Source organism: Schistocerca piceifrons, chromosome X (genome assembly GCF_021461385.2).
Source record: "Schistocerca piceifrons isolate TAMUIC-IGC-003096 chromosome X, iqSchPice1.1, whole genome shotgun sequence".
Taxonomy (NCBI): domain Eukaryota; kingdom Metazoa; phylum Arthropoda; class Insecta; order Orthoptera; family Acrididae; genus Schistocerca; species Schistocerca piceifrons.
In genome coordinates this window covers 724138918-725266321 of record NC_060149.1, presented here as the reverse complement: position 1 = coordinate 725266321, position 1127404 = coordinate 724138918, and the positions used below count along the sequence as shown (strand labels likewise).

General features: G+C 43.2%; 2 protein-coding genes, 1 non-coding gene and 1 pseudogene across 4 annotated transcripts in view; 2 read left to right on the top strand and 2 right to left on the bottom strand.

Moving 5' to 3' along the window:
* Positions 1-53885, top strand: part of LOC124721483 (probable histone-arginine methyltransferase CARMER) — a 133113-nt gene extending 79228 nt beyond the window's left edge. Inside the window, 2 exon segments of the mRNA XM_047246489.1 lie at positions 47268-47401; positions 51623-53885. Coding sequence (XP_047102445.1) covers positions 47268-47401; positions 51623-51739 — 251 coding nt within the window. The 3' untranslated portion in view covers positions 51740-53885.
* Positions 53886-183352: 129467 nt separating this feature from the next.
* LOC124721895 (organic cation transporter protein) lies at positions 183353-858808 on the top strand. Of its 2 annotated transcripts, XM_047247047.1 has the most exons (10): positions 183353-183467; positions 656456-656567; positions 733827-734019; positions 741203-741306; positions 817267-817424; positions 843902-844070; positions 849404-849637; positions 852628-852842; positions 855024-855214; positions 858165-858808. In XM_047247047.1, exons 1-10 carry the CDS (start codon positions 183425-183427, stop codon positions 858375-858377), a joined length of 1632 nt encoding a protein of 543 aa, XP_047103003.1. In that variant the 5' UTR covers positions 183353-183424; the 3' UTR covers positions 858378-858808. The 2 variants fall into 2 exon arrangements, with proteins under 2 accessions (XP_047103003.1, XP_047103004.1); XM_047247048.1 differs by lacking the exon at positions 849404-849637.
* LOC124723970 lies at positions 609679-609796 on the bottom strand (annotated as a pseudogene).
* A 117526-nt stretch (positions 858809-976334) lies between the features above and the next one.
* Trnas-cga lies at positions 976335-976409 on the bottom strand. Its single transcript has one exon. It is a non-coding gene; the product is annotated as a tRNA-Ser (tRNA).
* Between the last annotated feature and the right edge of the window lie 150995 nt (positions 976410-1127404).

The window sequence follows — 1127404 nt, the reverse complement described above, 5'->3', positions numbered from 1 at the left end:
AAGGTGCAGAGTCACCGTAATGTTTATCAAGCTCTCTTTAGTCTCTTGAGGCATTTTGCCTTTCGTAAAGTAATGTTTAATCACCACACGAAATTCTTCTTCATCCATTTTTTGACAATCAGTCGACTTCCTTGATTCACACGAATGCCAAACACAAAGAATAGACCAATATGGCTGAAACTTGGTGTGTGTTCCTTCTAAAGATGCTACTAACTAAACATGACCTAGATATGCGCCGGTGGTGCCATCTCTCGGACTTTGCATGGACTTTTCAAACACCCCTTGTACAAGACCCTAGACTGCGAGAATAAGGTACGAGAGAGGCATATAGGCAGTCATTTTTTCCTTACTCCGTATGTGAGTTGTAATACAACAGATATTGATTAAAATTGACACTGCTTGCTCCTCCCCCACAAACACCTCCCCCCAACAAACACCTCCCCCCCCCCAACAAACACCTCCCCCCCCCCCAACAAACACCTCCCCCCCCCAACAAACACCTCCCCCCCCCAACAAACACCTCCCCCCCCCCAACAAACACCTCCCCCCCCCCAACAAACACCTCCCCCCCCCCAACAAACACCTCCCCCCCCCCAACAAACACCTCCCCCCCCAACAAACACCTCCCCCCCCAACAAACACCTCCCCCCCCCAACAAACACCTCCCCCCCCAACAAACACCTCCCCCCCAACAAACACCTCCCCCCCAACAAACACCTCCCCCCCAACAAACACCTCCCCCCCAACAAACACCTCCCCCCCCCAACAAACACCTCCCCCCCCCAACAAACACCTCCCCCCCCCCCAACAAACACCTCCCCCCCCCAACAAACACCTCCCCCCCCCAACAAACACCTCCCCCCCCCCAACAAACACCTCCCCCCCCAACAAACACCTCCCCCCCCCAACAAACACCTCCCCCCCCAACAAACACCTCCCCCCCCAACAAACACCTCCCCCCCCAACAAACACCTCCCCCCCCCAACAAACACCTCCCCCCCCCCAACAAACACCTCCCCCCCCCAACAAACACCTCCCCCCCCCAACAAACACCTCCCCCCCCCAACAAACACCTCCCCCCCCCAACAAACACCTCCCCCCCCCCAACAAACACCTCCCCCCCCCCCAACAAACACCTCCCCCCCCCCCAACAAACACCTCCCCCCCCAACAAACACCTCCCCCCCCAACAAACACCTCCCCCCCCCAACAAACACCTCCCCCCCCCAACAAACACCTCCCCCCCCAACAAACACCTCCCCCCCCCCAACAAACACCTCCCCCCCCAACAAACACCTCCCCCCCCCAACAAACACCTCCCCCCCAACAAACACCTCCCCCCCCCCCCAACAAACACCTCCCCCCCCCCCCCCAACAAACACCTCCCCCCCCCCAACAAACACCTCCCCCCCCCCAACAAACACCTCCCCCCCCCCAACAAACACCTCCCCCCCCCCCCCCAACAAACACCTCCCCCCCCCAACAAACACCTCCCCCCCCCAACAAACACCTCCCCCCCAACAAACACCTCCCCCCCCAACAAACACCTCCCCCCCCCCAACAAACACCTCCCCCCCCCAACAAACACCTACCCCCCAACAAACACCTCCCTTTCTCAGTACTGGAAAATTATAGTTTTCACATGTTTGTATAGTGGCCAGTCTTGGAACACAATCCTAGTGAGACAATATTCAAAAATTGCTGGTTGTGTTTAATCTAACATATTTGCATTTGTTTTTTGTGTTACAATTTTGAAATGATTGTATACTTTTTACTTTAAAGTACTCGTGAACCACATGACACTTTTTCATAATTCCTTCCTTTCTAGCAGTGAATATGGTGAATGGAATAGCAGTGAATGGTTTGGGAGAAGTTGCCACGATAGATGCAAGTCAGACAGCACCCAACCTAATGGGACTGGGTAAGCAACTCAGCCATTATCTGATTATAGGTAGGAATGCTCTTCTTTAATTTTATGCATGTTGTTGGCTTGATTAATTTTCACCTTCTTTCTTATTCATGGACTACATATGTAAACTGGAAAGGGGAGAAATGCTTTTTTAGTGTTCCATTTGGTGTTGTCTACAGGAAAAATCTGTACAGCTTTCTTAAGGAAACCTCAAAGTTTAATTCTGTTAAGCCAAAAGTCTGTTAGTTTTGTTATATTTGTCAGAATGAATTTTCTAATAGTTTCATACTCTACCTTTAGCAATTACCCTTCCTACTACTTACCAGATTAGTATTCTTCCTGCACATCTGTTGTTTCATTCTGAAAAATAAAACACTTATCATTTTATTCCTTCATGCTTAACAGAAAATCTCCATTTTCTTCTTAGAGAAATTTTATGACTGTCAAAAGTGAATTGAAACTGACTTGATATTGTGATGTCCAAAAACCTTATACATGAGGATTTTGCAATTAGTGAAAATTTCTTTCATCGAAGTTGGAACTAATGTCATTGTCCCTCAGTTAAATAATTAATTTGAAATATTTATGCTGCTGATGTGCACTGTCAACACTTTCATTGTAACTACTGCTGTGTATCCATTTTTTGTCATTAATTTTAGAATACTTTTATTCTTTTTGCATTTTGGTTAATGTATAACTTCTTCCATATCTTGTTTGTATATTCCACCAGCTGGGAGTTTCGTAGCTGCACATCTTTATTTTAAAGAATTTTTTATGAGGCACAAAAATAACAGAAGTAAAAATTTCATCTGTTGCTGTCAGCCACAGGAGATGCACTTTTTTTGTTGGTTCTTACAAGCCTCAGTCTGCAACTGCCATTTGTTTTTTCTTTCTGTTACAAAATGGGAGATCTTGCGTCCGCTGAAATGAGCAAAGGAAGCAACCAAAAAGACATGGTCATGCTTGTGTCAAAATACAGTTCTGCAGAATTCTGTTTTATAAACTAATTTTCATAAAATTTAAGCCATGCTATCAGGTTCCCTGCCTAAGCACCACCTGGAAATTGGGACCTTCTGAAAATACTTGAAAGTTTTTGAAATAATAATTTTGAATGATATTGTTTCACTTCCTTTAGCCATTCGGGTGGAAACTAGGTCTCCTGTGACATAACATCTCTGGTTGATGTATGTGAAAGTTTTTCTTCCCTGAACTTCTCGGAGGGATGTGTGCTAATTATGCATGTGACTTAGTAAAAACTCTTGTTAAAGCAATGTAATCATTTTCATATGTCCAGATACTTTGAGCTATGTTGGCAATCTTTGTGAGCCCACAGGTTGCACACTCTTTAGAGTAAAACTTCAGTTGGCCTAATGGAGTGTGTGCAAAATACATAAATTCAGCATGTAGGATACGAGTTGTAGTTTTCTGAAATTCAGACATCAATACATCACTTGTTCTCTGGGTATGAGGCATTAAATAATTCGCGTAAGACACTTTCCTGTCATAAGCTTTCTCTGTAGGGTATTGTCTTTACTGAATACATTTGCTTACAGTGTTTATACTGTGTATAATTATTAGGTGTAAGTGAACTGTTCAGCATAATGACAAACAGCTCAATGTCAAAATCTCACAATAAAATCTCTGGTAAAAACAGTTTAAAAGAATAATTCATCTCCATCACATTTATAATGTTATCCTCTTAAAAGAATTTTAAGAGGATTGACGTTTTCCAGTGTGGTTGAGCAGAATTATTCTCATAAATTGTGAAATTGCGGACTTACAACTGGATGTCACTTTCATTGAGTGATGGATAAAACTGAACTATAGTGGAAGGTTGATATCTAAGACATCATTATTTCATTCTATGAGTGTGATAACTGTAGCATAGTAGAAAGAGTTTTGGATAATTTTTATGTATGAAAAGTATACTAATAAGTGTAGAGTAGTAGTGGACACCTTGTGTATTTGAATATATTTTCATTGAAAATCTTGTAGTGATTTTGTGTCCTGCTTTCTTTTTTTGTTCAAAAATGTGTTAATGTGAACTTGAATGTTGCCATTAATTTATATTATTTCTACGATCATATATAAGGTGCCATGCAATTTAGTATTAAAATGAAAGGTGATGAAATAGGAACTCTTGCTTCATATTTCCAATATTGAGAAGGCAGTTTTTTCTCTAACAAAAAGGGCCATATATTAGCTTTAGTTATCATTAAGAAATTATTTGTGTGGTAACTTTAACATTAAACTAATGTTTAAAGCAATATTTATTAAATTTTGTAGGCATTGAAGAATGTTTGGTGAAGGATGCTGGAACAAAGAAGGTTAAATTGAAACACATACTGCATAAATAATGAAACAGCACAGCTGTGCTGCCCCATCCCCACCCACAAATATACACATTTCCTTCTTATACCAATCAGATCTTTCTTCTCCATCCTAATCTTTATCTCCCCTTCCTTGAACTCTGTCTGGGCTCCTGCCCCAACACTTCTACACACACACACACACTCACACACACACTCACACTCACACTCAATTACTGTATATCCTATTCTTGACTGTCTCTGATAACATTTACTGATTCTTTTTTTAGCCACGTCACCCTTATCTTTCCCTTACTTGTGCTTATTACAGTGTTATGCATTCCTGTTGTTAATTGTTAACTCATCAATCATACCTTTTCTGTTTTTTGTTATGCTTCTTGTATTTTACCTGCAGCTCCTTGCACAGCAGCTTAAGAAAGTCCTTAGATGTATATTATGTTTCACCATCGGGACCAGTCCTTATCATGGACTCTGATGTGAGTGCAAGCCCAGTGTTTTTTCATCTCTTATGGAGTTGTTAAACCCTTGTCCCAACCTATTGCTGTAGGTTGTGATGGGTGGTTATGTTTTCATTTAACTTCCACTATTGAAGTAGCTCTTGGCTTTTTGAAAAATTTTTTGAAATGAATATTGGTTTGGCAAATAAGTCTTTTCAGTTTTTAATGTGTAATGAAATGATAACTTTCATGTAAAAATGTAATTACATAATCTGGTCACAATATTGTGACTATCAGTGAACTACTATGTGCAGTGTGGATTGCAGCAGAATAGGAGTTTCAAAATTAGTCTGAAACCTTTTAGGGGTTATGGAGGGTCCATAGTAAATGTATTAAATATATGCTCTGATAGATGATCAATTGATAATTTAGGCAAGTTTGGTTGCTATGAAATTCTTGGAAAAACTCTCCCAATCAGTCTCACATATTTTAGACTTTCCATTACCTTTCTAGAAGTCCCCATACATCTTTTGAAGGGAGAAATGTGGTTGTGTAAAACATAATTGAAATTTTAGTAGTTGCCAAACTGATTGAAAAGCATCTTACAAATGGATACATTACTCATAAGAATCAGATTGAAACATTGTCCAGAGAACACTAATTATTCCACTCTCAATCAGAACAACAAATTTTATTTAATACTACTGTTAAAATTGAAATCTTTTTATCAATGTAAACGAAAACTGTGGATGAGAATGGAGTTTGAGACACCTTCATATAAGATACTGCCAGTTGCCTTGACATATCTGACTAGGACAAAGACCAGAGCTTCTGACGGTAACATACATTGTATTTGTTAAGAAGGTGATTGAGATAGTCTTTAGACAGTAGTGGTTTTATTGTAATTTGGTGTAGCAAGGAGACAGAATATTTTACACAAATTGTATATGTTCTGCAGTACTTTTTTTTTTTCTTTCTTTTGAAACTAGTTTTTGCTTAAGAGACAACTGGGGAATAACTCAGTACAGTTGTTGAACATGTTAGCAAGCTGGTAGAAAACTTTGAGGGAAATGTTTCAAATGAAATGAGTTTGAAATGAAGATCACTTGGACAGTGTAACTGTTGTTGCAGTAAAGTGTACTAAGTGTAAAGAAATGCAAAGGGGGGTTTCAAAATGAGAGCCAAATTGCATTATAGGTTCAAATTTTGTCAAAACTTAATTGGAATTTGTTATATAGCATTTATTCTACTGTCATAACTAACACAAAACTTAAAACAGTGATAGTAGTTAAAGTAAGCCAAAAACTTATTCTCAAAATAGATAAATCTTGTAGAACATACACAGTTGGCATGAGTCATTAGTGTGTGTGTGTGTGTGTGTGTGTGTGTGTGTGTGTGTGTGTGTGTGTGTTTAGGGGAGGGGGCAAAGGGGGGGGGGGGAGAATTGGAGATTCAGGAGGTATAAATTTCAGTAATGCTGACACAGATTAAAGCAGAAAACAGTTGTCCCTGGTTTTTGAAACTGTTACTTTCTTAATCGGGGAGGAAAGAGGGATGTTTTTCATGGTTGGGAAGGAGGGCCAGCTAACTCCTTCTCAGCTTTCAGAAACCTCTTTCCCTGTCCTCCTAGTTCCAAAACTTGGGAACAGATTTGTTCGTACTTTTATGTGTATTGGCAGTGCTGGAATTTAATCTTCTGAAGGTAAGTAGTGGCCAGTATTCTGTCTCCTTGTAATTTCCTAATACATTAGTGTTCATTTGCAGTCCTCTCATCCAGTTCAGATCCTGGCAGCACACGCTAGTTAATAAAGATACTGTTATGAGCATGATTGCCTGCTTACAGTAAATAATCAACTTCTTGTTAGGTGCTGCTTTGTAAAATTACTCATAAGCATACTATTGCAAATCAAACAGCTACCTGCAATCATCAGATTGTTTCAAAAGACTTCATACAATGTGCATTAAACTGGAAACATCTAAGGAACTATATAGGTTCTACCTACCTTTCTTTAAATAGAATATATTGTGTGTTACAAGAGTTAATCTTTAACCTTCATATCCCTCCCCTCTATTGTTTTTTGGCAAGTTCTGTGATAACACTCAAAACCATCTGACTGAAGAGCTGAATGAACTTTCTACTACTGTCAAGATTTGCAGGATAAAAATTGGCTGACCAGTTTTGAAGTGTTCTGTTAAAACATTTCTCATACATTGGGTGTTGTCAAATATCTTTGTAGCTCGTATCTCTCTCTTCCCCGCCTCGCCCCACTCATCAGTAAAGCAAAATATAGTTCTTATTATTTCCTTTCTTTTCCACAGAACTGGTATCAGCCAATTTTAGTATTTTGTTTTTGAAAGTAGAGTAGAATAAAAACCTGACTATACTGGAAATAACTTGCAGAAAATAATAAACTGAATGGACTTCTTTGCCAACCTTTTGTATTCTTCCTTAAATTTATTTAAAAATTATTCAAATTGGACATGATGAATGAGGGTGGATATGTTTTAGTTGCCTGTTTGTCAGAGCAGATGTGTTCTTTACATAAAAAGGAAGCATAGCTACATGGTTAGGAAACAAAGAAGAAAATTTCATACTAAAATTAATGTAGAGGGTGATATGCTGTTTAATGCATAGGTGTCATGTGGAGTGCCATTTTGTTCAGACTGTAGTATGCTAACAGGGATACATTATTGTTTAAAATGGTGGGTAGTCAGTACTTTGATCTTTTGCAGATCACTTCACCGACTGGGCCAAGTTTGTTTACAGTATATATCAGATTTACCTTTACATTTATTATGCAGACAAAATCAGTTGACAGATTCTTACACCAGTCAGTAGCATTGATTAACATTACAGTTTCAAATTAGACAGTGATAGCAGCAAATTGCTTTGTACCGATGCTCCCTTCTCCACAGTGTGTGGTTGTATGAAAAGCACAGTGTACTTTAAATTGTCCCACAGTTGCTCCTTACCTGCCGTGCACTCCTTTATTGGTTTGTGTTGGTGCGTTCTTTCTGCCTATTAATTTCATGAATTTACTTGTGTTCTGGTACAAATAATTAATAATTGTATTCTGCATGTAAACTCAATAGCAGTCCTATCCTTCTGAAAACTAACATTTTAAACAAACGTTGACGGGAAGTAATACACAGTCCACATTTCATAATCATTCAATCAAATTTCATCCTTGTGCTTTTCCTGTTCCCTTCCCTGCTGCTCTTTGTTGTGTATCACTTAAAATATCTCTCTCTCTCTCTCTCTCTCTCTCTCTCTCTCTCTCTCTCTCTCTCTCTCTCTCTCTCTCTCTCTTTTTCTCTTTCTCGGATACCCCCTTCCTTCCCTTGGAACAGTGTGGGTTGGACTGCAGCAAGCAGTATCATTAATTTACTTGCACCATTATGACCAAGGATTCCGGAGATCCAAAGATAAGCGGCATGTGCCATCTGTTTACTGCATCAGCAGCTCCTCCCCAAGTGAGTGATTGCATTAAATCACTATTTTTTTTTCCTTACAATTGACAACTTTTGTATTGTGGTAAATGTAAAGCACGAAACATGATGAATTCTTGCTGTTATGTAACTTCATTTAAACTTTGTGAACTTGAAGTGATATATTCGCATCATTCATAGGTAGTGCTCTCATCGTGTTGTTGGTGCACAGTTTCTAAGATTCGGTATTGGTAATAATAATTGAAAAGACATTCATTTTATCATCATGTGTTCAAAGCTATAAAGAAACATTGTTGGTGTAGTATTCACAATATTTTGTTACATTGTTTAGGGATTTGTTTAAATATGTGCTTTGATTGTTGCACTATGTTCATTGTTTAATAGGATGATAAACTTTGCATATGGAGCACGTACTGTGCTAAGAATGTGATATTTGTGATTTCTCTCTTCAGAAAAAAAATACTACATATCAATTTCTGCTTATTATTTGCAGATAGTACATCATCCACTTCTGTGTTGAGATGTAAAGAGTCTGAAGTTATGTTGCATGACTGTTTTGGCTACATGTGATGCAGTATGCCATCAGTAATCATTGTCAGTGAGAAAGTTAACATTCATTTTAAAGGAATGAGACACGTGAAAATTCAGTCTATACAGTTTATCGAGTACCTGAGAGAATAAAAACTGATCAGCAACATAGTGCTTCTGTAAGGAGAAAAAGTAACAACAGTATTTCTATTCATCATCCTAGTCCCTTCCCAGTCTAATTTTTTTTTTTTGATAGTTGATTCCTGTTTACATTCTTTTCTTAACTCCTTTTTCAATCCTGGTTTTACAGTCTTAATATTGCTCTGTTTTTCTGCCAGCATTTCACATTGCAGCCACTTGCCTAAGTAGGCCTTCCAGTTCATTTATTATATCTGTAGCTACTGAAATTCCATTTGCTTATTTACTCCCTTGAATGAATTTTATTCTTTCATCTATTCCTGAAATCTTACTTCCCCACTTTACATATCACACTTGGTATATCTGCCTGCTTTCTTTATTTTGCTTTCAGCTCTTGTAATGTGGGGTTTCTGTTGTCACACAAACTATTTAATTTAATAATTATTACGCTTTGTCATTTGCATGTGTAATCAATTATTGGACTTACCATTGTTGCAGTTTTTGTCATCCAGTTATACACTTTATATTTATTCTCTTCTTTAGTGTTAGAATATGTTTCTAGCATTGCCTCCAAAAATTTAACATTTTTTCATTGATTATCATCTCAAGTATAGGATATTTGTCTTTCCTGCTTTTTGAATCTATGTTAACACATTTTTGTGTAGTCTCAAACTTCTCTCATTCCTATTTTGGCCTGCAAGATCAGCAGGAGGTATTTGTGTGCTCAGTGTTTCCCAGCTGGGTGTTGCACCCTTTGCCTTTGCGACAACACACATTATTGTACAGCTGTTTAACCATGTAAAACAAATTTCAACTTCTGAATTGATATTGAATGCAGTGGACTGCAGGGGTTGTTGTCAACCTCAGGATTCATAGAATTGGTGATGTCTCCTGGAGAGGATGCTCTCAGTGAAGTAAGCAAATACAGTATAAATACTAAGTTGTTAAATTTTTGACCAAATTTGAATATTTGAGTGTGTAATTTTTTAGGGAATTGTGCAGATAAAAAGTTGGGTAGTGCCATGCAGTAAATTAAAAATAATAAAGCTAGTTGCTAATGCAAGTAATTTAGGTTCCTTTGGCCTATTACATATTGTCAAATTTTTGCCAGCAACCAACGTGACAGCAGCCAGTAGATGTCAAAGGAAGTATGGTTAGTTACACACTTGGTTGCCACAACAAATGAGTTGCAGATCATCAGGCTTGCAGGAGTAACCACTCCCAGTGACCATGAAGTGAGGCAACCAACGGTGTGGCTTAACAGAAGGGACACAGTGTTGTTTTAGGTTATGTGCAGCACCACGCAAGGGGAAAAAAGGCTACAAATGTTGTAATATATATTTATTTTAAGGGATTGTGATTCCAGTGTGAGATCAGTTCAAAAGTACTCAGTGTCATTATAATTAAAAACGTAATGTTTGGAACATGTAGAGACCACCATAAGTGTTTAAGTAAATATACTACTTTTCTTCGTGAAATATAACAGGCAGCAGTGCTCAAAACTTGGACAATGAAAGTTTGGGCAAACTAGTAATATTAAGTCCGTACTTGAATATACAGGCTGTCCAAAATTTGTACACAGTCTTCGATCTAATAACAGGATAATCCGTTTTCGTCCTTGACAAAAACTTCCAAAACAGAAATAAAAACACTTGCTCAGATATAGATTACAGTATATTGAAAACTTTCAACAAACACTCTTCAATTGGAGATAATACTGTCATTTACAGATGACATTTACCCCCTGCACTCAAAAGGGTTGGTTCTGCAAGACTTGCGCAGATGGTGACCACAGCTTCCACACTTTAACTTGGTTTTGTGGTATCTCTGGTTAGTTATATTCTTCAAACATATGTAGCATCTTGATTTTCTAGTTGGTTCTTCATTTGGAGTAATTTTGATTATCTATAGTTTCTTTTGAAGGATGTATTTTAAATAATAGGCAGTTGGAGTCCTTCCAAGTCCTTGGATTGCTCTTCTGCATATGGCTTCAAAAGTTCAAGGGTTAATTCATGCAATACAATTTTCTGGCACTTGTTTTCCCTTTATTCCACGTAGGCACTCTCTTCTGGAACACTGTGTAAGAGTTTATTGTGGCTATATATAAAGTAGGCTCTAGAACATTGATAGTGGCTATCACCTCGTACCTCTTTTTGTAGGGTATGTCCGGCATCCACTCCTTCTCTAATGGAATTGTAATATAGGTTTATGTGAGTATCTTTTTTGGAGCATCAACTTGTACTCCTGCATCACAATGTTGTGTAGGCAACAACAGATTTCTCTCCATTTTTTCCTTTGTAATGTAAGAGACAACTGTTACTAGAGGCTTCTTAGTCGATGGATTTGTGAGTGAAAACTTAGAATAATACAGTTCTGTGCCTGCTACATCTTAGGTTCTTGCAGTATGAGTTTTCTGTTGAATTTGAGTGACCCAATTTGTAATTTGCATTCAGTGTGTCTCCCAATTCCACAGAAGTGTAGAAGCAGTCAGTTGTTACGTAGTAACCTGTATTCTGTATTGGCTCCACCAGCCCCTTCACAATCTCAAAGGGACCTCATTGAAAGGCAGGTCTAGTGTCTTTTGCAGCATATACTTCCATTTTTATTGTGTATTGTTCAGTTGCACTACTGAGAATTGTAACAAATGTACCATATGACCCTGGCATGTGTCAAAAAAACTTTAAATGGAGGACAACATGTGACAAGACATAGCATTTCATCAGTTTTATTGTGATGTTCACTTCTGAAGTACTTCAGGAATATTCTATTCAGTTCTTAAAGTACTTACGCAGTGCAAATTTGTCACGTACACATCTTTATGCCTGGTGCCCTTATCGACAAAACAAATAATTGTCATTAGTTGATAATCTCTTGTCTTATTCATATTTGCTATATACCTGGCTCTTCCCAATAAATTTGACTACAGCTGAGATAATGAAATATTGGTGCTTTGGTAAACTCACATTAAAATTAAAATTATCATCAACTCATGTATTTCAAAATTAGCAGAAGATAGTTTTTCTTTCAACTTCTTCAATTCTATGGTCAACAGTTTTCCAAACAATTTCTGGAGTGTAAAATTTCTTCAATGACTCACATACATCGGTTATTTTCCCAATAGTAGTTATTCCCTGAGGTTCACGGACTACATTGGCAAGATCCCTTTTATGTTGCCCTGGAGCTTCTGCAAGACACTCTACCAGAACTTGTAACACATTTATTTGGAGCATTATCTGTGTGGTTTGTTTCTTCTTTGTCCTCAGTTTCATCATCATTTGAATCCTTTTCAGCTTCTGCGTGATCAGATTCAAAATCATTGAAATCTAATAATTCATCACCCACCAAAAGTTAAGCTAGAATTTCTGCCTCATTCGAGCCTTCACAATCATTAAGAAAATCTTCCTCACTTCACTTCACATGCTACACTGTGACAAACTGCTATAAATCAACAATCAAAGTGAAACTCAAAATTGGACTATCAACAGTGCAAAGTAAAACTTGCATTAAAGATTGCCAAATGAAATTTTTACACAGGTAGTACCAACCCAGGTCAAAATATGCCCTTGAGCATACAACTTGTATTTATTTGTAATTTTTAATTTTTTGCCTGATTAATATACAGTGTAGTACTTTATAACACCCATAACATGGAATATTTGATATTATTTTTAATAAAAGAAAAAAAGGACAGGCAATTTTTGCACGTGATTGATGGTCCTATGATTAAAGCCTTGGGTAAAAGTGAGGTAGCAGTAAGCAAGAAAATAAACATTTGCTGCCTATCACTGATGCAAGAATGTATTGTCAGAAAACACTTCTTCTATGCATACTAGCTTAACTACTTCGTGTTGGCATCAGTCATTAGCTTTCCACAATCATGTCACTTGTTTTAGTTACTTCAATCGTAATTCATTGTTTAAGTATTAATAGATATTGTAAATGGAAAATTTAAATTATTTTCCTACCGTCGAGAGATTTTTATGAGAAAGGGGGAGATATTTATGTAAGAAAGAGACTGTGATCCAAAATATGAGCACTTTATTGGTAAAAAGCAATTTTTTTCGTTAAACTGAGAGCAGAGTCATTGTTAGAGATGATGCAAATACTACTTGGACAGAAATATTTGTTTAACATGTAGGAATTGGGCATGAACAGTAGAGAATAAGTCAAAATTCAATTTTTATACAATTACAGCAACAACTGTGCCACATTTATTATGGGCTTAAGAACATGGATTGAATTGTTAGCTGCCCACAACAGTGAAGCAAATGTGAATATTTTTGCACTTCAGAGCGTTATTAAATTATGAATTAATCAGTTCTTTCAAAAAGGTTGAATACATGACACATCATGGTCTGGAATGAATAAAAAAAGGAAAAGGTACACAAAAGAAGAGATGTGAAGAAAGAGAGGAGGGTGAGCAAATTAGTGTCACTGCAGTAAGAAACCCGTTACGTCTCACTAACATTATCTTTGTGTGTGAATGTTCATGACATATTGGTTGCAATCTGAATCATTTATAAGACATTTGCTGATTTGGACTGCGCAGTTAATATTCAGAGTGAAGCATACACTGATTGCAGTCCAGTTGGACATAAGAAATGACAGAATTAACCATGATAAGCACAAAATATCATTATAGATATATTAATTTTCCTTCAGTTTTAGTTATTTGCTCACAACTATTGACATGTATATTGATATCGACCTGTAAATTCTGTTTAATACACCAGTGAATGTGCAAATAATTTTGTGTTTCGTCAGAAGGAGGCAATTGTGGAACATGTTGTTTGAGTTTAAAGTAGTGTCGGCTTGGGGGTTTTAGTGTGTGCTTTGGCATGTTACATTTGAGCTTCTTAAATGATTACTGATGGCAGCCCCATAACATTTAATTAGCAGCACAGCACAAGACATCAAGTACATTTAACACAGGTTTGAATTTCAAAATTCGATTACTTAAGCAGGAGTATTACAGATTGTTGTAGACTTCAATCACTTTTATGTATATCTTTCCTCATTTCGTTTAGTGATTCAGTAACTTTAACGTATTTGAACCTGTGCATGACATAGTTTTTGCATTGCATTGCTTCTTGTTTGTATTACATTTAAAGTGCTAGTTTGTTTAATTAGTATTTTGCCTGTTGTATAATGAATATTCAAAAATCAGTAATTCTAGTGTCTTCTTAGTTAGTAATGCTTTTGCTGAAATGCATGTGAAAAGTTTATGTAATTGTTCAGTGAATTACAGTCTCATCTGTTCGGCACTCCTACAATTCAGGCTTTATATTTCTTTTCTGAGGGCGTTATGCAGTCGTTGAGAGTGGAGTTGTTTAAAATGCAAGAGTTAAGTGACCCTTAAAATACATGCTAATGTGATACAGCTAGCAGTGGAATAGTTTATTAGTTACACTGAAATTAAGGTTACAGTGATTCTGCAGCATCAGCAGCAGCTTAGGCAGTTTTGCCAAAAATAAATTTCTGCTTCTTTGAAAATGCTTCTTTACTTTTTCTTGAAGTACTCTTGATTATTTTCTTCCCATGTAGCATTTTAGGCCTCTTCGTGAAGACTTTGATATGCCTCCCTCAGAAGCTTGCTCAAGAATGAGGTGATTACCTGGAATGACTTAATCTATTTTTCCCCCATCCTGGGTAATACTAGCTTGTGCCCAGTCTCTTAATGCTCTGATTGACAATCCCGTCAGTTGACGGACACAAAAATTTCAGTAGACTGCTTAGCCTGTCATTTGGCAGGGTTCGATTTCTCACACTTTCAAATATGAAATCATTTATATTGATGTGCTTGGTTTGTCATCATTGTGTTGTGAGGGTCTAAAGCAACTGGTAGATTGCATTTGTTGTGTGCAATCAAGCTTCTGGAGGACAGCAGCTGTTTATTCGGTACAGAAAGAAATAAGATGTGGCTTAAATTTTTCTTGCAGACTATGAAGTTGTGCATTAATTGGAGAAAGATTTCATTGACAAGAACACTGAGAATGGTGATATTGATAATTAATATGATCCTGATTTTATGCTGGAAGAAATACGTCAGACTTAAAGTATTTCTCATTTTGATTTTTTTAAAGTTGAGTGACACAATTGCTTTTTTTAAATTCTCTGTACCATGACTCATATTTTTATGTTGTACGTTCAGTGAGTGAGTGAAGAATGTGGTGAATGTAGAACCACAAAATATGAGTCATGACAACACTGAAAGTAGGCCAAGACAACAACAAATCATACTGATTCTGAAGAAGGATGGATGGATGGATGCAGACTCCTTTCAAAGTACATAAATTTTTGGTGGGGCTGATGCTGTCTCAGATTTGTGTGAAATTCCCCTCTCCATTTTGTGGACAGTGACCGTCTCACTCATTTCGAAGTATATACCAATTTTTACATGATACATAGAAACTGACAGGTAGTGGTCAATTCACTCCTACATAATGTAGAATGTGTGGTTGGAAGAGGTCACTCATGTAGAAGTAAAAAGTTCTGGTCTATAATTTTCCACACCAGCATCAACAAAAAGTCCCTTGTACAGGAGCATTGGAGTCAGGATTCTTGTCTCTTTGTCATCACTATTCAAATTTATTGAACAGAAATATTTTCCTCTAGATCTGGTGAAACTTCCACGTGAATGCCAATTCATTGGGAAAGTGAGAAAAGTGAGATGAAGCAGGGTATCATCTGTTATGCAAGGGCTGTTCTCTAGTTGAAAATGTTCATTAATGGTTTTAACAGGCATATCTGCTTCTCAAAGACTGATTGATGAAGGCATGTGTAACTATAAGTGCAGAAATTTTCAAGCTGTATATGCCACAAAACCAAGCAAATACGACACGAAACATTATGTGATACCAGTCAAATTCTGGTTTTCTGGAATTTTGACATTGGCATTGTGCGAAAGACTACCTGGTGCCTTAGCAAAGCTAACGGTGTATATTATTGTTCAGTAGGTTCTACACAAGCACTACTCTTGCAAGAGAGATATGAAAGGAGAAGACAGGTCTTGTTGATGAAACCATATTGAAGATTAAGGGAATGCCTCTGACTTTGAAGTCATGCAGCATACAAAAAATGGAACAGGTGTTAATGAGCAATGGGAACCTTCTGGCTGTATGCTGGGGAAATAAATATGCATGCCAAGTATCAGACACCAAGCAGAAATAATTTATGAAGACACAAGAGGTAAACAAAAAATGAAACCTGCTTGTGTTATGGAATACACCAACAAAAAAAATAATATTGATCGGTCTGATCAGAGTTTGGGTGCATAACAGTGAAATGCTGGAGGAAGCTAATAAAATTGAAAGTAAGGTAGTGTGCTTATGAAGGAATTGTATGCAGGAATGCCAATGTGCAGGGAACCAACTGATCAGGCCATATACCAAAAAATATTTTCTGGGAAAAATTCCACCTTCGCCAGGTTAAACAAGAATCCAATGGATGTGCAAAGTACACTTAGCGGGGGACCATTGCCTACTCATCATCAGATTTCCACCAAAACTGGTATGAGAGTCTTGCCCAAAAATAAAAGTGATAGAGTGAGTACAAAACGGCACTCCGATTTCTTTGTGGAACTTCATTATTTTTAATTTTTGTTTCACTTGCACTCAAAAAAACTGAAATAATGCTCAGTATACTGTTTTATTAATATTTTCATGAAAAACATAAAAAGGCAAGGGAAAATTAGAGTTGGCTTGAAAATAAAGCCTTTTGTGCAGGAGAACAATTGTCTTCTGTTAGTTGACTCATGGGAGACAAACAAATCCACAAATGTATGACAAGATTTTTCAAGCTGAAAGATTGGCATTGTGCAGTATTAAAGTGATTACCCCAAATGCAGCTCACTTGTGTGAGGTTGTCGCCAGGTAAAGAATTTGATCAAATAGCTTCAAAACTGCTCTTACCACATCAAGAGAAAAATGTCGCATGCTGAGAAGACCGCATCAAAATACATTCCATTGTACATCACAAGCTGTCTTTACCAATATTTGGCAAAATGATGCTTTATGGTTGGTTCACAGCCAACTATGTGATTAGAGAGAACTTTTTATGAATGTAAATCAACCTCATTTTTCTGTAGAAACTTCACAGTAACCATGCAATTGCAAAAATACAGTATTCATAATGTGTACAAGATGCTGAGATAATTACTGCGTCCCTTGTTTCGAAAATGAATGTCACTCCAACATGTATAAATCAATAATTTAAAATAATAAAATTATCTAATTTAAATGTTAAGGTCTCATGTATGCCTTACAATCCCTTCCTGAAAATTTATTTGCAATTCCAAATTTTCCACTGCCTATATTTTTCATGCTTTTTATGAAAATATTAATAAATGCAATGTATTGAGCATTATTTCAGTTTACTTGCATTGTAAGTAATATAAAAAAAACTGAAGATTCTTCCAGATATGGATTTGAGTCCGTGACCCTTGGATTATCACTCTGCATTATTTCCACTGGCCAGCCAGTGCTTGGAAAGTATGATAACATAAAAATATTATACGTCACCCAACCTGTGTCAAAAATGTTTTTTTCTGAATGCTTGGCTGTCTGCAGCTTCCATTTCTGTCATTTTCATTTCTGGCCAAGCCCTGCATGTATCATAAATTTGGACAAAATCAGTGATGACTAATAGGTGCTATCTCCTTGTCAGACGAGAGAAAAGCAAACTGGAAAGACTGTAAGAGAGACACAACACACAAGTGCAATGAGTGCAAAATTGTCATATGCAATGTGCCTCATTTAAAGGTGTATCAGTCAAAAAAATTGTGTGAAGGTCAGCCAAATAAAAGTGAGAATTGGAAGAAAAAATAAGTAAACTATAATTTCAAAAGGAATTGCAATAACTGTTAAACCATTTATGCGACTGTGAGACAAGACAGTCAGTGCCTTCATGAAAAAATAATAGCAGCTGCCTGTAGAGCCATGATTGTACACAGGCCTGAGCGTGTTTGTCTGAAGCAAATCAATGTCCATTAATGTGTTTCTTAAGAACTCCAAAACCTGGAAATCCCATGGAGAGAGATCAGGACTCTATGGATGATGTGGAAGTGCTTCTTTGTGAAACATGGGCAGCATATTTGAAACAACCTTGGCAACATATTGGTGGGAATTATCCTGCAACAGAATGATGCTGTCTGTCAACCTTCCTGGGCATTAGGTCTTGATGGTGCAATTCATTTTTTGTGAAGTTTCCTCATACTGTTGTTTGTTAATTGTGGCGCCATTTCCAGAAAGTCAGTGAGTGGGGGGTCCTTTTAGTTAAGGAAAATATTATTGCAACTTTCCTACAGTGAGCCCACACGGTGCCAAGTTTAGACAGCACTATAGAAGTTTCACTGAGATGCCCTTAAGCATCCTCCCTACAGTCCCGAACACTCCCAACAAGATTTCCATATTTTTGGAGCCCTGAAAAATAAATTAGTGGCTGTCGATTTGGACGAAGAGGTGCATGACAAGGTACAGTCGTGGTTCTGTAGGCAAGTACGAAAATTTTTCAACAACTTGTCTGACAGTAGGATCAAAGTATTAACAGCACTGGTGATTACTTCCCAATAGTCGACAGTTTACTTATTTTTCTCCATCTATCTTGTTTTCATTTGATTGATGCTTATACTACATGAAAAAGATTGTAACAGTTTATAATTGTGATTTTAAATTCCAAGGAGAAATTTCATGGCATTTCGAGGTCAAAACCAGCGTCAGACAAGGAGATGCGCTGTCCCCGGTACTCTTCAACTGTGTTCTGGATAAAGTCATAGCAGAATGGAGAAAACTCACGCAAAAACATGGAGTTGAGAAAGTCCAAATTGGAGGGAAGTGCTACAAAGCCATTGAAACCAACTGTTTTGCCTTCGCTGACGATCTCGCCTGTTTAGCTTACACACAGAAAGACACAATAAAACAAATAGAATTACTTAAAGAAACTGCTGAAAAAGCAGGCTTGCAAATTTCATTTGAAAAGACAGAAATCGTTACAAATATAAAAAATCCACCAAAGAAAATAACTACGAAATACGGGAAAATACAGGTATCTAAACATTTTAAATATCTTGGTGAACTAATTCAGCCTGTGGCAAAAGGTCATCCAGCCTGCAGGGCTAGAATACAAAAACTAGAGACAGCAACTCACTACTGCAGACAAATGTATTCAAAAAAATGTATATCCAAAAACATTAAACTCACACTACCAGACTGTCATTAGACCGCAGATACTATATGCATCAGAAACACTGGCAAATTTTACATATGCAGAACAGATAGAAAATCATGAAAGAAGAATTGTGAGGACAATTCTTGGACACAGGAAAATAACAGATGATCAAGGCAAGCCTGTATACAGACTAAAAAGCAACAAAGAAGTGTATATGAAGTGCAGCAAAATTACAGACGAAATTAGAAAAAGAAGATGCTCCTTTTATGCTTACATCATGAGGATGAACCCGAATAGGCTTACAAAACAAATATTTTCGTACATCGCAAATCTAAAAAATAAAAATTTATGGTTTATCAACACAGAAAGGTATCTAAAAGAAATGGACATAGATCAGGAAACAATATTTAACAGAAACCATTTTAGAAAAAAACTGAATTCATTCACGGGTCTCGGTGTGAAAATTAAGACGACTTGTGGAACTAAATGGTCTGAAGAGAGAAAAGCCGCCTTCAGCGCAAGAATGAAAGAAGTGTGGACTGAGAGAAAGAAGACTTCCCAGAAGTGCAAGAAATAACTGTTTTCACGGTCTTTAACGGCCAAATTTGTATAATAATAATAATAATATCGTGATTTTAATATAAAAGTTTTCAATTGTTTTGCCTTTGGTGAATGTGTTTTGCAAAATCTAATATTCATTATAAAAGTATATAAAACAGTTAAACAAATGGAGATGCTTGAAACAGGTAAACTAGCAGAAATAGATTCAGGATTTTATATAAGATTAGCATTACAGCTAAATATTGGCTGGTTTTCATAATAAAGAAAAAGGTTGAAAAACCATAAAAGTGGTCAGAATTGTAAGAGACGGCGATGTTTACATGGCCAGCAATCAAAATGTTAAAGATCATTAATAATGAGATTTTAAGCATTAACCTGTGTTCTTGTTAAGGAATGCTTTACATCCAGGCAAAGCTGCTTCAGGAAACCCAAAGGCAGTACCCACAAGTTGTTTATTTTGTCTTTTCAAAACCTGAAGCAAACTTCTATTGACCATATCTGGTGTGTAGAATGGATGTTAAGGGATATGGATTTGGGACCTCTCAAGATACGTGTTGTCTGGCTGCTCTGTAATGATGCTTGTTGCGGTGAAACCTGATAGTTTTGGCCCTAATTTGTTCGTGTGTGTGTGTGTGTGTGTGTGTGTGTGTGTGTGTGTGTGTGTGTGTGTGTGTGTGTGTGTTTTGATATGCTCACTTACCTATTACTGGTTGTATTCTCGTTTTGTACAAGTGTATCTCCAGATCCATGCATGACAATCCCAAGGTCTAATTCATACAGCCACATTTTGTCACCATTACTGACAGTGGTTTTGTCTGTTTTTATGAAATTTATTGTAAATATGTTAACAGAATGCACTAATGAGCTTTCCATTTCCCAAACCTTTCTGGAATGAGGAACCTTAAAAGTTTAGCAATAGCCAGTGATACAATCCAGAAAGCATGCTTTGTGTACTGTGCAGATGCTGCAAAGCACCTCTCCAGTCACCTTCCAAACATGAAGATTGGTTCCCTCGGTTGCAGCTTTAATTTATCACTGATTTTCTACATCTGCATGCACATCTATGCTTTACAAGCCACCTTACAGTGTGTGGCAGAAGATGCTTAGTGTACCACTGTCACTCCCCCCACCCTGTTCATCACGAATGGTTCGTGGGAAGAAAGAATTTTTCATAAGTCTTCATGTGAAATTGAATCTCTCCAATTGTATGATCATGGTCATCTCGTGAGGTATATTTAGGATAAAGGAATATAATACTTGATTCTTCTAAAAATGGAATATTAATAGTAAACTACCCCATGATGCCTTTCTTCTAGCATCTGCCATTGGATTTATATGAGCAACTTGGTGATGCTCCTGCACTTGTCAAATGAACGTGTAACAAAATGCACTGCTCTTCTTTGGATTTTGCTTTTTCCTCTTATCAGTTCTATCTGGTATAGATCAAAGATTGATGAACTGTATTATAGGTACAGCAGAGGTTTGGTGAGCTACCTCATTTTTGGATGGACCACACTCCCTGTGGGTTCCTCCATGGCTGTATGGCATCTGCCTTACCTGCAATTAATTTTATGTGATTGTTAGATTTTTGCTCTGTGCACATATTCCTAGATATTGTATGGATGTGACTGCCAGCAGTGATTGTGCTGTAATCGTGTAATCCCACAGTGTCTTTTCCAGCCTATTTGTGTAAATTATGTTCAGTTGGTTAATGTTGCGGATCAAGTGACAACCCCTACACTGAGTGTCAATCTTTTGCAGGTCTTTCTGCATTTTTCTACAATTTTCTAGAGTTAAGACTTTTCTGTTTACATCACCCATCATCACCAGCAGCAGCTATAGCCATGAAAAGCCTCACAGAGCTCCAGACATTATCCACTAGATTATCCTATAACATTCCCTTGGAGTATGCCCAGCACTGGTATCTACTGCCCTCTAGGTCTCACGGATGAACAGAGGGAGTTGGGTTTCATACAAGCATTATTTGTAGAACATGTGTTGGATTCGTACAGAGGAGATCCTATAGCTCCAGAAATTTCATGGTAGGTGAGCATAAAACATGTTTCAAAATTCTACAACAGACTGACACCCAGATCTAGACCTATAGTTCTGTGCATCTGTTCTATGACCCTTCTTGAAAACAGGAATGATTTGCACATTTTTCCAATCACTAGGAACATTTTGCCCCTTCTGTGACCTACGGTACAGTACTGCTAGATGAGGAAACAAGTTTTCATGTAATCATGCAGAATGGTATTGATATCTATCAGGTCCAGTTTGTGTGACAGTTCAGAGGAAGGAAGGAACCACAGTATGATCTTCGTCCATAAAACAGTTTTGGAATAGGGTGTTCAGTATTTCAACCCCCTCTCTGTCAACCTCTGTTTTGATGCTATTATGTTCGGAGTGTCTTGACTGATGGCATCAATCTGTTTACCAATTTAATGTAAGACCAAAACTTTTTAGGATTTTTTGTGTCAAGGCAGTAGGTTCAATTTTAGTTTCGAATTAGCTGATTGCTTCACACGTGGGGTTCCCGATGCTAATTTGGCTTTATTCAGTTTGTTTGTCTGCGATTCCTTAGATATGTTTAAATTGGCAGTGAAGCTCTCCTTGTATTTATAGCAACTTTCTAATATGGCTGTTGGGCCACAGTGGACCTTTCCCATCCCTCACAAGGTTGCTCGGCACATACCTGTCTAAAGCATATTGTTCAGTGCTTTTGAACTTTGTCCATTGATTCTCAGTGTTGTTACTAGTGGAGATGAAATTTTCGTGCTGACTGCTCAGGTAATTTGAAATGTTTCTTGTCATTCTTGGTAACCAGAAAGATCTTCTTACATATTTTTTTATTCCTATTTACAGTCTTATTCAGGGATGCTGTAATGGCCTTATGATCACTGTTGTTCTATGCTGTGTCAAAAAATTCGGGTCTGTTTGTCATCAGCAGGCCAAAGATGTGCTCTTCACGATTCAGTTACCTCATTAGTAGCCCAAGGTAATTTTTGGGAAAGGCATTTAGAACAACTTCACTTGATTCCCTGCCATAATGGTACTTTAATAACTTGAGTTCCCAGTCCATAGCATATAAGTTGAAATATACATCTACATCCGTGCTCTGCAAGCCACTATACATTGCATGGTGGAGGGTACCCTTTAACACTACTAGTCATTTCCTTTCCTGTTCCACTCACAAAGTGCCTTTATATATGACTATGTATGAGCCCTAATTTCTTTACTCTTATCTTTGTGATCCTTATGCAAAATGTACATTGGTGGCAATAGAATTGTTCTGCAGTCAGCTCCAAATGCCGGTCCTCTAAATTTTCCCAAAAATGTTCCTCAAAAAGAATGTTGCCTTTCCTCCAGGGATTTCTATTTGAATTCCTGAAGCATCTCCATAATGCTAACATAATGATAACAAATCATTGCTTCAATGTCTTTCTTTAATCCAATCTGGTGTAGACCTCAAACACTCTAGCAGTACTCAAGAATATGCAGTCCCCTTTACAAATGACCCATACTTTCCCAGAATTCTCCCAATAAATGGAAGTTAACTATTTGCCTTCCCTGCCACAATCCTCACATGCTAGTTTCATTTTATTTCACTTTGCAACGTTATGCCCAGATATTTAAATGATATGACTGTGTCAAGCAGGACACTACTAATGGTGTATCTGAACATTACGTTTTATTTTCCCTACTCATCTGCATTAACTTGGATTTTTCTACATTTATAGCTAGCTGCTATTCATCACACCAAGAAATTTTGTCGAAGTCATCCTTGTATCCTCATACATTCACTCAATGATAACACCTAGTGTAACATGACCAGGTAATTTATGAGGTCATCTCCATTGTTTCTCTCAAATGCTCTGCTACAACTGCTTGGGAGGCAGGGGGCTATAAAAACATCTGATGACCACAGTTGATTCGCCTTGACCACTTAATTTGACCCAAATTATTTCTCATTCAGAATGTGTGCAAACTTCACTAGATATTATTGTATTTTGTATGACTACAAACACACCTACGTCAGCAGTGTTGAACTCAGAGTTTAGATTTTCACTGCTATTAACTTCCGGTTTCAGCCTGTCTTCTGTCCCCCAGTATCTGCCGTGTTGAACACTGCCCTCTTTAATTAATGGGGATAGTATTCTTCCTTGCCTAATATCAGAATGTATTTTATTTGGCCTATGGAACACTTTCTCTGTCCTAAAAAATCCATATGTGCACATCACACATTCTTGATGTCCCTAGTTGCTGCTTCCTGACCTATTAAAGGGTGTCCTACAGTTCTTCAGTCAGTAGCAGTGGACAAGAAATGCACATGGAGGAGACTCATAGAATTGCCTGAACCTCTGTTTTAAGCCTTCCACTAATGGCTCCAAACCAGAGGACTGTGATCAGCTCTGGGAACGGTGCTGCAAAATACTGGCTCTTCCATCTATCCTGCACATGAAAGAAGCCGACTTCACCAATTTAGTGAGACACCTCCAGGGACACTAAACCAATGCAAGTAGTGTCATTTAGGCTGACATGAGTCTGATATGCAGCAAGGTGCACCCATCGCTGAACACTGGTCATTTTTTCCCGATCTGCCCACTATTTGCTTAAGGGGCTCCACTGACCGTCTAATGTAGGAGTCCCCAGTGATAAGCAGTCACACTCTCTGTGCCTGTCCAGATCTTTCAGGTTGCCTCCAGACCCTACATCCTATGCTGGTTCAGATGTACTTTCAGCAGTGGACAATAAGTGTAAGAGGACAGCCATATAACCAGTATCCTCATTTGTCTTCTGCCCACATTCCCAGTACCACCTCTCCTCACCGTTCAGTCAGTTTATCAACCGGCTAGGACTAGTGAATATGAAGACAATAGAACATCAGGGATCCCAGGTGACTATAGGCACCAGAGATGCCAAAGCATTCGTATATCAAAGATTGTCAAAGATGTAACCTGACTGCTGTCCCGTAAGTTACTTGTAAATAGATAACATTCACTTCTTTGAGCAGCTCCTGAGAACATAATCTAAACTGCATCCTATGTATAAACAAAAACTGCTGATACTCCTGGCACATCTGCTCAACTCTACGGTTACACTTAAATCTTGTGAATAATTTCTGACAGGTGCAATATTATTCAATAATGTGTCTGAAAGAAATGACTCCAAATCCCAATTGGAGCCCTCAAGGCAACCTTTCAGACAATACCAACTTCAAAATTGTTAAAAAGTTGGTGATAGATGCACAATCAGAAATTGCTTGGCACCTACCAAGTGAAGTATGGCAGTGCACTCGCCACATCTAATATTAAATGTTGAAGGTAGCAATCATGATTGATAACTGGCTGGTAGACGTGCCACTGTGCCAAAGCCTTCATATGACATTGATGGTTACAGTGTCTGTGTTTATACATTGTCTCTCTCATCACAAGACAATGTCATTCAGATATGTGTGCATGTCTGCAGACACTGTCACTGACAGTTAAAGCTGTGTTAAATGTAAGGAAATAGTTTCGCATTCTGTGAATATCCATTGACATCAGCTATTTGCGACACCTGAACATTTGTGTGTGTCAAACCCGGATTTTCCACTTACCGCAAGCAGTCGTCTTAACCACTGTGTTTATCTGAGCGCCTTGGAGGCATTCTTGGATAACCAAAGTGGTTAAGGCAGCTGCTTTCAATATGCAGGAAATTCAGGTTCAACTCCTGGTCTTTCTCAAATTTTCATGTGGTACAAACAGCCTTTCATCAATGCATACTCACAGAATGTGAAACAATTTTATAATGCCTTCATGCAAGACATAACCCAGTACAATGCATGCAGCAGCTGGAGTATGTGAGGATGCAACTCTGAACACTGAAGGGATGACCGCTTGACAGCCTTGCTCCTCCGTGGCAAACGTGAGTGTCCTAACCCCCACCCCACCCATATTTAGGCAGTCATGTAGTAGGAAAAATTTATACCATGCCAACTCTGCTCCCAAAGCAGTGTGCTTGGGCCATCCCATCTGGCCAGCTGAAACACTTTTCTAAAAAAAATGGTCACTGCCTACCACAATCAAAAGAAAATCAAGTATTGTCTGATGTGAGGTATCATACAATGTGAAATAGAGAGCCTCCTGTCGATCAAACTCAAGATCTGATTGTGCTAGCAAATGCGACATTACATCTACATTAGCATGCTGGGCTGTGGTCCAGTGACAAGTGTCATAGCAATAAGTACTATCCAGGCGTGTCCACCTGTGCAGTTGATGGGTGGACATATCTGGTTGCTTGGAATAAGGGCCAAATAAGGAAACTAGCATCTTGGGGTCTAACATGTAATTTTTAATCCTGAGTATTATAGCCAGTGCCTCTTTTTCGACTTATGAATAATCGTTCTGAAAGTGTCTTTGATGCATAAGCAGTTGGTTTGTGTGTCCTAGCTGGGTTTCATTGCAACAGGACTGCACCTATGCCATACTGGGGCACATCTGTGGCCAGGATTAATGTTCTATGCAGTGTAAAAGAAACCAAACGAGGATTGGAGCACACACACTGCCTGAGGGACTGCAAAACCCATTAACAGTCTGCGGACCAGTGAAGTCATTTAAGATGATGGCAGATGGGTGCAGACTGGAGGATGAACTTTGCCTTGTCCATAAAGAACTGGAGCTCCGTCAGCTTCCTGGGCATCTGCCAGTTCATAATGACTTTGGCGTGCTTGTTTTTAAAGATGAGGTCACCTTTGGTATGGACATGACCAAAAAAAATGCAAATTTGAGGAACACTACATTTTTTTCCAATTTCTAATGGAGGCAATTCTCCAGAATACGTTGGAAAAATGCGTGCATATTTCGCAAATGCTCCTCTCGCATGTTGCCTGTGACCCAGATGTCATCGACGTAGTTCATGCAACAAGGAATGTCCTGGATCAACTGCTTCAAATATCACCGATAATTATGTGGTGCAGACTAAATTTCAAATGGCAAACAGTTAGACTTGGTAAAACCCAAAAGTGGTGTTGAGCACCAAGAAACTCTGAGATGCAACATCCAACAGCAGCACTTGCAGGTAAGTGTCACACAAGGCAATCCATATAAAACACTGGCCCCCTGACAAACAGGCCAACAACTGCTCCTGCCATGGAAATGGATAAGAGTCAATGACACATACCCATTGACTATATATGTTCAAAACTGCCACGAAGGTGCATGGTGTCATCTGGCTTCTGAATCACCACCAAGGGGGTAGCTCACTGTTAAGATGAAATAGGAGAAGCAACACCAAGGTCCTGCCAGCACTGCAGCTCATCCTGGACCTTGTCACACTTGCTAGAGGAGGTGGGATGGGAGCAAAAAGGTCTAGGTATTACTGATGGCTTAAGGGAGATACGTGTCTTGAAATTTTCTGCGTGACCCAAGGAGTTAGCAAACAGCTGGTCTCATGAAGTTAGTAGAGATCAGATCATGAAAGGGGACCAGCTGACACGTTAAATGTACTTTGTCCAACATCTGGTAGCCAAAATAGAAGGCATTCAACCCAAAAATATTTAGGGTCACATGTGATTTAATGACCAACAATATAAAATGTAAATGTCTTGTGACTAGGTCCTCCCATCTGGTAGACCGTTTGCTGGCGGCAAGTCTTTCGAATTGACGTCACTTCAGCGACTTGTACGTCGATGGGGATGAAGTGATGATGATTAGGACAACACAACACCCAGTCCGTGAGTGGAGAAAATCTTCGATCCAGCCGGGAATTGAACCCGGTCCCTTAGGATTGACATTCTGTTGCACTGACCACTCAGCTACCTGGGGCGGACTACCAACAACATAATTTCCCATTTCACATTCTTATAATGCACAGATGGAAAATGGCCCCCTCAGAAGAGTACACTGTTAATTATAAGACCCATCTTGATTTATCGGGCAATGCTGGATTCCAAGGAAAACATTGGGGCATCTGAGGGCCCTCCTTTGGCTTGTTGATATAACAAACAGATGCCAAACTGTATACTTTTTGGCATACCCCACACAAGGCATGTACATAGCGCAATCCTGTTGAATATGTACAACGTGACAGTTGAGCCAGGACCACTGACTTGCCCATGAGTGGAACAAGATGCAGAAGGACAGCGATGTTGAAGGGCCAGAAAAGTCAAGAGTGTGGACCACACCTGATTGACTTGTACCCGCTGGGTTCACCACGGGTGAAGACAAGGGGTGCCATAGCTTCACAGCACTCTTAGTGTCAAAGGCATCATCACACAGCAGCTCAGCAGAAGGCACAGTCACCTGGCCAATGCCACAGGGTGCAAGGGGCTCTTTACGGCAAATACCTAACTTTGCTACCTGCCAATTATCGGAAAGCAGTCCTGTACCACAGTCGTAAGTTTATGTGAGTAAACGATCTGGGCAAGTTTGGCTAAGGAGGTGGTCAGACAAGGAGTCAGGTGCTGAAAATCACATTGCTAATTAGAACATATGCATGCGAAGTACCACATCAGAGTACACTCACACCAGCATTTAAGTGAGAGGTCTTGCAGGTTGATGATCCGGACCGCATGAGACTGCAATTGCACTGCCACCACATGGGTTTGATGACCAGAGTACTGCTTGAGCAACTTTGCTCCTCAAAGCTAAGTTTCTAGAGCATGGGGAGGACTTAAAACTTTGGCTTCCTTACTCCTTGCCCTTCTTGTGGCTTGTTGCCCTTACCCATTGTTCATGTGAGTGATACACTGCCAAGAAACTGTAATAAAACCTAAGAACATACTCTAGCTTCTTAATGTGGCGTAGAGGCAAAATAACTACACTACTGGCCATTAAAATTTTGCTACACCACAAAGATAACGTTCCACAGACGCGAAATTTAACTTACAGGAAGAAGATGGTGTGATATGCAAATGATTGTCTTTTCAGAGCATTCACACAAGGTTGGCACCGGTGGCGACACCTACAACGTGCTGGCATGAGGAAAGTTTCCAACTGATTTCTCATGGACAAACAGCAGTTGACCAGTGTTGCCTGGTGAAACGTTGTTGTGATGCTCGTGTAAGGAGGAGAAATGCGTACCATCACGTTTCCGACTTTGATAAAGGTCGGATTGTAGCCTATCGCCATTGCAGTTTATTGTATCGCGACATTGCTGCTCGCGTTGGTCGAGATCCAATGACTGTTAGCAGAATATGGAATCGGTGGATTCAGGAGGGTAATACGGAATGCCGTGCTGGATCGCAATGGCCTTGTATCACTAGCAGTTGAGATGACAGGCATCTTATCTGCATGACTGTAATGGATCGTGTAGCCATGTCTCGATCCCTGAGTCAACAGATGGCAACGTTCGCAAGGCAACAACCACCTGCACGAACAGTTCGATGACGTTTGCGGCAGCATGAACTATCAGCTCGGACACCATGGCTGCGGTTACCCTTGACGCTACATGAGACAGTAGCGCCTGCGATGGTGTACTCAACGATGAACCTGGGTGCACGAATGGCAAAACATCATTTTTTCGGATGAATCCAGGTTTTGTTTATAGCTTCATGATGGTTGCATCCGTGTTTGGTGACATCGCAGTGAACGCACATTGGAAGCGTGTATTCGTCATCGCCATACTTTCGTATCACCTGGCGTGATGGTATGGGGTGCCATTGGTTACATGTCTGTCACCTCTTCTTTGCATTGACGGCACTTTGAACAGTGGACACTAAATTTCAGATGTGTTATGACCCGTGGCTCTACCCTTCATTCGATCCCTGCGAAACCCTACATTTCAGCAGGATAATGCACGACCGCATGTTGCAGGTCCTGTACGGGCCTTTCTGGATACAGAATATGTTCGTCTGCTGCCCTGGACAGCACATTCTCCAGATCCCTCACCAACTGAAAATGTGTGGTTGATGGTGGCCGAGCAACTGGCTCGTCACAATACGCCAGTCACTACTGTTGATGAACTGTGGTATCGTGTTGAAGCTGCATGGGCAGCTGTGCCTGTACACGCCATCCAAGCTCTGTTTGACTCAATACCCAGGCGTATCCAGGCCGGAGGTGGTTGTTCTGGGTACTGATTTCTCAGGATCTATGCACCAAAATTGCGTGAAAATGTAATTGCATGTCAGTTCTAGTATAATATATTTGTCCAATCAATACCCGTTTATCATCTGCATTTCTTCTTTGTGTAGCAGTTTTAATGGCCAGTAGTGTACCTTTCTCTGTGAAACTTGCATAGATTAGAGCACCAGGATGGTTTTTTCTTATATGTTGAAACATAATACTCTTAATTCCAGAGACCTGTAATAGTTTGTAGAACTCTAAAAATGTTTGTATAGATGAGTCATGTAATTCCTCATAGAATATTTTAAGTTTGATTATATCCCATCATGTTCAAAATACATTAATAACTTAAAGCAGCCATCAATCCAAAGATTGTTTAAACACCACAGTGCATTACTAGGTATGGTCCTGGTGGAGGCAGTACACTGTTACATTCCTTTGACCTTTGAAATGAGTCACCCGACTAGTTATGGTGGGGGGGGGGGGGTGCTTGTATTGGAATGTGGATTCCAAACTACAGTGCAATGAGGCATTCTTCACATCATCATTCACTGGCAGAGGTGAAAGAAATGATACGTAAAAATCATTGGACTGACCAGGGTTCGAACCCTGAGACCTTCGGATTTGTAGTATGGCACTTTCCCACTGAGCCACCGCAAAATAAGGTACTCGTTCAAAATCCAAACATACATCCTCTAGAAATTACATCATCCTTGTCATTTTATTGTGTATGGTAATTGTTCACACATTAACAGCCATGTCTTCCTGTGAAATGGTGTGTTCAGATTGAGAACTTAGAGTTGAACTACATAGATGCAGAACAAGTGGGAAGATGATACCGAAGTTTTACCAGGACTGCTAAGGGAGCATATGAGGAAAATAGTTAAGCTATCTCTAATAGCTGATGACACTTGAGCATGTGTTGTCTATTTGAAATAGGGTTTTCTTATGTTCATTGTGTCCTGTATTGATTTCAATAAGTTAAGTACCAAGAAATAAAATGTACCTCACCTTAATGCACCCATTTGTTTTTTGTAATTTTATCATTTCAGTATCACAGCTTTTGAACTTCCTCAGAAGAATTTTCGATTATTGTCAGTTTAAAATCATTGTTGTGAATTCTTTTTGTAACCCATTGTGATGAGTTTTTGTTATTTTTATGGTAAAAATTTTCAAATTATTCATTCCAGGTGTATTGGTGTGCTTAAATAGTTTTATGTGTGTGATTATAAGTAGTATATTTAGGATAATTTAATTCATCACTTTGTGTGTGTGTGTGTGTGTGTGTGTGTGTGTGGGGGGGGGGGGGGGGAGTGAGACTATTCCATGTACACTTCCCAGCAGCACTGCAGTTTGAATAGGATAGCGATAACTCCTGTGTGTCTCAAGAGGTGACTAAATGGAGCTGCAACATAGGCAAGCCTCCGAAGTTTACAAAAGAAAAATGATTAGTTCTTTCTTTCAGTTTAATACAACCACCATCACCAGCCTTCTGGATTATTTAAATTTTATGTCTCATTAAGGGTTTCACCTCCTATTTTTTTCTAAATTTTGCAGCAGCACAGTTTATCTGGGGAAGGACTCCTTAAGTGGCACTCATTGTCTGCAGTGAATCATCATCTTCCACGCACAAAATATCCAAAATGGTAGCCAGTCCAGTGTTGAGTCAACATGTACCCTCTGTCATAGCTGCCTGACAACACAATGCTGAACTGTAAATGCCCCGTACAGGCTGTACAGTAGGCCTCCATCTTTCCTGGGACACAAGGATCCTGGAAAATGGCCCCACTGTGCCAGGTGACCATTGCCATGATAGGGTGTGACCCATGGAGCGAACATCTGATTAAGAGTATCATCAGGGTAGATCTTTAAAAAATAACCGATCAACTGTGTACAAGTAAATGGCTGTACTAACCCGGCTTTCTCAGGGGACAGAACTAGCAGTTGTTTTACAAACACTTATTACCCTCTAATAGTCCCATCTCTGGCCATCCTAAGAGATAAGGGTCAAGTATGAAGGAATAGAACTAGACAGTTTACACAATATCTGGTATGCTATAGAACTGACGGAAGATTGTTTACAGCACCCGAACCTCAATTCTTCGTGGAATGTGTGGAGGAAAAGTTTGGAGAAGTAGCGGCATCAGAAAAGACTAGTAAACTCCCAGTTTGTTAAAGAATTCAATTCTCATGTATAAAACAGCCTCAAACATCTGATTACATTACAAATGAGTTAATGTGTTAAGTATTTGAAATTCAGCAAGTGAGAAAAGTTTAAAGGAGGTTTGAAATTATTCTTAAAGTTTGTTGGCAGCCACCAAGTACTCTAATTCTAAAACACTGGATGAATCAAGTCCAATTATTTGCTTACCATCAGTTAACGTATTATATCTCTTAATGCATAGATTGATTGATTTTTAAATTCAGTCAATGACTATACAAAATATTGAAAATCAGATTTTTGTTGCTTGCTGAAGCCATTAAATGGGCAATCTCCAACTGGTACTGGCTTCTACAATAGCAGTTCAGTAATGTAGGTTTCAAATGGATCTGCTAATTAAAACAAGTGCTACACAGTCAGAAACACTCCAAAAATGTAATGAACTGGGGACATACCAGGTACTCTGCCTCCACATAATAGCCTCAATTTGATTCAAGGCACGATGTTCCGCAAGATATCTTGACTGTCAGACTGACGATGAATTGCGAACCAACCTAGAATGACAAGGAGACCATTTTGTACAACACATCCAGAGAGATCCTAAGGGCAACTGGATAGAGACGGGTTCTTTTGTTCTCGCATTGGAAGGGAACATCCTACCTGAAAACATTAAATTCTTATGTTCTTTCACCTGCGAGATCCTACTAGTTCTTGTATTTCAGACACATGTCCTCCCATTTTACTGCTGAACCTATTTGTGGAAATTATGAAAAAGCACTGCATGAAGAAAGACGATGCAAAAAACTTTCAGTGTATTCTTCATGCTCAGATTTGCCCTGTATTCTAAAAGGAAAATACAAATGTGTAACATTTGGTTGACATCCTACTTAAGTCAAAAGGAAGTATACTAGCTCCATCCTGTCAATGTGGAAACTAATTCTGCAAACACTACCTAATCTGTAGTGACACAGATTGCTTACTTCATTATAATACCCCTGGCCATGAAGTAAGTCAGACTACCTGTTCTATAGAGAAGCAACAACTACCTCAGCTCCCAGAAGTATAGCACCAGCAGAGACCTCCATGCTCATAAGGTCAGAGAAACCTTGAGTACCTCTGGCATCACCTGAGAGAATGCCAATGAAGGTTCCCACCCAAAACCAAGCAGATCTATGACCTGATACTAGCTACTGGTGGGGTGTGACAGGACAGTCCTATCATTATTTTTTTCTAGAATTTTAAACTGAAAATTCCTATAAGAACCAAAACTCCTGAGATAAAAAGAAAAGAGAGAAAATTCTAAACCTGAATCTGTAATGGCAGTTGTAACTGACCTGGACCACCCTTTGAATGCAGATGAGCCCATTTATATGAGTATTACATCACTATCACAGGAAGTGCAGGAACACCTAGTAAAATAATGCATACACACTAACACCTTCACTGCTTTCAGTATCCATTTTTTGACATTACTTCGATGGATCTGTGATGGTTAGCACCACCTAGCAGGGCCTGTCAGCTGGTGACCATTTAACTTGCTGTGTGCATTGACTTCAAGAGCAGAAATTCTTAGGAAATCACTTGCTTAATACTATCTTGTATTTTGCAAAAACTGAATAAACACTGAAAGGGCGCATGGAGGTGTCTGTATGCAGCTACACTGGGACGCTTTTGGTGAGCAAGTGCTGCTTAACACTACACCAGAATCTGTGCCAAGTTGTTTGCCACAATAACAATATGTAATATTTAACCCCTCACTTGACGAAGTAAGGAGTAATTTCTTTCCACAACAGTTACTGCCAGCTTTTTTATTATTAAGGAATGCTTTGGTCATTTGCGAGGCAGCAACATGATGAATTGTGGTGGACAGCTACCAGGAATATTACTTTCTGAATTTGAACTCTGCTTGCTTAATGCAGAAGAGTCAATGCATTTTAGTGATGCACACAGTACTTCCTGCAACAAAATGGAATGCTCAGGGAGATCTCTATGATAGTGACATCTACTCAGTTGTTGTAGCCTTATCAGACAATAGAAATAACGAGTTTATGCCACCTTGGTCTCATAGCTGAGCCAACTGACCAGCCGTGCCATTGTAGGTACACAGGAGAAAGCAATCGATGAGGTGGTATGAGATGCTTCTATTACCATCATATGCAATATGGATTCTACAATCCTCTATTCTTTGGGCCTCCTTTGACAGAAATCGGAAAACTTATTCCAACAGCATCTGTCAATAGCCAACTTAATTTTATTGTAATCACACTGTGTGAAAGCAAGATTTTTAATGGAGGGGGGGGGTGAGGGGAGGGGGGAGTGAACAATGACTCTCTTCTGTTAGGTTACACAGCCTCATCTTCTCTAGTATGGACCAAATTCATCTGCATTCTGGTCATTTACTTCAGTAATCTCTGACATTGCCGCTAATGTAGACATCACCACCGTCCAAATTATTTTAGAACGTCTTAACAGCACACTATGCAAAAATGTGTGTCCAACAGTTACCATCCCGCTTTTGCAAATCACCAGCGCCTTGCAGAACACGGAAATTCAACCGGAATGCAAGCGCCTTGACTTTGACAGGACCCTTCCCTTAGGCCTGACAAGATGCTTAATCCAATGTTAAAACATCTCAGCAGTATCAGTAAAAGCAGTGCCCTAGAGTTTTTTTAACCCTGTAGTGCCAAGACCAGTCATATGACTGGCCAACGAAAGCACGTTCTCACTGAGAAATGAAAAAAAAAAAATTAAGGTATTCAGTAGTATCAACATATTTATAAAATGTAACTCATCCAGTCAGTTTCAATTACGCCCGGCTTTTATTTTGTCACGTTATGATGATTTGTTTTGAGTGAAACAATATATGCATTTATTAAATGGTCAATTCTGGACATACTTGTTTTTCTTTTGTTTCTGCCACAATATTGTAAAGTATTCTGTGTTATTAAGTATAACTGGATGTTACTTTTCAGAATGGAGATGCAGTAACATGTGCTTGTCGTTCTTACATAAAATTAATTCTAAATTCCATGTGAAATGTAATTGTATGAAATAATTTGAGTTGTAACACAAGATTGACAGGAATATCTTTTTCTAACTTAGTGACGGTGTGAAGTCTGTATCCACGGGAAGGATGGGAAATAAGATATTTAATTTTGTCATGTATGGTCTTGTGTCCATTAATTAACAACTATTCCCCTGTATAGTGGAGATCCTTCATGGCGACAATTTCATACCATAAAGCACAATGTTAGTGCCTACTACCTTGAAATTGGGAAAATGTGCACAAAATGCAAGCAGTTACTGACCATTTTGTCTGATAGTCAGTTTATGTAAATTTCTGGAAAGAAGGTTAAAAAGTGGCTTTGTTGGTGCTTGTAATCTAGATATTCCTTCCTCAATTCCAATGTAGTTTCCAAGAACTCCAGTCCATCAGTGACCATCTTCTGTATCTAGAAGCTGCAGTCCATGATACCTTTGCACACTGACACGTGATTACCATGTTTGACATACGAAAGACTTACTGAAGAATGTCTTTGCAAACTATTCTTCATATTTCATAAAAGGTGTTTTTGGGATGCCTGTCAATTTTTGTGGATAACTTTCTGTTACTTTTATTGTTTCGGGTCCAAGGGGACACAGCTCTTTGTAGCCAACACGATTAGGAGAATCAGGACTCCCCGGTATCTGTGACGTATACTTCCCTCTTTGCATAACAGTAAACAGTAATGTAACTGCTGTGGGACCTACAGCATAATTAACAATATATGATGTTGATTTCCACTTCTATTACAGCTCTACATCACTGTGCACTGTGGAATATCAACTTGAGAGAGCTATACATAATGGACATTGTTGGTCTAAAATCGGGAGTATTGTTTCTCAGCAGTGAAATTGTGTGTCGTACATTTCTACAGACTCAGGTCTTTACATCCTCAGCCTGAGTTTTACTTAGGTCAACTGCTACTGGTAGTTGAACGCTTCCAGTTTGTAGGTATTCTATTTAACAACATACTAATTTTGTTACCATACATGTGCCAACTAAAGGCAAATTGTATGGCATAACTTCATGCTCTTCATTTTCTTAGAAGTACCTCATGGGGAACAGATGGGATGGTTTTACAAAATGTTAGTTTTATCTCCCTTATGTTATGGATGTACTGTCTATTGTTCAGCAGCACTATCCATACTTCAATTGTTACATCCTCTACCCTTTAGTGCAGTCAGATTAGCAACTAGATCCTATTTTTTAAACACCTTGGTGTTTTCAATGCCAGCAACACATAGTGAAGTATGCAGTCACAACTGAACAGAGGCCCAAACACCTTAGTTAGCACACTGTCCTAAAACCAATGGATCCAACTTGTATTGAATAGTCTCAGAAAAGGCAGACAGGCAGAGGTGTAATTTGAGGACCTATGCTGTGAACTCAGATTTCGTCTGCATCTCCCATGTAATACATCTCCTACCTGATAGTGTGGATGGACACGCTCCACGATTCGCAGGAAATCAGATCCCACCACTTACCGAATACATATTGTACTCAATCCTTCATGATTAGCAGCATATTTAAATTTTATACACTGATGGCTCAAAGGTCAGCAATCTTGTTGGTTATTCCTAAATGTACACAGGCAGCTACAAGAAACATTCTACCAAAAGCACTGCACAACTGACAACTGTAGCCAGAGCTCTTGTGACACATCAGAGCTCTTCCAGTCCATAACTTCTGTGTGCAGTGATTCTTTGAATGGAATGCTGGCAAAAGAAAAATATTACTTGCAAAAACATGCTGGCCTCCAGTATTCAAAATCTGTATGACCTACACAGACCTGGAATTCTTGTAACTTCCCTTCGGACACTAAATCATGAAGGCAACCACAATGGCTACATTAGCTCTGAGATCCCAAAGTACTGGCGTTAGGTCACATCTGTAACACAGTATGAAGGCCTGGGAAAAGGAATAGCAAACCACTGCATTCCTCAAACTAACTTAGAGAGATGGGAGAGACCACTAAGGAGTGTTGAACTTCAAAGCCTCCCCAAAAGAAGGCATTTTCTTATGAAGCTTGTGCATTTGCACACCAGACTCGCATGAATTTGTCCTGTGACAAGTATTCTTGCGCCATTGTGTGTGTTGAGTACCCCCCCTGATTCTCTCATATCCTCACAGAGTATGTCGATCTGGTGGTTGATCTGCAATGTGGTCTGAAGCTGGATATGTTGTTACCACAGATACTACATGATAATACTGCAGGTGCCAAGTACATTGTAAATTTTTTGTGAGAATGTGGGCATAATAACAAAATGTCATCCTCTTTTGAGTTGGTGTGGGTGATAAGTATGAAAGGATTGCCTTGTGACATGCTACAGATATTGATTGAAAGTAACAGAGCTACCAATTTTTGGAAACTGAAAGGACTGATAAAGTGCTAATAAGAGTCCCTGTAAATAATAATAATAACTGCTTTTGTTGTGTTCAGAAACTTCTGTGATATACACTATCTGGGATTTATAGGAACACACTGAAATATAAATATGATTGAAGAACTTTCAAAGACTTTAGTGTGTGTTACTTTAAAATTTTAGAATTGCAAGGAAACACATTTACCTGAGACTGTTGGAGAGTATCGAATTCCAGACTGTTCACACTTTTAACGCCATCTTAACTCTGATGAAAGGTGTGGTCTGTATGTAGCAAGCATCATGATTTGTTTGCTAACACTGTTTGATTGCAGTTTATACTAAAATAATAATTGTTTATATTTTCTGTGTTTATGTTCATTCCAGTGTTTTTATTCGTATTGGAACCGTTACTGTAATTCTAAAAATGAGCTTTGTGCTGATGCTGTGCATTTCTAAAATTATATGATACGTTTCTTTTGTAGGGTTGAATGTTTCCGTAACAGTGAAACCGAACTCGGACATTGTTAAAGTACCCAGATTTGTTTTAATAATACTATGATAAGCAGATGTGGGAGTCAAACAACACTTGCTAACACCTATCATTTATGTTGAATGCCTCAGGTACCATATTGTTTACAGCTTTGTAAGTTCAGGTCAGAAGGTAGTGCAAATATGGAAAGTCTCCAACAACATGCTATTGAGCTCTGGCAGAAAATATTTAGAAATTTGATTCATGATTAGAACGGCTTATTTGGTTTACTCATTTGAGTAATAAATATCAGAAGTATGGGAAGGCATCCATGTTTTGAAGTGCTTAATTTTCTTTTATGTTGTCTTGTGAGACTATGAGAAAGTGCATTTTTGTGTGTTAACCATGTAAATCGTTTCCTTGTTGTAAAGCTTTATCTTTTCAGTAATGATGTTTGCTTTAAATTGTATGTTTTTTTTAAATTTTGGCTGTATGTCTGTGTGCATGGGTGTTGCTGCACTTCTCTACAGAGCTGGTGCAAGGTGTTTTGATGCTCTAGACACGCAATGTAATTTCCCTTCCCAGCCTTGGCACTGTGTTACACCCCCCCCCCCCCCCTCACCACCCACCCACAAAAAGTGAAACAAATAAAAATGTTTGTATCCTCCTCAAGTAGACAATGTACTAGATGATGTAGTAACGTTAAAGAAAAGAATTTGAGTTGTCAATTGTTTGGATCTTGCCTGCGTTTTTTAAAGATATGGCCAAATTATGGTTATTTTACATTTTCATGTGGGTTTCTTGAAAAACATGCATTTTTTTATCCAACAGATGCTTAAGTTTTTCAGTGGTGTTGGTTGAAATTACTGAAGCCTATGAGGGGTAACTTTAAATATATACAGCTGATGGCAAAAAATTATGTTCTATAAACATTTTCAGCTGTTGTTAGTTACCTACTCAAATTATTATTTGATGTATAACAAATTTGTGAGGGCCAATTTTGAAAAAAGATATGTCTGAACAAAGCAGAATTGTCAGTGTTAATATTATTTATTCCCAGGCAGTTCCACCACAAAAGCTAGTAACTTTCCGAGAGAGATAAAAGGTTTTTCCCATAAGTCACATTTACTTCTATGTACAGGGGTTGGACAGAAATGCACACTTTGAACATACATGCAGGTGCCAGTCATCCTGCAGTTATTTGACCATGAACAGCACCTGTGCAGTGTCCTCAATATGTTGCAAGTGTCAGTCATCGTCAGAACAATCTTCTTGTAATCTTGAGTGTCTATGTCCGTACTAAGTGAATTTGAATGTTTGCAAGTTGTTGGAACTCGTATAGTGGGTGCTTTCATAACTATGGTAGCAGTAGTATTTGGTGTTTTAAGAGGTACTGTATCAAATATTTGTATCATGCAGGGAAAGTGGAAAAATATTATATGTCAAGTCACAATGCGGATGGTAGTGCATGTTGAGTGATCATGACAGATGGTCATCGAAGAGGATTCTTACAAAAAATAAGAGGACAACTGCTGCAAAAGTCACTGCAGAACTGAATGCTGCACTTGCGAACCATGCCAGCACAGAAACAATGTGAAGGGAGTCCCGTTAGCTGGGAATCAAAAGGCTAGCTGGAATTGCAAAAACAGCTCAGTGATGCAAATGCCTGTAGCAGAAAAATGTATCGTTGAAACCATAAAACGTGGACTATGTAGCAAAGGAAAGAAAATCAATTGGTCAGATTTGGGGATTCGGAGATGATTTGAGCAGCCATATTGTGCTATTACTACCAAGGAGAGTGTGACCATTTTGGCCGAGCAGGTTCATCACATAGTACGATATTTGTTCCCCAATAGTGGTGCTGTGTTCAAAGACGACATGACCCCTATTCACAAAGCTCACATCATCCAGGACTGGTGTTGTGAGCATGAGGGTGAATAGCTGTATCTCCCATGGACACCAGAGTCACCAGATTTCAATATTATTGAATCTTTGTGGTCTACTTTAGAGGGAAGGTGATAACTCTACAACTCCATCATTGTTACCCAAACTTAGCAATATTTTGTGGAAAGAGTGGTATAAAACTCCATTGAAAAGAACAGAGGGCCTGTATTTATATCTTTGGAGATGACTAGAGGCTCTTTTGAATGCCATGGGCTTGCTGCACCATATTTTTGTCCAACCTATGTACAAGCATTTCTGATAAAGTACAGCTCAATGTCTCCCCTTGCTTGATAATTTTGTTTGTTCATTTCAAAAATGCCTTCTTTTACAGTTTACTCACATTATGAAAATTGAAGAGAGGCTGCATTATATTAGAATTTTTTTAATTTATGATGTGAGGTATGACCTAGCCTTGACACCAAAGACTTAATTTTAGATCTGTGTTACACTTAAGGTGTATTTGCCATATCTGGTGCACTTTTAAGGTGCTTCATGTTTAATTAATTAGAATATTTTTTCAAATACAGAAATATGTGCCTAGCATTCCATAAGTCTTGCAGTAAAATCTGAGTATGTAGTTGTACTGTCACGACTTAGATTGTGGAAAATGAGCAGTATTAAGTGCAGAGATTTATTGTTGAGGAAGATAATTTTGTTACATATCTTCACAACAAAAATCCAGTCACACCACTTCTAAGTTGCAAATCCCTCTTTGGATTGCGTGTCCTGTGTTAGTTACCTGAAGACGAGTGTATAGGGAACAGAATAGAAGCTGTATGAAGGGAGAGGTAAGGAGGTGTCAGAATACTACCTCGTCCCACACACATAATCCAATCTCCCCCCAACCCCCACCCCATTTTCCGGATGCTATTAAAATCTTCCTCACTGCTGTGTGTCATTGCAATGATTTTATGTTATGATCTGGAGCAAAACTGTTGCAAATGTTAATAGAAAGAAGACTACTGTAATGATGGTCTTTTTATTTGTGGTAGAAATATGATGTTACTAAAACTTGTCCTTACTATCCAGCTTCCTACTATTTGTCCATGATAAGTTGACGAATTGTGCAGTAGCTGTTGGGAATGGCCTTGCCCCCACATTAGAGCTGCTGATGGGTGAGGAGCGGTAACAGAAAGGCAGAATTGGTTGCTTGTAGCAGCGCTGTCGCCATTACCCATGTTTTGTGCTTAATGTGTAATTGGAGGTTGCACTTTCGGAAATAGTGTCCAATGAAATGACTTGTGTCGGGTCAGAAATCACCTGATTTGTTGACATATTCAAGCATGAGACTTTTACCTACAACTTATATATTATTTATTTATGAAAAATGAAAGTAAATTAATGTAAAACTTAAGACACTAAGAATCAAAAGTCAAAAACTGATTTTTGGAATCTGTTTACACATTGCATTTATTCGGTACAGTGCAGCAGTAATGTTTATAAAGTATGCTTAATATGCATAAAAGAATTATCAAAATGATATTCACTAAAGATCACATTCATTTTGTGTTTGAATCATCATCATCATCGTCGTCATTATCATCGCCATTGGTTGAGGGCATGGTATTGATCACTACTTCATTGAGACCATTTCTATTATTCCATATTGTGTCCAATACTCTTGCTCCAGCTGCTGCCCTTTCCTGCAGTAACTGAGAGGGAAGAGCATTAACAAGATTCTGCACCTTTCCTTTAGCATTTCACCAGTGACATTATTCTCCCTGAAATTGTTTTGTTTTGACCCATTCCAAGTCTGTCGGATTTAGATCACAGTTGTAGGGTGGTAAACAGTCTACTTTGTGGCCTCTGTGGACAGTTATTTTATTCACAACATAAATGTTAGTTTTCCTTTACTTTAGATAACAGTTGAGCCTTCCTCATTGAGTCATTGCAGTCTATTTTTCTGTCTCAGAACCACTCTAACATTATAATCCTGAGATCATATTTATTGGGTGTTCTCTTAACCTGCCTTCTGTGGTATGGTGCATTATCCATCGCAATTACAGAATTGGATGGAATATTAGGAGCCACCATATCTGCAAACCATTTTTCAAAAGTAGTGGCATTTGTTTGTCCTAGGTAGTTACCCACAGTTGACTTTGCCAACAACTAAAGATGTGATTTCGTGATAAATCTGTTCTTGAATCCCACACTAGCAAGAGTCAACTTCTTTGAGGTACTACCCTACGAAGTAGAACCAATAACACCTTCTGCATGCCAATATTTGCCAAAAGTCATGTTGTTGTCAATCCATGACTCGTCCAAGAACATCATCTGATGGTTTTCATTGGTACCAGGAAACACGAATGCCAAGACATGATGTCAGGAAGCTTCAGTAATACAGCTCATATGTTACGCATGCAACACCAAACAAAACCCATTTATTTCAATACTTTTGTGAGTGAAGTAGTCCCCATCTCCAACCAATCTTCTTTCACAAAACTGGCAAAAGCTTCCGCAAGCTGGGCACAATGTGTTTCATATTGTAGAATTTCTCCAGAGTGTTTTGCATGACCTGCCTATTGAAATAACCTGTTTCGTGCATGACATCTCCACATGTTGCCCTAAGCAAAAGGTGGTATACTTACCAGATTGTTGGACCACAATGAAAGGATGTCAAAAGTAAAGATTTAACACAGCTGTATGTGCACTGCACTTAATCACTTAGTGTGAGTAATGTTGGGAGTAGTGGAATAAGAGATTTCTGTACACTCACTCCCACACCACGTGCCAAAACTATGGTGTGTTTACAGTAATTCTCTATATATGCAATTGAAATAGGTTTAGAAATAACACACATTTATTATACATGACTAAAGCAATTTTACAGATTTGCTGTAGCTATATTAGTTGATACATTATAACAGGGCTCTAGGCGTGCCTACACATGCATGCACCCTGCTGGTTCTGTAGAAATCAAGTCTTCAATCAGTTTCTTCCCACATTTGATGCAGCATTTCCCTATAAATCTGTTCAAAAGCACTGTTGATGCAAGTTCACAAATATGGAGTTAGGTGGAGAGAGTGCAGAAGCTATGGCATGAATTGCTGATCATTTACACCATGACATTCTCAGATTCCCATTTAAGAATTCATGAACATCATAATGGAAGTGGAGTGGAACACCATCCTGTTGGTAGATGGCACTGTCGGTTTCCATTTGTGGCATGAGTCAGTTTTCTGACATGCCTAGATACATGATTCTTGTAACAGTCTTTTTGCAGAAGAAAACAGGACCATAAACTGTAAACTGAGAGACTCCACAGAACACATTAACTTTTGTTAAATCTTGAATGTGCTGCATGTTAGTGTGGGAGTTCACTGTCCCCAGAGTTGCATGTCATGCCTGTTCCCAATGCAATTCATAAAAAATGTTACTTGATCAATGAAGATGAGTTTCTCACAAAACTTGTCCTCTGCCATAAGCTGTTGCAACTCTGTCAAAAATTAAAATCTCTGACTTTGGCGTTACCTTAAGATCTTCAAAACATTTGCTTGTCGTATGTTCTGATCTCTGCTTGCTCTGTTTATCGACTTCTGTTGGCTGCGTGTGAAACACACATGCACACAGTCAACTGTTTGTGCACTTGTTACTGGTTGACTCATTGATTTCCCCTTGCAGAGCCATCCTGAAGCTTTCAACTGCGCATACCATTGGCAAATGGCAGGGGCAGGGGCAGGGGCAGGGGCAGGGGCAGGGAGCTGCCCCCCCCCCCCCCCCCCCCCCCGAAATAATTAACAGCAGATAGCTCTAAGGGGTCATTGTGACTCTGGATGAGGAAACCTTGAAGAAGTGGACAAAAATGATGTAAATTTGCGATCACTGTTAAGATACAGAGCCAGCAGTGGAGATCATATTCTTAAAGACCAATTAATGACCAGTGATGGGAAGACAATGTATACAAGTTCTTTCATTCAAAATGAACTTATTAACACAGTTGGTCACTTAATACAATTAAAAGTTGTAGAAATGCCAGAAAGTCTGTCTTTTCTTTTTATTCTGTTTTAGCAGATGACACCACTGACATCTGTCAAATTGAACAATTTTCTCTGTGTACATTATGTAGAGGAGCAAGCTTTCAAAATCTGAGTAGATCTCCTGGCATTCATCCCCATTTATGATGTCTCTGGAGCAGGTTTGGCTGACACAATATTGAAGACCTTGTCAGCATTAGGTCTTGACGTAAACAAAATGAGGCCAAAGGTATGATGTTGCTGCCACAATGAGTGGGCAAGTCAGAGGTGTACAAGCTTCCATCACAGAAAAGCTATCGTTGGCCCTATATACACATTGTTCTTGAGACACTCTAAATTTGTATGTGTCGGATGCAAGCAAAATACCTTCTATAAGAAACTGTATGGGTGTCATAAAATAAAGAAAAGTACTGAGCTGTGCCTTCCTACCCATTGGGATTCGCACAGTAAAATAAGTTTCCCTTTCTTTTGTTCTGGACAACATTCATAAATCATTGATTTCAATATTTCTGTTCTTTTGGCTGACAAATGAAAGAATCCCCAGATTTATATTTGGAGCCTATCTTTCTCTCCCTTTGCTAAATAATAGAATTAAGTGACACGGCATCTAAGGCTCTCACGTTGTGTTGTCCTAATCATCATCATTTCATCCCCATCGACGCGCAAGTCGCCGAAGTGGCGTCAAATCGAAAGACTTGCACCAGGCGAACGGTCTACCCGACGGGAGGCCCTCGTCACACGACATTTCATTTCATTTCATTTCATTTCATTTCACTCTAAGTAGAGCTATTAGTCAATTTACATTTCTTGTTAAGTTTTTTGTTTTGATCCAGGTGTTGTCAATCACCCCTAACTTATCTGAGCAGCTTCAAAACAAAAATATTGATCTTCCCCAGGCCTTGACTAATGTTATGAGTATCTTACACCTTCTGTCAAAGGAAAGGGCAAATGCAGATGACTCATTTAAAGCCTTGTATAATGAAGTGAAGACATTCACTGGCCAAACTTGACATTAAGGAAGAGATTCCAAGAATTTGTTGCCTTCAGTCAGCATATAACAATGTCCCTTACACCACAGAAGAAGAATACTACCGACGAGCTGTTTATGTGCCATACCTGCACGATTTTTGTAACTCACATAAAGAATGCTTTGAATCTCTCAAGGAAGAGTTGCACCCGTACAAAACATTCTTCCATAGTTGTGTATCACAACAGATTTCTGTTCATTGGATGCTGCTTTTAATTTCTACGAAGAAGATTTGTCACATACAGATATTGCACAAAGTGAGTTTATGTTGTGGAGAGAATAGTAGAGTCAGGAAAATCCTTCTAATCTTCGAAAAACAGCTATGAGTTATCTTGAAAGATGTGACAAGACAGTCTTCCCCAACATTTATATCCTTCTGAAATCACTCGCAGGTCTTCCCATTTCTGTCGCAACTGTAGAGTGAACTTTATCCAGTCTGAGAAGATTGAAGACTTACCTAAGGAGCAGTACATCTGAAAGTAGCCTTAACGAGCTTGCTTTACTTCCTGTCCACAGAGACATTATAGTTAGTGATGATGAGGTTCTTGATAAGTTTCCAAATGTACCAAGAAACCTGGATGTTGTTTTGTAAACATTGTTCTATGTAAAAAGTGAAGTTCCTTGTCAGTTCGATAAACAATTAATAAAAAGATTGTTACTGCATTGTCATTTGTCCAGCAGTCAGTTTAATAACCAATCTTGTAAGGGCTGTCAAAAACAATTTCTTGGTGAGATAGCTCCTGACTTTTTGTATTCAGTTATCAAATACTTGATTGTAAAGTAGACAAGAGACATTAGAAATTTGCATATGACATCCTCAGAGAGTTTTTAATCCAAGTCCAGCCCTCTGATTTTAATTCATTCAATATTATTTCTTGTTGACATTGATGTGTTCTCCTGTGAATCCATTTTTGAACCTAACATTTCCTCTTATCCCCCCTCCCTTCATTTTTGTGTTACGTCTCAACTGTTATTAATGAATAATAAAAGCAATGACAGTAGCGACTGCTCTGGTTTTTAAGCACCACTGCACTTCTGTAAGAAGCACTAGCTGAAAGTTCATGAAATTAGCTTGTTCCAGTGACTTGAAGAAGCAAACTTGAATAAGTTCTTGTCAATGTAAACGCCTCAGAAATTTTGAAAAATTTCCGCTACCAGTCACAATAAAAGATTATTTATTCATCAATCGAATTAAGTCGGGTGATCCTGAGGGAATTAGATTAGGAAATGAGACACTTAAAGTAGTAAAGGAGTTTTGCTATTTGGGGAGCAAAATAAGTGATGATGGTCGAAGTAGAGAGGATATAAAATGTAGACTGGCAATGGCAAGGAAAGCGTTTCTGAAGAAGAGAAATTTGTTAACATCGAGTATTGATTTAAGTGTCAGGAAGTCATTTCTGAAAGTATTTGTATGGAGTGTAGCCATGTATGGAAGTGAAACATGGACGATAAATAGTTTAGACAAGAAGAGAATAGAAGCTTTCGAAATGTGGTGCTACAGAAGAATGCTGAAGATTCGATGGGTAGATCACATAACTAATGAGGAGGTTTTGAATAGAATTGGGGAGATGAGGAGCTTGTGGCGCAACTTGACTAGAAGGAGGGATCGGTTGGTAGGACATGTTCTGAGGCATCAAGGGATCACCAATTTAGTACTGGAGGGCAGCATGATGGGTAAAAATTGTAGAGGGAGATCAAGAGATGAATACACTAAGCAGATTCAGAAGGATGTAGGCTGCAGTAGGTACTGGGAGATGCAGAAGCTTGCACAGGATATAGTAGCATGGAGAGCTGCATCAAACCAGTCTCAGGGCTGAAGACCACAACAACAACATTCATCACATGACTGGTTTCGGGCTTGTGCCTATCCTCAGGTGTTTATACATTCATGTCCATGTTTATATTGCTGGAGATCACTGTATAAATACAAAGAAAATTATTTGCTGGTGAGTAAACAGATACAAGTGGAACAATTGTAAGTGGCATTACAGATATGTTTTTGACAAATGCTGGCTTGCCACTTACAATTGTTCCACTTGTATCAGTTTAGTCACCAGCAAATAATTTTCTTTGTATTTATACAGTGATCTCCAGCAATATAAACATGTACATGAATGTATAAACACCTGAGGATGGGCACAAGCCCTAAACCGGTCATGTGACAAATAATCTTTTATTGTGACTGGTAGTGGAAATTTTTCTACACCTTATAGAGGAACAGTCACAGAGTTCAACAGTATCCACTATGGATAAAATTCACCTCGGAAATTGCTTGCAGAAGCTAATCATTAGTTAGTGGATGCAAGCCTTTCAATGCATACAATAATGCTTGACATCTATGGGCATCTCAATGTGGGCAGCACTCTAAAACAAGTGAATGTCTTTCAACTAGTGCTGATTTTCTCTGCTTCTGACAGCACCAGCAAAATCGTCAAATTATCATGGACAAACAATACTTGGCCTGTATGGTAGTGTCTGACTGTTATGTTATCCAGAATGCAGAAAATTCTTCCTGTCATTCATTATTGTAGCAATGATACAACTAATCTGCATGATCTAGTGTTTCCTTCCAGGTTATTTAATTTGGAACCAGCTGCTGTTTTATGTGCTGTAACATAGCTTTATATAACCAGTGTTTTTCCTTTTAATTTTGCATGAAATATGCTAAAGATAGCTGTACAGTACAAATTAAATTCGAAGTGTTTCATTGCATTTCAATTCATGCAGATGGTCAACCGAATATTCACCCAGGATCCATTTCAAGTACTGGACGTCAACGAGTATGTGCAGGAACTGCTACATCTACCCAGGCTGCCCAGTTGATAGGTGGTGGAATATCACCAACGTTATTTACATCACCGGTTAGTAATTCTGTATTTAGAAGTGTGTGTGTGTGTGTGTGTGTGTGTGTGTGTGTGTGTGTGTGTGTGTGTGTGTGTGTGTGTTTCAGAAAGGCAGTGATAGGTTAGGAGCGTAGTAGCGTATTTATTCTGTGACCATACAATTTTAGTTTTATGTATCACAGTAGTAACGATTGTTGCTGAAAGTATGTGTCTGCAATAAATTAGGTTCCTGCTACTGGTCTTACAGGCAACTAGTGATTGTTGTTGACTTTGTACTCAAGTCAAAGATAATGTTAAATGTTGTGTGGCATTGTCAGTTTGATTAATTGCCCTTCTCCCGCGGTAGGAGACAGTATTACTTTAAGCGACTTCATATTGCAGATATTCATAGCTCTTACTTCTTTCTCATGCAGAGACTGTGATTAAAGTTTGCACTTAAGTCGCAAACAGAGATTTTTTGCAAGTTGTCTGAACAGGTTGGTTTTATTTAACAATTTACATACTTCGCAAATGAAATGAAGATGTAATTGTTATTAAAATTGGGGAATGAATTCTTCAATATCCTTTCAGGAGTTTACTGTTTTTGTTTTGTAACAAAAGTTCAAAATAAACTAACAGTTATCAGTGGGAACAGGAACATGTTATTACCTGTCCCAGGAAATTTGAAGGCCTGGCCAGGGAGAGGAGGTAGTAACAGCATACTTTCTAATAAAACTGGAGTGCTTCTACGCACTACACATCTGTGTGCTAATGCCCTGTATAACATAAAAACTGTGTGTTGTTTTTAGACTTATTTATTATGATGTCTTATAAAACAGAATCCCATAGGCAGGACTTTTTTTTTAGTTTCCTTGCTAGCCTGTGTGACAAAAGCTGTTAACTTTCTCATAGTTGATGTTTTGTGGTATTGTTCACCATATCACAACATTGCTTTCTAACAAGACATTTATCCATCGGATATTTTATTGCGTGCTCTTTCTTTGCCTTTTTGGGGTAGTATTTGAATCCCATTCCCCTCACCATCGTCTTTACCTGCTGAAATTTGTGCATCGACTTTCTCAGCGTTAACAAATTGCTTGCACCTTTTGTCGTCTTTTCCCTCATCAGAAATTTAATGATAGCAGCTAGCTGTAGTGGCAGCCTACAAAGGAGAGCATTTTCTATCATTTTACTTACTTGCACATGGGAATTGAAGCAAGCTTTTCATCTTTGATATTTCCTGAACTATTTAAGACATTGTAATTCTGTTTTCACCCAGATGAATTGTAAAATTTAATTAACTTAAAACAGATACTAATCCGACATGCATACATGTGGTTGGACTGACACACCAACTGGAAGCTAAATACATGGCATCTTAGGATGATTCACCATTTGACTGTAGTAACAGTTCTGCTCTTGTTTCTGCAGAGCTTTGAAAGAAACGTGAACATCATAATTGAATGATTTCGTAAAACATACTATAACATTGCATCATAAGTTTAATGTTGAGATTAACACTCCCATTACAAAGTTACATCAGTAACAGCAACAAAAATGAAATTGTGAAAGAATGTGGTCATGAACACTTCCTTAAAATTTCATTTATGTCAGATGTTTCAAATGCCCATCATCTATTGCAATACTTGTTAGCAGTTGTTACTGCAAGGGTGTCTGAATGGACCAAAGAGATTCCATAAACATCATAGCATGTGCTGCACAGTATGAAGTTTTAAATCCTCTTGAATCGCCAGGACTTATGCGTAGACGTTATCTTTCAGTTTTGCCCAGAGAAAAAGTTCAGTGGAGAAAAGTTCTGTGGCATCAAATCAAATAAACAAGCAAACAAACAGGCCAACTGACAATATCTTTACATCCTATCCAGCGAGCAGGAAACAGCTGGGCTAGAGCATTCTGAAAAATGAGCAAGTAGTGAGCTGGGCAGCTATTGTGTTGGTACCACATACATCTACATATTTCGAGTGGTACTTCCTCTGGGAGAGCTGGCAGCACTTTGCTAAGAAATGGTGTGTGTCATATTTTACCTGTTAGGTTTCTTCAATGAAGTACAGACCAGTCACATAGTCTTCAATAACCCGTCACCATACTTTCACTCTCAACTGCCTCCAATTTTCAACCTGCCTCAGCTAGTGTGGGTTCTTGGTGATGCAATAATGCATTCAACTCTGCATGATTGTAAATGTAATTTGACTGGCACAAATAATTCCAAGAAGAAACACGTTGTCCTGATCTTGCTTCAGAACCAAGTGACAGAACTCCATGTGTCTTCTCCCGCCTTGCTTCTTCCCCCGCCTTGCTTCTTATGAGCAAAAACTGCCTGAACATCTATTTTGCTTGATATGCTCATTACAGGCTTGTTACATACCCTTTGCAAGGTATTCCAGTGCACTTTCAATACAAACTGTCATTCTTGTTGTACACCTTGTGTCAGGATACCTTTGTGCATACAGTTCAACTGTTGTCTTCATGTTCCTTCTGCATTCTGTGCATAGTAGTATCATATCCAGTTTTTCTTGATTTGTGAATGAAGCATATTTTTTTAAACCAAACAGCACTCAAACACATGAATAACACAGACAGAATGAAAGCTACAATTCCTTGGTGCTCCTTTTATACTGGTGTTGCAATGGTACAAAACAGTTTCCTCCTTGTGCAATGTGACATGTTTCCCTATGTGCTTATTAAGAACTTCTTTGTAAGATAACCAGTGGTTTCATGTTCAAAAATGGTAAATTATTTCTAACTATTATAATTACCCTGAAACTAGTAATTGGATTATGAAGTGTAAAATGCCATTGAATTGGTCTGTTTTAGAACTATTACACTAGTGAGGGAAATTACTATAATTTTATTTGAAAAAGCAAAGTTGATGCCACTATCTCTGTACTTAACGTAGCAATGGAAAGGGACTGTGTGTAATTTAGGTGAGGACCTTCGTAAAATTCTTTTGGGTGAAAACAGAATTAATATACCTTAAATGGTTCCAGAAATAGGTGGGTCAGCAGCTTAGCATAGTCACTTTGTATAAGGTAGTGTCTCACTAATCTCAGATAGATTTCAGATTGGTCCAAATTGCTGTGATTGAGTTTGTTGTTCTCATCTCAAAACACAATAAGACAATTAATGATACTGTTGCATGCAAAAGTGGGTTTCAGGTTGTTTGATCTAAAAGTTCGACATCCCTTGATGTGACTCGTGATAGAGGACTTTACAGAGAGACAGTTGTATCTGTCCATCGGTGTAGCTTATCTGAGAACACAGAATATTCTCTCTCATTATAATCAAAACCATTTGCATAAGTGGAAACAGATTATTTTATTCCAGGAACATTGTGAGCAGTTTCTATGTTTCACATAAGTGTACATTTTTGTTGTTGCTAGATGGCAACTACAATAATAAATTGGTACATAATTACCCTAGATTGTGTAGGATCTGATGACTCTTACTGAATTTAATACAAAAATAATTAATGGCATCTCCAATGATATAGTGTCCTTGTATAGAAGACTGGACAAAAATTATGAGATTTGCTGCTGTGATTTGCAAGTTCTTATGGCAAAGGAGGACTAGTGCTTGACATACCTACATGTAAACTTGGTAGTTTCACCCTTGCTGACACAGAGGTTATTTTTGAAACTCACGAGGAGGATTGCATCCGTACACATTGTTGGACTGCAAAAGCATTCTGTCCAGTCTGTTGTTCTAAGTTTCAGAGTGGGGTGATCAGCATTGGTGACTGAGTGGGTTTTCATTGTCGTACTCTGCTCGATTTTCTGTGTCAGCCAAACAGTTTGAGGGACAATTTCATTGTGATTATTTGTTACAATTTCCATTCAGTTTTGTGTCCAAAGTAGGCTCTACCAATACTTCCTCCTAGTTTATTTTGCCAACATTCGCTAAGAAACTCTGACTGAACATACGGTGACCGATAATCGCTGTCTGTTCTCCTTACAGTTACTGGACTGCTGCATTCAGGTACCAAGGATCTTTTTGTAGAATTTTTTCACAAATAGTATAAAAACATCACTGTGTTAGTGTGTAGTATTATTAAAATTAAGAATATATGTCTTTCAACTTTGTACAAGTGGGACATGAAATGGAAGAAACCTGGATGAATCTGTTTTTTCAATGTTTGGTACTGCTACATGACAATAACAAATTAAATTATTGTGTTTCTCTTTGTAATATTTATATTATTATTATTATTATTATTATTATTATTATTATTATTATTTTCAGACTCATCAACTAGTCCTCCAGAATACTTCTCATTACCCAGTGAACAACAGTTTAATGATAGGAGACTATGTAACTCCTGGCAGCACAGTGTTGACAGCACAGAGTTACAGACAGTGAGTCCGTGGATATAACAAACAAAACTGAGGTTTTTACTTGCAACTTGTGTGTAGACTTTAAGTGGAAGTACCACTTTTTAAGGGCTGCTAATATTTTATGTAAAGTGGCTTGCTCTCATGTTGTAAATCCGAAGAAAAGTGTTGTCACCTCAACTACCTCTGAGATGAGCTCTGTGTGTGTGTGTGTGTGTGTGTGTGTGTGTGTGTGTGTGTGTGTGTGTGTGTGTGTGTGTGTGCACACATGCGTGCATGTGCACACATGTGCTGTGCATACTTACGGATTATTTCTCAAAGGATTGAGAAATGTAGGTATCACTACATAACAGACGAAGATTTTACCAAATTTACATAAGAGAAGACTGACTTAGCATGCATAAGTGTAGAAGTATGAAGGATTGTAGAACTGGAGCATGTATTATACAGTTCCATCTTGTATTCAAAAGTAAGTCTTTTACAGCTTCTGTGAAGTATACATTCAGCTGATGCCTGATAAGCATAGATCAGGAGCTACAGTATCTGTGCCTCTGTGTTGTGGTGTCAGTTTTCCTGAGTTGAATGGTGGTGTGTTAGTGACATATAGAATTTAAATGTGTGTGACCAGAAGAAGGAAAATGAACTTCTCAGTTTGGTTGCAATTCCCTCCCCATCCATGCCCCCCCCCCCCCCTCCCCCAAATCCAGTATTCCTATGTGAGTGCTTATTGTTTTAAATGACAATGAATTTAAAATTGGTTTTAATTTATTTTATTTGTATTTTTATAATTGACATTTTTAATGTTTAAAAATGCCTTATTGCTGATAATATGAAGACTTGTACTATGTACGTTTTTTTAAATACATTTTATAGGTTTTAATTCTAAATATTGTAACAATGCCAAGTAATGAAAACCTTGGAACAAATGTGAATGTGTTCGTTTTAGAACATTATGCGAGTGTAGATTTACTATTTTACTTTCAAATCAGGTTTAGAAAAATTTTGATTTTTTTCCCTCCCCTCTCCTTATCACTAGTTTTTTGTGTTGCTTAAAATTTGTGTGTGATAGACATTACTAGAAACTTACTGTTTGATATTGTGATGTATTTGATGTATTCAATTATATTAGCCCTTCAAGTTGGTAGAGTCTGTGCGCATGCCTAGTGCACTGGTGGTAGTTTATATGTCTGGCTGCTAATGAACTTGCTGTAGTTAGGAAATTATTAGTAGGAAAGAAATAAAGGTTTCAGAAATTAACAATATATGTTTGGTATGATTAAAACATGCATTATTATTTAAAATTGGTTTTCTTTATACAATAGCTTGAAAAATATCTTTGAAACAAAGTCCTACACTGCAGTCTCTGCAGCAGAATGCTGTTTCTTGCAGCATACTGTTCATCTCATTTTAAGCTTGCTCTTATACGGTTTGAAATGCCTTGTTGTGGGTGGGTCAGGCGTAACACCTTCTGAAGGGCAATCTCACAGAGGTTAAGCTACATTATTCCTGTGAATTTCCAGCAGTTCTGGTGTGAGTAGTAGCCTGAAATTTACATGTACTTCTTCCTTTGTCTTTCCACCGGCTTTATAAAAAATAAAGACATCATGCACTATAGTATTGATTAACCTTCTAAACATTTTTATGTACTACTTTACATCTTCTTCCTTCCTTGACAGAAGGTTGTATTTCCAATCTTTCAGATCTACACCACCGATAAAAATATTGTGTTATTTAATGCACTGAGGCTTTTGTACTCTTATGCCTCTTGGGGTTACTGTAGCAACTAAATCTGCAGCATAATGGTTAGTTTCACACGTGATTATTTCACATAAATATGTCTTTTTTTTTTTTTTTAATGCTTCTGCTGCAAAATTCACCTATATCACACGTTCACATTTACCAACAAACAGTGTTTTTAAAGGCAACAGAAGAATAGTTAACTTCTTCCCACATCCAGTCTTCTTCATGCTGACATTTTGCAGTGGTGCAACTCGTGTGACGTCCTCATGATCCTCAGTTTCTACTTCACGTTTTTTATTGTTTCTTCCAAACTGTCAGTATCATTGTAATCATCAACTGTTGTAACAGTTAGACTGCAAATGGCGAGTACACACTCAGAATACTGCCAGTCCAGATCCCAACTTGAAGGGTTAATAAATAAGTTGCATTGTATTCTTTCTTTATTGTTCAGAATATTTCTTTGTTGTGGTGATTAATATGTAACTACACTTGCTATCTTTAATAGATCCAAAATATGTGTAAAACTTAGTGCAATGTTGCTGTCATTGTGATTTACACATATTCTGCATGGGAATTTTGTGGATGCTTGCCATACCTTCTGTTGAAGTAGAGAAACATGTTGCAAAAACAGTTTTATAACTGTGAGAGTGGATTGTCACTACACAGTGAAGTTAATAGGTTGTCTGATCTGTATATGAGAATCAAATGCCTATTGGCATGTAGAAAAAGTCAGTTTTTTGCACAGCAGGTGAATAGGCACTTACCCATGAAATATTCAACAGAATAAGTGACTTCATGGGAACAAGACCTTGCTAAGCTTTATTCTGAGAAACTATATTATTGTAGTGTTCATGACTTCACTGTGTCAGTGATTAAACATTTACAATAAGAAGTTGTTTTCACATATTTAAATGATGTGATAATATGGGCACTTCTTTTTTATTTTATTTTTTGATTGTTCGTGACTTCACTCTTTTAGTGATGAGGATTTTACTGTTGCTTATTGTCTTCATACCTGTAACTGTGTGGAGACTTGTTTGTTTTAGTGATCATGACTTCACTGTTTTTCAGTGATTGTAATTTACAATTCAATGTTGTTTTCAACTCTGTAATAATGTGATATGGGACCAGAAGTTCTCAACTATGTGAAAGTATTGTACCGTTTTCTTTATTTCTGTTTTGAAAAGTCCATTCTGTTGCAGATGAGTGTGATTTAAAAATGGATTTGGTAATAAAATTGTGATTGTCAGGAAAAAATACACCAATTACACTACTTTTAAAAGACTATCATTTGTAGGCATTAAATACACTTGTTTACTTCCTGTTCTGTGTCTCATTTACTTCTGCCATTTAAAAGCAAAATATTCTGGAATCAAATCTTTGAAACTAAGTAACTGCAGAGAAGAAGAGGGTGGGGAAGGAGAGAGGGAGGGGGAGGGGGGGGGAGAGAGAGAGGGGGGGAGAGAGAGAGAGAGAGAGAGAGAGAGAGAGAGAGAGAGAGGTGTTGTTTAAATTAACAGTTTGGTGGCATAAGTCTGTATTTGTTAAGAAATAAGTTTTCTCCTTTGTAATAGTTACTGCCAAACATCAGAGTGTAAAATTTACCGAATTATTGTATAAGCTACTATAAACATGTTGCAGTTCTTAATATATAAGGAAAGCTGTTGTAACTGCTTCAGGTGGCCACTTATAGATTTCCTTAGTTTACTGAAATAGGTCAGACAGGCATCTGTTAGCACTTCAGATTATCAGATATGAGCATATGTTCCTTCATTGTATGCTTAGTTTCCTGCTTATAGAAGTTAACTTGTATGTGCTATACTGTGCTCTACTGATGGTGCTTCCTACATTTGTTTTGCTATTGAGACACACAGAAATTGGCATTTTCACAGTTGACTGTTTTCAGTAGGAAAGGCTCAAGTGTTTTAGGACAGTGTTCTATTTCCTCAGCTGTTGTTTGCTCAAAACAAGTCTGCACAACTCTCACACAGCTCCAATTGAAAGAGTTTGTTGTTTCTCCAGTCCAATTCAGCTTCAAAGCTAAGTATTTGTTGCAGTGTGTGTGTGTGTGTGTGTGTGTGTGTGTGTGTGTGTGTGTGTGTGTGTGCGCGCGCGCGCGCACATAGGATTATTCCAGAGTGTTAGCAGTGAAAGCATAAAACAAACCTGTGGATACATTGATTATTTACATTTATGTGCTAACATCGGATGAAAATGAAGAGGGATTGGAAAATATATATGGGCAGACTGAGGAAATGAGAAGAAAATGGGAAGGGACAAGTAAGAACTGGAATGATGTGAGACTGTAATAGTATAGTGGGAAAGGGAAGAAGGGACAACACAGTTGGAGACTTTGGACTGGGAAAGACAATTAAAGGGGATAAAAACTGATGTATTCAGTGAAGGTTATACACGTGGAAAGCTCCAGGTGATATTGATAGATATCAAATGGCTTTTATAAAAATAGCATTAAGACAGCAAAAATCTTTCTAGATGGATATGCTGATACAGACAAAATTTACTTGTATGAGATACTAGGACAAGATTGAAGCACATTAAGAAAAGACAACAGATAAAGAAATGAGATGTTGAGAAATGGAAGAATGTGGGACTATAGGAAAGAGTGCAGTCACTAGGTTGAAAATGGGAAAATGACAGTTCAGAATAATACAAAAGAATTGTATAGTGAACTAAGAAAGTTTACTGAGTATGCTAGAGAGGATTGAATAAGGAAACAATTTGAGGAAATAGAAGAACTGGAAAAGAAAGAAAAATTGGAAGAAATGTACAGAATAGTGACATCTTCAACAAGAATATATGCCAAGAAAGTGAACAAACAAGGAATGTTAAATAAACGTGGGGAAAAGACCATATGTATGGAAAAGGAGAAGAATGTTTGGATAGATTATATGGAAGAGTTATATAGTGCACTGGCAGATAACACCAGAGTAATCTTGGAAGATGAAGGGGAACGGAATGACAATAACAGGTCATAAGATCTTGGAATGGGCATTGGAGAAAGAAGTTTAGGAACTCCAGGAGAAGAAAACATTGGACATTGATAGAGTACCATCTGAGGCACTGAATGTCTTAGGTCCAAATTCAATAGCCAGGTTGATGGAGGTAAACAGAATGTCTGACAGGAATTTGGTGTGAAGATTTACTTAACACCAATCTAGTATGTTTACTTAGAAAGTGCAATGCAAAATAATGCAAAGACTATAGAACAATTAGTTTCATCAGTCCCATTACAAAGGCTGTAATGTGTCATGCTAAAGAGAACTGCGAAGAAAATGGGTCAAGTACCTGCACATGACCATGACACTGTTAGTGCCTGAGCTGAAAACTCTCCATGTGTGCCAAGGAGTATGTGCCCATAGTGACTGGGGCAAGAGACTCTAAGTAATTGATTCTTAGCCAAGTAGCCATTGCTCAGGCTGGGAGGAGAATACTTCCCCCAATACGTGGTTTGTACAAGGACTGATGGCAGTTTCTTGTTGGCCACAAAGCCCTTATTCTTTGTGGAGAACATAGAAGGAATGCTAGTTTTGATAACAGCATCCCTTGTGATTGTCACTCCCCATAATTATCCAATGGTTCAGGGCACCATTTACACTGAGACCTGCTCTTGCAATCTGATGACAAGCTTTGCACCAAATTGGAGTGACGGGGCCAAAGGAGAATAGGGTTGCTACTGGGGCCTTCATCTTGGCCTTTGAAGGCAATTCATTGCCTGAAAAGGTCAAGGTGATGGTATACCGATGCGATGTGAAACCATATCCCCCGCCATGCGGTGCCTCGTGCCTCAAGTGTTTGAAATACAGGCATATGTCTTTAGAGTTGCAGTGCTAGCCACATCTGTAGAGACTGTGGATGACCACTGCATGCGAACTCTCATTGTACCTTTTCCCCATATGTGTCAACTGTGGAAAGCACCATTCATCCTGCTCGCCAGATTGCAACATTTTCCAGAGAGGGAAGAAAATGCAAGAACATAAGACTCTGGACAAACCAAGAGAGGTAGTACAATCAGCTGCACCCAGCAGTATAACAGTCATCTTCTACAGTTATGACGATGTCGCCCCCTTTGGTGATAGTACTCCTGCCCGTTCCGGTGGTTCCTGAGGCCCCAGGTTGCCCCCACGCAATGGAACCCAGAACCTATGTTTGTTCATGCCATAACCCCTCAACCAGTGGCAGCAGTGACCCTAGGGCATCACCTACCTCTTTGGCCCCTCCATGACCTCACAGTACATCAACAACATTATTCTCCAGCAGAATTGTAGCAGTTTATTCCACCACAAGGCTGAAATAGGACGTTTCTTAAGCACTCCCCCTGCGTTCTGCATTGCCCTTTGTGAATACCAGGGATCTTATATGAATCACGCAATGACAAGGTTTCGGGTGGAGTTTGTACATATGTTCTGGACGCTATATTGTGAACTTACACCTCTTAACACACCTTTGGAAACTAGCTGTTTGGGTAAGGGCATTTCAGGATATTACCATTTGCAGTGTTTACCTCCGTACTGATGTTGAAGTGTCTCAAAATATACTGTTTGCATTGGTTTCTCAGCTCCCCCCACCTTTAGTAATCTTGGAGGACTTCAGTGCCCAAAACCCTTCACGGGTTGGAACAATGATCACTGGCCACAGTAAATACTTCGGAAACTTAGTGGCGCAATGTAACCTTTGCCTCTTGAATATAGGTGGTCCCACACACCTCAGTGAGGTGCACAGAACTTTCTTGGCCATTGACCATTCCGTCTGCAGCCCCTGTCTTCTCCCATACATCCACTATGACCTGTGTGGTTGTGATCACTTCCTGATCATCCTGTCCCTACCTCAGCATCACTGCCCTGGATGCCTGCCCACATGGTCTCTCAACAGTGTTGACTGGGGTGCTTTCCCCTCTGTTGCCCATGGCTGCCCACCACATGGAGATGTCAATGAGGCAGTCCAGAATGCAATTATAGCCATTCTTCTGGTAGCTGATTTAGCGATCCTCTGTTCCTCAAGACTGCCTCGATGGAAGACATTACCTTGGTGGTGGTCAGAAATTACAAAGGCCATTAGAGGTTGTAGGCAGGCTCTCCAGTGCCATAAGAGGCATCCATCAGTGGAGCGCCTTATTGCCTTTAAGTGGCTCCATGTCTGGGTCTGCCAACTAATAAAAGGATAGAAGCAAGAATGCCGGGAACAGTTTGTTTCAACCATCAGACCATGTACCTCTCCTTGGGAATTCTGGGCAAAGATCAGACACCTCTACGGTGTACATGGTACTACCTTGAAGGGTGCTGTCTACACTGGCCTGAATGCCGTCACCGAATATTTTGCTCTGCGTTATACTTGAGCCTTTGTGTCACAGAATTATCAAGCTGCCTTTTGTTTCCTAAAACAATGGGTGAAGTGAAAGCAATTATCTTTTACTGCACACCACCTGGAGCCATACAACGCTCTATTCAGTGAGTGGGAATTCTTCAGTGTCCTAGCCCACTGACCTGATACAGTTCCAGGGCCAAACATCATCCACTATCAAATGCTCAAGCACATATCAGTAGATTGTCAGCTTCATGTCCTTGCCATCTTTGACTGCATCAGGAGCTAGCGCATTTTCCGATCGCATTGGCGATAAAGCATCATAACCCCAATACTGAAACAGGGTAAGCATCCGCTAGAGATGGACAGTTATTGCCAAATTAGTCTCATCAGTGTTCTGTGTCAGTTGCTTGAAAGCCAGCAGCTGTATTGGCTCCTTGACTCTCAGGGTCTTCTGGCTCCATCCCAGGGTGACTTTTGCCAAGACCTTGGCCAGTGGCGGGAAGTGGAGAGTGGTCCAGCAGAGATATCAGCCCGCGACCAACGATATCCCGACACTTCGCCTGAAGATGATGGAGACGCATGCCATCAAAATGTTGCTACGAGATGACGACGCTACTCGGCTGACAACCCATGAAGATTTCATATATGAAATTTGCCGAGAAAGCTTGCACTCGCATATTTTGCCAAGACTGTTCCACTCCTGGTAATCTGGGTTACTTGGAGTCTGCCATCTGAACAGCTTTTTCCTAATGTCAGTACCTTATAGCTGTCTTCTTTGACCTACAAAGGGCGTATGATACCACATGGCAATACAACATCCTCACTACCTTACACTAATGGGGTCTCCGGGATGCACTCCTGATTTTTACCCAGAACTTCTTGTTTCATGATATTTTTACATTCAAATTGGTGCCTCCCACAGTTCTCCTCATATCCAAGAGCATGGAGCACTGCAGGGCCCTGTACTGGGTGTCCCTCTCTTTCTAACAGCCATCAATGGTCTAGCAGCAGCTATGGGGTCCTCAGTATCACCCTCCTAGTATGTTGATGACGTTTGCCTCTACTATTGCTGTTCTAGTGTGGGGTGTCACGAAATGTTGACTGCAAGGCACAGTACGAAAGACGCAGGCATGGACGTCGCCCATGGCTTTCGATTTTCAGCCATCAAGATTCATGTTGTGCACTTCTGTCGATGTTGTACCATTCACTCACAACCCAAAATTTACCTCAACGACCAACTAATCAATGTGGTGGAGACTTGCCGCTCTGTAGAATTGGTCTTCAATGCTTCGTTGACATGGATTCCCCATATTTTTTCAGCTTAAGCGAAAGTGCTGGCTGCACTTTCATACACTTTGCCATGTGAGTAACACCAGCTGGGCTGCAGATCACACTAACCTACTGTAGCTTTACAAAGCCCAGATAAAATCCTGTCTTGATTATGGGAGTCTGATATATGGTTTGGTATTGCCCTCAGCATAGCAGGTACTGGAGCCTTTTGAGCTAGCCCTGTGAATATCATGCTCCTGGAGGCAGGGCTTCCTCCATTGTGGATTAGGCACCATCAACAGCTTGCCAATTATGCTACACATGTTTGCAGCTCCCCTAGGCATCTGAACTACTGTCTCATCTTTCCAAACAGGGAAATTCATTTCCCACAACAGCAGTCCAAATCAGGGATTCGGATTGCAATCTGTATCCAGTCCCTCCTCTCTGAACCCCAACTGTTCCTTCTAACCCCCTCTTCCAGGCCCACTCATGTACACTTCCATGGTGCATCCCTCGGCCACAGCTTCGTCTTGATCTATCACAAGATCAGAAAGACTTGGTTCATCCTGAAGTCCACCACTACCATTTTTTCTCCACCTTGGCGCATCACAGGGCACAGTAGTAGTCTATATTAATGGCTTGATGGTTGCTGGTCATGTAGAATTTGCTTATTTTCATGTGCGACATAATGAACTGTGCTCCTTGCTGGATAGCTGTAGTGCTTTCACTGCAGAGTTGGTAGCCATCTCTGGTACTCTTGAGCATATCCTTTCCTGCACTGGTGAGTCCTTTCTCATCTGCAGTGACTTCTTGAGCAGTTTACAAGCTCTCAACCAGTGTTACACTCACCATCCCTTGGTCATGACATCCAGGATTCCCCGTATGTCCTTGAACAATGTGGACACTCAGTGACTTTTGTCTGGACCCCAGGCCATGCTGGGATCATGGGGAATGAACTCACTTATAGACTGGGCAACCTGGCTATCAGTAAGCCAACTCTTGAGATTGGTGTGCCAGAAGCAGATGGCCAATCAGTATTACGCCATCAAGTTTTAGGGATCTGAGAAATGGAATGGCTCACTCTTAATTCAGCAAACTACAGGTGATAAAGGAGACTATGAATCTGGAGGTCCTCCATGCAGGCTTCTCACAAGGACTCTGTCATTCTTTGCCAGATCCATATCAGCCATACTTGGCTGATTCATGGTCATCTCCTCCATTCCGAGAACACACCCCATTGTCATATTGTTTCCTGTTTGATGGTGGTCCATATATTGCTGAACTCTGCCAACCTAGCCTTCCTGTGGCAGACTCTTCAATCTCCCTGACTCGCTACACCTAGTGCTAGGAGCAGCATCTGATTTAGTTTCACATTTTATTCATGAAGGGGGTTCTTACCACTGTCTTTAAGGGAGGGTCACTTAACCTTATCGGCCCATTGAGGAGTCGGCAGAACACACTGTTGCCTACTGTTCCCTGACCAGGCTGCCGGTGCCTGGGAGTGGTGGTCCACCCTGGCCCTCATCCTACCTGCTCTTTTCTTCTTCCTCCTCTCTCTCTCTCCTGTGGTCTGTTTGACTTGTTTGTCTTTTGTCTGTCTGTGCTTCTCTTTAGCTGTCCATGTTGCTAGTCTTTCCTAGGCAGTTACTGGGTAGGGTACTTGTGGTAAGTGGGGGGGGGGGGGGTTGGGGGATGTACGTCCCCTCATTGCACTCTGTCTTTGGGAACTTGCAGCTGCTCCCTAGATGGGACACTTCTGCTGCATTTCTTCCTATGTCACTCTTTCTTTTTTGTCCCTCATGTAGCCTTCGTTGACATTCTGTAGATCTTGGGGTTTTCTTCCCTTGGGTTTTGTGTGGGGTAGGCTACCTCTCATGTACAATCATGTAGAACTGTCTGTTCAAGGAAAAAGGAACTGATGATCAAGTAGTTTGGTCCTTTAATCATCCAGCTAACCAACCATTAATAGGTTCACCTTCACCACTGACTTCAGCTAAACAGTTCCAGAACATGATTGAAATTTACTGAGCCAATCCATAGGTGCAGTATAATTGTCTATTTCTTGCTCTTGATTTTATCACCCTTAGCTCTAATTATTGATCCATTACCATAGACAAATTGATGTACCTGTATATCAACTGCATCAAAGCATTTTCCATTTCTGGGCATGGTGGCATCCAAAACGACACCACAATATCTTTCTGAAACAACATATAGTTTTCAATGTACTTCAATAACACTGGCATTTTTGTCTATACTAGAAATGCCTTTGTTGTTGTTCTTAATTATTATTATTATTATTATTATTATTATTATTATTATTATTCTGGGCTGAGAACTAGTTTCACCCATCTCTCCATACTACTGCAGGGAGCCAAGTGAAGACACTCTCAACACTATTAAAACAGTGTTAAGAGTTCAGTCATTTTATTCGTTCTACGTCTGTGCTCTGAAAATCACTGTGAAGTGCATGGCAGAGGATATGTCCCATTGTACCAGTCATTAGGGTTTCTTCCTTTTCTATTTACATATTGAGTGTGGGAAGGAGGGGGGGGGGTGCCTAGACATGCAGGGTAGTCGCATTGAAATGTACTGAAATTATGTCCTATTGTAACATAAGTTGCAGTGGCATTAAATATTGGTTAATAAAATTTAAGTACAATATGTATAGTGACTTTAGAATCACCCCGTATTCTTCCCACATCGACATGGAATCTAGTATATACTGGCCTTCTGTAAACCAACATCGTCTTTGGTGCTTCCCAATAATGCTCATATTTTATTCGGCAGGCGAAAGACAGGTTTTACTCGACGACTCTTCAATATGTGTCCGATTTTTCCCGATAGTGCATCAGTGTAGGAAGTATAGAGACAGTGGCTGCCTCTCCCTCCGTGATGCCTTTGGTCTCTACAGGTTGTACTGTTGTTGTGGGGTAGAAAACGTGCATAATCTGCCATTCTGGGTACCCGTTTTTTCGGGATACAGTTCAGAGGTGTTCTAGCGCCTTGGGCAGGCTCTCTGCGTATGAAATGGTGTGCCCAGTGTATTATTTTCTTAGCACTCCATTCCTGTGCGAAGAGTGGTGCTAGCTGTCTGCATGCAAAACCAGGACAGTGTGTGTTTTCTTCTGATACACACTGTGGCTGAGGGTGCCATCTTCTCTTGACTATGGCGTCCAGGAATGGTAATCTTCCTCCTTCAGTGTCCATAGTGAATTTGATGTTGGGGTGTATGGAGTTGAAATGTGTAATGAAATTAAAGAGTTTGTCACTTCCATGGGGCCATATGACGAATGTTTCATCACACAACTGTGGACGGAGCGACTCGTGGGACAGGGGATATTAGTCGGCCACGATACACTATGTGATCCAAAGTATCTGGACACGTGACTGAAAATGACTTACAAGTTCGTGGCGCCCTCCATCGGTAATGATGGAATTCAGTATGGGTTGGCCCACCATTAGCCTTGATGACAGCTTCCACTCGTTCCATACGTTCAATCAGGTGCTTGAAGCTTTCTTGGAGAATGGTAGCCCATTCTTCACGGAGTGCTGCACTGTGTAGAGCTATCGATGTTGGTTGGTGAGGCCTGGTACGAAGTCGGCGTTCCAAAATATCCCAAAGGTGTTCTATATGATTCAGTTCAGGACTCTGTGCAGGCCAGTCCATTACAGGGATGTTATTGTCGTGTGACCACTCCGCCACAGGGTGTGCATTATGAACAGGTGCTCGATCAAAGATGCTATCGCCATCCCTGAATTGCTCTTAAACAGTGGGAAACCAGAAGGTGCTTCAAACATCAATGTAGGCATGTGCTGTGATAGTGCCATGCAAAACAGCAATGAAGAACACGACTAAGCCATAACACCACCGTCTCCGAATTTTACTGTTGGCATTCCATACGCTGGCAGATGACGTTCACTAGGCATTCGTCATACCTATATCGTGCCATCTGATCGCCACATTGTGTACCGTGATTCGTTACTCCACACAACGTTTTTCCACTGTTCAATCGTCCAATGTTTACGCTCCTTACACCAAGCGAGGCGTCGTTTGGCATTTACCGGCGTGATGTGTGGCTTATGAGCAGCCGCTCAACAATGAAATCCAAGTTTTCTCACTTCCCGCCTAAGTGTCATAGTACTTGCAGTGGATCCTGATGCAGTTTGTAATTCCTGTGTGATGGTCTGGATAGATGTGAACCTATTACACATTACGACCCTCTTCAACTGTCGGCGGTTTCTGTCAGTAAACAGACGAGGTCTGCATGTAAGCTTTTGTGCTGTACGTGTCCCTTCACGTTTCCACTTCACTATCACATCGTAAACAGTGGACCTAGGGATGTATAAGAGTATGGAAATCTCGCGTACAGACGTATGACACAAATGACACCCAGTTCGAAGTCCGTGAGTTTCGCAGAGCGCCCCATTCTGCTCTCTCACGATGTCTAATGACTACTGAGGTCGCTGATATGGAGTACCTGGCAGTAGGTGGCAGCACAGTGCACTAATATGAAAAACGTATGTTTTTTAATACTTTTGCCCACATAGTGTATGACACAAACACGGGCAGCTAATACTAACGGTGTGATCGCTCGTATGGAGCAGGTTTTTAAATTGTTGGAGAATGAACAGCAGGAAATATTTTACGAACAGCTAACACTGCAAGTACAATGTTAATTGGCAGAACAACAGTCTCAGTCTGATTTCTGTGAGACTGAAACAGTAGTAAGTGCTTAGTCATTCACTGGCCCTTCAGCCGCATACCTAATAACTCTCTTCTCCGAGATAACGACGGATACTGTGTTCATAGACGATGCATTAGCCATGACTGCATTAAGTAGCTGTTAGATGAAACATGATCGAAGATGGCTATATTACATATCAGGGTTCGACAAAAACTAATATTTCGTACCATAAATTGCTTAATAAAGTATCAGTATTAAGTGAGTTAGCGGAAAGTTTTGCTTCATTGGTATAGAGAAACTCAATATTTTAACACAGAAAGGAAATGAATCATTCGAAATACATTCTAACAGGCTATGCAAAATTAATGCACAGACTCATGACCTGGTGCACATGTCAGATGCTGACAGTCTTACTTAAAAAAGCGGAAAATTGGGAGCGGCCGACGTGTTTTTTCAGAGGTACCCACCTAGATTTTCACGACGGGTGTGAATGGATGCACTAGGTACGACGCAACAACGTCTAGCAGGAGTTGGACTAAGAAGTAAAGACCCTGTAACAAATTCTTTAAGAAAATGCAGCGGAACTGCAGACCGCTGACGACTAAGGAAATAGAAGCAATTTGGTCAATGTGAATGGCGTCGTGGAGCAGAGTCTCTCCTCAGTGACACAAACATTTCACCTTTGGTAATCGATCATACTGATCGATGGCGTTATGACTCACACTCGATCCTCTGGTTTATTGTATGGTGACATGTTGTGTGTGAGATTGCTCCAATGCTGCTCTTGCACTTGCTGCCCTACGAGATGAATATCAATCCGAAACCACTGCTGATGGAGTCCAGCATTCAGTAGTGACGTTAGCACAGCAGTCAGCGCTGATGGGTAGTCTGGGGGTCTACCAACACGACTCCGGGCCAGGGCAGAATCTGCCCTGAACTGCATCGCCGCATGTTTCTCAAGGCATGCCGTACCGGGTCAGTTTCAGCATTCAGCACGATTACACGGCATCAGACATCGCGGTCCATCTGAGGGGACAACACGGGCGGAGATCTGGGACTGCCCGAAACTGCGTGTGTGTCGAAACACACACGTCACCGAGCTACCGACAGGATATGCTTACTTTGCCAGCCGGCGGCAAAATCGCCACATCAGGGTGTCATCGACTTCCACTTCGACCTGACGCAGTGTCCTCGGCAGCCGTGAGTCTGCTATTGAATTCAGCAGATTCTTCTCTGGATTACGGAGCTGCCAGTCGACGCAGAAGAAGCAGCTTTTATTTTCAGTAATGTAATAATTTTAAATACTGTTTTATTACGTCTGGCAACGCCGCACAGGTTCTTCGTCTGCATCCTGACGAATTAGCAGGGATTTCCAGCCCGGCAGAGGGCGGCTCCTACTGTAGCATTGGTAGGGAAAGAAACATATACGAATGTGTATGGGAGGAATTGGCTGCGGATGAAATCTCTTTGAGTTTTCGTTTGCGTGCTTGTTTGTTGGTGTCGCACATAATCTGAACTGCACATCAATCGGTGCAGGCCATTTTGTTTTTTATATCCTTAAAGAATATATCGTATTTTATTAGTAATAAAAATTGGTTGATCGCGTAATGTCGGCACGCTCATCTAGCAAAAGTAATTTCTTTTGAGGCAAGTACAATTTACATGCAGAAACATAGAAAACCTTCACTGATGACCCCAAACATTACGACCACCTGTTTAATAGCGTGTTGCTCCACTTTTCCAACGCAGTGCAACAGAGATTCTGCTTGGTATGGACTATACAAGTCCTTGACAGGTTTCCAGAAATATGTGGCACCAGTTATTTATGCGCTGGTCCCCGAAAATTACGGGATGATGGTTTACGTGCATGCAGCTGGCGCCCGATATGTATTCCAGTGGGTACAGATCAGGCACGTTTGGTGGCATCAATGTGAGTTCACTGTAATGCCCTTCAAACCTTGCACCGCTGACATTTATCCTGTTGGAAGGTGTTATCACCGTAGTGGGAGACTTCAGGCATGAAGCGAGGCAGGTGGTCCGCAATAATGGTGACGTAGTTCACTGCTGTCATGATGAGTTCGATTACCACCACAGATCCCATGAAAGCCCAACTCAGTATACCCCATATCCTAATTCTGGCCTCACCTGCCTCCATCCGTGACGCGGTACGCGTTTCGTGCACCCATTCGCCTGAATGACAGCGTGTAAGGACACAACCATTGGCCTGGTGTAACAAGAAATGCGATTCATTCGGCAGGCGACACGTTTCTATTGATCCTCTGTGAAAACTCAGTGATGGTGTGTCCACTGCAATTATAACTGACGATGTCGTTGGGTCAACACAGGAACACACAGCGGTATTGTGATGTGGAGCTCCATGTTCAACAATGGGCTTTAAACGAAATGGTTCAAATGGCTCTGAGCACTATGGGACTTAACATCTGAGATCAAAAGTCCCATAGAACTTAGAACTACTTAAACCTAACTAACCTACGGACAGCACACACATCCATGCCCGAGGCAGGATTCGAACCTGCGACCGTAGCAGCAGCGCGGTTCCGGACTGAAGATCCTAGAACCGCTCGGCCACAGCAGCCGTCGCCTTTAAATGGTGTGCTACGAAGCATTGTACTCTGTCGTCAAATCTGCCACAGATCGCTGCCTATCCTGGATTACACAGTGTGGGATACCCCGATCTTTGCATTTTGCAATGAGTCATTGTCGCCCAATATCATACGGCCTACTCGTGGTTTCACTATCCTTCAACCACTTTCCATAGGTGCTCGCGACAGTAGTACGCCAACAGGCGATCAGCTTCGCCGTTTCAGAAATTCTCTTTTCTAGCTGCAGCGCCATAGCAATGTGCCGTTTCTCAAAACCGCTTATATCACTGGATTTTTGTATTTGTGGAACGTATCTTCGCTATAATGACATCACCTTCGTTTCTCTTCCGCTTACATTCTTTCCTTACTGCGCCGTGTGCCCGCAACACCACCAGGAGGCCTTCAACCTCGCGGTGGGCAGTGCTTATAATGTCTTGGCTCATCTGTGTATATGAGTATTGTTGTTACCTTTTACTCAGTACAGCGTAATTATGATCTTCATCTACATCCATACTCCGCAAGCCACCTGACGGTATGTGGCGGAGGGTACCTTGAGTACCGCTATCGGTTCTCCCTTCTATTCCAGTCTCGTATTGTTCGTCGAAAGAAGGGTTGTCGGTATGCCTCTGTGTGGGCTCTAATCTCTCTGATTTTATCCTCATGGTCTCTTCGCGAGATATACGTAGGAGGGAGCAATATACTGCTTGACTCCTCGGTGAAGGTATGTTCTCTAAACTTCAACAAAAGCCCGTACCGAGCTACTGAGCGTCTCTCCTACAGACTTTTCCACTGGAGTTTATCTATCATCTCAGTAACGCTTTCGCGATAACTAAATGATCATGTAAGGAAGCGCCCTCCTCTCCGTTGGATCTTCTCTATCTCTTCTATCAAACCTATCTGGTACGGATCCCACACTGCTGAGCAGTATTCAAGCAGTGGGCGAAAACAAGCGTACTGTAACCTACTTCCTTTGTTTTAGCATTGCATTTCCTTAGGATTATTCCAATGAATCTCAGTCTGGCATCTGCTTTACCGACGATCAACTTTGTTTGATCATTCCATTTTAAATCACTCCTAATGCGTACTCCCAAATAATGTATGGAATGAACTGCTTCCAGTTGCTGACCTGCTATATTGTAGCTAAATGATATGGGATCTTTCTTTCTATGTAATTGCAGCACATTACACTTGTCTACATTGAGATTCAATTGCCATTCCCTGCACCATGCTCAATTCGCTGCAGATCTTCCTGCATTTCAGTACAATTTTCCATTGTTACAACCTCTCGATGTACCACAGCATCATCCGCAAAAAGCCTCAGTGAACTTCCGATGTCATCCACATGGTCATTTATGTATATTGTGAGTAGCAACGGTCCTACGACACTCCCCTGTGGCACACCTGAAATCACTCATACTTCGGAAGATCAAAGACTGGAGTGTCCTGTCATTATCGATAAATGCGAAAGCTGTTTATCAATAACAGAAACACGTTTTACATGAGCTTGATCATGTATTGAAGCGATGTTTGATATATTTTTGTTTCGCTTTTTTTTTTTTTTAAAAAAATTCACCTTTTTGTGGCGAAATTGCGTTTTATAGCGCTATATTGTAAACCTGGATTGCTTTTTATTTTTACTATAACATTCTTTGTTTCACGTTACAAATCAAGAATTTTCGAATAAAACGTGAATTAAACATTGAAAATTTCAATTTTGCTATAAATACCATTAATTTTTAAGTAACTGACAGGGGGATAATTATGTAAAACAAAAACGCTACGTATGTTACTGATAGAGATTTGTAACGTACTTGGGGGTACTTCTGCCACATGAAGAGCCAAAACTCAAGCAGGGAAGAGGAAACTTACTTCGATTTCATTTTGGAGTCTGAAGAAATGTCAGTGAATTGTTCATTTTCTTCAGTGGTAAGTGTTGATGGAAGTACTGTACTTAAAGGATCTTTGATCCACTTGTGCCGATCAACTTCTTCTACAAAGTGCATCAGAAAATAGTTACTGAATTGAGTTACATGATCCACAAACGCAGACTTCAGTTCTTTGCTCAACTGGAAGTCAATGCCTTCTTAAACTGCGTGAAGAACAGGGAAAACGTAATGTAGGAAGGCGTTTCCTTTTCCCCCATGCCGGCCAGTGTGGCCGAGCGGTTCTAGGCGCTACAGTCTGGAACGACGCGAACGCTACGGTTGCAGGTTCGAATCCTGCCTCGGGCATGGTTGTGTGTGATGTCCGTAGGTTAGTTAGGTTTAAGTAGTTCTAAGTTGTAGGGGACTGGTGACCTTAGAGTTAAGTTTAAGAGTTGGGTTGTTTGGGGAAGGAGACCAGACAGCGAGGTCATCGGTCTCATCGGATTAGGGAAGGACGGGGAAGGAAGTCGGCCGTGCCCTTTCAGGGGAACCATCCCGTCATTTACCTGGAGCGATTTAGGGAAATCACGGAAAACCTAAATCAGAACGGCCGGACGCGGGATTGAACCGTCGTCCTCCCGAATGCGAGTCCAGTGTGCTAGTCACTGCGCCACCCCGCTCGGTGTGATCTCAGAAGTGAAGTCCCATAGTGCTCAGAGCCATTTTCCCCCACGGACCAATCAGTCGCGAAATCAAAACCACCGTGAAAATCCGATAAAGCTTTGCACCCAGGACGTACAGACGTCCATCATGCAGATGGTCAGGGAAGGAAGCGAATCTAAAGTGATGTTCTTGTTCAGCGACTAGCTCAGGCGATTTGAGAAAATGCTGTACGAAAGGCAATACAGAACATGCAAAGAATAATCTTCAAATCAGTCATTGTCCTTTATGACAACGCACGCTGCAGCTGCAACAAAGGCACGCCTGATGCGTTTTCGATGGAAAATGTTTGATCATCCAGCGTACAGCCCGGAGTTGGTTCCCTCTGATTTGCGTGTCTTTGCTCAAATCATCCCCTGGCTATGACAACATTTTGGTACACAACGAGCTGCGGACAAGCACTGAGAATTGGCGGAAAGCACGGGCAGCTGCCTACTACGATGAGGGTACTGTAAAGTTGGTGCAACACTACGACACATGTCTACGCTGGAGCAGCGACAATGTAGAGAAATAGCTGGAAGGTGTAAATAAATGTTGCAAATAAAACATTTTTGATTTTCAGTGTGGATTTCATTCCTCAGCCGATCGGACCTTTAGAAAAAATTTAAGAGAAGTCCTCTTACACACATTTACAGAACAAATTTTTCACACTGCAGGAGAAATTAAAACTGTCCGGACTAGGACTTCAAACCGGGCCCCTGGCTTTTCGTGGGCAACTATTCTACCAACTGAGCTATCAAATCACGACTCGCGACCCATTCACAGAGCTTTACTTCCGCCAGTACCTCATCTCCTACCTTCCAAACTTCACAGAAGTTATCCTGCAATACTTTTAAGACTAGCACTCCTGAAAGAAAGGATTGCGGGGAATTGGCTTAGCCACAACCTGGGAGATTGTTCCCAGAATGAATTTTTCACTCTGCACCGGAGAGTGCACTGATGTGAAACCTCCTGGAAGAATAAAACTGTGTGCTGAACCAAGACGCGAAACCAGGACCTAAGCCTTTCTCGGGCAAGTGATCTACCAACTGAGCTACACAAACACGACTCACGATCCACGTTCAAGCAACGGTTCGACACACAGTTTTAATCTGTTAGAAAGTGTCAATTCACATTTATCGAAAACATCTCGAATTAATTGTCCAGCTATTGATGTAGTTTCACTTTAGTCACTGACTAAAGAAGCTAATGAAAGACAAGGCTCATGTTTTCTAAGACCAGTGCTGCTCGGAGGATAAAACAGCGTTTCCAGATAACCTGAGGAGCTTCTTTACGGATCAGAGCTTACAATTCTGCATAACAGTCAGTCATACGACGACCTTTATCTTCACACACGCCTGCACAATTTGGGTCAAGAGGAACAGACAATATGAGTCATCGGCTTCGACCACTGACACAATGTTAATTGCTGTCGTGACGTCGCCTGTTAGAGTACATATTCACAGTTTTGTTGTTAGCAACTGTAAGTCAGTTCGGAAGTCGTAAGATCACAATATACACTGAAGAGCCAAAGAAACTGGTACACCTGCCTAATGTCGTATAGGGGCCCCGTGAGCACACAGAAGTGCCGCAACACGACATGTCATGGACTCGACTAATGTCTGAAGTAGTGCTGGAGGGAACTGATACCATGAATCCTGAAGGGCTGTCCATAAATCCGTAAGAGTACGAGGGGGTGGAGATCTCTTCTGAACAGCAAGTTGCAAGCCATCCCGGATACGCTCAATAAAATCATGTATGGGGAGTTTGGTGGTCAGCGGAAGTGTTTAAACTCAGAAGAGTGTTCCTGGAGCCACTCTGTAGTAATTATGGACGTGTGGGGTGTCGCATTGTCCTGCTGGAATTGCCCAAGTCTGTCGGAATGTACAATGGACACGAATGGATGTAGATGATGAGAAAGGACGCTTACGTATGTGTCACCTGTCAGAGTCGTATATAGACGTATCAGGGCGGATACATCACTCCAGCTGTACACCCCCCACACCATTACAGAGCCTCCACTGGCTTGAACAGTCCCCTGCTGACATGCAGGGCCCATGGTTTCATGAGGTTGTCTCCATACCCGTACACTTCCATCCGCTAGATGCAATTTGAAATGCGACTCGTCCGACCAAGCAACATGTTTCCTGTCATCAATAGTCCAAAGCTGGTGTTGATGGGCCCCAGGTGAGGCGCAAAGCTTTATGTCGTGCAATCAGCAGTGGTACACGAGTGGACCTTCGGCTCCGAATGCCCATATCGATGATGTTTCGTTAAATGATTGGCACGCTGACACTTGTTGATGGTCCAGCATTGAATTCTGTAGCAATTGCGGAAAGGTTCCACTTCTGTCACACTGAACGATTTTCTTCAGTCGTCGTTGGTCCGTTCTTGCAGGATCTTTTTCCGGCCGCAGCGATGTCGGAGATTTGATGTTGTACCGGATTCCTGATATACTTCATCGCTGCTTCGGAGAAGTTGTGTCCCATCGATCGTGCGCCTACTATAACACCTCGTTCAGACTCACTCAAATCTTGCTAAGCTGCCCTTGTAGCAGTAGTAACTGATCTAACAACTGTGCCAGACGCTTGTTGTCCTATATAGGCGTTGCCGACCGCAGCGATGTATTCTGTTAACACATCTCTGTATTTGAATACGCATACCTATAAAAGTTTCTTTGGCGCTTCAGTGCACCACCTCCAACAGGGCAACGTCTATGGCGTTCTAAACAATATTTGGATGTACTTTTTTACATTTCTTTTATCTCATGGGAAGGCATCATCGTGGTTTGTGTGCCAGACTACCGTAGTTTGACTCCAAACGTCATTTCATTTTATTAGGAAGGATGCTTTCAGTTAGAGTTTTGAACAAGTGACTCGCTGTGGTCATTCATTTCCAACAGTAGTGCACGTAAAATCGAAATTCGAGTGGTTGTTATACTTCCTGCATTTCCGCCTATTAATTTCTTTAGAAATGAATGATACATTTGAAAGATCATGCTTTGTACTTACATTTTTAAAAAAAATGTCCATTCTGACAGATAAACGCAAATCACAGGAGAAAAACAACGATTAAAAACGACCAGCAGTCGACAAGGTTAATCTTCTAAGTGGCTGTTACTGAATAAAAGCAACTTAGTCACGTAGTATGAGTCGACTGCCAACCACAACACTGCCATAGTAACAACACGTACTTGCAGACCTGATAGGTATCACTCCTTGCTAGATTTGTGCTCTACCAAGACTACGATTTGGTAGAGAACATAAATGACTTAGTAAATGATCGGATTACCGGTAGAATTGGAAGGTAGAGAAAACTGAATGTGTAAAGGAGAAACTGGGAGCCATGACTTGGCTTTGTTTTTCTTTTTTGGCTGTTTCGCACGTAATTACAACAGCACATCATTCAGTGTTCTTCCCTTGGGTATTCTTACAGAATATAAATCGTGTTTCACAAGTAATAAAAATTAGTTGATCACATAACTTAGGCAACCAAAGCAATTACGTTTGATGCTAGCACAGTAAAAAAAAAAAAAAATTAAAAAAAAAAAAAAAAAAATGTTCAAATGAGTGTGAATTCCTAAGGGACCAAATTGCTGAAGTCTACACTACTTAAACTAACTTATGCTAAAAACAACACACACACCCATGCCCGAGGGGGGACTCCATCCTCCGACGAGGAGGGGGGAGGGGGAGGGGGAGCCGCACGGACCGCTCGGCGTAGAGTTACACGCGCAAACTCGAGACAGGGCGTAAACGCTATAAGCTGCCGAAATTATACAGACGATACGTCTCAGTGTGCTTGACAACAAAGTCTAATGAAATATCATTGTATCGTGTTCTTCATTTTTCTTTTCCTAAAACATATTTGTAGGGTTGGCAGCAGATGCATTTCTGTTTACGTTGTCAACTGACAACACTATTGTAACGGAAATGAAACGCACTTTACTTTGTTTCCTCTTATAACAATACTGCAATAAGTGTTCACAATGTCCACCATTTAATTCGACACATGTTTCGTTACGGCGAATGCAGTTTCGTCGCACTCGTTCATAAATATGCACATTTGTCTTTATGATATTGGCAGCATCGAAAATCGTCCACTTTATTTACTTGCTTAGCATAAAGAAGTTCCTTCATATGGCCCAAAAAGTAAAAATCCGGTGGATTTCAATCAGGACTGCGTCCTGGCCGTCGATGTAGACCGATACGCTCAATCGATCGTCCTGGAAATCGTCTATTCAAAAATCTTCGTACTCTGTGACCAAAGTGGGGTGGAGCACCATCATGGAGGAACCACTAGTCATCACGAACAGCACGGAAAGTCTTCTAACAAATTTGGTAGCAGTGTTCGGTAATTGTCACCAGTCAATCTTGCAGGTAAAACATAAGGCCAATAATGTAATCAATCATTGACTATAACTGCCCTTACATTTATGGAGAAGCTGCGCTGTAAATGTGTTGCTACTACTTCGCGCTGGTTGCGTACTCACCACGTATCCATGTTATGGAAATTACACTACTGGCCATTAAAATTGCTACACCAGGAAGATGACGTGCCACAGACGCGAAATTTAACCGATAGGAAGAAGATGATGTGATATGCAAATGATTAGCTTTTCAGAGCATTCACACAACGTTGGCGCCGGTGGCGACACCTACAACGTGCTGACATGAGGAATGTTTCCAACCGATTTCCCATACACAAACAGCAGTTGACCGGCATTGCCTGGTGAACGTTGTTGTGATGCCTCATGTAAGGAGGAGAAATGCGTACCATCACGTTTCCGACTTTGATAAAGGTCGGATTGTAGCCTATCGCGATTGCGGTTTATGGTATCGCGACATTGCTGCTCGCGTTGGTCGAGATCCAATGACTGTTAGCAGAATATGGAATCGGTGGTTTCAAGAGGGTAATGCGGAACGCCGTGCAGGATCCCAACGGCCTCGTATCACTAGCAGTCGAGATGATAGGCATCTTATCCGCATGACTGTAACGGATCGTGCAGCCACGTCTCGATGCCTGAGTCAACAGATGGGGACGTTTGCAAGACAACAACCATCTTCACGAACAGTTTGACGACGTTTGCAGCAGCACGGACTATCAGCTCGGAGAACATGGCTGCGGTTACCCTTGACGCTGCATCACAGACAGGAGCGCCTGCGATGGTGTACTCAACGACGAACATGGGTGCACGAATGACAAACGTCATTTTTTCGAATGAATCCAGGTTCTGTTTACAGCATCATGATGGTCGCATCCGTGTTTGGCGACATCGCGGTGAACACACATTGGAAGCGTGTATTCGTCATCGCCATATTGGCGTATCACCCGGCGTGATGGTATAGGGTGCCATTGGTTACACGTCTCTGTCACCTCTTGTTCGCATTGACGGCACATTAAACAGTGGACGTTATAGTTCAGATGTGTTACCAACCGTGGCTCTACCCTTCATTTGATCCATTCAAAACCCTACATTTCAGCAGGATAATGCACGACCGCATGTTGCAGGTCCTGTACGGGCCTTTCTAGATACAGAAAATGTTCGACTGCTGCCCTAGCCAGCACATTCTCCAGATCTCTGACCAATTGAAAACGTCTGGTCAGTGGTGGCCGAGCAACTGGCTCGTCAAAATACGCCAGTCACTACTCCTTATGAAATGCATGGGCAGTTGTACCTATAGACGTCATCCAAGCTCTGTTTGACTCAATGCCCAGGCGTATCAAGGCCGTTATTACGGCCAGGGGTGGTGGTTCTGGGTACTGATTTCTCAGGATCTATGCACCGAAATTGCGTGAAAATGCAATCACATGTCAGTTCTAGTATAATATATTTGTCCATTGAATACCCGTTTATCATCTGCATTTCTTCTTGGTGTAGCAATTTTAATGGCCAGTAGTGTATTTGTAAGGTTGGCAGCAGATGCATTTCTGTTTACGTTGTCAACTGACAACACTATTGTAACGGAAATGAAACGCACTTTACTTTGTTTCCTCTTATAACAATACTGCAATAAGTGTTCACAATGCCCGCCATTCTATTCGACACATGTTTCGTTACGGCGAATGCAGTTTCGTCGTACTCGTTCATAAATATGCACATTTGCCTTTATGATATTAGCAGTATCGAAAATCGTCTACTTTATTTACTTGCTTAGCATAAAGAAGTTCCTTCATATGGCCCAAAAAGTAAAAATCCGGTGGATTTAAAACAGGACTGCGTCTTGGCCGTCGTTGTGAACCGATACGCTCAATCGATCGTCCTGGAAATCGTCTATTCAAAAATCTTCGTACTCTGTGACCAAAGTGGGGTGGAGCACCATCATGGAGGAACCACATGTTATCACGAACAGCTAACGGAACAAATGTGGTAGCAGTGTTCGGTAATTGTCACCAGTCAATCTTGCAGGTAAAACATAAGGCCAATAATGTAATCAATCATTGGTTATAACCGCCCATACATTTATGGAAAAGCTGCGCTGTAAATGTGTTGCTACTACTTCGCGCTGGTTGCGTACTCTCCACGTATGCAAGTTATGGAAATTAGTTATCCCTTCGCGAATGAAACACGCTTCATATGTGACGAATATTTTGTTTGCAAAATCATTCTGTACACTTTGTAACAAAAATCACACTGAGAATTCTTGTCGTGGAGGGGAATCTTGCTCTTCCGCCACTTTTACCTGTTGAATGTGCTAAGGCCACGGCCCTCTTTTTTCTAAGTGCGATGAACGACAGCGTGCGATACACCCCTTGCCGAGTGATGCTTCGAGTACTGTGAGTGGGATCTTCGCGGATGCGGTCCAGAATTTGTTCTGCAGTCTCCAATGTACGTTCTTCGCGTTGTGGTCCTCTGCCTTCTGCGTGGGGTGGTAAAGAACCAGTATGTCTCAGTCTATGCAAATCAAATACGTAGCCGTAAGCTGTATTCAGTCATGATTTATTTAATAATAAAATAAAGCGTATCAGAACAGACTATACATTTCGCCTACAGAATCAAATGCAAAAAGGCAAAGATAACTATTGTACTTCGTTACGAATTAATTACAAAATAATCGAGTAAAAGTAGAGTATTATGGTGATAAAAAAAACTTTGATGAACAGTAACGCCGGCCGCGGTGGCCGAGTGGTTCTAGGCGCTACAGGCTGGAACCGCGCGACCGCTACGGTCGCAGGTTCGAATCCTGCCTCGGGCATGGATGTGTGTGATGTCCTTAGGTTAGTTAGGTTTAAGTAGATCTAAGGTCTAGGGGACTGATGACCTGAGAAGTTAAGTCCCATAGTGCTCAGAGCCATTTGAACAACTTTTTTGAACAGCAACAAATGTCGATCGCGCAGGAAGTCTTTGTTGTGGGATAAATTCGTACAGCTGCCCTCCCAACACCTTTTGGCTCCCCATAAATTAAGTGAATATCTCATAGTTCAGCGATAGTAAATCTCGCTTCCATTCCAACGTTTAAGCGACTTTCAATAACATCTGCACAGGTAACTTGACGACTATCGATGATCGACGTATTACAATGACTCAACCACTCAGATCGTAGTTGCTTATGAGTTTGCGACTCACGCTCGTGATGTCAATACACGTAGCGGTAAATAACACGAACCGATTGCTTACATATGTGCACCTGCATTGTGGAGAGGGGGCGGAGTAGGCACCTAGTAGTGTTTTGATCTCGTCTAACGAACACTCCCTGTCTACTGTGCATAACGTTAACACAAATCACGTTTAATCCGCGTGCACTGTCCAGTGTGTACTTGCCCAAAAACATTGTTTCGAGAAGAACTACTTTTTTCTGGGACAACCGTAGAAAATGGACAAACATGTTACTAGACCTTTTATATCAATTACTTGTGTTCTACTAACAGGATTTTTTGGCAGCTTATACCGTTTACACCCTGTATATATATTTTTACACAACTAGCCATTAAAATTGCTACACCACGAAGATGACGTGCCACAGATGCGAAATTTAACCTACAGGAAGAAGATGCTGTGATATGCAAATGATTAGCTATTCAGAGCATTCACACAAGGTTGGCGCCAGTGGCGACACCTACAACGTGCTGACATGAATAAAATTTCCAACCAATTTCTCATACGCAAACAGCAGTTGACTGGCGTTGCCTGCCGAAACGTTGTTGCGATGCCCCGTGCAAGGAGGAGAAATGCGTACCATCACATTTCCGACTTTGATAAAGGACGGATTGTAGCCTATCGCGATTGCGGTTTATCGTATCGCGACATTGCTGCTCGCGTTGGTCGAGATCCAATGACTGCTAGCAGAATATGGAATCAGTGGGTTCAGGAGGCTAATACGGAACGCCGCAGTGGATCCCAACGGCCTCGTATCACTAACAGTCGAGATGACAGGCATCCTATCCGCATGGCTGTAACGGATCGTGCAGTCACGTCTCGATGCCTGAGTCAACAGATGGGGACGTTTGCAAGGCAACAACCATCTGCACGATCAGTTCGACGGCGTTTGCAGCAGCATGGACTATCAGCTCGGAGACCATGGCTGCGGTTACCCTTGACGCTGCATCACAGACAATAGCGCCTGCGATACTATACTCAACGGCGAACCTGGGTGCACGAATGGCAAAACGTCATTTTTTCGGATGAATCTAGGTTCTGTTTACAGCACCATGATGGTCGCATCCGTGTTTGGCGACATCGCGGTGAACGCACATTGGAAGCGTGTATTCGTCATCGCCATACTGGCGTATCACCCGGCGCGATGGTATAGGATGCCATTGGTTACACGTCTCGGTCACCTCTTGTTCGCATTGACGACACTTTGAACAGTGGACCTTACATTTCAGATGTGTTACGCCCCGTGGCTCTACCCTTCATTTGATCCCAGCGAAACCCTACATTTCAGCAGGATAATGCACGACCGCATGTTGCAGGTCCTGTACGGGCCTTTCTGGGTACAGAAAACGTTCGATTGCTGTCCTGGCCAGCACGTTCTCCAGATCTCTGACCAATTGAAAACGTCTGGTCAATGGTGGCCGAGCAACTGGCTCGTCACAATACGCCAGTCACTACTGTTGATGAACTGTGGTATCGTGTTGAAGCTGCATGGGCAGCTGTACCTGTACACGCCATCTAAGCTCTGTTTGACTCAATGCCCAGGCGAATGCACCGAAATTGCGTGAAAATGTAATCACATGTCAGTTCTAGTATAATATATTTGTCCAATGAATACCCGTTTATCATCTGGATTTCTTCTTGATGTAGCAATTTTAATGGCCAGTAGTGTAGAAAGCAGAAATGTCGTGGGCACGCCCGGAGTTTAGAGGAGCGCTGAATAGAAGGATGGGTGTGGCGGATTGCTGTTCGGCCGTGCCTGCTCGGTCGACGGCCCCATCTGCCCCCCCCCCTCCCCTCTTACCCCCATTTACGACGACTGTAGATGCTGGCGTGGCAGACCCCGTTCGGAGGAGCTCGATCCCCTGGCGGCCCCGTCTGACCCGCCGCCTAGAACGAACCGGCCACCGTCCGTGGACCTCGACGTGGGCGACGATTCCAGAGGAGACGATGTCATAGTGCACGATGCACTCCCGGCTGACGAGAGGACGCAAAGGATGACGACCAGCGCGCTGCAGCGCCCAGATTGCGAGCGGCGCATACGGCCAATCTCCGCAGCACCCACCGGCGCCAAAAGGGCGCCCAAGAAGATGAGGCAGCTTGCTGTCTCCACCACCGACGGCAGAAGACGTGCCATACCAGACGACAGCGTGGCAGGCGTAGCCTGGACAACCGTCACGGCTCGGCGGGTGGCCAGACCCAGGGCGACGCCTTGCCTGCCGCCCACGGCTACTGCTAGCCTCTACGGCGCGCTAGCAGACGAGGAGAAGTCGGAGCAGCCAGCAGCACTCGAGCAGACGGAGACCACGGCCGCTGCCCACGCTGGTCTTTCGGCAGAAGAAGAAGCGACGCCTCCCGATCGGACACCACCGCCGGAGGGTCGCAGCCACGGCGCCGCCCCTCGTCTTTGAGGTGGCCAAAGTCTATAAAGGTTTCCTGCAGCTCGTGAAGCAGTGGACGACCGCAGACTTCACGGTGCGAGCTGCAGCAGGAAACCTCGTGCGACTGCAAGTCGCAAACACAGAGGATTCCATCAAGGTGACGAGCGAGTCGTCGAACCAGGGCATGCAGTGGTACACGCCGCCGTCCCCGAGAGACTCCTGAAGATCGTCGTGAAGGGCTTCCCCAAGGCGGCGGAACCTGAACTGAGGGACGAACTGGCGCAGCTTGACTTCAGTGTGGGCAATGTGTGCAACGTCACGCACAAGGAGCCGCCTCCTCTGCTGGTGATCGCCACCGACACCCCAGAGAACAGGCGGCTCTACCAGCTGCAAAGAGTGGCCAACACCAAGGTCACGGTAGAGAACCTGAAGCAGAAGAGGGGCTTGGTCAACACCGACTCAGAGGAAGGGTTGGTTGGGTTGTTTGGGGAAGGCGACCAGACAGCGAAGTCATCGGTCTCATTGGATTAGGCAAAGAAGGTGAAGGAAGTCGGCCGTGCCCTTTCAAAGGAACCATCCCGGCATTTGCCTGGTGTGATTTAGGGAAATCACGGAAAACCAAAATCAGGATGACCGGACGCGGGATTGAACCGTCGTCCTCCCGAATGCGAGTCCAGTGTTTAACCACTGCGCCACCTCGCCCGGTTGAAAGGAAGGCCTCGGCGCTTGTTGGTGACGTCACGTCAGCTAGGCACGGCGAACGCCAGGTCTGTTGCAGGCAGAAACGCCTGGGCGTGCTTATCACTATAAATCTCTTATTTTTGGACAAAATGTTTGGTATTGTTTTGGATTCTGCAGTTTTATTTAGATGAAAGCTTTTTCTTACTATCGTAAAGCTACAAATGAAGATCATAGTTCTGTATTACTGAATCCTGTGCAAACAAACGTAGATCAATATGAGAAGATGCTTTGCCCCATTGCAAGCTTCGGAAATTTTACATACAAGTAACTGTATTTACTTGATCCATTTTGTTATCGAAACCTACGCCAACCCCCTTACAATGAACTCGTTCCTTTTATTTATTTATTTTCGTTTGACATCGTCACTGGAAATGTGAACTAATTTACATGTGTAAATGTCCAACTGTTACCAGTCATTAGATTACAGTCGTTTTCAACGAAAGGAATTCTAAAGAGGAAACAAAATAGCTTCATACATCGAAAATACTGCTGAGCTTTAACTTTTTTAAACATGCACATTAGAAAAGATAAATATTCCCCTCTTGCAACTGAAAGGAGAAACTTTATAAGATAAAAAAATTTTATTTGATAAAACAAGTATCTCTCTTTTGCCTCTTCTTCTGTCCCCCCCCCCCCCCCCAACGTGTACAATCGCAATATATTTCATTAACATTCAGTGCTCCCCACCCCATAGTCAACCAACATACCTAAAGAAGAGCACCAATATGTTCACAGTTTCTTGTAAAAGCAATGCAGTACAAACGTAACTTCCTGAAAATTACAAATAAGGTAAAGATGCACGAATTCTGTTGATGCTGGACCATGAAGTTGTTTTTGTATGTCAATCCTTAAAACAGGTAGAAATTTAAGTTTAGGTTGGTTGGTTGTTTTTGGGGAAGGAGACCAGACAGCGTGGTCATCGGTCTCATCGGATTAGGGAAGGATTGGGAAAGAAGTCGGCCGTGCCCTTTCAGAGGAACCATCCCGGCATTTGCCTGGAGTGATTGAGGGAAATCACGGAAAACCTAAATCAGGATGGCCGGACGCGGGATTGAACCGTCGTCCTCCCGAATGCGAGTCCAGTGTCTAACCACTGCGCCACCTCGCTCGGTTAAGTTTAGGAGTACACTATTTGTTAAGAAGTGTAATGAATTGCACAATTAATTGATTGCAGAAATCTCTCAGAACAATGTGTGTTGGTCAACTACCGCCAATAGTTTCACATATTTTTGTGTCAAGAGAGGGAGACACCACCATTATGAGTATGCCTGCAACAGACGTGGCGTTCGCCGTGCCTAGCTGACGTGACGTCACGAAAAAGCGTCGAGGCCTTCCTTTGAGTCGGTGTTGGCTCGGTGCAGTGGTTCCCCTGCCACGGGATGGGCCACGTGACTCGCCATTGCTCCTTCCTTGAGGAGTGCGGGCATTTACTGTCCGCTTCCGACGACGCACACTCTCAAGTGCGCAAACTGTGGCGGCGCACACGTGGCGAGTTACCGCGGCTGTGAAGTAATCAAAGTTGCAGTTGCACGCCAACGCGGGCAAACAACAAAGAAGACTGCCGACCGCTCCCTCGGCCGTCCGTGCCCAGGCACACAGGTGGCCTGGAGGAGTCGGAAGATGGCGCGTTCGTGCCGGAAAATGTGCTCGAGAGGGCACACCTGAAGACCTACGAGCCGCAAGCATAAAATCAAGCCTATCTTCAGATGTCCTACCAAAATCCGAGCCGGCCGGAGTGGCCGAGCGGTTCTAGGCGCTACAGTCTGGAACCGCGCGACCGCTACGGTCGCAGGTTCGAATCCTGCCTCGGGCGTGGGTGTGTGTGATGTCCTTAGGTTAGTTAGGTTTAAGTAGTTCTAAGTTCTAGGGGACTTATGACCTCAGAAGTTGAGTCCCATAGTGCTCAGAGCCATTAGAACCATTTTTGACCCGCCGCCCCCAGAGTGAAATCGCGTAAAGAAGACGTCACCTTGTCGGGAGGCTGCAGGAGTGGAAACACCCCAGCCGCCGCCCGCAACCCAGCTGCACCCAGCCGAAGCACAGCATCCGCTGCGCAGGAAGATCGGCTACCTGCAGCCGTCTCCGCACTCTCTGGAGTAATAGAAAAGGTATCGCACCTGGCCGAAACACTGCAAAGAGTTGCAGAGGCAGTGCTGACCGCCACGCCGGTCGTCGTAATGTGGGTAATGTAGTATTTACCCTTAGGCATTTACTACCAAAGCTGTGTATTGGGTCAGGAACTTTGGGGGTAGGAGTGTGTCTTCTTTATTTGCGGTGTAGCTGTCCAGTCATGATTTGGATTGGAGATACTTGGGGCTTCGTGGTACGCAAAGAGGCACACTACCTGTCGATAAGAGCAGCAGGTCTTTTGTAAGAGGCGCCATCGTCGTCAGGGGCACCGAGTTTCTGCACCAGAGGATTAGCGGAGGCATTCGTCTTCTGATACATCTTTCGTGCGGAGGCCTGCAATCGTTGTAATACTGGAGGTTCCCTGGCTACCTCGTGTAAGTATCGTGAGGGAAACTGTGGATGTGCATGGGATACTCGTCGGAGTGCCTTGTTCTGCAATTGTTAGAGGCAATGAACACGCCGGCGGCCGCGCAGCAGCCGTCGCAGTAAAGCGCTCCCTACGCCGTTCGCACCGGAAACAGCGAGGCCGGCCTGCCATGAGCCGCCACAGCTGACAGAAACACAACCAGCAAAGAAGAAAATAAATACTGAGAAGGGCAACGTGCAGACAAGAAGACAACGATAGGAAAACCCACTCACCATTCCACAGAAGACCTGGAAGCAAAGTAGGGACAGCCTATTAGCACTCCACCTACACTGGGGTCGGGGTGCCCCTCATGAAGCCCAGAGGTCACGTCACGTCACGTCACGACCGCTCGTTTAAAGCTGGAAATCCGGCTCTGAATCCCAGTCCGGGACATATTTTCACTTGTTACTTTTCAGCGTCTAGATGTGGCTAACGTCAGTGAAACCTTTGAACGAAGAGGAGATTGGCAGAGAGGGAGAGGAGGAGATGTAAAGAAAGAGGGTGAGAAGGATATGGACAGAGAGAGGAGGGGAATGAGATGGACAGAGAGGGGGGAGGGGGAGGGGAAGAAAGAGAGGAACTAATAGAACTGAAATAAACATATACCCAGGCAACGCCAGGTACTCAGCTAGTAAATTTATGCAATGAGACAGATTTGTGTCTGCACCATGAGGACAGTCGGATTTTGATCTTAGAATAGGGGCATGTCTCCACTTGCAAGCCGGCCGCGGTGGCCGTGCGGTTCTAGCACTGCAGTCCGGAACCGCGGTGTTGCTACAGTCGCAGGTTCGAATCCTGCCTCGGGCATGGACGTGTGTGATGTCCTTAGGTTACTTAGGTTAGTTAGGTTTAAGTAGTTCTAAGTTCTAGGGGACTGATGACCTAAGATGTTAAGTCCCATAGTGCTCAGAGCCATTTTTTTCCACTTGCAAAAAAACTTCCGGAAATTGCTTGCACAAGTTACGTCTGAAAGTTATTTGGCGTAAAATCACCTCCAGAATGTCGACTTCCGCAAGTTTTGTCAACCTACAGATGTAGTATTCGCAAGTTGGTGGATACAGTTTAGTGCTACCTGTTGCAACTACTTGCTGAACTTTCAGTTTTCTCGAAGTACCCCTCGAACTTGTAGATATTCTGCATGTTTACACATGTATGAAAATGACAGTGTCAGCGACCAAATGTGATAAATATGTGTGGCATTATGATCAAACACAATTCATAATTCAAAAAGTTTAGTGCTTCCCTGTATTGTGGGATTCTAAACATGTGGACATTAAAAGTAGAATTAAGACGCATTATACTGTTGTAAATACTGCAACAAATTTCGAAACGACTGACACCAAAATACGGAAAAGAACTGTGGATTGAAAGTGAGCGCCGGCCGGGGTGGCCGAGCGGTTCTAGGCGCTACAGTTTGGAACCGCGCGACTGCTACGGTCGCAGGTTCGAATCCTGCCTCGGGCATGGATGTGTTTGATGTCCTTAGGTTAGTTAGGTTTAGGTAGTTCTAAGTTCTAGCGACTGATGACCTCAGAAGTTAAGTCCCATAGTGCTCAGAGCCATTTGAACCATCAACGTGAGCAGGAAACTAATAAAATGAAAAACCTAAAAGTGAAAAGGATACAGAAAGTGTGTATGATGCTATGAAATTTATGTTTGCGCCCACAAACAAATTTAACCTTCTGCAAATAGTATATATTAATTTCTTCACAGATGTGAGCATTTATGTCTACGATAACATTAAAAACTCAGTTACAATTGAAAGACTTCTGTATTGCCATTCTACTTCCTCTTCTGGTGAAAAAAGTAATCGGTAAATTCGTTTTGCACTTCCTTGGCTGACTGTGGCCCAGTGGTACATTTGTTCCACCCATCTGTCTTTGCGTCATTCTCCTTGATTTTGTGATTCTCGAGAGTCAAAGTGCCAAGTGGCGCCTGCTATTCTCCTCTTACTACATATCGGAGACTCGATACTTACAGACGCATCGAGTATCCGTTATATTCAGAAAACCAGACTGTCCGATACACAAAAATATTTTAGAGGTCATATAAATTTATAACTTCTTTGTTATGATTGAATAAATTATAGAAAATTATGTCATGTGGGTAAAAACACAGTAAAATATATTGTAAGAAAACATTTCAAAATGCGAAAGGTTGTGTTCTCTTTAGTTTGACAAAACAATAACTGTCACCTGGTCCTGTAACATAAACAAACATGGCCTGGCTGTGCTGGTACTGCGAACGGCTCAAAGCAAGGGGAAATTACATCCGTCACTTTTCTCGAGGGCATGCAGCTTTACTGCGTGGTCAAATGACGACAGCAGTTTCTTGGATAAAATACTCCAGAGGTAAAACAGCCCCCCATTCCGATCTCGGGGCAGGGACTACTCAAGAGGATGTTGTCATCAGGAAAGAGAAAACTGGCATTCTACATGTCGGAGCGTGAAATGTTAGATTTCTTAATCAGCTCGGTGCGTTAGAAAATTTAAAAATGGAAATAGGTTTGCTGAAGTTAGATACAAGGGGGATAAGTGAAGTTCGGTGACAGAATAAACAGGACTTCTGTCCAGGTGAGTACAGGACTATAAATACAAAATGAAATAGGGATAATGCAGGAGTAGGTCTAATAATGAATGAGAAAATAGGAAAGCGGGTAAGGCACTTTGAGCAGCATAGTGAATTCATTATCACATCCAAGATAAAGATAAAGCCAACACTCATCACAGCAATACAAATTTATATCCTAGATAGCTTCGCAGATGATAAACAGATTGGAAAAATGTGTGACGGGGCAAGAGAAATTATTCCGATAGGGAGGGGAGAGGAAAATTTAATTGTGATGAAGGATTGGAATTCGAAAGAAGAAAAGGAAGAGGAGGAAAAATAGTTGATGAATATGCCTCGAGGATAGGAATGAAAGAGGAATTTTGTGGCCTCTGACCACAATTTATTAGTTATGAACTGTAGATTAACACTAAATAAATTGCAAAAAAAGGTAGAAAATTAAGAAGATTGGACCTGAATAAGGCAATGATTGACTGAAACAATGGAAAGGAATACAGCAGAAGAGGAATGGATAACTTTGAGAGATGAAATGTGAAGGCGGCAAAGGATCAAATAGGAAAAAGACAAGGCCTAGTACAAATCATTGCATATCACAGGAAATATTGAACTTAACTGGTGAAACTAGAAAATATAAAAAGCAGCAACTGAAGGAGGCGAAAGGGAATGCAAACGTCTAAAGAATGAAATTGACAGGAAGTGCAAAATAGCTAATCAAGAATGACTAATGAAATGATATAGGAGCTTTACATAACTATGGGAAAGATAGATACCCCCCCCCCCCTGAGGAAAATTAAAGTGACGCTTTGAGAAAAGAAAAGCAGACTTATGAATATCAACAGCTTAGTCGGGGAACCAGTACTAAGTAAAGAAGGGAAAGCTGAAAGGTAGAAGGAGTATGTAGAGGGGCTAAATACAAGGGATATCAGTTTCAAGGTAATATTATAGGCGAACAGGACTTACATGAAGATGAGACGGGAGATATGATACCGCGAGAAGAATTTGGCAGAGCCCTGAGAGACTTAAGTCGAAACAAGGCAGCCGGCCGGAGTGGCCGAGTGGTTCTAGGCGCTTCAATATGGAACCGCGCGACCGCTATGGTCGCAGGTTCGAATCCTGCCTCGGGCATGGATGTGTGTGATGTCCTTAGGTTAGTTAGGTTTAAGTAGTTCTAAGTTGTAGGGACTGATGACCTCAGATGTTAAGTCCCATAGTGCTCAGAGCCATTTCAACCATTTCGAAACAAGGCACCTGGAGTAGACGGCATACCTTTGGAGAGGCAGCCATAACAATGTTATTATTACAGGTGTGCGAGATGTATAAGACAGGCTAAATACCCTCCGACTCCATGAAGAATGCTCCTCTGAGCACTATGGGACTCAACATCTTAGGTCATAAGTCCCCTAGAACTTAGAACTACTTAAACCTAACCAACCTAAGGACATCACACACACCCATGCCCGAGGCAGGATTCGAACCTGCGACCGTAGCAGTCCCGCGGTTCCGGACTGCAGCGCCAGAACCGCTAGACCACCGCGGCCGGCTTGCATGAAGACATTGAGTGTCTTGTCTCATAGTGCGATAAATGTATTAACAGTTATGGTGATTATATTTGAAATGATAAACAGTTTACGGGAAAGCGGTCTGCGTGGCGCCACCTGGGGAAGGTGTGTTGCCTTCCGAAACTGGGTTAAAACCGCCAGGAGACCCTCTGATTCCCGGAAATCTTCAGACTGTCTGAAGTGCTCTGTGGCTCAGAGGAACCTGAGTGGGGCGGGGACCGTAATGTCCTATCCCGTGGCCTTGACGTGGCCCCGGCGCTCAGTAACCCCCTTAGATGGGGTGAAGCTAACACGGGAAGGGCCGTCCATGCATGACGTCAAACGGCTAGCCCTTAACTGGGTGCAATCCTCACTGAACCGCACTGGCCCACCGTGAATTATCAAAAGCGGTGGGTGAGACATGGTCGGCCATGATCCCCCAGTACGTGTGGAGACCCTCCGGGGAACATAACTCGTGTTTGAGTGCCGCACCGTCTCGATGATGTAAAACTCCACAACATAAGACCCGGGCCATACCATCATTTTATCACATCATCACTCTCATAACACCTCCGGGCTGTGGAACGGTGAGGGTTGTCGTTGTGTCAAGGACGGACGTTAAACTCCCGTCACGGTAGGACGTTAAACGCCCCCAACCCAAGGCGAAAGCGAAGGGTGCGTGGCACAGGGGGAGCTGTGTCTGAGGGACTAACCATCTGTCCCTCAATTCGCAGAGCACAAGACCAGCTGGTGCTCTGCATGCCAGCGACCTCGTTTGTCGGAGTGGGACCTCGGCGCGAGTCGGCAAGTGCACTTCGCCGCGCCCGTGGTTAACCGGGGCGTGTTCTGCCAAACCCAGGGGGTGGTGACATCGCCTGGGCCAGGTTAGCTGGGTCCAGACCGTCGAACGACTGGGTGACCGGCCCGCCACCTGAGTAGGAGCGGGTCCTTGGCCTGTAGGTGGGAGCTCGGGCTAGTAGGCGGCGAAGGGCGAGAAGTGCATCCGCTTCTCCGGAGTGCGGGGTGCTCTTGCCGAGGAACACTGGGAGAAATCGTCGGTGACGGGGCCACTGAAAGGGACCAGTACACTGGCAACGGTGTGCTGAACTCGGCGTCTCAGAGGTGCCCTTGACCTAGGGACAAGGTTGGTGGGCGAGCTGCATGTTAGCCCCCCCCCCATGCCAGAGGAGCCGGTTCGGGGTTAGAGACGGGCTCCCAACCCCCCTTTTTTTCACTTGTCAATCATGGCTGAACCTGAGACAAGTGAATCGTGTGCTTCCGCGAGAGCTTCGATGCTTTCTGCTCCAGACCCATCGGGGCAAATGGAGGATATTGACGAGAGTGTTACAGAGAGACACAACAGAATTACACAGCTGTTGGAGTCCAACGTTAAGAACGGCAAGATTAGTCAAACCGCTATCTTGGCCATAAAGAATGAACTTGCCTCCTGGGCGATTGCTCATGCAAGGCTTGAGGGGCGAGTGGTGGAGTTGCAACGGGAAAATTTCACCCTTAGAAGACAACCGGCTAGGACATGGGGAGTTGTAGTGGCTCAGGCTGCCCCCAAGTCCAAAACGACGAGAGAGACGATAGCGAAAGTGGCACAAAAGCCGGACACGGCTGTCTTTTTAAGACCCCTGCCTGGCCAAGACACAAAAAAGGTTCAAGAAATTTTCACGACTGTAGTTAACCCAGTTAAGGATAAGATAAAAGTTAACAAAGTAAGGGCAACAAAAAATGTAGTGATTGTGGACGTAGCGACCGAAGAAGATAGGAACAAGATCCTAAATAATCAAAATTTGTGCAAGGCAGTCAGGTGTGAACCCCCAACGAAAAGGAATCCACTCGTAATCATGTACAATGTACCGGTTACGATGGACAACAATGAATTGTGCAACACGATTAAGAATCAAAATTTCGATGACATGACTGATGAACAATTTAAAAATGACTTCAAATTAAAATTTAAGACAGGACCACGAGACAGGCAGACAGTACATCACGTAGCAGAAGTTACAGGATCTATGTGGAAAAAGCTTACACCTGTGGGAAGGATATACGTTGGGTTTCACGCTATCAACGTTAGGGACTACTTGGTGGTGCCTCGCTGCCACAATTGTGGAGATCTAGATCACATCCACAAGTACTGTGACAGGAAGCCGGCTTGCTCCAGATGTGGAGCGGAAGATCATATAAGAAAAAATTGTACAAAATCTGGAATCTGTATCCCATGTACAAAGAGCGGCAAGAAGACCTGCAATGCCTCAGGTAGGAATTGCCCAACTTATAGGATGTTGGAGCAAAGGTTAATTTCAAGAATTGATTATGGCTGAAACCGCAGTTGTGAGCAGGATGCCAAAAAGGAAGTCTCCGGGGAAGAGGCGTAGGGACGCGGCCAGGGCTGCCAAATTCAGGCAATTTTTAACCTTCGTTGAAGGAAGAAAAACAGAAAGAACAAGTATGGTAGATGTGTCCGTCCAGACGGATCCGTGTGAACGGGAAGCTACCGCTCTCCCCTCCCCCCGGAACTCGAGACCGCCAGAAGATCGGGCACCCATAGTCAGGCGTCCTGCAATAGCGGGCCAAATTAAAAGTAACTCCACATCCGAAGGACCAGTTCAAGTCAACACGATTAGTAGCACAATAGTTACCCCTACCTGTGACCAACCGCTAGTTAAACGTCTAGAGGTGGATCCCATCAGGATCTACCCCAATCTAGAACACGCCTTGCAACTTTCGCGTCTGGAGGAGCCGGCTGTCCTGACCACAGCTTTAAGGCATATAGTGCGGGTGGGACACCAGTACGGACGTAAAGTCACCTTCTCGGCCATGGAGGCTGTTGATAGGATACAGTTAAAGACCATGAATCTCCCCACTGACTTCGGCGCCCTGCGTGACCTTGTTCAGAAGGTTTTCCAAAGAAGGAACGAAAAATTCGATCTAGATGAAATTTACAAGCAGGCTGTCCTAGCCAATGGAAGGATAGCTTTTGACTGGAGGAAGACCTTTCCAGAACAATACGTACACACGTATTTCCCATGACAATTAAGATACAAATAGGACAACTTAACGCACATAATAGTCGATTAGTCATGCAGGAGCTAAGAAGGGTGGTGGAGGAGATGAGTCTTGACGTACTCTGTCTGCAGGAGCCATACTCTCTTGCGGGGAACATAGCTTTCGCCAGTGTCAACTGGCAAATAGTATCCTTTGGAGATGACCCTAAAGCCACCACTATAGTCTTAAATAAAGCCATACGAGTCACAGTGCTGGCACATTTCTCAAATGAACACTGTATCGTGACCGAACTCCAGACTCCAGTCGGGGTCATTCACTTAGTCAATATGTACTACCAATATGGCGAGGTCATCGAGGCCTATCTAGACCAACTATCAAGAGTCACAGCAGCATTAAGAGGTAGAAAGATAGTGGTGGTGGCAGATGTCAATGCGAAATCCCCCCTGTGGTACAGTGGCACCCGGGACGGCAGAGGGGAGAAGATGGAGGAAACACTAATGTCATTACAGTACTTGGTCGCAAACAGAGCCGGGAATCCCCCCACCTACACAGGCGGTGGAGGAGAAGGAACTAACATAGACATAACATTAGTATCACCAAATTTTGCTGGTCATTTGAATAATTGGAGAGTAAGAGACCAAGTAACAACAAGTGACCATAATCTAATAACATTTGAGCTTACAGATAGGGAATGCCACTGGGACATAGGGTGGGAATTTCAGTTAAACTATAATAAAACCGATTGGGAACGCCTTGCAAGAGAGTTTGTTCTTCCGATATGGCCGGAGGGTGATGTAGACGTCGACAGGCATGCTGTAGAGCTGGTTAGTGCCATCACAAGAGCGGTAAAGGCTGCAGTACCGACTAGGAGGAGGGCTGTCGCGGCCTCCCCGGCATCATGGTCAACCGAACTAGGGCAGATGCGTCAGTTGGTCAGGAGGGCGAGGAGGTACTACCAGCGAAGTGTCGTCTGGGAAGAAAAACAGAGATGGCTGGAAATCTATAGGAATGCCAAGGAGGAGTTCCAGAGGGAGCTCAAAAGAGTCAGGCTAGTAAGCTGGGAGAAGTACGTCCAAAGCCAATTGGCTATAGATCCCTGGGGTATTCCATATAAAATAGTCAGGGAGAAAATTAGGTCACCTATGGTACTATCAACCATCCGGAATGGGAATCGGATGACAGGGACATGGCAGGAAACTGCTGAAGTCCTTCTCCGGTCCCTACTTCCGGATGACATGGAAAATGAGGACACAGAAGAGCAAGGCCTAATTAGGCAAGCTCAGCTAGAAGAGTACCAAAACAACACCTTGGTGTACCCTTTTTCGGAGAACGAGGTGGCGGAGCACATTAAAGCACTTAAGAGAGGAAAGGCCCCAGGACCAGACGGCATTATAGTGGAGGTGGTACAATACCTCGCTCCTCAACTAGTAGCACCTCTAGCTAGAATCTACAATGAGGCCCTAAGCCTCAAAAAGTTTCGTACAATCTGGAAACAAGCAAATGTCGTAATAATAAAAAAGGGACTGGATAAGGACCCTAAAGAGGTTAAGTCCTATAGACCCATTTGTCTGTTGGATCTGTTGGGAAAATTGCTAGAGAGGCTGCTGGTTGACAGGCTGATGGCACACCGAGTGCTTTGTGGAATGAGCAGCAGGCAGTTCGGCTTTAGGCCGGGGCGTTCTGCATCTGACGCAATCACCATGGCGGCTGAGGTCTGCGGGTCGTCCACACATAAGTACATAGTTGGCATCATGGTGGACATCAGTGGCGCCTTTGACAACCTGTGGTGGCCTTCGCTTTTCTCTCGCTTGGGAGAGAAGGAGTGCCCAGGGCCGCTATATGGCTGTCTTAGGAGCTATTGTGAGGACAGGGAGGTTTGGCTATCATCCCCTAGCGGAAGAGTGGGCAAAAAGATAACAAAGGGGTGCCCACAGGGCTCTGTCCTGGGGCCACTCTTTTGGGATGTCAATATGGAGCCTCTTCTTGAGACCTTGGAGAGCTGTGCAGATGTGCTAGAGGTGATAGCTTACGCAGATGACCTCCTCCTGTTGGTTGGCGGTCGGAGCCGAGAGGAACTAGAACCAAAGATAGAGAGAACCATGACATTACTCTCACAATGGTGCCATAAAACTAAGCAAAAAATAGCACCAAATAAATCCACTTATCTACTCTTAAAGGGCTAATTGGTCAGAAACCCTACAGTTAGGATGGATGGCACGCCAGTTATACGTCGTCGAGAAGCTAGATACTTAGGGCTAATATTAGACGAAAAATGGAGTTTTGGCAGGCATATCGAGGCAACTACACATAGGGCATTAGAGGTGCTAAATAATCTCATCAACAATGGCCATAGACGATTTCATCTTCCACCAAATCTCATCAAATTGTATCATAATACCATTCTAGTTTCCATCGTGGGCTACGGGTCCGGGGTCTGGGCCCACAGGCTCACGAGGGTCGTTCCTGCCATGGCCGTGCGGAGGGTGCAGCAAAACATGATACTTCGATCAGTGGGGGCATATAGAACGTCTCCAGGGGGAGCATTACTAATACTCATGGGTCTATGCCCCCTTGATGTAAAAATCAGGAAGCAGGCTGCATGGTATTGGGTAAAAAAGGGGAAAATTGAAAAAACCAGGGATATAATGGGAGTCAGAGTGGGGGACAAAATTACAATTAGAAGAAGGGGAATGGAACTTTGGCAGGAAATTTGGGATGGGGAAGAGACCGGAAGAAGAACGCACCAACTATTACCAAATGTACAGGAAAGACTACAGATGAAACACTTCCAGCCAAGTAAGGGACTGCTGCACTTCCTCACCGGGCATGGCCCGTACCCGGCATATCTTTGCCGGTTCGGGAAAAGAGCGACACCGTCGTGTGACTGTGGTGCCGAACTGGGCACACCGGATCATGTGGTCTACGAGTGTCCGCTTTTCGACGACGTAGCAATGGATTTACGAAACTCACTGCCTAATACAGACACCTTCCATCTTATTAGGGACGCTACCACCTTCACCATCATTGATAAATTGGCTAGCGAGGTATCCGCCAAGATCCTAAGGGAATACAGAAGGGAGATTGAGTAGATAGGATCCAAAATTTTTTCTAGACATAACGCATCATCCCATTCCACCAGGGTGCGTACTGGCCGACCGTCAACGACGTTTGGGACCCGACGCATCCAGGAATAGGGGGAGGGTGCGACCATACCGGCTAGACTATAGCACACCAATTATGACTCATAATAATTATTACTATGGTTGTAGGAGTAGAGTGTAGAAAATTTTGTTTTAGACCTGCAGCGATTGTTGGAAGGCCAGCCCAGTGCCAGGGGCACGCCCACTGGGGTTAGCTCGGTGGGCATGGCCACAAAATAGTAGGTTTATATTACATACTGGCACACCTGTAACGCTGCAGGATGTAGATATTAGTAGTAAAGTAGATTAGAGTTGATAGTATGATTGCCTAACAGTAATCCACATAGATACCTGTAGATAATGTAGTTACCAGTAGACTGAACTAACTTCCTGTAGCTAATAATAACAATAGAATATAATAGATAAAAGTAAATGCTGCTGTATTGTAATTTATAGCTAAATTCGACCCACTAATGATTTCAGGTGGTGGGTTAATTATGTATGATATTGGGTTTTAATAAAGAAAGATTTAAAAAAAAAAACAGTTTACTTATTTTTTCCATCTGTCTCGATTTTATTTGACTGCCCTTATACTTATCTGTGGAAGCAGATAGCGTCTTCAGAAAACATCTAGTTAAATTGAGGACATAGGAGAGAGGTCTAAATGAGTTTCATCCTGTGTCATTTGTGGTTGATAGGTCGATAATAGAAGATGGATAAGAGTACCTTTATTAATAACACTCTGTCGGTACCAACTCCTGTACTTAACTCGAAACCACATTCGCTGCGCGACCAAAAACTTTTAGTTAGTGAACACTAGTAACCTGACTCAGTTGTGTCATTATGTTTGCTTGTAAGTACAGTAAGGTGCAACATGATGGTTGCTCTAAAGCGCTGCCGTGCATGCACTAACGTCAAATTAAAAATCAAATTCTCTAGAGGCATGACGTAGAAACGTTTTATCACTGAGAACTTACAGAGAGCAGTAAATGCACTTGTTCAAAGCATAGCGCAGTGAACAAAATAGCAACCACTTTACTATGCATGTAAACTTTGGAGCACTAATAAAAGTATTTCAGTTGCTAAAAAGAGGCGTATCGAGCGATGTAGCGCAGCGGTGGTGAAATACGAACCGGGGTTCGGGATGATGGCACTTCAAACCCGCTCCTGGCAGACGGATTTAGAAACTTCCTGGCAGATTAAAACTGTGTGCCCGACCGAGACTCGAACTCGGGACCTTTGCCTTTCGCGGGCAAGTGCTCTACCATCTGAGCTACCGAAGCACGACTCACGCCCGGTACTCACAGCTTTACTTCTGCCAGTATCTCGTCTCCTACCTTCCAAACTTTACATGGAAGGTAGGAGACGAGATACTGGCAGAAGTAAAGCTGTGAGTACCGGGCGTGAGTCGTGCTTCGGTAGCTCAGATGGTAGAGCACTTGCCCGCGAAAGGCAAAAGTCCCGAGTTCGAGTCTCGGTCGGGCACACAGTTTTAATCTGCCAGGAAGTTTCATATCAGCGCACACTCCGCTGCAGAGTGAAAATCTCATTCTGGAGACGGATTTAGGTTATCTGTGCTTTCGCTAAATAAAGGATGTTTTCTGTAAAAAGGAGATGACCAGTTTTTCTTCTACAAGCGCAACTTATCCACCTTCAGTTTGTTTCTGCTCACGATTTTTTGAGATATGTTGTTGTTGTTGTTGTGGTCTTCAGTCCTGAGACTGGTTTGATGCAGCTCTCCATGCTACTCTATCCTGTGCAATCTTCTGCATCTCCCAGTACCTACTGCAGCCTACATCCTTCTGAATCTGCTTAGTGTATCCACCTCTTGGCCTCCCTCTACGATTTTTACCCTCCACGCTGCCCTCCAGTACTAAATTGGTGATCCCTTGATGCCTCAGAACATGTCCTACCAACCGATCCCTTCTTCTAGTCAAGTTGTGGCACAAACTCCTCTTATCCCCAATTCTATTCAATACCCCCTCATTAGTTATGTGATCTACCCATCTAACCTTCAGCATTCTTCTGTAGCACCACATTTCGAAAGCTCCTATTCTCTTCTTGCCTAAACTATTTATCGTCCATGTTTCACTTCCATACATGTCTACGCTCCATACAAATACTTTCAGAAACGACTTCCTGACAATTAAATCAATACTCGATGTTAACAAATTTCTCTTCTTCAGAAACACTTTCCTTGCCATTGCCAGTCTACATTTCATATCCTCTCTACTTCGATCATCATCAGTTATTGTGCTCCCCAAATAGCAAAACTCCTTTACTTCTTTAAGTGTCTCATTTCCTAACCTAATTCCCTCAGCATCACCCGACTTAATTCGACTACATTCCATTATCCTCGTTTTGCTTTTGTTGATGTTCATCTTATACCCTCCTTTCAAGACACTGTCCATTCCGTTCAACTGCTCTTCCAAGTCCTTTGCTGTCTCTGACAGAATTACAATGTCATCGGCGAACCTCAAAGTTTTTATTTCTTCTCCATGGATTTTAATACCTACTCCGAACTTTTCTTTTGTTTCTTTTATTGCTTGCTCAATATACAGATTGAACAACATCGGGGAGAGGCTACAACCCTGTCTCACTCCCTTCCCAACCACTCCTTCCCTTTCATGCCCATCGACTCATAACTGTCATCTGGCGTCCGCCCCAGTAGCTGAGTGGTCAGCGTGACGGATTGCCGTCCTCTGGGCCCGGGTTCGATTCCCGGCTGGGTCGGAGATTTTCTCCGCTCAGGGACTGGGTGTTGTGTTGTGTTCATCATCATTTCATCCCCATCCGGCGTGCAGGTCGCCCAATGTGGCGCCGACTGTAATAAGACCTGCGATATGGCGGCCGGACCTGCCCCGCGGGGGCCTCCCGGCCAATGACGCCAAACGCTCATTTCCATTTCACTGTCATCTGGTTTCTGTACAAATTGTAAATAGCCTTTCGCTCCCTGTATTTTACCCCTGATACGTTTAGAATTTGAAAGAGAGTATTCCAGTCAACATTGTCAAAAGCTTTCTCTAAGTCTACAAATGCTAGAAACATGGGTTTACCTTTCGTTATTCTTTCTTCTAAGATAAGTCGTAGGGTCAGTATTGCCTCACGTGTTCCAAAATTTCTACGGAATCCAAACTGATCTTTCCCGATGTCGGCTTCTACCAGTTTTTCCATTCGTCTGTAAAGAATTCGCGTTAGTATTTGGCAACTGTGACTTATTAAACTGATAGTTCGGTAATTTTCACATCTGTCAGCACCTGCTTTCTTTGGGATTGGAATTATTATATTCTTCTTGAAGTCTGAGGGAATTTCGCCTGTCTCATACATCTTGCTCACCAGATGGTAGAGTTTTGTCAGGACTGGCTCTCCCAAGGCTGTCAGTAGTTCTAATGGAATGTTGTCTACTCCCGGGGCCTTGTTTCGACTCAGGTCTTTCAGCGCTCTGTCAAACTCTTCACACAGTATCATATCTCCCATTGCATCTTGATCTACATCCTCTTCCATTTCCATAATATTGTCCTCAAGTACATCGCCCCTGTGTAGACCCTCTATATACTCCTTCCACCTTTCTGCTTTCCCTTTTTTGCTTAGAACTGGGTTTCCATCTGAGCTCTTGATATTCATGCAAGTGGTTCTCTTTTCTCCAAAGGTCTCTTTAATTTTCCTGTAGGCAGTATCTATCTTATCCATCGTGAGATAAGCCTCTACATCCTTACATTTGTCCTCTAGCCATTCCTGCTTAGCCATTTTGCACTTCCTGTCGATCTCATTTTTGAGACGTTTGCATTCCTTTTTGCCTGCTTCACTTACTTCATTTTTTTATTTTCTCCTTTCATCAATTAAATTCAGTATCTCTTGTGTTACCCAAGGATTTCTACTAGCCCTCGTCTTTTTACCTACTTGATCCTCTGCTGCCTCCACTATTTCATTCCTCAAATCTGCCCATTCTTCTTCTACTGTATTTATTTCCCTCATTCCTGTCACTTGTTCCCTTATGCTCTCCCTGAAACTCTGTACAACCTCTGGTTCTTTCAGTTTATCCAGGTTCCATCTCCTTAAATTCCCACCTTTTTGCAGTTTCTTCAGTTTTAATCTACAGTACAGATTGTGGTCAGAGTTCACATCTGCCCCTGGAAATGCCTTACAATTTAAAATCTGGTTCCTAAATCTCTGTCTTACCATTATATAATCTACCTGAAACCTTTTAGTATCTCCAGGGTTCTTCCATGTATATAACCTTCATTCATGATTCTTGAACCAAGTGTTAGCTGTGGTTAAGTTATGCTCTGTGCAAAATTCTACCAGGCGGCTTCCTCTTTAATTTCTTAGGCCCAATCCATATTCACCTACTATGTTTCCTTCTCTTCCTTTTCCTACTTTCGAATTCCAGTCACCCATGACTATTAAATTTTCGTCTCCCTTCACTACCTGAATAATTTCTTTTATCTCATCGTACATTTCATCAATTTCTTCATCATCTGCAGAGCTAGTTGGCATATAAACTTGTACTACTGTAGTAGGTTTGAGCTTCGTGTCTATCTTGGCCACAATAATGCGTTCACTATGCTGTTGGTAGTAGCCTACCCGCACTCCTGTTTTTTTATTCATTATTAAACCTACTCCTGCGTTACCCCTATTTGATTTTGTATTTATAACCCTGTATTCTCCTGACCAAAAGTCTTGTTCCTCCTGCCACCGAACTTCACTAATTCCCACTATATCTAACTTTAACCTATCCATTTACCTTTTTAAATTTTCTAACCTACCTGCCCGATTAAGGAATCTGACGTTCCACGCTCCGACCCGTAGAACGCCAGTTTTCTTTCTCCTGATAACAACATCCTCTTGAGGAGTCCCCGCCCGGAGATCCGAATGGGGGAGTATTTTACCTCCAGAATATTTTACCCAAGAGGACGCCATCATCATTTAATCATACAGTAAAGCTGCATGCCCTCGGGAAAAATTACGGCTGTAGTTTCCCCTTGCTTTCAGCCGTTCGCAGTACCACAACAGCAAGGCCTTTTTGGTTAGTGTTACAGGGCCAGATCACTCAATCATCCAGACTGTTGCCCCTGCAACAACTGGAAAGGCTGCTGCCCCTCTTCAGGAACCACACGTTTTTCTGGCCTCTCAACAGATACCTCTCCGTTGTGGTTGCACCTACGATACGGCCATCTGTATCGTTGAGGCACGCAAGCCTCCCCACCAATGGCAAGGTCCATGGTTCATGCGGGGATAGTAAAATCTTGAAAATCGTAAGAGTAATCAAACAATAATTTAACCTTACGAAACTTGCACTCCAGAAAGTTGTTTCTTATCTAACAATAAGACTGGTTAGTTCGTTGGTTGATTTGGGGGGAGGGGACCAAAAGCGAAGTCATCGGTCCCATCGGAATAGGTAAGGATGGGGAAGGAAGTCGGCCATGCCTACCAAATAAAAGGAACCCTCCCTGCATTTGCCTGAAGTGATTTAAGGAAATCACGGAAAACCTAAATCAGGATGGCGGAACGCGGGTTTGAACCGTTGTCCTCCCGAATGCGAGTCCAGTGTGTTAACCACTGCGCCACTTCGCTCGGTAACAATAAGAGAAAAAGTAAACAACGCGGGCCGGTGTGGCCGAGCGGTTCTAGGCGCTTCAGTCTGGAACCGCGCGACCGCTACGGTCGCAGGTTCGAATCCTGCCTCGGGCATGGATGTGTGTGTTGTCCTTAGGTTAGTTAGGTTTAAGTAGTTCTAAGTTCTAGGGGACTGATGACCTCAGATGTTAAGTCCCACAGTGCTCAGAGCCATTTGAATTTGAAGAAAACAACTGCAGTATAGCAACATATCTGGAAACATTATACAACGCATTTATAGTATACATGCAACAAATCTGTATTAGAGAATGCTTCGTGAAAAAAAAGGATGCTCGTGTGGTATAAAACAAACATAGTTACTATTGGTTGCGCAGACGGACAACGTCTCCAAAAAGAAGAGAGTAATAATAATGATAATAATAATAATGAGAATAAATTGAATGGTTTGCAACGTTAAAAGAAATTGTTACTACATTCCTCTAGGTAGAGAGAGTTTCAAACTTTATTAAGAATACATAACAATTCTGAAAAATGGAGATCTAATATTGATACATCTACAGATATACAGTGGTTGGACAAAAATATGGTAACACAGCAACAAATTCGTTCTTAAACACAGATGCTAGCCAAAGCAGCAGGTTGCTCTGTTGTTTTTGACCACAAAGGGCACTTGTGCAATGTCCTTCATACGATTCAACTATCTATCAAGGTCAGAGCAGTATTATGTTTAGTTGTGAGTGCATTATATCAAGCGTAAATGAATTCGAATGAGGACAAATTGTTGATGCTCCTATAGTGAGTGCTTCCGTAGTGAAGGTAACTGAAGTGCTCGATGTTTCTAGGCGTACTATATTGAAGATTTGTACTGCATAGAGTGAAATCTGGGAAACATCATCCGCTGTCACAACAAAGACGAAAGTGTGTGTTGAGTCATCGTGACAAACCGTCACTGAAGGGAACTCTGACGAAAAATAAGAGGATGACATCTGCAAAAGTCACAACGGAGCTCAATGTAGACGTCTCGAGTAGGGTATCAATATCACTTCTGGCGCAGATATCAGGGCCACTGATAAGGTAAGATAAGAGTTCCAGGGTACCCGGTTACACCTGAGGCAATTGGTCTTGGTATCTCTACGGCTTCCCTCCCCCCCCCCCCTCCCCGACCCCAGTTCCACTCTCCTGTGTGAACACCCACCTTGCCCACGCACAGGGGGATATTGCAAAAGGTACATTCATGGTCCCTTTCCCCAATTATATCGCAAGATCAGTAAGAATCAAGCTCCCCTCTTTGATTAATGGAGCAATTGTGTGAGCCTCTCACTACGGGTGCCAGCAACTGAGCCCAGGATCCAACCAGCATCCTGCCATAGCTAGGGACCAATACTGGGAGTCACGCAGAGCAGCTTGAGTGAGCTGACTGAGCTGATGGATGCATTGTGGGATGCAGTGGCCATGGAGTACCTCAGCCTCAGACTGCCCTGTATTAGAGAGGTTCAGTGTTAAGAGCGAGACGCTGCCAGCGCATCCTATTTGTTGTGGTGTTATTGCTTTCTTATGTTGTTATTTGAAGGGATGCACGTAGTGTTCTGCTTCGCTGTTTGATGGCAAATGGAAGGCATTACAATGTCAAAGGGATAGCATTCAGCAGAGACAAATTGTGGGTCACTGTACAGTACAAGGGTCCAAAGTACCCCTTCTATAACAACTTCACTTTGAGAGCCTAGATGCTTGCATGAGCAGCAGTAGAGTTCATACCTGCCATTACGAGAAAGTATGATGAAGATCTGCCAGGAACCATACATGATTCGAAGGTTTCCTTTCCCTGTAGAAATAATGGGGAAGGTTAGGGACATGGAAGTCGCCGAAATGGCTTGCACCAGTTCGTTGAGCCACAGGATATTATTAATTATTGTTAACGAAGAGCAGCCACATGTCACAAAGGAAACCTGCTAAGTGGATACGGTCCCATGGAGCCTGTGGTATGGGCCAGGATGTGTAGCGCTGTGACGGAGCAGCCTGGTGGATGATGCAGGCTGTGCAGGCGATAGCCGTGTGGTAGAAGTCTCTGTCCTTTCCTGGCCAGTATATGTGACGGCATTCCATCGCCTTCATGAAAGTGATGCCCACACTGAATATCTCCAGGATATGGAGGTGTAGTTGCTGAGTCACACTCACCTTGTAGTCCTAGTTTTCCAGGAGGTGGGCAATTATTCCCTTGATGACCTGTAACTCATTCTGGAGGGACAGTCATATGGGCATTTTTCTGGAATTGGTTTCGGTGGTTGGTCTGTTTTATCGGGCAACTTAGATTTAGGTCCGAAAATACAACGACTGGTTTGTGATCAGTTACTGACTGAAATTTGGTTCCATGCAGGAACTTACACTCAGGTGACAAAAGCAATGAGATAGCGATATGCACATACCCATATGGCGGTAGTATCTCGTGAACAAGGCACAAAAGGGCAGTGCAGCGGCGAAGCCGTCGCTTGTAATCAGGTGATTCGTGTGAAAGGGTTTCCAACGTAATTATGGCCGAACGATGGGAATTAAGAGACTTTGAACACCTAATGCACGGGACATTACATTTCGGACATCATGAGGAAACTCAGTATTCCGAATCCCCAATGTCAAGAGTGAACCGAGAATACCGCATTTCAGTCATTACCTCTCACCACGGGAAACGCAGTGGCCGACACCCTTCACCTAACGACCGAGAGCAGCGACGTTCACGTAGAGTTGTTAACGCTAACACTCAACCAACACTGGGTGAAATAACCACAGAAATCAATGTGGGACGCACGATGAACCTATCAGGTAGGGTAGTGTGGCGAAATGTGGCGTTAATGAGCTATGGCAGCAGTCGATCAACACGAGTACCTTTGCTAACAGCACAACATCGCAAGCAGCACCTTTCCTAGGTTTGTGACAATATCGGTTGGACCCTAGACAACTGGAGAATTGTGGCTTGGTCAGATCAGTCCCGATTTCAGTTGGTAAGAGCTGATGGTAGGTTTCAAGTGTGGCGCAGATTCCACGAAGCCATGAGGTAAGTTTTCAATAAGGCACTGTGCAAGCTTGTGGTAGCTCCATAATGGAGTGGGCAGTGTTGACATGGAATGGACTGAGTACTCAAGTCCAACTGAACCGATAATTGACTGTAAATGGTTATGTACAGCTACTTGGAGGTCTTTTGCAACCATTCATAGACTTTATGTTTCCAAACAACGCTGCACCATGTCACCGGGCACAACTGTTCGTTATTTGTTTGAAGAGCATTCTAGAGAGTTCGAGCGAATGATTTGGCCACCCAGATCGCCCGACATGGATCCCATCGAACATCAAAGGGACATAATCCAGAGGTCATTTCGTGCACAACATCCTGAACCGGTAACACTTTCGCAGTTATCAACGGCTGTAGAGGCAGTACGGCTCTATAGTTCCGCAGGGGACTTCCAACGACTTGTTGAGTCCACGCCACGTGGAGCTGCTTCACTAACTCGGGCAGAAGGAGGTCCGAGACGATATTAGGAGGTATCCAGTTACTTTTGTCACCTCAGTGTTTGTAATATTTCCACAGCAAAAATATTGACGAGAGCTTAATTCTCGGTTTGGCTGTAGTTAACCTGAGCTGTGGGTCAGAGTTTAATGCATCAGCAACTGTTTATGCAAACTTCTTTCGATTGTTATGGGACAGAACCACTCTGTTGCCATTTTTGGTTTGTAATGTGAGAGCTTAGTCGGGATTAAAAGTAGCAAAGCAGCAGATTTTTAAGATCTCTTTTTAAAGCTTCAAATGCTGCCTGATAGACGGATGTGTAAAAGAAGTGTATGTGTTTTTAGGAAATTGTAAAAGGTTTGTAATCTCAAATGCCTGCGATACGAATTTAGAGTAATAATTTACTTTTCATAAATAAACTTGGAGATCTTGAGGTCTGTTGTTGCATGTATATGAGTTATGGCTTCCACTAAATCTCTAATGCTACAAATGTCCCAGACATTCAGCTTGAGGTTTGAATATTACACATTTATCTAAATTGCCCTTTAGACCAGTCTGCTGGATTCTGGTGAAAAGCAGGTGCCAATTTTGAAGGTGTTCAGTTTACATTACGGCCCGTGAGAATTATATCTTCCATGCAAATGCCAAAACTGTTGCAGATAAGTTGTTAGAGGAAGCGCTGGAAAATCGCTAAAGTGGCAAAGCCGAGAGGCAAGCAACTGTTGCAATACAAAACAAAGGGTGCGTTGACGACAATGTGTGAAAAGGACGGTTTGTCAGCTGGTAGCTGGAGGTACGCAGGTCGAGTTTGGAAAAGAAATGACAGCCTACAAGTTTGGTCAGGAGGTAATCTGGGTGAGGATTGAGTATGAATCCACCATAGGTTGAGTATTGATAGACGAACTGAAATCGATGCAGAGGCGAAGTTTGTCATTAAATTTCTTTAGTACTATTAGAGGCGTAGACCACTGAATAGAAGAGACAGGCACCAGAATTTATTTTCGTTCGAAATGATGTTCTTGTTTGAAGGAATCACCGATGGCGACAGGAATAGGTACGGCGCGGTGGAACTTTGGCGTGACTGTGGGTTTGAGCATGACGTGTGCAATATAGCCTTCTGCACATCCCAGGCTGTCGTCAAAGAGATTCGTAACGCAACGCCTCTGAAGTATAGTAGGGAACACATTGTGACACATTATAGTCTTTGTCATCGATCAGAGGACCGAAGGCTTGAAACGCATATGACTGAAAAATGCTCTACACCCGGATAGGAGCGCCAACCAAGAAGGAGAGACGGCCTGACATTTTGTACATTGCGTGCAATTCGCAAACGCCGCAAAGTGGAATAATCTGTCACATCAACAACGTGGCTGAAGTAAGCTTGATGGATGGCACACGCGGTTGTTCGTATGTGGGCTCATTTGCTAACGAGACAGTATCGTGCTGAAATTGATGATAAGTCCTATTCATAGCAAACTGGAGTAGTATCTGCTTAGGTCTTATCGTGCACAGGTCGAGTTGCGTGAAAAACTTGTTGACATTTTTGCTCTGCGGTGTCAGGGGCTGTTCGTGCCCAACATGAGCTGTTCGTGGTGATGGTGACTGCGGCTGTGCCGGCAGCTGATGCGTTGCCGCAGTCATCTCATTCCTCGTCCCGTGTAGGATACCGTACACGAAGATGCTTAATCAAACAACGATGGCAACCCGGAGAAACTTGAGTAGTTTTCTGTGTTTCTTTTAACAGAACGATATGCTATATCACACCCTGTCCACGAACTCTCCTGTCTGGCCCCGCAAGGACCTGCATGGACACGAATAAGCTGAAGACAGATCTGTTGGCCAGTGCTTCCTATCATTTTTTTCAGAACGGAAAGGATTATACAAAGCATATTCATCGAAAGAACGGTGTGGTGAAGTAGAATTCTTATAAGCGTTAGCTATTGCAAGAACTTCGTCTAGGGTGAGTTGGTCTAATTTCAAGCCCTGTTAAGCCACTTTCCGATCATAAGCGTAAAGAATGACATCGTGCACTGAAGATTCTGCATTCGACTGTCCACTGACAATGTTTTCACTAGTAAACCAACTATTTAGGGAAAGATACGAGGGTTGCCCAGAAAGTAAGTTCCGATTGGTCGCGAAATGGACACCAAAGTGAAAACCCAATGAAGTTTTGTACAGATGTGTTGGTTAGAGTCTCTGGTATGACCGTCGATGGCATCAAGACGCTCTTTTCAGTTGTGAGCGCACTGTGAGCGAGTAAAGATGCATAGAACAACGATGTCTCCCGCCAAGTAGGAGGGCCCGCTGAGAGGCTTCGCCTTAATGAATGCAGCCCACCTAACACAACTGCCACGCACTTCCTTCTTCACGGCAATTCTCAGCCGCACCCTGCAGGGGCAGTGAAGACGCTCCTGCTGCCTTTTCAATGGGAAGTGTTCGATCACCCACAACACAGCCCTACTTGGCTCGTCCTGAGTATCATCTCTGTTCACATGAAACGCTGGATACGAAGAGAACACTTGGACGCAGGCTACGCGCTATAGACCAGCGTAGAGAATTATCGGAAAGCACAGGTGGCTGCCTTCTATGACGATGGAGTTGGAAATTTGGTATAACGCTCCGAAAAATGTCTAAGTCGGAGCGGTGACTATGTAGAGAAGTATCTGGAAAGTGTAGCTAACTCTTGCAAATAAAATGTTTCTGATTTTCACTGTGGTTTCCATTTAGCGACCAATCGGAACTTACTTGATGCACAACCCTCATATTTTAAATCTTCCGTCCAAGCTGCGTAAGTTTGTTTAAGGTCTGCATTCGACACTGAAAAGTTCGAGCCTGTATCATGTTTGTAAACTGTAGACCGAGCAACGCTTATGGTGGGGCAGTAGCAGATCCTGGAAGAACGGGACAACTGCCGTAGAGAGTGATTAAGAATCAATTATCCGACTACCAGTTCAGTGCAGCGTGTGGTGATTTATGAAAATTCCGTTCCTGTGCGTTTCTTGTGTTAGTTATATTCGTTACCAGCTTCTGTATTCCGTACAGTTTTAAGGCGTTTAGCCTAAAATTAACATTGGCTAGGCGTGTCTGCAGCCCGTGTTGCTACAGATTCAAAAGGCGCGCTGCGGAAACGTCAGTATAACCGTATGAAAAAAAAAAAACCACTAGGTGATTCTTGTAAGGTAGTGGTGTAGAAAGCGTGGGTACTCGTGTGCTAGGATTTCAGTTTGCAGCCATACTTTAGTAGCGACCACGTAACACTATTGCACGAAAAAGGGTGAGAATACATCCGCAGCTCGTGGTCTAATGGCTAGCGTTACTGCCTCGGAATCACGGGGTCCCAGGTTCTATTCCCGGCCGGGTTGAGTATTTTCTCTGCCCGGAGACTAGGTGTTTGTGTTGTCCTCATCATAATCATCATTCGTGGCAGTGGCTAGATTGAACTGTGTAGAAAATTGGACTGTATAAAAATTGGGACTTCGTACGAGCGCTGATGACCGCGCAATTGAGCGCCCCACAAACCAAACATCATCATCAACATGTTACAAATGCCTGCAAAGCTAGTGTTTGAGTTTCTACAAGAGAACGCAGTTTGTGAAGGATAGAGATTAACTTAGGACTGGTTACTAAAAGACAACGACGTTGAAGAACACCTGTGATTTACATGCCTGAAAGTGCAGCAGAACTCTGCGACGCAAGCTATCCATGTCGTCTTCCTCAGGTTTGAGGACAGTTATGGTACGAGTGTGTTGCAATAGAGAAACAGGTCACTGTGTTAGTTGCCCCAAGGTTCTTGCGTGGTTTGTTTCTTTGTTCCTCAGCCTACTGCGGTAGTTGCCACAATTTCAAGAATTATGGGCCCTTGGCAGCACTGAGTGTTGCAGACAGGGGGCGGGGTTTGAGTCCAGTCGTCGTCTCCACTGAAGTAATAGACACTGATTTGACGAGTGATCTGATTTATTTGCGCAACGAAATTACAGTCACAGTACAACACATGAATTAGTTCATAACCTCTCTGTACCAGGCCAAGGTCTTCTACAGTCGAAGACAGAACATGATAATTTAAAGAGAAGGTAAAGCGATCCAATCCAAATCGTTGTAAGCAGTAGCAGAACTCCCAAGGTATTAACCGAGTACATGTCCAAGTTCACGGGCAACGGCAGGTTTTTGCTATCGGTTCGGTTCAAGCAAAGTGATCTCACACGGACGTTTCTGGTTACTATGTACTGGTCATGTGCGTAGTCGACGTTATCAATCGACGTTTTGCAACCTGCACCACTCAGGTAACGAGCAGCCCTTAGTGGCACGCCATCACAGTTTTCTTTCTCTTAAATATCTTTGTGACTAATGCCCTTTTGGCATATTTATTATTTTATAAATGACATATAAGTACTGCCAGTCTTTCACGATGATTCCGTACTTATACTCTATCATACGTTTTCAGCCATAATTCTGTGACCATGTTATAGAATATAGATCATTCTTTGATTTAAATTCTGAGGAAGACACTCCTAGCAGTGCTGAAACCCGGTTAATTCGTTAAAAATAGTGACCGAGGGCTGTTTTTCTTTCAATTGTTTTCTAATGAATGTACTTCTGACGAAAAAGTGCTTCTGGCAGCTGGAGTCCATTGGTTTTGTTAGTCGTGCGTTTTGCTTTCGTACGGTGATATTTCACTAGAAACTTTTATTCCCTTACATATATTTCTTTATATCTACCTGAGATTTGAAATAACAATTTTCATAATTTGGCTTTAAAATTTTAATATAACAAAATATGTGCTTACTATTTTTCAACCCCTATTTCACTCCCCTAGGGGCTGAATTTCCAAAAGCCAGTGAAACACACATTTTATATTTGTTTTATTTGTAACAGAGAAACCAAATACAAATTTTCATAGACTTGGCATTGAGCCGGCCGTTGTGGCCGAGCGGTTCTACGCGCTTCAGTCCGGAACCGCGCTGCTGCTATGGTCGCAGGTTAGAATCCTGCCTCGGGCATGGATGTGTGTGATGTCTTTAGGTTAGTTAGGTTTAAGTAGTTCTAAGTCTAGGGGACTGATGACCTCAGATGTTAAGTCCCATAGTGCTTAGATCCATCTAGAGCCAGCCACTTCGCATTGAAAATACTTCCATAATGAAATAATTTAAAAAATTTTCATCCCCTATTTCACCCTCTTAGGCTGTTTAATTTCCAAAAATGGTGAAACGTGAATTTCTTTCTTCTAAACCGAGAAGTCAAGTACCAATTTTCATAGATATAACTAAAAAAATGCTTTAGTAGTTCTTTAATAATGATTTACGTAAAAATACTTTTACCACTACTTTTCCCCCTTAGTGCTTGAATTTCCAAAATCCTGAAACACGTATTTTTTTCATAATATTACACATCGCTGCGATTCAGCAACTGTATAAATTTGAAGAGATCGAGAAAACCAGCTAACCAGCTGAAAACCAAAGGCTTATTTAGCCCTTGACCTAGGTTTCGATATTTATAAAAACATCTTCCTCAGTCATATTACAGTCGTAGTCTTCATTACACTCATATGTATTAACAGTCCATAATTCAGTTCCATACATGGATACACTTGAGACAAATACCTTCAGAAAAGACTTCTTAACATTTCAGTCTCTATTCGATTCTACCAAATTTCTCTTATTCACAAACGCTGCTCTTGACATTGTCAGTCTCTGTAATTTTGCTGCCCAAATAACAAAAATCATCTACTACTTTTAGTGTCCCGTTTCCTAATCTAATTCCCTTAACATTACCTGATTTAATTCGATTGCTTTTCCATTGTCCTTGTTTTGTTTCTGTTGATGTTCATCTTATATTCTCCTTCCAAGACGCCATCCAAATTTTATACATTACCACATTTATAGTGACTCATTAAAACTATTACAGAATTACAGATTTAAATAAAAAATTAACAAAAAGAAAATTGTTAATGCTGTTCTCAAGTTGTAAGTATTACAGGATTAGGGTTAGACTACATTTCACTTGATATCTAAAAAATTATTTGTAGTAACAATATTTACTCCTGTTACTTTCTTGAACTAATCATTGATCTTAACTTTTAGATTTGTAAGTCCTCTTTTGCTGTAAATCTGGCTATGTTGTCAAACAAAATTTAAAACTTTGGAATTGCTTTTCTCGTACATTTTAAATTGAAAGAGGATGTAATTTATACCTTCACTTGTCAGGTCATGACACTGGCAGCGTAAGGGGGACTTCATAAAACTCCGTTTGAAGATGGTTTTTCAGTATTCGCAATATTACAGTGTTCTGGTATTTAAACATCTTTCTCGCCATCCTAAGCCCACTTGACTACTTGCACACTTCTACCCTGTTCTGTTTGCATATTGAGTGTATTCTGTGAAAACAGCGTAGGAGTTGCGAGGAGAGCTCAAACAATGAATTTGAAAAGAATTACTTACAATAATTAATTATAATTAGTATTACTCTATCCACTTTCTGATGAATGCAACCGTCCATGCTCCTCTAATGCAATTGCAGTCACATTCAGAAACCAAATCCATCTTGCAAGGAAATAATAGTGTGTTGATTTCTACTTATTCGGCGGTAACTGCAATCCGTTCTAGAACTTCCGTCCCCATCCATGCTGGTGTGTACCCCGCATGCACGGTGCTTCCTAATAATTAGATAAGTAGATGCGTATAAAATATTCTCTTTAATCATCAATAGCAGACTCCCAAAGCTTACTAATGTAGCAGAGTCTTAATGCTTCCCGTTCAAAAAGTACATTTGAATATGATGTACAAAAGCCTGTATTTTTGAAAATCACGTCGGTAATTTGCGTTGCAAACGAAGCTGGGAAGCACAGAGCCTGCATACACATTCGTGTATAAATGATTAGGCACTTTTTTTTAATATGTGGAAATATCCCATGTCTGTCTTCAGTCATGATTAACAGCTGCCCGAGATATTAACTACGAAGCATTAGGCAGTATACGAAGTCGGTGTTGACGTCTCTTGCGAATGGTAGGTAGTTCCGATACTGTTGCGTCAACGATCCAGGGGTAGAAACAAACAAACATTTTTTCCACGTTTGCATTTCATTAAATGCTCTCAGTTAATTAATTGTGTTGATCAGAAATCGTAATTGGTTTCGTTTAACGATCTGCACCGATCAATATGCGTCTGCCAGCAGTTCCAAGCTCAGCTTTCATAAATAGCATGGTACGTAGAAAGATAGTGGCTAGACGTCCAGTCAGTGTCCCGAACAACAAAGATGAAGCGAAAGCTCGAATTGGACTGAGATGAGGAAGGAAACACGGCATTCCTTTTTCTTATGGCATTCACCTGGAGCTACTGACTGGAAACACAAACATCTAAATCAAGATGGCTTGCCGGGCATTTGAAAACCTTTCATTCTGAATTCTAGTCCAGTGTTATCTCACTACATCGAAAATGGTGTCTGTTTTGCTATTTCCCAAGTGTCGTTTGGGATTCTCGACAGAACCTTTTGCGATGCATTCCCATTGTTCGACAGTTACTGTGCAAACTAATGTTCGTCGAACCCCTCCCCCCCCCCTTCCCCCAACACACACACACACACACACACACACACACACACACACACACACACACACACACACACACACATATATATATATATATATATATATATATGTGTGTGTGTGTGTGTGTGTGTGTGTGTCTGTGTGTGTGTGTGTGTGTGTGTGTGCGCGTGTGTGCGTGTGTGTGTGTACCTAGATATATATAGGGCTAAATCGCATAAATGTAAACATTTCTGAATTGTATTATTTTTACTTTCAGCTGGTGCATGTGCCGCTTACAAAATAACTGCAAAAGGGCGACGAGAATTGTTGAACACTCGAGGTGCAGTGCAGTATTAAATACGTTGACGGAAAAAAATCGAAACACCAAAAAATAATTAATGTAGAGTAATGAAATTTCTGGAATACATTTGTCTAGGTACTTTCTTTTGGAAATTTGTGGTAAGGACTAAGGGGACAAATTGCTGGGGTCATCGGTCCCTAGGCTTACGCACTACTTGATTTAACTTAAACTAACTTACGCTAAGGACAACACACACACCCATACCCAAGGGAGGACTCGAACCGCCAACGGGGGGATCCGAGCGAGCCGTGACAAGACGCCCCAGACCGCACGGCTACCCCGCGCGGCAGGTACAATATTTAAGTGATTAACATTGCAATATCACAAGTTAATTTAAACGAGAGATAAGACATTGCAAATGTGAAATACTGGTATATTAGTAACAGATGTAGCCGCCAGAATGTTGAATACAAGCGTGGAAACTTTCATTCATTGTGCTGTACAGGTGCAGGATGTCGGTTCGTGGGATTGAGTTCTATGCATGTTGCTCTTGGCCGGTCAGTACAGGGACATTTAATGTTGTTAGTGGATGACGGTAGAGTTGTCGTCCCATGAGTGCTCGACTGGAGACAGATTTGGTGATCGAAGAGGCCATGGCAACACTGTCGACACTCTGTACAGCACGTTGGGTTACAATAGCGGTATGTGGACGAGCGTTATCGTGTCTGAAAACACTCCCTAGAATGCTGCCATGAATTGCAGCACAACGGGTTCAGTCACAGGATTGACGTACAGATTTGTAGTCAAGGTGTGTGGGATAACCACGAGAGTGCTCCTGCTAGCATACAATCGCACCCAGACTATAACTCCATGTTTAGGTCCAGTGTGTCTATCACCCAGACTTGTTGGCTGCAGGCCCTCAGCTGGCCTGCTCCTAACCAACACATGGCTATCACTAGCACCAAGGTACCACTGAAGTAGCATATGTAGGTGGTATGGGGCCAGTGGAATGCACGCAAGAGGGCATCTGGCTCGGAGCTATCATTTGTAACAGTTCGTTGTGTCACTGTAGTGCCAACTGCTGTTCAAATTGCTGTTCCAAATGCAGTACGATGCGCCAGACCCCACGCCGAACACGATGGTCATCCGTCTCGGGAGTGCTACGTAGCTGTCCGGAGCCCACTCTTTTTTTCGACCGTGCATTCTCGTGACCAGTGCTGCCAGCAGTCACGTGCAGTGGCTACATTCTGCGAAGTCTTTCTGCAGTATCGCAGAAGCAAAAACCAGCTTCTCGTAACCATATTACTCGACCTCGTGAGGTGATGATAATGATGTCTTTGTCGCCTTAAAGGTATTGTTGCTTAACATTGCCACGTCCAGTCCCAAAGGCAACTAACGCTAACGACCGTTACAGCGTGTATTTAAAGCAAACCTGATTTGCATCCTTATAGTGACGTTTCCAGAGCCATTCTTATGGGACTGGCGCGAAATCTGAAAAAACTTCATCTTTGAGATATAGAAAGACGCCTACCAACTTTCGGTTATGTCGTACAACTCCTTCTTGGTGTTGCGGTTTTTTTTTTTTTATTTCGTCATTTTCAGTGCAATAGGTTCCGCAGCTGCGATGAATTTTTTGAAAGATTTGTTGATGCCTTCAGCTACCATTCCCTTTATTTCATGTACGATTGTATAACTTTGGCCTTAGGCCATTTTCAAGTATCTAAAATGGAAGTATTATACATTGGATACATTAGTGACACTTGTGATTTTGATGTAGGAACAAGTCGTAACTGTAGATATACTAGGGACATTATAACTTACTTTATGAATGATTGTTTAGTAGTAAATTACGTCATGTGTGTCGTTGCTCCTATGACTCCATGTTATGCTCATAAAATAAATCCGAGATGTTTACGCTATTTTAGGAGCACGTTACTTTCGAGCAGTTGTTGCAAAGCTCTTATGTACAAGGCCATGTTTTAACGTACTTAACACTAGGAAGGTTATAATTACTTTACAGAAATTTGGTACTTAACCTGCATATGCTTCTGTTCTCAATTACATTTAATTATCGTTCATAATTGGTGTAAATATGACTGTATTCCTTATACGTAAGAGCTTTGCAACAACTGCCAAAAGTAACGTGCTCCTGACGTAGCGTAAATATCTGAGATTTATTTTATGAGCATAACATGGGGTCATAGGAGCAACGACATACATGCCATAATTAACTACTAAACAGTCATCCATGAAGTAAGTTGTAATGCACCTAGTGTGTCTACAGATATGACTTGTTCCTACATCAAAATCACAAGTGTCATTAAAGTATCTAATGTATAATACTTCCGCTTTAGATACTTGAAAATGACCTAGGACCGAAATTTTACAATCGTACATGAAATAAAGAGAATGGCAGCTGGAGACATGAAGAAATCTTTTAAAAAATATTTCGTCATTGTTGTTGCCGTCAGAGTGGTCTGCAGATGCCTTCCTCAAGCTGAAGCATGAATGTAGATAGAAAATAGAGTAACCTGTAGTCCAAGACACAGTGGTTGTTAGCTGACATTGCAACATGAAATTATTTTACTGTGACGCTTAATTTGACGGCGCTTGTTGTAATTGTAGAGGCTATGTCTTTGTTTTAATAATTAGATTACATCACTATATCGGATGTTGGTTAAAATATATCTTTGGGATGGGGTTGTTAGAAGTGGACACGAAGAGCTAGAGCCATGTAACGCTCTGATTGGAATTTCTGAATGTCTCTCACGTATTAATCTTCTCCACTGTAATTTGTTGCAGACTACTGACGAATACGAAGTCATATACTTTGTACCAACATTCGCACGCTGTATAACGGCCGTCATTCCTCCATAAACTTACAGTAAAGGTACTTTTTAACCGGAAAGTATTTACGTTCGCCAGGTAGCTTCGCCAGAAGATTAAACAGAAATATTTTATTAAGATTATAGTTACACACAATCTGTTCAGTTGATTCTTTGGGTTGATCATTTGCTTCCAACAGGCGTGGGAGAGGCAGACATAAATCAGCAAATGTGCCGAGTTAACTATTAATACTAATTAGCTAGTTGTGTATATTCTAGGTGTTTTTCATCCACTTCTGCCCGGTCGTAAGCTAACATCTTTTTTGATACAACGGCCATGTATATACTGTGTGGTCAGAAACTGCCTGAAAAGCTTGTAAGAGTGTTACAGGGTAGGATCTGCAGTGAAACAGTTGTTTAGAAAAAAGTTCGATACGTTGCGCCATTTCCAAGTTAATTAGCACTGAAGGTAGCCAATCAGGTCGGTTGCGTGCGCAAATTCATGTGGCCCGCCAGAGGCTGTGTCGCCAAATGTGTCCTTCGTTTGGTTTCCTAAAACCAAACAAGAGAGCGATACATAAATTGGACTGGTTGTGGGGGGTGGGGGGGGGAGGGGGAGGGACGTGGTAAGGTTGATCAGTTTCGTGCGTTGTCATCTACGCTATGAGAACAGCTGACACTAACTGTATATGGCAGGTCGCTTGAATTCGCGCGCGCAACGACCTGATTGGCTACCTCTAATTAACTCGGAAATGGCTCAACATATCGAATTTTTTTCATGAAAGTTATTTCTCAGCGCAACGTACCCTGAAACACTCTTACAAACTTTCAGACTTTTCTGACCATCCTGTATATACGTGATTTACGAGAACTACGGATCTCAGGCGCAGTTGAAAATTGAATTAAATGCAATTGTGACCAGTGAAAGTTTGTGCCGTATCGGGAATCGAACAATGATTTTCGGTTTTACGCCGTAACCGCTCCGGCTTCAGCTATTCAAACACGCTTCCCTTCCACCCCAAATTCTCAACTTGTCGCGCACTACATACGTAACGTCCACTGTCTATTGTCAGCGTTCGCAGCCTTACCTGATACCCTCAAGTGTTCGGACATAGTGTACAAAAAATGGTTCAAATGGCTCTGAGCACTATGGGTCTTAACATCTGAAGTCATCAGCCCCCTAGACTTAGAACTGCTTAAACCTAACTAACCTAAGAACATCACACACATCCATGCCCGAGGCAGGATTTGAACCTGCGACCGTAGCAGCAGCGCGGTTCCGGACTGAAGCGCCTAGAACCGCTCGGTCACAATGGCCGGCCATAGTGTACAACCGCACTGAACTTGTCATTACCATCAAGTTGCAATTATATTATTATTTGTGTGGTGTCTGTTGCCTCGGAAATTCCGACAACAAACATGTAATGATAAACAATATGACATAAAATCATTTGTAATTAGGCTTACAAAATGACCGAATGTGTACAAGGGCTCTGAAAAAATGTTAAATCACAGCCGTTTGCTCCTGGAGGCTACAGTAGGTTTCACATTGGACGCCGCTATTTGGGGAGCAAAATAACTGATGATGGTCGAAGTAGAGAAGATATAAAATGTGGCACAACTTGACAAAAAGAAGGGACCGGTTAGTAGGACATGTTCTGAGGCATCAAGGGATCACCAATTTAGCATTGGAGGGCAGCGTGGAGGGTAAAAATCGCAGAGGGAGACCAAGAGATGAATACACTAAGCAGATTCAGAAGGATGTAGGTTGCAGTAAGTACTGGGAGATGAAGAAGCTTGCACAGGACAGGGTAGCATGCAGAGCTGCATCAAACCAGTCTCAGGACTGAAGACCACAACAACAACAACAACATGACTGAAAGAATAGGGAATACTCCGTGAGCTGGTAATTTAGCGTAACTAATAAAGTATGATGACTGAAGGAAACAAATTTTCAACTGTAGCGTGTGTAGCTTGCAGCTGACGTTATAGCTGAATAACAGTCTCACACCGGGGATGTGCAAAAGTATGCCAACACCGCGAGAAATGCATGCCTGAACATGCGTGCAGATAATAGTCAAGCCTGCAGGATGTACTGTTGTATTTGACCAGAAACAGCATCTGACCTCAGTACGTTTAAATGTCAGTCGTAGTCAGACAGTGTTCCGTGTAAATGTGAGTGCAGTACGGAGCTCCGTGCGTTCGATCGTGGGAAAACTTTTGTTGCTCGGATAGTGCATGCTTCCGTAACCAAGGTAGCCGAAGTGCTTGGTGTTTCAGGAGGTACCATGTCGGACATTTATACTGCATGTTGGGAAGGCGGTAAAACATTATCCGTTAAGTTAAGCTATAATCTGGCCGGACCTTATCGATGGCGTCAATGTAGTGACGGGGATTAGTGAGCATGAGGCCATCATAGCGATATGATAGTGAAAGTGAATAAATCAGTCAAGAGGCCTAGGAGAGTGTCTCTGTTGGAAAGAACAGATAAGCAGTTGTTAGCATCTCACTGAACTGCAATGAACTGCAATCATTTAGTTCCAGAACGATGCCCATAGAAGAATTATGGGCAAAGTTTAAACAGATTGTAAATAGTACTCTGGACAATTACGGGGTGTTCAAAAAGTCTCTTCGCAGTGCCGTATGATTGTTAGTCGCGCTTGCCGTATGATTGTTCGCCTGCCTGGAGGGACTTTGGCGTCCACGATCGCCTCACCTAACACCACCTGACTTTTTCTTCTGGGGTGTAGCGAAAGCAGTTGTCTATAAAAACCGTCCAAAATCCATCGATGAATTGAAAACTGCAATATCCACTTTCACTGCTTCTATTACAGAAGAAATGTTACTGAGCCGTGCGTGGCTCATGTTCCCACCGTCATGTATTCTACACCCTGTTTTTAACGTACTTCCGCCTCACTACGTTAATTTAAATTACTGGTGTCACTGAGTTGCAGCTTTGCCTGACCGTGAGCGGCGCTAGCACCGCTGTATCAATATATCCCCTCTCGTAGTATCTTTGCTCGACTGCTATTACTTCCCGGTCCTTGTCTGTCGTAAGCCAGTTGGGTGCCGAGTTCGGGATGCCACTCAGTTGGAACGCGTCTCGAGCGCAGTCCGGACCTGCCAGTCGGCGAGTTGCATTGCGGCACTAGCGCAGTCGGCTTGGAGCTGTAAGGTCTACGTCGTCATGGCTCGCCCGACCATTTGCCGCCACGCATCTCTTGAGCCGGGCCACGGTCTTGGTGGATTGTCGGTCGGTCGTCCTACCGCACGATGCACTTTGGCTCGCCGATCGTTCATGAGTCGGTTGTGTATGTGTTCATCGACTCCCGATTGGTCTTCGTGCGTCCATAGTTACTGTTGGGTATCGTTCAGTTCTTGGTGCAAGTGTTTGTCAGGTTGTGTGTGTAGTTGGCGTCATTTCCACTGACGACTATTTTAGATGTCGGCATTCTGAGAGGAGTCGGTCGGTTGGTGCGGATCAGGAAGGATATCTCCGTGCGGCGCGGTCGGCTGGGTCCGTTGGAGGCCTCTGCGCAGTGTCGGAGCGTGTGTGGAGCTGTACGATCGCTACGAGCTTCGTGGCTCACCGACCTAGAACGTCAAAGTTGAGTGGTGTTTTAAGTACCCAGGCCACGTCCATTCATGTTGTGTGGTTGGTTTCACACCGAGTGTTTGTATTGCTGAAATTTAGCCGCCATGCGGTGGAATTAACTATATTGATTGACTACAATTCAAGTGCACCAGCGGAATTTTCTGCCTTATGGCGGTCAAGCTTAAACATTGCGGCCTTCTGCCCTTAAAAGTTTATGGTATTTTTGAATTTTGAAAAATCAGTTGTGGGCCTTCAGCCGCTTGGAACCTTATTCTTAAAATTACCTTTCAAGCCTAAACATTGCGGCCTTCTACCTTTGCAAGTTTATGGTAATTTATTTTAAAATATTGAAAATTTTAGTGTGGGCCTTCAGCCGTTTGTATTGCATCTTGTTTGTGTTTGTCTATCCACTTTTGCCTTGAGACTTTCAGCCTAGCTGTTTTATATATATATATATATATACAGGGTGAGTCACCTAACGTTACCGCTTGATATATTTCGTAAACCACATCAAATATTGACGAATCGATTCCACAGATCGAACGTGAGGAGAGGGGCTAGTGTAACTGGTTAATACAAACCATAAAAAAATGCACGGAAGTATGATTTTTAACACAAACCTACCTTTTTTTAAATGGAACCCCGTTATTTTTGTTAGCACATCTGAACATGTAAACAAATACGTAAGCAGTGCCGTTTGTTGCATTGTAAAATGTTAATTACATCCGGAGGTATTGTAACCTAAAGTTGACGCTTGAGTACCACTCCTCCGCTGTTCGATCGTGTGTATCGGAGAGCACCGAATTACGTAGGAATCCAAAGCGAACGGTGATGGACCTTAGGTACAGAATAGACTGGAACAGCACATTACGTCCACATGCTAACACCTTTTTATTGGTCTTTTCCACTGACGCACATGTACATTACCATGAGGGGTGAGGTACACGTTCGACGGGCGTTTCATAGGACGTGGAGGACTCAAGCGTCAAATTTAGGTTACAATATCTCCGGATGTGATTAACATTTTACAATGCAACAAACGGCATTGCTTACGTATTTGTTTATATGTTCAGATGTGCTAACAAAACTAACGGGGTTCCATTTAAAAAAACGTATGTTTGTGTTAAAAAACATACTTCCGTGCATTTTTTTATGGTTTGTATTAACCAATTACACTAGCCCCTCTCCTCACGTTCGGTCTGTGGAATCGATTCGTCAATATTTGATGTGGTTTACGAAATATATCCAGCGGTAACGTTAGGTGACTCACCCTATATATATATATATATATATATATATATATATATATATATATATATATATATACGAGGGCTATCCACAAAATACATTACGTTTTGGAATTAAAAATAAATAAAGTATTGGAAAACTTTTTTTATACATACAGATGAAAGCCACACTTAAATACTACTTTTCTACATAGTTGCCATTTAAATTAAGGCACTTATCGTAGCGATGGACGAGCTTGGAAATTCCTTCGTCGTAAAATTCGGCCGCCTGCGCCTTCAACCACATGGCGACTGTCTTTTGGGACAGAAAAGGTGTGATTTTTGTGGATTTCCTGGAAAGAGGCACTACAATAAACTCTCAAAGGTATTTCCAAACTCTGCACAACCTCAGAAGAGCAATACAAAACAAGCGCAGGGGAAAGTTGGGCTCAAAGATCTTGGTGATTCACGACAACGCCCGGGCCCACACGGCAAATGCCACTCGTGAAGTTCTCGAATCTTTTAAGTGGGAGTTGTTTCCTCATCCGCCGTACAGTCCCGACCTGGCACCGAGCGACTTCCACTTATTCCCAGCAATGAAGAAGTGGTTGGCTATGCAGCGTTTTGAAGACGACGCACAGCTTCAAGAAGAGGTAACCACGTGGTTGAAGGCGCAGGCGGCCGAATTTTACGACGAAGGAATTTCCAAGCTCGTCCATCGCTACGATAAGTGCCTTAATTTAAATGACAACTATGTAGAAAAGTAGTATTTAAGTGTGGCTTTCATCTGTTAAACTCGTAGCTGTAAAGGTTCGGCTATGTGCGGTTTTGGTTTAAATGTGTTGTTAAATTACAATAAATTACAATTTTGAGTGAAACTGACCAACATCTTATTTGGCCCTTTCCACAATCCTAATCATCTGTTCTTCCCAGCGGGTTTAGCGGGCGTATCAGTTACAGCTTGTGTTTGGAAACATGATTAGACGAATTGAATTCTGTATTCAACAACAGGGGGGACACTTTCAATATTTAATGTGAAAATTTGTAAGTAAAGATGAATATTCAATAAACTAATGACTTGTATTTCACTGAGTTTCATTTCGGTATATTCACTGCGGCATACGGCACGCGCGGCTAACAATCATACGGCACTGCGGAGAGACTTTTTGAGCACCCCGTATGTGCCTAGTAAGTGGATTAAGGACGGAAAAGACCCACCGTCGTTTAGTAACGAAATTCGAAAGACATCGAGGAAGCAAAGTTTGTTGCACTCTCGGTTCAAAACAGGACACGCAAATGACGACAGGCAAAGATTAGTAGAGATTCGTGCGTCTGTGAAAAGATCTAAGAGCGGAACATACTGTACAACAGCTACCAACGTCATACCTTGGTCAAAGATCTGGCGAAGATCCCGAAAACATTCTAGTCCTATATGAAATCATTAAGCGGGTCTAAGGCTTCCATTCAGTCTCTCGTTGACCAGTCTGATTTGGCAGTAGAAGCTAGCAGAAGGAAGGTCGAAGTTTTAAATTCCACCTTTAAGAATTTGTTCACGCAGGAGAACCGTACAAACGTACCGTCGTTTGACCTTCGCACAGAGTCCCGTGTGGATGACATAGTAATAAGCATTTCTGGCTTACAGAAACAACTGAAAGAGTTAAAAACAAACAAATTGCCAGGTTCGGATGGAATCACAATTCGGTTTTACAAAGCGTACTGTACTTCAGTGCCCCCTTACTTAGTTTGCGTTTATCGCGAATCTCTCGACCTGTGCAAAGTGCGACGCGACTGGAAAAAAGCGCAGGTGGCTCCTATGTATAAGAAGGGTAAAGAAGGGACCCCAAAATTACAGACCAATATCCTTAACATCGGTTTGCTGCCGAATTATAGAACATATTCTGGGATCGAATATAATAAATTTCATAAAGACCGAGAAGCTCATGTCCACGAATCAGCACGGCTTTAGAAAGCATCGCTCGTGCGAAACCCAGCTTCCTCTTTTCTCACATGATATACTACGAACTGTGGATGAAGGACAACAGGATGATTCCATATTTATAGATTTCCGAAAAGTAGTCGACATGGTACCTCACTGCAGACTATTAACAAAGGTACGTGCATACAGAATAGGCTCCCAGATATGTGACTGCCTCGAAGACTTCTTAAGTACTAGAACTTAGTATTTTTTACTCAACGGAAACTGTTCATCGGAGACAGGGGTAACATCAGGAGTGCCCCAGAGAAATGTAATAGGACCGTTGCTATTTTCTATAAACGAGGGTTGGAACTTTAATAGTGACAACTATTTATTTAAAGTTCGTACAAAATAGATACGTGTTTCAAAGTTTTACTGGCCTTCAAAGCAGTCACCAGCATTTTGTATAACCCGTTGCCAGCGATGTGGAAGTCATAGGATACTCTTAGCAGTGCCAGTTGTGTCGACAGTTCGAGCGGCGCGGTCTATTGCCCGACGAAATTGTAGCAGTTCTGAAGCGAATGCCGTAAAGTGATACCTCCAGTTTAGAAATCGAGTTAAACTACCGACTGCTTAAGTCAGGAGAGTGCAGAAGACGGTATAGCACTTAGCAGCCCCATCAGTAAAACAAATCAGTAACAGCTTGCACTGTACATGCTTGAGCATTGCCTTGCATAATGATGCTCAGGTCCTGCAGAAACTGTCATCACTTCTGTCTCTGTGCTGTTCTTTTGTGGAACACAACCTACGGCCAGCTTAGAGACAGAAGTGATGACACTTTCTGCAAGACCTGACTATCATTTTGCAGGACAATGCTCAAGCACGTACAGTGCAAGCTGTTACTGATTTTTTTGACTGATGGGGATGCTAAGTGCTATACCACCTACTGCACTCCCCAGACTTAAGCCCTCGTAAGTTCAACTCGGTTTATAAACTGAGGGTAACACTTCACGGCGTCCGCTTCAGAACTGCTACTAATTCGTCGGGCAATAGACCGCGCCTCTCGAACTGTCAACACAACTGGCACTGTTAAGAGTATCCTACGACTTCCACAGCGCTGGCAACGGGTTGTACAAAATGCTGGTGACTACTTTGAAGGTCAGTAAAACTTTGAAACACGTATCCATTTTGTACGAGCTGTAAATAAATAGTTGTCACTATTAAAGTTCCAAACCTCGTACATAAATAATGTGGCAGAGTGGGCAGCAATTTGCGGTTGTTCGATCATGATGCTGTGGTGTACAGGAAGGTGTCTAAGATAAGTGACTGTAGACTGATTCAATATGACATAGACAAAATTACTATTTGCTGTGGTGAATAGCAGTTGGCTCTTAATATAGAAAAATGTTAGTTAATGCGGATGAGTAGAAAAAACAACCCCGTAATGTTCGGATAGAGCATTAGCAGCGTCCTCCTTGACACAGTCACGTCGTTTAAATATCTGGGCGTAACGCTGCGAAGCGATATGAAATGGAACGATCATGTGCTTATTGTGGTAGGGAAGCAGAATGGTCGACTTTGGTTTATTGGGAGAAGTTAAGGGAAGTGTGGTTCATCTGTAAAGGAGACGACAAATAGGATGTTAGTGCGACCTATTTTTGAGTGTTGCTCGAGTGTTTGGGATACGCACCAGGTCAGTTTGAAAGAAGACATCGAAGCAATTCAGAGACGAGCTGGTAGATTTGTTACCGGTAGGTTCGATCAACATGCAAGTGTTACAGATATGCTTCGGCAACTCATGTGGAAATCCTTGGAGGGAAGAAGACATTCATTTAGAAGAGAACTATTGACAATGTTTAGATAACGGGCATTTGAAGCTGACTGCAGAACGATCCTACTGCCGCCAACATACATTTCGCGTAGGGACCACGAAGATAAGATACGATAAATTAGTGTTCATACGGAGGCATATAGGCAGTCGTTTTTCCCTCGCTCTGTTTGCGAGTGGAAGACGAAAGGAAACGACACCACACACAGTACGGTGAATTGCGGAGTATGTATGCAGATGTAAATGTAGAAGTCACAACACGGAAGAAAGTGTGTGTTGAGTGATCGTGTCGGAAGGTCACTGAAGAGGATTGTGAAGAAAAGCAAGAGGAAGACAGCTGTAGAAGTGGCTGCGGAACTGAATGACGCACTCGTGAAACCTGTCAGTACGAAAAGAAAGCTAAGGGAGCTCCATAAGCAAGGAATTTTAGAGCGAACTAGAGTTCCAGAGCCATTTAGCAGTGATGCAAATCAGGAAAACGTGGTGCCGAAGCCACAAAACTTGGACTCTGAAGCAATGGATGGTTCAAATGGATCTGAGCACTATGGGACTAAACATCTGTGGTCATCCGTCCCCTAGAACTTAGAACTACTTAAACCTAACTAACCTAAGGACATCACAAACATCCATGCCCGAGGCAGGATTTGAACCTGCGACCGTAGCGCGGTTCCCGACTGAAGCGCCTAGAACAGCACGGCCACATGGGCCGGCTAAGCAATGGAAGAATGTCATTTGGACGGATAAGGCTTGTTACACGCTGTTTCCAGCTTCTGGCAAAGATTAAGTTCCAAAATTGGAACATGGCGGGGGTCTACTGAAAAGGTTTATGTGCCCATTTTGACTGACCAGGTCCATCCGATGAAGTAATATTTGTTACACAGTGGTGATGCTGTGTTCAAAGACAGCAGGCCCCAGTTCACACATTATCCAGGACTGGTTTTTTTGAGAACGATGATGAATTATCGCATCTCCCCTGGACACCAGTCGCCAGATCTCAATATTACGAGGACTTTGTGGACTACTTTGGAGGGAAGGCTGCTTGATCACTATCCACTTCCATCATATTTACCTTAATTTGCCATTGTTTTTCAGGAAGAATGGTATAAGATTCCGTTAAAAACCATACAGGACCTGTATTTATCCGTTCCGAGAAGAATGGGCGCTATTTTGAATGCCAAATGGTTTACTACACCGTATTATTCATGGTAATGGGTTGTGTTTTTGGGGTTTCCATATTTTTGTCGATCCACTTTACGTTTGCCATAGTAAACTGTGTGTCCCTCTTAGTTATTATCTTAGACACTGGAATTAGAGCCTGCTTTACGTCCACGGCGACATAAACGGATTGAAAGACACGAATGTTATGGTCAATCAGTTTACAGCAGGAGGCCAACAAGAATTACATTTTGGCACTACGCCACAGTGCCTACATAATGTGAATCATGCAAATACTGAGATAAAAGATGATTTTACGTGGAATATATAATCTTAAATATTCATCAGAAATTACAGACAATAGTGCAGAAGATAATTCAAAGAAGTTTTTGTAGAAAGACGTGAAGCTAATGGATCAGTTGTACGGGGTATCTTGGGTTTAAGAAACAGAAGTAACCAATGGCCTTGCCACAGTGGTAACACAGGTTCCCGTCAAATTACCGAAGTTAAGCGCTGTTGGGATGGGCTAGCACTTGGATGGGTGACCATCCGGTCTGCCGAGCGCTGTTGGCAAGCGTGGTGCACTCAGACCTTGTGAGGCAAACTGAGGAGCTACTTGATTGAGAAGTAGCGGCTCCGGTCTTGTAAACTGACATACGGCCAGGAGAGCGGTGTGCTGACCACATGTCCCTCCATATCCGCATCCAGTGACGCCTGTGTGCTGAGAATGGCATGGCGCTGGTCGGTGCCGTTGGGCCTTCCAAAGTCTGTTCGGACGGAGTTTAGTTTAGTTTTAAGAAACAGAAGTAGCTTGTAGATCTTCGATGGCTCTGGATACCAATTAGTGTAGACAAATATGTTGGAAAGTGTGCCTGGGGCTTCTAGCGAGGTGAAATGTGGTTAGCCCAGGTCGTATTGTATCATGATAATCGTGGGCTACAGCTTCTGTATTCCGGCCAAGTGCTGTGGATCCGTGGCTTACATTTCTTCGAGTATGGGAAGAAGACACCACGTCGAACGCCCCTTCGTCCTTTCAGTTACAATAAATACGTTTCGATTCAAATGTACCCTGTTACTACTCTCAGTTTTCTGGCATTGGACGACTGCTCTCGTGAACTACCCTATCGAGCCCTCTAAATTGGAGGGTTTCTTGTCATGAGAAATGTTATAAATTATCATCACATGAGAGGCTATGGAATCAAAATTCGACTCAGGTAAGTCAGTAACTGCATAAAGATACATAGTGATCTTGCACAACCGATGCTGCTCCCTGTATAGTGTCCACGTGTTGTGGTTTAGGGCACCACTAGACGTGGTGTGAGTTCTTCCTAGCTTCAGGTGCTATGGGTCAGTCATTGTGCTGTGTCAATATCAATGTCTGAGTTGGAGCCTGAGTTGTCGGCAGGCTGGAATACAAAAGTCCTCCCCCTTATACTTGACCAATAGCGCCAAAAACGTCTGGGCCATTGACGGTGACGCCAAAACCGGAGGAAGGAGGTGATGTAAGTAACCTGGCCAAAAACTCCAACTGCAAGTGTGGACCCATCTCGACATCAGGAGAAGCGTCGTCTGAGACATCGGCGTCCATGTTGTCCACCAGGTCCTGTTCACATGTGGTGGGAGCTGAATGTTCTGGGAAGGTGTCCTGTGTTACAGAAACAGAGGTGGCAGTGGCAGTATCAGCGGCAACGTTTCCGCTTTAGTGGGTTCTCTGATGCCCGCTGAAGAAGAATGGAAGCAGGGCAGGCTTATTCATAAAGGTGTTCCAGGGTGATGCTGTTATGTAAGGTTATATTGTCGAGGTGGAGAGGGAGGCCGATACCAACCTGGAAGAATCTGGAGGATAAGGGTGCACTGCATGAGCAAAATTGGTTGAAGTGGCGTCAGAGTTTTTATCCCATTGAGGACTACCATGAAAAGTAACTTACCGCGGGTCAGTAGCTGTGCCTGGAATCCAACCCAACACCCTGCATGCCATAGTTGTGGGCCAGCGTTAGGGATCACACAAAGTGGTCTGAGTGAGCTGATTGAGCTGATTAAAGGCGTAACGGGACCTCCTCTTTCTTGAGGTCTGTAGATAATGTTTTCTTATTTTTGTATCCCCCTAGGATCCACCGGCACGCAACACAGACGTGTATTACGGGCTGCCGCGTCAGCAGGCCACTGCCTACAAATGGTTCAAATGGCTCTGAGCACTATGGGACTTAACATTTGAGGTCATCAGTCCCCTAGAACTTAGAACTACTTAAACCTAACTAACCTAAGGATATCACACACATCCGTTCCCGAGGCAGGATTCGAACCTGCGACCGTAGCGGTCACGCGGTTCCAGACTGAAGCGCCTAGAACCGCTCGGTCACACCGGCAGGCCCACTGCGTACACCACCGCGGAGAAGTGGGTACACAGTATGACCACAAACAGTAGCGAACTGTGTTTCCTGCCAACCGCATCTGCCACCTTCAGGTATTTTTATGAGTCGACGAATTCCAGCTGTGATTCATTATTATTGTAGTCATCGGATACTGCGTTTTTACGTTTTGTGAAGTGCAAAATTTTGCATTTCTGAACATTGTAAGACAAATTGCCAATCTTTGCACCACTTTGAAATTTATCAAGATCCGATAAAATTTGTGCAGCTTTTTTTCAGCTGCAAACCCTATTCAAATCTGTTCACCCGCCTGTGAGTAAATTGTTGACATATATGCATATAGATGGACATAGGCTACGTTCTACCGAGTGATCAAAAAGTCAGTGTAAATTTGAAAACTTAATAAACCACGGAATAATGTAGATAGAAAGGTAACAATTTACACACATGCTTGGAATGACATGGGGTTTTATTAGAACTAAGAAAAAGGTCACAAATGTCCTACAGATGGCGCTGGAAAGCAAAACGTCAGTGACTGAGCATGAGAATCGTGTATAAAAGGAGCTGTAATGAGAGAGAGAATCAGATGCGCCAGCAGTCGCAGCATGTTGACGTTACCTGAAAAGGCGCTTTAGTGAAGCTGCATTATCAGAATGTGGAATGTGCTAGTTCAGCGTTACGATCATACCGTCATAGGAAGGGGATTCGAACGGGTAAAGGTCCGTTGACAAATGCTGCTATGGCGAGAATGATTTCGAAGTTCGAAGCCACGGGTTGTTTAGACGATAGACCCCGTAGTGGCCGACCGAGCGCAAGGCGTAATGCTGCTGAGACAGTTCAGGAAGAAATGGAGACTGTAGCGGGTTCGTCTATGCACGGGGAAGTCAGCGCTCGAGCAGTCGCACGTCGCACCGGCATTCCATACACTACTGTTTGGTTGTCAGTTATGCGTACCCTCCGATGCTATCCGTATAAAATCCATCGGTATCATGAAAACTGTTACCTGGCGATTTAGTGAAGCGGAGGGCATGTGCGTTTCAAAAGATGGCGGAAGATGACGATTGGTTGAGTAACGACGAAGCTCATTTCACGCTCCGAGGGTCTGTCAACGCCCACAGCTGCAGAATTTGGGCTACCGAAAATCCTACAACTGTCGTGGAAGCTCCATTGCACGGCGAGAAAGTCACGGTATGGGTTGGATTTGCCACATCTACCGTTATCAGGCCTTTTTTCTTCGTGGAAATGCGTGATTCTGGTTTTGTAACTGCTACCGTGACGGGTGAGATGTACGCCGAATCGCATTATCCCCAACCTGGCTGATAAACGCCTGCTGGAACGTACGATGTTTATGCAGGATGGCGCTCCACCCCATATTGCTAGACGCGTGAAAGATCTCTTGCGGGCGTCGTTTGGTGATGATCGTGTGCTCAGCCACCACTTTCGTCATGCTTGGCCTCCCAGGTCCCCAGGCCTCAGTCCGCACGATTATTGGCTTTGGGGTTACCTGAAGTCGCAAGTGTATCGCGATCGACCGACATCTCTAGGGATGCTGAAAGACAACATCTGACGCCAATGCCTCACCATAACTCCGGACATGCTTTACAGTACTGTTCACATTATTCCTCGACTACAGCTGTTGTTGAGGAATGATGGTGGACATATTGAGCATTTCCTGTAAAGAACATCATCTTTGCTTTGTCTTACTTTGTTATGCTAATTACTGCTATTCTGATCAGATGAAGCGCCATCTGTCGGACATTTTTTGAACTTCTGTATTTTTTTGGTTCTAATGAAACCCCATGTCATTCCAAGCATGTGTGTTAATTTGTACCTCTCTATCTACATTATTCCGTGATTTAATCAGTTTTCAAATTTATACTGACTTTGTGATCACCCGTTATACACTCCTGGAAATGGAAAAAAGAACACATTGACACCGGTGTGTCAGACCCACCATACTTGCTCCGGACACTGCGAGAGGGCTGTACAAGCAATGATCACACGCACGGCACAGCGGACACACCAGGAACCGCGGTGTTGGCCGTCGAATGGCGCTAGCTGCGCAGCATTTGTGCACCGCCGCCGTCAGTGTCAGCCAGTTTGCCGTGGCATACGGAGCTCCATCGCAGTCTTCAACACTGGTAGCATGCCGCGACAGCGTGGACGTGAACCGTATGTGCAGTTGACGGACTTTGAGCGAGGGCGTATAGTGGGCATGCGGGAGGCCGGGTGGACGTACCGCCGAATTGCTCAACACGTGGGGCGTGAGGTCTCCACAGTACATCGATGTTGTCGCCAGTGGTCGGCGGAAGGTGCACGTGCCCGTCGACCTGGGACCGGACCGCAGCGACGCACGGATGCACGCCAAGACCGTAGGATCCTACGCAGTGCCGTAGAGGACCGCACCGCCACTTCCCAGCAAATTAGGGACACTGTTGCTCCTGGGGTATCGGTGAGGACCATTCGCAACCGTCTCCATGAAGCTGGGCTACGGTCCCGCACACCGTTAGGCCGTCTTTCGCTCGCGCCCCAACATCGTGCAGCCCGCCTCCAGTGGTGTCGCGACAGGCGTGAATGGAGGGACGAATGGAGACGTGTCGTCTTCAGCGATGAGAGTCGCTTCTGCCTTGGTGCCAATGATGGTCGTATGCGTGTTTGGCGCCGTGCAGGTGAGCGCCACAATCAGGACTGCATACGACCGAGGCACACAGGGCCAACACCCGGCATCATGGTGTGGGGAGCGATCTCCTACACTGGCCGTACATCACTGGTGATCGTCGAGGGAACACTGAATAGTGCACGGTACATCCAAACCGTCATCGAACCCATCGTTCTACCATTCCTAGACCGGCAAGGGAACTTGCTGTTCCAACAGGACAATGCACGTCCGCATGTATCCCGTGCCACCCAACGTGCTCTAGAAGGTGTAAGTCAACTACCCTGGCCAGCAAGATCTCCGAATCTGTCCCCCATTGAGCATGTTTGGGACTGGATGAAGCGTCGTCTCACGCGGTCTGCACGTCCAGCACGAACGCTGGTCCAACTGAGGCGGCAGGTGGAAATGGCATGGCAAGCCGTTCCACAGGACTACATCCAGCATCTCTACGATCGTCTCCATGGGAGAATAGCAGCCTGCATTGCTGCGAAACGTGGATATACACTGTACTAGTGCCGACATTGTGCATGCTCTGTTGCCTGTGTCTATGTGCCTGTGGTTCTGTCAGTGTGATCATGTGATGTATCTGACCCCAGGAATGTGTCAATAAAGTTTCCCCTTCCTGGGACAATGAATTCACGGTGTTCTTATTTCAATTTCCAGGAGTGTATCTGTAGCAGTTCATACGAAGCCTACTCGGAAAGTAAGATCCGATAGGTCACGAAGTGGAAACGACAGTGAAAATCCGATTACGCGGCTTTGCACAGATGGATCGAGCTGTGTCTGTAATATGCCTGTCGATTGCGTCACGTCGCTCTTTTCAGTTCTGAGCACACAATGAGCACGTAAAGACGCCTAGAACAATAGCGTCTCCTGCTAACTATGGATGGCCACTGCGTGGTTCCGCCTGATATCATGCGCCCCCACATAACGTATCTGTCCTGCATGTCTTTCTTCATGACTATTCTCTGCCGCACGCTTCAGAGGCAATGAGGACGCTCTTGCAGGGCTTTCGATAGGACGCGTTTGATCACCCACCATACAACCTGCACTTGGCTCCCTCCGATGTTCATCTCTGCTCACACAACCGCTGACTGTGAAGAGAATATTTTAGAACAGAAAACGAACTGCTGACCAGTGTAGAGAAGTGAAGAAAAAAAATGGTTATCACACACATCAATGCCCGAGGCAGGATTCGAATCTGCGACCGTAGCGGTCGCGCGGTTCCAGACTGTAGGCCTAGAACCGCTCGGCCACTCTGGCCAGTAGTGGCGGAAAGCACAGGCGCCTTATTTCTGCGACAAGGCATTGGAAAGTTAGTAAAAAATCTACGAAAAATGTCTACGTCGGAGCGGCGACTGTGTAGAGAAGTATCTGGAGGGTGTAGCGAACTGTTGCAAATAAAATATTTTTGATTTTGACAGTTGTTTCCATTTCGCGACCGATCGGACTTTACTTTCCGAATAGCCCTCGTTAAAGTTACTGCAGTTTCTGCAGGTTTTCCGGATATGGTCCCAGTTCTCAGCATATAGCATGGTGATTCGAAACACGAATCATGTACTGTGTTTTGTATGATATTAAGGTACTTAATGAAAAAATAAACACTTACTGTATGTGTTTCTGACTGTGCACACTGAATCACCCCAGATTTAACAGGCGCATTGTCGAATGTCCGGTACCATCTGGTGAAACAACCAGTTGGTGTTCCTCGTGCCGTTGCTGAGTAAGAAGAGCAGTAAATCGCATTCCCTATATTTAGTTTTCTGACGGATTTTGATAGCTGACTGTCAACGCTCACCAGCCTCTAGCTCGGGGAACCCTTATCTGGAAAAGTCTGTATGAATTTCCTGAGGTGCTTGTCATTTGACATCAATTACGTACATCTTATAGACTGCTACAGAAACTGCAAGAATTGCTCTTTCCAACACAGCACTTCGGGGCCAGAAGCGTTACCATGACATCACTAAACAGTTGTATAAAATAGTACGTAAGCTATGGTCACTTCCGAAGCGGAATCTATATTCACGAAGTTACCTGTAGAAGACACGTTTCTGGCCATGGTATTATCTCTCTCACTTGCCGCGACCAATTTCTACCGTGATAATTTTTGAAGAACGTCGCCTAAACCCCTCACTCCTTTTTTTTTTTATTTGGCGTCATGGTAGGGAGACAATGTACCAATTGATTCATCAGATGAATAGCTTAGATACCAACGTAAAGTTTACGTTAGAAATGGAAATGGATGAAAAGCGGCCTTTCTTAGACGTTCTAGCTGAGTGGAAGTAAAACGGTTGACTTGGATACTCTGTGTATCCTAAGCATGATCATGATGATGACGTTCGGTTTGTGGGGCGCTCAACTGTGCGGTCATCAGCGCCCGTACAAAGTCCCAATTTTTATACAGCCCAGTTTCTTTTCACAATCCAATCTAGTCACTCTCACAAATAATGATGACGATGATGATGATATGATGAGGACAATACAAACACCCACTCCCCAGGCAGAGAAAATCTCCAACCCGGCCAGGACTCGAACCCGGGATCCCGTGATCCCAAGGCAGCAACTCTAGCCCCTAGACCACGAGCTGTGGACGTATCAAAAGCAGACCCACATGGACCGATACCTCTAAACGCATAGTTTCTGGCAACATTCGAACGGGAGAGATACACTAAATACTTTGATACATGGAGCAAAAGGCGTAACGGAAGAGAGCCATCCAATGTTGGTATCCAGACAAAAAGACTGTCAGATATATGCTGTTAAGTCGATTCCCTCTTGAAAACTCTGACTCACATTCGGTCAATCAACATAACAGGATAAGCTCTCGACGTTCCTTCTTTCCTGTAGGGCAAAGTCCAGTAACACTGGGCGAATCTTAAACTGTCGAAGGATTAGATCTGTTTTAAGCCACATAAGAAAAGTAAAGTAGTGATGCATCCAACAACGGAGAGCCATAGCCTCAGAGTTCATCGCATTTATAATATTCATTGTACACTATGTGATCAAAAATATCCGGACATCCCGAAAAACATACGTTTCTCATACTGTATTAGATGCATTGTGCTGCACCTACTGCCATGTACTCCATATCGGCGACCTCAGTAGTCATTAGACACCCATGAGAAGGCAGAATGGGGCGCTCCGCTGAACTCACGAACTTCGAACATGGTCAGGTGATTGGGTGTCACTTGTGTCATACATCTGCACGCGAGATTTCCACACTGCTAAACATCCCTGGGTCCACTGTTTCCGAAGTGATAATGAAGTAGAAACGTGAAGGGACACGTACAGCACAAAAGTGTACGGGCCGACCACGTCTGTTGACTGACAGAGGCCGCCGACAGTTGAAGAGGGTCGTAATGTGTAATAGGCAGACATCTATCCAGACCATCACACAGGAATTCCAAACTGCATCAGGTCCCATTGCAAGTACTATGACAGTTAGGCGGGAGGTGAGAAAACTTGCATTTCATTGTCGAACGGCTGCTCATATTTTTAATTTTTCCAGTATCCGCTATGTAGATAAGCCACACATCAAGACGGTAAATACCAAACGACGCCTCGCTTGGTGTAAGGAGCGTAAACATCGGACGATTGAACAGTGGTAAAACGTTGTGTGGAGTGACGAACCACGGTACTCAATGTGGCAATCCGATGGCAGGGTGTACGAATGGCGAATTCCCGGTGAACGTCATCTGCCAGCGTATGGAATGACAACAGTAAAATTCGGAGGAGGTGGTGTTATGGTGTGGTCGTGTTTTTCATGGAGAGGGCTTGCATTCCTTGGTGTTCTGTGTGGCACTATCACAGCACAGGCCTACATTGATGTTTTAAGCACCTTCCTGCTTCCCACTGTTGAAGAGCAATTTTGGGATGGCGACTGCATATTTCAACACGATCGAGTACCTGTTCATAATGCACGCCCTGTGGCGGAGTGGTTACACGACGATAACATCCCTGTAATGGACTGGCCTGCACAGGGTACTGACCTGAATCCTACAGAACATCTTTGGGATGTTTTGGGACGCCAACTTGGTGCCAGGCCTCATCGACCCACATCGATAGCTCTCCTCAGTACAGCACTCCGTGAAGAATGGGCTGCCATTCCCCAAGAAACGTAACTGAACGTATGCCTGATGACGTGGAAACTGTGATCAAGGCTAAGAGTGGGACAACACCATACTGAATTCCAGCATTACCGATGGAGGGCGCCACGAACTTATAAGTCATTTTCAGTCAGGTGTCCGGATACTTTTGATCACATAGTGTTTATGTGGCAGTGGCTTCGTGTTACAGACCTCATAAGAAAACATTTTTATGAAGTTCCAGCATAGTGGAGGGTAGGATTAGCAGCTTGAGTGTGAAATATTTTTAATTTTTCCAGTATCCGCTATAGTTGCGATAACAGTTATCTCTTTGTTGCGACTAGTTTCGAAACATCACGCCCATTTTCAAATCACAGCCTTAAATGTAAGTGTAAGCATAAAGTCTATCAATGTACGTATGAATAACAAAAGTTCATATTTGACCATAGAAACATTTCATGAATATAAAATGTTAGCCTTCATACGGGTATATAAGATGGTTTCCTTCCAATCGAACGCTGCAGTACCATTTCTACCGGTTTCTTAGCTATAGTGCTTCTTCACACTGTTCGTTCCGCCATCTGTGCTATTTGTGTGTTTTGGGTGGCGCTATTTCAAGAGCCATTTTGATTAATTTTATTTTAATCTCCTCTCAGTCTTCTGAATCTGTATTTAGGCGTTCCTGAAATTCTTGTTTCTTCATTTTCAAAGCTTCAGTATCAGTTTTATGTATCCTATGCCCTTGTCTTGGAATTTTTGTTTATCGAATAAATTTCATTATTATTATTATCATGTGATTTTCATTTATTGTTTTTATTATTTCTTCCAGAGCGCAGTGAAGCCCTGATGATGATGCAGTCAACTTACCAGATTTATTGGAGCCAACTGAGTTACCACCACCACAGAACATACCTGATTAATGAAACTTCGAGTTTTCATCACCTGATTCTTTGTCTGACGTCAGGTGCGCCACAGCAGTGCACCAGCGATATATCACATCAGCAACAGCAGCAGCAGCAGGGCATAAAAAAACTCTTCTACCGGGACTGAAAGTCCCTGCAATCAAGACGTTAGCACTACTCATCAGGCTGTTATGATGACATACCTCGCGTGTTAAAGTGATGCTATTCTCAGTAAAGTACAATCTAAATATGAATGGCTATAAGGATATCGTTGTGGGCGCGTCTTGTAGAGATGAGTTCAACTCAGTGGTAGTGTTTAAAAATCCCCTTTCTAGCAGCGTGCATCCTATGAATGGTGTCAGTTTCTAAGATGCTACTCCAGGCGGGTGTAAAATGAATGTGCTCAACGGAGAATAATACACGCTAAAATGAAGATTTGGCGCTGTCTGACTACCCCCTTAAGCAGATCTTAGGATCTCTTAATTCCATAAATTACAATTTAAACATAAATGAATGATCAAGGCAACTAATCCTACTAAATGATAAACGTTGTTCCTGCTTATATATTTATTGTAGATGAAAACAAAAACCTTTATACTACAAAGTTAACATTTCCCAACTGAAATGAAATGTCGTGTGACGAGGGCCTCCCGTCGGGTAGACCGCTCGCCTGGTGCAAGTCTTTCGATTTGACGCCACTTCGGCGACTTGCGTGTCGTTGGGGATGAAATGATAATGATTAGGACAACACAACACCCAGTCTCTGAGTGGAGAAAATCTCCGACCCAGCCGGGAATCGAACCCGGGCCCTTTGGATTAACAGTCCGTCGCGCTGACCACTCAGCTACCGGGGGCGGACACATTTCCCCAGTAAAATTACTAATCAATTGCCCAAGTGTGCCCCTTATTATGACTACGCGGTCTATTATCCTTAACGCGAAATGACTGACATCATCTACGTACCAAACACTAGAAGACACTACTTTCAAAGATGATCTACGGTGGTGTGGAACCCCAGTGGAAATAAACTAACGTGATCACAGCTCTTTAGCTTTTATAGCCCTTATAAGCCGAAGCAATTTGCGATATCACCGTGTGACTGCATCTGGTGTGTCGGAGTAATGGTTCTCGTACTCGTTTGCGGCGATGGAAGAACTCCAGCCACAAATAAACTCTTTCAAACCACTAGGACGGCAGAAGGAGGTCCTCTGGCTAATATACTCTAATACTGTCTTCTCCTCTCTGTGTTCTACAGACGAGAAACGCGAACTCCCAGCCACAAGGACGGAGTTCAGATAACGTCTCAACGTAAGTACAGGCCGAGGAAGTGCTCTCAATTACTGAACGCTGCGTACTCAAAGACGACTTCTAACCGGAGGTGAAGTCCAGACTCGTATAGGTTCGCATCAGTACAGTGCCTAACTGTTCTAACTATAACCTCTCCTGAGAGCTAAGGCAGCAAGTTTGTCTGTATCAACAAAGCTGATATCAGGCGACCGTCACACACGGGCGCTCACAACGGAAGACCCTGTCTCTCCAGCGCTGGCTTCCGAGCAAGGCTTGGCTCCTCACCCTCGTAATTCCGAAAACGAATCATATTCCCTCTCTACGGATTCTTCCGAACGCCGACCAACCACATTGCAGTCTTTTGTCGTCCAGCGTGGAAAGTTTGCGAGGAAAAACCTATACTCGTACAATGGTACGCTTCTGAGTAAAAATCCTTGGAAATAACCCAGCCTGCGTGGTTTCCGAGGTGCAGCTTCTTCGTTCCTCTCATCTGCGTCCAAGATTTTCAGTGTTTCCGAAGTATAATCGTTCCGTTTCGGCTACAAAAGCATTCGGTCGCGACTCTATTGTGCTCCAGCGATTAGGTGCTACGACGTCCGTCTTGCTATTTCCTATGTTTAAGCAGGACCAACACACTTGGGTGGGCCTTCCAACCAGGGCTTCGGTTCCGCCAGCCGTCATTTCTACTGGCGTTCCAGCCTCTACTAGTATAGGCAATCATTCATTACGCCGTTTTTTAATTACGACACTCCGTCACCTTTCAAGCAATAAGCGTTAAAAATTATTTACAAGACGGACGTGACAATGTCAGTCTCCTTTATATATTCATACATACGATGTACAACCTATCACATGATACCTAATTTTGTTTGTAGATCACGGCAAAGTATATGGATGAGTGCTTGTAAGGTGCGAAATTATAGCCACCTTACAAGTTATGTCAAAATTTTTCATACCTGACCTCACTGTGCAGTGCTCAAATGGTCTCTGTGTTACTGGACTGCCATACAGCACGTGTTTGGCACTACCAAAGAAGAATCAAAATTCACAACAACGGGAATAGTGACAGTGCACTCATTTTCAGGAATCAATGTTCACAAACTTGATGTCTACTAGCTCGGACATGCAATGTGCTGTGAATGACCATCTCGGGTGGTGAGGGTATGAGTATTGCTTTTTCGGGTATATATGGTATGCCAGGAGCATGAAAGGGAGGCAGTGGTGAGAAGGAACTGGGACAGGGTTGTAGCCTATCCCCGATGTTATTCAGTCTGTATCTTGAACAAGCAGCAAAGGAAACCGAAGAAAAGCTTGGAGTAGGAATTAAAGTTCGAGGAGAAGAAATAATGACTTTAAGGTTTGCCGATGACATTGTAATTCTGTCAGAGACAGCAAAGTACTTGGAGGAGCAGTTGAACGGAATGGGCAGCGTCTTGAAAGAAGGCTATAAGAGGGATATCAAAAAGAGCAAAATGAGTATAATGGAATGTAGCCGAATTAAGTCAGGTGGTGCTGAGAGAATTAGGTTAGGAAATGAGACATTTGAAGTAGCTGGGTAGCAAAATAACTGACGATGGTCGAAGTAGAAAGGATATAAAATAGACTGGAAATGGTAAAAGAAACCATTTCTAAAGAAGAGAAATTTGTTAACATCGAGTATAGATTTAAATGTCAGGAAGTTTTTTCTGAAAGTATTTCTATGGAAGTGAAACATAGACGATAAACAGTTTAGACAAGAAGAGAATAGAAGATTTTGGCACGTTGAGTTACAAGAGAATTCTGAAAATTAGATGGATAGAACACGTAACTGAATAGACTTGGGGAGAAAAGAAATCTGTGGCACAACCTGACTAGAAGAAGGGACTGGTTAGTAGGATACATTCTGAGACATCAAGGGATCACCAGTTTAGTATCAGAGGGAAGTGTGGGTGGTAAAAATCGAGGAAGGAGACCAAGAGATGAACAGAGTAAGAAGATTCAGAAGGATGTAGGCTGTAGAAGTTACTCGGAGATGAGGGTTTGCACAGGAGAGATTAGCATGGAGAGCTGCAGCAAACCAGTGTTCGGGCTGAAGACCACAGCAACATGGTATGCTCTCAAGAAACTCACTCATGAAAACATTTAGGAGGAAGTTCTGCGTACTAGATTCGATATTCCTTGTGATTCTGTATGCAGAAAATATAAAGCATCATGCCTTCCCAATGTTGCGAAATAAATGCATGCATACATGTACATGCTCTTTACAAAGTTATCTGAGATTAAGAAAAGAAAATAAATGATTGTTTAAAACTTTCATTTCAAGTGGGTGAAGATGCACAGCTGTTGTAGCTTAGTGAGTGAGTAGTGTACTATATTTTTATTATGCAGTGGAACTGCCAATGTGACTGGATTTTTTTTGTAAATAACAAAAGAATTTCTGGTTTATTCACTAGGAAAATACATACAATTTTTTCTTTTGTACAGAGATACTTTAATAATATTGACTGGAAATACAGAGATTCATTTCTCTTTGCTCGAAACTTTCCACTGATACCGTTTAATAATAATGACTAGAAACATTTTTACTTTAAAACTAAAACATAGTCTGTATAGTACACCTCCCAGGGCAGTCCTTTTTTGTTTATAAATGTTAAAGTTATTATTCTTTGATAAAACTGTTTTATTAGATACTTTTTAGATTCTTTAATGCAGTTAATGCAATATTAGAGATACCAAATTGTTAAAACTTTCTTGGCCTCTTGTCGACAAATTGCCTGTTGGCTTCTGTCTCGCGTTCTTCAGTCGACATTAGTTCGATAATCTTTCTGACGCTTCGCCAGCGCGAGTGGCTGGCATTGTTAAAGCTTCACCCTCCGGTCTGCCACCAGCAATGGAGCGTGAAGATTTGACAATGCCAGCCACTAGTGCTGGGGAAACCTCAGAAAAATCATCAAACTAATGTCAGCTGAAGAACCCGAAACAGAAACCGTACAGAAGTACGGTTACCATTGTGTTCTTTCACAATAGAGGTGTTTTTTACATACGATGTAGAAAATATGTAACACTATTAACTCTGAGACCACTAGCATAAAGTGAAGAAAACTATATACAATACACACACTCGCACACCCACAGACACACACGCAAAGGCACACACATACACACGCGCACACACACACACACACACACACACACACACACACACACACACACACATATGGCGAGTCACTAACTATTGCCACCAAGAATAGCTCCGAAAGTATGATAGTAGCAGAAAAGTTTGAGGGACAACAGTTGCATGGGACAACGGGGACCATAATATGATGTTGGTTTTTTGTTGCTAGGTAAGGTCGCTTCAGAGATATGAAGGTCAACTTTGTTTTTTTTTTAATGGGATGCTATAGTTTGATACTTATTTTCTGATAGCGACTATCGAGACGAATTCAATGATGTGTAACAGTAAGGTCTTTGAAGGTCAACGAAGGTCACAAAGGTGTCATGAACGTCCAAGGTGTTCGAAATGATGACCATCGGTATCAATGCAGTGCTGCAATCTTCTTATCATGGATTGACTGGTATTCCTTAATCACATCGGCACTTATCGAAGCACATCCTCTGACAATTCTCTCTCGTATATCGTGCAAATAGTAAATATTCGCTGAATACAGTGTATCCATCTAATGTGCCACTGACATGTAAACACCATTCGACGATTTCGCAATACAACACTAATAGGAACGGTAAGAGTACTATTGTCGAATCACTCTCTATCACCCAAGCGATTGCTTTTCACAATATATATAAATGACCTAGTAGATAGTGTCGGAAGTTCCATGCGGCTTATCGCGGAAAATGCTGTAGTATACAGAGAAGTCGCAGCATTAGAAAATTGTAGCGAAATGCAGGAAGATCTGCAGCGGATAGGCATCTGGTGCAGGAAGTGGCAACTGACCCTTAACATAGACAAATGTAATGTATTGCGAATACATAGAAAGAAGGATCCTTTATTATATGATAGCGGAACAAGCACTGGAAGCAGTTACTTCTGTAAAATATCTGGGAGTATGCGTGCGGAACGATTTGAAGTGGAATGATCATATAAAATTAATTGTTGGTAAGGCGGGTACCAGGTTGAGATTCATTGGGAGAGTCCTTTGAAAACGTAGTCCATCGACATAGGAGGTGGCTTACAAAACACTCGTTCGACCTATACTTGAGTATTGCTCATCAGTATGGGATCCGTACCAGATTGGGTTGACGGAGGGGATAGAGAAGATCCAAAGAAGAGTGGCGAGTTTCGTTACAGGGTTATTTGGTAAGCGTGATAGCGTTACGGAGATGTTTAGCAAACTCAAGTGGCAGACTCTGCAAGAGAGGCGCTCTGCATCGCGGTGTAGCTTGCTGTCCAGGTTTCGAGAGTGTGCGTTTCTGGATGAGGTATCGAATATATTGCTTCCCCCTACTTATACCTCCCGAGGAGATCACGAATGTAAAATTAGAGAGATTCGAGCGCGCACAGAGGCTTTCCGGCAGTCGTTCTTCCCGCAAACCATACGCGACTGGAACAGGAAAGGGAGGTAATGACAGTGGCACGTAAAGTGCCCTCCGCCACACACCGTTAGGTAACTTGCGGAGTATAAATGTAGATGTAGAAGTGAATAGTGTGACTATGGGAAGGTCTCAGTCCCGTCCACATAAATGAACCGTTTGTCGTCATAAGGTGACAGACTGATTTTCAGTTGCAGTACAGTGTGTACCACTTGAAATCGAATGCATCCTTGGCGAACAGTATGCTGTGAGGGAGGTGGCGTAGCACAAAAATCACCAGGCAGGCACTCCTCGTAGTCATCAATCATTAGAGAAATTGAGGTCGCACGTTTCACATCCTGGAATTTGTGTGACAGCTGTTTTTGTATGGTACGTAAACATTTCCGATATAAGACCCATAAACTCCACACTCTCGACCTACACATGTCTTCTTTCATTAGACAGACAATCTCCTTCGTAGCTGACTACATACCATAAGGATTATCGGCCATATATCCAGATCTGCAAATTGCTTCATAAAGATTGCAACCCTTCACTCAAGAGATGAAGCTATCCGTATCCATATAAAGTAACTTTGGATCTGGGAAATGAGTTTTCGCAAAAGTGTAATGAAAGTGGTACGCATGGAGTTTGAAAAGATTTAGTATACACATAACGACATAAACGAACTTCCTAAACACACGCCACCTAGCGGTAAACTACGCGAGTTTCATGTTGGTTTCTCAAATTCTTCACGTTTTTCCGAAAATAGCATTGCCAGGAGTAGAAACATCTTCATTGATGAGTCCCGCTTCGAGCTGAGCCCCCATGACCAGTGAAGACCTGTCTGAAGACGTCCCGGACGGTGGTAGCCTACCAGCCCGACTGTCGCCCTCCAAAAGGCCGGACAACTACGAGCGATGATCTGAGGTGCCATTTCTTCTCTTAGCATCACCCCTTTGGTTGTCATTCGCGGCACACTTGTAGCACAGTGGTACGTCGACCATATTCTAGGGCCCGGTTTGTTCCCCTTCGTGGCAACCCATCCTGGGCCTACATTTCAGCGAGATAATGCCCACCCAGAGACGGCGAGAATTTCTTCTGCTTGTCTTCTTGCTTGCCAAATCCTACCTTAGCCAACTAGGTCACCGAATCTCTCCCCAACTGAGAACGTTTGGAGCATATGGGCAAGGCCGTCCAACCATCTCTGGAGTTTGAAGCTATAATGCGCCAAATGGACAGTATTTGGCACGATATCCCTGAGGAGGACATCTACCAACTCTGTCAATCAATGCCAAGCTGAATAACTGCCTGCATAAGGACCAGAGGTGCATCAATGAGTTATTGACTTGCTCTATTTGTGAAGCTCTTTCACTTGAATAAATCATCCAATTTTCCTGAAATTGTAATCCTGTGTTTGTATGTACATGTACATCACATCTACCGATTTCCGACCCATTCGGATAATTCCTTCGTGGTGTGTAACAGTACAGCCGCTGCGGGCCGAGTCGTACACATATGGTGTAGGCCAGGCTGAGCTGGGCGCTCTCTGCACTGCGTGTGCTATCAGAACAACAAGACGACGAGATAAAACGAAAAGGACGAAGAAAGTGCAGTTCTCAGATAATGATATTGAACGTAACCCACTTCATTGTACGATCACGTCAAGGTTTACACATCACGCTGTAAACATGTTGTGACTTAGGAATGAGACCGTGTGATCGATGTTCATGTTGAAATTTTGTTTTAAAAAAAGCAAGAGTTAACTCGTTCCAGAAATTAACCTCAATTGTGCTTCTTTTGAAGTAATATTCTGATATATACACTGCCCTCCAAAAGTTTGGAAACACCATGCTGCATATTACAACGGAGCAAGATGGAAGTGATCTGTGTGAGTTATTGGTTAGAATACGGAATAGCAAGCTCAAATAACGGTTAATAATGACACGTACAGTATTGTACCTTTAATTATTGTATATATACATACATATTGGAACATACCATCATGCCGGTGTGGGCGTGGAGGGGCTCCACCTCTTTAAAAAAAACGTACTAGCATTGCTCCGTTTTATGTAAACCGACGTTACCTCTCCAAGTAGTTCTACTAAACACGCCAGGTGGCGCGAGTAGACCGCATGGCTATGTAGAGGTACGTTGTCTACATTTCTGTTCACTTGTAGTTGCGTTTGCATAAAGGTATAACACGCCGCGAAAGTAATTGAAAATTGCCCCAAAGTGCCAGATTCCTTATGAATCACGGGTAATGATGATAACTTTGCACCAAGAAGGCAACAGTGTCCGACAAATAGCAAAGAAACTGATGATTTCCATAAGCGGAGTTGTCAAAACCATACACCGGCATCGAGCAACAGGCTCCTATGGAGATCTTCCTCGCTCAGGATCACCCACGAAAATATCGGAACGCCAGGAAAAGTATTTGGTAGTGATCAGTAAACGTAACAGATTAAAAACTGTCCGTGAATTGACTGCTGAGCTAAACGCAACGAGGGATACACCGGTGAGGGAGTCAACAGTGAGACGACAGCTGGCAGACAACAACCTCCGAGGTTATGTAGCAACAAGGAAACAACTGTTGCACCCTGTTAACAAAAAGTAAAAGCTTCAGTGGGCTAAGACACACCAACATTGGGAAAGAGTCTTATTCACTGATGAATCCAAGTTCGAAATATTTGGAAGTAAACGCCGTCAATTTATACGCCGTTTACCCCATGAACGCTTGAATCCTCAGTGCGTAATTCCAACTGTAAAGCATGGAGGGCGTTCTGTCATGGTATGGGGATCCTTTGGAGGGAATAAAGTCGGAGATTTGGTGAAAATAGATGGAAAACTGAACCAAAAGGATTATCATGCCATTCTCCAGCGACATGATAAGACATCTGGGTTGCCTCTGATTGGGAAAGGGTTTGTCTTCCAGCAAGACAACGACCCGAAACATACGCCTCGCTTGTGTCAGAACTATGTGAAGTCTCTAGAGGTTCGTAAAATGTTGAAAAACATGGAATGGCCGCCCCAATCACCTGATCGTAACCCAATGGAACTGCTATGGGATGAATTGGACAGGAGGATCCGAAAACGGGAAATCATGAATGGGTCACAATTGTGGGAGGTCCTGCAGCAAGAATGGAAATTAATTCCAACTGAAACCTTGGCAAAACTGACGCAGCGCATGCCTGGAGTGTGCAAGGCAGTGATGAAAGCAAAGGGTGGCTATTTTGAAGAATCGAAAAATTAATTGTTGCATCTTCCTGTGTATTATTTGACCTTAATAAACACTTGGGAAACAACAAAATGCATTTTAATACTGTATTTCCTTTCCACTGTCTATAATTACTAGGTGTTTCCAAACTTATGGAGGGTAGTGTTTAAACACATAAAATATGTATTCTTTGTTGAAAACCACATTCAGAATACATAGAACAGTAAATCATCAGGGGAAGTAAATATACAGAATGTGCTCTCGTCGCCGGCCGAAGTGGCCGTGCGGTTAAAGGCGCTGCAGTCTCGAACCGCAAGACCGCTAAGGTCGCAGGTTCGAATCCTGCCTCGGGCGTGGATGTTTGTGATGTCCTTAGGTTAGTTAGGTTTAACTAGTTCTAAGTTCTAGGGGACTAATGAACTCAGCAGTTGAGTCCCATAGTGCTCAGAGCCATTTTTTTGTGCTCTCGTCCCCTTTGGACTGTAGCGCCAGCACTACTTTTCCCCTGGTATATGAAGTGGAACAACTAGGGCTCGTTCAAAAACATTCAACAAAATTCGATCGTAATCCGAGGCACAAAAAGGTGATTACGCTTTCATGGCGAAAGTAACTTCTCGTGCAGTTACCTTGTCGTACACTTAATACACTGAGGTGAAAAAAGCCTTGGGATACCTTGTCATGTCGTGTCGGACCTCGTTTTGGCCATCGCAGTGCAACAACTAGACGTTGCATGGTCTTAAAAAGTCGTTGGAAGTCTTCTGCAGAAATACTACTTATGCTGCCTCCATAGCCATCCATAACCGCGAAAGTGTTGCCAGTGCAGGCTATTGTGCACGAACAGACGTTTCGATTATGTCCCATAAATGTTCGATGGGATTCATGTCGAGCGATCTGGCAGACCAAACCATTCCCTCGAATTGGACAAAATGTTCTTCAGACCAATTGCGACCAGTTGGGGCCATAGCTTCATGAGACGTGCGCTACACTTGGACCCTACCATCAGCTCTTACCAACCGAAATCAGGACTCATCTGACCAGGCCACGGTTTTCCAGTCGTCTAGGGTCCAGCCGATATCGTCACGAGACCATGGGAGGTGCTGCAGGTGATGTCGTGCGGTTAGCAAAGGCACCCGACTCAGTTGCCTGCTGCCGTGGCCCCTTAACGCCTCACTGACCTAACGGACAGGTTCGTCGTACACCCTACATTGATTTCATCTGTTGTTTCACGCAGTGTTGCTTGTCTGTTAGCACTGATGAGACTACGCAAACGACGCCGCTGTCGGTCGTTAAGTGAAGGGCATCGACCTCTGCGTTGTCCGTGGTGAGAGGCAATGCCCGAAATTTGGCATTCTCGGCACGCTGTCGACACAGCGGATGTCGGAATATTGAATTCCCTAACGATTTCTGAAATGGCATGTTCCAAGCGTCTAGCTCCAATTACCAAACCACGTTAAAAATCTGTTGATTCCGGTCGTGCGGCTATAATCAAGTCGAAAACCTTTTCACGTAAATTGCCTTAGTGCAAATAACAGCTCCGCATATGCATTGTCCATTTATATTTTGTGTACGCGATACTACCGCCACCTGGATATGTTTATATCGCTATCCCGTAACTTTAGACACGTCAGTGTATTACGCTACGTTATGCTATGAAATGTATTTACGATTTTTAAGAATTAATGAATTTAGGAAACGTCATTGCTTCATCATAAAGCGCAGCATAGAACAGTGTCAAATGACTGTAGTTAAAGGAAATTTTTTGGTAAACATATTTCCATGAATAAGATAACGAAAAAAATGGTTCAAATGGCTCTGAGCACTATGGGACTTAACATCTGAGGTCATCAGTCCCCTAGAACTTAGAACTACTTAAACCTAAATAACCTAAGGACATCACACACATCCATGCCCGAGGCAGGATTCGAACCTGCGACCGTAGCAGTCGCGCGGTTCCAGACTGAAGCGCCTAGAACCGCTCGGCCACTCCGGCCGGCTAAGATAGCGAACTGGAAAGGTTATCCGTAAAGATGTCAAAATAAAAGAACATTACTTCACTGATGGAAATGAAAGGCGTTACACCATGAACACATAATCGAACGCCACCAAACCGGTACTCCAGCATTTCCAAGTCTATGGGATATGTTAATAAAAATTTCATAATATATGTCAGTTTATTTACAGTATTTTCTGTACAGAACAAAACCAATCCACCAATGAATGGTGTGACAGCATAGTTTTTGGTGTAACTAACAGTAATGTTATTTTCAGACAGAGTTCGCAACACGCATGCCGAGAGGATGTACACGTGCAGCTCTGAAAAAGATCGAATCATTGGCACGAGGGATATGGGAGCAATGTACGTTGCATCCCGGAATGGTATCGCAGGCTAACACAAAAAATGTGTTAAAGTCCATCACTGGCGACACCATAAGTAAGACGAAAACTCTCAGGTAGGAGGAAATTTTGAACGGGCCGAGGGGTGAACACGGAAGCGATTGCGAAAAGTGGGACCGGCCGACAGACCCATTTCGTAGACGAGGCACACTGCCATCACGGTAATAGACAGATATTGTCATACTGGTAACAGAACAGTGTGTCACAAGAAAGCCCAGTTATACATCGCAACAATAATTATTCAGCCACTGACGCAGCAGAAAAGAGCGTATGAAAGCCAAAGGTAAGGAAGTCTGAAGCCACTAGGAGAGCAGACCATAGCAGTGGTGTAGCAGTGACACGTGATGTCCCCCCCCCCCTCTCCCCCGCAGCAGAGCGAACAGAAAGCGCCAGAATAAAGACTGTGCATTTCTAAATCTCGCTCTCAGCCGCAGCTGTCCCGTGGCACGGGGGAGGCTGTATGCGTCGACGCTCTTTGAGCTTGATCGTCTACAATCATCTATGGTGCCGCAAGCCACTGTAAGCTGCAGAGCCAACCTTGCCATTAACACTGATGGGATGCAGAGACCGCCATCATTCTGTTGGCCTATTGGTGGCTTGACCACCAGGGCCAAGAAGCTGTTAGCCATCCTCCGTCGTGAGTGGGAGCCAGTGTTGCTGTTCACCCAATTCCTCCACTGATGCTGCTGACGTCTATCTGTTAACTGGAGGCCGCGGGTCGAGTTCTACACGATAACAAGTACTACAAGTTGGGATGGAGGGGAGTAGTCTCCTGGGCGCTCATCGCAACGAGAGGGTCGGAAATCGGCTTGCAGAAGATGCTGTTCGCCGCCGTCCATCGAAGGCCAGGCCAGATGCGACGCCTGGGGCCATCGACCGTCCGTGACGTAACGGCTACCATGCGAGGCTTCCGTCGACTCAGCAGTACTGCCGGGCGATGTGCTGGCGCTACTGCTGTCGCACCCGACTGAGCTGCCAGCGGCCGGGGCAAACAATGTTGCATCAATCCGAGCAGAGGTTATATGTAGAATGTTACCACAAACAGCCGGGAACAGATTACTGGAAGCCGGGCTGAGATGTTGAGCTGCCTTGTATCATTTACCGCTGACACCAGAGTCGACTGGGACGTGGAATGGTGTTCAGCGAAGTCTCACTTCTGTTTGTGGTGGTAAGACTGACGCCAACGTGTCCATAGACGACATGGTGAAAGCAGTGATTCTCGACTCATACCTCCATAACTCCTGGAATGATGGTGCAGGGGGCTACTAGACTTGCAACAGGACTGATTTTCTGACTATTGAAGGGACGCTGAATACTCGCCAGTTTGTGGCAAGAATTGGAAACCCTGTTATCATACGCTTAATGACCAGGGTAACAAATGACATATTCCAGCAGGATGGTGTAATATCCAAAGCTGCAGTTCATCCTACAAACCGCTTGAGGATCGTGTCGATTCTTGACTTACCTATAGCTCCCTTGATGTGTCACCAACAGAGAATGTCTAGGATGCGATGCATACTTTTTCACCAGCCTTCAATCAGCGATCTTCATGAACTGACACAGCATGCGTTTCAGGCATGCGAAAGAATTCCTCAAGATGACATTCAGAGGTTGTTTGTTTCCATATCATAAGGAATGAGGCACTTAAAGTAGTAAAGGAGTTTTGCTATTTGGGGAGCAAAATAACTGATGATGGTCGAAGTAGAGAGGATATAAAATGTAGGCTGGCAATGGCAAGGAAAGCGTTTCTGAAGAAGAGAAATTTGTTAACATCCAGTATTGATTTAAGTGTCAGGAAGTCATTTCTGAAAGTATTCGTATGGAGTGTAGCCATGTATGGAAGTGAAACATGGACGATAAATAGTTTGGACAAGAAGAGAATAGAAGCTTTCGAAATGTGGTGCTACAGAAGAATGCTGAAGATTAGATGGGTAGATCACATAACTAATGAGGAAGTATTGAACAGGATTGGGGAGAAGAGAAGTTTGTGGCACAACTTGACCAGAAGACGGGATCGGTTGGTAGGACATGTTCTGAGGCATCAAGGGATCACAAAATTAGCATTGGAGGGCGGCATGGAGGGTAAAAATCGTAGAGGGAGACCAAGAGATGAATACACTAAGCAGATTGAGAAGGATGTAGGCTGCAGTAGGTACTGGGAGATGAAAAAGCTTGCACAGGATAGAGTAGCATGGAGAGCTGCATCAAACCTGTCTCAGGACTGAAGACCACAACAACAACAACAACAACAAGGACTATATGAGTGTATTTGTGCCCGTGTAGGTGGCAAAAAATGGTTCAAGTGGCTCTAAGCACTATGGGACTTAACATCTGAGGTCATCAGTCCCCTATACTTAGAACTTCTTAAATCTAACTAACCTAAGGACATCACACACGTTCATGCCCGAGGCAGGATTTGAACCTGCGACCGTAGCGTGTGCGCGGTTCCGGACTGAAGTGCCTAGAACCGCTCGGCCACAATGGCCGGCATGTACGTGACACGACTTACTTATATCGATGAGGGTATCGATTCCGAATGGAATGAATATTTAATCATGACGTTATGTTTAATACGTTTTTCACTTTATAGCCATGAACAATGAAATTAGAGATACCGGTACCTTACTTCCAAGGTGTAGCACCCATCTGCGTCCTGTAGACAGTGGCGACGCGTCGTGGCGTCGACATGAAATGCATCGGGCAGCTGTCCGCACCTATGTCCGCTTAAGTGCAACACACAACTCACGGAGATTGTTCACAGTTGGATCCAACGTACTCCTATCCCCTCTCGATTGTGTCTTAGTTGTGGTCGGAAGGACTGGAGTGAGCCAAAGTAAGTCGCGACACAGGCACATTTATGTCCGTGCAGTGCTCAGTCTGACACAATTAGGGCGTGATGTGGTGGTGCACTGTTTCACTGAATGTCGGATGTGGGGTGTAGTAAGCCAATAAACGGATGCCCACTATGGGACAGTGGATTCTCGTATTATTCGGTGAAAAGGAATGACGGCAGACGTATGAGGGACATCATATTTCATTACATATAATAATCATCCACAAGAGAGTACCTGCACCATATGCCTGAAATTTGTTCTGTCAGCAAGCTTGATGCATAGACTCGGTGGTTTCCTACGTTGTTCGCCGTACTAAAAAGATCCAATGCCTCGGTTGGCAAAGTAATATTGGTGAGGGATTCCTACAGCTCCATTCAGTATTACACCGTCGAAAAAAATCAGCATTAAGAATAAGCTGTGCTACATAAATCAAGGTCGGTAGGGGTGTTTCTACTGCACATCTGAAAGATGATGTCTCTTCCGATTTCGCACCAGTCGCGCTAGTAGCGCCACTATGAGGATGCAAATGAGGTTTGCTTTAAATACACGCTGTATTGGTCGTGAGGTCAGTAAACTTTGAGATTGGACGTGGTGAAACGATGTTATCCAGGAATGCCTTTAAGGCGACAAAGACCCGGTTATCAGCACCTCACTGAATTTGAACGAGCACGTGTAATAGGCTACGAGAAACTGAATGTTTAAGAATTTTTAACATCGTGCAGCCCCGTCAGTAACTGTGATAATTAAACATATAACACGTCAGCCTCAGTTGCAAATAAGAAACCAATCTTTACCAAAGTTTCAGCCAAAATAATTTGGCCTTCTTCAGAAGCTATTGACACTAAACTATTGCATGCCAAAGCTTGGCCATGTCAAGCATAAAACTGTAGCACCATAGTACCCAGTCATAAACCTACATTACTTAGCAGAAGAGAAACAACAGGCCCCACTGCGCGGACGAGGTCGGAAGGCCGCGAGAGCTGCGCCGGAACTAATCGCAGCGTGCAGCTATGTACTGAGCACCGCTGATGGTCATGCGCATGCGAGCGTGGAAATGGTTATATTAATCCAATTCCTAACGTAAAGGTAGCTGCTGTTGATGCATCTATATTTACACGCGCGCACGCGCATGACCATCAGCGGTGCTCACAAGGGAACCTCCCCATCGCACCCCTCTCAGATTTAGCTATAAGTTGGCACAGTGGATAGGCCTTGAAAAATTGAACACACATCAATCGAGAAAACAGGAAGACGTTGTGTGGAACTATGAAAAAAATAACCAAAATATACAAACTGAGAAGTCCATGCGCAACATACGTAACATCACAGCAAATTTAGAGCTCAGAAGCGCTGTGGTCACATGGATGCCGGCACGGTAGCTCAGCGTGTTCGGTCAGAGGGTAATGTGCCCTCTGTAATAAAAAAAACTGAGTTAACAGATCAGCAACGAACTTAAATGGACGTCTTATGACGTCCGCCCCGAGCAGATGCAACGAAATAAAGCGAACAAAATGAAAAATTAAAAAAAAGAATGGATAGCGTGAGCAACTGCGGTGCGAGAGGTCCTTGGTTCAAGTCTTCCCTCGAGGGAAAAGTATTTCATTCTTTATTTTCGCAAAGTTATGATCTGTCCGTTCGTTCATTGACGTCTCTGTTCACTGTAGTAAGTTTAGTGTCCGTGTTTTGCGACCGCATCGCAAAACCGTGCGATTAGTACGCGAAAGGACGTGCCTCTTCAATGGGAACCGAAAACATTTGATCGCAAGGTCATAGGTCAACCGATTCCTACACCGGAAAACACGTCTTGTATATTCTATACGACACTGGTGACGGCATGTGCGTCACATGACAGGAATATGTTGTCGACCCACCTAACTTGTAAACTTGGCGAATGGGTAAAAAGAATCTTCTACCTTGCCCGATTTAGGTTTTCTTTTGGATGTTGTAATCACTCCCAAAAAAGTGATGAAAACATAAAAGTTTGTCACATAAACTGCAACAAATGAATGCAACAGTTTCACAGTCGTACAGTTTTTCCTGTGTTCTGTCAAAACATATGTTTTTAACGTTTTCAAATTTTTCCGTGCGTAGACCGTCAAATCCTGCATATGTTCAAGCAAATCTGAACATGTCCTGGAATTTTGGAGAGCGAAGTTGATTATGTGTAAGTGCCTGAACTTTGATAATTGTCTGAAAAAGAAACTAAACTTTTCACTCGAGGGAAGACTTGAACCAAGAACCTCTCGTACCGCAGTTGCTCACGCTAACCACGGGACCACGGCGCTCCAGAGGTCACAATACCCTGTTATGTTGCATATCTTGCCCATGGACTATTCAGTTTGTATATTTTGCTTATTTTTTCATAGTTCCACTCAACTTCTTCCTGTTTTCTCGATTGATGTGTGTTCAGTTTTTAAAGGCCTATCCACTGTGCCAACTTATAACTAAATCTGAGGAGGTTGCGATGGCGACGTTTCCTTATCAGTACAAAGCTGCTCGCTGCGATTAGTTCCGGCGCAGCTCTCGCGGCCTACCGACCTCGTCCGTGCAGTGGGGCCTGCTGTTTCTCTTCAGCTAAGTAATGTAGGTTTATGACTGGGTACTACGCTGCTACAGTTTTATGCTTGACATGGCCAAGCTTTGGCATGCAATAGTTTACTGTCAATAGCTTCTGAAGAGGGCCAAATTATTTTGGTTGAAACCTAGGTAAAGATTGGTTTCTAATTGCAACTGAGGCTGACGTGTTATACTTTTAAACTGAATGTTCCTTCTGCGATACTGCAGACTTGGCAGGAATGCAGGCACTGTACATGACTGTTAGCAACGGTATTCATCTGAATGTGTGGTCGCAAGAAGACCGGGCTCCAGACGGCTACTTGGCACTAGCGAGAGGGAAGACCATCGTGTTCGGCGTAGGCCTCTGGCACATTGTACTGCATCTGCTGCAGTAATCTGAGCAGCAGCTGGCACCACAGTGACAGGATGAACTGCTACAAATGGATTACTTCAAGGTTAGCTCCGAGACAGACGCCCTGCAGCATGCATTCCTCTGTCCTCAAACCATCACCATTTGCAACTTCAGTGGCGTCAAGCGAGAGCTCATTGGAGGACAGGGTGGATGTCTGTTGTCTTTTATGATGAAAGCTGCTTCTGCCTCAGACCAGTGATGACCGTATTTGGTTAGGTGGAGACCAGTTGAGGACACGCAACCAATCTGTCTGCGTGGTAGACGTGCTGGACCTGCACGGTCTGGGGTGCACTCTCGTGGTTAATCCATGCAACCTGACTGCAATTTTGTATGTCATTCATCAACAGCATTCCAGGGGTGTTTTCAAACATTTTAACGCTCGCCCACATACCGCTGTTGTAATCCAACTTGCTTTACAAAGCGTCGACTTACTGCCTTGGCCTACTCGATCAACAGATCTGTTTCCAACCGAGCAAAAAATGGTTCAAATGGCTCTGAGCACTATGGGACTTAACATCTGTGGTCATCAGTCCCCTAGAACTTAGAACCACTTAAACCTAACTAATCTAAGGACATCACACACATCCATGCCCGAGGCAGGATTCGAACCTGCGACAGTAGCGGTCACGCGGTTCCAGACTGAAGCGCCTAAACCGCACGGCCACACCGGCCGGCCCAACCGAGCACATCTGAGATATCATTTGACGATATCTCCATCGTCTTCCACAACCAGCTTTAACCTTCCCTGTATTGATCATCACATGCAACTAGCAAGGAACTTCATCTCACAAACTGACATCCGCTACCTGTACAACACAATGCATGTACTTTTCCAGTCTCGCTTTCCACACTCTAAAAGTTAAATTGGTTATTAATGTAGCAGCATTTCACATTTGAAATGGCTTATCTTGCGTAATCTTGCAATGTTAATCATTTAAATATGTTGCTTAGACAAATGTATTCCCGAAATTTCATTACACTACGTTTTAGGGTTGCAATTTTTTTTCCATCTTAGCCACCGAGGGCACAGATGATAGGGCGACTGCAGTGATTTATTCCTTGCACGCTCCCCGTGAGACACACGTTCCCAACTTACTGTCCACACACTACATTCGTAGTGCCCCTGCCCATTACACTCACTACTCGCGGCAGACAATCTTACCGAGTCCAGTAAGAGTTCGGGCAATGCGTGTGCATCCAGCACAGAAGAAGAAGATCAGTGGCCGGTTAGCCTTAACTAAATGTCCGAAAGAACAGATACCATCTTCATATATCTTTTCAGGTAAGTGCTCAAGATAGTGTCTCGGTTATTAATTTCATTAGCCAATGATCAACCAAAAGCCTCTTTACATAAGCGACTGTTCTGGTGATTAAACTGTAACGTACCCCAGCTACGTGTCAAAGTCTTCCAGGTTGACTCTCACACAGCACAGTTTTTTTCTTACACATTTCAAGTTGAAAAATATGGTAAGCAAATGATATATACGATTTAAATAGTACAAAATAGTTTGTACATCGTTTCTCTTTGGACTACTTCTCATTTCCGAAATTAATGACCTACATGTGTCTCCTATACAAAATTGTATCTTTTGTGTTCGGTATTTCTGTTACTTGCTGATGACATTGTAACTCTGCCAGAAAAGGAAAAGGACTTGGAAGGGCAGGTGAACGGAGTGCATGGTGTCTCGGAAAGAGGTTATCAGATGAGCATCAACAAAAGTAAAACAAGGGTAATGAAATGTAGTCGAATTAAATCAGGTGATGCTGAGGGAACTGATACGGAAATAAGAGGTTAATAGTAACACATGTGTTTTTCTGTACGGGGTGATTCTTACTGACGTTTAAAAAAACTCCAAAGCGACGTAGGTGATGCTGAGACAAGTAATTTAACATAAGACAGACGGGGCCACAAATGTCTGGAAATCCCGAAAGCTGGATGACAAATGCTGAACACGTGACGTCACCAGAGAAGTACCTCGCAGCATGTGCAGCGGTAGAGCCTATCCCTCTCTCGCACCTGATCATCCCACCCCAAGGCAAGCATTCACCTCGATGTGGTCTTGGCCCTCGTCCGCGACTTTAGCGCGTGGGGCTCAGGTTTGAGTCCTACGCCTGGCAGGTGGTATTCTTTTTGTGTTCCGTTAGACAGTTATATGTTTCCATTGAGTTAATATTCATTAGTTATTTACCGGTCTCGCGGTCTTCGATGGTTAACTGTGAATTATAGTACTACAGAAACCTACTATATTGTGTAACAAGTAAATGAGCATAAACTTCCCAATTGTACAAATGGTTCAAATGGCTCTGAGCACTATGCGACTTAACTTCTGAGGTCATCAGTGGCCTAGAACTTAGAGCTAATTAAACCTAACTAACCTAAGGACATCAAACACATCCATGCCCGAGGCAGGATTCGAACCTGCGACCGTAGCGGTCACGCGGTTCCAGACTGAAGCGCCTTTAACCGCACGGCCACACCGGCCGGCCCCAATTGTACAGCGACCAGTAAATGTTCTACATGTTCTTTACTGAATAAAGTCTGTAAACAAAGAAATAAGGGACAAACGAAAGAAACACAAAATAATAGCAGCGTTTGCTTGCTTACAGCGAGAACAACTCGTTTACAACATATATTTACAAAAGATGTTCGGAAACTGAGTATCCTAGCGGAGCGATGTGTAGCACTGTCCCCTAACGGCGAGGGTAGGATCGACAATCCCAACCGCTGTACGTGCGTCATCTGGTGACGTCACAAGTTCTACATTTGTCGCCCAATTTTGGGGTATTCCCGACATTAGGGTCCCATGTGTTATATATCAAATTACTCGTCTCGGCGTCATCTATGTCGCTTCGGGTGTTTTTAAAAGTTAATAAGAATCAGCAAAATAGGTAACAATGTCAGAAGCATAGATAACATAAAATGGAGACTGGCAATAGTACAAAAAGCATTTCGGAGAAAAGAGTAATTTATTAACATCTAATATAAATTTAAATGCCAGGAAGACTTCTCTAAAGGTATTTGGCTAGAGTGTAGCCTTGTACGGAAGTGAACAGTTTAGACAAGAAGGCAATAGAAGATTTTAATATATACAGCTATAGAAGAATTCTGACAGATGGGTAGATCGAGTAACTAAGCAGGATGTAGTGGACCAGATTGGGAAAAAAGAGAATTATGTCACAATGTGAGTAAAATAAGGCATCGGCTGATAGGAAGCTCCCTGAGACATGATGGGATCGTCGATTTCGTATTGGAGAGAAGTGTATGGGTTAACCACAGTGGAGGGACAGCAAGGCTCGAATACCGTGAGCAGATTCAAATGGATGTAGGCTACAGTAGTTACGCAAAAAATAATGAATATAGAGTAACGAAATTTTGGGAATACATTTGTCTAGGTAATACATTTAACTGATCATGTGCAAGATCACAGATTAATGTAAGCGCGACATAAGCCATGGCAGATGTGAAATGCTGGTACATTAATAACCGATGTAGCCGCCAGAATCTTAAATCCAAGAATGCAAACGTGGATGCATTGTGTTGTACAGGTACCGGATGTTTGTTTGTGGGATGGAGTTCCATGCCTGTTGCACTTGGTCGGTCAACACAGGGACAGGTAATGCTGTTTGTGGATGACGCAGGAGTTGTCGTCCGACGATGTCCCATATGTGCTCAACTGGAGACAGATCTGGTGATCAAGCAGTCCAAGGCTACATGTGGACACCCTGTAGAGCATGTTGGGTTACAACAAAGGTGAGTGGGCGAGCGTTATCCTGTTGAAAAGAAACAAGCCGGAATGCTGTTCACGAGTGGCAGCACAACAGGTTGAACCACCAGAGAGACGTACAAATTCGGAGTCACGGTGTGTAGGATATTCACGAGAGTGCTACTGCTGTCATAAAAAATTGCACCCCAGACCATAGCCCAGGTGTAGGTTCAGTGTGTCTACCATGTAGACAGATTGGCTGCAGGCCCTCAATTCGTCTCCTGCCAACCAATTCACGGCCATCATTGGTACCGAAGCAAAACCAATTTTCACTAGGAAACACAACAGACCTCCACCCCGCCCTACAATGAGCTCTCGCTTGACACCACTGTAGTCGCAAATGGCAGTGGTTTGGGATCAGTGGAACGCACGCTACAGAGCGTCTGGCTCGGAGCTGTCCTTGAAGTAACGGATTTGTACCAGTTCGTTGTGTCAGTGTGGTCCCAACTGCTGCCTAAATTGTTGCTGCAGACGCAGTACGATGCGCCAGAGCCGTACGCCTAATGCGATAGTTTTCCTCGTGCTAGTGCCACGTGGCCATCCGGAGCACGGTCTTGTTACGACAGTACATTCCCGTGACCACCGCTGCCAGCAATCATGTACAGTGGTTACATTCTTACCTAGTCTTTCTGCAGTATCGCAGAGGGAACATCCAGCTTCTGGTAGCCCTATTACACGAACTCGTTCAAACTCGGTGAGGTGCTGATAATGGGGTCTTTGCCGCCTTAAAGGCATTCCTGAATAACATCATTTCAGCACGCCCAATCTCAAAGGTAACTGACGCTCACGACCGTTATAGCGTGTTCTAACAATACCACCGCTTGCAGAGAAGGTTAGAAATCAGATTAATAATGTTGCTCACGCAGCATATGTTCGCTTTATCGGGCAACAACAAAGTTATTGACTGTGGATGGTATCGTCAGAATGGAAATAATGAAGTCACTGTAAAAAATTCATTAATTTTGACACTTATTTTGAATGGATTCCCACGCAGATTTCGTCGAAGTTGTTATGGCTCATCTTGTTGATTCTAGGGTGATTCCACTTTGACTGCTGGAAGGTCCAGACTGTATTTTAGCAATATTTGAAGACCTAACAAATACGTTTTTCAGGAAATTCTTAATGATGAAACAATCCCAGATCGGAACAATGGTATGGTAGAAATAATTTTTGACTTGGTGATCACGATTCACATTTTTATTAAACTTCTTGTAAATTCACATACACTTTTTCTTAATTGTCACATCATCAAGAAAACAGTTTTGTGTCAATCTTCGTATATTTAATTTCCACTTTAACCAAACACAAGACTTGACTGTTCTTTTACAAAGCGAAATAACAACTTCTGCAAATTGTAACAAAGACTGCCCTGTGCGCATTCGCGCCAAAACGGTTACAAGTAAGTCAAAGATTATTACAGTCTCACAGAAATGAATACACACAAGAACCATATCACTGTAATATATCAATACACCGTAGTACCTATACATTAATGAAACCAAATGTGAATATTGTGACATAAATATGTCTGTTACTTCGCAGAAAAGTAGTACGATATTACTGGTATCGAGAACTGGGGTTGGAGTGCCGTAATGGTCACGTAAATAAAGAAACATTACAGTGTATTTAAAGCAAACCTGATTTGCGTCTTCATAGTGACGTTACTAAGGTCATTTTTAAGGGACTGGCACCAAGTCTGAATATATGTCTTCGTTCAGATGTAGATATACGTCTACCATCTTTCGTTTATGTGGCACCCCTTCTTCTTGGTGTTGCAATTTTGTTTTTCCGTCATTGTACGTAGGAATGGATGCGACAAATCACAGGAGGCCTGATCGTAAACAGAATATTCCAGGCAGTGCCATTTCCTCGTGAATTTTATAGAAACGATCATCTGGGACAATAGTTAAATATATAGATTACGGTAACTGTTGTTGTTCGCCCACTGTAAACAAGGATAGTCTCTGACTACATCATCAAAAAATGAAGTCGGATGTTACATTGTGATTATTTTACGCGTAACTTACTTCTTTATTTCACCACACCTTATAATTTGTACACAATAAAACAAAACGAATGGTTGTTCTACCTGTGATGTGGTGGTGTAGCCCCTCCACTGAGGGATTTGTTACCATGTGGCCCGTCTATTAACTGGCTCTGAGAACTATGGGACTTAACATCTATGGTCATCAGTCCCCTAGAACTTAGAACTACTTAAACCTAACTAACATAAGGACATCACACAACACCCAGTCATCACGAGGTAGAGAAAATCCCTGACCCCGCCGGGAATCGAACCCGGGAACCCGGGCGTGGGAAGCGAGAACGCTACCGCACGACCACGAGCTGCGGACGTCTATTAACTATCAACGAAGAGCCTTGTCATCAACACGTTGGTTTCCACGGCAGTTAACTTTGACAGCGACGTCTCTCCCGGAATGGAGGTACTCACGGTACATCCTTGACACAGCGACACGTGAAAAGCGCAGTTCCTGTACGACGTCGGAAAATGAATGTCTGGTGTGGTGTGTCGGGCAGCGTTCAGTCGCTCATCTTGCTCATCCACTGCTCCATTGTCACACGGATGGCCATTTGCAGCGCTGACGATATCTAAGTATCGCGATATGTCCAACTATTCCGTCTCACGACACGAGCGCTTCTTCTCCAGCATAGCAGCTGTCAGCAACGGAATTACTCCTGAGTTTGCAGAGTTTACGGAGCCTTTCTCACGCTGATGTTTGTCGGGCGGCATAACATGCAGGCGTTATTAGTTCAGGGGCAACTGCGCGCAGTCGCTTTAAACGGCAGGTAATCAACAACTACTTCATGTGGAACAACTACACTGATGCGATCTCATGAAGATCCTTACGAGAGCGTTTAGAAATAACTCATAACGATTACTGACATTCAAAATATAACATTCGCTTAAGATGTTATTTAACACATAGTAGATACTGATACGTGCTCATTCATTAATTCCTGAATCTGTTATGAGCACTGCATAGAAAGCAGGAAGATTATGTATAATGTTGTGATTTGAACGCTTAACTAGGTGGACAAGTGGTAAGTGGGACGATTTGTGGACGCACAGTTCGCATAGCTATATGTAATATGAACATACGAAATGGCAAAATCTGCACAAAATTTACATGCCTACCTATATAGGTGACTTACGATACTATGAACGGAAGTAATGGAAAGACATGCAACTCATAGTAACGCTAATAGAAAGGTTCGTTGACTGTGGCCATTTCACTTTACCAGTTAGCAGTAGTAAAACTATATTCGTTTCTATTACACTGTAGAGCTTAAAACATTTTTCGCTTTCATTTGCGTAATATACAAATAGTTGTAATGAAATGGAAGCCATTACGTACGGTAAATTTTATACTTGAAACTTCCTGACAGATTAAAACTGTGTGCTCGACCGAAATTCGAACTCGGGACCTTTGCCTTTCGAGGGCAAGTGGTCTACCAACTGGGCTACCCAAGCACGACTGAGGAGCCGTCCTCACAGCCAGGTGACTCTGAGGACGGGTCGTGAGTCGTGCTTGGGTAGCTCAGTTGGTAGAGCACTTGCCCGCGAAAGGCAAAGACCCGAGTTAGAGTTTCGGTAGGGTACACAGTTCTAATCTGCCAGGAAGTTTCATATCAGCGCACACTCCGCAGCAGAGTGAAAATTTAATTCTGAAATTTTATAGTTGTTTGCAAAGCAATTCCACTTGAACTATAAAAGGAATGAGAGTGCACAGGATATGTTTTTGTATCGTCCTAGATGTGAGGCTGTCACTAAAGTACCAAACAACATATTGACTACCAGTATTTTGAAGAAGTTCATTTGTAAGAGAGGAACAAAATCTTCCGAGAGAGATAGTGGCATTCAGCTAGAAAAATAATCATAAAAAGCCGAAAAAAGAGCGTCTTTTCGGAATATTAATTTTGAAATAGGCGCAGCTCGAGCATGAGCACGGAACTTAATAGCTCCTAACGATAGAGCGAATTTCTGAGATTGTTTACTCTTCATTATTAACGGAAATGTGGTGGTCCTAAAACGTGTTACAACAGTGAATAACAAAACCTGTATTGGATTTGAATTTTTTTGTAAGGTACTTATGATTTTTGCTTGTATACTTATGTGCACTGAAATGACTTGAGATTTTATTCTCATGTCTCGGATCGCTATCAGATATTTGGCATTACAGATACATATTCGTTTTACACGTATGATTATGGAAAGAACAGAAATATAATTTATTAACATCGTAAAACTTTCATTTTGGCCGAGGTCATGCTATAATTTAGTATTGTGTCAAATACTAGTGAGACATGAGGTTACTTCTAGTTTTAACGTGCTGTCAGTACTGTTCTTTTTCGTTTATTTAACAATTTAACCGCTGGCTGACCGTATTTCGTATCCCACATAAATATCATCCCTGTCTATCAAGGAATGCCAATACTTTTAATTATATATACTCTCCCTGCTTTTAACCAAACTCGCTTCTCAATTAATTAAAAAGTGTCGTTGCAGGTTATTCTGTCAACACGAGAGAGAAGAGCTGGTACGGGAAAACCAGGCTTGACGACAGTTATTAAACTCTTCAACTTGCTCTGCCGTCAATTAAATCAAATATCTGCCTCTGATCGTCACAGACTGTATATATGTATGAAAGCACAGTATATAAATTGTTGCGTCTCGTGCAGTATATTCACTCTCTTCGAAAAAACCATTCATTATGTTCTACTGAAAATATTCTGTGCATACTTTCTCTTCGCAGCTTGTACAAATAAAATAAATCAGTCGTTGAAATTTTTCTCCGAAATATTAGTAAGTCTGAAATATTTTGCTGAGTTATCCTCTATCTTTACAGAAATAAGAATCGCCAATTTGCGATCGACATAGTTGACCATAATCCAGCATGGTGACAGTTATCACTTACAATACATCAGAAAACAATAAAATATATAACTTGGTGGTAAGCCAGCCCCTGTGGCCGAGCGGTTCTAGGAGCTTCAGTCTGGAACCGCGCGACCGCTACGGTCGCTGGTTCGAATCCTGCCTCGGGCATGGATATGTGTGATGTCCTTAGGTTAGTTAGGTTTAAGTAGTTCTAAGTTCTAGGGGACTGATGACCTCAGAAGTTAAGTCCCATAGTGCTCAGAGCCATTTGAACCATTTGAACTTGTTGGTAAATAGAAATAACAGATCTCCAGGCTTTTACAATGAGGAAAATACACGAGCGCTTCTCAGAGCAGCGATGGCCTTCGATGCATTTGCCACTGGTGACCAGCAACTATGCACAGCTTCGTCTTCGGAAGAGTCATGTATTCTCCCAGAGATCACCAGTTGTATGAAAAAAGCAAAAAAGGAACAGAACACATACTTTATAGTTACAAAGGAACGTACGTCTACTTTAAGACTTAGTAAATCTTGTTAAATGCATACCACATACACCGAAGGAAAAAAATCACAACACCAAGAAGGAGTTGTGCGACATAAACGACAGTCGGTCGGCGTATTTCTACATCTGAAAGATGACGTATATTCAGATTTCGTGCCAGTCGCATAAGAGTTGCGCTAGTAGCGCCACTATGAAGATGCAAATCAGGTTACCTTTGAGATTGGACATGGTGAAGTGATGTTATTCAGAAATGCCTTTAAGGCGACTAAAATGCCATTATGAGCACCTCACTGAGTCGTGTAATAGGGCTATGAGAAGCTGGATGTTCCTTCTGAGGTACTGCAGAAAGACTCAGCAGGAATGTAGCCACTGTACGAGTACATGACTGCTGGCAGCGGTGATTACGGGAATGTACGGTCGCAAGAAGACAGGGCTTCGGACGGCCATGTGGCACTACCGCGAGGAAAGCCATCGAAATGGTTCAAATGGCTCTGAGCACTATGGGACTTAACATCTGAGGTCATCAGTCCCCTAGAACTTAGAACTACTTAAACCTAACTAACCTAAGGACATCACAAACATCCATGCCCGAGGCAGGATTCGAACCTGCGACCGTAGCGGTCGCGCGGTTCCAGACTGAAGCGCTTAGAACCGCTCGGCCACACCGGACGGCTAAAAGCCATCGTGTTCGGCGTATGGCTCTGACGAATCGTACTGCGTCTGCAGCAACAGTTTAAGCAGCAGTTGGCACCGCAGTGGCACAACGAACTGGTACAAATCGGTTACTTCAAGGACAGCTCTGAGCCAGACGCTTTTTAGCGTGCGTTGCACTGACCCCAAACCACCACCATTTGCAACTACAGTGGTGCCAATCGAGAGCTCATCGGATGGCAGGGTGCAGGTTTGTTGAGTTTTCTGATGAAAGCTGGTTTTCCCTCGGTGCCAGTGATGGTCGTGTATGGGTTAGAAGGAGACCAGTCGAGGGCTGCAGCCAACCTGTCTGCTTGCTAGATACACCCCAAGCCGGCCGGTGTGGCCGAGCGGTTCTACGCGCTTCAGTCTGGAATCGCGCTGCTGCTACGGTCGCATGTTCGAATCCTGCCTCGGGGATGGATGTGTGTGGTGTCCTTAGGTTAGTTAGGTTTCAGTAGTTCTAAGTGTAGGGGACTGATGATCTCAGATGTTAAGTTCCATAGTGCTTAGAGCCATTTGAACCATTGACACACTCGACTAACACCTGTAATCATGGTCTGGCGTGCGATTTCGTATGGCAGCAGTAGCAATGTAGTGGCTGTCCCCCGCACCCTCACTGGAGATTTGTACGTCAAGCTGGCGATTCGACCTGTTATATTGCCATTCATGAACAGCATCCCAGGGGAGTGTTTTCCAACGGGATTACGCTCTCCCACATACCGCTGTTGTGACCCAACTTGCTCTACAGAGTGTCGACATGTTGCCGTGGTCTGCTCGATCACCAGATCTGTCTCCAGTTGAACACATATGGGACAACATTGGACGACAATTCGAGCGTCATCCATAGAGAGCATTAACCACCCTGTGCTCACCGACCAAGTGCAACATGCATGGAAATCCATCTCAGAAACTGACGTCCAACACCTGTATAACACAATGCATGCACATTTGCATGCCTGTATTAAACATTCTGGCGGTTACACGGGTATTAATGTACCAGAATTTCACATATGTGATGGCTTATCTCGCACTTTCATTTACCTGTGATCTTGCAATGTTAATCACTTAAATACGCTACCTGGACCAATGTATTCCCATAATTTCATTACATCAATTATTTTTTGGTGTTGCGATTTTTTCTATCAGTGTACATTTGGTCAGCTGCTGCAGAAAATTCTTATATTCAGAATGTAGATGGCCTTACTGCCATCTGCTTTGCGTAACTGCGCTGAAACGCTAATCATTTCAGTTATCCACCCATGCAGTACGCTTCAAGCCAGTTTGACATTTGTTGCGTGCACTATTTATAGTACTGCAATTTTACTGGCCACCAGTACACATAGCAACTAGTGTATTCCTCCCTATAATGCCGACCATTCGATTTTGTGACATTCCTTGTCACGTAGATGCTGTCTCATCTCACGGTACTGTGTTACCTTGCTTTACTGTTTTTTCGCGGCGCTATCAGATAGTCAGCATTGCGGCGCTCTTTACGTCAGCACCTCACTGCCGTTTTGTGGAAGATGACTCTTGAAAACTCTAATTCATATTGTCTCAGACGTCTCAGCGGTTTCGGTACAACGTACTAGAAAAGAAGGGGCTTAGACCCGTCGCCAATCTACGTTCCTCTTAGTTTGTTTCATACCAGAATATTCGATACCTCGAGGCGTGGGAGACTTTGTTTTGGACATTTGTGGCAAGATGGGGTAGGAAAGTTATCAAGTGTACAGTGGTGACTGGAAGCTGCCTTCACCGATCCTTTTACTAAAGCACTAAAGCAACTATAGCACTATTCCAACTTCAACTATAGACATTCCAAACAACTTGAGACCTTGACTTGTACTTTTCAAAGCAGCAGACGGTATTGAGCGGAGCTGACACGGGTAAAATATCGTTGTAGTGCCTCTTGTTACAGCCACAGGCAGAGACTCCGAAAAGCTAGTTTCTCTATGTCAAAGTAAGTGTACTTGCTGTAATCTTTGTATGATATCTCACAGGGGGAAACCACGACGTTGGGAACACAGATTTACTTCAAACTTTGCACACCTTCAGTAGGCCATTAAAACAACATAATGTGCAAGTAGTAAGGTGAAATACTCTGGAAATTCCGAGAAAATCCCTAGAGAAGGCTTACACGCCTATTATGTGACTGATGTATCTGTTCGTAACACCATACGTTTGAGTTCATGGTGATTAAGTAATTAACGTTTGAGCTTCGTCAGACGAACGTGTCTGAGGCGACAGTCCGACTCCCGCTCAAAATTAACGTTCGTCTATATGTTTTTCATCACTGGTCATATAAGAGTAACACCTCGCCACCCCTACGACACACAAGCACACGCATACGCATATACACGTAAAAAAAACGCTGGAAAAACACACGTAAAGATAGTTGTAGGTAAATGTCTCATAAAACTTGAGAAATCAACAAAAAGATTTTTATGGATAAAAACACAACATTATATGTAGATATTAATAAAAACTTACCATTTACGCGTTACAAGTCAATCAATTTGATAATAACTAGTTCTTAATATGTAGAATTAAGTGACACGAGAAAGTGGTGGCAGTCATGACGACACAGACACTAACATTCAGTTGCCGTGAAATAGAGTGAATAGAAACAATGAGGTCAATAGAAACAAACTTCCATAAATTTCTATACTATCGTGTCAGAAGATAAACTGCAATATCACACAAAGATTTGTTTGTCTTGTTTCGTAGTGAACCAATCTAACAGGGAAATTATGATCTTCAAAGTTGGCGACACTGCTGTTTTGTTCACTCTATGACAACCACAGATGTGGTGCTGAACCTTTTTATCTTTATTTGTAAGTACCAACCTAAATCGTATTGTTTTAATTTACGTACCTGGTAAACACGTTTGTATTTTCGTTTATTTAACGACAAGTTCAGTTTCAGAGTACATTTTAATCAGACTTGTGTTCCGACTAATTGTAAATGTAGGGTTGTGTTTTCCCAATTTGTAGAATGAATAGAAACAGTAATCGTCAATGTTTCTTCAGAAGAAAAGCAGGCATTTGACGGAAATGAAGAACCACCTGAAGCTGTTCTTAACCAAGGAAATCATGCTGTGATTAAATGTAGGGAAGAAGTAAGCAGTAATTTAGGTTGTGTGCTTGTTATTAAGAAGGCAAAAATAATGTTTTTGTAACATAAGGCCGATTAAACACATTGTTTTCAAAGATGAGGAGTCAGTTTTAGTCACGGACATTTTGTTCGAAAGATCTTCACTTCTGGGGGTATGACTTGTAGATTCGAAAACACCATGATGTTAGTGACTTAATATTTTAACAGACAAACAAATTTCATAAATTTAATGTTAAAAAGTAATTAAAAATCAAACAATTTTCATTTCGAAAACAGAGTAAAAGACTACAATTCATCCAATATTTTCTGTTGATGAACTGAATAAAACTTTTATGCACCAGATAAATTTTGTTTGTTACTCTATTGGATCCGGATCAGACTGACATATCCCTATTCACCCAATAACCAATAAGACACCGCTGTTTCTATCCACGCCTCTATGTGAGGTGAGTAGAAACATTAAATTACTATTTTTTCTACAAAAGCATGAGTTACGTCTAAAATTTTACTTTTCATATTTCTTTTTAAAAATAAAAATCAATTTTCCTTTTAAAGCTCAAACTGTTTCTATTCACCCCATTTTGCATTACTGGAAATGAACATCTATTAAGGGAACTGTTTGAGAGTAAATTACTAAGGAAGGTTTCATAACCATCTAAATTAGGGATGTAGAGACTTCTTAGTACTATGCAGAAAAAAACAAAAGAAAAACACTGTGTGGTGAAAAGTAATGCCTCCGAATGTTTTATTCTGTTCTCAAAATCAGTTGAGGTATTAGATGTCATGCATAATATTTGGGCGACTTTCCCCGTCCGTTGACGCAAGTTGCAACCCTCTGCCGCAAGAGGGCTCCAACTTGTAGCGTGTTAAATGTCGGTACCTGAAAACAGCGTGATGTAATCGAGCTTCTAACCGCAGGAAACGTGCTTCCGATTTAAATCCATAGAAGAATGAAGCTCTGTATGGTGATAATTGTATCGACATCAGTAATGTGTGACGTTCGGTTTTTCGTGCTCTTAATAAAGGAAACAGTGGTGCTAACCTCAACGTATGTGACAGCCCTGGGAGTGGACTACTGCATACAGCAACCATCGAGACTTGCCAGAATCACGTTGATGAATTCATCAGAGAAAATCGTCGGATAACACAGACACAGCTCGCAGGTAAGAGTGGCATGTCACGAGAGCGTCTACAGGCCATTATTGCAGAACTGTGATACAGAAAACTTTGTGCACGGTAGGTGTCTCGAATTCTCACTCCTGCGTAGGTGACTGGACATGTCAACCATTTCTTTTGCGTATTGAGCATGAGGGTGATGAGCTCCTTAACAACGTTGCGATAGGCAGTGAAAACTGGATTGACTATTTTGATACCGAATACAAGAGATCATCAAAGGAGTTGCGCCACAAAGAATAACCGACGACAAAAAAGTTCAAGACAATGCCATCGGCATGCAGCTTCATGCTCCTATTGTTTTAGGATGTTCCGGGTGTGCTACATTTGGAATTCATCCCTAAGGGCAACATCACAAATTATGTAACGCACTGCGAGACCCTCAGAAACTGAAAGCACGAATTCGAAGAGTTACTCCACACATGGAGCACCTTTCCCTTCAGCAGAACATTGGCAGGTCACATACAAGGGCTGCGACATCTGCAACAGTATGACGCCTTGGTTCACTGTCATCGATCATCCTCCATACAGTCCCGACTTGGCCCCATCCGATTTTCATCTGTTTCGTAAACTTAAAGAACACCTTCGAGGGCTTCATTTTGATAATGATGAAGAGGGGCAAGCAGATGTGAGGTTGTGGTTCCATCAACAAAGTCAAACATTCTACAGAGATGGTATCAACAAATTGGTCTCTCGTTGGGTTTGTTCGTCATCAAGATGACTATGTTGAGAAATAAATATGTCGAGATGAAAAATGAAGTTCTAGAATGTCAATAACGTTTGTTTTATTTAAAAAGCTTTAAAACCCGTCACGTGAAAAATTCGGAGACAGTACTTTTCAGCACGCCCTCGTATACAATAGAGATCAACATAAACATCATTTCGCCCTTTTTATTGCTCATGAAAACCATACATTGCATGTTGTACCACCATACAGCGTGACCTTCAGAGGTGGTGGTCCAGATTGCTGTACACATAGGTACCTCCATTACCCAGTAGCACGTCCTCTTGCGTTGATGCATGCTTGCATTTGACGTCACATACTATCCACAAGTTCATCAAGGCACTGTTGGTCCAGATTGTCAAACTATTCAACGGCGATTCGTCGTAGATCCATCAGAGTGGCTGGTCGGTCACGTCGTCCATAAACAGCCCTTTTCAATCTATCACAGGCATGTTCGATAGGGTTCATGTCTGGAGTACACGCTGGCCACTCTAGTCGAGCGATGTCGTTATCTTGAAGGAAGTCATTCACAAGATGTGCACGATGGGGGCGCAAATTGTCGTCCATGAAGACGAATGCCTCGCCAATATGCTGCCAATATGGTTGCACCATCGGTCGGAGGATGGCATTCACGTATCGTACAACCGTTACGGCGCCTTCCATGACCACCAACGGCGTACATCGATCCCACATAATGCCACCCAAAAACAGCAGTAAACCTCCACCTCGCTGGACAGTGTTCTAAGGCGTTCAGCCTGACCGGGTTGACTAGTTGTCTTTTTGAAGGCATCTGCGACACTCATCGGTGAAGAGAACGCGATGCCAATTCTAAGCGGTCCATTCGGCATGTTGTTGGGCACATTTGTAGCGCCCTGCGTGGTATCGAGGTCGCAAAGATGGACCTCGTCATGGACGTCGGGAGTGAAGTTGCGAATCATGCAACCTATTGCGCACAGTTTGAGTCGCAACACGACGTCCTGTGGCTGCACGAAAAGCTTTATTTAAAATGGTGGCGTTGCTGTCAGGGTTCCTCTGGGCCATAATCCGTGGGTAACGGTCATCAACTGCCGTAGTAGCCCTTGCACGGCCTGAGCGAGGCATGTCATCGACTGTTCCTGTCTCTCTGTATCTCCTCCATGTCCGAACAACATCGCTTTGGTTCACTCCGAGACGCCTGGACACTTCCCTTATTGAGAGCCCTTCCTGACACAAAGTAACAATGCGGACGCGATCGAACCGCGGTATTGGCCGTCTAGGCATGGTTGAACTACAGACAACACGAGCCGTGTACCTCCTTCTTGGTGGAATGACTGGAAATGATCAGCTGTCGGACCCACTCCGCCTAACAGGCACTGTTCATGCATGGTTTTTAAATGTTTGGGCGTGTTTAGTGACACCTCCGAACAGTCAAAGGGACTGTGTCTGTGATACAACATCTACAGTCAACGTCTGTCTTCAAGAGTTCAGGGAACCGGAGTGATTCAAAACTTTTTTTTGATGTGTGTATGTACCAGGTGGCCCACACAAGCCGAGCTGTGACTCCACCTGCCTGCATTGTCCTCCTGGTTCCCTTCTGATAACGTCGGGTCGACGTCTGTTTGTAGTTCGATTGCGTCTTACAGTCAAACAGGTAACAACTGCAGCGTACTCCAGCGATGATCACACCGATATGATAATGATGTATGGGGAGACGCACCGCAAAGCAGCTCAGGTCCAAAGGCTGTGTTCACGTTTTCCAACGCGACGTCTACCTTCTGTGCACGTTTTTACACGTACAGAGATGCGTTTAAGAACCGAGGGAGCTTTCCACATACAACGTGCCGTGGAAAGACCAACCCGCGACGCACCCGATGTTGCCTGGAACGTTATTGAGTATTTTGGAGCACATCTCAAGCACGGTAAGCATAGCTTAAATGAAAATAAGGCGTACGGAAAATGTAGTGCAACGAAAGTGCTGTCGCGTTATTGCGTTTACACTGATGAGCCAGAACTTTATGACCACTGCCACCTCGAGGTTGGATGCCACTTGATAGCGTTGCGAGCATGTGACACGGTTAACAGAAGTATCGGAGTGGAGCAGAGACGGACGGGGGATCACCCGAGCGAAGGTATGGGTTGCAAAAGGGGAAATCCATTGAGATAAGTGACTCTGACAAAGAGCAGATTACTATTACGCAGAGCCTGTGAAGGAGTATCTCGGAAACGGTGAAGCTGGTCCATTGTTCAGGTGCTACTGTCGTGAGCATCTACGGGTGGAGGTAGAAGGACAGTGAAACCACCACTAAGCGCTAATTGGTTGGACGTACACGACTCTTCACAGAACATGGGGTTCAGAGACTTGTCTGCTCTCTAAAATAGGATAGATGGTGATCTGTGGCATCTCTGCCGAGAGAGCACAGTGCTGGTGCAGGCCCACGTGTTTCGGAGCACACCGTTTATTGTACATTGTTGTTCATCTTACATTGTTGAACATAGAGCTTCGCAACAGACCACCCCTACGTGTTCGCATGTTGACCCAACGACGTCGTCAATCATGATTGCAGTGGGTACGGGACCATAGGGATTCGACCATCGAACAATGCAAACGTGTCAGCTCTTCAGGTGAACCACATTTTTGTTACACTAGGTCGTTGGTCGTCTCCACAAACGCCGTCATCGAGGTGAACGGCGGCTCGACACCTACATTACACCAGCCTTGGTCGGAGCAGTATTATGCAATGGGAGAGATCCTGCGCTTGCATGGGACCTGTGGTAGTAATCGAAGGCACGTTGTCAGATGCGAACCATCTGCATCCCTTGATGCTTGATGGCCTCCCCGACGGCGATTTCATCTTTCAGCACTATAATTGTCCGTGTCTCGAGCCAAACCCGTGCTAGAGTGGTTTGAGGAGCGTTGTAGTGAACTCACGTTGATGTCTCGGCGATCAAATTCGCCTGATGTAAATACTGTGGATCCCATAGGACATGGCACCCCTTTAAGCTGCGCCTACATCAACAACTATTTGGAAATGATTTCCAAAATCGAGTATCGTTCCGCAGACGTCTCGTAAATAAAGCAGCCGTAAATCCGGATTTCATCAGGCAGATTTTATGCGCTGATGAATGCTATGTCGCCAATGACGCCACTGACAATAGACGCAATCTATATTACTGGGCTCCTGCAAATCCTCACTGGTACGACCACATGGCATGCAAGCGCACTGGGAAATTAATGTACGGTGCCGAATTATAGGAGACCACATTACTGAACCAGTTTCTTTGGCTCCCAGACTAACTGGTCGGTTGTACTTGCAATTCCTACAGAATGAGCGGAATCTTGGGCGTCTCCTAGAGGACATTCCGCTTCTGTTAGCTGTGAGGCACTGGTTTCAGCATGATGGTGCACCACCCCGTTATTATAGAGGGGTTAGCTATATATCAACAATATGTACTCCGAAGTTGGAAGGTCGTGGTGGCTGCATTTGATGGCCAGTGAGATCGTCTGATTTAACGCCCTTGGATTTTTTACTTATGGGGTTATATCAAAGCTAAGATTTACGAAACGGAACCGGAAAATCCAGATGTATTAAAAGAACGAATACGTCACGCTTACGCTTCAGTATCTGCGGAAATGTTAAGAGGTGTCCATGATAATACCGAGAGGCGCTAACATCAATTCATCCAACAAGACAGACATGCATTTGAAAGTTTGTACCATGAGTAATGCAGTTATAAAGATCTATCAGTCTATGATGTAGGTCTAAAGAAACATAATTTATGGTATTAATTATATTCAATGTTCTTCATTGCAGTCAAAGATACGATAGCATTTATGTAATACTGACAATTGTGAAGCACGAATTGGTGCATTGTGTGTTGTTAATAAATTAGCTGTCATTAGTTGATATGCCTCAAAACAGGTAATTAATGTGCTTTGGCCCTTGTGCGTATTGTTTTGGTCAGGAAGAATAATTTTTCTTCACAAGCACCTTTCTCGAGATCAGAAATCGAACCCAGTACCCCTTCCACAGCAAGCAAGTTTTCTAGCGACCAGCTGTAGGACCAGATACAGCTGTGAAGTGTTTGTTTTCAAGCGCTGATCTTACGTTTGGCATGGCCTCCTCTCTGTTGGTGTGGAGTACCCTTTACTGTTCTGCTTAGGTAAACCTTTCGGCGTCTGTAATATCCGGGATTCACTAATGTCAACGGAGGACGGTGTGCATGGACCACGTGGTATATCGGTAAATGTAGGATGTCTCCGAAGAGTCATTAGACGTATTTTCTCTAGTGTTTTGACAAATATGTGCTATTTAGTATTTGCAATGTGTAACTAGAGCCAGCCCAAAAAACTCCACTCATTACATTTTTCATGCGACACCGAGTGTCGACGTAAAGCGTCGGTTTGTTTCCTGTTACAAATAAAATGATTTTTTAAAGCAGAATTTTACGTGCCCATTCGATAGAGCCGTCCCACATTAGTCTAGTGCGATAGTCGTTTCATCAGTATATGTTAACAGGAACAAATAAAACACGAGGAATGACTGGCACTCCAGCGGCAAGTAGGAAGCGCTCCTGCAGTGCAATCCAGAGCGGTGCTGTTACTGCTGGAGTACTGATTATCCATCGTGTTTTACTGTCCCTGTTAATACACAGTGCCGGCCGCCGTGGCCGAGCGGTTCTAGGCGCTTCAGTCCGGAACCGCGCTACTGCTACGGTCGCAGGTTCGAACCCTGCCTCGGGCATGGATGTGTGTGATGTCCTTAGGTTGGTTAGGTTTAAGTAGTTCTAAGTCTAGGGGACTGATGACCTCAAATGTTAAGGCCCATAATGCTTACAGCTATTTGAACCATAATACACAGTGACAATCAAAAATATCACAACTGAATAGTTTGGCTCAGCCGTAACGAACGGGCACGTGAAATTCCGCTTCAAAAATAATTTTGTTTGTAATGGGAAACAAACCCACGCTTTCCGGCAACACTAGGCGTCGCATGAAAGACGTGATGAGTAATATTTGTTTGGTTTGAGTCCAGTTACACACTGCAAAAGGGAAATTGCAGGTATCTCACGAAACACCAGAGTAGCAATCTGCGGTTGTTTGCTGACGACCCTTAAGCCGTTAAATTTTGTACTGGGCTACGTTTTCGCTAGAGGCCACGGTTTTCAAGTTAGTCTAGAAAAACGTACAAACGTGACCTTCAAATGCACCCCAACTCTCATACTCAGCCCCCACCGGTTCGGATTACTAGTATGTTGTTCATGGCACTCCCTCCTATCATTGCACAAAAATTTGCGACTGCGCGAATTATTTCCCACATTCTACCTCTTTTGGTCTTCATTGATTGACTTTATTACGCCGCCAGCTTAGTCTAGCACTTACAAATTGTAAAACTGACGTTTGTGTAAATTTTGCCTAACAGTTTTGTGAATTTTAGCATCATAAAATAAACAATTACATCGCTGCATTCGTCAGGCGTTCTGACTATGAAACCACTGTGCTTGTAAGGTTTAAGTTTGAATCGAATTTTCAACGTAATTAGTTTCAGAGTAACGTCTACAAAAGTCGTTTTTCTTTCATAACCCTCACGGGCACGTTTAAATTAATAATGTTAACGAAATAGCCGACTGTTCTGGTGACGTAATAAGCCAACCATGGAGATCATAAAAAGGCTAATATCGGGAATAGTTCGTGTTGTTGGAAATTTTTGTAGGGTAATAGGAGGGAGTGTCACGAATTACATACGAGAAATCCTGACTGGTGAGGGTTGAGTGGCCGACAGGGTGCGTAGCAATCTGCGGTTGTTTGCTGATGATGCCGTGGTGTACGGTAAGGTGTCAAAGTTGAGTGACTGTAGGAAGATACAAGACCAGTCAAGTCGTTTAAATACATGGGCGTAACGTTGGAAAGCGATATGAGGTGGAACGAGCATGTGAGAACTTTGATAGGAAAGGCGAATGGTGGACTTCGGTTTATTGGGAGAATTTTAGGGAAGAGTGGTTCACCTTTAAAGGAGATCGCATATAGGACACTGGCGCGACCTACTCTTGAGTACTGCTCGAGAGTTTGGGATCTGTACCAGGTCGGATTGAAGGAAGACGTCGAAGCAGGTCAGAGGCGTGTTACTAGATTTCTTACCGGTAGGTTCGAATAACACGTAAGTGTTACGGAGATGCCTCGGGAACTCAAATGTGAATCTCTGGATCAAAGGCGACGTTCTTTTCGAGGAACACTACTGAGAAAATTTTGGAAACCGGTGTTTGAAGTTGACTACCGAACGATTCTACTGCCGCCAACATACATTTCGAGTAAGGATCACGAAGATAAGGGCTCATACGGAGGCATATAGATAGTCATTTTTCCCAAGCTCTAGAACAGGAAAGGAAATGACAAGTAGCAGTACAGGGTACTCTCCGCCACGTACCGTACGCTGGCTTGCGGAGTCTCTATGTAGATTTAGATGCAGTGTGGAGGTGCGTTTGAAGGTCAATTTTGTACATTTTTCTTGAATAACTCGAAAACCGTGGCGTCCAGCGAAAACGTATCCCAGTGCAAAATTTAACTACATTAAATTTCCTTCAAAAGGTCCTGTTCATTTTTTCTGTAAGGCTATTAGTTTGTGCGCAGCGAGCGAGAGAATATGAAACTCACGAAGGCCATATATACCATTGTGGGTGGAATAGAACGACATCAGTAGGAGCAGCTGAATCGCGCTGTATATCACTTGTTTCACAAAGATTCATTTTATTTAATAAATACAAACGCAATAACGCATTTTTATGGAGACATGATTTACACAATTTAGATAGGTAACGTGACAATCGATTGATTTCACAATTGCTTTGATACTTGGCTACATTTTTGTCGTAGAAAAGAGCAAAATTGAACCACTGACGCGACTAAGTTCAAACCTAACGTGGCGGGAGACAGGTTATTATTCCGCACTGGGCTCGTGCTGCCTTAATTGCAGCTAAAGTTGCATAGCTCAGAGGAACTAAGTTCTACATTGGTCCTCGTTTACGAGAGGGAATGAAGGATGATTTTAAAAAAAAGCACAGATGGGGACGGGGGGGAACTATCGGATAAATGGCGGGCTGCATGCAGCATTATAAATCTAAATATTTGGAGTTATTTAACTGTACCGAATGAGGCGGAGTCTTTACGTGGTGGTGGCTCTTATATAATGAGAATAATTATACAACGTGCTCGGTATTCTGAATAGCAATCACGATTATCCTCTGGAAGTGATGACATTTACGTTAACCACAGCAATGAATCAACTTATTTGCAGGATCCTTGATGAGAGTCAAGGACAAATTGTGACATTTGGCTTTTAATGAGGACATGACACTCAGCCTTTACTGAACCTGAAACACCCCACAACAGAACAGAACCGAATGGACGGCACCCAGGAGGGTACTGGGCAATAATTCCAGAATGTGTCCATAAAACACAACACAGGAGACAGCTAGTAAACGGCATGCGCGCGGTCAGACAGCGAGTACCTGGCAACACTCACTTTTGCTGTCCCCTGTTTTAGAAGCTAATTGTCTCGTGTTGGTCTGTCACTTATCGACATATATATTTTCCTCGTAACGTCAGGTACATCTTTTCAGATCGTTACTCTTACCCACATTTACTGCGGGACATTTAAATAAAGGAAAGCATATTCGATAATGGTATAAATATATGGAGAAGACGAAAGATGATTAGCTGCTGGAGATACCTACATAACTGGGAAAGAGATGACGTAATTATTAAAGAACATTTTTATTTTATTTTGTTGCTAGATGTTGCATAATAACGTGAGTCAGGCATCGACTTCATATGCGGCTCTTGAAATAGTTGAGCTGTAACTGTTTCGTACTAATGGGCAGGGTGAAATACATATCACAAAAATATTTATTTGGTACAGCTGATTGTGAATTAAAATCCATCAAAAGTTTGCTAAGGTCTATAAGGAGCCTGCTTTTCATCTTTTATACTTACTAAATAGTAAACTAAATCTAGTCGTTGATACATTTCAGTTGAAGGTGGTTCACATGAATGACATCCCAAAATTTTAACCATGCATAAAAATGTAGAAAAATTGCACAATATTCTATTGGACGCTAGGAAATTAGAGGTGTATTAGACACCTGACATCATAGACCTGTGTCAATAAAGAAGACGGTACAATTTGCATGAAAAAATTACCTATGAGAAAACTTTGTTCAAGACGGGTGACGAAATTTGTTGAATTCTGACCTAAAGCAAATGGGGTAACCATAGCAAAGCAATGGTTAGATATCGGTGATGTTGTACTAGAAAAGTCGAAGTCGATTTCATCTGCTGGAAAGTTTATGGCTGAAATTATAATTAACGAAGTCTTCAGGCCCAACTGGGTGAAAGAATGCGCGAGCAGTTATCTCGATTCAGACAGAATAAATCATCTTTGATCAGGTCAGTGTAATTGCTTACAAAAGTGGTCAGGACATGAGAAAACTGGTGGTTTGAAGTACAAGAGGCAGAGTCATTCACCCTGCACTTCACACTTCGCACCTTATAAATTCTCCCCGTTCCTGTATTCAAGTAAATGAGTGGCTGCAAAAGGTTTTAATTCAGTGTAGAAGTTATGAACGCTGTAGACTGAAATGTTACAGAACTTCTCCAATTGCACTCCATGGTACATCAGGACACTGACTGGGTGCAGACTAGACAAAGTGCATGGACCCAAAAATGCATGTTATATTTTAAAGATGGTTTTTACTGTCAGGCCGAGAACCTTACACGTTGCCCTAACGTTTGTGAACCAACGGGATCCCTGTGAGCTTCTGCAGAGATTGTTAGAAATACATCGATCGCCTTCTATCTGTAGTGCACCGTAAGTCTCTGGAGGAGCGAAGAGTTCCTAGCGATTGGAAAAAAATACGTGTCAGTCCCGTTCTCAAGAACAGTCGTCGAACAGATACACATATTAGTGACCCTATATCGCTAACGTCAGTCCGTTGTAGAAATACGGAACATGTTTTACGATCACGCTTTATGATGTTTTTGCTGAAAGAAATTATTCTCTATAAAAGTCAACATGCATTCAAGAAACAGAAAACTTGCGAAACTCAGCTCGTTCTATTCGTCCAAGAGATTCAGAGTGCTGTAGACAAAGGTTACTGCCGTTTGCTTTGACTTCCGTAAGGCATTCGATAGAGTTCCCCACTAAATACGACTAAAAATAAAAAATAATTTCTCCAAGCCCCGATTCCTGACACCATACAAACAGACCTGAAAATTTATAAGTGTGAATTTTTAATAGCTATAAAGAAACCTGTAAGATTTAAAACGAAAAACTTGGGTTGCGTGCAACAGATAACAGTGAGCAGGTGAACTATTCATGCATTAATTAGTAAGTGCTGTAATAGTTTGAAGGTAAACTATTCATGCATCAATTATATATAGAATGTGATTTACAATCAAAATTTTCAGGTCTATTTGTATGGGGTGAGAACTCTGTACGGGACCAGGAGAAATTATTTTGCACTTTTCAGAACTGATTTAAAAACATGGTAATTAAAATTTAATTTTATTTATATAGTTATTTTCCGCTTTTTAGTCTCGTGTGTGCGAAATTTTTCAACCGATCTGAAACATACTGATAAAATTATAAGAGAGACCTGTTAAATTTCAGGCTTATATCAGTGTTTTTCACCTGAAAATTTATACCTGCTTACTAATAATATATAAATCTGTTTAATTGCTATTTTCCTAGAAAATAAAATAAAGAAGCAAGCAAAATTAATTTATAAGATTTTAATCACAATACTAACTGGTTTGTTTTACTACGTCTTCCTGTCAAAGCTTTACTTCCTTCTCACAAATTCAAATTTGCCTTTGCGCTAGCACTTTGGCTGAGTGGTCTAGCGAGAAATATTTAGAATTTGAAAAATATTGTCGTGTGCATTTCCTTGTTTGTGTTGGGTTTAATATACAGCCTGTGAAGACAAAGTAGAACGAAATGATTTCTACACTTCCTCACAACTAAGAACAATTTGGCAATAGCAAAGCTGAGCAATATAAAAGGCCTTCGTTCGTACTTCCGACGAATACATTTTGAATGAGAGGTCTGATTCTGGAACCTCTGATGTGCCGAAACCGTGTTGGTTCCTTTACGAGCTGCTTTGGTTTATAAATAGTTCGCATCGACGAGAGAAAATAAAAGAACATTGAAATCGTGTTTGGCATATAGCGTGGCCAAACTACAACTGGCCTGTAAAATATTTCATGCACCTTAAATAGGCAACCCAACTTACATCATCTGCAACCAGGGCAGATAATGTAAGTTGGGTTGCCTATCTTACGATGTATGAAATATTTTCCGTGTCGGTTATACTTTGCACACCAAGTACAAATAGCTTCTTCCCCTGTAGTATGGATACTGCAAAAATCATGCGTTTTCCCTCCAAAGCCTGCCCGAACACACACACACACACACACACACACACACACACACACACAAGCACCCGCGCACGCACGCATATGAGAACCATTCGGAAAGTAAGGAACAAGCGGTCGCGAAATGGAAACCACAGTGAAAATAAAAGGTGTTTTAATTTCAATAGTTAGCTATACTTTCCAGCTACTTCTGTACGTAGTTGCCGCTCCGAATTAGGCATATGTCGTAGCGTTTACCAACTTTCCAATACCTTCGTCATAGGAGACAGCCTCCTGAGCTTTCCGGCTATTTTATAGCCTTTACTGCAGCTCGCTGTCCCTGCCAAAATGTCATCATAGCCAGCTGTTCACTTGTGATAAGATGAAAATCAGAGGGAGCCAAGTCCGGGCTGTTCGGAGCGTGATCAAACACTTTCCACAGAAAACGCTGCAGGAGCGTTCTCATTGCGCCTAATGTTTTCCGCCGAGAACTGCCACGAAGAAGAAAATGCATGACAGTTACGTTATGTGGGGTCGCATGAAATAAGGCGAAATCTCTCGGCAGACATCCGTACTTGGCGGGAGAAACTACCTTCTAGGCATCTTTACGCCCTCATTGTGCACTCAGAACTGAAGAGAGCGATGTCACGCTATCTACGAGCATACTATACACAGTGTTCAACACATCTGTGCAAAGTTTCATCGGATTTTCACTGTGTTTTCCATTTTGCGCCCGATCATTCCTTACTTTCCGAATAGATACGGTATGTGCTAAGCATGAAATGAATGTTTCGATTGCAGTGAAGGAACCGTTATGTGGTCGTCAATCTAACTTAATATACTTTTAGAGAGATTTCGCCAGGGCTAGGAAAACTTCTGGGATGATGTTACACTTTGGTGAAGTAGGTAGTTTGAACTGGAACTTCCAGTTAAGGTAATTGTTCCTTTATCCAGAATTCGAAGTGTCCGAGCTAACCTTCTTGCCACTTGTATAGCGTCGCTGTATACTTTCATTCACTATTACTGTCCCAACAGGATGAAATATTACTTCTTAATCACAGCTACAGTCACTAAATATAATAATTTTTCATATTAACCACATATTGCTTAATGAGGTTTACTATGAGCAACTCCAACATGGGCGTACGTTGGAATCAACAATCTAGGCTTACGGATCTGGATTTTGCTGATGGTATCTTTCTTCTAGCAGGAACACCAGAATGTTTACAACTGGTGACTACCAAGGTGGATGGGATGGTGAGCTCTGTAGACGTAACAATAAATAGTTAAAAGCCAAACACAATGTGCATAAAAAGTGAAAACGTATGTAGTCAAAATCGGCTGTACTCTTCTATCATGGCCCCGATAACCATACACTCACGTGAGACCCGTAAAATGTCAAACATTTAGCTTTTGTGCAGATCTTACTTTCACAAACGATGCTCGAAGCGAATTTTGATCAGTTATAGCGACCACCTTTGAAATTACCAAGTGCTGAGAAGAATTGGTCTACGCAGCCTGCACGAAAACGTTGCTGAGAGAAGACTGAAGCCGGCAGCGGTGGTCTCGCGGTTCTAGGCGCGCAGTCTGGAACCGTGCGACTGCTACGGTCGCAGGTTCGAATCCTGCCTCGGGCATGGATGTGTGTGATGTCCTTAGGTTAGTTAGGTTTAAGTAGTTCTAAGTTATAGGGGACTAATGACCACAGCAGTTGAGTCCCACAGTGCTCAGAGCCATTTGAACCATTTAGAAGACTGAAACTTGCGGGTCATGTTTTGCACACGAAAGATGGAAGAGTCGGTAAATCAGGCCTACTGTGGGAAGATGGATACAGAAGTAGTGGAAGACCTCGTAACACCTGGAAACAAACTTTTGCAAAGAATCTTCAAAGTATGGACATAAACTGAGAGGAAGCTATAAACCTGGTAGCTGATCGAGTACGCTGGAAACTTGTTGCCCAATATGCTACATAGCAATTGAAGGACTAAGTTTATGTGAGTCATCTTGCTCACACATGGATTACGGAAAAGGTATTAACCCTGGCAATGCCAACGAATTTACCAAAAAGAGCATTGCCAGGGGAGGGTGGTAATTTGTGCTCACCATAAAAAATTTAAAAAAATCTTTAGTGTTGTTGCAGTATACTAACAACATACTTTTGAAAGAGGTACTGATGTGTAATCACGGTACAGAACCTGAAAATATCTTTTAGCACACTCTTAGCAACAACGTGTAGTACCAACTATGGGACCAACACAAAAAATATAAAAAATGGAAATTTCGTTCATTGTTGTTGGCTTTTTCTCTCAACATACTTTCTGAAGAGATACTGAAGTGTAGCTAAGGCCCTGAACCTGGAAATATTGAATAGGACCTTCAGTGGGGAAGTGACATCTACTACTGAGACTTAAATTTTTGGGTTATGTTTAACTGGAAAATTTAAAACATATATGGAACTTGGTTGCAGAATTCTTTAAAAACAATAAATATTTTCTTTTAGTATTTAAAATATAAAGAAATAATCTAGATTACAATATTTTCAGAAGGTGGGCATAAAGTACCTTTCCACTCCCTCCCCCCTTTTCGTACTGCGAGGGTTAAATATCCCTGTACGTGGGCTCCTTTTTACAGTTTCGTCTTGGTCTCAAAACAGACCGGCTATAGCGATATCTGCTGTTAGCAAAGCGGACATCTTGATGGCTGCAACACAATGAAATCACGCATGCGCACACGTCGAAAAAGCGGCATGCACCGACACGCAGCCTTCTGTTGTGTATGAAGGAAACACAGGCGCGTGGCGACTATGCAAAGGTGCACAGGTGTAAATGCGCCTTTGAAACAACTGAATTCAACCCTTTCCAATGGCGTCTTACGTGGAGAACGCGGCAAGTGCAAATGGCTCTGAGCACTATGCGACTTAACTTCTGAGGTCATCTGTAGCCTAGAACTTAGAACTCAAAAATGGTTCAAATGGCTCTGAGCACTATGGGACTCAACTGCTGAGGTCATTAGTCCCCTAGAACTTAGAACTAGTTAAACCTAACTAACCTAAGAACATCACACACATCCATGCCCGAGGCAGGATTCGAACCTGCGATCGTAGCGGTCTCGCGGTTCCAGACAGCAGCGCCAGAACCGCGCGGGAACTTAGAACTAATTAAACCTAACTAACCTAAGGACATCACACACATCCATGCCCGGGGCAGGATTCGAACCTGCGACCGTAGCGGTCGCTCGGTTCCAGACTGTAGCGCCTAGAACCGCACGGCCACTCCGGCCGGCGAACGCGGCAAGTGCCATAGCCCAGTTTCCCAGAAACTTCGCTCAGTGGAAGAGGATTCAGATTATCCATAGATACTCAAGCGTTTCTGAGAAAGCGACGGGCAAAGTTTTCTACTTAATTTACAGGTCTTTTGGCGAGTGCTGCTCTCCGTCGAAACAGTGGCGCAGTCGTTAGCGTAGCGGGCTCTCAATTTTGAGCCCCGTCTTCGAAACCCGATTATTCTTTTTAATTATTTTATTTCTTATTTCTTTCCATTTGTCTGCCAACGTCCGTTGAAGGTTACTACACAAACGTTTCCTTATCAAGTTAGGGGATATAAGGGTGTTATTTTAATTGTAAAATTACAACTTGGTTTCACAATATGTGTCATACATTTATTATACAGGGTGGTCCAAAGGTCGTGACCGGGCCAGATATCTCACGAAATAAGCGACAAACTAAAAAACTACAAAGAACGAAACTCGTCTAGCTCGAAGGGGGAAACTAGATGGCGCTATGGTTGACCCGCTAGATGGCGCTGCCGTAGGTCAAACGGATATCAACTGCATTTTTTAAAATAGGAAGCCCCATTTTTATTACATATTCGTGTAGTACGTAAAGAAATATGAATGTTTTAGTTTGACCACTTTTTTCGCTTTGTGATAGATGGCGCTGTAATAGTCACAAACATATGGCTCACAATTTTAGACGACAGTGGGTAACAGGTAGGTTTTTTAAATTGAAATACAGAACGTAGGTACGTTTGAACATTTTATTACGGTTGTTCCAGTGTGATACATGTACCTTTGTGAACTTATCATTTCTGAGAACACATGCATTTGGCAATACGTGTAACGACATTCCTCTCAACAGCGAGTAGTTCGCCTTCCGTAATGTTCGCACATGCATTGACAATGCGCTCACGCATGTTGTCAGGCGTTGTCGGTGGATCACGACAGCAAATATCCTTCAACTTTCCCCACAGAAGGAAATCCGGGGACATCAGATCCGGTGAACGTGCCGGCTATGGTATGGTGCTCCGACGACCAATCCGCCTGTCATGAAATATGCTATTCAATACCGCTTCAACCGCACGCGTGCTATGTGCCGGACATCCATCATGTTGGAAGTACATCGCCATTCTGTCATGCAGTGAAACATCTTGTAGTCACATCGGTAGAACATTACGTAGGAAATCAGCACACATTGCACCATTTAGATTGCCATCGATAAAAGTGGGGCCAATTAACCTTCCTCCCATAATGCCGCACCATGGATTAATCTGCCAAGGTCGCTTGTGTTCCACTTGTCGCAGCCATCGTGGATTTTCCGTTGCTCAATAGTACATATTATGCCGGTTTACGTTACCGCTGTTAGTGTATGACGCTTCGTCGCTAAATAGAACGCGTGCAAAAAATCTGTCATCGTCCTGTAATTTCTCTTGTGCCCAGTGGCAGAACTGTACACGACGTTCAAATTCGTCGCCATGTAATTCCTGGTGCATAGAAATACGGTACGGGTGCAATCGAAGTTGATGTAGCATTCTCAACACCGACGTTTTTGAGATTCCCGATTCTCGCGCAATTTGTCTACTACTGATGTGTGGATTAGCCGCGACAGCAGCTAAAACTACTACTTGGGCATCATCATTTGTTGCAGGTCGTGGTTGACGATTCACATGTGGCTGAACACTTCCTGTTTCCTTAAATAACGTAACTATCCGGGGAACGGTCCGGACACTTGGAAGATGTCGTCCAGGATACCGAGCAGCATACATAGCACACGCCCGTTGGGCATTTGGATCACAATAGCCATACATCAACACGATATCGACCTTTTCCGCAATTGGCAAACGGTCCATTTTAACACGGGCAATGTATCACGAAGCAAATGCCGTCCGCACTGGCGGATCGTTACGTGATACCATGTACTTATACGTTTGTGACTTTTACAGCGCCATCTATCACAAAGCCAAAAAAGTGGTCCAACTAAAACACTCATATTTCTTTACGTACTACACGAATACGTAATAAAAGTGGGGGTTCCTATTTTTAAAAAACGCAGTTGATATCCGTTTGACGTATGGCAGCGCCATCTACGGGTCAACCATAGCGCCATCTGGTTTCCCCCTTTAAGCTAGACGAGTTTCGTTCTTTGTAGTTTTTTCGTTTGATGCTTATTTCGTGAGATATTTGGCCCAGTCACTATCAATGGACCAGCCTCTATAATATATGTGTCTATGATATTTGGAAGCTTTACAGTCTTTTTAAATTCTGATATTCTTATATTTCATTATTCTATCAATTATTCTGTTAATTGTTATAGTTTTTTTCTTATGTTTGTTCTTCCGGAAGTTTGGTGCATTTCTTGGATGATACCAATCGTATAAACATACTAAACGTCGAAATTCCGAACGCCATGGTCACTGCACGAAGCCAGGTTTGGCACACTGACATTTCTTCGTACGAATCTCACTCGAGAAGACACGTCGTTAACATAGCTGAAGATTTCACGCGTTGGCAGTAATTGTGCCGCAAACTACGTATATACACTACTGGCCATTAAAATTGCTACACCACGAAGATGACGTACTACAGACGCGAAATTTAACCGACAGGAAGAAGATGCTGTGATATGCAAATGATTGGATTTTCAGAGCATTCACACAAGGTTGGCGCCGGTGGCGACACCTACAACGTGCTGACATGAGGAACGTTTCCAACCAATTTCTCATACACAAGCAGCAGTTGACCGGCATGCCTGGTGAAATGTTGTCGTGATGCCTCGTGTATGGAGGAGAAATGCGTACCATCACGTTTTCGACTTTGATAAAGGTCGGATTGTAGCCTATCGCGATTGCGGTTTATCGTATCGCGACATTGCTGCTCGCGTTGGTCGAGATCCAATGACTGTTAGCAGAATATGGAATCGGTGTGTTCAGGAGGGTGCTGGATCCCAAAGACCTCGTATCATTAGCTGTCGAGATGACAGGCATCTTATCGGCATGGCTGTAACGGATCGTGCAGCCACGTCTTGATCCCTGAGTCGACAGACAACAATCATCTGCACGAACAGTTCGACGACGTTCGCAGCAGCATGGACTATAAACTCGGAGACCATGGCTGCGGATACTCTTTACGCTACATCACAGATAGGAGGGCCTGCGATGGTGTACTCAACGACGAACCTGAGTGCACGAATGGCAAAACGTCATTTTTTCGGATGAATCCAGGTTCTGGTTACAGCATCATGATGGTTGCATTCGTGTTTGGCGACATCGCAGTGAACACAGATTGGAAGCGTGTATTCGTCATCGCCATACTGGCGTATCACCCGGCATGATGGTATGGGGTTCCATTGACTACACGTCTCGGTCACCTCTTGTTCGGATTGACGGCACTTTGAACAGTGGACGTTACATTTCACATGTGTTACGACCCGTGGCTCTACCCTTCATTCGATCCCTGCGAAACCCTACATTTCAGCAGGATAATGCACGACCGCACGTTGCAGGTTTTGTACGGGTCTTTCTGGATACAGAAAATGTTGGACTGCTGCCCTGGCCAGCACATTCTCCAGATTTCTCACCAATTGAAAACATCTGCTCAACGGTGGCCGAGCAACTGGCTCGTCACAATACGCCAGTCACTACTCTTGATGAACTGCGGTATCGTGTCGAAGCTGCATGGGCAGCTGTACCTGTACACGCCATCCAAGCTCTGTTTGACTCAATGCCCAGGCGTCTCAAGGCCGTTATTACGGCCAGAGTTGGTTGTTCTAGGTACCGATTTCTCAGGATCTGTGCACCCAAATTGCGTGAAAATGTAATCACATGTCAGTTCTAGTATAATATATTTGCCCAATGACTACCCGTTTATCATCTGCATTTCTTCTTGGTGTAGCAATTTTAATGCCCAGTAGTGTAGGATTACTTTATCGGAAACTGGCGCTTTCAACTGATTATGAATCTAGATACCCTACAGGAATTTCTCCGGAACTAATTTCACATAACTTTTTCATTTATTTATTTATTCTTTTAAATTCATTCACCATAGGTACAATCAGTAGAGGAATAAGGACAACGCTATTTCAATATACACTGGGAAACATTCGTGCAGGAATCTTTTATGGGCATCGGTAGATTAATGAAAAAAATAAAACTAACAACCGGGGTTCGAACATGTAGCACGCAAGTGCGAAGCTGCGACGCCATTTCAGTTCAACAATTTGTTCGCTGAAAGGCACTAAAGTACCACGAAAACTTTGACTGTCGTGTTCTCAGAAAGAGTGGAGTATGTACGGTTAATCCGAAACACGTGTGGCGTTATTTTGACCCCTCTTCTACTGGGCGAAGTGTCCGGTAGATCGGGTTATGGCAGTCGCTGTGTGCTCCTCTTTAGTCATGTCGCGCAGCGCTTTTGTGTCTTCGCCGTTGCGCGACTAAAGACGCTGGAAAGGGTTGCATTCAGTTACGTAAAGGAGTGCCATTGAACAGGCAGATGGATACCACCGCTAGGCTCGTGCTGCCATTAACGCCGCACCTTCAGATGTCAGTATCGCCCTACGCACTAGTACGTGTCTCTTAACACTACTTCGTCCAGCCTCCGTACGCAGGGTGCGAGATGGTGTACTGTGCATGCAGAGTGAGTAATAAAGACAACGCCGGGTGTGTACCGTCGGTAGCAAAGAGCGGCGGTTACTGACGGCAGAGTAGTGGCAAAGACGCCGCCGCGTGGAGGGGGCGGCGGCGCGCGTGCGCAGTGCGGAGTCGGCGGCTGGTCGTGGCTGGCTGCTCCGCGCCGTCGGCCGTCAGTTCGCCAGCAGCTCGCGGCGCAGAGCCTAGACATGGACGTCGACAATGACCTGGAGCAGCTCATGGCGCACCTGGGTGAGTCGCCACTTGTTGCTCGGGCCACCACAACCCTCCCTCACTCCTACTCTCACCTAGGCTGTCGCAGCTCACACACCAGTCCTCAGCACTCGCTTCCTCAGATATAATTTTTTTTCGTAAATCACCAAAAAGAAATTGGCCACGTTTTAGACAGTTTCTTAGGTCTGTGATGCCTTGCATGAAACAATTGCCTTAGTCATGCAACGCTCCACGGATTGTCCCGCGGAACGAGGCCACTTCATTATTGATTTTCTTTATGTAGGAAATCGAGCAGCGAGAGGAATGCGTTCCTTTGGTACTGCTTTTTAATGGCACGTGACGAGCACCTACACTATTCCCTACGAGTGCATCTGTAATGAAACACCACTTCGATGAACAGTGGCTCGTCTGTCTGCGTATCATTCAATCTCACCGTGATCTATTCCCAAAAGCGTCACAAGTACGAGTAAATACATTGTTGACAGTCAGTGCCTGCAGGAAAAAATGGAAGTTCTTAGTTTTCGCTCAAGAGTTATCATTAGTTGCTTCGCCCGTGGTAATCAGTGACGAACATCCACCCACAGTGTACTACACGCATTTATTTTGCTGTTGTTTTTTTCGCCAAATAATAGTGTTTGAAAGTACCTATATGTTGAACCCAGTATTATTTTGCGGTTAATCGAGTAAAATTTCCTCTGAGATTTATTTTTAATTCGGATAGTTCAGTATAGGAGGAGCGTTATATAAAACTGCGTCCGGTGAAAGAGCGAGTGCGGTATGAAACGAGAGCGAAGAAATGCTAGACAGACTAATAACACGCGCTGGCAGAAGCGGGCGGCGTCGCCGAGCCTGTGTCACGCTGTACAGCCTCCGCCTAGGCGCAAGCGAACGCGTCTAGCTGCAACGAAAATTGAACCTGCGTCCCAGTGTTAGGCAGCACACGCCGTTTCGTGCTACTGCTGTTATTCTGAAGAAAGATACCATTCCACCGAGCTCTGTTTTCAAATTGTACTTTTTTCGGTGCTTCTAGTTTCAAGTGCATTTAAAAACATAACAAAACACAATAATGAAACGAAAGTTAGAAGATAAAAGCCATACAACTACAGTGGATGAAGTGTTTTCACAAAGTAATTACCTGTAACAGATGTGAATATACAGGTATGAAGAAGATGTGTCCTCATCTGTTATAGGTATGACTACTACGTTCCTAAAAACTAAAACAACCGTTTTTTTCATTTATGTACCGATGCCCATAAAAGATTCCTGCACGAATGTTTCCCAGTGTATAATGAATTGCATTGACCTTATTCCTCCAATAATTATACATATGATGAATGAATTTAAAAGAATAAATAAATAAACGGGAAAGTTATGTGAAATTAGTGCCGGAGAAATTCCTGTAGTGTATTTTGATTCATAATCAGTTGAAAGCGCCAGTTTCCGGTAAAGTTGTAACTTTCTTTCCATTATGATGTGTTGTTCTGTTTTTAGATGCACTTTAAGATGAGTTGGCCGGCCGTTGTGGCCGAGCGGTTCTAGGCGCTTCAGTCTGGAACCGCGCGACGCTACGGTCGCAGGTTCGAATCCTGCCTCGGACATGGATGTGTATGATGTCCTTAGGTTAGTTAGGTTTAAGTAGTTCTACGTTCTAGGGGACTGATGACCTCAGATGTTCAGTCCCATAGTGCTCAGAGCCATTTGAACCATTTTTTTAAAATGGGTTGTGCCCGAAACTAATAGTGCTGAATAAAGTACAATAAAAAAAACCAGCCTGGTGGAATTATGTCTTTCTTCAGATTTATAGAGCCTGTGGGGCCAGCCCTCAAGAAAATGATAACTGCTCTTACAAGGGAACCTCCCCATCGCACCCCCCTCAGATTTAGTTATAAGTTGGCACAGTGGATAGGCCTTGAAAAACTGAACACAGATCAATTGAGAAAACAGGAAGAAGTTGTGTGGAACTGTGAAAAAATAAGCAAAATATACAAACTGAGTAGTTCAAGGGAAGATAGGCAACATTAAGGACGATGGGAACGCAGGAGCGCCGTGGTCTCGTGGTAACGTGAGCAGCTGCGGAACGAAAGGTTCTTGGTTCAAATCTTCCATCGTGTGAAAAGTTTGATTTTTTATTTTCAGTTTATGTGACAAACTCTTATGTTTTCATCACTTTTTTGGGAGTGATTATCACATCCACAAGAAAACCTAAATCGGGCAAGGTAGAAGAATCTTTTTACCCATTTGCCAAGTGTACAAGTTAGGTGGGTCGACAACATATTACTGTCATGTGACGCACATGCCGTCACCAGTGTCGTATAGAATATATCAGATGTGTTTTCCTGTGGAGGAATCAAAATGGCTCTGAGCACTATGCGACTTAACATCTGAGGTCACCAGTCACCTAGAACTTAGAACTAATTAAACCTAACTAACCTAAGGACATCACACACATCCATGCCCGAGGCAGGATTCGAACCTGCGACCGTAGCAGTCGCTCGGTTCCAGACTGCAGCGCCCAGAACCGCACGGCCACTCCGGCCGGCTGTGGAGGAATCGGTTGGCCTATGACCTTGCGATCAAATGTTTTCTGTTCCCATTGGAGAGGCACGTCCTTTCGTCTACTAATCGCACGGTTTTGCGATGCGGTCGCAAAACACGGACACTAAACTTATTACAGTGAACAGAGATGTCAATGAACGAACGAACAGATAATAACTATGCAAAAATAAAGAAAGTAAAATTTTCAGTCGAGGGAAGACTTGAACCTAGGACCTCTCGTTCTGTAGCTGCTAACGCTACCATGGGACCACAGCGCTTCTAAGCTGGCATTGTCCATTATGTTGCTTATGTCGCCCATGGACTATTCAGTTTGTATATTTTGCTTATTTTTTCACAGTTCCACACAACTTCTTCCTGTTTTCTCAACTGATCTGTGTTCAGTTTATCAAGGCCTATCCACTGTGCCAACTTATAACTTAATCTGAGGCGGGTGCGATGGGGAGGTTCCCTTGTTAGTACTCAGAACGACGTAAGTCACGACTTCATACAGTTTTGAGTCGAACGTTGTTTTTGAATCCGCCGTCAAAAGTAAAACACATTGATCCTTTTCCCGCCAAAACTTAATGAGGTTCCTCTATTTGCTAAATGTATGGCTGCAGTTTGAGAGATTTTTCAATCAAGTAGGTCAAGTAAAGAACCGTGGCAGCTACAACCTAGACACGTTTCGACCGCCTTAAATTTATAGATTCACATGGCACAGTGGTATGATATTTCTTCAAATCTCCGTCCACTTCTCCTGATTTAACGTTTACATAGTTTCCCTAAATAGATGAAGTCAAATGCTGGGATGGTCCCTTTGAAAAGGACATAGCGGATTTTCTTTCCCGTCCCTCAGTAATCCTGCCGTGTGCTCCGTCTCTAATCATCTCGTTGCCGGCTGGGTATTAAATTGTAGTCTCTCTTCTTTTCAAATTTATAGACGCGGAATGCAGTGTCGTGTGCATACTGCAAATTGGCTCAAAATCAACCGATAGATTTCACATAATTTATTAGATACTGCGGGATAAACGAAATATACATTTATTTGGATGTAGTAAGTGAAACACAACAAAACAAGAACTTGCGTCATTTGAAAAAAAAAGACTGTTCTATATTTTTGTCCAGTTGAAACGTTTCATATCTTAACGTTATCCATAAATATGTTCCAAGGAACATATTCCTAACTATACAGTACTCCACTCATATCGTCTGGACTGCGGGATAACCTTTCCAGTCATGTTTGGAATAGCGTTTCTGGCTGCTGTAAACACTCCAGCTCTCCAGAAGAGAGCATAAAAGTGTTTTTGGGGAAGTTGTCTGGTCCCGGACGTTACAGTTACCTACCGGACACGAAACAGGCAGCCGCTGTCCATGGTACAGCGGCTGATGAAATCCTTACGCCAGACACTTTCACTTCTCTTCCACGGAAGCCGAGAAGTCGTAGCGCACTGATACTGCAGTTTATCACCTCTAGTTATTGAAACTAGCTTTCGCTTAACTGGAAAATGTTTCGCATACACGCGAAACGTCCGTTCTGGTACCTCGAAATTGGAATTTACCAACCGCCTATTACATCATACGATACGACGGGAAGAAGTTAAGATGAAAACGAGTCTTTACCTGCGTTATGGAATTCAGTCAAAATATTCACTTTTCTGCCTTTTCATCTTATCGAAAACATATGTTAAAGTAATTACTTGTAGACCTTCAGTTCTCTCCTCAACATTTGTTAAGTAGTAGCGCTTACTTTGTTAGAAAAGTATTCAAACGGCAACGACTAGGCAATCATCTTTCAAGCGTTGGTGAGCGAGTGCGTTTCTTACGTTGCCATCCCGGAAAGCATCCTGGTGCTTACGGTTTCCCTTTTCTTTCCGTCCACATTGCTGACGCTGCCACACAAGTTGAGCTTTCAAAGTTCATATTATATCTCTCCGACTCTGGCCTCGGGATTCAGTGGCAAAAGTGTTTTTGGACAGGCTGATTTAATCTGTTCAATATTTGTTCGAATCTCCTAGCGAATGTACAATATAATGCCCTCGGGGAAGCATATTATCTCTAACAGACTCCAGCGTACGTTATCTAGAACTCTGATGATTCCAATTTTAGTAACATATTTCTAGAAAAAATTGGGACAATTCTAAGGAAAGTCGTGAAATAGGACGGTATGATAGCTGTTCTACTTATCAATATGCCAAAAGATGTACATTATATGCATAATAATGAGATTTTTCTTCTGAGTTCATTTTCGTAAATGAGCATTCTCTCTAGGTTTCAGTATAATTGTTATAGATCCATCAGATCCTACCAGAGGCTACCAGTCTGGAATATGTTTTCCAACTAACATCTTTCCTCCAGATTCTATCATATGTAGAAACTTTTAAGATAGTAATTGTTTCATCTAAACTTCGTTATGAGATGAAAATCTGAAGCTGTGAAGGCACCCATATCACCACCTCTTTCTAAAGCATAGATGAGAAACAGTCGGGAGATACGTAGCACGACTCAGTAGCATGGTAGTAGCAGGGTGAAAATCTGGCCTGCCAAGTTTGATTTGGAGTATGTACTGTAGATTGTGTGAAAGCCTCAACCTCAACTGTGTAATAACGATATTACATACGGAAGGCACAACCTTGCGTAAATAAAATACAGTGCCACACACACATCGCATACCTCTGAAACCAAACAAATCAATATTAGAACGTGAAGGTTAGAAGGAGAGGGAGAGAGAGAGAGAGAGAGAGAGAGAGAGAGAGAGAGCGTTTCATTGAACATCTAGGCCACAAGAGAATGTCGGCAGTAATCCGTGTTTGAACTCAGTCCTCCTTTACGAGATATATGGAGAACCTAATTAGCACACAACGACACACTGAGAGTCGGTTTCAATTCCACGGCGTTATAGCACAGGCCTTCTGCGTGTAGGTGGTAGCAGCCATACTAATTTAGACTGTGGGAACTGAAGGTACACGTAGCAGTTTGACTGACGGAAAGAGCAGACTAAAAATTTCCTTTCGCCTCTAGATTTGAGTATGGAATTGTTATGAAGACACAAATATTACCACACTTACAGACAGTACATCGAAAACACGATTGTGGCATCTAGAGAGAATATCTTCTCATAAGACCATTTGATATTGTGCTACGTGATGCTGCAGACTGCATAAAATATTTTACCATGCACATTGAACGGCCCTTACATAATTTTCACAACCCGTTTTATGGTAAAATTTTTTTTCGATGCTTAACATCGCAAAAAACTAACTTATAGGTAGGCCGTAATTGTTACTACAATTGCAGGTAATTTCTGTTTCATTTCATCGCTAGTGCTAACTTCCCATTCAGGCATTTTCTCTGGAAATATTAAACTCATTCAGTCAATGTTCTTGAAAATACGTGATATTTCCTAAGCTTGCGAGTGTGAAGCGACTCTTACTTCAGTCGTTAGTATTTACACAAGAAATGTGCACCGACGTCTGATGCTGGGTTTAAATGCCACGCTGATGATAAGAAAAGAAATGGTTCATTTGAAGAAATTTTGGATTCTCGCCATATCATAAACTCACATACGAATCGCCAAAACATGCTGGGGGCAAAAATCCTGTACCGAAATGTTCTGACATCCTTAGATTCAGCAATGAAATCAGATCATTAGTAGTTTCTAAGCAAATTTTCGCAAGATATATGGCGTCTCTTTTCTGTGACCATAGTCGGAAATCATTTGACGTGCCGTCTCTGTTGGCCTTACAGGCAACGGAAGGTCGGACAAAAAGAAAAGGAATAAAAGGAAGGGAAAAGATGTTGGTGTTACCAAAGAAGCAGCTATGTTGTTAGTATCACAGAGTTCGTGACAGTTGTACGAGAGGATATGAGTATCGGTAAGTAGCCAGCCAAATGAACAGGATCAAAACCGCAACTACACAAGCTTCTTCAGACCTCTCTAGTTAGCCTTATTTCTACTATAACTACTTCACGATGAGTTTACCATGCTCGGAAGCCGATGCGGCGCTTTACAGTGACTGTCAGCCACCGCTGTGAGTTTGCATCAAGATACAGAACATCGTGTGTCAGGAAGATGTTCTTACATGAATCCCGATTCAGTGCAACGACCGATTCTGGACACCAGTTGTTATGGAGATAACGAGTAACAAGTACGATTCACAAATTATATTAGAATGTAATGACTACTGCGGACATGTGCTAATGGTCCGAGCAGGTATCATAGCCAACGTATAGGATGGAACGTTTTCAGGTTTCCATGCGAGCTGATTATCCGCAGACCTGGGCAACCGAACCAGTCGTACTACTTAGCAGCTGAAAGCAGCGGTCCCATACATTATCGCTGTGCTGTCTCCAAGCACACTGTGAGCTATTGCTGTGTCGTACATCTACTCATAGCGAGCCCAACTCTTTGTACTCGCTAATAACATTCGCGGGACATAGAAGATAAAAAAGAAAATGGTTTTCTTAAACACTGAATTTCACAAATTATGTTTCTGTTAGCGGATACTGGGGTAATGAACCGATAACTAAGAAAAAACATTATCAACACACATTTCTAAATCATTAACACTGCATAATATCGCACCAGCAAAACTCAGAACATACTTGTAAATAGAAGCCGACACCAGGCACTGCAGACGTGAGAGCTGTTTTTCTTTCGTCAGATTTACGGGAGCGAAACAGCAGTGTTTGGATAATGTCTACGTTGAGACAAAGGTGGATGACCACCTGTGACCAGAAGAAATGCGCAGGTCCATTACGATTTCAGTCTCTGGAAACTAAACGAACAGGACCACAAGAATAGTAAACTGCTATAACACTGCCTTTATGTAGAAGTGGCTGATAGAATGGTCCAGAAAACAGTTTAGTTACGAAATTTCGATTTGATCTCTTCCATAGAATAAACGAAACGTTGTGCACAGTTTCATATCGACTGCAACACATCATCTTGCTAAGGAGGAGGAGGAGGATATTAGTGTTTAACGTCCCGTCGACAACGAGGTCATTAGAGACGGAGCGCAAGCTCGGGTGAAGGAAGGATGGGGAAGGAAATCGGCCGTGCCCTTTCAAAGGAACCATCCCGGCATTTGCCTGAAGCGATTTTAGGGAAATCACGGAAAACCTAAATCAGGGTGGCCGGAGACGGGATTGAACCGTCGTCCTCCCGAATGCGAGTCCAGTGTGTCTTGCTAAGCAAAGCCGGCCGCTGTGGCTGAGCGGTTCTAGGTGCTTCAGTCCGGAACCACGCTGCTGCTACTGTCGCAGGTTCGAATCCTGCCTCGGGCATGGATGTATGTGATGTCCTTAGGTTAGTTAGGTTTAAGTAATTCTAAGTCTAGTGGACTGATGACCTCAGATGTTAAGTGCTTAGAGCCATTTGAGCCATTTTGTTAAACAAAAAGTGGAAGAGGTAAATGAATATTTTACCTACAAAGTACATAACTGCCAACTCGGTAAAGCAGTGGACAGTTATCTTCATAGTTATTTCTACAAATCGAGACAGCAGACGTTTAGGAAATGACCAGATTGATGTATAGAACTTCCAGCTGTATTTTTGAGAATTACAACTGGAGTGCATCAAGTTACGAAACATAACACCGTCTGGGTGTGATTCTGTGCCACCATCTGTCACTAGCGACTAACACGCCAATGACCCACATTCGTGAGACCATGAGCAAATGCACAAAATAAACACAGCTATTGTTAACATAATTTTTTTCTCCAATTTTATCGACATTCTCTCTGATCTGAGGATAACGCGGATCATTTGTGTTCTGCGGTAACGATCTGTGAATGGGGGAGCACGGCCAGTGAGAAGTTCCATGCGCCGCAAACAGCGAAATCGCTACGAATGGTGATATAGATTTTATGAGATAAAAGATGGGATCGACTGTGGCCTTGCACCTCGATATGCATCTGGAGTAATTTATGATAAAAACAACAAACTTCAGAGCAGTCTGAATAATATCCAAACACTAAACCTTCGGTCTGAGTGCAGCGTACGGTGACGACGGGCGAAGGTAAGCGGATATGAGGCCCAGTGCCTATGTAATCTGGTAGTTCCTCAAGAGAATACGGCTACAATTTATGTGGTCTTACGTGAAACTGAAAGGTAAAAGAAAAATGGTTTAGTTTCTCTAGAAGGCTTTGGCAAGGCTGATCATCGACTAAAAATAGAAGCAAAAGTGGTTGGCTCATTTTGTAACACTAGGTGATCTCATTCACAATGTACCAACGATTACAATCACACTGATCTATTTAAAACACCTTTCAAACGTAGAACGTCATCTAACAAAATAAGAAACACGATAAGACTATGCTGTCCCGTGAGATAAGCAGCTGAGCTATGCAGTATAGATAGAGAAGAAATTATCTTTCATTTCAGATCTGGCGTCACACACGGAAGAGTGGTACATCGTTTCTTCGCTCGATGTACCGTTAGATTCATTAATAAGTAACCCTGACTTGCTCGTACATGTAATATCATTTCTATAACGATCTTCAAAGGTTTTGTCCTACTGCAGTGGCAATATTTGTCGTGGTAAACTAGGTCTGGGAGAAGTAAATGCTACTGTGTCCCTGTCTTCTAGCTATACATACAGTACAGACTTCACGTTATCGCGCTGTTGATTAATTGTCTAAGTAATTGGTTGTAGAAAAGAAGTGTTCACACATTACATTTCGTCTCGTGCTCCTCTGTCTGTCCAGCAGGCGGGATCCCTTTGCGCATGTGTATGGCTTGTATACTCTGTCTTCTGGATAGCGTCGTAGGCACAGTGGCGACTTTGTTAATGTATAAGTGTGAGTGGTACTTATTTTATCGTACATTTCCAATAGAACAGACATCGCTCAAATATATACATTTCTGTAAGAGCGCGACGGCTTCTTGACGCTTGTTTCTGTACGGATGCACACATGTGGTCCAATCTCCTGCGGGAATCAATAATTTGCGAGTATAGGACTAATGGACGAGGGACGCTGCGTTACAGGGTGCATTAAGGTGGAAATTTGAGTGGTAAGGGACCGTGTCCAGATGGCCGAAACAGTGTCGGAGGGCTTGCTGCCCTCTGTAATAAAAGAAAACGAGTGAAGTATTCAGCGATTAATATGAAGGAATGTCACGTGACGTCCACCCAGATCAAGCGCCGAGAACAATGACGAAGAAAATGAAGTTAACACAGCGGTTAAGATAACCGCTCACGAGAAGCGGGAAATTCGAGTTAGAGTCCCTGTCCAGCAAAAACTTTCAACTTTCACCATTGCTTTACCGCAGTTCCCTGTACGGCTGAGAGTCACGTCCCACTCATTCCTTCCCATTCTTTCCCTGTTCTCCATGTCATACAGACTTCGCTTATGTTAGATTCAAGTTTATCGATTGGAAAGATGAGTTCGTAGCAACGGAGTTTCAAACAAATGTGGACTGTTAGATGCTGATCAGGGTCGTCTGCATTCACTGCTCAGATCAGTTTATCATCACCACTCTTTACCATTACTGTTTTTAACAAACATCATTTTATAGAAAAGAGCATGGGCCAATACGCCATGTAGCATGGATGGCATAACTCCACCAACAAATTCTCGGATGCTGTTCAGGGATATTTGCAGAATATTTTGATGTAAGGGATCTGTGGTATTTGGTGGATAATTACAGAGTGGTAATGTTATTATGATTTATTCCATTTGTTACCCCGGATTACCTATGTTTCCGTGAAAATACTTTTGCAATAGTGAAAAAGCCTGTAATATGCAATCACAAAAAAATCACAAAACACGGAGTAACGAAACAACCCTCAGACGAAAAACATTCTGGTTAATCACAGCTTGTTGAAAACATTTTGTCAGTGTACAATCCAGTAAGTAACAGAAGTATTTTGTTCAAAATGTCAACCACCATGATGACGGTAGGGTGTACAGCGGTGCATCATCGGCCGTCTTGCACGCTCAAGAATCCCAGGAGTTTACAGCACTATTTCCGCTGCTGCGACAATCCAAGCAGCCAGGCACAGTGAGTTTCGGCAGGAGTCTCGTCAGCTGTTCTCCTCACGTGTCGGATAAAGTAGAAGTCCATTTGCGTCACGTCTGGCGACCGAGCTGACCGTGTAACAGGACCACCGGGAAAAATGCATTGTTAAAACTTCCTGGCAGATTAAAACTCTGTGCCGGACTGGGACATTGGCCTTTCGCGGGAAAGTGTTCCACCGCCTCAGCTACCCGATCACCACTCATCCGCCCTCTACAGAGCGAAAATTCATTCGGGAAATCCATTGTTGTTCAAACGAAATACAATTTCTCCGTAACAATTCACAGTAGACCACGGGTCCCTGATGCCATAGTGCCTAGAAATTATCCCCGAACATTTCTAAAATTTTGTCAGTGAAGGTCGGGTTCACTTTGCGTAGTCAAACCAGTGACGGGCGAAATGATAGACACCGTTTCGGTTGATGACAACTACTGTTTCATACAGTTTCTAGTCGATGCTTTTTGTTAGAATAAATTTTACTGAAAGCATCCGACGTGCAAAGATTTCGCCTATCTGGTAGTGTGTAACTCTTTCCTTCTTCATAATACCAGCGAAAAAGTGTCGTGCCATGGACTCCGCGAGACGCTGAAAGCTGTGGGGAGATATTCGATACAAGACATCTCAGTTGCTGGCAACAACAGGTGATGGGTTTAGGACGACTCATCCCACTCGTTGGAGTCTCAGATGCGCTCAGTAAGACTGAGGTCAGGTGACCTGCAAGAAGGGTGCGTGTCCCTATACTTCCTTGACGTCCATTTGTTGTAGAATCTTGTAACATATTCTGACATCAAGTGTAATGAGATTTCTCGAACAGAATCACCTGCCAACTAGAACGAATACCGGAAACATCGACAAGGCTGAAAACTAACTCACGCTTTTCTCACATGACTGCAGATTCCTCGACTTGCGCCATAGGGTGGTTGGGTTTCGGGTTTCGGGTTCCACTGGAAGGGTCAGGAGTCCACTACACGCAGGAGGCGGCTACACGGGTAGCAGGGGTTGTGTGGCGTGGACTGGGCGGTGTTTTAGGTTAGAGGGTCCCGGGAAAACTCAAAAAGGGCTTCAGTCATAAAGGGTGCATGCCGAACACAGGAAGTACATAGGTATACAGGAACCATCGGTATAACAGTTGTAATTTGTCGTACCTGTGTTGGGAAAGTACTAGGGCTCCAAGCTCTAATAGAAAGCACTGATGCTCAAATCATTAAAGGCACTGAAAGCTGGCTCAAGCTGAAGATATGTCCAGTCGAAATTTTTGCGAAAAATCTAACACTGTTCCGAAAGGATACGCTAAACAAGGTTGGTGGCGTGTTTGTTGCTGTTAGAAGTAGTTTATCTTGTCGCGAAATTGAAGTAGATGGCTCCTGTGAGTAGTATGGGCAGAGGTCATTCTTGGCAACTGGAATAAAATAATAATTTGATCCTTTTACCGACTTCCCAATTCAGATGATACAATTGCTGAAAGGTTCAAAGAAAACTTGTCTTTAATTTCAAACACGTACCCGATTCATACAATTGTAGTTGGTAGTGACTTCAATTTACCCTCGATATGTTGGCGAAAATACATGTTTAATTCCGGAGGTATGCATAAAACGTCATCCGAAATTGTCCTAAACGTATTCTCTGAAAATTATTTCGAGCAGTTAGTTCATGAGCCCACGAGAATAGTAAACAATTGTGAAAACGCACTTGACTTCTTGGCAACAAATAATCAGGAGCTAGTAACCAGCATCAAAACGGATACATGGTTTAGTGAACACAGGGCTGTCGTAGTGAGACTGAGTAAAGTAACACACAAATCCTCCAAAAATAAACGAAAAATATACCTATTCAAAAAAGCAGAAAAAATTCGCTTGACGCCTTCCTGAGAGATAATCTACACTCCTTCCAAATTAACAATGTAAGTGTAGACCAGACGTGGCTTTAATTCAAAGAAACAGTATTGACAACAATTGAGAGATTTATACCGAATAAATTAACAAACGACGGAGCTGATCCTCGTTGGCAAACAAAACGGATCAGAACACTGTTGCGGAAACAAATTCCTTCACCAAAGAAGACGAAGTAAATATTCCAGAATTCGAATCAAGAACAGCTGCCAACATGAGTAACGTAGAAATAGATCTCCTCGTAGTGAAGTAACTTAAATCACTTAATGAAAGCAAGTCTGCCGGCCGGAGTGGCCGAGCGGTTCTAGGCGCTACAGTCTGGAACCGCGAGACCGCTACGGTCGCAGGTTCGAATCCTGCCTCGGGCATGGATGTGTGTGATGTCATTAGGTTAGTTAGGTTTAAGTAGTTCTAAGTTCTAGGGGACTGATGACCTCCTATGTTAAGTCCCATAGTGCTCAGAGCCATTTGAACCATTTGAACTAAAACTTCTCTTCATTTCTTACTAGAGGACAAAATTCCCCTGGCGACCAGATGTGTGGCAAATGCTGAGAAATACAGGGTGTTACAAAAAGGTACGGCCAAACTTTCAGGAAACATTCCTCACACACAAAGAAAGAAAATATGTTATATGGACATGTGTCCGGAAACGCTTACTTTTCATGTTAGAGCTCATTTATTACTTCTCTTCAAATCACATTGTTGAGTCCCATAGAGCTCAGAGCCATTTGAACCAATGTTATGTTGAGTGTGTCGTGACTTTGTTATTCCTCATACCTCTGAACTTATAAGTGTCCAAAAGTTTGAACGAATTTCCTTGGCCGGCTGGAGTGGCCAAGCGGTTCTAGGCGCTACAGTCTGGAACCGCGCGACCGCTACGGTCGCAGGTTCGAATCCTGCCTCGGGAATGGTTGTGTGTGATGTCCTTAGGTTAGTTAGGTTTAAGTAGTTCTAAGTTCTAGGGGACTGATGACCTCAGAAGTTAAGTCGCATAGTTCTCAGAGCCGTTTGAATTTTTTTTTTTTTTTAAAGCATGTCTTCCGGTCCATATTGTATACTAATTAGGTCCCTTTCAGACTACGATGATGCAGTAGCTCCATACTTAACAGTCATATACCACCGTTCGCTCGACGAAAGATCCGTACCCAAAGACTGGAAAGTTGCACAGGTCACACCAATATTCAAGAAAAGTAATAGCAGTAATCCATTAAACTGCAGGCCCATATCATTAACGTCGATATGCAGCAGGATTTTAGACCATATATTGTGTTCAAACATTATGAATTACCTCGAAGAAAACGGTCTGTTGACACACAGTCAGCACGGACTTAGGAAACATTCTTGTTGTGAAACGCAACCACCTCTTTACTCGCACGAAGTATTGAGTGCTATTGACGAGAGATTTCAAACTGATTCCGTATTTCTGGATTTCCGGAAGGTTTTTGACACTGTACCACACAAGCGGCTCGTAGTGAAATTGCGTGCTTATGGAATTTCATCTCAGTTATGTGACTGGATTTGTGATTTCCTGTCACAGAGGTCACAGTTCGTAGTAATTGACGGAAAGTCATCGAGTGAAACAGAATTGATATCTGGCGCTCCCCAAGGTAGTGTTATAGGCCCTTTGCTGTTCCTTATCTATATAAACGATTTGGGAGACAATGTGAGCGGCCGTCTTAGGTTGTTTGCAAATGACGCTGTCGTTTATCGACTAGGCATCGGAAGATCAAAACAGATGCTAAACGATTTAGAAAAGACATCTGTATGATGAAAAAATTGGCAATTGACCCTAAATAACGAAAGTTGTGAGGTCATCCACGTGAGTGCTAAAAGGAGTCCGTTAATCTTCGGTTACACGATAAATCGGTCAAATCTACAGGCCATAAATTCAACTAAATACCTAGGAATTACTATTACGAACAACTGAAATTGGAAGGAATACACAGAATATGTAGTGGGGAAGTCGAACCAAAGACTACGTTTTATTGACAGGACAGATCTACTAAGGAGACTGCCTACACTACGCTTGTCCGTCCTCTTTTAGAATACTGCTGCGCCGTGTAGGATCTTTACCAGATAGGGTTGAAGGAGTGTATCGAAAAAGTTCGAAGAAGGGAAGCACGCTTTGTATTACCGCGAAATAGGGGAGAGAGTGACATTGAAACGATACAGGATTTGGGATGGACGTCATTAAAACAAAGGCGTTTTTTGTTGCGGGGGAACCTTCTCACGAAATTCCAATCACCAACTTTCTCCTCTGAATGCGAAAATACTTTGTTGACGCCGACCTACATAGAGCGAAACGATCACCATTATCAAATAACAGAAATCAGAGCTCGCGCGGAAAGACATAGCTGATTGTTGTTTCCGAGCGCTATACGAGATTGGAACAACAGAGAATTGTGAAGGTGATTCGATGAACCCTCTGCGAGGCACTTAAATGTGATTTGCAGAGTATCCATATAGATGTAGATGTAGACATCGTGAAAACCATAGACCAAGGTAGTCAGGTAGCTGCAGTATTTCTTGATTTCCGAAAAGTTATTTGCTCAGCACGACATCTTATCAAAGTTAAGATCTTACGCGGTATCTAGTGAAATTTGTGACTGAACTGAGGCTCTTTTGGTAGAGAGGACGCAGCAAGTTAATTTGGTTCAAATGGCTCTGAGCACTATGGGACTTAACATCTATGGTCATCAGTCCCCTAGAACTTAGAACTAATTAAACCTAACTAACCTAAGGACATCACACACATCTATGCCCGAGGCAGGATTCGAACCTGCGACCGTAGCAGTTGCGCGGTTCCGGACTGCGCGCCTAGAACCGCTAGACCACCGCGGCCGGCCATTCTGTCAGATCTGATAAGATTTCAAAATGGTGCAATGACTAGCAACTTACTTAAATGTTCAGAAATGCAAAACTGAGCACTTCACAAAATGAAAAAAACGTAGTATCCGATGACTGTAGCATCACAGGACCACAACTGGTAGTGGTGACGTCATACAAACAGCTGGGTGTAACACTTTGTAGGGATAGGCCCAGTCGTAAGTAAAGTAGGTGAGAAACTTCGGTTCATTGGTAAAATACTAGGGAAATGTTTTTGGCTAAGTAAGGGACTGCTTACAGATCACTCGTGCGACCCGTCCGAGAATATTGCTCAAGTGTACCAAATAGGACTAACAGGGAATACTGAGCGTGTATAGAGAAGGCCGGCAAGAATGATCACAGGGATGTTTGATCCATGGGAGACTGCCACGCAGATGTTGAAGAAACTGAACTGGCAGACACTTGAAGATTGACGTAAACTATCCCGACAAAGCCTACTTACAAAGTTACAGGAACGGGCTTTAAACGATAACTCTAGGAATGTACTACAATCCTTTACGTATTGCTCCCATAGGGATCGTGAGGACAAGATTAGATTAATTACAGCGCCAAAAGAGGAACTCATTCCAGCCGCGCTCCATACGTGAATGGAACGAAAAGAAGCCCTAATAACTGGAAAAATGGAAAGTACCTTCTGTCATGCACTGCACAGTAATTTGCAGAGTACGGATGTAAATGTAGATGTAGACTGTATCTCAAACCATTCTGATATAATTCGCCAGCCATGCGGCGGTACATTATTAGCAGGTTACCGTTAGTGAACAAACAGACCAGATAATCACAAACTAGGTTCCCATATCGTTCGTCAATGAGACGCGTTGACAGAAGCACAAGTGATGCCGGTATCATCGGACATGCACATTCTTCACACGATAATACCTACACCGCCTATTTGAACGGGATAGAGGTATGTGCCGTTTTGTATGGTTTCTGACGTGCTCACAGAACGTAATGGCAAAAGTGTACCGAGGTAGCAAAAGTCCTGCGATACTTCCTAAAATCGTGTCGGACCTCCGTTTGCCCGGCGAAGAGCAGCATCACGATGTGGCATGGGCTCAAAAAGTCGTTGGAATTCACCTGTACAAATACTGCCTCCATAGCCGTCCGTAATTACGGAAGCGTTGCCGGTGCAGGTTCAAATGGTTCAAATGGCTCTGAGCACTATGGGACTCAACTGGTGAGGTCATTAGTCCCCTATAACTCAGAACTAGTTAAACCTAACTAACCTAAGGACATCACAAACATCCATGCCCGAGGCGGGATTCGAACCTGCGACCGTAGCGGTCACGCGGTTCCAGACTGCAACGCCTTTAACCGCACGGCCACTTCGGCCGGCTGCCGGTGCAGGATATTGTGCACGAACTGACCTCTCGATTATGTCCCATAAACGTTTAATGGGATTCATGTCGGGCGATCTGGGTGGCCAAATCATTCACTCGTTCAGAATATTCTTCACACCAAGCAGGAACAATAGTGGTCCGGTGACATGGTGCATTGTAATCCATAAAAATTCCATCATTGTTTGGGGACATGAAGTCCATTAATGGCTGCAGATCGTCTCTAAGCAGCGAACACAACTATTTCCAGTTAATTTCGTTATTTTATATTCCATGTAAAAACAGCCCACACCATTATGGAGCCACCACCAGCTTGCACCATGTCTTATTGACAACTTGGGACTATGGCTTCGTGGGGTCTGCACCACATTCGAACCCTACCATCAGCTCTTACCAACTGAAATCGGGACTCATCTGACCAGATCACGGTTTTACACCCTACGGTCCGACCGATATGGTCACGAGCCCAGGAAAGCCGCAACAAAGGCACTCGCGTCGATCGTCTGCTGCCGTAAACTATTAACGCCAAATTTCGCCGCCCTCTCCTAATGGAAAAGTTCGTCCTATTCGTCGCACGTCCCACATTGGTTTCTGCGGTTATTTCACTTATAAGGAGACGGCACGACCGTGGGGTCGGGGACTTGTCCAAAATTTTGTGTGGTGAAAGAGGACCCCTAAGACCTCACGTGATGAAAATATTAGGACGCACTACTCGGAAAATCCCGAGAAAAAACGATCCAAAGTTTCTCAGGTGCTTTATGAGTATAAAATGTTAGTCTATTGCCGAGCTGCTGTCTGGGTTAGATGGTTAATATGCTTACAAGAAGCAACCGGTCATTTCGGACGTCGTATTCACAAATTAATAGATGGCTATGCCAATACTTATACGAACGTCATCGTAACGTCATCGAAGTCCGGAAAATTAACAACAGTTTTATACACGGATTTTCTCCGGAAATGTTCAAAATCTTACGTCGGGGATAATATATATTTACTTCTCATTGACTCTTGAGGTCAAACGAATCCGGAGATATATGATGCAATTTTTCAAGATGACGAAAATATGCCTAGCTGGTCTGTAACAGTCATACCTCCAAAATGCACTTCTTTGGTGCAACCTTGTGACGTTTACTTTTACAGGCAAGTTAAAAATTTCATAAAGCGCTTGCAAAATTGCAGCGCATTGTTACAGGAGAATCGTGAAATTAATTCCCGGGAAGATTGTATAAAAATTCAGTCTATAATTCACCATCAATTATCGTCACCAATATTCCGAGACATGATTCAATATGCCTGTTTTGCCTCAAAATTATCAGAAACTCGAAACATTTTCGTAAATGTTAATGGGGCATATTTTTGTACAGATTTATTGCAAACGCCCTGTGATTGTAAAAGTTCCGCATTTATATGTTGCGCAAGATGTCGCAAAAATTATTGCTTTGTTTGTTTTTACGATAATTACCACCGCGGTTCTTGTTTATAATTATTGTATGTATAAAAACTGAATGTTTCCCAGTCGACTTTGTTATTCTGATTAAGAACCCAATGTTTCTCCTCATATACTTTACAATGAAAAATGGAAAGCCCCCGCTATGAATTGTGTTGTTGGACAAAAAGAAAATAATTTTCATGCAATAATGTAATTAATTTGTTAAAGATAATGTAAGTCTGGGAAACTTTCTGAATAATTGGTGGAATAACAAAAGAAAATGAAACAGAAGAAGAAAAAAAAAGTGCCAGAGGAGGAACCGAACCCGAAACCTCTGGCGTAAAAGTCCGAGCCCTAACCATCTGTGCGAGACGGCGGCTCGGCAATCGACTAACATCTTATAAGGCACCTAAGAAACTTTGGATCAATTTTTCCCGGTCTTTGCGGGTAGTGGGTCCTAATATTTTAACCACGTGAGGTGTTAGGGGTCCTCTTTCACCACACAAAATTTCTGACAAATCCCCGACCCCACGGTCGTGCCGTCTCCTTGTTAGTGTTGTTTGTTAGTTATGACACCTCTACGTAACTGCCACTGCCATGGGTCGTTAAGTCAAGGCCGTTGGCCACTGCTTTGTACGTCGTGAGAGCTGATGTCTGAAAATTGGTATTGTCGGCACACTCTGGCTCGCAGAGTACCGATTCCCCTAACGATTTCCGAAACAGAATGTCCCATTCGCCTAGCTCCGACTACCATTCCGCGTTCAAAGTCAGCTAATTCCCGTCTTGCAGCCATAACGACGTCGGAAACCTTTTCACATGAATCACCTGACTACAAATGACAGCTACGCCAGTGCACTGCCCTTTTATACTTTGTGTGCGTGGTACTACATTCATCTGTATATGTGCATATCGCTATCCCATGACTTTCGTCAATTCAGTGTAAAGCTATGAGGGCGACTCGCGAGTTATCCTTGGACGTCTCAGTTGAGCGCGAAAGGCGTGGTTCCTGGTTCGATTACCGACATACAGTTGTTGAGAAGTAACGCGCGTTGACGCACGCTATCCCGCGATCGAATTTCAAAAAAGTTCAGATGACGAGCGCTAGAGCGCGTTAGTCGCTGCAGTTACTGTCTCGCGGTCCGTTTCGGTTTCAGATACCTGCCAAATGTGTGTTCAGTGACGGAGCTACACTATTCATACAAAAGTGCAAAATCGACTACATTTGGGATTATTCGTCAAGTGTGCAAAGTTATCTTGATGAAGTAAACAGACATTGTGAAGTATATTCCAGACGAAGATATATCTCAAGGATTTGAACAGTATGCAATGTTTCTTCATAGCATAGGAACTCTCGACGCTGATCGTATCAGAACATTGAAGTTCCTTAAACTTTACGTATAATACATTATTTTTCTGTAGCGCTGTTGGCGCTATGTAACAATATCGATTTATCTGTTTCTAATGGCTCTGAGCACTATGGGACTTACAGGGTGTTTCAAAAATGACCGGTATATTTGAAACGGCAATAAAAACTAAACGAGCAGCGATAGAAATACACCGTTTGTTGCAATATGCTTGGGACAACAGTACATTTTCAGGCAGACAAACTTTCGAAATTACAGTAGTTACAGTTTTCAACAACAGATGGCGCTGCGGTCTGGGAAATTCTATAGTACGATATTTTCCACATATCCACCATGCGTAGCAATAATATGGCGTAGTCTCTGAATGAAATTACCCGAAACCTTTGACAACGTGTCTGGCGGAATGGCTTCACATGCAGATGAGATGTACTGCTTCAGCTGTTCAATTGTTTCTGGATTCTGGCGGTACACCTGGTCTTTCAAGTGTCCCCACAGAAAGAAGTCACAGGGGTTCATGTATGTTTCGGATAGCCCAAAGCAATCACACGATCATCGAAATATTCATTCAGGAAATTAAAGACGTCGGCCGTGCGATGTGGCCGGGCACCATCTTGCATAAACCACGAGGTGTTCGCAGTGTCGTCTAAGGCAGTTTGTACCGCCACAAATTCACGAAGAATGTCCAGATAGCGTGATGCAGTAATCGTTTCGAATCTGAAAAATGGGCCAATGATTCCTTTGGAAGAAATGGCGGCCCAGACCAGTACTTTTTGAGGATGCAGGGACGATGGGACTGCAACATGGGGCTTTTCGGTTCCCCATATGCGCCAGTTCTGTTTATTGACGAAGCCGTCCAGGTAAAAATAAGCTTCGTCAGTAAACCAAATGCTGCGCACATGCATATCGCCGTCATCAATCCTGTGCACTATATCGTTAGCGAATGTCTCTCGTGCAGCAATGGTAGCGGCGCTGAGGGGTTGCCGCGTTTGAATTTTGTATGGATAGAGGTGTAAACTCTGGCGCATGAGACGATACGTGGACGTCGGCGTCATTTGGACCGTAGCTGCAACACGGTGAACGGAAACCCGAGGCCGCTGTTGGATCACCTGCTGCACTAGCTGGGGGTCCCCCTCTGTGGTTGCCGTACGCGGTCGCCCTACCTTTCCAGCACGTTCATCCATCACGTTCCCAGTCCGTTGAAATTTTTCAAACAGATCCTTTATTGTATCGCTTTTCGGTCCTTTGGTTACATTAAACCTCCGTTGAAAACTTCGTCTTGTTGCAACAACACTGTGTTCTAGGCGGTGGAATTCCAACACCAGAAAAATCCTCTGTTCTAGGGAATAAACCATGTTGTCTACAGCACACTTGCACGTTGTGAACAGCACACGCTTACAGCAGAAAGTCGACGTACAGAATGGCGCACCCACAGACTGCGTTGTCTTCTATATCTTTCACATCACTTGCAGCGCCATCTGCTGTTGAAAATTGTAACTACTGTAATTTCGAAAGTTTGTCCGCCTGAAAATGTACTGTTGTCCCAAGCATATTGCAACAAACGGTGTATTTCTATCGCTGCTCGTTTAGTTTTTATTGCCGTTTCAAATATACCGGTCATTTTTGAAACACCCTGTAACATCTATGGTCATCAGTCTCCTAGAACTTAGAACTACTTAAACCTAACTAACCTAAGGACATCACACAACACCCAGTCATCACGAGGCAGAGAAAATCCCTGACCCCGCCGGGAATCGAACGCGGGAACCCGGGCGTGGGAAGCGAGAACGCTACCGCACGACCACGAGCTGCGAACACGATTTATGTGGTTAGACATTCACGTTACTGGTAAAGATAGCGACACAGGAATTTTCAGAGATTTTCTGGCTGCACCGAAACAACGACCTTTAACAGTAAACCACTAGATGGCACTGTCTTACATAATTGTAGGTGAACTGGCATTTGGACTGACGGAAAATGTAATGAGACTTTGGAGCTTAATTTACCAACTATTTTCTTAATGACTTGAACATGCAGATAGTAAGTTATGAAAGAAATGTACTTGTTAGAAATAAGTTTTTATTACCTATATTTTCCTTTTTTGCTCGAGTTATTTCCCACATACAAGATCAAAACAAATTCTACCGAAGCTTGCCGTCTCACAATTTTATTTTTATACAATTCCGATGTTATATACCGCAATGAGGCCTCTTTGTACTTCGTCAATTAGCAGTTCGATGTCAATATTCTCAATTTCGATTTAACTGGATTTTATTGACATCCAATAAAGAGAAAAAACAGGAACAAATTGGAAATACGTTTATTCACGGCAAAAACCGCGCTGTCAACAGCGCAAGGGCGCCACGTATTTTTCTAACCGCGCGTCACAGCGCATTCGGCTGCATATATATGGTTCAAATGGCTCTGAGCACTATGGGACTTAACATCTGTGGTCATCAGTCCCCTAGAACTTAGAACTACTTAAACCTAACTAACCTAAGGACATCACACACATCCATGCCCGAGGCAGGATTCGAACCTGCGACCGTAGCAGTCGCGCGGTTCCGGACTGCGCGCCTAGAACCGCTAGACCACCGCGGCCGGCGGCTGCATATATAGATTTCCTCCGTGAACTCTGCGTTAACATGCGCCACAGTGTGTTAACGCTCGCTCATATGATCGGTTCTGAGTTCACTGTTGGTTGTCTAAACGAGCGATTTTAAAACGCGCGCTGAATTCCCGTCTTCCAAACTTAGCCTTATCCTGCTACTAAGTTTCAAAATCAGGTTTGTCAGGGCATATTGTCGGCCACTAGTTTGTAGATATCCATCACACTTGATTTGATTGCTGTTGATTTATAGTTTATATCAGCCACTTCTTGTTTTAATGTGTGAAGTTGCATTTGGGTCGTTATGTGTGAAGTGGTTCAAATGGTTCAAATGGCTCTGAGCACTATGGAACTCAACTGCTGTGGTCATCAGTTCCCTAGAACTTAGAACTACTTAAACTTAACTAACCTAAGGACATCACACACATCCATGCCCGAGGCAGGATTCGAACCTGCGACCGTAGCAGTGGCACGGTTCCGGACTGCGCGCCTAGAACCGCGAGACCACCGCGGCCGGCTATGTGTGAAGTGTTTTCAGATGTCATCACTTAACACTTCCGGGCTGAGATGCCGCGGTCCATACATAAAACTCTCCCTTGACGTTTCGCCTTCCGCAGTCGAAGGTGAAACGTCAGGGGAGAGTTTTATGTATGGACCACGGCATCTCAGCCCGGAAGTGTTAAGTGATGAAAACACCTGCCGTGAAAGTCTTCATTTTGTTTTCAGATGTTTCAAATTATTGCACATATCGTCCGCTGTACCGTTTTTTTGAAAGTACATCCACATCACTTTTAGAAGACATGTTTCATTTTGTCAGTTTAGTACCTAACAACACACTCTTTAAAAATTGCGGAAGATTCAATATGTAACTCCGTTAACTACTTTCCAAACATAACACAGCACGTGGATTCGATTGAACCACCCGAACTGAACAGATGGGGAGGCACAATACGCTTCGGACAAGCAATGAACTTACCGAGTTTATTGGTTCACACAGACGGAGGGTTCACCGAATAGACATTTTGAAGTATTATGGGAATCAATCGACTTGTTCGATGTTTATTTGTAGTGACGGACGCGAATAACTGTGACATGTGTGAAACATCTAGAAGTCGCAATGAATTCTTTTAAAAACAACTAAGCACATGCCACATACATGAGCTTGTAAGCATCTATCTACGTGATGCTGGAAATACTTAATAAATCTTTGTTAAACTTGTTTGGTGGGATATGTGTTAAAACCAAATGCCTACTTACTTTCAACGTCCAGTAAAAATTTATTGTGGGACCCAGTTTTGTTGGGAATATGTATCGATAGTGTCGATAAAGAGCGTGCTCCCATGACGATGTTAAAAATTTGAGCGATTATGGAGAAGGGTAAATGTATCAATTTGAGATAAGGAATCATGGTACGGAAATGACCGAGTCGATATTTAAAAGAAAAAATTGGCTCTGACCCTTCTGACAGTGGATGACTTCTGCCGTAAGCTCTTTGCCTTCCATATTTTGGAAAGAGGTAGCACAGACGAAAACAAGAATACACTACTGGGCATTAAAATTGCTACACCAAGAAGAAATGCAGATGATAAACGGGTATTCATTGGACAAATATATTATACTAGAACTGACATGTGATTATATTTTCACGCAATTTGTGTGCATAGATCCTGAGAAATCAGTACCCACAACAACCACCTCTGGCCTTAATACGCCTGGGCATTGAGTCAAACAGAGCTTGGATGGCGTGTACAGGTACAGCTGTCCATGAAGCTTCAACACGATACCACAGTTCATCAAGAGTGGTGACTGGCGTATTGTGATGAGCCAGTTGCTCGGCCACCATTGACTAGATGTTTTCCATTGGTGCGAGATCTGGAGAATGTGCTGGCCAGGGCAGCACTCGAACATTTTCTGTTTCCAGAAAGGCCCGTAGAGGACGTGCAACATGCGGTCGTGTATTATCCTGCTGAAATGTAGGGTTTCGCGGGGATCGAATGAAGGGTATAGCCACGGGTCGTAACACATCTGAAATGTAACGTCCACTGTTCAAAGTGCCGTCAATGCGAACAAGAGGTGACCGAGACGTGTAACAAATGGCACCCCATACCATCACGCCGGGTGATACGCCAGTATGGTGATGACGAATACACGCTTCCAATGTGCGTTCACCGCGATGTCGCCAAACACGGATGCAACCGTCATGATGCTGTAAACAGAACCTGGATTCATCCGAAAAAATGACGTTTTGCCATTCGTGCACCCAGGTTCGTCGTTAAGTACACAATCGCAGGCGCTCCTGTCTGTGATGCAGCGTCAAGGGTAACCGCAGCCATGGTCTCCGAGATGATAGTCCATGCTGCTGCAAACGTCGTCGAGCTGTTCGTGCAGATGGTTGTTGTCTTGCAAACGCCCCCATCTGTTGACACAGGGATCGAGACGTGGCTGCACGATCCGCTACAGCCATGCGCATAAGATGCCTGTCATATCGACTGCTAGTGGGATCCAGCACAGCGTTCCGCATTACCCTCCTGAACCCACCGATTCCATTTTCTGCTAACAGTCATTGGATCTCGACCAACGCGAGCAGCAATGTCGCGATACGATAAACAGCAATCGCGATAGGCTACAATACGACCTTTATCAAAGTCGGAAACGTGATGGTACGCATTTCTCCTCCTTACACGAGGCATCACAACAACGTTTCACCAGGCAATGCCGGTCAACTGCTGTTTGTGTATGAGAAATCGGTTGGAAACTTCCCTCGTGTCAGCACGTTGTAGGTGTCGCCACCGGCGCCAACCTTGTGTGAATGCTCTGAAAAGCTAATCATTTGTATATCATAGCATTTTCTTCCTGTCGGTTAAATTTCGCGTCTGTAGCACGTCATCTTCGTGATGTAGCAGTTTTAATGGCCAGTAGTGTAAGATGTCTAGCAAACATGGGCTCTAACGTGCATACCTAAGGAGCTATGAGCACGTGTTCATATTTGCTACTGTGTAACACGTCTCTTCAAGTGAACAAGTGCTCGAAGCGTTTAACGTATGCCTTTTAGAGCCCATGTTTACGAGACAATTTTTTCTTGTTTTGGTCCATAGGCACTCCTTCCAAAATATAGAAGGCAAAGGACTTGCAGTAGAAGAGGTCCGCTCTCAAAGGTATCAAAATGATTTTAGCTTATAACTATCGACTGGGTCGTTTCCGGACCCGGGTCCCTTACCTGAAATTGGTGCATTTACCCTTCTCTATCACCTCTGAAGGTTTGTATCATCATCACGGCATCACCTCGTATAGTGAATGTAATAATACAGCACGAATATCGGTACCTCTACATTGTCACATCTGACAATCGATGCGTGGGATTAGCCGAGCGGTCTGACGCGCTGCAGTCATGGACTGTGCGGCTGGTCCCGGCGGAGGTTCGAGTCCTCCCTCGGGCATGGATGTGTGTGTTTGTCCTTAGGATAATTTAGGTTAAGTAGTGTGTAAGCTTAGGGACTGATGACCTTAGCAGTTAAGTCCCATAAGATTTCACACACATTTTTTTGACAATCGATGTATCGTTAAAAGCCACAAGCGAGCTACGGGAAGGCTGAGGGCTGGCAGTTGGTGCACACAGCGTACCTTCCTCAGTGGTGGAAGTCGCTGACGCACGCTATTGTTGTGGCGCTCAATCACGGAATTGTCACTTTGAATCATCGCGGTGGAAGTTTTTTCAATCTGTCTGTTTCCACGTCGGGCGCCACAGTGTCATTTCCGGTACGGACTTAGATCCTCTGCACACCTATCCCAAGGTAAGTAAGGCAGGAAGATGAGCCAGTGCAGCATGGAACAGATGCACGCAAAATTCGCAAAATTACAGCTAAATAATTACGTTCTATAAAACAGTCCTAATTTTACTCAATCGAATCGATAGTCAGAAATACGCGAACCTCTTCCTACTGTCTGCAGACACAGCGACGAACACGTGAAAATGGTGTTTCGAGAAGAATAAAAAAAATTCCTTCATTATCGGTACAAGAACTTGTGCTGTCATAAAATCAATCGGGAGCAATGGAGACCAAGTTAAGCGGTAGTCGCGTGCGTCCACACAGCCTGAAATAGTGGCTAAGAAGAGCCGAGCCGGCACAAAGCTGTACCGTCTCCGGCTGGCGTCGGTCGATGTGCCACTGCGCCCAGTTTTAAGGCCCTAACAAGATAATGCGAAGTGCTGATAAGCAAACCAAGCCACGCGCTGCGTGGGGAAAAGGCTACAGAAAGCGGTACGAGAAGAACCGAAGAGCTCTTGAAGAAAGACTTTTGCTTTAGAGCAGGATGCCTGGTCTAGCAGGATGTCGGTACAAGTTGCACGCTTTGGACTAGCAGATATAATTCAACACTTTGTTCTTAATGGGAAGAAATCTTCAGATGTAAATGTAGCATATGGAGTACCACTAAATAGGGGTCCGGGAGTGTTACTGTTTGTAATATACGAGTATATAGGCCCCTACAAATGAGCTCCTGGATAATGCCTGAAGCTCTGAGGTTATTCGCACACGGTGCCGCTGTCTGTAGGAAAGATGCAACGCAAACTGACTGTAGCGGTAAGCGGGATGATCTGAAGTGGATTGATGAATGGCGCCTAGAATAGCCGATGACTCTCAGAGTAGATGAATGTACGGTATTGCTTATAGACCGGGAGTTTTCGTGGTGATGTTACAAACTTCCAGGGATGATGGAGATGGGCCAGTGCGTCAAGGTCAAGGACACTGGTCCGGATGCGACCGTGTCAAAAGTCATATGCGAAAATGCTTATGATATCTCTGACAGTGGAATACACCTGTAATGTTGTTGTTAAGACTGTAGGGAACGCAACTTTCAGAGGTTGACCAAAACAGAAAAAAAGTAAACATGAGTTCAAAATGCATACCTGAAGAGCTATGAGCACTTGTTCAACAGAAGACATGTGTTTCACAGTAAGGAAGACGAGCAATTGCTCATCGCTCTTAAGGTATGCATTACTCTGAAAGTTACCTACCCTACAGTCTCAGCAACAACAGAACCTGTACATGTATTCCACTGTCAGAGGTACCACAACGATTTTCGCTTATAACTTTCGTCTCTACCATTTCCAGACAAGGGTTTCTTACCTCTAATTGATACATTCACGCTTCTCCATGACCCTTGAAAGTTTATGAAATTATTACTGGATCATCCTCTATAAGCGGAGAGATACATTAATGCTCGATTACAGTACTGGTAGTAAGTCAGTGGAAACATCAAGCGTAAAATACCTAGAAGCGTCCGGGGCTACTTAACGTGAACAACCACATTAAACTAGCTGTGAGGAAACAGATGCCAGGTTATGATTCATTGGAAGTGTCCTAAGGAAGTATAATTCATGCACGAAAGAAGTGGGTTACATAACACTCGTTGAACCGATTCTTGAAGGTTTTCGTCGGTTCGGGACCCATATTAGGTAGAATTAATACACTGACCAGTCACATTAATGGCAGATGACTCTCAAAGTATATAATTGTACGGTATTGCTTATAGACCGGGAGATTTCGTGATGATGTTACAAACTTTCGGGGATGATGGAGATGGTCCAACGCATCGATTTAAGGTCCCGCCTCTCCATCACGCTTGAAAGTTTATGAAATTATTACGGAATCATCCTCTATAAGCGGAGAGATACATTAATGCTCGATTACAGTACTGGTAGTAAGTCAGTGGAAATATCAAGCGTAAAATGCCCAGAAGTAAGTGTCCGGAGCTACTTAACGTGCAAAAACCACATTAAAGTAGCTGCAAGGAAACAGATGCCAGGTCGTGATTCATTGGAAGTGTCCTAAGGAAGTACAGTTCATGCACGAAAGAAGTGGCTTACAAACTTGTTGAACCGATTCTTGAGGGTTTTCGTCAGTTTGTGACCCTTATTAGGTAGAATTAATACACTGATCAGTCACATTAATGGCAGATGACTCTCAAAGTAGATAATTGTACGGTGTTGCTTACAGACCGGGAGATTTCGTGATGATGTTACAAACTTTCTGGGATGATGGAGATGGTCCAATGCATCGATTTAATGTCAAGGACACTGGTCCCGAAAGACCGAGTCGAAGCCTGAATGAACCGCCTTTTGCAACCCGGACCACTGCGAGACGCACAGGAAGACTGTCAGTGACGTTCTGGAAGCTACCGACAGGGACTTGGGGCCAATTCCAGTGCCGTGGCCGACTCCGATAGGTTTCTCGGGTGAGGATCCATGGTGTGAACAGCTCGATCGAAGTGGTCGCACAGATTGTAGATTGGTTTTACATCCGGGAGTTTGATAGCTAGGGGAGTACATAACTCATCCTGGTCCCCTTCGAACCACGCAGGTACACTACGAGCTGCGTGACACGTTCCATTGTTCTGCTGATAGATGGCATCACACCGAGGGAAAAGACCCTGCAACTATGGGTGGACATGCCCGCAAGTATAGATGCATACTTGTGTTGATCCACTCTGCCTTCCAGAATGACGAGATCACCCAGGGAATGCCATGAAAACTTTCCTCAGATCATAATATTCTCTTCTTCGGCTTTTGTGCTTTCTTATAGACGAATTTAGCAAGGTCTTGGTTTTCACACGTTTCACGTCGTACACGCCAACGGCCATCTGTCCGATGGAGCATAAAACATGATTCTTCTGAAAAGGGCTCCTGACGTCATTCAGTGGACGTACACTTGCGGTGCTGACGTGCAATTTCCAGCCTTCGTCCCCGATGAACAGCAATCAGCATGGGTGCGTGAACTAGGCACCTACTGAGGAGACCCATAAGCACCAATGGACGCTCAGTTGCTCAACAGTTTGCACATCTGTTCACCCGTGTACATACAGGCATCCGTCGTTCACCCCTATCATCTATGGCCCGTGGTGCACCACAGTTGTCAAATGTTCACAGGGCTCTGAGCACTATGGGACTTAACATTGGATGTCATCAATCCCATAACTAACCTAAGGACATCACACACATCCATGCTCGAGGCAGGATTCGAACCTGCGATCGTAACAGTCGCGCGGTTCCAGACTGAAGCGCCTAGAACCGCTCGACCACATAGGCCGGCACCACACTTGTCTTGGCGCCGGATTTGGATAGCGCCATTTTTCCACGCACGTTATAATTTACCACGGTGCGCGAACATTTTAGAAATTTAGCCGTTTCGGAAACACTTCCGCCCTTTGCCAGAAAGCCATTGATCATGCCCTTTTGGACGTCAGATAAGCCGTCCGTTTCCGCGTTAGGACAACGACTGCGTTATTTTTCCGCGTCTTCCCGACACCCTTTATATACCCTCCACTACTATGGCTGCCAAATGCCGTCTATGATTGGTTATTGCACTTTGACATCGAACATAGGCGGTGGTCACATTAATGTGACTAGACCGTGCAGAAGAGATAGACAAGTACCAAAGGAGAGTGGCGCGTTTTTTTACGGGATCGTTTAGTAAGTTCGAGAACGTTTCGGAGATGTTCATCAAACCAGAGTGGCAGATGATAGAAGAGAAGCGTTGTGCTTTATGACATAGTTTATTGAGAAAATTCCTATGGCATACGCTCCAACAAGAGTCAAACAACTTATTACTTCCTCTCATACACATCTCGCGAAATTACCACGACTGGACAATCAGATAAATTAGGCTTGAAATTCAGGCTTATCGATAGCCATTACTCCCATGAACCACTCACGAATGGAACTAGGAAGAGCCGCCCGCCATCTTACATCGTAAGGAGGCTTGCACAGTTGCGGGTCTCGAACGAAAAACATTAAAATGACAAAATTTGGAAGTATAGATTCCTTTGTGAGTTTAGTCCTCCAAGGACACAATTATGATTCTTTTTTTGTTTTTCTTCAAACAACGCAGACATAAAATGTACAAGTACTGCAGTTTCCGGATGAGGTTAGTACCATATTTAATCACTTGTATGATAGAGTAGATTTTCTCCTAAAATTCATGTTTAGCATACATGCGAGAGGAGGAGGTATTTTCAAGAAAAATCAACACGTAGGGAGAATTCATAAAAACTGAACAGTGAGCTGAAGCGTGTATCAAAGGTTGCATAGCTATTAGGCGTCAGTTACTTGCCCATAATGCTAGACGGAATGCATGCGCTCTCGACCTAGTGATGACCGTTTACCATAAAATATCTCTACTTCATAACCGAACAGCGCATCAATATACGTCAAAGGACATTCAGTTTTCATTCGTTACCACAATTGTATAGATAATGACGCGATTTTAGCTACCGATTGATCATAGCCAATATTTAAGGCACTGAGCTTGCAGCTTGTGGAACGGTTTTTAAATGCCGGTCACGCCGTCTTTATTTAGATTTTTCATGGTTTCATTGCATCACTTCATGCGAATGGATAGGTAGTTCTCTGGATAAGTCTATGGACAATTCCTTTACTCATTCTTTTCCAACGACACGGCGATTCGATGCTGTGATTAAGGGAATGGACTCAGCCATCTAGACGTAGGTATTCTATGATTCCCTAAGCCATTGAAGGTGAATGTTACTATCGATTTCCTCCCCAATCCTTGTTCAGTCTTAGCCTGTGCTCCGTCTCTAACGAGCCCGCCATCAGTGAGACATTAAACGCTAATATGAAGATGGTATCTGTCCGAAAGAACAGATACCATCTTCATGTAGTTAAGGCTGACCGGCCATTGACCTTCTTCTTCTGTGCGGATGCACACGTATTGCCCGAACTATTACGGGACTCGGTAAGATTGTGTGCCGCGAGTAATGAGTGTAATGGGCAGGGGCACTATGAATGTAGTGGGTGGAAATTAAGTTGGGAATGTGGGTCTCACGGGGAGCGTGCAAGGGATAAGCCCTGCAGTAGCTAGATCCTCTGTGCCCTCGGTGGTTTGAGATGGATAGAGCGTCTGCCATGTAAGCAAGAGATCCTGGGTTCGAGTCCCGGTCGGGACACACATTTTTAACAGTCCCCGTTCATGTATATCACCGCCTGTCGACAGCGTAGAGTCTTGATTTACTTATCATGTTCCTCCCTTCTTCCTATCTTAAACGATGTTCCGTCTCTAAAGACCTTCTCAGGATTCATCATGAAATTGCGATCTGTTTAATTTTGTGTTTCGTCATAACGTGAAGAACATTTCACTTCAAATGTATAATATTTTCAACCCAGGAAATAGAAAACATGAATTAGGATTGCAACTCACTCACATGTGACGGAATTTTGCTTTGCATGAAGACAGCATCTTCAACAATGTTTCTTATCCCGTGTCGTAAGTGAACCAAATAGAACTCGTATGTGTCATCCTCGGATGCTCTTATAACATAAAAATGACTTGAAACTACGAGAGGTAAATTTAGTTAAGTGAGTAATTGCTCAGTGGTTGTACGGCACTTTAAGTTAATACCGAAGTACCTGACGGTAATCGTGACAAGTTAGCAACAAAGACTGGAATATATTTTAAGTTTTCCGCAGAGCATTGTCATATTTCTTTACGTAACGTAATTAAGTTCTGAAATAAAGTTTTCAAGGCCATCTGAGAGCTTCTAGCCCGTCTAGCTCTTGTTCGCAGGTAAAAATAGATGTCTGAAGGTCTTAACAAATCTACCGGTCAGCCTGAGTGTGCTTTTTAAGTGATTTCCCATGTCGTTTTGACAAATGCTGGGCTGCTCCACGAAGTGACCCTAGACAATACGATACACAAGCAGCTAAAAACTCATAACGGAGTTTACACAGTTCACAGATAGATGCTGCACACGATTTCCTTCCCTTAGTATAACTGACGTTGGGGACGTCTGGCCACAAGGTGTAGGAGGAATAAATTAGCTAAATCATTAAAACAGTGTACATGGTATAAACTCTGGTAGACAGGGTGGTCAGAGACAATCTGAAAAGCTTGCAAGAGTGTTGCAGCGTAGGTAGTGCTGAGAAATAATTGTTAAGAAAAAAATTCTATACGTTGCGCCGTTTCCGCGTTAATTAACCTTGAAGTTAGACAATCAGGCCGTTGCACGTGCAAATTCAGGCGGTTCGACGGATAAAACTAGTCGGTTCTTTTCATAGCGTAGGTGATAGCGCAATAGAGTGCTCAGCCTTTGGCTCGGGTTCGATTCTTACTACCGACCGATGTCCAAGTTTTGTATAACAGTCTTGTTCGGTTTTAGAAAACCAAACGAAGAAAAGGTTTGGTAACACCCTCTCTAGCAGCAGACTGTTTGTAATTCCGCGCCTATCGGCCTCATTGGCTAACTTCAATGCTAATTAACTCTATAATGGCGCGACGGATCGAATTACTGTTTTTGACTGTGTGTGTGTGTGTGTACTGTAAAACTGGGCAACTTAGCACTTCTTCTAACAAAACCACTTACCAACCTGTACTGAGACATTTAATTTACACCGCGCGGGATTAGCCGAGCGGTCGATGGCGCTGCAGTCATGGACTGTGCGACTGGTCCCGGCGGAGGTTAGAGTCCTCCCTCGGGCATGGGTGTGTGTTTGACTTTAGGATAATTTAGGTTAAGTAGTGTGTAAGCTTAGGGACTGATGACCTTAGCAGTTAAGTCCCATAAGATTTCACACACATTTGAACATTTAATGTACACGTATGGAATTTCATAACCGTTAGCCTTTACATTTAATAAAAATAAAGTTTTGATGTACAGTGAGGTACTCGGAATATTGAATATTAATTGTCACAAAGTTAATCTTCACATTAGGGCAACATTGCGACGTGAAGTCTAAGGCAGGGAATGTTGAGTTAAATTCATCTGTCGCAAAGATGGGGTGACCTAGTATTTCCTTATAACGCAGTTTCAACTTTGTTACAAATTTGCCCAATTTTTGTGAGTTTTGTTTCACTCATATGCAGAAAATTATTTGTTTCAAAGTTGACCAATTTGGTGAGATGTGGTTTTCTAATTTTCTTAGAAACTAAATAATTATAGGCCTATCCCCATTCATACAAAGTGAGAATGAAAAAATCAACTTCACTAAGCAAGGTAATTAAACAATACTTCTACATACATATTTATGCATCTGTTCAGTCGAACCGTATGAGAAAAAGCAACATGTCACACTATTTGCAATTAACACAGTAACCTCTAAGCAAGGAAATTCAAAAATGGTTCAAATGGCTCTGAGCACTATGGGACTTAACTTCTGAGGTCATCAGTCCCCTAGAACTTAGAACTACTTAAACCTGACGAACCTAAGGACATCACACACAACCATGCCCGAGGCAGGATTCGAACCTGCGACCGTAGCGGTCTCGCGGTTCCAGACTGCAGCGCCTAGAACCGCACGTTCACTTCGGCCGGCCAACACAACATTCTGAGCAACTGCAGGTGTATTTAAAAACAAAGTTATAATGCGAAATAGAACTTCGTTATTTTTTACTAACTTCTTTCGCTTTTCCAGTGGTTCAACAAAATTTTTGTAAAAAGTAGCTCTTATACAGAACGATCTGCACATTACCTCGTTTATATCAATTTACCCTCAGTTACTCAGCTCTTCAAAGTTATCAGCAGTAACAGAAAGTTTCCAAGACATGTACGAACACATTTATCCACCTGCCAACAAAACAGTTTTTTGACCAGCTCAAGTGTGATATCACATACTTATAGGTTTAATCGTTAATGACCGTACTATACAAGAACACACAGCAGCAAAGGTGTATGTTGAATGTTGACCAGAATTACAGCTTTTATGAATAAAAAGTCTGAACGCACTATTGTCAAAAAATTACCCAGTTTTACGTTATATACATGGTTATTACAAATGATTGAAGCGATTTCACAGCTCTACAATAACTTTATTATTTGAGATATTTTCACAATGCTTTGCACACACATACAAAAACTCAAAAAGTTTTTTTAAGCATTCACAAATGTTCGATATGTGCCCCATTAGTGATTCGGCAGACATCAAGCCGATAATCAAGTTCCTCCCACACTCGGAGCAGCATGTCCCCATCAATGAGTTCGAAAGCATCGTTGATGCGAGGTCGCAGTTCTGGCACGTTTCTTGGTAGAGGAGGTTTAAACACTGAATCTTTCACATAACCCCACAGAAAGAAATCGCATGGGGTTAAGTCGGGAGAGCGTGGAGGCCATGACATGAATTGCTGATCATGATCTCCACCACGACCGATCCATCGGTTTTCCAATCTCCTGTTTAAGAAATGCCGAACATCATGATGGAAGTGCGGTGGAGTACCATCTTGTTGAAAGATGAAGTCGGCGCTGTCGGTCTCCAGTTGTGGCATGAGCCAATTTTCCAGCATGTCCAGATACACGTGTCCTGTAACGTTTTTTTCGCAGAAGAAAAAGGGGCCATAAACTTTAAACCGTCAGATTGCACAAAACACGTTAACTTTTGGTGAATTGCGAATTTGCTGCACGAATGCGTGAGGATTCTCTACCGCCCAGATTCGCACATTGTGTCTGTTCATTTCACCATTCAGAAAAAATGTTGCTTCGTCACTGAAAACAAGTTTCGCACTGAACGCATCCTCTTCCATGAGCTGTTGCAACCGCGCCGAAAATTCAAAGCGTTTGACTTTGTCATCGGGTGTCAGGGCTTGTAGCAATTGTAAACGGTAAGGCTTCTGCTTTAGCCTTTTCCGTAAGATTTTCCAAACCGTCGGCTGTGGTACGTTTAGCTCCCTGCTTGCTTTATTCGTCGACTTCCGCGGGCTACGCGTGAAACTTGCCCGCACGCGTTCAACCGTTTCTTCGCTCACTGCAGGCCGACCCGTTGATTTCCCCTTACAGAGGCATCCAAAAGCTTTAAACTGCGCATACCATCGCCGAATGGAGTTAGCAGTTGGTGGATCTTTGTTGAACTTCGTCCTGAACTGTCGTTGCACTGTTATGATTGACTGATGTGAGTGCATTTGAAGCACGACATACGCTTTCTCGGCTCCTGTCGCCATTTTGTCTCACTGCGCTCTCGAGCGCTCTGGCGGCAGAAACCTGAAGTGCGGCTTCAGCTGAATAAAACTTTATGAGTTTTTCTACGTATCTGTAGTGTGTCGTGACCATATCTCAATGAATGGAGCTACAGTGAATTTATGAAATCGCTTCAATCATTTGTAATAGCCCTGTATATATTCGACGGTACGTTAAACTTAATGTTTCTTTCTTTCTTACGTCGCACTTATTAGTTTCCCAAAATTGTGGCTTCGTGATAAGCGTACAGTTTAATATCATCGGGATGCGCAGGCTCAGTTAAATGTAAATTTATTGGTCCAGCCTACGGAAGTATTGATTGAGGAGACATGCACGTAGTCGTCTGGTGTAGTGCTCGGAAAAGCCGTTACGCTGCCCGTGACGCAACGACAGCTGCTGTCAATAAGTCACAGGAGCGAATGTTGCGTAGGACCACGTCTGAATAATTACTGCGCGCAGCCCACAAGCCTGGGTTCAGCCAGACGGTGTTAATCGTATCAGCCAGACCTGCACACGCTTCCGTGCACTGATCCATCCTGTTCACAGTACCTTCACTTACGTCTCATTATGTTTATCGGAACAAATCTGGACCAGAGTTGCAGCTCTTTAAAAGAGATGCATCTAACAGGACTTTCCATTTAACATTAACGAACTATTAATTGCAATTATTTCTCTAGAAAGGTATAAAATTCACTTCAAACAAAGTATTACGTCAGGCTGCACTTCACATGCGTATACAGAAACGTGGAGACGATGTATTATTATGTATTTTATACAGACAAGGTCGTAAACGCAAGTTACCCTGTCGAAGAAACTACTTCAGCTATTGGGCGGATCGACTTTGTAAATTGCGGTTAACCAAAGTTCATATGACTAGTTTCGAGATTCAGCAAGCATATGACACGTTGTAGAGTGTCGTATCAACTAAATCACACCATTTCATTCAGCAAGGTGTCGTGCAGTTTGTCAACATTTCGTTAGAGATCATATAATGGGGAGCATCTAAAGAATATATACTATTTGTCGACGCAATCAGCTTCTCTGCAGAGGAATTTAAGCAAAGGAAACCCTTATTAGCCAGCTCATGAGAAACAAGCTTATTAATGAGCGGAAATTTCCTAAAAATGTGGTAGATGTCGCGAAAAGAACATATTTTTTTTAAAATACGCAACAACTTCGCTGTATTATGTTGTTCCAGTTTATAGTGCTACTCGACGGAATAGAATGCTGCTATGGCAGAAATGCAGGGCCAATACATGAATGCTCTAAGAGACGAAACACAATTTGCGTACACGTTTAGGTTTTCATCGTCCATCCATAAACAGTCACCCTAGAGACCAAAAAAGAATTATGGCAATAACGAGCTATCGACAAAACACAGGCGCCTATTATTTGCTTCTTGGATTTCAGCAAAGCTTTTCATGCTGTCGATTTGCTGTGCAGTGGTTCCACTCATACCTTCCATCTCGCCAACACTGAGTAATGATCGGAACAAAAAGGTCACAATGGAGGGCTGTACACTGCCCAGTTACACTAATGCGCAACTGTTGCACATTGTGCCTCCCAGAATGACGGAATCATCCAGGGAATGCCACGAAAACATTCCCCAGATCATAACGCTTCCTCCTCCAGCCTGGACCCTTCCAAAGACTGCAGCAGGGTTTTTGCTTTCAGATGTTTCACGCCGTACACACCAACAACCATCCATCCGATGGAGCATAAAACGTAATTCATCACTCAAAGGACGTCCAGTTGCCGTGCAAATTCCAGCTTTCGTCACCGATTAACAGCAGTCAGCACTGGTGCTCGAACCAGACGTCTACTGCGAAGACCCGTACACAGAAACGTTCACTGAACGGTCGTTGCGAAACACTCTTCGTATCCTCTTCGTTCATCTGGGCGGTCAGTTGCTCAACAGTTGCACGTCTGTTCGCCCTTACACATTTCCGCAGCCATTTGTTCACCCTTGTCGTCTACGGCACGTGGTGCACCACAGTTGCTTCGGCGCCGGTTTGGGATAGGGCCATTTTGCCATGCACAGTATACTTAACCACGGCGGCACGCGAACGCTTTACAGACTTATCCGTTTCGGAAATGCTTCCAGTCGTGGCCCGGAAGCCTATTGTCATGCCCTTCTGAACGCCAGATAAATCGATCCGTTTCCGCTTTACGCCAACGACTGTTCTTTTTTTCGTGTGCCCCCGACACCCTTTATATACTCTCCACTGCAAATGCGGCAACCTGCCGTCTGCGAGTGGTAACTGCACGTTGACGTCGAATATGGGCGGTGGTCACATAAATGTGGATGGCCTCTGTTGTGTCAGGGATCCCACGAGGATCAGTATTGGGCCCATTATTCTTATCAGTATATGTTAATTTTGTGTCAACTATTCTCTCCCACTGAAAATAGCCCCTATACGCTAACTAACCTCATTTATATCGAAGTACAAGTCCAACATACTTGTGCACAGCCACCCCGCATGTAAATGCCGACTTACTTGCCCTGTCAGAGTGGGCGCAGAACATGGATTTGAAACTTAACCTGTCCGAAACGCAAGCAGTTTAGTTCCTCACAAAAGACTTATTACACTTCAGTGCAGAGAATCTCTTCCACCATTAATTTTAAACGGCACAGAAATAAGATTTTTTCTGCACATAACTTGGGACTAATTCTCAACTTTCACTTAGACTGAACTGAAGTCTGTAAGAAGGTGTCAGCGTCACTTCACTCTCTACAGACAGAGAAAAAAAGTTTCCTTTCGAGCTTAAAAAGAAGCTCGTAGAGAGTCTAATACTCCCCATTCTTGACCTGTTGATGCTGTTGTCGAAAGACTTTCGTATTAAAGCTGACGTAGGCTGGAACTGGTGATGAAAGCTTGTGTACGCTACATTTGTGTCGACGCTTTTTCGACGATATCACTCCTGCCTATGAACGATTATCATTGCTAGGTGCTCATAAGAGCAGAAACTATCATATCATATGAAACTTCCTGGCAAATTAAAACTGTGTGCCGGACCGAGACTCGAACTCGGGACCTTTGCCTTTCGCGGGCAAGTGCCTGCTGCCAGGAAGTTTTATATCAGCGCACACTCCGCTGCAGAGTGAAAATCTCATTCTGGAAACATCCCCAGGCTGTGGCTAAGCCATGTCTCCGCAATATCCTTTCTTTCAGGAGTGCTAGTTCTGCAAGTTTCGCAGGAGAGCTTCTGCAAAGTTTGGAAGGTAGGAGACGAGGTACTGGCAGAAGTAAATCTGTGAGAACGGGGCGTGAGTCGTGCTTGGGTAACTCAGTTGGTAGAGCACTTGCCCGCGAAAGGCAAAGGTCCCGAGTTCGAGTCTCGGTCCGGCACACAGTTTTAATCTGCCAGGAAGTTTCATATCAGCGCACACTCAGCTGCAGAGTGAAAATCTCATTCTGGTATCATATTATACGTTTGCTCTATCGTCTTCTCAATCACTGCACTCCTTATTTGTCTTTAACTCTTACGCTACTGTCTGAGCAGCACAGCAGAAATACTCATTCACAACAAAGTAAAATTCTCTCCGTACCATCACAGAGCCCTGCCATGTTTTCTTAAAAAATGGTTCAAATGGCTCTGAGCACTATGGGACTCAACTGCTGTGGTCATAAGTCCCCTAGAACTTAGAACTACTTAAACCTAACTAACCTAGGGACAGCACACAACACCCAGCCATCACGAGGCAGAGAAAATCCCTGACCCCGCCGGGAATCGAACCCGGGAACCCGGGCGTGGGAAGCGAGAACGCTACCGCACGACCACGAGATGCGGGCATGTTTTCTTAATCATTTTCTCTATCGGGAACAAGACTTTGGATTAATCTTCCTCAAAATATCAGAGAAATTAAATTCTTTCCAAACTTCAAATACAGCTAATGGCCGATCTTCTGTTACAACAGTCATTTCCAATATGTGTGAATTCCTAAGGGATCAAATTGCTGAAGTCATCGGTCCCTAGACTTAAACACCACTTAAACTAACTCATGCTAAGAACAACACACACACACACATGCCTGAGGAAGGAATCGAACATCCGGCGTGAGGGGCCGCGCAATCCGTGCATGGCGCCTCAAACCGCGTGGCCACTCCGCGCGTCTCAGTCATCTCTCACATGTCGCGTGCAGCTCTTTCTCGTCACCTCCCCCCTCCCTGCCACACAATTTTTCCCTGCCCCTTGTCCGATATTCTGTTCTGTTCTTTCCTAACGACCACTGTCTCTGTCATTTCAATCTTCTCCTCTTTCTTGATCGATTTCGCTTCTGATAATACTAAACATGGCTTCAAATTTGCTATTTGCCATTAATTATTATTGTCAATTATTATTATTATTGGAAATGTTTTGTAACGTCGTTGGTATGTGTTGTTCCTGGTCAGATGTAAGAGAGGGCCGTAATTCCCTAATCTAGTCAGGCTAAATAAGCAATAAAAAATAAAAGTAAAGGACAGACTGTGGACATTAAATTTCACAGAAGACTTGTATCTCGTTGCTCTAATAGAGCACCACCATGAATGAAAATGTTTTTGGAAGCCGGCAAGAACAGATCCATCACTCATCAAAATGACTAGACATTATTGGAAACATCACGAACCGAACATGAACATATAATTACGACTGTATGCCTATAGATTCCAAATGATTCAAGAACTCAAGCCAATCGGTAACCTAACCCGAGGCTAGAATTTATCAGTTTTTAAGTGCTTTAAGAATAAAAGCATCCATACTAAACTGAGCCCGAAAATCGTTTTTAGTGATTTAGGATAAGTTATTTGTCGTGTCTCCTTCAATATGCCTTCAACAATTCCTCGTTTACTCACACGGAAGTCTCGAGTAATTTTTGAGTAGTCGTTTCACATGAAAGTCATCACACTTAGGTATACACACACATCAAAAAAAGTTTTACATCACCTCGGTCCCGAAAAATGTACAGAAAATTGGAATAGAGATCAACATAAGCATCATTTCCGCCCTTTTTATTGCTCATGAAAACCACAGATTGCATGTTGTACCTCCATACGACGAGACCTTCAAAGGTGGTGGTCCAGATTGATGATCATACCAGTACCTCTAATACACAGTAGCACGTCCTCTTGCATTGATGCAATCCTGTATTCGTCGTGACACTGTTGGTCCAGATTGACAGGGCACTGTTGGTCCAGATTGTCCCACTCCTCATCGGCGATTCGGCGTAGATCCCTTCGAGAGTTGTTGGTGGGTGACGTCGTCCATAAACAGCCCTTTTCAATCTATCCTAGGCATGTTCGATAGGGTTCATGTCTGGAGAACATGCTGGCCACTCCAGTCGAGTGATGTCGTTATCCTGAAGGAAGTCATTCACAAGATATGCACGATGGGGGCGCGAATTATCGTCCGTGAAGACGAATGTCTCGACAATATGCTGCCGATATGGTTGCACTATCGATCGGAGGATGGCATTGAAATATCGTACAGCAGTTACGGCGCCTTGCATGACCACCAGCGGCGTGCGTCTGCACATCATAATGCCTCCCCAAAACAGCAGGGAACCTACACCTTGCTGCACTCGCTGGACAGCGTGTCTAAGGCGTTCAGCCTGACCGAATTGCCTCCAGACACGTCTCCGACGATTGTCTAGTTGAAGGTATATGCGACAATCATCGGTGAAGAGAACGTCATGCCAATCCTGAGCTGTCCTTTCGACATGTTGTTGGGCCCATCTGTACAGCGCTGCATGGTGTCGTGGTTGCAAAGATGGACCTCACAATGGACGTCGGGAGTGAAGTTGCGCATCATGCAGCCTTTTTTCGTACAGTTTGAGTCGTAACACGACGTCCTGTGGCTGCACGAAAAGCATTATTCAACATGGTGGCACTGCTGTCAGGCTTCCTCCAAGGCATAATCCTTAAGTAGTGGTTATCCACTGCAGTAGTAGCCTTGGGCGGCCTGAGCGAGTCATGTCATCGACAGTTCCTGTCTCTTTGCATCTCTTCCATGTCCGAACAACATCGCTTTGGTTCACTTCGAAACGCCTGGACACTTCCTTTATTGAGTGACCTTCCTGGCACAAAGGAACAATGCGGACGCGATCGAACCGCGGTATTGACAGTCTAGGCATGGTTAAACTACAGACAACACGAGCCGTGTACCTCCTTCCTGGAACTGATCGGCTGTCTGACCCCCTCCGTCTAATAGGCGCTGCTAATGCTGTTGTTTACATATTTTGGCGTGTTTAGTGACATCTCTGAACAGTCAAAGAGACTGTGTCTGTGATACAATATCCACAGTTAACGTCTACCTTCAGGAGTTCTGGGAGAACCTGGATGATGCAAGACTTTTTGATGTCTGTCTTTGGACTGACGGAACGACAGCACTGCATTTCTTTGAAGCTGACAGTTACCCAGCAGCTACGAAGTGAATACGTGTTGTGACCAAAGTGAATAATGCGAATGCTCAAGAAATTTGATTTTGTCAACATTAGCAACCTTTCATGCATTGTGTTGCTGTGTGTAAGTGTGAAACGATAGAGAGAGAGATGGCAAAGTCTACTTCTGGGACATAGTCGTCTTCTCACTAAATGTTAACTACTTCCAGCAGCGCCACACATCATATGATAGCATTGGCAATTCTTGTAAAGGACACAATCGGCTCATTTCACGTCTTTACTAATGAGTACCAAGAAACTGTGCTAGAAGATTTAGTGAAACACACAGCAGTCAAAAAAAATGTATAGAGTTCTTGCGTCAGAATCTTCGACTGAAGACTGAATTAAAGAATCAGGAAAGTGTTAGAAATGAAATTCAAAGTTAAATTTTTTGCACCAGAAGCTACTGTGTAGTAAGTAAGAAAAGATTGGTTGCATCACTCGTCTTTTGACCAGTAATTAAACATATGCTTTTTCTCACTTTCTTGCATGATAGTCACACCTTAAGTGAACAATTAGCACAAGATCAGTGTTGTCAACACCAAGGAACGGACCAATATATCTGTCATGAATTGCTCTTTGGTCGTTACTTTTTCCCATACGTATCAACTATTTTTTTAATATCATTCTCCCCACATTAAACGAGTTTATATAAATTTATGTCGTTAAGAGGGTCCCCCTCACAACGGAATGCAATAAACGAAGAATCGTGTGTTGTCGGGCTTCTTCGAATCAAAAATACCATTTTTTCATTTGGGAGCAAACACATATTGCAGTTCGAAGATCACTTTCAGTTTAAGACGATTTTTCACTTTTCTGAGAAGTTGTCGAAAGAAGACAGAAGTTATAATAAGACTTACTCTTCGTTACCATTTCCTGAACCTCCTGGTTACCGTACCCTGAACCTCCGATATCATACTGTATTCCATAGTACAGTAACCTAACGTTAAGCTGCTGCAGAAATGAAGAATTAATGAGGCTGAAATGAACTTTATTAGACCAGTCAACGAAGGAAAATGAGGGGAAAAAATTCGTATATTCGCAAAATTTTTGTACATTGTTAGGGGGAACGTCATGAATAACACTCTAAAAATCTTGACCGTTGGGGTGTGAATTTGGGAGTAAGAGGAGAGTTTAAAGGTCACTTTTGTTAGGTTCTTCCTCAATTTTTTGGGATCACCGATTCCACGAAAATGTCCCCAAGTACAAAACTAAACTAATTTACATTTTCTACACAAAATATCGTATACAATTTTTTGTCTTGGACAAATAGTTCCCTCGTTGCAGGAGATAGAAAAATCGCAAGTTATTTAAAAATGTCTTTTAATGCAATAAAATTGATGCTCATTTTAAAATGAACTGGGTTACAACAAATACTAAATGTTTGTACCACACCTAAGCGCAGCAGAACCGTATTATGGAATAAATTGTGTTCTGTGATGTTACAGTGCGGAAAGGTGGTGGCAGAGGTTAGAAGTGTCGGGGAATTAGGTCACCGGATTGTGGTCATGCATTTCCCTCCGTCATACATCTCCAAAATCAAGAGCGAGCAGGCATTTACCCATTTTTTCTACCGCACTATGTCATAAAAAGCAGCTACAAGGTATTTCAGAAAGTTATACCGACCCTCCCGTAGCTCGCCTTATGAAACAGTGGCTACCAACGCACAGACAGTCTCGGCGGGAGGGGAAGTTTATTTTTCACAAAATGTGTTAACACGACATGGGATACACATATGAATTACTGGCTATACTAAGGCAAGAATCGGATATGGACTGAATATACGTTAATCTGTGCACATTGTTCTACAATGCTAGAGGGAAATTGGTTCTTAGTCATCCTGTACGGTAATTGTAGCGTTCTTCCAGGAAAGGGAACTACCCCCATGACGAGTGCTGCTCGCTTTTGAATTTAAAAACAGGCTATATGTCTCCAGCATTTCCTGTCCAGTTCTGTCATGTGAGTAGAAAAAATAACTTCAGTGATCTCGTATTTGTATTGTGGAGTTATTTACAGTTTATTAATTATTTATTTGAAGTTGTTAAATGAGCTGTTACGTAAAAAAGCTCAACAGCTGGAGCCGGCATCTGCCTATCAAACCGAAGAGCCTGCTACAAATGTAACATTCTGTCAAGATGTATTGGACAATATCGATTTCATTGTCTCCGCTATCAGTGAGGGGAATACTATTCGAAGTTTGGGGAAATCAAATGCATCACCTCAACCTCAGTTCTTTCAGCGTCTGAAGAGGCCCAGAGTCTTAAATTTGCTTCCTCTGCGGTGGAAGTAGGTCACTTACGTGTTATGGAACTTCAGATATTTCAACACAAGTCAAGCAATACATTACAGATTTACACATGGTCAGCCCTATTTCATCAGACACATTGGCGTCCACCTGGCAAGATATACTTGGATGAGCGGCAAGAGGCTTCACACAGTGCAGCCCACTCTATAAGTGTCAGAGATTTACTCAGTCTAACAGTAACCCAATTAATAATTGGAGAAGAGCGGTAAATTTTCTCGTCATTTGTTAATTCACCACCAAGTGACTGAAACAAGGTTACACGGTTTTGGAATGACAATCAGCCAACGACATAAAGCCGTAAAATGGCACATATGCCAATCCAATCCCTTTTTCACCAACACAACAAAGGTCACTGACAACATCGCATTTACAAATTAAGCACTTCTCAGCCATTATTTATAGGAAACCGAAAGTAAACAGGAGATGACTGAAGTTATTTTGTCTGTTAACATAAGAGAACCTGACAAGAAATGCTGGGAGACATAGCCCATGTGTAAACTGAAAAGCGAGCAGCGCTCACGGTAGAGGAAGTCGCTTTTCTGGAAGGATGCTACAACTGCCGTACAGGATGACTAAGAATGTTTCCTGTAGTGTTCAGAACAGTGAGCAGAGCTTTACGTAAATTCTGTCCATATGCGATTCTTGCGTTAATATTATTAGTAATTCATACCTACAGCCGATGTAGTGTTAACACATTTTGTGGAAAATAAACAGCTCCCTCTCCCCGGGACTGTCAGCGCGTAAGTAGCCAGTGATTCATAAGGCAAGCTGCGAAGGGGTTGTTATAACTTTCTGAAATACCCTGTAGTTTCTTTTTGTGACGTAATGCCGTAGAAAATTGCCTGCTGCTCTTCATTTTAGAGACGTTTGAAGGAGGGAAATGCATGACCACAATCCAGTGACCTACCTGGCCTCACACTTCTTACCACCCCCGCCACCATTCCACACCGTAACACTTTAGAACACAACTTATCACTTAATACGGTTCTGATGTATTTAAATGTGGTACATAAATTTCATATTTGTTTCTAACACACTTCATTTAACAACAAACATCAATTTTATATCATTAAAACATGATTTTTTAAATAATCTGCGATTTTTCCATCCTCTCCAACGTGGAAATTATTAGTCCTAAAGAAAAAAATAAATTGACATTTTTTGTAGGAAAAGTAACGTAGTTTAATTTTTTACTGTGAAGCATTTTCGTTAGAAGCCGTGGTTTTCGAGATATTCAGGAAAAACGTAAAAAAAGTGACCTTTAAACGCTCTCTTACCCCCCACACTCACACCCCACCGGTCAGGATTTTTAGTATGTTGTCCATGACACTGCCTCCTACCATTGTCCAAAACCTTGCGATTACACAAATTTTCTTCCTCCGGGTGACATTTTAAGGTCTTTGTTGACTCGACTGCTGGACAGTATATGTACAAGGCAATAAGAAAATGCTACATGTCACAGAACTATGTACGACCTTTGACTCCTGGAGAACCGCAATGAACAAGCTGCTGACCAACCACGTTCTAGACGTGTTTAGTGGACTATGTGTCAGGCCAACGCACCCAACATACAAGCTGTTATACCCGTCGTACTTCGATAAACACTTCAAAATTTTCGCCACATAGTTGTGCCACTAAAATATCCCATGTGCAGTTGCCTGAAGGAGGGGCAACACCTTGGGCTCCAAAGTCTATCTAGGTGCAGCAGTTCTGCTGCTCAGAGCTCAGAGTGAACTCCCACCTCTCTCCCCCCCCCCCCCCCCCCCCCGACATCAGGCTGTCCATACGTAGAAGCGAGATCGCATGTGCTACAAAAGGCGTTGGCATTTGTTTTCGATGTTTTCGATGTCGCTCAATAATGCAGGCTGCCAGATTACGGTTATCACCGCATTGTCCAGCACGTAAGTGTCGAACTTTTAGAGTAGTATATCAAATAATACAGTGTCCCCTTCAGCACCGCTGCGACGACCTTCAATGTGCATAAAGCAGTTTGCCTTTGGGGTTTCTGAGTAGTGGAAGCCAAAAGAATAGTAGTCTGAATATTTAAATTCTGAATATTTAAATTAAGGGACGAGTGAAATAAAGCAGACTTTATATCACGGACTATTCGAAGTGGGTCTCACAGTTACCGTTTTCCTCATTTATAGCGAAAATCAAAAATTGGTTTTAACGGTAGTGTGACTTGATCTTCCACAGGACTGGTGCACTCAAACATAAATTTAGCACGAATCATTTAATTTTCAGGTAATTTCTCAAAAAATAAGTGTAAGATTGTTTTCCCGCTTTCAAAAAAGGGTACCCGATTTTTTGTACCATGTCTGGTTTTTACACCCAGTAAGGTTTGAGTTTTGCCAAGTTTACTAAATCTAGTACAAATACTGAAATGATGTCAAAATATAAAGATGAATATATTAGAAAACGTTTATTATTAAGATATGTATTGCAATGAGTCAGGTAAGCTTAGCAATGAGCGATGTAATTTTCGTCATAGAATGAAACCACAGAAGACATATAGTAAAGTGTCACTGGGAAGTGCGTTTCTAGTGCTTGAAAAATTTGATTTGTAGGATCGCAGCCAAGATGGTCAGTATAGCCCTCAGGTTAGTGTCAATGAGCGCAAAAGAAAACTGATTGTTATGGTAAAGGTACAAGTTTGTGACACAGGGAAAGGAAGTTATATTGTGCTGATCAAATTTTCTACACTGATTTTGAACACAAGTTAACATTTCACTACTTACAAAGTATACGTACCACATTCTGCTACAGAAGTTTTGCAGCCAGACTGTTTAATGCTCTGATCATAGCAGTTCCTACTCAGCAACACTAGTCACAGTGTCCCTCATAGATTTTTATAGAATCAAAACCAAACTTCAGATAAACATAGTTTCAGATTGAATGAAACTGTAGATTTAAGCGATTGAAACTTGTGCACAATTTTCTTTGCATTAACATCGATAAAAGTACAAATAAAATATATATTTAATTACATTTTCCGATGCAGCTACCGCTTATCGCATAATACTCTAAATTGGTGGTTTTCTAAATGCGGTGGAAAATTCAAAACTGGTAGCACATTTAGCTTCAATTTCCTTTCGATTCCATAGGCCTCATTGTCAAAACATCCAAGCACAAACTGTTTGCAGCATAGCTTCGTGTGGTGATTTTCCCTGGAATTCTTTCTTTCTTCGAAGCTGGGCTGTAAACATTTCCTCGTACTTCTTCAGTGGGAAACCTTTTACCCGTATTGATATTACATAAAAAATTATGAATTTCGTAACACGAACAGAAAAAATAAACATTTAATAAATTTTTGTACGTATTTTTACGAGCGACAGGTGTAATGACCATTATCAATTAGTTCCTAATATTTATATACAAGTAACAACTCTCAAGTAAAGATCATCCACATCTGCCCCTGGAATGGTGTCACTTCTTAGTTTCGGCCTACGATTCATTAAACTCATATTGGAAAACGTTTTCGCAAGACTTGTGTATATTTAAAACGACCTAAACTGTGTAACGAAATATTACTCCTTTCACATATTTGTCGATGTAATGAAACGCTGCACAAGACTTCGCCATTATACGTCGGGACTTCAGAAAGTACGTTACTCGTGTCATCCCACGCTAAGACCATTGCGCAAAAAGAGAAAACATATTCCAGGTTTCCTAGAGACATAGTTCTGCTGCGGTACGGATAACAGGTGCACACGAGTGGGCTAGTGATACGGCGCGGGAACTGGAAACGTACTTCAAGGTTCAGTTCGCGCTACAGTACGATTATTGTTAGCAAAGCGTCTACATAGCGTAGAGTTTCACCGTGAAACTCTGGCGGTGTATGGACCAGCCGCAGTATCGTGTCCAGCCGTAGTGGAATGATGCCAACAGTTTGACAAAGTTCCCAAGGATATGAATGATCCTGATCGGGGAGGAAGGTCAGCAGCATTGACCTCATACAACAATGACCAGGCAGTCGAAGAACTGATTCACAACAATCGCAGACATTGCTCAGCAGATCCGCAGCTCAGTAGGTAGTGCTCATTCCATCGTCCGAGATCGTCTGCAGTGTCGAAATCTGTGCTCTCGCTAGGTTCTGTGACCATTGTGACCTGCTCCCAAAGACGTAGGGTTTATGATGTCTCTGGACTTCCTTGAGCGTTACTCCGTAGAAGGCAATCATTGGCTAACCAACATCATTACAGGCGGTGAGACGTAGATCCATCATTTCACACCTGCAATAAAAAGAACGTCTATGGAATAGATACACCCCCCCCCTCCCCCTGCCTCCAGGGGAGAAATTCAAAGTAGTAACATCAGGAGGAAAGGTCATGGCCACAGTTTTCTGCGACCTTGACGGAATTGTGTGCACAGAGTTTATGGCGAAGGACACAACCATTAATGCCGATCCTGCTTTGCAACAATGACACCGCTGCACATCACCATAAAGTGCAAGAGGCGTGGAAGATTAGGCAAAGCCATTGTTCCCCTTCTAACAACCCAACCACAACAAAGGTCATCATTTTAATAACGATTGTGGTGTTGCTCACGCTGCTAAATACTACATTTTCGGGCAACAACAGTCATATTATGTGGCAGGTGTCATTGGAGCACAGTTAATAAAGTCATTTCATGTAATAATAAAAAAATCTAGGCACTCATCTTTTTGTGTTTCCCACGCTGGTCTCGTCGTAAAATCATGGCTCAGTTGTTGAAAATCTAGGTGGTTATGATTCCAAGCTCGGAGGCAAAAAGGCCTAGATTTTATTCTGCTATATTCAAAAGTTATGTAGATGCGCTTCACAAACCATCCTTGAAGATTACACTTTTGCTGGACAATGGTGATGTAAAAAAATAATCAGCACTCCGAAATTAAGTTACACTTCCTTTTAATTGCTTTTATTGCAATATCACGTGACACACAAAACATCACTTCACAATACAAAACATACTTGAAAACATCTCTCTCACAGTCACTGTTAAAGTTCACATTTTATAAGCGGACTACGTTATGCGTCTTTCCAACATGACGTCCAACACTTGACTTTCTCAACGTCCAGCTCTCTAACAACTTAACAACTAACTAACTATCGCTTACGCACCCAAAAATCAGAGTTACAAGTACGTCAAAGATCACAGTGACAAAAGAAGGAATACACATAGGAATAATATCATTGCAATATAAACATATCGATGTATCAAAAGTGAAATCAAATCTGAATGTTGTCTCATAAATATGTTAACTACTTCTACAGAAACACAGTAGAATACTACTGGTATCGAGAGGTTCAGGTGAGCTGCCGTAATGGTTACGTAATTCAAGTGCCATTACACCCTGCACGATAATGCAACCCCACACAGAGAGCACAACACAATCTTTTTCACCGTTTTAGATGGTAGATTTGGATGCATCCACTATTCAGTCCAGATCTAGCACAATACGATTTTCATCTCTTCGGCAAGCTGGAAGAACATCTGGAAGAAAGAGATTTTCGAACGACAAGGACGTTGAGAAAGAGGTTCTCCAATGGATCCTTGACCAAGGAGCGGATTTCTATCGTCGAGGAATTGAGCGATGGTAGAACGTTATGACCGTCGGTTACACAGTCTGGATGGCTATGTTCAAAACTACTGTCATGCGGCTGTGTCACTTTGCAGTGTTGTGCGCATTCAGTAAGAGTTACTTGGTCTGCCATAATAATGTGTAACTTACGTTTTGAAGTTCCTCGTAATACAAAACCTTTGCAGAAAACACAGTAAAGAAGGAAAATTAACGCTTATTTCATAAACCGCCTGCGGGAAGAAATACCTGTCAACTGGCAGAGATATTGGTTTCAGTACAGTGTGTAACAAAAATGTACGACACAAATTGCAAGACGCATTCCTCACACATACACGTAGAAATGAATTGAGATAAGCGTATGGCATCGTTGGCCGGGAGGCCCCTATTCGGCGAAGTTCGGCTGCCAAGTGCAAGTCTTACTTCATTCGACGCCACATTGGGCGACTTGCACGCCGGTGATGAGGATGAAATGATGATGAGGACAACACAACACCCAGTCCACGAACGGAGGAAATCAACCCGGCCGGGAATCGAACCCGGACCCGCTTGCATGGGAAACGAGCACGTTACCACCTAGCCAAGCAGGACATGGACGTCTGGAAATGCATCTGGAAATGCGCCTGGAAATGCTTTGTTTCCATGTTACAACTCATTTTCTTCAACTCATTAATCATGGGAAACGCACAAGACACCGGCAGGGGTGGCCGAGCAGTTCTAGGCGCTACAGTCTGGAACCGCGTGACCGCTACGGTCGCAGGTTCGAATCCTGCCTCGGGCATGGATGTGTGTGACGTCTTTAGGTTAGTTAGGTTTAAGTAGTTCTAAGTTCTAGGGGACTGATGACCTCAGCAGTTAAGTCCCATAGTGCTCAGAGCCATTTGAACCATTTTTGAAACGCACAAGAACAGAAAGTTAGAATCAGGGGGGCATTCACGCTTGGTGACATCTGGTTACTTTGTGCACCGCCAGTGTTCTGTATTACATTCCATGCGACGTACGTCATTGCTTATTTACAGGCAACATCAATTGTGCCAGCGATCAGTACGACCGTTGCAAGGACACGGGTTACTACGTAGAGATAATCACAGACTTGGCTCGAGCAATGGTAGTGTAAACAAATGCAGAGGTGGCAGATGCCCATTTGATGTATGGATTAGCTGAAGGCAACGGCGCTTGCGCTCAACGTTTGTACCAGGAGAGATTTTCAGGACGAAAGTGCCCCGACAGGAAAAGTTTGAAGCCATTAATCGTCGTATTAGGGAACGTAGGGCATTTAGGCCTGGTACTCGCGACCGGGGAAGTCTAGAAGGACGATGACACCGCAGCGGAAGGCGCCAGTTCTTCATGCAGTTGACGACGACCTTAGTGTCAGTACAAGACAGGTAGCTAGCTGCAACACTGGATGTTGACCACATGACTTGCTGAAGAGTGTTACACGAGGACCAGCTGCATCCATACCATTTACAGCGTGTGCAGGGAATATCAGGAGCTGATTTCCTGTAAGGGTACTCTTCTGCAAATGGTTTATTCAACAAAGTGTCAACCATAATTTTAGTGAAATGGTTCTGTTTACAGATGAGGCGTCTTTTCCGCGAGCTCTGATTGTAAAATTTCACAATTGACATGTAAGAGCAGACGTCAATCCTCACGCAGCTGTTGAAGCAGGTAATCAACAAAGATTTTCAGTCAGTGTTTGGGCTGGTATTGTTGGTCACTGTTTGGTAGGGCCTCACTTTCTTCCACCCAGGCTCAACGGACAAATTTATCTTATTTTGTAGGGAATGTTCTACCTAATCTGTTTGCAGATATTATGCCTTTAGTTGTGCAATAAAATGTGTACTTCATGCACTATGGAACACCTCTTCATTTTAGCGCTAATGACCGTCAACTTTAATAACAGATTCGGTGACAGATGGATAGACAGAGATGGACTAATTTCCTGCCCTCCACGCTCTCCGGACCTAAACCCACTTGACTTTTATTTGAAGGGGCGTTTTAAAGCTCTTGTGCATGTAACCCCAGTACAAGATGTTGAGAGTCTCCGTGCCTGTATTATAGAAGGCTGTGAAACCATACGTAATACTGCAGGGATACATCAGTGCATCCGAGATTCGCTACGACGGCGGGTTGACGCATGTATCAAAGCCCATGGAGGGCATGTTGAACGTCTTCTGGGAGAAAGAGTTGCATGTTGTATGCTGGTGCGTTCTGTCCGTTTATGTTTCCCATGATTAATGAGTCAGAGAAAATCAATTGTAACATGGAAACAAAGCGTTTCCAGACCCAAGTACATATAACGAAATTTCTAGGACTACGTATCAGCAATGTGCCCTGCAATTTGTGCCGTACATTTTTGTTACACCCTATATAATGACCTCGTGTGGTATGGACTAAGTTGCACCTACACCAGACAAGAGCAAATGGACTACAGCCATCGATATCGACAGCTCCACATCCGTCACCTTCTACTCTGCCACATCGGCCAGCCATTGCAGTGGACGGATAAGTACTGTACTGTCCGTTACGACCATTCAGAAAATATGGTGCTAATCATCTCGTTCTATAATGATATTATGTGGTCCAATATCCGCACGTGCGACCCTCTTCTATCCAACTGCTGTAGTGGCTGCATGCTTTGAACCGGCTAAAATATCACTTATGGGGAACTCCATTACCTAGAGATCAAACGACTGCTTTCGATCTCATTCACATGTTGTTATGCTGGCCTTTTACGTCAACGAGGCACAGTGGCACCTGGTGGATACGTAGAACAGTGAACCGTCAACGAGTGACTTGGACTTTGTACAGATGACGTAAATGCAGGACCAGCAAAGCCCTTTGTTATGTGACTGAAAAGATCAGTATTATACCAAGCTCAGAATGAAGTACTATCAAACAAAGTACAAACGTGACACCTAGTCTTGATACATTTAGACGATTGATTTTGGTTGTAACAATTTTCACAAAACTCAGTGTATTTTGAGATTTCTGGTTTCTGATCGTGATGTTACAGAAATGTGATAAAAACTGTCCATGTTTTGAGAGGTGGTAGTATGGACCAAAACGAGATAAAATTGTCCAGTGAAAATGTGCTTCAAAATGAACATCTTAAGTGCTACGAGCTAGTGTTCATTTTCGGTGACGTGAAAAACATCAGTTCTATTGCAAGTTCTTTGCTCTTACGAATGACCTACAGAACCCAGTAAACAAATCAGGACACCTTCCTCAGTTATCGTCCATGGATACCGCAGATTTACCAGGGGATGTGTTTTGTGTCACGTAAACATTCCCTTATGAGACAACACAAGCATCCTAAAATGCACCCTGCTGGTTGAAGAGCCATCACTTCGTGGGCTTTCTTTTCACGCACTCATACGCTCGATTTGAGGCAACATGCACACGTACGGCAATTTCTCAGTTTAGGCTATTTCTCCCACGCGTCGACCATCCCTTGAGTGTGAACTTGCAGCCATACTAATTGCTGGACGTTAAGGAGGGGGGCTTATGGAATGTACTTTCTTGTCTTCTCTATTCATAAGCGACTGTATAGTCGCTCACATGTTGTTGTCTGTTGTCCTTTAGTGTCTTCTCTATTCATAAGCGACCGTATAACTGCTCACGTGTTGTTGTCCGGCTTTGAATTGAGATGTGACTCATTGCGCAAGGTCTTTTCTTTCTGCTATACAATCCCAACTTGCAGACGACGAACCGTGTCATATGCGCATTGCGTGCCACGGCAACTGATCCTTTCGTATTAGCCAAGTCAATGTACTCACGGTCGACTCTTGACATAGTGGCCCCAGAATAACACAATGCCTGTACGGCTTGAGGTATGGAGTATCGACGATGTGACCGCGCTGAGATCGCAATATATACAGCTGTACCCCGCGAGCCAGCTTATGGTGTGTGGTGGAGGGTACTTTGTGTAACTCTGTACTCATGTCATGTTGGTACTGTGTTGTGCAGCTGTCAACGATTCGCCGAGCAGATATATCAGTCACATATTGTTTCAAAAGGATCGTATTCGAGAAAGAAATATATAAGAGAATACTCGGACGAGAAAGTGAAGCTCTTTACTTTATCGTCAATGTTGATTGCAATTGGCTACCGACAGCAGCTAGGAATCTAGAGATTTGTTCACAGCAAGCTGAAAGGACATGGCGTTATAAAAAAAACTGAAGGAAATGAACTTCAAAGAGTAATAAATGAGATTTAAGGACTACAGAGATACGTAGTTGACTTTCTCCGCTATTATTTTGGCTGCAAACATAGTCGTATTTTGCTGTGTGAAGGTACCTGCAACGTTCCCAGCACAAATACTGCCTGACAAAAATGTGAAACACTATCAAGACGTGGTCGGATATCAATGTAGCTTTGTACACATATACACAGTCGGTGGATATATATATGATTAGAGTTTCAATTCTCTGAGGCAGGTAGAACGGCAACTAGAGTGCGTTATTGTTGTTCGTGTTTAAAAAAAAAGGATGATTAGAGTTTAACGTCCCGTCTGAAGCACGGTCATTAGAGACAGAGCACAAGCTCGGATTACAAAAAGGAAGGAAGGAAGATTTGAGATTAATGTCCCGTCGACAGTGCTGTCGTTAGTGATGGATCGCCGTGCCCTTTTCAAAGGAACCATCCTCGCATTTTCCTGGAGTGATTTACGGAAATCATGTAAGACAGATCTGGAAGGGCGGATGGGAGTCTAGTGTGCTAACCACTGCGTCACCTCGCTCAGTCGTTCACGCTTAGCGTTGTTACCAATCCTCGTAGGGTATATAAGGTCCGCGAGCAGCGTCAGATGTTGAGTGATCACTGTGAAGGTCCCAGAGATACTACGTGCTCGTGTAAGACAGCGTTATCAGCGCCTAACACAGTTTGAAAGGGGCCTCATTGTCTGTCTCCATTTGCCCGACTGGTCGAATCGTGCAGCGTCCATATTTATGGAGCATTCATATGTGCCAGTGCACGATGTTGGACTGAATGCGAACACGTCGTCAAGCTTCCAGTCGACCACATCTGACCCACACCACTGAGAATCGCCGTATTGTGGACACAGCACATCATAACCCCTTCACATCTATGATTTACATCCGAGAGCAAGTAATGGTCTCCCTGGAACATCCTGTGTCATCCCGCATCATAGGTCGGGAACTAGCAACATCGGTACTATGGAATTACCGTCCCACGCGTAGTCTGTCATTAACACCACAACACAAACGGCTACGATTTGATTGGTACGTTAACTATGAAGTCTGGTCTGGTAATGAATGACGTTGCAATGTTTTCAACGATGAACCGTGGTTCTGCACTACCTGGGTTAACCACCGTTGGCGAGTATGGCGGTGAGTTGAGGAAAGGTCCTATTCTTCCAATGTTTTGAAGAGGCACAGCGATGTTACTTCAAATGGTTCAAATGGCTCTGAGCACTATGGGACAACATCTGAGGTCATCAATCCCCTAGACTTAGAACTACTTAAACCTAATTAACCTAAGGACATCACACACATCCATGCCCGAGGCAGGATTCGAACCTGTGACCGTAGCAGCAGCGGGGTTCCGGACTGAAGCGATGTTACTCCTGACGTCGCCGTGTGGGGATCCATCGGGTACGACTTCTGGTCACGCCTGTTAGCGACTGAGGGAAGTCTGACGGCACAACCGTATGGTACAGATATCCAATGTCCCCATACGTTATATCTCATGCGACGGTATCGTGATGCCATTTTTCGACGGGACTGTGTTCGTCCACACATAATAAGTGTCTCTATGAAGTGTCTGCGAGATATTGAGGTACTCCCGTAGCCAGCAAGATCCCCAGATCTCTTCCCGATATAACATATGTGGACCATCTTGGACGTTAAATCCTTCCTAGTGTCAGTATCGACGTTACAGAGGACCAGTTACAACAGCTATGGGTAGTTTGCCCCAGGAGAGGAGACAGCTTTATGACATACTTCCCAGGAGAATCAGAGCACACATTCAGGCCAAGGGGTAAAACGTTATACTGAAAAGTGGGCTCATACTGCCAAGAGCGCTGTTGTTTTTTACTCGATTTTATAATTATCGAAACGACATCACATACCTTCCCAACCTGCAAAGTTTCATTCCGTTTCCTCTTCCACTTTTGAGTGCTTCATTTTTTTGTGAGGCAGTATATCAGTGGAAAGCGGTCAATCATATCCTGTTTTATAGAATAATACCATAGAATATTCAGCATCTCGATATAACTCGAAACTTCACATCCAACTTCAACGAATATTTATGTGTTAATGATGTAGGTCTATACATGTAGTACTGGATTCAGATCTGCATCAGGCTACCCTTTTGAGGTTTCCCACGGTTTCCCTGTGCCCTTGAGGTGGATGAGGAGTGGTTCTTTATACACCTACGTCTAATTGTTGTTGTTGTGGTCTTCAGTCCAGAGACTGGTTTGATGCAGCTCTCCATGCTACTCTATCCTGTGCAAGCTTCTTCATCTCCCAGTACCTACTGCAACCTACATTCTTCTGAATCTGTTTAATGTCTCCTCTCTTGGTCTCCCTCTACGATTTTTACCCTCCACGCTGCCCTCCAATACCAAATTGGCGATCCCTTGATGCCTCAGAACATGTCCTACCAACCGATCCCTTGTTCTAGTCAAGTTGTGCCACAAACTTCTCTTCTCCCCAATTCTGTTCAATACCTCGTCATTAGTTATGTGATCTACCCATCTGATCTTCAGCATGCTTCTGTAGCACCACATTTCGAAAGCTTCTATTCTCTTCTTGTCTAAACTATTTATCGTCCATGTTTCACTTCCACACATGGCTACACTCCATACAAATACTTTCAGAAAAGACTTCCTGACACTTAAATCTATACTCGATGTTAACAAATTTCTCTTCTTGAGAAACGCTTTCCTTGCCATTGCCAGTCTACATTTTATATCCTCTCTATTTCGACCATCATCAGTTATTTTGCTCCCCAAATAGCAAAACTTATTTACTACTTTAAGCGTCTCATTTCCTAATCTAATTCCCGCAGCATCACCCTATTTAATTCGACTACATTCCATTATTCTCGTTTTGCATTCGTTGATGTTCATCTTATATCTTCCTTTCAAGACACGGTCCATTCCGTTCACCTGCTCTTCCAGGTCCTTTGCTGTCTCTGACAGAATTAAAATGTCATCGGCGAACCTCAAAGTTTTTATTTCTTCTCCATGGATTTTAATTCCAACTACGTCTAATAGAGCGAGGGAAAAGTGACTCTCTATATGCCTCCGTATTAGCCCTAATTTCTCGTATCTTATCATCGTGGTCCTTACGCGAAATGTATGTTGACGGTAGTATGATCGTCTGCAGCCGGCTTGAAATGTCAGTTCTCTAAATTTTCTCAGTAGCGTTCCACGAAAAGCACGTCGCCATTCCTCCTGGGATTCCCATTTGAGTTCCCGAAGCATCTCCGTCACACTTGTGTGTAGTTCGAACCCACCAGTGACAAATCTAGCTTCCCGCCTCTGAACTGCTTCCTTTAATCCGATCTGGTGTGGATTCCAAACTCTCGAGCAGTACTTAAGAAAAGGCAGCATTAGCGACTTCTATGCGGTCTCCTTTATAGAGGAACCACATTTTCCCAGTCGACCATTCGCCTTCTCTGCCACAATCCCCACATGCTCGTCTCATTTCATATAGCAATATTACGTCTAGGTTTTTAAACGATGTGACTGTGTCAAGCGGAGCACTACTAATGCTGTATCCGAACATTGCGGGTGTTTTTCCCACTCATCTGCATTAACTTACTTTTTTGTTTTTACATTTAGAGCTACCTGCCATTCATCACACCAACTAGAAATTTTGTCTAAGTCATCTTGTATCATCGTACAGTCATTCATCTGCGGTCCTATGACGCTTCCCTGGGGCTCTCCTGACGACACCCTCGTCTCCGACAAACACTCGATGTCGAGGACAACATACTGGGTTCTATTATTTAAGAAGTCTTCAAGCCACTCGCATATCTGGGAACCGAATCAGTATGCTCGTACGTTTGTTAACAGTCTGCAGTTGGGTACCGTGTCGAATGCTTTTCGGGGGCCTGGGAAAATGGAATCTGCCTGTTGCCCTTCATCCTCAGGTCGCAGTATATCCCGTGAGAAAAGGGTAAGCTGAGTTTCGCAGGAAAGATGCTTTCTAAAACTTTGCTGATTCGTGGACATAAGCTTTTCGATCTCTAAGAAATTTATTATATCCGAACTCAGAAGGTATTCTACAATTCCGCAGCAAACCGTTGTTAAGCATATTGGTCTGTAATTTTGGGGGTCCGTTCTATTACCCTTCTTTTACAGTCCGATTCTTTCGGCCACCTTGTCTTCCTGTACCATTTGTTTTTCCATCACCCTACTGAGGAAATGACCCAAATCAGGATGCGATCTGTGGACGAGTTCTCCAGTCCCCTCTTCACCCTCCGCCGCCAAATAATGACAGAATGGCACTCAGTTAGCGAGCTGACAGTGATGAAATGCCGGCGTATAGGAAGTGGTCCACCAGATCGGAACTGTGCCTTGGCTGCAGCCAATCGGCCCCGCGCTGCAGTGCTATTTTTGTCGCGCATCGTGACTCCAGACTTATTTTAGAGCTCTTTCGCTTCCTGTTTTTCACCCACATATGTGTTCTCCGTCCTGACTGTTTAATATGCGCTAAATATTTATACCGACTGCTTACTAGCTCGCTAAATTTTTAAACAAGACTGTGATGTACATTTTCTTGCCAAACTGTATGGGAGTAATATACAAATACTGCCACCACAGTGTTGCGTATTACAAAAAAAGAGGAAATGATTCAAACGTAGCTCTGCGTGTCAGCTGATGATAAGTTGGATGTTGTGCACGTAGGTCCGATTTCCATGTTGGTCTTCTGTGTGCCTGCATGATTTACATTCAAGAGAATGTAGACTAGTTTATAATAAACTTGCGAATTTATGATAACCTTGTTAAAGTTCATCCTTACTGACATGGACACCGGCTAACAATATAGGCAATAGAAATGGAACACCAGAGCCGCATTATCAAAGTATTTATTACCCAGACGACTAGTGACAAACCAGAATAACTCTAAAAATAAGCTTCACACGAAAAAATGTGTAGAATCCAAGGTTGATTATTTTCGAGGGGGACATCTACTGGTGCTAAAATTAGCCCGCCACCCCAGCCCCCTGGGGATGGGGCGGAAGGCAACTTTACAATTTCAAATGGGAACCCCCATTTTTTATTGCAGAATCAGATTCTACATAAAAAAACTACGTACATTTTGTCTTAAACATTTGTTTTGATTCTTGGTAGTTGGCACTGTAATTCAAGAAAATCCATGTTCTCATTTTTGCGTGGAAAATGGTTACGGATAAATGAAAGATACTTATTTACTTCGTAAATTTTGATTCGCTAAAACAAACATCTCTCCCTCTCTCCCCATAGGGTGGGGTTTGAGAGAGAGGAATTAGAGTTTTACAAATGTTGACCTAAATATTTGTTTCCGCAGATTCGGATAAGTTTTGTTCCTCTCGTGGTCATGAGGCCACACAACTTTTAACTATCAAACAAATCATCTGACTAGCTAACTAACTAACCAAACATCCTACCTGGTAACGAGTGAACTCATTAACTACACAGTAAACAAAGTAAAGGACTAACTGAGGAAAAGACTAACCCAAGAGGGAGAGTTTTAGTTTTAGCGAATCAAAATTTACGAAATAAATAAGTATTTTTTATTTATCCGTAACCATTTTCCACGCAAAAATGAGAACATGGATTTTCTTGAATTACAGCGCCAACTACCAAGAATCAAAACAAATGTTTAAGACAAAATGTACGTAGTTTTTTATGTAGAATCTGATTCTGCAATAAAAAAAATGGGGGTTCCCGTTTGAAATTTTAAAGTTGCCTCCCACCCCATCCCCAGGGGGCTGGGATGGCGGGCTAATTTTACCACCAGTAGATGTCCCCCTCGAAAATAATCAACCTTGGATTCTACATATTTTTTTGTGTGAAGCTTATTTTTAGAGTTATTCTGGTTTGTCAACTTAAAATTTACACCCTGTACACTTTTGATGAATACCAGTGCTCGGCAAATAGTTATTTTATGTGTCCTACGATACATGAGCGAGTGACTGGAAGTACTTATAAGGTTAATAGTAGGATCTGAAGATGACGCAAATGTAGGGTTGAAACTACTCGTCTGAGTAATAAATACTTTGAAAATAAGTCGTGGTGCTCCATTTCTATTACTTAATTTATGAAAACGTTTCAGAGGAATACTTGCATCCACAGGCAGTCCATCTTCTCTCAGCAAATGAATGATGTTACCAGCAGCATGTGTCACAAAACATACTTTCCAGAATGAGATTTTTCACTCTGCAGCGGAGTGTGCGCTGGTATGAAATTTCCTGGCAGATTAAAACTGTGTGACGGACCGAGTTCGAGTCTCGGTCTAGCACACAGTTTTAATCTGCCAGGAAGTTTCAAAACATACTTTGGGCGTGATAATAGTATGTGCGCACTAATCACGTGGCCCCTGTTGATGAATTCCTGCCCATCAAACGCATGTCATTTTGTGATACACTGAGGAGATGAAAGCCATGGGATAGCGATATGCATATATGCAGGTGGCGGTAGTATCGCGTACACAAGGTACAAAAGGACAGTCCACTGGAAGAGCTGTCATTTGTACTGAGCTGATGCATGTGAAAAAGTTTCCTAAGTGACTATGGCAGCACAACGGTAGATAACAGACTTTGAACGCGGAATGGTAGTTGGAGCTAGACGCATAGGACATTCCATTTCGGAAATCGTTAGGGAATTCAGTATTCGTACATCCACAGTGTCTAGAGGGTGCCAAGGATACCAAGTTTCAGGCATTACCTCTCACCACGGATAACGCAATGACTGACGGCCTTCACTTAACGACTGAGAGCAGCGACGTTTGCGCAGAGTTGGCAGCGGTAACGGACAAAGAACACTGCGTGAAATAACCGCGAGATAAATGTGGGGCGTACGACGAACCTGTCCGTTAGGACTGTGCGCTCCATAACAACGATGAAATTTTTATGGATTACAGTGCGCCATGTCATGGGCCACAGTTGTTTGCAATTTGTTTGAAGAACGTTGTGGACAATTCGACCGAATGATTTGGCCACCCAGATCGCCCGACATGAATCCCATCGACCATTTATGGGACATAATCGAGAGGTGGGCTCCTGCACAAAATACTGCACTGGAAACACTTTCGCAGTTATGGACAGCTATACAGGCAGATGGCTCAATATTTCTGCATGGGCATTTCCAACGACTTGTTGAATCCGTGAAATGTGGAGCTGCTGCACTACGGCGGGCAATAGAAGTTCCGACACGATATTAGGGGGTATCGCATGACGTTTGTCATCTCAGTGGACTCAGCCCTTAAACTGGAGGTCAGGTTGATCTGCGGTGAGATTTGGAGAACGTCGTTTACACTGTTATTGAGAGTTTCTCAGAATGATAACTCCGGCGTCCCTGCACATACACTACTGGCCATTAAAATTGCTACACCAAGAAGAAATGCAGATGATAAACGGGTATTCATTGGACAAATATATTATACTAGACTGACATGTGATTACATTTTCACGCAATTTGGATGCATAGATCCTGAGATATCAGTACTCAGAACAATCACCTCTGGCTGTAATAACGGCCTTGATACGCCTGGGCATTGAGTCAAACAGAGCTTGGATGGCGTGTACAGGTACAGCTGTCCATGCAGCTTCAACACTATACCACAGTTCATCAAGAGTAATGACTGGCTATTGTAACGAGCCGGTTGCTCGGTCACCATTGACCAGACGTTTTCAATTGGTGAGAGATCTGGAGAATGTGCTGGCCAGGGCAGCACTCGAACATTTTCTGTATCCAGAAAGGCCCGTACAGAACCTGCAATATGCGGTCGTGCATTATCCTGCTGAAATGTAGGGTTTCGCGGGGATCGAATGAAGGGTAGAGCCACGGGTCGTAACACATCTGAAATGTAACGTCCACTGTTCAAAGTGCCGTCAATGCGAACAAGAGGTGACCGGACGTGTAACAAATGGCACCCCATACCATCACGCCGGGTGATTCGCCAGTATGGCGATGAAGAATACACGCTTCCAATGTGCGTTCCCGCGATGTCGCCAAACACGGATACGACCATCATGATGCTGTAAACAGAACCTGGATTCATCCGAAAAAATGACGTTTTGCCATTCGTGCACCCAGGTTCGTCGTTCAGAACACAATCGCAGGCGCTCCTGTCTGTGATGCAGCGTCAAGAGTAGCCGCAGCCATTGTCTCCGAACTGATAGTCCATGCTGCTGCAAACGTCGTCGAACTGTTCGTGCAGATGGTTGTTGTCTTGCAAACGTCCCCATCTGTTGACTCAGGGATCGAGACGTGGCAGCTCGATCCGTTACAGCCCTGCCAATAAGATGCCTGTCATCCCGACTGCTAGTGATACGAGGCCGTTGGGATCCGGCACGGCATTCCGTATTACCCTCCTGAACCCACCGATTCCATATTCTGATAACAGTCATTGGATCTCGACCAACGCGAGCAGCAATGTCGCCATACGATAAACCGCAATCGCGATAGGCTACAATCCGACCTTTATCAAAGTCGGAAACGTGATGGTACGAATTTCTCCCCCTTACATGAGGCATCACAACAACGTTTCACGAGGCAACACCGGTCAACTGCTGTTTGTGTATGAGAAATCGTTTGGAAATTTTCCTCATGTCAGCACTTTGTAGGTGTCGCCACCGGCACCAACCTTGTGTGAATGCTCTGAAAAGCTAATCATTTGCATATCACAGCATCTTCTTCCTGTCGGTTAAATTTCGCGTCTGTAGCACGTCATCTTCGTGGTGTAGCAATTTTAGTGGCCAGTAGTGTATATTCCATCATGTAATTTGTTGTTGTCAGTATTGGCTGATTCAGAAGGAACTGCAACTTCCCTACAGTGAACACTAGAGGGTAAGCAACGTACTCTTGGATAACACGTACTTAAGCATTGTACAGAAACGTGTGTGGTAATGAACATATTTCGTTGAGTTTTCAAATTTAGAAAGCCCTGAAAGGCGATCTATTTTAATTGTAAAAAACCATTCAGCAGTCAAGGTCGCGTAAAATATTTCTTTACTTATGATACCCTGTTTCAACAGACATTTTCTGTCGTCTTCCGGTTTTAAAACTCTTTTTGTTGCAAAACACCTTCATTTCATGCTTATATCGCGCACAAGATGTCAAGTGGATAAAACTAAGCACATTATAAAATGTTTGTCATCGCTAAAATATTTAAAAATATGAAGTACCTCGTGCTAAAGGCCACGTCCATATACATATTGCTCAGAGATACTTGTTACATCAGAAAAACACAGTACGGTATGATGTAACAAGCATCTGTGAGCAATACGTATATGGACGTGGCCTTTTGCACAAAGTGCTTTATATTTTTAAGTATTTTAACGATGACGGACCTTTCACAATGTGCTGAGTTTTATCCATTTGACATCTTGTGCGTGAGGTTAAGCATAAAATGAAAATGTTTTACAGCAAAAAGAGTTTTAAGACCTGAAGACGGCAGCAAATGTCTGTTGAAACAGGTTATCTTAAATAAAGAAATACGTTATGGGTTCTTTGCTGTTGAACGGTTTTTCACAATGAAATTATTTCATTTTCAATAGGCTTCCAGCAGGACTGAAAAAAAAACTGAGTGATACAAATAAAACCCCAAGTATTCAGATTCATCTTCAAAAGTTTCCTTGCGGCACACTCCTATTCTATACTGGAAATCCTCGCAGTAGTTGAGAAGTTTTCTCTGTACAGTATCATCTATTCGTATACTCAGTTTTTCCGTGTTTTATTAATTACTAAATTCTTTATTTGTAGATTTTATTGTCTGCACTCTATAAACTACGCACTGATTCGCTCTAGCTAAGTGTCTTTGGCTTGCATGCTATCACGGAACCTGACAAGTAAATAAATAAATGGGCCTAAGCGCTACATTGGGCTGGCCATACTGACTCTTTGTGGCCTCTTTCCTGTGATACACGAATTCCTGATACTTACTCCTAATGACGCTGCAGAGTTCCACGCTCTGAAAAAACTGGCGAGCACGTCCGTCATTCATAAAATTGATATTTCTCGCTTTATCGTTTCTCTGCTTGCAGCAGGTCTACTGTCTGTTTGATAAAATCCACTGAATTGCCTGACTTCCGTACCACCAATGCATTGATGTTGTCACGCACTGGCGTGTACACTTTCCCGTTGATTTGTCGTCAAACCGTAAGGGAGAAGAAGCTTGTCTCGGGACCTCCTGTAAGTTTCGCAACTGCGCACACTCAGCTACAGCGTCCACGATGCATTTGGTCTTGAATTGTTTTGTGTAGAACATCAGATGTCGCTCTAAAATCTGCCAGTTTTAGTATCAGAGTCTTGAAAAATAAACGTGCACCAACTCTACAACCTTCCCTAAATACGAGGGTTGCGAAATGGAAACCACAGTGAAAATCAAACTATTTTATTTGAAACAGTTAGCTACACCTTCTAGCTAACTCTTCTCTACATAGTCACCATTCCGACTAAGACATTTGTCGTAGCATTGTACCAACTTCCCAATATCCTCGTCATAGAAGGCAGCCGCCTGTGCTTTCTTCCTGATCACCAGCTTTTTGCATGTGCGAGAATGATGTCTTCATAGTCAGCGGTTCATGCGAGCAGAGATGAAAATCAGAGGGACACAAACCCGGGATGTACGATGGATGATCAAACACTTCCCATTGAAAGCGCTGCAGTAGCGTCATCATTGTCCCTGCAGGGTGCAGCCGAGAATTGTCATGAAGAAGGAAATGCATCACAGGTACGTTGTGTAGCCTGCGTGACATTCGGGGAAATCTCTCACAGGAACTCATACTTGGCGGGAGCCACTATTTTCTAGGCATGTACTGGGTTGGGTTACGTTAGGTTAGCTGAGGTTAGGTTATGTGCTCACTGGGCTCTCAGAGCTGAAAAGAGTGACTTGAATGATCGAGGGGCATACTAAAGACACCGTCCAACATATCTATGCAAAGTTTCAGTGGATTTTCATTGTCATTTCCATTTCGATCGGACCTTACTTTCCGAATAGCCTTCGTATAGTTAGAAAACATTTAATGAAACAACAACGTCTTGATCACTAATATTTTCATGTATTTTGCGGACCGATTTAGACCTAGTGAATAGATTATTGTTTTCAAACGATCTGTGCACCAAATAAGAAGAAACTAAAAAAATTAAGTTGTATCATATATCCAGATGATGTTTTTCACTGTACTAACCCTAATGACGGTTTCTTTAAGACACCTTTCATACATTATATAATAAAATACGATCATACGTTACTACGTGGCACGTTGAAATGATGAAATGCTGACAACTTAGGACCTCCATAACGCAGAAATCGTGATATAATTAGATTTTTGGATCGAATGACTGTTCTGTAGCATTAGCGCGAATAAGTACGGTCTTCCGATTGTGGTCGCTCCATCTTATTCTCACAAACCCCTGTCAATGTGATGAACATAGACAAGAGTTAAGAAAACAGAGCGCTTTGCCGCACTCCTCAGTGTCTGCTAGCAGTGGAATACGGAGCCATCGGCCGAGTAGCATAAGCACAGTTCTTCGCTCCGCTACGAAAGAATATCGTCTCGTTAAAAGTCGCGATTCAATATCTGACTCATCCTGGGAGCAGTAAAAAGAAGCGCTTCCCCAATTACGGCATTCCTGAACATCAAAGGCGGGAGGTGACAGAGTTAACGAGCAAACTGTTTTTCTCTCTGTTTCCTGTATGAAAACTAGACGCGCATCTGAGATATGGGGAATGCACAGGATTTCTAAGAAATGAAACGAATTCGAGAAGATAAAGGCCTTAAACAAGCCTCTGTTGTTCAGAATGTAAGTTATTTTTACAAAACGAAAATTCTCTGCCTGATTGCATGGCCTAAATTCTATGGAATCTACTTCTTCGGCGTTCACTTTGTGCGTCACAAGGCAGTGAACTAGCTTGTGGGTAGAGCTGGTAAGTTATTAAAGCCAGTAAAATACAATAACTGAAAATCGGTAGCATATTGACGTCCTCTCATCGTGAGACTGCAATCTCTACGTACGCACCTCGTACGATCTCTCATATACGTATTTTGAGCGTTAACCTGTCCCCTCCAGAGGTTTAATTTCAGTAACAAGGGCTACAGCTGCCTTCGATACTCCTAAATATAGCACAAATCACTGCATAGTGTTTGCCTCACTCGTAAATGATGTTCCACAAGAGTGACTGACTGTACATCCCTGATCCCTAATTTATCTTATATTGTTCTTATGATCCTTATGTGAGATATTCGAAGGAAGTAGGAGAATAGTTTAATTTTTTCAGTTATTGGTTATTTAAAGTTTCGCGAAAATAATAGCAGCTTCTCTGCAAAGATTCCCATGTAACATAACAACAAATCTTTGAAAAATGGTTCAAATGGCTCTAAGCACTATGGGACTTAACATCTGAGGTCATCAGTCCCCTGGACTTAGAAACTACTTAAACCTAACTAACCTATGGATATCACACACATTTATGCCCGAGGCAGGATTCGAACCTGCGACCGTAGCAGCAGCGCCGTTCCGGACTGAAGTGCCTAGAACCGCTCTTCCACAACGGCCGGCACAGCAAATTTGACAACGCTTCCATGGATTCATTAGATTAATTTGTTTGATATGATATGGTGAAGATTCTAAAAACTGGACCAAACTTTAGAAGAAATAGCACCGGTGTCTTTTCCGTACGCTGTAAGCGGCAGTTAAGTGAATACTGAACACCCGCCACAACGCGACCGTGAAATAATTACATTTAAAAGTAGTCATCACATTCGTTAAGACATTTACCCCACTGGAAGACGAGTGATCAGTTCCTGTTTCGTCAAAAGTGGCCGGCCGCTGATGGATCCAAAACCACACCCACTCTTGCACTTCCTCGTCCGGTTGAAACCAACGTCAACACATGTCTTTCGTCAATTTGCCAAAGATGTGAAAATCACATGGTGAGAGATCCGTGCTGTACGGAGGCTGTTGCAGTGTTTACCAACAAAATCGCTGAAGCATAGCCTGCGTCCGAGGGCTGTGTGGGGGCGTCCGGTTGAAACCAACGTCAACACATATCTTTCTTCAATTTGCCAAAGATGTGAGAATCACACGGTGAGAGACCCGTGCTGTACGGAGGCTGTTGCAGTGTTTACCAACAAAATCGCTGAAGCATAGCCTGCGTCCGAGGGCTGTGTGAGGTGGACATTATCATGAAACAGGATGATTTCGTCCGACAGCGTTTCTTGGCGTTTTAACTTTATGGTGTGTCTCAGTTTCTGCAAATTGTCTTCATAGCACTGCGCATTATTGTGGTTCCACGCTTGAGGAACTCTACGAGGAGAGGGCCTCTGCAATCGAAGAAGAAGGTCATCGTGATCTTGTTGGAACTTGTGTGAACAGCTTTGGATTTATTCGGCATAGGAGATGTCGAATGTTTTCCACTGTTGGCTTTGCCATTTGATCTCAGGCTGTCGGAATGCTGTTGGACCCGAAGTACCCTATTTTACGATAACGCACGTCCCCACATTGCCAATCAGACGAAGGTTACGCTTCAGCGATTTGGTTGGGAAACACTGCAACCCCGATCTTTCACCACGTGTTTTTCACATCTACAGCGAGCTGAAGAAAGATGTCTGTGGACGCCGGTTTGAGTCTGACAAGGAAGTGTAAGAGTGGGTGCGCTTGCGGATCCGTCAGCGGCCGTCCGCGCTCTGCAGGATACGATCATCTCGTCTCCTGGTGGGATAAATGTCTTAACGCGTGTGGTGATTGCTTTTGAATGAAACCATTCCATGATCACACTGTGGCGGGAGTTTAATTTTCGTCTGACGGCCCTTCATACTTTGGATTTACACTATATTTTTCGGGGGTACTACAAAGAAATCTCTCTGCAACGAAATATGTGTGTTCGTTCTGTTTCACATCAGTTAGTAAAATTTCGCCTGTTTCGAAATTTAGGTGAAAAGATTTCTGCTTAGCACTCACATAGCATTGATATCAAAGAAATTTTGTTTTTGTTACTTAGTACTTGTTGCGCTACAAATTCAGTCATGTATCAGGTTTGTCTGCGAAGTAGTTCAAAATCTTTCTGGACACTTTTGTTAAATATCCTGGGACATTCTGCGAGCGTGGAAGAGTTTCTGTCAATGTAATAACATGATCGTCATCTTTTCTTTGATCCTCTGACGTAATATTTAAACTTGAATGACATGGGGCTTTAACTGAATATTTTCTTTCCGTTTTAAAGATAAAAAGAGTTTCTGAAATACTTACTGTTGAAGCTCGTTATTTTTCGAAACAACGGCTACAAATTTTAATTACTCCAGCCTTACGTCCAGCTGAACATTATCCCAATACCCTACGAGTTTAACGTTGCTAAATAATTGTCAAAATGCTTCATTTTTAAACTTTACAATTTAATTGTGGATGCCTCAAATAAACATTTACGGCTTAATATAACGATACTTCGTTCAGTGTGTATGACACCTTCTTTCATGACGTTCATTTAAGCGGAATGAGTTGCATACTTCCACTAAAATCATTAGACTCTGGATCTATTTGAATCAACGACACTATTTTATGTCCATCTGCCAAGGGAGGTACCTAATCTGTAGCGGATAAAACACAATGAAAACTTACGAACTAGCAGCATACTGCAGCTCTCTTATGTCCGTTCTGCGTGGTATATTTACTGTTGTTGAGTCGGCCATAGTGCCGCTTTGATCTTCTCTGCAGGGGTAGCTTTTGTACATAGGATATTGCCTATACATGTCTCACTTACTACACGGAACGTCTGAAAATGGACATAGGTGTCCCAATCTAGTCACCATCAAGAAATAAAAAAAGATACTTCTCAATGCGACTTATGACGGAGCTACAATCATTCACTTCGACAATAAAAATTAGTTTAAAGTTCAGAAAGGTGTTTTTTCCACCACCCAGCAATGTCATTTACTGCAATTTCTGCGCTTGTGTACAATCGAGTTTTGAAGATATGTAAAGATTACAGAAGCACGAGTCAATGAAGAAACGGTAGAGGAGAGGGTAGCGTATCTAGGAACACACCGTGTTTTTGGTCGTTACTTCAGTCTAGTGACTGATTTTCGGATCACATGAAAGAATGCGTACTGGAGGCCGCAATATGCAGTTTCTACATTTTTCTACAGTTTTTGTTGTTAGACATGATATTGCGTTTTGCGCGGAATTTGTGAATATTTCGCGTTCTACACATTTAAGTGCTGTGTAGAGTGTTCGGAAATTCCCTTCACAAACTTCTAGCACTTATAGAGGATACTGAGTACATAATATTTTCAATAGGAACCCATGCCCGGAAACGTACCGTTTCTGTTCTACGACCGTTTCAATTGAGATGTGTAACGCGTCCACGTCTGCTAAGGGAAAGAAAAAAGTCTTAGAGTTGCTTGTCCTGGTGTGCAGTAGGGTGGACAGGATGACGTGTACTTGTGGGGTCGTATGCAAAGTTTAATTTACGAGACTCCTGTAGAGATCTGCTGGGCCGAGTTCGGGCCGCTGAAGTAGAAATTGAAGGCATACCAGGTGGGATGGAGAGTGTGTGCCAGAACATACTTCGGAGACACAATGTGTGTAACAACGCGGATGGTCGCCACAACGAGCCTCTGTCGTAATGCATCACCACTGCTCTATATATACGGTATGCTGGGTCCGTTTTTGTTTTGGAATAAAGTAAACACGTAATATTTAAGTGTCAATACAAAAAATGTGCGTAAGTGATAAATGGACGTTTCTTTACGTTTCCTTTCGAATTGCCATCTAACAATTGTACTGTATGACGCTTAATTTAATTCCCCAAGCAGAAATGAGTGAGTGTAACTTCTAAATTGAAACCGTGACTATCAGCAGCCGTCAAGTAACGTATAAAATGCCTGTTCGATCATCAGCCGCTTTTATTTTAAACCCAAATAACCGTTTTCAGTCACGGGTCCTCTTCACTGATAAGGGTTAAATGGTTTAAGCCACAGCATTACATTTGTCATTACTTAAATTATCTGTAGAGCATGTCATGAATATCAATATACGACACAGGACATTGAGAAGCGAACATAATAATAACAAGTGTACACCACTATAAGCGGCTGATGGTGAAACATGCATTTTATGCATAAATTGAAACTGTCGTAGAACGGAAACGGTATCTTATTCAAATCATTATTCAAATTATTATTTACTTACTCTCCTCCACAAATCCTAGAAACCTGTAACGAAATTTCCAAACACCCCGTAATATATTAAAGCTACTTTGAATATGTTGTTTATTATTAAGGTTCATAATTTTATGGTGATTAAATGCTACATATTTTTAGAACTATTTATGTAACTTGTGTACGGTCGAGCCATACTTGGTCGATTGAGCACCATCTTGTACCTTGGAACAGAAGAAGGTCTTTTATCATGGAACATACAATACTTGCAAATGAGTGAGTTTGCTTATTGTCTTAACAATTTTACTTGTCTTCAGACTGAAAATTTGAGTTAGTTTCTTTGTCAAAATGAATTTAACTTGTAAATGGTTATGATAATACTTCTGCTTAACTTGATTTCGCTTATTGGTTATTGGTTTGCGTTAGTGTAATAATACATGGATTATTAAACACAGCTTTTAGAAGATTTCCTCAATTGCAAATCTTTTAGATTTCAATCGAATATTTGTTTCTAGGTGTATAACCATATTGTACCTTGGAAGATGCGTTCACATTCAGAGAAACCTTTATTTTCCGGAGTAATCTTTGTAATTTCTGAAAAAGACTGCATCACATAAAAAGTGAATACCATCATTTAAAAGTGAGCTAAGAAAATATATTAAACTTCTGTTATCTAGAGATGAATGTCAAGAGTTTATCAGCATACAACATTCTCTCCTACTTTCTATCACACAATTATGATCAGCAGAGTCATAAATTAGATATTATTTATTAAAAAGCTATATATTTGCTTGACACAATATATGATACATATACAATACTTAAAGAGTCATATTTCCTAAAATAGAAGTTCCAGCGTTTTCGCACACTATTTCCTCATCCTTCAACCAACTGGATATGTGGAGTTTCAATGAATTGATTAACACACAGTGGAATGGATAAGTATCCACTCTTGCTGAGGGCAACTTGTGGACATGCTACATCACTTTCGGTTCAGTCACACTGCCGCAGTCCAATATGAAAATTCAAGTGATAATGTTATCCAGATCTTTGAAACTTCTCCATTCCGGTATATTTTAATTACCTCATTTAAGCTCCACATTGGCACTTAGATGTCGAATGCGGTAAGTACGTATGACAACACATCAACTTTTGTATTGGAAATCTTTACTCTGTAAGTACTGCATGCGTTAACACCTATTGTGTCAAGAGAATGTTTAGATGCTCGTCGGATGATACCTCATGCATGACTGTTGTGAATCTGTCGGTCATAGTATTGTCGGTTAGCCGGTATTGTCTCTTCAGCGGCTTGTGCTTCTGTACTATTTACAGTGTTAACTTTCAAACATGAGTTGTACACATTCGTACAAATAAATGACCTTCATGGGTGCTAGAAGAGACGCACCTGCGTATCTGAAAATATTTTTTATTCAGTTTCAGCCGTTAGAGCAGAAGTGTTTCCCTCGTGGGTACATTTCAGAAATACTCCTAAATATGCGTCTTACCAGCCGTTAGTTCTTAATGTTACTGTCTGTTCTCAAATGCGACCCTGTTTTTTAAACTAACAGCATAGGCAGCAAATATTAATATTTGCTAACTCATAAAAATAGATTTTTATTGATAATTTTTAATATGGCATAAAGTTATAAATTACGATTGTTTTGAAGGTACTTGGTTGTTGAAGATGTTCTGTAGAATTACTTATTAAAGAGTGGACTACGTGAAGATGACATGATGAGATAAATTTTTAAACTTTCTAAATTTGAGTATGGAAGATGTCTTAGACGACTCTAAGAAAACTTTTTCTCGAAAATGGTACGTCTAAGATTTTGGGGGCGAAATGTGTTTTTGGAAAATCATTAAGGATGAATAGAATGTCACAGCTCACATTTCTTGGGATGTAATCAAAACCGTAGAAACTTCAGAATTCCCAAAAGTCAGGAAATCCAAATATTAGAATCGTTGAATCGAGCTGACAAACTGATTTTTTCAGAAACTTTTTTTTTCATATTTTACGCCGATTCTATGTAATTATCAAACTAATCGTCTTTAAAAATCTGGCAAGGCAGTTAATATTTTTAAAAAATATTTTCAATATTTCCTGTTTTAAATCAACGTTCGTTTTGGTTATTAAAACAAAAAGTATGAACTTCAATTCAGAAATATTTTTTTTTGAAATTATTGTGAGTGAAGAGCTTTGCCTGTTTTCCATTTAGTGTTATATATTTTCAAAATATTTATAATCTTGTTCTATTCACATCCTTCCCCCATCTTTTCGCGCTTTGGGTGCTGCGATGCATGTGGCAGTGGCGAGTATGTTTCCCGAATGCAGTCTTTCATTTCATCTCTTGAAGGAATATCATGCATTCTCGCAAAAATAATAAAGGTGAATTAAATACCCCCACCCTTTCCCATCGCTATCCCGATTCATCGAGCAGGAAGGAATACGACTCCCCTGCAAGGCGCATCGATCCCGAATCAGTGCTTAACTCGAATTTCCATTTTAAGAAAACATGAACTGTTATTATTAAAATAAAAATACAGTTATTTCATATAGGATATGTTATATGAATATTTTTCTCACTTAAACTGTAAAAAGTATCCCATTAGTTTACTGGGTATGCGTCAGACGAAGAATTCTTAGGTACAGTGATGAATTCTGAGTGGGCCTTCGATTTTTTTCCGTCAATTACTGTTTCACCTCTTGCGGAAAATGCCAAGTTGAGTTTTATTTCGGAGATCACTATAATATGTGCGATACTATGTAAAGGATGGAGTAAGTCAGTTCAAAGGTCGGAGGAAGACAAGGACGTACCACTTCCAATGGACCATACCTAGTGAAACACTTCGGTATTCAAACCAACCTTCAGGTCATGGGCAGCCACACCTTAAGCGTATTTATTATCCTGTGAAGCTTGCTCCATGGGTCAGGGAGTTTGATCCGATGACATCACTAAATCGACGGAAGATACCAAACAGTAAAAATGGAGATGCCGTGTGGCTAGGGCCTCCCGTCGGGTAGACCGTTCGCCTGGTGCAAGTCTTTCGAGTTGACGCCACTTCGACGACTTGCGTGTCGATGGGGATGAAATGAAGATAATAAGGACAACACAACACCCACTCCCTGAGCGGAGAAAAATCTCGGACCCAACCGGGAGTGAAACCCGGGCCATTATGTAGCACATTCCGTCGCGCTGACCACTCAGCTACCAGGGCGGTCATGCCAAACAGTTACCAAACTGTTGGGTTTTGAGAGCTCTGTTCAGCTGCGATGATTCTGAGCCATCTTCCCATCTGAGGTCCTGAAGATGGCTACGTGTCCTCAAATTCTAACTGATTCCAGGCAAGACGAAGCTTATCAACCACTTTATCCGTAATTGCTCAGCTAACAAAATCTTTGGCGAGCGCTATTTTAAAAGATAAGGGCTGACACGATAGGTATGCTACACTTTGTATCCTAAATTTTAATTAGTTTTATTATTTCTTTAAACCATCGTTTTTGGTGAAACCAGTTTACACTGATAAATTCAGAAAAATTGAGGCAACCATATACAGGATGGGGCAAATAAAAGTGGCCCAGATTCGGTGCGTTAGATTGCCAAAATTTTGAAACCATTGGTAGCAGCATTAATGGAGGAGGAAAAGATCTACAGTTACTTCCAAGAGAATTGAGCAACTGCCCACACAGCCGTCCGAACATTGGAGCTCATTTACACAATCTTCACGCCTGACAGAGTTGTTAGCAGAGGTCAGTCTGGTAGTGGCCCTAGCTGGTCACCCAGGTAACCTGATCTGTCAGTGCGCAATTACTTTGTGTGAGGAGCCCTCAAGTCTAAGGCGTATCTCAACAATCCTCATAGCCTTCAAGAACGCAGCAGAACATTTCGGATGAGACTGCAGCAATTCCAGCAGTCCAGCTTCGATTCATCTTCAGCAACTTGCAGACCAGGCTCAAAAGTGCCAAGAGATGAATGGTGGTCACTTTCAAAATATGCTATAGTCAGGTTAGTACAGGACTGCCTTGCCTCAGCTGTGTTTCTATGCACCATGAAATTCTGCTCTCCAGCCCACTTTTATTTGCCCCACACTGTACAGGATGATTCTTATTAACGTTTCAGAACCTCTTAAACGATTTAGAATACTCTGAGACAAGTAATTCAACATGAGGCGCGCGGAGCCACAAATGTCGGAAAATATCTCGAAAGTGGATCACAAATGTTGAACATGTGACGTCACCAGATGTACGTCGCCGCACGTGCAGCGGTTGACCCTATCAGTCAGTCGCAAATGATCATCCTAACCCAAGTCAAGAATTCACGTTGGTGTGGCTCCTGGCCTGCGTGCGTGACTGTAGAGCGTGAGGCTCAGGGTTCAAGTCTTGCGTCTGGCAGGCAGTATTTTTTGCATCGCGCTAGACAGTTACATGTTCACATTCAAATAAGATTCATTATTTTATTTATTGGTCTCGCGGTCTCCGCTGGTTTATTGCAAAATACAGTACAACAGAAACCTATCATATTGCGTCAGAAGTAAATGAGTATAAGCTTCCGAACTGCGGCGCTACCAGTGGATGACCTACGTTTTCTTTACTAAATAATGTCTGTAAACAAAACAGAGGAGAGAAAAGGAAAGAAACACAAAATAGAAACTGCTTTTGCTTGGTTACAGCAAGGACAATAATTTTGTAAGTTCTACGTTTACAACAGACCACATTTACAATTGTTAGTCGATATTTGCACGGTTTGGATGTAAGTATTGCATCGCTGAATCAGCCCTTTACTCACGTGCTCGATCTACGCAGCGGCAACGGCTATGCTGGCTATGAGGTCCATTTTCGACTCACGGGGTGCTGTAAACCAGCTCCTTCATACGATCCCAAAGGAAAAAAAAAAAAAAAATAGCTGAGCGATGTGTAGCACTGTCCCTACCGGCGAGGGTAGGATCGACAAACCCAACCACTGAACGTGCGGCGAGGTACGTCATCTGGTGACGTCACGCGTTCAATGTTTGTCAGGCACTTTTGGGGTATTTCCCGACATTTGCGGCCACATGTGTCTCATATTAAATTAGTTATCTCAGAGTCATCTATGTCGCTTCGAGGGTTTTTAAATGTTAATAACAATCACTCTGTATAATAAAATATATAATAATAACAGGCTGGCCGGAGTGGCCGTGCGGTTCTCGGCGCTGCAGTCTGGAACCGAGCGACAGCTACGGTCGCAGGTTCGAATCCTGCCTCGGGCATGGATGTGTGTGATGTCCTTAGGTTAGTTAAGTTTAATTAGTTCTAAGTTCTAGGCGACTGATGACCTCAAAAGTTCAGTCGCATAGTGCTCAGAGCCAATAATATAACAAGGTGGTTACAAGGAGGCTGATCGCTCAAACTTGCGATTTTTCAGCCTTGTTAGAACTTGGCAGAATAGTAGAACTGATGCGGAGTGGCGGACGAAAGCAAGCTCTTTTGTTGAGAGAAGTGGTGGCCATTAGTGCAGGTGGTCCTTTCTTTAGAGCCGCCTGGAGCATTCGCCGCGCGCCCAGTGGAAGGACAAAGCTTTCTCGCAGCAGAAACGCGTATTCAACAATCGCCAAGCCGGCTCGCTTAGCGCTCCATGCCAACAAACTTGCTCCCGAATTAAACTCTAACTGGATCTGGCTTATTCCACTAGACCTTCAATTTGCTTGTTGGAGTTGTTGCCAAGGAAACGCCCGATATGGATCCAACCCGGCGCTTCAGTTACAGTTGCTATATTGGATTCTCGAAAACGTCAGTAATGCACATAAACATCGATAGCTACAGTTCAGCACCCATGTCGAATATGACGTCAATAACATGTGGTGTTCGTCTCCAATCATCTTCTAGCCGCTTCTTAAGGTAGTTAGAAATTACGTCTCCATCGTCACTTTCCCTAATGAAATTCGTTATAACAAATTCAACACAATTTGAGAAGGACTCTAATATTCACAGCTACAGTAGTAGAAGAAAATAAAGACCTTCTCTATTAACTGCTAAAGCTTTCAGTAGCTCAAACAGGCGTCACATTTTCAGCCACAAAAGACACAGTTCATTTGCCCGAACCAAAGAAAATTTTAAATATAACCGGATACTGAATCTACTAGACAACTCTTTCTATTCAACAGACGAATCTGAAACTAAAAACGAGTAGAATGTGTAACTCTGAAGAGAAAGCTGAGTAGTGTCACTCTCATATTAAAGCCACTGCGCTATCTAGTAATCTATAAATGGCTGCATATAGCTATACATGCAAACAAAATTATAATTTACGTAGCACGTAAATCGACATATTACCCATCGTTTCGACAGAAACTGTGCAAATGATCTATGTATGAGAGGTATCCCTAAGATTTTAATTACCACTTCGAAAAAATAAAGTTATGCAATCAATTGATTATTTGCAGATATACATCTGCAATACCGGTACAAACTGAAATCTTGGCGGCACAGTACTGTAGAGGAACCAAACAGAATAAAACGGTCTATCTCAGCATTATCAGCGGAATGCGCCATTTTTTACGGTTCTTATAGCAGCAAGTGTACTTCATAGTTATTTTATATAATTTAAAATGAAAGGAGGTATTAAACAGACATGTGTCCTCTATGTGTTTTAGTTACTCATTGAAATACTGCTCTAACGTAGCGAACGGTTGCTGAGTGGATGGACGCATTCCGGCGTGGTAGAGCTGTAACAGTCGACATACAGCGATCCGGGCTACCTGTCAGTATGCGTATGGACTACGCTCGTATTCAGATCGCCCAATGCTTGTAGAACAACAGAAAATGGACGCTGCAGGAATTTACAGCGCCATACTGGTATTGAGACGACAACACTCTATAGAATTTTACGTGACGAGTTACAGGTCCTCTAAGATGCTGCAAAGTGTGTGCCTCATGTGCTAAGTGAAGTGGAAAAGTGGACACGATACGAAACGTGTCGTGTGCATCAAGTGCGTTACGAGGAGGAGGCAGACAGTATGCTTACGAGAATCGTCGCCATAGATGAATTTTGGGCCAGGACCTATGAGCCAGAACTGAAACGCCAGTCCGCAGAATGGCGTCATACAGGTTCACCATGCAGGCAGAAATTTCGTCGCACTCTCTCTCCTGTCAAGTTAATGGTCATCATAGCTTATGGCATTAGAGGATTGACTTTGTGCCATTTCTTCCCACGTGGACAAACTTTTAATGCACTGTTCTACTGTCACACTTTCCTGCAACAGCACCTACGACCGGCAATTCGGAAGAAACATCCTGAAAGTCTACTCGATCCGTTTATTCTTCAGAACAACCTGAGAGCCCATACGGCAGTGTGTGTGCAGAATCTGCTCGTGCGATGGGCATGGGAGGTATTTGAGGATCCACTATATTCGCCAGAGTTATCACACTGTGATTATGACCTCGTACCAAAACTGGAAGAGCCACTGCGTAGAACACGCTTTTGAACTGGCTTTCGAACACGTGAAGACATTGTCAGAGAAGTGACGCGTGAGATCCCACGATTCGCTCATGGTGAGGCCACGGGTATTCGACGTCTTACACAGCATTGGCACTGTGTGATGGATTCGTATATGGCAATACACGGAGTCGTACTGTCACTAAACTTTATGATAATGACAGTGTAAAAACAAAAACTAAAGTAAAAATTGAAGAATCGAAAGGAAAAGAAAGGAAAGGAGAAAAAGAATAAAAGGAGGAGAGAAGTAAAGAAATTATTAAATTAACTGCTAATGATACACTTTATTTTTTTAAGTACTGAAATGTGAGATTTCATCAGTATTACGATTCAAATGATACCGCAGTCGAGTGCATGTAATGCGAAATGACAAGTGCTTGAGGCGTCTGAGGTACATAAGGTAATTTTCAATCCGAGGAAGTCTCTCGTTGACAGTTGTTGGTATGAAAGACTATATTTGACAGTATACACAGACTGAATCATCTGCCCCTACCATGACGTTTTATGTAACCCGCAATGATCTATCTGGCCTTCAAAAATCACGCGCGATATTTTCATATTCCTTCGTTCGCCACGCGCCAAATATTGGTCATATAGAAAAAAAATTAATAAAAGCTTTGTATAGGAACTTTAACGTAGTTAAATTTTGTTCTGGGACAGGTCTTCGCTAGAGGCCATAGTTTTCGAGTTATTAAAGAAAAACATACAAAAGTGACCTTCAAATGCACCCCACTCACACACTCAGCCCCTAACAGTCGCTATTCATGGCACTTCCTCCTACCACAGTACAAAAATTTGCGACTGGACGAATTATTTCCCACATTCAACCGTTTTTTATCTTCACTGATTGGTCTTAAGCCGCTTCCGGCTAAGTCGACCATTTACAAATTTTAATATTGATGTATGTGTAAATTTTACCTAACAAGTTTGTGAATTTTGGTAGCATAAAATAAACGATTAGATCGTTGTATTCGTCGGGCTTTCTGACTACGAAACTACTGTGCTTGTAAGGGTTAAGTCTGGATCGAATTGTGAACGTAACTTGTTTTCGCGTGACTTTTTTTAAAAAGTAGTTTTTCTTTTATTATCACTGAACGAGGTGGCGCAGTGGTTAGCACACTGGACTCGCATTTGGGAGGAAGACGGTTCAAACCCGCGTCCGGCCATTCTGATTTAGGTTTTCCGTGATTTCTCTAAATCGCTTCAGGCAAATGCCTTGAAAAAGCACGGCCGACTTCCTTCCCCATCCTTTCCTAATCCGATGGGACCGATGACCTCGCTGTCCGGTGCCTTCCCCCAAATCAACGAACCAACTGTCTTTCATTATCCTTACGGGCACGTTCAAATTAATAATGTTAACGGAATATTGGACTATGCTGGCGGCGTAATAGTCTAATCCATAAAAAAGGTCGAATATCTGGAATAGCTTACGCAGTCGTAAATTTATGTACAGGGGTGAGTGTCACGGACAGCGTACTACAAATCTCGACTGGGGAGGGATGAGTATGGAGTTGGAGATTCGTTTGAAGGTCACTTTTATACGTTTTTCTTGAATAATTCATAAACCGTGACCCTCAGCGAAAACGTATTCCCGCACAAACATTTAAGTACATTACATTTCCTACACAAAGGTCCTATTAATTTTTGGGGGAGCACTAATAGTTTGCGCGTAGCGAGTGAGAGAAGGCCAAATATAACATTGCAGGTTGCATAAAACGACATCGGTAGGGGCAGCTGAATCATCCCGTATGTGTAAGATTGCAATACAGAACAGACGACGGAGAAAACGTAGGTGTCTGTAGAAAAGCGTTATGTATAATTGTAAGTGAAGAGGGCAAAATTGTGAATCTTCTACTGCATGAAGCTGTTCTACCAAGCAGCGACGGAAAAATCAATTATGATTTTAATGTACAATCATCAATAGCATTTTCATTGTGTATACCACACAGGGGCCGGCCGCGGTGGTCTAGCGGTTCTAGGCGCTCAGTCCGGAACCGCGCGACTACTACGGTCGCAGGTTCGAATCCTGCCTCGGGCATGGATGTGTGTGATGTCCTTAGGTTAGTTAGGTTTAAGTAGTTCTAAGTTCTAGAGGACTGATGACCACAGATGTTAAGACCCATAGTGCTCAGAACACAGGAATTTATGGCGAGGTCAATGGAGCAAGTTTTCACTATCTAGACATCGCTGTAGGTCGTCGAGTTGCACGAAGAGAAATAAAATTAAGTCCTCAACAATATTTTTTCAAGTTTTTTCTTCTTTTCTTTTTAATATGAAGCGATAAATATTACTACTGTCGGTAGCAAACTGTATTTCCAGTGTAGGTTAAATGTTAATTCGGCATTAAAACTAAATCTGTCAGAGAGGCATTGAGAAGGATATGTATATTCGTTCGAATGATATGCGCACACGTCACCTTCGCTGATTTCTTGGTCCACTCGTAAATAACTTCGAGGGCCTGCTTGATTGAGTTATGGCGGCTCTTAGGCTCTCTTGCCTGGCAGTCAGATATATAAGTAGTTGAAGGTCACCTGCATACACTTCCAGTGGTCCTAATACTGATATATGACGTTATGTCTCCTGGACTGCGTCTTCAGCAATCTGCGTATTATTGTCTGATTTAAGAAAAACATTGTCTTATTTAACTCTCCGAGATATACTGTGGGGAAAGTAAAAATTCTATGCTACAATTTTTTCTTCGATTGTAGCATTGAGGTACAGCTAACATCTGGGCGAATAAATAAAATTTTTTCTTGATTGCTGTTAGGAAGGTATTAAGAAATTAGTGAGACAAGTAAGAAATGCAATATTTTATTCCTTTCTCTTCTTAAAGCGGAGCTGAGGCTGTTAGTTTCTTTATAATCTTTTCCATCGGACAGTGGTTGCGCTGCCTGTACTCGAAGGGCCAGAATTTCCACAACTGTTGACTGCATGACTGAAATGAAGCATTCCAGTTGCCAGTTATATTGCAATTATATTCACACAATCAGTTCGCACTCAGTTATGAATCTTCCAATAGTGTGTGAAGTATTTATGCCAATGACAGCACAGTCACATAACGTAATATATAGAAATGGACAACATAGGTTGCAGTCTATTTGATTCTGAGTAATATGCTACTTTACGAAGCGATTAGTGATTTTTGTAAATTATTCTCCTAAATAATATGACAACAAAAATTGATAGATGTAATTACTATTTAATGTATTTGCTACATGATGTCGACTTCCTATTACTGCTGTTCTTATGGCTCCTGGTGGAAAAATCCTTAGATTGCATAAATGCAAACAAGACAGTATTCAGTTAACATCAGTATTACTTTCACTAAAGTCTGCCAGACGGTTTAGTGGGAGGTCCCTGTGGGAATTCTGTTTGGCCTCTTCAGTCTGGGTGTGCAGTCCATGTTTCCACCAAATTTAATCGATACCCTTGATTTGCATTAGCTACATGCGGTAGGACCTATTGTTTACGACATTCTTCGTGATAATTAGACTGCCCAAAACTCAGTAATAAATTCTCATGAGCGATCATTAGTAACAATGTGTAAGCTGCGTATAAACTTAACCAGGTGATGACGGAAACGAACGTGGTGACATTTTGCGCAGCCTTGTAAACGGAAATATAACACTGGAGTCTGTACGTAGACGAAAGGATAGTGAACGAGCAGTGCAGTACATTTAAAGCAATAAGGGCAGCAGAGGTGTTGCAATATTATTTCTTCTGTTTGTCACTGAGAATGTTTAAAAAAATATGAAACATGACAGTGGTAGCGTTACAATCTGTACCATGAGCGCATTCTCTGGCAGTATACCGTGAAAAACGACAGCCGCTGCAAAAAATAATGTTCTTCGTCTTGCTATAGCTTGCTCATGAAGCGAAGCTCATGTTAAAAAATATTCTACACTAGTCACAATTTCGCTTAGAAATACTGAGGAACATGCCGTAACTAAGAAGAGATTTATTTTAGCCCATTTTTTTTATTATGAATTTGTCAGCTATGGACCGCATACAACTTAAGACTTATGGTGTTTCTTTTTCTTCCGTTCTTCCCAGTACTTCTTCATTTTCTCGCCAACTGCTCGTCTCTGCTCATCTGTCCACACTCTCTTGGGTCGAGGTTTTGGCGCATCTTCTTCATAGTTTGCGTTTTCAATAAGTAGCCTAAAGTTATTCCTGTCACGTATTATTTCTTCTGTAACACCTATTTTGTTGGCGTCTTTCTTTACTGCTTCTATCCATCCTACAGTGTTTTTCAGCTTACTAACGTAATTAAAAATTTTCTTTGTAATCCGTGTTTCTTCCATTCTTTTTAAATGTCCATAAAATTTTAGCCTTCTCTTCCTCATTGTATCTGTGATCTTTTCTGTATTTTTGTATAGGTCTTCATTTCTCCTTTTAATCCATCTATTTTCCTTGTTTTTCTCAGGACCTAGAATTTTTCTTAATATTTTTCTCTCTCTTTCTCCTAGGTCTCTTAATTCGCCTTTCTTATTCAATGTTAGGCACTCTGATCCATATGTTGCTTGTGTCCTAATAACTGAATTATAATGTTTAATCTTTGCTTGTATGGATATTGATTTCTTATTGTAGTAGTTTTGTGTTAATTTATATGCAAATTCCAACTTTTCTATTCTTTCTTTATTTGTTGTGTTATCCAGTCCATTGGCTTGGATCCACTCCCCCAGGTATTTGAATCTATCAACTCTTTTAATTTTTCCATACTTTGTTTTCATAAACTTTTCTGTGTTATGTTTGTGTTCTATATACTCGGTTTTTTCGGAGGATATTTTTAGCCCAGTCTTTTCAGCAATCTCGTGCAACATATCAAGCATAACTGTTGCGTCTGTTCGGTTTTCAGTTATCAATGCCATATCATCCGCAAAGGCTAAACATTTTACTTCAAATTTGTTCTTTCCTTGGCCCATGCTTATACCTTTTGTGCCTCTGTTTTTTAATGTGTTTTCCCATGTTTTTACTACTTTATCTAAAACCAAGTTAAAGAGAATTGGGGACAGTCCGTCACCTTGTCGAACTCCTGTTTTGATTTTGAATGGTTCAGAAATTTCGCCTTGAAACATAATTCTTGATGTTGTATCTGTGAGCGTTTGTTCAACAAGTCTTCTGGTGTTTTCATCTATCTCTGATTCATAAAGTATGTGGAATAGTGTTTGTCTGTCAACAGAGTCGTAGGCCTTCTTTTCTTGTAGCCCATATATATGCAGTAGAGATGAATTCGTGAAACCGGTCTCTTCAGAGTTTCCATGAGGAATTATTTGACGTAGTTCATGTGCAGACAATATAGTAGAACATGTAGTCAGCAATTTTCGCACAGATCTCCTTAAAAATGGTGCATTGCACGTTGAGTACACACGACGTAGTCCATCATACTCTAGTGGCAGACATACATTATTGTAAGTTGATTGTAAGCGTCCCCACGCACAATACTATCCCAAATTCTATCATGCGAACCAGAATCAACACATTATTGTATTTTGTTTGCACTCAGTTTGCGACGACTAATATTGAGAAACATCGCTGTAGTTTGGGAACTACGGGCAAGCATAAGAGAATTATCTAAACACCAGTGAGGGTGTGCTACGCTTCTAACGGTCCTATATTAAAACCGGCATTATTGTATTGTGTTCTTACTCCTTCCTCATAATACTGAAAGTTATATCATCTCCATTAAATAACCTTTAGTAACGTTTTCTATATCCAAAATGTTACTCAGAGAAAGAGTATAAGTGGACGAGGTTTTGGGTTCGATTCCACGTCCGGCACACGAGCTTAATCTGCCAGGAAGTTTCAAAATAGCGCAACATTACGCTGCAGAATTAAAGATTCATCCTGGAAATAGTCCCTAGGCTGTCGTATAACCATTTATCTAAAATATCCTTCAATGCTAGTCTGATAAGGTGTGCAGGAGATTTTCAGTGCATTATGGCAAGCAAGAGATGGCTGCTGGTTCACTAGTATTGGTAGAATTGAAGCTGGGAGGACGAGTCATGAGTTGCGTCTTGATTCTACCCGCAGTTAGGAAAGGTTCTGGGTTCGAATCCCAGTCCTGATATTACAGTTTTAACATCTTAGGAAATTTCAGGACATCATCTCCAGCCCAGAATAAGAGTCATTTGGAAAGACTAAAAAAGGTGCGTAAGATCCTTACTGGTTCACCGAAATTTGATTCCAGACGTAGTTCACAGAAACACTGTATGTATTGGCAACGACGATAATTTTACTGAAAATAAAATGTGCATTATAAATATATTTAAGTAGTTTCTCATTATACGTATTCTGCACACATTTTCTGTACTTCCTTTATTCTCGAAACACTCTCCGTGTTGCAACTTTCCTGTAGAAAACGTCGATCCAATAGATATCATGAAAACTAATTGCAATTTTCATTTTTAAGTTAGTTTCCCATTAATTATATGATTCACGTACTGCAGACGAATTTATAATTTGAAAAGTATTTGTCTGCCCTAGGAAGGCTAATTTAGTTGAATTTCTATACCTACTGCGCTACCGAACAGCAGTTATAGGAAATGTTTGATTGGAAGGCGGTATAGCAGAGTTATTGTCATAAAACTGAGTTTCAGACGAGAATTTTTTAAAATTTTCGACATTTGGCCCAATGAGATCCTATGGCCCTCCTAAGTGAATATTTACGTTAACGCTTTACGATGATCGCTACACATTTTAAACGAGTTACACAAAGTTTCTTACATCTAACAGTGACATCATACATCTTTCAGTGATCTAGCTAAAATGCACAACTAACGTTAATAACTAATATATTTAGAATTTTCAAGATGATGTATAACAAAGAATTAAAACCATAAAATTACACAAGACACTAATTAATATAGTGAAAAGAGCTTCTAATATAAATCCAAAAAGTAATTTAAGAATTTCTGGCTTGTCCTAGTTTAAAAATCATATAATATTCTTAGTTGTTGCATAAATTTTTCCATCCGCTTATACACATCCTGCTTGAGAAAAAGAGGGACAAACATATCCAACCGCCACAGTATCACAGCCACATAATGCTATTTCTTAGATATTAAGTCTACACACGTCTGACAGACAAAACAATAGCAAATCCTAAGCTGCACATCGTGGTGATGGTTTGGTATGACAAAGAACAACGTTTAAGGTCTTAGATGGGATGGTAGGGTGTAACTCCGCGTAATACCTTGTCTTAACGAGTATTGACTGTTATTTTGTTCTTACTATTCACGCCTGATTATCGATATCAGGTAGATTTAACATGTGTCGTATAGAACCCTCAAATTGTGACATAACACATTTATAATTGTATTGGACCTCTTTTACACTCTAAATTCTCCAAACAAAATTATCCTAATATATGTTAAGTGAAAACCAAATGTGCATTAAATTTGTTTCTCTTACACTTCCTAAATTACCAATAAACAAAGTAGAAGTACTAGCCATCATCTAAGTTGCTAGCCTCTAAAACTTCCGGAGCCGACGATATTATCGAAGCAATAGTGTCGACGAGCTCCAGTACCCAAAAGGGCCAAACGGGCGAATATCTTCAGGTAGCGTCAGGGCTTTTAACTTCACTGAGATACCTAATCAACTGTTTTTTAGTAGGATTATGTACACTCCTGGAAATTGAAATAAGAACACAGTGAATTCATTGTCCCAGGAAGGGGAAACTTTATTGACACATTCCTGGGGTCAGATACATCACATGATCACACTGACAGAACCACAGGCACATAGACACAGGCAACAGAGCATGCACAATGTCGGCACTAGTACAGTGTATATCCACCTTTCGCAGCAATGCAGGCTGCTATTCTCCCATGGAGACGATCGTAGAGATGCTGGATGTAGTCCTGTGAAACGGCTTGCCATGCCATTTCCACCTGGCGCCTCAGTTGGACCAGCGTTCGTGCTGGACGTGCAGACCGCGTGAGACGACGCTTCATCCAGTCCCAAACATGCTCAATGGGGGACAGATCCGGAGATGTTGCTGGCCAGGGTAGTTGACTTACACCTTCTAGAGCACGTTGGGTGGCACGGGATACATGCGGACGTGCATTGTCCTGTTGGAACAGCAAGTTCCCTTGCCGGTCTAGGAATGGTAGAACGATGGGTTCGATGACGGTTTGGATGTACCGTGCACTATTCAGTGTTCCCTCGACGATCACCAGTGGTGTACGGCCAGTGTAGGAGATCGCTCCCCACACCATGATGCCGGGTGTTGGCCCTGTGTGCCTCGGTCGTATGCAGTCCTGATTGTGGCGCTCACCTGCACGGCGCCAAACACGCATACGACCATCATTGGCACCAAGGCAGAAGCGACTCTCATCGCTGAAGACGACACGTCTCCATTCGTCCCTCCATTCACGCCTGTCGCGACACCACTGGAGGCGGGCTGCACGATGTTGGGGCGTGAGCGGAAGACGGCCTAACGGTGTGCGGGACCGTAGCCCAGCTTCATGGAGACGGTTGCGAATGGTCCTCGCCGATACCCCAGGAGCAACAGTGTCCCTAATTTGCTGGGAAGTGGCGGTGCGGTCCCCTACGGCACTGCGTAGGATCCTACGGTCTTGGCGTGCATCCGTGCGTCGCTGCGGTCCGGTCCCAGGTCGACGGGCACGTGCACCTTCCGCCGACCACTGGCGACAACATCGATGTACTGTGGAGACCTCACGCCCCACGTGTTGAGCAATTCGGCGGTACGTCCACCCGGCCTCCCGCATGCCCACTATACGCCCTCGCTCAAAGTCCGTCAACTGCACATACGGTTCACGTCCACGCTGTCGCGGCATGTTACCAGTGTTAAAGACTGCGATGGCGCTCCGTATGCCACGGCAAACTGGCTGACACTGACGGCGGCGGTGCACAAATGCTGCGCAGCTAGCGCCATTCGACGGCCAACACCGCGGTTCCTGGTGTGTCCGCTGTGCCGTGCGTGTGATCATTGCTTGTACAGCCCTCTCGCAGTGTCCGGAGCAAGTATGGTGGGTCTGACACACCGGTGTCAATGTGTTCTTTTTTCAATTTCCAGGAGTGTATTAATATAACGTTATTCAAGTCTCTTGAAAATACACTCCTGGAAATGGAAAAAAGAACACATTGACACCGGTGTGTCAGACCCACCATACTTGCTCCGGACACTGCGAGAGGGCTGTACAAGCAATGATCACACGCACGGCACAGCGGACACACCAGGATCCGCGGTGTTGGCCGTCGAATGGCGCTAGCTGCGCAGCATTTGTGCACCGCCGCCGTCAGTGTCAGCCAGTTTGCCGTGGCATACGGAGCTCCATTCCAGTCTTTAACACTGGTAGCATGCCGCGACAGCGTGGACGTGAACCGTATGTGCAGTTGACGGACTTTGAGCGAGAGCGTATAGTGGGCATGCGGGAGGCCGGGTGGACGTACCGCCGAATTGCTCAACACGTGGGGCGTAAGGTCTCCACAGTACATCGATGTTGTCGCCAGTGATCGGCGGAAGGTGCACGTGCCCGTCGACCTGGGACCGGACCGCAGCGACGCACGGATGCACACCAAGACCGTAGGATCCTACGCAGTGCCATAGGGGACCGCACCGCCACTTCCCAGCAAATTAGGGACACTGTTGCTCCTGGGGTATCGGCGAGGACCATTCGCAACCGTCTCCATGAAGCTGGGCTACAGTCCCGCACACCGTTAGGCCGTCTTCCGCTCACGCCCCAACATCGTGCAGCCCGCCTCCAGTGGTGTCGCGACAGGCGTGAATGGAGGGACGAATGGAGACGTGTCGTCTTCAGCGATGAGAGTCGCTTCTGCCTTGGTGCCAATGATGGTCGTATGCGTGTTTGGCGCCGTGCAGGTGAGCGCCACAATCAGGACTGCATACGACCGAGGCACACAGGGCCAACACCCGGCATCATGGTGTGGGGAGCGATCTCCTACACTGGCCGTACACCACTGGTGATCGTCGAGGGGACACTGAATAGTGCACGGTACATCCAAACCCTCATCGAACCCATCGTTCTACCATTCCTAGACCGGCAAGGGAACATGCTCTTCCAACAGGACAATGCACGTCCGCATGTATCCCGTGCCACCCAACGTGCTCTAGAAGGTGTAAGTCAACTACCCTGGCCAGCAAGATCTCCGGATCTGTCCCCCATTGAGCATGTTTGGGACTGGATGAAGCGTCGTCTCACGCGGTCTGCACGTCCAGCACGAACGCTGGTCCAACTGAGGCGCCAGGTGGAAATGGCATGGCAAGCCGTTCCACAGGACTACATCCAGCATCTCTACGATCGTCTCCATGGGAGAATAGCAGCCTGCATTGCTGCGAAAGGTGGATATACACTGTACTAGTGCCGACATTGTGCATGCTCTGTTGCCTGTGTCTATGTGCCTGTGGTTCTGTCAGTGTGATCATGTGATGTATCTGACCCCAGGAATGTGTCAATAAAGTTTCCCCTTCCTGGGACAATGAATTCACGGTGTTCTTATTTCAATTTCCAGGAGTGTATAATGACGTCCAGAGGAGTGGTGTGCCGACAATGTGTGCTCTAAATGGTTCCTTGGCAACTTTGTGAGACTTGCGACAGTGATACGGCTAGACAGTAAACCGAGATGTCTCTCCACCGGCGGCATAGAGAATGTCAATACGGGCTGCGATGCCGTTGCACGGCAATACAGGCCATCCTGCATGACCTTAGGTAACACTTCCCATTGATCGACAACAGCCCTCTGGAGATCATGAAAAGCCCGTGGTGGCGGTGTTGTGAACGTAAGCCTGCAGATTCAAAAATGGCTCTGAGCACTATGGGACTTAACTGCTGAGGTTATCAGTCCCCTAGAACGTAGAACTACTTAAACCTAACTAACCTAAGGACATCACACACATCCATGCCCGAGGCAGGATTCGAACCTGCGACCGTAGCGGTCACGCGGTTCCAGACTGTAGCGCCTAGAACCATCGGCCACTCCGGCCGGCCCTGCAGATTCAACCGGGTTTAAGTCTGAGTATCGTTTATTAGGCCAGCATTGTGTGGTCGAGCATTCTCAAACAACAGTTGGATATGAGTGTAGGAACATAGCAAAATGATCGCAGTGAGATAGCGTTGTGCTACAGTTACAGCCTAAAAATCACAACAGCACAGTTTCCACTCAGATGTCCTCTGTTCTGATAATATGAGGCTTTGAAGCCCGCGAGCTTTACTAAAAACCATTATATGAGCTGAAATAGTTTTTCAAGTATCTCGAATGTCGTCAAGGAAGTATAGTTCAGTATAAAAACCTATAAGTGCTTCAGTGACTTAATAGACAAAAAATGGTTACGAGGATTAGACGCACAGCAAAATGCTCGACCTTTTGCGTACTATCACTTATCGAATTTATTTATTTATTTAACGTCTGAGATGAACACTGGAACGTATGTAACCAGGCCACAATTTTTCGTGATTAGTTTGAAGAACATTCTAGATCAGGGGTCTCCAAACTTTTTAGTCCGCGGGTCACATTGACTCCTCCACGAAGTCATAAGGGCCAAGATCTACCTAGTGGGATTAAAGCATCCTAGCACTCCATGATCACCGTAATGTAAGGCTAAAGGAAAGATAAAATCGCAAAAATCTAAGGTTGTGGGTTGAAACGAACTACGATTTTTATTTAATTACATAGTTTTGATTGGTGGACGTACCTGACCGAAATTATGGCGTATATTATTCTAGCGAATTTCACCGACAAAAAAGTATGTCACTGCACATTCTTCACGAAAGCGTCCTGCAAAGTTAACGAAATCTCAAAATCTCAAAATCATTGTTAGCAACACTATTACTGCAAGACGTAACAGAGGTAGAGTATGTCAATGCATTGTTATTTCAAGCGGCACAACAATAAGTTTAGTTATGTAGTCTTGTACTGAGTAGGAGAGCCAATGGCGCGGTGTATTGGTTGCGATAGGCCTCGAAACTCTATTGTTGTCAGTATAGGTACCACCTCAAATATTAGGCGGGCCGGATACCGGGGATGTCCGGCCAGCTAACGCGGGCCGGTTTGCCGCCCTCGCGGGCCGGTTTCGGCCCGCGGGCCGTAGTTTGGAGACCCCTGTTCTAGATAATTCGAGCGAATGGTTTGGCTATCCATATCGTCAGACGTAAATCCCATTGAACATTTATGGGAAATAATGGAGACGTCAGTTCTTGCTCAAAATCCTGCAGCGTCAACACTTTCGCAATTATGGACAGTTATAGAGGCAGCATGGCTTAATATTTATACAGGGCACTACTAACGACTTGTTGAGCCCATACCACATAGAGTTATTTACAATACGCCGGGCAAAAAAGTGTCCGACGCGATATTAGGGGGTATCCCATAGCTTTTGTCACGTCATTGTAGTCATTCACATTGCGGAGCAGTATTCGGCGACAGAGTACACATTGTTGCATCTGTTGAATTTAACTGCCGTTGGCTCTAGGTGTTTCCAAAAGGACAGGAAGGAAGGAAAATTACGGTTTAACGTCCCGTCGACGTCGAGGTCATAAGCGATGGAGCACAAACCCGAATTTTTTCAAGGATGGAGAAGGAAATCGCCTGTGTCCTTTGAAAGAAACCATTCAGACACTTGCTTAGACCGATTTAGGGAAATCACGAAAACCTAAATCTGGATGGCCGAAATCGGATCTGAACTGTCCTCCTCCCGAATGCCAGTACAATGTGCTAACCACTGCGCCACATCGCTCGGTCCTGAAGGACAAGATGCGATCCGGTATGGCGTCAAGGTACTCAGGAAACTGATTTTGGGAAATCACTTTATTGTCGAAGTATACTTTGGGAGATTTTGTGGGTTCCTCATTATTCATGTGAAAACACTATTCCCGTTTTGCTTGTGTTGACACTCAGACTCCAGTCAGCGTAGAATTTTCCAACACCTTCAAGTTCTTTGGAAAGGAGACTGTCAGCATCTTCCATTTGATTTGGACAGCTATGATCAGGCAGTCGGCATAAGCAAATTTACATCCTTTTTTTTCTGGCATGTCGAATATGTACAGGCTCGAAAGCGCACGCTCTAGCACTGCTCCTTGAACGTGGCCCTTCTTTATTTCTCGGACGCTACTTACACTGAATAGCCAAAGAATCCGGTACACCTACCTAATATAGTGTAGGACACCTGCGAGCACGCAGAAGTGCAGCAACACAACGTGGGATGGACTCGACTAATGTCTGAAGCAGTGCTGGAGGATATTGACACCATGAATTCTGCAGGACTGTCCATACATCCGTACGAGGCGGTGGAGATCTCACCTGAACAGCACGTTGCAAGGCGTCCCAAATATACTCAATGATGTTCCTGCCTGGGGAGTTTGGTGGCCAGCGGAAGTGTTTAAACTCAGAAGAATGTTCCTGGAGCCACTCTGTAGCAGTTATGGACATGTGGGGTGTCGCACTGTCGTGCTGGAATTGCCCAAGACGGTCGGAATGCACAATGGACATGAATGGATGCATGTGATCAGACAGGATGCTTACGTACATGTCACCTCTCAGAGTCGTATCAAGACGTATCCGTGGTCTGATATCACTCCAACTGCACACGCCCGACACCATTGCAGAGCCTCCACCAGCTTGAATAGTTCTCTGCTGACAGGTAGGGTCCATGGATTCATGAGGTTGTCTCCATATCTGTACACGTCCATCCGCTCGATAGAACGTGAAACGAGACTCGTCCGACGAGGCAACATGTTTCCTGTCATCAACAGTCCAATGTCGGTGTTGACGGGCCCAGGCGAGGCGTAAAGCTTTGTGTCGTGCAGTCGTCAAGGGTACACGAGTGGGCCTTCGGCTCCGAAAGCCCTTATAAATGATTTTTCGTTGAATGGTTGGCACACTGACATTTGTTGATGGCCCAGCATTGAAATCTGCAGCAATTTGCGGAAGGGTTGCACTTCCGTCAAATGGCTCTGAGCACTATGGGACTTAACATCTTAGGTCATAAGTCCCCTATAACTTAGAACTACTTAAACCTAACTAACCTAAGGACATCACACACACCCATGCCCGAGGCAGGATTCGAACCTGCGACCGTAGCAGTCCCACGGTTCCGGACTGCAGCGCCAGAACCGCTAGACCACCGCGGCCGGCTGCACTTCCGTCACGGAGATGCTGTGTCCCATCGCTCGTGTGCCGACTATAATGCCACGTTCAAACTCATTTAAATCTTGATAACCGATCTAAAAACTGCGCCAGATATTTGGTCTCTTATATAGGCGTTGCCGAGCGCAGCGCCTTATTCTGCCTGTTTACATATCTCTGTATTTGAATACGCATGCCTATACCAGTTTCTTTGGCGCTTCAGTGTATTTTGTAACCCATTATTATTTGGAAGGTTATGTCACGTGGTATGTTTTTGACAAAGCCTAAGATTTTCTGGCATGGGATGATGCTGTGCAGTATACACGGTGATACCGTGATGATGTTACAAATTTTTAGGGATGATGGAGAAGGGTAAGTCTATCGATTCGAGGTAAAGAACCCTGGTCCAGAAACGACCGAGTTGAAAGATATGCGGGAAAATCTTTCTTATACCGCTGACAGTGGAATACAAGTACCAGTATTGTTGTTGCTAAGATTATAGGGTAGGCAGCTCTCAGAGGTGGTAGTATGGACCAAAACAACAATAAAATACTTAGCAAGCGTAGTCTCTAAAACGCATACCGTAAGAGCTATGAGCAGTCGTTCACTTCGATACTGTGAAACACATCTTTACTACTGAAATCTCTTTGGTTTCCATGTTACTGGAGGAGGTAGTAAGGACAAAAACAAGAAAAAATGTACTGTAACTATGGGTTCTAAAATGTATGTCTTAAGATCCATGGGCATTTGTTCAGTAGAAAAGATTTGTTTCACAGTAGCGAAGTTGAACTTTTTCGATGTACTCCGTCAGTTCTATCTGGTAAGGATCCCACACCGATCAGCAGTATTCTAAAAGTGGACGGACAAGCGTAGTGTAGGCAGTCTCCTTAGTAGGTCTGTTACGTTTTCTAAGTGTCCTGCCAATAAAACGCAGTCTTTGGTTAGCCTTCCCCACAACATTTTCTGTGTGTTCCTTCCAATTTAAGTTGTTCGTAATTGTAATACCTAGGTATTTTGTTGAATTTACAGCTTTTAGAGTAGACTGATTTATCGTGTAATCGAAGTTTAACGAATTCCTTTTGGTTCAAATGGCTCTGAGCACTATGGGACTTAACTTCTCAGGTCGCTAGTCCCCTAGAACTTAGAACTAATTAAACCTAACTAACCTAAAGACATCACACACATCCATGCCCAAGGCAGGATTCGAACCTGCGACCGTAGCGGTCGCGCAGTTCCAGACTGAAGCGCCTAGAACTGCTCGGCCACACTGGCCGGCCGAATTCCTTTTAGCACTCATGTGGATGACCTCACACATTTCGTTATTTAGAGTCAACTACCAATTTTCGCACCATTCAGATATATTTTCTAAATCGTTTTGCAATTTGTTTTGATCTTCTGATGACTTTATTAGTCGATAAACGACAGCGTCATCTGCAAACAACCAAAGACGGCTGCTCAGGTTGTCTCCCAAATCGTTTATATAGATAAGGAACAGCAAAGGACCTATAACACTACCTTGGGGAACGCCAGAAATCATTTCTGTTTTACTCGATGACCTTCCGTCAATTACTACGAACTGTGACCTCTCTGACAGGAAATCACAAATCCAGTAATATAACTAAGACAATATTCCATAAGCACGCAATTTCACTACGAGCCGCTTGTGTGGTAGTGTCAAAAGCCTTCTGGAAATCCAGAAATACGGAATCGATCTGAAATCCCTTGTCAATAGCACTCAACACTTCATGTGAATAAAGAGCTAGTTGTGTTTCACAGAAACGATGTTTTCTAAACCCATGTTGACTGGGTGTCATTAGACGGTTATCTTCAAGGTAATTCATGATGTTCGAACACAATATATGTCCCAAAATCCTGCTGCATGTCGACGTTAACGATATGGGCCTGTAATTTAGTGAATTACTCCTACTGCCTTTCTTGAATATTGGTGTGACCTGTGCAGCTTTCCAGTCTTTGGATACGTATCTTTCGTCGAGCGAACGGTTGTATATGATTGTTAAGTATGGAGTAAATGCATCAGCATACTCCGAAAGGAACCTAATTGGTATACAGTCTGGACCAGAAGACTTGCTTTTATTAAGTGATTTAAGTTCCTTCATTACTCCGAGGATATTTACTTCTACATTACTCATGTTGGCAGCTGCCGCGCGGGATTAGCCGAGCGGCCTGAGGCGATGGAGTCATGGACTGTGTGGCTGATACCGGCGGAGGTTCGATTCGTCCCTCGGGCAAGGGTGTGTGTGTGTTTGTCCTTAGGATAATTTAGGTTAAGTAGTGTGTAAGCTTAGGGACTGATGACCTTAGCAGTTAAGTCTCATAAGATTTCACACACATTTGAAAAAAAAATTTTTTTTTGTTGGCAGCTACTCTCGATTCTAATTCTGGAATATTTACTTCATCTTCTTTTGTGAAGGCATTATCATAATGCACCATCTGTGAGGCAATGGCTTGTGGACAATAACGTTCCTGAAATGGACTGACATGCCCAGAGTTCCGACCTGAACCCAATGGAACAGTTTTGGGATGAGTTAGAACGTCGATTTCGATCTAGCACCAGCGTCCAACATCACTACCTTCTCTGGGTTCGGCTCTTGAAGAAGAGCAGACATTCACGAACATTGAAAATTTTCGCAGCAGAGTTCATGCTGTCATAATGTCAAAAGGTGGGCACACCCCATATTCATGTCCACTAACAGGTGTACAGAAACATTTGATCAGGTAGTGTACGTACCGATTTCGCAGTGGAGGTGTTTATCGTAGTTTACACTGTTTTCAAAGCTCTTACCTTGCTCTCTCGTTAACACTGGGTACTCCAACTACTTCTGCAACTTGAGATAACCTGTAATTACTCCTCGTGGCTGCAGTGGTAAATATCGTCATTTACATTGTTTTCAAAGCACATACCCTGCTGGAATACACAATATCAAATTATTGTGCGTTTTAGCTACATTGATAATAGAGTCACAAGAGACAATCCACGTACTCTAGACTTTATTTGGATAAGTGAAATCGACCAGATATCTTTCTTCCCAAAAGAACGAATGAGTGAAATAAATGCCGTCTTTACTGAATGGGAAACTCCGTCTCAGACGTCACACAGGCACTAGTATTTTCACGTGCGAATATGTCGAAAGTTTACCATCAGTGCTTCGATTTGGAAACTGAACATCCAGAGATTCCATACACGTGGCTCCTATCGAACAATTTGTCATATGTAAACCTATCGATGCTGCTGTGTATTACTATTGACTTATAACTAAAACTGCCGGAAAAACCAATCTGACATAGAACCGAGTAATTCCAAATGAATATTTGAGTGTGAATAGTTATGTGGATATTATTGGTGTCAACACCAAGTACCGTAACTGAATAGAACAGATTTTTCAAGACAAGACACACAGAGCATACTGTCGACATTTACACTGGTATGAAGGTACGTTCAGAGTAATACAGATATGAAAATACATGAGGTAAGAAATCACACAAAATGCAATTATTCTGTGTTGGTCCTCCGGATACCACGGGTCTCTTATTTCACAACACTCACAAAATATCCACGAACATCACCGAAATTTTGTCTGTGGATTTCGGGTTAAAAAAAATGTTCAAATGTGTGTGAAATCTTATGGGACTTAACTGTTAAGGTCATCAGTCCCTAAGCTTACACACTACTTAACCTAAATTATCCTAAGGCCAAACACACACACCCATGCCCGAGGGAGGATTCGAACCTCCGCTAGGGCCAGCCGCACAGTCCTTGACTGCAGCGCCTGAGACCGCTCGGCTAATCCTGCGCGGCATTTCGGGTTCACCCCGCGCATAAAGTATCAGCCTAACGTTGCTGTGTCTCGTGTAGGGTATTATTCACAATTTTATTATATTAAATGACACCTATATCTTGGGGCAGTTACTTTCCTGACACGAACAATGCTTCATGTGGCCTTTATCTGGTTCCATGTAAAAAGTCTCCTCCGGCTTTCATGCCCAGTAACTTACGTTATGGTTGTTGTTGACCAATTTGTTCACCTGGAGCTAGATGAGAAAGATCACACGTTCCAGCTGAAATCAGTTAAAATTTGAATGAAAACTTTCCAAAGATTTCTTTTAGAGCTTTTCTTTTAATGTGAGACACTTCGCTTAGTAAAATGCACGTTCCGTGAACTAGGAGTGCATCAACTCCAATCATAAACGTGGCATGACAAGAAAAAAATTTAGTACTGCAAGCTACACTAGAAGAAAGAAAATTTAGAGTTTAACGTCCCGTTCGGCTACAAGGGACTGAACACTAGATGAGCTGGAGACGGCTGGGAAAGGAAATCATCTGTGTCTCCTTTGAAGCAACCATCCCAATGCCCGCAGTAAGTGATTTACGGAAAGCTGAATCAGAACAGCCAGACAGTGAGTTGAACTGCGCCACTCCACTATGTGTGTCTGGCACTGCACCATCTCGCTTTACGTTAAAGGTTCAACACAGTAAGACAGGTTTTACAGTCAGAAACTGTGCAGGCTTATATGTCTTGCGGCAGTGCAATTCTTGGCGCTCAAATTGCCCAGAATATATTCATGCAGAATTTGGGAAGATAACACTCAGCAACTCTTGGCGCGCAAATTGCCCAGAATATATTCATGCAGAATTTGGGAAGATAACACTCAGCAACTCTTGGCGTGCAAATTGCCCAGAATATATTCATGCAGAATATGAGAAGATAACACTCAGTGACTTCCAACAGACTTTACACATAATTTCAAACCTTTTTGAAACTTTTTCTCGTTGACACGTCCCATAAAATAATGAGAGGAAAAAAAGTTTATCGTTTACTATATTTTCTCTGTTCGTGCAGCAAAATTTCAGCATCAGGCATGGTGTTTTAATTTATTACTCGTTAGCTAAGAAATCTCTTCTCAATACACTTTGCAGATAGACAAAATTATTTCATTATGCGATATATAATTCAGGAGATATAACGCCATAAAGAATTGAGTAGCGTGAAACAGTGTTTTATACATGGGAGATCGATTCTTTAAAGGATTGAATTGGATTGTTTGGGGGAAGAGACCAAACAGCGATGTCATCGGTCTCATCGGATTAAGGAAGGATGGGGAAGGAAGTCGGCCGTGCCCTTTCAAAGGAACCATCCCAGCATTTGCCTGGAGCGATTTAGGGAAATCACGGAAAACCTAAATCAGGATGGTCGGACGCGGGATTGAACTGTCGTCCTCCCTAATGCGAGTCCAGTGTGCTACCACTGCGCCACCTCACTCGGTGATTCTTTAAAGAACTGCGCTTTCTGATGTTTCTGTTATTGTAAATAAGATGACATCTGATGTCAACAAGCTGTATTGTAGAGGTGTAAGTGCTGCTGCGGCTGACATCGGAGGTCTTATTTAACTAATTTTTCCTGTTTAGTGTAGCTTTTTAGCATCCTGCTAAGATGCTGTAAGTTCGATCCATGGTGACCTACAGGGCAGAGATGCTCTCCATAATATAGTGGAAATTTAAGAGAAATAACGTCGCGCAACGGATTACGTCTTATTGGATGAAAATTATTATGGGTGGACCAATTAAGCGTGGAAGTGTGGGTACCACACCCCACACTGATATATTAATGAAGCGGCTCATCTAACTACAAAATGAAATTAGTTGTCACTATAACAGTTTGCTTTATTAGTATAAGACATCAACCAAATGATTTACCCACTAGATCAAGCAAGTAAATATTTAATAAGTGGACAAAACATTGTAATAGCGATGGCGCAAGTGGGTGGACATATAAAAGCATACTGTGAAACAATATCTCGGGTACTGGCAATGACTGTGAAAATTGTTAGTGATTTGAAAAAGAATCCCAGAAAAGCAAGTACGAACACCAATAGATTCATCAAAGTGTATGATTGGTGCAAACAGCTGGCTGCAAATGTTAAACCAGAGCAATTAAACCCTGAGGTAACTTAAGGGGGGTAGGACGTCAAACGGGCCGACTTCGAGAAGGAGAGGCACCACAGGACATTTTAATTTGCACTGTCTATACTTTTACAAATAAATTCATAAAACTTTGTGTGAAATTACATGATTTTTTTTCACTTACTGTTGGCTGCATTTGTTGCTATAGGTACACTTTTCTTCATAAGTAAGAGAGATTCTTCGATGAATTTCGCACAGCTTGCAAGACATACTTACAGGTGTATGAAACTCTAGAATTTATTTAATCTATGGAAAAATGAATGGGCCGTTACGTTTTAAACTTCGTGTTTAGAGAAAACTCGAATTTTATAGTTAATTATCTCAATTTTTACCACAGTTTTTAACAGATTTGGGAAATTCTAGAGTTTCATACACCTGTAAGTATGGTTTGTATGCTGTGCAAAATTCATCGAAGACTCTCTCTTACTTGTGAAGAAAAGTGTACCTACAGCAACAATGCAGCCAATACCAAATGAAAAAATGATGAAATTTCACACGTAAAAAATATTGTTTTGTTATGTTTTTGAACTTTCTCTGCTATGAGTGTGAGTCCTGAATCCTTCCTGGTCATGCTGACAAAGTTTTATGAATTTATTTTTAAAAGTATAGACAGTGCAAATTAAAATGTCCTGTGGTGCCTCTCCTGCCCCAAGTCGGCCCGTTTCAGTCCTATCCCCCTTGACTGGCTTCACGGCGCTCTGAGTTCGGTGACTGCGTTGCCAGCTCATGATTACCACCCTTAGTTGGAATGGGCGTGGAAGACAGCTGCTGCAGTCGCTGGAAATTCTGAGTCCAACACAACCTCTGTACTCTGGTCTAAATTTCAGACGTCTCTCTCCAGAACATTCTGCAACGTCCTAGAGCAAGTCTACTCTTCGATGTCGCTGCGACAAGTGTTTTCTGACTTTACTCCCAGAAAAATAGCTGGTTTTGCCAGAGTAGGAATCTCGCCGGGCAGTTGCAGCAGACCTTGCGAATTCTGACCAACATTTATTTTATAAACATGTTTAAATAATTCCTATTCTCATGGATTCTGTCACAGTTGACCAATAATGATGTGGCACAGGAAAGTGGGCAGAAAATCTCTCCGACTACATGACAGGTTTCCAACCCCAGTCAACCAAAAGATTTGCACGTAGACACATTTAGGAAAACCACCTTATACCGAAATAATTATTGTGAACCAATTAGAGTCATTCTTACTCCAGTTTAAATGAACGCTCCTTCATGGTGTAGCTACAGACAACGAACGGTGCCACGGGCTCGAGTTCTGAATGCTTCGTCTGGCTTTCAGATCTTTATCTCAATAAAAAAATTCTTTCTAGAATCTTGCGCAATGGACTTTTATGGAACGCAGGCCATCGTCCTCCATGCCTCCTATGCGAGGCTGGAACACTCTGACTTCCCTGTTCTTTGCCTGCTCGGGGGCTGCTTTCACTGCCAAAGAAGTTTATGACACTCTGGTCCTTCTAAGTTAATTTCCCTTTCTTGAGCCAGCTAAAGAAAACTCCCAAGACTGCAGAAAATAACAGGTCCTCCTCGCCATAGTAAAAGGAAGGGAGAAGAAGAAGCAATTCACTGCTTAATCATTGGCTGTAGTGTATATTGCCTGCAGGTTTCATGCAGCGTTAAAGAATCGCCTATACTGACTGTTGGGATGTGCAAAATACATTATAGCATAGCCCGCATCTCATGGTCGTGCGGTAGCGTTCTCGCTTCCAACGCCTGGGTTCCCGGGTTCGCTTCCCGGCGGGGTCAGGGATTTTCTCTGCCTCGTGATGGCTGGGTGTTGTGTGATGTCCTTAGGTTAGTTAGGTTTAAGTAGTTCTAAGTTCTAGGGAACTGATGACCATAGATGTTAAGTCCCATAGTGCTCAGAGAGAGCCATTACAGCATAGGTTGCGTGACATTTTGGGCATAAACTGCCACATAACACCAAAACACCAAATCGATCAATCTGGTCTGCTATAAAAGCTACAAAGAAGCTGCTGTTATCGAAAGAAAGGACTTGTTTAAACAGACTACGCCATACGAACGCATTTTTGAAGCATCGGATTTCAGTTTTTCAACCTGATCTAACAGTCGAAGGCATTAAAGCTTTCGCTTCCGGACCACGAGGAGGTGTGCTGGGCCTCGATAGAATCCGCCCAACGGATTAACGACGTGAGCTAAATGAGTTGGGCAGCCTGGATGTGGTTCTTAGCCGGTTTCCCACATCCAGTTGGGTAAAAACGGAGCTGGTATCCACGTCCTGCCTCCGATACATGCCACGCAAACATTTATAAAACGTTCATATACTTGGATATAAAATAACACTAGATACATGGAGACGTAGGACAAGTCTAGGAAGAAGCAGACTTGAATTTTTCATCATCATGGCGCCCCAGAGTTTTACATGTCAGGTTAGTCAGAGGGAAGCGTCCTGGGACCTCTGCTGTTCCTGATCTATATAAATGACCTGGGTGACAATCTGAGCAGTTCTCTTAGGTTGTTCGCAGATGATGCTGTAATTTACCGTCTAGTAAGGTCATCCGAAGACCAGTATCAGTTGCAAAGCGATTTAGAACAGATTGCTGTATGGTGTGGCAGGTGGCAGTTGACGCTAAATAACGAAAAGTGTGAGGTGATCTACATGAGTTCCAAAAGAAATCCGTTGGAATTCGATTACTCGATTCTCAAGGCCGTCAATTCAACTAAGTACCTGAGTGTTAAAATTACGAACAGCTTCAGTTGGAAAGACCCCATAGATAGTATTATGGGGAAGGCGAGCCAAAGGTTGCGTTTCATTGGCAGGACACTTAGAAGATGCAACAAGTCCACTAAAGAGACAGCTTACACTACACTCGTTCATCCTCTGTTAGAATATTGCTGCGCGGTGTGGGATCCTTACCAGGTAGGATTGACGGAGGACATCGGAAGGGTGCAAAAAGGGCAGCTCGTTTTGTATTATCACGTAATAGGGGAGAGAGTGTGGCAGATATGATACGCGAGTTGGGATGGAAGTCATTAAAGCAAAGACGTTTTTCGTCGCGGCGAGATCTATTTACGAAATTTCAGTCACCAACTTTCTCTTCCGAATGCGAAAATATTTTGTTGAGCCCAACCTACATAGGTAGGAATGATCACCAAAATAAAATAAGAGAAATCAGAGCTCGAACAGAAAGGTTTAGGTGTTCGTTTTTCCCGCGCGCTGTTCGGGGGTGGAATGGTAGGGAGATAGTATGATTGTAGTTCGATGAACCCTCTGCCAAGCACTTAAATGTGAATTGCAGAGTAATCATGTAGATGTAGATGTAGATGTACTTAAGTCAAAGAAAGGTAAATTAAGGGCATGCCACGGTGTGCTACATTTATGGTATATACAGAGTCAGAACCTATGTATTTTATGCATTTAAAGTTTTTCTAACATCCTATGCTTCAGTGATAAGTAACGCTTGGTGCTGTGGAATTATAAGGGGTGATCAAAAACTTCCATTTGATAGCGTTGCTGCAGCTAAATGCAACACAACGGGACTCCAATGCAGGTATAGAAGCACCGACACGTAAGCAAGGGATTACTAAGATACTCGCGTATTTCCAATGTTCGTGCGGTAAATACGGAGACATGAACTATGGAGACCAAATGCTTCAACGCAGGACCAACGTCCTGTAATTCTTTTCTTTGCTGCCGAAGGCCAAACAACGGTAGGCATCAACCGGAGAATGAAGAATGTGTATGGGCAGTATGTTCATCGAAGATCATTGTTGAGTAATGGTGAGCCAAGTTCCGCGGGGAGGCCAGCCTCATCCACTACAGACGCCAATCCAAGTGGCAGACACTCGAGCATCCGCTCTATACTCCTGATCTCTCCCCATGCGATCATCACGCCTTGAGTCCATTAACAAGCAACTTGAAGGGTCGACGATTCCTGTCGGACGAGGATGTGGAGCATGCTGTTATGGACATCTTCACTCAGCAGGATACGATGTTTTGCCAAATGGTTATCTTCAACCTGGTGCGTCTGTGAGATGATTGCCTCAATGCTCAGGGCTATTTTGCCAGACTGGCATACCGATTCTGGACTGTACGGCCTTCGAACGGAATAGTTTTGATCACTACTAATACAAAATAAGTGCTCAGGTGAACAAAGCGGAACCGCTTTATAAGTCTTATCAATAGCTATATTATATTGCTACTTAAAACAAATCAACAGAGATAAGGAGGGTTAACTTAAAGAGAAAGCTTGGTGAACTGGACTAACAAGATAAGCCTTCGCTACACACCTGTTCGGTTTGGTGACAAGGATTCTGGTGGAAGACACGTTGGTAGTCGTTATTACTGTTTTAAATCATAAAAACAGAGAAGACCTCTACAGTAAATAACAAACAGAAGTTAATGACACAGCAGGAAATTATATACATAAGAAATACCCACTCGATAAGAGTACACACATCGGAAATCCTGTAGTTAAACGACCTAGCCGGCAACTGACATTAAAAGCCGGTCAACGTGTTGACCTCTTACGTCCCGCCACTAACAGAATAATCAGGATTATGAGATCCCACAACTAAACGATTTTATAACACAGGCATTAAAGGTGTTCGCCATTGCCGCTTCTTCAATACAAAAAAGAGAAAATATGTTTGAAGGTCACTGATAAGAACATACAACACTTACCTTTAACAAGAGAACCAAATAAACAAAGATACACTATAAGTTCTTAACTCTACGGTTCCCATAAGTCTGCAAAAACTGGTTAAAATCGCTTAGAATAGTTCATAACTCCCCCTGTATACGCAGCTTATATTCCAGTGTTCGATCTCAGTACATACATCCCTCAATTCCGAGTACATAAAGCATTATTTGGTCACAATTTTCAAATAAAATTTTAATTATAAAAAAATCGTTACAGCAACTTGAAATGAAGGTGATGCACTTGTATTATCTAAACAAAATATTTATAGGTAAATAACTACGCCAGCAGTGACTGAAGAGAGACTTTCCTAGAACCTATTCACAGTCATATGAAACATGGCATTAAAAAAGAGGATTCAGATGTACTACATCTCTATACTTAGTACTTAATTTCGTTGATCCATGTTGATACTCGTCTAGTGGCGTGCTTCATTTTGAAGATTGTCTTCATTTATATATATTGGCATCCTTTTATGATTCGTCTGTGGCTCTTGCATCCAGCTTCTGTATATGATATTACCTTTATTGATGTTGATTATTGTAAATTGTCGAGCTTACGAATATCAAGATACATAAAATCATCACGGAAGTGTAGATCTCACGAAACCAGCAACACTGAATAATTATATATCACAATAAAGCACAATATACATAAATTTGAAACTCTGGGTCGATAGTTTATTGTGCTGGTGCGGATGGTTTGAATGTTTTCGGACAAAACCGTGTGCTACACTCATGTTAAACGTAAGAGAATTATTGATTTCAGAGGGTATGCAGAAGAGAAAATCATACAGAAGAATGTTACTGTAAGTTCTATTGGTAATTTCCTCGACACTACAACCAAGTAAATTGACAGTTTATATATATAGTGCTTACCACGACGAGGTTAAGGTTGACAGTCCTGTGCGTTATGTGCGGACATATTGTCTGGCATCCTAACAACATGCTGGTGCCATTTATGCTGATGTGTTCGTGCATACTGCACATTTTATTCTACATGCCATTGTTTTCTTACATTTTCACTTCTCACTTTATATGTCGAAGTGCCTGACAGGCCACTAAGATTTATCATGAAATGTATTCGCAAACTGCGAATGCGGGACCACAACAGCTGTACAGTTTACTGGAAACAAATGAAAATTTGTGCCGCACCGGAACTCGAATCCGGATTTCCCACTTTACACCAGCGATCGCCTTAAGCACGTCAGCTATACTAGCACGATTTACGGACGGATCCATACTTCCATTCCGTAAGTCCCATTGCCTGCTTCCCATAGTGCTCGAACAATGATGTGATTTCCGCACAGGTAGAGACTTACTTTAGTTTCCTCGTCAGGTTGGCTTGGTTTTCGATTGAAAAACATTAGACGGATGTGACAAAAGTCATGGGATATACAGGTGGCGGTAGTATCGCGTACACAAGGTATCAAAGGACAGTGCATTGGCGGAGCTGTCATTTGTACTCAGGTGATTCATGTGAAAAGGTTTCCGACATGATTATGGTCGCAATAGACTTTCAACAAGAAATGGTGGGTGGAGCCGGCCGGAGTGGCCGAGCGGTTAAAGGCGCTACAGTCTGGAACCGCACGACCGCTACGGTCGCAGGTTCGAATCCTGCCTTGGGCATGGATGTGGGTGATGTCCATAGGTTAGTTAGGTTTAAGTAGTTCTAAGCTCTAGGGGACTTATGACCACAGCAGTTGAGTCCCATAGTGCTCAGAGCCATTTGAACCATTTTTTTGGTGGTTGGAGCTACACGCATCGGACATTACACTTCGGAAATCGTTAGGGAATTCAATATTACGAAATCCACAGTGTGCCGAGTGTGCCGAGAATTCCAGATTTCAGGCCTTACCTCTCCACACGGACCATGCAGTGGTCGACGGCCTTCACTTAACAACAGAGAAAAGCAAAGTTTTCTTACAGTTGTCAGTACGGACAAGCAACTCTACGTGAAATAACCGCAGACATCAATGTGGGACGAAATGTGGAGTTAATGGACAATGGCAGCGGACGATCGACTCTAGGACCTTTGCTAACACTACGACATCGTCTGCAGCGCCTCTCCCGTCCTGGGCTTGTGACCATATCGGTACGACAGTAGACGACTGGAAACCCGTGGGCTGGTCGGATGAGTCCCGATTCCGTTTGGTAAGAGCTCATGGTATGGTTCGAATGTGGCGCAGACCCCTCGAAGCTATGGCCTCTAGCTGTCAACGAGGCACTGTACAAGCTGATGGCGGCTCCATAATGATGTGGGCTGTGTTTACAAGGACCCTATGTTCCCTAAGAACAATGAAATTTTTGTAGATGACATGCTCCATGTCACCAGGCCACAATTTTTAGCGATTGGTTTGAAGAACAGTCTGGATAATTCGAGCGAATGACTTGGCTACCCAGATCACCCGACATGAATCCAATCCAACATTTATGGCACATACTCGTGAGGTCAGTTCGTACACAAAATTCTGCAACGGCGACACTTTCGCAATTACGGTCAGCTATAGCGGCAGCATGCCTCAATATTTCTACAGAGGGCTTCTAACTTAAAAAAAGAAAAAGTGGCTCAGAGCACTATGGGACTTAGCTGCTGAGGTCATCAGTCACCCAGCACTTAGAACTACTTAAACCTAACTAACCTAAGGACATCGCACACATCCATCCCCGAGGCAGGATTCGAACCTGCAACCGTAGCGGTCGCGAGGTTCCAGACTGAAGCGCCTATAACCGCTCGGCCACACCGGCCGGCCCCTAACGCTCAACTTTACAGACACGGTCAAATACGAAACTGCACTAATGCATGAAAATTTAGATATTTCTGGAGTCTATTCACTCGCGTTTAATGATTACCACGATATTTCCTGTGAATGGACCAGACATCACATTCCTTTCGTCGATGTCCAATATTGCTTAATAATTGTATAGTGGAACTCTCTCTCTCTAACACACACCCACACACACACACACACACACACACACACACACACACACGCACACACGCACGCACACATTGCCAGACAACTTAGATATATCCAGAATGAAATTTTCACGCTGCAACGGAATGCGCGCTGATATGAAACTTCCTGGAAGATTAAAGCTGTATGCTAAACAAAGACTCGAACTCGGGACCGTTGCCTTTCGTGAACAAATGCTCAACCAACTTTTTTTTCTTATTGCTTCATTTTGCTCGGACGTTATATGACACCGGTTTAAGTTCATCGTTGATCTCTCTCTCTCTCTCTTTTTATTTTTTTTATTTTTTTATTTTTTTTTTTTTTTTACGGAGGGTAGCAAGTCCTCTGATCGAACACGCTGAGCTACCGTGTCGGTGCCAATTGACCTACTTTACACGGCTGCGGTTCCGTCACCACAACTTAACTTGCGCCGGTACCCCATCTCCTGCCTTCCCGACTTCCCGAGTTCGAGTCTCAGTCCTGCACAGTTCCCAGCTGCCAGAAAGTTTCAGCTTAGATATAGAAAACATACATGAACTTTATAAGGAATATAACTTGCAGCTGAACTAATTCTGTACTGCCACTTGTATTCGTCTTTTCAAAGCAACTAGAAGAGTAAGCACGTCGGCTTGACCAATTTTAGCAGAAACATCACGTTGTTGCCGAGATACTGCACCAAATTCAACTGGGATACATTTCGGCACAGTGCCTGAGGCACGTTAGCAGATAGATAGCTTCTTTGTATCAGTAACATGATATTTGAGAAGTAAGTAGGTACAATGTAACTGTTTGAATGCACGCAAGGCGTCGCGTGCGACAATCTGGACGAGAATATAGACCACACGCGCTCGTGTTCCCTATGACTAACTCGTGTCTCGCTGTATAGAATTTTAAGGTGATAAAGTTTTCTACCTTGCCAACTCACGACATACTCTACACAGAGAATTAGTTTCTCTTTGATGCTACTGGTTTGCAGTAATGTAACTTCCTACAGCTTGTAGCTATTCACATATTTGCCCGTGCAAAAATATGTCGTTATTTGACCATTAGTTCAATAAGTGAAACTTCGTGGCAGATTAAAGGTGTATGCCAGGCCGGTATTCGAACCCGGAGCCTTGTATTTTTATGGCAACGCTCTTACCGACTGAGCACCCACGTACGACTCACTGCCCTCCCTCACAAGCGGAATATTCCTTTCCATTTAGTGCATTAAAACGCATAGGAACAACGTTCACAAATGACCGAGAGGCTAATTATATCGAAATTGCTCTCTCGTACACATGGTTGTGCTTAATACTTCGAGCGTCAACGCTGTCTAAACTCACCACACATTTCACAACATCAGATACATATCTCCCTGATGATTAACACGTGGCCACTACAGACTCCTCACTTCCGAGAGGAAGTCGTCATTAGTCGATCGAGCAATAAATTCTCCTGCACACATCCCGCCATTAGAATAGCAGCATCGAGCGCTTCCATATGAATTAGTGCCACCCACTTACCACGAATCTAAACTCAGTTTTTAGGATGCCATTCTGTTTCTCTAGCTGCGTAACGGGCAACTTGATAAAGAACATTTCCGTTGCTATTGTGGTACTGTGAATGCGTTATAACAGAATTAAAGGTTACTGGTGATAATTTACACCGTCGTACATGCAGCAAAACATGTTCTTCATATATCTATAAAAATCCCTTTATTACTCGAAGACAGTACTAAACTGGCTAAATTGAAAAATTTGGTAGGTGCTTCAAATTAGACCTCATAAGTCAGAGGTGAATAAAAATATGGTGGATAGGGAAAGATGTTATCATTCCCAGTATGGAAGCATGCACACATTTTACCAAAAAATGGAAAGCTAAAGATAAAAAAGGTCACGACCTTTAAAAGAAGCGGAAACCGAAGGCCTTCCTGACTAAACATCCAGATACTCTCATGAAGACATTTGGTGAAACCGTTGCAAATCAAAATGTGGATGAGCATGCCGGTATTTTATCACCATGTCATCCAAAAATGTGACCAGGACAATAAAAACTGCATCTCATGGCTCGGAATCTGTGGAAAAGTCAACAGGACAGCATTTTCACGTCTCAAAAACTTTTGATTCAATATGTATATTAATTTATATTGATTAATATATTAATTTATTACTATATTCCTCACGCTGTTAGTTAGGTCACCCAGCCGACAGAAAGAAAACGAAACTAGGAAGATTTAAGTAGTACGACCATACGGCTCGCTATAGGTTTAATAAAGAGAATCTTTATTCCTTACAAGAAATATACATAAGTAAATATACTTTCCGAGAACGTGCCACATGGAAATCAAAAGACAGTTAACGGTTCTTTAAGGCTATTATTATTTGTATCTGTGTCTACTAACGTCTGGCGCTGCAGTCTGGAACCGCGAGACCGCTACGGTCGCAGGTTCGAATCCTGCCTCGGGCATGGATGTGTGTGCTGTCTTTAGGTTAGTTAGGTTTAACTCGTTCTAAGTTCTAGGGGACTAATGACCTCAGCAGTTGAGTCCCATAGTGCTCAGAGCCATTTGAACCATTTTTTTACTAACGTCTGTCAAAAGTGTTTAGACGTTTCAACGAGATATTTCGTAAAATTAGAAATTACAAATAAATTAGTCTCTGGCTGCTTGCTGACATCATCGATCAACAATACGTGCAACAAACCTTTGTCTCCAAAGCAACACAAAATTTGAGACATCAGCGGTCGGCAGACAAAATTTTGTGTGGTACTGTAGAAACAGTATTGGCAGCAAGCTATGATCCCGATCGGCCACAGACTAATTTATTTACAATTTCAACTCATCATACGTCTGCATTCCTGCCTTCCATCACGACGAAAGTTTAAATATTTCACAAAATTTTCTTCTGAGAGGTTCACAATATGCCGTTGATACAAATGTCAGCAAAAGCGATCAATTATTTCTGCTTATTTGAATTCGTCTGTATAATTATATATGATAGTTGAAATTTTAATATTACATTTCTGTCAATGGTTAAGCGTTATTAGAGACAGAGCAGTTCATCAGAATAAGCATAAGAATGGAAATCGACCGTAACTTTTCTAATAGAATTTTTTTTTCCATTCACTTTAAAGGGGGCAGGACGACAAACGGGCCGACTTGGAGTAGGAGAGGCATCTCAGGACATTTTAATTTCCAGTGTCTATACTTTTACAAATAAATTCATAAAACTTTGTCAGCATCGCCAGGAAGGATTCAGGATTCACACCCATTGTAGTGGAAGTTCGAAAACATAACAAAATAATTTTTTTTTCCTGTGAAATTTCATCATTTTTTCACTTACTAATGGCTGCATTTGTTGCTATAGGTACACTTTTCTTCATAAGTTAGAGAGATTCTTCGATGAATTTTGCACAGCATACAAACCATACTTACAGGTGTATGAAACTCTAGAATTTATTTAATTTATGAAAAAACGAAAGAGCTGTTATATTTTAAACTTCATGTTTAGAAAAAAAACAAATTTTCTGGTGAATTGCCTCAATTTTTTCCACAGTTTTTATAGATTTGTAAAATTCTGGAGTTTCTTACACCTTTGAGTATGGTTTGTAAGCCGTGCAAAATTCATCGAAAAATCTCTCTTACTAATGAAGAAAAGTGTACCTGTAGCAACAAATGCTGCCATTAGTATGTGAAAAAAAAATGATGAAATTTCACATGTAAAAAAAATTTATTTTGTTATGTTTTCGAAATTCATTGCTGTGAGTGTAAATTCTGAATCCTTCCTGGTCATGCTGACAAAGTTTTATTAATTTATTTGTAAAAGTATAGACAGTGGAAATTAAAATGTCCTGTGATGCCTCTCCTGCTCCAAGTCGGCCCGTTTGACGTCCTACCCCCCTTAAACGATTTAGAAAAACCTAAATACGAATAGTCGGACGGGTATTTGAATCTCGTTTCTGCAGTGCCATAATCAGTGCCCTCCCTCGGTCTGAGTCTGCGAGAAATATATAGCACAGAATTCTGTCTCCAGTTACGCTAGAGAAATTTATCGGCTAATTCTTCGAATAATTCTGAAAGTGCGAGGACGCAATAAGTGTCTTTCGAGTGTTGTGCGCATTGCGAAGACCCCGAGCTACCGCTGCAACCGAGATCGTACCAGCACATAATGGAGTTGATATTCCATTGCTTGCTTGTGGCTATTTGTCATTGTCGAACGCAAATACGTCCTATCCCAGATACACTTGCTCACTTGACGGGGTACGTGGAGACGAAGGGGGTGACTCTTGTTACAGGCACTGATGATGTTCCGCTCGAATGATGGGTGTAAACCTAGTATCAGGTAACCACTTCCACACTATCACACAGCGGAACAAAACCGCAAACTTAGCTGCGAGGGAAGCGAGGAATACAATTCAGAGAGTAAAGCGTTCACTAGATCTGATAGCTAAAAATGAAGTTGACATGTGGCTTACTGTGGATTTTTCTGTGCCACAAACAATGTAAAGCAGTCGAAGAGTCAGGAATAGAGTCTTTCACAACCTTAAAAGATATTAGAAGTGTGCTGACTTTTAACTATGTTTCACAAATATTTCTCTCCGGTTGCATCACTTCTGGTCGCCAGGGGAATTTTGTCCTCTACTGACAAGGGAACCTCCCCATCGCACCCCCCTCACGTTTAGTGATAAGTTAGCACAGTGGATAGGCCTTGAAAAACTGAACACAGATCAATGAAGAAAACAGGAAGAAGTTGTGTGGAACTACGAAAAAAATAAACAAAATGTACAAACTGAGTAGTCCATGCGTAAGATAGGTAACATCAATGACTGTGTGAGCTCAGGAACGCCGTGGGTCCGTGGTTAGCGTGCGCAGCGGCGGAACGCCAGGTCGTAGGTTCAAGTCTTCCCTCAAGTGAAAATTTTACTTTCTTTATTTTCGAAAAGTTATGATCTGTCCGTTCGTTTATTGATGTCTCTGTCCACTGTAATAAGTTTAGTGTCTGTGTTTTGCAACCGCACCGCAAAACCGTGCGATTAGTAGACGGAAGGACGTGCCTCTCCAATGCGAACCGAAAACATTGTATCGCAAGGTCATAGATCAACCGATTCCTCCACAGGAAAACACGTCTGATATATTCTATACGACACTGGTGACGGCATGTGCGTGACATGAAAGGAATATGTTGTCGACCTTCCTAACTTGTACACTTGGCGAATGGGTAAAAAGATTCTTCTACATAGCCTGATTTAGGTTTTCTTGTTAATGTGATAATCACTCCCAAAAAAGTTATGAAAACATAACAGTTTGTCACATAAACCGCAAAAAATTAATGCAACAGTTTCACAGTCGCACAGTTTTCCCTGTGCTCTGTCAAAACATATGTATTTAACGTTTTCATACAACGTCCCCATACTACGGCGCAGCTACCTCGCATCGGACGGACGGACGGACAAATAATAATTGTCTGAAAATAAAAAAAAATAAACTTTTCACGCGAGGGGAAGACTTGAAGCGAGGCTCTTTCGTTCGGAAGGTGCTCACGCTAACCACGGGACCACGGCGCTCTTGGGCTAACAAACGCCTCGATGTTGACTATCTTCCGCATGGACTACTCAGTTTGTATATTTTGATCATTTTTTTCATAGTTCCACGCAACTTCTTCCTGTTTTCTCGATTGATCTGTGTTCAGTTTTTCAAGGCCTATCCATTGTGCTAACTTATAACTAAATCTGAGGGGGGTGCGATGGGGAAGTTCCCTTGTGAGAAATGAAGAGAAATTTTAGCGCAGTGCTTCTTAGAGAAGGAGCAAATGTTTAGTTAGGCAGGGATAACATGAAGCCACGTGAAACATAAATCAGAGGCCGAATCCCAACGGGCTCAAGCCTAGAAAAACAGTAGATACAGCAATGGACACCCAGCCATGTTTCACTCGTCGGTCGAAAGTAGGAAGGAACGTTAAACAAGACTCATCCGACCAAACGACATTGCTCCATAGTCCAGGTTCAAATGGCTCTGAGCACTATGGGACTCAACTTCTGAGGTCATCAGTCGCCTAGAACTTAGAACTACTTAAACCTAACTAACCTAATGACATCACACACATCCATGCCCGAGGCAGGATTCGAACCTGCGACCGTAGCAGTCGCGCGGTTCCGGACTGTAGCGCCTAGAACTGCTCCGCCACACCGCCCGGCCCATTGTCCAGGTTTTATGGCTTTCGCACCACTTTTTCCTGTTATGGGCATTTGCACCGTTGATGAGTGGTAATGGAATTCCAGCTTGCCCTGCAAGTCCATGCTTACAAGGGAACCTCCCCATCGCACCCCCCTCAGATTTAGTTATAAGTTGGCACAGTGGATAGCCCTTGAAAAACTGAACACAGATCAACCAAGAAAACAGGAAGAAGTTGTGTGCAACTATGAAAAACATAAGCAAAATATACAAACTGAGAAGTCCATGGCAAAGATAGGTAACATCAAGGAAAATGTGATCTAACCTGTGGTTAGCATGAGCAGCTGCGGGGCGAGAGGTCCTTGATTCAAGCCTTCCCTCGACTGAAAATTTTAATTTTTTTATTTTCAGACAATTATCAAAATTAAGGCACTCACACATAATCAACTTCGCTCTCCAAAATTCCATGACATGTTCAGATTTGCTTGGATATATGCAGGATTTGACGGTCTACACACGGAAAAATTTAAAAACGTTAAAAACATATGTTTTGACTGAGCACAGGGAAAACTGTGCGACTGTGGAAACTGTTGCATGCCGGCCGGTGTGGCCGTGCGGTTCTAGGCGCTTCAGTCTGGAACCGCGTGACCGCTACGGTCGCAGGGTCGAATCCTGCCTCGGGCATGGATGTGTGTGATGTCTTTAGGTTAGTTAGGTTGAAGCAGTTCTAAGTTCTAGGGGACTGATGACCACAGATGTTAAGTCCCATAGTGCTCAGAGCCATTTGAACCATTTGAACCAAACTGTTGCATTCATTTGTTGCAGCTTATGTGACAAACTCTTATGTTTTCATCACTTTTTGGGAGTGATTATCACACCCACAAGAAAACCTAAACTGGGCAAGGTAGAAGGATCTTTTTACTCATTCACCAAGTTGTAAGTCGGCTGTTTAGGTTTTCTTATTGGTAACGCCACGTAGCGCTCTGTATGAAAATCACTGGCTGTGCTGTGTGCAGTCTGTGGCTGGTTGGCATTGTTGCAATATTCGCCATTGTAGTGTTGGTCAGCGGCAGCTGGATGTGAACAGCGCGTAGCGTTGCGCAGTTGGAGGTGAGCCGCCAGCAGTGGTGGATGTGGGGAGAGAAATGGCGGAGTTTTGAAATTTGTAAGACTGGATGTCATGAACTGCTATGTATACTATGATTTTTCAACACTATTAAGATAAATACATTGTTTGTTCTCTATTAAAATCTTTCATTTGCTAACTATGCCTATCAGTAGTTAGTGCCTTCAGTAGTTTCAATCTATTATTTAGCTGGCAGTAGTGGCGCTCGCTGTGTTGCAGTAGCTTGAGTAACGAAGATTTTTGTGAGGTAGGTGATTTGTGAAAGGTATAGGTTAATGTTAGTCAGGGCCATTCTTTTGTAGCGATTTTTGAAAGTCAGATTGCGTTGCGCTAAAAATATTGTGTGTCAGTTTAAGCACAGCCATGCATAATTTTTCAAAAGGGGACGTTTCAAAGTGTACAGGTTAGGTGGTTCGGCAACATATTCCTGTCATGTGACGCACGTACCGTCACCAGTGTCGTATAGAATATATCAGACGTGTTTTCCTGTGGAGGAATCGGTTGATCTATGACCTTGCGATCAAATTCTTCGGTTCCCATTGGAGAGGCACGTCCTTTCGTCTACTAATCGCACGGTTTTGCGGTGCGGTCGCAAAACACAGACACTAAACTTATTACAGTGAACAGAGACGTCAATGAATGAACGGACAGATCATAACTTTGCGAAAATAAAGAAAGTAAACCTTTCACTCGAGGGAAGACTTGAACGAAGGACCTCTAGTTCCACAGCTGCTCACGCTAGCCGCGGGACCACGGCGCTTCTGAAGTCACAGTCTCCTTGATGTTGCCTATATTGCACATGGACTACTCAGTTTGTATATTTTGCTTATTTTTTCATAGTTCCACACAACTTCTTCCTGTTTTCTCGATTGATCTGTGTTCAGTTTTTCAAGGCCTATCCACTGTGCCAACTTATAACTAAATCTGAGGGGGGTGCGATGGGGAGGTTCCCTTGTTAGTGTGATTTTGGTGCTGACGGGATTTGCGAATGCGACATTCAATTCCGTAGCGACTTTCGCTGCTGTCGTCCTCTTATTTTTCGTTGCAGTCCTCTTCAATGACCGTCTGTCACGATCACCCTACACACACTTTGTGAGTTAACGGATGATTTTTTACGATTACCCTGTATGCGGTATAAATCTTCGATACCGTGTCTCTTGAAGTTCCAAACACTTCGGCTCTCCTGTTTATAGAAGCACCCACCATAAGAACACCAACAATTTCCCCCTTTGGAATTCCTTTAGCGCCGACATAATGCACTCGCAGCTATACAGAACACTGTTATGACCGCGACTGACACTCCCAATGTATTCGGGGCATAGTCCAGGTGCCGTGCGTTGTCAGATACAACACCGCAAACTGCAGGCTTGGCTAGTGTGTGCATTTATGTTCAACCATGTATTTCTTGCGCTGCTTCCATATTTTTGTCCGAGCTCTGTAGGTATACCAAGAAATGTGGCTCTCCTTGTAGCTTGAAATGAAAATGAGGCGTGGAAAATAAGGTACACTGGTAATTTTCTAATTCACTTAGCATTTTCCAATTTTTTGTAAGAAAATTGACATTATTTGACAGAACTGTCCCCACTATGTTGATTCATCGTAAGGTTTTTGTTACATCTCAGCTCTTCCCATCGCTCTTCAATGATTTGCTAAAATTCCATGCTACTTTTGAGAGACGACATGATGTAACGAATATGAAGTTATATCATTGTCTAACAGGAAAGCTTCTGTCCACAAATCAGCACAGATTTGGAAAGCATCGCTTGTGCGAAACTTCCTCTATAAATATATGATATCCTGCAAACCGTGGATGGAGGACAACAGGCAAACTCCATATTGCTATATTTTCGGAAAGCGATTGACACGATGCCCCCCTACAGACTTTTAAGGAAGGTCTGAGCTTGGAATAGATTCCCAGATATGTGAGTGGCTCAAAGTCTTCGGAAGCAGTAGAACCCGGTACGTTGTTTTCGACGGCAAATGTTCATCAGGGACAACGGTATCATCAAGAATGCCCCATGGAAATCTTAGGAAAGTCTGATAGGAACGCTCTAGTTCTCTATATACACTGCGCAAAAGCATTACAGAATGATATCGGTTTATTGGGAGAATAGGAAACTGTAGCTCATCAGTAAAGGAGACCGTGTGCAGAACACTTCTCGGTTGTTTGGGCTCCCCAGCAGGTAGGATTAAAGGAAGACATCGAAGCAACTGAGAGGCTTGCCACTAGATGTGTTTCGGTAGATTAAATCAACACGCGATCATCATGGGGACGCATCGTGAACTGGAATGGGAATCCCTGGTTATAGGACGATATTCTTTTCGCAAAACTCTATTGAGAAAATTTAAAGAACCAGCATTTTCAGCTGATTGCAAAAGATTCTATTGCTGCCAACGTGCAATTAAGGACCGCAAAGACAAGATAAGAGAGATTAGGACTCGTACAGAGCCATTCGCAGGTGAATGCAGTAAGGCGGAGAGAGTAGCAGTCCAGTAGAGTTGGTTCCCGTACCGTAGCCAAGTTTTTCACAACGACAGAACCGAAAGTTTATCTACTTCTGTTACTACTTCAAGCATCTACATCTATATATGAAGCCATTTCACTATATCCATATGTCTTTCAGGCAATATGTTACTATTTAGCTCGTTGTATACAACAAGATCATCAGATGGAAAGATAGCAAAGTAAAGTTCTATATTCTCTTCACAATGAGGCCATTGAAGACTCAGACATGGAGCACACTCTCGTATTTGGCTGTTGAATGGGCTTTGACTTGCATTAAAGAGTAATTCTGGGAAAGCAGCCCATCTTTGAACACCGCTGCTCCCGAATGTTTGCCCAGTGTTTTTTCTTAACCTACACGCTCAGAAGTGATGATTATCTTATGGGCTCAGAGAATGTGTCGTCATTGCTGTAAAGTACTCAAAAGAACGTTAATTAATATTACAGAACATTACTTTTGTAAAATTATCTGTCCTTCACACTATCTGCGTAATTCCAGACGTGTCAACCTCGAACATATCGCTCACGGAATTGTTTATCGTAGGTGGGTGCACTTTGGGCTGCTGATAATCTTGACCGTGCAACCCGGACCTCCAGCTTATCAGCGGTCCTCCTCAACACAAATACATACCTGTGGTATACAATGAGAGATGTTCCTTCAATGCAGCGTCTACTAAAAACCTAGGCGTTAGATCGTTATTACTCTTTAGAAACCGCTGGCATTGGTTTTAGTAGCTGGATGGCACTAAGGATACACACAGTAGTGCCAAGAAAGGAATTAATCACGGCCAGATCCAACAGTCATCTCATTTGAAGAAAACGGTAGAAAACTAAGAGAGGAAAATCATATTAGGTTGCTCTCGAGTACATAAAAAACTTACGCGGCCACACCTTCCTTCCTTCTGTTGAGCCAGTGTAGAAAAGCAGCTACATACCAGACAGGTACCCGGATCAAAGTTTTATTTTCCTGAACACAATCTAAAACGTGCACAACAGCGCCTACGAATGTTCGAGAATAAAGTCAGATACAGAACTTTTGTCGAGAAGGTAAGCTTCGCACTAACCTGTGTACATCACATTTAGCCATATACATTAAAAGCGTGTATTGGCTCTACTTGTAGAGGATCTGCTGATTCTTATCGGTTGCGAGATTGACGTATGACTAGGAATCAGTTTCTTAACAAGCCTGAATATGGTTTTTACGTATATTTCCACATCTTGGGAAGAAAATGACTCACTACCACATTTCTGCTTGCCGGTTACGAGGGATATTTGTATATTCAAAGCCGATACTTTAAGTAATTTTTCTTTTTTAGTAGTTATCTTCACTCGTTCATTCGGGCGGCAGCGATGGGCTGCCTGATCACTGCGAAGATTCACTGTTGTACATCTACATCTATATCATACTCCGCAAGCCACGTAATGGTGTGTGGCGGAGGGTACTCTCGGTACCACTATCTGATCCCTCCAACCAAGTTCCAATCGCGAACAGTGCGTGGGAAGAATGGTTATCGGTAACCCTCTGTACTGGCTCTAATTTCTCGAATTTTCTCCTCGTGGTCAATGCGCAAGAGGTATGTGGGGGAATGTAATACGTTGTCCGACTCCTCCTGAAAAGTGCTGTCCCGAAATTTCAGTAGTAAATCTCTCCGTGATGCATAACGCCTCGCTTGTAAAGTCTGCCAGTGGAGTTTGTTTCGCATCTCCGCAACGCTCTCTCGCCAGCTAAACGATCCCGTCACGAAACGTATCACTCTTCTTTGGATCTTCTCTATCTCCTCTATCGGTCTTGCCTGATAAGGGTCCCAGATAGATAAACAATACTCAAGAATCGGGAGAACAAGCGCCTTATAAGCCACTTCTTTCGTAGATGAGTTACATTTCCTTAAGATTCTTCCCATGAATCTGAGTCTGGTATCTGATTCTTACCACTATCTGTTTTATGTGGTCATTCCACTTAAGGTCAATCTGGATATTTACGCCTAGATATCTTACGGCAGACGCTGTCTCCAGCTGTTTGTCATCAATAGTGTAGCTGTACAGCAGTGGATTTCTTTTTCTATGTATGCGCTATATGTTACATTTATTTACGTTCAGTATCAATTTCCAGAGCATGCATCATTCATCAATTCTCTGCAGGTCGTTCTGCAAATTCTTATTATCTTCTGGCGTTGCTACTTTGGTATAGACAACAGCAACATCTGCGAATAGCCGAATAGCCTTAAAGCGCATCCGACACTTTTACTGGATCATTTAATACATTATGTCATCAAAAGTATGCGGACACCTGGCTGAAAATGATTTACAAGGTTGTTGCACCCTCCATCGGTAATGTTGAAATTCAGTATGGTGTTGGCCCACCCTTAACCTTGATGACAGCTTCCATTCTTGCAGGCATACGTTCAATCAGGTGCTGGAAGGTTTCTTGGGGAATGGCAGCTTACTCTTCACGGACTGCTGCACTGAGGAGAGCTATCGATGACGGTCGGTGAGGTCTGGCACGAAGGCGGCGTTCCAAAACATCCCAAAGGTGTTCTATAGGATTTAGGTCAGGACTCTGTGAAGGCCAGTCCATTACAGGGATGTTACTGTCGTGTAACTACTCCGCCACAGGGCGTGCATTATGAACAGGTTCCCGATCGCGTTGGAAGATACAATCGCCATCCCCGAATTGGTCTTCAACAGTGGGAAGCGAGAAGGTGCTTAAAACATCAATGTAGGCCTGTGCTGGGATAGTGCCACGCAAAACAACAAGGGGTGCAAGCCCTTCCATGAAAAACAAGACCACACCATAACACCACCGCCTCCGAATTTTACTGTTGGCACTACACACGATGGCAGATGACGTTCACCGGACATTCGCCATAACCACACCCTGCCATTGGATCGCCACATTGTGTACCGTGATTCGTCACTCGACATAACGTTTTTCCGCCCGCATCTCGTGGTCGTGCGGTAGCGTTCTCGCTTCCCACGCCCGGGTTCCCGGATTCGATTCCCGGGGGGTCAGGGATTTTCTCTGCCTCGTGATGGCTGGGTGTTGTGTGCTGTCCTTAGGTTAGTTAGATTTAAGTAGTTCTAAGTTCTAGGGGACTGATGACCATAGATGTTAAGTCCCATAGTGCTCAGAACCATTTGAACCATTTTTTTAACGTTTTTCCACTGTTCAATCATTCAGTGTTTACGCTCCTTACACTAAACGAGGCGTCGTTTGGTTCAACCATGAAATCCAAATTTTCTCCCCTCCCGCCTAACTGTCGTAGTACTTGCAGTAGATCATGATGCAGTTTGGAATTCCTGTGTGATGGTCTTGATAGATGTCGAACTATCACACATTACGACCCTCTTCAACTGTCAGCAGTCTCTGTCAGTCAACAGACGAGATCAGCCTGTACGCTTTTGTGCTGTACGTGACTTTTCACGTTTCCACTTCACTATCACATCGGAAACAGTGGACGTAGGGATGTTTAGCAGTGTGGAAATCTCGCGTACAGACGTATGACACAAGTGACACGCAATCAGCTGACCACGTTTGAAGTCCGTGAGTTCCGCGGAACTCCTCATTCCGATCTCTCACGCTGTCTGATGACTACTGAGGTCGCTGATATGGAGTACCTGGCAGTAGATGGCAGCACAATGCACCTAATATGAAAAACGTATCACATAGTGTATATTGCAAACACAATGGTCCTATCACACTTCGCTGTGGTAGTCCGGATATTACCTTTACATCTGTCGATTTTGTTCATAATCAGTGCGGCATTGTCCACTCTAATTTATATATTCAATTAATCCCTTAAGTCGTGTAAATCAGTTTTTAAAAATGATGTAATATCGTAACTACAAAAGACGGACAAACAAAACCTCCCATCTGATTACAAATCAAAACATATCCATCGTGCATAGTGGTTAACGTAATACTCAAGGATGAATGAGCTAATTTAAATCATTAATCACGTTTTCAGTAACATCACAGCGGCGCAACAAATCTGATCAAACATTTTGCTTAGGCGGAAGTTTACGGTATCTACAACCGTCAAGAAGGTTTCGATTTCCGGCTGGGGTCGGTGCTTTTTCTCCACTTGGGGACTGGGTGTTGTGTTCTCACGTTTGTACCGTTATAACTGACAGTCCACTACTGAGATGACAAAATAATGGTTCAAATGACTCTGACCACAATGGACTTAACTGCTGAGGTTATCAGTCCCCTAGAACTTAGAACTACTTGAACCTAACTAACCTAAGGACATCACACACATCCATGCCCGAGGCAGGATTCGAACCTGCGACCGTAGCGGTCGCGCGGTTCCAGACTGTAGCGCCTAGAACCGCTCGGCCACAACGGCCGGCTGGCAGAATAAGCATGGCTCATAAGCTAGTTATACAAGGTGATTTTTTCCATCGTGTACAAACTCTGGGGATTGATCGATAAGAGGAAACGGAACAAAAAAGGTATAATGAAGTTATGTCCGGAAATGCATAGTTTCAATGCTAGACCATTTATTCAATCATACATTGTTACAGTGACTGCGGTCTAATACGCGCTGTACCATGCAGCCACAGTTACAATATGCATAGTTTCCTCCTAGAGGCTGGTGCTGTTCCTTATACGTCATGGCCGGCAGCGATGGCCGAGCGGTTCTAGGCGCTTCAGTCCGGAACCGTGCGACTGCTACGGTCGCAGGTTCGAAATCTGCCTCGGGCATGGATGTGTGTGATGTCCTTAGGTTAGTTGGGTTTAAGTAGTTCTAAGTTCTAGACAACTGATGACCTCAGATGATAGCGCTCAGAGCCATTTTTATACGTCATGCCCAAGCGCCCTCTCCTGCCATAGATAGTGGTAATGAAGTGTCCGATTCACTTCTCTTGCTGACTCACCTTGTAGTGGATGTGATACTGCGTTGTACACAATGGTTCTGTACTCGAAACGAGAGTTTGGCGACATAGTGTTTACTTATGGAAAGGAAAATGGCAACGGGTGACGGGCAAGGCTGTAGCAAGAGACCTATCCCCACCGACAACAAACACAGCATTCAACGTTTGCAACTGTGTTTCGCCGTTTGTCTCAGACAGGATCGTTTCAGGAAGCAGGAAATTATGAAGGTCGTACCCCAAATGCTCGGACACCAGACGTGGAGGGAAATGTGATTAACGCTATGGAAGGCGACAGCCGTGTTAGTACCAGGTAATTGGCGCACCATTGTAGAGTAAACCAGACAACCGTGTGGAACATTCTCTGTGGTGTCACCGCCAGACACCACACTTGCTAGGTGGTAGCTTTAAATCGGCCGCGGTCCATTAGTACATGTCGGACCCGCGTGTCGCCACTTTCAGTGATAGCAAACCGAGCGCCACCACACGGCAGGTCTAGAGAGACGTACTAGCACTCGCCCCAGTTGTACGGACGACTTTGCTAGCGACTACACTGACGAAGCCTCGCTCCTTTGCAGAGCAGATAGTTAGAATAGCCTTCAGCTAAGTCAATGGCTACGACCTAGCAAGGCGCCATAGCAATTGATACTTATCGTATGAAGCATGTCTCATCAAGAACGATGTATACAAATGATGGATTAAAGCTAAGTATTCCAGAAGCTACGTACTTTTCTTTATAGCATTCATTACGTATCCTGTTTCAGACCTCACGCCCATCTGCGTGAGCTTAGCGAGTGCCTTTCGGTTACTTCCGTGGCGTGGCTGTCTTGCTACGCCACAACATTCTCCATAACGATTGTTACTATCCTTATCACTTACAGCGCGTGCAGGGCCTACTATCTACACACTTTCCACATCGGGAGCAGTGTTGTCACTGGTTTCTTCACCAGGCTACCACAATCCAGGGGTTCATGTCATACATCCTACTCACAGATGATGCTACCTTTACGCGGAGTGGTGTCTTCAGTTTCCGTAACAGTCACCTTTGGGATAGTATGCAGAACCCCATGGTATGGTGATAGCGAATCATCAGTATCAGTGAAGCCGGAATGTGTTTGCCGGGATAATTGCCGACCGTATTTTGGGATGAGTCTTCCTTCGACGTCACCTAAGAGGCCGGAACCATCGGCGTTTCTTGCGGGTGGCTTTGCCTCTCCTGTTGGAAGAAGTGCCACTGATGATTCGAAGGGTTATGTGGATGCTACATGATGGTGCTCCAGCCTACTTCGCCGTTAACGTCTGGACGCAACTCGATCGTGTCTTCCGTGGTCGATGGATCGGACGACGTGCTCCAGTTGCATGGCCTGCTCGTTCACCGGATCTCAGCCCGTGCCATTTCTGGTTATGGAGCCGTCTCAAACGCATAGTCTGCAGAGCCCATTCCAGATGCGGAGACACTGGAGCAGCGCATTCATGCTGCCTTTGACACTGTTCGGATGCAGCCTGGCCGATGTGAACTTGTGAGACAGAGCATGGTACGGCACGTACAAGCATGCATCGAGTGCGTACGGAAACCATTTTCAACACATACTGTAACTGTGGCTGCACGGTACAGCGCCTATTAGACCGCAGTCTCTGTAACAATGTATGATTGAATAAATGGTCTCTAGCATGGAAACCATGCATTTCCGGACATACGTTCATTAGACCTGTTTTATTCCGTATCCTCTCATCGATCAATCTATACAGTTTGTAACGGTGGAAAAAATCGCCCTATGTTAAAGAAATACATGACACTATGCTATCAAAGTGTCAAACTGTATGATACTGGCCTTGGATCATAACTGGCAACTATATTAATTCTGCTCGATTTGAAAGAACAAATTGCAAAAGCTTACACATCACGGAACACAAAAGATATGAATCGTATCTTACAGGGTACACAACAATACTGAATGCAGGGACAACTGTAATGGAATAGGGAAGTTGTAGAGCTGGACCGAGCTGTGATTGGTCATTAATCATATGCATTTTATTGTACATAATGTATCAAACATCAAAAAGGATCAGTAATGATTCCAGGGTTGAGTGCTCAAGGTTCGCCGGCCGGAGTAGCCGAGCGGTTCTAGGCGCTACAGTCTGGAGCCGCGCGACCGCTACGGTCGCAGGTTCGGGCATGGATGTGTGTGATGTCCTTAGGTTAGTTAGGTTTAAATAGTTCTAAGTTCTAGGGGACTGATGACCTCGGAAGTTAAGTCCCATAGTGCTCAGAGCCATTTGAACAATTTTTTTTTGCTCAAGGTTCACATCAAATCCGCCGAACATTAGTCAAATTAACACTGAGTAAGACACATTTAATCTTATCGGTCATCAGTTAACCAATAATAAACAAAATGCAGGGTGTTACAAAACGGTACGGCCAAACTTTCAGGGAACATTCCTCACACACAAATAAAGAAAAGATGTTATGTGGACATGTGTCCGGAAACGCTTAATTTCCATGTTAGTGCTCATTTTAGTTTCGTCAGTATGTACTGTACTTCCTCGATTCACCGCCAGTTGGCCCAATTGAAGGAAGGTAGTGTTGACTTCGGTGCTTGTGTTGACATGCGACTCATTGCTCTACAGTACTAGCATCAAGCACATCAGTACGTAGCATCAACAGGTTAGTGTTCATCACGAACGTGGTTTTGCGGTCAGTGCAATGTTTACAAATGCGGAGCTGGCAGATGCCCGTTTGATGTATGGGTTAGCACGGGGCAATAGCCGTGGCGCGGTACGTTTGTATCGAGACTGATTTCCAGAACGAAGATGTCCCGACAGGAAGACGTTCGAAGCAATTGATCGGCGTCTTAGGGAGCACGGAACATTCCAGCCTATGACTCGCGACTGGGGAAGACCTAGAACGACGAGGACACCTGCAATTGGACGAGGCAATTCTTCGTTCAGTTGACGATAACCCTAATGTCAGCGTCAGAGAAGTTGCTGCTGTACAAGGTAACGTTGACCACGTCACTGTATGGAGAGTGCTATCGGAGAACCAGTTTTTTCCGTACCATGTACAGCGTGTGCAAGCACTATCAGCAGCTGATTGGCCTCCACGGGTACCCTTCTGTGAATAGTTCATCCAACAATGTGTCAATCCTCATTTCAGTGCAAATGTTCTCTTTACGAATGAGGCTTCATTCCAACGTGGTCAAATTGCAAATTTTCACAATCAACATGTGTGGGCTGACGAGAATCCGCACGCAATTGTGCAATCACGTCATCAACACAGATTTTCTGTGAACGTTTGGGCAGGCATTGTTGGTGATGTCTTGATTGGGCCCCATGTTCTTCCACCTACGCTCAATGGGGCACGTTATCATGATTTCATACGGGATACTCTACCTGTGCTGCTAGAACATGTGCCTTTACAAGAACGACACTACATGTGGTTCATGCACGATGGAGCTTCTGCACATTTCAGTCGAAGTGTTCGTACGCTTCTCAACAACAGATTCGGTGACCGATGGATTGGTAGAGGCGGACCAATTCCATGGGCTCCACGCTCTCCTGACCTCAACCCGCTTGACTGTCATTTATGGGGGCATTTGAAAGCTCTTGTCTACGCAACCCCGGTACCAAATGTAGAGACTCTTCGTGCTCGTATTGCGGACGGCTGTGATACAATATGCCATTCTCAAGGGCTGCATCAGCGCATCAGGGATTCCATGCGACGGAGGGTGGATGCATGTATCCTCGCTAACGGAGGACATTTTGAACATTTCCTGTAACAAAGTGTTTGAAATTACGCTGGTACGTTCTGTTGCTGTGTGTTTCCATTCCATGATTAATGTGACTTGAAGAGAAGTAATAAAATGAGCTCTAATATGGAAAGTGAGCGTTTCCGGACACATGTCCACATAACATATTTTCTTTCTTTGTGTGTGAGGAATGTTTCCTGAAAGTTTGGCCGTACCTTTTTGTAACACCCTGTATAACAACTCTACATTAATTAGACAAATCACTGAGAACAAAATTAGGACTCAACACCGATTTAAAGGTAGTTAAAATTGTACAACAATGTAAACACTGAAGTTGTTAGTTATTCAAACAAGGCTCCACTAATCACATTTGTAGCGCATGAGTTAAAACAAACTGAATTGTTGGAAACTTCTCCCTTTCCACCTTCTCCCTTGCATCTTTGAATGGCTCTGTGTGTTTTGTGTGATTTGGTGAAGTGAAAAGTGTTTTACTACGTTATTTATGGAAAATACTTTTTATAGTAACGTGTGCATCACAACACCTCAGCATGATGCGGAGAATGAAAGCTACCTGTAGTAATTAACACACAAGTGGTCCAGAAAACTCATACACACCAAATATAAAGAATAAATAGAAACGAAAACCCACTAATGATGGCACAGTGGTGCCGAAACATGTTTAGTTACTGGGAAGAAACGGTGTTCTGCATAACTGGCGGACCTCACATCCAACAATTTTAACTGCAAACACGGCAACACAAGGAGCCGCAAATCAAAATGATGAGTATGGACACCTATGGTTGCGCCTGGAAACATCCGACAAGCAGAAAACAGGAAGAATGATTACGGCTTAACATAATTACGACAGTGAATTCGATAGAGAATGAGCAGTGGTTCTCTTGGAGGGCAATGGGGGATACAGTCGTCGTTGGGGCTTGGTGGAGGAACCATCCCCGCCTGACGTGACTGTGCTAGTTACGGAAAGGCTGAACATCTGCTTCCGAACGGAGTTTGAGTCCTGTTTCTTCAGACTACGAGTTTAGCGTAACACATGTGCTACCTTGTTCGGCTTCACCGAACTATCAGGCCTGTCTCTTACAAATGCTGATAACGCGATTCAGCCACAGAAATTATAACGAACAGGGAAAACGATGAGCAGTATCTAGTGTCGCTAGCGCTCGGTTACGGAAGAGGCGTCTACTAAAAACGCGTCCACATACAAATCGATGGAAAAGTAGTCGCCTCTGGACTTCTTCGTGCGTAATGTCAAAATAATTCCATATACTGCTTGCTGACGCAAATGGAACTTCCACGACGAGTTATTTTACCGACTGACCTTCGGGAATTGCAGCGATGCGGCGGGCGTCCCCAGTAGCAAAAAAGGCCTAGCAGTCCCGTTTAGTATTTTTCACTTCCGAAGAGTAGATTCTGTTGCGGTCTGAAGCGATAAAAACATCACATCCAACTACGGCTACTTTACAAATTGTTAAATACCACAGGCAATGAAAGAAGTTTTGAGTTTAACGTTTTATCGGTACCGATATCATCAGAGGTGAGCAAAAGCTGGTATTGAGCAAGGATAGTGAAGGAAATATGCAGTAGCCTCTTTAAGGAATCTCCATAACGTTCTGTTCAAGGTTTATTGACGCCATAATGAAGCTTAATAGACTCCGAGTTATTTTTCGATTAAAGGTTTTTGAGAGAGACTGCAACAATCAAAAAACGTGTTACAAAGCTTTTAATCTAGTACGGTACTGCAATGCTTGTGTTGTTCAGAATTACGATGCAGTGTTCCTTCGGACATACGTGCCTGTCCGAAGGAACAGGCACTGTGGTGACTACACCTCGCGATAAGCAACATATGGGGGCTCGTGTCCCAGTGTGGCACAAATATTCACTGCCGTCATCTCATTATGTAGCTGATAATTGTTCTCATTCGCAACTGCGAATCAATTTCATGTATTTAATTTATTAATATGACTGGATTCAAGTATCTATGCCCAATTTGCTATGTTTATTACATGCGGCAACGTCGAATGTGTTGTCAGCGCTACACCAAATGTGCACTCGTCAGAGTCCTCCACAAATATCACACAACACTAAGGAAACACCTGAGTGTTAAAGCGCCTGTAGTAGCTTAATATATCGCTGGTTGGAGAGTCGAGCGGTGTTATCGGTAAACCTGAGACCCGCCTAAGAATTTCCCTCACACAATTATACTGCGTGGCTCAGCGACTATGGTTCTTCTCTGTGTGAGTGGACCCAGGAACAGCAGGGGCAGTGACCCACCTTTTCAGGGTAAATCGTGGTGTATCCTCGAGAACGATTGATTCTCAGTGTCTGCTAGTCTAGCGCTCTACCAGGACATCTCACTATCCAACCAGTATACTGTAAAAGAATCTACATTGTGACACCAACGTGCACGTTTGGGACAATGCCATGTTAGGAGTACTTACGCTACTGAAATGGTTTTATATGGATATTTTGAGGCCAGAAATCTATATGGATGCCATTATGCTATGTTATGTTAAAAAAATAAGAAAATAAAAGAATACTAAGATCGTAACTGAGATAGTTGTTGGGTAGGAAGAGAAGGATGGTTCAAATGACTCTAAGCACTATGGGACCTAACATCAGAGGTCATCAGTCCCCTAGACTTGGAACTACTTAAACCTAACTAACCTAAGGACATCGCACACATCCATGTCCGAGGCAGGATTCGAACCTGCGACCGTAGCAGCACCGCGGTTCCGGACTGAAGCGCCTAGAACCGCTCGACCACAGCAGCCGGCTAGGAAGAGAAGGACGTTATGTCATTACTGAGATAAAAATTGCTGTTACGATAAACAAATGCTCCGTATGCTTCCTATACATGGTGTTCAGAAACTTCCGTTACAAACTTCTGGGACTTGTAGAGGAGAGTGAGTACGTAATATTTCGAGTAGCAATCCATGCTCGGGAACGTCATCCAACGATGCTACAGAGCGTCGAAGTTTTAGGCACCTGTGCTTGTAAACGTATGTACGTACAGGATGATTCCGTAATGGTGTTACAGACTTTTTAGGATGATGGAGATGGATAAATGTATCAATTTGAGGTAAGGATCCCTCCTTCCGAAACGAACGAGTCGAAAGTTGGATGCGAAAATCGTTCAGATACCCGTGTCAGTAGAATCCATGTACCGCTACCGTTGTTCAAATGGTTCAAATGGCTCTGAGCACTATGGGACTTAACTTCTTTGGTCATCAGTCCCCTAGAACTTAGAATTACTTAAACCTAACTAACCTAAGGACATCACACACATCCATACCCGAGGCAGGATTCGAACCTGCGACCGTAGCGGTCGCGCGGTTCCAAACTGAAGCGCCTAGAGCCGCTCGGCCACTCCGGCCGGCGCTACCGTTGTTAATAAGAATGTTGGGTATTTCACAGTAGTGAAGATGAAAAAGTGCTCGCAGTTTCTCAGGTATGTATCTTAGAGCCAATGTTTACTGGCCTTTTTTCCTTGTTTTGTTCCACCTCTGAAAGTTGCATGCTCTACATTCTTAGCAACAACAGTAGCGGTACATGTATTTCACTTGCAAGAGGTATCAGAATGATTTTTGCTTGTAACTTTCGACTCGTTCATTTTTGAACCAGGGACCTCTACCTCAAACTGATTCATTTATCCATCTCCATCGTCCTAGAAAGTTTGTAACATGATTACGGAATCACCCTGTATGTACATACATATTACATGGGCGGCCACCAGTAACTTCGACACTCTGTAGCATCGTTGGATGACGTTTCCGGATAGGGGTTCCTATTCAAAATATTATGCACTCACTCCTTTCTGTAAGTCCTACACGTTTGTATCGGCAATTTCCGAACGCTCTGTATACATCATAGTGTCGTATGGTACGAAAAGTCCGGATTAATTCGCTACAGTTATGGTTGGCAGAAACAGAGAAGTAGATGAGTCCAGATTAAAGATTCAACTAATGGTTTGTGTCTAGATAATTTTTCATTACAATAAATATAAAACAAAATTAAGTTACAGCAAACAAAAATATGACAAACGTTTTTGGATACCATGCCTTGAATCCACAAACATTTGCTGAACTATATAATCTTCATCACAATCATGAAGTTGCACCAATATTTTATTTATCAATGCTTGACTGTTTTTCAGGGTAAACCCACTATCCAGTCAGGCGTCAAAACGTTTAGTATTAACAATGTTTCCTTTGTTACATACATCGTGACGTCTGAATGTAAGCAACGTTAACTTCTCACATTTTTCACTTCTAACTCTTAATTGTGGGTTTATCCAGAAATACTTCGAGGTGTTGACAATTGCTGTATTGGTGGAGCTAAATGGTGTTTGTGAAAATAATGTCATTCGAAAATATTACGTCTTAATTTTTAATGTAATAGCTATTTTGAGTAAATATGTTAGTAGTGTGTATAAAATTCCTTATTGAATGGAATCTTGCAGTCGGCAGCAGCTTGTTACGAACCTTTGTAGCAGTTTAAGATTTGCCAGAAAGGGATACGAACACGGATCTCTGGGTTTGGCTGCCCGTGCTCTGACCTCTGACCTATACAAGCTTACCTCAAGGGCGGCCGCAAACCTTCAGTTTGACACCGGCTTTCCTGGTTACTGATATTCTGTTTCTGGAGATCGCCTCAGCCTTGTGAACGACAGTTTTGTCTCCTGTCAGCCAAGCATGTTTCATAGCCGCTGTTGACACCATCATTATTCTATTGAATTATAGCATGACGTGGAAGTCGCGTTAGAGTCTTGTAAATTATGAGATATAAGTGCTGTCGCAAACGACAGGTTGACTGTACATGATGTCGAAGTACAACGTCCATGAGATTCATTTTACGTGGGACAATCACTGACGAGGTCATAGGACATGTTCTATAATTACCAACGCATACCCTCGGCGCCTACGCTGTCCGTTAAATCACAGTTTAGCGTGTTATTAAGAAGCGTGGACACATTTCATGGCCTTTTATCAGTTAAAATAATGGGAAAATTGAGGTCGTGATAAAGAAACACAATCGTTAAAATAAAAAGGTAATTTTAAAACTGATGTTAAGGATGTTACACTTCCAAGTACGTCTCATCTTCTTCTGAAAATTTTGACGGGAAATCTTTAAAACGTAGCCTTTAAAAATATCCACTTTCTTTGCAAAACTTTCCTCCATATTATATTAGAACAAATAAGCCCTCGGTCACAAATATTAAGTCAAAATTGACCAGGTTTCGACGCTACTATGAGCGTCGTCTTCAGAATTACACTAACTGTTCTAAAACATATTAGGTATGTAATACATTAAGAAAATTAAAGTTTGTACTGACTGGAAAAAGATGCAGTACTTACAAGTCACATATTAAAAAAGATCTAAGCCGGTAAGGTGACGTCATGAATAGTTGTAAGTGAGATGGCGAGCCGCTAAGGGCTGCTCGTACTGTGAACAAGGGTTGCGCAAAGTGTTACGCAAAGCCCAGTCGTTGCGGAGGTGTCATACGAAGTGGAAACGTGTGCCACTATGCCTCGCCGACATCACAGAGTGGAATATCAGCATGTGAGTGCGTTCGAAGGCGACAGAACGGTTACTCTCCGGGAGGCAGGTCTGTCGTTGAGTGAAACTGCGGCTCGTCGGGGCAAGCTGCTTTAACAGTGAGGCGCATGTGGAACCAATGGAAAGAACACGGCCGTACACAACGCCGACAGGGTACTGGACGACACGATGTCACCAAAGCGGAATATGACTGCCATCTTGTCCTCTTGACCGTAACGGACAGAACAGCTTCGTCCACAGTGTTCGCTCGACATTGGAGTACTGCAACGGGTGTGGATATGTCTGCGTCGACGGTTCTACACTGTGTTCTGCGGGCTGGACTGATGGCACGCATGCGGTTGCGTTGGCTTCCATAGACCAGAACCTACCAACGCCGCAGACTGTCTGGGCACGTGAACGCCGATGCTGGCCTACTGAGTGGCAAAATTTAGTGTTTTCGGACGAGTAACTCTTCAATCTGTCCAACACAGATGGCTTCATACGCGTTTTATGCCGCCGTGGTGAACACTGTCGGGCAGAATGTATTATTGAGCGGCATAGCGGACAAACGCGAAGTGTGACGGTTCGGGACGCCATTGCCTATAACATGCGGTCTCGCCTCCTACGTCTTGAGGCAATCTCAATAGCTACCCCGCTACATCAGGGAGGTCTTACAGCACGAGGAATTGCCCCTCCTGCAGGCTGTTCCACATGCCATATTTCACCAGGACAACGTCCGATCGCATGTGGCAAGGAATGTGCAAGCCCCTCTGCTTCCCTGGCCTGCCCTTTCTCCACACATGTCGCTCATTGAACATGCGTAGGTTATAGTCGGTCGGTAACTTGTTCGTTCAGATCCTCTTGCAGCCACAACTGATGCTTTGTGGACGCGTGTACAAAACACGTCGCAGTGTATACCCCAGTAGCATATCCAGGCGCCCTTTGACACCATGCCACGACGTCTGGAGGCTCTGATTGTAGCTCGTGGTGGCACTACTCCGCACAGTGACTGCATCTACAGGTCTGTAATGCTAATCATTTGTGTAGTGTCATGTCCCTCACCGGTGGAATAAGTTTCATTGTGATCACATCTCTCAGTCTTGGTGTTTCACTTTTTACAAACACTAGCGTACATACACGATTTATGATATTCGTCCAGCAGCACTCTCATATTTACTGATAATACTGTTCTCTGCAGGAATTGTTTCTGGGTAACTGTAAGGATATGTAAAACGGTTTAAGATAGTACCGCCAATCTGTATACTGAACGAGCGACTTGCCCCACCTTCAAACGGATACCACCAAGTATGTACGGCCGCCGGCTGGTAAATTACATACACAAACATTCCTAGTGCATCAGCCTATTTATTAATCGAAACCATAGCAAAATCCTTACAGTAGTTCCTGAAATCAGCCTTCACGCACAGACGTAATTACGCTGCAAGACACTAATTTATCACCATCTGCGACATAGTCGCGTATATGAACAGTGATCCAATATTGTCAAATGTTTTTTAGCCGGCCAGAGTGGCCGTGCGGTTCTAGGCGCTACAGTCTGGAGCCGCGTGATCGCTACGGTCTCAGGTTCGAATCCTGCCTCGGGTATGGATGTGTGCGATGTCCTTAGGTTAGTTAGGTTTAAGTAGTTCTAAGTTCTAGGGGACTGATGACCACACCAGTTAAGTCCCATAGTGCTCAGAACCATTTGAACCGAATCTTTTTTATTCCAGTCTTTGATCACAATATCAATTCTTTTGACGATTACCGGTTTCAGTCAGTAATGACCATCCTCAGATCTTTTCTACACCATGTGCTAAAGTGATAAAGCCGTAATGGCATCGTCAAAATATATAAATATACTCAGCCCAGCATCGTCACATAAATCTAAAATAAGGTGTAGAATAGGCCACATCGTCCACACAGTCATTTTAGCAACTCGTGGCCTATTCTACACCATATTTTAGATCTGTATGACGATGTTGTGCTGAGTATATTCATATGTTTTGAGGATACCATTACGGCCTTATCACTTTAGGACATGGCGTAGAAAAGATCTTAGGATGGTCATTACTGACTGAAACCGGTCATCGTCAAAAGAATTGATATTGTGATCAAAGACTGGAATAAAAAATATTTGACTTTAATTTATAATATATTTGGATGCCGGTTCCGTTTAAGTGTGACTAAATGGAAGATAATATCCATAAATAAGAGAAGGAATGGGATAGCATCTAATTACAATATTAGTGCTAAACTACACATGCCACATCGTAGTGGCATGTGGAACGAAAACGCAGTTTCAATTGTGGGGAACTTCACTGGATTTATTGGGAGGAATCTGTTCAGTTGCAATGGATCTGTTAAGAAAATTGCTTAAAAGGCGATAGGGCTACCTATTCCAGAGTGTGAAATCGAATAGGCATAACAGCGACACAACGAATTTGAACACGCTCACCAGGTGCAAAATATGTCGGCGAGGTTCATACGAAAACATGACAGAGATGCTCAGAGAAATCGTGTGGGGCTCTTTGGAAGATACATGATGATGTGGTAGGTACAGTTAGAAAACTGGCATTCGAGGAAGATTTTGCAACAATTCTACATACGTCACGCGTGTGAGCGCGAGAAGTAATAAAATAACTTAAGGCGAGTACAAAAGCATACAGACAGTCGGTTTTCGTAGTTCCATACACGAATGGGTTATAGCAGGAGGTGGCTATCGGTGGAACTATGTATCTTCCGCCACGTTCTATACATTGGATACTATGGTGTCATACAGTATCGACACCACGCCAGGCATTCTACGTCCAGAGGTTGGCAGTAACACATGTGACTGCCCTGCCAATCCGTAGCCAGCTAGTACATGCACCCTCTGCTGCACGTGCGAGCAGCGCCATCACCGAGTGACCTTAAAAAGACGCCGCAGAGGCGCCATCCAGACTGCTCGAGGAGTTCACTTGGAGCCTTCGCAGCGTTACCAGTTTACTTCCCTGCTACTGCGATTGTTTATGATGAACGTGCCTGTATAACAGACTATTGTGGATTACTGTTTGGACTTGCAGAAGGAAGTTAAGTAAAAGACATTGACTCTACTCATTTTGTGGCCGAGCGGTTCTAGGCACTACAGTCTGGAACCGCGCGACCGCTACGGTCGCAGGTTCGAATCCTGCCTCGGGCGTGGATGTGTGTGATGTCCTTAGGTTAGTTAGGTTTAAGTAGTTCTAAGTTCTAGGGGACTGATGACCTCAGAAGTTAAGTCCCATAGTGCTCAGAGCCATTTTCTACTCATTTTGCTTTGTCTCAACACTTACCTGTTCCTCGGTATCCACCCTGGACCGGCCCAACACATAGGACATGGAACATTTGTTTATCGTAACAGTAAAGTTCTGACACTGCTGAGTCAAAAGGTGATGACCACTGACTACCGAAAAATTGAATGTCACCCGGTGACGCTACGGGAACGTGACGCGGGGAACAAACTACGCTGACCGAAAAAAACGCAACAGTTTTTTTGAACTGAGATCCTTTCACAAACTGATGGTCTTCTTGATTTCACCATTGCTCATACGAGGTGCATTCAAGTTCTAAGGCCTCCGATTTTTTTTCTAATTAACTACTCACCCGAAATCGATGAAACTGGCGTTACTTCTCGACGTAATCGCCCTGCAGACGTACACATTTTTCACAACGCTGACGCCATGATTCCATGGCAGCGGCGAAGGCTTCCTTAGGAGTCTGTTTTGACCACTGGAAAATCGCTGAGGTAATAGCAGCACGGCTGGTGAATGTGCGGCCACGGAGAGTGTCTTTCATTGTTGGAAAAAGCCAAAAGTCACTAAGAGCCAGGTCAGGTGAGTAGGGAGCAAGAGGAATCACTTCAAAGTTGTTATCACGAAGAAACTGTTGCGTAACGTTAGCTCGATGTGCGGGTGCGTTGTCTTGGTGAAACAGCACATGCGCAGCCCTTCCCGGACGTTTTTGTTGCAGTGCAGGAAGGAATTTGTTCTTCAAAACATTTTCGTAGGATGCACCTGTTACCGTAGTGCCCTTTGGAACGCAATGGGTAAGGATTATGCCCTCGCTGTTCCAGAACATGGACACCATCATTTTTTCAGCACTGGCGGTTACCCGAAATTTTTTTGGTGGCGGTGAATCTGTGTGCTTCCATTGAGCTGACTGGCGCTTTGTTTCTGGATTTAAAAATGGCATCCACGTCTCATCCATTGTCACAACCGACGAAAAGAAAGTCCCATTCATGCTGTTGTTGCGCATCAACATTGCTTGGCAACATGCCACACGGGCAGCCGTGTGGTCGTCCGTCAGCATTCGTGGCACCCACCTGGATGACACTTTTCGCATTTTCAGGTTGCCATGCAGGATTGTGTACACAGAACCCACAGAAATGCCAACTCTGGAGGCGATCTGTTCAAGAGTCATTCGGCGACCCCCCAAAACAATTCTCTCCACTTTCTCGATCATGTCGTCAGACCGGCTTGTGCGAGCCCGAGGTTGTTTCGGTTTGTTGTCACACAATGTTCTGCCTTCATTAAACTGTCGCACCCACGAACACACTTTCGACACATCCATAACTCTATTACCACATGTCTCCTTCAACTGTCGATGAATTTCAATTGGTTTCACACCACGCAAATTCAGAAAACGAATGATTGCACGCTGTTCAAGTAAGGAAAACGTCGCCATTTTAAGTATTTAAAACAGTTCTCATTCTCGCCGCTGGCGGTAAAATTCCATATGCCGTACGGTGCTGCCATCTCTGGGACGTATTGACAATGAACGCGGCCTCATTTTAAAACAGTGCGCATGTTTCTATCTCTTTCCAGTCCGGAGAAAAAAAATCGGAGGCCTTAGAACTTGAATGCACCTCGTATTAACACGGTTTGCAGTTTTGTGTTGAAGAAGTGCATAGAGATGATCAACGTATTATACAAATATTTCTTTGTAAATACGAAGAAGGAAAAGGAATTCAGTTGTATTAATAATTATAAGAAAGCCATAAGCATTGTTAAACGGCTCTACATCTCTGTTTTCATCATCTGTGGTGATATTTTGGCAAATGTCTACCATCTCACGCTGTTTAAGATGTACCCTGACGGAAAAAAATCGCAACACCAAGAAGTGGTTGTGTGACATAAACGAAAGTTGGTAGGCGTGTTTTTACATCTGAAAGATGACGTCTATTCAAGTTACCCGCCAGTTGCATAGGAGTGGCGTTAATAGCGCCACTATGAGAATGCAAATAAGGTTTGCTTTAAATACACGCTGAAACGGTGGTGAACGTTAGTTACCTCTCAGATTGGACGTGCTGCGTTTATGTTAGTGAAGAATGTCTTTCAGGCGACAAAGACTCCATTATCAACACCTCACTGACTTTGAACGAGGGCCACGCGGGGTAGCCGGATGGTCAGGGCGTCTTGTCACGGTCCGCGCGGCTCCCTCCGTCGGAGGTTCGAGTCCTCCCTCGGGCATGGGTGTGTGTGCTGTCTTTAGCGTAAGTTAGTTTAAGTTAGATTAAGCAGTGCGTAAGTTTTGGGACCGATGACCTCAACAGTTTGGTTCCATAAGACCTTACCACAAATTTCCAATTTTGAACGAGGTCGTGTATTTAAGAGAAGCTGGATGTTCATTCTGCGATATTGCGGAAAGGCTTATCAGCATTGTAATCACTATACATGATAGCTGTAAGCGGTGGTCACGAGAAAATACGGACACAAAGAGAGCGGGCTCCGTACGGCCAAGCCGCACTACGGAGTTGGAAGACCATCGTTTTCGGAGGATAGCTCTGGCGCATCGTACTACATCTGCAGCAGCAATATGAGTAGCAGTAGGCTCCACAGTGACGCAGCTAACTGTTACAAATCTGTTACTTCAAGGACAGCTACTTAGCGTCGTGTACCGTGCAGATCAGTGACCCCAAACCACCGTCATCTGCGAAGTCAGTGGTGTCAGCTGAGAGCTCATTGGAGGGCAGGCTGCAGGTCTACTGTGTCTTCTGATGATGCTGGTTCTGCACCTGAAGTTATGATCTGCGTTGTCATTTCGTATGACACAGGAGCGCTCTGGTGGTTATCCCACTCACCCTGAGCGCAAAATTGTACGTCAGTCTGGTCATTCGACCTGTTGTGCTGTCATTCTTGAACAGCATTCCAGGGGTACACAAACAGGACCGGCATGGAACTCCATCCCACAAACTGACATCCGGCACCTCTACAACACAATGCATTCACGTCTGGATGCTCGCATTCAACATTCTGGCGGTTACACCGGTTATTAATGCACCAGCATTTCACATTTGCCATGGCCTTTTTGGCTCTTACATTAACCTGTGATCTTGCAATGTTAATTACTTAAATATGTAACCTAGACAAATGCATTCCCGAAATTTCATTACTCTACATATTTTTTTTTGTGTTGCGATTTTTTCTGTCAGTTTATATAGCCTAAGCAAGCAGAGACAGATCGCGCATTGTTCTAGCGACGACACAGCTGCGAATGGTGAGAGCCATTAATTGCAGATTGCTATGCTCCGACGCATGGGAAAGAACATCTCAGAAAAGGCGAATCCAGTCGGCTGTTAGCGTGCTAGTATCGGGAGCGTCTACGGAAAGTAGTTGGACGGTGAAATCACAAGTAGGCGACGAGAAGTTAAGCGTACAGACCTCATCAGAGAACGTATAGGTAGGAGGAGGCTTGCCCCCTCTGTTAAGCAGGATAGGCCAAGATGTGTGGTAGATCTGTTGACAAAGTACAATGCTGGTGCAAGCACTCGCATTGCGGAGCACACCATTCAGGTCACACTGCTGAACCTGTGGCTCTGCAGCAGACGGCCTCTACGTGTTTCCATGTTGACCCAACGAATGGTCAGTTATGACTGCAGTGGGCGCGGGATCTTAACGACTGGAAAGTGGGTCGATGGAAACACGCCGCCTGCAGTACTATGTTATGGGAGACATCCGCCTGGGCTTCCTTGGAACCTGTGTTAATAATCGAAGTACCATGATACTTGTGGACTGTATGAACGTTGTGATCTCTGCGGTTTTCTCTGCGTGATTGATTAAGAGCGAGCTTCCAAGTGTTCAGCAGAGTTGTTGTTCCATTTTATGCACAATATTTCGACGACCGACCCATCTGTCTCCTGCAGGCACTGCGAGTTTTGCTATTGTGTGTACTCGCTGCCTAGACTCCAACCAGACTGCGATCTACGGGGTGTTTATAAATGAATATCGGAGTTTTAACGCTTTATGATATTTATTACATTAAACTTACAGTTATAAATGATATGTCAAATGAAAGAGCAACTCAAACAGTTGTGTTTGGCACCAGTGCACAATGTTTCTGTCACGATCTGCTAGACAGCGGTAGTAGCAAAGATGGCGACTAATGAACAGAAAGCGTTTTGTGTTTTGCAGTTTGCAAAGACCGAATCTGTAGTTACTGAGCAACATGCGTTCTGGATGAAGTTCGGTTGTGATCCTCCAAGTGATAATAACATTCGTAGATGGGATAATCAATTTGATGATACCAGCTGCCTTTGAAAAGGGAAGGGCACAAGGCGACCAAGAGTTAGTGAAGAGACTGTTGAGCGAGTGAGAGAGTCGTTCACTCATAGCCCAAAGAAATCAGTCTGGACGGCTAGTCGTGAATTACAAGTTCCCGTGTCGACTGTTTGGAAAGTTTTAAGAAACTAGCAGACCTCCCTGAATTAAGAAACCGGATTGAAGCAGCTGTTGCTACAATCACTGAAGACACACTTATCACTCGGCTATAGACTTGATGTGTGCCGTGTGACAGATGATGCTCACGTTGAACATTTATAAAGTTGTTGGTAAGACTGTTTGAGTTGCTCTTTCATTTGACATATCATTTATAACTGTAAGTTTAATATAATAAATATTACAAAGCGTTAAAACCCAGATATTCGTTTATAAATACACTGTATTATTGGTCTTATGGGGCTATTTATAGCTGAGTTCGATTCCCGGCATCCAAATGCGCCCCCTTGAAGATCTTTCGTTTTACAGAGCACACACTGATACTCCGTGAAACGCAAATTCACGCACCGTTTTCCGACGCTGATGGATTTGACAGTGGGCAAGATTTTCATTAACTGAGTGCCGAACCCAAGCGTTATTAAAATTGCAACCTCCATCCCTGTCTAATAGGTTCTCTGACATCTTTATTTCGATAGACGCCCAGAAAGGGCGATCGCACCACAATACTGGTCTGATCGTATTTTATTACGGTCGCAGGTTCGAATCCTGCCTCGGGCATGGATGTTTGTGATGTCCTTAGGTTAGTTAGGTTTAAGTAGTTCTAAGTTCTAGGGGACTGATGACCTCAGATGTTAAGTCCCATAGTGCTCAGAGCCATTTGAACCATTTTGAGTCAGTTCGTGCTCTGTTAAACAAAAGAGCGTCAAAGGGCGCAGTGGACGTCGGAAATGGTAACCGCATAAATAGCGGCGTGAGGCATACAATACTGACGTTGAAATCTTGGCCACCAAATCTTCCCGATCTGAACCCGATGGAACTTACCTGAGACGCTGTCAGGCACTAACTCGGTGCCACAAACCACCGGTCCTTACATTACGGGAATTGTGTGACCCTCTGCACACATCTGGTGTAATATGTGCCCTGAAACCTACCAAGGTCTTTTAGAATCCATGAAATGAATAATCGCAGCTGTGTTGTGTTCCAGAGGTGGAACAACGCGCTATTGGTTGTAATGTTTCGGCTCATCAGTGTATGCAGATACCACATAAACTTCCCGCAAGCACAATTCATCATTCTACATATTCCTGAGAGACTTACAACATCGGATCACTTAGCCGTTTGGTTGACTGATGGCCCGTAACGAGGTGGGCCTCCTTTTACAGAAAAACAAACCTATTTAAGAGAGTGCGTTCCGCCACATTAGTGGCATTGTGAATGAAGGTTATACAGACCACAAGCTGAAGATAATGTTGCAGTTTATAATATCGTAAACAAATAATGTTCTGATGCGGCAAGGCAAATGTGAAAATGTTATTTGAGGATTAAAAAAATAGCAATAGTATGCCTACCATGACTTCTGCGGAAATCGCTTAATGGGAAAAGGGAAAATTACGTCCAAAGTCCGTAATTACCTTAGAATGAGCAGTACGTTTCCTCAGCGACTGTGAAATTCAGCGACTGTCTTCATTTACATCGGAATTATGGAAAAGCCTCAGCTCAAGTGCAGATTAAGCAACTCCGATGTCAACTGTAGCGTTTAAGAATGGCAGCGCCTGAGTAAACTAAACACTAGCCCGAGAAATTCTCGTGTACAGAACGTAAATATACACACTGTGTGGGTGAAATAGTATGACAATAGTTCATCTTTAAATTGTTCCCTATTTATCTTACCGTCTACAGTAGTTACGTTGATACAACCACCATGAGCAACATATAATTTTCCCATATTTGCATATAAATACAGTATTTTGTAGACACGGTTCTTGGTACACTAAAATTTTTTTGTTTCTTTGCACACAGATATGATTTGCCATTACTGCTAAAGAGTCAGTGGGTACACTAGTTATTTTATTGAATTATAGCAAAGTGTGAGAGGTAATTGCAAGATAAAGGTCTAAAACACTAGTATGCGACTTCCATGCATTATCACATTCAGTTTGGTTATAAATAGTGACAACCATTCTTTTCTGCATGTGGGGCGGCGGTTGAGTTTGTAGAAAATATAATTATCTGGTTTGCTGTATATCCTTGTTTGAATGTTGTAACATTTCCAGGCCAATGCACCATATGTGGGGCGGCGGATGTAAGTTATGTAAAAATAAATTTGCTGTAACAATACTTGCATGTAGATCAGTTTCTGGCTTTTAAAATGTTGTTAATGCTGTCTTTCGCCGTTCTCAACACTGGCTCTCTATTTACTTCTTAGCACCCAGAAAGTGATTTAATAAAACATGGAGCCAGTAATTAGAGATCCTAGTGCCCACTTCAATTGAGATATCATTATAGCTGCAGCTTATAGCTCTGAGGAATTAGGAGATTGTCCGGGATTTCTAATCAAAAACGGTTTTCCAAAATAGTTGAGTATATTCTGAAATTCACTGATAAAAAACACAAGTATCCCTACAACCTAACTAACAGAGCAGTTCAGAGTCTAATGCGCTGATGCAACTATAAATGTCCGAATTAAATGTTAAAAAGAATGCTCGCCATAATTTGATGAGAGTATTTCATCAAACGCCACGCTAAATAATTGGTAGAATGTCTGTCCCGCGACGGCACGTGAAAATACGACAATACGCAAACTGAAGCTAGAAAATGAAAATCATTCCAGAATTAACACTTCACATAAAATGTTTTCATGGTTCTGCGTATCTCTAGTAACTTAATACGGCACCCGAGGCTGTTTGTAGCAGATACACTGATGCGACGCGACTACCGACACAGATGGCGTGTCATTCAGCGTCTGGAGAGAACTGGGGCCTTGCTTCCTCGCGTAGCGTCCTTATATATAAAGCCGCGGTGCGGACGGCGAAGGGAACGCCTGATCTTTTCGGCTCTCTCGACTAGCCGCTGGGCTAGTAACGCACCACTTCAAGTTACATAATAATTTATAGCTTCTTTTGCTTATGGCCGATGAAGCTCTTAATTTAAACGTGCATTCAGCACGCAGGTAAGTATTGATAATAAAATTTTGACGTGGCTAAGTTAAATATTCTGGGCGAGAGAATTAATCTAATTACACTGCCCGCAGTAGATGAGCTCTGAACTGCCCCTTTTGAGATCCGCTATCGCTATAATTTTATAGGTATTAAAAAGAAACTTTACACATCTTCATAATCATAGCGGACCTCCAACCTATTTAAATCTAAACATCCTAGCCTTATTTATTAACCTACTTAATCTATCTTGCTTCCTTCAGTTTTGATACGAAAACCACAAAATCATGAATTTCCACTAAAATCTTAATATGTGAAATCCAAAGTACTGTTTTTATTAAATCATTAGGAAAGATGAATCTAAATATAAATTTTGAAGTCTCTAGCTCTTTTCTGTTGCGCCAATGATTTTTTTAGAAAACCGCCCAAATTTCGAAAATGGCTGAAGTTATCGAACTGATATTTAACACACATTAATTTAGTAATATTCCTGACATGCTAGAAAAGTTTTAGTTCATTTGCTTGATTTTTAAGGTATTGCGCAGCATTTATGACGTCAGAGCTAGTTACAGCAGACTGGCTGGCACACAATGGAAACTGATGTGAATTTACTACAGCGTGAGTAGGCTGCTTCCCTACATGCAGTAATTACTTTCATTGCTTGATCACTGTTATCTAGTAGATGCAAGTTTAGAATGAAGATGCGTAACACTACCTATGTACCGGAATTCACATTTCGGTCGATATACATAAATGTAGTCGTCAAAATACCTAACTATGTAATTTACAGTTTTCATCACTTGAATGTAGAAAACTAACTTACATGTTCACAGTATCCATCAGAATCTTAACACTTTTGGAATCACTAGCGGTCCACAGTACTAAATCTACTTCCCAACCGTTTCCCGCACAGCTTTATAGTAACTGTAGGATCATCTCATGTATACAAATATTATTCGGGTAATTGTGAATCAGTGCAATAACAGGCCTGAGCTTCATGGAGTATATCTACATCTACATACATACTCCGCAACCCATCTCTACTAGTAATTTCCTTTCTTGTTCCATTCCCAAATAGATCGAGGAAAAAACGAGTGCCTATGTGCCTCTGCGCGAGCTTTAATTTCTCTTATCTTCGTGGTCCTTACGCGAAATGTACGTTGGCAGTAGTAGAGACGTTTTGCAGCCAGTTTCATACGACGGTTCTCTAAATTTTCTCAGTAGTTGACTCGAAAAGAACGTCATCTTCCGTCCAGGGATTCCCATTTGAGTTCAGGAAACATCTCCCTAATACTTGCGTGTTGATCGAACCTACCGATACAAAACTAGCAGCCCGCGTCTGACTTGCTTCGATGTCCTCCTTCAGTCCGATCTGGTGGGAATCCCAAACACTCGAGCAGTACTCAAGAATGGGTTACACTAGTGTTCTTTATGCGGTCTCCGTTAGAGATGAACACACTTTTCTAAACTTCTCCCAGTAAGGCGAAGTCGGTTATCCGCCTGCCCTGCTACCGTCCTTACGTGCTCATTCCATTTCATTTCGCTTTGCAGCGTTACACCTAGGTGACTGTGTCAAACAATACACTACTGGGATTGTTTTTCCTATTCATCTGCATTAAATTACATTTAGAGCAAGCCGCCATTCATCTCACCAACTGAAAATTTTGTGTAAGTCATCTCGTATACTGCTACAGATACTCAATGAGGAAACCTTCCTGTACACCACAGCATCATCAGCAAACAGCCACAGATTACTGCTCACCCTGTCCGTCAGATCATTTGTGCATACGTAGCGATCACAAAGTATCCGTTTCAGGCTGTTGCTGCAGCATATATGCAACGTAGCGTGAACCCGATGTGGGTATATAAGCACGTACAGGCAAGGGATTAGGGTATTATTCAAGTCTACCCCACCTGCGTGCGAAAAATACGGAAACGTAAAATATGGTGATGTTATTACCAAATACGTCCAAACACGACCAACGTGCTGCTATTCTTTCCTTGCATGCCGCAGGATATAAACCAGCGGACACCCATCGGAAAATGGAGACCGTGTATGGGGCAGCATGTCTGACGAAAACCACAGTTGTTGAATGGTGCGCCAAGGGGTGCTGCTGGTTCACGATAAAGCACGTCCCCATATAGCAAATGTCGTAACACAGAAGCTACTCTAACTCAGGTGGGAGATAATCGACCACACGCGCTATAGTCCTGCATTCTCCCCCATGCAATTATTACGCATTCGGTCCCTTAAAAAACACAATGAAGGGTCGACGATTACTGTCGGACGAGGATGTGCAGCAGCCAGTTGCGGACTTCTGTACGCAGCAGGACACGGTGATTTACTAAACATGTATCTTCAACCTGGTAAGTCGGTGGGATGATAGCCTCAATGTTATGGGCGGTTTTGCCTGATACGCATACCTCTTCTGGACTGCACCGCCTTCGAACGAAAACTTTTTGACCGTCCCCTATCACACTTTCCTGGGGCACTCCTGACAACACTGTTGTCTCTGATCAACACTCGTAGTCGAGGACAAAGTTCTGGTTTCTACTACTTAAGAAGTCCTCGGGCCGGTCACACATCTGGAACCTATTACGACTGCTCGTACCTTCGTTAACAGTCCGTAGTGGGGCACGGTGTCAATGGCTTTCCGAGAATCTAGGAATATTGAATCTGTATGTTGCCCTTCATCCACGATTTGTACGATATCATGTGAAGAAAGGGCAAGGCAAGTTTCGCACGAGCAATGCTTTCTAATTCCGTGTTGAATTGTGGAGCTCTTCAGTCTCAAGGAAATTTATATGTTCAAACTCAGAAGATATTCAAGAATTCTGCACCAAACCAATGTGAGGAATATTGTTGGTCTGTAATTTTGCGGATCCGTTCATTTACCCTTCTTATACGCAAGTTTCACCTGCGCTTTTTTTCAATTGATTGAGACCTTGCGCTCTGCGAGAGATTCGCAATAAATGGAAGCTAAGTAATGTGCGAATGCTGTAGCGAACTCTCTGTAAAACTGAACTGGAATTCCATCCTGACCTGGTGACTTGTTTATTTTCAACTATTTCAGTTGCTTCTCTACGCCATGGGTGCATATTACTATGTGGTCCACACTGGAGTCTGTGCGAAGGTCAAACGATGGTATGTTTGTACGATCCTCCGAGTGTGAGTGATTTCTTAAACGTGAGATGTAAAACTTTGACTTTCCTTTTGCTGGCTTCTGTTGCCGCACCAAACTGTCCTACGAGTGACTGGATAGAAAGAATCCTCGGACCCACTTAGTGATGTTACTTAGAACCAGTATGACGGTGGTAGTTGCTGTATGCATCGCGCGTCCCTCTTTTTACAGATTCACGAATTTCTACTAACTTTTTCCTGTCGTTACCTGCTCGTTCTTTTCTAAACTGAGAGTGCGACAGCCTCAGCTTTCTCAGCATTTTCAGAATTTCGTTATTAAACCACGGTGGATCTTTCCCGACCTTAATCTAGCCGGCCGGAGTGGCCGTGCGGTTCTGGGCGCTACAGTCTGGAGCCGAGCGACCGCTACGGCCGCAGGTTCGAATCCTGCCTCGGGCATGGATGTGTGTGATGTCCTTAGGTTAGTTAGGTTTAATTAGTTCTAAGTTCTAGGCGACTGATGACCTCAGACGTTAAGTCGCATAGTGCTCAGAGACATTTGAACCATTTGAACCTTAATCTATTTAGTCGGCACATACGTCTACAGAGCACGATTTACAATCCTTTTAACTTCGCCAATAATTCATCTGCATCCCTCATACTGGAACTAAATGTCTCTTCTTTTTCTAATCGGATGCTAACAATTGCTTATCTGCTCTTTCTACCAAAAAAGCTCTCCTAACTTTGTTGATGGATTTATTAACTTTAGATTAAATCTCACAAACAGGAACCAGCAGTAATTATGGGTCCACGAATTTTTGTCATCTCAGTAATGTGAAGAGTCGCCAGAAATGACACGTGTTTCGGATTCAGCTCTAAACTTCCCCTTGGGGTCACACTAATGTGATTACTTGTCAAAAGCCTGAATAGCCACCTTTTGTAGTGCGGACCGCTGCGAGACGTGCATGAAGAGAGTTAATGAGGTTCTATAAATTGTGGAGCCATGCTGATTACAGTGCCGTAGCCAGCTGCGCTAAGTTTCTCGGATGAGGAACCATGGCGGGAACAGCCCGATCGAGGTGGCCCCACAAATTCTCGACTGGGTTTAAATCAGGAGAGTTTGGTGGCCAGGAGAGTACGGAAAACTCATCGTGGTGGTCTTCCAACCATGCACGTACACAGGTACACTGCGAGATGTGTGATATGTTGCATTGTCCTGCTGGTAGAAGCCATCGTGCCCCCAAAGATAGATGCATACTTGTGTTGATCCATTGTGACCGTTATGCTCCATCCTCCGTTCTGGCTTTCCAAGGATTGTTGCAGGGTGTTTTCCATTTGTCCGATGGAACAAAAAACGTGATTCATCTAAAAACTAAAAAGGCCACCTGTCGCCACTCAGTGGACAACCAGCTGCGGCACTGGCGTACAAAGTCCAGCCTTCGTCGCCGATGAACAACAGTCAACATGGGTGCACGAACAGTACGCTTGCTGCGAAAGCCCAAATGCAGCAACGTTCACTGAACGGTAATTGAGAAGACACTGCTGGTAGCCCCTTGATTCACACGGCGGTCAGTTACTCAATAGTTGCACGTCTCTTCGCCTGTACACATCGCCGCAGCCGAAATTCACCCCTGTCATCTGTGGCCCGTGTTTCACCACAGTTGCTTCGGCGTTGGTTTTCGATAACGGCATTTTGCTGGTATAACTTTAACCACGGCCCCAAGCGAAGAGTTTACAAACTTCGCCGTTTCGTAAACGCTTCCGCCGTTTGATCGAAAGCCAATGATCATGCCCATTTGGACGTCAGATAAGCCTCTCTGTTTCAGCATTACGACAACTACTCCGCTGTTATCCGCGTCCCTCCCCCCTCCCCCCCTCCCATACAGCTGTCTCTAATTAGTGGTTATTGCTCGTTGACATAGGCGGTGGTCACGTCAACGTGATTGGACCGAGTACATTTTATGCCTCCTTTCAAAAAGTTGCTGATAAGAATTTAATCTAAGACACTGGAGCTCATTGTTGTTCAGTAGCAACGCGATGCCAACCTTTCTCTTTGTGCGGCGCAAAAGAGAATAAGGATGTACCATCAGATTATACTTCACTCTGATATTTTTCCACGTTTACGGAGTCTGATACATCTGGATCGAAATGTCGTTCTAGTAACATTAGTTTATTTACACGATCATATTGGAAACTTGCAGAACACCCCACTCTCTTTTTGTTCTTGTTTTTGGAGACAGAAGTCCCTAGCCAGATGACAGTTGATGTCCCTGAGATTTTAGCATTATTATATACTTGTGTTTAGATACTTACGATCATATAGCATATGCTAGTCATAGCTGAATGTAACAGGTCTCATCGTTTTGGTCTTAAATCTGAAAACTTTTTTTATGCAGCATTCCAGTCTACTCTATCCTATGCAAGCCTCTTCATCTTCGAATTAGTATTGCAATCGAAATACACTGAAGCGACAAAGAAACTGGTATAGGCATGCGTATTCAAATACAGAGATATGTAAACGGGCAGAATACGACACTGCGGTCGGAAACAACTATATAAGACAAGTCTCTGACACAGTTGTTAGATCGGTTACTACTGCTACAGTGGCGGATTATGAAGATTTAAGTGAGTTTGAACGTGGTGTTATAGTCGGCGCACAAGCGATGGGACACAGCATCTCCGAGGTAGCGACGAAGTGGGGATTTTCCCGTACGACCATTTCACGAGTGTACCGTGAAAATTAGGCACCCGGTAAAAAATCAAATCTCCGACATCGCTGCGGCCGGAAAAAGATCTTGCAAGAACGTGACCAACGAAGACTGAAAAGAAATGTTCAACGCGACAGAGGTGCAAAATTTCCGCAAATTGCTGCAGATTTTAATGCTGGGCAGTCAGAAAGTGTCAGCGTGTGAACCATTCAACGAAACATCATCGATATGGGCTTTCGGAGCTGAAGGCCTACTCGTGTACCTTTGATAATTGCACGACACAAAGCTTTACGCCTCGCCTGGGCCCGTCGACACCGACACTGGACTGTTGAAGGCTGGGAACATGTTGCCAGGTCGGACGAGTCTCGTTTCAAATTGTATCGAGCGGATGGACGTGTACGGGTATGGGGACAACCACATGAATCCATGGACCCTGCATGTCGGCAGGGGACTGTTCAAGCTGATAGAGGCTCTGTGGGGGGTGTGCAGTTGGAGTGATGTGGGACCCCTGATACGCTTAGATACGACTCTGACAAGTGACAAGTACGAAAGCATATTGTCTGATCACCTGCATTCATTCATGTCCATTGCGCATTCCGACGGACTTGGGCAATTCTAGCAGGATAACGCGACACCCCACACGTCCAGAATTGGTACAGAGTGGCTTCAGGAACATTATTCTGAGTTTGAACACTTCCGCTGGCCACCAAACTCCTCAGATATGAACATTTTGAGCATATCTGGAGTGCCTTGCAACATGTTGTTCAGAAGAGATCTCCACCCTCTCGTACTCTTACGAATTTATGGTCAGCCCTGCAGGATTCATGGTGTCAATTCCCTCCAGCACTACTTCAGACATTAGTCGAGTCCATGCCACGTCGTGTAGCGGCACTTCTGCGTGCTCGCGGGGGTCCTACACGATACTAGGCAGGTGTACCAGTTTCTTTGTTTATTTGAAACTGCGTACTGTATTCATCTCTTGAGTTCCTTCTACATTTCTTAGCACCTACACTTCCATTAATTATTAAACTGGCGATTCCTTGATGTCTCAGGATGCGTCATATCGACCAATACCTTCTTTCACTCGAGATGTGTCGCAAATTTCTTTCTTTTCTCGCAATTCGATTCGATGAGTTCCCATTAGTTACTCGCTACTTCTATTCTCTTCTTGTCTGAACTGCTTATTGTTCACTTTAACTTTCGCACAAGGCTACACTCTAGACATCTCCCTTCAGATAAGACTTACTAACACTTAAATTTATATTAAATGATGTCAGATTCCTCTTTTTTAAGAACGTTTTACATGCTACAGCCTCTCTACTTCGTCATCATCAGTTATTTTCTTGGACGAACAGTAAAACTCATCTACAACTTTTAATGTCTTATTTCCTAATCCAATTCCTTCAGCATAACCTAATTTGCTTCAACTGCATTCCATTATATGAATGCAGGTGATCAGACAATATGCTTCCGTATATCTCGGAAAGAACAGACACCTCACGAAACCTGTAGGTGTGACAGATACTATGTAAATAGATGGTGGACGAAGGAAAAAAGGAAAGGAAGAGGAAGGAATTCATAATGTCAGTTGCTCCAGGGCTTCATATGCATCGAGACAAATCAATTACATGAATGTGTGGTGCCTGTTCTTTCGCACATGCTCGAAATAACAGCTACCACGCATTCTACATCTACATCTACATGGTTACTCTACAATTCACACTAAAGTGCCTGGCAGAGGGTTCATCGAACCATTTTCATACTACTTCTCTACCATTCCACTCTCGAATGACGCGTGGGAAAAAGGAACACTTAAATCTTTCCGTTCGAGCTCTGATTTCTCTTATTTTATTATGATGATCCATTCCTCCCTACGTAGGTGGGTGTCAACAAAATATTTTCGCATTCGGAAGAGAAAGTTGGTGATTGAAATTTCGTAAATAGATCTCGCCGCAAAGAAAACCGTCTTTGTTTCAGTGACTGCCACCCCAACTCGCGTATCATATCAGTGACACTCTCACCCCTTTTGGGCGATAACACGAAACGAACTGCTCTTCTTTGCACTTTTTCGATGTCCCCCGTCAATCCTACCTAGTAACGGTCCCACACCGCGCAGCACTATTCCAGCAGATTATGGACAAGTGTAAGTAGGCTGCCTCTTTAGTGAGTTTGTCGCATCTTCTAAGTGTTCTGACAACAAAGCGCAGTCTTTGCTTCGCCTTCCCCACAATATTATCTACGTGGTCTTTCCAATTTAAGTTGCTCGTAATTGTAATTCCTAGGTATTTAGTCGAATTGACAGCCCTTAGATTTGTGCGACTTATCGTATACCCAAAATTTATCGCATTTCTTTTAGTACCCTTGTGGATGACCTCGCACTTTTCTTTGTTTAGTGCTAATTACCATTTTTCGCACCATACAGAAATTCTCTCTAGATAATTTTGTAATTGGAATTGATCGTCTAATGATTTTACTAGACGGTAAATTACAGCGTCATCTGCAAACAGTATAAGGGGGCTGCTCAGGTTATCACCTAGATCATTTATATAAATCAGGAATAGCAGAGGGCCTATGACACTACCTTGCGGAACGCCAGATATCACTTCTGTTCTTCTCGATGATTTACCGTCTGTCACTACGAACTGTGACTTCTCTGAGAGGAAATCACGAATCCAGTCACACAACTGAAACGATACTCCATACGCACGCGATTTGGTTAATAGTCGCTTGTGAGGAACGGTATCAAAAGCCTTCTGGAAATCTAGGAATATGGAATCGATCTGAGATCCCTTGCTGACAGCACTCATTACTTCATGGGAATAAAGAGCTAGCTGTGTTGCACAAGAACGATATTTTCTGAATCCGTGTTGGTTATGTATCAATAAGTCATTTTCTTCAAGGTGATTCATAATGTTCAAGTATAGTATATGCTCCAAAATCCTACTGCAAATTGAGGTCAGTGATATGGGTCTGTTATTCAATGGGTTACTTTTATTTCCTTTCTTGAGTATTGGTGTGACCTGTGCTACTGTCCAGTCTTTAGGAACAGACCTTTCGTCAAGTGAGCGGTTGTATACGACTGCTAAGAAAGACGCTATTGTATCTACATACTCTGAAAGGAACCTGATTGGTATACGATCTGGACCGGAAGACTTGCCTTTCTTAAGTGATCTGAGTTATTTCGCAACACTTAAGATATCTACTTTTATGTCACTCATGCTAACAGCTGTTCTGGTTTCGAATTCTGGAATATTTACTTCGTCTTCTTTCGTGAAGGAATTACGGAAAACTGTGCTTAGTAACTCATATAAATGATTCGCAGCGATTGGCTATGAATCCATCTCCAGTGCGAATGCACAGTAACGTTCGACTTCCTGCGGGAATCTCAAAGTAGCGAGCATGGGGGATATGGATGGGTGCTACAGATAGTGGCGCTGAGTGGGAATGTGGGTTAGCCGAGTGGCGTACCGACATAGTCCGCTTAGTTGCGATAAACACAGTGAACGAGTGGCGTAGTGGTTAACGCAGCTGCCTAGTTAGCAGGAGATCCTGGGTTAGAATCCCCGTCCGGCACACATTTACACTCGTCGCTGCTGACTTCGCATAAACTCCTGATGCAGTTGACATCATGAATTTCTGCTCTTCCTTTTCCTTTCCTTCACCCCCACCCCCCACCCCCCACCCCCTTTCCCACCACGTTAAAGTTACATAATATGTTGCATTACCGTTAGTGTCTTTTGTCGATGTTCCTCTTACGACCTCTTTTCTAGACACTATCCATACCATTCAATTGCTCTTCCAAATCTTTAGCTTCATTTCACAGAATTATGTCATCAGCAAACCTCAAATTTTTATTTCTTCTCCCTGAACTTTAATTCCCGTACCACACTTTTCTTTGATTTTCTTTATTTCTTGCTCTTCTCAGCTGTTGTTTCCCTTTCACTTCCCTTGAGTATTAGCATTGCAGTCTGGTTTCTTTAAAAGCTATAAATAAATTTAGCTTCTGTATTTTATACTCAATATCTCCATAATTTCAAAAATTATGCTCCAGTCAACACTGTCAAAAGCTTTCTCTGAATCTACAAATGTCTTGCCATTGTTTAACGTACCTTCTAAGACACGTCCTAGGGTCAATTTTACCTCGCACTTTCCTACATTTCTCGGGTACCCTCTTCCCCGTGGTTGGCTTCTACCAGTTTTTCCATTAGTCTGTAAATAATCTGTGACAGCATTTGCAGCCATGACTTATTAAACTGATAGTTCGGTAATATTGACTGTTGTCAGCACTCGTCTTCGATGAAATTGGAATTATTGCATTCCTCTTGAACTCTGGGGTTATTTCGCCTGTCTAAAGTATATAACTCACCAGTTGGAATAATCTTGCCATATCTGGCTTTACCAAGGATCTTAATAATTCTGAGGGCCTTGTTTCGACTTAGGTTTTCTTCCGCTCTATTAAATGCTTCTTGCAGTATCATACCTCCCATCTGATCTTCATCTACCTCTTCCTTCCATTTTATATCAATGTCTTCAGTTTCATTTTCCTTTTATAGCCCTTCTATATATTACAGCTTTCAGCTTCCCCTTCTTTGCTTAGTACTGGATTGCCATATAAGCTTATGACATTTATACAGTTGCTTCTCTTTTCTACAAAAGTCTCTTTAACTTTCTTATAGCCGGCAGCTATCTTTTCCCTAGTTATGAATGCTTATGTATCCTTGCATTTCTCGCCAAGTTATTCCAGCTTTGCCATTTTGCACTTTATGTCGGTCTCATTTTTTATACTTCTGTATCACTCTTACCTGTTCCATTTGCTGTATTTTTATATTTTCTTCTTTCGTCAGTGAGATTCGATATATCGTGTGTTATCTAAGGATTTCTACTGGACTTTGTCTTTCTGTCTATTTGATCCTCTGCTACCTTCACTATTACATCTCTCAAAGCTACCCATTCGTCTTCTGTTGTGTTTCTTACCCATATATCAGTGAATTGTTGCCTAATTCTCTCTTGAAACTCTCAACTATCTCTGGTTCTTTCTACTGATCCAGGTCCAATCTCCTTAATTTCCTACATTTCTGCAATTTCTTCAGTTTTAATCTGAAGTTCATGACCGATAAACTATGGACAGAGTCCACATCTGCCCCTGGAAATTTTTGCAGTTTAAAGTCTGGTTTCGATATCTCTCTCTTATTATTATGTAATCTATTTGAAACCTTCCTGTGTCTACAGATTTCTTCCACCTATACAACCCTCTTTCACAATTTTTAAACGGAGTATCAGCGATGATTAAATTATGCTTTGTGCTAAATTCTACCAGGAGGTTTCCACTTTCATTCCTTTACCCCAGTCCAAGCACTCCTACCATTCTTCCTTCTCTTCCCCTTCCTACTATTGAATTCCACTCACCCATCACGATTAAATTTTCGTCGCCCTTTACCATTTGAGTAATTCTTTATATTTCATCCCACATTTTTTCAATTGCTGTATCATTTGCGGAACTAGCTGGGATATAAATTTGTATTATTGTGGTGGATATTGGCTTGTGACTGTCTTGGCTACGATAATGTGTTCGCTGTGTTGTTCATAAAAGCTTACCCGCATTCATATTTTGTTCCCCAGAATTATCTAGTCATGAATTACCCCTATTTGAATTTATATTTGTAACTTTGTAGTTATCTGATCAGACATATTAACCTTCCTGCCACCGGACTTGGCTGATTCCCATTATATCTATCTACAGCTGATTACGGGATCTAACAATCCACGCTCCGACTCGTAGACTGTCAGTTTTGTGTTCCGTGATGACGACAGCCTCCTGAATAGTCACGGCCCGGAGATCCGAATGAGTGATTTTTTTTTTTTACCTCTGGAATATTTTACCCGAGAGGATCGACATAATCATTTAAGCATACAGTAAGGCTGCATGCCCTCGGGAAAAATAACGGCTGCAGTTTGTCCTTGCTTTCGGCCGTCAGCAGTACCAGCATAGCAAGGCCATGTTGGCTGATGTAACATGGCCAGATCAGTCAATAAACCAGACTGTGGCCCCTGCAACTACTGTAAACGCTGCTAACCCTATTCAGGAACCACAGGTTTGCCTGGCCTCTGTACAGCTACTATTCCCCCCCCCCCCCCTCCCACAACCTCCCCATTGCAGTTGCACATACGTCACGGTTATCTGTATCGTTAAGGCATACAAGCTGTCTTACCACTGCAAGATCCATGGCTCACAGCAGCAGGGGGTTATAATTATCAGAATTTTAGTCAATCAGATTCTGGAGATTCTCATGTTTCTAGGAAATTTGGTACCTATCCTTAAACAGACATTGTGAGACCGAGATTATGAAGGTATTATTTTCTATTAAAATTCAGATTGCAATAGACAAGGTTGAAAAATATCCAGTACCGTTTGCGGAGTATTGAAACAGGAAACGTAAAGACTTTAATGGAAGGTTTGAAAATACTCATACACGAGCTACTGAATTTGATAGAGCTGCTGTGTTGGAAAGAGAACGATCCTGTCGCTACAGTCGAATGAAATACTCTGGAATAACACGTGACAAGGATATCATCAGTACTTTTACTGCTTGTCGGTGCGGCATTCGTTCTTACGATGAGCGACACCTGCCGTATCAACGCACACGAGAGCGGCAAGGCAGTGGATGGCCAACATTCCATATCTCAGGCCGCGCAGCCATCTTTACGAGGCCACATATTCGAAGATAGTAATTTCCGTATCTACCTTGCCCCGTCTGTGACTGCTGGGCATTAGCAATATTTGGAAGTAATCACCCATGTTCTCTGGGCTTCAGAGCCTCCATATTTTGAACCTAATTGGAGACAATGGGTCTGGAAGAAGCACCTTACGCAATGTGGCAGATCCATTATTACGGCAGTAATGTCTAAGCGTTAATATTTTCTACAGTCAGAGCATCTTTCAGTCCGCTCCATAGCGAATTCGTCGTGTGTTAACAAAGCCATGTCAGTGACGTGGTATCTTGTTCTCTGAACTGTATGTCGTCGTGTTTTACAAAATTTTAAAATACTTTAGTAAATAGAGGCCCAATAACAAATGATTCCTGAAGTATTCTGTACTCAGTGTAATAATGACCAGTCATTCTATTGTTAAAGGTAACAATTTCGGAAGAAGTGGGCTCCAAATCTCTGTGACGCCATCCAAATTTAGGTTTTATGTACTATCCTTAAAAGCTTAGGGCAAATGCTGGACTGATTCATATGAAATAGTGACAGTCTATTTCCTTCTCCATTGTTGTTCAGTCCGAGTATGTGATCTGTCTCTAATTACCTCGTCGCCAAAGAGATGCTATATCCTAATCTTCCTTCCTTCCTTCTTTTCATAAGTTTAAATACCGCGCCCGCCTCACTCATTGCAGACGGAGATGATGCGCAAGAAGATAGAAGTGTCTGATACCACAGCCTTTAATATTTCACAAACTTATCAAGGTATCAAAACAAGTTAAAATAATGTCAATGTGTCAGCATAAATAACAGTGTACATGACTGTATTAATAAGTGCAGTGCACAAATTATAATAGCCTCAATGCAGTATGTGTGCAGACATTCGCTTCCAGTCGGACCTATCGCTATTCCATATCGGGGATATTTGGCATGTTGCTACAATTTGCGGTAATTTGCTTGTAGCAGTTACATTGTAATGAATGGAAATGACGTTTGGTGGGATTATGCTGTTGTTCGCAAGTGCTCATATTCATTTCGCATGTACAAGCGGTGCTTTAATGGAAACAGTTGGAACATAATGAATGGAAATTACGATGTGTGGGACTATACTGTCATTCACAAGTGTTCATATTCATTTCACATGTACATTTCATTTTACAGGCATTTCATATCCTACACATATTTATGAAGAGTGTACAAGAACCGAAACTTCTTTTTATGTAGCTGTACATCGAAGGCTCTAACCGATATTCAGCCTGTAATTAATTTCCGCTGAATCAATTGTTTCCGAACTAGGTAAAACGACCAGAATGCAATTGAGTTTATACCCTTCACAGTCCTTCATTTAACGAAGCACTTGTCACGATAGCACCGTTACGTAGCAGGCCTGTTGCATGGGCCATTAATGCCACACGATAACATAAAAGCATATTTTTACTTGTTGCCCTCGGCTTTTATGGGACAATTGATGCGGTCGAAAATATTTTAGTGCACCCGCAGTTGCGACATGAGTTGCGAGTTACGAAATGCTAGATAGTCCCAAAATTGGAATTTAAACTGCCAGGACAGGAAACTACATGGATGACCACGTATGACCGACTTTCGGAACTGATAATTTATATACGTTCGTCTTTGGAGCATTGTGCAGTGGACTGTTCAATAGTCACATCTCGCTTAAGCCGGAACCGTATTGCAGCCAATTGACGATTGGCCACTACTAACATGTCATGTCGGTAAACAAAAGCACATTCTGCCTTCTCTTACATGAACTGGGTCCATTGAACCATCACAATGAGGACACTAATAGTGATTTTTCCAGCACACTTTTCTTATTGGGACGATATGAGCGAAGCACTTGAACAACACGTAGCCTAGTTCTGGCGTCCGGTGGGTCGTGGAATCATTGGACCCGTCGTCTCAGTCTCTTGGAGCGATCTACGTAGTGTGGATTCGGTACATCGTCTTTTCGAATGTCGATCCAGCATAAACCTGCTCAGCTTCCCATGCTCCGATCTCTCTTCCACAATTTGGTAGATTGGCTTCGTCGAATAGAGTGTTGCCTATTGGTGGTATTGCTTCAGATATTAAGATCAAGTCACCATGTAATCGGGGATAATTGGGTAGGGGGCAGTGTTTTCTCTGTGTTAGGAGAACCACATTTTAAGTATTATAATGGATCGGTCCAACCGATTTGGTCACAATCCCAGGAGACGCGCTACAGGCGATGTCGTACTGTTAGCAAAGGCATTCGCTTCGGTCGTCTGCTGCCTTTGCCCATTAACGCAAAATTTCGTCGCACTGTCCTGGCGGATACGTTAGTCGTACGACCCACATTGATTTCTGCGGTTATTTCACACAGAGTTGCTTGTCTGTTAGTAATGACAACTCTACGCAAACGACGCCACTCTCGGTCGTTACGTGATGGCCGTCGGCCAATGTGTAGTCCATGGTGAGAGGTAGTGGCAGAAAATCGGTATTATCGGCACACTTTTAACACTGTGGATCTCAGAATATTGGATTCCATAACGATTTCCGAAATGGAATGTCTCATGCGTCTAGGTCCAACTACCACTCCGCGTTCAAAATCTGTTAGTTCCCGTGGTGCGGCCATAATCCGTCGGCTACCTTTCCACGTGAATCATCTGAGTACAAATGACAGCACCGCTAATTCACTGCCCTTTTATAGCTTGTGTACACGATACTACCGCCATTTGTATATGAGAATATCGCTAGCCCATGACTTTTGTCGCCCCAGTGTAATACTGTGGACGACTAATACATCAAACCACCTCATCAGCAACAGAAACAACAGTCAGGTTCTAGCCAGTGTGCTCCTCTGGCAGGCAGTGGTTCGAAAATGGAGCTCATAATATCCCTTCAGGATCTAGGAACCAAATTCTTAAGTATTTCGATTAAAAATTTGTTGCTTCACTAAATGTTTCCACTCTTTTTCAGAAAACGTATGTTTACATATACTTATGTATACCCTTTCCTTTTACAGGTAAGCAGTGCAGCAAGAAATATAAGACCTGTATCCTCGAAAAGAGGGTTAACTGATCTTATCATGAGGAGCCTCCAAGAAACTGGTCTGGTGAGCCTGTACCTGTAACAGTATCACTCAGTTTTGCATAGTATAGTCACCCTTGTCCTCGCTGACGACTAGCAACTAATCATCTCATATTGGCATCGAATATATGATTGCTATTTTTTTCAAACTTATAAAAAACTGTAATCGAACTAAGAACTACATTGAAATAAATGACTTATTGTTATTATAAAACGCACCACCGACGGTGTACCGTAATTTTTTAAGCTGAAGATGTTAATGAATTGGAGGTAAAAGAAAATCTAGAAGAAACTGTAAGTCAGTAGTGGTAATCATCGCTGAGTACATGTAATGTAAATTGCAACCTTCTCTTTTACATCTGTTGTCCATATTCAACACCGAGAAATAATGTCTCAGAATGTTGCCTCAGGTAGTCTGCTGAGTACCACATTAATTTAGAGAATCTCATTCTGGAAACATCCCCCAGGCTGTGGCTAAGCCATGTCTCCGCAATATCCTTTCTTTCAGGAGTGCTAATTCTGCAGGGTTCGCAGGAGAGCTTCTGTAAAGTTTGGAAGGTAGGAGACGAGGTAATGGCAGAAGTGAAGCTGTGAGGACGAGCCGTGAGTCGTGCTTGGCTATCTCAGTTGGTAGAGCACTTGCCTACGAAAGGCGGCAAAGGTCCCGAGTTCGAGTCTCGGCCCGACACACAGTTTTAATCTGCTAGGAAGCTTCACATTAATTTAGTTTTTAGTAATTGATTCGCTATTTACTTCGACGCTTTTTGTCGATGTCTAACAGTTTGAGTATGTAAAATAAAGTTAGCTGAAGTAGTCAGACAAATATACTTTTTCCCCATTCAGGAAAGAGCTATGAGGTGAACATTCGAGAATTGTAATGTACTTCCAGCAGCAGCTTCATGGGGCATTATTTACACAGATAATTCAGTGCAAAAGAATAATCAGTAGCGCCAACAGGCGGGATATTTGAGTTATCTAGAAATTTTTTTTGCTACAGCTGTGGACCAGATTCTAAGACAAAGGAAACATTTTGTGCACTTTTGTTGCCAGAACTAAGTTTAAAGTTAATTACTCGCTTCATATAGATGAAAAGTGCACGGTTACAACAATATAATCGCTCCGTAAGCAGTCACTAACATTTACACTCATGTTCAGAAAAAACAGAACACCTTAAATGACTAGACGTAGGACTTTCGTATTCACAGGACATGTACATTAGTATGTTGTGAAGAAATGATTAGCATTTGAACCATGTCGGGTTCAAGGTCAACATCGACATCACGGCGCAACACCACCTACCGGTAAAATGTGAATGCGGCTCTTGTCGCTATAAACCGAAGGTAATGCATCAGTGCGACGTGCAGGATGCCTCGGAGACGTATGTGCGAACCGTATCGTGAAGTTAGTGAGTTTAAAAAAGCGCTCATTATTGGTATGAGAGAATATAATGCATTCATCTGGGAAACTAATGAGATTGATGTTTGGTTTGTGGGGCACTGAACTGCGCGTTCATCAGCGCCCGTACAAAGTCTCAATTTTTACACAGTCCAATTTTTGTACACAGTCCAATCTAGCCACTGCCACGAATGATGATGAAATGAGGAGGACAACACAAACATCCAGTCCACGGCCAGAGAAAATCCCCAACCCGGCCGGGAATCTAACGCGGGACCCCGTGATCCAGATGTAGCAACGCTAGCCACTAGACCACGAGCTGCGGACATCTGGGAAACTTCTGCTCGTGTGGGACGAAGCGCTTCGGCAGTGCAACGGGTGTGTACACAATGCTTCACGGAAGGCCGTAGAATATGAAGAGATGGTTCTGGTCGCACTACCCATACAAGATCAACACCTCTTCCGAATGGCATTTCAGGACAGATCTGCGTCCTCCTCAGCTCTAGCGGTACAGTGTAATTAATGCATCGTGCCCTATCAGGGGTCACAATCTGTCGCCGTTTATTACGGCATAGGTTACGTTCGCGCCGTCCACTTCTCCGCCTACCTTCGACGAATGTACAGAACCATGCTTGACGGCAATGGTGCGTGGAACGACGTCATTGTTGACAGGAATGGCATCAGATAGTGTATTTGGACGAATTCAGGTTCTGTTTATTTGAAATGATGGCTGCATTTTGGTTTGCGGCAGACAGGGCGAGCGGCATCACAATGACTGCATTAGCACAAGACATACAGCGCCAACTCAAGGGCTTATGGTGTGGGGTGCTATTGGGTACCACCACAAATCACTGTTGATACGTGTCTAGGGCACTGTGACAAGTGTGACCTACATGAATGACATCCTGCGACCTGTGGCCATGCCCTTTCTGCACGACACCTCAAACGTCATTTTTTAGAAGGCCAATATATGACCACATATTGCTGTACGAATATATGCCTTCTTGGTGTCAGAGGATGACAACATTTTGCCCTGGCCCGCCAGATCACCAGACTCGTTGCCAATCGAAAATGTGTGGAATTGGTGAAACGACAGGTGCAGCGCTGTGACCTAGTGCCAACCACGACAGATGAACTTTGGAACGAGGTGAACGCAGCATGGATGGCTAAACCACAGGACGCCATTCACGCCTTTTACGCGTCGATGCCATCATGCATGGAGCAAGTTATCAGGGTACATGGTGGACCCTGTGCCTACTAGGCAACAGGACACATGTTGAACTGGGGTGACTGAAATGCTGATCATTTCTGCAGAACATACTAATGTACATGTCCTGTGTATATGAACGTCCTATCTCTAGACGTTCAAGATGTTCTTTTTTTTCTTATATTTGAAAGTCATGGTGCGTCTCGGATACTTAGATCCACATTAAGATAAAAATCTCGGATTTGAGATCGTCAGCATATCTCCCACGAAAGCAGCCCGTCATATAACATAAAGTACCGTTGATGTGGAGATTGTAAGAGGCGTAACACAACATCAGATTGGACAAGGATGGGGAGGGGAACTGAATGTGTCATTTCCGAACAAACTTCCCCTAATTCGTGTTAAGCTCGTTGTGGATACCACGAAAAAACTAAATCTGAATTGCTGGGCGAGGATTTAAACCTGGTTCCCGCTTCCCCCTCCCCCCCTCCCCCTCCCACCACCCTACAAACGCACGAATGTCGATTGTCACCCCGTCGCTCGGTGCTTCGCAGTATGTGTTAAGTGTAATCGTTTCGTGTAGGTGACTGCGATGAGCGCTTCTACAGTCTTCACCAAGTGCAGGGTGTGCCTGGCGATAGAGCCCTGTGTGGCACATTCGGTACATGAGAGAGGGAGCTATTCGTATATCCACCACAAAAGGAAAAATGAGCAATCGGTTTTTTTTTCTTTTCGCATAGGAGGAATACCTACTTATACTGGCCACACAAATCGCAGCCAGTCCTTGACCTCACTCAGTCCAGTCTTCCACACTTTCCTGTCATCTGCATCTTCATCTCCCACACCCAGTATCTGCATGTCTCCCATGGTAGTATCCTTCATCTCGTTCTTGGCCGTCCTAGTCGTATCGTTCCTTCGGCTCCTCCATGCATCACTGCCTTTATTATCGTGTACTATCCTCTCTTCCTCACATGTCCGTAGAACCTGAGTCTTTTAGCTTTCACACACGCTACGATGTCAGGTAGTTTATATAATTGTTTGTGTTCTCTGTTTTTCCTCATTCTCCACTTTTTATTTTCTTTCTCCGGTCTACATATTTTTCTCAGTACTTTATTTTCATAAGTAATGAGTTTTTCCTCCTTTTTTGTTAGGGTCCATGTCTCCATTGTGTAGCACAGTATTGGTTTGAAGATGGTCCGATATATTCTTATTTTTGCCTGCCTGGATACTAACTTAGATCTTATGATGTTACGTGTAGCTCCTAGACATCTTCCCCCGTCTTGAATTGTCATTACGATGTTTTGTTCTATGAACTCTTCTTCCAATTATCATGAACTTCTTTCATTTATAGTTAGAGCTACTTAGCTTCTTGCATCAGTATAGGTCCCCTTTTCTCCAGGTTTCCATGCTCTTCCCTATCGCCATAATATTAACCACGGAATACAGAATATTTATCATTTTCCCTATGGTGACTTGTGCACATTCTTCTGTTACAATAGTAAAAGAAACGAAGGCGCCTTAGGAATACTGTCGATATTAGTCTACTGATAAAAATCTACCGAACCGTCCTCCTGTAGTTCTCTGGTGCCTTCTTTTGCGTGAATACATTTCTAATCATTCGGCATAACTTCCAGCGCGGTAACAGTTCCAAAATAGAGCGTTGTTCCTCTGAGCACACATATTTCTTGACCGAACTATAAACTATCGTACTGTGACAGCCCTGTATATGACGATGAGAAAGGCATTAAAGAAGTACCGGCGCATGGCCTGATCATATGGAATAGCATGAAGGGAGCCGCCGGGCTCAACGTCGGGCGGTTGAATCTAACACTACTTGGGGACAAGTTATGGTTATGATTTCCGTAAAAATTTTGTGTTACGAAAGGTTTTCAAGAAGTAAGTCACACAGTATTATGGAAGACCAAGTAAGTTTTATTGACATCTGCATTACACTTCAAAATGACACAGATACATGACACTGGTTTGAATATAATCACTAAGTATCTGTAAACAACGATTGGAGCGCTCTACAAATCGTTCAGTTCCTCAACGACAGAAATCCGGTCCTTGTCATGAAGCCCTTCGAGAACTGCTGTGTTAACGTCCTCCTCGTCGAAAAATCCCTCGATTGTTTGGGCATAGTCGTCTGTGGTCGATGTTGAAGGTTTTCTTCCAGACTAGCATCAACTACGTCTATGCGCCGTTGGGCGTTTGGAAGCGACACTGCGTTTGGTCCATATTACCGCCAGAATTTCACGTTCAATCTGCGTGCAAATAGGCGTTTTGCCACACAAGAATCGTAATGTCCCGTCTACTTCAACTCAGGAGTGCTGTTCCAGTTGACGCGTCTTTTCACTCCCACACTGTGAGCCACCTGTTATGGGGGCCTCAGCAGGACTGTGAGTGCAGGAAACCCCAAACATGGACTCTCTTCTGAAAATGCACTAGTCTTGTTGAGCAATGGTCTTAGCGTGGGACGACAAGTGTAACTCAGTTTCTAGAGTTCCAACGTACTTGGTGAATACTGGGATGGTGAGGCATTGGCTGTGTGAGAATGTAGGTTAATTTTCACAATAAAGTAAAAACAGAAACCAGCCACTGTAAACAGTGCTATTTGTTAAGAAAGAAGCAGGGCAATGGTAATCCTGTGAGTCCGAAACAGCAATCTTTGTTCTTAGCATTACTGACAGCGGCTGGTTGCTGTTTTTATTTTATTGTAAGAATTCGCCTGCGCTCACTAACAGTAATACGTGCCCCCTCTCGGTGAGAAACTGTAAACCGAAAAGTTGACATATAATACAGTGGTCAGGTACATTACGTTACCACCCCTCCTCGCCTTTTCGATCAAATTTTGATGAAGCAAACAAGTACTGGACAGCTGTTCAAATCTCTCATCAATATTTTATAAAGTTTTTGGTTTCAAATACTTATTTTAACAATTATTGGTGATAATATTTGCTGTAAAAGTAGTGTATTAGTGGATTTTCATTCATCTCAGCCTTTCTTGTTGTGTTATTGATTCGAGTGGTCTGTTATTCGTGAGTGTGCTTACGTCGTTCGCCGAAGTCTCAGTACTGTGTTTATAATTCGCGGCGTGGGGTGCAGGTGAAGCGGTTTTAAAGCTAAGTACTGACAGAGTTGTTTGTGAACTGTATTCGGTTATTAAATTTAGTAGTTTTGGACGGTGAAATAACGGTTCAATAAAATCTCAGAAACTTTCGCGCACTGTGTTTGATAAAGTTATTTGTGCACTGTAGTCATTTATTAAATTTAGTGCGGTAATTTTCAGCCGGTATTTCTTGCTGTTTCTAAAGAAATATTTCACTGAAAACTTAAGCTCATTGTGTTTAGTTTCGTTGAGTGTTCCGGTGGACACTTGGATTTTTGTTTTTAGACAAGAAATCGTGTGAAGTTTCTGTCGCATTGGTTTCAGTTGTGGTTTAATAGCATTAATAGAAGTAGTTGCTTTCTTAGTAGAGAGCGAAATTCGAGATCACTATTGTTAGTTTTTTAATAGTTCTACTGTAGTAACTGAACTTCTGTAACGTGGACGTTTAGTTTTTCAGTACTTATTAACATTTTACCATAAGTGAGAACTGTGGGCTTTGACGTAGGTTTGTAAATAGTGGGTTACGGTGTGAAATTTGTTCAAAGTATTTTCCTGAGGGGAATGCAGTGGGGAAGCTAGTGGGCATTCTAGTGAGATCCTTTCCTGGAAATGCATAATCTGTGGCAGAGATAAGTTAATAGAGGAGCAGGAACGTAATATCTGTCCCCTTCAGGTACATTTACAAAACGCAATGGAGGAACTAAGCAGTACGAGGAGAGAGAGGGGGTCTGAGGAATGGGAACTGACAGTTGGTAAGAAGGCTGTTACGAGGAGGACATATTCAGACAGTTGTACTTTGCGTATCACCAATAGATTTAACCAAATGTCAAAGTAGTAGGAAAGGACCCTAAGACAGTTGCAATTTCAATAGAAAGAAAAAGGTTCTGCTATTAGGTAGTCCACCTGGCAAAGGTGTAGTCCAACAGTTGCAAGAATGTTAAGGAGTGATTGCTAGGTCACCAGTATTGTGAAGCCTAGTGCAGGGTTGGCTCAAGTGACTGTTAACTTAAGGGAGTTAACGTAGGGATTTTACGAAAGAGGATCAGGTAGTGATTGTGGATGGGGCTGGAAATGGTCTTGATGGGGACGAGGAGTGTGATGTAGGTGGTGACCTGGAAAAGATAACTACTCAAACGGTTGGCACAAATGTGCACTTCGTGCAACTGTTTCAGCGTCATGATCGGCCTCATTGTAATGATGCTACTAGGCATGTTAACATGAGGCTTGTGAAGGCACTGCTGGCGAAGGGCATGGCTCAGATTGCAATGGTGGCAGTTGAGTCTATCAGTAGGTCGGGCTTTACTAGGCATGGCCTGCACCTCGGTAGGTACGGCAAGGGGAGTTTGGCAAAGCTTATAGGGGACAGTGTAATGGGCGGTGATGGGATCACTCATGGGAAAATTCCTGTAGTAGTTGGTGTTAGAGCTGTTCCTTTTTTAAAATTGAAGTCAGCTGATAGGTATCCCTCCATAAAGGAAGTTTCTCTAATAAAGGAACCACCTTCGAAGAAGGTCAAGTACTCAGGTAGTGAAAGAATAAGCATATTTCAGCAAAATATAATAGATATTAGAGATAAAGGTAGTGAACTGTTTATAGATGTTTACTCTGACGTTATTGGCATATCAGAGTGCCGCTTAAATGATGTGATAGTTCAGAGTCTTGACCAGTATACAGATTAGCTGACTGTTTATCAGCCGCGCGGGATTAGCCGAGCGGTCTCAGGCGCTGTAGTCATTGACTGTGCGGCTGGTTCCGGCGGAGTTTCGAGTCCTCCCTCGGGCATGGGTGTGTGTGTTTCTCCTTAGGATAACTTAGGTTAAGTAGTGTGTAAGCTTAGGGACTGATGACCTTAGCAGTTAAGTCCCATAAGATTTCACACACATTTGAACATTTGACTGTTTATCAAGGGGTTCTTTGCGGAGTGGGGGTTTGGCGATGTACTTAAAAAACAGTATTCGAGTCCATAGATGTATCAAAGGACTGCACTGAACAGATATTTTAATGTTACTCAGGGGCAGTTGAATTTAGTGAGACTAACTCTTCTAGCTGTTATTTATAGTTACCCTAACTCTGACTTCAGAACATTTCTGCTCAAGCTAGAGAGGATTCTTGGTTCACTTTATATGAAGTGCCGAAAATTAGTTTTATGTTGTGACTTCAATATTAATTTTGTACGTGATTGTGCAAGAAAAAGGATGTTGGAAGATCTAAATTATATGATCTAATGCAGACTGTATTTTTTACAACCAGGGTGCAAAGGAACAGAAGCACAATCACGGACAATATTTTTGTTCATCCTTCATTACTAGATGGGCATTCTGTTAGTAAAAGGGTGAATGGCCTCTCAGACTATGATGATCAAATTTTAACACTAAAAGGTTTTTGTATTCAAACAAATGTTATATTTACTTACAAACTATGTAGAAAAGTTAATCCTACGGCAATATAGTTTTTTAAACCTCGTTAAGCAACAAGAGTGACAGGATGTTTACAGTGCTGATAACATAGATTACAAATATAACATTTTCCTTAACACATGTCTCATGGTCTTTGAAAGTTTCTTTCCATTAGAACATTAGAACATTAAACAGGGCTAGCAGTAAAAACAGCCTGGGTGTCTCACTAGTAGGATAAGGATATAATGTGGAACAAAGTGGAAATTAGAGATTTTCACTCTGCAGCGGAGTGTGCGCTGATATGAAACTTCCTGACAGATTAAAACTGTGTGCCGGACCGAGACTCGAACTCGAACTCTCGTTCTGGAAACATCCCCCAGGCTGTGGCTAAGCCATGTCTCCGCAATATCCTTTCTTTCAGGAGTGCTAGTTCTGCAAGGTTCGCAGGAGAGCTTCTGTAAAGTTTGGAAGGTAGGAGACGAGGTACTGGCATAAGTAAAGGTGTGAGGACGGGGCGTGAGTCGTGCTTGGGTAGCTGAGTTGGTAGAGCACTTGCCCACGAAAGGCAAAGGTCCCGAGTTCGAGTCTCGGTCCGGCACATGGTTTTAATCTGCCAGGAAGTTTCAAAGTGGGAATTATATCAAAATGTTAGAAGCAGACACAATCGAGACACAGTAGCCCATTACAAACAGTACTGTAAGGTAGTTAAAAATGTTGTTAGGAAGGCAAATAGAACAGCTAATTCACAGAGTAAAATTAAAACTATATGGTCAGTCGTGAAGGAAGTGTCTAATCAGCAGCACAAGGTCGGGGAAGTAAAGTCACTACGTAGTAAAAATGGCTTCTGTTTCTGATAAGTCAGATATCTTTACAGTATTCAACAATCACTTTCTGAACATAGCAGGTGAATTAAATAAAATCTTACTTTCTATAGGGAATCATATAACTCTCTTGGGAAATAGCTCTCCGAGACTGATATCTGAAATACTCCTACGTGACACTAGCAAGAGGAAGATTGGGTCGACAATTAAATCACTGAGGACTAAGGGCTCTCCTGGAGATGATCGAGTATGTAACAGAATACTTAAGTACTGTGCTGCACATGTTAGCTCTGTACTTAGCCATATTTGTAATTTTTCCTTTAGGAGGAAGGAATAATGTGCACAATTTTAGATATATTTCTATGTCATCAGTGTTTGCTAAAGTTATTGAAAAGGCTGTGTATGTAAGGATAATTGATCATTTCATTTCATAGTATTTGCTGTTAAACATACAGTATTTTTTGAAGTGGTTTAACAACTGAAAATGCTATATTCTCTTTTCTCTGTGAGGTACTGGATGGATTAAACAAAAGATTTTGAATCTTTTTTGATGTAACTAATGCATTTGTTTGTGTTGATCACAAAACATTGCTCCAGAAGTTAGACCATTGTGGAATACGGGGAGTAGCTCTCAATTAATTCTCTTCTTACTTGGAGAACGGACAGAAAAGGTCATTCTCTACAGTATTATGGCTGTGGTGTGGTGTCTGAGTCTGGCATGGTTAAATTCGGGGGAGGAAGGGGTGTACCCCAGGGATCAGCTCTGGGGCCGCTCCTGTTCCTTATTTATATAAATGATATCACTTCTGTTACTACAGATGATTCTAAAATATTTCTGTTTGATGATGGCACTAGCTTGTTAGTAAAGGATGCTTTGTACAACGTTGGCCCTGTTTGAAACAGTACCGTGCAAGACATCCTCATAACTTGTAAAAATGGACTAACGCTACATCACGGCAAGACTCAATTTTTAAAGTTTATAACGCACAATTCAACAAAACCTGATGTTTTAATTACATAGAATGGGCATATGATTAGAGAGATTGACCAGTTCAAATTTCTAGGTGTTCAGATAGATGGTAAACTATCGTGGAAACACCATTTTCAGGATCTTCTTCAAAGACTTACTGCTGCCATTTTTACTGTTGGAACAGTGTCTGAAGTAAATGATAGATAGTTCGATACGAAAAGTAATTTACTTTGCTTATTTTCATTCGCTTATGACATGTGGTATTATATTTTGGGGAACACTTTCCATTGTCAAAGGGTATTTTTGGCTCAGAAAAGGGAGTTTCGGATAATAAGTGGTGTAAGTTCACGAACCTCTTGTCAACTACTTTTCATTAGTCTGATCGTTCTGACACTAGACTATCAATATACTCTTTAATGTCGTTTGTTGTTAACAATATCAGCTTATTCCCAAGAATCAGCAGCTTACACTCAGTTAATGCTAGGCAGAAATCAAATGCACATTTGTATCGCACTTCCTGGTCTCCTGTGCATCCACCTTCCTACCGCAAGAATTGAAAAGTCATAGCAGTAATTCACGCGATTTCAGATCTAAACTGAAGAGTTTACTTACTTGAGAAATTAAGCTGATTCCTGTGTTATATTGTTTATTGTGTTCATCTAAACTTGTGTTTTTAGGATTCATAAACATTTTACTTGATCTATTATTCCTTTTCTTTCGTAATTTCGTGTACTGTCACATTCCATGACCGTGAAGGTTTGCTCCTCAATTTGGAACTACGGAACTAGACGCGTGAAAGAAATGAAAAGTCTTTGAGGCTGTCTCTGGGTCCGAAGCACACTAGTGTGTGCGGGACCGGGTGACTTATTGAGTCACTCTGATGCGTTCCCCACGTCTGTATCTGTTATGAATGCCGTGTAGTGCGTATGGTGCCAGGTCGCACCACAGAATTACGACGCTCACCTCATTACAACACTGTCAGATCGCTGCTGTTCGAAAGGGGAACATACACTGTCTAAGATAAGCGACCATTTGTAAGTGGTCACTCAAGCGTTATTCATGTGTACTTTGTATATCCGCCCAAAGTGATAATTAAGTAAGTCCTTGGAAGTTTATCGTACGCAGACCACAAATGTTTGTCGGTATTATCGACAGTCTGTGCCCGTAAGCAAGTAATGACCTGGTTATCTCGCCCAGCCAGTGGCCATAGCCAGAAGAACCTGATATATCGAGTTCTGATGACTGGACTTTTACCTTGGCCTGTGGTAAACAGGTTCGGGCAACTGTCTCATTCATTTAAAACGGTGCAACTGAAAGCTATACGTAATGCTGCTTACTGAAAACGAGTCGCGTGAAATGTTCTTACTGTCTTATCATAACAAGAGGAGCGCTATTGTAACGCATCCTCTGAAATTTTTATTGATGAAGCGTTGTAACTTGTACAAAGTCGTTATTCGAATAATATTCCGTTAGTGGTCGTGCTTGTGGTGATCGTAACTGCCGAAAGTAAACGATGTAGAGACGAAGAAAACACGAGAAATATGGCGTTCCGTCGACATCTACACGGTAGAGACGTCATAATAGCTCAGTCGGACAAGGTTAGAGGCAGAAACTACTTGTCATATTGCTATGCGGACCATCACGTAATTCGCCTGCAAAGAGGTAAGAAAAAGCACATAGAGACCTAAGTCAGGATAAATGGAGTGGGGTTTGAACCATACGCCCCACAAACGGGTTCAAATTTGTCAATCACTCCGCCACGTCGCTCAAAATGTTCCACAAGAAGTTCAGCTCTGATCGTAGTCGACAAGTATATCATTACACATTTAAGCGCAGAACATTATGAACATGTCAGATAACTACGAAAATCTGTTTTTCAACTCAATCTTATTCCAAATGATGGCTTCATTCCACTACGGGGCATGAGCCTGTATACCTTCGCGGCTTTGTTCCACTGGTATTTTTTGATATTCCGTTTATTCTTTCACAGACCACTTCATCAGAAAATCGAAAAGGAATACGTTTGAAGATGAAACATTCGCAGCTAAAAATGCAGAGGAACAGTGGCTTTCACCAATATACTTATTTCGTCTTTGGTATCAAAGAATGTGTGACGCACAATGATAAATTCTTTTCTTAGTTGTATGACTTCCAATCCCTGAGAAAATTTGTTTCTAAGTTACTTTACCGTTTCAGCACAAGGTTTTTACAATGTGTACAGTATACAGCGGCCGGCCAGTGTGGCCGAGCGGTTCTAGGCGTTTCAGTCTAGAACCGCGCGACCGCTGCGGTCCTAGGTCCTTAGGTTAGTTAGGTTTAAGTAGTTCTAAGTTCTAGGGGACTGATGACCTCAGAAGTTAAGTCCCATAGTGCTCAGAGCCATTTGAACCAGTATACAGCGCGCTATCCGTAAATGGCAAGAAACTTCAGATTCTGATGACCGAAATTCAATCAGCTACAGTGATAGAATGAGGGGAGTACATCATATGTCCTAAACTGATGAATAAAGTAATCCACACTAACACATTAATACCACAAAATGATCATTATTTAATTAGTGTAAATTTTATTGTATTGGCATAGTTACGTGACGGTGAGGTTTGCACTTCGAGATAGGTCGCAATAATAAAAATTTAAACAGAGTAACAACAAATACTCACTCGTTATTACTGTAAAACGCATTTATTGAAAGGCTTTCTAATTTAGTAAACATTCTAATTCATTTCGCCCAGTAAATTATGCAGTTCACGGGCATAAACCTACTAAATTTATCCTTCCCAGTGACATAACTGAAGAACTCTTTTTTTCCGACGGGGAAGCTCTTTGCTCGCGGCTCAAAGTGACATGTCCACGATACGTTCTCTGTTACATTCTGGACAAGAAATTATCACCTTCGGATTCCTAATGTGTAAGCAGATATGAACATACGACCATGTCTTTATTATTTATGGTCATCTATTATGATGAGATAGAACAGTTTGGCTCAAAGCTTGCGATGCACAAACTAATAGCTAACTGTGTTGAGCATACGGATAGGGATGTAAGTTCAACGTGTAGCATACCTGCTCTCATCGGCCTCTTTCCTTATGTCTATGTGTCAGACTATTAGATAATGCTTTCAATACTTTCACAAATTTTGCGGCGTTTTTTTCCATAACCATGTCCAACGCCAGCTTTAGACTCGTAATCGTTTAGCAACATTTTCAGTTAGTCGAATTCGCTACTGTGTTTTCAACAACAATTTTCATGTTACTTTTCCGACTCTCACAAAATCATATGCATTCTACACTGTCTCTTTAAAATCAGTCAGCGTTATACTGCATACAATTTTGATGAAAAACTAATATTGTTTGGATACTGACATTAACACTGAACAAAATTATCAACTCCATTATGAATTAATGTGAATTTTTTTCCACCTGGTCACACAAAAAATGAGAGTTACGCAGACCGTTTGTTGATAACTCACTAAAGGTACAAACGATTACGCTGGCCATAGTGAGTTCGAAAACGTTACGTTACGTTAGTAGGCGTTGACTAGCTCGAACCCTAGTTGCTGATAAGGTCCATCCTGAGAAGTTGTGGCCAACTGATTATAGAATCAGTGACATTCGATAAATATACTGTCATAATTTTTGCGATGATGTCCTAATCTTCTCATTTAGATTTTCTGACATCCTTTTTGTGATCGCATTAATGTGTTACTAGCCTACATGTTACAAAGTATCACTACCGAATTGTTCGATTGTCTTTCCTTTCGTCCTGATACATATTGTGACACTAAAGCTACTTTGTGAGCTACTTACACACAATTTCAATTCGGTCAGACGTTCCCTAGCGTCTGTGCTGTCTCCCGATACTTGCACATCTCTGAACAATAACTGTATCGCGTATATTAAGTTACATGGTGTTGGGGGGCTCTGAGACGATTTATAATTCCAAACCCATTACTGTATCATCATTTTAGAGACGATGAGCGTGCCTATTTTACTTCTGGAGTGAGAATGACAGTGAAATGCCACAGCGATCGTCAGATATGTGAGTGCAGAGGAGCGGAGGAGATGATTTCAGCATTCACTCAGTCTTAATCACACAGCTTTAGACGTGTGATCTTATAAGCTCAACGAACAAAGTGTGTGTTACTCAGCCCCTTGAGAAGAACAAACTGGTCGTACTGGAGCGCACTGGATTGTGTAGAATTGGTGCCACGCGCCACCACTGCCAAAGCGGATATGACGCAGAACGATAGACTCCAGCTATCGTCTACAGTCGCTCCCAGGACTACATTGTGAATGAGTGTCTACAAGTCCGCCCCTGATAGCTGAGTGGTCGCCGGCACAATAGCTCAGCGTGTTCGGTCAGAGGCTTAGCTGCCCTCTGTAATAAAAAAACTGAGTTAATGGATCAGCGACGAACTGAAGCGGGTGTCTTGCGACGTCCACCCCGAGCAGATACAACGATCAAAAACGAACAAAATGAGATAAAAAAGTGGTCAGGACGACGGAATGTTAATCCTAAGGGCCCGGGTTCGATTCCAGGGTGGGTTGTAGATTTTCTCCGCTCAGGGACTGGGTGTTGTGTTGTCCTAATCATCAACATTTCATCCCCATCGACGCGCAAGTCGCCGAAGTGGCGTCAAATCGAAAGACTTGCACCCGGCGAACGGTCTACCCGACGGGAGGCCCTAGTCACACGACATTTGTTTTATTTATTAGTGTCTACAAGAAAGATTGCACCATTCGCACTGGTGAAACACGGTGTAACAACAGCGGACGTAAAAAGATCGTAACGGATAGAAAGGGGAGGCAAGTGTCACGCATTGCCAATGACAGTCGGTTTCAAACCAGGCGAAATTGGTGTTGTCAGCGAAAGCAGGTACAACCCAACCGGTTTGCGGGTGACCATTGCAAAGGGAACTTAATGCAATGGTCTTTTAGAGCCAAGTACCTGGGATAAGAACATTGGCTAGAGAGCCACTTGAAATTGCACGTCTTCAGTAGGTCAAACAACATAGAAACTGGACAGTAGCTGAGTGTGGGCGTGTATTGTGGTCCAACGAGTCACAACTTTACTTTTCAAACAATGTAAGTGCACCGACAGCAACTGAAGTGTTTAACCCACAGTTCGTAGATGTACACTGAGGCGACAGATAGGATACCTCCTAATATCGTGTCGGACCTCCTTTTTCCCGACATAGTATAGAAACTCGACGTGGCATAGACTCAGGAAGTCGTTGGAAGTATCTTGCAGATATATTGAGACATACCGTCTCTGTATCCGTCATTAACTGCGAAAGTCTTGCCGGTGCAGTATTTTGTGCAGGAACTGGCCTCTCCATTATGTCCCATTAATGTTCGATGGGATTAACGTCGCGTGACGTGAGGGGCCAAATCATGTGCTCGAATAGTCCACAATGTTCTTCAAACTAAACGCCAACAATTGTGCCCCGGTGACATGTTGCCATCCACAAAAATTCCATGGTTCTTTGCTGCAAATGGTCTTGAAGTAGCTGAACATGAACATTTCCAGTCAGTGATCGGTTCAGTTGGACCTAGGGGACCGAGTCTATTCCTATACTATTATGTAGCCACCTGAGCCACACTCTAACATCAGCTCTTACCAACTGAAATCGAAACTCGTCCGACCAGGTCACGATTTTCCTATCGTCTAGGGTCCAACCGATATGATCACGAGCCCAGGACAAGTGCTGTAGGCAATGTCGTGGTGTTAGCAAAGGCATTCGCGTCGATCGTCTACCACCATAGCCCATTAACTCCAAATTTCGCCGCACTGCCCTAAAGGATACGCCCGTCGTATGTCCCACATTGATTTTTGTGGTTATTTCACCCAGTGTTGCTTGTCTGTTAGCACTGACGAATCTACGCAAACGCAATTGCTGTCGGTCGTTAAGTGAAGGGTATCGACCACTACGTTGTCCGTGGTGAGAGGTAATGCCTGAAATTTGGTATTCTCGGTACACTCTTAATTCAGCAGATTTCGGAATATTGAATCCTCTAACGATTTCCGATTTGGAATGTCCTATGCGTCTACCTCCAACAACCATTCCGCGGTTAAAGACAGTTAATTCCTGTCGTGGGGCCCTAATCACGTCGGAAACCTCTTCACATGGGTCACGTGAGTACAGATGACAGCTCCGCCAACTCACTGCCCTTTTATATCTTGGGCGCGCGATACTATCGCGTCGCTATCCCAAGATTTTTATGACCTCAGTGTTGTTCAGGTGCTTCTGTGGCGATTCTTGTAGCACAACTTAAGCCCACTCATTCAGATAGTCGTGAATATGAAGTTCAATGTTTATTTCAACATTTTCGGCGACCTGATGTTGTCGTTTCTTCTACATCTTCGTGATGAATGCTGAGGACAAGCCCGTCTTCCAAGACGACCCCACCCTTGTCCACGGGGCTGCACGTCTATATTCTCGGTTTGACAAATACTCGAGCACTCTATCGCACCTTGACTGACCTGCTGAACCGCCCGATTCTTGTCTCTCAGAAAATGCCTGGTATTACTTTGAACAGAGGGTTTAATGTAGTGATCAACATCACCACAATTTGTTAGCTCTGTGGGATGTAATTGGCTAGGAATGGCTTCATATGGATATGGCACACCTGAAGAAACGTATAGACGCTCTTCTTCGCCAAACAGTCCTTTATCAAGGCTTCAGACGGTGTTACAGTATGTCTGCTGAGAATCACTAATTTTTTGTCCAGTGCGCTTATTTTTACTGATGATACCTTTAGAGCCGTGTGTATCTGTTTCATACATACTTACTTCGAATAAGGAGGCATTTAAATACAGATTGTACAGGTGGGTGCGCCAATGTATTCATTCTTCTGATTGATTTAAACAATTCTTGCGCCCTCGAACGGAAAAACGCACGTGCTATAACTGGACACGACATTATCCTCCAGAAAAGTGGTAGCTGTATATATGGGAGGCGTTTTCTGTTCGGATAATACACGGTCCAGTCACATTAATATGACTACTGTTGTATTCGACGTCAACGTGCAATAATTACTCACAGACGCTAGCTAGCAGTACTAGCAGTGGACGGCATATAAAGCATGTCGGGAAGACGCGGGAAAACGGACAGCATATGTCGTAATGCCTAACGGAGCGATTTATCTGACGTCGAAAAGAGCATGATCATTGGATTTCGGGCTTAATGTGTCTTGTAGCTCAACTTTACGCTATCACAGGAGAGGTTCAGTCGGTGAAAGGACTAGGCCACAATTCTCAAACATGATTGACCTTATTACAATATAACTCTCTGAGCAAGTTTCATTCCTTGGTACTTATACAAAAAAATATACATACAGAATCATTGCGCTTCCAGACTTCATCTTAAGCAAGGGTAGGCAAACATCAGATCATTTAGCATTAAACTTTTAGTCAAGCTATTAAAATAATAAAAAACTAAAATATACTTTACCAAACAATAATATTTAACAACCACTACCAAAGCAATCACAATCCAATAAGCCTGGAACTTCAACTAGAAAAATAACTAGACCAGAATATAACCTTTGGTCTTACCCTAAGCCGGCAACTACCAATGAGCTCATGATTTTTTTTAAAAAAGAAGAAGAGAGCATAGAATTTTAAGACAAAGTTTCTCATAAAAGCCGGCCGCGGTGGCCGTGCGGTTCTGGCGCTGCAGTCCGGAACCGCGGGACTGCTATGGTCGTAGGTTCGAATCCTGCCTCGGGCATAGGTGTGTGTGATGTCCTTAGGTTAGTTAGGTTTAAGTAGTTCTAAGTTCTAGGGGACTTATGACCTAAGATGTTGAGTCCCATAGTGCTCAGAGCCATTTGAACCATTTTTCTCATGAAAACATTTCTCTAGTTAAATATAGAAATCTCTAAAATAAATTCAAGCTGACACGTAAATGACTTTAGTTTTAACTTCTGCAATAGTTCAACACAGGATCATTAAACAACATTGAACAAACTCGTAGTTTTAAAATGAAGCCACCACTCACGCAACTACAAATGCATCAAGAGATAATGGTTATAATTCGAGGCGTATACTTAAAGCAGGATTAAACAGCTTTCCTTTCATTACACATGAACTGCCACTCTTGGTACGAGCCCTTTTACTCTCCAACAATCAACAGGCCCAGCTCGCCCGTATCCTGGGGCAGGTCGTTGTACACACGGAAGAGAACACCAAGTTACAAGACAAGCTTCTAAAACACATAAACAGATGGTGTTAATTCAACAGGCCTCAAAAACATGTTCATACGTGCTTCAGGGAATACCGGCCAGACCATAATGACACTTTAAACTATGGCCTGGAAAACTTCAAGCAGCCAGTTGGTCCAGTAAATAAAATTAAAAAAAATTAACCACACTTGATAAACCATCAAAACACGGGCATTTCACTACTAAGGAAATTGTTCAGGACTTCTATCTATCTATCGCTTGAGCCTTGTCCCACAGTTACTCAGGGTCAGCCATTATTAATCGGATTGGGCATGTTAATGTTTAAGTGGTGGCCGGATGCCCTTCCTGCCGCCACCCCGTACCCCCCGGGACGGAATTAGTGTACCCCAACTGTCTGCGTCGAGTGTAATCCATGGAATAGTGCGAAAGTGTTCTGATGTCTGCAAGCCGTGTAACTGAGGCGGAACATGGGGACCAGCCCGGTATTCACCTAGAGGGATGTGGACAACCGCCTAAAAACCACATCCAGGCTGGCCGGCACATCGGCCCTCGTCGTTAATCCGCTGGGCGGATTCGATCTGGGGCCGGCGCACCTACCCGAGTACAGGAAGCAGGGCGTTAGCGCTCTCGTCTACCCTGGCGGGTCGAAATCGCTAGGACTGGCAGTTGGCAATACCCATAGCACAGACTGAAGAAGCTGACGAGAGTTTCGAATGAGGCAACAAGAGGCAGCAATACATTAAATCACGTTGTTACCACATTTCATGGGCTGAAATTTTGCTCACCACAAAAAAAATAACCACAAAAATCATGGTTCCAGTGCCGTCGTGAGCAAAAACAAGTCTGTCCACTCAGAGTATCGTCAACAAATGAACGTCAGAATCACCAACGCCAGTCTCTGTTCTACGTGTTGCCAGTTTATGCTGCTCCAGCGTGCTTCCTAACACATTCCATGCGCGACTCACGCCTCCTAGCGGCTCCGTGTTCACTCTCTCCTCTCGTGCCTCGTCTTAAGCGCGCGCTATACAGGCAAACTTTACGCCAGACGGGATCGATAATCCCTAGGTAGATGTGCACACATGACTGTGGAGGCAACTCCAAACGGCTAAGTTTGTACACTGTTCGCGTGTCGAAGTATAGCGTGCATAGAAAAATGGCGCAGTCCAAAACCGGCGAATACTCGTGCAACTGTTCGGCGAGTGACCCAGATGAACCGAGTGGCTGCCAACAGTGTCTCCTCAACGACGGTTCAGCGAACGTCGAGCGGCATATGGACATGGGTCTCCGCAGCAGGCGCCTGGTCCATGCACCCATGTTGATTGCTGTTCATCGGCGACGAAGGCTGGGCTTTGCACGTCGGTACCGCAAATATATGTCCACTGAGTGGCGATAGGTGGTCTTTTTAGATGAATCACGTTTTATGCTCCATCGGAAAGGTGGAAAACATCCTGCAACAATCGTTAGAAGGCCAGGCTGGAGGAGAGAGCGTTATGGTCTGTGGAATGTTCTCGTGGCATTCGCTAGGTAATCCTGTCATTGTGGATGGCTCAATGAGTCAACACAAGTATGTATCTATCCTTGGGGAGCATGAGCAATCCTAGATACTGTGTGTTTTTCCTCGGCACGATGGCCTCTACCAACAGGACAATGCAACGTGTCACACAGCTCGCAGTGTACGCGAGTGGTCCGAAGATTATCAGGTTGAGTTTACCGTACTCTCCTGACCATTAAACTCCCCGGATTTAAAACCAGTCGCGTATCAGTGGGACTACCTCAATCGGACTGTTCGTGCCATGGATCGTGAACCGAGAAAACTATCGCACCTGGCTACTGCACTGGGGTCGGCATGGCTCCACATCCCAGGATCTCATTCACTCTGCGAATGCTCGAAAAAGTTGTTATTAAGGCTTTTGACCAGTGGTCACATTGTTGTGACTGGACAATGTACTTACGAAGATATGGACTGCATCTCCCTATCCTGGCCTATACCTGAAATCTCGGCGTACGCTCGTTGACAGTCCGCTACACAAAGTGCTGCCGTAGCTACTAGCACGTCTGTTTCAGAACATCTACACTGAAGAGATACGTATTAAGATTAATCTCACCCCTAAGGCGGCACTATCTATTTGAAAAAATGGAAAAATGAAGCATTTTTCCACCGAAATATGTGCAACAGAGATCAAGAAAACTTTAGAAATAGTACGGCACGAATGAAACACAATAAGAGTACGTAGAAAAGGGCGACACCGAATCAAAGTCACAAAAGGTTTTTCAGCTTACATAACCTTTGAAGCCGCAAATGGAAAAATTGTGCATTTAATTACTCAGCCTTGTCAGCACACACATCTCACATTCATGTACATATACAAGGTGTTGGGGGTATAACTGCAGATACTGTGATCATTGGTACCTTAATATGTACTCACTTCTGTGTGTGTGGTGTTTTCTGTCTGCGTCTAACGCTCTTTCCGCAAACATGTCACATAATTTACTACCTGATGTTTTCTGCATGGTCTACACTACTAAGTCGACTACGCAGGCCATTACAGACTAATCGTTTTGCGTCCACGTGTCCATACCTCAACACCTCACCTGCTGCGCAGGGGTAAATAAGCTTTAACGGTTTGCTCTTGCCACATATACACTACTGGCCATTAAAATTGCTACACCAAGAAGAAATGCAGCTGATAAATGGATATTCATTGGACAAATATATTACACTAGAACTGACATGTGATTACCTGTTCACGCAATTTGGGTGCATAGATCCTGACAAAACAGTACCCAGAATAACCACCTCTGGCCGTAATAACGGCCTTGATACGCCTGGGCATTGCGTCAAACAGAGCTTCGATGGCGTGTACAGGTACAGCTGCCCATGCAGCTTCAACACGATACCACAGTTCATCAAGAGTAGTGACTGGCGTATTGTGACGAGCCAGTTGCTCGGCCACCGTTGACCAGATGTTTTCAATTGGTGAGAGATCTGGAGAATGTGCTGGCCAGGGCAGCAGTCCAACATTTTCTGTATCCAGAAAGACCCGTACAGGACCTGCAACGTGCGGTCGTGCATTATCCTGCTGAAATGTAGGGTTTCGCAGGGATCGAATGAAGGGTAGAGCCACGGGTCGTAACACATGTGAAATGCAACGTCCACTGTTCAAAGTGCCGTCAATGCGAACAAGAGGTGACCGAGACGTGTAAACAGTGGCACCCCATACCATCACGACGAGTGATACGCCAATATGCCGATGACGAATAGACGCTTCCAATGTGCGTTCACCGCGATGTCGCAGAACACGGACGCGACCATCATGATGCTGTAAACAGAAATTCGTGTACCCAGATTCGTCGTTGAGTACACCATCGCAGGCGCTCCTGTCTGTGATGCAGCGTCAAGGGTAACCGCAGCCATAGTCACCGAGCTGATAGTCCATGCTGCTGCAAACGTCGTCGAACTGTTCGTGCAGATGGTTGTTGTCTTGCAAACGTCCCCACCTGTTGACTCAGGGATCGAGACGTGGCAGCACGATCCGTTACAGCCATGCGGATAAGATGCCTGTCATCTCGACTGCTAGTAATAAGAGGCCGTTGGGATCCAGCACGGCGTTCCGTATTACCCTCCTGAACCCACCGATTCCATATTCTGCTAATAGTCATTGGATCTCGACCAACGCGAGCAGCAATGTCGCGATGCGATAAACCGCAATCGCGATAGGCTACAATCCGATCTTTATGAAAGTCGGAAACGTGATGGTAGGCATTTCTCCTGTTTACACGAGGCATCACAGCAAAGTTACACCAGGCAACTCCGGTCAACTGCTGTTTGTGTATGAGAAATCGGTTGGAAACTTTCCTCATGTCAGCACGTTGTAGGTGTCGCCACCGGCGCCAACATTGTGTGATTGCTCTGAAAAGCTAATCATTTGCATATCACAGCATCTTCTTCCTGTCGGTTAAATTTCGCGTCTGTATCACGTCATCTTCGTGGTGTAGCAATTTTAATGGCCAGTAGTGTAAATCGATTACGGCTGCCATTATAAGACTATCCGTTTTGCGTCCTCGTGTCCACAAATGAACACCTCACCTGCTGCGCAGGGGTAAATAAGCTTTAACGGCTTGCTCTTGCCACATATACTTGGAGGCACTAACCAATCTAAAAAGATACTGCTACTAGTAGCCACAATTACGAAGTAAATACTGATGTAATGTTGTTCAGAACACTGTTCGAAGTCACCAATAAAATTATCTGCACTTATACACCTAACAACCTGTATATAACACTGTAGAAATAATATTAGAGAATGAGGCTAACGTGTTTCACAACTATGACTGATATTTCACTCAACGAAGAGGAACAAGATTTTCAATATGGGCGTAATAACGGACCATCACACATATTTTGAAACGAATGTTAATTATAATACGGACTAAGTCTTGTGACACTGACTGGTATAACAACTTCATATTTATAAACGAAAAGCGCAATAATGTGGTGGATGTTATAAAGTAATGCTACTCAACCTCTTTTACCCACCGCTCAGTTCTGTATCTCCGTCAGCAATAAGCTTTTCTAATCGCCCACCTGTTCCAGAAAACAATGAGTTGCAAAGTAGGAAAGTAACTTTACTTTATAAAATTTATAAGGTCAAAGTATACAACAATAATAATAATTGCGTACCAAAAATTTTATGAAGACATAATGAAAATATTTTTACAACCCGCACCGCCTACCGTCCACCGTGAAAGTGGGAATGCCCACTAGTGGGCGGTAGGAACCAGGTTGACCGCCACTGTTTTAGAGTATCAATTTATTTAACTAACGAGTTCTCACCTTACAATGTCTTCTTTGCAGTCTCGGGGTTTTCATGAATATAAAAAGTATAACTTCTTCTAAATGGTTCAAATGGCTCTTAGCACTATGGGACTTAACATCTGAGGTCATCAGTCCCCTAGAACTTAGAACTACTTAAACCTAACTAACCTAAGGACATCACACACATCCATGCCCGAGGCAGGATTCGAACCTGCGACCGTAACAGTCTCGCGGTTCCGGACTGAAGCGCCTAGAACCGCACGGCCACCGCGGCCGGCTTAACTTCTTCTACATCATTTCATTTAAAGTGAAGTTTAAGTGAGTCGTTTACATTTAAATATCCTAAAGTGGCCATTACTGTCGGGTAAAAATACTGAAGGGTTACCATCCGCTCTCATTTAGGTATTGTATACATTTTCGTACTGACACAGACTTCAGCTGCAGACCAGTAAGGATTCTTGGCACGCTCTTCCCAGCATTCAGTCTAGTCCACTAAAGCATGTCTGAGCTGTCCTGACGATGGAATGGGACACTCAAGAGCGCTGCGTGGGCTCAAATGCTGACGACAGCTAATAATGCTTGCTTGACCTTTCATTTCAAATATACAGCTTCATACAATTTGTATACCAAACGTGCAGTTTTATTTATACTTTATAAATAAGTTATTAATACTTAAGCATATCCTCTTCATAAATAAATAAAGAGTTATTGGAATTTTCACACGAGATGTTACATATACGATATTGATTTACAGTCAATAGTACGTATCACTACCACATCAATCAGTTTTATGCAGTGGATAAGTTAAAACTTCGTGTGGGCATGTTACAGAATTCGAAAAAGAATTTTTGAGATTGCGCTGTATTTTGACAACTGCTGACTTTGTTACGATTTCAATTGAAGGTGTAGACCTAGTAAAAAAGTTACTCAATAAATAGACAATCTTTAATTGGCGTTTTTTAATGTCAACGTGCAGTTTGTTGGAACGCAGGGAGAAAGTTTTGTCGAAATCACAAAACCGTAATTCATGTACGACAAACGGATGATCCATCTTATTATATTCACTCTCAAAACCAGCTTGCTCACTAGTTTGGTTAATATCGAATGGTTTTTCTAGACTGCAAGTGAAAATTCTTGATAAACTCTTGTACACCAATGCCAAAAGCTTTTGGAACTACTCGTATTATTTGATCGCTTCAAGCACTGAGCTTTCTTATCTGTATACATTTTGCATCCACGTTCTGTTTCCTGAATTCAGTGAGACTGAGGTTACTTCAGTGTGACAAACAACTTCCTCCTCTATACCGCTGAAAATTAACAGCAACCCTACAACCCTTAAAGGCGATAGAGGTCCGTCTACAGTTGCCTCGGTCTGACACGTGTCTCCATTAATGTCAGTAAGAGGCGCACTGAAATTCAATACACTTTCTCGCGTTTCTCGGTCTTTAGTGATACACTTAACCTCGCCTCCTACACTGCGCGCTGCATTCCTCTCGTTACTACTGTTCCAGCGTCAGTATGAGCTTCTTAGGTTGCGTATCCAGACCTTCTACCGAGCGAGGTGGCGCAGTGGTTAGACACTGGACTCGCATTCGGGAGGACGACGGTTCAATCCCGCGTCCGGCCATCCTGATTTAGGTTTTCCATGATTTCCCTAAATCGCTCCAGGCAAATGCAGGGATGGTTTCTTTCAAAGGGCACGGCCGACTTCCTTCCCCGTCCTCCCCTAATCCGATGAGACCGATGACCTCGCTGTCTGGTCTCCTTCACCGAAAACAACCAACAATCCAGACCTTCTGTTTATTCCCCTAGCGCCCTCTTCCATCAATTTTCCTTCACCTACGAATAACGTGTGTTTTCAGTATGTAACTTTTACATCACACAGAAAGAGGTTTTTATGTTCAAATAACTTGGCTTCAACCTTGGATAAAGTTTTTTGTTATTCTTGTATGCGAATCTGCCTCTTTTCCGTAGATTATACAGTGTGATTCAAAAAGAATACCACAACTTTAAAAATGTGTATTTAATGAAAGAAACATAATATAACCTTCTGTTATACATCATTACAAAGAGTATTTAAAAAGGTTTTTTTTCACTCAAAAACAAATTCAGAGATGTTCAATATGGCCCCCTCCAGACACTCGAGCAATATCAACCCGATACTCCAACTCGTTCCACACTCTCTGTAGCATATCAGGCGTAACAGTTTGGATAGCTGCTGTTATTTCTCGTTTCAAATCATCAATGGTGGCTGGGAGAGGTGGCCGAAACACCATATCCTTAACATACCCCTATAAGAAAAAATCGCAGGGGGTAAGATCAGGGCTTCTTGGAGGCCAGTGATGAAGTGCTCTGTCACGGGCTGCCTGGCGGCCGATCCATCGCCTCGGGTAGTTGACGTTCAGGTAGTTACGGACAGATAAGTGCCAATGTGGTGGCGCTCCATCCTGCTGAAATATGAATTATTATGCTTCTTGTTCGAGCTGAGGGAACAGCCAATTCTCTAACATCTCCAGAACTGTAGTCCAGTTACAGTAGCACCTTCGAAGAAAAAGGGACCAAAAACTTTATTGGCTGAAATGGCACAGAAAACGTTCACCTTAGGCGAGTCACGTTCATACTGAGTTGTTTCCCGCGGATTCTCAGTGCCCCATATACAGACATTGTGACGGTTGACTTTCCCGTTAGTGTGGAAAGTTGCTTCATCACTAAACACAATCTTTGAAGCGAAAGATTCATCTGTTTCCATTTGAGCGAGGATAAAATCACAGAAATCGAATCTTTTAATCTTATCAGCTGCAGACAGTGCTTGAACCAATTTCAGACGATAAGGTTTCATAACTAACCTTTTTCGTAGGACTCTCCATACAGTTGATTGTGGAATTTGCAGCTCTCTGCTAGCTCTGCGAGTCGATTTTCCTGGGCTGCGAACAAATGCTTGCTGGATGCGTGCTACATTTTCATCACTCGTTCTCGGCGGTCCAGAACTTTTCCCTTTGCACAAACACCCATTCTCTGTAAACTGTTTATACCAACGTTTAATACACCACCTATCAGGAGGTTTAACACCGTACTTCGTTCGAAATGCACTCTGAACAACTGTCGTCGATTCACTTCTGCCGTACTCAATAACACAAAAAGCTTTCTGTTGAGCGGTCGCCATCTTAGCATCAACTGACGCTGACGCCTAGTCAACAGCGCCTCAAGCGAACAAATGTACAACTAAATGAACCTTTATAGCTCCCTTAATTCGCCGACAGATAGTGCTTAGCTCTGCCTTTTGTCGTTGCAGAGTTTTAAATTCCTAAAGTTGTGGTATTCTTTTTGAATCACCCTGTACAATTCAAAAATCGATTGTTCACACAGTCTTCCTCCTTCTGGCTCTCCAACACAACTGTTTACGTAACAACTGACTGTTTCAGACTCGCTGTTATAAAATTTTCACGAACCTCACCAACATTAAATTGAATAAAACAATTGAGCATTAAGAATAATTCAAAGCCAGGAAATCAGTAACAAACACTGAGGGACGATAGTTCACACAGAGAGCAGGATTCTTGATAATAAGGAACACATCTGCTGTAGCCTATCGGTCACGAGCTGCGCAGACAGTTTGTCCGTAATGTTCTGATAGTGAATAACAACTGTATAAGAATTACACTTTACGGAAGGTATAATCGAATAAATTTACGAAAGTTATCAATCAACCAGTCTTGAGCCCCCGTATATGCTTAAGACCTACTGTAAATTTATTCCAACACAGCTTTAACAAATCGCAAATCATTTATAAAATGTTGTTAATCATCCCCGAATCTTACTGAAAACTCACCCGTATAACTTATTAACGACGTATTACGAAGAGTATGTTCCTTAACAGAAATGGAAGTTTATCGGTGAAGTTAAGTGTCGTCAAAGTGTCCTTTGTTATACAGGGTGGTCCACTGATCGTGACCGGACCAAATATCTTACGAAATAAGCGTCAAACTAAAAAACTACAAAGAACGAAACTTGTCTAGCTTGAAGGGGGAAACTAGATGGCGCTTTGGTTGGCCCGCTAGATGGCGCTGCCATAGGTCAAACGGATATCAACTGCGTTTTTTTAAATAGGAACCCCCATTTTTTATTACATATTCGTGTACGTAGTACGTAAGGAAATATGAATGTTTTAGTTGGACCACTTTTTTGGCTTTGTGATAGATCGCGCTGTAATAGTCACAAACATATGGCTCACAATTTTAGACCAACAGTTGGTAACAGGTAAGTTTTTTAAATTAAAATACAGAACGTAGGTACGTTTGAACATTTTATTTCGGTTGTTCCAATGTGATACATGTACCTTTGTGAACCAATAATTTCTGAGAACGCATGCTGTTACAGTGTGATTACCTGTAAATACCACATTTAATGCAATAAATGCTCAAAATGACGTCCGTCAACCTCAATGCATTTGGCAATACGTGTAACGACATTCCTCTCAACAGCGAGTAGTTCGCCTTCCGTAATGTTCGCACATGCATTGAAAATGCGCTGACGCATGTTGTCAGGCGTTGTCGGTGGATCACGATAGCAAATATCCTTCAGATTTCGCCACACAAAGAAATCCGGGGACGTCAGATCCGGTGAACGTGCGGGTCATGCTTCGACGACCAATCCACCTGTCATGAGATATGCTATTTAATACCACTTCAACCGCACGCAAGTTATGTGCCGGACATCCATCATGTTGGAAGTACATCGCCATTCTGTCATGCAGTGAAACATCTTGTAGTAACATCGGTAGAACATTACGTAGTAAATCAGCATACATTGCAACATTTAGATTGCCATCGATAAAATGGGGGCCAAGTATCCTTCCTCCCATAACGCCGCACCATACATTAACCCACCAAGGTCGCTGATGTTCCACTTGTCGCAGCCATCGTGGATTTTTCGTAGCTCAATAGTGTATATTATGCCGGTTTACGTTACCGTTGTTGGCGAATGACGCTTCGTCGCTAAATAGAAAGCGTGCAAAAAATCTGTCATCGTCCCGTAATTTCTCTTGTGCCCTGTGGCATTACTGTACACGCCGTTCAAAGTCGTCGCCATGCAACTCCTGGTGCATAGAAATATGGTACGGGTGCAATCGATGTTGATATAGCATTCTCAACACCGATGTTTTTGAGATTCCCGATTCTCGAGCAATCTGTCTACTACTGATGTGCGGATTAGCCTCGACAGCAGCTAAAACACTCACTTGGGTATCATCATTTTTTGCAGGTCGTGGTTGACGTTTCACATGTGGCTGAACACTTCGTGTTTCCTTAAATAACGTAACTATCCGGCGAACGGTCCGGACACTTGGATGATGTCGTCCAGGACACCGAGCAGCATACATAGCACACGCCCGTTGGGCATTTTGATCACAACAGCCATACAGCAACACGATTTCGACCTTTTCCGCAATTGGTAAACGGTCCATTTTAACACGGGTAATGTATCACGAAGCAAATACCGTCCGCCCTGGAGGAATGTTAAGTGATACCACACACGTTTGTGACTATTGTAGCGCCATCCATCACAAAGCGAAAAAAGTGGTCCAACTAAAACATTCATATTTCTTTACGTACTACACGTATATGTAATATTTAAAAAAAACGCAGTTGATATCCGTTTGACTTATGGCAGCGCCATCTAGCGGGCCAACCATAGCGCCATCTGGTTTCCCCTTCAAGCTAGACGAGTTTCGTTCTTTGTAGTTTTTTTTTCGTTTGATGCTTATTTCGTGAGATATTTGTCCCGGTCACTATCAATGGACCACCCTGTGTACGTCTTATACATTTTTATTTAGTCCCCCTTAAACATCCCAACAACCACCACCACCACCATTTTTATTACATCCACAAAACAAGATTGTCGTATAGTTCTTACAAGAATATATATTTGCTGAATTGTTCATCTGAAACCCCCGACCTGAATCCCGCAACCATTATTCACAATGCTTCAGGGAGAACAAGAACGAATTCCATTTTCACTGTATCAATATGTAACAGAAATGTCTCCCAGAATATGTCACGACAGCAATAAAATGAGTTCATATACGCTCATAGTTAAATGGACAGCGCCTAGCCGGCCGAAGTGGCCGTGCGGTTAAAGGCGCTGCAGTCTGGAACCGCAAGACCGCTACGGTCGCACGTTCGAATCCTGCCTCGGGCATGGATGTTTGTGATGTCCTTAGGTTAGTTAGGTTTAACTAGTTCTAAGTTATAGGGGACTAATGACCTCAGCAGTTGAGTCCCATAGTGCTCAGAGCCATTTGAACCATTTTTGACAGCGCCTTTGGAACGCAATGAAATACATGACCCTAGACTTTAGATGACTGCCCATAAGTAATTGGATAGATTGGCAACATCCTCATTACGGTCAGCGACGTGAGCCAGAATCTTTCACCTTATTTACAGGAAAAAAGTGTCAATATTAAGTTATTCAAAATAAATGCAGAGAGGAATCCTAAATGAAGACTTCTCACTAAATTTCAAAATACTGAGTACTGACAATGACCAAAGTGTTATCACTGGCAATTGAAACTGTTCTTTCTGTATTCTTAGGATTACATTTTCTAGAAGCTATTCAAAATTAACTCTCAGCTGTATAACAGGATCATAAACAGTTTGGCTGTAGCCATATAAATACTTGTACGCCTACATTTTCGTCACAGTCAAGAACAGTCAGTAACCAATAGTGCTCACAGTGATTCTACTCATCTTATTACATTTTTAATTTCTTTTATTTACGGTCGACTCCCAGTCTTTGGAAGCAGTAACATCCGTCAAGTATCTGGGTGTGACTATTCGAAATGATCTCAAATGGAATGATCAGATTACACAAGTAACGGGTAAGGGAAACTCTAGATTGCGGTTTATTGGTAGAATCCTGAAGCGATGCAGTCCTTCAACAAAGGAAATAGCTTACAATACGTTAGTTCGTCCAATCTTATGGTATTGTTCGTATGTATGGGACCCTTACCAGTTGGATCCGATCAAGAGATTGAGAAGGTCCAAAGAAGAGCGGCAAGATTTGTGACTGGTACATTTAGCCATCGCGAGAGCGTTACAGATCTCATAGAAAGTTTGAAGTCGGACACACTTGCAGATAGACGGCGCGCTAAACGGAAGGGGCTACTCACTAAATTTCGAAATCCGATCTTCGCCGAGAATGTAGGTCATATATTATTATCACCAACTTTCAAATCACGCAGTGATCACCATTCAAAATTCAAAGATAATGGAAATTAGAGCTCGTACCGAGGCGTTCAGACAGTCGTTTTTCCCTCGCGCGATCCGCGAGTGGAACAGAGGGGGGGATATGACTTGGGCGCTAATTGTGCTCTCCGCCACGCACCGCTTGGTGGCTAGCGGAGTATATACGTAGATGTAGATGTACGAACACGAGATCGAGTTATGAATAGAAAGAGAATAGGTGAATGTCACACGTCTGTTATAGCTCAAGTTTATATAGTTCTCATGCATTCTCAGTCATTTACCATATTAAGAAAAACTTTCTCTGGAGGTAGTTTGCGATTAACGTTAAAGCTTGTCTCTGGATCCACTTGATAGCTAAACCCGTATCCAGCGAAGGCGAGCTAAGAGGTGCTCGTCATTTAGCACGAAATACGTATCATATGTAACTGGTCCGGTGATATACCTAGCCACACGCCTCTATATTGCTTCGATGGCGCCTATGGTGGTGGTGGTGGTGGTGGTGCTTTCATTTTTATAACGGCACTGTTGCTCCTGTTGCTGCTGCTTTCTTTTTTATAATCTCCTTGGCGCATTGTTACAGGGCCATATCTGAAACGTGGCTCTTCACCCTGGAAGCAGGCGGTGCCTGGTCGCTCATAAGTAAAAGACCAAAATACCAAATATAACTGTTATACAATTAAACTCGTAAACCAGATAACAATACATGACAATAACTGACCGAGCACGCGTAGTCGGATAACACAGGTTGAACCGTGGCAGTCCCTACCCTTGAAGACAGGCAACCGACAGAACACGCCCTGCTACTGAAGGGCCTCTGTATACTCCACCGCAGTAGACCTGCAACACCTTGTTTCAACAGTAAATTGAGTTTATTGCTAGTTCCCGGTCTTCCCAGACCCCTCATGCATTCCCAGGTTACCTTCAGTTCTCTCTCATCTCTAATGATTTTGTTGTCGACAAGACATTAAACCCTAATACACGTTCCTTCTTTCAATTCTCTCAGCGTGGATGGATGATGATGAACTGACTATTGATTGACAGACGTCGTTTTGAACTGCTAATCAGAGTACTATTGTGAGATGACAGGCAGCACGAAAATATAGATTGTCATGAGATGTTGGTGGAACAAAAAGTGTGACCAAACGAGCTATTGTTCCAGTTGACGGTAGTGAAGTGATAAAGACCCTCGATACGTTGAAAAACATAAAAACATCATGTCTTGACAACATTCTCGTGTTTTGAAGTAATAACACTATACCACAGTCATCCCAATGGTTGAATTTGTTTCTATAGGATCTCTGAGGATTAGTCAACAGCACTAAAAAATCGTTTCTTTTCAAATAACTGGGCTACGTCTGGGGATGGGATACAAATTTGTTGACAGATTTCGCTGTCGTAATTCCTGTTTGCGGATGCTAAGTGACCTTCTCTTGCTCTGTCGAATGCGTTGACTCTTAAAGTTACCACCTCTCTCGGTAAACGCCAGTGGGATGATCTTCTTTGCGCAAACACCCAGTGCAAACGCCCTCATATCACGCTGTGTAGTGTGCCACTTTGATTCGTCCCCAGTCTCCGATCATTTACTGACACACACACAAAAATATCAAACTTTTCATTAATAAAGTTATAAGTAGTCATGATTAAAACTACTCAGAGCGCGTACGGTTTTCAAATGAGGATCTGCTACATTTTCGACATCGAGGTTATCATAGATGAAATAATTTAGGAAGCACTTACATATTAGTTCTCAGAAAGTTAGAGCAGCACTCTCAGATTGTTCGCTGATGCTGTTGTTGCCTAGAGGAAAACAATATCATCAGATGATCGTGTGAAAGTGCCAAAGGCTCAGACAATATTTCCAAGTAGACTACTAAACGATAGGTATCTTGAAACACAGATAAATTAAATATAAGGCCCACAACAAAGAGAAAGGTCTCGATATATCCTACTACAAGGCGAGTGTAAAGGTTATGGAGCCCATCACATCACTGATGAGATGCAATGACGACGTGAAACCAAAAGTAGGAACAATGAACGTAAGCTTTAGATACAAGACCAATAGACAGCTTGGAGTCTTTATCAAGCGTTGTTCTCACGAAACCCTGTTCCATTACTTTAGAGAAATACTGTTCCAGAAAATACGTGTAACAATTTTACCACCTTCCTCATATATCTCACGTAGTGATCATAAGAGTGAGATAAACCCGATTACGGCGCATAACGTGTAATATAGATAGTCATTTTACTCTCACTCCACATTTTTGCTGTTGTTGTTGTGGTCCTCAGTCCGAAGACTGGTTTGATGCAGACCTTCATGCTGTTCAAGCCTCGTTATCTCCGCCTAAGTATTGCAACCTGTACCCGTTTGAACCTGCTCCTGTATTCATCTCTTACTTTTCCTCTTTAGTTTTTATCCCCAACAATTCCTATCGACACTGAATTCATTATTCCTTTATGTCTCAGAAGTGTCCTATCAACCGTTCCCTTCTTTTAGTCAAGTTATGCCACAAATTTCTTTACCCCACAACTCTATTCAGTACCTCCTCCTTAGTTACGAGGTCGATCCATCTAATCTTCAGCGTTCTTCTGCAGCAGCACATTTCAAAAGCTTCTCTTCTCTTCTTGTCTGAAATACTTCTTGTCCACGTTTCACGTCCGTACAGGGCTACACTCCAGACAAAGACCTTCAGGGAAAACTTCCTAAGACTTTAATTTATATTCCTGTTTTTGAGAACTCCTTTCCTTCTATTACTTTTGGTGTCTCATTTCCTATCTAATCCCTTAAACATCGCCTGATTTGTATTGGGTTTTTTATGTTCAATTAAATTTTCCTTTCAAGAAATGGTACATTCTGGTCAACTGTTCGTCCAAGTCCTTTGTCGTCTCCGATAGAATTACGATGCCATCGGCAAACCTCAAAGTTTTTATTTCTTCTCCCTGAAATTTGATTTCTTTTCCATTTTTTTTTTGTTTCCTTTACTGCTTGCTGACTATATAGACTGAATAACAGCAGGGCTAGGCTAAAAGCCTGTCTCACTCCCTTCTCAACTGCTACTTCCCCTTTATGTCCTTCGATTCTTACAACTGCCGTCTGCTTTCTGTACAAGCTGTAAATAACCTTCCGCTCCCGGTTACCTCTAAAATTTCTAAGTGTTTATTGCAGTCCACATTGTCAAAATCTACTTCTGAGCCTACAAATTTTATAAACGTAGGTTTTCCTTGCCTTAAACTATATTCAAAGGCAAGTAGTAGGGCCTGTAGTGCCTCGCGTGTTCCTACATTTCTCCGGAACCCAAACTGATCTTCTCCGACGTTGTCTTCTATCAGTTTTTCCATTCTTCTGTAAATAATTCATGTCACTACGTTGCGACCTTTACCTATTAAACTGACAGTTCGGTAACATTCACAGTTCTCAGCACCAGTCTTCGATGGAATTGGAATTATTACATCCTTCTTGAGGTCTGAGGTTATTTCGTCTGTCTGATATATCTTGCTCACCCGGTGGAACAGTTTTGTCACATCTATCTCCATCAAGTATTTTAATAATTCTGAAGGAATGTCGTTTACTCCAGGGGCCTTGTTTCGACTTGGGTCTCCCAGTGCTCTGTCAAACACTTCTCTGAGAACCACATCCCTCACCTCATCTTCATCTACTTTCTCTCCCCTTTGTATAATATTGCTTAGAAATTCATTTCTCTTTTAAAGCCTCTCCACATATTTCTTCCACCTGTCAGCAGTCGCCGGCCGCTGTGGCCGAGCTGTTCTAGGCGCTTCAGTCCGGAACCGCGCGACTGCTACGGTCGCAGATTCGAATTCTGCCTCGGACATGGATGTGTGTGGTGTCCTTAGGTTAGTTAGGTTTAAGTAGTTCCAAGTTCTAGGGGACTGATTACCTGAAATGTTAAGTCCCATAGTGCTCAGAGCCATTTGAACCACTTTTCAGCAGTCCCTTCCTTGCTTAGTACCCTCACTCCACATGCGGAAAGAATTTGACAGAGTTGTTGATATAAATAAGTAGCGCCTTCAGCTATGCACTGTAAAATGGCTTGAGGACGTACCTACTACTTTGCGAGTGTAATAGTAATAGAGAGTGTACGAGTATCTGTTCTTACCTAGCGTTTCAGTTTGTGTGCTCTGAGTAGCTGAAGAACACCGTACGATGCAGCCAGTATCGCCAAGCAAAAACTACGCTTCGCCAAGATGTAGACTGATGGTTACAGTGCATCATACGATTGTCGCTTGTTTAATGGATGGTGTGCTCGAAAACTCGTTAAGATATGGGTAGTGACATGCGTGAAAAAGATAATATATCTATTTTTTTTTTCAAATGACTGTTCGACTACACTCTAGACATATACAGAGAGGTACTTCTGGTTATTTGCTCTGTGATTATGGTAAACTGACTTTTATTCCATGTTTGTTTTAGTAGAAATGAACAAATATATACTGAACCATCTATTAAGAAATGCCGTTCTGGACTACTTCCTACGCTATTGACTACCTTCGATAGTTATCAGTTGTGTCTAATATGTAACTGTAGACGATGGGCGCCGACGTCGAAAGAAGGCTGGTTAAGGTTTAAAGACTCGATGAACACGTGGGCATTAGAAACACAGCACGACTAAGGATCAGATCTGAGTGTTGTAAGAAACCGGCATTTCTAATAAACCATCCCAGCATGTGCCTTAACTGATTTATCCTAAATATGAATGATCGCGTGGGGATTTGAACCTCACTCCTCTGAAGGCGGGACCAGTGTGGTAATCTCAACTCTACCTTGTTCGGATCCGACTACGCCAAGTGCTTGGCAATTGCACTAAAGTGTTCTACGAATATGGTACCAAATTATCGCATGAGTCCGTCACGAAATCAATTTTGCATGAAAAGTGCAAAGAGTGTGTACCGTCCGATGAACGAATCACCATTAACAGATACTTACACCCTCATTCCACAAGAGGCTACAGAGAACACTAGCGCAAAATCTAGTTATAGGAAACGAATTTTACCCTGCCAGCATTCCTAGATTTGAAATTTTCTAGTTCCACGGGAATTGGATGTCTATACGCGTAAATTAAGATGGAGATAAAAAGCGTCGACACGATTAAACGGTCAGAGTCACAACTTTCATCTTTTCCTGATAAGCAAAGAGCACTACCAGTCGTTAGCGTTACGCCATCTCGGGCCCGTGGGTCTCTGACGTAGTAGAAAAGGGTCACTTGGAGATCTAGCATCCTGGTGACAGGAGATATAGTTATTCAACATAGCAGGTAACTTACAAACCTCTCGTTCGATCAGTGCTTGAATATTGCTCGTCAGTATGGGATCCGTACAAGACGGATCTGATAGAGGGAATAGAGAAGATACAGAGAATGCCAGCACGTTTCGTAACAGGTTCATTTAGTCGGCGCGAAAGCGTCACGGAGATGCTCAGCCAATTCTAGTGGCAGACGCTGCAACAGAGGCTTTTTGCATCAAGTTATAGTCTATTGTTAAAGTTCCGAGAGCGTACAACCAATATATTGCTTCCTTCCATGTCTATGTCGCGCAGAGACCATGAAGATAAAATTAGAGAGATTCGAGTCCACACGGAGGCTTACCAGCAATCGTTCGTCCCGCGAACCATATGAAACCGAAACAGGAGGAGTAAGTTACACTGGTGTACAAGGTTATCACCGCCACGCACTGTGAGATGACTTGCGGTGTATAGGAGTAGATTTGCAGGGTGATTAGAAACAGCCTGGAAAGCTTGTAAAGGTATTGCAATGTGGATTTTGCTGAGATATAATTGTTAAGGAAAAAAAATTGATACGTTTCACCGTTTGAGTTAATTAGCACTGAGGCGGCACACCAGATACAATTAGTGTCAGTTGTTCTCATAGCGTAAATAATGGCTCTGGTTCGATCCTAACTACCGCCCCATGTCCAATTTTTGTATCGCTCTCTTGTTCGGGTTTGGAAAACCAAACGAAGGACGCGTTGGCAAACGCCTGACTGGCTGACGTGACTGTGAAACGGCGCAACGTATCGAATTTTTTCTTAACAATTATTTCCCAGTACAACCTATCCTTCAACACCCTTACGAGCCTTTCAGACTGTTTCTTACCACCTTGCAGATGTTGGTGCACGTGAGGCGTGCGGACAACCAGTACACAACAATGTGAAGGAGGCATCTAAGATGTTTTCATAGGTTAAATGCAGTAACATGGAAGCCTTGTCTGAGTATTAGGCAACAGACTGCTGCCTCTGAACAGCCAATGACGGAGTAACCAAGAAGGCGGAATAATCAACACCGTCGGACAGTTCAGTCTGTAGTGACGATATGGGCTGCAGACCGGGTAAACAAGCTTAAACGAGTCATAAGCCGTTAACTACCTGCTTCGTCCTCCTCCCGTCCCCTGTAAGCTACTTGTGGATGCAAACCATTATCAGTCACGTGATTTCTGTGTCCGTTTCAGGGACTCTCGCTCTTGAATACGCCTCTTCTGCTGAACGCCAGAGCATGCTTCCTTCACTTATAGCTTCTTAATGTTCACTAGTACTCTATATCCTCCAGGACTCAATACAAAATAGTTACGGAAGATTTGAGACGCCTTACAGCTGATTAACAAAATAACAATGTCGTAGGTGGCCCGCTAGAGAAACTTGCTACGGCACCATACTCAACGCTTTCTCTGGAAAATTTACACATAACAGACGGACCTGGATTCTCTAAGGATATTGATTATAGGGACTGGGATTTGTGATCATGGTGCAGTTGTTGCAAAAATGATCAAGAACTTACAAAGATAAGCGGAAAATTCTGCTTGGTCGGTAAAGTGGATACGTGGGTGGTCCCATGATTTATTAGGCAGAAGGCAGAATCGTTTAATTCGGCCTATGATAAAAGGAAGAACTGTGGCTCAAGTTAATACCATTAGTATATTAAACAGTAAACAAACATACAGGACACAACAGATAAAAGTCCCAGAGATCCACTACGCTACATGAAACGCATTAAAACTCTTCTTGAGAAAGTACACCCGCTGCTCAACAGATAGAAACCAGTGCATCGAATGGAAGATGCTAACGGAAAACATTTTACTACCGAAACAGCTACACACGAAACTTCATTAATTAGAGTAGCGAAAACCTTATAGCAGGAGTTTTCCACAAAATTCCAAAAAATAGCTAATTTATATAGGTTCTCGGTTAAAGATAGTTAATGCTCATATATTGCTTGATCGTTCAGAGAACAATAGCACGAAACCAGAAATGAGAAGTTCTGTTTTTCCTTATGCAGGCAACTGTTTTTTGCTACTGGGGCAGAGCACACGCCACATTTGTCCATATCAAAGTCAGCAGAAATACAGCATTATTGATGGGTCTTTGTCTTTCACACGAAACCTTTCATCAAGTGAATTATCCGAGAATGCTTCATGACATGTTTCGTTGCTCCATTACAACAGCAGCTCTCTCCTACTCTTGCAAACTTTGCAGAGGCTACCTCGCTGAAATGCTACACGGGCAAAGTGTTGAGGAGTACTTCTGTGGAAGTAGGTGAAACGTACTACCAAATTAAAGTTTTTCAGTCACGTGTAGAAGTGTGTTTTTGATTAATTAGTGAGTAGGAGAGTTCAAGAGTTCCAAGATCAAGAAACCTGAGGCCTGGGAGAGCGGTGTGCTGATCACATCTCCCTCCACACCGCACTCGATGAAGCCATTGGCACAGGATGACACAGTGGTCGGTCGAGCTCGGTTGGCCCGTCTAGGGCCAGAGTGAAGAACGATACCTTACCTACGTAATTTATATGGTGAACAATGCAAGAATTCTTCATTGCTGTTTTTTGCAAAATCGATGCGAATATTGCTGTTACCTTCCTCCAAATTTCCACGAAGTATCAAGTGTGAATCCGCATCGCACGGATAGCTGTAATGAGAGCTTGAGCAATGTAGCGTCGATGTTGCAATGGATGGGCACGGAATGAAAGACGGAAAGACGGACAGTTATGACACATGCTATCGGCAGAAACGATACTCGTTTCGTTTAGCACTAAAGGTGTCACTAAGTTAAACACCATCCCCCCCCCCCCTCCAAATATAACAGTGCCATATGTCCTCAGTCCGTGAGACACTGAGGAGAAGTTTTATAAAAGGTCTGGTGATGTGGACTAATACCCACGACGCAAAGAAAAGGTTCAAATGGCTCTAAGTACTATGGGACTTAACATCTGAGGTCATCAGTCCCTAGACTTAGAACTCCTTAAATCTAACTAACCTAAGGACATTACACACATCCATGTCCGAGGCAGGATTCGAACCTACAGCGCGGCTCCGGACTGAAGCGCCTAGAACCGCTCGGCCACAGCGGCCGGCATACCCACGACTACTCCTCTTCTTTCCGGTGGGATACTGCCAATAAAACTCCTCCAGTACCGGAAATGGCAGATGGGGGTGAATGCCACTGCAACGCAACTGCGAACTAGGCTAAGAATTCAGGTATTAATTCAGCACTATTAGTGGTTTCATTATGTAACCTCATGCCCTATTTTCTGCACGCTGTATAAAACTGTAATCCCCCTTCGAATTTGCAGGATGCATTGAGAGTTAGCTCACAACCTCTGCACTGAAGTGACAAAGGTCATGGGATAGGGATATGCACATATACAGGTGGCGGTAGTATCGCATATGCAAGGTATAAAAGGACAGTGCGTTGGCGGAGCTGTCAGTTGTACTCGGGTGATTCATGTGAAAAGCTTTCAGACGTCATTGTGTCCGCACCACGGGAATTAACAGACGTTAAACGCGGAATGGTAGTTGGAGCTAGACGCATGGGACATTCCATTTCAGAAACTGACAAGGAATTCACTGTTCCGAGATCCACAGTGTCAAGAGTGTACCGAGAATACCAAATGTCAGCTATTACCTTTTAACAAGGACAGTGCATTGACCGACGGCTTTCACTTAACGACCGAGGAGAGCAGCGTTTGCGTGGAGTTGTCAGTGCTAAAAGACAAGCAACTCTGCGTGAAATAACCGCAGAAATCAATGTGGGACGTACGACGAACGTATCGGTTAGGACAGTGGTGAAGTTTGACGTTAATGGGCTATGGCAGCAGACGACCGACTCGAGTGCCTTTGCTAACAGCACATTGCCCGCAGCGCGTCTTCTGGACTCGTGACCGTATCGGTTGGATACCAGATGAGGGGAAAACCGTGGCCTGGTCGGATGAGTCCCGATTTTAGCTGGTAAGAGCTAGTGGTAGGATTCGAGTGTGGTGCAGATCCCACGAAGCCATGGACCAAAGTTGTGAACAAGGCACTGCGCAAGCTGGTGGTCTCTCCATAATAGTCTGGGCTGTGCTTGAATCGAAAGATCTGGGTCCTCTCGTCCAACTGAACCGATCACTGACTTCATGTTCCCAAACAATGATGGAACTTTTATGGATGACTGTGAGTTATTTCACCGGTCTGAAGTATATTCTGGACAGTTCGAGGTCATGATTTGGCCACGCAGACCACCTGACATGATTCTCATCGAACATTTAAGGGACATAGTCGAGGGTTTATTTCGTGCACAAAATCCTGCAGCAAGGCTCAGTATTTCTGCAGGGGACTTCCAACAACTTCTTGAGTCCATGCCACATCGAGTTGCTGCACTACGCCGGTCAAAAGGAGGTTCAACTCGATATTAGGAGGTAGCCTGTGATTATTGTCGCCTCAGCGTACACTGGTCTTCTACACCAGTCATCGTACTACGTGATACGAGTACATATCAAATATAAATAACAAGGCTGACATTGAACTCGTGTATTGTAATACGACGACTCGTTTGTAAAAGCAGATATACACAGCCTGAAAGAAAAACAAAATTAGTACACCTGGAAAGATGACGTCGATTTTGATCCGATGACGGCATTTGCCATCTGGGGGATAGTAGATATACTCATAATGATTTCAACGTCGTCCGCCAAGAGAAAACGTAGCGGCATAGCTACCTGAGTGCCATCTGTGTCTACCCTTTAATAAGGAATGCTCACTGCTAGAAGCCTCAGTGTGGCGCAGATGTGCGAAACAAGCAGGTAACCGTGTCACGGAAACGCACTACAGCCGACTGAGCAGGAATGGAAGGGGTCAAAATGTGGTCTTACGATTGGTGGGATGGCCTTTTTGGAGAACTGCCACACAAGTTGTACGTACTGTGTCAGTTGTGCAACGATGCTGGTATCAGTCGCCACTGGAACTTTCTCACAGCCGTGGACGAGTTTCTGGACGGCCCCCTTACACGGCTTAGAATAGGGCATTGTCCTTTGACACATGGTTTTCTCTTACGTCGTGAGGAGCCACCAACGTGTCAGACATGTGGGACACAGTTGTCGATACGGCATATTTTAACTGAGTGTGTTTTATATGCAGGTTTGAGGGAAGATTTCAGTTTCCCACCAGACCTACCCTCTCTTTTAACTAATAATGAGGCGAGTGTCACTAGAGTTTTACGTTTTTGTGTGATGTCTGGCCTTCTTTCCAAAATATTGGGATTGAAGTCTTAATGTGCTGTCCAGTGGTTTGGTCACCCATTATTTGTAAGTGGTCACTCAGCCACCGTTACTTATTTTTCCCTGTTTGTACTACTATTTTATTTTTAGTTTTATCTCCCTGTTTTGATGTGCTGTGTCCCATCTTGCAATTTGAACAATACCACTTCTCTCACGATTCGGCTCTGAATTGAACTTTTGGGAACGGGCGCTGATAACCTCGCTGTTGTGCGCCCTAAAACACTAATCATCATCATCATCATCATCATCTGGACGGCCACGCAGCATAGACGCCCGCCTGGATCATCGTAATCTAAGGGCAGCAATGGCGTGTCGTACAGCTACCACAGCACAGATAAGAGGGCTTATGAGCCCAGACATGTCAACACGAACTGCTGCGAACCGTTTATTAGCTGTGGCATTACGGGCACGCACGCCTTTGCCCTTCTTCCATTCACGCCACAGCACTGAAGTGCATAGCTCGGGAGACGCCGTCAATCGTCTGGAAAATGGAATGGAGCACCGTGGTCTTCAGCGATGAAACCAGATTCTGCCCGTACGCGTATGACGTAGATCTGGTGAGCGCTATCTCGTAGAGTACATTCATTCAAGACCTTACGATTTGGGGTGCGATAAGCTACAACTCTCGTTTACCTTTGGCGTTTCTGAAGGGGATGCTAACCAGCGCTCGGTATGTGTAGAATGTTGTCAGATCAGTTCTTTTGCCGTTCTTGGAACGGGAAAGTGGTATTTTGTTCCAGCAGGGTAATGCTCGCCCACACACTGCCCGTGAAACCCAACGTGCTCTACAAGACTTGTAGCAACGTCCCTAGCCAGCACGACCCCCGGACTTGTCTCCAATCGAGCACATGTTGGACACTATGGGATGAGAAGTGACTCGTGCGACTCGTCAACCAACAACTCTTGCAGAACGACGTGAACAGGCCGAGCAGGCGTGGCATAACGTATCCCAGGACCGTATCGCAATCTGTACAATCGACTGGCTGTCAGAGTCAGCGCCTACATTGCCGCCCGTGAAGGCTACACAAAGTACTAATATAGGTGACGCAGCACTGGCCGATCACTGGTCCCTCGGAATCGCTTGTGCTAATGACCTGTAACGTAATCATTTCCTGTACTGCAAATGCACTGTTGCAACAATAAATACTGAGTGAATTAGAAACCTCTCAAGGGATGTACTAATTTTTTCCAGCAGTATACGTTATTTCGACGACGACATGTCCTTTAGACATGTCGGACATTTCAGCTTGCACTTGAGAATGGCTATAAGCCGAAATCATGATTGTGTGAAATAAACGGATAGTAATTACAGTTATATGCCGGAATTTTTTAGAGTGTTTATTTGAAGTGGTGTCGTGGCCAGGAAGCGTGCCGGCCGCTGTGGCCGAGCGGTTTTAGGCACTTCAGTCCGGAACCGTGGTGCTACTACGATCGCAGGCTCGAATCCTGCCTCGGGCATGGATGTGTGTGATGTCCTTAGGTTGGTTAGGTTTAAGTAGTTCTAAGTCTAGGGGACTGATGACCTCAGATGTTAAGTCCCATAGTGCTCAGAGCCATTTGAACCATTTATGAACCAGGAAGCGTGTACTGCTGATGAATGGCGTCGCTGCGTGTTGAGCAATGAATCGCAGTTCTGGCCTATACCGGATGACCAGCGTAGGCGATTATGGCGGCGACTTGGGGATAACTCTCTCATTGTCCAATGGTTTGGAGAAGCACAGCACTACTACTCCTTGCGTCATAATATGCGGAGCCATCGGGTATGATTCCAGGCCACGGCTAGTAGTGATTTAGGGTTCTCTGATTGCACAGTGGTGCGTCATGGGCATCCTGAATCCTCAAATATTACCTCTCACGGAAGAGCAGCGAGAGAGTTTTCAACAAGATAATGCTCGTCCACTCGTGGTACGTGTCTCTATGATCTGTCTGCTTCATGTTGAGGTACCTCTGTGACCAGTAAGATTCCCAGATCTGCCCCGACAGAAGATGTGTGGGACCAGCTTGGACGTCAACTCCGTTCCAGTGCTAGTATCAACGACATCAAAGTATGGTTGTGGGACAGTTTGCCTAAGGAGTGAAACCAATGGCTTAATGACGGCCTTACGAACCGAATAAGAGCATCCATCCAGGCCAGACGAGGAGCAACGTAATACTGATAAGAGAACTCATTCTTCTAAGTTCCTCGTAAATTTCACTGGGTTTTGTAATCACTGAAGTGACATTACATGCCTTCTCAATGGATGAAATTTCATTTCGTTTCGATCTCCTTGTCTGGCTGCTTCACTTTTTGTCAGGCAGCGTGTATATCATAGTTAGAAGCGTGTTACTGCACCTGTCTGAAGTTACGTTGTGGAAAATTAAATGTCTGGCTCTTAACAGTGCTCTCAGATTTGCGGCTCATTTCCGAGAGGCTGCCGTTCCGTTCATTAGCGGACTTCAGTGAGGCTGGGGCGCAATAACCCAGTTGCTGTAGGGCCGCTATATGCGGAGACACTTGGCGACGTCACGGCGCGGCACGGCGCCAGTACACACAGATATAACGTCGCGGCACCGTAACCCCACAATACGTCACCGCGGCCAGACGGAGAATGCTATTTAGCCAACCCGCCTCAATATCTCGAACAAAGGAATAACTCCGGGTTGCTAAGCTCCGTAAATAAAATGCTCGTCGAGAAGCAAGAGAAATATTTTTTTTTCTCTTTCTTCTTTTGTAGTGGTTACGACGGGCTACAGCTTACCAAGCAGGCTAACACTTTGGCAAGAAACGGGAAGCGTATTCCGGGGCAAGTGATTTCAAATCGCATAACACGTATACTCAACCCTCACGACAGCTGAAGGAAGTACAAAGGACGAGGGGATGCAGTGACAAAGTGATGCGATTTTTTTTCCTTAGAAGTTGCATTCGGCCGTCCTCATTTATTTAAGGGGGGGGCTTATTATCTTTGGCCCGAAAGAAGCATGTTTTTTGCGAATTTTTTTTTCTCGGGGTGTGCTATAGATATCGATGTCAAATTTGGTCAAAATGTTTATTGATATTTCCTCTACCGCGCGGGATTAGCCGAGCGGTCTAGGGCGCTGCAGTCATGGACTGTGCGGCTGGTCCCGGCGGAGGTTCGAGTCCTCTCTCGGGCATGGGTGTGTGTGTTTGTCCTTAGGATAATTTAGGTTAAGTAGTGTGTAAGCTTAGGGACTGATGACCTTAGCAGTTAAGTCCCATAAGATTTCACACACAATTGAACATTTTTGATATTTCCTCTACAACCTGGAATTTCTTCGACTGGAAATGTCGAAGAGCAAAGGCGGAAGTACCGTCGGAACGAAACAAAATTTCAATGTAGACCTCCACGTGCGGTATGTCACAGGTCAGCCGTTAGCGAAATATGTAAGATTCTTTAGGAGTTGCACCTCGCTTAAGTTATTTGGACCATAGGAAACAAAATGGCGGCCATTTGAAAAAAACTGGTTTTTTTCATAGATTTTTCCACTTCGTCGGCCAAATAAAAACATTTATAGTTGATGGAACGGAATAAAAGTGGTACAACTCCTAGACAATTTAGTTAGCTTCGTCGGAAACAAAGAATGATCCCAATCAGTTCAGTAGATTTGAAGTTACCATACCGCGCGATAAAAAAAAGTCATTTCGAGAAAAACGCTTTTGAAGTTTTGACTACATATAAATGCAATATTATGCAACTTACGTTCAATCTGCTATTCCGGGTCCATAAACTAGTCCTTCCTCTTCCTCATAGAGGGCGTTCTGCTCGATCTGGTCCATCCTGCGCTGTTCCAGAGCCGCTCGTACAGCCGGTGACAAGCGGTTTTCGACCGCTTGAATCCGGTGGTCGTCCGAATACTTGGCGAAATGCGTCGAATAGAGTCCCATGGTGACGTCCATCGTTGTTATGGTCTTCAGAATTGCTGAATACCCTTCGTTGAAGCTGCTCATTGCCAGGAAAGGCGCAATCTCCGCAGTCATCGCACCACAATGCAAATGCTTTGGGGCTAACTTCCAAACACACGCGTTCAAACTTTCATTTGAATTTTGTGTGTTTCCTCCCAGGCACCGGTACAATAACTCGTCTTCCGAAAGAAAAAAACTGGTGCGTGAAAACGGCCAATTTCAGGCAGGTGCATTTTTTTATTCAACTGCGAATAACAAATATTTGTGTTCCGTATTCGGAAAAACCGTTTGAGGGGTGGATTCTAAACACTTTAATGGATCCAAAAATGCAATTAAAAAAATCAATTTTTTGAACCAAAAGATAGTAGACCTCCCCTTAATTTCCTCTGTATGCTGGTGATGTCGTGGTGTATGTAAGATGACGAAGTTGAGTGACTGTAGGAAGATACAATACGACTTAGACAAAATTTCCAGTTGGTGTGATGAATGACAGCTAGTCCTAAATGCGGAAAATCTACCTTAATGCGGATGAGTAGGAAGATCAAACCGTAATGTTCGGATACAGTATTACTAGTTTCCTGCTTGACACAGTCAAGTCGTTTAAATATCTGGGTGAAAAGTTGCAAAGGGACATGAGATGGAACGAGCATGTGAGAACTGTGGTAGGGAAGGTGAATGTTCGACCTCGGTTTATTGGGGAATTTTAGGAAAGAGTGGTTCGCCTGTAAAGGAGACCGCATATAGGCTACTGGCGCGCGACCTATTCTTGAGTGCTGCTCGAGTGCTTGGGATCCGTACCAGGTCGGATTAAAGGAAGACATCGAAGCAGTTCAACGATGGACAGCTAGATTTGTTACCGGTGGGTTCGAGCAACACGTAAGTGTTACGGAGATGCTTCAGGAACTCAAATGGGAATTCGTGGAGATAAGGCGACGTTCTTTTCGTGAAACTGTTGAGAAAATTTAGAGAACCGGCATATGAAGTCGACTGTCGAACGACTCTGCTGCCACCAACATACACTGGGCTTAAGGCTCACGAAGATAAGATACGAGAAATTAGAGCTCATACAGAGGCATATAGACAGTCGTTTTCCTTCGTTCCCTCGTGATGACTGGGTGTTGTGTGATGTCCTTAGGTTAGTTAGGTTTAAGTAGTTCTAAGCTCTAGGGGACTGATGACCATAGATGTTAAGTCCCATAGTGCTCAGAGCCATTTGAACCATTTTTTTCCCCTCGCTCTATCTGCGATTGGAATAGGAAACGAAATGACTATTAGTGGTGCCACGCACCGTACGATGGTTTGCAGAGTATCTGTGTATATGAAGATGAACTGAACTAACGCTCTGTATCCAGCAGCCTTTTTAAAGAGGCGTTCAACTATTACCCAAACAATGAAATTACAGCGATTATCAACTGAACTGCAGATGAAAAAAATGTGTCTTTTCAGCAGGCGGATTATCTTGCCCGACAAGGAGCTGCAGAATGGCAAAACAGGAAATTTCTTTCCAGAAAGCAAAGCATAAAATCAAGCCTATCTTCAGATGTCCTACCAAAATCCGAGAGTTACTGAGACCAGTTAAAGGTGCGACAGGTCTCAGAACACCGGTCTGCATGGTACCTTGCGAGTGTGCCCAGTCTTACGCCGGACAAACAGTGCACGCTGCGGAACAGCGCTCGAAGGATCATGAGAGGTTTCATCAACAGCACTATCCCGAAAAATCCGCTTTAACTGGGCATGTTCTAGAAAACGATCACCGGAGGAAATCTGACGAAACCTCTGTCATGGTGTCCACTAACGGCGGCTGGGGCTGTGTAGTTAAGGAATCCATCGAAATAAAAATAACCGATAACACCATTAATTGAGACGGCGATCTGTAGCTCAAAGTAGCGTGCGATCCAGCAGTCATGAAGGTGAAGCGGGTGCCGCGAATGCGGAGTCGACGTATGCCCATATATAGCGATGCAGTGAGCAGCACTGACCATCTAGACTATATAGGGATGTACGAGAAGCAGTAGTTCTAAGTTCTAGGGGACTGATGACCATAGATGTTAAGTCCCATAGTTCTCAGAGCCAGTTAATAGACGGGCCACATGGTAACAAATCCCTCAGTGGAGGGGCTACACCACCACATCACAGGTAGAACAACCATTCGTCAGTCTGCTTTCGGCCGGTGAGCGGCGAGGACGTCTTGTTTACGTCCCGTCCGCAGAGTCGCGGTCCCGTCCGCAGAGTCGCGAGTGCGCGTAGTTTGTTTACTTCCTCGCCGCAGCTAATACTCGGGTCCGTGAACTCTGAGTCGCCATGGCTTATTCGTACAGAAAAGCTACCATCAAGATCAGCTTCCAGTCCGACTACGCACGACCACGAGCCTTTGAAGTCGAACGATTTATCCGTGACGAAGTTCAAATACCAACACAGCACATCATCGGTATCCACCTATCCATCACAAGCAGCGTCGTTTACGTCAAGATGGTCGATGACGAGTTATGTCACGCAGTTGTGAACAGATGCGCGAACACTCTCAAGTTCAAACACTCCGATGGTCACATCGGAGAGGTTACTGTTGAGCATGCTGGACTAGGATTACGCACACTAAGAGTCTTCGAACTCCCTTTCGAAGTACCACCGGACGTCGTTACCTCAGCTTTCCGCCCTTATGGGACGGTAATTAGCCACGTGGCCGAAAAATGGAACACCTTCGAGACGTACCAAGTCCTCAACGGCGTCTGACAAGCGAAAATTGAATTAAAGAAACATGTGCCGTCCTACTTAGTCATAGGTGGCTGTCGAGCAATAATAATGTACGACGGCCAGCCTCGTACTTGTTCTGGTTGCGGCCAGGAGGGTCATGTGCGCTCGGCGTGTATTCGACGTCGGGTTACACAACTTCCATTGCATGACACGGCACCACCTCCTACGCTCACGGCCCTCCCCCTCCATTACGCAGAGGTGACACGATCGACCGTCATGACAGACGACAACCCCCCCGGAAGACAGGAAGCGTTAGAATGCGCACCTGTCGCCGGTCCTGGATTGACCAACACCATTACGGTGTCTGCAGGGGTTGAAGAACGCCGCCCATCGACTCCACAAGAAGATTCGGACGAGAGAATGGAACTCGACGCTAGGGTTGTACCGACCTCTGCCTTTCTCCCTGAGGGGGATGCTATACGGGAACCACAAACTCTTTCGGACTCAGAAACCCACGTCCGCAAACAAAGGTCACCGAGGAAACATAAAAAGCGACGTCGCACACCCCCAGACGATTGCCTCCAGCGGACGTCTTCTCCAGTTGACGACCGGGCGGCCGACGAAACGACGAGGAGAATGGATGACACGAGATCGCCCTCACCTGTCACTTTGTCTGATTTTGACAAATCCGATTCCGCTCCCTCGGACAAACGGATGGCCAGCACAGCGCCCGCCGTTGGTACACAACCGGAAACAACTGCGGATTCACCCTTAGTCACTCAGCCCACAAGTGTTCTACCGCAGCCACCGTTAACTTGCGGACCTTGGGCGGATGACATTGAAGACGATTCTACGGCCGCTGTGGTGGATGAGGAGAGGGGTCTCTCCTCCCACACCTCGGCCCCTCCCGAGTAGCAACAGATGACGGCGCGGACGCGGCCAGCAGATCACAGGCCCCACCTTTTACGGCGACACTGACGGCAGCCCCCACCGCAGGAGACGATCTACAAATCTATCGCTTAACGACCATCAACATTAACACCATTCGGACACGTACGAAGTTGTCGCTGCTCCAAGACATGCTCAATGCAGCAGACGTTGACATTGTCTTTCTCCAAGAAGTCTTCGTCGAAGATTTCCCGGGTATGTATGGTTATACGGCTCATGTGTCCCACGCCTCGACAACTAACAGTGGAGTCGTCATTCTCCTCAGAGAGGGCCTCGAGGCGGACGAAGTCCGATATCTCCCCGACGCTACAGGAATGGCCGTAACGGTGCAAGGCGTCCGGTTTATCAACGTGTACGCCCCTTCCGGAACGAATCGCCGTCGTGACCGATCGCTCTTCTTCGCAGAAGGAATAGCACCGCTTTTTCAGGGCAGGCACGATGACTTGATATTAGGGGGCGATTTCAATTGCACCCAAGCACCTAAAGATCAGCTGCCACGCCATTCACCGTGCCCCGAACTTGGGACACTCATCGGCGATCTCCAGCTAGTAGATACATGGGAACATGTCCGAGGAAATAGACCGGGATACTCCCATTTCACGAGTCACTCGTCTAGTCGCATCGATAGGATTTACGTCTCCCGTTCTCTCGCGGCAACGGTGAGTGACCCGGAGGTGTGGCCAGTAGCCTTTTCTGATCACGAGGCCTATATATGTGCCGTCACCCTTCGTCGCCAACGGGTGTGGTGCAGCCGACATCCCTGGAAATTAAACCTTGCTCATCTCGCTTCTCCGGATTGTCGACGCGCCATCGAAGACACGTGGAGCTTGTGCGTCCGCCGCCTCCCAACGTATCCTACGTCGATTAGTTGGTGGTTAACCTGCGCCAAGCCGGCCCTACGGCGAACCTTTGTTACGTATGGTCGTGAGACTGCTGCTTGGAGGCGGCAGACTCTTGATTTTTATTTCACCGTCCTTCGCGAATGCGCCTCCTTGCCACCCACACCGGAACGACAGCTGACAGTTCAGCGTGCGAAAGCACAGATCGTAGCCCATATGCGCCGACACCTCGAAGGGACGATCGTCCGAGCGCGGACACAAGACAGACTCGCAACGGAACGACCCACCATGTACCACGTCATCCGAGAACGTACACTGCGAAGACGGGCGCTGATACATGCCATCACCACTGAGGACGGCCTTCATCACACCACACAACGCGGTATTGCTGCAGCCTTCTTCGACCATTACGCACGACTTTATTCTGCTCAATGTTCCGACCCGATGACGGTGACAGCAGTCTCACAACTGGTTTACGGCATTGTCCCACAGGATTTACAAACTGAATTATTGAACGACATTACGGAAGACGAAGTTATCGACGTCATCGGTAAAGGAGCGGCAAATAAGTCTCCTGGCCCCGACGGGCTCCCTGTGGAGTTTTATAGAACTTTCCAGTATTTACTGGCTCCCAAGTTAACAGACATCTGTCGGGAGCCTATGTCCCCCGCGGTGCCGCTCCCTGCGACCTTCGTAGAAGGAATAATTATACCGGTTCACAAGCCTAAAGGTGGGGCTCGAATACAAGATTACCGCCCGCTAACACTCGTCAACTGCGACATGAAGATATTCACCAGACTGATAGCAAACCGTCTACGACCGACCCTACCTTACGTCATCTCGCCAGATCAGACTTCCCTAGCCGGCCGCGGTGGTCTAGCGGTTCTAGGCGCGCAGTCTGGAACCGCACGACTGCTACGGTCGCAGGTTCGAATCCTGCCTCTGGCATGGATGTGTGTGATGTCCTTAGGTTAGTTAGGTTTAAGTAGTTCTAAGTTCTAGGGGACTGATGACCACAGATGTTAAGTCCCATAGTGCTCAGAGCCATTTTTTTTAGACTTCCCTAGGGGGTATCAACAACATCCACACAGCACTGTGTCGATACCGTGACTTAATAGCCCTAGCCAAGGCACGCCGCGTCCCGGGAGCGCTGGCATCACTAGATTTTAGCCAAGCGTTTGATCGAGTGGATCACGCGTACCTAACGTCCGTTCTCCAGCACATGCAGTACCCACAGCAATTCACAGCCGTCGTGATGCGCCTACTCCGAGGAGCGACTTCCAAAGTGCTCGTTAACGGGCGTCTCTCGCAGTCCCTCCCGATTTTCCGCTCCGTCCGTCAAGGCTGCCCCTTGTCGACGTTACTATATGCTCTGGCACTGGAACCGCTCCTCTGTGGCCTCCGCCGCCGCTTATTACAACAAATTCGGGTCCAGATCTTCAACTTTCGTCTGCGGACCCTCGACATTCTCCAAAGGACACACTTCGTTAATGTTTACCTCGCATCGCGCCTTCCACACATAGCGCGTGTTCTCCCAATACCGTCACTGATGGCTCGACGTCTATTAGCGGCATTCGGAGCCTACGTCAGTACAGGCATGCTCTTCAAAGTCAGTTATGAGTCACTGACCCTTCCCCCAGAAAGGGGAGGTCTTGGCCTAGTTCATGTCCACGACAGAGCTGTGGCCCTGTATGTCAGCTCACACATCAAGCTGTGGCGCCACCACCCGGAAAGTTTGACAGGTTTGCTGTTGGAGTCCTTAGCTCCGCCGTCCATTATGCCCCCACTGACGACGCATGACATACCCCCACCTTTCTACTACTTCGGGAACTTTTACATTGAATACAGCTATTTCCGTATCGCAGTACCACCGACGAAACAGGCGTCCTACAGCAGAGGCGCCCACCAAACATCGTGGAGACGAAAAGCCCTCAGGTTAATTGGAAGGTGGTGTGGAAGACGATTCACGCGATTCCACTGGACACAGCAGTCTGATCCACATGGTACATCACAGTCAATGGTAAACAGATCACCCGATCACGCCTCCACGAGATAAACACGGCGGAATCGCCTCTCTGCGTAGACTGCGGGATACCAGACACGGACGAACACCGTCTCACATGTGGCGCGGCAGAAGACGTATGGCGCTTGGTGCGACTAATTTTGTCGTATTTTCTACGAGTGACTCCGGAACACATTACACCTCGGTTTCTACTATTTCCGGATCAACAGTATTTCCCGCTCGCCAAGACCAACGCTGTCACGTGGATCCGTGGGCATGCGGTACACTACTTATTTCACGATGGACCTAAAGATGTATTAGACTTTTGGAACTACCTACAAGAACGTCATTGCAAGATCGTACGGAACCCAAAATACAGACAGTATTTTACTAATTACTTAGGGAGTGCCCTACGCGACCCTCCGTGCAGCTGGATCATCAACAGGTAGGAGAAGATACCCATTGAGTGAGCTGACATGACTAAGTTCGATTCTCGGTGGAACAACATGATATACGTGAAGACGTACCTGGATGATGAAGCGTAAGGAGAGTAGCGACACACCCTTCTGCATCCTGTACGAAGCACTTTTTTTTCGTTTTCCCCATATACATTACCTCGGTGTAGGAACGTGCCGAGATATTGTTTTCTTTTTCTCAGAGCACGATGCGGTGCTAGGTACATTTATTTTTGTTGTGGTATAAAGTAAAACCACATTAAGAATGTATTAAAACAGTAAATAAAAATAAATAAATAAATAATAATTCCCACAAAAGATTTCCCCTTCCAATCCCTGATTCCTTGACGGACGAGGGGGACACTGCGACCAGGCCTCGGGTTACGACCCCTGATCGCTCTGCCTTCCGCGTCCTCCCCTACCTTCTTTTTTTTTTTTAAAAAAAAAAAAAAAGCCCGTCAGCAGTCATTCTACTCAGAAATGACCAGGGAGTGTTTGGTCGATGGCTCATGGCATTTTAAGTATTTGATGCTTCTGGAAAACAAAGAACATTTTATTCAGTGTTATCGCTGACTCTTCTGTATTTTTGAATTACAGATAATTAACGTGTCTGTGTTTATCACGATAAATTTGTATCCTCCCTCTCTCTCTCTCTCTCTTTCTTTCTTTCTTTCTTTCTGACACACACACACACACACACACACACACACACACACACATAAATGGATGGAACTATTCTATTGTCATGCCTAAGTTAGTATGTCTACAATGTAGGTTAACTATAGGTTAGTCCCGAACTGTTCAAAATTTTTTAACGTGTCAGTTTAGCAACAACAGCCAGACGCGATCTAATCTGTTGCTTATTTCTGATTACACATTTAACGTGTCCATACGAATGTAACAGCCGGACACGATGTACCCTGCGTAGGTCTAGTTAGGTATGTGTGCTATTGTGTATGTGTATGTTGATGTATTGGTTTTGTCATGTTAACTAATTCTTCCATCGCTGCTTGGTAGATCAACTTAACATTTACAAATGAAAAACGCAACACGTCGATCAGTCATCAGATAATGATGCCAATGTGATTCACTAAATAAATTATTATTGTGCAATATGCACACTTTGTGTTTTTCATTTATAACGATCGGTTTTGTGTCTGTAGCAGAGTCTGTATTCTTTGCAAATATTCTGTTCTGATGAAATATGGCTCTGTGTTGACGTGTGTTGGTCTGTGGTTTGGACAAGAGAGTTGCGATAAATATTGGTACACGCGCGTAGAAAAGTATGTCAGGTGACAGACCCCATTCGCCAAAACGGGAGTTTTGGTCAGTGGTGTAATACTAATGTGGGGTTTATATTGTTACAACAAAATGAAATAACTAGTACCCGTTTCACAACGAGTGCAACCCTCTAGACGCCTGTACTTCCAGTTCCGCAGTGTGCTACCCAGCTGTGTCACACCACTGTGATGCACACTCCTGAGGTAGGAGACTGCTTCAGAGATCAATAGACCAACATCCTATCAAGCACAGCTTGTACGACGTCAGCTGAAAAATGCCTTCTTTGGGCTCTGCTACAATCAAACTCCGTGAGCTTAGGCCAGCTGTTAAGCTTATCCCGTGTTCAGTAACGTAGTTAGAGATGAAGAATCTCAAATCACCCCCGCTGTCTTACACAGGGAAACAGCCACCGAGATGAAAGTTTTGTTTGTGTGTTCATTTACATCCTGCCCCATTACACATCATTTGTAATACAGTATTTTGTATTTGTGTGTGTGTGTGTGTGTGTGTGTGTGTGTGTCACTCGGTGCCTGCACATAGCTTACTCTCGAATAGCGCAAAGGGGGTTGCCAACGGACGGATCATCATCAACAGTGTGACATGTCCACATCACTATCTATCTATTAACATTTATACTCCGCAAGCCACCCAACGGTGTGTGGCGGAGGGCACTTTACGTGCCACTGTCACTACCTCCCTTTCCTGTTCCAGTCGCGTATGGCTCGCGGGAAGAACGACTGCCGGAAAGACTCCGTGCGCTCTAGACTCTCTCTAATTTTACATTCGTGATCTCCTCGGGAGGTGTAAGTAGGGGGAAGCAATATATTCGATACCTCATCCAGAAACGCACCTTGTCGAAACCTGGACAGCAAGCTACACCGCGATGCAGAGCGCCTCTCTTGCAGAGTCTGCCACTTGAGTTTGCTAGACATCTCCGTAACGCTATCACGCTTACCAAATAACCCTGGGACAAAACGCGCCGCTCTTCTTTGGATCTTCTCTATCTCCTCCGTCAACACGACCTGGTACGGATCCCACACTGATGAGCAATACTCAAGTATAGGTCGAACGAGTGTTTTGTAAGCCACCTCCTTTGTTGATGGACTACTTTTTCTAAGGACTCTCCCAATGAATCTCAACCTGGTACCCGCCTTACCAACAATTAATTTTATATGATCATTCCACTTCAAATCGTTCCGCACGCACACTCCCTGATATTTTACAGAAGTAACGGCTACCAGTGTTTGTTCCGCTATCATATAATCATACAATAAAGGATCCTTATTTCTATGTATTCGCAATACATTACATTTTATCTATGTTAAGGATCAGTTGCCACTCCCTGCACCAAGTGCCTATCCGCTGCAGATCTTCCTGCATTTCGCTGCAATTTTCTAATGCTGCAACTTCTCTGGATACTACAGCATCATCCGCGAAAAGCCGCATGGAACTTCCGACACTATCTACTAGGTCATTTATATACATTGTGAAAAGCAATGGTCCCATAACACTCCCCTGTGGCACGCCAGAGGTTACTTTAACGTCTGTAGACGTCTCTTCATTGAGAACGACATGCTGTGTTCTGTTTGCTAAAAACTCTTCAATCCAGCCACAAAGCTGGTCTGATATTCCGTAGGCTCTTACTTTGTTTATCAGGCGACAGTGCGGAACTGTATCGAACGCCTTCCGGAAGTCAAGGAAAATAGCATCTACCTGGGAGCCTGTATCTAATATTTTCAGGGTCTCATGAAGAAATAAAGCGAGTTGGGTCTCACACGATCGCTGTTTCCGGAATCCATGTTGATTCCTACAGAGTAGATTCTGGGTTTTCAGAAACGACATGATACGTGAGCAAAAAACATGTTCTAAAATTCTACAACAGATCGACGTCGGAGATATAGGTCTATGAGACATTGCGGAGACGTATAGTATTTAAACCAGGACGATGGCGCGAACTCCGGTGATCAGGAACTTTACGCCACCACCTCGCCTCCAAGTGCCTGAAAAGTACTGGCAGTAAAATTTTTTCCCACCATTAGGATTCGAACCGGCTTACATCAGGGTCATTTTGTTCATTATTGTTGGTTGAATATGTTCAGGGTGGACGTCCTATGACGCCGATTCAAGTCCATCGTTGATCCATTCACTCAGTTTTTTTTATAGCAGAGGGCAGCTGACTTCGGCCACGAGGCGGGTACAGATCAAAGTAAAGCCAGGGGCACAAGCTGGGCTTGGCGCTGCTTCTGTGCACTAGGTTGAGCGCCTCACTACGGCTGTGACTGCCGCGTGGCTCCACGTGGCGGACAAGCACGTGCGGACAAGATCCGTGCCACGTGTCGGACTATTCATCTCCCTCTCTTGCAACGCAAGCGTAAAAACTAGAGGTTGCTACTGAGTTTGTTGTTGCGGGCGTTCCCGCTGTAGGTGGCACAGGACTGTATCACATGTGACACGAATACCAATCCACTCAGCTCTCGCTTTACCCATTCCATTCGTCACGTTTCCCAAACTAAGGGAACGCTATGAGGAGAGATGTGTGACAGCAAACGGGAGACTTCGGACAAGCAGAACGCAGAATGTTCTGTCGGGAGATTTGCAAAACTTCCAAATCGTAACTCCAAAAGGAACTTTTCAAAATAGTATTGGAACCTGTCTTTTCTACACTTTTGCGTTAGACGAAACATGTTGCTAGAAACTGCATTATGCACTGAGGAGCCAATATATTATGGCCATCTGCTTCATAACTTGTTTGTCCGTCTTTGGAACGAAATAAATCTCTGATTCTACGTATCAGGGTTCTACAGTTGGTGGTAGGTCTGTGGAAGTATATGGCATTAGATGTCTACGAGGAGGTCATGTAATTCACGTAAATAACGGACCGCTGATTTGCGTACGCGACGATGGCGCCCTATAGCGACCCAGATTGGTTACATAGGATTTACATCAGGTGAATTTGGATGCCGAGGTATCAACGTGAGTTCACTGTAATGATCCTTAAACCATGGTTCTGGCTCCGAGACACGGACAATTATATTGCTGAAAGATGACATCGCCATCGGGGAAGACATTACGTATGAAGGAATGCAGGTGGTTCGCAGCTGTCAGAATGTCTTCGATTACCACCACAAGTCCCATACGAGAACAGGAGAACGTCTCCCATAGTATAACACTTCTCCCACCAGCCTGTGTCCGTGGCGCGCTGCACGTTTCGAGCCGTCGTTCACCTCGATGACGGCGTTTTTGGAGACGACCATCGACCTAGTGTAGCAAAAATATGATTTACGTGAAGAGCCGACACATTTCCATTGATCGACGGTCGAATCCCAATGGTCCCGTGCCCACTGCAGTCGTTATTGACGATTTGTCATGGATTGTCTTCCGCCGGGCGTCTCCGGCTCCCTTTTTGTCGATGATTTTGTCATCTATTGCAGTTCTCTACGGACCTGTCTCACTGAGCGGCGTCTTTAGCGCTGTCTTGACCGTCTTTACTCCCGGAGCATCGCCACTGTCTTTCGATTTTCCACTAACAAAACCGTCTGTATGAATTTCTCGCGGTGGAAATGGTTTCTCCCTTCATCTCTACATCTTGGGCCTGATGCCCTTCCGTTCGTTGACACTACGAAATTCTTGGGTCTCATGCTCGATAGGAAACTCTCTTGGTCCTATCATGTCTCTTACCTGGCAGCCTGCTGTACTTGGTCCCTTAATGTTCTCCGTGTCCTCAATGGTACTAATTGGCGTGCCGATCGAACCACTCTCCTCCGTTTGTGCCGGTCTCTTGTCCGTTCGAAACTCGACTATGGGTCCTTTGTTTATGCATCTGCACGCCCATCCCTGTTACACCGTCTCAACACTATCCACCATCGTGGCATCCGTTTGACCACGGGTGCCTTTTACACCAGCCCAGTTGAGAGTCTGTATGCTGAAACTGCTGAACTACCACTGTCCTACCGCCGTGACTTTCTCCTCGGCAGGTATGCATGCCGTTTGTCTGCCATGCGTGCCCACCCCTCCTACGCCTCCTCCTTTGATAATTCCTTAGATCGTCAGTATGGGGCTCGTCCCTCTTCCCTGTTACCTCCTGGCGTCCGCTTTCGCCACTTGAACGGCGGCTTAACTTAACGCTACCTGCAACTTTCCCCGTGGGTGTCAACCCTTCATCACCTTGGCTTCGTGAAGCGGCCCATGTTAACCTTGGCCTTCATTCGCTTCCTAATGACACTAGTCCAGCCTCGGTCTATCGCCTCCAGTTTCACGACCTTCGCATGGAACTTAGCGATAGTACCTTTGTATACACTGATGGCTCTCGGACTGATCGTGGGATCGGGTGTGCATTCGTCATTGGCACCCGTGTCTTTCGATTCCGGTTTCCAGCCCACTCCTCAGTGTTTACAGCCAAGCTTTTCGCCTTGTATCTGGCCACGGAGTATATCCGGCGACACAGCCTTCCCAATTGTGTCCTCTGCTCAGACTCACTCAGCGACCTCCAAAGTCTCTGTGTGCTGTACACTGCTCATACCTGAGTGCAGCGGTTCCAGGAAAACTGTCATTTGCTCACTGTTGGTGGAGCCAATGTCATGTTTCAGTGGATCCCTGGTCATGTCGGTCTGCCACGAAACGAGGCTGCTGACGCTGCTGCCGAGGCTGCAGTCCTCTTACCTCAGCCCGTGAGTACCTCTATTCACTCCGATGATCTCTGCGTTGCCGTCTGTCAGGCGGTGGTGTCCCTTTGGCTTCGCCAATGGTCCTCCCTTCACGGGAATAAGCTTCGGCTTCTTAAGCCTCTCCCGGCACCTTAGACGACCTCCTCTCGGCCCTCCCGCCGTGACGAGATTATTTTAACTCGGCACTGTCTTTTTGGCCATCGTCATTTGCTTAATGGCGCTGCCCCACCACTTTGTACGCATTGCGCCTAAATTTTAACTCTCCGCCATTACGTGCTGGAATGCCCTTTTTTTACTAATTTACGTTCTATCTTTGGTTTGCCATCTGATTTATCAGCTGTTTTAGCAAATGACGCGCGGGCTGTCGCCCGCGTTTTACTTTTTATTCTCCGAAGCAATATGGTGAAGGCCGTTTAATTTTTAGTTTTGGATCTCCATTTTTATGGTGTTTTTAGCCCCTTTTCCACGTGTCTTGTTTAGATGTCTCCTATTCTTTCCATTGGATCTGACATATAGTCGTTTTCCTTGTCTCTGTGTTTACGTTCTATAGTTTTGACTTGGGCGTGTATGACCTCAGTTGTTTTTTCATAATGGTTCAAATGGCTCTGAGCACTATGGGACTTAACTGCTGTGGTCATCAGTCCCCTAGATATTAGAACTACTTAAACCTACCTAACCTAAGGACATCACACAAATCCATGTCCGAGGCGGGATTCGAACCTGCGACCGTAGCGGTCGCGCGGTTCCAAACTGTAGCGCCTAGAACCGCTCGGCCACCCCTGCCGGCGCAGTTGCTTTTTGGCGTTCTAAAACAAAATATACGTTATTGACGATGTCGTTGGGTCAACGTGTGAACACGTAGGGGTGGTCTGCTGCGGAGCTCCATGTTTGACAATGTACGATGAACGGTGTGCTCCGAAACACTTGTGCGTGCACCAGCGTTGTGCTCTTTCGGCAGAGATGCCACAGATCACCGTGTATCCTACTTTACAACGCAGGCAAGCTTCTCGACCCCACGTTCTGTGAAAAGTCGTGAATATCCAACCATTTAGCGCCTAGGGGTTTGTTCCACTGTCCTTCTACCTCTTCCGTAGATGCTTACGACAGTAGCACGTGAACGTTCGACCAGCTTCGCCGTTTTCATACTCGTTCACAGGCTCTGCGTAATAATAATTTACCCTTTGTCAAAGTAGGTTATCTCAATGCATTTCCACATTTGCAGCCCATATCTTAGCTAGGGTGACCCTTCTGCCGTATCTGCTACGCTTACATACTTTTGCTATCGCGTCACGTGCCTGCAACGTCACCAGGCAGCATGCAATGTCGCGGTGGGCAGTGGTCGTAATGTTTTGGCTTATCAGTGTATCTGGACACCTTTTCGTGGGCAGTAGTATGGGAAGTGTGCATCCATTGTTTTTATGACGGTTTGAACTCTGCTGGAGACATTTTCACCTCCGCCACACACCGTCAGGTGGCTTGCGGAGTATGGATGTAGATGTAGATGTAGATACCTGAATGTCTGTGGAGGAATGACAGCCCATTCTTCCCCAAAAACCGAAACCGAAGAAGGTAGTGATTTTGGGTGCTGGCATCTGGAGCGCATTCGACATTCTAACTCATCATAAAGATTTTCCATCGAGTTCAGGTCGATTATCTGAACAAGTCAGTATGCTTCATGGGTGTTATTGTTCACAAACCACTGCTTCATAGAGATTTCTTTATGACAGGGTGCATTGTCATGCTGATACAATCATCCTCTCTGAAATATTCCTCTACCGTATGCAGTGCACTATGCTGTAAACTGTGTTCAAATCCAGAGGCATTTAGCGCTTTCTTAAGTGCAATAAGGTGACCACACTTTAAGCACAAATAAAAGCCCGTACCTTAATACCACTTCTTCACTACTTCAGCGTTGGCACCACATATGATGGCATTTGTCAAACCCAGTTTTTTTTCCATTCCCTTGCCACAGGATACACCGTGATTCATCACACCGAATCACTCGTTTCCAGGCATCCACTATACAGGGGCATCGCTTTTCACATCATTTCAAGCGTCGGTTAGCAGTGACTACTGTAATGTGTGGTTTTTGTGGACCTGTCCCATTATTTTTGTTTTCCTACGTACAATCACTGATCTAGCGGAATTGCTGGCAGTGCTTTGTAATTCACGAGTGAGTCCGTACGACGATTTCATGCGTTTTTGTTGAACCACTCTTCGCAATGATCGACAGTCTTTGTCCATCAGCACACAGGTCTACCTGGTCTTGGTTTAGCTGTGATTGTTCCTGCATGTTTCCACTTCAGTCACCTCACCAACAGTCGACTTGGACAGCTTTCGAAGGGCTGAAATGTCCCCGATGAATTTGATACTCAGGTGACAACCGATGACTAGTCCAAGTTTGAAGTCACTGATCCCTCCTGAGCGACCCATTCTGCTGCTATTTTATTCGCTACAGAGCCAGTTTCGCGCCATTTGCCACAAAGTTTTGCACTGCAGACTTTGATCGAAGTTTCTCCAAAACACTTCCAGTCTTAAAATCCTGAGTATTCAGTTCCGCACACTATTCCACGAAATGTGTTTCACGTAACACAATCAGTATGCGACATTTTATCGTGAGCACCATTTTGTGTTGCACTGAACTGGCCACTAAACATGTCTGCTCCTCTCACTCACTCTAGTGTAATGACACAGCGAAATACTCGGGACAGAGCGAGTGGGAGATTCGCACGCCCGCACATATGACAGCAGCTGATTGGTGCATCAAAATCACGGTTTCCAGCGGTTTCTGGGAAAGGCAGTTCTCCTGTACATTAAAAAGTGGGAATTCCGCGCAGTCTTACAAATATTTTGATGGCCATTTTTTATGTACAGAATGTTTCAAAGTCTTTGCATCAAATGTCAAGGGATGATATATCAAGCCATGGGCAACAATTTTTCTTCGAGACAAAATATTCACAGAAGCTTCTCGGCGACGCTAGGCGCCTTTTAGGTTTCGCCGCCACTTGGACGACGAAATTTCACGTAACTAGCATAGGTTAATAATCAGGTGTGCTGCAGACAACCTACCCCAGTGAGTTGATAGAGTAACCTTGAACAAGAAAATCTTAAGAATCGGCGTCTCTAAGCGGAGAAAGATATTTTACAAGCGAATCAGGAACACTAATTTTGCTGGGCCTCCCCGGAGAAGATAACTTGGTTATCGGCAATACACAAAACATATGCACACCGCAGAGCGCCTATACCCCGTAGTCTCTCAGGAGCATAGTCAGTACCAAAGGAGAAAGTTTGTTCCCCGCGATGCTATTTATCACATTTAGATGTTTCAAAAGCAAGCACACACACACACACACACACACACACACACACACACACGCGCGCACAACTGCCCCTACCAATAGGAGTTGTGCAACCCGCAACGCATTCACATTCTAAAATGGTTCAAATGGCTCTGAGCACTATGGGACTCAACTGCAGTGGTCATAAGTCCCCTAGAACTTAGAACTACTTAAACCTAACTAACCTAAGGACATCACACACATCCATGCCCGAGGCAGGATTCGAACCTGCGACCGTAGCGGTCGTGCGGTTACAGACTGTAGCGCCTTTAACCGCTCGGCCACTCCGACCGGCATTCACATTCTCTCATTTACTATTGGGAACTATTAGTCCTAAAATAGAAAAAAACAAACAGGATCGTTTTGTAGGAAACTCGATGTAGTTAAATTTTGTACTGTGATACGTTTTCGCTGGAAGCCATGGTTTTCGAGTTATTCAAGACAGACGTGTTTGAAGGTCACTTTTGCACGTTTTTCTTGAATAATTCAAAAACTACGGCCTTTTACGAAAAAGTATCTCAGCATAAAACGTAACTACAGTAAATTTCTTACAAAAGTAACCTGTTCAGTTTTTCTATAATCCCAATACTTTGCGTGCAGCGAGGGAGAATGCATGAAAATGTTGCTTGTGGTATCTGAATATATATGGTTGAGAAAAACGACGTAATATAATGATACAACAGGGTAGGGGCCTTCGAAGTGAACAAAATTACCCAGGTAACTGCAGGACTATACTGCAGCATTGTGGAGCTTTCGCCATAAATGGCAAAAAATCAGCGAAGATCCTGCGGAAGTGTGTTCATTTATAACACACAGGTTGGAATCCTTAGTTAGTTAGGTTTAAGTAGTTCTAAGTTCTAGGGGACTGCTGACCACTGCAGTTGAGTCCCATAGTGCTCGGAGCCATTTGAACCATTTTTCGTTCCATAGGAGGTACATCCACAAGGCTGGAGATAACAGTACTTCGATTGTAGTCCAGTATCAGCACCAGGGAGGTGGCCTGCCAGCTTGGGATAAGCTAGACGTCCGTGAGAAACACTATCCACGACAGCTGCCGCTAATGACTGGTCTTATTACGTACGGACTAGCCTCAGTGGCGACTGTTTTGTCGCTGGTTCGTCGCACAGGTGATAGGATTTCTATCATCCATCCTATTCACAGATGAGACTACGTTTACGAGGGGATGGTACAACTAACATTCACACCAACTACTTGTGAGCAAGGGAGATTTCCCACGGATGGTAACATCGAACCATCGACACCGGTACAGCATCAGTGTGTGGATGAGGATTATTGGCGACTGCTTCTTGGGACCAGGTACTTCTCCCACGCCTCATAGGCTACGTGTATCTGCAATTCCTGCGTTTGATCCTCCCTCCCCTTCTGGAAGACGTACAATGGGTAATGCTGTGGCTCCTGCCGGATGGTGCTCCAACTCACTGTCTTGTTGAGTCTGCTGCTAAAATAATGGCACGGAGAGAGCATTACCATATGCCTGTTGTGTTCTCGTGTGTGTTTCCAATCATTGATGCTACACTGTCAAAGTAACTTTATCTCCAGCTTCAAGTGGGGGAACCTTCCTTGGAACACATTTCCGGCCATATGTCCAAATGACCTTTCTTGCCTCCCGTTCTTTCGTGGATCGTTCCCTGCTTAGCAAAATCACCCTGTATGAATGACAAAGACTCCTGTTTTATTATGCACCTGGAATAGTAAACATGGTAGCCACGTGAAGAGCGTCCTCGTAAAAGGAACGATTATGCATTGAGGCACATCATTGTGAGTTTTCATTTGACTGTGGAGTAAGAGACCGAAATCGCGATCACGAATAAAAACATTTAATAACAGTACAGGTGGAAAATGTTGTCGATTCTAAAATTAAACTAAGAGTTGCAGGGTTAATCACATGATATTGTATAACGTCAGAGCTTTTATGGACATTAGGGTAACAAACGATAGTACAAGAGATGCTGTCATGTGACGCTCCCAGAAAGGAAAGTGCATATACTTGTAGACAGAGAAGAAACAATGAGACTGACCATTACTGATGCTAAAGCCAATTAATCTCTACCATAGTCTAAACACTTCAACTATTTTTAGAAGCTTTTATAAACGTTGTGCGCAGTTTTGCAGGACGTTCAATACGTTCTATGGGGGCGCAAAATGCAGTGATCAATTTCTAATTTCTTTAAAATGGAAGTTAAGATAGGGTTGAATAAAGCAAATTTAAAACCTGCAGCACTATCGTGAACCACATTTTCATAAAATTTGGTATATGTACACTTGTATCGGCTCTTTCAGTTTCCGAAGGCGACTGAGTTCTTATGATAGATTGTAGAACTAGTCGCAGAATGGAGGAGATGTTGGTCAAATGAACGGATTAAGAGAGGTTTGTTGAAACTGAAACGAAGCGTATTGTTTCCGTGGAAACTGAAGTGTTCGATTTTGAGTGACTGAATTTCGTACGTTTTAGTTCTTATCCAGAAATTTTACTCCTAAGAGAATCAGGAGACATTGCAAGGAAATGATTTACATATTAAATAGTCAGTGTTCACGGTTTATCGATTTCTGGTTGGCTCTCGTTCTATTCGAGTGCAGTCAGATTGCTACAGGGCATTCAGATCAATGGTGTAGGCGTGGTGACTATTTAGCCGATTCTAGAGAGTCCAAACGAGGCTGATGACCATTATTAACATTGAAACTTCCTGACAGATTAAAACTGTGTGCCAAACCGAGACTCGAACTCGGGACCTTTGCTTTCGCGGGCAACTGCTGTACCAACTGAGCCACCCAAGCACGACACACGCCCCGGACTCACAGCTTTACTTCTGCCAGTACCTCGTCTCCTACCTTCCAAACTTTACAGAAGCTCTCCTGCGAACCTTGCAGAACTAGCACTCCTGAAAGAAAGGATATTGCGGAGACATGGCTTAGCCACAGCCTGGGGGATGTTTCCAGAATGAGATTTTCACTCTGCAGCGGAGTGTGCGCTGATATGAAACTTCCTAGCAGATTAAAACTGTGTGCCGGACCGAGACAAGAACTCGGGACCTTTGCCTTTCGCGGGCAATTGCTCTACCAACTGAGCTACCCAAGCACGACTCATGCCCCGTCCTCACAGCTTTACTTCTGCCAGTACCTCGTCTCCTACCTTCCAAACTTAACAGAAGCTCTCCTGCCAACCTTACAGAACTAGCACACCTGAAAGAAAGGATATTGCGGAGACATGGCTTAGCCACTGCCTGGGGGAGTTCGAGTCTCGGTCCAGCACACAGTTTTAATCTGTCAGGAAGTTTCATATCAGCGCACACTCCGCTGCAGAGTGAAAATCTCATTCTGGATTATTAACGTTATTTAACACATTATTTAACAATTTTCGGATTGCATGAGGTTGAGCCAGGTGCGTCACTTAATGTTTCCTTCCATGACCGCGATATTTACTTCGCGTAGCAAAACTGTGTTCACCGCAAAGTGGCTAGAGCAAATGGACGACGGTTGCGCGAAACTTTATGTCACCACTCGTGGTGAACAGAGCAGCGGTAAAAATAGAGTAAATTTCCAACAGTCAGAAAGGAAGGAAAGGAGATTAGGGTTTACGTCCCATCGACAGCGAGGTCATTAGAAACGGAGCACAAGCTCTAAGTGGAGAAAGATGAGAAAGAAAATCGACCGTGCCCTTTCACACGAGCTATCCCGGCATTCGCCTTAATTGAATTAGGGAAATCACGGAAAACCTAAATCAGGATGGCAAGATGCTGATCCGAACCGACGTGCTCCCTCATGTGAATCTTATCACTACTCCACCCCTTGTCGGTTGCTGTTAAAGGACGGCTCGAGGTACCAGAAGGAAGGCTTGGGTTTAACTTCCTGATGACGGCGTAGTTATTAGAGATGAAGGGCTTGCTCAGATGGAAAGGAAGTCGATCGTGCCCCTATACAAAGGTAACATGTAGCAATTTTCACAGATAGATTTAGGAAACTGTGGAACGTATAAGTGTGGTCGAGCGCCGGAGTATTGGAACACCGCGCCTCCCGACTCTGACAGAAGTTGAGCCAGCTTACTCTGCAGAAATTAATGACGAGGCACGGCCTGGAAAGACGGTCCATGACCTACTAACGTCGTGTACCGGAGCAGCGTCGAGCAGGTGGCACACTTCATAACTGGTCAAGGCCCCCATCCGTACTGCCTACGCAAAAAGACAAGTGGTCCTATCGCATGTTTGCAGACCGGACTTCATGTCATCATTGTCGGTAACGCTCGTTAGAACGGGGGTTGCCATTACAAAAGGTAGCCTATTCGAATCCTGGAGGTGAAAAATATGAAAAGCAGAGTTTTCTGGCCAGAGGCAAGAGCGGTGGATTAGAGCCTTCGTCACGAGACTGCCATACCTCACTGAACTGCCTCTTGGATTAAAGACGTGTGACACTGTTTATGGTGATCCGTTCTCAGGTGTCAAAATTTTCAGTGGTCCATAGTGATAATGGAGATGAGATGACTACATATTGGCACCGTTTTTCATCTTCTTCCTTCATTTAGTTTCGTCAGTAGCACTCTATTACTTGACAAAGCATCCGGTATCCTAGACAGAGAGAGAACTGATTTGGTCACTTGACTAGCTACAGCTTCTAGTCCAGAGAAATGTACGTTGTTAAAAACGGAAGATCAGGGTTTAAGGCCCTGTCGATCGATAGGTCATTATATATGGATCAAAAGCTTTGATTATGGAAAGATATCGCTCAGAATTTGTCTTAGACGGTGTGAGAAAACTGCAGAAACACCAAACTGGTATGGCTTGGAACTCAGTGTCTTAGCATCGCGCCGCCTCGCTCTGAGTGTACGTTGTTTTCTAGTGGTACAGGCATGTGCACTGACCCCACAAAATGTCTCACGGACATGCGTGACTGGTCTTACATTCAATGTTGGTGAAAAAGGAGTGACAACACCGGCAGAAAAGGCGATGTAACGTGCGTCTAGGATTTGTAAGTCGAGTAATTCGCTGATCTACATTTACACCTACATGATTACTCTGGAAGTCATAATTAAGTGGCTGGCATGGGAATCATCGAACCACCTTCAAGCTATTTCTCCACCGTTTCACTCTCGAACAGCGGGCTGAAAAAACGAACGCTTAAATCTTTCTGTGCGAGCTCTGACTTCTCTTATTTTATTATGGTGATTGTTTGTCCTTATGTAGGTGGGCAGCAACAAAATATTTTCGCAGTTGGAGGAGGAAGTTGAAATCCCATGAAAAGATCCTCCTTTGTTTTAATGATCGCCATCCCTATTCGCTTGTTATATCCGTGGTCCTCTCTTCCCTACTTAGCGATAACACAAAACGAGGTACCCTTTTTTCTACTTTTTCGATGTCGTCCGTCAACTCTCTGGGAAGAATACCATACCGCACAGCAGTACTCTAGCAGAGGACGGAAAAGCGCAGTGTAGGCATTTGTTTCATTGACTAAATGTTCTGGCAATAAAACGCAGTTATCTGTAAGCCTTCCGTGTAACATTATCTATATGATCGTTCCAATTACAGTTGTTTGTAATTGTTATCCCTGGGTATTAAGTTTAATTTGCAGTCTTCATATTTGTGTAATTTCATTTATCGTGTAACCGAAATTTAACCCATTCCTTTTAATCCTATTGTGGATGTTCTCACACTTTTCATTATTTAAAGTCAGTTGTCACTTTTCGCACCATACAGATACTTACTGCGTTGGCCACAGAAACCGCAGTCCGTCTTTGCCCTCACCAATCAGCCTCCTACAGCGCTCTCGGTTCATGTATTCTTCTTCAGACTTCCCCAGCGTACTCATATCCTCTCTGACCTGATCAATCCATCGGAGTCGTGGTCATCCCAGTGGTCTTTTGCCTCTAATATCTTCCTCCACTACCTGCCTGATGATTTGGCATTCTCGACGCATAACGTGTCCACACCACTTCAGTCTTCTTTCTTTGATCACTGCCACGATGTCCATCGACTTATACAGATCCTGCAATTCACAGTTCTTTCTTTTCCTCCATTCATCTCCGTCCTTCACTGGCCCAAAAATCTGTCTGAAGATGTCATTCCCAAATGTCAGGAGTTTTCTTTCCATCTTTTGGGTGATGGTCCAGGTCTCTGCTCCATATAAGACTACAGGTTATATTATTGTCTTGTAGATATTGGTATTTGAGGATCTCGATGGAAGCCGGGACTTTAACAGCTTTCCCAGAGCAAACCTTGCCCTGTTTCCTGCTTGTATTTGTGCTGTAATTTCCTGGTCTATCTCGTTCCTTTCACTGAGTATAGCCCCAAGATATTTCAACTCTTTTACCCTTTCAAAGACTTTGTCCTCCACCTTCAGGGGTCTGTCATCATTTTCTCTGGTAACTACGAGGTATTTTGTCTTATCTTTATTCAACTTCAGTCCTGCTCTCATTGCCTCTTCCATTAATGTTCTTGTCATCTGAACCAGGTCTTTCCCTGGTATTGAAACTATATCATACGCATAGACCAGGATGTTGATCCTTGTTCCCAGCTGTATTCCTGTCTCTAGGCTTGCTACCTTTCTCAGGGCTCTCTCCAATACCAGGTTAAAATTTTTGCGAAATTCCCAGCTCTTTGTCTAAATCATTTTGCAATTGGTTTTGATCTGTCGACGAATTTATTAGATGGGAAATGACAGCATCATCTGCAAACAATCTAAGAGGGCTGCTCAGATTGTCTCCTAAATCGTTTATGGAGATCAGGAACAGCAGAGCACCTATAACACGACCTTGGGGAAGGCAAAATATTACTTCAGTTTTACTCGATGTCTTTCCAGCTATTGCTACGAACTGCGGACTTTGACAGGAAATCACGAATCCAGTTGCACAACTGAGACTATATTTCGTAGACACCCAATCTGGTTAGAAGTCGCTTGTCAGGAACGGTATCAAAAGCCTTCCGAATATCTAAATATCTGGGATCGATGTGACATCCGTTATCGATTGCACTCATTACTTCCAGAGAGTGAAATGCTAGTTGTGTTTTACAATAACGACATTTTCTGAATGAAGGTTATCTGTCTATGAATCGTTTGCGAAATTACGGGAGAACGAATGCGTTGACGAGTTATTTCGAGTGTCTGCTCGAGAGGAAAGAAGAAACAAAGTACTCACAATAAGTACTCCTTGGACAATATTATAAACTTCTTATTAGCGAGAAATTTCTGCAATATTACGGGCAGGACAAAGAATTGAAACTTCCTGACAGAGTGAAACTGTGTGTCAGAAAGTGGCTCGGATGCAGACTACCTTCTTTTGGAGTGCTCTTGCTGGCTGAGCTCTTTAGATTCACCTCATGGCTCACCTGGCAGCTACTATTTGACATTACACCTCTCTTTCATTCTGTCATATCAAGGCTTTTCAACTCTGTGAAACACTCAGCTTTCGGTAAGCATACTCACAAAAAAGTTCTGTCAACGAGATTTCGTTTTGAAAGAATAAACGAGTGATGACATTGAAGCAAAGAAGATAATTGCGAAGAGTGCATACTGAGCAAATGCTCCATCCGCAATGACATCGACAGAGCGATTTTGCGCGGGGTTAAGGTTCAAATGGCTCTGAGCACTATGGGACTTAACATCTGAGGTCATCAGTCCCCTAGAACTTAGAACTACTTAAACCTAACTAACCTAAGCACATCACACACATCCATGACCGAGGCAGGATTCCAACCTGCGACCGTAGCGGTGGCGCGGTTCCAGACTGTAGCGCCTAGAACCGTTCGGCCACCTCGGCCGGCTCCTATGGAACGAATTTCCGGCCATTGTCTATCTGACCTTTTTTGTTAAACATCTCAGGGATCGCTTCTTGCAGTTTGTCCCCATTCTGTAACATCACCTTATATAAAATAACGTAGCACTTCATGTAATATTTATTATGAAATTCATGAGTTATTATGTACATAGAATATGTAGACATGTATGACACGAGGACAGTGCCTTCTTAAAATAAACTATTTTTTATACATTGACGCACCTCATAGTGAGCTGTCACTTGAGAATAGCATATTTAATAATATAATAGTCCAGGTGGATTTTTTTCCCTTTATTGTATGATGAAAAGAGAAATAGCCAAGATCGCATAAATTATTATTTATTTTCGACAACAGGTTTCGATAGACTTAACTGTCATCTTCTGGACAGCAAAAAAGACCAGAAGATGACAGAAAAGTCTGTCCAAAAAGGTTGTCAAAAATGAAGAAGATTTTATGCGCTCTTGGCTATATAAAGCCTTTTACCAAGCAAAACAGATCGCTCCTTCTAATCTCTCATCATGAGAAAATTCAGTCATTTCTAAACATATACACACAACCTCAAGATCGTATTGGGTTTATAGCTCTACGTTAAGGTTTCACAGCCAGTCAGAAGCTCCTACAGACAAATTGTGAAGGGCTTTTATTGTACCTTTTAATGATTTGAGTTACCATTCACATGTTATGTGATGTATTGTTTGCTGCTCTTCACCGCAGTCACATTCAGGCGAGGACTTCCACCCCCATTGGTGCAGCTATGTTCCACATCCGCCACGACCAATTCCGATCCGATTCAGTATGCACGAGTGCCATCAGGGTGGAAAGAATCCTGCTGATCATTTCCTCGATAGGGTAGATGAAAACCGGCTGATTGCTCCCAGGGAGTTTTGATTAGTTGCAGCCGGCCGCGGTGGCCGAGCGGTTCTAGGCACGTCAGTCCGGAACCACGCGGTTGCTACGGTCGCAGGCTCGAATCCTGCCTCGGACATGGATGTGTGTGATGTCCTTAGGTTAGTTAGGTTTATGTAGTTCTAAGTTTAGGGGACTGATAACCTCAGCTGTTAAGTCCCATAGTGGTTAGAGCCATTTGATTAATTGGTGTTGCTTCATGGAAGATTGCTCATGCCATTGATTGTTACAGGCTTCTTACATTATTGTCCTGAAAGCTGAGTGCTGTGTGCCACGATGGTTTTCTAACCCTCAGTTGCTGATATTCTGATAACTAAATTTCTGAATGAATTGGTAATTCTCGACTTTGTCATTCTTGTCCACATATTACGGATGGTGGTGGAATATTACTGAGGACTGGTAGCCAGTGCGTGTTTGTGGGACGACTACACTCTATGATTAGGCGTGATACTTGATTGAGTTGTGTGTCAGTTGTTTCAATGTGGGAACTGTTTAGCCAGGCGGAACAGCAGTATTCTGTAACGAAAGAACTTGAGGACTCAGGACTGTTGCAGTGGCTACTTGAGAAGTTTATGGTTCTGAGTTCTGATTTTAGTTGCCACTATCCGGAGCTGAATTTTTATGTGAAAGACCCGTCTAGGGCCACACCTAGGTATTTTGGAGTGCTGCAGTGTTGGAGACTCTGATCTTTAAATGTGATATTAGGTTTGTATTTTGATTGTTTATTCAGTAGGTGGCAAGTTGATGGTCTTTTATAATGCGGTTGGAGTGAGTTATGCTTGAAGTATTCATCCAACGTCTTCAGGTCTGATATTAGTGTTGCCTCAGAGTCTCTAAAGACTTGATCCTGAGCGATCAGAGTAATATCATCGACGCCAAAAAATTCCATAGGCATTGTTTTTCCAAGGTCGCATGTACACAAATTAAATGGGAGTGGGGCCAAAATAGCTCCTTGTGGGATACCATCATTTATTTTGTGAACTCTGCTTTTAGAGTTCTCTGAGACAACATGGAAGCATGTGCAGGGTGATTGATTCATCTGCTCCTACTGACGTCGTTTTATGCAACCCACACCAAATCTCAATCAGAAATTTTATTCAGACAGACGACAGCCACATAATCGATATAAGTTCTCAGAGGTTTGGGAGACTGTTAGCAAACGGAATCACACTGTAGGATAATACAAGTGAGGATTGGCCATGAGTTACACGGTATTTTTAGACCAAGATACATCTTACTTCTGCCATACTTACCAAGTGTCTCCAATCTTTCTTTGTGTAATTAGCAGTGTAGTCATACAGATTGTGGTTGCCTGTAAGTTTATCCATTTATAGCAATATTGCATTATAAAGTGGTTTTTCCACCAGAACAACGGAATTAATAGGATATATCAAAATGGGAAGTGTGGAAGTGAAAATTTTCCGGTATATAACCCAATGAAAAGATTAATATATGACTCGCTGCGTTCATGTGCTAAAACAGTTAAATAAACAAGATTTGTTTTTAACATATCTTCGTATACTTGACCAGTTATTCTGGAACATTTTGACAATGTGCTTCACATCTCCAGAGCGAAAATACCAACAACACTATTTTGTCATGTGGGATTGTATAAAGAGCAGCTGACTCAACCTGTGTTGTTAAGCATGTTGCCAGTTAGAGTGGTTAGTTTCCAACACGGAAATCGTCGTCACTTCTAAAATATGAAGTATTTAGGACGCAAGTAATCAGGAAACACCGAGGAATGCTGTCAAGATCCAAACATTATCGGCATGGCGAAATCTAATCGCGAATGTTCGTGTCTGTACAGTGGAGATGCTTATCACTCAATGAGGTTTCCAGAAACATCTCGTGCAGACGTGCATAATCGGAAATTGTCGTCGCTGCTTCGATATCTAGAATTCCATTCCAACCCCGACTGTCTTTTGGATCGGATAGTTTATTGATGTTCCTCCGTGCCCGTAAACGATACATTACACCATTACTTTCAGTCGCCTGTGACTCATATACGTAGAAACTTCCTACTATGCAAGTCAACAAGGATCATTTAGAGGGTGACTAGGAATGATTCAGCAAAGCGGTTCGCCAAGCCTTCGTCGACGCGCTCGACCATCTGGTGGCTGCATAGGTAGAGCAAGAGCCGTGAGCAGCGGCCGTGGTCGCGAGCACGTCCCACGGCGCGCCTACACGCCACTTGTATGCGGCCGGCGTCGCCTGCAGCCATTATCTTGTTGACCAATACTTAGAAATCACCTAAGTGGCTCGCGTTTATTAGGCGAAGCGCCGCCGCATCAACGGTGACGTTCATCCGGACAGTCACCTCCGGCCCGTCGTCTCCACCACCGCGAAATGGAGCACCGGCCATTATTGCTACTTGTGCGGTGAGGCTGTTATGGAACTCATTTCTCGTCAATCCTCGGTCGGTACTGTCAGACGGCTGGGCCAATCCGCGGAGAGACCAGCTCTGTGGGCCCCTTCAACAACGGAATCGTGGTATTGTTATTCTACATCTACATCTACATTCATACTCCGCAAGCCACCTGACGGTGTGTGGCAGAGCGTACCTAGAGTACGTCTATCGGTTCTCCCCTCTATTCCAGTCTCGTATCGTTCGTGGAAAGAAAGATTGTCGGTATGCCTCTGTGTGGGCTCTAATCTCTCTGATTTTATCCTCATGGTCTCTTCGCGAGGTATACGTAGGAGGGAGCAATATACTGCTTGACTCCTCGGTGAAGGTATGTTCTCGAAACTTCAAAAAAAGCCCGTACCGAGCTACTGAGCGTCTCTCCTGCAAAGTCTTCCACTGGATTTTATCTATCATCTTCGTAACGCTTTCGCGATTATTAAATGATCCTGTAACGAAGGGCGCTGCTCTCCGTTGGATCTTCTCTACCTCTTCTATCAACCCTAGCTGGTACGGATCCCACACTGGTGAGCAATATTCAAACAGTGGGCGAACAAGTGTGCTGTAACCTACTTCCTTTGTTTTCGGATTGCATTTCCTTAGGATTCTTGCAATGAATCTCAGTCTGGCATCTGCTTTACCGACGATTAATTTTATATGGTCATTCCATTTTAAATCACTCCTAAATCCTACTCCCATATAATTTATGGAATTAACTGCTTGCAGTTGATGACCTGCTATATTGTAGCTAAATGATAAAGGATCTTTCTTTCTATGTATTCGCAGCTCATTACACTTGCCTACATTGAGATTCAATGGCCATTCCCTGCACCATGCGTCAATTCGTTGCAGATCCTCCTGCATTTCAGTACAATTTTCCATTGTTACAACCTCTCTATATACCACAGCATCATCCACAAAAAGCCTCACTGAACTTCCGATGTTATCCACAAGGTCATTTATGTATATTGTGAATAACAACGGTCCTGTGACACTCCCCTGCGGCACACCTGAAATCACTCTTACTTCGGAAGACTTCTCTCCATTGAGAATGACATGCTGCGTTCGGTTATCTAGGAACTCTTCAATCCAATCACACAGTTGGTCTGATAGTCCATATGCTCTTACTTTGTTCATTAAATGACTGTGGGGAACTGTATCGAACGCCTTGCGGAAGTCAAGAAACACGGCATCTACCTGGGAACCCGTGTATATGGCCGTCCGAGTCTCGTGGACGAATAGCGCGAGCTGGGTTTCACACGATCGTCTTTTTCGAAACCCATGCTGATTCCTACAGAGTAGATTTATAGTCTCCAGAAAAGTCATTATACTCGAACGTAATACGTGTTCCAAAATTCTACAACTGATTGACGTTAGAGATATAGGTCTATAGTTCTGCACATCTGTTCGACGTCCCTTCTTGAAAACGGACAAATGATATATGAACAAATGATATATGGTTCAAAGTTAAGAGAAACAAATGTAGAAGCATGACATTGTTTTTCTCTGTCGCTATTTCTTTCCAGTGCAGCTGGTTGGGCTTAGGTGTAATGCTGTGGTCGCAAATACAAATTTTTATCTCCTGCGGTGGAGGTAAGGTGTGAAGCCTTATCGAGTTTTAATTGCGAATCAACGAACGTTGTATAATTATTTCGGGACAGCAAGAGATGATTAATAGTCTGAAACTGCAATGATTTACCTCCTGATTCTCTCACTGTGTCTACAGCAGGAGGAACCGAAGTGGAAGAGCCTGTCTAGCATTTGCATATTATAAAGCCATAGTAATTCAAGATTGTCAAACATCGACAGACCATATTAATGTGTTGAAAGGAGTAGCAAAACAAACTTGCTTGAAAATATATTTGAGAACACGATAGTATTGTCAGATAACAGGGAAAATTCATCCCAGTATAACACAGGTACAGAACAATAAACCGTGTGAATAGTTCCGAATACTTGGGCGAATAAATTTAAGCCAGTTGACTTAATAAAGAAGCCTTGAAAGCAAGAGTCAGAAAAATAGAAACAATTTTCCCATCCACATGAAACATTTCAAAGAAAAAGTTTTTTTCCCATAAATAGCATAATTCATCATTATAACTCTGTCATAAAGCCAGTGATTCTGTATGTATTCGAGTGTGTCATCCTCATTGAGAGATATATACTAGCGGAATTATAGCGAAAAGAGAGAAATATTTTACAGATTATTCGGTTTTATGACTATGTACGAAGAATGAATGACTCCGAATGGACGAAACGTATCGTAAAAATGTGTGACTGGAACATAAAAACAAGAATAGTCTGGTATATGAAAGTCAAAAACAGATCTAGAGAAAATGTGCATACAAAACCGAAACTTCCACAGAGTAGCTATAGTTACATGCGGCCAACCGAGACGAGAAGTGAACAACCGGTGCCAAATGTTCGGATGAACGCTCTACTAGGCAATGTGAATGGATGAAAACATCTGGTTTAAGCAACGTTACAATGAACTAAAGCAACTGTCGTAATGATTGTAAGCTTATTGTGGTCTTTAGATGGGCACCAAATTAGTACAGCGTACATCTCCCGAGCGCGGGCGCATCGCCTTAGCAGTTTGCCACCTCTCTCTGTTTGGTATGACGTAAATGCTTCGGCTTCCTTATGCCTTTCAATCTCTGATAACAGAGAGGACAGCTTATGTGTCAGCTAGTCACGAATACGTCTAGAGAGGTACTGCGAGAAATATTGCTACGTCTGCGTTGCATATTGCTAAAAGGGTTTAAATTGCGTTGCATACTTTAAGTGTGTTCTTTCACTTTTCAGGGGTCGTCTTGGGTTCTGCAATTCGGAACTTGAGTGATTTCAGGGTATGTTCAATGTCCACTGAGTGACAGTCACCACACATTTTTTGGTCCATACCTGACTAACTTCTTTTTTTTTTTTACGTTTCGCAACTATTCTTGCATAACTCTGCATTGTGCATGCTGTGTTACTACCTTACGCTCAGCGAACATTTCGTATTCTGTGTGAAGTATGAGTACCAGAACGCACTTTTTCGTTACAGTGTGTGCCGTGGTGCTGAACGGATCCAACTGCTTCTTCAGATTTGTGTGTTTTGTGTTCCCAGATGGACCACTGATGGTTTTCGTAACGTGCATTGCGTGTAAAGCTTCACTTAATCACAGCTTGGCTCGTTTTGCATTGTGTGACCTAATTTTGATTCCCAAATAATTCTCTCGCTGATCTGTTTCAGTACCTTGTTACCTCGCTGAACAATCTGGATTCTTTACAGAAGAGACCCAGATGCAGTGGAAGCGAGTGTCCACTCCTGGACAGAATGAGATATGAGTCTGGAACATATATCTTTGCCGTTGTAGAGCTAGTACACCTGGCCGCGTCGGGCTCCATCTGTTTCGCGTGAATCTTACCTTATGAAGTTCCCGCACAAAATTTTATCAAACATGAAGACTTTTAGTTAAGTGAAGAACTTCGTATTTAATTTGTGGTTAAAACTGCATATTGTGTTGCCATTTATAACAAAATATGAAGTAGTCAAAAATACAGATAGTCTCCAATAAACTCGTGGAATAATTATTTACTTCTCACAGTATCAGATTTCTGTAATACCTTACAGCAAATTAACTTATGCAAATAGAAACAAATGAACTTAAATAACAATGAACAGATTTAAATATGGAATCATATCGCGTGCGCCGATGAGCGTTTCAGCATGGCCGCTAAATAGGCCGCAATGATACTATATGGGAGATAATGGGTTTTCTGTGCGTCCTGAAAGTGAACTGTAAAGGAGAAAACTGTTTGGAATACCTCGTTAATAAAAGGGTCCTAACTAATTTTGTTTATAATTCGTATTTTAGTTACGGGGGATGAAAAAAACACTACTTCCAGCTACTTCTATTCCGAATCATACCTTTGGAATTCAAATCTAGCAAAACTTGTATAATCTTATAAATCAAAAAACGCTTTTCCATATTATTATAAATTATAATTACCCTTTCTTTTTGCTATATTGGGTCCATGGTGTTTGTGGTTTGGTAACGTTTTCTCTAGAAAGTTCACGGATGATAAATGAACAGAATTTCGCATCCTTCAGTTACCACGTCCACGAACTTAGAGAATACGGATAGAGAAAAGAAATTAGTCCTGGAATTCAACCAGACACAGCTGGGTCTGTGGTTAACGCACTGAACACGATTTAGGAAGAGAATGCTTCATTTCTCACTTTGGAAATGCTGTGGTTTCCCTACATCACCTCTGGGGAATTGAAAAATATTCCCCCTGAAGACTATGACCTGTTCCATGTACCATCCTCTATCTAGTTACATTTCAATATGTAATGACTCCAGTGTTGAAGAGAAGTTAAACTATTTCCTTCCTCTTTCAGTAGGCATCCAGCTGTGTTCAGCATATTTACCTCATTTCTATCTGCAAATCTCGAGCTTGCAAGCGTTCTTTCAAACAGGGAAACGACAGATGAGACAAACACTTGGATTATAGGGTGAAAGCTCCAGCATGTAAGAGCCGGCCGTGGTGGCCGAGCGGTTCTAGGCGCTACAGTCTGGAACCGCGCGACCGCTACGGTCGCAGGTTCGAATCCTGCCTCGGGCATAGATGTGTGTGATGTCCTTAGGTTAGTTAGGCTTAAGTAGTTCTAAGTTATAGGGGACTGATGACCTCAGAAGTTAAGTCCCATTGTGCTGAAAGCCGTTTGAACTGCTGTGAACCAGCATGTAAGATTTAGAGCGCTAAGGTGCACTAGCATATGAGAGTCTGTTAAGAAGTGATACGTGGAACGATGTCTACCTTAACTCCCAGAAGTGTTTAAAGCCTAGACCGACACCCGAGAGCTGATTCTTCCATATCGGCAACGCTTTAGTACATAGATCAAAAATAAGTACTCTTCATTTACCTGTAGTAAGCTTCTAAGTACTTATACACCTTTCTTGCAATCCTTATCTTCACACATGTTACTTTTCCTTATTTTCACAAGTGAAGACTCGATTTCTGATGAAATATTTCTGCAGATGTGCGTCTGTTGGGGGAAGAGGGGGAGGAATGCGAGTGACTGTTAAAAACAGATTTCGGAAACCATTTGATATCTGTTTTTGAATAATGACATACAATAAGTGTATAGCAAATTCCTTCAAACTACTGTTGCATTTCCACTTAGAGCAACGAGAATCACCAGCCATGCCCACGAGTGAGTGAAATGTATACTCCTGCAGTTATTAAATTCGTCCCTTAAACGTAGCTAATTCCCAGTCACCGGCAATTCTGAAATGTCACACGTTTCCACAGGACCACATGGTCTACCATAATTAGCCAACGCAATAAGTATAAATAATTATTTTTAACAATGTCTGGAGAAATATACAACGGTGATGATCTTGCAGCTGCACTAAATTTATGAAATTTTTTCGCAACTGCGGAATTCAGTTGACATTAGCTGCATTAAATACGAAGCTATTACCTACTGGTGACACATGAAACTTTGTGCCGGACCGGAACTCAACCTGCATTTCCCGCTCGAGATAATAAATAGTATCTTCATACCTAACGCAGCTACTGTCAAAAAGGTTCAGAAATTGCGAATAAATTTCGTAAGTATACTTAGATTGGTCCACACACGACACGACCCAGCGCCTAGCATTTATTTGTATGAGGTGTGACTAACGAAGTGCTCCCCATTTCGCCAATAACACTGGGTGGACGGCTTCCAAAGCGACTTCAGTGTCTCCTGCACGCAGTGCCTTTGGGGTCCTGTGGTCATCTATCAGAAGTTGTTGTTGTTGTAGCTTACAACAGTGGTGTCCGTGAGTCTGATGTAGGTAGAATGCTTTAGTTGTACATTACTAGCCATTAAAATTGCTACACCAAGAAGAAATGCAGATGATAAACGGATATTCATTGGAAAAATATATTATACTAGAACTGACATGTGATTTTTCACGCAATTGGGGTGCATAGATCCTGAGAAATCAGTACCCAGAACAACCACCTCTGGCCGTCATATAGGCCTTGATGCGCCTGGGCATTGAGTCAAACAGAGCTTGGATGGTTTGTACAGGTACAGCTGCCCATACAGCTTCAACACGATACCACAGTTCATCAAAAGTAGTGACTGGCGTATTGTGAGACCAGCCAGTTGCTCGGCCACCATTGACCAGACGTATTCAGTTGGTGAGAGATCTGGAGAATGTGCTGGCCAGGGCAGCAGTCGAACATTTTGTGTATCCAGAAAGGCCTGTACAGGACCTGCAACGTGCGGTCGTGCATGATCCTGCTGAGATGTTGGGTTTCGCAGGGATCGAATGAAGGGTAGAGCCACGGGTCATAACAAATCTGAAATGTAGCGTCCACTGTTCAAAGTGCCGTCAGTGTGAACAAGAAATGACAGACGTGTAACCAATGGCACCCCATACCATCACGCCGGGTGATACTACAGTATGGCGATGACGAATACACGCTTCCAATGTGCGTTCACCGCGATGTCGTCAAACACGGATGCGACCATCATGATGCTGTAAACAGAACCTGGATTCATCCGAAAAAGTGACGTTTTGCCATTCGTGCACCCAGGTCCATCGTTGAGTACACCATCGCAATCGCTCCTGTCTGTGATGCAGCGTCAATGGTAACCACAGCCATAGTCTCCGAGCTGATAGTCCATGCTGCTGCAAACGTCGTCGAACTGTTCGTGCAGATGGTTGTTCTCTTGCAAACGTCCCCATCTGTTTGTTGACTCAGGGATCGAGACATGGCTGCACGATCCGTTACAGCCATGCGGATAAGATGCCCGTCATCTCGACTGCTAGTGATACGAGGCCGTTGGGATCCAGCACGGCGTTCCGTATTACCCTCCTGAACCCTCCGATTCCATATTCTGCTGACAGTCATTGGATCTCGACCAACGCAGCAGCTATGTGGTAATACGATGAACCGCAATCGCGACAGGCTACAATCCTACCTTTATCAAAGTCGGGAACGTGATGGTTAGGATTTCTCCTCCTTACACGAGGCATCACAACAACGTTTCAGCCGGCCGGAGTGGCTGAGCGGTTCTAGGGGCTACAGTCTGGAACTGCGCGACCGCTACGGTCGCAGGTTCGAATACTGCCTCGGGCATGGATGTGTGTGATGTCCTTAGGTTAGTTAGGTTTAAGTAGTTCTAAGTTCTAGGGGACTGATGACCTCAGAAGTTAAGTCCCATAGTGCTCAGAGCCATTTGAACCATTTATTTTGAACAACGTTTCACCAGGTAACGCCGGTCAACTGCTGTTTGTGTATGAGAAATCGGTTGGAAACTTTCCTCATGTCAGCACGTTGTAGGTGTCGCCACCGGCGCCAACCTTGTGTGAATGCTCTGAAAAGCTAATCATTTGCATATCACAGCATCTTCTTCATGTCGGTTAAATTTCGCGTCTGTAGCAAGTCATCTTCGTGGTGTAGCAATTTTAATGGCCATTAGTGTAGATTTGACTTAACTATTACTAAACTGCCCAAGTTCTGGCACAACCTCCTCACCCTCCCCCGCCAAAGACTTGCATTATTTATGTTTCTTTTCTTTATTACTTGCATAATGAAAGTAAATAGCCCTGCATTTTCAGTACAGTTCAGTAGGGCGCACTGTGATTCCACTCATGAATGTCACCAGATTGTGTACACTGTTCAATTTGTCAAAATGTGTCGAAATTTCATTTCAGACATAGACAGTTTAAGCGTTGTCATCACAGCGAGTTGCCCACCGGATTGGTGTACATCACGACTTGATTCGAATATTCAGTCGCTGTCGTGAAACATGAACTATTGAAGCAATACACTACCTGATCAAAAGCATCCGATCACTTATTAGTGGACACTATTCCCGGTTTCGATTCCCGGCGGGGTCAGGGATTTTCTCTGCCTCGTGATGTCTGGGTGTTGTGTGATGTCCTTAGGTTAGTTAGGTTTAAGTAGTTCTAAGTTCTAGGGGACTGATGACCATAGATGTTAAGTCCCATAGTGCTCAGAGCCATTTGAATTTGAGTGGACACTAATGTGGGGTGCGTCCACTCTTCGCCTTTATGACGGCTCGGACTCTGCTGGCGACACTTTCAGTGATATATCCGGATGTCTGTGAAAGAATGGCAGCACATTCATCATCAGGAACTGAAATCAGAGAATGTAATTACGTTGGACGCTGGGGTCTGGAGTGAAGTCGACTTTCAGACACATCCCTAAGGTGTTCCACTGGATTCAGGTCGGGCCTCTGGGCAGGCCAGTCCATTTCAGTAACCAATAGTCCACGTACCGCTGCTTCACGCATGCTATTTTATGACGCATTGTATTGTACTGCTGATACAATTATCGTACCCGAACTTCAAAAATGGCTCTGAGCACTATGCGACTTAACTTCTGAGGTCATCAGTCGCCTAGAACTTAGAACTAATTAAACCTAACTAACGTAAGGACATCACACACGTACATGCCCGAGGCAGGACTCGAACCTGCGACCGTAGTGGTCGCCCGGTTCCAGACTGTAGCGCCTAGAACCGCACGGCCACTCCGGCGGGCCGTCCCCGAACTATTCTTCAACTGTACGCAGTACACAATGTCGTAAAATGTATCCATATACTTCGGCATTTAGCGTTTGCTTAAGTGCAATAAAAGGACCACACCCTACCCACCACAAAAAACAACTTCATACCTTAACACCGCCTCCACTATTTCACTGTTGGCACTGCACATGATGGCATGTAACGTTTTCCGGCCATTCGACAGACCCAAACCCTTTCATTGGATTGTCACAGGCTATAGCGTGATTCATCACTCCATATCACTCGCTTCCAGTCTTCCACTGTCCAGTGGCTTCGCTCTTTACACTATCTCAAGCATCGCTTGGTATTAATTACAGTGCTTAGTATTAATTATAGTCATGTTTCTAGCTTATGAGGAGCTAGCCGCGCAGAGTGGCCGCTCGGTTAGAGGCGCCATGTCACTGACTGCGCGGCCCCTCCCGCCGGAGGTTCGAGTCCTCCCTCGGGCATGGGCGTGCGTCTGTTGTTCTTAGCATAAGTTAGTTTAAGTAGTGTGTGAGTCTAGGGACCGATGACCTCAGTAGTTTTGTCCCTTAGGAATTCACACACATTTTGAACATTTTTTGAGGAGCTGCTCGACCATTATACCCCCTACTTTTTAACTTCCTACATACTGTGCTCGCGGGCAGCACTATGTAACTCACGAATGATTCCCTACGAAGATTTCATTCATTTCTGCTCAACCGTCCTCTGGAATGCTCGACGGCCCCTCTCCGTCAGTACATGAGTTCTGCCTGGTCTTGGTATAGATATAATTGTTCCTTCACATTTCCACTAGACAGTCACATCCCCAAAAACCCACTTGGGCAGCTCGAATGTTCCCGATGGATTTGTTACTCTGGAGACATCCAATAACTAGTCTACGATCGAAGTCAATAAGCTCTCCTGACTGACCCATTCCTCTGTTACTGCTTCTCTACTGAAAACACAATATTCCTCACTTCTTATTATACTTACGGGTCCGTCTCTCGTGATATCTAGTGATCAGTTCCGCATTAGATAGAGATTTCCAGATAATTTTGATCAGATAGTGTGCCTTGTGATGATCGTCACGGTCGACATAACCAGCTGATGACCGCTGCTTATAAATTATGTCACTTACGTACACAGAGATCACTGCAACAGAGCTCTGTTTTTGGAGGCTACTGGATGGAGTGTGTCGACCCACACAGCATACAACCATCTCCGCACGATCAACTTCGTCTTCAGAAGTCCATTACACACAACAGTGCAAACCTCGCAGCATCATGGTCCACGCAGATGGTTGAGCAAGGGAACACCTCAGGAAAGGCGTCAAATGGTGTCCATATAACAACCTACGTTTTGTCCAAACATTAATCATACCTGACTTTGTGGACTGACATATTCTCATCAGCACGGAAAATAAATGCTGATTATGGAGTTCTACAACAACACCATACAAAATCATGTATTCGAAAACTTTGTGAGCCACACAAAGGGGAAAGCCGAGGATGAAGAAATATTGAGATTGAAGTGAGAGAAAGGTTCTTTTATTTGGATGTCACTCATAATGAACGCTCTTCGCAATGAGTCAACCTTACGGTCTGAGAAACTCCAGATACTAGCGCCAGCACTTCAAAACACACTTTCTGACAAAAAAAAGGGGAAGATACAGGAGAGGAGTAAACGAAATAAAGGTTCACAGTTTCAGAGGGTTCAAAATGGTTCAAATGGCTCTAAGCACTGTGGGACTTAACATCTGAGGTCATCAGTCCCCTAGACTTAGAACTACTTAAACCTAACTAACCTAAGGACATCACACACATGCGCCGGCCGGTGTGGCCGAGCGGTTCTAGGCGCTTCAGTCTGGAACCGCGTGACCGCTGCGGTCGCAGGTTCGAATCCTGTCTCGGGCATGGATGTGTGTGATGTCCTTAGGTTAGTTAGGTTTAAGTAGTTCTAAGTTCTAGGGGACTGATGACCACAGATGTTAAGTCCCATAGTGCTCAGAGCCATTTGAACCATTTGATACTGGAACAGGGATGGAGTTGCCATCCGAAGAGGACCCACACATGTTCTATTGAGAGCTTATGGGGGATCTTGCTAGTCACGAGAGTACCTCAGTATTACATTGACAGCTCATAGGCACATGTGCCATCTGTGGACAAGCAGTGGACTGTTGTAAAACGGCGCCATGATACTGTATTATGAGACGCAGCATATGAGGCTGCAGGAAGTCCATGACATACCATTGTGCCGCCAGAGTTCCCTCAATTGCTACCAGCCGTGACGAAAAGTCATAACCGATGGCTCTTCTTAGCATGACGGTAGGAGTAACACTGCTGTGCCTCTCAGAAACTTTGGATGAATGGGACATTTCCCAAGGTCGCCGCTATTGTCGCAGCGACGGTCATCCGATTAGTGCAGAAGCGTAATTCCTCACTGACACAATGCGACGCCATTTATCAGAGCACCACTCGAAACTCAGCCGTTTGTACCGTGCTGTTAACGGCAGCCTATATATGGGACGATAAATCCCTGAGCCAACTGCTGCTAGTCTCCCGCCAATACTGCAGAGATTCCTTTATTTCTTCTCGGATAGCAAACGCAGATGTGAAGGTTACGATGTGTTTGGTGTACAATACGGTGATTCTTCCTTGTTGTGGTCAGACACAGTCTGCTGGAACCTAGACGAAAAGTATGCCTGTCCTCACGTTTTCATGCAGTCCAACATCGGGCCACAAATCTCTAGACTGCCGAATCGGCCGGCTGGCCAAATGGAGACCAACAATGAGGCCCCTTTCAAATTGTGTTAGGTTACCCTGACACTATCTCACACCAAAAAGCGGCATCACCTTGTCCTTGACAGTCATAATTCGTTATATGACCCTGTTTACGCCTCTTATAATCCCTGCCAGGCCTGTTAACATCACTAAACATGAACAATACTAATGTAATCTGCTGGCAGTTCTACCTGTCACAGACAATAATTTACATATCCGCCGAATGGTTCTGAGCACTATGGGACTCAACTGCTGAGATCATTAGTCCCCTAGAACTTAGAACTAGTTAAACCTAACTAACCTAAGGACATCACGCGCATCCATGCCCGAGGCAGGATTCGAACCTGCGACCGTAGCGGTCTCGCGGTTCCAGACTGCAGCGCCTAGAACCGCACGGCCACTTCGGCCGGCCATATCCGCCGATGGTGTGTTGGTGTGTACGTACGAAATTACGTTGAATCCAGCCGTGGCTGGGTGCTTCACTTTTTTGTCAGGCTGTGTATACATTATAGGCTCTTTAGTAAGCATTAAAAATAAAGTAAATACAAATTTGTTGGTAGAAATTGCAAACGAAAAGTAATATTCAGCAAGGTAAGAGGCTGTACAACCATCAGTTTTAACGAGCTGCGTTTTCTAAAGTCCGTCACAGATTTTTCAACCCTTTGGTCCATCTGCCATCTCAAAAGAAACCTCAGTGCGAGACTGTTTACTGATTCCCAGCTCAACAGCCATTGTAAGCAGTTCGTTCGTAAGACTTCACAGGCTCCCAAACAAGCTGCCACAAAAATAGCGAAACACTACGTACTCTCAAGTTGTCAACACGCTGAAAGAAAACAAGCACGACCTCTTTGCATGTTGACACTTGGCAGACACTTCACAGTGTTGTCCTACCGTGGCCTTTCGCAACAAGTATCTACCCAAGTTACAGTTCGGGAGCTTTTACTTTCAGCCAGAGCCAGTGTTTATAGTCCACGTATACTGTTCAGCGAGATGCAATTAGAATGTATCGCAGTTTCACGTCATTCTGATCGTTTCCAAGCATTTAGTATTCCACACTACTAATTATTTAGGTTGGTAAGTAATAAAAGGACAGCCGAAAGACGAATGCAAGGAGAAAAAAATAGCGTAGCTGCGGTATTAATAATATTCTCTGTATCAGTTCACCGGATGAAATTATTTCTCTGGACTTTAGTCTATTCGTTAGGCAAGTAAATATGTATGGTGAGACAGTGGCGTTCCATATTTCAGCAACTATGATTTAAGACTTTTTGTGCCACATGGGTTTTTCTGCTTCAAGTAGAGCAAAGAAGATCTCACAGATGTCAAATTATTCGTCCATTTATCAATTCCACTCCGGGACGAGTTACATTAATTGTTCAATTATTCCAACAAGTCCCTTATTTCTGCACGTAAGGTTCAAAAATGGCTCTGAGCACTATGGGACTCAACTGCTGAGGTCATTAGTCCCCTAGAACTTAGAACTAGTTAAACCTAAGGACATCACAAACATCCATGCCCGAGGCAGGATTCGAACCTGCGACCGTAGCGGTCTTGCGGTTCCAGACTGCAGCGCCTTTAACCGCACGGCCACTTCGGCCGGCTGCACGTAAGGTTTGTTCTACGTCATTACTGCGGTTGGGCCAGAGATCAGTAGTAAATGTTTTACCATAATGATGTAGCCTGTACAGTGATAAGAGCTGGCCATATGCCGATAAGTAATCTTTGTTAAGCTATAGTTAGAGTAAAGTACATTTTAATCGAGGTAAGGCCGTGCGGTTCTAGGCGCTACAGTATGGAACCGAGCGACCGCTACGGTCGCAGGTTCGAATCCTGCCTCGGACATGGATGTGTGTGATGTCCTTAGGTTGGTTAGGTTTAATTAGTTCTAAGTTCTAGGCGACTGATGACCTTAGAAGTTAAGTCGCATAGTGCTCAGAGCCATTTAATCGAGGTAAGTCAGAAAATAGTTCATTAAGTCTCTGAAAAAAGTTGCGAATGGAATATATTATGCTACATAAATAGAGTTCTCCCACTGTAAGTAGCATCAGTATCAGGGTTGGTTTGTTTTGGGGAAGGAGACCAGACAGCGGGGTCATCAGTCTCATCGGATTAGGGAAGGACGGGGAAGGAAGTCGGCCCTGCCCTTTGAAAGGAACCATCCCAGCATTTGCCTGGTGCGATTTAGGGAAATCACGGAAAACCTAAATCAGGATGGCCGGACGCGGGATTGAACCGTCGTCCTCCCGAATGCGAGTCCAGTCCTGACAGGTCACTTCAGCTTGGTACAGTTAAGAGAGTCTACTTATAAACGCAAAATAATAAAGAAAATTTTAATTTAAAACTGATACTAATCACTTCTGCGTGCACGTGGTTGGACCGACACACCAACCAGAAGGCTAAATACATGGCACCTTAACAGTCAACTACGGTGCAGTTCTCCTCCTGCTTCTGCCAGAGCCTTTAAAAAATATGCAAATTAAAAATTGAATGGATTTTTAGAACAGGGAATGATTTTATTGTCAAGATACACTCATATTGCAAAGTCACATCAGCAACAGTAGCAAAAACGAAATCACAAAAGAATGTGGTGATAAGAGCCGCCTTGAAACTCCATTTATGTCGTCAAGTTTTTGAAATGTCCACCATCTACTGCAATACACATTTGCAATCGCTGTTGCAAAGACTTCTAGGCAGAATGAACAGATCCCACCGCTATCATTGGACATACGTGTTAAATCCTCTCGGGCCGTCGCATTGACTTCATCTCTAGTTTACCCCAGACAAAAAAAGTCCAATGGCGCCAAACCAGGCGAACGTGTAGGTCAACCCATAACGTCTTCACCTTCTACCAAGCGAGGAAGAAAGAGCTGGATGATCTCTTCCCTAGCAACAAGCGAGTTGTGAGCCATGAACCCATCGTGCTGGTGCAACATATATCAATATACACTCCTGGAAATTGAAATAAGAACACCGTGAATTCATTGTCCCAGGAAGGGGAAACTTTATTGACACATTCCTGGGGTCAGATACATCACATGATCACACTGACAGAACCACAGGCACATAGACACAGGCAACAGAGCATGCACAATGTCGGCACTAGTACAGTGTATATCCACCTTTCGCAGCAATGCAGGCTGCTATTCTCCCATGGAGACGATCGTAGAGATGCTGGATGTAGTCCTGTGGAACGGCTTGCCATGCCATTTCCACCTGGTGCCTCAGTTGGACCAGCGTTCGTGCTGGACGTGCAGACCGCGTGAGACGACGCTTCATCCAGTCCCAAACATGCTCAATGGGGGACAGATCCGGAGATCTTGCTGGCCAGGGTAGTTGACTTACACCTTCTAGAGCACGTTGGGTGGCACAGGATACATGCGGACGTGCATTGTCCTGTTGGAACAGCAAGTTCCCTTGCCGGTCTAGGAATGGTAGAATGATGGGTTCGATGACGGTTTGGATGTACCGTGCACTATTCAGTGTCCCCTCGACGATCACCAGTGGTGTACGGCCAGTGTAGGAGATCGCTCCCCACACCATGATGCTGGGTGTTGGCCCTGTGTGCCTCGGTCGTATGCAGTCCTGATTGTGGTGCTCACCTGCACGGCGCCAAACACGCATACGACCATCATTGGCACCAAGGCGGAAGCGACTCTCATCGCTGAAGACGACACGTCTCCATTCGTCCCTCCATTCACGCCTGTCGCGACACCACTGGAGGCGGGCTGCACGATGTTGGGGCGTGAGCGGAAGACGGCCTAACGGTGTGCGGGACCGTAGCCCAGCTTCATGGAGACGGTTGCGAATGGTCCTCGCCTATACCCCAGGAGCAACAGTGTCCCTAATTTGCTGGGAAGTGGCGGTGCGGTCCCCTACGGCACTGCGTAGGATCCTACGGTCTTGGCGTGCATCCGTGCGTCGCTGCGGTCCGGTCCCAGGTCGACGGGCACGTGCACCTTCCGCCGACCACTGGCGACAACATCGATGTACTGTGGAGACCTCACGCCCCACGTGTTGAGCAATTCGGTGGTACGTCCACCCGGCCTCCCGCATGTCCACTATACGCCCTCGCTCAAAGTCCGTCAACTGCACATACGGTTCACGTCCACGCTGTCGCGGCATGCTACCAGTGTTAAAGACTGCGATGGAGCTCCGTATGCCACGGCAAACTGGCTGACACTGACGGCGGCGGTGCACAAATGCTGCGCAGCTAGCGCCATTCGACGGCCAACACCGCGGTTCCTGGTGTGTCCGCTGTGCCGTGCGTGTGATCATTGCTTGTACAGCCCTCTCGCAGTGTCCGGAGCAAGTATGGTGGGTCTGACACACCGGTGTCAATGTGTTCTTTTTTCCATTTCCAGGAGTGTATTTCGAATGGTACTTCCTACTGGACAGCCCGTAGTACTTCGGATACTTATCTTTTACCCGTTATGGTTTTTACAGTGAAGTAAGGACCTCTCGAATGTATCTCACGAAATCACTATGCTGGTAAAATCGGAGAAATTCTAGCTTATACTGAGCTTACCGACAGATGCATTTCCTGTGCACCCTTCTCGTATTGAACTGGAAAAGGGTCTGAAGATAAATTCGCTACACCACACACCGTGACGTGGCTTCTGGAGTGTACACTGTACGACCAAAATTATCCGGACAGCTGCTAGTGGCTACTGATATAGTGCATGTCCAACCTTCGCCTTTAACACGGGATCAGGTCTGCTGGGACACTTTTAGTGAGGTGTCTGAATGTCTATGGCTTCTTCCTCAAGAGCCGGAGGAGGTAATGTTGTCCGACGCTGGGGTCTGGAGTCAAATCGACGTTCAAACTCATCCCAGGTGTTCTATTTCAGGAATCTTACTGTCCACAAACGGCTTGTTCGTAGATGCCGCTTTATTACAGGGAGCGTGCTGGTACAAACAATCATCATCTCCGAACCGTTCCTCTACTGTACGCAGTACCTAATGCTGTCAAATGTATTCATATCCGTTCACATTTGGCGTTTTCTTAAGCGCAATACGGGAACCATACCCAAACCATGAAAAGAATCGCCATACCATAACACCACCTCCTCCGTACTTGAATGATGGCACTATACGTAGTGGCAGGTAACGTTCTCCAAGCATTCGCCTTACCCAAACTCAAGCGTCGCCTAGCATTGACTATGGAATTGTGTCTTATGAGGAGCTGCTCGATCATTGTACCTCAAGTCCCCAGCACAATCACTGTGCTAGCTGGACTTCTGTTAGCACTTCGGAAGTAACGAGTGATTCATTCTGCTGATTTGATGCAGTTTTGTACAACCATACTCCGCAGTACTGAAAGGTCCCTGTTTGTCAGTACATGAGTCTGGTCGGTCTTGGTTTATCTGTGGTAGACATTTCGCGTTTCCATTTTACAATAACATCACCAAGAGTCGAATTTTGAAGCTTTAGAAGGGTTGAAATGTCCCTGGTGAATTTGTTACTCAGATGACATCCACTGACTGGTCCATGTTTAAAGACAAAATCTCCCCTAACCGACCCAATCTGCTGTTACTTTTTCTCTACTGAATTTTCTCTCTCTCCTTTTATACTGGCTGGTATAGCGCCTGTGACAATTAGCGGTCAGTTCCCCATTAGAGAGGGTGCGGATACTCTTCCTCCGATAACGTATACAGGGTGATTTTTTCCACCGAGTAGAAACTCTAGGGACTGATCAATGAGAGGATACCGAACAAAAAAGATCTAATGGACTTATGTCCAGAAATGCATAGTTTCCATGCTACAGACCATTTATTCCATCATACATTGTTACAGAGACTGCCACAGTTACAGTATGTGTTGAAAAGGGTTTCCATGTGCCTCAACGCACGCGTGTTCGCGCCGTAGCATGTTCTGTCTCGCACTCTCACATCGGTCAGGCTGCATCCGACCAGTGTCAAAGGCAGCACGAATATGCTGCTCCAGTGTCTCCTCATCTGGAATGGGTTCTGCATACACGATACTTTTCAGATAGCCCCATATCCAGAAATCGCGAGGGCTGAGATCCGGTGAACGAGCAGGCCATGCGACTGGATCCTCTCGTCCGATCCATTTACCAGGGATGACACGACTGAGATGCGTCCGGACGTTAACGGCGAAGTGGGCTGGAGCACCATCATGTAGCAGCCACATAACCCTTAGGATCGTCAATGGCACATCTTCCAGCAGGGGAGGCAAAGTCACCCACAAGAAATGCCGATAGTTCCGGCCTGTTAGGCGTCGTGGAAGGGAAACTGGTCCCAAAATACGGTCGCCAATCATCCCGGCCCACACATTCCGGCTGCACCGATTCTGATGATTCGGTGTTACAATAGCATGGGGTTCTGTATACTGTTCCAAGGATGTTTGTTACGAAAGTTCGACGTGCCACTCCACGCATCTGTGAATGACACAAATCCTGGAATCGTGGTTACCTGATGAAGAAACCAGTGACAAAACTGCTCCTAGTGTGAAAAGTCTGTCGCTAGTAAGCCCTGCACTCGCTGTAAGTGATAAGGGTAGTAACTATTGTCATGGAGAAACTTCCACACAAGGCTTACCCTGAACTGGAGGGCCTACTGCCTGGTACTGACACGGCTGTCACCTTCCACAGTGTTAATCACGTTTTCCTCCACGTCTAGTGTCCGAACATGTTGGGTACGTCCTTCATGATTTCCTGCTTCCTGAAACTACCCTGTCTCAGAAAACGGCGAAACACTGTTGCAAAAATTGAATGCTGTGGTTGTTGTCAACGGGGATATGTCTCCCGAAACAACCTTGATCCCCGCCGCCCGTTGCCATTTGCCTTTCCGTAAGTAAGCACCATGTCGGCAAGCTCTTTATTCGAACACCGAACCATTGTGTACAACGCTGAATCATATCCACTACAAGATGAGTCAGCAAGAGGAGTGAATCGGACACAACATTACCAATTACTAGGGCAGGAGAGTGCGCTAGGTCATGACGTATGAGGAACGGTACCACCCTCTAGGAGGAAACCATGCATACTGTAACTGTGAGTGCATGGTACAGCGCGTATTAGACTGCAGTCTCTGTAACAAACATGGTTGAAAATATGGTCTCTAGCATGGAAACCATGCATTTCTAGACATAAATTCAATAGACCTTTTTTGTTCCGTACCCTCTCATCAATCAGTCCCTGGAGTTTGTACAAGGTGGAAAAAATACGTAAGTAGCTTTACATTTCTACAAACATGCAGCAATCACGTGGTGTGCGTCGCCTCGGACTAGCCAGTCTTTACTTGAACGACGTGTCAACAACTGACGATCGCGACTGCATATCCGTCGGTTATTGACCGAGCGAGGTGGCGCAGTGGCTAGCACACTGGACTCGCATTCGGGAGGACGACGGTTCAAGCCCGCGTCCGGCCATCCTGATTTAGTTTTTCCGTAATTTCCCAAAATCGCTCCAGGCAAATGCCGGAATGGTTCCTTTGTAAGGGCACGGCCAACTTCCTTCCCCGTCCTTCCCTAATCCGATTGGACCGATGACCTCGCTGTCTGGTCTCCTCCACCAAACAACCCAAAATCCGTCGGTTATTAAATAATTTTCGGTGTTGTGTGTGTGGTAGTGTGTGATGTCCGCAGAACAAGGTATCACACAAAATTTGGTACCTCAAGACAGCACCACAAGTACGGACAGTCGCTACAAAACACAGCGACGAATCTGAGAAGTCTGTGCAGACGCGCCCCCAATGTTTCCTTACGTCACAGCAGCTGGAAAGTTATTTACGTCCGAGCACAGTGCCGCTCAGCCTACTCTCTATGTGATCAGCGATCAATAGTAATCATCGCTTACTTCGACGGTATCGTCATAGTACAGATCCGTCTGCGTGCGACTAGAGCAGCTATACTGAACACCGTGTCATGTAAAAGACAATTAGCTCGGATGTGAAACTACTATTCTGCAATGAAGTGCTGAATTTTATAAGTGTCAGAGACAGCATCAGTTTCGTGTCATCTGTATGGACACTACTTGTTTCCAAAGTTAAGTATTCACCATGTTCAAGCTTTAACATATTACTAATAATTAGTGTGTTGTTGTATCTGTTCGACCTCAACCCGAACTAGACTTGCTACAATACTCCACAATAGGTATCGAGCAAATGTACTGCGTAGCAGCGGGAACCGTGATTAAAAAAACCATCAAAGTGACATAAGTATTATGGGTTCATCGATAAGCCAATAAAGGGCAGAAACATTACGAGCGTCTCAGATGAGTTATGTGTCGGTTACAACGTCGTGCCATGAGCTTGTCTGTGATGGCAGGCAAGAGTTCAGGAATATATTAACTTCGTGGACAGTCGCATATCGTAAGTGAGCCGCTAGTGGACTATGTAAAGAAGAAATCGCAACACTGCGGAACGTGTTTGCTGACATACCATGATTTTCAGACATGAATTGGCACATACGCAATTTAATTGAGTGTGCGGGTTAGAAATAAAGATACGAACACGCTCGTTTAGAATAGTCTCAAAAAATTTTTTGGAACACGTTATTTCACCTATGAAATGAGAGTCGACTCGACACCTGACGTCGGACATTATCTGGTCTGCTATCGGAACAATACTTTCGTTAGAGCAGTGTGATAGAGTGCAAAAGTGTGGGAGAGGACTCGTGGCTGGTCCAGTATCGATATCAGTGTACACTCTGGTTTAAAACTGCTTGAATAAAGATCAGAGAATTGTGAAATGTACTGTCATGTTCTCCTGTTCCTCCGAAATTCTACTTCATGGGTAGTGCTCGCCAACGTACTTGTTGAATGTAAGTTACTTGTATTAATATAAGCATATAAGAGCGTAGGCTTTTAAGGCCGGAGTTAATTTTAATGAAATTGTTCTACGTGTGTCATCTACTGCTACTGCAGGTAGCCTTCATAAGGGTGGTGATGAAGACTGCCTCTGCAATAGAGCCGAAACGTTTGATGTTTTGTCATATATGATGCGGTCACATATACAAAATAAATTTATTAATAAATTATAAAACGTCTTAATAAAAAAAAGGAGACAAGGTCCACATTAGGTTGGGACACCTGTAATAGAGTAAACCGCCACCGAAAGTATAATTAAACAGTCTCATACGAGAACAAGGCGAGAATACCTCGGCCTGGCGTTGAAACACATGATTTGTAGATCAAATATAAATTTTTTTATAAGATTCCTTGCTCTGAAGAAGATTCTGGAAGGTCTACTTACGGGTGGTAGTCAGATCGTTTTCCAGACGCAATTTCTTTTTTTATAAATACAATACGTGGTAGTTATACGATGCCAAATCTAATGAATACGATAAGTATTCTAGCAGTCTGCTCTCCAAATACCTACGTTTTTCTACTGTGGAGGCACTTCATGGACAGGCACGTTGTCCTAAAGAAATATCAGTACTTTCTTTTGCAATCGAGATGTCTTCCCACGCCGGCCTTTGTGGCCGAGCGGTTCTAGGCGCTTCAGTCGGGCATGGATGTGTGTGATGTCCTTAGGTTAGTTAGGTTTGAGTAGTTCTAAGTTCTAGGGAACTGATGACCTCAGATGTTAAGTCCCATAGTGCTCAGAGCCGTTTGAACCATTTCTTGTCTTCCCACATATGGTTTATGCAAATCGAATGGGTCTGAGCACTATGGGACTTAACATCTGAGGTCATCAGTCTCCTAGAACGTAGAACCACTTAAACCTAACTAACATAAGGACATCACACACATCCATGCTAGAGGCAGGATTCGAACCTGCGACCGTAGCAGTCGTGCGGTTCCAGACTGAAGCGCCTAGAACCGCTCGGCCACACCGGCCGGCTGGTTTATGCACCTGGACCAGAAGATACATATAATATTCACTAGTTATTGTTATACGTTCTGCGAAATAAACAATAAGAAGATACCCTTTTACATTTGAAAAAAAAATGTTTGCCATAATTTTCCCGGCAGGTGATATCGGCCTTGTCTTTTAGGTGCAACATCCACTAATTTCGTTTCTGCTTCTGTCTGGTGTAAACTACTGGATTATATCCAGTCTCCAGGGAAAAATCGACAAACCAAAATAAGGGGATTTTTTTAAAATGGCACTGATATTGCAGATACATTCATTTTGGTATTTGCTGTTGGTGAATATTTAACTTACGCGGCACACGTCTCGCACAAAAATCTCTTGTAGTTAATTCTTTGTGTAAAATGTGGCGTATGTAATTTCAGTCACCTTCGATTGTACAATATCATATCGCGTAGTTTCTCAAAGTGGTTATAGTTTTGAGATGTCCTTCATGTAGATTGTTTTCAACAGAATTACGGCTCATTCGAATTCAGCCATTCCTTTTGTAGTTGTTCAGATTGAAACAGATTCCTGGGCAGTAAGCTGTCTAGAACAGGAAATGTTTTCGACGCCACGATATTCAAGTTCATCCCTTTGGATGAAACACAAAAAACACGACTGCTATAGAAAGCCGTGTAAAAACCTATTCCTGAGAGCCAACTGATGTTTGACTAGTGTTATTGCACAACGTGCATCAAAGTAACGGAAACAAGATTTCAGTGATACTGACACCATCTTTGTACGAGGCTACGAAGTTTTCACCGTGGGCTAGCACGGCATGCCAGACTGGCTGTTCTGTTCATAGCGAATTCCCCATGTGTGTTAATAGTCTTCTCAAGACGTCGGATGTGTGAAATATCTTGCATCATTCAAAAATATGATGTGTGACACCACCATTCTGAGTAACTGCAAAAAGTAAGCTGTATACCTGTGAGAAAAATTTTAAGTGCCTGGTTGGTGCTAAAGTATCGAGCAATATAAGTCAAATGTGTAAGTTGTACTGAAATGTAAATCTTGCCATACTTTCTTATCACTTGATAAGAATGGTATCTGAACCCACAAACGAGTCAAACTCCATTAAACGAAATGTCTCTACTTGACTGTGTACGTCTCCAAATATAAGAATCCGTATTTTCGTTTATCTTCATATCGCCTCTAAAACTGCATTTACATTACACGAAACAGCCTACCGTATCAGTTTCTCGAGGCAAGTCTCACGTGGAGCAGACGTGGTCCCCATCGCGAAACGTGTTACACGAGGCTGTTTCGCGGTGAACCAGACCCTGGAGGTTTGTGGGCGCGAAGCAAAGTGTCTCGTTTCTCTTGTCGCGCCTAATGTAGATATCATTCCTTGATGCACACTAAACACTGAACCACGAGGAAAGCATCTACCGCCGGCCGAAGTGGCCGTGCGGTTAAAGGCGCTGCAGTCTGGAACTGCAAGACCGCTACGGTCGCAGGTTCGAATCCTGCCTCGGGCATGGATGTTTGTGATGTCCTTAGGTTAGTTAGGTTTAACTAGTTCTAAGTTCTAGGGGACTAATGACCTCAGCACTTGAGTCCCATAGTGCTCAGAGCCATTTGAACCATTTTTTTTGAAAGCATCTACCTCACAGAATTTTACAAAAGCTCTTCACTTTTGGGAGCTCTTAAAGAAAACGTCCATCACATTCATGCAAAAAGGGAGGATATATGGAATGAAATAAGCGTGATCCTTCAGCAACCAGCCTCAACTTTGAAAGTTCCTGTTGATATCTTTGATAGGGTATGGGTTACACTGGAATTTCCCTCACAAACTGGATCCAAATTGGCATCGGTGGCGGAATAATTCCTTTCTTCACCACCGGCGTCCACGTTTAGATTTTTTTTTCACATAGAACTTCATAATGAGAGCGAATGCGACTGCAGAAACCGGAGGTGCGACAGTGCGCAACATTGTTCTCTTGCCAAAACTGATGGGACACTATTTCCGTGCTTGTTTTGCTCAAAAGTTTCTCTCCGTGCAAGTGAAAGGATAAGACAGCTGTCTCACGAAACAGCCTCACGCAACTGTCTTACGAGGCAAGTCTCACATAGTGTAAACGCACCTTAAGGAGAACAGATGCTTCATACTGTTTTCCAAGTAGCACCACAAGCAGCGAGGTAGTAGACTGTTGTTTTTTATGAAAAAAATCAATTTCCAAACGTGTACCACACACGCTCTGTTCATTCCAAACCACCTTCTGCAGCCGGCCGTTGTGGCCGAGCGATTCTAGGCTTTTCAGTCCGGAACTGCGCTGCTGCTACGGTCGCAGGTTCGAATCCTGCTTCGAGCATGGATGTGTGTGATGTTCTTAGGTTAGTTAGGTTTAAGTAGTTCTAAGTTCTAGGAGACTGACGACCTCAGATGTTAAGTCCCATAGTGCTCAGAGTCATTTGATTTGAACCTCGTTCTGCATGGAATAACCATTGCCGACCACGAATTCCTTATTTCACGGTACTTAGTAAAATCTTCTAGAAACTGTTTAACTATGTAGTATAAGCGACAGCTCAAATGGAGGTGTGTGTTTTCTAGTAGTATTTCATCTTTGTTTCTACACAATTCAGTCACATTAATGTGACCGCCACCTACGTTCGGCGTCAACGTGCAATAACCACGCACAGACGGCAGGTGACGGCTGTAGCTGTAGAGAATATACACGACTGGCCATTAAAATTGCTACACTAAGAAGAAATGCAGATGATAAACGGGTATTCATTGGACAAATATATTATGTTAGAACTCACATGTGATTACATTTTCACGCAATTTGGGTGCATAGATTCTGAGAAATCAGTACCCAGAACAACCACCTGTCGCCGTAATAACTGCCTTGATACGCCTGAGCATTGAGTCAAACAGAGATTGGATGGCGTGTACAGGTACAGCTGCCCACGCAGCTTCAACACGATACCACAGTTCATCAAGAGTAGTGACTGGCGTATTGTGACCAGCCAGTAGCTCTGCCAACATTGACCAGACGTTTTCAGTTGGTGAGAGATCTGGAGAATGTGCTGGCCAGGGCAGCAGTCGAACATTTTCTGTATCCAGAAAGGCCCGTACAGGACCTACAACGTGCGGTCGTGCATTATCCTGCTGAAATGTAGGGTTTCGCAGGAATCGAATGAAGGGTAGAGCCACGGCGCGTAACACATCTGAAATGTAACGTTCACTGTTCAAAGTGCCGTCAATGCGAACAAGAGATGACCGAGACGTGTAACCAATGGCACCCCATACCATCACGCCGGGTGATACATCAGTATGGCGATGACGAATACACGCTTCCAATGTGCGTTCACCGCAATGTCGCCAAACACTGATGCGACCATTATGAAGCTGTAAAGTGAACCAGAAAAAATGGCGTTTTGCCATTCGTGCGCCCAGGTCCGTCGTACACCATCGCAGGCGCTCCTGTCTGTGATGTAGCGTCAAGGGTAACCGCAGCCATGGTCTCCGAGCTGATAGTCCATGCTGCTGCAAACGTCGTCGAACTGTTCGTGCAGATGGTTGTTGTCTTGCATACGTCCCCATCTGTTGACTCAGGGATCGAGACGTGGCTGCACGATCCGTTACAGCCATGCGGATAAGATGCCTGTCATCTCGACTGCTAGTAATAAGAGGCCGTTGGGATCCAGCACGGCGTTCCGTATTACTCTCCAGAACCCACCGATTCCATATTCTGCTGACAATCATTGGATCTCGACCAACGCGAGCAGCAGTGTTGCGATACGGTAAACCGCAATCGCGATAGGCTACAATCCGACCTTTATCAACGTCGGAAACGTGATGGTATGCATTTCTCCTCCTTACACGAGGCATCACAACAACTTTTCACCAGGCAACACCGGTCAACTGCTGTTTGTGTATGAGAAATTGGTTGGAAACTTTCCTCATGGCAGCACGTTGTAGGTGTCGCCATCGGCGCGAACCTTGTGTGAATGCTCTGAAAAGCTAATCATTTGCGTATCACAGCATCTTCTTCCTGTCGGTTAAATTTCGCGTCTGTAGCACGTCATCTTCGTGGTGTAGCAATTTTAATGGCTAGTAGTGTATAAAGAGTGTCGGAGGACCGCGAAAAACAGAGCGATTTATCTGACGTCCAAACGGACATGATCGTTATCATTGGCTTTCTGTGGAAGCATAACCGAAATGGCTAAGTTTGTAAACAGGCCAGTGCAACCGTGTTTAAAGTATACCGCACATGGCAAAATGGCAATATCCAAAACTGGCGCTGAGGCAACTGTGGTGCACCGCGGGTAATAGATGACATGGTTGAACGACGGCTCGCCGGCCGTGGTGGCCGAGTTGTTCTAGGCGCTTCAGTCCAGAACCGCGCGACTGCTACGGTCGCACGTTCGAATCCTGCCTCGGGCATGGATGTGTGTGATGTCCTTAGGTTAGTTAGGTTTAAGTAGTTCTAAGTTGTAGGGACTGATGACCTCAGAAGTTAAGTCCCATAGTGCTCAGAACCATTTGAACCATTTTTGAACGACGGCTGCAGAGATGTATGGGGGAATAGGCGTGCAACGATGCGTCAAATGGCCGCCCAGATGAACCAACGGGCTACCAACAGTGTCTCCTCAACGATTGTTCAGCGAACGTTACTGCATACGGTACGCTGCACAGACGCGTGGTTCCTGCATCCATGCCGGCTGCTGTTCATAGGCCACGAAGGCTGCAATTTGCACGCCAGTGCAGCAGTTGGACGTCTACTGAGTAGCTACAAGTGGCCTTTTCAGATGAATCCAGTTTTATGCTCCATCGAACAGATGGCCTTTGGCGTTTATGGCTCTGCAACAACCCTCGGAAGGGTCCAGGACGGAGGAGGGAGCGTAATGGTTTGGGTAATGTTTTTGTGGAATTCCCTGGGAAGGCACAATGGATCAACAAAAGTATGCATCTATCTATGCTTGGGGACTATGTCCACCCCAACATGTAGCTTGTTTTTTCCTCGGCACGATGGCATCTACCTGTAGGGCAATGCAACGTCTCACACAGCTCATAGTGCACAAATGTGTTTTGAAGAGCACCAGTATTAGTTTACACCAACGGCGTTGCCGCAGTGGTAACACCGGTTCCCGTCATATCACCGAAGTTAAGCTCTGTCGGGCTGGGCTAGCACTTGGATGGGTGACCATCCGGTCTGCCGAGCGCTATTGGCAAGCGGGGTGAACTCAGCCCTTGTGAGGCAAACTATGGAGCTACTTGATTGCGAAGTAGCGGCTCTGGTCTCTGAAACTGTCATACGGCCGGGAGAGCGGTGTGCTGACCAAATGCCCCTCCATATCCGCATCCAGTGACGCCTGTGGGCTGCGGATGACACGGCGGCCGGTCGGTACCTTTGGGCCTTCATGGCCTGTTCGGGAGAAAGAGGAGGAGGAGGAGGAGTTTACCATACTCTGTCTACTGAACTACGCGGATTTAAACCTAATCGAGAATCTGTGGGACCACCTAGATCGAGCTGTTCGCGCCATGGATCCTCAACTCTAGCGCAGCTGGTCACCGCAATGGAGTTGGCACGGTTCCACATCCCTATCGGCATCTTACAGAATCTCACTGGCTCTCTTCCTGCACACCATGTAAATTCATGTATTCGATAATTTTGTGAGCCACACAAAGGGGAAAGCCGAGGATGAAGAAATATTGAGTTTGAAGTGGGAGAAAGGTTCCTTCATTTGGATATCACTCATAATAAACGCTCTTCGCAATGAGTCCACATTACGTTCTGAGAAATTCGAGATACTAGCGCCAGCACTTCAAAACACACTGTCTGACAAAAAAAGGGTAAGACACAGGAGAGGAGTAAACGAAATAAAAGTTCACAGTTTGAGAGGGTTCAAAATGGTTCAAATGGCTCTAAGCACTGTGGGACTTAACATCGAGGTCATCAGTCCCCTAGACTTAGAACTACTTAAACCTAACTAACCTAAGGACATCACACACATCCATGCCCGAGGCAGGATTCGAACCTGCGACCATAGCAGCAGCGCGGTTCCGGACTGAAGCGCCTAGAACCGCTCGTCCACAGCGGCCGGCTGAAAACACATAAAAATCATAAAAAACAAATCTCCAGATCTCCGATCGACCAGTAACTTTATTGAAAATGAGTTCAATTTTCGCACAGCATGGATGTTTCACACATAGTGAGGGTTGCACTCTCATGAATGTTAACAAAATCAGTTTGTTTTAGAGCGCCAGCAGCCAGTTGCATGTGATGATATTAAGTGTAATTTGAATATCACTGAGGAACGCGGAGACAGACCTGATATGCGGCTGGTATCACGGCGTACGCATTCAAAACATGCAGCTTATCTTCGTGTGTACTACAGTTATTCAGTTAGTAGAGTGTTTCTTCGTGCTTCCTTGTTACTGCCAGAAAACACGAAGTAAATGACTTGTTCGTCTGCAGAATGAAATGTAATTCTCTTGCCGGCCGAAGTGGCCGTGCGGTTAAAGGCGCTGCAGTCTGGAACCGCAAGACCGCTACGGTCGCAGGTTCGAATCCTGCCTCGGGCATGGATGTTTGTGATGTCCTTATGTTAGTTAGGTTTAACTAGTTCTAAGTTCTCGGGGACTAATGACCTCAGCAGTTGAGTCCCGTAGTGCTCGGAGCCATTTTTTTTTTTTTGTAATTCTCTTATCTCTCTTTACAGTGATTATTTGAATCCTAACATTGACAGTACACACGGAATATGTAAATTGTTTTCCACAAGATACTACGACGTGTCTCAAACAACAACCCGCCATAACAAGGATTAATGGCTCAAAAATGGCTCTGAGCACTATGGGACTTTACATCTGTGGTCATCAGTCCCCTAGAACTTAGAACTACTTAAACCTAACTAACCTAAGGACAGCACACACATCCATGCCCGAGGCAGGATTCGAACCTGCGACCGTAGCAGTCGCGCGGTTCCGGACTGAGCGCCTAGAACCGCTAGACCACCGCGGCCGGCAAGGATTAATGAACGATGACGTTACAGTGGTGACTCTTCAAGCCTTCTTTATATTAATCTTGCAGTTTCCAGGAGCCGCTTGTCTTGGATATGGCTGAGCTGTTCTGCTTATATACTTAAAGTGGTGGAGTTTATAGAACATATCGTACCACATAAATCGACTATTATCACAAAATTTTAGCTACTACATTGACTAGCAGCCAATCTTTGCTGATTATAAACAGTCTTCATATTTCCAGAATGAGATTTTCATTCTGCAGCGGAGTGTGCGCTGATATGAAACTTCCTGGCAGATTAAAACTGTGTGCCCGACCGAGACTCGGAACTCGGGACCTTTGCCTTTCGCGGGCAAGTGCTCTACCATCTGAGCTACCGAAGCACGACCCACGCCCGGTCCTCACAGCTTTACTTCTGCCAGTATCTCGTCTCCTGCCTTCCAAACTTTACAGAAGCTCTCCTGCGAACCTTGCAGAACCGCAGTATCCTTTCTTTCAGGAGTGCTAGTTCTGCAAGGTTCGCAGGAGAGCTTCTGTAAAGTTTGGAAGGTAGGAGACGAGATACTGGCAGAAGTAAAGCTGTGAGGACCGGCCGTGAGTCGTGCTTCGGTAGCTCAGATGGTAGAGCACTTGCCCGCGAAATGCAAAGGTCCCGAGTTCGAGTCTCGGTCGGGCACACAGTTTTAATCTGCCAGGAAATTTCAGTCTTCATATTGTTAATTAATCACTGCTTATTGTACAACACTCAGTTACGTACAGAATCTGATTCACTACACGTCAGTACGAAGTTGTGTTACACTATCCTAAGGTGGCATTGGTTCTGATATCGCAACCTTCTTGCTTCGTTTCCAAAGGATTATCCTCGATGAAATTTTACTCTTCGTCGTTTAGTCCACAAAAACATAATGCTAACAGAGCGTATAAATAAAACTGTCGTCCTATAGAGAAACGTTTAAGGTAGCTAGATTTATAAACAATTTAGCATCTATTTGTGGTTAGAGTTGGAGGCGCTATGCATGGATTGCAATCCTGTATTCGCTCAGTGAAACGCGCAAAGGATCACAAAAACTTAATCAGTCACCACCATCTGTCGAACATTCAATTCCTGAAAAATGGGTATACCATGAAACAATGAGAACAGGAGGTATGCCACATATAACTTACTATTATCACGAGGAAGTTAGATACGGAGAATGAACGATATTCCAATAAGGCCAAGCGAAAGTTTCCCACAGTCACATTAAAAGAGTACTGATAGGAAGAGAATTTTGAGAAGTAGTGAACAGTGTAAATTATGACAGTCTGAAAAGAAATTAAAAAAAACAAACTAGATATCTCCCGTTCAGTCCAACACTTCGACATGCCACGTCGCTTGGGTTCCTTTCTTTGTTTTTCAATCGGATCTGAACGAATTTTGAATTATCTCCTCGGGAAAAGTATTATGACTTTGTCACCCCTTAGTCGTTATTTCACACGCCACTGCTCGTCAATGTGACTAGACGAGATATTCTCTGTCGCCTATTAAAGTTCGGATTATTCGGCGCGTGCGTTATGTATGTTAAGAGCAGAACCCCAATATATGTCTCGTATAATATACTTTGTGTCGGCAGGGAAAGCGTACATGAATGCATTCCACGTCCGCTCAGATAAGTTTGACTAATAAACATGGTGCAGTCTTCTGTCTCGAATACGACTTTCCCTTGAGTTCACAATCCCAGGACTTACTGCGTAAGTAAATTACATAAGGGCTGTTTGGCTCTCTCCATACCTCGTAGAGTGTATATTAGGGTCACCAGACTCGAATTATTCTTAGGGCATCCAACTGCTTCAGTCTACAAGACCTGCGGTTCGCTTGACCACTTTTTTATTCGTGTGAGAAGGATCAGTACAAAGAAATGAAAAAAAAGAGTGTATGAAGCAAGTTACATGTAGTAAACACGATTAAGTATAGGTGCATGGAAGATTATACCATGGATGACCAATAAGGTTGGCTGGTTGGCTGATTTGGAGGAGGGAACCAAGCTGCGAGGTCATCGGTCCCATCGGGTTAGGGAAAGATGGGGAAGGTAGTCGGTCGCGCCCTTTCAAAGGAATCATCCCAGCATTTGCCTGAAGAGATTTAGGATATCACGGAAAACCTAACCGCCTGACGCGGCTTTGAACCGTCGTCCTCCGGAATGCGAGTCCAGTGCACTAACGACTGCACCACCTCGCTCGGTGACCAAGAAGGGGCACCCTCAAGAGTGTTTGGAACCGCTTGCCGCATATCTTCCTCGGTGAAAGACCCGAGACAGTGAACAGCAGCTGATCAGGCGCTCCATGTCTGCGCTTCTCTGCATTCACAGTCTGTAGGGACGACTGGAGATCCCCATTTCGGGGTATTATATCTATGTCTTCTGACTCGACATCGTAGGCAACTGATAGCCTGTCACGTAGACCACTTGTCTTGGTGGACAGGAGGGTTATTTTCAGACGCTTGAGGCCAATGAGAATCATATACTGCTTGTAGTTTTTGCGTTAACATTCTTGCTTTTGATGGAATGCGTTGAAAGATGTTGCTCATTTTCATAAGGCTTTTCCTGAGCCTCAATCTCTGGAGGATTGGTACTTAATCATTTACTGGATGACTAGGCTTGATTGTCAGATTTGTTCTTTCCACATTGGCGTCGACCTCGGCCAGTATATCGGGGTAAGAAATCCCTGCCAGCGCATATGTCTTGGCAAACTTTCAATAATAAGCCTGTGTGTGTCTCATTCGGTATTTTGGTGACCACTTTCGCGTGGGCAGACCTGTACCAGGCAGTGTATGCGTATTATGCCATCGAGTAGCAGACATAGGCTGTTCTTAATGCACTACTGATAGTGACTTGCTTCTGTTTCTATGACAAATTATGTAGTAAGCGTTAGGTACTGTATGCATTTATAAATATTCCGAACCAGTATTCTCACTGCCAAAATATCGAAACATCTTCCTTCTTTAATTGGATAATCTGTGCTGCGTCTTCTTACGTATCTTGTAAAATAACTTTCGGAATTATCATTTGTATAGTCATGTTGTTTCATATCTAAGGGAGAGTGTTGTACGTAGAGGGTAGTGTACGTAGGAACACACGACGTTTTGTGGTCGGTACTTTAGGCCAGTGACTAATCACATGCAGAAGTACGTACAAGACACCGCCACAAGCATTTTTCGCCATTTTCTACAGTTTTGTTGTTGTTAGGCATGAGCTTTTGTTTTGCGCAGCATTTGTAAATATTTCGCGTTCTACGCATTTAAGTGCTGGATAACATATCAAAGCTACTTGTAATACATCATTAATTCTTCCGATACAGAATTTTATAATGAGTAAAACACTGTATTTTTAGAAATCTTTATACAGGGTTTCCAAGGAGGAATGGTCAATATTCAGGAACGATCATTCCAAGCAAAAAACGTCTAATAAACACGGGTGCATATCTTAACAGTTATGAGTACTTCTTCATCTTCGATTCTGTTAGACAAATCTGTTCTACCACAAGCTCTTTGCTTTCCATATTTTGGGATGAGGTAGTATGGACCAAAATAAGGAAAAATTACCTAGTAAACATGAGCCCTTACCTTAAGATTATAAATAATTCTTTCAGAGGAAGGGATGTGTTTCACAATAGCGAAGATGAACAACAGCTCATAGCTCTTAATGTATGCTTTTCAGAGCCCATATTTACCAGATTTCTTTTTCTTGTTCTGGTCCATACTACCTCTTCCCAAAATATGGAAAGCAAAGAGCTTGTAGCAGAAGAGGTATGATTCACAATACCGAAGTTGAAGAAATGCTCATACCTTTTAAGGTCTGCATTTTAGAGCCCAAGTTTACTAGACATTTTTTGATACGAATGATCGTTCCTGTCATACTCCTGAATACCGACTATTCCTCCTGGGACACCCCATATAGTATGTGGTCATTTAAGTCATACTTCATCGGCCGTGCACCTCTTGTACCTCGACACAGAAGAAGGTCTTTTACTGAGGAACATGTGATACCTGCAAATGAACTGAGTTTCTTTAATGTCTTCTCAATTTTACATGCCTTGAAAACAAAAATCTGTGTTGTTTGGTAATTATTTCTATTTTAAAATGTATTTAAATTGAAACCGGGTTTTTGATATTTCTGTACTTCTGCTTAACTTGATTTGACTCACTGCTTAATTGTGTGTAGCAGATTAATACTGTATCACATAAACTATTAAAGTATTGAAAAGATTGTTTCGATTGCTACTCTTAAATTTCAATCCAATTTTTCTCTCTAGGTAGATGACCATGTTACACATTGGAAAAAGTTTTCATATTTCGAGAAACCTTAGTTTTCTGGAGTAATTTTTTTTAATGTCAGAAAAAGACTGCAGTACTTAAAAAGTGAACGCGATCATTCAAAAATGGAATAAGAAAATATACATAACTTCTCATACATGGCTGGCTGTAGACGAAAAGCTGAAGTGTACAACACTCTCCACTAGTAATTATTTAGTCAGAATAGACTGTTGTCTTTTATTACAAAAATTCGTAAGTCGTTAAAAATGGACGATGACTGCTACATACATAGTTTAATTAATATAATTTTCACACACACTTTTGAGCACTGTCGCAAAACTGGACTTTTACTCGACACCAAATGAAGTGTCACAGTGATTAAGACACTGAGCTTGCATAAGGGAGAAATGGGCTTCAGACTTCCTTCTATTTGTCCACATTTAGCTTTTCCACGGATTCTGTTGATCGCATCAGACAAATGCCAACATAGTCCCTATGAAAAAGACATGGCTGATTTCCTTCGCCACATTTTTGTTATCCGAGCTCGTTAGCGTTTTGTAAAGGTGTAGGGGATGATGCAGTCATTGGTAACACCACTTGTAAGGGGTGTGGACTGAGCTTGGGTGACTGATGCTTTGGTGGAGGTGGAGCGTAGGTGCAAATATGTATGCAGCTAAGGGTGACGAATAATATAGTGACTTCTGATTTCGATGGTCAGTCGGTGGACCCACACCGTGTCCTTTTAGTCTGGCATATCACTAATGTTCTTTGCGTATTTCTTCATACTCCATGTCATAATTACCTGCCCCCACATAATTCAAACCACATTCACATGGATTACGGTACACACACGACTTTCGAGACTTAGATCCTCTTAAACAATAGAAAGAAGAGTTTATCTTTGTTGGCAGGAGAAATTCCACAGAAGTCTACGGAACTTTCTAGAGACTGCCAGCATAAGGCAGATAAGCTATATCCCTTTTTCTTTTTACTTTTTCAGTCTCAAGTTCTTCCTCAATCGTCTTTGATTTTGACAGCAATGCTTGCTCAATTTGTCGATCTGAGTACCCATCCATCCTAACATTAATCTTAGGTGTCATATTTCTTCAGCGAAGTATTCCTTGTTTGGCGGCATGCGTGCTCCATGGACCAGAGTCTCTAACTCGGAATTCCTGTGAAACATGTGGTGATGGTTGATGTGAGGAGGTAAAGATCAGTATGTGTGGGTTTTTATATACAACTAATGAAGCAATGTCTATACTGGCGGCCGGCCGAAGTGGCCGTGCGGTTAAAGGCGCTGCAGTCTGGAACCGCAAGACCGCTGCGGTCGCAGGTTCGAATCCTGCCTCGGGCATGGATGTTTGTGATGTCCTTAGGTTAGTTAGGTTTAACTAGTTCTAAGTTCTAGGGGACTAATGACCTCAGCAGTAGAGTCCCATAGTGCTCAGAGCCATTTGAACCATTTTCTGTACTGGCCCAGCCTGCATTGTTCTCAGTTCTCTTCCTACCCCTTCCTCCTCACCCGCTCTGTCTGTTATCCTATTAGTTGAAGAATACTGGCCCAACCACCATATAAGCCACGTTTCCAGGAACATCATAATTTCTTACCCAATTTATTAACCTTATGGCTACAATTTATTACCCAAGGTGGCTGCCTCTTCATTTATACCGTTCTTATAATTTATGATCTAATGTGGCTACCACAGTCAAAATATGGCTGCCTAAGTAACGGCCAACACTATGACATTACAGCGGTCATAGCCAAATCCAAGTGAGATAGTTTGCACATTGCATGGTCTATTTATTTAGTAATCTTTTTTGTATAGATTTGGTGCATCTTCTAAATGTTGCGGCATTAAACTACAGCCTTTGCTCCACCCTTCCACATCTTCTAAACACTGTCAAGTAGGATAATCACAATATTTCACTAGATCTGTGTATATATCGATGCTACATGGAGATGTATAATTATTAGTGACTTAAGCGATAGAAGTTACTATATAGTCCACAAATGACTAAATGATGCCGGCCGGAGTGGCCGCGCGGTTAAAGGCGCTACAGTCTGGAACCGCACGACCGCTACGGTCGCAGGTTCGAATCCTGCCTCGGGCATGGATGTGTGTGATGTCCTTAGGTTAGTTAGGTTTAAGTAGTTCTAAGTTTTAGGGGACTTATGACCACAGCAGTTGAGTCCCATAGTGCTCAGAGCCATTCGAACCATTTGACTAAATGATACACTCCCAATGGAGTGGGTGATATCTGTATTACGAATCTGATCTCATTTGGCACTTAGCTGTAGGGGTAGTTTAGTGGTATGGGGTGTTAGTATCGAAGCGTGTGTGGTGATCAGAATTTGCAACAGAAGCCGTGGAGTTAGACATAAGAAGCAGATATCACAACAACTCTATTCTTTAATAGAGGAATTGCAAAACATTCAAGGATCATCGTAATATGTATACTGCAAAGATGGATTATACAGGGTGTTACAAAAAGGTACGGCCAAACTTTCAGGAAACATTGCTCACACACAAATAAAGAAAAGATGTTTAGTGGACATGTGTCCGGAAACGCTTAATTTCCATGTTAGAGCTCATTTTAGTTTCGTCAGTACGTACATGATTTCATACGGGATACTCTACCTGTGCTGCTAGAACATGTGCCTTTACAAGTACGACACAACATGTGGTTCATGAACGATGGAGCTCCTACACATTTCAGTCGAAGTGTTCGTACGCTTCTCAACAACAGATTCGGTGACCGATGGATTGGTAGAGGCGGACCAATTCCATGGCCTCCACGCTCTCCTGACCTCAACGCTCTTGACTTTCATTTATAGGGGCATTTGAAAGCTCTTGTCTACGCAACCCCGGTACCAAATGTAGAGACTCTTCGTGCTCGTATAGTGGACGGCTGTGATACAATACGCCATTCTCCAGGGCTGCATCAGGGATTCCATGCGACGGAGGGTGGATGCATGTATCCTCGCTAACGGAGGACATTTTGAACATTTACTGTAACAAAGTGTTTGAAGTCACGCTGGTACGTTCTGTTGCTGTGTGTTTCCATTCCATGATTAATGTGATTTGAAGAGAAGTAATAAAATGAGCTCTAACATGGAAAGTAAGCGTTTCCGGACACATGTCCACGTAAGGTATTTTCTTTCTTTGTGTGTGAGGAATGTTTCCTGAAAGTTTGGCAATACCTTTTTGTAACACCCTGTCTGTATACATAAAAAAATTATACATGGTCGTTGTAGCCCGTATGCATTATTGCAGCCACTCTAAGGCACATTGCGAAGAATTTATCCTAATGAGATGGAAATCATTAGATGCAATTTACGTGTACAAACAAACAAATGATTACAATTTCAGACAAATTGGATGATTTATTCAAGAGAAAGAGCTTCACAAACTGAGCAAGTCAGTAACGCACCTCTGGCCATTATGCAAGCAGTTATTCTGTTTGGCATTGATTGATAGAATTTTTTGATGTCCTTGTGGGGGATATCTTGCCAAATTATGTCCTATCGGCATGTAAGATCCTTAAAATCCTGAGTTGTTTGGAGGTTCCTGTCCATAATGCTACAAATGTTCTCAGTTGGGGAGAGACCCAGCGACCTTGCTGGCCTAAGTATGGTTTGGCAAGCACGAAGGCAAACATTAGAAATTCTTGCCATGTGCGGTCAGGCATTATCCTGCTGAAATGTAAGCCCAGGATGGCTTGCCATGAAGGGCCACAAAATGAGATGTAGAATATCACCGAAGTACAGCTGTGCTGTAAGGGTGCCACAGATGACAGCCAAAAGTGTTCTGCTATCAAAAGAAATGGCACCCCAGACCATCACTCCCAGTTGTCGGACTGTATGTAGGCATCAGCCAGTTTGTTGCATCTCCAGATACATCTTCGGCCTGTAATCTCATTGACTGGTGAAGAGCTGTCCTCAGTGATGAGTCCCACTTCGAACTGCACCCGAATGGCCAGTGAAGACATGTCTGGAGACAGCCAGAGTCACCTGCCATATAGGGTGACAATCAGGTGTGCTGGTCTCTTGCGTCATTTCTTTTCCTAGCAGGACCCCTTTGGTTCTCATCTGTGACACTCTTACAATACAGTGGTATGTCAGCTATATTCTAATGCCTCATTTTGTTGCCCTTCATGGCAAGCCATCCTGGGCTTACATTTCCACAAGATAACACCTGCTCATGTATGGCGAGAGTTTCTACTGTTTACCTTAATGCTTGAAAAACCCTACCTTGGCCAGCAAGGTCACAAGATCTCTAGCTCTACCTTGGCCAGCTAGGTCGCTAGATCTCTCCCCAACAGGAACATTATGGACAGGGCTCTCCAACCAGCTCATGATTTTGACGATCTAGCGCACCAATTGGACAGAATTTGGCACGATATCCCCCAGGAGGACATCCAACAGTTCTCTTAATCAATGCCAAGCTGAATAACTGGTTGCATAAGGGCCAGAGGAGGACCAATACATTGTTGACTTGCTCAGTCTGTGAAGTTCTTTCTCTTGAATAAATTAACCAATTTTTCTGAAATTTCGATCATTTGTTTGTTTGTACATGTACATCACACTCACCGATTTCTGTCCCATTTGGAAACTCCTTCATAGAGAGGAATTTTTTTTCTCTTAGAGTGTATTTGCAGCCAAAATTGGTGAGGTCCTATACAGGAGAACCTTGCTAGGGATACTATGTTAGGGTTTTGGAATGTTAATAACATCTCTTTCCTGGAAATATTGTAGATGACTAAGGCAGCAGAAGTCCTCTACTCTCTTAGCTGAGACAGATTTCCCTGTAGTCCTGCGTCATGTGCGACATCAGTTGCTCTGTGCCAGAATCTGTAACCAATTGTATGGCAGGTAAGTTGGACAGAGGAGCAGTCTTTGTGTTGGCAGTCACTCCCTCAGGCTGGTGATGCAATGGCTCATGGACACTCATCTGCTCCTGGCGTAGGGTGGGCGCTTAACGTGCTTACTCAGGTGTACCGCAGACCACTCTCCATCTCACACAAAACTGCTGGCCGCGCTATTAATGTCACACCATGCTTGGCCTCTGAACCAGTCAGAGCCAGTTGAGTCTGCCTGCTTAGCTGAGAAGTAATGTGTTTACCTACCATCCAGGTGGCCTGGGTTCGATTCCCAACCAGGTTGGGGATTTTCTCAGCCTATGGATTGGGTGTTGTGTTGTCCTCATCCTCATCTCATCCTCACCGACACGCAAGTCACCCAATGCGGCGACACCTGAAATAAGACTTGCAACTTGGTGGCCTTACTTCCCTGGGTGGGGCGTCCCGGTGATCAATGCCACAAGTTCATTCCATTTTCATTCCAGAGGCAGCAGCAGGTGTACAGCTCCTTCCAGCATGGCAGTGGAATAGTGAGGTGAGAGTGAGGTGACTGGAGACTTTGCAGTGGCATGCTGATGAGTGCAATGAAGAGGCACAGACAGGCGCAGGGACAATGGTAGCAGCACGGGGCAGCAAAGCTTTGTATGAATAAACAAAGATAGAGTTGTTCCCATCCAATCCTACACATACCTTCAGTGGTAACTGCTTAAACATTAAAATACTCTACATGTGTCTTTGGATGACAATCTTGTAGTATTTTTTAATGTACATGTTAGTAATTATTTCAACAAGCAAACAAACTTGAATTATTTTAAATTTCATTCCATTTTACGCTCATCACAGCACTGATAGTTCCTAAATAAATACACCATACAATATACAAGCTACCTCACTTGAATATTTTTAATTTCTCGACATTTTTACATTGGGCTATGTCTTGTCAGACATGTTTTGATTGTGGCAGCGATATTGGGTCATAAATTATATTAACTAAGATAAGGCTCTCTTGGAAAAACACCCAGCAACCATATTAGCTCAAAATTACAGCAATAATGACAAGGCTGGTATAACTATACAGGCAGCCAACTTGAGTAATAAATTTTAATGATAAAGGTAATTAAATGGGTAATAAATTATCTGAGCATTATTCTAGAAATCTGGCAACCATGCAGACTGGGTCAGTATGCCTTAGCAAATAATAAAACAGCGCACCATTTATACATAAGGTAACTGGCCTAGAAGGGTGGAGCTGGTGAGGAGGAAGAAGGGAGAGGGGGGCATATCTGGCAACAGTGCAGGCTGTGCCAGTATAGACTTAGCTCCATTACTTATATACTGTGATCCAGTGGTCTGTCTGTTCTTCTCTTAACGCAAGGTAACTGGCGCTCATTTTCAAGTTATATCGTGAATTTGATATTACGGTGGATATAGTTTATATTTTCCATGAATTCATCAAGGTTTCTCCGTCCATGTGCCCAAACCATACATGCATCCTCCTTGTATCAACAGGTACAGATTGACTTGAACTTGACAGATTCTAGTGTGTTTGTTACATGTTTCATATACAGTTCGCCACTACAAGCGGTATAGGATTATTCACCACCACGCCAGCTGATTGTTCATAGTATTTTCCGTCAAGCTGAATATAACACCATTAATAAGTAAATGTAAATGACATCTGAAGATATTAGCTGTGATACCTCAGAGATCCGGCATCCAAAATCGGAAACTTCAAAATAGAAAACTGTATAATTACTCCTGACAACTTGATAACTTTCCTTTGTAAATGTGAGTTACCTGTATGCCTATGACTCCACCTATGATCTGTTGGTCATCTCTGTATGTTGAATTTTCACACGCGATTGCGTGTCTAAGGCACTGGATCCACCCTTCAGAACATACATTCCTTTTTTTCCGCTGCCTTCATTGTCCTCCATTTTTAACAAATCGAACGATTCGTCTTGTCACCCTTTAGTCGAGGATATTAAATTCCTTTCAGTCAGACTTACTACATGAGCATGTTTCTGAGTCATAAAGTGCAACTGAGTGAATGATGGAATTATAGGTGCAGATCTTTGTTCTACGTGATGGCACTCTGGACCTCAGAATATTTGGCATTTTGAATAAACGTCTGTCATCATCTTATATCCTCTTTTTCAAGACCAAGTCTAATTCATTGCGTGCAGTGACGCATACTCCAAGATACCCGAATTGCTTCACTGATTATAAATTTAATCCATCCGAACGTACTATGTCTCGTATTGGCCATAACTGACGTGGGCATGTTATCCTGTTCGGTAAATTTCATTTTATAATTCCATTTTTTCCAGATCGTAAATGTGATCAGCCTATTTTTTCGGAAGACAATATTGGTTCTGTTCTTTTTCTGTCGTCAGTTTCTCTGACACGAATGACACTATAGGGCGCTGTCTGCTGTCACGTACCTCCTCTTGATCCTTCCACTCCCCCACCCCCCACCCCCGTCCCTTTCCAGTCCGTGGCAGTGAAGGAATGTGTGTAATTAATCGCTGGTGCATCGCCTTCCTGCTTTCTGTTCAAAGTCATCATGTAAAGTCTTTCTTAGGAGAAAACGGAAATTAGCTTAGCAATAGCCTAAACAGACTAGTGACATTCTGATATTGAACGCAAGCTTACGTTTTACTGTGATTAAGGGTAGTTAACGCTCATTCTTATGCAATAACGTGTGTCCCTGTAAAGTACAAATGTTCAAATGCAACCAGTTTCTGACTAATTTCTTATAATCTACATTCCTGAACAGATACTGTGAGGGCAGTAAAGAAGTGTCACACTCGGTGAGAGCCGGCCGGAGTGGCCGAGCGGTTCTAGGCGCTACAGTCTGGAACCGCGAGACCGCTACGGTCACAGGTTCGAATCCTTCCTCGGGCATGGATGTGTGTGATGTCCTTAGGTTAGTTAGGTTTAAGTAGTTATAAGTTCTAGGGGACTGATGACCTCAGAAGTTAAGTCCCATAGTGCTCAGAGCCATTTTAACACTCGGTGAGCACTTAGGCAGTAAATAGTTGCTGATTCATGCGAAGCGACCCGGTCTTTGAAACGTGTGAAGTTAGCGGAATTTTCTTCTAATATAAGACAGTTCCGTATGGAATCCGAAGCCTAAGGCATCCCTAGTTCATTTCACCAAGTATAAAGAAGATCCATAAGGAATGTATACAGTGTCCACCTGACGAAAAACGTAGAGCTGGTATTGATGCACTTGTACTACTGGAACAAGTCGGTATTTCCCACGCGAAAACAGACTATAAAGGAGATTCTCAGTGACCTTAAATAGGAATCGTTGGAAGAAGTGAACGTCGCTCTTGAGAAACTCAGTGGAATTATATTAGAAGCTATTCACGGTAATGCTTGCAATAATTCTGCAACTTTCGTTATATATCCCGGCCAAGGATAATAAGACAAGACAGATAAGGGTGCCTTCTGAAGCAATAAATACAGCCTCTGATCCTTGGTTCTACACACAAATGGAGTAACAGTACAGCGAGTGGCAAACATTCGCACGCAGTGCCCTCCGCCATTCTTGTACAGAGGCTTGCAGCGTATGTAGAGCCTGATGTATGGTTTAGTTTGGTATTTCCAAACAACATACTTTGTCACTGGACAAATAAATTATAACGCTGCGTAATTATTTGAAAGCCGGCCGAAGTGGCCGTGCGGTTCTAGGCGCTGCAGTCTGGAACCGCGAGACCGCTACGGTCGCAGGTTCGAATCCTGCCTCGGGCAAGGATGTGTGTGATGTCCTTAGGTTAGTTAGGTTTAACTAGTTCTAAGTTCTAGGAGACTAATGACCTCAGAAGTTGAGTCCCATAGTGCTCAGAGCCATTTTTGAATTATTTGAAAATAATAGCCTGGTTCAAGTGGCCTCGTATTTCCGTTAATCTCAGTCGTCGCTGTTGCACCTACAAGAGCCATTCTGGCTCACTGCCAGTTATGTAACTTTCTTACAACCGGCGAAATCCAGCTTACACAAGAATTCTCCAGGACTCTGTAAAGGACCTCTTCTCTCTCTTACTCACATACATATTCACACGCACAAATACAGATAAAAGATAACATGGATTGTACATGACGTTCAGTACAGCTACAGACGAAAGAAGTTGGTAAACGATTTTCTTCATTTTTTGTCGTAAAGGTGTCTTCGATCTCTACCTGCGGCGCATTTGCACTATTTGCCTCGCTGTCAGAATGTGCTCCAGTGTGTGTTACTTTAAATTTGATTCTCAGACCCGGAACTATTAACTGGTCTTAACAACAGACGTTTTACTGATTACTAGTATCACGATGTGCGGCTGACGAACAATTGGCAGTGGTATCAGTACACGGAGTTCAGGATTTTTGCTCCTTGAGAGCAAAATGACACTTGAAGGCAAAACGAGGATGACATAGAAAGCTGATTAGCACAGGCAAAAAGGGTATTCTGACCAAGAGAAGTCTGCTAGTATCAAACATCGGCCTTAATACACTCCTGGAAATGGAAAAAAGAACACATTGACACCGGTGTGTCAGACCCACCATACTTGCTCCGGACACTGCGAGTGGGCTGTACAAGCAATGATCACACGCACGGCACAGCGGACACACCAGGAACCGCGGTGTTGGCCGTCGAATGGCGCTAGCTGCACAGCATTTGTGCACCGCCGCCGTCAGTGTCAGCCAGTTTGCCGTGGCATACGGAGCTCCATCGCAGTCTTTAACACTGGTAGCATGCCGCGACAGCGTGGACGTGAACCGTATGTGCAGTTGACGGACTTTGAGCGAGGGCGTATAGTGGGCATGCGGGAGGCCGGGTGGACGTACCGCCGAATTGCTCAACACGTGGGGCGTGAGGTCTCCACAGTACATCGAAGTTGTCGCCAGTGGTCGGCGGAAGGTGCACGTGCCCGTCGACCTGGGACCGGACCGCAGCGACGCACGAATGCACGCCAAGACCGCAGGATCCTACGCAGTGCCGTAGGGGACCGAACCGCCACTTCCCAGCAAATTACGGACACTGTTGCTCCTGGGGTATCGGCGAGGACCATTCGCAACCGTCTCCATGAAGCTGGGCTACGGTCCCGCACACCGTTAGGCCGTCTTCTGCTCACGCCCCAACATCGTGCAGCCCGCCTCCAGTGGTGTCGCGACAGGCGTGAATGGAGGGACGAATGGAGACGTGTCGTCTTCAGCGATGAGAGTCGCTTCTGCCTTGGTGCCAATGATGGTCGTATGCGTGTTTGGCGCCGTGCAGGTGAGCTCCACAATCAGGACTGCATACGACCGAGGTACACAGGGCCAACACCCGGCATCATGGTGTGGGGAGCGATCTCCTACACTGGCCGTACACCACTGGTGATCGTCGAGGGGACACTGAATAGTGCACGGTACATCCAAACCGTCATCAAACCCATCGTTCTACCATTCCTAGACCGGCAAGGGAACTTGCTGTTCCAACAGGACAATGCACGTCCGCATGTATCCCGTGCCACCCAACGTGCTCTAGAAGGTGTAAGTCAACTACCCTGGCCAGCAAGATCTCCGGATCTGTCCCCCATTGAGCATGTTTGGGACTGGATGAAGCGTCGTCTCACGCGGTCTGCACGTCCAGCACGGACGCTGGTCCAACTGAGGCGCCGGGTGGAAATGGCATGGCAAGCCGTTCCACAGGACTACATCCAGCATCTCTACGATCGTCTCCATGGGAGAATAGCAGCCTGCATTGCTGCGAAAGGTGGATATACACTGTACTAGTGCCGACATTGTGCATGCTCTGTTGCCTGTGTCTATGTGCCTGTGGTTCTGTCAGTGTGATCATGTGATGTATCTGACCCCAGGAATGTGTCAATAATGTTTCCCCTTCCTGGGACAATGAATTCACGGTGTTCTTATTTCAATTTCCAGGAGTGTATTAGGAACACATTTCTGAGAATGTGCCTTTGACGTACAGCGCTGTAGGGTAGTGAATCATGTACTGTGGAAAAACCGGAAGAGAATCTAATCGTTTGAAATGTGATGGTACTATAAAATATGTTAAAGAATAGATGGACTAATGAGATAACGAATGAGGAAGTTCGCCGCAGAATCAGCGAAGAAAGGAACGCATGGAACACTCTGATAAGATGAATAAACGGGATTAAGGACATGTGTTAAGATAGCAGAAGGGAATAACTTCCATGGTACTAGAGGGAGCTGTAGGGGAAGACAGAGATTGGAATACACTCAAAAAGTCATTGAGGACGTAGGGTGTAAATGATGCTCGCAGATGAAGAGGTTAGCGCAAGAGAGGAATTCGTGGCGGGCCTCATCGAACCATTCAGAAGGCTAATGAGCGCAAATAAATAAAATCAGTTATGGGACATGTATTTTCGTGTTAAACGAATGCAGAAAATCGCAGAAATATTTGTCGAAATGAGTACCCTCAATAATTTTCAGTACACTTGGCAACTTAGTTTGTTACCACAAGAAATACAAGTATAGCAGCCGTCAACCTGGGTAGTGCTATGGAGGTAGTTTTCTCATAGTTGAGAACCAGTCAACATTTAGATTGTTTAACGGATAATTCTACCCACGCTACGAGTCACGTTTTTTGCACGATGTACTGTCACAGATAAAAGTCCGATGTGTGATTGTTCGGTCTATTTTGTAAGCCAGCCAGTTCAATCTTTATCTTCAGTATTATATTCTTAGCGCAGTTTATACCGGCATATCTGTCGTCTACATGACAACACACTCAATGACTGTTTTAAATGGCTATGTTTCATCTGCAGTTTAGACTTTTTCCGGCTTGATGTTTGTTACCTGTTAGGGAACGCAGCCACTTAGTCACACCGTCCATGACATATATTTCGATTGCCAATATTCTCACCATTCTCTAGTAAAACTGGAAAAATAAGATTTAAAATGATGATGTCGAAGTGGTGAATTTCATAGTAATCAGTATCACGCAGGTCAAGTCAATATCAATATCACAAGCACAACGTTTGTAGCAGTTTTTATTGGGCTGATATCGTTGATTTTATGGTAAGTCCCTCATCATTCTTAGTAAGGTGGATGCTGGTTCCAACGTGGAATCAGATTGAAATTATACGCAATCTTAAAAGCAGTGGGGCAGATGAGATATGTTGCGACTGCTAAAGTCGTCTGTTCCCAGTCCCTGAGAGCCCATAACTCTCTACAACACTTCCACCTTGCAAATAAAATAGTCCACAATATTTAGGACGACCTTCTTCACCTACAAATGCTGGGGAAGGAGGTGTCCTTCTGCTGGGTACCGGGTAACATGGGTATTAAGGAACCATCACTGTTTAGCAGCTAATTTTCCTAGCTAGTTCTGAACAGCCTCTTTCAAAAAGCAATTCCAAAATCTGCTGAAACAGCAAACCTCCCTGGGATAAATAATAGTGTCGGTGGACAATGCAGAGACAGCACTCAGTAATGATGGATTTGTTTGCTTCTCGCTGACAGCTGTGTTGATCACGGTGATCCTGTATGGTCATGGTGGTCTCGCTAATATAAGCATTGCCACAGCACCAAGAGAGGCCGTACAGTGCTGGTTTCCTGTACCTGAAGCCATCCTTTCCAAAGCCTTGTACACTGTCATTTGTGAGAACGCAAACCATCCGGCAAGAATTACCCGAATTAATTCAATCTTGGAGGATCTGTAGACTTATATATCAGAATCAGAATTTATTTATTAAGACTGCAGAGAGAGGACACAGTAGCGTCATCTCTTGCGTGGGCGGAAAGATGATCCTTACATCAAGTTGAATCAAATGGTTCAAATGCGTCTGACCACTATGGGACTTAACATCTGAGGTCATCAGTCCCCAAGACCTTAGAACTACTTAAACCTAACTAACCTAAGGACATCACACACATCCATGCCCAAGGCAGGATTCGAACCTGCGACCGTAGCAGTCGCTCAGTTCCAGACTGAAGCGCCTAGAACCGCTCGGCTACTCCGGCCGGCCAAGCTGAATCAATGAAGAGCTGTCAATCCAAGTGGAAATGCGAAATAAGTATGAGCATATCAGCGAGTACTCTGGGAAATGGGTTAATCATCTAGAGGATGCATTGCTGTAGCTATTGTGTGTGTGTGTGTGTGTGTGTGTGTGTGTGTGTGTGTAGCTCACACCGGGTAAGATAGCGATAAAATGGTTAGCTGTTCTAAAAATGGCTATTAAAACACAAATATGACATGAGGTAAACACAAACTGATACACAGGAATATGTGGGCAGCTGAACATAAAAAAAAACACGGATGAGGCAGCCACCGTGATAACATATTAAAAATTGCTCACTAAGATTTTAGAGAACCTTTCGGACAGTTCACAAGACCTTAAAATACGTAAGACATTCCCTTAATTGTCGGTTAAAATAGAAGGTAAATCTGTCAGTAAATTAGCTACTGCCCTCTGGTCTGAATATAAAATACAGTCTATTAAAATGGGGCGCACAGTGATCCGTTCGCCTCAAGCACCACGCATTGGAGAGTTTTCCCATCGGAGCAGGAAGCCATGCTTGTTACAGCTTTGCCCTACACGAAGACGAGTGAAAAGGACCTAATCCCGTCTGTTTGGCTGGAAGGAGATACGCCATGTCCGCGTTGTGAACTTTAGACGCAGTCTACTGTCTGTCATATCTAGCAACTCTTCTTCACTTCTGCGCATGACCCTGTTCCTTAACAATGAGAATTAGCATGTAGGAGGATGACACAATAAACTATCACACTTTCGTGACATGCTAGCTCCTACATCTGCCATTTCGTTGCCCTTAATACCCATGTGCCCTGGTACCCGGCAAAAAGACACCTGCTTACCCAGACTTTGTAGGCGAAGAAGGGCATCCTGGATATTGTGGACTATTTTATTTGCAGCGTAGAAGTGTTGTAGAGAGTTGAGGGCTCTCAGGGACTCGGAACAGACGAATGTAGCGGTCTTAACACATCTTATCTGCTCCACTGCTCTTATGAACGCGAACAATTCGACACCGGACACAGTGAATTCCTGAGGTAACCAGATCGTGACGACACGCTCAGTGGAAACAACAGAGCAGCTAACGCAGGCCCATCAATGAACAGAGCTATATAGTTATGGTGCCATTAAATATTACGTAAAATATTGTGTTACATACATATCCAGAAGTCCAACCTCTCTTTTACTGCGCTAAATCCAAAATTACTCTGGGCCATGTAGTAACCAGGGTGGTAGTCGGTAGCAACCCTGGACTTGTATGGTACGCTGGTGAATTGGAGTTGCCGCTGATGGGGAGTGGCATTTACCCAGCCTCAGTGTAGTGGCGTAGCAAGACAGCCACGCCACTCGGAAGTAGCCGAAAGGCACGCGCTTAAACTCACGAAGGCTGGCGTGAGGTCTGAAACAGGATACGTAATGAATGCTATAAAGAAAAGTACGTAGCTGCTGGAATACTTAACTTTAATCCATCATTTGTATACATCGTTCTTGATGAGACATGCTTCATACGATAACTATCAATTGCTATGGCGCCTTGCTAGGTCGTAGCCATTAACTTAGCTGAAGGCTATTCTAACTATCTTCTCTGCAAATAAGCGAGGCTTCGTCAGTGTTGCATCGCTAGCTAAGTCGTCCGTACAACTGGGGCGAGTGCTAGTAAGTCTCTCGAGACCTGCCGTGTGGTGGCGCTCGGTCTGCTATCACTGACGGTGGCGACACGCGGGTCCGACATGCACTAATGGACCGCGGCCGATTTAAAGCTACCACCTAGCAAGTGTGGTGTCTGGCGGTGACACCACACTCAGCACAGATCCTGGATATTGGGCTGGTCCTGTAAGAACCCGTGGCCAGCCGGGTAACCTCATGGTGGATAAAGTTAAAGATCTTCAGGTAGAAGGTCTGACCGAGCTGTATACCGTGTACCCATAATCTGGCCTCGATCTCACGAAAGCCATATAAAATTGAAGCAGATGCGCCCTGTCTGTTTCCGGGTCCCTGCGGATAAGGCACTTTTAAGATATTAAGCACTCTCTGGGTCCTTGCCTTCAGTTCCTTAGGTGTAATAACCACGACAGTTTGGAATCAAAAATGAGGCCCAGAAATTTCACCCAGCCTTTAAACTGTAGAACAGTATCCGTCATATGTAAGACAGGTAAATTAAAAATACGACGAGAACGATTAAAATTAACACAATCACACTTACCAACACAAAATGAAAAACTAGTCATTGAAATCCTCTTCTCCAGCCGGTCACGACTTTGCTGTCAGAAAGGTCACAGTTCGTAGTAATAGACGGAAAGTCATTGAGTAAAACAGAAGTAATATCCGGCATTCCCCAAAGAAGTGTTATAGGCCCTCTATTGTTACTGATCTATATTAACGACATAGGAGACAATCTGAGTAGCCGTCTTAGATTGTATGTAGATGATGCTGTCATTTATCGTCTTGCAAAGTCATCAGATGATCAAAACGACTTGCAAAATGATTTAGATAAGATGTCTGTATGGTGCGAAAAGTGGCAATTGACCCTGAATAAGGAAAAGTGTGAAGTTATTCACATAAGTAGTAAAAGAAGTCAGCTAAATTTCGATTACGCGATAAGCCACACAAATCTGAAGGCTGTAAATTTAACTAAATGCTTAGGGATTACAATTACAAAAAACCTAAATTGGAACGATTACATAGATAATATTGTGGGTGGAGCAAACCAAAGACTGCGATTCATTGGCAGAAAACTTAGAAGGTGCAACAGGTCTACTAAATAGACTACTTACACCACGCTTGTCCACCCTATTCTAGAGCATTGCTGTGCAGTGTGGGATACACATCAGATGGGACTGACGGATGACATCGAAAAAGTACAAAGAAGGGAAGCTCGTTCTGTATTATTACGAAATAGGGTAGATAGTGTCACAGACATGATACGTGAATTGGTGTGGCAATAATTAAAACAAAGGCGTTTTTCGTTGCGACGGGATCTTCTCATGAAATTTCAGTCACCGATTTTCTCCTCCGATTGCGAAAACATTCTGCTTGCACCCACCTACATACGGAGAAATGATCATCACGATAAAATAAGAGAAATCAGGACTCGCATAGAAAAATTTAAGTGTCGTTCGAGAGTGGACCGGTAGAGAGACAGCTTGAAGGTGGACCATTGAACCCTCTGCCAGGCACTTTATTGTGAATAGCAGAGTAATCACGTAGATGTGTAGATGTGTCACTGTAATTTTCAGCTGATTATTTGCTGTCGCATTGTTGGAGCAGAAACAGAAAACTGCAAAATCGTCCACAAATAAGGAGTACTCCATAGGACCCCTTATCATAGACGTAACGCAGTTAAATACTATGGCAAAGAGGATATCACTTAAAAGTCTGTTCTGGGGAACATCATTCTCCTGCTCAAAACTATTTGACAGCACATCACCAATTTGGTACAAAAAAAAGCGCTTAGATAAGAAGGACTGATTGGATATGGGGAGGTGGCAATTGAAGCCCAACTAGTTGATCTGTCCTAGAATATTGTACCTCCAAGAAGTGTTGTAAGCCTAACTGACGTCAAAGAATGTCCCTATGTAAGGCTTTTTACATCGGAAAGCCTGCTGTATAGCCACCTCTTGTAGGGTCAGGTGGTCGACAGTGGATCGACATCTCCTGAACACCCACTGAGATGAGCTAAGGAGCAGCCTGGTCTCTGATAACCAGTCTAGACGACGGTTGCTCATTCGCTCCAAGGTCTTTCCTACACAGCTCTTTAAGAGAAGCTCGGGTAACTGCTGGGACACGTTCGGTCCTTGCTTGGTTTGAGAAGAAATTATCCTGTCTGCAACATTGTATAAAAACAGTGTCGGAGGATTTCCTTTGACGCTGTTTGCAAGTTTCGCATTATGCTATAGTGAATTTGGTCGGACTGGGAGCAGTATCACGAGCCTTAGACAGTTCTGAATCCACGTGGGGGAAGGACAACTGTATGACTCAGAATTATTGGATCTGAATTGCAACTCACACCTCTCCATGTTCGCGCGATAGAGGCGGAACGCTGAATCCTGCCTGGCAGTGGCAGCAGTCATCGCAAAATGCTCTGCCGTTGTCTATGGGATGTTTGAAGACATATAATAATCGACGTTATTATCGGAAATCCTCCAGACGACTTTGGGTACTTCCGTAGAAAAAGTGGGGCGATTGATAGGGTCCAGGAGCGTTTGCCACGACCTTTTCTTGCTTTCCTTGATTATGAGCCGAGCTACTTTAAAGTCTACGGCGTTTTCTGTTGCTGGGCGACACTTGAACCGTTACGGAGCCACACGTCTGACTCAGGTTGCTGAGCGGAATGTGTCAATCCAAGAAGGTACAGGCTGCCTTCGAAAAAGACCTGAGGACTTAAGGATGGATAAGTCAATAGCATGTTGCCTAACTCGTATGATGTGGTGCACCCATTCCTGGTCGCTACCTCGTTCAAACACAGCCAGCTAGCTGAACAGCGCCCTGTTAGCTCTGCTGATCATCCATCTTGGCAGCTTCCTGTCAAGGATTGCTCCATTTAGTAGGCGAATCCTAAGGACGAAGCGGTCTTGGAATGAAGGTCATCAGTAACTTACCACTGCTTCCCTCGGAGTTTTAACTGCGAGGTCTGGGGAGCAGAAAGAAATGTCTCTGGCCGAACATGAGCCAATAAAGGCGTTGAAATGAGTAGGATGGACTGCGTTGTAGATGTACAGCTCCTGAGACATTGTGAGGTTGGGGCAAGTAGAGTGTGAGACCCATAACAAGGTATGCTCATTTAAGTTTCCCAGTAGGAGAAATTATCCGGAGAGCCGGTCTACGAGATCTCTGAAAGCGTCAGAATCTATCACTTCTTGTTATTGTAGATACAGAGCGCATATAGTGATCCCCACATGAACGTGAGCAGCAACTGCTCGCATTTTAGTAACGAGGGAAAGAACTGAGAAGTCAGAGAAGCCACAACGTTATAGAACTGTAGCGAAATACAGGAAGACCTACAGAAGATCAGCGCTGGGTGCAGGGAGTGGCAACTGACTCTCAACATTAAGAAATGTGACGTATTGTGCATACACAGACGGAAAAACTCTTTTTTAGATGATCACACGAGTGCAGAACAGTTACTAGAATTAGCCATTCTCATAAACTATCTATGAGTGTGCGTACGGAGCGGGATAAAGCGGAACAAACACACAAAAGTAATTGCAGGTAAGGCACATGCTAGGCTGAGATTCGGTTCTACCAGTACTTGTACATTGTTCATCAGCATGGCATCCATACCATATAGGATTGATAGAGGAAATAGAGAAGATCCATAGAAGAGCAGAGCGTTTAAAAAAAAATGGTTCAAATGGCTCTGAGCACTATGGGACTCAACTGCTGAGGTCATTAGTCCCCTAGAACTTAGAACTAGTTAAACCTAACTAACCTAAGGACATCACAAACATCCATGCCCGAGGCAGGATTCGAACCTGCGACCGTAGCGGCCTTGCGGTTCCAGACTGCAGCGCCTTTAACCGCACGGCCACTTCGGCCGGCGTCAGAGCGTTTCGTTACAGGTTCTGTTACCTAGTGCGAAAGCGTGGCGGAGATAATCCTGCTACAGTGGCAGGCGCTGCAAGAGAGGCGTTCTGCCTCACAGTGTGGTTTCCGAGAGCGTACGTTAGTAGAAGAGTCAACAAGTATATAGCTTCGGCCTACGTAGATCTCGCGAAAGGGCCATGAAGATACAATTAAGAGATATTCGAGCTCATGTGGAGACTTGTATTGTATTGTATGTTTACCGGGGGCCTAGAAACGACAGAGAGGCTCCGTCCCCGCTGTAGTCGCAGTGGTCCACAACCCGACGGCGACTACTGCAGTCCACTTCACTCCTCCGCCGCCCCATGCCGAACCACTCTTTCAGGGTTATTGTGCGGTTCAGTCCCCGGTGGATCCCTCAGGGAACGTCTCACACCAGACGAGTGTAAGCCCTATGTTTGCGCGGTAGAATTATGGTGGTGTACGCGTACGTGGAGAACTTGTTTGCGCAGCAATCGCCGACATAGTGTAGCTGAGGCAGAATAAGGGAAACCAGCTCGCATTCGCCGAGGCGGATGGAAAACCGCCTACAAACCATTCACAGACTGGCCGGCTCACCGGACCTCGACACAAGTCCGCCGGGCGGATTCGATCAGGCGCTCCTTCCCAATCCGGAAAGCCGTGCATTACACCGCACGGTTAACCGGGCGGGCGTAGGGAGGCTTACTGGCAACTGCGAATCAATCGCGATTGGAATAGGAAAAGGACGAAGTGTCACTAGTACACAAACTATCCTCCTCCACACACCGCAATGTGGCATGCGGAGTCTAGATGCAGATGTGAATTTGGATGTGGATGTAGATGTAGATCCTCCGATGTTTTGAGCTCCCTTTCTTCAAGATAGATACTATAGTCTCTACTCCCGACAGAACGATCCCCAGAGCAATTAACACACGTCACAGGAGATGAATGAAGAAGTGACTCAATCGCGCGTGGCTTTACCACATTTGCTGCAAGTGGCTTCTCCCTGACACACTAAAAGTGGTATGCCTAAAGCAATGCACATTAGGTTGGCGGCGCGAGGCTGCACGTTAAAGCAAAGGAAAGCTACCTAGATATGCCCCGGAAGGGTTGTGCTGTTGAATGTCAGAACGAAGGAACCTGCTTTGAGCAGGTCGTCATCAACACGTTTCATTATGTTTTGCACGTCAGTGACACCTTCTGGAGCCCTCTCATCTTTCAGGTGGAAATATTTACAATATCTCTGCACGAAACAACACTCACCTTTGCTGTTGTTTAAGGTGTTGTGTAGTTCTCTTTTGATGGTATACTGTCCGAGACATTCAGCTGTTTTACGGTTTGTCGGGAACTAGATGTTTCAACCAACATTGCCCCATTTTTCAATCGTTTAATAGATTTTAGGTTGCCAGCAATGACCTCTAAACCCTTTTGAATGTAGAAAGGGGAACTTTCTCAAAGGTACCCTCCTTCCTTGTAACTATTAAAAACACAGCCTGCAGAGCAGCCTGTGTTCTGTTACTATAAAATGAAGAATCTGAAGTAAATCCTGTATCAGAAGAATTGGTAACACGAACCATCTTGTTGGGTTGGGTGTTGGTACCCTGCAACTGTAAAAACCCATTCCGGAAGCAGTTGGGTGGTTGAACCTCGAAGGTCCATCTCGGTCCCACGACCAGCTACAGGAAAAACGGTCCACCCAGACAGCCCTGCTTGCATGGGGAAGCTTTATATAACTGAGGTGCGGCTGGTTCCCCAAAGGTTGCCCGCTAACTACTGTTCAGCCTCAGCAGCCATGTGTCTCATCGCCGTAGCATACATTCAGATTGAGGTTTTTTATAAATGTTTTTACCATCCTCACGATTTAAACGGTTAAGTCAAGATCCCCATTCCCTGTGACACACAAAAATCCATTGCTGCGCTGCATGGTGGTCGCTGAAGCTTACAGCTACAGAGGACTGGCGATGCTCACCAGTTTTCATCTTAGGAAATCTGGATTCGCCAAAAGTACCCAGAAAACGAATGCTGAGCTCCCCGAGTTGCTCGACATTTAGATTGCCCCAGGAGAGGAAGTGTGGGTTTATTGAAAATACCATCGACAAGACAAGCAATACCTTCCCTGTGACGTGGACGTGGGACCAAGCGATTTTGGGTATCACAAGCTGGAGATAACAGTAACTTTCTTTACACGCCCGTTGCAGCTGCGTCGACCGAGTTGACCCGGCGTTGAGGGCTGCATCAGGCATGGATCTGTCTGCGTCGACAGTCTGACACTGCCTGCTTTAAGCTGAACTGATGGTATGCATGCCATTCAACTTCCATTCTCCAGAACCCACAGATGTCTTCCAATGAAATGGCCACGTGAATGTTATCGTTGGTGTACTGTATACCAGAACTTAGGTTTTTGGACGAGTCCCACTGCAACATGTCGTATAGTAATGGGTGCAAATGTGTTAGGCACTACTGTGGTAATCGTAGTCTGCAAGGCTGCATTGCCATGCGGCGTAGTGTTACAACAAAAGGTGTAATGGTTTAAGCTGCCACTGGGTATTAAGTCATAAGGATAATTTAAAGTCCTAAGAAAACCCCAATTTCCCTTTTCAGTCATGTTTATATGCCATAATTTAGTGTGATAATTTCCTATCACATATGCAAGGGTATGCATGCTTCCTTTCAGGAACAATAGGCTGCTTTCTTACTTGCAGTGCCTCCCACTGGAGATGGTTCAACATTCCTCTGACGCTCTAACGTTAAATAAGCAAATGCAGGACAAATAACGTATCTGTCCTTTACAGCTTCTTTATCTCTTCCGACAATTCGACTTGGTAACGGTTTCAGCGTGACGTACCATGTTCAATAAACAGCCGAGCGAGGGTTTAATTACCGTTTTCTTCATTTTCATTCAATAAACCTGAGGCTGGTGTCTACCTCCAGTAGATTTATGTGGTTTTTCCTCATCGGCTTGCCCCGGAGAGACACTCATACGTGCTTGAGAGTTTAGAATGATTCCAGTCATTGACCACCCATAGTTCAGTCAAACAATATTGAGTCCTTTCGTCTGTTCAAACGATTTAAATTACATTTCCTTGAACTGAGGAGCAGCTGCTAGTCATCCAAACAGGTGGTGATCATCCACACACGTCTTCTGTCGTAATAATTTTCCAACTAACAGACGTCCCTCTACACAGGCTGTTCAAAAATTCAATGCGCAAAATTAACAGTTATTACTAAGGTGCCAACAACACATATATTTCGTTAAACAACCACATGTCGGTAACGGATATTGAGTGAGCACTGAACATGGGTAAGTATGCCCGTGGCGAAAGCTATAAAAAGTACCTTCTTCAAACATCGTTACACCAAAGTTGATCTGAGGTAGGTAGTACTGTGGCGTCCTGGCGTACTACAGTTATGCGGTGTCATCAGGGACTATTTGCAATTAACACGTTCTTCGGTACCGTTGGTGACTACTTGCTTAGGCCCCACATGTTACCTCCTCCGTTCAGGTTGTCAGTGTGTGTACTGTTCTTGTAAGATAATCTGGCTATGTTTTTGGAAGAGGTACCTCTGCGAATCAGAGGGGGAATGTGTTACCAGTGCACTGTGCAGAGCCAGTACGTGTAGCATTAACCCGTACATTCGGCGATCAGTGGATCGGTCGGGGAGAACCTGAACATTGGCCTGCAAGGTTCCCAGAGCTTAACCCACTCGATTTCTTTCTGTGGGGCTGCCAGTTCTTACAACGGCCACACACATACAAAACACGAAACACGTATTTCCGTCCAGCACGAGACGGCTTGCTACGTCGATACCGGCTCTGCGCTGAAGTAAATACTGCTCATTTTGAAAACTTACCGTAGCACTGATCACAACAATAAAAGATTGAAACAGATTCAGCACTGATTTATTCTGAATCACACATGACCTCCTGGATACTCCATACCGGTTGCGTAACGAAGTATACAGGGTGAGCCAAAAGTCCGTTAACGTTTGTAAATTCAGTTCTTCACGGAATAGTTTAGGCAGAGAGGTAAATACTGATACACATGCTTGATATGACATGGGGTCTTACTGAAACCAAAAAAGTGCACAAAATTATCAACAGGTGGAGATTAATATGATACAAAAGCAATAATTAGTGTAACAATTAATTTTTAGCAAAGAAATTGTTCTTTATAACAAATGATGAACATGTCTGCTGTCATTCATCAACAATATCTGTAGTCGCGGGACAATGTTGTGAGTAGCACTGTACAGCATATCAATAGGTATGGTGAGATATTGCCATTGGATGTTGTCTTTAAGAATCCCCAATCAGGTCAGACGATCGTGGTAGACTTGACTCCCCCTCCCGGATGAGGTCCTCGTGTCTTTCATCTACCCTTCCTAACAGATCTAACCCCTCCTTCTCCCCCCCTTCTCAGGGCTCCCTCTCTCCCTCCCTCTCCCTCTTCCCTTCTTCCTCCTTTTTCCCTGCTGAACACCTTCTTTCTCCTTTTCACCCTCCCCCCCTTGGCTTCCAGAACCTTTCCTTCTCCCCTCCACTGCCCCCCTTCTACCCCCCTCCTGGTTTCCCCTACCGTCTCCCCCCCTTTTCTTCCCCCGTCCTCCCTTCACCCAGTGGTAGGTCCCCTTCGGTGCAGTGATTTTTAACATTTTCGTTGTGGTGACAGTGTTTCTACAGTGTCGTGTGCAGTGCTATGTTCCACCAGCACCAACAGTGTCGCCAGCATTATTCACTTGTGTTCCCACTGTGGAGTATTCTTTGTTCTCATGTCGACTCATAGTGTTCATTCTCTGCATGTGTGTGTGGCTCTCATCTGCGTTGTTTTTAAATCTACCTTTTCCACTCATCTATTTTTGTTCTTGTTTAATCATCACTTTATACTATTCTATGTTATGTGTTCTTTTCTCATTTGACTATGTTTTCTTTCCTGTAACTCTCTTGGTTGACGAGCGGCGTATTGTGCCGCTGCCAGCCCGTCCCATTTTGGGGAGTGAAATAACAATAAAAACTTCAGGTAACCCCACCACCAATAATCACACTGATTGAGGTCTGGGTACCCAGGGGACCAAGCATGACGATAGTGGTGGTTGAGTACCCGATCCTTACCAAAAGATGTGCACAAGAAATCTTTCACACATGTAGTAGTATGGGATTGAGTTCCATCCTGCATAAAAGTCGTACCTTCCAGCTACTGTTTATAAGACAGGCTAAGGATGATGCGGTTCTTTAGCATTTCGGCGTATCTGGAACTCGTCATGCTGACAGTTTGGGGAGAAGTAATCCGCATTTCCTCGAAGAAAAAGTGCTCGATCACGATTGACGTACTAAATCCAAACCACACCGTGATTTTCACGTGATGCAATGGGGTTTCTACGACAGTTCTAGGATTTTCCGTAGCCCAAATTCTGAAGTTGTGGGTGTTGGAAGACCGTCGAAATGTGAAATGGGCTTCGTCTGTCTAGCGCCATCTGTTATCCTATTTTCGTACTCGTTGTTTGGTTTCAATAATACCCCATGTCATTTTAGGCACGTGTGTAAAGTTTTACCTCTCTACCTACATTATTCCGTGAATTAGTATGTTTTCCAATGCTAACGGTTTTTGGGTCACCTTACATTGCCTGTAAGTTTGGGCACAGAATTTTTGAACGCCTGTATAATTATCTTGTATGCCAAAAGCCTCAAAGAACCACACATGTTTTCAGACAGGACATTTGTATTTACTTGCAGTTAATATTTTTTCTTTAGAGTCGTTGGTGACCATCACCACTGATTTTTAGCAAAGAAATTGTTCTTTATAACAAATGCTGAACATGTCAGCCGTCATTCATCAACAATATCTGTAATCGAGGGACAATGTTGTGAACAGCACTGTACAGCAGCATATCAATAGGTATGGTGTGCTGGCCGGAGTGACCGACCGGTTCTAGGCGCTTCAGTCTGGAACCGCGCGACCGCTACGGTCGCAGGTTCGAATCCTCCCTCGGGCATGGATGTTTGTGATGTACTTAGGTTAGTTAGGTTTAAGTAGTTCTAAGCTCTAGGTGACTGATGACCTCAGATGTTACGTCCCATAGTGCGCTGAGCCATTTGAACCAATTGGTATGGAGAAATATTGCCGTCGGATGTTGTCTTTTAGAATCCCTAATCAGGTCGGACGTTTCTACATTTTATTCTCGTGTTCTCCTCTACAAATGCAGTCGATACAGCTGTAGATTATGAGGCTGTCGCAAGGAAGGTGAGGCAGTTTAGGGACTTCGCGGACGATGGCCGCGCCTCACGTGGGCGCCGTGCGCCAGTTTCAGAAAGGCGGAAGGCCAGGGGCTTCGCTTCCTCCGCGCCGACAGTTGTCGGGCATCACAAGATTAGCGCACACTTTTCCAGGTCGAGCTGCCCACCACCTTCGTCTTACTGCGTTCATCTGCGAGCTTCGCCGCTTAGGCTGTGTTATACATCTTGCTGAGCGAAAGTACAGCTTAGTGAAATGGCCCAGTGGTAGAAGGATCAGCTGGTATCTTGGAGGACAACGGCTGAAATACGCGTCCCGCCAAGTATATTTATGTTTTCCGTACTCGTCCTAAGGATGGATGATTTATATGAAAACAGCGAATCTGGTTTTTTTCCCAACCCTTCCTCTATTCGAGTTCGTGCTCCATCTCTTTGTAAGTTAGCTTTCGTCGTGGTCACTATCTGTAAGTTGCGGAAAAAATTGGCGTTATGCGTAAGTTGCGTGAACCTCATTTTGAATAGGAAAATGCTATCTGACATAGAAATCAACGTAAAAGATTGGGTCGCCACCGAATCTAGGCATACGTCAAATAAAGGGTTCGGCTGAATCGGAAAATTAATTAATTTAATCCTAAGAAAAAAGACTCATAAAAGAACATTCATTGTAGTATCACTCGTAAAGAATAGGATGTAATTACTAGTTTGGTCCAGGCAGCCGGCCGGGGTGGACGAGCATTTCTAGGCGCTACAGTCTGGAACCACGCGACCGCTACGGTCGCAGGTTCGAATCCTGCCTCGGGCATGGATGTGTGTGATGTCCTTAGGTTAGTTAGATTTAAGTAGTTCTATGTTCTATGGGACTGATGACCTCAGAAGTTAAGTCCCATAGTGTTCAGAGCCATTTGAACCAGTTTCGTCCAGGCATTGTTCACGTGAATTAAATATTTAAAAAAAGTAAATAATGTGTAAACACTGTGCATGAAAGTGGTTCAAATAACTCTGAGCACAATGCGACTTAACTTCTGAGGTCATCAGTCGCCTAGAACTTTGAACTAATTAAACCTAACTAACCTAAGGACATCACACACATCCATGCCCAAGGCAGGGTTCGAACCTGAGACCATAGCGGTAGCTCGGTTCCAGGCTGTAGCGCCTAGAACCGCACGGCCACTCCGGCTGGCCACTATGCATAAGAACAGCTTGCAGCAGCACTCCTGAAAACAACATCTATTCTAAAGAATTTGTTTTAAATAAAAAGGGAACACTAATTATTGGACCTGCGCGCATGGAAACGCTATGGATGGGCTAACACGGAAACTACAAGGTAAATGGCGTAGGTAATAAAGACGTAACATCGGTACATAGGATAAGATTGGTGGCAAAATTATTTATTCCTTAAAACATTGATGTAATGCATCTACACAACTGCTGTTGCCTGGTAACTAAGTACAGTTTCTTGTGAAACGATACATGATTCACGACACACTCGTACGCCCACGTGGTTTGCGGAGACACAATATCTACATACCATGTCCAAGTTTTAACCATATTAAACCACGCAGCCGCGAACGATTAACATTTTCCAGAAGGCCCATTTGAATAGACAAAGGGTGATAGCAGTGGGCCAACAAACTCTAATATTAAACCACGTGGATGGCTTCCAACGGACATAAGGTAAATGAGACAAAGAAAATTCACGAAGAGGCAAAATTATTGAGGTTCAGGAAAGATTAGAACGAATGCAGACGCAGTTGCAGGCAGACAAACATACACACTGAACCGAGGGCGCACTTCTTACATATGCAACACCTTCGTGTTACGTTATTCTTATGGATCAAAGTCTGCATTAGGAATCAAACTGAAAGTGTGCAGAAGACTTGCATTCCTTGCTATGACAAGTTTAAACAATCTTTATAAGATGAGACGTGAGACCAAAAGCTAAAAGCTCCCCAGAAAATATTAGATACAGGCTCTCAGGTAGATACCATTTTCCTTGACTTCCGGAAGGCGTTCGATACAGTTCCGCACTGTCACCTGGTAAACAAGGTAAGAGCCTACGGAATATCAGACCAGCTGTGTGGCTGGATTGAAGAGTTTTTAGCAAACAGAGCACAGCATGAAGTTCTCAATGGAGACACGTTTACAGACGTTAAAGTAACCTCTGGCGTGCCACAGGGGAGTGTTATGGGACCATTGTTTTTCACAATATATATAAATGACCTAGTAGATAGTGTCGGAAGTTCCATGCGGCTTTTCGCGGATGATGCTGTAGTATACAGAGGAGTTGCAGCATTAGAAAATTGCAGCGAAATGCAGTGGCAACTGACCCTTAACATAGACAAATGTAATGTATTGCGAATACATAGAAAGAAGGATCCTTTATTGTATGATTATATGATAGCGGAACAAAAATTGGTAGCACTTACTTCTATAAAATATCTGGGAGTATGCATGCGGAACGATTTGAAGTGGAATGATCATATAAAATTAATTGTTGGTAAGGCTGGTGCCAGGTTGAGATTCATTGGGAGAGTCCTTAGAAAATGTAGTCCATCAACAAAGGAGGTGGCTTACAAAACACTCGTTCGACCTATACTTGAGTATTGCTCATCAGTGTGGGATCCGTACCAGGTCGGGTTGACGGAGGAGATAGAGAAGATCCAAAGAAGAGCGGCTCGTTTCGTCACAGGGTTATTTGGTAAGCGTGATAGCGTTACGGAGATGTTTAGCAAACACGAGTGGCAGACTCTGCAAGAGAGGCGCTCTGCATCGCGGTGTAGCTTGCTGTCCAGGTTTCGAGAGGGTGCGTTGCTGGATGAGGTATCGAATATATTGCTTCCCTGTACTTATACCTCCCGAGGAGATCACGAATGTAAAATTAGAGAGATTCGAGCGTGCACGGAGGCTTTCAGACAGTCGTTCTTCCCGCGAACCATACACGACTGGAACAGGAAAGGGAGGTAATGACAGTGGCACGTAAAGTGCCCTCCGCCACACACCGTTGGGTGGCTTGCGGAGTATTAATGTAGATGTAGATGTAGATGTAAAAGTCTCAAGAAATACTTGGTTTGTTTCAAAAATTAGCAATCTCATACATAACGCTTTGACTGTTCCTTTATTCCGGCAGTTTTTTTTGTTGATACGCGATATATTTCTGACATACATAGCGTGTTAGCTCTTCAGTGCTTTCATCGTTCTTGTAACATGCCTGAACGTACAAAAGGAGCATTAGAAGCGTATTTGTTATTAGTCGTCTACGAAACAAGGAAATAACACTTTAAAATAATCTCTGCTTCAGCTTGGGAAGAAAATACTCTTCAAAAACCATGAAACGGAAAATGCATAATTTTGTGTGACTTCTTTTGCTTGTAATAAAGATATCTACAATACCTTTACGGCCGCCGTAAATCTCGGACTGATTTGATAACGGTAAACTTTGGCAAGCACTCTAGTACAATGGCGCGAGGACAGAGACTTTACGGCAGCTGGCGGCGATTAGTTCGCTCACATAACGACTGAAGATAAGCACCCTACATTTTTTTGTTCTTTGGAAATTCACAGCAGTAAGTCGCTAAATAATCGTGGTCGAATTTCCGACTGCCATGTGCTGTAATCTTATGCTACATAGTGCAATACCCAAAATGTTCCACACGCTGCAGGAATATATGTTCGTTTTAAGTGAGAAACACAACGATCCGCAGTTTTTAGGAATACACCTACCAAAAAAGAAAACGTGCAGGTATATCTGCGGGTCGAAGGTCTTTTGCACAGAAAATGACACACCAGTTATTATGTATTTATTAGGCGTAAGTCGCTGAAACATACCAGCAATGTTGATTAACAGTATTGCTGAAAACAGTCTTCCTTCGAAGTATTCTCACAGAATAACCAGAGAAAAATTTTCACTATAGTTTTTCTCCAATATTTTTTTATATTCGGCGATGTCTCTCTTCCCTTTCTGCAGATAATTTCACAACCATCCTCTTACGATGCTCATTTTTTAGGCCTTATATTCTGACATACTCAGGGGCCAGATTTCATTCGCATAGCAGCATTTTGATTTCTCTGCTACTTTATAATGGGGTATTTTTGCGCTTCTAGATAGGTACATTTCCCGTGAATAGTCTTCGTTACTCCATGTGCTCTTACCACTTTACAGTTTCTTTCATATGTGACAAATTTTTTATAACGCAAGTTCTTGAATTCTCTCTTCTTCATATTAGAACTATTTAACGTTTCCTGTTCGCATAACATCTGTTTCTAATATTTTCGTGCATTTTTCGTGTTAAAACTGCTCTCTTACAAGGAACACTGTTATTTCTGTATGTATTAGATTTTTTAAAAGTACAGAAAAAATGTCATCAACAAAAGTGTCTATTTTGGCACACAGATATTTTTCCTTTCCAAATTTATCGCTGCTTCTTCATATTCTTTCCATTTTTCGTCGCAGATTCTCACAAATTTCTCTAAGGCCCTCTGGACAGAAATCATAAACTTTTTTGGCACTCGTCAGTTTTCTAGATGTTGTAGATTAATTTTATTGAACTAAAATTTGCTATACTTTACAGGACGGTGGGAAGAGCAGACTCTATTTGAAAATGACTCTCATTAGTTTATAAAAGCCGCGCTGGATTAGCCGAGCGGTCAAAGGCGCTGCAGTCATGGACTGTGCGGCTGATCCCGGCGGAGGTTCGAGACATCCCTCGGGCATGTGTGTGTGTTTGTCCCTAGGATAATTTAGGTTAAGTAGTGTGTAAGCTTAGGGACTGATGACCTTAGCAGTTAAGTCCCATAAGATTTCACACACATTTTTGTGTATAAAATCTGTTTTGATTGAACTTACTTGTATTTTTCAAGCAAATGTTTAATTGACGCGATGTAAGATAACCTGGTGAAGGAGTAGTGTCAAAGAGCGATTAATTTGAAGAAGTAAATGGGAATTAAAGGGCAACTTAATCGAGACGAAAATTTTCAGAAATGCCTTGGGAGAATCGAAGCAACTCTTTACCCCTTATACTAAAGTGTAACAGAATGCTCTGAGAAAGTAAATAGGAATAGTTTGGAAGAGGAATGAAGTTGTTCTTGCGAAGCCACGTCGAATGAACTTGGAGGAGCTGTATCTGAGATAGGGTGCACAGTAATTTAATTGCCTTAATCGGCATCCGCAAAAACCATGAGAATAAGATAAGACAGATTGGTGTACGTGCAATGGCATATAATCAATCGTATCTTCCTCTCTCCATGAGTGAATAAAATGGGCTAAATAATACCAGTAACAATTGCCTTCTGCCACTCACTGTGAAATGGCTTGCCGAGGAGCGTTCAGTAAGTAATGCAACACTTTTTTTGTGAAAGCAGGTTGGTTTTATTCAGGATTCTAAGAGGCCATATTATGCCCTATTCTTTTGGTTACAAAACCCTATTTTTCAACATAATTTTCGTTCAATGCTACGGCGTTACCCCATCTTACTGGGAGAACCTGTATGCCTGCATGATACCACTCTTCTGGTCGACGTCGAAGCCAATGGCCGGCCGTTGTGCCGGAGTGGTTCTAGGCGCTTCAGTCCGGAACCGCGCGACTGCTACGGTCGCAGGTTCGAATCCTGCCTCGGATATGTATGTGTGTGATGTCCTTAGGTTAGTTAGTTTTAAGTAGTTCTAAGTTCTAGGGGACTGATGACCTCAGATGTTAAGTCCCATAGTTCTCAGAGCCATTTGAACCATTTTCGAAGCCAATGTCTTGCTACATCAATAACCTCCACATCATCCATGTACTGCTTCAGGGGAATGCACCCGTCATTGGGCCACATAAATGGAAGTCGGAAGATACTCTCTCGGGTATGCAGACTTGGGTGAGACCTTGCGTTGTCATGGGGAAGGGGAGGTTCGTTTGCATTTTTGTGGCGAGAACGTGTTGAAGTCGTTTCTTCAGTTTCCTAAGAGTAGCACAATACACTTCATAACTGATAGGTACACAATGGAGGAGTACATCAAGCAGAAAAACCCCTTCAGAGTGCCAGGAGACTGTCGTCTTGACGGTACCGACTGAGGGTGCTGCTCTTAACATTTTCGTCGGAGAAGAGGTGGTGTGAAGCCAATCCATGGATTTCGGGTTCGAAGAGATGAATCCATGTTTCATCTCCTGTGACGATGTTCGACAAAAAATTGTCACGCTCAACCTCGTGAATCAAAATATACCAGTGCAAACAGTTCAGATGTGTGGAAACTGCAATGTAATAAATACGCCGTGCTAATTAGATTCATTTCATAGCATTTAATTCATTCCACATATATTTGTTGTGACGGCACAAACCACACTCCTCCACCAATTGAACCTCCCAGTGTTCGGAAATTATAGGTGGAAACATCACTGACAGTGAAAGTTTGAATAACGCTTGGTCGAATAGCCAGATGGTTAAAGCGACTGTTCGCGACTGGCAGGTACCTCGGTCTGACGCAGCTTTTAAATTGTGACGATATATTCATTACGATAGATTGTCTCATAATTAACGCAACAGCCTTTCTGTTAAGTGTTTGGTAATTAGAGGGACTTCTCATCTGATTAACATAGAGGTACGTGTAAGCAGTTGCCAGCGGAAATCCACTACACGAAATTCTACACACAATTAGTTGCTTCCAGTTGAACTGCACGGTAAACGACGTCAGCTGTGGCGTGGTGACGCAGAGGCAGGCGTCGCGTCTCTAGTGAACATAGCGACAGAGGCGCGAGGTGAAGCGAGCGCGATAGGGTGACGCAGGCGGTGTAGGGGAGTGGGGTGGTGGTTGACTGGTGGGGGCAGGAGGGGGCAGGGCGCAGCAGACTGCACGCCGCGCTGGCATCGATCAGGCCGGGCACTGCAGGCCCACACACACTGCAGTCCGGGTCAACGGCGGATTCTCCGCAACACGCGCTTCTGTGGCCGTCCTCAGTTCCAATCCGCGACAAGGGGTTACTTACTAGCTTGCCGCTCAGAGCATGGTGGCTTTCACATCTACAGGGTGTTACAAAAAGGTGCGGCCAAACTTTCAGGAAACATTCCTCACACACAAAGAAAGAAAATATGTTGTGTGGACATGTGTCCGGAAACGCTTACTTTCCATGTTAGAGCTCATTTTATTACTTCTCTTCAAATCACATTAATCATGGAATGGAAACACACAGCAACAGAACGTACCAGCGTGACTTCAAAAACTTTGTTACAGGAAATGTTCAAAATGTCCTCCGTTAGCGAGGATACATGCATCCACCCTCCGTCGCATGGAATCCCTGATGCAGCCCTGGAGAATGGCGTATTGTATCACAGCCGTCCACTATACGAGCACGAAGAGTCTCTACATTTGGTACCGGGGTTGCGTAGACAAGAGCTTTCAAATGCCCCCATAAATGAAAGTCAAGAGGGTTGAGGTCAGGAGAGCGTGGAGGCCATGGAATTGGTCCGCCTCTACCAATCGATCGGTCACCGAATCTGTTGTTGAGAAGCGTACGAACACTTCGACTGAAATGTGCAGGAGCTCCATCGTGCATGAACCACATGTTGTGTCGTACTTGTAGAAGCACATGTTCTAGCAGCACAGGTAGAGTATCCCGTATGAAATCATGATAACGTGCTCCATTGAGCGTAGGTGGAAGAACATGGGGCCCAATCAAGACATCACCAACAATGCCTGCCCAAACGTTCACAGAAAATTTGTGTTGATGACGTGATTGCACAATTGCGTGCGGATTCTCGTCAGCCCACACATGTTGATTATGAAAATTTACAATTTGGTCACGTTGGAATGAAACCTCATCCGTAAAGAGAATATTTGCACTGAAATTAGGATTGACACATTGTTGCATGAACCATTCGCAGAAGTGTACCCGTGGAGGCCAATCAGTTGCTGATAGTGCCTGCACACGCTGTACATGGTACGGAAACAACTGGTTCTCCCGTAGCACTCTCCATACAGTGACGTGGTCAACGTTAACTTGTACAGCAGCAACTTCTCTGACGCTGACATTAGGGTTATCGTCAACTGCACGAAGAATTGCCTCGTCCATTGCAGGTGTCCTCGTCGTTCTAGGTCTTCGCCAGTCGCGAGTCATAGGCTGGAATGTTGCGTGCTCCCTAAGACACCGATCAATTGCTTCGAACGTCTTCCTGTCGGGACACCTTCGTTCTGGAAATCTGTCTCGATACAAACGTACCGCGCCACGGCTATTGCCCCTTGCTAATCCATACATGAAATGGGCATCTACCAACTCCGCATTTGTAAACATTGCACTGACTGCAAAACCACGTTCGTGATGAACACTAACCTGTTGATGCTACGTACTGATGTGCTTGATGCTAATACTGTAGAGCAATGTGTCGCATGTCAACACAAGCACCGAAGGCAACATTACCTTCCTTCAATTGGGCCAACTGGCAGTGAATCGAGGAAGTACAGTACATACTGACGAAACTAAAATGAGCTCTAACATGGAAATTAAGCGTTTCTGGATACATATCCACATTACATCTTTTCTTTATTAGTGTGTGAGGAATGTTTCCTGAAAGTTTGGCCGTACCTTTTTGTAACACCCTGTATTAGCCGACTGCCAACTTCTGTTGATGAAACACAGTATCACTGTCTTCTCAAGCGATCGCACTGTTGTTAAAATGCTGGACAGGCATTCAGAATGAGTAATATTCAGATCCCAATTGGGAGGCGGGGTGGCGCAGTGTTTTGCACACTGGACTCACATTCGGGACGTCGACGGTTTAAACCCATCCTGATTTAGATTTACCGTGATTTCCCTAAATCGCTTCAGGTAAATGCCAGGATAGTTCCTTCCTCATCCGATGGGACCGAAGACCTAGCTGTTCGGTCCCCTCCCCCAAATCAACCAACCAACCAATCGGGTGACACCAGAAGAGTGGAAATGTCTAACGGTCTAAGTGCCGAATCTTACAGTTGTCAGTAACATCAAAAAGAAAAGTGTCTCTGTTTTTAAGTAACTTATTTGCATCCAAAAAATTGAGAAGTTATTCTGATACCACAAAATTATGCTGTTCACCTCATCAACGCAAAAAATGACACAAAATAGAAAATAAATATTTTATTAAGAACTTTGAGACTAATACCAGGGATCTGACTGTTTCCAAGTACCAATAGGAAAGTTTTTTGTCCCATGTGCTATTAATACTGAGGCAGTGCATTTTATTTGTGATAATACAAGTGCAGCATCACAGCAGTAATGTTTTAACCAGTAGAACAGTTAATTTCTCATATCTTCTAAATTTTTTACAAGGGAATAACGAATTAAATTCAAGAAAAATTCTGCCGGTATTGCCTACTGTTTCTTAATGCTGTTCAATTCCTGGGATCAGATATTGTTAAGTTACTGCAGAACTCCCTTTGCTGTTGAGAAAGAAATGAAGTGGCAACATCGTCAACAGGTCTCTCTGTTTTGCAATTGATAAACATGGCTGGTCTTTCAGATGAAGTACGGCATGGCATACTCTTACATGAGCCATGGTCTCTCCTGTTTCGAGTGCACAGACATTTTTCCGTTCCTCTGTTTCGGAGTAAGAATTCTTAACAGTTATTTGATATGGATGACCATGGGAGACTATGATCAGAGATCTTACACGCCTGCATTGACAGCAATGTTTCTACACTATATTTAAAATCGAAGAAGTGGGTGTTTGGAACATTTATACATGATTTGGCCCTTATAACAAGTCTAGGAATATGTAACAGAGTGCTGAAAGCAACAAAATTGCATTTTGTGAAAAAACATCACTTAGAACGTTTGACATTTCTACTCTTCAATTTCCGGTTTTTCTTAATAACATCAGTACCGCATTTTGAGGATATGCCTGCCACTGTTCCACGTTGTATCACAAATAAATGTGTTCCCTCGTTACTGAAGTGAATATGATGCCCTTTTTGAGGTGTTACTCCCAAGTGTAGGGTTTCTTGCTCAGAATGGCTACCGGTATTACAAGAAAAGCTGTTGTACCAACTCGGTGCACTTTTGCGTGTTTCTTTCATGAAAGCACTAAAAACATCCCAACAATGAAGGCAGTTTGTTGCTGAGTCCATATCAACATAGGCACACTAGCATGTTTCATTAGACTCCATCTCATTTCAGGCTATGTACAGGCAAAGTAGCCTTTTGACGAGTGTTTTGTCTGACTTAATCAGTGTCTAACAAGTGGATTTATAGTTATAACGAAGTTGACATTTATAGCTATCATCCTCTGATGCAGAGTCATTGTCGAAGCATTATTCCAAATATAATACACAGCACGAATGTCCTATCTGTTGATTAACTCTAACTATACATTCCACAAACAATTTATTTGTCTGTGTTTAGCTATGAAATATTATGACGGATAGTGTGATAAATCTTTTGCATTTGCTTTATGTTTTCGTCTTCTTTAAAGGCAAAGAGAGAAGATGAAGCGGTAGCCCATCATACAGCCTATGCCTACCGTCATGTATTTGTGACTTTCAGTTGTTAAAAAACAGAGGATTTTTTCTGGTACCAGTAGGAGGAAGGAAGGATTCGCGCTCAGCTAGTGGACGAGGGAGAAGCACGCCATTTTAAGCGAGTAATTGTAGACCGCCATTTTGGGGTCGCTATGAATAAGTGAGGAGTATGTATTTCATATGTGCACCGTTTAGAAAATACAGTATTGTTTTAGTAACAGAAAGGTCGTGTGAGTTGTTATTTCAAATAGTATGATAATTACAAGAACTGAAGCCCACCTGTGTACTTTGGAATATTACGAATATCCGATAAGCTCAATGGGAACACGGTTAAGACTTCGAAGGTGAACAAGGCGACCAAACGTAGCATTATAAAGAATGGTAAGCACAAATCTACAGCGGAGAAAGAAACTACTTCACCCTGCAAAATAATATGAACTAATACGAACTTATTTCCAGGCATAGCTCAGCTTATTGTGCTTGTCATTCATGCCGAAAAATTAATCTCATTAATTCAATACATTTTAAAAAGCCACGCATTTCAACATTTTATTATCATCTATTCCATTATTTTATTACATTATAATAGGAAATGTATTTGTGTACCTATGAACACGAAGAAAGCGGTTTCTGCGAAATGTTGAAAGAAAACAACAAGCAATATTACTGTGCTTATGTGCAGAATAAATTGTCACAAATCAAAAAACTTTTAGTACTGTAATACATTTTGGTGATATTATACGATCATCATACAACAGTTTAGAGAGTCAGTGCAGCAAGACTGTCACTCGAAGATGAGGAAGTAAAATCATGAAAACACCCGATGTGAAAAATAAATAATACATGCGATTGTAAGTAGTGTATTTAATGTTTCATTTGGATTAAGGTTCTTTATGCTGAATGCTAATTCATATACAACAATTACTCCATACTTATACTTAAATTTTTTTGAGTATTCACTTTTCTCGATCATAACAAAGGAAGTATATTCTTTTTCTTCGAAATGTCCCTACTCCTCTACCTAAATGTGAAACTTTTTTGGAAAATTATTATTCTTAGTGGTAGTGTAGGTAAGCACTAACCAGCTCACTTTGTTCAAACGTCATAAAATCTTAATTTGTTTACACACGTGAGCAAGGTAATTGACCTAACATTCGAAGATGGCGGCAGCCACACCCCCTCTTATCTATCACGTGACAGGCCAAAACCTCGTTCTTATCTATCACTACATGCCACGCCCCACTGTATCTGCTATAATCAAATGGTTCAAATGGCTCTGAGCACTATGGGACTTAACTGCTGTGGTCATCAGTCCCCTAGAACTTAGAACTACCTAAACCTAATTAACCTAAGGACATCACACACATCCATGCCCGATGCAGGATTCGAACCTGCGACCGCAGCGGTCGCGCGGTTCCAGACTGTAGCGCCTAGAACCGCTCGGCCACTCCGGCCGGCTCTACTATAATCACCTACTATATTACACCAACACGTAATCAAAAATACTCGACGTAAAGCACCACAGTCGCACAACACAGGAAGAAAGGTGTTTTATTCGATATATCACTTAAAATGGAGAACGACTGCTTTATTTATATCTCGCAAAACGACCGAAGATGATTACAGTGGCGCAAAATTTCCAAAGACGATGATTGAGTCGATGCTCCGAAAGTAAATTCTTTGATAACGTTATTTGTCATTTATTGAGTACAAACACACACACACACACACACACACACACACACACACACACACACACACACACACACAAAATCAAAGGTCCCTATGATAATTCGAGGAAAAAAAAATTATATTATTTCCCGAAATATGGAAAATTTTGCACACTTTGCAATTCCATTGGAACTTCAAATTAAATATTTCCTCATTGTCTGTATTCCATATTAAAACTGTATTAAAATAATGTCTTGACGCCAAAACACAAAATGTTTCATTAATTGTGTTCGATTTCAATTTATGCAGATCATCTTCAGACCATAAGGCATCTCCTTCAGTGATCCGGGTAGACACTGAGCGCAACCGAACTGTATACAATTGTTGTAGTTGACGGATGTGCCCTCTGGCATACAGTTCGGCTCCGCTCAGCGTATCCCCACATCACTGAAGGAGATGGCTTATGGCCTGAAGATGATCCGCATGGAATGAAACCGTCACCACTTACGAAACATCTTCTATTTTGCGATCAAGACTGATTTCTTCATTACAATTATATTGAGATCGCTGTTATTCCAGATATGTTATCAAAAAAACATTGTCTTATAAAAATGCATACGGCTCGCTTATTTGCACAACTGATGGTTCAAATGGTTCAAATGGCTCTAAGCACTATGCGACTTAACTTCTCAGGTCATCAGTCGTCTAGAACTTAGAACTAATTAAACCTAACTAACCTAAGGACATCACACACATCCATGCCCGAGGCAGGATTCGAACCTGCGACCGTAGCGGTCGCTCGGTTCCAGACTGTAGCGCCTAGAACCGCACGGCCACTCCGGCCGGCTGCGCAACTGATAAAAGGTTTTAGATTAAACATCACTCGTTAATGACGAAAGTTCGGTTGCTGTACCATACTTTTCAAACTCTACGAAACTTCAAATTAAATACACTGAGGTGACAAAAGTCGTGGGATACGTGTTAATATGGTGTCGGACCTCATTTTGCCCGGCGTAGTGCAGGAGCTGGACGTGGCATGGACTCGATAAGTCGTTGGAAGTCCCCTTCAGAAATATTGAGCCATGCTGCCTCTATAGCCGTCCATAATTGTGAAAATGTTGCACGCGGAGGATTTTTTGCACGAATTATCCCATAAATGTTCAATGGGATTCATGTACGACGATCTGGGTGGCCAAATCCTTCACTCGACTTGTCCCGAATGTTGTTCAAACCAGTCGCGAACATTTGTGGCTTGGTGAAATGACACATTTTCATCCATAAAAATTCCATCGTTGTTTGGGAACACGAAGTCCATGAATGGCTGCAAATGCTCTCCAAGTAGCCAAACATAACCATTTCCAGTCAATGATGGGTTCAGTTGGACCAGACGACCCAGTTCATTCCATGTCAACACAGCCAACACTGTTATGGAGCCACCACCAGTCTGCACAGTGCCTTGTTGACAACTTGAGTCCATGGTTTCGTGGCGCCTGCGCCACCGTCGAATCCTACCATCAGCTCTTACAAACTGGAACTAGGACTCATCTGGCCAGGTCACAGTTTTCCAGTCGTCTAGGGCCCAACTGATATGGTCATGAGCCCAGCTGTGACACTGCAGGCGATGTTATGCTCTTAGCAAAGACACTTGTGTCGATTGTCTGCTGGCATAGCCCATTAACACTAAATTTCATTGCACTGTCCTAACGGATACGTCCGTCGTACGTCCGACATTGATTTCTGAGGTTATGTCACGCAGTATTGTTTGTTTGTTAGTAATGACAACGCTACGCAAAAGCCGCTGCTCTCGGTCATTAAGTGAAGGCCGTCGGCCAATGTTTTGTCCGTGGTGAGAGGTAGTGACAAAAATTTGGTATTCTAGGTTGGTTGCTTTGGGGGGAGGAGACTAAACAGCGAGGTCATTGGTCCCATCGGATTAGTTAAGGATGGGGAAGGGAGTCGGCCGTGCCCTTTCAAAGGAACCATTCCGGCATTTGCCTGAACCAATTTAGGGAAATCACGGAAAACCTAAATCAGGATGGCCGGACGCGGGTTTTAACTGTCTTCCCGAACGTGAGACCAGTGTGCTAACTACTGCGCCACCCCACTCAGTTGTGGTATTCTCATACACTCTTGGCACAACGGATCTCGGAATACTGAATTCCCTAATCGTTTCCGTAATGGAATGTCCCATACGTCTAGCTCCAGCTAAAGTCTGTTATTTCTCGTAGTGCGACCATAATCGCGTTGGAAACCATTTCACATGAATCAAAATGTGTTCAAATGCCGCGCGGAGTGGCCGCCCGGTTAGAGGCGCCATGTCACTGACTGCACGGCTCCTCCCGCCGGAGATTCGAGTCCTTCCTCGCGCATGGGTGTGTGTGTTATTCTTAGCATAAGTTAGTTTAAGTAGTGTGCAAGGCTATGGACCGATGACCTCTCCAGTTTGGTCCCTTAAGAACTCACACACATTAGAACACAGTGTTCAAATGCATGTGAATTCCTGAGGGACCAAATTGCTGAGATCATCGGTCCCTAGACTTAACCACTACTTAAACTAAGTTATGCTAAGAACAACACACATACAGCCATGCCAGAGGGAGGACTCGAACCTCCGGCGGGAGGGGCCGCGCAATTCGTGATATGGCGCACGTGAATCACCTGAGTACAAATGACAGTTTCACCAATGCCCTGTCCTTTTATACCTTGTGTACGCGATACTATTGCCATCTGTATACGTGCATGTCGCTATCCCACGACTTCTGTCATCTCAGTGAATCTTCTTGTAATCTCTGGTCTTCACGATATTGTGAAGCTGTTTGTTGCGGTATAGGCAGAAACCCTCTTTGCTTTTGTCATCTTCCGACAGGTTGCAATATATCTTTTGTCCTTTTGGCCAGTGGATGGCATTCCCTTTTGTGGGTGGGTACAGCACGCCACTGGGATTTAAAAAATCTGCTCGCGTAATGGTATATCGAGTTGTTCGGATTAAACTCCCTGGTCTTTGCCCGATGACCGGCAGTATTTCCTAGACTTTGTGTACACTTATCTATGTTCCTCGGTATCCATTGCAGGATGGACAATTCGGCAAATCTGCGAGGTATATGACATGCAGTATGGAGTTGATCGCTACTTTCCTATTTACGGCCTTGTATCACGTCTCTTTGACGTTCGTGGGTAGATGATGGGTGCTGATATTCCTCCAGATTACGTTCCAGTAATGATCAGGGTGTTTTTGCTCAATCGTGTTTCTACCTTAATTTGTCACTAACGGTGCATATATATATATATATATATATATATATATATATATATATATATATATATATATATACGGAGTGATCAAAAAGTCAGTATAAATTTGAAAACTTAATAAACCACGGAATAATGTAGATAGAGAGGCAAAAATTGACACACATGCTTGGAATGACATGGGGTTTTATTAGAATAAAAACAAAAACAAAAAAGTTCTCAAAATGTTGGACAGATGGCGCTGGACAGCAAAACTGCTACTGTGACGGGTGAGAGGTACGCCGATATGTTACAGAATTGCATCATCCCCAGCCTGGCTGATAAACACCTGCTGGAACGTACGATGTTTATGCAGGATGGCGCTCCACCCCATATTGCTAGACGCGTGAAAGATCTCTTGCGCGCGTCGTTTGGTGATGATCGTGTGCTCAGCCACCACTTTCGTCAGGCTTGGCCTCCCAGGTCCCCACACCTCAGTCCGTGCGATTATTGGCTTTGGGGCTATCGTGATTGACCGACATCTCTAGGGATGCTGAAAGACAACATCCGACGCCAATGCGTCACCATAACTCCGGACATGCTTTACAGTGCTGTTCACAACATTATTCCTCGACTACAGCTATTGTTGACGAATGATGGTGGACATATTGAGCATTTCCTGTAAAGAACATCATCTTTGCTTTGTCTTACTTTGTTATGCTAATTATTGCTATTCTGATCAGATGAAGCGCCATCTGTCGGACATTTTTTGAACGTTTGTATTTTTTTGGTTCTAATAAAACTCCATGTCATTCCAAGCATGTGTGTCAATTTGTACCTCTCTATCTACATTATTCCGTGATTTATTCATTTTTCAGATTTATAATGACTTTTTGATCACCCGGTATTTTCACCTTCGCCATAGTCTTTGTACTGATTTTGGTTTAAAGGTAACGAAACCTAACTAATATTTGTTTAAAATGATAAAGCCCAATGGGAATATGGTGAAATCTGCGGGAGGAGTCAAATTTGTAGGAAAAAATTTCTTCTAGTAGGTTGCCCTTAAAGCTGTTAAGTGTCACATTCCACATCTTGAATGCATTACCCACAAATAAAGCTTTTGACCTGACACCGACGTCAATGAGATTTAGTCCGCCTCTGTCAGCTGACAGCCTTAGTAAGTCGAACTTAACTTTGAACATATTTCTACTACCGACGAAGCTGCCTAAGACCGACATTATTATTTCAGTGTTGTCACTTGGCATTGGTAGGACTGTGTTACATAGCTGAACTTAGAGACGATATATACATTGACAAAAGCTGCCTTCTGAAGTTCGTCAAAAATGTTCAAATGTGTGTGAAATCTTATGGGACTTAACTGCTAAGGTCACCAGTCCCTAAGCTTACACGCTACTTAACCTAAATTATTCTAAGGACAAACACACACACCCATACCTGAGGGGGGTCTCGAACCTCCACCGGGACTGCAGTTCATCAAGGTTCATCGTACTGTGTTGTCTGACGCTTGCTATCAGTCTAGCAAGCAGTTTTTTATATTTGGTTCAGATAGTGTACCTGTAGTCAGTACCTAAAATTTGGATATTGGAGAACACCTTCAGTTGTTGTATGTTCTGCACAGATGTTCCACGATCTAAGTTCATAATACCTGTTTGACAATTACTTAACTTTACGTTCGCACCCACTTCACGGTTATCAACGATCTGTAATGTCTTTCCAGTGTCATTTTCTTTCATGATTACGAGTCCTGCATCGTCTGCATAGGCCTTAAAATAATTTGTTGGCCGTGGATGTGCAACCCTTGTAGGTGTTTCGCCATGGTTGCCAGTAAGAGTTCGATAACAATAGCAATATAGGCCTTAGACGTTGGGCGCCCCTCTCGAACTGAATACTTCTGGTCAACTGGTCGTTGACCGGGATTTTTGATTGAGTTGCTCTCTAAAATCCTACCGATGACGTCAACAAAACGTTGTGGAAAGCTCAGAGCGTGCATCGTTTTGAGGAGTTACTGATGGGCCACCCTGTCGAAAGCCTTGTCTAAATTTAAAGTCACGATAGCACATTTAATATTGAGAACCTCTGGAGTTGCTATAATATCTCGATATTCGCACATTGTTTGGAAAATAGATCCGTCCTTGCCCAACTAGTCTGAGACGGGCTGATTACTCCACGCATTATCATCTTAACCCCGCGCTCAAGAAAGCGGGACATGATTTTATAATCACTGTTGAGCAGTGTAATTCGTCTGAGGTTGATCCACAATGCGAATTTTTTTTAAGATAAGCACTATGATTTCCGCTAGGATGTCCTCTTACAGATAATTAATATGTGAGATTAGAATTAATACCTTCAGTTGCTGACGAGCGTTGATATATATCAACGGGAACATGTGAAAATGTGTGCCCCGACCGCGACTCGAATCGGTGGTCTCGTGATTACATGGCAGACGCTCTATCCATATGAGCCACAGAGGGCATCACTCGTGGAAGATATTCTTACTAAGTCCCGTACGAGTTCGGGGAATATGTGAGCATCCGCATGGTCATGGCCGGTATTGCCAGAACTATATACTTATATGGATATGGTGTCTGTTCTTTTGGACATATCCGAAAGAATTTGCGCCGGCCGGTGTGGCCGTGCGGTTCTAGGCGCTTCAGTCTGGAACCGCGTGACCTCTACGGTCGCAGGTTCGAATCCTGCCTCGGGCATGGATGTGTGTGAGGTTAGTTAGGTTTAACTAGTTCTAAGTTCTAGGGGACTGATGACCACAGATGTTAAGTCCCATAGTGCTCAGAGCCATTTGAACCATTTTTTTTCTTATTTTGCTAGGTTCAAATGGTTCAAATGGCTCTGAGCACTATGGGACTTAACATCTATGGTCATCAGTCCCCTAGAACGTAGAACTACTTAAACCTAACTAACCTAAGGACAACACACAACACCCAGTCATCACGAGGCAGAGAAAATCCCTGACCCCGCCGGGAATTTTGCTAGGGGAACGGCTTTTCTTTGGAGTTGGAGAATTGTCTAATGAAGCATGCTGCTTCCGTATCGTTTTGGTCAACAGATGTTTCTTCCACTTTTTTGGAGGGCCCTTGAGTGGGATCAGTTGGGGATTCTGTTGTAAGATCGGTCGACTGCAGTGCGACAGCAACTTCCTCCACAGTATCTGGGATGTTCACTGGAATATCTTTGTCAATGACAGTATCATTCTGGATTGATTCCAAGCTCGGTGAGGTAGGCTTTTTGCCACTGGTAGCAGCTACGTAAGTCAAAGGCATCGTTGACACAGCAGCGGGTCTTACGTGCCGGCAGCTCAGCCACGCGCCGCTGTACACACGTGAGCCGGTAATCTGCACGCAACACTCTTACGAGGTTGTCCGTCATATGACGCTATGTCGCGGTGCTCGCAAACGTTTATATAATAAGGGATACCCTTCTGAAGTTCGATTTTTAATTGGCGTAATTCGATCAATACCGGAAACTTACAAGTAGCTGACCGCCTCTGAGAAGTGTTACTGAGAACTTATCTGTACCTTGACACCACATCATTTATTTGCTCGGCTGTCAATTAAAAGGGCAGTTAAGATATTCTTACTATTCGAATATGAAAGATTTCTAACATTTACATCACCAGCGTTTCCGTCACTGTGTTTGAACTTCAAAGTTCCCCCATAAGATAGAACAATTTTATCACATAATTCAGCAGATCTTAACTTAATAAAAACGACGCTACTCACAATAAACATGTGAATTCCAATGATATTGTCAAAATTCAACTTAACTTCTTCTTCAAGGAACGATTCAAACACAAATGAGTTCTGCCTTGCAAAGTTACGATCTAACGTAAACTTCAACATAGCGATTCGAGGCAGTTCTGACATCACTGAATCATTGTTCAAAAACCTTTACAACGCACACAAATAACAGCGACAAGCTGCAATAGCGTAAACCACACCAAGCACGAGCGAAGTCAGCCGCAGCACACAGCAGACCATCGCTACAGACGGTAGACGGCTTTTCGAACACGCCTCCAGGACCGACACAAACTTCAATTTGTCACAGAGGCCACAACCCTTACACTTGCACATTTTATGCTTCCCGCTCATGGTCTATTGACTAGTGTTGCTGCCACTGGATCACGGGGTCCCGGGTTCGATTCCCGGCAGGGTTGGGGATTTTTCTCTGCCCGGGGACTGGGTGTTTGTGCTGTCCTCATAATTTCATCATCATCATTATTCTTGACAGTGGTTAGACTGAACCGCGTAAAAAACTGGAATATGGAAAAAATTGGGACTTTATATGGGCCCGCGTAGTTGAGCGCTCCACAAAGCAAACACCATCGTCGTCATTTCATGCTTCTCGCCCAGGGAAGGCCATCGAGATAAGGGTACATCATAGATAGTTACAATGTTTGTGTTTATACAGTGCCTGACTTCTGTATCTTATCTGTATCTGTATCTTGTAATGTGAAGGTACAGACACTGTATAAACACAGACGTTGTAGACATCAGTGATGTCTTTGGAGATGTTATATCTCTGTCAACATCTTTGATCTTGGTGTGTGTGTGTGTGTGTGTGTGTGTGTGTGTGTGTGTGTGTGTGTGTGTGTGTGTGTGTGTGTGTGTGTATAAACAAAACAGTTGTTCTCGAGTTTACGTAATATCCTGTAATAAAACACCTTCTCCCTTCCTTTCTAAAATAATTTTTTGCTATATTGTACGAGTGAAGTGTTTTAAGCCGTGTGCTTTTATTCCATGTTGTTGTTATTTAGTACTTTATTATATAAAATAGAGTCTGTAAACGTTTTGGAAAGCCTTAGCTCCGACTGGTAAGGGTGTTACAGAGCCATAGTTCCGATGGCAGCAGTTAGTTTCATACTTGACCACGACTAGGTCCAATTATTTATAATAACTGGCATGTTTTAAGCCGTGTGCTTTTATTCCATGTTGTTGTTATTTAGTACTTTATTATATAAAATAGAGTCTGTAAACGTTTTGGAAAGCCTTAGCTCCGACTGGTAAGGGTGTTACAGAGCCATAGTTCCGATGGCAGCAGTTAGTTTCATACTTGACCACGACTAGGTCCAATTATTTATAATAACTGGCAATCAGTATCATCTGTTATATTTTTCTACTGATACAGTATCTTTGCCCTTGTCCTGAACTGGTCGTGAAAAATGTTAGGTGACGACAGTACACAGCAACAGACTGGACAGCCTTTGTGTGTTTATATACCATTGTAACACATAAATATTTAATATGAGGGTTCTACACGAAGAGCCTACCTAAATAATTACATTCAGAATGCCTATATGTTTGTGTGTTTGCCTTGTATTTTAGCCTGGTCAGGTTAGATTCGACTTTTTAAGCCTAACTTTAATGTCAACTGTCAGCTACTTCTCTTAGCCCATGTGTGTTTGGACAAGGAGATAGCATACTTTAGAATTTAGAATCATGTTTGAGACATAAATTTGACAGATATGCTTGTAAAATAATGTTGTGGTATGTGATGGTACCACTGTGACTCTCGACGCAGGCACTGCACTTTTTCGCATTGCTTATGCGTTTCTGCAAACATTTTACACTTCGAAATAATACTGCAACATCTGACAAGAATCACAGATGTAATAAATAATTAGTTTATGCCTCTGTTGTGTCTTACACTATAACACAGCAACGAAACTTTGAACGTTAACGGGTGCAGCCATATGTTGGCGAAGACAGGACAAAAGGGCGTATATCAGTAGTTGATTTTGAAGTTTTGTAGAACATTATTTAAAGTAAAGCTCATGTTAGAAAACTGTGTAGTGCTAATTTGTTAACTGCATTGTATCAATAAAGATTGGTTTTTAACTATTTATGGAGAGTGTTTTATACTCATTCTAATATTCCATAGCTAATGCTTTATAGCTTCTTATTAAATTCACAGATGTGGCTTGCGAGCCAGTCCATAAACAATTTTTTTGGTGAGTAATTAGAACTTAGTCGACAATAGTTTTGGTGTCATTTACGCAAATTAGGCATTTTCTAGATGTGTGTTTGTGTTTTGATGACTATTTTAGATGTGGATGTTGGGTCCTGCCCACTCATCTCAACAGGGTGCCTAAGGGATGTTGCGTTCTCGGAATGCTATACAAAGATTCAAGCAAATAACATTAATAGTTTTATTTCAGTAAAGCAGATTTGACAATAGTTAACTTGAATGTACAGCAAGTGTCGCAAGCAATGGGTGACATGCAAACAGTAAATGATCTTCGCTCTAGACAAAGTCCAAGTAAGCACTTGATACGGATCTCTGCTAGGCCGTGCTAATACTCTGCGAATGTCCACTAACGTCCAGCCGAGGCTGACAGGAGCGGCTCTTACATTCACTTCGGCTTGGGGACGCTCCTGTCATGGCTCGGTCCTGGTCAGTGCACCATTGGCCGACGTCGTTTCAGAACCTCAGCTGGTATCGCGTTCTTCATCTTCGTTCCGGCGCTTGTGGTTTCGCCAGAACAATGGAAATATTGCAAACGTAAATTTTTGACAAATAATTTTGATACAGTTGAGAACAGCCAAGATTGAGCTACACTATGATAGGCTGTTTCATTTTAATCGCGGATAAAATACTTCGTTATGATTGGAGTGGTTTTTCACGTCATTTTAATATTACAGTGGTTAAATATAGAAGTATGTATATGTAAATAATGTAACTTGAGAACATTTTTACATACCATTTTAATACTGCGCTGTGAGCGGCTTCAAAACGGGGAGGGGGTGGGGGTTTAGAGCGATCAGCCTAGGATTGGATTGATATCTTTCATGATATATTTTTGTCGCACCAATTTATGGTAATTTCTGTATTGATTGAGCTTTTTTATTGTGTTCAGCAAAAGGCTTGATATGAAAGGAAGTAACTGTTCCTGCCACATTTCCCACATTTTTAGTATGACTTGCCCCGACTTCACGGAGTGGTTAACACACTGGACTCGTATTCGGATGGACGACGATTCAAACCCACGCCCGGCCATCCTGATATAGGTTTTCCGTGATTTTCCTGAATTGCTTAAGGCAAATGCCGGGATGGTTCCTTCGACAGGGCACGGCCGCTTACCTTCTCCATCCTTCCCTAATCCGAGCGTGTGGTTCATCTCTAATGACCTCGATATCGACGGGACGTTAAACATTAATCTCCTCCTCCTCCTCCTCCTCCTCCTCCTCCCTCCCCGGCTTCGCTCTGGCAGCACTATCTACTGCTGAACGACTTGTATGGCGCAGCGATAATAAATTATATACACAAACCTTCCTCGTGAATTAGTCTATCTATTAGTGAAAACCATATCAAAACCCCTACAATGGTGCCTGTGATATGCCTTCCCATACAGACAGAAAAACTCTCTAGGGGATTTTAGTTCGTAATATGTACCACCGTGTTAAACAAATATTGAAAAAACGCACTATGAGATTTCGCTCATTCCGTACTTAGCTCCTCGGCTATTAATGCTTTTCTCTTTGGTGGCACCACAATTGCTTTATATTCATGAAATGACAACATTTCCGCTAGGAGGCTGTAGGTGGTATAACATTCAACACATACAGAGTGAACCCGAACTAAACCGACAAAATTTCTGAAGTTTTTCAGAGATATTTTCTCATTATTGGTATAAGGAATCTTTGGTCTCCAGTGGCTCGCTATACAGTAGTTGCATTACGTTTGATTTCTTTGTACCCACATTGAACCAAAAATATCTGCACACAATTGCAAATGTTGACAGTATGCACTGATTGTCTTCTTTGGAAACAAACTTGCTCAATTCAGTCACGGTATTTGCTGTTGACAATTACAATACCCAATTTATTACATCTCCACAAGCCAGCAGTCAGTGCTGCTAGGTTGTATATCGGTTTTATTTTATGGTAGTGGAGTATGTAGAGGGTCTATACAAGGGCGATGTACTTGAGGACAATATTATGGAAATGGAAGAGGATGTAGATGAAGATGAAATGGGAGACACGATACTGCGTGAAGAGTTTGACAGAGCACTGAAAGACCTGAGTCGAAACAAGGCCCCGGGAGTAGACAACATCCCATTGGAACTACTGACGGCCTTGGGAGAGCCAGTCCTGACAAAACTCTACCATCTGGTGAGCAAGATGTATGAGACAGGTGAAACACCCTCAGACTTCAAGAAGAATATAATAATTCCAATCCCAAAGAAAGCAGGTGTTGACAGATGTGAAAATTACCGAACTATCAATTTAATAAGTCACAGCTGCAAAATACTAATACGAATTTTTTACAGACGAATGAAAAAACTGGTAGAAGCCGACCTCGACGAAGATCAGTTTGGATTCCGCAGAAATGATGGATCACGTGAGGCAATACTGACCCTACGACTTATCTTAGAAAATAGATTAAGGAAAGGCAAACCTACATTTCTAGCATTTGTGGACTTAGAGAAAGCTTTTGACAATGTTGACTGGAATACTCTCTTTCAAATTCTAAAGGTGGCAGGGGTAAAATACAGGGAGTGAAACGCTATTTACAATTTGTAGAGAAAGCAGATGGCAGTTATAAGAGTCGAGGGGCATGAAAGGGAAGCAGCGGTTGGGAAGGGAGTGAGACAGGGTTGTAGCCTGTCCCCGATGTTATTCAATCTCTATATTGAGCAAGCAGTGAAGGAAACAAAAGAAAAATTCGGAGTAGGTATTAAAGTCCATGGAGAAGAAATAAAAACGTTGAGGTTCGCGGACGACATTGTAATTCTGTCAGAGACAGCAAAGGACTTGGAAGAGCAGTTGAACGGAATAGACAGTGTCTTGAAAGGAGGATATAAGATGAACATCAACAAAAGCAAAACGAGGATAATGGAATGTAGTCGAATTAAGTCGGGTGATGCTGAGGGAATTAGATTAGGAAATGAGACACTTAAAGTAGTAAAGGAGTTTTGCTATTTGGGGAGCAAAATAACTGACTATGGTCGAAGTAGAGAGGATATAAAATGTAGACTGGCAATGGCAAGGAAAGCGTTTCTGAAGAAGAGAAATTTGTTAACATCGAGTATAGATTTAAGTGTCAGGAAGTCGTTTCTGAAAGTATTTGTATGGAGTGTAGCCATGTATGGAAGTGAAACATGGACGATCAATAGTTTGAACAAGAAGAGAATAGAAGCTTTCGAAATGTGGTGCTACAGAAGAATGCTGAAGATTAGATGGGTAGATCACATAACTAATGAGGAGGTATTGAACAGAATTGGGTAGAAGAGGAGTTTGTGGCACAAGTTGACAAGAAGAAGGGATCGGCTGGTAGGACATGTTCTGAGGCATCAAGGGATCACAAATATAGCGTTGGAGGGCAGCGTGAAGGGTAAAAGTCGTAGAGGGAGACCAAGAGATGAATACACTACGCAGATTCACAAGGATGTAGGTTGCAGTAAGTACTGGGAGATGAAGAAGCTTGCACAGGATAGAGTGGCATGGAGAGCTGCATCAAACCAGTCTCAGGACTGAAGACAACAACAACAACAGTGTTACTTGATATGTTGACAGATATGCAAAGCAGAATGGAGAGGTTCACTAATGAAGAGTTGGCAGTTATATCTCACATATGGGTTCGCTGTATGCAATGGAAGAGCAGCACCACGACTCTACTCTGCGCTGTTTCCGCATGTCAGTGCTTTTACGTTACTCTATGTTTTGGGTTGTACAACTTGGCGATTCCATCTCACAAGTGTTTTTCACTGTTGTGAAAGTACTTTTAGAGAAACAGAGATAAGTGGAGTAACGTACCGAATAAATGATAGTTACGTTATTGCTCTGTGGTGAGCCGCCGGGCCGGCTGCGGTGGCCGAGCGGTTCTAGGCGCTTCAGTCTGGAACAGCGCGGCCGCTACGGTCGCAGGTTCGAATCCTGCCTCGGGCATGGATGTGTGTGATGTCCTCAGGTTAGTTAGGTTTAAGTAGTTCTAAGTTCTAGGGGACTGATGACCTCAGATGTTCAGTCCCATAGAGCTCAGAGCCATTTGAACCATTTTTGAGCCACCGGAGTCCACGGGCCCCTCATACCAAAATTCTCGAAAAACAAGCCTGAACCACTTCCAACATTTCAGGTCCAGCCTGTAAATTGAATGCCACATCACAGACAGTCGCGTAGCGAAAATGTTGTCATTTCATAAATTTCGTGGCTACTGATCGGTTTGGTTGGGGAAGGTTTTGCGCATAGTTAATGTTAGAATTATGAGGTTGCCAAGATAATACGTCATACTGTCCCAGAAGATGCCTCAAAGTTAGGGCGAAACGCGTCTGACAAATTAAAAACGGGATTTATGCAGTTGCACGTAGGAAATCATAGCCGAAAAATCGTTAATAACAAAACAATCTACTGATGTTTTTGAGGCCGCGTCGCCAACAGAATTTTGGGAGACGCTGAATACTGCAACGAAAAACACAGGACGCAACTAAAATGACAATGCGTACTGAATTCCCGGTTTCCTGAGAGCATGGTACGGACACGGTGAAGGAGCAGCGAATTGAGAAATATGGGAGAAACGTGAGCAATGGAAGGACGCAGTCCAATCCGTCCACAGCGGCACTTTCTCCCCTGGACTTTGTGCAATTCTGTAGCGGCCGCGAGGCGTGATATCGCCAGCAGACATAAGCTGCCACTCTCACTTCACGCGGCGCGGACTGGACCACTTGCAACAATGCTCGCTCGACCGGCAAGTGCTCCGCCGACTGCGCTAACGAGAGGCGCGAAGCCGTACTTCTTCCCTCTCCCTCCTGTGTCATTTGCGAGAACAGTGAACTGAACTGCGAGGGCAATCTACATCTATGCTACTATGTAAAGACAAGTCGTTGTTTAACGTTGTTACCAAAAATCTTGAAATGGTCTTCAGCAATTTACTTCAGATTTTTAAACGATAAACTAATGAACATTGGGACGTTTATAGGCAATATATTTTTTAACGTATATGATATAAATTTAGGTTTTCCGTGATTTCCCTAACTCATTCTCTAATACAGATTTGTTGCATGTATACTATAAATGCGTTGTATAATGTTTCCAGATATGTTGCTATAGTGCAGTTGTTTTCTTCAAATTCAAATGGCTCTGAGCACTGTGGGACTTAACTTCTGAGGTCATCAGACCCTAGACTTAGAACTACTTAAACCTAACTAACCTAAGGACAGCACACACATCCATGCCCGAGGCTGGATTCGAACCTGCGACCGTAGCGGTCGCGCGGTTCCAGACTGAAGCGCCTTTAACCGCTTGGCCACACCGGCCGGCAGACAAGAATGGGAAAGGCTTCTAAATATGATAAGGGCCGAAAATGCGGAAATCAAATGGCACGAGAAACTTTGAAGAAGGGCAAATTCTTATGATGGGTTGGCATCGATGGATAGTGGTAGAAGGTGGCCGTCCACGCCTCACTACAGGACGCGCAGGTGGAAGATCTGACGACAGAGTGGTGCAAGCTAATGTTTTCCAGAGCACATCGTCAGCGCACATCATTAAATATGTGGCTCCGCAGCAACCGAGCGAGGTGGCGCGGTGGCTAGCACACTGGACTCGCTTTCGGGAGGACGACGGTTCAATTCCGCGTCCGGCCATCCTGTTTAGGTTTTCCGTGATTTCCCTAAATCTCTCCAGGTAAATGCCGGGATGGTTTCTTTGAAAGGGCACGACCGTGTTCCTTCCCCGTCCTTTCCTAATCCGATGAGTGCGGTGACCTTGCTGTCTGGTCTCCTCCCCCAAAACAAACCCCCAACCCAACCCGCCTCGCAGCAGATGACCCAATGACATCGTCAGTTACGACTGCAGTGGACACGGGATCAACAAATTGGTCGTCGGATCAGTGGGATCCGTGGCCGATTGAAACATTTTTTTGTCACGCCACGTCGATGATAGTGTCCGAGTAAACCGTCACTCAGGCGAATTATTCATCGACATCTACAGCTGTATAGATTCTCTGCAAGCCACCACCTTACGGTGCGTGGCGGAGGGTACCTTGTATCACTACTTGTCATTTCCTTTCCTGTTCCATTCGCAAATGGAGGAGATTCTCTAAATTTTCTCAATAGTGTTTCTAGAAATGAACGTCGCCTTCCCTACAAGGATTCTCATCTGAGATCCCGAAGCATCTCCTTAGTACTTGTGTGTTGTTCGAACCCACCAGTAACAAATCTAGCAGCCCACCTCTGAACTGCTTCGACGTCTTCCTTCAATCCAACCTGGTACGGAACCCAAAAACTCGAGCAGTACTCAAGAATAGGTCCCTACAGCGTCCTACATGCGGTCTCCTTTACAGGTGAATCACTTTTCCCTAAAACTCTCCCAATAAACCGAAATTTTATTATGCCGTGTGGCTAGGGCCTCCCGTCGGGTAGACCGTTCACCTGGTGCAAGTCTTTCGAGTTGACGCCACTTCGGCGACTTGCGTGTCGATGGGGATGAAATGATGATGATACGGACAACACAACACCCAGTCCCTGAGCGGAGAAATCTCCGACCCACCCGGGAATCGAACTCGGGCCGTTAGGCATGACATTCCGTCGAGCTGATCACTCAGCTACTGGGGGCGGCCAAAACTGAGCATTCGCCTTCCGTGCCACAGTTTTCACATGCTCGCTCCACCTCATATCGCTTTGCAGCGTTACTCTCAGATATTTAAACGTCTTGATTGTATCCGAACATTACGGTTTGATCTTCCTACTCATCCGCATTACCTTACGTTTTTTCACATTTAGGGCTAGCTGCCATTCATCACACCAACTAGAAATTTTGTCTAAATCGTCTTTTATGTTCCTACAGTCACTCAACTTCGACGCCTTACCGTACACCACGGCATCATTAGCAAACAACCGCAGATTGCTGTCCACCCTATCCGCCAAAACATTGACGTATACAGGGTGTTACAAGAAGGTACGGCCAAACTTTCAGGAAACATTCCTCACACACAAATAAAGAAAAGATGTTATGTGGGCATGTGTCCGGAAACGCTTAATTTCCATGTTAGAGCACATTTTAGTTTCGTCAGTATGTACTGTACTTCCTCGATTCACCGCCAGTTGGCCCAATTGATGGAAGGTAATGTTGACTTCGGTGCTTCTGTTGACATGCGACTCATTGGTCTACAGTACTAGCATCAAGCACATCAGTACGTAGCATCAACAGGTTAGTGTTCATCACGAACGTGGTTTTGCAGTCAGTGCAATGTTTACAAATGCGGAGTTGGCAGATGCCCATTTGATGTATGGATTAGCACGGGGCAATAGCCGTGGCGCGGTACGTTTGTATCGAGACAGATTTCCAGAACGAAGGTGTCCCGACAGGAACACGCTCGAAGCAATTGATCGGCGTCTTAGGGAGCACGGAACATTCCAGCCTATGACTCGCGACTGGCGAAGACCTAGAACGACGAGGACACGTGCAATAGACGAGGCAATTCTTCGTGCAGTTGACGATAACCCTAATGTCAGCGTCAGAGAAGTTGCTGCTGTACAAGGTAACGTTGACCTCGTCACTGTATGGAGAGTGCTACGGGAGAACCAGTTGTTTCCGTACCACGTAGAGCGTGTGCAGGCACTATCAGCAACTGATTGGCCTCCACGGGTACACTTCTGCGAATGGTTCATCCAACAATGTGTCAATCCTAATTTCAGTGCAAATATTCTCTTTACGGATGAGGTTTCATTCCAACGTGATCAAATTGTAAATTTTCACAATCAACATGTGTGGGCTGACGAGAATCCGCACGCAATTGTGCAATCACGTCATCAACACAGATTTTCTGTCAACGTTTGGGCAGGCTTTGTTGGTGATGTCTTGATTGGGCCCCATGTTCTTCCACCTACGCTCAATGGAGCACGTTATCATGATTTCATACGGGATACTCTACCTGTGCTGCTAGAACATGTGCCTTTACAAGTACGACACAACATGTGGTTCATGCACGATGGAGCTCCTGCACATTTCAGTCTAAGTGTTCGTACGCTTCTCAACAACAGATTCGGTGACCGATGGATTGGTAGAGGCGGACCAAATCCATGACCTCCACGCTCTCCTGACCTCAACCCTCTTGACTTTCATTTATGGGGGCATTTGAAAGCTCTTGTCTACGCAACCCCGGTACCAATGGTAGAGACTCTTCGTGCTCGTATTGTGGACGGCTGTGATACAATACGACATTCTCCAGGGCTGCATCAGCGCATCAGGGATTCCATGCAACGGAGGGTGGCAGGGTGGATGCATGTATCCTCGCTAACGGAGGACATTTTGAACATTTCCTGTAACAAAGAGTTTGAAGTCACGCTGGTACGTTATGTTGCTGAGTGTTTCCATTCCATGATTAATGTGATTTGAAGAGAAGTACTAAAATGAGCTCTAACGTGGAAAGTAAGCGTTTCCGGACACATGTCCACATAACATATTTTCTTTCTTTGTGTGTGAGGAATGTTTCCTGAAAGTTTGGCCGTACCCTGTATAGAAAGCAACAGCGATCCTATCACACTTCTGTGGGGCGGCGGATGTTTAAGTTTGTAAAAATATAATTTTCTGTATAAATGCTTGCATATTGAATCAGTTTCTAGCTTTTAGAATGTTGTTAATGCTGTCTTTTGCCGTTCTCAACACTGGCTCTCTATTTACTCCGTGGCCCCCAGAAAGTGATTTAATAAAACGTGGAGCCAGTAAATAGATATCCTAGTGCCCACTTTACCTGAGAATGTTCTTATAGCTGCAGCTTATAGCTCTGAGGAATTAGGAGATTGTCCGGGATTTCTAATCAAAAACGGTTTTCCAAAATAGTTGAGTACATTCTGAAATTCACTGATAAAAACCACAAGTATCCCTACAACCTAACTAACAGAGCAGTTCAGAGTCTAATGCGCTGATGCAACTATAAATGTCCGAATTAAATGTTAAAAAGAATGCTCGCCATAATTTGATGAAAATATTTCATCAAACGCCACGCTAAATTTTTGGTAGAATGTCTGTCCCGCGACGGCACGTGAAAAATTACGACAATACGCAAACTGAAGCTAGATAATGAAAATCATTCCAGAATTAACACTTCACATGAAATGTTTTCATGGTTCCACATATCTCTAGTAACTTAATACGGCACCCGAGGCTGTTTGTAGCAGATACACTGATGCGACGCGACTACCGACACAGATGGCGTGTCATTCAGTGTCTGGAGAGAACTGGGGCCTTGCTTCCTCGCGCAGTGTTCTTATATATAAAGCCGCGGTGTGGACGGCTGAGGGAACGCCTGATCAAATCCGCTATCCCGACTAGCCGCTGGGCTAGTAACGCACCACTTCAAGTTACATAATAATTTATAGCTTCTTTGGCTGATGGCCGAAGAAGCTCTTAATTTAAACGTGCATTCAGCACGCAGGTAAGTATTGATAATAAAATTTTGACGTGGCTAAGTTAAATACTTTGGGCGAGAGAATTAATTAAATTATACTGCACGCAGCAGATAAGCCCTGAACTGTCCCTTTTGAGATCCGCTATCGCTATAATTTTATAGGTATTAAAAAGAAACTTTACACATCTTCATTATCATAGCGGACCTCCAACCTATTTAAATCTAAACATCCTAGCCTTATTTACTAACCTACTTAATCTATCTTGCTTCCTTCAGTTTTGAGACGAAAACCAGAAAATCATGAATTTCCACTAAAGTCTTAATATGTGAAATCCAAAGTACTGTTTTTATTAAATCATTATGAAAGATGAATCTAAATATAAATTTTGAAGTCTCTAGCTCTTTTCTGTTGCGCCAATGATTTTTTTAGAAAAACGTCCAAATCTCGGAAATGGCTGAAGTTATCGAACTGATATTTAACACACATTAATTTAGTATTATTTTTGACCTGCTAGAAAAGTTTTAGTTCATTTGCTTGATTTTAAGGTATTGCGCAACATTTATGACGTCAGAGCTAGTTACAGCAGACTGGCTGGCACACGATGGAAACTAATGTGAATTTACTACAGCGTGAGTAGGCTGCTTCCCTACATCACCCTCTACTTAAATTTTTTTTGTTTATGAATGTTAATGAATGAAAAAAAAATTTAATTACAAAAAGGGAAGCAAGAGTACAGTTTAACTTCCTATGAAACATCAAAATTGAAATATAAACCTGTATAAACATTAAAGAAAACTGATTACCTACATTAATTATTTAAATTGTAGGCATGTTCACTCCCTTTTTAAACAATGTCATTACTCAAAATTTTAAGCAAAGTCAACGAAATATTTTGGCATACATATTGCCTTAGACAAACAAACACATAAAAAAATGAAAAATTATGAAAATCTTAACTACATTAAATACATTTTTACATACACAAATTCAAAGAAAATAACATGATACATAAACAGATGATTATCTCTTAGCAGTCTTTTCTAAACCTGAAAGAAAAGTTCACAAATAATTTTTACACACGTGGTTGTAGCCGCTTTGGCTGGCGTCCTACACTTCCATTCACAAGGGTAGAGGAGGGGAAGTTGCTATGGTGTGCGTCCTTCACGTTCTCTCTAAATTACATGGGGTAAGGGGAGGGGTCACTGTGAGTTGTGTCCAAGTCACTCCACGCTTTCACGCAGCTACCAGGCTGCCATTATCTGGTTTGTCCTGTAGAACAAACAAAAAGAGTGCCTCAGACTCTGTTCACTTAATATCTAAGGGAGGGTCACAATGAAATGGGGATATATACATTTTATCCTTCAGTATGTTGCTGGAACAAAGTTAACAGAACCTTTCTCAATTTTACTCTTACTGTTACTTAACTGTCATAAAATCGGTCAACAATTGGCTCAAAACGCCGTTAGTCACTTACTAGAGAAAATTTATGCTCAAGGCATACAATCATAAATCTTATTTAATCTGACTTTATTATTTCTGGGCCGGAACACTGAACCAATGCTCGGTACATTCCTGACAAATCTGCATTTTATTTACTTAACTGACTCATCTTTGATTACTTTATTCTTAGAGATAGTATGAGTATGATTAGTGGTTGTTCTCAGCTTCCATGTACATGTGAGTAACTTTTGGTAATAGTACAATTGTGAGTGTTCAAAACACACTACGTTTAGTTGACTACAAAATCCACTAATTGGTCCTCTGCTGCTGTCAGTTCCACATCTGCAATTAGGTACTTACTTACTTTGAAGTGTAATTATGCTGAGCTAAAATAATGTTTCACGTCTATCAGTATGTTATTTATTTATTTTGCTAGTGTATGTACTTATTTAACACTCACTCTATTAATATTTAAAGCATAGGATAGCACATTTATTTCATATTCATAGTGTACTGCAGCTGATTAGTTTGCTCACGTGACAATCCATTTCCACTCGATCGGACGCTGAAACCTCAGGTAGTCTCTCTCAGACCTACCACTAAAGTGCATCAAGTAATTATGGACGAGCGTAATGCTAAATTCCTTAAACCTATAGGACACCATGAGCTGCTCTGTCTCATCTAACATAAGGGTACCTATGGTCGCATTCACGCCTCCAATTCATAACCTCAATACGTGTAGGTGTATCCTGTCACACACTACACTAAAATAATGGCCAGCTCCAACCTTATAAATACATCAGGGACGTGTCCTTCACGTCTCAACCACAAACACTACTCAATTCTATTACACAGCCTTTCCTTGCTACACCAGGTGAGTTTATCCTTACCACTTATCTGCATATTTTTCATAACACTAAGCAATCTCTTTTATTATTAATTAGTTAGCTCTATAGCATACACTAGGTTTCACTACCACTTCAGATTCTGCTTGTACATGAATTCATATATCTCTTTAAATTACTGTTGGTGGACCATTTCCAATAAAACAACACTTTGTACTTACTATATTACCAAGGTACTATACATAATTGTTACTCAAGTACATTTTATATCTTAATTACGTCATACTTCTCTATTGTTTGTCACTATTAGGGTTGTCACATTAGGTATTTTTTTTTCACTAATTGGTAGATAGAATGGTTACATAACTCATGGCTTGATAGCCATGACAGAAAATTTTCATGTCTGGAAAGAAGAGGTCGAAATTTTTGTGGACAGGAAAGATGAAGAATGAGTGAGACCTGAAAGGGAAAGAAGATCTCACACAGCTGGGACTGCACAGCTGCCACACTGTGTAGAGGTTAAAGAACAACCTCCTCCCTACAGCATTCATTAGTTTAATGCTGTAAAGAAGAGTTAGAAAATTTTAGGTGGATAGAAAAGATGAAGAGTGAGTGAGACCTGAAAAGGAAAGAAGATCTCACACAGCTGGGACTGCACAGCTGCCACACTGTGTAGAGGTTAAAGAACAACCTCCTCCCTACAGCATTCATTAGTTTAATGCTGTAAAGAAGAGTTAGAAATTTTAGGTGGATAGAAAAGACGAAGAGTGAGTGAGACCTGAAAGGGAAAGAAGATCTCACACAGCTGGGACTGCACAGCTGCCACACTGTGTAGAGGTTACAGAACAACCTCCTCCCTACAGCATTCATTAGCTTATTATTGACGTGATAATCATACCGGAAAATTTTGTGTTGGAAAGTAGAGGTCGAAATTTTTGGGGATAGGAAAGATGAAGATTGTGTGAGACCTGAAATGGGAAAAAAGATCTCACACAGCTGGGACTGCACAGCTGCCACACTGTGTAGAGGTTAAAGAACAACCTCCTCCCTACAGCATTCATTGGTTTATTGCTGTAAAGATAACCATACCGGAAAATTTTATGTGTTGGAAGAAGATGTCGAAATTTTTGTAGATAGGAAAGATGAAGAATGAGTGAGACCTGAAAGGGAAAGAAGATCTCACACAGCTGGGACTGCACAGCTGCCACACTGTGTAGAGGTTAAAGAACAACCTCCTCCCTACAGCATTCAGTGGCTACCTATGAATCTGCCACGTCGATCTGAAAATACTTTATGATGCCTTTTTAGAACCTGTCTCAGTTCTTCCTTCTGATTGGCTGAAATCTTATCGATTTCCTGCAATTTAGTTTCTATTTTATCTAAAATAATTGCTTCTTCTTCTTCTTCTGTGTTCAACTTATTGTTATTAAGATTAACATCCTCGTCCCAATACCTCCTATTTTTCAGTACTCGTATAGGCAGCTCCCAAGTTTCACGATCAGTTACTACATGTTTATCACTAAAAGGTACTATAATTACTCCGGTTATTGGCAAGACCATTTTAACTGGCTTCTTTCAAAGTCAACAACACTCTGATATTTTGACAAGAAATCTATGCCAATTAAAACCTCAATACTGAGATTGTTTACAATTAAACATGGATGATCAATTAAATTACCATTAATATTAAAGGGTAGTAAAGCTTCTTGCTTTACCGTTTTTGACACCTTGCCAGTAGCACCAATTATTCTTAGTCCTGATACCCTCATTACAGTAAGTTTGTCTTTACCAGGTAATGCATCAAAGAAGGATTGAGATATTGCACTCACCTCACTTCCACTGTCTAAGAGACAACGTACATTGATACCCAACATATTCACTATTATTATAGGGTGGCTTATTCTAGGTTGTACAGGTGGTTCCTCAGATTCATCTAGTAGTTCCTTTTGGATTTGTCTCCAACTAAAGTGATCAACATCTGTCTTCATTACATTTAGGTCACAGTGTGTAGGGGTTTCCTGAATTACATTTTCAGCTGCCTTTTCCAGTCGGTCTATTAATTTTAAATCGAAACACCGCACGACTTCATTACATTTAGTTTGCTGAACATGACCCAAATTACTGTAGTCTGAGCGATTCTGCGCCTCCAGACCGGGCATAATACTAGTTAAAGCTAAACCACTTTCACCATTATCGTCGGTTTCCTTCTCAAGTGACAACTGGTCACAGCTACTGGGTTCATCGACCCCAAACAGCCTACCCTCTACATTCCCACTTACCTCCTGTCCTAAATCTATTAGTACATTATCAACATCCTGCACAGGCACTTTAGATAAGAGCACATCATTCTCATCGTAAATATAAGCATGAATTTCTTCTGCTTCTTCACCTGACAATTCAGTATTTTGTAGCTCGTCCCTGTCGTTACACTGCTGCGCCTTCTCTTTCTCTTCCCACTTAGAAAGCGTCTCTAACACGGTATCTATCAAATACTGTGAGTGATCTAATATTTCTGTTGTATCCTTAGATGCTACCGACACTTCATCCACATGTTCAGTTTGAGTATTCTGATCTGTCTTACCAATTCCCTTAACTACTGGCATAGGAAAAGTAACCGCCTGGTGAGCGCCAGTGTCCTCATAGACGGGAACTAGTTTTCCTGCCTCGGCATACTACTGCTTCCTTTAGTTTCATTATAGTTAGCTGGCATAGCATTACTTTGCGTACTGTTGTTTACATGCATATTTCTGTTTGGAACAACATTATTATCCCTTGGACGCCATTGTTGGCTCTGATAATTATTTCCCCAATTCCTACCTCTCTTAGGATGACGAACACCTACTTTTCTGATGTTTACATTGTCATTTTGCTCGTTCCTAAAATTACTATTATTATTATTGGCATTACGGTTATTACGTGCTTGCTCCTCATTGGCAGCAACACGTTCTACACGTTCCAAATATTCAATGAAACGATCCAGATTGTCTCTAGGGGCTGATATAATTCTAGTTTGCCAGTACCATGGCAGTTTAGCTCCCAGACCTAGTATAATCATTTCTGGTTTTAGCTTTTCCGCCAAATGTGACAAACGTGAAATCCATGACCTAGCAAACTCTTTAATAGATTCCTTGCCTGCATTGAAGCGTTTTCCACTCCAAAATTCTCTCAACACTTCATTTTGCTTATTGCTAGACCAATACTCATTAATGAAAGCTGTTTTAAACTCCGCTAATGTTTTACACTTCAACATAACATCAGCTGACCAACGCATGGCGTCACCTGCTAAATGGCTTCTAATAAACGAGATTTTCTCTCGTTCAGACCAAGTTGATGGAATCACATCTTCAAAATCGTTCCAGAAATCTAGCGGATGGATATTTTTATCTGGATCGAACCGCAAAAACTGCCGACACCCGATAAAAGCGGCGTTTGCAGCTACAACTTGTTGTACATTACCATTACCAGAAGTTACTGAAGCTACTTTACTCTCAATGTTAGCAATGTTAGTACTTATATTTTCTACTTTCATTTCAACATTATCTACTCTTTGCACAATATGAGTAGTGTCAGTTTTGATTGCTTCTACTTCTGCTTGACATATGTTTACTTTTATATTAACATCTTTAAATCTATCTGAGCACAGTTCCGACTCCGCCTCGATCTTTTCTGTTAACTTGTGCTCCAGCTTCGCATCTTCCATTTGGAAGTCTTTGCGAACCTCAGCAACTTCGGATTTAACTGTTTTATACATTTCAGAAAACTGTTGAGCAACCTTTTTCTTAATATCCTCATGATTGCAATCAATTTTATAATTCAAACTGTCCAGATCCTCTTTCAACTTATTGCAATTAGCCTTGAAAGAATTTTCTAATTCAGCTTTATTGGATTCTAATTTATTGTCCATTGCCTCAAACCGTTTATTAAAATTTGTTTGACTGGCCACCATTTCAGACTTTAATTCAGCTGTCATTTGTGCATTACTGGCTGACATTTTTGCATTACTGGCAGCTATTGCTTGTAATATAACATTTAGATCAACAGCCCCAGCATCTTTGGGTTGCTCACGAGCTGGCTTTTTATCACACTCAGGTGACGAAAAACTAGCTCCAATACCAGAATCATCAAAACTAAATGAAACTTCTGATTGATTAGTCATATCTAACTTCTCCTTCTTAAACTCTACCATCTCTGATGACTGTTTCATTTTTAATTCATCAGAGAAACTATCATCCAATAAATTTACAATTTCTACTTTCCGCTTTACTACAGGGGTCTCTATTATTGAATCATTGCCCCTTCGCACACTACTGTCAGGAGACAATACTTCATTTTTCACTTTAACATTACTATTTTCATGCATGTTTACACTTGAACCGTTGTCTGAATTTACAGTTCCCTCAACAGACATAGGTTCTGATATAAGTTTAAACTCTGTTTCTTTTGGCGGTTCCATCGCCGACAGTCTTTTAGTGCAGGTTAGTAAAATTTTTAACAGCTTTTCACTTAACTTAGTTCCTTCTGCACGACGTATGGCGTTGCCGGCGCGGCGTACCAGGATTCCTGATGCGACGTGGCACGTTGAACTGCAGACGGCTCTCCGACGGCTGTTGTGTGTTTGCGTGGCCCGCAATTGCAGGCTCTACGTCGGCTGCTCCAGCGGACGACTGCGGTGCGGCGAGACTGGCTTCTCGCGATGCCGGCAGCACCGCTAGATTCAGTGCCAGCTCCGTCAATCCAGATGCGTTGTTAATCCAATTGCGTCGTCCACATTCACACGTAACACATTCACTGTTCTATACTCAGTTGCGTGTCGCATTTCACTCGCGAATCCGAATAGTTAAAAATCACTTTCACTTAGTTGTTTCCCGGCCGATGCACCATATGTGGGGCGGCGGATGTTTAAGTTTGTAAAAATATAATTTTCTGTATAAATGCTTGCATATTGAATCAGTTTCTAGCTTTTAGAATGTTGTTAATGCTGTCTTTTGCCGTTCTCAACACTGGCTCTCTATTTACTCCGTGGCCCCCAGAAAGTGATTTAATAAAACTTGGAGCCAGTAAATAGATATCCTAGTGCCCACTTTACCTGAGAATGTTCTTATAGCTGCAGCTTATAGCTCTGAGGAATTAGGAGATTGTCCGGGATTTCTAATCAAAAACGGTTTTCCAAAATAGTTGAGTATATTCTGAAATTCACTGATAAAAACCACAAGTATCCCTACAACCTAACTAACAGAGCAGTTCAGAGTCTAATGCGCTGATGCAACTATAAATGTCCGAATTAAATGTTAAAAAGAATGCTCGCCATAATTTGATGAAAATATTTCATCAAACGCCACGCTAAATTTTTGGTAGAATGTCTGTCCCGCGACGGCACGTGAAAAATTACGACAATACGCAAACTGAAGCTAGATAATGAAAATCATTCCAGAATTAACACTTCACATGAAATGTTTTCATGGTTCCACATATCTCTAGTAACTTAATACGGCACCCGAGGCTGTTTGTAGCAGATACACTGATGCGACGCGACTACCGACACAGATGGCGTGTCATTCAGTGTCTGGAGAGAACTGGGGCCTTGCTTCCTCGCGCAGTGTTCTTATATATAAAGCCGCGGTGCGGACGGCTGAGGGAACGCCTGATCAAATCCGCTATCCCGACTAGCCGCTGGGCTAGTAACGCACCACTTCAAGTTACATAATAATTTATAGCTTCTTTGGCTGATGGCCGAAGAAGCTCTTAATTTAAACGTGCATTCAGCACGCAGGTAAGTATTGATAATAAAATTTTGACGTGGCTAAGTTAAATACTTTGGGCGAGAGAATTAATTAAATTATACTGCACGCAGCAGATAAGCCCTGAACTGTCCCTTTTGAGATCCGCTATCGCTATAATTTTATAGGTATTAAAAAGAAACTTTACACATCTTCATAATCATAGCGGACCTCCAACCTATTTAAATCTAAACATCCTAGCCTTATTTACTAACCTACTTAATCTATCTTGCTTCCTTCAGTTTTGAGACGAAAACCAGGAAATCATGAATTTCCACTAAAGTCTTAATATGTGAAATCCAAAGTACTGTTTTTATTAAATCATTATGAAAGATGAATCTAAATATAAATTTTGAAGTCTCTAGCTCTTTTCTGTTGCGCCAATGATTTTTTTAGAAAAACGTCCAAATCTCGGAAATGGCTGAAGTTATCGAACTGATATTTAACACACATTAATTTAGTATTATTTTTGACCTGCTAGAAAAGTTTTAGTTCATTTGCTTGATTTTAAGGTATTGCGCAACATTTATGACGTCAGAGCTAGTTACAGCAGACTGGCTGGCACACGATGGAAACTAATGTGAATTTACTACAGCGTGAGTAGGCTGCTTCCCTACACTTCCCTGGGGCACTCCTGACGATACCCTTGTCTCTGGTGAACACTTGCCGTCGAGTGCCTTGCCACGGACACAGGCTGGTGGGGATAGTGGGGGTCATTCAGATGGGCTTTCTTGTGACCTCTGGTAGTAATCTAAGATACAATGACAGGTGTGGACTACATGAAAACTACTGTGGATCACCTGCACCCTGACATGCTAGATATCTTCCATGACGGCGATGGAATATTCTACCAAAATAGCTCTCCGTGTCTCACGGCCAGAATCGTGCTACGGTGGTCTCGGAAGCATGATAGTAAGCTCAATTTGATGTCTTGGCCAACAAAGTCGCTTGATCTAAACTCGATGGGCCACGTCTGGAACGGTATCAGGCGCCAGTCTCAGCATCAACATACCACCGACTGTGTACGTAGTAGCAGTCGAGTACAATACGCCACGACAGATAGTGTCTTAGTTGTTTCTTGTCAATACATGTATCCTATTGTTGTCGGAATAAGAGAGAGTCTCTCTCTCTATTTGACGTAATTGCCTGGCATTTGTAGGTGCAGTCACTAGGGTACAGCTGCAGCGTACTGTCACAAATCAGTGATGTTAGGCTATTTCCACCTACACATGTGGCCAAATTATTGAGTGAAATTGCTCGGAATTGGCTGCACACTTTCAGCTTGAAAATGTCCTTGCCGGAAAGAGACATGAAGCTCACAAAGGGAGATCGTGGGCTAGCGAAACAAAGTATAGTTTCCTAAGACTCCGTTCCGTCGGAGGATAAGATCGTGCCTTGAGAATGTACCCCATCTCATTAGGCAACTACCACTGTGCTAAACAATGCCAGCTAGTGTCTGTGTGACGCCTGAATTTCAAAATAAGTTCCCATCAGTAAACATCTTGATCAGTTCTAGAAAGATATGTTTTTCAGCCATCTAGGACGAAGAGTGGTGTTCGTGCTTCCTTGTAGAGCGTGCGTCCTTGTAGAGCAGGGGTGGACACTTGCTAACGCGCCCACGTGCGCCCATACTGCTTGTCAGCCAGCAGTTCCTCCTCCACCTCTCTGCTAACATCGCTCATTCGTTAACGGCGCGCGAGCGGCAGGATGTGCCTGATCGAACTTAACAGTTCTCAGTAACATTATATGTGTTAAGTTAATAGCAGTGTAATAAAAAATGTGTTCTTTGCTTATTACCGATATTTTATTCATATTTTCTTTATCCTTGAATCGCCTCTCTCCCCTCCCCCCCCCCCCCCCCCCCCGTTTCTACACTGAACAGAACCACAGAATTTGGAAATCTGAAACGCTTGTACTTGCTGTCAACCTATACAATGTATTACTTTGCAACGCCACTGTGCTGATTAAGGCATTGCGAAGTGAAAAGATTATTATTTATTTGTTTCTTTGTCGCTGTGTTGTGCCTCAGTCGAACTGCAGACGTTCAACGCCTTTCCTGTCGTGTGCTATTGTCACCTTGTGCTGTTCTTTAGTGTGTGCTACCACACTGGTTGTACTAGTGTTGGTGTGGGAGCCGGCCGGTGTGGCCGTGCGCTTCTAGGCGCTACAGCCTGGAACCGCGTGACCGCTACGGTCGCAGGTTCGAATCCTGGCTCGGGCATGGATGTGTGTGATGTTCTTTGGTTAGTTAGGTTTAAGTAGTTCTAAGTTCTAGGGGACTGATGACCTCAGATGTTAAGTCCCATAGTGCTCAGAGCCATTTGAACCATTTTTGTCGGTGCGGGAACTCTTCAAAGTACGATATCTCGTAAACGACTCGCACTGGAATCCTATAATAATCACCACTGACATTCTGATTTATCCTACTTTTAGTTTGTTAATGTCAATAGACAGTGTTCCATTTAAAAAGTGTATTTTTGCATAAAAAATCACTTTCTAAGTATTATTACAGTCTACTGATTGGCTAACAATACGAACCCCTGACTATCAATCTATTCTGTGAAAACCGCACATCAATAGCACTTTCCATTTCTGCAATATCTGCGGCGCAGGTTTTAGGTGATTAACCTTGTATATCCAAAAGTGGTGTGCTTCGTATGCATGTGGATGTGGACATGTAGAAGGGGTACAACGTTTCGTTTCCACTGATTCCTCTGATACCCCTATTTTTACATACAGCCATATACGTACAACCAGGAATATGGATATTAAATGACCAGTAACTGTTGTTCACTTATTTTCAACATATCACAACTGGGTTTGGAGCCTATGCTCCGTCGTCAGGTGATGAACAAGCATAGTGCGATGTCGTCCAGAGCTCGCGGTGCCAGACCGATTTCGACAACGCGAATCGATCGATGCCACAGACATTAAGCGAGGGGTCGCTGCAATCCGCAACAACCAATGGGAGGCACGCCAGATGACCACGCCTCCCTCTCAGCAGAGCTGCACCCTCATGCTGAGGTCAAAGTAATGTCGAGCATGCAAGAGCTCTGTCCCAGTTTGTGACCTCAGCTTCAGCAGTCAACAACGTTGTGAAGGAACATTGATTGGGAAGTTTCAGAGGAACATGTGCTTTAGTTGAAGCTGGACACCGTACTTCAAGAGAACAGTTTGTGATCGTATGCATCAAGTGATGCTTATGTAGTCAATGACAGTTGTAAATATTGTAGGCTCTCTTCTGACAAAGAACAGTCTGAAGTAAATATTTTCATCCATTGTGTAATAAAGTGAACTAATATTTCATGTGTTCTAGCTCGATGAGCCTTATCCCAGAGCAATAAAAAGAAAACGCAGTTATGACCAGCCGAAAGTAGTTTCGTCTATTCACAATACCCAGAAATTGTTTTTTAGCGTTGGCATACTTCAGTTATGGCCATCAGACCGATCTGCTTTCCTTTTAGTCATTTAGTCATTTTCGTAACTATACGTGTGTAAAGACACACTTGACATATTTTGGCATAACTGTCGATTTTACACTTTGTAAAAATGAGACAAATGCTACATGTTATGCCTTTTTCTCCTCACTTACCCGTCCTCCATTTGCTTGCAAAGCAAATTCAGGAAACGTGTTATTAGAAATAACTGATTTCGCTAGGTTATGTAGCCCCATACATGTCTTACAACTTCGCAAAGGTGTGACCGCATCAAACACGAGCTTTATCTTGCGTTATAGACTCCGCTTAGCCTCAGATGGTGGAAGGTGAACGTACCATAGACAGTCCTATGTGTCAGTCTCCATGACTGTGTTAGTAAAATTAATCGTTGATCATAAAATTACAGAAGTTTCGACTAGAAACAGATGATGGACTGGAAACTAGGTAAGTTTTAGTTTTATAGCATAGGCCATGTTATTGGTTAACAAGTGTTCTATTAAGATAAGAATTTACAGAAAAAATTGATCTTCTGTGATTCTTGATTTACGGGAGATGCTAAATGACTTCATTTCACAGTGATTTTTCTTAGCACAGATGTCTGGAGTTCACGAGGTTCTACCAAGGACAAAAATAAACTTAGAAATCACACGATACATGTTTAAAGTATGAGAAAGTCTATTCGTTCCAGTTAAGTTATATTACTGCTCTGAAAGAATAACAATACTATGTCTCGTTCGTCTTAGCTGCGCTGTCCAACCTGGCACGCTGTAATTAATTTCAATAATGGGAAGGTTGTGTGTTCCTGAAAATTTCGTGAGCGCAACATGGCTTGTAGAACATCGAACGGCTCTTTCCAAACACTTTAATCAATCCTATTACCGCAGCTCTCTCCCGAACTTACTGGAAACGCTTACTTGTGACAGCACTTGAGAGGTTTTTCAATGGTTCAGCATAGGCGACTAGCTAGGAGTGATGAGACCGGTTTCCATACGGATCTGGTAACAAAATCGTAGCTTTCACACCTAGAAACCATTGCTTGAAGCGAACACCATAAAGATTTGTTGTCGGAGGATACTTGGCGCGTACGAGTGGATTACTTTTAAGAGTGATTGGGGAATTGTTGGAATGATCAAAGCAGTGTATGTTCAGTTCATATGTTTTACGTTGACAACATTTTCGTTTGGGCGATGATGATGATGATGAAGTGAATGTATCTGTCACAAATTTACACGAGGGGGTGTAGTATCTGCTATCACGCTACCACAAATGCCTCAACAATGTGGACAAGTTTTAAGAAAGGTAGTTGAAGTTACCTGAATTGCACGAATTCTTCGTAATACAACAGAATTTATGTATGAGCTGGATGGCGTGAGATTTCCACCCGATGATACACTTTACTACGTAGGGGTGTGTACCACGTTAAAAATTATAAAATTATAACGTAACATGCCTGAAGTACTGACTTTTTTGTGCTGTATAGAGTCTGTAAGTACATAAATTACATTTATTCCTTGCGTTACACAGCACAAAACTAACAGACATATTACTCATATGACACGTTGAGAATATCAGTATTTTGCCAATTTTTTTTCAATGTTCATCCATACTTTAAGCTTTTACGCACTTGTTGTATCACAAAGTGCTTGAATATGCACTATGAAAAAAACAGTCGTCTCGGGACAAATGTTAACGTCCTGCATCACGTAAATTCAGTTACATGCTGAGGAATGCGCGTCATCTGATGACGAGTTTCGTCTCTTTTAACCAATGATTACTGTACGTACTCTTCATTTATATTACTTACTGCAGTCATTGAGGTTCTTGTAACATACATTGTGGATAAAATGATAGCATAAGACTGCCACCGTAGCCGAGGTCGCAAACGTACCCTTGTCTTGTTGCGCTCGACGTGCTGGTAGGTTAGAATCCTGTCAGGGGCAGAAGTTTTCATCACTAGTATTTGGCTGGCAAGGGGATGAGAGGTGATGGCGTCAAGTTCTTGATGAGCAGACTTTGCGCCAATATCTTGTATTAAATCCCAACCTCTCGACAGTGTGTCATAAAGCGAGAACATGTAACAAGTTTGCTACAGATCCTTCCATTAGGAGGAGACGTTAAGCTCTGCGGCCCTATTGGTGCTGAGCTCCCACTAGGTTTCATTCTCTCCATTCTCTCATCATCATACACTATATACGCAAACGTTACATTCACCTTGGCTCAAGAGATACACTTAAGACATAATTCACACACACCAAGACGAAGGGGCCATTATTCGCGAAGGAAGAAAATCTTTTCCGATTACGCGGCTGGGCCTACCCTTTGGGGTCTCCCAGTTACAAACATCATACGACTTTTTGTTCCTTTGGGACCATTGATGTATCTATTTGTTGCGACATATCAGGATCTGCTTGCCGGATAACTCTCATAGACCACGAGAAACGATGTTTATAAATCTCATTAACAGTGACGATTTTAAGCTATTTCAACTAACTACCCTAGTGACGAAGTGCAGAGATAAATGCTGGGATGGTGTACAATTGGAACTGCGTCCTAATTCCACTTCGAAAGTTTTGTTTTAATTCTTTAGTAGCTCCCAGTAATCCCTCTAGAACAGGACTGGGCGCCGGCCGGAGTGGCCGAGCGGTTCTAGGCGCTACAGTCTGGAACTGCGCGACCGCTACGGTCGCAGGTTCGAATACTGCCTCGGGCATGGGTGTGTGTAATGTCCTTAGGTTAGTTAGGTTTGAGTAGTTCTAAGTTCTAGGGGACTGATGACCTCAGATGTTAAGTCCCATAGTGCTCAGAGCCAACAGGACTGGGCGCGCGAGCTGCCGCCAAGACTGTCCGCTAGAATTGTGGGCATTTGTATCACCGTGAGGGCACGATGCGCACGCAGCTCGTATTCTCTTACTCGCGAATAGGACCGAAGACTGCCGACAATACACGATCGAAGGGTGACACTCGAATTTTTAATCATAAGTTGTGTTCAGAACGGCCACCGACTGCTGCACACGTCGTTGCATACCTTCGAGTGTAGTTGGTATGTTCTTGTAGACAGCGTCTCTCAGCTTTCCCCACAGAAAAAAGTCTATAGGCGTCAAATACGGGGAACTGGCCGACCAAGATACAGATCCTCTGCGTCTAATCAAACGATTTGGAAACAATTCATGAAGACATACCGTAGTACTTCCTTTACTATGATCTGGACAGCCGCCATGTTCGTAGCACAGGTTCCTCCTAGTCTGCTGAGTAACGCTGTCTAGCATCTGTGGAAGACGGTGTGTTAGGAAGCTGTGATACTTGTGCGCGTTCAATGTTCCGTCTATGAAAAACAACCCTATGAACTTATGGTTCAGTATCCCACACCACACGTTTACATTCCATGGACGCGTATGTTCCACCTGATGAAGCCAACGGGAATTCTCAACAGGCCAGTAGTGTATGTTTTTGCGGTTTACATGCCCATGTACAAAAGTTAACACGATTCTCATAATCGTTCCAATGCAGCTCTTGATGGAGAGATATGTGATAGGGCTGGAACCTACGTCGACGTAGAATGTGTAAGATACTTGCCCGACTCATGCCACTTCCTCGTGCGATTGCGCGGGGCTAAGGTGCGGATCAACTGCCAAATCAGTAAGAACATTAATTTCCACCTCTTCTGTCGTCAATTGTTTCGTTCTGTTACGTTGTCTAGGTGTTACACTACCATTTTCTCGTAATTGGTTGAAGAAGTTAATGAATAATTGCCGAGATGGTTGATGTCTATTGAGATATATTGCCGCACACACTGCACTAGCCGGCCGGAGTGGCCGTGCGGTTCTAGGCGCTACAGTCTGGAGCTGAGCGACCGCTACGGTCGCAGGTTCGAATCCTGCCTCGGGCATGGATGTGTGTGATGTCCTTAAGTTAGTTAGGTTTAAGTAGTTCTAAGTTCTAGGCGACGGATAACCTCAGCAGTTAAGTCGCATAGTGCTCAGAGCCATTTGAACCACACTGCACTAGAACGAACTGCATTTTCACACTCACACACACACACACACACACACACACACACCATGAAAATGTTGACTTTTTATGCATTGGTAAATCCCATTGTCCACTCACGACCTACTGCTTGAACTGTGTCACACTAACTGACAAGCAAGTTGCAATACACTCAAAAAAATGTTCAAATGTGTGTGAAATCTTATGGGACTTAACTGCTAAGGTCATCAGTCCCTAACCTTACACACTACTTAACCTAAATTATCCTAAGGACAAACACGCACGCCCATGCCCGAGGGAAGACTCGAACCTCCGGGAACACACAAGCATACTGTAGGCAAACATAACAAACAGCGTGCCTAGCAACTACGTGGGTTGAAAGGCACAAACATGGGTAACTCATAAGCTATTCATAAACACCACTGACATTCTAATTTACCCTACTTTCAGTTTGTTAACGTCAATAGGCATTGTTTCATTAAAAAAGTGTATGTTTGTACAAATAATACACTTTCCAAGTATTATTACAATCTGTTTACTGGCTAATAATACTAGCCCCTGACTACAAATCCATTCTGTGAAAATCGCACATCATTAGCACTTCCCATTTCCGTGATATTTGTGGTGCAAGTTTTATATGATTCACCCTGTGCCGTGGACGGTATTTTATATTATTGCTGTTTGCGGCCTTCCCAGTTCCATTTACATAGAAACCAGAATAGAAAATGTCTGTCGCTACATCTATGCTTTGTTTGCTTTTAGCTTGTCCTTATAGTCTTTGCGCAAAGTATGCCTCAGAAATAGTAAAATAATTTTATGTTCAAAATCAAATTTGATCTCTAAATTTACCACTGGCTTTTTGTGAGAAAACTGATGTTCAACCAACGGTTGTGATTAAAGTTCGTTTAGCATCCCCATAACAGCCGACCTTGGTGGCCGAGAGGTTCTAGGCGCTACAGTCTGGAACCGCGCGACCGCTACGTTCGCAGGTTCGAATCCTGCCTCGGGCATGGATGTGTGTGATCAGGTTAGCTAGATTTAAGTAGTTCTAAGTTCTAGGGGACTGATGACCTCAGTAGTTAAGTCCCATAGTGCTCAGAGCCATTTGAACTAACCATCCCCATAACACCCTTGTACTGGCTAATCCAGCTGACTGAAATCCTGTTCAGATAAAAAAATAAGCCAGTAATATACCAGAACTACTAATTGGTTTAATATCTGAACCAAAATTCACGATTATCGCACATGCTGCTCAAAAACCAATTCTTTATTTACTGCCTATACTTTGTGGCGTTCTGCCATCCTGCGTCTCTGCCGTCAACAGTAAAATACGTTATATAACCATTAGTAAAATGTACTGACACAATTAACTGATCTTCATATACCATCATCATCAGGGTCCACTGTGTCAGTACGTTTAATATTGACTCTACAATATATTTTTCTGTTGATGGCAATGTACTAACGCAGTTAGTAACTTTACACGAAAACGTTAAACCAGATTATGACGGTACATGAAGATCAGTTAACTGTGTCAGTACATTTCACTATTGACTGTATAATTATTTTATAACTGACGGCAGAGACGTGATATTGCTTTTATTTTATTCTACGCCACAGTATTAAAGTAGCCGTGTAGGTTGCTGTAAATAGCTTTCTGATAAATGAAGAAGCCCGGATGACAGAAACTGGTAATACCGTATCGTTTATCAGCAGGTTAAAGGCCGTTTCAGGTGATTACAGTGGACCGAGCACTTAACTGCCACTGACACTATGCATATTCATTTTATTGTGAACTGCCGCCTTCGCTAGCTGGTTAAGATTGAACTTGGGATTTACGTCACTGGCGACGAGTACGAGCGTAGCTAGCGGGAGGGAAAGCATGTGCTCCAGAAGCAAGCGCAATAGCGGCGGCACAATGCGCGAGGAATGAGCACAAGGCCGGTTGCACGCCTCACCACGCAGCTGCCGTGTTACACAGACACCGCACCCGCTCACCGCTGCCAAACTCGTAGTCTGCAAGGTCCCACAGCACGTGCGAAATCGCCGATTCGTGTCTTGCTTGCGTTGCCAAGTTATTCGACGTTCACCACTAAAAAAATCCACACGACACGGAGCAGTCAGAAGGCGTAAGGGCCAAAAAGCGATCTCCTTCAAGTCTGTACTAAGATAGCAGTGAAAGACAAACAGAGAGCAGTCCTTCAAGGAAGTTTTGTGGAGACTTCATAAAGTACACTTTTGTCCATCCAAATTGCAATACAGACAAGAAGGCATGCAAAATACGTCAAATTAGCATGAAGTACAAAATGGTTCAAATGGCTCTGAGCACTATGGGACTTAACTTCTGAGGTCATCAGTCCCCTAGAACTTAGAACTACTTAAACCTAACTAAGCTAAGGACATCACACACATCCATGCCCGAGGCAGGATTCGAACCTGCGACCGTAGCGGTCGCGCGGTTCCAGACTGTAGCGCCTAGAACCACTCGGCCACTTCGGCCGTCCATGAAGCACACTACCGGGTGGTTATACGAGGGACGTCCGATAGAAACACAACAATTTTTTTTTTCTGAAAGCAGGTTGGTTTTATTCAGGATTCCAATATACCGTATCACCCGCATTCTTTTGGCTTCCTAACCCTAACTTTCAACATAATTTCCGTTCAATGCAACAGCCTGACGTCACCCTACTGTGAGGGCCTGTATGTCCGCTGGTAGACGTCGGAGCCAATGTCTTGGTCCATCAATAACCTCCACTTCATTCACCCACTGCTTCTCCTAGAGTGTATCAATCACTGGGCCAAACAGATGGAAGTCGGAAGGTGCGAGATCCGTGCTGTAGGGATGATGACGAAGAATAATGCAATGAAGTTTTGTGAGCTCCTCTCGTGTGCGCAGGCTTTGCGTTGTCATGGAGAAAGAGAAGTTCGTTTGCGTTTCTTTGGCGACGAACACGATGAAGTCGTTTGTTCAATTTCCTGAGGGTAGCACAGTACACTTCTGAGCTAATCGTTGCACCATGATGGAGGATAGCGAACAGAGCAAACCCTTCACACTACCGAGTGAGGTGAATGGAAATGCCATGTGGCTAGGGCCTCCTATCAGGTAGGCCGTTCGCGTAGTGCACGTCTTTCGAGTTGATGCGACTTCGGCGACTTGCGTGTCGATGGGGATGAAATGATGATGATAAGGACAGCACAACAACAGTCCCTAAGCGGAAAAAACCTCCGACCCAGTCGGGAATCGAACCCGGGCCGTTAGGTATGACATTCCGTCGCGCTGACCACCTTTTTTTGCATTTTGTTCGTTGTTGATCCTTCCACTCAGTTTTTTATTACAAAGGCCAACCAGCTCTCTGACCGAACACGCTGAGCTACCGTGCCGGCGACCACTCAGCTACCAGGGGCGGGCACCGAGTGAGGTGTCGCAATGGTTAGCACACTAGACTCGCATTCGGGAGGATGATGGTTCAAACCCGCGTCCGGCCATCTTGATTTAGGTTTCCCGTGATTTCTCTAAATCGCTTCAGGCAAATTTCGAGATGGCTCCATTGAAGGGGCACGACCGATTTCCTTCCCCGTCCTTCCCTAATCCGATGGGACCGATGACCTCGCTGTTTGCCCCCTCCCTCCCCTCCCAAACCAACCCTTCAGAATCGCAGGTGTTTGACTGTGATTCGTCGATCACCTCGAATGTTCTAACACTGCAGGAGTCACAGCTGTGCGCGAGATGGGACAGATTTGCACGACTCGTTGCGATGATGACAGACACATTCCCCGACGACTCATCGTGCTTTTATTCACTGCCATGTCTCCATAGACATTCTGGAAGCTCCTATGAATATCTGCTACGGTCTGTTTTGCCGCCAGAAGAAACTCAATGACAACTCTGCTTGGATGCACCTCTGTCAGAGACGCCATTTTGAAGGCGACGTGTAGCCCCGCCACGTATCGGAACTTCGTGAAACTATAAGGGCTAAAGCGGCTATATTACACGATGTCCCACAACAATTTCTGCATTTTTTGAATCGAAACTGGCCAAGAAAAAAAGTGTTGCATTACTTATTGAATGCCTCTCGGAATTAAAGTGCCGGTATTCACGTAGGCACAATGTGGACTGTAGTTATCGTATGGCAGCGAAACTTGGTAGATATGCTAAAGCGTTACTGCAGAACCGATTTACACTGGAAAAAATTAGTTCCAATTCTGATCTCCAGGTGCCAAGCGGGCGCTGTACAGCATCTCGTCGACGTCTCCAGTGCTCATACTGCACAAATTATGTAAGCAGCGGTTAATAATAAAACTAGCATTATGCCTTTCTCATTTGTGTGACCTTTTCTGCCAACGTCCCATTCTTAGTACATTACATATGGAACCATTTCCATACGTATTTCTTGCACCCAGAGCGCAAAAGTTGCACCCAGTGGCCAAAATTAGAACTAATTTTTTTTCCAGTGTAAGTTGGTTCCACATTATTACATTAAACTGTCTATCAAGTTTTGCTGCCATACGATAATTGCAGCCCGCCCTTGAGCTTTGTGAGTAGCTGCACTTTGATTATAACCACCCGGTACATGCCAAAATAAGTAAATGATTAGCATGTCAACGCAACCACAAAAAAGTGAGTTCGGATAACGCTATCTACATTCTGTGTGCAACAAAAAATTAAGCAGCGGGTTTCTCCATCAGAAGTCGCGTTTCTATGTTCTTTCTGTTATGAGAAATCATCCAAGATGGAGAAACGTACACCAGCATATGACAGAATTGAACAACAGCAGTATCGTGGCATACCGACACAGCAGTTTATCGTTCAGTAGTATAGCTGCCCGTATTGGTTGGGATCCCAGAAGTGTAATGTGAACATGGAATCAGTGCGTTCGGGAGAGCCATACTCGACACCACGTAGGATCTCAATTGCCCAATGCGTTTAGCGCCTGAGAGGACAGGCACATTGTTGTGGGCTTTGGCTTGTTTGCAGCAAAAACAGAATCCATGTCCAATTTGCAACGGCTTTTGAGCAGCACGGACGGTCAGCATGGCGACCATAACTGCAGTTTCCCTTGACATGGCAGCAGAGATAGGCGCGCTGGCTGTGTTGCGCACAACGAAAACAGAGGACATGGGAGTAGCACCATCACGTCTTTTCAAATAAGTCCCAGTCGTGCGTACAACATCACGACGGGCGTTTCCGTGAATGCAAACTCCGAGAACGACGAACGTTGACAGATTGTATTCGTTATTGTTATAAAGGCGCAGTAGCTGTCTTAAACGGTATGGGCTGCATCAGATACACAACACGATCACTACACGCGTAGTCGGTAATCGGGACTACAGATGCAACATTTCTGACGTGTTAAGGCCAGCGGCTGTGTCCTATCATCGAGGTTTCAGTGATGTTATATTTCAACAAGAAAGCCGGCCAGGATGGCCGAGCGGTTCTAGGCGCTACAGTCTGGAACCGCGGGACCGCTACGATCGCTGGTTCGAATCCTGCCTCGAGCATGGATGTGTGTGATGTCCTTAGGTTAGTTAGGTTTAAGTAGTTCTAACAAGGGAACCTCCCCATCGCACCCCCCTCAGATTTAGTTATAAGTTGGCACAGTGGATAGGCCTTGAAAAACTAAACACAGATCAATCGAGGAAACAGGAAGAAGTTGTGTGGAACTATGAAAATATAAGCAAAATATACAAACTGAGTAGTCCATGTGCAAGTTAGGCAACATCAAGGAGAGTCTCAGCTCAGGAGCGCCGTGGTCCCGTGGTTAGCGTGAGCAGCTGCGGAATGAGAGGTCCATGGTTCAAGTCTTCCCTCGGCTGAAAAGTTTACTTTCTCTATTTTTGCAAAGTTATAATCTGTCCATCGTTCATTGACGTCTCTGTTCACTGTAATAAGTTTAGTGTATGTGTTTTGCGACCGCACCGCAAAACTGTGCGATTAGTAGACGAAAGGACGTGCCTCTCCAATGGGAACCGAAAACATATGATCGCAAGGTCATAGGTCAACCGATTCCTCCACACGAAAACACGTCTGATATATTCTATACAACACTGGTGACGGCATGTGCGATACATGACAGGAATATGTTGTCAACCCACTTAACTTGTACACTTGGCGAATGGGTAAAAAGATTCTTCTACCTTGCCCGAATTAGATTTTCTCGTGGATGTGACAATCACTCCCAAAAAAGTGATGAAAACATAAGCGTTTGTCACATAAACTGAAAGTTAAAACATTTCACCCGAGGCAAGGCTTGAAACAAGGACCTCTCGTTCCGCAGCTGCTCGCGCTAGCCACAGGACCACGACACTCTTGAGCTGGCGTGTTCCTTATTGTTGCCTATCTAGCACATGGACTACTCAGTTTGTATATTTTGCTTATTTTTTCATAGTTCCACACAACTTCTTCCTGTTTTCTCGATTGATCTGTGTTCAGTTTTTCAAGGCCTATCCATTGTGCCAACTTATAACTAAATCTGAGGGGGGTGCGATGGGGAGGTTCCCTTGTAAGTTCTAGGCGACTGATGAACTCAGCATTTAAGTCCCATAGTGATCACAGCCGTTTGAACCATTTGGCTTGCCATGAAGGCAACAAAACGGAGAGTAGAATACCGTCAACATACCTCTGTGCTGTGAAGGTGCCACAGATGACAATGAAACGGGTTCTTCTACCAAAAGAAATGGCACTCAAGACCATCACTCACGGTTGTCGGGCCGTGTGGTTAGCGGCAGTGAGGTCACTATACCACCGCTGTCCAAAGCGTCTCCAGACACGTCTTCACTGGTCGTCGGGTCCCACTTCTAAGCGGTACTCACCAATGAAGACAATTCTACTCAAGTGAATGAGATTCTAGGCCGAAGACGTGTCTAGAGACGCACCGGACTGCAGTGGGATACCAGTCCGAAGTCGTCAGGCACACGGCCCAACAGCCAGGAGTAATAGTCTGGCATGCCGTTCCTTTTCCTAGCAGGACACCTGTGGTTTTCACTCGGCGCAGCCTTACAGCACGGCGGTACCTGGACGATACTGTACACCATGTTTTGCTGCACTCCATGGCAAGCCATCCTGGGCATACATTTCAGCAAGGTAATGCCCGACCGCCCGACCGCATACGGCGAGAGTTTCTATTGCTTGCCTTCGTGTTTGCCAAACCCCAACTTGGCCAGCAATGTTGACTTATCTCTCCCCAGTTGAGAATATTTTGAGTATTATTGGCAGGCCGTCCAACTAGCACGGGATTTTGAGAATAGAATTGGACAGGATTTGAAATGTTATCTCTCTGGAAGACATCCAACAACTCTATGGATCAATGCCAAGACGAGTAACTGCTTTCATGAGGGCCAGCGGTGGACCAACGCGTAATTGACTTGCTCTTTTTGTTAAGCTCTTTCGCTTGAATGAATCATCCAATACTTCTGAAACTGTAATCATTTGTTTGTCTGTACATGTACATCACATCTTCTGATTTCCATCCCATTCGGATAATTCCTTTGTGGTGTGTCGTTTTTATTTATTTATTTATTTTAGTGTAGCTTGAAGGTGGTCCGATGAACTCTCTGCCAGGCACTTAACTGTGAACTGCAAAGTAATCGTGAAGATGTACACTATATGAGCAAATGTATCCGGACACCCCCAAAAACATATGTTTTTCACATCTGGTGCATTGTGCTACCACCTGCTGTCGGGTACTCCATATCAGCGACCTCAGTAGTCATTAGACATAGTGGAGAACAGAATGGGGCGCTCCGCGGAACTCACGGACTTCGAACGTGGTCAGGTGACTGGGAGTAACTTGTGTCTGTACGTCTGTAGGCGAGATTCCCACACTCCTAAACGTCCCTAGCTCCAGTGTTTCCGATGAGATAGTGGAAACGTGAAGGGACACGTACACCACAAAAGTGTACAGGCCAACTTCGTCTGTTGACTGACAGACACCGCCGACAGTTGAAGAGGGTTCAAATGGTTCAAATGGCTCTGAGCACTATGGGACTCAACTTCTGAGGTCATTAGTCCCCTAGAACTTAGAACTAGTTAAACCTAACTAACCTAAGGACATCACACACATCCATGCCCGAGGCAGGATTCGAAGCTTGCGACCGTAGCGGTCTCGCGGTTCCAGACTGCAGCGCCCAGAACCGCACGGCCACTTCGGCCGGATGTTGAAGAGGGTCGTAATGTGTAATAGGCAGACATCTATCGAGACCATCACACAGGAATTCCAAACTGCATCAGTATCCACTATGACAGTTAGGCGGGAGGTGAGAAAACTTGGATTTCATGGTCGAGCGGCTGCTCATAAGCCCTACATCACGCTGGTAAATGCCAAACGACGTTTGGTGTAAGGGGCGTAAACACTGGACGATCCAACAGTGGAAAAACGTTGTGTGGAGTGACGAATCACGGTACAAATTGTGGCTATGAGATGGCATGGTGAGTGTATGGCAAATTCCCGGTGAACGTCTTCTGTCAGCGTGTGTAGTGCCAACAGTAAAATTCGGAGGCGGTGGTGTTATGACGTGGTCTCGATTTTAATGGAGGGGGCTTTCACCCCTTGTTGTTTTGGTTGGCACTATCACAGCACAGGTCTACACTGATGTTTTAAGCGCCTTCTTGCTTCCCACCGTTGAAGAGAAATTCGGGGATGGCGATTGCATCTTTCAACACGATCGAGCACCTGTTTATAATGCACCGCCTGTGGCGGAGTGGTTACACGACAATAACATACCTGTAATGGACTGTTCTGCACAGAGTCCTGACCTGAATCCTCTAGAACACCTTTGGGATGTTTTGGAACGCTGACTTCTTGCCAGGCCTCACCGACCGACTTCGATACTTCACCTTAGTGCAGCACTACGTGAAGAATAAGCTGTCAGTCCCCAAGAAACCTTATAGCACCTGGTTGAATGAATACCTGTGAGAGTGGAAGTTGTCATCAAGGCTAAGGGTGGACCAGGACGGTGCCACGAACTTGTAAGTCATTTTCAGCCACGTGTCCAGATACTTTTGATCACATAGTGTAGATATAGATACAGATCTCTCTCCCACGGAAAGCATGTGCTTGTGAGTTGCCGCGACACTCTGTAGCCACTACGATTGACGAACGCTGGCGTAGAGCCGAATCAGCATGAATTGGCGTACCCTTACATGTCACTTCACTCGATGTTCAGCCGGTATAGAACAACTACTGCTGACAAAGACTGCAGCTCTTTTTACAAAATTCCGCATCACGTATACCACCAAATCAGCTACAAACTTAATCTCGCACTCTTCCTACTATACTGCATATGCTCAGAAGTAAAATTTCGTCATTTTTATGGCCAACGGTGTAACTCGGAACAGATCATCTCTTCAAAGAGTGGTTTTAGTTAGTCTTATGAAAATAAATTACAGCAAGCGATAATGGGCTTGGGTACAGTGCCTAACAATATTTTGAACCATTTAAACTGAAAGACAAAGAACATTCTTAAAACATTGATTCTCTGCCATGATGTCATTTCTAAGATTTATCAAAGCTGTGGAGCACAATCAACAAAAACTGTTCTCAACTTTTGTCGTGAGTGACGATTATCTATTAACTTATTAACTGGAATTATACAAGAGAAACTAACAGGACCGTATTTGTTACCGTACCGTTTGAGTAGCGCATGTTACCAGATGCTGACTGAGCTGTGTGTACACAGTTATTGGAGACTGTGCCTCTTGGTGCCCACGAGATGATGTGGTTTCAACGAGACGGTGCGCTGTTTCGCTTCGATATCAGTTTCCGTGGGCATGTACCGCGTTAGGACACCCAGATTTAGGTAGTATGTAGTCTTCGTAAATCACTTAAATCAAATACCAGGATTATTCCTATGGAAAGAACACAGCCGATATACTTCGTTACCCGAGCTTGCAATCAGTTGCGATGTCGATGAAAAATTAAACTGTACTATTCCTACTACGAGCTCTTGAACTACAGTTACACTCGTCTTTGGATTTTAAGTGAGGTTCCTGTCTCATTTGCAACTATATCAGTTGGTCTCACTCCAATGATTTATTTTCCTATCGCGTTACACGAAGTCGTTGGCGTGCGAAATACCGAAGGGACTGATTGGTGGGGTCGCAGCCCCTGGAGGAGGAGGAGGAGATTACTTTTTAACGTCCCGTCGACAACGAGGTCATTAGAGACGGAGCACAAGCTCGGATTACGGAAGGATGGGGAAGGAAATCGGTCGTGCCCTTTCTAAGGAACCATCCCGGCATTTGCCTGAAGCGATTTAGGGAAATCACGGAAAACCTAAATCAGGATGGCCGGACGCGGGATTGAACCGTCGTCCTCCCGAATGCGAGTCCAGTGTGCTAACCACTGCGCCACCTCGCTCGGTTCGTAGGCCCTGTCTCAATGCACAACAGACAACAGGAATACTCAAGCTTAAGTTGTTTCTATAAGGTGTAAGTTGTTTGTGTCAATAAAATAACAACTATTCAGTTTGGTTAAGTCAAACTACTCAATTTAAGCCACTGGAGGTATGTCCATACCAGCTGTTTACAACAGCTACTCGAGCGAGGCTATTGCAATGACCCCGAGGAGCAAAATCCTGTCGTACTACACTGGGCGAGAGCGGTTAATGACCGATGACCTAAAATGTCCCCGTGTGATGGATAACGATGACCTGGTAACGGCCGCACTCGATGAAGGACGCATGTTTTCTCTTGTGGTACTCGTGCGAAACGTCACGTCGCCTCTGGTTCAGTGCGTCCCGCAATCGCAAGCAGTTCCCTGAAACACCCAGCCTTTCTCTGTGTAATACCGTGCAAACATACCGGCTGTCCAAACGTTGTGAAATGCTCCTTCACGGTATAATGTGTTGTCACTCGCTAAGAGAGCAGTTAGTCAAACAACTGTCCTAATTTACAGTTTCTAGTGCTTTACGTCTCACCGATGATCCTGTTATCACAGTCAATGTATGCAATCGCTGTCGAAATCTAATCAGTGACACAACTGTCTAATACTATACTGTCTTACAGTTCAACTGTAGATGCTCTTTTTAATTCATTGCATATGGGCCGTTTTCTTCGCATATTACTGTACAAGTATATTACAAAAATGTAATCTTGTTGCCGGCCGCAGTGGCCGAGCAGTTCAAAGTTGCCGCCACGGCAGATCAACAACAAACTTCAACGGATGTCGTGTGACGACGAAATACAACAAAAAAAAGAAAAAGAAGAAGAAGAAGAAAAGGCGCTTCACTCTGGAACCGCGTGACCGCTACGGTCGCAGGTTCCAATCCTGCCTCGTGTATGGACGTGTGTGATGTCCTTAGGTTAATTAGGTTTAGGTAGTTCTAAGTTCTAGGAGACTGATGACCACAGATTTAACATCTGTGCTCAGAGTCATTTGACCCTTTTTTTTGTAATGTTGTTGTTATGGTTGTCAGTCAGACGACTGGTTTGAGGAAATTCGCCACGCTAGTCTATACTTGCAAGTCTTTTTATGTCCGCACAACAAATGTATCCTACACTCGCTTGAACTTGCTTACTATATTTAAATCTTGGACTCCCTCTACAATTTTTACAAATGGTTCAAATGGCTCTAAGCACGATGGGACTTAACATCTGAGGTCATCAGTCATCTAGAACTTAGAACTAATTAAACCTAACTAACCTAAGGACACCACACACATTCATGCCCGAGGCAGGATTCGAACCTGCGACCGTAGCGGTCGCTCGGCTCCAGACTGTAGCGCCTAGAACCGCACGGCCACTCCGGCCGGCACCTTTTCTTCCCAATGGATTATCATGAACGAAAACCATATCTTTGTCAACTGCATTCTTCACTAGTGAACAGTCCAAGCTTCATAGTAAATGCTGAGACATGTGATCGAGGAACCATAAAGTGCAAATGAAAAAGGAATAGCGATGATGTACGCAGTGCCAGAGGAGTTGTTTGTAGTAGTTGGTTTGGTTTACCGCTGCCCTAAATATCAGTGCTACTCTTGACTTTAAAATTTGCCATGTTGTCGAACACCGATCACTGCCTACCGAACGCACGTACACGTGAATGCTCACTTCTCACTTCTTAAATTCCTAACTGGTCTATGATTATCTGAGGGAAGCATCGCTCGTCCGAAATGCTTCAAATGGCTCTAAGTACTGTGGGACTTAACATCTGAGTCATCAGTCCCCTAGACTTAGAACTACGTAAACCTAACTAACCTAAGGACATCACACACATCCATGCCGGAGGCAGGATTCGAAATTGCGACCGTAGCATCAGCGCGGTTCCTGACTGAAGCGCCTAGATCCGCCCGGCCACAGCGGCCGGCTCGTGAGAAATTCAGATTGCTGTTTTCTCGCATGATATACTGCGAACCAAGAATGGACGACAGCAGGGGAATTCCGTATTCCTGGATTTCCGTAAAGCATTTGAAACGGTGTCACACTGCCGACTGTTAACAAAGATACAAGCGTACAGAATAGGTTCCCAGGTATGTGAGTGGCTCGAAGACTTATTGAGTAACGTAATCCAGTACGTTGTCCATGGCAGTGAGTGAGACAAGAGTGTCGACAGGAGTGCCCTAGGTGAGTGTGATAGGACCACTGTTATTTTCTGTGTACATAAATGATCTGGCAGTCTTCGGCTGTTTGCTGATGATGCTATGGGGTACGTGAAGGTGTCGTCGTTGAGGATACAAGTTAGTTACACAAAATTTGTAGTTGGTGTGATGAATGACAGCTAGCTCTAAAAGTAGAAAATGTAAGTCAAGGGGGATTTACTATCTTTTGGTTCAAAAAATCGATTTTTTTAAATTGCATTTTGGGTTTCATAAAAGTGTTTAGAATCTACCCCTGAAACGGTTTTTCCGAATACGGAACGGAAATGTTTGTTATTCGCGAGAGAACAAAAAGTGCACCTGCCTGAAATCCGGCTTTTTCACGCACCGTTTTTTTTCTTTAGGAGGAGGAGTTATTGTACCGGTGCTTGGGAGGAAACACACTAAATTCAAATGAAAGTTTGAACGCGTGTGTTTGGAAGTTAGCTCCCAAGCATTTGCATTCTGGTGCGAAGACCGTGGAGATTGCGACTTTCCTGGCAGTGAGCAGCTTCAACGAAGAGTATTCAGCAATTTTGAAGACCATGACAACGATGGACGTCACTCAGGGACCCTATTCGACGCAGTTCGGCAAGCATTCGGACCACCACCGGATTCAAGCTGCCGAAAACCGCTTGTCACAGGCCGTACGAGCGGCTCTGGAGCAGCGCAGGATAGCCCACATTGAGCAGAACGCCCTCTGTGAGGAAGAGGAAGGCCTAGTTAATGGACCCGGAATAGCAGATTGAACGTAAGTTGCATACTATTGCATTTACATGTAGTCAAAACTTCAAACGCGTTTTTCTCGAAATGACTTTTTTTTATCGCGCTGTAAGGTAACTTCAAATCTTCTGAACCGATTGGCACGATTCTCTGTTTCCGACGAAGCTAACTAAATTGTCTAGGGGTGGCACCACTTTTATTCCGATCCATCAGCTATAAATATTTTTAATTGGCCGACGAAGTCGAAAAATCGACGAAAAAACCCTATTTTTTCAAATGGCCGCCATTTTGTTTCCTATGGTCCAATTAACTTAAGCGAGGTACAACTCCTAAATAATCTTATGTACTTCGCTAACGTCAACTCAATTTTGATTTCAGACGAGCCTGCTGACCTGTGACATACCGCGCGTGGAGATCTACATCGAAATTTTGTTTCGTTCCGACGGCACTTCCGTCTTTGCTCTGCTACATTTCCGGTCGAAAAAATTCCAGTTTGTACAGGAAATATCAATAAACATTTTGACTAAATTTGACATTGATGTTTATAACAGATCCCGAGAAAAAAATTCTCAAAGAACATGTTTTTTTCGGGCCGAAGATAGTAAACCTCCCCTGAATGTAGATGAGTAAGAAAAACAATCCCGTAATGTTCGAATACAAGATTAGTAATGCGCTGCTTGACAGTCACGTTGATTAAATATTCGCGTCTAGGCGTAATACTGCAAAGCGATTTGAAATGGAACGAGCACCTAAGGATGGTAGTAGCGAAGGCGGATGGTCACCTTAAGTTTATTGGGAGAATTTTAGGGAAGTGTGGTTCATCTGTAAAGCAGACCGCGAATAGAACACTAGTACTGCTCGAGTGTTTGGGATCCCCATCAGTTCGGATTAAAGGAAGACATGGAACAAATTCACAGGCGGGCTACTAGATTTGTTGCTGATAGATTTGATCAATATGCATTGCGGAGAGACTCCGTGAACTTATGTGGAAATTCCTGAAAGGAAGGTGGCATTCTTTTTGAGGAACATGTTGAGAAATTTTAGAGCACCTGCATTTCAAGCTGACTGTAGTACGATTCTACTATTGATAAGTGCATTTGCTTTAAGGACCATGAAGATAAGAGAAATTAACGCTCGTGCGAAGGCCCTCGTTCTATTTACGAGTGCAACAGGAAGGGAAATGACTAGTAGTGGTACAAGGTATCCTCGCCACGCACCGTACCTAGGCTTACGGTGTATGTATGTAGATGTAGATGTAAATATTTACCTTTTTGAAACCATGCATAATTACGGCAACCAATAACCATTACTAAATCTGGGATCCCTGGTTGCGAAGGGTAGTTGTTCAGTCCTTGACTGGAACTGCCAGGCTTTGGCAGTAATTGAGTTAATTAATACTAATGCGAAATGCATTTTTGTGGCAGGTAATAGATGGTTGCCGTGCACAGCTATCGACAGTAGTGAATCGTACGTAATGACGCAAGACATGGAAAATGAGCAAATAATACCAAGGTCTCTTACCCGGAAGGATTGCGATTCGAATCACTTTCTCGTAACTGTGATTTAAGTATTCCAAATTTTTCCTAAGCTATTCAAAGCAAATGTCAGATCGAGACCTCAACCAATCCCTTTTAACGAGTTTGAACAGGTGTGTGAACCTTCGCCTTCACCAATCTTTAGGCGCTAACTAAAACATCTTAATCATATTAGGCTTTTTTCAAATTGCTAAAGAGATATGGGTTGTATTAATAAAGCATCTTACCTGCGAAAAGAAATATCTTCAGTCAAAAGATGTAAAGGTACAAGCTTTGAGATCCACAATAATATTCCTGATAGCCTCCTAACAGTTTCATACTGTTAAGAAGAGTAACGCACGACAGAGCAACGACTGCATTAGTGTGAGTAAGCGCTTTCCTGTAATGTTTCTGTGACTCACAATTGATCCAAAATTACTGCGAACATTCTCCATAAGCTTTCTGTTACGCTTATTAGTGGTAGTTCATTGCTGGGATGCAAATCATCTGAACAGAAATGCATCTGCAAGCATAAAAGTAGGTCCTTCATTGATCTCTTAATTGACATTTTCTCAGCATGCTTTTCCTTTCTTTGACATCGATTTGTTGTCGGATTTTGGGACATATACGATAAATAGTTTAGACAAGAAGAGAATAGAAGCTTTCTAAATGTGGTGCTACAGACGAATGGTGAAGTTTAGATGGGTACATCACATAACTAATGAGGAGGCATTGAACAGAATTGGACAGAAGAGAAATTTGTGGCACAACTTGACTAGAAGAAGGGATCGGTTGGTAGGGCATATTCTGAGGCATCAAGGGATCACTAATTTAGTATTGGAGGGCAGCGTGGAGGGTAAAAATCGTAGAGGGAGACCAAGAGATGAATACACTAAACAGATTCAGAAGGTTGTAGGTTGCAGTAGGTACTGGGAGACGAAGAACCTTGTACATGATAGAGTAGCACGGAGAGCTGCATCAAACCAGTCTCTGGACTGAAGACCACAACAACAGTCCGCAGCTCGTGGTCGTGCGGTAGCGTTCTCGCTTCACGGACCCGGGTTCGATTCCCGGCGGGGTCAGGGATTTTCTCTGCCTCGTGATGACTGGGTGTTGTGTGATGTCCTTATGTTAGTTAGGTTTAAGTAGTTCTAAGTTCCAGGGGACTGATGACCATAGATGTTAAGTCCCATAGTGCTCAGAGCCATTTGAACCATTTTGAACAACAACAACAACAACTGTGTTCCAACGTAATGTAATACCTCGAGGAAAAAGAAAATCTGTTGATATACACCAGCACGGTTTCAGAAAATATCGTTCTTGTGAAAAACAACTGGCTATTTATTCACACGAAATAACGAGTACTATCGACAGCGGAGCTCAAGTTGATTTCAAATTTCTAGATTTCCAGAAGGCTTCTGATTCCATTCGTCACAAGCAGCTTCCAGTCAAACCGTGTGTTTTCTCTCTGTCGTGTTTCGGGTTTGTGATTCCTTGTTACAACAGTCACAGTTAGTAGTAATTAAAGGTTAGTCATCTAGAGAGATCGAAGTGATATCTGGGGTTAGCCAAGGAAGGCTGTACACCGATGTAACAGAAGTCAAGGGATACATACTAATTTCGTGTCGGACCTCTTTTTGCCCGGCTTCGTGCAGCAACTCGACGTGGCATGGACTCAACAAGTCGTTGGAAGTCCCGTGCAGAAATGTTGAGCCATGTTGCCTCTATCGCCGTCCATAATTGAGAAAGTGTTGCTGGTGAAGGATTTTCAGCACGAACTGACCTATAAATGTTGGGTGATATTCATGTCGGGTGATCTGGTGACCAAATGATTCGCTCAAATTGTCCAGAATGATCTTCAAAACAATCGCGAACAATTGTGGCCCCGTTAAGAGGCGCACTGTCATCCATAAAAATTCCACTGTAGTTTGGGAACATGAAGTCCATGAATGGCTGAAAATGGTGTCCAGGTTCGGTTGGACCACAGGATACAGTCCATTCCATGTAACCACAGCCCACATCATTATGAAGAGACCACCAGCTTGCATGGTGCCCTGTTGACAAGTTGCGTCCATGGCAACGTGGGGTCTGAGCCACACTCGAACTCTACCATCAGCTATTACCAACTGAAATTACGATTCAGCTGACCAGGGCACAGTTTTCGAGTCATCTAGGGTCAATTAATATGGTCACAAGCCCCGGAGAGGCGTTGCAGGCGATGTCATGCTGTTAGCAAAGGTACTCGCATCAGACGTCTGCTTCCATAGCCCATTCACCTCATGTTTCACCGCACTGTCCTAACTCATACGTTCGTCGTACGCCCCACATTGATTACTGTGATTATTTCACACAGTGTTGCTGGTCTGTTACCACCGACAACTCGACGCAAACTCAACTGTTCTCGGTTGTTAAGAGAAGGCCGTCGGCCACTGTTTTTGTTCAAAATGGTTCAAATGGCTCTGAGCACTATGGGACTTAACAGCTCAGGTCATCAGTCCCCTAGAACTTAGAACAACTTAAACCTAACTGACCTAAGGACATCACACACATCCATTCCCGAGGCAGGATTCGAACGTGCGACCGTAGCGGCCGCGCGGCTCCACACTGAGGCGCCTAAAACCGCTCGGCCACCTGCGGCCGGCTGCTTTTGTCCGCGGTGAGAGATAATGCCTGAAATTTGGTATTCTCGTTACATTCCTGACACTGTGGATCTCTGAACTGAATTCCTTAATGATTTTCGAAATGGAACGTCCCATGCGTCTAGCTCCAACTACCATTCCGCGTTCAAAGTCTGTTAATTCCCATCATGTGGCCATAATCACACCGGAAATCTTTTCACATGAATCACCCGAGTACAAATGACAGCTCCGCCAATGCTCTGCCCTTTTATACCTTGTTAACAGGATACTAGCGCCATCTGTATGTGCATTTCGTTATCTCATGATTTTAGTCACCTCAGTAGAGGCTCTCTCCTATTCTTAATCAATCCGCACGAGTAGGAGACACACTGAGCAACCCTATTAGGCTGTTTACAGAATATGGCGTCGTTTACTGTGGTGTCACAGCCAGACACCACACTTGCTAGGTGGTAGCCTTTAAATCGGCCGCGGTCCGGTAGTATACGTCGGACCCGCGTGTCGCCACTATCAGTGATTGCAGACCGAGCGCCGCCACACAGCAGGTCTAGAGAGACTTCCTAGCACTCGTCTCAGCTGTACAGACGACTTTGCTAGCGATGGTTCAATGGCAAATTACGCTCTCATTTGCCGAGACGATAGTTAGCATAGCCTTCAGCTACGTTATTTGCTACGACCTAGCAAGGCGCCATTACCAGTTACTATTGATGCTGTAAAACATGTACCGTCAAGAGCTATGTTCACCAATTATGGATTAAAGTTAAGTATTCCAGCAGCTACGTACTTTATTTGCTAGTCTCAATTACTTTACCTGTTCCAGACCTCACGCCAGCCTGCGTGAGCTTAAACGCGTGCCTTTCGGCTTCCTCATAGTGGCTTGGCTGTCTTGACAAGCTACAGCATTTACCATCTAGTAAAGTCATCAGAAGATCAAAATCAATAATTGCAAAATGTTTTGGACAATAAATCTGCATGGTACGAAAAGTGGTAATTGACCCTACACAGTAAAATTGCGAGGTCCTCCACATGAGTAGAAAAATTTCGGTTACACGATAAATGACCCTAATTTAAAGGTTGTCGATTCAACTACGTACCTAGGGATTACAGATACGAAAAACTTAAACTGGAAACATCTCTTAGAAAATGATCTGGGGGAGGCCGACCAAAGGCTGCGTTGTATTTGCACAACACTTAAAGATGTGAACAAATCTGATGAAGAGCTTGCTTGCAGTACGCTAGTCCATCCTGTTCTGGAATACTTATGTGCGATAGGGTATCCTCACCAGATAGGACAGACGGAGGACACTGAAGTAGTTCGAAGAAGAATAGCTCGTACTGTATTATCACAAAATGGGGGAGGGAGCGTCGCGTATATGATGAGCAAGGTGTGGTGGCAATAATTGAAACAAAGGCGTTTTCCGTTGCGGCTAGGTCTTTTCACGAAATTTCAGTCACCAGCTTTTTTCTGGGAATGGGAAAATATTTTGTTGCCTCTCACTTACATTGGAAGAAATGAGCATTGTAATAAAATAAGACAAATTAGAGCTCGCAGTTTGCGGATTAATGATGTAGATGTGAATTCATTACTCTACTTTATTTCTACATTCACATTCTACAACTTGGTGTGAGTGGGGTTCCTATTTCTGTAAACCATTTCGAATTAATTATTTCGTTTTCATTCAGATGTTTTGTACACAAGATGAATACTATCATATTTTCTTTATTCAGCCAGCCTTTAAGCAGCGCTCACGAAGTTTTGAGATGCCTGTTCCAGATTTCCATACCTTGGAAATGGTCGGAAGAGAGCCCTTCGATGCGTAAACAATTACTACAGTTTCAAGATGACAGACGTAGTTCTGTACTCTTTTAGTAGTATCAAATAAAATAAGAGAATGAACTTCAGTAAAGGTTTAATTTTAGGCGTTAGTTCGTAATTGTATGAAAACCCATGCCGGCCGAAGTGGCCGTGCGGTTCTGGGCGCTGCAGTCTGGAACCGCGAGACCGCTACGGTCGCAGGTTCGAATCCTGCCTCGGGCATGGATGTGTGTGATGTCCTTAGGTTAGTTATGTTTAACTAGTTCTAAGTTCTAGGGGACTAATGACCTCAGCAGTTGAGTCCCATAGTGCTCAGAGCCATTTGAACCATTTTTTGAAAACCCATGCGTGTTTTCTCATCGTTCGCCAAGCCAGTGAACAGTAATAAACAGTAACCTTCTGTTTTACATCTACATCTAGATTTACATCTACATGGATACTCTGCAAATCACATTTAAGTGCCTGCAGAGGGTTCATCGAATCACCTTCACAATTCTCTATTGTTCCAATCTCATATAGCGCGCGGAAACAATAAACACCTATATCTTTCCGTACGAGCTCTGATTTCTCTTATTTTATCGTAGTGATCGTTCCGCCCTATGTAGGTCGGTGTCAACAAAATATTTTCGCATTCGGTGGAGAAAGTTGGTGATTGGAATTTCGTGAGAAGATTCCGTCGCAACGAAAAACGCCTTTTGGAGCTATAGATTTAGAAAGAAAAGAAGAATTCGTGAAAAATTTTGAAATGTTTTGTTAAACAATATTATCTATGTCTATTAGGAAAGTACGTAGCCGTCTAGTGCTTCTGCCTTAGCACATAGGGCGATTTTGTTGCAGCCGTGCCTGACCATAGCTAGCGAATCATGTAGGCGGCGCACCTCTTGGGCGCATTCACGCACACTTCCTCGTTAGCGGACCAGAAGCACCAACAAAGAAACAGCTTGGCTGACCATTTATGCTGTGCCGGCAGTAATTGCGTGTGCCTATTAGATAATTACTCGAGTTTCCGGCGTCGAATTCCTCTCGCGTCCTCAGCCGCAACCTACACACGGTTTTTGCTTTCACTCCGTCTATCTAATAAATGTATCCCACGTACACGTTATGACGTTTATTTTTAACAACTCGCCGCTACTACAAACTCTATTAAAAGCCAATTACGAGAATAGACGAACGAATTCTTCGTTTCCTCCCTACGTTCAACGTGCCGCACAGCTCTTACTCGTTGTCGGTGCTAGACAAGAGTGCATTAAAAACCGAAAAAAAGGAATTTGCATTGTTAGATCGTTCCCTAATTACAGCAACATTTCTTTGTTCTTCCTGAATTTCTCATCCAGCGATTTGATCGTCTACCCACAGGGCAACACACCCGTGTTTCAAACTTCCTGGCAGATTAAAACTGTGTTCAAAAAATGGTTCAAATGGCTCTGAGCACTATGGGACTGAACATCTGCGGTCATCAGTCCCCTAGAACTTAGAACTACTTAAACCTAACTAACCTAAGGACATCACACACATCCATGCTCGAGGCAGGATTCGAACCTGCGACCGTAGCGGTCGCGCGGTTCTAGACTGTAGCGCCTAGAACAGCTTGGCCACTCCGGACGGCTAAAACTGTGTGCCGGACCGAGACTCGAACTCGGGAAACACCCGTGTTTGCATGGGAGGAAACGAAGGAGGGAGGATCGAGATTTAACGTCACGTCGACGACAAGGTCGTTAGAGACGGCGCACAAGCTTGGAGTGTGGGATGATGGAGGACGAAATTAGCCGTGTGCATCCTACAATTTGCCTTATGCGGCTTAAGGAAACAACGGGCTCTGAACCGCCATCCTCCCGCATGCGCGTCGATTATCTTAACCACTGCGCGAGCTCACTCTGCAAATAAAAAAGTGCCAGAAAATCCTGTCGGTGACCTTCTCCCCATGATCTTGAATTTTTCCAACCATAAATCGATTATTCTGATTCAATATGACTTGCAGATTTATGAAAAACTGTCAATTAGTAACCAAGCAGGAACAGTATAGAACTTTCTAGCGAGTGTTGTTTTTCTTGATGGAAATGATTCGTAAGAAGTGGTGCTATGATTTAGCCGTCCACTAACCTGGTAACAGAGTCACCACAATAATGCAGCTATGCTGTATGTAACAGCCAAGTTACCTCTCCGGAAAAAAACAAGGAATTCCCAGTGTTTAACATCTTCCATTTGCATTTCAGTCCGCTTATTAACTAGCTTCTTACTCTCGGCTTCGCCAACGTAAGAGTATGCCACATAAACTGCACACATATGTGTCTGATTCTCTGCTGTTTTACACCATACGAATTCAAGAAGGATGTTAAATTTATCTGTGGTATTCGGCCATATGGCATGATCTTAGCTCCCGAAACACGCTGACAAAATTATTGGCTCGCTTTAATGCATATCCCCGCGATCTGGTTGACACACTGAACAGCAAAAATAAGAAACATTTTGCACTTCATATTTTTTAAATATTCGAATTCACGTAAATACAAGAAAGAAATACCAACAGATCGTTTAGAAAATTTTTACTTATCAGCCACTTCTCATCACCATCCCCATCCGTAGGGGTGGTAGGGGTATTCTACTTCGACAGCGCTTTTACACAAAGAAATGACTCAAGAATATACTAAATCTGCTTGAAGTTGCTCCAGGCGTCCCTGAGTTATTCTTTTAAGTGACTCCTTTTCACCCTCCACCCCCGTGGAAGGTAAGCGGTTCTTGCTCACACAGTGTTTCTTTCCAGATAGTAAACGTGTACCAAAGTTTCTTGCAATCGGTCCAGTGGTTTAGTAGGAGATATGGAACATACACATGTACATAAAAACTTACACTTTTATTTTACACTAGTTGACAAAGCGGTTGTTGCCCGGATATTTATTTATTCCACCTGTCTTCTCCTCCCCCTCTATCTGTCCATCTCTTCCTCACCACTCTCTTCTGTCCATCTTCTTCACTCCTCAATCTGTCTATCTTTTCCTCCCCTTTCTATCTGTCCATTGCTTTCTCTGCCATCTCTCTGTACATCTTCTCACCCTCCCCCCTCTCTTACGGTCCGTTTTCTCACCCACCCTACCTGTCTCTAGCCAGCTCCTCCTCCACCTTCTCTGTTTATCACCATATTATCAATCCCCACCCGACCCTATCCCAACGGAACGTTGGAGGTTCTATCCCCACATTATTAGTTTCCAGGTAGTAAATAATATGTGTACCAAGTTTGGTTCAAATCGATTTAGCTACTTAGGAGGAGATGTTAAACATATGTGTATTTGACATCTATTGCACACATATATGTTTGATTCTCAGATGTTTTACGTCATACGCTTCCAGGGAGAGTGTTGAATTTATCTGCGGTATTAAGCCGTGTTGCTCGATCTTACGTACCAAAACACTTTGAAAAAATTATTGGCTCGATGAAGCTATCATTCTAGGAATCTGGTTGACTCACTGAAGAGCATAAATAGGAGACAAATTGCACTTTATACTTTTAAAAGTATTCCAAGCCAAATAAACACAGGAAATGAGTACCATTAGGTCGTTTTCGACCAATTTTTCATCATCCCTTCTCATTCACGCCCCTACCCCAAGTGGAGGTGGGAAATCTAACTCGTACTACATATAGGATATTTCAGGAGGAATGTCACATAATTTGTGAGGAGATTCTGCATGTGAAACTAAACCATACGTGTTCTATGAACATGTGTACGATTTTCGATGCTTACGGAACTTGAGTAGGTTGAAGACTACACACACCCATGAATGATTATGAAGACAAGTGTGAATGTTGTGTAGATGCTGTGGTGGACAGAATAATGGTGGAATAGATAACTGATCCATCCTACAAGAGGTGTTCAAAAAGTCGTCCATCCATCTCAATGCACTTGTCAACACGTTGGGAGGGGGGGGGGGGATGTTTTGGACATCGACCATCATTTCGGCCTGCTTTATTGAGAGCAGCAGCGTCGGTGATGCGAGGGACAAGTTCTTCACGTGTACCACCTTCATAGCGTACACACCCTCCTTTAAATAGCCCCATAAACAGAAGTCTGATGGGGTTAAATTGCGTTATCTGGCAGGGCAGTTAATGGCCAACCCATAATTGAGGAAATGTGTTCTTCAGATACTGGGATACTCGTCTGGTACAGCGAATCAGTGATCCATCATGTTGCAGGTACATTTGCCGTCGTTGCTCTAATGACAAGTCTTCCAAAAGCACGGACAGGTTTTCTGTCAGAAAATGTGCGTGTGCTGCGGCTGTTATGCTGTTTGGCAGGAACAGAGGTCATACCATCAGGTCACCAATCATATCACATCAGTCGTTCACTGAGAACCTAACTTGGAATCTTGTTTCCCTAGTGTCATATGGGTTCTCCATCGCCTATTTATGAGATAAGGCGGAGGAGATTAGTGTTTAACGTTCTGTCGACAACGAGGTCATCAGAAACGAAGCACAAGCCCGGATTAGGGAAGGATGAGGAAGAAAATCGGGCGTGGCCTTTCAACGAAACCATCCCGGCATTTGCCTAAAGCGATTTAGGGATATCACGGCAAACCTAAATCAGGATGGCCGGAAGCGGATTTGAACCATCGTCCTCCCGATTGCGATTCCGTATTTCTGGATTTCCGGAAAGCTTTTGACACTGTCCCACACAAGCGGCTTGTAGTGCAACTGCCTGCTTATGGAATATCGTCTCAGTTATGTGACTGGATTTGTGATTTCCTGTCAGAGAGGTCACAGTTCGTAGTAATTGACGGAAAGTCATCGAGTAAAACAGAAGTGATTTCTGGCGTTCCCAAAGGTAGTGTTTTAGGCCCTTTGCTGTTCCTTACCTATATAGACGATTTGGGAGACAATCTGAGCAGATGTCTTCGGTTGTTTGCAGATGACGCTGTCGTTTATGGACTAATAAAGTCATCACAAGATAAAAAAATATGCAAAACGATTTAGAGAAGATATCTGAATGGTGCAAAAATTGGCAGTTGACCCTAAATACCGAAAAGTGTGAGGTCATCCACATGAGTGCTAAAAGGAATTCGTTAAACTTCGGTTACACGATAAATCAGTCTGATCTAAAAGCCGTAAATTCAACTAAATACCTAGGTATTTCATTTACGAACAACTTAAATTGGAAGGAACACATAGAAAATGTTGTGGGGAAGGCTAACCAAAGACTGCGTTTTATTGGCAGGACACTTAGAAAATGTAACAGACCTACTAATGAGACTGCCTACACTACGCTTGCCCATCCTCTTTTAGAATATTGCTGCGCGTTGTGGAATCCTTACCAGATAGGACTGACGGAGTACGTTGAGAAAGTTCAAAGAAAGGCAGCACGTTTTGTATTATCGCGAAATATGGGAGAGAGTGTCGCAGAAATGATACAGGATTTGGGCTGGACATCATTAAAAGAAAGGCGTTTTTCGTTGCGACGGAATCTTCTCACGAAATTCCAATCACCAACTTTCCCCTCCGAATGCCAAAATATTTTGTTGCCACTGACCTACATAGGGAGAAACGGTCACCACGATAAAATAAGGGAAATCAGAGCTCGTACGAAAAGATGTAAGTGTTCGTTCCTTCCGCGCGCCATACGAGATTGGAATAATAGAGAATTGTGAAGGTGGTTCGATAAACCCTCTGCCAGGCTGTTACATGTGATTTGCAGAGTATCCATGTGGATGTAGATGTGCTAACCACTGCACCACATCACTCGGTGCCCATGTCCGAGAACTGTGGGTGTTTATGATACCACTACTGTAAATATAGCCTAATCTGTAAATAACGTGTATAGAACGACTTCTCTGTGTACAACAAACCATTCACAAAATGGTTTTCAGCTTATTGAGCCACCTGGATGTAGATGTTGCACGAGCTGCAAATAAAATCGATATAAGCCCCAGAATGTAATGTACACGACACTCGCGTTTGTGAAATATCGAGCTGGCGGCTAATGCACTGTTTACTGATGGTACAACTCCATTCATTGTAATAGTTCTTCCCTTTCTTCAAATGACTGGGTGGCCTCACTTTCTGATGTTACATGTACACTGGATAGTGTTCTAGATTTGTGCAATGTTCGAAAAACCCTAGGAAATACCCTGGCATAGGGGTTTATCGATCAGGGAAACGTCTGGTATTTTGTCACAGCCTCACTGGCGCTGCCATTACAATACCCATACAAAACAACATGTGTGCGTATTCTGCATGGGTGAACGTATGCAGCATTTGCTATTCAAAGACATAATGGACTTTCTTAATTAAAGAACACACAGTCGCGACACGCACAGGCCTCACCACTGCTCACTGATCCGACCCACGATTGCGCACTGGATACGCTTGCAGATGTTGCCTCGGTGCGACGTCACAGTGCTGCCTTCTGTTGGATAATTCTCACACCTCTTGCAGTCATCTGTCCAACCATTATTTCGCCCATCACAGCGCCTACACAGCATTTCGGTAAGTAACATTCAGACTTGTCTTCATGTTCATTCATGGGTGTGTGTAATCTTCAACCTGCTCCAGTTCCGTAACTATCGAAAATTGGACACGCGTTCATAGGACTTTCTTGGTTTATTTTCACATGCAGAATCATCTCACGAATTATGTGACGTTCCTTCTAAATCATCCTATGTTTATTCATATAATACATTTACGTAACAAATTTGGTTGAAACTGCTTCAGGTGTTACTCAGCTGTGCTTCAATGTCACCCCGTTTTCATTCACACCCCTACGGGATCTAGATGGTTGTTAATCCCACAGTGTTTCTTTCCAGATAGTAAGTGATCAGTATACGACGATACTTTAAACAATTGATCTCCCCTATATAAAACAGCTTCAAACTTCTGGTCACTTTACAAGTGAGTCAATGTGTTAAACATCTGACATTATGCAGCCGGTTCGAATCCTGCCTCGGGCATGGATGTCCTTAGATTAGTTAGGTTTAAGTAGTTCTAAGTCTAGGGGACTGATGACCTCAGATGTTAAGTCCCATACTCCATAGAGCCATTTGAACCATTTTGACGTTACGCACGTAATCGAGAAAATTTTTGTAAAAGGTTTGAAACATGTTTAAAGTTTGTTGGAAGTTACTAAGTGCTCTCATTATCAAACAGTGGGTGAGTATAGCCTAGGTAATTTGCCCTCCGTTTTCAGAAAAACTAATTTTTTAACTATTTAGTGCTTACGACGTCATATCTCGTGAACTGTATGTCGTACAGTGATATAAGTTTTCAGGTACATTCAGTGGTGTATGTGGCTAGTGTCAGCAACCTGTGTTTTAATAGTTAGTAATAAAGAAATAATAAATTAAAACGTCATGCCTCGTGCGGCAGTTTTACTGCGTCAAAAGCGAAAATATAGTAAACTATGAACATTTTCTTTCCATCATTTTGCGAGAAGAGTCAGCGAGAAAAAGTTTCATAAGCGTTTGAAATTAGGGGTAAAGTTTGCTGCAAGCTCCTAAATGCTCTCATTGTCAAATACTGGATGAATAGATTCTGAGTAACTGCACGCGGTGCGTTAGGCTTCTTGTTCACCCCTTCCCTCATCCCTTTGATAGGTAGAATGTTTTTGCCCCCACACTGCTTCTTTCCAGATATGTGAAATGTGTCCCATGTTTGGTTGAAATCGATAGAGTAGTTTAGGAGGAGATGTTGAACATACATACATACTTTTTATAATTTATTCGCAGATACAGATATACTCTACACCCACCATCCTCTTCTTGTACACACATTCTCTGAAAAAGTTACTGTACAGTTCCTAACGTCTTATATAGACTGATTATAAAGACTGTGTAATATTTGAACGTTTCACAATATCGGCTTAGAATGATACTGCCTTAGAGTCCCACAAAACCTGTCTTCAGAGACCTTCCTCTGATTTCTGGCGAGGAACTTTCCACACACGTGTAAAAATTTTTTAAAATATTTTTACTCCAGTTTTTACCTAGCAAGATGCTGCAATGATTTGACATTGGCCTTTCATCTGGGAGGATTGAGATTCAAATCCTCAATAATAAAAGAAACAAATTTCCTGTATATGTTCACGATCATTCTGAATATTTTGTGAGTATAACAGTTTAGACAGCTTAACAAATTTCTTTATTGATTACGCCGTTTCGGCTAGTCCCATCATCTGATATAAAAAGACTCACAACTCGCAAAACAAGCTTCAGTGTCAGTATTAAAGACTGTGCGTAGTAGGAGCGTGCGTATGTGTGTGTGTGTGTGTGTGTGTGTGTGTGTGTGTGGGCGCGCGCGATAGAGGACTCGAACCTCCGGCGGGAGGGGCCGCGCAATTCGTGACATGGCGCCTCTAACCGCGCGGCTATAAGGACATGAACCAGCTTGTTCTGCAAGATCTAAGCTTTTTGTATATTAACAGCTGCCACAAAGCCACCTTAAGGCTATTCTAGGATAGTACATAGTACTGAACAATTACTCTACGTTCACACTCCTGTTTGTGTTTCATATACTACATAAATAATTCCCGGTACAAAATTAGTGAATCTTTCGACATTTCTCTTAAATATATTGGCGAGGATACATTGCAACACTTATTATATTGGTAAGCGTGGCACGTTAACATCATTTAATATAGGTACATTTGATAATAAACGATCTACGTTACAAACATTTCATATTAAGCAACAATTGAATACAGTTAACGACTTCGTAATGTTGCACAGAAAAAGTCACAAAATCATTTTCAGAAATTGTGACAGAAAACTGTAACTTATGGAACGTGTCGAGAATATGACAAACTTTGTTGCATTAAATAGTGGTCATGGTCGACCTCTGCGTTCTTACTCAATGGAAGATAAGTTGCGAGGTCCGACTTCAGTAGGCTAAAATTCAAACCTGCCGTCAGAGTTCCAGAGAACTTAACTGACTAGTTGCGTACGCATAAAACTGACTTGCGGACAGGATTTCTCTCGCCTGCGCAGATCTCTAGCTACGGGAAAGGCGTCTCCGCAAATACAGGGTGGCGCACGAACTGTGTTACCAATTGTTTCTTTCAGAATTTACGACGCGCATTAGATATCCCGCTGGGATCTCTACAGCAGTACCAACAGAGCATGGAAAAACAAATGAGTTACGAAATGACGTGTAATTCACGATACTGACGCTAGGAGACTAGTAAGCAGCAATGGCTGACAATGGAAGACTGATGATACAGCAACGATCGGCAATTGTGTTACTTTTTCATGAAACGAAAAGCCTTGTTGTGACTCATCCCTTGCAAGAAGACCATCCACAGGTTGTACGATAAATTTGTACAGGAAGGGACAGTATTGGAAGCGAAGCGACCTCGGCCTAATCCTGTTTGTTCGCCGGAGAATACTGAAGCGGTACGAGTTGCTATACAGAGAAGTCCCGGGAAATCGTGTAGAAAGGCAGCAGTGCAACTGGAAATATCCAGACGCTCCGTTCAACGCATTCTTAAAAGTGACCTCCATATGTATCCATACAAGATGACCTGTGCACAGAAGCTCACTGAAGAACACAAGCAGCAGAGACTACTGTTTGCTCAGTGGGCGGAGGATAGGGAAGAAACTCTCAACAACGTTTGGTTTTCAGACGAGGCGCATTTTCATTTAGACGGTGCGGTTAACAAACAAGTACGCTTTTGGGCCACTGGAAACCCACAAGTGCTTCATGAACGACAACATTATGCTCCGAGGATTACAGCGTGGGCAACAATTTCCAGTCACGGACTTATTGGACCCTTTTTCTTTGAAGAAACTGTGAACAGCGAGCGTTATTTGAGCATGCTTCGCAATGGCTTCATTCCACAGATTTCTGCTACTGCCTTGCCCTTCAATACACAGTGGTTCATGCAAGATGGAGCAAGGCCACATACTGCAAACACTGTGTTGGAGTTTTTACACGAGCATTTCGACCTGCGGATCATTTCATTCAGGTTCCCAGGCCGCTTCAATGACGGACAAAATTGGCCCCCCAATAGCCCAGACCTCAATCCATGTGACTTTTTTCTTTGGGGGTACCTAAAGGAAAATTTTTCCCGAAACGTCCACGTGATTTAATGGAGCTCAGAAGACTTATTCTCCAAGCTTGCAGTGAGACAGAGAACATCCAAGGAAGAGCGGCGCGTTTAGTCACAGGGTTATTTGGTAAGCGTGATACAATGAAATTTTCACTCTACGGCGGAGTGTGCGCTGATATGAAACTTCCTGGCAGATTAAAACTGTGTGCCGGACCGAGACTCGAACTCGGGACCTATGCCTTTCGCGGGTAAGTGCTCTACCGACTGAGCTACCCAAGCACGACTCACGCCCCGTTCTCACAGCTTTACTTCAGCCAGTACCTCGTCTCCTACCTTCCAAACTTTACAGAAGCTCTCCTGCGAACCTTGCAGAACTAGCTCTCCTGAAAGAAAGGATGTTGCGGAGACATGGCTTAGCCATGATGTTTAGCAAACTGAAGTGCCAGACTCTACAAGAGAGGCGCTCTGCATCGCGGTCTAGCTTGCTGTCCAAGTTTCCAGAGGGTGCGTTTCTGGATGAGGTATCGAATATATTGCTTCCCCCTACTTATACCTCCCGAGGAGACCACGAAAGTAAAATTAGAGAGATTCGAGCGCGCACGGAGGCTTTCCGGCAGTCGTTCTTCCCGCAAACCATACGCGACTGGAACAGGAAAGGGAGGTAATGACAGTGGCATGCAAAGTGCCCTCCGCCACACACCGTTGGGTGGCTTGCTTAGTCTAAATGTAGATGTAGATGTAGAAATTACGGAAGACATGTGCCGTAAGGTAATCACTAACTTCAGTGTTCGTTTGAAGTTAGGAAAAGGAAATGGTGGACATATTGAGCATGTCCTGAATTAGAACAAATCTCCGTGGACGGCTCTTCATTGTAGTATATGTTCCTTTCAGATTGTATTGACAATGAAGTTTACATTCAAAGACAAAATGGTAACACATTTCGTGCGCCACCCTGTACTAGCGTCTTCGTCGCAAGCTACCTTCGTCTGAGCTGTGTCAACTGGACGGCGTAGCCTGCGTCAGGTGGCCGCTGTAAATACTGTCGCTGCCACCGTTGTTTGTGATTTGTGTAGCAGACGCTGTGCGTCTCCGTGGACGGCTCTTCATTGTAGTATATGTTCCTTTCAGATTGTATTGACAATGAAGTTTACATTCAAAGACAAAATGGTAACACATTTCGTGCGCCACCCTGTACTAGCGTCTTCGTCGCAAGCTACCTTCGTCTGAGCTGTGTCAACTGGACGGCGTAGCCTGCGTCAGGTGGCCGCTGTAAATACTGTCGCTGCCACCGTTGTTTGTGATTTGTGTAGCAGACGCTGTGCGTCATCGTCTGTGTCCGGTGAAGGCCGGCAGCCAATTTCGGGGAAGGTTCCCTGGCGGGCGGCCAAGCGCTTTGGGCGGTCGCGGCCGTTCCTCTTCCTGCTTTCCACTGGCAGCCCACGTCACGCGCTCTTGGATATCCGCCGCGGCCAACACCGTCCGCCTGGCCCTGACATCCAGTTCTCACATGTCACCAGCTCTCCTGTGGTATTCTATCGCTCATGGGCACATTTTTATGTGTAAGCATTTGTTTAGCCGTTACCACCGATGTTCACATGACTGCATACCTCCTACATCCAATTACGCTAAAGCCGTTGGTAGTGATTTGGAACGTCACAGTTCAACATCTGCTGAACGCTCGAAAACGATGCGACTGTGCATACGGCATGTGTGACTCAACGTGGTATATGCGATCGCAGCGCTCTCCAGCAGCAGTTATCGGCTGTATCTGGCTCTCAAATCACACTGTTTACGAAATGGACAGGCGTAAAATTTCTACGTTATCTCTATTAAAACGCTCATTCCTCCCTTGCCCATATGCTAGTCATGTTGTTTTGTCTGTAGTATAAATAAATAAAAACTTTAATGTCGATTAACATGCTACAAGGCAAAAAGGAAAGTACCACGTCCAGTCAGTGCGGACATCGGCTAATAGAAGTTCCATTATAAACAGTGCGATACAAATTGACAACAGTTCTCCACATAAGATAAAAATTATTTCATCATTCTCAGTTTTTAGTAAAACCCTAAGCTCGTTCTTACTCGATCACTGTTCCTATCCACTAGCAGAATCTTTATAACATGTGAAATAGAAGACTTGAAACAAGAAAGAGAAAATATCTTACTGCAAGTAGTGCAAGCTGTCTTCAGCCTAAGGACAATAGAACAAACCAACTCCTCAGAAAGAGTGCACTACTATTTACATAACATCGAATATTGTGGAATATATTTCTATTTAACTAATAAGATAGTATTAGAACGTATTAGAAAACGCAAAGGTAACCAAAAAAATATTTGGGTGCAGTGAGATGTGAATCAGCAACACATCACCTGTTAAAGCTCTGCATCTCTATTCATTACTCTCCATCGTCCAGGATTGATAGACAACCATACTTAACGTCTTACCATTTCCTGGTGGTTTCAACTGTAGATATGTGATTAACTCACATTTAATTATAACAAATCGTACCAAGAACAATGCGTTTTTGGTGGATCCTCAACTTGCCGATGCCTTGAAACAGCATACTTTCATAATACACAAGTTACAATATTTTTTTAGCCACGAATATGACGTTTCCCGTCATTGTCGTACAACAAATTGTGCAATTAACGACGGGTTTTCGAGCGACCCTCAGTTTTCTGGTGCTTAATATCGGCATACATGGGCTTCAACTGAAAGCCAATATGGCCTCTTGGGACTCTGTAATGAAGAGGGATGTCGTCGTGTGACGTAGGTGGCGTTTTTCCGTCTCACTTTTCTATGTTTAAGCGGTAGCGTTCTCGCTTCCCGCGCCCGGGTTCCCGGGTTCGATTCCCGGCGGGGTCAGAGATTTTCTCTGCCTCGTGATGACTGGGTGTTGTGTGGTGTCCTTAGGTTAGTTAGGTTTAAGTAGTTCTAAGTTCTAGGGGACTGATGACCATAGCTGTTAAGTCTCATAGTGCTCAGAGCCATTTGAACCATTTTTTTTTTCTATGTTTAAACGCACGTTAAGAATAGCTGACATGCTAGATATTGCTCTGCACTTTCCGGTAGATTCCGCAACGTGCTTTTTCCACCCAGTGGCGTCAGAAACTTGTCAAGTTGCACGTTGACGTTTGAACGCATGGACCGTGTGCCGACGGCATAATGGATTGCTCCTTGATTATGCTCCACATGAAGAAAAGGAAATGAAAGTACGCATCTAGCGCCTGCAACTATAGGCCCCAGAAGGAAAAGCTAATAACGAAATTAAACTTATTGTATATGATATAGCAGGACGAATATGTGATTTAATTTAAGGGTGTTATGGGGGTATAAAGGGTGCGAAATTAAGTACACAAAGCTGTCAATTCTGGCACTACCAACGGCTCTAGCACCGCAGAGTATCAAGTTCGACGCAGCTAAGATGACGGATACGGGTACGTCATTCCATGTAGCTTCAGCTCTGTGCCCGTGCTCATCAATCGTAGTGGTTGTGTGCCAGTGTCTTGGCTACAAATCACCAGATGTTTTGAACGGGATGGAGATCTGGGGAATGTGCCGGCGGGGGTAACACTCAAAAATACTCTGTATCGAGGTAGATCAGGACAGCACGGGCAACGTGCGGACTTGTGCTAACTAACCTGTTGAAAGGTAACGCCCAGGCGACCTCGAAGACAGGGCACAGCCACCAGCCTTGACACGTCAGGAATGTTACGCCTGCTGTCCAAATTACCGGCTGTGTGAACCAGAGGTGACCGTTTTGTGTATTCAGTGGTACCCCAGACGGTCACACCAGGTAATGAACCACTATAATGGTGACGAATGCAATGCCACAACGTACCTTCTCCTCGCAGCGTACACCGATAGGCATTGACCAGCCATAACATTATCGCCATCGACCTACTACAGACACAGCCGCGCGGGGTAGCCGTGCGGTCTTGGGCATCTTGTCACGGTTCGCGCGGCTCCCCCCAGTCGAAGGTTTGAGTCCTCCATCGGGCATGGGTGTATGTGTTGTCCTTAGCATAAGTCAGTTTAAGTTAGATTAAGTAGTGCGCAAGCTTAGGGACCGATGACCTCAGCAGTTTGGTCCCATAGTCCTTAACACAAATTTCTTTTACTACGGACACAAACGGGTCCGGCGACAGCAGCGTCACCTGGCGAAGAATGACTGCTAGTCAGATAAACGAACGGTGCATGTAGTATCAGTGAGCTTGCTGTCTGTCTGTAGAATGGGGAAGCCACACGATCTATATGAGTTTGACCGAGGGCAGATTGTGATGGCCCGGAGGCTCGGTGCGAGCATTTTGGAAACTGCACGACTTGTCGGCTGTTCGAGGGGTGATGTGGTGAGAGCCTTCAACACGTGGCGAAACCAAGGTGAAACCACGCCCAGACGTCGTGGGATACCGGGGCGGGGGGGAAAGCACCCCTCTTCGCACGTCGTAGACTGGGCAGACTGGTAAATCAGGACAGGCGGCGAATTGTGGCGGAATTGACATCAGACTTCAATGTTGGGGAGAGTACAAGTGCGTTTGAACACACAGTGCTCCGAATAATCCTAACGGCGGGCCTCCGCAGTCGACGATCCATGGATGTGCCGATTATAACACCACGACATCGGAAACTACGACCGAAAACGGTACGTGACCATCGGCACTGGACGTTGGCACAGTAGCAGAGCGTTTTATGGTCTGATGAATTCTGATACCTTTTTCATCATACCGATGGGAGGGCTCGAATCCGTCGTCTTCCAGGGGAACAGTTCCTTGACACCTGTACAGCGGGACGGAGACAAGCTGGCGACTGCTCGATCATGCTCTGGGGAACATTCACGTGGGCATCCATGAGTCCAGTGGAGCTCGTGCAAAGCCCCATGACGGCCAAGGAGTATCGTACACTGGTTGCAGACCACATACATTCCTTCCTGACGGTCACGTTTCTCGACGGCTGTGGCATTTTCAGCAAGATAATGCGCCACGTCACAACGCCAGGAGTGTGATGGATTGGTTGGAAGAACACACTGGTGAGTTCCAATTGATGTGCTGCCCCTTAGCTCATCAGATCTGATATGGGGTAAGAGCTCATCGCTCCCCCCCTCCCTCCCGGAATTTACGGGAATTATGTGAGCTGTGTGCGTGCAGATGTGGTGCCAACTCTCTCCAGCAACCTACCAAGGCCTCATTGCTCCAGTGCCACAACGCGTCGCTGCGGTTATACAGGGTGTTACAAAACGGTACGGCCAAACTTTCAGGAAACATTCCTCACACACAAATAAAGAAAAGATGTTATGTGGACATCTGTCCGGAAACGCTTAATTTCCATGTTAGAGCTCATTTTAGTTTCGTTAGTATGTACTGTACTTCCTCGATTCACCTCCAATTGGCCCAATTGAAGGAAGGTAATGTTGACTTCGGTGCTTGTGTTGACATGCGACTCATTGCTCTACAGTACTAGCATCAAGCACATCAGTACGTAGCATCAACAGGTTAGTGTTCATCACGAACGTGGTTTTGCAGTCAGTGCAATGTTTACAAATGCGGAGTTGGCAGATGCCCATTTGATGTATGGATTAGCACGGGGCAATAGCCGTGGCGCGGTACGTTTGTATCGAGACAGATTTCCAGAACGAAGGTGTCCCGACAGGAACACGCTCGAAGCAATTGATCGGCGTCTTAGGGAGCACGGAACATTCCAGCCTATGACTCGCGACTGGCGAAGACCTAGAACGACGAGGACACGTGCAATAGACGAGGCAATTCTTCGTGCAGTTGACGATAACCCTAATGTCAGCGTCAGAGAAGTTGCTGCTGTACAAGGTAACGTTGACCTCGTCACTGTATGGAGAGTGCTACGGGAGAACCAGTTGTTTCCGTACCACGTAGAGCGTGTGCAGGCACTATCAGCAACTGATTGGCCTCCACGGGTACACTTCTGCGAATGGTTCATCCAACAATGTGTCAATCCTAATTTCAGTGCAAATATTCTCTTTACGGATGAGGTTTCATTCCAACGTGATCAAATTGTAAATTTTCACAATCAACATGTGTGGGCTGACGAGAATCCGCACGCAATTGTGCAATCACGTCATCAACACAGATTTTCTGTCAACGTTTGGGCAGGCTTTGTTGGTGATGTCTTGATTGGGCCCCATGTTCTTCCACCTACGCTCAATGGAGCACGTTATCATGATTTCATACGGGATACTCTACCTGTGCTGCTAGAACATGTGCCTTTACAAGTACGACACAACATGTGGTTCATGCACGATGGAGCTCCTGCACATTTCAGTCTAAGTGTTCGTACGCTTCTCAACAACAGAATCGGTGACCGACGGATTGGTAGAGGCGGACCAATTCCATGGCCTCCACGCTCTGCTGACCTCAACCCTCTTGACTTTCATTTATGGGGGCATTTGAAAGCTCTTGTCTACGCAACCCCGGTACCAAATGTAGAGACTCTTCGTGCTCGTATTGTGGACGGCTGTGATACAATACGCCATTCTCCAGGGCTGCATCAGCGCATCAGGGATTCCATGCGACGGAGGGTGGATGCATGTATCCTCGCTAACGGAGGACATTTTGAACATTTCCTGTAACAAAGTGTTTGAAGTGACGCTGGTACGTTCTGTTGCTGTGTGTTTCCATTCCATGATTAATGTGATTTGAAGAGAAGTAATAAAATGAACTCTAACATGGAAAGTAAGCGTTTCCGGACACATGTGCACATAACATATTTTCTTTCTTTGTGTGTGAGGAATGTTTCCTGAAAAGTTGGCCGTACCTTTTTTTAACACCCTGTATATGTCAAAGGTGGACATACCGACTATTACGTAGGTGTTCATAATGTTCTGGCTGATCGGTGTATACGTCCATTGCGATGCTGTATGTAGAAGAGGGACTCGTCTGAAAAGACGGCGTGGCGTCTTTCCTGTGTCCAGTATCGTCGATTGGTGTGCATCTCTCTATTACCGCGTCAAGGGAAACCGCCACAATTGTCGCTGTGCTGATTCTGTAGTGCACCAGACGTCGTCGTATTGTCAGAGTTTTCCTCACACAAGCAACGTGACGTAACTGTAGGATCCTGCATGACCTAGCGAATAAGACCCCGTATATTTCGAAACTGGATTAATAACAAGTGGAGAAATATGACTACAGTCGTTTTAATGCTTCAGGTGCTCTGCATAGCCACTGGAGTAAAACGCTTAGAACTTTAACACAATGAAGTGAAATTCTCAGTCAAGTCCTTCTTTGGGTTGTTGTCCCACTCGCACGTCTCGTTATTTCGAACATCGGTCAAGGCGTTGACATTTCATTTTGTGGTAGGTTCGTACTGAAACGCCAAGCATCGTCGCCTATGACGATTTTTCCTAGAAGAGAACTGCCCGCGTTTCACATTTCAGTCAAGTCGCAGCAGGCATCCACACGTCGTCGTTTCTATTCGGGAATCAAGGTGTGCGGGGCAAACTTCGAACATATTTCACTCATCTTCCAAACATTCCAGAGAATATCTTGAAAGCTTGATTTAAGATACATTGTTCCACTGCGATTTCTGACACAGCAGCACTGATACAGTAAAGCCGTAAGTTCACTACTTAACACTGCCTGCTCACAACTGACTGGTCTATGCAAATCTGTTGTTTATAAACTGACGGAGAAAACTGCAACACGAAGAAGGAATTGTGCGACATGAACGAAAGTTGGTAGGCGTATTTATGCATGTGAAATATGATGTCTCTTCAAATTTCGCACCAATCGCGTATGAGTGGCGCTTGTAGCGCAACTACGAACGTGCAAATCAGGTTTGCTTTAAATACACGCTGTAACGGTCGTGAGCGTTAGTAACCTTTGACATTGGACGTAGTGAGCTGATGTTACCCAAGAATGCCTTTAAGGTGGCAAAGACACCAAAGTCAACACCTCACTGAGTTTGAACGAGGTCGTGTAATGGGGCTACGTGAAGCTGGATGTTCCTTCTGTGATACTGCTGTTGACATTGTACATGACTGCTGGTAGTGATGGTCAAGAGAACATACGGTCGAAAAAAAAGAGCGGGCTCCGGACAGGCCGGTCGCTGTGGCCGAGCAGTTCTAGGCGCTTCAGTCCGGAACCGCGCTGCTGCTGCGGTCGCAGGTTCGAATCCTGCCTCGGGCATGGATGTGAGTGACGTCCTTAGATTAGTTAGGTTTAAGTAGTTCTAAGTCTAGGGGACTGATGACCTCAGATGTTAAGTCCCATAGTGCTCAGAGCCATTTGAACCATTTTGCTCCGGACAGTTACGTTGCACTACCCAGAGAGACGACCACAGAGTTCGGCTTGGAGCTCTGGCGTATAGTACTGCATCTGCAGTAGCAATTTGAGCTGCAGTTAGCACCACAGTGACACAACGAACTGTTACAGATCGGTTACTTGAAGGACATCTCCGAGCCACATGCCTTGCAGTTACTATCTAATGACCCCATACCACCGCCATTTGCGACTGCAGTGGAGTAAAGCGAGAGCTCATTGGAGGTAGGCTGGTGGTCTGTTGTGTTTTCTGATGAAAGCTGGTTCTGCCTCGGTGCCAGTGATGGCCGTGTGTTGGTTAGAACGAGGCAACATTGGAAACATTGGACCTACTCCTGGAATTATGCTCTGGGGTGCGATTTCGTGTGACAGTAGGAGTACTCTCGTGGTTATCCCACGCACCCTGACTGCAAATTTGTGAGTCAGTCTGGTGATTCGACCTGTTGTGCCGCCATTCATGAACAGGATTGAAGGGGGTGTCTTCCAGCAAGATAACGGTCACCCACGTACCGATGTTGCAAGCCAACATGGTCTACAGAGTGTCGACATGATGCCTTGGCCTGCTCGATCTGTCTCCAATCGAGCACATATGGGAAAACATCGGACGACAACTTAAGCGTCATGCACATCCAGCAATAAATGGTCCTGTACTGACCGACCAAACACAACTGACATGGAATTCCATCCCACGAACTGATATCCGGCACCTGTAGAACACAATGCATACACGTTTGCATGCTTACTTTCAAGACTCTGGCGGTTACACCGGCTATTAATGTACCAGCAATTGACATTTGCAATGGCTTATCTCGCGCTTACACTAATCTGTGATCTCGCAATGTTAATCACTTGAATAGGTTATCTAGACAAACGTATGCCCGAAATTTCATTACTCTACATTAATTATTTTTTGGTGCTGGGATTTTTTTCCCTTCAATGTAATTGTTAGTTCAACCTATTAACGTCGCTTGTACGGCAGGAATAAAATCAGTACCAGACCCTTTTGGACAGATGGTGTACAGGGATAGCCGAAAGAATGTGAACACCTGCACTTACTCGGGAATAATTTATTAATGAGGAATTGAGACCCAACTTGCACGTAATACAGCTGCGATTCTTCTTGGAATACTGGCATATAATGATTCTATAGTCTCCAGTGGAATGTTACGCCACTATTCGATCAGAACCTGTTCTAACTCCTGTAGTGACGAGGGAGGCGGAAATCTGCTCCGGAGTCTGTGCTCAAATACTGTCCACAAGGGTCCCATAATGTTAAAGTCCAGGGACTATGCTGGCCAGGGAAGACGCTGCAGTTCAGTTGCATGCTCCTCATACCACAATTGTACTGTCCTGGCTGTGTGGATGTGGGCATTATCGTCCTGAAATATGGCATCATTGTTGGAGAACAACATTTGAATCATTGGGTTCACTTGATCACATAAAATGTTCACATAATCGTTGGCTGTAACACGGCCTTTGAGAATAATGATGGGATCAGCAGAATACCATGGCTGCCCACAACATCAGACGTCTACCTCCATGCTTAAACGTTGGAATCAATCAGGATTGCAGGCTTCTTTTGGCATTCTCCAGACGTAAAACCGACCCGATGTTGGAAATAATGAAAACGTTGATACGTCGGACCACATTGTGTGTTTCCACTGATCAGCCGTCCAGGATTTATGCTCCTGCCACCTTGCTTTACGTTTCTTTGCGTTGGTTGTCGTCACTAATGGTTTCGATATAGCAGCTCGTCCATGAATATTCGCTTTATGGAGTTCTCGGCATACAGTGTCGATAGGTACGGGGGGTTTTGGTCGATAATTTTCTTATTCAATACTCACACCCATCTACTGCCCTCAGTATTCTTTCAAAAACGTTTCGTTATCTTAATATTTCTACAGCAGTCCCGTATCATTCGTCATCGTTTACTCCTACGTCCAGCACTCTCGCATTCCTAGCCTGCTTTGCTCTGTTGTGGCACTACCCTGACAATCCCTCCGGTCGTTTAGCGTCCCTACGATGCACTCATATTTTGCCGAAGATTGCAATACTTTTCGAAATAATTCAGTTTTCTTACTGGGCTTTTTATCAACAAACTACTAAACAAGAAAGGGGGTGAGTTCAGGGTGAATTTAAATATTCATTTACCCAGACAAATATTTTAATTATTTGGCAGTTAATTAAAATGTGAGGTAATATGGAAGATTTACGAAGACCTGACCGCCTTACAACCCACATTTCTTTACCTTATTATCAGGTAAGTACCTGGAAACAATCAGGCAGTACTTCTCAAGTCGTCTTGCAAATTATTCAGAAATTCCATCGATACAAAGGTCGTTCCGAGCTTCCTTGATAAACGTCCAAATCTACATGTATTTTTGGTAAGTGCTCCCACTTAGAGATAATGTGCCATGTTCCGCATGTCAAGAATTTTCTTATCTAATCACACATTAAGCGTATTTTTCGTACAAGGTGACAGCGTGAATCATATGACGAATACGAAATGTAACTGTGTTCATATCAATCACGTCCTACATTCAGTTTCTCATGATCAGTGTAACAGAAAATCTTAAATTCTGTGACAGAGTACAATCCTCATTTTCACATCAAATAAAAACCAGCTGTGTTCTTCTCCAAACGTTTGACGTTTTTCGTTTGAATAGATCTGCTATAAATTATTGATAGCAATGGATTATGTAGACCCGTTATGGAGTACATTTGTAGTCTATTGTTCACCCGCTCCAGGCAGTACCAAACAAAATCTAGATATCTATACAGACATTGTTATGAGAACGTCGATTTCCGTTTTTCAGCTATCTTTAGAATAGTAACTTATTTTAACATGCCAACAAGTCCCATTTCAACACTGCATCTCAAAAATTCTATCATACTCCGTAAAAACCTAGGTATTATATCCCAAAATACGTCAGAAGCGTCATAGCGCCAATGTGTTCCTCAGTCCGCTAGTGACTTCAGTCGGCTCTCATATTCAACACAGATATTATTTTCCTGTCCGTTCTTTTTAGTACATTTAGAGTGCGCTCATATCAATGATCGACTGCCTTTCTCTTGGTCGTATTCCCCCAAAGGTTCCAATTTTATTCAAGGTCATTGCTACTGTAAATACATACAATATCTTGAAGATTACTGAAGTAGCGGCAACGCGAACTTTTCAACTAGCATCTGAGTATTAGAACTCTGCTACTTCTCCTGCAAATTTCTCCTACACACTTACAGTTTCACTTGGAGTAATGTTGCCACTCTCGCGAAAATTCCGCGTCTGGGACAAACTCATGTCTTTCGAGAACACGTTATCAATGCAACGATTCGCACTCCAGGCTTTTTCCCAAAAACAACATTCTGTTGCCATCCAGGTAGCTGGAGTTGTGTCGTGAGTGTTATGCTGAGTACCGAGTGAGGGTGAGTGGTCCAGTTTACGCCTGAACACTACGGTATCTACAATAACATTTATTTACCGTGCTGAGTTTGTAAAGTGTCTTCAAGGCGGCAGGGCGTAAGGGCACGTCGTGAAGAAGTGCTGATGCCATGTCAGCGAGATGTGACGTCACCCCGCAGGACAGTGGGCCATGGGCACATGCTGTGTTGGCAGCAATGGTGGACAAGGAGGCATCAACCCCCCCCCCCCCCCTCCCATTTCCCTCCGCGAACGTTCCTTGATACAGTGCGGCTCCCATCTCAGCACTTTCGACGACAACCCTTCACAGGCTGAGGTGAAGACTGTCGTCTTTTGGTCCGGCATGTTGCCTGTCCTGAATACTAGGCCCTGGCCATCCACCACAGATTGATCAAGACTGCAGCAGATGCTCGGGAATCGGCCAGGAGGCTGCACGATGTCACACCTGCTCACTGTGGAGATGGCAGCTTGCAGATCGTCCGCGGTGACTCGTACTGCAGGAAGGCTGACCGCACACCAGTCTTCTCATCCGCGACGTACCAGTAGGTAACAACCGCAGACTATGGTTATGGTATGCATCAGGCTGGCAGCATCTCGGTGTTGAAGTCAGCAAGCAAGTAGCAGGCAAACCTTTATCTATCGGCTTGTTATGGTTTTACCGAAACTCAATACAGTGTCATTCTCCCTGGTTCTAGGGACATGGACAAATTGGCAGCATGACTGAATGTGTCTTTGAGCTCTGAAAGCCTAGTTATTAAAAGAGACGAGCCTGCGGTTATGGCTCTGGATTTATGAGTGCATTTTCCTTCGTTTATAGGTCCCGTCATCGCTGCTTGCCTGACTGTGGCACGATAAATAATATGGGTCGTCGAGCTTTGTTCGTTCTGCCTTTATTTGATTTTGCAATACCGTTCTGACGTTGAAATTACACAGTGTTACTACACAGTGCTTTGATACGTAGCGCTTCAATGTTGCGTTTCTGCCTTCCTCACTCTGCGATGATGGGTCAATGCTTGGCGTTGTTCTGATGTCTGTTACATAACAGGTTTGCCTTGTTGACATTCCGTCTGGAACACTGGCCCTGGAACACTGTTCTGAACTCGGATGGTAGAACTTTAAAAAAAATTAAACATCTGCAATATAATTATTTTGCTGCACGAGAGTTCACTCGAACTCCCGACCACTGAAGGCTGAACACCTAGACCAGTTGGATATCTGCCGCGAACGTATTTAAAGAATCTTTCTGGCAGTCATATACAATTATTTTCGGAAACGACAGATCATAAACATTTTTATGGCGCTTCTTCTGAATAATGAACCAGTCTCGTTCTTAGTCCACAACATTGCAAGGCAATATTTCAAGTGTAGATACCTTTCACTGATAAGTTGTAATAAACGAGGCCAGAAGGAAGTTTTCATTGATAGAACATACTGCCTGCAATAACATTAAAGACATGTGGAAGATGACAATGAATAAATAAATAAATAACAAGCAAAAATTAAGAATCGGTTACTGACGTATCTGGTACCAAAACCTGGACCATTATTAAGGTTCTTAAACTAACGTATAGTTATAGGCTGGGAATAGACGTATTCTTCATATTGAACCATATACCGATTGTGTAGTTTGTACTTGTCAACAAACATATTTTCACCAATGACAGCAACACCAACAAAAAGTGAAAATATAAAAGAGTTCTTAGATAAAGAAACTCGTTGCAAAAGCTACATTAAGTCTGCGTTTGGACCATACAGTATTTCTATTCGAGAAAAATTTTACCCTTATAACGATCCCGCCATCATAATTTTTGTGCTGCATAGTCTTTGTCAGTCAATGCCGTATGGATATTGCCCGACCACTTTAGCCACGGTCACTGGCAACCTTGTCCTCATTTTCTACAAGAGACAACTCTCCGCGTTTAATAACCTCAGTGTCTACAGAGTATGAAACCCTAAGAAAATTTTAAAAATTAGTATTAAGCTTGAGGTACATTTCAAGTAAAGAATAAGTTAATGTATCTTCGTCCCAAATTAGCATTTGTACTATCTCTAACGACCTCCTTATCGAAGAGACGTTTAACCATAAACTTCCATTTTATCGACAGACACAGTACAGTCAGTAAATGGGTGATAAAACGTGGCTTCCAATAGGTAGATAGGCCGTTCGAATCCCAGTGGTGGAAGAAATTTTTATCACTAAAATTTACCACCAGCAGAAATATTGTCAACCATTGTTGTGTATTTAACTAATGCGTCTCGTCAATGCCCAAAATCGACCGATTATTCTAAAGGTTCTAGTTGCTCATAAAAAGGTAGACATAATGCCTAACTGCTCAAGCCTTCATCGCAGTCATCCCCATAAGTAAGGGATACATGATTCTTGTCGTTTTCTCTGTCTGACGTCTCAACAAATACCCCTCTGTTGTGGTTGCACCTACGGTACAGCTGAATGTATCGGTGAGGCACGCATGCCACTCCCAGTGACCAAGTCCCTACTTCCTGAGGATGGTGCCTGAAGTGGGCAGCAGCCTTTTCAACAGTTGCAGGGCCAGTAGTCTGGATGCCGACTGATGTGGCCTCGTACCATCAACCAACGTGGCCTCGCAGTGCTGGTTCTGTGAACGGCTCAAACCATAGAAAATGTACAGCCGTTATTTTTCTCGAGAGCATGCAGCTCTACTGATCAGTTAATTCATTGTGTCGTACTCTTGGGTAAAATATTCAAAAGGAAAAGCAGTCCCTCATCCATTTCTCCAGGTGGGGAGTACACAGGAGGATCTCAACATAAGGAGCAACAAAACTTGCGTTACATGGGTGGGAGTGTGGAATGTTAGAGCCCTTCTTAATCGGGTAGGTAGTTGGGTTAGAAAATTTAAAAAGGTAAATTGGATAGGTTGAAGGTAGATTTAGTGGAGATTAGTGAAGTTCGGTGGCAGGATGAACAGGACTCCTTGTCAAGTGAGTATAGGGTTATAAATACAAAATTAAGCAGGGATAACGCAGGAGTAAGTCTAATAATGAATAAGGAAGGATTAATGCCGGTAAGGTATTTGGAGTACGATAGTGAATACATTGTCATAGCCAAGCCAGACAAGAAACCAACAGCCACCTCAGAGGTACAAGTTTATATGGCAACTATCTTCGCAGATGATCAGATTTAAAAAAAATGTATGAGACAAAGAAAATTATTCAGTTAGTTAAGGCAGAGGAAAACTTAACTATAACGGGCGACTGGAATTCGGTAGTAGGAAAAATAGTAAGTGAATATGGCCCGAGGGAAAGGAATTGTGTATCTGTATAGTAGAATTTCGCATAGAACATACAGTCGAAATCGGCTATAACGACGTTGAAGAGACCGACGGCTTTCGGCCGTTATAGCCGATAGTCCTATGAAACTGTGAGTTTCTTTTGCCTGCCGTGGAACAAAATGTAAAAAACTTTAATAAGTGAAGAAAGAGGCAGCAAAGTAGCAACACGATCTTAGAAAATGAATAAGATAAAATATCGGGCATGTTTGAAACTTATTGTGAGTGCTCTATAGTATAACAGACATGAATGACGCAAATTCGTTCCAGTTACTGTATGACAAAAATTGATCAACTGTACAAAAGCGAAAAGAGTATTACACTGATGAGCCAGAACATTGTGACCAGCGACCTACTACCGATCAAGGCGGTAGGAGCGTCACCTGGCGAGTCAAACACACGCACGGTGCATGCAGTATCAGCCAGCGTGCTATCTGTCTGTAGAATGGGGGAGGCGAGCGATCTGTCTGAGTTTGACCGAGGACAGATTGTGATAGCCTGGAGGCTCTGCACGAGCATTTCGATAATGGCACGACTTGTCGGGCGTTCGAGGAGTTCTGTGGTGAGTGTCTTCAACGCGTGGCAAAACGAAGGTGAAACCACTTCCAGACGTCGTGGGGCTGTGCTGTACCTAAAACATTGAAAATATCCAACGCACATAAGCAGAAAACATCAATAACGAATACAGTATTACGGGGTGCATTCAAGTTCTAAGGCCTCCGCTTTTTTTTCTCCGGACTGGAAAGAAATAGAAACATGCGCATTGCTTTAAAATGAGGCCACGTTCATTGTCAATACGTCCCAGAGATGGCAGCACCGTACGGCAGATGGAATTTTACCGCCAGCGACGAGAATGAGAACTGTTTTAAATACTTAAAATGGCGACGTTTGCCTTACTTGAACAGCGTGCAATCATTCGTTTTCTGAATTTGCGTGGTGTGAAACCAATTGAAATTCATCGACAGTTGAAGGAGACATGTGGTGATGGAGTTATGGATGTGTCGAAAGTGCGTTCGTGGGTGCGACAGTTTAATGAAGGCAGAACATCGTGTGACAACAAACCGAAACAACCTCGGACTCGCACAAGCCGGTCTGACGACACGATCGAGAAAGTGGAGAGAATTGTTTTAGGGGATCGCCGAATGACTGTTGAACAGATCGCCTCCAGAGTTGGCATTTCTGTGGGTTCTGTGCACACAATCCTGCATGACGACCTGAAAATTCGAAAAGTGTCATCCAGGTTGTGCCACAAATGCTGACGGACGACCACATGGCTGCCCATGTGGCATGTTGCCAAGCAGTGTTGACGAGCGACAGCATGAATGGGACTTTCTTTTCGTCGGTTGTGACAATGGATGAGACGTGGATACCATTTTTCAATCCAGAAACGAAGCGCCAGTCAGCTCAATGGAAGCACACAGATTCACCGCCACCAAAAAAATTTCGGGTAACCGCCAGTGCTGAAAAAATTATGGTGTCCATGTTCTGGGACAGCGAGGGCGTAACCCTTACCCATTGCGTTCCAAAGGGCACTACGGTAACAGGTGCATCCTACGAAAATGTTTTGAAGAACAAATTCCTTCCTGCACTGCAACAAAAATGTTCGGGAAGGGCTGTGCGTGTGCTGTTTCACCAAGACAACGCACCCGCACATCGAGCTAACGTTACGCAACAGTTTCTTTGTGATAACAACTTTGAAGTGATTCCTCATGCTCCCTACTCACCTGACCTGGCTCCTAGTGACTTTTGGCTTTTTCCAACAATGAAAGACACTCTCCGTGGCCGCACATTCACCAGCCGTGCTGCTATTGCCTCAGCGATTTTCCAGTGGTCAAAACAGAATCCTAAAGAAGCCTTCGCCGCTGCCATGGAATCATGGCGTCAGCGTTGTGAAAAATGTGTACGTCTGCATGGCGATTACGTCGAGAAGTAACGCCAGTTTCATCTATTTCGGGTGAGTAGTTAATTAGAAAAAAAATCGGAGGCCTTAGAACTTGAATGCACCTCATACTCCACTTCTGCGTTTTGAAAAAAATAACATATATTAGAATTGAATTTTCTAGTTTTCTACAATAACAGCAAAGATAGTGTGTTGCATTTGAAAGTTAAAGCAACTGGTTAAAAAACTAACACATACTACAAACAGTACATTGATGAGCCAGAACAATATGCCCACCTAAATAATAGCAGTACAGGTGTCAAGAAGCTGTTCCCCTGGAAGACGACTGATCCGCGTCCTCTCATCGACATGATGAAGACGATATCGGGTTTCATCACACTATGCAACGATCTGCCACTGTGCCAGCATCCAGTGCCGGTTGCCACGTGTCCATTTCAGTCATAGTTGGCGATGCCGTGGTGTTAACATTAGCACATGCATGGCTTGTCGGCTGTGGAGGTACATTGTTAGGAGTGTTCGGTGCACTGTGTGTTCAGACACACTTGTACTCTGCCCAGTGTCTGACTAGCAGTCGTTCGTTGCCAGGTGGCGGTGCTATTGCCAGGACGGGTTTATATCGATAGTAGATTGGTGGTCGTAATTTTCTGGCTGATAAGTGTATACTGTCCTACTTAAGTTAATAAGTTATCTTTGTTTGCTTCTTGCATTTAAGGTGTGCTTACACATTTTTCATTTGACGACGCATTCGTTTTAGCGCCTTGTTATTGTTATTTGAGTTAAACTCTTTTTCGAAAATAATAAATTTTTGTGAAGTTCTCACCGCACTGAGAGTTTATGTTCTTTTTGTTCATTTTCATAATTGTCAGTCAAGTGTTGGCTTTGAATGTCAGCTACAATTTCTTCTTCACTCGCTGAGGCGCACACATTATTTTAAGAGACGACGAAGTTCTTGCACTAATTCCGCCAGAGAAACGTCATCCTTATCTTTGTCATTATCACCGTGGGATGGCGGAGAAAGATCTCTGAATTTTGCATGTATAAAACAATTGGTAATTGTCTTTTGAGTGACAGTTTCCCACGCTTCCGAGATTAAAATTGCAAAAAGAACACTGGAAACTGTTCCTTCACCTTCTTCGATTTTTTATAACGTGTTCATCTCTTGAAATTTTCTGTACTGCGTTTAGGAGAGTTTACAAATCCCCGGTCAATTGGTTGTAGAAATTAAGTGACCTTTGGAGATAAAAACACAAGCTTTAAGCACTGATTCTACATCTGCATCTACATCTATTTGGCTACTCAGCAAATCACACTTAAGTGCCTGGCAGAGGGTTCATCGAACCACCTTCACAACAGTTCGCTATTACTCCATTCTTGGCTACTCAGCAAATCACACTTAAGTGCCTGGCAGAAGGTTCATCGAACCACCTTCACAACAGTTCGCTATTACTCCATTCTCGAATAGCGAGCCGTTAAAACGAACTCCTATATCTTTCCGTGCGTGCTCTGATTCCCCTTATTTTATTATAATAAACGTTTCTCCCTATGTAGGTCGGCGTCAACAAAATATTTGCGCATTCGGAGGAGAGAGAGTTGGTGATTAAAATTTCGTGAGAAGATTCCGCCACAACGAGAAACGCCTTTCTTTTAATGCTGTCCACCCCAAATCCTGTACCATGTCAGTGACACTGTCTCCCCTATTTCTCGATAATACAAAACGTTCTGCTCTTCTTTGAACTTTTTCCATGTACTCCGTTCGTCTTATCTGGAAATGATCCCACACCGCGCAGCAGTACTCCAAAAGGGGACGGACAAGCGTAGTGTGGGCAGTCTCTTTTGTAGATCTGTTGCATCTTGTAAGTGGACTACCAACAAAACCGCAGTCTTTAGTTCGCCTTCCCCACAACATTTTCTAAGTGTTCTTCCCAATTTAAGTTGTTCTTAGTTGTAATTTCTAGGTATTTAGTTCAATTTACGGCCTTTAGATTTGATGGATTTGCCGTGTAACTGAAGTTTAACAGGTTGTTTCAGCATTCATGTGCACGCCCTTTAGATTTGATGGATTTGCCGTGTAACTGAACTTTATCAGATTGTTTCAGCACTCATGTGAATAACCTCAAACTTTTCATAAATAGAGTCAAGTGCCCATTTTCGCACCATACAGATACCTACCTGAATCATTTTGAAATTGGTTTTGATCTTCTGACAATTTTAATAGACGATAAACGACAGCATCATTTGCAACCATCCTAAGTCGGCTGCTCAGATTGTCTCCTACATCGTTTATATAGATAAGGAACAACAGAGGACCTATAAAACTACCTTGGGGAACGCCAGAAACCACTCATGTTTTACTCGAGGGCTTTCCGTCGATTACTATGATCATCGACTACTAAATGAGCAAGTCAGTTATCGACCAGGAGAATAATTTTTCGTTTCTTTAATTTCAGTTGAGAGTTCCAGTTACGCAACCACTTTTCAAAAATATCATATGTCATCCAAGAATCTGCACTGTTTTCGTAAAGTAAAGGTAGAGTGCGAATTTTTTAAAACATCTAGGTTTCCTCGATTTTCCGATCACCAAAAGCTTTTGTTTACATGATCCTGTCACATTTGCAGCAACCATAACTGTGATTACTGCCTTACATATTTTCCCACCTGGCCATTGTTGTTCGCATTTAAATTTCAGTGTCTTACCTGAGGTCATGTTGTAAAACAAGCCAGCCTCATCTGCATTAAATATGCCGTCTGGCTTGTAACCTTCACACAAAACAGGCCCCTTCTTAGATAGCCACTCGTCTGTTACGCCATCAGGTACACCAGCAGTTTCGCCACAAATTTTCCCGGTGATAATACCATGGCGAACTCGGAAGCGTTGTATCCAAGATAAAGAACACTTGAAGTTCGGATTTCCCAACGCAAGCGTAAATTCATTGGTTTTCACTTGAACAGTATGTCCATTGAACGACACATTATTGATATTTACCGCATTAAACTTCTTCAATATTTTTGTGCTCAGATGATATCGCTCCCCCGATTTTTAAAGTATTGTGTTCGAAAAGAAACTGCGTTTTCTCTCTGTCGTTCCAAATTGCAGTAATCGTTGAGTGTGAGACACTCAATTACTCCGCAATGCTGACGTTTGTTTCCCCGTTTTTTATCGCCATATTGTCTGTGACTTTCCTTTAGTATTAAATACTTTCCTCTTTTACTGTAACATCTTTAAAGCGATGCTTGCATTGACTGGAACTAAAAACCTACAGAAAGCAAGACTATGATAATTAGGGTTACATTGTTGTTAGTAATCCCCAAATACGTAACAAATAAAAATGAATATTTGGAGATTATAGCCGACAAATTTCTCCGAAAAATGTAATGAAAATACTTCGTTTTATACGGCAGAACTACTGATATCATTGGGAAAGTCAGCCATAAGAAAACTTATCCACCTGGTATGCAAGATGTATGAAACTGGCGAAATACTCCTAGACTTCAAGAAGAATGTAGTAATTCCAATTCCAGAGAAAGCAGGAGCTGAAAGGTGGGAATATTACCGAGCTATCCGTTTAATAAGACATGGTTCCAGAATACTGACACGAAATATTTACAGAGGAATGGAAAGATTGGTTGAAGACAATCCCGGGAAATATCCGTTTGGATTCCGGAGAAACTACGAACAAGTGAGGCAACACTGACCCTGCGACTTATCTTAGATGGTAGGCTAACGAATGGCAAACCTACGTTTATAGCTTTTGTAAGTTTGAAGACCGTGTTTGACAATATCGACTGGAACACACTCTCTGAAATTCTGAAGGTAGCAGAGATAAAATATAAAGTGCGAAAGGGTATATGCAACTTGTACGGAAACGAGACGGCGGTTATAAGAGTCAAGGGGCATGAAAGGGAAGCAGTGGCTGAGAAGGGTGTGAGATAAGATTGTAGCCTATTCCCGATGTTATTGGTTCAAATGGCTCTGAGCACTATGAGACTTAACATCATAGGCCATCAGTCCCCTAGACATAGAACTACTTAAACCTAAATAACCTAAGGACATCACACACATCTATGCCCGAGGCAGGATTCGAACCTGCGCCCGTAGCGGTCGCGCGGTTCCAGACTTTAGCGCCTAGAACCGCTCGGCCCCGAAGTTATTCAATCTCTTCATTGAGCAAGCCGCAAACTAACCCAATGAAAAATTTGGAGAAGGAATTAAAGTTCAAGGAGAAGAAATAAAGACTTTGAGGTTTGCTAGTTACACTGTTATTCTGACGGAGACAACAAAGGACTTGGAAGATATGTTGAACGTAATGGACAGTGTCTTGAAATGAAGATATAAGATGAACATCAAAAAAAAGCAAAACAAGGGTAATGAATTAAATCAGGTGATGCTGAGTGTGTTAGATTGGGAAACAATACACCCAAAGTAGTAGTAGAATTTTGCTGTCGGGGCTGTAACGAAAATCATGATGGTCGAAGACGAGAGGATATAAAATATAGACTGGTATTGGCAAGAAAAGCTTTTCTGACGAAAAGAAATTTTTCAACACCAATATAGATTTAGTCCGTAGCTCGTGGTCTCGCGTAGCGTTCTCGTTTCACGCGCCCGGGGTCCCGGTTTCGATTCCTGACGGGGTCACGGATTTTTACCTACCCCGATATGACTGGGTGCTGTTCTGTCGTCTTCATCATCATCATCATTCATCCTCATTACGGTCGGAGGAAGGCAACCGCAAACCACCTCCATTAGGACCTTGCCTAGTACGGCGATGCGGGTCTCCCGCATCGTTACCATACGCTCTGTAAAGAAGCATGGGACTTCATTTCCAATATAGGTTTAAGTGTTAGAAAACGTTTTCTGAAGATATTTTTGAATGGAAGTCACACGTGGACGATAAATAGTTCAGACAAGAAGAGAATAGAATGTTTTGAAATGTGCTACAGAAGAATTCTAAAGGTTAGATGGATAGGTCATGTAACCAATGAGGAGTTGATGAACAGAACTAGGGAGATACGAAATTTGTGACACAACTTGACTAAAAAAGGGATCGGTTGATAGGACACATTCTGAGATACTAAGGGATCACTAATTTCGTATTAGAGAATTGCGAGAGTCCGCAGCTCGTGGTCGTGCGGTAGCGTTCTCGCTTCCCGCGCCCGGGTTCCCGGGCTCGATTCCCGGCGGGGTCAGGGATTTTCTCTGCCTCGTGATGACTGGGTGTTGTGTGATGTCCTTAGGTTAGTTAGGTTTAAGTAGTTCTAAGTTCTAGGGGACTGATGACCATAGCTGTTAAGTCCCATAGTGCTCAGAGCCATTTGAACCATTTGATTACGAGGGGGAGGGGGTGGTAAGAATTATAGAGGGAGACTAAGAGATAAATATAATAAGCTAGTTCAAAAGAATATAGGTTGTAGCAGTTATTCGGAGATGAAGAGGCTTTCACGGAAAAGAGTATCGTGTAGAGCTGCATAAAACTAGTCTTGGGGCTGAAGATCACAACATCATTATTATAAACTAGTCGGAGGAAGTCAATGATAACAAGCTCCATCAGAGGCCTGTTATGCTCTCACTTTCAATTTTCTGTATTGTTATCATACTCCGTCGCTGAACTCACTGAGGACAACGTGTGTTTTGCCCTAAGAATATACACGAAAATTCCCAGATTCAAAAGGCCATCACAGTAAATAAACACATTCTAAAGGATCTAAAAATGTTAGCTATCAAACGTTATTCAAGGTAGTAAAACGTTTAGTAGATAAATAATACCGCCGGCCGCTGTGACCGAACGGTTCTACGCGCTTCAGTCCGGAATCGCGCGACTGTTACGATCGCAGGTTCGAATCCTGCCTCGGGCATGTACGTGTGTGATGTCCTTAGGTTAGTTAGGTTTAAGTAGTTCTAAGTTCTAGGGGACTGATGACCTCGGATGTTAAGTCCCATAGTGCGCAGAGCCATTTTTTAAATAATAACCCATCGCTGTAGCTATCACAAAAACATTACCATCTAAACCAGGCAACAAACCCCCTCTTGATCACCCATAATAGTACTGTAATAAAGAACTTTACCAAAGTAATAACTGGCGTACACACACACACACACACACACACACACACACACACACACCAGTCGATACATAGAAATAAACAGAATAACAGCAAACGAAGCCACAGTCACCCAAACAACCCAAGGTGATATTATCAACGCAATCGAAAAGGTTCACAAGTATAACAAGACAAACATGAAAAATACAATGTATTCTGTGTGCGTGAAGTGCAATGTGATCTAAATCGAACATCTGTTGAAACATGTTAGTCTGTTCTGAGCTGACTCGTCTCATTTTTATTTCAGTTCTCCAATTATATTTTCGCATCTGATACATTCTTGTACCGAGTACATAAGTATATCAGTGCTGATTATGAGCGCCCTAGGTGACTGTAACGGTTAAGCCATCAGTTCCCGTTCTCAAATTCTCTTCAGACTGGATAGCTATTGCATGTTGAATTTTTCTGTAGCTCTATGTCTGATGAAGGAACAGGCACGTTCCGGTGACTCCAGGCTAATAAAAAGGGAGAGTTGCTTCCGTTTCTAAGAGAAGTGCCGCCAAGGGTGGGTGAAGCACGTGCAGAGCGGACAGCTTATTGACTGTCTCGTTTAGACCAGCACCAGACTGCCAGCGGTCGGAAACTTCTCTGAACGCTGTGGACGGCACAGAATGAGAATCCACTGACTTCACCTTAAAACGCTAATATAATGAGCAATGACGAAAACTTCGCCCTGTGCAGAATACTGCCAATTTTTACAAGCCAAACGTATTCGCTGAGAGCACCACTTTATAGAATTTTGTTTGCTTTGGCCGTCAGCCTTCCTAGAAAGTAGGAGCGTGGGATGCCACTAGCAGATGAAGATGTCTGTCTTATTCGATTGAATAGGTGAGTTCGTTTAAGAATTTCTTTCCCCCCTTTGTGCCGGTGAGGTGCCGTCAGGACGACGCCTTCTCCACGCTGGGTGAAGGGCTGTTCTACGAGGTGCATTCAAGTTCTAAGGCCTCCGATTTTTTTTTCTCCGGACTGGAAAGAGATAGAAACATGCACATTGTTTTAAAATGAGGCCGCGTTCATTGTCAATAAGTCCCAGAGGTGGCAGCACCGTACGGCGGATGGAATTTTACCGCCAGCGGCGAGAATGAGAACTGTTTTAAATACTTAAAATGGCGACGTTTTCTTTGCTTGAACAGCGTGCAATCATTCGTTTTCTGAATTTGCGTGGTGTGAAACAAATTGAAATTCATCGACAGTTGAAGGAGACATGTGGTGATGGAGTTATGGATGTGTCGAAAGTGCGTTCGCGGGTGCGACAGTTTAATGAAGGCAGAACATCGTGTGACAACAAACCGAAACAACCTCGGGCTCGCACAAGCCGGTCTGACGACATGATCGATAAAGTGGAGAGAATTGTTTTGGGGGATTGCCGAATTACTGTTGAACAGATCGCCTCCAGAGTTGGCATTTCTGTGGGTTCTGTGCACACAATCCTGCATGACGACCTGAAAATGCGAAGAGTGTCATCCAGGTGGGTGCCACGAATGCTGACGGACGACCACATGGCTGCCTGTGTGGCATGTTGCCAAGCAATGTTGACGCGCAACAACAGCATGAATGGGACTTTCTTTTCGTCGGTTGTGACAATGGATGAGACGTGGATGCCATTTTTCAATCCAGAAACAAAGCGCCAGTCAGCTCAATGGAAGCACACAGATTCACCACCTCCAAAAAAATTTCGGGTAACCGCCAGTGCTGAAAAAATTATGGTGTCCATGTTCTGGGACAGCGAGGGCGTAATCCTTACCCATTGCGTTCCAAAGGGCACTACGGTAACAGGTGCATCCTACGAAAATGTTTTGAAGAACAAATTCCTTCCTGCACTGCAACAAAAACGTCCAGGAAGGGCTGCGCGTGTGCTGTTTCACCAAGCCAACGCACCCGCACATCGAGCTAACGTTACGCAACAGTTTCTTTGTGATTACAACTTTGAAGTGATTCCTCATGCTCCCTACTCACCTGACCTGGTTCCTAGTGACTTTTGGTTTTTTCCAACAATGAAAGACACTCTCCGTGGCCACACATTCACCGGCCGTGCTGCTATTGCCTCAGCGATTTTCCAGTGGTCAAAACAGACTCCTAAAGATGCCTTCGCCGCTGCCATGGAATCATGGCGTCAGCGTTGTGAAAAATGTGTACGTCTGCAGGGCGATTACGTCGAGAAGTAACGCCAGTTTCATCGGTTTCGGGTAAGTAGTTAATTAGAAAAAAAAATCAGAGGCCTTAGAACTTGAATGCACCTCGTATTTCGTAGAAAATGAGGGAAAGGACTACATGGCTGCCCCTTGAAAAAAATAGCGTGTAGGAGATAGAAGACCACTTTTAAGTGTAATATTACGGACCTGGAGGAACCACAGGTTTGCTGAAATAGAAATATCTTTGGGGCGTGGGAATTCTACGTGAAACTTTTAGGAAACATAAGCCATTGTCTGGTTGATAGAACTTTCCCTAGGAGGGGAGTTCGGCAGTTTTGTCACGAAGATTTTCATTCGCCAAAAATTAACGGGGCCTTGCCGCTAGCGAAGAACAGTTCATGTGACCTACGCACGCGCGTGTGAGCGGGGGGGGGAAGGGGCTGAGAGGAGCCAGCTCTGCAGGGGCACTCTGGTTCGACAGCTCTGGGGGAGCACTGAGGACGCCTCTGCGAGAACACCGGGATTCTATACCTCTACGAGAGCACATTGCTCTCCACCTTCTTCTGTGACTCTGGTTGGGGACAGCTCTACTTCTGGGGGAGGAAACTGTAAGCAGCGTCCAATCTGTCAGCAGCCGTCCACACTGCTCCATCCTGCGGTTTAAATCATGACGAGAACCTGCTGCACAGACGATCGGGAATGAAAGTTATCAATCATTCGGTAGACCCATGTTTTGAACAAAGTTAGATTCCGGGCTCTCGATACTTTTCATTAGGAGTTTCAGGGCTCATAAATGACCCATTTAGTTATGGTACTTGCATGTGACATCCTATGCCTTCTGGCAAAGTCGGAGCGCCGCTATCGTTTCGTTTTATCAGTAATTTGTAAGTTTGTGACTATTCCCTTCTTCCTTATAGCTACCCAAGCACGACTCACGACCCGTCCTCACAGCTTCAATTGTACCAGTACCTCGTCTCCTACCTTCCAAACTTCACAGAAGCTCTTCTGCGAACCTTGTAGAACTAGCACTCCTGGAAGAAAGGATATTGCGGAGACATGGCTTAGCCACAGCCTAGGGGATGTTTCCAGAATGAGTTTCAGAGTTCGAGTCTCGGTCCGGCACACAGTTTTAATCTGTCAGGCAGTTTCATATCAGCGTACACTCCGCTGCAGAGTGAAAATCTCATTCTGGAAACATCCCCTAGGCTGTGGCTAAGCCGTGTCTCCGCCATAACCTTTCTTCCAGGAGTGCTAGTCCTGCAAGGTTCGCAGAAGAGCTTCTGTGAAGTTTGGAAGGTAGGAGACGAGGTACTGGCAGAATTGAAGCTGTGAGGACGGGTCGTGAGTCGTTCTTGGGTAGCTCAGTTGGTAGAACACTTGCCCGCGAAAGGCAAAGGTCCCGAGTTCGAGTCTCGGTCCAGCACACAGTTTTAATCTGTCAGGAAGTTTCATATCAGCTCACACTCCGCTGCAGAGTGCAAATTCTCGTTCTAGATGCTCATTGTCGATAAAAGCTATTTCTTTTATTTTCCCTTTGTATTACCCCTCTCGATATCATTTTGTCTGAAAATATGTGTTACTTATTTGACTCACACATTTCGCAATTAATTGGAGACAATTTGGACCAATATCTTATTTTAGTAGCCTGATGACCACTCTTTATTGGAGTTATTAATGGTTTTTGAACGCACCATACCCAGGACTCACTTGTTAGGCGCACCCTGTTCATCACCTTATTTCGCTGCACCCAAGTTTCTATTGCTGCATCTGAGTCTGTAGATAGCGACCTACCTCTCCGGAGGTCCAACCGATTTAGATCATTGCGACTGCAAGAAGGCATGTCCAGCTCTTGCTCAGTTGGCGTTTTTCGCTGTGTGTAGAAATCTTTATGAAATGAAATAGGAGCCAAAAATCATGAGCAATAATAGTAATTTAAAACCTGAGAATAGCTCAACAGTATTAATTTCAAACATGAGCACTCTCTACGATACCGCCAGACAGACTTGTAAGAAAAAACAGTTACAGTGACCACTGAATATGCTTCAAAATTAAGCGAAACACTCCTGGTCTAAATAAGCCTTCTATTACGGTTGCAAAGATGGAACACATCCCACAGCACTTGTAAAACTGCGGCTACAGAAGAGAGACCTAAAAGGCAACATGTATTCATTCCTTTCAGCAAAAGCGTGAAGAAGGTGACCGATAATCATTCTTTTAATGCAAGTTATAGCTTGAAAAACACAATTCCAGACTAAATTAATCATGTTCCGTCAGCTAACGACAAATGGTGGTCATCAAAAATCTGCCGTACGCCGCCAGCAGAGCTGCGTAATTGGGTGGCATTGCTGAACGGCTTTTTGCGTTTACGTTGTCCGCCGGCAGTCGGCAGCCTCGGAAGTTTAGCGCCGAGGCTATATTTTACTGGTCATCTTGGCCATTGTCCAGCACAGCGACGTTGCAGGTAGCATTTAACCCTGTTTACAAATACATTCGCTCCTCTTCGTGAAAACAATAGTATAAAAGCCTAGACTGACCTCATTATGGGGGTTCAGTAATAACATAGTAGTTCTGATTCTTATGCCACTGAACCTGAGCATTCAATGAAGGAAGAACTAACAGACATCTAGCTAATTAGAGGTTCACCAGTATATCAATAGAAAAGGACAGGGAAGGAAACTGACCGTAATCTTCTCGAAGGGTTTATTCAATTGGAAAGACTCGGGGAAAGCTGAAAATCTAAATCAGAATGCTGTTTCGTCGAAAACTGACGCCATAAGAGCGTGGCTATGTGAAAATACAGGCGAATTTTTATTGTAACTAAGAAAAACATCAAACCACAGCCAATTTTTCTATTTAAATAAAGTAGAACCGTTACTTGTTTCGAACCTCAAGCTCATCTTAAGACGGCCGTACACATTTGTTTGACATATTATAAAAGGCATGTGCAAAACTCATCAAATAAACGTCCACAGCCGTCTAAGGATGAATCTGTCGATAAGAAACCGATAATAGCCACATTTTAGCAAGCAGAGCTATTAACAGTAGCCGGTTCGTGATTTATTTTCGGTACAATTTCGCCTGTGAATTGGGATGGCTGAATGAGAATTTGAGCTCTGCTTCTTTTGCACACAAATCCGTTGTCTTTCTTGTCGTTCATACAAATATGTTCAGTTCCGTGTTTCTAGGAACTTATTTCTTTGGAGAAAAGTGTAACAACAGTTTTTCGAAGAAAATAATTCGACCAGCACATATCAGCTGGGATGCGCAGAGTCGAACTGACTGTATTCATTGTGAACTTTAGTTCATCGTAGAAAATTGGCAGAAATGATGTCGCGATGTTTTCCATTTTGGCGAAGAAAAATCTTCAATGATGGTTGTGTGCGTCTGTGGAACAAGAAACGTAGGGCACTCTTCCAATATGTGCGTAAAAAGAGTATTGTAGTAGGTACGTCATGGAAATGTTGACACCCAGCGCGCTTTGTCAACAACCATCCGCTGAGAAGTGTTTATGAAATACTCGTAGTGATTGGTCAGTTGAAACTGGTTAGCCAGTAAACAACTTATGTTGGTGTCGGCTGAAACAAACTTTATAGTTAAAAATAATGTGCTCAAAGATTCCGTGACTTCATTGCCAATGGAGTATGAACTTGAACCGAAGGACTAAGAAAGCTTGCTTTAAAATGCAATTTTTTGGATTATTCATACCTTCAGACACTGTAACGAAAAACTGAGCAGCACTTCGGAAACTATCAACTGGTCGCTTTACAACTTCTTTGAGGACAGCTTGCGCATGCCTTTCCTATCTGTGCTGTATGATGAGTGAATTGTGGAACTGCATAGTGCGGCAGAGTGAAAACTCGTACCATTCATTGGACAAAACACTTACAGGTGTATTAAATACAACAAATGTCACATTTCAAAACAAAATGTCCGGGTGCGATGGCCAATAATAAGCAAATAAGGGTGAGCCAGGGCGTAAATGAAATCCAGGTGGATCTTATGTTGAAGTTGACAGTAGAGAGTAGACAGAAGAGAAAAACTGTGCCTCCTCCGAGTGTGTCATACATACTAGGAGATCTCGCGTCGCTACCAATGAACCCATTGCCATCGATAGTTTTTCGCGCGCTAACGAGGCTTTGATTGGAAGGTACGGACAAATAACAATGAACTTCGGTGCATGATGTTTAGATCAAGAGCTGTTATTCTAATGCTTTCTGTCACTGAGAATTGAACAGTCTACTCATAGACGAGTACCTCTCATCCCGTGAGTGCAGCGATCTCATTTGAAATGTCGATCAAAGAATTAGGTAGCTCACTTGCAATCTACTGGCACAGCAAAACAGACTTATTGTAAGATAAGGGTTTGTTACGTATATCTCAGATTTTTGAAAGCTTAAATATCTAATGTATTGCTTGAGAGTAATACACTTCCTGGTAAAAGAAGTAAAACAACCAGACTGGTAGGAGGGAAATAAATGAAACTTCACGAGTTGAGAGGGAATGTGATGTTATTGCAGTGATTACAAAGACGAGTCAAATTGACAAAGCGCTTCGCAGAATGGGTCCACTTACTGGTATAACGTCACACCCCATCTGGCCTGAATGCATGCATTGATTCGGTTAGGCATTATGTATTAAATCCGTTGCATCCTCTCCTGAGACAAACTGGCCCGCAACTGCAGTAACTGGTCCCGGATATTGGCACTGGGATAGTGTTTATGTCCGAGTTGGTCCCACACATGTTCTATTGAGGACAGATCTGGGAGTCCTGTTGGCTACAGGAGTTCATCAACATCACCTAGACAGTTCACAGAGACACTTGGCATATGTGGACAAACAATCTCCCATCGGTAAATGGCGCCACAGTACTGTCGCATGAGAGGCAATACACAATGACGCAGGATGTCCATGACGTACCGTTATAGTTCCCTCAATCACTACTAACCGTGACTGAAGTAATATTCGGTGGTTCCCCACACCGTGGTGGCCAGAGTAACAGCGCTGTGCGTCTCCAAAACATTAGTTAAGTGGGGCGTCTCACCAGGTCGCCGCCGTACTCGCTCACGACGGTCATCCGGGGTTCGTTGTTGGACATAATTCACATTCGGTTCGTATCTGTAACTGCACGGTCAGCGTGGCGTATTACTAACTGAAGGGGCCCGGGTTCGATTCCCGGCCTAGTCGGAGATTTTCTCCGCTCGGGTACTGGGTGTTGTGTTGTCCTCACGTTAATACCGTCATGACATTTCACTACTGAGATGGCTGTATGGGCACGTCCCGAAAGCTAGTAAATAAAAAACAAAAATGCGTCACCGTTCATCATCTACATCTACATCTACGTGATTACTCTGCAATTCACATTTAAGCGCTTGGCAGAAGGTTCAACGAACCACAATCATACTATCTCTCTACCATTCCACTCCCGAACAGGGCGCGGGAAAAACGAACATCTAAACCTTTCTGTTCGAGCTCTGATTTCTATTATTTTATTTTGATGATCATTCCTACCTATGTAGGTTGGGCACAACAAAATATTTTTGCATTCGGAAGAGAAAGTTGGTGACTGAAATTTCGTAAATAGATCTCGCCGCGACGAAAAACGTCTTTGCTTTAATGACTTCCGTCCCAACTCGCGTATCATATCTGCCACACTCTCTCCCCTATTACGTGATAATACAAAACGAGCTGCCCTTTTTTGTACCCTTTCGATGTCCTCCGTCAATCCCACCTGGTAAGGATCCCACATCGCGCAGCAATATTCTAACAGAGGACGAACGAGTGTAGTGTAAGCTGTCTCTTTAGTGGACTTGTTGCATCTTCTAAGTGTCCTGCCAATGAAACGCAACCTTTCGCTCGCCTTCCCCACAATATTATCTATGTGGTCTTTCCAACTGAAGTTGTTCGTAATTTTAACACCCAGGTACTTAGTTGAATTGACAGCCTTGAGAATTGTACTATTTATCGAGTAATCGAATTCCAACGGATTTCTTTTGGAACTCATGTGGATCACCTCACACTTTTCGTTACACCATACAGCAATCTTTTCTAAATCGCTTTGCAACTGATACTGGTCTTCGGATGACCTTACTAGACGGTAAATTACAGCATCATCTGCGAACAACCTAAAGGAACTGCTCAGGTTGTCACCCTGGTCATTTATATAGATGAGGAACAGCAGAGGTCCCAGGACGCTTCCCTGGGGAACACCTGACATCACTTCAGTTTTACTCGATGATTTGCCGTCTGTTACTACGAACTGCGACCTTCCTGACAGGAAATCACGAATCGAGTCGCACAACTGAGACGATACCCCATAGGCCCGCAGCTTGATTAGAAGTCGCGTGTGAGGAACGGTGTCAATAGCTTTCCGGAAATCTAGAAATACGGAATCAACTTGAGATCCCCTGTCGATAGCGGCCATTACTTCACGCGAATAAAGAGCTAGCTGCGTTGCACAAAAACGATATTTTCTGAAACCATGCTGATTACGTATCAATAGATCGTTCCCTTCGAGGTGATTCATAATGTTTGAATACAGTATATGCTCCGAAACCCTACTGCAAACCGACGTCAATGATATAGGTCTGTAGTTCGATGGATTACTCCTACTACCCTTCTTAAACACTGGTGCGACCTGTGCAATTTTCCAATCTGTAGGTACAGATCTATCGGTGAGCGAGCGGTTGTATATGATTGCTAAGTAGGGAGCTATTGTATCAGCGTAATCTGAAAGGAACCTAATCGGTATACAATCTGGACCTGAAGACTTGCCCGTATCAAGCGATTTGAGTTGCTTCGCAACCCCGGTTGCTTACTCCGCTGTCTCACAAGAATATGCGCCGTCTCCGCATCCTTCACAGTGACCAGTCAACATCTGACGCTGTTCATCCCCCTTATACATCCTACCAGGCCTGTATTTGTTGTAGAGTCATGGAACACATTTTGTGTTCAGACATAATGAATGACCTTTCTAGACTCTGAGAATCTCATCTGCAGAAACCAGCACGATTTTAGGAAACAGCGGTAATGCGAGACACAGCTGGCCCTCTTTGTGCATGATACACAACAAGCTCTAGATACCGGCTCCCAGGTTGATGTCATATCTCTCGACTTTCGAAAGGCGTTAGACTCGGTTCTGCACTGTCGCTTGCTCCAAAAGTGCGCGCTTACGGCTTATCCGATGACATATGCAGTTGGATAGAAAGTTTTCTAACAGACAGAGCGCAGAATGTCGTCCTGAATGGGGTGACTTCAACAGAAACAAGCGTAACTTCAGGTGTGGCCCAGGGCAGCGTAATAGGTCAGCTGCTTTTTACGATTTACGTAAACGATCTGGTTGATGGTACTGACGGCGGTGTTAGACTGTTTGCCGATGATGCTGTAGTCTACGGGAAAGTAGTATCGCACGAAAGTTGTGAACAAATCAATAAGGATTTGCAGAAAATAAATGCTTGGTGTAATGACTGGCAGTTATCTCTCAATATTAGTAAGTGTAACCTACTGCGTATAACAGGGCGAAAATCCCCATAAATGTACGAGTACAATATAAATGCCCAGTCTTTGGAAGCGGCGGCATCTCTCAAGTATCTGGGTGTGACTATTCGAAATGATCTCAAATGGAGTGATCAGATTACACAAGTAACGGGCAAGGTGAACTCTAGATCGCGGTTTATTGGTAGAATCCTGAAGCGATGCAGTCCTTCAACAAAGGAAATTGCTTACAATACGTTAATTCGTCCAGTCTTAGAGTATTGTTCGTCCGTATGGGACCCTTACCAGTTAGGTCTGATTCAAGAGATTGAGAAGGTCCAAAGAAGAGCATCAAGCTTCGTGACTGGTACATTTTGCCATCGCGAGAGCGTTACAAATCTCATAGAAAGTTTAAAGTGGGACACACTTGCAGACAGACGACGCGCTAAACAGAAGGTGCTGCTCACTAAGTTCTGAAATCCGATCTTCACAGAGGATGTAGAGCATATATTATTACCACCAACTTTCAGATCGCCCAATGATCATCATTCAAAGATAAGGGAAATTAGAGCTCGTACTGAGGCGTTCCGAAAGTCGTGTTTCCCTCGCGCGATCCGTGAGTGGAACAGAGAGGGAGAAATATGACTTTGGCCCGAATTGTGTTCTCCGCCACACACCGCTTGGTGGCTAGCGGAGTATATATGTAGATGTAGATGCAGATGCACATGCAGATGTGTATGTTACAAAATTAAACATTAGCAATACTAACGCACTGTGATAGCTGTTCTTCCCGTCACAGAGAATTGCAACTCTAATCATTTACGCACCTAGCGGTGGTATGTGTGGGTACAAAGTTACATTGACATCCGCCCATATCTTTTGTGTGCCTTACTTGTTTTATCAGGCAGTGTGCCATGTGAAAAATATTCTGCAAAATTTTACAATACTGGCCATTACAATTGCTACACCACGAAGATGACGTGCTACAGACGCAAAATTTAACCGACAGGAAGAAGATACTGTGATATGCAAATGATTAGCTTGTCAGAGCATTCACACAAGGTTGGCGCCGGTGGCGACACCTACAACGTGCTGACATGAGGAAAGTTTCCAACCGATATCTCGTCGAGATCCAATGTCTGTTAGCAGAATATGGAATCGGTGGGTTCAGGAGGGTAATACGGAACGCCGTGCTGGATCCCAACGGCGCCATATCACTAGCAGTCGAGATGACAGGCATCTTATCCGCATGGCTGTAACGGATCGTGCAGCCACGGCTCGATCCCTGAGTCAACAGATAGGGAATTTTGCAAGACGACAACCATCTGCACGAGCAATTCGACGACGTTTGCAGCAGCATGGACTATCAGCTCGGAGACCATGGCTGTGGTTACCATTGACGCTGCATCACAGACAGAAGCGCCTGCGATGGTGTACTGAACGACGAACCTGGGTGCACGAATGGCAAAAAGTCATTTTTTCGGATGAATCCAGGTTCTGTTTACAGCATCGTGATGGTCGCATCCGTGTTTGGCGACATCGCGGTGAACGCACATTGGAAGAGTGTATTCGCCATCGCCATACTGGCGTATCACCCGGCGTGGTGGTATGGGTTGCCATTGGTTACACGTCCTGGTCACCTCTTGTTCGCATTGACGGCACTTTGAACAGTGGGCGTTACATTTCAGATGTGTTACGACCTGTGGCTCTACCCCTCATTCGACCCCTGCGAAATCCTACATTTCAGCAGGATAATGCACGGCCGCATGTTGCAGGTCCTGTACGGGCCTTTCTGGATACAGAAAGTGTTCGACTGCTGCCCTTGCCAGCAGATTCTCCAGATCTCTCACCAATTGAAAACGTCTGGTCAATGGTGGCCGAGCAACTGCCTCGTCACAATACGCCAGTCACTACGCTTGATGAACTGTGGTATCGTGTTGAAGGTGCATGTGCATCTGTACCTGTACACACCATCCAAGCTCTGTTTGACTCACTTCCCAGGCGTATCAAGACCGTCATTATGGCCAGAGGTGGTTGTTCTGGGTACTGATTTCTCTGTATCTATGCACCCAAATCGTGTGAAAATGTAATCACATGTCAGTTCTAGTATAATATGTCTGTCCAATGAATACCCGTTTATCATCTGCATTTCTTTTTGGTGTAGCAATTTTAATGGCCAGTAGTGTAAAAACGTTCGTTGATTTCGGCGTAATTATACGTAAGTTTCGAAAGTGAATCTTCCTCTCTGCAGCGAAGTGGTTTGCTGATTTGAAACTTTCCAACAGATAAAAATTGTGTGCCAGATTTTTTTTGCACAGTAATTGCAGCCGTTTTATTCGCGCTAACTTCTCGATGGAATCACAATGACTGTTATAGGGCCATTATTGACGTCATTCATCGCTATTAAAAAGAAAAATTCCTGACTAGATTAATACAGAGGATAAATACAGAGACCCCTTCACGTTTAAATTCTTTGCATTTACCTTCACAGAACCCCTATAAGTGCGTTTTTGTACAAACATTTTAAAATGCAGGGAGGTGTGTTACCTGCAGTGATCGCTAAAACGACGAGTCTCTTTCTCGGAGTTCACTGTCCCGGTTGCTACAGATGCTGCGACCAACGCGGCGCCTCACTTCTCTGTCAGAGCATTAGAACAAAAACTTCCGCTCCCAAAATAGTACCGCATACCTTGGCACAAGCAGCAGTACGGCTGATGGTAGTTTCGCGGCTGCGTGTTTAGTAAACGTGAACCAAAGTGTCGTGTATGTGTTTACTTTAATAATATCTGTAGCGGCGAATGAAACTGGCTGATGTAGCTGCGTTTAATATAAGTTAATGGTCAGGACTCTACACATTACAGGGCTGAACGCTGCTTCACAGGAGATACAGCGCTTACTTGCAACTCATCTACACTTACTTCTACGACTATACTTCGCATGTCACCTTGCGGTGCGTGGCGAAGGGTACTTCGTATAGCACTGCCACTTCCTCATTTTCCTGTTCCAGTAGCGAATAGTTCGCGGGAAGAACGATTGCCATTAAGCCTCCGTGTGGGCTCGAATCTCTCTAATTTTATCTTCGTGGTTTCTTCGCGAGATTTAAGGAGGTGAAAGCAATATATTTATTGACTCATCAAGAAACGTACGCTCTCGGAACGAACTGTAATAATAATTCACACTGGGATGCAGAACGCCTATCTTGCAGCGTCTGCCACTGCAATTTATTGATCATTCCTGTGACGCTTTCGTGCTTACTAAACGAACATGTAGCGAAACGTGCTTCTCTTCTTTGGATCTTCTCTGTTTCCTCTATCAGTCACGGAAATTCTAATGTTATCTACGAGGTCATTTACATCTATTGTGAAAATTAATGGTCGTATAATACTCCCCTGCACTATACCCTAAGTTTATTTTCCGTCTGAAGACCTCTCCGTTCAAAATGGCACGCCGTGTTCCGTTTGCCACAAACTTTTCAATCTAATCACACAGTTTGATATTTCATACGCTCGTATGTTGTTCATTTGGCGGTAGCGCGGAACTGTATCGAATGTCTTCCGGAAGTCAAGGAACACGGCATCTACTTGAACGCCTGTATCTACTGATTTCTGGGTCTCGCGGACGCACGGAGCGAACTGTTTCACTCAATCGCTGTTCTCGGAACTCATGTTGGTTCCTACGGAGGAGATTTTCGGCCTCCAGAAATCGCATAATACGCGTAGCATAAAACATGTTCCAAAACTCTACAACTGGCCAACGTAAGATATACAGGCGTACAGTTTTGGGCGTCTGTTCGACGACCCTTCTTGAAAACAGGAATGACATGTGCTTTTTTCCAATCATCAGGAACGCTTCGCTCCTCGAAAGATCTACGGCGCCCTGCTGATAGAAGAGGGGCAAGTTCTTGCGCATACTCTATGTTGAATCTTATCGGCATTCCGTCAGATCCAGTGGCGTTCCCTCTCTTGGGCGATTTAAAGAAAACACTGCAACAAGATCTTCCTCTGTGAAATAGTAAGAATTCATGATGCCCCTCCTCTTCATACATAAAAATAACGTCCAAATTTACGAGTGGGTAATCAGCACAGGATCGTCGTCTTTGTACAATTTAATTCCTTAATGTTGTTTTGCGTATGAGACGTGGCAACTCCATTTAAATACGAAGAAAGTTTTAGACCACAAACGACACATCAGGGGAACTCGCGGCGTTTGTGTTTTATAGATGGCAATATAAATGTATCTTAAAGAAACAGCGTAAACCATTCAATGAACACAAGGAAGTGGAACAATATTTATCTTCCTAGCACACTCTTAATTATGTTCAAAAAGTGTGCAGAACTTTTTATCATACATTTACAAGTGGATTCTACAAAATATGAAGGCTATCGTTGACTAACTTAAAGTATTAGACCCTAATTAGAAGGCTTCCCTCCTAGAAAGCCCATTCTGTGGCTTGCAGGAGTACTTTAGATCAATTTACTTGTGTTACGATGATTGTAGTTCACAGAAATAAGTTACAGAGTAGGGGAATAACTGTTCATGTAAAGCAGATTTAGGCTTGTTTACCTGATGCAGCTATTTATCACGGCGTGTTCAAACGTAACGCCTCCTAATTTTTTATTCTGCACTCAGTATCGGTTGGCGTATCAGTATTGCATGTCATGCATATTACTCGGTCGACTTTCCCACGTCGCTGGCGCAAGTTACAATCCTGCATGTGGCTTACAGAGCGGTTCCACGCGAATAACGGCAGTTCAGGTTTAGAATATTAGAAGCTTCAGATACGTGAGAACTGGGAAGAAGCTTGAAGATGGAGCTTTCGCTCGTACATGTATATTCTAACATAGCGATTTTGTAGCAGTTGGCTTACCTGGTTAGCAAACGAAACTGATAAAGATTATTTGAAGTCATCTCCTAATTAGGTTCTTTGCAGTACATGCTGGAAGGAATGTGCTAAGGTCTGATCAGGGTAGCTGCAGAAAATAGTTGGTAGTTGCCAACGGCAAGGTTGAACGAGTATAATATCTTCGAGTAGGAGGTTCTTTGATGGTTAAGAGGGCCGGGCGCGTGCAGTAAAAAACCGGGGAGTCGCAGCTAGGTGCCCGGAGGAAGCAGACGTGTGGTGACAGCTGTAAGGTAGGTCGCGCTCACTGCCCCAGACCAAACCTTAGCACGTACATGAGAGAAGACATATAATGATTTCAAATTCGTTTTGTTAGATAATATTCAGAGTTAGGATTTGTATGTCCAAGGTTTGACACAGTAAGCGTTTAGTAAAATTTTTTGTAAGATTGTTTCGTGCTACAAAAATGTTGGAAATGTAGGTTTTGTGTATGACTTAAAATTTTAACAATATATATATTGAGATCAACAATGTGTTTCAATCTAAGAACCTGAATCATAATCCAAATCCTTTGCTTAAACTGAATATGAAAATGAGTAGTAGAGTACAGTTACCCACCAATGAAAGAACCAAGTAAACATCAGGGCCAAAAGTTAATTTTCCAGTACCATCTTAATGCCATTGCACAAACGGCATTATTCTCTTAAATTTTATTGCTGAGTCAAAAACATGTTGCATTTCTGGCAAAATGGAGGAGTGCAAGAAACACGTTCACAGACGCAGTCAGATGCAGGTTTGCTGAATAATTAATTTAGAACAATCTTATCACTGATACTTTCACAGAATAAAAGGATACAATTTTGGTTAGATACTTTCAATGCCATTACATTTTTGTTATGTTGACCTGGTAGGTTGGCTGAGTTGAGAGTATTCGGATCCGGCGTGATTTCGAACTAATCCACATTTGCTGCTACCTGGTTGACATCAATAACTTTTTAATATATTCTCACGAAGCATACTTTTTTTTAATGCTGGCAGTACAGAGCTAACATCTACCTAGAAATCAAGTCCTCGTTATCGCATTTTACCTGGGGAAGATTTCAGTTTTTGAAGTGGTGAGAATGTCTCTTTCCCGATACTTCTGATTCTGACATAACTGTGATAACGATGTCAGCAACATGGTGATGACCGCATGGAGGTCGGTCAGCAACCGGCTGTGTTATCTGAGCTCGCCGGGCCACGCCGCCTGCGAATGCCCGCCCAAAGCGACAGCTTGTGACACACACACATTTCCTACTCACCCATTTACGAGTCAATTAGCCATTCTTTCTTCCAACGATCATTTCCCCACATTCCTCACATTCTCCTGAATATAACAAGGATTAAGTGCAGAAATATGGAAAGAAGAACTGCGAAATTACTTCATTGTATTGCTTTAGTCAAACTGACAGTATCAGAGATATGCTCAACATACTCCAGAGGAAGCCACCAAAATAAATCATGTGCGCATCATTGGTTGGATTCATCTTATAATTCAGGAAACGTACGTTTCGGTAGCAGCCTTAGGAAAGTACCGTTTCAGCCCATACATATATCGTGTAAAATTTGAGATTTCGGACCGATACAGAGGTGTAACTTCTGCGTTCTTCTTGTTTATCATCCTACCGATCCTGCTGTACCATGCGTACTCCTCTCTTCATGTCCTTGAACACTACGCATTACGCCCCTCTTCTAGTATCCGTTTCTTGTTCTCAAAACGACTCTCTCTGCAAGTCGTCAATTTCCGCTCTCTACTATTCAACATTAAACATCGATTTATATCCTGTGGTTCCCGGAAACTATACTCCAGCAACCCTGTAATCCCCCCCCTCCCCCATAATCTACAATCCTGGTACTCGGCCATGCCTTACTACATATCTCGCCGACCTGACATCTACACATACACTATATCCTCCCCAACGAATTTTCGACCGACCTCCAGTCACTGGTTCTTGAAACTTTGTAAGTAGGTTTTCGCGGGATAGTGGCATCTATCTTCAATCATTTGAAAGCTCAGGTTTTTCAGTATTTCCGTGACGCTCTGCTGTGACGAAAACAAACATGCAACCATTTGTGCTATCCTTCTTTCTATACTTTCAATATACCCTGTGAATATGGTAAAGGCCGCACACACTAGGGTCATACTGTATGATGCATTTCACGAGTATTTTGTTAAAAGACTCCTTTGCAGACTAATTGCATCTTTCCTGTATCCTATCCATGAAAGAAAATCTCTCTCCTGCTTTACCTACGACTGAACCTATATGATCATTCCGTTTCATATTCCCACAAGCTATTACTCCCAGCTATTTGTATGGACTGGCTGATTTCAACTGCGATTCATTTTCATGACCGTACATCATTGCTCCGTATTCATACCCAACAGTCAGGTACCACAAATCCTACTCATACATCCAAACTCTGCTGATCCTGCCGTAGCACACAACTAAAACCCTATAGTCCAGTCAACCATCCCTCTTCTTATTTATCCTTACCCAGTGCATGTCCTTCCCGAATAGATACTTGCAGTACTTCTTTTAAACCTTTTCGGCGAGTCGTTTGAAACAAAATAATTATGACTGTGTGAACTTGTAAAAGTGTCAGAGGAAATAATTTTTTAAATAATATTAAAACTATTGCATGCGTTCGTACTTGAAAAAAAATCATCAGACTTTCACTTTCAGTATTGTGTGGTTGTGGAGTGGATTCTTGTAGTGTTACCAGTCCGCTCTCGTCAGCTGGGGCAGGTAGTCTGCAGTAGCAATAAAGAAAAAAAGTAACATCATCCACGTGGTGTACAGTGACTCGCAGCATTCAAATGTGGAACACATGGTTTAGCTGAGAAAAGTCAATGAATATTGAAGTTATTTTAAGGGGAGGTTTACTATCTTTTGGTTCAAAAAATCTAATTTTTTAATCGCATTTTTGGATCCATAAAAGTGTTTAGAATCCACCTCTGAAACGGTTTTTCCGAATATGGAACGGAAATGTTTGTTATTCGCGGTTGATCAAAAAAATGCACCTGGCTGAAATCGGCCTTTTTCACGCACCAGTTTTTTTCTTTCTGAGGATTAGTTATTGTACCGGTGCTTGGGAGGAAACGCACAAAATTCAAATGAAAGTTTGAACACGTGTGTTTGGAAGTTAGCCCCCAGGCATTTGCATTCTGGTGCGAAGACTGTAGAGATTGCGACTTTCCTGGCAGTGAGCAGCTTCAACGAAGGGTATTCAGCAATTCTGTAGACCATGACAACGATGGACGTCACCCTGGGACTCTATTCGACGCAGTTCGCCAAGCATTCGGACCACCACCGGATTCAAGCTGCCGAAAACCGCTTATCACCGGCCGTACGCGCGGCTCTGGAGCAGCTTTGGATGGCCCAGCTCGAGCAGAACGCCCTCTATGGGGAAGAGGAGTGACCAGTTTATGGACTCGGAATAGCAGATTGAACGTAAGTTGCATAGTATTGCATTTATGTGTAGTCAAAATTTCAAACGTGTTTTTCTCGAAATGACTTTTCTTTTACCGCGCGGTATGGTAATTTCAAATCTACTGAAGCGATTGGCATGATTCTTTGTTTCCGACGAAGCTAACTAAATTGTGTGGGAGTCGTACCTCTTTTATTCCTATCCATCAAATATAAATATTTTACTTGGCCGGCGAAGTAGAAAAATCGATGAAAAAAATCCCCTATTTTTCAAACGGCCGCCATTTGTTTCCTGTGGTCCAAATAACTTAAGCGACGTACAACTCCTAAAGAATCTTATATACTTCACTAACGTCAACTCAATTTTGATTTCAGACGAGCCGGCTGATCTGTGACGTACCGCGCGTGGAGGTCTACATCGAAATTTTGTTTCGTTCTGACGGCACTTCCACCTTTGCTCTTCGACATTTCCGGTCGAAAAATTCCAGTTTGTAGAGGAAATATCAATAAATATTTTGACAAAATTTGGCATTGATATCTATAGCACATCCTGAGGAAAAATTCTCAAAGAACATGCTTTTTTGGGGCCAAAGATAGTAAATCTCCCCTTAAATTCGTCTGCGCAACTAAAAGAAGTGCGTATTTTTGTCGTCACACGCGTCTCATTACGTTGATACAAAACGTCATCAGTAGTTAATTTATGTCCGATTTTCGCTTTGCAAGCAAACAGTAGTGGTGCCACATTGTGTCGTGTTCCACATCAAAAAATATGTGGTGCTGCAAAGCTATGGGGGATCTGGGAAAGAAAAGCAGTGCCAAACGAAAGAATACCTCAGAAATGTGCAAGAAGACGACACTTCTTGCTGTGAGAGAAAAAAGGAGGAGGACGAGGAGGAGATTAGTGTTTAACGTTCCGTTGACAATGAGGTAATTAGAGACGGAGCACAAGCTCGGAGTAGGGAAGGTCGGAATAGAAAATCGGCAGTGCCTTTTCAAAGGAACCGTCAGGGCATTTGCCTTAAGCGATTTAGGGAAATCACGAAAACCTAAATCTGAATGGCCGGACGTGGATTTGAACCGTCGTCCCCCCGAATGCGAGTCTTGTGTGCTAACGATTCGGCTACCTCGTTCGATGTGGGCTAGCATCAGACATAAAATAACTCCGCTGATGATGTTTTACATCAATAAAACGTGTATGGCGACAAAATCACGCATTTTCTTGTAGTTGCTTTGATGGATTTAAAATATCTTCGACAATTATAAAGCAGCTAAGGACACTATCGCTACACAAACGAAGAATTTCCAGTACATGCTAAAGAAGGCGCTGCTGTTTACAGGAAGACCGACGAGCATTTTGGAATATTTGCCACATAGTAATCCAGCGACCAGAGGAAAAAAATAATACCGAGCCGAGAACAGATCATCCGAAAGTTGGCAAACTGTGAATGGATACAACACGCTTACTATTGACATCTTTAAGATGAATTGTGTCCGCAGCTACATGTTCACACAGCTTGAGTGAAAGAACGGTCCAATATAAGCAATAGCAGAAGAGTATCGAGAATGAAAGAGTATGAGTGTAATCCTTCTGAAATGTGGGCTTAAAAGCTATAATGTAGCTTACTTCGATTATAATAGCTTATAAAAGTTATCTGTCGTTTCATTCGTTGAAACTAAAAACCTGCAATGTTTTAGCAGTCACTGAGGGGCAGCGCACAACACTTCACGAGTCTCCATGCGATTTTTTTCGTGCGTTTTGGTGTGATTTAAACCACCATAGAAACCAAGATCCTCAGTGACGGAACAGGAGTTTAATTCTGACAAAGATAAGGGCGGGAATTAGCTGTGACATATTCCAAAGAAACACTACGGTATTATTTCGATTAATGGTATTATTTCGATTAATTTCTGGAACCATACGAGACATATATCAGATTTTGCAACCGGCTGCCTGAACACAGTGCTTCTTGACTGTGAGTCTAGTGTTGTACTACTGAGCTGTTTCTCTCGGTAAAGATCCTTCGCAACCAGCTACCGTATCTTGAAACGCGTTAGCTGGAGAAAATAAACCAAAATTGATGACATACACTGTAACGCTAATACCTCTCCGTAAACTCAAAACTTTACCTTCATTATTGCCCTAAAGGAAAACTGTTTCATGATCATTATCCTCTAAAATGGAGGATATGTTTCCATATCGTTCATTTCTCACCCTTCTCACCTCATTTATTGCATCAAAAGCTTAAATGTTGTATATCTATAGTTGCGAAGAGCACTCCCTCCTTTTCCTCATTAACTGATTCAAAGCACGAACTGCTGCACTGAGTAGTTAACAAGTGGAATCTTCTCCGTGAGATTCGTTTTACAACTCCTCGTTAATGCGGTTCGATGTGTAATTGATGGAACGGTTTAATATATAAGGGGCCATCAATAAGCTTCTGTCTGACCGCTGTACAGTTCGGAATCGGTATGCCATTCAGACAAAATTGCATTGAGTCAATCGTCCTACCGACGCACCAAGTTGAAGATACCTGTTTAGTAAATCACCATGTGCTACTGCGTGATAAATTCCGTTATTGCCTGCTGCAAATTCTCATCCGAAAGGAATCGTCGACCCTTGAAGGCCTTTTTTAACGGATCGAAGGCATGATAATCGTATGGGGAGAGATCAGGACTATGGGCGGATGCTCGAGTCTCTCCCACTTCAGTTGGCGTAACTTCAGCTTTACGACGTTAGCTATGCGGGGATATGTGTTATCACGAAGCAGGAACACTCCTTGGCGGTCCAGTCCACAACGGTCGTTTTCGACAGATATGCTACTCCATACCCATTCTTCATTCTCCGATGGATGTCTACCGCTGTTTGTCCTTCAGCACCCAAGGAAAGAATTACTGAACATTGTTCCCGTCTAGACGCATTTGGTAACAACGTCGCCATAGTTCACGTTTCCGCATTTACCACACGCACGTCGGAAAGACAGATCCATTCTTTTAGTAAACTTGGGCCGTAAATTTCTTTCCTCCCGGATTCTACTCAATTCATCAGTTATCCGATCTACCTATCAGATCTTCAGTTATATTTTGTAGCACTAGATTTCAGAAGTTTATATTATCATCTTGCCTGTACAATTTGTCGTCCACGTTTGGTCTAGCGTTCCGCAAGGTAGTGCCATAGGCCCTCTGCTGTTCCTGATTTACATAAATGATGTAGGTGATAATCATAGCAGCCCCCTTGAATTGTTTGCAGATGATGCTGTAATTTACCGTCTAGTAAAATTTATCAGACGATCAATTCCAATTACAAAATGATCTAGAGAGAATTTCTGTATGGTACGAAAAGTGGAAATTGGCACTAAACAAAGAAAAGTGCGAGGTCATCTACATGGGAACTAAAAGAAATCCGATAAATTTTGGATACACTATAAATCGCACAAATCTAAGGGCTGTCAATTCGACTAAATACCTAGGAATTACAGTTACGAGCAACTTAGATTGGAAAGACCACATAGATAATATTGTGGGGAAGGCGAAACAAAGACTGCGCTATGTTGGCAGAACACTTACAAGATGCGACAAACCCACTAAAGAGACAGCCTCCATTACACTTGTCCGTCCTCTGCTGGAATATTGCTGCGCGGTGTGGGATCCTTACCAGATAGGAATGACGGAGGACATAGAAAAAGTGCAAAGAAGGGCAGCCCGTTTCGTGTTATCGTGCAATAGGGGTGAGAGTGTCACTGATATGATGCGCGAGTTGGGGTGGCAGTCACTGAAACTAAGGCGGTTTTCTTTGCGGCAAGATCTATTTACGAAATTTCAATCATCAACTTTCTCTTCCGAATGCGAAAATATTTTGTTGACACCCACCTACGTACGGAGAAATGATCATCATAATAAAATAAGCGAAATCAGAGCTCGAACGCAAAGATTTAGGTGTTCCTTTTTCCCCCGCGCCATTCGAGAGTGGAATGGTAGAGAAGTAGTATGAAAATATTTCGATGAACCCTCTGCTAGGCACTTCAGTGTGAATCGCAGAGTAACCATGTAGATGTAGAAGTAGATGTAGACGTTTCACTTCCGCAAAAGGCTACACTTAAGAAAAATATCATCAAAAAGGCTTTGTAACAGTATTCGTCTTTAACAAATTTCTCGTTTTCATGAATGCTTTACTAGCTATTGCAGTATGCAGTTTATGATCTCTCTACCTCGGCAATCGTCAACTGTTTTTCTGTCTAAATAGCAAAACTCATAGTATCTCACATTCTAATGCAATCCATTCAGTACCGCCTGATTTAACTCGACCATACCGCATTCTGTTCAAATGATCTTCCAGACATTTTGCCGTCTCTGCGAGAATTACCTTGCAATAGGAAAAATTCAGTGTTTCTGTTTCTTCTCCATGAATTTTAAACCCCTTTCCAAATTTCTCTTTGGTCTCGTTTACGTGTTGTTTAACGTATAGACTGAATAAAGTATGGGACAGGCTACAATTCCTTCTCCGTTGCTGCCTCAAAGACTGTTATGAATGATGTGTCAGGCTGTTGTATATGGAGTATATGGTATGTTGCAAAACTTCAGGGAACTTCAGTGACAGGTGTTCCAGACCGTTTTGACAACACCACATACTTTCGTAAAATACCTTTACGCTATAACTGTTCGCGTATGTACTCCATCACAGCTGGATCAGGTATTTTAACCACGTGGCATCTACTCAAAGCAAGAAGGCACGCGTGATCTAGCGCATAGGTAAAATGAACCGTTTTTCGTCGTCCATCGAAGTGAGTGGATATAGGGAAGGTGCTGGCGCCAGATGATTCTTTCAGTGAAACATAACCCAAAATGTTCTCCTCATAAACTGACAAGGGAACCGCGCCTACTCGTAAACACCGATCGTCCAAATTTATAGTATATTCAGAGCTTGGCCAGAAATAAAAGCGAGGAAAGTGAGAGCTCCAGATGACCAAGCGTTTAGAAAAAATAGCTTTTTTGGAGCGGGTCGGGCCAGCATGAGCCATTTATGTATCTAAACAGCGGTTGCCGTAACGGAAAGAGCACTGAACGGCAATATGAGGGTAATGGCGTCGAGTCCCTATGTAGAATTTTTTTATTTTCAATTGTTACGTTACTTACACTGCAAATAAACCGAGCTAATGCTCAATAGATTGTATTTATTAATATTTTCATAAAAGACATGAAAAGGAAAGGCAAAGGAAAATTTGGGAATGCCACCGTGCAATTATAAAGCGATACCACACAGATACACTCGGCTAATGCAACCCTTCGACGTATTTGTATCCTCAAGTAAAGAATTTGACCAAAAAGCTTCAAATCTGCTCTTATCTCTTCGAGAGAGAATAAGAAATCACATTCCGAGAAAACTGCATCAAAATACACTCCTGGAAATTGAAATAAGAACACCGTGAATTCATTGTCCCAGGAAGGGGAAACTTTATTGACACATTCCTGGGGTCAGATACATCACATGATCACACTGACAGAACCACAGGCACATAGACACAGGCAACAGAGCATGCACAATGTCGGCACTAGTACAGTGTATATCCACCTTTCGCAGCAATGCAGGCTGCTATTCTCCCATGGAGACGATCGTAGAGATGCTGGATGTAGTCCTGTGGAACGGCTTGCCATGCCATTTCCACCTGGCGCCTCAGTTGGACCAGCGTTCGTGCTGGACGTGCAGACCGCGTGAGACGACGCTCCATCCAGTCCCAAACATGCTCAATGGGGGACAGATCCGGAGATCTTGCTGGCCAGGGTAGTTGACTTACACCTTCTAGAGCACGTTGGGTGGCACGGGATACATGCGGACGTGCATTGTCCTGTTGGAACAGCAAGTTCCCTTGCCGGTCTAGGAATGGTAGAACGATGGGTTCGATGACGGTTTGGATGTACCGTGCACTATTCAGTGTCCCCTCGACGATCACCAGTGGTGTACGGCCAGTGTAGGAGATCGCTCCCCACACCATGATGCCGGGTGTTGGCCCTGTGTGCCTCGGTCGTATGCAGTCCTGATTGTGGCGCTCACCTGCACGGCGCCAAACACGCATACGACCATCATTGGCACCAAGGCAGAAGCGACTCTCATCGCTGAAGACGACACGTCTCCATTCGTCCCTCCATTCACGCCTGTCGCGACACCACTGGAGGCGGGCTGCACGATGTTGGGGCGTGAGCGGAAGACGGCCTAACGGTGTGCGGGACCGTAGCCCAGCTTCATGGAGACGGTTGCGAATAGTCCTCGCCGATACCCCAGGAGCAACAGTGTCCCTAATTTGCTAGGAAGTGGCGGTGCGGTCCCCTACGGCACTGCGTAGGATCCTACGGTCTTGGCGTGCATCCGTGCGTCGCTGCGGTCCGGTCCCAGGTCGACGGGCACGTGCACCTTCCGCCGACCACTGGCGACAACATCGATGTACTGTGGAGACCTCACGCCCCACGTGTTGAGCAATTCGGCGGTACGTCCACCCGGCCTCCCGCATGCCCACTATACGCCCTCGCTCAAAGTCCGTCAACTGCACATACGGTTCACGTCCACGCTGTCGCGGCATGCTACCAGTGTTAAAGACTGCGATGGAGCTCCGTATGCCACGGCAAACTGGCTGACACTGACGGCGGCGGTGCACAAATGCTGCGCAGCTAGCGCCATTCGACGGCCAACACCGCGGTTCCTGGTGTTTCCGCTGTGCCGTCCGTGTGATCATTGCTTGTACAGCCCTCTTGCAGTGTCCGGAGCAAGTATGGTGGGTCTGACACACCGGTGTCAATGTGTTCTTTTTTCCATTTCCAGGAGTGTACATTCCGTTGGACATCGCAAGCTACGCTCACCGTTATAAGCGAAATGATGCGTTAAGCGTGGTTCACTGCCAAACTGTGCAATGAAAGAGAACTTTTTATGAATGTAAACCAGGGTTGCTTTTGTACATAAACTTTAAAACAACAATGTGATCGTAAAAGTGCAACGTTTATAACGTGTTCAGATGCCGAGAAAATTACAACCTGCCCTGTTTCTACGGTGGATATTACACCAGGACATGTAAATGAGCAACTGTAAAACAAGAAATGTATCAAATTTTCTATAGGAAGTTCTCGTATACTCCTCATAATCTCTTCCTCGAATTTAATTCGCAATCCCAAATTTTTCCTTGGCTTTCCTTTTCATACGTTTTAATAAAATGTTAATAAATACTATTGAGCATTACTTCAGTTTATTTGAATTATAAGTGAAGTAAAAAAATAAATGTTATATACGGACTCGAGCCCACGACCCTTGGAGCACAGTTCTGCACTCTTTCCACTGCGGCAGCCGTTGTCTCGAAGCGTTGCTAACATAAACAGCTCATGCGTCACCCAACTCGCGTCAAAACCCACCAATTTTTTTTTTTTTTTCTGAGTGGTTGTCCATCTTGAGCTCACTTTTCCGTCACTTTCATTTCTGGCCAAGCCCTGCATATACCATTAATCTGGACAAAATAGGCATTGACGATTAGATCGGTCCCTTTTGTGAGTAGCCAAAAGTCGCGGGAAGCGTTGTTCCATTTGAAGTGTGCCGTGTATGACGCCCAATGTTGCGCCTAAATGCAAGGTGTGGCGGTAGTGTGGACATGGTATCTGAGCAGTCCGTTGCAGAACGGTGTGTGGTGAACATGGCAGCTCGTCGCCTGTAAACCGACTTCAGTTATGGGAATTACACGAGAATTTTGGTGTCCAAGGTGGATCTTAAACTTCGTAGAGATAATGTTTCCATGCGCGAAATAAGAGGACCACAAAAATTTGACGAACGCAAGTCACGTCGTCTCCTCAGACCTATACAAGACGACCAGCGGTCAGCTGATAGTCAGATAGCGGCCGATTTGAACGCGGAAAATCAGGAATTCATTTCTACTAGCACTGTAAGAAGAGAAATGAGACGCATAGGTGTCAATAGCCGGCATACAGTAAATATGTTACGCCTGTTCTGTTGCTTCCCTCGTAAGTTATGTGCTTAACCAAAATCTTTCCTTTATTCTATTTTATTGGTTTTGGGCGTAGAGTAGCCAAAGTCGTGACCCATACCTCTTCGCCCTTATGAAAAGCGTAGTCATGCAACCAACCATGATCTAACAATAGACCAGGGCGTTCTGAAAATTAGTACCTCCAAATTTTTTATATGAAATTTCTTAAGGCTTTTTAAATAAAAGAAACTTTCTTAACATTCTATAACATTATTTTTCATGTCTACATATTTTTTTCTCAACATAATCACCCTGGTGACGAACATATTCCTCTCGACGAGATACCAGTTTGTTGATACTGTCGCTATAGAATGACCGACTTTGTTGGCGGAGCCACAAGCTTACCTCTGCTTGCACCGCCTCATCACTATCAAAGTGAAGTCCAAGAACGCGTCCTTTAAGTTTGTGGCCAAGTCAGGACTGGATCAAGGATGATCAGTAACAGCGAACCCAAATCGTCGGGATTTTAGCACATGTCACAAAGCTTGTGTGTGGTCTGACATTGTCATGCTGAACGATAGTGTGTGTCATGTGCGGACGAACTCTTAGAGTTCGAAACTCGATTATAGCACGCTGTTTCTCTCGCACCGAAATAGTTAACAATACTCACCACCATGTTACACGCTACAAATCTGAATCCTCTAACGGCAGAGGGTTGCAAATATGTAGACATGAAGAATAAATATCCAGAATGTTAACAGCGGTTGTTTCATTTAAAAAGCCTTAAGAGTTTTCATATAAAATATTCGGAGGCACGCCCTGTACTGGTCTTCCATGAGTCTGGAACCGAACTAATTAGTGTAGCGGTAAGACACTGGACCTGTTCTCAAGAGTACAGCGGTTCAGATACAGAAACGGGCGTATAGGTTTAAGTTTCCCGAGATTTCTCTACATCACTCTGGGCAAATGCCGGGACGGTTCTTTCAGAGGAATATGGCCGCGTTCCTTTCCCACCGATCCCCATTCCGAGCTTGTGCATAGTCTATAACGACCTCATGGTGCTGGAACGTTTTTGCTTCTTTGTGGCTAACGCCTGATAGACTAGTAATGGCGACGATACCTGCCATCGCAGAGGACGGTTCAAATGGCTCTGAGCACTATGGGACTTAACTTCTGAGGTCATCAGTCCCCTAGAACTCAGAACTACTGAAACCTAACTAACCTAAGGACAGCACACACATCCATGCCAGAGGCAGGATTCGAACCTGCGACCGTAGCGATCCCGCGGCTCCAGACTGTAGCGCCTAGAACCGCTCGGTCACTTCGGCCGGCTGCAGAGGACGGCTCAGAGGCGTTCGCGAGAGAGTAGCAGAGAGATTAGGTCACGGTCAAGGCGATTTTCTTATCGCAGATGTGTCGCCCCGTTTGTCCTTTCTCTGCAACACGCACTCAGTTATGACTCATACACAGATTGACTGTTATCATTACTACGCAATGAGAAACTCGTTATCTTCACTCATTGATTGTCCCGGAATTCTCACCATCCTTCCGGCAATCTCTACGTAGGCTCCTGCACTTTCCGTAAACTACTTTCAATGAATAACGGAACGGTTCCTGTATTCCTGCCTTCTTCCTCGTCCAGCTCCGTCTCTCAAGACCTTCTCTCTGTCAAGAGGACGATTAATCATTCGAAATAAAGAAAATGAAAACCATTACTCACATTCTCACACATCCATAAATTTGCCACAGTTCGCCAAGAGAGCTCCAAGAAACAAAGAGTAGAGGTAGGCCATTTTCAAATCAGTGGATTTACACTCGGAGGAAATATTAATTTCAGACAATCTTTAGTTTGATAGTTTCCCTCACATGTTGGTGTTGTTGTGGTCTTCAGTCCTGAGACTGGCTTGATGCAGCTCTCCATGCTACTCTATCCTGTGCAAGCTTCTTCATCTCCCAGTACCTACTGCAGCCCACATCCTTCTGAATCTGCTTAGTGTATTCCTCTCTTGGTCTCTCTCTACGATTTTTATCCTCCACGCTGCCCTCCAATACTAAATTGGTGATCGCTTCATGCCTCAGAATATGCCCTACCAACCGATCCCTTCTTCTTGTCAAGTTGTGCCACAAATTTCTCTTCTGTCCAATTCTGTTCAATGCCTCCCCATTAGTTATGTGATCTACCCATCTAATCTTCAGCATTCTTCTGTAGCACCACATTTCGAAAGCTTCTATTCTCTTCTTGTCTAAACTACTTATCGTCCACGTTTCACTTCCATACATGGCTACACTCCATACAAATACTTTCAGAAACGACTTCCTGACATTTAAATCTATACTCGATGTTAACAAATTTTTCTTCTTCAGAAACGCTTTCCTTGCCATTGCCAGTCTACATTTTATATCATCTCTACTTCGACCATCATCAGTTATTTTGCTCCCCAAATAGCAAAACCACTTTACTACTTTAAGCGTCTCATTTCCTAATCTAATTCCCTCAGCATCACCTGATTTAATTCGACTACATTCCATTACCTTCGTTTTGCTTTTGTTGATGTTCATCTTAGAGCCTTCTTCCAAGACACTGTCCATTCCGTTCAACTGCTCTTCCAAGTCCTTTGCTGTCTCTGACAGAATTACAATGTCATCGGCGAACCTCATAGTTTTTATTTCTTCTCCACGGATTTTAATACCTACTCCGAACTTTTCTTTTGTTTCCTTTATTGCTTGCTCAATATACAGATTGAATAACATCAGGGATAGGCTACAACCCTGTCTCACTCTCTTCCCAACCACTGCTTCCCTTTCATACCCCTCGACTCTACATACATCTACATACGTAGATGTTTTCTGGGTTGGTATATATACCCCGCCTCACACATCAGAAATACGTGAAACAACTATTATGCCTTTAGTTAATTTATCCGTTACGATGGGTCGTCTCTGCCAGAAATAGATCCTTTTGAGAACTGTTGAATTTGATTTATTCTTAGTAATTAAATAATTAAGTAGTCGCAGGTAAACTCTCATTCCGGAAGAGCGTGGTTCAAATTCCCGTCCAGCCATCACGATGCAAGTATTCCATAGTTTCCGTAAATATGTAATACGTAATCCGTAAATACGTAATACATTACAAATATACAGGGTGTCTTTTCCAAAAGTTGTCAGGCACATTGTTCTCATATTTGTGCCGATATTAGCAATTTAGGTTTGTAGTGTATAGCTGGAGTCAGCCCAAACAAATACCGTCCATCACGTCTTTCATTCGACACCCAGCGTCGACGGAAAGTGTCGGCTTGCTACCCGTTACAAGCAAAATTATTTTTATAGTAGAATTTTGAGTGCCCATTCGATACAACGTTCCCAAATGAGTCTAGTCCGACATTCCTTTCATCGATAATCAATGACAAGAACCAGTACGCCAGCAGCGACTGACGAGCGCTGCTGGACAGTGGTAGCTGTCAGCGGGGCCCAGGGCGCCGCTCATTTGCTCCTGGAATACTGGACGTTCTTCGCCTTTTACTGTCTTTTTCATTGCATATCAATAAAACAAATATCGAAATCCACAAATTTGAGACCATTCTATAGAATGGACACGAAAAAGTTTGCTTTGAAAATAATTTTGTTCGCAACAGGAACAAAAACCGTCGCTTTCCGTTGACACTGGGCTTCGAATGAAACACGTGATGAGCAGTACTTGTTTGCGCTGTCTCCAACTGAACACTGCAGACACGAAATTGCAGATGTCTGCAAAATACGAGAGAAAATCTGCCTGATGACTCTTAAAAGGAACGTCCTGGATATATTTATTTTCTTTTATGATTATTTTATTATTCAAAAATGGCTCTGAGCACTATGGGACTCAACTGCTGAGGTCATTAGTCCCCTATAACTTAGAACTAGTTCAACCTAACTAACCTAAGGACATCACAAACATCCATGCCCGAGGCAGGATTCGAACCTGCGAACGTAGGGGTCTTGCGGTTCCAGGCTGCAGCGCCTTTAACCGCACGGCCACTTCGGCCGGCATTTTATTATTATTATTATTATTATTATTATCGCTAGTACTATTACTGTGTTGAGACATAATTTTATAATCAATCAAAGAAATTTAACTTCAAAAAATGGGAAAAATATGACAAATTATATAGATAGAGTAGGTCTAAAGGAATCAGTAAGTTAAATAAACATGAAAAACTTCCGTAAATATCTTAAGGATAATACCGAAATGGAACATTTCAAAAGGATACGGTCGATTTCCTTCACTAATCCTAACATGCAAATGACCTCGTCGTCGACGGGATATTAAACTTCCTTCCTTTAATCTTAAGATGAGACTCAAATGGTTCGAAACCACTTAATAAAATAAACTAGTATACCGTTATGTTATTGACTTCAACTATTCGTAGCACAAATTGAAAATTTTCCCGTACTTCGTATTTTAAATAAAATTTCATGATAATTAGTTCTTATATTGTATTATAAACGAATCATTCATCTATTTTCGGTTTGCTGTAAGAAATACTTAAAATGTTTTTCGTCTTATTCTATGCATATTCGTGCCCCGTCTTCAGCTACATACTTTATTTACAACTAGTAGCAACAAATGTATTTCCAGAAATAAGTAATCACTTCACCTCTTCTCGTAGGACAGTATCAGTACACCGTGTCTTTGACATTCTCCCACAATAAACAATCGTGGAGAGCTAAGTTTCTCTCTGAACCCACCGACCAGCGAAAATTTTGAGCAAAGTATGAGTGGCCCACCACGGAAATGTCAGTCGGAAATAATGACCATAACAGGTGGTAGTGTTATTTTGTATTAATTTCCATATGAAATATTGTTTACGACTTGATAACCGTAATCTTAATGCTACATTGGAGAAAAAGAGTAAGAGTAAGAACCTTATTTTCTCATCGCAGCGCTCGCAATTAACGTTTTATTACATCTTTCCTCAAGCGTAGTTCAAGCCTAGAGTGTCAGGAACGTATCTTTATCGCAATCCTTGAATCGGCACAACACGCCAAAGCACTTTCCAGACAAAAAATATTTAACTTTGAGAGCTTCGTTCAACGATACTTATTTTTTAACAGCTCCCCTTCGAGAATTTAACTATGCAAAAATGGTTCAAATGGCTCTAAGCACTATGGGACTTAACATCTGAGGTCATCAGTCCCCTAGACTTGGAACTACTTAAACCTAACTAACCTAAGGACATCACACACATCCATGCCCGAGACAGGATTCGAACCTGCGACCGTAGCAGCCGCGTGGTTCCGGACTGAAGCTCCTAGAACCGTTCGACCACGGGGGCCGGCTTAGCTATGCAACTCGTCGTTGATAGTCTGTTGAAACCACATTCTACCGGAATTATGTGGGACGTTATGCTATCGAAAAAAATGGCCAGGAACACAATGTACTGTATCTAGAAATACATCCTCTCATGTATGATGAGAGAGTGAGCTGCTAACTTGACGCTAATGCTTGACATCTAGTACGATGTCATACTCGTTTTGACCGACATGAATGGAAATCAGGATTGTGTGCCTACGGGCGGAAGAGAGGTGAGACTACTGTGTTGCGGAGTAGTCTGTTGCTGATAAGGCACACGGCGTGCCGCAGACACGGGAAAAACTCACACGTGGACTCGTTTGTGCGTGTGTGCGTCTACAACTGTACCATGTTGAAGGACATGGCAAGCGCAGCTAGTTTTCGTTGTTGAAATTGTTTCTTCCGATTCGCTGTATCGCTAAAGAAGGGATATTGTAAGACCATCAGACCGAAAACAAGGTTTCGTATAATTCCTGTCTCTCTGAATCGAAAGCGTGACTAAGTTCGTAGGTTGCACTCACGACAGAGTCGTCACACAAGGACGCCGCCACGCTTTCCTGCTCCGAAGGAAGGAAGCTAAGAGCCGGCGTAGAGGTCATTAGGGGTGAAACAGAATAGGGAAAGAAGAGGTGAACTTGACTGCGGCCCATGCAAGGGAACGCACCCCGCATTCGCTTCTTCAGGTGAATTACGGGAAGTCTAAACCTGTTTGGCTGTCGGACAGGTATCGAAACGTCGCTTCTCCTAAATAGTAGTCCCTGTGTATATCAAAAACTACGTGCTTGCTTGCTTATTCATTTATTCATTCAACCAACAAGGGGCTCCTATCATTAAACGTCGCTTATGTGAGTCTGCTATACGCTTGACTCAAGCTACTATATGGCAAACCACCAGCTTTAGAGTTTGTTTTAAGCGGTACGAACGGTGGTATCATGTTAATCTTCCTTTGGATCCATTCACAAAAACTCGTTCAAACTGAATTCATTGCCGCCAACAATAACAGAACACAGACTTACTTCAGTGGATATTAGTGTGTACCAAAAGTATTTAAAAATACGTATTACTAAGGATTATTTTGTTCAAACTACCGATCGCTGCGTCTCGGCTCGGCTAGTGGAGAAACGAATACACAGTCTAGTTTATATTAATAGCCGCTAGATGTCAGTTGTCTTCGGCTTTGCTTAGTAACCGTCATACGTTTGAAATGGCTACTCCGCAGCAGAAATCATTTGTGTTCTCGAGTTTGCGAGGTGTAATTCCGTGATTACAGTGCAAAGACGTTTCAGGTTGAGGTACTAAATTGATGCCTTCCTGTGGGGTTTCATTAAAGTCAAAGTTTGTGTACCGCCACTCCCACAGAACCCGGAAGAGTTGAAGAACCGTATCTGTACTGCCATAACATCAGTGACGAAGGACACACTTGCCCGAGTATGGGAAGAATTTGAGTTTCGATGTGATATTGTTCATGTCGCTGATGGAGGACATATTGAACGTCTGTAATCTGAGCTTGAGAGGTTCGTAAATATGTGTGTAAAGTTTCATATTCGTAAGCCGTAAAGTTTAATAAATATATGCATTCGAAATAGGTATATTCTTTTCCAGTATACGTAGTATCTTGACATAAAATGAGATTTAAAAGATTTTTCCGCTTTTCACACTTCCTTCAGTAACATTTTACGCTGCATAAAATTATCAGAGTTGTGTGTTCATGATGGACGTTTTGGCAGATTAATTCCATGAGGAATACATATAAACTATTTATAATCAAATGGTTCAAATGGCTCTGAGCACTGTGGGACTTAACTTCTGAGGTCATCAGTCCCCTAGAACTCAGAACTACTTAAACCTAACTAACCTAAGGACATCACACACATCCATGCCCGAGGCAGGATTCGAACCTGCACCGTAGCGGTCGCGCGGTTCCAGACTGTAGCGCCTAGAACCGCTCGGCCACCCAGGCCGGCTATTTATAATCATTCATTAAAACAGTTATCCAATCGCTCTTCTCTCTCTGTCTCTCTCTCTCTATCTTCCTCTCTTTATCTCCTTCTCTCTCTCACTATCTTTCTGTTTTTCTTCCTGCCTTTAACTCTCTCAAACACACAAACGCGAGCACGCACGTCTACCGGTTGGCAAACTCGTCCTTAGATATTGTTAACATTTGCAGTGAAAAAAAAATATCGAGAAAACCTTTTTTCACTTATACGGACGTGAATTTCATATTCTTCCGGTAGTAGATGAAGGATTTTTACCCAGAAACGAACCATTTAAGGAAACTAAGTGAGATAGTTAATTGAAAAATTCATTCATCAGGAGAATATGTTAGTAAAATAGTGAAGTACTTCAACCGCCTCGTCACACTCACACACACACACACACACACACACAAACACACACAAAAAGAACATCATCTTTCCTCAAAGAATTCCCATTTGAGTTCACGGAGCATTAATAAAACATTCTAGTGCTGATCGAAACTACGGGCAACAAATCTAGCAGCATTCCTCGGAATTAGTTCGATGTCTTCTTTTCATTCGAGTTGATGGCGATCGCGAACATTAAAACAGTATTCAAGGAAGTGCCGTACAAGTCCTCTGTAGACTTCCTCCTTTATAGGAGTGCTACAGTTTGCTATAATTTTAACAACAAATCGAAGTGTACCATTCGCTTTCCTTTCAACAGACCTTGCATACTCGTTCCAGTTAGCTCCGTTAGTTTGTTAGGCTTTAAATCTTCGTTAAATTTCTTCGTTGTTCAGCTGAATGTAGAAATTTGAAGTAAATTGCCAAGCACTTCAAAGTAAATCAGTCAAGTGCTTTTCGAGCTGTTTGAAACAAAGTGGCCGAGCTGCTCTAGGCGCTACAGTCTGGAACCGCGCTACCACTACGGTCGCAGGTTCGAATCCTGCCTCGGGCAAGGATGTGTGTGATGTCCTGAGGTTAGTTAGGTTTAAGTAGCTCCACGTTCTAGGGGACTGATGACCTTAGAAGTTAAGTCCCATAGTGCACAGAGCCATTTGAACCATTTGAAGTCAGATTTTCAGTTCGCACTGTCTTATGTTCAAAATGCTCTGAGCACTATGAGACTTAACATCTGAGGTCATCAGTCCCCTAGAACTTGGAACTACTTAAACCTAGCTAACCTAAAGACATCACATACATCCATGCCCGAGGCAGGATTCGAACCTGTGACCGTAGCAGTCGCGTGGTTCCAGACTGAAGCGCCTAGAACCGCTCGGCCGCCGCAGCCGGCTTCCCTAAATCGCTTCAGGTGAATGCCAGGATGGTTCCTTTGAAAGAGCACAGTCAATTTCCTTCCCATCCTTCCCTAATCCGAGCTTTTGCTCCGTCCCTAATGTCCTCGTTGTCGATGGGACGTTAAATGCTAATGTCCTCCTCCTCATTAGGAGATCCTGGAGAAATTTGAAGTAAGTCGGCCAAGAAGTTCCAGAGATTTTTGGCAACAATCTCTCCCATTCATCATAGCATGTATATATTTTTCAGGTCAGATTTACAAATCTTTTGTAGACAGCGATCATCCTCTTGTCTTGAGGGTAAAGTCTGAAAAATTTCATCAAGATCGGAATAAAACTGCAGATTTGTATGAATTACAAACAAACGGACACTATTCTTTGTATATACATATACATCTACATCTACATGATTACTCTGCAATTCACATTTAAGTGCTTGGCAGAGGGTTCAACGAACCACAATCATACTATCTCTCTACCATTCCACTCCCGAACAGGGCGCGGGAAAAACGAACACCTAAACCTTTCTGTTCGAGCTCTGATTTCTCTTATTTTATTTTGATGATCATTCCTACTTATGTAGGTTGGGCTCAACAAAATATTTTTGCATTCGGAAGAGATAGTTGGTGACTGAAATTTCGTAAATAGATCTCGCCGCGACGAAAAAAGGCTTTGCTTTAATGACTTCCGTCCCAACTCGCGTATCATATCTGCCACATTCTCTCCCCTATTACGTGATAATACAAAACGAGCTGCCCTTTTTTGCACCCTTTCGATGTCCTCTGTCAATCCCACCTGGTAGGGATCCCACACCGCGCAGCAATATTCTAACAGAGGACGAACGAGTGTAGTGTAAGCTGTCTCTTTAGTGGACTTGTTGCATCTTCTAAGTGTCCTGCCAATGAAACGCAACCTTTGACTCGCCTTCCCCACAATATTATCCATGCGGTCTTTCCAACTGAAGTTGTTCGTAATTTTAACACCCAGGTACTTAGTGGAATTGACAGCCTTGAGAATTGTACTATTTATCGAGTAATTGAATTCCAACGGATTTCTTTTGGAACTCATGTGGATCACCTCACACTTTTCGTTATTTAGCGTCAACTGCCACCTGCCACACCATACAGCAATCTTTTATAAATCGCTATGCAGCTGATACTGGTCTTCGGATGACCTTACTAGACGGTAAATTACAGCATCATCTGCGAACAACCTAAGAGAACTGCTCAGATTGTCACCCAGGTCATTTATATACACTCCTGGAAATGGAAAAAAGAACACATTGACACCGGTGTGTCAGACCCACCATACTTGCTCCGGGCACTGCGAGAGGGCTGTACAAGCAATCACACGCACGGCACAGCGGACACACCAGGAACCGCGGTGTTGGCCGTCGAATGGCGCTAGCTGCGCAGCATTTGTGCACCGCCGCCGTCAGTGTCAGCCAGTTTGCCGTGGCATACGGAGCTCCATCGCAGTCTGGTAGCATGCCGCGACAGCGTGGACGTGAACCGTATGTGCAGTTGACGGACTTTGAGCGAGGGCGTATAGTGGGCATGCGGGAGGCCGGGTGGACGTAGCGCCGAATTGCTCAATATGTGGGGCGTGAGGTCTCCACAGTACATCGATGTTGTCGTCAGTGGTCCGCGGAAGGTGCACGTGCCCGTCGACCTGGGACCGGACCGCAGCGACGCACGGATGCACGCCAAGACCGTAGGATCCTACGCAGTGCCGTAGGGGACCGCACCGCCACTTCCCAGTAAATTAGGGACACTGTTGCTCCTGGGGTATCGGCGAGGACCATTCGCAACCGTCTCCATGAAGCTGGGCTACGGTCCTGCACACCGTTAGGCCGTCTTCCGCTCACGCCCCAACATCGTGCAGCCCGCCTCCAGTGGTGTCGCGACAGGCGTGAATGGAGGGACGAATGGAGACGTGTCGTCTTCAGCGATGAGAGTCGCTTCTGCCTTGGTGCCAATGATGGTCGTATGCGTGTTTGGCGCCGTGCAGGTGAGCGCCACAATCAGGACTGCATACGACCGAGGCACACAGAGCCAACACCCGGCATCATGGTGTGGGGAGCGATCTCCTACACTGGCCGTACACCACTGGTGATCGTCGAGGGGACACTGAATAGTGAACGGTACATCCAAACCGTCATCGAACCCATCGTTCTACCATTCCTAGACCGGCAAGGGAACTTGCTGTTCCAACAGGACAATGCACGTCCGCATGTATCCCGTGCCACCCAACGTGCTCTAGAAGGTGTAAGTCAACTACCCTGGCCAGCAAGATCTCCGGATCTGTCCCCCATTGAGCATGTTTGGGACTGGATGAAGCGTCATCTCACGCGGTCTGCACGTCCAGCACGAACGCTGGTCCAACTGAGGCGCCAGGTGGAAATGGCATGGCAAGCCGTTCCACAGGACTACATCCAGCATCTCTATGATCGTCTCCATGAGAGAATAGCAGCCTGCATTGCTGCGAAAGGTGGATATACACTGTACTAGTGCCGACATTGTGCATGCTCTGTTGCCTGTGTCTATGTGCCTGTGGTTCTGTCAGTGTGATCATGTGATGTATCTGACCCCAGGAATGTGTCAATAAAGTTTCCCCTTCCTGGGACAATGAATTCACGGTGTTCTTATTTCAATTTCCAGGAGTGTAGATCAGGAACAGCAGAGTTCCCAGGACGCTTCCCTGGGGAACACCTGATATCACTTCAGGTTTACTCGATGATTCGCCGTCTATTACTACGAACTGCGACCTTCCTGACAGGAAATCACGAATCCAGTCGCACAACTGAGGGTGAACATTAATAAAACCAACAACCTGCTGGGACGAAAATGGAAATGGAGGAAAAAAATTTCCTATGAACAAGTGTCCGGAACCTGTCGTTGCCACGGTAGATGGCTCTGACGTATGGCAGTTCCAGAGACCACGTGTCGTGTGCTCCTTGCGTGTTGCAGGCTGTGTGACTGATGCAGTGTACTGCACGCAGCAGAATAGTCCGGTATTCATGCTGGAAACAAGCCGAGATGGTATTTGTGTACGCCCAAGCACACGCAAACGGTAGATAAGCAGCACGGTTGTATCAAAAAATGTACACTCACAGACACCAGCCTCATCACACAACATTTCAAGCCCTTTTCGTATGATTGTATGCCTCCACACCTACAAATCCTTAATCCGTCCCATCCTCTGTTATGCCAGTCCCGCCTGGATATCTGCCCCCCCCCCCCCCCCAAATTCTGTAAGTCCATCCAGATCCTTGAGCGTCATGCACTCCGCCTCGCTTTCTGTATACGCCTCCCGTCCCCCACGCGGATCGTCTATGACCTCATTCCCTTCCCCCATCTGCCCCTATTCCTCGAACATATCCGCATACTCTACACCTCCCGCTGCCTTGATCCCCCTCACCCCCTGGTTGCTCCTCTCCTCTCCCATCCCCCAAAAAATGGCTCTGATCACTATGGGACTCAACTTCTGAGGTCATCAGTCCCCTAGAACTTAGAACTACTTAAACCTAACTAACCTAAGGACATCACACACATCCATGCCCGAGGCAGGATTCGAACCTGCGACTGTAGCGGTCTCGCAGTTTCAGACTGTAGCCCCTAGAACCGCATGGCCACTCCGGCCGGCCCTCTCTCCCATCCCCACCCCCTGCCGCGTCTTCACTGTTGTGTCCCCCCTACCCTCCATCTCTACACCCTTCATCTCCTTTCCCAAGGTGGCTTCCAGTACCTCCCCCTCCCAGATGATACCCTCTCTCCCTCCATTTATCCCTTCTATCAACGCTGATCCTCACGCCCCCCTCTCCTTTCCTCCATCCTTTCCCTGGGCTCCCTCTTCCCCCCCTTCCATCCTGTGTTTCTCCCCGCCTAACCTCTCCCTACCTCCCTCCCCCCCCCCCAAGTCCCTATGTATTCCCATTCTCTGCCTTCTCCACTCCCTGTCGCGTCTAGCACCCCACACCCCTCATCTTCCATTGGCTCCTTTCCCCCCTCCCCCCTTCGCTTTTCCCCACCTTTCCCCCTTTTTTTATCTTCCCCTCATCTGTCTAGTTTCCCCCCACGTGCTCACGGCTGTGGTACGTCATTCCAGTGAATGTTCAGTGTTGTTTCATCTTTTCCCGTGTTGTGAACAGAAACCATGCTGTCACTGGGTGTGAATTTTATATCCTTTGCGAACAGAAACCAGACTGTCGCCATGTTTTTTTTTTAAATTGTCTGTCTATTATTTTACCTGTCTGCTTCGTATGTATTTTTATTAACATCATCATCCCTTTGTTCTGTTTTAAGTTCCACGATTTTTTCGCCATGTTACCCTTTAAGTCTTTGATTTTATCGCCTGTTTTTTATTACGTATTATCATCACCTTTTTAAAACAAAGTCTGTAGGCTGAAGAGCGGCATCCTAAGCCGCTGCCAGCCCGCCTCCCTTCGGGGGGGATTCGAAATTCAATAAAAAAAAAGACTGTATGATCATGGGTCATTTCAGACAGACGAACGTGCAGGGAGGAGGTGGACAGTGCGTGCACCAGATCTGGAGGACTGTGTTCCACAGGATATTACGACGAACCATTGTACAAGCTCCAGGCAAGTCACCCTCCAACATACTACAAGCCAAACTACAATCACGTGTATCTCCCATGGCAACCGCTACTATCCTCAACACCAGCAATCCCACTTTGCTTAGCTGTGTACGCTGTTCCAGGAAAATTTGTTGTCGTTGCATTCACACCTTCCATTTCCGGACGTATGTTCATAGGACCTTTTTGCTCCATTTCTAGTCAGGAATCCGTCTCTGCACTTTGTCCGTTTTATTAATGTTCGGACTATACAGACGGACGTCTCCTCTCTAGAGGACCTCGAACTGTAGCGTGCAACATTGCCGTGTGCAACGTAACTATGACGGTATGTGAGAAACGCTATACTGCAGTCGAGTTTCGAATTCGAAGATTTCGTCCACGCATGGAGCACTCACTTCTCCAGCATGATAATGTCAGACCACCGACGGGCTCTGCTACATCTGCAACAATCTGACGCCTTGGGTTCACTGTCATCGATCGTCCTCATTAAATTACTTGACACCATCCGATTTTCATCCGTTACCAAGACTTAAAGTACACTTTCGAGGACTTCACTTTGACAGAGATGAAGCGGTGCAAGCACAACTGAAGCTGTGGATCTATCAACAAAGTTAGACATTCTGTGGTGACGGTATCCTCAAACAGGTTTCTCATTGAGAGAAATGTGTTTCTCACCAAGGTGACTACGTTGAGAATAATTATGTAAGCATGAAGCATAAATATGTATAATGTTGATATCGTTTGTCTTATTTAAAAAGCTTTGAGAGTTTTTACATAAAAAATTCGGGGACTTACTTTTCAGAATGTGAAGTTAGGTAAAAAAACATTACATGGGTGTTAGTGGCTCGATTTTCGCAATTATCATCATTACCCAGGACGTCATCATGCAGATATCTGTAGATCGGGGCAATAAAGGGGAAATATTAACGTTTCAGCCCAAAATCTGGCTGTCACATTTAAAATTTAATCGGGAATGGACAGCATTTGTATAGGAGAATGTACGATTACTGTCCAGTTTATGAAATGTTTCAAGGCTTTCCGTACAAAGTACATAAAAATAAATACATTTTAACATAGGAAATAATCTTTAATATTACACTTACACAAAGCATGACTTGTACAGACAGGCATAATGGTACGGAACTTCTGCACTTCGTTATTGTGTGGAGTATCTAACAGTATGTTCCAAGGCAACATACACATTACAGTGAGTATTCATGATCCGATTAGGGAGCAAAGAGAACACTGTGGCATCTCCAAGACAGATGCCATTTCCCGTAAGCACCTCCATCCAGGACCCTTTAAGTGACGTTCGACAGAAAGTAACATTCGCCTGCCTCCAGGAATACTGGCCACTTTCACAGAAACTCCAGTGGAAGACTCTGCAGGAGAGACGCTCAGTAGCTCGGTACGGGCTTTTGCTGAAGTTTCGAGAACATACCTTCACCGAGGAGTCAAGCAGTAATTGCTCCCTCCTACGTATATCTCGCGAAGAGACCATAAGGATAAAATCAGAGAGATTAGAGCCCACACAGAGGCATACCGACAATCCTTCTTTCCACGAACAATACGAGACTGGAATAGAAGGGAGAACCGATAGAGGTACTCAAGGTACCCTCCGCCACACACCTTCAGGTGGCTTGTGGAGTATGGATGTAGATGTAGATGCAGATGTAGAAGCACCTGCCAGCTGTACTGGCAGAGACAGCATGGACATTGACAAAGACAAAGGTCCTCCATCATTATCGCCAGTGTATGGCTCTTATCTAAATGACGGCGGCTTCCACTTAGTCACAAAGAAATCTACATTATTCCACTGGCTATTGACCGTCGGATGATGAACCACATGTATTCTTACCTTTTGAATCAAACGTTGGAAAGCTTTCAAATTCAAATGGCTCTGAGCACTATGGGACTTAACATCTGAGGTTATCAGTCTCCTAGAACTTAGAACTACTTAAACCTAACTAACCTAAGGACATCACACACATCCATGCCCAAGGCAGGATTCGAACCTGCGACCGTAGCGGTCGCGCGGTTCCAGACTGAAGCGCCTAGAATTGCTCGGCCACACCGGCCGGCTGCAAAACTTTCAGTTCCCCATATCTACAGCACAATAGTTCATCAAACAAATGTTGTCTACTGTCCTAGTAAACTACGTCTACACATTAAACCTGCACACAAACGCTTTAAAACAGCAGTTCGTCAACGCTGAAATATTAAATTTCCAGTTGAAGGAAGATAGATATTTCCAAACGACGGCAGATTGTGTCAGTATAACCGAAAGTTCTTTCTGCCTTGCTGCTACACAACTTAAATAAAAGTTGACCAAATACTATAATGCTTTATGTATGATGAAGCCCCATACTCCGTAACAGAGCGTAGGGCACGATGCGGGAGACCCGCACCGCCGTGCTAGGCAAGGTCCTAGTGGAGGTGGTTTGCCATTGCCTTCCTCCGACCGTAATGGGAATGAATGATGATGATGAAAACTAAACAACAACACCCAGTCATCTCGTGGCAGGTGAAAATCCCTCAACCCGGCACCCCGTGCTCAGGAAGCGAGAACGCTACCGCGAGACCACGAGCTGCGGATGGTTTTGTATAAGTTTTGTATTGACAACAAAATAACAGAGACTGTCAGAAACTTTTGTTCACGCCCAGTGAACGAATGAACTATATAGCGATGAACATTCTAGCTAATTTCAGGTATAAAACACTGGAAACTAAAAGTAAAGCAATTTGATTTGTTATACGGGAGACCCCGAAGTGTTGTGCAGGCGCCTACCCGGAAGAAATGCTTGCTTCCAGCATACTGACACTTTTCCACCGGTTTCCAAATTGTGTGCCAAATGCGAGCTTACAGAATGCCTACCTTTGTGATGATACTGAAGAGTTCAGAGCAACTGGAGCTGAGCATTTACATGGCATTGTTTAGGAAAAAATAATCAGATGTGGAAACAAAATTAGTTGTATTCCAGTGGAGTGTTATAGATCTGTTAATGATATACGTAAACCATTTGGTGAATAACGTCGAATGGCCGCGGGAATGGAGTTGTAAATACGGTTGTTATAAGGCCAGAAAATTGCAAAAAAAAAAAAAAAAAAAAAAGAAAGAAATGGGAATAGCTACAAAGGATCGACGCTTGGTAAAGGCTAAGGGAGTGGAATTTATACCCAGCACAAGCAATTTTCACATGTAGCGCATAAAAAGGCAAGAGGATAGTTATTATTTGAATCCGCAGTTCATGATCATTCATGGAAAATAATCAAAACCGTTAAATATCTGAGAGTATTCGTTCGGAGCGATTTAAAATCGATTGACCACACAAAATTAGTAGTAGAAAAGGCAGAAGACAGACAGATTCAATGGGACAATGGGAGAATTCTAAGAAAATGTAAGTAACTCAAAAAGGAAATAGCAGACAAAACCATCGTTCGACCAATCCTTGGGTATTGCTAGTCAGATTGGAATCATAATCAGGTTAAAATAATAGGGGACGTAGAGAAAATCCAGAGAGACGCATTTCGTCTAACGTTCGTCTAGACAGCGTGAAATGATGATAATGCTAATATCAAGAAAGTTAATTGTTATACAAGGGCTTACTGGCAGTCGAACGGGACCGAGTGTGGTACATGGTTCAAATGACTCTAAGCACTATGAGACTTAACATCTGAGGTCATCAGTCCCCTCGAACTTAGAACTACTTAAACCTAACTAACCTAAGGACATCACACACATCCATACCCGAGGCAGGATTCGAACCTGCGACCGTAGCAGCAGCGCTGTTCAGGACTGCAGTGCCTGGAACCGCTCTGCCACAGCGGCCGGCTGTGGTACATGAATAGGTAGTTTGGGAGTATATAATATACGCTCCCAAACCACCGCTGTTTTCGAGTTCGTTGGTGTCAAACGAAAGCTCATTGGAGGGCCAGGTGGACATCTGTTGTGTTTTCTGATGAAAGCTGGTTCTGCCTCGGCGCCAGTGATGGCCGAGCGTTGGTTAGGAGCAGGCAAGTTAAGGGACCGCAAACAACCTGTCTGCATGTTAGACAACTGCTCCAACACCTACAGTTATGATCTGGGTGTGAGATTCAGAATGACAGCAGGAGTACTCTCGTGGTCATCCCATGCACCCTGACTAAAAATTTGTGATCATCCAACCTGTTGTGCTGCCATTCATGAACAGCATTCCAAGGGATGTCTTCCAGCTGGATAACACTTGCCTACTTACTGCTGTTGTAACCCAACATGGTCTACAGAGTGTCGAGATGATGCCTTGGCCTGCTCCATATTCAGATCTGTTTCCAATCGAGCATATATGGGACAGCATCGGAGGACAACTCCAGCGTCATGCACAGCCTATATTGACCGACCAAACGCAGCAGACGTGAAAGTCAGTCCCACAAGCTGACATCCCGCACCTGTACAACACAATTCTCAACAATGTGGCGGTTACACCGGTTATTAACGTGAGAGCATTTCACATTTGCAGTGGCTTATCCGCGCTTACATGAATCTGTGATCTTGCAATGTTAATCATTTAATACACTACTCACTCTGTCGTCAGGCCACGAGTGGCCTACCGTGACCATCCGACCGCCGTGTCATCCTCGGTGGAGGATGCGGATAGAAGGGGCGTGGGGTCAGAACACCGCTCTCCCGCTCGTAAGATGGTATTCTTGACCGAAGCCGCTACTATTCGGTCGAGTAGCTCCTCAGTTGGCAGCACGAGGCTGAGTGCACCCCGAAAAATGGCAACAGCGCATGGCGGCCTGGATGGTCACCCATCGAAGTGCCGACCACGCCCGACAGCGCTTAATTTCGGTGATCTCACGGGAACCGGTGTATCCACTGCGGCAAGGCCGTTGCCATTTAATACACTACTGGCCATTAAAATTACTATACCACAGACGCGAAATTTAACCGACAGGGAGAAGATGCAGTGATATGCAAATGATTAGCTTTTCAGAGCATTCACACAAGGTTCGCGCCGGTGGCGACACCTACAACGTGCTAACATGAGGAAAGTTTCCAACCGATTTCTCATACACAAACAGCAGTTGACCGGCGTTGCCTGGTGAAACGTTGTTGTGATGCCTCGTGTAAGGAGGAGAAATGCGTACCATCACGTTACCGACTTCGATAAAGGTTGGATTGTAGCCTATCGCGATTGCAGTTTATCGTATCGCGACATTGCTGATCGTGTTGGTCGAGATCCAATGACTGTCAGTAGATTATGGAATCGGTGGGTTCAGGAGGGTAATACGGAACGCCGTGCTCGATCCCAACGGCCTCGTATCACTGGCAGTCGAGATGACAGGCATCTTATCCGCATGGCTGTAACGGATCGTGCAGCCACAACACATGGGGACCTTTACAAGACAACAACCATCTGCACGAACAGTTCGACGACGTTTGCAGCAGAATGGACTATCAGCTCGGATACCAAGGCTGCGGTTACCCTTGACGCTGCACCACAGACAGAAGCGCCTGCGATGGTGTACTCAACGACGAACCTAGGTGCACGAATGGCAAAAAGTCATTTTTTCGGATGAATCCAGGTTCTGTTTACAGCATCATGATGGTCGCATCCGTGTGTGGCGACATCGCGGTGAACGCACATTGGAAGCGTGTATTCGTCATCGCTGTACTGGCGTATCATCCGGCGTGATGGTATGGGGTGCCATTGGTTACACGTCTCGGTCACCTCTTGTTCGCATTTACGGCACTTTGAACAGTGGACGTTACATTTCAGATGTGTTACGACCCGTGTCTCCACCTTTCATTGATCCCTGCGAAACCCTACATTTCAGCAGGATAATGCACGACCGCATGTTGCAGGTCCTGTACGGACCTATCTGGATACAGAAAATGTTCGACTGCTGCCCTGGCCAGCACATTCTCCAGATCTCTCACCAATTGAAAACGTCTGGTCAATGGTGGCCGAGCAACTGGCTCGTCACAATACGCCAGTGACTACTCTTGATGAACTGTGGTATCGTGTTGAAGCTGCATGGGCAGCTGTACCTGTACACGCCATCCAAGCTCTGTTTGACTCAATGCCCAGGCGTATCAAGGCCGTTATCAAGGCCAGAGGTGATTGTTCTGGGTACTGATTTCTCCGGATCTATGCACCCAAATTGCGTGAAAATGTAATCACATATCAGTTCTAGTATAATATATTTGTCCAATGAATACCCGTTTATCATCTGCATTTATTCTTGGTGTAGCAATTTCAGTGGCCAGTAGTCTATGTTATCTAGACAAATGTATTCCCGAAATTTCATTACTCTACATTATTTATTTTTTGCTGTTGTGATCCTTTTTTAGTTAGTGTAGATGCAGAGATAAAAGGAACGAAGGCAGATGAAGTTTAAAGTCCCGTCGGCAATAAGACAGAGCGCGAGCTTGGGTTCGACAAGGATGGGGAAGGAAATGGCCAGTGATGTCTTCAAAAGAACCATTCCGGCATTTACTTGAAGTGGTTTAAGGAAACAATACGCAGATGGCTCGAAGGAGATTTGAACCGTCGTCCGTCCGAATACAACTGCAGTGCCTTAACGACGCTCGGCGTGGATATGTTCAGTGCAGAAGTGCAGCGTGCAGCGTTTTATAGCCGTGTGTTTGTGGCTCCCCTTTGCCTTAGACTTCCGAGCCTTAAGGCCGCTTATCTAGTAGTCGGCAGTAATCGTGAAACAAAGGTAAACGCTGATCCAGCGTTGCCGCGCAGTGACTGTACAGCAACATGGTGTCACGCTGACATGGCTCTGAAGGGCTCACTTGAATCAACATAGCTCCAGATTAGTCAGCCACATCGTTCCCGGAGACAGACTCAGTTTGTTAACGACACGTGTGAAAAACCAAAGAAAGTACATGATAGTTGCCATGAAAGAGACGTTGGATTTCTCTTCTCATGCAGTCAAAGGCATGTAGCTACAATATGTCATACTTGGCGACGCAGCTGAGACAGGTCACCTCAGATATATCCAGAGTGAGGAAATACGTGGGCGTGAGAGTTTCTTTATGCTACAACGGACAACGTGGCAAAATTTCTGATGTATGCGAGTAATTTTTAACGTTTATAGCTGCCGAATTGTGACTCTCGTTTCTGTTTTTTAAATGAAACTACATCCTTTTTCTGTGGCACTGGAAAGAGCTCTACCATCTGAGCTACCCAAGTACGATTCACGACCCGTCCTCACAGCTTCAGTTCTGCCAGTACCTCGTTTCCTACTTTACAAATTTCACAGCTCTTCTGTGAACCTTGCAGAACTAGCACTCCTGGAAGAAAGGAAATTGCGGAAACATGGCTTAGCCACAGCCTGGGTGATGTTTCCATAATGAAATTTTCACTCTGCAGCGGAGTGTGCGCTGATATGAAACTTCCTGGCAGATTAAAACTGTGTGCCACACCGAGACTCGAAAAGAAAATAACACGCACCATGAAGAAATTATCTGAATGGGACGTAAATCGGTACCTTTGATGTGAATGTACAAACAAACAAATGCTTACAATTTCAGGATAATTGGGTGATTTATTCAAGAGAAAGAGCTTTACCAACTTAGTGCGTCAGCAATGCATTGGTGCACCTCTGGCCCTTATTCAAATAGTTATTCAGTTTGGCATTGATTGAAAGAGTTATTGGTTGTTCTCCTGAGATATCGAGCCAAATTCTGTCCAATTGGAGCGTTATATCGTCAAAAACCCAGGATGTCTGGAAGGCCCTCCCCATAATGCTCCAAACTTGGGGAGGGATCCGGCGACCCCGCTGGCCAAGGTGTAGTTTGGCAATCACGAATACAAGCGGAACAAACTCTCTCTCAATGCGTGGGTGGTCATTATATTGCTGAACTACAAGCCCAGGATAGCTTGCCATGAAGGGCAACAAATCACCGCGCAGAATATCGTCGACGTATCGCTGTGCTGTAAGGGTGCCGCAGATGACATCGAAAGGGGTCCTCCTGTGAAAAGAAATGGCGCCCCAGACAATCACTCCTGGCTGTCGGGCCGTATGACAGCAGACTTATATACCACCGCTGTCCAGGGCTTTTCCAAACAGGTCTTCGGCCTTGAATTTCAGTGACTGGAGTAGAATTGTCTTCAGTGATGAGTCTCGCTTCGAGCAGTGAAAACATTCTGGAGACTTCCCGCACAGTCGTGAGATATCAACCTGACTTTCGCCTGCCATACGGCCCGACAGCCAGGGGAGATGGTCTGGGGTGCCATTTCTTTTCATAGCAGGACTTCTTTGGTTTTCATTCGCGGCATCCTTACAGCACAGCAATATGTCAACGATATTCTGCTGCCAGTGTTGTTGCCCTCATGGCAAGCCCTCTTAGCAAGATAATGCCTGCCCGCACACGATGCGAATTTCTACTGCTTGTCTGTGCTTGCCAAACCCTACAGCTGCACGGAGTGGCCGCGCGGTTAGAGGCGCCGTGTCACTAATCGTGCGGTCCCTCCCGAAGGATGTTAGAGTCCTCCCTCGGACAGGGGTGTGTGTGTTCTTCTTAGCATAAGCTATTTTAAGTAGTGTGTAAGTCTAGGGACCGATGTCCTCGGCAGTTTGGTCCCTTAGGAATTCCCACACATTTGAACAAATCCTACTTTCGCCAACAACGTCGCCAATTCAGAACGTTTGGAACATGGGAGGCGGGCTTCACAATAGTGTCGGAATTTTGACTATCTAACGCCACAAGTGTTAGAATTTGGCACAATATCTCTCAGGAGGACATCCAGCAACTCTGTCAATAAGGGCTAAAGGTGAACCAATTCGTTATTGGCTTGCTCAGTTTGTGAAGCTCTTTCTCTTGAATAAATAGTCCAGTTTTTATGAAACTGTAAACATTTGTTTGCACATCACATATACCGGTTTCCGTGCCATTGGGGTAATTTCTTTGTGGTGCGTCGGATTTTTTTTTTCCTTAGTGTGTACTGTACGGAACACTGAGAAATTGTTGCATCTTTCGTTCGGTAAACAAAAAATATTTTCGCTCTCAAGACTAACATCTCTGGATTTTTATCAGTGGCAAAAATTAAAACAAGAGGTTTAGAAGTTAACACCGACTTCTCATGAAGACATGAAATCACATACAACGCGGCCCTGTGCTGGTATAAGTTCAGATGAAAATCAATGCGCAGACTTTCCTGTCCAGAATCGCTTTATAGGAATGTATCACTGTTAAGAGTCAACATTTGCAGCAGTTGATAATATCGGCCATAATAATAGACACACATACCGTACCTGAATTAAATGTTTACTTACATGTGACACTGTTAGGCGGAGCTGTGGTTTACGGTGCTTGTATCTCCTTATATTTTAACCAAATTCCACACATATTAGGGCGCTGAACTCCTCTCTAATGAGTCATTCCAATGCCAGAGGAAAAAAGTATACATTTCTCTTTAAAACGTGGTATAATTCTGGAGCTATAAATGTTAACAATTACTTGTTTGCCTGAGAAAAACCACCACACTGTCAGCTATAGCATAGCGAAAACTGAAACTCAGTATATTTACTAATTCTGGACATAGAGGATGAACATTAATAAAACCGACAAACTGCAGGGATGGATTGCTGACTGGAAACGGCGGAATAAAGGTACTATGAACATGTGTCCGGAAATGCATCGTTGCCACGGTTGATCACGCTGACGAATGAATGTTCCTCTGATCACGTTCCGTGTTTTACTTGTGAGTCGCATGCTGTGTGATTGACACAGCGTACTGTAGGCAGCAGGTGGTCCCGTATTCATCTCGGGAACAAGCGAAGATGGTGTTTGTGCACGGTCAAGCAGATGGAAATGGTCGAGAGGCAGCACCACTGTACCAAAACATCCGCCCCGATAGCTGAGTAGTCAGGGTGACGGATTGCCGTCCTATGGGCCCGGGTTCGATTCCTAGCTGGGTCGGGGATTTTCTCCGCTCAGGGACTGGGTGTTGTGCTGTCTTCATCATCATTTCATCCCCATCCGGCGCGCAGATCACCCCTTGTGGCGTCGAATGTAGTAAGACCTGCACCAAGGCGGCCAGACCTGCCCCACAGGGGCCTCCCGGCCAATGACGCCAAACGCTCATTTCCATTTGTACCAAAACAAGTACCCTCACGGACGCCAACTACATTACTCAATATTTCAAGCCCTTTTCTCATGCAGATACACATAATCGTACTTTGGCTTACACCATGTTGAGGGGCTAATTGCCTAAATCTTGTGCCAGGGTTTGTCTCAATATCCTGTAGAATACGGTCCTCCAAATCTGGTGCATGCGTAGGCCGCTGCCTCCCTGCACGTTCGTCTGGCTGAAAGAACCCATGATCACATAAATACCCAAAAAGGACATTAAACATTGTGTGATGTGGTTGGTGTCTGTGAGAATACTTGTTTTGGTATAGCCGTGCTACCTGTTGACCATTTCCATCTGCTTGGGCTGGCCGCTGTGGCCGAGCGGTTCTAGGCGCTTCAGCCCGGAACCGCGCGGCTGCTACGGTCGCAGGTTCGAATCCTAGCTCGGGCATGAATGTGGGTGATGTCCTTAGGTTAGTTAGGTTTAAGTAGTTCTAAGTCTAGGGAACTGATGACCTCCGATGTTAAGTCCCATAGTGCTCAGAGCCATTTGAACCATCTGCTTGGCCGTATATAAAACCCATTTCGGCTTGACCCCAACATGAATATTCTGCTGCTTACAGCTCGCTGCGTCAATCACACAGCCTGCAACACACGGCACATGGTCGGAGGAAATTCCGTTCATCAGTGTCAGCGCCACCTACTGTGGCAACGATGCATTTCCGGACACAGGCTTGCAGGACCTTTGTTCCTCTATTTCCAGTCAGAAACCTGTCCCCGCAGTTTGTCGGTTTAATTAACGTTCACCATGTATTTCGAACGGAGTGGCCTCTCCTAGCTGCCCTCGTATTTTGAGCTACTGAAACTTCAAACGCGTTTTCTACGACATTATAATCGTTTGCGGAAAATTGTGTACGCAAGTATGATTTGTGATTCCACCCTTGTACCTCAATTAAGACTTATCGGAGTTTCCTTGATGAATAAATAGTTTATCAGCGGTCTTCTACACGTGTAATCGATATGTTTCGTCTATACTGTTTCTCTACCCACAACTCAGTACTCTCCGCCTCCAATTATAATGGTAGATCCCTCTCTCGTGATATCTACTGGTCAACTCAGCATTACGTAGGTGTCTCCGGATACGTTTGATCAGATTGTGTATCTGTGTACTCATTCAGGATGTAGATGACAATGCAGAGCTAACAAAAACCAGTATCGTCTAGAGGATTGCCTTCATAGACTTCGAAGCGATACCTGCCGTAAGAGCTCCTTGTAATCTTAAGTCAAGATCGTCCCTGATAAAAAAAAATTGCTTCGCTGTTTACCTGCTCCGATAGGAGCGCCCAAATCTCCGCGACACTTTTATCAATAGATGGACGAACTGGGCGTTGAAACATCCTGACATTGACACTACAGCCCGAATCAATACTCGAAATCATATCTTTTGCCCTTGACGGTTATGTCCGTGAGAACATAATTTGAACCTCGACACGCAATTCATCGAAACAGCGTCAACTAAAAACACTTGCACCAGGCGACAAGTCTACCGACGGAAGGCCCTAGCCACACGCACACTTCATTTTTTATTTTTTTTTTATTTTCAGGCCCCCTGACCGACTCAGAGCTTCAACTTCAATTTGCCACTACCACTAGCATAATTCTAGCCGTGAAAGCAACTTAGGGCTACTATAGTTCTCTGTTTCTTGTGGCAGACACCCACGGCTTCTCTGCAGATAAGATCAGAAGCCCATCAGTAAAGAAGCAGCGACGTTGTTACTAGCCCATCAAAACCGTAACTAATTTACCTCGACAACACAATGTTACTCTACACTGAACTTTGGCTCAAATGGCTCTGAGCACTATGGAACTCAACTTCTGAGGTCATCAGTCCCCTAGAATTTAGAACTACTTGAACCTAACTAACCTAAGGACATCACACACATCCATGCTCGAGGCAGGATTCGAAACTGCGACCGTAGCGGTCTCGCGGTTCCAGACTGAAGCGCCTAGAACCGCTCGGCCACTGCGGCGGGCCCACTGACCTTCCCTTGAATAGTGTTAAATAACATTAGTAGTCCCTTGCAACGCCATTGATACCAACCTTGGTGAACGACTTTCTTGTCACACCGTAGAATCTTACTTCTATAGCGCTACAGCACAATACACCGTTCGTCCAAAAAGTTTCGAGACAGATTTTGTTCCTGAGCGACGTCAGTGCAGTAACTACGGAGGCAGCTTGAACTTCCAGGACCGGCCTTTTGTGGCCGAGTGGTTCTAGGCGCTTCAGTCCTGAACCGCGCTGCTGCTGCGGTCGCAGGTTCGAATCTTGCCTCGGGCATGGATGTGTGTGATATCCTTAGGTTATTTAGGTTTAATTAATTCTGTGTCTAGGGAACTGATGATCTTAGATGTTAAGTCCCATAGTGCTTAGAGCCATTTGAACTATTTTGAACTTCCAGGTGTAGACAACAGATGTGCATTCGACCAATCAGGTGTGAGCAGGCAGCGTTAAGCAGTGGACGTGCGGGCGTAATGTGTCAGCGTTGTTGTGCCACAGATCATAATGTAGCAACATCTCTAAATCGAGGGTTCAAGAATATCTCACGGACGTTTTGAAGAAGAGAAAAGAGTGTGCCTTGTTCGTCCCGCACACCTTATCTTCCGAACAAAAACTACGACGCGTGGACGCCTGCCACGACTTATTGAAATGACAAACGCGGACAGTTCTTTGCTGGAAAAAGCACCTCTGACGACGAGACTTAGCGTTATCAGTATGAACCTGCTAAGAAACTACAAAATATATAAATTGGTATGAAAGGTCAACAGCCTGCCCCGACGTAACCGATATTCAAGCCAAAGTGACACGCGAGGTGAACAACATGTCATAAAAGGCTTATCTGACAGTTTTGCCTGGTTGTATGAACGTTCCGTGCGTTGAATTCAAGTTTGAGAGGGTGGGGGGAGAGAGAGACTATACAGAACACCTGCAGCCTTAAAATCACCAACTCAACTTTTCTCTAGTCTTTACTACAGCCGTCCTAAGGAGCTCGGGTTCGATTTCCAGGCTGGGACGTGGATTTTCTCCGCTCATGGACTGGGTGTTGTGTTGTCTTCATCATCATTTCATCCCCATCTGGCGCGCAGGTCGCCCATTGTGGCGTCGAATGTAATAAGACCTGCACCTAGGCGGCCGGACCTGCCCCGCAAGATACCACCCGTCCAATGACGCCAAACGCTTATTTCCATTTTCCAATCTTTACTAATCCAGTCTCGTAACTTATTGGACTGATACGGAAGATCTTTAAAATCTTTGACAGAATGCGTTACAGTTTGCTGCCGTAAGTGAACTGCATTATTGTTTGAGCTGAATGGTGCTGTTAAAAAGCGAAAACTTCAGCCATACGCGTTGCAGAACGCATTCCAGATGCCTATTTACTGAATATGTACGTCTTCTAATTATCTGGTCTTGGAAGTCAGATTGGCCGGCTGGTGAGGCCGAGCGGGTCTAGGCGCTTCAGTCTGGAACCGCGCGACCGCTACGGTGGCAGGTTCGAATCCTGTCTCGGGCATGGATGAGTGTGATGTCCTTAGGTTAGATAGGTTTAAGTAGTTCTAAGTTCTAGGGGACTGATGACCTCAGATGTTAAGTCCCGTAGTGCTCAGAGCCATTTGAACCATTTGAAGTCAGATTTTTCAGTTCGCACTGTCTTATGTTCAAAAGGTATACCTGACCTTTCAGGAAGCCAATGTTCGTGAGGATTACCCTTTGTAGTGCTGAAAGAACGGTTCTTGCTAAATCACATTTCTTTGCTCGTGAATTACAAAGCGTCTCTCATCAAAAGTGAAAGGTGCTACAAGAAACGTAACACACGAAATTTCCTGATAAATTCGAACGCCGGCATGTGCTCTTCGCGCTTAGTGCTAAACGAGGACGCTCGTCGATTCGCCTCGAGCCTTCTGCTTCCCACTTCGATTTCTGACCTTTTCATATATCACAGAGAGCTTCCTGTATATCTTACTGGATCTGAACAACTATATGAAAGGATATGGAAACGATATTGGCATCCATAACATATGGATTGTTTTTCAAAACAGTTATTCTTTTGCAGTAACAGACTCCTTGACACATTACAACTTAGTGGTTACATGTGACTTCAATCTACATACTTATTTCTGGTTGAGATGCTAATGCAGCAAGTTATCTTTATGCGTGACAGCGGCACTGGAACTTTTGAAATAGGAGAAATAGGAGGTAGATTATACAGTTTAACGCTTCAGTTACCCAGCTGATAAAAGCCTTGCTAGAGTTCGCGTTCTACTCCCATTAGAGCAGCCAGTTTGAATCAGCCACGAAGTTTGATTATAGAAGCTTTAGCCAGCGATAAGGGGCTTTCCCTGGACTTATACACTGAGCAATACGCGTGATTACGTTCATCACCAGATGACAACTTTCCCGCTGAATCAAGCAATATCTGTAGATCCTACCGGATTTCCCAATTTTTTTTCATGATATCTCGCGACAAATAACATCACTGCCTGCGAAGGTTCTGCACCTCGTGGTCCGACTTCAAGTTTTGATCTGTCGACATTTCTCTCTTGCTTTTCTAAATTCCATCTTCGAGTCCCAGTCTGGCATGCAGTCTCAATCCGCGATGTGCGCTTAGCACATCTACATCTACATATACGTGATTACTCTGATATTCACAATAAAGTGCCTGGCAGTGGGTTCAATAAACCATCTTCAAACTGTTTCTCTACCGTTCCGCCGGCCGTAGTGGCCGTGCGGTTCTAGGCGCTGCAGTGTGGAGCCAAGCGACCGCTACGTTCGCAGGCTCGAATCCTGCCTCGGGCATGGATGTGTGTGATGTCCTTAGGTTGGTTAGGTTTAAGTAGTTCTAAGTTCTAGGGGACTGATGACCTCAGATGTTAAGTCCCATAGTGCTCAGAGCCATTTGAACCATCTACCGTTCCATTCTCGAACGGCACACAGGAAAAACGAGCACTTACTTTTTTCTGTGCGAGCCCTGATGTCCCTTATTTCATCGTGATGGTCATTTTTTCCTATGTAGATGGATGCCAACAGAATATTTTCGCAATCGGAGGAGAAACCTGGTGATTGAAATTTCATGAGAAGATCCCGCCGCAACGTAAAACTCCTTTGTTTTAATGACTGCCACCCCAATTTACGTATCATGTCTGTGTCACTATCTCCCCTATTTCGCGATATTACAAAACGAGCTGCCCTTCTGTGTTCTTTTTGGATGTCATCCGTCAGACCCCCCTAATGCGGATCCTACACCGCACAGCAATACTCGAGAATAGGGCGGACAAGCGTGGTGTAAGCAGAATCTTTAACACACCTGTGGCACCTTCTGTGTGTTCTGCCAATGAACAGCGGTCTTTGGTTTGTTCACAACATTATTTTTGTGATCGTTCCAGTTTAGGTTATTTTTAATTGTAATCCATAAGTACCGGGTTATTACAAATGATTGAAGCGATTTCACAGCTCTACAATAACTTTATTATTTGAGATATTTTCACAATGCTTTGTACACACATACAAAAACTCAAAAAGTTTTTTTAGGCATTCACAAATGTTTGATATGTGCCCCTTTAGTGATTCGGCAGACATCAGGCCGATAATCAAGTTCCTCCCACACTCGGCGCAGCATGTCCCCATCAATGAGTTCGAAAGCATCGTTGATGCGAGCTCCCAGTTCTGGCACGTTTCTTGGTAAAGGAGGTTTAAACACTGAATCTTTCACATAACCCCACAGAAAGAAATCGCATGGGGTTAAGCCGGGAGAGCTTGGAGGCCATGACATGAATTGCTGATCATGATCTCCACCACGACCGATCCATCGGTTTTCCAATCTCCTGTTTAAGAAATGCCGAACATCATGATGGAAGTGCGGTGGAGCACCATCCTGTTGAAAGATGAAGTCGGCGCTGTCGGTCTCCAGTTGTGGCATGAGCCAATTTTCCAGCATGTCCAGATACACGTGTCCTGTAACGTTTTTTTCGCAGAAGAAAAAGGGGCCGTAAACTTTAAACCGTGAGATTGCACAAAACACGTTAACTTTTGGTGAATTGCGAATTTGCTGCACGAATGCGTGAGGATTCTCTACCGCCCAGATCCGCACATTGTGTCTGTTCACTTCACCATTAAGAAAAAATGTTGCTTCATCACTGAAAACAAGTTTCGCACTGAATGCATCCTCTTCCATGAGCTGTTGCAACCGCGCCGAAAATTCAAAGCGTTTGACTTTGTCATCGGGTGTCAGGGCTTGTAGCAATTGTAAACGGTAAGGCTTCTGCTTTAGCCTTTTCCGTAAGATTTTCCAAACCGTCGGCTGTGGTACGTTTAGCTCCCTCCTTACTTTATTCGTCGACTTCCGCGGGCTACGCGTGAAACCTGCCCGCACGCGTTCAACCGTTTCTTCGCTCACTGCAGGCCGACCCGTTGATTTCCCCATACAGAGGCATCCAGAAACTTTAAACTGCGCATACCATCGCCGAATGGAGTTAGCAGTTGGTGGATCTTTGTTGAACTTCGTCTTGAAGTGTCGTTGCACTGTTATGACTGACTGATGTGAGTGCATTTCAAGCACGACATACGCTTTCTCGGCTCCTGTCGCCATTTTGTCTCACTGCGCTCTCGAGCGCTCTGGCAGCAGAAACCTGAAGTGCGGCTTCAGCCGAACAAAACTTTATGAGTTTTTCTACGTATCTGTAGTGTGTCGTGACTATATGCCAATGAATGGAGCTACAGTGAATTTATGAAATCGCTTCAATCATTTGTAATAGCCCTGTATTTAGTTGAATTTACAGCCTTCAGATTTGTGTGACTTGTCGCGTAATCGAAATTTAGCGGATTTCTTTTAGTACTCATGTTAATAACTTCACACTTTTCTTAATTCAGGGTCAATTGCCACTTCTCGCACTATACAGATATCTTATCTAAATCATTTTGAATTCGTTTTGGTCATCTGATGACTTTAAAAGACGGCAAATCAAATGACAGCGTCATCTGCAAACAATCTAAGAGGGCTACCCAGATTGTTTCCTATGTCCTTTATGTCGATCAGGAACAATAGAGGGCCTATAAAAAAAAATGGTTCAAATGGCTCTGAGCACTATGGGACTTAACTTCTGAGGTCATCAGTCCCCTATGGGACTTAACTTCTGAGGTCATCAGTCCCCTAGAACTTCTTAAACTTAACTAACCTAAGGACATCACACACATCCATGCCCGTGGCAGGATTCGAACCTGCGACCGTAGCGGTCGCGCGGTTCCAGACTGTAGCGCCTAGAACCGCTCGGCCACCCCGGCCGGCGGGCCTATAACACTTCCTTGGGGAACACCTGATATTAATTCTGTTTTACTCGTTGACTTTCCGACTGTTACTACGAACTGTGACCTTTCTGACTGGAAATTCCGAATCCAGTTACACAACTGAGGCGATATTCCATAGGCCCGCAGTTTGGTTAGAAGACGCTTGTGAGGAACGGTGTCGAAAGCCTTCTGGAAATCTAAAAATATGAAATCAATTTGACATCCCGTGTCGATAGCACTCATTGCTTCATGAGTATAAAAAGCTAGTTGTGTTTCACAAGGACGATATTTTCTGTATCGGTGCTGACTATGTGCCAATAAACCGTTTTCTTCGAGGTACTTCACAATGTTCGAACACAGTATATGTTCCAAAACCCTACTGCAAATCGACGTTAGTGAAATGGGCCTGTAATTCAGCGGATTACTCCTACTTCCCTTTTTGGGTATTGGTGTGACTTAACATTCTCGGGTCATCTGGTAACCGAGACCCATCCATCGGATTGCCACGGGTTGTAGTGTGATTTATCACTCCAAATCACTCTTTTCCAGTCATCCACTGAACAGTCGCGTCACTCTTTACGTCACCTCCAGCGCCGCTGAGCATTGATGATAAAAATTTGTGGCTTATGGAGAGCTGCCCGACCGCTCTACCCCATTCTTTTTAACTCCCTACGCACAGTCATTGTGCTAGTAGGACTGTTGGTCGCGCTTTGGAACTACAAATGATTCCTTCCGCTAATTTCGTGCCATATTTTACTACCACCCTCCGCAGTGCTCGTCGGTCTGTACATTTTTGAATATTGGTGTGACTTGAGCAATTTTCCAGTCTTTAGGTACGGATCTTTCTGTGAGCGAGTCGTTGTATATAATTGCTAAATGTGGAGCTATTGTGTGACCGTAAAATATTCATGCTATTAACAACGTTGTGTGGCCACCACACTTCGATGATTCCACGCGGCCGTATGGTCCTTGCCTATAACCTTGTGCAATCTGCAGCAACATACTACGTCCTACCATCAAAAACACTGTTATCGAACAGTGTGACTGAACAAGCAATCAACATGGACGTTGATTTCTAATTAACGACATTACTGTACTTAATCGAAGGTTTTCCCGATATCAAGAAACACAGTCTCCTGTTTAGCGACGATATCTACAGCGTTATTGGTGACGTGTATAAAGATACCGAATTAAGTGTCTCACGACGGCTGTTCCAGAGATAGATGCTAATGTTATCGAGTAGTTACTTGACCTCCATTCGCCTTTATGGCAGAGGTCACTAACTCACGATAGTAGGATGGTGTTTGACGTGAAGGGAGTCGATTATGGAAGAAATTTCCAACGTGGTTTTTTCACGGAGGAGGAAAGAGACATTGTGGCTTACTGTTCCTAATCAGTAAACGGTGAACCAATATTGTAGCGTAAATCCCAAACCTCTCAGCAGTGTTTCGTCGAATGAGGTTATCTGTAATAGTTGAAGGTGATCCACTCACTGCATGGGTTTAAGCTCGGTGTATCCCTTGGTGCAGTCCAGAGGAAGCATGCTATTTGTCGGGGTTGAATAGCAGCCTGTCCCTTTTTTTTATTTTCATAATGCTATATAGAAATGTGGGCCATTCGCTCACAGAATACAGCATCAACTTACAGCCAGCACCCATTGATTGTCGTAAGGTATATGACTGAATGACTATGTGGTCAGAAATGATAGGCTTTATAAATGCAGGTAAAACTAAAAAACTAAACTCAACCATCAGGGTGAGACGACTGAGCGATGCCAACCGACCGCCGTGTCAACCTCTGCGGTATGGCATTATGACGGCGCATGGGATCAGCACATCGCTCATCTGACTGTTGCTGACTTTCCAGATCTTGGAGCCGCTACATCTCATTAAAACTGCTTTCTAGGCATCATGAAGCTGAGTGGAAACCTTTCCAGTCCGCTCACCAAGAAAAATGCCTTTTAGCACCGATAACTGAATCCGACTGTTCCGCATGGCACTCAGAATCGGTAATCACTTATTTTTGTCATGGGCACATGTTCATTATTTTAAATATGAAAATTCCCACGTAACTACAAAGATAGAAGGTGCACCTGTACAGTACTTATCACTTGTTTACATGCAGTTTATTTACAGCACCTCTTCTTTTATCCTAAACTGTTAAAATGAAGCCACTCAATCCTTCTTCGGCAATCAGTCTGAAACCACAAATAAAGCTGTTTTTGATAACAAACGGCTGAGGAGCTCTGAGAAAGGTGGTGAAATTTGGGATAGAAATAGTGTTTCATAAATCACTCAACCAGTTATTCCACGCTCAAGAATCTGTTTGATTTCTGTTGTGTGTTCACCATAAAAGAATTGCAACTCCTCGTTGAATTTAGTGTTGCATTCATTGATGTAATCGATGTCATCATCATCACTGCGGGTGCTGTATTTTTCCTTCTTGGCGATATTTTTCTTCAAATCTTCAACCAATCTGTCAAACCCCTCTTTCGTGTCTTTCTGCAGTAGTGTTTTGGCTACCCTAGAAAGCCTCTCTACGTTTTTCATATTGTCGACTATGGTGTTACGTCGTACTGTCTGATAGTAGCTTGTTCATTGTCTACAAAACAAGTACCAGAATTTTTCTACTTCTCTGTCTTTCAATAATTTCAACCTCAGAAGCTCCAGTGTTAAGAGGTTTCGCACAGCCATAATCTTAACCACTTTTCTCAGAATCGCTTCTTTTCTTTTCTTCATTCCAAATCAATTATGCTATTTTTTGTTTCCCAATTGGTAGGTAGATTTTGGTGCTTGTCCTTTTGCGCGAGTTCTTAAATATTCAACTGGCGAACCTCATTCCTTTTACTGTGAAGTTCTCTCAGTTTCTTCGTTTTACCTGCTTGTTTTTCTTGAAATGTCGTCGTTCCCGTTGCCCCAGTTATTTTTCTGTAAATGACTGGTTGTTAATCGGAGTGTAATATACAACAATGCAATAACTGCATCGCTCTCTCTACTGAAGAACATGTTGTTACTGGTATACAAAGTAATAAGTTTATGCAAAACAATAAACAACTTAGACACATTTCTATTTCTCCATCGATACTGACCACTCCATTACGGAGGTGGATTCCGAATGCTAGTGCCGATTAGAAGTATTTAAGACTCTTAATTCATATTTATGGCCGCGCGGGATAGCCGTGCAGTCTCAGGCACCTTGTCACGGTCCGCGCGGCTCCCCCCGTCGGACGTTCGAGTCTTCCCTCGGGCATGGGTGTGTGTTGGGTGTGTGTTGTCCTTAGCTAAGTTAGTTTAAGTTAGATTAAATAGTGGGTAAGCTTAGGAACCGATGACCTCAGCAGTTTGGTCCCACAAGACATTACCACAAATTTCCAATTTCATAGCCGGCCGGAGTGGACGAGCGGTTCTAGGCGTTACAGTCTGAATCCTGCCTTGGGCATGGATGTGTATGATGTCCTTAGGTTAGTTAGGTTTAAGTAGTTCTAAGTTCTAGGGGACTGATGACCTCAGATGTTAAGTCCCATATTGCTCAGAGTCACTTGAACCATTTTTCCAATTTCATATTTATGGCTCTGAGCACTATGGGACTTAACATCTGAGGACGTCAGTCCCCTAGAACTTAGAACTACTTAAACATAACTAACCTAAGGACATCACACACATCCATGCCCGAGGCAGGATTCGAACCTGGGACCGTAGCGGTCGCGCGGTTCCAGAGCCTAGAACCGCTCGGCCACTCCGGTTCATATTTATGGCCAGGCATTGTTGGCCCTGGTGGTCTAGCGGTAAAGCGCGTACATGGAACCCAAGATGTCGCGGGATCGAATGCCGGTTAGACCACGGAATATTTCAGACTGCTTCTAACCTACTCTTCACCTCTGTGATGCGAAGAGTCACCAGGAACGACACGCGGTTCGGATTCCGCTTTAAAGTGTAGGTTCCATTCCCCTGTCGGATAACTGCGGTAGATGAGTCCTTTCGCTGCTGTGGGCGCGTATACTCGTTCTGCTACTCCGTTCCCCAGGTGTTATGGACGTGTATACGCGCGCCACTTGGGTTTTCCTACGGTGCTATGGATGTCTGAAAGCGTCCTTAGCCGCCCACCTCTCACTGATACGGACGAGTTATTCATATTCTTCGCTGCACAAAAAGTTTCGAGTATTTGTCGTACAACATATGCATCTTATGTCGTGCTATCATTTACAAAAAGAACCTCGTTTCGATAGCTTGAACCATTTGCGAAATACGACGATTATTATGACAATATGATTCGCGATGCCAAGGACGTGAAAGGGCTCATCGCGTGCGACCGTCCTTGGGATATAATACCCAATAATTCGAGAACGAAATGAGTTATCCTTCTTCTCTCAATTTAAAGTAAAGTGTCGATATCTTATCAACATTTGATTCACTGAAAGGTATCAGCTAAAGCGAAGCATACGCAAAGTTTACGCAATGGCTTTTCACCTCTGTGAAGTCTTTAAAACTTCGTGCAGTGTGTTACTTAATTTGATGCAGCGCGGTAAGCATGACGCATAAAGAAAGGAAATTCAGTTATTCATCGAGTTAAGATATCAGAATGTAACGTGAGCATAAATCAAATTTTTTCACTTAATTGTTTTCGAAAAAGACAAGGGTATAGTCAGGAGTGCTTCAGTGAAGTGTGATAGGACCGCTGTGGTTCTTCATATACATAAATGACTTGGCAGACGGAGTGGAACAGGAAAGGAAATGACTGGTAGTGGTATAGGATACCCTCCAAATGGTTCTGAGCATCATGGGACTTAACAGCTATGGTCATCAGTCCCCTAGAACTTAGAACTACTTAAACCTAACTAAGCTAAGGACATCACACAACACCCAGTCATCACGAGGCAGAGAAAATCGCTGACCCCGTCGGGAATCGAACCCGGGAACCCGGGCATGGGAAGCGAGAACGCTACCGCACGACCACGAGCTGCGGACGGATACCCTCCGCCGCGCACCATACGGTGGCTTGCGGAGTATCTACATAGATGTGGATGCAGACTGAAGGATATGTAGAGAAATAAGGTAACACCTGTAGTGTTATCAGACAAGTGGGTGTCACAGGAAAGTATGGCCTACATCTCACCAAATATTAATTTCCACACATACGCTTACAGGACTCTTCTTTCCTAGCTTTGTCCAGTACTATGTCCTGCAAGACATCATTCCGCCCGCTGCACATTATGATACTGTTAGTAAAGACTCCTGCTACGGTGTGTCATTAAGTGAATTAGGAAATTTGTCAGCTGCCGCTATTTCAATTTACGGATCAGCAGCAGTAAACACTGCTGTACGCTATGTAATACCATGGAGTGGACGAATGCCAAGAAAACCCGATGCTCAGTGTTATTGTATATTTACTTGACGAGTTCTTTCTATATTTTCCCAAATAATTACAGCTGTCATCCCCAGCGAATACCTTCACTCACACTTATCCAGAGTGGCCATTCGACCATCTCTAATGACGAGGTGTAAGTATCATTTGCAGGCCGCGAGTGCTGGTCGGTACTGTGAGCGGCAGCATCGGTTTCCCAGCCTCCGGGGAACAGAAACCGTCCTCACGCCTGTAATGAAATGTCTGGTCTTTGGTTCAAATGGCTCTGAGCACTATGGGACTTAACATCTGAGGTCATCAGTCCCCTAGAACTTAGAACTACTTAAACCTAAGTAACCTAAGGACATCACACACATCCATGCCGGAGGCAGGATTCGAACTTGCGACCATAGCAGCAGCGCGGTTCCAGACTGAAACGCCTAGAACCGCTCAGCCACAGCGGCCGGCTGTCTCGTCTTCGTTAATCTGGCTAACGGGTGGTGATCTGATCCGAAGGAGGGAGGATTAAGGACTAGGAACAGGACATTTATTGTCTGTAATAGAACATACAGTTACCATTAATCTTTATTTTACAATTACCATTGCCAACTTTGGCCCAAATAAAAAGGTATTCGTCTGCATTGAGCTTCTTCTTTCTTCTTGTAGACAAAGTAAATGGCTTATCTGGAACAAGGGTCCCATACGGAACTTTACCAAGTAATCCTGTAGTCTCTGCTATACTCCAAGTCTTCCACGCCTAGATATTAGCATCAGGGAAAGCTTCAAGACCACCATAGTCTGCATGATTGCCCCAAACAACAGCCAAGGTCAGCCATGCACTGCCTCCAAAAACAGCTTGTATATCACAGGTGAACTCCATTCGTCATCCACGAAAAAAATTAGGACCACCCAGAAGCTGTTGCTTGTTAAACAGTCCAGTCAAATCAATGTCTATTGCTCTCAGTGTCTTATGCACTAGGGCGCTGCGCCGCCAGCGTCGACGAAACGCTCGTCGCAGAGTCATTGCTGAGGCACGTTAACACAAATTCGAGGGTTTCCCTCAGAATGGATTGGATTGGGTCGTTTGGGGGAAGAGACCAAACAGCGAGGTCATCGGTCTCATCGGATTAGGAAAGGACGGGGAAGGAAGACGGCCATGCCCTTTCAAAGGACCATCCCGGCATTTGCCTGGAGCGATTTAGGGAAATTACGGAAAACCTAAATCAGGATGGCAGGACGCGACATTGAACCGACGTCCTACCGAATGCGAGTCCAGTGTGCTAACCACTGCGCCACCTCGCTCGGTCCCACGGAATGGTTCAAATGGCTCTGAGCACTATGGGACTTAACTTCTGAGGTCATCAGTCCTCTAGAACTTAGAGCTACTTAAACCTAACTAACCCAAGGACATCACACACATCCATGCCCGAGGCAGGATTCGAACCTGCGACCGTAGCGGTCTCGCAGTTCCAGACTGTAGCGCCGAGAACCGCTCGGCCACCCCGGCCGGCCCCTCGGAATGACAAACGTTTTCAGTACCCTTTGAGAAAGAAACTCCTGATAGTGTCAACAGGAAGCAGTACGTGACAGTAGTACTGCGAGCGTTAACATGAAATGTACAATCGCAATACCTACTTTCTGGTCTGGAGGCTGGTTGGCCGAAACTTCGGCATGTGAAAAGAGTGTCGTGGAGCTGTGAGAAGCTCACTAAATATCACTCAATGGAAGAGTCGGTCGGAAGCCCTGGTGGGGAGCAGGAGGGAATTTGAAGCCCTCTGGTGCAGGATATCGTGCCAAATTCTGTTCAACTGACCCGTTAGGTCGTAAAAATCCCGAGTTATTCGGAGAGCTCTTCACATAATGCTCCAATATATACCGTGATACTATATGTGTAACAGTCCATAGAAATAATTCGAGCCCGCCAACAAACGTTTCGGAGGAGTGTACGCAGCAATACGTCGCCTGGTTTGCTTCGCACTCCGCACGGCACAGAGTGCATGGACTCTGGTCATTGTCGCGAGTGGGGCTTCGCCAGACGCCACGGAAGCTCCGAAACGGCGGACGACTAGAAACGTTTCAGAGGTTATCAAGCGTTTAATACCTAACAACAGTTTCTTGAAAAGAGCTTTGTAATTGCCTACTCCTACTACCAGTATAATCTGAAGAAACTGAATAATGGAGTAGCAAATAGAATTTCGAGAAGGTAAATGTTACATAATAGAATGAGGTACTATTTTAACATAATAAAACGATCAACTTATGGAAGTCCCGATGTGACCAACTAACTCTTTCTTTACACTGCCTTCGTGTAAGAAAGAGAAACTAAGTTCATGGCCGATTTTTAGAGTTCGTTGGCTTCGTAGGTGTCCAGGGAACAGCCGCACACCTTTCATATAACCCTCTTACTGTTCTGTTCACATCCATTAGCTTTACTAAATTGTAGGGAGGATTATGGTTAACAGTATTGAGAAACGTCCATAACATAAGCTGCGTACTGTTCAATACTTAAAATTGTTTTTGTGAGTGCAAAGACAGATCGATTCGCGAACTGTATTACGAATGCGCTAAATCGGTCTCACCACGTTGCTGTTGGGAGTTAAAGTTCGAAAAATCGATTCTGGATAATTTTACCGTCCACCAACCTAAGCAGAAGTTTCACAAATCTTAGAACACGACGCTGTTGTCCACAGTTAAGGTCCACGAGCCGATGTATAAATTATGCAATTCTCTTACACCACATTGTTCAAAAAATGGTTCAAATGGCTCTGAGCACTATAGGACTTAACTTCTAAGGTCATCAGTCCCCTAGAATTTATAACTATTTAAACCTAACTAACCTAAGGACATAACACACATCCATGCCCGAGGCAAGATTCGAACCTGCGACCGTAGCTGTCGCGCGGTTCCAGACTGTAGCGCCTAAAACCGCTCGGCCACCCCGGCCGGCACACCACATTGTTGTTCAGAGTTACAGTCCGCGGGCCTATCTGATCAGAAGTATCCGGACGCACCTAAGTAATGTGGAGTTCACGACTAGATTACACGGTAGGTGGACCCGCCAGCACAAAATGAGACGAGGAATACTGTCTTGTCAGTAGAGAAGCAGAAACAGCAAGACGGGTCGCTCAGAGAGATTCAGTTACTTCGAACGTGGACCAGCAATTGAATATAACATCAGTATATAATCTATCAGCGACATTTCAACCCTTAAAGCTGCCCATCAGGCCTGTGGGTGATGTGACTGTTAAGTGGAAACGCGAAGGAATAGCCGTAGCTGAACCATAACCAGGCAGTCCTCATATCTACATCTACATTCATACTCCACAATCCACCATACGGTGCGTGGCGGAGGGTACCTCGTACCACAACCAGCATCTTCTCTCCCTGTTCCAATCCCAAACAGAACGAGGGAAAAATGACTGCCTATATGCCTCTGTACGAGCCCTAATCTCTCTTATCTTATCTTTGTGGTCTTTCCGTGAAATATAAGTTGGCGGCAGTAAAATTGTACTGCAGTCAGCCTCAAATGGTGGTTCTCTAAATTTCCTCAGTAGCGATTCACGAAAAGAACACCTTCTTCCCTCTAGAGACTTCACCCGAGTTCCTGAAGCATTTCCGTAACACTCGCGTGGTGATCAAACCTACCAGTAACAAATCTAGCAGCCCGTCTCTGAATTGCTTCTATGTCCTCCCTCAATCCGACCTGATAGGGATCCCAAACGCTCGAGCAGTACTCAAGAATAGGTCGTATTAGTGTTTTATAAGCGGTCTCCTTTACAGGTGAACCACACCTTCCCAAAATTCTACCAATGAACCGAAGGCGACTATCAACCTTCCCCACAACTGCCATTACATGCTTGTCCCACTTCATATAATTGCGTACAGAAACAGTCGAGCGCTGCGGAAGGTGGTTGTAAAAATGGCTCTGAGCACTGTGGGACTTAACATCTGTGGTCATCAGTCCCCTAGAACTTAGAACTATTTAAACCTAACTAACCTAAGGACATCACACACATCCATGCCCAAGGCAGGATTCGAACCTGCGACCGTAACGAAGATGGTTGTAAAAAACTCACATGAAATCAATGGAAGGAATCACTCGTCAGTTCGAAACTGCTATCAGGAGTCCAGTTATCACAATGGCTGTGTATGGAGTTAAAAACAATAGGGTACAATGGTCGAGAAGCTCCTCATAAACCACTCATTTCTGAAATCAATGCTAAGATATGCTTGAGATGGTGAAAAGAGCGACACCACTGAACATTGGATGATTAAAAACGACTAATGCGGAGTGATTAATCATACTGCATTCTGTGGGAATCCGATGTTTGGGTTTGGATTTGGTGAATGCGTGGAGAACGTTACCTGCCATCATGTGTAGTGCCAACGGTGAAGTACGGAGGAGGTTATGTGTTTCTCTTGGTTAGGGTGTGGTGCCCTTATTTCGCTTCAGGAAACGTTAAATGTGGAAGGATATGAACAAATTTTACAACTCTATGTACTGTGTACAGTAATGGAACAGTTCGGAGATGATTGTATCAACACGGCAATGCAACCTGCATCTATGAGGCACTGGTTTATAGAAAATAACTTTCCTGGACTGACCTGCCCACAGTACCGACACGAACGCAATGGAACACCTTTGTAACGAGTCAGAATGTCGACTTCGCCTCGGGCCTTCATCATCCAACATCACTACCTCCTCTCGTTTCGGCTCTTGAGGGAGAATGGGATGCCATTCGTGCACAGACATTCAGACACGTCACTGAAAGTGTCCGCCGCAGAGATCGAGCCGTCATAAAGGCGAAGGGTGGACACACGCCGTACTTATGTTCACTAATAGGTGTCTGGAGACTTTTGATCAGATAGCGTGCGTAAATTTTATAAGACTTTAACACCGCTCTGCTATTGACGAACGCGATTGTCTAAAACTTGTCAAGTTCACGAACTCCTGCAGAAATTCTACAAATTTCTGTACTTTTTGCTCGAAATATTTCAAACATTTTAATCAAACTGACATGCCGCTCATCGGAGCAGGACTTGGCTCTTCTATCTCACGCACCTAAAATGACCTATGCCAAAAGGTCACTGCCCCTATGTAGCCTCGATCTGTCGCCCCAAAAAGCCACAAACCTACGGACACTGTAAGGACTACAAATGTAAACACTTTACATGACTCGCACTTGCGCGCTGATACATTTGAGATGTTAATGCCAGTTTTATCTCTTTTTTATCAGTAAATTTAACATATCGTTCCTTTATAGCTGATAAAAATACATTAAACTTACCGCTACTGTAAGTATTACGTATGAATAATTAGGACTAGAATTTCATTAGATTTTGCGTCCCTATCTAGTTTTTTGCTGAGGTCCTTGGTTCTTGGGTTATTTCTAACTAATTCAGTGAAATAGTCAAATTTGGGCTCTTTTACTATTACCTAGTTTAAACCTACGGGTAATCTAACCTCTGCAGATAGGTACTGTTTATTCTCTTATACTACCACTACACTTAATGTTTTGCTGCTTATTTTGTAGTAAAACACGTTTTTTTAGCCCATGGGATCAACATGACATTTCATAGTTCAGATTCAACTGCTTTAATAGAAATTCTGAAGCTGCTTTCTGGTAGAGCTGTTGAAACGATATCAGTTGATAATTCGTTCGTTAATTTCGCTTAAAGCCATTAGAAGTTACTAATTTCTTTGATACTCAGAAAGGTATTATTACACTGAAGAAACAAAGAAACTGGTACACCTGCCTGATATCGTGTAGGCCCCCCGCGAGCACGTAGAAGTGGCGTAACATGTCGTGGTATGGATTCGACTAATGTCTGAGGTAGTGCTCTATGGAATTGACTCCATGAATCCTGCAGGGCAGTCCATAAATCCGTAAGAGTACAAGGGGGTGGAGATCTCTTCTGAACAGCAGGTTGTAAGGCACCCTAGATATGTCTGCGGCGCTTGGTGCCTAGCGGAAGTGTTTAAACTCAGAAGAGTGTTTCTGGAGTCACTCCGTAACAATTCTGGACGTGTAGGTTGTCGCATAGTTCTGCTGGAACTGCCCAAGTCAGTCAGAATGCCCAATGGGCATGAATGGATGCAGGTGATCAGACAGGATGCTTACGTACGTGTCACTTGTCACCTGTCAAAATCGTACCTAGGCCTATCAGGGGTCCCATATCACTCGAACTGCACGCGCCCCACACCATTACATGGCCTCCACCGGCTTGAACAGTCCCCTGCTGACATGCACGGTCCATGGATTCATCAGGTTGTCTCCATACCCGATCACGTCCATCCTATCGATACAATTTGAAATGAGATTCGTCCGACCAGGCAACATGTTTCCTGTCGTCAACAGTCCAATGTCGGTGTTGACGGGTCTAGGCGAGGCTTAAAGCTTTGTGTTGTGCAGTTATCAAGGGTACACGAGTGGGCCTTCGGCTCCGAAAGCCCATATCGATGATGTTTCGTTGAATGTGTCGCACGCTGACACTTGTTGATGGGCCAGCATTGAAATCTGTAGCAATTTGCGGAAGGGTTGCACTGCTGTCACGTTGAACGATTCTTTCCAGTCGTCGTTGGTCCCGTTCTTGCAGGTTCTTTTCCCGGCCGCAGCGATGTCGGAGATTTGAAGTTTTACCGGATTCCTGGTATTCACGGTACACTCGTGAAATGGTTGTACGGGAAAATCCCCTCTTCATCGCTACCTCGGAGATGGGTCCCATCGCTCGTGCACCAACTGTAACACCACGTTCAAACTCGGTTAAATCTTGATAACCTGCCATTGTAGCACCAGTAACGGATCTAACAACTGCGCCACACCCTTGTTGTCTTATATAGTCGTTGCCGACCGCAGCGCCGTATTCAGCCTGTTTACATATCCCTGTATCTGAATATGCAGGCCTATACCAGCTTCTTTGGCGCTTCAGTGTATATCTACAGAGTAGGTTTTGAGACGTGCTCCGTGCCATTGCATTTCCTTTATATTTATTAATATGGATTTTAGTCATTTGGCGGCCGTGAAATAATTTTCAACCTCTGAGCTTTTACCCCTCGCGCACCTGCAACGGCCGTTCGCCTAGGGAATACAACTCGCAGACCCCTTCAGACCAGCTTTTGCGCATCTGACAGCCAGCTTACTTCGTGGACCATATGTTTGGCCAATAGCAGAGGTTCAGGTGTCGTCTGCTGCTCGAACTGCTACCTCCTCGAAAGCCGTGCGTGTGTAGCTGCAGCAGTCTATCACACCGAGAGAGAATGCATGCTGTAAAACGATCAGTCAAGGTGGTTCCGTTTCTAATTGTACAGCGATGCTGTTCTAGATATTCCAGTTCTTCCCTGAGCTTCTCCTGTCAAATAAGGTAACGTTTATTTAAGCTATTCCGCGGCAAGATCCTTCATCAGTGTTTTCTGAAATTGGAGAAGCCTCAAGGATAACAATGGTTGTTAATCTAGGACAGTTTTAACGGACTGTTGACGTTCTAGAAGGTTCTTGAAAACCAATGATCCACTGAGAGGCATTCACCGTCTCAGTGACATGTCGCTCTTGTTTTCGTCTTGCAGACGACGTCGGGCAGTCGTGAGACGGATTCAGCAAGGCGTCGAATGCAATGTGGAACCTTCGCAACACTTGAGTACTCTATAGGAAGCGCACACTTTGCTCTCGACGGGTGATCGCGAGTGTTTTAATAGGACCAGTGTCAGGCTGTGACAAGCTAGTTCTGCTTTATTTCGTATTACTTCTGTTGCAATTCACTTAGGTACTTTTGACCCCTATGTCACTACACTTTCGAGTAGTTGCGGCCAGTGAATTTACGTTAACACGACCTAAGCTTATAGGTGCATTTCTCGCACACACCGTGCAACCCTGACGATTGTCACGTGATATTGTAGTAGTACTGAATTGCCTACGCGAACGGGGAGTCTCATGAACATAATAAGCACACGGCTGACTAGAAGAAATCAAACCTGAAGCTCCAAGACGAAATTATTTCATGTCCGTTTCTACCGTGGAGGTCCATAAATAAATAAACAGTTGAACTGTAAAACAAAACTTATTAATAACTTGTTAAAAATGAAACAACTACCTCACAATGGCAATCAGACGTAGCTGGCCAAAGAAGCTCGATTTTAATCGAAGGCAACATTAGGGCACACTGAACAATCTAAATCTGTTTCCTTTGACGTCAAGTAGAAAAAGATCAGTTCGTCGAGTATCATTCAGGACAGTACGATTTTTTTTAAATTTTTTTGTTGGAACCTACTGACTCCCTACGCCCCCCCCCCCCCCCCCCGCCCGCTCACTCACACTACCAGAATAAATCTACAAATAAAAAATAAACCTTGTTATGGTCTTCGTTACTGTAATAAGACCTAACTGATAATATTTCCAAAAATGAACCGTATTGCTTTTATTGACGGACAGCTCAACTCCATTATGTTAGCACATCTACCTGCAGCTCGACACGTAAAATATGTTGGGAACATCCCCAGCCGACGTAACTCCACGTCTCACAAACACACCACACGCCAGTCGAATTTTTATATTTATTTATATTTATGATGCGTGAAGTTCAAACCACAGATATCAATTTCCCGAAGCAGTTCGATGCAACTCTCAAAAATAATCGAGAAAATCGACTATCAAGCTTTTCCAAGTGTCTTTAATATCTTAAAGTCAGGTCCTGTTTCAGACCGGATATGTGGGTCTGTGGTAGAATGCTTGTTTAGCATGTGGCCAACCAGGGTTCACTCCAAGCCATGGTGAATTTTTAAACATAGATTCATCTTCCATAACCATTTCTTTGAATCGTTAAAAAGATCTTGTAGTGTTTTTTTTAGTTTAAACAATCTTTTTTAACAATATTTTATATGTCAATAATTAAGATTTTGTATTTGCAATGAAAACTGGGTTACCGTGTACGATATGTAACTAGTAATAAGATGACGTGCATTTTTCTTAAAAATGAGAGATATGTGCTAATTGGCATACATTTGATGAATTTTATATTCAAATGACTTAGGTATTTGAACTGAAAGGAAAAGAAAACAAAGAGACAGAAACGAGACTTGAAACAGCAATTACCAGTCTCGTACGCTCTAGCTTCTTTCCATCTTTGTGTACGGGTTGGCTGTAACTAAACTTTCACTAATGGAGCCAGTATAGAAGGAAAACTATTTACCGTATGGGTACCCAACATTAAGCGGATGATTTTCAGACTGTTCCGCTGCATGATTTTCCTTATTAGTAGTATTAATATCATGCCTTGGCGTTAGACACCGGAACTGGTCCGGTGACGTAGGGCCGAAACACAAACATCGGTCTGCATTACAGTTGCAGACAGTCAATATGAGTCTGAAGAAGGTGGGCAGGGCATGACTCTTAATGCCGCTTTATCAAAACAACAGAAAAAGTTCTGCTGCTCTTCGCGAGTTCTGACGCATTAAAACAATACGGAGAGGTCCCCTTCCCGCAGTAGGACTGAAGAACATGATTCAGAAGTTCGAATTAACTGGCAATTTGTAAATTGCTCCTGGGAGAGGCCGACGGTCAATTTTGCCACAGATTGTTGGAAAAATTATTGTTTCTGTGGCTTAGAATACTGCACAGCTCGAGCTGTGTCACAACAGCTGAACAATTGTGAAATGGTATCACTTGGGCTGTTAGAGACTGTAGAGGGTGCGCCGGCCAGGGTGGTCGAGCGGTTCTAGGCGCTGCAGTCTGGAACAGCGCGACCGCTACGTCGCAGGTTCGAATCCTGCCTCGGGCATGGATGTGTGTGATGTCTTTAGGTTAGTTAGGTTTAAGTAGTTCTAAGTTCTAGGGGACTGATGACCTAAGATGTTAAGTCCCATAGTGCTCAGGGCCATTTGAACCATTTTTTAGAGTATTATAAACAATAACCGAGGCTGTTCAGTTATCAGCAGTAAAGTCCAAGTCCCACCTAAACGTAATCACATCGAGCCGTGTCAAGGGTCAAGGGATTTCACAAGTACAGAACACCTGAATAAATTTCCAAGCAACAACCAGAAAAAGAAGCAACATTAAGATTTAAAGTCAGGTCGGCGACGAGGTCTTTAGAGAGGAGCTCCAGCTTCGGCTGAGGAAGGATATAGACCGTATCCTTTCAAGAGAACCATCGGGGGATTTATCTTAAACAATTTATGGAAACCATGGTAAATCTAAATTTGTGTGGCCGAAAAGGAACTCGAACCACCTCCTGAAGCATGCGAGTCCAATGTGCCACTTCGATCACTAACATCAACCAGAGAAGCAGCAGTTTGGCAGTAAACATAAACTACTAAAAACAAGTGCTGGCACGTCTGATTTCTTCAGTTTATCAAAAGATATCAGACAGCGTTGTGTTCTATCCGAACTGTACAACATCTATGCAGAACATGTCATTGGGAATGCTCTCGATAGTTGGACTAAAGACATCGCAGTTGGTAGTAAAACTGTTAACAACCTCCGATTTGCTTATGACAACCTGCTTTTAGCCAGCAGCGAAGATGAACCTGCTGAGCTACTAACGAAAATAAAGAAAATTAGTTTATCATATGGAATAGACATCAATCTCAGCAAGTCCAAACTTATCATAATTGACTGTGGAGCACAGGTTCAATTCCCAGGTCAAGAAAAGGAATTGGAAGTAGTGTATTCTTTCATCTAGCTCAGGTCAACAATCTGCGACCCGGGAAGCTGTTAAGATGAGATCAGAAGACGGATCACGTTAGGGCGAGTGTCTACGAAGAAGTTGAAACGTCCCCTTTTGAAAAATTATACAAGACTGTGCTTAAACTGACGCACAATGTTTTTAGCGCAACGCAATCTGACTTTCAATCATCCCTACAAAAGAATGGCCCTGACTAACATTAACCTGTACCTTTCACAAATCACTTACCTCACAAAAATCTTCGTTACTCGAACTACTGCAATATAGCGAGCGCCACTACTGCCAGCTAAATAAAAGATTCTAACTACTGAAGGCATAACTACTGATAGGCATAGTTAGCAAATGAAAGATTTTGATAGAGAACAAATGATGTATTTACCTTAATAGTCATAATATATATAGCAGTTCATGACATCCAGTCTTACAAATTTCCAAACTCCGCCATTTCTCTCCACACATCCACCACTGCTGGCGGCTCACCTCCAACTGCGCAACGCTATGCGCTGTTAACATCCAGCTGCCCAACACTACAATGGCAGACAACAATGCAAACTAGCCACAGACTGCACACAGCACAGCCAGTGATTTTCATACAGAGCGCTACGTGGCGTTACCAATAAGAAAACCTAAACAGCCTACTTACAAAGTCTTTTTTTATAAAAGCGAAAAATTGACCCTTAAGGCTGCAGCGTGTCCATTATTGAGCAACTTATTCCCCAAGTGCCTTTCTTTTCAAGTCAACCAAAAAATTCTCCGTTTCTTTGGGCGTATTGTGAGAAGAGATGGAAGAAATTTAGAGAAAATAATCCTGCTTGGGAAGATCGAGGGGAACAGACCAGGGAAGACCAGCGAGCAGGTGTATAGGTCAGACCAAGAAGATCTCGGGTGTACCTCTTCAGCAGGCTCTAAGAGAAGCTAGCAGCCGTCCGGGATGGAGACGCATGGTTCACGGGGTCACAACGCTCAGCAATGAGCCCCACGACTTACGGCGATAAACGGCTGTTGGGACCGCTCGAGGCCGGGGATTACACGCTAGAGCAGTGGCTCCCAACCCGGTGTAAACGAAATATCCTGAAGGTTAAAAAATGAAAGGATTTGACTATGTTTCGGCCACCAAACTAAATTATTTTTAAAATGTCATTACTATTATCACTATCTCGTAAGGCAGCAATACTGATTACAATATAATACATTTTAATAGTACTAGTCTTAACGCATGACACAATGTGGAGAAGGCTACAGCTCGTGAAATGAATATATGAGCAACATCTTCTTCTCATAGTCCTTACATTATACACATACTTTGCACTTTTTACCATGCATCTATGACAGTAAAACCGAGGCATATATGTCACATATTCCTTTGTCGAGTTCTACCTATTTTGCGGAATGAACCAGAAAAAGCTTCATTATCCACTTCGCATGAGATAAACTAATTGACAGCACAACACAACGGTAACTATGTAATAGTTTCTACACTGCCTACAGCCTACACAGTATTATTATTATTATTATTATTATTATTATTATTATTATTATTATCATTATCATTGGTCAGACGCAAACATTGACAGTCTGAACTTGGTTGCTGTTAACAAGGGGTGCAAAATACGGGTGAAGCAAATATCGCTAGGGAGAGGAGTGGTAGAGCAGAATCATGTTTTGTAACAAGGGTCTACTCTCAATGTGGATAGTTAGCTTTTCTTTTATCTTTTCTTAGAAGCAGCTGTATGTAGGGAGATTCATAAAAAAGGTTGTTGGGAAGCAAGTATTACCAGTTATGGCGCTGACTCATTAGTTCGTGGTTTAATAAAACACCCAAAAAATTAAATATTTATCTTTGGTCATTTTAAAAATAAGAGTTCAAAGAAAATTCTCTTTCATTATAAAATTTAGTTTGTCGATAATGTTGGTGATGGTGAGAGATTGGGGCGGGAGTTCTACCTGATTACACTCAGGAGTAAAGGTTGGAAACCATTTCTCTAGAGGCCCGGCCCGTGTTTCACTAGTGTGTCGCAGTGTTGGCGGCAGCTCACAACACTGCCCTCTGACGAGAAACTGCTTCTAGTTGCATTGGCGTCTCGAACTCAGCGTTATCTTTGCGGGCAACAAAGAACAGACACATACAGAATATCAGAACCTGTTTCAAAGACTAGCAGCTGGCATTTAACATCAATAAATGTAATCTAGTGTGTGTAAATATTAATTAAAAAGAAGACCCGGCTCCGTTTGACTACACCATCAGCTATTAGTCACTACAATGAGTCTCAACTGTGAAGCACCTAAATATACTTAACCAATCTAGCCATTGAGAAGCCAGGTGCTGGAATGAGATTTGTCGAAATGACTCTTAGTAAGTGGAATTTATACACTAAAATGGTGACAAGCAGGAACCCCGTTCGGCGGATTCTTGAGTGTTGTTGGTCGGTCAGAGCTCATAACCAAGCATCTTTTGTTGACTATATTCCTGTCAGATCTTCAGACGTATCACACAGTTGACCTCACACAACATGTTAGCGGACGATTTGGCAGCTTACTTGAGCTCATACGCGGGCTTGCTACATCTCGCTGGAACTGGTTCCTTTTTTTTTTTTTTTTTGTTTTTTCACATACAAAGGTTCAAATGGCTCTGAGCACTATGGGACTCAACTGCTGAGGTCATTAGTCCCCTAGAACTTAGAACTACTTAAACCTAACTAACCTAAGGACATCACACACATCCATGCCCGAGGCAGGATTCGAACCTGCGACCGTAGCGGTCTCGCGGTTCCAGACTGCAGCGCCTTTAACCGCACGGCCACTTCGGCCGGCCAACTGGTTCCTGACGTGAACCGTGGACAGTAAGGAGATGACGATAATCCGGCCACTGATCCGGCACGAATATAATAATACGAAGGGAACTTTTAAGTAGTCCATTTTTACCAAGCTATTTTCATGAAAATAACTCTCATTTGACAACTCGACCATACAGCCAAGTAGACGTTTGTGCTCTTTACGTAAGTACAAGCGACCCGCCCCGGCTTATGCGGGCAGCGCGAAGTATATACGATCGGACGACTTGTCTGGCGTAGCGGTAATAAATTATACACTAAGCTTCGTCGTGAATCAGTCTATTAGTCAAAGCCGTATCACAGTTCCCACAGTGGCTCCTAAGAGTAGCCTTCACATACAGATTGAAAAGCGCAGCGGAGGACTTCCTAATACGAGTACGTACAGATATGAAATAATCCATCAGTTTTATTGTTTTACAGTATTTTCTTCATCATGTGGTTCAAAATTCATAACTCATACTTTAGAATTTTACGAACAAACACACACACACACACACACACACACACACACACACACACACACAGAGAGAGAGAGAGAGAGAGAGAGAGAGAGAGAGAGAGAGAGAAACGGCATATTTAAAACTCACACCCTTGCCTGAAGTGGGACTCGAATCCACGACCACTGTTACATGAGGTAGTGTCGTCACCTCAATACCACAAAAACCTGCATGTTGCTACCATTGTTTAGCAAAAGAGATGGAGGATATTCAAAAATGAGCTGCACAATACGTTGCCGATTTGTTTAGGCAGCGCGACAGCGTCTCAGAAATATATACATATTTATTACTTATTTTTTATTTGCTATTTTATTTTAGTCTGTTGCCCAGATAAAAGAACAGACTAAATGTTGCATATCAATTGGTATATGTGAATATAGCACACAACATTTTAACCTAGTTCCAAATGTGTTAGTAGAATTAAACATTACAGTACACGAAATGTATGCGCGATTGCAGATATGGAGACTCATCAGCTGCATAATGGAATGACGAGAAAGAAAATTTGCGCTGGACCGGGGTTCGAACCCGGATTTCTTACTATCGATAAAGTCAATGATTTACCATTCTTTTTTTGCGTTTTGGTCGGTATTGTGCGTTGCGGCCGGCCGCTGTGGCAGAGCGGTTCTAGGCGTTTCAGTCTGGAACCGCGCGACCGCTACGGTCGCAGGTTCGAATCCTGCCTCGGGCATGGAAGTGTGTGATGTCCTTAAGTTAGTTAGGTTTAAGTAGTTCTAAGGGACTGATGACCTCAGACGTTAAGTCCCATACTTCTCAGAGACATTTGAACCATTTGAACTCGCACTTACACGCTGATACCTTTGGGATTTTAATGCCAGTTTTATCGCTTTTTTATCAGTAAATCTAACATAACATCTTAGGAATACATCTTAAAAAATTTAGCCATTTGCTGTGCATAGCTATCTTGGAATCCTTGGCTGGCTAATTTGGACCGTTGGTGACAGCTAAACATAGTAAAAAAACCTTTTTTGTGTTTTTCCCGAGGAATCGCCCATAAAATAATGGTGCCTCCATAAGTCACATCAAGCCCACCGTAGACCACATCAAGTGCAAAAAGAACACACCGATTTGCTCCATTGGCCTATGCCGGAGGAAGCGTGTAATATTCATACATTGACCCTGTGCTTTGGGAAGTGACAGTAACACGATCCTTCTGATGGGTATACAAATGGTCTCCAGTGCAAGGGCTATCCAGAACAGTTGACCCTATCTGTTTGTCACCCACAAGCACAGGAACATCAAGTTTTCATGCTCGGTGTTATGGAATATACTGGTAAGCATGCTGTCCCGTGCGTACCGACACACACATCACATACTCATCATTACTATAATTAAAAATTATATACACAAACCTCCCTCGTGAATAAGTTTATGTATTAACGAAAACCGTATCAAAATCCCTACAGTAGTTCCTGAGATTAGCCTTAACCACATGCAGACAGAAGGATCAGTCTTTTGCATTGCGGCCGGCCGCTGTGGCCGAGCAGTTCTAGGCGCTTCAGTCCGGAACCGCGCTGCTGCTACGGTCGCAGGTTCGAATCCTGCCTCGGGCATGGATGTGTGTTAGTTAGGTTTAAGTAGTTCCTAAGTCTAGGGGACTGATGACCTCAGATGTTAAATCCCATAGTGCTTAGAGCCATTTGAACCATTTTTTTGTTTACATTGCTTTAATTCATTGTTAGGTCCAGTTATACTAAATTATTCCGTTTCCTTACTTTCTTTTGTTGTAGGGCGCCACTACGCCAAGGAACTTTCGCCACGAAGGAAATCAGCAAACATAGCATGTACAGCACAAGCTAAATGTAATTTTAAATATGAAGAGCCGTCTGATGAATAACCTGTCAGCCCTAAACCGGTTATGGGGCGCTATATTTTCTTAAAAAATAACACTATTAACAGTGTCGGGTTCCTGTTTTCACTTTATCGTCGTAAGAATGAACCTGTACAAATAAAAAAGGAAGGTTGGTTTAATTTCCCGTCAACGACGAGGTCATTAGAGATGGGGATTGGAGTGGTACCATGTCCTTTTGAAACGAATCTTCTAGCCATTTGCCTTATGCGAAAGAATCTATTACCTTATCAAAGTTCGTAAAACTTTTGCTACATGAAATACCAAAATGTCGTTGTCTGTCATTGAAAACGCTGTTAATACGAATAGTACCCAAAACTGGTGTGGTTTCTAGATTCATTTTGTCATTGTCTGCTAAATAAAACGTTGTAACACACGTCAAAATAAGCAAGACTGTTTTGGCACAAATGGTCATTTTTATCAATGTCACATACATAAATAACACGACAGACCATAATTCACGACGTACCAATATCAGATGTCTCTTATGCCTACTACAAGCAAAAAGTTTTGTGTTGGAAAGTAGTTTCACATTTCATTCATACGCTCCAGTTTCTCAAGCATGGAATCGAAAAGTAGTAATAGTACGAAATTTTTATGTGAATTTGGAATCGCCATATTCTTCGATGTAATTTGTGTGATATCTCCGTTTCTTCTCTTTCCTCGTTCTAACAAACAATCTTGTCATCACTAATTCAGTAACTATTCATGTTATTGTCAAAACTTATTCCCCGGTTAACTTCACTAATCCTGCCCGAATCATCGGTTTAGTTATCCCACGGTTTATTATCCGGTTAGGCGATTTTACGCGTTCGTACAACGTGTTTTCTGCGCTATTCCGAAAATAGAATTAGGTGACTACTAACCGTGGAGTTTGCAACTGGCCATTAGTAGTGTAGCGATATAGCAAAAATTTTCTGTCAGAATTTAATTTTCTTGGATATACCTAGAAGATAATATGTAATCTTTCTTACCAGTTATTCCAGTGAGTCGTTTATTTAAAAAAATGGTTCAAGACTTAAACATCAGAGGTCATCAGTCCCCTAGAACTTAGAACTACTTAAACCTAACTAACCTAAGGACATCACACACATCCATGCGCAAGGCAGGATTCGAACTTGCGACCGTAGCAGTCGCGCCAAGAACCGCTCGGTCACACCGGACGGTGTTTATTTCCACTCTGGTGGTCTGAGTGGATGGATTTCGCTAACAATTACAACAACGCTTATCATTCGCACACCCAGTCAACCACATAAACAAACCGCAATTAGCATTGACTTGTTCGTGTTTATTCAGCTCAGCTCGTATAGCGCCGTCCCCTTTTCTCTGCCGGAAGGTTTTTTTATTTCTAGATGCGACGGGGTTTCCCCGGGCAGAGATAGCACGTACACTATGCACGCATTCAAAAATCAACTTATGATTAGTTCAAATATGGAATGTGTTCAAAAACCAACAGGGATGCGTTTCAAAATCGTATGAGCAATCGATAGACCAACGTGCGCTGGTTGCCAGGCGCTTTGTGAAACAAGATTTTTTTCTTCAAGACTATGAATTTGGCGCCCCCTGAAACTGCCGCCCGGGGCAGATACCCCGGTTTGCCCCCCCCCCCTCCCCCTCCATCCGGGCGTGCAGACAGCTTCTGCAGTAAGTACAAGACACTAATACTTTTCCTCCATTGCCCGTTAGCAGACTGGACCCGCATTCGGCAGGACGATGGGTCGAGTCGGCGTCCGGGTATCCACATTTCCGTGATTTACTTCAGTCGCTCCAGGCAAGTTCCAGGATAGTTCCTTTTAAAAAGGCACTGCCGGGTTCCTTCTCCATCCTTGAAACCTTCCGAGCTTGTGCTCTGCCTCTGATGACCTCGACGTCGAACGGGAAGTTAAACCCTAACCTTCTTTTTCTTTTTCATTGCCTACAAAACTATTGGTTCAACGCCTCAAACTTTTCATCCTCACTACATTCCTACCTGTGTTCTTAGTCATGCTCTTGTGAGCCTTACACGTTCTTCGGTAAGCACGTCCGCGATGCTGTAAACGGGAATTGTGTCATAAGCCTCGTATTAAGTCTGTAGCTCTGCTTGCACCAGCGACCTTCTTTACGAGATTTCGTAACGTAACGTGTCTCATTCAACTTCAGGATAATGGCCGTACTCCATCTTGCCGTTTCTGCCTCCCTTATCTGCCGCTCGATTCTGCTCTTCGAGATATGACCTCGTATTCTGACAAAGGTAGCGAGGCTGTTTTAACGGCTGGAACCGAATACAAAATATTTTTATAGTCGAAAATACATATTTTCTACTATTCATCAAGGTTATTTATCTGTCAAATTCTGTATCTGTGTACAGTTGATGTTTGAAAGTTAACATATCTACAGACTATAGAAGTAAACGTCGTAGCACCAATAATACGCGTAACAGAGAGGTAAGAGCAGTAGATTCCTAAGAGTCATAAACGAGGTATTATTTGGAAAAAAGATACACATTTAATTGAAACGGTATATGTTAACACATACTGTACTTACAGAGTCATATTTCCTAAAATAAAATTGCTGTATTGCACGTTCTTCCCTTATTCATCACAGCGAACGTGTGGTTCAAATGAAATGATTATAATACAGCGAAAGGGGGCACCTTGTGGCGAAGATCTTTATAATGGAATAACTGTGGTTTTTGGTATTGGACTCATGAATTAGAAAACTAGCTCGGTCAGGATGTGGTGCAAATGCAGATACTCTGCTACACTGGCATTGGTTTACTCTATGGCAGAGTACCGTGCTCCAGTACGGAGAAACGGTACAGATGCACGCAATTTGATGTGAAGCTAAATCATGCTGTGAGGATAATAAGCGGCACTACTAAATCAACACTACTTCCATGTATTATGTAATACTGCACCATCATCAATTAGACGAAAAGCAGCAGTTGTAAGAGAGCTCCAAAAGCGTGTTATTCAGCAAAATTTACTTCTGTATAACTAGCCACAGAATATATCTGCCAGTTGACTTAAGTCCAGAAAACCACCCAGAACAACCTAAGTTACGTCTGTTATATATGATGTGTGTCAAGGATGGAGGGATGTTTGGTAGGCGTTTCCACCAGCAAATTTTTGCCTCACTGCAGATCCTATGAAACGCGTAAATGGATTTGCTCTTCCCAAGAAACTGTGGACAGCTCTAACCGATTCCTTACAGGGCACGGAAGATGTGGTGCCCGTTTGTACGGCATGGATGCGCCTACGTGCAACTGTGGGATTGCTGTGCAAATTACCAACGCCTGACTGAAGAATGTGTATCACAAAAATATCCTGGTGGACTCAGTGAATATATTTGATGATAGCAAAATCTGTGGACCAGTTAAGAAACTTATATATTAAGTTTTAATTTTTTGAATGTTTGTTTTTTATATTGTGTTTGCTTTCATACTATGTATTTCATGTACATTTAACATTTATATAGGAAGTAAAGTGACCATGTAAGCCATACGAATAATAACAATAATGTTGTTGTTGTTGTGGTCTTCAGTCCTGAGAGTGGTTTGATGCAGCTCTCCACGCTACTCTGTCCTGTGCAAGCTTCTTCATCTCCCAGTACTTACTGCAACCTACATCCTTCTGAAACTGCTTAGTGTATTCATCTCTTGGTCTCCCTCTACGATTTTTACCCTCCACGCTGCCCTCCAATTCTAAATTGGTGATCCCTCGATGCCTCAGAACATGTCCTACCAACCGATCCCTTCTTCTACTCAAGTTGTGCCATAAACTTCTCTTCTCCCCAATCCTATTTAATACCTCCTCATTAGTTATGTGATCTACCCATCTAATCTTCCGCATTCTTCTGTAGCACCACATTTCAAAAGCTTCTATTCTCTTCTTGTCCAAACTATTTATCGTCCATGTTTCACTTCCATACATGGCTACACTCCATACAAATACTTTCAGAAACGACTTCCTCACACTTAAATCTATACTCGATGTTAACAAATTTCTCTTCTTCAGAAACGCTTTCCTTGCTATTGCCAGTCTACATTTTATATCCTATCTACTTCGACGATCATCAGTTATTTTGCTCCCCAAATAGAAAAACTCCTTTACTACTGTAAGTGTCTCACTTCGTAATCTAATTTCCTCAGAATCAACCGACTTAAGCGACTACATTCCATTATCCTCGTTTTGCTTTTGTTGATGTTCATCTTATATCCTCCTTTCAAGACAGTACCCATTCCGTTCAACTGCTCTTCCAAGTCCTTTGCTGTCTCTGACAGAATTACAATGTCATCGGCGAACCTCAAAGTTTTTATTTCTTCTCCAAGGATTTTAATACCTACTCCGAATTTTTCTTTTGTTTCCTTCACTGCTTGCTCAATATACAGATTGAATAAAATCGGGGAGAGGCTACAACCCTGTCTTACTCCCTTCCCAACCACTGCTTCCTTTTCATGTCCCTCGACTCTTATAACTGCCATCTGATTTCTGTATAAATTGTAAATAGCCTTTCGCTCCCTGTATTTTACCCCTGCCACCATCAGAATTAGAGAGAGAGTATTCCAGTCAACATTGTCAAAAGCTTTCTCTAAGTCTACAAATGCTAGAAACATAGGTTTGCCTTTCCTTAATCTCTCTTCTAAGATAAGTCTTAGGGACAGTACTGCCTCACGTGTTCCAATATTTCTACGGAATCCAAACTGATCTTCCCCGAGGTCGGCTTCTACTAGTTTTTCCATACGTTTGTAAAGAATTCGCGTTAGTATTTTGCAGCTGTGACTTATTAAACTGATAGTTCGGTAATTTTCGCATCTGTCAACGCCTGCTTTCTTTGGGATTGGAATTATTATATTCTTCTTGAAGTCTGAGGGTATTTCGCCTGTCTCATATATCTTGCTCACCAGATGGTAGAGTTTTGTCAGGACTGGCTCTCCCAAGGCTGTCAGTAGTTCTAATGGAATGTTGTCTACTCCCGGGGCCTTGTTTCGACTCAGGTCTTTCAGTGCTCTGTCAAACTCTTCACGTAGTATCATATCTCCCCTTTCATATTCATCTACATCCTCTTCCATTTCCCTAATATTGTCCTCAAGTACATCGCCCTTGTATAGACCCTCTATATACTCCTTCCACCTTTCTGCTTTCCTTCTTTGCTTAGAACTGGGTTTCCATCTGAGCTCTTGATATTCATACAAGTGGATCTCTTTTCTCCAAAGGTCTCTTTAATTTTCCTGTAGGTAGTATCTATCCTACCCCTGTTGAGATAAGCCTCTACATCCTTACATTTGTTCTCTACCCATCCCTGCTTAGCCATTTTGCACTTCCTGTCGATCTCGTTTTTGAGACGTTTGTATTCCTTTTTGCCTGCTTCATTTACTGCATTTTTATATTTTCTCCTTTCATCAATTAAATTCAGTATTTCTTCTGTTACCCAAGGATTTCTAGTAGCCCTCGTCTTTTTACCTACTTGACCCTCTGCTGCCTTCACTATTTCATCCCTCAAAGCTACCCATTCTTCTTCTGCTGTATTTCTTTCCCCCATTCGTGTCAGTTGTTCCCTCATGCTCTCCCTGAAACTCTGTACAATTTCTAGTTTAGTCAGTTGATCCACGTTCCATCTCCTTAAATTCCCACCTTTTTTTTCAGTTTCTTCAGTTTTAGTCTACAGTTCATAACCAATAGATTGTGGACAGATTCCGCATCTGTCCCTGGAAATGTCTTACAATTTAAAACCTGGTTCCTAAATCTCTGTCTTACCATTATATAATCTATCTGAAACTTGTCAGTATCTCCAGGCTTCTTCCATGTATACAACCTTCTTTTATGATTCTTGAACCAAGTGTTAGCTATGATTAAGTTGTGCTCTGTGCAAAATTCTACCAGACGGCTTCCTCTTTCATTTCTTACCCCCAATCCATGCAGTGCGGATACACCGAGTCAACATATTCCTCTTAGCTATATTTTTCCAATACGCCGCCTTTTAATTATTTCATCTAAACTCTGTATTTACACTTTGATGAGGAAGAATGGAAGAACGTACAACAACACAGCAACTATTTTGGAAAATATAACTCTGTAACTGCTGCAAGTATAGACAATGATGAGCCTAAACTTTATGATCACCTGCTTACTAGCGTCTTTGTCGAAATTTTGAGCACAATATAGCAGCGATTCTTCATGGCACGGATTAGACGAGTAATTCGTAGATTTCAGGTCGTATATGGCAGTATGTGTCTATGCACAGGTCACACAATGCCGTTAAGTCATGGGCTGGTGGTCTGTGGCTAACTGGCGTCCGATAGTGTCCCAGATCAACCTGGTTTAGGTCAGGCGAGTTTTCTGGCCAAGGCATCAACATGAGTTCACTTTCATGTTCCTCAGACCACTTTAGCACGCTTCTGGGCTCACCACATTGGCATTTAAGCTACTGGAAGATACCATTGCTGGCTGGAAAGACATAAGGTTTGAAGGGTATCGGTGGAGCGCAAAATGCTGAAATAGTCCACACGTCCCGTGAAACACCAAGTGGATGTCCTCAATGGTGCAATAACTGCCCCCAGTCGGCCTACGTCCTTGACACGGTGCATGTCTCGAGTAGCCTTTCGCCTAGAGAATTGTACTCTATCGTCAGATATTCCACAGATCGCCACTTTCTCCTTCTGTACACAGTGGGTTTGTAAGTGTTGCATGTGTTAACGCAAATTGTTTCAACTAAATGTATAACTCCAGAATGAGATTTTCACTCTGCAGCGGAGTGTGCGCTGATACGAAACTTCCTGTCAGATTAAAACTGTGCACTGGACTGAGACTCGAACTTGGGACCTTTGCCTTTCACGGGCAAGTGCTGTGCCATCTGAGCTACCCAGCTTCAATACTGCCAGTACCTCGTCTCCTAACTTCCAAACTTCACAGAAACTCTTCTGCGAACCTTGCAGAGCTAGCCATGTCTCCGCAATATACTTTCTTCCAGGAGTGCTAGTTCTACAAGGTTCGCAGAGGAGCATCTGTGAAGTTTGGCAGGTAAGAGACGAGGTATTAGCAGAATTGAAGCTGTGAGCACGGGTGGTTTGTAGTGCTTGGGTAGTTCAGATGGCAGAGTACTTGCCCGCGAAAGGCAAATGTCCCGAGTTCGAGTCTCGGTCTGACACACAGTTTTAATCTGCCAGGATGTTTCATGTCAGCGCACACTCCGCTTCAAAGTGAAAATCTCATTTTGGAAACATCCCCCAGGCTGTGGCTAAGCCATATCCCCGCAATATCGTTTCTTCCAGGAGTGCTAGTTCTGCAAGGTTCGCAGGAGAGCTTCTGTGAAGTTTGGAAGGTAGGAGACGAGGTACTGGCAGAACAGAAGCTGTGAGGACGGATCGTGAGTCGTGCTTGGGTAGCTCAGCTGGCGGAGCACTTGCCCCCGAAAGGCAAAAGTCCCGAGTTCGAGTATCGGTCCGGCACGCAGTTTTAATCTGCCATGAGGTTTCAGGTGTATACCTCTCTGCCAAATACTACCTCATTTATGACTCTTATGAATCTGCCGGTTACAGTTGTCTGTTACACGGTATTGTTTCTTCAACGATGTTTGATTCTGTGGTCCTCATTTTAATTGACTTTCAAACATCGATTGTACATAAATGCAAAGTTTTACAGATAAACGACCTTGAGGTGAGGCAGAGTAGACATATTACCGGATTTTAAAATATTTTTATTTGGTTTCAGACGATACAGTTATCGTGCTTTCGATGTTAGTTCTACATTTCTGTAACAGAACATCAATACAACGGCAAATGCTGTCATTAGTGTTGGCAGGAAAATCCCACGGGTGGGTTCAGTCGCTTTTAGCAAAGAGTGGTCTTCCTCCGCGATCTTCAGCGCCTTTCCTTGCGGATATGTGAGAGTTGTTCCGTATATGTATTTGTATAGTGAGGGCAAGTGTAATGGATGCGTGTATAATACAGTCTTTTTTATGAGTTGTGTGATTATGATGAGTGGAAGGAAAGAGTGGAAGCCGGTGCTGGTACGTAGCCTACGGCCGGCCGCGGTGGTCTAGCGGTTCTAGGCGCTCAGTCCGGAACCGCGCGACTGCTACGGTCGCAGGTTCGAATCCTGCCTTGGGCATGGATGTGTGTGATGTCCCATAGTGCTCAGAGCCATTTGAACCATTTGAACGTAGCCTACGCTTTTCGAATAATACAGAGGGGACCGCCGAACTTAACGTCCCCATCCAACGGACGGATCACCACCAACCACAGTCACGTTCCTCTCTTTATGAGACACTACGAAGAGAGTTGGAATTTAATCCAGGACATTGGTGCAAAGACGGTACGCTGCCACCCCTCCTCCTCTTGCCGGCCAAATAAATACTGGCCGTGAAAATTTCATCCGACAGCAAGATTACCTCCAAGTCGAACTCCAGCGCACAGGCGTACGTTACTGACCTCGGCTACAGAAGCTGGTTGCTGTGATTAATGTGGCACTAACTTGGCACGCCCTCATTGTTGTTTCAGTCTTGCTCATAAATTATCCAGATAGCCGGCCGGTTTGGCCGAGCGGTTCTAGGCGCCACAGTCTGGAGCCGCGCGACCGCCACGGTCGCAGGTTCGAACCCTGCCTCGGGCATGGATGTGTGTGATGTCCTTAGGTTACTTAGGTTTAAGTAGTTCTGAGTTCTAGGGGACTGATGACCTCAGCAGTTAAGTCCCACAGTGCTCAGAGCCATTTGAACCTGTTATCCAGATAAGATTAACCGGGTAGTAACGGAAATATATGATGCAACTTCCGTTTACTTTAAATCAACGTTATTCCCACCAGTCATTACTCCTCCTTCCATTTGATGCCTTGTGATGGAAACACCTGCACACTATTTTACAAAAATGCACAGTCATCATCAACCATATGTTTTCCATCTGCAGAATTCTATAGTGAAATTTTGTTAATTGTTTGAAACATGTTTTTCTCTCAGGGCTATCCACTAACCTAGCACCAGTTCTACTTTGCATCTATGTACTTTTAGTATAAAATTTTATGTAACATGTATGTGCAAGATCTCTTCGGCGTGCAACAAAACTAAATTTTCCGCTATTATTTTCTATTCTTTCTCTTCCTTATTCTTTTTCTTTCGTTGTTTACTCTAAGTTTTTACTTTCTGCTCACTGTTACCTAAGTCTTCAGCAGCACTGATGAAGTTGAACAAAAATCGTTCACATTTAGTGACTTTATTTTTTTCTCTACTGTCATCAAGCTATTACGCTTCTTGCGCGAAAGCATCGCAGTAACTGTTACATTATATATCACTTTCGTAACTAGACTACTACTAGACCACAAGCATTTTATGCACACACATCATGTCACAGTCGTTTTTATGAGCCTTCTTAGGGTTTTGTTTGCCTTCTTCTCACATTCTTACGTACGTACTTCCACTTCTAATTATTGTCTTAGCGTACAATATTCTTAGCAAGTGTTTCTTTCTAAACAGGGATGTGTGTCATCAACTTAAGGACTTACAAGTGACTTTTAAACATGTTGACAGTACACTTTGCCAGTGTTCGAAACTGTAGTCACCGCACTACGGCAAACTTCACTATACCGCAAATCCCACACAAATAAGAAAAATGAGCTGATTAGAGTGTAGCGTCTTGCTGACGCTGTGATAATTAGAGACGGGGCATTAGTTCAACTGAACAAGGGAAGGGGAGTAAATCGGCTGCAACTTCATTGACAGAAATGCTTCGGTCTTGGCATGGAGTGATTTAGAGAACTTACAGGGAACTTGCACTAGGATCACCGGACGGCAGTTTCAATCCCCCATCATTTCTCCAGTTTCATAACCTCTGTTCCGCAACGCTTAGTTTATAAAACAGAAATATAAGCGCTCCACGTTTAGCTGTCGAAACTAGTAGTGAATAAGATAGCTGGTAATGACCAATAGGTTACAAAACATATGTTTTAGATGTTGGATAACACCACTGATATAACAAGAAACTACTTCGTTATCTTGGAGACGAACAGTCGCGTTATGGGAACAGTATCTCAGTACGACTACAGCTTTATGTTGAAGCTGTGGTGCCTCTTGCTGCTAGCGATATAGCTTGTTTTCCCCCATATAACTATCATACGAGGTGGTACCCAAAAAATACGGAAATAATTTTTTAAAATCTATATGTCTTTAGATTGTTTAGGAAATAACCATATCCACTACCAAATACTCTCCATTACAACTAATACTTTCGTCCCACCGCTGCTTCCATTGTTCGAAATATTTTTCTAGTCATTTATAGAAATGGCTGACATCTCCTCCCTCGCTTTTTTCTTGACTTCTTCAATGTTGTCAAATCTGTGTCCTTTTCATGCTCCTTTTCATGCTTGGATATATAAAAAAGTTGCACTGAGCCATGTCAGGCGAGTAAGGTGCATGAGGCAGCGGAACTATGCCATTTTTAGCTAAAAACTGTCTAACAGAGGTGGCTGTGTGTACAGGTGCGTTGGCAGCAACCCTTTTCATTCCCAAATCTTCCGTTAAAATTCGCTGAACTGAGCTCCAAGACAACCCACTAATCTCTGCCAGTTGATCAATGGTCTGCAGACGGTCTGTGACCACAAGCTCTCGAATTTTTTCAATATTTTCGTCGATTCGGGCAGTTGATGGATGTACAGAACGAGGTTTGTCATCAATCAGATCGAGCAAACCACTCTTACACTTCAGTTTTTCCCATAGCGTCATCCTGGTAAGCTGTTTTCAACATTAAAGCAGTTTAAGCAGCATTTTTACCGAGGGGAAAACAAAATTTCACAGTTTCACGTTGTTCACTTAAACTTGCCATCACAAAAAACGAAACAAGAACAAAACAGCGCTAGCAAAGAAAACATACCAGATGAACAGAACAAGCCAGATCGACAACACAGGCGGCACATAACTGGCAATGAGTTGCGCTATACATGACCAGCGGCAGAAAAGAGTACTACACTAGCTGCACCCGCGGCAATGTTATTCCGATTTTCTTTGGGTGCCACCTCGTATATGCATCACATCTGACTCAACGTTTTGCCACGCACAAGGACCGAAATCTGCTATTGGCCGAGTTCAAAATCTGTCCTCTCTGACCACTTACAATGGCCTGTAGAACGTATTACCCAAATCATCGACTTACTATTGACAGCGGTCTTTATTTTATGATTATAATATTGTGACATAGTCTTGTTGTCTTTTTTGTGTCTCGGAAAGAATTTGGTATGGACCTGCTGCTACTCGACATATTTTGCTTCCGGTGCACAATTCGCCAGCTTTCCATAAAGTGAAAACCTTCAGTCTGCCAACTGCCTGTGACTCGTATACGTTTATTTAGAATGTTTTGCATGCTGAATTGCTGAAGACACAGTTAGAGAATTAGTGCAACACTCATGTGAACTCGAACGAGAGAAAAGAAAATTCTGTACTCCCGTAACTATTGTATTTCTACAATGATTTATGTAATCTGACGCAGACGTTTTTTAACTGCGTATGTAACTGAAAATGGAACTCAGAAAATTGTTGTTAAATGAAAGCTTAGTCTTAGGAATTTTATCATTTCACTGCAATAAATCACCGCTGAAACCTCGTTCTATCAACTGAAATTCAAATGGGAATGAGCATATGGCATCTTTGGCCGGGAGGGGAAGTCCGACCGCCAAGTGCAAGACTTACTTCAGTCGACGCCACATTGGGCGACTTGCGCGCCGGTGAGGAGGATAAAATGAAGATGAGGCCAACATAACACCGGGAATCGAACCCAGGCCCGCTTGCATGGGAGGCGAACACATTACCACGCAGCTAAGCAGGCGGACAATTGAACTCAAATTTGAATACCCTCTCAGGGTGAATGTGGTTTCACATTTTCAGCGAAGCTCTGCTACATCAGAGCTGAAATGAGTTAATAACAGTACATTTACAAAATCGTTCACTCTTCCCTTAACCGTCGTGACTGTAAGTAGTCAGGGAGTCTGCATTTCTGCCATTGTGGCGCTATGCGTGGAGGATGAACTGTTTATTAGTTAGCTGTATTTATGAAATGAGATTACGTAATCAAATGATTTGCTCAAAAAGCAATGACTGTGATGTAGGCTCTATTCAACACTTCATCCTTCACACATCCTTACAACTTCCATAGAAATAAATCTTACATATGAAAACTGAGACTGAGACAATTGCAAGATAGACGCCGGGCGCATACCTAAAACGTAATACCATATATTTTTAAAATCAGTCGTAACAATCCCCGTTACGATTAGTCACAATCACAGATCAAAATTCGTCGACAGCCGCACGTAATTCTGTCAATTACAAATTTATCGAGATGTCTCACAATAATATATTCTGCCAACTGCATATAGTACCTCCACGAAACCTCAGACCGTATTAGTCCCAGTTCATTACAGTTTTCTCCCTTTTAATACGAACAAATTACAAAGAGTCTATTTTCTCCATTTTTCAGAGATTGCAACGCTCTGTTGCAATAGTGTATGGTATTTTATCTCTGGTTGTGTGCTGTCATGGAGTGTGTCATTATTAAAAGCTACAGGTTTTCACATTTTCAACAGAATTAATATTTTCCGTATGCACAGAATAAAACACGAAATTAAATACAGTGGAAAAAAAGGTCACAGAGAACTGGATAGCATTCAACGAATGCCTATCAGAGATTATTACTTATTATGCTAAGCAATGCGAGAACGAAGTGCGTTGCCGGCCGCGGTGGCCGAGCGGTTCTAGGGGCTACATTCTGGAAGCGCGCGACCGCTACGGTCGCAGGTTCGAATCCTGCCTCGGGCATGGATGTGTGTGATGTCCTTAGTTAGTGAGGTTTAACTAGTTCGTAGTTATAGGAGACTGATGACCTTAGAAGTTAAGTCCCATTGTGCTCAGAGCCATTTTTTTGAACGAAGTGTATTAACTTTGCCTCGTTTGCTTGCAGGGGAGTTTGGGCCCTACCAGATGCGCCAGTTCGCACTACACATAATGGCCGCATTCACAGCCGGCATGCACATGCTGTCACTGGTAACCGTCGCCGCAGTACCGGATCACAGGTAAGTCCTTAATACCTGCAAATCTACTCTTGAAATTAAGTCAGTGCACGATTCATTGGTTACACAGATACAAGGGGATCAGCAATACTAGGCTAAAATGTAATCTTTCAGCCTGACGACTCACTTGAGTGCGGCAGTATAGAGCTCTTAGATAAGGCTAAGTCTGTAAATGACATAAGCTGTGCGCGTCTTTACGCACTGCATTGTCGGTAGGGATTTTCTCTTATGTCACACATAACAAAACGAATTACCATTGCCAAGTACATTACTATACAATCTGGCGAATCAGAAGTCTTCAGTACCCCCGAATCGGAAAAATGGGAGGGGGGGGGGGGGGGGCAGAGGGGTAGTGGTGTCATAAGGTACAAGACTACCATCCCCCCCCCCTCCCAAAAAAAAATTGTAGAAACATTTATATTCTACAGAGAGGTTAATTCCGTGATGACGACCTAAACTTACAGGGATTATGTAGAAGGGTAAATATATCAATCTAAGGAACCCCAGTCCGGAAACGATCGAGTAGAAAGCTGTAATCGAAAATCGTTCTGATACTTCTGACAGTGGAATACGTGTATCGGGAATGTTGTCGCTAAGATTGTTGGGTACGGAATCCTGAAGAGCACTTAGGTGTAGAGGTTGGGATAATAACTAATACAGTGCAGATGGCGTACTGTATACCGACATGAGCAGTCCTGGAGTACAATGTCTGTACTGTAGTAGACTACAGTCTGTGACTAAAAGCTAACCAAATGGAATTGTACCAGGTGGCAGAACTTCCAGACTTGATTGCCATGTATGGGCAAGCAAATGAAAACAGCAGAGAAGCGGAAATGTTGTGCTGGACCAAATATCTGCGTAGAAAACATCCTGCTCGCACCATTTTTACAATACTGTTCCAACGATTAAGTGAAACGGGGCAATTGGTATCACAGTACAAACGACCGAGGAGGATGTCAAACTATGCGGACTATCGGCTTAGAAGGTGCAGTGCTTGGTCAAGCGGATGAAGCACCTACAATCAGCACTCGATCACACGCACGTGAAATAAATGTTTCGTAGATTACAGTGCGGCGAGTTTTACACGAAATGCTGCTACAACCCTACTATCCACAAAAAGTGCGTGATTTGGCTCCTGCTGATTTCCGACAACATGCCGTGTTCAGCCAATGGTTATTACAGGGCCTTACAGTCGATCCTTAATATCCTGTATATTTCACGGATAAAGTCTGTTTCACCAGAGACGGAATGCTAAATGGTAGAAATACGATGTGTGATTGGAAAGTTTTAAGAATGGATCCACTACTGTTTACTGGTTTGGCAGGCAGGTACACAGAGGGTGGGGAGTGAGTCACTGCCTTGTCCTTGAACGCCCTCTGACACGAAACTGCGTTTCCTTTATTCAGTTCCTTGTGGCATCTGTCTGCGTGAAAATGGACGTAAAAACGGAGCAACGAGTTTGTGTGAAATTTTGTTTTAAAACCGAGAAATCAGCTTCGGAGAGTTACGAACTGTTAAAAACAGCTTTTGGAGATAACTGTATGAGCCAGTCGAATGTTTTTGTCTGGTTCAACAAATTCAAAAATGGCCGTGAATCATTTGAATATGAACCACGGTCCGGCCGTCCTTCCACCTCAAAAACAAATGAAAATGTTGCGAAAGTTTGCGACTCAGTGCGCTCTGATCGTAGACTTACAATTAGCGAGATGGCTGATGAACTTAATTTAAGTTTCTATGCAGTTCAGGCAATTTTAACTGAAGATCTGAACATGCGTTGAGTGTTCGCAAAATTCATTCCAAAAGTGTTGTCAAGTGACCAGAGACAATACCGATTTGAAGTATGCCAAGAACTGATTAATTGGACTGAAAACGACCCAGATTTGTTAAATAGGGTAATTAAAGGTGACGAATAGTGGGTATATGGATATGATCCTGAAACCAAAGTGCAGTTTTCGCAGTGGAAGACTCCAGGTTCACCACGACCAAAAAAAGCACGGCAAAGTCGGTAAAAGATGAAGATTCAAATGGTTCAAATGGCTCTGAGCACTATGGGACTTAACTTGTGAGGTCATCAGTCCCCTAAGAACTACTTAAACCTAACTAACCTAAGGACATCACACACACCCATGCCCGAGGCAGGATTCGAACCTGCGACCGTAGCGGTCGCTCAGATCCAGACTGTAGCGCCTAGAACCGCTCGGCCACCACGGCCGGCAAAGATGAAGACAATGTTGGTGATTTTTTCGATTATAACGGTATTGTGCATTATGAATTTACCCCTAGAGGACAGACAATTGACCTGGAATACTACAAACGTGTCCTTGAACGTTTGCGAAAAAGGTGCAGAAGAAAACGCCTGCATTGAGGAAAGACGAGAATTGTGTGCTACACCATGACAATGCTCCGGCTAATCATACCAAATTCGAAATTTCTGTGTTTCCACAACAGCCATATTCCCCTAATTTGGCCCCTTCAGACTTCTACCTGTTACCTAAACTGAAATTTTCACTGAAAGGGAAGCGATTTGACTCTACTGAAAACACCCAGGCAAATATGGAGAGCGTCCTTAACACACTTCAGGAAAGAAATTTCCAGGAATGTTTCAAAAGTGGGAACACCGATGGAGACGGTGTGTTCAGTCATAAGGAGACTATTTTGAAGGGGATGCATTACAGTAGCATGTAAGTACCACCATTGTACAATTACAAGCCCATTCTTAAAACTTTCCAATCACACCTTGTAGTTATGTTTGGGCCGATGAGAAGCCCCACATTGCAGTTGTGAAGAGCCATCAACACAGTTTTTCCGTCAGGTTGTGATTACGTACTAGACCAGTTTCATCTTCCTCCCCAATTTAATGCACCTGCGGACGTACTGTCCAGGTTCCTGTAACATATGCCATTTGTTATTCGTCAACGGATGTGGCTCCACCACGATGGAGCCCCACCTCACTTTGAACTGAGGGTTCGTGAACACCTGGATTAGACATGCCCTGAAAAGTGAAGAGGCAGAAGAGGTTCTCTTTCGTAACCAGCATGTTCACCTGATCTCACCCCATTTGATTCCTTCATGTGGGGCCCTGTGAAAAGTCTTGTGTACGAGATGTCTGTCGAGACTGAAAAGGTTCTCGCGGCAAGAATTCTCGCAGTCTGCACCACTTTTCAAATGATGCCGGGCTTGTTAGAACGGGTACGACAGAACTTTATGCGAAGATGCCTGCATTGACGCTGGGGGATGCCATTTCGAAAAACTGTTGTAAGTGTAGCGGCTTCTGAAACTTGTGCAGGTAAATGGAAGTCATTGTTACCGTACCGTAGACTTAAGACTTCCGGTCTCTATGACATCAGGTTGCTAATCCATCAACAGGAGAAATTATCTAAGGGTATATGAGAATATTCGACGGTAATTCTGTACGTCATGATCAAGGTTCGGAAGCTGGGGCTCTTAGTTTGAGTTATTGGCGCTTCAATCCGGAATCACGCGGCTGCTACGGTCGCAGGTTCAAATCCTGCCTCAGGTATGGATGTCTGTGATGTCCTTAGGTTAGTTAGGTTTAAGTATTTCTAAGTCTAGGGGACTGGTGACCTCAGATGTTAAGTCCCATAGTGCTCAGAGCCATTTGAACCATTTCTTAGTTTGAGTGATGAGCGTGGGTAAGGCGGAACTTGAGTCGATTTTCACTTATAACTTGCGACTAGGTCGTTTTTGGACCAGAGTTCACTGCCTGAGATTGATCCTTTCGCCCTTCTACATCATTCCTGAAGTTTCGTAACATCATCACGGAATCAACCCGTATGTCAATTTCCAAATTCCACAGCTAACTTACGGATAATAAAGTAGCGCGAAGACTAAGATTCTCGAAAACGGCAAGGAATTCCAGAACTTTCAAACCACATTTAGCATAGGATACTTTTCAGTTGGTTGCGTGATGGCCGACTTAGATGGGCTCCCAGCCTGACAAGTGAGATTCCAGTCATGGAAAAACACACATCCACGGCCTGACCATGCCTGCTGCCAACAACAAATCGGATGCGGTTTCTGAGTTCGCAGGTAGAACCACCAAACCATATCTTGAGTAAGGCAAGAGAGAAAGGGAAAGAACATCTATGAATGAGAAGACACAGAAAAACGGATTTCCCAAACGTAGGTGGAAACGACTCAAAGAAACGGCATTTCCCTCATTTACATGTACAGATCGCAGTCGTAATGCTTAGTGATATAACTGATAAATTTGATCGCACACTTAGATTTTGTATTGTGTAAATTATGACGATGTCAGAGTCGTGAGAGTTTGCTGCTATTATAGTTCTTAAATTAATTGTGTGGCACATGTTCAGTCGACAAAACAAAACTGTTCGCGTGTCTTGATAGGTCTGGTACCTTCGGTTGTGTACAGCTCGCACCACTGTTAACGCAACACGTACTGGCAGCGGCAACAGCATCACATGTAACATACTTTTAGAAGTGTATTTGTTCCCTTATTATTGTAACAGTTTTACCCCTAGAACTTTTGATTTTCTGTGTCAGGGTATAATTACAGCGTATTGTTTTACATGTACAGTCGTGGACAAAACGAGCGAGACCACTCGCCTTTTCGTTATGCTGATCTGCACAACTTTAAAGTCTGCTACACAGCATAACAGGCAAGGCGACGAAGTGCTACCAACATACTATGCACAGGCGTGAAACTGAAAAACTATCTGAACTTTGTCAGACTGTTAGCAATCATGTGTAAGACTATATTAATGCTGATCAGTGTGTTAAACACTGTAAGATATAAATGAAAGAAGAAACGCTAATTAGTATGAACTGTACTAATAAAAATGAATTTCAGCTTATCGAGATAACATAACTGTTTTAGTAAGACAAAGTACCCCAGATGGTTACGAATTAGCAAAATATTATGCGCATTCGGCCGCAAAACGGTCTGTGTCAACGTTCAGACCAGTCATACTGGATTACCGTTGCTGACCTACCATGAAAGTTAGCAAATTTAGCAATGCGTGAAGATTCATAACGAAATTCAGTTAAAAATCATTCATTGCCACAGTTAAGTCAATTTATTTATTGACAAAAGAGGAAAAAGTAGGCAGTAACAAGTATGAAATTCTACAAGATTTTCATATTTACATCCACAGGGCGCCGGTACATACGAGAATTTCTTACAATTGCATTACTGATAGTCTATCTGCCTCCATCGAGATTAGAGCCAAAAACAAACCAGACCTCCCTTGCAGTAGCAAACACCTTTCACTAAGCTAGCAGACAACCCAGGCAAACAGCCCTCTATTATTACCCCACACATGAATGAGGCGGAAATTTCGCACTGAAAATGGCAAAATGGTCTGCAATTTCTGTTGCATAGAGCTTTCTGGATTCAAAAACATGAATTTTCTACCTTTATGTCACCGCTTATGTGACAATCATTCGGGATGTTTGTCGAAATTACAAAATACTGTTATTAGCGAGTAAATTTAGTAGGATAATTCTGCACCACCCCAGGAAATAAACGGCTGCATAGCTCCAAACGTATTCTACAATGTTTCGAATTCTCCATTAGACTCGCCACAGCCAGAAAACGTTGATTAGCCGAAGTGTTTCTTAAGCTAGCTAGCAATGGGAATGCTCGCACTTCTAAAACGCGGTGGCATTAATACTGGGATCTGAATTACCACGTGTATAGGCAAATGTATTTTATTTGCATTCCTGTAAACGTGATTTGGAACGAAAGCGTAGCTGCGATTACTATGCTGATGTATCGACTGCAACTAGAACATTTCCAATAAAGAGCAGGGGGAATTATTTATGTGGCCCTCATCTTCAGGAACTGTTGTAGCTATTTTCGTTGTTAGGATTTCGTCACCTAAATCGGTAAAAATGGAACCCCACTAGTCTCAATTTCTTGACCGTCATCTGTCTACCCAACCCTTAAAACCCATTTACCTCGAGTACAGGTAGACCTAATAAGCGGAAATGTATCGCACTTCCTGCGGTATACGGTCCCTTAGTGGTGTAAGAAATTAATTTTTATTAGTACAGTTAATACTAATTAACGTTTCTTCTTTCGTTTATATCCTATATTTACGTGTTGTTTGACACACTAACCAGCATAAATATAGTGTTACACGTGGCTGAAAACTGTCTGACAAAGTTAAGATAGTTTTTCAATTTCACACCTGTGCATAATATGTTGGTAGCACTTCGTCGCCTTGCCTGTTATGCTGTGTAGCAGACTTTAAGGCTGTGCGGATCAGCATAACGAAAAGGCGAGGTGTCTCGTTCGTTTTGTCCAAGACTGTACAATACGGCAATTTCTTTTATCAGTTCGAAACGGCGAGACACTTCAGCCTCGAATAAACAAGTAAGAACAAACCTGTACAGTTACAGGGTAACCGTGTGGCGGCGTTCGATGCAGTGCAATTCTACTGAAGCAATTTGCGTTCGCCCCCCTCGTACCACTTTTTTTTTTTACATTCTATTGTTCGTTATTGTGTTACAAGCGCAACACTGCTATAGCTGAGATATACCGAACAAGATAACACACTGCGCCACGGACGACTAAATGACAAACAGTCGTTTGCTGCAAGACTGTCTCTGCATACGCGGGCCACGACAGATGGCATCCTCGCACTCGACCAGTGCGCGTGGAGTGGCAGCCACGAGTGGCGTTCAACCTCGCTGTGCCAGAAGTTGACAAAGCGGTGGCGCGTGACAGAGTACTTGGCCGACTTCGAGAGTCGGAGTAACGAAGGGTGTCGAAGCCTCAGGAAGAAAACGTGTTACACATATATGGAAAGTCGGTTTTTAGATGCCGTCCAATTCAAGAAAGAGACCAATTTCCCTGGATGCTAGCAAACCATTTGCAGCCAAGCTTAACTTGATGTAGGCCGTAACAGACACCATGTCATCTTTTCAGATAAGTCAATATTTAGCTCAGTGGATGACGGTCCAGTGATCGTTTACAAGCCATGAGGAGCACGTTACAACCCACAGAAAGCCCACGTGGGCCAACATTCGTGTGTTGGCCGCATCACAGTCTCGTGCTGGGAGTGGATGTCATCAGATGGCTGATACTTCATCGAATTTATGGTCATCATGGCGCGGACCAGCGAGTGGATTCTGGACGTCATGAAACAGCACGCACGCTCGTATGTGTGTGTGTGTGTGTGTGTGTGTGTGTGTGTGTGTGTGTGTGTGTGTGTCGCTCAACGGCAAGGATATCAAAACCCTTACAAATTTTAAAAGCAGCGAATGTGAGTATGTTGTCACATTCCCTAACTCACTCACTCAATCACACACTCACTCAGTCACTCCTACTTCATTCGCGTTGACCAACAAAAATGGCTCTGAGCACTATGGGACTTAACATCTGAGGTCATCAGTCCCCTAGAACTTAGAAATAATTAAACCTAACTAACCTAAGGACATCACACACATCCATGCCCGAGGCAGGATTCGAACCTGCGACCGTAGCGGTCGCGCGGTTGCAGACTAAAGCGCCTAGAACCGCTCGGTCACACCGGCCGGCGTTGACCAACACAATCACTTCATATCAGACGTCGTAAAACAAAGGAGACATAATGAGGGCCTGTTAACACATTAAGAACAGATCACATAACCTTAAAGCACTTAAAATTCGTTTCAAAATAAAACAGAGTCTAATAAAATGTGTGACACAGTGATCTGTACGCCACAAGCACCACGCATTGAAAGATCCTCTCGCCAGAGCAAGAAGCTGTGCGTCAGAGGGCTGTGGCTTATGCAAACCTGATCCCGTCTACGTGTCTGAAAGGAAATACGTCACGGCCGCGTAGTGGGCTTCACTAGACGCAGCTTATCATGTGTCACTTCCAGCCACTCGACTTGCGTTAGTACAGTGAAGTGATCCAGTTCAGCAGGAACACTCATCGGTTCACACGAGTCGAACAGTTCAGCGATGACTTCTGCAACCGGCTGACATGGATCTGATCTACTGACCTGTGCGTGACCGCTACGGTCGCAAGTTCGAATCCTGCCTCGGGCGTGGATGTGTGTGATGTCCTTAGGTTAGTTAGGTTTAAGTAGTTCTGAGTTCTAGGGGACTGATGACCTCAGATGTTAAGTCCCATAGTGCTCAGAGCCATTTGAACCATTTGACTAACCTGTTAGAGCGTAAGACCTGAATCAGATTGGAAATTTGTGGCCCAGAATGAAGCATTTCGTAAACTTACACTGGCCCACACTGGCCCCACGCCCACCTGGCCAACTGTGGGATCTAGTGTTGGTTATAGTCCAGTCAACGAAGAACGACAAAGAACGAATGAGGGAAAAAATTCATATGGCCACAAATTTTTTTTCAGTGATAGGAGGTGGTGAGGAGGGGGTATTATATGAATGACATACTAATTGTCCCCACGTGTGGGATGTGAGGGTTGGGGAGGGGTGTGTGATGGTCACGCTATTAGGTTTTCTTGAATAACTCGAAAATCCTACCTTCTAGCGAAACTGTTTTCCAGTACAAAGTTAAACTACGTTACATTTCCTACAAAGAAGGTCGTATTCATTTTTCTCTAGCAATATAGTTTCCGCGTTGCAGGGGATGGAAAAATCGCAGATTATTAAAATATTGTTTTAATACCATAAAATTAATATTTATTGCTAAACAAAGTGGGTTAACAACCAATATTCAATGTTTGAATCACGTCTAAGTGCAGTAGAGCCATTTTAAAGGGTAAACTGTGATCGGGGGATATAACAGAGTGGAGGGGACGAGGATGGAGGTTAGAAGTGCGAGGAATGATCGGTCGCCGGGTTGTGGTCACACACTTCCCTCTTTCTTAGGTCTGCAAAGTGAAAAGCGAGAAGGTGGTTCCCCATTCCACCTTCCCCACTGTATCACAAGAAGCAGCTGAAAGGTTTTTCACAAAGTTATATTGATCCTCCGCAACACGCCATATGAATCACCGACGACGCAGTGTGCAGAAATGCCCAGGGCTTCTACATTTACATCTACATTTATACTACGCAAGCCCCCCAACGGTGTGTGTCGGAGGGCACTTTACGTGCCACTGTCATTACCTCCCTTTCCTGTCCCAGTCGTGTATGGTTCGCGGGAAGACCGACTGCCGGAAAGCCTCCGTGCGCGCTCGAATCTCTCTAATTTTGCATTCGTGATCTCTTCGGGAGGTATAAGTAGGGGGAAGCAATATATTCGATACCTCATCCAGAAACGCACCCTCTCGAAACCTGGACAGCAAGCTACACCGCGATGCAGAGCGCCTCTCTTGCAGAGTCTGCCACTTGAGTTTGCTAAACATCTCCGTAACGCTATCACGCTTACCAAATAATCCTGTGACGAAACGCACCGCTATTCTTTGGATGTTCTCTACCTCCTCTGTCAACCCGACCTGGTACGGATCCCACACTGATGAGCAATACTCAAGTATAGGTCGAACGAGTGTTTTGTAAGCCACCTCCTTTGTTGATGGACTACATTTTCTAAGGACCCTCCCAATGAATCTCAACCTGGTACCCGCCTTACCAACAAGTAATTTTATATGATCATTCCACTTCAAATCGTTCCGCACGCATACTCCCAGATATTTTACAGAAGTAACTGCTACCAGTGTTTGTTCCGCTATCATATAATCATACAATAAGGGATCCTTCTTTCTATGTATTCGCAATACATTACATTTGTCTATGTTAAGGGACAGTTGCCACTCCCTGCACCAAGTGCTATCCGCTGCAGATCTTCCTGCATTTCGCTGCAATTTTCTAATGCTGCAACTTCTCTGTATACTACAGCATCATTCGCGAAAAGCCGCATGGATCTTCCGACACTATCTACTAGGTCATTTATATATATTGTGAAAAGCAATGGTCCCATAACACTCCCCTGTGGCACGCCAGAGGTTACTTTAACGTCTGTAGACGTCTCTCCATTGAGAACAACATGCTGTGTTCTGTTTGCTAAAAATTCTTCAATCCAGCCACACGGCTGGTCTGATATTCCGTAGGATCTTACTCTTTATCAGGCGACAGTGCGTAACCGTATCGAACGCCTTCCGGAAGTCAAGGAAAATGGCATCTACCTGGGAGCCTGTATCTAATACTTTCTTTCCATAAAGAGCATTACCACCACATGGAATGCAGGCATGAATTATAAATAATATTAACACAAGAAACGCGTTTGGGCAGACTCTATATAAAGCTCCTCGTAGTGTCGTACTCTACTAGAAGAGTAAGTGATTCTTGTCACACCATACGGTAACTGAAGTGTTCTTCGGAGATATACGGAACTTTGGATCGTTCCTGGAGGCGTGCTCGGATAGCCAATTGGTTAAGATGATCGCTCGCGATAAGCGGGAAATCCTGTTTCGAGTCCCGTCTCGGCACAAGTTTCCATGTGTCACAAACAGCTGATGTCAATCCACATTCGAAAAATTCTAATCTATTCCGTAATATTTATCAGAACAGTGTCAGGACATTGTAATATGAAGATAGGGACACTATATAGACACAGACATTGTACAAATCAATGATGTTTTTTCGGGAAAACCACCTTCCCTCAACACGAATGGTGCTCGCTTTTACAGACAGTCTGTACCTCTCCAGCATTTCCTGTCCACTTCTCTTACTTGCGTAGGAAAAATATCTTCACTGAGCTGGTGTTTTCATAGTGTAGCTATTTTTGGTTTATTAAATGAGTACTTATTTGTAGTTATTAGATGAGCTTCTACTTCAAATATGTTTCTGTAAGTAAAAACTCAGAAGTGTATAGTTTGTAAATGTGATGTTGTCATTGACCTTGAAGTGTTGGTGGGAAAGGGATTAAACTGGTAAACGTTGAACCTTGCTGCTGCCTGTCGTTGGTGGCATATTGTAAAGCCATATAATTATGTTGTAGTCATTTGGTAGAGAATTAGTGAATGTCGAGAAAGTTACTACACTGCTCTCACTATTAATTCTGTTACTGGTAGACTGTATAAACCTCTACCATTCAGGAAGTGCTGGCACTTGAAGAGTGGGCTGCACTCAGTGGAGCCACTGTCAACGACCATGCCGAGATAGATACCCCGGTTCCCGTTAAATCACTGAAGTTAAGCACCGGTCGAGAGTGGGCAGTACTTGGGTGGATGACTGTCCGGGCACGCCGCGAGCTTTACGGAAGAAGGGTAAAATCCTTGAAACTTCAAACTTCCTGGCAGATTAAAACTGTGTGCCGGTCCGAGACTCGAACTCGGGACCGTTGCCTTTCGCGGGCAAGTGCCCTACCAACTGAGCTACCCAAGCACGACTCACGCCCCGTCCTCACAGCTTTGCTTCTGCCAGTACCTCGTCTCCTACCTTCCAAACTTTACAGAAGATCTCCTGCACACCTTGCAGTACTAGCACTCCTGAAAGAAAATCGTTGATCACCAGTCATTGCGCCAATGTTCTGGATCCAGTTCCAGATCTCCCTGCAATGTCTCATGATGCGAGGGCATGCAGCATAGTTGATGTTGATTTGGCTTTCGGATGGGGACGTTAAACTCTGCGGGCCCCTCGTGCTCTTCGAGAGGAGTAGACTATGAGCTGGCACCAGGTTTCACCGTTTCCCTTCTCTCATTATCTCCGATACACAAACACACACCCACCATCACAGTCACCTACACTTCAGTCGGCCGCTGTGTCCGAGCGGTCCTAGGCACTGCAGTCCGGAACCGCGCTGCTGCTACGGTCGCAGGTTCGAATCCTGCGTCGGGCACGGCTGTGTGTGATGTCCTTAGGTTAGTTAGGTTTAAGTAGTTCTAAGTCTAGGGGACTGATGACCTCAGATGTTAAGTCCCATAGGGCTTAGAGCCATTCACCTACACTTAACAGATACATTTACACACACAGCTCTTATACTTCCCAGAGAAAAGGTGCCTGCAGCGCAGAGGATAGTGAAAACCTTTCCAATTAGACGGCTGAACTGCCCTTTGGAGTCTCCCAGCCCTCCATGCCACACGACTTTGCTTTACTTTACTGGAGATACTTACCGCGCACTCACACTACGTCTTCCAAGGTAGGTGTGAATATGTCTGATGGAATGGGCAGTCATATTGAAGTCTAGAACATTGATCTGCTGTAATACATTGCTTGACTTAATTTGAAATTTCTGATGTTCCGTTACTCCTAGGTGACCTACTTCTGTTGAAGAGGGAGACAATTTAAGCGTCTGGGCTTCTTCAAATGATGGGACAGTTCATTTTCTACTCCTCATGCTGTGAAAAGTATTACAACAAGTTATAAGTGGAGATAAAGAAATCGTCATTGTAGGACACATGTTGACATCATGTAAGAAATGGTTCAAATGGCTCTGAGCACTATGCGACTTAACTTCAGAGGTCATCAGTCGCCTAGAACTTAGTACTAATTAAACCTAACTAACCTAAGGACATCACACACATCCATGCCCGAGGCAGGATTCGAACCTGCGACCGTAGCGGTCGCTCGGTTCCACACTGTAGCGCCTAGAACCGCACGGCCACTCCGGCCGGCTGTAACACATGGAACAGGTTCTGCAGTGTGTGATACAGATGACAGCTCCATCAGATGAACTTTTTTTTGCATAAGCTGACTTAACAACTGCAAATAAATACTCGTTTAATAAACTGAAAATAACAACACTGTGCTTGCTCAAATGGCTCTGAGCACTATGGGACTTAACTTCTGAGGTCATCAGTCCCCTAGAACTTAGAACTACTTAAACCTAACTAACCTAAGGACATCACACACACCCATGCTCGAGGCAGGATTCGAACCTGCGAACGTAGCGGTCGCACGGTTCCTGACTGCAGCGCCTAGAACCGCTCGGCCACCCCGGCCAGCAACACTGTGCTCAAATAAGTTATTTTTTCTACTCACATAAGATAACTGGACAGGAAATGCTGATGAGGCATGGTCCGTAACCTGAAAAGCGAGCTTCGCTTATGGTAGGGAAGGTAGTTTTTCGCGGAAGAAGGCTACAGCTCCGTCCAGGATGACTAAAATCATTTTCTCCTCCAGAAGTGTAGAACAGCGAGCAGAAATTGACGAAGATTCAGTCCGTATGCATTTCTTGGGTGATTATTATTAGTAACTCATGTCGGTATTCCATGTGGTGTTAACACACTTTGTGGAAAATAAACACCCCCCGTTTCCCCCTGGGATGTTTGCTCACTGCATTGCCAGTGAGCCATAAGGCTCAGCGACTATGAAACGAACATAATCAGGGGTAAACACAGCAAACAGTAGTAATTAATCTGTGGGCATTGGAGCTCAGATAACGTCGCTGATAAGGGGTAGTATCAGGTTACATATCAGTTGACAGGTTGCATACTTGGGTGACTTATATTCATGATCACCCTCCACTCCTCTCACCCCCAGAGAACAACTGATCAAGGTAATCCAGAAGAACCCCAAACCCCTTCCCTCTTCTCCTTCTCCCTTTCACCTGCTCCACCGCCTGGACCAAAGAGACTGAAACACCATCTCCCATCTTCATCTTTTATAAATGGGACACCTAAGTGAGTGGGGTTCACTCTTGAGGTGGGCATCGTATGGAGAGGATCACATTATGTCTGATTGTTAGTAACAAATTGTGTTAAAATATGTCATTCAAGATCTATTTTTTAATAATTTAATGTTACATAATATTCGTCATTCTAGGCATCAACAGAGACCACATACAGGCAGATATATACATACTCTCCTTCTTCCATATTTTCCACAATCTTACGTATGTTTCACCCATTTTTTCCTATTTGTCAATATTTTTCGATGTTATACTAAATTACGTGAGTTCCGCCCCACTGCTCTCGAAGTCACGTCGACGTCATGATGCTCTCAGCCAATCACAGTCCAGCATATGCCCGAATTATTTATCACTGCTAAGCCACCACTTCATTATTAGTGTGTGTGTGACCTGATAGTGCGTGAATTAGCGTGATGAATGGGTGTTGTGTGCTGTCCTTAGGTTAGTTAGGTTTAAGTAGTTCTAAGTTCTAGGGGACTGATGACCATAGATGTTAAGTCCCATAGTGCTCAGAGCCATTTGAACCATTTTTGCATGAATTAGAAACGAACATTGGTGTCAATAATGACATCATAGCAAATCCGACAAGCACTGAACTTCTACCGATTTTGAATCAAGGATACAGTACGTATAGGAAATACCACACAGTGATAGATAAACCCCTGCTAAGTCACCAACACATTAATAATTTGTGTGACGTCATAGTAAATTTCTGATGCTACCAACCAAAGATATATATATATATATATATATATATATATATATATATATATATGTGTGTGTGTGTGTGTGTGTGTGTGTGTGTGTAAGAATTGGCACAGTACAATTAAACACACATCTGGAGAGCATGACATTGATCCAAATTTCATTCTGGCTAGTTATTAGATGTTTTGCAAAATGTTACTCTACCCACACATCTAGGTGAATTGTGTGCGTCCATCAGCTTGGTGAAGTTAGCCTGGTGGCGATACCTAGCAAAATAACATGGTTCGATATATAAACTCTTTAAAATTCATCCGTACAATACTAAGGTGTGCTAAAACTATCTCTTTATCATATCGATGGAAATAATGACGTCATAGCAAGATTGTGATGCTTTCAACCAAAGATAATGTGTATAGAAGAAACAGGCAGTGCAGGTGAGCAGTATTTCAAACAACCCTCCAAGTAGCTAGCAGGGTAAAGTACCGACGTGGGGAGTACAGCCGTGAACACTATTCCAAACCAGCAATGGCCGAGAAAGTTATATAATTACACTCAGGTGACAAAAGTCGTGGGATTCCGATATGCACCTATACAGATGGCGGTAGTATCATGTAGAGGACTGTGCATTGACGGAGCTGTCATTTGTACTCAGGTGATTCATGTGAAAAGGTTTCCGACGTGGTTCTGGGCGCGTGCACGGAATGGTATTTGAATCTAGAAACGCGGGACATTCCATTTCGTAAAACGTTAGGGAAATCAGTATTCAGCGATCAATAGTGACAAGAGTGTGCCAAGAATACCAAATTTCAGACATTACCTCTCACCACAGACCTAACAGACAAGCAAACCTTCGTGAAACAACTACAGAAATCAGTGTGGGGCGTACGAAGAACGTATCCGTTAGGATAGTGCGGCGAAATTTGGCGTTAATGGGCAATGGCAGCAGGCGACCGGTCCGAATGCCTTTGCTAACAGCACGACATCGCCTGCAGAGCCTCTTCTGCCCTCGTGACCATATCGGTTGGATCCTAGAAGACTGTAAAACTGTGGCCTGGTCAGAGAGTCTCGCTTTCCGTTGATGAGAGCTAATGGTAGGGTTCGAGTGTGGTGCAAACACCACGAAGGCATGGCCCCAAGTTGTGAACAAGGCACTGTGGAATCTGATGGTGGTTCCATAATGGTGTGGGCTGTGTTTACGTGGAATGGACTGGGTCCTCTGGTCCAACTCAACCGATCATTGAGTGGAAATGGTTATGTTCGGCTACCTCGCGATCATCTGCAGCCATTCATGGATTTCATGTACCCAAATAACGATGGAATTTTTATGGATTACAATGCGCCATGTCACCAGGCCAAAATTGTTCGCGATTAGTGTGTAGAACGTTATGGACAGTTCGAGCGAATTGCCTGACGACCCAGATCGTCCGACATGAGACCCATCAAACATTTATGGGGCATAACCGAGAGGTCAGTTCATGTACAGAATTCTGCAGCGGCAACACATTCGCAATTATTGACGGCTGTAGATGGGGACTTCCAACGAATTGTTTAATCCCCCGCAAAACGCCGGCCAATAGGATGTTCGATACGATATTAAGAGGTATCTCAGTTTTGTTACCTCAGTGTATATGTCTAATCATCTCCGATCTGCTGGCTGACACAAAAAGCACTGCTACGAAATTAGTCATTCAGTGAGGGACATCCCGCCATAGCAAACCAGTAGTAACTCGTAGATAAACAGACGTTCACCAACGGAAATCATTGGACGAATTTGTGGATAAACGTTGCTAATAGAGTAAGCGCTAAACACTTCGCACTCCTCGCCCTATCTCTCCGGACCAATAAGTACAAAACTTCTCCCTCTTTCTCCTACCACTATGCTTTTAAAACAAACGCTTATGCCTGGGTGATCCCATTTTCAGCCAGACCTCACACCCGTATGAAATGAAGATACGTAATTTCAACGGCGATCAAAAAAATGTAGGTGGATCCACTTCTGAACCTTAGCCCTATCGTGACCTACTCTGGACCGTGGGGATCCTGACAACACACAAAATAATCTAGTAGAACGATGTTTGTTTACAACAGGATAAAGTCAGTTTTCATTCGTTACATAAACCTTGTAGCTTTAGAGTAGATATGCAAACCTTTGCCAGCCGTAGTTGGACTGTATTTTCTGTTATTAACATATGAGAAAGACAAGTGGATGTCATAGTTGTTAGGTGGTCATGGAGTGATACTTTTTTTTGTAAGAATCAGTAGGCATAACACTGTGTTTAAGTAATGTAACGTCAGCAGTCCACATGGGTGTATGTTTCGGTGTACATATAAGGCTTGGTTTCGGTAGTTAGCATTGCACATTGCATACTAAAGAAACCTGGTAGGGTATTGGAAAAATTTTGAAAATATGAATAGTATGACTACAATTAGGAAAAATATGGAAAATGATGAAAAAAGTAAAGACATGGATACGAAATGGAAATGCAAACATTCTGTATTTATACAGAAACAGTATTGAAATACAGGGGCAGAATGATACTAAATGCGTGTTTTAATAGCTGAAAGACTACATTCTAGAGAGACATAGTGTCAAGATGAAATTGCTGTATTCCCCTACAAGTGAATGATACTGCATCAGCAATAGGCATATCTGGAAAGATTTAGAGTTATGATTCTAGAGTTAAAACGTAGAATTGGCAGACAGTACCAGTGTTTTGTCAACATGGATGTTATTCTGCAGGGTTAAAAAGACGTCATGTTCTTCATCCACAAGGCGCTATTGGTAAAATATTCAGTTTTCTATCACCTGTTAACAAGTACTTTGGCATGTGTATATGTAGCTCGTCAGTGGCCTCCTGCCAGATCCTATCAGCACACTATTGGTCCCATGTAAAACCGCATGATTTGTCGGCATAATATTAGATATGCTTATTTGGCACATTGGTGTTCCGTCTACTTCCGGCCAAGCAGCTCACATGATTTGCATCATCATTATTGTAACTGTCTGAGATCTGTCGGCGACATATTATGTGCTTATAAAACATTGGTGTCTCGAAAACATCCGATCACATGCACATTGGCGACTAGCAAGTTTCTGATGGTGCTTACATAACGCTCGAAGCTCAGTGGGATTGGTTTACTTGTCATTTAGTGGTTTATACACGGCATGCAATTCAACCAATAGACGGGTCTAATATTATTGTCAGGCTGCAGTTTCGTGTTTCACCATCTCAACAATTTGGGGCTTTCAGAAGTGCATAGCCATCAAGCCAATACTTTAATCCTGAGCAGCTGCCTGAAATAGAATCAGACATCAACGGGTGCGTGTGGTCTACACCTCACACGGTAGCGTTAAAAGATACATTCGGTGTTTAACATAAAATAGGACACAGAGCAGTAGAAGGAGACGTACACTATGTGATCAAAAGAATCCAGCACCCCCAAAAACATACGTTTTTCATATTAGGTGACTTATGCTGCCACCTACTGCAAGGTAGTCCATATCAGCGACCTCAGACATCGTGAGAGGCTAAATTGCGGCGCTCCGCGGAACTCACGGACTTCGAACGTGGTCAGGTGATTGGGTGTCCCTTGTGTCATGCGTCTGTAAGCGAGATTTACACACTCCCAAACATCACTAGGTCCACTGTGTTCTATGTGATAGTGAAGTGGAAACGTGAAGGGACACGTACAGCACAAAAGCGTGCAGGCCGACCTCGTCTGTTGACTGACAGAGATCGCCGAAAGTTGAAGAGGGTCGTAGTGTGTAATAGGCAGACATCTATCCAGACCTTCAGACAGGAATTCCAAACTGCATCAGAATCCACTGCAAGTACTATAACAGTTAGGTGGGAGGTGAGAAAACTAGGATTTCATGGTCGAGCGGCTGCTCAGAAGCCACACATCACGCCAGTAAATGCCAAACGACGCCTCGCATGATGTAAGGAGTGTAAACATTGGACGATTGAACAGTGGAAAAACATTGTGTGGAGTGACGAATCATAGTACACAACGTGGCGATGCGATGGCAGGGTGTAGGTTTGGTGAATGCCCGGTGAGCGTTATCTACCAGCGCGTGTAGTGCCAACAGTAAAATTCGGAGGCGGTGGTATTATGATGTGGTCGTGTTTTTAATGGAGGGGGCTTTCACCCCTTGTAGTTTTGCATGGCACTATCACAGCAAAGGCCTCCACTGATGTTTTAAGCACCTTCTTGCTTTCCACTGTTGACGGACAATTCGGGGATGGCGATTGCATCTTTCAACACGATCGAGCACCTGTTCATAATGCACGGCCTGTGGCGGAGTGGTTACACGACAATAACATCCCTGTAATCGACTGGCGTGCACAGAGTCCTGACCTGAATCCTATAGAACACCTTTGGGATGTTTTGGAACGGCGACATCGTGCTAGGCCTCACCGACCGACATCGATACCTCTCCTCAGTGCAGCAGTCCGTGCCAAGAAACCTTCCAGCACCTGACTGCGCCGGCCGCGGTGGTCTAGCGGTTCAGGCGCTCAGTCCGGAACCGCGGGACTGCTACGGTCGCAGGTTCGAATCCTGCCTCGGGCATGGATGTGTGTGATGTCCTTAGGTTAGTTAGGTTTAAGTAGTTCTAAGTTCTAGGGGACTGATGACCTCAGATGTTAAGTCCCATAGTGCTCAGAGCCATTTGAACCAACCAGCACCTGACTGAACGTCTACCTGCGAGAGTGGAAGCTGTGATCAACGCTAAGGATGGGTCAACACCACATTGAATTCCGGCATTACCGATGGAGGGCGCCACGAACTTGTAAGTCATTTTCGGCCAGGTGTACGGATACTGTTGATCACATAGTTAATTTTCCAAATATGGTGTATACATCGGTTTACATATTTGATAACTGGAATTTATCTGTATACAAAGAGGCATGCATGGGTCTGTTCCCTGAACATAATTTTTATTGTTTCCATCTGTCACATAAATATTACAGGTTCACAGGAAATATACTATGCTTGCCAGCCGTAGTTGGACTGTAGTCTGCGTTATTGACATACGAGAAAGTAGAAATGGAAGTCATCGTTGTCAGGTGGTGATGGAATGGTATTTTTGTAAGAATCACAAGGCATCAAGCTGTTCTTCAGATATCTAAAGTCAGTATTCCATGAGAGAGTTTTAGCATATCTATAAGGATTGGAATTGGCACCTACCAATCTGTCATTTTTATGGTCAATCCTACCGATTTGCCAGTTTGATTACCTATCTTACTAAATTTGCCAATTTGTGTGGCCAATTTGCCAATTTCCAGATCTGATGTCGTATAAATTTGCGAATTTCTTTCGTACGCTACCAGTTTGACCATTTTACAGCCTGTCCTGCCATTTTTCCAATTTTTAGGGTCTATCCTGCCATTGCGTCTACTCTACAACCTTTACTATCGATTTCTGCCACTTTGTAGTATTTGATATTTAAAAAAAAAAAAACATCTGATAACTCGCAAGAAGCAAATTTAGAAGCAACGTCATGCTTTGTAGTGAATATCGTGGAGCCTTCTCCATACTGGATAAATGTTTCAAAATTTTCCACCATTTTTTCAGAGTACAGCATAATATCATTATTTATATGCACTTTAATATACCAAAATATTTGAATATTTGCCGTTATTTTGCAGAATATTGTACTATGTCATTAATTTATACACACTGTAATTTTCACTACGTGTAGGGTTTGCATGCTACTCACCTCACGAAACTACGCAATGAAACTACATTGACGTATCTGAAGGCTGTTGAGAAACACTCTGTGGTTTTTGGCTGTCATATGGGAACCTACCAACAACTTTCTGGTCAGTCAGCAGGACAGAGGTAAAGACGATAAAAACGATATTCAGAGAAAAGCTTCATACCAGATTAAAACACTAAGACTTGCTCTAGAAGAAAGGGACTTCAAAGCGTTTCCAGCCTCCAAGACAATAACACTTACGGTCTTTTCTTACATATTCAGCGAGGGATGATTCTTCACCGTATGCGGAATGCCACTGAGGAAACGTACACAGCTGGAAGCTTTGTCACTAGTGATGTAATGATTTTGGTGATGACTTATTACTGGAAATATTCTCGATAGTTAGAGAGATGTGTAATAAAAAATTTTTAAGGCTGCTATCCCGTAACTGCAGAAGCACTGCGATTATAGAGGCATCTCACGCTAACAATGCAGGCAGAAACTAGACTTGTTGTGTATTGGTCGTTAAATAGGCATTACTGAATTTATTAAACATTCAGGTGCCTCGTATGTTTTCGAACCGTCACGACATCAATAAATTCTAATAATTCTGCCGATAAGACAAGTGTAGATCGCCCACATTATTTGTATATGAAACAGAGGACTGCCTAGGGAAGAGAGAGGGTGGGTGGGAAGCTAGAGACTTCCAGCCGCATAGGGCATTGTGGAAACGCAATGGCTAAACCTGGAATTCTGTGACGGACCGGGACTCGAACACGGATTTACAACTCTCAAGAGCGGTGCCCTAATCGCTTCGGCCACCCGCACGTAGTCACTGACCGACCCAAATTTCCAACTTACCGCACTCTTCAATGCAACGCCTCTCGTCCATTTGCCATCTATTCGCAAATTATTTATTACTATAGGAGTTCGGACGCTCTTAGTGCATTTGTACTGAAGGAAATGGCATGCAGCCGTCACGTTAGTACAGAAATGTATATAAAGGGTGAATCACCTAAAACTTTTAACGCAAATATTGCAGAAATGGAAAGTGCTATTGATATGCGGTTTTCACGGAATGGATTGGTAGTCAGGGACTTGTATTGTTAGCCAATCAGCGGATTGTAATAATACTTAGAACTTGTATTTTTTGTGCAGACATACACTTTTTAAATGGTAAAATGCCTTTTGACATTCACAAACCAGAAGTAGGGTAAATTAGATTTCAGCATAGTTTTCGCAGGATTTTAGTGCCAGTCGTTTACCAGATACCGTATTTTGAAAAAGTTCACACACCGACACTTGTATAATACCTGTGGTAGCACACACTAAAGAACACAACTGTATACACTAGTTATGTGGATTCTGAGCAGTAATGAAACAGCTGACCATCACAAATTGTGTTCAAAATGACCACATGCAGTGGTAATACTCGCTTCCAATCTGGTATGAAATAACTGCTGCATACATCCTAGCATTTCAGCGAAGATGTTCGAGCAGGCTGCAGTAATACGTCGTTGCATATCATCGGGAGTAGTTTGTATATCCTCGCAGACAGCGTCTTTCAGCTGTCCCCACAGGAAAAAGTCCACAGGCGTTACATCCGAGGAACGGGCCGGCCAAAGTACAGGTCCTATGCACCCAGTCCAAAGATTTTGAAACAATTCGTGAATACATGCTGTAGTACTTGGTGCACTATGGGTTGGACAGCCATTGTGTTGGTACTATAGCTTCCCCCTAGTCTGCAGAGGAACATCTTCTAGCATCCGTGGAAGATGGCCTGTTGGAAGGCTGAGGTACTTCTGCGCATTCAGTGTTCCGTCTATGAAAAACTTGCCTACGAGCTGATGGTTTACTATGCCACATCACATGTTTACACTCCATAGACGCTGACGTTCCACCTGACGAAGTGCATTGTCAACAGACCAATAGCGCATGTTTCGGGGGTTTACCTGGCCATGATTGGTAAATATGGCTTCATCTCTAAGCGAGATACATGATGCACCTGGAGTATCCTGCCTTAATGCCCACGTACAGAAGTTAACACGATTCTCATAATCGTTTCCATGCAGCTATAGATGGAAAGAGAGGTGATAGGGATGGAACCTGTATCGATGGAGAAAGGGTAGGACACTTCCCTGATTCATGCCACTTCCTCGTGCGATTACACGGGAGCTAATGTGCGGACCAACTGCAAAAGCAGCAAGAACTTTTGATTTCCCCCACTTCTGTCGTCACTTGATTCCCTCCGTTACGTTGTTTAGGTGTTACACTACCACTTTCACGGAACTGAGTGAACAAGTTGATAAATAACTGTTGAGATGGTTAACGTCATTTGGGATATCTTACCGCATTCTTCCTACACTCTCCATACACCATGAACATATCGGCTTTTTCTGCATTGGTAAAGCCGGCCGGAATGGCCGAGCGGTTCTAGGCGCTACAGTCTGGAACCGCGCGACCGCTACGGTCGCAGGTTCGAATCCTACCTCGGGCGTGGATGTGTGTGATGTCCTTAGGTTAGTTAGGTTTAAGTAGTCCTAAGTTCTAGGGGACTGATGACCTCAGAAGTTAAGTCCCATAGTGCTCAGTACCATTTGAACCATTTTTGTTGTTGTTTTTTTTTTTTTGCATTGGTAAATACCATCGTCCACTCACGATCTACCGATTGAACTAACTCACTAACTCACTAACAAGTCACAATGCACTCAAACACACATAAGCACAATATAAGCAAACATAACAACATCGTATCCAGCAATTAGGCAGGTTGAATGGCACAAACAAATGTCGGTGTGGAAACTTTTCAAAATACGACATCTCGTAAACGATTCGCAATAGAATCCTGCAACAAACGCCACTGACATTCTAATTTACTCTACTTTTAGTTTGTTAATGTCAAAAGTCATTGTTACATTTAAAAAGTGTATGTTTGCACAAAAAATACAGTTCCCAAGTATTATTATAATCTGTTTGTTCGCTGAGAATACGAGCCCCTGACTACAAATCCATTCTGTGAAAACCACAAGTAATAGCCCTCTCCATTTCTCCAATATTTCCGGTGCAGCTTTTAGGTGTTTGACACTGTATATACGAGTAGTGTCTGTCCATTAGGACATGTCCAACGGAACGACACCAGTCGTCATGATGCGCTGGTGTATACGTTATATATGGAATACAGGAATGGGAAGGAAAGGGAAAGGGTGAATGGGAAACCAGCGACTTACAAAAGCAAATTGAGAAAAGTCAATGGCAAAAGTTGAAATTCTGTGCGGGACCGGGACTCGAACGCTCATTCATCACTTCACACGAGCGGTTTTGTTAACCGATTTGGCCATCCGGACACGGTCCCGCACAGATCCAAATTTCCAACTTAACGCACGCTTCAATGCCGCGTCCCTCGTCCACTGCACCCGCACTGAAGAGAACGTCATGTAGCCGAATCATAGTAACATATATACAGGGTTTTCAAAAAGAAGTGCCGAATACTTTGAGGGGTGATAGTACTCATCGAAAGAAGAAAGATAAGTCCAATAAACATGGGTTCGGAAATGCATACTTTCTGCGATAAACACGTGTTTGCAGGTAGTGTTCAACGTGGCGTCCATTCATGACAGTGCACCCCTCAGCCCTCTGGGGTAAGGAATGACGCCCCTTTGTAGTATACCCGTTTGTTGTACCTGCTGACACACACTAAAGACCCTGTAGTGTCCGCACATCGTTGACTGGCGTAGCGTAGATCAATTCCTTCTAGTGTCTCCATAACCGAAAGTCTAGGGGATTGACGTCTGGGGAACGAACAGGCCAAGGTGTGGAGCCTCCCGTACAATCCAGCGGTCCTGAAATGTCTGCGTCACATGTTCGCGCACATTGTGACGAAAGTGCGCCGGTGCGCCATCATGCATGAACCACGTGTGTATTTGTTGCTGCAATACCACAGCTCAAGAAAATGGTTCAAATGGCTCTGAGCACTATGGCACTTAACATCTGAGTTCATCAGTCCCCTAGACTTAGAGCTGCTTAAACCTAACTAACCTAAGGACATCACACACATTCATGCCCGATGCAGGATTCGAACCTGCGACCGTAGCAGCAGCGCGGTTCCGGTCTGAAGCGCCTAGAAGCGCTCTGTCACAGCGGCAGGCAATACCACAGCCTCCAGCAAGGTAGGCAGTACACTGATGAGGAAGTCCAGACAATGCGCCCTAATTAACCTTTGTGGTAGCCAAGTGCGCCTGCCCATACGTTGACTGAGACTCGGAGATGACTCCCGCTTTCCTGAATTGCTTGGGGATTTACATCTGCCCATACATGCTGGGTATGGAAATTCACAACACCATCTCTTGCGAACCCTGACTCGTCGGTAAACAAAATCTTGGATGTGAACAGTGGATCTGCGGCACACTTCTGCAACAGCCACTGCCAGAACCGCCATCTGCCATGATGACCCTGTGGCCTTAGGGCCTGAACGCGCTGTAGGTAATATGGGTACAGCAATTGTTCATGAAGTACCCCCCCCCCCCAAATAATAGAGTGGACACGCCATTTGCTGCTGCTAATCGTCACACAGTGGTCTCAAGGGTTTCTTCCACCGAACGTAGCACACGCTCCTCCATGTCAGGCCTGTGGATTGTGCGGGACCTTCCACTGTCAGTCTTCCGAGGTGCAAGGGTACCTATGTCCTTCAGACGCTGCGAAAGTCTGCCGAACAGCTTATCAGAGGGCACTCTTCTCTGTGGATATTTTTCAGCCTAAAGGGCACGGGGTCACAGGCTTCGTCCATTTGCTAAACCGTAGCAGAATACCATATCCGCCATTTCACTTGTCGAATAATAGGCTGCCATTACTAACAAGTGGTGGAAAAGGGAAAATCTAAACGTATTACACGATCCGTACGTGCAAACACGGCAATAACAGTAAACATATAAGTGAATCCGCTTTTGAAAGAAGGCAAAACACCATGATATGTACCCAGAGTTGACAGTACTATACAATAAGGCACACAAACACGACGAAAGCTAACGTAGCCTACAACACGACTCGAACCACACAACGGACTGCAGACCACCTAATGTTAGGTAGAGTACTGTGATTAAGACATCATAATACCCTGCCGACACATTTAACGGAGCGCCAATGCAACGGCTCTGCTAATATCCGCAACCAAGCGTCGCACAGCCCTTCCTATAAACGCATGTTTATCTCGGAAAGTATGCGTTTGCGAACCATGCTTATTGGACTTTTTTTCTCGTCTCTATGAGTACTACCATCTCTCAAAGTATTCGACAGTTTCTTTAGCCCCCTTTATGTGCGAGAGGTGTCTGCTCTGCTGGATATGTGTATATATACATTTCTGTGATAGCGTAACGGCTCCATGACATTTTCCTTGGTGCGGATGCACTAATATCGTCCTAAATGCTACGAGTAGCGGATTAATGGCCGAGGAACGCTGCATTTGCAGCGTGCGATAAGTTGGAAATTGGGGTCGGTCAGTTACCATGTGCTGATGGCCGCTCACGAGAAGCGATAAATCCGGGTTTGAGTCCCGCCACTGCAGCTCCACAATGCTCCATATGGTTGGAAGTCAGTAGTTTCCCACCCACCATTACTCTGTCATTCCTATTCCTCTGTTTCATATACAATGTCTACACTAGCCGTGTTATCACGATTGGCGTCTGTTTTGTCGAACATGTATTTTCTTCAGTGCGGAGATACTAATACTTCCCAAGCTCCTACGGGAATCAATAATTTGCGAGTAGGGAGTTAATGAACAAGGGATACTGATTGTAGCGTGCGGTGACTCGGAAATTTGGGTCGGTCAGGGACCGTTTCGGGATGGCCGAAACTGTTAAGGCAACCGTTCATGAGAAGCGGTAAATCAGGGTTCAAATCGTAATCCGGCGCAGCTTTTCAACTTTGCACATTGCATTTCTACAATGCTCTGTGCGCCTGTAAGTCACTAGTTTCTCACCCACCCTTTCTCTTTCCTTCTCATTCGTATATTTCATGTACTGTAATGTGTACACCACCACGTCATCACTAGTTGTGTCCTACAGAATAGACACTCCCCATGTATAGATACATGCCCATATTACTTTTTGTCAAAATATTCCTTCTAGTAGGCAACGGCCTTGCCGCAGTGGATACACCGGTTCCCGACAGATCACCGAAGTTAAGCGTTGTCGGGCGTGGCCGGCACTTGGATGGGTGACAATCCGGGCCGCCATGCACTGCTGCCATTTTTCTGGGTGCACTCAGCCTCGTGATGCCAATTGAGGAGCTACTCGACCGAATAGTAGCGGCTCCGATCAAAGCAAACCAACGTAACGACCGGGAGAGCGGTGTGCTGATCACACGCCCCTCCTAACCGCATCCTCAGTGAGGATGACACGGCGGTCGGATGGTCCCGGTAGGCCACTCGTGGCCTGACGACAGAGTGAGTAGTGTATTAAATGATTAACATTACAAGATGACAGGTTCATGTAAGCCATTGCAAATGTGAAATGCTCTCACGTTAATAACCAGTGTAACCGCCACAACGTTGAGCATTGTGTTGTACAGGTGCCGGATGTTAGCTTGTGGGATTGAGTTTCACGTCTGCTGCGTTTGATCGGTCAATATGGGCTGTGCATGACGCTGGAGTTGTCCTCCGATGGTGTGCCATATATACTCGATTGCCATTTAATACACTACTGGCCATTAAAATTGCTACACCACTAAGATGACGTGCTACAGACGCGAAATTTAACTGACAGGAAGAAGATGCTGTGATATGCAAATGATTAGCTTTTCAAAGCATTCACACAACGTTGGCATCGGTGGCGACACCTACAACGTGGTGACATGAGGAAAGTTTCCAACCAATTTCTCATACACAAACAGCAGTTGGCCGGCGTTGCCTGGTGAAACGTTGTTGTGATGCCTCGTGTAAGGAGGAGAAATGCGTACCATCACGTTTACAACTTTGATAAAGGTCGGATTGTAGCCCATCGCGATTGCGGTTTATCGTATCGCGACATTGCTGCTCGCGTTGGTCGAGATCCAATGACTGATAGCAGAATATGGAATCGGTGGGTTCAGGAGGGTAATACAGAACGCCGTGCTGGATCCCAACGGCCTCGTATCACTAGCAGTCGAGATGAGAGGCATCTTATCTGCATGGCTGTAACGGATCGTGCAGCCACGTCCCGATCCCTGAGTCAACACATAGGGACGTTTGCAAGACAATAACCATCAGCACGAACAGCTCGACGACGTTTGCAGCAGCATGGACTATCAGCTCGGAGACCATGGCTGCGGTTACCCTTGACGCTGCATCACAGACAGGAGCGTCTGCGATGGTGTACTCAACGACGAACCTGGGTGCACGAATGGCAAAACGTCATTTTTTCGGATGAATCCAGGTTCTGTTTACAGCATCCGTGTTTGGCGACGGTGAACGCACGTTGGAAGCGTGTATTCGTCGTCGCCATACTGGCTTATCACCCGGCGTGATGGTATGGGGTGCCATTGGTTACACGTTTCGGTCACCTCTTGTTCGCATTGACGGGACTTTGAACAGTGGACGTTACATTTCAGATGTGTTACGACCCGTGGCTCTACCCTTCATTCGCTCCCTGCGAAACCCTACATTTCAGCAGGATAATGCACGACCGCACGTTGCAGGTCGTGCACGGGCCTTTCTGGATACAGAAAATGTTCGACTGCTGCCCTGGCTAACACATTCTCCAGATCTCTCTCAATGGTGGCCGAGCAACTGGCTCGTCACAATACGCCAGTCACTACTCTTGATGAACTGTGGTATCGTGTTGAAGCTGCATGGACAGCTGTACCTGTACGCGCCATCCAAGCTCTGTTTGACTCAATGGCCAGGCGTATCAAGGCCGTTATTACGGCCAGAGGTGGTTGTTCTGGGTACTGATTTCTCAGAATCTATGCACCCAAACTGCGTGAAAATGTAATCACATGTCAGTTCTAGTATAATATATTTTTCCAATGAATACCCGTTTATCATCTGCATTTGTTCTTGGTATAGCAATTTTAATGGCCAGTAGTGTATTACCTCGTGCTTTTTTCTACTTACTGCTTTTCTATAAAATTACCGGCGTGGGATGAACTGCTCGTGGTTGGTAGTAACATCTCGCATCATTTGTAGCTCTCTTTAGTACTAATGAGGAAAATTTGCTGCGGAATTCTGAATTAATAGCGAGTAAAACTGCCTCATGGACGAAATAGTCTTTAAGCTAAGCCACAAATGAAGGAGTAACGAAGTCATACAGACGCAGTAGTGTCTGCTAGGAACATCTACCGAGTGAACGTAATGTACTGCACATGTCGACAACAGAGAATTAGGATTGCTACTTGAGTTCTGTATAACACTTTTACATTGGTAACAGAAATGATGAAAATCGAGTTATGACAAACTTACTTTCCATATATAAGTAACACAAAGATCTAATTATTGATCAACACCACATCTGCGGTTCACATACCTATGTCGCCTTACGAAACTACAGCATAAATCTACATTAACAGATCTGAAGATGTTTCGGGAAATTCCCTATTAATCAAATGGATCCAGAAATATCTTACGAATATCTATCTACTTCGAATAACCTTCATCACGACACTCATAGACTGCATATGATAATCTACTGTGTGCTACTTTGCCCAGTCTAACAGGAATGTCGCTGATAATCTGTATCTGCCCTGTCATTTAAAATCTAAATTCGCTAACAAGTCGAGACCATTGACAGCGTTCCATCGGCAGTGAGTAAGTTTTGTTAACTGAAATTAGTGCAGACACAAAAATTTTAAAAATCGAATGGAGTAGTAGTTAGATGTTGATATTTATCTACATACATTACAACAGTATCACGTTTGTTTCGTAACTTCTCATTTCATAGCTGTCAGCTCAGTAAGCCAGTGCCAACTATCCTCTCTTGTCTCCGCAGAGTCTAATTTTCTTATTCGATCGAACATTCTATGAGGCATGTCTTTGGTGATATTCAGACAATATTTTATTTACTCGAAAAAATTCTGAAGTTGCTCACAGAACAGATACAATTGGAGGTACGTTTTACGGGACTTCGCTCCTTTGAGTGTGTGGTCCTGTTGCATGTTTTACGAGATATCTGCTGATAGCTGTCCTTTTCAAGCCTAGGGCCAGCACGTAGTGCGACACACCGTCTGGAGACTGCACTTCTTGCACATCATGCAAACTCATATTACCTACATTAAGCAAATGGCCGATTATTTTGCGCTCATGGCTAATTCACAAGGTGACACAAAGACTACTAATCTTACTAAATTTAGTTGCTGAAATAAAATTCATTGCTTTCATTTTGATATACTATAAAGCCATTTTGCAATGTCGCTACAGCAAAATCTATCTATAAAACAATCAAGTCTAGTGCAACACCCAAAAACTCTTTTTTTCTTATACTATAAGAAAAAGACAATGAAATATCCTTACGTTTAATTCAGATGAAGCACCACTATATCCCCTGTCGATAACACTCATTACTTCGCATGAATTACAGATCATAAGAACGATATTTTTTTAATCTGTTCTGACTATACACTCCTGGAAATGGAAAAAAGAACACATTGACACCGGTGTGTCAGACCCAAGCAATGATCACACGCACGGCACAGCGGACACACCAGGAACCGCGGTGTTGGCCGTCGAATGGCGCTAGCTGCGCAGCATTTGTGCACCGCCGCCGTGGCATACGGAGCTCCATCGCAGTCTTTAACACTGGTAGCATGCCGCGACAGCGTGGACGTGAACCGTATGTGCAGTTGACGGACTTTGAGCGAGGACGTATAGTGGGCATGCGGGAGGCAGGGTGGACGTACCGCCGAATTGCTCAACACGTGGGGCGTGAGGTCTCCACAGTACATCGATGTTGTCGCCAGTGGTCGGCGGAAGGTGCACGTGCCCGTCGACCTGGGACCGGACCGCAGCGACGCACGGATGCACGCCAAGACCGTAGGATCCTACGCAGTGCCGTAGGGGACCGCACCGCCACTTCCCAGCAAATTAGGGACACTGTTGCTCCTGGGGTATCGGCGAGGACCATTCGTAACCGTCTCCATGAAGCTGGGCTACGGTCCCGCACACCGTTAGGCCGTCTTCCGCTCACGCCCCAACATCGTGCAGCCCGCCTCCAGTGGTGTCGCGACAGGCGTGAATGGAGGGACGAATGGAGACGTGTCGTCTTCAGCGATGAGAGTCGCTTCTGCCTTGGTACCAATGATGGTCGTATGCGTGTTTGGCGCCGTGCAGGTGAGCGCCACAATCAGGACTGCATACGACCGAGGCACACAGGGCCAACACCCGGCATCATGGTGTGGGGAGCGATCTCCTACACTGGCCGTACACCACTGGTGATCGTCGAGGGGACACTGAATAGTGCACGGTACATCCAAACCGTCATCGAACCCATCGTTCTACCATTCCTAGACCGGCAAGGGAACTTGGTGTTCCAACAGGACAATGCACGTCTGCATGTATCCCGTGCCACCCAACGTGCTCTAGAAGGTGTAAGTCAACTACCCTGGCCAGCAAGATCTCCGGATCTGTCCCCCATTGAGCATGTTTGGGACTGGATGAAGCGTCGTCTCACGCGGTCTGCACGTCCAGCACGAACGCTGGTCCAACTGAGGCGCCAGGTGGAAATGGCATGGCAAGCCGTTCCACAGGACTACATCCAGCATCTCTACGATCGTCTCCATGGGAGAATAGCAGCCTGCAATGCTGCGAAAGGTGGATATACACTGTACTAGTGCCGACATTGTGCATGCTCTGTTGCCTGTGTCTATGTGCCTGTGGTTCTGTCAGTGTGATCATGTGATGTATCTAACCCCAGGAATGTGTCAATAAAGTTTCCCCTTCCTGGGACAATGAATTCACGGTGTTCTTATTTCAATTTCCAGGAGTGTATATCGTTTTCTTCAAGGTATTTCATAATGTTCGGACACAGTCTGTCTTCCAAATCCTTTCTGTACATTAATGACAGTGATGTAGATCTCCTTTCTTGTGCACTGGTGTAACATGACAACCCTCAGGTCTTTAAGTACAGACCTTCTGCTGTGCAAAGTGGTTGTATATGATTATAAAACATGGACGTATTTCATCAGCATACTCTGGGAGAAACCTAACTGGTAGACTATCTGGACCGGAAAACTTGTCACTATTAAGCAACAACGGGTTTACACTTCAGATTTTCATCTCTTGCCAGATAAGCAGTAAGAAATTCTCTGTTGTGACTGGAGAAGAGAATACATATGTAACGACCTTAACAAGAACTCTATTCCCTATCTGAGGTGTGGGGTTGATCTGTTATTCTGTTATTCTGCGCAACGGATTAATCTGAGATGTACCTTTTACACTGTGGCTCCTGCAAGATGCAATTTCCACACCCACACTACTACAGAAGTCAGACAGGAGCTCCTAACGTTCTAAAGAGAAATGCCTGAAAAACTTTCAGCAATAAATATCTTCTGGAGTCGTCCGCTGTAAGGAAATGACACAAAAATTCACAAAATTTCTTATGTAACTAGTGGGATACTTGGGTACGGGAGTAGTGCTAGTTAGTGTAAGAAAAACATGAAACTAACGAAAGTTATTATTTATTTTGCAAAAATTCTGAGAAATCACAATGGCACTTTTAGTTACAAATTGAACAAGTTATATCCTGGTTCTTTTCACAATGTGAAGTTACATCTCAAGGATAGTATTCGCTAATGAAATTTCTATACAAAGTTTAAGATGGTTGTTGACTTGGCAGAATAGCTGAGAGGCGCGCCTACTCAACTTGAATAATTATCCTTCAGAATGTTGCTAGGTACGGTCGAGGCTGTCGCGTGTGAAATGCAGTGAAGTGTACTATTGTGGAGGAAATATGGGGCTCGCAATAGCTGTAGCACACAATACCGTAAGCTGCGATGACTGCTGTTTGCGCCGCTCGCTGCTGACAAATAAAATGACTCTCGTTCTATCTGGATTGACCTTCGCCAATCAAACTCTCCCTATGTCTTGATGAAGTCAAGGATTCCTGTTCGCCCCTAGTCTAAATATTGGCGTGTTACACCAGTCAGATAACCAGTCCACCGCGATGCCACTCAAAATTCGCTCGCAGGCGTTTAACTATAACTCTGTGCGTTCACACCGCACAATAAGTGTGTCGGCCAACACAGTGAACAACGCTTAACTGCAAGGACTCAATATAGAGTAGCACTTCGATTCGCTCTCGACAGAGGTGCTCTCCTAGTGAAGTACTGAGGAGAGACTTTTTCCTCGTTCCAAGAGCGACAACGGAACGGCGGCTCTCCACGCCAGACGTGAAGGGGTATATCTTTCGGTCTCTTCCATTATTCCTTCAGCTCAGGGCATCAGAAATATCATCTGCCAATCAGTATTGCTCTTCTAAAACGGGAGAACGACGTTTTGTTTAAGGCGACCAATCCGGAAACCTGTAGCATTGGCGTTTGGCGTTTGCTGTCTCCCTGTGAAAATCTCTGAAACTGCATGCTGTGTGTAAAGAATGTGTAGCCTGGCCGCTCCCACACTATGTAGCAGAATTTGCTTTTAAGCCAAACACTGGGTTGTTCCCCCTTTTCACTTGGACCCACGCTGTCTGCTACACAGGCAGTCACCGGCCGACATAGGTTGCGTCGTCCTCTGAAGGGACCGGCATCCCGTTGTGGGGTTTCTCTCCCGAACTAAAAGCTTCTGTGACCATTGTTTGGAATGTATGTGTGTACGCCAGCCTCGAGTATTTCAACCACGGTGTGTTTGCTTGTTAATTGTGTATTGTTTACATGAATTCATACAACATTGACTTTATCTTATCTAGTTTGGGTTCGAATGAAGCGTCTTGATGTGCAGAATATGATTGTGAGGGCGGAATATCTAAGCAATGAAGATCAGGAGACCACGACGTCTTACATACCTCCCTCCTTCTGACAAAATTTTTGTCTGGGGTTTGTCAATGCCGAGGAAAACATTGACAAAGTCAGGCAAAAATTGTTCTTTTATATTTTCCAATAAACTTTTCTCAGCCATTCTTAACAATTTTTTCTAATGATTTCTTTATAGCTATTGTTCCTATTTTTTTAATTTTACAATTTATGTTTTGTTGTTAGGCAAATATAGGCTTTACAAAGGTTGTTATTCTTTGTCATTGCCAGTACGTGTCTCTGTTTGTCTTTTTCATTTCCTAAAATTTGTTTTTAAAATATTAATTTTTCTAAACTCATAAGTGTACAGTGTATCATGTTTTAGTGTGGTTATATCTTTTCTTTAGTTAAGCGTGCGTAAATGTTCGCAAAAGCTCTGTTGTGTTACTTTGTTTTATTTATTTAGGCATTATCATTTTCATTATGTGTCTTTTTTTTTTTTTTGTAAGTATGAAGAAGCGTTTCCTCTTAATTCTATCCTCGGTTTTAATATTATTACCCCAAAAAGGTGTCTTTGAATGTTACTTAAAGAAGAAAGATCCTGCACAAATCCTTTTCTATTTTTACATATAAAAGAAATAAATAGACTTTCCATGAGTTTGTGAGATTATATAACTATACTATCTAAGTTTCTTTACAAAAGGTTTAAGGTATTTATAAATTGTGGACTTTACATACGTAATAAAAATAATTACTTTTACAAGAAAGGAAAAAGGTACTTTTACAAATATATCATTTTCTGAACTCTACATTTGTGTTTTGTGATTTTTTTCATTTGCTGCGTCAGATCTGTGCTCGATGATCCCCACTGAAATGCTGGAGGGCATTGACTCATTTGTATGGGTGTCACAAATCATGAGAGAAGCACTCTAGCATGCGATTCCGGGTCTTACTTGTTGACATTGTCATCATGGAGTGGTACTTTTAACCGATGATGATGACTGTGGTTTACTGCATAAACAGTGATGTCTTGGTACTCCTTTGCTGTCACACCTGGGACGGTGTGGCAGTTCGATGATTGTAGTTGACTACCGACGATCGTCACCCCATATTGTGCTGTGACGTCTTGGTACTTTACGTCTGGTTCGGAAATGGCAATTTGATGATGTGGTAGGGAAAATACTGTTCATTTTGCTGAATCTATTTCTAGATAATGTTGGTTGGTACTACTTAATATTCCGTTTGCCGTTCACTTGTATTTGTTTGACGATTCAAGGTTTATTTTTGGAGAGGTGGTTGTAGTAGTTGCTATGCCTCAAAGTTCATGGAAAGACGTTTGTAGCAATTTGCTTTCTAGGATAGGAAAGAAAGTTATCTTGCTGTCTTCTGCCCTTCTTCATCTTGCATCTTCTGTTCTTCTCTTCTTTCTTGCATTCTTCTGTTCTTTTTGGGCTAGGAATACGTGAATTTTAGTGTAGGAGTGATATAGGATTTGTAGGACCTGACTGCCTTTACAACTGTTACTTGATGAGTTTGTAGATCTTAGTAATTTTTTGTACCTTCATTGTCCTCTCGTCATATTGTGATTCTCCCCACACTCTTGTGTTGTGTACCAGTGTCGTGACATATGAAATGTCCATGCTGCACGTTGTCCTCCTGAAGTCCACCGTGGTTGCAACCTGCATTTCCAGTGTGGCGTTGGTCTTCATGTTGTTGTTATTGCCCTAAGTGCTTTCTCAGCATGTCTGTACCCTCTCCGTCGCTATCTCGAAGCATCTGGTGTTAAGGGAGCTGGTGATTGGTGTTGGTGGCGATGTTCCTCTGATGTGCAGAAATATTTACAATTTTTTTTACATATATTTGTTATTTACAAAAAAAACTCTGATTTTATATAATGCAAAAATTTTCTGATAGTGGCAAAAATTATTGTGTATATATATGATATCTTTTCTATATTCCAATTATGTCTACCACTTCTTCATTCTTTTAATTGTTGTGTACCGTTTATTGTTTGTGTGCATGTTGTAGTGTACTTGATACTACAAGATATTGTTAGTGTGTATTGTGTCTCTTTTTTCTTTTAATTAATGTGTTATTTTGTTGATTCTTAATTTATTTTTTGATTTTGTGGTTAGTACACGATTAGCGATTGCCCCTCTGTCTGTTTCCCTTTCTTCTCTTTTACCATTTCTTTAATTCACTTTCTTTTAGGTGGCTCACGTGGTAGATGCCAATACTTTCTCCTGTTTTTGGATTCGTTAGCTCTACGGCATTTTCGTGAGCGATCCTGGAAATTATCATTGGCCCTTTATAGATTGCAAAAAATTTTCTGCATTTATTTTACTTATGTGAAAGCTAATGAGTTTTTACGAATCCCTTTTGGCCCAGTGTGAAGCGTTTCTTTGTGGCAGATTTGTCTTGAGTGATTTTACATCTCATTGCTGCTGAGCGAATGTTTTGTAGGGCAGAAGCGACGATTTGTCTATGTTGCTTTCGGGGAATAACTGGAAATTTAATGATTTCTTTTATTTTTTCTGGTGGATCTATATTCTTTAATACTGTAATTGGTGGATAAGTCGTTGTACTATGTGGTGTCTCATTAATTACCTCTTGGAAGTCTCGTAGATATAGGTCCCAAGTACGATGGTTCTTTCTACAAAACAGCCTACAAAATGTTCCCAAATCTTTCATGGTACATGCGGCCGGATTTCCACTTGGTTTATATTTGGAAATAAAGGTGGGTTTGATTTTTAATTTGTCTAATGTGTTTTTCCAATGCACTGATCTGCATTGTGGCCCATTATCTGAGATGATCCTTTTCACTCTCCCAACTTGTTTTATAAAGTCCTTTTGAAATGCTTTACTAATTGCAAATCCTGTTGCTTTCTTTAAGGGTGTAAGTGTAGTGTATTTTGATGCTAGTTCAATTACAACAAATATGTAGGTGAAGCCTTTCCTTGTTCGTGGAATTGGACCATAAATATCGGTTGCAGCAACCTGTCTTAATTTATCAGGGATAATTGGAAACATTGGGGGTCTGGTCTGATATGTCACATGTTTTGACTGTATGCATTTTTTACAACTTTTAAGAACGCGTCGAATACAGTCACCCATGTTGTATACCTTATATGTCTTTTGTGTTCGTGGCGTCTGTGTTTTGTTTTTATCTAGCATACTCTGCTTTGTTTTATTGCGTTCATTTACTTGCTTCTCGTCAAATATATTGCTAAGTCCGGTTAACAATTCTTCATCGCTTAATTCTTTAATACACGGAAGTGGTGGCAGTTCATCCTCGCTTTCAGAATTTTCCCATTCTACGCTGTTTTCCCAGGCTATGTAGCGTAATTAAAGTGTATCTGGTGTTGACTCTTTATCGGAATTTTTCGTAAGTCGCCGTTTCTCTGAATTTTGGCTATTTTAAGTTTTTTATAATTTTGATCTAGCTACTTCCAAAACATGAATGTCCTTTTTTGAGTGTTCTAGTGAATGGACGTTAGTTTGCCTAACCTCTTCCGGATTTTCCCGTCAATCTTTACGTTTTTCAGGATTTGGTGGCCTAATTTCTACTTTTGGTTTCCCTTTGCTGTGTCTTTGTGGACCATAATTTCCTCGGTAATTATTCGCGCTCTGGTCTCGCCAGTTGCTGTTTCTAACATCGTGACCTCTTTCAAAGTACCCTTGACCGTTGGTATTTTGATTCCTAAATCCATATCCGCCACTGTATGAGTGTCCATTACCGTTCCTATTTCCGTAGCAATTATTCTGGTTATCGTTTCTATGCCAATTGTCTCCATTGTGCCACTGTCCTTGTCTGTTAATTTGCCTGAAATTATTGGTGTTAGGATTACGATCATTATTATTATTATTGGAATATTCGTTCCTAGTCCTCTCCTTTTGCTGTTCCCTTTCCTTTCTTTTTTCTTTCACCTCGTCTTCTTTAAACGTAAATTCAAGTACCCTTAAAACCTCTTTGAATTCTTCGGTATTTTCATTTTTTCCTACTGTTACCTGTTGATACTTTACCGGTAATTTCATTTTACACAGACGTATCAGCTCTCCGTTATTGTATGGTTTGTCTAGGCATTGATTCTTTTCGTCCATTGTATCAAAGAATTTTACCACGCTTTTCTCTCCTGAGTTTTCATATGGTGTCATCTGAAGTAACTCGTATTTAATTTTGTTTCGCGCCTCCTTGGACCAATATATTTCGAGAAATGCTGTTCTGAACTATAGGTAAGATGTACAGGTAGCCACGATCTTTTGCATCAACTCTGCTACTGTCCCTGACATGTGTGCACAAATGAAGTCAAGTTTGTGAGCTACGCTCCAGTGGTTTGGTAAGCCTACTTGAAACTGGTCGATGAATGTGCGTGCATGCAATCTACCGCCTTCTTCCTTGAAATGTTGAAATTTTCTAACTGTAAGGAGGTGCTCTGTATCATATCTACTCATAAATCCGGTTTGTGGCTGATTCATGGACTCAAATAATCTGCCATTGCTTGTGTCGTCGTGTTTATTCTCTGGTAATCTACTGCCTGTCTGCCTATTCTCAATTTCCTGACTCATATCCGCGTCATATCGTGTCATTGGTGAACAAAAGTGTTGTTCGTGTGTTTCTACTCTCGTCGTTCGTGGTATAGTACCTGTGCTGCTATTATGTTGTGTCATTGGATTTACTGGTTCAGTTACCTGTCTTTCGATTGCTATCGGCTGAATGTACGTGTTCCGTTTTTCTGGGTACTGTGCCTGGTCCTGTGGCATGTCATGTATTACTTTAATCGGGGTTTTCTGTTTCGATTTCTGCGCGAGTGTTACGTCTACCCTTGGTTCTACTTGAACTTTCTTAGACGGCGCGTGTTCGTGTACTGAATTAATGCTTGACGCGTCATTTGTTTCGCTGCAGGTGTAATCGGTCTCGATTTTTTCTTCGATAGTTTGTACCAATTCTGTTCGAAGTTTTTCAAACTGATCTTTGTTTTCAAGTTCTATTTTATTAATCCGCTGATCATACTTTTCCAGTGCGACCTTTGCGACCTTGCTTTGAATTGCTTGTTCTTCCGAAAATTGTATTGCTGTTCGAGTTGCTTTTTTCGTAAAACGTTCCACCTTTTTGTCAACGTTTACGATGTCCAATTGGACCTTGTCCACGTCAGTGCGTAATTGCTGCTGACCTTGTGTTAGTACCTGAATTCTTTCCCTAGATTGAGTGATCTGACTATCAATTCTGGCGATCCCTTCTTCCATGTGGATTTTAACCTGTTGAATCTGTGTCTTAATAGCCTGATTGTCCTGTTTCAATTCCTGATACTGTATTTTGTTTCGTCATACTAGCGTTCATTTTTTGTAACATCTCCATGATCGCGTCCTGTCCTGTAACACTACCTTCTGCTGAACTACGTATTCTCGATCTATTGTTTTCTACTCGGTCAGTTACGTCATTTACTGGGCTATGCTGTGGCGTTTGTAAGTTTGATAACTGCAATAACCCGTGCTGTCTGTGTTGAGGACTAGTTGCGTTTGTCGTTGAACCATTACGTGGCGCACCGAGCGAGGTGGCGCAGTGGTTAGACACTGGACTCGCATTCGGAAGGACGACGGTTCAATCCCGCGTCCGGCCATCCTGATTTAGGTTTTCCGTGATTTCCCTAAATCAGTACAGGCCAATGCCGGGATGGTTCCTCTGAAAGGGCACGGCCGACTTCCTTCCCCATCCTTCCCTAATCCGATGAGACCGATGACCACGCTGTCTGGTCTCCTTCCCCAAACCAACCAACCATTACGTGGCGCAAACAACTCCGCATTCTGCCCTCTCTGTTGTGTATGTCTTGTGTTTGCAGGTACTGTTGCGTCTGTTACGGAACCTTTTCGTGGCGCTCGTAACTCCGCAAAATTCTGTGTCTGCTGTTGGGGCATATTTAGAATGTGTACGATAGGTTCGACGTATTATAAATGTTTCCCCTCTTCCTCACTGTCTACTTCTCTTTGATCGTTAGCTAACTGCCGGTTCATTGACTGTATTGACGCGTATTCTGTCCCTGAATATGCGGCAAACAAACGAGTTTCCTGTGCTCGTTTCGCTTCTAATCTTTGCCATTTCCTACGTGGGCTGTCTATTTCTGGCTCAGAATGTGCCCTACCTGGAATTTCATATTCGGGAAATTCGATGGTCTCATCCCTTCGATTCCCATCTGTCTGATCTGTCTCAATTTTATCCCAGTCTAACTGAGCCTGCTGATTCTGCAGCTCCCCGACTGTCCTATTCCTGATTCACCGTCTGTCCTATTTTCAGGTTCACCTTCTGTCCTATTCTCAATAAGCTCGTTTACTTGCTGTCTATCTGGTTGACTCTCCCCCATCTTGTGTACTTGCTGTCTCTCACGTAACCTTTTGGCTTGTGCTCTCGTTAACACGGAAATTCTTTCAACACACCACAACCCTATCTACAAAACTGTATGACCACTTACCAGTTGGTTGAACCAACAACAACAACAACAACAACAACGTCGTGACTTCTCGGCTAATGTTCTATCTGCTCTGCTACAGTCTCCAATCTCTACCTGTGCGCTTGCAAAGGGAGAAAAATGTTATTTCTTAATTCTAATTTATATGATGCTGCGTCACACTGCATCCCTGCGCCACTCTGCGTCTGTGCCTATCACCTGAAATTTCTATGCCCTAACAGCTACACAAAAATAGTGAAAAAATGCAAAATTTTCCAACACAATAACACACGCCCTTTTCCCTACAATTCTGCTTTCTTCACTACCTGTATCTATTCTGATCAAAATCTTCGCAAATAGCTATTTAATACATGAAAGGAAGTTATTCAAAGTGCTACTGCTGCGACCTGCTGTACCTAACTATCCTGACACTTCCCTATCCTGGTAGCTTACCTACTTTACCATTCCTGGCAGGGTCACGAATTTCTGAGGTGTGGGGTTGATCTGTTATTCTGTTATTCTGCACAACAGATTAATCTGAGATGTACGCTTTACCCTGTGGCTCCTGCAAGATGCAATTTCCACACCCACACTACTACAGAAGTCAGACAGACGCTCCTAACGTTCTAAAGAGAAAAGCCTGAAAAACTTTCAGCAATAAATATCTTCTGGAGTCGTCCGATGTAAGGAAATGACACAAAAATTCACAAAATTTCTTACGTAACTAGTGGGATACTTGGTACTGGAGTAGTGCTAGTTAGTGTAAGAAAAACATGAAACTAACGAAAGTTATTATTTATTTTGCAAAAATTCTGAGAAATCACAATGGCACTTTTAGTTACAAATTGAACAAGTTATATCCTGGTTCTTTTCACAATGTGAAGTTACATCTCAAGGATAGTATTCGCTAATGAAATTTCTATACAAAGTTTAAGATGGTTGTTGACTTGGCAGAATAGCTGAGAGGCGCGCCTACTCAACTTGAATAATTATCCTTCAGAATGTTGCTAGGTACGGTCGAGGCTGTCGCGTGTGAAATGCAGTGAAGTGTACTATTGTGGAGGAAATATGGGGCTCGCAATAGCTGTAGCACACAATACCGTAAGCTGCGATGACTGCTGTTTGCGCCGCTCGCTGCTGACAAATAAAATGACTCTCGTTCTATCTGGATTGACCTTCGCCAATCAAACTCTCCCTATGTCTTGATGAAGTCAAGGATTCCTGTTCGCCCCTAGTCTAAATATTGGCGTGTTACACCAGTCAGATAACCAGTCCACCGCGATGCCACTCAAAATTCGCTCGCAGGCGTTTAACTATAACTCTGTGCGTTCACACCGCACAATAAGTGTGTCGGCCAACACAGTGAACAACGCTTAACTGCAAGGACTCAATATAGAGTAGCACTTCGATTCGCTCTCGACAGAGGTGCTCTCCCAGTGAAGTACTGAGGAGAGACTTGTTCCTCGTTCCAAGAGCGACAACGGAATGGCGCCTCTCCATGCCAGACGTGAAGGGGTATATCTTTCGATCTCTTCCATTATTCCTTCAGCTCAGGGTGTCAGAAATATCGTCTGCCGATCAGCATTGCTCTTCTAATACGGGAGAACGATGTTTTGTTTAAGGTAACCAATCCGGAAACCTGTAGCATTGGCGTTTGGCATTTGCTGTCTCCCTGTGAAAATCTCTGAAACTGCATGCTATGTGTAAAGAATGCGTAGCCTGGCCGCTCCCACACGATGTAACAGAATTTGGTTTTAGGACGGAACACGGGGTTGTTGCCCCTTTCCACTCGGGCTCACGCTGTCTGCTACACGGGCGGTAACCGGCCGACATAGGCTGGGTCATCCTCTGAAGGGACCGGCATCCCGTTGTGCGGTTTCTCTCCCAAACTAAAAGCTTCTGTGACCGTTGTGTTTGGAATGTATGCGTGTACGCCAGCCTCGAGTATTTCAACCATGGTGCGCTTACTTGTTAATTGCATATGGTTTACATGAATTCATACAACATCGACTTTATCTTATCGAGTTTGGGTTCGAATGAAGCGTCTTGATGTGCGGAATATGATTGGGAGGGTGGAATATGTAAGCAATGAAGGTCATGATATCACAACATCTTACACCCATACTGGTGGAAGCATCTGGATAAATTATAGCAACTGTTAAGTATTTCTCATTAGTTTTCGTTATTAACAACTGTTCATATTTCTTTATACCTGCTTAGTGCATTCGAGCCTCGGCCCCATAACATTACCAAATATACCGTACTTCACAGAGTACATTACAGTTACAAAATTATGGAGGAAACACCACAGATCACATTTTTCGTGTACCATCTGCAAATAGGTAAAATTCATCCTCCTAGATTTCCAAGCGTTTAAAACCGTTTACACATGGCATCCATTCAGCTAGCAACTAGCTAACGGATCTCATATTAATATCCGTCTGCAATTTCACAGTATTGACAAGTCCTAACAAGTTGGGGTTTGCAAAAGTGCTTAGTCAGTGAGTCTATACTTTGGCAATATCCCACATTTTACCAACTCGAGAGAAATGCATACGTGCTTTTCGCAGGAGAGGCTTAGGCTAGCAAAAGTTCTTAGCCTGCCCTGCTGCTACCTAATCGAGATGAGTGTCATATTACGCCAAACAAATACTCTTCAGAGTTATAGTATGTACCTCTTACATACGGATAGTTGTGGCTCAGTCTGTCTGTCGCGATCGCTAATGCGTAGTATAGATTGTACATATTCTCAAAACAAACAAGCAAACACTGTCTGAACAGGCCTTGAAGGCCCAGCGGTTACCGACCGGCTGCCGTGTCATCCTCAGTCCTTAGGCGTCACCGGATACGGATACGGGGGGACATGTGATCAGCACACCGCTCTCCCGGCTGTTGACAGTATTCGTGAGGGGCGCCTCTACTTCTCAGCAATTAGCTCCTCAATTGGCTTCACAAGGGCGTAGTGCACCCCATTTGCCAACAGTACTTGGCACACCTATAATGTGACCCATCCAAGTGCTAGCCAAGCCCGATAGCGCTAAACTTTGGTGAACTGACGGGAACCGGTGTTACCACTGCGGCAAAGCCGTTGCCTATACATATTCATAGAAACTGAATATTTCATGTAAAGGCACATGGAGGGATGAATGGAGGCACTGGAAGGGTTCAGAGGACGTGTTTGCTCGTAGCAATTGTTTCAGTCTCGTGCTTAGAGTGGGCATTTGTACAAAAAAAGAAACAGCTACAATTATATCAAATAGTAGAAAATTACCTATACTTTACTGCTAATTGTGTTAATTAAGATACGAAAGTTGACGGCAGCCATTAAATATGATAATATTGACCAGTGCTTTTAGGTGGGATAGCACCCTGTCTCAAACACAGTTCACCTAGGAGAGTGGATGGACTAACATTTTTTCTATCATTGTGCAGAACTTACCATGTCACCATTAAATTATACGCACACTGTAATGCCAAAGAATCTTACGCTACTATTTACCGCCATTTTCAGAATATCCTGTGACATCATTAATTAATATTGTGTCTTAAGTGTCTTAGCCCTTAAATTATGGTAATATTTGCAGGCATTTTTAAATGTAAGATAACTATACTGTTGAAGGTCGGCCGGCCGGAGTGGCCGAGCGGTTAAAGGCGCTACAGTCTGGAACCGCACGACCGCTACGGTCGCAGGTTCGAATCCTGCCTCGGGCATGGATGTGTGTGATGTCCTTAGGTTAGTTAGGTTTAAGTAGTTCTAAGTTCTAGGGGACTTATGATCACAGCAGTTGAGTCCCATAGTGCTCAGAGCCATTTGACCCATTTGTTGAAGGTCTCCTCACTACAGCGTACAGACCTCGAATGACGAAACTAGTGTCGTGGGAATACTAATGAAACTGGGACTGATGACCTCAGCAGTTTGGTCCCCTAAGACCCTACCACTTACTAATGAAATTAGTTTGTTATTATTGGTTATAACAAATACCCACACGCTGATTCTCTCACTACAGTGTACAGACCTACAATGGAGAGCAAATTGGCTTAGAGCAGGGGCCGCCGGCGATTGGCTCAGAGAATCATGGCGTTAATGTAACGCAATTGACGGAGAGCAAAGCAGGGGTGAGGAGAGGGAAGGGATGAGAAGTCAGTGACCTTGAATGTAACAAGCAAAATTCCCTCAGAAGAACATGAGGGCAATTCCTGGAATGCTGACACCAGAAGTGCTAATGTTTTAGCTCCTGAAACGCTGACACTGGAATGTGCTAACATCAGCGATTTTGGAGCCATAAATGTCCTTACTCTCCTACAACACCCTTTTAAGGAAAACTTCCCGCGTTTTGTAATGTCCAGGGACCATTATGAATCGCGGTCACTTCAGCGTATTCATTGCCTTCGAATAAAAGTGTCATTTCTGTTCGTCTCACTGTGTATTTCTTTCAGTTATCTTTTGTTCTGTACTGTGTCAGTTTTTTCTATATATGTCCAAGTTTCGAGATATGTTACTTGGCAGTGACTTTCGTCCTTGAGATTTGCACACCAATGTTCTTGTTGGCTTTGGTGGCCCACAAGAAGGTCATTCGAGACGTTGCAAAGATTGAGTTGGAAAAGTATGAGGAAGGAAATGGGTCATGAGCTTTCTGTGGGAGCCAGTCCGTAATTTTCCTTAACTGATCAAAGGAATCCACAAAAAAATCTAAATCTGGATTCTTGTCGAGTGTTTGAAACCCATTCCTGTCGATTGCGAGTCCGCTGGCATAACTACTGCACCAACTTCCTCTCTTGTGTTTTTCAGTTATGATGGTACCTATCCGGGATCTACTGTATCTTATTTGGCCGGCTGACTTCCTTTTTATGTTTGTCAAGGAACGTAAAGCAGATTTCTTGCTGTCCTACCTCGTGAAATGTTCTTTCCACGCGAGTGAAAAGGCACGCTGCCAAGGTGCTGACTCGGTGTTACTCACTCGCTTCCGTTACGCTACGAAACAACCCACAGCCGGCACTGAAAACATTTTATTGACAAACCCTGATCCCTGTCCTCCACTACTATTTTCATTTTATTCTTACATAGGATAAATTAATACAAATATCAGTTAATAAAAACATTTTGCAGCATTCCTGCTATCTTCTGCCATTTCTCTCTATTCAGGACATCCTTCTTGCATACACCACGATGCTCCATTGCTTCATTGATGTGGTCTGCAAAGAAGGTTGTGATATGCCGGGTTTCCGTTTACCAGGTGATTTCCATTCAATAACTTTCTTTGGCCACCGATGATCTGGCATTCTCACGAAATTTGTTCAAAGATTTTCTTTGAAATTTGTCTACCACTGATTCATCTGTCATAATTCCAGTTCCATCTTCATCATTAGTTTCCTCTCGATTCTTAATATTCTAGCGCTCCTTGGTAAATAATCCATTTGCACAACTATCAGTCTTCTTTTAAGGTTTGCACATAGAATTCGTAGTTCTGATTCACAGTACGGTACAAATTCAAGCATTAGCCTACCCATTCTTTTCTTATTGATCTTGGAAATGTTCTTGTCACACCAAAAAGAGCTGACACAACTTACTACTGTTCTGTTTTGTTGTATTCTTCATTTTACGTCTGTATTACCCAGTCAGTTTTTGTCAATATACGCCCGTAAATGTTTAAATTTATCTGTGTCGTAACTGCTCCGTCATACGTGTATACTTAAAACCTACTGTCGCCATTCGCTACCAGATATTTGGTTTCTGACAGATTCATCTCTAGTCCAGATTTGTCATATTCCTAACACAAATATCGTATCAATAACTCAAGATTGTATCATCTTGTCTTAAAATGCATTAATCATTAGGAAAACTCAATAAGAACAACCATATGTCATTAAGAATGATTCCAGTTATTGCACAGCTGTTGCTCCAACTAGCCACTTCTACGTATAAACTGAACAAGACAGGTGACCTACTGCAATTTTTTATCAGCCCTTTTGTGACCTTAGTAGGTTCTGATAACTTCGTCCCTCTTTTAATCTGTAACTTATTCTCTCCCTGTGTTACATTAATAATCTGTATAAGATGGTCATTCATATTTATATACATTGCGCAAGGAATTACTTTATCGAAGCCGTGGAGCTGCCTCCCACTGCGACGCGGGAGTGCAACATTAACATGTGCGTGAACAAAACGGCAAAGGGTCCCTCTAAGACCTCCAGCTGGGCAAAACCCGTGGTGCACCTACGCAGCTTTACTGAGCATGATAGAAATGTACGTGGTCAGAAACTTCGACAGCAATTCAACCTTATACACTAAATGCATTACATTTATTCGCTGTTGCGAAGATGAACATCAATCAGCTGTATAACTGAATGAGGACAATGCAAATTTGTGGCTGACAGGGACACGAACCCGAATTTGCCGCTTATTGTGAGCGGTCGCCTTACCATTTGGCTATCCGAGCACGACTCACGGCCAGATCCAAACTTTCACATGTCGTCAACCATGTGTTTGTCTACAACCTGAGCTCGTACATTCGTTATGGATATTTCCGTACAGTGGAGACGTTTTACGTGAAAATTGCATGCCCGGGTCGGCTGAATGTCCGAAGGAACTTTGCAGCGTAAATCAGACTAACACAGGCACTGCAATATTATAATATCGCAATTCAACCTCTCGGTTGTTCCAGCGCCTGAAGGTTAGGCAACTGTTTCGACACTCATGGGTGGAGTTTGTCGTTCAGGCACTCCAGCAGCCTCTAGGTGGAATTGCTGCCGAAGTTTTCGACAGATATATTTGTAGTATGCTGAGTGAAGTTTCGTGGGTACCACTGAGGGTGTTGCCCAACTGGAGGGGGGGGAGGGGAGGGGGAGGTGTCTTTGAGGGACCCTTTGCCGTTTTATTCACGCACGTGTTACACTTCTGCGCGATCACGTCACAGGAGAGCGGAAAGTAGGAGGGCTGAAAAAGCGTAGGTACCCTTTGTTGCTTCGGATCACGTTCAAATTTCGTCGAATGGTTTTTAACGATCCCTGTTGATTCCAGTCTGCACACGAGAGAAGAAACTGGGATTGCGCTACCACCAAAGGCAGCCCCACATTGTCCTTAGAGACGGATTGAAACGGCCTAGGGTGTGAGCAGTGACAAAGGCTGTCTTGAACATCTTACCGTTGCTAATATTACTGCGAACTGTCGTTTTTTGGTCGCGAAGTGTCCGTCCCTTTACGACGAACCTGCACCTACCTGTGAACATTGTCTCAGCAGATCATCAGTAGGAAAGCCGAGTGAAACCTACTGTTCTTCGACGTGAACCAGGCTGCAATTAAAGTCACTAATCCACGTTTCGGGAGAAACACGAAATGAAAGGTTGGAAATTTTGTCCTCAATTAATGTATTCTGAAACTTAGGTGAACAAGTATCACTGCCAAGCCCGTGCTAGTCTTAACACAGTCACTCACACTCCCTTTCACTCACGTTAGCAAGTTTATGGTGTTGCATTTCCCGAAAACGTAATAGCTACAAAAATACTAATTGTTTTTGATTGAGAACGCTCGCCAAATATTAAGTCTGTCGGTACCAAATGCAGTCACAGTTTTTGGCCACCGACCTGCTCAATACGCCACGCGGAATATATGCCTTTTCTCGTCACAAAATTCACTTAAAAATTCCGAAATTTCTACACACACATCGGAATAATTATGCCGTCACTTTCCAACACTTTTGATGTATGGAACACTGCTAGATCCGGCAACTTATCATTTCCATCGGAACTACTACTGCACACGTACGATCTCTTTCATGGCTAGGCTTCGACTCTTCCCTAGAATACTTCCAGTCTTCTCTACCAGCAGAGAAAGGCGCGCGAAGAATATTGGTTTACCATCGGTCAGTTTACTCAACAGCCAATAGCAAAATAACATTCTCCCGCGTCAGTCCGCGTTTTTCATCAATAACCAATGGCAAAATAGTAAACCTAACGACTGCACTTTTTACCGACGTAATTATCTAATATGCTGAAGTTTTGTTTATACATAAATTAATTTACTATTGTTATTTATACCTGAATTAATTTTCCCTTTACCATAAACTTACTTTACAAAACTATTCTACAAAAATCCCCTTTGCCAATATCCATACTTCTTCGAAATGTTCCCACACTAAATCCTACTACATAACTCGTTAAACAATTATCTTCATATTAACCTTAAACCACACTCACGCATCATTCATACTGCTAAAACACATTTATAATATTTTACCTACACAAAAAGACATAATAACACTTTATGAAAATACTAGAACAGTTTATGAAAAACATTCAATTACTTTAGTGCACTCTAGTGGGCACAATCGAAACTAAAACAGTCCCCTTTCCAATACTGCCCTCTATCGGCTGATACATAAACTATGTGCGCGTCCAGTCTCGCGCCACCATCTGTCACTATCCAGCTCTGAGACACATCTCCCACTTAACCGCCTCCAAGGCAGGATCGTTATACGGCGCTACGTCTCACAGGGAAAAGGGTGGCTTCATTGACCTGCTTCATGCCACCCCTTGAGTCCTTTCAGTGTCAGTTCTGTGTCTGAAAAATTTTCCTAGGCCACTCATAAGAAAACTGCGTGATTTCAACGCTGGGAGCCACGGTTTTGAACTCCATCGCAGGGACGTCAAGAGAACGGGTGAAATATGGGCAAGAGCGGCTGTAACGACCTTCTCATAGTGCGACACGTCTATGGTGGCTTTGGGCAACGTGACATCATTAACACATCCTACAGCTCACATGAACTTCTGAGCTGTGGCCTTGAAGTGTCGAAACAACATGTAATTCCGCCTTTTACGCAACGACACAAACTCAGCACAATAGGCTGTAGGGTGGTAGGACTGAACCAAAGTAACACATCAGGAAATCACCATCGATAGTTGCACCGAACATTTTATTTGGTACCGTTAAACAAAAGAACTTGACAAATAAAACCATCACACGTTTAAAACTACCACACATCTTTAAAAATTGTCATTCAGGTGAAAATAAATTACTTTAATTTTAAAATTCACAAAAAACACGGCACTTATGGCCTATTACACATTTACTGAAATGAAATATATTTTGTATACTCCAAATTGTAATCAAGCTGAAGAACAATATACTAAAATTACAATGAAATGAACACCCTAAGCTGCTTACAGGCGTTGACATACGTCAACGGGGACAGATGAAAATTTGTGCGCCGACCGGGACTCGAACCCGGGATCTCCTGCTTACATGGCAGACGCTCTATCCATTATTTTTTTCTGCATTTTTTTCGTTATTTATCGTTGTGTTTGGTCGTTACGGACGTGGCAAGACATCCTGTTCAAGTTCGACCGAACACGCTGAGCTACCGTGCCGGCCTAATTTTGTTCGTTTTCGTTCGTTGCATCTGCTCTGGGCGGACGTCGAAAGACACCCCGTTTCAGTTTGTTGTTGATCCATTAACTCAGTTTATTTTTATTACAGAGGGCAGCTAGCCCTCTGACCGAACACGCTGAGCTACCGTGCCGGCATCCATGTGAGCCACCGAGGACACAGAGGATAGCGCGACTGCAGGGATTTACCTCTGGCACGCCTCCCGCGAACCCACATTCTCAACGTATTGTCCCGCACTACATTCGTAGTGCCCCCGCCCATTATACTCATTACTCGCGGCGCGTTGCCGATTCCCGTAAGAGTTCGGGCGCTGTTGTGCGAGTAATGAGTATAATGGGCGGGGGCACTACGAATGTAGTGCGGGACAATACGTCGAGAATGTGGGTTCGCGGAAGGCGTGCCAGAGAAAAATCCCTGCAGTCACGCTATCCTCTGTGTCCTCGTGTCCTCGGTGGCTTGCCGGCACGGTAGCTCAGCGTGTTCGGTCAGAGGGTTAGCTGCCCTCTGTAATAAAAAAACTGAGTAAATGGATCAATAACGAACTTCAATGGGCGTCAGAGGACGTCCGCCACGAACAATTGCAACGAACTGTGACGAACAAAATGAGATTTAAATAAAGAAGAAAGGTTGATAGAGCATCTGCCATGTAAGCGGGAGATCCCGGGTTCGAGTCCCGGTCGGAGCACACTTTTTCATCTGTCCCCGTTGACGTATTTCAACGCCTGTAAGCAGCTTAGGGTGTTCATTTCATTGTAATTTCACTCTAACGAACTGCATAGTCACCGACAGTATCTGTTCTTTCAGACATGTCCGAAAGAACAGATACCATCTTAGTATATAATTTACTAAAATTTAACAAATGTACTCTTTCATTACGACAGTGATTGTTATTAACAAAATAATTCAGAGTTCAGACAACAATCAATACCATGGCACACAACGGGTTACTTAAATGGTAGGCACCACACAATTTGGCATATAAAATACAAAATTTCATGTGAGCAAACAAGCTCGTGAGATTCAACAACTACGCTCAGAAAACGGACACCCGTCCGCTCAGCTGTTTCCAATACAGGCTCGACATGGACCATCAGACGGGAGCAGCAACGGTCACAAATGGGCACGAGAGAAACCCAGAACTAGTGGGTATCTACAACAGACTAACAGCTGCCTTAAATAACTAGAAACACAATAACTCATTACAACACATCATCACTAAAATTAATACATGAAATTAATTACAATATCGATCTACTGTCATTGAAGGAATTCTAGTCCCACCATCAATAGAATCCGTTTCAGGCTATTAAACACAAAATAACAACTGGCAGCACAATAACTGGTAAGAATTTAGGAAACTACTGATTTCAAAATTATACACGTGTCTCTGGGACACACTATTAGTTCAAACAGAAACGTAACAGTAATGCTATTACAATTCAGACACAAATATATCCAGGGAAATATTTTTTAAATCCATGGTGTGATATACTGTAAGTAGGCTGTTTAGGTTTTTATATTGGTAACGCCACGTGGCGCTCTGTATGAAAATAACTGGCTGTGCTGTGTGCAGTCTGTGGCTGTGTGGCATTGTTGGAATAGTCGCTATTGTAGTGTTGGGAAGTTGGCTGTTAATACAGCGTGTAGCGTCGCGCAGTTGAGCCGCCAGCAGTGGTGGATGTCGGGAGAGAGTGGCGGAGTTTTGAGAGCGGATGATCTGGACTTGTGTCCATCAGAGACAGTAAATTTGTAACACTGGATGTCATGAAATGATATATATATATATATATATATATATTATGACTTTTGAACACTATTAACGTAAATACATTGTTTGTTCTCTATCAAAATCTTTCATTTGCTAACTATGCCTATCAGTAGTTAGTGCCTTCATTAGTTAGAATCTTTTATTTAGCTGGCAGTATTGGCGCTCGTTGAATTGCAGTAGTTCTAATAACGAAGATTTTTGTGAGGTAAGTGATTCATGAAAGGTATAGGTTATTGTTAGTCAGGGCCAATCTTTTGTAGGGATTATTGCAAGTCAGATTGGGTTGCGCTAAAAATATTGTGTGTCAATTTACTGATGATCAGAATAAGTAAAGTGAGAAATGTCTGAGTACGTTCAGTTCTGCTCAGCTGTTTGAAAATCAAATAACGTAAGGGGTTTATCAGCACAATCATTCAAAAATTTTTCTAAAGGGGGGTTTCAATACATACAATAACCAGGCGGTACTTAAACAAGGGCCAGCAAACTGCTTTCAATGGCGGTTAAACCGTGACAGTAGGGATCTACAACGGAATGTCTCAGCACTCCAGGCCCTCGTAAATGTTATTGATCACACCACATACACCTTAAAACATGACATATTAAACCAATTAAAATCAACACATTGAAGGCCAGACTCAGTAGGAGTAGCGACGGCGCCCAAGAAAATACAGTCAACCGCACAGAAGCCAGTAGAGGATTCCGACCACAATTTACAGGACAAGCAAGGCCCTTACCCTCTTGCTTGTTCGACGAAGCCAGCCACCGCAGAGACATGAAGCAAGCGGAAAAAATACCAACGGTTTGCCAGTAACGTCTCTTTCCACGCCGGCGATATTTGCCACGGCACCGTCACCCGGGTAACAGCCCCTTTTAAGCCGTCGGCACACGAACCATGCTGTCGAACGTCAACGTTGAGCGTGCGAAGTTCAACGTGCTGCTGAACGCTCAGGAACGATGCGACTTGTGCATACGGTACTTGGGCCCCAACGTTGTACACGCGATCGCAACGCACTCAGGCGGCAGTTGCGGGAAGTTTTTATATCGTAAATCACAGTTTACTAAACGGGCGAGCGTAAAATTCTCACGTTAGCTATATTAAAACGCACATTTCCTCAATTGTCCACGAAAAGGAAAGTACCATGTCCAATCAATAAGGACACAGGCTTATACAAGTTCCATTACAAACAGTGCGATACAAATTTGCAATATATCTTCGTTTAAGATAAACATTATTTCATCATTCCCATGTTTTAGTAAAACTCTAAGGTCAGTCTTGCTTGATCACTGTTCCTACCCAGTAGCAGAATTTTTGCAATACGTGAATTACGAAGCGTAATAGAAAAAGGACCAAAATAGCTTTACACAAGTAGTGCAAGGTGTCCTGTAGATCAAGCCAATAGACCACCCAAAGAAAGGTGAACTTATATTTACATAACATCAAAAATTATAGTATATACTTATATTAAACTAATAATAAAATAACAGAACCTAATAAAAACACCTATGTTAGGAAAAAAAATTTACGTACTGGCGAGTCGCGAACTACCGCCTAAACATAAAAATTTAACAGTTTTTTTTTATTTTTAATCTCATTTTGCTCGCTTTTGTTTGTCGAGTCTGCTCGGGGCGGACGTCGTAAGACATCCGTTTTAGTTCGTCGTTGATCGATTAACTTAAGTTCTTTTGTTACAGAGGACAGCTAACCCTCTGACCGAACACGCTGAGCTACCGTGCCGGCATAGTTAAGTTACGCTACTCACTACACTAAACAAACATTATGGCATTAATTGCCAATCCTAGGATGTTACCGATTTTAGCACTTGCTGAAAGCTTTAATCGTAACTATGTTACTAACTGAAATTTAATTATAACAAATTGTAACAACAACAATGAGTTTTGGGTGCATCCTCAGTGTATTGCTGCCTTCAAATAGCATACTCTCATAATACGCAAGTTACAACAATCCTTTGGCCACGAATATTATGTTTCTCATTATTTTATTGCGACGGATCACACAGTTAACAACAGGTTTTCCACTGTTTCTCAATTTGCTGGTGCTCAGAAACGGCATATATACATATACGCTTGAAATGAATGCCAATATGGCGCATCACAACTCTGTACTGAAGAGAGACGGCATGCGTGTGACGTCTCATTGGTCAATGCTCAGACGCACGCTCAGAATATCTGACATGCCAGATATTGCTCTGCACGTTCGGAAAGACTCCCGAACGTGCTATTCCACGCTATGACGTCAGAAACTCGGCACGCTCAACGTTCGGATGCACGGTCCGTGTGCCGACGGCTTTAGACGTGCCCTGCTTGCTGGCTGACACCAGACCTTAGCTCTCCGCCATAGTTCTCAAAACGCCGTTACTGCTCGGCGTCCAAAAGAAAAATCACTCGCTCTTCCTCTCCTTTTCCTCTCGTTCCCGAATAGCCCGGCAGGTCGCGCCAGCGCGCGCTCTGCGCACACCGCCGAAAGATGACCCATACCGGCGGAGGGGCTCTAGGCGCTACAGTCTGGAACCGCGCGACCGCTACGTTCGCAGGCTAAAAACCTGCCTCGGGCATGGATGTGTGTGATGTCCTTAGGTTACTTAGGTTTAAGTAGTTCTAAGTTCTGGGGACTGATGCCCTCAGGAGTTAAGTCTCATAGTGTTCAGAGCCATTTTCTAACCGACGGAGGGAATATCGCTGATCGAGCCACACAGCTCTACCCTTTTTTTCGTATGTGTCACACATTATTGTTTGAAGCGTCACCGAAGCCGAGGGTGACGTAACAGGGCGCCACACTTTTGCACCACTACAGAGGAATGTTGTAGGCACTTTAAAGCCAAATTCAAACTTATCCTCGAAGTGGGAGGCAATTACGCTATTTCGAAGAAGTGATCCTTTAATTACGCTGCGCATTGTATTTCAGAGCCTCCCACAGCTTTGTTCTACGAACCGGGTCATTAGATTTTGCTATATCCGTAACTCCTTCCGTTCTGCTATGAATTTCTTCATTAGCTGTTTCGTAATAAAGAGGTTATCTGTACAGGATGAGGTGTGTCTATACACTCTCTGGTCTTCCCCAACATGGTGGCCAACATTCTACCTTATTTTAGCGTACATACACTACTGCCATTAAAATTGCTACACCAAGAAGAAATGCAGATGATAGACGGGTATTCATTGGACAAATATATTATACTAGAACTGAGATTTCATTACATTTTCACGCAATTTGGGTGCATAGATCCTGAGAAATCAGTGCCTAGAACAACCACCTCTGGCCGTAATAACGGCCTTGATACGCCAGGGCATTGAGTCAAACAGAGCTGGGATGACGTGTACAGGTACAGCTGCCCATGCAGATTCAACACGATACCACAGTTCATCACGAGTAGTGACTGACGCATTGTGACGAGCCAGTTGCTCATCCACCATTGACCAGATGTTTTCAATTGGTGAGAGATCTGGAGAATGTGCTGGCCAGGGCAGCAGTCCAACATTACCTGTATCCAGAAAGGCCCGTACAGGACCTGCAACATGCGGTTGTGCATTATCCTACTGAAATGTAGGGTTTCGCAAGGATCGAATGAAGGGTACAGCCACGGGCAGTAACACTTGTGAAATGTAACGTCCACTGTTCAAAGTGCCGTCAATGCGAACAAGAGGTGACCGAGACGTGTAACCAATGGCACACCATACCATCACGCCGGGTGATACGCCAGTATGGCGACGACGAATACACGCTTCCAATGTGCGTTCACCGCGATGTCGCCAAACATGGATGCGACCATCATGATGCTGTAAACAGAACCTGGATTCATCCGAAAAAATGACGTTTTGCCATTCGTGCACCCAGGTTCGTTGTTGAGTACACCATCGCAGGCGCTCCTGTCTGTGATGCAGCGTCAAGGGTAACCGCAGCCATGGTCTCCGAGCTGATAGTCCATGCTGCTGCAAACGTCGTCGAACTGTTCTTGCAGATGGTTATTGTCTTGCAAACATCCCCATCTGTTGACTCATGGATCGAGACGTGGCTGCACGATCTGTTACAGCCATGCGGATAAGATGCGTGTCATCTCGACTGCTAGTGATACGAGGCCGTTGGGATCCAGCACGGCGTTCCATATTACCCTCCTGAACCCACCGATTCCATATTCCGCTAACAGTCATTGGATCTCGACCAACGCGAGCAGCAATGTCGCGATACGATAAACATCAATCGCGATAGGCTACAATCCGACCTTTATCAAAGTCGGAAACGTGATCGTACGCATTTCTCCTCCTCACACGAGGCATCACAACAACGTTTCACCAGGCAACGCCGCTCAACTGCTGTTTGTGTATGAGAAATCGGTTGGAAACTTTCCTCATGTCAGCACGTTTTAGGTGTCGTCACCGGCGCCAACCTTGTGTGAATGCTCTGAAAAGCTAATCATTTGCATATCACAGCATCTTCTTCCTGTCGGTTAAATTTCGCGTCTGTAGTAATTCATCTTCGTGGTGTAGCAATTTTAATTCCAGTAGTGTAATTTTGCCAGATAAACAGCTCATTTTTTTGCAAAAACAGACATAATGTCTTATGGGATAACAGCAATCAGTGATTTTATAATGTTACTTGAAATTCGTCTTGGTTGCAAATTTTTTTATTCATATGACTGGCTTCGGTTCATTCAGAACCATCTTCAGATCTGTAAAAATAATGATACTAATTTACTATTTCACGGAAGCAAATCTTTTTCATCCTATCTAATCAACATCAAATGTACCAGAACGTACCTGATATTTCAGTTACAGGAGTAACCCATCCGAATCCAGCAACTTTCACATGCTACGTCACATAAAATTGGTTGGCAGAGTGCACGTCATTTATATTAATTATAACATTATTACCGACTGGTGGCGTCTGGGACATTTGTTACATTCCATTTCCACACACTGTATTCAGTAGATCTTTTTTATATTAAAAATACTTAATTAAAATATGTAGATGTCAAGGTTAAAATCTGTACTTGTCAAAATTAAAAAACAGTAAAATTATCATTTTTATACGATATAAAAAGCATAGGGCGATTTATATATCTATGGTGCTGGTGTGAACTTGTTTTCCTCTACGGTCTACTTCCGTGGTTCCCGCCATTTCGGTGCTGTGCCGCGGTCCGCTCAGTCGTCTGATGTCCATCGCCGCGGGCAAGAGGGCCGCACAGGAGGGCCCCGTCAACGACGCCTGGCGCTGCACGCGTCTTCCGGCTTCTCCACCGCGCACCATCTCTCATCCCTCGGCCTTGATCTCCACACGCAACAGTTGTCATCTTAGTAGGTCGTCATAAATGCTAAAATAGGCGTTATGATTGAATTCGCTTTGCTCGTTGAGGATTAAATCCGGATCCTTATTTTTGTGGGTGTATATTTCAATCTATTCCAAAATGTTAAGAAACCGTCCCTTATGAGCTCTATGCAGGATGTCTAAATTGTGTTCAATGTTCGTGACAGAGTGCTTTGTCGCAGCCACATGCGCCCCAAAAGCTGTTTTGTTTTGAGAGTAGGTGTGCTCCCTGAATCTGGTTTCAAAGTTCATTACATTTGATCTTATATACACCTAAATCCTGAAATTTATTCCTACTACTACATATTCTATGCCGGAGCTTCAATTTTAACGTGTTATTTGTTCGGAACCCTATTTTAACGTCGGATTCACGAAAGCATCTTTCAATTTTGTCTGTAATTCTTCCATTGTAAGTGAGAGCTACATATGTTGTCTTGTTGTTCCTCTTAACTACTACTTGACTTCCTTCTATTTGTTCCATTTGCCTCTTCTTTATCTTCCTATAAATATTCATCACCTGCTTACACGTATATCCGTTCGCTACGGTCACTTGTTTTAAAATACTTAACTCCTTTTCTACTTCCTGTTGGCTTAGTGGCAATCTTAGTAGCCCGTATACCATCGAAGTAAAATATGCCCATTTGTATCGCGGTGGGTGACAAGAGCGCTCATTGATAACTAGATCTGTACACGTATCTAGTTATCAATGAGCGCTCTTGTCACCCACCGCGATACAAATGGGCATATTTTACTTCGATGGTATACGGGCTACTAAGATTGCCACTAAGCCAACAGGAAGTAGAAAAGGAGTTAAGTATTTTAAAACAAGTGACCGTAGCGAACGGATATACGTGTAAGCAGGTGATGAATATTTATAGGAAGATAAAGAAGAGGCAAATGGAACAAATAGAAGGAAGTCAAGTAGTAGTTAAGAGGAACAACAAGACAACATATGTAGCTCTCACTTACAATGGAAGAATTACAGACAAAATTGAAAGATGCTTTCGTGAATCCGACGTTAAAATAGGGTTCCGAACAAATAACACGTTAATATTGAAGCTCCGGCATAGAATATGTAGTAGTAGGAATAAATTTCAGGATTCAGGTGTATATAAGATCAAATGTAATGACTGCTGTAAACAATATATAGGGCAGACTGGTAGGAACTTTGAAACCAGATTCAGGGAGCACACCTACTCTCAAAACAAAACAGCATTTGGGGCGCATATGGCTGCGACAAAGCACTCAGTCACGAACATTGAACACAATTTAGACATCCTGCATAGAGCTCATAAGGGACGATTTCTTAACATTTTGGAAGAGATTGAAATATACACCCACAAAAATAAAGATCCGGATTTAATCCTCAACGAGCAAAAGCGAATTCAATCATAACGCCTATTTTAGCATTTATGACGACCTACTAAGATGACAACTGTTGCGTGTGGAGATCCAGGCCGAGGGATGAGAGATGGTGCGCGGTGGAGAAGCCGGAAGACGCGTGCAGCGCCAGGCGTCGTTGACGGGGCCCTCCTGTGCGGCCCTCTTGCCCGCGGCGATGGACATCAGACGACTGAGCGGACCGCGGCACAGCACCGAAATGGCGGGAACCACGGAAGCAGACCGTAGAGGAAAACAAGTTCACACCAGCACCATAGATATATAAATCGCCCTATGCTTTTTAGATCGTATAAAAGTGATAATTTTACTGTTTTTTAATTTTGACAAGTACAGATTTTAACCTTGACATCTACATATTTTAATTAAGTATTTTAATATAAAAAAGATCTACTGAATACAGTATGTGCAAATGGAATGTAACAAATGTACCAGACGCCACCTGTCGGTAATAGTGTTATAATTAATATAAATGACGTGCACTCTGCCAACCAATTTTATGTGACGTAGCATGTGAAAGTTGCTGGATTTGGATGGGTTACTCCTGTAACTGAAATATCAGGTACGTTCTGGTACATTTGATGTTGATTAGATAGGATGAAAAAGATTTGCTTCCGTGAAATAGTAAATTAGTATCATTATTTTTACAGATCTGAAGATGTTTCTGATTGAACCGAAACCGGTCATATGAATAAGAAAAATTTGCAATCAAGACGGATTTCAAGTAACGTTATAAACAGCTCATTGTGCAGTTCACACTAATGCCTCTGGAGCAGTTAATGTCTCTTCTTCTCCCCTTCTTAGGAATGGAAACCATACACGATCTTTTTTCCACTCTGTGGATGTTTCAATCCTTTCACAACAGTTGCTCATAACGTCCGTAATTTTTTTCTTCAAATGGTGTCCAGTTTTTAACAATTCCACAAGAATATTTCCAGGACGGGGTGATCCGCCATTCTTCACCTTAGTAACGCGCTGTTCGCCTAGCCTATAGTAATAGTCGTAACTCGAACAGTTTCTTCGGCCTTACCATCTTCGTCTTTTGTGTACTGAAGTCAGTCTTCAATTAAAAGAGCTGTATAATGCTTTTTTTCTTTATACTTGTAAATGTCCGCCACACTTCTGGAGTTGGTGATCCAACAATTAAAATCTCAATGTGAACGCGTGACGTTGTTTTTATATAAATCGCCAGGTTCCCTTTGGCACGAGACATCGTTAAAAAGCGCCTGCTCCTGTACCAGTCAGCTGAGCACTGTAACTATGTGAATGCCCCTTTTTATTTAATTATTATTCAGCTAGATATCTACGCTATGATAATGTCACAGTATATGTGTGCAAAACACGAAATTGCAGAAAGAAGGAAAAACAGAATAATAAAGTATGGGGCTATAGTGTTATAGTATGGCGTAACACGAAAAACATAATAATAATAATAGCAATAATACTAATAATAACAATAATTAGTGTGACCACCGCCTATGTTTTACGTTAATGTGCAATAACCACTCACAGACGGCATATGGCAACACTAGCAGTGGAGGGTATGCAAAGCGTGTCGGTGGGACGCGGAAAACGAAGCAATCGTTGTAATGCGGAAAGGGAGCGATTTATCTGGCGTCCAAAAGGGCTTGATCATTGGCTTTCGTGTCAGAGGTAGAAATATTTCCGAAAGGCTAAGTTTGTAAAGTATTCACGTGCCGCCTTGCATAAAATATTACGTGCATGGAAAAATGGCGCTGTCCAAAACCAGCGCCGTGCCAACTGAGATGCACCACGGGCCATAGATGGAAGGGGTGAATGACAGCTGCGGAGATGTGTACGGGCGAACAAACGTGCAATTGTTCAGCAACTGACCACCAGATGAACCAAGGGCTACCATCTAGCAGTGTCTCCTCAACGACTGTTCAGCGAACGTTGCTGCATAAGGACCCCCACAGCCAGGGCCTGGTCATATTCTCATGCTGACTGCTGTTATCAGTACAAAAGCTGGATTTTACATGTCAATGAGCGTCCTCTGAGTGTCGGCAGGTGCCCTTTCCAGATGAATCACGTTTTATGCTCCACTTCATAGGTGGCCTTTGCCCTGTTGGGCGTGAAACATCTGAAAACAAATGTCCTGCAAGCATCCAGGATGGAGGAGGGAGCGTTATACACTGAAACACCAAAGAAAGTGGTAGAGGCATGCGTATTCAAATACAGAGATATGTAGACAGACAGAGGAAGGTGGTGCGGTCGGCATCGCCTATATAAGACAACAAATGTCTGGCTCAGTTGTTGGGTCGGTTACTGCTGCTACAATGGCAGGTTATCAACATTCAAGTGAGTCTAAACGTGGTGTTATGGCCAGCGCACGAGCATCTCCGAGGTAGCGTTGAAGTGAGAATTTTCCCGTACGACCATTTCACGATTGTACCGTGAATGTCAGGAATCCGCTAAAACATCCAGTTTCCGATATCGCTGCGGTCGGAAAAAGATCCTGCAAGAAAGGGACCAGCGACGACGGAAGAGAATCGTTCAATGTGACAGAAGTGCAACCGTTCCGCAAATTGCTGCAGATTTCAATGCTGGGCCATCAACAAGTGTCAGCGTACGCACCGTTCAACGAAACATCATCGATATGGGCTTTCGGAGTCGAAGGCTCACTCGTGTACCCTAGATGACTGCACGACAGAAAGCTTTACGCCTCGCCTGGGCCCGTCAACACCGACACTGGATTGTTGATGACAGGAAACATGTTGCCTCGTCGAACGAGTGTCGTTTCAAATTGTATCGAGCGAATGGACATGTACGGTTATGGAGACACCTCATGAACCCATGGACCATCCACGTCAGTAGGGAACCGTTCAAGCTGGTGGAGGCTCTAAAATTGGAGTGATATGGGGCCTCTGATACCCGTACGTATGGCTCTGACAGGTGACACGTACGTAAGTATCCTGTCTGATCACCTACATCGATTCATGTCTATTGTGTATTCCGATGGACTCTCGCAGTTCTAGCAGGCCAATGCGGCATGCGACTCCTCACACGTCCAGAATTGCTACAGGATGGCTCCAGGATCACTCTTCTGAGTTCAAACACTTCGCTGGCCACCAAACTCCCCAGACGTTAACATTATTGAGGATAGCTGGGATGCATTTCTACGTGCTGTTCAGAAGAGATCTCCACCCCGTCGCACTCTTACGGATATATGGACAGCCCTGCAGAATTCATGGTATCAGTTCCCTCCAGCACTACTTCAGACATTATTCGAGTCCATGCCACGTTGTGTTGCGGCACTTCTGCGTGCACGTGGGGGCCTAACACGATATTGAGCATGTGTACCAGTTTCTTTGGCTTTTCAGTGTAGTATGGGGAATATTTTTGTGGCATTCCTTCGGTAATCTCGTCATTCTGGACAGCACGACAGATCGACACAAGTATCCATTAATCCCTGGAGACCTTGTCTACCCGACATGCAGTTTGTTTTTCCTCGGGACTATGGCATCTACCAGCAGGACTATGCAATGTGTCACACAGCTCAGAATATACGATAGTGGTTTGAAGAGCACCGGGATAAGTTTGCCGTACTCTCTTGGTGACAAAACTCCTTAGATTTAAACTAAATCGAGAATCTGTGGGATCACCACTATCGGGCTGTTAGCGCCATGGCTCCTCAACCGAGAAACCTAGCGCAGCACTGGAGTAGTCATGACTCCACACACCTTTCAGTCCCCCCAGGGGGTCCACAACTCTTTTGTGGATACGTGCGTAGCGAGCACGGGACCCCGAGCTAATGTGGCCCTCCTTGCTTTCCGGGCTGCATACCTTCCTTCTCCGCATCCTTCCCCATCCCTCATCTTCGTCCCCCCCCCCCCTCACCAGCGCCTCTTTCCTTCCCTTTCTCCCCCTCTGGGAGTATGTTTTGTGCCTACGTCCGGAGACGGACACTCGAAAATGTAACACATTCTTCGCTTTCTCTGCTTGTCCGTCTTCATCCTTCCTTTGTCCTTCTCTTTACCATACCTCTTCTCTTTACCCTTTCTCCGCTACGGAGTTTGAGACCTCTCTTCTTTCCTTCCGATTTCTTTGTTTTTCCCTTTCGCCGGCCGCGGTGGTCTAGCGGTTCTAGGCGCTCAGTCCGGAGCCGCGCGACTGCTACGGTCGCAGGTTCGAATCCTGCCTCGGGCATGGATGTGTGTGATGTCCTTAGGTTAGTTAGGTTTAAGTAGTTCTGAGTTCTAGGGGACTGATGACCGTAGATGTTAAGTCCCATAGTGCTCAGAGCCATTTTTTTTCCTTTCTCTTTTTTCCTCCCTGTGCGTGTCTGAAGGCCGACCCACGCATTTCCATGCGTAGCCGGTGACGGGGTAACGCGTAATTCCCCGCCCCGGGTAGACAGGTAGGACACGTACGTACCTCCTGGTAACGGCCAGGCCCAGGGAGGGGTGATTACCCGAGCTGATACCTTCCGAAAGTGCCGATTGGTCCCTCCGTCCGTTTGTCGGGAGGTGTGACCTGAAGTGTGAACAATCACCTAAGGCGGGAGTGCCCTCAGAGAGGGCCCCCACAAGGGAGGAGCGCGCCATTGGAGACGCTGGTAATCATGGGGGATACTTCCGCAATGGTTTCCTCATCTTCTACTACGTCTGCTCACAAGCGTAAGTTCAATGAGTCTCAGCCACAGAAAGTTCTTCCATCGTTGCCACAGTTCCTTGTTGTTTCTCCGTCTGACGAAGGTCACGACTTCTCCACGGTCAACCCTTTCATTATTCAGAAAGGTGTTGACGCAGTTTCAGGTCCTGTAAAGTCTTGTTCCAGATTACGAAATGGCACCTTGTTGTTAGAAACAGTCAGTGCCATCCAGGCCCAGAAATTGCTGTGTACTTCACTGCTACACACCTTCCCTGTCAGAGTGGAAGCACACCGCACTTTAAATTCCTCATGTGGGGTCGTTTATACACGCTCCCTCGACGGATTGTCCGACGAGGAAATTCAACATTACCTGTCTGACCAGGGCGTAACGGCTGTTCATAGAGTCATGAAAAGGGTTGGCACAAACATCGTTCAACCCATACTGTCTTCTTGACATTTGACAGAGTTCAACTCCCATCGAACATCGAAGCAGGCTATGAGATAATTTCCGTTCGCCCTTACATCCCAAACCTTACGCGGTGTCAGCAGTTCAATCATACCAGCCACTCCTGTTCCAATCCGACCAAATGTGTTACGTGTGGCAAGGATGCCCATGAGGGTGCATCAACTGTATGGGTGACCACGCTGCTTCCTCTCGAGATTGCCTCATTTTTCAAGACGAAAAGCTCATTCAGAAAATCAGAGTGAAGGCAAAGGTGTCGACCTTTGCTGCTCGAAAATTATTCGCCAGTCGAAAGCCCACTGTGCCTCAGACAGGTAAATACAGCACTGTCCTTGCCTCTCCTCGGCCAACAAAGGAGGCGGCCACGCAGACTTGTGATCTCACGTTTAGTGCCACAGTCGTCAGATCGGCCGGCGCAAAGATCGCCCGTTCAACCTCCCCACTTTCGCCTGCTCACTCTAAGGCTCACCCTTCATCGGGTTCTGCTAAATCTCGAGCCCAAAAGTCAGACACCCAGACTTCCAAAAAAGAGCCTTCACGTGAAGATTTTTTACGTACCCCAAATTCACAACCATCAGTTCCTCCTACATCTAACCGTCCTGCTTCCAAGAAGGCTAATAAGAAACCCAGTTCCTCTCCTTCTCCGCCACGGCGTGTCTCTTCTACAGCACCACCTGGCGGTAGCCGCCCTCGGCCGTCTTCTGTGTCGCCGAGGTGCACTGCTGGCGGCCGATCAACCGGCCGATCGCTGGTGGCAGGAGCTGCTCCTGAACAACCTATGGATCAGGATCATCTGCCTTCGGCTGAATGCCGTTCCACGCTGTCAGTCGCAAGCTCTGCGCTGTCGTTGAGTTGAGGGCAACCTTGGTCACACTCTTCCATTTTCTGTCCACTCTATGTCCATTATACATTGGAATATACGCGGCTTTCGAGCCAATCGGGACGAGTAGTCGATCCTCTTACGATCCTACTCGCCGGTCATCTTCTGTCTTCAGGAAACAAAGCTGCGTCCCCACGACCACTTTGTTTTCCCCCATTTTCAGTCAGTCCGATTTGATCTCCCTTCTGTTGAAGGCACTCCAGCACATGGAGGACTCGTGATTATTCTCCATGATACTCTCCATTATCACCCAATCGCCTTAAACACTTCCTTCCAAGCAGTCGCTGTCCGTCTTTCCCTTTCTGGATACACCTTTTCTCTTTGTACTGTATACATTCCATCGTCCATACCAATGGCACGAGCTGATCTGCTTCATCTTCTTGGTCAGCTTCCACCCCCCTATTTGCTGGTTGGGGACTTCAATGCCCACCACCCGCTTTGGGGATCTCCCCATCCTTGTCCGCGTGGCTCACTATTGATAGACGTCTTCCACCAAGCGGATCTTGTTTGCCTCAACACTGGGGACCCTACATTTTTGTCTGCCTCCACGACAAATTTCTCTCATTTGGACCTCTCGGTCGGTACTGTTCCGCCAGCTCGGCGCTTCGAATGGTTCACACTTGCTGATACACACTCGAGTGACCACTTTCCATGTGTCCTTCGATTCCAGCCACACCTGCCATATATGCGCCCGCGACACTGGAAGTTTGCCCAAGCCGATTGGACACTTTTTTCGTTTCTAGCGACATTCGATGACCGTCACTTTCCTAGCGTCGACGATGAGGTCACTTATATTACAGACGTTATTCTTTCAGCTGCAGAACTTTCAATTCCTCGCACCTCCGAATTGCCTCGGTGCCCCCCAGTTCCTTGGTGGAACGAGGCATGCCGTGACGCAATACGTGAGCGGCGGCGTGCTCTTCGCGTTTTCAGACACCATCCCACATTGGCCAACTGTATCCGCTACAAGCAGTTCCGTGCGCGATGCCGTCGCGTCATCCGTGATAGCAAGAAGGCAAGCTGGGACTTCTTTACCAGCTCATTTAACACCTTCACTCCCTCCTCGGAAGTTTGGAGTCGGATTCGACGGTTATGTGGCGCGCCTAGTTTCACCCCGGTCTCTGGGCTCACTGTCGCGCATGATACATTAGTGGACCCCATAGCAATTTCTAACTCATTTGGTCAACACTTTGCTGAGATTTCGAGCTCTTCAAATTACCCGCCAGCGTTTCTCCCGAAGAAACGCGCTGCGGAAATGTAACCTCTTGCCTTCTCCTCTCAAAATCGCGAAAGCTACAACACTGTTTTCTCCATGCGGGAACTCCAACATGCACACTCTTCTTCTCGCCCCTCCACCCCAGGACCGGATGGTATCCACATCCAAATGTTGCTGCATTTACCATACCATAGTCTGCGTTACCTCCTTCGTCTTTATAGTCGAATTTGGACCGACTGTACTTTTCCCAGACGGTGGCGGAAAGCTATCGTCGTTCCTGTTCCGAAACCTGGAAAGGACAAACATCTCCCCTCTAGCTATCGGCCCATTTCTCTCACGAGTAGTGTATGTAAGGTTTTGGAGCGTATGGTGAATTGCCGTTTAGCTTGGTGGCTGGAGTCCCGCAGTCTTTTAACACCTGCCCAATGCGGTTTCCGAAAGCATCGTTCTGCAGTTGACCATCTTGTTTCTCTCTCCATTTATATCATGAACAATTTTCTCCGGTAACGTCAAACCATAGCAATATTTTTTGATCTGGAGAGAGCATACGATACCTGTCGGAGGACAGGCATCCTCCGCACACTGTTCTCTTGGGGCTTTGGAGGTCGGCTGCCCCTTTTTCTTCGCGAATTTATGGCAGAGCGCACATTTAGAGTGCGGGTGAACACTACTCTCTCCCGTACTTTCTCCCAAGAAAACGGGGTACCCCAGGGCTCTGTGCTAAGTGTTGTACTGTTTGCCATTGCTATAAATCCCATTATGGATTGTCTCCTTTCTGATGTCTCGGTCTCCCTCTTTGTGGACGATTTTGCGATCTACTACAGCTCTCAACGGACCAGCCTTCTTGAACGACGTCTTCAAGGATGTCTCGATCGCCTCCACTCTTGGAGCATCGAAACAGGCTTCCGCTTTTCTCCCAGTAAGACCGTTTGCGTTAATTTTTGGCGACGTACGGAGTTTCTTCCACCTTCCTTACATCTAGGACCTGTCAACCTTCCGTTTTCGGACGTCGCTAAATTCTTGGGTGTTATGTTTGACAGAAAACTGTGCTGGTCCTCCCACGTTTCCTATCTTTCGGCTCGCTGTCTGCGATCCCTCAACACCCTCCGTGTCCTGAATGGTACCTCCTGGGGAGCGGACCGAGTGGTCCTTCTCCGCCTCTATCGCGCCTTAGTGCGCTCGAAATTGGACTATGGAAGCATAGTCTACTCCTCTGCTCAGCCGTCTATTCTTCGTTGTCTCGACTCTATCCACCACCGTGGATTACGTTTAGTGTCTGGAGCTTTTTACACCAGCCCTGTGGAAAGCCTTTATGCTGAGACTGCTGAACCTCCGCTGTCCAATCGGCGAGCAGTCCTTCTGAGTCGTTATCCTAGGCATCTAATCTTCCATGCCTGCAAATCCGCCCCATGACTTTTTTTCGACGCCTGCTAGGATTTAGGGTATGTAGGCTGCCCTTCCTCCCTACTACCACCGGGAGTCCGCTTCCGTCAACTGCTCCATTCTCTGTCCTTCCGCTTTCCTAAAACTTTGTTGACTCCTTGGGGTACAGCACCGCTTTGGCTCCGTCCCCGGACCTGCCTGCTCCGTGACCTTTGTCAGTTTCCCAAGGATGGTACCCCTTCACTTGTTTATCGTCGGGCATTTGCTGTTCTATGTGCACAAATGAAGGATGCCGCATTTATTTACACTGATGGCTCAAAAACATCGTTAGGTGTTGGGAGTGCCTGTATTGTTGGCGACACCCCAAATCGATTTCGGCTTCCCGACCAGTGTTCGGTTTATACTGCGGGGCTTTACGCTGTTCTCCAGGCTGTCCAATACATCCGTCGCCATCAGCGGATACGGTATGTTATCTGTTCAGATTCTCTCAGCTCTCTCCTCAGTCTCCAAGCTCTCTACCCTGTCCACCCTCTGGTCCATCGGATTCAGGACTGCCTCCGGTTGCTCCACTTGGGGGCGTCTCTGTGGCGTTCCTCTGGATCCCAGGACACGTTGGTATCTGTGGATATGAGGCAGCAGATATAGCGGCCAAGGCAGCAGCCTCTCTTCTTCGGCCAGCTATTCGAATGATTCCCTTCGCCGATCTACGGAGTGTTTTATGTCGTCGTGTTCCTTTTTTATGGCACGCACATTGGTCGACACTTCCCAGTAATAAATTGCGGGATGTGAAAGCTCTTCCCTGTGCTTGGACCTCTTCCTCCCGAACGCGTCGTCGGGAGGTGGTAATTTTAACTAGACTCCGGATAGGGCACTGTCTTTTTAGCCATCCACATCTTTTAAGTGGCGATCCTCCCCCACTCTGTCCCCACTGCTCTCAGCTGTGGACGGTGAGACACCTTTTACTTGAGTGCCCCTATTTTAATCCGTTACGCGCCCGTCTACAGCTGTCGCCTGATATATCTTCCATTTTAGCAGATGACACGAGCTCAGCCGATCGCGTCCTCGAGTTTATTAGTGCCAGTGAGATGACGTCAGTCATTTGAAGCTCTTTTTGGGGACAACCAACCCCCTTCTATAGTGGTTTTTTAAAGCTTTCCTTCTGTTTTTAGTTTCTCCAATTTTTTGAGTTTTGTTGCCATTACTGCTGGTTTCCTGTCTCGTTTTTTACATTTTACTACGTCACAGACCGGGCGCTAATGACCGTAGCAGTTTTGTGCCCTAAAACCATAACAAAAAAAAAACCTTTCAGTGCCTTTTAGAATTTCGCTGACTCTCTTCCTGCACTTCTCGCGCTGCAAAAAGTGGTTATTCAGACTTTAACAAGTTATCACATTAATTTGACTGAACAGTGTAATAATAATAAACATATGAAATGATTTATTTCAATTTGCATTTCTCAGTAATGAGCAAGGACTGGGGAGGGTGTCTGTTATTGCCTATTATCATATAGACGTTCAACTGGAATGATTTGAAGAAACACAGAAAACAAAAAAATTCGGATAAAATGTTTATTTTCACAATCTCAGTTGAATATGTTTTAAGTGACTAATTTCGATTATGATATGAAGATTTTCATTTCTAAAAAAGAAAAGGAAAATAGTAATTAATAAATATTTTTAATTAGATAAATATAAGGTAAAAACTTCCTAATAATTTGAAATCGTAATTTTTACACAAATTGAGATTAGTCAAAATATTTTAAATAAAAGAAGTCATACATCAAATAAAATCCGTAATACCAACTTTTTGCCAGTTTCTAAAGGTACGCAACGAACAACTAAAACCAATTCGTATCGGAGAGGCATGTCAGGAATAATGAGTAGGGGTATAATAAGAAGGAAGGTTAGTGGGAGGAAAAGGATGAAGGAAGAAGCTAAATGGACAGAAGTACGTGCAAAAATATATTTGTATTCAAAAAACATCGTAAAATTCACTTTAAAAGTGAAAACGTAAGTTTGATAAGTAAACAATGGAATATGGTGTTTCCCGAGGAAATATTGTCTATTGGCTGAAAAGGATGGCTCGATCACATAAAATGCCTGATACTGTTTGTATCATCTGTTGTCGTACCTCCCAGTCCATGCAAGAGACTTACAATAGTAATAACACAAGTGACCGAACGTAAAATACTCACACATGAACTATATTGTTTACTGTTTCATCTCCCCATAACACAGTCAAGGATTCCTGCTGGAAAGTAAAGGCGCTTACTTGGGTAAATTATTCAATCTATGGTTTGAAACTTGTACTTTATTACTGACAGCGTTGTACACTCGTAGGGGTCTATCGACAACATCTGTTCTAGTACGCTGCACAACTTTAATTAGGTATTCCCAGAATAAAGGCCACTCCTCTGTTTCGTGTTGAAATATTTTTGTTCGTTTGAGGCATGTTCATGTTGTGAACCTTAAATCTCTTCGACTAGTAGATGTAACGTGAGGTCAGTTTAGAAATCTCTAGAGTGTTAAATAGAGGCCTAACTGCACTTTCTAAATTACTCTGGATGGCTCGCTTTTGGGCTAAAAATGTTATTTCTACCATTAATATGTTGCCTTTAAATATTTTCCTACAGGGTATCAAGGAATGAAAGCATACAGAGAAACCTAACTTTAGTGCATCCCTAGTGATAGCTATTGACAACATCGTTATTGTTAAATTAGCAGCATTCAGCTTCTGAATGAGTTCACCAACGTATTCAGTCCACCAGAGTTTACCATATACCCTCAGTTCCAAATATCTGGTATCTTCAGTTTCTCTAATTATGATAGTATCGTTATAAAATTGAATGCAGCGCGAATAGAACCGTATGTAAGAAACTTAATCCATCGTAGTTTATAGCAATTTGGAGTCAGTTTATTGGCTGTGAACTAAGAGCTGCATCTCTCCAGAATCCGCAAAAGATGAGGATTGACCATTGAAGACCCTGCACATCTCAGTTATATCAGTAACAGCTTCATTATTTGATTTCATCGAGCGAGGTGGATCAGCGGTAATACACTGAACTCGTATTCGGAATGACTGTGGGTAAAATCCCCGTCCGCGGATTAAGATTTTCTGTGATTTCTCTAAATCACTTAAAGCAAATGGGCACAGTCGATTTAATTCCCCTATCCTACTTTTGCTCCGTTTCTAATGACATAGTCATCGACTGCACGGAAAAATAAGTCCTAATCTTCTTTCGTTACCTGCTATCAACGAAATGACACCTGAACCGTTTTGGTTCTTCTCTTATGCTCTCACTGTACTCGATATTAAATTTCCTTTATTCTGATACATATGCTTCATATTTGGGTAGCTCTTACTCTTAGCTTTGCTACTGAAAGTTCTTTAGACCTTACAGTCTTTTCCGTCATGAGCCAGGGCAGATGTCTGTTGACTGTGTCGTAAGCTTTGATTCAGTTACCGCTTTCTTTTGCTTGAGTTTCCGATGCCTAGTGGTATTCACATTATATACTCTTCGTGACAGACATTTCGTTCTAAGTACGTTAGTGGAAAACAGCTTTCATAAATTGTAATAAAAGTGTGCTGTAATGTGTTTTGTTCATCGACCAACTTGTATGCTCTGTATAACTTGTGACCGAACTAGATGGCGCAGTGATTAGCATATTGGACTCGCATTCGAGAGGAGACCATTCAAATCCGCATCTGGCCATCCAGATATAGGTTTCCCATGATTTTCCCATTTCCCCCCTGGAAAATGCCTGTATGGTTCTTTGAAAAGGCACGGATGACTTTCTTCCCCATCCTTGAAACATTTCGATCTTGTGATCCGTCTCTAATGACATCGATGTTGACAGGACGTTAATCCTTGATCTTCCTTCCATCTTATGTATTTCTACTGCCCTGCCGCTAACATTCCTTCAAGAGTAAATTAATGATTCTGTTTTATTGGGTTGGAGATTTTTAATTTCTTACATATTCGTGGACTATTCGTTTCTTTCATAATGTCTGCCAACCTCATTGCCTGATAACGAGTTATTAACAGTTTATACACAGAATCTATCCATATACGAGGTATTAAAGAATATATTGTCTATTGCTGTGCAGATGCTTCTTGTTAAGAAAGCTACAACTGAGAGTAAAGTAAGTAAAGGAAGGAAAGGTTCTTTCTTGTTTGGAGAATGTCTCATGAAGTCAATACCGCATGCCTCAAACAGAATCATGCCAGTCTTTCTCGTTATAAGCATCACGTTTGCACAGAACGAACATCGAGTGTGGGTGCAATGGTAAGATACTGGACTCACATTCGGGGGAGCGATAATTCAACTCTCCGTCCGACCATCCAGATTTAGATTTCTGTTGTTTCCCTAAATGACTTAAAGTAAGTTTCAAAATGATTCCTTCCGAAAGGATAAACCAGATTCCCTTCCACATCCCTCCATCGTTCAACTTGTGCTCTATCTCTAATGACCTCGTCGTCGATGGTACTTTAACGACTAATCTTCCCCCCTCTTTCTCAGAAACATCCCAGTGTTGAATCTGGATGATCTATAAATCACTGTTTCTAAAAATTTAATACCAGTCCATTCGAACGTTGTTGCATAGATCTCTAACACCTGTTCAACGAAAAAATCGATATTTAATTGTTCTTTAATGGAATATCATCGTTGGCAAAGTAGCAACTCCATCTGTCTTCTAATTATACCTGAAGAAGGTGCCTATAGTATATCCCTGGAGATGAAGCCTCACTATTTCTTCGCTCTGAAAATGATGTGTCGAGAGCCATAATACGTCAGAGTCCACACCTAAGTGTAGTTCATACCTTTCCACCACATTCTCGCGACGGTCTAATGATACATCTACAGTGCAATGGAGTCTTATTTCCTGTTACCATCGGACTAACTTCTTTATTTACAGAGTCCTTACTAAGTAGAGGTTAAATTCAGATTAAAAGTAGAGCTATGTCTCAGATCCATTACAGCCTAAATCTGACGCACGCAACCTGCCTCTCCTTTCCAGATCATCTGCCTTGAAAAACCCAAATTACTGGTAATCCAGTCGTGCGAGACTTCACTTCATATCACCGATGAAGAGCCGTCGCTCATGATAAGAGCCCATGAATCTGAGAAGCTGACTTTGCCCCGTCGCAACTTAACCCATCCCATCCACTATCGCCACTTGATCCTCCTTTGTATAGTCTTTGCGGAGTAGTCTCATATTCTGTTTTAATGGACTGAAACATGTGTCTGTATACATCAGTTACGTGATCCTACATATTGCCACTTCAAACAAGCGACATTTGAAGCCTCATGTATGGTTTTTGGTTCGTTCAAAACATTCTCCACGTTCTTTACACCTATACCTACTTTACATACACATTCATTGGAATCTGACGGCTAGAAAAATACACTTTCCGTCTGTAATGAACGGGGTGATTCCGTGATGATGATAATGTCATGGGTGATGGAGAGGAGTAAACCTACTAGTATGTAATGAGGGACCCTGATCCGGAAACGACCGAGTCGAAAGTTATAAGCGAAAATAGTTCTGACACCGCTGACTTGACCTATTCTGCTATAAGCTCTTTGCTTTGCGTATTTTTGGAGGATTAAGTATGGACCAACATAAGAAAAGAAGACCGGTAAACATGGTCTCAAAAGTGCATTCATTAAGAGCTATGCGTAACACATCTCTTCTACTGAACAGGTGTTCATAACTCTTAAGGTATGCATGATAAGAGGTCCAATGTCAGAGGTATCAGAACGATTCGGTCGTTTTTGAACCAGGGTCACTTACCTCAAATTAATACATCTGTCATTCTCCATCAACCCTAAAACTCTCTAACATCACTCTACGGAATCATACTGTTTTTCCCCCTGTTTCTGTCTGCTGCACTTTCTAGCCCTTTCCGTCTCCACACGGCCCTCTTAAGCCTGTCAGATTGTTTGCTGACACCCTATAACAGTGCCTCAACGACGCTTATATTTCCTTCTACACCTTTGTTCGTCTGTTACTGCTGAAAAATTGACAAATGAGGGAAGAGTCTAACTAAGCTTCATTGTAATCTCCCCACCACATTTCTCCCTACATAAGTACACCTTAAATCCCCTGCATAGTGATTCACTGCTAACGAATCTGCTACCACTCCCACACTTTTCACTTCACTTCAGAAATCACTAAAAAAAAACAAAGACAATCACAGGTATGTGACTACTTGGTTCTACATTACAGAAACAACGTACACTTAATTCACACTTGCACAATTGTAAACCTACACAAGCTAAAAAAAAAAAAAAGAGATAAAATAAAATCCCTGCCATTTCGTAAGTTACATACTGTTATATTAAGACCTAACGGCAACGGGAAAGAACCACACTGCAGTTAGTACGTCGGTAGTTCACTGCAGGTTTAAACATCACTGATCGCCAATTACTTAAAAGCTATTTCCAGTGCCGTTGTATGCTATTCTAATGCTGCAATTGATAAACCGCACGTTCTTTTTGTCTTTTCTAGACATATACACTGGTACGCAAAACCAGGACGAAAGTAATTTTCACATAATGTTTCACTGCCACGTAATATAACCATCCAGGATCATTAATGTGACAACCGCCTACATTCCAGGCTAACGTGGAATAACCACTTGCAGACGACAGGTGTCAGCACTAGCGATGGTATATGAAGCGTTTGGGGGGAGGGGGGGGGGGGTGCGGGTGGATGTTGGAGTAATGCGGAAACGGAACGATTTACACTATGTGATCAACAGTACCCGGACACCTGGCTGAAAATGACTTAAAAGTTCGTGGCGCCCTCCATCAGTAATGGTTCAAAAATGGTTCAAATGGCTCTGAGCACTATGGGACTTAACAGCTGTGGTCATCAGTCCCCTAGAACTTAGAACTACTTAAACCTAACTAACCTAAGGACATCACACACATCAATGTCCGAGGCAGGATTCGAATCTGCGACCGTATCCATCAGTAATGCTGGAATTCAATACGCTGTTGGCCCATCCTTAGCCTTGATGACAGCTTCCACTCTCACAGGCATACGTTCAATCAGATGCTGGAAGGTTTCTTCGGGAATGGTACCCATTCTTCACGGAGTGCTGCACTGAGGAGAGGTATCGATGTCGGTCGGTGACGCTTGGCACGAAGACGGCATTCCACAACATCCTAAAGGTGTTCTATAGGATTCAGGTCAGGACTCTTTGCAGGCCAGTCTATTACAAGGATGTAAATATCGAGTAACCACTCCGCCACAGGCCGTGCATTATCAACAGGTGCTCGATCGTGTTGAAAGCTGCAGTCGTCATCCCAGAATTGCTCTTCAACAGTGGGAATCAAGAAGGTTCTTAAAACATCAATGTAGGTCTGTTCCGTGATAGCGCCACGCAAAACAACAACGGGTGCAAGCCCCTCCATGAAAAACACGATCACACCATAACACCACCACCTCCGAATTTTGCTGTTGGCACTACACCCGCTGGCAGATGACGTTTACCGGGCATTCGACATACCCACACCCTACCATGGGATCGCTACATTGTGTACCGTGATTCGTCACTCCACACAACGCTTTAACACTGTTCAAACGTCCAATGTTTACGCTCCTTACACCAAGCGAGGCGTCGTTTGGCATTTACTGGCGTGATGTGTGGCTTATGAGCAGCCGCTCGACCATGAAATTCAAGTTTTCTCACTTCCCTCCTAAATGTCATAGTACTTGCAGTGGATCCTGACGCAGTTTGGAATTCCTGTGTGATGGTCTGGATAGATGTCTGCCTATTTCACATTACGACCCTCTTCAACTGTCGGCGGTCTCTGTCAGTCAACAGATGAGGTCTGACTGTACGCTTTCGTGCTGTACGTGTCCCTTCACGTTTCCACTTCACTATCACATCGGAAACACTGGACTTAAGGATGTTTAGGAGAGTGGAAATTTCTCGTACAGACGCATGACTCAAGTGACACCCAATCACCTGACCACGTTCGCAGTCCGTGAGTTCCGCAGAGCGCCCCATTCTGCTCTCTAAAGATGTTTAATGACTACTGACATTGCTGATATGGATTACCTAGCAGCAGATGGCAGCACAATGCACCTAAAATGAAAAACGTATGTTTTGGGTGGTGTCCGGATACTTTTGATCAGATAGTGTACCTGACGTCCAAAAGGGAATAGTCATTAGCTTCTCGCCAAGGGTGGAAGATTTTCCGAAACGGCTAAGTTTGTAAACTGTTCACGTGCCTCCATGTTTAACGTATACTGTGTACGGTAAAAAAAGCGCTATCCAAAACCGGCGCCGAGGCAGTTGTGGTGCATCATGGGCCGTAGATGAAACGCTTGAATGACGGTTGCGAAGATGAGTACAGTGAATAGACGTGCAACTATTGAGCAACTGACCCCCCCCCCCCCCCCCCAGTTGAACCAAGCAGCTAGCAACAATATCCCCAAGGTGATCTCGTCATTCTGGAAGGCACAAGTATGCATCTATCCTTGGGCATCATGTCCACCTCTACACGCAGTTTGTTCCTCTGCAGCACGATGACATCTACCAGCAGGACAATGCATGGTGTCACACACCTCGCAATGTGCATGCGTTGTTCGAAGAGGACCAGGTTGAGCTTACTGTATTCCTGTGACCGTCAAGCTGTGGGACCATCTCAATCGAGCTGTACGCTCAGTGGATCCTCAACCGCGGAATCTAGCGCAGGTGGCTAAGGCACTGGGGTTAGCATCGCTCCACGCCCCTGTCAATACCTTCCAGAACCTCATTGACTCTCTTCTCGCGGTTAGTATATTGGACTCGCATTGGAGGACCACAGTTCAAGCCCGCGTCCGGCTATCCTGATTTAGGTTTTCCTCGATTTCCCTAAACCGCTTAAGGCAAATGCCGGGACGGTTCCTTTAAAAGGGCATGGCCGATTTCCTTCTTGATCCTTCCATTATGGCCGAACGGTTCTAGGCGCTACAGTATGAAACCGCGCGGTCGCTACGGTCGCAGGTTCGAATCCTGCTTCGGGCATGGATGTGAGTGATGTCCTTAGGTTAGTTAGGTTTAAGTAGTTCTAAGTTCTAGGGGACTGATGACCTCAGAAGTTAAGTCCCATAGTGCTCAGAGCCGTTTGAACCATTTGAAGAATGGAACGCCCTACCACAAAAAACTCATATCAGCTTTGTGGCCCACATGGAAGCACGTTCTAGAGCGTTCACTACCGCCTGTGGTGATCACACACCCGCCTTTTGTAGTGTCCAGGGCATCATCATAAAATGTGGTGACTCCACTGTAATTACTGTCTTTGAGCAAAGGTGTTATTTTTTTCGTCTTATTGCGTATTTGCTTCAGTTACCTTCTGTCGTGCTATGTATGGTCCAAGTTTCATCGAGCTATGTTACTTGGCAGAGACATATCACGCGCGTCCTTAAGTTTTGCTGACCAATGGATGATGTTGGTATTATACATCGAAACTGGCCATAAAATAAAATTAAAAAATTTCAATTGAAACTTTTTTGTATTCTACAAGTTTTATGCAACTGATCGCTGTGTCCTTCACTGTGATTATGTCACATTTCTTCTAATTCTCTTTACTGATATATTTTATATTACCACAGGACTTAACTTCTCCCTCACTGTGAAAGAGGTTAAAAGAAATTTTACACATTCCCTGTTAAGGCAGTTTTGTTGCTGCGATGCTCTAATTATCTGTCCTCTATTGACCATAGAACTAGACTCTCTGTTTCCCAGTTTGATTCAGACTACGGAACCTTGGAAGCTTAAAAAAAGCAACAAAAAACACTGTAATCTTATTTATTTTGCAGGTTCTTATACATATTTAAGGTTTTTAATTTTAGAGCTAAGAAGTAATTTCTGTGCTATTTCACTCGGCATGACATCAGTGAAAAAATAATTACAGTGCCACAACATTGTGTCAAAACCTGATGGCCCCTTGATACAAAACTCAAATTCTCTGAAGTCTTGAGTGCTGCAAATTCAACAGAGTTCGGTTCTATTAACTACATTTCTCGTATTTTTTTTCTGCAGTACATGGGATCTAGTGGCGTAAAGGTTTACTAATCCTCCTTTGTGTATAAGTACTACGATAATCCGTAGTTGGCATTAACAGTATCACTAACGACGCTAATGTAGGCAGGAGACCGCAGAAATCCGTTCTCCGTACAGGTCGACAACTCAACATGCCACCTATGTCCGTCTGGCGTATGTACCGTCGACGTTTATACATGATACCATACAAAATTCAGCTACTGCAAGCTCTTCGAAGGTGACAAACAATAACGTGTGGAGTTCCGTAATTTCGTTCTTGGCAAGATGGAGGATGACAGTGTTTGGTGACGAGGTAACATTCCATTTGAATGGAAAGCTGAACCGTCGTAATGTGAGAATATGGGGTACGGAGGAACCACATGAAGTTTTACAATATGAGAAGGACTCTCCAAAATTTAATGCGTTTTGTGCAGTTTCACGGCAAAAGGTGTATGGTCCATTTTTCTTTGCCGAGAACACTGTTACAAGAAGCACATATCTCGAAATGCTTCAGAATTTTCTTTTCCTACAGTTGGAGACTGATTCGAACGTCTCCATTTACCAACAGGATGGGGCACCGCCACACTGGCATCTGGAAGTGCGGTAATTTTTAAATCGAAGGGTTACTGAACGATGAATCGGTCCCACTTGACCAAATAATTCAGCCCTACATTACTGGCCTCCAAGGTCACCGGACCTGATTGTATGTGATTATTTCCTATCGGGGTTTATAAAACACTCTGTTCACGTGCCTCCAATGCCATATACCGTGCATCTACAGGGGGGGGGGGGCCTTGAACACCTATGGAAAGGAAAAACTTTTTGAATTTCCCGTTCATGAAAAAACAAAATTCATTGTATATGTTTATTAGTTTCAGAAATATAGACGTGCCAAATCGGATGGTTCTTTTTGATACACTCTGTATACTCTTAATAATAACAGACTGTCGATCGATATTTAAATATATTTCATGCTTCTTGAAAATAAAAATTTAATGAAAGACCAACAAACGTTTTGTGAAATAATTTGAATGTAAAAAATAAACTAGATTAGGGGAACATTTACGCACTTTTGAACGATACTTGAAATTATGTAAAGAAAATGAGGTGCCGATTGAAAATTTAAAGTCCAATGTGTAACTTAGAATTTTAAAGTGTGCTGGAGAGTATTTTTGTGGTAGAACTTCACTCATTAGCCTCCTTATGTCACTAACATATGAGCATCTCAGCTGCTGTACATGACTTCAAGCATCATTCAGAGCCATGTCAAACGTTTCTCTAATCGATTTCATCACTTAATTTTAAACAAATCATACCAAAAAACATTTGATTTTTCAAAAAAGGTATTAAATGAATTAACTGCAAAATATTTTTGCAGAAACATAACGTAGAACATAGTGAACACCGTTTGACTGTCTAATTCTTAATTTGCTCTGTAATTTCTCATAAGAATAATTGTGTTTCTCCTTTCAGTAACAAAGGGCAGTTAACATTCCTTCAACAATTTACGTGTTTGTTTCTCTTGACAGGTGTGCAATTCCCGGAGTTGACGTGAATCGCAGTGTAGCTCCTTGGAACACAAGTGAGCTGACATTCCATATACCGCGTGAAAAGGGCCGTCTCGATTCCTGCCGTATAATAGATCACTCGACGAACCAATCAATCAAGTGTGACTCTTGGGTGTTTGATAATACGTATTACGAATCGAGCAAAGCTATAGAGGTGAGTGATGAAATGATGCAGTCGCATGTTTCTAGTTCTATAATAATTAAGAAAATATCTATTATGGACTGTCAGACAGCTTATCCGCAGCAGGATGGATGATAGAGTGTGCATTTGAGGAGCTCGCTATCTCTGTAGAGGCACTACGCCCGTGTTATACGCTGCAAGAAAGGGATGAGGTCCGTCTATACCGTAGCTTGATAGTATATGTCTATGTAAAGTGGCAAGAAGACATGGAAACCATTCTAACGCTCTTCTTGGCGACTAGATACTTTCCACGCAAAGTACAGCATGGAGGTGTAGTCTAGTCGATTTTGTTAGTTCATCGTATACTGTGGGCTACAGGTACATATTTTGGCTCAGCTTAGAGAAGTTTTTGAAAAGTAAACAAACGAGAACCTCCTATAAAAGAATAAACTGTGCCGTGGATAGATTGACGTACGAAATCAGGCGGGAACTTAAACGGAACTTAGCTCTTTCTAGGTGTCGGTATAACCTTTCAGAGTATGCATCGTTTATCGATTGCGCCTTAAGCTAATATAGGTGATGTGTTTTAAAGTCCAACCTAATACTGTTTACTAAGTTACATTAAACCTTTCTGTTTATTGTCTGCCAATGTTCCTACACGTGGTATTAACTAGACCACGATAAATCTTGAATAAATCTTCTACCTACAAAGAATGACTAATAATTGATCTTCTGTCCTTCCCAAAGTAGATAAAGATGATACAGCGCAAATACTGTACATAGAAGATGATAATTTAGAGAAATGAGCATGGTAAAGAGAAATAATTTGTTTTTCGCTCAGAGTTTCGTAGCTATTAATTTTAATTCTGCGTGCAAATAACCGATATTGACCGGAAATTTAAAAATCTCTGCAATCAGAGGAAACACTGCGATGTAAACAACTCGAGGAAGGAAACCGCTGAATAGAGCCTCTAGCGACTTAGCTGCCCACAGGATGTTTCTCCCTCCACAGCGCAGTCAGGCATTTCGTATTGCCTATCGCCCAACGCAGTTCGCATCCCAGAGCTAATGACATAGACAGTGCGGTTCCCTTTTAGACTCGTGTTAGAATATTGAGTTTTACCCTATTCTAGTGTTGTCAGGAGTAGGCGAGTCTTCATCTTTTGCGAAAACCGTTCACAGTGCGTACGCTGAAGTTACGTCACGTTATCATATGCCAATTTGAGAAGTACTCAATATTAGACGTACGTTTGCCTCTGTAAATTTCTGGAATCACTTGAAACCATGTTCATAGACTTCAGTCTTCTCCAACTGGTGAATCTCAGCTACCTCGGTTTGCCCCTTGTATTGGCTGACAAGCTCAGCTATCTTATCAAGTCAATGCAGCCCAAGCGCTTTAACAATATAAGAGACCCAGTTTTCTTTCTCCTTATCATCAAGTACTTTGCTCGGCTTTCACATTGTTAACAGAACAGTAAATATCGTAAAAAAATTGTTTTGCAACGGACGTTGTTGGTCACACAGTTAGACAATGAGTGAAGTATGTTGGTACATGAGAATCCTAAACAGTCGTTACATCACAAGTTTCGATCATCGCCATTCCCTGACACCAAATTTTAGGACACCTAACACGTGCGGCATGGGGTGGGTAGGGGGCGGTGTGGAGGGGAGGGGGGGGGGGGGACTTACCGTAAGGGAAACACTTTCACCCATCTACTAATCTAGATAACCTCGTTTGCGTGTCTTCTCTAAGTCATTTCAGTCGAACAATGGACTGAATCTTTAAATAGGCCACGGCTGCTTCCTTCCCTGATACCTCCATAACTGAACTAGCATTCCGTTTCCATTGACTTTGATTACCATGAGACGTTAAACTCAAATCATATTTCCATGTCCTTTACCAGTCACCTACCATTTGGGCAAGCCCTCTGTACCCCACATGGAATGAGTGATGACCCGTACAAGTAGCATCATGCATTCAAACCTGATTATCCAGACTGCCCATGCCCAAACGTTGTGCAGCATATACTGGTTACGGAAGTGCTGTGAGTGCTGCATATCTGCAGCCGATTAACGGGACATGCTAGTTTTTTGACACTGGGCTCAACCGGGGTAGATGTCTGACATAAAGCCTTATGTACGTGATATCGCTTGAATGACTCCGATAACATACCCATCAGTCAGTCTGAGGTCCAGTGGCACGAGACATGTTGAGAAGATTTTTCCGTCCCACGCCAGTTGCCAGTGAAGCTTAGATAACAATTCGTTATACCCAGGAGCCATTACCGCTTCGTAGCAAGGTTTATTTGCTACATTTCCTTTAAACATATTCTCTAAGTAGCTCTTTTTTTTAATTCCAATTCTCGTTATACCCAGGAGCCATTACCGCTTCGTAGCAAGGTTTATTTGCTACATTTCCTTTAAACATATTCTCTAAGTAGCTCTTTTTTTTAATTCAAATTCTCCAAAATTCAGATCTCTCAGAGTTAATATTATTTCTAAATGAAAACCGTCATATTATTTCTTGTCGAGCTATACCTTGTGCATTCTGTTTTTACAGCTATCGTGGTTACAAGTCTAAAATTATTCCGTCTCCTCGTCTAGTTCTGTAAACTTAGTAGTATCAGCCTAACACTACATCCGAATTGCAACCATTTTGAAATTAATTCCATTGCCATTAGTATGGAAAGTGAACCGAGAACATGCGTAACGCAATCAGACTTCACGATTATGGCACGTTCGCCAGGGAACAAAACTGGACACTCCATATCAGAATTTAGCGACACTGTTTTGTACTGGAATGTTCGTTTTAATTACGTTACTTATATCAGGTTTTCAGGTTGATATACAGTGCATTACTTTAATATTTGGCCAACCTAGTACATCAACGTCGAAATTCCGCAGACAAAAAGCAGGCATGATAGCAAGTAAGTAACGACATAAAGGAAGTAAATCTTCAGACAGGTACTTTTACCATTCAATTATATCTGGCTTGAACTGTAGGAAAAAATTTCCTTTTTTGTCGTTAAAGTAGCATTAAGTTATAATATACAAACATGCGGCTACCAATGGCTCGAGCGTTTGTTCCCTCATTGAAACTGTAACAAATACCTTCTTTACATCCCAGTAATACTTGTCTCCAACAATATCTTTCTATTAGTGACAGCTGCTGGCCTGTTGCTATAAAAAGCGCGATTCGCTCAGGGATATGATTCGTTTTCAACACATCTCTTTCCATCGCTATCGGCTCTATACGCTCGGGCGCGGATGACCTTTCTGTTTAGCGACCTCCGCCGTAAATCATCATCATGTATTCGTTCGTACGGAAATGAAGAGAGAATCCTCTCACTTTCACAACAGCGGCAGCAAGGGAAGCTTAGTGAAACACACAGACGTCTCATCAGCCGTAAGTTAAGGGAAACCCCTTGTACAATTGCTTAAGTTAGCAGCGTAATTTTTTCAGAACGGTGGCACCAAAATCAACCCTCAGAGAGGACAATGCATTTTTGTCAAGATTACACCGGGTGGAAAGAAAGGAAAAATTACCTATTTAATGTGATCAGTTGTACGATGGATCCGAGCTACACGAGTAAAGAACCTGACTGGTAGGAAATGCATTTAAGGACGAAAGTAATAAATCAGATGACAGAGCGCGTGAGTGGCACATGATCGACGAAATATTACAAAGTAAAACCGTCGCATCACAATAAACCACATTGGAACTGGTGTAATTATATGTAATCTATATCTTCGACTAAGGAAGGCGAACTTACATTTACTGACAGAACTTGACTAGAGGCAAGTACCTGAATCTTTTATAGGAGTATTTGCACAGAAGTCGAACCAAATAATTTGCGTCAGATTGACGATCATATTCTACCGAGATATGAAACATGAGGATTTCGCAGTGCGTCTGCGACTGCCTTTTGGCTGCTCTAAACTTATTTAAATAATCTCGCAATCTCTGTAGCTCAGGCTCATGGAGAAGTAATGAGACATTCTGAGAAGAAGAGTATGGCATAGATAATTTCCGTATAGACAGAATTGAAGAATTTCTCATTACCCACTCGAAAAACAACAGAAAAATGCTAAGGAAACAGGTACCGGTATAAACATTTAAGAGATTCTAAGACTAAAACAATGTCAAACAATATATTGAGAACTTTTTAAAGTAGAAATTTATTGGGTCGTTGATGGACAGCCGAAAATTAAAGTGGCTCCGTTTTATGTTCTGTTACTTTATGATTATTTTCACGTGTTTCTTTGTAAATATTATTTGCGATATAAAAATACTGTAAAATCACAAAATCTATTTTTTTCGTAAATATGTATATACAAATAATATAAAATTATCTGCACCACAAATATGGCCAACTGTTAAAATGAGACACTGCACATTGGGGCGAACACCCATTGCGTCATAGAGGCGCTTGACGTATTGCTGAAGAAATGTGCCGTATTTCTGCAACGGGCATTCCAGATCCCTAGTACCAGACTTTAACCTTCACATCGGGCCCCACCATGTCGAGTGTGTGATTGGTCAGTGGATCTTGCACGCCAGGGTAACATGTCGCACCAGGAATGCCGTCGATGGGCAACTTGTCTGTATGGCATTTTGCATTACTGTGCAATAACGTAGGGCTTTGGAACTGCTCCAGGAAACATTATTATAGAATTTCCACAACATACTATTTCATTATGACAGCTGTGGTCTTGAATCCATGTCTGCTAACTATGTGACGTTCCGCAATGCACTTCCGGTTCTCATGCAGCCAAGAACGTCTCCATATCAGATTATATGGAGAATCTTGTCAATAGACAGTTCACAAGAGAAGAGCCAACGGAGTTTTGGCAGTTAATGTGTTACCAGAATGAGACGTTCTGACTCTGTTGTGCAAGAACCGGTAGAGAAAGAGGGCGAGGCACCAGCTGCAGAGATGGTGTTGTTAGCAATGAAATTTTGTTTTTGTTATTTTGGCATATTTTGTAACGTTCTTCAAGTATTTACTGTATCTGTAAAGAGTTCAGTTTCTACTGTTATTTTAAGTTATTCTCTTGTTTGTGATTCGCACAAACTGATTAACTGGAAAATAGAGCCGTCATTAAACTTTGTTGTGGACTGTTTATCGCCAACGAATTCTCCATTTTAACAGTTAGGAAATGGATGGCTGAATTCAAAACTTGCGGTATTTCTCTTGAAGAAGAAGTGAAAGACGTCTCAAACCTGCAACCACATATGAAAACACTGAGAAAGTGCTTAACGTGGCATAGCTAACCCCGTAGACATATCAGAAGAAACAGTAACGTTATGTGCCAAATTATGGACGAGAATGCTTGGTGCAAGACGGGTTCCGCTTTTGTTGAATACTGACCAAAAGAAATTGCGGAAACTTGTTTGTTACCAATGTTTGAACCCTTTCATAAATAAACCACTAAATGGTGAGTACCAATTTGTTATTGTTGATGGGACGTGGATCCAACACTTCATGCAAGATACGAAGCAGTTATCATAGCAGTGAGTGGAAGTCGATGGCCCCGTACCAAAAATGGCTAAATTGGTTTCATCAGTCGGAAAGAACATAATCAGTTTTTTATGTTCTGTAAAATATCCTGTTTTCTATCTACAGAAATAGAACAAAAACTGATGAACGATACACAAGTCATCTCGACAAACTGGATGTCAAAACAAAACGAAGGAGACGTACACCAGATTCGGCGACTAAACAAAAGATTCTCTCACCTGAAGAAAACTTCTGCAGCTTGGACGATATTCACGAAATCTGTCAGTCTGTGAGTTCCAACTGTTTCCCAAAACAAAATTTATGGATGGATAACGTTGTAAGTTCAATGATGAGGCTATGGAAGCCATAGACAGATGTTTTTTCAGATTCTCCGAAATCGCATTTCAGGAATGAAATCTACTCACTGGAAAAACACTGGCCAGGAGACCTCATAAAAGTGGACATCAGAAAATAAGTACATTTTTTACGTAAACAATCCCGTCTTCCACTCCGCCTCAGAAATTCACATATTTCCCTCGTAACAAACAATGGTTCTAAATAGCCTCTGGGTATTGAAAATTCGAGGAATCCATCAGTTTTTTTTTTAATCGATAACTCGAAACCGAGCGGGTCTGAAAAATTACTCATTTTTTATCTGTGGTACAGTTTGATTCATAGGCGTGAAATTATGAATACTATATTGGTATTCGAATTCCCTATTATCACTCACATATTCTTTTCTTTTCACATCTACTGCCACTGTTGAGATTACGACACAATTTGGGTGATAAGCCGCAAATTACTTCAAGCACACCCAAGCAAGTGAGTTTCAAACACTGTGTGATGAAGACCGCATTTCAAAACAGGCGTACTTATATACTGTCATATATCTCCTTGCTGTAGCAACGGTATACTTTGTGAAATATATTTATTGATGAACTTCAGGACACCTAAAAAATGACGCTGCTGGTTAATATCTTCAACGTTAACACTTCTGCTCTGCCAAAATTACCTGCATCTTTATAACGCTAAGTTAGCAGATAGTGAAAATTTAGACTTTCAGAAACGCTACATCCGCTCATAGAAAACATTATAACAAGTCCAAGTAGAGTAACATTTATAAGGAATTTAAATTTTATAATTTAGAATGTAAATAGGTCTTTTAAGAACTGAGGCCTGTGAAAAGCAAACATTTTCTTGCGATCTCAGAATTTACACTCCACCATACCCCTTTCTCAGAGACTAGAAGCTCGATCAGTAAAGTGCCTGTGATAGAATCCAAAGGACTATTTACAATATTGATATTCACATGGCCCCTCAAGCACGTTTAATGTGTTTTCTAACTATGGCGTAGATTGCTTCGTATGTGTGAAATTATCAAGGACGTAATGCCACTGTGACTTTCCATAAATCTGTATGTCGCATCTTTCTCTTCCACATTACTTACTACTGCGTTCTATGCATAAGGAGATCAGAAAAGTGAAATTGATAAATATCTGCACAATCACAAAAGAAAAAAGTAATCCAGAAACAAACTCTTGGAATGCAAACTCAGAAAGTCTGAGAAATAATTTGACACATAATCAGTTGAGTTTGTTTCCTGTGATTTGGTTTCATTTCTGATGTATATAACTAATTTCTCGTCAATTTTCAATGTACATAAAAATATCATGTTCACAATAATATGCCTGAAGACTTTTTATTATTGTTTGCAGTGGAATTTTGTTTGTGACCGCCGATGGATGGGAGCTGTTGCACAATCTGCGTACATGTTCGGTGTTTTTACTGGCGCTGTTGTGCTGGGGAGCCTCGCTGACAAGTGAGATACTTGAACATGCTTTTGTACATCTGATGAGAGAAGCAGAGTATGATATATAGAGAAGTAAATCGAAAAATCTGAAACAGATGTGATGAAAGATCACTTATTACATTTTCAGCTAACACTCGAGTATCATTTTTGCACAACTGTCTCACGTCCATGAATGATCGTTTCAAGAAATGGCTATCTTTGTTCAAGTGTGGCCACTATCACATTCAGGATAAAGAAGCACACAGAACAGACATTACATTTACGTATGTAGTACAAATCACTGTTTAACATGCAGTTTGACATCTTGCTGATATAAACTTTTCCTCCACACAACTGCAAATTTGACTGGTGAAGTATTCTCAGATTGGGAGAAATACACTACAACCAAGAAAAAATAATTTATTTCACCATATGATCTGATAAAATGGGATGGAAAATATTGAACAAAGTATTTTTTGAAGCTTTTGATTTAGTATAGTTGAAATGAAGCACGCAGAAATTACCTAATGCCTCTCTTCACATTCAGTCAAAAGTTACGACTCTTGGAAGGTAACAGGTAGCTATTAAACACAGGGCATTTTTCAGATAAGAAGTACATTAAATGTGCTCACTTATATATACGTAGTGATCTTTCCCTTACTTATTCGTGTAAAAGTGAATCGCATTCATTTTGCATTATGAGCGGGAAGTAAAAAATATAGTAAGTAGTTCTATCTTTTCAGTCTTGGCGTAAATTAAAAAGAAATGATAATGAGCATCATTGAAAAGACAATAGCAACTTTTTTCCCAATAAATTTTCTTAAAGACAAATTTTACCAGCAAAATATTTCAGCATATTCTTTTCTAATGGGACAAAGTGCAGTACTGCACTGAAAGTAAAGGGGTACATGACTAGTGACAAGTATCTCCCTTTCAAAATACAAAGAAAGATTGTTTAAAACTATATATTAATACAAAATTCTGTTTTGCTACTGCCATATTTCTCTCAAAGCCAAATCTAAAATAGCGATTAACTTTGATAAAAATTGTGTTTCACAGTCATCAGATAACTCGATCAATGTTATAAACTAGCTGAAAGTGTATTGTCAGTGGAGTTCTTGCTATATTTCATTTTGTTAAGATGGACATGTTAACAGTATATTACATTCATATTCCAACTACTCTACTGTTCGTCTGAATAAAAAATTACATCCCATTCTAGAAATTAATCAGTTATTAAAAATAATTGGAACAAATGCCAAAGGATTGTTACATGAGAAACATTTTCTAAGTGTAGTTCATTAAGCAGTGAAAAATGACTGCAGCTTCAAAATGTATGAATATTTTTTTAAATAGATGTCATTCTCAAATAATATATATATATATATATATATATATATATATATATATATATATATATATATATATATATATATATTTTACAATACAGCAGGCACAGCTAAAGTTACTGCGACAATTATTTGACAAATACATAATTAAATATAAATACTCAACTGAAATAGAAGATCAGTAATATCTTCATAAAACAACGACCGCATCAAATTTTAAAAGTAAGAAGATTAATCAAATGTACAAATTTCAAACATTAGAGATTAAGTATTTACGTTTCTTTAAGTAACAACAAATTGTCACAGTCTTTCCACCTGTATGTCCATATGTGTTGTGGACTAATTTTTTCTTAAGGGAAATAGGTTATAAGTTACTGCACAAGTAATAACATGAAATGAAGAATAGCTGTTTATACAAAAAGCAGAGCCATTACGGAAACTTTAATTTTCATGAATGATATACTCAATAAATATTTTGAAATTCTTTGTGACCTAAGAATGACAGAGGCTTCTAAGAGAAATAATTTAAATTTTTCGCTGATTAATGAGCAACTCTATTAATAAAACACATCAGACAAAAATAAAGAATTATAGTAACATCAGTTCTGTACTTGTACAGAGATCACATGGAGAGATGGTATCGATCTTTTAATTCCTTGTTGCAGAACCTCATTAGGACAAAAAGAACTATTAAGGGAACTTTTAATAAACTGTTTCTGGATTTAATAGCTTACAATGATGCAAAATATGTGATAAGATAAATTGTTTATAATAATACCCTTAACAATAAATCGATTCATATATATTACAAGTAATGTGAAACAAATATTATGTGAAAGATAATATTCTAATTATTTGAACCAAATAATTAGATCCCACATGAAATAATGGATGTGTCATACAGTCACTGTAGATAAGAAAGTTCACACTTTTTATGCCACTACTGCACCATAAAGTTAACATTTTCTTGAACAGTGAAATTCAACACAAATACAAAAAAGTTGAGTAAAACCTTATAAACAAAATAATTATGCACCAGAATGAGAGGAGTTTATTTCAATCACAGAAACAGCCCTATTCAACGGAGAATTGTCACCAAGAAAAGGTTCAACAAATTCCAAAATTGTGTCATCAAGAATACAGAAACTATGTATATTCCAGTGTAGCTCTGACGGTGAAAAATAACAATGAATTTATTATGTAGCAAACAAAATTGAATGATAACTGATGTCAAGTGGCTATGATTCACTCTTTTGTCAGTGAGACAAATGGAAACATAAATCTATCAGTGACCACCACATTCAGTGAATTCCGACTCTTTTTTGCGAAAAACACGGCAACGAGATAATAACACTACTTACTCGGCCGCAAGAGACTCAGGTGTGCTCACTATTCTTCACTAGATGATTTTACATTTAAATTACACATGACAGCCAAAATCAGAAGATTATTTGGACTCCAAAAATATTATCAGATTTATTTTCAACGATGTGTCAAATGAAATATTATAATTTTGCCATGATATGAATAGGTTGCCTTCTTCGCTTTTTAATAATTCAGTGACTTTTAGTGCATTTCCTACTGTCTGAAACAGGCAGTAGTCTCACCTCACTATAGACGATGAGACACAGAAATAGCATACAGCTCGATTTACATGTTTCTCCAGAGCTCCTCAATAATCCATACTTCGCACGTTGATCTGTTCTGAAATTATACAGGTAAAATCATATTCCTAGCTTCAGAGTTTATCTTCTCTTATGTTCGCACAAGGTAGGCTGTTAGGTTTTGTCTTTACCAACAACATTCTATATGAACTTCACCAAATAAACTGCTTGGATTTCATATGCATTGAAAGCCTTCAACCGGTCAATTCACGAACTGTTAGTATATAGGGAAGAATAAATTGAATGCCTTTCATCAAATTGACAAACCACCAGTATGACGTAAGAACGTACACTATGTGATCAAAGGTATCTGGACACCACTAAAAACATACGTATCCCATATTACGTGCATTGTGCTGCCACCTACTGGGAAGTACTCCATATCAGCGATCTCAGTAATCACTAGACATCGTGACAGAGCAGAATGGGGCGCTCCGTGGAACTCACGGACTGCGAACGTGGTCAGATGATTGGGTGTCACTTGTGTCATGCGTCTATACGCGAGATTTCCACACTCCTAAATATCCCCTAGGTCCCCTGTTTCCAATGTTATAGTGAAGTGGAAACGTGAAGGGACACATACAGTACAAAAGCGTACAGACCGACCTCGTCTGTCGACTGACAGAGACAGCCGACAGTTGAAGAGGGTTGTAATGTGTAATAGGCAGACATCTATCCAGACCATCATACAGGAATTCCAAACTGCATCAGGATCCACTGCAAGTAATATGACACTAAGACGGGAGGTTAGAAAACTTGGATTTCATGGTCGAGCGGCTGCTCGTAAGCCACACATCAGGCCGGTAAATGCCAAACGACGCCTCGCTTGGTGTAGGGAGCGTAAACATTGGACGTTTGAACAGTGTTAAAGCGTTGTGTGGAGTGACGAATCACGGTACACAATGTAGCGATCCCATGGTAGGGTGTGGGTATGCCGAATGCCCGGTAAACGTCATCTGCCAGCGGGTGTAGTGCCAACAGTAAAATTCGGAGGTGGTGGTGTTATGGTGTGATCGTGTTTTTCATGGAGGGGCTTGCACCCGTTGTTGTTTTGCGTGGCGCTATCACAGAACAGACCTACATTGATGTTTTAAGAACCTTCTTGATTCCCACTGTTGAAGAGCAATTCTGGGATGACGACTGCAGCTTTCAACACGATCGAGCACCTGTTCATAATGCACGGCCTGTGGCGGAGTGGTTACTCGATATTTACATCCTTGTAATAGACTGGCCTGCAAAGAGTCCTGACCTGAATCCTATAGAACACCTTTAGGATGTTGTGGAACGCCGACTTCGTGCCAAGCGTCACCGACCGACATCGATACCTCTCCTCAGTGCAGCACTCCGTGAAGAATGGGTTGTCATTCCCCAAGAAACCTTCCAACATCTGATTGAACGTATGCCTGTGAGAGTGGAAGTTGTCATCAAGGCTAATGATCGGCCAACACCGTATAGAATTCCAGCAATACCGATGGAGGGTGCCACGAACTTCTGAGTCATTGTCAGCCAGGTGTCCGGATACTTTTGATCACATAGTGTAAGTTATAAGTGAAAGCTGTGTGCCACTCTAGTCTTTCGTGAATACTTAGTCACGAATTGTACGACCTGAAAACGCCTCACCGTTGTCACAAGGTTTCAGATTGCCACTTCCGTCTCTCCTCGTCCTCCAAACTCTACAGAGGCTTTCTGAACCAGCCTATCCGGGAGAAAGGATACAGCCGAGAGTTGTCCTAAACCACAGCCTCATGGATGTCGTTAAGATGAGATGTGGGAATGTTTGTAACGTTAGGAGAAGAACTAGTGGCAAGTCGAAGCTATGGCTCATTTAACGATGTGTGCTCGTATCGTATGATAGCAACGAGAAAGTAAACCCCAGCTGAAAAATATTCGAAACTTTAACTAATTAATAAAACTCCAGAGCCATCCTGTGTACACCTAACTAAGAAAAGCGTGGATCAGGCTTCAGATCATAATCCGACACAGTTTTAACATGTCACCAGTGTTCATCAAAACGTATACTCCACTACAGAGGAGAAATGCATCATCTCCCTAACATTCTGCAATTACAACAGTATGGAAACATGCTCAGAGTGAGGGTAAGATGTTATCTGTATAGCAGATACTTAAGCTTTCGGCCTCCGCTGCCCCGGCAGTCGCTGAAAAAATGTCACATGGGAAGGGCAGTCGTGCTGGCGGCTGGATCGTCACTTTGTATCTTGCTTTCGAAGCATCTGTATTTCAGTTACGTCGCTTTCTCGACGGGAATTCTGAAACGCAACTCTGATTATGCATATCGTGGTCAAGATGATTTTTGCTTTTTTCTCTAGTACCTATTTGAGCTGATATACCATTCAGTGGTAACATTCGCACACATCTACGTTTTCGGCTATCAATTTAAAATCGATCTTAGTTTCCATAGGATGTGTTGTTCGCAGGAGTGACCTGCCTTGTTTGTCAGGCACTCACACAAAAAATACATTAGACACACAAGGAAAAAAACAAAACGAGCTCCTCTTCTAGGCCGTGAGGGCCCAATGGATGTCGACTGGTCGACGTGTCATCCTGTGCCTTGCGATGTCGTGCGGATGCAGTGTGGTGACTGACGCATGTGGGCTGTTTTGCCAACTTCACAGACCGTAGAGCAGTTAGAACTAGGGTAGGTAGCTCCCCAATTGCCATCACGGGGCAAAAACTATGTTTAGAAATAGAAAACATCAAATACGGTGTTCCTCGTGAAATGACCATATTGGCAAAGGACCTGAACTCAAGACAGGGGAGCTCACGTTCATTTTATATTTTTAGATGTCCAGAAGTATTTTGACACCGTCCCTCACAAGCGGCTTCTAATCAAAATGCATGCCTACGGAGTATCGTCTCAGTTGTGCGGCTGGATTCGTGATTTCCAGTCATCACGGACACAATTCGTAGTAATAGACGCGAAGTCATCGCGTGAAAACGGACTGATATCTGGAGTTCGCCAAGGAGTTGTTATAGGCCTTCTCCAGTTCTTAATCTATACATACGATTTATGAGATGTTCTTGTAAACTCTTTTAAATTGTTACAGATGATGCTATCGTTTACCATCTTGTACACTCATCAGAATATCAAAACGAATTGCAAAATGATTTTGACAAGGTATCTGCAGGGTGCTGAGGACCCGCTCTATTAGCGTACCGTACCGTACAGTGCACTACGTTGCGAGACATGGAGATGAACCACATACGAATCGAATCAGCGCAGCATATTAATGACCGTTCACTAGTACATCAGTCGGCCTGAGCGTGCTGTTTAGATGGTGTTTCCCAGGATCGTTTAGGCAAATGAAAAGTTGGTACCCTACTTCTGCATCAGATAATATGACACACAAACGGTTAAAATATAGTAAGACACAGGATGTATACTGCTGGGGAAAAATTAGTATACCTAAAACCACGACGTCGATTTTGATTCGATAACGGCATATGCCACCTGGAGGACAGTAGAAGTACTGATAATGGTTTCAACGTCGTCCGCCAACAGATATCATAGTGGCATAACTACCAGAGTGCCATCTGTGTCTATCCATTAATAGGGAATGTTCTCAGCAATAATCCTCACTATGGCTCACGCGTGTAAAGCAAGCAGACCACTATGCTACGGAGACGCACTCGTGCTTCCTACAGCCAAATGAGCGTGTTTGAAAGGAGTCAAATTATAGTCTTCCGAATGGTGAAATGGTCCTTTCGGAAAATTGCCACACGAGTTAGACATGCTGCGTCACTTGTGCAACGATGATGGTATCCGTGGTCACATGAACACTCTCACACTCGTAGACGAGGTTCTAGACGTCCAGGCAGTACAACGCCCACAAGGATCGTCGTTTTGTAAGGGCAGCGGTAGCAGATCGTACAGCTGACACAGCACAAATGAGTCTGCCCCTGGTAGCTGAGTGGTCAGCGCGACGGAATGTCATACCTATGTTAAGTCCCATAGTGCTCAGAGCCATTTTTCCATGCGTAGCAACAGGAACTGTTTCCAACTCGTCATTAACAGTGGGACTACGGACATGCACACTCTAGCCCGTCTTCCACTCACGCCACAGGATCGACGTGCATGGTTAGACTGGTGCCATCAGAGGATCACTTGGAAGATGGAATGACGCGCCATGATCTTCAGCGATGAAAGTAACTTCTTCCTGCAAGCAAGTTACGGTCGTTTCTGCATAAAACTTAGACCTGGTAAGCGCTGTCTCGTAGAGTGCATTCGTCCAGGGCACGCTGCCCCTATCCCAGGCTTAATGGTCTAGGGTACTATAAGCTACAACTCCCGTACGCTTTTGGTGTTTCTGGAAAGTACGCTAACCAGCTCGGTACGTGCAGACTGTTCTTGGAAGGAATTTTAGCAAGCAGTCCTGTATTCTCTGCTATACTCAGTGTCTTCTAACTCAAGATGTTAAAGTCTGGAAAAGCTTCAAGGCCGCCATAATCCGCTTGGTTGCTCCATACAACTGCCAAGGTCAGCCATGTACTGCCTCCAAACACAGCTTGTACATCACAAGTAAACTGCATTCATAGTCCACAAAACACTTTAGGACCTTCAATCAGTTGTTGCTTATTAACCTGTCCGTCGAGATCAATTTCAATCACCCTTAATGTCTTGTAAATAGGTGCACTGCGCCGCCAGCGACGACGGTAACAACGTCGCAGAGGCATTGCTGAGGCACCGTTCTTTTGGCGTCTTTGCAACAGGAAGGTGATGTGTTGTTCCAGAAGAATACTGCTCGCAACCACGCTGCCCGTGAAATTCAACGTGCTCTGAAAGTCGTGCAGCGACGTCCCTGTCCAACAAGCTCCCCTGTGTTGTCTCCAACCGAGCACGTGTGGGATATGAAGGGACGAGAAATGTTTCGTGCGACTCGTCAGCCAACAAATCTCGCACAACTACGTGGATATGTCGAGCAAGCGTAGCAGGGCAGCATTCGGCATTTGTACAACCGACGGGAAACCACAGTCAGCCCCCGCATTACTGCCGTGGGGGCCACACAACGTACTAATATACATTACTGGCCATTAAAATTGCTGCACCACGAAGATGACGTGCTACAGACCCGAAATTTAACCGACAGGAAGAAGATGCTGTGATATGCAAATGATTAGCTTTTCAGAGCATTCACACAAGGTTGGCGCCGGTGGCGACACCTACAACGTGCTGACATGAGGAAAGTTTCCAACCGATTTCTCATACACAAACAGCAGTTGACCGGCGTTGCCTGGTGAAACGTTGTTGTGATGCCTCGTGTAAGGAGGAGAAATGCGTATCATCACGTTTCCGACTTTGATAAAGGTCGGATTGTAGCCTATCGCGATTGCGGTTTATCGTATCGCGACATTGCTGCTAGCGTTGGTCGAGATCCAGTGACTGTTAGCAGAATATGGAATCGGTGGGTTCAGGAGGGTAATACGGAACGCCGTTCTAGATCCCAACGGCCTCGTATCACTAGCAGTCGAGATGACAGGCATCTTCTCCGCATGGCTGTAACGGATCGTGCTGCCACGTCTCGATCCCTGAGTCAATAGATGGGGACGTTAGCAAGACAACAACCATCTGCACGACAAGTTCGACGACGTTTGCAGCAGCATGGACTATCAGCTCGGAAACCATGGCTGCGGTTGCCCTTGACACTGCATCACAGACAGGAGCGCCTGCGATGGTGTACTCAACGACGAACCTGGGTGCACGAATGGCAAAACGTCATTTTTTCGGATGAATCCAGGTTCTGTTTACAGAATCATGATGGTCACATCCGTGTTTGGTGACATCGCGGTGAACGCACATTGGAAGCGTGTATTCGTCATCGCCATACTGGCGTATCACCCGGCGTGATGGTATGGGGTGCCATTGGTTACACGTCTCGGTCACCTCTTGTTCGTATTGACGGCACTTTGAACAGTGGACGTTACATTTCAGATGTGTTACGACCCGTGGCTCTACCCTTCATTCGATCCCTGCGAAACCCTAAATTTCAGCAGGATAATGCACGACCACATGTTGCAGGTCCTGTACGGGCCTTTCTGGTTACAGTACGTGTTCGACTGCTGCCCTGGCCAGCACATTCTCCAGATCTCTCACCAATTGAAAATGTCTGGTCAATGGTGGCCGAGCAACTGGCTCGTCACAATACGCCAGTCACTACTCTTGATGAACTGTGGTATCGTGTTGAAGCTGCATGGGCAGCTGTACCTGTACACGCCATCCAAGCTCTGTTTGACTCAATGCCCAGGCGTATCAAGGCCAGAGGTGGTTGTTCTGGGTACTAATTTTTCAGGATCTATGCACCCAAATTGCGTGAAAATGTAATCACATGTCAGTTCTAGTATAATATATTTGTCCAATGAATACCCGTTTATCGTCTGCATTTCTTCTTGGAGTAGCAATTTTAATGGCCAGTAGTGTAGGTGTCTGATTAATGGGCGACACCTGGTACCTCATAATCGCTTGTGCTGTTGATCTGTAAATGTAGCCATTTCATGTATTCCATATTCATTGTTGCAACTATAAATTTTGAATGAATTGGAAATCGCTTAAAGGGTGTACTGACTTTTTTCCGGCAATCTATTTTGCACGGTTCAGAGGCAAATGGTGCTGACGACATCCCTCCCTTAGGTTACCATGACGACTGTGGCGTCAGAAAAGGCTTCGAGCCACACAGTTAAATAGCAAAATAAAATGTGCAAACTCCTCAAAAAGTGGGCCCCATACAAGGCGGTATACACGCTACGGAAAAGGAGAATAAGATCTGTATGATGCGAAAAATAAGGATGACCACAAACAATAAAAATTGTGTGCGCCTCCGCTTCAGTACAAAAAAATTTCGTCACATTTCGGTAAAACGAAAATCCACATGAGTTTGAAGGTTGTCGGTTCAACTAAATACCTACAATCATGAACAACGTCAATTGAAAACATCATATAGAAAATGTTTTGGCGAAGGTGAACCAAAGATTACGTTTTATATGCAGAAAACTTAGAAGATCCAACAAATTTTCTAAAGACACTACCCACATTACGCCGACTGAAGTATTGCCGTTCGGTATGGGATCCTTACCAGATACAATGGCTCTGAACACTATGGGACTTAACATCTGAGGTTATCCGTCCCCTAGAACTTAGAACTACTTAAACCTAACTAATCTAAGGACATCACACACATCCATGCCCGAGGCAGGATTCGAACCTGCGAAAGTAGCGGTCGCGCGGTTCCAGACTGAAGCGCCAGATACAATTGACGGGAGACATCGAAAACGTTCGGAGAAGGGCAACTCGTTTGGTATTATCGTCAAATAGGGGAAAAGAGTGTCGCGGACATGATAAGTGAAATAAGGTGCCAATCATTAAAACAAAGGTGTTTTATTTGAGGCGAGATCTTTTCATGTAACTTCTACATCTGCATCTACATACACACTCCGCAAGCCACCATCTTGTTCGTGGTGGAGAGTACCCTGTACCATTAGTAGCCATTTTCTTTTCTGTTCCACTCGCAAATAGAGTGAGGGAAAAAAGATTGTCCACGTTCCAGAAGCATCTCCGTACTACTAGCGTGTTGTTGGAACCTACCGGTGACAAATCCAGCAATCCGCCTCTGGATTACTTCGATGTCTTCCTTTAATCCCAAACACTCGAACAGTATCCAACAACGGGTCACACTAGTGCCACATATGCGGTCTCCTTTACAGATGAACAACATTTTCCTAAAATTCTCCCAATAAATCTAAGTCGACCATTTGCCTTCCCTACTGCAGTCCTTACATGCTCGTTCCATTTCATATTGCTTTGCAACGTTACGCCTAGATATTAATCGATGGGAGTGTGTCAAGCTGCACATTACTAGTAGTGTATTGGAACATTAGGGATTTGTTTCTACTACTCATCTGCATTAAATTAAATTTTTCTGCATTTAGAGCCAGCTGCCATTCATCACACCAACTAGAAATTTAATGTAAGTCATCTTGTATTCTCCTACAGACACTCAACGACGACACCTTCCCATACACCGCAACATCATCAGATAACAGCCGCAGATTGCTACTTATCGTGTCCGCTAGATCATTTATGTATATACCAAAACAGTGGTCCTGGACTCGTAGGCGCGTCGGCCCTGGATCGAATCCGCCCGTCGGGTTAACGACGAGGGCCGGTATGCTAGCCTGTCTGGATGTGGTTTTTAGGTGGTTTTCCACATCCCGCTAGGTGAATACTGGGCGGGTCCCCACGCCCCGCCTCAGTTACACGACTCGCAGATATTTGAAACACGTTCGCATTCTTTCATGTCTTATACTAGACGCAGACAGCTGCGGTACACTGATTCCGTCCCGGGGGTTCGGAGTGGTGGCAGGAAGGGCATCCGGCCACCCATTGCAACTAACACTACCCAATTAATAATAACAAGGCCGACTCCGCATTGCAGCGGGTATAAGGCCTCAAGGAAATAATGATGACAAAAACAGTGGTCCTGTCACACTCCCCTGGAGCACTCCTGACAGTACCCTTGTCTCTGATGAACACTCGCCGTCTTTCTCTTCCGAATGCCAAAATATTTTGTTGACTCCCACCTACGTAGAAAGAAATTACCATCGTGACAAAATAAGATAAATCGGAACACACACGGAAAGATTTAGGTGTACATTTCTCCAATGCACTATTCGTGAGTGGAACAAATAATGTGAAAATGGTTCTGTGAACCTTCGGTTCCGCATTTAAGTGTGATTTAGTATCCCGTTGCATGGGTGCTGCAGGCCAGAAGAGAGATGTGCTAGGATTGATTTGGGGGAAGAGACCAAACAGTGAGGTGATCGATCTCGTCGGATTAGGGAAGGATGGGGAAGGAAGTCAGCAGTGCCCTGAGGAAGGAACCATCCCGGCATTTGCCTGGAGCGATTTAGGAAAATCACGGAAAACCTAAATCAGGATGGCCGGACGCGGTATTGAACCGTCGTCCTCCCGAATGCGAGTCCAGTGTGCTAACCACTGCAAGAGAGATGTGGCCAGGTAACCAAAAACAGTACAACTTTATTACTGACATAAAGAACACACACTAACGTTTGGGTCTGAATAGCTTCTGGCAGATGCAACTGATTTAATGAGAAATTTGACTATTCTACAGCAGTTCTTCAATATACAGTTTGAGAACGCAGCCTGTCACAGTAAGAAATGACTGCCATAGATAAAGTCCATATCTGCCGCAGTATCGATGTCTCCGTTTCGACTGGCGTGCGCTGCGCTCTGACGAATGGCACTCGGTAAATGTCGATGTCGATGTCGAACACGCACACTCACAGACAGACAGGCGCGCTGCTGGGCAGCGTCTTGTAATGCCGTCAAGCAGACGAACACTGGCAAGTCGTGTTTCTATCACGTGGCCACATAGGAGAGGTAGTGTCGTCAAAAGCGGCGCTGTGGTGCCCCCAGATACTGCGGCGGCTGACGCAGGCAGGATAACGTGGGATTGGTTTGTTGGCGCCTTGGCAGGGTGGCAACCCGTGGCACTTGGATGTGTGGCTAGTGGCTGGGTCTTTAGGTGCCATCCAAGACGCCACATTCCTCTTTCCTACAGAGGAGATGGCAGAGCCATCTCGCTGTATAGTCTGAGATGTGACGAAGTGGACAGCTGAGGATTCAGAATGTGAACAGCAGAATAATCGTGTAGATGTAGATGAGCTAAACTCCGTATCATCCTCAGCCGATAGGTATCACTGGATGCGGGTACTTCCCAGTCACGTAGCTACTCAATTGGCCTCACAAGGGCTGAGTGCACCGCGCTTGCCAACAGCTCTCGTTGGATCCGGATCCAAGTGCTAGCCAAGCCCGACAGCGTGAACCTTGGTGATCTGACGGGAACCGGTGTTGCCACTGCGGCAAGGGCGTTGTCAGAGGTAGATGAAGGAAACGTTAAAACGATTAAAACAATAGTAAAACAAGCAAATAGAAGGCTTACAAGAGATACCTTTGCCATACTGGCTTCCTTAAACATCTTTGTTCCATAAACATTCCAAACCATCTTTCAAATGTGTGAAATGGATTAGTTCATTCACAATGGCGCGGGTAATACGAGCACTATTATTTTGAGAAACAACAGAACACATACAGACAATTACTGGCATTCTCCTCGAAAAGGTCCTCTCAGTGAGGTAGAAGTTTGGAGAGGTGGACTTGGAGCTGCAACACGCCTCTCGAAGTCTCTACAGACATGGTTACATCTCACAGAGAACTTTCTGCAACGTTACTTTCGTGAAACACTTCAATTTCCATGCGGTTTAAGGAATAATTAACACTTTGCCGTCCGCACGTCTCGTACAAATTTATTCGCTTGGCGCCGGCAGCGCTAATTAGCATTACTTGGCTTGTCTCCGGCCGCTTGTCACCTTCCCGATGATCACAAGCTTGAAACACATTGACTTTTCCGCGCTTTAATTTTTCCAGAAATCCTCTATTTTGCCGTATCGTTCCACAAACTCGAATTTTCTTTTCAAGTAACTTTTCTGGAAGTTCTACACTGTTATAATAATTATCCATGTTGAGGTGATGCCACTTCCATAAGAAGGTGTCAATAGTTCCATCACTGTACGCGTTAATGGTTGTCCAGCACCGGAATATATCTTGTATGAGGAAATGTACCCCGTAATCGAATCACAAAGCATCCGAATGAGTATGCCATATTTCGTAATTTAAAATTTAACTTTCCACGCCACGGTATCATTCCTTCATCAATTGAGATGTTTTGACTTAGATTAAACGTTTCTTTAAACGTTTTTGGAACATAATCAATTACGAATTGCACTCTGAAAAGCCAGTCGGCATTATCCGGTTTATTGTTATTGTCGAAAAAATGTAAAAATGATAATATTTGTCTGAATCGGTTGCGGGACATCGTTTTGCGAAATATCTGTGTGTCTATCAACGGATTCGTGGACCAGTAATCATCGATCCTTGCTTTTTTTACAATTCCCATAAGGATAGCAAGCCCAAACCATTTTCTAAGTTCGGGTCCCGTAATGTTGAGAGATTTGGCATTTTTTAAATCCAGTTTCCTTCTATTGCAATTTTGACTATAATACTTGTTGGTTTCGTTACCAATATATTCAGATAGTTAGTTACCATTATGTAATTCTACGATATCCACAACGCTCTGTGTATCTTTCGGAAATATGTGTGGACCCGGAGATCCTCCAAATTTATTATGGGTCTTCAGTAAATCATAGTCTGTCTTCTGCGTCTGATTCATCCGAATCAGTTGGCAACCGTAGCGTTCGCCGGATTCTTCTCGGACGTATTTAACTATCTTCCGACGATTCTGCTTCACTTTCATTTTTTTATATCCAATGTCTTCTTCCCAACCGGCCAAGTCGTCCAGAACGTCAGACAAGATGTCCGCGCATTCATCGTAAATAATCGTATCATCTCTTTCGTCTGCCATGATGAAAGTCCACAAGTACTTATAAAAACAAAAAAACTTGTTGACGTGTGTAACTTATGTTATCTAAACAAACAGGAAAAAAGGTACTAAAGTGCTGTCACCAGCCACTGCGCGATACTATGCTCACGACACCACTGTAGTGTCGCCAGCCGCTGAGCGATACTATGCACGCGACACCACTGTGGTGTCGCCGGACGCAAAGTGTTAAGGAGGAACAGTAAATATTTTAGGAGGTTGTAGTGCAGACTGATTTGAAAAAAAAAACGTATAACATGTGTCCAGTTTTTATTATTTACAGAGACGCAGCTGCTAATGCAACCCAAAAAAATACTCACATAAGGTGTTAAGCTTAGGCAAATGATTAAGATGAAAGTTTATTTTCGAAGTTCCATTTCTGACTTCTATCTACTCAGAGAGGCGACTGTTTGGAGGGCGGAAGTAGAGATAGTTCCGTAAAGCAGGGACTCTTCCAGATCGCTCCTCGCGGGTTTTCTTCGGAAGGATAGCGGTAACCTGTTGTCGCCTGTAAGCGCAGTCAAAGAAGATTCTGAAGTGTTGGCAGAAGCGCCAACACTGTTTTTCTAGAGGAGGAGGAAATGCACGCGTTTAATTACACGCTGACTGGCGTGAGGTCTGGAACAGGACAATATCTTGAGAATTGCAAATAAAGTACGTAGATGATGTAATACTTAACTTTAATCCACAATTGTAGAACATCTCCCTTTATGATACATGCTTCACATAATAAATATCAATTGAATACGGCGCCTTGCTAGGTCGTAGCAAATGTAGCTGAAGGCTAAGCTAACTATCATCTCGGCAAATGAGAGCGTATTTGTCAGTGAACCATTGCTATGAACGTCGGCTGTACAACTGGGGCGAGTGCCAGTACGTCTCTCTAGACCTGCCGTGTGGTGGCGCTCGGTCTGCTATCACTGACAGTGGCGACACGCGGGTCCGACGTATACTAATGGACCGCGGCCGATTTAAAGGCTATCACCTAGCAAGTGTGGTGTCTGGCGGTGACACCACAGATTCAGATTTAGTTGTTTATTTCCGTAAGTCATAGCCAGTGTCTTGACTCGCCGTAACTGGCGTTCAGCCGCTCAAGGTAGATGACGCCGTACGCTCGTTTCTCGTCGGCTGGTGCTGTGGCGGTTGCTACGCGGTGGCTCCGGCGCTGGCCATTCTGTGATGCTGCGGCAGTGAGTGATGGCGACGCGTATGCTGGATTCACACACGACGATTTGGGAAGTGCTCTGTCCCCTCCCACTCACCACCGTTCTTCATCTATTGACCGCTATAATGAATGCCGTGTAGAAGTGTAGTACAACGATCTTTGCCTGTCGTTCAGGTAGGCTCTGGTCAGTCAGCCGAAGTATCAGGATCGCTGGCGTCCTGACCTGGGACGATAGGGAGCACCCCGGAATCCACCCATCCGTGACAGACTATAGACCTGTATCTCTAACGTCGATCAGTTGTAGAATTTTGGAACACGTATTATGTTCGAGTATAATGACTTTTCTGGAGACTAGAAATCTACTCCGTAGGAATCAGCATGGGTTTCGAAAAAGACGGTCGTGTGAAACCCAGCTCGTGATATTCGTCCACGAGACTCAGAGGGCCATAGACACGGGTTCCCAGGTAGATGCCGTGTTTCTTGATTTCCGCAAGGCGTTCGATTCAGTTCCCCACTGTCGTTTAATGAACAAAGTAAGAGCGTATGGACTATCAGACCAATTCTGTGATTGGATTGAAGAGTTCCTAGATAACAGAACGCAGCATACCATTCTCAATGGAGAGAAGCCTTCCGAAGTAACAGTGATTTCAGGTGTGCCACAGGGGAGTGTCGTAGGACCGTTGCTATTCACAATATACATACACTCCTGGAAATTGAAATAAGAACACCGTGAATTCATTGTCCCAGGAAGGGGAAACTTTATTGACTCATTCCTGGGGTCAGATACATCACATGATCACACTGACAGAACCACAGGCACATAGACACAGGCAACAGAGCATGCACAATGTCGGCACTAGTACAGTGTATATCCACCTTTCGCAGCAATGCAGGCTGCTATTCTCCCATGGAGACGATCGTAGAGATGCTGGATGTAGTCCTGTGGAACGGCTTGCCATGCCATTTCCACCTGGCGCCTCAGTTGGACCAGCGTTCGTGCTGGACGTGCAGACCGCGTGAGACGACGCTTCATCCAGTCCCAAACATGCTCAATGGGGGACAGATCCGGAGATCTTGCTGGCCAGGGTAGTTGACTTACACCTTCTAGAGCACGTTGGGTGGCACGGGATACATGCGGACGTGCATTGTCCTGTTGGAACAGCAAGTTCCCTTGCCGGTCTAGGAATGGTAGAACGATGGGTTCGATAACGGTTTGGATGTACCGTGCACTATTCAGTGTCCCCTCGACGATCACCAGTGGTGTACGGCCGGTGTAGGAGATCGCTCCCCACACCATGATGCCGGGTGTTGGCCCTGTGTGCCTCGGTCGTATGCAGTCCTGATTGTGGCGCTCACCTGCACGGCGCCAAACACGCATACGACCATCATTGGCACCAAGGCAGAAGCGACTCTCATCGCTGAAGACGACACGTCTCCATTCGTCCCTCCATTCACGCCTGTCGCGACACCACTGGAGGCGGGCTGCACGATGTTGGGGCGTGAGCGGAAGACGGCCTAACGGTGTGCGGGACCGTAGCCCAGCTTCATGGAGACGGTTGCGAATGGTCCTCGCCGATACCCCAGGAGCAACAGTGTCCCTAATTTGCTGGGAAGTGGCGGTGCGGTCCCCTACGGCACTGCGTAGGATCCTACGGTCTTGGCGTGCATCCGTGCGTCGCTGCGGTCCGGTCCCAGGTCGACGGGCACGTGCACCTTCCGCCGACCACTGGCGACAACATCGATGTACTGTGGAGACCTCACGCCCCACGTGTTGAGCAATTCGGCGGTACGTCCACCCGGCCTCCCGCATGCCCACTATACGCCCTCGCTCAAAGTCCGTCAACTGCACATACGGTTCACGTCCACGCTGTCGCGGCATGCTACCAGTGTTAAGGACTGCGATGGAGCTCCGTATGCCACGGCAAACTGGCTGACACTGACGGCGGCGGTGCACAAATGCTGCGCAGCTAGCGCCATTCGACGGCCAACACCGCGGTTCCTGGTGTGTCCGCTGTGCCGTGCGTGTGATCATTGCTTGTACAGCCCTCTCGCAGTGTCCGGAGCAAGTATGGTGGGTCTGACACACCGGTGTCAATGTGTTCTTTTTTCCATTTCCAGGAGTGTAAATGACCTGGTGGATGACATCGGAAGTTCACTGAGGCTTTTTGCGGATGATGCTGTGGTATATCAAGAGGTTGTAACAATGGAAAATTGTACTGAAATGCAGGAGGATCTGCAGCGAATTGACGCATGGTGCAGGGAATGGCAATTGAATCTCAATGTAGACAAGTGTAATGTGCTGCGAATATATAGAAAGATAGATCCCTTATCATTTAGCTGCAAAATAGCAGGTCAGCAAGTGGAAGCAGTTAATTCCATAAATTATCTGGGAGTACGCATTAGGAGTGATTTAAAATGGAATGATCATATAAAGTTGATCGTCGGTAAAGCAGATGCCAGACTGAGATTCATTGGAAGAATCCTAAGGAAATGCAATCCGAAAACAAAGGAAGTAGGTTACAGTACGCTTGTTCGCCCACTGCTTGAATACTGCTCAGCAGTGTGGGATCCATACCAGATAGGGTTGATAGAAGAGATAGAGAAGAACCAACGGAGAGCAGCGCGCTTTGTTACAGGATCATTTAGTAATCGCGAAAGCGTTACGGAGATGATAGATAAACTCCAGTGGAAGACTCTGCAGGAGAGACGCTCAGTAGCTCGGTACGGGCTTTTGTTGAAGTTTCGAGAACATACCTTCACCAAGGAGTCAAGCAGTATATTGCTCCCTCCTACGTATATCTCGCGAAGAGACCATGAGGATAAAATCAGAGAGATTAGAGCTCACACAAAGCATACCGACAACCCTTCTTTCGACGAACAATACGAGACTGGAATAGAAGGGAGAACCGATAGAGGTACTCAAGGTACCCTCCGCCACACACCGTCAGGTGGCTTGCGGAGTATGTATGTAGGTGTAGATGTAGATGTAGATGTAGACAGCAGCAGGCTGTGATATTGAACTCTGCGAATGATGATTATAGCGAGATAGCCCAGTAGCGACTGTCGTTGCAGGAAATCTACAAGAGACTTGTGCCATACGTCGCTTTGCTGAAATCAGGAAGTCGAGTGTGAACGTAACATACGCCATACAGCCGTGTGAGCCACTGCCTTACGAGCTAAAATACTGAGGTATTTATGCAGCGACGTTGTGGCTAATGTTTACCCGACGCTACGACCACATACGTCGGTCTTGTTGTTACGAAGATATAAGCGATTCTCACTCTGCTGGGTAGCTCAGCTAATTTGTTACGACTGGTCCGTAAAAGCTCTTGGTACACATTGTTGCATTAGCAAAAGCGTTTCTTTCATGACGTAACGATGGTGACGCGATCCCACCCAGCTGCCCTGCCTCACTACATTTCTGCTGAGGTCCGCTGTCTGGCTCGCCAGAATCCCCGATGATGTGTTTTCCCTTGATCCACTCTCTATCGTGAAATGTTATTCTCCGCGCCCGCCTCGTGTCGACACCACCGTAATGTAAATGTAAATTTTAACCGTTTGTTGCCTTGTACAAGGTGGGCATGCAACAGCGCTTTTGAATTCTCTTGGCAATGTCTTCTGAGGTTACTTCGGCGATATTTGATAGGGGCAGCAATATTCATAATCAGAACGATCAGTTCGACTCTTGCTTGCACGTTTCCACTTCGTTTGAAGGCTCTGCATCCACTGAATGGAGCGTAACATTAACTTCTTCGGTCACAGAAAAGAGAGCGCTACTGGACCTACGCACACCACGTCTCTGCAGTCTTAATAAAAAATTAGAAGGATAAATGTTCATAATGACGATAGAAATGGCTATTCATCTACAGTTATTAGCCATCTGGTACAGCTGAGAGATCATGGCAAAATAGTACGGTACCACAAGTCTGTGCCCGTTAGTCTCGTTAGCCTGATTTTACTTTATGTCGATCACTCAATCACTGACAAGGGAATATTCCCAAGTGTAAATAAAAAGTATTGATGAAACTTGTCAAGTGCGTAGAGCGGGCATAATAATGAACTACTTATTTTTTTGTTTGTGCCCGACGTCTCTTTTAAGGGGTGAAACACACCCTGAAAGGTAATTTGGCATATTAGGCTTAGAGTGAGTACCTCCGAAACGGTGAGGCATTAAAAATGTTTTTCATATAAAAGTTAATATATAATTAACGTTCTTGAAAACTGTATAATCAACTTTTTTTTAATAATTTGAAAATTTATAACGTACCGAAGCACCATTAATCAATTTTCAAAAATGAAAAATTTTGTTACAGCATTAATTAAAAAGCTATCAAACCACAAACTTCTATGTTTAATAAAGCTCATTTCTGAAACACATTTCTGGAAAATAATCTGTACGCAATGTGCTGTCGGAGCATTTTCAACATACATAATTAAAATATCTAAACGTTTTATGTTATCCTAATTCTTTATTTCACTTACATTTATTTTATGTTTTAAATTGTTATTTGACGTTGTACATTCATGGTTTTTCTGTTTTTTAGATTAGTGTTTCACGTATGTGTATTTTATTAATTGAAAATAGTAACTCACTACTATGATACAAAATCATTATAATGATGATTATCTACAAAGAAATATTTAAACATAACGTTTTTTATAGTATCCACATAAAATTAACGAAATTTCTTCACATAATATACACGACTGAGAAAATATAAAACAAAATCCAGCAGGATTTCAAATTTTCATATGTGATCCACTAAATATCCAGATTTGTATCAGGCATATTTCAGTACATTTGTAAGGCTTGACGAAGGGAATTGATTATGCACCAGTGACTGCAGCTGTATTATATTGTTTCTCAAGTGAAGATGGACATCATAATCATTTTACAGAACTAGATCTGAAAACCTTCCCATAAAGTTTTCCCAACATAAAAGCCGTACAAGTCGCACGGCTAACTCGTGCTGACAAGCCCTTTGGGATCACCAGATGTGCAAGTTTCTTGTCCTCAACTGCTGTGCTCTAAACGGTTCTTGCACATTGACCACTCCAAGAATGTAACAACAATGCAGATTTTTCTCCCCCCTTGGGAAAGAAAACATCTTTCAAATATCTTTTGACCTGGTAAGACGTTTGTTTACCAGATTTCTACGTTGTTACAAGGACATTTGTAGCTTCAAAAAGAGATTAATTCTTGGTCTTAACTCACTATTAGTTTCTTTTAAATCTCTGAAAAAACTGGTGGTCAGAGTGAAAAATTCGTTTTGAGTTACTTATTATTTTTATTTAATAAAATACATTTATGTGAAACGGTAAACAATTAGATTGAAGCGTAAGTTCAAAGCTTTTTTTTTTTTTTTGTACAAGAACATACAGAGTATTCGGAAATTCCTGTTATAAACTTCTAATACTTGTAGAGGGGAATGAGTAAGTAATATTTTGAACAGAAATCCATGTCCTGAAACCTACCGTTCCATTCTACAATGGTTTAAGATCAGATGTGTAACGTGTCCACGTCTGCTGAAGGAAAGAGAAGTTTATGAGAGTTGATTGTGCTGGCATGTAACAGGGTGGACAGGATGATCTGCACTACGTCACACGATTACCTGATGTCATTTAACTTCTGCTTTGCTGCGAGACCTATTCAATACCTGTGCGTCTCCGATACAGTGAACATGCTTCGTTACGCGTTTTCGGAATACACCGACATGATCCTTGTGTATGGTGAAGTTCGAGGTAACGGAATAACTGCTAGTCGGCTGTATCAGCGGTTCCGAAAAGCAGGTACCTTCACTATGAGGAGGCAGGACTGTGTGCACCACGGCAATACCGCACGCCCGAATTTGAACAAGATGTACTGCATCGCGTTGAAGAGAACCCGTCAACGAGTACTCGAACAATTGTGCGTGCAATGGGTGTTAGTCACAGTATCGTCTGGGAAATTCTACGTAAGCAACAGTTGTATTGTATTGTATGTTAACCGGGTGCTAGAAACGACGGAGAGGCTCCGTCCCCGCCGCAGCCGCAGTGGTCCACAACCCCACGACGACTACCGCAGTCCACTTCACCCCTCCGCCGCCCCACACCTAACCACTCTTTCAGGTTTATTGTGCGGTTCGGCCCCCGGGAACGTCTCACACCAGACTAGTGTAACCCCTATGTTTGCGTGGTAGTGTAATTTTAGTGTACGCGTACGTGGAGAACTTGTTTGCGCAGCAATCGCCGACATAGTGTAGCTGAGGCGCAATAAGGGGAACCAGCCCGCACTCGCCGAGGCAGATGGAAAACCGCCTAAAAACCATCCACAGACTGGCCGGCTCAACGGACGTCGACGCAAGTCCGCTGGACGGATTCGTGCCGGGGACCAGGCGCTCCTTCCCACTCCGGAAAGGCGTGCGTTAGACCGCACGGCTAACCGACCGGTCCAAGCAACAATTACTTGCATACCACTTACAAAACGTACACGCTATGAGTTCAGCAGATTTTCCACAACGCGTTGCCTGTTGCACGTGGTTGCTGCGCAGCTGCATCCAAATACCTCTGTTCCCATTTCGACTTCTGTTCACAGATGAATGTAAATTCATCTGTTCTGAATCTGGAAAATAGCCACGTCTGGGCAGAAGAAAACCTTCATGCCACACATGTTCAGGGCTTTCAGCACCGGATCGGTATTAACCTGTGGGCAGGTATTCTAGGCTGTCATGTGAATGGGCCATACCTCCTTCCACTGAAGCTAACTGGTCCTGCACACTTGATCTGCCTATGAAACGTATTGGACCCGTTCGCGGAAGCTGTGCCACTGAATATCCGTCAGGAAATGTGGTTTCAGCATGATCGTGAACCACCTTACTTCTCGTGTGCCGTTCGGAGACGATATAGTGAAAGATGGAGAGGCCGAGGTGGTTCAGTGGCGTAGTTACCGCAATTGCCGAATTTAACTCCTACAGACTACTTCTTGTGGGGCTGTATGCAATGTTTAATTTACGAGTCTCCTGTAGAGACAGATCTGCTGGCACGAATTCTGATTGCTGCACTAGAAATTGAAGAGATACCTGGTGGGATGGGGCCGGCCGCAGTGGCCGAACGGTTCTAGGTGCTACAGTCTGGAACCGCGCGACCGCTACGGTCGCAGTTTCGAATCCTGCCTCTGGCATGGATGTGTGTGATGTCCTTAGGTTGGTTAGGTTTAAGTAGCTCTAAGTTCTAAGGGACTGATGACCTTAGAAGTTAAGTCCCATAGTGCTCAGAGCGATTTGAACCATTTGGTGGGATGGAGAGTGTGTACCAGAACTTGCTTCGAAGGTGCAATGAATGTAACAGCGTTGAGGGTCAGCACATCCAGCCGCTGTTGTAATGCATCAGTACTGTTCTGTACATACAGTACGCTGGGTTCTTTTTTGTTTTGGGTTAATGTTAACATGTAAGTTTTCAGTTTTAATACAAACAAATGTGCTTAAGCGATAAATGGATGTTTCGTTATGTTTCCTTTCGAATTGTTACCAAATAATCGTTCTGCGTCACGCGAAATTCAATCCTCAAGCAGAAGTGGATGAGTTCAGAATCTGAATTGAAACCGTTTGGGAATGGAAACCGTACGTTTCCGGACATGGGTTCCTATTCTAAAGGTTATGTACTCACTTCCCTATACATATCCTAGAATTAACGAACACTCTGTATAAGGACACTGAAGAGTGAATGCACCCACTATAAATATGCTTAACACCGAATAAAAGAAAATCACCACCACACTGGGGTAAAAACAGACATGGCACTCTTATACCATAACAACAAAAGCTGGGGAATGGTCATCCCAAAGCATCCACATTTCATACGAAAAGGTCATAAATAAAAATGAAAATATGCAAACAGCAACAGCAGAAGACCCATATCTAAACTAATTCACAAGCTACCATGAACTTATGTTTAAAAACATTAAAAAATTAAAAGAATTGAAAAGAAAATGTAAATAAGAATAAATAAATAAATAAAAATTTACACACACACAGACAGTGCCTCACTACCCATCCTTTTTCAATCCCCAGCTCAACACGCCACTCCATTCCCTCAGGATCCCTCAGTCAGTTCTCATGATGCCTCAGTCATCTCTCTAGCACGTGGCCAAGAAGAGTGCAAACATATGCACTTTTCTACACATTATGTGAAAAGAAGTATTTACTGGACAAAAACTATAAAATGTGCATTTAGCACATATGGAACAACAAGTGGCTGGATGAAAATTCCACAAAAATTTCTGTAAGTAAAAAATATAAGCACGCAATTATAAATACAAATAACTAGATCAGAACAAACTGCCAAAAACACTGCAAATCCCACATAAAATATGTATAATTAAATAATTTTATATGTATTGTACTGAAAGTGCCCAACATGAACAGGCGAAACATGTCTGGTACTCAAGAGTAAATTTCCGTTGCAAAAGAAGGAAGCTTTCTTATCTTTATGATAAAATATAAATGAAGTTATTATTAGCAACTGAAGAAGTGGATGCAAATATTTACAATATTTATTAGGTATGTTGAAATTACGCTGAAAGCACATTTTGTGCAGCTTATTTTCCAATAACAGTATTTCAAAAAACAGCTGTATTACACATGGATATATGTGGCTTCGAAGCTTCTTTAATTAACGTTGTAAGAAAATTTTTAATTTTTCAAAATTAATTAATGATGGTGGTGTATTTTGCAAAATTTCTAAATGTTGCGGAAGTTGATTATAGAGTTTTCATATGAAAAAACATTTTTTATACATCGTCGTTGCGAAGATATTCTCTCTGAACTTAATACACCAAATTACGTTTTGAAGTATGTTTTACCCTTTAATAGTGAAATTAGGCACGAACAAAAAAATATGTATTGTATTATTTTGTTCCCTCAATACACCTGCCAAGTTTCCAATGGTTCCAATGGCTCTGACAAGGGAACATCCCCATCGCACCCCCCTCAGATTTAGTTATAAGTTGGCACAGTGGATAGGCCTTGAAAAACTGAACACAGATCGATCGAAAAAACAGGAAGAAGTTGTGTGGAACTATGAAAAAATAAGCAAAATATACAAACTGGGTCGTCCATGTGTAATATAGGCAATATAACTTTTTATTTTCAGTTTATGTGAAAAACTCTTATGTTTTCATCACTTTTTTTGGAGTGATTATTACATCCACAAGAAAACCTAAATCGGGCAAGGTAGAAGAATCTTTTCACCCATTCGCCAAGTGTACTAGTTAGGTGGGTCGACAACATATTCCTGTCATGTGACGCACATGCTGTCACCAGTGTCGTATACAAAATATCAGACGTGTTTTCCTGTGGAGGAATCGGTTGACCTATGACCTTGCGATCAAATGTTTTCGGTTCCCATTGGAGAGGCACGTCCTTTCGTCAACTAATCACACGGTTTTGCGGCGCGGTCGCAAAACACAGACACTAAACTTATTACTCAACAGAGACGTCAATGAACGAACGGACAGATCATAACTTTGCGAAAATAAAGAAAGCAAAATATTCAGTCGAGGGCAGATTTGAACCAAGGACCTCTCGTTCCGCAGCTGTTCACGCTAACCACGGGACCACAGCGCTCCTTGCCTCAGATTGCCCTTAATATTGCCTATCTTACGCATGGACGATCCAGTTTGTATATTTTGCTTATTTTTTCATACTTCCACACAACTTCTTCCTGTTTTCTCGATTGATCTGTTTTCAGTTTTTCAAGGCCTATCCACTGTGCCAACTTATAACTAAATCTGAGGAGGGTGCGATGGGGATGTTCCCTTGTGAGCACTATGGGACTTAACATCTATGGTCATCAGTCCCCTAGAACTTAGAACTACTTAAATCTATCTAACCTAAGGACAGCACACAACACCCAGCCATCACGAGGCAGTGAAAATCCCTGACCCCGCCGGGAATCGAACCCGGGAACCCGGGCGTGGGAAGCGAGAACGCTACCGCACGACCACGAGATGCGGGCTGCCAAGTTTCGTACAGATGTTTATCAACGCTTGGAAATGTTCCCTTGCAAGTGAATGAGCATAATTCACATATTTACATTTTTTTCTTACTGGATAACGGTTTTAGACAGTGTAGATTGTTGCCATAGGTCACTTAGTGATATCAGAAATGTACTAGCTGCGTGAATTGGCGCAACTGTTATGATTTTGGATTCGCATTCGGGAAGACAGAGGTTCAGATATTCGTCCACCCATCCAGATTTTGGTTTTCCGTTGTTTTTTAAGGGAGATGCCACTATGGTTTCTCTATAAAGAACACAGTCGATTTCTTTCCTACTCCGAACTTGTGATTCGTCCATCACGACCTCATCATCGATAGAACGTGAAACAGTAATCTTCTTTACTGGAATCTAGCGGCTCAGAAGACTTATTTCTAGCTGCAGAAGACTAACCTGTTTCAAGAATTTCGACTGGACGCCACTTAAAAGGACTGCGTGTCATTATCGTTTCTTTTGCTAAATAGCTTCTCACTTAGTCCCACGAGGCACAGTAGACTCCTGTCGAAAACTTTCCACTGCAAAAAAGTATTTTGTAGCTCTCTGGATTGAGCCCCGGACGTCTACATTAGATTCCAGCTACGCTATCCGAAACACTGCAAAGACACAGAGATGTGAATTGAAAGAGTAGTTTTATAGTTTCTAATAACGCAGTTGCCCTTCTGTGAGATTTCGGTCAAATTTCACATTCCATATTCAACAGTGGATGACGTAGCAAAAGAGGAAAAGTCAGTGCTTTACGAGATAGAAAGAGCGATCAAAAAGTTTTTGTTCGAAGGCTGTACGGTCCAGAATCGGCATGTCGGTCAGGCAAAATCGCTGTTAGCATTGAGACAATCATCCCACCCACGCACCAGGATAAATATACCCTTTTGGTAAAACATTGTGCCCTGCTGCGTGAAGAAGTCTGTAACTGCCTGCTGCACATCGCCATTTGACAGGAATCGTCGACTCTTCAAGGCCTTTTTTAAGGGACCGAAGGAGTGATAATCGCCTGGCGAGATATCAGTGCTACATGGCGGGTGCTCGACTGTCTTCCGCTTGAGTTGATGGATGAGGCTAGCCTCCCAGATCGATCAGCGTCTTGTGTCGAATCGTGACTAGCACGGAGCTTGGCTTATCATTCCACCAAGATGGTTTTCGGCAGACATGCTGCCCAAACACGTTCTTCATTCTCGAATGGCCGTCTACGGCGTTTATCCTTCGGCAACCAAGAAAAGAATAACAGCACGTTGGTCCTGTTTGGACGCATTTGGTAATAACGTCGCCATAGTTCACGTTTCCGCATGTACCGCACGAACGAATGCCCCACTACTCCCTTGCCTAAATGTCGGAGCTTGTATACCCGCATCGAAGTCGCACTACATTGCATACACGCTGCAGCAACGGCCGCAAACGGAGACTTTAAACAGTCTCGATCATGGAAGTCGAAAATACTCGCAAACAGGGGCCACCTACACCTTGATAAATATCAAAATGGTTCAAATGGCTCTGAGCACTATGGGACTTAACATCTGACGTCATCAGTCTCCTAGAACTTAGAACTACTTAAACCTAACTAACCTAAGGATATCACACACAGCCATGCCAGAGGCAGGATTCGAACCTGCCACAGCAGCTGTCGCGCGGTTCCAGACTGAAGTGCCTAGAACCGCTCGGCCACTGCGGCTGGCCGATAAATATCAAAACATTCGATTTCCACTTAAAAGATATTAATATTCATACCATTTGTTCAGAAAAATATGTGCTGGGATACGACAGGTGAGAAGGAGGCACATAAACGAAGGACCACATCAGTTGTTTGCTGCCGATCACGGTGACAGAAAACACGTTGCTCACAGGCCTACAGCAATTCAGAGTAAGAAACGAAGTAACGAATCGCATTAGCTTCTGATCCAGTCTAGTGGTGGTGTACGAACTGCGCAAATGCCAGATGAGCATTATTTGTTGCGAGCTGTTATTTTGACTTTGACATTTGCTCTTTATGGTCTGGTCTTTGTTCACTGGGTTTAGTTCTTTGGATTCCGCCACGGGATTTCAACGAACTGCTTTTCGTTCTCTTTGAATCACGAGCCTCTTTGAGACGGGGTGCTCACCAGTCCTATACATACAGCAAAGGTCTGGTTTGAGGAGAGAGCTTGTCAGTCGTTTACAGTGACTGCTCACCTTTTCTATTCCATTTCTTCATTCCTCAATTATCCCTAAATTTTTGTCACTGTTTAGAGTGAGGCATCTAGCCTCCCTATGTTTCTCACTCCGTCGTGATCTTCAGTCTTAGACTTATCCGATGAATGTTACCATTTGGTATTGTCATCATCGTGTATTTTGTTGTTCATTTCCAACAAAGTTAGGCTATTGTTGAGAAAAGTTTTAGAACTATACACTATCTGATCAAAAGTATCTGGAACCCCTTCTCTCCCTCATGTAATGCGTAATTCACCGCTAGCTGCCAAGAGAGGCAGACCCGCCCGTATAAAAGGAGACGGGGAGAACTGCGTTGTCAGTACAGAGGCAGTAACAGCGGACTGGGACGGTCGAAAGAGTTCAGTCACTTCGAACGTGTACGAGGGACGTTTGAAAAGTCCGTGCAAAGTCCGAGAGATGGCACCACCGGCGCGTATCGAGGTCATATTTAGTTAGTAGCGTCTTTGGTAAGAATGTACACCAAGTTTGAGCCATATTGCTCTATTTCTTTGTTTTGGGCTTTCGTGTGAATCAAGGAAGTCGATTGATTGTCAAAAAATGGACGAAAAAGAATTTCGTGTGGTAATGAAACATTACTTTATGACAGGCAAAACGCCTCAGGAGACTAAACAGGAGCTTGACAAACATTACGGTGACTCTGCACCTTCAATTAGAACAGTTTATAAGTGGTTTCAAAATTTTCGGAGTGTCCATATTGGCACAAGTGATGGTGAACGTTCTGGACGCCCTGTGGAGGTTATGACTCCATAAATCATTGATAAAATCCGTGATATGGTGAAGGATGACAGAAGAGATAAGGTGCTTGAGATTGCTAGTGCTGTGGGCATCTCGAATGAACGGGTACATAATATTTTGCATAAACATTTCGACATGAGAAAGCTATCCGCAAGATGGGTTCCCTGATTGCTCACGCTTGACCAAAAACGGAATCGTGTGAAGTGTAGCAAGAATGGTTTGCAGCCGTTCAGTAAGAATCTGGAGGACTTCAAGCATCGTTTCGTCACTGTGGATGAAACATGGATACATTACTACACTCCTGAGACCAAACAACAATCTAAACAATGGATTACTAAGGGAGAATCTGCACCAAAAAAGGCGAAGACCATTCCTTCGACCGGAAAGGTTATGGCGACTGTCTTTTAGGATTCGCAAGAGATAATCCTCATCGACTGTCTGGAAAAGGGTAAAACTATTACAGGTGAATATTATTCATCGTTATTGGACCGTTTGGAAACCAAGCTGCAAGAGAAACGCCGGCGATTGGGCTGCAAAAAAAGTCCTTTTCCATCACGACAATGCACCAGCACACACTTCAGCAGTTGTGGTCGCAAAATTAATGGAAATAGGATTCCAACTCGTTTCACATTCCCCCTATTCTCCAGACTTGGCTCCCTCGGACTGCTATTTGTTCCCCAATTTGAAGAAATGGCTGGCAGGACAAAGATTTTATTCAAACGAGGAGATGATTGCAGCTACTGATAGCTATTTTGCAGACTTGGACAATTCCTATTAATTGGAAGGGATCAACAAATTAGAACAGCGCTGGACTAAGTGTATAAGTCTAAAAGGAGACTATGCCGAAAAATAAAAAATGTTTACCCCAAACACATAAGTAGTTTTTATTTTTGCACGGACTTTTCAAACGCCCCTCGTACTAGTCATTGGATGCCACCTAAGTAACAAATCCATCAAGGGCATTTCACCCCCTCTAAAGGTGCCCAAGTCAACTGTTGGTGATGTGACTATGAAGTGGAAACACGAAGGAACAACCATAACTAAACCAAGACCAAGTGTACCTCATGCACAGACGGGCTGCCACCGTCGAGCATTGCGGAGGGTGGTAGTCAAATATGGTACGAAATTAGCGGAAGGAGTCATTTGTAGTTCCAAAGCGCGACCAACAGTCCTACTAGCACAATGACTGTGCTTAGGGAGTTAAAAAGAATGGGGTAGAGCGGTCGGGCAGCTCTCCATAAGCCACACATTTCTGTCATCAGTGCTCAGCGACGCTGGAGATGGTGCAAAGAGTGACGCCACTGTTCAGTGGATGACTGGAAAAAGAGTGATTTGGAGTGATGAATCACACTATACCCCGTGGCAATCCGATGGATGGGTCTCCGTTGGTAGGTGACCGGAGAATGTTAAGTCACACCAATACCCAAAAAGGGAAGTAGGAGTAATCCGCTGAATTACAGGCCCATACCCCTAACGTCGATTTGCACTAGGGTTTTGGAACCATATACTGTGTTGGAACATTATGAAGTGCCTCGAAGAAAACGATTTATTGGTACATAGTCAGCACGGATTCAGAAAATATCGTTCTTGTGAAAAACAACTGGCTCTTTATACTCATGAAGTAATGAGTGCTACCGACAGGAGCTGTCAAACTGAATCCATATTTTTAGATTTCCAGAAGGCTTTCGACACCGTTCCTAACAAGAGTCTTCTTACAAAACTGCGTGCCTATGGAATATCGCCTCAGTTGTGTGACTGGATTCGGGATTTCCTGTCAGAAAGGTCACAGTTCGTAGTAATAAACGAAAAGTCATCGAGTAAAACAGAAGTAATAGCCGGCGTCCCACAACGAAGTGTTACAGGTGATCTTTTGTTCCTGAAGTCCGCGGCTCGTGGTCTTCCGGTAGCGTTTTCGATTCCCGCGCCCTGGGTCTCGGGTTCGATTCCCGGCAGGATCAGCGATTTTCTCTGTCTCTAGACGACTCAGTGTTGTGTGTCTTTCATCATCATTTCATCCTCATTCATTCGCAAGTCGCCGTAGTGGCGTTAAAGAACTTGTGGAGCGGCGGTCGAACCGCCCCGCGAGGAGTCTCCCGGCCACCAATGCCATTCGCTCATTATTATTATTGTTCATGATATATATTAACGACATAAGAGACATTCTGAGTGGACGTCTTAGATTGTTTGCAGATGTTGCTATCATTTACCGTCTTGTAAAGTCATCAGATGACCAAAACGAATTGCAAAATGATTTAGATAACATACCTGTATAGTGCGAAAAGTGGCAATTGACCCTGAATGAAGAAAAGTGTGAAGTTATTCACATGAGTACTAAAAGAAATCAGCTAAATTTCGATTACGCGATAAGTCACACAAATCTGAAGGCTGTAAATTCAACTAAATACTTAGGGATTACAATTACAAATAACCTAAATTGAAACGGTCATATAGATAACGTTGTGGGCAAAGCAAACCAGAGGCTGCGATTCATTGGCAGAACGCTTAGAAGGTGCAACAGGTCTACGAACGAGACTGCTTACACTATGCTTGTCCGCCCTATTCTGGAGTATTGCTGCTGGGACGTGGGAGCCGCATCAGATGGGACTGACGGATAACATCCAAAAAGAACAAAGAAGGGCAGCTCGTTTTGTAATATCGCGAAATAGGGCAGATAGTGTCACAGACATGGTACGTGAATTGGGGTGGCAGTCATTAAAACAAAGGCGTTGTACGTTGCAGGGGGATCTTCTCATGAAATTACAGTCACCAGTTTTCTCCTCCGATTGCGGAAACATTGTTGGCACCCACCTACATAGGGAGAAATGATCATCACGGTAAAAATAAGAGAAACCAGGGCTCGCGCAGAAAAATTTAAGTGCTCGTTTTTCCCGCGAGCCGTTCGAGAGTGTAACGGTAGAGAGACGGCTTGAAGCTGGTTTATTGGACCCTCTGCCAGGCACTTTATTGTGAACAGCAGAGTAATCACGTAGATGTAGTTGTACATGCAGATGTTATCTGCGAACATGTGTAGTTTAAACAGTTGAGCACAGGGGACAAAGTGTTACGGTATGGGGTGTTTTCCGTGAACAGAGTGTAGCGCTCTTATTGTGCTTAAGAAATTTAAATGCGGTAGGAAATGAGCGCGTTTTACTGTGTACAGTAGAGAAACAGTTCGGACACGATCTGCTGATAACCTCGCCGTTGAGCGCCCGTCAGCACCAAGCACCAAACACGACAGTTGTTTCTATCAGCATGACAATGAATCCTGTCATAAACAGCGTCTGTGGAGCAATGGTTTGTGGACGATAACATTCCTGAAATGTACTGGCCTGCACAGACTCCCGACCTGAAGCCTTTGGGATATATATGGATATAAGCGTTTGGCGTCATTGGGCGGGAGTCCGCTTACGGGGCATGTCCGGCCGCCTTGGTGCATGATGATGAAGACAACACAACACCCAGTCCCTGAGCGGAGAAAATCTCTGACCCAGCCGGGAATCGAACCCGGGCCCGTAGGACGGCAATCCGTCACGCTGACCACTCAGATAACGGGGCGGACACCTTTGGGATGAGTCAGAACGTTTCTCGTTTCAGCTCTTGAGGAAGAATGGGTTCGGCCGCGGTGGTCTAGCGGTTCTAGGCGCTCAGTCCGGAACCGCGTGACTGCTACGGTCGCAGGTTCGAATCCTGCCTCGTGCATGGATGTGTGTGATGTCCTTAGGTTAGTTAGGTTTAAGTAGTTCTAAGTTCTAGGGGACTGATGACCACAGATGTTAAGTCCCATAGTGCTCAGAACCATTTGAACCATTTGAAGAATGGGTTGCCATTTCCCCACAGACATTCAGACACCCCATTGAATGTGCGCCCAACAATTTTCAAACTGTCATCAAGGCGAAGTGTGGACACACCCCATATTAATGTCCACTAATAGATGTGACGATAACTTTGAACAGATGGTGTAAATGTAGAACTCTGTAATATGTTTGACTATTTGAATATGGTTATTTCGATTTCACTTCCTGAATATTCTGAATAGGTAGGAGAAATCTTGTGAGTGGAATCAGGGGAAACTGGTCTCTGCGATTGCAGTCTTTGTCGGCGTATTCCACTGATGAATTCTTGTCGGGTTATCAGCCGAGTGGTGGCGTCGTCTCGTCGCAACGTTTCAATGAGTTTCGTACCCACCACTCAGCTGATAGCCCGAGAAGAATTCAACAAATTGGTCACTGTCCACAAGCAGCTAGAAGTTGGTCTCCAGCTGCTGCCTTTGGCCTGGGTTGATGACACCCCTGTGGCGATAGCTGAGGTTTCCCTGTTGCCTCTAGGATCACCATGGCCGCTGCATCTCGCCGCGTGCTTTAGTACTGAATAACTGGTATTTTCCGGTGTTTGTTTGGTCTCGGCTATAACAGGTTTCTTTCATTTTTTGCTAATAACCGAGTAAATACCTTCACAGCAGCAGTGCTAAAATTTTTGCTTTCTAAATAAAACCTTTTTAAAAACGAGTGCTGTTTATTAGTAAAATTTCCACTGCTTTGAAATACTGGGTCTGACAGAATTTGGGAAAATCGACCAGCACCAATAACGGCGTTTACGGTTAGGAAGTAACAACAAAACACAAGACACACGAATCAGTACGGCATTGCGGGGATAATAGTGTCCCTGTTGTCGTGTGACATGTGGGTTTCCAGAAAAGCCGGACTCGGTGTTATATTTAGTTGGACTTTTTGCTCTAAAAGCCGGACTACAAATTTTGAATAGAAATCGCCAGTTGGGTATTTTCAATCATTTGTTAACAACCAGTTAAAGTCAGTTTTTTGCGAGACCAGCAATTAACGTACTTAAACTAAGCAACAATCATTAAACATCCTTATAATTTGGCAATTATGTTAGCAACTAAGTACTCAGTCTTCTGAATTGCTATGTTGTTCCTATGATAATATTATGTCAGAATAAACTAAAAGCTCTCCAGCACGCAAAGTAAATAATTATACATTCTTCTGGGACAGAAAGTGAAAAGACATTCAAAAACCTTCATTTCATTTAGACTTATAAACAAAGGACAGTAATAGGCAAAATGGTTCAAATGGCTCTGAGCACTATGGGACTTAACATCTATGGTCATCAGTCCCCTAGAACTTAGAACTACTTAAACCTAACTAACCTAAGGACATCACACAACACCCAGTCATCACGAGGCAGAGAAGTAATAGGCAATTAAGTGTTAATATTTCTCAACTGAACCCACTTTGCCATGGCGGCACGGTAACTCATCGTGTTCGGTCGGAGGGTTAGCTGCCCTCTGTAATAAAAAAAACTGAGTTAATGGATCAACGACGAACTAAAAAGGGTGTCTTGGGACGTCCGCCACGAGCAGATGCAACGAACGAAAACGAACAAAATGAGATTTAAGAAAAAAAGGTTTTAGGCGCTTCAGTCCGGAACCGCGCGACTGCTACCGTCGCAGGTTTGAATCCTGCCTCGGGCATGGATGTGTGTGATGTCCTTAGGTTAGTTAGGTTTACGTAGTTCTAAGTTCTAGGGGACTGATGACCTCAGATGTTAAGTCCCATAGTGCTAAGAGCCATTTGAACCATTTTTAAACCCACTTTATCGAGAACATTATTTTTCCTAGAAATAATTTCGGGGAACTCGTGACAATATAATTTTAAATTACACAACCACAACATCTTTGCGATTGTGTTGGTTTGCAATTTATTGCGTTCCTTTGTTCATTGGGCGTTTATGAAACAGGACACCCGTTCGACTTTGGCGTTAAGGCCTGTAATTCCAAAGTAATATTCTGCCAATTTCAATAATTCCGAATAAAAATCTTCATTATGCACTTACTTGTTTGAAAACGGATAGGAGAGGCGTGCGATCATGGCGGGGCGGGTTGGCAACGGCTGATCGGCACATTCTTCTTTGCCTCGCTCGCTGTGCATCTAGTGTGGTTGTAATATTATGTGTTAGGCTCGTCCGACCTTCGAAGAGAAACATAGGACACAGACATAAGAATAACAATGATTGCTCTATTTGTATATCATTATAGTATATGTCCCCATTCCTCCTCATACTTATTACTCGTGCTTGTGTCATTTGCTTGGAACTGCCCCTAGTAGTGCTCTCTCTATTTCATCGATAAAAAGTGTAACAAAGTCTATATCTCTCTGGCCGGACACGTATGTAAAAAGCCAGACATGTCAGGCTAAAGCCGGATTTCTGGCGACCCTAGTGGAGTGGTCTGATAGAGACGGTACGTGTGTACGTGTAGTCTACTAGACTTGCCCCCACCTGGTCTATACATAGACGTGCTATAAACTTGAAATAAGAACTAAACCCTTAAGGGAGGTAGGACGTCAAACAGGCCGACTTGGAGCAGAAGAGGCACCACAGGACATTTTAATTTCCACTGTCTATACTTTTACAAATAAATTCATAAAACTTTGTCAGCATGGCCAGGAAGGATTCAGAATTCACCCCCATAGCTGTGGAAGTTCGAAAACATAACGAAATAATTTTTTTTACGTGTGAAATTTCATCATTTTTTTCACTTACTGATGGCTGCATTTGTTGCTATAGGTACACTTTTCTTCGTAAGTAAGTGAGATTCTTCGATGAATTTTGCACAGAATACAAACCATAGTTAAAGGTGTATGAAATTCTAGAATTTTCCAAATCTATTAAAAACTGTGGTAAAAATTGAGGTAATCAACTATAAAATTTGTGTTTTTTCTAATTATGAAGTTTAAAATATAACAGTTCATTCGTTTTCTCATAAATTAAATAAATTCTAGAGTTTCATACACCTGTGAGTATGATGTGTATGCTGTGCAAAATTCATTGAAGAATCTCTCTAACTTATGAAGAAAAGTGAATCTATAGCAACAAATGCAGCCATTAGTAAGTGAAAAAATGATGAAATTTCGCACGTAAAAAAAATTTATTTTGTCATGTTTTCGAACATCCACTGCAATGAGTGTGAATCCTGAATCCTTCCTGAAGATGCTGTCAAAGTTTTATGAATTGATTTGTAAAAGTATAGACACTGGAAATTAAAATGTCCTGTGATGCCTCTGCTACTCCAAGTCGACCCGTTTGACGTCCTACACCCCTTAATTCTGTGGCGGCTTCAGAACGAAAAATTCATACCATCCAAAAGTGACGATGGAGAGAAGACATCAACTTGTGACCTTTCGCTCTCGCTGTCGCCGTGTCCGCCTCCTTCACTTTCGCAATCTTTGCTGGAGACAATGAGACAGATTTCTGCCCCAGCTTCAGCCTCATGTCGCTCGTGATCTACTCCTTCATCCTCATTAGAATATCCGCTTTTGTTCGAAGTCTACGTTTGTTAGTAGAAGTAATAGCAATAAAACCCCAAAAATCGATTAATTCAGAAACCGGTTATTTTGAACAATTTTAACAGTTGGGTTAAACTGGAGACGAAAAGGAACGATGTAACCGAAAATCCGTTACGATACCCGACATCCCTTGGTCCAACTGGTGTGGCAAATTAATCTCTGCATTATCACAAAACAATTCAGGAAGAAGGTCGTACACCATCAAATAAATAATACACTACCCTGGTAAAAGTGCACTGTACTGTTATACCGTTAAGGTGAGACCGTTGTAGAAGGGTGGAGAGAAGTAAACGGTGAACAGAACTGTTCTTTATTATTCCATCTGATTCGGACAACCATCTCTGGCACGGCTCGCTTTTATCTTGTAATATTTTCTCTCAGCACAGCAAGCGAGGTATGCGTAGCACAAAGTGCATGCGGTATATGCTGAGGTGAGGAAAGTCATTGGATAGCGATATTCACATATACGGATGGCGGTAGTATCGCCAACACAAGGTATAAAAGGGCAGTGCATTGGTGGAGCTGTCATGTGTACTCAGGTGATTCATGTGAAAAGGTTTCCGACGTAATTACGGCCGCACGAGGCGAATTAACAGACTTCGAACGCGGGATGGTAGATGGAGTTAGACGCATGGGAAATTTAATTTCGGAAATCCTAAAGAATTCAATATTAAGGGAGCGACAGTGTCAAGTGTGTCGCAAGAATACCAAATTTCAGGCATTACCCCCCACCACGGACAACGCAGTGGCCGATGGCCTTCACTTAACGACCGAGAGCAGTGGAGTTAGTATAGAGTTGTCAGTGCTAGCAGACAAGCAACGCTGCTTGAAATAACCGTAGAAGTCAATGTGGAACGTACGACAAATGTATCCGTTAGGACAGTGCAGCGAAGTTTGGCGTTAGTCGGCTATGGCAGCAGACAACCGTTCCGAGTATCTTTGCTAACAGCACGACTTCACCTGCAGCTCCACTCCCACGCGGTTGGACCCTAGACGACTGGACCCTAGACGACTAGAAATCGTGTTCTGGTCAGATGAGTCCCAACTTCAGGTGGCAAGAGCTGATGGTACGATTCGAGTGTGATACAGACCCCACGAAGCCATGGACCCAACTTGTCAACAAGGCACTGTGAAAGCTGGTGGTGGCTCCATAATGGTGTGGGCTGCGTTTACATGGAATGGACTGGATCCTGCGGTCCAACTGAACCAATCATTGACTGGAAATGGTTCTGTTCGTCTTCCTGGAGATCATTTGCAGCCATTCATGGGCTTCATGTTCACAAACAGCTATGTAATGTCACCAGACCATAATTGTTAGCGATTGGTTTGGAGAACATTCTAGACAATTCGAGAGAATGCTTTGGCCACCCAGATGGCCCGCCCTGAATCCATCGAACATTTATGAGACATAATCGAGAAGTTCGTGCACGAAATCCTGCGCCGGCAACACTTTCGCCCTTATGGGCGGCTATAGAGGCAGCAAGGCTCAGTATTTCTTCAGGGGACTTCCAACGATTTGCTGAGTCCATGCCACGTCGAGCTGATGCACTACGCCGGGAAAATGGAGGTCCGACACCATGATAAGACTTGACTTGTCACATCACTGTATATGCACGCTACCATGGTGGCGGACGTGCTGAGGTCGACATTGCTGCACTCTGGACGTTGAGTCAGTGGTGGCGTGAACGGACGCAGTCTTGGAGCTGGCGGCCAGTCGCAACATTGCGTAGGCATTTTAACGCTATAGCCGGCAGTGTCATAGTGGCGTGGTGGCGGGTGGTACAGTCCAGGGAGATGAATCCTGGGCTGTGTCATTGTTACAACGTAGCTCAAAGGTCTAGGCACAGCAATATTGCCCAGCTGTCCAAAACGATAACGGGCTGGTCCTGAGGGCTGAGATACCACTGTCCGGCGCTGAGCGTGCGGAAGAAGCCGCCTTTCTGTGAACTGCAGAAGTGTCTCTAGCTTAGGTCAGTGACCAAGGTCCACGTGTTGCCACACGGTAATGAGTGAATCTACAGAATCTTCCAGAAAGTTGGTCAGCGGTCTAGTCGTTGACTCGTGGAAGTTCGGTGTTGAAATTCCTCGCTGCTGCTGAAAAGGAAAGTCGTTGCCCGCAGCTGAGCTCTACGTAAGACCCTGAGCTGTGGCTGTGTTCCAGGCCGTTGCAGTAATACTGGTGCCACGGGGGACTTTGGAAAGGAAACTCCAGGACAGTTCTGAACGTGTGTGGGAACTAAGCACCATATTTACAAGACTATAAACATGGACAGCCACAATCGCAATCAAAAGATTATCGGCAACTATTTACAACACAAGACTGAGAAAGTTCACAACAGGATATTAAGCATCATCCTATTTACAATCAGCGGGGTGAGAGATGACTTAGCGATGCGACATGAACTTTGTTCATCTAAGCTACTAATGTCGAAGGCTGAAGGTATTGTCTTAATCAAAATATAAATTCCTACGTGACTGTCCATATTTTGACTTCGCTAACATAAAATGCACATCAAAAAGCTCATTGCGCTACTGAGGTGGAACTGCCATCAGCTGCAGGTCTATCGCCAGTCAACACAAGTCGGTTTCTGCCTCGAACAAAGGCCTACGACCCCTACCAGTTGTTAGCCAATTGTGATGACAGACGCGTCACTTTCCCCAATATACAGGGTGTCAGAAACAGTTTGAATGTTTGTAAGGGTGTTGCAGGGTAGATTGCAATGAGAAATAATTGTTAAGAAAGAGGTCGATATGTTGCGCCGTTCTCGAGCTAATTAGCGTTGAAGTTAGCCAATAAAGCCGTTGCACGTGGAAATTCAAGTGGCCCGTCAGAGACAGTGTTGCCAAACGTGTCCTTCGTTTGGTTTCCTAAAACCGAACAAGAGAGCGATACAAAAATTGGACGTGGGACGGTAGTAAGGATCGCGCATTATCATCTACGACGTGAGAATAACTGACACTAATTGATTCTGGCGGGCCGCTTGCATTTGTGCGTGCAATGGCCTGATTGCCTAACTTCGGTGCTAATTGACTCGGAAACGCTGCAATGTATCGAATTTTTTTCTTGAAAATTATTTCTCAGTACAATCTATCCTGCAACACCCTTACAAACTTTTCTAATTGTTTCTGGCCACCCTGTATACAATTTTGACATGACAATGCTACACACTGATACCGAAAGTACCAACTCTCTGGTAAATACAGTTTGAAATAATTTTACGATCGCGCTTTCTCTTGAAAAGGTATTTTTACGAGTAAACTGCCTTTGCTTCTCGCTAGTTTAAAGGGTTGAGACAACTCCAACCACCTGTTGCTAAGCGCTGTCTGCCCCCACCAACTTGCGTTACTTTTAATATTTTCCGGTAGTATTCCTGTGCCAAGAACACAGAACCTTCCAAATGCTTCACTACGGCCCCACCATGGATGGCTTGCATTTTTACCAGGCGCTCGGCAGCCCTCAGTGCAACAATGGTCGGAAGCGTCTGTCGCACAATCCAGTAAATTCTGATGCCCTTACTCAATTAAAATTCAAAATCTACAGGTCCAGAGGTTGGATGAAGGTGCGGTTTGCACCAATCAGTATCAAATTAAACAGAGCACATACTGAGATACGTTTCACTACTATTTCTACTGACTCTATTACGTAACTTTAACGTTAGGAAATGAGTGTGATTATTGAGACAGCAAATCACTACCACATCTCCAATAAATTAGTTTTATTCATTTAAATTCCTCAGAATTGGCAGAATCTCCATGGCCACTATATGTTCTCTCATGGGTGTGAACCCCTCTTACTCGTGCATGCCCTTGGCATTTCAAACTCTGATGAAAAAGAATGTACTTGTCGAACCACAATTTTAAGCTGTTACGCTGCAGTGTTAAACAATGGTTGACGACTAACTGTACGTTGTTACTGCTTAGGTCTGGTTCTCAAAATATCGCTTAAATAATTAATACAGTTAGGGATGCCCTGAATCAACTGTCCGATATACCTTTGGAATACAGCAGGCATACTTGCTTCCACGGACAGCAATCAGTTTTACTAGTACATCCCAGATTATGTATTAAAAATACTACTTGTCAAAGGCAGGAGTAGAGAGATTGATTTTGGAAAAATACTGGCTAACGGGGCTGTGGTAAAACTGTAATAGGTCTAGCTAGCCAACAGTGGGTCAACAATTAGCTTTCGACAAGAGAACTATCCCCGGAAAGGATGGGCATAAAAGACAACGACCCTCCAAGGCAAACAGGCCACAAGTTGGTACTCTGAACATCGGAACACCGTCAAGGAAGGTAGAGGAAATAGTGGATATGATGGAGAGGAGAAAGCTGGATATTTTAGGCATGGGAAAGACAAAATGGAAAGGAGAAGGCAGTAGGGAACTGAGGAAAGTTTACAACTTGTATTGGAGTGGAAATGAAGAAGGAAGACAGAAGGAAATGCGAGTTGATGTGAGGGACGGTCTAACAGGAGAGGAACAGAGAACAGGACACAGAATAATAAAGATAAGAATAATGGCAAAGGGAAGAAGCTTGGCGGTGGCTCAGGTGTATGCCCCTCAAGTAGGACTTTGAGGAAGAATGATGAAAACTGATGAATACACAAAGGATAACAATCATGGGAGACTTGAATGGACTGAAAGACAACGGTATGAAAATGTATTGGGAGCAGAAGGATGGAGAAGTAGAAATGAAGATGAAAAGAGATTGCTGGAATTCTGCAACAGAAGTGGTTTAGTGGTAGGGAACTCCTGGTTTCAGAAGAAAGAGAGCCATGGTGAGTTGCACGAGAACCATGAAGGAATGGAAGAAGACAGAGAACCAGGAAAGGAGAATTGGAATATGGAAACTGAAGGAAAAGGAAGTCACGAAAGAATACTGGGAGGTTATAAAGGAAAAGTTACCAAATGGGTGAACCAAAAACAGGAGAAGAGGAACGGGGAAAGTTTAAAAGTGCTATGGTAGAAGCTGCAGTAACTGTATGCGGACTGAAAGTGTCATCATGGTGGCAGAAAGAGTCAAGGAGGTAGTGGGAAGGAAGAACAAGACCTTCAGATTATAGTTAGAAGAAAGGACCGAATTAGCAAGGGAGGAGTATAAGAAAAAGAAGAAAGAGGCAAATAAGACAATAGCTGATTACTGAAGAAAGTGATTGGAAGAATGGACAAAGTTGATGGAAGAGGATAGCAGAAGAAGTAAGGAAGTAGTATGTGGAATGGTCAAAAATGAGAGGAAAGGTATGAGAGAGGATGCTAGATAAAAATGGAAGAGAGTTTAATAACAAAGAGACACTAAAGACAGTGAGGAAGGTTTACTTTGAGCACTTGCTAAATCCGAACGGGCTTGGAGATAATGATAAAAGACTAAAGGAAGTAGAAGTAAACTCTAGGGGGAGGGGTGGGGGGACCTGAAATGGGAAGAAGTAGAAATGTGGCACTTGACAAGATGAAAGTAGGAATGGCACCAGTTATGGACGAAGTAAGTGTCGAAATGGTGAAAGCAATGGGGTGGGAAATACTGACTGTGCGTGTGATGAGAGTGGTGTGGAATGAGAAGAAGACTCCAAGAGATTGATAGAGGGCGCTAATTGTCTCTATATGTACAAAATGGCGTAGGAAGGATTGTAGAAACTATAGAGGAGTGACAGAGAAACAACATAGTGCGAAGGTGTATGAAAAGATCCAGGAGATCAAAAGCCGAACAACGGTCGTCAACAAAGTGAGAGAGGAACAGCGTGGCTTCAGACCTGGGAGATCAACTGTTGACCTTACACTTATAGTGAGGCATCTCTGGCAGCACCACTATGAATTTTGGAAAGATCTTCTGGTAGCCTTCCTCGATACAGAAAACGCATTTGATGGTGTCTGTAGAAGAAAGGTCTGGGAAGCTGTAGAAAACAAGAGAGTGGAAGAGCCGTATTGAGGAAGTATGGGTTGTGTGAAAGTTGGAAATGGAAGGATGGATTAGTTCCAGGACACAAGTGGTGTGAAACAGGGCAGCGCATTGTCACCTCTCCAAAAATGGCTCTGAGCACAATGGGACTTAACATCTGAGGTCATCAGTCCCCGAGACTTAGAACTACTTAAACCTAACTAACCTAAGGACACCACACACGCCCATGCCCGAGGCAGGATTCGAACCTGAGACCGTAGCAGCCGTGCGGCGCCGAACTGAAGCCCCCTAGAACCGCTCGGCCACAACGGCCGGCGTCACCTCTCCTCTTGAATGTCGTCTTATGGTCAGAAAAAACTGGAGAAGACAAGATGAAATCAGTAGTGTCCGCGGATGACTTGATATTGTGGGGAAACAGGAAGAACGAGATTCATTAACAGCTGGGTGCTGGGGAAGAAGCTGTGTGACAGTATGGAATGAAATGAAATGTAGACAAATTTGAAATCCTGGTTACAACTAGAAAGAAAGGCAGACCAAACTAGCTGGAATACGGACTTAAGGTGGACAATCGAAGGAGGTGGGAAGTGTCAAACACATGGAAGGTGTGATAGAGGAAAATGGAAGAAATGAGAAAGAGATCAGTGAGCGTGTTAGACAGGCAGAAGAATTCCTTCGAAATGTTAAGAGCCTGGTTTGGAACGACGACGTCCCACAACAACACAGAGAAGTAATATTCAGGGTTTTCAAATAACTCCCGGGAATTCAGCCAGGTAACTCTTTCAGCGACCGCCGATATTTCAGCGGGAGAACACCCCGCCATTTTCAAGGCAAACTGCAACGGACAGGCGGCGTACATGCAACTTTAATACCTCGGTTCTCCGACAGAAGCAGGAAAGATAACACACACACACACACACACACACACACTAAACACTAGTGCCACCAAAGATGACCAAAGTCAGAGCTATCGATAGTGAGACTATGAATTCGCAGGTGAGGCAGCATTGACTCTGTTCCTCTGTTTTTTGACAAGGGAGAGAGCCGGATTCCAAACAGAGTTTAAACAGAAACCTCCATCCCTGTTAAGGAGGTTGCTCGCTAATTTAATCTCAACTGCCTCCCTAATGACACTGTCCCAATAGCTGGACGTGCATGCCAATATCTCGGTGTTATTATATAACATGGAGTGACCAGTATCCAAGCAATGTTCGGCAATAGCAGATCTATTTGGCTGCTGTAATCGTGTGTGCCGTTTATGCTCAGTACATCTGTCCTCCACGGTCCTGATGGTTTGACCAATATATGCCATGCCGCAGCTACAAGGAATACGATGTACACCCGCCTTACGCAGTCCAAGATCATCCTTAACGGAACTCAAAAGTTAAGGATGATCTTGGACTGCGTAAGGCGGGTGTATATCGTATTCCTTGTAGCTGCGGCATGGCATATATTGGTCAAACCATCAGGACCGTGGAGGACAGATGTACTGAGCATAAACGGCACACACGATTACAGCAGCCAAATAGATCTGCTATTGCCGAACATTGCTTGGATACTGGTCACTCCATGTTATATAATAACACCGAGATATTGGCATGCACGTCCAGCTATTTGGACAGTGTCATTAGGGAGGCAGTTGAGATTAAATTAGCGAGCAACCTCGTTAACAGGGATGGAGGTTTCTGTTTAAACTCTGTTTGGAATCCGACTCTCTCCCTTGTCAAAAAACAGAGGAACAGAGTCAATGCTGCCTCACCTGCGAATTCATAGTCTCACTATCGATAGCTCTGACTTTGGTCATCTTTGGTGGCACTAGTGTTTAGTGTGTGTGTGTGTGTGTGTGTGTGTGTTATCTTTCCTGCTTCTGTCGGAGAACCGAGGTATTAAATTTGCATGTACGCCGCCTGTCCGTTGCAGTTTGCCTTGAAAATGGCGGGGTGTTCTCCCGCCGAAATATCGGCGGTCGCTGAAAGTGTTACCTGGCTGAATTCCCGGAAGTTATTTGAAAGTTGTATACGCCAGGAGAAACTCAGGTCTCACAATATTCAGGGTGTTACAAAAAGGTGCGGTCAAACTTTCAGGAAACATTCCTCACACACAAAGAAAGAAAATATGTTATGTGGACATGTGTCCGGAAACGCTTACTTTCCATGTTAGAGCTCATTTTATTACTTCTCTTAAAATCACATTAATCATGGAATGGAAACACACAGCAACAGAACGTACCAGCGTGACTTCAAACACTTTGTTACAGGAAATGTTCAAAATGTCCTCCGTTAGCGAGGATACATGCATCCACCCTCCGTCGCATGGAATCCCTGATGCACTGATGTAGCCCTGGAGAATGGCGTCTTGTATCACAGCCGCTCACAATACGAGCATGAAGAGTCTCTACATTTGGTACCGGGGTTGCGTAGACAAGAGCTTTCAAATGTCCCCATAAATGAAAGTCAAGAGGGTTGAGGTCAGGAGAGCGTGGAGGTCATGGAATTGGTCCGCCTCTACCAATCCATCGGTCACCGAATCTGTTGTTGAGAAGCGTACGAACACTTCGACTGAAATGTGCAGGAGCTCCAGCGTGCATGAACCACATGTAGTGTCGTTCTTGTAAAGGCACATGTTCTAGCAGCACAGGTAGAGTATCCCGTATGAAATCATGATAACATGCTCCATTGAGCGTAGGTGGAAGAACATGGGGCCCAGTCAAGACATCACCAACAATGCCTGCCCAAACGTTCACAGAAAATCTGTATTGATGACGTGATTGCATAATTGTGTGCGGATTCTCGTCAGCCCACACATGTTGATTGTGAAAATTTACAATTTGGTCACGTTGGAATGAAGCCTCATCCGTAAAGAAAACATTTGCACTGAAATGAGGATTGACACATTGTTGGATGAACTATTCGCAGAAGTGTACCCGTGGAGGCCAATCAGCTGCTGATAGTGCCTAAACACGCTGTACATGGTACGGAAACAACTGGTTCTCCCGTAGCACTCTCCATACAGTGACGAGGTCAACGTTACCTTGTACAGCAGCAACTTCTCTGACGCTGACATTAGGGTTATCGTCAACTGCACGAAGAATTGCCTCGTCCATTGCAGGTGTCCTCGTCGTTCTAGGTCTTCCCCAGTCGCGAGTCATAGGCTGGAATGTTGCGTGCTCCCTAAGACGCCGATCAATTGCTTCGAACGTCTTCCTGTCGGGACACCTTTGTTCTGGAAATCTGTCTCGATACAAACGTACCGCGCCACGGCTGTTGCCCCGTGCTAATCCATACATCAAATGGGCATCTGCCAACTGCGCATTTGTAAACATTGCACTGACTGCAAAACCACGTTCGTGATGAACACTAACCTGTTGATGCTACGTGCTGATGTGCTTGATGCTAGTACTGTAGAGCAATGAGTCGCATGTCAACACAAGCACCGAAGTCAACATTACCTTCCTTCAATTGGGCCAACTGGCGGTGAATCGAGGAAGTACAGTACATACTGACGAAACTAAAATGAGCTCTAACATGGAAATTAAGCGTTTCCGGACACATGTCCACATAACATCTTTTCTTTATTTGTGTGTGAGGAAAGTTTCCTGAACGTTTGGCCGTATCTTTTTGTAACACCCTGTACAGAAATTACTACATGTCAGTACAGGGCTATGCAACTGAAACATAGGTAATGAAGTAAAGAGATGTAAGCAGATTACAGGTATGTGAAATGAAGTTCCTCAGATGTACGAAAGGCGTAACTAGGAGAGACAGGATGAGGGATGAAAGGGTATGGAAATAGTGAAAGAGGAATCCTTGCAGAACAGGATGGAAACATCAAGGCTAACGTGGTATGGGCCCTTAAAGAGAATACAAAACAAGTGGATTGTCAAGAAGATACATGAAATCGAGATATGAAGGAAACGAGCAAGAGGAAGACCAAGGGATAGATGGCTGAAAGGTGCGGATGAGCGTGTTGAAAAAAGAGGCGAGGACTGGACCAGAGTAAACACAGAAAGATGGTGGGAAAACGGGACTAGATGACGAAGCATACGTTCCAAACAGACACAGTGTAGGGCTGTAAACTGTCAAGATGATGATTATGATGATGATGATTGGCCCCCAACCAGTTTACCACCATCTCCCCTGATCTAGCTGTCAGATAAAGATTAGTATTAGACTGTGTATTTGCCGTCAGTTTAAAATCACCACATATACAAATTAATCCGACAGACTTTTTAATTGGAATCAACAGTGTTGCCAACTTGCGACCCAGATTAAGCGTTATAACCATAAGTTACTGCAGTCTTTGAAGCTCTGTTTGAGTGGCTTCATGCCTAATGAATAAAATTATGATGGTTTTGATCTTTTGTGCACCCCAAACTGGATTCAAACAGTTGCTTAAGACTAACACAAAGTTTTCCAAATCACTAAGAGGAATTATCGTAGATGAGAATGCTACTTGATTATTGATTTGGAAGCCAAATGAAATGAAAGTTATCAGTGTGAATATGTTACTTACCGCTGGCAAAATATTATGAATGTCAGTGTGCGAGCTACTTGCTTTTAAATTACTGGCGCTTTAATTTGTGCTCCTAATGGTGTCTGCAGGCCACTGTTGGATACCGCTAGTCTCTCTATATTCTGGACCCAAGTGGTACCATTTTGCTTGAATGAGTGCCAAGTAACTAGTGACACTACTATCCCTGTGTCCACCTGAGTTTGCTGATTGTTGATGATTAAATGAATCATCAGCTAGGAGTTCCATATGCTGGTACTATTAGTGTGGTGGCGTGGAGCAGTGCAGTGTGCGGTGTAGCTATTGATGGTCGATGTCCAGGTGACCTGATCTGTCGCATACATCACACTTCACGCTGTAATACGGACACTGAATTGTGTAACACCTGGGGCAAGAGTTACTTAACTTAATATGTATAGAACCATGAAGTCGCCGGCCGCGGTGGTCGTGCGGTTCTAGGCGCTCCAGTCCGGAGCCGCGCTGCTGCTACGGTCGCAGGTTCGAATCCTGCCTCGGGCATGGATGTGTGTGATGTCCTTAGGTTAGTTAGGTTTATTTAGTTCTAAGTTCTAGGGGACTGATGACCACAGCAGTTGAGTCCCATAGTGCTCAGAGCCATTTGAACCATTTGAACCATGAAATCGTTGAAGTGGAGGACGGACCATGAACTCGCACGTGCTGGTGACGGATAGTGAAGTTTACTCGCTTGTACTGGAGCATCTACCAACGCAGTGGTAGCTAAATTATTGGTTTCTTAATGGCGTACGGGCTTGAGCTATGTCTAACACCTCATCAAATGATGGGTCTGAAGATGCTAACGCCTTCGGTTCAGCTTTCTTGTCCAGTGTCAATCTGACAATAACATCACGATCGTGTATATGAAGGATGAAGCCAGCTACTTTGTACATTGATAGACTTCGAACTTGGCTACAATGTGAGTTTGTTGGCGATAACTTTTTGTAACTAAATCACAGACAACAGAAAACTCTAGCCAACTGTTATCTGCTAGAAGATGTAAATTTTGGAGCTGTCCACATAAATAACTCCCTATCTGAAAGACAGTTGTTGGCTATTACTTTTTGTCGCTAAATCATAGACAACAGATAATTCAAGCATACCTGTAGCTGATAGAAGCTGTAAATTTTGAAGCTGTCTCATAAAAATGACTGCTGGAAAATAGCAGACACGCTCATGAACTGTGTGAGAAATGGCACCTATACTGCAATACAGTAAGAAATGTCATAATTAAACATCCCAGGTTTCCTCGGTTTCGTTGAAGGCAGCAAAAGGCAGTAACTGTAACATGTTGCTGCCGCTGTGTGTCGTTCTTGTTGTAGTTGTTGCAATAGTGGCTACTGCTGCTGTTGTGGTTGTTGTTGCTGATGATGATGACGATAATGATGCTACTGTTGGAACCGAACCATTTCTACTGCTGCTGATATTGTTCCAACAACTGTTTCCACAGTGCGAGAAATACTGGGAAAGAGACCTGGAGAAAATCGTGATGTTTCAGCACAACAGTTTTGGCTACAAAGGCAACAGAAAACGGAAATCAGCAGGACAAACTGTTCGAATATAAACTGTATTAAGCAGATATTGCACGTTGCAACTTCCACACATTCCAGTACATAAGGAAAGTTTGGCTAGAAAGCATTTCAAGGCCAATGAAGATACTAACAGTTATTGAAGGGGATTTTGAAGATCTTCAAGAATCATGCTTCTGGTATAGAATACACTCACTAGACAATGATGAACAAAGTGGACTAACCTAATGGAGCACTAAATAAAAATTAGTTTATTGCCTAAAAAACAATGTCTTTCATCATCAGGCTAAGAAATACATTTCACTCATAACGGTGAATAAAAATTGATGGAGAATACTTTGAGAATACTTGAAAGTAAATATTTCACATATTAGAAATTTGCATTACCTTCTCAACAATTTCAGATCGGCGCTTGTGTGAGCTACATTTACTTCCTTTCTTTCACATGAAGACTGATTTCTTGATTAACTGTCAGAAAATATGCGCATACTGTTATAATTAAATACTCAAACGTACCAAAACAGAGGACTTGTACTTGACAGAAATACTTCAAAGTAGAGCTGATGTTTTACTGTTAAATACACTCCTGGAAATGGAAAAAAGAACACATTGACACCGGTGTGTCAGACCCACCATACTTGCTCCGGACACTGCGAGAGGGCTGTACAAGCAATGATCACACGCACGGCACAGCGGACACACCAAGAACCGCGGTGTTGGCCGTCGAATGGCGCTAGCTGCGCAGCATTTGTGCACCGCCGCCGTCAGTGTCAGCCAGTTTGCCGTGCTATACGGAGCTCCATCGCAGTCTTTAACACTGGTAGCATGCCGCGACAGCGTGGACGTGAACCGTATGTGCAGTTGACGGACTTTGAGCGAGGGCGTATAGTGGGCATGCGGGAGGCCGGGTGGACGTACCGCCGAATTGCTCAACACGTGGGGCGTGAGGTCTCCACAGTACATCGATGTTGTCGCCAGTGGTCGGCGGAAGGTGCACGTGCCCGTCGACCTGGGACCGGACCGCAGCGACGCACGGATGCACGCCAAGACCGTAGGATCCTACGCAGTGCCGTAGGGGACCGCACCGCCACTTCCCAGCAAATTAGGGACACTGTTGCTCCTGGGGTATCGGCGAGGACCATTCGCAATCGTCTCCATGAAGCTGGGCTACGGTCCCGCACACCGTTAGGCCGTCTTCCGCTCACGCCCCAACATCGTGCAGCCCGCCTCCAGTGAGTGTCGCGACAGGCGTGAATGGAGGGACGAATGGAGACGTGTCGTCTTCAGCGATGAGAGTCGCTTCTGCCTTGGTGCCAATGATGGTCGTATGCGTGTTTGGCGCCGTGCAGGTGAGCGCCACAATCAGGACTGCATACGACCGAGGCACACAGGGCCAACACCCGGCATCATGGTGTGGGGAGCGATCTCCTACACTGGCCGTACACCACTGGTGATCGTCGAGGGGACACTGAATAGTGCACGGTACATCCAAACCGTCATCGAACCCATCGTTCTACCATTCCTAGACCGGCAAGGGAACTTTCTGTTCCAACAGGACAATGCACGTCCACATGTATCCCGTGCCACCCAACGTGCTCTAGAAGGTGTAAGTCAACTACCCTGGCCAGCAAGATCTCCGGATCTGTCCCCCATTGAGCATGTTTGGGACTGGATGAAGCGTCGTCTCACGCGGTCTGCACGTCCAGCACGAACGCTGGTCCAACTGAGGCGCCAGGTGGAAATGGCATGGCAAGCCGTTCTACAGGACTACATCCAGCATCTCTACGATCGTCTCCATGGGAGAATAGCAGCCTGCATTGCTGCGAAAGGTGGATATACACTGTACTACTGCCGATATTGTGCATGCTCTGTTGCCTGTGTCTATGTGCCTGTGGTTCTGTCAGTGTGATCATGTGATGTATCTGACCCCAGGAATGTGTCAATAAAGTTTCCCCTTCCTGGGACAATGAATTCACGGTGTTCTTATTTCAATTTCCAGGAGTGTATAAACAAGGTGGTCAGAAACAGTCCGAAAATCTTGTAAGAGTGTTGCAGGGTAAGTTCTGCTGAGAAATAATTGTTAAGTAAAAACTTTGATACGTTGCATCGTTTCCGAGTTAATTAGGTTTGAAAATAGTCAACTGAGCCGTTGCGCGTGCAAAATCAAGCGGCCTGCCAGATGCAATTCGCGTCAGTTCCATGTTCAGTTCTTGTATCGCTATCTTGTTCGGTATTAGGAAAACCAAACGAGGGACTCGTTTGGCGGCACCCTCTCTAACGGGCCACTTGAATTTACGCCCGCAACGATTTTATTGGCTAATTTCAACGCTAATTAACTCAGAAACGGCGCAACGTATCGATTTTTTCTTACATTGTTTCTCAGCACAACCTACACTGCAACACCCTTACAAGGTTTACAAAATGTTTCTCATCACCCTGTGTATGTGATATCATCTGTATGCACATGATTTCCAAACTGCAGTTCCTTGCTTAAGACGACAAGGACACCGTAGAATGGATGCCAGTAACTTGTTGGATGTCAGTGATTATGTGCTTCTAGCATTCCTGAATCTTAGTGCAGATCCAAAATATCGCCATCTTACCGTCTTTCCCCCCCCCCCCCCCCCCCATGAGCCATGGACCTTGCCGTTGGTGGGGAGGCTTGCGTGCCTCAACGATACAGATAGCCGTACCGTAGGTGCAACCACAACGGAGTGGTATCTGTTGAGAGGCCAGACAAACATGTGGTTCCTGAAGAGGGGCAGCAGCGTTTTCAGTAGTTGCAGGGGCAACAGTCTGGATGATTGACTGTAACACTAACCAAAACGGCCTTGCTGTGCTGGTACTGCGAACGGCTGAAAGCAAGGGGAAACTACAGCCGTAATTTTTCCCGAGGGCATGCAGCTTTACTGCATGATTAAATGATGATGGCGTCCTCTTGGGTAAAATATTCCGGAGGTAAAATAGTCCCCCATTCGGATCTCCGGGCGGGGACTACTCAAGAGGACGTCGTTATCAGGAGAAAGAAAACTGGCGTTCTACGTATCGGAGCGTGGAATGTCAGATCCCTTAATCGGGCAGGTAGGTTAGAAAATTAAGGGAAATGAATAGGTTAAAGTTAGAGATAGTGGGAATTAGTGAAGTTCGGTGGCAGGAGGAACAAGACTTTTGGTCAGGTGAATACAGGGTTATAAATACAAAATCAAATAGGGGTAATGTAGGAATAGGTTTAAAATGAATATAGGAGTACGGGTAAGCTACTACAAACAGCATAGTGAACTCATTATTGTGGCCAAGATAGACACGAAGCCCACGCCTACTACAGTAGTACAAGTTTATATGCCAACTAGATCTGCAGATGATGAAGAAATTGATGAAATGTATGATGAGATAAAAGAAATTATTCAGGTAGTGAAGGGGGATGAAAATGTAATGGTCATGGGTGACTGGAATTCGACAGTAGGAAAAGGGAGAGAAGGAAACATAGTAGGTGAATATGGATTGGGGCTAAGAAATGAAAGAGGAAGCCACCTGGTAGAATTTTGCACAGAGCATAACTTAATCATAGCTAACACTTGGTTTAAGAATCATGAAAGAAGGTTGTATACATGGAAGAACCCTGGAGATACTAAAAGGTATCAGATAGATTATATAATGGTAAGACAGAGATTTAGGCACCAGGTTTTAAATTTTAAGACATTTCCAGGTGCAGATGTGGACTCTGACCACAATCTATTGGTTATGAACTGTAGATTAAAACTGAATAAACTGCAAAAAGGTGGGAATTTAAGGAGATGGGACCTGCATAATCTGAAAGAACCAGAGGTTGTACAGAGTTTCAGGGAGACCATAAGGGAACAATTCACAGGAATGGGGGAAAGAAATACAGTAGAAGAAGAATGGGTAGCTTTGAGGGATGAAATAGTGAAGGCAGCAGAGGATTAAGTAGGTAACAAGACGAGGGCTAGTAGAAACCCTTGGGTAACAGAAGAAATATTGAATTTAATTGATGAAAGAAGAAAATATAAAAATGCAGTAAATGAAGCAGGCAAAAAGGAATACAAACAGCTCAAAAATGAGATCGACAGAAAGTGCAAAATGGCTAAGCAGGGATGGCTAGATGACAAATGTAAAGATGTAGAGGCTTATCTCACGATGGGTAAGATAGATACTGCCTACAGGAAAATTAAAGAGACCTTTGGAGAAAAGAGAGCCACTTCTATGAATAACAAGAGCTCAGATGGAAACCCAGTTCTAAGCAAAGAAGGGAAAGCAGAAAGGTGGAAGGAGTATATAGAGGGACTATACAAGGGCGATGTACTTGAGGATAATATTATGGAAATGGAAGAGGGTGTAGATGAAGAAGAAATGGGAAATATGATACTACGTGAAGAGTTTGACAGAGCACTGAAAGACCTGAGTCGAAACAAGGCCCCCGGAGTAGACAACATTTCATTAGAACTACTGACAGCCGTGGGAGAGCCAGTCCTGACAAAACTCTACCGTTTGGTGAGCAAGATGTATGAGACAGGCGAAATACCCTCAGACTTCAAGAAGAATATAATAATTCCAATCCCAAAGAAAGCAGGTGTTGACAGATGTGAAAATTACCGAACTATCAGTTTAATAAGTCACAGCTGCAAAATACTAACGCTAATTCTTTACAGACGAATGGAAAAACTGGTAGAAGCCGACCTCGGGGAAGATCAGTTTGGATTCCGTAGAAATGTTGGAACACGTGAGGCAATACTGACCCTACGACTTATCTTAGAAAATAGATTAAGGAAAGGCAAACCTACGTTTCTAGCATTTGTAGACTTAGAGAAAGTTTTTCACAATGTTGATTGGAATACTCTCATTCAAATTCTGAAGGTGGCAGGAGGAAAATAAAGGGAGCGAAAGGCTATTTACAATTTGTACAGAAACCAGATGGCAGTTATAAGAGTCGAGGGGTATGAAAGGGAAGCAGTGGTTGGGAAGGGAGTAAGACAGGGTTGTAGCCTATCCCCGATGTTATTCATTCTGTATATTGAGCAAGCAATAAAGGAAGCAAAAGAAAAGTTCGGAGTAGGTATTAAAATCCATGGAGATGAAATAAAAACTTTGAGGTTCGTTGATGACATTGTAATTCTGTCAGAGACAGCAAGGGACTTGGAAGAGCAGTTGAACGGAATGGACAGTGTCTTGAAAGGAGGGTATAAGATGAACATCAACAAAAGCAAAACGAGGATAATGGAATGTAGTCGAATTAAGTCGGGTGATGCTGAGGGAATTAGATTAGGAAATGAGACACTTAAAGTAGTAAAGGAGTTTTGCTATTTGGGGAACAAAATAACTGATGATGGTCGAAGTAGAGAGGATATAAAATGTAGACTGGCAATGGAAAGGAAAGCGTTTCTGAAGAAGAAAAATTTGTTAACATCGAGTATAGATTTAAATGTCAGGAAGTCGTTTCTTAAAGTATTTGTATGGAGTGTAGCTATGTATAGAAGTGAAACATGAACGATAAATAGTTTAGACAAGAAGAGAATAGAAGCTTTCGAAATGTGGTGCTACAGAAGAATGTTGAAGATTAGATGGGTAGATCACATAACTAATGAGGAGGTATTGAATAGAACTGGGGAGAAGAGGAGCTTCTGGCACAACTTGACTAGAAGAAGGGATCGGTTGGTAGGGCATATTCTGAGGCATCAAGGGATCACCAATTTAGTATTGGAGGGCAGCGTGGAGGGTAAAAATCGTAGAGGGAGACCAAGAGATGAATACACTAAGCAGATTCAGAAGGATGAAGGCTGCATTAGGTACTGGGAGATAAAAAAGCTTGCACAGGATAGAGTAGCATGGAGAGCTGCATCAAACCAGTCTCAGGACAAGACCACAACAACAACAACAACAACAATCGTCTTTTTGCTCTGCACTACTTATAGGTATTTTCAAATCAGATAGTTTTCAGAAGAGCATTATTCCTTAGGCACTTCCCGCAGAAAATTATGAATGGTGAATAGAGCGTAAAAGATGTGAATAGTGACAGAGGGCAATCATATTGCAGTCTTAAATGTGTCATTTGCCTTGCAATTAGCAACAATATGTTATGAACTAAAAGGAGACTGTCAACACTGAGGGACGCTGCAAACACGGTCTCAGATTGTGGAGCTGCTGTGAACCTCTCAGAAGGACAAATAGGCAATAAAGCTAATAGTAAGTCCAGTAATAGCATCGGGTTCAATGCCCATCGTTATGACTTGGAAGTGTAGGGAAGTGTAGTAAAATGCCACATTTGTTAATACATGTAACTACAACTACCTGTAATTCACAGGTGAATGAAGTGGAATTCAAGTTTTTGATGTTAATGGAAAACAAAATCAGACCATTCATACCTCTCTCGTGCCCAAGATCATCTTTCTACTGTAGATTGTACATTGTCATCAGAGGAACATGACACATCCCTTCCTCTTAGAACCACAAGCATATGGTTTCAGGTCTTTCACAAATGATATAATAATTCAGATTCCACTGCAGAATATTAGCCGTTCAGCAGAAATATTTTTCTTTTCTTTCCTCGCGCCGTATTGATTACTAGATAACATCAAGAGGAGAGAATGACTGGCCTATTATTTAGTTGTAACAAATGTATATTTTCATTACAGTCCTAAGATATTGGTTCAACATTATCCACCCTCATTTTTACTTTTACTTACATTTTCCCCCTTCCGCCACGGATGTGTTTTTTATTAATAGAGTTGAAAAGATGCTGCAACACTAGTGGAAAATGAAACACAAGGCTCTGGAAGTAATAGCTCCACATGAATGAAGTTTTATTCACAGAGTAGTAGCTTGTACACGATATATGCCCAAAATCACAGAGCTGTGTAACTTCGAACTGATTGTCTCAGATAAGACTTTCAGTATTTTGTATAGCTTCTTCCAGTCATAATTTCATCCAAAAATACTGCATACAGATGGTCACAGAGCTGTTGAAAGCCACTTGGAAAATAGTGTTCAATGCCACTTCCACTTGCTTTCACAGCTTATCAAGGGATGTTAAAGTAATGTACACTGAGCCAGACACGTTCCTATTCAATTTTACACAAGCTCAGTGGTGGACCAGTTTGTTTACTGAACTGGCCACTGTAGCTGACGGATATCTCGGCGATTGTGTTGGGTGATGTGCGTAGTGTGTGCACAGATTCTGTCCTGTTGGAAAAGCGTATTTCCTTGATTTTGTAGGAACAGTAACAGAATGTGATGAATGATATTCTAGCCATATTCTGCACTGTTCATTCTAACTCCAGCAAACGCAATGGTAAGCTACGGCACTCCACATTACAGTGTTCTGACTTGGTCCTGTATGTTGTTGCCTTATACACTCCACTACTTGTCGTTCACCTGGACAACACCAGGGTTACTAATAATTTTAATTGATACTAAGGCAAAACATAAACCTGTAGCACTCGTGTCTTCATTTGTGCTTCACTTGTTCCGCTATATACATCTCCAATGCTCAAGCATGAACACTGGGTTCAATTCTGGAAGGACTGTTACGTTCTCTCCCACTTCTCATTCCTCACAGATCTATCTTGCCATCACCTCCAGGTTTAGCTTGCCACAGATTCCTACAACTATAATAACATATGAAATGTTTTATATAACAACAGTAATATCAATTTGTTTGCATCACCTTAAAGTAACTTGTAGCAGTTGAGTGATACATAGCAATTTAAAAGCATTCGTCCAAAACTTTGAGAAGTACGTGTGTTTTGCAATTGATTTAAGAAATGTAATAGGAACACTGTCTCACAGTTTTGAAAATATATTCACACAATATACGATGTGCTACCCGAAAGTTCCCAAAATGTATGTGTAGCTGGTGAAGTCTAGTTAACACGACGGAACGCCGCCGGGTGGTATCTCATACATTCTTTGAGAGTTAGTGGCTTCAGCGACTTTGTGCTAGGTAGTCGCGTTTAGTTTTTATGCGCATTTCTCCCTTCTTGTGTGTTGTGTGTCTTGCGAAAATAGGAGGGGGGGGGGGGGGTGCCTGGAAACAACATGCAGTATAAACGTTTGTTTCAAACTCAAAAACAAACCGTTACATAAACATATGGCATGTTGAAGGAAGCGTTTGGGGAAGATGCCTTAGGTCACAGTCCAATTTACGACTGTTTTAAAAGTTTTCAAGATGGCAGAACATCGTTTGACGATGAACCCCATTCAGGACGACCTGCTGTTCGGAATACGGTGCTAAAAGATTGTAAGTAGACCATCCAGGACGTAATGCAATGCCTTGGGGCTGTCTTACGAGACGTGTCAGAGGATTTTGTCCGCATGAACGAATGATTCCCCCTTCCTGACAGTCTGAGGTCACACACTGCGTTGATCATCCGGGCGTTTCTGGCGAAAAACAAAATTCCTGTTGTTCCTCATCCGCGATATTCACCCAAACTGCCATCGAGTGATTTTTTTTTATTCCCTGGAATGAAATTCAGGTTAAAAATCTGAGTATTTCAGACAGTTGAGGGGATTCAAACAGAATCGCAAATGGTACTAAACAGGCTCACGAAAAATTCATTCCAAGGAACTTTCAGTTCATGGGAAAAAAAACGCTAGAAGCTGTGTATACCACCAATGAGACTACTTTGAAGGTGATGGTAATAAATAATGTCCAGGTAAAGTGTAATTTTATTTGTTGGTGTATTCCGGGAACGTTTGAGTAGCACCTCTAAGATCGATGCGTGAATTCGCTATCATCAGTATTTCAATTAGCAACTACGTCAGCGTCTCATGGTGTGTGGTGGTGGGTTATTTCTCACTCTTCCTGTTCCATTCGCAAACGATTAGTGGGAAAAATGACTGTTGATCAATCAACATATCAGCTCTAATTTCTCTGATTTTCTTGTCGTGGTCGTTTCACAAGAAGTATTTGGTAGGAAGTGAGATGACACCCAAGACTTCCTGGAACGTACTCTCTCAGAATTCTGTATGTACATCTCTCCACAATGGACAACCCCTCTCTTGAAGCGACCGTCACTGGTGTTCGTTGAACATCTCCATAACGCTCTCACACCTTCTAAATGATCCCTTGATGAAATGTGCCCTCTTCATTTGGTCTTCTCTATCTCTTCTATTAATCCTACTTGGCTGGGGTCCCATACTCAGGAGCAGTACTCAAGAACCGGCCGAATAAGTGTACTGTAAGCCCCTTCTTTCGTGGAATAATTACATTTCCTTAAGATCCTTCCAAGGAATCTTAACCTGGCATCAGCTTCTCCTCCAATTAGTGCTATCTGGTCATCACACTTTAGGTCGCACTGGACAGTTACTCCTAGGTATTTTACGGTTTTTAATGATTCTAGTCACTTTTCACCAGCCGGCCGCGGTGGTCGTGCGGTTCTAAGCGCTCCAGTCCGGAGCCGCGATGTTGCTACGGTCGCAGGTTCGAATCCTGCCTCGGGCATGGGTGTATGTGATGTCCTTAGGTTAGTTAGGTTTAAGTAGTTCTAAGTTCTAGGGGACTGATGACCACAGCAGTTGAGTTCCATAGTGCTCAGAGCCATTTGAACCATTTGAACTTTTCACCAACAGTGTTATCGAACAGTAATAGATCTCTTCGCCTATTTATGCACGATACATTACATTCATTTACATTCAGGATCAACCACCAATCCCTGCGCCAATCATCGTTCCTCTGCAGGTCTTCCTGAATTTCGCTACACTCTTCTGGTGTTGCAACATTCCTGTTGACAACAGCATCGTCTCCAAACAGCGTCAAGGAGCTTCCGACGTTATCCACTAGATCAGTTATATACCGGTATATCGCGAAAAGTGACGGTACTATCACATTTCCTTGGGATACCTTTACATCCGACGTTTTCGTCCTGTTAAGAACAGTTTGTTGCTTTCTGTCTCCTAGGAAACCAGGAATCCTGTAACAAATGCGATCCAGTGCTCACTAAGCTCATATTTTGTTGATTAAACGACAGTCCCGAATTGTACTGTACCCCTTCCAGATGTCCAGGCACAGCTCGTCAATATGGACACCTTCGTTTACAGCACTCTTGATTTCATGAACGAACACCGCTGCGATACATTTTCCCGTCAGGTAGAAAAACCAAGAACGTAGACGAGACGATATTGAGCAATAACATTTTATTATAACAGAGTACAATACAGCACATCTGCATTATATGCTTGGTAAGTGTTGTTAGTTGTAGAGAACGTGTGCAGATACACATGACCAGTTGTGTCGTAGTCGACTGCGATGCAGGGCACGACTGGACTATTTCTTGGCGTCTAAACTCAGCGGCGGTGGTGTAGAGATGATACGGCGCCAGGTAAGCGGTAGACGGCTGGGGGCGTCTGAAGCGGGACACGCTCAGCGCGGGCGGTGACTTTGGAGGCGGAGGCCTATAGTCCGAATAAACCACAGCACGGTTGTCAGGCAGATTGTGCGTTCTTCAAATGTCTTTGAAAAAACGACAATCTCACCTACATTATGTGATCAAAAGTATCTGGACACTCCCAAAAACATACGTTTTTCATGTTAGGTGCATTGTGCTGGCAGCTACTGACAGGTACTCCACGTCAGCGACCTCAGTCATCATTAGACATCATGAGAGACCAGAATTTGGTGCTATGCGAAACTCAAGGACTTCGAATGTGGTCAGGTGATTGAGTGTCACTTGTGTGACACGTCTGTACGCGAGATTTCCACACTTCTAAACGTCTCTAGGTCCACTGTTTCCGATGTGATAGTAAAGTGGAAACGTGAAGGGACACGTACAGCACAAAAGCGTACAGGTCGACCTCGTCTGTTGACTGACAGAGACCGCCGACAGTTGACGAAGGTCGTAATGTATAATAGGCAGACATCTATCCAGACAATCACACAGGATTTCCAAACTGTACCAGGATCCACTGCAAGTACTATGACAGTTAGGCGGGAGGTGAAAAAACTTGGATTTCATGGTCGAGCGGTTGCTCATAAGCCACACGTCACGCCGGTAAATGCCAAACGACGCATCGCTTGGTGTAAGGGGCGCAAACATTGCACGATTGAACAGTAAAATTCGGAGGCGGTGGTGTTATGGTGTGGTCGTGTTTTTCATGGAGGGAGCTTGCACCCCTTGTTGTTTTGCGTGGCACTGTTACAGCACAGGTCAACATTAATGTTTAAAGCAGCTTCTTGCTTCCCAGTGTTGAAGAACAATTCGGGGATGACAACTGCATCTTTCAACACGATCGAGCACCTGCTCATTATGCACGGCCTGTGGCGGAATGGTTACACGACAGTAACATTCCTGTAATGGACTGGCCTGCACAGAGTCCTGACCTGACACACGTCGATACCTCTCTTCAGTGCAGCAAACCGTGAAGAATGGACTGCCATTCCCCAAGAAACCTTTCAGCACCTGATTGAAGGTATGCCTGCGAGAGTGGAAGCTGTCATAAAGGCTAAGGATGGGCCAACACCATATTGAATTCCAGCATTTCCGATGGAGGACACCACGAACTTGAAAGTCATTTTCTTCCAGGTGTCCAGATACTTTTGATCACATAGTGTATATAGCAAAGACATGTCGTTCATTTAAGGTGTCAAAGCAAGTTGTCTATTACTCGTTTAAAAGTGTCTAGAGCTTCAACCAGTCCAAAAAGCATAACATGAAACTCATAGAGACCATCAGGAGTTATGAAAACAGTCCTTCGTCGGTCAGTATCATCAGCGTCGATTTGCCATTAGTCCTGCTGCATGATCACAATCGAGAAATATTTTTCTCCTTTCAAGCTTCCTAGAGTGTCATAAATGTGCAGCAATGATGAATAGACATCTTTCTTTATGATTTTGTTTGTACGTCAGAAAGTGGACGCAAAAAAGCCATGTGCCATCCTTCTCCTACGTAAGGACTATAGGAGAGTACCAAGGGCTCTCTGAAGGTTCATTGATGATAGCGTGCAATATCTTCTCAACTTCCTCCTGGATTCTCCTTCATTGAGTCGGTGACACTCTATATGAGCGCTGGCTAATTGTTAAATGATTCCCAGTGTTGATAATTTTTGTCATAGACTGCTTGGTTTGCCTTTTCTCCACTCTGAATTTGAAAGCATCCAAAAACTGATGCAGAATGGCTATCACTCACCAACATCGTTCCTTGGTTAGGCCAGACGCTATGGGATGTTCCATAGCAGTTTCCTCCATGGTGTGTGGTAACAACTGGCGAGGAATCTCTGCCAGTGCAATGATGGTGAGTAAACCGTCTGCTGACAGCAAGAGGATTAGACCACGTAGTCACTGTGTGATAATAATCGTTAGACATGAATGAGGAGACAAGTGACCGGAGCAATGGGTGTGTCGGGAGCATTCAGCTAGTTTGATGCTGATGTGTTCAGAGTTGATGATTCATGACGGGTCGCCAGACTGCGTAATAGCCAACATCGTTTTGACAGGGGTCTGGTCATCGTAGTCAGTATGTGGGCTGGTCAGAATCATAGGACATGAGGCCACAGGGGCCCAGAGGACCCATGCCAGTTTGAGTCTTTGTAGAGAGACTGCCATTGTTTTCCCACAGAGTAAAATATCAAAGGTATGCAGGCTGCCAGTCGCATCCTGTAATTGCGTAGTATGATGTAGTCGCAGTAGGACAACACCTTATGTGTGAAGGTTTCCAGAGTGGTGTGTGTTATAGATGGTGGTACCTGCAAATTTTGAATGTGGTACCTCGCCCATTGCACTAATGCCAGCAGACCACTAATGCCAGCAGACATTTGCCATAGAAGACATCCATTAGGAGCTCTGTCCACCATCCATCGTGGCACATGATTGCAGTCATCAGGGTGCGGTGCCAATGTTCCATGAGGCCAATTCTCTGTGGGTATTACGTAGTCGTATGATTACAAGTAATGCCGCAGAGGTGGTAGAGTATGTGAAGCATAGAGGATTCGAACTGTCTCCCTTGATCTGGAATAATCGTTTCAGGACAGCTGCAGTGAGGTATCCATATCTAATAAAAGCTGAAGCAGTAGATTCTATTGTGACATCTTTGATCGACACTGCTTCAACCCAGTGTGAGACTCGATCGGTTATAGATGTTTGTAGCCTTCCGATTCTAGGACGGTGCAAACGATGTCCATGTGCATGTGACCAAATTGAGCACGAGGTATATCAAAGCTGCCAAGTGAAAGCTCCACATGGCTACTGACTTGGACATTTTGGCACGCAAAACGGGTCTGCGTCCTGTTGCCTCAACATCATTTGACATTTGGCTAAAAAAAATCATTCAGTTACGAGCTAGACTGTTACTTGGACACCTGGGTATGCCAGCTTGTGGAGCTAATTGAAGATCGGGTAACACATGGATGAGGCTGTTCCGTAAACCATTGAAGATCATATGGTCGTCGGTACTGGGAACTATTCATCGGTTGATGTATAAATTAGAGATAGCTCTGTTGAGTAAGTCCATGATGGACAGATTGCACTCTTATTCATCTGCTTCATCTGCTAGGAAGGCGTAGTCAGGGTGGAGTGAAATAGTATTGATACACAAGAGATAGTTGATGAGCATAATGTTGGTACTATATAAGTGACAGATATCCATCATGTAGTGCACAATGAGATCAAGGTGGCAAAAATGCGGGAATAGCATCCTTTGATGGTTGACATATTGCATGAGCAAGTGCTTTGTCATCTGTATTGATCACAACATATCTGCCTTCAATATCCTCCTTGAAATGTCGAAATACACTCCTGGAAATGGAAAAAAGAACACATTGACACCGGTGTGTCAGACCCACCATACTTGCTCCGGACACTGCGAGAGGGCTGTACAAGCAATGATCACACGCACGGCACAGCGGACACACCAGGAACCGCGGTGTTGGCCGTCGAATGGCGCTAGCTGCGCAGCATTTGTGCACCGCCGCCGTCAGTGTCAGCCAGTTTGCCGTGGCATACGGAGCTCCATCGCAGTCTTTAACAGTGGTAGCATGCCGCGACAGCGTGGACGTGAACCGTATGTGCAGTTGACGGACTTTGAGCGAGGGCGTATAGTGGGCATGCGGGAGGCCGGGTGGACGTACCGCCGAATTGCTCAACACGTGGGGCGTGAGGTCTCCACAGTACATCGATGTTGTCGCCAGTGGTCGGCGGAAGGTGCACGTGCCCGTCGACCTGGGACCGGACCGCAGCGACGCACGGATGCACGCCAAGACCGTAGGATCCTACGCAGTGCCGTAGGGGACCGCACCGCCACTTCCCAGCAAATTAGGGACACTGTTGCTCCTGGGGTATCGGCGAGGACCATTCGCAACCGTCTCCATGAAGCTGGGCTACGGTCCCGCACACCGTTAGGCCGTCTTCCGCTCACGCCCCAACATCGTGCAGCCCGCCTCCAGTGGTGTCGCGACAGGCGTGAATGGAGGGACGAATGGAGACGTGTCGTCTTCAGCGATGAGAGTCGCTTCTGCCTTGGTGCCAATGATGGTCGTATGCGTGTTTGGCGTCGTGCAGGTGAGCGCCACAATCAGGACTGCATACGACCGAGGCACACAGGGCCAACACCCGGCATCATGGTGTGGGGAGCGATCTCCTACACTGGCCGTACACCACTGGTGATCGTCGAGGGGACACTGAATAGTGCACGGTACATCCAAACCGTCATCGAACCCATCGTTCTACCATTCCTAGACCGGCAAGGGAACTTGCTGTTCCAACAGGACAATGCACGTCCGCATGTATCCCGTGCCACTCAACGTGCTCTAGAAGGTGTAAGTCAACTACCCTGGCCAGCAAGATCTCCGGATCTGTCCCCCATTGAGCATGTTTGGGACTGGATGAAGCGTCGTCTCACGCGGTTTGCACGTCCAGCACGAACGCTGGTCCAACTGAGGCGCCAGGTGGAAATGGCATGGCAAGCCGTTCCACAGGACTACATCCAGCATCTCTACGATCGTCTCCATGGGAGAATAGCAGCCTGCATTGCTGCGAAAGGTGGATATACACTGTACTAGTGCCGACATTGTGCATGCTCTGTTGCCTGTGTCTATGTGCCTGTGGTTCTGTCAGTGTGATCATGTGATGTATCTGACCCCAGGAATGTGTCAATAAAGTTTCCCCTTCCTGGGACAATGAATTCACGGTGTTCTTATTTCAATTTCCAGGAGTGTATTTCATACACAGCCAGTAACTCAGATGGAACATGGACCATTTGATTTTGAGACCATGAGTTTCTTAGAGAAGAAGCAGAGAGACTGTATTTCGCCTGGAGCAGCTTGTTGTAGGACCACCCCAATAGCCAGTCTGCTAGTGTCCATAGTGGCTGTGAGTTGTGCGTCTGGTATGCAGTGTGCTAGGGTGGCCGCTTTCATGATGCCGACTTTGACAGCTTGCATGGTAGGAGTCCTCTTGCCTTATACGTTCGACCTGGCAAGAGCATCTGTGAGCAGGTCTGAATCTCCACTGCATGCGACAGGTGACATTGGTAAAAGTTAAGGATGGCTAGAAAACGCCAGAAGTCATTTTAAGTTTGTGGGAGTGGTAACTGTAGAATGAGTTTCTTCTGTTTAGATGTGGGTTTCATGCTTTTGGCATTGACGATGTGTCCAATGAAAGTTACTTCACTTCTACACAACTGAGATTTTTCTTCTTTAATGATGGCCCTCACATCTTGGAGGGTGGTGAGAACGAGTTTGAGCTTTTTTATTTTCCTGGTTGTTGGCAGGAAAGATTAAGATACCCTGAGCAACAGTTCGGTTTGAAGAGAACTCCGTCGATAAAACGTTGTTAGGTGTGGGTCGCGTTTTTCAATCTGTAGAGCATGAAAAGAAATTTGAAGAGGCTGAAAGGTGTCATGATAACCGTCTTGGTGACGTCACCTGGGTGCATTGGTAATTGAAGTTAAGCCTTTTTGCAGTCGATAACATTAAAACCAGTCGCACCCACAAGGTAACGTGTAAAGTCTTGAATGTAAGGAATGGATAACTGCCATGTATTTCAACAGTTGAGAACTCTGTAATCACCTCAAAGTCTAATAGAGCCATCCTTTTTTGTGACCAGTTTTATGTGTGAGGTCCAGGAGCTGTCCGAAAAGAGAACTATACCCAATTGTCACAATTCATCGATTGCTGTTTTTGCTGCCAGTAGAAGACCCAAGGCCAGCAGGTATGCCTTGTAGCAAATTGGAGGGCCAGGTCGTGAGAATGCTGTGTGTTGTGTTATTCCAAATGGTGCACTGACGGATCTTCACTCATGATTTGGATGTGAGAGACATTAGTGATACACTGAGAACCGAGGTAGACGGCGCTACACTAACCTATGAGTGGTGCAGTGTGGTCAAGTGCGCCGGTGGCGTGTCTGCTTGATGTGGAGGCGATGAGGTGTGTTCTACAAATGCAGGAGTGGCAGAGAGCCTTTTGTACAGCTTAAGTGCATGTGCAAGTTATGCAGATATGTTGTGTGCAAGTTATACAGATATGTTGTGAAGGTGTTGGAGTAGAATATCATTTTCAGCACAGAGCATCTCCAATTCTTTGCGTGTTATCAGGCAATGCTGATGTGTCTTCGTGATAGCATTCATGGTCGCCGAACATTGTTTCATGATCACAGAGTGTGCGTCACCTTTGTGGCTAGGAAGACTTGTAGAACACGTGGTTTGCACCCTGCATTGTCTTTAGTGGTATCAGGGCACAATTCCTCGTCGATAACACTGAACTGGCCCTTCCTGGATTAATTTTTCATCGATAACACTGAGCTGCCATTCCTGGATTGGTTCATCTGTCCCTATGCGCGTATCTAAGAACGTGTTGCGCCTGCTCGTGGCAATGGTGATCCAGCGTTCTCCTTGACCATCGCCAGTGATTATGATGGTCGCTGTCATGAAGACTTCTTTTGTGAGCCTGAATATCTCTTTGCAATCGACAAAAGCTTCACAATTTAACTGTGCATCTCGATTGACGACTGGAGCTCGTCTCGTTGATGACAGTGGAATAACAATTTCTTCAGTGACAAACAACCGCCCCGAGCAATATTTGTTTTGTGTACCTGTTGGAATAGCTTTGCCAGTCTGGAGCTCTGATCTTCCATAACCTATGACAGTTTGTGACGCTGGCAACAAGCACAATCTGAGAATAACCCTATGATTACATTCTGATAAAATAACAAATTCGAGTGACTGTGTTCAGCCATTGGTAGTTATTCTTGCAATACACGTCCCTGTTTGCTGGATGTATGTATAGTTTGTAACTTTCAGCGCAAGCTATTTCATATCACAGAACATAGTATTCTTTAGTTGACAGCGATAAGCGTCCGGCATTACAGAAAGGGATGTCCCTCAGTGAGCTAGTGACCGGAGAGATTGGCCATCGATGATGACCTCAGTGAGATTTTCTGATATCTTGGTGACTGTCATCTATGCAGTATTTTCGTCTACGAAGACCTCACTTCCATAGATGGTCGCCTTACTTAATTTTCCTGAAGTCAGTTAGCTAGGCGAGCAGCTAGTACCTCTGAATCGCGACAGGGAGCGGCTGTGGCATGTTGAAGAGCTATCTCTTCCACTGTATAGCGATGGGCTTCGTCCCATAGGTCGACTAAAATCGTCTGCGGCTGAGTGGCGTGAACAGAACTGTTATGATGGTACTTCTACATCTACATTTATACCCCGCAAGCCACCCAACGGTGTGTGGCGGAGGGCACTTTATGTGCCACTGTCATTACCTCCCTTTCTTGTTCCAGTCACGTATGGTTCGCGGGAAGAACGACTACCGGAAAGCCTCCGTGCCCGCTCGAATCTCTCTAATTTTATATTCGTGATCTCCTCGGGAGGTATAAGTAGGGGGAAGCAATATATTCGATACCTCATCCAGAAACGCACCCTCTCGAAACCTGGACAGCAAGCTACACCGCGATGCAGAGCGCCTCTCTTGCAGAGTCTGCCACTTGAGTTTGCTGAACATCTCCGTAACGCTATCACGCTTACCAAATAACCCTGTGACGAAATGCGCCGCTCTTCTTTGGATATTTTCTATCTCCTCCGTCAACCCGATCTGGTACGGATCCCACACTGATGAGCAACACTCAAGTATAGGTCGAACGAGTGTTTTGTAAGCCTCCTCCTTTCTTGATGGACTACATTTTCTAAGGAATCTCCCAATGAATCTCAACCTGACACCCGCCTTACCAACAATTAATTTTATATGATCATTCCACTTCAAATCGTTCCGCATGCATACTCCCAGATATTTTACAGAAGCAACTGCTACCAGTGTTTGTTCCGCTATCATATAATCATACAATAGAGGATCCTTCTTTCTATATATTCGCAATACATTACATTTGCCTATGTTAAGGGTCAGTTGCCACTCCCTGCACCAAGTCCCTATCCGCTGCAGATCTTCCTGCATTTCGCTGCAATTTTCTAATGCTGCAACTCCTCTGTATACTACAGCATCATCCGCGAAAAGCCGCATGGAACTTCCGACACTATCTACTAGGTCTGCCTGCGTAGTAGTCTTCAAAAACTCGCCTTCTTTCTTCGCAGTACATTCAATGTGCCCAGGTCGTCCAATGTGGAAACACGCTGGGGTGTTGTCCTCTGTCTTTCAAATGTCTGTTCTTCTGTGGAGCCTTCTGCTTGGCATAGGAGTTGATTTTATCTGTGTTGTTGGAGTGCTGGGTTGTCGTTCGATGGCTGCAACGTAAGTGCAATTACGCTGAGTCCATTCTTCCTTACGCGTTCTGGTGACAAGGTCGCCTACGTCCGGGGTCAAGAGGCAGTCACTTCCTCCACCCTCCAGTTCCTAGGTAAAAAACATAGTGTAGTAAGGTGTTTCTCTCTCAATAAAATGATTTAAAAGTCGGTTTTACGTAGGTTTTTAACAGGAGCAGAACTGGAACTTTTCTATAGTTAGTAACAAGTTGTCATTCGTCTTTCTAAATATTAAAAATACTCCACAACCCCAGATCTAGCCTTCCCCCCCTACCAACTATCGCATGGGCACCCATTGCTGATGACGGAGATTGACACTAATGGCGGATACATCTCTTCTTCAACATTCTCTATTACCTCCTGCTTTATGAGGTCGACATTCAAGGCTCTTATACCTTGTGTGATCATCTGACATTCCAGGCTGCCATACGCTGCTGTATCTCTTATCTTACGAATTGGTGTATGAAAGGGGCGAGCCCATGGTGGTCTTCCACTACTGCCATAGTGGCCACATTCGGCAGACGGTAATATCTTTTTCGTCCACCTCGTTTGTGTTACATTTCCTCAATTCCCTGGCATCACATGATGAATTCCTCTGTTGTGACATACATACCAGAAGAGTTCGGTACATGTCTTCTGCAGCTCATTTCATCAAGTGTGAGATGTTGTCAGTTTCTATCATGTCAGGATTCGCGATGTGGCATAAGGCTGAAACATTCTGTGTGTACCACTGTATCGCTTCCCCATGATGTTGGTCCCTATTCTTCGGTTTTTCTTCCTGTAAGTGTACTTGCTGCTGATCGTCACCTAACGTTTTCTTCCGTTTGTCCTGGAACTTTTACCAGCTGTTGAGCCTCTACGTTTTTCCTAACCACTAATGGCCTGTGCCATCCAAGGAGAAGTAAACATTTGCAAAACACCTTGTGTCATCCCATCTGTTGTATTTGTCGACTTGATCGAATACTTTCAGCCATTTTTGTCCGTTCCTAACCAGTGTCTCCGCAAACATCTGATGGATGCCTGATGTGCAACTGACTTTCTGCTGTTTTGGAGTCCATCTCTTTCCTGAATGTATGCGTCTTAGGAACGATACAATGCTTATAATTCGGTTTCTGTCCGTCTAGGCGACGGCTCTTCCATTGTCTAATTGAAGCCATAGTGATATAGATGTTGAGCACCCAACGTCTCCACCAACCAGTGGCACGTCTAAACCACAATCAAGGCTAAATCTGAAGGCAAAGAAGCTAAAGTACGTTTATTACTTACACCAACGCAAAGTCAGAACAGAACTGACCTCCAGGGTGGCGAGTGCAGCTATTTATACAAACATCAGATATTCCAGAATGCTGGTGTTCATACAAACGAATACTCCAGAACATACAAACATTACAAAACATAAGATATTTCAAGAACCTTCCACATAAGTAAAATACTAAATAACACATAACTGCAGATGAGTGGGTCTGAACTGGCAAACCCCAGCACACAAGCTAGTGACACCAATCACTACGCTACACTGCATGCAACACAGCCTGTAGCAGTATCAGCTCTTACATTAAAACTGTTGTGCTGTTACCCATTAAGTAACTTAAACTTATGATCGCTATTTTTGAAGCAAAACAAAGAAAAATTAATAATGTAATAATAAAGAGTTTATTTGTCCTCTACATAACCCCGACAAAATATTACCTGTAAATATAAAAATATATACAAAGCGAAATGTCAAGCTCTGTACGGCCTTCTGTTCATAAAAAAATTTAAGCCTTTTAACTAAGATGGTTAATAAGGGACAATTGATTTCTCATCAGATCATTGATTCTGCTCCTGATTAAGAGAATAATGATTATGCTACCTTTGAATGGTGAAGATACTGTCCCTCTAATCTTAGCCAGTGAGCAGAGGAACAATTTTGATAAACAGCTGAAAATCATATTTGCCTACTTATTATAATAAATTGACTAATTTTTATAAACAAGATCAATATTTTAATTTCATTATTATTAATGAAAACCTAAAATAATAATACAATTAGAATAATAAATAACGAAATACAATATAATAGAGGAAGATAGCTGCTCTAAAGCATACTGTTATATTCAGTGCTTAATAAATTATTAGAATTTATCCCCTAAAGAATGAACAGGTTGAAATGATTAATTTCAAAATTTAAATAACAAGAAAATTCACCAAAAAAATTATTTTTTCCTGGAGAAGATGGATATCATAGAAGATGACTGACATTTAATTTCTTCAATTAATACAATAATGATTATAACACATTAACTATAAATTAACTGTAAAATCAACCTAAATAGAGGTTAGTAAGTATATTCTGCCTTTTCAACAACCCCAAACACAAAGTGCACAGTAGACAAAATTACTAAATGGAAAATTATTGTATGATGATCCATTTACATGAATAATAAAAAATAATAAAATAAATGTATTCTCCAAAAGATACTAGACTATCAGTTATTAATTATTACACACTTTACCTGTTAATCCACCAACTATAAATAAGTAACTTAATTCAAAGTACACACTGGTGTCATTTCTACATTGGTCTGTAAAGTGTTGTTTATCGTCTTAATACTTTAATTTCTCATGGGATGACAGTAAAATGTGATGAATGAATTTTAAACATTTCCCTATGAAATGAATATTCAAAGAAATTTTGGCTTACGGTCCCAGAGATCTTCAAATATATGTGATATGCTCATACAATTAATTTTATAAATCCAGTTGATAAAATAGAATAGTTTATTCCTGATGTACTAAATATTTTCCACTTTCTTGTCAAACAGTATGTGAAGTAACATAAAACCCTGATAAAATTAATGTACAAGCTTCTAAATGACCAAGAAAATCGAAATAAATGTTTGTAGAACTGGAATCACAAACTCCTACCAGTTCAAAGAAAGATGAGTTTAAGTTTTGGTCAGTTAATAATATTATTACATAGCATTCTAGTATATGTAATGTTAGAAGATGAAGGGATGTAATAGATACTGATAAAACAAATAATGGTATTTGATCAGTCATCATACTTTTGAGCATGTCTTAGTTACTGTTCCAATAAAGTTAATTGCACCTAATATCGACGAAACACTTGGAAAATCTATTTAAGAAATTATAATGTCTTTTGGTATTTCTTCATGACCAATAGCACTTGCCAGTAGTGGAGAAACGTTTCATTCTTTACCAGCACCATTGTCTGTTATAGAAGATTTAAGAAAATTGCTAATGATATTGGAAAATTTTAAAACATTGTGTTTTTTGTAAAGGTTCAATATCTGGTGCCTGATTATTAATGCTGAAAAACACTTAACAAACCCACCTACTATAAAGAACATTATTAATGTCTGAGCTGTAGTAATTACAGTACATTATATGTTTGATAAGTCACAGTTATAGATATAAATTGATCTAGTTTGTCTTCAGTAAGTATTCTTACTGATATTCTGACTATTTCTGCCCAGGCTATAATTTAAAAAATGAAGTACTGATCTCCTTCTACATTCTTGAGAAGAATTATTTTTTAAGCAAGATGGCTTATGTATTTGGTCTTGTGTTGTAACGTTACTTCTGGAAAATCTTTCTCTCTTGCCATGAAATAAATTTTATATTCAAGAGTGATTCTATACTGCAATTCTTGAGGTGTAAATTTCCACTAAGACTTAAAAGATTGGTCTTTTAATTATTGTTTTTAGGATTATTACTTTGCTGCAAATAAGTCCTTAACATAGAGTGATTAAAGTCAGTCTTGACATCACTTCTAGTGTTGCAATTATAACTATTATTGGTAGGTTAAAATTGGATTACAGAGTTTTAATGTTTATTGATCATAAACTTTCTGAATATGATATAATAAGGGCAGAAATCAAATTAATATACAACCATATAGTATAACATTTGTTAATACCACTGTAACTGTTATTAAGGTTGCTGATTGTATAACAATTCATTTTTGTTGAAATCCAAGAAATGATGATAATCCACGTAATGCGAATAAAAATAAGAATAGTGTAAATGTAATTTCTGCTTTTTGCTAGTTAATTTAGAATTATGAAATACAGATTTACTGTTTTAATATTATGACTACAATTAATTCTAATTATGAATAACTAACAAAATATTTTGTCTTACAATTAGTGACCTAATTATTCATTCCAATTGTCAAGTTTATGGGTGTATTAAATATTGCCACAGTGGTCCTAATATATCAGTAACAATTTTTAGAATTTCAGTTGAAAAAATGAAAGTTTTTATTTGATAACAGTAAGATAAAACTATTATTGGAGCAGTTATTTTGTCATGCATTAAACAAGTGATTAATCTTGATGCCTTTATAACTGTGCCAATCAAAACTGAAACAGTACACCTCCAATTTTCAATAATAATGTATATTTTAGTATTATTGACAGAACTAACTCTCTTTCCCACCCTTATGATTATTTTACCTATGAGAACTTTCCTGCAACATCTACACTATCTAATAGCTCTCTTCCCCCCAAACATCATGTGAGCCCTGCTTTGTTACTACACATAAATCTAAATCCTCTTTGCTATACTGCATTGTTTATCCATATTTCTTCCTAATTTTTCTCACTCATCTACGTTATGCACACCCTTCACTGGTGGTGACCAACCTGGTGACATGTGACTTTTGTGACACCGTGTAGCAATGGTTGCTATTGTTATGACTGCGCCACACACTGTTCTACATACATCCCGTCTCCCGGATCACAGCTACAACACTTTCCAGTGACTAACCACCACATTTAACTATCAAATCCACTCATCCCTCCTCAGTCATTGCTCCTGTCAGAATTTCATGTCTTTCCTTCTCCTTTCCAGCATGTAATCAAATATCCACATGCCACAAATCCATCCTATTGCTCCTGGCACAACTTCTTCTGTCCGTTTTACTCCATGATCTTACACTATATCATCCAGTTCCCTTATAACTACCTAACACTTCCACTCACCCATTTCCTGCATCATTTCCCGTTTCCCAACACCATCCATATTCCAATCAACCCCTGCTCCATTTTTCTGCACCAGTTCAGGAAAGTATCCCTGTCCCTGGCTAAAACTCATCTTGAGTCTTAAATCCTGTCTAAATTATGAAAAACCCCAATAGCCTAACAGTAAAAATTTCCTTCTCTGGATCCCACCATTCCTTTCACAGTGACATTCACAGTTTCATATCCCACCAACTCCACTGCAGAAATGCCTCTCCATGTCATAGGCCTACACATCTCAAAACTAAATCTACTCCCTCAACAAGATACTGCTGCTGTGCTATCCTTACTACTTACAAAGCATCTCAGAAATAGAAACCTTCGCACTACAACACCTGGAAGAACTTCCCAGATACAACCTCTATCAATTGTCTAGCCTGTTTGACACCTTACTCCCACCTTGGAAAACCAATATCCATCAACACCTATCCTACTCACAGTGAAACTCCTCATTGACTCCTCATAGCACCCAGATTCTACCTAGCTGACCTCTGCAGTTCATCAGATCCTTGAAAACTCCCTCCCAGCACCCCATAAAACCTAGAAACTAGACAAACTCAAAACACTGTTGTTAACCCGTCTGCCAAAGAAATATCAGTGCTATCCAAAGGCCTCACCTTCAGTTCGACACACAAGTTTAATGATGTTGGACTCGTCAAAGGCCTACTCTCCTTCTCCCAATCCCTACTGGAAACACTTCTTTGCTGCCAATGCCTCCATTCAAATTCAATCTCATCCCAACACTGAACTTTGTCAGTCTCAGTTCATACCACCATCCAATCATAACAGACCCCCTCCCCCGCCCCCCCCCCTCTCACCTCCCACCAAACCACTCCCTTGTCACCTTCCAGAAATTCCCTACATCCAACTTGGCCTCACCATCCTTCCTCAGATTCCTTCTCAAGAACACTAAGCTATCTGTAGAAGAAAGGACAGTCATAGACAACCCAAAAACGGATCCTGACCTAATCATCCTCCCTGCAGACAAAGTATCCACCACTGTCATGATGAGTTGCAGTGGCTACCTGACAGGCCTCCACCAACAGTCTGATTCCTTCATCTACAAGCTCTGCCAAGGTTATCCCATCACATACCTCCAACATATCCTCCACTCCCTACTGAAAACCCATACACCCTTCCCAGAACCTTTCCTGGAAGTCCATCTCTCTCTTAATCCCAACAACAACCCACACATTCACCTTCTATATTCTCCCCAAAATCTACAAACCCAACGTTCCTGGACACCCACTTGTAGTTGGCTGTTGTGCTCCCATGGGAAGACTTTCCACTCCTGTTGACCAACACCTCAACCAATTCCCCAGAAACTAGCCTCCCTCGGCAAAGATACTAATCACTTCCATCACCTCTTTACCTCCTGAATTAACACTTGTCACTGTTGACGACACTGAATATACATCAATATCCCTCATGCCCATGGCCTTGCTGCCATCAAACTCTACCTCTCCAATGTCATTCAGACTCCATACCCACCACCTCATTCCTTATACACCTTACCAACTTCATCCTGAGTCTCAATTACTTTTCCTTTGTAGGGAAGGTATTCAAACAAATCCACGGCACATCCATGGACACCCACATATCACCCTTCTATGCCAAAATATTTATAGGCTATCTAGAGAAAACCTTCCTAGCCTCCCAAAACTCTCAACCCCTAGTCCGGTTTAGGTTCATTGATGTTATCTTCATGATCTGGACTCAGGGCCAAACTACAACAATCATCATTCCTTTACAACCTCAACACCTTCTCTCCCATCCTCTTCACCTGATCCTCCTCTACCCAACACAACACCTTTCTGGACATCAACCTCCATTTCTCAGATGGTTCCAGCAACACGTATGTGCACATGAAACCTACTAAACACCAACAGCACCTATATTTTGACACTTGCCATCCTTTGTACACCAAAAAATCCTTCCTATACAGCCTAGCCACCCATGGACAACGTATCTGCAGGGATGAGAACTCCCTTGCCCAGTATTCTGACGTCATCACAGAGGCCTTCCCATATGGGCAATATCCCTCAAACCTAGTCCACATACAGATTTCCCATGTCATATCCTCGTATGTCCCCAATCCTTCCACCACTGCCAAGTGTCAGCTACAAGAGAACACTTCCTCATTACCCAGTATCATCTTCAACTGGAACAACTGAACCATGTCATTTGCCAGAGCATTGATTACCTCTCATTACGCCAAAAAATGAGGGACATTCTACTGAAGATCCTTCTCAGCCCTCCTAAAATGGTATTCAGTCACCCATCCAACCTACACATCATCCTTGTCCATTCCTAAGCCACTCACACTCCCATCTCCTTGCTTCATGGATCATATTCCTGTGGCAGACCATGGTGCAAGACCTGCACCTCCTACTCCAGTCCTGTCACAGCTTATCTAACACCACAGAGGCCATGCCACCTTGAAAGCAGCCCTACCCAATACCAGCTCCGCTGCAAACACTTCTAACAACCCTACCACAACAAAGGTCAAAAATTAATTATGATTGTAGTGTTACTCACGCTGCTAAATATTGCATTTTTGGGCAACAACAGAGTTATATTATGTGGCAGGTATCATTAGAGCACAGTTAATAAAGTCATTTCTTGAAATAATGGATAAACTAGGCACTCATCTTTTCGTGTTTCCCACGCAGGTCTCGTTGTGAACTCATGGCTCAATCATCGAAAATCTAGGTAGTGATGATTCCAAGCTCGGATGCAAAGAGGCCTAGGTGTTATTTTGTGATATTCAAAAGTTTTATAGATTTGTTTCATAAACCATTCTTGAAGATTAAACTTTTGCAAGTTAGGACAATGGTGATGTAAAAAAGTAATCAGCACTCCGAATTTAAGTTAACACTTCTTTTTTATTAATTTTGTTGCAATATCATGTAAATCATTCCAAAACATCACTTCACAATATAAAACATACTTGAAAATATCTTCCTCACTGTTAAAGTTCACATTTCATAAACTGTCTACAATTTGCGTCTTTTTAACATGATGACCAAAGCTTGACACTCTAATAACCGCTTACGCGCCCAAACATCAGAGTTACAAGTACGTCAAAGATCATAGTGACAAAAGAAAGAATACACATAAGAATAATATCATTGCAATATATACATATTGATGTATCGAAGTGCCTCTACATTAATTAAATCAAATCTGAATGTTGTCACAGAAATATGTTAACTATTTTACAGAAAAACAGTAGAATATTGCTGGTATCGAGAGGTTGAGGTGAGGTGTCGTAATGGTTACGTAACTCAAGTACCATTACACACTGCACAGTTTTTTATCTTGGTATGACTATCAACCATCTGTCCACCATAATGCCAAACTGTTGCCAAGAACCAAGTTGACCACCTGCTGTCACAATATGTACGACATGCTCAATTTTAATTATTGCTTCACAACCTGAGCAATCTGGATCTTCCCCTCCACCACCAGCTTCCCTGAAGTATGCAGGTGTGAGTTATCCTTGTAACACATCCTCCACTCCAATATTCATATTGGCCTTAGCCTGTAGTAACCCACTGTCTCTGCACCCTCCTCCCAACAGTTTCCTCTTCCCCTGTCTTGTCACACCCTCTCAGTTAATGTTCCCATATCATCTTCAGCATGCACCACTCTCTACCAACACCTACAATCCTGCATTACATGGCTAGCTGCTATACCTGCCAATCCTCCCTCCCACATAACTAACTGACAATCTCACCAAGTGGCCACCTTCCTCTGAGCTGGTTGCTACCCACCCCCAATCCCTGTCTCCTGCCTCCCTTTCCCACTACCCATCCCACTTGACACTGAACCCACCACAAGCAGTCCAACTGCCAAAATGTAGCACCAACACTGCTGGTCCAGCCAGCACGATGTAGGTTTTTTCATTTTCTTATTATTATTATTATTTTTTTACTGTAGCTTGTAAAAGGATAACTCTGAAAGCTAGAAAATGTGCCTATTGACAACTCAATGCTTCTGCTTTTCTATGAGTAGTCTCCTTGAAGAGACAGATATTTATATTCCAAAGTTGTTGTAGTTTGTCACCTGTATCAGCTCCTTCAATTTTTGAATCACCCTGTATAAAAATAATGTTAATTTGTACATCTGAATGTTAACTGGGGCAAGTATTGTATAAATTCCATCTGTAATTTTAGTATGATGATAGATTTTAGTGTACTCCCTGAAAACATTTGCAATTTTGCAATGTAACTTGAAAAATCCAGTTTTTAGTTTGTAAATACGTATAACGTATTTAACAGATCGCATAAATTGTATAGATAGAAAACACTTTTTTGTTGTATATTTCCTAATCTTGTTTGACACTTTTCTTAGGTTTGGACGAAAGACTATATTTTACCTCTCAGCAGTAATGCAGCTTCTTCTTGGTGTTGGAGTGGCATTTATACCTGAATACTATACATTCCTAGTAATAAGATTCCTGTATGGAGTTTTTGGATCTGCAGGTTCCTACATCACAGGATTTGTAATGAGTAAGTAGTAAGAATATGTGTCACATAATGTGATGAAATCGCTTTAACTTTCACCTTCGATTAAATTATCCACTCTGTGGAATCATCTTTTGTTTGGTGACAAACTATGCAAATTTTATAGCTGTATCTGAATCAAATATTTTCTCTGTAATTTCCTCCACTATTTATTTGTATGACCATTGATCTTTTTTTTTTTTATAAATCGTTGAGAGAAATAAAATACTCATTAACTGAACTAAACTCCATCAGAGTAGTGTGTGATTTGCTAAAATTTTTAAATCATCACAAGTTAACAAAATTTACTAAAAGAATCTTTTTCTTTATTGAACAGTCATCTTACTGGTTGAATACATAGCTTTCAGATCATTGACTGGATTATGTAGTGAGAGTCCATAAATATTTTATCAAGACATCTATCTTAAAATTTTCAGGGATTGCTATTGCAGGTTGCTGACAAATGGTCATTCACAGAGTTGTCATTGGGTAGCACATCTTTCAGAGACTTTGAACAGTGGTTAAAAACTCATGAAGGTGTTGCCACCAGACAGATGGTTGGTAGCATGCTAAGAGGCCTATGTCTAAAACTAAAGCTAGCACATCTGGACATGGGCAGGATCCCAAGAACTGCTTGGAGGGTAGAGTTGCGGTGCAGTTTTCTGCAAGAGGCTCTCATGCTGCTCTCAGCATTCTGTTGCGTTATCATTTCCCCTTTCACTTTTGTTTCTTCAGTATTTGAAATTTAGATAATATTAGTATGTGATTTTCTAGTGGCAGGTTTTTCTCAAATATATGTTCTTCTCAAATGTTGAAGCACAATAACTCTACTGAGATTCTTTACTAAATTTAATTTCTGTTCTTTGTTCATGTTTGCATCTGCCATTTATTAAAATTAATTCTGTAAAAATCTAGCTACTGAGAATCAATGTGCTAATTACTCTGAGACCTGATGAAAACTGAGCCTCTAGTTGAGCCAAACTTGAACCACTCAAGCAAAAATATTGTATGTACATATTGTTGCAAACTCAACAAAGTAGAATTTCCAAACAACAGAGCCCTTTAATGTGGTGTGCATAATTTATGTTGCCAGCAATCCTTGGCTTTCCTTTGGGTGCAATTACACTTTTTTGGAAAGCTTGGAAAAAAAACACCAGAGATGATAAATACTCTTACTAGTTGACAAACCATGATGTTGTCTATATTTTTACATGACATTTAAATGACACCTAGCAGAGGAAGATTTGCTGATTTTGTGTCCTCCTCTCATAGAAAAACTGTGTCTTTATCATCAGTGTTTCCAAGATGTGGTGGCTAGGTGATCAATTGGAGGGTCTGAAAACTGTCTTGTAATAACAGGTGTCTCTTCTACTTCCATTCTCGATAGACTTTGGCTACTGTTTCACATCCATTGATGGACAAGCACCAACAGAGATTACTCTTCTCCTTTAAGTGCTCTATTAACCATATGGATGGATAAAAATGTAAACAAATAACTTGACTCTTCTTTACTTCCTAGTTAACAACAATATGAAAATGATAAATTGCTACTCACCATATAGAGGTGGTGTTGACTTGTAGTCAGATGTGATGTATAATGAAAATACTGCTAAACGTTTAAGCTTTTTGGACAAAAAGTTTTTAAATCACATGACTGCTTTCAAAGGTACTGTGCCTTTGTGGGATAGGAGGTTCCTGTGACAGGATTGGAGTTGGTGGTAGTGGGAGGATGTATGGGACACATCTTGCATCAAGGTTGATTGCAAGGATATGAACCATGAGACAAGTGGTTTGGAGCAGAAATGAAGTAGGAATGGACAAGGATATTGTGTAAGTTCAGTGGGCAGTGGAATACCACTATGGAGTTTGTGGGGAGGATAGTGGGTACAGTATTCCTCTTTTCAGGGCATGATGAGAGGTATTCAAAACCCTGGCAAAGAATGTGATCCAATATTGAACCCTTCCTGACTCAGTTCCTCCTCCATCCAATCCATCCAACTGTGATCTATCCCCACTGCCCCCATATCACTCCCTGTTAACTTTCCCGAATCTGTCAACATGGAAACCACCTTATATCCACAGAGAGAACCACACTCTTCCACCTAAAAACTGATCCTAACCTTATAATGCTACTTGTTGACAAAAGCTCCACTGCTGTGGTTATGAACCACATTGATTTCCTGGCAGAGGGACTCCTCCAGCTCTCTGACACATCCACCAACATATTTTGTCATGGTGTCCCCATTCCAGAAATCCATCAGGATGTAATCCTTAGGTCTACTACCGAACCTCTTCCCTATTTCTCTGCCCACCCTCACCACTCACCACACTCCAGTCTTCTACATTCTTTCCAAAGTCCATAAACCCAACCACCCAGGATGCCATGTTGTGGCTGGTTATTGTGCCACCACTAAGAGAATCTCTGCTCTTGTGAACCTTCAGCAAATTACCCTTAACCTACCGCCCTATATAAAATAAACCACCCATTTCCTCCACGGACTCTCTACAGTGCCTGTTCCTGTTCCTCATATACTGCTCATCACTGTTGATGCTCTACACTAACATCCCCAATGCCCATGGCCTTGAACACAACTTTTCCCAATGCCAGATTGACTTCAAACCTCCCCCATGGTCATCATGATCAACTAGATCCCCACACTCAATTGCATTGAAGAGCCAAAGAAACTGCCTAGTATTGTGTAGGGCCCCCATGAGCATGCAGAACTACAGCAACACAATGTCGCATGGACTCAACTAATGTGTGAAGTAGCACTGGAGGGAACTGACATCATGAATCCTGCTATGTTGTCCATAAATCCATAAGAGTACAAGGAGGTGGAGATCTTGCAAGGCAGCGCAGATATGCTCAATAGTGTTAATGCCTGGGGAGTTTCATGGCCAGAAGAAGTGTTTAAACTCAGAAGAGTGTTCCTGGAGCCACTCTGCAGCAATTATGGACGTGTGGGTGTCACATTGTCTTTCTGGAATTGCCCAAGTCCGTCAGAATGCACAACGGACATGAATGGAAGCAGGTGATCAGACAGGATGCTTACATATGTCTCACATGTCAGAGTCATATCTAGACATATCAGGAGTTCCATATCACTCCAACTGCACATGGCCCACACCATTATAGAGCCTTCATCAGCTTGAATAGTCCCCTGCTGACATGCAGGGCCCATGAATTCATGAGGTTGTTTCCATACTCACACATGTCCATCCACTCAATACAATTCAAAACAAGATTCATCAGATCAGGCAACATGTTTCCAGTCATCAGCAGTCCAATGTTGGTGCTGACAAGCCCAGGTGAGGTGTAAAGCTTTGTGTCATGTAGTCATCAATGGTACACAAGTTGGCCTTTGGCTCCAAAAGCCCATATTGAATGATGTTTCATTGAATAGTTCACACACTGACACTTGTTGATGTCCCAGGATTGAAATCTACAGCAATTTGTGGAAGGGTTGCACTTCTGTCATGTTGAATGATTCTCTTCAGTCATTGTTGTTCACATTCTTGCAGGATCCTTTTCCAGCCACAGTGATGTCAGAGATTTGATGTTTTGCCAGATTCCTGATATTCGCAGTACACTCATGAGATGGTCATACAGGAAAATCCCTACTTCATCGCTACCTCAGAGATGCTGTGTGCCATTGCTCTTGTGCCAACTATAACAACACATTCGAACTCACTTAAATCTTGATAACGTGCCACTGTAGCAGCAGTAACCAATCTAACAACTGTGCCAGACACAAACTGTTTTGTATGGGTGTTGCCAACTGCACTGCCATTGTCTGCCTGTTTACATGTCTCTGTATTTGAATACACATGTCTATACCAGTTTCTTTGGTGCTTCATAGTAGTTCTCCTTTGAAAATATCACCTACAAACAGATCCATGGTACAAAAATGGGCATATACATGGCACTGTACTATGTCAACCTATTCAATGGCCACCCAGAATCCCAAACCCTTCAATTGGTTCAGATTCAGTGATGACATCTTCATAATCAGGACAGAGGGTGAGGACACACTACCTACTTTCCTCCAGAATGTCGATACATTCTCCCCAACTCAGTTCATCTTGTCCTCCTTAAGTCAACAAACCACCTTCCTCAACATTGACCTCCATCTCAAAGATGTTTTTGTCAGCATCTCCATCCACATCAAATCTACCAACTACCAACAACACCTCCACTTCAACAGCTGCCATCCATTCCATACCAAGATGTCCCTTCCATACAACCTGGCACCCATGTTCGTTGCATCTGTAGTGATGAGCAGTGCCTCTCAAAATATGTCAAGGGCCTCGATGAGACCTTCACAGATGAAAATTTCCCTCCCAACCCTGTCCAGAAGCAGATCTCCTGTGCCTTGTCACTCCAGTCACCTACCATCTCCCACATATCCACTGTCAGGCCACAAAGTAGGGTTCCTCTGATGACTCAGTACAACCCAGGACTGGAGAAACTGAATCTCATTCTCCACCAGGGTTTCGACTACCTCTCACCATGCCTTGAAATGAGGAATATCCTATCCACTATCCTCCTCACCACTCCCACAATGGTATTCTGCTAACCATTGAACCCACATGTCATCTTTGTCCATCTCTACTCCACCCCTGCTCCGAATCCTTTGCCTCATGGCTCAGATCCCTCCAACAGACCTAGCTGCAAGATGTGTTCCATACATCCTCCCACAAAAGCCTCCTCCAGTCCTGTAATAGGCACCTCCTATCCTGTCAGTGGCAGGGCTACTTGTGAAAGCAGTCGTGTGATCTACTAACTAAGCTGTAACCACTTAACTGCTTTCAGTGTGGATGTGACAACTAACAAGCTGTCTGTCTGCAGGAATGGCTAATGCCAAACTGTGGTCGAGGGACAGTTGCTGAACATGCTGCCCAGTATGATATGCTTCACTTCAATGACTGGTTTACAGCCTACACCATCTGGATCCTTCCTATCAATGCTAGCTTTTCTGAACTGTGCATGTGAGAACTCTCCCTATAACATATCCTTCACTCCTGTAATCTCCTGTCCTTGGCATTCGCTAGTCCCTGTCTTCCCATTCCTAGCCCCATCCCTGCTCCCATTATAGAACTACACACACCTTCTACCTCACCACTACATTTACAGGATTTCCCACTTCCTCACATCTTTCCTCACCCCGCTCCCTTTCCACCTGCAACCCCCATCACCACCACAGCCTCCCAACGCTAAACCTGGCAGGACGTCCTGTCCCCACCATATCCCTGCACACTCCCACAAGCAATATGACATCCTCTCTCATCCCTACCCTCCTATCCTTCCTACTCCCAGTCCCATGCTATCCCCCCCCCCCCCCCACCTGCCCTAGAATGCTGCATGTCAGACACAGGAGCAGTTCGCAATCAGGCCCCATGTCCAGAGACAGTGACCATATCGACTGTATTTTCTGACAGCTTAACTGTTTAATAATGCAACTCAATGCCTTCTCTATGTGGTGAGTGGCAATCTAGCCCTTTCATATTGTAGTTATTCCTTCCTGGACTTTCCATCATTTTATTTCCTATTTATTGTTTTTTCTAGGAGTAAGTAGACCTTCATGACATTATTAAACATTGTTGCTGTTATGTGTGCTCACTGTTTCGAGAAATATGAGCTTTGGCTATAAAATGATGTGACTGATGCTGTCACAGAGTAAGTACACAAAATAAATGACCAATAGCTGTGAAGCCTGAAGCCTTCCCAGTCGAATGCAGCATCTCTGTGGTTTGTAGGCAAATCAATGTGACTGTGTCCTTTGTTTGTGTAAGAGCTGTTACTTTGTTTTGCTATACTAATGATAAGTGTAATAATAGAGCAATGAATTGTCGTGAAGTCTCACACAAAACTTGGAAAAACTGATACTGAAACCTCTCTTCTACTAAAAGAAGCACATGGCAAAGACTGCTTATTATGTGTGTTAGGTTTTGAGTGGTTCAGGCATTCCCAAGATGGATGGTAAGAAGATGACTCATGTCCAGGGCAGTCTTCAACATCAGAAACAGATGAAAATATTAAAAAAAAGTAGGTAGTCTGATTAGACATGACCATCAGTTGAGTATTTGATTGCTTGCTGAAACTGTAAGAGTCGATAAACAAAAGTTAAATTTTACATGCCCAATTTAACATGAGAAAAATGTGTGTGAAACTGGTGCCAAAAATTCTCACAACTGAAAAAAAAGCAGCTTCTGAAATGTTCATTCTGACACTTTCAATATGATTTAAAATGGCCCTAGTTTTATGTTATTGATTTTTCACTTATGGTTGGGTATCTAAGCAGCAATCCATGCATTAGAGGGGTCCAGCTTCACAGAAAGCAGAGAAAGCTTGAATGAGAAAATCATAATTCAAAGTGAGATTATCTTCTTTTTCTTTTTTGGGGGGGTGGGGGGGTATCTTCAGTGGGTTCCTGAAGCTCAATCTGTTAAGCAAAATTACCACCTTGAGGTTCTTGCTCTACAGAAAATAAAAAAAAGACATTAAAAGGAACAAGAGTCCCATCCATTGAAGCAGTGAAAGAAAAAGTGGCATCATCAAGGAACTCAAAGAGAAAGACTTCCAGCACTGTTTCCATCAATTGAAAATTCAGTTTGAGCTTTGTAGGGACAAAGGAGGGGAATATATTGAGGGTGACAATAACTACATATATACAAGGTGGCACAAGAAATGTGTTACCATTTTGTTTTTGAATATGAACTTTATTGTCAATACAGTCTGCAAGGAACATATACTACAATGAAGAGCCATCCATGGAGATTTGTTCTAACTCAGTACATGCTCAATATGTCCACCATTTTGTTTCCTAACTTCCTTCAAATGAACACTGAAGTTAGTGATTACCCTACGGCACATGTCTTCTGTAATTTCACTCCAAGCTTGAAGAATATGGCTTCTGAGCTCCATTAAATCACATGGATGTTTTGGGAAAATTTTTTCCTTTAGGCACCCCCAAAGAAAAAAGTCACTTGGATTGAGGTCTGGACTATTGGGGTGCCAATTTTGTCCTTCATCGAAGCGACCTGGAAATCTGAGTGAAATGATCCACATGTCGAAATGCTCATGTAAAAACTCCAACACATTGTTTGCAGTATGTGGCCTTGCCCCATCTTGCATGAACCACTGCATGTTGAAGGGCAAGGCAGTAACAAGAAGCTGTGGAATAAAGCTATTGTGAAGCATGCTCAAATAACGCTCGCTGTGAGCAGTTTCTTCAAAGAAAAAGGGTCCAATAAGTCCGTGATTGGAAATTGCTGCCTATGCTGTAATCCTTGGAGCATAATGTTGTCGTTCATGAAGCACTTGTGGGTTTTCAGAGGCCCAAAAGTGTACATTTTGTTTGTTAACCACACCATCTAAATGAAAATGCGTCTCATCTGAAAACCAAATGTGTTAGTTTCTTCCCTATCCTCTGCCCACTGAGCAAACAGTAGTCTCTGCTGCTTGTGTTCTTCAGTGAGCTTCTGTGCACAGATCATCTTGTATGGGTACATATGGAGGTCACTTTTAAGAATGCGTTGAACGGAGCATCTGAATATTCCCAGTTGCACTGCTGCCTTTCTAGACGATTTCCTGGGACTTCTCTGTACAGCAACTCGTACCGCTTCAATATTCTCTGGTGAACAAACAGGCTTAGGCTGAGGTCGCTTCGCTTCCAATACTGTTGCTTCCTGTACAAATTTATCGTACAACCTGTGGATGGTCTTCTTGCAAGAGACCCATCATGTGTTAAACTGTTGTCGAAAACACCTCTGAGTCACAACAAGGCTTTTCATTTCATGAAAAAGTAAAACAATTGCCGATCGTTGCTGTGTTGTCAGTCTTCCATTGTCAGCCATTGCTGCTTACTATCCTCCTAGTGGCAGTATCATGAATTACACGTCATTTTGTAACTCATTTGTTTTTCCAAGCTCTGCTGGTACTGCTGTAGAGATCCCAGCGGGATATCTAATGTGCGTCATAAATAGTGAAAGAAACAATTGGTAACACATTTCATGCGCTACCCTGTATGTTTCTGAAATAAAATGTTTTACAGTAATGGTCCCATTATTTTATAGCAACACCTCATACTTCTCTTTGGCAATTATTGGGTACAGAGCAGATGCAAACAAAATTTGACCTTGATGATCAATGACATATAACCAGCCAAAGAGATCAAGCTCAGCTCATGTACTGTGTATATTGCAGTAGCTTTCTTTTCAGTGTCAGTATAAGATGGTTTTTGCCTGTCCACAATCAGTTCATTCTGAGCAGTAGTCTAGCCACATTCTTCTGCGGTAATTCCATGTCTCCAGCCATTCAGCACCTCTAGCCTTATCAAGACAATAACATTTCTGCTTCAAGTCCCATTCTGGTATGATGTAGTGGATGTAAATTCTAAATTTATTGAATTTCTGTATAAATTTCTCTCCACTTTTAAAAGTTATTTACCAATAAAAACTGTGAAATATTCTACCAGTTATGTATCAAAGAAACTGTGGAAAACAAAAGATATTAAAGCACATATCTCAGTAGGAGGGAAGTACACCTAATGGCCAGGATAAGCACAGATGTTCAACTGATTTTATGTTGTGGAGAGTATTGTTGTTTTGTGAAAAGTTATTAGAAAATCAAAAAACTTTCATGTTATGTCAGAGTTCTGAAATTAAAATCAAACCAATATGGAGCATAGTCAATCAGGGAACAAGATGATCTTGACAATAACCAAATGGTCCATGACTCAGAATATACAGAAGTCTTCTTTAACAATCACTTTCTAAAAGTAACTGAGTAATTAAGTACAGTCAAATCAAAAGAAAAAGCATTGCCATATATGTAATGACTAGTACCAAAGCTTTCAATCAATTCTAGATCACACCAATTCCTTCCTGAAAATCGAGAAAGTGATGAGCTCTCAAAACCAAAAATTCTCAGGGGGTTGAAAACATTTCAAGCAGAACACATTGCCTGAAAAAAAGTGAAGCACCCCAAACAGGAGGAAAAAATGAAATGAAAATCTTGAGGTTGGGAGGATATGTCATGTTATTTCAGTGATCATAAATTTGAATAAAATTTATAAAGAACATGGCAATAAGAGCCCACTTAGCAGTATGATGTTGCAACCCCTCTGATCTGGGTGAATGCACTGATACAATTTGGAAGGATTCATAAAGCCATTGTATTCTCTCATGAGGCATGCTGGTCCACAACTGTTGTAATTGGTCCTTGATGTCCCAGATACTGGTACTAAAATACAGCTGAATCTGACCTGGTCCAACACATGTTCTATTAGGAACAGATCTGTGGATCTTGCTGGCCATGGGAGCACCTCGACATCATGTAGACAGACACACATGCTATGTGTGAATGAGCATTGTCCTGTTGAAAAATGGCACCACAATTCAGTCAGATGAGAGGCAACACGTGAGGATGCATGATGTCTGTCCTATCAGAGTTCCCTCAATCACTACCAGCTGTGACCTGAAGTCATACATGGTGGCTGCCAACACCATGACCCCAGGAATAACACTGCGATGCCTTTCAAAACACTGGAAGAATAGAATGTCTCTTCAGGTCCCCACCCTACACACTGATGATGGTCATCTGGCATAGAGGAGATCTGTGATTCATCACTGAACACAATGTGATGCCATTCATCAGCAGTCCATGCTTTGCAATCACAGCACCACTTCAAAACAGCCTTTTCTGATGTGGTGTTTGGGAAGCCCATGCATGTATAATCCCTGGCCTGGCTGCTGTTTGTCTCTGACCAATGGTGCAGGATGACACAGAATGCTGTAGCGAATTCATTACTTGTTATCAGATGGCAGGTGCAGATGTGAAGGGGTTATGATGTGACTGGTGCACAATATGACAATCCTCTCTTGATGTAGTTGATGGAGCCTTGATAATGAGTATACCTGCCCTAACATTCTTATGCAATCCAACAATTGGCCATTGTCACTTCCAAATGCCTCACACATCTGGATATTGCATAATTCAACCAGCTAGCCAAATAGAGACCCACAATAATGCCCTTTTCAAACTTTGTCAGGTGCTGATACTCTCTCTGACATGTGTATATGGCATCTTCATTTCTTTCACAGTGAACACTCAACATCTGATGCTGTTCACACTTTTTATATACATTATCATGGCTTGTAGCAACACCAAACACAAACAACTCTAACGCACTTTTGTGGCAGTTCTACCAGTCTCAGAGAAACGCAACTCTAATTATTTATCTACCCACGAATAGTGTGTACATGTACAAAGCGGGAGTGACATCCAACCAAGTCTTCTGTATTTTTCCTGTTTTCTGTTAGGCAGTGTATTAAAAGCATGTCTTTTCAATAATTATATCTACTGCACTCAGCCACATATTTGATGCATTGATTTCATAAGGTGACTTTCCAGAGAGACTAAAGTATGCTGTTGTCATATCCTTCTTTAAGTAAGAATGATAGTAGGACTGATATTAGTAACTATCAATTTCCTTTTCAAAGATTTCCATAAGGTAACATATTTAAAAATGGGATTGTATATCTGCAAAACATAAGATTATGTGTCAGTCACAATCTGAATTCCAGAAGGGCCTCATCAATGAACATGCCACTCACCATTTCACTTACCACATTTAAAAATATCTGAATGACAAGATTTCACCTTCCAAGACTTTCTTAGATCTTTCCAAGGCATTGTATTGAGAAAATCACAACATTCTTTTGGAGAACTTAAAAATCATGACTTTTAAGGCATAATAAGTTTGTTGTTCACACCATATTTAACTGATACAAAGCATAGGATCATATTAGACAGCTCATTTAGCTCTCACAATAAATCTTATTCTGAATGGGGACAAATTACTTCTGGAATACCACAAGATTCAATTCTGGGACCACACCTGTTCTTGGCATGTATAAATTACTTCCATCTTATAGTCATAAAGCAGAAAAAGTGCTCTTTGCTGATGATGATGAAAACAATAATCAATCCCAACAGTGCTGCAACAACAGAAAGAGCAATAAATGAAATATTCACAAGTATTATTTATAGGTTCCCTGCTAATGGTCTATCACTTAACTTAGAAAAAAAACATGATTTGTTGAATTCTATTCCAAACAAGATAGATCATCATCAATAACAATACAGTAAGGGAGAAAGGAAATATGTAAAACTGATTAGTCAAAATTCCTGGATGTTTGTATCAAACTAAACTTGAATATGAAATCACAAATTAGAGGTCTTCAAAAATGCTTGAGATCAGTAATATTCGCTCTACATGTAATTGCTGGTTTTGGTGATGGAATCATCACACAATTTCTTTGCTTTGTGTAAGAGTATTTGACCACCTCCCTTGTGAATTAAAGGTGCTGGCAGGTAATGAAAGTTCTAAAAAATTGAAATCATTTCTACTTGACATCTCTTTCTACTCCATAGATGAAATTATGGGTAGACAGTATGCATCTGGTCAGTTTACTTTCACCAAATTTTGTTGTAGGCTAAGATTACAACAAAAATCCAGTTTTGTAAATGGACAGCAAATGTCATGTTTTCACACAGAAAATGTATCTTACTTGTGAGCCTACTGATATGTTTATGTTGTGAATATGATCCATAGAACATGCAAAAACAGTAAACTAAAAGAATTTTCATCAATAATGATTTACTCACTTCCACCCTTGTCACCAGTGATGAAACTTAAATTATTCTGGGACCTAGCCTGATAAATGTTGTAATGATATCTGGTTTCTTTGTGTTTAACCTTAACTGACCCCATTGACAGTCTTCATATCAAAATTCTATCGCCTGATATTTTTTGGCTTTGTGTTTCATTTCAAACATAAACTAAAACTAAAACTTGGTTTGGTCATTACACACTATCTTATATGAGGGACAACCACAGACATAAGTAGATATCTTGAAAAATGATTACTGCTCTTGTGAACAATTTATTTAACAACTGGTTTTGTAGTCTAGAAACCATATCATCAGATTAAATCTGTTATATTACAAAAAGTGTTTGCTAAAATTGTGATGAAACTGTAGTGACAATTAGTAGTGAGAAGTGGAGAGAATTACTTACATGGTGAATCATTACATTGAAGTTGCAAAATGGACAGGACCACACACTCCTTTTCCACAAATAAATGATGCTATTAGTGAATCATGATGTAAACAGAAAGTATGAGTTCATGGTTCCTCAAGCCTGCCTAAAAAATGTTTTATTGTATTAGGTTGGGAGGCTATTTCTTGACAGTTCTCACAGTTTTAAAAAAAATGTAGGCATGCTTGAGAAACCTTAGACCAATGCTTTCCAATTATCTGATGATATGCCAATTACATCATTTATATATAGACAAGGAATGTTTGGTCCCATTGATGTTGCAGCTTTCATGCCATAATTCACCATTGACTGTAACCATAATTCAGCTCCAGTTGTAGTGCACACTTTTTTGTAATTTAACGCATTTAACCTGATGCTGTGGCTTCTAGGCTACAAAACCAGTCATTATATAAAATATTTACAGGAACAACCAAGCAGTTAGTATTCAAAATGTTGTTTTATTTGCATCCCATTAAGTGTTATTGTTTTTAAGCAACTTGAAATCAAATGTAATGCCTGCTTTTCCTTGTGGTTATGATGTAAAATGAATAAAATTTTAATCCATTCAACACAGTTCCCATCTTTTTGTAGGAAAACACAAGGTTTTTGAAAAAGAAAGGGTTTAGTAATCCATGAGCAAGATCATTAGAGACAGAGTACAATTTAGGACTGAAAAAGAATGGGGAAGAAAATCAACTGTTGACTTTGTGAAGGAACATGCCAAAATGTTCCTTAAGTGATATAAGGAACCATAGAAAACATAAATCTGGATGGCTAAACAGTGAACAATGATCTGAGCCACTATCCTTCCAAATAAGAGTCAAGTGTCTTTCCCCTGAGCACATGTGCATGATGACAAACATTTTTGATTGCCATAAATTCAACTTGGATAGAATTCATATTCATAATGGAAAGGACAATTCCAAAATTCATAGTGGATCAACAGAAATAGTTGGAAAAGCAACAACTTCTGTGGCAATAATGGCTTACTGAAAAATTTACGGTACAGTGAGCATCTTCGTCACTTTGCTTTCTCAGTGCCTGGTGATCCTCATCTCATTCCTGTCATTTGACAGAACCCCCAATGACTTGAATGACTATGCAAGATATCACATCATATTGCAGCAGTTCAAGTTACAGGCACAGACCACCACAGTGATAATTTCCTGGACTAGTGTGGTCAAAAGTCTTTTGACTACTAATGCTGCAAAAGCTTAGCTTTACCAGTGCAGTTAATAGAATCAACACAAGATGCTGAAAATACCATAGTGCTAGAGACTGTGTTTATCACATAATCTCTGAAGTTACCAAGATGACTTGAGTTACCTCCTCAAAATTACTGTATTTTGATATCTTGCCCTAAGTGCTTCTAGCAGCACAAAAGAGTAGACTGTCCTCATTGGTGTTCCTCTGGTACTGCTTGTTGCTCTACATTCAAGAGGAACAGAACACCTTTCATGTTACAGAAATAGATGGATATAATACACACAAAGGTAGGTTGCTGTGGTTCTATCACACCACTGCCCACAATGAGTTTTCATTTCAACTAGACACCTAGCCAACAGCAGTATTAATTTCAGCCACAACATATGGATAGTTGATCTGCTTTTAAAACTTATCATTGAATTGGTCTCATATAGGGAGTAATTGGTTGCAATCTTAGACATGCAGCACACATACACCATGTACAGCTTGGCAGTGTGCCACCTCATATGCTTGGTGGTCACCTAGGATGATGTTTCAATTGTTTTTGAGCTTGGCTCATGTAACACTTCAGGATTTTCTATCTTATTCTATGTATGGGCCATAACTGAGCTAATAACATTCAATAAACTCAACTACCATTGAATTTTAACAGGAACCCAGAAGCACAAAGAATTTAAATGTGCATATTTACATTCAAGCCAACACCACCCTTGATTTTTCTATGACATTTCCCATTCCATATACCTTTCACAATGTGATGTATGAAGAGCTCAGTTGTCTAGTCAAACTGTGAATAGCTTCAAGGCATTCTAACCAGTGCTTGGAAATCCTCATTATTGTTCTTTGAAAATATGATGTGGTCGGTCCATGTGACAGCTTCAAGACAACAGTTGATGTATATGTGATTGATACATATCCATGCGAGTCCTGATAAGTTGTTTTCATGTACAGCATGTGGTCACTCTTGCACAAATATTACTCTAGAGAAAGCACAGTTTCAGCTACTCATTGATAATGCATAACAAAAATTCATGATGATCAATACTCTCTATGGCTTGTACCAGTTTCATTAAGTCCTTAAGCACTGCAAGTGCACAGGTAACATTTCATTGGTTTCTGTAACATTTTCTGATGATGTAACTCATGGCACCCTTCCCTTGATGACACTACAGTTACAGGCATAGATCAGCACACCACATGATAGGTTTTCTTATTACTAAAGTGGACAGGTGAGCACTCCAACCCACAGAAATGCCAGATTTTCCTGCCAGATATTGAATATCTGAAGCACATGCCTTACAAATTTCTGTCTAAAAATCATCTAACAATTTCCAGAATCTCCCAAGTTACTGAACTACAGTCTGACACTAGGAATAAAGAACAAAGGAGACCACTTACTGAAAAGTAGAAGCATCACTGAAAGGCACACACAAAACAGACAAAAAACTTTCTAGCTTTTGTAGTACATGCTTTGATAGATTATGCTGGGCTGCAGGTTGAGTCACATGGGGCAGGCAGGGGAAGACAGAGGAGGGAGGCATTGGGGGGAGGGTGGAGGGGGGAGGTAGCTAACAGCTTGGAGAGAGGCAGCCAGTATGGAGCACAGGTGTCGGAGCCAGTGGAGGGTAGCATACGATGAAGATGAGGTGAAGAGATTGTGATAGGACAGAGGAAGGGGAAGCTCTTGGGTAGAGGGTGTGCAGATAGTTGTTTAAGTGATATTGTATCCACAATGGCTCCAGGAGTGAATGCTGTGTGGCAAGGATAACTTCCATGTGTGTAGTTGAGCAAAGCTGGTGGTGGAGGAAAGGATCCAGATGGCCTGGCTCATGAGGCAGAATGTTGTGCTCAGCTGGATGATGTGCCACCAGGTGGTCTGTTTTGTTCTTATCCACAGTTTGGTGGTGGCCATTCATTCTGGTGGACAGCTGGTTGGTTGTCATACTGACATAAAAAGCTGTGCTGTGATTCCAGCTAAGGTGGTATATAAGATGGCTGTTTTCACAGATGGCTCAGCCTCTGGATAGGATAAGCCTGTGACAGGAATGGAGAGGGAGGTGCTGGGTGGGTGGATTGTGTAGGATCTGCACCTGGATCTTCCACTGGGATATGATTTGTGTGGCAAGGGGTCAGGAATGAGAGGGGCATGGGGATGGGCTATGTATGACATTGTGCAGGTTGAGTAGGCAACAGAGCACCACTTTAGGATTAGTCAGAAGGATCTTTGGTATGATTTCCCTCTTTTCAGGGCATGCTGTTAACCAAAGGTCTGGTGAAGCATATGATTTGGCTGTTCCAGTTCAGGGAGAGACTGGATGATGAGGGAGTTGCTGCTTTGTAGCTAACTCATGGAGGGGAGGGTTTGTGGGGAGATTTGGGGTGTGAGGATGTGCCACTTGAAATCTGTTTGGGGACTAGATTTGGGAGGTGAAGGGGGAGGGGATAGTGCTTCTCTGTCAAGGCCCTTTTAAGACCTCCATAATACTGGGCAATGGAGCTCTCATCATTGCAGATCTGTGGCCACAGTGTATGGGTGGAATTTTTTTGATGTGGAAGGGATGTCAACTGGCAAAATGCAAGTACTGTTGGTGGTCAGTGGGTTTCATACAGAAAGAGATGTGGTTGAAGCCATCAGAGAGATGAAGGTCAACTTCCAAGAAGGTGTCATGTCGGGTAGGGGAAGACAAGGTGAAGCAGATGGGAGAGAAGGTGTTGAGGATGTGAAGGAATGAGGATAGGTGTCTTGGCACTGAGTCCAGATCATGTATATATCCTAAATGAACCTGAACCAAACAAGGAATTTGGGGCTTTGGGAGGCTAGGCAGGTTTCCTCTAGATGGCCCAAAAAAAGGTTGTCATAGGAACATACCATGCAGGTATCCATGGTCATTTCTTCATCAACTTTCCACCATCCTCACCCATTTACCTCTAGGATCCCTTTTCATCACTGTTGCTGCCACCTCCCTATACACCAACAACCCTCATGCACATGGCCTTGCTGCTATCAAACATTACCTCTCCCATCATCCTTCAGGCTCCAAACCCACCATACCTTATATACTTCATCTACTATATCCTGGACCAAAAGGTATAAAAAAAAATCTGAGACTCAGCCATGGGCACCCACATGGCACACTCCTATGCCAACCTGTTTATTGTCTATCTAGAGTAAACCTTCCTAGCCCCCAAAAACTCCCAACCACTAGTCTGGGCATATGATTTGTTCACTGATGTTACCTTCATGATCTGGACTCAGGGCCAAGACACCCTGTCCACATTCCTTCACAATCTTAATGCCTTCTCTCCCATCTGCTTCACCGATCCCCCTCTGCCCAAGATACCACATCCCTGGATGTTGACCTCCACCTCTCTGATGGCTCCATCCAACCCTCTGTCTAACAAAACACAAAAACACCAACAATACCTGCATTTTGATAGAAAAAAATCCATCCCATACAGTGTACTCACCAGTGGATGATGTATCTGCAGTGATGAGAACTCCCTTGCCCAGTATGCTGAATGCCTTCATAGACAGGCAATACCCACAAACCTAGTTCGCAAACAGATTTCCCACGCCATATCCTCACACACCACAAATCCTCCCCCTTGTCACCCAGTATCATCCTTGAATGGAAAAACTGAACCATGTCCTTCACCAGGGCTATGATTGTGCCCTGAAAAGAGGAACATTGCACCAAAGATCTTTCCCACCACTCCTAAAGTGGGGTTCCATTACCCACCTACCCTGCTAAACATCCTAGTCTATCCCTATGCCACGTCCACTCCCAACCCCCTGCTATAAGGATCATATCCTATGGAAGAACCAGATGCAAGACCTGCCCAATCCACCCACCCAGCACCTCCTACTCGTCCAGTCCTGTCACAAGGTTATCCTATCCCATTACTTAAAAGCCTTGTCATCTGTGAAAGTGGCCATATCATAAAATACCAACTCTGCTGCACAGCTTTTCATGTCAGTATGACAACCAATCAGCTGTCCACTAGAATGAATGGCCACTGCCAGACTGTGACCAAGAACAAAATAGACACCCAATGGCACAACAAGCAGCTGAGCACAACTTGCTTGATTTCAATGGCTGCTTCATGATTCATGCCACTTGGAGCTTTCCCTCCACCAATTGCTTTTCTGAACTACTCAGTTGGAAGTTATCCTTGCAACACATCCTTCACTCCTGGAATTGTCCTGGCCACAATCTATATTAATTGGCTGTCTCCATACCATCCATCCATCTGTTCTATCACCCCCTCCAAATTCACCTCTCTGTTTCACCTTCATGGTGAGCTGCTTGCTACTGGCTTTGACTCCCATGCATCACATATCTAGCCCGAGCACCTGCCACCACTCCCTCCCACATTCCTAGTCAGCAAACATGCTGCCTCTCTCCAAGCTGCCAGCTACCATTACCCCTTACCCTACACCAGTTCACCTGCTGAACTGCATTCCTCAAATTTTGCACCTAGCCACCACTGTTAAGGACCTGGTGCGTGTGTGTGTGTGTGTGTGTGTGTGTGTGTGTGTGTGTGTGTGTGTGTGTGTGTACATACATGTTTTTGAAAATGTGTTTGTTTTGTGTGTGTATTTGTACTCTAGCTCGAGAAAGGATGTGCTCTGAAAGCTAGCAAGTTTTCTGTCTTTTTTGTATGTACCTGTCAATGACACTTCTCCTTTTCAGTGAGTGGTCTCCTTCACTCCTAAAGTATTTCTGTTAAAGAATTTACATCACTAAATAATAATCTGTGTCTCAGAAGGTGAACTCTTATGTTCAGTTCATCCCAGATGCTACTACAACTGCAGAATCATTCAGCTCACTACATAAGTTGGTAATAATATCTTTCAATCTGCTCGGACTCCTCACTTTAAGCAAGCCTTAAGACATTTGATGAACTGTCAGTTGCAAGCACCATGTCTCAAGCACATCATCCCAGGTTGCAAACATATTCAGAGAATAGACAAATCAGTATATAGCCTTAGTATAGAACTACACACACTGTGTGGGTACAACCCCTAATCATATAATCTTTAAAGCCCTCTCATCACTTCAAAACAAGTGTTCCTGAAACAGAGAAAGAAGTGTTATCAATCATTCATAGCATCTATAACTTTTATGACTATCTTTACAGGCTACCATTTGATCAGGTTAGACTGCAAGCCCGTCCCGACCACCATAGCCCTGTGAGCACAGTATGACCACAGCATTTAGTATTTGCTGTTAACCAATGAAAATTACAACACTAATTTTAAATCTGCAGTGTGCCATGCCTCTACTAATACCATTACTTGACTTCCTGTGGAGACTGTTGACAATATTGACTCTCTGATGGTAATCTGTTACCCACTGCAGTATCACCTGCTGTGGCCCTCATAGACCGTCAGTTAAATGTCCAGTATACTACACTCTTTTGGATATGTGACATATGGCATCAAAGTCACACCCCTCATTTTAAGTGGCCATTCCCTGGCCAAACAATCTGCAAAACAATTCACCTACTGACCACCAGTGAGTAAGGATACAAACAAAGTTATCAGCCAGTGCTGTCCTTGCACATCTTCTGGCTGGAGCCACACACTAGTGGTTAACAACATGGTTGCTTCCACAATGTCATTGACAAGGGGAACTGGTAATAGGTCATTCTCTGATGTTGTCTAAACTTCTCGGGGTGAAAAAAGAGTGGAAATAAAGGACTCCTATTTTGGCTTAGGTGCCAATACTGAATTGTTTTCAAAACAATGACACCCAAATTTTTGATGCCCTTTGGTCAATATGCACATGTGGTATTGAACTTAGCAAGCTGATAGTGTAGTGGCTAAGAACATAGCTATTGATTTTTATGTCCTGTGTTCAAATCCAATCTCAAGTGTTTCTTTTCTTTTGTTATTATGAAAATATGTGACATCAATCCTGACCAAAGAAATAAACATTTCATATCTTGCCCAAAATAGATTTTACCATAACGTATTCTTATATAATTAACAGTAACAGAAAATGAAAAACATATAAATTCTAGTACTTCAATTTTTACTTTGAATTTTACTATTATACTTCAGGAGTATCAGTAGATTTCCCACGTTGACGTCTATCATAAAAAACATTCAAAATACAAAAATTCAGCACCACGAGCAATGTGCAAAGGCACATATGCTACAGTCACATTTTTTAGTGTAAATGTCATTAGAGAATGCATCCTTGTTAATGTTGCCAAATACCTCATGAACTGGTGATAATTTTGTAGCAAACCATACATTTTGAAGCATTTCCTCAAAAGCTAAAGCGTGCAATTGATTATGGATCAAGGCATGTATTTTAACCGCATTGCTTCTATATTGCAGGATTCTGTAGAGGTAATGCAGTTAAAGGCATGTATTTTAACTGCATTGCTCCTACATCGCAGGCTTCTGTAGAAGTAATGTAATTAAATACATGCCTCTATCCACAATCAATTGAAGGTTTTAGCTTTTGAGAAAATGCTTCAGTATGTATGGTTTGTTTGCCCTTTGCTGTTACAAAATGTTTTCGTTTGTCTCCAAGAAGTCAGTGAAAAATCTGATCCTTGAGTCCAATAAGACATATAACAGTTAATGAAATAGTATCAGAATGTGTAGAAAACAGCAACAAAATCTGCGAAAGTTTCACAAGATACCTATCATTAGTTTTTTATTAAGTTTAGTTATTTGTAAAAATGGAACTGTTTCTGTATATTACTGATTCATGGTGTGGACAAAACCAGTCCCCTTATGCAATGGGCTGTTTGTTGATGAAATTGGAATATCAAGATGTTCATTAAAAGTAACTCCAGCAAAGAGTATGCCATTCTGTCAACTCTGCAATTTACACTTTTAGCAGTAGGCAAAGATTCCCTGATTGCAGGAATGCCACTTTCTTGTCACACAGCAGAGAGAAATCACAAGAAGAACTGAGGCAACTAAAATACACATTTTGATCCATAATCAACTACACACTCCAGCTGTCAAGAATGTGCTTCGATATGTGTAGTTTGCCACAAAATTATCACCAGTTCACAAGATACTCAAAAGTGTTAATGAGGTTGCTTTTTCTAATGACATTTACACCTAAACATGTGACTGTCACATATGTACCTTCGTACAGTGCCCATGGTGTCCCATTTTTTTGTACTTTGAGTGTTTAATGATAAATATTACCCTGGGGAATGCAGTGGTTTTTCTGATGTTACAGAATGTATAATACTAAAAAACAAAGCAAAAACTGAAATACTAGAACTTAAATGTTTTTAATTTTCAGTTACTGTTAATTATATACAATTTGTAGTGATTAACTCTATTTTTATCAAGATCTGAAATGCTTATTTATTTTGCCAATATTGTTGTCATACTTTTGTTACAACAAAACAAAAAAAGAATAATTAGATTGTATTTGAACAGGGGTGCAAAACTCTGAAACTATGCTCTTAGCCATTATGCTACATGCTTGCTTAGCTCAATGTTATGTGCACATATTGATGAAGTGGTGTCAAAACTTTGAGTGTCATTTCCTCAAAAGCTTCCTGTTCTAATCCCACAAGAGAACACCACAGGATGACTGACACAACAAAACTTGTCAATTTTTGAAAACAACTTACTGTGGATACACTGGCAACACAGTGGCTCAGAATAACTAGCCAGACCAGTTTCTGCACCAATGCAGGGTGAGGCTGCTCCTGTGACATTGAACCAGTGAGTGGTATGCACTCCAACTGAAATGCCACCAGAGCTGCTGCTGTATGCTGTGGAGGCATACACTCTTCAGGTGGAGGCGCTGCCACAGGTGGAAGAGAAGGCTGGGATCCTAGCAGGTAGCCAGTCTCAATGACTGGGATACCGGCAAACGTGGTGGTGTGCCCAGGATGGGAGTGAGTGGGTGCTCCCCCATACACAACACTGATTTTGATGGCACTGGACCTCCCAGTCACCTGTTCGCAGGGTTATATGTGGTGGCCATTCCAGCATATGATGACTGCTGGTATCCAGTGGGACGCTGATGAAAACGATTTGCCTAGACTGCCACCCCTGGTGTAAAACCATGTACTCTGGAACATTGTGGCGGTCAATATCCAGAATGGAGAAGAAAATGAAGCAGTGTCCATAGCTGGCGCCCATGGAGAAGCTCCTCTGGGCTATGGGAATATATAGGAGAAAAAAAAATTAATGCTTATTTGAGGGGGACGTGTTGCAGATATTTTTTCATCTGGGTATTAAAGGTGCAAACCGTGTGCTCAGCCTCCCCATTAGATTTTTGGTGAACTGGAGGGGAGCAAACATGGTGAATACTTGACCATACACAGAAATTATGAAATGCCTGAGGCAGGAACTGGTGTCCATTGTCAGAAACAAGGGTAATTGTAAGACCTTCCAAAGAAAAAATTTTGGAGAGAGATTGAATAATGGCCTCAATAGTGGCTGAGTGGAACAAGACCACATATGGAAAATGCAAAAATGCATCAATAACAATCAGCCAGATCATGTTGAGAAACAGATCTGCAAAATCAAGATGGAAGTGCTCCCAGGGCTGGGTTCCTGGAGACCACAGAGAGAACAATGACCTGGGAGCCACCGGTCAACTAGCACACTGGCAACAAGCAGCAACCAAGTGTTCCAGCTCTTGGTTGATGCTGAGCCAGTGAACATTTCTGTGAGCCAAGACTTTGGTATGGGAAGCACACCAGTGTCCCTCATGTAACAGCTGTAAAACTTCCCACCACAAACTCCTGTGAATGACCACCAAGTGAGCTGCATTGTCCATTGAGATGATAAAGACTTCATCCAAGACAGAGAGACAGTGGTACAAGACAAAGAAGTTGCAAAGTAGATCAGACAAGTGGCCCAGAGAATGAGAAAACCATTCCTGCTGGATGAGGCAGACTATGTGCCTCAGGATGGGGTTGGCTGCTATTTCCTTGGCAAATTGGGCACTCATGGTCAGAAAACTGTCTACCACTCAGGAGGAGGAGACATGAAGATGAAAGCACATGAGCTCCTCTTGATCAAACTGGGGGCCAACAGGCAGCTGGGATAAGGCACCTGCATTGGCATGGTACCCCATGGGGCAAAAATGAATGCCTCAGTTGTGTTTGGAGAGGAAAAGGGCCCACCAATACAACATGTGTGTTGCCTTATCAGGCATCTGGATGGATGGACTGAATGACAAAAGTAAGGGCTTGTGGTCCATAATTAGATGCAAATTTGGTGCCACATAAGAAAATGTGAAATTTAGTGACGACATATTCAATGGCCAGACATTCATTGATCTGAGAATAGGAGACTGAGAGTTTTGGATGCAAATGCCAGTGTCTGCTCCAAGCCATCTGCAGTCCAATACAAGAGGAACACCTCATCACCATGGTGAAAGGCATCCATAGCCAAAATTAATAGTTTTATGGGATCAAAGGCAGCTAGACATGGAGCCAACCAGAGGTGCTCCTTCAGTGCGGTCAAGGTCTGGTCACACACCGGAGACCAGATAAAGGGAACACCTCTGCATAGGAGATGCAGTGGGTGCACAGTGGTGGATGGCTTGCGAATGAGCTGGTGGTAATAGGCAATTTTACCTAACAAAAAAGCCTGCAGTTCACAAAATGACAAAGGATGTGGCAGGTCTGTAACGGCACAAAGACTCTCCGTGGGTTGAATGCCCTCCCTTGAGATAGCAGGGGCCAAATACTCAATGGATGGATGGAAAAGTTTGAAAAAAAGGGCCTGAAGGTTGTGCAGATGGTAGCTCATAGTACACCCTGTAATGACGATGTCATCCAGGTAAGTTGAAACAGTGTGGAATACTGGACATGACCTGTTCCAAACAGCATTGAGAAATTGTGGGGGCACTAACCACCCTGAACATCAACCATTGGTATTTATAAAGGCTGAATGGCATGTTAATGACCATGATATGCTTAGACTCATCATCCAGGGGTAAATGGAAAGATCACATTTGGAAGAGAACTGACCCCCTGCTAAGCATGTGAAAAGTTTGTCAGGATGTGGCAACAAGTATATGTCGATCACAGACTGCAAATTCATAGGGGCCTTAAGATCACCACAAAGGTCCAGTTTAGCAGATGGTTTCTTAACAGTGAAGGGGGTGTGGCCGATTCACTAGAGAAAATGAGAGACACAATCCCGTGAGAGGCAACCCAGTCCAGCTCCACCTTGATGTGTAAGCCAGGGGACTCTATCTAGCATAAAAAAAATCAAGGACAAGCCGACTGCTTCAAGGTTATGAGGACTTGGAAGTCTGTGGGCACCCAAGACCTCCCGCAAAGATATCCTGAAATTATGAACACAGAGATTCCAAAGACTGATAGAGGACCTCAACAGATACCAACTGTATTGAGTCGGTAACTGAAAAGCCAAAGGCATAAAAGACATCAAACGTGAAAAGATTTGCTGGGCTAGCATCATGAATGACTATAAAGGTAATAGGTTGAGTCACTGATTTATAGGTAACTTCCTCAGTGAACTGACCAAGCAAAGGGATTTGTTGTTTACCTTATTCCCTGAGGTGCCTGTTTCCCTGTGACAGCTGATGAGAAATGAGATCTGAAGATGTTTGGGCATTAAGCAGAGAAACTACCATGCTGGTGTCCACCTCCAGATGAAGCTGCCTTGAGAGAACCTAAACTTCAATAAAAAACTTGTTGGGAACCAGCTCTGACCTCAACACTTCCTGAACATCCATATTATGTTCTCTGATGCTGTGTTCTGTACAGCTGAGCAGTTGAGTGGCAGACTGCCACAGTGTGGCCTTTTTTCTGACATGTAAGACAGAAGGCCCAGATCAGTATGTCTGGACCAACCCAACACACATGATGACAACTGCGGGTGGCAGGTGGAACAGTGTATACATGCTGTGCGGGAGCTGCTGAATCAGCCAGTTTGCAGTGCCATGATGTTGTCCTCCCCAAATACAGCCGGGCCTCCCTGTGCCACTGTGACATTGCACCAGGCTTCCAGTTGCTGACCAGTGGCTTGTGAAACCTCATACAACTGTGCAAGTAACAAAACCTCTGGAGGGCCCATTACCAGACTTTCTTATCTGGGGCGGAGTGGATGATAACATCACAAACCATGTCTGCATTTGACTCTTTTGCCTTATCTGTGACAAAATGGCACTTGCAACTAAGGCCACCATGGAGGGTCATGGCCCAGAAATGGTAAGACTGATGGTGCTGCTTCTTCCAATGGTAAAATTCAACCCTAGTGACCATGATGTGTATGCAGAAACAATAATATGAAGCCATCAACGAATGTTAGATGTCAAATGTCAAATGACAATGAGTAAGGCTCCTGCAATGGGGCCAACTGCTGGAATGCCTGATACAAGGTGGAAGAAATCCATGACAAAAACAGTACATGGCATACCTTTGCATCAGTAACACTGAAAGAATGAAAATGCTACTGTAGGTGGTGTTTGCATGCCTACCAATCTTCTGCCACTTTATTGAATAGCACAAACTGAGAAGAAATGGAGCAAGAGCTGAATTTTTGGAGAGCAACACCAGCAAAGCCTGTTACATGACAGTGATGAGGTCCATCTGTTCCTGCACCAACACATGAATCAGAGACCCTATGCCGTGCCAAAATGTGGAAAGCAACTGTTCTAATCCTGCAAGAGAACACCACACAATAACTGATACAAAGAACTTTATTAAATGTTGATAACAATTTATTATAATGGGCACATTAGTCACATAGTGGCTGACAATAACAGTCTGATAACACATATGCAAAGGTAAACATGTAACTGAATTAAAGCTGGCTATATCAATCTCTAAAATCTATCTGCCAGCTGGTACAGTGCATGGACAAGAGGCTGCACACACATCCACAGTGGTGGTGTCCAACAGTTGTTGAACTTCTAGCTGCATCTGCCATGTTATGTGGCATGGCTTATTACTGCACACTCTGATCTGAGGTATAGATCTATGTGGTTCACTACAGTTTTCATTCTTATTTCACCCTGCAATGTTTGGACTGCATCAGAGAGGGACATATAGTGGGTTCCCCTCATGAGACTACATTCATATGTAGGTTACTATCCGGTTTCCACATTGTGTGTGGCTTATTGTTTTGGGTGTTTTAAATTGTCTGAAATGTCCACTGTAGTGCATGGCACACTGCAGAGTAAAAGTTTCATTCTGCAACCAATTCTTGGGCTCTGACTAAGCTATTCTATCTCACACCTTTAGTCTAAGTTTGATAATAGAGCAGGAGAGAAAGAAGACCCTTGAGTTTGAAAGTGTAACAGAAAGATACTAGTGACTTGAAGAATTGGTTCAGTCTGTGAGATATGCTTAGATGCCCTAAATGATAGAGTATGGCCCATGAAAGACAAATATCTCATTTCCAGTCCCAGACTACAAAACAGTATTAATTTATCATGAATCAATTCCACTGTACATTTGGCTCACTCTACAAATTTCTAGTTATTCACCAATACTCACTGTTTATCCAGAATAAATGTCTTCCTTATTTATTGATAGCTGTTAAACTATATTTGTTATCTAATGGAATCTAAAAAGGGCCTTTAATGATTTTCAAGACCCAAAGAGAAATTAGAAACAAGAAAACAACAATGTGGTTCATGAAAGTGGTAATAAGTCCACATTTCAGATTCATAAAAGCCTGTAAAAGAAATGTTGGCAACTTATATTGTAAGTCATAATCACTGAATTTTCATAGGTTTTCTACAAGATTACCAATTATTAAATGTCAAGTAAAAGTAGCAACAAACTTTTGATAATATTATAGTGTCATATTACTGTTCACAAACACAAGAATGATATCAGCACAAACTAAAGCTACTAAAACTGCAATAATGGCAATAAATCAACTGCTGGGAAATTAACATTGGTTTTCTTCTAAATAGTGTTTATGTTGTAGTGAGTTTAAAATGCCTGGAAGACTTGCCTATAATGTTACACAAATATTTTGATGTGTGTAAATATCAATTCAGATCAAAACATAAAACAGAATTTCTATAAATTATTTTGTACTTTAGCATTTATACATCTTTAATGGCTTTTTCTACTCTCTATTCTCTACCACATCTAAAATCTTGTATGTTTATATGTTTATTGGGAATGTTCTTATGCATTTTTAATTTAGCTATATTGCTGAAACTATTTTTTCCTCTTTAACAGCAATGGAAATAGTTGGCCCATCAAAAAGAACCATCTGTGGGGTAACATTCCAAGCCATGTTTGCTGTTGGTGTTATGATGGTTGCATTTTGGGGATATTTTATAAAAGACAGCACACTGCTTCAAGTTGTATATGGACTACACAGTACAATTCTCATTGCACACTGGTGGTAAGTACAGTCTAATTTCTGCAAGACAAAAAAAAAAATACATTACAGAAAATTTTTCTGTTTTTACTATCAATAAATTATAGGTGTAAATGAGTAAAATAACTTAAGTTATTTGAAAATAGAATTTAGATCAATATTGGCACCAGTTTCTTTGTTTGTAAACAAAGTTATAAATATAAGTACCAGGATTATGCTGCTTCAACTACTTTTGCAGCTTTTCTCACTTTCATATGGGGCTTGTCTCCAAATATTCAAGTATTATGTGCAGAAAACAAATAACTTCAACAGTTACATGGTGTTTATAAATAATGTTACTAAACAGGAAACAAATACAAATACTTGGTTCTACTGAGTAGATTGTCTTAATTTCTGCTCCAAACTTATTTTCTTATTTTATTATTACAAATTAATTTTGAAATTATAATGTTAATTTTATCTGTTCAGTAATAATCTGCATCTTCTCTGCTACACTTCATTGTATTCATTTTCTGTTTGCCACCATATACAGTTATTCCCACATTTCTGTTTTGTCTATACAAAATGTGCCACTGCGATAAACACAATCAGCTGCTTCATGTGTCCTTCTCTGACATAGAGTTTTGGAGTATCTGTCAACTGCCTTAGACACTAATGATTGTGCAAGTGCAGCATCCAAAAAGAATAGCTTGTATAAATACAAACTAAAGTGATGTGTAGAGCAGTGCACTTGTATACTTGTAATAAGTGGTTAGGATAACATTAATTACACCAAGCTCAATTGGTGAAGAACCAACAAACAAAGAGGAATTGTGAAAGCAAGTGTCAGTATGCCTTGTACACATTAAAGTGTACAACATCAGCAAGTATTAAATGCCAAAGTGAATTGTAAACGTAACCAGAGTGGCAGTACCATTGTGTTTATGGCCAAGAAACAGGGGAGGGAAGTAGTACTAGTGCTCAGTCCAGTATTCTTGCAAATGGAGTGGTTTAATGTGCTACAAGTTTATACCCTGAATGGCTCAACAATTAAACATTGACCTGCACTTCTTCATAACAATACTGCTCACATACTCCAAGAACATTTAATTAACAGCATAACATATATGAATCATCAATTTGTCTGAATAAACAACAAATGTGTAACATTATCCTATTTATCTGGGCTAATATGCCTCTGGTAACCTGCATCTCTGTTGAATCTGGCTGAAAAGTGATTGGTGAAAGTAGACTATTTCATGTGACATTTTCCACTCCAGGTTTACAGTCCAAAACGCTTTAATGGCACTTTGATATCCAATAACCTAATGTTTATTGCCAAATCAAGTCCCATTCACTCTAATTTAAGCACAGACAATGTTTCACCCACATACTACACTCAACTGATGACCTATAAAGACAAAGGCTGTTTGAGTGCACTAATCTAACATAAATGCCCTGATTCACAATAAGTAATTTGTGGCAAGGGAATCATTAACACATTCATCAATTACACTGTCCTTTCAGGTAGCTATTCATATCAAAATAAAATGATATGCACAGTAAACATAATTTGGAAATAACACAGTTCACAATTTGATACTATTGTCACAGTTTGCAGAAGGGATTATTAGAAGGTTAACACATTCCATGAAACTAATTACAAGTTCACAGTCAATCAAATGAAACAGTCGCTGAGTAGCCTCATGGACATGGATTTTAGCTAAAACTCAGCACACTGTACAAGTTGTAATTTGCGTTAACTCATCTGTGGTATACTGCGTTAATTTGAGGCACTGATCTTGCTCGCATTATACACATCTGCAGACTGATTAAAATGGCTCCCAGCAGGCTTCCTTTTGTAAGATTGCAAAAATTAGCAATAAATTCAGCTATGTTCATTTGCTGGGGTTTTACAAGTTACAGTTAAAGATTGCTGTTTTTGAATAACTGAATAGTGGAACATGATTTTTTTACTGGTGACTTTTTAGATAAAACAGTTATTGCTGGTGAATTATGCTGTCTGGTTTACCAAAATTTGGTATTCTGTTTCAGTAACAATGTTTTAGATAAGACTGTTAATTACTCTGAAACCAAATGAGGGCAAAAGCTACTATCATATCTCCAACATTAGCAGTATAAGTGCTATAATTATTTATCTCTCTTTTTCCTCTACTCTCTCTGGAAGGTAGTAACTGGGTATATGTTCACATGTGAACAATGATACCAAAGTTTGCAATTACTGGTATTTGTAATTAGCACAGTTTTTCGGTAAACTATCTAATTATATCAACAGATTCTGATTAAGAAAATGATGGTACTGGGTAATAAAGTCAAGTTGGCTAAGGCCTGAGTTGATATTTGAGAATTTAGGAGTGTGCACAGACCATATAGGTGATAATATGGAAGATATCTGCAAATAAATAAATGAAATAAAATAAAATAAAAATTTGGTAGGAAGGAAAATGTAACAGGGGGAAAGAATCCATCTGCTTTGTTACAACTGCCTAAATTCTGTTGCTTCATTTTTTCATTACAAACTAATTTCATCTACCTTTTGTAAAACTAAGTTCGCTTGTTTGTATACATGATGACTCATTTATTCTGGTAGCCTTTAAAACCAAATCCCATTGATAAAATAATTTTTCCCAAAGTTTGCTTACTAATCTCTAAGTCCATTTCCGAGCAACAAAAGCTGTGAATTTTCTGCAAAGTTGTTATTTCTTTCTGTTGATCAAAGTATCACAAATACTATTTTCTAATAACACATTTATCCATATCATCAATGAGATACTTATTGTGTGTGCAGTGCTTCTAGATACTTCAGTCCCCCTCCACTTCACATCGTTCCCACCCACTGTCATTTGGACACAATTTACTTGCACAACTTTAACATTTTGATTGTACATTCTGTCTCCATTACCATCAGCACTGTCAAACATTTCTTCTTATAACTATCTCTAAATTTAATGCCATTGAGACCAAACCATAGTGACTGCCACTGAAACATTTTGTTCGATAACTTTCAATACTTGCACGGAGAAGTAGTAAAGTTCACAATATTCAACTGGAACATAGCTGCACCTACTCATGTGACTAATAAGGGAAGGCCACAACATTGAGATCACACATTGACTTCAAACTTTGTACACTTTTAGTAGGCCATTAAAACGACATAATGTGCAAGTAGCAAGGTGTACTACTCTGGCAGTTCTGAGAAAAGTGCAAGAAGAGTTTTACACATCTATTAAATAAATGATGTATCTGTGCACAGGTGCCAGATGTTAATATGTTTGAGCTTTGTAAGATGTACGTGTATGAGGAGATGGTTCAACTCGTGCTCAAACCTTTGTTTTTATAGTACAAGTGTAAATTCTGTGATATTCAAAAAATTGCACCTACACTATTTGTTCTTGCTGCATTAGCAATATCCCATCACCATGCAGATTAACTGCTAAATGGAGCCTGCCTCTGTGTCTGCAGCTCAAAGCATCAAGGTGCAAAGTAGTTCCAGGTACCCTACCAGATTGCATGTATAAGGAATTTTGCAAATTGCAACAGGCATACATTTTCAGGAAAACTCCACATGACACTTCATTTATTTGTCAATAGCTATAAATGTGTTTGTTCTAATAATTAAATTTAATTAAAACTAGTAAGTAGTCAAGTAACATGAAATTCACTAAAACTTCATGCAAATACACATGATGCTTTTTTTTTTAATTCTGTTACCTCTCATATGTCATAAATTAAATAATATGACCAGTGATGAAAAAATATAGATTAAAAATTAAGACTGAACCATCAGCTTGTGATGCTCAGATGCTAAACACTTGCCCACCATGAACTCTAATGTCTGGCCCCTACACGCAGAAATATCAGTTACATAATAGATGCATAAAACTTCTCTTGCAATTTTCTCAGGATTGTCAGATTAGTGCACCCTACTACTTGCACATTATGTTGTGTTAATTGCCTACTAAAAGTGTACAATGTTTGAAGTAAATCTGCATTCCCAATGTCATGGTCTCCCCTTGTAAGTTAGTTCCTGCTGCAGGCTGGTCTGCAGTTTGCTTTGTCAAATAATAAATACGTTTATAAGGGGCACAATTGTATGTCTCTCGGAAATAGGTTTGTCACATCATAGCAACAGCCTTGGGTGGCTAGGCTGTATGGAATGGAGCCCAGCCACCCATGGCCGTCTCATCGGTAGTAAGGAGCAATCCTTCTCGAAATGTACTGAGGGTCTCACTGAGACCATAATTACCCCCCAACTTTGTACACAAACAGATCTCTCATGCCTTATCTTTCCAGTCTCCTACCCCCTCCCAAAGTCGCACCATCCAGCCACAGAGAAGCATTCCCCTCATGACTCAGTACCACCCAGGACTGTAGCAACTAAATTACATTCTCTGGCAGGATTTCAACTACCTCTTGTTGTGTCCTGAATGAGAAATTTGCAACATAATATCCTTCTCACCTCTCCCACAGTGGTATTCTGCCACCAACCAAAACTACACATTATCCTCGTCTGTCCCTACACAACCCCTGCTCCCAACCCCTTGCCTCATGGCTCATATCCCTGTAATAGATCTAGATGCAAGACCTGTACCATATGTCCTTCCACTACCACCTACTCCAGTCCAGTCACAAACATGATCTATCCCATCAAAGGCAGGGCTACCTGTGAAATCAGTCATGTGATCTACAAGCTAAGCTGCAATCACTGTGCTGCATTCAACATGGGCATGACAACCAACAAGCTGCCTGTCTGCATGAATGGCCACCACAAACTGTGGCCAAGAAACAACTGGACCACCCTGTTGCTGAGCATGCCATTCAACATGACATTCTTCATTTCAATGACTGCTTTGCAGCCAGTGCCATCTGGATCCTTCCGCCAACTCTAGTTTTTCTGAATTGAACAGATGGGAACTCTCCCTGCAGTATACCCTATCTTCCCATAACATTTCTTGCCTCAACCTTCATTAGTCATTGTCCTTACCCATCTAGCCCCTTCCCTCCCATTCCAGCACTACACAGCCCTCTATTCCACCAATGCTCACCGTCTGTATATTTCTCTCCTTTTCCTCTACCCCTGTGTGTGTGTGTGTGTGTGTGTGTGTGTGTGTGTGTGTGTTTGTGTGTGTGTGTGTGTGTGTGTGTGTGTGTGTCATCCCCACTATATGGTGAGTGGCAACTATCCTTTTAATAATATAATTTCAGTAATATGTGGCCTAGTTGACTTTGCAGTTGTTGGAAGTGTTAGTCCATTTCATTACTTACTTTTCTACTAGAATTTCCCTCTAAGCATATAGTACTACTTATGTAGCTCAGTTTTTTGGGGGAATGTCTGAGAGCTCATTTTTATTTTTCAGGCTTATTGATGAATCGCCCCGTTGGTTATGGGCTCAAGGGCGAGTCACTGAAGCAGTGAAGATAGTTGATCGTGGTGCACAAGTCAATAGCAACTCAGAAAAAGTGGATATAGCACACTTTGTTTCTAAAGGTGCACTGTCTGCACAGAAGCAAGAAACTGTTGCATATAGCCTATTAGATTTGTTCAAAACACCAAATCTCAGAAATAAAACACTCAATGTTTGTCTCAACTGGTACGTAATCTTATCAAAATAATTTCTATATTTTCCATGATTTTTTTTATTGACATAACTGAAATTATGTAGTACATTTGAAAAGGAACAACAGTTCTCAAATGACTGAGTTTTTTTTTTTTTTTTTTTTTCATGTAAAAGGAAAGAATAAAGTGTATTACAACATAGTATGGGTTAATGTTCAAGGAATGGGAGGAACATTCCCAACAATACATTAGATTAAAAGAGATACTCTGTTTATTTTATAGACCCATTGTGATGAGATCCTTCTTGATGTGGGACATAATACAAAATAAAATGTGAAATACAAGAATTAACATGTTTATATTAATATTCATGACAAACTTATTTAGCACAACAGAAGCTAGAAAATCTTCAACTGTGGTATTCATTTTAATTCACAGTTTAATACAATTGACATAAACATATAAATCCACAATTACTTAAGCACTGTACATAAAATAATTCCTTGTCTTTTTTACTTGCACTGGTAATCTTTACGGAATTAAGATGTGTGGAAGTCGTATATTGTATAGCAGTAACATAGTGACATCATTAACATTATGAACAATAATTAGTTTTATTACAGAATTAATTGATGAGCTGAGTGGTTACCATTGAAACTGCCTGTACCTTGTTAGCAGACTCCTCATTATGGTTGCTAACAAGTTACTGAAAATTTTCTTTACTGGCAATCAGACATCTTGTCTGGAATAAAAGCAAGCACCCTTAAGTACTCCTTGTGATAATTCTGTGAACTGAACTGATGTTTTTGGAGACTGTATATATTATTTAATGTAAATCCAATTGATTAACTGATGAATAAACACAGTGTCAAGCAGTAATCGCTATACCCACTTCTCTTAACAGGTTTGTGAACAGTGTAACATCTTGAAGAAAATGTGAAAGTTGTTTGAAATACAAAGAATATTTGAAGCATATAAATGATTAGGATTTTGAACCAATTAGTCTACATATGTGCTGATCAGCTTCCTCACAAGAACACATAAACTGTTGCACAGAGAGAGTTCAACATTTTGCACTAGTGTTACTCAGAGGGAAACATTACACCACCGAGCGAGGTGGTGCAGTGGTTAGACACTGGACTCGCATTCGGGAGGACGATGGTTCAATCCCGCATCCAGCCGTCCTGAGTTAGGTTTTCCGTGATTTCCCTAAATCGCTCCAGGCAAATTCCGGGGTGGTTCCTTTCAAAGGGCACGGCCGACTTCCTTCCCCATCCTTCCCTAATCCGATGAGACTGATGACCTAGCTGTCTGGTCTCCTTCCCCAAAACAACCAACCAAACATTACACTGCAGATCAGTACGCCTCATGCAGATTTTTTTTTTTTTTCACAGAATTGTAGAATTTGAAATAAGTAAATGGGGATGCTTCATGCATGTAATTTGTGTGTTTTATCAAATCAGAGATACAGCCAGTTACAATGAGTTCAACAATACAGTGCACGGCATGCCAATTGGTAAAGAACAGAAACTTCCAATAAGTCTTGCTTCCTTGTGAACTGTAGTAATGACCCCATGTGATACTGTAGAGGTGGAAACAATCTCCCAATGGGCATTATTCAATGTCATACTAAATAAATGCTTCACATGATGATGTGGGGCACTACTAGATATCATAGCCACCTTTTTCATACTATTGATGCAACTTATTTGAAGGAATGTTGAAGAATTCTTTTCTGGGCAACAGATACCATTTCTTTCTTCATATACACATATCTAACTTCATGCTCATCCTCAAAAGAGGGTGCATTACTTCATATGGTCCTGTCATCACCATTTACCAATATGTACTATGACTCATCAGACCAGGCAACATTTTCTCACACTTTGGGCGTCCATTGATAGTGTTACTGTTCCCAGGCTAAAGTATGTGTTCCCTGTAACATGTGATGAGCATAGGTACTGATGTGGGACTGTAGTCTCTGATTTCTATAATGTGAAACTGGTTCTGGATTGTATGGCAACCCACTGGTTGCTGTTGACCAGCACTGAAGTTATAATTTACTGTTATGACCTCTCTCTCCTCTGTTACACTATCTGTAGTTGATGGCAACTCTTGTTATTAACATGCTGTTGCATATGGTAGTTGATATGTCTAGAGGTAAATCTCCTCAAAGTAAGGTATTTGTGGTGCAGCATTGACAAGATGACACATGAAAATCACAGTGACAGCTTGATCTTAGAGGTGGATTGTCCCATGCACAGGCACCTGTGATTTGTTGACAATCGACTGTTGTGATATCATACCTCTTGCCAATTTTATGTCTGACTATCATGGCAAAACCACTACAAAGCCTGATGAACTCCCACTCACATTATATGCAAGTCACTATAGTGACTGACACATTCTCTTTCCAATACAGTAACTATATCTTCTTCAGTTGCTGATGAGTGTAATGTAAAATTCTGAAAAAAATGTTTCAGTAAATGAAGCAACTAAAGAAGACTGAGGCTTTCATTAAGGACTAGGAAATACACTGAATCTCTTAGAAATATAACACAGACACCTACTTAAAGGTAGCATTTCATACAAAATTATAATTATTTTCCAAAATTAAATACAATTATTATTTATTATTAAGGAATTACAAGCTACATAATCTCTTTGCTGGTGACATAATGTTTCCCAAACTTGTCTGTTTTTACAATGTTCTCTCCAATTAGAAATTTACAAGTAAATTAAGTTCTATTCCACATCATCTTAGAATCTCATTCTCTTGCTACATTGTCAGGTTCTTCAATTAGGACATAGAGTTCTTGTTTATCGTTTGGATATGCCAGTCTCCAGTGGTATGGTCTTTCACTGCTCCAAACATTTTTCTCTGGAATATTCTGCTTGTGGATGCATATTTTGGTTTGAATACAGATATTGCCATTCTTTTAGAAATTTCATAATGCATAATTCATTTAAATACAATGAATCACAAAAATATTATCTACAAGGTCTATGGTCTCTGTTTTGCAGGTTTGCTAATAGCCTGGCATACTATGGTTTGTCCCTGAACACAGGGAATCTTGCAGGAAATCCATATTTAATTTTATTCATTCTTGGGTTGGTAGAAATACCCAGTTATATCATGACTATTTTGTTGATGGACCGTACTGGAAGACGTTCGCTTATAAGCTCACTGATGCTGCTGGGTGGTATATGCTGTATCATAGCATGCTACATTCCACAAGGTATGTCAACAGTGTTTTCTAAGTTTCTCTATTCACAAAAGTAAATACATTATATTCTATTTGCTCAGAGTATATACTACAGTGTATAACATAAGCCAATGTCCATAAATCTAATGTAGTTACACAGGGTGCTCAGAAACAGTCTGGAAAGCTTATAAGGTTGTTGCAGAGTAGGTTGTGCTGAGAAATAACTGTTAAGAAAAAACTTTTTCTGAGTTAATTAGCACTGGAGTTAGCCAATCAAGTAGTTGCACAAGCAAATTGAAGTGGCCCACCAGGAACAGTTTCACCGAATGTGTTCTTCCTTTGGTTTCCTAAAACTGAACAAGAGAGCAATACAAAAACTGGATATGAGATGGCAGTAAGGATTGAACCCAAACAAAAGGCTGGTGAGCCACTTGAAATTGTATGTATAATGGCCTGATTGGCTAATTTCAATGTTGATTAACACTGAAACAGTGCAACATATGGAATTGTTTTCTTAACAATTAGTTCTTAGTATGACCTACCCTGTAACACCCTAACAATTTGTACATAATGTTTCTGATCATCCTCTATAATGTATAAGGTAGTTACTGGTGCCCTAATGTATTAGCAAATTTATGCAAGATCAGAGAAACTTGTCAGGTCTTATTTTTTTAATCCTGGCCAACAGTATGCATTTCATATAAAATTATTACATACTTTGCTATAACAACTATATGAATAATGTAAGAGTATTATCATTTTACATTATAACAGTGTTAGTGGAAAACAAAATAAATATTATGAAAGAAAGTAAGAGATTAAAAAGAGAAAAATAAGAGGAAAAGTTGGAAAAAGAGTTAATAATGGTAACATACACAAACATTAACCAGTGCTTGAAAATACCATTTGGTCTGTCAATAAAAGTGAAAAATATAAAATGTATGCTTCATTTTGAAAAACTGGCAAGAAGAAATACACATATTAGTGGTAAACATGATATCTAATTAAGAATGCTTTGTTAAGAGGGAAACAGAGCAGTTAACAAATTAATATGTCTCAAGTAGTGTGCATTCGTTTTCAGTTATATTTGGAAACTGAGGTGCAAACATAATAAAAACCATGGGGCAATAAGTTCCAGAACATGGCAAGAAACACCTTTTACACTTGAATTTGTTATTTTCAGCTGTTTTACTTCTAATTTTCCTTAGCAGTATTTAGGCATTTTCACCAGTTCTAAACTATATTCCTACTTCTCGGTGTTCATTCTAGATAGTGGATATTTTACAGATATTTATAATTATGTTGCAGAGCACATTTTGAAACCTAGCAGTCAAGCTATACTGTTTGCTCTGCAAATTCGCGTCTTTCTTACTTTTCTTATTCCTCCATGATTCCCACTCCTTTAACATCATTTACTTAATCTCAGATTCCATAGTTCTTTGCAATTATTAATATAACTATCATTATTATTATTATTTAAAAACTTAATTACACTTCAGCTTTCTCTTAGCTGATTATTGCTGTAACACAGGAGACAACTGGGAACATCATTTTGATCTTCCAAAGACCATTTGTATCCATAGTCAATACGCTGGTTTACTTTTAATTTGTGTTTATGACTGTGTACATTCTACTGCTACAGATTTTAGTAAAGTGATTTTACTGTACGGTTTTCTACAAATTCTTGTATTTGAAACACATTTTGAATTTCATTGCTGATAGTACTCTAGTAAATCATACATTTATTCTATCACTACACACCATTTTAAATGGTCAGTCATATATCAACCAGTTCAGATTGGCCACAAAAAGAACTGTAGTAGATGGGTATGTCAGCAAATAAATTGGCTTTCTTTTTTTGATATATTTTTTATTTGAATAATTTTGAGGTTAGTTCTAATTTCCTCAGATAAAATAAGGGACTTAACAATAAGGAAAAACAAACAGAATGGCTTTCAGTTTATAGCAGCAGATGAATAAGAGTAACATTAGGAACTATTTTATTTTTTAAATATGAATTGATCATTGCAGTACCATTTAATTTCAGTCTGACAACTGAGAATTACAGTGATTTTTTTTGTAGAAAATGATAATTTAATTTTTATAAACTATTCTGTTATTGCATTTAAAATTTTTCTTAAATGATAGCCTTCATACAGAGTTGTATTATATTCTTCATATAATTTTAATGTGAATTATTTATTGTACTTCCAGAGACAGCAACAGGAAGTGTTTCTGCAGTTACAGTAGTTATGCTTGGAAAGTTTTTCATAGCAGGATCATTTGCTATCATCTACAACTATACAGCAGAACTTTTTCCCACAGTAGTGCGCAATACAGCATTGGGTGTTGGCAGTATGTGTGCACGTCTCAGTGGTGCTTTGACACCTCTAATCACACTTCTGGTGAGTTACTCATAATGCAATGGAGAAGCAAACAGTCCCTCATTTTGCTATATAATGTCCTGAAACAGAATTGTCTGTGTAACTAGCAGTTTAGATCTATAACAGAGCAGTGTTTCACATTTTGAAGCATCGGTCATGTCAAACCCAACACACACTTTTCTCATATGATATACTGAAAGCTTTGCACCAAGTCAGTCACAACGATACAGTATTTGTTGATTTCCAAAAAGCATTTCAATTTGTACCATACCTACACTTCTTGTCAAAAGTACAATCACATACTGTCTCTAGCAAAATTTGTGACTGGTTTGAGGACTTTTTGATATGGAGGATGCAGCATGTCATCTTGGATGGAGAGTCATCATCAGATGCAGAAGTGACTTTGGGTGTGCCGCAGGGAAGTGTGTTGGAACCCTTGCTGTTCATCTTGTATATTAATGACCTTACAGAAAATGTTAATAGTAAACCCATACTTTTTGCAGAGGATGCAGTTATCTATAATGAAGTACAGTCTGAAAGAAGCTGCATAAATATTCAGTCAGATCTTGATAATATTTTAAAGTGGTGCAAATATTTGGAAACTTTCTTTGAAAATATAAAACTGTGCACTTCACAAAATGAAAAAACATACTGGTAGTATCCTATGACTATATTACCAACGAGTCCCTGTTGGAATCAGCCAACTCATACAAATACCAAGTATAACACTTTGTAGGGATATGAAATGGAATGATCACATAGGCCCAGCTGTGGGTAAAGCAATTGGTAGACTTCCATTTGTTGGCAGAATACTGATGAAGTGCAGTCAATCTTCAAAGGAGACTGCTTACAAATCACTTGTGTAATTGGTTCTAGAGTGTTGTTCCAGAGTGTGGGACCTGTATCAAATAGGACAATCAGGGGATACTGAATATATACACAGAGGGGCAGCATGAATAATCACAGGTTTGTTTGATTCATGGGAGAGTGTCTCAGAAATGCTGAAGAAACTGAACTGGCAGACTCATGAAGATAGACATAAACTATCAAAGGAAATCTGCTAACAAATTTCAAGAACAGGCTTTAAACTATGACTCTAGGAATACACTACAGGCCCCTACATATTGCTCACACAGAGATCATGAGGATAAGATTAGAATAATTGCACAGTGCACAGACGCATTCAAACTAGCGTTCTTCCCACACTCCATATGTGAATCGGATGTGAAGAAATCCTAATAATTGGTACAAGGCATTCATCCACTGCTGTTCACTCCACAGTGATTTGCAGAGTATATATGTAGATGTAGCTCTGACAGTTGATTCTACATAAGTCATATTAGATTGTTGTATACTGAGATTTCTGAATGAGAGTTCTGAATAAATCAGCAGCAAAATTTAGTATCAAGATATCACAGCACCATAGAAATAAGTGTAGATAGTTTAAGCCACATTATTCAACATAACTTTCTTCACATTCCATTAACAGACAGATAGGTAAAGGATCAAAATGTAATCAAAGAAAAAGGTTGCTAATAGGCTCTGTAGACTCCCTTCTCCTAATTAGAAACTCTATTAAAATTTTTTAAACATTCAACTACTTCCACAAATTACACAGTTCATTTTACAAGTTGTATAAATTTCAGTAAGTGAAGTGCACTTCTAGTAAGCACATTAATATTTTGCCACTTATTAATTCAAGCAGGGGCGGAATGTTTAAAAAAGAATTAATTTTTTATTCTCATCTTTCTTGAAGGTAGTGGTAAATAATTTACATCATTGTCCAGCAGGTCCCAGGTACTTATGTTTACTTAAATGAAACACATAGTTGTTTGTATCTCATTATTTATTCTCTTCCATATTTTGGCTTGATATTTTCACAAAATTTTTCAAACTCATTTCCACTACAATGTTGATATTGGTCCATAACGAAAGACAAGAGTAATTGACTGATCAGACCTCACATTGTTTACATGAGTTTACAAGAACTTACAAGAAATACGTAACCAATTCTTTAGCATGCTATGAGGTTATTTGCAGATTATGGTTTGGCTCACGAATTTACTAAAACAAAAAAAAACTTTTTGAACTATCATAAATTTTCCAAAACAGAAGTGAATTACAGTAAATGTGAATATATTGTGAAACTGTAATAGAAATGCAAAAAATTATTTTCTATTCTTTACATTAAATTTTAATTTATAATGGGATGTTCAAAAAAATGGTGACTTTTTAAAATTGAAAATTTCAGTTGTATTTCTTTAAATAAAATGTTTTTTTAAGTTGATTATGTCTTGTGTATATGTCAGATAATAACTAAAAGAAATGTTTACATTAATCACTGTCAATTCAAAAGGAAACATTTAATTTATATAACCAAATGTACTACATATCACAAAACCATTTACGTATCAGACTGTGAATTTAATCCTCAGTATCATACACTTCACAACAGAAATTTAGCCTATCCCCTAATGCTTTACAGCCCACAGAACTTTGTGTGACTTTTCATTTGGTGTAACTTGTTCAATTATTTATAAAAGATCCTGTAAAGCAATTATTTTAAAAAAGGTATATTGATTTCAGAATGAATGAACTATCCAAGTGTGTTTTATTGCTGTGCTAATTTTATCAGAATTCTGATACCAGTTTTGCAAGCTTCATTTCAGTAGTGATAACATAAAATGAATCCAAAATTCCCTGTTAATTACATCATATTCAATTGTAAATAACATTAACTTCATAGAAAATTTTGAGTTTAATATGGTTCATATGCTTCTGAATTTCAATATATTAATCACACTACACATATGACCTAATAAATTACATCTAAGTATAATATGATATTCTCTATATTAGCAACAAGTTTCTTTGAGTATAAATTAAAATATACTTTTGGCAAAGGAGTAAACTGATCCTTAAGTGCAAGATATCTTATATGTGTAACATTTTTTTCTTTTTTAATTTGCAGGACTCCTTTGATAAAAAGCTACCTTCTGTTATCTTTGCCACAATTGCCATTGCTTCAGGCTTATTATCACTTTTACTCCCAGAAACACTGAATAAACCAATGCCTCAAACTTTAGAAGATGGTGAGAAATTTGGGGAAGGAGACACAGCATGTGCAAGTTGTTTTGGAAGAAGCAAAGAAAAATATGAAGTTCCTCTGGCTAGCATGGAATGAATGGTATTTCATTTCACAAACCTTGTTCAAAGTGTGAATGAAAATAAAGTACAAATATTTTCAGTTGAAATACTTTCTGTCCTGAACAAATGTGTGGATTATCTTTATTAGTTAATCAATAGCAGTGAATTAAATACAAAAAAGTATTAAACTTTTGTCTCTGAAATTAGTGTGCCCATAAGGGAAAATAATATTATATGTACTGTGACCTCTGAACTTTTTGTTTTCAACTAAATATTTTATAGACTAGCAATCATATACACTAGAAATTGGTCCACAGAAAGGACTGTGTGGAAGGCGAATATCATAGCACAAGGCAGTTTCTGTTTGTGTTTTTTTTTCTGTTGATAGACTGTGAAAAACATGTAAATAACTATGAAAGGAAGATTTTGTATGTCAATAAACCACGTGTTGCAGCTGGTTTTATAACATATTGGAAATGTTAAGAAAACTGTCAACCACAATACCCACAAGAAAGACACTAGAAAACAGAGGCTTATGGGGAAACAAGAATGGTTTATGCATAATCCACAGAATATATTACATCAAAAGGTATAATTGTAATCAGTTCTTAATGTTAACTGTCAACAAAAGTTGTAAAGCAACATAATCAGATCTAATTAAGTATGAGTCAGTGCACTATGTTTGCTTCGTACTGGAGGCAGTTACATCTTACATAAATATGAATCTGCTACTAATTGCCCCAAAATTTAATTTCACTCTTTGAGGTACCCATTGCTCCAATACTGTCTACTGCCATATAATCTCAGCAGTTTTATTTTCATCAAGGAAAGGATTATCTTTTGTATCATGATGCAGGAAAAAGTCATGATGTATACAGTCTCATGTGCCTAGTCAGCACACTCAGAAGCACAGTGAAAGATACCCAATTGCAGATGTGGCACATGTTAAATAATGTGCAACTAATGACTTATTTCAGTATGTTTCAAATTCTGCATCTGGAAATCCTCTTTCTTTATTATTATTTTTAACTTTACTCTCAGTGGTACAGTGTGGCATACTACATTGTTAAAATTAACATATTTATTTTGAATCACAGTGTAAAATATGTTATACCCTGATTGCCATGAGCACAAAAGAACCTAATACACATGATTTATTTAAGATCATGTGATTGCGATACTGTGAAAATGATATTACATAAATTCAGATCAATACTTTCCATAATGTAGTAAAATAATTATCCTTCTGTGCCTTTAATATGATCATGATAACTAAAAGTATCACAGTATTTGAAACGGCTTAGAAATAAGTATTGATCCTTGGTATTACCTATTTACTTTTACATTTATACATTAAGAATATTGTGATATTTAAAATGACTTTGAAGTAAGGATTAAGCTTTTAGCTTTTGATTCAGTTTCGTTTATTATGTAGTTCTTATGATCTAGTTTCTGAAATTCAATAAAGTATGTGTTATTAGTTTATGACTTATAAAAGACATGATGTTGGCCTAATTCTCTAGAAACCAAAGAGTGCTCTATGCCTTATATGGTACCATTCATTAGATGATATAGCTGGAAACATTGTTTTATAAGAGCCTCCTACATTATTTTATGGACATCACAATTAAAATAGAGTAAATTTTAACTACCATAGAAAATATCCCTGTAGTTTGTGTTCTCACATTTTAGTGTGACCTTCCTGCAGTTCTTGCCTCTAATTTTCTTTTCAGTTACAGCAGCCAAGTAACACAAAATAATCTGTCTCTCTTTTATCATTAATAAGCCTGCATTGAGCCTCTTGATATTCATTTACAACTCTTTGTGTCATAGGGAACTGGTACTTGCTTTCCATAAACTATTTCAACATATTTTGTATACACAAACTGCACTGTACTGGCATTATTTAATGACTGCTTTCTTGAAACAGAAGAAATGCCAGCTATGAACACTTTCAGAATTTCCTGCCATAAATACTAGTAAAATATTAAGAAAATCAATAAAGTATTTTTCTCCAATTTGGAGCATTTATGTACAAATTACATAAACACATTGTTGTGCTAGACAATGATTAATGCGAGTGTTTCTCAAGCATTCAATATTAATAGAAATTTTGTAGCTAATACTGGAAAGTATATAGTTTCATGTGGAGAAAGAAATTGTGAAATCTAATGTACACAAGGTATTCATTGCCTACATAAAGTAAAATTTACCACACAAAACACTGGGAACAAGGAAAGAAATGGAAACTAAGGTTTGTGAACCTGTCCATAAAGTATGCTTGGAGAGAAATGAAAACTAAAATCTGTGTGTCTGCCCACGAGGTATGCTTGGATGGCTCAACTGGAAGAACACAGCCATGAAAAGAGATTATCCAGCTCAGATTCTCAGACCCCCACACAGTCTTAAATTATCACATATAATCAGACACTAGTATAAAGCCCATCCTGCTGCAAGTATACCACTGCATTCTCCAAAAATCAACGCATAAATTGGAGCCCTTCGTCTAATTTTTAGTGGTGGCACCCATTAGGTTTTTTTACTAATACCTATATCTTCTGTAATACTCTTATATATTCACAGATATCTCATTTATTTCCTGTGAATTGCCAAATATAATTGCCAAACATGAAATAGATCAGTTTCAATGGGGACATTTATCATCCTGTCTATACAGTGTGCATGCTGTAACTTTTGTCCCAACTGACACAAAATTTATTATACATGTGAGATGCCCAAACAGTTCAGTGAGACATGTAAATAAAAATAGCACTCTCTCTCTCTCTCTCTCTCTCTCTCTCTCTCTCTCTCTCTCTCTCTCTCTCTCTCTAGTTGTTTAATCAATTTTGACTCTTCCTGACCACATGAGATAAATCATATAAATTTCTTCTGTCCTGCTGCATCTCCATAAGACTTTCCAGTTTGAAATCCATTACTTTTATGATGTCAACAATTCATCTCATCCTTTGCTGCCTCTTCTCCTTGTACCTTTGGTCTTCCCCAGTATTAAGATCTTTTCCAGTGAATCATGTCTTCTCAATATGAGTCCAAAGTATGTCAGGTTTTGTTGTGGTATCAGACCTTCCAAGTATTAATCTGGTATTATTTATAAAAACATCATATAGTATTTAGATAAGATGCCTCACAATACTGACTGTAAATAGAACATATACATTTGAAGAGTATTTTAATTACTTACTTTATAGAACTTTCTAGCTAATACAGGAAAGTGTCTAGTTTCATGTGGAGAACTTGTAGTCATAATTCTTCCAGAATATCATTTCATTTATTCATTTTTTTTTTATCCTTTTGCTGTACAGAGAAGAAAATGATTTGCAGAATGCAACCACAGACACTGTATTTTCTTGTTTGTTACCTCTTGTGATGTCCTATGAATAGTTCTGATTAGAGATAGGCCACAGCACATACTTGCAATCTTTGACACACAAGCAGTCCTTTAATTTCCTGTAAATGATAGAATGTTGAGACATTGAAAATGGAGATAAAGAAATGTATGTGTTTGGATAAAGTAATATTTCCATAGCTAAAAGGCCAATGTAGCTGTAGGTGGAAATGTTGAAAATCTGGACCAACACAAAGTGGAAATCAAATAATGAAATAGCATACCTTTTCATAGGCATGTTCTTTGCACAGAATTTTTATGTAAAAGAATGAAAGAAAGTAAAATATATCAAGACACAACCATTTCTGACAATTCTCTCTATCACATAGCTTCACTGTGGATAATTGGGATAAAAAGTGCTAATGTTACTGTTATACACTTTTCTGCAATACGCATTCCAAAAATTATTAAATTGTAAGTAAATACGTTGTTGCTTGTAAATCCTGAAAACATTAACAAAAAAAGCAAATGAAAACTATTCCTTAACAACAATGTAGTGTAGTACCACACATTTTTAGTAACTAGCATGGCATATGAGAATGGTTTCCAAGGATGATTATAAATTATGAATAATACTGAAAAGTTCTTATGTGGTTTAAAGGTGTGAAAGGGATCAATGTTCACTTCTTACAAGTATGAGTATTTAGTAATGATAGAATGCTAATATTAGTACATGGCCAGTGTTATAATACAGTATTTATGTTTCCCCTGTTGAAGGTCCAGCCATGAATGCTGCTGACACACACACACACACACACACACACACACACACACACACACACACAAACCTGTTTACACATCCCACAGTGTGATGTAGTTTTTTTTCTAAGGATATAAAGCATCTGTAAGTAGCCACTCTCTTGTAATACAACTTCTGACCATGTGGAAAGAGGATAAATTTGTGAAAAAGAAATAATGTTATGTTCATTCAGTTGCTCAGAGAATTCATACAACATTTTAACAGAGACAATATATGCATAAATAAAAAGAAGCTGCTATTTGCAAATGTTGAAAAGTTGTCTGTCTTACAAAGTTAGAAGAAGTTTCTGTCCAATACTTATCAGACACAACTAAAATCTACAAAGACTGACACATTCTCATTTGAAATGATAAAGTATTGTAGAGATTGACATATGATTACTGTAATTATTTTTCTACTGGGTACATCTTCAGGCACTTCACAGCATTACACAATAAACTGGGCAAACTATTAATTAGAAAAAAATCATATTTACATATCATAATTAAAACAACATATTTTGATAGTTACTTTATCAAATACTATGATCAGGTTTCTTGTAAAGTTAAAGGAAATGTAACTCCTGTCAGCAAATTGTAAACATATCATAAATGCTTTACAGATATTCTACTAACAAATTAAATGAAATTTAAGATCATGTAGGCACTGAAGCTACTACATCTGAGGAGAGTAAGGACAATGTATTCCTCATAACACAACTGTATAAATTATCAAATTGCAAGAAGGAAATAAAGTATATTTGCTTTAGTTAAGAGGCACTATTTTCATGCAGAAGAGAAAAATTACTGGAATAAGAAGATGTGTTCGTAGATTTTGTGGAATGCCTACCACCTGAGGTGAAAAGATGCTTATGATCTATTTTTTTCAGTGTTACTGTTGTCAATGTGTGCCAATACGGCAGCAATTTCACTACTGTTCCATGTAAGACAACTCTCTGTGTTATTCTTTAAAAGCTAATGTGCACTATATTAATTGAAACAGAAATATTTCTGTTTTATGACACAGTAGGTTAATGAATAGTATGTCCTGTTTCTTCATGTCATAGGAAAAGAACCATCAATAAGCATTTTGTAATGTAGTTCCTTTACCATTTGTTATATGTTTGTTCAATATTATTCACTATCAATTTTATTTGTGAGAACATGCATTTAAATATCTTATTTGTCTGTACAATGTATTAGTATCAGTTATTTATAGAAAAAGTTTGAAATAGGCTTAAATATTGTAGAAATTGTTGATTTTTCTCTTAATGATTTAGATTCTGTGTATTAACATGTTATCTTTATTACTTGATGCTATATCTCTAAACAAATGTATTAGCCTACTCATTAGGTATTTTTCTTGAAGTCTGTAATTTCCAATCTATGTTGACTGTTGACTGTGTTTTCAACTATGTTCCACTTAATGTTTTGTCACACATAATTAACAAATTTTGCCATTGAGTGGGGATGTTATGACTATTGTTGAATGTTTCAATTCTGTTTTGGTCTTCAAACTCATAATTTCCATATCTTTTCAAGAGACTGGCCACACCATTAATCATGAAGACAAATGCTGACTATCAGTTGCTCAGAGTTACTATATGTTTCATATATTGGCCCCACAAATGGCAGAACTGTCAGATTCCTGCACTATAACTATTTTCTTAATAGTTCTTGTTGCCTCACTCATCCTCCACATTCCATGTCTCAATATCTTCTTTGATCAATGCAATGTAAGATACTTGCTTTGTCATAGTAAATATGAAGAATCGAGTAGCTTAGATGGTACCTTGCCAATGGCTTGCTGCAGTGGTAACACCGGTTCCAGTCAGGCCACTGAAGTTAAGTGCTGTCAGACTTGGCTAGCACTTGGATGGGTCACCATCTGGGTCTTCCGAGTGCTGTTGGGAAGCAGAGTGCACTCCCCTTGTGAGGCCAATTGAGGAGCTACTCGATTAAAGAGTAGTGACCAGTCATGAAAACACACAACAGCTGGGAAAGTGGTGTGCTCACCACATGCCCCTCAGTATCCACATCTAATGATACCTAAGGGCTGAGGGTGACATGGCAGCTGGTCAGTACTGTTGATCCTTCAAGGCCTGTTTGGACAGAGGGTTTTTTTTTAATGGTACCTTATCTTTTGTTTGATATAATTTTCTGTTAGATATAATTCAAATGAAAATTAAGTTTTCATTACATGTTGCCAAAAAATTTCATTTATATCAGATGAAATGAACACACTACCACTTTACCATTATCAGCTGAAAGAGATAGCGAATATTCTACTAACTAGATAGGCTTATATCTGGCTGTATGAGGGATGTGACATCTGTTTACTAATAATATCTGCTGGTAGATGCTACATATTGTATTTGCATGTTTTGGCCTTCAATATGCTAGATGTGAGATTCAATATGTCACTAAAAGTTAATCAGCAGAGTGCATGTCTAAGAACTCTTTCATGATGCAGTTACAAGAGAATTATATCTGTTACAGCACTATTGTACCACCCAAGTTTGTTCTTTGCCACTTACACAACCAGTGCCCTGGGACAATCATAAACCACAGAAGCTATGAAAGATCAGAGACAGCTAAACAATCTGCCCAGCTCCAAAACAACCGGTTCATCAGCCACCTAATAATTCAGTCAGTATATTAGTAATGACAACAGTAAATGTCTTACCTAAAGGTATAAAACTTACTCTTAACACATGTCAGCAGTATATTTGACACAGTGTGGACATGACAAAAGCAATTACTTTAATGCTTCTTTGGTAAAACCTCAGCCATATTGAGCTTTGTTTGGATGACATGGGAATTAATAATTCTGGGCTTTGTTGCAGCACTTACCAGTAGGGAATAGTATATATTGTGTGCACTCAGCTGAAGATTTCTGCAAAACACCGTGGCACAGTATCATTCCAACAGTAATTGTTTAGCGAAGGTAACAGATGTTATTGAGTATATGAAACATTTTCACTAAGAAAAGTCACTAAGTAAATAATAAATATGGAAATCATGACACAGGTGAAGATGTAGTACAAACACAGCTTTTAAAAGTCTGAAAATGTGACATCATAGAGTACTGTCTCTTCACAGGACTGGAAATGAACTATATTGGCAAGACTGTACAGCCAGACTACAGTGCCATATTTAATTACTCACAGGATTAACAAAAAATTCTTTCATCAAGAAAGAAAAGCAGTGAGATCACATTTAAAATCTCAATAAAACTGTTAAATCTGTACTGGATACACATAATGAAAAGGACCATAAAATTCACCACATGCCTCTTAAAATGGGAAAAGATTGCTACAAAAGGCCAAGATGTGCAATACAGAACAAAATATGATACTTTCTTCAGTATCTCATCTTTTCCAGGCTACACCTGTAAAAGAAGGGCAAGGAGAGTTAGTGTGTTAAACCTCTCTAACCTCTCTCTTGGACAGTATGCTCAGTAGGTACCCAAGAGTTTGTAGAATATTGCAAAATGCTATGAGAAATTAAAGATCCAGAACTTCATTAGCTACCTTTAAACAGAAAGTTAAAGTGCAACTCTGAGACTGTCACAGTCTGCAGTCCAAGGATAGACAGGAGTATAAAAATAATTGAGATAATTTAAAGCTTTACGACAATTATGGTTAGCTGCAGCAAGTTCAAAACATATTAGCAACGAAAGGTACAAGATGGTGTTACCCACCACTTGCTAGTTGCATGCAGCATGAAGTGTGGTGACGAAGATACTTGCATTTAAAGAAATACCAAGTTGCTATTGGTTGTCTCATTTTGGAAATGTTTCAAATTATATGAATTATTTAACAAAATTTATGAAAATACTACATTAAACAGAAGATCAAATGAAACTAAGTTGAATTCCATACTAGATACACAGCAAGTCATTGAACGCAGTTGATTTACTCAAAACAGAAAAAAAATGATCATTCCATCAGCTCATTGCAAACCACCACGAACATATTTTCAAAAAAATTCATTGGCTGTTTCTAAGAACAGATTTTAAATAAATACCAAACCACAAGTGTGGCTTTCAGGAAACTAACATAATTGTTAATTACATGATCCATTACCACCATCAGCATTGGTCCGCGTGAAAAAGAAAGACACTTAAGAAACTCATTTTGGCTAAATTATAAGAAATGCAACATACGACTCACTATAATGGCTGCACTGCACATTTAAAGAATTGCTCTGTCTGGTTATTTTGTTCTGTAGTGAAGATGTAGAATACTTTTATTTTGTTATGAAATAAAATTTCCTGTAAACTTGTTTTTAATCAAGAATGGCAGGGCAAAGTAACCAAAATTTTTGTACCTCTATGGCATTGCTTTCATGTATTTCAAGCAATAATGAACTTTCTTTCTAAGTTTGAGAGGTGTTGATGAATGTACTGAACTGCTTGACAAACATATAATGTTGTAACTCAGAGATTATTTTCATATGCTTTGTAATTTATGTGAGAATGATTTGCAATAAATATATTTATTTTAGTATATTTTCTGAGGGCTAAAATGAATTAAATTTCACTCTTTTATAGAGAAATAAAGTAGACCTGTCTCCTGTAAAAGTATAAGCAAATCACTTGAAGTAACAAATATGTGAAAAGAGAAATGCATTAAATGTAATTTACCAAGGTGATAAATATCACAATAGTTTGAGGAAATTACATGTTTTGTTCTTGGCAACAGAGTCTAATTTTACTCTGCACATATTTTTGGCAGTATTCAGGTGCATAGCTGATCAAAGACAGAAACATTTTGAACACAATTATACAGGCTATTCAGTGATGTCTGTAGCAGTTAATGATCCTCTGTTTTATTTTTTTCTTTAGGTTTCTGTACATGAAGATGAATTAATTTGATATTACTTTACCGGCAAGATCATCAGTTTAGCCGTAATTCATATAAACAGCTATTTTTCATCTGTTATTGTATGGGCTATCAGCTAGATAGCCCATATCTAAAGAATAAGCAATAAGTGTCAATATATATGTACTCTGAGAGCTGAAATCTACAAGAAAGTAAGCAGAAATCTGCAAATTAAATACATATCATTTTCAGTGGCTAAAACAAAAGTATAGCTTCATCCTACAAAAAAAAATGTAAATTTGTTCCATACAGTAATATGGCATTCTGGCAACTTCTGTATGGTAAGTATGAATAAAAAATACTGTATGTTTTGGTTGACACTCATAATGGATACAATATAGTTCCATATAAAAAATTGATAGGACTTCCTGAAAAGTCAAGAAAATGCAGTTCTTATTGTGAATGCCCACAGAAATTTTCTTGCCTCCACACCTACCACCCCCTCTCTCATTCATATGGTTACTTATGGTTCTTACTGAATAACTTTTAACTGGCAGTGGGATCTGGATTTGCAACAATACATCATCAAAATACATGCAGTACAGTGGTTATATTTATCATGTAACATTCCTGTCACTCATTAAAGTGTCACAATCCCATAAATATTGATAAATTATTGACGTACATAGTGACAAAGTCAAATTATGTTTGGAATATTCAGGTGACATATATAGTGCTATTATCTTATTTCCGAACCCTGTAGTCATTAAAGACAGACTTCCAACCTACAGTTATATTGTTTAAAGTGCTTTTTTTCTGTCTGTTCTGCCACTCCTAAGAGTTTTGACATAATATATTTTCATACTGTGTATACTACAGGCAAAGGTGAGAATGTAACAAGTAACTCATTGAAATATCAGGGCAAAAAAAAAGAAAAATAGTGTTATGACCATGCAGTCTGCTTTCAGTGACTTGAATAGGGAAGTTCAAAAGACCACAGGGTAATCTGAAATGAATTAATCTGACCCAAGCTAGTGTTAAATGTGTTATTATCCTGCATACAACTCGTTTTTAAATTTTAAGCTGTGAAGGATGCTGAGAAGTAAATGGCCTGAATAATAACCCATGTTCTGAGCTGCTCCATTTCCATGAAAAAAAATAAACATGTAAAATAATACATGTAAAATAATGTGTTCCACTATCATATCTACACAGTGGGAAAGAGGAATAATAATTTACTAAACCTTGGATTGTTACAAATTTTGTAATCAACTAATTAAAGTTTTCAGTAACATGCCTCATTACTTCCAGCTTGATCTGTTTGCCATACAATGCAGCACCCTGTTCAATGACCTGTTTCTCTGATCCAGGAAATTACAAGACTTTTATGAATTGCTACGCTCAAGAGCAATATCTTCAATTGCACAGAAAAGCTGCTAAGGCTATTTCAATGTTTGGTTCAACAAGTGTGTCCCAACTTTTTTATATTAACAAGCTGACCCAGTCCTGTCAATGGTCAAGTTTAACAGATTTTAATCTGGGTAGCTCCATGTGTTTATACCATGAACCATAGATTCAGATATATTACATATTTTGAAATCATAATGTGTGTAAGTCTATAAACAGCACAACTTGATGTTAACTGCCTACATGTAAATCTTTTTGTAGGTCTGCTCACCATTGTAGCGCAATCTAATGTACTTATTTAATTAGGTAATAACACTTATTGCTTTGGCAGAAAAATAAAAAGATGAAAAGAAATACACATGACAAAAATTCTGCTTATAAAAGTATGCTGTAATATTCATCTCTTAGAAGTAGCCGCACTGTGTTGCAAACACATCTTCCTAACTTTCCCGCATTTGTGGCCTTTGGCATGTAGCCGACTCACTCACACACCTGCTCAGAATTGCGCAGTGGTGGCAGAAGCTGGAGGGCTGAGCAGACTTGCCTGCACTCACAGAGTATGTGTGCACTCCAGAAGGAAAAATCTTGACCAGGCCTGACTTAATGTTTCTAAAACAGAAATATGTCTTTTTCCACCTCTCTAGTGATTTATCATCAGCAAATATCAGCCCATGGTTTGGTCATCTTGCCATAGTCAGATATAATGATAAGCCAACATACTTGGTGTCACATTAGACAGGACATTGACATATCTTGAACACATTTCTAAGACAACTATGAAGGTACAAACATGAGAGAACCTGATGAGGAACCTGGGAGGTATCACATGGGAATTAAATACATCAATTTTCTGTAGAGCATCCCCTACATTGGTATACGCAGCAGCAGAACACTGCACGCCAGATTGGCTCGGCAGCAATCATGTGAAGAAAGTTAACATTCTTTTGAATGTAGCTATGAGAATAATTAGTGGCACAGTCAGCTCTACACCTGCTTGCTGGCTACCAATACTATTAAGCATCTGCCCAGCTCACCTTTCTCAAAACATGGTTCTCTCTTCAACCTCTGCCAGCAAGTTTCTAAAAATGGATGGAAACCTGTTGATGAAGATTTACCCTTGCCACCTAGGAAATTCCTCAAATCCAGAAGACAAGCATATGAAAAAGGAGTCTAAATGCACTTTACTGAGTTCAACCAGGATGCTGAATGGAAATGTGAGTGGTGGTGTTGTTGTTAAGGTCTTCAGTCCAGAGACTGGCTTGATGCAGCTCTCCATGCTATTCTATCCTGTGTAAGCCTCTTCATCTCCAAACAACTACTTCAACCTTCATCCTCCTGAATCTGCTAAGTGTATTTATCTCTTGGTCTCCCTCTGCGATTTTTACCCTCCACACTTCCCTCCAATACTAAATTGGTGATTCCTTGATGCCTCAGAACATATCCTACCAACCAATCCCTTCTTCTAGTCATGTTGTGCCACAAATTCCTCTTCTCATCAATTCTGTTCAATACCTCCTCATTAGTTATGTGATCTACTCATCTAATCTTAAGAAGTCCTCTGTAGCACCACATTTTGAAAGCTTCTGTTCTCTTCTTTGTTTGTTGTGGTCTTCAGCCCAGAGACTGGTTTGATGCAGCTCTCCACGCTACTCTGTCCTGTGCAAGGTTCTTCATCTCCCAGTACCTACTGCAACCTACATACTTCTGAATCTGTTTAGTGTATCCTCTCTTGGTCTCCGTCTATGAATTTTACCCTCCACCCTTCCCTCCAGTAATAAATTGGTGATCCATTGATGCCTCAGAACATGTCCTACGAACCGATCCCTTCTTCTAGTCAAGTTGTGCCACAAACTCCTCTTCTCCCCAATTCTATTCAATACCTCCTCATTAGTTATGTGATCTACCCATCTAATCTTCAGCATTCTTCTGTAGCACCACATTTCAAAAGCTTCTATTCTCTTCTTGTCTAAACTATTTATCGTCCATGTTTCACTTCCATATGTGGCTACACTCCATACAAATACTTTCAGAAATGACTTCCTGGCACTTAAATCTATACTCGATGTTAACAAATTTCTCTTCTTCAGAAACGCTTTCCTTGCCATTGCCAGTTTACATTTTATATCCTCTCTACTTTGACCATCATCAGTTATTTTGCTCCCCAAATAGCAAAACTCATTTACTACTTTAAGCGTTTCATTTCCTAATCTAGTTCCCTCAGCATTACCTGATTTCATTTGCCTACATTCCATTATCCTTGTTTTGTTCATGTTGATGTTCATCTTATATCCTCCTTTTAAGACACTGTCCAATCTGTTCAACTGCTCTTCCAGATCCTTTGCTGTCTCTGACAGAATTACAATGTTGTCAGCAAACCTCAAAGTTTTTATTTTTTCTCCGTGGATTTTAATTCCTACCCAAATTTTTTCTTTTGTTTCCTTTACTGCTTGCTCAACATACAGATTGAATAACATCAGGTATATGCTGCAACACAGTCTCACTTTCATCCCAACCACTACTTCCCTTTCGTGCCCTTGACTCTTATAACTGCCATCTAGTTTTTGTACAAATTGTAAATAGCCTTTTGCTCCCTGCATTTTACCTTTGCCACCTACAGAATTTGAAACATTGTCAAAAGCTTTCTCTAAGTCTACAAATGATAGAAACATAGGTTTTACTTTCATTAACCTATCCTCTAAGATAAGTTGTAGGGCCAGTATAGCCTCACATGTTCCAACATTTCTATAGAATCCAAACTGATCTACCCTGAGATCAGCTTCTACCAGTTTCTTTCATTCATCTGTAAAGAATTCATGTTAGTATTTTGCAACTGTGACTTATTAAATCAATAGTTTGGTAATTTTCGGCCTGTCAACAACTGCTTTCTTTGGGATTTATTATATTCTTCTTGAAGTTGGAGGGTATTTTGCACATCTCATACATTTTGCTCACCAGATGGAAGAGTTTTGTCATGGCTGGCTCTCCCAAAGCTATCAGCAGTTCTAATGAAATGTTGTCAACTCCTGGGGCCTTGCTTCAACTTAGGTCTTTCAGGGCTCTGAAATTCTTCATGCAGTATTGTATCTCCCATTTCATATTCATCTATGTTCTCTTCCATTTTCATAATATTGCCCTCAAGTACAACACCCTTGTATAGATCCTCTATATACTCCTTCCACCTTTCTGCTTTCCCTTCTTTGCTTATGTCTGGTTCTCCATCTGAGTGCTTCATATTCATACAGGTGGTTCTCCTTCCTCCAAAAGTCTCTTTAATTTCCCTAGTGATATATGCTTCTACATCCTTACATTTGTCCTCTAGCCATCCCTGCTTAGCCACTTTGGACTTCCTGTCAATCTCATTTTTGAGAATTTTGTATTCATTTTTGCCTGTTCATTTACTGCACTTTTATATTTTCTCCTTTCATCAGTTAAATTCAATATCTCTTCTGTTACCCACGGATTTCAACTAGCCCTCATCTTTTTACCTACTTGATCCTCTGCTGTCATCATTATTGCATCTCTAAAAGCTACCCAGTCTTCTTCTACTGTATTTCTTGCCCTGTTCCTGTCAATCATTCCCTAATGCTCTCTCTGAAACTCTCTACAACCTATGGTTCTTTCAGTTTATCAAGGTTCCATCTCTTTAAATTCCAAGAGTGGTAAGCCATGAAAACACAGAGCCATGAACTTGTTGACAATCCATCTGTTAAAGTTCCAGGCTTTTATCATCCTAGGGAGGTAGGCTTAATAGACCCCAAACTGAAGATGGTATGTGCAAAGACATCATGCACGAGTGGGGCTTTTGAACTCACAGCACATTTGACTGCAGTGATATTCACACAAAGAACTAAGCTGTAAATTATTGTCTTAAGAGATGTTTACCCGGTGATGTCAAGTGTCTCCATGAAGTGTCCAACAAGATGCTCCACTGGACTGAGTCTTCCGTCATGTGTGACTGTAGTTTGGGTCATTGAATGTTTAGTTGCACATGTAAGTTTTGTGATTAAATATGTATGTAACAGTTTTGTTGTTCTAATTGATGCATACAATAATAATAAAAACTTATTTTATTGTCAGAGGTATAAATAAAAATAAAACATTAATAAGTGTCTGTTTAAGTAATTAACATAGACTGAAAATATCTTAAGATTTAAAAGTCCTGAAATAATAATTAATTAATCATAAGCTGTGAAATATCAAGAAATTTAGTAAAATAAATTTCATAAGCTGTAAAGTTGAGGAACAGCTATATACCAGACTTGTAACAGCATTCAGTGGTCTCCACCATATTGCTAACCCTACTCTGTATCATTCAGATCTAAAAATGTGTGGGATGATGGGTGGGAGTGGTGGAAGGTGGAAGCATAAGGGAAAGTGGCTAGACAATTGATAATGTGTGTTGTTAAATTGTAAGAAAGATATTATCTAAAACATGTACTAAAATATTTATCAAAGAGCTTATCTCTTTTAAATTAATTTTAATACATGTTTTGCAAAATTCCTTTGTTACATTTTAATATTGTGTATTATCAGCTATCTAGTCATGCCATGCCTTACCCACCATCCTTGACATATGGATCTGTATGAGAAGTATTTGTTTGCCATGATATGATGAGTTATGGTAAGAAAATTTTAAAGAAACTTATTTATTTAGGCAAAATGTATTCATTGTGTTAGTAAAAACTAATTATAGTGCATGCTGAATTCATACTGACATATATGTGAATTTCTGTGTATCACTCTGGGCACTATTTATAAACTAAACATTATTGATGACAATGGCAGTAATCCACAGAAGGATGGGATTAACAAATGCTCCTATTAGCTTTTAATAGTAAAATAATTATTGTAGAAGTTGGGCATATCTGATAGGAATTCACTGCAGAGGCAGGTGAACAGAATACAAGAATAAATATAAAATTGAAGAATACTCAAAAGGTAAAAACCGGAGTTCACAATATAACTGTAGTCTTAGAAAATTCAGGTAGAAGGAAGATTATAGTTATGTCTCCTGTCAATGATGAGATCATTAAAAACAAAGCACAAAACCTGATGAGGAAGGAAATTGGCCATGTCCTTTCCAAAAGAACAGTCCCTGCATTTAGAGAAATCATTGAAAATATAAATCTGGATGTGAGTGTAGTGTTTTACAACTGTGCCACCTTACTTGACAACACTCAAGAAATATATATCGCATGTTGTGCACCCTTAAATGAACTCATCAGCTAAAGATACTGCCTATCATATGACTGGTTAAACTGTGTGGAAGTGCCCAGATAATTCAAACCATGGGGCCTTCACCCATATTATCTGATAATAAGTTCTTAATTTTCCCAACTGATAACATTAGAAAATAAATTTTATTGTAGAAAACAAAAATAATAATTAATCCAATAAAATACACTCTTGTTCAAAAAAACAGAACAATTTCAATGACTAGAGACAGGATTTTCGTATTCACAGGACATGTTCACTAGTATATTCTGCAGAAATGATTTCAGTCACATAGGTTCACCATGTGTCCTGTTGCCAAGTAGGCACCAGGTCTGTCATGGATCCTGATAACTTGTTCCATGCATGATGGCAATGATGCGTATAAGGCATGAATGGGATCCTGTGGTATAGCAATCCATACTGCATTCACCTGGCTGCAACGTTCATCTGCTGTGGTAGGCATTGGGTCACAGCACTGCACCTGTAGTTTCACCATATCTCACACATTTTTGATTGGCAACAAGTCTGGTGATCTGGTAGGCCAGTGCAAAAGGCTGACATCCTGTGACACCAAGAAGACATGTTTTCTTGCAGCAACATGAAGTCATACAGTGTCTTGCTGAAAAATGGCATCTGAGGTGTTGTGTAGAGAGGGTGTGGCTACAGGTCCCAGGATGTCATTTATGTAGGTCACACCGGTCACAGTGCCCTGGACATGCAACAGGTGTCATTTGTGGTTGTATCCAATAGCACCCCACACCATAAGGTCTTCAGTTGGTGCTGTACATTCTACAGGTAGTGTTGTTCTGCAGAACATACTAATGTACATATTCTGTGAATATGAATATCCTGTCTCTAATCATTCAAGGTGTTCTGTTTTTTTCTGAATATGGGTGTATATCAGGATATTTGTGAAGTCTATTTTCTGTATGACATGATTTTCAGCCACTATTATAAGAAGCAAATCATGGAGGTTACAATAATTAAGAGGCATGCATGCCTCACCCAGACAGATGGCAGCACCATAAATGCGACCACATCAGATGAGTGTGGTGGGGAGAGACTAACAACATATGGTTCCTGAATAGGGGAAATAACATTTTCAGTAGTACAGGAGCAACAGTGTCAATGATTGATTGATTTAGCCTTGAAACATTAACCAACAAGCTATTGCTATGTTGGTACTGTAGATGCCTGAAACAAGGGAAACTATAGCCATTATTCTTCTTGTGGACATTCTAGTAAAATATTCTAGTGATAAAATAACTCCCATTTGTATCTCTAGATGGAAACTACTCAGAAGGATATTGTCATCAGCAAAAATAAATCTGGCCTTCTATGGGTTTGAGGTTGATGGCTGGATCACTCAGTCATACAAGGAGATTAGAGAACTTGGAAAGCTAAATGGAAAGACTGAAGTTAAATATAGTGTAAATTAGTGAAGTATGAATGCAGGCTGAAAAGGAGGACCTCAATAGATTTGGAACAAAACAAGGTACACATCAACAAAAGTGAAGCACCCAAGAAATTTAATCTTTTACATTGTATTGCCAATAAACTATTGCTATACTGCTTACTGTGTGTCTATCAGATCATGAGGGGATATGGTTAAAATTTCTGACAAAAAGTCCCACAGAGCAAAGTGAACAACCCAGACACATTAGAACTGTTAATGGTATTTATGTCAATGCTTTCAGGCCACAGCTGTGTATGACAGAATGGTCCAGCTTCCTGTCTCAATTTAGAAATGTTGATGAAGCTGTTGACAGCTTTGTCAATCTTGATTCTAATATGTTTCATAACTGCTGTCCCCACAGAATTAAAAAGACACAAAGGGAAACCAAGTAAAAGTAATCATAGAAGTTTTCATTGATATTTCCCACTTGACCTCAAAAAATTAAGAACACATGTCATCACTCTCTATGACAGATCTAAGAACAGTAAAAGAAGATAAACCTGAAGAATAGCTACAGATTAGAAATTATAAACAGAAATGAATGGCAAATTATAACTTATATTCAGCAATCACAAAACAAATGCAAGGCTGCTTGATGGGTTATCAAATCAGAACTTGGTAATACTAATAGAACCACTTGTGATACTACAAACATCACACACCTGATGAAATGAATAACTTCTGGCTGGGGTAATAGCAGGAAATTTAAGGTGGGGAGGCACTGCCACGAATGGTAAAATACCAGTGGTTACAGGTGTTCGAGCAGCACCTTTTTTAGGATAGGTAAGACAGAAAGATGTCAAGTTCTACGAGAGGTCAGGATTGAAACAAATCTTCAGTTTAGGAAAGAAATTAAACAGCACAATTCTAGCACATTGGATCACCAGTCACAGCTGTCAATTATAAATTTTCACCAATCACCAGAAATTTTATCTCCAGCAAGTTGTATCTCAGTCCTAGGTAATTGCATTGATGAATTAAAGTCACCCAATCCAGTTGACATAATCTGCCTCTCTGAGCACCATGTGACCACTGGTATAGGAACTAGGCCTAAGCACAATGAGAAACTCAGACAGGAGAGTACTGCAAATGTTAGAATAAGGAAAGGCTCTCATAAAAGTATAATTAAAAATAATGTAAGTATATTTCATCAAAATATTGGGAGTTTAAAGAATAAAACAGATGAGCTTCTGGTTTGTTTAGAAGATTTAGAAGCTGAGGATGAAATAGATATACTATGCCTGTCTGAGCATCACATTGTTACTGATATGGATAAGGTAAATGTAAGTGGATATAAGCTCTCTGCACATGTAATGAGAGAAAATATGGAGAAAGGAGTTGCCATATATGTCAAAAGTTATCGTTGTGCAAAAAGTATAGAAACAAAAAAGTTTTGTGTAGAGAAACATATAGAAGCATGTGCCTGTGAGCTTAAATTAAATAAAGGCACATTTATAATTGTAACTGTATATAGGTCCCCATCAGGAAATTTTCATCTATTTCTGAAAAATTTGGACTCCTTGTTGTCCTATCTGTCAGACAGAGGAAGCAAATTATTATTTGTGGGGACTTCAATGTAGATTCTCTGAAAGAGGGTAATAGGAAAAATGACCTAGAAGTATTACTCGGTTCTTTCAATTTGACACCCGTTATTGATTTTCCTACTCGGGTGGTAAAGGATAGCAGCTCACTGATTGATAACTTCTTTATAGACCAAGATAAGTTTAACCAGATAAACGCTCAGCCTGTTGAGAATGGTCTTTCTGATCATGGTGCACAGCTAGTTACAATATATGACATAGCTCCATTCAGCAATACTAAACAGTCCTCCAAAGTAGTACGTTCAATCAACGATTTAACAATTGCAAATTTCAGGGAAAGCCTACAGCAGTTAGACTGGGATGAGGTGTACCGTGAACCTGATGCCAATTTAAAATATAATTTATTTCATGACATTTTTGTAAATTCATTTGAAAACTGCTTCCCCAAGAAAATAGTTAAATATACTCGTAAGAAACCTTGTAACAAACCATGGCTTACTAAGGGTATAAAAATATCTTGTAACTGGAAAAGGGAAATGTATCTGACAGCAAGAAAGAGTAGTGACCCAGAAACTATCAAACATTATAAAAACTACTGTGTTATATTAAGAAAAGTTATTAAAAAATCCAGAAGTATGTGTATCATGTCTTAAATCAGCAACTCTGATAATAAAATTAAAACAATTTGGAATATTATTAAAAGAGAAACAGGTCAACCAACAGCACAGGAAGACAGTATTACCATCAAATTGAATGAAAACTTTACGAACAGAAAGTCAGAAGTTGAAAATATTTTTAATAATCATTTTCTAAATGTTGTGGATATAGTAGGATCCAGGTGTTCATTAGAAGATGCTAGGCTGTTAATGGAAGAGGCCATACCTATGCAATTTGATACAACTGAAATCTCACCCACTTCTCCCTCTGAAATTAGGAAAATAATAAACTTGCTTAAAAGCAAAATCTCACATGGAATTGATGGCATTTCCAGCAAAATACTAAAAGCTTGTTCTCAACAGATAAGTAAGATTCTCAGCCACCTGTGTAATAGCTCTCTGGAACAGGGCATTTTCCCTGATAGACTGAAATATGCTATTGTTATACCTTTGCATAAAAAGGGGGATAGATCTGATGTCAACAATTACCGTCCAATCTCCCTTCTAACAGCTTTATCCAAAATTTTTGAGAAAGAAATGTATTCAAGAGTAGCTTCACATATCTGTAAAAATGAAGTACTAACAAAATGTCAGTTTGGTTTCCAGAAAGGTTTTTCAACAGAAAATGCCATATATGCTTTCACCAATCAAATTTTGAATGATCTGAATAACCGAACACCACCCATTGGGATTTTTTGTGATCTCTCAAAGGCTTTTGATTGTGTAAATCATGAAATTCTGCTAGACAAGCTCAAATATTGTGGCATGAGTGGGACAGTGCACAAATGGTTCAATTCGTACCTAACTGGACGAGTGCAGAAAGCTGAAATAAGCAGTTCTCATAATATGCAAAGATCAGCACATTCCTCAAACTGGGGAACTATCAAGAATGGGGTTCCACAAGGGTCAGTCTTGGGTCCTTTGTTGTTCTTAATATATATTAATGACTTGCCATTCTATATTCATGAAGAGGCAAAGTTAGTTCTCTTTGCTGATGATACAAGTATAGTAATCACACCTGACAAACAAGAATTAACTGATGAAATTGTCAATACTGTCTTTCAGAAAATTACTAAGTGGTTCCTTGTAAACGGACTCTCACTGAATTTTGATAAGACACAGCACATACAGTTCCATACAGTGAATGGTATGATGCCATTAATAAATATAGACCTTAATCACAAGCATATAGCTAAGGTAGAATATTCCAAATTTTTAGGTGTGTCCATTGATGAGAGATTAAATTGGAAGAAACACATTGATGATCTGCTGAAATGTTTGAGTTCAGCTACTTACACAATAAGGGACATTGCAAATTTTGGTGATAGACATCTTAGTAAATTAGCTTACTACACCTATTTTCACTCATTGCTTTCATATGGCATCATATTTTGGGGTAATTCATCACTGAGGTATAAAGTATTTACTGCACAAAAGCGTGTAATCAGAATAATAGCTGGAGTCCACCCAAGATCATCCTGCAGACATTTATTTAAGGATCTAGGGATATTCACAGTAGCTTCTCAGTATATATACTCTCTTATGAAATTTGTTATTAACAACCACACCCAATTCAAAAGTAATAGCAGTGTGCATAACTACAATACTAGGAGAAAGGATGATCTTCACTATTCAAGATTAAATCTAACTTTGGCACAGAAAGGGGTGAATTATTCTGCCACTAAAGTCTTTGGTCGCTTACCAAATAGTATCAAAAGTCTGGCAGATAACCAACAAGTATTTAAGAATAAATTAAAAGAATTTCTGAATGACAACTCCTTCTACTCCATAGAGGAATTTTTAGATATACATTAAGAAAAAAGAAAAAACAAACAAACAAAAAATTATAAAAAAAATAAAAAAAGACAAAAAAAATAAAAAAGTTGTTATATTAACTCAAGTATGTTGTTAAATTAACTTAATTATGTCATGTACTGGAAAATTTGACTCGTTCCACATCATTACGAAATATCGTATTCATGATCCATGGAACTAGTATTAATCTAATCTAATCTAATCTTATTAATTCTGGTAACAAAGGGCACCCAACACAACAAAATGACAGCTATAAATCAGGCATTAATAAACACCTAGGAAAAAAAAGTTATTCATATCACACAACAAACCTGCAACATCTACACTAAAGTGGGAAAAAATTGCTGTCACTGACATTGCAGTAGCAATAGCAAAATTCAGCAACTCAGAATCAGAGGATGTGTATGGTCTGTCAAATTTTGTTATTAAGAAGATAGCACACATTGTACTGCAACCACTTTACCTACTAATAAATTGGATTTTTATGAGTTGTTCTTTTCCAGTCTGCTCAAAGATAACAGTAGTGGTCCCTCTTCATAAAAAAGGAGACAAATCATGTGTTGATAACTACTGTCCTATTTCTCTTCTACCAATACTTTTGAAAATAGCAGAAAATTGCCACACCAACAAATTTACAAACATTTCACCCGCAATGAAACATTGAAAAATGCTCAGTATAGCTTCAGGGGAAATTCATCTACACTGAAAGCTGTTGGAAATTTTGTTTTGACAATACTCAGTGCCTCTCAACCACAATCATCTGTTGATGTCCTAGTGATTGACCTGAGCAACGCATTTGATTCTGTGAGGCATTGGATTTTGATAGATAAACTTGGATGCTACGGCATTTGAGAGACAGAACTCAATCTTATTAAATCATATATTGACAGTAAGAAGCAGAAGGTGGGCTTTAATGGGTTACTAAGTGTTTCAAGATGCATGTCTCAGTCTCCATACTGGGACACTTTTGTTTACAATTTAAATTAATGATCTACCTAGTACCATGCCATGTAAATCTGTTCTGTATGCTGATGACACCATTTTCACTGCAACTGGAAATAACATAGGGGAACTAAAGGAACAAAGCTCAGCCAGTCTAAGAATTTCTAGTATCTGGTTCAAAGAAAATGAATTACAATGAAAACACAATTTTTAACTTACGCAGTACCAACAATAATTGTATGTCAGTTAAACCTCAGGGTGTACACTCAGATTGCAAATTAAATTGGAATCTCCACACATTATATATGCACTAAATTATCAAGAGTAATATACCTGTTACATAGACTTAGAGCATGAGTGAGTGAGAAGATCATGCTCAGTTCCTGTTAAGTATTTTTTTCATTGCCACATAACCTACTGCATACTGCTTTGAGACAGCTCCACTTGGGCAAAAAGTGTTTTTATGTGTCAGAAAAATGCTGTTAGATGTGTAGTGCGTATTTGCCAAAGCAATGTATCTTGTAGGCCACTTTTCAAGAAACTGGGTGTCATGACAGTCCCATCAGTATTCATATTTAGTTGCATAGTCTACACAAAAGAAAATCAAGATAGCTATAAATTAAAGCAATCATTTCATTGTCACAATACATGTCACAGAGAAAAATTGACCAGCCCTTTACAAGACTAAGCAAGACTCTTAATAGCTATACCAACCTTGGAGTAAAACTGTTCAGTGCAGTGCCACCAGAAGCACCACTACCTCATTAAAACCCTTCAGAATTGTTCTAAAAAACTGGCTTAAACAGAAGGCTTTCTATTACATAGGAGAATTTTTTGATTGTGCTAAAGTGGATCTAATATTTTAACTTATATTCATTTTATGTTTGTATGCAATTCTACATAATTTAACTGCTTCTTATTGTTATATGTACAGTTATCTATTATTCAGTTTGTGTAAACTGTTATCATCAATGGCATGTAAAATGCTTGAAGATGAAATATTAAAAAAATATATTTTTTTCCTTACTCTAGTTAACTGTAATCCAGTAAATTAGTGGGGTAGCTACACATCTAAAAATGTTACTGCTTCTTAAGTAATTCTAACACCTTACCAAAATAATTTTCTTGCAATTGTTTCTATAGAGATGAGAAGCAATATAATTTTGACCTGCTGTGTGTTGAATAGATAATTTTCTCATTTTCAACAACCATACAATAATATGAGGAAATAATCAATGTGGCAGAAGAACAACTAGGAAAAAATACAAGGTCAATAGGAATCCTTCAATTTAAGGACTGAAAGTATAAGATAAAAAAATGAAACAGATGTAAGGAATCACAGACACACAAAAACAATACTGAAAGAAGGTGCAAAACTGGAAATTAGGAATGGTTAAAGGAGAAATGAAAAGCTGTAAAAGCATCTGTGTCCATTCATTTCCATTGTACATTCTGACAGACTTGGGCAATTCTAGCAGGACAATGCAACATACCACATGTCCAGAATGGCTACAGGGTGACTCCAGCAACACCCTCTGAGTTTAAACATTCCGCTGGCCACCAAACTCCCCAGACATGAATATTATTGAGCATATCTGGGATGCTGTTCAGAAGAGATCTCCACCCCTCGTATTCTTATGGATGTATGGGCGGCCCTACAGGAGTCATGCTGTCAATTCCCTCCAGCACTACTTCAAACATTAATCGAGTCCATGTCACATTGCGCTGCGGCACTTCTGCATGCTGACAACAAATAGAAGTGACCTCTTTGAGAATGTACCTGGAGGGTAGTGTACCTAGGAGAACATGATATTTCCTGGTGGGTGCTTCAATCTAGCAATTTATTTTAAAATCATGTAAAGGAATTGCACCAGAGACTATCAAAGCAGTTTTCAGGATTTTCTACTATTTTTGTAGTGTTTTATGAGGTTATGTTTCGTTCAATGTGTGAAAATATTATGAGTTCTACACGATTAAGTGCTATACAATTACTGCCTTTGTCACTTGGTTTTCCACTTCCATGGTTAAGTCTTTATAGTTGGTGATAACAGTCCCACAGTAATTAAAGCTCATCACTTGCTCAACTGACATGCCAACTACTTTTAATTTATATAATACAGGTGTTTTATATTACAGTATTCTTACTCTTTTGGGTGAGATCTCCATGGAATACTGCTTAGCTGTTTTATTGAAGTTGTAAAGTAACTTTTGTAAAGTATCCTCATTATTTGTTATCAGTACAGCATCATCAGCATAATGTGTAACTTTTAGCACTTCATTTCCCATGTTATAGCCCAAGTCCTTTGTTACAGCATCAGTGATGTGGTCCATTATTAAGTTGAACAAGAGTGGTGTAATGAGTCTCCTTATCTAATTCCTGTATCTATTATAATTTCACATGTGAATCATTTTTTTTGTTTTTATTCTCTTTTATTACAAGCATACACATATCTTCTATTGTTTTCACTAAACTGTTTGGTATTTTCTTGTCAATTAAAGTTTGAATTACATCCTTCTTTCTATTCCTATCAAATGCTATTGACAAATCAGTAAAGCACAGGTAGGCTGGGTTGCTGACAGCAGCTGGTCCAGTACATCCACAGAAAAAAACAGCAGCAACAGAAGGAAAAGGCAATACATTGAAACTATTTGGAGGATGCTGTCAATTCTTCACTTGCAGATTTTTATGTTGAGTAAAATTCTGTATATTTTAAAACCAGTTATAGGATATGTGGACGGTTAAGTTTACTGTGGAACATGTGATATTTGCAAGTGAACTGAATACCTATAATTTCTTAATGATTTTCTCTGACTCAAAAATAGAATTTTTGTTTTGGCTGCCAATAATATTTGTAAATTGTAACTTGCTTTTGATAATACTTATTCTTAATTTGATTTCACTTACCAATTATTGGGAGGCAGCAGAGTAATGATGTGACACATAGGCTGTTAAATACAGTACTGACAAGAGTTTCTTGATTGAAACAGTTTTAAATTTGAACAGAATATTTGTTCCTAGGTTCATGGCCATGTTGTACCTTGGAACAATTTTTCACATTTTGAACAATCTTACTTTTCCTAAGTAATTTCTGTAATTTCAGACAATGACTGCAGTACACGTAAAGTAAAAGCTATCATTTCAAAGTGAAATAAAAAATATATAAACTTCTATGACAGGAGTGGCTAGAGGAGAAAATGTGAAAAATGTTGCAAGGTAAAACAATCTCCCCTACACACTGAAACTGATGTCAGTGATCATGAGCAGTTTTAGCAGCAGTGATCACCAAAGTAAAAAGGGCAACTAAAACATGTAGAAAGATTTACACATTCAACAAACTAACTAAAGACATAGTGGTGTCATTTCTCAAGAAGGAAGCTGGAAGAACTTACTTAATACTGGACAGTACCATGTAGAAGAAGAATATTTCAAGTTTGGAAGAATAATTAATTGATGATGCATTGAAAAGGTACATGCCTAATAGGACAGTTCCTGTCAAAAGAGACCCTTCATGGCATGTAATCTCTGTAAAGAAACTTCTAAAGGAATAATAATTATCAATACTGTACAAAAGGTGTGAAACAAAGTGTAGGACAATACACAGGAAGAGGGTAAAGGGAGTGCATTTGGCTGTCAAAAGGGCAATGTGTGAGTCTTTCAAAGACCGCTGTAGCAGACTCTTATCAAAAGACTTCTCACAAAACGAAAATTATCTCTAATCATATATGGAGGTTGTCAGTGGTGTTTCAGTTAGTGTCCAAACAGTTATGAATGGCACAGGAACTTGAATTGATTGCAGCAAAGCAAAAGCCAAAAACCTGAACTCCAATTTCAAATGTTCCTTTACAAAGGAAAATACAGGAATACTGCAACAATTTTATTTCTACACTACTACAGAGATGAGTGATACAGTGTCAGTAGTGTCGAGAAACAGCCAAAATAGCTAAAATTAAAGAAAGCACCAGCACCCGAAGGAACACCTATCAGATTGTATACAGAATTTGTGGCTGAAATTGTTGCTACTCTAACCATGATCTACTGCACATCCCTTGAACAAAAGCAGTTAGAGGAAACCACAGATTACACCAATCTACAGGAAGAGTAAAACAAGTGATATTTAAAAGTACATGTAAATGATCAAATGGCTTGTTCCCATTTCACATTCAATTGCCCAGAAGAAAATTTTACTATATCTACCCTTTGCCAATAGCTGTAGGTTTCAATAATGCCTGATGAAGGCTGCTTTTTCCCAAGGCTAATATACGCCTGAGTTTCAACAGTTCATTATTACTGAGCTCAATAATAATTGGAAATTTCAAGCAGAAATAAGAAGACTTTATTTAGTGTCATTTCCAACTTTACTGTATTTACTTTTTTGGCTACCTCCGATCATGAACAAAGATGAAAGAGTGGAGGGTATCAGGGGACACCTTAAGAGATTTTTTGTTTTGTTTCAAAATATGCCACTTCCCTTATAAAATGAACCAGGAATGTTAGACACTTAGCTCCACCAGAAAAATCGAAAAATGTTGAGTATGTTCAGAGTCATATTAATGTTTTCTCAAGTCTCAAACCTGTTGGTATTGCCCCATGTACCTAGATAACAATTGACACTCTTACAAGGTAGTAGTAAGAGTATGAAATACAGACAGAATAAAATTTATGTTCTAAGAACGCAACATCCTTCATTATCTTAACATTTATCAAAATACATACACAGCATGTTTTCCAAAAATAGTGCTCAAGTTGGAAAAAATAAATGAACTTCACCTTTATTGAAACCCATTACTCTGTTGATACTTGTAGCTGATGATTTTCTGAAGCTTATAGTAGGGTATGCTGTGGCTAAACCAAGAAAATGCCATAGAATAATTGTGCCAATGATGCCACATGGTTGACTAACTTGTTCAGGAGTATACACAGACCCTTACCCTATGGAAGGTTTCTTATCCCAATTTTATTTTAATCGATCATAAAGTGTAATTTTAAGTATGTTTGGTTCCTCTGAATTGCTGTTCAGTGCTCTCCCTGACATCACTGAAATTAATGTCTTTCTTTTTCTTGTCCTCACCACATGAAATTAGATATACGACATTTCTTAAGCGTAAACAACTTTTCTTCTCAGGTTTAGAGCATGGGAGAATATCTACTTCGGCTTTGCTAATGCTCAAAAAGCTAAGAAACCCATGCAAAAATGCACTAGAAAACATACTATGTCCTTGCATTATATTTAATAAAAATTAATTTTTATCATCATAATAAGACTGTCATTTACAAGCTAAGAACTTGTTGCCTCTGTGCCCTACTTCTGGCATCATCAGCTATGCTGCAGCACTATCTCCTATCAACTCCAGCACTACAAGGCAGAGAAAATGATGGTGTAGGTATTACCTCGTACGTCAGTATTTCCCTTGTGTCAGCTAAATGGGTTGGTAAAAGAAACTGTTCTGTAATCATTTCAGGAAGTGTTATTTTAACTTAGAAGGTAGGTTATTTTATCTTAGAAGGCAGGTAAGGAAAGGTAAACCTACATTTATAGCATTTGTAGACTTAGGGAACGCTTTTGGCAATGTTGACTGAAAGACTCTCTTTTAAATTCTGAAGGTAGCAAGGGTAAAATGCAGGGAGCAAAAGGCTATTTAAAACTTGCATAGAAAAAATGGAGTAGGAATTAAAGTTCACGGAGAAGCAATAAAAATCTTGAGGTTTGCCGATGACTTTTTAATCCTATCAGAGACAGTAAAAGGCTCAGAAGAGCAGTTGAACAGAATAGACTGTGCCTTGAAAGGAGGATGTAGTAAGATGAACATTAACAAAAGCAAGGCAAGGATCATTGTCATAGTCTAGGGCCTCTATTCCACTTAAACATGGGGTCGGCCTTGTTACTATGGATTTGGTGATGTTAGTGTTGGAGGATGGCCAGATGCTCTCCCTGTTGCCACCCCATATGTTCCAGGACAGAATTAATGTACCCCAGCTGTCTGTGTCTAGTGTAAGCCATGAAATAGTGTGAATGTTTCGCAAATGTCTGCAAGTCGAGTAACTGAGGCAGCACATGGAGAACAGCCTGATATTCACCTAGTGGGATGTGGAAAACCATCTGAAAACAACATCCAGGCTGGCTTGCACACCAGCCCTCATCGTTAATCCAGTGGACAGATTTGATCCATGTCTGGCAGCCTAAACGAGTCCATGAAAGAGCGCATTAGTGCCCTTAGCTAACCTGGCAGGGAAAAGCAAGACGAGGATAACGAAATGTAATCGAATTAGAGCAGATAATGCTGAGGGAAATAGATTAGAAAATAAGAGACTGAAAATAGTAGATAAAGTTTGCTATTTGGGCAGCAAAATAAATGATGATGGCTGAAGTAGAGAGGGTATAAAATGTAGACTGGCAATGACAAGAAAACAATTTCTGAAGAAGAGAAATTAATTGTTAACATTGAATATAGATTTAAATGTTATGAAGTCTTTTCTGAAGGTAGTTGGCAGTAGTAGGACAAAGTTCATACCACCCCACATTGCATTGTTGCCAAATTTATTCAAGATGACGGATCCAAGACGGCGGAGAAGGATATAGCATTGTTGCAATTACGTCATGGTGGGAAGTTCACATTTTGGCGGGAAAATAGGTCAATTAGGCTACCTCCACTAACCTAACCCCCTCCCCTTCCCATAAAATGAAGGGGAGTTCAAATTCCAGCAGGACAATGCAGCACACCATGGCTACCTCCACTAACCTAAGAAAATAGCGGGAAAATAGGTCAGTCGGGCTATCTCCACTAACCTAGCCCCATCCCCTCGGCCTCCACTCTCCTCCCCCAGAAAATGGCCGGAAGTTCACATTCCAGCAGGACAATGCAACACACCACGACTACCCTCACTAACCTAAGAAAATGGAGGAAAAACAGGTCACTTGGGCTACCTCCTCTAACCTAAGTCATCTGACCACCACCTCTTCCTAGGAATTGGTGGGAAAAGGACTGTGCTGGATAGGATGAACATAAGTCTATATTTTCAGTCTTTATTTAAACAATTAGAGGACGTAGCTCCATCCAGTGTGTCCACCATGAGGTCTGGAGTCCGGCTGACCTAGTACACGGTATTGCCACCAGAGGGCACTGTCATCCCTCCTGTGATGTAATCCATGATGGTGGTCTGGGGTGAGGGAAAATAACGAGAAAAGGACTTAGCCTGTGCTGAGCTGCTGGAGAGAGGAAGGGGCGTATTTATTTTGGAACAATTTATTTAGGGATGGATTTGACACAGTATATTTATTACACTTATACAAAACACTCACTCTGATGTGCTTGGGGTCACACTACACAGCACACAGAGCTCCAAACTACTTGTCAATCACCCAAATAATGCAGTACACTGATGTACAATTACAAAAACGACTCGTAAATTACCGACATAATGCTTTGCACACCCTACAGACCTGCAAACGTCTCGTAGGTCACCGAAATAATGTATGTAAAACGCTCTGTAGACACGTTTGGTAATTGCAAACTGTCAAAATAATGCATTGCATATCCTACACACCTGCAAACTATTCGTAAATCAGCGAAATAATGCAGTACATTGATGTGCAGAGAGCCAAACAACTCGTAAATTCCAGAATGAGATTTTCACACTGCAGCAGAGTGTGCGCTGATATGAAACTTCATGGCAGATTGAAACTGTGTGCTGGACCAAGACTCAAACTCGGAACCTTTGCCTTTTTCGGGCAAGTGCTCTACCAACTGAGCTATCCAAGCATGACTCACTCCTTTCAGGAGTGCTAGTTCTGTAAAGTTCGCAGGAGAGCTTCTGTAAAGTTTGGAAGGTAGGAGATGAGGTATTGGCAGAAGTAAAGCTGTGAGGACGGGGCGTGAGTCGTGCTTGGGTAGCTCAGTTGGTAGAGCACTTACCCACGAAAGGCAAAGGTCCCGAGTTGAAGTCTCAGTCCGGCACACAATTTTAATCCGCCAGGAAGTTTCAACTCGTAAATTGTCAAAGTAACGTATCTAAAGGATGCTGCAAACTCGCTTGCTAATCATCAACTGTCAAAATCATGCACTGCACACCTGTTCACAAAATAATGCAACAGACACCAAAACAGCCTGTAAATTATGAAACGGTAATGCATATGTAACGCTCACAACGCTTAAACAGCTGAAAATAATCCAGTCACAAACGCCCAGTGCACGTAAAAAATGCTTTTTAACTATCATCAACTGCAAGTATAAGAGGCTCCAATGCGCACATGCACTTTGTATGGCCAGCTGGACAGTCGCTTTTGTAGGAGCTTCCGTGATGTGTCAGCTTGTCTGCAAGGAAATTCTAACCCTAAACAGACCCTGTTTAAGAAAATATTTTAAAAGAAAAACGCCTAATGCATTCTTCCTCGTGGTCCTAAAGTGGCACCCCATCCATGATGTGTTACCCTTTCTGCTTCCAACATATTCAAACGTTCTCACTGCTAAATAGGGACTCCTATGTCCTGGCACAAAGGATGTCTTGCGAATGAATGGAACATTATGATTGACTCTTATTAAATTTACCCACCGAATTACTGATGCTGCCAGTGTGGAAGCACCGTACGCATTTTATTTCTTTCTGCAGACGAGACTTTCAGTGGCAAACAAAAAACTATTTTGTACAGATCACCATATTGCACTGACAATTAATCCCTATAAAGTGGCCTACAGATCGTCAAATATGGAAAGACTCTTACTCAATTACAACGCTCTGCCACTGAGGGCTGGAGCTTGAATATTAGAGCATGAAACTGCTCTCCAACCCAGCAATATATGTCCGCATACCATGTCAATGTAGTAAACATACATACCAAAATCGCCCTTTTACATAATTTGTATACCTATCGCCTGCCAGACACTTGTACATATACCACAAAGACAGACAGCATAAGCACATGCACCATAGGTATACTCCTCACTGCACTAGATACTTCCCCACAAGATTAGGTAGTGATCTACTCTCAACACGTGACCAGAGTGACCTCAGTGGACCAAAGTCATGCTCAGAACTGTTGTGCAGAAACGGGCTTGTTGCCCCTCGGCACAAATGCGTTTCTGGTCCAGACCTGCTTGATTGCCTGTTTTCTACACACATCTCCAGACTCTGGAATTACAAGAACATATATAATTTCGCACGATTTGCCAGAATATCATAAAATTTGCGAGGTACTTCTCGATATCAAGCACATAGCAATATCACTTACATAGCAGTATCGCTTGCTCAACATAATTCCGAAGATATAGACTGGAAATTATTTCTCTAGAAATCCAAAACTTTTGCATTATTATTATTATGTCCGCCCCAGTAGCTGAGTGGTCAGCGTGACGGATTGCCGTCCTCTGGGCCCGGGTTCGATTCCCGGCAGGGTCGGAGATTTTCTCCGCTCAGGGACTGGGTGTTGTGTTGTGTTCATCATCATTTCATCCCCATCCGGCGTGCAGGTCGCCCAATGTGGCGCCGAATGTAATAAGACCTGCGATGTGGCGGCCGGGACCTGCCCCGCGAGGGGCCTCCCGGCCAATGACGCCAAACGCTCATTTCCATTATTATTATTATTATTATTATTATTATTATTAGAATGGTTAGACGCAAAGCATTGCCAGCCGCTGTGGAGGAGGGGTTCTAGGCGCTTCAGTCCAGAACCATGCTGCTGCTGCAGTCTCAGGTTTCAATCCTGCCTCTGGCATGGATGTGTGTGATGTCCTTAGCTTAGTTAGGTTTAAGTAGTTCTAAGTCTAGGGGGCTGATGACCTCAGATATTAAGTCCCATAGTGCCTTGAGCCATTTGAAGCATTTGAAACACAAAGCATTAACAACCTAAAGTCTTCCAACTCCTGCCAGTTCAGAAGTAAGGAGTACAGCAATAAACTGATTTACCAACAGCAAGTACAGTGCACACATTTGAACTTGCTTGATTTTAAATGGGGTTGCAGCGTGCAGGTCAAGCGAGTGCTGCAATGGGGAGGAGTAATGCAGGGGAAGCATGTTTTGTAATAAGTGTGTACACCCACTGTGAGTACAAGCTTTCGTTTTTGAGGTGTTGTGCGTAGCCCTTGCGATGCACCACAAATTCCTCCGTCATTCATTGTAACACACACACACACACACACACACACACACATACACACACTCTCACATACAAACTAAATGTCATCCATCTTTCATCATTTTAAAAATAAATGTGTTCCTAGAAAAGTCTTTCGTTCTTCTGTTTTAGTTAGGTGCTAAAGTTGGTGATAATGTGGGGGGGGGGGGGGGGGAGGCAACAGATGGCAGAGGAGGAGGGCGCGGGTACTAGCTAATGTCTGATTACACTCAGGGAAAATGGTCCTAGAAAGATTGGGAACCACTGCTCTTTAGAAAACTCAAAAGGCCTTGAATTTTTTCGAACAGCTTTATCAATCGTAAGGTCTTCTCTTTGCAGAAACTGACTGGAATGACCATTTTTTTTTTTCAATACTGCACACCAGAAACAAGTTAAACCAATGAGTTAGAGTTTTATTGTATTCTTTAAAATAGATTTTGCCTAAGTTTTTTTTCCTGGTGTTGACAAGTTCTGAGTCATAACCTCTTCCATAGCCTTTATGACTTTATCAAAATTCTTGTGAACAATTTCGACCACCTTTACTCTTGCAGACTACCTAGTCTCACTCTGGGATTTTAATGTTATGAGGACTTGTTTTTGTAAGACATTCCATCTTGAAGTTGAAGCCACAAAGAATAGATGCAACAGTATCTCTTGACTAAGACCTCCTATTTTGTCTCTAACTATAAAAAAGTCAACAAAACCTTCCAGTACTTCTGAGTCATTGAACTTGACATGGTGAAATACTTGAGTCATCTGCTCATTGTGACTGACAGCTGGGGTGCAGTCAAACATCAATGAAAAATATTTAGCATCTAAAATATCTTTAATTATATCTTGTCTGATTTTTTCGGCAATGACGTCAATGAACTCATCTTTGTGGCGTTCAGTATGCTGATGAAGGGAGGCACTATAGTGTGATATGAGATCAATGGTATACAGTTAGCTGCCACCCTCTGGATCACCAAAATCATCAACTTCTTTTGTTCCTCTGAACGGATTCCTTTTCCTTGCTAGGGGAGAAAAGAAAAAAAAGGAAAAAGGTATGAATAACACAATTCCTCTTTTTGTATCTTGTCTTGTAGCTCTCTGTCAATTCCCCCGCTCCCGAGAGAGACTCTAGAGCCTTCCGTGAGCAAAAACAAAGCTTGTGGTTTTGGTGAATTTTCATGAGCAGGCATTTTTTTTCCAGCTAACCATTCCTTCTTCTTTAGCTAATAATGATTTTGAGTAAGAATCTGAACCTAAATGATAAAATAATCTGCGGGGCATAAAATATAAAACATTTTTGCTCTGACTATAGTCTAGCCATGGTCTTTTAACTTCTGTCCAATTTTCAACTTCTTTCGAAACCAATCTTTATTTAAACTGCCGCATTCTACATAGCTTTCACTGATGTGGGGATCACGTTAGTTTTCTACAGCCATTTTTATAGCATAATATGTTTCAGTGTCAGAAAACCTCTTCGGCCATGTACCAGGATCGTTAAAATCAAATTCAAATTCACAAGGTTCACCCTTTTCACGAAGACCAGGTGATATTCCAGAAATTGGCGTTTCACATTTCACCGTCTCTTGTGTTTCCTGCATACTCGTGTCATCTTAGTGGTTAACTTCAAAACTGAAACCAAAAAATATAAAATCTATGCTAACCTTTTGAGATTTACTGTCCAGTAGTAATTTGTCAACGTCCTTTGATGTTGTGGTAGTCTTACAGTAACGGCAAGGGGTTAATCCGTGTTTAAAATGTCGCAAAAACGCGCATACAAGAGGAAAACTTATACACTGGGAGCGCACGGCACACTCCTCATTTCGTCAGTACCACCTGATGATGGCGGAACGGTTGCTCGCCGAAATATAGTGCACCTTCAACGATTGCATGCGGCAGTACACCCAAGAGCCTTGGAAGCAAGAAGAAAACTATTCGTACGTAGCCTGTTATTGTAAAGTAAAATCTATATGATCGCATGAGATAATTCGATGGAAATCTACCATTACTTGCTTCAAGCTTATAAAAGTTACATTAGGGTTGACAGTTCTGCATGAGAACGCCGAGGCGCGGACAAAAGTTGCCACGTTCCGCATGGAGAGCACACGCGTGAGCTTAACGTTTCATTCAGCTTACTCAAGCTCGCAAACTACTCACCTTATAAATGTGGAACGTGGATCAATGTGATCCTGAAGAGCTGCAGTATGTGTCAATTTTACTTTTATTTGGGGCAACAAATTATTAAGACGCTAAACGGGCAGTTTAAAATACTGCATTTTCTGACGACGCTACTGAAATTCCGACCTGCGAGAAGCGCTTTTGTTATTGAAGGTAAGTGAACAGATGCAGTGGATGAAATCTTATGAATACATCAAATTTTCATGTACTCCTAACCGGAACTCTGTCAGAGTTTTCTAAACACGAAATAATGTCCGTTAAATACGACGCACAATGGTCCGCTTGCGCGGCAATTACTTACTAGGAAACCTCCCCATCGCACCCCCCTCAGATTTAGTTATAAGTTGGCACAGTGGATAGGCCTTGAAAAACTGAACACAGATCAATCGAGAAAACAGGAAGAAGTTGTGTGGAACTATGAAAAAAATAAGCAAAATATACAAACTCAGTAACCCATGCGAAGATAGGCAACATTAAGGATACCGTGGTCCCGTGGTTAGCGTGAGCAGCTGCGGAACAAGAGGTCCTTGGTTCAAGTCTTTCTCGAGTGAGAAGTGTACTTTATTTATTTTCGCAAAGTTATGATCTGTCTGTTCGTTCATTGACGTCTCTGTTCACTGTAATAAGTTTAGTGTCTGTGTTTTGCGACCGCACTGCAAAACCGTACGATTAGTAGACGAAAGGACGTGCCTCTCCAATGGGAACCGAAAACATTTGATCGCAAGGTCATAGGTCAACCGATTCCTCCACAAGAAAACACGTCTGATATATTCTATACGACACTGGTGACGACATGTGCGTCACATGACAGGAATATGTTGTCGACCCACCTAACTTGTACACTTGGCGAATGGGTAAAAAGATTCTTCTACCTTGCCCGATTTAGGTTTTCTTGTGGATGTGATAATAACTCCCAAAAAAATGATGAAAACACAAGAGTTTGTCACAAAAACTGCAACAAATGAATGAACGCAACAGTCGTAGTTTTTCCTGTGCTCTATCAAAACATATGTTTTGTTTCGATGTTTGTTTTTGCCCATACTACGGCGCAGTTACCTCGCATCGTACGGAAGGACGGACAGATAATAAAAAATTGAAACTTCTCACTCGAGGAAGACTCGAACCAAGGACCTCTCGTTGCGCAGCTGCTCAGGCTAACCACGAGACCAAGGCGCTCCTGCGCGCCAGCTGTGCTTGATGTTGTGTATCTTCGCGTGGACTACTCAGTTTGTATATTTTGCTTATTTTTTTTCATTGCTCCACACAACTTCTTCCTGTTTTCTCGATTGATCTGTGTTCAGTTTTTCAAGGCCTATCCACTGTGCCAACTTATAACTAAATCTGAGGGGAGTGCGATGGGGAGGTTCCCTTGTTAGTGGTCGCCCGTAGGTAACGGATCGCTAGACTTATAATTAATCCCTTGTGAAGTTTTCTAATCCATCTACTTATTTGGAGCATAACAGAGTATATGATCGTGTTTATCGTGGTTAGAGAACGTACCTTACGTAGACCATCTAGTGTGGGGAGAAAGAAAAAAAGCGTTACGAAAACATTACTTCAGTATTGCTGCAGTGATATTGTAAACGGTAATATTTATTTTGTGTGATATAGACTGAATCCCTAACAAACTGCAGTTGGAGTTAGTTGCTGATAAGGGGTTCTTATTAAAACGTACGCTAATACAATTCCGTTGTGTTACCTACCAGTTCGGCAACGGCCTTGCCGCAGTGGATACACTGGTTCCCGTGAGATCACTGAAGTTAAGCCCTGTTGGGCGTAGTCGGCACTTGGATGGGTGACCATCCAGGCCACCATGCTCTGTTACTATTTTTCGGGGTGCACTCAGCCTCGTGATGCCAATTGAGGAGCTGCTCGACCAACTAGTAGCGGTTTCGGTCAAGAATACCATCATAACGACCGCGAGAGCGGTGTGCTGACCCCACGCCCCTCCTATCCACATCCTCCACTGAGGATGACACGGCGGTCAGATGGTTCCGGTAGGCCACTCGTGGCCTGAAGACGGAGTGCTTTTTTTTTTTTTTACCTACCATTTTAGACTGCGCACTTCAAACGTGCAGCTGAATCCTACTGTACTTCATTTCTGTGGAGATAACGCAAAAACTCCACTGACATCACTCTCGTTGCTATTACAGATCCTTAAAGTGTAGCTGTAACTGTCTCTGTTGTTATTTAATGAAATGAAACAGAACTGTGTGCGGCTAACTTGAAAAAGACAGGATTCGTTAATGGTGACTAACAACATGCTGAGTGTCGGATTTTCCTTTCCGCGATTATAATCAAAAACATGACGACGAATAGCATCCTCAGCAAATAAATCTGTATTGGTAATCCGCTTATCCATAAAACGATTTTTCCCCAAGAATGTCAAGCTTTGATGTCATTGAGCTTCATTTTATTTCGCGAACATTTATTGCCAATCTTCAAAATTGTGTTTTTGTTTATGTTCAGAGCTGCATCAGTTCTATCGATTAGTTTTAAAGGCGAGCAGCAGGCTGCCATTACATTTTTGAGCCTCGAAGTAGGCACTTAACGCACAAACCATTTCTCTCGACTGACCTTGCACGGCATCATATGCTCTATGGTTAGATATGATTAGAAACGTTTATTATGTACTGTATGTTTACCAGTATCTTAAAACAGAAACTACTTGATACCTTGCGTTTTTAAAATCCTTCACGTACGCAAACGTAATGCAGATCGCGACGTGAACAAACCAAAAATAGAAATAAAACGAAGGCACACAGCCTAAAGTTTTGTTTAGATTCTGCCTTTCTCTTTCTTGTGCACATAGGATCCATTTCAGTCACTTAAAATTATTACAAAGAAAATAATATCAAACGATAAAATAAGACTACAACCAATTACAAATATGATTTTAAAACCACATAAAAATCGAATATAGTAAAAAAAATGGTTCAAATGGCTCTGAGCACTATGGGACTTAACATCTGAGGTCATCAGTCCCCTAGAACTTAGAACTACTTAAACCTAACTAACCTAAGGACATCACACACATCCATGCCCGAGGCAGGATTCGAACCTGCGCCCGTAGCAGTCGCGCGGTTCCAGACTGAAGCGCCTAGAACCGCTCGGTCACACCGGCCGGCGGTATCGCTTGCGGATTGTATTTATACAGGTATTATACAATCTTAATTGGTATTTAGTTTTCGTTACTGGCAGCAGGCTTTGTGAAAAACGAATCCAATTTTCATGTTTGGGACAACATGTCACTTATTTTCTTCCTACTTTCTTCTGCTAATTTTTCCTGTACGTCGCTCCACTACTTTTTCCCGGTCATCCATTATAATAAAAATTATTAAACACATTTACGTACGCAAATATTAACAAAATAGTGGAGATCAATGAAATGGGTATTCCAGCTGCTGAGCTCCCTGTTGAGCTGAAGAGCACTCTCTGCTATGCGGTGCATTGTCGCTGGCTGTGAACAGAGTACGAGTCTCGGCCTGGCACACAGTTTTAATCTGCCAGGAAGTTTCATATCAGCGCACACTTTGCTGCAGAGCGAAAATCTCATTCTGGAAACATCCCCCGGGCTGTGGCTAAGCCATGTCTCCGCAACATCATTTCTTTCAGGAGTGCTAGTTCTGCAAGGTTCGCAGGAAAGCTTCTGTAAAGTTTGGAAGGGAGGAGACGAGGTATTGACAGAAGTAAAGCTGTGAGGACAGGGGATGAGTTGTGCTTGGTTAGCTCAGTTGGAAAAAAAAAAAAAAAAAAGTTGGTAGAGCACTTGCCCGCGAAAGGCAAAGGTCTCGGGTTCGAGTCTCGCCCTGGCACACAATTTTAATCTGCCAGGAAGTTTCAACAATCAAATAAGCCGGTGGCATGGGATTCGGCACCTGGCACGCCGAGCCTCATCTGAACTCCCTGATCGCTAGTGATGGGAACAACCGAATGAAAACAATCGATTCAGTTGTTTGTTGCAAGACAATCGACTCATTCGGTTTTAATTTTACGTATCGGTTGAATTCTTTTGAGTGAAACAAGTCTGGCAGCAACTGAATACAAAGAATAAAATCGGTCGGTTGCAGCTTTACTTACGTATCGGTTCATTTCTTTCACCTGAAACCAGTCTCTGGGAGCAACCGAATGAAAACAATCGACACAATATATATTAATGACTTGCCATTCTATATTCACGAAGATGCAAAGCTGGTACTTTTTGCCGATGATACAAGATACCTATCACACCCGACAGACAAGAATTAGCTGGTGAAATTGTAAACGATGTTTTTCAGAAAATCATTAAGTGGTTCTCTGCAAATGGGCTCCCATTAAACTTTGACAAATCACAGTGTATACAGTTCCACATAGTAAATGGAATGACCCCATTAATAAATATAGACGTCGATCAGAAATCGGTGGCTAAGGAAGAATATTCAAAATTTCTAGGTGTATGCATTAATGAGGGGTTGAACTGGAAAAAACACACTGAGGATCTGCTGAAACCTTTGAGTTCAGCTACTTATGCTGTTAGGGTCATTGCAAATTTTGACGATATACATCTCAGTAAATTAGCTTACCAGGCCTATTTTCATTCTCTGCTTTCGTATGGCATCATATTCTGGGGTAACTCATCATTGAGTAAAAGAGTGTTCATTGCACAAAAGCGTGTAATCAGAATAATTGCTGGAGCTCATCCAAGATCATCCTGCAGACACTTATTTAAAGAGCTAGGAATCTTCACTATAGCCTCACAATATATATATATTCACTTATGAAATTTGTTATTAACAATCCGAACGAATTCAAAAGTAATAGCAGTGTACATAGCTACAACACTAGGAGAAAGGAAGGTCTTCACTACTCACGTTTAAATCTAACTTTGGCTCAGAAAGGGGTAAATTATGCTGCCACAAAAGTCTTTGGTCACTTACCTAATAGCATCAAAAGTCTGACAGATAGCCATATAGCAATTAAAAGGAAATTAAAAGAATTTCTTAATGGCAACTCCTTCTACTCATTAGATGAATTTTCGGATATAGTAAGTGGGTAATTTCCCAACCCCCACGAAAAAGATTTTTAAAAAATTAAAGATATTGAGTGTCATGTAATATTTTGTCTAATGTAATATCTTGTATAGACACCTTTTATTAACCTGACACGTCCCACATCATTACGAAGTGTCGTGTCGTATTCATGATCTATGGAACAAGTATTAATCTAATCTAATCTAATCTGACTGACTTACTCGTTCTTTCTTTTCAAGTGAAACCAGTTTTTCTGGCGGTTGAAGCATGTCTGTTTAAAAGTGATAAAAGGATTTATTGCTGCTGTGCAATCATTAAATTGTTCCAGGTGCGATTAAATTAAATAAAGATTCGTTGGGGCTTATAACGATATGTTTACGTAATGTGTATACATAAACATACAGTTATAAATGTCCCCGTTCGTGGTAGCTAATTATAACAATACGTTTACTTTTGTGCTGTAACATATAGCTATAATCAGCGGTGGAAATATATTTGCGAACGCCGACCGTGTGCGGCTGTTTCTTGTTGGATCGTCTGATCAGTCGGAAGTTGCATTGCAGAGGAGAGTAAATGCTTATTCAAATTATAATCATTTTTGGATAGCTCAACATGAATTTCCTAACGGACTGTAGTTTATCATGCATTTACCAGTAGAAATGGTGCGGAGAAAATATTTCGACGCATACAACTTCCGTCCGATTTCGACGAAAGAATTCGTGACTGTGAACTCTCTATTTGACAGAAACATAAAGAAAATTAAATAACTTCATGAAGGAGTGAGACATAGATTCCATATTAAATAAATAGTCCATACACTAGTTCCATTTAACTCTGAATTTATGGCAATTAATAGATGAACTTACACTACAATGAAGAATTTAACATGGATGCCGTTTTGACTGGCACTTCTCTTCTCGTAATGAAAATAATTCCTTTGACATTTTCACATACACGTCGCACAATAAATCTACTGCTAGGCACTTTTAGTATTACACATTTACTTTACACTAAAACAATATTATTTTTAACGATAATAATACGGCGGCAAGACATGCACGTCCGACACAAGTTACAAGAGACAAGAGAAGAATGAGTAACTGTTCATCGAGAATATCTCGTACATCAAAAAAAAAAAAAAAAATGTGTAAAAGTGTTCTTCTTCTGTCTGTTTTTCGCGCCGCGGTTTTCAAAGTCAATAACTCACTGTATCTCTGACGGCGCTTCGACAATAAACAAGTTACGTCACAGGTCGTTCACCTTTTAGATTCTCGCAACATTATTTGCTAACTTAACTGTTGCCGAGCGACTGCTCGATTAGTGAATGATTTAAGGCAATCACATAATGTTACAGGCTCTATTAGGGCTACGTGAAAAAGACAGGAACATTGCCAGATTTTTGCGACTGTTTGCGCTAAGTTCAACTGAAAGGTATAATGTCGTGTCGATATTAATTACTTTATTTATCATCGAGCGAGGTGGCGCAGTGGTAGCACACTGGACTCGCATTCGGGAGGACGACGGTTCAATCCCGCGTCCGGCCATCCTGATTTAGGTTTTCCGTGATTTCCCTAAATCGCTCCAGGCAAATGCTGGGATGGTTCCTTTGAAAGGGCACGGCCGACTTCCTTCCCCATCCTTCCCTAATCTGATGAGACCGATGCGATGACCTCGCAGTTTGGTCTCTTCCCCCAAACAATCCAATCCAAACTTTGTCACCTGGCGCCACGTCAGCGTCCTGCTGCTTGAGGGCCAGGGGGACAGACGGTGCGAGGAGGTAACCACTCACCGCTAACTTCGGCCCTAGCAGTACTGCGCTTGTGCCGAGCGCTGCGCCACCTCCTCGCCACCGCTGTAACGACGTACGCCTCGCTACCTCCTCGCTCCGGCTGTAACACTGGCTCTAGCAGATGTAGGAGGAGGCTACGGCGGCATCGCCTCGCGCCCCCCTACTACCCCCTAAACCACCAACGACCGTCGCCCCCCACTCCCCCCTCCCCCTCACCGCCCCCGGGAAAGGGTGAAAAATTATGTAAGTAAAATCACTCAAACACAGAGACTGAAAACATTCATACAACTTACGTAACCGACAGATACTTGGGTCACATTAACCACTCAAACGAGTGACGTGGCCGTTCATTCGGTTGTTTCATTCGACTGAAAAAAACCGACTGAACGAAAAAACAATCGACTGGACAACTGGTTGTTGAAAATAGTGGGTTGTCTCACGATCGCTAATCTAATTCTCCTAGCTGCCATGCTGTAGCCTCATGCTACTTCGGGGAAACAAAAATGAAATGAAATTATCGCATGGCATTGTTGACTGGGATGCCCCATGCGGGGAAGTTCGGGCGCCGTATTGCAAGTCCTTTGGATTTGACGCCACTTCGGCGACTTGCGAGTCAATGATGATGAGAGACACACAACACCCAGTCATCACGAGGCAGAGAAAATCCCGCCGGGAATCGAACCCGGGATACCGCGCGCAGGAACCGAGAACGCTACCGCAAGACCACGAGCTGCGGACTTCAGGGAAACAAATATAAGGATATAAATAAGAAGGCAACTGCTTTAAAGCAAATTGAATACATTTATTGGGTTTCTGAAATCTGACACTTTACATTCAAATCAACAGGCGTCGAAATGTTCGTAACGTTAATACGGAGAATGCTCTTCATTATGGCGTTTTAGAAAAAATCGTTCCTTGCTTTTTATGATTTTCATTACTGATTGAAAGGTCGCTCACAACACAATGTAGATCCATTAACATGTACGTGATACTGGCGACATTTCTGTGCAGCTTGGTAAATGTTTTTTCTTTTAATAAACGATACCACCGTAACATATTCAGCGTGTTGTAGTGTCTTTCAGCAAAGTTGAATTTTACAAGCGTATAACTTCTAACTGTAGAAACGATTGCAAATCATCGGATGAAACTGAGAAAGCAGTGCTGAACTGAACAATTTCTTTCTCATTTCGAAAGTGGTTAGCTCTCGGAATCTTGTATCAAAAGGCACGTTGAGTTGCTTTATCTTGGATTGGTAAACGCCAAAACTAGTACCTTCAGGTAGTTTTAAAGAAGACAGACGATTTTAGAATGTTTAAATTCCATTAGTAATTTGCCTCTCAAATGGTTCAAATGGCTCTGAGCCCTATGGGACTTAACTGCTGAGGTCATCTGTCCCCTAGAACTTAAAACTACTTAAATCTAACTAACCTAAGGACATCACAAACATCCATGCCCGAGGCAGGATTCGAACCTGCGACCGTAGCGGTCGCGCGGTTCCAGACTGTAGCGCCTAGAACCTCTCGGGCACTCCGGCCGGCAATTTGCCTCTCAGACGTACATGACTTTCCTATTGAAGGTCTGATTTGATCGTGTATGTCAAATATCAGCTGATTTTTGCCCTGCAATAACAAATTTCGTTGTGGAAATGCATATTTATACCGGCTAGGAACGCTAGATCTGATATTCATTTTAAGTCCTTCAGACAATACATTTCTCCCCCTTTCATTTCATAAAAGGTAGATATTTCCTCACGAATAGTAAAGAAAACAACAACTTTTCCCCGACTAAGCCAACGAACTGTACTGTACTAAGGTATTCCCCGTACTCCGCTTCTACATCTCTCAGCAATCCCTTGAATTTGTTACAGACAAAACTCGTATTTAAAAAAATGGTTCAAGTGGTTCTGAGCATTATGGGACTTAACATTTGAGGTCATCAGTCCCCTGGAACTAAGAACTACTTAAACCTAACTAACCTAAGGACATCATACACATCCATGCCCGAGGCAGGATTCGAACCTGCGACTGTAGCGGTCGCGCGGTTCCAGACTGAAGTGCCTAGAACCGCTCAGCCACACACGTATTAGTTAGAATGCGTTCTAACTACTTAAAACTAGTTTTTACTGAGCCACTTCATCAAAGCGCATTTTGCCTAGTTAAAACTAGTTTTAACTGACTTTCGCTTTTGACCAGCAGTAAATTCTAGTTCTGCATCTACATCTACATACATACTCCGCAATCCACCATACGGTGCGTGGTGGAGGGTACCTCCTACCACAACTAGCATCTTCTCTCCCTGTTCCACTCCCAAACAGAACAAGGGAAAAATGACTGCCTATATGCCTCTGTGCGAGCCTTAATCTCTCTTATCTTATCTTTGTGGTCTTCCCGCGAAATGTAAACTGGCGGCAGTAAAATTGTACTGCAGTCAGCCTCAAATGCTGGTTCTCTAAATTCCCTCAGTAGCGATTCACGAAAAGAACGCCTCCTTTCCGCTAGAGACTCCCACCCGAGCTCCTGAAGCATTTCCGTAACACTCGCGTGATGATCAAACCTACCAGTAACAAATCTAGCAGACCGCCTCTGAATTGCTTCTATGTCCTCCCTCAATCCGACCTGATAGGGATCCCAAACGCTCAAGCAGTACTCAAGAATAGGTCGTATTAGTGTTTTATAAGCGGTCTCCTTTACAGATGAACCACACCTTCCCAAAATTCTACCAATGAACCGGAGACGACTATCCGCCTTCCCCACAACTGCCATTACATGCTTGTCCCACTTCATATCGCTCTGCAATGTTACGCCCAAATATTTAATCGACGTGACTGTGTCAAGCGCTACACTACTAATTGAGTATTCAAACATTACAGGATTCTTTTTCCTGTTCATCTGCATTAATTTACATTTATCTATATTTAGAGTTAGCTGCCATTCTTTACACCAATCACAAATCCTGGTCAAGTCATCTTGTATCCTCCTACAGCCACTCAACGACAACACCTTCCCGTCCACAACAGCATCATCAGCAAACAGCCGCACATTGCTATCCACCCTATGGAAAAGATCATTTATGTAGATAGAAAACAACAGCGGACCTACCACACTTCCCTGGGGCACTCCAGATGATACCCTCACCTCCGATGAACACCCACCATCGAGGACAACGTACTGGGTTCTATTATTTAGGAAGTAAGTAGTTGTAACTAAGGCTACCAATATCAACTAGTTTCACCTAGTAAGAACGCGTTCTAACTAAACTAGACAGAACTAGTTTTCACTAAATTTATTTAGGGGCAAATATTAAAATTAAGAGCAACTACATGTTGATTGAAATAAAAAACAGCATTTTTGTGTTGTACAATGCAGTATTTACAGGAATATTGATCAAACATCTAAACACATTCCAGATAGTGAAAACAAGACGGCAACGACACGAAAATGGCGAGTGTTGCTGCAAACTGGATGACAACGGGATAAACATAAGAGAAACGCGTGTGTATTTTGAAGAGTGCGATGTTGTATTGTGTGCAATGCCATGCTTTGAGCTATACCATACAAAGAGTCATTTCTAATAAATATTCTTCAAGAAACTTCGTTTCCTTTAAATCTACCACTAAAACCCTTCCTCATCGTATAAAAATTAATAATAAATAATTTTTAATTCTGCAACAACGTTACTACTGTGAAAACCTTCGCTTTGTTACGTATTCAGTTGTTAGATAATCACTTGCCCCCACAACAAACGCACATAAGCGCGCCAAATACGCGCCGCTACAATAAGCGCTTGAGGCGCGGAAAGAATCACGCGCGGGAACAGTTCCAAGCGCCAAAACCCCCCCGCCTGAGCAGCATTCCAGCGGCCGACAATAGCCTGCCACTGGGCGCTTTTCGCCACAACAAACAACACGGTCTATACCCGGGCCGCTGAAACATTGCACTTGACGTTTGCGCATGAAGTTGGCAGCGTAACAGAGTAACAAGTGAAGAACGATAGGCGCTAGGCGTTCAGCGTGGGGCGCCAGCCAATCACAGCGCAGTGAGCACAGCTGTTACTCACGTGCTGTGACGTCAAAGTTCCCGCGTTGCCGGCTTTGTTTAGTGAATGTGTATACAACGTGAATTGTATGTTGTTTACCGCGTGTTTTCGTTGTACTGTGTGCTATATCGTTGTGACTTTTGTTACGTTGTGAGTGTACATACTTGGAAAATGCCACCGAAAAGACTTCGTTCACTTAGTGACAATCCTTTGCGTCGAGGGGTGCCGCTAAACAGCCAGGCACTGGAGTTAATACGCAGAACTCGTGAGTTTTACGAGCAGGAGAAAAACTACGTAAGCATTCATGGACAGCCATCAATTCCTGCCGACAAAGTGGTGGAACGTACGTCGAAAACTCTTGGTATTAGTGCAAGAACCGTAGTAAGTAAGGGAGTATTACTACAAAACTTGGAAGATACTGAAGTGAGCCGTAATGATTCCGAGCTGTCTGGATCAAATAATACATTTTTATCAACACCGGGAAAGAAGAAAAAGCGGCCTAGTCCTATCACAGATTCAGATTCTTTCCAGACTGATGCAATTCGTAGGCATGTTTATGCTTACTACAGCAGAAAAGAGTATCCGACTGTAGCTAAGTTATTAATCTCTTTAAAAGAAAGTGAACTCTTCAGGGGTGGTAAAACATCACTAAAAATTGTGCTAAAAAATATGGGTTTCCGTTACAAAACGCTAGACGGATGCAAAGTACTGTTAGAGAGGGCACATATTGTTACCGCTCGTAGTATTTTCTTGCACAAACTTGTGGGCAGAGACATTCATTCCATAATTTGGCTAGACGAAACGTGGGTTAATGCCGGGGAAGCTGTCAGTAAATGTTGGACGGATAACACACCCAGCAGTAGCGGCCATCAGCCGACAGGAAGAGGAGCTAGATTAATTGTGGTTCATGCAGGCTCCTCCAGTGGTTTTGTCCCTGACGCACTATTAGTTTTTAGATCGAAAAAGACTGGTGATTACCATGAAGATATGGATCACACACGATTTGTTGAGTGGTTCAGGAACCTTTTAAAACAATTTCCTGTCCCTACAACAATTGTAATGGACAATGGTCCATATCATTCGGTGATACAGAACAAAGCCCCAACCACAAATGATCGGAAAGAAGTTATGGTGCAGTGGTTACAGGCTCGAAATATTGCAGTGGATATGAGTATGACAAAGGTTCTGTTGTATTCTCTTGTTAAAGAAAATAAGCCTACGACACCTACATATGTAGTAGACGAAATTGCCAAGGAGCAGGGTCATACTGTAATAAGGCTGCCACCATATCACTGCCATTTCAACCCTATTGAGTTAATATGGAGTGATGTAAAAATGTATGTAACGAACAACAAGAAGTCCTTTACAATAACAGAGGTGGAAAAGCTGTTGCGTGAAGCTCTTGTGACTGTGGATGCAGCCTCATGGAGAAAAAAAGTAGAGCACGTCGAGAAGCTTATACGAGCAGCACAGACAATAGAAGGAATTATCAGTGGCCATGAACAATTAATGATTTGTCTTGCTGATGACGATGATGAAGACGGTTTTGGCGATGAGTCGGACAACAGTGACGATGGCGAGCTGGATGGAATTGCGCCATTATCGCTGTAAATTGGTGAGTGAAAAATTACTAATATTGGTTATTTATTGCAATCTCGGTTATTATTTATTTTGTAAACTACGTACATTACTGATTTGAAAATACCAGTCGTCAGATGCTTGTTTTTTTGTATTTCTTTGCTCCGTTATCGAAAGGGTGCGCATTGTTATGCTTTTACATGTATTGTTATACGGTTGTTTACTTCCTGTCATTGTAGTACAACTAAAAACGAGTTTTTATATACACTGTAATTGCTCAGTCGCTTGCATTTATGAGACGGGTTGGAAAACTGTATCGTCTGCTGTGTGTATAGAGGCTGCTGTTGTAACATCGCTATTACAGTGTAGCCAACCTAAATAGACAAAAAGCGAACTGTCAAGTGCAATGTTTCGCCGGCGGGGGTATAGGGGTTAAGCACGCGCAGATCAGCTTGTACGTATTTATCATGGTAGATCTAAATCAAGAAAGGCAACGGAAAGAAGAATTTGTGAGAAGGATGTTACAGAATGAGATTTTCACTCTGCAGCGGAGTGTGCGCTGATATGAAACTTCCTGGCAGATTAAAACTGTGTGCCCGACCGAGACTCGAACTCGCGACCTTTTCCTTTCGCGGGCAAGTGCTCTACCATCTGAGCTACCGAAGCACGACTCACGGCCGGTCCTCACAGCTTTACTTCTGCCAGTATCTCGTCTCCTACCTTCCAAACTTTACAGAAGCTCTCTTGCGAACCTTGCAGAACTAGCACTCCTGAAAGAAAGGAAACTGCGGAGACACGGCCGTGTCGCAGGAGAGCTTCTGTAAAGTTTGGAAGGTAGGAGACGAGATACTGGCAGAAGTACAGCTGTGTGAGCGGGCGTGAGTCATCCTTCAGTAACTCAGATGGTAGAGCACTTGCCCGCGAAAGGCAAAGGTCCCGAGTTCGAGTCTCGATCGAGCACACAGTTTTAATCTGCCAGGAAGTTTCAAGTTTCAAGGATGTTACAGATTGAAGAACACGACAAAAGAGAAAACCACTACAATGTTATGACAAAAGAATCTTACGATAAATTAGTGGGCGAAATTGAAGAAGCACAATCAGCTGAGAAAAAGACACAGAGCAGTACAGAATATTAAACCGATTCACGGTTATTAATATTTGTGGTACCAGGAAGTTTAGTGACAAGAAAAGAGCCTGTGAAGTACTACTTACGGGTCGAAGAAATTTTCGGCATTATTGAAGCAGCTCATCAGGCCGTTGGTCATGGAGGTCGAGACAGATTAAAGGTTGAAACTTCAATAAAATATGCAAACATAACAGTGGAGATGATAAACATTTATCTGTCTATGTGTGAAAATTGTCGACGCAAAAGGAGCATTGAGAAAAGGGGGAATGTTTTGAAACCTATACTTCATTCAGAAATGAACAGTCATTGCCAAGTTGAATTAAACGACATACAAATTCAAGAAAATCGCGGATTTAAGTACCGGGTGATCAAAAAGTCAGTATATATTTGAAAACTGAATAAATCACGGAATAATTCAGATAGAGAAGTACAAATTGACACACATGCCTGGAATGACATGGGGTTTTATTAGAACCAAAAAATACAAAAGTTCAAAAAATGTCCGACAGATGGCGCTTCATCTGATCAGAATAGCAATAATTAGCATAACAAAGTAAGACAAAGCAAAGATGATGTTCTTTACAGGAAATGCTCAATATGTCCACCATCATTCCTCAACAATAGCTGTAGTCGAGGAATAATGTTGTGAACAGCACTGTAAAGCCTGCCCGGAGTTATGGTGAGGCATTGACGTCGGATGTTGTCTTTCAGAATCCCTAGAGATGTCGGTCGATCGTGATACACTTGCGACTTCAGGTAACCCCATAGCCGATAATGGCACGGACTGGGGTCTGGGGACCTGGGAGGCCAAGCATGACGAAAGTGGCGGCTGAGCGCACGATCATCACCAAACGACGGGCGCAAGAGATCTTTCACACGCCATCTGTCGGACCTTTTGTGAACTTCGTTTTTTTTTTTTTTTTTTGGTTCTAATAAAACCCCATGTCATTCCAAGCATGTGTGTCAATTTTTAACTCTCTATCTATATTATCCTGTGGTTTTTTAAGTTTTCAAATTTATACTGACTTTTTGATCACCCTGTATATAATGGTGTATCAGGACCACTTGACAAAATTTGTTTTGTTACATGCACTGCAAAGCAAGAGGACAGAGGAAGTGGCACATTGTTTAGCAGATAAATTTTACATTTGGTGCTCCTTGTATTTTACACTCTGCAATGGCAGAGAATTTGTTAATTCTGTCATAAAAGAGCTGGCTGTATTTTGGCCTGGGTGTAAACTGGTTCACAGGAAACCGAGCACAGCCAAAGCCAAGGTTCTGTTGAACGCGCCAACAAAGACGTTGAAAAAATATTGGCTTCATGGATGCAAGACAACATTACCACCAACTGGTCAAACGGTCTTCGCTTTGTACAGTTTATGAAAAGTCGGGCATATCATTCTGGTAACAAGCAAACACCTTACAAAGCTATGTTTGGCACAGAACCACGAGCAGGGCTTATGACTTCGAGTTTGCCTCTAGATGTTATTAAGGAGATACAAGATGAAGTTGATCTTAAAGAGGCTGTAAATAAAATTAATGTGGTAGACACAGTAAATGAGACACCTGATGAATTAGAGCTATCACACGACTCAGAGGAGATAGCGGTTAGGGCTAGTAGCAAAGGACAGATTACAGCTGCAGCCAGACAAGAAGATGCAAAAGCTTTGCCCAGTACAAGTATACAGTCTCCAATAACAGCAGCAGCCAGTCAAGAGGATCTGGAAGCCGTAGCTAGTACGAGAGCAGAGCCTCAAATAACTCCAGCTTGTCACAAAGATCCAGAAGTTGAAGCTATTACGTAACGACAATCTCAAATACGAACAGCTAGAGAAAATGCTCATGAAAACCTGACGAAACAGGCCAAAAGAATGAGGATGGCTTCAGATTCAATACACGCCACTCTACAAATCAGTGACAATATAATTATACCGATTTCTGTTATCGACAGAGCAAAAGCAGATCTCCCAAATATTATTGGAGTTGTTCTTCAGAAAGATGAACAGGGCTTGCACAAGAGTGGAACGAAATATGAGACACTCGACAAATTGTATTGCAGGTATGTATTTCTGAATTGATTTCAATAATTAAGGACAAATGTCAGACATATTCATTACTTCATTGATTTAATGCTCTGAAAATGTTGCTAACTATTCAAGTAATTAATTAATGTTGTTAGTTTTAATACTTACATTGTAATATATTTTATAATATGTATTAAGTACCTAAACGCCTATCAAACAAGCTAATTAAAAGTTCTCTTCCAGATCCGAATTCGACGTGTCCAAAGAGAAATTCTTGCTACTGGAAGACCTGCCAGAGACAAAGGTCTCATTAAGAACTGCTGCCAAGACGGCAGCCTTATGATCAGGACAAGGATTTGTTCGCTGTTGTGTAAGAACGCATGGCTTTCAAAATGGTGCTTTTGTAGGAAAAAAGGAAACCTTTGTAACTCAAAATGTCACGACAGTTTGCCTTGCAATAACAAATAATCAAAATTTAATTGTTAAATTTTTTTCGTACGTTTCTCTTTTATTAAGACTGCAGCAACTTTTGTTAAATGTATGAGTAATTAATATATTTTTACTGTATGATTATTTTTTTCCACTTTCGTAACTAATACTGTTAATATGGCTCTGTAATGTTCCTTAAAACGTTTCTTCAGTGTATGGTTATTTTTGTATTGCTGTAGCTAATATTAATGACTTAGATGTATGATCAATATTCTCAATAAATACAAAAATGCTGTTTTTTATTTCAATTAAGACGTGGTTGCCCTTAATTTTAATATTTGCCCCTAAATAAATTTAGTGAAAACTAGAACTGTCTAGTTTAATTAGAACGCGTTCTTACTAGTTAAAACTAGTTGATACTGATAGCCTTAGTTACAACTAGAATTTACTGATGGTCAAAAGCGGAAGTCAGTTAAAACTAGTTTTAACTGGACAAAACGCCTTTTGATGAAGTGACTCAGTATAAACTAGTTTTAACTAGTAAGAACGCGTTCTAACCAAAAACGGGTTTTAACTGTAACAAATTGGTGGTGACAACACCGTGATGCCACACAGAATTCACACCCTTGACCATGACATTCATTACATCACCTGATTCCACTGTTTCAGCACACAATGCCTCTTGGTGAATGAAATACTGAACAGGCAAAACGTCTTTCCCGAATTTGCTTCCTAGTTTATTTTTAAAGGATAGGTGAAACTTTGATGACGCCCAATCATTTATGGCTAGAGAATAATGCTTATACCATGGCCAATTCATGTTGTTCACTGATTCAATAACAGCTTCAAAAACATCAAGACCTGTTGTGGTTTAACCGGACGCTACCACATCCAAGAGTTCTTCAGCTCCCTATCGGCACCACGCACAAATACTGCAGCACCGTCAGATATATCTGTACCTTCATCAAATGTGAAAACGCAACAAAGCTCTCAGCCTTTTTCCTGAGTTGTGTCTCTAAATTCGCTGTCATGTCCACAATATGATGGGATACTGTGTACTTCGAAAGGCAAACCCCTTCAATCGCCTGCAGCTCCTTTAGAAACAAACATTCTACAGCTGCTCCCACTGAAGATGGCTTGCCACGCCTCCCTATAATAGTAGCAGTAGTAGTAGCTTTATTCATCCGTAGAACTCTTTTTACAAGGATATAGGACATGTCAAAGAAGGCCTATTTAGAAATTTAGATCAGTTTAAAATAAGCTAATTCGTATACACATATACAGGGTGGTCCAAAAGTCCGGATACACCCTGATAAAATCCAAATGGAGTAGCAAACAAGGAAACAGAGTCCATACACACGAGGAACGGGAAGGGGGAAACTTTATAGGCAATGCCACCAACATGCCGACTGTTGTGACGTAACAAGACTGTTACGCCACACTGAAGTAGCCGAAAGGAAGGCATGCATACACACACGCCGACTGGCGTCAAGTCTGGAACAAGATACGTTATGACTGCTATCAAGAAAATACGTAGCTTTGGAATATACTTAACTTTATTTACTCCTTGTGATACATCTCTCTGGACTATACAAATGAGACTCGTAAGATACATGCACTATTACAATTGGCGCCTTGCTAGGTCGTAGCCATGGACTTAGCAGAAGGCTATTTTAACTGACTCTCGGCAAATGAGAGGAAGGCTTTGTCCGTATTGTCGCTAGCAATGTCGTCCGTACAACTGGGCGAGTGCTCGTCCGTATCTCGAGACCTGCCTTGCGGTGGCGCTAGGTCTGCGATCACACAGTGGCGACACGCGGGTCCGACATGTACTAAATGGACCGCGGCCAATTTAAGCTACCACCTAGCAAGTGTGGTGTCTGGCGGTGACACCACAGCGACCATCTTGAAAGTCGCCATCTTGGATTCAACTCCAAAATTTCAAATGGGAATGTGGTCATGTGCCGGCCGGAGTGGCCGAGCGGTTAAAGGCGCTACAGTCTGGAACCGCACGACCGCTACGGTCGCAGGTTCGAATCCTGCCTCGGGCATGGATGTGTGTGATGTCCTTAGGTTAGTTAGGTTTAAGTAGTTCTAAGTTCTAGGGGACTGATGACCACAGCAGTTGAGTCCCATAGTGGTCAGAGCCATTTGAACCATTTTTTGTGGTCATGTGGCATATCAGACAGATAGAGAATTTCACCAGAAAAACAATGACGTTGTTATTTTAAACATAGCTTTATTCATTCTCGGGTTATAGCCGTGGGACGCTCGGCAGCGTGAGTATTACGTACTGAGAAGTCATAAAATGGAGTCTGAAACGGTGCAGAGTGACTATCCCATGTTACATGTGTTTAACTGTTAGGTATCATTTACTCATGCTAACGTTTTAATCATTGTTTCCTTATTTACAAGTTACAAAATGTCCTTAACACATGAAGAATGCATTGAAATCATCTTGATATCAGGAGATAGAAGCACACGGGTCATTGCTGAGGATTTCAATAGTCGTCACCCAACCAGACAGCCCATCACTCACAGCGCAGTTACCAAGCTTTTGGACAAATTCCGAGCAACAGTACCTGTCGCAGATAAACCTAAGGCTGGAAGACGAAAATCCGCCACCGATGAAGCAACAACAGTGAGCGTCTTGGCATTATTTAGCAAGAGTCTGCAACGAAGTACTCGTCGCCTGTCACAAGAATGCGGGGTTAGCCGTACCTCTATACTGCGAATTTTATCGCAGCACAAATGACACCCGTTCAAAATTCAGCTGCTCCAACACCTGAACGAGGATGACCCAGACCGTCGGCTACAGTTCGCAGAATGGGTGACACAGCAGCTGCAGATAAACCCACGTTTTCCCTATCAGGTGCTGTTCAGTGATGAAGTCAATTTCTTTACCAATGGTGAAGTGAACAAGCAGAATCACAGATACTTGTCTGACACAAATCCGCACTGGATTGATGCTTCCAAAAAGGTCGACTCACAAAAAGTGATGGTCTGGTGTGGTGTGTAGAGTACCAAAGTCGTTGGACCTTTTTTTTTTATTGATGGTACGTTAACAGCCAACGGTTATCTGAGGTTATTGGATGAAGAAGTGTTTCCCTCGTTGTTAACAGAGGACGGGACATTTCTGGAATTCTTCCAGCATGATGGAGCCCCACCACATTATGGGCACAATGTGCGAGCATACCTGGATGTGCAGTTCCCTCAAAAGTGGATTGGTCGTAGGGGTGCTGTGGAGTGGTCACCACGTTCACCGGATTTCACTCCTTTGGATTTTTATCTTTGGGGTCATGTCAAAGCACTGGTTTATTTTGTTTGCTGCTGAAAGAAAGAAAAGGATGACCTTGCCCCCAGACCCGATGGATGAGTTATTAGATAAGAGCAAGTGATAGTTGAATGATGCTTTGTGTTCGGATATAGGAGTCTCTAAACGGCGGGGCGAGATTTTTTTTTTATGTGGAAATTTATGCAATCTATGGATAGTGATATTCGACCGCTAGTGACAACAGTCAAGAGCGGAAAAATAGGTACAAATCGAACGCTGGCAGAAAGTTGCGGCAACGGTAATAATATTTAATTGAAGGTGGCGGTGGTAAATATGGACCAGGCTTTGAATATTGTCGTATGTGCTTGATGCTCTGTATAAAAGTTTGACTCTTTAATTGCGTTTGGTATTTCTGGGTGTGTGTAAAATTAATTTTACTGTTGAAAGTGCGAGAAAGATGAGTTGATTGGTGTTTAGATAGAGGCTACGTTTGTAATTCGAAAAGAGGGGATGAGAATGGTTTGTGGGGTGATATATGAGTGTCAAGATAGGGTTGAGGACGTTTGCGTATGTTGATGGTGGGACGGTTGTGAGGTTAGGTGCGGTGGGAGGTGTAAATTAGATCCTATTTTAAAAAATGTTGTAAAGTATGAATAATATTGAGAAGGTTTTTAGATGGCTGGTCACGCGACGAGGCGAGAGCACGGATGTGTAGTTATGTTTAGTTAAAGGGCCGTGTAATGCCGTGTGAGGAGCAATGTGCAGTGTGCTACAGTGTCATAGGAGGTAAAGACAGGTGCTGCTATGATGTGTCTAGCGTATGGAGGCTGCGCTTTGGAATTATGCTACGTTGATATAAAGTTGACTTTCACCCGCGATCGGTGGTCGCGGTTCGCGATCGCGGTCCTGGATGGACGTATGTGTGTGCTTTGACCGCTGGCGAGCGCGTTGACCGCGCCAACTCACGCTTGCGGGAGCCGAGCAGGGGCTGTGCAAGGTCTGAAATCAGACGGATGGGTGACTTCACGATCCTGTGGGCATGGTGCAGAGTGGGGGTACCTGCGCACGTGTGCTGAGTTATTTTGCGAGCGGATCTGCAGTCTCTGCTACGCGTTATTAGGATAGTTTACGAGTACTGAGCGTATCTACACATCTGTGTGATGTATTATTTAGTAGCAGTTTGCTATAGTGTGTACTGAAATTATGATTGGGTGCGTGTCTGTGGGCTGTGCAACATGGCCCAGGGCACATCTGGGATTGGTGTTTTGTGATAGCGTGATAGATAGACTGTATGGTTAAATAAGTTGTTCGAAAAAATAAATAGAGTGTTCTCAATGATTACACGGGCCTGCAGTGCAGATCAGAGTGATTGGTTTTCCGTCACCATCTCGGTTGCATGCGAGTAGTAAATGTTTTCTCGGCCTCGTTAATCGAGTGTCTCAACGAGCTATGGGCTATTCTGAGAATAGACGTGAAGACAGGTCCAGACCTGAGACGCCGGTGGTACACATGAGAAGAACAATACAGCTTTCACATGTGTCGGCTGTCACGAGCGCTCGGAAGCTGAACTTGGCTGGAGACTCTGGAATCCCCTTCCCCGCCGACCGCAGGCGCGCGCGGCCTGCCTTGGAGCGTAAGCTAAGGCGCATAGCCGATATCAATTTCTCCGGTGATAGGTGCGAATGCGACTGTGTTGAGGTCATGTTTGGGGGAGGCCCAGCAGAGACTTTTGGTCGGTTTGGCAGCTGGTGGTGTTTGGGCGTGTCTGTTGTATTATTTTGCGAGCATGTCTGTGCACTGTGCGGTGCTTTATTTGGAGAGTTTAAGAGTACAGAGCTCGTCTGCTGATATTGTGTACTGCATTATTTAAGAGCTGTTTGCTATTGTGTGGTGAAATTAAGGAGTTGTTTACGTGTTTGTGGCCTGTGTCAGATGACCACGGTGGGATCAGTGCGGGTGTTTTGTGACAAGTACACTCCAAGACTAAATAAAAGGGCTCCAAATAAATAGAGTTCAGCCCTTCCTTACTTCCCCGAGCAGCACAGCGCAGTCTGAGCTGTTTTTGCGCAATAACGGCAATCTGGTCAGAATGTGAGTGAGTAGAGAAATAACTGGACAAATTTATCTGTAAAGGAGTTACAGGTCTGGATTGGAATGAATATCTTGATGGGTGTGGCTGTGTTGCCAAGTGTAGTGCACTACTGGAGTTCAGAAACTGCCTTATGTGAGCGTTACATATCGAAACCTATGAGAAGTAAAAGTTTCAAAAATATATCTCGCAAATAAACAAAGTACACTCGTTCCTCCTTCCATCAGCCTATACACTGAAATTATTTCCGAAAATTAGCAGTTGTTTGGCTATTTGGAGGTAAATGTTTTGCATTATTTACGAGCGGTTCGCATGTCTGTAGGCTATGCTATGAGCTATTTTTAACTGTTTACAATTAGCAAGCATGTGTGTGGAACATTATAAATGAGTTATGTAGGAGTATTTTGCAGGTCTGTATGATGTGGGACATGTCAGTGTGATAGATATACCCCATTCCTAAATAAAGTAAATTCGTACCTCCATCCGTGGACTTACTGCAGGGTGGGTCCGTTTACCAGAAACGTGTAGGAAGAGGTTGAGTGCTGGTGGCTTAGTTTGAAACAATTTTCTTAGGTTGGTGGCGGAAGCGCAAGTGAGCTTCATTTACTGGCAGATTTGAAACTTGGCGCTGGTTCCTTGGAGGAGGAGGTGGTGGTCTGGTCGTCGAAAAGTAGTTGAAATTAGGGAGTTGAACACGTTTGCATACGTATATGAAATTGTAAATTGAATTATTTAATATAGCGGGGTGGTGAGAGTGAATTAGCGAGCGTTCTCGTGACGAGCAAACGCGGTGTTATACGGTCATGGTGGATTCCACTGTCGGTGAAACTCTGGCGCCAAACGTATCCTTTGTCCGGCACGCGGTCGACAGGTTCCATCGTGTCCAGCATTAAGTGCTCGCGGGCACGGCTCGCCGCCTAGCTGGCGCGCTTGTCGTGGGGGTGTGCTTGAGGTCAGCCGACCAGAGGGCTGCCGATGGAGTGGGCTCAGCCGGCCGCGCGTACGTCAGCTGCGCTCTGGAGTTTCACTGTGTGAGCATGGAGAAGTCAGTTGGAACACACCTGCATGACCGTAATGTCTGAAATAAAGAGCCATTTTCCAGGTATTTACAGGAGGCTACGTTCGTCGCGTGTATGGAGGGTGTGTGACTTAAGCGGGGCGGCGGCGCAGCGATTGTACAGTTATTACGCGCGCGTGAGAGCGAGTCAATTAGCGGGCGTTCTAGTGCGGTCCAAACGTGCTGTTATATAGTCATGGCAGATTCCACTGTCGAGCAAACTTTGCCGCCAAAAGTGTAGCACTGCATTCTCGCTCGCACAGGGACACGTGGTAGACGGTGAGCGGTCGGCATCGACAGCTTTGAACGTGGCGCCGAATGTGTTGCAGGGAAACGGACGCCCGTTGTGCGATTCAGCTCCGAGGGAGACAATTTTGGCGGGAAACGTGTGGAGGCGTCGAATACACGTGGTGAGCGGACAAGGGGCCGCTGTGACGTCAAACTCGACAAGTTTCAGCGTGTCCAGCGAAAACATATTTACGACGTGGGAGCGGTCGCTGGGCTCGCCCCCCACGCTAGTGGCTGGCCGCCTCACGTGACAGGCGTAGGCAGTGTCTCTGCGCGCTGGCCAGGGGGTGGCGAGGACTTGAACTAATTCAGTTGGAGCGCGGACGTAGTGGTGACTGCACTGCGATATCAAAGATGTGTGTGCTGACTGTGTTGGAGAGCAAGTGATGACCGTACTGCTTGAAATAAAGTCTTCAGTCCCTTCCCCCCCTGCAAAGTCAAAGGACGTGAATTACGTTGTTATAAGTACAGTTTATTATTTGACGCGATTATGATAGGCAACCAGTGAAAAAAGATAAGTGACGGAGAAAGCTCGTACATGTGATCAATTATGGTGTTGGGGATTTGAATTTGTGATAGATTTTTGTTATGGATGTAAGGAGAATGGCTTTCTCACCGAGAAAATCGGACATCTTGAATAAATAATAAATGATAATAATACATAGAAGTACAGTTTTGGAGAGAATATTATGTTGGAATTTGAATTTGGCGCAATTTTCTAGTGGAGGTAGGCCTATAATGATAAATGATAATGAATGATAATAAATGATAATGAATGATAATAAATGACAATGAATGATAATGAATGTTAATAAATGATAATGAATAATAATAAACAAAAGCAAGGTTTTGCAACCATTATCGTGTAGGAATTTGAATTTGGAGGGAATTTTCTAGTGGTGGCAGGTCAATAATAATAAATAATAATAAATGATAATAAATAATAATAAATGATAATAAATAATAATAAATGATAATGAATGTTAATAAATGATAATCAATAATAATGAATAATAATAATAAAGAGAAGTACAGTTTTGCATGCATTATCCTGTTGGAATTCAAACTTCCTGCCATATTCTCTTCTGGAGGATTAGGTTAGTGGACGTAGCACAATTGGACTATTTTCCCGCCAAAATTCAAAATTCCCGCCAAAATTCAAAATTCCCGCCATTTTTCCTTGAGGTTAGGTTAGTGGACGTAGCACAATTGGACTATTCTCTCGCCAAAATCCGCCATCTTGGATGACATCATGCGATGTTGCCAAGTCTACATGCCGCCATCTTGGATGACGTCATCGCCGCCATCTTGAATAAATTTGGCAACAATGCAACATGCGTTGGCACGAACCTTGTCCCTCTACTGTTGTCCTAGATATGAACTGTAGGGAAATTCAAAATGGTACATCGTCATGTTGGTTGAATTGAAACACGAGCATCAGCCTAACTCTGACGTCAGAATCCAAGATGGCTGACTTTGACTAGAAGATGTCGATCGGGGCATACTGGCACAGAACTTTGACGTCACAATCCAGCTAAGACCTGTCGGGCTGTTCATAACTGTGTGAAATTCTAGCGTATTTGCCCAGATTAGAGATGGTGGATTGTCATGGTAGCTGACTTGGAACACTGGCGCTATGACATCACATTGAAGCTCAGATCTGTCATGCTATTTATAAATGTGTAGAATTGTGATGTAATGCTCCAGATCTGGAAAACTGGTACAGCTCTATGATGTCAGACTCCAAAATGGTAGGACAAATGGAAGTAACTCGCCTATGGAGACCTGGAGGGCTATTTACAGCACTCAGGTCACTGTGTAATTCCATCCCGCCTGTTTCAAGTTAAGCTATTCTCCCAGCTAAAACAAATTTTTATGTTTGGGCAGCACGCATGTCATACAGCATCATAAGCTACTATCCAAATTGTACACTGTGTAGTAGTAACAACTATGTCTTCATTTAAAAAAAAAAAAAACACTTGTGAAGGAGGGAAAGTGCCCTCAATCCCCACAGTGCGTGACCATGCCAAAGCGCCACGCACGGCTCCTCCCATCAGACGTTTGAGCCCTCCCTTGTGTGTGTGTGTGTGTGTGTGTGTGTGTGTGTGTGTGTGTGTTTGTTGTCCTTAGTGTACGTTAGTTTAAGTTCGATTAAGTAGTGCGTAAGCTTAGGAACCGATGACCTCTGCAGTTTGGTCCCATAAGACCTTACGACAGCCCGCCATGGTGGCCGAGCGGCTCTAGGCGCTTCAGTCCGGAACCGCGCGACTGCTACGGTCGCAGGTTCGAATCCTCCCTCGGGCATGGATGTGTGTGATGTCCTTAGGTTAGTTAGGTTTAAGTAGTTCTAAGTTCTATGGGACTGATGACCTCAGATGTTAAGTCCCATAGTGCTGAGAGCCATTTGAACCATTCTTGAACCTTACGACAAATTTCCAAAGCGTCAGTTACCAGTCTCCCCTCTGGGGTCATGCCACTGCTACTCCTGCAGCTAGAGTGCATAGCGCCGGCCAGCATTTCGCCCACTGCACGATCTGCAAAGCTAGCGCTAAATCCACTCCCTGCTTACATATGTGTCTGATGTGTAGGTATAGGTGTTTACATTTCAACAGTTTTAATGCATCCCTCATTATAGATAAGGACATTTGCAATGCAGATTTCTCTGCCCATTGTACCAAAATTTTAACACTTTATTAAATTGCTTCTCCTAAATTGAAGTAAACTGAAGTATAAATGTGTCCATTCTTATAGAAAGGAAATGTGCGTTGCAGATGTAAGTGCACATTGTAAACAATTATATATACATTTATAAGAGGGTAGAATGAAAGGAAACGAAAGACTAGAGTTTAACAAATAAATTTATTTTCTCGAGAAAATAGATAGCAGAAAAGTTTTTTTTTTATCTTACAAAAAAAGGTTCCACATATTGGACTATTTCATTTGTTTCAGACAATATGTTTGTTCTGAACACAGAAAAGAAAACAGTTTGATAAAATAAATAACTGCAAATATTATGCTTTCTTACAATAAATACTCGAATATTTCACATATTTCACATAATTTTCAGCATAGATAAACGACATGCCTCACATTAACAGATTACATAGAAAACAACATACAAAAGCTGTATACAATATTTACAAAAGCAACTTAATTTGCTGGAATGTATATATATATACATATATATATACATTCCAGCAAATTAAGTTGCTTTTGTAAATATTGTATACAGCTTTTGTATGTTGTTTTCTATGTAATCTGTTAATGTGAGGCACTTGACGTAGTAATATATAGAAACTGGCACACCTGCCTAATATAGTGGAGCGCCCCCGCGAGAATGCAGAACTGCCGCAGCACAACGTTGCATAGACTCGACTAACGTCTGAAGTAGTGCTCGAGGGAATTGACACCATGAATCCCGCAGGGCTCTCCATTAATCCGTAAGAGTACGAGGGGGTGGAGATCTCTTCTGAACAGCACGTTGCAAGGCATCCCAGATATGCCCACTAATGTTCATGTCTGGGGAGTTTGGTGGCCAGCGGAAGTGTTTAAGCTCAGAAGAGTGTTCCTGGAGCCTCTCCGTAGAAATTCTGGACGCGTGGGGTGTCACATAGTCCTGCAGGAATTGCCCAATCTCGTCTACATGCACAATGGACATGGTTCGATTAAGGTGATCAGACAGGATGCTTACGTACGTTTCACCTGTCAGAGTCGTATTTAGACGTACCAGGGGTCCCATATCATTCCAACCGCAGACGCCCCACGCCATTACCTCCAGGAACTTCAACAGTCACTTGCTGGCATGCAGGGTACATGGATTCACGAGGTTGTCTTCATACCCGTACACGTCCATACTCTCGATACAATTTGAAAGCAGACTAATCCACTCATCCGACCAGACAACATGTTTCCAGTCATCAACACTCCAATGTCGGTGTTGATGGGCCCAGGCGAGGCGTAAAGCTTTTTGTCATGCAGTCATCAATGGTACACAAGTGGACCTTCGTCTACGAAAGCCCATATCGATGATATTCCGTTGAATGGTTCTCATGCTGCCACTTGTTGATAGCCCAGCACTGAAATATGCAGCAATTTGCGGAAGGGTTGCACTTCCGTCACACCGAACGATTCTCTTCAGTCGTCGTCGGTCCGGTTCTTGCAGGATCTTTTTCCGGCCGCAGCGATGTCGGATATTTGATGTTTTACCGGATTCCTGTTATTCACGGTACACTCGTGAAATGGTCGTACGGTAAAATCCCCACTTCATTGCTACCTCCGAGATGCTGTGGACCATCGCTCGTGCGCTGACTGTAACACCACGTTCAAACTCACTTAAATCTTGATAACCTGCCACTGTAGCAGGAGTAACCGATCTAAAAACTGCGACAGACACTTGTTTTCTTATATAGGCGTTGCTGATCGCTGTGCCGTATTCTGCGTGTTTACATCTCTCTGTATTTGAATACGCATGCCTATACCAGTTTCTTTAGCGCTTCAGTGTATGCAAACCTGTGTGCCGTGAGTAATCCAAGCTGTCACGTTTTGAAAACGCTTTCACAGCTTACAAACAGTAGATGAACAGTTTTAATTCTTCCAACATCTTGGAATACTCATGCCACACAAACTTAAATATTTTAATTGCACTTGATATAACTGGAGTACTCAAGACACAGCTGACGGACTTGTACATTTTTTTTATCTACACTTTGGTGTGGAATATTTATTTACAGCTCTCCCCTGTGACACATAACACTAAACTAAATGCGATCTCTCTTGGTATGCCCAGAAGTAGTGAAACTAAACCTACTGTACAGATAATACACACATGGTGTGCAAGAAACAGTTTAACTTGCCCATCTGTCGTGCACTCGCCCATATGAAGAAAGGTATCTTTAAAGTAAGGGTACCTTTAGAATTAATCTGATAATGGGGGCTAAAGTGTGACCTCAATACAACTGTTGCGCAAACGGAATCCAGTAGGATGTGCCGAATATCGGAGCTGCATGAAGCATGGAGTGGAATTTTAGCAGTGAGCGTAAACAAAAATTCTGGCAAAATAACATTTATTAGATCGGTAAATTGCACGCATGAACGAGTATAGTGAGTAATATGATGGTTGCTGTTGCCTGAAATCTATTACATCGCATATTAATTAACCCCAGGAATAGTATGAAATATAATCAATATTGATAACAGGTAACCACCACTATAACTTAAACCTAACATTTTACAAATTCGTCATCAGCTTCTGTGACACTGGTTTCAAATTTTAAATGAATTTTGTTGTGAAAATGGAAACTGTACGTCACTAACAAGACAGCAAAAATATTAACGAAAAATAATGAGATGCAAACATGACACAGTTATAGAAAATAAAAAAAAAACAAATTAAGCAAAAAAATGAAATTAAAAACACAAAGTATTGAGTAATAAATAACAATTGTGTAACATGATAAAGAAAATGACACTAGTAAACAAATTCAATTACTGATCAACTGAGCAGCGTATAATGACACAGAAGTGTAGTGATAGTTAAGCACGTAATTTTAAAATCACAGTGAAGAGTGAGAAACATTAAAGTCACATTGTGTAAGACGTAATTCTTTGTGCAATTTTTTTCTAAGAAGTTATTGTCCGCTGAAAAGGAATACATGAAAAATTGACGCTTGAGAGACTCAGACTTGGTGAGTTCATGACAAAGATAACACACCAACTTAATATAATTTACGTTAAAAAAATCACTTTCCGTTTCGGTTTTGCTGTACTCGAGATTGATATCTGTGACAGCACACACAAAATGTACAGTATGTGATCAAAAGTATCCGGGCACCTGGCTGAAAATGACACACGTTCATGGCGCCCTCCATCGGTAATGCTGGAATTCAGTATGGTTGATGACAGCTTCCACTCTCGCAGGCATACGTTCATTCAGCTGCTGGAAGGTTTCTTGGGGAATGGCAGCTTAGTATTCACGGAGTGCTACACAGAGAAGTATCGATGTCGGTCGGTGAGGCCTCGCACGCAGTCGGCGTTCCAAAACATCCCTAAGGTGTACTATAGGATCTATAGGATTTAGGTCAGGACTCTGTGAAGGCCAGTCCATTACAGGGATGTTACTGTCGTGTAACCACTCCGCCACAGGTCGTGCATTATGAACAGGTGCTGGATAGTGTTGAAAGATGCAGTCGTCATCCCCGAATTGCTCTTCATCAGTGGGAAGCACGAAGGTGCTTGAAACATCAATGTAGGCCTGTGCTGTGATAGTGCCACGCAAAACAACAAGGGGTGCAAGCCCCCTCCATGCACAGCACGACCACACCATAACACCATCGCCTCAGAATTTTACTGTTGGCACTAAACACGCTGGTAGAGGGCGTTCACTGGGCATTCACCATACCCACACCCTGCCATCGGATCGCCACATTGTGTACCGTGATTCGTCACTCCACACAAAGTTTTTCCGCTGTTCAATCGTCCAGCGTTTACGCTTCTTAACCAAGCGAGGCGTCGTTTGGCATTTACCGGCGTGATGTGTGGCTTATGAGCAGCCACTCGACCATGAAATCCAAGTTTTCTCACCTCCCGCGTAACTGTCATAGTACTTGCAGTGGATCCTGATGCAATTTGGAATTCCTGTGCGATGGTTTGGATAGACGCCTGCCTATTACGTTTCTTCAACTGTCAGCGGTTTCTCTCAATCAACAGGCAAGGTCGGCCTGTACGCTTTTGTTCTGTACGGGTCCCTTCACGTTTCCACTTCACTATCACATCGGAAACAGTGGACCTAAGGATGTTTAGGAGTGTTGAAATCTCGCGTATGACAGAAGTGATACCAAATCACCTGACCAATTTCGAAGTCCGTGAGTTCTGGGGAGCGCCCCATTCTGCTCTCTCATGATGTCTAATGACTACTGAGGTCGCCGATATGGAGTACCTGGCAGTAGATGGCAGCACAATGCACCTAATATGAAAAAGGTACCGTTTTGGGTGTGTCCGGATACTTTTGATCACATAGTGTACATAGGGAGAGCACTTTCTGTGGAGTCCGTTGTCGAGCGAGGTGGAGGAGGGGTTCGTCGTCGCAGCTGTCAGTGGGCATGACTGCTTATGTGCGAGGCCCGACCCTTCTGTCAATGACGTCTTGCGGTCCTCTCCACAACGGCTCGTGTGCGCCCTCTCTTTGCTGGTAGCCGTGTCAGGTAATGCCCTCGTTGCTGTGATCAATGAATGATCAGCGGCGGGTTCCCACGCAAGGATGGCACTAATCAGCTCTTCTTCGTGCCCCCGTTGCCAGTAGAGAACCTTGCCCAGCCTCCGCGACGGCGATCTCGCTGTAATCAGACGGCCGTGGAGTGATAAGGTGTTTCCACCTGCTCTAATGACGACTCATATTGGTGGTCGAACTAAGGTGTGGACCTTGTTGTATCTCGGAGCATAATTAATGACAAGGTCCTGTGCAAGGGTGGCACTGAAGAGCTCTTCTGTGTGCCCCCCTCGGCGCAAAATACCTCTAAGCAATATGGGACTTGTGATGTTTACTAGTTGCCACCATCCAGCACAAACAATGGGCGTTCTCGAAACCTTGATCCACCGTGCCCATACTATCTCTGTCGCCGACAGTCTTCAAGCGCAACTGGAATACCTGCAAGAAGTATTTTTGAAGAATGGCTTTTCACCTAGGCAAGTGAACAGAGTGATGAAGACCTACAAACGACGGAACAAGGAAGAGGAAGAGGCCTTCAGGTCGACTGTTTATCTACCATTTATTGGGAATATTTCTTCACAGATAGGCAGAATATTGAGAAAGTCATCTTTCGCCCTCCTTCCAAAATTTCATCACTGGTAGGATCCGTTAAAGACGACCTGGACCTGCGTAAATCAGGTGTTTACAAAATTCCGTGTGAATGCGGCAAATCATATATTGGGCAAACAACACGAACTGTGCAGGAACGCATTGTCGAACACCAACGGCATACTCGCCTTCTCTAACCCACCAAGTCCGCAATCGCCGAACATTGTATTTCCACAGATCATTCCATGAATTACAACGACACAAAAATTTTGGCCCATACATCAAACATTTGGAGCACGATTATCAATGAATCTGTGGAAATAAGATTGTCTGACAACGAGACTCTCATCAATCGAGATAACGGTTATCAGCTAAACTCTGCTTGGAATCCTGTTATAGAGGAACTTCGTAGTCGACGTAGTTATCTGCATATAGATGGAAATCGACCTGATACCGATACGCCAGGCTTTCACATCAAGGGCGCGAGGCGCAGCGCACGGAGCCGTTATGGACGCGCACGCTGAGCAGCGCATGCGCCATGTCGCCTCAGTACGGCCTTAAATAGCGGAGCTCCGCGAGTACTCGCCAGTACGTGCCCCAAGGTTCTGTCCTTTCCCCTCTCCTCTATCTCCTGTACACTGCTGATATGCCCAAACCTCCCCCTCCTGTTCATCTTCTCCAGTTTGCTGATGACACCGCCTTCCTAGCCCTTTATCCTACCCTTCAACGGACCCAACGTACCCTCTAAACCCACCTTGACCAATTCACCGCTTGGTGCAACCAGTAGTTCCTCCGTGTTAATCCCTCCAAGACCCAGGCGATCATCATAGGCCGCACCATCCGCTCCTTCCGCCTCCATGATTTCTACCTCACCATTTACGGCCGTCCTATCCACCTCACTCCTACCCTCAAATACCTTGGCCTCACACTCGACCGCCACCTCACCTGGACTCCCCATCTCCTTACCATCCAAAACAAAGCTCACAACCGCCTCTGCCTCCTGAAACTCCTGTCCGGCCGGACATGGGGTCTGCATCCTTCCACCATCCTCCACACCTACAAATCCATGATCTGCCCCATCCTTTGTTATGCCAGCATCGATTGGATTTCCGCCCCTCCCCGGTTCTATAACGCCCTCCAAATCCTCGAACGCCATGCACTCCGCCTCGCCTTCCGCGTCCGCCTTCCGTCCCCCACGCGCATCCTCTATGACCTCATCCCCTTCCCCCACCTTCTCCTTTTCCTTGAACACATCCGCACACTATATATTGTCCGCCGCCTTGATCCCCCTCACCCTCTGGTATCTCCCTTCCTCTCCACTCCCAACCAGTTGCCGCACCTTTACCGTTGTGTCCCTCCCTCTCTCCATCTCCACACCCTCCATCTCCTTTCCCAACACAACTTCCACCGTCTACCACTCCCGGATGATGAGCTTCGCCCTGACATCTACCCTTCCTACCAACTCTAACCCCCTCTTCCCGCCTCCTCCTCAGGGCTCCCTCTCCTCCCCCTCCCTCCTCCTGAGGGGATTTCCCCTCCTACTCCCCATCCATCTCTTTGTGCCTTCTTTCAGTGTCTCTGCGCTCCCTCCTGCCCTGTCTTCCCTTTTCCTCTCCCGCCCCATGTGTCTCCTGCCTCTTCGTGAACCCACGGTTGCCTCTCCTCTCTTCCTTCCGCCGCTTCCCCGGCTGCCCCATGCTCTCCCCTCCTTTTCAGTCCTCTCTGACCTTTCCCTCGGCAGGTCCCACCTGGTAGTTTTATTCTTCGTCGTGTGTGCTCCAAGTGGGTTTTAAGTGTGTTGTTTCGGAGTGTTTTTAATACTGTGGCCAACTTTTAACCTGTGCATGCGCATCCAGTGTCTTCTCTGTGTTTTTTTAGAATCGCCAACTGTGTTTTTTCACTTTCTGGTGACTTTTTTAACTGTCCCCAATGAACGTCTACATGTCAGTGTATTTTTACCTCCATTTTATCCTCTTACTCTGTTTTATGTTCCCCTTTTTTACCTCCTTATGTATGTATTATTTTATTCTTGTTTTAGTTGTCATGTCACTCGGCTGAAGAGCGGCGGATTGTGCTGCTGACAGCCCTCCCCTGCCCATATGGGGCAGGGGAATGAAATCACAATAAAGAAAAAAAAAAAGAGTACTCGCCAGTACTACTACAGTGGCACTCACCTAAAGATGGTTCAAATGGTTCAAATGGCTCTGAGCACTATGGGACTTAACATCTATGGTCATCAGTCCCCTAGAACTTAGAACTACTTAAACCTAACTAACCTAAGGACATCACACAACACCCAGTCATCACGAGGCAAAGAAAATCCCTGACCCCGCCGGGAATCGAACCCGGGAACCCGGGCGTGGGAAGCGAGAACGCTACCGCACGACCACGACCTGCGGACCCTGAAGATGGCCAGAAGACTCTGTGCCGAAATATCGTGGCAGGACGTTACTGATACCCGGCAGTTCTCCCGTGTTTTTATGGAACAACAGAGAACCTTGTCCACTGTCGACTTTTTGCATCATCAGCCAACTCGCAGTGGGGTGCAGTGACACTCTTTTCTTCTGCGCAGTCTCCTTCGTTGATATCACAGGAGGTCGGATTGTGCAGAAGCACTGCCCGCGACGCTTTTGATTGGTGTCAGGTGCAGGTCGGGTGCACCTAACGGTATTGTCGGCTCTTCAGCATGCCACGCTCACCTGACACTGGGTGTGACACGTCACCCGCAGTCTGCTATTATGTCTGGCCCAGGGCAGCGAAAGTGCGTCCAGGTAGTGAGGTTCGCTGGTGTGCCGCAGAGGAAGGGTCGGCCGCGCGCTTCTTTGTTCAGGGTAGCCACCGCTCTAATTGGCTCACGCGGACTAGCTGATAGCCGCGGGACTCCGCAATCACAGGAACCGGTAAATGTCGCATTCCAATGACGTGAAGACAGCGCTGTTGGCGTTGGCCCCCTGTCTGCAGCCTCGCCGTGAGATATCAGATCTGGTTCAAATGGCTCTGAGCACTATTGAACTTAACTTCTGAGGTCATCAGTCCCCTAGAACTTAGAACTACTTAAACCTAACTAACCTAAGGACATCACACACATCCATGCCCGAGGCAGGATTCGAACCTGCGACCGTAGCGGTCACGCGGTTCCAGACTGAAGCGCCTAAAACCGCACGGCCACTGCGGCCGGCATCAGATCTGGACTTACAGAAATATACCACAAGATAGATCGTACAAAAGAGATTGAAATCTGTACTTTTGGCGACAAAAAGCGAGAGAACAAAAACTTAATTAATCCTATGAATTAATGGAACAATGTAGTGAATTGCCCCGTAAACCTTACAATTGGGCCCTAAAATGGATCTAGTGTAAGCACCATGATGCGGTGTAAAAACATAACGTTCCCAGTAGCTTTACAAACAGGGAAAAACATAAAATTATCACGATTTTATAAAACAAAAGTAAACGTTGAAATGTAATTTGTTTATTGCTGTTTGCATTCATGGCATCTCACAATCAGCATTCACCCAGACTAAATACTGCTATCTACACATGGAACACGACAAATTCTGGCTAGTACCAACTACTTCATTACGTACTCAGACACATAACACACTTATAGAACGACACACAACATATGCTACCTAATCCCCACTACTTCATGACGTATACAGATACATAAAATACCCATAGTACCACACAGAACATCTACTAGAATACTCTCTGCCCAGAACTAAACCACCTGTTACTGTTCTCTTTGCCGGCCGTTGGTGGCCGAGCGGTTCTAGGCGCTTCAGTCTGGAACCGCACGACCGCTACGGTCGCAGGTTCGAATCCTGCGTCGGGCATGGATGTGTGTGATGTCCTTAGGTTAGTTGGGCTTAAGTAGTTCTAAGTTCTAGGGGACTGATGACCTGAGATGTTAAGTTCCATAGTGCTCAGAACCATTTGAACCATTTTGAACTGTTCTCTTTAACGATGGTTTTTCCTCCCTTATTCCGTACGTTGGCCCTATGCTTATTAGTGCTCATCAGGATGCTCGTAGATTCACATCGAGATGGTGAATGAACGACAGAAATATAGCAGCATTATCTAAAACATTTATTTTAAGAGGAATAACATCTTTTCATTAAGTACACATATTTTCAGCGTCTACCTGTGGATACATAACTTGTATATTAATTATTACTGCACTATGTCACAAGGAATTATACATACATGTTGCTTACTATGTACAAGAATATAAGGATAGCAGAATGTGGTGATTAAGTCTATTGTCACCCCGACATCCGGCGGTTCCCTCATCTGCAGCTTCCGCTCATTCGAGGAATGGCCTTACATTGGAGATATGGTGCAAACCTTTCGACCGTTTGGTTCGAAGCGTCTCCACTCCCACTGCGTTGGGATGTGGAATGCACCGCACGCGATATGGTCCACTGAAAACACTGAGAAACGTTTTGGAGAGGGCAGAACGTTTATTTGCGAGCTTGTGGTTTCTGACGAGGACCTTTTGTCCAATCTGAAATACAATCGTTCTAATACTTTTCTTATATGCCTTTTTTATAGCCTCGGCAGCCTGTTTAATGTTTTTCAGTGCTAAGTCTACAATTACTTGACGCCGGAGTCTCCGTTCGTTTGTCCAGGAAACTGCCTCTTTGATCTTACTCGGCGGTTCCTTATGTTTCAGTACCAAGATTGGGGGTAACCTGATCGATGAATGTGGCAGTTCGTTTAGTATGTCCTGAAACGATTTCAAATGCATGTCTCACGTTCTGCGGTTGCTGTGACAGTAGATCTTGCATAACTTTACGAGTTCTCGTATCACGCGTTCCGCGGGGTTACAGCTCGCTTGGTAGACTGAAATGAATGTAGGCTTTACTCTCTGACGCCTCAGCATTTGCAACAATTCTTTAGAACGAAACTGCGGACCACTGTCGGAAATCACCTTCTTTACAGGTCCCACTTCTCACAAGAAGTTGTTTGCGAACGCCTTTGACACAGTCTTGCTAGTTGCTCTCCTCAGTGGCGTCAGAGAAAAAAACTTCGACGTTAGTTCCACACCCACCAGTACATAGACAAAGCCTGATCTATACGGGTTACTGGTCCGAACAAGTCGACTGTGGTAATGTCACATAATTTCATGGGGATTATTGGGTGAAGAGGTGGAGCGTACGTCATTGCGGTTGGTTTAGCTCGCTGGTTGGTTCAAATGGCTCTGAGCACTATGCGATTTAACATCTGAGGTCATCAGTCCACTAGAACTTACACCAACTTAAACCTAACACATCCATGCCCGAGGCACGATTCGAACCTGCGATCGTAGCGGTCGCGCGGTTCCAGACTGTAGCGCCTAGAACTGCTCGGCCACTCCGGCCGGCTAGCTCGCTGGCATGGCCCGCATACTCTAATGACGCGACATATTTGCCTGAGCATGTCGTTAAAGTAACAGATCTCATGCAGTTTCTCGAAGCATTTCCTAGCGCCGAAATGCCCGTAACTCGAGTGTATGTGCCACACTAATCTATCCACAACTACATTGGGAATTGCTAGCACCCAGCGCGTATTGTCTGGACCACGTCTTTCGAATAGAACGCCGTCTTTTATTACATAGAAGTGACGAATCGCCTCGTTATCGCGATCGCCCCATTTCTCTTTGATATCCCTCAATACCTCATCCTTGACCTGCTCGTGTGCGACGTCCCTTAGAGAAATTGTTATGGAATTTTCTCCTACCACCCCTTTCAGATATAGGATTCTGAAGTTGTTCTCACCAGGATCACCATCTTCTGCATGTACTAATCCTACAGGTACACGCGAGAGAGCGTCTGCAATGATGTTTTTGTCCCCGGGAATGTACTTCACCATAAACCGGAATTCTTGGAGGTACAACGCCCACCTTGTTAGTCTCTTGTGGGACAGTTTAGCGACCATTAGAAACTACAGAGCCCAGTGGTCGGTAAACTCCCTTGTCGTTAGACCAAAAAGGTAGTACCGGAATTTAGTAAACACCCACACGGTCGCGAGCGTCTCCAATTCTGTAACCGAATAATTTCTTTCACAGCGAGTGAGCACCCGACTTGCGAAAGAAAGTGTTTTCCAAGAGGATGGGTCATTGATATCCTCTGCTTGGAATAAAATAATGTCCAAACCTGACAATGAGCTGTCAGTCATGACACAGAAATCCTGCGATCGATCAGGGTGCGCAAAAATAGCGCCTCTTTGAGTTTCGTAAATTCGTCTCGCGCTTGGTGGTCCCAGATCCACAGGGCATTCTTCCCAGTCAGGGCACAAAGACGTAGTGTGGAGGTTTAGTTTAAGTTCACAAAACGGTTGTAGAAATTGCAGAGTCCTAAAAACCTTTCCCTTTTTTTTTTTTTTTTTTTTGTTAGTTGGAGTTGTGAATTCCGCAATCGCAGTAATTTTGTCTTGGTCGACTCGTATCCCGTCCGCAAATACGATGTGTCCTAAGAATTTTATCTCTTTTCTGCCGAATTGTGACTCCCCCGCTTTTGTGACTCTCCCGCTTTTCAAATGCTTCCAATAAATGGTCCACCACTTCATTGTGGTCAGTATATGACTTTTCTACTACCAGAATGTAGTCCACCTATTGAGTAACACGATCGCAGATCCTTCGAAATGATGCTGTTAAGGCCTCTAATAAAGGCGGCTGATGAGATATTCAGCGCAAACGGAAGGCGTTTGAACTGGTAACAGTTTCCAGAACACAGAAATGGAGTGTACAGTCTGCATGAGGGGCGAAGAATAATTTGCCAAAAGCTTGCGCGTAAATACACTCCTGGAAATTGAAATAAGAACACCGTGAATTCATTGTCCCAGGAAGGGGAAACTTTATTGACACATTCCTGGGGTCAGATACATCACATGATCAAACTGACAGAACCACAGGCACATAGACACAGGTAACAGAGCATGCACAATGTCGGCACTAGTACAGTGTATATCCACCTTTCGCAGCAATGCAGGCTGCTATTCTCCCATGGAGACGATCGTAGAGATGCTGGATGTAGTCCTGTGGAACGGCTTGCCATGCCATTTCCACCTGGCGCCTCAGTTGGACCAGCGTTCGTGCTGGACGTGCAGACCGCGTGAGACGACGCTTCATCCAGTCCCAAACATGCTCAATGGGGGACAGATCCGGAGATCTTGCTGGCCAGGGTAGTTGACTTACACCTTCTAGAGCACGTTGGGTGGCACGGGATACATGCGGACGTGCATTGTCCTGTTGGAACAGCAAGTTCCCTTGCCGGTCTAGGAATGGTAGAACGATGGGTTCGATGACGGTTTGGATGTACCGTGCACTATTCAGTGTCCCCTCGACGATCACCAGTGGTGTACGGCCAGTGTAGGAGATCGCTCCCCACACCATGATGCCGGGTGTTGGCCCTGTGTGCCTCGGTCGTATGCAGTCCTGATTGTGGCGCTCACCTGCACGGCGCCAAACACGCATACGACCATCATTGGCACCAAGGCAGACGACACGTCTCCATTCGTCCCTCCATTCAAGCCTGTCGCGACACCACCGTAGCCCAGCTTCATGGAGACGGTTGCGAATGGTCCTCGCCGATACCCCAGGAGCAACAGTGTCCCTAATTTGCTGGGAAGTGGCGGTGCGGTCCCCTACGGCACTGCGTAGGATCCTACGGTCTTGGCGTGCATCCGTGCGTCGCTGCGGTCCGGTCCCAGGTCGACGGGCACGTGCACCTTCCGCCGACCACTGGCGACAACATCGATGTACTGTGGAGACCTCACGCCCCACGTGTTGAGCAATTCGGCGGTACGTCCACCCGGCCTCCCGCATGCCCACTATACGCCCTCGCTCAAAGTCCGTCAACTGCACATACGGTTCACGTCCACGCTGTCGCGGCATGCTGCCAGTGTTAAAGATTGCGATGGAGCTCCGTATGCCACGGCAAACTGGCTGACACTGACGGCGGCGGTGCACAAATGCTGCGCAGCTAGCGCCATTCGACGGCCAACACCGCGGTTCCTCGTGTGTCCGCTGTGCCGTGCGAGTGATCATTGCTTGTACAGCCCTCTCGCAGTGTCCGGAGCAAGTATGGTGGGTCTGACACACCGGTGTCAATGTGTTCTTTTTTCCATTTCCAGGAGTGTATATTGATGACTAGACTTTTGCACCACGGAACCATTGTAAAAGCTCGTCCAAGCTCTGCGGTCTGTTCATTTCAGGTATAATAATGGTATTCACCTCCCTTGAGTCTAACACTAAGCGCGCAGACCCATCATGCTTTGGAATTACAAGTGATGGTGAATTGTACGAGCTGACCGCTCGTTCAATCACGGCATGGTCCAGCGTGTCATTAATTTCCTTTTTCGTCAGTGGAATGGGGTATAACTTCACGAAGAATGAGTTGTGCTCATGCACCCTAAATTGATATATGAAGCCTTAGATCGCGCCAGGCGCGTCCGAAAATACCCGAGCATGACTCCGCAAAATGTGGTATAGCCTCTGTTGGTCAACTTCGAATGCTCCGACGTCGGCAGTACATCTCTCCGTAAGCTTCGCGAAAACAGAATCTCTGTGATGCTCGTCGGACGGATAGCTCAACCCACTAACGTAGCTGACAAGGATCTCCAGTTCGGGTCGCGATCCAGACCGAGTACCAAATTTCAAGCAGCCCACATCAGATTCGTCACGCAGGACGCATTCGTTAAAAACAAGTGCCGTGGAATCTTCTTCAGTTTTAACCGATATGGTTCCTCCACCCAGGTCAGTTACCGCCTGGTGAGCATGCATAAAATCGCTGCCCAGAACTGTTTCGACATTAAGTAGCCGCACGATTAAGAAATTCCATTCATATTCTCTCCATTGACAAACATAATTCGAGTCTGTTTTCTGATTTCGATATTCTCTCCGTAGATCGCTCCCCTCACCTTCGTTCCATGCAATGGAAGAGTGGGCCAATACCCTGTCTCCTCACATCTTCGAATGGTTCAAATGGCTCTGAGCACTATGGGACTTAACATCTGTGCTCATCAGTCCCCTAGAACTTAGAACTACTTAAACATAACTAACCTAAGGACATCACACACATCCATGTCCGAGTCAGGATTAGAACCTGCGACCGCAGCGGTCACGCGGTTCCACACTGAAGCGCCTAGAACCGCACGCCCACACCGGCCGGCCTCAAATCTTCGAAACGCCGTTTCGCTCAGAATGCTGAACAGACTCTCAGTGTCGATTACGCACGTAAGTGACACTTATCTTGGGTTGGGTTGTTTGGGGGGAAGAGACCAAACAGCGAGGTCATCGGTCTCATTGGATTCGGGAAGGACGGGGAAGGAAGTCGGCCGTGCCCTTTCAAGGGGAACCATCCCGGTATTTCCCTGGAGCTATTTAGGGAAATCACGGAAAACCTAAATCAGGATGGCCGGACGCGAGATTGAACCGTCGTCCTCCGGAATGCAAATCCAGTGACACTTATCTAATTGAGATGGCAACCACAGGGCTAACCACTGGAACTGTCATGCAAGTAGTTTCACGCAGTAATTCTCCCCTCATGTCTTCTCAAGCAATAAGCCGTACATCGCACATTTCCTTTATGTTTTGCCTGATGACAACGCCCTCCGCATCCAACAAACGTCATTGCGGCGTCCGCAGTCTGTCATTTGGTGGATTGTGGAAGGCATTGGTGACCTTATTTCAACGTCAGGTCCCGGAGCAAGGTTTTGATTTTGGTGCCTGCCACGTTCGTTGCGTAATTGGCCGCGATTGCCGTAAGTGCGTCTATTATCATTTGTGACGTTTCGTTCATCACGCCTATTGTTCCTCGCGTCAGCATACCGATCATTCCCACCATTAGTAGCCAATTGTTATGTTATGGCTGCTGTGGGTTGTCATGCTGATTGTTCCACCGCCAGCGGTTTCTCCTCGTCCTTCTGCGTTCGCGACTGTTATCCCGCGGGCGCGGCTCGCAATTACTTCGTGGAGCTTGCCCACCGTTTGATGCACCCTCACTTGTGTCATACTCCAGCTCTTGTAGGAAGTTTTTGAAAAACTCTAGATCATCCTTGCACCTACTAGCTAGAAGTATATGTCGAAGATGCGGTGGCAGGTTTGTGATACAAATGCGAATAAGCTCCGCTGCCCCATACGAATTGCACAGGAACTGATTTCTCTGTATCATATCGTCGAAGAAGAGCTCCGGACTCGTGAAGCCGAACTGGTTGAAGTTTGGTAGCATTATGATGGCATGTTTCACTTGTTCCTGGACCGCTTCTGACCAGTAGGCCGGAAGGAATGCCTCACAGAACTCGTAAACAGTGTTGCACTTACCTCGCAACCGATCTCATTCGTAATGCCGGTTGTCGTTCGAGATAGCCGCACATAAACTCCATCTTATGGGCATGAGGCCAAAAGGGAGGCAACGAAAACTGGAATTGATCAGCCCCAGGCTTGGGGATGAACTCCGTTCTTATCGTCTCTGAACACTTCAAACCCCCTTACGATGAGGAAACCGTGCGTTTCCTCTCCCGGCGAAAGCCCGCCAAAATTACCGTATTTCGTTCGTCCACGCGCACTTCGCTTTCGTGCCTGAGATCAAAGTCGTCCTCACGGCCCGAGTCTCTGTCCCCATTGTATCGCCCGTCTTTTTTATTGTTTCCTTCCCTCGGTTCATTACCTTTGAGCCGGTTCTCTAGTAAAGATACGGGCTCATTTAAGTCCTCAGTAGCCCCTCTTTGTCACATGCTGACTTCACACTGCCCTAGTTGAAATCCTAACAGGGACCGCACTTCCTCTGTTTCCTTTACTAGTGTCGGCACGGTTTGTTCATCACTACCTGCAGACGCATTTACGTGACTGGCGCCCTCCACAAGTTTTCCTAGATCGCGCTTCACCTTGAAGATTTTCTCCTCGCAATTTAGTTTGAGTTACAGGAAACGCTCTTCGAGCGAACAAATAGCCACAATGTTGTTATCTATCCTAGCATCAGAGGACCTGTTGTCCTCCGCCCTCGAGGTTTCCAGCAACGCTAACACTACTTCGCGTTCGTGTTGACACTGTTACTTAAGAGCCTGGAAATCCCGCTCCATTCCGTTGTTGCGTTCTTTGCTCGGCTTTGTCACGCGTACGTGAGTCGCCTTTATTGTGTGCAGACGCTGTTCAATGGATTTAAATCTCGGCCCAAGTTCAGAGACGATAGATTCTTTAATGTTCGTTGTTACGTCTCGTAATTTGCCTTGTACATTAGCCAGTTCCTCGGAATTCACAGTCATCTGCCCTCATAAGTCTTCTTTGACAGCGGAGATCAGCGCCGCTAATTGGTTATTATTCGCAGTCATCTGAGCCCCTAAATTTTCAACCGTGTGCGCATTTTTGTGATCATTAACGCCTCAAATCGCGCCTTGAACTGCGCCCCTTCAGGTAAACACGGCACATGGTTCGTGGATATGCTGTTGACGGATCAAGCAAATATATTGTCTGCCCTCTGGGGACTGTGTTGCACATTGTTCCTCAAAGCTTACTGGTGCACTTTGTGAGGGTAATATTCCAGTAGCACTACTGAAGTCAGGTGCACAGAACGAATCGTTTGATTCGCTAACACTTTGGGAAGCGGGAATATTGTTTACTTCGTTCGCGATGTTTTCCAGTTCCCTAGGCGAAATTTCGCCGGAAGGCACGGTATTTTCTGTTCACTTGCGTCTCGAGTTGCTCTTAGAGCGGCTACGCTGTCCATTATTTAGCTGACTAATTTCGCTCGCCAGCCACTTACTACAAGAATACTGCTTGGTATGAGAAAATCCTCATACGCTTCTAGCACCAAAATTACCGTACGTTACTCGTAGACGAGAACGAGATTGCAACAGCCAAACACAAGTAATATCTTTGGCAAGCAAAACAATGACGAATTTCCTGTACGTACGTAAAATACGTCCCCGGAAAGTGATAATGTCACACGATGTCACTATCGGACTATGAATTAACACACCAAAAATACACACACAAAACCAGAAATAAAACGAAAGAAACAATGCCGTATAGATTACAACGCGGTTTCCACGCTGATACTTGAAACAACGCAGAAATTGTTGAAGAGCTAAATGGAAAAAAAATTGAATAGTTAGTGCATTGATACATCCTATGGAAATTGATTTTTTCACAAAAAATTCCTAGGAAGAGCGTACTCAGAGATCAGGGACGTCATATGAAAGGTATCTTTACAATTAATCTGACTATGGGGGGGGGGGGGGGTAAAGTGTGGCCTCAATGCAACTGTTGCACAAACGGAATGTAATAGTATGTGCCGTGTATCAGAGCTGAGTGAAGCATGGAGTGGAATTTTAGCAGTGAGCGTAAACGAAAATTCTGGCAAAATGACATTTATTAGATCGGCAAATTGCACGCATGAACGAGTATAGTGAGTAATATGATGGTTGCTGTTGCCTGCAATCTATAACGTCGCATATCAATTAACCCTAGAACTTTACTTCCGAGTCCCCTGCAAGGTCTATGATCTGTGGAAGAGGAATGACCAAAGGATGGTTTAATTACGAACACTTACATTCACGCACACTTGAGAGATTAACAGGAAGGAAAAGAACTAAAAACCTTCACCACAGCACACGTGAGTAGCAAGAGGGACTGATCCCTTGATTTTAACATGAGGGATAAATGAATAAAATTTCTATTAAAGTGAATTTGCCTTATGAAAAATTGTACAAGACTGTGCTTAAACTGACACACAATATTTTTAGCGCAACGCAATCTGACTTTCAATAATCCCTACAAAAGAATGGCCCTGACTAACATTAACCTATACCTTTCACAAATCACTTACCTCACAAAAATCTTCGTTACTCGAACTACTGCAATACAGCGAGCGCCACTACTGCCAGCTAAATAAAAGATTCAAACTACGGAAGGCACTAACTACTGATAGGCATAGTTAGCAAATGAAAGATTTGAATAGATAACAAACAATGTATTTACCTTAATAGTGTTGAAAACTCATAATATACATAGCAGTTCATGACATCCAGTCTTACAAATTTCAAAACTCCGCCATCTCTCTCCCCACATCCACCACTGCTGGCGGCTCACCTCCAACTGCGCAACGTTACGCGCTGTTCACATCCAGCTGCCGCTGCCCAACACTACAATGGCAGACAACAATGCAAACTAGCCACAGACTGCACACAGCACAGCCAGTGATTTTCATACAGAGCGCTACGTAACGTTGCCAATAAGAAAACATAAACAGCCTACTTACAAATTGCTATAAAAATGAAGCATAAATAAAAATCACAATTGATTCAAATATTCCACAGCGGAAGTTCACTGTGGTCTCGGCACTGAGACTTTCTCATAGACCACGACCACTTAGTCCTCACAAACAAAAGTGTGCACAAAGAAAGTTATCAAGTGAGACGAACTGCACCAAATTCAGCCATAAAATCACGGAAATCATACGTAATATATAGGCTCTCGCGAAATGGATACTGAAGAAAATGAACTGAATCGCCGGCCGCTGTGGCCGACTGGTTTTAGGCGCTTCAGTCCGGAACCGTGCTGCTGCTACTGTCGCAGGTCCGAATCCTGCCTCGGGCATGGATGTGTGTGATGTCCTTAGGTTAGTTAGGTTTAAGTAGTTCTAAGTTCTAGGGGACTGATGACCTCAGATGTTAAGTCCAATAGTGCTCAGAGCCATTTGAACCAATAAGAAAGCCGGCAAACCGCAGAGACGGATTCCTGACTAGATCTTCGACCATAGATACTAGTAGACTGGCCTTGCTGTGCAGAAGCTATAGGGCTGGTGTGTCTCCAACATAAACCACGTAACTGTTGGCAAAATGTGGCGGGATTTCAAATCAGCGGTCTGCCATCCTATGTTTGTGTCGTATTTTACCCACATTTCTCAATTGACTGCCAAACGCTTCCAACAAAAATTACATTTTTATTTGCGAAAAATTATGTCAGAACTACATTTGACCTGGATTTGTGCACAGTACCATTTATAAAATCTAACAAATACATCGAACGCCCCTTTGGTGGGCAGCGGGACGAAATTACTATAAACTATCAATTAAAGTAAAATGTCGTTAAAATTCTTTTAAACAGTAAGAGTGGGCTCGTGTCAAATCTTTAAATATTGGATTCGCCGCGTTTGGAGCTCTAGTCACTTATAAAAGAAAATGGGATATGGGAATTATGTCAACTATAGATGCCAAAATTGTCGACTTTAGGAGCAGGTCCAGTTTAGAGTATCAATTTTAGGTGCACTTCAAAGGTTCAGTTCCTACTATTTTTACAAAAGTTTAAACTATCAGTTTTTTTTAAAAAAATGATATTTTAGATGAAAGGTGAGACTTTGAAGTTTCAGAAAATAATTTTGGAGCCTACATTTATTTAATAGTATTAGAAGGTAGAAAAAAATTCTCTTCATGTGTCGACTATAGGTGCTCTTACCTTATTATAATCTCACTTGTATATACAAAAAGGCGCGTATGTGCAGATGGCTTAAAGTTTTTCCGTTTCGGGACCTGTATCCAATTTTTTTTTTTTTACTTTATTGTTATTTTGACACCTGAACAATCAGGTAGGCTGGCAGCAGCACAATACGCCGCTCTTCAGCCGAAGAGAGTACAAGGAGATAAACAGAGAAGAGACATCACTTATAAAAACGGCGGGAAAAAACAGGAGACACATGAACATAAAAACACAAGGAGCCGTTCACACTCGATGACAATCCACACGACGAACTCTTGACACGACGCACAAACACTGAAGAAGATGATGGCACTCGTGAACAATGGAGTGTGACGGCGATACTGAACACTAAACATGACGGCACACACAATACACTAATGGCGGTGATCTCCGGCGCGCGAATGTCCACTGAGCGTGTGCGAGTCCGGGGACCTGCCAAGAGGGGAACAGGGGTGAGGTAGGGGAGAGGGGAGGAAAAAAGGGTGCCAATGGCTTAGGAGACGGGGACAGGAGGAGAGGGACAGGGGAGGGGAAGCCCGGGGGAGGAGGGGGGGAGAAAAGGAGGAGGGGGGGAAAGGGAGAGAAGGGAGGGAGGGTGCCCAGAGGAGTAAGTACAGGAGGAGGGTGGGAGGATCAAAGTTGGTAGGAGGGGTAGATGGAGGGGAGGAGGGCATCATCAGGGAGAGGGAGCTGGCGGAAGCCACCTTGAGAGAGGGTATGGAGGGTGGAGAGATGGAGACTGGGCGGGACGTGGGAATACAGGCGCGGTAGCGGGCGGGGATGGGAGAGGATCGGGGATACAAGCGGGTGAGGAGGATCAAGTTTACGGGAGGTGTACAGGATCCGTATCCTTTCAAGGAAAAGGAGGAGGTGGGGGAAGGGGATGAGATCATACAGGATCCGCGTGGGGGAGGGGAGACGGATGCGATAGGCGAGGCGGAGAGCATGGCGTTCAAGGATTTGGAGGGATTGATAAAAGGTAGGGGGAGCGGAGATCCATGCTGGATGGGCATAACAAAGGACCTGTATCCAAAGCTGACTTCAGTTTTCATCCTTAGGGAACCTATGAATAGGAACGAGAAACAGTTATACTTCCATCTGTAACTGAATTATCACAGATACTTTCCAAAATGTAATGTGAGTCTGACTTTACAGGCATCACTTTCAACACTTTAATTTACATGATAGTAAGTGTAGAAAACGTATAAAAGTCACTTCAGCAGATTTCAATAAACGCATCTGCACTATCATAGAAACACACCTGAAATGTAATGCCATTTCCCAAGACAAAACGTTGAGTATAGCCATAAGCGGAACACGAAACAACCATGTTTTGCCAACATTCAAGTGACTTTAGCCCAGAAATGTTGGAGCCACGAAAATTACGTCAGGGCCAGTCTATTATATTTATGGTCGAAGGACTAGATTTGGATGGAAAGAGGTTCTATGAACATGTATCCAGAAATGCGTCACTGCTACGATAGATGTCACTGACAAATGAAAGTTCCTCCAGTTCCTCTGACTACATGCCGTGTGTTCTTTATGCATTGCAGGCTCTGCGACTGACGCAGCGTATTGTAAGCAGCAGAGTGGTCTGGTATTCATGTCAGGAACAAGTTGAGATGATGTTTGTGTATGGCCAAGCAGATGGAAACGGTCACGAGGCAGCACAGCTTACCAAAACAAACACAACACACATCACACAACATTTCGAGTCCTTTTTGGACATTTGTGTTATCATGGGTTCCCTCAGATAGGCGAACGTGCAGATAGGTGGCAGATCGTGCGTACACCAGATTTGGAGGACCAGATTCTACAGGATGTTGAGACGAAGCCTAGCACAAGCTCGTCAAGTGACCTGCCAACACGGTGCAATACAAAGTTCGGTTGTGTGTATCCTGCGTGACAGCCACTGCTATCCCTATGGCCTTGAATCCCACGGAGGCCACTTTCAACATCTGTTATGATATGGATGCAATGCAACTCTGTACTGTGTTCCAGGGGACACACCATCCATTTCCAGACACATGTTCATAGGATCTGTTTTACTCCATTTCCTGTCAGGAATCCATCCCTAAAGGTTGTCAGTTTTGTTAATATTCAGTCTGTATACAATTTGAGAAGCGAGTTGCACTATTCCACTTCGTATATTGCGCGTGCGAACATTCCATTCTTATCAGTTATAGGACAAGTTTGTATCACGTTACTAATACGGTTTCGGGTTGCACAGTTGTGCTCCTTGCTTCCTCCACTCCCTGTCCTCAGGGAACCACCGGGAACTAATCAAGGCCACCCAGGGGAATCACGAAGGCGAATGCACTACTTATATTCGAGGTTATGTGACAATTGTGGCGGGAGCCCTATCTTCCCCTCCTCGATCCCCACTTCCATCTTTTATAAATACAGGGTGGCGCACGAAATGAGTTACCAATTGTTTCTTTCACAATTTACGACGCACATTAGATATCCCGCTGAGATCTCTACAGCAGTACCAGCAGAGCTTGGAAAAACAAATGAGTTACGAAATGACGTGCAATTCACGATATTGCCGCTAGGAGACTAGTAAGCAGCAATGGCTGACAATGTGTTACCTTTTCATGAAACGAAAAGCCTTGTTGTGACTCAGGGGCGTTTTTTACAACAGTTTAACACACGATGGGTCCCTTGCAAGAAGACCATCCACAGGTTGTACGATAAATTTGTACAGGAAGCAACAGTATTGGAAGCGAAGCGACCTCGGCCTAAGCTTGTTTGCTCGCCGGAGAATATTGAAGCGGTACGAGTTGCTGTACAGAGAAGTCCCGGGAAATTGTGTAGAAAGGCAGCAGTGCAACTGGGAATATCCAGACGCTCCGTTCAACGCATTCTTAAAAGTGACCTCCATATGTACCCATACAAGATGACCTGTGCACAGAAGCTCACTGAAGAACACAAGCAGCAGAGACTACTGTTTGCTCAGTGGGCGGAGGATAGGGAAGAAACTCTCAACAACGTTTGGTTTTCAGACGAGGCCCATTTTCATTTAGACGGTGTGGTTAACAAACAAAATGTACGCTTTTGGGCCACTGAAAACCCGCAAGTGCTTCATGAACGACAACATTATGCTCCGAGGATTACAGCGTGGGCGGCAATGTCCAGTCACGGACTTATTGGATCCTTTTTCTTTGAAGAAACTGTGAACAGCGAGCGGTATTTGAGCATGCTTCGAAACAACACGCAGTGGTTCATGCAAGATGGAGCTAGGCCACATACTGCAAACACTGTGTTGGAGTTTTTACACGAGCATTTCGACATGCGGATCAATTCAGTCAGGTTTCCAGGTCGCTTCAATGACGGACAAAATTGGCCCCCCAATAGTCCAGACCTCAATCCATGTGATTTTTTTCTTTGGAGGTACCTAAAGGAAAAAATTTTCCCGAAACGTCCACGTGATTTAATGGAGCTCAGAAGACTTATTCTTCAAGCTTGCAGTGAAATTACGGAATACATGTGCCGTAGGGTAATTACTAACTTCAGTGTTCGTTTGAAGGAAGTTAGGAAACGAAATGGTCGACATATTGAGCATGTGCTAAGTTAGAACAAATCTCCATGGACGGCTCTTCATCGTAGTATATGTTCCTTTCAGATTGTATTGACAAAGTTCATATTCAAAAACAAAATAGTAACACATTTCATGCGCCACCCTGTAGCTCAACTGTGCATGGGCCTCTTCATTCGAGGTCTGAGCAACATGGGGATGTGTTTATTTGTTAATAAGAATACTTCGTGACACCAGCACAGACTTCACCCAGAAAGATATGTAAGTGCTATCATTTTTACGTATTTTTCCATATTTTCACAGCTTCCCCAATTTTACATGTTTTCCACAATTTTCCCTGTTTTATAATTGGATGCACTCTGGGGCATTGGGAGAGGTTGTAAGCGTTGTCGTATAGTCGTATAGTTTGTAACAAATTACGTCTATTTGTTAATAACAATTTAGCACTACGTGGTACCAGCAGAGACCTCACCTGGGCAGATGCGTAAGTACTTTCAGTTTTATGTATTTTTCGTACTTTCCTCAGTTTTACGTATTTTTTCACCAATTTTCGTCCTTTTATCGGGTTTTCCACGACTTTACTTATTTTGTCCAATTGCACAAGTCTGTTCCCGACGTCACCTCGAGATCATGACGTTCTCAGGCAATCGCAGTGTCCTAAGTGCCTGAATTAGTTATCACAGATATTGAGGCACCCCTCCCCAACTCTTCTTTTAAACCTGGGACACTCTGGAGCTGGGTATTGTACGGATAGGCTGAGTCTCTTTGTTAATAACAAATTACGTCGCTTGAGGTATGTTTGTTTAATATTTAGAGGCATCAGCAGAGGCCTCACCCAGACAGATATGTAACTACTCTCAATTTTATGTACCGGGTGATCAAAAAGTCAGTATAAATTTGAAAACTGAATAAATCACGGAATAATGTAGATAGAGAGGTACAAATTGACACACATACTTGGAATGACATGGGGTTTTATTAGAACCAAAAAAATACAAACGTTCAAAAAATGTCCGAGAGATGGCGCTTCATCTGATCAGAATAGCAATAATTAGCATAACAAAGTAAGACAAAGCAAAGATGATGTTCTTTACAGGAAATTCTCAATATGTCCACCATCATACCTCAAAAATAGCTGTAGTCGAGGGATAATGTTGTGAACAGCACTGTAAAGCATGTCCGGAGTTATGGTGAGGCATTGGCGTCGGGTGTTGTCTTTCAGCATCCCTAGAGATGTCGGTCGATCACGATACACTTGCGACTTCAGGTAACCCCAAAGCCAATAATCGCACGTACTGAGGTCTGGGGACCTGGGAGTCCAAGCATGACGAAAGTGGCGGCTGAGCACACGATCTTTCACGCGTCAAGCAGATCTTTTTTTTTTGTTCTAATAAAATAATAAAACCCCATGTCATTCCAAGCATGTGTGTCAATTTTTACCTCTCTATCTACATTATTCCGTGGTTTATTAAGTTTTCAAATTTATACTGACTTTTTGATCACCCGGTATTTTCCACAATTTTGCGCATTGTCCCCAATCACGCGAGTTATGTGTCAACATCGTATCGCATCGTGTCACGACGTCACGTCATGACGTCGCATCACAGTCTCGCGTGGCGTCGCATTGCGTCGACGCCGTGATACTCTCAGCATTGAGCCGATTTATGTATCGATGGTAAGCCTTAGCTCGTTTACTAGTGTGTGACTTCATAGTGTTAGAAACGAGAACGTTGGTATAAATATCATGACGTCATGTCGATGTCGTCATAGAGAATTCTATAAGTACTACCGATTTCTAACCAAAAATCTTGTATAAGAAATACCACCCTACATTATTATGTGACGCCATAGCAAAATTCTGGTGCCTACAACCAAAGATACTGTATTCGTAGCACACTTCTAAAGAGAGGCGAGCAGTATCTCCGACAGACTTAGCGAAAATCATGTCGCCTGCTGAAGAGTAAATTACACTTCAGACTCCGACGTGTGGGTGTAAGCGCGAAACCCTATGATCGCGGACACAGTGCCCAGCAAAAGCCGAGAAAGTTGCGGCTAGTCCGTAGCATCGCTGCTATAAGAGTAATAACGGCAAATATATCCCAAGACGTGAGTGGAAATATCGTAGACTGGTACACGCCTGGATTAAGTGGAACTCCTCTCCAGTATTCGTCGGATAATGCCGATGCGGCGTGAACGCTCTCGTGCTATTGTGGCCACCAGATGGCGGACGGGAGAAATTCACATGTCTGTTTAGCACTACGCCAGGCCATCTCCCCAGCCGTGGTAAGGAAATTTGAAAAATATGCGTGTAATCGCCTCCGGCATAGTAGCTGTCAGAAATGACGCTAGGAAGAGAGCGTCCGGCAGAGCAAAACCTGTCATAACTTGTCGATGCTTTTGCAGATAAACGCTGCTAACAGACATAAGCTGCACAGTCAGCACAGTGATGTATTTACTGCGAAAACTTACATGTGCATTAATAATGAGCATCACTCAAATGTGAGCAGTACTTCTGCTACAGACATATCGCCCCACTACACGTGACCCATGCCTGGTACATTGGGGAAACAAAAAAAAAAAAAAATAATTAGCGACCAAATACAATCCTAGAACCACATCCACGATGGACTGGAGCTGACAGACATGTAACTCTCGCGATATTAGAGCGTGGCATCACTATAAGACTCCTATATTGCAGAAGCTCTGTGGCACCACTTGGGGCTCCACAGCATCTACCTTAAGAACATCCGCACTTGGTTTGGTGTATCCAGTGGCAGAATACTGTGCCCCAGTGTGGCTCAACAGCAAACACACACACACATGGTAGATAGCCAACTTAATGCAACAATGCGTATTATATCAGGCACAATCAGGCCAACTCCTACAGTGTGGCTGCCAGTTCTCAGTAATAGCCCCTCCTAACCTGCGCCGAGAACACGCTCTGGTTAGAGAATTTCAAAAAATCATGACCAGCCCTCAATTACAAATCCATGAAGATACTCACTACATCCAAGGAAACCGACTCCGGTCTAGGCATCCTCCACTAAAGGCCGCACAAGCGCTGCACCAAACCAACTTTAAAATAAATGACCGATGGAAAGAGGAAAGGGAGAGCAGAACAGCAGTAAACTGCCACAGTATACCATGCATCTTTAGTAAACCAAAACCATTTGATTGCCCTCGCAAAGTTTGGTCAACTCTTAATCGCATCAGAACCAACTGTGGGAGATGCGCCGACTCCTTACACAGATGGGGTAAACTTCCTTCGGCCGCTTGCGACTGTGGCGCTGAGAGACAGACGGTCAATCACATCGTGCAGGAATGCCCACTAAGGGCATATGAGGGTGACCCACAGGATTTCCTAATGGTGACCCAAGAGGCAATCGACTATATATTATCTAAGCTGGACGTTTGTTTGTGATTGCTCTTCTGTGAGTGCAAATTTACAATTGGTGGTGTCCTTATATACAAACTGTTATTTATTGTTCGGTTCATACATATGTGATTTTCTTTTTAAATCGTGTTGTTTCTGTAACTTTTACTGTGATGTTATGAGCCATACGCTAAATAAATAAATAAAATCATATATAGCTGCGGGAATAATCGTATACGCCATTGCTACACGGAAACGAGAATGAGAAATGGTCACAGTGCAGCAAAAAATTAACTCTTCCTATATACAAAGTCACAGTATCGCCGAGGTTAGGATACTATAAAATGCGACCTTAGAGATCGAGCACCGTATACCGATAAGCGTATTCTCCAAAGTCTAGTTACTAAGATGGTTTGAAAAAATTCGAACAATGCACGTAGAATGACTTCTAGAAAAGCGAGTTGCACAAACCTAATAACAGTGCAATCAGCACCATGTTTATGACGAGATGGCGCTCGTATCTGCAGGCGCTACAGACCCTGGAATTGCGAGGGCAGATATCGCCACAATGAACCTGTGGGCAGCCCTGGGAGTACACCGACGCTTAACATGTCTCACAGATCACAGAGAAAGAACCACCTCATTGGCTCCAAGTAACATATTCTCAGTTCGAATATAATGAATTTCCTTGAGACAGAGAAGTTGCTGTCCATGCCTCAGCACGGCTTTAGAAAGCATCGCTCCTGCGAAACGCAACTCGCCCTTTTTTCACATGATATCTTGCGAACCATGGATGAAGGGTATCAGGCGGATGCCATATTCCTTGACTTCCGGAAAGCGTTTGACTCGATGCCCCACTGCAGACTCCTAAATAAGGTACCAGCATATGGGATTGGTTCCCAAGTATGTGAATGGCTCGAAGACTTCTTAAGTAATAGAACCCAGTACGTTGTCCGCGATGGTGAGTGTTCATCGGAGGTGAGGGTATCATCTGGAGTATCCCAGGGAAGTGTGGTAGGTCCGCTGTTGTTTTCTATCTACATAAATGACCTTATGGATAGGGTGGATAGCAATGTGCGGCTGTTAGCTGATGATGCTGTGGTGTACGGGAAGGTATCGTCGTTGAGTGACTGTAGGAGGATACAAGATGACTTGGACAGGATTTGTGATTGGTGTGAAGAATGGCAGATAACTCTAAATATAGAAAAATGTAAATTAATGCAGATGAATAGGAAAAAGAATCCCGTAATGATTGAATACTCCATTAGTAGTGTAGCGGTCGACACAGTCACGTCGATTAAATATTTGGGCGTAACATTGCAGAGCGATGTGAAGTGGGACAAGCATGTAATGGCAGTTGTGGGGAAGGCGGATACTCGTCTTCGGTTCATTCGTAGAATTTTGGGAAGATGTGGTTCATCTATAAATGAGACCGTTTATAAAACACTAATACGACCTATTCATGAGTACTGTTCGACCGTTTGGGATCCCTATCAGGTCGGATGGAGGGAGGACATAGAAGCAATTCAGAGGCGGGCTGCTAGATTTGTTACTGGTAGGTTTGATCATCACGCGGGTGTTACGGAAATGCTTCAGGAACTCGGGTGGGAGTCTCTAGAGGAAAGGAGGCATTCTTTTCGTGAATCGCACCTGAGGAAATTTAGAGAACCAGCGTTTGAGGCTGACTGCAGTACAATTTTACTGCCGCCAACTTACATTTCGCGGAAAGACCACAAAGATATAATAAGAGAGATTAGGGCTCATACAGAGGCATATAGGCAGTCATTTTTCCCTCGTTCTGTTTGGGAGTGGAACAGGGAGAGAAGATGCTAGTTGTGGTAGGAGGTACCCTCCGCCACGCACCGTATGGTGGATTGCGGAGTATGTATGTAGATGTAGATGTAACCACAAGAAGCGTATTACACCAACTCAGAGATGATGGGAATTACGGTTCTGTGTGTGGCTATGAGTAACGGTCCAGAATTCCTTTCCAATAACTTTGGTCTGATAATAGCGTCGCTCCGGTCGCAATGCAGTAGTTCAGAAACACTAGCTGAGGATCGACCACACGCTGACGGTAATCTCAAGAGTCCTACTTGATAATGCTACCAGCGTATCTCCTGCCTAATCTGGAGCAGCCAGCAGATTTTCAGAATAAAAACGTTCTAAAATGAATTTGTATTACACGTCACTGAGCTGCTGCATGCAGTCTGATTAAGAAAAATAGCATTACTTAGTTGCAGAAACAATCCATACTTGTATTGATTACAATATGGTTGCGAGAGTTACATGCCTGCTAGGTCTAGTCCATCCTCATTGTGGTTCTAGGACTGTGTTTGGTTGCTAAATTTTTTTCCCAATGTGCCAGGCATGGGTCACGTGTAGTAGGGGGATATGACCGTTGCACCACTCCTGCTCACATTTGAGGGATGCTCATTATTAATACACAAATACGTATTCGTAGTAAATACATCAGTGTGCTGGCTGTTCAGCGTGTGTCAGTTCTACGGATCAGTCGAAATTACATACCATAGCCGGATTTTCCCTTGGTTGGTTTATGAGGCTTATAGTAATGTCGCTTATACTTGCAGGGATTATTTTGTTACGGGTCTTCATTTTTCCTGGGAGGCTCCCTAGCTGAAAGCTAGTTTCTAAAGCACGACGGCTGGAAGACATAGGAGGGGAGTATGTTTCCGATTGTTCCAGAAAGAAAAGGTGGTGGGGAGGTATGTGTTTGGCGCTTGAACTGTCAGCAACGTTTATCTGAAAAGGTGCCCACAGATTTCCTCTGGTGATCATGTAGGTATCTGCGAGCTACAATTGGAGGGGCGGGAAAGGCAGTGCTTGGCGCTTAACAGCCTTGATCTGCAAAAGCGCCAACACGTTAAGACCTTTTTGAGGTCTCTCGGGCAGAACTATTATAGCAGCAATGTTACACACCAACTGCAACTTTATCGGCAATTACTGGGTGCTGTGTCCGCGATCAAAGGCGTTCGCGGCTACGCACCAACACGTCGGAGTCTGATGGGCGATATACCCTTCAGCAGGCGACATGATTTTTTGCTGAGGCTGTCGCTGATACTGCTCGCCTCTCTTTAGAAGTGTGTTACAAATACAGTATATTTGGATGTAGACATAATTTCACTATAACAGGGGGGGGTGGTTGTTTGGGGAAGGAGACCAGACAGCGAGGTCATCGGTCTCATTGGGTTAAGAAAGGACGGGGAAGGAAGTCGGGCGTGCCCTTTCAAGGGTACCATCCCGGCATTTGCCTGGAGCGATTTAGGGAAATCACGGAAAACCCAAATCAGGATGGCCGAACGCGGGATTGAACCGTCGTCCTCCCGAATGCGAGTCCAGTGTCTAACCACTGCGCCACCTCGCTTCACTATAACGTCATATAATCTAGTAATGTATTGCGGTATTTCTCATTCCGTATTTTTGGTTAGAAATCGGTAGTGCTTATAGAATTCTCTATAACGACGTCGACATGACTTCACTATTTATACCAACGTGCTCGTTTCTAGCACTATGACATCACACACTAGTAATCGAGCTAAGGCATATCAACGATACATAAATCGGCACTATGCTCAGAGCATTACGACGCAATGCGACGCGACGACAGACTGTGATGTGACGTCATGACGTGACATCGTGACACGATGTGATGCGATGTTGGCACGTAACTCTCGTAATTGGGCACAATGCCTAGAATTGTGCAAACTACATGAAATTGAGGGTAGTTATATATCTGTCTGGGTCAGGCCTCTGCTGGTGCCTCGAAATATTAAACAAACAGACTTCAAGCGACGTAATTTATTATTAACAAGTAGACTCGGTCTGTCCGTACAGGCCGGCCGCGGTGACCGAGCGGTTCTAGGCGCTTCAGTCCGGAACCGCGCGACTGCTACGGTCGCAGGTTCGAATCCTACCTCGGGCGTGGATGCGTGTGATGTCCTTAGGTTAGTTAGGTTTAAGTAGTTCTAAGTTCTAGGGGACTGATGACCTCAGATGTTAAGTCCCATAGTGCTCAGAGCCATTTGAACCATTTGTCCGTACAGTGCCCAGCTCCAGAGTGTCCCAGGTTTATAAGATGGAGTTGGGGAGGTGTTCAAATGGTTCAAATGGCTCTGAGCGCTGTGGGACTTAACTGCTGAGGCCATCAGTCCCTGGGGAGGTGTGCCCCAATATCGGTGATAACTAGTTCACGCTCTTACAGCACTGCGATAGCCTGAGAACGTCATGATTTCGAGGCGACGTTGGGAACAAATGTTCATATGTGTGTGAAATCTTATGGGACTTAACTGCTAACGTCATCAGTCCCTAAGCTTACACACTACTTAACCTAAATTATCCTGATGACAAACACACAGACCCATGCCCGAGGGAGGACTCGAACCTCCGTCGGGAACAGCCTTGTGTAATTGGACAGAATAAGTAAAATTGTGTAAAACCCGCTAAAAATACGAAAGCTAACGAAAAATACGTAAAACTGAGGACAGTACGAAAAATACGTAAAACTAAGAGTGCTTACATTTCTGCATAGATGAGGTCTCTGCTGGTGTCACATCGCACTAAACTGTTACTAACAAACAGACCGAAAGTGACGCAATTAGTTATAAATATATAGACAACGTTTACAAGCTCTCCCCATGCTCCAGCGTTTCTCCAGTTACAAAATAGGAAAACGGTGGAAAACAGGTGAAAAATATGTAAAATGATGGAAACGATGAAAAATATGGAAAAATACGGGAAAATGAGACCACTTAAATATCTATCCACGTGCGGTCTCTGCAGATGCCACGTAGTATTGTCATTAACATATAAAACTCGAGTAATGTAACTTAACGTAATTTGTTATTAACAAGTAGCCACAGCCTTGTCCTCTCCCTATGCTGTGCAGCTACAGAGTAACCCCCCCCCCCACTCAGACGTTCCAGTTATAAAAGATGTTAAGGAAGGAGTGCTCAGCCCTAATTGGCTGAGAGGGGGTGCAGCCATATTATACGTCACATGTCTAGTTACGTAGGGTTGTTGGGTTGTTTGGGGGGGGGGGGGGCGGGGGAGAGGAGAACAGACAGCAAGGTCATCGGTCTCATCGGATTAGGAAAGTAGGAAAGGACAGGGAAGGAAGTCGGCCGTGCCCTTTCAAAGGAACCATGTGCCTGGAGCGATTTAAGCAAATCATGGAAAACCAAAATCAGGATGGCGGGACGCGGGATTGAACCGTCGTCCTCCCGAATGCGAGACCAGTATGCTAGTCTAGTTACGTCCTGACCTTGACTATAAGTAATTCAGTTGCCTGGGTGATTCCCCGGGGTGACTGAGATCAATTCTCTATGGTTCCTCTGGGGAGAGGTAGTGAGAGCACCAATGAACCCAAGTGTGTAAGGTGACACCAGATTTGTAACGTGACACCATATGGGATTATATCGTTATCTCGGCTTTAAACTATCCTGGAAAACTACTGCACAGCCTCTAGAAAAATCTGTAACTGTAGCTTGCACCAAATGTACTATACTACGCTATTTCCACAGTGACCGACACTCTGCTCGTGAAACACCAATAAAATCCAAAACAAGCTTCCTTTGCGTTCTCTTTGATTCACGAATGAGTTAGGGACCTCATATCCACACCACCGTCAGTATGTGAGAAATTGCATTAAATCTTACCAGATCGGTGACGACAGTATAGTGAGAGGCTCACCCCAACATTCTGCTGTTACGTTTCCACATCGATTACTGATGCATGGTCTATCACAATGCTGCTAAAAAACTACCTAGCGCTCCTGCCTAGGAGCTACGCTTTCCTCCCCCAGTAACGCCCTTCTTCTGGAAGTAACAACAATGCCTTTAGACCATCGCAGGACAGTGCTGTGTAATCTTTACGTCTTACAAAGAATGGCTGATACTTCCCATCCACTGATCACACAATGTGAAATGTTTTCTCACCTCGGAAAAAATATTTATTGAAAGAAAATACAGTTTCTTTTCTATGAATGGTACGAACACTGGAAATATCTGCAAACAAAAATTCTCCTAACTGAAGTCCTTCCACTGTTCCTATATGATTATCATGTCCCTTCTCAATCCATTCCTGTTGATTGTTCCAAAAACGGAAAAGGATATGGGCAGTTTTCACCTACGTCGCACCTAGTGGAGAAGTGGGCAGGCTATACTCAAATTTATACCGATTGCTCAAAAATCGATACGGAACGTTATACGGGGTGCGCTTTATTCCTCCCGCAAGCTGTGGAAGAAAGAAAGTTTCAGCTACCATGCGATGCTCTCAAATATCTCGTTGAAATGTTCTGTAGGCTGTGCAATACGTAATCTATCTCCAGATCCCTAAGGAAGTAATAACCACTGACTCCCAAAGCGTTCTGATCTATTACCTACTGGAATTTGAACAAACGATCTTGTAAATAAACCCTCCTCCTAGTAGAGCGCTATTATCAAGCACAAAAGTCTGAAAATCACATTTTGGCATTGAATATAATGACGAAGCAGATGGACTAGTAACAGAAGCGATTAGCAGCGGAAGACCTATAGACATAAAACTCCCATACACAGACTACTCTATGCAAATAAAACGACAAACGACTTTTTAGTGGCGCGAAGCATGAACCAATAGTCAGAAGATACGGATAAAAGGTCCGCAGGTATACAGCCCATCATACCAAGGCATCCGTGGTTTGTACAGTTCAAATTAATATCGTCCGTTCTGCAAATAAGTCACAATAATCGATCTTTCTCCTCCCGCTTACAGATAATCGGTGTATCAGAGACACCTTACTGTCAATGTGATGCTCCATAACTTGTAACGTCAATCGTGTTCTACCTCAGTGCAAGCGTTGTGAAATTGGCGGAGAGAAATTTTTACAGGAACTTTCGTGATTTAGTCATTGCCAACTACTCTACACTACCCCAGTTCTTGGAAATGCAATGGTCGTTCAATAACTAATGCAACACTTTTTTTTCTGAAAGCAGGTTGGTTTTATTTATGATTCCAATACACCATATTATTCCCTACTCTCTCGATTACAAAACTCTATTTTTCAACATAATCTCCGTTCAATAAGCCGGCCCTACTCCATCTTCCTAGGAGGGCCTGTGTGCCCGCATGGTACCACCCTACTGGTCGACGTCGGAGTCAATGCCTTGAAGCATCAACAACCTCCCCGCCATCCACGTTCTGCTTCCCGCGGAGTGTATCCTTCATTGGACTAAACAGATGGAAGGTGCGAGATCCGGACTGTAGGGTGGATAAGGAAGAACAGTCCAATGACGTTTTGTCAGCTCCTTTCGGATGCGCAGACTAGTGTGGGGCCTTGCGTTGTCATGCAGAAGGAGAAGTTCTGAAAGGTCTCTGTTGGATTCATTTCATGTTTGTTTCTTAAATCTGTTGTCATTTAAGACATAAATTCCTCTTCTAAATTTACTGTGGTGTTTCTGACTCTATCTGGGAGGAGACTGAGCAGTGTAACGTGTTACTTTTACACATAAACAAGAACGATCTGTCACACTACTACACTTAAAAACACATTTTATATGTAATTCATGTCACACAGTCTCATACGGAACCTACATCCACTTTCTTTTATATACTGTATATGATAAGATACTGTCATCCCCCTTCCCTTCTGTGTCAAAGGATGAATGAGCAATTTATTTCTAGTTGCATGCTTGAGGGTAGCAGACAAGCCTGTCTGCTAGAGAACAGTAGGACCAACATCGGAACAGGTAGCTATGCTTTCTAAAAGCAAAGAGGTTTCTATTCTTGGTATGGTCCTGTTCGTCCCTTGTCATGTTGGTATAGGAAGCTGCCTCTCTGGTCACTTCCGTTTGTATCTGTGAAGCACCCTCGGTAGGGGCCCAGGGCAGTCTGTTCGCGGCGAGCGTCTGAAGTGGTAAGATCTCCGGCTAAGCGCGTCTCTGCTAAGTCCGTAGGACAATGGATTTCTTAAGTTCAGCTTAACTGAAAATTTAATCACCTTTATTTCAGGTTTAGTTCTAAAATATGTTATTTTAAATTGCAACACAGTGTAATTCGAGTGTGAAGTTCAGAATATCTTCCAGTAGTAGCTTTGTCACTACTTTGTGAGTAAAGTGGAACCACGTGTTGAGGATCCGTAACTCTAACTAAGATCAGCAATCTTAAATGCGAATGTGCGTGAGATTATAACGTCTCGTCTTGACAATATTTTTCAATATAGCAACTTTTCTTTATGTTCAACCCACGTGGGGTGTACTTTGTGAGACCAGTACCACGTGCTTATACAATTGTTTGACCCATCAGCTTAATAGTAAGACGATAGTAACCAGTTCGAGGTTTTTCTTTTGTAAATTGCGTTTCGATGTAATTTATTTTAATTATCAAAATTATTGTGGAGTTACACTCTTTGTGTAAACCAAGTTGACCACGTAAAGCATGTGGTGTAATCATCATAGTAGCCCTCAGCTATTCTTTTCAGGAAGATTTCACAGAGAGTTAGTATGAATTTAGTATACCAGTGTGTGGTAATTTCATGACGGACAGGATTGCGCTACGACCGTAACTTCTTTGGGTGAAAATTGAATCGGTTGGTTGTGGTTAATTTCCTCTTGCATATGTTTCAACAGTCTTCGTGTGTTATTTTATGAATGCAGTGTTGTATGCAGACTCCCAAATTTGGCTTCATATTTGATGTGTTCCGTAAGATTACAAACTCACATTTTCACAATTCTAAATAAGGCACCAGTTTAGTTATGAATCAAGTTTAATATGCTGAAATTTTAACGGAACAATGATCAATGTTAAAATAAATGTCCAAATATAAACTGATTTATTTCTTTTTATTTAAATTCTCTTTATATATATATATATATATATATATATATATATATATATATATATCACCAGTTGTTGTAAGATGACTATTAAAAGATTATAATTAATGTTAGTCTGATTGGGAATTTGGTAAGCTAGACTGGATACCTGGTGAAACAGTTGCTCAGTAATGCAAGGTTAACTTCCCCAGTTAGCTTACAGCTTTTAACCCGCTTTTATTGTCTTGAATATCAGCACCGCTTTAAGAACAACTTAATGCCTCAACATTACACTTCGTTTGCATTTTTATGACGACGAACACGCTGAAGCCGTTTCTTCAGTTTCCTGAAAGTGGCACAATACACTTCCGAGTTCATCGTTGCACCATGAGGGAGGACATCAAACATAATAGCTCCTTCACAATCCCAGAAGACCGTCGCCATGACTTTACCAGCTGAGTGTGTGGCTTTGATTTTTTTCTTTGGAGGACAGATGGTGTGGCTCCACTCCATGGATTGCCGTTTTGTTTCCGGCTCGAAGTGATGAACCCATGCATGTTTCATCCCCAGTGACAGTGTTCGACAAAAATCTGTCATCATTAGCCTCGTAACGGGAAAGCAATTCCGCACAGATGGTTCTTTCTTGCTCTTAAACACTTTGCCGTCCGGCGACACCACAGTAGTGTCGTGTGCATAGTATCGCTCAGTGGCCGGCGACACCACAGTGGTGTCGTGAGCATAGTACCGCGCAGTGGCCGGTGACAGCACGTTAGTACCTTTTTCATTCTGTTGGTGTTTTGTTTAGGTAACAATAAGTTACACACGTCAACAAGTTTTTTTTTGTTTTTATAAGTACTTGTGCACTTTCATCATGGCAGACGAAAGAGACGATACGAATGCGCGGACGTCTTATCTGACGTTCCGGACGACTTCGCCGATTGGGAGGAAGACACTGGATATTAAAAAAATGAAAGTGAAGCAGAATCGTCGGAAGATAGTGAAATACGTCCAAGAAGAATTCGGCGAACGCTACGGCTGCCAACTGATTCAGACGAATCAGATGAAGAAGACAGACTATGATTTACTGAGGACCAATAATAAATTAGAAGGATCTCCGGTTGGCTCAAATGGCTCTGAGCACTATGCGACTTAACTTCTGAGGTCATCAGTCGCCTAGAACTTAGAACAAATTAAACCTAACTAACCTAAGGATATCACACACATCCATGCCCGAGGCAGGATTCGAACCTGCGACCGTAGCGGTTGCGCGGTTCCAGACTGAAGCGCCTAGAACCGCTCGGCCACGAGCAGCCGGCTTATTTTTACATTTACAGTAAACCGGATAATGCCGATCGGCTTTTCAAAGCGCAATTCCTAACTGATTTACTTTTCCAAAAAGTTTAAAGAAACGTTTCATCTAAATCAAAACATCTCAATTGATGAAGGAATGATACGGTGGAGTGGACAGTTAAATTTTAAAGTTTACAATGCGTCGAAAATTACGAAATATGGCATACTCATTCGGATGCTGTGTGATTCGAGTATGGGATACAGTTCCTCATTCAAGATATATTCAGGCGCTGGACAACCTTTAGCAAAAACAGTGATGGAACTATTGACACCTTCTAAAGAAAAGTGGCATCAGCTCTGCATGGATATAAAGGTGACAAGCGGCAGGCGACCAACCAAGTAATCCGAATTAGCGCTGCCGGCGCCAAGCGAATAAATTTGTACGAGACGTGCGGACGGCAAAGTGTTAATGGTCATCTGTTAGGGGGCGAGAAAGCCAGGCGGCACACACCGTCGAGTACGCCAAGTGGTGCACGAGTGTGTCAGTACTACCTGACAGACGCCTAATTAAGCAGCGAGGTGTCTGATCGCGACCCATTGATCACCTCGAATGAGAGTGTCCGCATGGTCCAACATTACAGGAGTCACAGCCGTGTACGGCCGCCAGCACGCGGGAAATCGGTCAGCTTTGCGCGACCTTGTTGCGATAATGACAGACGCCTCACTCAACGACTCACCTTACTCTTGCGCTCTGCCAGGTGTCCGTAGACATTCTGCAAGCGCCTATGAATATCTGCGATGCTATGGGTTTCCGCTAAAATAAACTAAATGACAGCTCTCTGCTTGGAACGCACCTCTTTACAAATCCCATTTTGAAGGCTACATAAAGCGCCGCCACCTATCAGAACCTAATGAAACTATATGGGCTGAAGCGAGAATATTCCGCAATTTCTCACAACAAATTCTGCATTTTTTTTCCAACCGAAGCTGGCCTTAGAGAATAGTTTTGCATTATTTATCGATCCCTCCTCATACAATAGAAGTACATGTGACACAGCAAAGTTTATAGCTCAAGAAGATACACAAATCTATAGGAATGATGCCTGCCAATCTTGTATTGCGTTGTATGTTAACCGGGGGCCTAGAAACGACGGAGAGGCTCCGTCCCCGTGGCAGCCGCAGTGGTCCACAAACCCACAACGACTACCGCAGTCCACTTCATCCCTCCGCCGCCCCACACCGAACCTCTCTTTCAGGGTTATTGTGCGGTTCGGCCCCTGGTGGGCGCCCCCAGGGAACATCTCACACCAGACGAGTGTAAGCTGTATGTTTGCGTGGTATAGTAATGGTGGTGTAGGCGTACGTGGAGCACTTGTTTGCGGAGCAATCGCCGACATAGCGTAGCTGAGGCGGAATAAGGGGAACCAGCCCGCATTCGCCGAGGCAGATAGAAAACCGCCTAACAACCATCGACAGACTGGCCGACCCACCGGATCTCGACACAAGTTCGCCGGGCAGATTCGTGCCGGAGACCAGGCGCTCCTTCCCAGTCCGAAAAGCCGTGCGTTAGACTGCACGGCTGACCGGGCGAGCAGCCTGCCAATCTTACTACAAGAACAGAATTACCTGATTTCATACAAACAAGTGCTTTACTGTTAATTGTATCTAGTAATCTCGTTGACTACGTGTCACGGCTATATTCTGAAGACGCATTTATGAATATCTCTTCTACAAAGTATGTTTGATCAAGGTTAAATGATACCTTGCTATGACCGTTAGTTTTTTTAAAAAAAGTGTGTAGGGTTGGGTGTTGGGTTGTGCTGGGGGAGGAGACCAAACTGCGAGGTCATCGGTCTCATCGGATTAGGGAAGGAAGTCGGCCGTGCCTTTTTCAAAGGAACCATCCCGGCATTTGCCTGAATAGATTTAGGGAAATCACGGAAAACCTAAATCAGGATGGCCGGACGCGGGATTGAACCGTCGTGCTTCCGAATGCGAGTCCAGTATGCTAACCACTGAAAAAAAAAACTTAATGACGCATAGAGACTTTCGATCTATGAACATAATATCAACATTAAAAAGAACTTGAAACTTTGTCCAAACTAATAGACTGGGTTTTCTTTTATGGATATAACGAAAAGGACGGTTGAGTAAATAAATGGTTATTTAGAGGATTAATAACTTTTGCATCTAAATTAGAGTCAGGTTTGAAGAAACACTTAGAAGCCATACAGTCTTCAGAGGTGTTTCTAAGACCATTTAGAGAGGTACCTGACTGCCTGCTACAAACGTACTATGAGGAGATACATATGGAAATTAGAAAAGCTCACTTTTTACTATCATAGCTGATGTGATAACAGACGTTTCAGAACACACTCATATGGTCCTTGTTCTACGGCACGTATGGAGTTATCTTAGTTTCCCCCCCGGTTTCTTTTGGTGAGGGGAGAAGGGACAATATAACTTGCAGGCGCAAAAAGATTCGGTACCAACTGCTGAAATATATTGACGTTCAAGCGTAAATTACATAGCGCATTACGGCGATATACGCAGTTAACAGAAGGCACAGAATCGTCGCCATTTGACGAACAAACATAGTTGAGAGCCTAAAACTATATTCGAACTTCACTTCCCAAATTATCACAAAGATTGACATCCAGACACAATGTTGTTGTTGTGGTCTTCGGTCCTGAGACTGGTTTGATGCACCTCTCCATGCTACTCTATCCAGTGCAAGCTTCTTCATATCCCAGTACCTACTGCAACCTGCATCCTTCTGTATCTGTTTAGTGTATTCATCTCTTGGTCTCCCTCTACGATTTTTACCCTCCACACTGCCCTCCAATACTAAATTGGTGATCCCTTGATGCCTCAGAACATGTCCTACCAACCGATCCCTTCTTCTAGTCAAGTTGTGCCACAAACTTCTCTTCTCCCCAATCCTATTCGATACCTCCTCATTAATTATATGATCTAGCCATCTAATCTTCAGCATTCTTCTGTAACACCACATTTCGAAAGCTTCTATTCTCTTCTTGTCCAAACTAGTTATCGTCCATGTTTCACTTCCATACATGGCTACACTCGATACAAATACTTTCAGAAACGACTTCCTGACACTTAAATCTATACTCGATGTTAACAAATTTCTCTTCTTCAGACACAATATTAAGCAGATATTACGTTCGGACAGCTGTATCTACAAAAATACAAAGCCACTTGCAAAATCCGACGTCCATGGGACACTCATTCTTCAGCGTTGTGTGAAAAAAAAGTAAGTACATTAACGAGCCGATTAGGACGTACCGGTAACAATTTTGCAGAAAATATGCGATGCGTGCCCTCGACTTCTAACTTCAGAAGTCCATAACTAAATAGATTTCCGCCGTCGCAATACGCCGCATGCAGCATCCATAGTACACTCATTTAGTTTAATAGGGAAACATGAAGCCTCATTAACGGTCCGATTAGGAGAAAACTGTAGCTGAACATGACAGAAAACCCTCTGCCTGTAATTTGTACGAGCTCAACAAGGTTGATCCTGCTTGGGTGAGCTTATATAATTGGTATCTGTTTTACTGTGGGATGATAAATCTAAAAGAAAGTGGGGATGGTACCCTGAGCAGAATTAATGAATCAGCATTTAGCATTTAAATCTGGCAACAGATAACGACTCGAATAAATATTTTTCTTACGCAACTGAGAATGCAAACATGATTTTTAGCTTTCGGCAACTACTAATTCCATGGAAAACTGTATAAATTTGAATAAGTGTATGGTGTAGGTCAGTAAGACAGAAGACTTAGAAGTCTTAAATTTTCCACAAAAGCGATTGACAAATAAAAGCTTATTTTGGTGAACACATACACTCAAAGAAAATGGTCGCCACTCATCTGTACCAATAATAAATCCGTAAAACTGTCACGTCTGTCTAAACACGCTTCTCCAAAGCAACTACAGGAATTTTCGTGGGATTTTCGCAGGTAGCTTGGGGCACAGTACAGGGTTTAGTTCATCAAAATCGGGTCAGAGAAAAAAAGAGAGAGATCGTGATTTGATATTCTATCTAAAACCGTTGAATCTGTCTGTCTGAACATGCTAATCTCTTCCACGGAGTTTCCACAGGTAAGGGCCTGGGGCACTGCATAGGCTTTATTTACATCAAAATCGGATTAAAAAAATGGCTCTGAGCACTATGGGACTTAACTTCTGAGGTCATCAGTCCCCTAGAACTTAGAACTACTTAAACCTAACTAACCTAAGGACATCACTCACATCCATGCCCGAGGCAGGATTCGAACCTGCGACCGTAGCGGTCGCGCAGTTCCAGACTGTAGCGCCTAGGACCGCTCGGCCACTCCGAAAATCGGATTACAGAAAGAAAAAGATATTGTTATAGGAAGTTTTATCCACACTAATATTATAAATGTTAAAGTACACTGATCAGACAGAACACTATGGTCACCTTCATAATAGCCCTACGTCCATCTCTGGCATGGATTACTGCGACGACGCGTCATGGCATGGAAGTAATGAGGCCTGGGTAGGTTGCTCGAAGGAGTTGGCACCGCATCTGCACCCATAAGTCACCCAGTTCCAGTCAATTTTGAGGAGAAGGCTGGTTCAAATGGCTCTGAGCGCTATGGGACTTAACACCTATGGTCATCAGTCCCCTAGAACTTAGAACTAATTAAACCTAACTAACCTAAGGACGTCACGCAACACCCGGTCATTGAGGAGAAGGGCGATGAGCTCTGACGCCCCGTTCAATCACATCCCACATACCAGGAGATCAAAAAGTCAGTATCAATTTGAAAACTTAATAAACCACGGAATAATGTAGATAGAGAGGTAAAAATTGACACACATACTTGGAATCACATGGGGTTTTATTAGAACCAAAAAAACAAAGTTCACAAAATGTCTGACAGATGGCGCTGGACAGCAAAACTGCTACCGTGAAGGGTGAGAGGTACGCTGGTATGTTACAGAATCGCATCATCCCCAGCCTGGCTGATAAACACCTGCTGGAACGTACGATATTTATGCAGGATGGCACTCCACCCCATATTACTAGACGCGTGAAAGATCTCTTGCGGGCGTCATTTGGTGATGATCGTGTGCTCAGCCGCCACTTTCGTCATGCTTGGCCTCCCAGGTCCCCAGACCTCAGTCCGTGCTATTATTGGCTTTGTGGTTACCTGAAGTCGCAAGTGTATCGTGATCGGCCGATATCTCTAGGAATGCTGAAAGACAACATCCAACGCCAATGCCTCATCATCACTCCGGACATGCTTTACAGTGCTGTTCACAACATTATTCCTCGACTACAGCTATTGTTGAGGAATGATGGTGGACATATTGAGCATTTCCTGTAAAGAACATCATCTTTGCTTTGTCTTACTTTGTTATGGTAATTATTGCTATTCTGATCAGATGAAGCGCCATCTGTCAGACATTTTTTGAACTTTTGTATTTATTTGGTTATAATAAAACCCCATGTCATTCCAAGCATGTGTGTCAATTTGTACCTCTCTCTACATTATTCCGTGTTTTATTCAGTTTTCAAATTTATACTGACTTTTTGATGACGCGGTATGTTCGATGTGGTTCAGATCCGGTGAGTTTGGGTGCCAGCACATCAACTGGAACTCGCCGCTGCTTTCCTCGTACCGTTCCATCATACTCCTGTCGTTGTGATACGGCGCATTATTTTCTAGAAAAATACCACTGCCATCGGGAAACGTGATCGTCATGACGGGGTGTACGTGGTCTGCAACCAGTGGAAGATACTCCTTGACCATCATAGTGCCTTGCATGAGCTCCACAGGAGACACGGATGCCCACGTGAATGTTCCCCAGATCATAATGGAGCCGCCGTCAGCTTGCTTCCGTCCCACAATACAGGTGTCAAGCAGCTGTTCCCCTGGAACACGACCGATTCTTGGCCTCCCATCAGCATGAAAGTATCGGGATCATGAGACCACGCAAGGCTCTGCCACTGTACCGAGGTCCGGTGGCGATGGTCACGTGCCCATTTCAGTCGTAGTTACGTTGTAATGGTGTTAATATTGGCACATGCACGGATCGTCGGCCGTGTCGGTGTTCAGTGCATTGTGTGTTGAGACACATTTGTACTCCGCCCTGAATTAGTCTAATGTTAGTTCCGCCACAGTTCGCCGCCTACGACGTCTGGGATCTGTAATCAGAGATGGCCGCTCAACCCCACGACATTTGGACGTGGTTTCTACATCTACAGTTATACTCGGAAAGCCACCCAACGGTGTGTGGCGGAGGGCACTTTACGTGCCACTGTCATTACCTCCCTTTACTGTTCCAGTCGCGTATGGTTCTCGGGAAGAACGACTGCCGGAAAGCCTCCGTGGGCGCTCGAATCTCTCTAATTTTACATTCGTTATCTCCTCGGGAGGTATAAGTAGTGGTAAGCAATATATTTGATACCTCATCCAGAAACGCACCCTCTCGAAACCTGGACAGCAAGCTACACAGCGATGCAGAGCGCCTCTCTTGCAGAGTCTGCCACTTGAGTTTGCTAAACATTTCCGTAACGCTATCACGCTTACCAAATAACCCTGTGACGAAACGTGCCGCACTTCTTTTGATCTTCCCTATCTCCTCCGTCAACCCGATCTGGTACGGATCCCACACTGATGAGCAATACTCAAGTATAGGTCGAACGAGTGTTTTGTAAGCCAACCCCTTTGTTGATGGACTACGTTTTCTAAAGACTCTCGCAATGAATCTCAACCTGGTACCGGCCTTACCGACAACTAATTTGATATGATCATTCCACTTCAAATCGTTCCGTACGCATACTCCCAGATATTTTACAGAAGTAACTGCTACCAGTGTTTGTTCCGCTATCATGTAATCATACAATAAAGGATCCTTCTTTCTATGTATCCGCAATGCATTACATTTGTCTATGTTAAGAGTCAGTTTCCACTCCCTGCACTAAGTGCCTATCCGCTGCAGATCTTCCTGCATTTTGCTGCAATTTTCTAATGCTGCAGCTTCTCTGTATACTACAGCATCATCCGGGAAAAGCCGCATGGAACTTCCGACACTATCTACTAGGTCATTTATATACAGGGTGTTACAAAAAGGTACGGCCAAACTTTCAGGAAACATTCCTCACACACAAAGAAAGAAAATATGTTATGTGGACATGTGTCCGGAAACGCTTACTTTCCATGTTAGAGCTCATTTTATTACTTCTCTTCAAATCACTTGCCATTCTATATTGACGAAGATGCAAAGCTGGTACTTTTTGCCGATGATACAAGTATACCTATCACACCCGACAGTCAAGAATTAAGTGGTGAAATTGTAAGCGATGTTTTTCAGAAAATCATTAAGTGATTCTCTGCTAATGGGCTCTCATTAAACTTTGACAAAGCACAGTATATACAGTTCCACACAGTAAATGGAATGACCCCATTAATAAATATAGACTTCGATCAGAAATCGGTAGCTAAGGTAGAATATTCAAAATTTCTAGGTGTATGCATTGATGAAGGGTTGAACTGAAAAAAACACACTGAGGATCTACTGAAACGTTTGAGTTCAGCTACTTATGCTATTAGGGTCATTGCAAATTTTAGCGATATACATCTCAGTAAATTAGCTTACCACGCCTATTTTCATTCTCTGCTTTCGTATGGCATCATATTCTGGGGTAACTCATCGTTGAGTAAAAGAGTGTTCATTGCACAAAAGCGTGTAATCAGAATAATTTCTGGAGCACATCCAAGATCATCCTGCGGACACTTATTTAAAGAGCTAGAAATCTTCACTGTAGCCTCAACAATATATATATATATATATATATATATATATATATATATATATATATTCACTTATGAAATTTGTTATTAACAATCCGAACGAATTCAAAAGTAATATCAGTGCACATGGCTACAACACTAGGAGAAAGGATGGTCTTCACCACTCACGTTTAAATCTAACTTTGGCTCAGAAGGGGGTAAATTATGCTGCCACAAAAGTGTTTGGTCACTTACCTAAGAGCATCAAAAGTCTGACAGATAGCCATATAGCAATTAAAAGGAAATTAAAAGAATTTCTTAATGGCATCTCCTTCTACTCATTAGATGAATTTTTGGATATAGTAAGTGAGTAATTTCCCAACTCCCACAAAAAAAATTGAGTGTCATGTAATATTTTGTCTAATGTAATATCTTTTATACAGGGTGTTACAAAAAGGTACGGCCAAACTTTCAGGAATCATTCCTTACACACAAAGAAAGAAAATGTGTTCGGAAACGCTTACTTTCCATGTTAGAGCTCATTTTATTACTTCTCTTCAAATCACATTAATCATGGAATGGAAACACGCAGCAACAGAACGTACCAGCGTGACTTCAAACACTTTGTTACAGGAAATGTTCAAAATGTCCTCCGTTAGCGAGGATACATGCATCCACCCTCCGTCGCATGGAATCCCTGATGCAGCCTTGGAGAATGGCGTATTGTATCACAGCCGTCCACAATACGAGCACGAAGAGTCTCTACATTTGGTACCGGGGTTGCGTAGACAAGAGCTTTCAAATGCCCCCATAAATGAAAGTCAAGAGGGTGAGGTCAGGAGAGCGTGGAGGCCATGGAACTGGTCCGCCTCTACCAATCCATCGGTCACCGAATCTGTTGTTGAGAAGCGTACGAACACTTCGACTGAAATGTGCAGGAGCTCCAGCGTGCATGAGCCACATGTTGTGTCGTACTTGTAAAGGCACATATTCTAGCAGCACAGGTAGAGTATCCCGTATGAAATCATGATAACGTGCTCCATTGAGCGTAGGTGGAAGAACATGGGGCCCAATCAAGACATCACCAACAATGCCTGCCCAGACGTTCACAGAAAATCTGTGTTGATGACGTGTTTGCACAATTGCGTGCGGATTCTCGTCAGCCCACACGTGTTGATTGTGAAAATTTACAATTTGATCACGTTGGAATGAAGCCTCATCCGTAAAGAGAACATTTGCACTGAAATGAGGACTGACACATTGTTGGATGAACTATTCGCAGAAGTGTACCCGTGGAGGCCAATCAGCTGCTGATAGTGCCTGCACGCGCTGTACATGGTACGGAAACAACTGGTTCTTCCGTAGCACTCTCCATACAGTGACGAGGTCAACGTTACCTTGTACAGCAGCAACTTCTCTGACGCTGACATTAGGGTTATCGCCAACTGCACGAAGAATTGCCTCGTCCATTGCAGGTGTCCTCGTCGTTCTAGGTCTTCCCCAGTCGCGAGTCATAGGCTGGAATGTTCCGTGCTCCCTAAGACGCCGATCAATTGCTTCGAACGTCTTCCTGTCGGGACACCTCCGATCTGGAAATCTGTCTCGATACAAACGTACCGCGCCACGGCTATTGCCCCGTGCTAATCCATACATCAAATGGTCATCTGCCAACTCCGCATTTGTAAACATTGCACTGACTACAAAACCACGTTCGTGATGAACACTAACCTGTTGATGCTACGTACTGATGTGCTTGATGCTAGTACTGTAGAGCAATGAGTCGCATGTCAACACAAGCACCGAAGTCAACATTACCTTCCTTCAATTGGGCCAACTGGCGGTGAATCGAGGAAGTACAGTACATACTGACGAAACTAAAATGAGCTCTAACATGGAAATTAAGCGTTTCCGGACACATGTCCACGTAACGTCTTTTCTTTATTTGTGTGTGAGGAATGTTTCCTGAAAGTTTGGCCGTAGCTTTTTGTAACACCCAATATACTGTGAAAAGCAATGGTTCCATAACACTCCCCTGTGGCACGCTAGAGGTTACTTTAACGTCTGTAGACGTCTCTCCATTGAGAACAACATGCTGTGTTCTGTTTGCTAAGAACTCTTCAATCCAGCCACACAGCTGGTCTGATTTCACCTTGGTTTCGCCACGTGTTGAAGACACTCACCACAGGACTCCTCGAACACCCGGCAAGTCGTGCAGTTTCCGAAATGCTCGTGTGAAGCCTCCGGGCCATCACAATCTGCCCTCGGTCGAACTGTGATTAATCGCTCGCCTTCCTCACACATGGACAGCATGCTGACTTCAGACTACGTGCACTGTGCGTGTCTGACTAGCAGTCATTTCCCGTCAGGTGACGCTGTTATCACCTGGATCAAAACAAAATGTCCAGACACTCTGTGACCAAAATGGTACTGAAACAGAGGATGACAGACTAAAGGCCGAAATACTAAATGTCTTTTTCCAAAGCTGTTTCACAGGGGAAGACAGCACTGTAGTTCCTTCTCTAGATTGTCGCACAGATGACAAAATAGTAGGTATCAAAATAGACGACAGAGGGATAGAGAAACAATTAAAATCGCTCAAAAGAGGAAAGGCCGCTGGACCTGATGGGATGTCAGTTCGATTTTACACTGAGTACGCGAAGGAACTTGCCCCCCTTCTTGCAGCGGTCTACCGTAGGTCTCTAGAAGACCGTAGCGTTCCAGATAGGAAAAGGGCACAGGTCATCCCCGTTCTCAAGAAGGGACGTCTAACAGATGTGCAGAACTATAGACCTATATCTCTGACGTCGATCAGTTGTAGAATTTTGGAACACGTATTATGTTCGAGTATAATGACTTTTCTGGAAAATAGAAATCTACTCTGTAGGAATCAGCATGGGTTTCGAAAAAGACGATCGTGTGAAACACAGGTCGCGCTATTCGTCCACGAGACTCAGAGGACCATAGACACGGGTTAACAGGTAGATGCCGTGTTTCTTGACTTCCGCAAGGCGTTCGATACAGTTCCCCACAGTCGTTTAATGAACAAAGTAAGAGCATATGGACTATCAGACCAATTGTGTGATTGGGTTGAAGAGTTCCTAGATAACAGAACGCAGCATGTCATTCTCAATCAAGAGAAGTCTTCCGAAGTAAGAGTGATTTCAGGTGTGCCCCAGGGGAGTGTCGTAGGACCGTTGCTATTCACAACATACATAAATGACCTTGTGGATGACATCAGAAGTTCACTGAGGCTTTTTGCGGATGATGCTGTGGTATATCGAGAGGTTGTAACAATAGAAAATTGTACTGAAATGCAGGAGGATCTGCAGCGAATTGACGCATGGTGCAGGGAAAGGCAATCGAATCTCAATGTAGACAAGTGTAATGTGCTGCGAATACATAGAAAGAAAGATCCCTTATCATTTAGCTACAATATAGCAGGTCAGCAACTGGAAGCAGTTAATTCCACAAATTATCTGGGAGTACGCATTAGGAGCGATTTAGAATGGAATGATCATATAAAGTTGATCGTCGGTAAAGTAGATGCCAGACAGATTCATTGGAAGAATCCTAAGGAAATGCAATCGGAAAACAAAGGAAGTAGGTTACAGTACGCTTGTTCGCCCACTGCTTGAATACTGCTCAGCAGTGTGGGATCCATACCAGATAGGGTTGATCCAACGGAGAGCAGCGCGCTTCGTTACAGGATCATTTAGTAATCGCGAAAGCGTTACAGAGATGATAAATAAACTCCAGTGGAAGGCTCTGTAGGAGAGACGCTCAGTAGCTCGGTACGGGCTTTTGTTGAAGTTTCGAGAACATACCTTCACCGAGGAGTCAAGCAGTATATTGCTCCCTCCTACGTATATCTCGCGAAGAGACCATGAGGATAAAGTCAGAGAGATTAGAGCCCACGCAGAAGCATACCGACAATCCTTTCCACGAACAATACGAGACTGGAATAGAAGGGAGAACCGATACAGGGACTCAAGGTACCCTCCACCACACAGCGTCAGGTGGCTTGCGGAGTATGGATGTAGATGTAGAGGGGTTTATATGCGTAGATAGTAGATCGGTGGTGATAATGTTCTGGTTGCTCAGTGTAATTGTCTGTTACATTTTCACAACTAAGCTGTTGAACCGATCTGGTATAGGTAGCACGAACCCCGAGGAAGAACATAAGCTACTTTTTCGAAAGTAGTGTAGTTCAAGATACTCATTGATTTGAATAATATTACGCGAATCAGGGGAAAATATTTACTCTTTGAAAAAGCTCTTTACTCTTTGGCTTTTGATTGTTATCATATTTGTGAAGATGCTGTGATTGGTTGGTATGTGCTGAGTGACATGATTCAAGGTAATGAATACAATTAGGACGTACCAGTAACTATACAGTTATACAACCTTCAATATGTTTAACCCGCATGTCTACACTAATTACCGCATAATGTAAATTGTAATGTACTGACGGTAGCAGAGCCAGGATGGGGAAGGTGTAGGCACATTTATTTGGTCCAAGCCTTGTTGACACAAATTTATTATTTAACAATAATTGGTTATACATCCAAGTTAATACAATTAACAGTTTAAAGGAAATTTTAGCAATAGAAATTTTTTTTAAAACATTCTCCAGAAGAACATGCAGCCCCACTCTGAAACATTACATAAAGGTACCGTTCGTAAAAGGTATATAATATATCATGTGCAGTCATCAAGATCTGAAGAATGCTGTTTTGGTTCAACATAAGGTGGAAATACCAAAAATGCAGATCTTCAAAACAACTTACAAATAAACAATTTAACACATCACTCACAAAACTACACGAATTATTTCACACATACAGTCTACTACGAGCTCAACAGTCATTTCCGCCACCTGTGTGATACCTAAATTTGATTGATACAGAATAAACACAGCTCAAAAGAATGATCTTCCAACATACTATAAAACAACTTTATAATAAAAGATGACTGCCCTTTTCTCCCGTTCAAATTTCTGCATAACATTTTTTGTACTAACAAGCTACAGTTGCTGCCTCTTACTTGCTACAAATCGACAAACACACCTGTCAATAAATGATTGATTAACGAGGTGGCAATTCAGAGCTAGCAACTTCTTGTAACAACTGATTCTCAAATGCTGCCGCGACAAACATTCAACAAAACAGAATCACACAAATTAAAGTTCCACTCACTACAAAATCCAACAAATCGTGCAATATAAATAATGGTCACTTCGTAACAATGGAACTGAAAAAGATAACACACTCAAGTGTGCTTCTCACTCACAACAGTCCTTTTAAGTGCACACACAACACAGCTCAAAATCTGTATCCCAAACAGTATTCGTAGAATTAGGGAATTTGCAATTTAAACGCACCAAGTTTAACAAGATGTAATGTAATAATAATTTGGACAGAAGTTTCATAAAATGATCGATGATAGTGGATACCGTGCCATACACTGTGAAACAAGTTAAGAATTATTCACAGTAGACACCTGGCACGTGATGGTATTCTGAATTATTCCAAATCACAAAATGTTGGCTACAAGTGCCAACCCCATAATAAGTAATGATCATGAAATACAGGGTGATTCAAAAAGAATAACACAACTTTAAAAATGTGTATTTAATGAAAGAAACATGATATAACCTTCTGTTATACATCATAACAAAGAGTATTTAAAAAGGTTTTTTTTTTACTCAAAAACAAGTTCAGAGATGTTCAATATGGCCCCCTCCAGACACACGAGCAATATCAACCCGATACTCCAACTCGTTCCACACTCTCTGTAGCATATCAGGCGTAACAGTTTGGATAGCTGCTGTTATTTCTCGTTTCAAATCATCAATGGTGGCTGGGAGAGGTGTCCGAAACACCATATCCTTAACATACCCCCATAAGAAAAAATTGCAGGGGGTAAGGTCAGGGCTTCTTGGAGGCCAGTGATGAAGTGCTCTGTCACGGGCTGCCTGGCGGCCGATCCATCGCCTCGGGTAGTTGACGTTCAGGTAGTTACGGACAGATAAGTGCCAATGTGGTGGCGCTCCATCCTGCTGAAATATGAATTGTTGTGCTTCTTGTTCGAGCTGAGGGAACAGCCAATTCTCTAAGATCTCCAGATACTGTAGTCCAGTTACAGTAGCACCTTCGAAGAAAAAGGGACCAAAAACTTTATTGGCTGAAATGGCGAACAAATGTACAACTAAATGAAACTTTATAGCTCCCTTAATTCGCCGACAGATAGTGCTTAGCTCTGCCTTTTGTCGTTGCAGAGTTTTAAATTCCTAAAGTTGTGGTATTCTTTTTGAATCACCCTGTATAATAAAAGTATATGAAAATTTCAGCCTTAGCCAGGTGACGAGAACCACACCAATGCAGTTTCCTGTTGCACTCGAGTGCTAGGCCCAACAAACAACAGCTGGTCATGGTGAACCACGCTAAGCAAGCGAGCATTCCGTCCTCCCCACATGCTCACAAACAGTCATTTTATCGCAGTCCTTAAACGGCAGGCACCAGTTGACTCCCAGCCGCTTCCGTCCTGTCGCCATCCGACGACCAGCTGACCGATCGACCAACGGCCTTCCGTCTGCGTCGACCACGGCCCCGGCGAGTACTTGCACCGTGCGGACCTGGCTGCTGCTGACTCCCAACTCGCCCAACCGCGGAGTAACGACGAACCCGGCTCAGTGCAAAACCAACAGCGACTGACAAGGAGAAGGCTTCAGGCACGGCCAACCAATTCAGCTCAAATTTGGCAGGCCGCTAGTGTACAACTTGAAACGAAGGAATCTAAGATATTTTGGATCAACACCCCCTCAATTTTGAGAAAATCGCCCCTAAATATTATTACTTGCTATCGATTCAAAATTGGCGGGATCGACAGATAATTGTAAATAGAGCATTTTTCATCATCAGGTATAGGGTCCGAAAATGCATACTTATCCAGAAATCGAGGAAATAAACTTTTACAACTGCCGCTTCTGTACCCACATGGTAAAGGCTTTTCGCCGACAACACCGATAGCGCAGCGGCCAAGGTAACTGGCTGGGACTCGGAGAACCCAGGTACGAATCTCGAACAAACCTAGCGGTTGATGTTCTTTTCGTTTGTATTTTTCCATATCTCAGTAACTAGGGATAGGAGGGTTAATAAGGTAAGTATTACTGTCATTCCTTATTGATTTACTTACCTTATTAACCTTCCTATCCCTATCAACTGAGATATGGAAAAATAAAAACGAAAAGAATAACATCCGCTACGTTCCTTCGAGATTCGAACCCGGTTTTCCGATTCCCAGCCAATTACCTTGGCCACTGAGCTATCGGCGCTGTCGGCGAAAGGCGCTTACCGTGTGGGTACAGAAGCGGCAGTTCTAAAAGTTTCTTTCCTCGATTTCTGGAAAATTTTGCGTTTGCGGACCCCATACCTCATGATGAAAAATTCTCTATTTACAATTATCTATCGATCCCTCCAATTTTGAGTCGATTGCTTGTCATAACCTTTAGGGGCGATTTTCCCAAAATTGAGGGGGTGTTGACCCAAAATATCTTAGAGTCCTTCGTTTTAGGTTGTACACAAGCGACCTGCCAAATATGAGCTGAATCGGTTCGCCGTGTCTGAGGCCTTCCCCTTGTGAGACTTAGAGCCGACCGACTAACATGCGAGTTTCTGCCTTCTGACTGACTGAGGCCTCACTGCACCGACTCCCAGACTGAACGACTAACCGACTGACCAGACTCGCCGAGACTGACTGACTGACTGACTGACTGATCCTCTCGCCATATCCCGACCGAGCCGTCCTCCAAAACTGTTGCTTCGCGCACCAGCGCCAACAGCGCTCAGCGATCACGCCCCCTACCGCTGCGGCGAAAACAAGTGAAATAATCTCACGGGTAAATCAAATGAGCTGAGCCGTGACACGGCTCATAAATGTTGTATAATGTATAGCTATTTCAATGCACTCCTGCCCATACCCCTGTGTACATACTGCTTGGCAGCGACACTGTGCATGGCGATGCATCATGCGTTGGACAGCTTGAGAGGGGGGGGGGGGGGGGGGAGAGCGTGGCACACATCACGAACCATGCTTACGTGAACAGCGAACACATGAGGGCAGCTGATGTTACTCCACGTACAGTAGCTTATTTACTCTCATCACCCATCACAACAAAACTACAAATATGTAACAGATAGTGGTACAATAAAACAATACAGTAGAGCGTCGATTATCCGAAGTAATTGGGGGAAATGGGAGTTCGAAAAACTGGTTTGTTCAGATAATCGAACTGTACATGTTTATTTGCCAAAAAGAAGTACTGTACAGTAAATTTATTCATGAAAACAGGCATCTCTTTTTAATATTACAAAATAACATACAAAGGCAACTTCAGTTTTTTTATATCCGTAATTGTCGACTTCCCCACCTTGCACTCATTGAATAAAGTGGTTGCAGATTCACCTTCTTCTAACCTTTTAATAATCTCGCACTTGTCCCTCACAGAAAGGACAACACGTTTACGTTAAAGCATTTTGTATCGTCAAGTTCACTTCTTCACGCAGCAGCACACAAGTGGTCGTAACAGAGAACAGAAGGTGTTTGCACCGTGAGAAGCTCTTCTTGGGGGCGCGCAATCCTTCAAACTGCGTGGAGCGGCACGCCTCAACTCTAAGCTGGCGCAGCTGTTGCTGTGAACAGCTTTGATACCGCCGCTACTTCTATTGCCAGTGCCAAGCCGACAGAAGTGTGCTGATTGTTGAAACACAGCGATTGGCGGCTTGGCCGGTCAGCAGCGCCTTGTGAAGGCCCCATTAGAAACAATGTACCGCCAGCGGTGGCCCAGTGCGGCGACTACTGTGGGAAACTTGGTTTGGGAGTGAGGGGGATGATGGACGGTAGGGTGAGAGAGTACACAGTTCGGTTAAGCGGTCGTTCGGTTGACCGACGTTCGGATAATCGACGCTCTACTGTACTACATTAACAGGGAAGCTACTCCCTTCTTTTTATGCATTAATGTTCATTGTACAGCACTGAGGTAGAAAGATATGGAAAATGCATGTACTGAAACAAATTGCTCAGATCCAGTTTCGATGTCGAGTTATTTCAATTTTTCGTTCCCTCCAGCTGCCCATGTGCTATTGTAACAAGCCTCAAGGAAGGAAGAGGGTCGTTATTATCAGTCATTACATCTCCAGGCTTGCACGCAGCAGACTGGGGTATACAATCATGCATGCCGCCACAATTTCCGAATTCTGTCGAACTACTTGTGTCTGTACATATGGACGCAGGCCGCCGAGTGCCACCGCAGTGAGCCGCTGGTCTTCTGCATGAGGAGTACATTTGTTTCAATGGAGTGTCTCCGTAAGTCTGTAACCATTAGGGGCTATAGGGACAGAAACAGTTACGACAGGTCCATGCAGCATGCACGTTACAATAAGCTGCTTTCGGGAATAAATTAATGAAGGTTAATTACCCACTGTTCTCGTATTTCTGTGCCTCACGTAACCTATATTTACATTTCCTAAGACAAAAAAGAGACTCACAACGAAGGAATTATCCGAATGGGAGGATAATCAGTATATATTATGCACATGTACAGACAAAAGATAACTACAATTTCAGAAAAATTGGAAAAAACCGGGTGATCAAAAAAGTCAGTATAAATTTGAAAACTGAATAAATCACGGAATAATGTAGATGGAGAGGTACAAATTGACAAACATGCTTGGAATGACATGGGGTCTTATTAGAAAAAAAGAAAAAAAAAGTTCAAAAATTGTCCGACAGATGACGCTTCATCTGATCAGAATAGCAGTAATTAGCATCACAAAGTAAGACAGAGCAAAGATGATGTTCTTTACAGGAAATGCTCAATATGTCCACCATCATTCCACAACAATAGCTGTAGTCGAGGAGTAATGTTGTGAACAGCACTGTAAAGCATGTCCGGAGTTATGGTGAGGCATTGGTGTCGGATGTTATCTTTCAGCATCCCTAGAGATGTCGGTCGATCACGATACACTTGCGACTTCAGGTAACCCCAAAGCCAATAATGGCACGGACTGAGGTCTGGGGACCTGGGAGGCCAAGCATGACGAAAGTGGCTGCTGAGCACACCATCATCACCAAACGACGCGCGCAAGAGATCTTTCATGACGCGTCTAGCAACACTTTTTTTTGTTCTAATAATACCCCATGTCATTCCAAGCCTGTGTGTCAATTTTTACCTCTCTATCTACATTATTCCGTGGTTTATGAAGTTTTCAAATTTATACTGCCTTTTTGATCACCCTGTATATTCAAGAGATAGCTTCACAAATTGAGCAAGTCAATAAATAGTTGGCTCTTATGCAAGCAGTTATTCAGAGTGGCATTAGTTGAGAGAGTTGTTTGATGTCCTCCTGATGGACATCGCGCCAAATTCTGTCCAACTGGCGCGTTAAATAGTCAAACTCCAGAGATGGTTGGAGGGCCCTGCCCATAACGCTCCAAGAGTTCTCAGATGGGGAGAGATCACACGATCTTGCTGGTCTAGGTAGGGTTTGGCAAGCATGATGCAGTGTGTCGGCGATCATTATCTTTCTGAAAGACGAAGGACGGCTTGCCACAAAGAGCAACAAAACAGAGCATAGAATATCGTCGACGACCACAGTGCTGTAAGGGTACCGCAGGTGTCAACCAAAGCGATCCTGCTATGATATGAAATGACACACCATACCATCACTCCTGGTTGTCATGCTGTCAGACAGGCGACAGTCAGGTTAGTATCCGACTACTATCGGCGGCGTCTCCAGACACGTCTTCGCTGGTCATCTGACCTCAATTCGAAGCATCCACAGCTCGTGGTCTAGTGACTAGCGTTGCTGTCTGTGGATCACAAGGTCCTGGGTTCGATTTCCGGCCGGATCATGGATTTTCTCCGACCATGGACTGGGTGTTTGTGTTGCCTTCATCATGTCGTCGCCATTTCCTCATCATTTGGGCAGTGGCGAGACTGGAAATGGCAAGATTGGGCTCCTGTATGGGCGCTGATGGTCACGATTTTGAGCGTCCCACAAACCAAAATCATCTTCATTTCGAAGCGGGACTCATCACTGAAGACAAATATACTCCAGCCCATCACATTATAGGCCCAAAACGTGTCTGGAGATGCCCCAGATAGCGATGGGGTACTTGATAAGTAATAGAACCCAGTACGTTGTCTTCGATGGTGAGTGTTCATCGGAGGTGAGGGTATCATCTGGAGTGCCCCAGGGAAGTGTGGTAGGTCCGCTGTTGTTTTCTTTCTACATAAATGATCTTTTGGATAGGGTGGATAGCAATGTGCCGCTGTTTGCTGATGATGCTGTGGTGTACGGGAAGGTGTCGTCGTTGAGTGACTGTAGGAGGATACAAGATGACTTGGACAGGATTTGTGATTGGTGTAAAGAATGGCAGCTAACTCTAAATACACTCCTGGAAATGGAAAAAAGAACACATTGACACCGGTGTGTCAGACCCACCATACTTGCTCCGGACACTGCGAGAGGGCTGTACAAGCAATGATCACACGCACGGCACAGCGGACACACCAGGAACCGCGGTGTTGGCCGTCGAATGGCGCTAGCTGCGCAGCATTTGTGCACCGCCGCCGTCAGTGTCAGCCAGTTTGCCGTGGCATACGGAGCTCCATCGCAATCTTTAACACTGGCAGCATGCCGCGACAGCGTGGACGTGAACCGTATGTGCAGTTGACGGACTTTGAGCGAGGGCGTATAGTGGGCATGCGGGAGGCCGGGTGGACGTACCGCCGAATTGCTCAACACGTGGGGCGTGAGGTCTCCACAGTACATCGATGTTGTCGCCAGTGGTCGGCGGAAGGTGCACGTGCCCGTCGACCTGGGACCGGACCGCAGCGACGCACGGATGCACGCCAAGACCGTAGGATCCTACGCAGTGCCGTAGGGGACCGCACCGCCACTTCCCAGCAAATTAGGGACACTGTTGCTCCTGGGGTATCGGCGAGGACCATTCGCAACCGTCTCCATGAAGCTGGGCTACGGTCCCGCACACCGTTAGGCCGTCTTCCGCTCACGCCCCAACATCGTGCAGCCCGCCTCCAGTGGTGTCGCGACAGGCGTGAATGGAGGGACGAATGGAGACGTGTCGTCTTCAGCGATGAGAGTCGCTTCTGCCTTGGTGCCAATGATGGTCGTATGCGTGATTGGCGTCGTGCAGGTGAGCGCCACAATCAGGACTGCATACGACCGAGGCACACAGGGCCAACACCCGGCATCATGGTGTGGGGAGCGATCTCCTACACTGGCCGTACACCACTGGTGATCGTCGAGGGGACACTGAATAGTGCACGGTACATCCAAACCGTCATCGAACCCATCGTTCTACCATTCCTAGACCGGCAAGGGAACTTGCTGTTCCAACAGGACAATGCACGTCCGCATGTATCCCGTGCCACCCAACGTGCTCTAGAAGGTGTAAGTCAACTACCCTGGCCAGCAAGATCTCCGGATCTGTCCCCCATTGAGCATGTTTGGGACTGGATGAAGCGTCGTCTCACGCGGCCTGCACGTCCAGCACGAACGCTGGTCCAACTGAGGCGCCAGGTGGAAATGGCATGGCAAGCCGTTCCACAGGACTACATCCAGCATCTCTACGATCGTCTCCATGGGAGAATAGCAGCCTGCATTGCTGCGAAAGGTGGATATACACTGTACTAGTGCCGACATTGTGCATGCTCTGTTGCCCGTATCTATGTGCCTGTGGTTCTGTCAGTGTGATCATGTGATGTATCTGACCCCAGGAATGTGTCAATAAAGTTTCCCCTTCCTGGGACAATGAAGTCACGGTGTTCTTATTTCAATTTCCAGGAGTGTATATATAAATGTAAATTAATGCAGATGAATAGGAAAAAGAATCACGTAATGTTTGAATACTCCATTAGCAGTGTAGCGCTTGACACAGTCACGCCGATTAAATATTTGGGCGTAACATTGCAGAGCGACATGATGTGGGACAAGCATGTAATGGCAGGTGTGGGGAAGGCGGATAGTTGTCTTCGGTTCATTGGTAGAATTTTGGGAAGATGTGGTTCATCTGTAAAGCAGACCGCTTATAAAACACTAATACGACCTATTCTTGAGTATTGCTCGAGCGTTTGGGATCCCTATCAGGTCGGATTGAGGGAGGACATAGAAGCAATTCAGAGGCGGGCTGCTAGATTTGTTACTGGTAGGTTTGATCATCACGCGAGTGTTACGGAAATGCTTCAGGAACGTGGGTGGGAGTCTCTGGAGGAAAGGAGGCGTTCTTTTCGTGAATCGCACCTGAGGAAATTTAGAGAACCAGCATTTGATGCTGACTGCATTACAATTTTACTGCCGCCAACTTACATTTCGCGGAAAGACCACAAAGATAAGAGAGATTAGGGCTCGTACAGAGTCATATAGGCAGTCATTTTTCCCTCGTTCTGGTTGGGAGTGGAACAGGGAGAGAAGATGCTAGTTGTGGTACGAGGTACCCTCCGCCACGCACCGTATGGTGGATTGCGGAGTATGTATGTAGAACCTGACTGTCGCTCGCCATGCGTCTCGACAGCCAGGAGTGATGTTCTGGGGTGCCATTTCTTTCCATAGCAGGACCCCTTTTGTTGTCATCCGCGGCACGTCGACGATGTTCTACGCCTCTTTCTGCTGCTCTTCAAGGCAAGCTACCCTGGGTTTATATTTCAACAAGATAATGCCCGCCCGCACACGGCGAGAGTTCCTACTGCTTGTCTTCGTGCTCGCCAAACCCTACCTTGGCCAGCAATGTCGCCTGGTGTCTCCCTCGTTGAGAACGTTTGGAGCATTGTGGACAGGTCCCTCCAATCATCTCGGGATTTTGACGATTTAACGCGACAACTGGACAGAATGTGGCACATTATACCTCAGAAGGACATCCAACGACTCTATCAATGAAACTTCCTGGCAGATTAAAAGTGTGTTCCGGACCGAGACTCGAACTCGGGACCTTTGCCTTTCGCGGGCAAGTGCTCTACCAACTGAGCTACCCAAGCACGACTCACGCCCCCTCCTCACAGCTTTACTTCTACCAGTACCTCGTCTCCTACCTTCCAAACTTAACAGAAGAAAGGATATTGCGGAGACATGGCTTAACCACAGCCTGGGGGATGTTTCCAGAATGAGATTTTCACTCTGCAGCAGAGTGTACGCTGATATGAAACTTCCTGGCAGATTAAAACTGTGTGCCGGACCGAGATCCCACATGCATTAGCAACGTACATGCTCCCATCATTGCCTGCTCAGGCTGATAACTTCATGTCGTCTCACAAAAATGATGTCTTGGTAAATCAACATTAACCTTGAATATGGAAAATAGTGACTCGTCCCTTCTCACTTCCAATTCTGTAGCACTGTTTAAAGTTATGCATACAGCCACTGCTTCCCTTTAAATCACTGTAATCTATGTTGGGTGCAGTTTGATGTGCGTAATGTAGTAGATCACTATCATGCACATCCTGTTATTTGTATCAAGCAGCCTTGAAACTCGCAAGCACCACTTTTTGTAACGATTGCGCCTTGTCCTCCTCTGAGTCTCGGTCAGGCACACAGTTTTAATCTGCCAGGAAGTTTCATATCAGCGCACACTCCGCTGCAGAGTGAAAATCTCATTCTGGGAACTCTATCAATCAATGCGAAGCCGAGTAACTGCTTGAATAAGGGACGGAGGTGGACGAAAGCTTTATTGACTTGCTTAATTTGTGAAGCTCTTTCTCTTGAATTAATCATCCATTTTTTTGAAACTGTGGCCATTCTTTGTCTCTGCATGTGCATAACGTCTACGAATTCCGTCGCATTCGGATAATTCCTTCGTGGAGCGTCTTTTTTCCCTTATAGTGCATGTGTGGCCCTCATTCGAAAGTAGAACCCCCTCACACATAAACGTTTTGCGTACCTGCATTTTTCCTTTGTCCTAATCCTGTGATTAGTCCCAGAATGTACAGCTGTGTTTGCTCTGAATGTGGATTCTCGAAGGTGATGGATATCTGTAGTATGCCAGAATAGATTTGCCAACTTGGGACTATAACCATCGCCCTGTAAAACCTTAATGCTCTCTTCACCATAAGTAAAAAAATGGACGGGTTCGTTATGTAAATGAGACCTATTTTCCATTAAGATAATAATTAAGGATACGAGTCATTTCCGTCTTCTCTTCTGTTTCACAAACCCATTTAAACGAGTTTCAGTGTTGTATTGTATTGAATTGTATGTTAACCTGGGATCTAGAAACGACGAAGAGGCTCCGTCCCCGCCGCAGCCGCAGTGGTCCACAAGCCCACGACGACTACCGCAGTCCAGTGCACCCTTCCGCCGCCCCCACACCGAACCCAGGCTTATTGTGCGGTTTTGCCCCCGGTGGAACTCCCACGGAACGTCTCACACCAGGCGAGTGTAACCCCTATGTTTGCGTGGTGTAGCGTGCATGGAGAACTTGTTTGCGCAGCAATCGCCGACATAGTGTAACTGAGGCGGAATAAGGGAACCAGCCCGCATTCGCCGAGGCAGATGGAAAACCGCCTAAAAACCATCCATAGACTGGCCGGTTCACCGGACCTTGACACAAATCCGCCGGGTGGATTCTTGCCGGGGACCAGGCGCTCCTTCCCGCCCCGAAAGCCGTGCGTTGGACCGCACGGCCAACTGGTCGGGCAGATTCAGAATTACTTCCTAGTTTCTCATACGGCCAAATCCTGTTTCGTTTTCTTCTCCCACTCCTCTCGTCCCTTTCTTTCCTGCATTGCTAAAGTCTCTTACTGCATTCTCTTACCTCCCAAATACGTATTTTCTGCGAAAGGACAGTGTTCAGTCTCTGTGTCTCACTCGAAGGCAGACCTAACACATCAATTTTCTAATCCACGTGTAATCCTCAGGGATGAACTGCTCCGAGCATATCCTTGTATTTCGAACATTTATTTCATCAACTAGTTTGCACCTAGATACACATTCGTCCTGAACAACAATGCTCTTTGGGAAGCTGAAACGTAGTATCCTGAATTTTATAGGCAATTTTGTTGTAACGAGCAGTGGTACAATTACGCTCTCGTTAATTTCATCGGTAGTTCTATAATCAGAAGAAACGTAATAATCACAACACCACCCACACACGAAGCCATACTACTTGGAGAATACAGCAAGCGACGGTAACCGATTTGCAGCCGTGTCTCTGCAGAGACGTAGCGGCAAGTAGCATTGGCTGACGGGTTTCGCGCGGGAAGCAGCAATAAACCCCTCTGTAAATGATTCGCACACGCAAAGTCAGTCGCTTGGTTCCTGTTTTAAAGTGTTGTGCAGTGTGCGGAGATTTACGTCAATTCTGCTCCTGCAATTTTAGTTGCTACACGCAGTCAATTTAATACGAATGTTTAGTGACACACTTAGTTGTTCAGAAGTGACGGATAAGCGTACTACATGGCAAGAAAATATGCACAATGCAAAGATGAGGTATTTGCGGAGTAAAGAGCGTCCAATCGTTTCTAACGTAACTGTGGCTTGTAATTAATAGTTGAAACGAAAAGCACTGTTGACTAATGTTGCCAGCCCCATACAAATGGCTGCAATTTTGAACAAAATCAGCCTTTGCAGAATAGGACGCATCAGAAAGAAAGGTGAAAATAAACCACTTCGTTTATTCAAATTGCCAAGAAAGAGCGCAAACTATTTTGGAAGAAAACCCATCGTTACAGATAGCTGGAAAATGTGGTAATTCGACAAACAACGGAGGACTTTTACATAAATATAAAAAATAGTGCTGACATTGAACACATTACTTATTGTAATACAAGTAAACTCCGCCCGGACAGGCCATGAAGGCCCTGTGGTACAGACCGGCCGCCGTGTCATCCTCAGCCCACAGGCGTCACTGGATGTGAATGTGGAGGGGCATGTGGTCAGCACATCGCTCTCCCGGCAGTATGTCAGTTTACGAAATTGGAGCAGCTACTTTTCAATCAAGTAGCTCCTCCTCAGTTTGCCTTACAAGACCTGAGAGCACTCCGCTTGCCAACAGCGCTCGGTAAACTGGATGGTCACCCATCCGAAAGCACCTAACTTCGGTGACCTGACGGGAACCGGTGTTACCACTGCGGCAAGGTCGTTGGCTACTTATTGCAATAAAGCAGTGAAATACATTTCCCTTAGCAGAAAGCTCTTTCGCACAAGACATTGCGTGAAATGATATTTTTCTGGAGAAGATCTGTAAATGGAAGTAAGATTCTGGTGGGGGAAACTGATTTAATTGATTGAGGATGCAAATATCTTTTCTAAGTAATAAATTAAGAAAGCAGGGCGGGAAGTGGTTTTATATCGATGAAACTTGGGTAGACAACAACATTACCTTTAGAAAATGATGCCTCAGTCCTGGCGTTGACGCCATCATGGACAGTGTCTGTGGAAGCAACAGAATGCTATTGCCGTGAACATTGAACACAATGCTGCCTTCATTTGTTAGTCTGCAATCATGCTATTCTCTTCTAAATATTCCCCGTTACATGTTATACTTACTAGCTGACAAACCCAGCACTGCCTGGGTATTCATTTTCCGACTTCTCTATTAGAAGCGAAAAAAAAGTTCAAATGGCTCTGAGCACTATGGGATTTAACATCTGAGATCATCAGTCCCCTAGAACTTAGAACTACTTAAACCTTACTAACCTAAGGACATCACACACATCCATGCCTAAGGCAGGATTCGAAACTGCGACCACAGCAGCAGCGCGGTTCCGGACTGAAGCGCCTAGAACCGCTCGGCCACCTCGGCCGGCTGACACAGATGTCGAGCCATGTAGTACATAATCCTTGTCAGACAGGGACCCACAAATGCGTCTCCAGTGAAGCCGGGTAAACGAGTAAAAGAGAATCGTTGTCCAAGGAGCGGGTGCGAAACATAATTATTTACATGGAAGATCATCCACAACGTACTAAAACAAGAATTATGAACAGATTACGAGTAAGTCAGCAGAATATGACGATGTAGTTAATTAAAAAACTACGGATATTCAAAGGAGGACAAGGCGCAATTGTTACAAAAAGTGGTGCTTGCGAGTTTCAAGGCTGCTTGATACGATTCACACGATGTGCATGATAGTGACCTACTACATTACGCACATCAAGCTGCACGCAACATAGATTACAGTGATTTAAAGGGAAGCAGTGGATGTTTGCATAACTTCAAACAGCGCTACAGAATTGAAAGCAAGAAGGGACGAGTCACTCACTATTTTCCATATTCAAGGCTAATGTTGATTTACCAAGACATCGTTTTTGTGAGACGACACGACGTTATCAGCCTGAGCAGGCAGTGATGGGAGCATGTACGTTGCTAATGCATGTGAGATCTTTATGGTGGCTCTATATCTACATACATACTCCGCAATCCACCATACGGTGCGTGGCGGAGGGTACCTCGTACCACAACTAGCATCTTCTCTCCCTGTTCCACTCCCAAACAGAACGAGGGAAAAATGACTGCCTATATGACTCTGTACGAGCCCTAATCTCTCTTATCTTTGTGGTCTTTCCGCGAAATGTAAGTTGGCGGCAGTAAAATTGTACTGCAGTCAGCATCAAATGCTGGTTCTCTAAATTTCCTCAGTAGCGATTCACGAAAAGAACGCCTCCTTTCCTCCAGAGACTCCCACCCACGTTCCTGAAGCATTTCCGTAACACTCGCGTGATGATCAAACCTACCAGTAACAAATCTAGCAGCCCGCCTCTGAATTGCTTCTATGTCCTCCCTCAATCCGACCTGATAGGGATCCCAAACGCTCGAGCAATACTCAAGAATAGGTCGTATTAGTGTTTTATAAGCGGTCTGCTTTACAGATGAACCACATCTTCACAAAATTCTACCAATGAACCGAAGACGACTATCCGCCTTCCCCACAACTGCCATTACATGCTTGTCCCACTTCATATCGCTCTGCAATGTTACGCCCAAATATTTAATCGACGTGATTGTCGAGCGCTACACTATTAATGGAGTATTCAAACATTACGTGATTGTTTTTGCTATTCATCTGCATTAATTTACATTTATATATATTTAGCTGCCATTCTTTACACCAATCACAAATCCTGTCCAAGTCATCTTGTATCCTCCTACAGTCACTCAACGACGACACCTTCCCGTACACCACAGCATCATCAGCAAACAGCTGCACATTGCTATCCACCCTATCCAAAAGACCATTTATGTAGATAGAAAACAATAGCGGACCTACCACACTTCCCCGGGGCACTCCAGATGATACCCTCACCTCCGATGAACACTCACCATCGAGGACAACGTAACGGGTTCTATTACTTAAGAAGTCTTCGAGCCACTCACATATTTGGGAACCAATCCCATATGCTCGTACCTTAGTTAGGAGTCTGCAGTGGGGCACCGAGTTAAACGCTTTCCGGAAGTCAAGGAATATGGCATCCGTCTGATACCCTTCATCTATGGTTCGCAAAATATCATGTGAAAAAAAGGGCGAGTTGCGTTTCTCCTTCGAATAGTATTTTTCTAGAGTTAAGAGCAAACAGGCAGGTTGGTCATTTAACAGTAAATATTGCCGTGGAGGTTTCGGCCTTAGAAGCCACGTGCTGCTATTAGGGAAGGGAACAACTTGAAGCAATTAGGGGACAGAATGGTGGTCCCAAAAACTTCTCGCACTGGTGTACAGACGGTGTGCGGACATTTGCCACGATTTTACCTGCTCCGAAGGGTTGGATCCCTTGTCTCCTCCTTCTCGCCCGCCGCCCGACCCGCAGTAAAGGTACTTACTGAGCCTTTCCGCTGGTTTACTTAACGTAGGACCAGAATCTCTTTGGATTTTCTGCCACATTTGTAGAGTGTTTCGTTGTGGAAACTATTAAATGCAACTCGCATTGAAATACGCATCAAATTTCGAGCCTCAGTAAAGCTTCGCCAATCTTGGAGATTTTGCGCTCGTCTAAATTATACTTGCCTTTTTCGATGCTCCTGCAGCAGCTTTCTGTCGTGTTTTGTGTACCATGGAGGATCAGTTGCGTCTGTTATTAATTTATTTGATATGAATCTCTCGAGTGCTATTGATACTATTTCTTTGAACTTAAGCCACATATGGTCTTCACTTACATAATTTGGAAGAATTGGATACTGTCTCTTAGAAAGACGTCAACCGAATTTTTAGTTCCTTTTATAAATAGATATATTTCGCTTTTAGTTTTAGTGAACTTCTTTGTTATGGAAATGAGCCTCGCTACGACTGTGTGTTCACTAATCCCTGTATCCATCGTGATGCTCAGTATTATTTGTGGCTAAGAGGTCAAGTGTGTTTTCGTAACCATTTACAATTTGAATGGTCTCGTGCACTAATTGCTCAAAATAATTTTTAAAAAAGCATTTAGAACAATTACGGATGTTGTTTTCTATCTACAATAGGGTCTGAAAAATATATTTTTGTCAACATACGGCAGGTAGATTGAAGTCACCGCCAACTATAATTGTAGGAGTAGGGTACCTTTTTGCAATGAGACTCGACTGTTCTTTCAAATGTTCAGCAACTGTTTCATCTGAGACCGGGGGTCAGTAAAAGGAGCCAGTTATTAATTTATTCCGGTTGTCGAATATAACCTCTGTCCATACTAAGTCACAGGAACTACCTGCTTCAATGTCGCTTGTGAGCTGGAACACACATTACATTATTTTTCCTTAAGTTGTGCATCTTGTTTTTGTTGTAGTGCAGATCATTATATTTACGGCTTTTCCCACCAAAACCTAGGTTGCTTTCTCTGTGACCCTGTAAATAACAGAGCTAAGCAATGTAGAACAACAACGTACACTCTTTGACATAAAACTCGACCGGCGGCCGGCCGCTTCAGACCCTAAGTCCGCTCCGATCGCGACATGGGACAAAAAAACTGGCCAACTCTCTAATTCTCTAAGTCCGGTTATCTGCACAATCTGGCAACACTGTAGACTGCGGCACTTCCTGGGGGAAAACTTGTCCCATGATAGAGAAACCCTAGGCTGATTACGCCTGTGGTCTAGCAGTAGCGTGTGTTGTTTCTGTTCAAAATGTCAGTGGATCGAGAGCAGCTGGCATAAAATATTTTTATAGCCTCTTCTGTCTGAATGCTGAAGACGTGAATGTAATGGTACCGCAGATTCAATCTATTTCGCTTTCTGACACACCGATATCAAAATTTTATCCAGTAAGGTTTTTGCGGCAGATTTCCTGCAGACTGTCCTCCTCTGGACGCCGTTTGCGGCAAAGCTCCGGGATCCATTTGCTGGCTACCGGCAGCGGCCGTGGCGACAGCAGCGGCGCTGCACTCCCCCGTTCTTTATCGAAAGCGCCTGCTCCCGCTCATCGCTTTTGATGATTTAAAAGGCTTTATTATTAAATGTTGCTCCACATAAAATTTCTACAATTTCCATTCTTGCTCAAAAGCAACGGAGACAGACGCCCTGATTAGTAGGCGGGTATTATATTACATTAATCGGCAAGAGCTGAGTATGGCCCGAAATTAATTTTATAGACTGGGACGAAATTAAACCACCTCACTACATTCGATGAATTTATAAATGCTTCATACCTCGTTTCTTTTCCTTTCAAACTCAATTATTTGTGCAACTTTTGGTCAATGTTCGGATGTTTTCGTCAAGCCAGAGCGAGCGTCTGTGGTGTAAAGTGTATTACAGTTCTTGTTTCATTCCTTATGGTAAGTCTATGCGATATACTGTGTGAATACCTTGCAATGCAGTGCAGGAACACTGCACATTTGGAGTTCCATGTATGGGTTCGTGAAGTATTTAATGTTGATCGGAAGTGATAGTTAAGGTCATCAGATTTAAACCAGAAAAATTTGTCGTTTTGGAGGTTTCAGAGAACGGAAAGGAATTGCTAACGCCGGTGTTAGAAAACGTCTACAGTTAAATGCTATTGCAAAAATTTAGAAGAGGGGAACTATATTAATCAACATGTGCACTTCATAAACAACCTTCTGACATGTTAGACCTATATGACGAACAAAGCTCAAATTTATATCGTTGACAGTCGGTTTGAATCTTTTCAGGATCTATTTTACAGTGAAGTACCTTGGCATTTGCAAAGCAGACATCCATGATATTAAGTTAATTTACTAAGTCGAAATCCGACGAAGATAGATGTTTAAAGGCATTCTTCAGATTTCGTATAAGGAATTTTTACTAGCAGTTTGCAACTCGATTAATTAAAATGGAAAATAAAAGGTTGTAGTCAGCGGCTTCTATCGTGATTGGAACTGCTATGTTCACTGCAACGCACAAGGGAACCTCTGAGCTAACGACACACTGGCGGCAAGAGACGGACTATAGTCACTGCGATGTTGCCTGAGCCTCAAAACGCAACCTTAAACACACAAACAGAGGAGGAGGAGATGATTACTGTTTTAACGTCCCGTCGACAACGATGTCATTAGAGACGGAGCACAAGCTCGGATTAGGGAAGGAAATCGGCCGTGCCCTTTCTAACGAACCATCCCGGCATTTGCCTGAAGCGATTTAGGGAAATCACTGAAAACCTAAATCAGGATGGTCGGGCGCGGGATTGCACCGTCGTCCTCCCGAATGCACACACAAACAGGTGTTACTTATGTGAAGGACGCCGTTCTTGGAGTCCAGAAATTAAATACACTTTCTAATTGTGTCATCTTACAATGGATTATATCGTACGAGTCTTCGATGTGGAAAACGAATGTCAAGTGAATTTAGCGAGGTAATGCCGGCCTACACTCGGAAGTAAATGCACTATCAGAGTGTTGACAAATACTTGCTACGACGCTGCCATTTCTCGGCTCTCTTACGAGGCAGCTCTTCAGCGAAATGCTTGCCGTGATTCTCCGATACGGTTCTTCAGAGTGGAGACGCGCGCGCACGTTTGGTTTTTATGCGGCGTTCTCCCCTGATGGTTTCTGACGTCGCCTTGTGGGCTATGTATACATTGAGACATTCAATTATCATTAATCCAGAATGATACAAGTTTCAGCTTCCGGTATGGAAGAAGGCTGTTGACGCCGACATATCATTTCAACGTAGGGAAAGCAAAACGGGTCATTCAATGTTTCTCATTCAACATAAAGCATGTGAGATAATTTTCCGTAACGTTCATAATCATCTAAAAAGCTTATTCGAAATGAATGTAATGTAAAACACCAAACACTTTGCACCTCGATGTCGAATTTGTCCACGTGCAATCTTTTGCAGCATACACATTGAATGTCATGATTACCACGAGAATGAAGAAATATGTTGGTAAGGATGGGAGCAAGAAGAGACGCAGTCAACAAATATTCGATTCCTCATGGCATTCATTTCATTTGAAATGTAAGAAGAGGTAAAGCGGGATATTACTTTCGTTAACACGAAAGATATGCGGCACACACAGATAACGAGGAAGTCTACGTCTTCATACGTTTCCTCCTTGAAATATGTATGCTCTATTATATACTAAGTAGCCTGATCATTGTTTCAGTAATGTTTCCCTCTTGTTTGACCCCGTAACGATGAACAGATGCCAAATGCATGTCTGCATGAAAGTAGCTGTTCGAACCCTTCCTGGGTTGTTTTTTGTGTTTTATTGCTTGGAATTCCTGAAGCAGACCATTGTTCCTTCCCCCCTCGTGGGTTAGGTCTCAAAACTAAACCGCTTTTTATCCAATGGCATAATTTATTCAGACAGCATCAGCACAAGACTATCAAACAAAGTCTTCCATTTACAGCTGCAACGCTTTAACCAGCACTGACCGAAGTGTAATCCACGGTCATGGTCCGAAATTAGCAGCTGTCTGCTACTGTGGCAAAGTCCGTACTACACTTTCGATTCCGCAGCACCATTTTATCTGGTAACGCTGTGTAGTTGCAGAGTTGTGCCAGCATGTCTGTCCTCACACTGTCAACTTTATGTATCTCACTTCTCCCGTAGCGTTGATCACGAGGAGCCAAAGTAAATGAGTGTATTCTGCATGACGTAACATTCAGTATTCCCTTCTTTCATAGCATCGATACCAAATAGGAATGTGAAAACTCTTGCGAGTGAGAGAATGACAATAACAATCGTAACAAGAACAAGCAAATAATGAATGATGTTTATTCCAACGCAGAACGAGAATGGCTTTAAATATAAAAATCTATATCTATTGATCTTGGAGTTGGCACAATGCAAATATGTTCTTAGCATTTAGTTATTGAATTTAGTTCTGGATGTTTGCAGAGAAAAGGAAAAGTCGGTACTTCTCGCTAGTATAATACAATGTCAACCAGCAACTACCCTTTCCTTAGAACACGACTCAAACAGGTCCCCAAGTAGGTACCAAGTCACTGCTGCATTCTGTTCCCTGACATTGCTCTGATGACGGTTAATGCAGATAGTTCCGATTATGAAATACAAAACGTATTGCAGGTTAGTTCCTGGGATAGTAACATTAAATTTGCGTTGTAGACGGCACATGAACGTGACGACTGTCCATATTACTCATCAATATAAAAAGACAATATTATGGGAATTTAGCAGGATTACTCAACATGAATTCTGAAATTGGGTGACTGTGCCGCACAGGTGCTAAACGTCGCCAAGAGTATACGATGTCCTAATCGCTTTAGGAATATGAAGATCGTCTTCGGCAGCTCGCAACTTTCGCATTACTATCTCCACCCTACTCCAGACAGCCCTCGGTGGAGTTGCACTACGTTGCCGACGTAATAGAAGGCCTTCAAACCCACAACAGACCACATATTGAAAAATACAAGCGAATTCTCTTGCAGCGTAAGCTTATTGTAACTAATCTAAAAATTATTGGAGAGGAACATTGTCCTATTCAAAAAAAGTAAAATGTTACACACTGTTGGCGTCAAACGGACATTATCTATGTCCTGTCTTGTGTCCTACTAATCTATAATATCAAGTGTACTATCAAAATGATTATATGTAATGGATGATAATGTAATGCATTGATACCAGGTGGTGGGTTCACAACAGTATTGATGCGAAAATAAAACAGAAGTTCGCAAAAGTGCAGTTGTGCATTTTCGTACGTTTTCACCTCGAGATGTAAAGTCGTGCTCAAAAGTATCCGAACGACCTAAATTTCATTTCGCCTGATTCGCATGCAACCGGCATAACGCAGCTGTCTAGCAGGTCCTCTAATCGCTCCGTGGTACAGTCGTTTGACTATTGAAAATGGTTCCAACAAGTCACCACTAGAAAACACTGCTCTGTATCGCAATAACTCAAGTTGTAAAGTAATACCACGATACTACAAATATCAGGGAACACCTTATCACAGATAAGACTGTTCTTAAGGCTCGTAAGCTCACATTTATTACAATAAATGACCTACCTGAAATGTTACCACTCTCATTATTACGTCAGATTGGTAATGCACGTAGTAAGTTCGTCGTATTCATGATTTCCTCTTCAAAGTAACATACCGTACTTATTATTTAACACAAAATGACATTAAAAATTTAAGTTATTCACGAGCAGCTAGTTGAGAATATGTATGAACTTCAAATGACACGACGAACCGTCTTGTTCCGCATATGGATTCAAACCGAGCTCATGCAGACTAAGCAAAGATTTCGTGACTGACGGAAACTAACAGTCATTCCAGATTAGGCATACAGAGAGTGATATACCTCGATTTTAGATAGTATCAGTTAGCAAATATCAACTTTAAATTGCATAACGCAAACATTTTTAACAGACGCGAATTCCTACCCAGCATCTATTGTCCCTGTTAACGAACTACGAGAGATGTTAAATATTGCTTCTTCACAAGTAACATACTTGAAATGCCGTGAGGTAAAGCTTTGTGTTGGACACGGATTCGAACCCAGAACCTAATCGGAATGCTATCGAAGCACAGTCAAATGTGACATATCGGAATTTCGCGGCAGTAGCTAGATGTTTTAACTGAAATGACGAGACGAAACATTAATTTTTTCCTTCCCAGGCACCAACCCGGCTCCTATCGCTGTTATATTCTAGAGAAAACGAACGTTAAATATGGGTTTGTTGCACCAGCAGTGACATGTGAGCATGTTTGAACTAGAAAGAATATGGCGAAGAGTTCAGCGCTCACTGGGAATAGAGCCCCACACATATCGTTGTTGACTACACACAAACAGACGTCAGCTACCGAATTTTTCTCCATCAGCTACTCAGAATAACATCTTGAACTTACAGTCATCTCGCAAATAGTTCTGTGTCTCACTGGGAGTTAAAAACGTCAGATATCGTTAGTGTTGACAACGAATGAAAATACATTAAAAATCAAAATTATTATTCACCAGCACATAGGTGTTCTCATGCTAGAGCTTGATAATACATAATTAAATCTTTAGTGCCGGGACAGGATTCGATCTCGTTGTGGAGATGTTGAGGAATCTGCAGTTTTGAACAAACAACAAATTGTAGCCGGGCTGTATTGTCACGAAGGGATCAAATTCCGCGTTAAGGAGGGGTCTGAGTTGCATTCCCAGTTCAGAACCAATTTTATCGACATACAGAAGCTCAGATAAAAGATGGAATAAGTGTCCTGTGACCATACATAGCGTTTGTTTCGTCACTTGAAGTAAATAACTAGTATAAGAAAGGTTACTGGTGATAGTTTCTACATGTCGCCACTCCAGACTTTATTGTGGTTCAACCTACCGTCTACTTGGTAGAGAAGGAATATCATCTTTAATGTGAATTTTCAGACCACACTGCCATTATATCTTCTTTACTTGGTGTAGCCAGGAGAGAATGGAATCTGTCTCTTCCTATCCAAAATCATTGACAGAAGTGGGAATCGAACCCAGACCGTAGGTATAACAACCTACCATCCGTCCAGCAGACCACGAAATCCTCTTCTCTGCGACTCATTTTTCTATCGTAACGCCGTAGCGCCACACTGGATGAGAATTCTGACACACAGTCTCCCTGTAATAATTTGCAGCATGTTCAATAAATTCGTTTACTTGGTTGACCGAATCACCATGAACTAGCTGCCTCGGCTACCCAGTGCATACATTCGACTCTATTTTGTAATCACCGAAATAAAATCACGTAACTGCCACCTACACAGAACTGCCAACAGTGTAAGATGCAGAAGTTTAAATAGGAAGTGTTCCTTTCCACTTGAGCTATTCTATTGTGCTATCTGTTTGTAGAAAACGTCGTTCAGTCCAAAAGAAAAGCTGTAACTGTTTGTCTCTCAGAAGTCAAGACCTGGCCATATGCATAATCTCACAGTGCTGTGGAATCCAAAAGTTCTGGAGGAATAGTTGTCGAGCTCTGGAGCTGTTGTAGCTACGTGTCAGCTAGTAGCATAGATAAGATATCGCGAGTTCGAATACATTTTTTAAAACGCAATTCTGCTGTCTGCTGAAGTTATCAATCTAATGGAACTTTGAACGTAATTCCCTTCACTTCTCAACCCAAAGTAGTCGCATGTGGAAAAAGGACTAACTACTGTGACATTTTGTTCTGTTCAGGTTTAATAGACAGCAGGCAGCAGATGCATCTCGAAGATGTGTAGGGAGAGCGCATCGTGCCATAATATGTCAGAAAAGTAATTTCTACATTAGCTGTCGTGTGGTAGTGAGATTTTATTCTTCTTCAAACTTTGTTTGACAGCTTTAACTCAGAACAAGTTTTCTACATGCATTTAATCAATAAACTGCATGTGCATTGTCAGACTGTCATAGGCAACATCAGAGAATTCGCATATATCGTTGATGATTAATTTCTCTCTCATGTTTACTATTGTTTTAACAACACTAAAGGAAACCTTACGGAAATTGTGCACTCTATTATAAGAAATGAAATAAAACTAACCACGATAACCTTACGACGAAAGTCTGTTTTAATAAAACCGAGTATCTGTACACAAGCGTGCCTCTGTCGACACGAATTAGTGAAATACTACTCACTTAGATTTTGATTGGGTCTGTGTTTAATTGGTATGCTGTGTCATACTCAAGAGGTATGCAAATGTGGCATTTCATAAATATAGTTACGTATTCCTAGAAACCCAAAATTCGCTTCTCAGCAGCGGAAAGAGGCGTTACCTGTTGTGCAGCATTGTAAGTTTTTCAACATTGCACTATGAGCCGAAAGTATTTTCTTGCGATTTCCTTATTGATGTTTGATCCGACTGCTTGTAGCTCTTTCACAGAAGGGATAAAAACGTTGCAATCAGTGAGACTGGAACTGCGAACCATAATAGATGCTTTTTCGCAGGTCAGCACGTTACCACAGAGCTTGCGAAGAGGTATGGGTCTGAGCTTCCTCTTACGAGAGCAATAGTGCTTAGAACTCGTAGACCCGTTTTGCTTTCCCTACGTTGAAATGATATGTCGGCGTCAACAGCCTTCTTCCATACCGGAAGCTGAAACTTGTATCATTCTGGATTAATGATAATTGAATGTCTCAATGTATACATAGCCCACAAGGCGACGTCAGAAACCATCAGGGGAGAACGCCGCATAAAAACCAAACGTGCGCGCGCGTCTCCACTCTGAAGAACCGTATCGGAGAATCACGGCAAGCATTTCGCTGAAGAGCTGCCTCGTAAGAGAGCCGAGAAATGGCAGCGTCGTAGCAAGTATTTGTCAACACTCTGATAGTGCATTTACTTCCGAGTGTAGGCCGGCATTACCTCGCTAAATTCACTTGACATTCGTTTTCCACATCGAAGACTCGTACGATATAATCCATTGTAAGATGACACAATTAGAAAGTGTATTTAATTTCTGGACTCCAAGAACGGCGTCCTTCACATAAGTAACACCTGTTTGTGTGTGCATTCGGGAGGACGACGGTGCAATCCCGCGCCCGACCATCCTGATTTAGGTTTTCAGTGATTTCCCTAAATCGCTTCAGGCAAATGCCGGGATGGTTCGTTAGAAAGGGCACGGCCGATTTCCTTCCCTAATCCGAGCTTGTGCTCCGTCTCTAATGACATCGTTGTCGACGGGACGTTAAAACAGTAATCATCTCCTCCTCCTCTGTTTGTGTGTTTAAGGTTGCGTTTTGAGGCTCAGGCAACATCGCAGTGACTATAGTCCGTCTCTTGCCGCCAGTGTGTCGTTAGCTCAGAGGTTCCCTTGTGCGTTGCAGTGAACATAGCAGTTCCAATCACGATAGAAGCCGCTGACTACAACCTTTTATTTTCCATTTTAATTAATCGAGTTGCAAATTGCTAGTAAAAATTCCTTATACGAAATCTGAAGAATGCCTTTAAACATCTATCTTCGTCGGATTTCGACTTAGTAAATTAACTTAATATCATGGATGTCTGCTTTGCAAATGCCAAGGTACTTCACTGTAAAATAGATCCTGAAAAGATTCAAACCGACTGTCAACGATATAAATTTGAGCTTTGTTCGTCATATAGGTCTAACATGTCAGAAGGTTGTTTATGAAGTGCACATGTTGATTAATATAGTTCCCCTCTTCTAAATTTTTGCAATAGCATTTAACTGTAGACGTTTTCTAACACCGGCGTTAGCAATTCCTTTCCGTTCTCTGAAACCTCCAAAACGACAAATTTTTCTGGTTTAAATCTGATGACCTTAACTATCACTTCCGATCAACATTAAATACTTCACGAACCCATACATGGAACTCCAAATGTGCAGTGTTCCTGCACTGCATTGCAAGGTATTCACACAGTATATCGCATAGACTTACCATAAGGAATGAAACAAGAACTGTAATACACTTTACACCACAGACGCTCGCTCTGGCTTGACGAAAACATCCGAACATTGACCAAAAGTTGCACAAATAATTGAGTTTGAAAGGAAAAGAAACGAGGTATGAAGCATTTATAAATTCATCGAATGTAGTGAGGTGGTTTAATTTCGTCCCAGTCTATAAAATTAATTTCGGGCCATACTCAGCTCTTGCCGATTAATGTAATATAATACCCGCCTACTAATCAGGGCGTCTGTCTCCGTTGCTTTTGAGCAAGAATGGAAATTGTAGAAATTTTATGTGGAGCAACATTTAATAATAAAGCCTTTTAAATCATCAAAAGCGATGAGCGGGAGCAGGCGCTTTCGATAAAGAACGGGGGAGTGCAGCGCCGCTGCTGTCGCCACGGCCGCTGCCGGTAGCCAGCAAATGGATCCCGGAGCTTTGCCGCAAACGGCGTCCAGAGGAGGACAGTCTGCAGGAAATCTGCCGCAAAAACCTTACTGGATAAAATTTTGATATCGGTGTGTCAGAAAGCGAAATAGATTGAATCTGCGGTACCATTACATTCACGTCTTCAGCATTCAGACAGAAGAGGCTATAAAAATATTTTATGCCAGCTGCTCTCGATCCACTGACATTTTGAACAGAAACAACACACGCTACTGCTAGACCACAGGCGTAATCAGCCTAGGGTTTCTCTATCATGGGACAAGTTTTCCCCCAGGAAGTGCCGCAGTCTACAGTGTTGCCAGATTGTGCAGATAACCGGACTTAGAGAATTAGAGAGTTGGCCAGTTTTTTTGTCCCATGTCGCGATCGGAGCGGACTTAGGGTCTGAAGCGGCCGGCCGCCGGTCGAGTTTTATGTCAAAGAGTGTACGTTACAAGCATAGCATTCTGTATTGCTTAATTTCCATACTTCTAACATTTTAAAATTGTACATCGACTTTAGATGACATGTCAATCACAGATGATGTTATCTCTGTTTATGAACGAACTTACAGGCATGTTTTGAACATTGTCCTGCTACACTTTATTAACTAATGTTTCCCAGCAAGGGATATCGGATTTTAGAGAGTAAATTAATATGGAGTATGTCGTTCTTCTTTTCACTCACATACCCATTTCTTCTTTCCTTATTGTCTTTTGGGCACGCAGTTCTAGTAATTAAAGTAGGCACAAATGTAGTGATCAAAAAGAAATGATTAGCGTACATTCGCATTCTCTTTACATCGTTCCTTTCTTGTTGTTCCCATGGCGATGGACTGTTTCTATCGCAATCAGTAAGGGTGAAAGGAAGCTACCGTACAGACAGAACGACCTACATTTATATTTGGCAGAACTAATTACATACTGACATCATCGTCGGAATTGCTTTCGTTTCCCAAAAATTATGAATATTTCGATTTCGGAAAAGAAGCTCTGTATTTCACCAAGATGTCGAAGAAGAAGCTCCCTTACGTCCTGGTTGTATCGAGTAAGATGTGGTGACGGTTGTTTGAAAGGAGACAGAAGAAGTACGAGGAAGGACGTCCCTTACCTGACGGATCGTTACTGAAACTACCTGGCGAAGGGGCAAGCGTGGCAAATGGCCTGCGTGGCAAATTGCCGGCATTCGTAGAGACTAGAGGTGGCAAAAATAACGTAACTGATAGAAATAACCGGTTACTGAAAAGTAACGGTTACTGCGATAACCGTTCCTCTGATACAGGCAGTTATTTCAGTAACTGTCTAATGTCAACAGTGTCTCGCGCCATCTGTTGACCGAAGATCGTACTACGCTTTCCCGTCAACTCATCGGAGATCTGGCTAGGAACGAAGGAGAGGGTAGACCACTTGGAAGGCGTTCTATAGGCCAGGGGAATAACTGTGAGACTGCGCGCCATCTGTTGCTACGAACTGTGTACTATATCGTGCGCCTTCGTTACTTTTAGCACAAACAATTAAAGTTAATGTCGGAGCGGTGGCTGATACGAGCTGCAGTACAGGCATTAACAAGTACGGTCGTTCCCTTAAGCCACCGCCTCATATGTCAATTTAGCTTGGACGGGTAGTATAAAGAGAGGTACCATAAGGAATTCGAGTGACTATGGAAATAACTGTCAGAGATCGGTATTTTTCTCTAGCTGTTATCGTTATTGGCTCACAGTTCTCGCTCTCTGGCAGTTATCGGGCTACCATTACAGGTAACCTGGAAGTTGGTAACGGAATAACTGTGTGTGTGTGTTTCTGACACAGTGACTCCAGTCTTAGACCCCGGTGATATTTCAGAGACGATAGTTACTAGAGCGAACAGATATTTAAGTACTTCTTCGGAAATAGCCGCTGGCCACCACGAATGACAAATAACATGTCAGGAAGTATAACATAATACAGTTGAATATAATAATTATTATCCTCTTCATTTGTCAGGAGATTGTCAAAATATGTGAATATATTACAGTAACTGCTAATATTTACAGAATTGATACACTGTCAGAATAAAACACAGTTACGCATTTTTAATAAATTTATCATACACAGAATACCCGATCTTGACTGTTGCAACCAAGTGCTGTCAAAACTGAAATATTGAAGAATTTTTACCTAAGCTGGTCTATCAGTCTCTGTTACGATATTCATCTACAGAGTAGAAGGAGGGGTCAATGGAAGCGTCCTATTCCACCCGTCTGCTTCGACGTAAAGGTGTTGTGGTGTGTGAATGTCATTACGGCACTGTGTTTATGAGTTGGTTTGTGTGTGTGTGTGTGTGTGTGTGTGTGTGTGTGTGTGTGTGTGTGTGTGTGTGTGTGTGTGTGTGGGGAACGGGGTCTGGCCGATCTAGTTTGCAGTGCCAGATTTTGCTGGTGGTAATTAATTTTTTTTCTAGCTGTGATGGTTGGTTGGTTGGTTGGTTGGTTGGTTGGTTGGTTGGTTTGGGGAAGGTGACCAGACAGCGTGGTCATCGGTCTCATCGGATTAAGGAAGGATGCGGAAGGAAGTCGGCCGTGCCCTTTCAGAGGAACCATCCTGGCATTTGCCTGGAGTGATTTAGGTCTAGCTGTGATGTTTTGTGTATTTATGGAGTATTAAATGTGATTTAATTTATGTAGGGATGATTGATTTGTGGACTTTTGGGATTGTGGTTTTATTTTTCGCAGTTGTAGGTGTTGGTTTTTTGGCATCAGTAGGTGTGGTGGACCCCATATAGGTCACCGGAAATGAACGATTCGTATTTTCATAGTAGTACGTGTTAATGTTTTGGTAACGTCATCTGTGGTTGACCTATGTAGGTCAAGGTAAATGTCCGATTCCAATTTTCGTACTTTTAGTTGTGGGTATTCGCGTTTTGGTATGGTCACCTATGATTGACCTATATCGTTCAAGGGAAGTGTCCGATTCCCGCATATTTTTGTTGGTGTAGCAGAATGCTGTATTTTTTTCTTTTTGTTCTTCATTTTATGTTTTGGGATCATGGTGTGTTTTGGGCTCATGGTGTGTTTTTTTTACTAGCGTGTCCTCAACCTAAAACCCGCAGTTGTCCCGTTGGTTTGATTGTATTTTTGGTGGGAGATGTTATTGTATTATTTATATGTATCTTCGTGTTTGTTGTCATGTGTATGTAGTGGCGTCATAGACACACTTAAAATAGCCATTTCCGGCATATTGATGATGGGTGGAATTAGACACTTCTGTATCAAAAAGTCTTTCAAACACACTGTAAACCGTGCCTTATCTGAAAGCAAGTTTTTAGTGGTTGCTGACTTGCTGGCAGTTTATTGAAAATGCATTTTCCTGAATATTGGACCCCTTTTGGACCAAGGTAAGTGATTTTAGGTCTTTATGTAGATTGCTGTTCCTATTTCTAGTACTGATATTATGTATTGAGCTATTGGTTGGAAATACTTTTAACAAATTTCATTAAGGAATAAATATACTAGGAAGCAGTGGTTAGAATACAAAGTTCCTTGAACAGGTTCCTACATGATGTTCTTGAATTTATACCACAAACTATTTTTATTACACACTTTTACATGCGAAAAACTTTTGCTACGTTTGACGAGTTACCACAGAATATGCTCCCTTCTGAAATAATAGAGTGAAAAAATGTGGTATGCCCTTCCCAACTGAATTTATTATCGAGTTGTGGTCCCAGGAATGTAACACTGTCAACCTTTTCGATCTGCACGTCTTCGTATGTTATAAACATGCTGTAGCTGGAGAAATCGAGCAGTTTCCAAATCTCACATAAAACTTGGATTAGCGTACTAACACTTTCCCCAACAGGACTATCTTTTACAGCACTAGAGTAAACGAATCTGTCACATTACGTATATTTTTTGTTGTATTACAAGGCTGTACACTTTATTCTATTACGTGAGCAGCACAAGAAATTAAGCTTCGAATTTAACTTACAGTACTCAGTTTACATATTACTTCATACTTAAAAACACACGTTGTTAACATTTTACTTAAACAGTGCTGTGGCGAAGTTCCGCGTACTTTCTGTTGCAGCTGCGAAGATAATATTTGTAATAGCGACCGATAACCTACAAACATATAATATGAAACACTAATAATCGTTCTAACATCAACTAAAATGTACCCGGAGTTAATAAGCTAAGGTTATGACACGATTCATACGACATTCCTGCCACTTTACACTACTCGCAGTTATACTGATAACTAAACTGATGGATTCCAACTATGTCGTTATTTAACTGTAGCTCCTCGGAGTATTCGGTATTCGCTAGCGAAAAATAACTTGGCAGTTATTAATAACCGTTAACAATAACGGTTATCAAAGAATAACTAGAACTGTGATAACGGTTACTCCAGAATAACCGTTTGGTCCACCTCTAGTACAGACAGTGCTTTCGGCTGAGAGGTGGAAAACTGCCTACCTGGACCAGCCTGTTGGTGCCTCCAGCTACCCCAGATGCAGGGGCGTCCGACCAAGGCATTTTAAGTGTCGTAAATGTCCTTTGTGAACAGGGATGGAGGCCATAAAAATTCGCAAGTTTCCATGTTCACCGTGGATCGGACACTATTGAAGGAGCTATCAGGTGGTGTCGCCCCTCTACCTGCAGAGTTTTTCGGGAAGCCTCAGGCCATCGAAACAATTTTAGAAGGGAACACAACATTTATGGCGGCTCCAGATAATGATCTCCACATTAGATGTCCTGTTCACTTCAGGACTGAACAGAAACTAAAAACACGCTGCCTGAAGTGGCCATGAAAAAAAAAAAAATGAAAAAAAAAGTCTGGAGCACAACTTGGTCTTCTCCTCTCTGCGCAGGAATTTACGAGTCAGGGATTGGCTGCTTCTCGAGAAAAAAAAAGAATGTTGTTAACTTTTATTAGGACTGGCCAATGGGTAGAGCTCGTGGAGTCTTATGATTGGTACAAAGCCCTTGTGGGGGCAGTTGCACGAGTGTTTTTGTGGCGTTCACTGAGGTTTGATGGAAATGAGGAAAGGAGAAGCTTGGTCTTCTGATCCAGACTCCGGTCTGGAGAGGATTCTGCTCTCAACTCTCATTAAGAGTTGGTTGCACTTTAAGCACTTAACCTGAGAGTGACTTCGCATTAGAATTTGTCTTGGCTGGGGCGCCTGTGGTGAGGACGTAGCTGCACTGACAGTTTAGACCTCAGCCATCTCTGACAACTCGCTGTGCCAAGAGAAATCTTATTCGTGTCATATCTGCCACCTTGACGTTTGCTCTGCTTGTGTACACTGCCCTATAAGTGAGTCAAATTGATCCATGGTATGACCGGCGGATGGGACTGTCAAGTTAGAATCTGCCGTTATGTCAGGGCTCCATTAGCGAATAATGGCTATCTGCCAATCAGATCTCCAGTCGCGACTTTGCATATTTCGTGCCCACGATAACGGCTTACAGGCGCCGCACGTTGTTGCTCTGCAGACGCTTGAACCAAGACAGTCGTCTGATACAGCGGTACACATCAACAAAGGGGTATAGTACTGCTGCACCAGATTGTTGGGGTAAACTGAATCACAGCCTCGCCACTTGTTCTCAGCTGCACCAACGTAGTATAACTTCTGTTTGTAATAAACTCCTCTAAGTCTACTCAATGTCAGAGAATTTCACATTGCGTTATCCATGTTTTGAGCCAGAGTAAATAGTTTAACCAGACAAACCTCAGTCTTCGCCAACTAATCGCCACTCAGTGCAGCGTTAACTATCTGTTGTGTCTATTTGTGTTTCCAACAGTTCATGATTTAATTTGTCATCACACTTAACATTTATTGCTTGTCCTATTTTTCAATCAATAAACTTGTGCCATAACTTTTATAAAAGATCAATCCTGTGTTGATATATTAATCACCCATGAACAAATGACTAAAATAATGACAGGGCAAATATTTAATTAATACTACTTCAGCATTCCAGGTCATTTATATTATAATAAATGGGATAACCTCTAATGTAGGCTAACAACGAACACAGCCAAAGAGAAAAATCAATTTCGAAGACACGTGGGCTAGCTAGCCAAGTGGAAGGCTTACTAGTTGAAGCGATTGCTGTCAGGGTATAAACTCATAGTCGCGGGGGTGGAGGGGCAGAGGGGGGTGGAGGGGCGAGAGGGTGGGGGGCGTGGAGGGGCGGATGGAGGGGCGGATGGAGGGGTGGAGGGGCGGATGGAGGGGTGGAGGGGGGGATGGAGGGGTGGAGGGGGGGGTGGAGGGGGGGATGGAGGGGTGGAGGGGTGATGGAGGGGTGGAGGGGGGATGGAGGGGTGTAAGTCAAACAAATAGATTAAAAAGTTGGCACGTTTATCTTCGCATGTAATCTTTCGGACCAGATGTGTACAAAAATATCAGCTTATAACACTAATCCCAGGCAATATAGTTATCATGAAGTCTGCGAAACAAGGCTAAAAAAGTTTCTTTTAGTTCTACTTAGGCACACAAAACAAGTAAAATTTCCATCTTTCGCTCTTACTTCTTTCCATTTATACAACAAACTATTTCAACTTTCATTTGTTTAAATATTTGACCACATAAACCTTCCAATGTATAAATTCTGTCACTCAGCTGTGTGCCGAAGCAGAGGAAAGTGGAAACTTATGAAACTTCATATATCAGCAGTACATCAATGCAGAAATTGCAAAATTGATGAAAAATAAGGAAATTGCAAAGGGGATTCAGAGCGCTACCAACCATGTCCTAAAGGGCACTTTTTAATGACCCATTAGTCAGCTTAGCAAGCCCATTATGTAACACAATTTGGTGATAAAATCCATCACAAAACAACACTTTTCATGAACCCAATAATTTATCATAAGTAAGGTCAAATAATGAACTGGTGTTCAAAAGCGTGAATTGCAAATAAAATGGTTCAAATGGCTCTGAGCACTATGGGACTTAACATCTGAGGTCATCAGTCCCCTAGACTTAGAACTACTTAAGCCCTACTAATCTAAGAACATCACACACATCCATGCCAGAGGCAGGATTCCAACTTGCGACCGTAGCAGCAGCGCGGTTCCAGACTGAAGCACCAAGAACCGCTCAGCCACAGCCGCCGGCTTATTACAAATAGCTATACTAAGTGGAATGAGACACTATACCACATCCAGTAAAATTGTAGTGAAGAACAACTATGTCTACCACCAGCAGATATAACAACACATTCAAGGTTGCTGCAGGTAAATTTGTCATCAGAATTACCTGGACAACAAACAGATCATAAAAGCTCAGATTCAGAAATGGAAAAGTTCAGTAGTTGCTCTCGGAACAGAGGCTGCTGTGAACACAGCTGCCTAAATATACGATATATAACTTTGTGATGCCATTAATTACAATATTAATTGTTTAACTGAGTTATCTAAAGACATGTCTGAGCAAATATGATCTGAATCACCCAGTGTTGTTTTGGATGTATCACAACTAATCATGTTACTCTGACACAGTTGAAGACAAGTTACAATGAAAATCTCACTTATAGCAGGCAACCATAGCTACACTACTATAATTTGAGCAAAATAACGTTCACTCTGCTCCAAGCAATCATATTTTTAGGGTTATTCTTTATTTCACTTATTAAGAACTTGCATTATAAAAAGACTTTCTGGATAAATTATTCATTTAGATATCTTAATGAAGGAAAATCAAACATTACATCTCCTACTCTCTTGTGCAAAATTTAGATCAATGCTTCATGTGCCCCATTTGGGCTTCCGTCTGCACTCCCATGCTCTTTTTAGTAGTTCCGGTTACCTGTGTTTCACTTTTATAGCTGAATTTCTGTTTTGACTTCATTTTTAGTATCTTAGCAATGGGTCTCAAGAAAATATTAGCATTCATCTTTCGTGTGACCAGTAATGGGCTTCCCTTGATTAAGGCTACACCTTCACCACACATTTCATTCTTAACTGACATGTTATGTCGTGCCACACTTGTGGTAGGAACTAAACTGGAATTACTGGGTCGATCTGGCAAAAAAGGCACACCTCTTTCCATCACCAACAGATCATCAGTAGCTTGTATAACTGTAGGTAGAATGACTGATGGCGCCTTTACGGGTGACAATATGACCGCACTGCTGTTCTGAGGCATGCAACATTCCGTAGCCACTGACGCCTTTGTTGACCCAGTAACTGCACCATCTGTCCTAGTTGATGCCACCTCAGCCGCCCCAGCAGCGGCCGCGCCGCCCTCCACAACCGCCACCTCAGCCGCCCCAGCAGCAGCCGCGCCGCCCTCCACAACCGCCACCTCAGCCGCCCCAGCAGCAGCCGCGCCGCCCTCCACAACCGCCACCTCAGCCGCCCCAGCAGCAGCCGCGCCGCCCTCCACAACCGCCACCTCAGCCGCCCCAGCAGCAGCCGCGCCGCCCTCCACAACCGCCACCTCAGCCGCCCCAGCAGCAGCCGCGCCGCCCTCCACAACCGCCACCTCAGCCGCCCCAGCAGCAGCCGCTCCGCCCTCCACAACCGCCTCCGCGCCACTCCTCCTGGCCGCACCTGCAGCGGCCGCGCCACTCCTCCTGGCCGCACCTGCAGCGGCCGCGCCACTCCTCCTGGCCGCACCTGCAGCGGCCGCGCCACTCCTCCTGGCCGCACCTGCAGCGGCCGCGCCACTCCTCCTGGCCGCACCTGCAGCGGCCGCGCCACTCCTCCTGGCCGCACCTGCAGCGGCCGCGCCACTCCTCCTGGCCGCACCTGCAGCGGCCGCGCCACTCCTCCTGGCCGCACCTGCAGCGGCCGCGCCACTCCTCCTGGCCGCACCTGCAGCGGCCGCGCCACTCCTCCTGGCCGCACCTGCAGCGGCCGCGCCACTCCTCCTGGCCGCACCTGCAGCGGCCGCGCCACTCCTCCTGGCCGCACCTGCAGCGGCCGCGCCACTCCTCCTGGCCGCACCTGCAGCGGCCGCGCCACTCCTCCTGGCCGCACCTGCAGCGGCCGCGCCACTCCTCCTGGCCGCACCTGCAGCGGCCGCGCCACTCCTCCTGGCCGCACCTGCAGCGGCCGCGCCACTCCTCCTGGCCGCACCTGCAGCGGCCGCGCCACTCCTCCTGGCCGCACCTGCAGCGGCCGCGCCACTCCTCCTGGCCGCACCTGCAGCGGCCGCGCCACTCCTCCTGGCCGCACCTGCAGCGGCCGCGCCACTCCTCCTGGCCGCACCTGCAGCGGCCGCGCCACTCCTCCTGGCCACACCTGCAGGGATTGCACTATTCCTCCTAGCTGGCCCAGAAGCAGCCACACCACTCCTCCATGCCACACCAGCTGGCACCGCAACTGAGGTCCTGTCTTCCCTCCTTGGTGCCCCATAAGCGACCGTACCTCTACATACTGTGCATCCTTTCCTAGTCACTGCTGCCACGAGCGACCCAGAGGAATCGTCAACTTTCCTAGCTGCTCCAGCAGCAGCACTACCAATGCGCCCTGCAAGAGTTGATGCAGCTGTGTCCTTGCGCACTACACGAGTCGACGCTGGGCTATTGTCCCCCAGAGATTTTGTGTCATGGAACATTCTGTTGCTTTGGCTTGCCCTTCTACCTTTCTGTGTTAGAGGGGTTGTAGATTTGTCTTTTTCTGACAGACGAGCTGGAGCTGCAGAGACTCCCGACACAGTCAAGGTGGGCATACATGTGGCTGTTTTATCCCATTCACATGCTGTAATATGTATTCTCACTGGAGTTCTGGCAGGACATTTCAGTATTAGTTGATCAGGCATTGTGGACACCTTTCCTCCCGTGTCCAGTTTTGTGTTCTCAGTTTGTGCATGTACCAGAGATTTTCTTATAGCTTCATTCCCTTCAGTTCTGCCTTTTGAGCAAGTTTCAGTGTCCTCATTCTTCGAAGAGCAACAGGCAATCTTTATCTCAATTTGCTGTTGCATGAACAGTTCTACAGGCAAATTCGGATGATCAGAAGACATCCTGAAACACAGAGGTATGTACTTCAGACTTTATACCTTGTCTGCAGTCTAAAGGATTATATAATGCTACCCATCATTCACTAATTATACACAAGAATTAGTTTATTATAAACCTACTAATGAAGGTACAATTATTCTAATGTTTTCAAAATGTCTGTAGATTGACCCTGCGAACAACCAGTGGGAAGTTGACTTTGCTAAAAAAACTCCTGTGCTGTGTCAAGTTGAATATTCGATACAGGTCGTCAGCTGTGACTACTAATGTAATGTTAACAGCTGTTATGATGTCAATTTTCGGTCCTTATGTTCACACTTTTACTGTCATAGTTAGCATAGCTAGCGAATGTCAAAGAAAAAAAAATGTAGTTCTCGTTACACACTCAGCTCTAGCTTATGCCGCGGTCTAGGTTGTTTGGCCGGTGACAGTTTGGTTGTGAGTTGACGAAGCCAACGTATGTGAAACTAAAAAAACCTTGTTGTGGTGACAAACTCATCTATAGCTTGAAAAATTTGATAAAAACTCAATTCTATCACTTCTTTCGTCATGTTGTTTATGGCTGTTGTAGCATGTTTCCTACGTCACTGGTCAGAGCCAATGAGTTTTATCGAATGTTCCTCCTCATACTTTTGCGCCAAGGTGAGCATCTATGGGTTTACCTCCAGATATCTGCAGTAAGTACTTTGTGGTTAGTTGTTAAAAGTGTCAATACCTCAAATTTCATCAATTTATTCATTACGAAGGGATTGATAATACTCATTACTGCGCTGAGTGACTCATTAGCCGTTCTGGACTGAGTGCTACTTATATTACCTCGAATGCACCATGTTCTGGCCATGGTGGACGCCTGGTTGACATATCCTATCTTCCTTTTTTTCAGCACACTTGCAATAGCCTATATACTGCTTCCATCGTACTACCAGTTGCTTACGCCTGTGTCATTCATACCCATTTGCATCAACTGAGATGATAACGAAAGCTGTCACAAAGCATCTTGAGACAGTTCTAGGCCAAACGACCTATTGCAATCTTTGCTTATTAGTCCGATTTATTTTTGCACCACATATCATAATGTTAGGTGTAAAATTCAGTTTATCTGTCAATGTTTCTGCGACATACACTCCTGGAAATGGAAAAAAGAACACATTGACACCGGTGTGTCAGACCCACCATACTTGCTCCGGACACTGCGAGAGGGCTGTACAAGCAATGATCACACGCACGGCACAGCGGACACACCAGGAACCGCGGTGTTGGCCGTCGAATGGCGCTAGCTGCGCAGCATTTGTGCACCGCCGCCGTCAGTGTCAGCCAGTTTGCCGTGGCATACGGAGCTCCATCGCTGTCTTTAACACTGGTAGCATGCCGCGACAGCGTGGACGTGAACCGTATGTGCAGTTGACGGACTTTGAGCGAGGGCGTATAGTGGGCATGCGGGAGGCCGGGTGGACATACCGCCGAATTGCTCAACACGTGGGGCGTGAGGTCTCCACAGTACATCGATGTTGTCGCCAGTGGTCGGCGGAAGGTGCACGTGCCCGTCGACCTGGGACCGGACCGCAGCGACGCACGGATGCACGCCAAGACCGTAGGATCCTACGCAGTGCCGTAGGGGACCGCACCGCCACTTCCCAGCAAATTAGGGACACTGTTGCTCCTGGGGTATCGGCGAGGACCATTCGCAACCGTCTCCATGAAGCTGGGCTATGGTCCCGCACACCGTTAGGCCGTCTTCCGCTCACGCCCCAACATCGTGCAGCCCGCCTCCAGTGGTGTCGCGACAGGCGTGAATGGAGGGACGAATGGAGACGTGTCGTCTTCAGCGATGAGAGTCGCTTCTGCCTTGGTGCCAATGATGGTCGTATGCGTGTTTGGCGCCGTGCAGGTGAGCGCCACAATTAGGACTGCATACGACCGAGGCACACAGGGCCAACACCCGGCATCATGGTGTGGGGAGCGATCTCCTACACTGGCCGTACACCACTGGTGATCGTCGAGGGGACACTGAATAGTGCACGGTACATCCAAACCGTCATCGAACCCATCGTTCTACCATTCCTAGACCGGCAAGGGAACTTGCTGTTCCAACAGGACAATGCACGTCCGCATGTATCCCGTGCCACCCAACGTGCTCTAGAAGGTGTAAGTCAACTACCCTGGCCAGCAAGATCTCCGGATCTGTCCCCCATTGAGCATGTTTGGGACTGGATGATGCGTCGTCTCACGCGGCCTGCACGACCAGCACGAACGCTGGTCCAACTGAGGCGCCAGGTGGAAATGGCATGGCAAGCCATTCCACAGGACTACATCCAGCATCTCTACGATCGTCTCCATGGGAGAATAGCAGCCTGCATTGCTGCGAAAGGTGGATATACACTGCACTAGTGCCGACATTGTGCATGCTCTGTTGCCTGTGTCTATGTGCCTGTGGGTCTGTCAGTGTGATCATGTGATGTATCTGACCCCAGGAACGTGTCAATAACGTTTCCCCTTCCTGGGACAATGAATTCACGGTGTTATTATTTCAATATCCAGGAGTGTATTTAAAAACAGACAATGAAATACTTGTTACATGCTTTTAGATTATGTGAACTAACATACATATGATAAACAAATATTTTTTTATGTATTTACACGTCACGTTCCGTAGGACCAAATTGAAGAACAGATCTCCAAGATCATAGAACGTTTCAGTACATGAAATTACAACATAAAAGTAATAACAGATAAAAATAAAATGCTTATGAACCCAAAAAAGTCAAGCCATAAGTTTAAGTAAACGCAATCAACAACATAACATAAGAATCAGCTCAAGTCTTCAAGGAACTCAACAGAATACAAGGAGTGACCCATGAGCAAAATCTTCAATTTTGATTGGAAAGCACGGGGATTACTACTAAGATTTTTGAATTCTTGTGGCAGCTTATTGAAAACAGATGCAGCAGTATATTCTTGTGAATAAGCCGATATTGTTAACATGAAACGACAGTAATATATATAAGAGAGAGAGAGAGAGAGAGAGAGAGAGAGAGAGAGAGAGAGAGAGAGAGAGAGGGGGGGGGGGGGTTCAATGTCAAAATACCCAGACTAGTGAACAGGGGTCGACAAGAGGTTTGAGAACTTACACCACTTATTGCCCGAACCACCCGTTTCTGAGCCAAAAATATTATTTGACAATGGGAAGAGTGACTCCAAAATATGCCATTTGACATCAGTGAATGAAAATAAGCAAAGTACTCGTAGATTAATATTTGTGTCAAATGATCACTTACTTCAGATACCATTCGAATAGTAAAAATGGCAGCATTAAATCTCTGAAAAAGATCCTGAACATGGGCTTTCCATGACAGTTTACTATCTATCTGAACACCTAGAAATGTGAACCGTTCAGTTTCACTAATCATATGTCCATTTGTGAAATTAAATCGTCGGATTTTGTTGAATTGTGTGTCAGAAACTTTAAATACTGAGTCTGTGACTTAGCATTAGTTTATTTTCTACAAGCCACGAACTTATGTCGTGAACTGCACTATTTGAAACCGAGCCAATGTAGTACACAATATCTGTTACTACCAAGCTAGTCTAGTGCCAACAGAGAAAAGAAATGTTTTAGAGTTACCCAGGATACTAGATGGCATATATTTTATATAAATAAGAAACAGGAGTGGCCCCATCACTGATCCCTGGGGCACCCCCTATTTGACCCCCAAATCATAGCCATTCTCAACTCTTTGAATAATAACCTTTTGATGTCTGTTATTTAAGTAAGAAGCGAACCAATTGTGAGATACTATATTCTATAATGGTCCAACTTGTGGAACAATATTTTGTGATCAACACAATCAAACGCCTTAGTTAAATCAAAAAATATGCCTAGTGTTCGAAACCTTTTGTTTAACCCAGTCCAGTACCTAATAGAAAAAAGAGAATATAGCATTTTTAGTTGTTAAATGACTTCTAAGGCCGAACTGAACATTTGATAGCAAATCGTGTGATATAAAATTATCGATTATCCATACCTACACAGTCTTTTCAATAACTTTAGCAAACATTGATAGCGTAGAGATAAGTCTAAAATTGTCTACATTATCCCTTTCTCCCTCTTTTGGAGGTGGAGTACGACAGCGCCCCCTCACACACACACACACACACACACAACACACACACACACACACACACACACAAACACAGAGAGAGAGAGAGAGAGAGAGAGAGAGAGAGAGAGAGAGAGAGAGAGAGAGAGAGAGGCAGGCTTCTGCAAGATATGGATGATGTGGATCCAAAAGAGAGAGGGTGACCTTGGGATGCACAGATGGTGTGCCCTGTGGCCGAGTTGCGGTAGCAGGCTTTTGGCCTGAGAGACAGCAGGGGGAAGTAGCCATGGGAGGGTGGGGGGGGGGGGAGCCCCATCACTGGCAGGCGCCAACGATGGGGGACACTTCTTCGGCTGGTGGCTCCCAGAGGGGAGGGTATGGGAAATGCAGTGGAGGGAGAGGGGATAAGGGGATCAGGCTGGGGTAAGGAAGAAGTAAAATAGGAAAGGCTGTAACAGAGGCTAAAGTTGAAGAAAGTGACACTGGGTGGAGTCTGTTAGATATCTGGCGAGCCTCAGCATAAGATAGGCAATCCAGGGACTGCCACTCTTGGATCTTCTTTTCTCTCTCTTTTAAGCTAGGAAATCTGGTGAGCGAGGAGAGTGGTAGTCATGACAATTGACACACAGGTGAGGGAACTCTCATGGAGTCACCACACAAAGGGTCCGCCATACAACGGGAAGACATGTGCCCAAAACACAAGCACCGAAAGCACCTCAGGGGTGGTGGGATGTACGGCTTCACATCACATCTTTAGCACATAACCTTGACCTTCTCTGGGAGGGTATCTCCCTCAAAAGCCAGGAAGAAAGCGCCAGTACTCGTGCAGTTGTCTGCACATGTCAAACAAAATGAATGCCACATCGCTCCAGATTAGCTCCGAGTTCCTCGTAAATTTGCAGCATGAGGTCCCTATAAAAAAATCATTGCCTGGACAATATGGACTGGCTGGTAGGGAGCAATAGACACTGGTACATTGCCAACAAGATGACAAGCACGAAGAGATGCCGATTGGGTGGCAGAAGAAGCTTTGATCAATAGGGAGGCCGACCACATCTTACTGAGAGACTCCATTTCGCCAAACTTGTACTCAATATTCTCCGCAAAAAACAATGGCTTCGTGGTGGTGAATGTGTCCCTGCCTGTCCTAGTACACATGAGGTAGTGGGGAAAGTGTTTCATCCCAAGACGGCGAGCCTGGCCCCCCTCCTGGGGTGAAGCCAGGAAAGAGAAGGCTGCCAGGTCATATGAAGCAACATTCAAATATGCTTTACCATTTGAAGAGATAGCCATTTGTGAATGGCCAGATTTTTTGCAGCTTGATACACCTCATGCGCCAAGCATCTGCCCTGATAACACCCACTATGATCAAGGGCTCTCCCCATGGGCGCCACCCAGACGCAGCAAGGGCTGCCTGGCATGGCAGCCATTGCTGGAAGTTCCTATGCTCCAGGAATACAAACAACCACTCCTTGGCATACATGGGGAGGGAACAGTTCAGGTATCAGTACTGTTATCTCTGTGTTGTCAGGGGACTCAGCCCAATGGGTACATAACAGCCCCACCACATGGACTGGCTACACATGCTGGTGACATAGTGGGGTGGAGAGGTGCTACAGCAGGGAAGGAAGAGCAGAAGGAAGGAGGAGAGGGGAATCCATGCCATAGACGCTAGGGAGGGAGATCTTCCCCAAATGGTTGGTTGGTTGGTTTGTGGAATTGAAGGGACCAGACTACAAGGGCCATCAGTCCTTTTTTCCACGAACTGTAAACACCCACAAAGAATAAAAACAAACAACACAGATGACAAGGGACGACACAAGACAAGAAAGACACAGACAGAGCCTAGACAAAAGGAATTAAAATCACACAGAGTGTGACTGGCTGGCCGACTATGAAAACAAAAAAGGAAAAGCCAACCACCAAGGAACACAGTTAAAATCACAATCTAAAATCGTAGGCCAAAGGGCAGACTCAACACCAAAAAGGACACAAACCCTTACATCGAACGATAAAAGTCCCCTGCACGAATAAAACTCAGGACGAGATCTGCCATTGCAGCGTCATCTGATAAAAGTGCAGGGAGCGTATCAGGCAGCACAAACGTCTGCCTGCATGGAGTTAAGAACGAACAGGCCAGCAAGATGTGGACCACTGTCAACACTGAACTACAGTGACAGAGAGGTGGGTCCTCACGGCACAAGAGATGACCATGCGTCAGACAGGTGTGGTCAATGCGGAGTCGGCAGAGAACAACTGAGTCCTTGTAGGAGGCGCGCAAGGAAGAGTGCCACACACCAGTAGTCTCCTTGACGGCCCAAAGTTTGTTGGGTGAAGGCAGGGTGCGCCATTCTTAACCCCATGTGCCGAGTACCTTCTGCCGCCAAACTGACCTGAGGTCACTCACCGAAAAGTCAATATCCAAGGCTGGTGCACCGACAACTTGTTTGGCCAGCGTGTCAACACATTCATTTCCCAGGATGCCTACAAAGACCACAGTGCGGCCGTAACAGGCAAGAGTATGGAGGAACTCCCGGGTAGCCATCACTAGAAGAGAGCGAGGCAAACACTGGTTGACAGCTCGTAAACAGCTCAGAGAGTCACTACAGATAACGAAGGACTCAGCTAAGCAGGAGCAGATATACTATAGGGCGCGAGAGGTGGCGACCAGCTCGGCAGTGAAATCACTCCAGCCAGCCGGCAATAGTGTTGTTCATAATGATCCCCTAGAGCAAGAGCATAACCGACACGACCAGCAACCATCGAACTGTCAGTATAGACAACGTCAGAGCATTGAAACGTGGCAGGGATTGAAATAAAGTGGCAGCGGAGGGCCTCAGGAGGGACTGAGTCCTTTGGGCCCTGTGCCAAATCCAGCCGAAGGCATGGGTGGGCCACACACCACAGGGGTATACGCAGAGGGGCCTGGAAAAGAGGTGGAAGAGGGAAAACCTCAAGTCCACAGAGAAGAGCTCTGACGCGAACTGCGATCTAACACCCTGACTGGGGCCGCTGTTCCAGAAGATGGACAATGACTGTGGGAACAGGAGATGATAATTGGGATGCCCAGGCAAGCCACTAACGTATGTAGCATAAGCGGCCAGTAATCGTTAGCGCCGGAACCGCAATGGAGGGACACCTGCCTTCACAAGTATGCTGTTGACTGGGCTTGTCCAGAAAGCTCCATTGGGGAGTCGGATCCCGCTGTGAAGTATGGTGTCCAGCAACTGCAATGTGGAAGGGGATGCCGAACCATAGGCCAAGCTCCCATAATCTAGAAAGGACTGAATTAACACCTGATACAGCCATAGAAGGGTAGACCGATTGGCACCCCAGCTGATGTGACTCAAGCAAAGAAGAGCATTAAGATGCTGCCAGCATGTCTGTTTAAGCTGCCGAATATGAGGGAGCCAAGTCAACTGGGTATCAAAAACCAATCCCAAAATCCGATGCATCTCCATCACAGCAAGAGGTTCGCTGTTAAGATAAAGCTGCGGCTCAGGGTGACACAGTGCATCGCCGGCAGAAATGCATAACACAAGTCTTGGCAGCCAAAAACCGGAAGCCATGCGCTACTGCCCAAGACTGCGCCTTATGGATAGCACCATGCAGCTTCCATTCAGCAGCTGCAATGCCAGCGGAGCTAAACTATAGGCAGAAGTCATCAGCATACAAGGACGCTGAAACAGACGTTCCCACCGCCGCAGTGAGCCCATTAATTGCAATTAAAAAGAGGCAGACAGTTAAGACAGATCCTTGAGGTACCCCATTCTCCTGAACTCAGGAGGAACTATGCGAGGCCGCAATTTGTACACGAAAGGAACGAAGCGACAGAAAATTTTGTATGAAAATCGGGAGCGGATCCCAAAGCCCCCAACCATGAGGTGTAGAGAGGATATGATGTCACCATGTCGTATCGTATGCCTAGCACATGTCAAAAAAGATGGCGACCAGATGCTGACAGTGGGCAAAGGTCGTATGGATGGCAGACTCCAGACACACATTATCGGCGGCAGAGTGACCCTTACGGAATCCACACTGAGACGGAGCCAGAAGGTCCCGAGACTCAAGTAGCCAACTCAACCTCTGGCTCACCATGCGTTCGAGCAACTTGCAAAGAATTTGATGAGGCTAATGGGGCGGTAGCTCTCAACCTCCAGTGGTTCCTTGCCTGGTTTCAACACGGGGATTACGATGCTTTCCCGCCATTGCGACGGGAACTCTCTCTCAACCCAGATACAGTTGAAAAGGTATAGGAGGCGTCGCTGGCAGTCTGAAGACAGGTGTTTGAGCATCTGACAGTGGATGCGATCTGGCCCGGGAGCCGTATCAGGACAAGTGGCTAGGGCACTTTGGAAATCCCACTCAATGGAGCATTGTATGATTCAGGGTGTTGTGTGTGAAATGAAAGGCTCCGGCGTTCCAACTGATCTTTCAGACAGCGGAAGGCCAGTGGGTAATTTGCAGAAGCAGAACTCTGAGCAAAATGCTCCACTAAGCTGTTTGCAATTGTGTCTGAGACAGTACAGACTGCTCCATTCAGTGAGAGCGCAGGTACGCTGACAGGGATCTGATAGCCATAGAGTCACCTAATCTTGGCCCAAACCTATGATGGAGAGGTGAGACATATCTTTCCCAGCACTCCCGCTTGTGTTGGCGAATGAGGCGGCGGGCTCTCGCACAGAGCCGTTTAAACGTGATGAGGTGTTCCAATGAGGGATGCTGCAGGTAACACTGGAGTGCCCGCCTGCGATCTTTAATCACCACACTGATCTCTGGCGACCACCAAGGTATCCTCCACTGGGGGGACCCAGAAAAAACAGGGAATGGCAGATTCTGCGGCAGTAACGATGCCGTTGGTGACCGAGTGAACCACCGCATCAATGGCGTCATTGTAAAGGGGTTAAATAGTGGCAATGGAAGTGAACAAGTCCCAGTCAGCCTTATTCATAGCCCATCTGCAGGGGCGCCCAGAAGAGTGACGCTGTGGCAGTGAGAGAAAGATTGGAAAGTGGTCCATAGCGCGCAAGTCATCATGCACACTCCATTGGACAGATGGTAATAGGGTAATGCTGCAGATCAAAAGGTCGATGGCTGAGTACGAGCCCCAGGGTTATGTGCATTGAAGTAGCCCAGTAACAGAAAAGCTGGTGGCAATTGGGCTATCAGCACAGCTAGGACATGCTGCGGGACATCATCATCCAGTGGAAGATAGATACTGCAAACAGTAATAGCCTGAGGCGTCCACACACAAACAGCGACAGCCTCTAAAGGAGTTTGTAGAGGGACAGACTCACTGTAAAGAGTGAAGGACGTAGATGCAGACGCCACCAGATACCATCTCATAAGCTGCCCGGTTCTTATAACAACCCGCATAGCCATGGAGGGCGGGGGTTCACATCGCCGGAAACCAAATTTCCTGAAGAGCAATGCACAGGAAAGGGTAAAGGCTGAGAAGTTGTCGGAGCTCAGCAAGATGGTGGAAAAAACCGCTGCAGTTCCACTGGAGGATGACACTGTCCATGGCCGAGAAAGGCGTGAAGGGACCGAGGAGGCAGATTACGCCGCTGAGTCACCTGCTGCCACCGATTCAGTACCTGCGCGAGTGACATCCATTGTGTCTGAGAGTCCAGCGAGATCTAGATTCTCAGCGGACGCCAGAATCTCTACCTCGCCCTCAGACACAAAGCTTGTAGGTTGAGGTGGGGTGGGGTGGGTGTCACCACAAGTTCCTTCATCTTAGAGGTCTTCTTGGACTCTTCTCACTGCTCCTTGGGTTTCACTGGCTGGGAGTGCTTCACCGATTCAGTCTCTGGGACAGAGGAGGATCGCGAAGCCCTATGACTAGCTGCTTGTGGGCACTTATACCACTACCAGGTGTCATCCTTCCCACTTATGGAAACCTGGGAAGGGAGGGACCCAATGGATCCATTGCAAGCGGGAGGATCCGAAGAAGTTGGACGCTTCTACGGCATAGAACCGGGAACGGACGTCTCCGATGGGTGGGTGGGTGGGGGGGGTGTTGCTCCCAAAGTAGGTGGCGCAGGAGTAGCAGGGTGGGTAGTGCCCCCCACGGGCAAGGTGGCATGTGGAGTTGTATGGCTTTGTGAGCTGACTGGAATTCACTGAACTGAAGGGGCTATCATGGTGGTCGTAGCGGCAGCATATGAGGAAGTCATTCACACAGGATGGAGTTGTTCATATTTCCTCTCAGCATCAGTGTAGGTCAGTCGGTCCAGTGTCTTGTATTCCATGATTTTCCGCTCTTTCTGTAAGATCCTGCAGTCTGGCGAGCAAGGTGAGAGTGCTCTTCGCAGTTGAAACAGATGGGAGGTGGGGTTCATGGAGTATTAGGGTGTGTTGGGCGTCCACAATCTAGACATGTGAGGCTGGAAGTACAGGGGGGAAGACATATGGCCGAACTTCCAGCAATTAAAGCACCGCATCGGGGGAGGGATACAGGGCTCGACATCAATGCGGTAGATCATCGCCTTGACCTTCTCCGGTAATGTATCACCCTTTAAGGCCAAAGTGAAGCCATCAATAGCAATCTGATTATCTTTCGGACCCCAATGAATGCGCCGGACGAAATGAACACCTCGACGCTCTAAACTGGTGCGCATCTCGTCATCAGACTGCAAAAGAAGGTCCCTATGGAAAATAATACCCTGGACCATATTTAAAATCTTATGGGGTGTGATGGTAACTGAAACATCCCCCAACTTCTCACAAGCGAGTAATTTTCGTGACTGGGCAAAGGATGGCGTTTTTATCAATATTGACCCTGAGTGCATTTTGGACAAGCCCTCCCTCTCCCCAAATTTGTCCCCTAAATGCTCTACAAAGAATTGAGGCTTCGTTGACATGAAAGACTCCCCATCAGCTCTCGTACAAACTAGGAACTGGGGCGAATAAGTGTCACTGCCATCCTGAGCCTTATGCTCCTCCCACAGTGCCACAGTGTAGCCAGGGAGGGGAACGATTTGGGATCATATTACTGAGTGTAGAATTGAGCCCGAGAATGCTTAGAGACTGCTGACAGCTGGCCACCAGCAAGAGATGATGTACCATGCTTCATTGTGGGACATCCGCCCTGATGCTACCCACTTCGACCAAGGGCCCTCCCCATGGGCGCCACCCAGCCTCAGCAAGGGCCACCTGGCAGGATGGCCATTGCCGGGAGTCCCGATGCCCCAGGGAGATAGGCAGCTACTCCTTGGCATATGCCGGGAGTTAACGGCACAGGCATCAGCAGAGCAATCCCTGTGTTGTCAGGGGGCTACAACCAACAGGGTGCATGGCAGCCCACCACAACAGACTGGCTACCGTGCTGGATATTAGGTGCAAGGAAGTCCATGGTCGTCGTCTCCACAAAAAGCAACACTGCACAGTGCATGGTGTAAATCGCACCCAGGAATGTAGCCTCACCCAAGAGATGGAGAACGAGTGGGACGGCAATGCGACGCCAAGAAAGCTGGCTAAAGGTCTCAATGCACAATGGACACAATGCACCATGTAAGGTGCCCTTCCCCAATTGGCTCCCTCTTCAGAAGAATTTGGAAATATGGAGGTCAAACCCGAGAGGGGCCATCACATATACGCCGAAATGTCTGAGACTCCTTTTAGTGCCTCTTACGACAGGCAGGAATACTGCGGGTCTATTCTAACCCCTAAACCCACAGGGGGATTCCCCAAATGTCTCACACTAAAAACAGAAAATTTAGGAGTGGAAGTCAAAATCCAAGCGGGGACCTAAACACCAGAAAGGATGAAAGAGAACAGGCAGGAGGAACAAACTTGCAAGCAATACAGGGAACCAGGTGGATTGCCACGTCAACATAAATCGGAACACTGAGTGAGGGGAAGGAAATGCAGCCCAGTAATGTATAATGTGCTTAGACAGAGGAATGCTACATTACTTCACCTCTGTTAATATATATTCGAAATGGAAAGTGTGGTTCTGCACAGAAATGGGATGAGATGAGCCAAAGGAAAAGGACCACTAAGACATAATGATTACAGCGCCTTTACATGAAATACAGACTTTAAACAGTGAATCATATTGTCGCAGAAGAAGCTGAGTAGCACAGTCACAGTGGTGTAGTGGTTATGATACTAGACTGTTGCATGGAGGGTCGTGAGTTCAAAACTCACCTGAACTGTAAAATTTCAGTTTCTATATTCGGTTCGAGTACATTCTAGAAGTACCCACAAATGTCAATAATCAATGTACAGGAATGTTCTGTAACTGTGTATATACCGTATGTGTTCTGGCTGGAGGCAGTTCACTCTGTGCACCTGTATAAGCAAGTGTTGAACAAACCTTCGTTAAGTGAAGTCAGTGTTCGTCATTCGTCTAATTACATCTTCTTCTACGTGACAATATAGCGTTAAAATAAGAAAAATGTGGAAAGTCATTCAGTTTCATGTGTCAACAGAATCCAGTGCACATTGATAAAAACTTTTTAGTTAAACACTTATCTAGTCTGCACATAACAAAACTCGAGTGAGGGAAGATTATTTAATAAAGCAGAGAGCCTGATGGAGGGCCATCAGTTCCACAGTAAACACCCCACAGTGATAGGCAGGAGATGGTGCTCAGTGTCAACAGAAGATGTAAGGCATGTCCCACGTGATCAGCGGATTTAGAACCATCACTGTAAACAGACAATAGCATCCCAGAACTCCCATAAGAGCAGGCAGAACAAACAATGGAACACCATTACAGCAATGGATGCTTTTAGACCCCAGAAGAGTTCCTCTGAATCCAGCGCTAAGGAACTAACCTGGGAGTGGGTGTGGTGTTTGGGAGAGAATTTAAGAAACAAAGAGGAAAGGTAAAAGTCTCTGCAGAGAGAAGCAGGGCAGAGCCCAACCAGTAAAACCACCCAAGGGTGGGCAATGGTTTTTTTGGTTCATTTAAAAGGGAGGGGTGGGGGTGGGGTGGGGAAGGGACCAAACTGCAAGGTCATCAGTCTCTTGTTCCCAGAAGAACAATTATCCAAGGGAAAGAAGAAAACAAAGATGTATGCACAATAACAGGAGAAAGCAAGAACCATAAGAACAACAGAAGGACAACAAACATTAGAATGGACAAAACAGGACAAGAAAACCACAGAGAGACAAAAGAAACAGGGGGAAGAGATTAAAAACAAGAACACAGATTATCATGGCTGGCTGACCATGAGAATGAGAATAAAAAAGGAGAAGCCAGCTACTCTGCAACACATTAAAACCTTCACCCTACGGCTATTACAGGGTGTATACATGGACAAGAAAAAAAAAAAAAAATTCCCAGATTTTCCGGTTAAAATTACTCTTTCCCCAGGTGATGATACACTTTTCCCATATTAAGTGACAGTATACTTTTCCTTAGAACTGTAAAACTTATCAGTCCTTTTAATGTTTATGGTTTTATACATTGGTGTAGTACTTCTCGGCTCTTTAGAAAGCCAAACTCAGTAAAAAAAAGTTTTGGAAAGATCTCTGATGTGCAGCAACATGTACGCTGCTTATTTTCATATCACGAAAGTCTAAATTTAAATTCTATCAAACGCCGCATGTTACTTTCCGAAGCATTGAAATCAAGATTGCAATGCGATTTGTAGCCAGTCATGTGATCTCGCCAGCCGATGACAGAGGATATCCGAGCATAGGACACGTGATGTAGTCAGCCAATACTGTTATCACTGCTAAGTAGGGTGTGCACACAAATAGGAAACGTTAATGGTTTAAATTATTATATATACTGTTACTACAAGAAAAGCAGCGCTTTCACATATTATCTTGGTTTCGAAGATTAATAAGCTGCAAGAGAAGCTAAGCTTTCACATACAATGTTGATCTTTTTTGCGTGTGTTACACTTTAAGATACATCCCACAAATGTGCCAGTAAAATTTTTAATAAAGACATAAATGTCTTGATCTTCAGGGCTCGAAAGTTTTCGAAATGTTTGTACTCAAAGACTAGATTTTTAAATGAGACTCAAAGGCTCTGTGATTTAAGAAATTCATCGTACATTCTCGCACATAGTTCATCTTACATAAAAGGAAATCTACTTTGAAAATAACGCTTTTCACATAACCATTCGCAATATTTTCCCGCGACCTGTTAGAAATAGATTCGTTTCAGTGGTTGCCAGATAACAGGCGTCACCGCGCTTGCGCAGCTACTAGGATGCTGGAAGCGCGTATGTTTGTAGGTGTAAGACATTAAAATATCTTACATTACGTCATAAAAGAAACAAGACATCAGAGGATACTCCAAGAGCATCGGAATTTCGTGCACCATACTAAAACGCGTAATTCGGCTTAAAGTGCACATTCGTATGTGCAGATTCGGATGTAAATTTTCTTGAGAGTACGAGTGCTGTATTATCTAATTTTTGGTTTTTCATTATGGCACAATGTCATACGTGCTAGAAGATGAAAACATGCACTTTTGAAATGCAGCGAACAGTTGAAACTAGCCCATAGTGCGGAATGAAACACTTCGTTTCAAATAAATAGATGGCCTCATCGGAAAAGATTAATGAAAGTCAAATTTCTTTAGCAAATCGACAAAAATAACTTCATTGTTCTGCAAGGCGATTAATACTCGACTGTCAGAAAGGTGGAAATAAAATAAAATCTGAAACTAATAACATATTTTAGCCTGCCGTACTCATGTCAGTGTACTTTAATTCACTTGATAGCTCCCAGCCACAGAAATCCATTTTGTTTTCACTTGACGTGACAGCAATAAACGCAGAGGAAACAGCAAAATCACTGAACGTAAATGGCGGTTACGTGGAGATTATCTACTTCTCAACTCTAACTCAGACTGCTCTGTGCATCAGAAAAAAAACTCGCAATCAATATTGGATGGGATAATTTGTAACCGGTAGAACAAGAACTCTTCAGAAAATTAGCATTCTTTATTGCCTATGGCTAATAACTTGCTTTTTTGTGTGACATAAAATTAAATGTAAGATACATGAAACCAGTAGAAGAGACAAGCAAGAAGGTACACATTTCTTCAATCCGTAAGTCCTAGCATTTTCTCTCGCCAACCTTGTTACAGCTTTACATGGCGTGCTTTCCTTTCTGGGAACGAATCTATTATCTCAAAGATCGTCAAACGTTTTGCTACATGAAAAAAGGAAATGTCTGTCTAATACTGAAAAATCTGTTAATACAAACAGTACCCAAGACTTGTGTGGTTTCTCAATCCGATTACGTATATTTTGTCACTGTCTGCGAGATAAAACAAAATCGGCCTGTCTAATATTGCAGCTACTGTAACACACACCAAATAAACGAGACTGTTTTGGCACAAATGGTCATTTTTATAACACGAGAAAATATAATTCACAATGTACAGGGTGTTTCAAAAATGACCGGTATATTTGAAACGGCAATAAAAACTAAACGAGCAGCGATAGAAATACACCGTTTGTTGCAATATGCTTGGGACAACAGTACATTTTCAAGCAGACAAACTTTCGAAATTACAGTAGTTACAATTTTCAACAACAGATGGCGCTGCGGTCTTGGAAACTCTATAGTACGATATTTTCCACATATCCACCATGCGTAGCAATAATATGGCGTAGTCGCTGAATGAAATTACCCGAAACCTTTGACAACGTGTCTGGCGGAATGGCTTCACATGCAGATGAGGTGTACTGCTTCAGCTGTTCAATTGTTTCTGGATTCTGGCGGTACACCTGGTCTTTCAAGTGCCCCACAGAAAAAAGTCACAGAGGTTCATGTCTGGCGAATAGGGAGGCCAATCCACGCCGCCTCCTGTATGTTTCGGATAGCGCAAAGCAATCACACGATCATCGAAATATTCATTCAGGAAATTAAAGACGTCGGCCGTACGATGTGGCTGGGCACCATCTTGCATAAACCACGAGGTGTTCGAAGTGTCGTCTAAGGCAGTTTGTACCGCCACAAATTCAGGAAGAATGTCCAGCTAGCGTGATGCAGTAATCGTTTCGGATCTGAAACATGGGCCAATGATTCCTTTGGAAGAAATGGCGGCCCAGACCAGTACTTTTTGAGGATGCAGGGACGATGGGACTGCAACATGGGGCTTTTCGGTTCCCCATATGCGCCAGTTCTGTTTATTGACGAAGCCGTCCAGGTAAAAATAAGCTTCGTCAGTAAACCAAATGCTGCCCACATGCATATCGCGTCATCAATCCTGTGCACTATATCGTTAGCGAATGTCTCTCGTGCAGCAATGGTAGCGGCGCTGAGGGGTTGCCGCGTTTGAATTTTGTATGGATAGAGGTGTAAACTCTGGCGCATGAGACGATACGTGGACGTTGGCGTCATTTGGACCGCAGCTGCAACACGGCGAACGGAAACCCGAGGCCGCTGTTGGATCACCTGCTGCACTAGCTGCACGTTGCCCTCTGTGGTTGCCGTACGCGGTCGCCCTACCTTTCCAGCACGTTCAAGCGTCACGTTCCCAGTCCATTGAAATTTTTCAAACAGATCATTTATTGTATCGCTTTTCGGTCCTTTGGTTACATTAAACCTCCGTTGAAAACTTCGTCTTGTTGCAACAACACTGTGTTCTAGGCGGTGGAATTCCAACACCAGAAAAATCCTCTGTTCTAAGGAATAAACCATGTTGTCTACAGCACACTTGCACGTTGTGAACAGCACACGCTTACAGCAGAAAGACGACGTACAGAATGGCGCACCCACAGACTGCGTTGTCTTCTATATCTTTCACATCACTTGCAGCGCCATCTGTTGTTGAAAATTGTAACTACTGTAATTTCAAAAATTTTTGTCCGCCTGAAAATGTACTGTTGTCCCAAGCATATTGCGACGAACGGTGTATTTCTATCGCTGCTCGTTTAGTTTTTATTGCCGTTTCTAATATACGGGTCATTTTTGAAACACCCTATACCAATATCAAATGCCTATTAGGCCTACTACAAGCAAAAAGTTTTATGTTCAGAAATAGTTTCACATTTCATTCATACACTTCAGCTTCTCAAGCATGAGATCGAATAGTAGTAGTATGAAATTTTTATATAAATTGGGAATCATTCTTCCATAATTTGTGTGATGTCCCCGTTTCTTCTCCTTCCTCGTTCTACCAAACAATCTTATCACTAATTCTGTAACTTATTCTCCGGTTAACTTCGCTAGCCCTGCCACAATCAATGGTTTAGTTATCCCGCGTTTATTCTCCGGTTAGGCATTATTACGTGTTCATACAACGCGTTCTCCGTGCTACGCAGGCGGCTGTTACCGGGGACAGTACAACTGGTCCTTACTAGTTTATCGGTCTGGCCAAAAATTTATCAAAATTTAATTTTCTTGGATACACCAAGAAGAAAATACGTAATCTTTCTTACCTATGATTCCTGTTAGTCGTTTATTTCCACTCTGGTAGTCTGAATCTATGGATTTCACTTGTAATTATAACAACGCTGAGCATTCGCAAACACAATCAACGACATAAACAGCGATTGTCATTCACCCGTTAGGCTTTATTCCGCTCAGCTCCTATAGTCACGTCCCCTTCTCTCTGCAGGAAAGTTTATTTGTAGATGCGACGGGATTCCTCTGGCAGATACATGACGTACACTATACACGCATTCAAAATTCAACTTATGATTCATTCAGAAATAAACTTAGAATATGTTCTAAAATGTTCAAAAAACCAACAGGGATGCGTTTCAAAAACATGTGAATAATCAACAGACCAACGTGCGCTGGATACTACGCGCTTTGTGAAACAAGGTTTTCTTTCCTCAAGAATATGAATTTGGCGGCCCCCTCCCATTCCCCTGAAATTGCCGCCCGGGGTAGATACCCCGGTTTGCCTCCAGTGAATCTGGCAACTTGCACGCGCCAGTAAAATTTTTCCGGGTAGCATTTTGCTGAAGAAAAAAAAAAATATATTGTTCAAATGGCTCTGAGCACTATGGGACTTAACTTCTGAGGTCATCAGTCCCCTAGAACTTAGAACTACTTAAACCTAACTAACTTAAGGCATCACACCCATCCAAGCCCGAGGCAGGATTCGAACCTGCGACCGTAGCGGTCGCGCGGTTAAAGACTGCAGCGCCTAGAATCGCTCGGCCACCTCGGCCGGCCATTTTGCTGCAGCTGCTGCTTATAAAGCTAACAGTCACCGCCCTGCTCAAACGAATCAAAAGTAAACAGTTGTGACGTCACGCTTATCGGAGACTGAGGAAATTTGTTGTTATGAAGCACTGAACAGTCTTCCTAAGGCCTTTAACACATTTTGCTGTTGGCAGACGCTTGTATGAGCACTGTGCTTCGTTGTTGTATATGGCGCATTTCCTTTGCAACTTTTATTTTCTTTTTTTCCCTCTCGTTCATGTTTTATTGCTGCAGTATTATTCTGCAGTAGTGGGATACATAATATCCTTTGTTAGCGTATTGTTTCTTACCAGGCAAAATTACAAAAATTTAACTGAAAGCTAAAACAAAAAAAATGCCCGGAATTCCAAAAAATTTCCGCGTTTATCCCGGTTTTCTTCCGGATGAAAAAATTCCCGGGTTTTTACCTGATCTCCCGGTTGTCCCGGGTTGTAGACACCCTGTTTAAGGACACAGAGGGACAAAGGACATGCGCCAAAACTCAGATCAAATGATAAAACCCACGGTCACGAATAAAATGTAAAATTAAATCTGCTGTTGAGGCACTGTCGCCCAACACTGAAGGTAGGGTGCTGGGAAAGTTAAAAGTCCAATGCAGAGCGGCTAAAAGTGGGTAGTCCAGCAAGAGATGGACGACTTTCATTTGGGAGCCCCAGCGACACTCAGGTGGGTTGGGTTCTTGGGATGGAGGAGGTAACCATGTGTGAGCCATGTATGGCCAATGCAAAGCTAACAAAGGACAACTGATTCCCTGCCAGAAGGCCACAGCGAAGACTCCCACAAATTCGCAGTCCCCTTAATAACATGCAGTTTCCTGTGCATACAGTTATGCCACTCATCTCCTAAAGCCGAAAAACCTTGCGGCGTAACACAGAACACAGGTCAGTTTCTGAGATGCTCATATCCAGGAGCGGTTTCCGCGTAGGCAGTTTGGCCAGCCTGTCAGTAAGTTCGTTGTCTGGGATGCCGATGCGTCTTGGGGTCCACACAAACACCACTGAATGACTGGACCGTTCCAGAGCAGAGATGGACTCCTGGATGTTCGCTACCAAGGGATGGCGAGTGTAGCACTGGTCGATAGCTTGTAAGCTGCTCATTGAGTCAGAACAGAGAACAAACGGCCCACCAGAACAGGAACGGATGTACTGAAGTGCACGAGATATGGCCACAAGCTCTGCAGTCAATACACTGCAGCCAGTGGGCAAGAAATGCTGTTCATACGGCCTCTGTGGACATAGGCGAAGCCAACATTACCATCAGCCATCAAGCCGTCAGTGTAAACAACTTCAGAGACCTGGAACACATCAAGAATCGAGAGGAAATTACAGTGGAGAGCGGCAGGGTTAGCGTAGTCCTTAGGTCATGCAAAAGGTCCAGACGAAGCTTCAGCCAAGGTGTACACCATGGAGGTGTACGTGAATGGGCCTCAAGTAAAGATGGTATAGGGAAGGACTCCAGTTCGGAGAGAGGGGATCGCACGCGAACCGCAGTCGTGGGCCCTGACCTGGGCCGCCGATGTGGGAGATGAATTGCCATGGGTGAGAAAAGGAGATGTAATCCGGATGCTCAGGAGAACTACGAATGTGTGCAACGTAACTGGCGAGCAGTTGTGCATGTCTGATCCACAATGGAGGGACTCTGGCCTCCACCAGAACACTGGTCACCGGACTTGTTCTACAAGCTCCTGTCGCTAGGCGAAAGCCACAGTGGTGCACTGGGTTGAGTAAACGCAACAACGAGGGCGCCGCCGAACTGTAAATCAGACTCCCAAAGTCAAGTCGGGATTGAGCAAGGCCTCTGTAAAGCTGCGGCAGCATAGAGCGATCTGCACCCCAGTTGGTGTTGCTCAAGCAAGAGAGAGCATTGAGGTGCTGCCAGCACTCCAGTTTAAGCTGACAAAGGTGAGGTAGCCAAGTCAATTGTGTGTCGAAAACCAATCCTAAGAGTTGACATGTCTCCACTACAGTGAGTGGATTGTCATTAGGATAAAGTTCAGGTTCCAGATGAATGGTACAATGCCGACAGAAGTGCATGACACACGTCTTTGCGACCGAAAACTGGAAACTGTGGGCTCGAGTCCATGACTACACCTTGTGAATGGTTCCCTGCCGACGCCACTCAGCAACTTCAGAACAGGAAGAGCAATACAAAATGCAGAAGTCATCCGTATATGGAGAAGGGGAGACCAACGGGCCTACAGCTGCTGTTAGGCAGTTAATGGCCACCAAAAATAGAGACTCATTACGGAGCCCTGTGGAACGCCATTCTCCTGAATACGGGGGAACTATGGGAGGCACTAAGTACGGAGTGACAGGAAGTTTTGGATAAAAATAGGGAGTGGGACCCGGAGACACCACTCATATAATTTGACAAGGATATGATGTCGCCAGGTCATGTTGTATGCTTTACGTAAGTAAAAAAAGCGACCAGGTGTTGGCGTCTGGAAAAGGCTGTTCGAGTGGCAGACTCAAGAGACACGAGATTATTAGTGGTAGAGCGACCCTCGCAAAAGTCACCCTGACATGGAGCCAGTAGGCCACATGACTCCAGGACCCAACCCAACCGCTGACATACCATACGTTTCAGCAGCTTACAGAGAACGTTGGTGAGGCTGATGGGCCGACAGCTATCTACATCAAGCGGATTTTTACCAGGTTTTAGCACCGGAATGATGGTACTTTCCCTCCTTAGGGATGGAAAGACGTTATCGCACCAGGTCCGGTTGAAGATGACGAGGAGATATCGCTTGTAGTCAGACGAGAGATGTTTAATCATCTGACTGTGGATCCGATCCGGCCCAGGAGCTGTGTCGGGACAATGAGCTAGGGCGCTGAGGAGCTCCAACTCTGTAAATGGACCATTATAGGGTTCACTGTGGCGTGTAGTGAACGAGAGGTATTTCCTTTCCAGCCGCCGTTTGAGGATGCAAAAGCCTGGGGGGTAGATCTCCGATGCAGAGGCTCAAGCGTAGTGCTCAGCAATTGCGTTTGCATTGGTAGAGAGCACGCCATTGATGTGAATGCCAGGGAAACCTGTTGGGATCTGGTACCCAAAAAGGCGTCCGATCTTCGTCTAACACTCCTCTTTCCGTCGTTTTATAAGCAGGCGAACACAGACAAGTAGCTGCTTAAGGTTATTAGATGCTCTAGGGAAGGGTGTCGCTTATGTCGCTGTAGAGCTCGCCAGCGCTCTTTAATTGCCTCAGCAACTTCCGGCGACCACCAAGGGACTGTCATTCGAGAAAGCCACCCTAAAAAACGAAGGATTGCGTTTTCCACCGCAGAAATTATCGTTGTAGTGACCTGCTCAATCACAACGTCGATGGCACCATGCAGAGGAGATTTAGCGGTGACAGCAGAGGTGAAGGCTACCCATTCTGCCTTGTTTAAAGCCCATCTGGGTAGGTGTCTGTGGGCATGACGCCGGAGGAGTGACAGGAAGATGTGGTCACTACCACACAGGTCGTCATTAGCTCTCCAGTGGATAGATGGGGAAAGTCCTTGGCTGCAAATTCATAAATCAATAGCCGAGTAACTACCATGAGCCACACTGAAATGTGTGGCGACCCCAGTATTTAAGAGGCAGAGGTTAAGTTGGGACAGTAAATTTTCGACACCTCTGCCACAGTAAGCATGGTGCTTCCCCACATGGGGTTATGAGCGTTAAAATCTCCCAAAAGTATGAAAGGTTTAGGGAGTTGATCAATCCGTACAGCCAACGCATTCAAAGGTACCGCACCATCTGGAGGGTAGACCATTATTTTCTGTGTCGTCCGTATCCTGACAACAACAGCTTCAAGAGGAGTTTGAAGGGGCAGAGGGTCACTGCATACCGAGTTCAGAACACGAACACAAACTCCACCTGACACTATTATATTCACTACAGTTCTTGTAATATCCTCTGTAGCTTAAAAGGGCAGGGGTCTGCATGGCTGGGAACCAGGTTTTCTGGCGGACAATGCAGAATGCAGGTGTCAAGTTTAACAGTTGCCATATCTCAGCAAATGGTGCAAAAAACTGCCACAATCCCACTGGAGGATGATGTGATCGTGAGACTGAGAAGGCATGAAACACTCAATTAGGCAGTTTACGCCTCAGGGTCACCTGCTGCCACCGACTCATTTCCTGAACAGGCTATATCCATTGTGTCTGTGGGTCTGGCGAGATCTAGGTCCTCAGCGGATGCCAGAATCTTCACCTCATCCTCAGACACAGAGCTTGTAGGCAGCAATGGAGTGGGTGCCACCGAAATTCCTTTTGTCTTGGGGGTCTTCTTTCAGGTTTTCTCTCGCTGATCCTTGGGTTTCTCTCACTGGGAGGGCTTACGACCAGCTGCTTTTGGGCGCTTCAGCCACTGGTGGGTGTCTTCTTTCCCACTAGCAAAAACCTGGGAAGGGAGTGACCCAAGCGACCCCTTCCTAGCGAGAGAAGCCAAAGAAGGCTTATGCTTCTCTGGCTGAGATGTAGGGACAGATGTCCCTGATGGTTGGAGGGACAGTGCTCCCAAGGTAAGTAGTGCGGGAGGTACAGGGAGAGAAGTGCCCCCCACCATCAAGGGGGCAGGTGTAGTCTTCTGGCTCTGAGAACCGACTGTAATTCGTGGAACTGAGGGGCTACAACTGTTCATGTAGCGGCGGCGTAAGAGGTCATAGCCACACTATGGAGGCGCACAAATTTCCTCTTGGCCTCAGTGTGGGTCAGTTGGTCCAGGGTCTTGTATTCCATGATTTTCCTTTTCTGCTGTAAAATCCTGCAGTCTGGTGAGCAAGGGGAATGATGTTCTCCGCAGTTGACACAGATGGGGGCTGGGGCACAATGAGTATTGGGATGGGATGGGATGGACATCAACAATCTCGTCACGTGACGCTGGAAGTACAGCGGGAAGCCGTATGCCTGAACTTCCAGCACTTAAAGCACCGCATTGGGGGAGGGATATATGGCTTCACATCACAGCAGTAGACCATCACCCTGACCTTCTCGGGTAATGTCACACCCTTGAAGGCCAAGATGAAGGCACCAATAGCAACCTGACTATCCCTCGGACCCCAATGGACGCACCATATGAAAGTAACTCCTCTTCAGTCTAAGTTGACGCGCAGCTCATAGTCAGACAGCAAAGGCAGGTACCTGTGGAATATTATACCCTGGACCATATTTAAGCTCTTATGAGGCGTGACGGTAATGGACATATCACCCAGCTTGTCAGAAGTGAGTAATGCCTGTGACTGGGCAGAGGATGCCGTTTTTATGAAGACTGACCCTGGCCTCATTTTGGACAAGCCCTCCACCTCCCCAAACTTGGCCTCTAAATGCTCTACAAAAAACTGAGGCTTCATCGAGACAAAGGATTCCCCATCAGCTCCCATAGATACGAGGTACCGGAGTGAATAAGGTTCGCTGCCATCCTTAGCCTCATGTTCCTCGCATGGTGTGGCCAGGGAGGGGAACGATTTAGGATCATACTGCCTTGCATCGTACTGAGACTTGGAACGCTTAGAGACTGCTGGCGTTTGATCACCAGCAAGTAATGACATGGTACGCTTCATCGCACATCATCTGCCCTGACGCCACCCACTTCGACCATGGGCCCTCCCCCACGGGCTCCACCCAGCCACAGCAAAGGCCACCTGGCAGGATGGCCATTGCCGAGAGTCCCAATGCCCCAGGGTGATTGGCATCTACTCCTTGGCATACGTGGGGAGTTAATGGCAGAGGCATCAGCACAGTGATCCCTCAGTGATCCCTCTGTAGTCAGGGGGCTATAACCAACAGGGTACATGGTACAGGGATATGAGGTGCAAAGAATTCCATGCTCATCTTGTCGGTACAGAAAACAACACTGCATAGTGGGTGGAGGAAAATGCACCCAGGAAGGTGTCCTCACTCAAGAGATGGAGGATGAAGGATGAGTAGGACTGCAATGCCACGATGAGAAAGTGGGCTAAGGATCTCAATGCATGATGGGCACAATGCACCATGTAAGATGCCCTTCCCCAATTGGCTTGATCTTTGAGAAAATTTTGAAAAATGGAGGTCAAACCCTACAGGGGACTATCACATAAAACTAAAAGGTGGGACACTCCTTATAGTCTCATCTTATGACAGGCAGGAATACCTCAGGCCTATTATAAGCCCAAGCCTGCAGGGGGAGCGGGGAGTGGAGGGGGGGGGGGGAGCGAGGGGGGGGGGGAGCGGGGAGCGGGGCACAGTGTCCTGAAGCTGTAAAAAGAACAGAATAGGAGGGGTGAGAACGGAAAAGTGGATAGTGATGACACAGGATACCACTGAACTGAAAAGGGGAGGAGAATTCCAGCGTCAACCAGATTACTGTTGACAGAGCTAGCACAACAAGCAGTGATGGCCAAAAGAATACCATGATGGTGAACCAGGTCCTAGAGTAGCAGTGTGGAAGGGGCAGCTGAGGCATAGTCCAGATGGCATAAAAGCTGAAAAAGTGTCAAACAATCCATGCTCCATGAGGTGTGGCCAAGGAAGCAAAGGGCACTGAATTTGTGGAAACAGCTAATCTTCAGAAAGCAGATATGGGGCAACTGAGTAAGCTCGTTGCGAAAAAGAAGCCCCAAGAAACAGAATTGGTGAGACCATTGTGAGACATTGGGTATTTCAGTAGAACTCCAAAACAGGATAGGCTATGGCAACAGAAATTTACAACTTGCAATTAAGAGATGGGGTGGATCAACTGAAAACCATGTGAGGGCCCCTGCAGAAGCGCTGGTGATCATCAGGGGACGATAGATTCTTACCACGCTTAAGGACAGGAACCACAATACTGTCCCTCCACTGAGAGAGAAAAATGCCTTTGAGGCAAATATGATTAAAACACCTGGAGGAGATATTGTTGTGGAGGATTGAGTTGTTGAGGCAATTGGTTATGGAGGGAAGAAGGGCCGGTGCTGAGTTGTGGGAAGAAGAGAGGGTTAGAAGTAGTTCCCATTCAGTGAAAGTTTTACTGTAGGATTCCAACTGACAAGGGGTGAAATGTAAGTGGGAAGCACCAGCTCACTGTTTACAGAGGAGCAAGGATGATGACACTGATGCCATCACAAAACAGGTCACAAGGTGTTCTGTAGGAACCAGTAGATCCATACGAAGACCACCTGGAAGAACCTCACCCAGGATGGAAAACCAAAATGATTTTGTTGTTTTAATGTGGCGGCATTCCAAACATATATACAAACTGAATTTCAAATTGCCGCGTGTTATACAGAAAGATGCCAGAGTCAATCCTCACACACAAATTTCGTTTCATGCAACATATGATATTATGTACATCTTACCACAGTGGTCCTGTGTAAACAAAAGAAATCATAGTGGCTAATAAATGTTGCTCAGACATTTGAAGTTTTCTCAGAAATATCCAGGTTATTGCATCTCAATAGATTACACTTAATACTGAGGGCCAAACAAATTGCCAATTCTGTTACAATTAGAAAAGCAGCTGTAACAAGGACAGTATTAGCAGTGAGAATGTAACCAATATCATAATCACCTGCAGCAGCAAAAGAATCACCATCACCTTCCAAGTCCTGCACCTGCTACATCACCATCTACATTAGGTACATATGTAGAATCAGCTGAGGATACACCAGAGGTCAGTGGCTAGATCATCAATGTCAGTATCAACAACAATTACAGGACCGACAAAAAAAAAAGCAGCATCTGCCCAACTCCAGTAAAAACATCAACATCTGCAGCACAAACAATGGCAGAAGCAGTACCAACAACTACAACAACAACAGTGCCCTCAAAAGTAGGAAAGCGAGCTATGGTACAAGAAACAGTGTCAAGTCTTATGGGTAAGCGGAAAACATTGCCTTCTGTCTGTCGAAATGGGTGTTCAGTCTAAGGCAGCAGGAGGAAGAAGCCCATAAGATATGTAATGGTGCTGTAAAAGACTATAGCCCCTGAACAATATGTCCAATTTAAAAGGAATAACACTTTTGATCTAAAAATTTGCTATTTGAAAACTTAAGAAGTTAATAACACACAATATATTGTGAATAGTTTTGGTCTGTAGAATAAGTTTGAAATTTTTTGAGTGTACACTGGATTACTGAGAGTGAACTTATGTTGTTAAATTTGATGATTGTAATACAGCAAATAGTTAATGTAGAAAATTACACATTAGAAGTGTTGGGGCAATCTACTTTAACCACTCACTCAGCTGATCTGTTACTAATGTGGATCTAAATTTTTTGTGTGAAGAACAGAACTTTGAAGCTGCTGACATAGTTATTGACAGTTTTAAATTAGTAATAATATCCTCATACAGAAAACCTAACAGTATTATGAGTGTATTTTTAGGAAAATTGGACATGCTGTAAGATGAATTTAGAGATCCTAGATGAATGCATGAGAATATTGTAATAGGTGGAGAAACTTGAATGCTGATTCTATTTGACAATGCATAAACAGTGAGTGTGTTGTGTGTGTGTGTGTGTGTGTGTGTGTGTGTGTGTGTGTGTGTGTGTGTGAGAGAGAGAGAGAGAGAGAGAGAGAGAGAGAGAGAGAGAGAGAGAGAGAGAGAGGACTTAAAAATCTACTGCACTCTACCAATAATAGGTCCACAAGAGATCAAGCCTGTCTTAACAATATTTTTGTCGGTTTTAAGACTATAGGAGAATCCTGTGATGTGACAATGTTTCCATCATAATTCTGTATCTTTAAATTATAGAAGTAGGTTCCCTCTTCATAAGAGTAATAAAACTAGGCCTGCCCTGAAAGTTATCACCAGATCTGTTACTAATGAAAACTATCAGGTTTCTTAAGACACTTGCTGACAGTCTGGCTTGGGCAATGTTGTGGTGAAACAATACACTTAAAGTAAGGATTTTTCAGCAAAGATAACATCTGATATGTTTTTTAAAGCATTTTTGATACAATTTGATGACATCCCCATAAAAAAATGCAAAGTGATTGACAAAGGCTTCAAAATCTAGCTCTCAAACAAGCAAAATCCATGGTATACTAAACAGCTGACAAATCTGAAAAATCAAGTTATGTTGTTTTACAATATATTTAATATTATAGAGAGAATTCAGTCATGTTGTGATGAAGATGGATTCATTAATTCCTCATTTGCAATGTGTTTTGCCTCTAATGAAAGGGATCTTCAGACTATCTGAGAAAGTTACAAAACCCAGTACAAATATAATGGTCATGTACAAAAATTGTAAACCAAGAAAACAAAGAAAAAATTCTTTAACACAACAACATAGAAGTTACAGGTCCTAAATTTGCATTCGGATGGGGAGGGGGGCAGAGAGAATGGTAACTAAAGAGTGTACTAGCTCCCAGAGCATGAAACAAAATTTAACACTTACTGAACAACGAGTAAATCATCTCATGAAACAAGGAGCTAAATGCATGAAGTTACACCCAGGAAAAAATGGGCCAAGCACATGTATAATACTAAAGTATGGAACAATGCCAATGCTCACAATTTTTACCTAAAACAAGAACAACATATACAAGATTATTAGCAATGGCCATGTAAGAGAAACAGGCAAAAGCCTACCCTGTGAAGTTTTACAGTAATGTGGTAACACACCACAAGCCAAAAAAGGTAATAAAAGGAAACTCTCATACTATAAGATTAAATGTGGCTTTTTAAAAAAATACAGGCTCTCTCAATGGCACAAAAATCACCTGGAGAAGGAAAAGAATACTTAAAATATATAAACCATGGCATTTTTCAATAGGAGGAAGCAAAATGTCTGCACACTGAACAAGCTGAGAGACAGACATTATTTGACTTACCGTACAGAGATGACACCCCATACACAAAATAGCCCCCGTATACATCTGTCATTTATGCATGATCTTACATGCCAGCACTGGTCCGACTAGATGAAAAATAACGCCTACGGTGTTGTCATAGCGAGAAGCTCAGCTGTTGGTGACACTAGTGTTTCCAACAGTGGAAGTTTGTGTGTAAATAATCAGGAAGTACGCCCAGTATCTGAACTAATAGACTCAAACTCATTTGAAAATGCACATCATAGCATTGAAAAATGCCTTATTTGTCAACAATATCTGTTTGTTTAAAAGCCTCAGATATTTGAAGCAAATGTATTTTGAAATTTCATATTCCTCAAGCAAATTTAATTTTCGCCCTTTACTTTCTATGTGCAGGATAATAAGATTTACCAAACTAAGGGACTGATGGCCTGAAACTTTTAGGTGTTCAGTGAAGGGGCCGAGGGGAAGAAGGGCAAATTAAACAATATCCACCTGTTTGCTGAACATCAGGCAACAAGTAACCTAGTTTGGAAAATCTTATAATCCTGCATGTAAAAAATAAAGGGTGAAAATTAAATATGACTGATGAACTTGAAATTTCAAAATATTTTCTATTCAAATCTCCAAGGCTTTTAAATGATTAATTATGTCAAAAAATTAGGAATTTTTCGATGCTATGATGTGTATCTTCAAATGAGTTTATATTGTTCAGACAATAGGCATTCTTCCCTTCCAAGTATGACATAAGGCTTGTTCCATAAAAACACGGGAGAACTGCCAGATGTCAGTAACGTCCTGCAATGATATTTCGGCACAGAGTCTTTTGGCCATCTTCAGGTGAGTACCACTGTAGTAGTACTATCGTGGCAGGACGTTACTGACATCCAGCAGTTCTCCCGTGTTTTTATGGAACAATCAGTACGCCGGGAAAGCTTTAAACATCACATCGTAAGGCTTTATGTTTTATCTAGTCAGACTGGTGCTAATGCGTAAGGTTGTGCGCATATGACAGATGTAAACAGGGCATTTTTGTGTTTAAGGGACATCATCTCTATACGATATCAAATAATGTCTGTCTCTTACGTCTTTCAGCGTGCAGATGATTTGGCTTCCTCCTGTTGTGTATAGTCATGGTTTACATATTTCAACAGTGTTCTTTTCCCTCGCCAGATGATTTTGATGTTTTTTTTTGTTTGGGGTTTAAGGGCGCTCAACTACTGAGGTCATTAGCGCCCAGTCACAATTGTTAGAGCACATAGAATCTAGGAAAACTCAAGGGGGGGGGGGGGGGGGACCAGAAAGTTCTTACAAAGATGCAGATAAAATAAGTGAAGGAGTTTGATGTCTTTGGACAAGCCAGTCAAAGTAATGAAACGAAGAACATGAGCAGCTGCTCGAGCGTCATCAGCTAAAATATCCTGTAAAGTAGACGGCAGAGACAGGACAACATGAGATTGACTAAAACGGGGACACGACAATAAAACATGGCACACTGTTAATGCATGACCACAAGGGCACTGTGGGACTGGGTCACCGGCGAGCAGGTAGCGGTGGCTAAACCGGCAATGCCCAATCCGCAACCTGGTCAGAAGGACCTCTTCTCGCCGAGATGTTCAGGAGGAGGTAGTCCAAGCAGTTGGGAATGGGTTTACTGCCCAGAGCTTGTTTCCTTGAAGTGAGGACCAAGCATCCCACCACAACGACACAAGCCTCTTACAAACAACCCCACTAACATCAGATGACAGGACACAATGGGATGCTGGCCGAGGCAGGAGGACTGCAGCCTTGGCTGCAGCATCAGCAGCCTCATTCCAAGGCACTCCTACATGGCCAGGAACCCACAGAAAGCTGACAGGAGAGCCACCATCAGCAAAAGAATGGAGGGACTGCTGGATCCGTTGCACCAAGGAATGGACCGGATATGGAGCTCCAAGGCTCTGAAGAGCACTGAGTGAATCAGAGCAGAGTACATACGATGAATGGCGGTGGCGGCGGGCATACTGAACGGCCTGATGGAGAGCAAAAAGCTCGGCTGTAAAGCTGGAACATTGGTCGAGGAGCCGGTATTTAAAGGTGACGACCCCGACGACAAAGGCACAGCCAACACCATCGTCAGTTTTGGAGCGATCAGTGTAAATAAAGGTGTGACTGGCAAGTCGCGCACGAAGTTCGACAAACCATGAGCAATACACTGCGGCCGGAGTACCCTCCTTCGGGAGCGAACTGAGGTCGAGATAAATATGAACTGGAGCCTGGAGCCAAGGTGGAGTCAGGCTCTCACCCTCTCTGAAGGTGGTAGGGAGGGCAAAATCCAATTGTCGAAGCAGGCGATGAAAGCGGACTCCAGGGGGCAGCAGGGCAGACACATACAACCCATACTGACGGTCGAGAGAATCGGCGAAGATGAACTGATAAGAGGGGTGGTCAGGCATTGACGACAGCCTGCAGGCATACCGACAAAGCAGTACGTCGCGCCGGTACGTCAATGGTAATTCGGCAGCTTCAGCATAAAGACTCTCGACGGGGCTAGTGTAGAAGGCTCCGGTCGCAAGACGTAACCCCCTATGGTGGATGGAGTTGAGACGGCATAAGAGGGATGGCCGAGCAGACGAATAGACAAGGCTCCCATAATCCAGCTTCGATCGGACTATGGACCGATACAAGCGAAGCAGGACAGTGCGATCCGCTCCCCAAGATGAACCACTAAGAACTCTGAGGACGTTAAGGGAACGTGTACAACGGACAGCCAAATAAGAGATGTGCAGAGACCAACAAAGTTTCCTGTCCAGTGTGAGCCCTAGAAACTTAGTTGTTTCCACGAATGAGAGAACAGCGGGACCGAGATGTAAGGATGGTGGAAGGAATGCTTTATATCACCAAAAGTTGATGCAAACTGTCTTCTCTTCAGAGAACCGGAAGCCATTTGCCACACTCCATGAGTATAGGCTGTCTAGACAACGCTGAAGGCAGCGCTCCAGGAGGCATGTTCTCTGGGCACTGCAGTAGATCGCGAAGTCATCGACAAAAAGAGAGCCTGAGACATTAGGTGGAATGCAATCCATAATAGGATTGATCGCTATGGCAAAAAGGGCTACGCTCAAGACGAAGCCCTGAGGCACTCCGTTCTCCTGGAGGAAGACGTCGGACAAGGCGAAACCCACACGTACCCTAAACTTTCGGTCTGTTAAAAAGGAATCAATAAAAAGGGGCAGGCGACCGCGTAGACCCCACCTGTGCATAGTGCGGAGGATACCTCCTCTCGAACAAGTATCATAAGCCTTCTCCAAATCGAAGAACACGGCTACCGTTTGGCGCTTTTGCAAAAAGTTGTTCATGACGAATGTCGACAAGGTCACAAGGTGGTCAACAGCGGAGCGGTGGCGACGAAAGCCGCACTGAACATTGGTAAGTAGCCGTCGAGATTCAAGAATCCAAACTAACCGAGCGTTAACCATGCCCTCCATCACCTTACAGACACAGCTTGTAAGAGAAATGGGGCGGTAACTAGAAGGAAGGTGTCTATCCTTCCCGGGTTTGGGTATAGGAACAACGACGGCGTCACGCCAACACATGGGGACTTGACCTTCGGTCCAGATGCGATTGTAGGTACGAAGAAGGAAGCTTTTGCCTGCCGGAGAAAGGTGTGCCAGCATCTGAACGTGAATGGCATCTGGCCCCGGAGCAGAAGACCGGGACAGTGCAAGTGCACATTCGAGTTCCCGCATAGTAAAGGGGCATTACAATGTTCCAGATTCAGCGAGTGGAAGGAAGGTCGCCGAGCATCTTCTGCCTCTTCCCTGGGAAGGAAGGCAGGGTGGTAATGGGCGGAGCTTGAAACCTCCGCGAAAAAGCGGCCGAAGGCGTTGGAGACATCCACAGGATCAACAAGGACCTCATTACCTGAAGTCAGGCCAGGTACCGAGGAGTGGGCCTTAATGCCCGACAGCCGGCGCAGGCCACCCCATACGACAGAAGAGGGAGTAAAACTGTTAAAGGAGCTGGTGAAAGAGGCCCAACAAGATTTTTTGCTGTCTTTGATGACTCTACGGCATTGCGCTCCGAGTCGTTTGTATCCAATACAATTCGCCAACGTAGGATGGCGACGAAAGGTGCGTAAAGCACGTCGTCGAGCACGGATAGCGTCTCTACAAGCCTCATTCCACCAGGGGACGGAAACGCGACGTGAAGAAGAGGTAGTACAAGGAATGGAACGTTCGGCAGCATTGATGATAACAGCCGTGAGGTATTCGACTTGACTGTCACAACTGAGAAAATCGTGGTCCGGAAAGGTCGCCAGGGAGGAGTAAAGTCCCCAGTCAGCTTTCGGTATGTTCCAGCTCGAAGGACGTGGGGATGGGGTGTGGTGTAGGAGACGAACAACACAGGGGGAAGTGGTCGCTCGAATAGGTGTTAGAAAGGACATACCACTCGAACCGACGGGCAAGAGTGGTAGAACAGTGCGAGAGGTCCAAGTGGGAGTAGGTATGAGTGGAGTCCGAGAGGAAAGTCGGGGCACCAGTATTGAGGCAGACAAGATTGAGATGGTTGAAGACATCCGCCAAGAGGGAGCCTCTCTGACAGGATGCAGGAGAGCCCCAAAGGGGATGATGGGCATTGAAGTCGCCAAACAATAAAAACGGCGGAGGAAGCTGAACAATCAGGTGCATCATGTCAGCCCGACTAACTGCAGATGACGATGGAGTGTAGACGGTACAAACAGAAAAAGTAAAGGCAGAAAGAGTAATACGGACAGCTATTGCTTGGAGTGGGGTGGTCAATGGGATGGGATGGTAATAGACATCGTCCCGAATGAGCAACATGACCCCACCATGAGCTGGAATACCATCCGCAGGGGTGAGGTCAGACCGCTCCAAGGTATAGTGGGTAAAAGCAATACAGTCAGTTGGGTGCAACTTGGTTTCCTGGAGACCAAGGACGAGCGGACAGTGCAGGCAGAGGAGCAGTTTTAATTCCTCCCGATTAGATCGAATACCTCTGATGTTCCAATGTAACAAAGCCATCGCTAGTAAGAAAAAAGGGGGGAATGAAACGGGTGAAGAGCTGGTCACCTCAACGGCCGCGGAGGGCCAGGTTTCGAGGGAACAACGCTACAACCGGCGGGAGGTGGATCCTGTTCCATCGAGTTGTCGCCAGCTGCGGCCTCTTTCCCGGATTGCGTAAGAGGGCAGCATCATTCGCCGACGAGATGCCAGCTGAGCGCCTGGCAGCAGAGCGTCCCGGCGAAACTGAGGATGGCCCGGAGCAGCGACTCGCAGATGGAGAATCAGATGAAACGCACCAGGGTGGAGAGGGGGATAAAGGTTTCTTCTTGGAGGCCTTCTTGGAAGTCCGATGAGGCACGGGGATGGTGGGCTGGACCCGAAGAAGGTCCTCACGCGCGGGGTCCGTTTTGGAACGCCGGACCTCGGAAGCCGGGTTCCGGAACATTTCCCCGATGGACGCCTGAGAAGAGGATCGCTTCTCAGGCGGCGGAGGGGGAGGAGGAGGAAGGGTGGCCCCTGGGGCAGAGGGGGCAGGGGCCGCGTGTGAGGAGGATTTGGAAGGGAGGGATTTGGGAGGCGGAGGCATAGACCCCGGATGGGGTGAGGAGGTGGAGGGGGGACGGGATAGGGGTGAGGATACTGTGGAAGGAGTGGACACGACTGAGGCAAACGAAGTTGTCAACGTCACGGGATGGAAGCGGTCATACTTTTTCCTGGCCTCAGAATAAGAGAGGCGATCCAAAGTTTTTAATTCTTGGATCTTCTTCTCCATCTAATACGCGGGGCAGTCGAAAGATCTAGGCGAGTGGATGCCAGGACAATTGACACACCGAGGTGGTGGGGTGCATGTATGGTCCTCACGAAGAGGACAACCACAATCGCCACAAAGGGGCTCAGCCTCACACCGTGACGACATGTGCCCAAAGCGTAAACATCAAAAGCAGCGCCTAGGAAGCAGGACGTAAGGTCGCACGTCGCACCGGTAGCACATCACCTTTACCTTCTCTGGGAGAATGTCCCCCTCGAAGGCGAGGATAAAGGCCCCGGTATCGATGCGACGGTCTTTGGGGCCTTGCTGGACGAAATGCACGCCTCGGCGCTCCGGGTTGGTCCTGAGCTCCTCATCAGATTGCAGCAGGAGGAGGTCCCGATGAAAAATAACCCCCTGCATCCTATTCAGTGCCAGACGCAGGACAATGGACACTGGGATGTCCCCTAGTCGGTCGCACGCCTGGAGCGCCTCCGACTGAGTGGCGGAGGTGATCTTTATAAGAACGGACCCCGAACGCATTTTACTGAGAGCCTCGATTTCCCCGAAGATGTCCTCGATGTGCTGGACAAAGAACATGGGCTTGGAGGTGGCGAACGTCCCCCCATCAGTCCGAGAACAGACTAAATAGGGGGGGAAGTACTTCGCCCCAAGCCGGCGGGCCTGTCCTTCCTCCCAGGGAGTGGCCAAGGGGGAAGGGACAGGAGAACCAGAACCAGAGACTGTACCTTTCTTTTTAAAAGACTCGGCCGCAGAGCGACCCGATACATGTTGACGTTTCATCTGCGGAACGTCCGCCCCGATACCACCCACTCCTACCAGGGGCTCTCCCCACGGGCGCCACCCAGCCTCAGCAAGGGCCACCTGGCAGGATGACCGTTGCCAGGAGTCCCGATGCCCCACGGAGACGGGCATCTACTCCTTGGCCGACGTGGGGAGGGTGCAGCTCAGGTATCGGCAATACGATCCCTGTGTTGTCAGGGGGCTACAACCTAGAGGGTACATGACGACCCCACAACAACGGGCTGGCTACCGTGCTGGATTTCGGGTGCCATGGAAAGTCCATGATCGTAGGTGCAGATGGGGACGCACTATGGGCGTAACTTGTGCAACCCATCAGGTGTTTAGGCCCAATTTGAGGAATAGCGGGTGTGGATACAACGCCGTTACTATGCTAAGTGCCAAGATCTTAGTGCACTGAGGACCAGTGAGACACCACGTAAGGCGTCCTTCCCCAAAAGGCTCGTACTTCTGTAGAATTTTGAAAAATGGAGATCAAACCCCAAGGGGGACCATCACATGGAAGGCCAAAACGGTTGAAACTCCTTTTAGTCGCCTCTTACGACAGGCAGGAATACCTTGGGCCTATTCTTACCCCGGACCCGCAGGGGGAGATTTTTATGTTGTCAAGAGAACCTGTATTTTTTAAAAAAGTCACATTTGATCATCCCATATGAGAGTTCTCTTATTATTGGCTTCTTGTGTATTACCACATTACTGTAAACCTTCACAAGGAGGTTGGTAAGCATTAAATTTTATATTTCATACTATGAGAGCCAGTACCTGTTTAGTTATCATCACCCCCACGCCCTTAATGCAATTTAGGACATGTAACTTTTATATTGTTGGGTTCAAGAATTTTTACTTTTTTTTCTTTTAGAATTTTTGTACATGACCATTATATTTGTACTGGGGTTTGTAATTTTCCTAGATTGTCTGGAGATGCCTTCCAGTACTGTCGAAATGGATCACAAATAAAGAACTAATAAATCCAGTGCTGTCCCCCATTACTTTGGAAACTACAAATCCTAACTGTTCCCTCCATATACATGTATGAAAGTATGATCTTCCTACACAGCAGAAAAAAATTATTTGAGGAGAATCATTTTAACCATACATGTAACACAAGAAATAAAAATAATTTTGTGCTACCTACACCCCAGCTGAAATTATATGTACAGACTCCACAGTACTTGGGGATGATGATACACAACAAGTTAATGGGCAAAAACATAATTAATATGAAGCCAAAAATTTAAAAACAAGGCTATAGCAGATCCTGTGGGAGAAATACTATGCGTACTATTCAATAGAAGACTTCATAGAGGATGAAATTATAACTTGAGCAAGGAGTAGTAAAATGTTAGACTTTATTGTATGTATGTATAACAAAATTATATTATTATTATTATTATTATTATTATTATTATTATTGTGCTGTTTGTTAACACCAGCAGTTGTTTGTTTATGGTGAAATTTTACCACAATTTGTCTCCCATATGTGAATCAAATGATTTTGTTTATGTACATTATGAGACAAATAAACCACACTTCAGAATGCAAACACGGCTGAATTCTCTCTATAGCATTACCACAGTTGCTGCACCAGTGCAGCAGAGTTTGGGAATGGAGTAGAATGACTTTTGATATGTCTAATAGCGCGAAGAATCACCATGCCAGATTAGCCTATGTTACATGTAGGTATGATTATTAAAAACCCATCATGGAAGTCAAAAAGCACACAACTGCAGTAGTATTAAGAATTCCACAAGTAAGTTCAAAGCTCCGTGGAAACTAATAAACAGTGAGGACAAAACTGCAGAAAACAAACAAATATGTGTGCCCCAAAAATTCATTTTTTATTAAATAAATTGAAGTAGAAAATGCTATTATTAAACTTGATATCAGTTCATCAGAGATACTTTCAAAAATTTCTGTAGGTTGTCAACAAACATGCATATATTCATCTTCTCCTAAGACTAGTGAAACAGCTGAAATAATCAGACAGTGTAGATGTGTAGGACATATCTCTTAACATGCTCAAGGAAGTTATCAATTGTATTGTGTATCTCTTCACATAATGTACAAACAAGTGTATTCTGAGCAGTATTTTCCTGATGAGCTTGAAGTGTCTAGGGTAGTTCCAGTACATAAGAAGGGAGATTCAAATTTGCCTTAAGGCACAGGGCAATTTTCACAGCCTAAGCTCTTTCTAAAGTATCTGAATGCATTATTTACCAACAGTTATATGATTATGCTGAAGAACTGAAATTAATTAGTGGAGCACACTCTGGTTTAGAAGAAACTTGTTATGGTTAATGCTATAGACTCTGTAGTCAAATTCCTACTTTGAGTGTTTGAGGACAAAGAGTTTGTTCAAGTCCACTTTTTGTGACCTAAGCAAGGCCTTTGACTGTGTGGGGCAAATACAACTATGAGAAAAAATGGACTTCCATGGTGTCAGAAATGGCAGCCTTAAACTATAAAAATCTTATCTACAGAATCATATGCAAGTAGTGTGTGTTGGAAAAGAAATGTCCTGTACAGAATAAGTTAATGTCTGTGCTCCACAGAGATCTGTACTTGTTCCTAATGACGACCAATGACATGCCATCATTCATTAAATCATTACAGTGCTTTATGCAGAGGATACTACTTTTCTTCACAGTTGTAATGATTTTCGTCATCTTAAAACAAGTTGCAAAGACGACTTATCGAGCCTCCTATTGGTTTAAAGCAAATGGATTCTTGCTGATCGAAAACAAAACACGGCATATGGGTTTTAGTCTAAACAACAAGCCTATGTCAGATGACAAGTTATGTTAAATATTTGTGCACACACACACTTTTTTAATTTGTATGAAGCAGTAGTTACTTGCAGCAAAATGGAGGAAAAAATATGCATTCTTATACAGTACCAAGAGAAGCAATAGATGCATTTATATTCCATACCACAGACTGTCAAAACCAATTAACAGCTATGAACTCAGAGCACAAATTATTAACTAAGTTTCCACAGACCATACGAGATCTACCAGAACAAGCCTTCAGACAAACCTTGCATGCCTAGTCAGTAGCCACCCACTCTATGATAAAAAGCAATTTACCAGCTGTAACTTAACAATTTAATGTTAATAACCAACCTGTTTCTTTTAAATTATCAACTGTATTACATTATGTGTGACATTGTCTATTGCTGTTATGCCCAAATATTATTATTAACAACATTAATATTAATAATCAGATCAACACCTGCAGAATGGCATGTCAGATCAGCCTATGTTGCACGTAGGTATGAGTATTAAAAAAGGCATCATGGAAGGCAAAAAGCACACAACTGCAGTAGTATTGAGAATTCCACAAATAAGTTCAAAGCTGCGTGGAAACTAATGAACAGTGTTGCCAAAACTGCAGGAAACAAACAAATATCTGTATCCCAAAAATTCATTTTTTTTTTATTAAATCAATTTCAGCAGAAAATGATATCATCAATCCTGATATCAGTTCATCAGAGATGCTTTCAAAAAAATTTTGTACATTGTCAACAAATTGTACTAAGCCACATTCTATCCCCTCAACTACAATGCATAAATGCTCTCACAAACTAGTGCAAAAAGATCATGGATAATAAAAAACTGGCAATCTATCAAGATGTCACTGATGAGAACCATAACCATCTTCTCTCTAAACAACCACCAACAATAACTGCAAGGGTAGCTGTGGAAGAAGAGTTCACCATCACTAATTCATAGACAAGAATGGACTGGACAGTACACTAATAATATGTCTTATCACCCAGAAACCACTGGGATAAGACTTGCCACACAAAATGTGGTCAATGCTAAACACAATTGGAACCCAGCATGACAGATGCATACACTTTCTTTTTCCTCTCCTACACACAAATGGGGTAAATAAATATCCCCCACATTATAAATGTGGAGAAAAACAGACCATCAGGCATATCACAGAAGATTACCTGCCACCCCCCCCCCCCCCCCGCCACCCCCCCCCCCAAAGATCATATGGTGGTAGACCAGAAGACATACTGCTGGAGACTTCAAAGCTGCTAGTTTACATAAATGCTCTAGATGTTTGTTCATAACATTTGTATTGTAAATATTATGCTCTACACTACTGTTTCAGTGTGTCAAAAAGCCACATGATAAATAAATGTCATGGAAATCTTCTGCAGAAGATTACACAAAATTCATTTCAGTAATTATGACAAAATGTTTCAACCCTAGCAATACCAAGGCATTTACCGTAACTTGTATTATCAAGGGAGGGGAGAAGGGGCGGTACTTCATACCCACACTAACAAAATTTAGAAAATACTAAATTTGTTAATTGTTGAAACATAGTAAAAATACTGAAGGTGTATAGTTGTATTGTTCATGTCTTGAATGGCACACACTAAGCAACATCAATGCACTTTTGATCACGTGTACTAACAAGCAGGGGTGCCCACTCAAAAATAAATAAATAAATAAATAAAATACCAATTTCGTTAATTTTTGTTTACTTTTACTCACAATCTGGTTTTTCAAAGAGATACTTCTGTGTAAGTAAGGTTCCAAACTTACAAACACTGAGTACGTCTTTTGTTGGAGGAAGTGACTTCTACTACTAAGACAAATTTTTGGGTTCAGTGATGGAAAATTTTGGAACATTTGTGGAATCTGGTAGAAGAATTCATCAAAGACAATAAATATTTTTTCAAAACTTTAAAGTATAAAGGAATTTACTAGATTACAGTATTTTCAAAATGTAGGCACAAAGTTCCTGCTCACCTGCCCCCTTGGTGATTTATTTTTATTGGTCCCATAAATTACCTTTTGTACAGGTATGAACTTGTAATACAGAATGCTTAATTTGGTTATACCTAGAGAATATACATATAATATGCTACACAATGAAACCAAGCAACAACTTGCACAGATTTACACCACAGTTAAAAATGCATTTTTGTGAATCTTACATTGCACATCAGTAGTTTTAATTCTAGTTTACTTATTTAAACTAATTTGTAATTCTAGTTTCTCTTAATGCTGTACATAATATTTATCATTCACAATATAAACTTCTTATCACTGTCTGCTCATATATTCAGACATACTATAGAATTCTTCTATTAAAAACTTTTATAGGGATGCAGGGATCATCATCTGTTTTAAGATGTTCCCTGCATCCATTGCAAGGGTTAATATGGGAGTTTATTGAGACTATAGTAAGCTATATTGTAATAAGATGTGGTCATGCTCGTCCTCAAAGTAGTAGTTATATAAAACGCAGATTATGATGTCTGTTGCTAAAATGTTGACAATGGATAAGAAATTTTCAGCAAAGTGTCTTCAAAACAGATAAAAAGCAAAAATGTTTCATGCCACCATTAGATGCATAAAGAAGTTAGTATGAATTCAAGACTTCGTATGTTCATCAGTTAACTCTCATAATATGGTCTTCAGACGAAAATATCCCTGCAGGAGTCATGATGCACTTTGCCACAGGCAATTCCTATATTTGTTACAGAAAACGATTCTTATCATTCAAGTGTTTACGGTTTCTACACTTCAGATTTTTCAGTGATTGTATTTCTCAGCCCCTTCTACATCAACCTGGGGTAGGCCTTCACCTTTGTTAAGCATCCTACACACAAACCGTATTCCGGTAATAAGGTAACAATTATCTTTATAACCTCTTTTACTGTCAGATTCGTGATTACCAACACTTTTTCAGGAGGGTGAAGGAGAGAGACGGGAAGGGGGGATTCATGACTCCCTGCAGATAAATACATGAGTTTTATCCAACATTGATTACAGCCACTAAAATAGCAGCCTATAAGAACGATACATCATCGACAAGAAATTCTTCCCTCGAAGTGAGGAGTGAAAATCTGCTGATTGCTGTCTAAATGGCTCTTAACCTGTTCCTGGCAATCAACATGTGGCTTGCGGTGGTTGGATCTTGTGACACACGATCGCGAGTCTACTTTGCTTGCGCGGGCACTCACTCATGGAATGATACTCCACTGGATGGGCAAGATGTAAAAAGATACCGAGGACTGTCGGACGTACATGATATAATTCCACGAGATCCTTCGATACATCCTCAAACAGCTGAGTCAGACACGATAAAACAAAGTATATTTTATACGAAATTTACTCTCAGGACATCGCATGGTCTTTGTACCCACTGGTAATTATAGAACGTGACGTTTCATTCGCCGCAAATAAGACCTAAAACTATTTTACAAAATACTTAAAACGAGTGGCATTATTTCAAGTTGGAGAATATTATCAAAATCATCTGTGCATATACTATATGGATCTTAATCATGACTGATTAGTATTTTCAATCGTATGTCTGTTAAACAGTAAGTAAATTATTATTGTAATACATTTCCGACATTAACCGCTTTCGCAGAACTTTGCAAAAAGTACTAGCCTGTTCTTCCACCACACGCGCACGTAGCACAATAATCCAGTAAACTGCAGAGCAGCGAATAACGGCAGCCCAGACTTGATTCACCGTTGTTGACACCAGATACCGCCTCTTTGTTTGACATCACAGAGTAGATTGCTACTCTACGGGGTGTAAACAATAACTGTTCACAATGCACCCCACTGGCGCTGAGGAAGTCGAGGCGAGAATTTGATATTGGACACTAAAAAAAAGCCTCGCGTGATATTATTCAGTATCATCTCGCTCTCTATTCGCAAACTATTAGTACTGGAGAAAAAAATGAATTGGCCGTTTTTTGTGGGATATTTAAAGTAGTTTTATTTTGTACTGAAATACTTTTTCACGTCAGGTCGCAGTTTTCGAGTTATTCAAGCAAAATTTACAAAGGTGACATTCAACACTCCCACCCCCTCACTCACCCCCCCACCGGTCAGGATTTTTAGTACGTCGTTCGTGCCACTCCCCCTCTCTCCCCTTTCAACTGCACAAAAATTTAAACTACACGCGCTTTTTGCTCTTCATAAACACGGCTATTACGCTACCGGCTTAGTCGGCTACTTTGTCAACGTTAATAATTTAAACTTTCCTATACGGTTAATGAAAAAACGCCATCTTTAAACATTACGCAAAACAAATTACGTTGACATGTCGATCTAAACTTAACCCTTAGAAACACAGTAATTTCGTAGTAAGACGATTAGACGAACAAAATGATTTAATTGTTAATTTTATTAAAATGCACAAATGTTGAGATAAAATTTACACAAACAAAAATTTTCCAATTTGTAACTGTGTGACTAAGCTGGTATCGTAATAAGCCTAGTCAATGAGGACCGAAAACGTCGAATATGGGAGATGATTTTTGTAAACGCAAATTTTTGTTTGTTTGTTGTTTGGAGGAAAGAGACCAAACAGCGAGGTCATCGGTCTCATCGTAATAGGGAAGGACGGTGATGGAAATCGGCCGTGCCCTTTCAAAGGAACCATCCCGGCATTTGCCTGGAGCGATTTAGGGAAATCACGGAAAACCCAAATCAGGATGGCCGGACGCGGGATTGAACCGTCGCCCTCCCGAGTGCGAGTCCAGTGTACTAACCACTGCGCCACCTCGTTCGGTCAATTTTTTGTACAGTAGTGTGTGTGTGTGGGAGGGGGCGGAGTGGTCTGTAGCGCCTAGAACCGTTCGGCCACTCCGGCCCGGCTGAACGACTCAAATCTCCACTCTATCGCACGCTGCATTGCAGCGTCCCTCATCCATTTACCTCCTACACGCAATTTATTGATTATTGTAGGAGTTCGGACGATATTACTGCGTCTGCGCTGAAACAAACGCCAAGAAACCGTCGCGCTCTTATAGAAACAGACATCACTCAAATCGAGACATCTCATGCAGAATCCGATAGCAGCCGAAGTCTGAACCGGAGTCGCTACCGCTAGCATCAGCCAGTCTGCTGGGCTTCAGCGGACTCTGTACGGATGCTGCCAGCCGACTATATGACACGAAATACAGGATGGTAATTCTGATTTCCACCACAAGTACGTTTTTTCTGATGGTACTGTAGTCACAACCCACGTAAACCGAGTTAAACTGGTGGCGAAATTTGAAATGCAAGAAGCGCACTTACGCTTTAACCTATATTGAAAAATTGCGGAAATTCAAAATGGCCCGAAGTTTAAAATGACCAGTAGCTCACATATACTTTATGGAGGCAAATTCAAAAATTCATTTCACTCGGCCTCTGGGAAATACACTCCTGGAAATTGAAATAAGAACACCGTGAATTCATTGTCCAAGGAAGGGGAAACTTTATTGACACATTCCTGGGGTCAGATACATCACATGATCACACTGACAGAACCACAGGCACATAGACACAGGCAACAGAGCATGCACAATGTCGGCACTAGTACAGTGTATATCCACCTTTCGCAGCAATGCAGGCTGCTATTCTCCCATGGAGACGATCGTAGAGATGCTGGATGTAGTCCTGTGGAACGGCTTGCCATGCCATTTCCACCTGGCGCCTCAGTTGGACCAGCGTTCGTGCTGGACGTGCAGACCGCGTGAGACGACGCTTCATCCAGTCCCAAACATGCTCAATGGGGGACAGATCCGGAGATCTTGCTGGCCAGGGTAGTTGACTTACACCTTCTAGAGCACGTTGGGTGGCACGGGATACATGCGGACGTGCATTGTCCTGTTGGAACAGCAAGTTCCCTTGCCGGTCTAGGAATGGTAGAACGATGGGTTCGATGACGGTTTGGATGTACCGTGCACTATTCAGTGTCCCCTCGACGATCACCAGTGGTGTACGGCCAGTGTAGGAGATCGCTCCCCACACCATGATGCCGGGTGTTGGCCCTGTGTGCCTCGGTCGTATGCAGTCCTGATTGTGGCGCTCACCTGCACGGCGCCAAACACGCATACGACCATCATTGGCACCAAGGCAGAAGCGACTCTCATCGCTGAAGACGACACGTCTCCATTCGTCCCCCCATTCACGCCTGTCGCGACACCACTGGAGGCGGACTGCACGATGCTGGGGCGTGAGCGGAAGACGGCCTAACGGTTTGCGGGACCGTAGCCCAGCTTCATGGAGACGGTTGCGAATGGTCCTCGCCGATACCCCAGGAGCAACAGTGTCCCTAATTTGCTGGGAAGTGGCTGTGCGGTCCCCTACGGCACTGCGTAGGATCCTACGGTCTTGGCGTGCATCCGTGCGTCGCTGCGGTCCGGTCCCAGGTCGACGGGCACGTGCACCTTCCGCCGACCACTGGCGACAACATCGATGTACTGTGGAGACCTCACGCCCCACGTGTTGAGCAATTCGGCGGTACGTCCACCCGGCCTCCCGCATGCCCACTATACGCCCTCGCTCAAAGTCCGTCAACTGCACATACGGTTCACGTCCACGCTGTCGCGGCATGCTACCAGTGTTAAAGACTGCTATGGAGCTCCGTATGCCACAGCAAATTGGCTGACACTGACGGCGGCGGTGCACAAATGCTGCGCAGCTAGCGCCATTCGACGGCCAACACCGCGGTTCCTGGTGTGTCCGCTGTGCCGTGCGTGTGATCATTGCTTGTACAGCCCTCTCGCAGTGTCCGGAGCAAGTATGGTGGGTCTGACACACCGGTGTCAATGTGTTCTTTTTTCCATTTCCAGGAGTGTACTTGTGCCACGGATCAGAAGCCAAAAAAAGTTCAAATATTATGTTTTTAAAATTCTCCACCAAAAGGTTAATTTGTACGGGATGGCAGCCATCAAACAAACATAAATCGCCGCCCGGAGTGGCCGTGCGGTTCTAGGCGCTGCAGTCTGGAGTCAAGCGACCGCTACGGTCGCTGGTTCGAGTCCTGCCTCGGGCACGGATGTGTGTGATGTCCTTAGCTTAGTTAGGTTTAATTAGTTCTAAGTTCTAGGCGACTGATGACCTCAGAAGTTAAGTCGCGCCTCGGGCATGGATGTGTGTGATGTCCTTAGGTTAGTTAGGTTTAATTAGTTCTAAGTTCTAGGGGACTGATGACCTCAGAAGTTAAGTCCCATAGTGCTCAGAGCCATTTGAACCAAGTTAAGTCGCATAGTGCTCAGACCCATTTGAACCAAACATAAATCACCAATAGCTGGCCACCAGCTGCATCAAACACGTGTGAAGTTATAAATTGTATTGTATTGTATGTTAACCGGGGGCCTAGAAACGACAGAGAGGCTCTGTCCCCGCCGCAACCGCAGTGGTCCACAACCCCACGACTACTACTGCGGTCCACTTCACCCCACCGCCGTCCCACACCGAACCTCTCTTTCAGGGTTACTGTGCGGTTCGGCCCGCGGTGCACCGCCCCCTACCCCCCCTCCAGGGAACATCTCACACCAGACGAGTGTAACCCGTATGTTTGCGTGGTAGAGTAATGGTTATGTACGTGTACGTGGGGAACATGTTTGCGCAGCAATCGCCGACATAGTGTAATTGAGGCGGTATAAGGGGAACCAGCCCGCATTCACCGAGGCAGATGGAAAACCGCCTAAAATCCATCCACAGACTGGCCACCTCGACCCAAGTCCGCCGGGCGGATTCATGCCGGGGACCAGGCGCTCCTTCCCAACCCGGAAAGCCGTGTGTTAGACCGCACGGCTAACCGGGCAGTCGAAGTTATATATACCAGGCACGCATCAAATACGTTTGAGAATGGATCATGCTTATCCAGTGAGGTGACAAAGGTCATGGGATACCGATATGCATGTATACAGATAGCGGTATTGTCGCGTATTCACGGTGTAATAGGAAACTGCATTGGTGGAGATGTCATTTGTACTCAGGTGATTCATGTGAAAAAGTTTCCGAAGTAATTATGACCACACGACGGGAATTAACAGACTATGAACGCGCAATGGTAGTTGGAGCCAGATGCATTGGACATTCCATTTCGGAAATCGCTAGAGAATTCAGTATTCTGAGATCCACAGTGCGTGCTGAGAATACCAGCAATGGTCGACGGCCTTCACTTAACGAACGGGAGCAGCAGCGTTTGCGTAGAGTTGTGAGTGCTAACAGCAAAGAAACACTCTGTAAAATAACCGCAGAAATCAAAGAGAAGGACGACGACCGACGCAAGTGCCTTTGCTACCAGTGCGACATGGTCTGCAGCGCCTCTCCTGGTGCTCGTGACCGACCCTAAACGACTGGAAAACCGTGGCCTGGTCAAATGAGCCCCGATTTCAGTTGGTAAGAGCTGATGGTACTGTTCGAGTGTGGCACAGACCCTACGAAGTCATGGCCCCAAGTTCACAACACGGCACTGTGCAAGCTGATGGTGTGATCTGTGGTTACATGGAACGGACTGAGTCCTTTGGGCAAATTTAGGACAGTAGTGGTCGGTATCCTTCATGTGCATAACGTTTCAAGCCAAAACACTGTCGGCAGTGACAACGCAAGCCTCCAGTATCTTCTGGCATATGGAAGCTGAACGCTATAGTTGGGCGAGGCACTGGCAGTCTAATTGTAACAGACATGAGTCAAATATCTATAGTCTGTTAAGCCTATGTAACAAAAATTTTCAGAAACGAGAAAAAACTTTCACTCAATTGTTATTTGGTTTTTATTGTTATTCTTTATTTCTTATATTAGTTTTTTTTTATTTTCTGGATTTATGTTCATACCTCCTATAAACCAGACCACAATAATTTTATTTAAATTAAATATTTTGGTTTGAACATAACGACTTTTGGAACCATGATCTGGACATAACGGTACCTGGAAAGGTTTTGGTTTTAAAATGATGGGTACAAATGAAAAATAACATAGACATTTCACAATATTTATTCATATTACAAAGTTATTGGTTTCCATTAGAAAGAATAGTAGAGTATATACCTGCTACTTAATTTTCTTGATCAATTACGATCAACTTTATATTAAAATAACTCGTTATTATGAGATAACTACTGTTTTGCAGCAAATACTGATCTGCGTTTTTGGTCAACAGTGGTTCTGTAAAAGGACTGTAACAACTTTGATTTTTTTCTGGTTCTACCATAACACCTTTAGCTGTCTCAGCTGAGTTTACCCCCATCCAGGATTTACCCTCCTTGCAGATACTTTTACTACATCTTATATCAGTGTTATAGCTCAGTTGCCCTTGAACAGTAATAGTGCTCTGACATTTCTATTTAACTAATACTAGCCGAATACCAGACATTGACCAGATATATATTTATTCCAATTTTCTATTTAGTCCTTCTTATACACCCTCCTCTCCTCTCTGTCCCCTCCTCCAACCATGTCTGCCGGCCGGTGTGGCCGAGCGGTTCTAGGCGCTTCAGTTCCGAACTGTGCTGCTGCTTCAGTCGCAGGTTCGAATCCTAGATGTGTGTGATGTCCTAGATGTTAAGACCCATAGTGCTTAGAACCATTTGAACCATTCCAACCATGTCTTCCTGCCCCTCTCTGTGTCCATCTTCTCCTACCCCTCCCTCCATCCAGTTGCTCCTCCCCCTCTCTTTGTCACCTCCTCCTCCTCCTCCCCTCCCCCTATGCCCACCTTCCCGCCCCCTCTCTCTATCTACCTCCTCCCTCCCCTCTCCCTGCCCATCTCCTGTTTCCCCTCTCGCTACTCATCTCCTCTCGTCTTTCTCTGCCCATCTCATCCTCCCTACTATTGCTGTTCATGTCCTCCTCTTTCCTCTCTCTCTCCACCTCCTCGTTCCCTCTATTTGTGTCCCTCTCATTGTTCCTCCGCTCTGTCCATCCACATCCTCCTCCCCCATTCTCTCTCCACGCCATCGCCTCCATCCCAGTAGGAGGCTGGTGGTTCTTACCCCCACAGTATTTCTTCCCAGATCGTAACTCATATGTTTACTGAGCTTGACTGAAATTGTTTGTGGGGTTTAGGATGACGTTTTTAGCCGTGGCTTTCCCTCATATAAACCTGTCAAATATATTTCAAATATACACTACTGGCCATTAAAATTGCTACACAAAGAAGAAATGCAGATGATAAACGGGTATTCATTGGACAAATATATTATACTAGAACTGATATGTGATTACATTTTCAAGCAATTTGGGTGCATAGATCCTGAGAAATCAGTACCCAGAACAACCACCTCTGGCCGTAATAACAGCCTCGATACGCTTGGGCATTGAGTCAAACAGAGCTTGGATGGCGCGTACAGGTACAGCTGCCTGTGCAGCTTCAACTCGATACCACAGTTCATCAAGAGTAGTGACTGGCGTATTGTGACGAGCCAGTTGTTCGGCCACCATTGACCAGACGTTTTCAATTGGTGAGAGATCTGGAGAATGTGCTGGGCAGGGCAGCAGTCGAGCATTTTCTGTATCCAGAAAGGCCCGTACAGGACCTGCAACATGCGATCGTGCATTATCCTGCTGAAACGTAGGGTTTCGCAGGGATAGAATGAAGGGTAGAGCCACGGGTCGTAACACATCTGAAATGTAACGTCCACTGTTCAAAGTGCTGTCAAAGCGAACAAGAGGTGACCGAGACGTGCAACCAATGACACCTCATACCATGACGTTGGGTGAACCGCCAGTATGGCGATGACGAATACACGTTTCCAATGTACGTTCACCGCAATGTCGCCAAACACGGATGCGACCATCCTGATGCTGTAAACAGAATCTGGATTCGTCCGAAAAAATGACGTTTTGCCATTCGTGCATCGAGGTTCGTCGTTGAGTACACCATCGCAGGCGCTCCTGCCTGTGATACAGCGTCAAGGGAAACCGCAGCCATGGTCTCCGATCTGATAGTCCATGCTGCTGCAAGGGTTGTCGAACTGTTCGTGCAGATGGTTGTTGTCTTGCAAACGTCCCCATCTGTTGACTCAGGGATCGAGACGTGACTGCACGATCCGTTACAGCCATGCGGATAAGATGCCTGTCATCCGGATTGCTAGTGATACGAGGCCGTTGGGATCCAGCACGGTGTTCCGTATTACCCTCCTGAACCCACCGATTCCATATTCTGCTAACAGTCATTGGATCTCGACCAACGCCGGTTAACTGCTTTTTGTGTATGAGAAATCGGTTGGAAACTTTCCTCATGTCAGCACGTTGTAGGTGTCGCCACCGGCGCCAACCTTGTGTGAATGCTCTGAAAAACTAATCATTTGCATATCACAACATCTTCTTCCTGTCGGTTAAATTTCGCGTCTGTAGCACGTCATCTTCGTGGTGTAGCAATTTTAATGGCCAGTAGTGTATATTAAATCATTCACACGCATTTTCACACATATTTCATCTGTAGCTTTAGCGAAATTTCACCCTGCAATTTCATTTTTACGCAACTCAACGTTTATAACGTCGTATCTCCTGTACTAGGTGTCGTACAGTGATATATTTTGTAGGTACCTTCAACGGGCTATGTGGGCACTGTCTGCAAAATACGTTATGAACAGAGTTAGTAGCAAAGAAGTAATAAATTTTAACCTCATGCACAATGCCGCAGTTTTTCACGCATCTCAGTGTTTATGACGTCATATCTCCTGAACAATTTGTCGTACTATGATATAATTTTGCTGCTACATTCAGTGGTATATATGAACACAGTCTACAAAATGTGTTGCGAATACGATTAGTAATACAAAAGTAATAAATTAAAACAAATTATGTTTCAAGTGTGTTACAAGTCGCTAATTGCTTTCATTTTCAAATACTACCTGAATATATTATGGGTATTGGTACTTTACATGCTACACTGCATTTCACCCCACCCTCACCCCTTTCATAGGTACAGTAGCGCTCAAAAGAATTTTGTAGAAACCATTAGTTACATTTACACAAAGACAAGTGGGTAACATAAAAAACTTTCTTTGCATAATTGAAGAGTATATCATTATAATCCATTTAGCACAAAACAACATTTAGTTTAAAACAAAGTTGTCTTTCATCAAAACAGAAATAACAATTATTGTGGCTCAAAAGTAATTTATAGCGTTAACTATGTAAGAATAATACAAAACTATGTTGGAATCTTAAGTACAAATCACTATTTCGTTGCACACCCAAGGGCTTTGATCATAGCTGCCCATCTATTTGGCACTGAATCCATAGGCCAAGTGGGAGTTTTGGCCATTCGACCAATACGGCAGCACCAAATTGATCCTTATTTGAATAGAATCTACGACGAACACGTCGATTAAATGCATCCGAGAGATCTTGAATTTGATTTAGTTCCTGGCTCTGGCTTGGTCACTCCGAAAGCCTGAAAATGTTCAAATGTGTGTGAATTCCTAAGAGACCAAACTGCTGAGGTCATCCGTCCCCTTAAAGTAACTTAAACTAACTTATGCTAAGAACAACACACACCCATGCCCGAGGGAGGACTCGAACCTCCGGCGGGAGGGTCCGCGCAATCCGTGACATGACGCTTCAAACCGAGTGGCCACTCCGCGCTGCCCGAAAGTTTGACTTTTTATTTGAAAAGATTTTTTTTAAGTGGCTGGAGTTATGTTTTGATTCACTGTGCGGCCAAATATCCAATTACGTTGCATGTTCTTTCTTCCACGTGGAACCATATTCTTCCTAAATAATAATAATAATGTCGTGTGACGACGGCCTCCCGTCGGGTAGACCGTTCGCCTGGTGCAAGTCTTTCGATTTGACCGACTTGCGCGTCGATGGGGATGAAATGATGATGATTAGGACAACGCAACACCCAGTCCCTGAGCGGAGAAAATCTCCGACCCACCCGAGGATCGAACCCGGGCCGTTAGGATTGACAGTCTGTCGCGCTGAACACTTTTTTTTTTTTTTTTTTTTTTTTAAATCTCATTTTGTTCGCTTTTGTTCGTTGCATCTGCTCGGGGCGGACGTCGTAACACATCCGTTTGAGTTCGTTGTTGATCGATTAGCTCAGTTTTTTTATTACAGAGGGATGCTAACCCTCTGACCGAACACGCTGAGCTACCGTGCCGGCAACCACTCATCTACCGGGGGGGACTTCTTCCTAAAAAGTCGCTGTACAGGAACCTATCCATTTTGCCTTCTATAATGACGGGAAAAAAATCGCAACTCTAGAAGGATTTCTGCGACATAAACGAAAGTTGTTACGCGCGTTTTTTTCAACTGAGGGATTACGTCTATTCGGATTTCAGGCTAGTCGCATAAGAATGGCGCTTGTAGCACCACTACGAGGATGCAAATCGGGTTTGCTTTAAATACACACTGTAACGGTCGTGGGCGTTAGTTACCATTGTGATTCGACGTGGTGAGCAGACGTTAGTCAAGAATGCCTTCAAGGGGACAAAGATGCCAACACCTCCCTGAGTTTGAAAGATATCGTGTAATGAAACTTCCTGGCTGATTAAAACTGTGTGCCGGACCGAGTCCCGAGTTCTAGTCTCGGTCCGGCAAACAGTTTTAATCTGCCAGGAAGTTTCATATCAGCGCACACTCCGCTGCAGAATGAAAATCTCATTCTGGAAACATCCCCCAGGCTGTGGCTAAGCCATGTCTCCGCAACCGAGCGAGGTGGCGCAGTGGTTATCAGACTGGACTCGCATTCGGGAGGACGACGGTTCAATCCCGCGTCCGGCCATCCTGATTTAGGTTTTCCGTGATTTCCCTAGATCACTCCAGGCAAATGCCGGGATGGTTCCTTTGAAAGGGCACGGCCGACTTCCTTTCTCATCCCTCCCTAATCCGAGCTTGTGCTCCGTCTCTAATGACCTCGTTGTCGACGGGATGCTAAACACCAATATCCTCCTCCTCCATGTCTCCGCAATATCCTTTCTTTCAGGAGTGCTAGTTCTGCAAGGTTCGCAGGAGAGCTTCTGTGAAGTTTGGATGGTAGGAGACGAGGTACTGACAGGAGTAAATCTATGAGGAGGGGGCGTGAGTCGTGCTTGGGTAGCTCAGTTGGTAGAGCACTTGCCCGCGAAAGGCATAGGTCCCGAGTTCGAGTCTCGGTCCGGCACACAGTTTTAATCTGCCAGGAAGTTTCATATCAACGCACACTCCGCTGCAGAGTGAAAATCTCATTCTGGATATCGTGTAATTTTACTACGAGAAGCTGGATGTCCCTTCTGCGATATTGCAGAAAGACTTGGCAGGAATGTAGACACTGTACACGGCTGTTGGCAGCGGTGGTCATGAGAATGTTCGGTCGCAAGAAGACCAGGCTCCGGGCGGCCACAGCGCACTACCGAAAGGGAAGACTGTTGAGTTGGGCGTATGGCTTTGGCGCATCGTACTGCATCTGCAGCAGCAATTTGAGCAGCAGTTGGCATTTGAAAGCAGCAGTTGACACAACGAACTATTACAAATCGGTTATTTCAAGGACAGCTCCGAGGCATACGCCCTGTAGCATACATTCCTCTACCAAACCACCACCATCTGTGACTTCAGTGGCGCCAAGCGGGGGCTCACTGGAGAGCAGAGTGGAGGTCTTTTGCGTTTCTTGATGAAAGCTGGTTCTACCTCGTGCCAGTGATGACTGTGTCGGATAGGAGGAAGCCAGTTGAGGGCCTGCAACCAACCTGTCTCCATGCTAGACGCACTGACTTATACTTAGAGCTATGCTCTGGGGTGCGATTTCGTATCATAGCAGGCCCACTCTCCTGACTATCCCATGCAATGTGACTGCAAATTTGTTCGTCAGTCCAACAGGGAAACGCTCGCCCTCACACTGCTGTTGTAACCGACCATCTACATCTACATATATACTCCGCAATCCACCATATGGTGCATGGCGGAGGGTACCTCGTACCACAACTAACATCTTCTCTCCCTGTTCCACTCCCTTTGGGGTCTTTCCGCGTAATATAAGTTGGCGGCAGTAAAACTGTACTGCAGTCAGCCTCAAATGCTGGTTCTCTAAATTTCCTCAGTAGCGATTCACGAAAAGAACGCCTCCTTTCCTCCAGAGACTCCCACCCGAGTTCACGAAGCATTTCCGTAACACTCGCGTGATGATCAAATCTACCAGTACCAAATATAGCAGCCCGCCTCTGAATTGTTTCTATGTCCTCCCTCAATCCGACCTGATAGGGATCCCAAACGCTCGAGCAGTACGCAAGAATAGGTCGTATTAGTGTTTCATAAGCGGTCTCCTTTACAGATGAACCACATCTTCCCACAATTCTACCAATGAACAGAAGACGACTATCCGCCTTCCCCACAACTGCCATTACATGCTTGTCCCACTTCATGTCGCTCTGCAATGTTACGCCCAAATATTTAATCGACGTGACTGTGTCAAGCGCTACACTACTAACGGAGTATTCAAACATTACAGGATTCTTTTTCCTGTTCATCTGCATTAATTTACATTTATCTATATTTAGAGTTAGCTGCCATTCTTTATACCAATCACAAATCCTGTCCAAGTCATCTTGTATCCTCCTACAGTCACTCAACGACGACACCTTCCCGTACACCACAGCATCAGCAGCAAACAGCCGCACATTGCTATCCACCCTATCCAAAAGGTCATTTATGTAGAAAGAAAACAACAGCGGACCTACCACACTTCCCTGGAGCACTCCAGATGATCCTCTCACCTCCGATGAACACTCACCATCGAGGACAACGTACTGGGCCCTATTACTTAGGAAGTCTTCGAGCCACTCACATACTTGGGAATCAATCCCATATGCTCGTACCTTAGTTAGGAGTCTGCAGTGGGGCACCGAGTCAAACGCTTTCCGGAAGTGAAAGAATATGGCATCCATCTGATACCCTTCATCCATGGTTCGCAAGATAACATGTGAAAAAAGGGCGTGTTGAGTTTCGCAGGAGCGATGCTTTCTAAAGCCGTGCTGATACATGGACAGCAACTTCTCTGTCTCAAGGAAATTCATTATTTTCAAACTGAGAATATGTTCGAGAATCCTTCAACAAACCGACGTTAAGGATTTTGGTCTGTAATTTTGAGGATCCATCCTTCTACCCTTCTTATATACCTGCGTTTTTTTCCAGTCGCTCGGGACTTTACGTTGGGCAAGAGATTCGCGATAAACGCAAGCTAAGTAAGGAGCCAGTGCAGTAGAGTACTCTCTGTAAAACCGAATTGGAATCCCATCAGGACCTGGCGAGGACCTACAGAGTGACACCATGTTGCCTTGGCCTGCTCGATCTCCAGATCTGTCTCCAGTTGAGCACATATGGGACATCATCGGACGACAACTCCTGCGTCATCCACAAACAGCATTACCTGTCCCTGTGTTGACCGACCAGGTGCAACAGGTATAGAACTCCATCCCACAAACTGACATCCGGCACCTGTATAACACAATGCATGCACGTTGCATGTTTGCATTCAACTTTCTGGCGGTTAAACAGGTTATTAGTGTACCAGTATTTCACATTTGCAGTGGTTTGTGTCGCGCTAGCATTAACCTGTGATCTTGGAATGGTAAACACATATGTTACTTAGACAAATGTAATCCCCAAATTTCATTACGCTACATTAATAACTTTTTAATGTTGTGATGTTTTTCTGTCAGTGTATTTGGAGCAGAGGATCAGCCTCACGTCTCGAAAAACATCCCCATAACATGTTGCTACCATCACCGTGCTTAATGGCCGGTACATGGTACTTTTTGTTGTGTCTTCGTATTCTCGGTCGACGTATATACTGCACACCATGAGAAGAAAACACATTGAATTTGCGTTCATCACTCCATAATACCGGCCGGCCTTAGGCATGCGCCAACGACACCCCCGCTTCTGGGGGCCCCTCGCAAAACATTGGAAGGTAATTTGAAAACTGTCACCTCTAATTTTATTATTACAGAAAAAAGAGAAAAAATAAAGTGTTTCTGTAACTACTTTTAATTAATGTAATTCAATCATATACTTACTGTGATACGACTGTGGCTACTAGAGTACGTCTCATAAAATTGTACCTGCATCAGAGTCGAGGAAACCGACTGCTGATGCGCTATAGTAATATCTGTTCTCAACAAGTGACTGTTGCTCATATGTAAATTAAGAGATACGCAGTTCATTGTTTCTCAGCGCCTCTCCGCGCTCATTCTACTCATTGTTGTGACTAACAATGAAGCATTACATTCTTCCGTCAGCATGCGTTGCCCACAGAATGATTTGTTCATTGTCATCAGTTTAAACGTACGGTACTTTTCCAGCTCAGGCCCTTTCATGTGTCTTGTGTGCCCTCTGTGTGAAGATAGTGCTCTTGCCTGTCCTGTGAAATTCCAAGTACCAACAGTGAAATGTCTCGTGAAAGGGACAGATTTAGAAAATACGATTCAGGTACTCAAAAGATCAAGAAAACGCTATAACTAGGGTGACCATACGTCCCGATTAGTCGGGATTGTCCCGTTTTTTGAGGCTCAAAAATTTGTCCCGACTTTTTTTTAAAAAACAAGCAATTTGTTCCGATTTTCAAGGATTATTTTCAGACATTTACAAAGTGGTTAAAATATTTTCTGAGTGTCGATTTTATAAACTATCAATTGAAACTGACATTCCGTACGTTGGTACCTCCTGATAATGTACAGCTTAAGCACTATAATTGTTGCGTACTCTTATTTTCTTTGCTTTTGCTTGCCATTGTTGTCAGCACTCAGTATCAGTTTCGTGATGTGCTAGCACGTCGTGGCGATGCCGAAACGAAACTCAAAGTTTTCTGAAGAGCTTCAGAGGAAATTTCCTTGCTTCACTGATACAGACAATGACTGTTCAGCAAAATGTAACGTATGTAACGTATGTAACTGTGCTGTATCCGTGTTTCATGGTGGTGCTGCAGATCTGAAGCATCATATTGAATCAGAGAAACACAGGAAGAATCTTCGATCGGCAGGTTGCTCGCAAAAAATGACGAGATATTTTGTAACTTCAAATACACAGGAACAGAAAATCGTAGTTGCAGCAGAAGGATCCCTGTCATTCCATGTTGCTAAACATCACCAAAGCTATCGTTCTAATGACTGCAGTGTTCAACTAAACAAAAAAATTTCCTGACTCTAAGATTGCAGAAAATGTTTCGTGTGGAAGAACAAAGTTTGGAGCAATTATCAACAATGTTATAGCTCCGCATTCCCAGAAACAGGTAATAGCTGCTGTAAACAGTGCAAAATGCTTTTCAATATCTACTGATGCTAGCAACCATGGGCATCAGAAAATTTTTCCTGTGATAGTTCAGTATTGTTCTGTAAGTGAGGGTGGACTGCAGACGAAATTGCTTGATCTTGATGAATTGCAGAACGAAAAGTTTGAAACAATTTCCAATTATCTTTCTCATGTTCTACAGTCATTCAGTATCATCTCAAATTGTGTTGCATTTGGTGCAGACAATACTAACTGTAATTTTGGGGGGTTAATGAAGAAAGAGGGTAATAATGTTTTCACACATCTGAAAGAAAAATTAAAAAACTCTGACATTGTTGGCATAGGTTGTCCAGCATATGTTGTTCACAACACACTTCAAAGTGTTTGTTATGTTTTACCTGTTGACATTGACTGCATTGTCATGAAGTTGTACAACCATTTTCATATTTTTTTCTATTCGTGTTGCAGAACTCACTGAATTCTGTGAATTTATTGGTGTCACTTACAAAAATTTACTTTCCTTTTCCAAAACAAGGTGGCTTTCATTGTTGCCAGCCATAGAAAGGATCTTGAAAGTGTATGAACCTTTGAAGTCTTACTTTTTGTCACAGTGTAACTCAAAGTGCCCTGCAATCATAAGGAGTTTTTTCAGTGATCCTATAAATGAATGTTACTTACTTTTAGTACATTCACAAATGAGTGTTTTCCAACAATCCATTCTGAGCATTGAGAAACAGAATAATTCCATATGTGAAGTATTAGCAGTCTTAAATAAAGCTTTGACAAGTCTAAATCCAAGGAAACATGAACATTTTGTGCCACTAAGTGTAAAAAAACTGCTGAATGATTGTGATGACCAGTCTGTTAAGAAATTTGACATAGCAGTATCAACGTTTTATGATGCTTCAGTAGATTACTTATCCTCATGGTTACAGGGAATAGCTGAGTTTTCTGTATTCTAATGGATGATACAGAACCACCAGAATGGTCAGCAGCTGAAAATACAGGGTGATCATAAAGTCAGTATAAATTTGAAAACTTAATAAACCATGGAATAATATAGATAGAGAGGTAAAAATTGACACACATGCTTGGAATGACGTGGGGTTTTATTAGAACCAAAAAAAAAAAGTTCGCAAAATGTCCGACAGATGGCGCTGGACAGCAAAACTGCTACCGTGACGCGTGAGAGGTACGCCGATATGTTACAGAATCGCATCATCCCCAGCCTGGCTGATAAACACCTGCTGGAACGTAAGATGTTTATGCAGGATGGCGCTCCACTCCATATTGCTAGACGCGTGAAAGGTCTCTTGCGCGCATCGTTTGGTGATGATCGTGTGCTCAGCCGCCACTTTCGTCATGCTTGGCCTCCCAGGATCTCAGTACGTGCGATTATTGGCTTTGGGGTTATCTGAAGTCGCAAGTGTGTCGTGATCGACCGACATTTCTAGGGATGCTGAAAGACAACATCCGACGCCAATGCCTCACCATAACTCCGGACATGCCTTACAGTGCTGTTCACAACATTATTCCTCGACTACAGTTATTGTTGAGGAATGATGGTGGACATATTGAGCATTTCCTGTAAAGAACATCGTCTTTGCTGTGTCTTACTTTGTTATGCTAATTATTGCTATCCTGATCAGATGAAGCGCCATTTGTCGGACATTTTTTGAACGTCTGTATTTTTTCGGTTCTAATAAAACCCCATGTCATTCCAAGCATGTGTGTCAATTTGTACCTCTCTATCTACATTATTCCGTGATTTATTCAGTTTTCAAATGTTCTTTGATCACCCAGTACTTTGGCTAAATGAAAAGGGCATTCTAGTAAATGACAGCCTCTTATTTGATGAAATACTTCATATACAGTCATTTGTAAAACAACAAGTGGAAACAGACAGTGAACAATGGAATCAGTTGATGGCACATGAAAAAGGTGTAGGTTTTTCAGCTCTTGCCAGTGTAATGAACAGTTCAGAGAATCGCTTAATATAGTGCAGTACTTCTTTTCGCTCCCTGCTCACAATGCAAATGTTGAAAGAGTTTTCAGCTTACTATCGTCACAGTGGATAGATGAGAGGAATAGATTTACGGTGAGGAGAGTTAAGTGTATTTTACTGACCTGTTTAAACTTCAGTAAATACAGTTGCACTGACTTCTATTCATACCTATTAGCCAAACCTGAGTTGCTGAATGAAATTTCATCTTCGAAGAAATATGATTGCAGTGTGGAATCCACAAAACCATAAATTCCTTGTGTTCACTAAGAACATTTCTTAATAAGTAAATTTCTGAAAACTATAAATGTACTTCTTTCCAGTCTTTCCATTCTTTGTTTGGTTTTGTACACACACACACACACACACACACACACACACACACACACACACACACACACACAAATATCAGTGAAGGCTATATTTGCAGAGGAAGAAGAAACGTTAGCATTAAAAGTGCTATTTAACGAGAAATAAATATTGTCCCACTTTTTGGCAAAGAAAATGTATGAAAGTCCCACTTTTGTCCCAAGAAAATATGGTCACCCTAGCTATAACATGAACAGTTTTTGAACTCACAAAAATGCGCTTTCGAAAAATTTCTTCCGCCAACAACTTCAGACAGTGAGAATAAAGTGTGCTTAAAGGACGATGGCCTTAACAGTGGTGATATAGATGCAAGTGAACATGAAGCATTGGCATGCGGTCCTCCTGCATTCCCACATTCAGGTAGGCCTTGTAGTAGCAATTTTGATGTAATCACAAATTCAGACACAGGCACTTGGCCTAATACGTTAACATCCTCCATGATAAGTAAAATTGTGCCGAAAATCCGTACTAAAATAGTAAATTTTGAGTATCCCTCAAATAAGAACAGAGGAAAATTTCCAACGTACTAAAATTGTAAATTTTGAGTATCCCTCAGATAAGAACAGAAGAAAATTTTCAACTCGTTTTTCGTAAGAACTTTACCAAATTAAGAAAAAAAGGGATCATAAATGGCCTGTGTATTCGAAATCTACCGACAAATATTTTGTTTTTGTTGTAAACTTTTTGGATCTCCTTCAAACAAGCTGTCAATTGATGAACACTGTGTTTAGGTTCATTTAGGAAATTGGCTTCAGTCATTTAACCACATAAACTGTAAAAAAAAATGGATAGAATACGAGATACGTTTGAAACAAAAAGTGGTATTGATCAAATTGAACTTGAACTGCTGGAAAAAGAGGAGGAACCAGCACCAAGCTCTATCAAGTAAATAATAATACTTTTCTTGATTTGGTCGAAATGATAGCAGAATCTGACCCTGTTTTGCAAGAACATTTAAGTCAGCTAAAACTCAAGAAATTCATGACCATTATCTTGGGAAAAATGTTCAAGATGAACCCATAAATTTGCTTACCAACAAAGGAAAAACAGTATTGTTAATTTTGTAAAAGGAAGTAAATATTTTTTCTGTAATACTTGATTGTGCTGCTGATACAAGCCACTAAGAACACATGACACTGATAATTAGATTTGTAAATCAGAAGATGCAGTGACTGTAGAGGGACACTTCCTCGACTTTCTGAACGTTACTTCAACAACAGGAGGAAATTTGAAACGCTATTGTCGAAACTAAATCAACTAGGACTTGATATTCGTGACAGCAGAGACCAAAGTTACGATAATGGCGCAAGTGTGAAAAATTATCGAAGTGATGTTCAAGCCAGGATCCTAAGGTGTAATCCAACAGCATTTTATATATATATATATATATATATATATATATATATATATATATATATATATATATTAAGGCTCACCGGCCAGTTGACCATCTTCTTCTTCTGTACGAATGCACAAACAGAGCCCGAACTCTTACGGGAATCGGCAACGCGCCGCGAGTAATGAGAATAATGGGCGGAGGCACTACGAATGTAGTGCGGGACAATACGTTGAGAATGTGGGTTTCGCGGGAGGCGTGCCAGAGATAAATCCCTGCAGTCACGCTATCCTCTGTGTCCTCGGTGGTTCAGATGGATCACCGGCAGCCGTGGTCAAGTGGTTAAGGGTTCTGACTTGAAATCAGATTCCCTTGCCGGCACGGTAGCTCAGCGTGTTCGGTCAGAGAGCGGGTTGGCCTCTGCAATAAAAACTGAGTGATAGGATCAACAACGAACTTGAACGGATGTTACGTGACGTCCGCAACGACCAAACACAGCGATCAACAACGAAAAAAAAAAAAATAAATGGATAGCGCGTCTGCCATGTAAGCTGGAGATACCGGGTTCGAGTCCCGGTGGGGGCACACATTTTCATCTGTCCCCGTTGACATATGTCAACGCCTGTAAGCAGCTGAGGGTGTTCATTTCATTGTAATAGCATTTTATATGTCATGTGCCAGCGGTAATCTTGTGATATCAGATACAGAAAATCTACAGCGAAAGCACTCATTTTTTGGTGTAATTCAAAGAATATACATTGCTTTCAGCGCATTCACTCAGAGATGGGATATCTTATTGGACAGGGTACCAACCTTAACAGTGAAGAAACTTCCAGTAGGGTGGAGTGTGTCAAAGCTGTAAGTTACGAGACAAGAGAAGTCCGAGATGCCCTTCTTGAAGTGAGCAACAGCACTGTTGAATCGAAAACAAAGAGCTAAGCACACTCTCTTGCTGTGAACGAATTAGGAAGCTTCAAGTTTATTGTAGGCGTTGTCGTGTATTATAACCTCCTCTTTGCCCTTAACGCCGGAAGCAAGGCACTTCAAGCAGAACACATGGACGTGAAAGCAGCAACTGAATCCCTAGAAAGTCTAGTGAAGTTTATTGAGAATTTCCGTGAAGAAAGTTTCGTTAATTCTCAGATAACAGCGAAAGAGATAGCTGAAAGTTTACAGATTGAACCAAAATTTGGAGAAAAGAGAGTTGGTAAGAAAGCGGAGCAATTTGATTATGAAGGTGACGACATGGTTTGCAGAGCTCAGCCTTCGGAAGAGAAATACAAAATCGATTTTTTCTACCTTGTCGCTGACAGATAGTTTAAAATTCATACAGGACGAAGAACTGAAAATGCTATCTCAAAACCTCGAGAAAGAGCTAAGTGTAAACATAAATGGTGAATGATCGAAATACATTGCTACAGCAAACCTTTTGACAGAAATTAGAAAAAATGGCTCTGAGCACTATGGGACTTAACATCTGAGGTCATCAGTCCCCTAGAACTTAGAACTACTTAAACCAAACTAACCTAAGGACGTCACACACATCCATGCCCGATGCAGGACTCGGACCTGCGACCGTAGCGGTCTCGCGGTTCCCGACTGAAGCGCCTAGAACCACTCGGCCACACCGACCGGCCAGAAATTAAAGTGTTCGGAGAAATAATGCCCGAGGATGTGGAAACTCATACGTTAATATTGAAATACCCGAATGGCATTGGAAACCAAATTCCCAACGTTTATATTGCCTACAGAATTTTGCTAACCGTGCTAGTAACTGCCGCCTCCACTGAAAGCTTTTCATGTTTAAAGCTAATCAAGAATTATTTCAGACGTAGCATCTCGCAAGAATGCCTGTCTTCTCTTGCCATACTATAAGTGGAGGACGATGTGGTTTCAAAATTGAATTTTGGAGATATTATTGATGAATTTGCTCTTCAGAAAGCAAGGATAAGATGTTTTGTGTAAAGGGTGTAAAGCAGAAAACCCTTCCCAGAAAGACATTTTCACTCTGCAGTGGAGTGTGCACTGGTATGAAACTTACTGGCAGATTAAAACTGTTTATTGAGAATTTCCGTGAAGAAAGTTTCGTTAATTCTCAGATAACAGCAAAAGAGATGACTGAAAGTTTACAGATTGAACCAAAATTTGGAGAAAAGAGAGTTGGTAAGAAGGCGAAGCAATTTGATCATGAAGCTGACGACATGGTTTGCAGATCTGAGCCTTCAGAGGAGAAATATAATATCGATTTTTTCTACCCTGTCGCTGACAGATAGTTTAAAATGCATACAGGACGAAGAACTGAAAATGCTATCTCTAACCTCGAGAAAGAGCTAAGTGTAAACATAAATGGTGAATGATCGAAATACATTGCTCCAGCAAACCTTTTGACAGAAATCAAAGTGTTCAGAGAAATGATGCCCGAGGATCCGGAAAGTCTTACGTTAATACTGAAATACCCGAATGGCATTCGAAACCTAATTCCCAACGTTTATATTGCCTACAGAATTTTGCTAACCGTGCCAGTAACTGCCGCCTCCACCGAAAGGAGCTTTTCACGTTTAAAGCTTATCAAGAATTATTTCAGAAGTAGCATCTCGCACGAATGCCTGTCTTCTCTTGCCATACTGTCAGTGGAAGACGATGTGGTTCCAAAATTGAATTCAGAAAGCAAGGAAAAGATGTTTTGTGTAAAGGATGTAAAGCAGAAAACCCTTCCCAGAATGAGATTTTCACTCTGCAGCGGAGTGTGCACTGATATGAAACTTCCTGACAGATTAAAACTGTGTGCCGGACCGAGACTCGAGGTCCCGAGTTAGAGTCCCGGTCTGGGTCCGCAGCTCGTGGTCGTGCGGTAGCGTTCTCGCTTCCCGCGCCCGGGTTCCCGGTTTCGATTCCCGGCGGGGTCAGGGATTTTCTCTGCCTCGTGATGACTGGGTGTTGTGTGATGTCCTTAGGTTAGTTAGGTTTAAGTAGTTCTACGTTCTACGGGACTGATGACCATAGCTGTTAAGTCCCATAGTGCTCAGAGCCATTTGAACCATTTTTTTTTCTCGGTCTGGCACACAGTTTTAATCTGCCAGGAAGTTTCATATCAGCGCACACTCCGCTGCAGAGTGAAAATCTCATTCTGGAAACATCCCCCAAGCTGTGGCTAAGCCATGTCTCCGTAATAAACCGAGCGAGGTGGCGCAGTGGTTAGCACACTGGACTCGCATTCGGGAGGACGACGGTTCAATCCCGTCTCCGGCCATTCTGATTTAGGTTTTCCGTGATTTCCCTAAATCGTTTCAGGCAAATGCCGGGATGGTTCCTTTGAAAGGGCACGGCCGATTTCCTTCCCAATTCTTCCCTAACCCGAGCTTGCGCTCCGTCTCTAATGACCTCGTTGTCGACGGGACGTTAAACACTAACCACCACCACCATCTCCGCAATATCCTTTCTTTCAGGAGTGCTAGTTCTGCAAGTTTCGCAGGAGAGCTTCTGTAAAGTTTGGAAGGTAGGAGACGAGGTACTGGCAGAAGTATAGCTGTGAGGACGGGGCGTGAGTCGTGCTTGGGTAGCTCAGTTGGTAGAGCACTTGACCGCGAAATGCAAAGGTTCCGAGTTCGAGTCTCGGTCAGACACAGTTTTAATCTGCCAGGAAGTTTCAGAAAACCCTTAGTGTTTATAACCTATAACTCATTTAATTTCTTGTAAATATAGAGCATAGTCAAGTAATGAAAACATTTAAGAGTATATCCCGAAGAACACCTGTGAACCTTATTTGATTTTGAATTTCAATAAACTGGAATGATTGCCATAGCTAAGTGAGTTTTTATTATTGACGTTTCAGTAATTACCATACCATGGAGTGATGGGGGTAGGGGGGAGGGGGGATGCGGGAGAGCCCTTCGCGAAACTTTTGCACATGACCCCACGCCAGCTATGGCTGGCCCCGTTTGTAGCAATCCAAATTTGACGCTTCTTTGCAAACTCTGTTCTATTTTTTTAATTTATGAGTGATTTACACTATGGTCGTCTACCATTTAAATCACCTGTAATAGCTGACATTTGACAGTACATATAGATAGGTTCAGTCCATGATGCTGCCTCTGATCATCTTTAATTTATAGAGCTGATTTTCTTGGAGTAGAAGCCGACTGCTTAAAAATCATTCTTCCTCATTGTTTTTTTTTCAGGATGACCTGACCTTCGCTTGTTGGCTACGGTTCCTTCCCGTTTTTTGCCGTTGACTCCAAACACCTATTAGTTGTTGTGATATGCCTTAGTCTTTAGCAGTATTAGGGCAAAGTTCATGTCACCCCACTCTGAACTGTTGCCAAATTTATTCAAGATGGCGGATCCAAGGTGGCGGCCATATATGTGGCAACAATGCACTGATGTCTTGTCAGAAAGTTCAAATTATGGTGGGTAAATCCAGCTCCCCCACCCCACCCTTCGCCCTCCCATATCCACCCAACCATCTCATCCCGTTCCCTCAAATTTTCAAATGTGTGTGACATCTTATGGGACTTAACTACTAAGGTCATCAGTCCCTAAGCTTACACACTACTTAACCCAAATTATCCTAAGGACAAACACACACACAGCCATGCCTGAGGGAAGAATCGAACCTCCACCGGGATCAGCTGCACAGCCCATGACTGCAGCACCTCAGACCTCTCGGCTAATCCCGTGCGGCCCCGTCCCCTCTCTTAACTGGAAATTGGCGAGGAAAGAACTCAGTCTGTGCTGGGCTGCTGCCTAGTAGACGTAAACCTTTATTTGGTATACATTGCAGTACATTGATTATTTAAACAATTTGAATTGTCATACACAGTAGTTCCATCCACTGTGTTCACCTTGTTGTCTCGGATCCAACTAACCCACCCGAAGGTCGTGGTCCACGGTCACGTTCTCGCTTCCCGAGCACAGGCTCCCAGGTTCGATTCCTGGTGAGGTCAGGGATTTTCATCTACCTCGAGATGACTAATGAAAGTGGCGAGATTGGATGAGCAAAGGTTGGGACTTCGTACGGGCAATGATAAGGATGACACGCGTGAAGCTGAAATACTAAACACCTTTTTCCTAAGCTGTTTCACAGAGGAAGACCGCACTGCAGTTCCTTCTCTAAATCCTCGCACAAACGAAAAAATGGCTGACATCGAAATAAGTGTCCAAGGAATAGAAAAGCAACTGGAATCACTCAATAGAGGAAAGTCCACTGGACCTGACGGGATACCAATTCGATTCTACACAGAGTACGCGAAAGAACTTGCCCCCCTTCTAACAGCCGTGTACCGCAAGTCTCTAGAGGAACGGAAAGTTCCAAATGATTGGAAAAGAGCACAGGTAGTCCCAGTCTTCAAGAAGGGTCGTCGAGCAGATGCGCAAAACTATAGACCTATATCTCTGACGTCGATATGTTGTAGAATTTTAGAACATGTTTTTTGCTCGAGTATCATGTCGTTTTTGGAAACCCAGAATCTACTATGTAGGAATCAACATGGATTCCGGAATCAGCGATCGTGTGAGACCCAACTCGCTTTATTTGTTCATGAGACCCAGAAAATATTAGATACAGGCTCCCAGGTAGATGCTATTTTTCTTGACTTCCGGAAGGCGTTCGATACAGTTCCGCACTGTCGCCTGATAAACAAAGTAAGAGCCTACGGAATATCAGACCAGCTGTGTGGCTGGATTGAAGAGTTTTTAGCAAACAGAACACAGCATGTTGTTATCAATGGAGAGTCGTCTACAGACGTTAAAGTAACCTCTGGCGTGCCACAGGGGAGTGTTATGGGACCATTGCTTTTCACAATATATATAAATGACCTAGTAGATAGCGTCGGAAGTCCCATGCGGCTTTTCGCGGATGATGCTGTAGTATACAGAGAAGTTGCAGCATTAGAAAATTATAGCGAAATGCAGGAAGATCTGCAGCGGATAGGCACTTGGTGCAGGGAGTGGCAACTGACCCTTAACATAGACAAATGTAATGTATTGCGAATACATAGAAAGAAGGATCCTTTATTGTATGATTACATGATAGCGGAACAAACATTGGTAGCAGTTACTTCTGTAAAATATCTGGGAGTATGCGTGCGGAACGATTTGAAGTGGAATTATCATATAAAATTAATTATTGGTAAGGCGGGTACCAGATTGAGATTCATTGGGAGAGTCCTTAGAAAATGTAGTCCATCAACAAAGGAGGTGGCTTACACAACACTCGTTCGACCTATACTTGAGTATTGCTAATCAGTGTGGGATCCGTACCAGGTCGGGTTGACGGAGGAGATAGAAAAGATCCAAAGAAGAGCGGCTCCTTTCGTCACAGGGTTATTTGGTAAGCGTGATAGCGTTACAGAGATGTTTAGCAAACTCAAGTGGCAGACTCTGCAAGAGAGGCGCTCTGCATCGCTGTGTAGCTTGCTGTCCAGGTTTCGAGAGGCTGCGTTTCTGGATGAGGTATCGAATATATTGCTTCCCCCTACTTATACCTCCCGAGGAGATCACGAATGTAAAATTAGAGAGATTAGAGCGCGCAGACAGTCGTTCTTCCCGCGAACCATACGCGATTGGAACAGGAAAGGGAGGTAAGGACAGTGGCACGTAAAGTGCCCTCCGCCACACACCGTTGGGTGGCTTGCGGAGTATAAATGTAGATGTAGATAACCACGCAGTTGAGTGTCCCACAAACCAAATATCCTAATCCTCCAACTAACCCAGTTTAGAGCACCACCACCGGAGAGTGCTGTTAGCGCTCCTCCCTCCCAAGATGGCGTTGTTAGGAAAAATTGGGGGGGGAGGGGGGGTCGAACTCGCTCAGTCTGTGTTGAGCTTCCCAAGAGGATGCACATAATTGTTTAATGTATAGTACGTGTTCTTTGGATGAGTTGCCTGTGCTGGAGAAAGAGTTCAATGGGTATATTAGCTGTAATCATGCAGCTGAGGACTGTCTCAGTAGAAACCTGCACATTGCTTGGAAAGTAATGATATTTGGTGAATATACGAAAAAGATGAATAAGCTTTATCGAATGATGAACATGCAACAGGATGGGGCTGAGTTATATTTCCCAACTCATGCTGATAAATGCGTCTGCTGTAACTGTACATCATTTGTAAGGTGGCAACAGCCTTGCACCTTACATGAGTCCATTTAACGTGACACTTTAGGTTTTGTTGGAGTAATATTCTAAATTACGGTGTAGGAAATCTATGTGGAAACGCATCGGCACGCGAGAACTCCGCGATTTTGTAATTATAAGATTTTGTGGAAAGGCAGTACGGGAGACAGAGCTCGGCTATCTCCCCACCTAGCCGCCAAAGGCCACAGCCTAACGGTATGAATAGTGAAATGGGGGATTTCTGTAATCCGTTTAGAGAGGCCACAGCGGTCGCCAACCTCTGAAGGACGTGCGGCTGCAGGTGTTCAAGTGTTTACCAAAACAGAGCAGTGGATAGCTGGACGGGCTTTCCTGTGCGTGCTCTCGCCTATGTCCCACTAATTTTGCGCCTTTGAGTAACTCAAGTGGGGCAGGCCAGGAGTTCCGAACAACAAACTTTCAATGCAAGAATCTGTGTTCGCTACGACGGGGAATCTTGCCGGGAAAATCTCCAGTGGTCTCTTGGGAGATAACTTCCAGTAAACGTGTTATTGCCCACAGCTATGGTTCTTCCCCGCCGGCGAGGGCGGAGTTTACTTGTGAAATTTTATAGAATTAAAAAAAATGGTGGAAAAGAGTTTTGTTCCCAGGCCGTACATTGGTGGGCACTGGCAAACTGGGTATTTTGAGAGCTTCTGGTGATGTGATTCGCTCGGTAAAAGTTCAGGGGAGAAAACAAAGGTGAAGAGCGATCTTGCTGGACTCTCGGTAATAGTCTTCCGTTCTGGGCTCTCGTAGTGAGAGGACGTTAGCCAAGTCGTCTCCCGTCTTGGTCTTTCGTTCTGAGAGGACGTTAGCCGCGCCAGCTCTTTGCTGCCGGGAAGATCGTTGCAAATATAGAAGTTTACGGACAGCGGTCTGTTGTCCGAGTAGTGTAGGAGTGTACTTTCCGAGACGCCACACGCCAACCACACAGCCGCGCCGTCGCCGTCGGAGACCGCCATTGCAACAGGAGTATTACGGTGAGATCGCTCCCGCTTCAGCCTTCGTTAGGAGTAACGTTAAATCGTTGTATCACGTGCAATTGCTGTTTCCACAGAGGTTACACGGTACTTTGCGGTGTAGTGGTTCTTCGTATTTTACGTTTTGTGTCGATGTCAGTCGGTCAGCCAAGTTATAAGAGATCGCGTTTTGGACCGATTTTAGCACAGTTCACTGCCAATGCTAGTTAGGAGGATAATTTGTAAATTGTTCATTGTGTTTTATTCAGCATTGATCTGAAGGTTATAATAAAATTATTGTGATTCAGTAGAGCCTTTACTATCAGTAGTTGATCCTGAGTTCACCCTTGTGCTTTATTTTATTTTTGTGTATGTGTTTGATGTCATTGAACACCCTAAGTGTTCGTGATTGTTCATGTTTGGAAGTAAAAATAGGTGTGATTTATCGTCAACACTACCACCGCAGATTAACTAGGGGTGACAGGGCCACATTTAAAGCTAGAGTTATCCATTTTTGCGTACAGTTCCACTCCCAATTTCTCTGTAAGTTGTTTGTCCGGGGCGAACACACGCATAAATCGGACAAGCAACGGGTGGGGTGTTACACATTCAATAAAAGTCCAGTCAGTCTTCCAAAGCGCAAGAGGCAGGACAAACTCCCACTTGGGCTCCCACGCTCCCTGCTCCTCAGTCTGCATACCGACTGGCTCACAGCACTGCCATGTGGCAGCCCCAGCGGCCGCTGCTTGCTTAGTACTTCCTGTCACGTTGGAAGTATCCGCAGCCTTACTTCCTTACCATCCCTGGCCCACAATTACAAATTGTCATTGGACACATACTGTTTTGTATGTTTTAGAGAAACGCCACTAGAAGTAGTAGGGCAAAGTTCATGACCCCCCCCCCCTCCTCTGAATTGTTGCCAGATGTAATCAAGAAGGCAGATCCAAGATGTCGGCCATAGATGTGGCAACATCACACTGACGTCATGGCAGGGAGTTCAAATTTTGGCAGCAAAATAGGTCAATTGGGCTACCTTCAGTAACCTAACTCCAACTCCTCTCCGCCTACCCATCCTTTCCAATCCCCTATCCCCCTTCCCCCTTCCCCACGTCTCCCCTCACCCACCAGGAAATTGGTGGGAAAAGGACTAAGTCTGTGCTGGGCTGCTGCATGGGAGATACATACATAATAAAGACTTATTATACATGTATTGTGGTATATTTTTTATTTAAACAATTTGAGTTGTCATAGACAGTAGCTCTATGCAGTTTTTTCACTTAGAGGACTGGAGTCCAACTGACCTAGTTAACAACACCATGATCAGAGGGTACTGTCAGCCCTCCCTCATCCCCTCCCATGACACAATCCAAGATAGCGGTCTGAGAAAAAATGGCGGGGGAAATTCTCTCAGTCTGTGTTGAGCTTCCCAAGAAGACGCATGTAATTGTTTGCTGTATACTATGTGTTCAATGGATGAGTTGTCTGTGCTGGAGAAGGAGTTCCATGGGGATATTAGTTATCATGCAGCCGAGGACTGTGTCCATAGCCACCTCCACGATGCTTGGAAAGCAAAGATATTTGGTGAATGTATGAAGAAGACAAATACGCTTTATCAAATGATGAAGATGCAGCAGGATGCAGCTGAGTTACATTTCGCGACTCATGCTAATAAATGCGTCTGCTGTAGCTGTAGATCATTCGGTAAAAGTCATCTAAAGCACAAGAGGCAAAGCGTTCTCCCACTCTGGCGCACACGCTCCCTGCCCACAGTCTGCATCCCATCTGGAAGGATCTGCACACTGGATTCACAGCACAGGCATAAAGTAGCCTCAGGGACAGCTGCTTGCTTAGAACTTTCTGTCACGTTGCAAATACCCACAGCCATCTTTCCTTCCCATCCCCAGTGTGCAGATACCCATTGTCATTGAACAAGTACTTTTCAGGTGTTGTTAAATCCGGTGTTTAAACAATCTGCAGAATTATGTCACAGAAATATCTTGAAGAGGTCACAGAAACTAAATGCACCACTGCACAGAGAGAGTGTGTGCTTTGCAGATGAAGCAAGAATATTTAAACAATTTTCAATGTAATTACACGTTTTATTCCAAGGAATACCACCGGCACACTTGAGCACAGACTCTAAAAAAAGAAATTGTTCCTTCGACACTTCAAGCGCTTTTGTGGGAAATGGATCCCAAAGCCGATATAAGCTGCAATGTCTGCTTTTACACGTCAAAACGACGATCTTTGGAAGTCGAAATAAATATCTCTGTAACTCTGAACAAGACACTCACCACTTTTCGACTTTTAGCTGCTTGTTTGAAGGCACTGCCAGAGAGACATTGTGCTACAGATGAAAACAAATGGCTGGAATTTTCGACGAATTTTCGATGTCCTACAGCTGCTGGAAGGCAGATATTCTAAAGCCACAATGGTGGGTGATCCGGAATGTCCAAACCAGAGGAGGATGGTCTGCTTGGACTTGTCTCTGGACACTCGGAAAAAGAAGACATCACGTGAATATCAGACCTCACATAACTTGGTAAACAATAATAATAATAAAGAGAAGTACGGTTTTGCAGACATTATCGTGCTGAAATTTGAATTTGGTGCGTATTTTCTAGTGGAGGTAGGCCAATAACAATAAATAATAATAATAATAAATGATAATGAATAATAAAAAAGAAAAGTAAGGTTTTGCAGGCATTATCTTGTTGGAATTCAAATTTGCAGCCATTTTTTCTGGAGGCTTAGGTTAGTGGACACAGCCCAATTGACCTATTTTTCCGCCGAAATTCAAAATTCCTGCCATTTTTTCTGGGGGTTATGTTAGTGGTCATGGCACAATTGACCTATTTTCCCGCCAAAATTCAAACTTCCCGCCATTTTATCTGGAGAGTTAGGTTAGTGGACATAGCCCAATTGAGCTATTTTCCCGCCAAAAGCAGCCATCTTGGATGACGTCATGCGTTGTTGCCAAGTCTACATACAGCAATCTTGGATGACGTCATCGCCGCCATCTTGAATACATTTGGCAGCGATGGAAAGTAGGGTGACATATACTTTGCTCTACTACTTTGGCCCTGTCTGACTACCCCTTAGGTTGTCTTAATGGTGATATTATTTCCTCCTTATTGCTCTTTAACATATAAATTACAACATAAACATAAATGAATGATTAAGGGAACTAGTAACTACTGAATGACTATACATTTATTGTAGATTAAAATCCCCTTTATATATTATGAATGTTTATATATCAATGTCCAATGGACATAAAGAGATACAAATGAATTTCCTAACTAATATTATTGATCAATTGCCCAAATCTGCCCCTTTTTATCGCTACACGATCTAATATAAATAACGCGAGATGACTGACATCATCTGCGTCCCAAGCACTAGAAGACACTACTTTCAAAGTTGATCTATAGTAATGTGCAACCTCAGTGGAAGTAAAACTTTCTGATCACAGATGTTTAGTTTTATATCCCCACTAAGCCGAAGCAGTTAGCAAAATCACCGTATGTACTGCATCCGGTACATCGGAGTGACGGCACTCGTGCACGTCTGTGATGATGGAAGAACTCCAGCCACAAAATAAAAAAACTCTTCAAACACTAGGACGGGAGAAGGCGGTCCTCTGACTAGTATAATCTAATACTGTCTTCTCCTCTCTGCTCCCAGCCACAAGGACGGAATTCAGATAACATCTCTATGTTAGTATAGACATAGGAAGTGCTCCCAATCGCTGAATGCTGCGTATTCAACGACGACTCCCTACCCGGAGGCGAAGTCCATAATCATGTCAGTTCGCAACGATACAGTACCTAACCGTTCTGACTATAAAATCTCCTGAGAGTAAAGACAGCAAGTCTGTCTGTACCAACAAAATCTGGTGCTAAGCGATCGTCAAACACGGGCGCTCAAAACGGAAGACTACTTTCTCTCCACCGCTGGCTTAGCAGCAAAGCTCGGCCCCCCTCCCTCGTAACTGCAGAAAGCGAATCATATTCTCGAAACCACGGAATATTCTCCATCTCTACAGATTCTTCCGAACGCCGATCAACCACATTTTAGTCCTTTTTCGTCCAGCGTGGAAAGTTTGCGAGGAGATACCTATACCCGTTAACTATTTATTCACACAAGGTACGCTTCTCAGAGTAAAAATCCTCGGAAATAACCCAACCTCCGTGATTTCCGAGGTGACGCTTCCTCGTTCCTCTCTGCTGCATCCAAGACTTTCAGAGTTTCCGAAGTGGTATCTGGTTATCCTTCTGGCCCCGTTACAAAACCTGCCGGCCGCCGCTGTATTGTGCTTTAGCGCTCAGGTGCCCCGACCGTCCGTCTTGGGTTACTTCCTGTCTTAAGCAGGACCAACACAAGTGTACGGGCTTTTCCACCCAGGGTCTGAGGTACGCCTGCCGTTTCATTTCCACTGGCGTTCCAACCTATACTAGTATAGGTAATCATTCATTACGTCATTTTGATGCACCTTTCGTGCAATAAGCGTTAACAACTATTTACAAGGTGTACGTGACACTGTCAGTCTTCTTTAAATATTCGTATATACGATCTACAACCTATCAAATGATGTTTAATAAACTCAAGTGGCAGACTCTGCAAGAGAGGCGCTCTGCATCGCGGTGTAGCTTGCTCGCCAGGTTTCGAGAGGGTGCGTTTCTGGATGAGGTATCGAATATATTGCTTCCCCCTACTTATACCTCCCGAGGAGATCACGAATGTAAAATTAGAGAGATTAGAGCGCGCACGGAGGCTTTCAGACAGTCGATCTTCCCCCGAACCATACGCGACTGGAACAGGAAAGGGAGGTAATGACAGTGGCACGTAAAGTGCCCTCCGCCACACACCGTTGGGTGGCTTGCGGAGTATAAATGTAGATGTAGATACCTAATTCCGGTTTTAAATCACGGTAAGGTATGTAGATGAGTACTTGTAAGGTGCGAAATTATAGCCACCTTCCAGATGCATAGGGGGTGTTTAAAACCACGCTGGAGTCTTACAGTAGCAGACACATTCAGAAAAGGTGATTCGTTTCAAGATATGATAGTGCCACGATTACAATTCACTAGTGGCTGTAATCATTACGCCGGTCGCGGTGGCCAAGCGGTTAAAGGCGCTACAGTCTGGAACCGCGCGGCCGCTACGGTCGCAGGTTCGAATCCTGCCTCGGGCATGGATGTGTGTGATGTCCTTAGATTATTTAGGTTTATGTAGTTCTAAGTTCTAGGGGACTGATGACCTTAGTAGTTAAGTCCAATAGTGATCAGAGCGATTTGAACCATTTTTTTTTTTTGTAATCATTAAAAAACACCTCCATAGGATCCAACGCAGGTATTTGACTAAATGGAAAGACTTGATTCCAAATCGCAGACAGCATTTCTACCAGAAAGTATAACACTACAGGGTGTTACAAAAAGGTACGGCCAAACTTTCAGGAAACATTCCTCACACACAAATAAAGGAAAGATGTTATGTCGACATGTGTCCGGAAACGCTTAATTTCCATGCTAGAGCTCATTTTAGTTCTTCCACCTACCCTCAATGGAGCACGTTATCATGATTTCATACGGGATACTCTACCTGTGCTACTAGAACATGTGCCTTTACAAGTACGACACAACATGTGGTTCATGCACGATGGAGCTCCTGCACATTTCAATTGAAGTGTTTGTACGCTTCTCAATAGCAGATTCGGTGACCTATTGATTGGTAGAGGCGGACCAATTCCATGGCCTCCACGCTCTCCTGACCTCAACCCTCTTGACTTTCATTTATGGGGGCATTTGAAAGCTCTTGTCTACGCAACCCCGGTACCAAATGTAGAGACTCTTCGTGCTCGTATTGTGGACGGCTGTGATACAATACGCCGTTCTCCAGGGCTGCATCAGCGCATCAGAGATTCCATGTGACGGAGGGTGGATGCATGTATCATCGCTAACGGAGGACATTTTGAACATTTCCTGTAACAAAGTGTTTGAAGTCACGCTGGTACGTTCTGTTGCTGTGTGTTTCCATTCCATGATTAATGTGATTTGAAGAGAAGTAATAAAATGAGCTCTAACATGGAAAATAAGCGTTTCCGGACACATGTCCACATAACATATTTTCTTTCTTTGTGTGTGAGGAATGTTTCCTGAAAGTTTGGCCGTACATTTTTGTAACACCCTGTATACATCTGATAAGGCAACGTATTGAACATATCCGGCCGTAGTGGCCGTGCGGTTCTAGGCGCTGCAGTCTGGTGCCGAGGGACCACTACGGTCGCAGGTTCGAATCCTGCCTCGGGCATGGATGTGTGTGATGTCCTTAGGTTAGTTAGGTTTAATTTGTTCTAAGCTCTAGGCGACTGATGACCTCAGAAGTTAAGTCGCATAGTGCTCAGAGCCATTTGAACCATTTTTTTGTATTGAACATAGGATCTTGTACATTTCCTAAGATCTCAATCTAACGTTGCATTTTTTTAAGTGACCATCTGCTGTATGTGATCATTTTCAATCAGCCATCATCTTCCCTCGCCTATCACCCAGTGGATAATATCGCAGAACCTCTGACTTGGTATCTAGATAGAATGCGTTACAAATATTGTTTGTTAGCGTGAGAAATATCTACCGGCGGCATGAGGGAGTTGCAAATATCGACTTAATACCACGTTCCTCAGCCGAATCACTTTCTAAATTCGATGATCTTATTACAAGCTTACACGCTGGCGATATGCACCCGCGCTTTTGGTCTGTTAATACACACCTCGGAGATCAACCGTCTATATTAAACGTGGCGGTATTTGTGTGGAAAACCACTTCATTTAGAGGCATTACCATACCTCGATTTCTAAAACCTGTATTATTTTTAACACAAATATCGTTACCGAAGCTTGTGCCCGCCGGTAGAACCAAGACTACTTTTTATGCAAAAAAATGGTTCAAATGGCTCTGAGCACTATGGGACTCAACTGCTGAGGTCATTAGTCCCCTAGAACTTAGAACTAGTTAAACCTAACTAACCTAAGGACATCACAAACATCCATGCCCGAGGCAGGATTCGAACCTGCGACCGTAGCGGTCTCGCGGTTCCAGACTGCAGCGCCTTTAACCGCACGGCCACTTCGGCCGGCACTTTTTATGCAGGGCGCCGGTAATATAGTCGTTGCGATTGTGTTTTTTTAATAGCTGGTCGCTCATGGGACGATTACGTCTCTCATCCTAAGACACACTGTTGCCACTCGCAAGAAAAACAAATGAGGCATGTCCATCCATTGCTGATCTTCGCTCAATATTGTTTGGTGTCGGTAGCATTCAGTTAATGGAGACGTATTTCACTTATTATGGGATTTGTGATAGATTTGCTGTGATCAGAGGCCTTATGAAGTATGTGAACTGTGGTCAGTGCTCTGACATGTGCAAAGGAAATGAGTCATAAGGGGAGGTATGTTTTTACGTGGAAAAAAGTTATAGCTATAAGGGGGTGAAAGATTTTGCGTGGAAAATTATGTCCAGCCATAAAGAGGATATAGATATTTATATTTCCAAAGCAACACCCATCAGGGGTGGATGTTGCCGATACTTCGCTCTTTGTCAGATGTCATGAGACTGAGGCTGCAATCGTAATATTTCACGTGATAAATAGGTCGATTCTGCCTGGGATGCGTGAGCGGGTGGTGGCGGTAACGTGTGGCCGGAACGATTGCCATTTCCGGTTTACGGCAGGAGTCGTCCAAACTGGATGGGCTGGGATACAAAGTACAGTTGACCTAACCATGTTACCCTCTAGGCCGCTGAATAGTGAACTAATACTCAATATGTTTTGGAAAGTCTTTGTGATTGGGTGTGTTGGAAGTATTCTGCACGGAAATTTGAGAAGATCCAACATGGGCGTGTGTTTGCGCTGGACAGTTATTCGCTCCCATGTAAATTGTCCTGTTGACAGCTTGTGCTGCCGTTCTACACATTTCCCGTCTTTATTTGGTTGAGGGAACATGGATTGTCATGTGTGTTGTGTGCATCTAGATGGTGAAAAACAGGTGGATGAGACGTTTGCTGGTTCTGTACCTTAGTTGACTTTGTAAAGTAGGAGGATGTGATGGAGTCTGTTATATCACTGACATAGGAATTAGTTAAAAAACACGAGTGGATCTTCCAGTTTCCTCTATTTTTCAGAGTTTTCACGTAAACGTCTTCGCAGAAGAGATAAATTTCTAGTTACTCAGTGGCTTGCAGCATGTCCCACCTCCCTGCATGTCGTTAAAGTTTCGGGTTTCTAAAGATATATTTTCCACTCTTTGTCTTCGTAATTATGCTGTGCAAGCGATCGGTAGCATACTGCTATGCGGGTGATATCGATAACTATGATATTCTGGCAAACCATGTGAAAATACATCCCAAAGGCTGGAGATAGATGTAGAAATAATGGGAGCAAACAAGCACACAATCAAGTCGGGACTAGAAACAGTAACGCCTTTGTGTCAGGCGGAGCCAGCCCAGTCTTCATGCACCATTGTCCGTGGAGGATACTCTGATCGCGAATCAGGCAAGCGTGTGTGGGGGCGGTTGACTCACGACCGTTGGCCGCGATGGATGACCGACAGACCTCGCGGGATGTACCTAGTGCTGCGACTGTATACAGTGACTGTGCTTACGTTTTTTGGGATCTGCCTGTCTTCACAGTATATGTATGAGTGTGTGGTGATCGATAGCTGTATGCAGAATGCAGAGGTGATGATTTTATATGCTGCATGATACGAATTGTTTTCACTACATCAATATCGTAATCGTTTGTGGTAATATAGCGCGGTTGCAGATCGATTTTACGCTGAAAAATTCAAGCTTCCCTCGACAGTAGCAGAGCAGTGTAATTGAGGAATTGTCTTTGGCGATAGGTTCTGTATTTCATGATTTGTAGACTGCTTTTGCAGGGTTTGACTGTCAGTGCAGTATGGCAGCTGTATGTTTTTTCTCGACCTGTACAAAATAGTTTTGCCTCGGCAAGCCTCGTAATTTGTCCATCTGCATAAAATGGTGGACAGTGCTCACACACCAGCAGGAGCAGCAGTTTGATGGGTAAATTCAGTAAGAATCAAGAAGAACGCTCCATTCACAGGAAGTTCCATGACAGCAGAGAGTCACAAGAAATCCTTTGTGTGGGGCGTAGGAGCCTCTACGGACTGGTTCGAATAGGACAGGGGCAAGGTATCTATGGAAAGTTGTGTGACGTCTGAGATTCATGTGATGTCTTCTGTTTTCGAGTGTCCAGAGACAAGTCCAAGCAGACCATCCTCCTCTGGTTTGGACAGGAGGGATCACCCACCATTGTGGCTTTAGAATATCTCCATTCCAGCAGCTGTAGGACACCGAAAATTCGTCAAAAATTCTAGCCATCTGTTTTCATCTGTAGCACAATGTTTCGAATTCTGTTTTTGTAATTGTTGTGATTTTCTGTCTCTACTTAGACACCGGTGTGTGCCTCGAGATGTGAGGAAAATAACATCCCTGACTCCAGCAAAAAATATGAACTAATCCAATTCACTGTTTAGGTTAAGTGCCTTAAAAAAAGCTGCTAAAAGTCGAAAAGTGGTGAGTGTCTTGTTCATAGTTACAGAGATATTTATTTCGGCTTCCAAAAATCGTCGTTTTGTTGTGTAAAATAAGACATTGCAGCTTATTTTGGTTTCGGGGTCTATTTCCCACAAAAGCGTATGGAGTGTCTCAGGGAGATTTCACAAGCGTGAAGCGATTTTATAGAGTTTGTTTCCAAATGCGTTGGTGTACAAAGCAAAACTGAAGCAAATTACTGTGCAGTGTGTATTTAGAGACATGTTTACTTTAATTTTATAACTCCTGAAAGAGCTCGTGCTCAATGATAAGTTAAGGTAGTGATATTTCCCACAAAAGCCCGTGAAGTGTCTCAGGGACAGTTTCAGAAGTGTGCCGGTATCTTTTCTTAGAGGCTGGGTTCAAATGATGTGGTGGTGGTGTTCCTTGGAATAAAAGTTGTAATTACATCGCAAATTGTTTAAACATTCTTGCATCATCCACAAAGCTCACTCTCTTTGTGCAGTGGTACATTTAGTTTCTGTGACATCTATAAGATATTTCTTTGACATAATTCCGCACACTGCTTAAACACCAGATTTATGAACACCTGAAAAGTACTTGTTCAATGAGAATAGGTATCTGCACACTGGGGATGGGAAGGAAAGATGGCTGTGGGTATTTGCAACGTGACAGAAAGTTCTAAGCAAGCAGCTGTCCCTGAGGCTACTGCATGCCTGTGCTGTGAATCCAGTGTGGAGGTCCTTCCAGTAGGCTTGCAGACTGTGGGCAGGGAGCGTATGCGCCAAGAGTGGGAGAATATTTTGCCTCTTGTGCTTTAGATGACTGGCTGGACTTTTACCGAATGATCTACAGCTACAGCAGACGCATTCATCAGCATGAGTCGCGAAATGTAACTCAGCTGCATCCTGTTGCATCTTCTAACAACCCTACCACAACAAAGGTCAAAAATTAATTATGATTGTAGTGTTGCTCACGCTGCTAAATATTGCATTTTCGGGCAACAACAAAGTTATATTATGTGGCAGGTGTCATTAGAGCACAGTTAATAAAGTCATTTCTTGAAATAACAGATAAACTAGGCACTCATCTTTTCGTGTTTCCCACGCTGGTCTCGTTGTGAGCTCATGGCTCAATCGTCGAAAATCTAGGTGGTGATGATTCCAAGCTCGGATGCAAAGAGGCCTAGGTGTTATTCTGCGATATTCAAAAGTTTTATAGATGTGTTTCATAAACCCTTCTTGAAGATCAAACTTTTGCAAGTTAGGACAATGGTGATGTAAAAAAGTAATCAGCACTCCGAATTTGAGTTACACTTCTTTTTTATTACTTTTGTTGTAATATCACGTAACTCGTTCCAAAACATCACTTCACAGTATAAAACATACTTGAAAATATCTTCCTCACTGTTAAAGTTCACATTTCATAAACTGACTACAATTTGCGTCTTTTTAACATGACGACCAAAGCTTGAGTCTCTAATAACCGCTTACACCAAGTCCCTACCACGCCGTAGCGGAGAAGCGAGGCAACTGTCCCCCAGTTGAAGCAACTGATCGCCGCCATTTGCAGGTATGAATCCTAGTACTGGGGTTGTGATTTGAAGTATATGCGACGCAACAAGAGCAAATTGAAGCACAAATTAAACACATGTCTGTTTAAAAAAATACTGAGTATTCGAGTCTATTTTAAAAGTATATTTAATGAATGAAGTTTCCTAATTTCCGAAATACGTCTGCATACAGACGCGAAATTTAAGAATGTAAGGCTCTTTCCTGACAAGGTGGAGCGAGTTTAGATCGAGTTATTTGCATTAGATAATTACATGAAACTTTTAAAGTAGCAGCCAGTACGATTATTATTTAATTCACGTAATTTTCCTGTCAGGTCCTGTTTACTTTTTGCCGACTACTGTGTACATTTTGCAAGCTTACTTTTGTTTAGCACAGTATTGTCTAAGTTATAGCAAAAGCTTTTAACTTCTCCGAATATTGCTGTGATCTGTTTTTGCTTCTATCTAGGACCTCCAATAACATGTCACTGTGAGTAGCGTTAATAAGCGAGATTACTTTATCGTTTACTAAGTTTTTAGGTTTTAGTTCTTCTAAAATATTTGCTAATTTGCAAATCTTCTGCGTCTGTATTTTGCACTTTTTGTTCATTGTATTTAACTTAGTCTTATATTGCAAAATTTTTACTTCCTTCCTTTCTTCAATTTTTTCGGACTTTTCCTTCAGCTTACTTGGACTTGATGGAAATGGATAATTGTGGTCTCCAGTGTAACCAGAAACGAGCACATTCACACACTCGTTTTCTACTGTCTCAACATTTCTTGGCTTTGGCTTTGGAGGTTTCCTTGCCTTGGTAACTTGGAAAAGGAACATTCAAAATTATACACACTGACAGTATTTCCACACTATTTAACCTAGGCCTATATTGCACGATTTCCAGGACACAACACCTTTTTCACATGAGTTGGAAATCCAAATACTGTCGGTATAGCATCGTCCTTCAGTTGACGTCTATTTGCATAATTTTCCATGTAACAATTCTCTTCAAAATGAAGAGAGCACGGCAAATGATTTGCTGTCGGTTGGAAGTTCTCTCTCCGAGTAGCAACCGTCCATTTCCGATTTGGAAAATCATTTGTAAGGGGAAACGTAAATAAAAACACACGCTCATGATGTATTATTCCTCCATGAAAATACGATATATAAGTAATAGAAAGTAACAAACAACCAGAAATGACTGACCTGTGAAATGTAACATTGTTTCCGCGTTCGTCTTTGCTTCCATTCTTACTGCTACAATTAAAAGCATCACACGAACGAACCATGTTTACGCACTGTTTCCCTGCAAATGGCGGCTTTTATCACGTTCAATGTTGGGACGCGACACTAGCGCCAATACGCGGTCTAGTTTTTATTTAGTAAGTCTATGGCTTACACGCCCAAAAATCAGAGTTACAAGTACTTCAAAGATCATAGTGACAAAAGAAAGAATACACATAAGAATAACATCATTGCAATATATACATATCGATGTATCGAAGTACCTCTACATTAATGAAATGAAATCTGAATGTTGTCACAGAAATATGTTAACTATTTTACAGAAACACAGTAGAATTTTGCTGGTATCGAGAGGTTGAGGTGAAGTGCTGTAGTAGTTACATAATTCAAGTACCATTACAATCTTCATCATTTGATAAAGTGTATTTGTCTTCTTCATACATTCACCAAATATCTTTGCTTTCCAAGCATCGTGGAGGTGGCTATGGACACAGTCCTCGGCTGCATGATAACTAATATACCCATTGAACTCCTTCTCCAGCACAGACAACTCATCCATTGAACACATAGTATACAGCAAACAATTACATGCGTCTTCTTGGGAAGCTCAACACAGACTGAGAGAATTTCCCCCGCCATTTTTTCTCAGACCGCCATCTTGGATTGTGTCATGGGAGGGGATGAGGGAGGGCTGCCAGTGTCCTCTGATCATGGTGTTGTTAACTAGGTCAGTTGGACTCCAGTCTTCTATGTGGACAAACTGGATAGATATACTCTCTATGACAACTCAAATTGTTTAAATAAACAATATACCACAATACATATATAATAAGTCTTTATTTTGTATGTACGTCCGATGCAGCAGCCCAGCACAGACTGAGTCTTTTTCCCACCAATTTCCTGGTGGGTGAGGGGAGATGTGGGGAAGGGGAAAGGGGGATAGGGGATTGGAGAGGATGGGGAGGGGAGAGGAGTTGGAGTTAGGTTACTGGAGGTAGCCCAATTGACCTATTTTGCCGCCAAAATTTGAACTCCCTGCCATGACATCAGTGCAATGTTGCCACATCTATGGCCGACATCTTGGATCTGCCTTCTTGATTAAATCTGGCAACAATTCCGAGGGGGGGGGGGTGTCATGAACTTTGCCATACTACTTCTAGCGGCGTGTCTCCAAAACATACAAAATGGCGTGTCTCACATCAACTGAGCATCTTTGTGTTTTTGACATGCTGCTAGTTATCTGTACAAATAAATAGACACGTTCTGAATGCCTAAGTAACCACTGGTAATGAATACCATACTGCCAAAACTAATTACAAAATAGTTTTGTGGTAAACGAATACATACTTACACTGTTATTGTATGACCTTGCTTTTTTTACTAGGTATGTAACCACAGCAGCATGAAGATCTTGATGGAGTGACACTGTTATACGTGTTGCTCTGTCGTGACAGTATGCAAACTGTACTGATAACATAAAATCACAGGTACAAAATCCTTTTGAGGGTTACTGTAGGTGGTTCTTACTCGCAGAGTGATTCTTTCCAGACAGTAAGTGATACGTGTACCAAGTTCGGTTGAAACTGGTCCAGTGTTTTACGAGATGTGCAACATACCTACATATATAGGCTGGTCAGAAATAGTCTGAAAAGCTTGTAAGGGTATTCCAGGGTAGGTTGAGTTGAGAAATAATTATTAAGAAAAAAATTCGATATTTTGCGGCGTTCCTGAGTTAATTGGTATTGAAGTTAGTCAATCAGGCCGTTGCGCGCAAGAGTTTAAGTGGCCCACCAGAGACGGTGTCACAAAACGTATTCTTCGTTTTCACCAAAACCGAAAGAGAGAGATATAAAAATTAGACATGGGTCGGTAGTAAGCATCGAACCCGAGCAAAAGAATGAGCAGTGTCGTGCGCTATCATCTACACTATGAAAACAACTGACACTAACTGTATCTGGCGGGCCATTTGAATCTGCGCGCACAACTGCCTGCTTGGCTAACGTCAGTACTAATTAACTCGAAAACGGAGCAAGCTATGGAATTTTTCTTAACAGTTATTTCTCAACAAAACCTACCGTGCAACACTCTTACAAGCTTTTCAGACTGTTTCTGACCACCCCGTGTATACATACACATACATACAATTTTATAGCACGTATGGATTCTTTTTGAAGGGCTGGCCGGAGTGGCCGTGCGCTTCTAGGCGCTACAGTCTGGAACCAAGCGACCACTACGGTCGCAGGTTCGAATCCTGCCTCGGGCATGGATGTGTGTAATGTCCTTAGGTTAGTTAGGTTTAATTAGTTCTAAGTTCTAGGCGACTGATGACTTCAGAAGTTAAGTCGCATAGTGCTCAGAGCCATTTGAACCATTTTAGTCTTTTTGAAGGTCTGAACTAAAAATGCCATGAAGATGTAGGTTTTATAGCATCTTTAAGATACGTCTTTCTCTCAGCAACATGCACATCTGATCCAAGTTTCCGATAATGTCATAAGATTCACTGGGGTCAAGATAGTTCTTTCCGAAAGTACTTCCTTTTCAATCCAGCGACATATGCGTTCAGGAGGAATATATAAATGACCCAAAACTGGAAAAGTAAGGTTGACATGTTCCAAGTTTTGTGGACGAATTTGTGCAAACCAAGTACGAAGCATGGCAATCATAACATGATTTTTTAATTCGCCCTCCATAACCGTTGGCTGGTAACTTCATCGTATGGACATTTTCTAGATTTTCACTGCACAGCCTATGAAAACTTGATGATGCATTTTGACACGAACCCTTGGAGATTTCATTTTCTAACCACGTAAAGCAAAACATATTCTCTTGGTTCTGTGAATCGTAAAAGGGTCCCTCAAAAACAGAGAAACTGCAAAAATAAAGGTGTCTTAAATAGTATGCAGACTTATCAGGAAGTTTGTTTCTCCTGTGATGTCTGCTTGACGTATGACTGTCAGTATTCCAAGACAAATTATCTGTAGCATTGTACTGGATAATTTGGATATTGTTCAGCTTCAGAGGAGTATGGGATGCTTTGTTGTACTGTTGATCTGTTGTACCTTACATCCTGGATGATGGTTAACAACTGAAACCGGTAGATGGCTAACGGGAAAAATAAAAAACTGATGGTAAAAATCCATTTTATAAAATACTTTACGGCTGTTGTACCTTACCTTATGGAAACATTACTTATCAGGGAGCGCAGGGAGAATGAAATTATTTTGACAGACAAAGCTTATTATTGTTTCCCCTTCTGCTTCATTGCGAAGATGATTGTAAAAGGCGTCTGCTTTCAATTTATGTTTGGTGAGCTTGGCCTTCAACTCGTCCTTTTCGGTGATGTCTCGAGCTGCTTTATTTTCTCTTTGCACTGTTAGTAAAAAAAGCAAACATCTTTTGCAGGAGATCCAAATTCAATGTTGTAATCATTATAGAATACACTTCGAAAGTATTCGAAAGTATTCATAGTTCAGATGTAGTTGCAGTTGTCTGTCAGATTTTTCGTTGTACGTTTTGTGTAATTTGGAAATTGAAAGATAGCTACATAAATAATGCCTGTGAATGTTTTTCCCCCAACAGTAGTTTCTCAACTGGTTTTAGTGGTTTAATATAGTCTTCCACAGAACTCTTATCACTGTAAGAGCAAGATCTGGTGTCGTCATCTCTCTTGTACTTAGGAGTTACTCCAGTCTCCAGAAACTGTTTACGCAGGTTCTGAACACGATCTCAACCTAGCCCAAATGTTTCGGTAAATACTTTTTTACAGACCCGGAATCTCTGAAGTCACCCCTTATTTAATTTGGAATGACGTAATTCGTAGTTACCTGCCTACTCTTTACTCCTACCGATGATCTACGCCTTACAGTCTCCACAGCTGTCTACTTAAAAACGAAGTCTTCTGCGGCTGCTTGTTAGGTGTAACATAGAACTTTTGATTCATACTTCTTATATCTTGCATGGAAAATTGTCCACATTTACTAGTATATGGTCCTTCCTTGTGAATGCATGAGAGCATCGTTGGAAATCCCCCGCTGGGCTATCTGGAAAGGTAAATACAACGAACATTAGATACCGTACATATTTCCTTGGCAACAAGAATATTGTTTCAAAAAAGCAAGCAGAAGTGTATTTAATGATACCTGTCGTCCTTTACTGCTGCAGGGAAATGATGGGATCAGCTTCGCAAAATACCTCTTTTCTGATATCCTAAATCCCAAGAACGACTATGCAAGAGAAGCCCACTTTCGCTTGCCCCTAACAGGTACCAAACACAAAATTTCTGATTGGTTGGCCAAATTTGTTTAGATATTGACCAATTAAACTGATAAAAAGGCGCCACCTCACAGGTCATTTGATGATTTAATAAAATACTAATCCATATATTGGATATACAATAATCATGATAAATTTCGCTCAAACATTATTAAGGGGAGGTGCAAACTGACTAATTTTAAGTATCCTGACTAGGGAGCGGAATGCCGCTGTGAGTTGTACTCGCAACGATTTTAGCAATACTTAACATTTATTTACTCATTAAAAGTAACACACACGGATGTTAAGTTAAAATGCAGTTACTTTTAATGCTGGCGTGTAAATCTCGTCGACACATGATACATTATACAATGCAACAACTGGACCGACACTTGTAGGACAAGTCTGGTAAACTACTGGTTACAATTTATCAAGATCACTCATACAACGTTCACACTGATCACTTACACAACGAAAGATAGAATTTAGAAGAAAGCTTCCTTACTCCAAATGTAAGCCCTCTGGGTCAGAGCGCGACTGGCTTTAGCAGTCAATTTCAGAGAACAAAGCCCACTTCTCAAATTCCGTACAACTCAGTAATTTTGTAAATAAATTTACCAAACATGCGCACATCTACTCCGCGATGGAACTGAACCTTCAGTTCAAACAGGAAAGGTGTTTACGAAGAAGCGCGCGCGGTTCAGCAAAAAATGGTTCAAATGGCTCTGAGCACTATGGGACTTAACATCTGAGGTCATCAGTACCTTAGAACTTAGAACTACTTAAACCTAACTAACCTAACGACATCACACACATCCATGCCCGAGGCAGGATTCGAACCTGCGACCGTAGCGGTCGCGCGGTTCCAGACTGAAGCGCCTAGAACCGCTCGGTCAAATCGGTCGGCCGCGGTGCAGCAGAGTAAGGACTATTTAAGTTCGTGGGGATGAAATAGAAATTGGACGATAAATTAAAGTTATCACAAGCATTCCACAAAGCCCGCGACACATTCATACAGGACACACGAAATTAGCTGAAACTCACATCACGTAGAGACACCGCTCGTTCACGCCAAGTTGCAGTTGCACAAAAGATCGCATCGAATAAGCTGAATGCTAATGAAATTAATACTGAATAGACTGAAAAATCAACCAATCAGTTGCGAATAAAGGTTTATTGAACCATGGTCAAGGAATCATGAAGCCATATTTGCAACTGGTTGGGAGGTTTTTCAGTCTATCAGAATTACGCAGGCGCTGTTTCGCAGCCATGTTTAAGATTTTGAAATTAATACTGTTCCCTGACTAAAACAGTTGCGACATGCCTATCAATGCCACACACCAGGTGACTACCGGAAACTCAATCAAAGCTAACACTTACACATTTCAACTTAGCAACTAGAAACACTACTCAGGGCATCCTTACTTATCGGGATCCTAAGGAACAGTGAAACTAATGTGGCCCGTTGCTGGGTCTGGGTCTACACAGCAACCCGTAAGGCCCCACGAAGTGTAAACAGCTGTTTCTACCTGTACCAACCTCACGATGGATAATGACCAGTGGCCACTAATGCCTCTCTGACCTAACACTACCGTATTCAAAGCTCTACACAAAGGTTGGCTAAACTGCCCTTAACATTCTAGGAATCCTCCTGGCAACTAAGAATACTCGTAGTGCCGGCTACAGACAAACCACACCGTCCATACTAGCAGACGACAGAGGGGACAGGAAAGATATGACACGAATACGTGATAATGGATTACACACATACATACAGAACATAGTTATGAATTTGAAACTGAAAAAGACACTGTCCTTTGGCGTTGAAATGTCGCACTTTCGTTCATCTTTCTCTCCAGGCATAGTCGTACCGAACATTTGAGCCATTAAGAACTGTAGCAAAACAGGAGGCTACTATCCGAGCTCAATGGAACAGCTCACATGGAGACGTTTCAATATTAAAAATTAAAGTAATCAACAGTTTACATCTTTTTTTTCAACATTTTTTTTTCAATGTTCCTTTATCTGTCGCTTTTTCCGCGATTTCCCTACAGGAGCTGGTATAATAATACTGCTGGATATTGCTGTGCTTTCAGTGTACGTGGTTTTATACAGCTTACTCCATTAAAATTAAGCACACAATAAGTAAAAATCAACTAAACAACAGGCTATTACTCAATAATGACTATTTGCGCCGAAATCCAAATTCACAGGTATACTGATGAAGTAAATACACTACTGGCCATTAAAATTGCTACACCAAGAAGAAATTCAGATGATAAACGGATATTCATTGGACAAATATATTATACTACACTCCTGGAAATGGAAAAAAGAACACATTGACACCGGTGTGTCAGACCCACCATACATGCTCCAGACACTGCGAGAGGGCTGTACAAGCAATGATCACACGCACGGCACAGCGGACACACCAGGAACCGCGGTGTTGGCCGTCGAATGGCGCTAGCTGCGCAGCATTTGTGCAACGCCGCCGTCAGTGTCAGCCAGTTTGCCGTGGCATACGGAGCTCCATCGCAGTCTTTAACACTGGTAGCATGCCGCGACAGCGTGGACGTGAACCGTATGTGCAGTTGACCGACTTTGAGCGAGGGCGTATAGTGGGCATGCGGGAGGCCGGGTGGACGTACCGCCGAATTGCTCAACACGTGGGGCGTGAGGTCTCCACAGTACATCGATGTTGTCGCCAGTGGTCGGCGGAAGGTGCACGTGCCCGTCGACCCGGGACCGGACCGCAGCGACGCACGGATGCACGCCAAGACCGTAGGATCCTACGCAGTGCCGTAGGGGACCGCACCGCCACTTCCCAGCAAATTAGGGACACTGTTGCTCCTGGGGTATCGGCGAGGACCATTCGCAACCGTCTCCATGAAGCTGGGCTACGGTCCCGCACACCGTTAGGCCGTCTTCCGCTCACGCCCCAACATCGTGCAGCCCGCCTCCAGTGGTGTCGCGACAGGCGTGAATGGAGGGACGAATGGAGACGTGTCGTCTTCAGCGATGAGAGTCGCTTCTGCCTTGGTGCCAATGATGGTCGTATGCGTGTTTGGCGCCGTGCAGGTGAGCGCCACAATCAGGACTGCATACGACCGAGGCACACAGGGCCAACACCTGGCATCATGGTGTGGGGAGCGATCTCCTACACTGGCCGTACACCACTGGTGATCGTCGAGGGGACACTGAATAGTGCACGGTACATCCAAACCGTCATCGAACCCATCGTTCTACCATTCCTAGACCGGCAAGGGAACTTGCTGTTCCAACAGGACAATGCACGTCCGCATGTATCCCGTGCCACCCAACGTGCTCTAGAAGGTGTAAGTCAACTACCCTGGCCAGCAAGATCTCCGGATCTGTCCCCCATTGAGCATGTTTGGGACTGGATGAAGCGTCGTCTCACGCGGTCTGCACGTCCAGCACGAACGCTGGTCCAACCGAGGCGCCAGGTGGAAATGGCATGGCAAGACGTTCCACAGGACTACATCCAGCATCTCTACGATCGTCTCCATGGGAGAATAGCAGCCTGCATTGCTGCGAAAGGTGGATATACACTGTACTAGTGCCGACATTGTGCATGCTCTGTTGCCTGTGTCTATGTGCCTGTGGGTCTGTCAGTGTGATCATGTGATGTATCTGACCCCAGGAATGTGTCAATAAAGTTTCCCCTTCCTGGGACAATGAATTCACGGTGTTCTTATTTCAATTTCCAGGAGTGTAGAACTGACATGTGATTACATTTTCACGCAATTTGGGTGCACAGATCCTGAGAAATCAGTACCCAGAACAACCACCTCTGGCCGTAATAACGGCCTTGATACACCTGGGCATTGAGTCAAACAGAGCTTGGATGGCGTGTACAGGTACAGCTGCCCATGCAGTTTCAACACGATACCACAGTTCATCAAGAGTAGTGACTGGCGCATTGTGACGAGCCAGTTCTCGGCCACCATTGACCAGACGATTTAAATTGGTGAGAGATCTGGAGAATGTGCTGCCTAGGGCAGCGGTCGAACATTTTCTGTATACAGAAAGGCCCGTACAGGACCTGCAGCAAGCGGTCGTGCATTATCCTGCTGAAATGTGGGGTTTCGCAGCGATCGAATGAAGGGTAGGGCCACGGGTCGTAACACATCTGAAATGTAACGTCCACTGTTCAAATTACCGTCAATGCGAACAAGAGGTGACCGAGACGTGTAACCAATCGCATCCCATAGCATCACGCCTGCTGATACGCCAGTATGGCGATGACGAATACACTCTTCCAATGTGCGTTCACCGCAATGTCGCCAAACACGGATGCGATCATCATGATGCTGTAAACAGAACCTGGATTCATCCGAAAAAATGACGTTTTGCCATTCGTGCACCCAGGTCCGTCGTTGAGTACACCATCGCAGGCGCTCCTGTCTGTGATGCAGCGTCAAGGGTAACCGCAGCCATGGTCTCCGAGCTGATAGTCCATGCTGCTGCAAACGTCGTCGAACTGTTCGTGCAGATGGTTGTTGTCTTGCAAACGTTCCCATCTGTTGACTCAGGGATCGAGAAGTGGCTGCACGATCCGTTACAGCCATGCGGATAAGATGCCCGTCATCTCGACTGCTAGTGATACGAGGCCGTTGGGATCCAGCACGGCGTTCCGTATTACCCTCCTGAACCCACCGATTCCATATTCTGCTAACAGTCATTGGATCTCGACCAACGCGAGCAGCAATGTCGCGATACGATAAACCGCAATCGCGATAGGCTACAACCCGACCTTTATCAAAGTCGGAAACGTGATGGTAGGCATTTCTCCTCCTTACACAAAGCATCACAATAACGTTTCACCAGCAACGCTGGTCAACTGCTGTTTGTGTATGAGAAATCGGGTGTAAACTTTCCTCATGACAGCACGTTGTAGATGTTGCCACTGGTGCCAACCTTATGTGAATGCTCTGAAAAGCTAATCATTTCCATATCATAGCATCTTCTTCCTGTCGGTTAATTTTCGCGTCTGTAGCACGTCATCTTCGTGGTGTAGCAATTTTAAAGGCCAGTAGTGTATAAAATCCAGGAAACTAAACAAAACACAGTCGCATTTACCTCACGACAGATATCAATATAATGTTTAAAATGTATCCTGTTTACTATTTGAGAAAGTGTACTGAAATAACGGATTTTAGAAATGAATATTTTTCAGAGCCTTAAATATCTACAGAACATAACGATTTTAGGTCCTGCGTTGTCGGGATTTAAGGTCTATTGGAATTGCGGCCATCGTGGATATAACGGAGTCTGGAACTTCGGACAAACTTAGGGGTTATTTTTATAACAGAAATAACAGCTACTGGAACTAGTATTATGTAACTGTGTAGCCCGAATCGCCCTCTGCCGATATATAAAAAGTTAATAATGGAAAAAGTGGATTTAACAGGTCATTTCACACGGCGAGGAGCTGCGCGGGCAGATACCGCGACTCACAGCGGTGGGGATTCGCTCTGACGAGGAGAACAAAACTCGATTTCCCAGAATAGTTGGAAAGACGTGGTAAGTTCCTATGGGACCAAATTGCTGAGGTCATCGGCCCCTAGGCTTACACACCACTTAATCTAACTTAAACTACTTTATGCAAGGGACAACACAACACACACCCACGCCCGAGAGGGCGCCAACCTGCGACGGGGTTAGCCGCGCGAACTGTGGCAAGGCGTCTCTAGACCGAGCGGCTACCCGGAGCGGCGATTTTCCAGAAACTTCTCTCACTGGAAGAAGATGAAAAACATGCTAACATGCGTCTCCGTTTATCCGTAAATACTCGACCATTTCTGAGAAAACGACCGTCAAAGCTTTGAACGTACAGTAATTTAGATGCGTTTTAGGGCGCGATCAGATTGGCCCAACTGGTGGCGGTCTCCCACTTTTTGTGTGCAGTGTTCGAAACTCGATTATTGTTTTGATTTGCTTTTTTTATTACATTTTTATGACTGTATAAGATTACAAAACGAATGCTTTCTATCAACGTAGGGATACAAGGCCGTTATATCAATTGTAAAATTACGACCTGGTTTCGCAATAACAATCAGACATTTATTATACACGTGTATGTGTTAATGGCATTTTCATGGGTTACAGTCTTTTTACTTCAAACCATATATATTATTTCTTAACAGCATTTGTTTGTCTGCACGCCGCTCCCGTGTTACTTAATCAATATTAACGATTGAGAGATCATTTTCAAGTTTTCGTTCACCTCTAATCAAATGGTTCAAATGGCTCTGAGCACTATGGGACTCAACTGCTGAGGTCATTAGTCCCCTAGAACTTAGAACTAGTTAAACCTAACTAACCTAAGGACATCACAAACATCCATGCCCGAGGCAGGATTCGAACCTGCGACCGTAGCGCACCTCTAATCACAAAAAATACACAAATAGCTTAAAGATATTGTTTTCGGCAATGAAAACAGTATTGAAGGTGCCGTCTATTGACAGTCTGTTTAACTAACATCCACGACAGTTGATGCAGTTGTTAAGATGCTTCTCTCGGTCTCGGTTATACATGTCGATGTAAGGAATTTAGGATGTGCCATTTGCTGACAGTCTAATTTTACTATTAAACACAACAGCGGTTGGAGTTGTTTACTTTCTTCAAGCAAATGTTCTGTACTGCGCGAAGAAACTGAACGACACCCGTGTTCATCATCACGATGCTGCGGGGCATATGCAGACGAAAAGGGAGACCTCCAGTCAGAAGGCGTTCCACAGCTTTGGAAAGTGTCACAGGTGGCAGAAGAAGAGTCACAAACTAAGAAAACTTCGACTTCACCAACAGACAGAAGCATAGCGCTGTCACCGACAAGACCGATTTTGCATTATCATGTTAATTAGAAATCTTAATGTTAATCAGGGAACAATTAATGGTGCAACAAGATCAGCGGTAACTTAGGCGAGTACATCATCACTGCGAAATTAATTGACTTCAATAAACCAGTGCGCATACTCGCATTAACCTCACACCTTATCCAGTCATGCCTTTCCAAATGACAAGAAAACAATTCCCAATGAAAGTAGGCTTCGCTATGATCATTGATAAAGGACAAGGTCAGGCCCTTCATAGGGCAGGACTGCATTTGCTAGAATCTGTTTTTTCGTATGGCTTCTTCACAAATTCAGTGATACTTATTTTTGTGCTAAAGACACATAGAGTCAAAAAGTAAACGATGATCACATTATAACTGCCAACATTGTTTTCAATGAGATTTTGTAAAATAAGGAAGTTTAAAAAGATAAAATTAATGTGACAAAGACAGTATCTGCTTTTTATATCTTTTACAATTGACCATATTGTATATAATGATATCAATTTTTTCAGTGCGGCTAATATTTGTTACTACTGTTCAAAATATAATACCTTCTAATAACAAATATTTGCATTTACTTTTTCCTCCATTACTATATTACCTATCGGTGACTGATCGGGACAGAGTGCGAGTTATTCGCACCAAGTCAACTAGTATTCTTATATTTCATTCTTATATCAGTTCTTAATTCTTATATTTGATTCTTAAAATGATTATTCTTCAGGAAGATTTGGAGCATTCCCTTGGATGATACCGATTGTAGAAACATTCGAAACATAGAAATTCGAACACCACGAGCATCGCGCGAAGGCAGGCTTACAGCAGCAACGTTTCTGCGTATGAATTTCACTCGTCATTAACATTGCTGAAGATTTCTCCTGTTGGCAATAATTTCGCGGCAAACGACTCTTGACAGATCAAAGACGTAGTCAAAAGACATTACACACAATCTAGTTTCCCTGTAGTGAAACTGAAAGATATTTTGATTTTCGGTCATACGACGAAAACGGCATACGCACTATCGACATTCAACAAGCCCATCACTCATGTCAGTTCTTACTTGCGGTTGAATTTAATATAAGATATGTAGGCGTTTATTGTTTATACGCTGTTGTGATAATTTCTAATTATCGACAATTTTGTAACAAGAAAGAAGAAGAAGAAAATCGATTTTAGTTCGCACACGTGTGACAGTAAGTGAAAAATTTGTACGCACTACTATAACGGCCGAATTAACTATCTACAGTAGTTTAATGTTAGCACTGGAGTCTTTTTTCGGACTTTGGTAGAACCTTGGGGTTGCAATATTTCAGTATTTCACAAGAAATCGGAGCGGTAAACATAATTAGAAAAAATGTTAAATTGAAATCAGTGGTCAAAATATTTAGATTTGCCTATGTCGCCCCAAAATCGCGTCGATCAACAAATTGTCGCCTAGTCGGAGATCATTGCAGTTCTTTCAAAAAAATTATAAGTGCTCAAAATTATATGACTGGTAGCACAAATAGCAATATGTCACGCAATGTGGTCACATGGGTGGTACTCAATTATGAAAACCAGTTCCGACACGGAAAGATGGGGAGGGGTTTGTGCAGACCGAAAGGGATATGTGATTACAGCACAGTCAATCTTTCGTTCATTTCTAAAATCTTATTTCAGCTGGCTGCTTGAATTCGTCAGACTGCTCCCTGTACTCACCTCCCCCCTCCCCACCAACCCCTCTTCCCCCCCCCCCCACCCCCCCCACCCCCCCGCCAACCCTCTCTCGTCCAAAATCTAATTCATCTTCTTCTTGTTCACTTCACGTATTATGAAAATTGCCTGTTGCGGTACCATATTACCATATCTTGCATTGTCTTCCTACATTTCTTCCTCCACAACGTTTATAATTTCGAGCCTTTACCTAGCATTTCTATAATCGTATTATCTAAAGCTTTCTCAAAATCCACAAAGCAAGATGGGTTTCCCTATTGAACTCTCGTCTCTTTCCTATAATTTGTTGTAGTGTAGAACCACTGTCAATAGTTGATCGTCCTTTTCTAAAACCTGAGTGTTCTCTACATCTACACCTGACGGTGTGTGGCGGAGGGTACCTTGAGTACCTCTATCGGTTCTTCCTTCTATTCCAGTCTCGTATTGTTCGTGGAAAAAAGGATTGTCGGTATGCCTCTGTGTGGGCTCTAGTCTCTCTGATTTTATCCTCATGGTCTCTTCGCGAGATATACGTAGGAGGGAGCAATATACTGCTTGACTCCTCGGTGAAGGTACGTTCTCGAAGCTTCAACAAAAGCCCGTACCGAGCTACTGAGCGTCTCTCCTGCAGAGTCTTCCACTGGAGTTTATCTATCATCTCCGTAACGCTTTCGCGATTACTAAATGATCCTGTGACGAAGCGCGCTGCTCTCCGTTGGATCTTCTCTATATCTTCTATCAACCTTATCTGGTACGGATCCCACACTGCGGAGCAGTATTCAAGCAGTGGGAGAACAAGCGTACTGTAACCTATTTCCTTTGTTTTCGGATTGCATTTCCTTAGGATTGTTCCAATGAATCTCAGTCTGGCATCTGATTTACCGACGATCAACTTTATATGATCATTCCATTTTAAATCACTCCTAATGCGTACTCCCAGATAATTTATGGAATCAACTGCTTCCAGTTGCTGACCTGCTATATTGTAGCTAAATGATAAGGGATGTTTCTTTCTACGTATTCGCAGCACATTACACTTGTCTACATAAAGATTCAATTGCCAATTCCCTGCACCATGCGTCAATTCGCTGCAGATCCTCCTGCATTTCGTACAATTTTCCATTGTTACAACCTCTCGATATACCACAGCATCATCCGCAAAAAGCCTCAGTGTACTTCCGATGCCATCCACAAGGTCATTTATGTATATTGTGAATAGCAACGGTCCTACGACACTCCCCTGCGGCACACCTGAAATCATTCTTACTTCGGAAGACTTCTCTCCATTTAGAATGACATGCTGCGTTCTGTTATCTAGGAACTCTTCAATCCAATCACACAATTGGTCTTATAGTCCATATGCTCTTACTTTGTTCATTAAACGACTGTGGGAAACTATATCGAACGCCTTGCGGAAGTCAAGAAGCACGGCATCTACCTGGGAACCCGTGTCTATGGCCCTCTGAGTCTCGTGGACGAATAGCGCGAGCTGGGTTTCACACGATCGTCTTTTTCGAAACCCATGCTGATTCCTACAGAGTAAATTTCTAGTCTCCAGAAAAGTCATTATACTCGAACATAATACGTGTTCCTAAATCCTACAACAGATCGACGTTAGAGATATATGTCTACAGTTCTGCACATCTGTTCGACGTCCCTTCTTAAAAACGGGGATGACCTGTGCCTTTTTCCAATCCTTTGGAACGCTACGCTCTTCTAGAGACCTACGGTACACCGCTGCAAGAAGGGGGGCAAGTTCCTTCGCGTATTCTGTGTAAAATCGAACTGGTATCCTATCAGATCCAGCGGCCTTTCCTCTTTTGAGCGATTTTAATTGTTTCTCTAACCCTCTGTTGTCTATTTCGATATCTACCATTTTGTCATCTGTGCGACAATCTAGAGAAGGAACTACAGTGCAGTCTTCCTCTGTGAAACAGCTTTGGAAAAAGACATTTAGTATTTCGGCTTTTAGTCTGTCATCCTCTGTTTCAGTACCATTTTGGTCACAGAGTGTCTGGATATTTTGTTTTGATTCACCTACCGCTTTGACATAAGACCAAAATTTCTTAAAATTTTCTGCCAAGTCAGTACATATAACTTTACTTTCATAGCCCTCCTCACACTACATTTCGCTTCGCGTAATTTTTGTTTGTCTGCAAGGCTTTGGCTATGTTTATGTTTGCTGCGAAGTTCCCTTTGCTTCCGCAGCAGTTTTCTAACTCGGTTGTTGTACCACGGTGGCTCTTTTCCATCTCTTACGATCTTGCTTGGCACATACTCATCTAACGCAGATTGTGATTCAGATGATAAACTGACATGTGATTACATTTTCACGCAATTTGGGTGAATAGATCCTGAGAAATCAGTACCCACAATAATCACCTCTGGCCGTAATAACGGGCTTGATACGCCTTGGCATTGAGTCAAACAGAGCATTGATGGCGTGTACAGATACAGCTGCCCGTGCAGCTTCAACACGATACCACAGTTCATCAAGAGCAGTGACTAGCGCATTGTGACGAGCCAGTTGCTCGGCCGCCATTGACCAGTCGTTTTCAGTTGGTCAGAGATCTGGAGAACGTGCTGGCCGGGGCAGCGGTCGAACATTTTCTGTATCCAGAAAGGCCCGTACAGGACCTGCAGCATGCGGTCGTGCATTATCCTGCTGAAATATAGGGTTTCGCAGCGATCGAATGAAGGGTAGAGCCACGGGTCGTAACACATCTGAAATGTAACGTCCACTGTTCAAAGTTCCGTCAATAAGAACAAGAGGTGACCGAGACGTGTAACCAATGGCACCCCATACCATCACGCCTGGTGATACGTCAGTATGGCGATGACGAATACACGCTTCCAATGTGCGTTCACCGCGATGTCGCCAAACACGGATGCGATCATCATGATGCTGCAAACAGAACCTGGATTCATCCGAAAAAATGACGTTTTGCCATTCGTGCACCCTGGTTCGTCGTTGAGTACACCATCGCAGGCGCTCCTGTCTGTGATGCAGCGTCAAGGGTAACCGCAGCCATGGTCTCCGAGCTGATAGTCCATGCTGCTGCAAACGTCGTCGAACTGTTCGTGCAGATGGTTGTTGTCTTGCAAACGTTCCCATCTGTTGACTCATGGATCGAGAAGTGGCTGCACGATCCGTTACAGCCATGCGGATAAGATGCCCGTCATCTCGACTGCTAGTGATACGAGGCCGTTGGGATCCAGCACGGCGTTCCGTATTACCCTCCTGAACCCACCGATTCCGTATCCTGATAACAGTTATTGGATCTCGACAACACGAGCAGTAATGTCGGGATTCGATAAACCGCAATCGCGGTAAGCTACAATCCGACCTTTATCAAAGTCGGAAACGTGATGGTACGCATTTCTCCTCCTTACACGAGGCATCACAACAACGTTTCACCAGGCAACGCCGGTCAACTGCTGTTTGTGTATGAGAAATCGGTTGGAAACTTTCCTCACGTCAGCACGTTGTAGGTGTCGCCACCGGCGCCAACCTTGTGTGAATGCTCTGAAAAGCTAAATCATTTGCATATCACAGCATCTTCTTCCTGTCGGTTAAATTTCGCGTCTGTAGCACGTCATCTTCGTGGTGTAGCAATTTCAATGGCTAGTTGTGTACTTTTCTTTAGTGGGATTATTTATGTAGGTCTTGGAAGCTTCTTGTTTTTTCTTTAATTGCTTTTTTCCATCTATGGCGTCCAAAATCCTTACTCCCCTATGTTTCCTGTATTTCCTTTTCTTCCCCGGAACATTGTTAGCTATATTCGATACGATTGTTTTTAAGTTTTTCCATTCTTCTTCCAAATCTCCTACCATTCATAAATTTGTTAATGTTTTTGTGTAAACTTTAAGAACTTGTTCTTCTTTTTGCTCTTTAATTATTTTCTTTGGTTTTATCCATTTTGCGTATATGTCAGTTATTGACACCAATGAGAAGTGATCTGATCCAACATCCACTCCTACTCTGGTATCTCTAACCTGTGAGGAAACCCGTCGTTTATTATTACATAATCTACACTAGATCTGTATCCTCTTGCTGACCACGTAAATTTGTGTATGTCTTTCTTACTAAATAAACTATTGGTAATTTTTAAATGACTATAGGTAGAAAAATCACTGAGTATCTTTCCGTTTTCATTAGATACGTTTTCTACAAATTTGCCCACTACTTTAGGAATTGGTTTATTTCCAATTCTGGCATTGAGTTCTCCCATAAGTAAAATCTGATTATTATTGTATCTATTTAAGATCACTTGTAACTGATTGTAACAGGCCTTGGACTCGTCAATTTTTCCTTCTTCTGAGGCATAAGTTGCCGTTATTCTTAGGATTCATCTTGGGAGTTCAATTCCTACTAGTATAATCCGTTCTTTTACATATTCATAGTCGAGTATTTTGTTTTCCCATTTTCTATAAATGTGGATGGCAACACCTTTACTTGCTCTTTGTTCCTCCTCTACTCCGCTGTAGATCATAATATAGTGGTCTATATATTTCGTGCCACATCTTTTCTTCTTTGTTTCTGTAACTGGTGCAAAATCTATTTCATTTTCTTTCAAATGTTTAGCTCATTCGACTTCCTTAAGATAGATAACCCTAACACTTCAGGTGGCAACCTTCCGAGCTCCATTAAACCATTGTCTCTTGTTTCTATTTCTTGCCCATGTCGTGTCTCAGTAATCCGTCATGTTTACGAGGCTAGATTGAGCACTGCAAGTACGTTTATTGAGTGCATGAATGGGTTACTGGCCCATTGCAGGCAAGACTGGTGATGAGATTGTCATCTCTGAGCTTTATTAGCCACAGCTCGTAACTCGCATAATTGAGTATGGTAAGAATTTCCTCTGAACTACATCTACATACATACTCCGCAATCCACCATACGGTGCGTGGCGGAGGGTACCTCATACCACAACTAGCATCTTCTCTCCCTGTTCCACTCCCAAACAGAACGAGGGAAAAAGACTGCCTACATGCCTCTGTACGAGCCCTAATCTCTCTTATCTTATCTTTGTCTTCTTTCCGCGAAATGTAAGTTGGCGGCAGTAAACTTGTACTGCAGTCAGCCTCAAATCCTGGTTCTCTACGTTTCCTCAGTAGTGATTCACGAAAAGAACGCCTCCTTTCCTCTAGAGACTCCCACCCGAGTTCCTGAAGCATTTCCGTAACACTCGCGTGATGATCAAACCTACCAGTAACAAATCTAGCAGCCCGCCTCTGAATTGCTTCTATGTCCTCCCTCAATCCGACCTGATAGGGATCACAAACGTTCGAGCAGTACTCAAGAATAGGTCGTATTAGTGTTTTATAAGCGGTCTCCTTTACAGATGAACCACATCTTCCCAAAATTCTACCAATGAACCGAAGACGACTATCCGCCTTCCCCACAACTGCCATTAAATGTTTGTCCCACTATATATCGCTCTGCAATGTTACGCCCAAATATTTAACCGACGTGACTGTGTCAAGCGCTACACTACTAATGTAGTATTCAAACATTACGGGATCCTTTTTCCTATTCATCTGCATTAATTTACATTTATCTATAGTTGGAGTTAGCTGCCATTCTTTGTACTAATCACAAATCCTGTCTAAGTCATCTTGTATCATCCTACAGTCACTCAACGACGAAACCTTCCCGTACACCACAGCATCATCAGCAAACAGCCGCACATTGCTATCCACCCTATCCAAAAGATCATTTATGTAGATAGAAAACAACAGCGAACCTACCACACTTCCCTGGGGCACTCCAGATGATACCCTCACCTCCGATGAACACTCACCATCGAGGACAACGTACTGGGTTCTATTACTTAAGAAGTAATAGAACTCGATGTTATACCGCCATTACTCTGTCGTCAGAGTCTCGTCTGCTTGGCAGGGTACACCACTGGCAGGCGAGGTTGACAGTTGGATGAGAGATGCTGTATATTCGCATCGTCATGCCATTAGTACTCTTGTAATACTATAATAACTGAGCCTGGAATTCCATGCACAATTAAATCTTAAAATATGCATGCATTTATACACAATCAAACGGCTAAACGTGCACAGTTAAAGGAAAAACATGGAATATCAGAATCCCATCTTTTGTTGTGATGCATTTTATTTCTTTTTTTTTTTTTAAAAAAAGTACAACCAAATTCTCCACCCACTGCCGAAGTTCTGCGCACTGAGACAGTGAGCTGAGCTAAGGCAAATCCGTGGATTGGAAAGGCGAGTTGACAACCTTGACAGTGGTTTTCTGTGGTTTCTTTCCCATTTTCAGTGTAGGCAAATGCTGGGATTGTTCCCTTACTATGGGTCACAGCCAATTCCTTGTGAATTCTTTACTTCCCTGGCAGAATCAAATTCCCTTAAAGATGCATCCCCCTCTGCTTAAATGAAAAGAGCTGTGTCAAAAGTGAGCCGAACATCTCTTTGGAGACTCCCTACACTAAAAGAAGTACAATAATTAAATAATAAACCACATTCTCCTTATTTAGGCTCATGCGTTTATCTGCTGGGACATTCTATAATGCAGAAAATGATCTTTCTACGTTGCAAGATGTTACAGATGTACACTTAAATGAGGAAATTTAGGACAGTACAAGGCTGAATAATTCCATATTCCTTGTAATTTCGCTGCCAGAAACTGTTCTATGTTCTCTGTTGAACAGAGCAGTATCAGGTCTGTTTATTCCAACTGCCTGTTGGTAATAATGAAGATGTCCCACACAATCCGCGCTCATTCATTCCTGATCACTTCCTAGCTCGAATCCAGAATGACAGAAGAAGAGTGTGAAATGAGGTGAAGTGAGACTGGAGCATGACTACTTCTTAACGATTTGCCAAAATACAGCACTCCTAAGTAATGAGGTAATATCTCTGCTTGGGGAAAACTCCGAGATCATTGTCGAATAAGATGGTTTATTCTTCTTTATGGAAAGCTACATATTTTATGGCGTCTCCAGACTCATTGACTGGAGTAGAATTGACTTCAGCGACGAGTCCCGCTTCGAACTCTGCTCCGATGGCCGTCAAAGACGTATCTGGAGACGGCCCGGAGAGCGGTCGGATACCAGCATCACTCTTGCCCGGCCTACGGCCCGACAGCCAGGAGTGATGGTCCGGGGTGCCATTTCTTTTCATAGCAATACCCCTTTGATTATCATCTGCGGCATCTTTACAGCACAGCGGTACGTCGACGATATTCTACCCCCCGTTTTGTTACCGTTCACGGTAAGCTATCCTGGGCTTACATTTCAGCAAGATAATGCCCGCCCGCACGCGGCGAAGGTTTCTACAGCAAGGTCGCCGGACCTCTCCCCAATTGAAAACGTTTGGAGCATTACGGCCAGGGCTCTCCAACTAGCTCAGGATTTTGACGCTCTAGCGCACCAATTGGACCGAATCTGGCACGATATCCCTCAGGAGGGCATCCAACAACTCTGTCAATGGGTGCCAAGCCCAATAACTGCTTGCATAAGGGCCATAGGTGGAGCAACTTGTTATTGAATTGCTCAATTTGTGTAGCTCTTTCTCTTGAATAAATTATCCAATTGTTCTGCAATTGTAATCTTTTGTCTTTCTGTACACGTACATCACATTTACCGATTTCTGTCCCCATTCGGATAATTCCTTCTTGGTGCATCGTTTTTTTTTTTTTTTTGTCTTAGAGTGTATTTTTAGCTAAATTGGATAACTCAATTTATAGTTTGTTTGTTGCTGTCACGTAAAGATAATTGATATAAAAGACATTCACATAACAATTTAAGCGACTGAACTATGTATTCACTATTGCTTTAATCTATATAAAAATATTCAAAATAATTATTTTTACTCATAGTCTTTTGTTTAGTAGTTCTTATTCAGATGTTGTATTACTATCTTAAAATTGTAAACAATGAAATAAAAATTATTTTTCGTTACTTTTGTAGCAGTACTTACCTTGATATAGGAAGTAGTTTTGTTTTGCGTAGGATTTGGACAATATAAGTACTCCAGCGATATTTACAGTGGAAGACAGCTACCGACCGTCATTTGTGCATAAAGATGGCTCTCTTGTGGAAAGGCGTCATATAAACGTCATATAAACGACAAGGTATCTTATATATCGTGGAGGAGTTTATTAGCATCGGAGACTGTATTTTAGTTCGTTTTTTTTTTAATTCATCCACCACACATAAAAATGGATAACCTACATGCGCAAAAGCGCGAAGCCGTCACGTTAACCCCTGTGCCACAGATGCAGTTAGATTGCTTACTTGTTAAAAGGCACATAAAGTACCTCAAAACTTTGACCAGCGTTTTCTCAAAAACGGTCGAATATCTACGGATAATGCGAGAGGCGTGTTCGCTTATTTTGACCTGTCTTCCACTGAGCGAAGTTTCTCGGAAATCGGGTTATGGCACTTGCCGTGTTCTCTTCATGAACAGGTGCGGGGTACAGGGTCTTACTGGTTGGCAGCGGTGTAAATTGCAGCGTGCTCTCCCTTCGGCCTGCCCCCGTTACTGATACCCGAAAGATTTTCGTGATCGCAATAGATTGGTAAGGGGTGGGGCTTCTATCTGACAGAAAGGCGTCGCCATGTAAATATAAAGCGATGTAACAGACTGTGTCAGCAAATGTAGCACAGTTTCTGCATCCTTTAGCAAAACATGGAATTCAGAGGCGAGTAGGCATTCTTTTCATTAAACATTATTGAGAAAGTTTAGAGAACATACATTTACACCAGGCTGCAGAATGAGGCCGGCCGGGGTGGCCAAGCGGTTCTAAGCGCTACTGTCTGGAACCGCGCGACCGCTACGGTCGCAGGTTCCAATCCTGCCTCGGGCATGGATGTGTGTGATGTCCTTAGGTTAGTTAGGTTTAAGTAGTTCTAAGTTCTAGGGGACTGATGACCTCAGAAGTTGAGTCCCATAGTGCTCAGAGCCATTTGAACCATTTTGCAGAATGAGTTGCAGCCACGAACGTATATTTCGCGTAAGCCCTCGAAGACAAGAGAAATTTGGACTCGTACGGAAGCATACAAGCACATATCAGTTTTCCCCTCATCCATCTGCGAGTGGAACAGGAAAGGGAATGGTTCAAATGGTTCAAATGGCTCTGAGCACTATGGGACTTAACATCTGTGGTCATAAGTCCCCTAGAACTTAGAACTACTTAAACCTAACTAACCTAAGGACACCACACACATCCATGCCCGAGGCAGGATTCGAACCTGCGACCGTAGCAGTCCCGCGGTTCTGGACTGAGCGCCTGAACCGCTAGACCACCGCGGTCGGCAAAGGGAATGACCAGCAATGCTACTAGATACTCTCCACTGTGAGCTGAACGATGGCCTGCGGAATATGTATGAAGAAGCTAATCGAAATGAAATGAAATGAAATTAGATTAAATGAAAACGTAAAATAAGTAATAGTGAAGATAAATGGAAGACTTAGGTTTATCTGGAGGAGTCAAGGAAAGAGCGGTGCATCTGCAAAGAAAAACCCCTGCCACTAATTCTGGAGAACTACTCCAAAGGTTTGCCCTCATTATCATGTAGGCAAGTTGGCATTTATCGAACGAATTTATAGGCAGGCTGCTAGGATCATAATGAATCAATACACCCATATGAAAGTGTAATACAAATGCTCTGAGAACTCGAATGTGGAGGTCTGGAAGGGAGAGAAACGTCTTCAATACCATGAAACTGTTAGCAGAAGACAGTTGTATACAAGGAGGTAGTATCGTTATAAATTTGTAGTGATACATCTAGGACCGCTGGTCGAGGCACTTTAAGAAACCAAATAAGTCACAAGTCGAAATATTGTGAGCAGAGCGGAATGGTTTGTGCACAAATCTGAAAACATACTATCAGTTGACGACATCGAGAAAACGTCAGAAATCATTATGTTCGTGTTGTCACTGTGAACGCATAAGTGAAATAGAAGAACAGACGGTGAAATGATCTATGGATGTGTTTGAAAGAACTAAATATTTAGTGGTCACTTTGTCACAGTTTATTATCAATCACACTTACAAAAAACGGCTATTATCAATACACGTCTCACTGACCAATGCGATGAAAGTGAACTCGTTGGCAGAAATAGATGGGTGCAGGGCAACATCGTTTGAGAATGCTACACTAGTAAAGTACTATGACGAACAGATTAATGTGCTATCTGCGTGTTACAAATTCTTTCTTTTACTTACACAACTCAGCCAGGCACACAAGCAGTGAGCGGCTGACTTGAAAGGACTTACCCGCCATTGCTAGTTCAAATGTGAGTGTGAACGTTATTTTAGCGATGCTATGATTAGGAACGCCATTACTCAAAATGTGTCAGATCCTCGCATATGCGGACAGATTCTTAAGCACCCCAATCCTAATTTGCAACAGGTTTTGGAATTAGTGAAGCGTCTGGACTCGTATAATAATGCAGCAGTAGGTTTTGATTCGGCTCCTGTTCATGGAATTCAGAGTAATGGTTAACAGGTAGCGACCGCAGTTCGCGCGCCGCAGCACGCGAAATCACAGCCAGGGCAGCGACATAAACAAATCCAGTGTACCAGGCAGCAGGCTTGTGAGTCGGTGTTTCACGGCACACAGGCGGCAGCCGTTCCCCTGTAGTGACGCTAAAACCACTGTGTTCGTTCACAAAATTGGACAGCGGTAAAATTCCTACGTTAGCTCCATTAAAATATCCGCGCGGTCTAAGGGCGTCTTATCAGGGTATGCGCGGCTCTCCTCGTCAGAGATTCAAGTTCTCCCTCGGACATGGGTGTATGTGTTGTCCTTAGCGTAAGTTAGTTTAAGTTAGATTAAGTAGTGTGTAAGCTTAGGGACCGATGAGCTCAGTAGTTTAGTCCCATAAGACCTTACCACGAATTTCCAAATTTTCTATTAAAATGCACATTTCCTACCTCGTCCATATTCTAGTCACGTTGTACTGTCTGCAGTTTACATAAGTAAAAACTTCAATATCCATAAACATGTAATAAGACAAAAAGGAAGGATACATGTTAAGTCAATAAGAATATTGGCTTATAAAAGTTCCCGAGTCGAACAAACTCACTCGTGTCGGAGAGTGCACCTACACACCAATGGAAAGAAATGGCAACACCAACAACGAATGGTGCGACATGAACGAAAGTTGGTAGGCATGTTTCTACCTCTGAAAAATGATGGCTCTTCAAATTTCGCGCCAGTCACTTAAGAGTGGCGCAAGTAGCACCACTATGAGGATGCAAATCATGTTTCATTTAAATACATGCTGTAAAGGTAGTGAGCGTTAGTCACCACTGAGATTCAACGTGGTGAGTTGATGTTAGTTAAGAATGCCTTTAAGGCGACAAAGACACCATTATCAACGCCTCACTGAGTTTGAACGAGGTCATGCAACAGAGCTATGAGAAGCTGGATGTTCCTTCTGAGACAGGAACGTACCTACAGCTTTTGCATGGTCGGGGTCCAACACTATCATTTAGGAAGGTAAACCTGTCTTCGCCCACCACATAAAAAGGTTTTGCTGTTAATGCCAATAGAGTCAATCAAGCTGAAATTAAAAAACCCACAAATACGTTAGGATCCATATTACACGCGGATAAAACTGTAGAGAAACACTTTTTGTGAGCTAACATTGGAGGTAATTTTATATTTTTTTAATATAATTATTAATCATTTAATTTAAGCAATAATATTACTATATTAGTCTTTGTATTTAAATTGTGACACTTTGGCATTTTGCGGTAACTTCAGGTCGTAAGTTAATTTAAAAATAAACATTAATTACTTTAATTTAAAGTATTATATTTAGCCTTTTACGTCTTGCTGCTAACTTACTAATAATAATGTACGTTTCATAGGGTTTTTTTTCAAACACGACTCTTTTAACAAATAAACACACGCACGCACAGTTTAAGCTGGCTGAACACACGACGCCCGAAACTTCGTCACTCTAATTGTGACTGCCCAAGGGGAAGCGACAGAACACACTGGATCGGTTCCGTTCAGTGTTGCCAGCCAAAAACAAGTTAATTCCGCTATGAGCACATCCAAATTTCACCACAGTTTCAAATGTAATTTATGATGTAGTCCACATAATTCCTGACGATATACAGGCTAAATAAATAATTTAAGCTACAAACAAATATATTCCATATCTCTCCAGCTGGGGCATTTAACGATCAGCGACAGCTAGGACGACAGTGTCCAGTGACGGACTTGAATATCATGCTTCATTCAAATAGTTGCTGTTAATATAGTAATTGTAGTTTGATGCGACAGGTAAGATTCTTCTTTATATGGAATCTGAACTGGCTAAGGCGTAAGGAATTAATTTACAAGGTTTTTTAGCATCGTGTGTGTGAAACGTTTCAATGTTTATTAAAAGCACAGTGAAATGTATGAATTTGTTGATGCAGCAATATTTTGATCACATTCTGTTCTCAGATAATAACTGATACGTTTTTCGAACTTACGGAAATGTTCCTCCGTAATTGTGTACGAAATATAATAATGATCAATAACGGTTCTTGTTTTGGATGTCTAGTCATACTTTCAACAAGTCACTTAAGGTTCCTGCGGGTAGCTTAATAAGTGAAACTTCCTGACAGATTAAAACTGTGTGCCGGACTGAGACTCGAAATCGGGACCTTTGCCTTTCGCGGACAAGTGCTCCACCAACTGAGCTACCCAAGCAGGACTCACGACCCCTCCGCACAGCTTTAATTCTGCCAGTACCTCGTCTCCTACCTTCCAAACTTCACAGAATCTCTTCTGTGAACCTTGCAGAACTAGCACTCCTGGAAGAAAGGATATTGCGGAGACATGGTTTAGCTACAGGCTAGGGGAGGTAGGAGATGAGGTACTGGCAGAATTGAAGCTGTGAGGAGGGGTCGTGAGTCGTGCTTGGATAGCTCAGTTGGTGGAGCACTTACCCGCGAAAGGCAAAGGTCCCGATTTCGAGTCTCGGTCCGGCACACAGTTTTAATCTGCCAGGAAGTTTCATATCAGCGCACACTCCGCTGCAGAATGAAAATCTCATTCTCGAAGCTTAATAAGTCTTTTAGTTTTAATGTCTGTCATCATGGAGAAAGACTGTTCGGTTCTGCATTTCCGTGCATATATTACATGTTTTGTACTTAGTAGTGAAAATTTACGAGGGTTTTACATTTCGCCAAAGAAAGTTGAATTCCGCTACATTTTTAACAACTTCAGAATTTCGCCGCTACGCCACGAAGGCCAAAAAACTCCAATATGCGTAGCGGAATTCCGCTACGGTTGGCAAGATTACACTCACTTCCGTTGCACACATAGTGAGGGTGGGGGTAGACACCCCGCCGCAGGGCACAGCAATTTTTTGCAGCCTCGTTCCTCCATGGCTTGTCAGTACGCCAACCAAGCGCAGAGCGCGACTATTTTGTGTCACAGGGTTTCAAAAGCGAGTATTCTTCTAATATTTGCGTTTTTTATGTAAATTAAGGAAAAGGGGGGGGTGCGGACCCCCTGGGCCCCCCCTTATATACGTCCGTGTTCTGAGATAATGCAGAAAGGCTTGGCAGGAGTGTAGCCACTGGAAATGATTGCTGGCAGCGGTCGCAAGAAGACCAGGCTCTAGACGACCACATGGCACTACCGACAGGGAAGACCATCATGGTAAGCGTATGGCTCTGGCGCAACATACTGCATCTGCAGCAGCAATTTGAGCAGTAGTTGGCACCACAGTGACACAATGAACTGTTACAAATCGATTACTTCAAGGACAGCTCCGAGCCAGACACCCTGTTGCGTGTTTTGCACTGGCTCCAAACCACCACCATTTCCGACTTCAGTGTTGCCAAGCGAGAGCTAGCTGGAGGTCAGGATGGAGGTCTGTTTTGTTTCCTGATGAAATCTGGTTCTGCCTTGGTGATAGTGAGGGCCGTGTGTTGGTTAGAAGGAGGCCAGCTGAGGGCTTACAGCCAACCCGTCTGCATGCTAGACACACGAGACCTACATCTAGAGTTATGGTCTGGGGTGGTTGCGATTTTGTATGACAGTGGGAGCACTCTCACGATTATCCCATGCACCCTAACTCAAAATTTGTACGTCAGTCGGGTGATTCGACCTGTTGTGCTGCCATTCATGAACAGCAGAAATGTTTCCGAAATGGATAACGCTCGCTCACATAGCGCTGTTGAAAGCCAACGTGCTCTACAAAGTGTCGACATGTTGTCCTGGCCTGGTCGATCAACATATCTGTCTCCATTTAAGCACATGTGGGACACCATCTGACAACTCCAGCATCATCCACAAACAGAATTACCCATCCCCGTATTGATCGACCAAGTGTAACAGGCATGGAACTCCTTCCCACAAACTAACATCCAGAAGCTGTACACCACAATTCATGCATATCTGCATGCTTGCATTCGACATTCTGGCTGTTATACTGGTCATTAATGTACCAGCATTTCATATATGCAATGACTTATTTCGCGCTTACATTAACCTGTGGTCTTGGAATGTTAATCACTTAAATATTCCCAAAATTTCATTAGTCCACAACAATTAGTTTTTGGTGTTGTGATTTCTTTTCTGTTAGTATATTTACATAACATCAAATAATAGTCACTATCTCTATTAATTTCATAAGAAAGTTCAACAACCCTTTAGAAAAGGCGAAGGTGAAAAAAATATTGGATAGAGCTGGGCATGAACCCTCTCCGATCTACCTTCAGTTCCATAAGGTGGCATCTCTACTAACTGTGTTTCTTTTTATCACAAATACAAAATGTACTATACTATTTAAACAAGAAAACGTCACTGTAATTTTTCCCCTTGGGACAGGAACATCTTTCTTTATTTTTATTTTTATAAGTCAATGGATTAACGTGGTACTAACAACAGTGAGAATAATAAAATTACAAAAAAGAATGAAACCTGTATGACAAAGTTGTATTTTATTAGTAAACACTATAAAACAGAATGCACCGAAGCTCAGGATACCCTTCTGGTAGTACAACATAATAACGATGACCGCTCCATAACATCAGAAAATAAAATGCTGTCTGATTCTAATTTTCCACAGTGGGTACTTTGGCGTGTCTTCTCAAAATAAAGTCTTGCTCAGTGGTCCATTGCGAGACTGAAATCAGTGTCCACCAGAATCAGCTTCTCTTACCTGGCACTGCCCAGCTGTGGGTGGGAATCTTTGAATACATTGTTTAAGTAATTAACAAAAGTCTGACAATGACTGGAATACGTATTACTGCAATTAATCTTGTCATTCCAGTAAGAAAGTCCAAACGTCAGCACGTCGTTGTGACCTTCCCAAAAAAAGATAGTGCACAGAAAGTCCTTTTATCTAGTTCATGTTTCTTTGACTAGGGAAAGTATGTCTTAATGAATGAATAAGCATTCTGGGCTCAACCATACAGGGTGACACTCAGAGGTAGAAGGCAAGCATCTTCTGAACTAGAAGCCTTACATCTGTGGAAGGTCCACATTCGAGGCAATGCTCATGTCGGTCACACGACACTGCATACACATTGCGGAGTCAGCTAGAGTAATGTCTTGCACTCTATGTGTTGTTTATAACTTTTGTTGACCACAAAGTACCAGGTAGCGCAGATCTCCATCGTGAAATATTCATGGTAAATCACTCACTACACCACACGCCATGCCATTTCTGGCTGGCAACTTTCAAACACATTCCAAGGGTGATTCATCATCAATGGACAGTACACATCACATGCCGTAGGTGCCGTGGCATGGGCAAAATTCGTGTGCACATAGCTATAATCTAGGAAGAAGGTCATTGATGTGGAGAGCACTGGCACGATATGAGCAAATGCAATGGTGGGTAGGCATGACAGAGGCACCACTTCATCAATGGGCAGATTGGTGAAACTGTGTCGACAATGGGTCCAGGTCTCAATTGCGATGTTGATTTAAACGGCTCCTGAATGTGTTCGAATGTTGATAAGTCCCAGTCCTCCACTGTGAAGGCAGAGGGTGAAGGCATTGTACCATATCTTGAAGAGAATTTCATTACTAACAAAGTAACCAAAAGCTGCCTGGATCCACTGTATTATCTCTAGAATAATCGGTAGTATCTGCACCAAATAGGGTATCAAGGACACCATATTGGTGTCAATGAAGGCGACTCTTTGAACCATATCTAAAGCTCAGAGGAGGTGGCGTCGGACGTCCATGTGGAGGGCTTGTAAAAGTCTTTTATAGTTCAGTGCTATTGTATAGCAAGCATCTCTCATAAATGTGATGCCCAAACATCAAAGTGTATCCATCGTCTGCAGTGGAGCCACACTACCCTCCGAAAACCCTCTACCAATTTCCATGGCATGTGACTTGACCATGTTCATGTTGCTGCCTGCCATGTTTCCTTATTGCTTGATCCATTCTAGCGCCATCTGTATCTTCTCTTCAGAATGGGCGAAAACCACTACCTCATCCACATAAGCGTGGCACTGGAAATTGCGTCCTCTCAGTATGATCCCCGAAAAATATTGTTTCAGTCTACACAGAAGCGGCTGTCACTCCTGCATAGAGGATCCCTGAGAGGGGACAGCCTTGTTGGATTGAACGTAACATTGGCATTTGTCCTTCCCCCCTACTGTTAATTATCTTTAACAACCTCGAAGAGGCCCCATGGAGAACATGTTTGATCACGTTGGTAAAGGCTGCAGAGAAGGCCTTACAATCCATCACAGCAGCCAGGAAAGAATGGCTCACTTTATCAAACATGCGATCAAAGTCCATAGAGCAAGGGCACCATGCAACACACATGCCAATGCAAGTGCAATCACATCTCGATAGTTGCTAAGGACCATTGGGATATTATTGTCACCCCCACCCCAAAGACATTTGTTGACATAAAACAACTGGGCACAATACTCGCTTTTAAGACACATCGCCTAGATTCTGGCGAAGATCTTGAAATCACAGTTACTGTGGGAGATCAGGTGGTAATGTTCAATTTGTGTGCCTCAAACTTGTTTAGGTACTGGAATAATGAGACCTGTCCAGAAAGCCAAAGGCATGGGGACTGCTAATGACAGCAACTCCTGACACATCTTCCACTGCGGGGCTATCAGATCTTTAAAAGTACAGCAAAATTCGAATGGAAAACCATCTGGACCTGGTGATTTATAAACTGCCTCCTTGGCAAGAGCGTCTGCAATATGATCACTTGTGATCTCCTCCAAATGGAATGCCGATACTGTATCATCAAGTGTACCAGTGAGGGTCTGGGGGACTGTTGCAAAGGCTGCATTATTATGGTGCACTTGCTAATATAGTTGATGATAGTGGTCAGCAAAAAACATATGTGCAATGTCCACCTGCGTCGTCACCCTACTGTCATCTGGGAGATCCAGAGCGTGAACCCACATCCATCACCTTCGTCATCGTTCTGAGATAATGTGGTTCTTAGGGGAGCTTCTTCACTGACACTGTCCTAGTATCTCGTTCGCACCATGATACCTTCAAGCCTGTGATGGGTAAGGGTGAGAATCTTCGCTTTGGCATGACGAATCTGCACCTGGCGATCAGGGGATGCTGGGAGCACCGTAAGTTCTCATAGAAGCTCATAAAATAAGTCTGTCATTTGTCAGTGATCTTTCCCTACTGTGATCAACCAGCACATGGCATAAGGCTAGTTTGACCTAGTCGAATCACCACTGAAGCCATGATAGATACCTCAGCAATTGACAATCACATGAGGCCCATGTACTTGCTATTATATTACTGATCCCATAGGAGTGCCACATCTACTTCCCATAATCCCCAACTTCCCCACATTATCTACCTCCAGAGGTTGAGCATGCAGACATACGCACTATGGTCTGAGAAAGCTGCAAGAGAGCACTCCGTTGCTAGAATCGCCGCTGCAAGGTAAAGAAGACAAAGATGCGATTCAGTTTGCTGATGGAATGGCTGGTCACAAGTAAAGCTGAGGCGATCACCATGTAATACCTCCCAAGATCCAGCAAGACACAGGTGTTGTACCAAGAGATGCAGTTCAGTGCATGGAGTGGCTTGGCTGTTGGTCTTTCTGAGAAAGCACACTATTAACGTCTACACCGATAATGACATGTTCATAGCAGTCCAAGAAGAGAGGTGTAATTTCTTTCACATAAAACCATGACTGGTCCAGGCTTTTATCTGTCCCAGAAGGGGCACAGGCATTATAACTCGAGTCCCCTGCATATCGAATGCCAGCCTCCATACCAATGACAAGAACTACACATTAGTTACATCTGTTCCATCTCGTATAAGGGCAGCTGTTCCACTGCCTCCTGTAGCAGCAGCTGTAACATAAGCAGTAAACCCATAGAAGTCTGGTAAGGTCTCCAGTCGAATTTCCTGCAGTAGTGCAACATTCGCGTCCGCTGCCCTGAGCATATTGTGCAGCAGTTGAAGTTTGATATGTGTGCCAATCATGTTGAGATTGATGAAGACAAAGTTCTAGGATTGCAGCTAGTCTGCAGGCAGTGGAATGCTCATAACAACAAGGGGAGAAGCTCTAACTGTAGTGGCATGTCAACCACACTGAGCCACCCTTTCACCACACGAAACATTCTATCATTCCTGTGGCACCGAGCAACAGTTGAATGTGCATCCTCAGTCAAAGATTCAGGGACAATGTAAATCGCCCATGCTATTGGGTGAGTGGCAAGATCTTCAGACACTTCCTCACTGGGATGTGGTGGCTGCAGGGATACTTCACATGACACAGGTCATTATTCATTGTGTTGGCCAGTTATCAATGGCTGCACATGTGACATGAGTGGATCAGTGGCTGGCCCAGTGGAAGGATGTGCATCACAATCCAGTGTAGAGGTGTCCATCGAAAGGTTGTTGTGGTTTGAGAGATCGCATCAGCTCATGACCGTGTCATGAGCACACCATCTGATGTCATCTTTTGCTTCTTATGCCTCTTTGGAGTCTATGTTTCTATCAGTGTGTCTCTGCGTCAGATGACGGGAGTGAGTCCCAATGTTTAGGCACTAGGGCGGCCGTGAACACAGCCATCACACCAACTTCCATCCTGCCATGGGGCTTCTCTTCACAACCTTCTACAGCTGGCAGAGATGGAAGGAGGACAGTATTAAGCAGCGGCCTTCCCTCCTTGTCCCCGACTTGACGTCGCCATTTACAAAAGATCCTGTAGGTAGTCAGCTTTAAGCATCTGCCTGGGATCCATCCAGACTGTCGCTAAGTACATAAGAGGTAAAGATGTTGGGATGGTAGAAGGCATCAAAATCGTAGGTCGGAGCTGGGTAGTCTGCCACTGTAGACACACTGAGTGAACATGGCCCTCTTTTGCACAACCAACGCAGGTCTTCGGCTGTCCATCATACATAAGGAACGCTCTGCATCCCCCAATGTAGAGGTAGGATGGAACATTCATACTGAGGTCAATGGATACATGCTGCACTCCACTCAGGACAGAGTAGGTGGTGAACTGTGCCCATTTCTCCGCGACATGGCTGTGAATCATTTCATAGGGCCAAAGTGCAGACACCACATTGTCCACCAACACTTCGAATGGGAGTTCAAATATGTGGATTGTTCTGAGACCAAGTCTAGCATGATTCACAGTCACTACATCAATGTTGCCGTCCGAATGTCGGTACTAGAGCCCATCTCTTGTCTTCTATAAAAGTCGTATTGTATGCAGCATCACTTACGAAACTAACGTAAAACCACGCTGCTCACAATTGAGAGATCTATTCCAGCAAGATGACTACAGAGGATCTTCACATTGTCTCGAGGAAATCGTTCTACTTCCAGCGCCTTGGGACGTGCATATTAATTTGAGCAGCTTAATTTCATCGTCGATTTCTAACCGGAATTGGTCATTTACTTCGAGAGGCCCTCACTTGCGCGAAGGGCACTGCAGCATATAAACACCTCGACAGCACACATCTTGGAGAGGACACCCCTCCCCTCTGCTGCCAAATGCAGACTGAGTTAGGCTGAAGCTCTGCAATTAGTGACCTTGTAGCTTATGCTACTGTCTTCCAGGGACTTTAATAGCCGAAACGTTATTAATTGACATTTAATTATAGCAAATCCTAACAAGTACGACGCGTTTTTGATTAATCTGTAGTGTGTTGTTGCCTTCAGGCGGCTTACTTTTATATAATGTGCAATTAACTAAATACAAATTTTTTTTAACCATCAATGTGATATTCCACGTCATTTTATTACAAGTCATACCGATAACGATTCGTTCTCAAGACGTTAAATGTGCTGGTGCTTAGAAGCAGCATATATTTATAGGGTTAAGGTATACCATAAAACGCACCGAATTTGGGCTTTTATTCATCATGACAAATGGCATGATGCTTTCTGCTTGTGACGAACGGAGCATTTTTATTCCTAGTGGTTCTACTTTATGTGGCACGTTACCAAAATATTGCAGAACTTAATGAAATAGCAGGAAGTAACGTCACTAAACTTGTAGAACACCACGCCCCGTGTGACGACGCCATAGGCGTTGTCGCTGTGGCAAGCATAGTCATGTTCAATCTGACTGTTCGCAGAAGCACAAATCGAACAGGCACTCTGCACATTCTCCAAGGTCTCAGTCAGTGAATGTTAATGCATTATTCTCCAAGCCCAGTAGTGATTCCTGTAATGATCAGTACAAGTCAAGTGCAACAGCGAACAAGTCACACTCTTCTTTCTTCCAGCATCTGGGTAATAAACTGTTTGTCCTTTGCAAATTGTCAACCACAAGATAGTTATGCAACTCGATATGGGTGTGACCATGACATGGTCTGGAAAGAAGCATTTGCAACATGTTAGGTATGACCAAGCCACATGTCACAGGGAACCTTTTCTGGTTACAGTGGACATGACATTCCTGTGCTGGGTATTTGCAGCATACATTGCTAAAACAGTTTTGTGCTCACACTAAAGTAAAAATATTTGTGGTATGGACGCTATTGATCTGTTTGGTTTGCACATTCAACACAATGTTCCCTCTTTGAACTCTTCTGTTCCTACAGACATGGTAGATGAACTTTGTGATGAATTTAGTGACATTTTTGGAGATGGCCTAGGCAAAGCTAACAATTACCATGAAAGACACTGCACTGCTTTGGTTTTGGAGTGCATGGCCTGTCCTTCACACTATCAGAGACCGAGACCGTTACCTTACCAAAAACATAATATGCCTCACAGGAAGCAACATGAACTTTAAATTCAATGTCAAGTAATTTATTACAGACTACTTCTATTCTGTAGATACATTTCTAATTAAAATTCAATAGTATGTATAGGAGACAAGCCAAAGACAGTTATTTTGTAGGTAAATTTAAGTGTGTTTCATTAGTATCATGAGCAATTTCATTTATTAAACGCTCATGTTCAATCAGTCTAAGCTATTGTTTTATTTAGTAATCTACAGACAAACAGTTAAAATATTTTTTTTTGTTTCCCTTGAGCCTTTATGTTGCATCTAAATAGTGGTAACATGGCAGTTACAATGCTTGATTTGTAGTGGAGAGAAGTAGGATACAAATACCTCTCCATCCATACAGAGCAGGGTAGTGCAGTGGTTTGTGAAGTGGACTCACATTCAGAAGTCGAATTGAAACCCCAGTTCTGCCATCCATATTTAGTTTTTCTGTGATCTCCCTAAATCAATTAAATTAAATGCTGGGATGGTTTACTTGAATAGGCGATTAACAATTTCTTTCCCAATCCTTGTCTAACCTGAGCTTGTGCTTAGTCTCTATTGACCTTATCATCAAGGAGACAGCAAACCTCATTCTTCCTTCTTTCTTCTGTGTGCAATCCTCACAACATGACGTTTCCACAGCTCCCGAAAATCTCTTTGTGTGAGTATTGCAGTTATTCTTTGACTATACTATAGTTGATACTGGTTAGATTCAAATGCTCATCCACCCATCTAGATTTAGGACATCTGTAGTTATCCTAAATAGCTAGAGGCAAGTTCAGAGATGTTTGCTTCAAAATGTGAATGATCATTGTGTTTTCCCATACTTCCCCAATCTAAGATGGTGTCCCTTGTTTAAAGACTTCATGATAGACCAGACATTAAACTATAAATTAGTTTTACCTGTCCAACCCAAAATACTGCTCCACATCTAATGATTTTGTTATCAATAGTATGTTACCTTTTAAATGAGCATGCTTAATTACAGGAAATCTTCACTTTGAAGTGGGGCATTTACAGCTTCCTTGATATGTTAGTACTGTGTACTGGTTCAAAACTTGAATTCAGATATTTGACTTGTGTGTGAATACCTGTAAAGTTTTGAAAATTTGTGTCATTATCCATTCTGCTACAAAGTGAAAATATCATTATGGTACAAACTCCTAATATTTGCCCAAGTCATTATTCATCATATTTCTTCTTCCAGGTGTACAAGTCCAACAGGGTATGCAAGAATTTGTTTACAGAGCACACATTCCAGATTTCAAGCACTGACAGGGGCAATGAGACATTCTCAGATGGGATTACAGTGAACAAAAATGAAAAACACACAGGTTCAAGTGCACATTTTATCCTGCCAGGAAGGCTCATGGCTGACTGAGATCTATACAAGAGAGGTTGTCAACACAAGTGCTCTCTCTCTCTGTTTCTGTGTGTGTGTGTGTGTGTGTGTGTGTGTGTGTGGGTGGGTGGGTGGGTGGGTGGGTGGGTTGGTGGGTTGGGGTGGGGGTGTGTCTTTTTCTCTCACACACACTCATTCTTTGTATTGTTTTGTACAGCACTCCTTGGCACATTTGATTAAAATGAGACTTACATGTGATGCACAACATTTTGTTAAGTATTGTCATCCACATTTTTCTTCCTTATTCATAAAATAAGTTTTATTTAGCAGTGATAAATAAAAATGTAAACTGCCCTGTTAAAGATCACCTTACCGGATAACTAGTTTGTTTACTTGAAGCACAGACCAGGCACATAGAAATTGTTACTGGGTATTAAGCAGTTGTCCTTCATTAGGACTAACACACACACACACACACACACACACACACACACACACACAAGGTGAGAGGGGGTTGACAGCTAGTGAGGAAGAGGCAGCAAGGAAATGGGACAGTAAAGTGAAACCAAAAACCCCACCCTGACACATACAAGGGAAGTTATGTGCGGCATGATGAAGCACAAAAGTGGATTTGTTGGGTATACAAGTTAGAACAGAAGAAGAGGGAGATTGTGGAGAGAACAGTGAAAGTGCATATTAATGGATAGATGAATTGAGTTAGAATGAAATTTTGTTCTTGGACTCAGTTGCATGCATAATATTGGAGTTGTGTTGTTTGGAGGCATAGGACAGGTCTTGAACCTAAGTCTTTGACTCAAATATAAGAATGTGGACCTTGTGGCAAGGGGTTGTGGCTAGATGTGTAATGAGGATTGATGAGCAGTTCTCATCATAGCTGGTTACTGCGCTCCCTTAGAAAGAATCACTGCCCTAGTTGACCAACACCTTGAACACATTGCTCACAGTCTAATTTCCTACATAAAGCACACTATCAACTTCTTTCATTGCCTATTCATCCTCCTCACCTAACCAGCATATCACTTCTTGCCTGCCACCTCCTTGTACACAAACTTCTCTCCTGTAGACTTCAGACCCACAATTTCTTTCCCTAAACACATGACTAACTATGTCCCAACCATACCTACATCTCCTTCACATGGAGGAACTGATCAAGGTGGCATAATGGTAAGACCTTTGACTCACATTTGCGAGGACACCAACACAAATCACTGTCCATCCATCATTATTTAGGTTTTCCGAAACCATTAAGGCACATTCTCAGATGAGAACATGGCCAATTTCCTTCCCTATTGTTTACAAATCTGATATTGAGCTCTGTATATAATCACTTCCCTTGAAGGGGAAGACATACTAACAAATCCACAGCACAGCCATGGGCACCTACATTGCATCCTCATATGCTACCTTGTTTATTGGCCATGTAGAGGTAACTTTCCTAGTTATCCAATATCCTAAGCCCCTTCTTTGGTTCTAGTTCATTGATGATCTGGATCCAGGGCCAAGATATTATACATTCATTTCACAGTAGCCTTTATACCATTCATCCTATCAGCTTCAACTCTTCTCTTCATCTCTACATGACAGCTTCCTGGACATTGACTTGTACCTCTCTGATGGCTCTACAAAATTTCCATCCATATAAAGCACATCAGCCACCAACACTCCACTAGTTGCCACTTCTACACTAAAATGTCTCTCCCATACAGTCCTACCCCAAACAGAAGGCACGTATTCAGTGATGAGCAATCCGTTGATCATCATGCTGATCGTCTTACTGAGACCTTCACAGCCAGGCACTACTGTCAAATCTAGTCCACAAATATATCTCCCATTCCATATCCACAAATGCTCTTAATTCTCCAATTACCCCAACAAGCCAACTGCAAAGAAGCATCCCTATTCCCTATGTTTAATCCAATATCAGCATTCAATGAAACAACTTAACAACATATCCTACTCCATTAGAGACAGAGCCACTTGTGAAAACAGTCATGATATAGGCCTATATCTAGTCTGATATAACTTCTCCATAGCCTTTAATCAGGACATAGGTGTCTATTTGAATGACTGGCCACCACCAAAGTGTGGCCAATAGTGGAGTCGACTACCCAGTGATGCCAATTGCCTTGCCTTGTTGAATACACTGGTTCCCATCAGATCACAAAAGTTAAACAACACTGGGAATGACTCGTACTTGAAAGGGTAAATGTCCAGGTATGTCACATGTCGTCGTCTTTCTGGCAAAGTGGAGGCGGGATGGTGGCATAAAGTACCTGATCTCCAGACTGTCCCGAGTTAAATTCCAAACCTCCCCACAGTGTCTCATGAAACTGTTAATGGTGATCCATGCATCGGAATGGGCATTAACCTCAGTAGCCACCTTGGTGCTATTTGGGGGGAGTAGGTTACATGCCAGCGTCAGGTTTCACCTATCCCTTCTCTCATCATCAATCAATGCAAACATGACAACATACTACACACACAACCATTACAGTAATCTACACATATCAGATACTCATAACACTCAAATCTCATACTTCATGAAGAAAAGATGCCAGTTAGTGTTTAGGATAGCAATAATCTTTCCAATTAGGCAGATGAACCTGCCCTTGGGATCTCTTAGACAACCATGCTGTAATATTTTACATTTTTTTACTACCTAGTGGTAGTGAATGCCACTGAGTGCAACATAAATCAATTTAAATAGTGATGTCTTATACCATGCCAAGTGGGGAAATACTAGCTTCTATGAATTGCATATACGAGAATAGTTCTTTCCAACATATCCTTCAATCCGATAATCCTCCTCGCCTCGATCTTCATTACCTGCCTCCACCCACGTCCCTGTGCCTTTCATCATCCCCCACCTCACTTCATTCTAGTTCAGTCCACCTATCCACTAATCTAAACCCACTTTGTACTCTCCACAGCCTCCCTCTTCAACAGTTCTACCTCTTCCCCTCACCCCCACCTTCTTCCTGTCTGTGCCACACGCAACTTCCCTACCAGTGCCCGTGTGGTGTCACTGCCATACACCACTTGGTGGTAGCCTTTAAATCGGCTGCGGTCCGTTAGTATACGTTGGACCCGTGTGTCGCCACTATCAGTGATTGCAGACCGAGTGCCGCCACATGGCAGGTCTAGTCTAGAGAGACTCCCTAGCACTCGCCCCAGTTGTACAGCCAACTTTGCTAGTGATGGTTCACTGTCTACATACGCTCTCATTTGCAGAGATGACAGTTTAGCATAGCCTTCAGCTACGTCATTTGCTACAACCTAGCAAGGTGCCATATTCAGTTACTAAAATTACTATCTTCAAGAATATATTCTGAACAGATAATATAATGAATCATGTACCATCAAGAGCGACGTTCATCATTAATGGATTAAAATTAAGTATCAAACTAATTACGACCACTTTCTGAATTCTCATTCCTTGTCATGTTCCAGACCTCACGTCAGTATAGTTCTTCCCTCCTCACGCTAGCCTGCGTGAGCTAAAACGCGTGCATTTCAGCCTCCACTCGTAACATGGTGTTCACTCTTCTGCTAACACAAAAGCCAGGATGGAGTCAACTGGTGCAACATTTACATCACCCTTATTTCCTTCTCCTCCCATCCTGTCACACTCGCTTTCCTCAACAGTCCCTTCCCCTACTGCCTCCCATCTTCCTTGACACCCACATCCATTACACAGGGCACAACCGTTCACGACAGTCAGGCTGTAGTGCTGAGACAATTTAGCCCTGTGCTTGTGTTTGTGTGTGTGTTTTTCAAGTGCCACAAGAGGTGCAGCTGCTGGGTCACATGGTCTCAGTCAATAGCAGTTTGGTTCTAGGCAAGTGGTTGTGGGCCAATCTTGTACTGATGATTATGTCCTGCACATTCAAATGTACATTCTATACCAGCAGATCTTTACTACACCATTTATGCTTCACACAATTCATCAGTGAAGATAACTGATATAACAAGCAAAACAGTCTGATGATTGATGAATACAAGAATGAATATTTTCCCTAAAAGTATGGACAGCAACTTGATGAGGCTATGAATACATCATGTGCAGCATCCACAATACAAGTTGGAGCAAGTAATTTTATGGAGTGGAATATGTTCACATGACATGAGTATGGACCACTGCTATTCATACAGAAATACATAACTAGTTTCTAGTATATAATCCCCCATGTATAATAGTTTTTCAAGAGTTTTTTGTGGAGTGGGGGAGTTACAATGTATGCAAAAAAATGGTATTCCGTTTGAGTCCGTAGACATATCACAGCACTGCACTGAACAGATACTTGAATGTTGTGCAGTGGCAATTGAATTTAGTGAAACTAAACTTCTAATTGTTGTTTTTTATAGGTCCCCTAACTCTGACTTCAGAGCATTTCTGCTCAAACTAGAGAGGGTTCTAGGTTCACTTTATAGCAAGTGCCAAAAATTAGTTATATGTGGTGACTTCAATATTATTTCTGTATGTGATTGTGTAAGAAAAAGGATGTTGGAAGATCTCCTAAATTCATATGATCTGATGAAGACTGTGTTTCTCACAACCAGGATGCAGGGGGACAGTAGCACAACCATAGATAATATTTTTATTCATTCTTGATTACTAGACGGGCATTCTGTTAGTAAAAGGGTGAATAGCCTTTCAGACCATGATGCACAAATTTGAACACTAAATGGTGTTAGTAATCAAAAAATGTTATATATAATTATAAACTATGTAAAAGAAACTAATCCAATGGCAAAAGAGAGTTTCTTAAACCTCATTAAGGAACAAGAGTGGCAGAATGTTTATAGTGCCAATAACACTGATGACGAATATAATGTTTTCCTTAAAACATTTCTCATGCTCTTTGAAAGTTGCTTTCCATTAGAATGTTGTAAACAGGGTAGCCTGGGTGGCTGACTATTGGGTTAAGGATATCATGATGAAAAAGTGGGAATTCTATCAAAATGTTAGAAGTAGTCACAATCAAGTAGCCCATTACAGACAGTATTTTAAGGTGCTTAAAATGTTGTTAGGAAGGTAAATAGTATGTGGTATGCAAAAAGAAAGGCTAATCACAGGATAAAATCAAAACCGTACAGTCAGTTGTGAAGGAAGTGTCTGGTCAGCAGCACAAGGTCGATGATATAAACTCAGTTCGTAGTAAAAATATTTCTATTATTGATAAATAAGATACATGTACTGTATTTAACAATCACTTTCTGAACATTGCTAGTGAGTTAAATAAAAAATTAGTTTCTACAGTGAATCATATAACTCTCTTGGCAAATGTCTCTCCGAGATTGATGTCTGAAATACTCGTATGTGATACAGACAAGGGGGGTATTGAGTCAATAATTAAATCAACGAAGTCTAAGGACTCTCATGGATATGACAGAGTGCTTAGCATAATCTTAAAGAACTGTGCTGCACATGTTAGTCCTGTACTTAGCTGTATTTTTAATTTTTCCTTTGGGAATGGTCAGTTTCCTGAATGTTTAAAGGACTCAGTAGTAATGCCACTTTATAAAAAGGGAGAAATGGGTAATGTAGACAATTTTAAACCTATTTCTATGGCATCAGTGTTTGCTAAAGTTATTGAAAAAGCTTTCTATCTAATGATAATTGAGCATTTTATTTCACATGACTTGCTATCAAATGTACAGTCCAGTTTTAGAAGGGATTTAACAACTGAAAATGCTATATTCTCCTTTATCTGTGAGGTACTGGGTGGATTGAACAAAAAGTTTCAAGTGCTAGGCAACTTTTTTCGATTTAAATAAGGTGTTTGATAGTGTTGATCACAAAATATTGCTCAAGAAGTTGGACCATTATGGAATACAGGGAGTAGCTCACAGTTGGTTCACCTCTTACTTTAATAACAGACAGCAAAAGGTCGTTATCCACACGTGATTATAAAATATTTCTGTTTGCTGATGACACTAGTTTGATAGTAAAGGATGTTGTGTGCAACACTGACACTGTTTCAAACAGTGCAGTTCATGACGTAAGTTCATGGCCTGTAGAAAATAAACTAATGCTAAATCACAGTAAGACTCAGTTTTTAAAGTTTCTAACAAACAATTCAACAAAACTTGACGTTTTAATTTCACACAATGGGCATATGATTAGTGAAACTGAACAGTTCACATTTCTAGGTGTTCAGATAGATAGTAAACTGTAGTGGAAAGTCCACATTCAGGATCTTATTCAAAGACTTAATGCTTCCATTTTACTATTTGAATGGTATTTGAAGTAAGTGATATAAAATGAATTAGTAGTCTACTTTACTTATTTTCATTCACTTGTGACATATGGTATTATATTTTGGGGTCATTCTTCCCATTCTCAAAAGATATTTTTGGCTCAGAAATGAGTGGTTTGGGCGATAAGTGGTGTAAATTCATGAACCTCTTGTTGACCCCTGTTCACTACCTGGGTATTCTGACATTGGCCTCTCAGTATCTATAGTCTTTACTGTTGTTTCTTGTTAACAGTATCAGCTTATCCCCAAATATTAGTAGTTTTCACTCAGTTAATACTAGGCAGAAATCCAATCTGCATTTGGATTGCACTTCCTTGACTCTTGCGCAGAAAGTTGTGCAGTATACTGCTGCATCCATTTCCAGTAAGTTACCACAAGAATTCAAAAATCTTAGCACTAATCCACATGCTTTGAAATTGAAACTGCGGAGTTTCCTCATGGTTCACTCTTTCTATTCTGTCGAGGAGTTCCTTGAAAAGTTAAGCTGATTCCTGTGTTATATTGTTGATTGCATTTACATAAACAAATGGCTTGTCGTTTTTGGATTCATAATCATTTTATTTTAGCTGTTATTACTTTTCTAGTACCTTCCGCCGTGGAAGTTGAACACGCGCCAGAACAAATGGACGTGGTCAGCCCATAGAGGGCTCCACCTCTGAGGCAGCTATTCCGCGCAGTGGCTCTCACGCACCGAGGGCGCCACCGCTATGCCACGTGCAGACAGCGGCCAATAGCCGCTCCCTCAGGTTTCGTATATAGGGACCCGCTCTGCCCTAGTCCAGTCAGTCTGGTACTCGCTCTGGATTTCATTTCTATCTCAGCAGTACTGCATTCTGGTCATTGCTCGTTGTTGACATTTGCCTGGCTCTGGTTCTGAGTGGATTTACTGTTGGTGTTTGGTGTTGTGGTTTCCACAAGCCTCTGTTGTTTATCTCTTCCTTGTTGTGTCGGTCATAGTCGGTCGTGGTAGGTTGTTGTCAGTTGTCGTTGGTCTGTCGCCCAACTCATCCTGTGTTTACCTGGTGGTGCGTGCTCCACCGCCGGCGGCTTCCCCGCCTGGCGGCTCCGATCCGCAGCCCAAGGCGTTCCCACAGTTGGTTTTGGTTACTACAACTTTTATGTTGTAGTTTCATGTACTGACACATTACATGACCTTGGAGATTGGCTCCTCAGTCTGGTCCTACAGAACTAAACATGTAAAATAAATAAATAAAAATTTCCACTTTCTCCCACATGGTAAATATTAAGGCAACAAACCTGTCCTAAGAACACTTCCTGAGCAGAAATAACTTGAAAAACATTGTGTGCTTGTGAGTTCACCATCTTATGTAATAAAAAAAATTAAAAAAAACTACACAAAAAATGTTAAATTTAATTTACTGTTAGCCATTCCCCTATAATAATGTATGCCTTAGTTTCTTTTATTTATTTTCTTTTCCATTTTCTTCTAACAAGTAGATGCAGGCAAAACATGAAATAGAATTATGAGAGCTGTTCATAAAGTGACTTCGATTTATTTTAAAAAATATGAGAGCAAAGTTACAGAATTTGTTTTACAATACTGTGAAAGTACACACACTAATTTATTTTTCCATATAGTTACCAGCTACATTGAGACATTTGTCACAGTGTTTGATGGGCTTTGAAATTCCACAATTGTAAAATCCTGTCACTTCACTGAAGCCAACCTACGGCCCCAGTTTTCACCTCTTCGTCATCACCAAAGCACTTTAAGTCAATCTATTTGTTCATAATTGCTAGGGCCAAATCAGGGCTGTAGGGACGGTGATTCCATACTTCCCATTTGAGCTTCCACAGTTTGGTCACAGCATGTTGCACTGCATGCACGTGGGCATTGCCATGCAGTAAAAACAGGCCAGAGCTTGACATGCCATGACATTTGTCTCAAATGGCCCTTCTCATGTTTGTTAGTGTGTTACAGTAACTTTCAGCATTAATTGTGGTATTTATCTCCAAGAACTCCACTAGCAAAATTCATTTTCTGTCCCAGAAGATGGTTGCCATGGGTTTCCTGCTGGAAAGAGTGTGACAACACTTTGTGCATTTTTCAGTGATCCATTATGACCCCACTGCATTGAATGTTTGTTTCTGCATTCATCTACTGCACAAATATATAATTTCCTGTCACAGTCTGGTCAAGAAAAGCATCAAATTTTCTTTTGTAATGCCCAAAAAAGGACAGTGCTGCACTCATCTGGCATTAAATTTCTGGTAACTCAAATCACCAGTAATCACTCTGTACAGAAGAGTACACTAATCTGTGGAAAATGAATACAAATATCTGCGATACTAAAACTGTGGTTTTCTCTAATCTCTTTGTCAACCAAATAATTCAGATCTGTATTCATGGAACTCAGTTGGCCACTTTCCTCTTCATCATCGACATTGGTTCGCCCATTTTTTAGCATAGGGCATCATTATCTTACACAACCTTCCCTTAATACGTTTCACCCAAAAACTTCACCAAATTCTCCATGGATTTAACTAACTTTACAGTTTATTTATTTTTATTTTTTTTGCCACAAACCTTATTACAGACTGTACCTCTCAACTGGTGGGACTTGCGATTGCAGCACACAGTTGAAAGCATGTGGCCATGTGGCTCAGACAGGAACAAAGGTATGATCTTGATCCTCCACTGCTCACAGCATATTGGTTTAAGGTGCATTCCACTGCAAGTGTGGCATTACTTTATGAATAGCCCTCATGCTAAAATCATTTAATCATGAGATTCCTCAAGGGTACACTTTTATTAGGCTCTAAAAGAAATATTAGTGAAACTAAATATTGTATGTGAATGTAGGCTTTCTCAGAGAGTGTTGCTAATGAATTCTTCTGACATTATTAGCTGATTAAACTCTGACACAGCCCGCCCAGTTAGCTGTGCAGTCTGACGCACTGCTTTCCGGTCGGGAAGGCTTGCCGGTCCCTGGCACGAATCCGCCCGGCGAATTAGTGTCGAGGTCCGGTGTGCTGGCCAGTCTGTGGATGGTTTTTAAGGTGGTTTTCCATCTGTCTTGGCGAATGCGGGCTGGATCCCCATATTCCACCTCAGTTACACTATGTCGGCTATTGCTACACAAACAATTTCTCCACATGTACCCGTAACACGTACACCATAATTACTCTACCACGCAAACACTGGGGTTACACTTGTCTCTCGTCTGGTATGAGATGTTCCTGGAGCAGGGGGGGGGGGGGGGGGGGTCCACTGGGGGCTGCTGAACTGCACAATAGCCCTGGGTTTGGTGTGGGGCGGCGGTGGGGTGAGTGGACTGCTGTAGCCTGTTATGGGGTTGTGTACCGCTGCGGGCTACAGCAGGGATGAAGCTTCTCCGTCGTTTCTAGATCCCCAGTTCCATACAATACAATAGAAACTCTGACACTCCTCTTTTTTTGTGTATTGTATACTCAAATGTCTAGGGTGTTCTGTGCATTGTTGGCAAGATGCAGTGTAGTGTTTCGTCAATGTACTGTCATCCACATTCACATACAATGCTGTCTATGCCGAGTGTTCATATTTTCATCAGGTCTTTTATGAAGCTCATAATTTCCCTAATTTTGCAAGAAGAATGAAAAGTCATCTG

Excerpts from the sequence above, each read along its gene's own strand:
- LOC124721895 (XM_047247047.1), top strand. The coding sequence starts at position 183,425 with ATGGACGTCGACAATGACCTGGAGCAGCTCATGGCGCACCTGG. Across the intron at positions 741,307-817,266 it reads CTGGGGAGCCTCGCTGACAA|GTTTGGACGAAAGACTATAT; the intron begins GTGAGATACTTG and ends CACTTTTCTTAG. Across the intron at positions 849,638-852,627 it reads CTCAATGTTTGTCTCAACTG|GTTTGCTAATAGCCTGGCAT; the intron begins GTACGTAATCTT and ends TCTGTTTTGCAG.